This window comes from Typopeltis vanoorti, chromosome 5, assembly GCF_054136105.1.
Source record: "Typopeltis vanoorti isolate ZY-2024b chromosome 5, IOZ_Tvanoo_1.0, whole genome shotgun sequence".
Taxonomy (NCBI): domain Eukaryota; kingdom Metazoa; phylum Arthropoda; class Arachnida; order Uropygi; family Thelyphonidae; genus Typopeltis; species Typopeltis vanoorti.
Genome location: NC_143553.1, coordinates 45,980,773 through 47,000,242, shown reverse-complemented (window position 1 = coordinate 47,000,242; position 1,019,470 = coordinate 45,980,773). Strand labels below are relative to the sequence as shown.

Sequence of the window (1,019,470 nt, the reverse complement as noted above, 5' to 3'; positions counted from 1 at the left end):
TTCATTCCTTGCTAACCTACATCTCTCTCTCTCTCTCCTCCCCAACACTCTTCCCCTTTGTTCCTTAATTAACTCTGGGTTGCCAGAGTCATTTGTAAGTGCATTGTCTGTTAATGGGTTCAAGGAGGGGTATAATAGATTGTGTGGATAGTTTGGGTCTCCCCACAATGAGTCTTCGGACTCCATGGAGGTACCTGTACAATAATAATAATAATATTGTGCAGAATGTAGGCTTAAACTAGCAATCTGAGTAATAATGGGTCATTTAACTATAAATATAAAATATAAATGCTTCACACTAAATAATGACCAACCTAGGCAAGACCCACTCAAAATTTTGAATAAATACTCTCATAATTAATAACAAATCTATAATTTTATTATTATTTCTATCTTGCTGTTGATACTACTCCTAACTTTGTCATCTGTTGGATTTGGGTGTATTCATGAAAAAGTCATGGCGAAATGTCTCGCTGGATCTGTGGTGAAGTTATCAGCAGTATCCACAGTTAGAAAAAAAAAAAAAAAAAAGATAGATTTGTTATTAGTAGAGTAGATCTTGCCTAGGTTGATTATCATTGAGTGTGGAGAGTTTATATTTTGAAATTTTGACTGTTTAAAGTATTTGTAGTATATTTTGTCTATGTGTATTATACTGTCTTTTCAGTAATGGTGGGTACTGCACATCAGATAAATGACATATTTGCCTGCTTCCTACAAAATTTAAGTTCTCATTTCAAAGAGGGTGAAATACATTTCCTCAAGGAACACTTGAATCTTAGGGTAACATTATATTGACATCTTAAAAAGAAAGTTACTGCTATAGGATATTGCTTCTAAATGATACATTTTTAAGTTGATGAAATGGCACAGAAAGAAATGAAGAAATAACTGCAAGAACAAATCACAAGAATGCTTCCAGGCTCTTGATTCTTTTGAGCATTTCTGACATTTCACAAGTAGAGCAATTGAGAAAAAGGTATTAAGAATAAAAAAAGAAAATCTTTTGGCCACATATTTTGTATACAAATGCTAGAAGTGTAAGAAACAAGGCAGATGAAATGGTTGCACTAATTGAGTCTGTTCACCCAAAAATTGTTGGAATAAGTGAAACATGGTTAGATGATGACAACATTCTGACAGGAATAGAGATGGAAGGGTATGATGTGTTTTCTGAGGATAGAAGGGGGTAAAAAGGGACGGGGAATGCTATTGATGATAGAAAAAGAGTTATGTCCATACAAAGTAGAGATGCAAGAGGGAAATAGTGCCAGTGGTTTTGAGATAGTATGGTGTGAGATAGAGGTGAATGGAATGGATGTTGTTATAGACCAGGTAATGTGGATGTTGGTGATAATGAAATGTATGATCGAATTAGCCAAGCAAATAAGAAAAGAGTGATCATTATGGGCTATTTCAATTATGGCAATATAGCCTGGAATGATAAGATAGCAACTGCATGTAAACAAAATTAATTTCTTGAGTTTTTTGAGTAACAGAGGGCATGCAAGGATTGTGAGGGTCTTGGATTTGGTCATCTCATCAGAGGATGTAATTATAAATGAGGTGTCAAATTGCCCACCAATTGGTGAAAATGACCATGAGGTCATTTTCGCCAATTGGTGGGTGATTTGGTCCTCACACTGCTGGCAACCTGGGTGGTTGCCAGCAGTGTGAGGACCTCTATGAGAAAAGGGTATATGTGGAACTACGGGGGGAGGGGGTTGTGAAGAGCTCAGGAGGAGACAGCTTGGTAGCGTGAAATGGATGAATAAAGAGATTAAGCATGTAATACAGAGAAAAAGGGCATTATGGAAGCAGGATAAGATAAGTGGAAATAACCAATTTCATGAGGATTACAAAGACCAGGCAAGGCAGGTGTCTTGGTTGGTGAGGGTAGCTAAAGTAAGGTATGAACAGCAGTTAGCTAATGAAGCCAAAAAAATCCTAAGGGGTTCTTTCAATATGTAGCCAGCAATAGAAAGAATGATTATGGAAGGATGATATTGATTGGAGAAAATGGTATAAAGACAGCTTTTGCAGAAGGTGTGGTGGAGATACTTAATGAGCAGTTCATAAATGTCTTTCAATCTTGTGAATGTGACTTCATGGAGATATTGAGAGCAGTTGATGGGCAAGAGAGACTGACTGTAAGTGAGAAAGAGGTGTATGGGAAGTTGAGCAAACTAGATGTTAATAAGACTGAGGGACTTGATAATATATCACAACGTATTCTGAAGGAATCTGCCAGGGAGTTGACGCCAGCCTTGATGTATTTTTTTAATACGAGTCTTGCACTGGTTGAAGTTCCTAAGGAGTGGAATGTTACTAGTGGTGATCAAACTCGAGCATCGAACTATAGACCTATCTGTGTGTCAGGTGTTGTAGTTAAGTTGTTGGAGAAGCTTGTGAGAACTAGGATCCATTGCAATAAGACTAGGACTTATTAAAATAAGGTGACTGCTTCCTTGGACAGAGGAGAAATATACACAGTAATATACATAGATTTTGCAAAGCCTTTGATAGATTACCACATGATAAGTTGATAGTCAAACTAGAACGGATGGAGTTGGATTGGAGATTGATTGTATATGGGGGAGCAATATGAACGTTACTAGTGGTGTGCCTCACGGGTCTGTTTTAGGGCCATTGCTGTTTATTACTATTATTACTACCACAAGACTTCATGGAGTCAAAGACTCATCTGGGAGGTCCTTTTATCACACACACAGCTCATCATACCATGTCTTAAACACACTCAAACTCCTTGCAGTTACCACACTCTCAGGCAAGGCATTTCGATCATTCAAAACTCTACATGGAAAAAACCTGCCTCTCACTCCCCTACTTACACCCTCTTTATACAGTTTCCAGGAAGGACCTCTGGTTCTCCCCAGATCTCCCACTATTCTCTGTAGAACTTCTCCAGCATTGATCCTATAACAACCCTTTACCAACTTGTAGGTTTCAATCATATCTCCCCTTTTCCTCCTGTCCACCAGACTCTGCAAATTACACCTTCCCGATCTTTCCTCATACTCGACATTCCAGAGGTCAGAAACTACCTTAGTTAGTCACCTTTGGACCCTTTCCAACATCTCTTCATCCTTCTGAAAACTGGGTGACCAAATCTGGGCACAATAATCCATGTGTGGCCTAATCAAAGCCTTATACAACGGAACAAGAATCTCCCTACTCGTACATGTCAGTGTCCTCCGCATCATTCCCAGAAGCCTTTGTGTTGTCTTCACAATTTTGGCTATGTGTCCCCTAAATTTTAGATCCTTATTCACTATCACCCCAGATCTCTTATTTCCTCCACCTCCAACAATATGTCCTCACCAAGCATAAATTCTGCATCCCATCTTTGTTTTCCAAATTTTAAAACCTTACATTTTGCAACATTGAGCTCACATCCCCATTTCTGTGCCCAATCACTCAATTTATTCAAGTCTTCTAAAGCCACAACATCTTCATGGTTCGTCCCAACTTTGCATCATCTGCAAACAACTGAATATCTCCATCCAATTCTTCGCGAATATCATTAATATACAAGTTAAACAGTAATGGCCCTAAAACAGACCACTGAAGCACTCCACTAGTGACTTTCCTTTTCCTGGATATCGCTCCCCCATACACAACTTGTTGATACCTGTCAGATAGCCAGTCTCCAATCCAATGCACTAATCTAATATCCAATCCCATCTGCTCTAGTTTGATTGTCAACTTATCATGAGGTACTCTATCAAAAGCCTTTGTGAAATCCAAGTATATTACTGTGTATCCTTCTCCTCTGTCCAAGGAAGCAGTCACTTTATTGTAATAAGTAAGTATATTACTAAAGCATGACCTCCCTTTAGCAAATCCATGCTGTCCATCAAAGATAATACCATTGTTGTCAACCCAACTCTCGATCCTAGTTCTCACAAGCTTCTCCAACAACTTAACCACACACCTGATACACAGATAGGCCTATAGTTTGATGCTTGAGTTCGATCACCTCCTTTATGAAGTGGCACAATTTTGCCCTCCTTCCACTCCTTAGGAACTTGACCGAGTTCAAGACTCGTATTAAAAAAATATGTCTAGGCAGGTGTCAACTCCCTGGCACATTCCTTCAGAATACGTGGTGATATATTATCTAGTCCCACAGTCTTATTAACATCTAGTTTACTCAACTCCCCCATACACCTCTTGATCACTTACAGTTGGTCTCTCTTGCCCATCATCAACTGCTCTCAATATCTCCATGAAATCACATTCACAAGATTGAAAGACCGTTATGAACTGCTCATTAAGTATCTCCATCACACATTCTGCAACAGCTGTCTTTATACCATTTTCTCCAGTCAGTGTCATCCTTCCATAATCATTCTTTCTTTTGCTGGCTACATATCAAAAGAACTCCTTAGGATTCTTTTTGGCTTCATTAGCTAACTGCTGTTCATACCTCTCTTTAGCTACCCTCACCAACCAAGTCACCCTCCTTGCCTGGTCTTTGTAGACCTCATGAAATTAGTTATTTCCACTTCTCTTATGCTGCCTCCACAATGCCCTTTTTCTCTGTATCGCATGCTTAATCTCTTTATTCATCCATCTCACACCTACCTTATTTAACCTTCTCATCCTTGGAATACATTTAGACATTGCATCTACTAGACAGTTTTTGAAAATCTCCCAAACTGCATTGATCTCTTTTCCAGCTAACTGCTCATTCCATGCTACACCTGCAAGTTGTTTCCTCAGCAATTCATAATCACCCTCCTTGTAGCTCCACATATATCCTTTTCTCACAGAAGTCCTCACACTACTGGCAACCACCCAAGTAATCACCTCATGGTCAGTCTCACCAATTGGTGGATGATTTGACACCTCATTTATAATTATATCCTCTGATGAGATGACCAAATCCAAGACCCTCAATCCTCGTGTGCCCTCTGTTACATACTGTCTGATGTAGTTATCCCTCAAAAACTCAAAAAAACTCATTTTCTTTACTTCCAGTTGCTATCTCACCATTCCAGTCTATATTGCCATAATCAAAATCACCCATAATGATCACCCTTTTCTTATTTGCTTGACCAATTTAATTATACATTTCATTATCACCACCATCCACATTACCTGGTCTATAACAACATACCACCAAGTATTTGATTCCATTCACCTCTATCTCACACAGTACTGCTAACTTGTGTGTTAATGATATTGGTGAAGATTTAGATATAGATATTCAGTTGTTTGCAGATGATGAAAAGTTGGGACGAACCATGAAGAGTAGAGAGGATGTTGTGGCCTTACAAGAAGACTTGAATAAATTGAGTGATTGGGTACAGTAATGGGGATGTGAGTTCAGTGTTGCAAAATATAAGGTTTTAAAATTTGGAAAACAAAAATGGGATGCAGAATTTATGCTTGGTGAGGATATATTGTCGGAGGTGGAGGAAATAAGAGATCTGGGAGTTGATAGTGGATAAGGATCTGAAATTTAGGGGATACATAGCCCAAATTATGAAGACAACATATAGGCTTCTGGGAATAATGCAGAGGACACTGACTTGTATATAGGGCTTTGATTAGGCCACATATGGACTATTGTGCCCAGATTTGGTCACCTGGTTTTCAGAAGGATGAAGAGATGTTGGAGAGGATCCAGAGCCGACTGACTAAGATAGTTTCTGACCTTTGGAATGTCGAGTATGAGGAAAGATTGAGAAGATGTAATTTGCAGAGTCTGGTGGACAGGAGGAGGATGGGAGATATGATACAGACCTACAAGTTATTAAGGGGTTGTTATAGGATCAATGCTGAAGAGGTTCTACAGAAAATAGTGGGAGATCAGGGGATGATTTGACACCTCATTTATAGGCAATGAATTCCACTCGTTCACCACCCTCCAGGCAAAAAACCTTGTTCTCACACCCTTGTTAACCACACTCTTTAATTTCCAGGGATGACCTTTTGTCCTTCCATCACTATCACACAGCTGAAACATTTCCCCTGCATCAATCCTATAAAAACCTTTCAGTAATTTAAATGCTTCTATCATATCCCCTCTTCTCTGCTTATCAACCAACCTCTGCAATCCACAAGCTCTCAATCTATCAATGTAGGGAGCATTTTTTACATCACTCACCAACTTAGTCACTCTTCTCTGAACCCTCTCCACAGCCTCCTCATCTCCAAGGAATCCAGGTGACCAGACCTGAGCACAGTTATCCAAATGTGGAAGTATCAATGCATTATAAAGGGGAATGATAACCTCTTTATCTCTGGATGTCAGTGTGTTCCTCAACAACCAAGTAATCCTATGTGCAATCTTGGACACCTTAGGAATGTGTCCCCTGAACTTCATCTCCCTGTCTACCAACACCCCTAAGTCCCTAGCTTCATCAATCTCTTGGAGTACTGTTCCATCAATGTAGTATACAGCTGGAAATCTTTTAATCCCAAAATGCATGACTTTACATTTTTCCACATTGAACTGACATCCGTTATCTTTTGCCCATTGTACCAGCTTATTTAAATCATCCTGCAAACTTTCAACATCAGCTTGATTTTTTATTGCGCTACCCAACTTTGCATCATCAGCAAACATCTGAATATCTCCCTTTAAGCCATTTCCTATATCATTTATATACAAATTAGACAACAATGGCCCAAGCACAGAGCCCCGAGGCACACCACTGGTCACCTGCCTCATCCTGGACTCGGCTCCTCCATACCCCACCTTCTGGTATCTCTCCCTGAGCCATTCTCCTATCCATATCACCAATTTAGTATCCATTCCCATCTGCTCTAATTTGCGTGACAGTGTTCCATGAGGTATCCTGTCAAAGGTTTTAGCAAAATTCAGAAGTACCACTGTGTAGCCAGTTCCTTTGTCCAACTCAGTTGCCATTCTATTATGAAAAGTTAATAGATTGCTAAGGCAGGATCTACCTTTAACAAAACCATATTGGCCTCTATAGAATATCATATCCTGATCCACCCATTCTTGAATTTTGTCTTTAACCAACTTTTCCAATACTTTTACCACTACTCCTGAGATGGTGATTGGTCTGTAATTAACTACCACAGTTTTAGAGCCACCCTTATGCAAAGGAACCACTTTGCCTAACTTCCACTCCCTAGGGACCATACCAGAATTCAAACTTAAATTAAATATCCAACTAAGAGGGGTTGACAATTCATTTGCACATTCACACAACACCCGAGCTGATATTCCATCTAAACCTACAGCAGTGTTTGCATTTAAATTTTGCAATATATTAAATACATCTGATTTCTTAGCTTCAATTCTCACATTAGTTATTGCTACAGGTACAGAGATATCCTCACTTGGGTGATAGACTTTTGAAAAGTGATCACTCAGTAACTCGACTATTACATTTGATTTTGTTACCTCAATACCATCAGCACCCACTAAAGTTATCCTTCCGAAGTCATTCTTCCTTTTACTTGCCATATAGTGGAAGAACTCTTTGGGATTACCCTTGATCTCTTTGGCTAAGGTCTTCTCATAATCTGATTTAGCTTTTCTTACTATGCTAGTAACCTTCCTAGCTTGAGCCTTGTACTGCTCATGGGTGTACTGATCGCCTTTCTCCTTATAAATTCTCCATAACATTTTGTTTTTTTTGCAGATCAAGCTTGATACTACTGCTCATCCATCTAGCGCCAACCTTGTTTGTCTTCCTGACCATGGGGACACAATCTGATATTGCTTTCCTCAGATACCCGCTGATTTTATCCCATGCACTACTAACATCTTTCCCCTGCAATATGTTCTGCCATGGGATGGCTGCAAGCTCACTCCGAAGCTTATAATTGCCTAACCTGTAGTTCCGTATATATCCCTTCTTAACAGAAAAATCCACAGATTTTGCAACCTCCCAAGTCAATACCACATGATCGCTTTCACCAATTGGAGGTAACGAGGACACCTTACTTATGCATATATCCTCTGAACCAATAACCAGGTTCAACACTCTCACACTACTTGTCCCTTCAGTTATGTGCTGTTTCAAGTAATTATCTCGTAGAAGATGTATGAACTCCATTTCCTTTTTGCTACGTGATATTTCCTCCTTCCAATTGATATCACCATAATTAAAATCCCCCATAATAATCACTAAACCTGTACTCGTTGCACTAATTTGCTGATGAATGAATTCAATATCCCCCTGGCCTATAGCAGCATCCAATTGTATATTTGGTTGCAGTGGTCACTATTTCGCATTAGACTGCCTCAAATGAACTCTCATTCACATGTCTATCATCTTGATATACTACTTTCTTTGGCTGCAACACATCAGCTATCATCAACAGTACTCCCCCCCCGTTCTATCTTCTCTATCCTTCTTGAAAATACTGTACCCATCACATTCAATTTCAGTGACCACATCTTCTACTGACAGCGAAGTTTCACTAATGCCTACAATTTTTGGTGAGATTGCCCTGACTAATGCCAGAAATTCTTCTCTCTTATTTCGAATACTTCTTGCATTGGTATACAAAAATTGCAGATTCCCTCTAGTTCTTGTACTTTAGAACTGATATGTAAAGTCACTAATTTCAGTAGTTCCATGCCGATTTTTATCTCCTCTCTTCTGCAATTTATTCTGCGAATAAGGATCAATAAATATACAATCAGTGCTAAAGTTTCTCTCTATTACACTCAACCTTTTCAATATTAGTTTCCCTGCCCAATTACTTCAACTTGTTCAGAAAACAGTAACTTCTTCAGTCGCTTATATCCTTCCATGTTTAGATGCATTTTTCCTTCAAACATACTCCAAACATCAACAAATTGCAGACCTCTTTTTTTTTGCACATTCTTGCAATCATATCATTCATTGATAGAATATCAAAGAGTGTTTTATGAAGGAGTTGAGTCCAAGAGAAGGCAAGTGACCAGTAGTGTACCACAGGACTCACTACTTGGTCCTCTGCTATTTAATTGATACATCAATGATATAGGAAATGATTTGAAAGTAATTACTTAGTTTTTTGCTGATTATGCTAAACTGGAAAGAGCAATGGAAATGAAGAGATCTTGCAGGAAGTCTTAAATTGACTTGTAATATGGGAAAAGGTAAATGGCTACCAGTTTAATGTGACCAAGTATGAGGTGATGCACTTTGGGAAGAAGAGATCACAAGCTGTATACTGTATTGGTGGAACTGAACTGTAAAAACTGATTAGTCCTTATGATCATGGACAGGGAGTCGAAGCTTAGAGGATATATTGCAAAGATATTGAAAACAGTATATCAGATTACATAGTTGTTGAAGAATACCTAACAACCAGGGCTAGATAAGTTATTGATCCTCTATATAAGGCTGTAATTATAAGGTCACATGTGGACTACTGTGTGTTTGAATCTGAATGCCCAGATTCCATGGGAATGAAGATGGGATGGAGAGGATCCAGTGGCAAGTGACAAAGATTGCTGTAGATCTATGGAATGTTCCCTATGAGAATAGATTGAGTCTGTGGGCACTTCAGAAATTAGCTTACAGTCAGAAAAGAGGAGGCATGACAGAAGCATATAAGTTATTAAAGGAGTTTTATATGATTGAGAAGATAATGTTGGAGAAGTGTCTATGGAAGTAGAAAAGACATGTTGAGGTGAAACATCACAAAAACATAGCATTATTCACATGTTAGGGAACAGAGCCAAAAAGTTTATTTCAGACGAAGAAGAGGTACAGACCGAACTTTCTCAAATTGCTATAACACTATCGCAGAATGGTTTTCCTACAAACATCATAAACAAGTTCCTTTTTAAAGACAACCTCCAACAACAAGGAACAGTCACCCAGTACGCTTCAACAGTAGTCATCCTTTATGTAGATTCAGTCTCTTCAAGATTAGCGAGAATGTTAAAATCCCACAACATCGGAGTGGTATTTAAGCCTACTACTACCATTAGACAAGAATTAAGATCTCCTAAAGACAGTGTACCATTTTTCAAATATCCAGATATTTATAGAATTCCATGTACGTGTAGCCTTTCATATATTGGGAAAACTTCAAGAAGCCTGGAAATCAGATAGGAGCATGTTGGGAATGTCAATCACAACAAGACAGTCTTCTCAGGCTTAGCACATCACCATGCAATTGACTGGGAAAATAGCTCTTTGCCGTATTTGGATGATGATTACGGTTACAGAATTTTCAAGGAAGCGGCAGTGGTATTAAGAACGGGTAACAACCTCAACAGAAATCAGGGTGCCATACTGAAAGATATATTGTAAAACTTGATCAACTCACTCTGTTTAACGGAACTACAATACGCGAAAAATCATGCCACACGTATCCATGATACTGACTGAAGCTTCTCAACACATGCATGCGTTGTCACGCATAGTTTCAAACTTAACTGCCCAACAGTTAGTAACTTTTCTGTATTCTCTCATATTTTGTGTGTGCCGTTCAGCCCTGACAAAGCTAGACAGTCGCTAGCGAAATTAGTAGGCGGGATTATATTAAAGTACGTATAGTCTCATAACCACAAAAAGTCTTGTTTTTAAGTATTTTATGACCAAATATGTATAAGTTAACAAAGAAGTCTGTTAAGGAGGATAAAAAGAAGCGAGGGAAACTGGATCGGACATTCTGGGAGGGAAAAGGTTTTTTACCTTGCGTACTATACGTTAAAGATACCAAGCAATTTTATAAACTTGGTTTTAATTTTTTTTTTTCCCAAGTAAGCAAACAAGCAGGTAAGTCAAGTTTGGTACTCAAGTATTTTCAGGTGTGAGGCAACTCGTACTCTTGGTGAAGGTGGAGTAAGCTCTGATCGCTTTCCTTAGAGTCTCCCATAATGCAAAGCATATTTCCTTGCGGATATGAATGATGCCATGCATTAAGGGAAGGGCCACTACCCATTCACGTGACCAAAATAAAGTTCGAAACCGGTTTCGATTTCTTGACTTACCTGCTTGTTTGCTTACTTGGGAAAAAGGATTAAAACCAAGTTTATAATATTGCTTGATTAACGTATAGTATACCCAAGGTAAAAAACCTTCTGCATATATATATATATAAAAAAAAAATCAGCTAATGCCTTTACATTCCCGTATATAGGGAGTTTGGTAAGAGGGAAAGGTTTTTTATCTTCAAAAAAAAAAAATCAGCTAACGCCTATTTGTTCCCGTATAGGGAGTAGGCGGGGCCGTTTACCATATCTAACTTTTGGAGACTGGGTGGGCAGTTCAATCTCCACTGGTAGCCAATCAGAGAGATAGCTGGCCCAAGGCTATCACTGATTCATCGGTATGCAGTGAAGAAGGCGGCAAGCTTGTGCCGCCATCTCGAAGTCCCTAACACAATATTTTTAATGTCTGAAAATAATGTGGGCTCGACGGCCAATTTTCTTAAGTTTACGGGACAAAAAACCCGCTATCCCGTGACAGAGATCGACTAACTTGGGAACCGGTCGAAAAAAGGCTTAGAAAAATTTCCTCTAGTCGGCGTTTTATTATCCTCTAGATAGATTTGAACCACCAAATACTTTCTTCGTGCGGTCAAGCACTGTAGAGTGCAAATGCCACTTGTACTAAGCTACATGGATATACTATTCGTTAAAGATACCAAGCAATAAAATAGGGCTAAAAACGGCGAGGCCGTTTGAAGCCCTATCTAACATTTGGACACTGAGTTTGCAGTTCAATCTCCACTGGTACCCAATCAGAGATAGCATGCCCAAGGCTATCACTAATTAAGCGGCACGCAGTGAATAGAGACGGCTCAAGAAGTGTTACCATCTCATAGTTCCCTAACAATTGTATTTAGTGTCTGAAATAATGTGGTTTCTACAGTCGATTTTCTTGAGTTTAGGGACGAAAAACCCGCTTGCTCGTGCCAGAGATCGACTTACTCCGTGTTTTATATATATATAAAAGTCAACTGGTAAAAACGTTCAACTAGTATCCCCCCAATAGAATAGAAAAAACAATTGTGATTCCTATCTTTAAAAGAGGTAATAGAGATGACCCTAAAAACTATATAGGTATCAGTATACTAAATTCCTGTTACAAAATATATAGCAGAATCTTAAATAGCAAACTAATGAAATATTCTGAAAACTTTATTTTGGAAGAACAGAATGAATTTAGGAAAGGACGATCATGTATAGATCCGGCCTTTTGCCTAAAATTAATAATAGAGAAAAGAAGAGATTACAATTTAGAAACACATATTGCATTTATTGACTTTGAAAAAGCATTTGACGAAGTTAAAAGAAACATATTATTTAACATATTAAAAGAAAGACAAATGCCAAATAATATCCTAAAAGCTTTCACAAGTATATATGAAAAAAATCAAATACAAATAAGATTAAATCACGAGCTATCATATACGAGAGAGATAAACCAAGGTGTCCAACAGGGATGTCCCCTCTCAGCACCTCTTTTTAATATCTACTTAAATGAAATAATAATAAAATGGAATTAAAATTTACATCAAGGAATTAAACTTTCTCCTACAGTGAACTTAAACACTCTCCTTTTTGCCGACGACCAAATAATAATTACAAATTCTGAAGATAACTTACAGAAAGCTATTTTAGATCTAAATGAGATATCCAAAGATTATGGTATGGTAATATAAAGAGAAAAATCAAAAACTGTGGCCTTTAAAGGACAAGATCCAGCAAAAACTAAAATAGTAATAGATAACAAGATCTTAGAACAGGTGAATTCATTTAACTACCTAGGATGTATGATCACATATGAAAATGAAAAAGATATAAACGTAAAAATTGCAAAATATTTAAAAATAACAGGTGGAATTAACTCTATATTTAAACCAAATCTAGTTCAAAAACAAACCAGACTAAAAGTATACAATACATTAGCCCTACCAGTCTTAATGTATGGAAGCGAAATCTGGACAATAAAACAAAAAGACAAAGATTAACAACAGCAGAAATGAAATTTATGAGAAAAACTGCAAAGTATACCCTATTTGATCACAAAAGAAACGAAGAAATTATGAAAGAATTAAACCAAGAACCAGTAATAGAAAAAATTAAAAAATATAAACAGAAATGAATGGAACACGTTCAAAGAATGAAAACAGAAATATTACCAAAACAAGCAAAAAGTACAAGCCATTAGGAAAAAGAAAACCAGGGCGTCCTCTTAAACGATTCAACGATGACTTCTAAGGCCAGAACATGCAATGCTAGGCTTAAATCCTTGTTACGCATGATGATGAGTACCAAAAGTTGCCGATAGGGGAAATTTTGCCGCTGATGGAGCCGAAGGCAGTCAAATATTTGCAGTAAACGCAGGTAAAAAGGATTATGCAAATTTTAGTGTGCGTACGTGACAGCAGCTGCCCCAATTCCACTTAAAAAGGGATTGGGAACATTCAGGCAATTATTCGAATGACTGACGAATTCTTCTCAATATGCATCCTATCTTGCCTCTGCTTACTTTACTGGTTAAGTTGTTTTACCTTAAGCAGTGCAATGCTGTAGCGGCTCTTCGGGAATTTAGAAAGCTTCATAACCTGCGTACTGGTCCTAAGTTAGCTGTAGCACTGAGAGCTATGATTAAGAAGTTTGAAGAAACTGGATCACTGGAGTTAGACCTGGCCCAGGATGGAAAGCACTGCAAGAAGAGACAGTAACAGACGTTGCTATTGCGGTGTTCGACGACACAGGGACTAGTACTGGTCCAAGCGCTCATGCCATAGCTCGCAAACTTAATATGGCTTATGGTACAGTCTGGGAAATCTAACGGAATATGCTTCACTTCTATCCGCATAAGTTCAGTCGTGTGCAAGCACTAACTACCGCAGATTATGATAAGCGCATGACCTCGCTACCGTTTCTTTCCCGAACGGAGGTCGACAATGACTGGCCTTGGAGAATATTGTCGGGTGATGAGGCTCATTTTTATCTGAATGGGTCGGTCAGGCATCTGAACATCCCCAAGTGATCCAGCAAGTACCACTGCATTCTCCAGAAGCAACCGTGTGGTGTGACTTCACATCTGATTTCATAATAGGATGATACTTTTTTGAGCGTATAACCCCTACAGGTCCTGTAACCTTCTCCATTACTGGAGAGATTTATCGACGAATGCTGCAATATTTCGTCATTCCTGCATTGCAGCAAAGACAATGTTTGGACTCCATAATTTTTATCCAGGATGGAGCACGGCCACACATTGAACGTTCAGTGCAGCGCCTTTTACACCAGCATTTCAGTAATGAGAGAGTTATCAGTCAGTTTTTTCAGACGGAATGGCCGCCTCGATCCCCGGACATTACTCCATGTGACTTATGGCTGTGGGGAGTATTTGAAATCCGTTGTGTATGTTGGTGGCGTTCCTAACTTGCATGTCTTGCAAGAGAACATAAAATGCTAAAACTATGTAACGGGTGTTCACAATAGTAACTGAAGCATCTCGCTACATGCACACATTGTCACGCGAGCTGTTAAATTTGGTGTACTAACCGTTGTAAACGGTCCTGTATTAGTTTGTTTTTTGCATTTATTATTTTTTTGTTCACCTTTTTAGTCTTGACAAAGCTAGACAGTAGGCTAGCGAAACTAGTAGGCGTTCTTGTACATAGTTGTATTAAACAGATGGTCTTATATAAGAATAAGTTTTGTGTTTATTAAATATACAAAGACCAAATATGAATAGTCTTAATGGACACATGACACATAAAGTACGGTGCCTATAAAATAGGCTGTTATGAACATCCAATCCAACTACTTACGCTCAGCTGTAGAACACCGGATGCAATTTGTTGTACACAAGAACGGTCAGCACATTGAGAATCGTGTATGTGCTCCAGGTGACCCTGATTATGATGAAAAAACATTATTTCCTGTGAGTTCGATCACTACATTAATTTCCATGTCTCTCGCAAGTTGTTGTTTTAGTTTAATTATTATTATTATTATTATTATCATCATCATTGTAACGCACCACATATCCAGCTGGAATGAGTGACGCGGCTGTCGCTTACACCGTCGAAATATTATTATTCCATTTTAGCTGCCTTTAATGTATCCGCTTGTTTCGGGCTCCGCCAGCGCCAAAATTTCACTTATTGGCGACTTGTGGTACTAAATCTGTTTTTCGCGGAAATCATCTCCCCGTGCCTTTAAAAATATCAATATAAAATTTGGTCTCATTCCGTTTATTGGTTTTAGCTACAGATGCCTCCAAAGAGGGAAAGTTATTTTATGGCCACCCTGTGTGTATATATATATATATATATATATATGTGTGTGTGTGTGTTTTATACATATTATATATGGTTATATATATACATTGTTGTGTTATGTGTGTGTATATATATATATATATAACCCATTTTTTACACTTTCCAGGGGACTGATGGAAAAAATTGTAAATAGCAGGAAATGTAAAAAATATTAAAAAAGGTTAAAAGATGACTTACTCTGGTATGCCCTGCATTCTAAATTACAAAATTTAATAACTGCAAATAAATGAATTTACAATTACTTACATTTATCTATTTAAAAAAATCTTTAATTGTTGATTGTTTTTGCTTTTTCTGCACTGTTATAAGTTCCACCTGCCTCTCCACAGTGTATAAGACATTAAATCTCCATCGTCTCCTGATGCACTTGCAATATACCAACTCAAAACATATCAAATGGTTTATTCACTGATATCTAATATTCACGAGTAACAACTGTTACTTGGTAGAAGTGTGAAGGCGATTTCACAATTTTTGTATGATCCTTGTTTACGATTTCAATACAGAACTGTGAATGTTAAATCACATCACAACACGTTACGGGTGCCACGTGCTACTGACAGTTTAAAATTACTGATGTGATAACTTCACGGTATCATAGTATCTCTCATCACTACATCACTGCTGCAAGCGTGCAAGTCACTGTGATTACGGAAAAGAAACTACAGCCGAAAGCAACGCCATTTGGGAACAGAAATGCGCAGATTTCCGTAGAAATCGATTTGAATGAGAGGAAATCGATTCGAAAATCAGTGTTGCCACCGAGAAAAAACCGGAAATCACGGTAAACAACGTCCACATGAAGTTGTTAATGGTGGGAAAACGATATATCCTAAGAATAGGCCTTAAGACCGGACCAACGGAAAAGGACGTAAATGACAGGAAAACGTAAATTGCGGGAATGTAAAAGGGGGGTTTTACTGTATATATATATATATATATATATATATATATATATATATATCATTCTTATTTTCTTTTACCCTCTTTTACCTTGCGGTGTAGAGGGTTTATTAATCAAAAACTCTATGCCCAGATGTATCCTATGTCCTGTAGTATTGAGTTCTCAGGCAGTGAGAACTTGGCTCTGACTGAGGAAGATACTTCAGCTCCTCACGTCACCGACGGGAATCGAACCTGCGACACACCTTCCCCAGGCATATAGTTAAGAGGTGTACAGCCACTAGGCTAACCGCGTGGACCTATATATACATATATATAACCATGTTATTCTCAATAAGGTGGTTAGCTCTATGCCTCTATGTCTGTAGAAGCATTGAGTTTTCTACGCCCGTTTGCCTGCTCGTGGGAGATTAAAAACACCAGATGAACTCTCGAGAAATACTTTGCATCCCCATCCAAGACTGGCTAACTTGGCTTTGTCTGAGAAAGATCATAAGCTCGATTTCGTCAACTACGGGAATCGAACCCAGGACACTCCTTTTCCAGGCATATGTTTGTGAGGCACGTAGCCAGTTGGCCAACCGCTCAGACACACATAAATAAATAAATAAATATATATAGGTGTCCGGATACTTTTGATCAGATAGTATATATATATATATATATACTATCTGATCAAAAGTATCTGGACACCCTCCTCTGTAATTCGTAAACTGACCTCACTTACCGGTATAAATGGAGTACGAGCAGAATGGGTGGGTCAAGGGAGTTCAGTGACTTGAACGTGGAGTAGTTATTGGTTGTCACATCCGTAAGAAATAAGTCAAAGACATTTCAACCCTCCTCAAATTGCCCAAGTCAATAGTTGGTGATGCGATTGTGAAGTGAAAACATGTAAGCAATCAAACATGTAAAAAAGCAAACATGTAAGAAAACATGTTAAAGAAGATAGTTCGGGGAAATCGCCAGACATTGAGTTAAACAATCACCCGGGAGTTCCGCAGTGCCACCTGTCCAGCCAGCATGATGACTGTGCTTCGAAAGTTAAGAGGAATGTGGTTCCATGGTCGAGAAGCTGCCCATAAACCAAACATTTCTGTGAACGGTGTAAAGAGCGACCCACTGGGCAGTGAACAACAGGAAAACTTGTGATTTGGAGTGATGAATTACGCTTTACCATGTGGCATTCCGATGGGAGGGTCCGGGTGTGGCCAATGCCTGGAGTGCGATTCCTATAAGCATCTGTAGTGTCAACAGTGAAATTTAAAGTTGGTGGCGTTACAGTGTGGGGGGTGTTTTTATGGAATGGACTTGGCCCTTTCGTAACACTACACGGAAATCGAAATGCAGAAGGGTACGGGGATATTTTGACCCGGTACGTACTGTCTATGTTAGAAGACCGATTCGGTGAAGTCTACTGTCTGTATCAGCCTGACAATGCTACCTGTCATAAAGCAAGGTCTGCGAGGGAATCGTTTGTGGACAATAACGTTCCAGTAATGGACTGGCCAGCCAAAAATACTAACCTGAATCCCATAGAACACCTTTGCGATGAATTAGAACGCCGACTTCGCTCCAACAACCCACACCACGAACTGCTCTGGCTACATCTCTTCAGGAAGAATGGGCTGCCATTCCTCCAGAAACGTTCCAACACCTGGTAGAAAGTCTCCCTGGCAGATTTAGAGCTGTCATAGAAGCAAAGGGTGGACCCATCCTGTATTAATGTCCACTACTGGAAAGTGTGTCACAGGGAAATTCTGATTTCAGTTTCGAGTAGGTGTCTTTTGATCAGATAGTGTGCATTAATTCTAACAAAAAAAAAATCCATATTTAACTATCGACTACTGTGTAGCTCAGTATATGTGGCGTTTGCACACCACGGTGCTTAATCGCACGAATGATGACTTCTCGGTTTCGAATCTAGTCGGCGACTAGAAGAAATTTTTCTAAGCCGTTTTTCGACCGGTTCCCGAGTTAGTCGATCATTGGCACGGGCAAGTGGGTTTTTTCTCCCGGAAACTCTCCCAGGTTTTTTGTCCCGTAAACTCAAGAAAATCGACCATAGATCCCACATTATTTCAGACATTAAACACGAGTGTTAGGGTTAGTGACCACGAGATGGCGGCACCTATAGAGCCGTCTCTCTTCTCTGCGTGCGCTTAATTAATGATAGCCTTGGGCCTGCTATCTCTGATTGGGTACCAGTGGAGAATGAACTGCCCACTCAGTCTCCAAAAGTTAGATAGGGCTATAAACGGCCTTGCCTACTCCATGTATATACGGGAATAAAAAGGCGTTAGCTGATTTTTTTTTCTGAAATATCGACTACAGTGATATTTTAATAATAATTATGGGAAATTGAGAAAATCAAGATGTACAAAAATGATGTTTATGCATTAAATCATTTTCTGTACTGTTATTATCATCACTATGAACAAATTTCACCTCTATTATTCCAGTTCTCTTGAGATGTATAGGCAGTGGGTCCTACGTGAAACTTTTATTTGCCAGTAATTTAAACCACAATCAGCTTGAGTTAGATATAAGTTAAGTAAAGGGGATAAAAATCCCTTATTGTTTTTCAGCCAGTATGCGAAACTAAGATCGAAAACTACGATCTAAACGTTTCATGCCGACGAACTGTCGGCGGATCCAAGCGTAAGTGACCACTTGGTAGTGCCACACCAAGGCAACTCGATGCAAAGGTGGAGCAAGCTCCCTCACCGCCCTTGATATTTTCTCATAATGTAAAAACACACAGCTCCTAGGAGTTGTAGAACTGCTTTACATTATGAGGAGAGGTCACTACCTAGACCGGTTTCAACCTTTTTTGAGATCTCATCAGTGAGTAGCTAGACCTAGATAATAACAAAGTTTAAGTGAAAAGAACTTACATACCTTCGCTATACGAATGCCAGAAAGGTGTGCCACTATATTATATTATAACATGGTGTGGCACTACCAAGTGGTCACTTACGCTTGGATCCGCCGACAGTTCGTCGGCATGAAACGTTTAGATCGTAGTTTTCGATCTTAGTTTCGCATACTGGCTGAAAAACAATAAGGGATTTTTAGCCCCTTTACTTATCAACCTCGCCATAAAAAATAGCCGTTTGGCTTTTCATCTTTTCATATAAGTTTTTAACTGCTCATTTTTCAGCTTTAGGATGTTGCAACAGAGTTTCACTTATCTTTGTTATTATGGGAAAGTCGTTAATATGCTTAACTAAGTCTGCTTTGTATTATGGGATACTGAGAAAGGTAATGGGAAATCAGCAGCTTCTATATACAGGTAGTATAGTCTTGAAGAATACTTCATGCGTAAACTTTGTTTGCTTGCACTTGGATAAAAGTTAAGTGTCACACACGTTGCCGGCCTGGTTGACTGAGTGGTCAGCGTATCCGCTCTCCAGCCATAAGGCTGTGGGTTCGATTCCTGCCGTGGGCATGGATGTTTGTGATTGTCTTTGAAAATACTAGTGGTGATGATGGGCAGTAGATGGCGTTAGTGTAGATGATGATGATGATGATGATGATGATTGTAGTTGCAGTTCGTTGTAGTTGCTGGATTGAGTGGTGGAGACAGAGAGTTGTAGAGTAGGTGCTCTAACCTCTCTCGATGAGTCTTTGGACTCCCTCCTGGAAGTGTTATGTGATAATAATAATAATAATAAAATTAAACAGCTTGGTCAGAGAAGGTGCTAATTACTTGCCAAGTATAATTTATTCCAAGAATCTCTTCTGCATATGTTAATTTTTTTCTAAAAGTGAAAAAATTGGCATGTTGTTTCGTAAAGCAACCACAAAACTTAGTTGAAATGCAATACGATGCAATAGCAAAGCTTAGTAGATGTGCTGTTCCAATGCAACCAACCCGCAAGGCTAATACATAACACTTACTTTTCAGAAATTCTAATTATGCCTTTGCTTCAGTTAGTTAAAATGATAGCAACTAGTGAGTTATTCAGAATTCTTCACTGAAAAAAATTTCCAAATGGTTGTTATTATTATTATTATTATTATCACTTGGAACACCCAAAGTAGTCTACGTCCTTATCGCTGGAGGGCATTCCCTCGTCATTGGTAACCGACCTTCATATCACTTAATTTTAAGTATTTTTAATTATTCTGTTTACTTTTTTAAGTGAAGAGAATTTTTTAATAATATCATGGATGATACTATTGTTTTATGTTATAGCCTATCTAAGATTTATATTACAAAATTTTATAGTAATAATTATTCCATATATATATGAATGTCTTATGATAATTTATACTTATAGATGGCGCTCTAATTGCAAGTTGTCCAATAGTTAAATCGGAATAAAATGTTCCAAGTTTAAATTTGATAATGTTGTATTCTAGGTCACTATAGGGATAATCACGTATTTAACTTGAATGTGTTTGTCAGGTTTGTATGCTGTTGCGTTTTGCGCATAATGTCATTTTCATTTTTAATATTCACATGTATTTTGAATACACGTTACCCATTTTTATTTCGTGGGAAGTTTATAGAAATAGTGTTTTACATCTGTTATTGCTGTCACATGCATCTGGCTATTACTAGTATAACTGCACTGGCTGATATATAAACAGTTAATTGAAACTCTCTAATCTAATGCTACTTAAGCAATACTTAATCAGCTGTTTCTAATTTTAGGTGTATGACGCCCACGTTATTTATTTAAGTGGTTTAAATATCTGTAAGTGGTTTAAAAGAAGTATCATTCTTGATTTTGTCCACCATTCGCAGATTATCTAATCCACAGCCTACCCATAGTGTTAACGTGCTCCAAGTTGACAGTCTTTTGAATTACGATTTACTATTAAATAAAATTACGAAGCTTAGTTAATTAGAATAGTTTAATTTTTTATGCGTTTTTGGATGTTGTACATTTCTAGATATTATCATATAAATATAGCGATTGTTAGTACTACCTTTACTAGTAATATTCCCAAAATGAAAGAGGCTGTAGAAGCATTGTGGGAAGTCCATTTCAAAAACATTAATCATCAATTATCAACACCTATATAATAACTCATATTTTGCCTTGAAATCATTCATTATGTAAGATGTAATTCAATATGTAAGACAAACATTCACTGAGTATCCAACTCAGTAGAGTGTAGACATAATTCTAGGACATTTTCTAGTTCTGGAGCACAAGTTTAGAGTATAGTTGGAGAGATAACACTAGGAACGGATGATTGTTATTTAAGATTCTTTGTGCTAAAAGACCATTGATGACGTGTTGCATTGTTTCTGGTATGACAGAAGGTGATGTACTTTGGTCATGTGTGCAGAAGTTGAAGGAAATGAATGATGCAGGCCAACTTTGGGTAGTAGTGCTGTATGGATGATAGTCAAATGCACATCTCATGACATTTCAGTATCCTATCTAGTATGATGGCTGTATTCATGTTGATAATTTGTTATTCTAAGTACTTCCAGTTCATCTACTGACATCAGTCCCTGTTATTGATAGTAACTCAGCTATTTCTTATGCTTCTCTCACCTCTCTCCCAGCATCAGCATTCATTAAAGCACATAACAATTATTCCATTTACTTGCTGCATAGCAAATGACTTCTCGAATTTCTTCTGTCCTGATCTGATTTTTGGCCTTAATTACTACACTTTTGTCCCATCTTGCATGTTCTCTGTACTGCTCATGTCATGTCAGTGGTCATGCACACAAACACAAGTTGGACAGGGTGAAAACTAGGGAGGTCAGGTAAACAGCATAAGGAGAGAATGTAGGGTAATTAACATGGAAATGGGATGCATGGGGATTAATTCAGTCTAGGGAGATATATGGGACAAAGGATAAATATGAGCAGACAGGAACAGGTGTGGAGAAGTCACAGATGAGGGGGTGGCATGAGGAAGACTTGGTTTTAAGGTAGAAGTAAAATGGAGGAAATACAAGATGAGCATTAGTAATCATTCGCATGAAGAGTACAAAAGCAAGCTAGGTACTTGGCTGGTTCAAGACAACAAAAGTGTAGTATGAGCAAAAATTAGCCACTCAAGCTAAGAAAAATCCTAGTGAGTTCTTTTGATATGTGGCAAGTAGAAGAAAGAATGACCCAATTGATAACATTACATTGTTAACTAATGCAGAGAATAGAGCTGAACTATTCACAAAGCAGTTTATTGAGGTATATCATCCTCATGAAGGTGATAAATACTATATTCCAGAATCCGGAATATAGTACTTACGGTGGAGGGGGGGGGGGGCTGGTGGCGAACTAGGCACTAGCTTGGTTGAGTGGTTAGCATATCCGCTGATATACTAACCACTGAGGGTTTGAATCCTGCCATGGACATGGATGTTTGTGATTGTCTCTGGACCACACCACACCAATGGTAGATAGCGTTGGTGTAGATGATGAAGGTAGTTGCGGTTGGTGGATTGGTGGAAAGGGAGAGTTAGTGTCCTCCCTCAATGAGTCTTTGGACTCCCTTGAGGTGTTATGTAATAACAATAATGAGTAATTAAGTAAATATTATACAGTAATCCCTCAATTAATGCGCCCCCGATAAGTGCATCATTTTTTTTTTATCATCATCATCAAATTCCTGCCATGTACCCTCAAGGGGTGTACAGGATATGATAGTACTACATGAAAAAAATTACATTATTATTAATTTCCTATCTACAATTTTCCTCCAAATCAGTCTGTTACTTGTCAACACTCCAACATTATCAGATCTTATATTTCTATCGTCTAAAGCACTTTGTACCGTATCAATCCACCTATTTCTTGGTCTTCCTCTGGGTCATTTTACGCTGCCAACCTGGCAGAGAACACTTGTTTTGCTAACCTTTCTTTGCCCATTCTGTTTAAGTGACCATACCACCCGAGATTAGCTCTGCTAACGCATTCCTGGATGCTGTCAATGTCAAGTTCTTTCCTAATATCCTCGTTTTTAATATGATACTGCCATTGATGCCATCTGTTCACGCCTATAATCTTTCTCAGGACTCATATCTGTGGTCTCTAGTCTTTGGTCAAGTGTTTTACTTCTGACCCAGCTCTCAGATCCATAAGTTAAAACTGGTTTGAACACTGTCTTGTATACAGCTAATTTAGTGTTCCGACTAATTTCTCTCTTATTCCATATGAATTTATTCAATTGACTTCCCACCATACCAGCTTTGCTGATTCTGTTGTCTATTTCTATATTTAATTTACCATCTTCAGTAAAAATCGTGCCTAAATAGCTGAAATGTTTTACTTGTTCCACAGGTTCCCCATTCACAACACAGTTGACATTTTCAATGATTCTGCCTATTTTCATTGTCTTTGTCTTTTTATTGCTGACCTTCATACCATATCTATTACAACAGCTATTCAATTTAGTCAGAGAATCTTGCAGACTTGTAGCAGATTTATTTAGAAGTATAACATCATCAGCATAAAGCAAAGAGCTGACATTAACATCTCCAATTTGGATATCATGTTTAATACCACTTTCCTTCATAATGTGATCCATATAGATAATGAATAACAGAGGGGATAATGTACATCCTTGTCTCACACCAGATTTAACATTAAACCATCTTCCTGTACTTCAATTCTAACTGCTGACTTACAACTCAAATAAAGACTAAGTATTGCTTGATATAATGCCCCATTGACACCATATAACTGCAGCGTATTGAATAGCTTCTCTCTTGGCACCTTGTCATATGCCCTTTCCAGATCGACAAAACTTAAATACAGATCTTTGTTATATTCCCATGCTTTCTCGACTATTTGTCGTAAAGTGAAGATCTGATCCTGACAGCCTCTATTTGGCCTGAATCCAGCTTGTTCTTCACCAAGCTTTTCTTCCACAATTCTTCTCAACCGTTTCTCAAGTATACTTGCATAGATCTTGTCAGGAACACTCAGTAGGGAAATACCTCTGTAATTCTCACATGCAGTTTTATTTCCGTTTTTATATATGGGTACTGTGAGAGCTCTACTCCAATCATCAGGACTTCGTCCCTCTGTCGAGGCTTTCTGAACTATGCAGTGCAGCCACTGTAAGACTCTTATACCACCATACTTCAGCATTTCTGGTCGAATATCATCTACTCCTGCTGCCTTTCCACATTTCAAGCCTTTGATGGCTTTTTCTACTTCAAGTATGGATATGTATTCCTGACTGCATGCCTGGTCAGTGTTTTTTACCACTGTGCTGTCATCACTGCTTGTTTCATTTAGCAGTTTTTCAAAGTAATTACTCCATACTTCAAGGATATCTTTTTCTCCCGTTTTCATGTCACCTTTATCATCTCTAATTCCTTTTAGAGCACTCTTTCCTCCATTCTTAAGCTTCTTCAACAACCTCCAGAATATTTTGCCACCTTCTTGATATTTATTTTCTATATTCTTGCTAAAGTCCTCCCATGACTTTTGTTTAGCTAGTTTTACACAGTGTTTAGCATTCTTGCATTTGTCTCTGTATTCTCTAAGAGCACAAGCTGACTTACTTGACAGGAACTTTTGGTATGCTTTCTTCTTTTCCTTCACTGCCTCTTTAACTTCCTGTGTCCACCAGGGAGTTCTGATTTTTTTATCCTTACAGACAACCTCACCACATGCCTCTCTGGCTGAATCGATCAAGGTTTTCTTCAAGGCTTGCCACTGAATCTCCAAGGTTTGGTTCCAATTCTCAACCTCTTTCATTTTTTCTTCAATAATCTTTGTGTATTTTAGTCTACAGCTCACATCTGAGAGCTGCTCAACTTTTATTCGCTTTAAAACTTTCTTGCATGTTATTCTTTTCAATATGAAATTCAATTTTATCCTGCTCAAGACTAAATAGTGATCACTTCCAATTTCAAATCCTCTGTACACTCTGGTGTCCTGCACCAGGGAGAAAACATCACTATCAACAATAACATAGTCAATGAGACTTTTTTCTTATTCTTAGCCTCTTCTCTCCATGTGAATTTGTGCACATTTTTATGTTGCAACATGGTGTTAGTAATAACCAGTCCATGTCCTGAGCAGAAATCCAACAGGTATTTGCCATTATTATTAGCTTTGCTCTTTTCTCCAATTTCTCATTTTTTTTCTCGATACCCAAATTCTATTAGTGTGCCAATATACATCTTAAAAATAAATATTACAGATTTTAAAAGTTTTTGATCTATACATTTTTCTGGCTAATTATCTTAAAAAATCACTCACCAGGATGAAATAGTTTAGTTACTGATTTAAAACATTTCACAAAGCTATTTTTAATGGCATACTCACTACTTCCATGCTATGTATACTAAGTTCCAAATTTTTACTGCCAAAATTGATGTCGTTTGCTATAGTACGCTCACAGATTCAAGACCCTTTGGCACTTCTGTGCATCTCACAAAAAAGGAGAATCCATTCTGATAATAGGGTAATCAATCCGTCTTTTTGGATGAATTGTTTATTATTACTCTTAGGAAAATTAACTTCTCTTTTATGATCATTATAATTTTTAAAGTGTAACTATTTTGCTTGTATAACAGTTGGTAAATTTTTCTATAAAGAACGCGATTTTGGCAACCAGTTCGTACGTCCTTCATTTCTTTCTCTCCTTCAATGATAACGCTCAAGAGTTAATTAAATCTCATTCTGAAGAATTGAGTGATTCCGACCTGCTGAATTGAGATGCACAGCGGGAAGATCCTGAAGAATATGAAGAAAATTTAACCACTGATAGTCAGCCAAAAGAGATTTCACAGAAACAATTTGAAAATATTTTTGTACAATCGAAGTTTTTAAGCAGCAATGCTTATTGGCTGCTGAAGAGAGAAGCAGTAAAATTTGCAGAAGAGTAGAAGAGGCAATAGGGCCATACCGTCGGTTGTATGAAAAAAAGAAACAGAATGCCCGTCAAACTACGTTAGCTCAGTTCTTTGTTAAGAAGTAGAATAATAAATTTATATTTTGAATATGTTTTATTATCTTTCAGCTTCATGGTTTTCCTTTAACTAGACCCTGAGACATACCCTAATTCTTTTATAAAAAAATTCAGGGTCAAAAAAGAAATCTGAGGAACAAATTATACATTTTCCCTTAGGTTATTATATTCGATTATTGCATTTTCGATTAATGCACCTGTTTTAAAGAACGCATTAGGCGTCACTAATCGAATGATTGTTGTATTAATAAGGGAGTAGGCTTTGACAGTATAGCACCGTGTCTCTAAGGAATGCATTATGGAATTAACGGCTCCCTTGGCACACCTGTTTAACATGACTGTTTACCACAGACTAGCAACAGGGCAAGTCTCAGGAGTGGAAATGGCACAGATTGTTCTAATTGACAAATTATGGAGGCTACAAATTATAAACCTGTGTGTGTGTGTGAGAGTGAATTAAGTTGTTAGAGAGGTTGGTGAGGACTGGGATTCAGAATTGGGTTGATAATAGCAGGATAGTCTGATGCTGAGCATGGGTTTGTTAGGAGGTTATGTTTTTAGCAATCTGCTTACAAGGTGACTTTCACTGGTTAAAGGAGATGCATATGATTATTATTGTGACACCTCCAAGGAGTCCAAACACTCATCAAGGGAGTGCACCTACTCTACAACTTTCTGTCTCCTGCCATCTACTTCCCACTACTAGTATTTTCAGATATTCACAAACATCCATGCCCACAGCAGGATTCAAACCTACAGCCTTTTGGCTGGAGAAGTGATTCATTAATCACTTGGCCAACTAGCAGATTCTGAGTGGTATTTATTTATTTATCGTATGGCTTGTACATATGGTTAAAAGACATATCTATGTCTTTTAACCATATGTACATTTAGTAAGATATAATGCACGAGTATAGATAAGATACACATATATGATTAAAAAAAAAAACAGTCTACATTCAAGCAAATACAAATATGAAATTTATGACATGCATCAGACAGAAGATTAGTCATATTTTAACATTTAGGTTTTTGATCCAGTTGATCTCTTCTGGGGATAGGTCAAATATGTCCTTAAAGTCACCTGGATATGCTGTCAGCTCGCATTCCTGTATACTATATGGTAAATGGTTTGGGTCTCGGCTCCACAGGAACAGTGGGGATTTGGTATCTTATCCCACTTTGAAAGTAAGTGTCCACATACACCATGACCTGTACGAATCCTGTTAGCCGTCATCTATATATTCCTGGGCAGGTCAAATCCAGATGGTTTTTGGAAGATGTTTATGTGATTGTGAACTTCAGGTGATACTGCTTGGGACCACAGTACATCCCACCTACTCACCATACTGTCATTCTGTCTAAGATTATGGGCAGTTTTTATGGCAGGTCTTCTGGATTTTAGTCTATTGTATAAAGCATCTGGAATAAATTCATGTATTAGGAGAATTTGGTTATTTAAAATTCTTTTATATTCATGAAGCAAGGCTTCCTGTCGTCGCAGTTCCGGAGGAGCAATATGTCTGAAAGTGGGGAGCCATTGTAAGGGTGTACTCCTAATGCAACCTGTTATTAAATGCAGAGTAGAGTTAAGTTGGGTATATAGTTTATTGACATGGTAACTATTGAGCCAGACAGGAGCACCATACTCTGCTGCACTGTAAACTAGAGCCATTGCAGTGCACCACAGAGTTGTGGCACTTGATTATTAATGTTATTTCTGGTGCGAACTTTAGCAGTGATATTAATCATATGCTGTTTATATGTCAGAGTTCTAACAAGAGTTATTCCCAGATATTTAGGTGTCGGATTAAACGAAATGAATGTTCCATCAGCATATATCTCTGGTTTTTGATTTACAAGACTATTGTTCAGGTGAAAGCAAGAACATTCAGTTTTACCAGAATTTGGTGTTAATCTCCATTTTTTATAGAACTGCCATAAAGCCGACAGATCATTTGTCAATATTCAGTTCTTTTGATAGATTTGTCGCTGATCGCCAAAGCTAGATCATATGCATAAGCAAGCTTCCTGCTGACTGTTTCAGGAATATCTGTGATGTAAAGGCTAAAAAGCAGTGGTGCGAGTACTAAGCCCTAAGGTAATCCATTCTTAAGCACTCTCTGTTTACTGATGCTTCCTCCGGTGACTACCCTGAAATATCGATCACACAGTAAGTTGTTTAGGAGATGACCCAATATTTTACATGGGATGACCTTAAGAAATTTATATATGAGTCCCTCCCTCCAACAGTATTGTAAGCCACTGTTAAGTCAATAAAGACTGTAGTAGTCTTCAGGCATCTTTGAAATCCTGCTTCATTGTAGGTTGTTAAGCTGAGAACTTGATCTATGCAGCTGCAATCTCTTCTGAACCCTGCTTGTTCTGTTGGAACACGTTCCAAAATTTTATCATTGATCCTGTTCAATATTAGTCTCTCTAACAGTTTGTAGGTTGCACTTAAAAGGCTATGGGGCGATAGCTTTCAGTTCTGTCTGCTGGCTTACCTGGTTTTAACACAGCAATGATTTTTGTCCTTTTAAATTCTTTAGGAACGCAGCCACTTTCAAGTATATCGTTAAAGAACTTAGCCAGCCACGATCTTGCATAAGGTCCACAGTGTGTGTCAGGAATTCATTATGAACATTGTCAAATCAAGGAGCCTTCCCCATTTTGATATTTTGAAGTGCCGAGGATATTTCCTCACGGGAAAAAGGCAAAGAGAATTGTTGATTCTTTTGAGTTACAGACTTCATAGCCTTTAGTTTGCGTTTTACCATTCTAGCTTGCCTCCTCGTGGTGCACCCTGGGTCATATTAAAGAGCTAGAGGGACTGGTGGCCAGACCATTGTGCAATTGTGCAATCTCCTGACCATACCTACACATAGAAACTCTAAGTGGTATACTTGGGTTTTTCAAAGGCCTTTAATAGATTATCCCATGACAAGCTAGTAATGAAACTGAAACAGATAGGATTGCTTATCCAACTCCACTAGCCAGTTGAATAAGCGATTAGCTGTCTGGTAGATATTAGCAGGTTGTGTATTGAGAGAGTGGTATTCCAGAAGCAGAAGGTCACTAGTGGAGTAGCTTAGGAATTTGCTTTGGGGCATTATTGTTTGTTAATAATATTGAGGCATGCTTAACTGGAGATATGCAGCTTTTTGCTGATGATACTAAGTTGGGAACTATGATGAGCAGTACACATATTTGGCCTTGCAGGAGGATTTCAATAAACCATGAGCGGGCAAGTGAGTAGAGATCTATTTAATGTTGCAAACTGGTGATTAGTTTACGGAATTAACAATGCATATAAAGTATATTAATTAAAGGTAACTTTAATGAATAACTTCTATATTTCGGCAACGTCACATTGCCATCTTCAGGAACATAAAGATATGGTATGTGCACGCAGGCACTAACACAAAGCAAATGAGGAAGAAAGCAAGAAACTAATATTGTTCCTAAAGTCCTAATGGTGCCCTCCATATAGAACGTGGGATTCGCAACCTGCCTAACCATATCGCCAACAACGTTAGACTGGATGTAGTCGGTATTCTCACTAAAGCCAAACCTCCAAAAACGAATATGCTGCCCTACAAGAATTGAAAAACAACAAAAAAATAGTAATCACCAAGGCGGATAAGGGAAACGGCACTGTAGTGCTCAATCAAAAAGACTACAAAGGTAAGCTAACTGCTTTAGTACTAGACCGTACGACTTACCTCCCCATTGAATATAATCCGACCAGCTCTCAGATTAGAACTCTCCACAGACTCCTTAAGAAGGTCACTTCTTGGCCTGTGGAAGTCACCAACAAACTAAAACCTTATAACTCTAGACCCCCCCCGATTATATGGACTCCCAAAAATACATAAACAAAATGTGCCATTGCGTCCCATAGTGGATGGCATTGATTCCCCAACATATAAATTAGCCAAACATTTAGCCAAAATGCTCGCACACTACACTGGCAACACACCATCACACATAAAAAAACTCAGCCCACTTTAAAGTCAGTATAGAAAACCTCACGCTTCAACACACTCACATAATGGTCAGTTTTGACGTCTCCTCCCTATTCACTAATGTCCCACTCAAAGAAACTCTAGAGCTCATCCAAGCCAAGTTTCCTCCCGATATCTCAGCCCTATTTCAGTTCACAATGAACTCGGGCTATTTCGTTTGGCAAGGAAAGTTCTACAAATAGATAGAGGGTACAGCCATGGGTTCATCGCTTTCCCCACCCTTGGCCAATTTCTTTATGGAGACATTTGAAGAGAAAGCCTTAAACTCCGCCCCACAAAAACCCACTATTTGGCTTCGTTATGTGGATGATGTGTTTGCTATTTGGCCACATGGCTCAGACACACTCCACTCCTTCCTAACACACTTAAACAACCAACACCCCAGAGTCCAGTTCACTTTAGAAAAAGAGGAAAACAACACCCTCCCCTTCCTAGACACTTTAATCACCCGCCAGCTTGATGGATCTTTGGTTTTCTCTGTTCACAGAAAACCCACCCATACTGGCAGATACATTCACCAGCAGTCCCCTCCCCCTCACAACAATATGGGGTTATAAAAACACTATATAACAGGGCAAAATTAATCTGCTCAGATGACAAGGCCCTAACTACTGAACTAAACCACATCCTCAACACTTTCTTAGCCAATGGCTATAACCCCAAAAAAATCCAAAAAATACTAAAACCAGTAAACCACAACCCCCCCCCCCCCCTCCACAATAAAGATTACACCAAGTCTGTCACCATCCCCTACATCCAGGGCACCTCTGAGAAAATAACCAATATCCTCAAAAAATATGACCTTACTTCCTGTTACAGACCATATAAAAAGTTGGCATCCCTTATCCGCTCTACCAAAGACCAACCACTTCCCCTAGACCTACCTGGTGTATACCAGGTCCCTTGCAGCTGCAAATTGTCCTACTTTGGCCAAACAGGCAGAACAACAAATATCAGGATTTCAGAACACCAAGACTACATCCGGTTCCACCAGTACAGCCGCTCTGGGCTGTCAGACCATGCCTTAGATACCCACCATAAAATTTGTTGGAAGAAAACAAAAATAATTCATCGCAGCAAGTTTAAATACGAAAGATTATTCAAAGAATCTTCAGCAGCTCTAAAAAAACGTTCCTAACCTCAACAAATTTGGGTGCATGAAACAACCCCAAATTTGGGAGACTTACATTATGAGAACTTCAGCCCAACTGCCAAGACTACCAAATTAGCCTGCTAGAGGGCACCATTAGGACTTTAGGAACAATATTAGTTTCTTGCTTTCTTCCTCATTTGCTTTGTGTTAGTGCCTGCATGCACATACCATATCTTTATGTTCCTGAAGATGGCAATGTGACGTTGCCAAAATATAGAAGTTATTCATTAAAGTTACCTTTAATTAATATACTTTATATGCGTTGGTAATTCCGTAAACTAATCACCAGTTATGTCTGACCAACGTATAAGCCTTGCTAATGTTGCAAAGTGTATGGTTTTGAAATTTGGCAGGCAAGCTCATTCACAGTATACAATTAACCATGTCGTTGTCAATGTGGATAAAATGCATCATTCCTCTACACTTCGTATCCATCATATATTTCGATGTAATACCAATGGTATTACAATTTTAATATGCACTTCACATCCATGGTAACCTGGACATATATGTCTTGGCCGGTTGGATGGTTAATGGAGAAATTTTGAAAGTGGACAGAGGGTTTTGAGGTTCAGGGATCAACATTCCTAAAATTGTAAGAATGCCACAATGAATTATGGCAGTGATGAAGACCTTGACATGCAGAAGCAAAGAGGTTCTCTTGTATAAGGATTTGATCATATCACATTCACATATGGACTACTGTATTCAGATTTAGTCATCTGGTTTTCATTGGGATGAGGATATCTTAGAGAGGGTTGAGAGAAGATTCTAAGTCTGTCAAGTCTATGGAATGTGGGATATGAAGACATTTTGGGGAATGCTGCTTGCAGAGCCAAATACCTCTTAATCATATACCTCACACACACACACACACACACTAGAAGTGTGTGTGTGGGGGGGTATATGATTGAGACAGATAAGTTGATGAGGGGGGGGGGGGGTTGTGACCAGATTAATGTAGAGGAGATTTTTCTTAGAGTAAAGTAGAGGAAGTAGATAGTAAAGTAGATAGCCTATTATACAAAAGTATAATAGGCTATCTTGGAGGTGTAAGCAAGAGATGAGGAACAGTTTCTTTGCATGGAGAGTGGAATACATGCCTGGAAGTATTTATTTTTTTTTAATCCCATGGTATTATTACACCAGATCATAGAGGTCAAATTCATGTATTTTACATAACACCTTTTCTGGGTTGTTCTAAAGTTCACATTTAGAAATATTCATACAAGTTAGTAAGTGCATTGGTGATGCTTCCTTGATGTCACAGATTTTGCAGATGGGGAAGACTTTTATGCCATTGCTAAACTTGATTGGTCTTGTGTGGCTGGTCTTGAGGTGAGAGATCATGGTAGTTGCACAAAGATTTAACTTGGAATTTTAAAAAGATCAAAATCTGTAGTATCACTTGATGTTGCAGCCATTTTTGTTATTTCATCTGCAGTTTAATATCCCTTTAATCTCACATGGGATGAAATCCATTGGAAAATTATTTCAGAATCCTTATGTAGTTTGTTTTTTACTATGTCTCGAAGTATTTCTTGATGGCTTGTGTAGCAGTTCTTAGTAGCTTGAAGGGCTGCTAAGGAATCTGTGAGAAATATAAATTCCTTTGGATTTTGTTTATCCAAATGTTGCAGTGCTGTGTTAATGGCTATTAATTCTGCATGTATGAGTTGCATCCTATGCTGTTGGTTGATTTTAGTTCTATATTTTGAGAGAAATAGATGAGTATGCCACTCCTAGAATTCCCATTTGGATTTTTTGAGCCATCTGCGTAGATCTTTATTGAGTCAGGTCCATATTTCATTATTTTTGAAAGAGCTAATCTCAAGATTTCATGGTTTTCTAACCTTTTTCTCATGTTTCCCTATTTAAAAATTAAGGAAGTGTGGTGAGTGCAGAAACTGTGCATGGGTCTAAGGCATAGTTTGATTTTTTTTTTTTTTTTGCCTGAGTGTGGACCTCCCATGATGAGTCTTTTGACTCCATGAAGGGTCTAATGTTAATGTCATGTGTGACCATTTCCCATGAACAGCTGACATCCTTTCCTTGCAGTTTGTGATGCCAAAAAAAAAAAATAAATAAAATCATGAATCCGTACTCAGATATAACTGTCCATGTGTACATAAGCAGACAGTCGTCTATCAAAATAATATATATATATATATATATATTGGTCACCTCGGTTCCTTCTTGATGGGGAGGAGGTGGAGCGGATCCAGAGGCGAGTGACTAAGATGATAACAGGTCTATGGAATGAACCATATGAGAACAGGTTGAAGATTTGTGGGTTGCAGAAACTAGTTGATAGGTGGAGGAGGGGAGATATGATTGAGACATTCAAATTGCTAAAGGGATTTTATAGGATTAATTCGGAGGATATTTTTGAGATCAGGACTGGTGGTGGGAGAACTAGGGGACACCCATGGAAGCTGGGCAAGAGTGTGGTTAGCAGGGGTGTTAGAGCTGGGTTCTTTACTTTTAGAGTGGTAAATGAGTGGAATAAGCTGCCAGAGTCTGTTGTGGGTGCTATGACGGTGAACGAGTTCAAGACAAGGTATGATAGATACTGTGAGAATGTAATCGCATAGTTGTGTGGACATGATGTTTAGGGCCTCCCTCGATGAGTCTAAGGACTCCTGGAGTTGCCCGAAATAATAATAATAATATATATCATCATCATGCGTATCAAGGATTTAGGCCTAGCATGGCCTGTTCCGGCCTTAGAAGTCATCATTGAATCGTTTAAGAAGACGTCCTGGTTTTCTTTTTCCTAATGGCTTGTACTTTAAGGCTTGTTTTGGTAATCTTTCTGTTTTCGTTCTTTGAACGTGTTCCATCCATTTATGTTTATATTTTTTAATTTTTTCTATTACTGGTTCTTGGTTTAATTCTATTACTGGTTCTTGGTTTAATTCTATCATAATTTCTTTGTTTCTTTTGTGATCAAATAGGGTATACTTTGCAGTTTTTCTCATAAACTTCATTTCTGCTGTTGTTAATCTTTGTTTGTCTTTTTGTTTTATTGTATACTTTTAGTCTGGTTTGGTTTAAATATAGAGTTAATTACACCTGTTATTTTAAAATATTTTGCAATTTTTATGTTTATATCTTTTTCATTTTCATATGTGATCATGCATCCTAGGTAGTTAAATGAATTCACCTGTTCTAAGATCTTGTTATCTATTACTATTTTAGTTCTTGCTGGATCTTGTCCTTTAAAGGCCACAGTTTTTGATTTTTCTCTTTATATTACCATACCATAATCTTTGGATATCTCATTTAGATCTAAAATAGCTTTCTGTAAGTTATCTTCAGAATTTGTAATTATTATTTGGTCGTCGGCAAAAAGGAGAGTGTTTAAGTTCACTGTAGGAGAAAGTTTAATTCCTTGATGTAAATTTTAATTCCATTTTATTATTATTTCATTTAAGTAGATATTAAAAAGAGGTGCTGAGAGGGGACATCCCTGTTGGACACCTTGGTTTATCTCTCTCGTATATGATAGCTCGTGATTTAATCTTATTTGTATTTGATTTTTTTCATATATACTTGTGAAAGCTTTTAGGATATTATTTGGTATTTGTGTTTCATTTAATACGTTAAATAATGTTTCTTTTAACTTTGTCAAATGCTTTTTCAAAGTCAATAAATGCAATATGTGTTTCTAAATTGTATTCTCTTCTTTTCTCTATTATTAATTTTAGGCAAAAGGCCGGATCTATACATGATTGTCCTTTTCTAAATCCATTCTGTACTTCTAAAATAAAAGTTTTCGGAATTTAGTATACTGATACCTCTATAGTTTTTAGGGTCATCTCTATTACCTTTTTTAAAGATAGGAATCACAATTGCTTTTTTCCATTCTATTGGGAGGATACCAGTTGAGTAAATTTTATTTAAAAATAATGAGTCTTTCTTGAATCTTGTTCCTGTGTATTTATATAGTTCTGAACCTAGCTTATCTTCTGCAGGTGATTTTCCATTTCTTATTTCTTTCAGACTGATTTCTAATTCTTCTTTAGTAATTTCCTTTTCATTTTCGTTAATTGCTTGCCAGTTGTCTTTTTTAAAATATTTGTCTGTCCACAGTTCTGTGTGGTAATTTAGAAATTCTTCTAATTTCAATTCAGTGTTTAATTTTATGTTTTCTTTGGTATCTGTATTTAAGTGTTTCAAAATCTTGTATACATTGGGTCTTATTTTATATAAATCATGTTCTAAGTTAGAAATAAATTTGTTCCATGATTCTCTGTCTTTTTCTGACTTCTCTTTTAGCTATGGCTCTTATTCTTTTATATTCTATTTCATCTTCTAATGTTTTACTGCTTAACCATTTGTGATAGGCTCCTTTTTTCTTTTTGATTGTATCATCCCAGATCTTCAGTTTTTTTCCTTTTATTGAATTTTTTGGCCTTTCCTAAGCTTTCATTTGCTGCTGCATTTAGTATTGTTTTTATATTAAGCCATTCTATTTCTGTTTCTTCATTTTGTTTTATTTTATCTAGATATTGGTTAATTCTTTGTTCATATTGCCATTGTACATTTGTGTCATTCAATAGTCTAGTTTTATAAAAAATGTTTCAATTTTTCTTTCTGTTCTTTTTACTTGTAGCCATTTTGGTGGTAATCTTAATTTTATTTTAACAAGGAAGTGGTCACTGCTTATTTCATATCCTCTGTGAACTCTAACATCTAGTGAAAATTTTGATGTCTTCATTTAATATGAAGTAATCTAATATTGACTTCCATCCTCTTGCTGCACAAGTATATTTATGTATGTCTTTATGTTTATAGAAGGAATTCATTATTTTTAGGTTATTATAAACTACAAAGTCAATCAATTTTTTACCATTCCTGCTTAGAGTATGTTCTGCAGGTATTCCTCTATTATTATTAATTTTCGTGTTTCCAATTCTTGCATTTAAGTCTACTGCTAAAATTATGTAATCATTTTTATTTATTTTATTATATATGTTTGGTAGCTGATTATAAAAATCAATATTATCCTGTTCTCTTCCTTCTTCTGGGGTATATAAACAATTATTGTTAAATAGCCTCTATCTATTTTTATTCTTGCTTCTATTATTCTTTCATTCCATAATTTATAATGTTTTAACTGTTTTGAAAGGGAGTTATGAATCCAAATCATGACTCCTGCTTGTGCTCTTTGGTCTCTATCGACTCCACTGTATATCACATTAAAATTTTCAGTTCTTATAGTTTCTTTTAATTTCTTTTTTTTTCTTCAGTGATTACTGCTATTTTAAAATTTCTTTAATAATTGGTCTAATTCTATTTCTTTATATGCCATTCCTCTTACGTTCCAGTTTGCTATGTGTATTATATTTTGTCGTTTCCATTTTTGTTTTACCTTTTCCATTCCAGGGTCGTTTCCCATAGATTCAATCTGATTATCTTTTTCTGTCAGCTTACAAGTAGGATTATGTTCTCCATGTCAGGTGGACTAGCCTGACGATGGAATAGTTCAGTGGTAGGGCTGCTACCTTAAGACTTCTGAACTAGCCTTCTTCCGAATTTAAACCCATAGGAGGAATAGGGTATATTGAAGGGGAAAGAGTAGATTATAGAAGAATTATAGTAAGGTTTATAGAAAGGGCATAGTCGTAAGGCCAGAAATGAAAAGACCTCATGGCTCTCGAGTACTCTAATAGCATAAGGGTCATAAAATAAGAAGAGTTGGCTGATAAGGCCTTACTGGAAAGATTAAAGTAAGTGGATCTTTCTCAAAGTAGAAGGAGAGGACAGATCCAGCTAGGGGTCCATGGGAATGCTGTTTCCCTTACAATCAAGATGATTGCCCCTTATGACCCTGTTGGGCCACGAGTCATCCAGGATATTCGGACCACCCCACCATGTACACGTGCACACACATGGTGGGCTTCCCCTATCCGCCACCCAGGGGACGAGCTCTCTAGGGGTTACAGGGTCCCCCGAGAGAGAGTGTGTGTGTGTGTGTACACACACACACACACCAAAAGAAATCTTTTAGCGATCCTTGTTGGCCTAATTTGTATCAAGGAGTAATATAAACATAATTTTTCAGAAAATTAGCAGCATAAATAATTGCAAATACAATTCAATGGATAGTTGTAAAGATGTAAATATAAGAAGTCATTTTGCCTCTTTATAAGACCCTGGATTATTATTTGCAGATTTGGTATCTCAGGTTCCAAGAGGATAAAGAAGCTGTGGAAAGGATGCAAAGAAGAGTTACAAAGATTGTATCCAGATTATGAATTAGATTGAGGACAGATTACGAGTATGTGGATTACAGACTCCTCTGATTAACAAGAGAAAGAGGGATGATATGATAGAGGTCTATAAACTTTTGAATGGATGTAATAGGATATTGGCTATTAATTTTTTTGTTATATGGAAGGTGGCGAGAGATTGCAAGGGTATCGATGAAGTTTGTTCACAATCAAGAAAGGGGTAAGAGCTAGGTTTTTCTCTCACAGAACAGTGAGTGAATGGAATAGTTTGCCTTTGTGTTAGTAAGTACATCTAGTGTGAATGAATTTAAGCAAAGGTATGACAGCTATTTTGGGTGATTTATAGCCTTCTCTGATGAGTCCTTGACTCCTTGGAAGTGTCTCAGATAACAATAAAATCCGAAATACAAAGTATTAATGCTTTACTGAATAACAAGACACCTCTGAAATACACAACTCGCAACCCTGATACTATGACAATTCATTACAAACGTGTAGAAAGGCTTATGTGTTCATTGTACATGTTGTTTAATTTTGACGGTATATATCAGAACACAGAATTATAAGTAAATAATTATTTATTGACTTATTGCTGATATTTCGCTGGTGTTATAACCAGCATCTTCAGAGCACAAAAACACAGTTTGTCACAGTATGTGAGACTACAACAACATTGTGTAACCAAGGGAGTAGTTTAAAAAAATTGTAGCAAACAACACAAAGACTAAAGTCCTAATTAGGTGCCCTCTATCTGAAAAAAAAAAAATCAGAGAGAGAAAGCAAGTACTAGTTATGTTTTAAGATGACTGTCTCTCAAATTTTAGGCAAATTTATACAGCCATATTTGTTGAGATTTGGAGTATGTTTCAAGGCTTCTGTTGCTTCTAAGAACAATTTCTCTGACTTGAAGAGCTTCTGTGCGGTACTTTTGTTTTCTTCCAGTTGATCCTGTGTGCAGGTGTATCCAAAGCATGGTCTGCTAGGCCCAACTTGCCATAGCAATAGTGCCGGATGTATCTTTTATGTTCACTGATGAGGATATCCATAGATGTTCTGGTTACACCTGCACACAGGATCAACTGGAAAAAAACAAAAGTACTGCACAGAAGCTCTTACAAGTCAGAGAGATTGTTCTTAGAAGCAACAGAATCCTTGAAACATATTCCAATTCCCAACAAATATGGCTGTATAAATTTGCCTAAGATTTGGGAGGCAGTCATCTTAAGACATAACTAGTACCTGCTTTCTCTGTTTTTTTTTTCCCCAAATGGAGGGTGCCTAATTAGGATTTGTGTTGTTGCTACAATTTTTTTAAACTGGTCCTTTGGTTACACCATGTTGTAGTCTAGCGTACTTTGACAAACTGTTTTTTTGTGCTCTGAAGATGCTGGTTATAACCAGTGAAATATCAGCAATAAGTCATGATCATTCTCATGAGTCTTCCATATTTTTGGTTGAGCGAGGCATCTATATTTATTAAGGTTAAGAGAATGTTGTCTGGCTGTGGCATATTCCAAAAACAATTATTTATATTTACATCTGTATATTGGAGTTTTCATTTTCTACTGGGTCTGTTCTTTGTCTTTGGTATAGTTTGCCTTCCTACTGTTGTTTCTGTGTGCACACATATTTCAATACTTTGATGACTAAAGCAAAATATTAGCTAATGATAAGCAAAGATAATTAACTGTTTTTCTTCCTTTTAAGAAACATGACTGAAAATCAGCATCCTAAATATCTACCAGATTAAGTTCAAACAAGTTCTGTCTCATGTAACTTGACTTTTTATTGAAATTATTACTATTTATGCATTTAATATTACAGCTAAATCTAACTTTTGAGATAGCAGTTACCATTTATGAAATGTTACATGCTACATTTGCAATATGTGATAGTTCATTGATGCAACAGACTAATTAGTAATGTATACCAATGTATATTTTCTTTTTATGCCCATCCATGAAGCTTGGAAATCTATATTATGTTATTATAGGTGAGATAATGTTACGTAATTCAGCAACCCTGCTCTTAATGAACAAACTTTTTTTTTAAATCCATATCACTCCAGTAGGTAATGGTATTGAAGCCATGCCTGTTAACTATAGAATGAGGATGCTATGACTTCACCAAACAGGATGGTGAAATAGTCATTTAAATTTTAAAATTTAAAGATTCATACCAGCAACTGCTTAGAGCATGGCTCCTTTGAGTCTTCTTTCATTATTGTGTTAAGACTTAAGTGCTAGGAGAAAATCATGTTGGAGGTCTAATGAAGTGTTAACAGCACTAGGAAAAGATTAAACATTTTTAATTCATCCAGTATTTCATCTCAATCCCAGAGACATCATTAGAGTACAGAACAAGTAGAGGTGAAAGGGAGAGGGGACCCTAGTGGTTCCCCTAAATTTGTATATTTGCTCTTCGAAAAAAAAAACATAACAATGAAATACATAACAGCATCGATGTGTGAATGTACCCCAATGATCAAAAGACTAAATAAGGTAGGTATAAAATGGATGAACGAGAAGACTATGTATGAAATCTGGAAGTAGGCATTTTGGAGGCAGCATAAGATGAATAATGGTAATAATCAGTTGCATGAGGAGTATAAAGAGCAGGCCAGAGGAGTAATTCAGTTGGTAAGAACAACAAAAGTGCATTATGAGTAATTAGCAAATCATGCTAAGAAAAACCTTCATGAGTTTTTTTTTGATATGTAGCAAGTAGAAGGAAGAATGATTATGGTAAGAGACTATTAATGGATGGAACTGGGAGATTCCTCTACTTCAGTGGACATAGTTGGTGTTCAGTGAGCTGTTCATCAGGTGTTTCATTCTCAGTGAAATCAGAAGGTAAGTGTAGAGAATGAAATGAGACAAGACTTAATGGTGAGTGAGCAAGAGGTATATGAGCAATTATGTAAGCTAGATGTCAATAAGGTAATAGGATTTGACGACCTTGCCATGTGTCTTAAGGGAATGTTCCAGGGAGTTAGCACCTGTTAAACAAGAGTCTTGCAACAGCACAAGTCTTCCAAAAGAGTGGAAGGAAGGCAAACTTGTTCCACTTCACAAAGGTGGTGATAAGGCTAAGGCAACAAATTATAGGCTGAACTATATATCTGGAGTTATAGTTAAGGTATTGAAGAGGTTGGTGAGATATAGGATACAAATGGGTCGATAATAGTGGTATCTTTGTGCTTGTCAGCATGTTTGTTAAAAGGAGATTGTTTTAAAAACTTATATACTGTAACAAGGTTACACACGTATTGGACAGGGGAGATGTGTACACAGTGGTATACTTTGATTTTGCAAAGGATTTTGATGATTGCAACATCACACCACAATTTTGTCACTAAACTGAAGCAGATGGGATTGCATGATAGACTAGTGAGTTGGATAGCTGAATGGTTATCAAATAGGTATTCAGCAAGTTGTTTATGCTGCAGCACTATCTCTAAAGAGGAAAGTCACTAGTGGTGTGCTGCAAGGGTTAGTGTTGAGACTGTTGTTATTTAATCTGTATATTCTTGATATTGGGATATGTTTTAACTGGTGATATACAACTGTTTGCGGATGATACAAACTGGGGGAATCATGCAGATGTTTCTTTATAGGAGGACTTGAATAGATTGTGTGAATGAGTAACAGTATGGAACTGTAAATTGAATGTTGCAAAGTGTAAGGTTCCAAATTTGTTAAACAACAATGGAATGCAAAATATACACTTGGTGGAGAAATTTTAGAGGAAGTTGAGGAGATAAGACCTTGGAGTGGTGGTGGACAAGGATCTAAAATTCAGAGGTTACAATGCACAAGTTATGATGACATCACATCAGATTATATCAATGATGCAGAGGAAGACTTTAACTTGTAGAAATAGAGGTTCTGGTTCCATTGTATAATGCCTTGATTAGCCCTTGTATGGATTATTGTGCACAGATTTTGTCTCCTGGTTTTCATGATGATATGTTGGAAAGGGTCAAGTGAAGAGTAATGTCGTAACTGGTCTTTGGGATGTGGGATATGAGGACAAATTGAGGGAATGCAGTTTGCAAAGCCTTGCGAATAGGAGGAGAAAGAGGGGATATGATTTAGACATTTAAGTTGGTAAAGGTTTGTTACCAGGTTAATGTGGAAATTTTTCTTACGATGGGTGATGAGATAGAACAAGGAGGCATACCTGAAAGTTGTATGAGGAGGGTGTGATATAAGGAGTAGGTTCTTTGCATGGAGAGTGGTTCAGTGGAATTCTTTGCCTGATATTGTGGTGAATGTAGATATGTTGAATGAGTTTAAAGTGCAGTTTGATGGACTTTATGTGTGACAGTGTTTGCCTCCTGTGGTGAGTCTAGGCTCCATGAAGGACTGGTGTGGTCAGACATCAGAATGGATGACAGGGGGAAAGAGATCTGTAATATCAGAAGGAAAGGCTTTTTTTTTTTTTTTAGAAGTGATCATTCAAGGTAATATTGGTAAACAGTGAGGTGTTGTCAAAGTTAGCGAATATATCTATATTATTTAACATTAGATTTTCAATGGAAATTTTAAAATGGGTAGTTTTTATGTAGGATGAAGGGGTTAAGAGAACTCACTGTTAAGACACTATAGCATGGGGAGTCAATGGCATATATTATAGATCTTGGGGTGGGGTTGAGTTTGTGGAATTTAGGTAAACCATATTTTTTTGGGGGGGGAAACTGAACGGTTTAAGTTTTTTTTGTAAAATTTGGTGTCTAGGAAACGACTTTTTTTTGAGTAGAGACTTTAGTTTTAGTGGGGTCATAATTTAATAGTATGTCTGACCAAGACAAAATATTGGAAGAATTAAAATTGTTTTTAATACTTCATTAAACCTGCAGAGTGAAGTTTTTTTTCATGTTTATGATCAATTGATAGATCTTTCCCAGTCTGTCATATGGAAAGCCTATTCCAACTATTATTAACATCTGACCTCCGTGGAGTCACTCATTGTAGGATTACACATGATCACACATAAAGCTCATTCAACCATGCCTTCAATTCATTCCTCGCCTCGCCACTCTCCATGCAAAGAACTTGCTCCTCACTCCTTTGCTTACACCTCTATATACATTTTATAGGGATGGCCTTTTGTTCTATCCCCCCCCTCCTATTCACAAGGCTTTGCAGATTACATTCTTTCAATTTGTTTTCATATTCCACATTCCAAAGACCAGATATCACTAACTTGAGTTTTTATTTGTGATATCTTCCCTCCCTATATTGGATGGGAGATATCATTACCATCACTGCCACAAGTTTATTACCTTGAAAAGAACCTTCCATTTCACACTTATGTGGATTTTTCTTCATACACTAGTTGTAGATTCTTACTATATATATATATATATATATATATAGTGTACAAAGTGGTGGTTTTAAGTAAACAGTGGAATGTTGACAGTGCTGGATGCTTTTGTTATGTTCTGTTAGGATTTTTGCTGCCTCCTTAAATGTGCTTGAGCTTTCATTGAACTGAATATTTTTGTATGACTAGCTATGATCGTGATTGTGGTCTTTGTTAATAGCTGTCTCTTAAACAGCTATGTAATGTATTATTTTTTGAAGTACAGGTTGTATTAGACATTAGTTCTTATAATGCTAAGTTTTTGAGGTGACACATTCTGCACTGGATGGTGGGTTGTTGGCCATAAGAAAGATTGGTGCATAATCTGTTTTCTGGAAACTTTGCAGTCAAGATTTTCATTTCATTGTTTCCTTATAAAGACTTAAGTAGAGTGAATGATTAAACCCCTAAAACATAATGTGCTTTACATCACCTGGATGTCCATATTCATTCATTTCTCCCATCTGTGTGGTTAGCTTAGTGGCTGTGCGCTTTGCAACCATATGACGGAGTGTCCCAGGTTCGATTCCCATCGAAGACTTGATGAATTTGAGGATCTTCCTCAGCCCTAGCCAAGTTAGCCGGTCTTGGGTGTGGGCAGTAGGGTTTTATCTAGCATTTTTCATCCCGCAAGCAGGCAAACCGGTCCCGTGAATACACACACGGATCTACAGCCATAAATACTTAACCCCCCCCCATGAGGGGGCTCAACTCGCCCCAATAGGGACGGGGAAGGAAACTCCATACGAATAAATAAAAATTCATTACCCAAAATTGCTACATTAAATGTTTCTATCATATCCCAAATAACTTCTGCAGTCTACACACCCTCAATCTATCCTCATAGGGAACGTTTCACAGACCCTCACCATCTTGGTGACTCACCTGAATCCTCTCCACCGCTTTCTCATCCCCCAGGATACCAGACCTGATCATAATAATCCAGGTGTGGATGTATCAAGACCTTATGAAGAGGAATAACAACTTCCCTACCTCTTCTTCTTAGTGTGTTTTTCAGTTGCCAAGTAATCTTGTGAACTATCTTAACAATATAAACTGTAAACTCCAGCTCTGTCTACCACACCCCTGAATCCCTAGCTTCATCTGTTTCCTGGAGTATAGTTCCATCAGTGTGACACACAACTTATAATCTGTTTATCCCAAAATGCATAACTTTACATTTCTCCACATCAAACTGATACCTATTATCATACTGACAGCCTATTTAAATCATCCTGCAGGCTCTCCACATCACCTTGATTCACTATTACTCTACCTAATTTTGCATCAAGTGAATATTTCCTTGCAGATTATTTCCTATATCATTTATGTACAAATTAAACAGCAGTGCTCCTAGCACTGAATCTTGTGGCACGCTATTAGTCACGAGCTTTCACCTGGATTTTGCTCTTCCATTTACCACTTTTTGATATCTGTCCAGCAGTCACCCTCTTATCCACATAACCAGTGGATAAGAGGATGGTTGCATAATTTGCATAACAATTCCATGTGATATTCAATCAAATGCCTTTGCAAAATCCAGCAGTCATTGTGTAGCCATTTCTCTTATCCATCTTAGCTGCCACTCCAATATAAAAAAAAGTTAGCAAATTACTAAGGCATATCCGACAAAGCCATGTTGCTTCTCGTAGAGTATCATAAACTTACCCATTCTTGAATTCTTTTTTTGACAAATTTTTCCAGTACTTTTACCACTTCTTCTGAGATTCTGATTGGTCTATAATTTGCTTGCGTCTCTTAAAACCTCCATTATACAAGGGAATTATTTTGCCCTATTTCCACTTCTTTAGAACTCTACCAGATCTGAAACTTAAAGAGCCTAGTCAGAGGCATTGGCACTTCCCTTGCACATTCCCTCAGAATGCAAGCTTTTATTCCATCTAATCCAATAGTTCAATAACCTACAATTTGTCCACCATTGTTCCCACATAAGTGTCTGTCACACATGTCACTATGATCTCTATAATCATGTATAGAAATCACAAATTCAACATTGCATTTGTAACATTCTATAACAACACAAATGGGATACAACAGTCATTAGTCTTCTATTATCAGCATTGAACTATTGTACATCAGATGTGTATGAGTCATGGTATAGAAATGTCAGTTATAATAGATGTTCTCAAGACTGAGTCTGTACTGGGAGTATGCAGTTTTCTCTGGTTTGTGTTTATATAAATAAAGTGACAGTGTGCTCAAATTCCTTAGTAGCCAAAAATTAGTGAAACATCAAATCATTATAATATATTTTGGCATATGATGAGCAAAATAGCACTTTTCTGTAATATTTATTTTTATTTTCACAATATGAAGCTAGACTAATATTTGTAGCAAATTTCTATTTATTGATAAACTGAGAACAAAACTTGTTTTTATGAAGATAATTTTCATAAATGTTGATGTACATTATGCATAACTGAGTTCTTAAATTGGGAATTGTTGATGTACAGTGCAAAATTTATGAGTGAAATGTCAAAATTTAATTTATACACATTCATTTAGGTTAAAATCATGTAAAGATTTTTGGTGTAGATTGTAGGCTGTGGTCTCATTTGATGCCTGAAGTTTGAAGAGTAGTAACTTGATATAATTTCACCTTCGACAACGCTTCATGATTTTACATGTCAAATCAAATATTATGGTGACTCTCAAAACTCATCTGAGTTTTGAGAGTCACTCATCTAAATTTAAACATAAATTTAGCATATTATTTTTATATAGATATGCTTTTATGTAGATATATAACTACAAGAAATTTTTAATCATATTGGACACGTATGACATTTACTGTTAGTTATGTACATTTACTATATTAGTTTTTTTAGAAAAGAAATGGAGGAAGAATTGATTGAAGATTTCCGTAGTTCTATGAACAAATTATTTTTACTTTGGAATGAAATCGGAATTCATGATGACCAAAGACAGGAACGTATTAAAGTGGTAATGCGCCACCTTCATAATTTACTTAAAGAAATGGTTGAAGAAGAGGAGAATCTACACAAGAGACTGGTAAAGAGTGTTCAGAGTTATGAAAAGGAATTAGGAAACCTTTGCCAGCAGCTTTCGCTTCCAACCTGTAAGGTAGGTGTTAACTTGCACTGTTTCTTTTTTTAACCAGTTCTTCATACATGGTAGATGTTGGTTTCATCTCCATAGATGTTATTTCATCTTTGTAACTTAGACCTTGTCCAAGTTCCATTTACTATAAAGTTTTTTCACTTGGTTACAAAGTAAATTATACTTTCCAAGAAATTCTTTACCTAAGTGTAAGTATATAGAACTGTTGACTTTGCATCAAGCATACCATATATATATATTATCTATATGCTAGTATTACATTAATACTAGCATACCATAATGCAAAGCATACTTCCTTTTGGAAGTGTGTATTAAGGAGAGGGTCACTACACAGATCACTGTCAACCTTTTCTTGGATCTGGCTCTCACTGATGAGACTGCAGTAAAGGTTGAAACTGGTCTTTTGACCAGTTTTAACCTTTATTTTTCAATCAGGGAAAAAAAAAAAAAGGATGCTTTTTCTAGATCTACAAAACTTATGTACTGATCCTTAGGTTCCCGTGATTTCTCACCATTTGTCATAAAGTGAAAATCTGATCTTGACAAACCGTTGTTTGGCCTGAAACCAGCTTGTTCAAGATTTTCTTCCACAATTTATTCTTGGTCTTGAGTATGGTTGCATAAATCTTGCTAGAAGTGCTCAGTAGGGAATTTGTCTATAATTCTTACATTGTTTATCACCCTTTCTTAGTTGCTCTTGACTTTTCAAAAGATTCTCTGTATCTTTTATAATTCAACCCGTTTGAGGAAGAAAAAGTAAGTGATAAGTCAGCTTTTGGACTGTGGTCCAGTTACTCTTACTTCACTTTGCTCAAAAATCATGGAGAATATTATCAACGGCCTATTTCTTTACCACCTGAATATCATCACCTAGTTAGCAACCAGCAATATGGATTTCATCACTCTGTCTATAGCTGATCTTCTAGTCATCACCACTAACCCACACATCAATGTTTGGAAAAATTCGTGGTTGTGTATATTTCTTCAATAATTATTCAAATAAAATGAACATTCATCGTGTTTCAAGAATTGACAACATCACTATAGAGATAATAACTAAAAAAATGTTAATTCTTCTTCTGAAGCTTTTCCCACTTAAGTAGGGTCACTGTTTGTGATGAGTCTCATCCACAACTTCCTGTCTTGGGCTGTAGCCACATCCAAGTTCTTCATCCTCAAGTCCTCCTCCACCATCTCTTCTTTGGCCGTCCGTGCTTCCTCCTCCCCTGCACATCCATCTGCATGACCTTTCTTTCCACATACTCTTCCTCCCTTTTCATCACATGATCAAACCATCTCAACCTTGCCTCCTGTATCTTTACTCCTTAGTTTGTAACTTTCACCGTTCCCCCTTACATAGTCATTTCTCAGACGATCCTTTCTGGTCACACTGCACATCCACCTAAGCATTCTCATCTCCGCTACCTCCATCCTGCTGTTGTAATTTTCCTCAGGGCCACAGTTTTATAGGAAGTAATAATAAACATTTAGCTATGATCAAATGTTAATTATTATTTCCTATATATCGCCAAAGTTCAAATGACATCTTCAAGGATTAATACATTGGTATCAAATAGGTGCACACAGGCACACTTCAGTAACAAAGATAGGACTGGAAGGGTATAGGATGACCTCAAGTCCTATAAGTATGCCATCTATTGGTTTTAGTTGGGTGTTCTTAGCCATTGGGCTGAATGCCTGCTGGTGAGGGCTTCTAATATGAGAGGCAGTTTGATACAACCATATTTGTTTGAGTTGGGATCAGTAATAGCTCCGGCAGATTTGAGGAAAAGCTTCAGAAATTTAAATTTGCTTCAGTGGAGTAAAGCTGCTGTTTTCCAATGGATCCTGTGCCAGGTATCCAGAACATGGTCTGCTAATCCTGAGTGGCTATAGTGGTGGAAATGAATGTAGTCCTGATGCTCTGATATATGGATGTGGGCTGTCCTACCTGTTTGGCCATAGCATAAATGGTTGCAGCCTCAGGGTACCTGGATTTATCTGGTATACTCCAGATAAATCCAGGACTGTAGCTTGTCTTTGGCTGAGAAGATAAGGATTGCTAGTTTTCTGTGTGGTTTATAAGTGGTCACACACTTGTGATTTTTTAAGATTTTGGCTGTATTTTCTGAGATGTCATGAATATAAGGGATGGTGATGGATTTGCTGTGATCTTTATTTGGAAAGGGGGAGGGGGCTATATGGTGATAGAATTCTTTTTATCTGGGGGGAGGTGTAGCCATTGGCCAAAAAATGTGGGTGAAATCTGTAGAATGCAGTGTTATCTGAGCAAATTAATTTCGTCTGGTGGACAGGTTTTTATAGTTCCATATTGTTGTGAAGGCAGGGATGATGTTCTTGATATGATTTTTATGATGCAAAACTGTCAAAGGTTATACTGCATGGGCATAGGTTACATCAGAAATGGTAAATGGGAGTATTTGGGCCTTTTCGAATTTTTGTTTTATTAGTGACATACTATTTTTTTAAGATGCATATGTATATACTTTAAAGAAGTATTTAAAATAAAAAATATTCCATTAAAATTAAATAGTTTTATTCAATGATTTTCATATGTTTTGTTTGAAAATAACTTATTGTTCAAGACTTAATAATTCTGTATGTTAGTCAAGTAGATAATAGTTTATATCCGACGTTTCACTGACTAATATCTGTCAGCATTTTCAAAGGATACAATGGTAAGCAATAGAAAGTAACAAAAACTAGGAAACTAACCGACAATTCTAAAAATTATATAAAGTTATCACTGTGCATGATATAATGATATAATACGCGTGTCGCAAGTGCAACGTTTTATTTGTTGAGAAATTTATTGTAATTTTCATGAAGTTCATTTCTTTTTGGTTAAATGATCTGATTAGAGTTTTCCATATATCTGGTAAGATTAGGCCTTGATTCTTATTTAAGTTACCTGTCGAACAGGCAACTGTAGCAGCTTCTTTAAATGTTCTGTAATGGTAGTTCAATGTAGGGCATATGGCTCATATCCCATTCAATATTATGGTTGGTAGAGGCAAAGTGGGAAGAAAGGCCTGATATATCCTGTCTGTTGTTCCTTACATAGCCTATATATTCCTTCTTTCAAAACTTCTAGATGCCTCTGTCCAATGTAATTAATACCGCATGAACAGGGTATGCTATAAACTCCAGAGTATTTGTAGAAAGGATGGCTATCTTTCGGTGATCTTATAAGCTTTTGAATGGTCTTAATAGGTTTGAAGGTTACTCTGATATTATATGGTTTTAGAAGAAGAGCTAATTTTTTGGATATCGTACTAACAAATGGAATTGTTATAGAGTTGATATATTGGGTTTCATCTCGTTGTCTTTGCTGTATGTCACTAAAGAGAATCTTGTTGATGATTCTTGTAGGGTAGCCATTTAGGGATAGATCTCTGGATATTTTCATTAATTCTTCTTGTAAGTCGCCAGGGTCTGTGGTACACTGTATAGCTCTTTTTTTGAGCATATGGATAATGCTGAGTTTCTGGGATATGTGGTGAGACGAGTCGAAATGGAGGTAGTGTCCTATGTTAGTAGGTTTTCTATATACCTACAGGTTGATGCTATTGTCAGTTTGTTTCTTAATAAGGACGTCTAGGAATGGAAGTTTATTATCTTATTCTAGTTCGAAAGTGAACTTGATAGTGTTGTGGAAGCTATTAATTTTTAGATAATTTATTAGTTCCTCTTTTTTGTGATTCCAAATGATGATGTCGTCAACATACCTAAACCATGTGGTTGGTTTAGAGGTAATTTGGGATAAAATTTGAGTTTCCAGATTTCTAAGAATAGGTCGGCACAAGAAGGAGAGAGAGGGCTATCCATGGCTAATCCATTAAGTTGTTTGTAGTATGTTTTTGCCTTTCTTCCCACTTTGCCTCTACCAACCATAATATTGAATGGGATATGAGCCATATGCCCTACATAGAAGAGAACTACCATTCCACAACATTTAGAGAAGCTGCTACAGTCGCCCGTTCAACAGGTAACTTAAATAAGAATCAAGGCCTAATCTTACCAGATATATGGAAAACTCTAATCAGCTCATTTAATCAAAAAAAAAAGAAATCAACTTTCATGGATTAGCCATGGTATGTTGACGACATCTTCATCATTTGGAATCACAAAAAAGAGGAACTAATAAATTATCTAAAAATTAATAGCTTCCACAACACTATCAAGTTCACTTTCGAACTAGAATAAGATAATAAACTTCCATTCCTAGACGTCCTTATTAAGAAACAAACTGACAATAGCATCAACCTGTCGGTATATAGAAAACCTACTAACATAGGACACTACCTCCATTTCGACTCGTCTCACCACATATCCCAGAAACTCAGCATTATCCATATGCTCAAAAAAAGATAGTGTACCACAGACCCTGGGGACTTACAAGAAGAATTAATGAAAATATCCAGAGATCTATCCCTAAATGGCTACCCTACAAGAATCATCAACAAGATTCTCTTTAGTGACATACAGCAAAGACAACGAGATGAAATCCAATACATCAACTCTATAACAATTCCATTTGTTAGTACCGTATCCAAAAAAATAGCTCTTCTTCTTAAACCATATAATACCAGAGTAACCTTCAAACCTATTGAGACCATTCAAAAGTTTATAAGATCACCGAAAGATAGCCATCCTTTCTACAAATACTCTGGAGTTTATAGCATACCCTGTTCATGTGTTATTAATTACATCGGACAAAGACATCTAGAAGTTTTGAAAGAAGGAACACATAGGCTATGTAAGGAACAACAGACAGGATATATCAGGCCTTTCTTCTCACTTTGCCTCTACCAACCATAATATTGAATGGGATATGAGCCATATGCCCTACATAGAAGAGAACTACCATTACAGAACATTTAAAGAAGCTGCTACAGTCGCCCGTTCAACAGGTAACTTAAATAAGAATAAAGGCCTAATCTTACCAGATATATGGAAAACTCTAATCAGATCATTTAACCAAAAAGAAATGAACTTCATGAAAATTACAATAAATTTCTCAACAAATAAAACGTTGTACTTACGACACGTGTATTATATCATTGTATCATGCACAGTGATAACGTTATATAATTTTTAGAATTGTTGGTTAGGTTCCTAGTTTTTGTTACTTTCTATTGCTTACCAGTGTATCCTTTGAAAATGCTGACAGATATTAGTCAGGGAAACTTCGGATATTAAACTATTATCTACTTGACTAACATACAGAATTAAATCTTTAATTTATTAATACTAGTGGTCAAGAAAAAGGTCATAATAACTTATTGTTTGTATTGGGTTTCATGTCTGGAACCATTCTTCTATTTTTTCATAAGTCTGTATTCTTTTTTTACACTGTTTTCATTTACACGTTTTTTTCTGGAACCGATCTACTGTAAATGGAGAATTGGATGTATATATTTTTTCAACAATCTGCGTGATTTTTGTTGCCCATGAATAGTCATTTCAGTTCATTTGTGTACATACTTTCAATTTATAAAAATAAACTGTTCAATGATATATGTCTGCCCTTTAAAATAGCCGTTTAACCCCATAATCCTTAAAATGACCAACAATTTTGTTTGTGTGTACTTTTAAATTTTATTATTTGTAACTCTTCTTGTGAAAAAAGTACCTGTTTTAAGCTTTGGTGTTTGAATGTTCATTTTAATATGAAAATAAGTCCAATTTTTTTTTATTTACAATTAAAAAAATAAAATAAAAGCCTTGACTAAGCATGTGCATTAGTTGGAATCAGTATAATTTTCAGTGATAATGATTGGACATTAATTTTCTGCTCATTTTACGAGTTTGTTTTAAACTGAAATATTAGTTAAGAAGACCATAATTCTGCAATATCCTGTGGAAAAGAATTAATTCTGTTATTTTTCCAGCCTGCAGATGGTTTCTCTCTTTTACAACTTGAAAAGGAACTGCGTACCCAAATTGATAAATTGACTAGAGAACAATATGAAAGATTGAAATCAGCAAAGCATCTAAGAGAGAGTGAAAAGGAATTGTGCTCATCACTGAAAATATCCCCACTTCCTGTTTCTCCTGAAAATGGTATCCCTTCCAGGGAACATTTACAAGAACTGGAACGACATATAGAGATTCTTAAAGAAGAAAAGGTAGGTGTAGCTGATATGCATATTACTTTTTAATATTCTGTTAAGCATTTGCTTTAGATTGTTTATTTTGTTCATTTCTTTGTTTAATCTTTTGATCTAAAAATAAGCAGAATTAGCTCTAACTTGGTGCACCTGTTAGCTATGATAAAAATTTTGACCTATTCAATCATTGTTTTTTCAGATTTTGTGATCTTTCATAAGATACATTGAAATTGGAGCCTTACTATTAAACTTTCAATAAAACCTGTAATCTTTAAAGGTTCCTGTGGCATACAGGGGAGGGGGGGGGGTCTGGAAAGTTCTGATAAACACCTAGAACAAAAACGATATTAAAGCAATTGATAAAACCACAAGAAAGAACATACAAGGATATAAGTACATAAGCTATCTTCATTACTCTGCTACTAGTATGTTTTTTCTTGTGGTTATACAATAATAAATTTAGTTTAATAATTTATCCAAGTGTGAGCAAACAAAGTTTGCACCTGAAAGTATCTTCAGGACTGGGGTAAGGTAGTACAACACTGGGCAGCTTGTTGCAAAGGTGGAGCAAGATAACATCACTTCTATCTCACTATCTCCCATAATGCAAAACACATCTCCTTGCGGATATGTATAATGTTATGCATTAAGGGAAGGGCCACTACCCAGACTAGTTTCGACCTTTATTGAGGTCTCTTCAGTGGGAGCCAGGCCCAAGTGGAGATACCAGGCAGAAGCATTAGCAAGGTCAGGTAGAGATGACCTTGCTAATGCTTCTGCCTGGTATTATAGTCTGCCAAAGATAAAATTTGATTTTTTAAGTCTTGCAGTGAAAAATATATGAAAAGATAAAGGGTTACTACAATTTGTAGACCGTGTTATATCGAAACTGTGTTGTATAAGTACCGCATTATACGAGGGTTACCTGTACAACATTGTCCTTCATTATTGTTTTTAGTATATCTTAAAACAAACACATCATCTCTCACTCTATGCAGATTTGGTTAAATCGATAAATTAAAGTATCCAAAGTTATCATACAATTAATTGCATTGGGCCAATTAAGATGTGCTGATGCATTATGCACTCTTAAAATTCTCAGACATTGATAAAGATGCAATCATATGGTTAAATTGATGTGGATTTTGTAGCACGAGTTGCATAAGCCACACTACAGCACTCCCAACTGAAATGGACACACGACACCACTGGCAAACACATTTGAATTAACCAGCAAGTCATGTAGTAAATCTGAATATTTCACATACAATGGGTTGGGTTCACTTTCTTCTCCCAGCTAGTTTCCATATAGAATCCATCTGTGTCGAGAACCAAGTTCTCGACACAGCCATGCTCAAACCATTGTGCAACCAAACCACTGGTTGGGTGTTGATATGTTTACTATTTGATCACATGGTGCACACATATCTAAAGAAAGCAATCAACAACTGTCTTCTCTTCCTAGATACACTAGTCACACATCTTCGAAACGGTTCATTATCTTCTCTTTATGGAGAGCCAGAGCTATCTAAAAAAAAATTATAAAAGGTAACTTGCCTACCTTTTTATAATTTTTTTAGCCAATAGATAGCTGTAATCCCTGGAAATATTAAATGCTTCCTCCCCTTCAAATTCTCTCCTTTCCCTAATAGACCACAGCAAAATTGTTACTATCCCATATATTTGCACATCTGAAAAGATATCCAGAGTGCTTAATAAATATCATCCACACCATATACCAACTGACAACCCGCACCCATTCACTTAAGGACAAACACTCACCTTTTTCACATTCAGTAGTGAGGTGCCCTGTATTTGTGACCTAGCTTGCTATGAACAGACAGGAATATGTCATCTACCTGAGAGAACACAAACACATTTGGCACCATCGTTATGGAGAGTTGGGACTAGCAGACCATGCCTTGGATATTCCTTCACATAGGATCAGATTGGGAAAAAACAAAAATGCTAGTCTGACTTGTAATGACACAGTCATTACAAATCAGGTTGGGATTTTTTTTGAGATCATCAGTTGCTTTAAGACATTCTCCAAACCTCAGTGTCAGTTTACCAAAAATCTGCAAAACAGTCACTTTAAGATCAAATTAATATTTATTAACCTATTTTGGAAGACTAGTACTTTGTATTGCATGTTACAATTTTAAACTGGTTCCATAACTAATTGTTGCTGTTTACTCACTACAACAGTGTTTGTGCTATGAAGATGTTTGGTAAAAAAAACCAGCAGAATATCAGTAACTAAGTAAATAAACATTATTTTCTTATTATTTTTGTGTTGTAAATTAAAACTTATTTAAAAAAAAAAAAAGAAAGAAAACTTCTTGAATATGAGTTGATTTGCAGTAGAATGATGCAGACATGTTTCCCAATTAAATAGTATAACTTACTTGTACCAATGGTTATATGTATGGGAAAATGTAGAATGATTTTTCAAATCATTATGAGAATAGCTGATATAACGAAAAGGAAAAGCTAGTTCTTCTTGGATATATGTTGCTTTCACTGTGTTTTAATATTACATGTATAATTCAAGTAGAAGAAAAACATTTATAGTCCAGGTAGAAGAAAGAAACAAAATATGCAATCTTATTTTATTTTTGAGAGTTGTAATATATAGACCATGTAACTAATTAGAAGAAAAACTACTTCACTGATTAGCAAATTACTGACCAATATCAGGAATTGTTATTGGAGAAGTTGGACAAGAGGAAAATACAGGAATGGATAGATGGAAATGGGATACTGTATGGTGAGAAGGGGGAATAGCATGGTTTTCTGAAGGGTAGATCATGCCCCAGTAACTTGCTCATATTTTATAATACAGTGACAGCTGAGTTGGATATAGGTAATGGGTTCGCAGTGATACTGCTGGACTTTGCAAAAGCCTTTGACAGGATACCACATGGAATTCTAATAAGTAAACTGTAGCACATGGAGATGGATATAGGGTTGGTGAGATGGATAGGAGGGTAGTCGATGGAGAGATACCAGAGAGTAGTTTATTCAGGAGTAGAGTTCAAAAGAAGGCCTGTGACTAGTGGTGTACTGCAGGGTTCTGTTCTTGGACCACTGCTATTTAATTTGTTCATGAATGATATAGGAAAGGATCTGATAGGAACTGTTCAGTTATTTGCTGATGATGCCAAGTTGGGTAGAGCAATAGTTAATACAGATGTCAAAATTTTGCAGGATGATTTGGATAGATTGGGAGACTAGGCAAAGGAGAATGGATGTCAGTTTAATGTGACAAAATGTAAGGTTATGCATTTCGGGATGAAAAGATTACCAACTGTATATCACATTGGTGGAACTGTGGTCCAGGAAATTGGCAAAGCCAGAGACATGGGAATGTTACTAGGAGTTTTTACAAGATTAATTCAGAGGAAATTTTTCAGAACAGGTCTGGTGGTAGGAGAACTAGAGGCCATCCATGGAAACTGAGTAAGATCGTAGTTAGCAAGAATGTTAGAACTATTTTTTGCTTGAAGAGTAGTGAATGAGTGGAATGGGTTGTCTGAGTCTGTTGTGAGTGCCATGACTATGAATGAGTTCAAAGCAAAGTATGATAGTTACTGTACAAATGTTGGATAGTTCTTGACATGATGTTTAGGGCTACCTCGATGAGTCTAAGGACTCCTTGGAGTAGCCCGTAATAATACCGCATTTACTCGAATATAGCTTTCACTTTTCCCCAAAATGAAAGTTAAAGTTTTTCAGGAGAAAATTAAATTGATGTTTATAATTCAATTCTCAGTATTCGTTGTAATTTATAATTACTCACATTATTTATGAAATTAATTCATTTAAATTTTAATTATAGACATTATTTACATGATCGGCTGCTCACCTTCATCATGCGACATATTTGAATCTTTAGTGACAATGCTTCTATAATTAAATTAAAACAAATAGTTTCATTGAGCGGGAGATGGTAAATCTCATTTTATTTTATAGCCGGGTACGAAACTGGTCGAAATCCATCGACATCCATAGTTTCAATGCCGAAAAAACTATTGGCGGAACCAAGTGTAAATGATCACTTGGGTAGTACAACACCAGGGCAACTCCATGCAAAGGTGGAGCAAGCTCCGTCACTAACTTTAATATTCTCTCATAATGTAAAACCCAGCTCCTAAGAGATGTATAAATACTGTTTTACATTATGAGAAGAGGTCACTACCCAGACCGGTTTCAACCTTTTTTGAGGTCTCATCAGTGAGTAGGTAGACCTGGAATATCAAGGTTTTAAGTGAACCGAAACTTGCATACCTCTACTATCGAATTGCCGAAGTGGTGTATTATATATTGTTAATTACAAAGACAATAAGCCGAAAGGCTATTTTACCGGCGAATTTGTTAATTGAGCGGGAGATAAATCCCGTTTTATTTTATAGCCATCTCTTAGGAGCTGGGTTTTACATTATGAGAGAATATTAAAGTTAGTGACGGATCTTGCTCCACCTTTGCATGGAGTTGCCCTGGTGTTGTACTGCCCAAGTGATCATTTACACTTGGTTCTGCTGATAGCTTTTTCGGCATTGAAACTCTATGGATGTTGATGGATTTCCACCTGAGTTTTGTACCCGGCTATAAAATAAAACTGGATTTACCATCTCCCGCTCAATTAACAAATTTGCCGGTAAAATAGCCTTTCGGCTTATTATCTTTGTAAATAGTTTCATTATTGTTTGTCCTTCTATCATTTAGGAATCATGAGATCATCATGATTTAAAAAAAACTGAAAACATGTGTGACTTACCAAGAATCTACTACTCGCTCTGGCTACTACTGGTCTCGCATGCGATTGGTGCGGTATTAACAAAAGAGTACGCTACTCAGCAATAAAGTTAAGCTGACAATTATGAAACTTTCATAATAACATTCACTATCTATTTTTTAAAATTTTTTCTTAAAATAAAAAAATTAGGGGTGTGTGAGATATAAGCAAGGGTAAGTTATATTCGAGTAAATACGGTAATAATTATACAATTTTCTACTAGTTTTGTATATTTTTTATACCTCAGAGTTTAAGCCATTTTTGTTGGTTGAAAATGCTTAACAAGTGATATATCCTTAAACATAAATTATTACATTAGAAACAGTGCATCAGGTTTTTTGATGTCGACATGACTCATGTAGGTGATGCCTTGGGTTAAATTTACTGCACTTCGAAGTATGCATAATATTTCTGAAGCTTAATTAAATTTCCTAACAAACCAGTTATGATCCATGTAAGTATTTTTGCTTTATAGTACAGAATGCCTTTCATTCATTGGTAGGCTGTTCTGGTATCTTTTTTGCGAGAAAATCAATTAATCAATCATTGTGTATATTTTACTCATTTTAAAGGTTATAAACCTACAACACATACTGTGGGTATGCATGCCATGGTTTGGATAATCTTGAAACCTTGCTCTAGGGACTAAGCATGGTACATTTTCAAATACTTTCAAGCTTTTAAGTATGTTATGTGTTGGTGTGGTGTGATATGCCTGTTTCCTGTTTTGCTACTGTGGCATGTTGATTTTCCCTTGGCCTATTGTATTCGATTAGGTACTTAAACAAATCTTGCAGTTTTAATCAATCATTGATAGATTTTTTTTTTTTTTTTTTTTTTTTTTTTTTTTTTTTTTTTTTAACTTTAAAGTGATTTACAAATGAAGATTATAACTAGGACCTTAATCTTTTCAATTTTAACTAGGAACACAGATTAAAAAAATTTCATGTACTTAAGAAAAATGTAATTGAGCTGATGGACAGCATAGATATGTTTCCAAATACTTCATTTGAAACAGATGTTGTATGCAATGAGGATGAGGACTTTGTTCTCTCAGAAGAAAATCTACAAGCTTTGCAAGATCTCTCTGATAATGTAAGTTGCTTTTTTTTATATATTTTAAAATTATTACTTATTTGGAATTTACTAGAAAAATTTTATTGCTCCTACATAAGAGGTTGCTGAGCCTCTGGCAAGTTGATTGCATTAGTGATTAGGAGTTAAAAGGGAAGGAATCAGGTCATTTTAAAGAGCTGATGGTTGTAGTCTTTTCGGAATACTTAGTGAGGATATTCCAAAGAACAGATACATGGAATGAAAGATGCAATGGAGTAACAAGTTTATTGGATTAGCAGATAAACAGTAAGTGGATGTTAGGATTTAGAGAGGTGGTGGATGCCAATTAGGCCAATGTCAGTTCTGCATTGTTTTTTTGTAGCAATACTTCTTGTGGACAATATTCACAGTGAGAGAGAGAGAGGTTATCAACTGCCTGAACTGCTTCTTTTTGGACAACATAAAGAATTTTTAGGAAAGTATTATTATTATACGGGCACGTCCATTGAGTCTGAATACTCATCGCAGGAGACCCAATCTATCCATACAGTCTATCGTACTTCTCCTTGAAGCCATTAACAGACCAAACATTCACAACTGACTCTGGCAACCCATTTCACTTATTCAACTTCAAGCAAAAAAAAACTAGTCCTCACACCTTTATTCAACTTCCAGGAATGACCCCTTGTTCTGGTCCCTCTAGCCAAGTGCTGAAACATTCCCCTGCATCAATCCTATAAAACCCTTTAAACAACTTAAATGTTTCTAACATATCCCCTCTTTTTCTCCTATTAACCAACTTCTGCAGTCCATACACCCTCAATCTATTCTCACAGGAAACATTCCATAGGCCACTCGCCTCTGAATCCTCTCCACCACTTTCTCATCCCCAAGAAACCCATGGGACCAGACTTGAACACAATAATCTAGATGTGGATGTATCAAGGCCTTATAAAGTGAAATAACTTCCTTGTCTCTACTTGTTAATATGTTCTTCAATAGCCAAGTAATCTTATGGGCTACCATAGCAATATGTCCTCTAAACTTTATCTGTCTATCACTATTCCTAAATCTCTAGCTTTATCTATTTCCTGGAGTATAGTGCCATCAGTGTGATACACGGCTTGTAATCTATTTTTCCTAAAATGCATAACTTTATATTTCTACATTAAACTGATACCCATTAACTTTTGCCCATACTGACAGTCGATTTAAATTGTCCTGCAAGCTCTCCACATCGGCTTAACTATTACCCTATCTAATTGTGCATCATCAGCAAACAACAGAATATTTCCTTTCAGGTTATTTCCTATATCATTTATGTACAAATTAAACAGCAATGGTCCTAGCACTGAACCTTGCAGCATACATGATATCTGTCCAGCAGCCACCCTCTTATCCATTTAACTAGTGTCATATCCATCTACATTTGTTCTAATTTGCATAAGAGTTCCATGTGGTATTCCGTCAAATTCCTTTGCAAAATCATCGTGTAGCCATTTCCTTTATTCAACTCATTTGTTACTCTATTATAAAAAAAAAATTAGTAAATTACTAAGGCATGACATTATTATCTACCAATTCTTGAATTCCCTTTTTGACCAATTTTTCTAACACTTTTGCCACCATGCATGAGATACTGCATAATCTATAATTGGCTGTTGCAGTCTTAGAATCTCCTTTATGCAAGGGAATCATTTTGTCCTCTTTCCACTCCTTTGAACTCTTCCAGAGCTGAGAAATAAAGAGCATGGTCAAATGCATTGCCAGTTCCCTTGCACATTCTCTCTCTCAAAACCCTTGTTGATATCCTATCTAATCCCACAGCTGTTTTTACATTGAGATTCTGATACCCTAATAATCTCCAATTCATCCACCTCTGTTCCCACATTAGTGTCTGTCACATATGTTAAAGCAGTAACCGTACTGGTATGATGTATCCTTGCTAAGTGGTCACTCAGTAACTCAACTATTTTATTTGCTTCTGTTGCATTGTAACCATTATCAACATCACTCATTAAGGTTAATCTTTCATAGGCATTCTTCCTCTTACTTGCCACAACGATGAAAGAACTCCGAGATTTCCTTTGACCTGCTTGGTTAGATTCTTCTTGTGATCCGATTTTGTCTTCCTTATCATGCTAGTCACCTTTCTTGCCTGAACCCTCTACTGTTCATGAGTTTGCTGGTCGCCCTTCTCTTTATATACCCTCCACAGCATTTTCTTCTGCAGCACATGCTTAATGATAGTACTCATCCATCTAGCTCCTATCGATTAACCCTTCTTTCCTTAGATATGCAATTTAAGCTTCCTCCTAAGCTTGTCATAATCATCTGACTTATAGTTCCACCCCATTCTTGACAGAATATTCCTCATGTTTTACAATCTCCCAATTCAAGACTGCATGAACACCTTCACCAATTGGAGGCAATGTGGCCACCTTGGTTATGAATAGCTCTTCTGATCCTATGACCAGGTCCAATACTTTCACATACACACACACCAGTCCCCTCCATTACATGCTGCCTCAAGTAATTCTCTCAGTAGGTGTATAAATTCCATTTCCTTCTTGCTATGTAATCTTTCTTCCTTCTAGTAAATAACTCCATAGTTTTGAAGCTCCCCCCCCCCCTCCCACAATCATTTGACCTGTACTCATTGTTCTAATTTGGCAATGCATGTCTTCCTGATCATCCATGGAATTCCCTGGTCTATAGCAACAACCAACTGTATATTTTGTGTTACTGGCCTTGATCTCACACCAGACTGCTTCAAATGAACAGCTACCTTGCTGACTATCTCATATTCTTTTTGGCTGTAATTAATCCGCTGAAAATACTAAATCCCTCGCATTCTATCCCTGTAACTACATCTGCCGTTTATCCAGCTCTCACTAATGCCTATAACTTTTGGTGAAGTTGCACTTATTATTGCCAAAAACTCTTCCCTCTTGTTCCTAATACTTCTGGCATTAGTATATAGAACCTGCATCATCCCTTTAGGCCCTGCCTACCTTTACTTCCTGAATTGGCTACTTTATTGAATATTTTTGCTTGAGAGACTAGATTCCTCACTTTGTCATTTTCTCTCTCTCTCTCTCTCACACACACGCACGCACGCACGCACGCATGCATGTGCTTGATCAGTGACTTCTACCCTAATTGCTTAAGTTTCCTTGAATTTGCGCTTGAAGCGCAAATTCATGGAACAGCATGCTCGGTGGACGAAAGCTTTCTCTAGACACCTAACACCAATACTATTTAGATGCAGTCCATCAGCTTGATACAAATCCTTTCCATCAAACAGACCACAGATCCACAAATCTTACATCATTCCTTCTGCGCAGTCTATGTATAGACTCATTGGTTATCAGTGCTCTCCTCAGTTTGCCTCTATCATAGCATGGTAGAAGACTTAAAATCTTCACCTTCTTGCTCTTCAATTTTTCCTCTTCTAACATTCTTTACATTCTCCCTCATAGAATACCTCTCTCTCCTCAAGTCATTTGTACCAACCATGACCATCATTTCCTTTGACTTACCTTTTTGCATCTGGATTAGGTAGTTAATATTATGAATTTTTGCACCCAAAGTATGTGGGGTACACCATCCCAAATGTGAGTGCAGTATTCTAAGGTTTGTTTTGGGTGGATTGGGATTTGTACAGGTAGGTGGAGATGTGAAATGTAATGTCTTGAATGAAAAATAATCCCAAATTTTGCTATAAGAGTAATGTGCCAGGAGAAGTACCTCCAAGAAGAGGGATCTAGTCTTAATTGTGCTGATTGTAATGAAAGGTGGTAGTGACGGTATGAGAACACATTGAGTGTGAACACTACAATGCATGAATGGGAGGAACAGAAAGTATTTTCATCAGTAAAACTATAGATAAGGTTTGAGGTTAGTAGTTGATAGTTCCTCATATATACTAGGAAGGAGTGGGTAACAGTTTTTCTCTTTTGAAACAGGCTGAATAAAGGTTTTCTTCCATTCTGTAATATGGATTGCAGCTGTGTATTAATAGGTTGCAAAACATGATGAACATCAAGTCTTTATTTAGAAGCACATCTGAAAAACTTGGGGATGCTATCAGGACAGAAGCCTTTTGGTATTTACATTGTTCAAAATTCTTATGTCTTTATGGCAGAAAGTCACTGGAAGTATGTAGTTTGTTGTTTCTAGTATACAGTTGGAGGTGGTTTGATTTGTCCAAGTTGTCCATTCAGGACAACTTGGACAAATGGCATGTACTGCCCGGTGGCTATCAGTGCCCTTCTCAGTTTGATAGTTGCTTTGTCTTTGGCTGCTGTCACAGCAAGTTATGGAGCAGTTGTGCTTGTTCATTTTCAAGGGATCAGAAGAGATAATTGCCATTTGTGCAAGTGTTTTCGGCATTTAGCTCTTTAGATTTGTTTAGTCACATTTAGATTTATTAATAATTGTTTTACAGTTGCTGTAGGTCTTACTGTAAGCTGAGAATGAAATAGGAGTTTGGTCTTCAGCCACTTTCAATGCACTGTTTGTCTTCTTTTTGGACTGTATTAGCATAATGGCATGTATTGAGTGGAAATTTTGAATCGAGCTGGGGAACGAAGGCACTCATTTCCCAACTCAATTCTGTAACATGTCATGACAAGTATCCAAATTGGAGAGAAAAAACAAGTAACCATTGAAAGGAGAAGTGGAAATGCTGGAGATTTTCCCACTTGATATAATGCCAGATCATAAATCGAGACTGGATGAGGGGAAGGTATCCCACTAGAAATGAAACTTGTACAAGATTATTTTCAGCATTACCTCTTGGTAACTCAATGGTGTACCTGGAAGAACTGGTTAAGGAAATATTTGCTATTGGGTGAGTGGAAGGATTGTTTGGTATTTTGATTAGCATACTTTAGGTCATTGCTTACAGTGAATATCTTGGTTTCTCTTTTAATGTAATTAGTAGAATTGGAAAAAGAAAGCCACTTGGAGTTGTGAACATTTAGTCACAAAGTAATATTACTTTGCTGGTGTTGGACTGCAAGAATTCAAGGTTCAAAGATGAGATGCCAGGAGGAGGAGTGATTTTCAGAATTAGGAGAGCAGTAGACAGCAGATGAATCACACATAATGAGGCAAATAAACCTTTCGACAGGTTAAAAAGAGGAATTCATGATTGGACTCCTTTGGCAAGGAACATCAGCCCACATGCAATCTTTGTGAGGAAGGAATCGTGTAGATTGTAATTTAGGTTCAGGTGGATTCTTGTTGTAGTAGGTATAATTTGGGTTTCATTCAATGCAGAAGGTTAGTTGGATGTTTGAAGATGGTGCACATCATGTCTGCACTACGAAGTGAAGATGGGATGATTATAATTAAAGTTCACATTTAAAAGGCTGTAACTGGGTAATTACTCAGCAGAACGATTTAATATTTAACATGATGATGTGCGCAGCAGTTGAATTTTATTTTCTGCAAAAATCAATGTTAGTTCTAAATGTTGCTACTAGGGTAATACATGGCGTTGCAATAAATGTGAATTACATATGATACTCCTGTATGCAGTGAAATGCTGTGACTGTACCATTTATGCAAATGACAAATGTCTCCAATGACAGAAGTTTCTATGAAAGCAGATAACTGCAGAATGCATCAGTTCATTGCCTGTGAACGGACAATGTGCTCAAGAACAATGTCACCATTACTAAAGGATTGTGCAACTTCTCATGAAGTTCTTTTACTAAAATAACTGCTGTGCCATGACAGCATTGTGAAAGATCAGAACGTTAAAGGAATTAAAAACTGATCCTCTGACTGCAAATGGTTTACGTAAAACCTGAAAATTTGAGGATATGGGTTACTTAAATGTCAACTCTGCAGAGGATGGAAACCCATGAAACGGCAGACAGTGGAGAAAGTAGTACTCATATTGTTAGAGGAAAAAAGGATGGCAAATGTAGAAAACAACAGCACATGGCATATTACATGGTCTTTTAGACAAACCTGTAAGCACAGTTCACAAAGTTGTATGGCAATGCCTGTGCTGTTATTCTTACAAGATATCAAAGAACTACATTCAGCAGTTGCTTAATCCTGACCTGGGTGCACGAGAAACATTTGCCCTGCATTTACTTGCTCAGACTGAAGTGGAAATGACTGGCCATGGAACATTTTTTGGCCTGAGAAGCCTATCACTTCCAACTGGACGATGCTGATGATACACATAACTGCAGAATTGGGGCAACTGCAAAACCACACATTATGCGATTGATTCTGCTTCATTCTCCACACCAAACAATGACCCGAAGGTCACTGTTTGGTGTGGTTTTAGAGCAAAATTCGTTATCTGACCTTTCTTTTAAGGCCATGGGCCCCATTGTGTCAGGTCCGTAATGTTCAAGGATGTGGTAGCTCTGTAATGGTTTGGTGGAGCCTTTTCATGTGACACATTATGTCCCTTAGTGTGCCTTCAATATTCAGTGTGATAATGAAGTATCATGTGGTATCAAGTATCCACATCACATGCAGCTACTTACTATAAATGGACACACCTATCCTCTGTATGTAATCAGTAAGCATTTGCCAGTAATGGGCAAATGTGACTATGTAAGCCAATTTGACAATGGGCATATAGGTGGGTCGACAGAGGGCAGGTGCGAGTATTTCAGAAACAGCTGTACTTGTTGGCTGTTCCTGTGCTACTGTATCAAGGGTGTACTAGGACTGGATTAATCAACAGATAATGTTAGGTTATTAGTGAAAGTTTGTCATTTTACAAAAATTTGAAAATTTTAAACTACTGCTGTGATTTAGATTAGGATAGAAATAGAAGTTTTAGCAGTTCTTTCAAATAATTATATGAAAGCAAAATTTCTTTTATTTTTACTATTAAAATATTGGTATTGCATTTTATTAAAATATTAATTTTTAACAAAATTACACTTATAGGAAATCGATTAAGAAATGAATTCATGTAAACAACTATTTGGAACAGTATAAAAATGCTTATAATTAAAAAAAGCGCAATTAGCTAGTCAAGTTGATAGTCTTTTTTTATTTTTGTTGAAATTCACAGAATCTATTACACCTGCAGAAAATAGACAAGAGAAATGTGAAGAGGATATAAGCATCTACATTCATATAGAGCCCACAGAAAATGGACATGAAAAGAAATTGTCTGGTGCAGAGGAGCTTGTGAAGGGTAGTGGAAACTCGCATACATCAGGAAGATACATCATAATTTACATCCATATCGATTGCATTTACAGAAGATGGTCATGAAAAGAAATCCTCTAGCAAACAAAAGAGGCTGTATGTTCATCATGAACGTTTTTAACAACTAGAAGACATGCTTATCTTCATGAGATTTCTTGATATTGTTTGCCATGAATGGCAAACAATATCAAGAAAAGTGATGTGGGCAAATATCAGGATGGGGAACTGGACAATGAGACTTATTTGTTCATATGATCCCACAGAAGGTTCTACTAAGGTAGAAGTGGAGGAATTTTTTGGGGCTTTAGAGCAGGGTGGGGATCGTCCGGCCTGCGGGCCATATAAGGCCCATGAAATCATTTGGTCTGGCCCTGTCAAGGCAACTGCAGGCGGGACTCGAGATTCAATAAATCTAGGAGCTTTTTTTCATAGCAACATAAATTTATATTAAGTGAATCATAATAATGACGTAAATTTTGAGGGACAAGCAAGGAATGTCCATAACAGGATAGAGAGGACACATACAAGTACATGATGAGACAGACACGTATATGCTTCTCGTCGGCTGCCATGGCAGTGCAAGAGAAGACCTTGAGAGTTGATGGTATGAACGTTGGATATGTTCCAAATCCAAGATGCAGGATTAGAAGTGATCAAAGCAAAATAATCACATCGCTGGTGACACACACACACTGGATAGTTATTAAAACTTAAGTGGTGTGACATCCTGCAAATGGCGTCTACAAAGAAAAGAAAAGTTGATGCAGAATGGTGATCTTTCCAAGAGAAATGGACAAATGATTAATTTTTTGTTGAAGTCAAAGGCAAACCTGTGTGCCTAGTTTGTGGTGATGCGTTAGCAGTAATGAAAAAAGCCAATCTGGTGCGTCATTACAGCTCAAAACATATTAAACTCAGTGAATTGGGAGGCAAACACATCTGGATAAAATCAGTGCTCTTCAGCAGAGTTTGGAATCGCAACAAGCTGCTTTCGCTAGGACTCATTGTGACAAAGACAACGTTATTCAGACGAATTATGTAGTGAGCGAGCTAATCGCGAAGAAGCTGAGGCCTCATGTAGAGGGAGAGTTTGTAAAGGAGTGCGTGTTGACTGCTGTGGAGTGGTTAGCACCAGACAAAGTAAAATTGTTTCGGCGTGTCAGTTTATCTCGGAGAACCATCTCAGATCGGATTACTGACTTAGCACAAGATATTTTAAAAACATTGAAGGATTCTGCAGGAGATTTCCAATTTTTCTCTCTGGCTTGTGACGAGACAACGGCCATAACAAATACTGCTCAAATGGCCGTTTTGGTTCATGTGATAACTGCAGAGTTTGACCCACGAGAGGAACTGCTGTCACTGGAAGCCATGCGTGGCATTACAAGAAGTGAGGACTTGTTCGAGAGAATTTTTTTATCAATGAAAAAATTTGAGCTAACGTTTGAAAAGTTAAGTGGCCTTACTACAGATGGAGCTCCAGCCATGGTTGGCTCGCAAAAAAGGGTTAATTGCAGTTGTCAGGAAAGAACCGAATCGTCTCAGTCTTGATCCAAGTGATTTAATTATATGCCACTGCATCATACACCAAGAAAGTCTCTGTGCAAAGTCATTGCAGCCCAACAATGTGATGTCAACAGCAGTATCATGCATAAATTTTGTCTAAAACAGAGGGTTTAACAGCCGCCAGTTTAGGAAGTTACTGAATGATCTTGAGTCTGAGTACGGTGATCTTGTTTATCACTGTGAAGTGCAGTGGCTGAGTCACAGGAACATGCTCATGAGGTTTTACGAACTGCAGGATGAAGTCGAGCAGTTCATGGAAACGAAGGGAAACCTGTCAGGGAACTCAATAATAGCAAGTGGCTGCGCGATCTAGCATTCATGGTGGACATTACCAAGTACCTCTCAGAGCTGAATGTCAAGCTGCTGGGCCCCAACCAACTTCTCAGCTCCCTGCTTTCAAACATGAAATCATTTGAAGTTAAATTAAGGCTGTGGAAAATGCAACTTGAGAGGAATAACACAGTTCATTTCCCCATTCTGGAAAGACAAAAGCCTTCTACAACATTTGAATATGCTGGTGAATGTGTGAAACTAATTGAGGCATTTAATGAAAGATTCAAGGACCTGAAAAGTAAACAAATGGAATTGAACATTTTTGCTACACCATTCAATGTGGAATGAACTGATGTGTCTGATAACCTACAACATGAAATCATTCAGCTTCAAAGCGATGATGAGCTGAAAGCTAGGTACAACCTCCCACTGCTTGAGTTCTACAACGTTACATAAGCAATGATAAATTTCCCACTTTGAGGAGACATGCATTGAAATATGCATCTGTGTTCGGAATAACTTACTGTTGCGAGCAGTTCTTTTCAAAACTTACCATCGCAAAGAGTCGACTGCACTCCAGACTGACTGATTCAAAACTGAAAAAGCAGTTGTGAGTAGGAATGTCATCATTACCAGTTAACATCACACACCTCACTAAAGAGAAGTAGTGCCAGCCATCACATTAGAGGTGAGTTAATTAAATGCTTGACCAAATATAATAGGTTAATTTTTAAGTTGATAATTTTGTATGGCCTGTGAATGATGTTATAAATATCCACATGGCCCTTGGCAGAAAAAAGGTTCCTCACAGCTGCTTTAGAGAAAGCAATTGATACCATGAAAAAGGAATGTTGGTCCTTCTTGGGAATCTAAATAGCAGAGTAGGAAATAATTGTCAGACATACAAAAATATATTGGGAAAATTTGGAGAAAAGAGCAAAGCTAATGTATGTTATTGTTGAGAGGAATGTTTTCTCACTGGTGCAGTACACTAGAGAATACAAAGGATTTGAAATTGGAAGTGATCATCATTTAGTCTTGAGTAGGATAACATTTCATAAAATAAAAGTTGAGTAGTTTCAGATGTGAACTGTAGGCTAAAATACACAAACATTATTCAAGAAAAAATGAAAGAGTTTGAGAACAGGAACCAAACCTTAGAGATTCAGTGGCAAGCCCTGAAGAAAACATTAATTGATTCAACCAGAGAGGCATATGGTGAGATTGTCTGCAAGGATAGAAAAATCAGAACTCCATGGTGGACACAGGAAGTTTAAAGAGGCAGTGAAGAAAAAGAAGAAAGCATATCAAAATTTCCTGGTGAATAAGTCAGTTTGTGCTCTTAGAGAATACAGAGACAAAGGTAAGAAAGCTAAACATCATGTAAAACTTGCTATACATAAATCATGGGAAGACCGCTAAGAACATAGAAAATATCAGGAAGATGGCAAAATATTCTGGCGGCTATTGAAAGAGCTCAGAAATGGAGGAAAGAGTGCTGTAAAAGGAATTAGAGATGACTGGCAATAATATCTATTTAGTGAAATCCATTCAGGACATCTATAAAACAATAGAATTAACTGAAGTTTTTACAGCATCTATTTGCATACCAATTCCAAAGAAAAATGATGCATAAAACTGTGAGCCTAATATCCCGTGCATCTAAAATTATTTTAACCATTGTTAACAAACAAATTGAAAGAGCCTTAATTGGTGAATTTAGTGAACAACAGTAAGGCTTCAGAAGAGGAATGGGAACCATTAATACTATCCTGGAACTAATAATACTAATAGAAAGATCACTTGAATGAAATAGGAACATTTACATATGCTTCATAGACTTTCAGAAGGCCTTTGACTGGCTAAAACATAATAAAATATTCAATATATTAGATAAATTAGAGATAGAAGATCATGTACTTAATATTATAAAAATGATTTACACCAAACAGAAAATGCAGCTGTTTAACTCTGAGGCTCCTGTAATGAAAGTAAAAAGAGGAGATAGACAAGGTTGTATCCTTTCACCAAATCTGTTTAATATCTATAGTGAGACAGTGATGAAAAAGATTGAAAAACAAATAATAGGAATTAGTATCAATGGTATAAAATACAACAATCTTAGATATGCTGATGATACCATTCAAATAGCAGAAAACAGAAACAAATTAATCAAATTACTGCAACTACTAATTGAAGAAAGTAAAGAGTTTGGATTAGATATAAATGCAAAAAAGACTAAATTTATGAAAATCTCAAAAGAAAAACAATCTCAGCCAGAAATATTCATAAACAATGTGAAAATTGAACATACAACAGAATACAAATATTTAGGTACCTTCTTTACTGCAGATGGAAAGCAAGATAAAGAAATAAAAATAAGTACAGCCATAGCTAAAGATGCATTCTGGAAAAATAAAGATCTGCTCAGAAGTTCTGTGAGTATCGAGACAAAGAAAAGAATGATAAGAACATTAGTGTGACCAGTTTTCTCATATGGAAGTGAGACCTCGGTATTCAAGAAGAGAGTAAGACAACAGATAATGGCCTTTTAATTGTGGTACTATAGGAGAGCACTCAAAATCTCATGGACAAAACATGTGACAAATACAGAAGTCTTACAGAGAAGGAGAACACAGATCTTTATTACAGGAAATGGTTCAGAGAAAGATGAGATTGGTGGGACATATACTTGAGAGGTTCAGCAGGACAGAGGATACTAACAGTTTTAGAAGGAAAAATTATGGAAAAAAGGATCAAGAGGCAAAAAATGAAGGTCATGAAGATATTAAGATCATGGGCAGGATTGCATGGCTATGCAAAAACAAAAAGGAAAGCCACCAACAGAGAGAACTGGAAGGACATGGTCCTGCACCCTCTCACTGAGGAAGCTACATGAAAAAGAAGAAAGGTGATATGAAAACTGCAGAAAAAGATATCCTTGAGGTATGGAGCAATTACTTTGAAAAATTGCTAAATGAAACAAACTGTGACAGCACAGTGGTAAAAAAAAAAAAACTAAACAGGCATGCATTTAGGAATACACATCCATACTTAAAGTAGAAAATGCCATTAGAAGCCTGAAATGTAGAACGGTAGGCATGAGAAGATGATATTCGACCAGAAATGCTCAAGTATGGATGTCTTACAGTGGCTGCATTGCCTAGTTCAGATGGCCTGAACAGAGGGACAAATTCCAGATTATTGGAGTAGTGTTCCCATAGTACCCATATACAAAAAGGGAAATTAAACTGAATGTGAGCATTACAGAGGTATTTCTCTACTGATTCCTGATAAAATTTATGCAAGTATACTTGAGAAAACGGTTGAAAAGATTGTAGAAGGGAAGCTTGGTTAAGAACAAGCTGGATTCAGGCGAAATGGGGGCTGTCAGGATTAGATTTTCACTTTACAACAAATGGTTGAGAATTCATGAGAATATAACAAAGATCTGTATTTCAGTTTTGTGTACCTACAAAAAGCATGACATGGTGCCAAGAGAAAAGCTATTCAAAACTACAGTTATATGGTGTTAATGGGACATTATATTAAGCATTACTTAGTCTTTATTTGAGTTGTAAGCCAGCAGTTAGAATTGAAGTAGAGGAAGATTTATATATTAATATATGTTTTATATTAAATCTGGTTTCAGACAAGGATGTACATCATCCCCTCTGTTATTCATTATCTATATGGATCACATTATGAATAGAAGTGGTATTAAACCTGACATCAAAATTGGAGATGTTAATCTCAGCCCTTTACTTTATGCAGAATGATGTTATACTTTTAAATAAATCCAGTACAAGTCTGCAAGATTCTCTGACTAAATTGAATAACTGTTATAATAGATTTGGCATGAAAATCAGCAATAACAAGACAGAGACAATGAAAATAGGCAGAAACATTTGAAAATATCAACTGCCTTGTGAATGGAGAACCTGTGGAACAAGTAAAACATTTCAGCTACTTAGGCACAATTTTTAGTGAAAAATTTAGTGGTAAATTAAATATGGAAATAGACAACAGAATCAACAAAGCTGGTATGTTAGGAAGTCAATTGAATAAATATATAGAATAAGAGAGAAATTAGTTAAACCACTAAATTAGCTATATACAAGACAGTGTTCAAACCAATTTTAAATTATGGAACTCAGAGCTGGGTTAGAAATAAAACACTTGACCAAAGACTAGAGACCACATATATGAGAGTCCTGAGAAAGATTATGGCATGAACAGATAGCATCAATGGCAATATCCTATTAGAAACGAGGATATTAGGAAAGAACTTGGCATTGTTAGCATCCAGGAATGCGTTAGCAGAGCTAATCTCAGGTGGTATGGTCACTTAAACAGAATGGGAGAGGAAAGATTAGCAAAACAAGTGTTCTCTGCCAGGTTGGCAGGAAAAAGATCCAGAGGAATACCAAGATATAGGTGGGTTGATACAATAAAAATTGTCTTAGAAGACAGAAATATGAGATCTGATAATGTTGGAGTCTTGACAGATAACAGATTGATTTGGAGGAAAATTGTTGATGGGGCAGTTAGTAATGATGCAAATTTTTCATGTAGTACTATCATAATATCCTGTAAAACTCGTGAGGGTATATGTCAGGACTTTTGATGATAGAATAAATTTTCGACCATAAAAACACTTTTTTGCATATTTTCTTGAATTTAGAGGCAGCAAAATAGTGCTTTCCAAGGAGCTGACATTTGCTCTGACAACACCCTTATGTTGTAAACCAGTATTGTGAATATATGTTTGATGTGAGTGTATCAGAAACTAAAGCATGTTTGGTTTGATTCGTTTCTAATAACTGTAAGTTCCAGTGATATCATTTGTTTGTATTTAATGGGAGTAACAATCTTTGTTTTGTTTGTATATATTTTATATTTACATATTACAGTTTGTATATATTTTATACTGCATATATTTTATTGGATCTTTAATATTTTAAAATATCCTAAATTACTTGTATTTTTTAAATTGTATCAATATAGTTTATATTATATTCAGGTTTTTAAGATTTAAACATTTTTAGTGCATATTTATTTAAACCTGATATTTCTTGACAGTTGCTGCGCCAGAAAGAGCAGAATGAAAAACTTGCTTCAGATTTGAAAGAACAACTACACATGTTATGGGATAGACTAAATGTAAATGAACTTGACAGGGCTCAGTTTTTAAATAACCACACTGGATTTAAGCCATCCACTCTTCAAGCCGTAAGTAGTGTACCAGCAGTTTTCTTCGTGTAGCAACTTTTATGTTAACGTGAGACAGTTTGTGCTTAACTTATTTCACACATACATGATGTTTGTAAATGTAGTTTAGAGATTCACTGACCATCCTCATTCCACTCCTGAATGTCTTTGAGATTTCTCCACTAGGCTGCTTGTTGCCAGGCCACACCAACATGTTTCCTGATTTTATTTCTCCACCAACTAAATGGTCACTCTGTCTTACTATCTCTTATGGTCTAGTTCATTATCTCTGTAGTTGTCCTTTCATAGTTTTCATGTGGTTAATGGCAATGACCATCATCATGCATCTCCATGCTTCTCTGAGTGGTTTCATGTCTATTTCTTTCTGGAATCTGCCATCATCTGTAATCTTTTGACCTTAGTAGATGTTGTTATTCACATTTTCCAGCATTACATTCTCAACATCGCATATCTGACTTATCTGTAAATTTGTTGAACATCACCTTAGTTTTCCGAAGTCATCTTCAGTCCTGCCTCATTACTTTTCTGTGCAAGTTTCTGAATCATGCTTTGTAATTTTGGTGGAGTACTTGTTAAAATAACAATGCCATCAACAAAGCAAAGCCTGTTAAATAAGCTCCATTAATTTTCTCCCAGGCTGCTTGCTAGAAAAACTAATTCTGCGTTAAAAAGCTTTGGTGATATGGCATCACCTTCGCATACTTCTTCCTCAATTCTGATAGTTTGTATTTTCAAAGGGCCTGAATATTGCTGTCACATTCTCACAGACATTGGTGATAATTCTAATGTAGTTAGCATCTCTGGAGCAAGACTTCGGAGAGTTGATGACTAAAATTTTTACGGAATCAAATGCTTTCTTGTAGTTAGTGAATGCCAAGCAGAGTGGGAACCTATATTTTTTAAATCTTTATTAGTTCTCATAGTGCTTATTTCTTATCTATGGTGCTGAACCACTGCTGAAGCTTGCTTGTTCTTGGACAACACTTTCTTCAGGTAGGATGTAATAGTACCCCTGTGAATACTTTCTAAAAATTACAGTTGGGAAGCTAATAGGTCTGTAGTTTTTCAGGTCTTGTTTGTCCTCTTTTTTTTTTACTTAGAAGAATCTCTACAGTGTTGTTTCATTCTATGAGAATTTGGTTTTTGTTAAGGCAATTTAGTAAATAGTGGGGTAGGTACTGCCTCCTCCAGACTAGTGGCTTTTAAGATGTTGACAGTAATGCCATATTTTCCTGGGGCTTTTCTTTGGTTCATTTTCTTGATAGCATCGCCAATTTTGTCACAGGACTGGTGATGCTTTTCCTTGGGTATGATTTTTATCTCATTATCGCCTTCACCATCATCAGTTTCCCAATATGTACCTTCAAAGGGTGTTCAGGCTACTATGACAGTACTACATTATTAAGATTTGCATTACTGCTAATCTCTTATCCACAATTTTCTTCCTAATTTGTCTATTACTTGTTAGCACTCCAGTATGTTGTATCTAACATTTCAGTCTTCTAAGGCATTTCTGAATGAACTTATCCACCAAGATCTTAGTCATCATATTCTGTGTAATGCAGTTCAGTTTTTAGAGGCAAATTAATTAGAATTAGAAGTAAAAAGAAAAATTGTAAACAAGCTAAATCTTAGAAGCAGAATTTCATTCTTAAGAAATGTTTATAGATCTGACCATACTAATAATGGCAGCTTCCTTATAGCCCCAAGAAATTAAGAGATGCTGCCCAGAAAAAGGATATGCAGTGCAGAATGTTTCTAGATTGTAAAACTACCTTTCTTTTAATACAGAGGTTTTTTTGGGGGGGGGGGGGGCTGAAGGAATACTAACTTGTATGTTCAAGTAGCTAAATGAAAGTCTTCAACAGACTTAGGAAAGAATATAAAAACCACAAATGTAGAAAAATGTCTCCACAAATGTCATTACCATAGTGTGCACAAATGTAATTAATGAAATTGGTTAAAGGAATTACTCTTGGATGTCAGGAATAATCACCAGTGAATGCGATGATAGAAAATATTCAGAAGATGAAAGTAACGAGTGGATTTAATTGATAGTATGGAGTGGTACCATTAAATATTAAGTGTTAAATGACAATTAAAGTTGATGACATTCTGTCTGAAATGTTTAAATATGGTGACTCTGGACTGCAACTCAGTTGGTATAATCATCTAGCATGTAAGAATATCAGTGCTTATCAATTGGGGATAAGTTAGCTAGTCATATGGAAACAGCAGGGTTTTCTCACAAAACCTTGAGACTCCATCACCAGTGCAAATTAGACAAGTGTCATTGAGGAATTATGGATGTAGAATTAACTAGCATATTACCAAATTAGTTTTATAAAAGAAAAAAGCATATTACTTGCTTGTAAAACAGGCTGCTAGACTTTATATGTAAAAGAAGATACAAATTTAGTGGTTTTACCTTTTGGAGCATTATAAAATGGGACAAAAAAGATCACTAGGGCTATGGTAGTAGTCCCCCCCCCCCCTTTTTTTTTTTTTTTTTTTTTTACATATGGTATAGTTATATAACAGCAGAAGAAAATGTACATTTATTGAAAGTTTATCAAAAAATCAAGTTTGTATCCTCTTCATTGGATACAAACCTGTGTTTTTTTTCTGTAAAACAAAGCAAATGTGCATTGCTTTCTGCTGTTATATAACTACACCATATGTAAGAAGAGGGAAAAAAATACTTCCATAGCTTTGTTCTGTGCTTTAGATTAAGACAAGCTTTATATACACACACACAAATGCTTTTTAGTTCAGTCATCACAGTGTGCTGACTTCTCTCCTCACGATTTGTCTGTTGCTGAATGACGTTTCCTAAGTAGTCATGAATCAACATTTTGCTGGGTTGAAGCATGTCATGGACCTACAATTTTAACAGGTGGTGACGTGGCAAATTTTTTTTTCAGTGAAGCTCTCATTGAGCTAACAGTCAGATTCGTTTGTAAAAATCCTTCTTCACAATCACTTGATGAAATTGCTATTGTACTCAGATCGTTCAGCAAACTTAGATGTCTTTTCAAATTAGTATTTCTGAAATTCACAAATTGTATCTTTCATTTAACTGAAGTGTTCTGTGTGTGTGTGTGTGTGTGTGTGTGTGTGTGTGTGTGTGTGAAACTTTTTGACATATTTGTAATATTATCCTGGAACCATTTGTCTTTCATGAAACAATTGTACAACTTCTTGTACAACACATGCTAAAAATTTACATATTTAATAGTTCAATATCAGGCAAATTTGCTCACACTTTCAGTTCTCTAACATTTTTAGAAACATGGCATGTATGACATAGTTTGTCAATAAATTCTATAAATCTATAATTAACAGATTTCAGTTTTGCCAGCTGCTAGTTCTAATCACCGATTAAAACTAGCAGCTGTTTAATTGTTTAATTCATCAATGAAATTTTTTAATTATCATCATCATCATCAAATTCTTGCCATGTACCCTCAAGGGGTGTACAGGATATGACAGTACTACATGAAAAAATTACATCATTACTAACTTCCTATCTACAATTTTCCTCCAAATCAGTCTGTTACTTGTCAAGACTCCAACATTATCAGATCTTATATTTCTATCGTCTAAGGCACTTTGTACCGTATCAATCCACCTATATCTTGGTCTTCCTCTAGGTCGTTTTCCTGCCAACCTGGCAGAGAACACTTGTTTTGCTAATCTTTCCTCTCCCATTCTATTTAAGTGACCATACCATCTGAGATTAACTCTGCTAACTTGACAATGTCAAGTTCTTTCCTAATATCCTCATTTTTAATATGATATTGCCATTGATGCCATCTGTTCACGCCTCTAATCTTTCTCAGGACTCTCATATCTGCGGTCTCTAGTCTTTGGTCAAGTGTTTTACTTCTTACCCAGCTCTCAGATGCATAAGTTAAAATTGGTTTGAACACAGTCTTGTATAGCTAATTTAGTGTTCCGACTAATTTCTTTCTTATTCCATATGAATTTATTCAATTGACTTCCCACGATACCAGCTTTGCTGATTCTGTTGTCTATTTCTATATTTAGTTTACCATCTTCAGTAAAAATTGTGCCTAAGTAGCTGAAATGTTTTACTTGTTCCACAGGTTCTCCATTCACAACACAGTTGACATTTTCAATGATTCTGCCTATTTTCATTGTCTTTGTCTTTTTATTGCTGACCTTCATACCATATCTATTACAACAGCTATTCAATTTAGTCAGAGAATCTTGCAGACTTGTAGCAGATTTATTTAGAAGTATAACATCATCCGCATAAAGCAAAGAGCTGACATTAACATCTCCAATTTTGATATCGGGTTTAATACCACATTCCTTCATAATGTGATCCATATAGATAATGAATAACAGAGGGGATAATGTACATCCTTGTCTCACACCAGATTTAACATTAAACCATCTTCCTGTACTTCCTTCAATTCTAACTGCTGACTCACAACTCAAATAAAGACTAAGTATTGCTTGATATAATGCCCCATTGACACCATATAACTGCAGCGTATTGAATAGCTTCTCTCTTGGCACCTTGTCATATGCCTTTTCCAAATCGACAAAACTTAAATACGGATCTTTGTTATATTCCCATGCTTTCTCGACTATTTGTCGTAAAGTGAAGATCTGATCCTGACAGCCTCTATTTGGCCTGAATCCAGCTTGTTCTTCACCAAGCTTTTCTTCCACAATTCTTCTCAACCGTTTCTCAAGTATACTTGCATAGATCTTGCCAGGAACACTCAGTAGGGAAATACCTCTGTAATTCTCACATTCAGTTTTATTTCCCTTTTTATATATGGATACTATGAGAGCTCTACTCCAATCATCGGGAATTCGTCCTTCTGTCCAGGCTTTCTGAACTATGCAGTGCAGCCACTGTAAGACTCTTATACCACCATACTTCAGCATTTCTGGTCGAATATCATCTACTCCTGCTGCCTTTCCACATTTCAAGCTTTTAATAGCTTTTTCTACTTCAAGTATGGATATGTATTCCTGACTGCATGCCTGGTCAGTGTTTTTTATCACTGTGCTGTCATCACTGCTTGTTTCATTTAGCAGTTTTTCAAAGTAATTACTCCATACTTCAAGGATATCTTTTTCTCCTGTTTTCATTTCACCTTTATCATCTCTAATTCCTTTTACAGCACTCCTTCCTCCATTCCTAAGCTTCTTCAACTACCTCCAGAATATTTTGCCACCTTCTTGATATTTATTTTCTATATTCTTGCCAAAGTCCTCCCATGACTTTTGTTTAGCTAGTTTTACACACTGTTTATACACTGTTTATTCTGTAAGAGTAAAAGCTGACTTATTTGCCAGGAACTTTTGATATGCTTTCTTCTTTTCCTTCACTGCCTCTTTAACTTCCTGTGTCCACCAGGGAGTTCTGATTTTTTTATCCTTGCACACAACCTCACCACATGCCTCTCTGGCAGAATCAATCAATGTTTCCTTCAGAGTTTGCCACTGAATCTCAAGGTTTGATTCCTGTTCTCAAACTCTTTCATTTTCTTTTCAATAATATTTCTGTATTTTAGTCTACAGTTCACATCTGAGAGCTGCTCAACTTTTATTCACTTTAAAACTTTCTTACATGTTATTCTTTTCAATATGAAATTCAATTTTATCCTGCTCAAGACTAAATAGTGATCACTTCCAATTTCAAATCCTCTGTACACTCTGGTGTCCTGCACCAGGGAGAAAACATCACTATCAACAATAACATAGTCAATGAGACTTTTCTTATTCCTAGCCTCTTCTCTCCATGTGAATTTGTGCACATTTTATGTTGGAACATGGTGTTAGCAATAACCAGTCCATGTCCTGAGCAGAAATCCAACAGATATTTGCCATTATTATTAGCTTTGCTCTTTTCTCCAAATTTTCCCAAAATATTTTGGTATGTCTCACAATCATTTCCTACTCTACTATTTAGATCCCCAACAAGGACCAACTTTTCCTTTTTCATTGTGTCAGTTGCTTTTTCTAAAGCCTCAAAAAATTTGTCCACTTCTACCTTAGTAGAACCTTCTGTGGGACCATAGGCACAAATAAGTCTCATTGTCCAGTTCCAGTAATTTTTTAATTATTCAACATAAAAATTTCACTAATGAAATCACTTTCTCATTTCATTGGTAATGTGGTTAAAGATGTTAATGCGAAAGTTCACTGAATGGAAAATACAGCCTGTGACAATCCCATTTAATTTTGGTAGATCAATCTCTTATTCAAAATGATGAAAAGACAGTGTTCTTTGTCCACCTTATAATATGCAATGCAGAAATGTTTTGCTGTTAATTTTTCACAAGATACTTTTCAAACATTTATTTTCAGTCCTTTATCAGCTTCTGCAAGCAGTTCACTATGGAAAAGGAAAAGAACAATTGTTTACCCTTCCTAGACACCTTAGTCACACGCCTGCCTAATGATACACTTACCTTCACCGTATACAGAAAACCCACACACACAGGCAGATACATTCACAAACTCTCCCACCACCACCCCTCTCAACAATATGGCATTATTAAAACTCTTACTAAGAGAGCCCACAATCTTTGTTCCAGTGGAACCGCCCTCACTAATGAGCTTAACCACATACACAGCACTTTCCTCTCCAATGGCTACAGCGATCACAGTATCAAAAAAATAATCAACTCCTCCCCCATTCCCCTTCCTTCTCGTCAACAAGATTTTAAAAATGCCATCACCATACCCTACATCTGTGGCACATCTGAAAAAATAGCCAAGATACTAAAACAGTACAATCTACACACAGCATATAAGCCCCACCGCAAACTGGCTACCCTTATCCGTTCTACGAAAGATCAGCTCCCTCCTCTCTCTCTGCCTGGAGTTTACAAAGTACCCTGTTCCTGTAAGCTGGCGTACTTTGGACAGACAGGCAGATCAGCATCCATCCGTCTGGAGGAAGACAAGTCTTCAAACACAACTATGGCCATTCAGGCTTGGCTGACCATGTTTTGGATACTACCCACAGAGTATCATGGAAGAAAACCACCATGCTCCACCACAGCAAATTCAAGAAAGAGAGACTTTTCTTAGAAGCAGCAGCAGCTCTCAAAAACCAACCAAATCTCAATAAATATGGTTGCATTAAGCTTCCGAAGATTTGGGAAACACTCGTCACCAGAGTTCCCACCTTACATTCCAGGCCACCTACTACTGCCCTTAGAGGGCGCTCTACCTAGATAGGACTTTAGTGTCACCCACGTGGTTGGGCTTAGTATTGTTTGTTATTTGTGCATATGTTACATTAATTGTTTTTGTAATCCCCGTAGATGTCCTAGTGACCAGGACGAAATATAGGAAGTATTAAATTCTATTTTAATTCTTTTTGAGTGTTGTAAAAAATCCATTAAGCCTCCAACATGATGTCCTCACAGCACTTAAGCCTCTACACATGTATTGACATTGTTAGCATCCAGGAATGTATTAGCCAAGCTAATCTCAGATGGTATGGTCACTTAAACAGAGAATATTAAAGGAATGATTAGCAAAACAAGTGTTCTCTGCCAGGTTGTCAGGAAGAAGACTCAGAGGAAGACCAAGATATAGGTGGATTGATACAGTAAAAAGTGCCTTAGAAGACAGAAATGAAATCTGATAATGTTGGGGTCTTGACAGGTAACAGGTTGATTTGGGGGAAAATTTTAGATATAAAGTTAGTAATGTGTCCTTTTTTCTTATGTTCAGCCCATTCACAAGATGTTGGTTAATCAACCTTATGGTACCTTAGCACTGTATATGATTGTGGGTTGGGAATGGAGGATTTTGTTTTTTAAGTACTGTATATTGTATTCATTGGGAAACACAACAGGCAGAAGACTGTTCCACAATAAAGCAGTTGCAGGGATGAAGGAAGAGAAACTTGTTCTGTGGATTTCAAGGTGCACTGTTAAGTGACGTTGAGCAGCAGCTGCACATGTTCCAGCGAGCTTGGTACTGAGTTTGTTAATTATTGATGCTATTTCAGATGAACATTTCCCATGGAGATATTTGTAGAATATACATATTGCAGAAACCAAATGTCTGTACGAAAGTGGTGGATTGGGTTAAGGATTTTGAGGCTGCTTTTAGGGGCTCCACCCCCATATGTGAGAGCAGTATTCAATAGCTCGGCAGATTTGTGATGTGTATACTGTTGAATAAAAAATATTTATTGCTGAAAACTCACCTTAAACTGCCCAGCATTCCTCTCTAAACAGGAATAAAACTTGTTTTATTATAAAAATCAAAGGCAATATAATGTAAGAGGGCTGTTCAATAAGTAATAAGACTAATTTTACTGTCACGAAACCACTCATCACAATATTAATTTCTGTGGAATAAAGAAATGTTGCTGTCTGTATCAACAAAAGAGGTTGATAGATGGTGTATACGGCTGATGTGCCAGTGTCACGTGACTAAATGCAAGCTTGTTTCGGCGCACCTACGAGCTGCGATCAGTCGTCAAAATGGAAGCGTCCTTGGAACAGCGTTATGCGATTAAATTTTGTGTACGTTTGCAAAAATCGGTATCGGACACTTTTAACATCATACACGAAGCTTTCCACGATGAAGCAATGTCGAGGGCAAGTGTTTTTCGCTGGCATAAAACTTTTAAGGAAGGCAAAATGTGGAAGATCTTGAACGTGAGGGAAGACCTTCAACGTCCATCACAGAGACAATGATAAACACAGCAGCGATTATCATCAAGGAGGATCGCAGAATTACAGTATGCCAGCTGCATGTTGTCCTGAATATTTCTGTGGGAAGTGTTCACTCAATCATGGCTGAACATTTAGGACTGAAACGTGTTTGTGCCCGATGGATTCCCAAACTCTTGACACTGGAGCAAATGCAGCATCAAGTGGATGTTTGGAAAGAAAGACTGGAACAAGAAGGCGACAACTTCTTAAAACACATCATTACAGCAGATGAAGCTTGGTTGTATCACTCTGACCCTACAATGAAACAACAAAGCAGTGAATGGAAGCATCCATCTTCGCCTACCCCCAAGAAAGCAAAAACTGTAAAATCGGCTGGTAAAGTTATGACCATAATGTTTTTTTGACTACAAAGGCATTGTTTACCAACAAGCTTAGAACCCAGGAATACTGTAAATGGCTCATACTATGCGGATGTTTTTCGGACAATGGTACAGCACGTCAAAAGGAAGCGTCCATTGCTGAAGAATGGCTTCTTATTGCACCACGATAATGCAAGGCCACATATTGCTGGTTGTGTAGCGGATGTTTTGCAGAACAACAACACAGATATCTTACCACACCCTCTATACAGTCCTGATCTTGCACCGTGCGATTTCTGGCTGTTTCCTCACTCAAGAAACCACTAAGAGGCTGCCATTTCGAAAGCAACAAAGCATGTGTAAAAGATGTGGAGGTGGTTTTGAAAGAACTCTCAAAAAACGGACTTTCACATGTGTTTAAGAAGTGGACACAACGTTGGGACAAATGCATCGCGTCTCGCAGTAGTTACTTCGAAAAAGACCATGTAAATGATGACAGATTAAAGGTAATCTGTTTTCTGTATAAATATAGTCTTATAACTTATTGAACAGTCTACGTATATTTAGTTATTTTAGTATCTCTAGCAAATATTTTAGAACATCATGAAACATTGGCAAATAATTATTTCAATTTTTTAAATTTTATTTGATAATTGTTCTAAATATCTTAGAGATTAAAATTGTTTTCAATTTCTTTCAAAATTTTAGTTGAAACAGGAAATACAACATTGTGAGGTATTAAAAAAACAAAATATCAAAATGTTCATCGACAAAATGAAGAATGAGCTTGCTTTCTGGTGGAAGACCTGCTGCATCGGAGAAGAAGAAAAAACATTCAAGGCTGTTGAGGATGGTATGTATATAATTTTTTTTGTATAGCTTTTTATAATTTATAAAACTATATAAATTTATATTTAAATATGTATATAATTTTTATTTTTTCAGAAAGCCAACTGGCTTTTATTTATATATATATATATATATATATATTTGTTCAACCATTTATCATAATGGGGCACCAAGAGTTGTATACAAAGTTGCTTGTCACGAGGTCAGGACTATATGGGGGATGATGGAATTGTTCCCAACTGAAGGTGGTGAGAAGTTGATGTGTTATGCCGGCCGAGTGTGGGCAGGCGTTATCATGAATCAAAACAACGCCCCTGGTAAGCATGCCACGTCGTTTATTCTGGATCGCACAATGTAGTTTCTTAATGGTTTGGCAGTACATACTCGCATTGATTGTGGAGCTTTGATCCAAGAAATCTACCAGCAAACCTTGTCTGTCCCAAAACACATGATTTTCCAAATAGTAACTGTTTTCTTCAATTTTGTCTTCACTGGTGATGAGGTGTGCCTTTGCTCCATGGACTGTTGTTTGGATTAGCGGTTGCGTGCGACAATCAAGTCTCGTCCCCAGTGACAAGTCTGCTCAGGAAAGCATTGCCATCCTCATGGTAGCATGTCAAGAATTCCAACGCACTGCCCAGCCGATTCGCTTTGTGTTGTTCTGTAAGCAACTTCGGCACCCAGCGTGCATATTGGACTATAAGAGTATTAGTAATGAATCAAAATACTTGTGTCCAAATAAGTCGTACATTTTGTTGATCCCCTGTTTGAAAAAATTACCTTGGGTAATCAATCATTTCATATCGGCGATTGACTGACAGCCAATCCTCACCCTTAGCAATCTTCAAAAAGCTAGTGGTAATATCTCTTGCCTACTCCCTTTTTGAAATAAATAAAGCGATAGAGTATTTATTAGCATGCAGTCAATAAATTTCTTCTAAATGAATTTCTCATTTGTCTCTAACACTTTCATTTTCATCTTTTAACTCGCCATCATCTACATCAAGGATCATGCCTTCCTTGAGGCTTTTTCCTGCTATTAGAGCATCAGTCACTGTTTTGCTACCCTGTTTCAGATTCTAAAAGACCGTAGTCAGTTAAACATATTGGGTCTAAGATTAGTTATCAGTATTCAACACTATCATCATCAAATTCCTGACATTTTTCCTCAAGGGGTGTACAGGATATGATAGTACTACATGAAAAATTTACATCATTACTAACTTCCTATCTACATTTTGATTAAAAATCAATCTATTGCCTGTCAAGGCTCCAACATTGTCATATCTTATATTTCTATCTTCTAAGGCAGGGCTCAGCAACCGCGGGCTGCATGCTGCCCAAACTTACATTTTTGGCAGCCCATAAAAGGTTGACAATACTTACATGGCATGTGGCCCATTGTTGAATTATTTAAATAATACATTTTATAATATGAATAATATATTAAAAATAATTTTATACCTATACTTTGCCATGCAACTTGGCACGAATCAACCTTCTGAGTCATCACGAGTGGGGATAACAAAGGCGACTTCATCCGACGACAACAGAGATTTTGACGCACTTTTGCAGTCGTGTTCTCAGGTCCATCTTTTAATATAATTCAGTAATTCAATAACATCAACTATTATTTTCATAGGATATATATTTGTTATAAAAATTTCAAAAATGAGTTCAAGAAAACGTAAAATTGCAGATGAAGGAAAAAGATTTAATGATGGATGGAACAGCAATTACTTTATTGAAAATGGGGGTAAGCCCCTTTGTCTTTTTTTGTCATAAAAGTGTTGCTGTTATGAAAGAAAATAATATCAGAGGTCATTACAAGAATGTCGTACTTTATCTCGTACTATAAATAGTTCCGTGTTTTTTAAGATTGATATAATAAAAATTTATAACTTATGCATTTTTTCACTCACTATTTTCTCTTAATTAAACACTTGCGGTCCGATTATTAAAAATAAAAGTTGAATGCAGCCCACGAGTCTGAAAACATTGCCGACCCCCTGTTCTAAGGCACTTTTTACCATATCAATCCACCTATATCTTGGTCTTCCTCTGAGTCTTCTTCCTGGCAAAAAACACATTCCTGGATGCTGACAATTTTAAGTTCTTTGATAATATACTTGTTTTTAATATGATATTGTCATCGATACCATCTGTTCATGTAATAATCTTTCTCAGGACTCATATCTGCAGTCTCTAGTCTTTGGTCAAGTGTTATACTCAGATCCATTAGTTAAAACTGGTTTGAATACTATCTTGTATAGAGCTAATTAAGTGTTTTGACTAATTTCTTTCTTATTCCATATGAATTTATTCAATTGACTTCCCACGATACCAGCTTTGCTGATTCTGTTGTCTATTTCTATATTTAGTTTACCATCTTCAGTAAAAATTGTGCCTAAGTAGCTGAAATGTTTTACTTGTTCCACAGGTTCTCCATTCACAACACAGTTGACATTTTCAATGATTCTGCCTATTTTCATTGTCTTTGTCTTTTTATTGCTGACCTTCATACCATATCTATTACAACAGCTATTCAATTTAGTCAGAGAATCTTGCAGACTTGTAGCGGATTTATTTAGAAGTATAACATCATCCGCATAAAGCAAAGAGCTGACATTAACATCTCCAATTTTGATATCAGGTTTAATACCACTCTCCTTCATAATCTGATCCATATAGATAATTAATAACAAAGAGAATAATGTACATCCTTGTCTCACACCAGATTTAACATTAAACCACCTTCCTGAACTTGCTTCAATTCTAACTGCTGACTTACAACTCAAATAAAGACAAAGCATTGCTTGATATAATGCCCTATTGACACCATATAACTGTAGCGAACTGAATAGCTTCTTTCTTGGCACCTTGTCATATGTCTTTTATAGATCAACAAAACTTAAATACGGATCTTTGTTATATTCCCATGACTTCTCGACTATTTGTCGTAAAGTGAAGTTCTGATCCTGACAGCCTCTATTTGGCCTAAATCCAGCGTATTCTTCACCAAGCTTTTCTTCCACAATTCTTCTCAACCGTTTCACAAGTATACTTGCATAGATCTTGCCAGGAACACTCAGTAGGGAAATACCTCTGTAATTCTCACATTCAGTTTTATTTCCCTTTTTATATATGGTTACTATTAGAGCTCTACTCCAATCATCAGAAATTTGTTCCTCTGTCCAGGCTTTCTGAACTATGTACTGCAGCCACTTTAAGACTTTTATACCACCATACTTGAGGTGGCATTTCTGGTCGAATGTCATCTACTCCTGCTGTCTTTCCACATTTCAAGCCTTTGACTTTTTTTACTTCAAGTATAGATATGTATTCCTGACTGTATGCTTGTTGAGTGTGTTTTTTACCACAGTGCTGTCATCACTGCTTGTTTCATTTAGCAATTTTTCGAAGTAATTACTCCATACTTCAAGGATATCTTTTTCTCCCATTTTCATGTCACCTTTATCATCTCTAACTTCTTTTATAGCACTTTTTCCTCCATTTCTAAGCTTCTTCAACAACCTCCAGAATATTTTGCCACCTTCTTGATATTTATTTTCTATGTTCTTGCCAAAGTCCTCCCATGATTTTTGTTTAGCTAGTTTTACAAAGTGTTTATCTTTCTTACATTTGTTTCTGTATTCTCTAAGAGTACAAATTGATTTATTTGGCAGGAACTTTTGTTATGCTTTCTTCTTTTCCTTCACTGCCTCTTTAACTTCCTGTGTCTGCCATGGAGTTCTGATTTTTCTATCCTTGCAGACAACCTCACCACAAGACTCTCTGGCTGAATCATCAGAGTTTTCTTCAAGGCTTGCCACTGAAACTGCAAGGTTTGATTCCTGTTCTCAAACTCTTTCATTTTTTTTTTCAATAATCTTTTGTGTATTTTAGTCTATAGTTCACATCTGAGAGCTTCTCAACTTTTATTCGCTTTAAAATTTTCTTACATGTAATTCTTTTCAATATGAAATTCAATTTTATCCTGCTCAAGACTAAATAATGATAATTTCGAATTTAAAATCCTCTGTACACTGGTGTTCTGCACCAGAGAGAAAACATCACTATCAACAATAACATAGTCAGTGAGACTTTTTTATTTCTTGCCTCTTCTCTCCATGTGAATTTGTGCACATTTTTATGTTGGAACATGGTGTTAATAATAACCAGTACATGTCCTGAGCAGAAATCCAACAGGTATTTGCCATTATTATTAGCTTTGCTCTTTTTTCCAAATTTTCCCAAAATATTTTTGTATGTCTGACAATCATTTCCTACTGTGCTATTTAGATCCCCCAACAAGGACCAACTTTTCCTTTTTCATTATGTCAGTTGCTTTCTCTAAAGCCTCAAAAAATTCTTCCACTTCTACCTTAGTAGAACTTTCTGTGGGACCATAGGCACAAACAAGTCTCATTGTCCAGTTCCCCATTCTCATATTTGCCCACATTACTCTACTTGAGACTGCCTGCCATTCAAGAAGATTAGCCTCATATTTAGTGTTGAATACTATGGCTACTCCTTTTCCTTGATTGTCATTGCCTTTATATAGCATTTTGTATTTATTTCTCAGAAAGATCTCGCCAGTTTTTGTCTTATTTTTGTTTCAGTCATCACCCCTATTATGTCGATCTGGTACTTATCTAATTCTTCAACTAGCTTCATTTCTTTGCCATTCAGGCTTCTTATGTTGATAGTACTGATCTTTAACTCTGCTGATATCGAGTTGGGGTGTGTTTTCAGATTTGTTCCAGTAGCTGACTTTTCGCTGCTCGCCCTGGTTCCCTGGTGAAAACAACGGGGGCCTTGTTTAATTAGGCGATGCCGCAGCCGGCATGAAATTTTGTCATGTTTTACCATCATTTTGTATATTGGTTTAAGCCAATAGGAATACAATTTGTTCGGCTAAATCCCAAATTGCCAGCCCATCCTCGTTCGTTCAGATACCCAACAGGGTCCACTATGAGAAGGTGAGGATTGGACAAAAGCCCTGGTCAGTTCTCTGCATTCCTTTAAAGGCTATGTGGAGGTCTCATCTCACTTTGACCCTTAAGCACCCCACTATATTATATATTTCTCAATAATAAAAATTAAACACAAAGTTGGACTGGATGATGATGTGATTGTATATGTAGGTATCTTCCAGTGCGTGTAAGCTTTCTGTAAATAGATAAAGATCCATCTGAAAGGCAGGTGACTAATGTGTCAAGAAATGGTAAACAGTTATTTGATTCTTTTTCTACTGTGAAGGTGGATTTTGGGGTGTTGGCTGTTTTGGTAGGTGACAAATGCATCCAAATTATCTTGTCCATGGGGCCAGATGGCAAACACATCATCTACATAGCATAACCACACTTGTGGCTTGTATGTAGCTGTGGTTAGTACTTTGTTTTCGAAGTGTTCCATGTAAAAATTTGCTAACGGGTGAGAGTGGGGGGGGGGAACCCATAGCAGTACCATTAATCTGTTTATAGAATTTTCCTACCCATGTAAAGTAACCTGCATTCATGGTAAATTTCAATAATTCAAAAATATCCGGGGGAAATTTAGAATTTAGGGGTCGTTATAGATCTGAAAGATTATTTTTTGAGTCAGCAATGGCTTTGAATAATTCTCCTAACCTTAACAATTATGATTGCATTAATTTGCCAAAAATTTTGGGAGACGGTTATCCTAAGAGAAATGCTATTTTTTATTGTCAAATAGGTGTTTTTTTTTTTTTTCTCCCTGTTAGAGGGAACCAAAAATAGGACTTTAGATCTTTTGTCCTTAGCAATTATATTGTTTCACTCACTTACTGTCGCGTGTACAATTGTGTTGTGCTCTGATGATGCTGAGTAAAGTCAGCGAAATATTAGCAGTTAATAAAATATCTCTTTGATGTGTGGTATTAATACCGTGAAAAATAAGTCATGAATAACCGTCAACACCTAAGCTTATCTGTTATATAACATTTTGTATTTATTGCTCAGAAAGATCTCACCACTTCTTGTCTTTTTTTTTTTCTTTCAGTCACCCCTATTATATCAATCTCTACTTGTCCAATTCCACTTTTTGTCTTTTTTTTTTCTTTCAGTCACCCCTATTATGTCCATCTCTACGTATCCAATTCCTCAGCTAGCTCCGTTTCTTTGCCATTCAGGCTTCTTATGTTGATAGTACCAATCTTCAATTCTGGTGATATCGAGTTAGGGTGTGTTTTCAGATTTGTTCCAGTAGCTGACTTTTCACTGTTCACATTGGTTCCCTGGTGAAAACAAAGGGGGGCCTTGTTTAACCAGGCGACGCCTCAGCTGGCATGAAATTCTGTCATGTACTATCATTTAATATTGTGATTTAAGCCAATAAGAATACAATTTGGTCAGCTAAATTCCAAATTGCCAGTCCATCCTCATTTGTTCATTATTCAGGTAGATGTCTCACAGGGTGCACCACGAGAAGGTGAGGATTGGACATTAGGTCAGAAGCCCTGGTCGGTTCTCCCTGTTACTTTAAAGGTTATGTGGAGGTCTCCTCTCAGTTATACAGCTTTGACCTTTAAGCACCCCTATTCAGCACTAATAATGTAAATTTGTTTCCTACTATAGTAATTTACCATTTATCCATAGCAAGAAATTGATTTTTTATTTTATTTTATTTTTTTTTTGCTTGCAGAATTATAGGATCATTAGTTTGATTAAATGGTGCATGTTCTGCAGGGATGCAACACTCCTGCTATAATGTATGCTTTTCACATTGTCAAATTATATTATCACTGAATGAAAAACGATTTTGTCAAAATAACTTCCTCCCAAGCAAAACAAAATAAGGTTACAATTAGATGCCTTCTGCAGAGGGGGAAGAGAATCACAACATATTCTAAACAAAAATGTTTCATATTGCTGTATATAGTTTTGTGTTGTTTCTAAGTTGGTTATTTTCCTGAACTGTTTATTCCTTACTTGCTTTCAATCAAATGGAGAATTATAACAACCTCTCCCCCTCTCAAATAATAATAATAATGTTGATAAAACTCCAAATTTCTTTTATCCTCTCTTAAAATGAAATTAGAGTAAACAGACATTAGCACCCAATCTTCTATGAAAATTTCACTTAGTCCATCTGTTTTCTTTTAAACAGTTAAGAGGAAAAATAAAGATTATCAATAATTTTAAAGGTGACCAATCATTATTATATTCAATTTTTTTGAATGAACTTTTTTATTGTCAAAATCTTTTCCCCATCATCTGGTTAGGGTACCCATCATGTTTAAGAGTATTCCCTATAGATTACTGGCTTTCCCTATAGATTGCTCTGAATAGGAGTACTTTAATTTGAAACACCTGGAAGAAGTCAGTGGGGACACCCCATCAGCAAGGTACATCATGGTATGTAATAGCTCACTTGTTTGTAGCTTGATATAAATCAAAGGAATATGATGCTCCCATGTCAGTGCAACTGTGTCAAGGTGAAATGGCTGTAAGAAGGGAACTGATGTAATTTAAAGGAGGCATTGCGATAGAATGCCATGTTGCAGGTTTATCTGTTTGGCAAATTGGGTCAATAATCGGTGATACCATACTGAGATGGAAGCATGGGGAGTAAGCTGCAAGTGCTACTTACTGTGAATGACTGTATTCAATGTGTCGTGAACATCTCTTACCAGAGTGCATTATCCTAACTATGAAATTCAGAGGTGGTAGTGTTGTGGTATGGTTCTGTTTTTCCCAATTTGTCCTTGGATCTTTGTTTGTGGTGCCACAAACATTGAACTCTGAGTGGTATCTGAATGTTCTGGACAATGTAATGCTTCCTACTTTATGGCATTTCTGCAGAACTGATCATTGTCTCTTTCAGCAAGACAATGCACCATGCCATAAGGCTGCTGCTGTTGTTGTAATTGTGTGATTTTTGGACGTGAACATCATCACACTTCACTGGCCTACACAGAGCCCTGATCTCAACCCTGTTAATCATTTATGGGATAAATTGGAGCATTAACCTCACCATTACATGGGTGAGGTTAAGGGACAAGATATTCGTCCCACAATAGTCCAGCACCTCATTACATGCCTACAGGAAGAATGGTCCAAATTTCCCATTGATTGCTATTGCTATTGTATAGGATTGCTGCAGTCATTGAAGCAAAAGGAGTTCCTACATCTTATTAAGGTAGGTGCCATGGCCATTTGTTCCTTGCACTATGGTGTTCATTGATTTACCAACAAGACTAATTTTTTGACAGTGTCAAAACATTAGTCTTGCATGTAAATACCTTTTAACTTGTTTAGTTGCACAGATTAATAGAGGAGGCTATAAAAAAGAACGAATATTGATATTTCTTAGCTGCAGTGGCAACCAAAACTTGTGCTATAAGAAGTTGGTTGTTCTGATGCCAGATTTTAAGAAAATTTGAGTCAGTTTCACAAAAAAAGTAACTGGTTTTTGTGAACTTCTGTTTTATTGTTGACTGCTGTGATAAGCACCTAATTGATATTCAGAAGGAAAAGTGAGGAAAATGATTTTAAGATTTTAGTTTATAAGATTTATTTAACCTTAGACATGATTGTTCCTTGATTATATTAACATTTCATATTATTACAATTTGAAAACCATGGTTTTCATGGTCAAACCCATGGAAACTTTCCAAAGTATTTTGTGCTTATTATTATTTTTTTTTCTCAAGAACTTTAAATATGAACTAATTTATCTAAGCACATTTTATTTGGCAGCAGTAATTAGTTCATACATAACTAGTTTTGGTTTTCACCAACATTATGGACATTCAGGACTAGAATGTTTACTTTTATTATTATTCAGATGTTTAACACCCATGTCTTATTCTTTGTTTATTGTGTATTACAGTAATTTTATGACTGTATTTTATAAAATATTTATAATATAGTACTTTAATGGTATTCTGTTATGTGAAACTTGTGAATTTCAACCCTGTATTCTTGACAAGGAAGGTGAGAGCCTTTTCATGAGAAGAATGTTTGACATGGGTTAAATTAGTGATGGGAATTCTCCAGTGGTGTTCATGAATTTCTTAGCATTCACAATATTGTACCTTGAATGTTGTAATTAGCAAATTGCAGCATTTGAGAAATTTTTTAGAGAAATTAATTGTTAGTGTTTCTCTATAAACCAACAGCTTCTTTCTGTTTAGTTCTGTTTCATATATACTCATTCTGCAATGAGTAAAACAGTTTTAGATATTGACTTTACATTGTAAAACATTGAAACATTAGTGCTCTTTAAATGATCAGTCATGCAATAATTAAATTTTTAAAAATTTCTTAAATGAAATAATTTTAACATTTCTAACATTTTATTGTAATCTACTGTATTATTAAAGCTTGATAATGTGTCCAGGATCCCCCCCCCCGGAATAATTTGTTTCATCTCCATTGCATTTCTCTGGTTCTGTAGTTGACAAGGAGACTGTATTTCTATCAGTGCTCAGTGATGACAGTTTTTTGCAATTATAAGAAGTTTGTGTTTTTGAGAAGCAGCAGCAGCATTTCATCCATTTCTCATCTATCATAGATGGGTTGAATATCCTGATTAGGGGCTTTAAGCAATTTAATGTATCCAGCTTGTCGTTCTCTGTTGCATCCCTCTAGGGATAAGTATTTTATGTCTATAGAACTGTGTTCATAGGGGTGGTCTGCCTGCTTTGAGGGATGACAAACCCAAGTTTTTGGGAGTCAAAAAACCCATTACCTCTATTGAAAAGATCTGATAACGGTTCCTCACATCATAGACAGGATTCCAAACAAGGTATTTTCATCTAAAGGACTCATCTGTACCAGCTGAGATATGGAGGCTCAGCAGCAACATTAGCAGGCAGAAAATAGTAATCTGTATCTATTGAAATGATAATCAGTGTAGTAGATTGTAATCTAGAACAAGTTTATGTAAGATTTTTATGAAGTCTTCAAAATCAAGGGGCTTCTTGCTTCTCCTCACTAACTGATTGGTTGATGCAAGGGAGCCAACTTGCAAACTTTTCTGATTTAGTTTTTTCAGAATGCAAAGTACACATAGAATTCAGGATATAGTTTTTTTTTTTTTTTGCTGAAGGGGAAGATAGTGTGGTTATCTTGGTAAAAAGGAAAAAAAATAGCAAAAACATATGCATGCCATGTATAAAACAATGAGGATATAGGGGGAAATCTATAGAATGCACACAAAATACTATATATGAATAGGAAAGAAATTGGAAGTGCATGAAAAATAGCATTCAGAGAAATAATGCTATAAGAATTAATATCTAATTTCAATGCTTTAATTAATTTAGGCTTAATTTTTTAATCATAAATATAATTTATGATTAAATGCAAAATCATATCTATAATCCCCTCCCCCTTCTCTCTCACACACACACCGCTAACTTACTTGAAAAATTGATGATTTTTAAATTTAAGTTTACATAAGAGGTTGATAATCTTTAGCTCTATCTCTCTGCATTTCACTTTTATTTCACAGCTGTGAGAATATAATTTAAAATATAATTAAGCTTTTTTTTTCTAGATGACTATACAGAATTTACTCTGAATTCATATGAGTTGGAAGTGCAGAGATTGAAGAACTTTTATGAAGAAAACAAAGATATTTTTCAGAGAATTGCAAGAAGACAGGATCTGTGGGAACGCATGTTGGATTTTGAGGTACTATATATATACACTTTTTTTTTTTTCACATCTTGGAATTATTTTATCATATTTTTAGATTGCTTTTAGTTTTGACTGCTTAACATAAATCTTTGTTCTGTTGAATAGAATTTAAAATTATGAAAGTACGACAGAGGTAGGTGGTTGTATCACTTCTATACACAGAGGTTGCAGAATGTAATAAATTGATGTACGAGTATGTTTATATGTATATAATTTTCTTTGACTGAATAAGAATGATGACACGATAGCAAAAATAAGCTTTACTTAGATCTACATGGTAATGAATGGGAAGCTAGTCATTATGTCTTCCAGTGATCGACCAGTCCTTTTCATTCTTCATCTTTTTCTCATCATTCTCCACTTTTCCAGTCTTTTACTTTGTTTTCCAGACCACCATAACTAGGATCAAATCAAGTGCACTGTATTTCCTGCATGGGGGTGACTCATACTCATCTGGGAAGGGGGATTCAGGATAAATTCCTGGTAGTTTCTTCTAGCCTTTGCTTTGGCAAGATACGGTCTAGTACGACTAGGATCATTTAACTTAGTGGATTTCCCTCAAGAGTAATCATTAGTGTTGCAGTAAGTGTCTTTCCCCATGGTTCAGGGACAGGGTCCAAGGCTGGTGTTGGCAGCCTTGGTATTCCACTTCTGGATGCAATCATTCCTGGTCTCTATAGTAGGCATCCTTGTGTAGCTCTGGTGAAAGGAAAGACATTCTCAATTAAAGGAAGAATGCAGCAACAGAGCTGCATTCTTCCTTTACTTGAGAATGTCTTTCATGCTTAAGTTCATCAGATGCATGTACTTACAATTCCTAATCCCTAAAGATGTCTCTGTGACTGAGACGAAATATTGGAAGCATTAAAATTAGTTTTAATCCTTTCTCAGTGCTGATAATATTCCATTAAACCTCCAACATGAATGAGCATGGTAATCCCCCAAACATGCCCACCTCTGAACTTTTTGTGAGGAGTAATAATTCAGCTAAAACTCCTACATTATTGATGAGATCTGCTCATATTAAAAGACCAAGATTTAGTGACAGTAATAAGAATTCTCATATGTAAGGATAGTATCCTAGTAACAACTAGGAATATCTTCTTTGCATTTAAAATCCCCCCCCCCCCCCATGTTAATAAAAGCAGAATCTCATTTGTCCTGTTTGGCTCTATATCACGAACCCTTTGCACTGCTTCAAAAAATGTCAGAGAAATACGACCATATGCAGGCCTTCTTGTGGCTCTGTGGTCTTCACTAGTGTGTTAGTGAAGACCATGAGAATATTAATTAATAAAAGATGGGAAAACTTGTGTAGAAAAACTTGATCTTTAATTTAAAATTTTCCACTTCCAGAAATGGAACAGCAAATTATACAAATAACAAAGATTCTAAAATGTGCCATCATGTTATCCACAGTAAGGTAATAAAATTTTCTACACTTTCCTAATTATGCATACAATTAAATTAGAAATGATTAACAGATTGAAAAAGCACTATATTACCATAAAGGAGATCAACATAGACCATCAGATCTATTTAAGTTTGGACAATGAAGTAACATTTCACAAGTTTCCTTATGAAGATATTCTGCAGGAAATCTGCTCTGGTGTCTGATTTTATTCTTAATCTAGTGTACTCTATTTAGTAGAGAGTAAGCATGTTCAGCAAGCCTAGATTATTCAGATTCATGGTACTTTATGTAAGACTTATATTTTTCATTACAGATGAAAGCATATCTTCCAGCTTATCCATAATAAGACAAGCCATAGAATCAAGGAATCTGATAAACACCTGGAAAACTAAGCAGAGGAATCTTGTCCTTAGGAGATGAAAGGAGATTTCTTCCCATAATGCAAAGCATTATACATGTCCGTAGGGATATGTGCATTGCATTATGAGATACTAAGGCAATTGATGTGAAGCCTCTGTATACAAGTAACCCAGTCGTGAAGTGACTTCATGTGCAAACTTTGTTTGCTTATACTTGGATAAAGGATTAAGCCAAGAATATAACTTCTCGGCATCTTTAATCCTGAGATATTGTATTGGACACTGTGTCATAGAATTCTTTTACTTCATCTTCATAACTGCTGGTTGGTGTATATTTGCATTTTAATGGTTTTTCTGTTCTGATGTTTGCATTATGATATATGCTACCCATTCTGATACTCATGCATATTTAGTAACCTTGTTTGTTATGCTTTTGCTTATAAGAAAACCTACTCCTCTCTGCTTGACATCTGGATCTCTCCAGTAATCTGCATTTCAGGATTTTGGTGTTATACATTCTGCTGATTTTCTTTTCACTTCACTTAGTCCTATATCCCATTTCTCTTTTTTTCATATCTAATTCTTCTGTCTTTTCAATTTGCTAATGTTCTTCATTATATGTAGCAATAACGAAATTAGTGTTCTTGCACTTGCTTTCATTGTTTTGTTTTGGAGTAGCAATTTGGTCCAAAGTTCTGTTTTTCTACCAAACCAGGTTCTCCAGAGACTGTAAGGTTCATTCTTGTATTTAGCATATTCATGCTTTTAATAGATGGGGGGGGGGGGATGATGGCTTGGTAAAGGATTGGCAGTAGTCCATCTAACTAGAACTGTGGCACACACTATCATTGATGTTATCACTCTTGCCATCCAAAAGGATAGGTAACCTGCCTCTGTTCTTACCTGGCCTACACTGCTCTGTCTCAGAATATGTCTGAGTGACCAAGTAAGCTCTATAGCCAGTTGTCTCCATCCCAACAGGTAGTAGATGCCATTGAGAAGCTGCTCCTCTGGACTATCATCACACCCATTTGGGATGTCTGGTTCCTCAGTATTGATCTGCTTGACTTACGAGGTTCTGCTACTAGAATACATTAATACATCCTCGAAACGCAAGCCCCTTCACCACATATTTATCTTCTATATTCTTGCCAAAGTCTTTCCTGTTTGGCTACTTTTACATACTGCCTTGCTTTCTTACATTTTTTGTCCTGTATTCTCTCACAGCACATGCTGATTTTTGAGTTTTGTTTCCAAACTCATTTTTTCTTGTATAATATTTTTCTACAGTTTAAAATCAAGTAGCTTTACTGAAAGTAACTCAACTTTAATATATTTTTTATTTTTATTTTTAAACTTTCTTTCTCATTTTTTTTTTTTTTTTTCAATCATCAATTTTATCCTGATCAAAACTAAATGATTGTTTCTTATTTCAAACCTGACTGTGTGTATGCTTGTCTTTTGAAAACACGATGAAGATATCACTATCAGCAATAACATAGTCAATGAGATGAGACGTTTCATGTGTCTTCTCTCCATATCAGTTTGTGCACATCTTTATATTGGAACATGGCATTAGTAATGACTAATTTATTGCCTGAACAGAAATTCAGCAGGGTTACCATTATTGTTAGCTTTGCTCTTTTCTCCAAATTTTTTTAAAAAATTCTGTGTTTGGTATTTGTTTCCAACTTCTGTTGAGATCTCCAACAATGCCCAACTTGTGTCAGCTGACTTCAAATGACACAGAATTCCTCCACTTCCTTAGTGGGACCATAGACACAAATAAATCTCATTGTCCATTTCTCCATTTTGATATTTGTCTACATCACTGCTTGATATTGTTTGCATTCAAGAAACTTACCCTCCTCTTTGGTGTGGAATTCTATAGTTACTCCTTTCCCTGAACATTATTGCCTGCATATAACATGTTATAATGGTTACTTTGAAAATCCTCATTTGTTTTTGGCTTTGTTTTGGTAACACCGATTATGTCAACCTGGTACATCTCTAGTTCTTCTGCCAGTCCCACTTCTTTCCCATTGATGCCCTCTCTTAAGTTGATGATGGTGCCAGTCTTGAATTCTACAGATGTTTATTTGGAGATTATGAAGTATATTCCAGTAGTTTACTTTCACTGTGAGCTCTGATTTCTTGATGAAAATGGTAAGGCCTTATTAACTGGGTGATGCCCCATCTGGCTAAAAATTCCATCAGTTTGTATTTTGGTTTTATCCAATAAAAATATACATTGGTCAGCTAATTTCCGTTTGTTCATTTGTTCAGAATTCAGGTTGATAACTACTAACACGGTGTACCACTAACAGGTGAAGATTGGACATTAGATCAGAATCCCTGATCACTTCTCTACATTCCTTAGTGGAAAGCTATCTAGGGATCTCATCCCAGGTATCTAGTTTTGACTCTTATGCAACCCTGGAAGCATCCATTGAAGGTATTTCTTTTTTCTTTTAAATGCAAGCACAGTATCAAATTTCTTTGACATGGGAAAAAGCATATAATACAGATTGGAGATTTGACATATTGAAAGACTTGCATAACTTTGGTCTTAGAGGGATCCTTTCTAACTTCATCAAAAACTTTACTGTCTTTCAAGTCTTAGTAGGATCAACCCTCTCTTGATTGTTTCTTCAAGAAGAGAGATATATTATATTGAGTGTTATGCTATTTGCAATCAGTTAACTCATTAGCAAAACAGCTTCCAACTGTAAAGTCATCCACACTTAGAGTTTTTTTTATCTTTGTCACTCTTTCAACATGAGGGGTTATAGAGACTGCTTCAATAAGCAGTTGACCAACTTTCAAATGTCTCCAGATTTTCACTTTAGAAAACTGTTTGTATACATCTGTGTGGCAAAGATAGCTACAACCTGACCCAGAACTAAAACAATTCAGTTGATGTGATAGAAGCAAGGTTTTTGGGACTAATTTGACAAAAATATCTAACATTTCTACTATATGTATGTCATGTGTGATAAGATTGAAGAAAGAGGAATATTCTTTGCACCCTAGCTTCCACCTTTTGAGGTGCAGACAGATGTTCATTGCTCTGGTTATATGAGCGCTTATCAGAATCAAGACTTGCAGAGTGCATAAATTGGAGAATCTGGGTTTGGATTATAGAATATTAGTGTGAATAAGAGGATGACTGTCTGACAGATATCAAAAAGTGGTATACAGGGGATGTGAGTCCGCAAGATTTAAGGTAACCAGTGGTGTACCACAAGGATCAGTGCTTGGTCCACTGTTGTTTAATCTGTACATTAACGATATTGGAAAGGATTTGACAAGCAACATACAGCTGTTTGCTGATGATGCAAAGATAGGTAGGATAATCATGAATTCTGCTGATATGCAGTACCTTCAGAATAATTTGAATAGGCTGGAATTAGGCATGGGAATATGGATGTCAGTAAATATAAGGCATTCACTTTTTCGTGATTAGATATTCAGTGATGTATTATATTGGTGGGATTATGCTAGAAGAAACTGAGGCTAGGGATCTTGAAGTGTTAGTAGATAGGAAGTTGAAGTTCAGGGGCCATGTAGCAAAGATTGCAAATATAATTCAAAAGAGAATTGCAGTGCTGAATTGAACATTCACATGTAAAGATAAGGATATCATCTTGCCTCTTTACAAGGCCTTGATATTACCTCACTTGGACTATTGTGCACTGGTCTGGTCTTCTAGTTTCTGTTGTGATTCTGATATATTGGAGAGAGGTAAGAAGAATGTTAAAAATGATATCAGGATTGTGGAATACTGATTTATGAAGACACACTGAGAATTTGCAGACTCTAGCAAACAGGAGAAAGAGGGGTGATATGATTAAGATGCACAAACTTCTGAAAGGATTTAGACATCATGTCTAATCAGATATGTACCAATTATACTGCTGAGATGTATGCAAAAGTTTGCATTAAATTACATGAAATCAGAATGCTGCCAAAGTCGCCAATAAGAAGTTCACTTCAGGCACTTAAGAAGTCCTGTATACCAACACCATCCAGCAACCTCTTGGATCCAACTTTTGTTTTCTCAGACAAGAAGGTTCTATTTGAACATTTGCTTGTTTTGGATCTCTAACTACATTGGGATCAAAGGAAATAAGGCTACAGATGCTGAAACTAGATCAGCTTGTTCCCAACATGGATTGCATGCAGATTATAAGACAAATTAATATCATAGTGGTAAATTTCAGAATTAATTTGGTATAAACTTGTTATTCTCTTTTCCATGACAGTTCTGTGTAGGGTATGTGACTGACTCACCTGTTGATTGGTGATGACATACTTGTGTATGAGTCCTGTAGTTCTTCATTAACCATCATACATATTTTAATTGACTGCCCTCATTTTGTTAGTGAACATAATGATATTTTAGCATTTTAACAATCTTCCTGGGCCCTATAATCTCAGGTAGATTTATGATTATAAAGGTTACTTTTATTGATTTAGATATATTAATTATAAAGAGAAATCATTTTTATTTAATTTTACATTATTCCTGACTTTTTTTTTTTTGCATATATATGTATTTTACAGACAACATTTGGTCACTTTCTCACAGGTGCTCTATTCCTACATTGTGCCTTTTTGTAGGTATTTTCATTGTCTAAATTAAGGGGATATTAAATCCCACATTATTTCAAAGCCGAATAAGAAACTCAACGATAGGAATCAAAGAGTTTCATGCTGAATATAGCAAACTATAAAAGTTTCGGCGAATTGTAGCGTAAGCTAAAGCACATAGCTCAACACTAGGGCAACTTGTTGCAAAGGTGGGGAAAGTTCTGATTACTATTCTTAGTATTACCCATAATGTAAAACACATCTCCTAGGAGATGATTACTATTCTGATTACTTTTCTTATTTTTCTTTTGAAAGTTCTGCTTACTATTCTTAGTATTATCCATAATGTAAAACACATCTCCTAGGAGATGTGTTTTACATTATGGGTAATACTGAGAATAGTAATCAGAACTTTCCCCACCTTTGCAACGAGTTGCCCTAGTGTTGACTTATGTGCTTTAGCTTACGCTACAATTTGCCGAAACTTTTATAGTTTGCTATATCCAGCATGAAACTCTTTGATTTCTATCTCTGAGTTTCTTATTCGGCTTTGAAATAATGTGGGATTTAATATCCCCTTAAATTAAATAATGTTACATCGTCAAAGTGAAGTCTATTGGCTCTTTTATTTTTAAGTAATTTTCATTGTCATTTGCTCCACTGAACTAGCAGCTACTAGTCATCCTGCATACAGTCAAACTCCAAACATATCGAACCACTGTCTCATCTTCCTTCCTTTCATCTGCCTCTTCTTTGGAACAGCTTTTCCCCATACTGTCTTTTTTTTTTTTAATTTCCTGTCTAACAACTTGCATACCACATGGCACTGTTGTGTTATAAAGTAATATACAAAATAAAAATCTCCACTTTATGCAGATAATATACTTTTTTAAGTAAATCTAGTACAAGTTACAGGATTTTTTATTAAAACTATAACAAATTTGGCATAAAGATTATCTACAAAAGACAAAGATTACAAAAATAGATAGGAACATTGAAAACATTAGCTTTATACTAATTGGTGAACCTGTAACATGCAAAACATTTCAGCCATTCAGGCACAATTTTTAGTGAAGATAGAAAATTAGAAATGGAAATAGACAACAGAATAAGCAAAGCTGGTATGGTAGGGAGTCAATTGTATAGATTTATATTAAGTATTTTTGAAATTAAAGATGGAAAACCCAAACTTATGTGGAAGTAAATTTAATAGAAGTAAAATTTTTGTCTAAGTATCAACAGCATCCTCAGTAAATTCCTGTTTGGTTTCTAGGTCAGGATTAGGTATGTTTAGCCCACTGTACTTAGACCTATTTTACTATAGTTCTACAACTTTTCATGTTTGGGATTCACATAACGCAGAACAGGAATAATCTGCTATACATTGTACCTATGCGACCTTAGTCAGGACTTAACAGTAATTTGTTATCATGTTTGTGAGGCAATTATATTTCTTGATATTTAGCTTTCAGGTTGAAAAATACGTGCATTATGATTTTAAAGGTGATATGAATTTTTCATGCAAAGTATGATAACGTTCAATATTCACAAGCCGTTTTTTTTTTCCTTCATATTTTGCTTTTTTATTATAACTCACCTTGCATCAGTGGGTAGCTAAGTACAATTTGAAATTTTCTTTGCAATTTCTTTTCTTTTTTCTTTTTTTTCTCTCTAGCAAAAAGTAAGTGATCCTAATAGATTTACTAATAGAGGTGGTGCATTGTTGCAAGAAGAAAAAGAAAGGAAAAAATTATTAAAAGAGCTTCCCAAAGTAAGTTATTTTTAAAATTACTTAGAGATTTTTGCACTTGGTGGATTTAATATTTATTTTATTTTTATTTGTGACACCTCCTGGGAGTCCAAAGATTCATTGAGGGAGGGCATCTACTCTACTACTGTTTCCACCATTCCCATTCAATCCACCAACTACAATGAACCGCAACTACATAAATGCATCTACCCCCCATCCACTAGTATTTTTACAGACAATCGCAAACACCCTTGCCCAGGCAGGATTCGAACACGTGGCTTTCTGGCTGGAGAGTGGATACACTAACTACTCAGTCAACCAAGCCAGCTTTGAACCATTCTTAGAGTGTTATTTACAAAATTGGCATACTTTTTTAAACTGTTGGAATCCTGATAACTGAAGTTCGAAAATTCATTTTATAGTATACTTCACTAGCAAGAAAACTCAAAATCCGTTTCCTGAGATTGATCTTATGTTTGCACTAAGGTACATTTATTTTTAACTTTTTAGAAAACCTTACAGGACAGAATTTTGTCATGGCTATAGACATAGATGGAGCTTGCCTCACTTTGGGGTGAGAGAAGCAGCTTCATTTAATGTTTATCATGATTGACTGCTAAAACTAAGATTACTTGATTCCAGTAATAAATAAAAAGTTAATAAACTTTTTATTTAACTTTTTATTTATTACTGGAATTAAATGTCTGTATACAAATTTGAAACAAAAAAAAGATTGTTTTGGTGACTGTAATAGCTTTTATTAGATTAGTTTCCTAACCTTTCTATTATTCCTTTCTCTTTCCTTAGTACAGATTTAGATAATTTCTGTTACCCACATTGCTTCTCTACTGAAAGAAAGCAAGAGCAGAGACAGGTAGTCTTTGTTCCAAATGCAATGTTAAAAAGGCAGTTTTTTTTCCTACTAGAAAAATCCTAGGTGAAGTTTACTATATAGTTTTTATTTCATATTCTTTTTTTCAGCAGAAAAGAATTCCAAGTCATTTTGTGTGTACAAATTTTACAAGATTGTAATGGCAAATTTGCCATCTTTTGCATGTATATACCTTTTTAACATTAGCAATTTCTTTTTGTTCCAATTAAAGGTTACATAATGTAAAAAAAAAAATAAAGTACAGTCATACTCCAACTTACACTACCCCGAGTTACGCGGTTTCTTATATGTACGTATTCCCATCCCACTTCACACCTCGCCACTAGTCATATCTTTTCGGCGCCGGCTGCATTCGCTAGTGTCGCACATGCTGTGAACAAGCACCGACGTGTTTCGCGTGGTCTCCATTCATACATGATTTTTATAGTCTGCAAACCTTGCAATTGTTTAATGTTATGTTCTTGATAAAAATTTTATCACATAACAAATAATAAAGTCATCCAAAAGAAGCAAGTCCGATTCTTCTACAGCTAGCAAGAAAAGAAAAACATTGACTTTGGAAGCAGAACTCAACATCATTAAGGATTTTGAAGGTGGAATGAAAATTTGTGAGCTAGCAGAGAAGTTCGATCTACAGGAATCCACAGTAAGAACAATCATAAAAGAAAGGTTTTTCAGATTTTGGAGGACATTCATTCTAACGAGGAATGAATTGTAGCCACAAAGCAAGGAATTAAAAAAATCATTAGCTTACTATGAAGAAATTTTGCGTGACAAGAAAGACATGATGCCGTCAGACGAATCTATTAGATTTTATGAAACCATAGACATCGAACTCTCGAGGGACCCTGTAACCCCTAGAGAGCGCATCCCCTGGGTGGCAGATAGGGGAGCCCACTGTGTGTGTGTATATATGTGGGGTGGTCCGAATATACTGAATAAAGACTCGTGGACCAACAGGGCCATAAGGGGCAATCATCTTGATTGTAAGGGAATCGGCACTCCCATGGACTCCTAGCTGGATCTACCCTCTCCTTCTACTTTGAGGAAGATCCACTTACTTTAATCTTTCCTATAAGGCCTTATCAGCCAACTCTTCTTATTTTATGACCCTTATGCTATTAGAGTACTAGAGGGCCATGGGGTCTTTTCATGTCTGGCCTTACAACTATGCCCTCTCTATAAACCTTACTATAATTCTTCTATAATCTACTCTTTCCCCTTCAATATACCCTATTCCTCATATGGGTTTAAATTCGGAAGAAGGCTAGTTCAGAAGCCTTAAGGTTTCAGCCCTACCACTGAACTATTCCATCATCAGGCTAGTCCCCTGACATGGAGAACAATCCTACTTGTAAGCTGACAGAAAAAGATAATCAGATTGAATCTATGGGAAATGACCCTGGAATGGAAAAGGTAAAACAAAAATGGAAACGACAAAATATAATACATATAGCAAACTGGAACGTAAGAGGAATATCATACAAAGAAATAGAATTAGACCAGTTATTAAATGAAAGAAATTTTAAAATAGCAGTAATCACTGAAACAAAAAAGAAATTAAAAGGAACTATGAGAACTGAAAATTTTAATGTGATATACAGTGGAGTCGACAGAGACCAAAGAGCACAAGCAGGAGTCATGATTTGGATTCATAACTCCCTTTCAAAAGTTAAAACATTATAAATTATGGAATGAAAGAATAATAGAAGCTAGAATAAAAATAGAGGCTATTTAACAATAATTGTTTATATGCCCCAGAAGAAGGAAGAGAACAGGATAATATTGATTTTTATAATCAGCTACAAAACATATATAATAAAATAAATAAAAATGATTACGTAATTTTAGCAGTAGTTTACTATGGAAATAGAAGAAAACAACCAGTTATCTTTTTTAGATGTTCTCCTCATCCGGTCACCTTCAAATATTCTTACAACTACAGTATACAGGAAACCAACATTCACAGGTCATTATATTCTTAAAGAATCAGTCCATCCATGTCAAAAAACAGGAATTATAAAATGCCTCATTAGAAGAGCCAAAACTAATTGTTCTACTTTTGATTATCTACAGAAAGAACTTTCTACTAACCAACAACACATGAAACTCAATGGCTTTTCTAAAAAAAAGTACTTATCATCATCTTCTCAATTCTTATAATCCTCCACAAAACAACAAAATTTCAATACGTCAAGTGCCTATTCCTTATATCTTCGGTATTTCAGAACCTATCGCAAGAATTTTAAAGAAATATGATTTAACAACTATGTATTCACCTATTAACAAATTGTCTTCTCATTTTCCTTCTCCTAAAGACAAACGCTCAACTTTATTTCTTCCTGGAGTTTATCAAATTCCTTGCAACTGTGATCTCTCCTATTTTGGACAGACTGGACGTTCTCTTGAAAAAAGAATCCAAGACCATCAATCCTCCATTCTTCACAACAAACCTGAAAAGTCTGGATTGGCTCAACACGGGATTGAAACTGACCACAGCATCTTTTGGTCCAGGACCCGCCTCTTACATAGATCCTGTTATAGGTTCGAACATTTTCAAGGAAAGTGTGGAGGCCTTGTTCCATCGTCCCAACCCGAATTGTAATGACTGTGTATCTATATCAAAACAAAAATCTGGGAAATCTAATCAAGATTACTCATTAATTTTTTTTTTTTTCCCAATCATGTCTCTACTTCAAAATATTTAGTTTTATACTTAATACTTAGTGATATAACATCATGCGGCGTGTTCTATTTTTAACGATCTATTGTTAGTATTCTAGCTTGTATTTTTTTAAAAACTGTTCTTGTAATACCACTGAAGATGGTCTGCTATTTCCAGACCAAAATATTTGGTCAATTAAACATCTTTCTTGTGTTTACGTGCATATATCATTCACAAATAAGATTAAATTACAAGCTATCATATACGAGAGAGATAAACCAAGGGGTCTGACAGGGATGTCCCCTCTCAGCAACTCTTTTTAATATCTACTTAAATGAAATAATAATAAAATGGAATTAAAATTTACATCAAGGAATTAAACTTTCTCCTACAGTTAACTTAAACACTCTCCTCTTTGCCGACGACCAAATAATACTTACAAATTCTGAAGATAACTTACAGAAAGCTATTTTAGATCTAAATGGGATATCCAAAGATTATGGTATGATAATATTAATGGAAAAATCAAAAACTATGGCCTTTAAAGGACAAGAACTAAAATAGTAATAGATAACAAGATCTTACAACAGGTGAATTCATTTAACTATGCAGGATGTATGATCACATATGAAAATAAAAAAGATATAAATGTAAAAATTGCAAAATATTTAAAAATAACAGGTGTAATTAACTCTATATTTAAACCAAACCTAGTTCAAAAACAAACCAGGCTAAAAGTATACAATACATTAGCCCTACCAGTCTTAATGTATGGAAGTGAAATCTGGACAATAAAACAAAAAGACAGAGATTAACAACAGCAGAAATGAAGTTTATGAGAAAAACTGCAAAGTATACCCTATTTGATCACAAAAGAAACAAAGAAATTATGATAGAATTAAACCAAGAACCAGTAATAGAAAAAATTAAAAAATATAAACATAAATGGATGGAACACGTTCAAAGAATGAAAACAGAAAGATTACCAAAACAAGCCTTAAAGTACAAGCCATTAGGAAAAAGAAAACCAGGATGTCCTCTTAAACGATTCAACGATGACTTCTAAGGCCGGAACAGGCCATGCTAGCCCTAAATCCTTGATATGCATGATGATGATGATCGACATCGAAATAATTTTTTTTTTATGCACGAAAAACTACAATTATGATTATATTTCTTAAAAAATATAGGTGTTTTTGTAAACCTTTAGTCCCAGTTGTATGTTTGCTTATATAAATTACATGCAAAATTATACTCAGAGTTACGCGAATTCGACTTGCGTGCTTTTTGTTGGTCCCTCGTAACTTCGGGGTATGACTGTATTACTCACTTTCCACGGAAATCTAAATAAAATACCTAATTTTTTTTCATATTGTGTACACAGGAAGTATTTCATTCATCATTAACATTTTTCTTACATGATGAACGAGTTTGAAAAATGCATTCATTTATTTCTTTATATGGGGTTGAGACACAAGTATTCATTGCATTGGCTCTCTAATCAGTTACTTAGGCAGCTTCCTATCTTTAATTCCTTTTTACAGTCCTAGGTTCACAGATTTTTGCTATTTCACCTGTGATTCCAGTGCTACCTAAATAACTTACAAAACAACAGATTTAGGTCCTAACATTCCAGGCATTATATGGCTTGGTGGACTTGCTGACTTCACTATTCTAAGGGTCATTTGTTTATATGCAGGATAAAAATCCAATTTATCTAGTAGGAAAAACTATTCAATTTCCATATAAGACAAGCTTAATTCATTATCGGTTTAAACTCTGTGTTTTCCAGAAACAATTTTTTTCTAATTTTACTGTACTAATATTTCTTTAAAATTTTCATTGTATCGAGTTCTCTGGTGTATGTCTTCATACAGTGTGTTTTGTTCACTTTCAGATTTCATGTAATGTAGGAGATAATGTAGCAACTAAAACTGTTATTAAACATATCCATAAATTTCAAGATGAAATTTCCAGATGCCTATTCCACCAGTGGGGTGCTTAAGGGTCAAAGCTGTATAACTGAGAGGAGACCTCCACATAACGTTAAGGAATGCGGAGAACAATCTCAATACTTCTCACCATATGTCCAATAATCACCTTCTCTGCACCCTGTTAGATATCTGCCTGGATATTGAATGAACAAGAATTGGCTGGCAATTTGGGATTTCACTGATCAAATTGTATTCTTATTGGTTTAAACCAAAATATAAAATGATGGTACAACATGACAGAATTTCATGCTAGCTGGGGTGTCACCTGGTTAAACAAGGCCTCCATTGTTTTCACCAGGGAACCAGGGCAAACAGTGAAAAGTCAGCTACCGGAACAAAGCTTGAAACACCCCAACTCAACATCACAGAGTTCAAGATCAGTACTATCAACATAAGAAGCCTGAATGGCAAAGATATGGATCTAGCTGAGGAATTAGATGCCAGATTGATATATTAGACATGACCAAAACAAAAAAGACAAAATCTGGTGAGATTTTCTGAGCAATAAATAATGTTATATTCAGGCAATAACAATCAGAGAAAAGAAGGTATAGCTATGGTATTAAACACAAAATATGAGGCTAATCTTCTTGAATGGCAAGCAATATCAAATAGTGATGTGGCCAAATATCAGAATGGGGAACTGGACAATGAGACTTATTTGTGCCTATGGTCTCACAGAAGGTTCTACTAAGGTAGAAGTGGAGGAATTTTTGAGGATTTAGAGAAAGCAACTGAAACAATGAAAAAGGAAAAGTTGGTCCTTGTTGGGGATCTAAATAGCAGAGTAGGAAATGATTGTCAGATATACAAAAATATTTTGGGAAAAATTGGAGAAAAGAGCAAAGCGAATAAAAATAGCAAATACCTGTTGGATTTCTGCTTAGTACATGGACTTGTTATTACTAGCACATTGTTCCAACATAAAAATGTGCACAAATTCACATGGAGAGAAGAGGCAAGGAATAAGAAAAGTCATTGATTTATTGTTGATAGTGATGTTTTCTCACTGGTACAGGACACTAGAGTGTACAGAGGATTTGAAATTTGAAGAGATCACCATTTAGTCTCAAGCAGGATAAAATTGAATTTCATATTGAAAAGAAGAGCATATAAGAAAGTTTTAAAGTGAATAAAAGTGAGCAGCTCTCAGATATCAACTGTAGACTAAAATACATAAACATTATTCAAGAAAAAATGAAAGAGTTTGAGGACAGGAACCAAACCTTGGAGATTCAGTGGCAAACTCTGAAGAAAACATTGATATTCAGCCATAGAGGCATGTGGTGAGATTGGCTGCGAGGATAGAAAAATCAGAACTCCATGGTGGCCACAGGAAGTTGAAGAGGCAGTGAAGGAAAAGAAGAGAGCATATCAAAAGTTCCTGGCAAATAAATCAACTTGTGCTCTTAGAGAGTACAGAGACAAATGTAAGAAAGTCATGTGAAGATTTAGGTAAGAACATAGAAAATAAATATAAAGAAGGTGGCAAAATATTCTGGAGGTTGTAAAAAAGCTCAGGAATGGAGGAAAAAGCTGTAAAAGGAATTGGAGATGGTAAAGCTGATATGAAAACTAGTGAAAAAGATATCCTTGATGTATGGAGTAATTACTTTGAAAAATTGCTAAACGAAATAATTAGTGACAGCAGAGTAGTAAAAAAACACTCAACAGTCATGCAATCAGGAATACATTTCCATACTTGAAGTAGAAAAGGCTATCAAAAGCCTGAAAGGCGGCAGGCGCAGATGATATTCGTCCAGAAATGCTCAAATATGGGGGGGTATAAAAGTCTTACAGTGCTGCATTGCATAGTTCTGAAGGTCTGGACAGAGGAACAAATTCCAAATGATTGGAGTAGAGCTCTCATCGTACCCATATATTAAAAGTGGAATGAAACTGAATATGAGAATTGCACACACATTTCCTGGTAAGATTTAGGCAAATATACTTGAGAAGCGGTTGAGAAGGATTGTGTTAGGGAATCTTGGTGAAGAACGAGCTGGATTCAGACCAAATAGAGGGTGTCAGGATCAGATTTTTACTTTATGACAAATAGTTAAGAAATCATGGGAATATAACAAAGATCTGTATTTAAGTTTTGTAGATCTGGAAAACGCATATGACAAGCTGATGAATGTAAAGTTATTCAAAACACTACAGTTGTATGGTCAATTATATCAAGCAATACTTAGTCTTTGAGTTGTAAGCCTGCAGTTTTTGAATTGAAGTACAGGAAGATGGTTTTATGTTGAATCTGGTGTCAGACAAATATGTACATTATCCCCTCTGTTATTTATTATCTATGTCGATCATATTATGAAAGAAATTGGTATTAAACATGATATCAAAATTGGAGGTATTAATCTCAGCTCTTTATTTTATGCAGATGATGTTATTCTTTTAAATAAATACAGTACAAGTCAGCAGGATTCCCTGACTAAAGTGAATAAATGTTGTAATAGATATGGTATAAAGGTAAGCAATAACAAGACAATGAAAATAGGCAGAAGTATTGAAAATATCAACTGCATTGTGAATGGAGAACCTATAAAACAAATAAAACATTTCAGCTACTTAGGCACGATTTTTAGTGAAGATGGTAAAATAAATATGGAAATTGAAAACAGGATCGACATGGCTGGTATGATAAGAAGTCAACTGAATAAATTTATATGGAATAAGAGAGAAATTAGTCAAAACACTAAATTAGCTGTATACTTTAAACCAGTTTTAACTTATGAATCTGAGAGCTGGGTTAGAAATAAAACACTTGACCAAATATGAGAGTTCTGAGAAAGATTAGAGGCATGAACAGATGGCATCAATGGCAATATCATATTTAAAATGAGGATATTAGGAAAGAACTTAACATTGTTAGCATCTAGGAATGTGTTAGCAGAGCTAATCTCAAGTGGTATGGTTACTTAAACAGAATGGGAAAGGAAAGATTAGCAAAACAAGTGTTCTCTGTCAGGTTGGCAGGAAAAAGACCCAGTGGAAGACCGAGATATAGGTAGATTGATATGGAAAAAGTGACTTAGAAGATAGAAATATAAGATCTGATAATGTTGGAGTTTTCACAGGTAATAGACTGATTTGGAGGAAAATTGTAGATAGGAAGTTAATAATGATGTAAGTTTTTTCATGTCGTACTATCATATCGTGTATACCTCTTGAGGATACATATCAGGATTTGAGGATGATGGTGTGGGGAAGCCAGTTTAATAAATTTGATGGAATAAGAGAAAAATTTGTCAAAATACTAAATTAGTAGTATACGAGATGGTGTTGAAACCAATTTTTATCTGACAGTTGGGTTAGAAATAAAACACTTGATCAAAGATTAGAGATTGCAAATGTGAGTTTATAGAAAAAATTAGGATCCTTAGCAGATGGCATTAATGGCAGAAACATAAAAAAATGAAGACATTGGGAAGGAAGGATCTTGATGTTTGCATTCAAGAATGTGTCATCAGGGCTGGTTTAAAGTTGTGTGGTCACTTAAACAAAATGGGAGAAGAAAGGTTTACAAAAGAGGTGTATGATGCCAAGATGGCAGAATAAAAGACTGAAAGAAAGATCAGTGGTCCAGGTGGTTCGATTCAGTCAGAAGTGCCTTGGAAGAATGAAATGTTAGATTTGACAATATTGTAGTGATGGCAAGTAATAATCTAATTTAGAAAATATTTAATAGGAGATTAATAATAGTGTAAAGTTAATCATCTAGTGGTATGTACCTCTTGAGGGTAAATACCAGGAAATTGATTATCACAAATCAACATAAAATATAGATGAAAGCATCAAAATTTTGTATGCCATAACAAGAGGGAAAAAAAAGTAGAGAAGCGGTTTTAAAACAATGTGGATTTTATTTATATCCCCTTAATTTAAAATATAGTAGAGAAGCATATTTGGTATGCAGTGACTTATAGAATTAACTGCTATAACAGCACTTCAGAAAGTATTGTTAGAAATAGAAAAATGAAATGAAGTAGAGTTAATAATTTCATAATCTAGAATTAACATTTAAAGTTCAAATTATGATAGCTGAAATTATTATGAATGCTCCAAGGATTTGTTGAAGCACACTGCATTTAGACACTGATACTTCCCTCCTTGAACACATTTATCAAAGACTCGCATCTTGTGACTGTGCACATACATGTCACATAAAGAACTAAGACTTTGCACATGCTTCCTACTATCTTATTCTGCTCCCCAAGTTTTTCCTCCTCTATCCATAAGCTGCAAAACGTTGAGTATACTGTATGACTCCTTACTAACTTTTATGTTTGTTATATTTCCTCTCCAACTATTCTTCAAACTTTGAATGCCATCTCCTTGCAATCCATAGATTACAGTGTGCATAAATGGTGTGAGCACAGCAATTGAGATATAGTATTATCAAAGCCATTTAATATGGGGGGGGGGGGAATCACTTCTATATTTGTGCAAGTTAGTGTTCTCTTTAATGGCACTTGTTGAATGTAGTGACCTTGACCACCTTAGTAGTCCACAATAATCCCCAAATTACTAGTTTAACTATTTCTGGCAAGTCCCATTAATATAATGTTATGCCTTCAATTCCTTTTCCAGAATGCATAACTTACACCTGTAAACATTGAACTGATATTCATTGTCAGTTGCCATTTTAGTTCAAATCAGCCTGTAGGATTCTGTGTCAGCTGTATTTGTAACTTGTGTTTGTATTTGTATCACTCTGTAACTTGGCATCATCAGCAAATAACTGGATATTACTTTTAAGATCTTTCCCAGTATCATTAATATGCTTGTTGAACAACAGTGGTCCAAGTACAGAATCCTCTGGTTCATTACTGATCATCCTCAGACTTGACACCACTATACATTACTTTCTGATATCTGTCAGTCAGCCACTTTTCATTTCATGTCAAAAGTTAATTTTTGCAAATCTATCCTTCTGACTTTGTGTAACAATCTCCAATGTGGCATCTTTCAAATATCTTCACAAAATCCAGAAGTGTCACGATATATCCATTCCTGTGACTTATCTAAATTGCCATCTATTATGGAATAATAGCTAGACCTACCTTTAATGAAACCATCCTCTCCTCCACTAGAAGATCCTAGTATTTACTCACCTTTGGGTATGATTTCTAACCAGCCTTTTCAGTACCTTGATAGCAACAAAGATATCATGTTCAAGGTTTAATGGAGTATTAACAGCACTAAGAAAGGATTAAAAACTATTTTAATTCTTGCAGTGTTTTGTCTCAATGACTGAGACATCTTCAAGGAGTACAAAGTAATACTTGTAACAATAAATTAAGATGCCAAGAAATTATATTCTTGGTTTAATCCTTTATCCAAGTGTAAACAAACAGAGTTTGTGAGTGTCTTCATGACTGGGCTTCTTGTTTATGAGGTTTAATTTAATCACTTTGCATCAGTTGCCTTAGTATCCCATTATTCAGAGCACATATCCTTTAGGTTGTGTATAATGCTATGCACCCTTTCATTAATGCATTGCATTATACATAACCTAGGCCTTCTGCAAATCTGGCATCATTATTATAGAATATGAGCAAATTTGCTAAAGTTAGACCTACCTTTAACGAAACCATGCTCACCTCTGTAGAGGATCCTAGTGTTATCTACCCACCTGGAAAGGGTATATACTGCATAGTGTGACTTCATTTCATGTCAAAAGTTGATTTTTGTAAACCTATCTTTCTGACTTTGTGTAACAATCTCCAATGTGGCATCTTTTGATGTGAAAATGTTAGCCTCTATATACAAATAGTCCAGTCATGCAGATACTTCACATACAAACTTTGTTTGCTCACTTGGTTAAAGAATTAAATCAAGAATATGATTTCTTGGCATCTTTAATTTATAGTATAACCAAGTGAAAAAACTTTTGACATCCAACACTTGTAACACACACAAAAACAACACAATAGTAAATGAAATGTGTTGATACAACCCTGAAGTTTTATCTACATGGGATGCCCTCTATGGGCAATTGTAGGAGCTCTGAGTTGTAAATTGGAATCTCTAAGGATTAATTTTTCTCAAATTTTGTGAAGTTTCTTGAATCTGTTATAGATGCAAGAAACCATTTACAACAGAGGAATGACACTAAATGTCTATATGGAGCATTTTAAAAAACATTCTCTTGATACTGTGATTCTCAAACCTATTTGGCTAAGATACACTGCTTTGAAAGAAGTCACCATAGTATGAGGAACAAATAGCCATGGTGCCCACCTTAGTAAGATGAAGGAGCTTCTTTTGCTGCAATGCGTGCAGCAATCTATGGGGCATACTCTCCACAAGCATACTATAGTGATCAATGTGAATTTTGGACTATTCTTCCTGAAGGAATGTAATGAGGTCCTGGTCTGTTGTGGGTGGATGCCCCTTGACCTCACTTGATGCTCCATTTCATCCCACAAATGGTCAATATGGTTGAGATCAGGACTGTGTGGAGGCCAGTCAAGTGTGATGACATTCGTGTTCAAAAATCACGCAGTTATAGCAGTGGCCTTATGATATAGTATCTTGCTGAAAGAGATGGTCATCAGTTCCATAGAAACATCACAAAGTAGGACGCATTGTCCAGAATGTTTAGATACCTCTCAGAGTTCAGTGTTCTTGGTACCACAAACCAAAGTCAGAGGCCAAACCAGGAAAAACAGGACCATACCATCACACTGCCACTTCCAAATTTTATAGTTGGGATTATGCACTCTGGTAAGAGACGTTCACCGGGCATTGAATCTGCCACACCCACACCTGTCCATCAGCTTTGTAGAGGGTGTAGCATGATTTGTCACTTCATAGCATAGCTTTCCAAGCTTTTACATTGCACTGTACACACTCTTTGCATTACCGAAGATGATGATGCTGCATGCTGGTTCGGGTAACGTGGGACTTACATGGAAACTCATCTTGTGAGTCTCCATTCTGAATGTTTTTGTGCTGATTTGTGTTTCAGTTGGTGCTTGGAACTACTCATTCACCATGTCAGCCAATGAATAGTGATTTTTACATATTATCCTTCATAGTGCCCTATGGTCACATTTGGTGAGTATGATGGGTCATATGCTGCAGGTAGCACTTGCAGTTGACTCCGTGCACTTTCATCTCAGTATGGCTTCACTGATTGTTAACCTAGGATAGCCCAATTTGTCAACAATTTACCCAATAGATATACCAACTACATACACGTCTTGTTACATGGCATGATGCATCTTTCTCCTTGGTGTGCCCATTGACTTCTTTCCAAGCAGTGTATGTTGATATGTTCTCTATTTGACTTCATGGCTCAGACACCTGTCCTCTTCCATCTCAATAGCCAACATCCCAGAGTCTAATTCACAATAGAAAAAGGAAATAACCATAGCTTGCCCTTTCTAGATACTCTAATCACATACCTGCTCAGTAGCACCCTTTTGCATAAAAACCTACCCACATTAAACAGATATATGCGTAAACTTTCCCATCATCCCCTCCCCACTCCCCTCAAAAAAGAAAACTATAGTGTTATCAAAACCCTTGTTAGTAGTATCTCCAACTCTGTTCTACCATAACCATAAGACAAAGTCTTCTTGTTTTATGGTTATGGACTACCATAAGACTTCAGTAATGTTATTAGTATTTCCTGTATCCAGGATGGTTGTGGGGGGGGGGGGGAATATTATGGTTCATCACAGCAAATACTAATTTCACTCTCTTTAGAATCAGCAGCAGATTTAAAAAAAAAAAAAAAACAGTCTTATCTAGATAAATATGGTTGTTAAACTCCCCAAGATTTGGGAAACTTTGATTCTTACCCTCCCCCTCTCCCCCCCAGCTAATTCTAGCCTACAGCACCCAGTTAATTTCTTCTACTTATTGTAGTGTGTGTGTGTTGTTATAATTCTTGATGATATCCCAGTGACAGACAAAATATTGGACAATAAACCCATTGTTTAATTATTTCTCTATGCTTTATTTAGTCTATTCAATTTAATTATGAGTAATTCCTTTCTTTATGAAAAAAGCATAACATTTTAAAATGCCTGATTTCATTATCGGAGTCTCATATTGCAATCCATTTAAGGGAAAATGCTTTGGTTGGAAAGACCTCAATTCGAATTTCATCTGAAGTGAGGAACCTTTATCTGGACTTTTTCAATTAAAAGTGAGTTAGCCAGTCTCATGCAGAGGCTGGGGATACCCCCTTTCTGGAAACTCAGGTTTTTTATCCCTCAAAACAGGCAAACCAGCTCCATAAACACTATAGACATAATACAGACAGAATACTTACCTTTTGAGAGATACAACAGAGGAATGGCAAGTCACTACATTAAATTGCCTTAAGACACTAATTAAAGGACTCATCCCATCTCAGGATGGATAAAAGTTGGAATCTCGTTATCTATAACAGAAGGTTTCAATTAAGTAATCATCTATTTGGATTTTTGTTATATACATACATAGAGCCAGTGAAGAAATTTTTTTCTTGAACTTATTAACAAGAACTGTGAAAAAGTGAGGATAATCTGCCAAAAGGAAACCAAGACTAATTTACAACTGCACTATGGAGTATCATCATCATCAAATTCCTGCCATGTACCCTCAAGGGGTGTACAGGATATGATAGTACAAAATGAAAAAAATTACATCATTACTAACTTCCTGTATACAATTTTCCTCCAAATCAGTCTGTTACTTGTCAAGACTCCAACATTATCAGATCTTATATTTCTATCGTCTAAAGCACTTTGTACCATATCAGTCCACCTATATCTTGGTCTTCCTCTGGGTCGTTTTGCTGCCAACCTGGCAGAGAACACTTGTTATGCTAATCTTTCTTCGCCCATTCTGTTTAAATGACCATACCACCTGAGATTAGCTCTGCTAACGCATTCCTGGATGTTGACAATGTCAAGTTCTTTCCTAATATCCTCGTTTTTAATGATATTGCCATTGATGCCATCTGTTCATGCCTATAACCTTTCTCGGGACTCTCATATCTGCGGTCTCTAGTCTTCGGTCAAGTGTTTTACTTCTGACCCAGCTCTCAGATCCATAAGCTAAAACTGGTTTAAACACTGTCTTGTATACAGCTAATTTAGTGTTCCGACTAATTTCTCTCTTATTCCATATGAATTTATTCAATTGACTTCCTACCATACCATCTTTGTTTGATTCTGTTGTCTATTTCCATATTTAATTTACCATTTTCTGTAAAAATCGTGCCTAAGTAGCTGAAATGTTTTACTTGTCCCACAGGTTCCCCGTTCACAACACAATTGACATTTTCAACAATTCTACCCATTTTCATTGTCTTTGTCTTTTTAATGCTGACCTTCATACCATATCTATTACAACAGCTATTCAATTTAGTCAGAGAATCTTGCAGACTTGTAGCAGATTTATTTACAAGTATAACATTCACATAAAGCAAAGAGCTGACATTAACATCTCCAATTTTTATATCATGTTTAATACCACTTTCCTTCATAATGTGATCCATATAGATAATGAATAACAGAGGGGATAATGTACATCCTTGTCTCACACCAGATTTCACATTAAACCATCTTCCTGTACTTCCTTCAGTTCTAACTGCTGACTTACAACTCAAATAAAGACTAAGTATTGCTTGATATAATTTTCCATTGACACCATATAACTGTAGCATATTGAATAGCTTCTCTCTTGGCACCTTGTCATATGCCTTTTCGAGATCGACAAAACTTAAATACAGATCTTTGTTATATTCCCATGCTTTCTCAACTGTTTATTGTGAAGATCTGATCCTGACAGCCTCTATTTGGCTTGAATTCAGCTTGTTCTTCACCAAGCTTTTCTTCCACAATTCTTCTCAACCGTTTCTCAAGTATACTTGCATAAATTTTGCCAGGAACACTCAGTAGGGAAATACCTCTGTAATGCTCACATTCAGTTTTATTTCCCTTTTTATATATGGGTACTATGAGAGCTCTACTCCAATCATTGGGAATTCGTCCCTCTGTCCAGGCGTTTTGAACTATGCAGTGCAGCAACTGTAAGACTTTTATACCACCATACTTCAGCATTTCTGGTCGAATATCATCTACTCCTGCTGCCTTTCCACATTTTAAGCCTTTGATGGCTTTTTCTGCTTCAAGTATGGATATGTATTCCTGACTGCATGCCTGGTCAGTGTTTTTTACCACTGTGCTGTCATCACTCCTTGTTTCATTTAGCAGTTTTTTGAAGTAATTACTCCATACTTCAAGGATATCTTTTTCTCCTGTTTTTATGTCACCTTTATCATCTCTAACTCCTTTTACAGCACTCTTTCCTCCATTCCTAAGCTTCTTCAACAACCTCCAGAATATTTTGCCACCTTCTTGATATTTATTTTCTATATTCTTGCCAAAGTCCTCCCATGACTTTTGTTTAGCTAGTTTTACACAGTGTTTAGTATTCTTGCATTTGTTTCTGTATTCTCTAAGAGTGCAAGCTGACTTATTTGCCAGGAACTTTTGATATGCTTTCTTCTTTTCCTTCACTGCCTCTTTAACTTCCTGTGTCCACCAGGGAGTTCTGATTTTATTATCCTTGCACACAACCTCACCACATGCCTCTCTGGCAGAATCAATCGATGTTTTCTTCAGAGTTTGCCACTGAATCTCCAAGGTTTGATTCCTGTTCTCAAACTCTTTCATTTTTTCTTCAATAATCTTTGTGTATTTTAGTCTACAGTTCACATCTGAGAGCTGCTCAACTTTTATTCGCTTTAAAACTTTCTTACATGTTATTCTTTTCAATATGAAATTCAATTTTATCCTGCTCAAGACTAAATAGTGATCACTTCCAATTTCAAATCCTCTGTACACTCTGGTGTCCTGCACCAGGGAGAAAACATCACTATCAACAATAACATAGTCAATGAGACTTTTCTTATTCCTTGCCTCTTCTCTCCATGTGAATTTGTGCACATTTTTATGTTGGAACATAGTGTTAGTAATAACCAGTCCATGTCCTGAGCAGAAATCCAACAGATATTTGCCATTATTAATAGCTTTGCTCTTTTCTCCAAATTTTCCCAAAATATTTTTGTCAGTGTGACAATCATTTCCTACTTTGCTATTTAGATCCCCAACAAAGACCAACTTTTTCTCTTTCATTGTGTCAGTTGCTTTTTGTAAAGCCTCAAAAAATTTGTCCACTTCTACCTTAGTAGAATCTTCTGTGGGACCATAGGCACAATTAAGTCTCATTGTCCAGTTCCCCATTCTCATATTCCCACATTACTCTACTTGAGACTGACTGTCATTCAAGAAGATTAGCCTCGTATTTTGTGTTGAATACTATGGCTACTCCTTCTTTTCCTTGATTGTCATTGACTGAATATAACATTTTGTATTTATTGCTCAGAAAGATCTCACCAGTTTTTCTCTTTTTTGTTTGTCACCCCTATTATGTCGATTTGGTACTTATTTAATACCTCAGCTAACTCCATTTCTTTGCCATTCAGGCTTCTTATGTTGATAGTACCGATCTTTAACTCTGGTGATGTTGAGTTATGATTTGTTTTCAGATTTGTTCCAGTAGCTGACTTTTCGCTGTTCGCCTTGGTTTCCTGGCGAAAACAACGGGGGCCTTGTTTAACCGGGTGATGCCCCAGCCGCCATGAAATTTTGTCATGTCGTACGATCATTTTTTTTTTATTTTTGTTTAACCAATAAGAATTCAATTTGGTCGGTCAAATCCCAAATCGCCAGTCCATCCTCATTCTTTCAGTATCGAGGTACATATCCAGCAGGGTGCACCACGAGAAGGTGAGGATTGGACCTTAGGTCAGAAGCCGTGGTCGGTTCTCAGCATTCCTTTAAAGGCTATGTGGAGGTCTCCTCTCAGTTATACAGCTTTGACCCTTAAGCACTCCCCATGGAGTATCATTTAATTGTTAACTGGTTTAAGTAACATAGCAGCTGTAGTAGGAACTATATACTGCAGTATTGCTCTACCAGAATTTTACTTTGCCTTTTAAGATCTTTGAGTTAGTTACTTCAGGATTTTGACAATTTGTAAACATAACATTCAAACTAACATGTTGGGGGACATATGAACCAAATACTGAATTATTAAAAATAAATTTAAGGTCTTTAACAGAATATGGAAGAAATTAGTAGTGTAAAAGTAGTGAAGAAACTTGAAGAAATAGGATAATATACAAATACTAATTTTAAAATCTTAAAATTTTTAAAATATAAAGCACTGTATAGACATTAAAAGTTTATGGAAAAACTAACCAGAATAATAATAAAAGTGTTCTGCAGAAGATATTAATCCCCCCTTCATAGTTTTGTTGTCCTTGACATTTAAACGGCATGTTTAGATATATGTGACAGAAAGGAAAACATTCATCTCTTCAAAGCAATATTAAAGATCTGATAAATAGCAAGTATAATGCCTGCTGGCGTAATGAAAAATGGAATTCATTTTGCATTCATTACTAGTTGGTGACTGATAATGGAAGAAGTCATAATAATAATACTAAGGTCATACTTAGGTACATTCAAAAAATTATTCAATAAAGACTGATTAAACTACAGGTATTTTATTTCACATATCATGAACCGTTATCAGTGCATTGCAGATGGAAATTAAAAATTAAACAGTAATTGAGGTATATGAAGAATGGAAACTCCTTGATGCAGTTGAGACATCTAAGTAAAAGATATGATGGTTCGCAATATGTGAATTGAAGTATATTAATTTTTCAACTATTTCTCTGTTACCAGTGAATAAAGTATAGTTATCCTTTAATCAGTGTGGAAGAAATCATCATCAATAGCTTTCTTCAGTCCACTGCTGGCTGAATGCTACTCCATGCTATTTTATTTTAACCTATCTTGTAGATCTCTCCATAAATGTCCATAACATATTTTTATCTCATGGTCTACCTGAGTGCTAGTAGTCCATTATGTTGTTCTCTTTGTCCATCTATTGTCAGACATTCTCATCACACTTCCTGCCTAGTGCCATTTATTGCCTTTTATTACTGATGCCATGTCAATTACCTTTGTTTGCTTCCTTATCCAAGTATTATTCTTTTTAACTGTGTTAGTCCAAAAATGGCTGTTTTCATGGTTTGTTGTTTTCAGTTTCTCTAGTTTGTCAGTCTCCAGGTTTTACCTACAATAGATCATTGTTGAGATTTCACCTCTTTTTTTAGATCTTTCTGTTTAAGCAATTTGGTAAATTATCTTCTGAAAATAAGGTTTCTCTGGAATTTTAGTTATCAGGTACAAGCCAAAAGTGACCTTAGAGTCGATTATAAGATGAAGCAGAAGGGAGTCAAGTTATGCTTATTTCATTGCATGAGCGTGTGTGTCGGGTGTGGAGATCTCTTTCACCCAAAAAAGACCATCTAAAGGACAAGTGACCTCATTTCTAATCTAAATATTTATTTTATTTTTGCAATATGTAAAAAGTGATGTTTTGTGATATGACTGAGTCTTCAGATTCCATAGATTCCTAAACATAAATAATACTACAGTAATAAATAAATAACAAAAATGGTTCTTCTGCTATTGTACCATAATCACTTTTTGTTAACTATACAAATACCAGATGTTGCTATTTCTGCCATTGAAGTTATTTAATTTTTTTTTCCCAAGAGTGACTCTTCATTAAACTAATACATAATCAAATGTCCTGATTTTTCAGACTGCCCCCACAGTTTTAAAGTGCCAAACAATGCAATTAATAGTCTTTAAAAGAATAATAGATGGCTTGCATCACAAAACTGATCCCTGACTTTTTTCTCTTAATTTTTGTACTTTTGAAATATTGCTGCATTCATCATATTACTGTATTTAAATCATAGCATTAATCAATATTGAAATTTTGTAAGTTTTCATTCAAATTTCAGGAAGCAGATCGTGCTACTTAAGCAAATCCTGCTTCCTATAAATAAGTATTGAGTGGATAATCTTTGCATCAATGCATTTAAAACATTTCACATTTGAAACAAATTACAAGATTTGCAATAACCATGATTGTATTAAATGGCTGTTTTTTAGACTTCATCATGAAATTCCTGATCATTCCATATCAACAATTTTCCTTCAAATTAATCTATTTGTCAAGATTCCAATATTATTAGATCTTTATATTTGTCATTTAAGGCACTTTTTAATGTATCAATTCCATCTACATCTTGAGCTTTCGTTGGGTCTTTTTCCCTCCAGTCTGGAAAAGAACACTTGTTTTGCTAATCTTTCCTCTCCCATTCTGTTTAAATTACCATACACCCTTATATTAGCTCTACTAATACATTCTTGAATGCAAGTTCTTTCCTAATGCCCTCATTTTTAATGTGATACTGCCATTTGATACCATCTGTTCATTCCACTAATCTTTTGTAGAACTCTCATATTAGAGGTCTCCAATCTTTAATCAAGTGCTTTCCTGTGTTAAGGCTTAAGTGCTGGCAGGACATCGTGTTGGAGGTTTAATGGGGTATTGACAGCACTGAGAAAGGATTAAAAACTAATTTTAATGCTTCCAGTATTTCATCTCATTCACTGAGATCTCTTCAGGGAGTACAAATAACACTTGTAACACACACAATACTAAATGAAATGCATGGGTGATACTCTAAAAGTCCTGTCTAGGTGGTGTGCCTTCTGTGAGCGTTTGTAGGTGACCTAGATGCAAACTGGGAGCTTTTACGACTGTTTCCCAAATTTTGGGAAGTTTTATTCATCTGTGTTTGTTGAGATTAGGTTGATTTCTGAGTGGAACTGCAAATTCCAAAAATAGTCTTTCCTTTTTAAATTTACTATCATGGAACATGGTGGTTTTCTTCCAGATCCTGTGAGTTGTGTCCAATACATGGTCTGCAAGGGAAACTTTGTCTGTTTGTGTTCACATGAACACTCTTTTCATTCTTCCTCTTTTTCTTTGCTTTTCTTCATGTATACTTTTCTCTACTTCTCTTGAGTTATTTTTGCTATCCTATCTTTCAGGCTACCGTCACAGGGATTCAATGCCTTGCTACCATGTTTGCTGTGTGGTGAGAACTATGGATATCTGGAAAGGGGGATCCTGGTAGTCTTACATTACTTTGGCCTCTGCTTCTGCAAGATAGGTGGCCCTGGATGGCCAGGCCAGGATCAATCTACTAGTGGGCTTGCTTGCAAGAGTCAATGGTGTTGCAGTAAGTAGTCTTCCCTATGGTCCAGGACAGGGCCCAAGGCTTGCTGTGGTGCTTGTATACTGTCCTGGGTAATCCTGGCATTCCACTCCCAAGCACAGTCATTACTTGCTGGATAGTGGATATCCATGCATGGCTCTGTGGTTGGTGGGGAGCTCTGGTGCTGAACAAAAAACCTTTCAAACACGAATACTTTATCCCCAACCGTTTCAGGGCTCCTAACAAAGTCCCAGCCAAGTAATAATACTTGGCTGGGACTCTGAAACAATAAATCTAACGAGGATAAGCACTCAACCTCCTAAACATTAGAGAAGTCTGCGAAACCTAAACAATAAGAATATTTTTGTAGCATGAATTGTCGTAGGTTTCTCCAGAATATTGATGAATCAAGCATCTGCTGCGGAAACGCAGCTTTTAGCTGTCTGCAGGAAACATTTAAAACCCAGTGAGGACCCTACCTTCAGGAATATTGCTCATGGTACTCCATTCTATCATGTTCAGCTTAATACTGCTCTGAAGCAGTAGTGAATTGCCCATCTGTGGGGGTTTCTAATCGCAGTGTGCTCAATGTATTTACCACTGGGTTTGAATTAAATGAAATGGAACTTGATAATCTCAATGCAACTGCCTCAGCTCATACTGCTAATGGATGACTTTAATGGGCATAACACTCTGTGGGGCAATGCTAACATGAATAGATGTCATATTGAGTGAATGCTCAACAACCATGTCCCCCTCCCTTATTAATAATGGAGCAAATAAATTCTTCCACATGCTTACCCACTCTTATTCGGCAGTTGATCTTACAATCTGCTCTCCTGGCTTTTTTTCCATTGTTCACATGGTGTGTTGATAAAAACCATATATGGAAGCAATAATTTTCCTCTTATCAGCACTATCTTCACAGGAACTATGTCCTCCTACACAGATGCCTGTGTGGAAAATGCACCAGGCTAACTGGAATACATTTTCCGTCTTGCAAAATTTAATACTGAAGCAGTCAGCCTAACACCTGTTAATGAAACAGTAAAGTAGGTCACAGTGTATTGGCCATGCAGCCACTGCAGCAATTCCAAAAAAGCCTTGGTGGAACTGAAAGTGCCAAACATCCTACCACCACAAACTAAATAGCATTTAAACATGCTCAGGCTAAAGCATATTATGTGACAAGTCAGTCAAAAACAATCCTGGATTAAATTTACATCATCAGTTAATCAAACAACCAGTGCCAAAACTTTATGGAATGAAATCTGAAAGTGAAAGGTAGATACAGAACTGTCTGTCTACCCTGAAACATAATGGATCTATTGTCACTGATCCCAAAGTTATTGAGATCAGCAACTTTCATAGAAAACTTGGCTAAAATCTCAGCAATAATTTTTTTATCTTTGAGTTTTTAATTTTGAAAGAACAAGAATCCAACAGAATATTTATAAAGGAAGAGTTTTTGAACTCTTGGCTTAAGTCAATTGTCATTGCTATCTCAAAGCCAGGCAAAGATCCAGCCCAGGCCGACAATATCATCACTTTGCTCTGACTTGCTGTCTTTGTAAGGTCTTGGAAAAAATGGTAAACACAGGGCTTCTTTGGTACTTAGAAAGCAATAAACTTCTTTCTGACACAAAATGTGGCTTTCATAGATGATCAACTTTGGATCATTTGGTCTGTTTAGAAACATGTATAAGAGACTCTTTTATGAAACAAGAACATGCAATTTCAGTGTTCTTCGACAGGGAAAAAGCCTACGGCACAGCCTAGAGATATGGTATCTTAAAAGACCTGTTTAATCTTGGTCTGATGAGGTACTTTCTTGTTTTTATTAAGAATTTTCTATCCAGCCATGTGCTCCAAGTCTTGAGTGGGAAGCTTGTTATCTCAACCATATCATTAAGAAGAGGGGATTCCTCAAGGCTCTGTTTGATCCTCTTCACTATTAAAGTGAACTTAATTACTGAACAGCTTCCTCCCATAGTAGGCAATTGCCTTTATGTCAATGATTTTACAATTTGCTGTCACTTCAACATGAAGGTCATTGAATGATAACATCAATTGCTTGTTGATGTCATTCGTGTCTCTTCATAGGTTCAGGTTATCTGCAGAAAAAAAGCATCTATCTACTCCTCTGCCTGAAATGCACTTTCTTTACACACATTCATTATCTTCAGGAGAAGTGCAGAAAAAAAGCATTGAACATCCTGTGGACACTCTCCTCGACTGAATAGGATGCTGATCGATGTTCCTTGCTCCTCGTTTATCATGCACTAGTACGTGCAAAGCTTGATTATGGATCCCATGTTTATAGTTCTGCGACAGAGAGCGCACTCCGGTTGTTGGACCCTGTCCATCATCAGAGTATCTGATTAGCCACCAGTGCTTTTCACACATCACCCATTCAAATTCTTTATGTTGAATCAAATGAACCCCTCCCCTCCAATCACTTAAATGAAACATTTGTCTCTTAATTATACACTAAGAATGAAGTTCCTTCCAGATCATCCAACACGGACTAGTCTCTTTTCTCTATGTTGGGATGTCTTCTATCACATGTCAGACTGCTTGCTGTCCTTTTGTTATTGGACATTAAATAGGCTGTGGAAGCTAATGGCATGAGTGTTGACAATATGATCTCCATCAAACAAAACATTATTCCTCCATGGCAGGCTTGCACTCCATCCTGCAACATCTCACTTTATCGATTACAGAAGATTCATGCACCCTCATCTGCCTACCTTCAAATTGTTCTGTGCACACAGAGCATTCTGCTCTGATTTCTTGTCCACCTATACTGGTGGTTCAAGAACAGATTTCTGTTAGCTGTTTCCTAACATTACAATTTCCTATCAAACCACACTCAGTTATAGTAACTATGCAGCAGAGTTGCATATCATTCAACTCGCACTTGTGCATATCAAAGAAACACTTATCAAAAGTGTATAATCTATACAGATTCTTAGTTCTTTACAGGTTATCTTCTCTCCAGTGTATCATTCACATCCAGTGCTTAATAAGGTGCTTCAACTCTTGTACTAAATAAAGACCCTTAATTTCAGAGTCAATGTTTGGTTGTGTCGGATTCCCACCCAGCTACATTGGAATTAAGGAAAATGACATTGCAGCTGCTAGATCAGATCATATTTTCTCGACATACTGTTTGATGGTTCCTTTTACTGACTAGACTCAATTTATAAAATCAAAGTTAATTGCCTATGGCAATACTCTTGGTAGGAAGCAGTGAAATAATTATGTATGTTTTCTCAATATCACTCTATAAAGATTGATGTAGTCTAAAACAGATGGTGACACCCTATGCTTTAGCTAGTAACCAATTCGCAAGTATTCTAATTACTTTCAAGTCTCAAAGAAAAAATTCAAGGACCGCTCAAAATGGAAATTACCTTATTAATACTGGAAATGAAAACTTTGTTCTGAATAGTTCTTAATAAAATCAATGTCACTTCACAAAAAATTGACATGCTTTTAAATTGACCTCTGAATTACAAATATGTGATATAGATTTTTCTTTTATATTTTTAGTTGGAAAAAGAACTTGCAGATTACATTGCTGATTGGGAATTAAAACATGGAAAGAAATTCTTAATTAATGGCCATCCTTTTCAACAGTATGTTGAAGACCAATGGGAGAGGCACAGACAAGATAAAGAAAACGAGAAATTAGAACGTGTAATATTTATGATCTTTTATGATTTTAATTTCTTGCTAAAAAATTAAAGCTAATAATATCATTTATAATTCATTTTTGATTTTAGATTTGTGTGTGGGTGCATAATGTTTATTACTCATCATCATCAAATTCCTGACATGTACCCTCAAGGAGTGTACAGGATATGATAGTACTACATGAAAAATTTACATCATTACTAACTTTCTATCTACAATTTTCCTCCAAATCAGTCTATTACTTGTCAAGACTCCAATATTATCATTATCAGATCTTATATTTCTATCATCTAAGGCACATTGTACCATATCAATCCACCTATATCTTGATCTTCCTCTGGGTCATTTTCCTGCCAACCTGGCAGAGAACACTTGTTTTGCTAATCTTTCCTCGCCAATTCTGTTTAAGTGACCATACCACCTGAGATTAGCTCTGCTAATGCATTCCTGGATGCCGACAATGTCAAGTTCTTTCCTAATATCTTCGTTTTTAATATAATATGGCCATTGATGCCATCTGTTCATGCCTCTGATCTTTCTCAGGACTCTCATATCTGCAGTCTGTAGTCTTTGGTCAAGTATTTTACTTCTGACCCAGTTCTCTGATCCATAAGTTAAAACTGGTTTGAACACTGTCTTGTATACAGCTAATTTAGTGTTCAGACTAATTTCTCTCTTATTCCATATGAATTTATTCAGTTGACTTCCTACCATACCAGCTTTGTTGATTCTGTTGTCTATTTCCATATTTAATTTACCATCTTCTGTAAAAAATTGTGCCTAAGTAGCTGAAATGTTTTACTTGTCCCACAGGTTCCCCATTCACAACACAATTAACATTTTCAACAATTCTACCCATTTTCATTGTCTTTGTCTTTTTAATGCTGACCTTCATACCATATCTATTACAACAGTTATTCAATTTAGTCAGGGAAACTTGTAGCAGATTTATTTAGAAGTATAACATCGTCCGCATAAAGCAAAGAGCTGACATTAACATCTCCAATTCTGATATCATGTTTAATACCACTTTCCTTCATAATGTGATCCATATAGATAATGAATAACAGAGGGGATAATGTACATCCTTGTTCTCACACCAGATTTAACATTAAACCATCTTCCTGTACTTCAATTCTAACTGCTGACTTACAACTCAAATACAGACTAAGTATTGCTTGATATAATGTCCCATTGATGCCATATAACTGTAGCATATTGAATAGCTTCTCTCTTGCCATCTTGTCATATGCCTGTTCCAAATCGACAAAACTTAAATACAGATCTTTGTTATATTCCCATGCTTTCTCAACTATTTGTCGTAAAGTGAAGATCTGATCCTGACAGCCTCTATTTGGCCTGAATCCAGCTTGTTCTTTACCAAGCTTTTCTTCCACAATTCTTCTCAACCGTTTCTCAAGTATGCTTGCATAGATCTTGCCAGGAACACTCAGTAGGGTTTTTTTCCCCTACTGATAGTTGTATTTCCATTTTTATGTAAGGGTACTATTAGAGCACTACTCCAATCATTGGGAATTCATCCCTTTGTGCAGGCTTTCTGAACTATGCAGTGCAGCCACTGCATGACTTTTATACCACCATACTTCAGCATTTCTGGTCGAATATCATCTACTCCTGCTGCCTTTCCACATTTCAAGACTTTGATGGCTTTTTCTACTTCAAGTATGGATATGTCTTCCTGACTGTATGCCTGGTCAGTGTTTTTTATCACTGTGCTGTCATCACTCCTTGTTTCATTTAGCAGTTTTTCGAAGTAATTACTCCATACTTCAAGGATATCTTTTTCTCCCATTTTCATGTCACCTTTATCATCTCTAACTCCTTTTACAGCACTCTTTCCTCCATTCCTAAGCTTCTTCAACAACCTCCAGAATATTTTGCCACCTTCTTGATATTTATTTTCTATGTTCTTGCCAAAGTCCTCCCATGACTTTTGTTTAGCTAGTTTTACACAGTGTTTAGTATTCTTGCATTTGTCTCTGTATTCTCTAAGAGCACAAGCTGACTTATTTGACAGGAACTTTTGATGCTTTCTTCTTTTCCTTCACTGCCTCTTTAACTTCCTGTGTCCACAAGGATTTTTTTATTTCAGACAACCTCACCACATGCCTCTCTGGCAGAATCAATCAATGTTTTCTTCTTCAGAGTTTGCCACTGAATCTCTGAGGTTTGATTCCTGTTCTCAAACTCTTTCATTTTTTCTTCAGTAATCTTTGTGTTTTAGTCTACAGTTCACATCTGAGAACTGCTCGACTTTTATTTGCTTTAAAACTTTCTTACATGTTATTCTTTTCAATACAAAATTCAATTTTATCCTGCTCATTGTTTCCAATTTCAAATTCTCTGTACACTCTGGTGTCCTGCACCAGGGAGAAAACATCACTATCAACAATAACATAGTCAATGAGACTTTTCTTATTCCTTGCCTCTTCTCTCCATGTGAATTTGTGCACATTTTTATGTTGGAACATGGTGTTAGTAATAACCAGTTCCATGTCCTGAGCAGAAATCCAACAGATATTTGCCATTATTATTAGCTTTGCTCTTTTCTCCAAATTTTCCCAAAATATTTTGGTATGTCTCGCAATCATTTCCTACTCTGCTATTTAGATCCCCAACAAGGACCAACTTTTCATTTTTCATTGTGTCAGTTGCTTTTTCTAAAGCCTCAAAAATTCCTCCACTTCTACCTTAGTAGAACCTTCTGTGGGACCATAGGCACAAATAAGTCTCATTGTCCAATTCCCCATTCTGATATTTGCCCACATCACTCTACTTGTGACTGCCTGCCATTCAAGAAGATTAGCCTCGTATTTTGTGTTGAATACTATGGCTACTCCTTCTTTTCCTTGATTGTCATTACTGACATTTGTAAATCAAGTTTCACATTAGCAATGCAGTTGTTTATAAGATAAGCAGAATTGGAGTTGTAATTTATTTTTTCAAGTTTATGGGATTACGAATGTTTTTGGTATCACCACTGATTTTGCTGATAGCATTAATCTTTTCATTATTACAAAGAAGTTAATATCATAGTTATTACCTTTTAGCATTAACTAAGAAAGAGAATCCCTCATACTTTTGGGATCGATGCAGTCTTTCAGATTTAAATTAGAATAGTGCAATAAAGTCTCTCTGAACTTGAACAGATATCCATATGGGAAACTTTTTCTATGAATTAAGTGGATATTGTTCTATTGAGTTTGTGGCCAATCTCAACATTTTGTAAGATTGCATCAGACTTGTATATCGATCCCAAATGAGATTTATTCTCATCTTTAGCAAATAACAGATAAGTGTAATATTGCCCTTCTAACTCACAGCACCTACTTTGAAAACAAACTACACAGTAAATCTTTACTGTCTCTGCTGTAAATCTCTACTTGTGAGCATTCCAATATTGTCATATCTAACATTTTGTGATTCTAAGGCACTTCTGACAGAATCAATCTACCTAGACCTTGGTATTCCTCTGGGTCTCTTTCTTCCATCTTAGCATCAAACACCTCTTTTGCTAACATTTCTTTTCCCATTGTATTAAGTGACCATATCAGCTTAAATGACTCTTGCTCACATTCTTGAATGCAAACAATTTCGAGTTCCTTCCTAATGTCTTCATTTTTAATCATTCTGTCATTGATGCCATCTGTTCTGGGCCCCTAGTTTTTCTCAGAACCCTCATATCTAAGGTTTCTAGTCTTGATCAAGTGCTTTATTTCTAATCCAACTCTCAGATCCATAGTTTAAAACTGGTTTAAACACTGTCTTGTATACTGTGTTTACAAGTTTGGTGTTTTGGCTAATTTTTCTCTTATTCCATACAAATTTCTTCAGCTTTGTTTATTCTGTTGTCTATTTCCAGATTTAACTTGTCAACTCACTAAAAACTGTGCCTAAGTAACTGAAATATTTTACTTGTTCTATAGGCTCTCCATTCAGAATGCAGCTGTAGTTTTCTATGTTCTTGCCTATTTTGATACTTTCTTTTCATTGCTGATTTTCATGTCAAATTTCTTATCTACTATTCAACTTAGAGAATCCCGAAGACATTTGTTTTCAGACTCTATTATAAATGTCACTGCTTTCATTACAGATGTATTAAATTTAAAATTGCATTATTAAAAAAGACCACGTCATGTGGATTAGAAGTATCTTTTGATTGACTGGTAATGTGTACATTTGTTTGAGTAAGCATGTAAAGATGATTAACATGATTAACTTCTGTTCACTGCATATTATTTACACAAAGCATTAATGAATTTATATCATTTCATTTATTTTGCTTAACCTAATTTGCCTTAGGTGATTAATTTTTTTTATGTTAGTTTTAAATTTTTAAATTAAAAAGCTGCTATCACTATTTTAAATTAAATAGTGATAGCAGCTTTTTCTTCCTGAAAATTGACCATTTCAGTTGATAGTCAAAAAATAATAAAACTTTTATGGCCTTTGTTGTCATGGCATTAAATAACCAAACTGTTTTCCAAAAACTAGCCCACATACAAAAAAAAGAATATAAAAATAGTTTTTTAAGACACTGAAATGTGTGTACAATGCATCAAGAATTATATATCTTGACAGTATGTGAATGAACATTCACATACCAACCACTGAATTAGAAATGTTTATTTAACACTGTGTTGGAACTCCTTTAGCCCAAATTACAGCACATACGCGTTTTGCCATAGATTTCACAATGTGTTGGATTGCATCTACATGTATGTCATGCTAGACGTTCACCAGACAATCCTTTAACTGGCTCAGATTTGACAGAAGAGTAATTTGCTCCCAGTTCTGTTTTTCTAGCATGCCCCATATATTCTCACTGGGGTTCGGATTCCCTGGGCTATGTTGATGGTCAGGGAAGATGGTGGAAGTAACTATCACGTTCGCTGAACCACTGCCGAAACAATTCTTTCACAATGGACAATAGCATTGTTGTCCATGAAACAACTGTCACCTCCTTGATGGAAAAATCTAAATTGCAAGATTGAATTGCTTGGCGACAATGTTCAGATATTCCTTGGAGGATGCCTGACCTTCCAGCAATATCAGGGGATCTGTCCTGTACCACCAGAAAATGCTTCACACCATGATGACACCACCTTTGGAACCTTGAATTGTATTTGCAACGCAAGCTGGGTTCATTGCTTCATGGGGCTCCTGCCAAACTCTCTGCCTACCATCAGTACAGAACAAGATATACCATGACTCATCAGACTGACTGTTTTATTTATTTTTTTTAAATTTTTTTTATTCAGTGTCCAGTAACATGATACCACTGTATATGAACTTTCTGGCTCTTTGCAGAAATCAGTGGTTTCTGTATAGGCATGCAACTGCCAATACCAATCCATTTCAGTTCTCTGTGCATATTTTGGTGAGATATCAGTTGCAACCAGCCTCATTAAATGCTTCAGTCAATTGCTGATATGCAGCAGTTGACTGAACAGGTGCAACTGACCAAAGCATTTATGTGACCACATGTTTTGCATGTATGCTGTGTAAGTGACATTTACATACATCTGCCTAAAGTTTCTAATTCATTGGCTGGTTTGTGTACTTGTAATGATGTGATATATTAGTTTTGTATAAAAAATTTTCTGATATGTGATTTTTTAATAATTGATTTATGTTTTCTGTGATTACCTCAGCTGACTCCCACATTTTTTCTTAATTATGGGAAATAACTATTTTAAAATGACATTACCACCTACAAAAAAATTGCACACCTATTGGCATGTTATTATCGTGGATTATTTTATATTTTATTACATATGTAATGAAATTACAATGCCTACTTCTAGCATATGAGATGAGCTTTAAGTTGTCTCATGTCATTATGTTAAGTAGGATGAAATACTGACCAGCTCCTTGATAAGGCTGGTCACCTAATCTTTCCACAAGATCCTCCCCTTTTTTTTTTTTTTAAGATATTTCATGTTTTGAAATGAATACATAAGTTATTCAGCTGGGTATTTTTTATGGTATTACAACATAAAAAAAGGATATTTATCAACTAGATTATATTTTGCTGGATTTCAAGCTTGCATCTTCAAAAGTGTCCCAATTCATATTGTATCAGATAAAAGACGTGCCTTTTAATATTGTATAGAGGTTATTAGAGTGTTGATGTGTTGTTATTTCTTTCATGCTTACACAGTGATCAAAATACATATGGTAAAATTATGGAGACAACTACTGTGTTAGAGCAAAACTTTAGTTTAATCATCATCATCATCAAATTCCTGCCATGTACCCTCAAGGGATGTACAGGATATGATATTTAGTACTACATGAAAAATTTACATCATTACTAACTTCCTATCTGCAATTTTCCTCCAAATCAGTCTGTTACTTGTCAAGACTCCAATATTATCAGATCTTATATTTCTATCGTCTAAGGCACTTTGTACCGTATCAATCCACCTATATCTTGGTCTTCCTCTGGGTCGTTTTCCTGCCAACCTGGCAGAGAACACTTGTTTTGCTAATCTTTCCTCTCCCATTCTATTTAAGTGACCATACCACCTGAGATTAGCTCTGTAAACGCATTCCTGGATGCTGACGATGTCAAGTTCTTTCCTAATATCCTCATTTTTAATATGATATTGCCATTGATGCCATCTGTTCATGCCTCTAATCTTTCTCAGGACTCTCATATCTGCGGTCTCTAGTCTTTGGTCAAGTGTTTTACTTCTGACCCAGCTCTCAGATCCATAAGTTAAAACTGGTTTGAACACTGTCTTGTATACAGCTAATTTAGTCTGACTAATTTCTCCCTTATTCCATATGAATTTATTCAATTGACTTCCTACCATACCAGTTTTGTTGATTTTGCTGTCTATTTCCATATTTAATTTACCATCTTCAGTAAAAATCTTGCCTAAGTAACTGAAATGTTTTACTTGTTCCCCATTCACAACACAATTGACATTTTCAACATTTCTACCTATTTTCATTGTCTTTGTCTTTTTAATGCTGACCTTCACACCATATCTATTACAACAGCTATTCAATTTAGTCGGAGAATCTTGCAGACTTGTAGCAGATTTATTTAGAAGTATAACATCATCCACATAAAGCAAAGAGCTGACATTAACATCTCCAATTTTTATATCATGTTTAATACCACTTTCCTTCATAATGTCATCCATATAGATAATGAATAACAGAGGGGATAATGTACATCCTTGTCTCACACCAGATTTAACATTAAACCACCTTCCTGTACTTCCTTCAATTCTAACTGCTGACGTACAACTCAAATATAGACTATTTATTGCTTGATATAATGCCCATTGACACCATATAATTGTAGCATATTGAATAGCTTCGCTCTTGGCACTTTGTCATATGCCTTTTTCCAGATCGACAAAACTTAAATACAGATCTTTGTTATATTCCCATGCTTTCTCAGCTGTTTGTTGTGAAGTGAAGAGCTGATCCTGACAGCCTCTATTTGGCCTGAATTCAGCTTGTTCTTCACCAAGCTTTTCTTCCACAATTCTTCTCAACAGTTTCTCTAGTATACTTCACAGATCTTGCCAGGAACACTCAGTAGGTAAATACCTCTGTAATTCTCACATTTGGTCTTATTTCCCTTTTTATATATGAGTACTATTAGAGCTCTACTCCAATCATCGGGAATTCATCCCTCTGTCCAGGCCTTTTGAACTATGCAGTGCAGCCACTGCAAGACTTTTATACCACCATACTTCAGCATTTCTGGTCGAATATCATCTACTCCTGCTGCCTTTCCACATTTCAAGCCATTGATGGCTTTTTCTACTTCATGTATGGATATGTATTCCTGCCTGTATGCGTGTTCCACTGACTGCACCACTGTGCTTTCACTGCTTGTTTCATTTAACAATTTTTCGAAGTAATCACTCCGTACTTCAAGGATATCTTTTTTCTACTCTTTTTATATCACCTTTATCATCTCTTACTCTTTTTACAGCACTCTTTCCTCCATTTCTAAGCTTCTTCAACAACCTCCAGAATATCTTACCACCTTCTTGATATTTATTTTCTATCTTCTTGCCAAAGTCCTCCCATGACTTTTGTTTATCTAGTTTTACAGTGTTTAGCCTTCTTACATTTGTCTCTGTATTCTCTAAGAGTACAAGCTAACTTATTTGCTAGAAACTTTTGATATGCTTTCTTCTTTTCCTTCTCTGCCTCTTTAACTTCCTGCGTCCACCATGGAGTTCTGATTTTTTTTTATCGTTGCAGACAACCTCACCACATGCCTCTCTGGCTGAATCAGTCACGGTTTTCTTCAAGGATTGCCACTGAATCTCCAAGGTTTGGTTCCTGTTCTCAAGCTCTTTCATTTTTTCTTCAATTATCTTTGTGTATTTTAGTCTACTGTTCACATCTGAGAGCTGCTCGGCTTTTATTTGCTTTAAAACTTTGTTACATGTTATTCTTTTCATTCGAAATTCAATTTTACCCTGCTCAAGACTAAATAGTGATTGTTTCCAATTTCAAATTCTCTGTACACTCTGGTGTCCTGCACCAGGGAGAAAACATCACTATCAACAATAACATAGTCAATGAGACTTTTGTATAACTGAGAGGAGACATCCACATAGCCTTTAAAGGAATGCGGAGAACCGACCAGGACTACTGACCTAATGTCCAATCCTAACCTTCTCGTGGTGCACCCTGTTGGGTATCTACTTTGATACTGAACGAACGAGGATGGGCTGGCAATTTGGAATTTAGCCGACCAAATTGTATTCTTATTGGTTAAACCAAAATAAAAAATGATGGTACAACAAGACAAAATTTCATGCCGGCTGGAGCGTCGCCCGGTTAAACAAGGCCCCCATTGTTTTCGCCAGGGAACATGGGCGAACAGCGAAAAGTCAGCTACTGGAACAAATCTGAAAACAAACCCCAACTCAACATCGCCAGAATTAAAGATCGGTACTATCAACGTAAGAAGCCTGAATTGCAAAGAAATGGAGCTAGCTGAGGAATTAGATAAGTACCAGATCGACATAATAGGGGTGACTGAAACAAAAAAGACCAAAACTGGTGAAATCTTTCTGAGCAATAAATACAAAATGTTATATTCTGACAATGACAGTCAAGGAAAAGAAGGAGTAGCAATAGTATTCAACACAAAATACGAAGCTAATCTTCTTGAATGGCAGTCAGTCTCAAGTAGAGTAATGTGGGCAAATATGAGAATGGGGAACTGGACAATGAGATTTATTTGTGCCTATGGTCCCACAGAAGGTTCTACTAAGGTAGAAGTGGAAGAATTTTTTGACGCTCTAGAAAAAGCAACTGACACAATGAAAAAAGAAAAGTTGGTCCTTGTTGGGGATCTAAATAGCAGAGTAGGAAATGATTGTGAGACATACAAAAATATATTGGGAAAATTTGGAGAAAAGAGCAAAGCTTTTAATAATTACAAATATCTGTTGGATTTCTGCTCAGGACATGGACTGGTTATTACTAACACCATGTTCCAACATAAAAATGTGCACAAATTCACATGGAGAGAAGAGGCTAGGAATAAGAAAAGTCTCATTGACTATGTTATTGTTAATAGTGATGTTTTCTCCCTGGTGCAGGACACCAGAGTGTACAGAGGATTTGAAATTGGAAGTGATCACTGTTTAGTCTTGAGCAGGAAAAAATTGAATTTTATATTGAAAAGAATAACATGTAAGAAAGTTTTAAAGCGAATAAAAGTTGAGCAGCTCTCAGATGTGAACGGTAGACTAAAATACACAAAGATTATTGAAAAGAAAATGAAAGAGTTTGAGAACAGGAATCAAACCTTGGAGATTCACTGGCAAACTCTGAAGAAAACATTGATTGATTCTGCCAGAGAGGCATGTGGTGATGTTGTGTGCAAGGATAAAAAAAATCAGAACTCCCTGGTAGACACAGGAAGTTAAAGAGGCAGTGAAGGAAAAGAAGAAAGCATATCAAAAGTTCCTGGCAAATAAGTCGGCTTTTACTCTTACATAATACAGAGACAAATGTAATAAAGCTAAACAGTGTGTAAAACTAGCTAAACAAAAGTCATGGGAGGACTTTGGCAAGAATATAGAAAATAAATATCAAGAAGGTGGCAAAATATTCTGGAGGTTGTTGAAGAAGCTTGGGAATGGAGGAAAGAGTGCTGTAATATGAGTTAGAGAGGATAAAGGTGACATGAAAACAGAAGAAAAAGATATCCTTGAAGTATGGAGTAATTACTTTGAAGAACTGCTAAATGAAGAAGCAGTGATGAGAGCACAGTGATAAAAAAACACTGACCAGGCATGCAGTCAGGAATAGATATCCATACTTGAAGTAGAAAAAGCCATCAAAGTCTTGATATGTTGAAAGCCAGCAGGAGTAGATGATATTCGACCAGAAATGCTGAAGTATGGTGGTATAAAAGTGTTACAGTGGCTGCACTGCATAGTTCAGAATGCCTGGACAGAGGGATGAATTCCTGATGATTGGAGTAGAGCTCTCATAGTACCCATATATAAAAAGGGAAATAAAATTGAATGTGAGAATTACAGAGGTATTTTTCTACTGAGTGTTTCTGGCAAGATCGATGCAAGTATACTTGAGAAACGGTTGAGAAGAATTGTGGAAGAAAAGCTTGGTGAAGACCAAGCTGGATTCAGGCCAAATAGAGGCTGTCAGGTTCAGATCTTCACTTTACGACAAATAGTCGAGAAAGCATGGGAATATAACAAAGATCTGTATTTAAGTTTTGTCGATTTGGAACAGGCATATGACAAGATGGCAAGAGAGAAGCTATTCAATATGCTGCAGTTATATGGTGTAAATGGAGCATTATATCAAGTAATACTTAGTCTTTATTTGAGTTGTAAGTCAGCAGTTAGAATTGAAGTAAGTACAGGAACATGGTTTAATGTTAAATCTGGTGTGAGACAAGGATGTACATTATCCCCTCTGTTATTCATTATCTATATGGATCACATTATGAAGGAAAGTGATATTAAACATGATATCAAAATTGGAGATGTTAATGTCAGCTCCTTGCTTTATGCGGATGATGTTATACTTCTAAATAAATCCGCTACAAGTCTGCAAGATTCTCTGACTAAATTGAATAGCTGTTGTAATAGATATGGTAAGAAGGTCAGCAATAAAAAGACAAAGACAATGAAAATAGGCAGAATCATTGAAAATGTCAACTTTGTTGTGAATGGAGAACCTGTGGAACAAGTAAAACATTTCAGCTACTTAGGCACAATTTTTACTGAAGATGGTAAATTAAATATAGAAATAGACAACAGAATCAGCAAAGCTGGTATGCTGGGAAGTCAATTGAATAAATTCATATGGAATATGAGAGAAATTAGTCGGAACACTAAATTAGCTCTATACAAGACAGTGTTCAAACCAGTTTTAACTTATGCATCTGAGAGCTGGATCAGAAGTAAAACGCTTGACCAAAGACTAGAGAGTCCTGAGAAAGATTAGAGGTGTGAACAGATGGCTTCAATGGCAATATCATATTAAAAATGAAGATATTAGGAAAGAACTTAACATTGTCGGCATCCAGGAATGCATTAGCAGAGCTAATCTCAGGTGGTATGGTCACTTAAATAGAATGGGAGAGGAAAGATTAGCAAAACAAGTGTTCTCTGCCAGGTTGGCAGGAAAACGACCCAGAGGAAGACACCAAGATATAGGTGGATTGATGCGGTACAAAGTGCCTTAGACGATAGAAATATAAGATCTGATAATGTTGGAGTCTTGACAAGTAACAGACTGATTTGGAGGAAATTTGTAAATAGGAAGTTAGTGATGATGTAATTTTTTAATGTAGTACTGTCATATCCTGTACACCCCTTGAGGGTACATGGCAGGAATTTGATGATGATGAGACTTATTCCTTGCCTCTTCTCTCCGTGTGAATTTGTGCACATTTTTATTTTGGAACATGGTGTTAGTAATAACCAGTCCATGTCCTGAGCAGACATGGACTGGTTATGAAATGCAACAGTCATTTGCCATTATTATTAGCTTTGCTCTTTTCTCCAAATTTTCCCAAAATATTTTTGTATGTCTCACAATCATTTCCTACTCTGCTATTTAGATCCCCAACAAGGACCAACTTTTTTCTTTTTCATTGTGTCAGTTGCTTTTTCTAAAGCATCAAAATATATTCCTCCACTTCTACCTTAGTAGAACCATCTGTGGGACCATAGGCACAAATAAGTCTCATTGTCCAATTCCACATTCTGATATTTGCCCACTTCACTCTACTTGTGACTGCCTGCCATTCAAGAAGATTAGCCTCATATTTTGTGTTGAATACTATGGCTACTCCTTCTTTTTCCTTGATTGTCATTTCCTGAATAGAACATTTTGTATTTATTGCTCAGAAAGATCTCGCCAGTTTTTGTCTCTTATGTTTCAGTCACCCATGTTATGTCGATCTGGTACTTATCTAATTCTTCAGCTAGCTCCATTTCTTTGCCATTCAGGCTTCTTATGTTGATTGTACCGATCTTTAACTCTGGCGATGTCGAGTTGGGGTGTGCTTTCAGATTTGTTCCAGTAGCTGACTTTTCGCTGTTTGCCCTGGTTCCCTTGTGAAAAAAACGGGGGGCCCTTGTTTAACCAGGTGACGTCCCAGATGGCATGAAAGTTTGTCATGTTGTACCATCAGTTTCTGTATTGGTTTAAGCCACTAAGAATACAATTTGGTCGGTCAAATCCCAAATTGCCAGCCCATCCTCGTTCTTTCAGTATCCAAGTAGATACCCAACAGGATGCACCACGTGAAGGTGAGGATTGGACATTAGGTCAGAAGCCCTGGTCGGTTCTGCGCATTCTTTTAAAGGCTATGTGGAGGTCTCCTCTCAGTTATACAGCATGATTATACATATAAATTTCAACCAATTGGTATGGAATAGTTTCCAATAAAAGCTGAAAATTGCTTCAAGTTCTAAAATATGCTAGATACTAAGTAGGTTGAATATGTGCCATCCAAATTTTTGGAATTTTTATGCCACCATTATTGTTGAGTTAGTGTGGTTAATCAGAATTTCACTGGCTTCTTTAAATTCTCTTTCATACCAGGTTTTTGTATGATGTAAAGAGCAGGCACTTTTCCAATCAGTTTGGGGTAAGGTGTTGAGAGCGTGATCTGAGAGGCCTGCTTTCAACGAAATTGTTATATTTAATGCAACTTTTGTGTTCTTTTTTACGTATAGAGATTGTACATCCAGTTTCACCAATATAAGGTAAGTTATAGTTTATTGCAATAGATGCAATAAACTCCAGGATGTGCCAATGGGAGGAGAGAATCCTTAGAGGAGTTGAATATGTTTTTTAATTTTATAGGTGGTTTAAAAGTGACATTAAGATATAATGGTGAATAATTCTATTGATTTTTTCTGATGACCCTTTAATGTATGGGATGACTATAGTTTTACTGTAATGTATATTCTTTTTTGATGAAGTTTTAAGATGAACTGTATTAATAGTATTTTTGTTATAGCCATTATTTATAAATGTGTTGCTAATATTCTTTAATTCTTGTTTAAGATCTTGTTGATTAGAGCAAATTGTTATAGCTTGGTTTTTTAGAGTGTTGATGATTCCAAATTGTTGTAATGGTTGGTCAGTAACTTTAGCAAACCATGTAAATTGTAGTGCAGCTTATTTCTCTGTATGTATGTATATGCTCCAGATGATGACCTTGATATGAAGGTCGAAACGTCTAGTGTTCATTTTGGTTTATATTAAACCAGTAACCAGTATTTTCCAACATTTTTTGGATCATGCGCCACCTCAACGCCTCAAAGATTTTGATGTCCCCCCTTCACTGACAATGGTGAGTGTTTTGAGTATATCAGTGATGAGGTGATGAATGCAACAGCCTTTTCTAATTGCTCCCCTGTGTGGCATACACCCTACGTTGAGAAACACTGTATTAAACTAAAGTTTTGTTCTAGCACGGTAGTTGTCTCCATAAATTTTCGATAATGTAGTTGATATATTGAAATTGATATTAAAATGACTGGCAGATTATTGCAGCCATACTTGTTGAAGTTAGCAGATTGCCTCATAGCAATTTTTGACTCTGAAAATAGTCTCTCTCTCCGACCTGTAATGACTTCTGTGTATCTCATTGAGTTTTCTTCCATCTAATCATATGTGACGGGGTGTCCAAAGCCATGGTTTGCCAGTCCTGATTTGCCATAATGATGATAGCAAATGTATTTCTTGTGGATCCTCCTGTCTTTCCATAGTATTATCACTGGGCACTTCATGTACTACATGAGATCAAAGCTGTTTCATACATCTACATTCTACAAGCCATTGCGGGTCTGGTTGGCCGAGTGGTTAGCGTATATGCTCTCCAGCCAAAAGGCTGCGGGTTCAAATCCTGCCATGGGCATGGATGTTTGTGATCATCTGTGGAAATACTGGTGGTGGTGGTGGGCGGTAGATGTCGTTGGTGTAGATGAAGGTAGTTGTGGCTGGTGGAGACAGAGTTGTAGAGTGATGCCCTCCCTCGATGAGTCCTTGGACTCCCTAGAGGTGGGATGTAATAATAATAATAATTATTGTTATTAACTGCTACACACAAGTTGTGTAGATTCAGCTATGTAAGAACATAAGCATATAATCAGTTCTTTCTAATGTAGTGGAGAAAATCTTTTGAAGCCTTTCAACTAATAAACAATTGCCTGTATAGATGGTTACTATTAACAGGGGATCTTCTTGCTTTTATCATCCCCTTTCAACAAATGTCATGAAGTTGGGGAAATCTCTAAGGCATTTGATCAGACTTGATACAAAGGTCAATTGAATGCTGTTATTATAGATTTTTTTATGTTACTTCCACTTACTTGCAGACCTATAGTACATTTTGTACCATGGGTGGGCTAAGGATTTTTTTTTTCCTATTTTTATCAATTTATATTTTTTTATTTTTTACATAGTCTGGAAACCCTTCCCCAGAGAGACCAAACATGGAACTTCTTCAAACCCCTTCAGGCCTCCAATAAGTGAGATGGTCGTCTCATATTGGATGATGCAATCATCTACCTAAAGACATTTTGCAAACATCTATGCCCAGGGCAAGATTCAGACCTGCAGCCTGTTGGTTGGAGAGCAGGTATGTTAACCATTGACTGTTTATCGACTTCTGTAATTGGATTTTAACTTTTTGTTTGGACCTACATCGTGTGATCTTGGGTGGATGTTTATCATCTATTTCATTTATATATATCTATGAGCTTCTATAGGTGACTACATATCTAATATAGTCTAGTGATAGTACATTTGATAAACCTAACACTATGGTAATACCAGAACTTCAGAATATCAACTTATACAACCCTAAATTTTGATCTTCAAACCAATTCTTCACTGTGGTACTGATAACCTTGCTAATTTCAGTACTAAGAAACTAAATCTGTCTTATTTCTCCAGGAGATCTTTTCTTTCAGGCTTACACGGTATTAGCATCAAACAGTTTTCTTTTTGCTCCAGCATTACTTTACTTCTACTGTATATAAATCATATCATTCATACATACATACATACATACACATAGTAAGCATGCTCACTATAATGAATTTAGGGAAGAAGACTGACCCCCCCACAATTCCATTCCCAGGAAATGGTGGGAAATTATAATTGACAGAACACAAGGATTAGCAGGAACCCTATGTAAAACACATAACAGTAGGGAAAAAAATGTACAAATGCAAACAATAATGGGATAAGACAAGAAAGAAAAGAACTAGAAGTATTTTGAAATTTTGTTACTGCTTGAATTGAAATTAACTAAAATCATCTTAATGAGCTAAATAAGTTATACATTAGAATCAAAAATAACCTGGAAACTTTGACAATCAACTTTATAATTAGTACTAATATATTGGTAGAAAGAGGACAAGTAATGAACAACTAGCCTGCATTAGGACAGGGATTGGCATTGCTTGTGTGAATTAGCTTAATAATTGGGAGACCTAGTGATAGGCATTAGGTGCGTGTGTCTAGTTAGGAAACTGACTTGTTCACACCAGCTCTGTCAGTCCCTTTTCACCTTCCCTTAGACTGGCTGATTGCATACTAGCTTTTTGTGACTTTATTCCTTTTCTCTTTGTAATTGAAGGTGGCCAATTAGCATAAAGTGGACTAAATTTTTAGGATACTTTTGATTTTTTTTTGGTGTACAGACTGCACATATTTGTTACCACTTACCCAAAATGTATGTAATAATTCAATCTAATGTTACAATATTAAATTTAAATGTGAATTCTGGATTTACATTTTTATAATTTCATACTCTTCTAGTTCTCTTCTTTGCTATATATCTCCCATTGTTTGTATTTGTACTTTTGATTCTCTGATTTTGTGTGCTCTATGTAACTTCTGTAAATCTTTTTTTTTTTTTTCTGTCATCAGTGTTGATTTCCTTTTTTGTCTATGTATCAGCCTCAGGTATAGTTTCTCCTTTTATTGTATAGTTTTAATGCAAAAGGTGAATAAACCGTATGCAGTACTTCCCAGTGGTTGTATTTTGTATTGTCATCTTTTGGAAATTAAGTTTACCATCATGAAGGTTTGTTCTTTTCCTGTTTGCTATAGTAAGCTTTTTTTTTTTTTTGGCCCATATTCAAGAGGTTGGCTGTTCAACCTATAGTATTTTAGTACCGTATATGGGTAGCGGGATGGGAGAGGAGGAACTTGTTAACATTCGATTTAAAAGCCTGTATATTGTATTCCTTGGGAAATACATCAGGGGGAAGATTGTTCCACAGTACTGCAGTAGCAGGGATGAAGGAGGAGGAAAAGAAACTTGTTCTGTGGGTTTTGAGGTGTACTGTGAAGGGGTGTTGGGAGGTGGCTGTATGTGTTCCAATGGGTTTAGTAGAGAGTGGGGGAATTATTGATGTTGTTTCAGATGAGCATTTTCCATGAAAATATTTGTAGAATATACAAATTGTTTATATTCTACAAATAGACTAAGTGTCTATGTGAGAGTGTGTGGGGGGGATGAGTCAGTAAGAGATGGATTATTTATCAATCTAAATAAATAAACCACTCCAAATGTGAGAACAGTATTCGATAGCTGGGTGGATTTGCAATTTGTATAGAGTTAACAGTTGTTTTGAAGTGAAGTAGCATCTTGAGCAAAATAGAAAGCCTAGTTTTTTTGGAAGCTGAGGATGCAATGGTTGTGATGTGTTTATGCCAGGAGAGGCCTGATGTCATGGTAATTCCGAGAAGAGAGATTTCGTCTTGTCTGGGAATTTTCGTGTTATCGAAAATAATACTGGCGGGAAAAGGTTCTTTTTTGTGTGAAATAAGACAGAACTGGGTTTTACTAGCATTGAAGTTGACGAGGTTATCTGAGCCCCATCGGAGGATGTTTTGGAGGTCTGCGTTAAGGGAAGTTGTGGTTGGTGTTCTGTGGGTTGAAGTGAGTTGTACAGGGTGAGGTTTATCGAATGTAAGGGAGGAATGCAATGTGCTGTCATCTGCAAAACTGTGTATTGGGTTGGAGGTCAACTGAAGTAGGTCATTGATGTATAGAAGGAAGAGGGTCGGTGAGAGAACTGAACCTTGTGGGATCCCAGCATTTGTTGGATAGTGGGAGGATAGGGAGCCATCTACCATCACACATAGTGTGCATCCAGACAGAAGTTGGCAATCCATCTGCAGAAGTCCTGAGGCAGTCCAAATGATGGGAGTTTGCTTAATAAGCCTTTGTGCCAGACCTGGTCAAAGGCTTTAGAGATATCAAGTGCGACTACTTGGGATTTGCCAAATTTTTCCATGGCATATGTCCAGAGATGGGTGATATATGACAGCAGGTCACCTGTTGATCGGCATCAACGGAATCCATGCTGGTGTCATTTAATAGGCTGGGTACCTTCAAGGTAGAGTAGGAGTTGAGAATTAATGGTTTTCTCCATCACTTTAGATAGGACTGAGGTGAGTGAGATAGGGCGGTAGTTAGAGGCAGAGATTTGTCACTCTTTTTGGGAATGGGTTGAATATAGGCCAATTTTTAGGCTTTGGGATATATATATATACCGGTGGAGTAGAAGTGTGTGTATAGACGGCATAAGATAGGAGTCAGTTCTACTGCACAGACTTTCAGGACAATTGAAGGAATGCCATCAGGGCCAGGGGCTTTTTCTTGTCTAATTTTGACAACAGGTTTATGATCTCTTTCTGGCAAAAGGGGGAGATTGTGTGTTGGGCAGTTGGAATGACTGGGGGACATTTGCCATTGTCGGTTATGCATGCATTGGAGGCAAAGTGTGAAGCCAGGAGATAAGCTTTTTCTGTGGGTGATGTTGCAATTGAGCCATTTGGGTATGATAGCTGGGGAGTAGTGTAGGGCAGAAGTTGCGACCAATTGCTTTGGCGAGAGACCAAAAGGCATGGCTGCTGCTAGGACAGGCTGCAAGCTTCCTGCTTTTGGCCCGTTCAAATTCTGTTTTGGAATCATTGATACTTTTTTGCATCTGTTTCGGGCTTCAGTATAGGTACTAAAGAGGTTAGTGTTCTTAATTTGAGCCAATTGTGGTATGCCTGATTTTTCGTTTGCACAGCCTTGGCACATTTTTTGGAGAACCAGCGTTTGGATAAGGGATGGCAGTTCAGAGTGGTGTGGGGAATGTATGTTATCATGCCGGTGAGGATTATTTTGGTGATGTGTTCGGTGCATATGTTAGGATTGGAAGACTGTAAACAGTAGTCCAACCATGGGAATGAAGCATAGTAGTCTCAGAGGCTGTCCCATTTAGCACTGTTGTAATGCCAGACTACCCTTGTGTAGGTGTGGCTGTGTGAGTGTTGTTGCATTGGGCAGGAGATGAGCACTAGCTTGTGGTCAGAATTACCCAGGGGGCTCACTACATTCACTGTATATTTTGAAGGATCGTTTGTAAGGAAGAGATCTAGGGTCTAGAGCTTCATAATTCACAACTTCATAATTAAGTTTACACTTAATTATGAAGTTGTAAACTTTAAGTGAATGGTTTAATAAGGTTTATTTTTGATATTACACACACATATAAATGTCGAAACATAATTTTGATGCCGGCCTAGTTGGCCGAGTGGTTAGCTTATCCACTCACCAGCCAAAAAGCTGCTGGTTCTGTTCCTGTCATGGGCATTGTAGTTTTTGTCCATAAATTTAATATGAGTACTTTTTACTGTTCATTCACATTGGAAAAACAATGATTCTCAAAATACTTTGTTTTCAGACGAGTATGTGTACCAAAATAGTCCAAGATAAAAATCCAGGCTCAGATGTAGTACACAACCAGCTGTAACCATTGAAAAAAAATCCAAAGACTTTGCAAGCCCAAAAAGGCAAAGGAGTGCAAAAAAAACTGGGCCAGTTTTACTATTTAAATTATGCAAGTTGATATATATATATATATATATGTATATGTATATGCTTATTTTTGTGCTAAACTCAAAAGATGTTCTAGGATTCATTTATGTGTTCCATCAAGGATAGATTCAGCACCAAAGGCTTTAGGGCTGAGGCCATCAGGTGTTGGTAGGAAAGTCTACAACATTGTTTTTTTGATTCTCTTGGATTGTTTCTATATTTGTGTATACAGTATACTATCACAAATGAGTAAGCTTACAAAAAGATTATTAAAAAGTCCTAGCTAAAAACCATTTAGCATCAATGCTATTTTGCATAGCAAACCTTCCACTATGCAAAATGTATTAAAAAGCATCTCTTTAGTCCTCACAGCTTGCTCTAGCAAGGGCTGACTTGCACTACATTTTGTTCTTTTTGTTTATAAGTTTATTTCTAAAAAAAAAAAAGTTTCTTATACAAAGAAAAATAATGCACATGTTTACACTTAATAAACTGGCCAGGGGAGAAAAATTTGTTTTTTACTTTTCATCAAGTAAAAAACAAATTATTTTACTTGATTTACTTAGAAATAATCATAAATCTTCTTTTGTTGATAACCTCAACTTCAATCATACATTGAAATTAATCTTAATATGGGAAAAAAAAACCTGCCTCCATTTAAGTTAAGATTTAAGTGGGTTGGCATGACTGAAGAGATAAACAATCTGTGTAATATATCTAAAACCAACATTGAAATGTTCCATCATGAACATTATTAAGAAGTTGTTTCTTTGGAGGTGTAAGAAATGTTTTCACATTCTACACTTTACAGACATTTTATATAATATAAAATTATTGATAAATATCAATTTCAAAAATGGCATTTTTTTTAGCATAAACAAAGAGCAAAACAAGAAGAAATGTCTGCTATGTTGACACCCTGCAAACGAAGATTTGTTCCAGTAACACCTGGAAAAACACCTTCAAAAATGCGAAGGATAAATGATCTTAGGTTAACTCCTCTTACAACACCTGGAACAAGCAGAATTGGTCCTGCTACTGTGTTTTCCAGTCCTGTAAGCAGGGGCCCTAGATCTGCCACAAAAAATTCAAGAAAATCACCTGTAAGTAAATGATGTTCCTGTACTCATATAAGTTAAGTTTTAATTATTAGCCATACTTATTCCACTGACATTCTAGGAAATCAAAATCTCCTTGGATATAAGTTTTTGAGTGAGGTATGCTGTTAGATTTTAGAAGTGTTGGTCATTACCAGATGGTGTAGCAAGAACTTTAGTTTCAATTATAATATGTGGTATATGTCAAATGATCTTCTGATTTGATAACAAAAAGAACTGTAATCACTTTGCATAATTTTTATCAAGTAATTTTTGATGTAATTGGGGTTTTGTTTACAACTCTGAGTTGTTGTTTTTTTTTTGAACTAAAATACTTTTAAGGAGTTGTAATAAAGTGTTGGCTAAAGGATCAGTTTTGCTATAAAAATACATCAGACTAGTTCTCATCTCTGGTAATCATTAGCACTGCAAATGACTTGAAACATTATATTATTGAATTTTCCATCTAAGCTTGAACCTTCATTACATCTTGTATGTTAGAAAAAAGTGGTGAAATACATCAAAATATGGTATATGTTATTTTATTTATAGAGCTATTGCTTTTCATCAATACTTGCAGTTTGGAAATTATCATTTGTGATATTCACATTTCATGATTTATTCCTTATAGTTGGTAGAATACTCTGACTATATCAGAGGTTTACATATACAAATATTACATGTTTGCTTAGTGGAAAAGTTGACACTGTAGATTTGATTAGAGTATTCTTGAGTATGTGTGAGACAGGGGAGGAGAGTTCAACTCTCCTCCCTTGAGGATATAGCAGTAAAATGAAATGAAATTTTTCCTCTGGTCAGCTGCTAGATAGTACATGGTCTGAACATGACAGCAATAAATTAGGTGGTTTCCTGACCAGCTAGTCTGCTGCCACCTAGTCTTTATAAGATTTTGTCTGAAGGGGGTCCAAGTATGATGTGCATGCATGGACAGGAGACTGAGTTCCCTCTGTGTGAGGCATGTTTGAGTCTTTTACCTGCCATTGTATGCCCCCTGCTTCCTCCTCACTGGAAGTAAAGGACAGTATAATGAATTTTTTTGCATATTATAGAAAATCTCCAAATTCGCTTTGCCATCATTAGTGGCTTTAACAATAATATAAATTATTGCATCACAACTTAAACCTCCAAACTAGACCTCGCGGAACACTTCTGTGGAACACCATTTGGGAAACCCTGCTATAGAATATACCATGGCACTACGATGTCTGTTATTTCAATTCATCGTAAGTGAACTCTTAGTAGGTACATAAGCGCTGAATAGTCTTTTGTTATGATGATCTAATACCATCACATAATTTAATACACTTCTCTTGTGATATTTAATACTATTATTGATGAAGATGCCATTTGTGAAGTGTCCTATATAGTCTACCTATTTGGCACCTACTTACTGCATGATTAGGGTATAAGATGCAGTGGATACCTATTTTTCCTGACAGGAATTCAGCTGGCACCCCACCAAATACAATCTGATAAACTTTGCACAGTTCCATCCATCGCAAGGACAGGACATGTGTATGTCAGAATACAAACCCTCTGCGTCTGTATTCTGTGTTCTCACTCAAAATTTCCTTGCAGCACACTTTGTTGTATTAATTACTTATCACACAAGCTTTTATTTTTGCTTTCCAAATACCCAAACAGTTGGGTCTTCTTTCTTGGTGACATCAACATTCACAACTTCAAATTGCTTATCTTCTTCATTTCCACACATCAAACTGGTTTTTATAGTTTGATATGTGGAAATATAATATATATAGTTTTTATATTGTCCCCATCCACAAAAGGTTATTTGCAAATCCATAGTACATTTTGTACTGTGGCTGGGCCAGGGATTTTTTTTTTTTAATTACATAGGAAAAGTGGATATTAAAGATCCAACATTATTTCAAAGCCAAATGTTTGTAGAAACTTATGGAAGTTTCATAAGAATTGATCTGAGAGCTTATGAGAATACGATCCTTGGCATTGGAGTTGTCTACTGAGGTATTTACTGTTGGCAATGACCTAACACAAATAGCTCATTTGCCTAGTAAAATATCAGAAATCCTCGCCATTCTGCTGATCATGTCCTTGACCTTTTCTTAACCAGCTATCCTTCCAAATACACTGTAGATGTAAGCCCTTCTCTTGGTAACTCAGACTCTGACTTTCTAAGTTTCCTTTACTACAGAACACACTTTATTCAGCCAGTCTGTCTCATGTCCTTGACATTTATTGCTCTGCAAACAGTAATCACTTTACTAATTTTGGATGAATAAATTACTGATTACTGTTTTTAGTCTCCAGTGCCATTTTGTAGAACTTTTGCTTTTGTGTGTTGTCAATAATTACCTCCCACAATACCGAGAACAGCTTGCTCCATGCCTGCTCTAGTCTTAGAAAGACAGTGAACAAATACACTGTGGAATATATGCTATGCCACAGAAGGTTTTATAATGTCTGTAAATGTACTCTGTTTACAGACAAATGAAAGGACTGTTCAAAGGAAAAACGTCTTCTCCCACAAAATTGCATGCATACAGGAAACATTTTTTTTGCAGTGCAAAACATAGTATCTAATAAAATACATTACTTAGGATGCAACTGTTTCAGAGCAAGTTATATATATATATTAGGTTGAACATGTTTAGTCTATGGCATGTGTCTCTCAAGGTAGTGTGAATGCCATTGTGTTTCTTCTACCAACTGAATCCTTCTTTCATTTGTATTTTGATTATTTCTTTTATTTTTCTCAGCTGTGCCACGAGAAACAATGCACATGATATCTGTTATTTTATATCTATCTTATGGTATAGGCTGTATATATATATAGTTATGGTTTCTTTCATTCCTTTGTGTTAAGATTAGATGTAAACCTATGGTTTACGTCTATCCCCTTTGTGGGAGATAGTACTTTATAAATCGGGTAATCTTTCCTAACTTTTTTAATTGTGTGTGTGTGTATATATAATTTATCTTTTTTTTTTTATATATATAAGTTAGGAAATTTATTGACTTCTTTTTTTTGGTTATCTTACAGTAGCTACTTAGGTGACACCTTTTGGAATTGTCATTTATTGTTTAATTAGCTTTATACTGAAGATGCTTGTGATACTCAGGTGAAAATTATACTAATAAATAATATTTTACCTGAATTAATTCCGTTATTATAATTTTAATTACTAAACATTCTCACTCGAGGCGAAAAACTGGCTGAATATTTTAAGACTTTACCGGATAAAATTATTCAAGCAAAACAATGAACTAAATTTGTAACTGTGTCCGAAAAAGCCCAAGAAGCCAGTTATGCAATCACAGAAATTGTTGCTAAAAACATGAAATCTCACACAATTGCAGAATCTGTAATTCTAGCATGCTGTAAAATTGTTAATATCATGTTTGGCATGGAATATGAAAAGGAAATTTTAAAAATTCCTATGTCAGATAACACCATTTATTGACGTATTAATGATTTGGCCAAAGATGTTGAGTTGAAAGTGGTATCTCACATTAAAGAAGCAGATATGTTTGCTATTCAGTTTGACGAATCAACTGATGTAACTGGTAAAGCTCAACTTCTAGCCTTCCGTAGATTTATAAGGAAGATATTATAGAACAGTTTTTATTTTGTCGACCACTCCCGGAAACAACGAAGGGCAAAGATATTTTTGATGTTGTTGGTAATTACTTTAATTGCCATAACTTGTCTTGGGATTCTTGCATCAATATTTTCACGGGTGGTGCTCGCTCGATGTCAGGAAATGTAAAAGGATTTGTTACACTGGCTCAAAATAAGAATCCTAGAATTATTTTTGTACATTGTTTTCTTCACAGAGAAGTACTAGCATCAAAATCATTGGTATGAAACTATCAAAATTGTCAATTATGTAAAAGCCAAGCCAGGCTGTTATAATCGAGATTGTTTGCAGCACTATGCTCCTCAATGGAAGCTTCTTACATGCAGTTGTTAATATATACAGAAGTGAGATGGTTATCTCGTGGACCAGTTTTATCAAATTTTATGAACTAAAAGAGGAAATTCTAATTTTTTCGGACAACTCAACAATCTGAGTTATCAGATTTTCTTAGCGATGAGCTTTGGTGCAGTGAGGTTGCATTTCTTGCTGATTTATTTCAATCTTTAAATACACTTAATAAAAGTGTGCAGGGAGAGACTGTGAAAACATTCTTACTTCCACTGACAAAATTAACTCATTCAAAGAAAAACTAATGTTTTGGGAAGAAAGAATCAGAAAATAAAGTGCAGTAAATATGTTTGAACTGACTAAAAAGTGCAAACTGAATGAAAATCTAATAGATCTAATTTTGCAAACCTTAAGATTACTAAATACAAATATTGAAAAATATTTTCCTTCACTTTACATATCATCCTTCGATTGGATAAGAGATCCGTTTGTCTTAAGTGCATGTAAATTGGGAAATTTAATGATCACAGAAGAGGACTAATTAACAGATATAAGAAATGACAGAAGTTTAAAACTAAAACATTCAGCAATAGATACTACTTCGTTTTGTGGTTATCTCTAAGAAGTGAATTTCCCAATGTTACCAAAAAAGCAATAGAAGCACTTCTTCCATTCTCCACATCATATTTGTGCAAATCAAGCTTTTCCACAATGAATATTATTAAGAACAAAAATAGATCGTGGCTGGAAGCCTTCAAAAATGATTTAAGAATATGCCTATCTAAAATTCGACCTCGCACAAAACATTCTGAAACAACATCAAGCCCAGATATTTCATTAAAATTAACTGCCTTCGAAAATGATTTAAGAGTGTGCCTATCTAAAATTCGACCTCACACAAAACATTCTGAAACAACATCAAGCTCAGATATCTCATTAAAATTAACTGCAAGTATGTATATTATTTAATACATTTAATATCCATTTGAAAAAAGCAATAAATATTTTTTTAATAATTTTGAGTACTGTTTTTCTTAGTCAAAATGTCAAAAATATAGTTTAAATTTTTTTTTGGAGCAAAAAGGATAAGTAATTACTATTATTAATATCTTGTGTGTGTAAATCAATCAAAATTATGCCTATTTTTTGCCAGATCATCAAAAAAAATTAAAAGAATATATTTTTAGTGTGCTGCAGAATTTTAATATTTCATAATATGTGCCATTTTATGAAAAAGGTTGAAAATCACTGATCCAGAGCATGGTCTGCAAGCCCAGAGTGGCTGTATTGGTGAAACTGGATTTAGTTTTTGTGTTCTGAAATCCTGACATTTGCTCTCCTGCCTGTTTGGCCAAAGTAGGACAGTTTACAGCTTCAAGGGACCTGGTATACCCCAGGTAGGTCTAGGGGAAGTGGCTCGTCATTGGTTCACCATTTTCTCTCCACTCCTGGACACTTTTGAAGAGAGAACCTTAAACTCAGCCCCACAAAAAGCCGCTGTTTGGCTTCGCTACGTTCATGATGTGTTTGCTATTTGGCCATAATGCTCAGATACACTCTACTCCTTAACACATTTAAACAACCAACACCCCAGAATCCAGTTCACCTTAGAAAAAGAGGGAAAACAACAGTCTCTCTTTCCTAGACACTCTAATCACTTGCAAGCCTGATAGAAACTTAGTTTTCTCTGTTTACAGAAAACCTACCCATACAGGCAGATACGTTCAATACAATCCCCCCCCCCACACACACAACAATATGGGGTTCTAAAAACACTATATAACAAGGCAAAATTAATCTGTTCAGATGATAATGCCCTAACCACTGAACTAAACCACATCCTTAACACTTTCTTAGCCAATAGCTACAACTCCCAAAAAATATTAAAACCAGTTAACTACAACCCTCCCTTTGTAGCAAAGATTACACTAAATCCATCACCGTTCCCTATATACAGGGCACCTCTGAAAAGTTAACCAAAATCTTAAAAAAATATGACCTTACTTCTTACAAACCATATAAGAAATTGGCATCCCTTATCTGCTCCACCAAAGACCAGCTACTTCCCCTAGACCTACCTTGGGTATACCAGGTCCCTTGCAGCTGTAAACTGTCCTAATTTGGCAAAACAGGCAGGACAGCAAATGTCAGGATTTCGGAACATAAAGACTACATCCGGTTTCACCAATACAGCCACTCTGGGCTTGCAGATCGGCCCTCTGGATATCTGCCACAGAATACGTTGGAAGAAAGTCACATTAATACACTGCAACAAATTTAAATATGAAAGATTGTTCATGGAATCGGCCTCAGCTCTAAAAAAAAAAAAAAAAAAAAAAAAAAAAACTTTTCACACCTCAACAAATTTGGATGCATGAGACTGCCCAAAATTTGGGAAGTTTGCATCTTGAGAACTTCAGCCCAAGACAATCCAATATAGCCCCACTAGAGGGGCACCTTTAGAACACTAGGAACAACAGTAGTTTTCTCTCTTCTGCCTCATATGCTTTTTGTAGTGCCTGCGTGCACGTCATAGTTGTATGTTCCCATGAAGATGGCAGTGTGACATAGCTGAAATATAGGATAAACTTTCTTTATCCTATATTTATGTATATGTTGTAAATTCCTTAAATAATTTAATAGCCACTGAAAGAGAGAATAATTTTATTACTGCTGTCTCTGTTACAGTCGACTCTCACTAACAAATGGATGAAAATTCAAGACCAAAACTTCATAGGTATAATGCTATGCTAAACAAAATTCACTGTGGTAAACTGTCCAGTATAACAAACCACATTTTGCAGTCTCTATTTCCTTTTTTCATACATAATAACAAATCTTTTGCATGTTTTTTCTTCATGTATCTTTTAATTATGAACATACAACTATGACATGTGCACGCAGGCAGTACAAATAGCATATGAGGCAGAATAGCATAGCATATAATTCTATGCTAAACAAAATTCACTGTAGTAAACTGTCCACTATAACAAACTACCTTTGCAGTCTCTATTTCCTTTTTTCATACATAATAACAAATTTTTGCATGTTTTTTCTTCATGTATCTTTTAATTATGGCTACAAACTGATGCTTTAATTTTTTTTTTCCCTTAATGGAAAAAGTATTTTTATTTTTTTCAGTTGTGTAACATTCTCAGTATTGTATTTTCATTCTCTTCTTGGCTTTTATTAGAATCCAGTAATTCAGAGAAATATTCCTCCAGCTTTCCATTGTTTCTTTCTCCATGGTCAGTAGCTTCCCATTTTTTCCTCTTGATAAATTTCCAAGGGCATGCTTTACCTTTTTTATATTTCTAATATCTTGTAAAAGAAAGCAAATATCTACTATTTGCTTTCTTTTAGTTATTTACTTCATTCAGTTCACTCTGCTTTATTTTTCTTATTTTCTCTGGATTTCATACAGTATAATGAAAGTTGGATTTAATGAATTTCAACACTCTTTTTCTAAAAGTTTTCTTATGGAACAAAGAGCATAAGCATGGTGAATAAGTGTTCTTATGGCACTTTAGATAGGACATTTATTTTTACAAAATTACTGTATCTCCTTGTATTAGTTTTCTTTATGTAGATTGAGAACTGAAGGCAACTGTCTAGTTGTCTAGAAACAGAAGATCTAGAAAGGAAAGGCAGTTATAAGATTCTATTTCAAGTGTAAACTAGATTGTGATGAAGTTCATCGTATGTATGAATAATGGATGATTCTGTGCTTCCAACTTCATGGCAACAGTTTGTTGAAGGCAGTCACTGTTATTAAAGATTATAAAGTATTGTTAGAGCATGGTCATACTAAAGGACGAGAATTACGGAATCAAGGATTTGTTGTTTACAAAAATTTGTATTAATAGTCAGCAGAAACAGGTGAAAGAAGCAAACCAACAGTAGTTATGTTTATACAATCTTTATTGGTATTTGAAGTAACCAGCATTCATGTCAAATTTATGCTCTAAGAATGTTAGAAGGAAAAAATGTTTAAGTTATTCCAAAGTATTAACCAGTGGAATATTTATAAATATAAGATCAAACTGGTAAGAGAATCAGAATGAGACAAGCAAAAAATTAATTTCTAGGTTTTTTTGAAATCCTCATCTTTTATATAAGATGACTACTGTTCAACATACACTATCTGATCAAAAATATTCAGACATCTCTTTGTAGTAGTGGATATGGCTGTATATATCGTAACCATTGCTCATACACATATAAAAGGAAGCACACAGTCTTGCAATTTTCATATACAAACATTAACAGTAAAATGGGCCATACTGAAGAGAACACCGATTTTTAACATGGCACTGTCATAGAATGCCACTTTTGCAACAACTCAGTTCAGGAAATTTCTGTCCTGTTGCAGTTGTTCCGTGTTGTAAAGTAGAAATGCCCAGGAACAACAACAGCACAGTCACAACCTGGAATGTCACGTAAAATCACAGAGCAGGACCACCAACTGCTGAAGAGCATGATACAAAAAAATCATCAATCCTTAGTTGAAACACTCCCTACTGAATTCTGAAATTCCTCTACAAGCAACATCAGCACCACAACTCTTCATCGGGAGCTGCAGAACATGGATTTCCATGGCCATGCAGTGGGTGGTGTGGTATAAAATTCACTGCTTTGGACTCTGAACAGTGGAAACACATTACCTGGAGCAATGAATCATGCTTCACCATCTGTCAGTCCAAAGAACAAGTCTGGGTTTGAATGAAGCCAGGAGAATGCCACCTGCCTGAATGTGTTGTGCCAACTGTAAAGTTTGGCGGACAAGGCATCATAGTTCAGGGTAGGTATCCAGTTCCATTGATGAAGCATCTTAACGTTGCAGCTTATAATGAATTAGACAAGCTGTGCTTCCAGCTTCATGGCAATAGTTTGAAGGCAATTCACTGTGTCAACACGACTCAGTTTCCGTAAAGTGAGGTCTGTGTTATGATTGGTTGATGAGATAGGTGTTGAAAAACTTCAGTGGCCTGCACAGAGCTCCACTCTCAACTCCATCAAACACCTGCAGGATGAATTGGTATGCTGATTGCAAGCCAAGCAAAATCATCTGATATCTGTTGACCTCATTAATGCTCCTCTAGAAGAATGGAAGGGAATTACTGCTGCATTGTACTAAAATCTAGTGGAAAATCTTCCCAGAAGATTGAAGGCTGTTATAGCAGCAGAGTATTGGCCAACTCCATATTCACATTAGAGAGAGTTGGGATGAGCAGGAGTCCAGATATTTTTGTCAGATTGTGATAAGCTATTTTTTTTACAAAGAACCATAATGTTTTTAACACTGGTATCATAGAAGTACTAATATATCATAATATCATATCAAACTAAGAATTCTAGTATAGAACTGACTTCAACAGAAATCAGATGTTTGATGTACTGAAGAACCATAATATATTTTTAGATCCCGCTCATGAATTGTACATGATCCACACACACAATTATGATAATTCAGTACATCTGATTTCTGTCAAAGTGAGTTCTACACCAGAATTTTTAGTTTTCATTGGATAATGGTTGAATTATTAAAGACTGAATTCTGGTTTTTATGTACATTTCACAGAATACATAGATTTGTTTCTCCATCCATCTGTATATAATTCTTTCCTGGATAGTTTTTATTGAAATTTACTGTGCAGAATCCTTGGAAAAATTTGTTACATAATGTCAGTTTAATTTGATAGTAATATTGTGATGCTAGGCAGGCTGTAATTGTGCATAATTGTTTGGCTAAGATATGAAATTAATTCAAATTCAAATGCAAGACAGAGAGAGAAACAAACAAAAAAAAAAGTGTTCAATTTCCTACGTACTGAAACATTCTTTTGTAACTCAGAATTGAAGTCATGGAGTGTTAGATCTTGTTTTTCTGGGTAATGAAGCAGTTTTGGTACATATAAGCTACTTTGGCATGAAGGACAGTTAAGATGTTGGGATGAACACTGAAAATAGTTTGACTGTTTATTAATCATTATCAGAATCAAGTCTGTAAAAATGATGTAATGGTTGTTGCAGTGTGGATAATTCAGTCTTCCTTATGAAGTAATGAATGGATAGCATCCTCTTTCTTTGCTTTTTCAACTTCTCAGTAACTTGCAGACATATGATCTACTTCTCACTGGATTTTCAAAAACAGAGTAAGGTGTGTCTTTTGTGATTCAATTTAACGTAATCTTTGTGCTATATCACCTTTGTGATAAAAATTTTGCAGATTTTCTAGAGGGCCTCAGCCGAAGTGACTTTTGCAAGTAATTCATGTTATGGCTACAACGTTGCCATTAGTTTAAACATTAGTTCATATTAATTTTAATAGATGAAGGACAAGTTCGATAGCATAACATAAAATAATTTAGACTTCCCAGGAAAAGTTTTTGTAAGTCAAGTATTACATACTCAAAAGGTGCCTGTATTTCTAATACATTTTAAAAACTTGCACTTCTAAATTCTTAGAGACACACTTTTATAAGTTCCAGTATATTTTTTTTTTTTTTTTTTTTACAGTTATATTCTGAAAGTTATAAAAACTATCTCTTGTTTTTTTTAATTTTACAGCGCACATCAAAAAAGAAAAGCCCTTCGTGTACCCCAGTGTCTCGTTCTCGTCGCGGTGTTCTAGTGGAAAGGAATGGGAACAAATTGCCAAATCCACAAAATAATAAAACACCTATAAGTTTAGCATCTTATACAGAATTTACAGTAAGTTAACTGTTTCTGCTCATTAATTATGCTTTAATTTACCACTTTGGTCTTGGACATGTATTTGCCCAGACATACTAGTTAATCATATATTTACTAATATGCAGTAAAACCCCGTTTTTACGTTCCTGCAATTTACGTTTTCCTGCCATTTACATCATTTTCCGTTGGTCCCATCTTAAGGCTTATTCTTAAATGGCAGGAAACATACATCGTATGTTTCCCGCCATTAACAACTTGATGTGGACATTATTTCCTGTGATTTGCGTTTTTTTCTCGGGTGGCAGTACTGATTTTTGAATCGATTGCTGCAGAAATCTGCGCATTTCTGTTCCCAGGTGGCGTTACTTTCGGCTGTAGTTTCGTTTCCGCAATCACAGTGATCTGCACACTTGCCACAGTAATGTAGTGATGAGCGATACCGTGATTTTTCAATCACAGTACGAATTGATATCGCAGAATTTCTGCTAGTGTGTGAAAGGTGCTTTCAAGTTGCGCTGGTGGATTTTCCATGTTAGTAACATGGAGAAAAAAGACAGAAAATGTATTTTGGTAGAAGAAAAGATGGCAATTCTGTGACGTGTAGATTGGCATTCTGGAACACGTGTGCATTTAGCAAAAGATCTTGGACTCTCCGTGTCCACTTTGAACACGATATTAAAAAAAAACAGGTCAAGCACTGAACTCGATGCAAAGCAATCTGGTGCGATGTCAAAAAAAAAAAAAAAAGAAGCGAAAACAATCAACAAATAAAAATTATTTTAAATAGTAGATAAATGTAATTGTCAATTCATTTATTTTCAGTTATTAAATTTTGTAATCTGGTATGTAGACTCACATACTAGCAGTAAGTCATCTTTTAGTCTTATTTAAACGTTTTTTTACATTTCCTGCTATTTACACTTTTTTCTTTCAGTCCCTGAAAAGTGCAAAAAAGGGGTTTTACTGTAATTAAAACTTTGATCACTGATATCACCTAAACTTGGTATAGGCTAAACTGTTGTGGATGACATCTTGCCTAAGACAAAAGGCATGTTTAGATTACTGAAGGGCTTTATTTAAAGTAAATGCATGACTGTGAAAGTATTAATCACTTTTCATGCAAATTATGATATTCAGGTACTTTTGAATTTTTCTTTATGTGAATATTGTCCAACATACTTTTATTCCAGGCTGAAGGCAACTTATACAACGTACTCAAAAGCATTCAGATAATATTGAAGGAGCATAATAACATATAATCTAACTCAACACAGTAATTATACAGTGATCTTTCAAACACTTTTGACATGTCCACAACCACACCTCCTTGATTTTGGAATAATCATCTTATCTACACTGTATTCTTTACTTCAGAAGTCACAGTAGGGTGTTAGTGTACAGTAGGATGTTAACTTATAAGTTATGTTCCAAAAGCCTGTTGAATACCTAAGCTTATGAACAAATCCTATTTAACTTCTATAGTATATAGTTTAGCTAGTAAATAGTATTTAATAAATAAATTCTTTATTTAGTAAATAGTATTAAGAAGAAAATGAATAGTAATTATTGGTAAATGACCAAAAGAAAAACCTAACCTAGAATAAGATGAATAACCACCATTAGTCAAGATAGCAACATCATATTGCAATGTCGAAGCTGCAGAAGTAAAGTTTTGGATAGACAGGATTGGAAGCAACAAATCCAGGAGGCCAAGGTTTGATTTGGGCTGTAGACCAATAAAGAAGTAAATTGTATTTGAGAACACTTTAGGCTTGTATGTCTGAAGTGACTTGGATGAATAAATTATTTTAGTTTGAAGAGAGTTGGGGAAGCCTTCCGAGGAACTCCTCATGATCTCATATGTTGGGATTATTAGAATAATTATTGAAAGAAAAAAAAAAGTGCTTATTCAGCATCAGACAGTGGTGCAACAGTATCGGTGTAGATATTTATTAATTGTTTATTTATTTGTAATGTCGACTTGTGCCATTTACAGTTCTCTTTGTTTTCTAGTTACTCTTATCCTTAATGAATCCCACCCCTTTTACATTGATATCTGTGTCTGCTTGAGCTTACGTTAAATTCCTTTGGAGACGGTAACTTCTGCGCCAAAAATGTTCTAATCTTAAAACTCACGCCTGATACTATAACTTGACCTTAGTCTGCTTATAATCTGCTTAACTTACTCCTCCCCTCTCAACATTGTAAGGTATACACTTATACGTGCTGGTGTCGAAAAATAAGAAAAAACTTCTAGTTAAGGAAATCCTCAATTTAGATTGCTAATGCTCATGTTTAATTATTCCTTGAAAAATTTATATTAGTTAATGATTGCGCCATCAAGGACTATGTAAATTTTTTATCCTTTACAAACATGAGAATTTTTCTGCTAAGCACATAAGAACCCTTTGTTCATTAATCTCAAGCAACTCTGAATTGTATAGTCGTGGCAGTTACTTTACCTTGGTCACACAGGTCTGATTAGTTTTTTTGTGAGACAGTGCATTGGATAACAAAAATCAGGCAAGTTATTTATAAGACAAAACATGTTTATTTTAATTAAGATAAATATTTTACAAGCAGTAATGGGCTTGTCAGATGCTTGAATCACAACTTGAGACATTAAACAAAGAAATCTCACACTCAGCTTAGTTATCACGTGAAAGATCCTTAGCCTGTAAAGCCTTGCATTCAGTTCGATAAAAAAAATTAAGACAAATTATATGTAACACTTTCCATGTGTTAGCTAACACAAGCAATATACAAACTTATACCATTCATTTATGCACATACAGACTAATGCTCAGCTTTCTAACTTCCTTATTACATACTACAACTGAATAAACAGGACTAGCATTTATTATCTACACAGAGAATCTTGGACAGTATAGAGCAGGGTTTCCCATACTTTTCCGACGGCGGAACACTTCACAAATCCTGAAATTTTCACGGAACAGCTTGGTTATTTTGTAATGTATTAATTAATTATTAATTTAGCTGATTTTTTAATAATTGATCATTAATTATGTGGATGATCATTAATTAATTATGAGGATGATTTGCTGGATCAAATTCATCATTATTTGAAAAATGATGAATTTGTGCAAACGCAAACGAAATAGCCAATACACGCCATTGGCAACTTTTCTCGGCTGAAAGGAAATAGGCACAAGATTGTCTAGAGTCTATATTCGGTTGTATTTATATGTGAAACCAAAATTCAAAATCAATTTTGGTGCAATAAACAAAAGATGTGTCACAGACGTCTTTGTATGTTAAGGGGTTAAACATAATCATCATCAAATTCCTGCCATGTACCTTCAAGGGATGTACAGGATATGATAGTACTACATGAAAAAAAAAATTACATCATTACTAACTTCCTATCTACAATTTTCCTCCAAATCAGTCTGTTACTTGTCAAGACTCCAACATTATCAGATCTTATATTTCTATTGTCTAAGGCACTTTGTACTGTATCAATCCACCTATATCTTGGTCTTCCTCTGGGTTGTTTTCCTGCCAACCTGGCAGAGAACACTAGTTTTGCTAATCTTTCTTTGCCCATTCTGTTTAAGTGACCATACCACCTGAGATTAGCTCTGCTAACTTCAGGTTAAACATAAACATCATTAAATTAATTTGTGCTGATTTTCATTGACATATCTCATTCTGATCACCAAAAATTTATAATATTATAAGTACTTATTAGTGAATGCAGACTTTTTCTCCTGTGTGCTGGTAGTTTTCCCCTACTTTTGTACATCCTGGAGATCGCTTTTGTAGGTGGATGAATCACTATTTGTTGCGTCACATATGCCTTCAATAAGAGATTTCTTAACACCAAAATTAAACAGAGTCCTTTGTCTCTTATTCATATTAAAATTTAAATCTGCAGACTTATTACTTTTAAAAAATCGCGGCACTACGGTTTTGAAACTTTCACCCTACAATACGAACTTGCGAAGACAGTATTCAGTATTACTAGATTTGAGAACCAGATGCAGACTACCCTTGATCTTTAATTTTAGTAGAAAAATTTTTTTTATACTTCCTTGCTGATTGGTCACTAACATATGCAACACAGATGTTATTTCATTCAGTTTTGAGAACAGAGGATACGCCACCCATTGTTGTAATTGGCTTGCAGGCAATTTTTATGATTGGTCATAATCAGCAGTATTCTCTTTTCCGATTGTTGAAAGAGTTCGATGTATGAAAATTAACGTTGATTCATGAATATTTCCATGTTTAAAAAATATGCCGCTTGGTCACCAACATTTGCTACACAGATGTCATTTCCTTCAGTTTTGAGAACAGAGGATACACCCCCCATTGTTATAATCTGCTTGCAGGCAATTTTTATGACCGGTCATAAACAGTGGTATTCCTTTTCCCAAATGTTGAAAGGTTTCGATGTATGAAAATTAATGATACACAGATGTTATTAGGCATTCTGGGTCTGAGCTTTTCAACATATTCACAAATATTATTCTCCTCAGAATATTTCCACTATAAAATATTTATCCTTAAGGGTGCTTAAGGGTCAAAGCTGTATAACTGAGAGGAGACCTCCACATAACCTTTAAAGTAATGCGGAGAACCACCAGGACTTCTGACCTAATGTCCAATCCTCACCTTGTGGTGCACGCTGTTGGGTATCTACCTGGATACTGAACGAACGACGATGGGCTGGAAATTTGGGATTTAGCCAACCAAATTGTATTCTTATTGGCTTAAACTAATATAGAAAATGATGGTACAACATGACAAAATTTCATGCTGTCTGTGACGTCGCCCAGTTAAACAAGCCCCTCCCCCGTTGTTTTCGCCAGAGAACCAGGGCGAACAGTGAAAAGTTCGCCCTGGTTCCTGGAACAAAGTAGCATATCAGCTACTGGAACAAATCTGAAAGCACAAACCAACTCAACATCACCAGAGTTAAAGATCAACATAAGAAGCCTGAACAGCAAAGAAATGGAGCTATCTGAGGAATTAAATAAGTACCAGATAGACATAATAGGGGTGACTGAAACAAAAAAGACAAAAACTGGTGAGATCTTTCTGAACAATAAATACAAAATGTTATATTCAGGCAATGACAATCAAGGAAAAGTAGGAGTAGCCATAGTATTTAACACAAAATATGAGGCTAATCTTCTTGAATGGCAGGCAGTCTCAAGTAGAGTGATGTGGGCAAATATCAGAATGGGGATTTTGGACAATGAGACTTCTTTGTGCCTATGGTCCCACAGAAGGTTTTACTAAGGTGGAAGTGGAGGAATTTTTTGATGCTTTAGAAAAAGCAACTGCCACAATGAAAAAGGAAAAGTTGGTCCTTGTTGGGGATCTAAATAGCAAAGTAGGAAATGATTGTCAGACATACAAAAATATTTTGGGAAAATTTGGAGAAAAGAGCAAAGCCAATAATAATGGTAAATACCTGTTGGAATTCTGCTCAGGTCATGGACTGGTTATTACTAACACCATGTTCCAACATAAAAATGTGCACAAATTCACATGGAGAGAAGAATAAGAAATATGGAGCAAGGAATAAGAAAAGTCTCATTGACTATGTTATTGTTGATAGTGATGTTTTCTCCTAGGTGCAGGACACCAGAGTGTACAGAGGATTTGAAATTGGAAGCAATCACTATTTAGTCTTGAGCAGGATAAAATTGAATTTTGTATTGAAAAGAATAACATGTAAGAAAGTTTTAAAGCAAATAAAAGTCGAGTGGCTTTCAGATGTGAACTGTTGACTAAAATACACAAAGATCATTGAAGAAAAAATGAAAGAGCTTGAGAATAGAAACCAAACCTTGGAGATTCAGTGGCAAGCCTTGAAGAAAACCCTGATTGATTCAGCTGAGAGGCATGTGGTGAGGTTGTGTGGAAGGATAAAAAAAAAATCAGAACTCCATGGTGGACACAGGAAGTTAAAGAGGCAGTGAAGGAAAAGAAGAAAGCATATCAAAAGTTCGTGGCAAATAAGTCAGCTAGTGCTCTTAGAGAATACAGAGACAAATGTAAGAAAACTAAATACTGTGTAAAACTAGCTAAAACAAAAGTCATGGGAGGACTTTGGCAAGAACATATAAAATAAATATCAAGAAGGTGTAAGATATTCTGGAGGTTGTTGAAGAAGCTTAGAAATGGAGGAAAGAGTGCTGTAAAAGGAGTTAGAGATGATAAAGGTTACATGAAAACAGGAGAAAAAGATATCCTTGAAGTATGGAGTAATTACTTCGAAAAATTGCTAAATGAAACAAGCAGTGATAGCACAGTGGTAAAAAACACTCAACAGACATACAGTCAGGAATACATATCCATACTTGAAGTAGAAAAAGCCATTAAAGGCTTAAAATGTGGAAAGGCAGCAGGAGGAGATGATATTCGACAGAAATGTTGAGATATGGTGGTATAAAAGTATTACAGTGGCTGCATTGCATAGTTCAGAAAGCCTGGACAGAGGGACGAATTCCCGCTGATTGGAGTAGAGCTCTAATAGTACCCATATATAAAAAGGGAAATAAAACTGAATGTGAGAATTACAGAAGTATTTCCCTACTGAGTGTTCCTGGCAAGATCTACTTGAGAAGAATTGTGGACGAAAAGCTTGGTGAAGAACGAGCTGGATTCAGGCCAAATAGAGGCTGTCAGGATCAGATCTTCACTTCACGACAAATAGTTGAGAAAGCATGGGAATATAACAAAGATCTGTATTTAAGTTTTGTCGATCTGGAAAAAGGCATATGACAAAGTGCCGAGAGTGAAGCTATTCAATATGCTACAATTATATGGTGTCAATGGGCATTATATCAAGCAATAATTAGTCTATATTTGAGTTGTAAGTCGGCAGTTAGAATTGAAGGAAGTACAGGAAGATGGTTTAATGTGAAATCTGGTGTGAGACAAGGATGTACATTATCCCCTCTGTTATTCATTATCTATATGGATGACATTATGAAGGAAAGTGGTATTAAACATGATATAAAAATTGGAGATGTTAATGTCAGCTCTTTGCTTTATGTGGATGATGTTATACTTCTAAATAAATCTGCTACAAGTCTGCAAGATTCTCCGACTAAATTGAATAGCTGTTGTAATAGATATAGTGTGAAGGTCAGCATTAAAAAGACAAAGACAACGAAAATAGGTAGAAATGTTGAAAATGTTAATTGTGTTGTGAATGGGGAACCTGTGGAACAAGTAAAACATTTCAGCTACTTAGGCAAGATTTTTACTGAAGATGGTAAATTAAATATGGAAATAGACAGCAAAATCAACAAAACTGGTATGGTAGGAAGTCAATTGAATAAATTCATATGGAATAAGGGAGAAATTAGTCAGACTAAATTAGCTGTATACAAGACTGTGTTCAAACCAGTTTTAACTTACGATCTGAGAGCTGAGTCAGAAGTAAAACACGTGACCAAAGACTAGAAACTGCAGATATGAGAATCCTGAGAAATATTAGAGGTGTGAACAGATGGCGTCAATGGCAATATCATATTAAAAATGAGGATATTAGGAAAGAATCTGGAAAAGGCATATGACAAGGTGCCAAGTGAGAAGCTATTCTATACGCTACAGTTATATGATGTCAATGGGGCATTATATCAGGCAATAATTAGTCTATATTTGAGTTGTAAGTCGGCAGTTAGAATTGAAGGAAGTACAGGAAGATGGTTTAATGTTAAATCTGGTGTGAGACAAGGATGTACATTATCCCCTCTGTTATTCATTATCTAATGGATCACATTTTGAAGGAAAGTGGTATTAAATATGATATCAGAATTGGAAATGTTAATGTCAGCTCTTTGCTTTATGCAGACGTTGTTATTCTTCTAAATAAATCCGCTACATGTTTGTAAGAGTTCTGACTAAATTGAATAACTGTTCTAATAGATATGAAGGCGAGCATTAAAAAGACAAAGACAATTTAAATAGGTAGAATTGTTGAAAATGAAAAAGAAAGTGTGCTGTGAACAGGTAACCCTGTGGAACAAGTAAAACATTTCAGCTACTTAGGCACAATTTTTAGTGAAGATGGTAAATTAAATATGGAAATAGACAACAGAATCAACATAGCTGGTATGGTACGAAGTCAATTGAATAAATTCATATGGAATAAGAGAGAAATTAGTCTGAACACTAAATTAGCTGTATACAAGACAGTGTTCAAACCTGTTTTAACTTATGGATCTGAGAGCTGGGTCAGAAGTAAAACACTTGCCCAAAGACTAGAGACTGCAGATATGAGAGTCCTGAGAAAGATTAGAAGCGCAATCAGATGGCATCAATGGCAATATTATATTAAAAACGAGGATATTTGGAAAGAACTTGACATTGTCGGCATCCAGGAATGCATTAGCAGAGCTAATCTCAGGTGGTATGGTCACTTAAACAGAATGGGCGAGGAAAGATTAGCAAAACAAGTGTTCTCTACCAGGTTGGCAGGCAAATGACCCAGAGGAAGACCGAGATATAGGTGGATTGATACGGTACAATGTGCCTTAGACGATAGAAATATAAGATCTGATAATGATAATATTGGAGTCTTGAGAAGTGACAGACTGATTTAGAGGAAAATTGTAGATAGGAAGTTAGTGATGATGTAAATTTTTCATGTTGTACTATCATATCCTGTACACCCCTTGAGGGTACATGTCAGGAATTTGATGATGATGTATATTTATTCATGAAAAATGCTTAGGAAACTAAAATGACAAATTGCAGGAGAATTTCTTGTAGAACACTTATTCACTTTCCATGGAACACAGTTTGGTAAACCCTGGTGTAGAGCAATCTACTTACTACCTTTCAGTATCTTGTGAAGTCCAGGGGTTTATGAGAGGTATGGGTGAGTTCTGTTGGTTCCTTCTTCAATTTTGCGAAACGTCTGCAATCAGGTCCTATTCAACGGCTGTCATCTTGCAAGTTCTTCGGCGATGTTAGGAATTGCTCCGGTTTCAGCATACACGGTGATCAATACTTTCGATGAAGAATATCTTGGAAGGTTCTCCTGACTCCATCCCCTTTGCAGTGGGGTTGCCTGCCAGCGAACTTCCCAAGATCTCCTGAACAACTCCTCAAGGGACTCCCTACTCTTCTCCCCCCAAGACACCAGAAAACTTCGAAAAAAACGTCCCTGGTCTTACCGTTCAAACTTCCAGGATTTTTCGGAAGTGCCCTGACATCATTTATGCTTACTTTAGGTCTTTGCGGCAAAACTTCTATATTCCAGCGACCTTAGAGATTATTGTTCACCTCCAGCTCACTACTATAATCTTGTCTAATCCTTTTAGTTACATATACTTGTAGTTATACATTGTTATTTTCACAATATAATACGAAGTTTAATACATTAAAGCAGGTTATATACACTTCTAATTTTATATATTTTATGACCTACGTAAAATTGATATAAGTGAAAAAAAAAATTTATTTCACAATAAGAGATTTTACAGCAGGAGGTATTGTTTCCTCCTCTTTAAGTTTGGTGAAATAGGACATCAAAGAATTTTGCTTTTTTTTTTCTTTTACTAATCATACTGCAGCAGTCTGTATGCTGGAGGCTGCAAATCTTCCAACATTTTTAATAGAATTTTTACATTTCATCCATTTTCTAACATCTCTGCCATTGATTTGGTCATTTGGGGAGGGGGGGGTGTCACTTTTTTCAAGCCTCTGTTGTTTCATCTTATGCCAAGGGTATCCAAATTTGATGACTGAAACATGAATTTGGAAATTATATGCAAGTTCTTTCAGGAACTTTTTTCCAACTATGAATTAAAGATGCCAAGAAATTATATACTTGGTTTAATCCTTTATCCAAGTGTAAGCAAACAATTTTGTACATGAAGTAACATGACTGAGCTATTTGCATATAGAAGCTAATGACTTCACATTAATTGTCTTACTATCCCTTAATGCAATGCACTTATCCTTACAGAATGTATAATGCTATGCATTATGGACAGGATGATTACCTAGACTGGTTGTTACTTCACATGCAAAATTTTTTGTTTATTCTTGGATAAAGGATTAAACCAAGAATATAATTTCTTGGCATCCTTAATTCATAGTATAATCAAGTGAAAAACTTTCAAGCATCTTTCTGTAATCCATAGTATTTTACTAATTAAGTGTGACATCTTTTGACTACTTGAAAATGGAAATATTACTTCTGCATTATTTCAACCTTGGTATCACTTCTGAGTCTGGGTTGTGGCCTTTTCCATAATGCATTCATTATGGGATACTAAAGCAATTGGTGTGAAGTCATTAGCCTCTATATACAAGTAGCCTAGTCGTTATGTTACTTCATGTGCAAAATTTTTTGCTTACACTTGGATAAAGGATTAAACCAATAATATGATATGTTGGCATCTTTAATTCATACTATAATCAAGTGAAAAAATATTCAAAAAGAATTTTTTTCCAATTTATTAGTATTTCATCAGCATTAATATTTGATCAATGCTGTAACTTTCCCATATCTGCTGATTTACCAGTTACATTGATACAGTTTAGAGATGGCCATGACTTTCTTGGAAAGGCTGTGCAATAGATGCATTACTCATCGTTAATACAAAGACATAGCTTCATATTAAACAGAGCACAGTTGTGATAAATACAGCATTGATGTGGTCTGAGCAGATGATTCTAGCCAACTCCTCCACTACTGCTGGAGGAGTTAGTAGTGTGATATGTTGTGAACATGCCTTCCAGTGAGTGAATTTTCCATTGACTGAAAAGATAAGGATCTGTTTGGTAGCTGGATAACTATAGTGTCAAGGAAGGACAGACAGTTATTGTTTTCCTTTTTCAGTTAAATGGATCCTTGGTTGTTGGCTGTTGAGGTATACTAAAAGCATTTCTAACATATCCTCACCGTGTGGTCAGATGGAGAACACATCAATGTAGTGTAGCCATATTTTGGGTTTGAGAGGGGCAGAGATTAGGGTTATATTTTCAAAATGTTCCATCTAAAGATAGCCAAAAGTGGGGAGCCCATAACTGTGCCTTCAATCTGCTTGTAGGTTTTCCTCTCCCAGGTAAAATAGCTAGAGTGTGTGGTTGAAGGTGAATAAGGCTGCTATGTCTGAGGGATAGTCTGAATGAGTTTGGAGGTTTCTTTTAAGTATACATTAGCAAATAGAGAGACTGTATCAAAACTGACTATAATGTCAATGTCTCTGATATCCAAAGAGCTAGATTTGAAGCGCATTGAATTTTTGAATGGGTGAAGGTGACTAGTAATGAGAGAACTAGAACCAGTACTATGAGTCTCGAGGATATGTTCTGTTTGTGTATTTTTAGTAACCCATAAATCTGAGGAGGCCTAGGAGTATATGATTTAAGTTTTTGAATAGTTTCAAGGCCAGGATACAATTTTATCTAATAATTTTTGAGAGCTTTTTAAGTTTCCTTTTGGAGGCTCTGCTGACTAAAATGTTGGCTATGTCTAGCTAGATATTGGTAATGTGAGTGGAACTGAGGGATTTGATATCCTCATACCTGAGCTGACATGGTGACTTGTTAATTGTCATGTGTTCTGAAAGTATCTGCAGCTTAGTTATCTTCCTTGCTAAATTATTAAGCTTTTTGGATATGGTGGGCCTTTACTTTTTTTCAGTTCTTTTTGCACTGAAGCATTCAAGAGACTTGTCCAAAGCTTGGTGTTCAGCATATTGAGCAGTTCATCCTGCAGTACTTGAATACTGCCATTGGTATCAGCCAACATGGCATGTGTGGGTTCAATTTGCATTCATAAAAGAGCAAAACTCGTGTAATGATAGATACAGAGAACTTTGGGAGACTTAAACTTGGGCTAGATTCTACATGGGTGGGAATAACGCCTAAGTTCTAACAGCATTTGAAAGCCACCAGTCTATTCAGGAGGCTTGATAATCAAACTTTTGACTTACTCTACTCAAAAGACGTGCTTTGCATGTTGTATATCACTTTCATGTAGGATTGCTAATCTGGTATAGATAATTAGGCACTGATTATCACCTATGTTGTTTAGTAGAAAAATAGACATCTAAAACAAATAATTGGCTAAATTTATATAGCTAGTTAAATATTAATAAGAAGACATCCAAGGATCCATTGAAAAGTAAAACAGTAACTGTAGGCCCTTCCTTGACTGTTTAGTTACCTACTACCCAATAGATCCTTATCCTGTTCAGGCTACAGAAAACCCCCATACTGTAAGCTACATATATCACCGCTACCAGCAGTATGGTAATAGTTCAACCTCTGTTTGCCAAGGTTTTGATATCTGTTAGTCTTTACTGAAATCGGGTGAATTTTTAACAAATGGCTTAAAATCAACTGAGCTCTTCGACCATCTCCCTCTCACCACTACCACCAAACAAAAAAAGAAAAAATCCATTGTCTTACCAAACATTTAGTTACTCTTATCTGCTTACTTAAAAATTATAATAACGGAATTAACTCGTAAATTATTTATTAGTAGAATTTTCGCCTTAGTTTAACAGGCATCTTCAATACATGTAAAAAGCTAATTAAACACTAACTGACAATTCCAAAGGGTGCCACCTAAGTAGCTCATGTAAGATAACTAAAAAATGCCATTAAGTTTCCCAACTTATTTTTAAAAAAAATAATAATAATAACACATACATACACACAATTGAAAAGTTAGGAAAGATTAGCTGATTTATCTTTCCTAACTATCTTCCACAAAGGGGATATACATAGACCATTGGATCTGTTTAAGTTGGGAGAGTGAAGTAAAGCTTCACATGTTTCTTTATAAAGCCGTTCCGTGAGGAACTGACTTTTGTGAAGGACTCTTGTCTTATTTCGGTGAACTCAGTCTAGTGTTGATGGCATGCTCTGCAAGTCCAGACTGTTCAGGTTCAAGGTATTGAATATACGATTTGTGTTCTTCTATCTGAATAAAAGCAGATCTTCCTGTTTGTCCAAAATAAGATAACCCACAAAAGCAAGGAATTTGGTAAACAACTGGATGACTTAGATGTGGAAGCTTATCCTTTGGAGAAGTGAGAAAGGTGATGATTTTTTGTGATGGGTTGAAAGGCAACAAAAATATTTATTGGTTTTAAAACTTTTGCTATTCAAAACATGTCCTGTTAGCTATTTTTTGGGATGAGGATCGAATATCTCTGTCTATGCTATGGAAAAAATTCATCAGGGATATCATTTTGGATGTGGAAAAATTCTTTTTAATGCCAAGCCTCCTCATCCTAATCTATCTTATTCTGAATTAAAGCACTGAAATCATGGAAAAATAATTTAATTATTACGAAAGCTGACAAAAGGAAGGCTGTAGTTCTTCAAAATAGAAGAGAATATGAGAGAAAAATGTCTCTACTGCTCCGCAACTATTCATCTTGCATGTCCCTCACATCGGATCCTACCGATGTGAGGGACCTGCAGTTTTTAAGTTCAAAAGAAAAAACTTAAACTTCTTTCGGTCGTCCATTAAGACCAGTTGTAGACTATATAGGTTGTCCCACTTATAAAATTTTTATCAAATTTACTCACTTATTCAACTAGAACTGCTACTTATAAAAAATAAAATTTTGGATATTATGATTAGTTTAGATGTTGTTTCATTATTTACCAATGTTCCTTTATCTGACACAATCGAATTTCTACAACAAGAATTTCCTTCATTGTTAAAATATTCGATTTTGTAATGCATTCTGGTTATTTTTCCTTTAAAAACAAGTTATATCAACAAATCGAAGCAACAATAATGGGCAATCCTATTTCTCCTGCTGTTACAACTTCTATATGGAGTACTTTGAACAACATATTTTTGACACTATTTCACCTAGACCTACTCATTGGTTCAGATATGTAGATGACATTTTTGCTATCTGGAATGGCTCTTCTGATGAATTACAACAGTTTCTCTCAAAATTAAATGCACTTCATCCAAGGATCCAGCTCACCCTAGAAATTGAAGTAAATAAGCAGTTAGCCTTTTTATATCTTTTAATTCTTCTCCAACCAGATGGTAACCTGCATTTCTCAGTCTACAGGAAGACTCATAAAGGCCATTATATTCATGCTGAATCTCATCACCATCCCAGTCAAAAGGCAGAAACTATTAAAACACTGGTTCATTTGTCCCACTCCTTTTGTTCTTCAGAGAAACTATTATAGAAAGAATTGCAATATATTATTTTCTCTTTTCTATCTAATGGATATAAGAATTCTTTCATCAAAAGAGCTTTAAGTAGTTTTGATATATCTTCCTCTTCAAATACAGAAGAAATAACATTTATTACTATCCCTTATGTGCAAGGCATTAGTGAACGCATAGCAAAAGTTTTAAAACCACTAAATATTTTAGTTGCCTTTTGACCCATCAGAAAAATCACCACCTTTCTCACTTCTCCAAAGGACAAGCTTCCATATCTAAGCCATCCAGTTGTCTACTAAATTCCTTGCTCTTGTGGGTTATCTTATTTCGGACAAACAGGAAGATCTGCTTTTATTTGGATAGAAGAACGCAAGTCATATATTCAATACTTTGAACCTGAACAGTCTGGACTTGCAGAGCATGCCATCAGCACTAGACATAGAGTTCATCGTAACAAGACGAGTCCTTCACAAAAGTCGGTTCCTCATGGAATGGCTTTATAAAGAAACGTGAAACTTTACTTCACTCTCCCAACTTAAACAGATCCAATGGTCTACGTATATTACCTTTGTGGAAGATAGTACTTTTTAAATTGGCTAATCTTTCCTAACTTTTCAATTGTGTGTGTTGTGTGTGTGTGTACACACACACACACACACACACACACACACACACACACACACACACAGGGTGGTTCAAAATTCCACATACAAACTTTGAGAGGAGGTAGAGAACATCAAAATCAACCATATTCACATAGGAAAGCATGACTGGAAATGCCACCCAAAAGTGATAGGTGGCGCTGTTCACCAGCGCTCCAGGTGAGCAATTGGGGCTTTCTCATTCAAGCTTTTGACGTCGTATGAAGAACATGCATCGTTTTACGAACTCTGAGATGGCAGAAATGCACCTCATTTACTGTATTATGTATCCAACTACTATTGAACTGTTCAGTTACACCTAATAAAGTTTTTTACACTACTTACTGCCTTGTTATTTCTGTATCTTTGTGTCCCTGTTAGTACCTTCCGGTGACTTTCCCGGTCATGCTTTCCTATGTGAATATGGTTGATTTTGATGTTCTCTACCTCTCCTCAAAGTTTGTACATGGAATTTTGAACCACCCTGTCTATATATGTGTGTGTGTGTGTGTGTGTGTGTGTTGTTATTATTTTTTTAAATAAGTTGGGAAACTTGATGACCTTTTTTAGTTATCTTACATGAGCTACTTAGGTGGCACCCTCTGGAATTGTCAGATATTGTTTAAATATCCTTTTTACATGTACTGAAAATGTCTGTTATACTCAGGAAAAAATTCTACTAATAAATAATAATTTGCGTGAGTTAATTCCGTTATTATAATTTTTAAGTAATGTCTACTCATGGTATTTCCTTACTGAAACACTCTTACCTGCTCACCTAAAGATCCCCTCCACCATCTGGACCATCCTGATGTTTACAGTATTCTTTGCTAGTGCCAGCTTTAAACACTTTGACTAAATGGAAAGAACTGTAAATATGTCTAGAAGAAGACAGAAAATATGTCCTTCATTGTCTACACTGCAGTTGTTCCACGGTGGCAGACCATGCCACAAATACAGATCACCCAATCCAATGGGGGGGGGGGGAAACCCTCTGTACAGAAACAGATTTCAGACTGTTTCTGGGATTCACCACAGCACTACAACATCTAATTAGCTTCAGGCATCATGTTTTTTTACTTAAACAACATGAGGTTTAAGTAGAAATATTATAGCTGGTAACACACCTCTGCATGGCCTTTTAAGGAATATGGAGAACTCACTTCTGACCTAATGTCCAATCCTCACCTTCTCATGATACACACTGTTGGGTATGAGGATGGGCTGGTGGTATGGGATTTAGCTGACCAAATTGTATTATTACTTGTTTAAACCACGATATAAAATGATGGTGCAATATGACAGAATTTCATGCTGTCTGGGGCATTGCTCAGTTAAACAAGGCCCCCATTGTGTTCATAAGGGAACCAAAGCAAACAGTGAAAGTAGCTATCGCAACAAATCCCAGAACACATCCCAGCTCAACATCAACAAAGTTCAAGATTGGACTATCAATGTAAGATGCAACAATGGAAAAGAAATGGAACTAGCAGAAAAATTGGATAAATACCAGATTGACAATAGGCATGACTGAAACAAAGGTGAGAACTTCCTAAATGACAAATACAAAATGTTATGTTCTGGCAATAACAAACAGGGAAAAGAATATTCAACACTAAAAATGTGGATAATCTTCTTGAATAGCAGGCAATAGTAGAGTGATGTGGATAAATATCAGAATGGAGAACTGAACAGTGAGACTTATTGGTGCTTGTTGATCCCACAGAAGGTTACCAGACATAAAAATGTTTTTGGAAATTTGGAGAAAAGTGCAAAGCTAATAATAATGGGTAAATGCCTGCTGGATTTCTATTCAGGACATTGATTAGTTATTGCTAATGCTATGTTCCAACATAAAAACATGTACAAATTCACATGGAGAGAAGAAGCAAGAAATAGGAAAAGTCTCATTGACTATGTTTTAGTTGATAGTGATGTTTTACCACTGGTTCAGGACACAAAAGCATACAGAGGATTTGAAATAGGAAGTAATCATTATTTAGTTTTGAGCAGGATAAAATTGAATTTCATATTGAAAAGGAAGAGTGTGTAAGAAAGTTTTAAAATGAATCAAGGTTGAAAAGCTTTCACAGGTGAACTGTAGACTGAAATAAACATTATTGAAGAAAAAATGATTGGATTTGAAAACAAGAACCAAACCTTGGAGATTGTGTCAAATCCAGAAAACATTGATTGATTCAGCCAGAGAGGCATATGACAAGGTTGTTCTTAAGGATAGAAAAATCAGAACTTCATAGTGGACACAGGAAGTTTAAAGAAGCAGTGAAGGGAAAAGAAAGTATATCGAAAGTTCCTGGAAAGTAAGTCAGCTTGTTCTCTTAGAAAATATACAGAGCAAATGCAAGAAAGCGAATTAGCTAAACAAAAGCTAAACAAAAAAACAAAATTAGCTAAACAAAAGTTATGGGAAGACTTTGGTAGGAACATAGAAAATAAATATCAAGAAGGTAGCAAAATATTCTGGAGGCTGTTGAAAAGCTCAGAAATGGAGGAAAGAGTGCTGTAAAAGGAATTAGAGGTGATAAAGGTGACTTGAAAACTAGTGAAAAAGATATCCTTGATGTATAGAGTAATTACTTCAAAAAATTACTAAACAAAACAATTAGTGACAGCACAGTAGTAAAAACACTCAACAGGAATGCAGTCAGGAATACATATCGATACTTAAGTAGAAAAAGCCATCAAAAGCCTGAAATGTGGAAAGGCAGCTTGAGTAGATGAAATTTGGCCAGAAATGTTCAAATATGGTGGTCTAAAAGTTTTACAGTGGCTGTATGGCATAATTCAGAAGGCCTGGCCAGAGGGTCGAATTCCAGATGATTGGAGCAGAGCTCTCATAGTACCCATCTATCAAAAGGGAAATAAAACTGAATGTGAGAACTACTGAGGTAATTCCCTACTGAATATTCCTGGTAAGATTTATGCAAGTATATTTGACAAACAGCTCAGAAAAATTGTAGAGAAGCTTGAAGAACAAGCTGGATTCAGGCCAAATAGAGGTTGTCAGGATCAGATTTTCACTTTAAGACAAATAGTTGAGAAACTTGGGAATATAACAATGATTTGTATTTAAGTTTTGTTAATCTGGAAAAGGCATATGACTAGGTGTCAAATGGAAAGCTCTTCGAAACACTACAATTATGTGATATAAATGGGACATTATATCAAGTAATACATTAAGCTGTAAGTCAGCAGTTAGACTTGAAGGAGGTACAGGAAGATGGTTTGAGATAAAATCAGGTGTGTGAAAAGGGTGCGCATGATCTCCACTGTTATTCATTATCTATATGAATCAGTTATGAAGGAAAGTGGTATTTGATCGATATCAAAATTAATGATGATAATCTTCGCTCTTTACTTTATGCAGATGATGTTATACTTCTGAATAAATCCAGTACAAGTATGTAAGATTCCATGACTAAATTGAATAACTGTTGTAATAAGTTGGTATGAAAATTAGCAATACAAAGACAATGAAAATAGGCAGAAACATTGAAAAAATCAACCGTATCCTGAATGGTGAACCTATCGAACAAGTAAAACATTTCAGCTATTTAGGCACAAATTTTAGTGAAGATGGTAAATTAAATATGCAAATAGAATTAGTAAAGCTGGTGTGGTAGGAAATGAGCTGAATAATTTTATATGGAATAATAAAGAAATTAGTCAAAACACCAAATTAGCTGTATGCAATACGGTGTTCAAACTAATTTTAACTTATGGATATATGTTGTATTAGAAATAAAACACTTGATCAAAGACCGGAGATCTCTGATATGAGAGTTCAGAGAAAGATTAGTGGAGTGAACAGATGGCATCATTTGCAGTATTACATCAAAAATTAGGATATTAGGAACGATCTTGCCATTGTTAGCATTCAGGTGTTAGTAGAGCTAATCTCAGATGGTATGTTACTTGAACAGAATGGGAGAGGAAAGATGAGCAAACCACTGTTCTTTGCCAGATTGTCAGAGAAAAGACTCGGAGGAAGACTGAGATGTAAATGGATTAATACATTAAAAAGTGCCTTAAAAGACAGAAATAAGATCTGTTAATATTTGAATCTTGACAGATAACAGATTAATTTGTAGAAAAATATTTGATCAGAAGTTTTATAATGGTTTAACTTTTTCATGTAGTACTATCATAATTATCCTGTACACCTTGAGGGTACATATCAGGAATTTCATGTTTTCTTTTACATAGAGTTTTATTTTTTTGGTATACCAGGAGGCCCATCTTGTTATTGTATCATATCATACTATCATATTATCCGGTTTATTTCTGTCGCACTATTTCATATGCTGTTTGTTAATTATTTTTTGAATTTTTCACAATGAGAATATATCTTCTCCATCACTAATAATGATTTTTTGGAAATTGCTCGTTTAGTCGATTTTGGGAAAGAATTCTTATGCAGTCTTCTTGTAATAATTAAACATTAAATTTATTTCCTATTTCTTTATTTTGCTTTTTCACTTTATATTTTGTTGGAATCTAAATTTTCCCATTAATAATCCATGACCACTTCCAAGTCTGCTTCAAATTCTTCATTCTGCAAATGTTGGAACTCTTATATTCACTATTTTCAAAGGAGATGTCTTTGCATTATGGGATACTAAGGCAAGTGATGAGAAGTTAGTCCACCTTTGCCACGAGTTGCCCAAGTCCTGAAGATACTTCAGGTGCAAACTTTGCTTACACTTGGATAAAGGATTAAACTAAATATATAATTTCCCATGAAAAGTTCTAAACCTATAGAATATTACTGTGTGTGGGCTAAGTATTCTTTTTGTCTTTTTTTTTTTAACCTAATTTGGAAACTGCTCTGGAGACCAAACATGGAACACTCAAGCTGCTTCAGACCTCCAATCACGGTGGTAGTCTCACACTTGGCAACGAAATTCATTTCCCACCTACAGACGATCACAAACAAAATAAACAAAATAATGATTAATATAAACAATAAATTCGTAGTTACTCATTATTTATTTTTTTATGGCTTGCCTTCCTATTCATCATGTTATAATCGCAAACATCCATTCCCATAATGGTGTTCAAACCTGCAACTTGTTAGTTGGAGAGCAGATACACTAACTCTGTTGTTTTCATACCAAATTTGTTACGGTTATTATTTCTTTTAGTTAGTCCTCAAGACTGGATTTATTTGCTAGCATGATTGGTTGAGTTATTAATGTATCAGCTGTCTAATCAACAAGCAATTTGAATCAACCTGTGGATATGGATGTTTGTGAATTTCATTAAATGGGGAATGAATTTCATCACCTACTGTGCAACCATTATCATGCTCGTTGAAGACCTCAAATAGCTTGAAAAAATTCCATGTTTTGTCTCTAGAGAAGATTTCTGGATGACATAAAAAATAAATATACAGCTAATTATCTTTTTACACGGCTTTTTTTAAAAAAAAAAAAAAAAAAAAAAAAACAATTTCAAAATAGCATGGTTTAGAAAACAAAAACAATTCTATTTTTACACTGTATATTTTGATTTAACACAGTTCAAATGGCACTTATTTTTAAAATTTCTGTTTGAATGCAGTTCTGTTAAAAAAGGGTATTTCCATTAAAATTATCATTTCTTAGTATGGTACATATGTACTTGAACTTGAATTTTGGGACCCCCCCCCCCCTCGATGTTTTAAATATCAGGGATTACTCTATGCTACAGAATGTAGGCAAATGCCAAATAGAACTTATATAGTGAAATCACAAACAAAAAAAAAAAGTGTTGATGGCTTTGAGGCAGCTAAGAATCATGTAACTATTATTTTGCAGCAGTGCTTCAGGAAATCGTATATTAAAACCATTACTCATTAATCGATCCCTAAGGCTGCAGGCAGTGAAAGGTGTGGATTTTAACACGTTACCAGTGCACTAAAAGGCAAACAAAAAAAGGTTGGGTTACAAAAGAAATTTTTAATGAATGGTTCCATCAATGTTTTTTTCCAGAAGTTAAATGCTATTTAATGGAGAATATCTGGACTTGAAAGTTTTATTGATTATAAACAATGTGCCTGTCCATCCTGTTTTAGAACCTCTGAATATGTGAATTTGTTTTCTGTCACCTAATACAACCACTAGGCTAGGATGCGATCACTACCTTCAAAACTTACTACATAAGAAGAACATCCCAATACATTTTTTATAAACTAGATATAAGGATAATTTACTAACAGTTATTGATATGTGGAAGAAATTTTCTATTTTGGATTGCATCAAACTTTCTAAGTTGGCATTATCAGAATTGAAACCATCAACTTTAAATGTATGCTGAAAAGCTACTTGGTCAGAATGTATGAAAAAGAAAAACCCTGTACCTTTGCATATAACTAAATATCCCAATATCATCAGATTAGCACATGCAGTTGGCAGAGAAGGATTTGATGATTTTTCGTCTGTAGATATTGAAGAATTGATGGTTGACAAGGCTGTTACTGATGACGAAATAATAGCTGTCCTGGAGAATCTCAATGAAAAAGAAAAAAGTGACGATGATGAAGAGATTCCACTCACTGCAGGATTAATTAAAGGAGGACTTCAAATGGCTAGTAAAATTGCAGTCACTTTCTTACGCTTGATCCAATTACTAAACGAGCTGAACAGTTTAAATGTGAACTGAAGTCATGTATGGTGCGATATGAAGAATTATACAAAGATCTAGTCAAAACAGGATTTCAACGATTAATTATAGAGTTTGTGGTAAAAAAAAAAAAAAATCAACATTATTGGAAATTAGTGCTAATTTAGTTCCTTTTACTGAAGAAAATGTTTTGCCATTGCAGTATGAATAGAATGGCCAAAGTGTTTCAAGTGATGGAAGTGATTTAATTCCAGTCCGACACAAAAGAATGTAGCTACTGTCAGAAAGTGATGGCAAATAAAATCTAACTAATAACCATATGTGCGAGTATATTTGGACCTTTTCAAATTTCTGTTTTATTAGTGACACACTTTTCTTTAGGAGATGCAAGAAGGAGTTGTTTGAAAATAACTTATTGTTCATATTGGGTTTTCATATCTGGAACCATTTTTCTATTTTTTCATATGCACTATATTCTTTTTTACACTTTTTTTTTTTGGAACCAATCTACCATGTAAATGTAGAATTGGGTATTTGTATTTTAAAAACTTGCTCACCTATATAAATAAGAGCTCAGTTGAATATCTATAATAATATCTGATTTAATGTCACTTTTGTTTATGATGTCATTCATATAATGACAAAGCAGCACATGCTCTTTCTGCATCTCATTTAGTTCATATTTTTCATTTAAAATTTAAGTTATAACTATGATATCGTTTTTATCCCATTTCATCAATATTGTTTTGTACAACTCTTTTGCTTGTCACCTTATTATATCAGATCTGTAAGGCAAATCTGATTCTGACTACCTCTGTTTGACCTTAACTAAGTTTGTTTTTCCCTGAGCATGTCTTCCTCAAATTCTCTACATGGGATACCTGTTTGTGGTGAAAAGGATCTCATAATGATGGTACTAGCCTTTTCGTTCTTCCTTTTTTCTATAGTTTTCTTCCCATGATCTTCATTATCCTGTTTTCCAGACTGCCATCACTGGGATTCAGTGCCCTGTTATTGTTTGCAGTGCAGTGCAACCTGTGGACATCTGGAAAAGGAGATCCTGCAGCCTTTCTTTATATTGGCCATTCTTCAGCAGGATGAGCAGTTCTGGATGGTCCACCTAGGATTAGTAGGCTTGCCTGTAAGGGAAGCATCCATGGTGATGCAATTAGTCTCATTCCCCTTGATGCAGGGAAAGGACCGAAGTCTTGCTGCAGTGGTATAGCATTTAGGGTAACTCTAGCATTTTTCAATTTCCAAGCACATTCACTGATTACAGATAGCGGACATCGATGTATGGCTCTATGTCGGGGTAAGAATCGCAAGCACTAAATCAAACAATCCCTTTTGAGCATGGATCGTTTATTCTCATATATCAGGATGGTCTGAAAAGTTCTCGGCCTCGTCCATAGATGGCAACACTATCAGCATGATTATTTTTTTCTAAGTTGGTACATCTTTCATAAGCATTCATGTGAAATTGCAAGTCATTCTATTAAGTAGTTTGTTTTATACAGGTGTCTGAAGCAAAAGTATTGTCTGTATCTCTTGAAATGGATAAAATTGAGTATCATGCAGTTATGAAATTCTTTGTAAAAGAAGGTTTAATGCCAAAAGAAATTCATTTGAGGTTCATAAAAGTTTACTGGTACTCTTCTCCTTCATTTTCAACAATTAAAAAATGGGCTGCTGAGTTTAAATGTGGTCGTACCAGCCTTGAGGATGATCCACGTGAAGGACAACCAAAAAGTGTAACACCACCAGAAATCATTGATCAAGTGCACAATATGGTATTGGATGACTGGCAAGTCAAAGTGTGTGAAATTGCTGAGACTATAGGCATTTCAAAAGAACGCGTAGGATATATTTTACATGAAGAATTGCAAATGAAAAAGCTTTGTGCAAGATGGGTGTTGTGTTTGCTCACATCAGATCAAAAGCGCACTTTCATGAAAATCTCTGAACAGTGCTTGGAGTGTTTAACAAGAATAAAACTGATTTTGTTTGTCGATTTATTACTATGAATGAGACTTGAATTCACCATTACACACACCAGAAACCAAACAGCAGTCAAAACAGCGGACAGAAGCCGGTTGTTCAGTGCCAAAGAAGACAAAGTCTGTTCCATCAGCAGGAAAGGTCATGGCATCGGTGTTTTGGGATGCTAAAGGCATTTTGTTTATTAATTATCTTGAAAAGGGTACAATAACTGGGGAATATTATTCCGATCTTTTAACCAGACTAGATGAAAAAAAATTGCGAGTAAAGACCCGGTTTGCAGAAGGAAAAAAAAAAAATCATCTTTCATCAGGACAATATACCTGCCCAAAAAAGATGTTTTGGCAATAGGAAAATTAAGGGATCTGCACTATGAATTGTTGGAGCATCCATCCTATTCCCCAGATTTGGCTCCCTCTGACTTCTCTTTCTCGCTGATCAGCATTTTTCTTCAAATCAAGAGGTGATTGCAGCTGTAGAGGGGTATTTTGCAGATCTTACTGAGACCCTACAAGGATTCCATAATGGTGCTGGAGCATTGCTGGAATATTAGTCTTAAGGGAGATTATGTTGAAAAATAAAATTAATTTTGAAATTATAAATTCGTTTTTTCATTGTTAGGCCGAGAACTTTTCAGACCACCCTCTTATTTCAGGATCCCTCACAGAACTTCTCAACCACAGATAATGTAGATATAGATACATCAGATAACAGAAATAAGTAACAAACAATATTTGACATGCATAAATGCCCCCTCCCCCGCATAATCCATGCAGAAGGTAAAAAGCCAATAGGGAAATTGTTACACTTAGGTTTGTGATAGTGACATCATCACGAGAGAGAGAGAAGAAATCATTTAACTATATTCAAAACATGAATCACAAGATAGACATTGTAGCAGGTACTTACTAGCTCAGGTCTCAATCACAGCTGATTTGCAGGAGAATGCTGTATTAGAATTCAAAGAAATTAGTTGTATAATTTTATAACTAAAAATTAAATAACCTAATCAATATTTTAAAAAAAATATATGAACGGTTAATAGCAATCACATTCCAGAACTTTGAAATTGGCATACACATTTGAGCATTTAAGCTTCAGAAGATGTCATAAGGTTTCACATCTTGCAAAGAACAGACAATCAAATTTCAATTTTCTAGAATGAATTTTTGTCTAGTTCTGAAGATTTATCTGGTGTCACTGGCATGGGAAGCAAGGCCAAACTTGCATATTCTAAAAATGCATTGTAATCCCAGTGTTCTTTAATCTTAGCTATAAAGCCCATCTGTTCAAATTGACAAAGTTGACATGAAGAGGGCACTTCATAGACACCTGGCAAGGAGAGAGTAGGTGATAATTTGTCATCGATAGATGGCAGACAAGACTGCTCCCCGGATAGTCTGAAGGAAGTGTATAAATTGTACTTGCAGAGAATCCGTGCTATTTGTGCAGATGGTCCTTTCTGGTAGGTATAGAAATTCTTTACACATTAGATTGTAGTCTGCCTGAGAGATAACTGTTCATAATTTTCTGGATGGTGGTTTCATTATAACCATTAGTTAGCAAAGTGGTTTCTGTTTAATTTAATTTAATTTGTCTAACAGGAGGTAATCAGAAGAGCTGATTGCATGAAATCTATGTACAAGACTTTGATAATACTTTTCTTCTGTGATTGGTGATAGTGTGAAGAAAAGTGGATATCTGCCAGTGAAGGACAGTTTTCTGCAAACAGGAAGTTTAATACTAGAGGTATTCAAGAAAGGAAGACTGTTTGTTGGACTCTCATTCAGTGGTGAACTTTGTACAGTAGTACAAGGAGTTTATTTTATCCAGAAATTGTAATTCTGTTTCTAATGGGGACCAAACTGTGAAGATTTGATGAATGAATTCTATTGAGTTTGAGGGGAAATGACACAGAAGAGTTGGTTTTCTAGATGGTGCATAAAATAATCAGCCGAAGCTGACAAGTTAGGGTGGCCCATCACTGTTCCTTCAGTCTGTTTGAACAACTTGTTTTGCCACATAAAATAACCCTCAGCAATAGTGAATTTAAACAGGTTTACAGGGAAATCAGCTTGCAAAAGAAGTCTCTTGAAGTGGTATGTTTGTGAATAAGGAAATGTCATCAAAGGAAACCATTAATTTTATCCAGTAGATGCAGATCTTTATTTTATTTATTACTTATTTTTTATTTTTTAAAGTCAATGCTGTTCATAATATAAGAGCTAGGATGGCCAGTGAGTTTTAGAAGAATGTTTAAAAGATGTTTGGCAAGATGATAAACAAGAGAACGAATCCACTATAGCACATATTGGATAACTGACTTTATGGACCTTAGGAAGGCCATGAAAATGTGGCAAATGATTGTAATGAATTAGTAACTTCTCAACAATGGGAACATCCCGTTATTGTACTTGATCCAATTTATTTGTGGAAATAACCGATGGATCATCCACTAGGAAAATTGCCTTTATTTTCCTTTTTATACATGTTGTTTGGGAGCTCTACTTAACATTGGTTTTGGGATCAGCAGTAACTCATGCAGTTAACTTCAGTTTTTGTCATCTTTATCAACTCACTCCTTTTACAATACTTTCTTCCATTTTTAAGCCTTTTCAATAGCACCCTGAATTCCCCCCCCCCTTCATGATTGTTTTCTGCATTCTTCTGGGTTTCCCTGTGACTTTTATTCAGTTTCCTGCAACTACTTTTAAACATAAATTAGTGCCCATCTGTACCTCCCCTCCCCCCCTTTTTGTATTCCGTGATGGCCATTGCTAACTTACTTACCAGAAACATTTTCTATGATTTCTTTTTCTGGGCTACTTCTTTGATTGCTTAAGTAAACTATAAAGTTTGGATTTTTCCATTCATCCAGTGGGATGTGCAGTGAAGCTGTTTGCAACAGCTTCACTGCACATCCCACTGGATGAATTATCAATCTGATCTGATCCTGTGGCTTCCTCAGGATCGGATCAGATCAGTTGCAGCTGATTACTAGGGAGATAGCGACGCAAGGTGGTTTCCTTCCTTGCTGTATTTTTATGACTGCAGCCTGTGTGTTCATGGGTCCGGTTTGCCTGCTTGCGGGATGAAAACCCCCAGATAAACTGGCGGAAAAAACCCTGCTGTCCATGCCCAGGTAACCAGCTAACTTGGCTATGGCTGAGGAAGATCCTTCAGCTCCTCACGTCTCCGACAGGAATCGAACCTGAGACACTCCTTATCTTTTCAAATTTTGCCATTGAACCTCCAAGATTTGTGTTCTATCTTTCATGATATTTTTTTAAAAATACTATTTGTTTGTCTACATTTACCTCTGAAAACTGCTTAACATTTTAAAACTTTTGTAGATGTTTTTGTTTTCAATATGGTGTTTGTGTTTATCCTGCTTAAAATTAATACTTCCTATTTCAAATCTGTGTACTCTTGTATCTTGAACCATTGTGATATTGCCATAAACATAAATAGTCAGACATTTCTTCTTTCCATATAAATTTATTGGAACATGTGAATAATGATGTGTGTTTGCTTTGCACATTCTTCTAAATTTTCACACCACATTGTGTCTTTATTTTCATCTCCGCTGTTTAGATATACAGCAGACTAGTTTTTCCTTTCTTTCTATGAGAGACTTTCTCTGGGACCAGCCTGCCATTTAGTTTTATCTTCATGATTAGTGTTGAATGTCATAACTACACCTTTACCATTATCACAGTTGCTTGAATATAATATTTTAGTATTTAGCAGTATCTTTTCCATCTCCTTTGTCTTATTAACACCTATGATGTCAAAGTTGATAATTCTCTAATTCTTCTGCCAGTTCCACTTTTCTATTGATTCTCATGTTCATGCTGTCTTTTCATTTTGGTCCCCTCCTGATGAAAACCTGGGCACCTCACTTAATTCAATGATTTCCCAGATAGGTGTTTTGTCATATCAACCATTATTTTGATTTTGGTTTAAACCATACAGAATATAATTTGGCTATTAATGAGGTGTGGAATTGACAGCTTATCGTTGTTTGTTTGATGTTCACATGGATACCATTAAACCAGATGCACTGTTAAGTGAGGATTGGATGTTGAGTTAAAATCCCTATTCAGTTCTCCACATTTCTTAAATGTTTTATATGAAGATTTTCTATTAGTTATCTAGCTTTGATCCTTAAGTGACACGGTAGCAGAGGAAAAGATTGTTCTTGAAGTTTCTTGAACGTAAGTGATTAGTGGCTGGTTGCTACATGTTGTCTCAACACCTAGAAAATAGGGGAAGAAAAACTGGTGCTGATGCTCATCATGAGGCAACATATATCTCTGGAAAAGACCCATCTTAGGGATAGAAATTGGAGCAGTCTGGTGAACAAAGTAATTATTTTGCACTGATTTGAGGATTTTAAAGAAGCTCTTAGTAGTCGCACCTCAAGACATGATGGTATTCTTTGCCTTGACAGATTTACAGTGTATACATGTAATGTTATAAGCTGTTCACAGGCAAAATAGGCTTAGCACAAAATTTAATAAACATACTCATGTTGTGGAAATGAGATGTATAATATGCTTATGTCAAGGATATCAGATCTCCAGTTATTTCAAGGAGAAATTTTTTTGAGAAATGATTTTACTATTAAAATGAACAAGGTTTTCAGATCCCAATGAAGAAAGATTTGCTGATTGGTATTTCCGGTTGCTGAAGTAGATACTATACATATCTTGATTTCTGTAGATTATAAATGCACTTCCAAGAATTCATTCAAGGAAGACCTGTTTAGACCAGTGCTTCTTAAACATTGAAACTATGGAACCCTATAGAAAAATATTTTTTAGCAGAAATCCTTATGAAAATTTTTATAAAAAAATTATCAGCAACAAAATTATGACAATGAACCATTATGTGCACAATATTATAAAGTAACAGAAGTGTTCTATAAATAAGTCAATTTAATAAAAATTAAATGCTATATAACTGAGAGTAAACCTCCACATAGCCTTTAAAGGAATGCGGAGAACCGACCAGGGCTTCTGACCTAATGTCCAATCCTCACCTTCATGTGGTGCACCCTGTTGGGTATTTACTTGAATACTGAATGAACGAAGATGGGCTGGCAATTTGGGATTTAGCCGACCAAATTGTATTCTTATTGGCTTAAACCAATATAGAAAATGATGGTATAACATGACAAAATTTCATGCCGGCTGGGGCGTTGCCTGGTTAACAAGGCCCCCGTTGTTTTTGCCAGGGAACTAGGGTGAACAGCAAAAAGTCAGCTACTGGAACAAATCTGAAAACACACCCCAACTCAACATCACCAGAGTTAAAGATCGGTACTATCAACATAAGAAGCCTGAATGGCAAAGAAATAGAGCTAGCTGTAGGAATTCGATAAGTACCAGATCGACATAATAGGGGTGACTGAAACAAAAAAGACAAAAACTGGTGAGATCTTTCTGAGCAATGAATACAAAATGTTATATTCAAGCAATCGCAATCAAGAAAAAGGAGTAGCCATAGTATTCATCACAAAATACGAAGCTAATCTTCTTGAATGGCAGTCAGTCTTAAGTAGAGTAATGTGGGCAAATATGAGAATGGAGAACTGGACAATGAGACTTATTTGTGCCTATGGTCCCATAGAAGGTTCTAAGGTAGAAATGGAGGAATTTTTTGAGGCTTTAGAAAAAGCAACTGACACAATGAAAAAGAAAAGTTGGTCCTTGTTGGGGATCTAAATGGCAGAGTAGGAAATGATTGCGAGACATACAAAAATATTTTGGGAAAATTTGAAGAAAAGAGCAAAGTTAATAATAATGGCAATTATCTGTTGGATTTCTGCTCAGGACATAGACTGTTTATTACTAACACCATGGTCCAACATAAAAATGTGCACAAATTCACATGGAGAGAAGAGGCAAGGAATAAGAAACATCTCATTGACTATTATTGTTGATAGTGATGTTTTCTCCCTGGTGCAGGACACTAGAGTGTACAGAGGATTTGAAATTGGAAGTCATCACTATTTAGTCTTGAGCAGGATAAAATTGATTTTCATATTGAAAAGAATAACATGTAAGAAAGTTTTAAAGCGAATAAAAGTTGAGCAGCTCTCAGATGTGAACTGTAGACTAAAATACATAAAGATTACTGAAGAAAAAATGAAAGAGTTTGAGAACAGGAATCAAACCTTGGAGATTCAATGGCAAGCCTTGAAGAAAGCCCTGATTGCTTCAGCTAGACAGGCATATGGCAAAGTTGTCTGCAAGGATAGAAAAATAGAACTCCATGGTGGACACAGGAAGTTAAAGATGCAGTGAAAGAAAAGAAGAAAGCATATCAAACGTTCCAGGCAAATAAGTCAGCTTGTGCTCTTAGAGAATACAGAGACAAATGCAAAAATGCTAAACAGTGTGTAAAGCTAGCTAAACAAAAGTCATGGGAGGACTTTGGCAAGAATATAGAAAATAAATATCAAGAAAGTGGTAAGATATTCTGGAGATTTTTGAGAAGCTTAGAAATGGAAGAAAGAGTGCTGTAAAAGGAGTTAGAGATGGTAAAGGTGACATGAAAACAGGAGAAAAAGTATCCTTGAAGTATGGAGTAATTACTTCAAGAAATTGCTAAATGAAACAAACAGTGGTGATAGCACAGTGGTAAAAAACACTCAACAGGCATACAGTCAGCAATACATATCCATACTTGAAGTAGAAAAAGCCATCAAAGGCTTGAAATGTGGAAAGGCAGCAGGAGTAGATGATATTCGACCAGAAATGCTGAAGTATGGTAGTATAAAAGTTTTAAAGTGGCTGCACTGCATAGTTCAGAATGCCTGGACAGAGGGACGAATTCCCGATGATTGGAGTAGAGCTCTAATAGTACCCATATATAAAAAGGGAAATAAAACTGAATGTGAGAATTACAGAGGTATTTCCCTACTGAGTGTTCCTGGCAAGATCGATGCAAGTATACTTGTGAAATGGTTGAGAAGAATTGTGGAAGAAAAGCTTGGTGAAGAACAAGCTGAATTCAAGCCAAATAGAGGCTGTCAGGATCAGATCTTCACAATAAACAGTTGAGAAAGCATGGGAATATAACAAAGATCTGTATTTAAGTTTTGTCGATCTCGAAAAGGCATATGACAAGGTGCCAAGAGAGAAGCTATTCAATACGCTATAGTTATATGGTGTCAATGATGCATTATATCAAGCAATACTTATTCTTTATTTGAGTTGTAAGTCAGCAGTTAGAATTGAAGGAAGTACAGGAAGGTGGTTTAATGTTAAATCTGGTGTGAGACAAGGATGTACATTATCCCCTCTGTTATTCATTATCTATATGGATCACATTATGAAGGAAAGTGATATTAAACATGATATCAAAATTGGAGATGTTAATATCAGCTCTTTGCTTTATGCAGATGATGTTATACTTCTAAATAAATCCGCTACAAATCTGCAAGATTCTCTGACTAAATTGAATAACTGTTGTAATAGATATAGTATGAAGCTCAGCAATAAGAAGACAAAGACAATGAAAATAGGCAGAAGCATTGAAAATGTCAACTGCGTTGTAAATGGAGAACCTGTGGAACAAGTAAAACATTTCAGCTACTTGGGCACGATTTTTAGTGAAGATGGTAAATTAAATATAGAAATAGACAACAGAATCATCAAAGCTGGCATGGTGGGAAGTCAGTTGAATAAATTCATATGGAATAAGAGAGAAATTAGTCGGAACACTAAATTAGCTATACAAGACAGTGTTCAAACCAGTTTTAACTTATGGATCTGAGAGCTGGGTCAGAAGTAAAGCACTTGACCAAAGCCTAGAGACCACAGATATGAGAGTCCTGAGAAATATTATAGGTGTGAACAGATGGCATCAATGGCAATATGATATTAAAAACGAGGATTTTAGGAAAGAACTTGATATTGTCAGCATCCAGGAATGCGTTAGCAGAGCTAATCTTAGGTGGTATGGTCACTTAAACAGAATGGGCAATGAAAGATTAGCAAAACAAGTGTTCTCTGCTAGGTTGGCAGCAAAACGACCCAGAAGAAGACCAAGATATAGGTGGATTGATACGGTACAAAATGCCTTAGACGATAGAAATATAAGATCTGATAATTTTGGAGTCTTGAAGTAACAGACTAATTTGGAGGAAAATTGTAGATAGGAAGTTAGTAATGATGTAATTTTTTTCATGTACTCCTATCATATCCTGTACATCCCTTGAGGGTTACATGGCAGAAATTTGACTTTCAGCTGCAAGAGTGAGATCATTTTAGTGTATGATCTTTAGTATTATTAGCAATAGTTCCATTAAATTTTGTTGTTTCAAAAATGAAATTAACTTACTCTGTTTATTCATATTGGTAAATAACTACAGTAGTATTAGCATTTTCACTGCTCCCATTAAACTGGTGTCATGCCACGTATCATATCTCCTTGAACAGTAATACTGAAGATGCACACATCTAACAATGGCACATTCTTCATGTTCACCATACAAAATGAGAAGAACTTGGTCCTCTCATACTTCCCAACAACACCCCTAATGACTTTCCAGGGATGACTCAAAAGTTTTATCTCTTCTATTTTTTTTAAACTTTGAAGACTTCAGTCTATTCTTATATGCACAAATCTATGGGATAGTTATCATTCTGGTTACTTGCTGTATCTTTTCATCTATCTCCTCATCTTCTTGGAAGCTAGGTAACCATATCTCTGCACAATAATTCATATGTGGTTCTATCAAATCCTCATAAAGTGGGAGAGTAACTTTCTTATTCCTACAAGTTAGTGTTCTGTTTACTGATATGGTTTACAGTCCAATGCAAAGACCTTAACCACCCTAGCAGTATAATCTTAAATTTGTAACTCATGTCCTTGATACCTCAAATCTCCAGCTTCAATTACTTCCCACAAATTCCGATTAATATGTATGTCTTCCGCTCAACATAACATTTATGCTTGGCAACAGAAACTGGCATTGTCATTTTCTCATTTAACTAGCCTGTTTGTATCAAATACAGTTGTTATCACTTTCCCTAACTTAGGATAATCAGTAAAGAATTGAATACCATATTCAGGACCTTCACCAATATCATTGATATACATGTTAAACATTGGCCCAAGTGCAGAAACTTGTGGCACATAAGTCTCCCTCATAGACTAAGCACTGCTGTATGTCATTTACTGATACCTGTTAGTCAGCCTTCTCCACTTCAAAAGTTTATTTTGCATACCCATCCCTCTGAGTTTGGATAACTACCTCCGGTGTGGGTCCTGTCAAAATCCATTATTCTTCTGGATTTTGACAGGACCCACACCGGAGGTAGTTATCCAAACTCAGAGGGATGGGTTTGCAAAATAAACTTTTGAAGTGATCACCATTTAGTCTTGAGCAGGATAACATTGAATTTCATATTGAAAAGAAGAACATGAAAGAAAGTTTTAAAGGAAATAAAAGTTGAGCAGCTCTCAGATGTGAACTATAGACTAAAATACACAAACATTATTAAAAAAAAAAAATTAAAGAGTTTGAGAACAGGAACCAAACCTTGGAGATTCAGTGGCAACCCTGAAGAAAACATTGATTGATTCAGCTAGAGAGGCATGTGGTGAGGTTGTCTGCAAAGATAGAAAAATCAGAACTCCATGGTGGACACAGGAAGTTAAAGAGGGAGTGAAGGAAAAGAAGAAAGCATATCAAAAGTTCCTGGCAAATAAGTCGGCTTGTGCTCTTAGAGAATACAGAGACAAATGTAAGAAAGTTAAACACTGTGTAAAACTTGCTATACATAAGTCATGGGAAGACTGGTAAGAACATAAAAAATAAATATAAAGAAGGTGTGCCAAAATATTTTGGAGGTTGTTGAAGAAGCTCAGAAATGGAGGATGGAGTGCTGTAAAATTAGAGATGATAAAGGTGGCATGAAAACTGGAGGAAAAAAGATATCCTTGATGTATGGAGTAATTACTTTAAATAGTTGCTAAATGAAACTAATTAGTCACAGCACATAGTAAAAAACACTCAACATGCATGCAATCAGTAATACATATCCATACTTGAAGTAGAAAAGCCATCAAAAGCCTGAAATGTGGAAAGGCAGCTGGAGCAGATGATGTTTGACTCGAAATGCTCAAGCATGGAGGGATAAAAGTCTTACAGTGGCTGCATTGCATAGTTCAGAAGGCCTAGACAGGGGGACGAATTTCAGATGATTGGGGCAAAGAGCTCTCATAGTACCCATATATGAAAAGAGAAATAAAACTGAATGTGAGAATTACAGGTGTATTTCCCTACTGAGTGTTTCTGGTAAGATTTATGCAGGTATACTTGAGAAATGGTTGAGAAGGATTGTGGAAGGGGAGCTTGGTGAAGAACAATCTGGATTCAGGCTAAATAGAGGCTGTCAGGATCAGATGTTCACTTTACGACTAATAGTTGAGAAATCATGGGAATATAACAAAGATCTGTATTTAAGTTTTGTGGATCTGGAAAAAGCATATGACAAGGTGCCAAGAGAGAAGCATATTGAATATGCTACAGTTAGATGGTGTCAATGGAAAATTATATCAAACAATACTTATCTTTATTTGAGTTGTAAGTCAACGGTTAGAATTGAAGGAAGTACAGGATAATGGTTTAATGTTAAATCTGGTGTCGGACTAGGATGTACATTATCTCCTCTGTTATTCATTATTTATATGGATCACATTATGGAGGAAAGTGGTATTAAACCTGATATCAAAATTGGAGAGGTTAATCTCAGCACTTTGCTTTATGCGGATGATGTTATATTTCTAAATAAATATGCTACAGGTCTGCAAGATTCCCTGACTAAATTGAATAACTGTGGTAATAGATATGGTATGAAGGTCAGCAATAACAAGACAAAGACAATGAAAATAGGCAGAACCATTAAAAGTTTCAACTACTGAGGCTTGATTTTTAATAAAGATGGTAAATCATCTTGAAATAGCCAACAGAACTGGTATGGTAGGAAGTCAGCTGAATAAATTTATATGGAATAAGAGAGAAATTAGTCAAAACACTAAATTAGCTGTATATACAAGACAGTGTTCAAACCAATTTTAACTTATGGAGCTGAGAGCTGGATTAGAAATAAAACACTTGACTAAAGACTAGCGACCACAGATATGAGTCCTGAGAAAGATTAGGGGCATGAACAGATGGCATCGATGGCAATATCATATTAAAAAAATGAGAATGTTAGGAAAGAACTTGACATTGTTTGCATCCAGGAATGTGTTAGCAGAGCTAATCTCAGGTGGTCATTTAAACAGAATGGGAGAGGAAAGATTAGCAAAACAAGTGTTCTCTGCCAGGTTGGCAGGAAAAACACCAAGATATAGGTAAATTGATATAGCAAAAAGTTCCTTAGAAGATAGAAATTTAAAATCTGATAATGTTGGAGTCTTGATAGGTAACAGAATGATTTAGAGGAAAATTGTATATAGGAAGTTAGTAATGATGTAAAATTTTCATGTAGTACTATCATATCCTGTACATACCTTGAGGGTCGTACATGTCAGGAATTTGATGATGATACACACACGTTCTGAGATAATCATCAGGCATTGTTCAGTGGACCTAGCTACATGTGGAGAATTTAGACCGAAAAACTCAAACGAACGACACTGCTCCATGTTCTCAATCCTCACATTGACATCGACAGGTTCTACCTATCACACAAAAAAGGAGGCAGAGGATTATTATAAGTAAAGCAAGTTGTTGAAGAAAAACAAAATCTGAATGATTATTTGCAGCAAACAAGGGAAAATTTTCTAATTGAAATAGGGAAAGAATGTTTATTTAAACCCTTGGAGACAAACTTGGAGTACAAAACCAACCAAGTAAAAGTGAGAACTGAAAGTTGGAAAAATATGGCATTGCATGGAAAGTACCTTCTTAGCATAGAGGACAGCGTTGACAGCAACTTGACTTGGCAATAGTTAAGAAATGGGGCACTAAAGAGAGAAACAGTCTGTAATTTTTGCAGCACAAGAACAGACTCTTAAAACCAATGTTATGAAGGCAAAAATTCAAGAAGACAGTAAATGTGCAGATTGTACAATGAGAAGGAAAAAACTGTAGACCACATAAATGAGTGCAGCAAAATCGCACAAATTGAATACCGTAAAAGGCAAGATAATTCACTGGCATTTATGTAAAAAGTACGGGTTTAAAGTATCTAAAGACAATTGGAAGCATCAGGTTGACCAAAAAGTGACTGAGAATGAAAAAGTTAGTTAATCTGGGATTTCAAAATCCAGACTGACAAAAGCTTCGAATGTAATACAGCCAATATAACAGTGGGTGAAAACAACGGTATTCAGTTTATCGAAATATCAGTATTAGTAGATAGCTGAATTGATGAAAAAAAAGGAGTTGAATATTCAGTACCTTCACTGAAAAAATTACAAAGTATCATGAGTTGCAAGTCAAAGATGAACGAATTTGGCAAAAGAAAATGAAAGTTGTTCCCATAATAATGGGTGCTTTACATGCCATCCTCAAAACAGTGAAAAAATTCATCTAGAAGCACTCAAGTTAGATGGATTAAATACTGGGCAGCTGCAAAAGGCCACTTTGTTCTGCACAGCATTCGTATTTAGAAGATATTTCCACAACTCATAAGCCCTTAGATAGGGCTCAAATTAGTGGAATATAACCAGCCTTTTACTTAAGGCTGAGGAAGCAAATGAAACTTGGATGAATATTTTATATATATACAGGGTGTTCCAAAATTCACGCAAGATTTAAATGTAGCAACATTTGTGCGGTAAAGTGTTGCCAACGAGAAAAAAAAGACAGCGTGACAGCTGACAGTTCAGGGTTATTAAAAACTGACCACACACAGCGAAGAGAGTTTGTTGAATGGATTATGGAACAACAACAAGTGGATGCTTATTTTTCGAACAAAATCATCTTCAGCGATGAGGCTCATTTTCATCTTGATGGCTTTGTTAATCGACAAAATTGTCGCATTTGGGGTTCAGAAAATCCACGAGTGATTGTTGAAAAACAAATGCATCCACAACGTGTCACTGTTTGGTGCGGATTTTGGGCTGGAGGTATCATCAGTCCATTCTTCTTCGAAAATGGTAAGGCAATAACAGTTAATGGTGCTCGCTATCGCGACATGATAATCCAGTTTTTTGTCCCTAAATTGCAAGATATGGATGTGGACGACATGTGGTTTCAATTTCAACAAGACGGTGCCACGTGCCATACAGCTCGAGAAACGATTCAATTACTGCATGAGTCATTTCCCGGTCGTGTAATTTCCCGTTTTGGTGATCAGAATTGGCCGCCCAGATCATGTGACTTAACGCTGTTGGACTTTTTTCTTTGGGTTTTTTTGAAGTCTGAGGTTTATGCCAACAAGCCCATGACCACCCATGCCTTGAAGGAGGAAATTGAGCGCTGTAACAACGAAATTCAGCCACATTTATGCAAAACGGTCATGGAAAATTTCGACAAAAGAGTGCGTATGTGCCAGCAAAGCCATGGAGGCCATTTACCCACTATACTATTCCATGCATAACCCTATACTGTATACTTTATGAATCAATAAGAAATTACAATTTTTAATTAAAAACCTGTGTTTTCTATCAAAATTACTTCTTGTGTGAATTTTGGGACACCTTGTGTATATATATATATATATATATATATATATATATATATATATTGTGTGTGTACATCATGAAACTTATGGAAACAACTACCGTGTTAGAGGAAAACTTTAGTTTAATATAAACCAAAATAAACACTTGACGTTTCGACCTTCACGTTAAGGTCATCGTCTAGAATACACACACAGAAAGAAACAAGCTGCACAACAATCTATGGTATGCTAAAGTTACTGGCCAACCATTACAACTATTGGCCTAACCTCTGGTGTGAAAAAAAAACTTGCATCAAAGCTAGAGTCCTGTTGTTAATATTATCATCTATTAGGTTACAAAATTAAATTAAGCTGGAGAGCAACATGCTTGCAAAAAGAAAAATAAAATAAAAATCACCTATATAGTATACACATAAATTACAACACAGTGGTATGGTTAGTGGCCAATAAAAGTTGAAAAATTGCTTAGTCGTAAAGTTAGGGTTTGCTAGAAAACTAAGTGTGCCATCCAAATTCTTGGGATTGTCATGCCACCATTATTGTTAAAATTAGGGTGATTAATCAGAATTTCACAGGCTTCTTTAAATTTCCGTTCATTCCAGGTTTTTGTATGATGTAAAGAAGTTTTCTTTTTGAATCAGTTTGGTTCAAATCTGAGAGGCCTGCTTCACCAAAATTGTTAAATTTAATGTGTCATTTGTGTTCTTTTTTAGATAGGAATTGTACGTTCACTTTCCCTAATATAAGGTAAGTTACAGGTGCAATAGATGCAATAAACTCCGGAGTGTGCCAGTGGGAGAGGATCCTTAGAGGAGTTGAATATGTAAAGGTGGTTTAAAAGTGCCATTAAGATTATAATGGTGTAGGATTCTATTAATTTTTTCTGATAACTCTTTTTTTCTTATAAATGTAGTGCTAATAATTTTTTATTCTTGTTTAAGAGCTTGTTCATTAGAGCAAATTGTTATAGCTCTGCTTTTTTGAGGGTGTTAATGACTACAAAGTTTTTTGCAAAGGGTGGTGATATGAGTTAACATGTATATATTGGCCAGTATGTGTAGGCTTGCAGTAAACAGTGAAGGATAGATTCCCCAAGGGAAGATGTGTGACCAGTGTATCCAGGAATGGGAGAGAGTTCGGATTTTCAATTTCAGTACTAAATTGTATGCACTCATGTTGTTTTTTTAGGTAGATAAAGAATGTGTTTAACATTTGGCAGTGTGTGTGTGTGTGGCCAGATAACAAAAACATTGTCAATGTATCTAAGCCAAACTGTAGGTTTTAGAGCAAAGGAATCAAGAGCATGCTGCTCAAAAGCTTCCACATAAAAGTTAGCAATTGGGGGAATAGTGGCGAGCCAATGGCTGTACCTTCTTTTTGTAGGTAAAATTTATTTTTTTCCACATGAAGTAACTGGAATGTAGTACGTGGACAAAGAGAGCCGTAATGTCAGGCTGAAATTTCTTCTGTAGGAGAAGAATTGTCACCGATTTGGACATTTGTGTAAAGGGCAAAAGCGTCAAACTGACTAATAAATCATCTTTGCCGAGTGTTATGTTTTAAATTTTGTTTATAAAGTGTTGCATGTTCTTTATATAGAAGGGAGAATAACCTACCAACTCCTTGAGTATTGATGCTAATTTCTGGCTAGGAGATATTTAGGGCTGTCTATTCTCTCCACTATGCCAAAGCAGGACATTATGTTTGTGTACCTTGGGAACACTATATATTCTGGAAGAATGGCTGTAATGGGGTATTAGTTTTTTTAACAGGAAGTGACAGGCTTAAGTAATTTTAGTTTGTTCTTTATCCTGTTAGTCGGATTAGTTGTTTTCATAAGTATCATGATGCATTCTGATCACTGTGTAAGCATGAAGGAAAGGATAATGTTTGTGTATTTCATGTGTTATGTTATTTTCATAACATTGTTATTAATTTACATTCACACTTTAAATTCTTGCCATAAACAATCCATATAGCCGCCGTGTGTTAAGGCTCAAGTGGATGTTATGTTGAAGGTTTAATGGAGTATTGAGAGTGCTAGGAAAGAATTAAAAACTAATTTTAATGCTTCCAATATTTCTTTTCAGTAACTGAGACATCCTCAAGGAATACAAATAACATTTCTAACACACACAGACAACACAATACGTAATGAAAAAAGTGGGTGACTCTAAAGTTCTGTCTAGGTGTTGCACCCTCTATGAGTGCTTGTAGACTGCCCAGAACGTAAGCTGGCATCTCTCACAACTGTTTCCCAAATTTTGGTAAGCTTTATGCATCCATATTTGTTTAAATTAGGTTGATTTCTGAGTACTGCTGCAGATTCAGAAAACAGTCTTTTTTTTTTTAAATTTACTATGGTGGATTTCTTCCAGAAGATCCTATGAGTTGTATCCAATACATGGTCTGCAAGGCCAGATTGACCATAGTCATGATTGCAGATGTATGATTTGTATTCATCTATACAGATACTGGCTGAACTACCTGTCTGTCCAAAGTAAGCCAGCTTGCAGGAACAGGGTACTTTATATACTCCAGGCACTGAGAGAGAGGAGGGAGCTGATCTTTGGTAGAATGACAGTTGTCCTTAATGCCACACAATTATTTTAAAAAAAAAATTAATATTATTCTCTGAGATTGTGCTACCTACATTCCACTAGATAATGATCTCACAGAAACAAAGGTAAAAAATTAAAAAACTTAAAGTATCTTCCTGGTCCCTGGGCATAACAGAAAAACTCAAACCCTTTGGTTCTCATCCTCCTCCAGATACATAGCTTACCTAAAATTCCTAAATCTAATCCCCACCCCCCAAAAAAAATAAATAAAAATAAAAAAAAACATATGTTACTGATGCTCCATGCTATAAAAATTGTGAAAACAGCTAACCAACTCTCTTATCCCTCTCATTGGACTTACCACATTCTATATAAAACTCGACTCATTTTAAAATCTTCATTATAAATCTAAATAATACAGATATATTGGTTTGCTTTGCCATCATCTCACTGTTTACCAATATTCCCTTAAATGACACCTTAACACTCTTAAATGATTTTCCATCTGATATCTTAAATTTCTTTTCCTTTGTTATCAATTTTGGTTATTTTTCTTGCAAGAACAAAATTTACGAAGAGGGAACTGCTATGGGTTCCCCCCAGCCAATTTTTACATGGAAAATTTTGAAAAACGAACCCATAGGCTCAGCCTCTCGAACCTATATCATTAAGATACATGTGTTTTCTATTTGGCCTCATGGCACAAACACATTAGACTCCTTCCTCAATCACTTCACTAGTCTACATCCCAGAATCCAGTTTATGATGAAAAAAGGAAAATAACAATAGTTTACCCTTCCTTAGACACCTTAGTAATATGCCTTCCAAATAGGAAACTCTCCTTCGCTGTATATAGAAAACCCCATTCACATGGGCAGACAAATTCACCAGCTATCCCCCCCCTCTCAACAATATGGTATCATAAAAACTAGCCAATTGAACTATAATCTTTGTTCCAGTGGAACCGCTTTCATCTAACACAACACCTTCTTTATACAATGGCTACAGTGATTACAGAATTTAAAACATAATCAGTCCCTTCCCCATTCCTCAGCCATCGCTTCAGAAGGCTTTCAGAAATGCCATCGCCATCTGCTACGTCTGTGGCCCATCAGAAAAAATAGCCAGGTCTTTAAAAAAAGGACGATCTCTACATAGCTTTTATTACACAAGAAACTTGCTACCTTTATCCTTTCTACCAAAGATCAGCTCCTTCCTCTCTCAGTGCCTGGAATATATAAAGTATCTTGTTTCTGCAAGTTGGCTTACTTCAGACTGACAAGTAGATCAGCCACCATCCGTTTAAATGAACACAAGTCATACATCTGCAATCACTGCTATGGTTGGTCAATCTAGCCTTGTAGGCCATGTATTGAATACCACTCACAGGATCTTCAGGGAGAAACCCATGCTCCACCATAGTAAATTTAAAAAGGAAAGCCAGTTTTGGAATCTGCAGTGGCACTCAGTAATCAACCTAATTTAAACAAATACGGATGCATGAAACTTCCCAAAATTTGAGAAACAGTAATTGTCAGAGGTCCCAGTTTAGATCCTCTGCTGCCTATAGAGGGCACACCACCTAGATAGAACTTTAGAGTCACCCACGTGTTTCATTAAGTATCGTGTTGCCTGTGTGTGTGTGTGTGTGACAATGTTTTTTGTACTTGAAGATCTCAGAAGAAATATTGGAAGCATAAAAATTAATTTTTAATCATTTCCTAGTGCTGTCAATACTCCGTTAAACCTCCAACATGAAATCCATATAGCAACAAACCATAGTGGTCACAAAATGCAGAACTGAAGTAGTTAGAACTCTAAAATGATGAGGAATGTCAATTTTGAACCTTTCATGTAATTACTAGAACAAAAGGAGTAGCACTATTTATTTGGATTGCATTTATAATCTGATTATAATCTACATTGCTCTCATGATCCTTGTTATGGTTACTCTGTATAGTACAATGTGCTACCAAAATCATGACACATGCACAATTTTTCTCAAATACTGCATAAAAAGGACAAACAGCATGTTATGACAAAGAAACAACTAAATATTTATTATTATTATGTAATGCCTCCAGGGAGTCCAAAGCTCATTGAGGGAGGGTACCTACTCTACAACTCTCCATCTTCACCAATTGCAACTACCTTTATCATCTACACCAACACCATCCACCACCACTAGTGTTTTCACAATCACAAACATACATGCCCTTGCTTGGATTCGAACCTGCAGCCTATTTCCCGGAGAGCTGATACACTAACCATTCGGCCAACCAGGCCAGCTATTGGAAATTGGTCTTCATTTAAAGTAAATTGGTATCCATTATATGCTGTCATTGTAATTTTATTCATCTGTACATTTGACTGCTACATAGAATAGTTAGAGCATTCTTGAAAACTGCAACTAAAAGTGTGCCTATAGAACATAATGTTTTTTCCATTTACTTTGGAAAGTTAATCTGATAATGATATACCCTTCCATGACTTCTTATACCTAGTCAACTGAGAGTGGTTTTCAATTTTTGGTCTGCAGAAAGCCAGTTGAGTGTTGCCATCATTGCAGCCAAAAACCACCACATTCTTAAAAAAAAAAAAAAAAAAAAAAAAATCATCTAACACCTTTATTTCCGTATATAAGGAGTAGGCAAGGCCGTTTAGCCCTATCTAACTTTTAGAGACTGAGTGGGCAGTTCAATCTCCACTGGTACCCAATCAGAGATAGCTGGCCCAAGGCTATCACTAATTAAGCAGCACACGCAGTGAAGAGAGATGGCTCAACAAGTGCCGCCATCTCATGGTCCCTAACACTCGTACTTAATGTCTGAAATAATGTGGTTGATTTTCTTGAGTTTATGGGACAAAAAACCAGAGTTTCCGGGAGGGAAAACCCGCTTGCCCATGCCAGAGATAGACTAACTCAGGAACAACCGGTCGAAAAAAAGGCTTAGAAAAATTTCCTCTAGTCACTGACTAGACCCTAAATCAAGTCTTCTTTTGTGCAGCCAAGCGCTGTGGTGTGCAAACGCCACATCCACTGAGCTACACAGGCTCTCCCACATCCTTTATTCCATACATATTCTTTTATAACAGAAATTAAAGAATAATATCCATATTATAGAAAAATAATGGTCTATAATCATTCTATATTTCTTCAATAAAACATCCATAGTGCATATTCCATATATCAAGATGCCTTAGAGAAAATTGTAAGACTTCTATTGTTTGATTGATAATGACAATGCTTTTTTTTTTTTTGGAAAAACTTAGATTCAAATCCCATCTAGAGCACAAAGAACCTTTAAAGATTTTCCTCTCAAAAATTGTGTTTTTTGAGTGCCCTAGGTGTGACTGGGCAGCCACCTAGGGCATTCTGCTTGCAAAATCAGGTAATCACTTTTCCACCCTCCCTGTCATAATTCCATACACAATATTCCAGGATATTCCCTTACAAATATCCCCTAATCTTATTTTACCTTCTCTGCTTTTGCATATCAGTGTCTATAATTCGGAATCACTGCTGCCAGTTATACTTGATGTTCCATAAACCTGAAATTTTAGTGACTTGTTTCTGTATTTTCTTCCACTGGAATATAAGTGGAAGTGTTCACCTTCATAGCAATATTTCTCTGAAACTAGTTATTTGTTATATTGCTTCTAAACTTGATGCATGTTATCAATGTTATATTACCTCTGGATTTCAGGTACATCTTATTAATGTGATAACTTGGATTTAATGCTTTGGTTGTAAGTATGTTACAGTAATTTCCTCAGTTCAGTCATAACTTTTGGTATAGTAGTAGTACAAACAAAAAAACAGCCATTCTATGATCCACATATCTCCCCCTCCATGTGGAGCATCTGCTTGTGGTGGAGACATTCTAGTAATAGTACTGGTCGTTTCATTTTGTCTATTCTTTTTTTTCAGTATTCCTCATTCTACTTTTCTTAAGTCTTTTTCACTGTCCTATTTTCCAAACCACCATTACTGGGGATCCAGTGCCCTGCCACCCATGCAGTGTGATCCATGGACGTCTAGAAAAGAGGATATTCTTATTCTCATACTTCTTTTGCCCCTGCATCAGTGAGACAAGTAATTGTGGATGACTCAGCCAGTATCATTTGGTTAGTGGACTAGCCTTCATGGGTCATTGGTACTGTGGTAAGTCTTCTTCATGGTTTGCAAACAGGACTTGAGGCTTTCTGTGATCCCAGTATAGTATTACACTTATGAGTGCAGTCATTGTTTGCACCAGATAGTGAGTATCAATGTGCAGCTCCATGGTAGGTAAAGAGATTTGGTGCTGAATTCAGAATGAGTCTTTCATCTTCAAGTTTATCAGGGACCTTCACAAGTTCTCAAATATCAGCAGATGGCAATACCATATTTTCTGATAATTCATTTAACAAGTGAAATGTCATATTTGAAAAGATAGCATGTGGGAGAGGGGAAGGACTATTCAGAAGACATTCTTGTCAAAATATTCTCATATAAATGTTTGGTGCTACTTCATTGCATGTCACTTCGAAATACCACTCATCAAAACTGCACACACACAAAACTCAGAACTTTTCTCAAAGAGTAATATTAGTGAGGGAAATCCTCAATATTCCTGATGAGATCTTCTCTGAATTAAAAGACCAAAGATTGGTGACAGCCATAAGAATTCTCATCTCTAGGGATCTTTTAGTATCAACCAAGAATATCATCCTTGCTTTAACACCCCTGACATCAGTGAAAGCATTGTATCTCAATATTAGCACAAATTGCTAATATCAGTCACCATCTTAGTGTCATTTACCCTTGATTTAATTTTAGCATGTACTTGTCAGTTACAAGTGACTGATCGGTGTTTTGAGTTGATCTGAGTTATAAAATTTATTGCAAAATATTGCAAAAATAAAATGTTTGTATTAAATTATTTATTAGAAAGGGTATGAAGTGTGGCTATAAAGTTCTTAGTCTTTATTGATACATTCCAGTGAACTGTATCTCTTAAGGTCTCCTTAGGCTTCTTGTACCTGTGCTGGTGTTACATTAAAATAATTTACTCTTATTTTACAATTGCCTTCCATACTTGTTTTATTGCTTTTTTTGAATATTCTTTATACTATTAAATCCTTGTCCTTTCAAGATGTAGTTTGAAATGGTATTAGAGGCAAGAAAAACTGTCTAATGTGCTATTGATTGGCATAGTTCTCATGTTCACATTTTCCATTAATATGATGATGCTATTTCTTTATCTAAATATAATTTAGAGAATTTATTGTATGGATAACAGTATTTGGATGATTAAAAATTCTTTCAAGATTTGATTCTGTAAATAGTTAAATTGTTCGTTGGCTTCATTCATTACTGGCATTTTTTTGGCCCTTCTTTAAACATTTTAGATAGTTCAAACCACTTAATCTGCTCTAAACATTTCAAGTAGTTCTTGTAAGATTATGTTGCCAAAGTCATAGAAGGTGTGGCTATAAAGTGATGCTACTGTTCTATCTTTACTTCATAGAAAATTTAATTCCTCCCCCCCCCCCCTCCAACTCTAAAATAACAAATACTCATCTTAATGACAATACTACAAAACAAAATTTTGTAGAATTGTATTTATTTTGCAAAAAAAGCAGTTTTTGCAAAATTTTGCAAAAACTGCTAGCAGCAGACTGAACTAGTTAATATGTAACTATTAATCAGAATTGCTTCACATATAACACCTCTACTTGTTGCATGTGAAACAAGAGTAAAATCAGTAGCATCACTTTATAGCCACACCTTGTATGATTATGGCAACATACTGGAGTGCAAGAATCAATAATAATACCAGAATTTTCTTCTAACAGATTCAGAAGTCATAACGGGAAATGCTGGCAGATGTTTTATTCATGTGAAGTACTACACACATGACAAAGGTAGTCATCTGGGCAGCTGCATGTGTTTAATTATTGATTATAAACTTGATTAATTAAATACTGTATCCAAGCACATGTTCAGGTAGTCGGATAAATCACCAGCTTGCTATCTGATCATTTTGATAAATGTTGACAAAAACAAACATGTAGACCATATTGTAGAAACCTCTTGAAACATGGAAATCACTCTGTATAAGTATAAAGTAATAAAATAATTTGACTTACACTGAGCTTTTGTGTGAATATCATGCATTTCATCAGAGTATAGAGAGTAATTCAGAAAATTCCTCAATCAACATTAAGATGAACAGTCCAGAAAAAATCGTATAATTTGAATTGGGCAAGAGAGAAAATTAAGAATGACCATGGCTTCTTCCTTTGTCACCTTTAATAAAAGATCATCCCTTTCTTCATAAAGCTTTGCTTTCGTGGCCTAGCCAAAATCCTAAATCATGACTGGGCCATGGTTTAGTATTATGGCATAATTGACTTGAAAAGATAATCTGATTTTATCTTTATTAAAGCTGACAAAAGTTGTGATCACTCTTAACCAAGCAGAGTATAGTAATAAGATGTGAGTTTAAGGATTCTGCTACATATTGACCCATGCAGTCAAGCCCTATTAATATCCAAATTAAGCATTTAATTAACTTTCCAAACTAATCTCAGGAATCAAATACTCTATCCTTGCTGTTGATATCTACCCAGAAGCTTTAGCTTCCATCTTCCTGATTGATTTGCACATTTATAGTTAGCCAAACATGTGTTTAGTGCTGTGTATTCCTTGATAGGAAAACACTCAACCTGTGAGTTGAGGTTTCCATGTCTTGAATTGTTCACACTTATTTCATCTGGGAAGCACCATGTACAACTTAATTAGAAAGAAAAATATGTAATTACCAGTTTCATCTTCTCATGTACATTTTCAAATTAAATACAAATGGTGGGAGAGATATTAACTGTTATACATTGAATGAACATAAACCAATAATGATCTTTGCAATTGCATAAGGATAACAAAGAAGAAATCACTTCAAAACTTCCAGTCATCCCTCATATCCGTGATGTATCTAAAACACCAAAGGAGGGTGTTCCACATAGACTTGCTGTGAATGCCAAACATTCAGCCACGTACTACCTTTTGTAAATATTTATCTACTCTTTTGTCTCCACATGTTAGGAAAACATCATATATAATGAACTCCAAAGACTTCATGAACAAAATAAGATATAAACTGGATTAGACATGGCAAGTTTGGATGTCCCATGCCTGTTTGCAGCATTCCAAGACACACTAATCTTAGATATTTTTCATCAGACACTGTCAAACTCTTAAAATTTTGCTGAGAAAACACACTCCTCAGGATTTCACTACCTCTTGTGAACAAACAGAGGGGGTTAGCAATAGGCATATCCAATTCACTGCATTTTGCAAACATCTATGTGAAATCATGTGAACAAACAGCCTTCAGTATGTACCATACTAAACCCAGACTGTGGCTTCAATATTCAGTGACATTTTCATAATTGCCAGGCTCAACAATTTTACAGAATTCTTCAACAGCTTAAACCAGGAAATCCAATTCACATTAGAAGTTGAAAAAGACAGATCACTTCCATTATTAGATATTTTCATCTCGGTAGAAAATAATGGCAATCTTTCACTTGAAGTCTATGGGAAAAAGCACAACATTGGAAAATATCTACATGCCACATCGTGTGTTACCATCTTCTTCTGCAGCTTGTCCCACTTAAGTAGGGTTGCTGTTTTTAATGAATATCCTCCTGTTTTGGGCTGTAACCGCATCCAAGCTCTTCATCCTCAAGTCCTCCACCACCAGCTCCCTCTATCTCTTTTTTGGCTGCTTACACTTCCTCCTTCCCTGCACATCCATCTGATGACCTTTCTTCCCACATACTCGTCCTCATCACATGACCAAACCATCAAGGGCTCACTTTAGTGAGTATACAGGCATGGCAAACCCGAGGTACCTGATGCTGGACCATGCCTTACTTCATGTAATATACATCTGTTATATTATCTGTAGACTGGCCCCTCCCCTTCTTTCTTCTCTTCTTGCTCCTTCCTATTTTGCTATGTCATTTTGTTAAGTCATTTCGTCTTATGCAGTCGCTGAAGGGTGGCAAGCTAGCTCTAATAGGTGCCGGTCCCAAGCCCAGATAAATGCCGAGGGTTGATGTCAGGAAGGGTATCCAGTTGTAAAACTTTACTGCCAGCTCTAGCTATGATCGCGTTACCCTCTTGCTCAAAAAAAAGAAAATGAACCATCATCAAAACACTCAAAGATGGGGTCCTTGCAATATCCAGATGACAACAAAAAAAAAAAACATACCTTAAAGATGTACCACTGAAAAATGGATACAATTTCAAGCCTTTTTTTCCCCATATGGTAGAAAAACAGCACAAAGGTGCTGTTCTACCATATGGGGAAAAAAAGGCTACAGATAAAATAATGATGCTGTTTTACCTGTAATGTTCTTTTAAAATTGAACCTGTACTGTTGATTGTTCTCAAGCGATACAACTTAAAGGTTGCTTTCACATCACTACAAAAGATGCTCATTATGCTAAAATTTCCAAAACAACTTATTTCTCTCTTAGGTGACCAGAATTGTACAAACATTTCTGTATGTGCAGTATCTTGGACAGACAAGGTTAGTCTGGAGAAATCTGCATCAAAGAACATAATATGGAAAATGGGCACATTAGGCACAATTGACATTTCACACTACCAGAGAAAATCAAGTACTTTGGCAACTTACTAAAATGCCATACTTAAAAATTCAACGACTATGTTCACAGATTTCAAGAGGTGAGTGAAATGATATTATGTTCAACCCAGTGTAACAAAAATCAAGCTTTCGTTCTAAAACCAGTTTTGGTCAGCATATATCAAAGATCTACATATTAGTGAATTAGACTGAGATAAGTCACAAACAATGAGCCTCATGTCAATGCTATATTCAATGTCTGGTTTATGTGCATTTGATGTATAACAGTTATAAATATAAAAATCTCTCTCTGTCAATACCTTTTCTTTATTTGTATTTTATCTGAACATTACACAAGATGTATAAGACTAGTAATTAAGTAAATCATAAGTAATCATAATTAAGTAAAATCACAGTGGATAGCTAGTCTGCCCTCTGATCTTTAAAAAGTTAGGACTACAGAAATTCTGGCTGTTCCACTTTGGGCATAAAAGGTGTTGGAGAATCAATGAGTTCACATTCTAGGTACCATGTGGTGTTGAAAATTTTTTTTACTTGGCTATACTATGAATTAAAGATGCCACAAAATCATATTCTTGGTTTCATCCTTTATTCAAGTGTAAGCAAACAGTGTTTGCACATGAAGTAACTTCATGACTGGGCTACTTATATATAGAAGCTAATAACTTCACATCAATTGCCTTAGTAATTTTATAGTATAACCAAGTGAAAAAAACATTTCATCTTTCTCTAATCCAGAGTATTTTAATAATAAGATGTGACATCTTTTGGTTATTTGTATATAGAAATATGACTTCTGCATTACTTCAACCTGGGTATTGCTACTGTGGTTTAGCTCCCACTGATGAGACCTTAATAAATGCCAAAACCAGTCTAGGTAGTGGTCCTTCGCATAGTATTATACATGTCTGCAAGGGTGTGCATTGCATTATGGGATACTAAGGCAATTGATGTGAAGTCATAAGTAGCCCAGTCATGAACTGACTTCACATGCACAAATTTTGTTTGCTTACACTTGGATAAAGGATGAAACCAAGAATATAATTTCATGGCATCTTTAATTTAAGGCACCAAGTGAGTGAGATTGTAATGCAGAAATGAATGGAAAGCATGATGGTGCATTAGCAAACAAAAAAGTAGGTTTGGAGATGCATTGAATAAGGTTATATAGAAAACAGGATTACTGCAGTAATGATGACACTGGCAAGCAGAGATAAGAACGATAACTTTTTTATTAACCCTTAATCAGGCTTTATTCAGATTATTTTACTTGGATTTTTTGGCACACAAATTTGAGAGATCTGGATGCAATGGATAATGTACTGAGATATATCTGGATTATGAAATATTGACTGAGACATGTTGAAAGAATGTGGATCATCAAGTTTGTTATAGGAGAGCATTGCAAGAAACATAAATTGGTGGGATGATCACAAAAGTGATCATCCCACCTATGAACAAAACAGATTGTTCATAGTATACACAAGGGAGAACAAGGATTTGTTCCAGTAAATAGAGTAAAAGTAGGGTTAGATAGACTTTTCTTATTTACAAATGAATGGAATGCATTACATTGGTCAATAGTTTGTCAACATCCAGTTCATTTAAGAAAATAGATGATATGCATGAAAACTAGAAGGGATTTTAACTTATTTTGGGACACCATGTAGGGAGGTTGATAGTTAAATTTTAAGTGCTTTTATTTCTCATTTAGATAATTATAAGTTATTTAGAGTTCCAGTAAAATTAATTTTGATATTTTATGTATATACACACTGAGGGATCAGTTTATTAGTAACACCTCCCCATTTAGAAAAATAAGCCATTCCTGAAGACATTGAGTAATGTAACTGCAGTTTGCTATATATAAATCAGGCATCTGATTTTTTTGATGCATCAGAATGGGTAAAAGGTGTGACTTTGAATGTAGTGTGATTGTTGGTTCCAGTATCTTGCAAATATTTGCTCTTATGGAGTGTTTAGGGTGTACCAAGAGTGGTGTAATAATGAGACAACTTCAAGCATGGCTGTCCTATTAGTGGAAACAGCTCATTGATGAACAAGGATTGTGAAATGTGACAGGAGGACCACAACCAGTCAAATCACAGCTCAGTACACAACAGTAGTGGTCAGAACATCATCTCAGAGTGCACAGTTCATCACATACTGTCATGGATGGGATACAGAAGCAGGCAACCATCTTGGGTCCCATTGCTGTCAGAGCAGGGAGATTTGGCTTCAGTTGATACATGATCAACAACACTAGAAAAATGTCACCTGGTGCGACAAGTCCCAGCTTGTACTGTATCATGCTGATGTTAGAACCAGAATATGGCAGCAACAACATGAGGCCATGGACCCTTCCTGCCAAGAAGCAATAACTCAGGCAAGTAGCAGGTGTGTAATGGTGTAGGGAATGTTTTCTTGCACACATTAGGTCCCTAGTCGAACATCATCTGAATGCCACATCCTATCTTAAGCTGATCATGCTCACCCATTGATGGCTGCAGTTTACCCATTGTCAAATGGGTACTACCAGCAAAGAATGGCTCAAGGAACATGATAGCAAGTTTTCTTTACTTCAGTATCTAGCTTAGTCCCAGACCTCAACCCAATAAAGCATCTCTGGGATGAGATAGAACCAGTTTGCATCAGTAGTCTGCCACCATCCAATCTGAAACAGTTGGACAGTGCCATTTTGACAGCATGGACAAATATCCCAGATGGTCTTGAGGCAAAAGTCAAACTCATTAAATGCTGTTCCTAATAAACTGGCCACTCAGTGTGTGTGTGTGTCAGCAAATTAAAACTTTTTTTTGTAACCAAAATTAATATGTGATTTTAATTTATTTTGAGGTGCTCAATCCAAATTGCAATCCAAAAAATTTCATTGTATAAGGATTTCTTACAGATATGTACACTTTTTTTTATATATAGGTTTTGGGAATATTTTATGAATTAGTCTGGTAATGATAAACTTTTAATTATGTATTCATTAATTACCATTTAGTAACTGTTATGATGATTATCAAGGCATTATAATTTGTAAATAAATGATGGTATGGTTTGAAGACATATGAACTTGTCTTGCATCAAAGCATTTAATAGAAACTCTTTGTTAGGATTCTCACTTGCATTCATTGTCTTTAAATCTTGTTATTTTTCCTGTTTAAAATTCAGGCTCTGAAACTGGCACACACTTCATTAGTTATGTGTTTATAGCTCAATAAGCAACACATTACACACATGGTATGGACTGCATACTTGTATTGGATTCTGTGAAATAGAGAACCATTATTTGGTTTGATGAATTCGGAGAAAAGACTGACCTGTTGCTAGCATCCCAGTCTGTGATCTGGAATGCTAGCAATTGAGAGAACCAAAATATCTGACAGATTATCATTGCTTCAATTAATGTATTGGATATTCTTTGAAAATCAAATATTTGATATCATACCACTTAGAATCTGCCATAAATAAATAATAAAAATAAAAAACCTAGTGCCTCATTCTTTATACCATGGGGTATTGCATTAATGATGAAAAACTATCTCATATAGTCAGGAAATCATCATCTGATTAAATGCTTCCATATTTATGAATTTAGGGACACAAAACACATGTTGAAATGATTATTTTACTTATTATTAATAAAATAACACTCGACGTTTCGACCCTTGTATTAAAGAATCTGATTAAATGGTCTTAGTAGTTTGAATTTATCTAAACAACAATCTTGAACAGCTTGGATCTTGTCTTCAGCAATAGAACTTAGAACTCCAGGAAAGAAAATCATTTTTAAATCTCTCATTGATGGTGGTTGTAAATAGAAACAAAATACAAATTCTGATCTTTATCTCTACAGTATATATGAAATATTTTGAGACAGATGGGAATTTGTTAATGCCACAATATTCATTTTAAAAGATGAATAAAGTTCATGAGCTGAAAGATTGCTCCTGCTTTGTGAACTATTCCAAAACAAGCTTAAGTAAAAGTTTTGTTGCATATTAATGATACTAATAAGTCTTTCACACATCTTGTACATGCAGTATGAAAGAGACTTTTGAAAAAATATCAAAGTTGCTACAAGTAATAAGGTACAAAAAGTACCATTTCAACATCTGTGTTAATTTAAAAGTCATTGCATTACTTCCAGGTGTGTAATGATCTACCAAGCATTGTTTTTGTGTTTATGGAACATCAGTGAAAGAACATTATTACATCAAGGAAATATGGAACTATTGTTGATTTCTTCAAAGGGAAAGCATTCCATTTTGTTTACAAAGAAAATGAAGCACTTCTTAAAATGTGCATATTTTTAGCATGTATTTTCCTACTCATTGTCCTATAGTAAAACACAAGTACATTAATAAGTTCTATAGATATAGATCATAGAACAATAATTAGCAAGCTATGTTTAGAATTTTTTGTTACAAGTATACCAGATCTGCTGGGTAGCATCTGTTTTAAAATTCTGTGTTCTAAAATACACAAATCCATCTGTTTTGATCTTGTTAGAAAATTCTTGTTGAAGTTTAATTTAAAATTTTCAAAAAATTCCATTTTTAAAAAAATACAAATTTGAAGTATAACATATTGCCTGCATTTTATCTACATGTATGTTGCACAACAATTTTCAAAATCTTTTTTTTTTTTTTTTTTCAGGCTTCCATATTAATATTTTTTAAAACATATTCTTTACTTGCTATTTATTTTAATAGAATGATCTTAATAAGTCTGAAAGAGCCTATTATAGAAGTTCAATGATGCTGAGGCCTGCCTCTCACAGAAAGTCTAAAGCATATGTTACCCCTTGCAGGAAAAAAACAGTTACAAAGAAATCTGAAAAAAGCACAGCAGAATGTATTCTGACACCTGCTAGAGGTAAATCAGGTCTGCCTTTTTTGATATGATTCAAGTTTGTCAATGCTGTTAATTCCTGTTATTAGATAATTTGTATATATAATCTCTCAGCTTTTGTTCATATTTAATAAAGCTAAATTTTTAACTGTAAATTAATGTTACATTATTTTTAATGATGCTGTTTTTTGTTTCATCTGTATCTAGCTCATTTAAAGTTATCAGTTACATTTTTTTTTTATTCTATGTAGGTCTTCTAATTATTAACTTCATGTTTTAATAAATGTAGGACAGAATGTAATAGTTTGTTTCTAAATTATGTAATTTATTTCCTTATGTTTTAACGTAGTCTGCAAGGGAAAGTGTAAATAGAATAGTTTGTGATATGTTTGAAAAGAGATTACTTAACCACCGCTTTACTTTTTTCTTTATAGGTATTGTACTTCTGTATTAAATGTATTAAAAATGTATAAATCTGAGCATCTGTCTAAAAGAATGTAAATTTTCATCTAAAAAACTTATCATTTTTGTACATTAATTATAACTGAATGCATTAATATCTGTCATTTTCAGTGTTCATCACTAATAAGAATTAAAACAGTTTGAATGTGGAGGTTGTGTACATATTGATAGAAATACCACTTGTCTATTATAGAGGAATAAGAGTATTCAATGTATTATGCTGATTTGCATCTCTCTCCAGTTTACAGGTTTCAATGAATATTAAGAAGGGGTGAGGAGAGTAAATGGTTCATTTCATAGATGGCTATGTTTGTCAGAGAGTAAACAGATGTGTTTCCTCAAAAAACCAGAAAGTAGCTCATTACAAAAGAACAACTGGAGAAGTAGAATTTCAAAACAATATGATAAAAGCTAAATGAATAATATATATTTTAGTTTAGATAAGTAAAAATTCTTATTTTACATATATGACTGACACTGAGCTGCTTTCTAATATTCTGAGAACAATCTACTTTTAAAATGAATCTTTTAAATGTCATTGGAAAATAATTCTCTAACTGGTATAGTGAAATACAAAATGATAGTAGTTTTGTTCATATTTAGTGCAATTCTGAGGCAGCTCAGAATTGTGAAGATGAGCCTATACAGTATAAGATCTATAGTGTAAAACTAATTCTTCTGCAAAATAAGGATATGTTCCTAGTTTTCCCACCCATTCTCTAAATCAGTGCTTCCCAAACTGTGGCCCCCCTTGGGTCCCATTAGTTTTGTTGAGGGGGAGGGGTGTGAAATAATGAAAACAAATTTAAAATGTCTTAAGAACATTTTAAAGTTGTGTGTTCCATGTCAAATGTGTATGTATGATGCTAAAAATGTAATATTTGGATTTAATTTTTGCAATATTCGCTGTGTATGTTTTGTATTGAATATAAATACAATAAATATTATAATAATATGTCGGTATTACGATTTTTTTTTCGATGGGGCCATGAAATATTTTAATTTTTCCAAAGGGGCCTTTATATTCATAAGTTTGGGAAGCACTGCTCTAAATGACAAACATTTTAAATATACAGTAAGCTCTCATTATAGCAGACTAGATCTACAAGTTTGATCTGTAATGAATATTTGAACATCTGTTGTTCGATATTGAGCATAAAATTACATCATCAACATCGGCTTTGACAGAGATTGCAACAAGTGTTGTCCAGCTTTTAACTTAGGAATAAAAAACATTAAAGTTTATATTGTTATAGATCATAGTTGGATCTGAATGGGAAATATGGGTTCTGCTGATTTTGGTATGGTATGTCAACATTAAGGACAGCAGAAGAATTGCGGTCAAAAAATAAGTGTAGAAGTTCAGCAAGATGGTTAAATTGAGGGAGGTGTACGTTTGAGAACTATCTGGTGCAAGATAAATACCAAAATAAAAACATTTGGTTGTAAGATAGAAAGTGCAAAGGATTGATATGCATTAGCAAGTTAGCTCAATAAGAACTCGCACAACACTTATGGGAAATTTTAACTATGGAAATATAGATTGGATAAAGGAAATGGAATTTAGGTATCTCTAACAGCTACATAAATTCCATTTCCTCTATCCAATCTATAAATCAGATTTATTCATAACTAATGTTTGTCCCGATGGAGAAGAGAGATAATGTAGTATTGATTGAGAGGTGGTCAAATATATGAAATTAGAGTTAAGAAGGGAAGGAGATATGGAACTACAGAGATGGTGATTATGACATTCAGGTAGCCACACAGAGAAATGTCATGAGGAATGACATTTCTCTGTGCAGGAAGGAATATGAGCAGTGCATTAAAAATGCTAATGATCTGTATCCAACTACATAAGGAGAATAAATCAGAAATTAAATGGATGAGTAGCATCATTAATAATTTAAGCAGAAGCTGCAAAGAGAAAACATTTTATTGTTCTGGAGAGAGTGTAAAATTAAATGTGATCAACAAGCTTATGAACAGTATACAAAGCCCAGGAAGAAGAGGAATAACCAAGCTAGTAAGAAAAACAAAATCAGATGAGGAAATTATCTGAATGATTATGAATGATAATTTTCATAATCATGAATTCAGATGGTCGGAAGGTGATAGATACAAAAGAAATCATTTGAATTATTTGTCTTTGCCACATGATCACTCTCCAGTGGAGATAATGCAGTGCCTGATGTAAGAATAAAAGTAGGTGAACTGGAGATACTCAGCATGTTACAGAACATCAATGCAAATACAGCCATAGTATTAAATGAAATATCTGCCTCTGTGTTATGAGAAATTGTAAACTAATTGGCACCACCTACTGACAGGGTAGTTAACTTGTTTGAGCAGTTGAAGGGTCCCAAGAGAATAAAATGAAGGTACAATAGTTCTGTTACATAAAAGAAAATCCATTCACTATCTCAAGAAATGGTGGTTGAAATAATAGAAAAGTTAAGGCAGGATTTTTATGAAAGGTAGATTGTCTTAATAATTTACTCACTTGCTACAGGAATGTGAGAATTGAATATTGGCTAAGGAAATTGGCAACACCATTGCTAGTTAACAGTGCCATTTGGCAGGATGCTACACATAACTATTATAAAGTGGAGCAGTTGAAAATGGGGTTGAGTAGAAACTGGTGATGTGGATAAACCAGTGGTTAATAGACAACAGTAATATATGTCACAGATGAATCAAGGAGATACTAGGTGACCGTTGATATGACACAGAGCTCTGACTTGGGTCACCAATTTGTATATCGATGATAATGATTTAAGAGACAAAATTTCATGCCGGCTGGGGCGTCGCCCGGTTAAACAAGGCCCCCGTTGTTTTCGCCAGGGAACCAGGGCGAACAGCGAAAAGTCAGCTACTGGAACAAATCTGAAAACAAACCCCAACTCAACATCACCAGAGTTAAAGATCGGTACTATCAACGTAAGAAGCCTGAATGGCAAAGAAATGGAGCTAGCTGAGGAATTAGATAAGTACCAGATCGACATAATAGGGGTGACTGAAACAAAAAAGACCAAAACTGGTGAGATCTTTCTGAGCAATAAATACAAAATGTTATATTCAGGCAATGACAATCAAGGAAAAGAAGGAGTAGCCATAGTATTCAACACAAAATACGAGGCTAATCTTCTTGAATGGCAGTCAGTCTCAAGTAGAGTAATGTGGGCAAATATGAGAATGTGGAACTAGACAATGAGACTTATTTGTGCCTATGGTCCCACAGAAGGTTCTACTAAGGTAGAAGTGGAGGAATTTTTTGAGGCTTTAGAAAAAGCAACTGACACAATGAAAAAGGAAAAGTTGGTCCTTGTTGGGGATCTAAATAGTAGAGTAGGAAATGATTGTGATACATACAAAAATATTTTGGGAAAATTTGGAGAAAAGAGCAAAGCTAATAATAATGGCAAATATCTGTTGGATTTCTGCTCAGGACATGGACTGGTTATTACTAACACCATGTTCCAACATAAAAATGTGCACAAATTCACATGGAGAGAAGAGGCTAGGAATAAGAAAAGTCTCATTGACTATGTTATTGTTGATAGTGATGTTCTCTCCCTGGTGCAGGACACCAGAGTGTACAGAGGATTTGAAATTGGAAGTGATCACTATTTAGTCTTGAGCAGGATAAAATTGAATTTCATATTGAAAAGAATAACATTTAAGAAAGTTTTAAAGCGAATAAAAGTTGAGCAGCTCTCAGATGTGAACTGTAGACTAAAATACAGAAATATTATTGAAAAGAAAATGAAAGAGTTTGAGAACAGGAATCAAACCTTGGAGATTCAGTGGCAAACTCTGAAGGAAACATTGATTGATTCTGCCAGAGAGGCATGTGGTGAGGTTGTGTGCAAGGATAAAAAAATCAGAACTCCCTGGTGGACACAGGAAGTTAAAGAGGCAGTGAAGGAAAAGAAGAAAGCATATCAAAAGTTCCTGGCAAATAAGTCAGCTTTTACTCTTACAGAATACAGAGACAAATGTAAGAAAGCTAAACAGTGTGTAAAACTAGCTAAACAAAAGTCATGGGAGGACTTTGGCAAGAATATAGAAAATAAATATCAAGAAGGTGGCAAAATATTCTGGAGGTTGTTGAAGAAGCTTAGGAATGGAGAAAAGAGTTCTGTAAAAGGAATTAGAGATGATAAAGGTGAAATGAAAACAGGAGAAAAAGATATCCTTGAAGTATGGAGTAATTACTTTGAAAAACTGCTAAATGAAACAAGCAGTGATGACAGCACAGTGATAAAAAACACTGCCCAGGCATGCAGTCAGGAATACATATCCATACTTGTAGTAGAAAAAGCCATCAAAGGCTTGAAATGTGGAAAGGCAGCAGGAGTAGATGATATTCGACCAGAAATGCTGAAGTATGGTGGTATAAGAGTCTTACAGTGGCTGCACTGCATAATTCAGAAAGCCTGGACAGAGGGACGAATTCCCGATGATTGGAGTAGAGCTCTCATAGTACCAATATATAAAAAGGGAAATAAAACTGAATGTGAGAATTGCAGAGGTATTTCCCTACTGAGTGTTCCTGGCAGGATCTATGCAATTATACTTGAGAAACGGTTGAGAAGAATTGTGGAAGAAAAGCTTGGTGAAGAACAAGCTGGATTCAGGCCAAATAGAGGCTGTCAGGATCAGATCTTCACTTTACGACAAATAGTCGAGAAAGCATGGGAATATAACAAAGATCTGTATGTATTTAAGTTTTGTCGATTTGGAAAAGGCATATGACAAGGTGCCAAGAGAGAAGCTATTCAATATGCTGCAGTTATATGGTGTCAATAGGGCATTATATCAAGCAATACTTAGTCTTTATTTGAGTTGTGAGTCAGCAGTTAGAATTGAAGGAAGTACAGGAAGATGGTTTAATGTTAAATCTGGTGTGAGACAAGGATGTACATTATCCCCTCTGTTATTCATTATCTATATGGATCACATTATGAAGGAATGTGGTATTAAACCTGATATCAAAATTGGAGATGTTAATGTCAGCTCTTTGCTTTATGTGGATGATGTTATACTTCTAAATAAATCCGCTAGAAGTCTGCAAGATTCTCTGACTAAATTGAATAGCTGTTGTAATAGATATGGTATGAAGGTCAGCAATAAAAAGACAAAGACAATGAAAATAGGCAGAATCATTGAAAATGTCAACTGTGTTGTGAATGGAGAACCTGTGGAACAAGTAAAACATTTCAGCTACTTAGGCACAATTTTTACTGAAGATGGTAAACTAAATATAGAAATGGACAACAGAATCAGCAAAGCTGGTATGGTGGGAAGTCAATTGAATAAATTCATATGGAATAAGAGAGAAATTAGTCAGAACACTAAATTAGCTGTATACAAGACTGTGTTCAAACCAATTTTAACTTATGGATCTGAGAGCTGGGTCAGAAGTAAAACACTTGACCAAAGACTAGAGACCGCAGATATGAGAGTCCTGAGAAAGATTAGAGGCGTGAACAGATGGCATCAATGGCAATATCATATTAAAAATGAGGATATTAGGAAAGAACTTGACATTGTCAGCATCCAGGAATGCGTTAGCAGAGCTAATCTCAGATGGTATGGTCACTTAAATAGAATGGGAGAGGAAAGATTAGCAAAACAAGTGTTCTCTGCCATGTTGGCAGGAAAACGACCCAGAGGAAGACCAAGAGATAGGTGGATTGATACGGTACAAAGTGCCTTAGACGATAGAAATATAAGATCTGATAATGTTGGAGTCTTGACAAGTAACAGACTGATTTGGAGGAAAATTGTAGATAGGAAGTTAGTAATGATGTAATTTTTTCATGTAGTACTGTCATATCCTGTACACCCCTTGAGGGTACATGGCAGGAATTTGATGATGATGATGATTTAAGAGAGTATATGTTGCTCTTTTTTATGCTAAATTATGCTAAACTGAAGATAAATGTATTAATAATGTGGTTTAGATATATAGCAGGATGATATAAATAGACTGGCAATTTTTGCAAAGGATAATATCTGTGTGGCAAAATGTATGGTTATGCACTTTGGTGTGAAAACATTTCAAGCTGTATATTACATAGATCTGACTGGAATGGAAGAAATTGAGGTTAGGCTAGGATTTGGCATGATTCATTATTATTATGTTATATGCGCACCTCCATGGAGTTTGAGGATGCATTGCAAGAGACCCAATCTATCCACACAATCAACCTCTCCTTGAACACATTAACATACAATGCGCTCACTACTGACTCTGACAACTCATTCCACTCATTCACAACTCTCCAAGCAAAAAATCTACTCATGCCCCTACTAACTACACCTTTATTCAACTTCCATGGATGACCCCTTGTTCTGGTCCCTTTAGCCTAGTGCTGAAACATTTCCTCTGCATCTGTCCTATAAAACCTTTTAAGCAACTTAAATATTTCTATTATATCCCCTCTTTTTCTCCTATCAACCAACTTTTGCAATCACTTGCCTCTGAATCCTCTCCACTGCTTCCTCATCCACAAGAAACTCATGGGACCAGACTTGAGCACACTAATCCAGATGTGGGCATATCAAGGCCTCATAAAGAGGAATAACTTACTTGTCTCTACTTGTTAATGTGTTCTTCAATAGCCAAGTAATCTTATGGGCTACCTTAATAACCTTAGCAATATGTCCTCTAAACTAACTCTCTGTCTACCCCCAAACCTCTAGCTTCATCTATTTCCTGGAATACAGTGCCATCTACGTGATACACAGCTTGTAATCTATTTATCCAGAATGCATAACTTTACATTTCTCAACATTAAACTGACACCCATTAACTTTTGCCCATACTAACAGCCTATTTAAATCATCCTACAAGCTCTCCACACTTTAACTATTACTCTACTTAATTTCGCATCATCAGAAAACAACTGAATATTTTTTTTCAGATTATTTCTTATATCATTTATGTACAAATTAAACAGCAATGGTTACAGCACTGAACCTTGTGACACACCACGTCACCTTTTTTTCACCTTGATTCTATCCTTCCATATACCACTTTTTGATATTTGTCCAACAGCCACCCTCCTGTCTACTTAACCAGTGTCATATCCATACCCATTTCTTCTAATTTGTGTAACAGAGTTCCATGTGGTATTGTCAAATGATTTTGCAAAATCCAGAAAAATCATCATGTAGCCATTTCCTTTATCCAACTCAGCTGTTACTCTATTATAAAAAGGTAGTAAATTACAAAGGCATGACCAGTCCTTCACAATTCCCTGTTGATCCTCATACAGTATCATATTTTTATCTACTCATTCTTGAATTCTCTTTTTTATCAATTTTTCTAGTACTTTTGTCACCACACCTGAGATGCTGCTTGGTCTATAATTGGCTACTGCAGTCTTAGAACCTTTCTTATACAAAGTAATAAATCATTTTGCCCACTTTCCACTCCCTTGGAACTCTACCAGAGCTCAGATTTAAAGAGCTTAGTCAAAGGTATTGCCAGTTCCCTTGCACATTCTTCAAAACCCTAGCTGATATCCCATCTAACCCCACAGCTGTATTTACATTGAGATTCTACAATATCCTGAGAACCACCAATTCATCCACCTTTGTTCCTACATTAGTGTCTGTCACATAGGTTAATACAGTAACCTCACTAGGATGATATACCCTTGCAAAATTGTCACTCAGTAATTCAACTATTTTATCCACTTCCGTCTCCTCGTAATCATTATCGCTCATTAAGGTTAATCTTCCATAGTTATTCTTACTCTTACTTGCCACATAACGAAATAACTCTTTGGGAATTTCTTTGGCCTTCTCGGCTAGATTCTTCTCATAATCTGGTTTTGCCTTCCTTGCCATGCTGGTACCCTTTCTTGTCTAAGTCTTGTCCTGTTAATGAGTTTGCTGTCACCTTTCTCATTATATACCCTCCACAACATTTTCTTCTTCTGCAGTTCATGCTTAATGATATTACTCATCCATCTAACTCCTACCTGATTAACCCCCCTCACCTTAGGTATACAATTTAATACTGCTTCCTTTAGATTACCCTTAACTATATCCCATGCACTACTAACATCCTGCAATGTTTTATGCCATGGTACAGATTTAAGATACTTCCTAATCATGTCATAATCACTTGTCTTGTAGTTCCAAAAATACCCCTTCTTGATAGAATATTCCTCATGTTTTACCATCATGAGTGAGATTGTAAAACAGAGTTTGAGTTCAAAGGACATATTGCAAAATTGGATAATATAAAGATGTTATCCGACTTTATAAGACTTGGATATGATTATGTCATGCCAACTGTGCAAATTTGTCTAGATTTCTTTGGTGGGGTGGGGGCTGAATGGTATAGATGTGGTAATGAGAATGGTGACTCTTGAGTGTTTGTTATGGGAATAGGTTGGAATTTTGTGGATTGTATAGTTTAGTTGATAAGCAGGTAAAGTGAGAATATGATTGAAATATTAAGTTATTAAAGGGATTTTATAGGATAGATGCAGAAGCAATTCTTCATTTCATGACAAAAGAGATCAAAGCATCATTTCTGGAAGTAAGAGTGTGTTTACAAAGGTGTCAGGGTTTGATTTTTTGCTCAATGAAGAGAAGGAATGGAGTGTGTTGCCAGAGGTAATTACGAGTGCTGTCGTTTCATTTAAGGCTTGGTATGATAGGCATTATGTGGTTAATGGTTCATGTAGGTCTCAAATGATAAGCTTGATTAACTGAAGGAGATGCCCATGTATCGATAATAGATAGCGTGCAATTATGTCAAACTTGTATCAATGCCTACTCACTTAAGACATGTTCAAAGATGGCAGTTTTTTTTTTTTGTTTGATGCACTAGTTTTCCTTAAGCATCGACAGTTCTTGGATGGTCTTCATTTTTTCAACATAAAAAATATAAAAAAATCTCTTCTCTAGACAGAATGTTTCACCTGAGCAATTGGTGGCACTCGGAAAATTCAGAATTCCCAGTAATTAGGCATTGCTCCCATGTTTAGTGAAGGTTCCCAACAACAACTTTAAAAACCTAGATTCATCTGTTCAAAAGAGTGCATGCAGGCTGATTAGCAACTTTTATCGATTCACTGTGATCTGCACCTTTTCTACTGCTTATGTAACTTCTCTCTTCATAAAACTTGTGATTACCAGTTTTTTCTCTTTGAACCCACTGTTATCTTGTGGAATAAGGTACCAGCATCATTGTCTTCGCCAGTTGTAATCTTAAAAACCCTTTCTTGCTAGTTTAGCCAACCCGTGGACCACAAGTCTTCAAACTTTCATAATTGAAATTAATAAATGCGACTTCTTAAGTTGTTTTTTTTCACCTTTCCCCTTTTGACTTAGTGTCTAGTGTGCTGAGTCACCTTTACTAGTTTACCAATATATACATATGTATGTATCTTCTCCCTCCCCCCCTCCAGTTCTGCAGAGCATTGGCGAGTTGGGATAATCAGATTTTAGCAGGATTGGAGATTGCATTTGGACAATAATCAGTCAACCAGTATTAGAGCAGTCAGCTTTCATACTCTGTGTGTGTTAGGTTGTAGTCTGGAAAAGCTAAATATGAGGATGTTGGATGTCATGTAACTCAGCATATATTTGTGCTCATCTCTTATAGATGAAGACTATCAGAGTGTCTGTAACAAAAAATTGACACCAAAAGGATATTCTGTAAACTCTTGGTGGCTAGAGAATCCTTAGAATGCCTGCCTAAACGATACTACCTACATTAAATTAAAATATGAATTTAATCTAGCCTTACTTCGAATAGATAGCAAGATAGTGTTTTTGAGAACTAGAGATTAACCTTTCTTCAATGTCCTTTACAGAACTAGCAGTTCAGTTACAGTTAGGGATTTAATTATTCCATAGCACCAAAGGGTATTCCCAATATATAGATACATGATGTGTGTAGAATGAGGTATTAGTCATTTGCAAGTGAAGTTGTTAATACATTGGGTTGCTCATTTATCTTTTTAAAAAAAGTGTTCACGACATTTTCTTTTCATGAAAATATGTTAAAAATAAACACAACTATAAATTATACTTGAATAAAAAATTAATAACAATAATGGAAAATGTAAAAAAAAATGTTCATTGAATCAGTAAAGCTTGCTTTTAATAAAATAATGTTCAAAAATTCTAAAACAGGCAAAGCATGCATATCAGTGCATGCTTTCCCTGTTTTGAGCACATCCTCTTCAACACAGTTTACTCTAAGAATGTGTTGAAAGACTATGTCTTATAAAATTCTTATCTAAATAAACACAACTATAAATTATACTTGAATAAAAAATTAATAACAATAATGGAAAATGTAAAAAAAAATGTTCATTGAATCAGTAAAGCTTGCTTTTAATAAAATAATGTTCAAAAATTCTAAAACAGGCAAAGCATGCATATCAGTGCATGCTTTCCCTGTTTTGAGCACATCCTCTTCAACACAGTTTATTCTAAGAATGTGTTGAAAGACTATGTCTTATAAAATTCTTATCTAAATTACATACTATACTTTTCTGAAGGGCGGGTTATGCACTAATGTGAAAGTGTCACACTTTCAGACCCCCAAAGAAGAATATGTGACAGAAGTATTACACAAATTAGTTGCAATTAATTCATTTGCATTATTATATATATTCACATTTCACAAATGAAAGCAGATCTCTGGAGGAGTAACAGGTTTGATTGTATATACTTCATTCATCAATAAACCTATATATACCTAATTTACACGGTAGATTAGTTCCAGAAAAAACCGTAAAAAAAAGAATACAGTGCATACGAAAAAATAGAATAATGGTTCCAGATGCAAAAATCCAATACAAACAATAAGTTATTTTCAAACAAAACATATGAAAATCATTGAATAAAACTACAGGTATCCATTGCTTATCGTGGCGAAATTAATTGCGGCAATCCCTTGATATAAACGGTAAGAGTTTTGATTAACATGCCTTTAAATTTACCACGCAAAATCATGCTCACTCCACAAGGCTGCTAGCCTCGTAGTCATCCAAATTCTCTTAATGATCTGTGTGAGAATGTGAAAGTTTTATTTTTCCCACCAAATACAACATCATTGCTACAACTCATGGGCATCATCGCAATTTTCAAAGCCTATTTTCTTAAAAACCCATTCTCAAAGGTGGTAGAAACAAAACGGGAGAAAATGCGATTACGCTCCACGAATTTTGGAAAATATTTAACATTAAACACGCAATTGAGAACATTCATGACTCGTGGGAGCAAGTGTCTTCTAGTTGCATGAAAGTTGTTTGGAAAAACCTTCTGCCAGAATGTTTTTCAAAAAGATTCTGGCAGAAGACAAAATCCTGTGAACAACGTGGTCAAAGAAATCGTTGCAATTGGTGAAGACTTCGGTTTTGATGGTGTTGATGCAGAAGATGTAAAGAATTATTGGATTCAAATTCAAAAGATTTCAGTGACAACGATCTTCTTGAAATTAAACAAAGCACATATGAAGACAACGAACAAATGGAATGTGAAGATGAGGTTCCAAAGGAAATAACAGTCAAAGAACTGGATGGAATATTTCGCAGTTTAGAATCGCTTAAGCAGCAAGTAATGGATGTGGATCCAGGTGTTAATCGAAGAATGCTTGTTTGCCGAGGTCTGGAGAGTCATTTTGCTTGTTATCGTAGAATTTATGCCGATTAAAAAAAAAAAAAAAAAAACTAAAACTGTTCAAACGACTCTTTATAACTTCTTTTGATTAAAAAAAAGTTGCAGTAACTTATTTTGGTACAAGTATTTATTAAACATTTACGTTGCATTCATATTTTATCTTTCCTCAAAGAGTACCATATAAAACGAACTATTAGTACAGCAATCGATCAGGGATGAATTGTACTTTTTACCATTGATTATTAGATTTGATTAACGTGATTTTGATATACTTAGTGACATCAAGGGATTAATTAACTGCGTTAATCGAGGGATCCTGTATTTAATTTTAATGGAAGATTTTTTTTTATTTTAAATACTTAAAATATATACATCTGTATCTTTCTTAAAGAAAATAGTGTGTCACTAATAAAGCAGAAATTCGAAAAGGCCTATATAGTTATTAAATTTTATTAGCCATCGTTGTCCAACAGTAGCAGCATTCTTTTGTGTGAGACTGGAATTAAATCACTTCCATCACTTGAAAAGCTTTGGCCGTCCTGTTCATCCTTCAATGGCAAAATGTTTTCTACAGTAAAAAGAACTAAATTGGCACTAATTTCCAATAATTCTGAAGGTTGTTTTTTTACCATGAACTGTAATTAATCGTTGAGATCCTGTTTTGACTAGATCTTTGTATGTATAATTCATTTATATCACGCCATGACTTCAGTTCACATTTAAACTGTTCGGCATTTGGATCATGTGAAAGAAAATGACTTTGCAATTCACTAGCCATTTGAAGCCCATCTTTAATTAATCCTGCAGTGAATGCAATCTCTTCATCACCATCGCTTTTTTCTTTTTCATCGAGATTCTTCTATTATTTCATCATCACTAACAATCTGAGCAATCTTTTATCCACGTCATTAGGGCCTTTTCCATCTTCACTTTTATAATTTCTCATATATGATGACAACTTGGCACCTAACTTGTTCCATAAAGAACAGATTTTCTAATGGCCTCTTCATTTTTCTTAATCGTTCTCAAGGTAGCTTCGTTCAGTCCAAAGTATTTCCCTAAGGATGTTGAACCTTCTCCAGCTGTTAAACTATCTAAAATTTCGATTTTAGTTTCTAAAGAAATAGCTTTTCTTTTCTTCTAACTGGATTATCTGACATTGTGACTAATGGGGTAATGTTACGAAAATATCTGAAAATAATCAATTGATTATTAATTATATGAAGAGCCAAAGGCTTCAATTTGGCAACATGAACATTCATCACAGGTTCATGTTGCCGAATTGAAACCTTTGGCTCTTCATATAATTAATAATTTATTAGGACACCTTCTTGGCAATTCTCATAGTAGGGTATGTAAGATCTGTTCACTACAAACTTGGTATTACTAGGTCTGCCTACTCACTGATGAGACCTCAAAGGTTGAAACCGGTCTGGGTAGTGACCTTCTCTCATAATGTAGAACAGTAATACAGCCCATAGGAGCTGGGTTTCACATTATGGGTAAATACCAAGAATAGTGATCGGAGCTTGCTCCACCCTTACTATGAGTTGCCTCAGTGTTGCACTCCCAAATGGGTCAGATGCTACACTATCCAGGTATTTGCTTACGCTTGGACTCGCCAAACTTTATATAGTTTCTATATTCGGCTATGAAACAATATGGGATGTAATATCCCTTAACTTAAATCAATAATTGATTTTGCTAATTTGATATTACACATACAAAACTTCTAATACATACTTGTATTAGAAGTTTTGTATGCGTAATATCAATGTATAACTATTGCATGAACAAAACACAAGAAGTATAAACATTTCGAATGCTAAACAATCATTTCTTGTTTACATAGGCTTTATATAGGCGAGCCTCCCGTAATGGACCAACTTAACTTTGAAGAATCAGCATAGCACCCTTCTACTTTCAGGAACCAACGGCAAGTGAATATAACGGATCATCTGTTAGCTTAACTTTGGGGAATCGTAATTACAAAAATTGATTTTTTTTTGTTGTCACCACAATTATCTACATTCTGTAGCATAGAGTAATTCCTGATATTTAAAACATTGAGGGGATTCTCCAAAATTCAAGTTTAAGTACATATGTACCATTCTAGGAAATGATAATTATAATGGAAATATCCTTTTTAACAGAACTGAATTCAAACAGAAAGTTTAGAAACAAGCACCATTTGAACCATGTTAAATCAAAATATACCATGTAAAAAGAGCATTAGCTATATTTTAGTTTTGAAATTTTTCTCTGATTTTAAATTTTCAGTAATTATCACATCCTTCTTGAGCTCAGTTAAGAACATTACTAAATTAACTCATTTTTAAATAAAATGTGTGTAGTATTTGTAATTGTGTATATTCACATGAAAATTCTTTGTAATTACATAACACCTCACATAGGCTAAAGGACTCTTTTGGAGGGCACTCCCCACACAACACATCCTCATCTACACTACTTTATCCACCATAAACACTGCATCATCTGTGTTTTTATCTCTTGCTTCTTCTTTGATCACTGCCTATATGATGTCATGTTCGTGGTGGATTAAGCAGCATAGTACTTTGGGGGTGGGGGGGGGGTCACTTGAAAAACCTAGGTTTATGGGAGTAAAAATGAGATTGGTAATAAGGTGCTTAAGAATGTAATGTGAAATTGTGTTTAAATATTGCCAACCTGGTTGGCACATTCCCACTTATTGGAGACCAGAAAGAAGTGGCTTGAAAAAGCTCCATGTTTGTTTTTCTAGAGCATCTATGTATATTCTTCCCGACTAGTTTCTAGACAGGAAGAAAAATAAAATAATTCTTATTCAGTATAAATAATCCGTGTGTGTGTGTATATATATATATACACACACACACACACACACACACACATACGAGGGTGGTCTGAAACGTTCTCAGCCTCAACCATAGATGGCAAGATTTTTTTCTTTCTAAGTTGGTACATCTGTCATAAGCATCCATGTGAAATTGCAAGCATGAAGAATTGCAAATGAAAAAACCATGCGCAAGATGGATGCTGTGCTTTCTCACAGCAGATCAAAAATGCACTCGCATGAAAATCTCGGAACAGTGTTTTGGACATTTTAATAAAAATTAAACTGATTTTGTGTGTCGATTTATTACAATGGATGAGACTTGGATTCACTATTAAACACCAGCATCCAAACAGCAGTCAAAACAGTGGACAGAAGCCGGTTGTTCAGTGCCAAAGAAGACAAAGTCGGTTCCATCATGGCATTGGTGTTTTGGGTTGCTAAAGTGATTTTGTCTATTATCTTGAAAAAGGTAAAACAATAACTGGGGAATATTATTCCGTTAACCAGACTAGGTGAAAAAATTCGTGATAGAATATTCTTCTATCATGAATGCAGAAGAAAAAAATCATCTTCCATCAGGAAAATGCACCTGCCCACAAAGGTGTGTTAACAATGGGAAAATTAAGGGATCTGCACTATGAATTGTTGGAACATGCACCCTATTCCCCAGATTTTGCTCCCTCTGACTTCTATCTCTTCCTCGCTGGTCAGCATTTTTCTTCCAATCAAAAGGTGAGTGCAGCTGTAGAGAGGTATTTTGCAGATCTTACTGAGAACCACTACAAGGACAGGATAATGGTGCTGCAGCATCGCTGGAATAAATGTATTAGTCTTAAGGGAGATTATGTTGAAAAATAAAAATAATTTTGAAATTATAAATTCATTTTTTCATTGTTAGGCTGAGAACTTTTCAGATCACCCTTGTGTGTGTGTATACACACACACTGCTTGGAAAGAAGTCAAGATACCATAGTGCAAGGAACAAGTTGTCATTGCATCCACCTTAAGGCAGGATCTCTTTTCACTGTTATGATTGTAGCAATCAATTGGAATTTTGGACCATTCTTCCTGTAGGCATCAGAGAATTTCTCAGTACAGTAACAAGGTTCTAGGCTGTTGTGGAGTAGACATCCCTTGACCTCACTCAAAGCTCTCCAGAGATCAGGACTCTATGGAGGCCAGTCAAGTGTAGTGATCATGTCTGCATACAAAGCACAGAGCAGCAGCAGTTATGACATGGTGCATTGTCCAGAATGTTCAGATACTTCTCAGAGTTCATTGTTTGTGGTACTAGAAACAGAGTTCCAGGGCAAAACTAGGAAAAACAGAACCATACCATCACACAACCATCTCAGAATTTCATAATTGGGATAATGCAATCTGGTAAGATTGCATTATATATACTTCGATCTTATTAAATAAAATGGTAAAAAAACCAGGTTTATATTTAAAATAGCTTGATATCTTAACATATATTATACCCAAGGTAAAAAACTCTACATCTATCTTTCATCCTGAGATTTTTATTTAATAAGGTCAAAGCACCTTATGGTAACTTATTTTGGTAAAATATTTATAAGCTCTGTATTACTTAAAAACTTAGTATTTCTTAGCCTGACTCCCACTGACGAGACCTCAATAAAGGTCGAAACCGGTCTGGGTAGTGGCCCCTTGCCTTTAATACATAGCATCGTACATTTCCTCCAGAAGATGTGCTTTGCATTAAGGGTAAGTATTAAGAATAGTGATCAGAGCTTATTCTACCTTTACCACAAGTTGCCTTGACTTGCACTACCTGCAGGGTCAGCTAGACTTGCAACACTTGCAGGTGCAAACTTGACTGACTTGTCTGTTTGCTTACTTGGGAAATGGAGTAAAAAAACTAGGTTTATATTTAAAATAGCTTGGTATCTTTAACACACACACATATATATATTGTTTACCAAACACAAGTGAAAAGTTCTCTTGACCAGAAATTCACTTGCCATAGATGAGTAAACAAAGGCAAGTGGTGAGTTAATTTTTGGCCCTGTTCTAATTTTTTTTCCTCCCTTAAAACTTCTCATTCGCTGTTATTTGATTACTGGTGGCTGCCAACAAATTCATTAGAGAAGTTTTATTTCCAGAAAGTTGGAAATAGGAACTTTCGGATCTGAAATCTTCAATTTGAGTATTACAGCTTTCTCTTTTGAAGAATGGCCAATATAGGTGCTAGTTTTCTCTATGAGTCATAACTCAAGCCAATTATCTCTTACATGGCATGATGCACCTGGCCCATGAGGGTGTCCATTTGACTTCCTTTCAAGCAGTGTGTGTGAGTGTGTATAGATATATATATTGTTTTCCAAACAAGTGAAAAGTTCTCTTGACTGGAAATCCACTTGCCATAGATGAGTAAACAAAGATATTGTTTTCCAAACACAAGTGAAAAGTTCTCTTGACCAGAAATCCACTTGCCATAGATGAGTAAACAAAGACAAGTGGCAAGTTAATTTTCGGCCCTGTTCTAATTTTTTTTCCTCCCTTTAAACTTCTCATTCGCTGTTATTTGATTACTGGTGGCTGCCAACAAATTCATTAGAGAAGGTTTATTTCCAGAAAGTTGGAAATAAAACTTTTGGATCTGAAATCCTTAATTTGATTATTACAGCTTTCTCTTTTGAAGAATGGCCAATATAGGTGCCAGTTTTCTCTATGAGTCATAACTCAAGCCATCTTTACTTTCTCCCCTCCTTTTATTTTATCTGCTTTAAGGTTCAGAACTTTATTTATTTTTCTTTCTATATGAAAAACTGTTACTTTTTTCATAGTAATTAAAAATTCAACCTGTGATATCTCCCCCCCCCACACACACACACAATTTTGTGACATAACAATTGTTATCTTTTAAACATTTTTCTTCCTGTAAGAAAGACTTCATAAATATCTGCTTTCGAGTTCCAGAAATCTCATTTCTTTCACAGCAATATTATAGGATTCTTTTCATTCCACTATATACGACAGACTTCCAATTTTCGTTTCAGTCAATAGGTGTGCAATTGTAATATATAGTAGTATTGTCCTAAGCTTATTTTCAAAGCTCAAAACATGAATTAGCTTAGTGTAATTAAATGTTAAAAATTTTACTTAATGTAGATTTGTTTTAATACTGTTATTTAAAAAATACAATTATCTTGTAAAGACAAGTCAAAAGACTGGATCATGTGACTAATTGCTTTGGGAAAAGTGAGTCTGGCTCCATGTCGATTGCTACCTATGTTCTTGTATATATTGAATACATTATGAAAAACTGAAGAAAACACAAACTGAGTTGTGATCAGTTATGTTGTAACATAGATTTTAAACCCACTTTAAAGGAAATCCTATTTCTGTATAATTACTTGTAATGTATAGCAAGAATTCAACATAACATTTATTTTGTTTATCTATATGTGTGTGTGTGTATATATATATATATATATATGTATATAACATTTATTTTGTTTATCTATGTGTGTGTGTATGTATATATATATATATTGTATGTGTGTATGTATGACTGATACCTTGCACAAGTAAACTTTTTTTTCTTGGCCAGTAGATTTAAGCTGTATGTTACTGAAGTCCTATTTTTGAGCAGCATAAAGTACCATGTTTGATCTCTAGAGTTTGGTTCCTGGTTATCCTATTTGCTATTTCATTAGTTTCTCAACAGTTTCTTCCAGATTAACCTTATTTATTTCCAATATTTGGAAAATTAAAATTTTGGTTTTCTACCATACTATTAATTACATCAGAAATCTGTCTGGGCTTTCGTATCTTTTCAGTTAAATACTTACTGGCCTCATTGACCAAGTAGTTAACATACTCGCTATCCAGCTAATAGGCTACAGGTTCAATTTGCATTTTCCTTTAGAAGATGAATTCCATTACCTAGTGTGATACCACTGCCCTGTTTATACGGAGACTGGAAGTAGCTTGAAAAAAGTTCCATGTTTAGTCTCTAGGGAGGGATTTTCAGATTATGTGAAAGAAGTAATACATACAAAACATAAATAATTCAAAATAATAAAGTTTATAAGGATACCCATGCTATTAAAATTCTATAAGTTTACAGCCTGTAAGTTTTTCCTTTTGTTGAGTAGGGATGACATTTAAAATTTAATAAAATAAAGGGGAAGACCATCACTATATGAATACAGATGTTCTACAGTATTTTTATGTATGTAAATTAGTGTAAACTTAGAAAAAAAAATGTGAACTATTATTGGTGTAATTATCATCACCATCAATTTCCTAATATGTACCCTCAAGGGGTTATCAAGCTACTATGACAGCACTACATGATTAACTTTACATTATTATTAATCTCCTATCAACAATTTTCCTCCACATTATTCTATTACTTCCAAGTGCTCTGTTATTGTCATATCTATCATTTCTTGCTTCTAAGGTGCTTGTGACTGAATCAGTCCACATAGATGTTGGTCTTCTTCTGGGTCTCTTTCTTGCAATCAAGCATCTGCTTTGCTAACCTTTCCTCACCCAGTCTATTTAAGTGGCCATATATTACCTTAGATTAGCTCTATTTATGTTTATATACATTTTTGAATGCTAACAATGTTAAGTTCCTTTTTTAATATCTTTGTTTTTAATATGATTCTGGCATTGATACCATCTGTTCACTGTCCTAATTTTTCTCAGAATCCTCTTATCTGTGGTCTTTGATCACTTTATTTCTAATCCAGCTCTCCAATCCATAACTTAAATCTAGTTTAAACACTGTCTTGTATACTACTAGTTTAGTATTTTAGCTAATTTCTCTCTTATTCCATATAAATTTATGGCTACCAACCATACCAGCTTTGTCTATTCTGTTGCCTATTTCCAAATTTAACGTGCCATCTTCAGTAAAAATTGTGTCTAAATTTTCTGAAATTTCCTGAAATTCTAGTAAGGACCCGTCACTGCTTGTTTCATTTAAGTCTTTCAAAGTAATTATTCCAAACATCTAGGATATTTTTATCATCTTTGATTCCTTTTACAGTACTTTCCTCTATTTTTAAGTATTTTCAATAGCCTCTAGAACACTTTGTCACCTTCCTGAAATGTATTTTATATATTCTTACCAGAGTTTTCTCATAACTTTTGTTTAGCTACTTTCACACATAGCTCTTTTACATTTTTCTCTGTATTCTTTTAGGAAGAATCTGCCAGTCTACAGTTTACCTGTAAAAACTGCTCAACTTTAATTTTTTTTAAAACTTTCTTACATACTGTTATTTTCAATGTAATATCCCTTTTTAACTCTGTATGTTCTTGTATCCTGAACAGGCATGAAGATATCACTATCAACAATAACATGGTCAATGAAGCTTTTTATTTATATTTATGGTGTATTTGTAATGTGATAAAAGCACAAATTAATTGTAATGTTTTGTTTATTACATCTTTGTATCATTAATATATTGTGCTTATGTGTACAGTTAATTTTTAACAAAGTGAATTCACTTGATTATAATTTAGTCTGGACAAAATAAGTGTTATAGTTTAATGTTTGTGTGTTTGTATATGTTTAAAATGCATTAATTAAAACTTATTTCACTGAAAGTGTGTTTTTACTGCTTTCAAGTAAAGCACCATGAAGTTAATACAGTAGTGGCAACTCATCCCCTTTATAGCCAAAGCAAAAAAAGGATGTGAGAGATATGGATTCTTGCATGAAAAGAGGATTGTAACTAGCAAACAGCTGATAGAGCTATGTGAGACAGATGTAGGAGAGTGATATGAAAGAATTTTTGGAACAAGTTACAGGAAAGTTTCTTTAGTAGCAATCTTTCATAGAAAAAGACATTTAAATGTTATAGCTGTTATGTTACAAAAGTAACTGAAAGAAATTAAAGGATGAACATGTTACATGCAGGAAGAATGTTTAACAGATGTTAAAAGTTCCATTGAAACAGACTTTGTCTGTTTTTCAGAGAACGTATATGGAAGTAGAATTGTGTTTTTTCAGAGAACGTATGTGGAAGTAGAATTGTGTGATTATTTTTTCTTGGAAATCTTATAGGAAGGGGGGGATAATGAAATAAAAAGAAAGAAAGAACATTTTATGTGGCTTTCCTAGAAGTCTTTTCAGGAGTACTTGTATTGAAGATTTCATTATGTCTGAACATTGTCTCTTACTATTGCTAAAAGATTTTTTAGTTCTTTTTCGACTTTCGAAGGAGAAAAGTACACGCTAATAATCTTTCCGTTGAAGAGAAAAAGAAACCATTCATTTGACTTTTATTTAGAAAGTATAGCTGAATTTAAGAAACATAGATGTCCTTTTTAACCATCATATTTTGGGTCCAGATAAGATGTGATTTATTTATTTTTAAATCTTAAGATGACTTTCTGTTAAAGTTTACTTCAAAATGTTGTATATTTTCCTTGTATTAATGTATCTTTAGTATTATTAAACTGTTTTTGTATATAGAAGTATGAAGACTCAATTTAATTATTGTGGAAATAATTACAGATTTTTAAGAATAAGAGAGAATTATCAGGTATATACATATATTTAAGATCTTACATGTGTGCTTAGATTTTAGGCTAGAAATCTGATACCATTTGCAGCCAAGAGATAAATATACATATTTGTCTTTATATAAAACATCTTACAATTGTCACATAACTTGCAGCCTCTTCTACAAATGGTGCAGACCACTGGATTTAACAAAAAACTGATTTTTACCATCTTATATTAGTTCTGCTCACACATTCTTGAATGCTGTTATGTTCTTTTCAATTTTTTTTAAAAATTAACTTCATTTTTATATGAATCTGCTGATGCTATGTTTTCACTCATGCTGATGCTATGTCGATGATGATGAATCTGCTGATACTATGTTTTCACTTAGAATACCTATTATCCACAATCAGTAGATGTAATAATAATTAGTGACAGTCTTGGGCCAGCTCTGATTGACTACTGTGGAGACTGAACACCCCTTTAGACTCCAAAAGTTAGATCAATCTAAAACCCTCGCATACTTCCTGTAGAGAAATAACAGGTGTTAGCTGATTATTTATTTTGATTTGGAAGCACATGTATCTCAGTGGAAGTGACGTTTGCATCCTGTGCACTAGGTTGTCCAAAAATAGATTTTAAGTTCAAGTCAAGACACCGACTGGAGAAAGTTTTTCTAATGCTTTCTTCAACCAGTTCCCAAGTAAACCAATGTTTGACAAAAAAAATAAAGATATCATTTATCAGAACTAATGCAAAAACGACAATGCACAAATCTAAGTGGAGCAACCACAAGAAACCCAGAATATAAAATAATGGTGTTAACACTTTTGCAACATGACAGTGTAAGATTAGAAACCGGTGCATTCAGTTCAGTGGTCCACCCTCCCTACACCTGGACTTGGCCCAAGATTTCTGAATATTTCTTTAATGAAAGATATCAAGAGTGTTCAAAAAATGAAAACAGTAAAACCAGAAAATGGTTACAAAAATAACCTGAAGAATTTTATTATGAGGATGACTTTGAAAAGCTTGTTATACAGGGTGTTCGGGATAAATTTGACATATTTATAATTAATTATATTTTTCCGTAAGTTACATGTATTAACACACACTTCTCTTCATTTAAAAGTTTGGACCCTTCTTCATTCACATACAAGATGTCAGAAAGGATGGATAGCTGGAACCCACCTGAATCATGGAAGAGAATAACTTGTATCATGATGATTCGTGCCCGCCATCAAAATAAGGATATTACGACTGCTGCCCAATGCTCCCTGAATACAGTAAAAACAATCAGGCATGAACTAGAGACTTGCAATGGTGACTACGAGGATGTAGCAAGAAGAAAGATCCCTAGCAGACGATCGTACAGCAGAATTCCTCGCAAATCTGCAGGAACAGGTGTTGAAGAACCCTGGCATTGGAATTCGGGCTTTGTTCGTGGAGTTGCTAACTGTAGTCAAGCCCTGGATAACAAGGGTAGCCAATGGTAGGCCGTATGTATGGCAGCAGGATTCGGCCCCTTGCCACACCTCTGGGAAAAGTCAAAAATGGTTGTCTGAAAATTTCTACGACTTCACCAGTCCAAATGTTTGGCCTCCAAACTCCCCAGACCTTAACCCCATGGATTATTTTGTATGGGGCGCAGTTGAAAAAGACACCAATCGCACTTCCAGTAATACAAAAGCCCAGTTAATGGATAAAATTAAAACAGTTTTTGCGGCCCTTCCCAGGGAGACTGTAGCATCAGCTTGTTCGAGGTTCCGAAGCAGAATTGAAGCTGTGATCGATGCTAATGGTGGTTATTTTGAGTAAATCTTGTTGATAGTATTGTAATTAACTCTGCCTGTAATGTTTTTTTGTCAATTCATTAAATTTAATAGATACAAAGAAGATTTTCTTTTTCCTTACGAAACTGTCAAATTTATCCCGAACACCCTGTATGGTGAAAAATATTGAATGGGAAGAAGATTATAAAATAATAAATACAGTAAATAAATTGCAACCTATCTATTTTTAATTTCAGTAAAATCTCTGGATACAGCTGTCATCACTTTTGTAACCCCTTCCCATAACTAATAATGAAATCCAAAAATTTATGCACCATCTCAAATGCAAAAGAAAACAAAAAATCCACATATCTATTTGTAAGCTTACATTTAAAATACCAATAATAAGTAGCTCAAAAAACGAGGAAGAAACTGTTTAGTACTTCATAAGTAAATGGCTGATGAATTATAAGAAAAAAAGCATTGTATGAATTATCTGCATAGAATGTCATTTTATATGCATATAAAAATCAACATTTACCATCAGATTATTAGAGTTCTGGATTGAATTTCCACTTTTATTTAAAAAGCCTTGACAGTTTTTCATATAGGATGGTTTAATTATTTTGTCTGATTAGCGCCATGTATAACTTATTAGAAAGAAAATAATTACTTAATTACTAGTTTTGTATATGTTCTTGTGTAATTTTCAGATTAAATATAAATAAATATGGAAAGTGTTAACAGAGACACTTTTATATTAATAACTTATACATCAAATGAATATAAACTAGACGTTGAATATAGTATCGACACATGGCCCATTCTTAGAATGCAACTTCTCTCATACCTTAAGTCTTTAATATGTAGAGCTTTAATATATGTAGAATGGAATAGGCTTTAAGATAAGTGCTTGGTGTTTTTTAACATTGAGTTGGATGCCATATTATTTCAGCGTCTTTAAATCTGTAAACATAGTTGTTGAATTCCATATATGTGGCATTTTTGTAAGTAGCCAAAGTAGTTGATGCTGTTCTTTTTTACTGTGCAATACCAAACTTGACTTAATTGTGCTCCTTTTCCACATTATGTTCGTTGGGGACAGATTTCTCCATATTGACTTGTTTGTCCCACATAACAGATATTGCACATACAGAAAAACTTATACAAACCTGGTTGTCTAAGAGGGTGGGGGTGGGGGATAAGGTTGTTTTGGAGATCTTAGCATCATGGATGCTTTTTTGAAGTAACGAGGAAGCAACTTTTAAATTTTATTGCTTGAGAACATTCAACATCTTTGTAGTTGTCCTGCTGTTGTATATGCACTGGAATATGTGACAGCCTAACATGAAAAAAAAGAAGACAGCTAAAGCCTTTTACTTCCATATAGGGAGAAGGCAAGGTCGGTTTAGTCCTATCTCACATTTGGAGATGTGGGAAATTAAATCTCCACTGGTAGCCAATCAGAGATAGCTGGCTGAAGACTATCACTAATTATACACTGCATCTGGTGAAGAGAGGCTGCTGACAAGTATTCGTCATCTCATTGTCCCTAATCCTAAATAAATTTTGCTGTCTGAAATAGTGCGAGTTCTAGGGTCAATTTTCTTGAGATTATAGATTGAAAACCCTGCTTGCCCATGCCAGGAATTGACCAACTCTGCAACCAATCGGAAAAAAAGACTAATAGTTTCTCTAGTCATCTAGCACCATGAATGGCACATGCCTCTTCCACTGCATTACACATATGCTTCTTAAAAGAGTTTTAAGATAAGAGCCAACTGATATTGTGATAATGTTAGGATGCTATCTTGCAGGCATATCTGTACTGCAAATTGTTCACAAATGGTCTATCCCAAGTCAACAATCAGTGATACCATACTAAGATGGAAGTGCAGGGAATCAACTGGAAATGCAACCCTCAGAGGACAACTCACTGAACGTGACCATAGAGTTCTATGAATCATAAGATATAAAACTGCCATTTGTCAGCCAACACATTGAATGCGATGTTCAGGCATTGAATGAACACAAACCTGCATAAAAACATTCGGAACTGAGGCTCGCAACATGGATTTTAATGGTACGACCGCAAAATGCAAGTTCAACATTACCCAATCATCCAACATGCAGCATCGTCTTCAGTGGTGCAAAGAGCATGTACATTAGGAAGTGAAAGCTTGGAGAGTTGTGATATGAAGTGATGAATCCCACTACACCCTCTACCAAGATGACTGTGGGCGAGGCGGATGTCCAATGAGCATCTCTTACCAGAGTGCACAATCTGAATTATGAAATTCAGAGGCGGTGATGTGATAGTATGGATCTGTTTTTCCTGGTTTGGCCTCTGACCTATGTGGTGTCACCAACATTGAACTCCGAGAGGTATATGAACATTGTGGACAATGCAGTGCTTCCTTCATTGTGTCATTGTTATAGAACTGACTTGTCTCAGCAAGCAATGCATGGTATAATAAGACTGCTGCTCTAACTTCATAGTTTTTTGAACACAAACATCGCCAGAATTCACTAGCCTCCACAGAGCCTGATCACCCCTATTGAACATCTCTGGGATGAACTGGAGAACGTTGGGTCAGCTCAATGAACATCTGTCTTACAACATTCTAGGATATCATTATATGCTTACAAGAAGAATGGTCTCAAATTCCTGTTTCGATCGTACGATTGTGGAAAGTATGCACTGTAGGATTACTACAATCATCTCAGCGAAAGGAGGTCCTACATCTTATTAAGCTGGGCACCATCGATATTAATCACTTTCTTGTGTGACAATGGAATTGTGTCACACGAAACTCTGAAGGGCTTATAGCAAACATGTCATGTGAGTGCAGAGTAAGGAATATACTAATCTGTTGATATTTTTCCTGAACTGTTGAAAATTGTTATTAGGAAATGCTTCGTGAAAGAAATAGAATGTTACAAAGAACAGATGGAAGGAATGAAAGATTACTGGTATGGCGAATGTAGTGTGACAAAGTATGCTGAGCCATTGTAGTATAAGTTCCTGTAGATCTGGCAGAAATATAATGCATAATGGATGCTAATTCTGCTGAACAGTGGCCATGGAAATATCTGTAGAAGATACACAATGCAAGAATTGATCTTCTATGAACACTGTCTTAAATGCAACATCCAATCAGGGCCATATTTATATTCTTCTTGAGGTGGACAGGGCTAGAGTGCTCTGGGAACCCCATTATATTGTTTTGGGACCCTCAGCTAAAGTCTCATGCTCCTGTGCATAAGTATGGTCCTTCACTGAATACAAGAGAGTAGTATTCCAATGTTCATCGGATTTGGGATTTGTGCAGCATAACTATTTGGCAGAGAGTTCTCTTGACCGAAAAAAGATGCGAACTTTTTTTAATGCGATAGAAATTAGATGATTTTGCCAGGAAGGATTGGAACAAGTGTCAATCTGAGAAGAGGTTTGCTTTTGAAGATCTAAGATCGTTTTTACAGGAAAGCAAACAAATCTGCATTTTGAAAGTATTGAAGCTGACTAAGTTGCTTTTATTCCAGTCTAGGATACTGTGAAGATCAGTTTTCAGGGCGCTTATTTTAGATTATCTTGAAGCATGAGATGTTCGCGCACTGCGAGTTCTGTTATGAGTAAAGCGAGTGGAGTATCCTATCGTCAGCAAAACTATGAATATGGTTTGCTCTGAATCACAGCAGGTACATTTATATAAATCAAGAAAAAGATGGATTAAATGACATATCACTGAGATACACAGCATTTGTTAGTCAACACCATGGGAAAATGAGAGAACAAGTTAGCCAGGTGTGGGCAGCAGGGATTTTTCCACCAGTTTGGGATTTTTCATCCCGCAAGTAGGTAAACCGGCTCCATGAATACACGGATCTACGGTCATAAATACTTACCCCTATGAGGGGTCAACTCACCTCAACAGGAGCAGGGGTGGAAACCCCATAACGAATAAAATACATAAATCAACTTACACATAGGGATCGATCCGAGAGAAAACTGGAAATCAATTCACACAAGGACAAAAGCAGGCCAAGTGATGGTAACTAATTGAGTAGCGCTTGACACTAGACCTTATCAAAAGCCTTGGAGATGTCAAGAGCAACAGCACATGCTTCTCCAAACCTTTCATTGGAATGTTTCCAAATATGAATGGCGTATGAAAGAAAATTGTGGATCTTGTGTGGCGAAATCCATACTGGTGGTTACCAATTAGATAGCAGTAATTGGTGGTTTTGAATTTGTATCCATTTTTTTAGTGTTCCTCAGTTATTGTTTTACGCTTTTCAAGATGAGTAATAAACAAAATGCCTTTAGCATCCCAAAACACAGAAGCCATGGTGTTTTAGGATGCTAAAGGCATTTCCTTTCCTGCTAATGGAACCGACTTTATCTTCTTTGGCACTGAACAACCGGCTTCTGTCCACTGTTTTGACTGCTGTTTGGATTCTGGTGTGTAATGGTGAATCCAAGTCTCATCCATAGTAATAAATCGACTTACAAAATCAGTTTTATTCTTGTTAAAACCTTCTCAGCACTGTTCAGAGATTTTCATGCGAGTGTGATCTGCTTGCTCACAGCTCACTCACATACAGAATTATTTTCCGTATGAGAGTTCTTACCTATTCTCTAAAATCTTCACAATCACTAGAATTACTGATTCTTGACAGACACAGCGCTTTTTTGGACAGTATGCAATGCACCGGCTCCTTTTTTAACAGTGATGTGTAAAACACGCGGTGCATTTAAAAATGTTTAATATTCATTAATTATTTTACATGTTCACCTAGTAGGCAAATAAACTTTATTATTTAATGAAATTTATGTTTTTAACTGTCTCTAAGATATTTGCTATATAGGACTTTATTTATATTTGCTATTTTATTAGTCCCTTCATTTTCCGAAAGATAGATAAAGTTAAAATGGCCTCAACTTGTCCCTATGAGGGAATAAAATGCGTTACCTGTTTTTTTTTTAAATAATTATTTATACATTCTATTTATTTTTATATACTTTTACATTCACTTATGCTTAATAAACTGTATGTATGTATATACATACATAAGTTGTATGTATGTATATACATGTGGAATGTTCTCTACGAGGATAGATTGAAGATCTGTAGGCTCCAAAAACTAGCTGATAGACGTAGGAGATGAGATATGATAGACGCATATAAATTATTAAAGGGATTTTACAGGATTGATACTGATGACATTTTTAAGACCAGTGCAGAAAGGGAGAGAACGAGGGGCCATCCCTGGAGATTATGTAAGAGTGTGATTAACAAGGGTGTTAGGACTAGATTTTTTACTTGCAGAGTTGTGAAGGGGTGGAATGCGTTGCCAGAGGTGGTTGTGAATGCTTCGTCTGTGAATGAATTTAAGGAGAAGTATGATAGGTATTGTGTAAATAATGGTTAGTGTGTCAATGTGGGGTCTCCTGCGATGAGCCTTTTGACTCCATGGAGACACCGTTATAATAATAATAATAATAATGCTTTATTTTCGCTTCTTATTTCAATTATTATTGTACAAAATAAAAAACAAAAAGCTAGCTAACATCTGTTATTTCCTTAGAGAGAGAGAGAGAGAGAGTAGGAGAATTCTGAAGTAAAAACAAGTAATTTTTTCCGTTTTATTTTCATATCCTTTTAATTTCAATTGTTCCTGCCAGCTAAGAATGGGTACTGGCACCAAGTACAACTTGTCAAGGGCCTTTTCAGTTAAGCATAACAGTACTGTTATCCCATATGTCCTATTGCCATATGGGATAACAGTACTGCCATATGGGATAATACTATTGCCATATGGGATAATATTACCTAGCACTATGCGCTATGCTACACATATCACGTTGATGGATTTGATCAAAGTGAGCATTTATTATTTGAAGTATCGCATATGATTCTAATGCAAGTGTACCATCATTCATTCAGTAAATTATTTTTAAATTCATTTTTTTATTTGCAGCCTAACGAAAAAATTCTCTTGACTTTATCCTGAACAGCCAATTTCTATCATATATTTCTACTTCACTTTCCACAAAATACTCGTAATTTCCTGGCCTACACTATACACATTTCTGGCACGGACAAGCGGGTTTTGTCTACCGGAAACTCAGGTTTTTCGTCACGTTAACTTTTTCAGAGTCTCTTTGCCATTCTATGACTTCATTAGACCAGATACAACAATTGTGTCGATTGCCTTTACCACACGTTTGGAAAGTCACCTCATCACTGAATTAGATGTTATCCAATAAACTTCGTTTTCGATCTCCCAGAAATTCTGCACACTTTGCTGCTCGATTTGGATAATCCTCTTCATTTTGGGTATGCAGTACCTCAATGTGATAAGCCTTTTTCATCGGTGTTGAATGCAAGAGTCTAGGAACTGTTGTCTTGGAAATGCTATTAAGGTTCTGAAAGGAGTTGAAAAAAATGAAATAATTTAGAAATTTGTACATGTATAACACATATTAAACATGATAAATATCAATAAGCATAAGTTTTTAAAAAATTCGTCCCATATCACTGAAATAGATAGCTAATTTGGGAGCCAGGGTTTCTTTATGATGGGGAAGAGGTGGAGGATCCAGAGACGAGTGACCAAGATGATAGCAGATCTATAGAATGAACCTTACGAGAACTACTACTACTACTAATAATAATAATTCTGAGACACCCTGTATAATGCATTTTTAGGAAGTGGCTAGTTACTTAATTGCAGAAATTGGTTGATAGGCGGAAAAGGGGTGATATGATTGAGACATTCAAATTACTGAAGGGTTTCTATAAGATTAATTCAGAAGATATTTTTGAGAATAGGACTGGTGGTGGGAGGGCTAGGGGGGGCTATCCATGGAAGCTGGGCAAGAATGTGGTTAACGAGGGTGTTAGAGCTAGGTTTTTTACTTGGAGAATGGTGAATGAGTGGAATAAGCTGCCAGAGTCTGTTGTGGGTGCCATGACTGTAAATGAGTTCAAGGCGAAGTATGATAGATACTGTGTGAATGTTGAATAGTTGTTCTTGACATGATGTTAGGGCCTCCCTCGATGAGTCTAAGGGCTCCTTGGAGTTGCTCGTACTACTACTACTACTACTACTACTACTACTAATAATAATAATAATTCTGGGACACTCTTTATAATGCATTTTTAGAAAGTGCCTAGTTACTTGACATATAGGCCTAAGTTCGATTTTCGTCGCGACGGGAGGAATCTTTATCTGGTCGATTTCAATCGATGGTGAGTTAGCCGATCTCATACGGAGGTAGCAGGGTTTTTTCTCCCGGAAACTCGGGTTTTTCATCCCGCATACATACAAATCGGCCCTTCAGAACACACGCAATTTACAGACAAAAATTACTAGTTGTGGTGGTGTTGGAGGTGGGCGGTAGATGGCGTTGATTCGTAGTAGAGGTAAGGTGTAGAGAGAGTTGAAGATGTCCTCCCGCGATGAGTCTTCGGACTCCTTGGAGGTATCAGGAATAATAATAATAATAATATGCCAGAAATATTATCTGTCATTCTGGTTCACTTTCTAACACAGATGGCGCATGTTGGAAATTAAATATGGCGCAGGTAGCGCAGGCACGTGTTCAAGAAGCTGTAAACAACATGATTCAAGATTTAGATAAAACGTGCTTACGAAAGATGCAGGTATTTGCTACCGACTTTCTGAATTGATTTTTGAGTAATAATTACATATACATATATAGCCCATGACTTGATATGAGATTAGGGATTTTGAAGCGATAGTGGACGGGGATCAAAATTTCACTGGACATGTTTCAGAAATGGGTAAAAGAACATGGAAGATCACTTGTCGAAAACCATGTTGACGTTATTTAATCATGGTTTATAGTCATATTATATCGCACGTACAGTATCTATTAATTATGCAAACATGGGAGAATAATTTTCGTAAGTCAGTTTACTCGCTTATCCATTCAAGGGTTGCTTAATTTGAGATTTGTTTACATGAACGTTGATAATTGAGAGAGCATTGCATTAATTTATATGTAATAGTAAACTGGCTGTATACAAGACCGTGTTCAAATCAGTTTTAAATTATGAAAGCTGGGTCGGATATCAAACACGTGATGAAAGAAAGTCACCATAGGTATATATTATTACGATAAAGAGCCGACAAGCTATTTTTCCGGCGGCGTAAATTAAGTTAAGGGGATAATAAATCGCTCATTATTTTAAAGCCTGATACGAAACCCTGAGATCGAAATCTAAGAGTTTCATGCCGAAGAACTCTCGGCGAGTCCAAGCGTAAGTCAACACCTGGGTGGTACAACACTAGGGCAACTCGTGTCAAAGGTGGAGCAAGCTCAGTTACTATCCTTAATATATTCTCATAATGTAAAACGCAGCTCCTAGGAGATGTATTACTGTTTTTCATTATGAGGAGAGGTCGCCACCCATACCAGTTTCAACCTTTATTGAGGTCTCATCAGTAAGTAGGTAGACCTGAAATACCAAGTAGGGGTATATGTAAGTTCGGTTCACTTAAACCTTGGTATTCCAGTCTACCTACTCACTGATGAGACTTCAATAAAGGTCGAAACCGGTCTGGGTAGTGACCTCTCCTCATAATGCAAAACAGTAATACATCTCCTAGGAGCTGCATTTTACATTATGAGAAAATATTAAGGATAGTGACTGAGCTTGCTCCACCTTTGACACGAGTTGCAGGTATGTTGCACCACCCAGGTGTTGACTTACGCTTGGACTCGCCAATAGTTCTTTGGCATGAAACTCTTAGATTTCAATCTCCGAGTTTCGTATCCGGCTTTAAAATAATGAGGGATTTATTATCCCCTTAACTTAAGGTATATATTGTTATTATTTTGGTAACCTCCATGGGGTCAACAGACTCATCATGGGAGGCAAGACATGCATTTGCACAGGGCAGCAAAGCTGGCATAAACTATACGAAAAATAAGGAAGAAGGGGCGGCAAAATTCCCTGCTACCAGCATTCACAATGCATTCCACTCAAAAAATCTACTACTCATGCCCTTCTTCACTGCATATTTCTACAACTTCCACGGATGGTCTCTTGTTCTTCCCATCTTAACATCCACTCTTTATAATTCCTTTTGTATTAATCTAATAAAGTCCCTTAACTAACTTGAAGATCTCTATCATATCTCCCCTTTTCCTCCTATCCACCAACCTCTGTAAACCACATTTCCTCAAACGCTCTTCATAACCAACACTCCAGAGTCCTGATATTACTTTGGACATTCATCTTTGGATCCTCTCCAGTGTTTTCACATTGTATTGAAAACCAGGTGACCAAATCTGAGCACAATAGCCCATATGTGGTCTGACAATGCCATAAATAGAGGCATCACCACTACCACCTGATCCCCCTACATCTCAGTGTACTTTTATCATAGTAATACGATGTGCAGTCTTTGTAACACTTGTAATGTGCCCTTGGAACTTTAGTCCGCTGTCTACCATCACTCCCAGATCCCGAATTTCATCCATTTCCTGAAGTATAGCTCCACAATATAGTATATAGTTTTATATCTCCATATCCTCTCATGATATTCATAATTTTTGTCTTATGGATCTTGTTTAATAAGATATCAGCAATTCCATGCATTGCTGATATCTTACCATTCAGTAACTGATATCATGGGACCCAAGATAGTATTCTCTTAAGTTGATAATAATTTCCAGCTTTTAAATTCATTTGGTAACCTGTCCTAATTGGAACATCTGTATAGTTAGCCACTTACCAGGACAGTGTGGCAGGATCACTGTCACCAAGTGATGGGAAAATCGCCACATTCTTAACTGAGACCCCTTTCTGACTCTGTGATTAAATCTAACAATCTCTGACATCGAACCTCTTTTTTTTTTTTTTTTTTTATAAAAAAAAAAAAAAAAAAAAAAAGAAGTTCGCTGCTTGAGGAAGTTGTTTTACAACAGCTCAATCAATTCTCTTTCCTTATTATTATTTAAACCTCCATGTAGTCAACAGACTCATTGTGGGAGCACTCAACCAGCAACATATCTATCATAATGAGCTTTGAAATTTTTACAGTACCTGCACTCACGACACACTCAGGCAATTCATTCCATTCAGTAAATCCCCATCTAAAAAATCTGCTCCTTACACTCTTCTTTACCACAACTTTTAGGGATGGCCTCTCGTTCTTCTCATCTTAACATCCACTCTTTTTATAATTTCTTCTGTATTAATCTGATAGAATCCCTTAACTGACTTGAAGGACTCTATCATATCTCTTTACCTCCCAACCTTTGTAATCACATTCTCTCAAACGCTCTTCATAATCAACACTCCAGAGTCCTGATATCACTTAGGTTATTTGTCTTTGGACCTTCTCTAGTGTCATATCACAATGAAAATTAGGTGATGAAATCTGAGTAAAATAGTCTACATGTGTTATTATTATTATTAGACACCACATCTCAGGGTCTTGCTCCCATTGATGAGACCTCAATAAAGGTCAAAACTGGTCTGGTAGTGGCCCTTCCCTTAATGCATAGCATCATACATGTCTGCAAGGAGATGTGCTTTGCATTATGGGAGATACTAAGGAAAGTGATCAGAGCTAACTCCACCTTTACCACGAGTTGCCTCAGACCTGAAAATACTTCAGGTGCAAACTTGATTTGCCTGCTTGTTTGCTTACTTGCGAAAAAGGATTAAAACCAAGTTTATAAAATTGCTCGGTATCTTTAACGTATAGTATACCCAAGGTAAAAAACTTTCTACATATATGTGTGTGTGTGTGTGTGTGTAAATTCATACAACAAACAATTGAAAACAACTGTATCTCAAAAAAGCCAAAGAGCAATTAACGAACAGCAATAAACAGATGGTTGTAGTCAAACTACAAGATGGGACCATAACCAGAGATAGATATGCTATAGCAAAAAAGAATTGAAGAATTTTACTTAGTATTATATCAGGATGATGAATTAAATGAAGGAGACAACTATGAAAGAGCTGAAGTTCCACAGATTCTACCAGAAGAAGTTATGTGGAGCATCCAAAGCGTGCAAAATAGAAAAGCTGTAGGTGAGGATGGAGTTATAGCTGAATTTCTAAAAGCAGGTGGAGAAATCATCTACAAACTCTTAGCAAAACTATTTACTTTCTGCCTGGAGAAACATGATGTACCAAGAACATGGAAGAAGGCTACCCTAATTCTGCTACAATTAAAAGGTGAGAGAAGACTTGTCAAACTATCAACCCATCAGTCTACTATTAGTGGTTTACAAAATGTTTACAAAAGTCTTAGCTCATAGGCTTTGTATGACTCTGGACCTAGCACAACCAAAAGAACAGGCAGGCTTTCAAAGTGGCTTTAGTACAATGGACCATATTTAAGTTGTACAACAGATTATTGAACTGTGTAATGAATATCAGTTACCATTATGTCTTGGTTTTATTGATTATGAGAAAGCGTTTGATTCAATAAAAACTTGTGCAATACTTAAAGCATTACGAAACCAAGTGGAAGAACCATATGTCAGGACCATCAAATCAGCATACACCAATTCATTTCAATGGAAACAACTCTATTGTGGAAATACAGAGAGGTATAAGACAGGGTGACACAATGTTGGAAGTTTTTTTCCCCACTTGGTTAGACTATAATAAATTTAGTTTAATCCTTTATCCAAGTGTAAGCAAACAAAGTTTGTGCCTGAAGTATCCTCAGAATTGAGGTAACTTGTGGTAAAGGTGGACTAAGTTCTCATCACACCTTGCCTCAGTATCTCCCATAATGCAAAGCACATCTCCTTGTGGACATGTATAATGCTATGCATTAAGGAAAGGGCCACTACCCAGACCGGTTTTGACCTTTATCACTACCGCTGGACTGGCTCCCACTGACGAGACCTTAATAAAGGTTGAAACCGGTCTTTGCTTTGCATTATGGGATATACTAACACAGGTGATGAGAGCTTAGTCCACCTTTACCACGAGTTGCTTCCATCCTGAAGATACTTCAGGTGCAAACTTTGTTTGCTTACACTTGGATAAAGGATTAAACTAAATTTATTATAGGGTGACACAGTATCTCCGAAATTATTAACGGTGTGCCTAGAAGAAATATTTGATTGGGGAAGGAAAGGTCTGAAGATAAATGGAAGATATTTAAGCCTACACTTTGTAGATGACAGCATCATCAGCCATTATCGATCCACTGCTGGATGAAGGCCTTTCCAAGATTACTCCAACACTCTCCGTCCATGGCTCTCCTTTTCCATGTCACTCCTGCAAATCTGATGATATTATCAGTCCACCGTGATTTAGGTTGTACAGAATCTCTTTATTTCTGCATGTTAAAGTCTTCTGAGTCATTGCTGTAATCTAAGTGATCATCACAACTTGTACAGTGTAACCTCTGAACTTCAGATCCTCCAAAAATTTCTCCAAGTGTATACTTTGCATTCCATTATTGGCTACAGATTTCAGAACCTTACACTTTGATATTGAATTGACAGTTCCATACTGTTGCTCACTCATACAATCTATTCATGTCCTTGTGTAAGGCAACAACATATGTTTGATCCCTCATCACTCTCTCCAGTTTTGCACCAACTGCAAAAAGTTGTATATCACCAGTTAAACCCATCCCAGTATCTTTAATATACAAATTAAATAACAGTGGTCCCAAACAGGTGCAATACTCCACTACTGACTTTACTCCTCTGGGATACTTCACCCCTTCATCCTCCCAATACACAACTCATACCTATCTGAGAATCAGTTGCATATCCAACTTGCTAATCTATAATCTAATTCCATCTGCTGCAATTTGGTTACCAAGGACTTCTCTTTATACTCTTCATGCAATTGATTATTACCATAACCCAGATCAAATTTGCATACAGTAGTTCAAGTGAGGTTTTATGAAGGCCTTTTAAAGAGGTAAAATGACTACTTTGTCTTTACATGTCAAGATTCATTTCAGCATTGCAATTATCCTCTGAATTGTATTTGCAGTCTTTGTTATATGCCCTTGAATATCAATTACCTTGTATACTAAAACTCCCTCACCTGAACAGTTTCTTCTAGCATAATCCCAGCAATATAATATGATATTGAATTTCTGATCACACCGAAATGCATGACTTTACATTTGTTAACATTGGACTGATAGCAATTTTGGTAACATAGATTGGTTAGTGTTAAGTTTGTAAAATCTTGCATGATAAGTAAAATGAGTTACTTATCGAGCTCGGTTTTACAGGGGTTTCAAACACATGTATATATTATGTAAAATGTGAAGTTAGAATAATATTTAAATAATTCCTTATATTCTTGTAAAGTACATAAAATAATTCTTGTTGAAAGTTGCATGAAAAACTAAAGAGAGGGGATTAAAGAAAATGAATCAGCAAAAATAAAAGTTTGCAAGGTCTTGTGAAACAAAAATAGGCATCCACATAGAGACGTTCGAAGAGAGAGAGAGAGAGAGAGAGAGCCGATATGACGTCATCACACCACAGGGCAATCATGGAAGCTTCAGTATTGAAACAAGGGATTAGAAAGATATTTAAGGGGACTGAGAGGGAACAAAAGGCTCTTTTTTTTTTTCACTTCCCTTCTCAGAGGATCCAGTTCCAACTGAGGAGACGTGGCTGTACCTGTGGGGTTCCTGCTTAATGCACAGAAGGATGAGGAGAAGGCTATTACCTGAGGACGTGATGGAGACTTTGGCAGCTCTTTCCTAATAAACCAATGGAAGATCATAGTGAATATGTCAATGGGATATCTCCCGGATATTATCGGACTGTTTCCAGGATGCGATCTACCACGTGGATGTGAGTTCTCCAGGTACAGATCAAGTGACCGACCAACGAGGGTAGAGACAGCCGTCGTCGTAGGAAGTCCGAATGAAGGATATCATTCGCAACTCTAGTTAAGAGCACTGCAGTTACCTATGGAGTGCCTACACAGTTATGGTACCTTGAAGTAAAGGAACAGAAGCAAGAAAATCCAGACTGAAATTTTATTCATGTAGCTGGACTGTGAATGTTAGCTGAAGAGAAAATTGTGCTTATAGAAAGGAGTTGGTTGAATTTGAGTTTAGAGTTGTAGATATACAAAGCAATATGGTTATGATTATGTACAAGGAATGGAAGGAACTGAATTAGATTAGAAATAAGTGAACAACTGCTCTTACATTGCAAACTTATTAGAACGTGCTAAGGTTACACGGAAGTTATGTGTTTAACAATTAAATGAATGTTAAATTGTTTCAGTATAGTTATGATTAAGAGAAGTATTTTCCTCACCATGAATGTATTATTTTGTAACATCTTACTAGTTAGCAATAAACATGTTGTATTTGTTTATGACCTTGGCTGATCTTTTGCCAATGCACTGTCTCAAAAATATTGCGAACCTGTGTGCATATTGATAGAGAATCGCGATGACTAACTGCCTGTGTAGATGTAATTTAGCTGTAAGATTTGCCTATGTTTCTTTTCCTGAAGTTCTCTGACTACATTAATTCAATTAGACTGGCACAGTAAATAATCAAACAAATTTGTCTAATTGAGAAGAATGAGAATTTTGGCGAACAGCTAATCGCAACTTGGACACATTAGAAACCTTATGGTCTGCTTTGTTTGCATGCAGCAGGAACTAGGGCCAAAGTTAAGAAAGGACAAAAAGAGGGTCAAAAAAAATTAAGGTAGAGTTAGCTTAAGTAAAGTGATAAAGAATCGATCATATTAGAAGCAGTTATTAATTTAACAATGGCTCGGTCGATAATAAAAAGCAAAAGAACGAGAATATAACAAATGGCGCAGTCCGACTAGGATTGGAAATCGAAATAACACATTTTTACAAGTGCCCACATATTTTTACAGTTCTCTGATGCAGTAATCAGATGTAGCACTTTTGAACTTCGTGTTCCCTCCATTATATGTTGCCACAGGTAATTATCTCTCAGCAGCTGTATAAATTCCATTTCTTTTCCTGCCTTTGACCACATTTCTCCTCCTAGTCTATGTCGCACTAGTTTAAATCCTTCCATAGCTCAGCATAACCCTTCCCCCAATCTTCTCTGAAGACACTAGATCCCTTGCATTCTATTCCTATGATCATCTCATCCTCACACAACCATGTCTCACTAATGCCTATAACTTTTGACCAAGTTGTGCTAACCAATTCCAAAAACTCACCTTATTTCAAGTACTTCTGGCATTAGTATACATAAACTGTAATATCTCCTTTACCCTTATAACCTCCCTTACACCTTGTGTTACTTAGTTTTACTAAAGTTAACCTGAGGTGCTACAGTTTGCATCATGTGATCACTCTCCCAGTTACTAACCTCTAGATTGCCTGGACCCATGTTCACCTGCATTACTCCTAAACATTCAAGTTTCCCCAACTTTTGCTGAACAATATTTTCTTAAGACTCCTGACACCAAATCCATTTAGATGCAAGCCATCTGCCTTATAGAAATCCTTCCTTTTATCATACTCACTTCACAAGTCCACAAACTCCACACCATTCGAAATGAATAATCTATGCACTGACTCATTCGTGATCATAGTGCTCCATCTCAGCTCGCCTCTATTATATCATGGTAACAGACTCATAACTTTTACTTTCTCACTCTTCTTTTTCACATGCACTAGCAACTCTTTCATGTCTTTGCACATACACTTCTCACCTGCTAAATCACTTGTATCAACCAAAATTAACATCTCTTTCACCTTAACTTGCTGCATCTTTACAGCATAACTGACATTCTTTATCTTAGATCCAGGAAAACATGATTTCATCACACGTACTCAAGGACCCCCTTCTATCAGTGAATCAAAATACAAAATCTGATTCTCATTTACATGTTTTCATTCGTTCATGATCTGCTTTCTCTCCCCTTTACTCTGCTTAATTGTGTCTTATTCAATAAATTTATGTTTTTGTTTAGTATTGAATACTATGGCTATAGTTCTTTTATTACCCTGATGAATATTAGCTGAATAAATCATCCTGTACATCTTTCCTGTGTAATTGAAAGGAATTTGTTTCAGAACTCTGTAATGTCTACATAGTACTCCTGCAATGTTATGTTAGTATCACTTCTTTATTTTAAATTTATGTTTCATATGTTGGTGTTTCCTATCTTCAGTTTACTGAAGATGTTGCAAAAACAATGTGTACATGTCATTTGATTGTTGTTCTGTCATTCATATGCATGTAGTTTAAGCAAGTAAATAAAATAGTTTTTTTTCCATTTCTGCTCTTGCTTGAGATAATCATTTTGTTCTTGTCCATTCATTATCCAAATGGATATTTGCTATCAAGTTGCACCATAGGAGGGTGAAGATTAGACATAGGGATCAGAAACCTCTGTTAGATCTCTGTATCCTTTAAAATCTCTGAAGCCCTCTCCACTTATATCGTTTTGATACTTAAGTGCTTATTGCTACAATTGTTATTATTATTATTATACAGGCACATCCAGGAAGTCTGAAGACTCATCGCAGGAGACCCAATCTATCATACCTCTCCTTGAACCCATTAACAGATTAAAGCACTCACAACTGACTCTGGCAACCCATTCCACTCATTCACAACTCTCAAAGCAAAAAAAAATATACTCGCACCCCCTACTAACTACACCTTGATTCAACTTCCATTGATGACCCCTTGTTCTAGTCCTCCCTCTAGCCAAGTGCTGAAACATTTCCCCTGCATCTCTCCTGTAAAACCCTTAAAGCCACTTAAATGTTTCTATCATATCCTCCTTTTTTCTCCTGTCAACTAATTTCTGCAATGTACATACCTGCAATCTATCCTCATAGGGAACATTCCACTGGCCACTCACCATCTTGGTCATTCACCTCTGAATCCTCTCCACTGCTTCCTTATCCCCAAGAAACCCAAGGGACCATACTTGAACCCAAGTAATTCAGATGTGAGTGTATCGAGGCCTTAATAAAGAGGAATAACTTCCTTATCTCTGCTTGTTAATATAGAGATAAGGAAGCCAAGTAATCTTATAGGCTACCTTTGCAACCTTATCTAAATTAGCAATTTAGATAGCAATCAGCAAGTGTATGTTTTGATTGTTATCAAATCATCTACTTTAGATTGTATTGATTGTACATTAACAAAATAGAACCATTAAGAAACTAGGTTAAAATTAAGCTTGTAGTCTTTCTCTCTCTCATCCACAAAATGTTAAAACTGATATTAAGTGTTAAGTGATACCAAGGTTGAAGTAATGCAGAAGTCATATTTCCATATACAACTAGCAAAAAGGTGTCACACCTCATTACTAAATATTCTGGATTAGACATAGATGTTGAAAGTTTTTCCACTTCGTTATACTATAAATTAAAGATGCCAAGAAATTATATTCTTGGTGTAATCCTTTATCTAAAATGTCTGCATTACTTCAACCTTGGTATCACTTATAGATCCATTTCCCACTGATGAGAGCTCAATAAATGTCGAAACCAGTCTGAATAGTGACCCTTCCTATAATGCATAGCATTATACATGACTGAAGGATATGTGCTGGAAGTTTTTTCCCACTTGGTTAGACTATAATAAATTTACTTTAAATCTTTATCCAAGTTTAAGCAAACAATGTTTGCACCTGAAGTATCTTCAGGACTGAGGCAACTCGTGGTAAAGATGGGCCAAGATCTCATCACTCCTTGTCTCAGTATCTCCCAAATTTTAAATTAAAAGAAACACACATATTAACCACAGTGAAAATTATTTACTTGTAAATATTTCATCATAAGTATCTTAGGACAGTAGTTTAAACAATAATAGGAATAACATATACAGTTAGAGCGCATGATTACAATAGAATCTCATTAAACGTGCGTAACGTATTACAGAAGTAAAAAAAAAAAAAAAAAAAAAAACTAATAATAATTGTTACACAATTTTGTATGACAATTTCCCATACTTTAGGAATAGTACGTATGTCGTTGCATTTAAATTTGGTCTGTGTAGTAAATTATGAAGGGCTTCAGAACTTTCTTTATATAAACGTTCATGTTTATATAAAACCTGGCAGAGAACACTTGTTTTGCTAATCTTTCCTCGCCCATTCTGTTTAAGTGACCATACCACCTGAGGTTAGCTCTGCTTATGCATTCCTGGATGCTGACAATGTCAAGTTCTTTCCTAATATCCTCATTTTTAATATGATATTGCCATTGATGCCATCTGTTCATGCCTATAATCTTTCTCAGGACTCTCATCAGCGGTCTCTAGTCTTTGGTCAAGTGTTTTACTTCTGACACCCAGCTCTCAGATCCATAAGCTAAAACTGGTTTAAACACTGTCTTGTATACAGCTAATTTAGTGTTCCGACTAACTTCTCTCTTATTCCATATGAATTTATTCAATTGACTTCCCACCATACCAGCTTTGCTGATTCTGTTGTCTATTTCTATATTTAATTTACCATCTTCACTAAAAATCGTGCCTAAGTAGCTGAAATGTTTTACTTGTTCCACAGGTTCCCCATTCACAACACAGTTGACATTTTCAATGATTCTGCCTATTTTCATTGTCTTTGTCTTTTTATTGCTGACCTTCATACCATATCTATTACAACAGCTATTCAATTTAGTCAGGGAATCTTGCAGACTCGTAGCGGATTTATTGATAAGTATAATATCGTCCGCATAAAGCAAAGAGCTGACATTAACATCTCCAATTTTGATATCATGTTTAATACCACTTTCCTTCATAATGTGATCCATATAGATAATGAATAACAGAGGGGATAATGTACATCCTTATCACACACCAGATTTAACATTAAACCATCTTCCTGTACTTACTTCAATTCTAACTGCTGACTTACAACTCAAATAAAGACTAAGTATTGCTAGATATAATGCCCCATTGACACGATATAACTGCAGCGTATTGAATAGCTTCTCCCTTGGCACCTTGTCATATGCCTTTTCCAGATCAACAAAATTTAAATACAGATCTTTGTTATATTCCCATGCTTTCTGGACTATTTGTCGTAAAGTAAAGATTTGATCCTGACAGCCTCCATTTGGCCTGAATCCAGCTTGTTTTTCACCAAGCTTTTCTTCCACAATTCTTCTCAACCGTTTCTCAAGTATGCTTGCATAGTTCTTGCCAGGAACACTCAGTAGGGAAATACCTCTGTAATTCTCACATTCAGTTTTATTTCCCTTTTTATATATTGGTACTATGAGAGCTCTACTCCAATCATTGGGAATTCGTCCCTCTGTCCAGGCATTCTGAACTATGCAGTGCAGCCACTGTAACACTTTTATACCACCATACTTCAGCATTTCTGGTCGAATATCATCTATTCCTGCTGCCTTTCCACATTTCAAGCCTTTGATCTTTTTCTACTTCAAGTACGGATATGTATTCCTGACTGCATGTCTGGTCAGTGTTTTTTTACCACAGTGCTATCATCACTGCTTGTTTCATTTAGCAGTTTATCAAAGTAATTACTCCATACTTCAAGGATATCTTTTTCTCCCGTTTTCATGTCACCTTTATCATCTCTGACTCCTTTTACAGAACTCTTTCCTCCATTCCCAAGCTTCTTCAACAACCTCCAGGATATTTTGCCATCTTCTTCATATTTATTTTCTATATTCTTGCCAAAGTCCTCCCATGACTTTTTTAGCTAGTTTTACACAGTATTTAGCATTCTTGCATTTGTCTCTATATTCTCTAAGAGCACAAGCTGACTTATTTGACAGAAACTTTTGATATGCTTTCTTCTTTTCCTTAACTGCCTCTTTAACTTCCTGTGTGCACCAGAGATTTCCGATTTTTTATTCTCAGATAACCTCACCACATTCCTCTCCTGAATCAGTCAATGTTTTCTTTAGAGTTTGCCACTGAATCTCCAAGGTTTGATTCCTGTTCTCAAACTGATTCATTTTTTCTTCAATAATCTTTGTGTATTTTAGTCTATAGTTCACATCTGAGAGCTGCTCAACTTTTATTCGCTTTAAAACTTTCTTACATGTTATTCTTTTCAATATGAAATTCAATTTTATCCTGCTCAAGACTAAATAGTGATCATTTCCAATTTCAAATCCTCTGTACACTCTGGTGTCCTGCACCAGGGAGAAAACATCACTATCAACAATAACATAGTCAATGAGACTTTTCTTATTCCTAGCCTCTTCTCTCCATGTGAATTTGTGCACATTTTTATGTTGGAACATGGTATTAGTAATAACCAGTCCACGTCCTGAGCAGAAATCCAACAGATATTTGCCATTATTATTAGCTTTGCTCTTTTCTCCAAATTTTCCCAAAATATTTTTATATGTCTCACAATCATTTCCTACTCTGCTATTTAGATCCCCAACAAAGACCAACTTTTCCTTTTTCATTGTATCAGTTGCTTTTTCTAAAGCCTCAAAAAATTCTTCCACTTCTACCTTAGTAGAACCTTCTGTGTGACCATAGGCACAAATAAGTCTCATTGTCCAGTTCCCCATTCTCATATTTGCCCACATTACTCTACTTAAGACTGACTGCCATTCAAGAAGATTAGCTTCGTATTTTGTGTTGAATACTATGGCTACTCCCTCTTTTCCTTGATTGTCATTGCCTGAATATAACATTTTGTATTTATTGCTCAGAAAGATCTCACCAGTTTTGGTCTTTTTTGTTTCAGTCACCTCTATTATGTCGATCTGGTACTTAACTAATTCCTTAGCTAGCTCCATTTCTTTGCCATTCAGGGTTCTTATGTTGATGGTACCGATCTTTAACTCTGATGTTGAGCTGGGGTTTGTTTTCAGATTTGTTCCAGTAGCTGACTTTTCGCTGTTCGCCCTGGTTCCCTGACAAAAACAACGGGGGGGGGGGCTTGTTTAACTGGGTAAAGCCCCAACCGGAATGAAATTTTGTCATGTTGTACCATCATTTTTTATTTTGGTTTAACCAATAAGAATACAATTTGATTGGTTAAATCCCAAATTGCTAGCCCATCCTCGTTCGTTCAGTATCCAAGTAGATACCCAGCAGGGTACACCACGAGAAGGTGAGGATTGGACATTAGGTCAGAAGCCCTGGTTGATTCTCCGCATTCCTTTAAAGGCTATGTGGAAGTCTCCTCTCAGTTATACAGCTTTGACCCTTAAGCACTCCAAGTGAATATTTTGAACACACAAATTCTGCTCCTCTGAAGAATCTCTGAACCAAGAATTAGAAGTAATCAAAAATACAGCCATCCTAAATGGATATAATCCTAAAACAACTCAAAAAAATCATCAGTCACTTTCCCACACATCAACCCAGACAAGAAGAAGTCCATAGGATTCCCATACCTTACGTCAAAGGCATCTCCGAACTTCTTTCTAAAACTATGAAGAAATACAATTTTGCCACTACTTACAAACCTATCAACCAAATTTACAACTTATTACCTTCTCCTAAGGACAAACTCTCACCTTTGATGTTGACTGGCATTTATGAGGTTCCATGTGCATGCAAATTGTCTTACTTTGGACAGACAGATAGGTCTGTTCAGAAACGCATCTCGGAACATGAAGACCACATTTGTCTTTTTAAACTGCAGGAATCTGGCCTCTCTCAACATGGAATTGAAAATCCAAGCCATCAATTTCATTGGGAAAAGTCTAAACTTTTACATAGATCTTTATATAAACATGAACGTTTATATAAAGAAAGTTCTGAAGCCTTACTACACAGACCAAATTTAAACTGCGCCGATGTTCTTACTATTCCTAAAGTATAGGAAATTGTCATACAAAATTGTGTAAAATAATTATTATTAGTTTTTTTTAATTTCTTTTATTTATTTATTTTATTTTATTTTTTACTTCTGTAACACGTTACTCGCGTTTAATCAGATTCTATTGTAATAATGCGCCCTAACTGTATGTTATTCCTATTATTGTTTAAGCTACTGTACTGATGATGTGCTAAGATACTTAGGATGAAATATTTACAAGTAAATAATATTCACTGTGGTTAATATGTATGTTTCTTTTAATTATGATCTCAACATAGGTTTCTTTATTTAAAATAAATAAATTAATTAAAAAAATCTCCCATATTGCAAAGCACATCTCCTTGAGGACATGTGTAATGCTATGCATTAAGGGAAGGGCCACCACCCAGACCGGTTTCGATCTTTATTGAATGTTCAAGTACATGTCAAACTCCAAAAACTCAGCATTGTACCCCTCAGTAACAGGCTCACCCTGCCACTGAGAAGAACTCTCAGAACCGGTTGGCTCTACACCTTGTTAGGCTCACCACACCACTGAGCAGAGCTGTTCATTTGCTCATATCTGAGGGGGGGGGGGTAACAGCAACAAACCGGTTTCGACCTTTATTGAGGTTTCGTCATTGGGAGCCAGACCCAGAAGTGGTGATACTAAGGCAGAAGCAATGGAGAAGTCATATTTACCTATACAAGTTGCCAAAAGGTGTACCACCTTATTATTAAATTACTGTGGATTTAGAGAAAGATGTTGGAAGTTTTTCCTCACTTGGTTAGACTATAATAAATTTAGTTTAATCCTTTATCCAAGTGATTGCATCTGAAGTATCTTCATGACTGAGGCAACTCGTGGTAAAGGTGGACCAAGTTCTCATCAGTTCTTGTCCCAGTATCTCCCATATTGCAAAGCACATCTCCTTGCGGATATGTATAATGTTATGCATTAAGGGAAGGACCACTACCCAGAATGGTTTCGACCTTTATTGAGGTCTCGTCGGTGTCCCTTCCCTTAATGCATAGTATTATATATGACCGCAAGGAGATGTGCTTTGCAATACTGGAGATACTGAGACAAGGAGTGATGAGAGCTTGGTCCACCTTTACCACGAGTTGCCTCAGTCCTGAAGATACTTCAGGCACAAACTTTGTTTGCTTACACTTAGATAAAGGATTAAACTAAATTTATTATTGTTAGGATATGTGTTTTGCGCTATAGGATGCTAAGGCAAGTGAAACAAAGTCATTAGCCTCTATATACGAGTTGCCCAGTTGTGAAGTTACTTTGTGTACAAACTTTTTTTGCTTACACTTTGATAAAGCATTAAACCAAGAATATAATTTCTTGGCATCTTTAATTTAAATACTGGTTGTTTCTGCTTTTTCAAGTTCTGTCTTTTTTTTTTTTTTTTTTTTTTTTTTTTTTTCTCCCCAAGTATCAAGTATCAGCATAATCAAAAGTATAAACAAACAGAATAACTTTAAACCACACACATAGCTATACAATACAGTGCTACTCTGTGTGTATTTTATTTTTTTTTTCAGGCAGACAAGAGTGTCTCGCTGACTCACATAACATGAACCATTCTGACGTTACAGAGAGTGATTGTATTACTCTTCCTTTTCACTGTTTTGTCTTATTTCAAATTTATCCTCCTTATTAATACTGTATGATATGGCAAAACAAAGTAATACCACAGAGAGTGATGTTTATAAAAAGAAACAGTGGAGAAGTCATTGAGATTTATTATTATTCCTGATACCTCCAAGGAGTCCGAAGACTCATCGCGGGAGGACATCTTCAACTATCTCTACACCTTACCTCTACTACGAATCAACGCCATATACCTCCCACCTCCAACACCACCACAACTAGTAATTTTTGTCTGTAAATTGCGTGTGTTCTGAAGGGCCGATTTGTATGTATGCGGGATGAAATTGGGTCACAAGATTCAAATTTCGAGTACACTAGAAAAATTGCTATAGATTTTTAAGAAATGCTTATGCATGCTATTGGGAAATGTATAAAGAGAAGAGAAGACTGTTTTGGAAACAAATGACTTATAATTTGCTTGATTTTAAAGGCTGTGTTTGCATTTTTTTGGATAAATAAATCATTGTTTTAGCATAAACTAGTGTTTTGTTGATCTTTATTTAACATTACTCTGGCCAAATTTCATTGTTGAGAATGTAATGCTACCCCTGTTTTTATAACAGGGGTATCATTACATTTATTTTCATTGATATGATTACGTCAATGGAAATAAATTCCCACTTTATTGAGTGTGTGTGTGTGTTAAGTACGAATTAACTCGTAAAGTTAGGAACTGTCTGTAATCACACGTGCATGTGTTCCGTAAGGATTATTTCATTTTGTATGAGTATCGTGTGTGTATGTATTTATTTATTTTTATTTGAAAGCACAAGAATTTTCTCTTAGACCTTGTCACAAACTTTTTCTTTATGATTTCTTATATAATGTGATCAGTATTATAGGATAAATTTTTAAATTATACACTTGTTTTTTTCTGTTACTATAGGCAGACATGCATCGATGTGCTGCTAACTGTTGTGATAAAGAAAACTCATCTATGGAAGAGGTCCACAACTGTATTGAATCTTGCAGTTCAAAAATGACAAAAGCACAGAAATATGTACAGGATGAATTATCCAATTATCAGGTTTGTAATTTTTATAAACACAAAATTTATATTCACATTGCAAATTCATGTACATGTTTTGCCAAGATTTGAGGTGAAAAATAATTTACATTATTTTATTTTATTCATTATCACAACCTCCTCATATTTTTAATAAAGTAAAGGGTGTCCCAAAATTCACGCAAGATTTAAATTTAGCGCCATTTGTGCAGTAAAGTGTTGCCAATGAGAAAAAAAAAACAGCATGACAGCTGACAGTTCAGGGTTATTAAAAATGGAGCGCTACACGAAAGAGCAACGCATTTTCATTGTTGAGCAATATTTTAAAAATAATGAAGGTTTGGCAGCTACAGTTCATTATTTTCATACAAAATATGGTCGGAATAGTGATTTAACTTCATCAACTGTGAAAAGATTAATTAAAAAATTCAAGGGAAACTGGATCAATTAGTGATCTTATACACTCTGGCCGTCCTTCAACAAGTCGTTCAACAGAAAACATCGAAGCAGTTCGTGAGAGTGTTGCTGAGAGTCCAGGAACATCAATTCGGCACCATAGTCTTGAATTGGGCATTTCGAGAAGCTCTCTACAGCGTATTCTCACGAAAGATTTGCATCTTTATGCTTACAAAGTTCAATTGACTCAAGAACTGAAGCCTACTGACCACACACAGTGAAGAGAGTTCGTTGAATGGATTATGGAACAACAAGTGGATGCTTATTTTTCGAACAAAATCATCTTCAGCGATGAGGCTCATTTTCATCTTGATGGCTTCATTAATCGACAAAATTGTCGCATTTGGGGTTCAGAAAATCCATGAGTGATTGTTGAGAAACAAATGCATCCACAACGTGTCACTGTTTGGTGCGGATTTTGGGCTGGAGGCATCATCGGTCCATTGTTCTTCGAAAATGGTAAGGCAATAACAGTCAATGGTGCTCGCTATCGCGACATGATAATCCAGTTTTTTTGTCCCCTAAATTGCAAGATATGGATGTGGACGACATGTGGTTTCAACAAGACGGTGCCACATGCCATACAGCTCGAGAAACAATTCAATTACTGTATGAGTCATTTCCTAGTCGTGTAATTTCCCTTTTTTGGTGATCAGAATTGACCGCCCAGATCATGTGACTTAACGGCATTGTACTTTTTTCTTTGGGGTTTTTTGAAGTCTAAGGTTTATGCCAACAAGCCTACGACCACCCACACCTTGAAGGAGGAAATTGAGTGCTGTATCAATGAAATTCAGCCACATTTATGCAAAATGGTCATGGAAAATTTCGACAAAAGAGTGCGTATATGCCAGCAAAGCCGTGGAGGCCATTTACCCGATATTCCATGCATAACCCTATACTGTATACTTATGAATCAATAAGAAATTACAATTTTTAATTAAAAACCTGTGTTTTCTATCAAAATTACTTCTTGTGTGAATTTTGGGACACCCTGTATTAAAGCAGAAGCAAGCAGAATGAAGCATTTGCTGGAATTGGGGATATTGACTTTTTTTCTTTACATGTAGCTGCTTTAATTCATTTCTGCCGAGTTATGATGATAGTGATCTGTGTTAGTTTGTTATTTTACTATAAGTGTTATTGTTATTACTAATACATGACACCTCCATGAAGTCCTGGGACTCGTCTTAGAAAAACACTCTACATGATCTGCCATTTACGCCAAATAATTTGCTCTCTATGGTATTTTAGTCTGTTAATAAAAATAATAATAATAATGAGTTACTGTAAAAATATGTTAATTTTATATTATTATTTATGTATTCAATATTTCTTCTTTGCTTATTTTTCTTATACTTAATTCTTTGTCGTAATGCCAAGTTGTTCTATCCGTTGCTTGATTTAGCTTATATTAAATCCTTTCATTCAACTTTAATTCCCCCCTTTCTCAATGCCGTAGCTATGTTTTTCATGAGCATGCAATTTTATAACTCGGGAATTTGCCTCGGGCTAGAGCCGAATTCCTTTGTTGTAACAGCAAGGGTATTTTTCCAATATTGATTTCTGAATAAAAATAAATAAAAATTTATTTTATTTGGACTGTGCCATCAGAAATCACAGATAAGATATAAATATCCTTCCAAAGGAAAAACACTTGCTCAGCACAGAAATACTTCTAACTCTCAACACTCTATCAAGCAAAGTAAAATTCTGTTCTACAATCGTGGCAAGCTTTCCCCGTAGATCATATAGGTTCGATTTTTATGAGCAATGCATTGGTATGCAGGCATCAGGCAAATTATTTGATAAAGAAAACAATTTATTCATACTATTCAAGTTACATAAAAGGTTAATACTAAGCACACAAAATATTTCTGACTCTATACTTCTCATTAATTTTAGCTTGGATCTTAACTTATTCAACCCAACCTAATTCAATAATCTTTCACTACATACACAAACTATGGTAATAATTGTGCCTACACTTAATTCATATATTAGAATGACCTACTATGCTATACAACAGGCAAGTTAAATAATAGGTAACAATAAATGCTATGTTATCTCACAATTAAGCAGGTCAATTCTCAATGTTTAGCTAACCACCTACAGTTCTTATACAATGCACAAACAAATATGCTAGAGCACTTTCTGCTACAATTCTTGCCTTTAGTTAATCATATATAGAAGACCTTACTTTGTATTAAATCATCTAGTCCATGTTCAGTAGATTTTGAGATCGTTACCATCTGTTTCATTCCGATATTTCTTTTCTCTTACGGGCACCTTTTAACGACATCGACGGGGCATTTCTACTGGCGGCAATCAGCAGGCACTTTGGCCACTGGAAGTCCTGAACTTCTTCTTTCACTGCTTAATTGACCCATCTAATTTTTTCGGGTGTCTGTTGACTGGAATGGGTCCCTTGACCTAGAATCGACGGGACAATTACGAACCGAGAGCCGGAACAGAAAACTGGGTGAAAGCCTGCTTATCCAGCGATGACCATCGATAACAGCCTCTGCTCTTTTAACGGTCCACTGGCTACCTACGATTGACCTTCCCCAACGAAACTCCCGCTCTCACAACTGACCTTCTCTAACGAACAAAACTGAGTCCTGCTCTATGACTACGACCTGTTACCACCTGTCTCTTTGCTCTTGATTTCTCCCCTTTTTAAGCTGCTTCAGTGACCTTCAATTTTGCTACCCTTTCATTCCCTTATGTATTCACATGGATCTGCACCTGTCGCTGCGTTAAGGCGGGAAGCCCGTATGCGTTTTTGACCTTCGTAAACATGATAGCCTCAGGTCTTATTTTAATTCATCTGGTATATTTCTTTGTCTTAAGCATTCTATTAATACAATTCTTTTATACATAATTTTCTTTGTTGTACAGTTATTTAACAATTACATATTTTCAAAAAAAATTGCAAGCAAATCAGTAATTTATTTTCCTAAGTAAAATCAGTATAGAAAGAATTTAATTAAAAATTTCTGTCTATACAAGATTTTACATTACCTCTCCTCCTGTCATGAGAATCAAACCCAAATCTTTTACCAGTTGAAGGGCACATGTTTTTAATAGTGTGTTTCCACCTTCTTTATATTATAAGAGAAATGGTTGGTTAATACCACAGATTTGTACCCAGGATATTATGATAAAGTAAGAGATTGAGTGAGAGACAAAGGAAATTCAAAAAGAATATATTTATTTACAAATAATATTAGTGTAAATTTTTCTGTATTATCTTAGATGGTGTGTGTAAAATGTTTGTTTTGCAAGTGCTATGTACAATTTTTCACTTTAAATAAATGTATCTCCTAAAGAGAATAAAGGCCCACATATTTAACACAGTTAAAAAACATAAAAACATTACATAAGATTTATTTTCTTTAAAATCACAGGATTTTCTGAGAATACACAAACTTGAAGCTCACAGCACATAGTTTCTTCATCTCTTCATTAATGACCATAAAATATAAATTTCTTAACTCATTCCTGTTTCCTCTAAAGCAAAACTAAAAAAATTTGCACAACCTTTCTTAACAAGAGAATGTATTTCTTTCACATCTTCTTTGCAGTATCAGTTCCTTTCCTATTTCTTTACAATAAGAAGATGATTTTAAAGTTCCCAGTTTCCTTGTGGAAGTTTCATCATTATCCTAAAATACAAAAAGTTAATTTCTAATGGGGTTTATAGCACTTATCTGGAATATGCTTCTCTTTCTGCATACATATCAAAAAGGAACTGTTCTTTGCTTCAGGAGAAACTATTAATCACTTTTATCTGTCACAACTTTACTTCATATAAAGAAAATTCATCTGTTAATTTTGGGATAACATTGTTTTCCTCATAACACTCTTATCTCCTTTTTGGCTTAAGAAATTCCTTAAAACTGTTTTCTCCCCTAAAACTTCCAACTCCCTTCTAGAAAGTCCTCTCTTTCTGTCTCTATCCTAATAGAGACAGAAAGTGATTAAAATTAAATTTTGGCCTTGCTAAAAATATTAATGTAAGCAAATCAGATATTGCTGAATCCTCTCATGATGAGAATCAAACCCAAATCTTTTTCCAGTTGAAGGTCACATGTCCATTTTAATCTAATTATGCTGTAAAGGTACCAATAATGATGATCATCAAATTCCTGATGTATACCCTCCAGAGGTATAGAGGACAAAGTGATGTTATTTGCATGAAAAGTTATGTTATTACTAACTTTCTATCTACAGTTTACCTTTAGATTAGTCTGTTATCTATAATGACTCCAATATTGTTAGAATCAAGTTAATGATAATTTAGTATTATGACCATGATGATCATGATATTAAATAATTATTAACTTGATTAGAAAAACCTTGTTTTTAGGTATTGTTCATTTTATATACAATATTTACTAGAATATAACCTGCACTTTTTTCCTGCACCTAAAAAATCATAGTGCGAGATATATGCGGGGATTTTCAGAAACTAAGTTTTCAGGAAAAAACTGAAAATGTTATGACTTACCAAGAATCTCCTATTCACTATCGCTACTTCTGGCCTCGAGAGCAGTTTCGTTGTGTTTATCATCAAAGTTATCTACCCAGATAGTGTCATCTTCTCCCCAGTTCAGGGCATTAGATATGCCCGTTTTTAAAAAAATTCTTGGCAATTATTTGTGGTGAAACCATTTCCTAAGCTCTCAAAATCTAGTTGCACAACAGTTCTAATGATGGTTTCTTAATGTTCCTTGCCAGAGTTTGGTTATAGCTGCTTGCTGCCATACACTCTGTATAGAATTTTCCTACGTAATCCTTGAATAGTTTGTGGAGCAATACATCCAAGGGCGGTAGACAAGGTGTAAGTCCACCAGGAATAATGCCCACATTGGCTCTCTTATTCCCTAAAGTTGTTTTATTATTGTAGGTCCTAAGTATCTACAGAAGCTATCACACACACACGAGGCAAGCCAGGTGTTGAAATAAGGCCTCTGGTTGTTTGTCCCAAACTGTTCTAATTGAATCTCAAACCAATGTAGTGTCCATCCATCCTTTTTCTTGTACTCTTACATTAATTCCAGGGGGAAATTTCCACTTTGGCATTGCTTTCCTTTTGAATATTATGATCATGCTAGCAATTTTCAAATTTCAATCATGCATCACCGTGTTTCACTTCTAGTTGTGCATATTATCACACTTTTTTCACCATATTCTGTTGTTGTTGTTCGGTGCAGCATGTCGAAATTGAGGGATGTTTGATTGGCATTGACTATTTGTGATAACATATAGTTATTGCACTTCCTAATTTGAATCACATAGTGATGAAAATCCATTAGTTTATCCTCAAAATCTTTGGCATTCTTTGGCAAAGGGATGCTCTCTGATGAATGGAAAGACTTTTCCTCTTCATGAATCTTGTGATCTAACCTCGGATCACTTTCAGATCTGTGCAACTGATGCCTCGTTTTATAGCTAACTCATGCACTTTGAAATGTAACATTTCATGCAAAACACAGCAACCATCTTTATGCAAACCTAACACATATTCAAGTAACTTGTCCTCCAATTCAGGGGACTTTCCACTTTTAGGTCCTCGGAATGCTTTTCTTGACTTATTGGTGCTGTCTAATGTAAGTTTCTGTTTATGCCAATATCACACATTAAGCTCAGTCACTGTAAACTCACGGTTTGCTGCTTGCTCGATTGCCATGTTTTTCTGCAAAATCAGTAACTTTGAGTTTAAAATCAGCACTGTAACGTGAATGTTTCTCCATATTTCAAGCAAAAATTGCCAGTAATTTACAAGACTTGAGATACGTAATGAACAACCCTTCACAAATGACTAATAAGAAATGAAACCTTAGCATGAAACAAACAGCAGTGGTAGGCTGGTAGAGATAGGGCAGCTATGAAAACATGCATATAATTGGTGCGGTATTAACAAAAGATTGCACCACTCAACAACAAAGGCAAGCCAACAATTGCTAATTGAAATGCTTATTCTCTTCAACTGAATTCTGAAATATCAAACTCCCATGACAACATTCACTATATATTTCGTAGTTTTAATGCTTTAATGTCAGGGTGGTGTTTCACCCATTTATCATTCCGATGGGACTTCATTACCATTTGTGTGCCGCTTCCATATCATGTGGGCTGGCTCAACTGACACAGAATTTCAACCTTTTGGTTGAATTTTATTGCTGCTTGTTTGCGTGCTACTTCTGTATTGGTCTGGCAGGTGGACTCACACACACATTATATGGCATGTTAGTTTCAATTCACTGGTAGTATTTTATTTGAAGTTAGCCTTTGTGATCTGTCTTAATGACATTGAAAATTTCAAATGCAATTGAACAAAAACTTATTTCATATGATTGAAAATTTGGACAAATGTTTGGACAATAGTTTTTAGTTAGATACTGTATTTGGCAGTACAACTTTTTTGCTTGATTGCAAAACCATATGTTGTCTCTGGTTGCATTATTTGTTGACAAATATTACACAGACTGCAAATGTCTCTGTACCTTATTCAGTGATACAATAAAACTACTTGTTTTTCTTGTGTCTGCAGTATAGTGGCTGTCGGGGATGGCGTGTTTTTTACTGCGGTGAGCAAGTTACTATCACCCTGATGTGAACGTGTTTAAACTTTTTTTCGTGTGCGAGGTATATGTGAAACTTTTTAATTTCTTTTTTCATAAAGTAAAATCAGGGGTGAGTTATATTAGAGTAAATACAGTAGTAATTGTTAAATGAACCTTTTAAACACGGATAAAAATCTTTACATTCAAATGAATAATAAAACGTCAAGTCAACATGACGTTTTATCTATTGATAAGAGATAAAATGTCATGTTGTTTCATAAAACTCTTATTCCCTAAAGTTGTTTTATTATTATAGGTCCTAAGTATCTACAGAAGCTATCACACACACATGAGGAAAGCCAGGTGTGCCTTGGCCAGACTTTCATTGAAAGCCAGGTCAATGGAGCTGTCAGTTATTTAGCACATTCTCTCAAAATCTGTGGCAAAATTCCATCCAGTCCCACTTCTCTATTGACATTCGGAGTACTCAATATTTGAAACACACTCTCCTCTTGCACTTCTAAACCTCAAATCTGTTAGTATTAAAACTTACTTCTCCAGAATGAAATACCCCAATAAAGTGTTCATTGAACAACTCCATTGTGTCCTCTGCATCAGTCATTTATTCCCATTTTTTTATCCAACAATGTCATTCTTCCACAATCATTTCTCCTCCTAATGGCCACACATAGCTAAAAAATTCCTTAGGATTTTCTTTGGATATCAGAGCTAATCTCTTCTCATATTCCAGTTTTGCCTTCCTTACCATACCAGTCACTCTCCTAGTCTCAGTCTTATATTCTTCATGCATCTGCTCTCCACCCCTCTCCTTATATCTTTTCCATAACCTCTTTTTAACCTGTAGTTCCTGTTTGATATTGTTTTTCACCCACTTTACACCAAATAGTGTCCTCTTCTTCTCATGGTATACAGCTTACTATTGCTGCTAATAAATATTCCTTCACAAGTGTCCAAGCACTGATGATATCTCATCCTTCCAATTCCTCTCTCCATGGAACTGCTCCAAGTTGATATCTAAGACTATTATAATCACCTGCCTTATAATTCCACATACATTCCTTTCTCTTTGATACTCCTGCATGTCTAGTCATCTTCAAGTCAAAACCACATGGTCACTCTCTCCAACTGAGGGCAGAGATGCCATCTTAGTTACATTCAGCTCTTCTGATGCTATTACCAAATCCAAAACTCTTGAACCTCATGTTCCTTCTACTACATGTTGCCTAAGACATTTGTCCCTCAAGAATTCTAGTAATTCCATCCCCTTATTACTACATGCAGTTTCCTCTTCCCAATTTATACTGGTGTAGTTAAAATCTCACATAGCAATCAATCTTCTTGCACTTGCCAAGCTCAACTGCCTAAACATCTCCTGCTTGTCTTTCCCAACTCTACCTCACACCATATGCTTTTATAACCATTAGTGCCACTGCCCTCCAAATCCTCCACTCTTAGAGGACATAAGTCATCACTTATCATAAGCAATACTCCACCACCACGTTTTCCTTTCCTATCCTGTCGAAGAATGCTGTATCCTGCTACATCTATTCCTGTTAGTATATTATCTTCCATCAATCACGTCTTAGAGATCCCAGTAATCTTTGGACTTGCTGATACTATTAACGCCACCAATTCATCTCCTTTATTCCGATAATATTCCTGGCATTAGTATAAATAATAAAAATGCCACTGTTTCTGTACCTATCATTACCTCCTCCAAACTCTTCTAGATTTAGCTTACCCAATATATTCCCCTTCTCCCAAGCACCTATTCCCACAAGAGGCCACACCTGCTACCACCCCACCCTGATAATTTTAGTTTCCCTGCATTGACACACTGACTCTTTCAGAGAACAGCATCTCTCCAGATGTCTACATCCTTCCTCATTCAAATGCAAGTGGTCTTTTGCCTACAGTTCCTTTCTATCCTCAAATGCTCTCCAAGCATCGATGTATTCCAAGCCTGTTTTTTGAAACATTCTAGCTATCATACCATTCATTATTAATGCTCTTCTCCTCAGCTCATCATTGTCATACCTGGTAACACTCTCTCTCTCTCTTTCTCTCTCTCTCCCTCCCTTCTCTGAGTCTTCTTCAGTACAACTTCAAGTATAAACCTCAAATCTCTTGCTACCCGATTCACGCTACCTTTCAAGTCATTTGCCCCACTTAATTGCCATAGCCACACTTTCTGTCATTCCTCCAGGCAAACATTCCTCAGGCATTCTATCTTATACTATAAATTAAAGATCTTTAATTTATAGTATAACCAAGTGGAAAATCTTCCAACAACTCTCTCTCTAATCCAGAGTATTTTAATAATAAAGTGTGACACTTTTTTGGCTACTCGTATATGAAAATATGACTTCTGCGTTACTTCAACCTTAGTATCACCTCTGGGTCTGGCTCCCACTGATCAGACCTCAGTAAGGTTGAAACCAGTCTGGGCAATGACCCTTCCCATAATGCATAGCATATACATGTCCACAAGGATATGTGCTTTGCATTATGGGATACTAAGGCAATTGATGTGAAGTCATTAGCTTCTATATATAACTTGCCCAAGTCCTGAAAATACTTCAGGTGCAAACTTTGTCTGCTTACACTTGGATAAATCGCTGGCAAAGGTTGGTCGATTGGTAGAGCCTCTGCTACTAATGGCTCAGTTAAGTAAGTTTGAGCGCGGTTAGTAGTTGGAAGGGGACCAATCGTTCGATGCTGTTGGCACACTCTCCCTCGATGAGTCTTTGGACTCCCTGGAGGTGTCAAAAATAATAATAATAATAATAATAAATGATTAAACAACGTGTATAATTTCTTGGTATCTTTAATTTATAATGATGTTGAAGAATTTTGTTGCATTATCATTCACCTGTTATTGTTATAGTCCCCTTTTAACAGCACTTGTAGCTTGGTGCATCCATTAAGCATAATGCTTCTGCACTCCATGACCCCAGCACTGCTGTATCTATCCCTTTCAAGAACATTCTTGCGATGGTAATTAGTACCACTTTCATGCCAGATCGGGTGTCTAGAATCAGGAAAGACTAAAACTACTATCATCTGTAAAGAGTACCTTGGCCCATTGGCGTCTTGTCCAGTTTTTATGGATACAAATGCAACACCACTGAAAACATGCTCTATGATGAGCTATGTTTAAAAGGGGAGGCAGACTTCAGGCATATAGACCTACTTGTTGCAGATGTCTTGCCACAGTTTATTGAGATATCCACATACTTCTTGAATAGAGTTGACTTGCAAGCTGACCTGCCATGGTGCATCAATTATGTTTTGCTGTCATAACCAAAAATCTGTCTTCGTGCTCTGGTAGAGCGAGGGTGACCTCTTTGCAGATGTCTGGAACACATTCCATTGGTCTTAAACCCTGCCTAGAGCCTGGATACAATGCTATGTGAGATTCCAAACTTGCTGGTAATATCAGTAATTCTTTGGCCTTCTTCAAGCTTTCAAATAATTCTTCCCCACGTGAAATCATCTACTTGATGTCTTTGAGACATTACAAGACATCCAGGTTTGCAACTTGATTCTTTCATGAAAAGCGCTTCCTTCAAACACAATTGACAGCGTATCCTTTTGCCGTTTATCCTGTTGAGTGCTACTACATGACCTCTTTGTGTGCGATTCGAATATGTGAATGTATGCCCACCTACTCGCAATGATCAGTTATACAAATTGCCACAAACTGATTCATCTGAATTTGTGGTTGTGATCTTCAGAAATAGCGTTCATCTTTCTGTTTTGGATTCCAGTGTGGTTTAAAAAAAAATACAGATTTATGATATAATCAGAGAAAATTGGCAACATTAAAACAATAGTAACAGAACATAGCTATTGCATAAATTAACAAATATTTGCACATGCACTATATTGGCATATGGTAATGAAGTGTGAAGATGAAATGTGTAATGTTCATATTCTGGTTCCATGTGGTTTAGCTATTTTTGGAAGTTGGCCAATCATGCCACTTGTTACCTTCAGACTGTTCAGATATTGCCCAGACATTTTTTTTTTTTTTTTTTTTTCAAATGCCTTGAAAAACAGACTTAAAAGGATTTCCATGTAAGACCAAAAAATTTGGTTCTTTTATGTCAGTGTCATTTTTATCATCTAGCTACTATCTAAAAACAACTGGAAGAATTAATGGGCTACACTTGAACTCTATACACATATATCTGATTTGATGGAAGTGGAAAACAAGAGAAATGAATTTGTTAACTAGGTGAGGATGTATAGCCTCATAATATAAATATTGTAGGTAACGAATGCCATCTCAGTTTCTTTCCATAGTACTTGATGATCATTGCTTCTTGGCAGAAAGATGCTTGACTTTTTTTCTTTTTTTTTTTTCTCTTCTCTGTCTTTTACATGTTCTGCCATGTGCATTTCTTTTGAGCATTCAATGTATCTTACATATCAAGTACTACCACGTGCAATAGATTTGTTTTATTTATCATATTTTATTGTTTTATTTATTTTTTTTTGAGTAGGGGGAATATATGTCACAGTTTAGGTTGAAGTAGAAATGTAGAAGCTCAGTATAGGAAAGGCAGGGGAGGTTAAGACTATCTTTCTTCAAAGTTGTTGCTGTTCTGTCTGTCATATACTGGATGTATGGGAGAGTTAGGACTCCTATAGTTTGGTTGTCCTGTCTCTAACTTCCCTAGGAGATGGTTGATTTATGTTCTTTAATAATTTTCTGTTTACCATTTTTTAGTAAGGTTTTAGCAAGGAACTCAAATTTTTGATTTCTCTTCCTGTCCTTACTTGTTTTATGCCCTGTCTCATACAGAAATACAACCATAATACCATATTCAAACCAACCAAAATTAAAGAACTTATTCAATTCCTAAAAGATCCACTTCCTCCACTGGCTCACCCTGGAGTACATCTTGTTCATTGCACCTGTAATTTATCTTATATAGGTGAAACAGTATGCACAATTCCTATCCAAAAATAAAAAATAAAAATAAAGGAACATTAATGGCACATTAAAATTAATAACTATGGTGAATCTGGCTTTTCTGATTATGCCCTGAATTTACTGGTATTGATTTTTCTGATTATACCCAGTATTGACTTGAAAGGCTCCTTTTCTTTATACCACATGAAAATGTGGTATGAGTGCAGATTTAGAGGCCTGTGAAATTTTTATCAATCCTAATCTTAACAATAATGGTGGTCTAAAAATCCCAAGAATATGGATGGCACATATTCTACTCACATAACCTTTTATTTTAAGAGTTAATTATAATTAGGACTGTAGTAATCTGGGATCTTAGCTTTAATATAACAAACACTTATGTTAAATTATTGATTAGGCCACCAATATTGCTGAATTTGTTCTCTGAGGATGTTATAAATTAGATATAGTTTGGATATAGTTTTTTTTTTTTTTCACTAGAGGTCAGACCTATAGACAGTATGCCAAATCATTGTTAAGTTGGCATACTGTTTGAAATGTAATATAGCTTATTGATGACCTTAATATGAAAATTGAAATGTTGGGAAATTAAAATAATTATTCCTAACACAGTTGTAGTCTCCATGATTTACTGAAATGACTGCCTCATAAGGCTCTAATTATACCACTTTTTTTGTGCTAGGTGGCAGGAGGGGACATGTAGATACCATCCTGTATGAACTTACTATAGATACATACATGTTTCCTTTGGTGAGACTTACAGGGATATGTCTAGAAATGGGAGGGGTCTGCTATTTTCTACTTCATCAGTTGTTCTTTGGATCATGGCCAAATAATTTAAATGTCATGTTATTGACATTATTATCATTATCCACAGACTCTTATGGAGTTAAAAACTCATCATGCCATGCCTTAAATATGTTCAAATTCTCTCTCAGGCAATGCAGTCCAGTCATTCACAACTCTCCATGCAAAAAATGTGCTTCTCACTCCCTTGTTTAGATCCTCCTTGTAGAAGTTCCAGAGGTGACTTCTTGTTCTCCCAATATTTTATGAAAAACCTCTTCTCCTATCTACCAGACTCTGTAAATTGCATCTTCTCAACCTTTTTTTTGTATTCAACATTCCAGAAACCAGTATTTACTTTAGTCAGTTGAATCTGGATCCTTTCCAATATCTCTCATTCTTTTGAAAACCAGATGACTAAATCAGTGCACAGTAGTCCATATGTGGCCTAATCAAGGCCTTATACATGGAATCAGAATCTCTTTACTTCTTCAAGTCAGTGTCCTCTGCATCATTGCCAGAACTTGTTGTGTTGTCCTCACAATATTGGCAGTGTGTCCTCTAAAATTTAAATCCTTATCCACCATCACCCAAGATCTCTTATTTCATTCCCACCAAGTGTAAACTCTACATCCCAGCTTTGTTTTCGGAAATTTTAAAACCTTACATTTTGCAACATTGCACTGACATCTCCACTCTTGTGCCCATTCCATCAGTCTATTCAGGTCTTGTAAGGCCACATCTGCTCTACTCCTCATAGTTCTTCACAACATAACATCATATGCACACAGCTGAATATCCCCATTCAAATGTAACCCAATATCATTAACATACAGGTTAGACAGTAGTGACCCTAAAACAAATCCCTGAGGCATACCACTAGTGACTTTCCTCTTCTGGGATACTGCTCCCCCATACACAACTTGCTGATATCTATCAGATAGTAATCTGTAATCCAGTGCATGTCCAGTGTTTCTCAGCCTGTGGTCCGCAGGCAGACTTAAATAAATAAATATATATTTTTTAATTATCCAAACAGAACAAATTAAAATTGAATAAGTAAGCAAAGGAGCCTGTGTAGCTCAGTGGATGTGGCGTTTGCACACCACCGCGCTAGGCCGCACGAAGGAAGTCTTGGTTTCGAGTCTAGTCGGCGACTAGAGGAAATTTTTCTAAGCCTTTTTTCGACCGGTTCCCGAGTTAGTCGATCTCTGGCACGGGCAAGCAGGTTTTTCCTCCCGGAAACTCGGGTTTTTCGTCCTGTAAACTCAAGAAAATCGACCGTAGAACCCACATTATTTCAGACATTAAATATATTGTGTTAGGGTTAGAGACCACGAGATGGCGGCACATTTGAGCCGTCTCTCTTCACTGCGTACCGCTTAATTAGTGATAGCCTTGGGCCATCTGTCTCTGATTGGGTACCAGTGGAGATTGAATTGCCCACTCAGTCTCCAAAAGTTAGATAGGGCTAAATGGCCTCGCCTACTCCCGTATATACGGGAATAAAAAGGCGTTAGCTGATTTTTTTTTTTTTTAAGTAAGCAAAAATTATTGAAATGAAATGGATACTTAAAAAAAAAACCAATAAATAGTGGCAGAATGATGAATAATAAAAGAGGGGTGAAGTGAACAACAATATGGTTTTATTGCTTCCGCCTTCTGTCTGCTGTTTTGTGAGATTTGAAGTAAACGTGTTATCCACATTTCAACCAATTGCTTGTTGTTTATTGATTTTTATATTGAAGGTTTTTCTCCTTCAATCAAAGCTCAGTATATCTTCAGAAGTGCTAATTAATATTTGGACAAAGTGTGTCATGAGTTAACCCCAACATTTATATATTTTTTGGAAACGTTTTTAATAATGGAAAAGTGGCAAAAGAAAAGCAAATGAAACAGGTGATGCTAACCCTAATTGTGGTACACGAGTTGTAACGGTGAATAAATCTGATACTATTAAAGTAGAAGAAACAAGCAGTTCAAAGAAAAAATACAGTAGGAAATATTTTTTTTTTTTTTTTTTTTTGAGTTCACTGGGCATCTACAGATGCCGTATGGTCACTCCGATGCTCGATGATGTTCCACACTAGGCCTCGCCATGTAATCCTGTTGTTTGCCCTCCTGGCAGCCTCAACTCTCTGAAGATCAGTCACTCCACACATGCCATCCATCCATCTCATTGATGGTCTACCCCTGATTCTTTTTCCAGGAACTTTACCTTCTATTACTGTTCTGAGAAGTCCTCCTTCCATCCTTTCTATGTGTCCAAAATATTTTAATTTTCTTCTGTCAATATCCTTAAGGAGCCTTAAAGTTCTACTAATCTTTTCTAACACCCATTCATTTGTACGCCTTTCAGTGTATGATATCCTCAACAGCCTTCTGTAACACCACATCTCAAAAGCATATATCCGTTTCTTATCTGACTTCTTTAGGTTCCAAGTCTCGCATCCATAAGTCGCTGTTGGAAAAACAACTGCATCCAAAATCCTCAACTTTGTTCCCATGGAGATAGATCCATCCTTCCAGATTTTAGACAGGTCTCTGACTGTTATTTTAGCCATTCCTAACCTTTTTCTGACATCTTCTGAACAGCAATTCTTCACATTAATAATGGATCCCAGGTACTCAAACTTGCTGACTTCCTCAATTCTTTCTTCATTAAGATACATTTGTTTCTCAAGAGCTTCTCTGTTTGTTTTTCCTTTGAGAACCATGATCTTTGTCTTGCTAGAATTGAGTTGAAGTCCTCTGCTATTACTGATCCTGTTAACTTTGTCAAGAATTAGTCCTAGTTCTTCCATGTCATTGCAAAGGAGTACTGTATCATCAGCGTACCTCAGATTACTGATCAATCTACCTCCTATCCTAATTCCTGTCCTGAGCTCATCCAATGCTTCACGCATGATGTCCTCTGCATATATACTAAACAAGTGAGGGGGAGAAAGTAAACATCCTTGCCTAACTCCTTTTCCAATTTGAAACCAGTCAGTCAATCCAACATCTGTTCTTACCGTGGCTTGTTGCTCCTTATACAAGTTGGCTATCAACCTGATAGTGTGTTGAGGAAAACCCATTCTTTTCATTACTCCCCACAGTTTCACATGCTCAACACAGTCAAAAGCTTTAGAGTAGTCTAAGAAACACATTACCAGAGGGAGTCTGAATTCTTTATATTTTTCTATGATCTGTCTAAGGCAAAGGATCTGATCTCTGGTGCCCCTACCTTTCCTAAAACCTGCTTGTTCCTCGGGCATCTCTGCCTCAACTTTGGCCTCAATCCTATTTAGCATGATCTTTAATAAAATTTTGCTTGCATGAGATATCAAACTAATAGTTCTATAATTCTTGCATGCCTTCATATCACCTTTCTTGTGTAGTGGTATAAAAACTGACTTCTTCCAGTCTCTAGGCCATGATCCTGTCTCCCATATCCTTGTAATCAATCTATGAAACACTCTTATCCCTCCATCTCCTGTGGCCTTAATTAACTCTGCTGGGATTTCATCTGCACCTGGGGCCTTATTGCTGTTGAGCTGCTTAACTGCACTTTCAACTTCATGCCTAAGTGGAGGAGGTTCCAAATCAAAATTTTCTTGGTGGGAGGACTCCACATTTTCTTTATCCACTCTGCTGTACAGTTCCTCACAGTATTCTTTCCATCTGTTTTTGATTTCCAACTCTTCTGTTAGTAATGATCCATTCCTGTCTTTGATGACATTCAATTTAGGCTTAAACTTCTGCATTAAGTCACGAACTAAATAAAACATCCTTTTATAATTATGCCTTCTCATCTGGAATTATATTTCTTCACATTTATTAGTATAGAACTTTTCCTTATCCTGCTTGATGGCTCTTCTGATTTCTCTATGTAATCTCTTGTATTCTTCGGTCCCTGTGTCTCTTTGTTTTTCCAACCACCTTCTTTTGATTAGTTCCTATGTTGAATCTGATATCCATGGGTCTTTTGGTTTTCTTATTGGGCCGAGATATGTCTTCGCTGTATCCTGTATTATCATCTTGACTCCTTCCCAAAGCATTTCTGGTGAGATTTCCTCATTGGTCTCCAAAAAATCATCCAGCCGAGTTGATGTTTCTTCTGTGAATCCACTAGGAATTACTCTAACATCCAATCTAGTGGAATGTGCCTGACCTGGAAGTCTTCGGAGTCTTAGTCTTACTTTGGCTCTTACCAGCTGATGGTCTGTACCACAGTCTGCTCCAGGACAAGTATGCACATCAGAGATGCTTGTCTTCCACCGCTGGAGAGCCAGGATGTAATCAATCTGGTGCCTTGACCTATCAATGTTGGATGTCCAAGTATAGGTCCGTCGTGGATGTTTCTGGAGGCAGGTATTGGTAATAACTAATCTGTTAGCACGGGCAAATTCCAACAGTCTTTCACCATGGGTGTTACGTTCACCCAGACCAAACATGCCACACTCCGGCCTGACTCTCATACTCTTTCCCACTTTTGCATTTAAGTCTCCTAAGATGTACAGTATGTCTCTCCTTGGTAGGCAGTCCAAAACAGTTTGCAAGTTTTCATAGAATTCTTCACTCTCTTCTTCAGGCCTATCCGTGTGGGGTGCATAAACTACCACAATTGATACATTGGTAGGCTGAGCCTTAAGTCTAATGGAGAGTATCCTATCATTAATGGGGTTATCACCAAGAAGGCTTCTTGCCTGAGTTGTCTTCAGTATCACAGCTACTCCATGATGTTTTGAGTCACCACCTGAGTAAATAACTAGCTTACCATCCTGTCTTTTGAAGTGACCTTCTCCATTCCATCTAGTCTCTGTAATTCCCAAGATGTTAATTTTATACCTATCCATCTCTTTACAGACAATCTCAAGAGTACCCATCTGTAAACCCTGGACATTCCATGTACCTATGTAAAATTCTTTTCTAAGATTAATCCTATACATTCTGTGTTGCTCATTCACGGTATCACTGACTTTTGATGGAGACTGTAATATACTTCTCGAACAGGACCCTCTGCCTAAGCCCTGAACGTGGCTCTGATTATTCTGTGCGACAGCCAATGCAGCATGAGATGCGTTATTAGGCACAATCATAGTAGCATTTTGGAGTGAAGTCACTGGAAGAAAAAAGTGGTAGGGTTGCAGAGGCCCTTTCCACATAAGATGAAATAGCAAAATAGGAAAGATTCACCCCTAGCCCTCGAATACTCTAATAGCATTGGGGGGAAGGTAGCAAGAAGAAAAGAAAGAAGGAAAGAAAAAAAAAGGGGGAGGGACCAGTCTACAGATAATATAACAGATGTATATTACATGAAGTAAGGCATGGTCCAGCATCAGGTTCCTCGGGTTTGCCATGCCCGTACTCACTAAAGTGAGCCCTTGAGGAAGTAGGAAATATAACAGTTCATATTTGAAATTCGGGTTTAATTAGTGTGGAGATGAAAGTGAACAGAAACCTCAATGTGTTTTGTGTTATGAAGTGTTGTCGAATGAGTGCATGAAACTTGCAAAACTCCAACAACATTGTGATGTGAAAAGCAATCCAACTGAATTTTTTTAGTGCCCTTAGGGACATTAAATCATGGGAAAGATATAGTTTTGGTCATGGGTTCGATTAATAGCAAGACACTGGAAACATCCTATCTCTTAAGTTTGCGCATAGTAAAAACAGAGAACCCTCATTCTATTAGAGAAAATTTACTACTTCCAGCTATAAAAGATGTGGTAAAAAACTATGTTTGGCAACAAGTTACTAAAGGATGTTGATTTCATTATTCCTCTTTCAAATGACACTGTCGGTTGCAGAATTAATGATATGGCAGGTAACATAGAATCTCAATTAATTGAAAGAATTTAGAAGAAGAGCCCTTATCATGCATTACAAGTAGACAAGACTACTGATGTTACAAATGATGTGCAGTTAATATGCTACGTAAGATATGTGCATGATAACAACATTCATGACGATATTCTGTTTTATAGAACTTTGTCATCTCGAACAACTGGAGAAGAAATATTTCACACTCTCAATAATTACATAATACACAAAAGGATCCAATGGGAAAAACGTATGGGCTTCTGTTTGGATGGAGCTAATGTCCTTACAGGCAGGCATGGGGGGGGGGGGGTTCTAAGGTCAAGGAAGTAGCTCCGGATATGAATTGGGTACATTGTTTCATACATAGGAAGCATTAGCCTCCAGAGGGATGCTACTAGAATTTAAAACTATGCTATACAACTCTGTAAAGTTATTTAATTTTATTAAGTCTCAACTGTTAAATATCAGTACTCTGCGATGAAATGGGCAGTGAATATACACAACTTTTGCTTCATTCTGAAATTTGTTAGCTTTCCCAGGGCAAAGTACTAACAAGGTTATTTCAGTTAAAGCACAAAGTTTTATTGTTTGCAAATGAACGTATTTCTGATTTTGCATCACTCCTTGTTGACGAAGCATAGTTATCAACACTATCCTGTTCTTTCGGACATTTTTTCGAAATTAAATTAACTAAATCTGTCCCTTCAGGGAAATTCTTCAACTGTTCTTGATGCCTATGGCAAAATAAAGGCATTTGAGAAAAAAATGGTGTTATGGATTAGCTATGTAAAAGACAGACAATTTGCATCTTTTCCAACATTGGAATCCTTTTTACTAGAAAATGATATTATTGATTCTGAGTTTCTGGAAAGGGTTTGTGACCACCTCAAAATTTTGAAACATATTTTCCAAATAACTTTTATAAGAAAATTCTGTAGGTTCTCAATCCATTTCAGGCTTACAGTCATGAGAACAATCTTTCTTTATCAAAAAAAAAAAGAATAGTTAATTGAGCTTTTAAGTGACAGTGGGCTTAAAATGTAATTCCGTGATCTGGGTTTGGCTTGATTCTGGATCTCGCCTTCAGTGAATTTCCCGAATTATCTGAACAAGCATTGATAATCATCATGCAGTTTTCTACAACCTATCTTCATGAGAAAGGATTTTCATCGCTCCTTCAAATAAAAACCAAATACAGAAATCGTCTTAGTGTATGTGTGTGTGCATGCATGCCAATCTTCGACTGAAGTTAACCAGTATTGAGCCAGATATCCAGCATCTCTGCAAGGGACGAGAAGCTCAACCATCTCATTAATTGCTAAGTAGTAATATAATTCTTCTTCTTCTTCTTTCACTATGCCTTATCCCATGTTAAACGGGGTCGGCGCACCGATCTTTAACCTTCCTCTTCTAAGTTCTCCGGTCCAGGGCGTCCTTTGGACTCCATCCTTTCTCCCTAAGATCCGCTGTCACCTTATCCCTCCACCTGAGCTTGGGCCTGCTTCTTTTCCTCCTTCCCTCCAACTCCATATATTCCACTCGTTTACCAACATACTCCTCACCCTTCCTCTCTACATGTCCAAACCACCTCAGCCTACTTTCTTGTATCTTCTTGCCAATTGGTCCCACCTTAACCGTCCCTCTGATGTAGTCATTCCTTATCCTGTCCTTCTTTATCACACCACTCATCCATCTCAACATCCGCATCTCCGCTACCTCCATCTTCCTCTCCTGTGCCTTTGTTATAGGCCTTGTCTCCGTGCCATCTTCCTCCAGTTCATCCAACCGCATGTTATTCGTTGCTGCTGTATTTCCTCATCCAGATCACCATTCCTCTCGACGACTGACCCAAGGTACTTGAATTTCTTCCCTGAAATTAGCCTTTCACCCTGAAGTCGTATGATCGTATCCTCGTCACTCCCCATTGACATATACTCAGTCTTCTCCTGGTTAATTTTCATGCCTCTCTCCTCCAATACCTTTCTCCACTCTTCCAGGGTATTTTCAAGCTTCTCTCGGGATGATTCACATAGAACAATGTCGTTGGCAAACAGCATGCTCCATGGTGCCTCCTTCTTGACATCCTCCACTAGTACATCCATGACCAGGTCAAAGAGGTAGGGGCTCAGAACTGACCCTTGGTGTAGCCCTACGACAATGGGGAACCCTTCTGTTATGCCGACACTAGACCTGACTGGAGTTTCTGTTCCCTCATACATCTCCTTCACCAACCTCACGTACTTCTCCGACACCCCTTCTTCCTCATACACCTGAATACCTCCTGCCTGGCCACTCTGTCGTATGCCTTTTCCAGGTCTGTAAACACCATGTGCAGCTCCACTTGCATCTCTCTATATTTCTCCATCAATCGCCTTAATGCAAATATCTCATCTGTTGTCCCTCTTCCTGGCATAAATCCAAACTACTCCTCACCAATTTGCGTTTCCTGCTGTATCCTCCCTTCAATTACTCTTTCTCATATCTTCAATGTGTGTGACATCAACTTGATCCCTCTATAGTTGCCACAGTCTTGAACATCTCCTCTTCCTTTGTAGATTGGGATGAGAATACTTTTCCTCCATTCCTCTGGTATGTTTCTTGTTGGGCTATTTTCCTTATCAGATCCCATAACATATCCACGCCCTCACTGCCCAAACTTTTCCACACTTCCCCAGGTATCTGGTCTGCCCCCACAGCCTTTCCATTCTTCATTTTTCTCAGTACCCAATCCACTTCCTCTCTACTTATGTCTTGCACCGGTCTCTCATTTGCCTCTTCATCCTCACACCTCTCTCTCTCGGATTCTCCTCATTTAGTAGTTTACGGAAATATTCTTTCCATCTTCCTCTGATTTTGTCCTCCCCTTGTAATACTACTTCTGAGGCATCCTTTATCTGCTTGACTGATGTTATGTCTTTCGAGGCCTTATCTCTGGCTTTCGCTATTCTCAACAACTGAGCTTCACCACCGTTTCTCTCCAGGTCTTCATAAACCTCATCAACTGCCCTCGCTTTCGCCCTTGCCACAGCTCTCTTTGCATTTTTCTTCGCTAATCTATATGCCTCCTTGTCGGCTCTAGTTCCAGTCATGTCCCATTTTTTTCTTTGCCTCTGTCTTTTCCTTGATCTCCAACTGCACCTGCTCATTCCACCACCATACCTCCTTATCCTCAGGCGGTCCCTTTCCTGGTGTTATACCAAGCACCTCTTCTCCAATTTTTCTACTATTCCGACTATTAACGTCCCACCATTCTTCCATATCCTCTGGTAACTTCATTTCTTTCAATACCTTTTCTTTAAACTTATTCCTTGGTCCTTCCTCTTCCAATTTCCACCACTTTATTCTCCTCTGTATCTGCCACTTCTGTCTATTCTTCTTTTCCCCTTTTATATCACAGTCTACCACAACCAACCTGTGCTGTGCCACTACACTTTCTCCATTAATCACTTTACAGTTTTTCACCTCCTTCAGATGTTTCCTACGGCACATAATATAGTCAATCTGACTCATTCTATCCCCGCTCTTATAGGTTATCAGATGCCCAACTCTCTTCTTGAACCACGTGTTAGCTATAGCCAGATCGAAGGCCACAGCATATTCTATGATTCTTTTACCTTCTTCATTTCTTTCACCACTACTCCAACCCCCATGTACCCTTTCTTCACCGCTTCGTCGCCTTCCTGCATGCCCATTCAGATCTGCTCCGACGATCACTCTCTCACCATCAGGGATTCCCATTACTACTTGGTCAAGTTCTCTCCAGAATGTCTCTTTCTCCTCCTCATCACAACCTACTTGTGGGGCATAGCCACACTTCCTCCCATCTCAAGCTTAACGCTCATAATCCGATCATTCTTCCGACACATCTCGCAGACTTAGCATCCCTTCAGCTCCTTATTGATGATAATTCCAACTCCGTTTCTTCCCTTCTCATTCACACCGCTATAAAACAGTTTATATCCCTCCACCAGCTCCTTTGCTTTATTGCCCTTCCACCTTGTCTCCTGCATGCACAAGATCTTCAGCTTCCTTCTTCTCATCATGCCCACTATCTCCCTACTCTTCTCATTCAGCAACCCCAATTCTTACTTTACACACACTCTCTTTCTGTTGGATTCGGAACCCGTCCTTGGTTCAGTAGCCCTAGCCCACTTGTCACAGTCCTTGGGCTACAGAACTGTGCGTCGCTTATGGGGTACGCCCTAGCCATGGTCCTTTCTCTGTTATTCAACATTTCATCCTTGGTTTTGGCATGTTTTTTTTTTTTTATGGTTGGATGCCCTTCCTGACGCCAACCCTCCCCATTTATCTGGGCTTGGGACCGGCACCGAGAAGACTAATTTGCCCTCCCCAGTGGCTGGATTAAGTAGTAACATAATTATATCATATTATTTATTTGTTTAATAAAAATTAAAACTTTGTTCAATGGTGTTACACTTTTAATTGTTTACTTCCAATTTAATTAATTATATTTCCATATGTGTTCAAAACATGCTCTTAGATTTATTATGTTATAAATGGCACAGTTTTTCCCAAATGTTGGTAATTCCCACATAGGGTTTTTAAAAATTTACATAACTTTGTGGGCCGTAGAATTGTTTTAGGCATTTTACTGGTCCTTGGGCTTAGAAAGGTTGAGAAACACTGCATTAGTCTAATATCGCACTCCATCTGCTCTAGTTTGACTATCAACTTATCATGCAGTAATCTATCAAAAGTCTTTGCAAATTCTAAGTATACTACTGTGTATCCATCTTCCATGTCCAGTGCCACTGTCACCTTATTGTAATTAATAAGTAGATTACCAAAACATGACCTCCCTTTAGCAAATCCATGCTGTCCATCAAAGATAATATCATTGTTGTCAACCCAATTCTGAATCCTGATTCTCAACCTTTCCAACACTTGAGCCACAAACACCTGCCATACAGATTGGCCTATAATTTGATGCTTGAATTCTGTCACCTCCCTTATGAAGCATTACAATCTTCCTTTCTTTCCACTCCTTTGGAACTTGATCCAAAGTGTGACAATGTGTGTGTGTGTGTGTGTGTAAAACTTTAAAAGACTTGAATAAAAGACCAGAGAGCTTTATGAGAATATAATCCTCTGCAGTGGAGTTGCTTTAGCTTGCACTACTTAAAAAATTTTCCATGTTTCTGTATATTTATCTTTGGCTTTGAAATATAGATTGAACTGTTTATTTTACACACTGAAATGAAGAATTCATATCTTCTCTGATAATTACTCTTACACACCAACTGAGGTTCACTTATAAAAAAATAGAACTCTCTGACACAGGATTGCTTTTTCTCGTGCAATGATTCTATCTCATTAATTCAAGGAATTTTTTTCTGATGCTTGTTTTCAGAAGTTCCCCAAGTAGTCAGTTGATCTTTGCCATACAGAGTGTTTTCTCCCAGAAACTGATGTTTTTAATCTCACAACTTAGGAAAATCAACCATAGTAAAGCTTGAAGCATTTCAATCAATAATATACCATTTATTGTTTAAGAATATAGGATGGTGGCATTTGTCTGCTATACCCTGATATTTAGAAATTGCCAAGGCCTTGAAAGTGTCATTGATGACTAAGGATGGAAACAGGCCATCCATTAATTTTCAAAAGTTACTTCACACGTTCATGCAGGGCTATGTTTTGCATATATTGTGCATCCGGTAGTAGTTCACTTGACCTTGTAACATATCCCTTCCACTTTGTGTGGGTAGATTTAAGGTTTTTTGCTAGCATTTTTATCTAAAGCTAATGTTTGTGAACTGCCTCTGTGGTATAGAAAATAATGTGTCTCAACATTTCTTTTATAAATATTATTCATAACAAATAGATTAGTTTCTGTGGTCAAGGGACGTATGTATAAATGTCTAGTGATATTTCTGTTTTCTAGTTATACCACCACACATTTTCTACAGAAACATCAAGAGAAAACAAATGAATATAGCAGTCACTATTTTTGTCCAGTATAGATAGTCATCAGAAATAAATTGAACATTGTATAAAAAACCAGTCATCGTTCCTTTCATAAAACATCAGATTTTTTTTTTCTATCATTTTGGAAAAAATTTCAAAATTATCTATTATATTTATCATATATCAATCTCAATAAAGTCTCTGATACTTCACCAGGTTCAAAAATGCATATTTTGCATAAAAAGTTTTGCAATTTATTCCTGAAGTGATTTCCAAAAACAAGGTAAATCTTGTGTTTAGAATTATCCAGGAATTTCTTGGTAATAACTCCAAAAACTAGTCTTTTCTTTTTTAAGTTAAAAGGATAGAAGGAATAGATGTGAGATCGTTGAAAAATCTAAGAAAAAAAAAATTTCTCAGCTGTTATTTTGAAAAGGGTTTACAGTATGTGCTACTGTATTTCTTACTAAGTAATACATTGATTTTGTTTTGGTTGCTGCTGTGAGGTGTGGCGGTGTTAATATATGTGGTGGGGAGTTTATTCACTACATACAGTTTCAGTGCATTGCAAAGAAAAATTTGTGTTAATGCATAAAAATGAATCCTATGTTTAAAAAAAAAAAAAAGAAAAAAAGGTACATTGTCTTGTAGTCTTTAACAAAATCTTACACTTATTGATTGTGCTAAGAGCTTAATTAATACATGTTGACAAATTATGTGATTATATTTAATATAAATTTGCCTTTCCATATAGTCATTGATAAGCTTATGATATGTAAAAAACTCTTTAGTATTATTGCTTAGTTATTTTTTTTGCAAAATAAATTGCTCACCAGATTTTTTTTCCAAAATGAAGCCTTTCTTAAATGAGTTTCTGTAGCTAGTGTTTATTGGATGATGATTTATAATTCCATTTCCCTACTAGTGCAATTTATTGCACTGATATTTATTTGACTATAACAAATTTATTTTACATTCATGCTTATTGTTTCTTGCAGAAGTGTTGATATTCAAGGTTTTTTTTATCTAATTAATACAGATTGATCTAAACCTTAACAATTTAAAAACACAAACAGTTATAGAATTTCTCTTAATGAACAGTGAATTATATAACTGGAAAGCATAAAGTCTTTTTTTTTTTCTCTTCTAACATAACATTGATTTTTCTAGAAAGCACATGTAATGATTCATCTCTTGCCCAACAGATGGTAAACTGGAAGTAAAGGATGAATTATTGTGTCCTACCAATTGGCAAATACTGAACAATACAATTTGTACAGTGCCCAGTTTGAAAGTGTTAATGATTAACTACAAATGCTGCATGTTGTCCCACTGGATAGCAAACACACTCTCCATCCAACAGGTTGTGGGATCAGAAATGGATATTTGCAAAAGACTGCTCTGGATTACCTTGTGTAGATAGCTTCTTGAGTTTATAACACTTATAAAGTGCTACACAAAAGAATGTCCTACTAGATTTAGAACTGTTTGAATAGTTTTTATCATATTAACACGTTCATTGCCAATCACACGATATTGCGCAATGCGAGTTCTCACCAAACGGCCAATCACGCGTTATCGCGTGGACAGCGCTAACTAAACAAAAAAGTAAAAAAAAAATTGGCCACCACACGAAATTCCAATTTTCAGCTCGGCAATGAAAATGTTAAGCATATTTTATTGTGTATGTGTTACATACAGCTGTTAAATCATTATTTTTAATAAATTGATAATTTTTGTAAATATTTTTAAGTATTATGGTTATTTATTTTTAGGATAGAATCCAGAGGTGTGTTATGGAATGCCAAGACAAAGTTAGAGATAAAATCCATCCAGAAACTACAGAAGCTGAAGTTGAAACATACAAATCACAGTTTGAAACTTGTGTTGTTAAATGTGCTGATACAAATGTTAATCTAATACCTTCCATGATGAAGAGAATGAAAGATATGTTGACTAGAGGAGGGTTTAGTCATGAACCAGCATGATTATGACAAAATATTAGAAATTTACAATTTGGACAAAAACTTTTCAGTAGAGTATGTTATACTTGTGTAGATATTTTGTAGAAATAATTGTGGTAATAAATTTCCATATTTGGCTTTACTGGGGAAAAAAAAAAAAAAAAAATATATATATATATATAATTATATATATAGGAAGATTGATTTACTCGGTTGATATACATTTAAAAAAAAAAAAAATTGAATGACTAGAAACCGAGAAAAAAGAAATCAAAGTTTCTTAGCACGACTAGTTTCAGCTTGTATCAGCCTTCTTCAGGTGCACATTAAAAAAAGAAATAACCAGTAAAACATCATCATCATCAACAAATTCTTGCCATGTACCCTCAAGGGGTGTACAGGATATGATAGTACTACATGAAAAATTTACATCATTACTAACTTCTTATCTACAATTTTCCTCCAAATCAGTCTGTTACTTGTCAAGACTCCAACATTACCAGATGTTATGTTTCTATCGTCTAAGGCACTTTGTACCGTATCAATCCACCTATATCTTGGTCTTCCTCTGGGTCGTTTTCCTGCCAACCTGGCAGAGAACACTTGCTTTGCTAATCTTTCCTCTCCCATTCTATTTAAGTGACCATACCACCTGAGATTAGCTCTGCTAACGCATTCCTGGATGCTGACAATGTCAAGTTCTTTCCTAATATCCTCATTTTTAATATGATATTGCCATTGATGCCATCTGTTCATGCCTCTAATCTTTCTCAGGACTCTCGTATCTGCGATCTCTAGTCTTTGGTCAAGTGTTATACTTCTGACCCAGCTCTAAGATCCATAAGTTAAAATTGGTTTGAACACTGTCTTGTATACAGCTAATTTAGTGTTCCGACTAATTTATCTCTTATTCCATATGAATTTATTCAATTGACTTCCCACCATACCAGCTTTGCTGATTCTGTTGTCTATTTCTATATTTAATTTACCATCTTCAGTAAAAATCGTGCCTAAGTAGCTGAAATGTTTTACTTGTTCCAAGGTTTTCCATTCACAACACAGTTGACATTTTCAATGATTCTGCCCTATTTTCATTGTCTTTGTCTTTTTATTGCTGACCTTCATACCATATCTATTACCACAGTTATTCAATTTAGTCAGAGAATCTTGCAGACTTGTAGCGGATTTATTTAGAAGTATAAAATCGTCTACATAAAGCAAAGAGCTGACATTAACATCTCCAATTTTGATATCATGTTTAATACCACTTTCCTTCATAATATGATCCATATAGATAATGAATAACAGAGGGGATAATGTACATCCTTGCTTCACACCAGATTTAACATTAAACCATGTTCCTGTACTTCCTTCAATTCTAACTGCTGACTTACAACTCAAATAAAGACTTAAGTATTGCTTGATATAATGCCCCATTGACACCATATAGCTGTGGTGTATTGAATAGCTTTTCTCTTGGCACCTTGTCATATGCCTTTTCCAAATCGACAAAACTTAAATACAGATCTTTGTTATATTCCCATGATTTTTCCACTATTTGTCGTAAAGTGAAGATCTGATGATTACAGCCTCTATTTGACCTGAATTCAGCTTGTTCACCACGCTTTTCTTCCACAATTCTTCTCAACAGTTGCTCAGGTATACTTGCATATATCTTATCAGGAACACTCAGTAGGGATATACCTCTGTAATTCTCACATTCAATTTTATTTCCCTTTTTATATATGGGTACTATGAGAGCTTTACTCCAATCATCAGGAATTCGTCCCTTTGTCCATGCATTCTGAACTATGCAGTGCAGCCACTGTAACACTTTTATACCACCTTACTTCAGTATTTCTGATCGAATATCGTCTACTCCTGCTGCTTTTCCACATTTCAAGCCTTTGATGGCTTTTTCTACTTCAAGTATGGATATATAATCCTGACTGCATGCCTGATCAGTGTTTTTTTATCAATATGCTGTCATCACTTCTTTTTTCATTTAGCAATTTTTCGAAGTAATTACTCCATACTTCAAGGATATCTGTTTTTCCAGTTTTCATGTCACCTTTATCATCTTTTACTCCTTTTACAGCACCCTTTCCTCCTTTCCTAGGCTTCTTCAACAACCTCCAAAATATTTTGTACCTTCTTGATATTTGTTTTCTATGTTCTTGCCAAAGTCCTCCCATGACTTTTGTTTAGCTAGTTTTACACACTGTTTAGCTCTCTTACATTTGTTTCTGTATTCTCTAAGAGCACAAGCTGACTTATTTGCCTGGAACTTTTGATATGCTTTCTTCTTTTCTTTCACTGCATCTTTAACTTCCTGTGTCCACCATGGAGTTCTATTTTTCTATCCTTGCAGACAACTTCACCACATGCCTCTCTAGTTGAAACAATCAGGGCTTTCTTCAAGGCTTGCCATTGAATCTCCAAGGTTTGATTCCTGTTCTCAAACTCTTTCATCTTTTCTTCAATAATTTTTGTGTATTTTAGTCTACAGTTCACATCTGAGAGTTGCTCAACTTTTATTCGCTTTAAAACTTTCTTACATGTTATTCTTTTCAATATGAAATTCAATTTTATCCTGCTCAAGACTAAATAGTGATGACTTCCAATTTCAAATCCTCTGTACACTCTGGTGTCCTTCACCAGGGAGAAAACATCACTATCAACAATAACATAGTGAATGAGTTTTCTTATTCCTTGCCTCTTCTCTCCATGTGAATTTGTGCACATTTTTATGTTGGAACATGGTGTTAGTAATAACCAGTCCATGTCCTGACCAAAAATCCAACAGGTATTTGCCATTATTATTAGCTTTGCTATTTTCTCCAAATTTTCCCAAAATATTTTTGTATGTCTCAGAATCACTTCCTACTCTGCTATTTAGATCCCCAACAAGGACCAACTTTTCCTTTTTCATTGTCTCAGTAGCTTTCTCTAGAACCTCAAAAAATTCCTCCACTTCTACCTGAATAGAGCCTTCTGTGGGACCATAGGCACAAATAAGTCTCATTGTCCAGTTCCCCATTCTGATATTTTCCCAAATCACTCTACTTGACACTGCCTGCCATTCAAGAATATGAGCCTCGTATTTTGTGTTGAATACTATGGCTACCCCTTCTTTTCCTTGATTGTCATTTCCTGAATATAGCATTTTGTATTTATTGCTCAGAAAGATCCACCAGTATTTGTCTTTTTTTGTTTCAATCACCCCTGTTATGTCGATCTAGTAATTATATAATTCCTCCACCAGCTCCATTCCTTTGCCATTCAGGCTTCTTACGTTGATAGTACCGATCTTTAACTCTGGTGTTAAAGATCATTGAGTTGGGGTGTGTTTTCAGATTTGTTCCAGTAGCTGACTTTTCGCTGTTGTCCTTGGTTCCCTGGCGAAAACAACGGGGGGCCTTGTTTAACCAGTTAAACCAGTAAAACATAAAGGAAATAATTGTAAACATCACAGAAAGTTAGTGTGTGTATATATATATATATATTCAACATTGAAATGAAGTTGTGCATTCAAAGCTGTTCTCTCATTGTTGGGCACATGCATGTGTATAGCATCTCGCGATCGCCTGTATTCGAGTGTAGCACAATGACGGCCTGAAAGGTTGTAACACAGGTTGTTGTTGAGATGTAGGGGGTTGAGAACGATTTGTTTCGATTCTATTATCTTTCTTTCTAATTCATCGTGGCAACGGAAAAAATCCCCATAGGACTGTATGGCTAAGGTTTTCTTCATTAGAATCGGCCGAGAACAGAACATGACTAGATAAAGCACTGGCTCACATTCTCCTGTAACTGACGTCTCTCTTATGTTCTTCAGTGAGTAACTTGATCGATTTCTCTGTTTGGCCAAAGTATGGTATATCACAGTTGCACCAAATCTGGTAAACACCGGGATCTTTAGGTTTGTGTTGTGATTTAAGGTTTCGGATGGCTTACTAAGGAGTGGATTTTCGGAAGAGGAGTGAATAAAGTTCTTATGTTGTATTTTCTAAGTACCTTGGCCAGTTTGGGTGAGACAGAGCTTATGTATGGTTTAGAAATATTACCTTTCACCCTATTGGTCTCTTCATTATTGTGAGCAGTTGGATTTAATAGGAATTTGTGAATTGTTTTTTCTGAATAACCATTTAGTTGAAAAGTAGACCTGAGAAAATTGAGTTCTTTATTAAGTTCTATCTCATCATCAAGAAGAGAGCGAGCATGATGTCCTAGTGTAGAAATGATTCCAAACTTTTGAGGATAATGATGGGATTGACCGTGGTGTTGTTGGTGTGGGTAGCTTTTCTGTAAATCGAAATTTTTAATTTCTCTGAGGAACGGGTTAATTTGATGTCCAAAAAAAAAAAAGGAACCATTAGCTTCAAACTCAGCTGTAAATTTTATGCTCAGATGTTGATTATTTAGATATTCTAGGAAGTTCAGGAGATATTCACGGCCATGGCTGCAAATCAGGAAAATGATATCAATATATCTTTTCCAAATTCTTGGTTTTAAAGGATAAGAAGAGATGGCTTTAACTTCCAGATCTTCTAAATAGATGTTCGCAAGTACAGGTGACAACGGATTACCCATTGCAAGGCCATAATTTTGTTTATAGATGGTGTCCTGAAACTTTAAAGTATTCTGAGTGGATGCAATGACCCACTAACTTACTCTAGTTGGTGAGTAAATAAGGCCATGATCTTTTTAGATAATATATCTTGGATAGTACAAGAACTTCTTCCATAGGAACATTGGTAAACAAGGAGACTATATCAAAACTAGCCATGATTTCATCTTCCTTAATCATAATATCTTATATACATGAAACAAAATCTGTGGAGTTTTTAGTAAAAGATGATTTACTGGAAAAACACTTGAGGGATTTAGCCAGATATTTTGAAAGTTTATATGTTGGAGAATCAGTTCCTTCTACAATAGGTCGAAGTGGGGGTATTTTCCTTATGAATTTTAGGTAGTCCTTATAATCGTGAAATTAGTGGATGGAGAGAACGAAGAGAAAGGCGTATGTTTCTAGTTAGTTCAGAGGTACTCAGGAGATTGGTCCGGTTATGGAATTCACTGGTGGGATCTCTCTCTCAAGGATCGAGTAAGTGTCACTAGGTAATATATCCATCATCTTGTTATGACATGTAAAGAACAACCGTGGCGTGGCCTTCATCCAAAGGAAGAATTATTTAGGGGGTTTGGCATTATTGATGATGAAAATGGATTCAATGCGGAGTAGGTTTGTCTCTTGGGTAGAAAGAAAGGAGGTGCAATGGGTAATCCGTTGTCACCTGTACTTGCAAACATCTATTTAGAAGATCTGGAAGTTAAAGCCATCTCTTGTTATCCTTTAAAACCAAGAATTTGGAAAAGATATATTGATGACATTTTCCTGATTTGGAGCCATGGCCGTGAATCTCTCCTCACCCAAATTGGCTAAGGTTCTTAGAAAATACAACATAAGAACTTTATTTACTCCTCTTCTGAAAATCCGCTCCTTAGTCAGCCGTCCAAAACCTAGACAAACTTAAATATCCCAGTGTTTACCAGATTTGGTGCAACTGTGATATACCATATTTTGGCCAAACAGAGAAATCGATCGAGTTACGCATTGAAGAACATAAGAGAGATGTCAGTTACAGGAGAATGCGAGCCGGTGCTTTGTTAGTCATGTTCTGTTCTTGGCCGATTCTAATGAAGAAAACCTTAGCCATACAGTCCTATCGGACAAGTCTAATAACATTTTCCGTTGCCACGATGAATTAGAAAGAAAGATAATAGAATCAAAAGAAATCATTCTCAACCCCCTACATCTCAACAACAACCTGAGTTACAACTTTTCAGACTGTCATTGTGCTACAATCAAATACTGGCATTCTTGAGATGCTATACACATGCATACACCCAACAACGAAGCCAACAAGAGAACAGTTTTGAATGCACAGACTTCGTTTCAACGTTGAATATATATACACTTTATTTATTCATATGGAGTTTCCTCCCTATTCTCCCCCGTCCCTATTGGGGCGAGTTGAGCCCCCTCATGGGGGGTTTAGTATTTATGGATGTAGATCCGTGTGTGTTCACGGGGCTGGTTTGCCTGCTTGTGGAATGAAAAACCCCAGATAAACGGGGGAGGGTGGCGAACCCTGCTGTCCACGCCCAAGACCCGCTAACTTGGCTATGGCTGAGGAAGATCCTTAAGCTCCTCACGTCGGCGATGGGAATCGAACCCAGAACACTCCTTCCCCAATATGGTTGCAAAGCACAAAGCCACTAGGCCAACCGCGTGAATATATATACACTAACTTTCTGTGATGTTTACAATTATTTTATTTATGTTTTACTGTTATTTCTTTTTTAATGTGCACCTGAAGCAGGCTGATAAGCTGAAACTAGTCGTGCTAATAAACTTTTTAATTTTTCTCGGTTTCTAGTCATTCAATTTTTTTTTAATATATTATTCTTTCACCTTTTCCTCTCATTCTTCTAGGAGTCAGGACATGTATTTCTGTAATATATGTATGCCTGCACATAGCAGCAGTTTGCAAAATTAGAGTTCTAAGTTTTGAGGAAAGGAAAATTGTCAACTATGTCTTGAGTATGACACTATCTTACTCATCTTTAGTTGAAAAGTTTTTATAAAGGATTACAGAAACTCCCATATTCTGTCTGTGTGCGCATGTGTACTTTAGTTTTGTGTTTGCAATGCAGTAGGTTTTTTCAGTTGAAGGTTTTTATGGCAGAAGTTAGATTTAAATACAATGTTTGGAAAATATACTGTACCACTCAGCTACTAAAAGTGGAAGAACCACATATATTACATCTATCTAAAGCAGTGATTCCCAACCTTTTGAATAACATGCCACACCTAGACTAATTAAAATTCTGTGGCACGCTACAAATATATTGTTTCAATTTTTTTGACGATCTGGCAAAAAATAGGCATGATTTTGATTGATTTACACACAAGATATTAATAACAGTAATTACTTATCCTTTTTACTCCAAAAAAATTTTTTTAACTATATTTTTGATATTTTGAGTAAGAAAAACAATACTCAAAATTATTTTTAAAACTTTTTATTGATTTTTCAAATGAATATTAAATCTATTAAATAATAAACGTACTTGCAGTTAATTTTAATGGGATATCGGAACTTGATGTTGTTTCAGAATGTATTTTGTGCGAGGTCGAATTTTAGATAGGCATACTCTTAAATCATCTTCCAAGGCTTCCAGCCACGATCTATTTTTGGTCTTAATAATACTCATTGCGGGAAAGCTTGATTCGCACAAATATAATGTGTAGAATGGAAGAAGTAATTCTATTGCTTTTTTGGTAATATTGGGAAATTCACTTATAGAGATAACCAAAACGAAGTAGTATCTATTGTTAAATGTTTTCATTTTAAACCTCTGTTTTCTTATATCTGTTAATTAGTCCTCTTCTGTGATCTTTAAATTTCCCAATTTACACGTGCTTAAGACACGGATCTCTTAACCAATCGAAGGATGATATGTCAAGTGAGGGAAAATATTTTTCGATATTTGTATTTAGTAATCTTAAGGTTTGTAAAATTTTATCTATTAGATTTTCATTCAGTTTGTACCTTTTCGTTAGTTCAAACATATTGACTGCATTTTCTTTTCTGATTCTTTCTCCCCATAGTGGGGTATATTGAAGGAGCCTCCTCGTAGATTGTGTTATATACAAAGGCGATCACTCGGAAATCACATTCGAGCATATCCTGGGCAACATTGGCTATCGGAACAATCATGCGAACTATAAATCAGCCTTCTTCAAGGCTAGCATTTAAGACTACAATAAATATTGAATTACTTGTCATCCGAAAAGGAAGTTTTATTAGCAGACGTGTGATACACGCAAATGTGATGTTTTAGTTATCCAGGAGACACTGAGGAGTAAACAGCAGTAGACCAAAAATTTAACGTCCAGATGATTAAAATAATATTCAGAGACTTTAATTGTCAGAGTTTAACATGGGGCTACAAAATGACTGATAGGAATGGTGCTGAGCTGGAAAATTGGGCTGAGAGAGAAGGACAAGCTGATCCATGATCCCAAGTTAAGACCATCATTCAATAGTGGAAGGTGGAGAAGCAGCTATAATCCAGATAACATCTTTATCAGTGAACAAGTAGCTGTGCAAGCGACAAAGATAGAAGAGCCGATACCAAGAAATCAGCACAGACCTGTTACTTGTGAAGTCAGCCATTATCAATCCAGAGATAGTACCTTTTAAGCAATGGTTTAATTTTAAAAAAGCAAGTTGGGACGGATTTGCGAAGGAACTCGATCAGACAGTAAACACTTGAAGCGGATCCAAGTAACTTTGAAGAGTGAATACCATCAAAATAGTATCTCAGCGACACATGCCATGAGGGTGCAGAACTCAATATATCGCTGGGCCTAATGAAAACCAGATGGAACAACTAAAAGAATATAAATTCAGATATGACAAGGATCCTTTTGTTGTAGACAATTGAGGCAGGCGAAAAACTGATGGACAAACTCATGGATCGTAGAAAGAAGAGGGATGAAGCTACTGCAGGATTTGGATATGAAACAACAGCAGACGAGCATGGAAACATGAAGAATTTAAGCAATGATCCAACTAAAACTCCAGTTTACTTAACAGGTCCTTATTGAATGGCAGGACAGACAAGAAGATACTGAAAACCAATCTTACGTGCATTAAAGAAGTTGAGACTGATTCATTAGTCTCTCCATTCTCCGAAGAATACCTAAGAAAAGCTATGTCACCTGAAACAGAATAGAGCCGCTGGCCCAGACGACATTCGGACAGAACAGATAAAGCGTTTCGGTCCAGTAACCATCCAATGGCTGGTGAAATTGATGAATAGGTGTGAAGAATCTCTTCATTTGCCCAAATTATGGAGGAAAGCTCAAGTGGTAGCTTTACTTAAACCAGGAAAGGAACCTACAGTTGAAGAATTGTGTGTATAAAGCTTTTGAACGAATGATTCTGGAAAGAATAGCAGCAAACATTGACGAGAAACTATACCCGAGCAAGCCGGTTTCCGTCCCAAAAAGTCCTGCTGTGGCCAAATTCTGAATCTCATGCAGCGCACATCGAAGATGGTTACGAGAAGAAGCTTGTGACTGGAGCAGCTTTTATTGATCTTTCAGAGGCATATGACACTGTTAATCACAAGAAACTGTTGGTCAAGCTATACCAAATAATGAAAGATTTTCACCTCATGAATGTAGTTAAAGCCATGCTCCAGAATCGACGATTCTATATAACTGAGCAAGGAAAGAAGACCAGATGGAGAAATCAGAAGAATGGTTTCCCTCAAGGCAGCATATTGGCCCGATGCTCTACAATATTTATACTAACGATCAGCCAACCCACCAAGTGAGGTTTATCTATGCCAACGACACACCTATATGCAGTCAAGCAAGGTGTTTTGAAGAGGTTGACAAGCCTTAGAAATACTCTCCAATTACTATGAAACCAATTGCCTGAAGCCTAACCCAAACAAGACTCAGGTTTGCACTTTCCATCTGCACAATAGGGAAGCAAAACGCCAGTTAAACATTGTCTGGAGAGGAAAACGCCTCAAACACTGCAGCAACCCCAAATATCTTGGAGTTATGCTGGATCATGCCTTGTCGTATAAGGTACATTGCAGGAACTAAAAGGAAAAATCTATGCAAGAAATGAACATCATAAGAAAAATGACTGGCACAATGTGGGGAGCTCAACCGGAGGTACTTTGCTCGATGGCTTTGGCATTGTGTTTTGCTGCAGGGAAGTACGCTGCCCCAGTGTGGGAGGCATTTGCCCATGCGAAACACATGGATGTGGCTTTAAATGATACCATTAGGATCATAATTGGATGCCTAAGACCCTCCCCAGTCAACAAACTGTATCCCTTAGCAGGCATAGTGCCACCAGGCATAAGACGTCAAGTGGCCAGTGAGATGGAGAAAAAAGCAGATGACTGACGAAAGACATCCAATGTACGGCCATATCATCATCGTGGCTTCTCAACTCAAATCGAGGCATAGTTTAATACAACACTAAACCATTGATCCATAAACCCGAGGAGTGACGCCTTGTTCTATGGAGGGAATCAGTTCAACTTCAAGAAGCCCCTATAATTAAGGAAGAGTTAACCAAGTCCTACCCAATAGCACCTGGAGGACTCTGAACCGTCTTAGAGTGGGAATGTCCAGATGCAGAAGTAACCTGATGAAATAGGGTTATGAAGATGATGACAGCTGTGACTGCAGAGATGTCCAAACTGACGAACATCTTTTATGTTGCCCAGATCTAATCGATGTGGTGCTCCACGGATGACATTCTGACGGTCAATGACAAGGCAGTACAAGCTGCTGTTTTTTGGATGGAGAAGATATGATTGGTGTTCTGGACTCGGAAAGTAAGTAAGTTCCCATAGTTTTTCCTTGAATGCGTTAATTTTGTCAGTGGAAGTAAGAATGTTTTCACAGTCTCCCTGCATACTTTTATTAAGTGTATATTTAAAGATTGAAATAAATCAGCAAGAAATGCAACCTTACTGTGCCAAAGCTTGTCACTAAGAAAATCCGATAACTCAGATTGTTGAGTTGTCAAAAAAATTTGAATTTCTTCTTTTAGTTCATAAAATATTGATAAAACTCGTACACAAGATAACCATCTCACTTCTGTATGTATTAACAACTGTGTGTAAGAAGCTTCCACTGAGGAGCATAGTGCTGCAAACTATCTCGATTGTAATGGCCTGGCTTTTATATATTTGACAATTTTGATAGTCTCGTCTAGTACTTTTTTAAGCTCTGGTACCAATGATTTTGACGCTAGTACTTCTCTGTGGAGTAAACAATGTAAAAAAAATTCTAGGATTCTTATTTTGAGCCAGTGTAACAAGTCCATTTACATTTCCTGACATCGAGCGGGCACCATCCGTGCAAATACTGATGCAAGAATCCCAAGACAAGTTATGACAATTAAAGTAATTATCAACATCAAAAATATCTTGGCCCTTCGTTGTTTCCGGGAGTGGTCGACAAAATAAAAACTGTTCTATAACATCTTCCTTATAAATAAATCTACTGAAGGCTAGAAGTTGAGTTTTATAAGTTACATCAGTTGATTCGACCAACTGAATAGCAAACATATCTGCTTCTTTAATGTGAGATACCACTTGCAACTCAACATCTTTGGCTAAATCCTGAATACATCGATAAATGGTGTTATCTGAGATAGGAATTTTTAAAATCTTTTCATATTCCTCGCCAAACATGATATTAACAATTTTACAGCATGTAAAATTGTAAATGCCAGCATGTCTCATACATGCTGGCAGAAGCAGAATTACAGATTCTGTAATTGTATGAGATTTAATTTTTTAGCAACATTTCTTGCGATTGCATAACTATGGAAAAGACTTTTTGGGACAAATTGTTACAAATTTAGTCCATCTTTTTGCTTGAATAGTTTTATCTGGTACAAGTCTTTTAAAATATTCAGCTGGTTTTTCGCTCAAGTGAAAATGTTTAGATTGTAAATGTCTTTTTAATTTCTTGGAATCATAGCGTTGTTTACTCATTTTCGCCGCAAACTGCGCATGTAGGACGTGGCGGATCTTCTTGACTGGAAATAAAGCCAAATGACAAATAATTTTCGTGGTAATGCCGAATGTTAGTTTTGAATTTAGTTTTAGAAGAACCAGTACTAGATATGGTATCAGCTGCTGATGTGCTGGGGAAAATTAGCTTGACTTTCTTCTTTCTTATTTTTTTTTTCGACGTACTAGCTTCACTTTCTTCAAATTTTCGTTTTTTTTATATTACAAATTTATCCATGTTTCAGGAATACTACTGAATAAAATTAACTCAATGAAAAATAAATAAATGAACTCTTACCAGTTACCTTAAAAATAAGAGAATTAAATGAAGTTATTTGTGAACATTATCAAAAGATTAAAGCTAATTAACACACAATTTTAAACCAATTCACCAACCTTAAGTTTCGTAAAATATAAATAAGGAAGCTTCAGGTGCGGATGGAAGACCAGACACTAATAAATAAATGCGCAAATTATGACATTATTTCTTTCAATTAATTTGTTTTCACAAATCTCGGGGCACACCGGTTGAAAATTGCTGATCTACAGCAATAACTACCTTATAATACATACAGGGTTCTCGAGATGATTTTAGGAAGGAAAAATTATATTACAAATCTCAGAAAAGTATTTGTTTACTGTATACTGAAGCAATAGTTTGTGTCTTACAATGAACTATTGTAGATGTTCACATTTACTGCTATTGCATCTAGGTAATGTTGATAGCAGGAAATAAAAAAAAAATAACATTTACCAAATGTTACTGTTTGGATAACTGTGTATGTGTATATGTGCATGTATACATACATACTTCTTCAGTTTTTCCTTTGTCAGTTCTTTTAAGTGCAGTTGGCTCTCACTGTAGTGAACTCACATAGGGTAACAGAAAAAGTTTGTTATAGTAGGTTGAGTCAAAATGATGCGAGTGATTTCTGCCTATTTTTTTACAAAGAAACTATTAGCGATAGGAAAATGCAGCATGCAGTAATTGAAAAAGCAATTCCGTTTCAGAATATGCCTGTGCAAGAATGCATTTCAATAGCTACCACTAAAATACATGACTATCCGGAAAAGCCATGTCCCTTTTAATCATCCAACTTCCTGGCAAATGGATTGGTTGAATGGGTCCTACAATCTGGTCTGCATGGTCATCGAACCTTATGGGTCCTAGATTTTTTCCTCTGGGGGTATGTAAAGGACAAAGTTTATGTGCTATTGCCACAAATCTTGATTGATCTGAAGGATCGCATATGCAGAGGCTTAGAAATTATTGATCATCAGATGTTGGTTTCTGTATAGCAAGAGGTCGCGTATCGTTTTGTCGTGTGCTGTGTGAGTGTGATCTGCACACTGAACTTTTATAAATCAGGTACAAAAACTTTCAGTTACTATTTCAACTAATGCAAGTTTCGTATTGGCGTGTTCAATGGTTTTTGTTCAATAAATGTTTCTAATCGCTCGCATCATTTTATAGGAAGACTGTCTCAATCCCCCTCTGGTTCATGGATGAACTCTCTTCAGCTGCCTTACCATTGGCATGTGGAGAGAACACTGGTCCAACAAATGGCTGGAGATCCCTGTGCTCTGCAGCCTAGTTTTGCTCTTCCTATGAAGATTTGGTCATCTGTCAACAGGATCAGGACTAACCATGGCATATATGGCCACCTATTACACAAATAGAAGCTGTCAGAGCACCCTTATTGTGATTGTTCCCCCATAGTCCAGATGATCATTCATATTGCAAACAAATGTCCAAGACGCCAATTTTATGGTGACAACCACGGGTGATTGATGTGGCCCTGGATTGACTTTCTGGACTGGACATTGAACTGTAGCTGCTTCGTATTCTTTTTGCTATATAAGAATAAATAAATATACAGTATTCTCATCCCTTTGAAAACAAGACGATCTGCACACAGATATAATCAGTTGTTATGGTTCTTGTACACAAGGGAGCAGCAGCCACTTTGCTTCTACATGTTAAAGTCCTCATGATGATGCAGTTTTAGCAATATGATCCCCTAATCTTTGAGTTTTTCTCCACTGTCATTCCCAGTTCTCTCTCGTCATCAACATTTCCCGATTAATTGTCTCTTCTCCATTAAATAAATATATAGTTCAGTGGAAAATTTGTAGTTCAAATCTTCAGTGCAGAAAACATTTACAATTCCCACAGAAAACAAGCAACGATTATCCATCATTCACGCAGTACAGGTTAAACCTCAAGTGGAGTGTATGAAGAAAATTGCACAGCAGATTATCTCCACCACAGAGGAAGGAACACTATCACAGTTCACTGGGCAATGTTATTAATCTGATGACATTTCAGCATCAGAATGATGCTGAAAATGCTCCTCTTATCCACTGCTACAACAAAACTTATTCATTACCTGTGAGAAACTTCTGTTCATCATAAAAATAAATCGATACGCTAAATCCTTTTTATTCTCTATAAAGCTAGGTCATTTTAACCCTATCTAAGTTTTGGAGACTGAGGGGAGGTTAAATATCCACTGATAGCCAATTAGAGATAGCTTACCCAAAGACTTATTATAAGCAGTAACTGATGAAGAGACTGGCAAACAAGTACTGTCATCTAGAAGCTCTAACTAATATATGTCATTGTCTGAAATAATGTGGGTGTTATTGTCTTGGATTTTTAGTATAAAAAAACCGAGAATCCTTCGGAGGAAAAAACGCTTGCCCATGCCTGATACGACAAACTCTGTAATCATTCGAAGAAAGGGTTAGAAAAAGATCCACTCGATTCACACTCAGAACAGCATTCTTTGGGCCCCTAGCGCTATGGATACAAGCGTAATTTCCACAAGGCTACACAGTTCTCTTTCTGTTCATAATTCAAAAAAAAAAAAATCTTTTTATTCTCATATAGGGAAGCAAGGTGTTTTAACTCAATTTATCTTTTGGAGATGAGTGAGCAGTTAACTCACCAGTCTCCTACGTCTATCAGCTAGTTTTTGGAGCCTGCATAACATCAATATATCCTCATAGGGAACATCCCACAGACCAACAATCTTTGTAATTCGCCTGTGAATCACCAAGAAATCCAGGCGACCAGAGCTTTGCACAATAGTCCAAATGCGGCCTTATTAATGCCTTATTGAGTGGAACAACAACAACCTCCCTATCCCTGCTTGTTAGTGTGTTCCTCAACAACCATGTAATTTGATGTGATGTTCTGGCAATCTTTGCAATATGCCCTTTAAACTTAAGTTCTCTGTCCACAATAACTCCCAAGGCTCTTGTGTCGTCAACTTCTTGCAGTTCATTTCTGTTAATATAGTAAACAGCATAAGATATCATCCTCCCGAAGTGCATCACCTTACACTTAGCCATTTTGAACTGACAGCCATTTATCTTTGTCCATACCGTCAGCCCATTTAAGTCATCAAGTAAGATGCTTACATCATTTGAATTGATTATCGCTCTTCCCAATTTTGCATCATCAGCAAACAAGTGGATATTTCTATTCAAAGTATTTCCAATATCATTGATGTACAAATTAAGCAATAGAGGTCCAAGCACTGAGCCCTGAAGTACACCACTAGTCACTTGCCTTTTCCTGGACTCAGCTCCTCCGTAAACCACTCTTTGATATCTGTCCACCAGCCATCCTTTAACCCAAACTACTATCTTCGGATCCATACCCATTTGCTCTAATTTATGCAACAGAGTTCCGTGTGGAATCCTGTCAAATGCCTTTGCAAAGTCAAGCAGTATCATCAGTAAGGATTTCCTTTATTGAACTCCACTGTTACTTTATTATAGAAAGTAACAAATTACTTAGGCAAGACCTACCCTTCATAAAACCATGTTGCCCCTTTATAAAGTATCATATTGCTGTCCACCCATTCCTGAATTCTAATTTTTACCAATTTCTCCAAAATCTTAACCACCACTCCAGATATATTGATTGGTCTATAATTTGCAATCTCAGTCCTACAGCCTCCCTTAGTATCGAACAATGCGACTCCATGGTTATACAAATTATTGGTATCCATGATATAGATAGATATATGATTACAGGTTATGAATAATAATATGTGATTGACCAATATTAAAGTATATTTATAGGTTTTATTAAAAACCGGACAAAACTGACATTTTTATTAAAACGACGGGACTGCTGGAAAAATATGAAAAAAAACGGTGCTGTTCCGTTCAAAACGGTACGCATGGTCAGCCTACAGTGATGTCTTATGTGGCGTCTCTCTATTGGTCACTGCAATGCTCTGATATTATTCTCTTCAGATAGCATATATTTATCTATTGCTTTATGACAAAGAGTGTTATTGTGTGGGGGATGTGCTGGACTAGTACCATAAAATTGTCACAGTGCAGGACATGCACTATTGTTTAGAACAAAAGTTAGGCATTTCATTCATGATTCTATGTTCTTATTCTAGTGGATATCGATCCATTTTACAAGAATTGCTCATATCATAAACTGCGACTTCCAAATTTCAGCGTTTGCACAATATACTCAATTAAAAAAAAGCATCCTCTTTACCCATACATTATTCTAATTCTTCAGGGTGGAATAACGGTAGCCTAACTTATCTTAATGCAACCGATTTCCAAAATTCGGAGTAGAATGCACCTCTTATTGTTTCTGCTTTCATCTCCATGTATAACTTCTTTGGAGTCTGATGGCAAGATGAGGTAACCAGTATCTTAGAGACTGTTAAGTGCTTTCACTCAGCATTTTAGAAGTACCTGTTTGAATCATAGGCACACTAGGTGCAGGAATACTAAAAACATAAGACATACAGAATTTTTTTGCAAAATGACATCAGCTGATCCCTTCTGAAACGTTGTTTTCCTGAATACATAGAAAAAGGATACAAGATCGATAGGACTTTGGAGCGAACTACTAATCTGCGTATGGCATGTATATATTGCTTAACTGAATCAATTTTCCTTCAATATTTGAATTTGAATAACCTGCAATAGTTGAATACCTTTTCCTTTTGATCGGTTTGAAAGCAAGCATCAATTCTCGTCTGATCACTGAAGTTAAGCAAACCTAGTTAGTACTTGGGAGGGTCACCACCTGGGTGCTGCTGGCATTAATTATTTTTGCCGGCCTGGCTGACCTAGTGGTAAGCGTATCCACTCTTCAGCCAAAAGGCTGCAGGTTCAAATTCCGCCATGAGCATGGATGTTTGTGATTGTCTGTGGAAATACTAGTGGTGGTGGTCAGCGGTAAATGGTATTTGTGTAGATGATGAAGGTAGTTGCGGTTGGTGGAGACAGAAACTTGTAGAGTAGATGCCCTCTCTCGATGAGTTTTCGGACTCCTTGGAGGTGTTATTTAATAATAATAATAGGATGATATAATCAATAAACTTAAAACCAACATCGCGTACATCATGTTCTTATGAAACAGAGAATATTTGTTAAAAAATTAATTTTGTCGATTGTTGTTAAAAATTTGTGTCTGTTTATTTTTGCTTTATTATTTATAATTTTAATTAAGAAATCATCAGTATGTTTATTATTTACTATTGCGTTTAATAAAATCGTTGCATACAATTCTTTATTTATTGAATTTAACTAACTTATAATATTTATAATAACATATTTATTATCTGACCAATGAATATCACTGCGATATATAAAATGTATATTGCTGTCAAAGGTTAGGTGGATTTTATCGGCTTGAATTTGTGTGTGACTATCGTATCGTTTGTATTTTTATTTACAACTAATTTTGGGCGATTTTTATTTACAGCGTATTTTGTCATAATCTATTTCAAGGGTGTAACTTTTGTAGCTCTAGGTGAAAAAGAAAGATGGCATATTCCGACAAAGTTAGAAAGAGACATGGTTTTGAGAAGTTATCAGAAAATGAGACAAAACAAGGTGTCTCAGAAAAAATGAAAATAGAAAGAAATGAAAGTTATGTACCTAAAACTGGTACTTACTGGTTTACACGTATTGTGTATCTTAGAAGTTTGGCATTTATATATGGTAGGAATCGCTACGTTGAATCAGTATTTAAGGAAACGACGTTTTGGATATAAGTATAATTTACAATTTTTTAAAACTTTAATTATGCACAATTGAATAAAGTTCTAGCAATTATCTAACAGGAAATAATAATAAAAAAAGAATACTTGCGGAAGAATACCATTTGGATAATGAATAATATGGAGAGTAGATGCCTTCCACCCTATGATTTGAGCACATATTTGTATGAGTTGATTATCATACCCCACCAGTCAGACTTATTTTGATACATTCCCTACTTCACCTGAGAAATGTAGTTTTATTTCAGATTTTTCTTGATTTATCATAATGTTGAAATTAGGTTGTCAAACAGTTCAATCCCAGAAGAACATACTCTTAACAGACATAATACACCAGTGGCACACTCAGGATTTGATCTTGGAGGAGGCCGAGCACTCAAAATTTAATCTTGGGGGGTGGGTATCGAGTTAAGTATATGATTTGAGAATACACACTATGCATTGTATACGAGCTATGACCGAGCATCTGCAGCGATCGCCAATACATGATACCGGTGGTTTCCTGTGGCCCGACTCAGGCAAACGAAGTAGCTCCCGAGCACAACTTCGTTCGCCTTGTGTTCACAGCGCCTAGGATTCTCAAGCGCTATAGGGTATTCCCACCTTATGTGACCGCTAATTCATAAGGAGCATATAACGAACATAGAAATAGAAGACACGACCCAACATTAAAAAAAAACAATAAATTTAATTAGGTAAAGATTTTTGGAAATTTTTCTGGTGTTTTTTTTGGGGGGGGTGCCAAGGCCCCTTGGCCCCCTCCCTGGGTGCGCCAATGTAATACACCATCCTCATAATAACCAGTTACTTCAGGCTGTAACCTCCCCCCCCCCCCAATTGATTAGATTAGAATGCACTGTCTGAGAGTATGGTTACTGCCCAATATCTGAGTTGGGTGTAATGACAGAGGGCCCTCCCACAATGGAGGTGTAAATCCAGTAATGAAGAGACCTCCATTTTCAGCCTGCCTTAAATCTGTGTGTCGCACCATCACATCTCACTGATGTTTTATTTTAAAAACTTGTCACGAGAGCTCACAAACATTATTTTTACACTTCCATTCTGGAATGGCACTCTGTCATTACACTCAACTTATCATACTGTGCCTTAAATACATTCAGATATTCTGCAGTAACCACACTCTCAGCCAGTGCATTCTAAACAATCGCCACATTTCATGCAAAAAAAACCTGCTTATTACTCCTTTTGCTCACCCTTTCTCTCAGCTTTTTGTTCTAGCCTCTTGTTCTCTCTCACCTTCCCATTACATGAAAAACCTCTTTAGTGTTAATCTGAAAAAAAAAAAATAAATAAATAACTATATGACTATTACTCTCCCCTCCCCTTAGTTCACTTATCCACTACTCCACAATTTTCATTTTCTCAATAATTATTTACACTCAACATTCCGTAGATCAAAAACCTGTCTCTGAATCCATTTTTGGTATCTTTTTATCCCTTAAAAACCAGATGATCAAATTTGTGTACAGTAGTCCATATGCAGTCTTATATAATGGAATCATAATCTTTTACTGGGGTGCTTAAGGGTCAAAGCCATATAACTGAGAGAGGAGACCTCCACATAGGCTTAAAAGGAATCCTGAAAACTGACCAGGACTTCTGACCTAATGTCCAATCCTCACTTTTTCATTGTGCACCCTGTTAGGTATCTACCTAGATACTGAACGAATGAGGATGGGCTGGAAATTTGGGATTTAGCTGACCAAATTGTATTCTTATTGACTTAAACCAAAATATAAAGTGATGGTAAAACATGACAGAATTTCATGCAGGCTGGGCCTTTGCCTGGTTAAACAAACCATAACTTTACTGCATTGAACTGGCAATCTTCACACCGGTGGCCCACTTAGTCTATTCAAATCCTCTGGTAAGGCCACAACATATGGTTTACTCCTTATAGTACTTTCCAACTTTGTATTATCTGGAAACTAGATATCTTCATTCAAACATTCCCCAATATCATTAACATACAGTGGCCCTAAAACTGAACCTTGAGGCATGCCACTAGTGACTTACCTTTTCTGGTATATTGCCCCCCCCCTCCCCCCATGACATACACAAATTGCTAATACTGTTTGGATATCAGTCTCCAATCCAGTGGACTAATCAGTTGTCCAACACCAATACATGTTGCCCTGTATTGGTGTGTGAAGGTACTGCCTATTATTATTATGATTATCATCAGCAGACCTTCGTGGAGTTCATTGTGGGATTAATTTGCATGGGAGATGGTTAGAAATTGTTTGAGAGAAGTGGTATCAGACTGTCTCCAAGGTCAGGAGAACAAACCAAGTAGGAATTTAGTGGATGAGTAGAGATATAAAGCAAGAGTTGCAAAAAAAGAAAGCACTATGGAGGAATTATAAAGAAAATGATAATCAGTACTAAGTGCAAGTAAGAAGGGTGACTAGTATGGTAAGAAATGCCAAATCAGATTATGAGAGAAAATTAACTAAGCTGGCCAAAGTAAATCCAGAAGAATTTTTTCATTATAGCAAGTAAGAGGAAAAATTACTATTGTAGGATAACTTTGAACATTGCTGATAGTAGGAAGGTTACAGAGGCAAAAGAAGTAGTGAGTTACTGAGTGATTATTTTGCAAAGGTGTATCATCTAGGTGGAGACTGCAGTTGTTGATGTGACAGAGATGCACATCAAAATTGAGATAGATGAATGTGTTCAGCATATTGAAAAATATCAGTGTGGACAGCAGTGGGACTGGATAGCATGTCAGCTTATGTACTATATGAATCTGCAAGGGAATTGGCAATGCTTCTGATGAAGTTGTTCAATCTAAGTCTCAACTCTGGCAGGGTTCCAAGGGAGTGGAAAGATAATTCCATTGCATAAAAGTTGGCTCCAAGACAGGTAGCAAATTTCAGACCAGTTAATATATCAGGAGTGGTTGTTAAAGTATTGGAAAAGTTGGTTAAAGGTAAAATCCAAATAGTGTGTGGATAAGGATGTGATACTTTATAGTAGCCAGCATGGCTTTGTAAAGGGTAGGTCCTGTTTTAGTAATTTATTCACATTTTATAATAAAGTAATTGGATAAAGTGGAATTGGATAAAGCTAATGGCTACTCCTTGACACTACTGGACTTTGCAAAGGCATTTGACATATACCACACGGAAAACTATTACAATAGTTGGAATAAATGGGAATAGATATGAAGCTAGTAGCATGGATAGGGGTGGCTGATAGACAAACACCAGAGAGTAGTATGTTATTATTATTTGACACCTCCAGGTAGTCCAAGACTCATCGAGGGGAGAGTACTTACTCTACAACTCTCAGTCTCCACCACTCAACCTCATCCACCAATTGCATCATCTAAACCAACACCATCTACTGTCCACCACCACCACTAGTATTTTCACAGACAATCACAAACATCCATGCCCATAGCAGGATTCGAACCCACAGCCTTTAGGCTCGAGAGCGGATATGCTAACCACTTGGCCAACCAGGCTGGCAGGAGGAGTGGAATCTAGGAGAATGAGGATGACTAGTGAAGTAACTCAGAGTTAATGATATAGGGAAAGATTTAATGAGGAATATTCAGTTGTTTACTGATGATGCAGAACTGGGGAGAGCAATTGTTGATAAAGGTGATGTTGATATCCTGCAGGATGAGTTAAATAAATTAGCATTATGGGGAAAGGATAATGATTATTAATTTAATGTTGCAAAATGTAAGGTTATGCACTTCAGGTTGAAAATATTACATGCTGTGTATCATATTAATGATACTGAATTACAGGAAATTGATGAGGCTCAGGGATGTAAATACAGGGAAGTTATTATCACTCTTTATAAGGCTATAATTCTGCTGCATCTTGACTATTATGCACAGATTTGGTCACGTGTTTCTTGGAGATCAGGAGGTGGCAGAGAGGATATTCAGAGATGAGTGACTAAGCTGCTTTAAGGTGACAGGTCTATGGAATGTTCCCTATAAGGATAGGTTGATCGTGTGTGGGTTACAAAGTTTGGTTGATAAGTGGAAAAGTGTGTACATGATAGAAACTTATGAAATAGTCAAGGGGTTTTATGAAATTGATGTAAAGGAAAATTTTCAATGTATGGCAAATAGAGATCTAGGGGTCATTCATGGAAGTTGTGTGAGAGTGTGGTTTGTAAGGTCGTGCAGACTAGATTTTTTGTGTGGAATGTACTGGCAGAATATATTGCCAGAATTAATTGTGAGTTTCCTGACTGAATAATTATAATCATGCTGGTTAATAATAATAATTAATCAGTATGAAAGCTTTTTTTTATCTTATTGTAATATTATACACTCCTAATTAGAATCAAATGTAAGCATATTTTTTATAAATACACCAATAGTCCATTACATTATATTTTTGTGAAATAGATGCATATAATTGATGGTAAAGGAGATCCCTAATTTATCATGATATATATATATTTTAGAAGTGTGATGACTGTTTCCAGCCAGATTTCTGTTAAAAAAAAAGGATTGGGCAAGTATATCATCCATATTCAAAATTGAGAAGAGAAAGAAAACTAGTATTGAAATGCATCAGATATAGGAAACACAACAGATTTTTCATTCACAAAAAGTTCTTTTCTACCAAATGTCAGAATTGAACACTAACACAAAGATAAAAACTGCTGAAAATTTCTAACATTTCAGGTCATTATGTTTACATGAAACAGCAGAGTATCCTTACAAAATGATCATTTAGGTTAAACTTTTTTTTTTGTTTCAGAAAATCATCATTGTACTTCTTGTCAAAGAGATTCCCTTGACAAGCACGTGTAACTGTCTCAAATTCAATGTAGGACAATTATTATTATTGTGGGTATCTCCATGGAGTCAGTAGACTCATTGCGGGAGACCCAAACTAACAAAACAATATCTGTCATATCTCTTCTTGAATTCATTTACAGCCGAAGAGCTCACAACTAAGTCAGGCAATGAATTCCACTCATTCACCACCCTCCAGGCAAAAAACCTTGTTCTCACACCCTTGTTAACCACACTCTTCTTTAATTTCCAGGGATGACTTCTTGTTCTTCCATCACTATCACACAGCTGAAACATTTCCCCTGCATCAATCCTATAAAAACCTTTCAGTAATTTAAATGTTTCTATCATATCCCCTCTTCTCCGCCTATCAACCAACCTCTGCAATCCACAAGCTCTCAATCTATCAATGTAGGGAGCATTTTTTACATCACTCACCAACTTAGTCACTCTTCTCTAAACCCTCTCCACAGCCTCCTCATCTCCAAGGAATCCAGGTGACCAGACCTGAGCACAGTAATCCAAATGTGGAAGTATCAATGCTTTATAAATGGGAATAATAACCTCTTTATCTCTGGATGTCAGTGTGTTCCTTAATAACCAAGTAATCCTATGTGCAATCTTGGACACCTTAGCAGTGTGTCCCCTAATCTTCATCTCCCTATCTATCAACACCCCTAAGTCCCTAGCCTCATCAATCTCTTGGAGTATTGTTCCATCAATGTAGTACACAGCTGGTAATCTTTTAATCCCAAAATGCATAACTTTACACTTTTCTACATTGAACTGACATCCATTACCTTTTGCCCATTGTACCAGCTTATTTAAATCATCCTACAAACTTTCAACATCAGCTTGATTTTTTATTGCTCTACCCAGCTTTGCATCATCAGCAAACAACTGAATATCTCCCTTTAAGCCATTTCTTATATCATTTATATACAAATTAAACAACAATGGCCCAAGCACAGAGCCCTGAGGCACACCACTGGTCACCTGCCTCATCCTGGACTCGGCTCCTCCATACACCACCTTCTGGTATCTCTCCCTGAGCCATTTTCCTATCCATATCACCAATTTAGTATCCATTCCCATCTGCTCCAATTTGCATAACAGTGTTCCATGGGGTATCCTGTCAAAAGCCTTATCAAAATCCAGAAGTTCCACTGTGTAGCCAGTTCCTTTGTCCAACTCAGATATCATTCTATTATGAAAAGTTAATAGATTGCTAAGGCAGGATCTACCTTTAACAGACCATGTTGGCCTCTTTAGAGTATCATATCCTGATCCACCCATTCTTGAATTTTGTCTTTAACCAACTTTTCCAATACTTTTACCACTATTCCTGAGATAGTGATTGGTCTGTAATTAACTACTGCAGTTTTAGAGCCACCCTTATGCAAAGGATGCATAAGGGTGGCTCTTTTTGCCTAACTTCCGCTCCCTAGGGACCATACCAGAGTTCAAACTTAAGTTAAATATCCAAGTAAGAGGGGGTTGACAATTCCTTTGCACCTTCACACAACACCCAAGCTGATATTCCATCTAAACCTACAGCAGTATTTGCATTTAAATTTTGCAATATATTAAATACCTCTGATTTCTTAGCCTCAATTCTCACATTAGTTATTGCTACAGGTACAGAGATATCCTCACTTGGGTGTGATAGACTTTTGAAAAGCGATCACTCAGTAACTCGACTATTACATCTGATTTTGTCACCTCAATACCACCAGCACCCACTAAAGTTATCCTTCCGAAGTCATTCCTCCTTTTACTTGCCACATAGCGAAAGAACTCTTTGGGATTACTCTTGATCTCATTGGCTAAGGTCTTCTCATAGTCTGATTTAGCTTTTCTTACTATGCTGGTAACCTTCCTAGCTTGAGCCTTGTACTGCTCATAGGTGTACTGATCGCATTTCTCCTTGTACATTCTCCATAACATTTTCTTTTTTTGCAGATCAAGCTTGTTTAATAAATTTAGTTTAATCCTTTATCCAAGTTTGAGCAAACAAAGTTTGCGCCTGAAAGTATCTTCAGGACTAGGGTAAGGTGGTACAACACCAGGGCAACTCGTTGCAAAGGTGGAGCAAGCTACCAACACTCCTGTCTCAGTATCTTTTATAATGCAAAACACATCTCCTTGCGGATATGTCTAATGTTATGCATTAAGGGAAGGGCCACTACCCAGACTAGTTTCGACCTTTATTGAAGTCTCTTCAGTGAGAGCCAGGCTCAAGTTGAGATACCAGGCAGAAGCATTAGCAGGTCATCTCTACCTGTAGGAGTTGCCAAATGGTGTGCCACCCTTTTTTAATAAATTACTCTGGATTTAGAGAAAGATGTTGAAAGTTTATTTTTCACTTGGTTAGAGTATAATAAATTTAGTTTAATCCTTTATCCAAGTGTGAGCAAACAAAGTTTGCGCCTGAAAGTATCTTCAGGACTGGGGTAAGGTGGTTTGGCAACTCCTACAGGTAGAGATGACCTGCTAATGCTTCTGCCTGGTATCTCAACTTGGGCCTGGCTCCCACTGAAGAGATCTCAATAAAGATCGAAACTAGTCTGGGTAGTGGCCCTTCCCTTAATGCATAACATTAGACATATCTGCAAGGAGATGTGTTTTGCATTATAGGAGATACTGAGACAGGAGTGTTGGTAGCTTGCTCCACCTTTGCAACGAGTTGCCCTGGTGTTGTACCACCTTACCCTAGTCCTGCATGCATTGTCAACATCCTTTCTGCTCAGCTCATCTACCCAATGTACTGATGCTAACTGACTACAGAGCTTCCTATAATCACCAGCTTTTTACTTCCACATATATCCATTTTGGGGAATAACCTTGTTTTGGAGCCCCTACTTGTTTAACCACTTCTCAAACAATTACCTCATGATCACTCTCACCGACTGGTAGCAGTGTCAACACCTCATTAACAACTACATCTTCCATAGCCATATCCACAACCACCATGTATATGGTCAAAAGCATCTCAGGGAATGGCCAACATGGCCATTTAAGTCTCCACCAATAATTAGTGGATCATCAGATTTGGCATGGATGAATGTTTCAGAGTCTGTCCAAAATTTGTCATGCTCTTCAGCCAGCCATCCAGGCTGAGTGTGATATCTGGCAATCTGGATGCTCATCAGACAGTCAGAGATATGGTCAACTTAAGTAATGCAGTCCTGTCGGCATTCAAAAACTGCTATGGCTACTCCATGTCAGCCAGTTGTTGTTGTTCCATAGTATAGGATCTTGCATCCTTCACCAATGTCATGGGCCTTTTTCCATTTCGTTTCTTGGATGCAAGCAATCAACATGTCTGTGCTTGAGTTTATTAGCCAATTCACAGCTTTTTCCAGTCAGTGTTCCAGTGTTAATTGTTTCAAATCAAGAGATATTGCCTAGCTTCTTTGGCTTGTACCTGCCTTGAGCAGGTAGCCCTTGTCCACTTGTCGCCGCTATCGAGTGAGGTTGGGGTGCATTGCTTGCAGGATATGTCCTAGCTGCATTATGTGAATGTCTTGTTGGGTTTGATGCATGATGATGCAACTTTAGGAGACCCCCAACTGGTTTGTTACAGAGCCTGACGTAGGGCAGATCCTTTATATCCACCACGGATCTGTCCTATTACCACTTCTGTTTATCTGTGCATGGACACAGTGACTGCAGACCTGCAACAACCTCACCCATGGCCCCTACTGTATACTGATGATGTCCTGCTGGCCTACAAGACCAGAGCAGAACCTGAATTACTGGTCAACCAGTGGAAAACATGATTTGACGACTTCAGTTTGACCTGACTATTTTTGTCTAACCTGACAAAAATTCAATATTTAGAATGTGGCACCCAAACAAATGGCACAATTCTAGTCAATGGTCATCATCATGCGTATCAAGGATTTAGGCCTAGCATGACCTGTTCCGGCCTTAGAAGTCATTGTTGAATCGTTTAAGAGGACGTCCTGGTTTTCATTTTCCTATTGGCTTGTACTTTAAGGCTTGTTTTGGTAATCTTTCTGTTTTCATTCTTTGAACATGTTCCATCCATTTGTGTTTATATTTTTTAATTTTTTCTATTACTGGTTCTTGGTTTAATTCTTTCATAATATCTTCGTTTCTTTTGTGATCAAATAGGGTATACTTTGCAGTTTTTCTCATAAACTTCATTTCTGCTGTTGTTAATCTTTGTTTGTCTTTTTGTTTTATTGTCCAGATTTCACTTCCATACATTAAGACTGGTAGGGCTAATGTATTGTATACTTTTAGCCTGGTTTGTTTTTGAACTAGGTTTGGTTTAAATATAGAGTTAATTACACCTATTATTTTTAAATATTTTGCAATTTTTACGTTTATATCTTTTGCATTTTCATATGTGATCATGCATCCTAGGTAGTTAAATGAATTCACCTGTTCTAAGATCTTGTTATCTGTTACCATTTTAGTTTTTGCTGGATCTTGTCCTTTAAAGGCCATAGTATTTGATTTTTCCGTTGATATTATCATACCATAATCTTTGGATATCTCATTTAGATCTAAAATAGCTTTCTGTAAGTTATCTTCAGAATTTGTAATTATTATTTGGTCATCGGCAAAGAGGAGAGTGTTTAAGTTAACTGTAGGAGAAAAGTTAATTCCTTGATATAAATTTTTATTCCATTTTATTATTATTTCATTTAAGTAGATGTTAAAAAGAGTTGCTGAGAGGGGAGGGGGACATCCCTGTCAGACGCCTTGGTTTATCTCTATCTTATATGATAGCTCGTAATTTAATCTTATTTGTATTTGATTTTTTTCATATATACTTGCGATAGCTTTTAGGATATTATTTGGTATTTGTCTTTCTTTTAATATTTTAAATAATATGTTTCTTTTAACTTTGTCAAATGCTTTTTCAAAGTCAATAAATGCAATATGTGTTTCTAAATTATATTCTCTTCTTTTCTCTATTATTAATTTTAGGCAAAGGCTGGGTCTATACATGATCGTCCTTTTCTAAATCCATTCTGTACTTCTAGAATAAAGTTTTCGGAATATTTCATTAGTTTGTTATTTAAGATTCTGCTATATATTTTGTAACAGGAATTTAGTATACTAATACCTCTATAGTTTTTAGGATCATCTCTGTTACCTTTCTTAAAGATAGGAATCACAATAGGTTTTTTCCATTCTATTGGGGGGGGGATACCAGTTGAATAAATTTTATTTAAAAATAATAAGTCTTTCTTTGAATCTTGTTCCTGCGTATTTATATAGTTCTGAACCTGGCTTATCTTCTCCAGGTGATTTTCCGTTTCTTGTTTCTTTCAAGCTGATTTCTAATTCTTCTTCAGTTATTTCCTTTTCATTTTCGTTAATTGTTTGCCAGTTGTCTTTTTTAAAATATTTGTCTGTCCACAGTTCTGTGTAGTAATTTAGAAATTCTTCTAATTTCAGTTCAGTGTTTAATTTTATGTTTTCTTGGTATCTGTATTTAAGTGTTTCAAAATCTTATATACATTGGGTCTTATTTTATATAAATCATGTTCTAAATTAGAAACAAATTCATTCCATGATTCTCTATGTCTTTTTCTGACTTCTCTTTTAGCTATGGCTCTTATTCTTTTATATTTTATTTGATCTTCTAATCTTTTACTGCTTAACCATTTGTGATAGGCTTTCTAGTCAATGGTACTGAACTTATTAAGACCTCTAACTTTTAGTACCTTGGATCCTGTGTGACGTCTGATAGTAGTACCCTCTAAGATGCCAGAACACGCATTAATGCTGCTTGGCTGAAATGGTGCCAGGTCACTGGAATTCTGTGGGACAAGAAAATACCTCAGTTCTCAAATTCAAGATCTGTCAAACAGTCATCCGACCAGTTGCACTTTATGGAGCAGAGTGCTGGCATGTAACCAAACAGCATGAACAGGTACTACATCTCATGGAGATGCAGATGCTCAGATGGAAGACGATATTACAATTGATGACATCTGGAAAACTCTTGGTTTTGCTCCAATCCCAGGGAAGATGAGGGAAGCATGCCTACGATGGTATTGGCGTTAAGACACATGGGCGTCAACTCATGGCCCATGTGTCTGATGCTGCAAACTGAATGAAACGGAAGGACAAATGCAAAACAGCAGACCCTGAATCAAGCTGGACATAATGCTAGGAAGAAGTAGTCCTCTTCTAAATGTGAAATGCAACAGTCTTGTAAAAAACATGGTACTTGATTATTAAGTATACTGAATTTTTGATAATTAAACTTTGTGATGCAAAAAGAAAAAAAAGCCCTTATTGAGGATACAGAGTCACAATTTGGCAAAAATAGTCAGGAAGCAGGAGAAAGGAATTCTTTGAGAGCTAAGATACAGTTAGTGCAATCACTGGATGTTTTGAGGGGCTGATGGATTAAGCAAGTGAGGTAAGTCAACATATTGTTTAGATTTTCATTCCATTATTCTTGTTGAAATTTGATTGGTGGAGAGTGGCCTATTATGTGTATTTAAATCAATCTAGGCCTTGTATATGATATTGAAATTGGCTAGTTTTTGACTTAATTCTACAGCAAATCTCTATGACCTGAGAGACTAAATTTTTGTAGAACTGATATGGAGCTTATGTTTCCTGATTAGTAAAGGTTTAGTAAAGATGAATTAAAAATCCTCTTAACTTAGTAGGTTACTTTTATATCAGTTCTGTTGTATTACCTGACAGCTCCTATGATTTATAACTACCTGTGAAGTTTAAGAATTTTCAGTGCCGGCCTGGTTGGCATAGTGGTTAGTGTATCCGCTCTTCAACCAAAAGGCTGCAGGTTCGAATCCCACCGTGGGCATGGATGTTTGTGATTGTTTGTGAAAATACTAGTGGTGGTGGTGGGTGCTAGATGGCATTGGTGTAGTTGCGTTGTAGTTGGTGGATTGAGTGGTGGAGACAGAGTTGTAGAGTAAGTGCTCTCCCTTGATGAGTCTTTGGACTTCCTGGAGGTGTCACGTAATAATAATAATTTCATATTACTTCTGCTCAAACTGGAGACGTGGAATTAACAATGATTAGGAAAGTCAGATGTTTTTTGACCTACCACAAAATTAACTGGTTAAATATGACAGAAACAATTTAACCATTTTATTAAGATAAAACAGGAAACAAAATATCTGATTTATGTTTTTGCTGACTTATCAGATATTAAACTGTTTACTTTTTGAAACAGTGCATAAACAGGAAAATATCTATTATAATTAGTATTCTTTCCTCTCCCCTTTCCATAGGTGTAGCCTTTTTGGTTGCATTCCATCAAAATAAATTTCTCTTGGGTGAAAATGGACTTTTACCTGCTTCACTATTTTTGTCTGAAGTAAGTTATTTATTTATTTATTTTTAATTTTCCGATTTATGTTTTATTTAAGAAACTTTGTGAAATACACTTTGTTGGTAGTTGTTTGATTGCTTGTTTTAACCTAAAGCTGTATTCACATTATTTCTTCTTTTCATCCTAATAGGTTGAAATTTTTGAGAGAGAGAGAAAGAGAGAGATTATTTTCATTCCCTGGTGTAAGAAAGACCACTACTGCCTTATTGAGGGCATGAACGGACTTGAAAAAATACTCTCTAAAGCAGACCTCCCAGATTATCTAACCCTTAGCCCACTGCAATGCAAAAACTATAGGTCTATAACCAGTGGTGGGATTCAAATAATTTAACAACCGGTTCGCTGTCCTAATGACCGTTTTAAGTATAAAAAAATGATATACCGAAAGGTAGTTTATTATTTCATACAGTTAATACTTAAATAAGAACAATAAAAGAGGTACACAAAACTAGATTATGTTATAAGAAAGAGTTTTAAAATATTAATGTAAAAATATTAAATAATACCTGACAAAAAAACAATGAAACTGTTATTTAAGATATTTCCATATTGCTTCTTGATTGGCATCCTCACTTGCAATTTTCTTTGCTTTTATCTGAGCATCATCGGCTGTGTGATTTATCCTTAACTATCTTTTCACTGTAGGGAGTAGGATCTCATTCCTTTAGAGGTAGGCCGATTAGACTAATAGTCATTGTGTTTAATATATTAGAAACAGTTAGGCGACTTCTCTTCTCTGAACATATTATGTTCATCTTTGAAAAACCCCTTTCTGCTTCTACTGAACTTAAAGCAATTGTTCTGACAATATTTTTAGCTCTTTGAACACTTTCAGGAATTGCATAATTCTGGGAATTTTTTAAAACGTTTGCCACGAAATCTCAATCATTAATGTCAATTTGGTAATTAAAAATGTCATTAAATACAAGCAATTGTTCTTCAGCTGCTTTCCATGGAACTGGTACTTCTTCAATATTCCAGTAATCTGGCTCCAAAAAATTGACAAATTGTAATTTATTCCCTTGAAATAGGCTACAACTTGCTTTTAAATGTTCACAATCCATTAGTCTTTTTTTCAAATTCATTATGATGCTTTCTAAAAGTCTTTCCCTAGGAAGACCGAGAAATCGATGATTTTCTACAAATTTTATATTTTTGAAGGTTTCTGAAGTAATTATTCATCAACTTTTTTTTCGTATGGATCCTGTTGCGCAGATGAACATTAAAAAAGAGTAAGGAATGTAAATTTGTGATTTCCACATTGGGTGGCTGCCAAGGCGCCCACCTTAAAGAGAACCCTGATTACAAGTGCCATTTTAACAACCGGTTCGCTGAACTCAACAAAAAATCGGTTCTGCCAAACCAGCCAAATCCCACCACTGTTTATAACCTTTTTGTGGGTTGGATTATCATAAAAGAATGAGTTATATCTGTTATGTATTTAGGTTTTCTGTTTTCAAGTTTTAGTGAGATTGGAGTAGTGAGTTTCTCTTTGTTAGCATTACCACCAAGTGCTTGTCTTTTTTTTTTTTTAGCACTTACTTTTTACTTAGTTTTCAGTGGATGTGAATAAGTGCAAACAATCTAAATATTGTACTGAAATTGATAAATTAATATGATTCCAATCACTGCTTACATAACATTGTGCTGCTTTCTGTTCAGGTAGAAATTGAGGATGAAATTACTGTTTTTGATTATGTTATACTTCTATATTTCTTTATTGTTATATTTCTGTGTTATACACATTCATGTATATTATATTTCTATGTTATATAAAAATTCTTCTTTCATTTATATATATGTTATATATGAGAGAAGAAGAAGAGCTATTACATCAGAATTAATTGCTTGGATATTTAATCTTTGAAGACCTAAACAATATTGTCTTGCTATCAATATGGAAATTGATGAAGCAAAAAATGCATAACAGTAACTGCAATAACATATAGATAATTTAGAAATTAATTCCCCTTTTTTGCTCTTGGCTAGATGTGTCTGGATTTTAGAGCATGTCACCTTACTTTACTAATGAGATGCAGTTACAATATGGGATGCAAATTTATAATTTATGACTAAATCATCTTACAAATTTTTAGTTATTTGTTTTCATTTTGATAACAAAGCATCGAGGAGTGGAAGAGTTTTTTCTTTTTGAAGACCTAAATAATATTGTCATTTATATTGTCACTATTTCATTTATATTAAATTCTGCCAACTGTTACTGCACCAATGATGAATTGTCTTTTCATGTGCCTGCTCATTTCAAATGCCTGATATATATCGATTTACATGACGTCTCACCTTCTGTTAACTGATCTCCCAGCCTTCTAACTGGGGTTTAATTCTGCAGACTTTGATCTTTTGCTTAGTTTAGCAGTTACAGCAGAGGCATAATATTATTCCTGTCCATTCAAAATATTTAATAACTGATTATTTTCTTTTATCATATATTTTGAGGCAGCTCACTTCAAGAGGCGTGAACAGATGGCATCAATGGCAATATCATATTAAAAACGAGGATATTAGGAAAGAACTAGACATTGTCAGCATCCAGGAATGCGTCAGCAGAGCTAATCTTAGGGTGGTGTGATCACTTAAACAGAATGTGCGAGGAATGATTAGCAAAACGTGTTCTCTGCCAGGTTTGCAGGAAAACGACCCAGAGGAAGACCAAGATATTGGTGGATTGATACGGTACAAAGTGCCTTAGACGATAGAAATATAAGATCTGATAATGTTGGAGTCTTGACAAGTAACAGACTAATTTGGAGGAAAATTGTAGATAGGAAGTTAGTAATGATGTAAATTTTTCATGTAGCACTATCATATCCTGTACACCCCTTGAGGGTCAGGAATTTGATGATGATTATAATTCATTAATCAAAATATCTTTAAATTCTGCATAAGTAGTAACTTTTCTGAGTCTCCTGGAGTTCTGAGCAAAATGTTTAGCTTTTCCTTGCAGTTTTGACTTCAAAGCCAAGCATAACTGTCTTTCAGACCACCTACCAATCACCCTAACATTTTCAGCTGCCTCAAGAAATGCTTCATTTTCATTTGGATGATCAGCTGTAAAATTAATTATGACATGATTTTTCACATGCTTAGAAAGTTCATCATTCAGTGGGGGTTAGGCTACAAGAAACTGAGGAGGCAAGAGATCTTGGTGTATTGGTGGATAGGAATTTGAAGTTCAAAGGTCACATAGCAAAAGTTGCAAATACAACTCACAGGATAATTGCGATGTGAAGTGAACCTTGACATGTTGGCTGAGTGGTTAGCTTATCCACTCTCCAGTCAAAGGGCTGCAGGCTCAAATCCTGCCATGGATTTTAAGATTGTCTGTGAAAATACTGTCGGTGTGGTGGTTGGTGTAGATGATGAAAGTAATTGGGGTTGGTGGAGACAAAGAGTTGTAGAGTAGGTGCCCTCCCTCAATGAGTCTTTCGACTCCCTGGAGGTGTTACATAATAATAATATATATATATAAAGGATAAGGAAGTAATTTTGCCTCTTTATAAAGCTTTGATAAGACCACACCTGGATTATCATGTGTAGATTTGGTCTCCTGAGTTCCAAGGGGAAAGAAGCTGTGGAAAGGGTGAAAAGAAGAGTTACAAAGATTATATCGATTTTGAGATTTAGATTATGTGGACAGATTGGAAGTATGTGGATTGCAGACTCTGGTTAACAGGAGAAAGAGGTGTGTTATGATAGAAGTCTATCGACTTTTGAATGTGTGTTATAGGATATCGTCTGATGAAATTTTTTGTTATATGGAAGGTGGGGGACTGAGCACGGTGGGGGGGGGGCATCCATGGAAGTTAAGTTTCACAGTTCAAGATTGGGGTAAGAGCTAGGTTTTTCCCTCCTAGAGAGCAGTGAGTGACTGGAATAGTTTGCCTTTAGGGGTAGTGAGTGCATCTGGTGTGAATGAATTTAAGGGACAGCTGGTTTGGGTGATTTATGGCCTCCCTCAATGAGTCCTTGACTCCCTGTAGGTCTCAGATAATGATAATAATAATAATAATAAAGTTTTATTGTTAATTTTTTTTTATTTTTATTAACAATTATGATTAACCTATGTTTCCTCAGTTATACCATTACACTGTTTAAGTATAATATCATGTGGCTCTTTAGCTTCCAAATCAATTCATTGTTTGCATTCTGCCTTATAATCAACTGTCATTGCCACTGAAGATGGCCTGTAATTTTCAGACCGAAATATTTGACTTTATCTAAATAAATAATGTTACTTATTCCTTATGTTTTCATGTAAAGAATTAATAGTAACCCCAGCTAGGATTCCGCAAACAAGTTTGTGAGGCACACACAAACAATTCTTACTGCACTAGTTGATGGTTAACAAACATAGAAGGCTAAACTCTCTTCAGATTTTGTTCTGGAATACCAATGGTCTTGGAAACAAAATATGTGAAGTACAGGAATTTACAACACATTATAGTGCATTATAATCCTTGTAAATGAAATGCACCTTTGACCAGCCAATAGCCCGAAGCTCAGGAACTATGTTCTATACCAAAATGACAGATCCAACTCTGGGAGGTAGGGAGTGCACAACCATATTTGCCAAGCTCAATATAAAACATAATGAAATTGTAAATCCTGTCACTACCAAACATAGAAATCACAGGAGTGGAGGTCCAAAATGTAAATGCAGGTTTTCTGAAAATATCCTATATAACTTTCCAAGCAAACAGTTACTGGAAGAAAACATGACTGATTTAGACACAAATGAAGCAGTGCTTGTGGCAGGAGACCTGAATGCTAAGCACAAATCATGGAACAGCAGAACTGCAAATCAGAATGGTTGATACCTCAGTGACTTTCCTGCTACCAGGAACACACTGCTCATAGAACCATAAGAACCCACACATACTACAGTGTGGCAGAACTTCCTGATGTCTTTGATATAGCGATACTACAAAATATCATGCATTAGTATCAAATAAGTGCAATAGACAACCTCGGCTTTGACCACAACCCAGTTTTACTCCAACTGGGCTTCCAACAAGAAAACATCCCAGATTGAGTCCCAACTGTCAATCAACGGGACAAAACTAATGACCACTCTACATGAATCTATTAGCTCAGTTCCTGTCATCTACTCATAGTAAAAAATCGACAAATCAATTTTGAGCTTAGAAAAGCAGATAACAACTGCATTAACAGTTGCCACTGCGAATGTGGCACGCATAAACTCTGACCAACTTTTGGATGAGATCAAAAACCTGATCTGTGAAAAGAACAGAGCCAGGTGCCAATACCATAGAATACTGTCCCCAAAACATTGACAAGCGCTCCATTGCCTATAAAGGACATTTCATATGCACTTAAAAATTATCAAAATAAACAGTTGGAGACAAAACTGCAGTTCTTAAACAGAGGACCAGACACTGGAAAATAACAAAAGCTCTACACACAGATTGTAAATATCTCCCACCAATCCATGGTGAACTTGGTCTGGTTTACTGTAAAGTAGACAAAGTTGAAGCATTTGCTGTGACAGCCTAGAGAAACAGTGTAGTCCAAACTACAGTCATGCAGATCTAGATTGCTTCAGTAAGGTACACACTTGGGTACGCTGTACATTAAAATGCACAGAGTACATAAAACCCCATCCAACTGACATCACCTGCTGGAGTATGTGAAATCATCACTAAACTTAAGAATAGGAGAGCACCAGGCCCAGATGGAATTTTCAACAAAATCATCAAATGCCTGTTACATAAAGCCATAATGAACATTGTTGCTATTATTAATGCAATATTACGATATGACTACTTTCCTGCACAGTGAAAAGTATCAAATGTAATGTTAATCCCAAAACCAGGAAAAGCAATACACCTTCACCAAAACTATTGCCCAATCAGCCTGCTTTCCTTCCTGGGAAAAATAGCAGAGAGAGTAATATTAATAAGACTTCAGAAACGTGTGGACAGACTTATGTGTTCGTCGAACATCTTGTTTATTATTTTAACGGTATAATAGAACACAGAAACTAAGTAAATAATTGATTTATTAACTTGATGCTGATATTTCGCTGGTATTATAACCAGCATCTTCAGAGCACAAAAACACTGTTTGTCACAATACGTGAGACTAAAACAACATGGTGTACATTAACAAAATTGTAGCAGCAACACAAAGACTAGAGTCCTGATTTTGGCGCCCTCTATCTGAAAAAAAAAAAAAAAAAAAAAAAAAAAAAAAAAAAAACGCTATCATATATTGCTAGAGTCCTAGAAAAGTGCTAGTTTTTCCTTAATATGACTGTCTCCCAGATCTTCGGCAAGTTAATACAGCCATATTTGTTGAGATTTGGAATGTGTTTTAGGGCTTCTGTCGCCTCTAAGAACAATCTCTCTGATTTATATGGGTTTCTGTGTAGTACTTTTGTGTTTTTCCAGTTGATCCTGTGTGCAGGGGTATCCAGAGCATGGTCTGCTAGGCCCGACTTCCCATAATGATATTTCCGGACGTATCGTTTATGTTCGCTGATGCGGATATTCACAGTTCTTCCTGTTTGACCGTAGTAGGCTTGATTGCATGAGCAGGGTACTTGGTAGACTCCTGGATGTGATAAAGGAGGAATGCTGTCCTTGGGTGAGCGGATGAGGGTGGCTAATTTGCTACATGGTCTGAATGTAGTGCGTAGTTTATGTTTAATGAGAATTCTTGAGATCTTTTCGGATGTGCCTTTAATGTAAGGGATGGTGACTGTTTTGTTGTAGTTCTCTGTGGTGGATGGTGGGAGGGGTTTCTTAGGCGTGTTTAGTATTTTATTTATTTTTTGTGGATTGTAGCCGTTGGCCAAGAAGGTGTGGCGTAAGTGAGTCAGTTCAGCAGTAAGAGCCTTGTCATTTGAACAGATTGCTCTCGCTCTATGGGTTAGCGTTTTTAATATGCCATATTGTTGAGAAGGATGATGGTGTGATTGTTTGTGTAAGTATCTGCCTGTATGTGTGGGTTTTCTGAAAACTGAAAATGATAAGGAACCATCTGGGAGACGTGTGATGAGTGTATCCAGGAAGGGCAGACAGTTGTTGGCTTCCGGTTCCATAGTAAAGTGGATTTTTGGGTGTTGGCTATTTAAATGTGCTAAGAATGTTTTCAATGTCTCAGGGCCATGTGGCCAAATGGCAAGCACATCATCAACATAGCGTAGCCAAAGTGTTGGTTTGAGAGTGGCTGTATTGATTGCTTGTTTTTCCAGGTGTTCTATGTAAAAGTTGGCTAGGGGGGGGGAGAAAGGGGGGAGCCCATGGCTGTCCCATCAATTTGTTTGTATATTTTCCCTTTCCATGTGAAATATCCTGCATGTATTGTGAATTTGAATAGTTCAAATATATCAGGGGGGAAGTGTGACTTCAGTAGATTGAGGGTTTCTATTAGTGGTACATTTGTGAATAGTGAAGTGATGTCAAAGCTTACTATTAAGTCTGAGCTTTTTAGGGTGAGGTGTTGTAAGATGTTTTTTAGGTGTGCTGAATTTTTGATAAAGGAGGGAGAATTGTTAGTGAGAGTGGCTAGTAGCTTTGCTAAATGTCTAGCCAGTTTGTATGTGGGACTATTTATACTGTCCACAATCAGCGCATTACGAGAATCACTGCATAATATTCTAAATACTGAACTTTGGCAGATCTTAGAGAACATCACCGATGCAACGGCAAAAAAAGAATTCGACAGAGTTAAAAACCGGCACCAAAAGAAGTTCGAAAATCTACAACAACGGAACACCATACAACGACCGCAATTACAACAAGACCTCGTCGTTGTGAATCTATCATCACTCACCTTAAGCAAAGAAGCCACAACTGCTTTAAGTCGAGGGCACAACTTTGCCATAACTCCCAAGCAAGTTCCAAAAGCCGAAATAATGGCGTCCATCGAACGAGGAATTTACGACCTGCCTCCAACAATAGCTAACAACATACGTTTAGATGTGGCCAACATCCTAATCAAGTCCAAGCCTCCAAAAAGTAATATCCCACATAAGGAATTCATTGCTATAAAAGAGCTACACAACAACAGCCAGATTACCATAACAAAAGCAGACAAAGGAAATGCAACCGTGGTGATGGACACAACTGAATATGAAAACAAAATGCACACACTATTACAAGATCAGTCAACATACAAAATTATAGATCGCAATCCCACCAACACACAAAAGAATAAGGCACGAAAATTATTAAAAAAAGTCACTTCCTGGCCCAAAGACACAGTTAACAAACTCAAACCCTTCCATGTTAGAACACCGAGGATCTATGGATCACCAAAAATTCACAAACCAGGCACACCCCTACGCCCAATTGTGGACAGTATAAATAGTCCCACATACAAACTGGCTAGACATTTAGCAAAGCTACTAGCCACTCTCACTAACAATTCTCCCTCCTTTATCAAAAATTCAGCACACCTAAAAAACATCTTACAACACCTCACCCTAAAAAGCTCAGACTTAATAGTAAGCTTTGACATCACTTCACTATTCACAAATGTACCACTAATAGAAACCCTCAATCTACTGAAGTCACACTTCCCCCCTGATATATTTGAACTATTCAAATTCACAATACATGCAGGATATTTCACATGGAAAGGGAAAATATACAAACAAATTGATGGGACAGCCATGGGCTCCCCCCCTAGCCAACTTTTACATAGAACACCTGGAAAAACAAGCAATCAATACAGCCACTCTCAAACCAACACTTTGGCTACGCTATGTTGATGATGTGCTTGCCATTTGGCCACATGGCCCTGAGACATTGAAAACATTCTTAGCACATTTAAATAGCCAACACCCAAAAATCCACTTTACTATGGAACCGGAAGCCAACAACTGTCTGCCCTTCCTGGATACACTCATCACACGTCTCCCAGATGGTTCCTTATCATTTTCAGTTTTCAGAAAACCCACACATACAGGCAGATACTTACACAAACAATCACACCATCATCCTTCTCAACAATATGGCATATTAAAAACACTAACCCATAGAGCGAGAGCAATCTGTTCAAATGACAAGGCTCTTACTGCTGAACTGACTCACTTACGCCACACCTTCTTGGCCAACGGCTACAATCCACAAAAAATAAATAAAATACTAAACACTCCTAAGAAACCCCTCCCACCATCCACCACAGAGAACTACAACAAAACAGTCACCATCCCTTACATTAAAGGCACATCCGAAAAGATCTCAAGAATTCTCATTAAACATAAACTACGCACTACATTCAGACCATGTAGCAAATTAGCCACCCTCATCCGCTCACCCAAGGACAGCATTCCTCCTTTATCACATCCAGGAGTCTACCAAGTACCCTGCTCATGCAATCAAGCCTACTACGGTCAAACAGGAAGAACTGTGAATATCCGCATCAGCGAACATAAACGATACGTCCGGAAATATCATTATGGGAAGTCGGGCCTAGCAGACCATGCTCTGGATACCCCTGCACACAGGATCAACTGAAAAAACACAAAAGTACTACACAGAAACCCATATAAATCAGAGAGATTGTTCTTAGAGGCGACAGAAGCCCTAAAACACACTCCAAATCTCAACAAATATGGCTGTATTAACTTGCCGAAGATCTGGGAGACAGTCATATTAAGGAAAAACTAGCACTTTTCTAGGACTCTAGCAATATATGATAGCGTTTTTTTTTTTTTTTTTTTTTTTTTTTTTTTTTTCAGATAGAGGGCGCCAAAATCAGGACTCTAGTCTTTGTGTTGCTGCTACAATTTTGTTAATGTACACCATGTTGTTTTAGTCTCGCGTATTGTGACAAACAGTGTTTTTGTGCTCTGAAGATGCTGGTTATAATACCAGCGAAATATCAGCATCAAGTTAATAAATCAATTATTTACTTAGTTTCTGTGTTCTATTATACCGTTAAAATAATAAACAACAAGACTTCAGAAAGTCATTAAAGAATTAAATCTCATCCTAGGTGAGCAATTTGGATTCTGGGAGAACCAATCAACAAACAACAAGTTCTTAGAATCAGGAAAATATCAACATAGAGTTCAACTGGTGATATTCCTGGACATTGCCAGAGCATCTACAAAATATGACACAACAGACTTCTTTTCAAACTCCTGCAGGCAAATTTTCACTAGTCACTGGTCAACCTTACTAAATCATACCTCAGCAATTGTAAACTCTGAGTGAAGCTACAGGGAATTAGATTGTCTGAAAGCAAAATCACTGCAGACATTCCCCAGGGCTCTCTGCTATCTTCTCTGCTCTTTGCTACTTATGTGGCTGACATCTCACACTACAGTGGCCTTATACACAGATGATACTGCAATAATGGTCTGCTCCTTGCAGCATAGATTGGTGAACTACAAACTGCAAAACACATTCTCAGTACTAGAACAATGGTTCAAAAAATGGCGAATTGATGTTAATGCAGACAAGAGAATACTGCAATGCTATTTACAAGAAAACAAGTGTTCCCGGAGGGCAGAGTTGTCATGTTTGACATCCCCCATTCAATGGCAACTGGTAGCCAAATATTTAGGGGTACAACGTCCATATAGCAAAGTCCTTTATCTTTGCTATAAGTTGTATAGCAAAGATAAAGGACTTTGCTATACAACTTATATTGATCATGTCTGCTCACAAGCAAATAGGGTAATGGGACAGCTATACCCATTATGGAATCGTTGTCAGCTAAACACAGAACTTAAATTGCTGCCATACAAGATGCTGATCATACCAGTCCTGATGTATGGCTCACCCGTGTGGAGTCACACAGCAGATTCAAATGTTAGCAAACCACAGACAATCCAAAATAAATGTTTACGAATAGAGTTTAACACACCATGGTTTATAAGAAGCAGAATGCTTTACCAAGAAGCTGATATCCCTGAGATCAAGACTTTCCTTTGCGTAAAGGCTGCAAAATTCTTTGCAAATGCTGCTATCTACCCTAATCTACTAACCTTCCAAGTGGTAGATCTATAGTGAGCATGATACTGCAAAACACAAATGTTCTAAAACCATACTGAACAGGTAAGTTTTTTAAAATCTGCTGCCAGAAGCCCAAAATGGGTGAGCCAAAGGTCACATGACTATTGCTTGCAGGTAGTTGGTCGCTTCTTGTCTCACTTGTTTGTTGTTCACTGTTGGAGTTGTTTACCAGAGAAGAGATATCCTGATTGGTTGGATTCGTATGATTGGCATTCAGATTTCGGCATTGTTTTAAAATATGCAGTTTGGCCTTAAGTTTTTCTTTATTACTTTATAGAATATATTTAGCCGAATTGTCAGTGATTCTTTCAAACACATTCAAAATATCTGGACTCATGTAACTAGATAGTTTTGATTGTAAATTTAAAACCTGATTTTGAGTTATTGCTAGATTTTTGTGGGCTGTTTGGATTTGCTCTCTAAGTATTGCTTTCTCTGTGTGTGCATAGATATGAAGTGCTTTAGCCGAAGTAAATTTATTTTTCAGCTTGATGCAGTTAGGAATAAGATTACTGTCTCTGCTTCTCTTTAAAAAGACCAGCCGATTGATCAAAAGGGAAACACGTAAATTTAGATTGCCATACTGATTGTAGTGCTTGTGAGTACCATCTCCACGGATGATGAGGGATCCTTTCTTTCATGCTTACACAATGATCAGAATACATTATGGAAAATAATGGAGACCACTACCGTGTTAGAGCAAAACTTTAGTTCAATATAAACCAATTTTTTTTTTTTTTCCCACGAGTGGTCAGGCCAATAATTGTTGTAATGGTTGGTCAGTAACTTTAGCAAACCATGTACATTGTAGTGCAGCTTGCTTCTCTATATATATGTGTATGCTCCAGATGATGACCTTGATATAAGGTCGAAACGTCGAGTGTTCATTTTGGTGTATATTAAACTAAAGTTTTGCTTTAACACGGCAGTTGTCTCCATAATTTTCCATAATGTATTTGACTCTTTGTTGGCTCCTTGCCAATCACACTGTGGGTCAACTACTTTTATGATTATGTTTTACGATTATACTCTATGGTATCCATTATAACAATGACATTACCTTTATTAGCTTTTGAAATGAATATTAGTGTTATGACATAAAGAGCGAAGAGCCTGTGGTCAGTGAAGAATATATTCAGAGGAAGAGGTCTTGCTTTATATAAGATATGGTCAGTTTCAAACCATAATTTATTTGATTCATCTATGCATAACTCTCATGCTTTTTTTCCACACCTACCATAATATCTAATAAGGTATCTGTTGAGAAGACAAGGCAAAATCTGGATGTTTCATTAAAATTTTCCATTTATTGTTAGTGAGCAGTTTTTGATTATAACTGAATTGTTGAGTGGCTGTTGAGCACTGTGGTGATTACTTTATTCTGATGCTTTAAACTTGCAAATCATTCTACGTTTATAATATAAATGTCCTCATTTGTCCAAGTGAAACAAATTTTTAAAAAGTAACTCAAAATATTCCTGGATAAGAATATCCAAAGGAATTTTCAAGTTCGATAAGCTGAATGTTATTTAAAAAGAACTATTTCTTCATTTGACTTACTTAATTGATTAATAAGGCCTTACTGTCTCTTTGATAAATTTTATATGCAGTAAAGAATTAGATGATCTCATTGATTTTCAAAAAGTTAGGAATGATGTCAGTATTACAACAAGCCTTGAGGAACATGAGCATGTTATATAAATTAGCTTACCAAATCTTCTAATGGCTTCCAGTATTCCTTGTCATACAAGTTAATAATCAGAAGCTTTAAAAGAACACATGTACTAGATATTTTGGTAAAGATTTTTTTTTTTTTTTGATTAAGCTTACATGTGTAGAAAAATACAGAATTTATTATGACACTGCAGTATATTTCATCAGTCTCAAGATGTTAGTTATATAGGATGTACTTACTAGCTCATATCTTGTTCACAGCTGAGTTGACAAGAGACTACACTATTACAATTCAGATAAATGAGTTTTATAGTTTTTATAACTAAAAATTAAACCTAATCAATATTTAAAAACAAATTATGGACATTTAATCATAATGTTCCATTTATCCCATATAGCTGTAGTGTTTTGAAAAGCTTTTCCCTAAGTATCTTGTTGCATGCCTTTTCCAGATCTACAAAACTTAAGTACAAATCCTTGTCATATTCCCATGATTTCTCAACTATTTGTCTTAAAGAAAATTTGATCTTGGCAACCTCTATTTGGCCTGAACCCTGCTCGTTCTTCTCCAAGTTTCTCTTCCACAGTCTTTCTCAACTTCTTTTCAAGTATGCTTGCATACTTATATATCTTATGTGGAATTCTTACCCAGGACACTTAGTAGAGAAATTCTTCTGTAATTCTCACATTCAGCTTTATTTATCTTTTTTATAGATGGTGCTATGAGAGCTCTACTCCAATTATTGGGAATTTGACCAACTGTCCGAGCTTTCTGAATTATGTAGTGTAGCCACTGCGAAACCTTTATACATAAATACTTAAGCATATTTGGTTGAATATCATTCTACTCCAAATGCCTTTCCGCATTTCAAGTTTTTGCCAGCTTTTTGTACCTCAACTATTGATATGTACTCTTCTTTGCATTCCTCTTGAAAATTTTCTAGTATGGTTCTGTCATTGCACGGTTCGTTTAACAGTCTTTGAAAGTAATTACTCCAATTTTCATCACCTTTATCATCTCTGATTCCTTTTACAGTACTCTTTCCTCCATTTCCAAGCTTCTTCAATAGCCTCCAGAACATTTTACCACCTTCCTGATATTTATTTTCTATATTCTTACCAAAGTCTTCCCATGAATTTTTGTTTAGCTACACACAGCTTAGCTCTCTTACACTTTTCTCTGTATTCTTTTAGGGCATATGCTGACTTATTTGCTAGAAACTTTTGGCATGCTTTCTTCTTTTCCAGGACTGCTTCTTTAACTTCTTTTGTTCACCATGGTGTTCTTATTTTTCTATCCTTACAGACAACTTCACTACATATCTTCCTAGCTGAATCAATCAATGTCTTCTACAGTTTGCCACTGAAACTCCAAGGTTTTTTTGTGTTTGTGTGTTCAATTTGTTTCATTTTTTCCTTCAATAATGTTTGTATAGGCGAGTCTACAATTTACTTGTATAAACTGCTCAACTTTAATTCTTTTTAAAACTTTCTTACATACTGTCTTTTTCAAAGTAATATCCATTTTTATCATGTTTAATACTAAGTAATGGTTACTTCCAGTTTCAAATCCTCTGTACACATATCCTGAACAAGCATGACGATATCCTTATCAACCGTGATTTACTGAATGAACCTTTACTTTTTTTCTTGTCTTCTATCCATGTGAACTTGTTTATTTTTATGTTGAAATATGTTGTTAGTAATGACTAGTCTGTGTCCTGAGGAGAAGTCCAGTAAATTCTTACCATTATTATTAGCTTTGTCCTTTTCTCCAAATTTTCCCAAAATGTCCCTTTATGCCTGGTGAGATTCATTTACTCTGCTGTTCAGATCTCCAACAAGGACCACTTTTTCTTTTCTTTATATCAGCTGCCTGTTCTAATGACTCAGAAATTTCCTCCACTTCTTTGGAAGAATCTTCTGTGGGACCATAGGCACAAAAAGTTTCATTATCCATGTCCCCATTTTGAAGTTTATCCACATAACTCTACTTGAAACTTAAAGATACTAAGAAAATGTATACTTGGTTTAATCTTTTATCCAAGTGTAAACAAACAAGTTTGTGCCTGAAGTATTTTCAGGACAGGGGCAACTCATATATAGAAGCTAATGACTTCATATCACTTGCTTTAGTATCCCATAATGCAAAGCACATATCCTTACAGACATATATAATGCTATGCATTATGGGAAGGGTCACTACCCAGACCAGTTTTAACCTATATTGAGGTCTCATTAGTGAGAGTCAGACGCAGAGTTGATACTAAGGTTGAAGTAATGCAGAAATCATATTTTCATATATGAGTAGCCAGAAGGTGTCTCACCTTATTATTAAAATACTCTGGATTAGAGACAGTTGTTGGAAGTTTGGTTATACTGTAAATGAAAGACACCAAGAAATTATATACTTGGTTTAATAATTTATCTAAGTGTAAGCAAACAAGTTTGTGCCTGAAGTATTTTTTCAGGACTGGAGCAACTCGTATATAGAAGCTAATGACTTCACATCACTTGCCCGTGCTTAGCATTATGGGATACTATGGCAAGTGATGTGAAGCCATTAGCTTCTATATATGAGTTGCCGCAGTCCTGAATATACTTAAGGTGCAAACTTGTTTGCTTATACTTGGATAAAGGATTAAACCAAGTACACTTGGGTCTCTTTTTATGCAGATCTTTTTTATACGTATTTGAAGTTATGCTGTGCATAACTTCAAAACTTATGTATAGTATGCCCACAGATATGAGACTTTTCGACACTTCTGCGCATGTTAACAGAAGGAGAATCCATTCCGATAATAGGATAATCCAGTATTTCACAAACTTTTCCCACAACTGAACACTTTACAAATCCTGAAATTTTCATGGAACACCTTGGTTATTTTGTAATGTATTAATTAATAATTAATATGATTGATAATTAATTAAACATAAACATCATTAAATTAATTTGTGTTGATTTTCATTGACATATCCCATTGTGATCACCAAAATTTATAATATTATAGGTACTTACGAGTGAATGCAGACTTTTTCTCCTGTGTGCTGATAGTTTTCCTCTCCTTTTGTACATCTTGGAGATTGCTTTGTAGGCTGGAGGTGGATGAATCACTATCTGTTGCGTCACAAACACTTTCCATAAGAGATTTCTTAACACCAAAATTAAATAAAGTCCCTTGTCTGTTATTCATATTAAAATTTAAATCTGTAGGCCTATTACTTTTAAAAAATCACGGCACTATGGTTTCTAAACAAGCACTTTCACACTACAATGCTTGTGAAGAAAGTATTCAGTATTACTAGATCTGAGAACCGGATACAGACTACTTTGATCTTCAATTTCAGTGAAAAAATTTTCTTTATACTTCCTTGCTGATTGGTCACTAACATTTCCAACACAGATGTTATTTCGTTCAGGTTTGAGAACAGAGGATACGCTGCCCATTGTTGTAATTGGCTTGCTGGCAATTTTTATGATTGGTCATAATCAGCGGTATTCTCTTTCCCAAATGTTGAAAGATTTCGATGTGTGAAAATTAACGATAATTCATGAATATTTACAGGTTTAAAAATATGCCGCTCGGTCACTGACATTTGCTACACAGATGTTATTTAGACATTCTGGGTCTGAGCTTTTCGACATATTCACGAATGTTATTCTCCTCAGAATATTTCCACTATAACATATTTATTCATGAAAAATGCTTAGAAAACTAAAATGACAAATTCCAGGAGAACTTATCACGGAACACTTATTCACCTTCCGCAGAACATAGTTTGTTAAAACCTTGGGGTAATCATTTCATATTGTGGGATGAGTTGCTTATTATTACATGGCGGAAAATTAACTTCTCTTTTATGATCATTGCAGTTTTTAAAGTGGTAACTATTTTACTTGTATAACAGTCGGAAAATTTTATCTATAAAGCATGTGATTTTGTGTGTTGTTGACCAATTCGTTCATTGCCGTTGTACATAATGAACATCGTGTTGCAGCACATTCTGGTGTAACGTGATAGTGTGTAAGCAGTGAGTGTTCGTGAAGTTTATTTTTGCATGTGAGTAAGTGTTTGTCTTTTTATTATCGAAAGTCTAAATTTTGCTAATTGTTATTTTAAAGATTTAATTTGGCCTAGTGGAGAAAAAAAAGCACCAAAGAAAAGCAATTTCTTTGGAAATGAAAATTGCAATTTTAGATCGCTTAGCAAAAGGAGAAGGATCTACGGCGATTGGTAAAACATTTTAATTAGGTGATTCTACTATAAAAGCAATTCAAAAGAATGAACCGCAATAAGAAAATCTGTCATTTCTGGCACAAAATTAAGTGCTGAATTATCGTACTCAAGAGATGCTTTATTAGAAAACACGAAACGAGCGTTCGTAATTTGGGTTGAAGAATTCCTATAAGTGGTTATTTAATTAAAGAAAAAACGCTTCGGTTTTATGAACAGATGAAGCAATTGGAGCCGTCTACTTCCGCTTCCCAGGGTGATAAAGAATTTTCAGTTAGCAAAGGATGGTTAACCGGGTTTTTAAAAAGGAATACACTTCATAAAGTGAAGATTACAGGCGAGGCTTCAGCAGCAGATGAAGAAGCTGCAAAAATTTTCAAGAGAAGTTAACCAAAATGATTGAAGATGGTGGATATTGTCCCGATCAAATGTTTAACGCTGACAAAACAGGATTGTTTTGGAAGAAAATGCCTAGTCGAACTTACATCGCAAAGTCTGAGAAAAAAGCAAGCAAAGATCGAGTAACGTTGTTAGTTTGGCAATGCATCAGGAGATCGAATGTTGAAACCCCTCCTAGTAAATTGATGTCTAAGACCACGTGCTCTAAAAGGCAAAGATCTAAAACAGTTGCCGGTACATTGGATGGCTAATACAAAGGCCTGGGTAACAACTGCTGTATTTAAAACTGAATGGTTCAATAATTGCTTTGTACCAGAAGTGGAAACATATGAAGCAAAAAGTTCTCGATTTTAAAGTTTTATTAATTATTGACGATGCACCAAGTCATCTGCATTTAGAACTTCCAGATGTGCAGGTAGTGTTTTTTCCACCATTAGATCAAGGCATAATTGCTACTTTTGAAAAATATTACGTTAAGCACACCTTTCAATTTATATTGGATAAACTAGAAAACGAATCATTAATAGTAACTGACGTTTGGAAAAAATTTTCTATTTTGAACTGTTTAAATCATGTTGCATCTGCTATCGCTGAAATAAGACCACAAACTTTAAATGCCTGCTGGAAAGCAGCTTGGCCTGGATGTGTTGCAAACAGTGCAACCAAGGAAACATCTACATTATCAGCTGAAATCATTATTTTGATACATGAAATTGGTGGAGAAGGTTTTGATACATTTAGCCAGAACGATGTAGATGAATTGCTTGTGGATAATGCCTTAAGTGACGTTGATATTATTGGATATCGATTAGATATCGTCGAGGATCCAGAAAATGATAGTGAAGCAGAAGAAAAACCTGTCCCCTCACTGCAAATATAATTCGAAAAGGTCTTGAACTGCACAATAAATTGGAAAATCATTTTCTTGTTAATGACACAAATTCTGAATGAGCCTTTAAATTCCAACGTGAGCTGAAAAACTGTATGTCTGGATATCGTGAACTGTATAAAAAATTAGTAAAATCATCATTGCATAGTTTAATCATTGATTACATTGTCAGAAGAAAAAAATCAGCACAGAACGAGGGTGAAGCTAATTCTGTTTGTGAAGAACCATTGCCTTTACCATACAGATCTGATGTGCTTACTATCTCTTCTGGTGATGAAAGTGATTTTGCACCACTTCGCAAACGTTGCCAAATATTGTCTAATAGTGGTGATAATTCTGATGACAAAATGTAAAAAAAAAAAAAAAATATTACTTTTCAATAAAATTAAATGAATAAAGCTTTAAAACAAACTTAGGCATTCTTATTTTCATAAACTTTTTTTATGCAATTTTTTTTATGCAGTTTATTTTAATTCATTGCTTTGGTTTTATGCTGTTTTAGAAAATTATGGAACGTATCCCGATTTTTTATATGTGGTTTTCTGTTGAACTTATCTACCGCATAAAAAGAGACCTGACTGTATATAATTTCTTGGTTCTTTAATTTATAGTATAACCAAGTGGAAAAACTTCCAACAATCTATTTGAAACTGCCTTCCAATTAAGAAGTTTAACTTCATGTTTGGTGTTGAATGCTATCACTATTCCTTCCCTCCTTCCTTTTCTTGATTGCTATTGCCTGAAAATAACATTCTATACTTATTAAAAAGTAAGTTCTCACTTGTTTTTGTCTTCTTTGTCTCAGTAATGCCAATTATGTCCATGGTACTTTTCCAATTATTCTGCAAGTTCGATTTCCTTTCCATTAATACTTCTTATATTGATGGTTCCTATCTTTGGTTCTTCTGATGTTGAGCTGGAGCTTATTCCAGTAGCTGACTTTTCACTGTTTGCCTTGGTTTCCTGGCAAAAAACAGTGTCATTGTTTAACTAGGTGATGCCTCAGCCAGCATGAAATCCCATCATGTTATACTATCATATGTATTGGTCATGGCTTAAGCCAATAGAGAGTACAGTTTGGTCGGCTAAGTTCCAAATTGCCAGCTCATCCTCATTTGTTCAATACCCAATAGATACCTACTAACAGAGCACTCTACATGAAGACGAGGATTAGACATGAGGTCAGAAGCCCCAGTCGGTTCACCGTATTCCTGAAAGGTGATGTGGAGGTCTCCTCCCAGTTATCTAACTTGCACCATTAAGTGACCCCTACTTACCAATTACTTCCCGTATAGATATGTGTGTGTGTGTGTGTGTGTGTGTGTGTGTGTGTGTGTGTGTGTGTGTGTGTGTGTGTGTGTGTGTGTGTGTGTTCACATCAGTGGTATCACGTGCCCATTTCGGTTGGGTGTGTTGTCGTGGCTTATGCAACTTGCGCTACAAAATTCATGTCAATTTGACTGTATGATTGCATTTTTATCGATGTATGAAAGTTTTAAGAATGTATAGCACATCAGTACTCATCTTAATTGGTCTAATGCAATTAATTGTAGGATAAATTGTAGGTAAGATGAAACTCAGAAAACAAAAACGGCGACTCGTGACAAACATTTAATTGAATTGGTTGACACAATAACCAGTCACAGCCTCTAAGTGCTATTGTCTCAGAACTCATCCTGCCTTGCCTTCTGAGCAGTTTAAAACTACTAGAATGCTAAGAATTTGACCCACTTCGCCATCTGTACATCTTTTCAAAGGGCTAAAAGGTGTATCGTATTTTGAACGTACATATGGGCTATTAATGCAAATGTGATGCAATGTTTATGTGTTGAAAAGTGTCCTCTTCATGAAGCATAAGTATATTGTGTTTACCTTTAAGAATCATGCGAAGACTGGAAGCAATTAGAGAAGTTTTTAATAGGAATAAATGCAAAAGTATAATATCTGTGATATTGCTATTCGGTGGATGAGCACTGCACACCTAGCATACCCTGAATATTTGCCCCTGGTTCACACACACTCTCTCTCTCACTGCTTGGAGACATCAACAGAAAAGATGTACCTACATGGGCAAGCTGCATCATGCCATATATCGAGTCACGTCTTTGTACCAGTATAAATGGAGGAATATGATGCTCCTGAGTCAGTACAACTGTGTTTGGATGAAATAGCTGCGAGAAAGGAACTGACGTGATGTGAAAGAGGTGCTGGGATAGGATGCCATGTTGCAGGCCTATCTGTTCAGCAAACTGTTGACAAGCCCAGGTCAGCGACCAGTGTTACCATAATGAAATGGAAGCATAGGGAGTCAACTTAAAGTGCAACTTGCAGTGGATGACCCATCACACTCACTGAATGTCACTGTAGGATGCAATGAAGGATAATATGTAAAAACTGCTATTCATCAGCTGACACTTTGAATGTGGAGTACCAGGCATTGACTGGAATTTGCACAAAAACATTCAGAACCAAGACTCACAACATGGGTTTTCGTGGCAGGACTGCAATACGCAGCCTCCACATTACCCAAACCAACACATACAGCATTGTAGCATTGTCTTCAGTGGTTCAAAGAACATGTACAGTGGAACATGGAAGCTTGGAAATGGAGTGATGAATCATGTTACACCCTCTACCTAGCAGATGGATGTGCATGTGGCGGATGCCTGCTGAATGTCTCTTAGCAGCATGCTTAACCCCAATTATGAAATTCGAAGGTGGTGATGTGATAGTATGGTCTCGTTTTTCCTGGTTTGTCCTCAGATTCTGTTTGTGGTGCCACAAACATTGAACTATCTGAACATTCTGGACAATGCAATGCTTCCTATTTTGTGGCATTTCTGTGGAACTGACCACTGTCTCTTTCATCAAGACAATGTACCATGGCATAAGTCTGCTGCTTTAACTGTGTGGATTGTGGTCATGAACGTTACCACGCTCAACTAGTATTCAGAGAGCTGGAGACGAGCAAGGTCAATGGATGTCTGCCCCACAACATTTCAGAATTTCATTACATGCCTACAGGAAGAATGTTACAGAGTTCCCATTAATCGCTATCAACAGGAATTATGTTTGTGGAAAGTATGTTGAATAGGATTTCTGTGGTCATCATAATGAAAAGAAGTCATATATGTTATTAAGGTGGGCACCATAGCTGTTTGTTCCTTATACTATGGTGTGTGTTAACTTCTTTCCAAGCAGTGTATTTCTGTGCCACTGAGCTCCTGCGAGCTCTTTAATCGCATCTTCCAACTGTTGCTCCTGCTGCACTGAAATGTGTTCTTAAACTTTTCTACAAAAAAAAAATTTACTTTTTATTGACTTCAAGAAGAGCTTCTGACTTATCAGGTCACTGAGGTAAGTGAACTAAGCTGGCTTATACACTATTTCAAGTTCATGCAAGAGCTACCCAATTTCTTTACAAAGTTCTTTTCTTATTGTGTGAGTATACCTGATATTATTTTTTATTTATTTAAGTTTATTTTTGCCACTGATTTTTCTGCTGTATTACTTTTATGATTGTGAATTACACTGATGCTGTTCCTAACTTAAACCCTGTTAAATAACATTTTTAACTCTATACACTGAAAATATTAATTTTCCACCCCTAAATTGATTAGAAAATAACATTCATGTGGAGATTTTTGTTGAGTATATAGAAAATAAGTCATAAGATTTATAGTAATTATAATACTTAATTAATTTTTAAGGCATTTGATTAACATTTGGGAGAGGAGATTAGGAATTAATTGCTACATTACATAGTTTGAGATATACTGTTATGTAAAATCTAATTTTAATCGTATTATCTGTGTTGCATAGTTAAAAACACATAAGTGTTTGAGTTTTCTTTATAAATTCATTCTTTTCCATGATATAGGTAAAAGAACATACAGGTGGAATAAATATGCAAGCTCTTACCCATGTACCCTCTTTGCTGTGGCTAGTGGATAGAGAAAATATCAACTTTTATCTTGATCTCTTTGCTTCTGTAGGATTGGCTGTTTCTGTTGTTATTTTCATATCTGGTGCTGCTAACATGATTGCAATGATCTTGTTGTGGATTTTGTATCATTCAATTGTGAATGTTGGTCAGAGATGGTAAGCATTGTGGATTTTATATAAAATAATTTAAAATATTTTCCTTTAACAAGTCTTGTATATTTATGAATTGGTTAAAGAAAGTAAATACAATTGTTCCTGTAAAGTTGCACGTGTTAAAATTTCAAGCATGGAAATGACTTGCAGTGGTCATAGTATAAATCGGCATTTTGTACCACTGAAACAAGCCATTTCATAACCACACCTGCAATATTTATAAAATGCAGTTGAACATTTGTTGGTTTTATTGATTTGTGGATTTAATTTTTTTAAATGTCACTTTGTATCACATCAAATTGTTATGCCTAATTTTATAACTAAAAATACTGTGAATCAGAGATAGTTATAAGTTTTTTTTCACTTGATGAATTACAAGTAAATTACACTTGCCAAGAAATTATATTTTTGTTTAATCCTTTATCCAAGTGTAAGTAAACTTTGTACGTGAAGTATCTCCCACGATTATACTACGTGTGTATAGAGGCTTTTGAATTTGCATCATTTGCCTTAGATTTCGATAATGCAAACCATGTTTAAAAGAAACTTTTTATCATCAGATATTAAGGCAGTTGATGTGAAGTCAGTAACTACTATATGCAAGTAGCATAGTCATGAAGATACTTCACCCACTAATTTTGTTTGCTTACATGTAGATTAAGTATTAAACAAGAATATAATTTCTCCTGAAGTATAATTTACAACTAAAAGTACTCTGTTTTTAATCAAATTTCAGGTGACTAAAATTTTGTGCTCTTTTCTCCAAATTTGACTAAAATATTTTTGTATGTCTGACAATCATTTCCTACTCTGCTATTTAGATCCCCAACAAGGACCAACTTTTCCTTTTTCATTATGTCAGTTGCTTTTTCTTGAGCATCAAAAAATTCCTCCACTTCTACCTTAGTAGAACCTTCTGTGGGACCATAGGCACAAATAAGTCTCATTGTCCAGTTCTCCATTCTCATATTTGCCCACATTACTCTACTTGAGACTGACTGCCATTCAAGAAGATTAGCCTCGTATTTTGTGTTGAATACTATGGCTACTCCTTCTTTTCCTTGATAATAATAATAATAATAATAATAATGGCAAATATCTGTTGGATTTCTGCTCAGGACATGGACTGGTTATTACTAACACCATGTTCCAACATAAAAATGTGCACAAATTCACAAGGAGAGAAGAGGCTAGGAATAAGAAAAGTCTCATTGACTATGTTATTGTTGATAGTGATGTTTTCTCCCTGGTACAGGACACCAGAGTGTACAGAGGATTTGAAATTGGAAGTCATCACTATTTAGTCTTGAGCAGGATAAAATTGAATTTCATATTGAAAAGAATAACATGTAAGAAAGTTTTAAAGCGAATAAAAGTTGAGAAGCTCTCAGATGTTAACTGTAGACTAAAATACAGAAAGATTATTGAAAAGAAAATGAAAGAGTTTGAGAACAGGAATCAAACCTTGGAGATTCAGTGGCAAACTCTGAAGAAAACATTGATTCATTCGGCCAGAGAGGCATGTGGTGAGGTTGTGTGCAAGGATAAAAAAATCAGAACTCCCTGGTGGACACAGGAAGTTAAAGAGGCAGTGAAGGAAAAGAAGAAAGCATATCAAAAGTTCCTGGCAAATAAGTCAGCTTTTACTCTTACAGAATACAGAGACAAATGTAAGAAAGCTAAACATTGTGTAAAACTAGCTAAACAAAAGTCATGGGAGGACTTTAGCAAGAATATAGAAAATAAATATCAAGAAGGTGGCAAAATATTCTGGAGGTTGTTGAAGAAGCTTAGGAATGGAGGAAAGAGTGCTGTAAAAGGAGTTAGAGATGATAAAGGTGACATGAAAACAGGAGAAAAAGATATCCTTGAAGTATGGAGTAATTACTTTGAAAAACTGCTAAATGAAACAAGCAGCGATGACAGCACAGTGATAAAAAACACTGACCAGGCATGCAGTCAGGAATACATATCCATACTTGAAGTAGAAAAAGCCATCAAAGGCTTGGAATGTGGAAAGGCAGCAGGAGTAGATGATATTCGACCAGAAATGCTGAAGTATGGTTGTATAAAAGTCTTACAGTGGCTGCACTGCATAGTTCAGAAAGCCTGGCAGAGGGACGAATTCCCGATGATTGGAGTAGATCTCTCATAGTACCCATATATAAAAAAGGGAAATAAAACTGAATGTGAGAATTACAGAGGTATTTCCCTACTGAGTGTTCCTGGCAAGATCTATGCAAGTATACTTGAGAAACAGTTGAGAAGAATTGTGGAAGAAAAGCTTGGTGAAGAACAAGCTGGATTCAGGCCAAATAGAGGCTGTCAGGATCAGATCTTCACTTTACGACAAATAGTCTAGAAAGCATGGGAATATAACAAAGATCTGTATTTAAGTTTTGTCGATTTGGAAAAGGCATATGACAAGGTGCCAAGAGAGAAGCTATTCAATACGCTGCAGTTATATGGTGTCAGTGGGGCATTATATCAAGCAATACTTAGTCTTTATTTGAGTTGTAAGTCAGCAGTTAGAATTGAAGGAAGTACAGGAAGATGGTTTAATGTTAAATCTGGTGTGAGATAGGATGTACATTATCCCCTCTGTTATTCATTATCTATATGGATCACATTATGAAGGATCATCATCATCATCATCATCAAATTCCTGACATGTACCCTCAAGGGGTGTACAGGATATGACAGTACTACATGAAAAAATTACATCATTACTAACTTCCTATCTACAATTTTCCTCCAAATCAGTCTGTTACTTATCAAGACTCCAACATTATCAGATCTTATATTTCTATCGTCTAAGGCACTTTGTACCGTATCAATCCACCTATATCTTGGTCTTCCTCTGGGTCGTTTTCCTGCTAACCTGGCAGAGAACACCTGTTTTGCTAATCTTTCCTCTCCCATTCTATTTAAGTGACCATACCATCTGAGATTAGCTCTGCTAACGCATTCCTGGATGCTGACAATGTCAAGTTCTTTCCTAATATCCTCATTTTTAATATGATATTGCCATTGATGCCATCTGTTCACGCCTCTAATCTTTCTCAAGACTCTCATATCTGTGGTCTCTAGTCTTTGGTCAAGTGTTTTACTTCTGACCCAGCTCTCAGATCCATAAGTTAAAATTGGTTTGAACACAGTCTTGTATACAGCTAATTTAGTGTTCCGACTAATTTCTTTCTTATTCCATATGAATTTAATTCAATTGACTTCCCACCATACCAGCTCTGCTGATTCTGTTGTCTATTTCTATATTTAGCTTACCATCTTCAGTAAAAATTGTGCCTAAGTAGCTGAAATGTTTTACTTGTTCCACAGGTTCTCCATTCACAACACAGTTGACATTTTCAATGATTCTGCCTATTTTCATTGTCTTTGTCTTTTTATTGCTGACCTTCATACCATATCTATTACAACAGCTATTCAATTTAGTCAGAGAATCTTGCAGACTTGTAGCGGATTTATTTAGAAGTATAACATCATCCGCATAAAGCAAAGAGCTGACATTAACATCTCCAATTTTGATATCAGGTTTAATACCACATTCCTTCATAATGTGATCCATATAGATAATGAATAACAGAGGGGATAATGTACATCCTTGTCTCACACCAGATTTAACATTAAACCATCTTCCTGTACTTCCTTCAATTCTAACTGCTGACTCACAATTCAAATAAAGACTAAGTATTGCTTGATATAATGCCCCATTGACACCATATAACTGCAGCGTATTGAATAGCTTCTCTCTTGGCACCTTGTCATATGCCTGTTCCAAATCGACAAAACTTAAATACAGATCTTTGTTATATTCCCATGCTTTCTCGACTATTTGTCGTAAAGTGAAGATCTGATCCTGACAGCCTCTATTTGGCCTGAATGAAGCTTGTTCTTCACCAAGCTTTTCTTCCACAATTCTTCTCAACTGTTTCTCAAGTATACTTGCATAGATCTTGCCAGGAACACTCAGTAGGGAAATACCTCTGTAATTCTCACATTCAGTTTTATTTCCCTTTTTATATATGGGTACTATGAGAGCTCTACTCCAATCATTGGGAATTCGTCCCTCTGTCCAGGCTTTCTGAGCTATGCAGTGCAGCCAGTGTAAGACTCTTATACCACCATACTTCAGCATTTCTGGTCGAATATCATCTACTCCTGCTGCCTTTCCACATTTCAAGCCTTTGATGGCTTTTTCTGCTTCAAGTATGGATATGTATTCCTGACTGCATGCCTGGTCAGTGTTTTTTACCACTGTGCTGTCATCACTCCTTGTTTCATTTAGCAGTTTTTCGAAGTAATTACTCCATACTTCAAGGATATCTTTTTCTCCTGTTTTCATTTCACCTTTATCATCTCTAATTCCTTTTACAGCACTCTTTCCTCCATTCCTAAGCTTCTTCAACAACCTCCAGAATATTTTGCCACCTTCTTGATATTTATTTTCTATATTCTTGCCAAAGTCCTCCCATGACTTTTGTTTAGCTAGTTTTACACACTGTTTAGCTTTCTTACATTTGTCTCTGTATTCTGTAAGAGTAAAAGCTGACTTATTTGCCAGGAACTTTTGATATGCTTTCTTCTTTTCCTTCACTGCCTCTTTAACTTCCTGTGTCCACCAGGGAGTTCTGATTTTTTTATCCTTACAGACAACCTCACCACATGCCTCTCTGGCAGAATCAATCAATGTTTCCTTCAGAGTTTGCCACTGAATCTCCAAGGTTTGATTCCTGTTCTCAAACTCTTTCATTTTCTTTTCAATAATATTTCTGTATTTTAGTCTACAGTTCACATCTGAGAGCTGCTCAACTTTTATTCGCTTTAAAACTTTCTTACATGTTATTCTTTTCAATATGAAATTCAATTTTATCCTGCTCAAGACTAAATAGTGATCACTTCCAATTTCAAATCCTCTGTACACTCTGGTGTCCTGCACCAGGGAGAAAACATCACTATCAACAATAACATAGTCAATGAGACTTTTCTTATTCCTAGCCTCTTCTCTCCATGTGAATTTGTGCACATTTTTATGTTGGAACATGGTGTTAGTAATAACCAGTCCATGTCCTGAGCAGAAATCCAACAGATATTTGCCATTATTATTAGCTTTGCTCTTTTCTCCAAATTTTCCCAAAATATTTTTGTATGTCTCACAATCATTTCCTACTCTACTATTTAGATCCCCAACAAGGACCAACTTTTCCTTTTTCATTGTGTCAATTGCTTTTTCTAAAGCCTCAAAAAATTCCCCCACTTCTACCTTAGTAGAACCTTCTGTGGGACCATAGGCACAAATAAGTCTCATTGTCCAGTTCCCCATTCTCATATTTGCCCACATTACTCTACTTGAGACTGACTGCCATTCAAGAAGATTAGCCTCGTATTTTGTGTTGAATACTATGGCTACTCCTTCTTTTCCTTGATTGTCATTGCCTGAACATAACATTTTGTATTTATTGCTCAGAAAGATCTCACCAGTTTTGGTCTTTTTTGTTTCAGTCACCCCTATTATGTCGATCTGGTACTTATCTAATTCCTCAGCTAGCTCCATTTCTTTGCCATTCAGGCTTCTTACATTGATAGTACCAATCTTTAACTCTGGTGATGTTGAGTTGGGGTTTGTTTTCAGATTTGAAGGAAAGTGGTATTAAGAAAGTGGCATTATGAAGGAAAGTGGTATTAAACCTGATATCAAAATTGGAGGAGATGTTAATGTCAGCTCTTTGCTTTATGCGGATGATGTTATACTTCTAAATAAATCCGCTACAAGTCTGCAAGATTCTCTGACTAAATTGAATAGCTGTTGTAATAGATATGGTATGAAGGTCAGCAATAAAAAGACAAAGACAATGAAAATAGGCAGAATCATTGAAAATGTCAACTGCTTTGTAAATGGAGAACCTTTGGAACAAGTAAAACATTTCAGCTACTTAGGCACGATTTTTACTGAAGATGGTAAATTAAATATAGAAATAGACAACAGAATCAGCAAAGCTGGTATGGTGGGAAGTCAATTGAATAAATTCATATGGAATAAGAGAGAAATTAGTCAGAACACTAAATTAGCTGTATACAAGAAAGTGTTCAAACCAGTTTTAACTTATGGATCTGAGAGCTGGGTCAGAAGTAAAACACTTGACCAAAGACTAGAGACCGCAGATATGAGAGTCCTGAGAAAGATTAGAGGCGTGAACAGATGGCATCGATGGCAATATCATATTAAAAATGAGGATATTAGGAAAGAACCTGACATTGTCAGCATCCAGGAATGCATTAGCAGAGCTAATCTCAGGTGGTATGGTCACTTAAATAGAATGGGAGAGGAAAGATTAGCAAAACAAGTGTTCTCTGCCAGGTTGGCAGGAAAATGACCCAGAGGAAGACCAAGATATAGGTCGATTGATACGGTACAAAGTGCCTTAGACGATAGAAATATAAGATCTGATAATGTTGGAGTGTTGACAAGTAACAGACTGATTTGGAGAAAAATTGTAGATAGGAAGTTAGTAATGTAATTTATTCATGTAGTACTGTCATATCCTGTACATCCCTTGAGGGTACATGGCAGGAAATTGATGATGATGATGATGACAAAATTTTGTGATGATCTAAAATACCTAATTTCATTACATTTTGTCTAGCCATGGGCATAGTTGTCATATATAAATACAGACAGATATATACCATTATAGACCAAAGCAAATTAAATTGAAATTACTGTTAACACAGCATTGAGGGATATATAAAATAGGATAACTTTCCAAAACTGGGAATGATTTTAGCAGTGATCCCTGTTTAAATTTGGGCAATGAATAAGAGCTTCACAGCTTTCTTTATATAATATTTCCATTAAAAAAATGTAGCTTTGATATAACACTTTTGTCTTTTTCTGTTGAACCCTGCATCTAATAAAAGACTGGCAAGCATTAATTTATCAGAGTTTACAGTATTGAATGAGGTCATTCACAGAATTGAATGGAGTCACTCACAGAATTGGGGTTGCTTAATGGTCAAATCCTGACAACTCATAGGAGCCTTCCACAAAGCCTTTAAGGAATGTGGAGAACATTTCTTAAAGGGGTTTCTGACCCATTGTCCAATCATCACCTTCATATAACATCAGTAGGTATTCACTGGGTACCAAATGAATCAGGATGGACTGACAATTTAGAGCCAAAACAAATTGTGTTCTCTAGTGGCTTAAACCAGAAATAAAATGATGGTTCAATGTTACGAGATTTCATGCCAACTGGGATGTTGCCAGGTTAAACAAGGCTCCCACTGTTTTTATCAGGGAACCAGTAAACAATGAAAAGTCAGCTGTTGGAACAAACACATGAGAAGAATTGAGGAGTATCAATGTAAAGGAAATCAAACTTATGGAAGACATGGCACCAATTACATAAGTCCATGCACCACATGGATATAATTAATGTTACTGAGACAAATAAGACTAAAACAGATGAGATCCTACTAATGGATATGGAGTTTTTATTTTTGGGCGATAATGATCAAGAAAAGGAAGAAGTTGTAATAGCATTCAACAACAAACATAAAATGTTGACAGACTTCCCACAGAAGGTTCCCGAGGAGAACCTTCTGTGGGACATAACTTGACATAAAGAAAACGGAAAAGTTAGTCCCTTTTGTAGATCTAAACAGCAGAGTAGGAAATTAATTTCGAACATAACATACAGAGATGCTTTGGGAAAATTTGTAGAAAAGGACATGGCGTGAAGACACAAGAAATAAGAAAAGCCTCAGACTATGTTATTGTTGATAGCGATATCTTCATGCTTGTTCAGGATACAAGAGTATATAAAGGATTTGAAATTGAAAGTGATCACTTAGTTTTAAGTAGCAAAAAAAAAAAAAAAAAAAAAAATGAATACCACATTGAAAAGAACTATATGTAAGTAAGTTTTAAAACAAATTATTAAATTTGAGCAACTATTACAGGTAAACTGTAGATTTAATTATACAAACATTGTTTAAGAAAAAATGAAACAGTTTGAACATAAGAGCCAAACCTTGGGGTCCCATTGGCAAACTCTGAAGAAAACATTGATTGCTTCAGCTAGAGAGGCATGTGATGAAGTTGTCTGCAAGGATAGAAAAGTAAGAATACCATGGTACACACAAGAAGTTAAAGATGCAATCCTGAAAAAGAAGAACACATACTGATAGTTTTTTTTTCTTTCTTTTAAGGTTACAAGGTGGTCAGAATTCGTAGTGAAGAATTTATGGAGACAGAAACACATCTATGGAATAATTATTTTCCTTAGAATTAAGAAAATAACACTTGACATTTTGACCTCTGTATTGAGGTCATCATCAGGAAAGCATACATATGTACAGGACGCAAGCTACATATCACTACGCTACATTACACAAAAGTAAGACAGATCTAAATACTTTGGTAATTGTTTACCCTAGCGTGACCTTTGGGGGTAAAAAATTAAATTAAATTAAAATATTACTATATAAAATATATGCAAAAATAAAAATTAATTCACACAATAAAATAAGCAAAAAAGTTTTATAGCAGTACTACATTAAACAAATTCTATAGTCCTCTCATATTAAGATTTTCTGCTGTTTGGGGTTGTTCTGGATGCTATATTGGTTGAAGATGGATCCTCCAGATTCTTGGAATTATTAATCCATCATTCTTGTTTAGATTAAGATGATGTTTCAGGCCACGTGTTTCTCAAACCAGGTGCAAAGGGACTTGGTGCCTTTCCAGTTCATTCTGTGACATGTTTGAAATGTGTGGTCTGACAGGCCTCTTTTACCATAGTGGATGAATTTAATGTGCTGTTTATATTCGTGTTTTCTTATTGCGCTGGTGCACCCTGTTTTCCCCCTATATAGGTAGTTTGCAGGTGCATTGAATTTTGTAAACCCCTTGGTCTGCAAGGTATGGAAGAGGATCTTTGGATGAGCTGAGTAAATTTCTTAATTTTGTAGGAGGTCTGAATGTTGACTTAATATTGTATTTATGTAGCGTTCTATCTATTTTTACCTTAATATGAGACATCTTAATATGAGAGGATTATAGAATTTGTTTAACATAGTTCTGCTATAAACCTTTTTTTTTATCTGTATATTATTATACTGTTATGTATAAAAAGTTTATTTTATTTTATTTTCTGAATTAATTTTTATTTTTTCATATATTTTATATAGTAATATTTTATTTTATTTTTTTTTCACCAGAGGTCAGGTTAGGGTTAATGATTAACAAAGCATTTAGATTTATCTTACTTTTGTGTAGTGTAGTGTCATGTAGCTTGTGTTTCTTAAACTCGAACTTTCTTAATTATAAGTAAAGTAATTACTCCAACACGTGTATTTCTGTGTCCATAAATTCTTTACTATGACATACTGAAAGTTCCTAGCAAATAAGGTGACAGATGTTCTACAAGAATACAGAGAAAAATGTAAGAGAGTTAAGCTATGTGTAAAGGTAGCTAAATAAAAGTTATTGGAGGCTTTGATAAAAATATTATTAGTATTTATACACTACTCCATGGAGTCAAAAGACTCATCATGGGAGATCCATACTATCCATTAATACAATGCCCATCATACATCTTCTTAAACTTATTTACTGTTGGGGTGCTCACCAGTGCCGCACCCAGAGGGGTTGGCAAGTGGCAACCCCCAAAGAAAAAGGGAAAAAAAAAATAGAAAATTTTCCAAAAATCTTTTCCTAATTAAAATTAATTTTTTTATTTATGTTGTGTCTTCTATTTATATACTACTTATGAATTAGTGGTCACATAAGGTGGGAACCCTATAGCTCTCAGGAATCACGGCCGCTGTGAACACAAGGCGAATGAACTAGTGCTTGAGCAGACCGAGCACTACTTTGTTTAAAAAAATTTGAAAAACTGTTTGCAAAAGCTCCATGCAAAAATGCCATTGATGCAGTTTTGAAGTGTGACAACATGATATATCCTAACATCTATAACTTATTAAAAATATTTGTAATGCTTCCGGTAAAAACATGCATCAGTAAAAGATAATTTTCTACCTTATGCCTTTTAAAAGCCTATTTTAGATCTGCCATGACACAATCACGATTGAACGGACTTTGCTATACATACACAGAGAGATTAATGTAACCATGACTGAAATAATTCAAGAGCTTTGTAAAAAGAAAAGAAAACTGGATTTTATTCTTTAAATAAATTTTTATAATCACCTAATGAATTTTATTGAATTTGCATTAAAAATATTTTTATCCGTTCAACTCAGCTCCCCCCTAAGATTAAATCCTGAGTCTGCCACTAGTGCTCAACCACCTCTGATAATCCATTCCACTCGTTCACTACTTTCCAAGTAAAGAACATAGTCTGCACACCATTACCAACCACACTCTCAGAAAACTTTCCATCTACCGATACATATCATCCACTTCTTCTTCTGCACTCCCAGGTCTATAGCAAAAACAAGAATATATTTTGTCCTATTGGCCTCTATCTCACATCTGATTGTCTCAAATGAACCATTTCTCTCAGATCTACAAACTTCCTTAACTTCTATTTTTGTTGTTTGAAGTTCTTTAGCTATCATTAATAATACCTATTTCCTCTGTCTTTTCTGGAAATACAATATCCATTATTGTATCTATTATTATATCCCTGTAACTACACCATTCTCTGATAACCAGATCTCAGTGTTGCCAATAATTTTGTGCCAACTTAGCTAACCAATGCCAAAACTTCCTCTCTGTATAGAATCCCATAAGGCAAAATTTTCTGGAGGCTATTGAAATAGCTTAGAAACGGAAGAAAGAATTTGACCAGAATTGCTCAGCTGTTATTATCTGAGACCTCCAAGAAGTCAAGAATAATTGAGGGAAGCCATATATCATCCATACCATCTCTCATACCTTTTAAACTCATTCACCCTAGATGGGCTTACCAGTTCAACAGGCAATCAGTTCCACTCACTTGCTGCTCTGAGAGAGAGAGAAAGAAATCTAGCTTTATTAACCTAGCCCTTTATTAACCATGCACAAGATTAACTTCCATGGATACCCCATGTTCTCATTTTCCATTCTATATAATGAAAAATTTCATCAGATGATATCCTGTAGCATCCATTCAGAAGTTTATAGACTTCTATTATGTCATTCCCCCCCTTCTTTTTCTTTAGTTTACCTCTGGCTGTCTTCATAATCCGGAATCCCGATATCATCTCTTCTTTGCACTCTTTCCCCAGTGAACCCAGGTGACCAAATCTGCATGCAGATTTGGTCACCTGGAGCAGACAAATCAAGAAGGCCTTGTAAAGAGGTAGCATGAATTCTTTATTCTTCCATTTCAATATTTGTTTCAACATTGCAATTTTTGATATGTAACTTCTGAAATTTAAATTCCTATCACCATAATACCAAGATTCCTAGTCTCATCAGTTTCTCCATGCACAATCCCATCAACATAATATGTTGTTGGAAATCCCATTGTGCCAAAGTATATAAGTTTATACTTACAAGCATTTAATCGATAGCCATTATCACTTTGTTACATTTCCAGGTTATTTAAATCATTCTGTAAGTGCTCTCTGTATCCCAAAATGCATAACTTGACACTTTTCCACAAAATTGACATTCATTATGTTTTGCACATACTGTCAGTTTAAATCATCCTGCAAGCTCTTTACATCATCTTTATTAACTATTACCTTATTCAACTTTACATCATCAGCAAACAACTGAATATCTCCCTTCATATTATTTCCTATATCATTTATGTACAAATTAAACAGCAGTCGTATAAGCATGGGGCCCTGTGGCACACCATGAGTCACCTGCCTTTTCCTGTATTCTGCTCCTCCATATACTACTTTTTGATATCCATCCAGCAGCCTTCCTTTTATCCATATGACTAGTTTCATATCTATTCCCATTTTTTGCAGTTTTTGTAACAGAGATCCACGTGATATCCTGTCATATGCCTTCACAAAATCCAGCAGTATCGTTGTGTAGCCACTCCTTTTATCCAACTCAGCTGTCACTTTATTATAAAAAAGTTAGTAGATTATTAAGGCATGATTAACTCTTCACAAAGTCGTGCTGCCTCTCATAGAGTATCATACTCTTATCCATTCATTCCTGAATTCTCTTTTTGATCACCCTTTCCAGTACTTTTACCACTGCTCCTGAGATACCTATTGGTTTATAATTTGCTGCCACAGACTTAGCTCCTCTTTTTTGCAAAGGAATTATTTTGCCCTCCTTCCACTCTTGGGATTTTGTCATAGCTGAGACTTAAATTAAACAGCCTATTCAACGGCAGTTTCCCTGCACATTCTCTTAAAACACGAGCTGATATCCCATCCAATCCCACAGCTATATTTGCATTCATCTTCTGCAATATCCTAAGTATCTCCAACTCATCAACCTTTGTTCTCGCATCAGTCCCTGTCACTTCTGCGATAACAATATCTCCACCTGATGATATACTCTTGCAAAATGCTCACTCAGTAGCTCAATAATTTCATATGTTTCTGTTACCTCTCTGCCTTCTGCACTGTTTCAAGTTATCTTTTCATAGTCATTCTTCCTACTATTTGCCACATAACAAAAAAAAAAAAAAAAAAAAACCCTCCAGGATTTCGTTTCACCTGCTTGGCTAACTTTTCATAATCTGATTTTGCTTTCCTTTACATGCTGGGTTTCCTTACTACTGTTATAAAGAAGAATCTCCTTATATACTATTCACAACATTTTTTTTTTTTTTTCATCTCTTGCTCAATGATAATACTGATTCATTTAACTCCTTTCTGATTTACCCTCCTGACCTTGGGTATACAGCATTATTGCTTTCTTCAGATACCTCTTAAGAAAGCAGTTCATTATTCAAGAAAATCATTATGAACATCCTTCCTTTGCATATCTTTATGCCTTGATACTGCTTCAAGTTGCCTCTTAAGTGTATCCTAATCACCTGCCTTGTTGTTCCACATGTACCCCTTCTTAACTGGAATTTCCATGTTTTGCTACTTCCCAAGTCAAGATTACATAATGACTTTCTAGAGACCATTTGAAGACAATGTAGCCACCTTTTTTTATGGACAATTCTTCTGATCTTATAACAAGATTCAACATCTCATACCCTGATTCCCCCCCCCCCCATTACATTCTGCTTCAAATAATTATCTCTCAGTAAGTGTATAAATTTCAATTTTCTTCCTACCATGCGATATTTCCTCCTTCCAATCTGTCTCTGAAGTTGAAGTCCCCCCCCCATAATTATCTGAATTGCACTCATTGTACTAATCTTCTGATCCATGTCTTCCACAGCATACCTGGAACTCCCTGGCCTGTATTATATTTTGTTCTGTTGGCTTCAATCCCACACATATTAACTCAAAAGAACTGCCATCTCCCTGACCAACTCCTACTCTTGTTGGTTGCTCTTCTGCTATCATCGGTAGTACCCTACCCCCTGTCCTGTCTACTCTATCCTCCCTGAAAATACTAAACCCATCACATTTTATCCTTGTAACCATGTTAGCCAAGTCTCACTAATGCCTGTAACTTTTGGCAAGGTTGTACTAACTAGTGTCAAATACTTCTCCCTCTCCCAACCACCTTTACATTCTGACTACCCCATTCGATATTGTTGTCTGAGAGACTAGATCCCACATTTTTGTTCATCCACACTCATTCACTTCATGAGTGCTTCACATACACTCGTTTGCATCTGCCCTCATTTCTTTAGTTTTTCTGACATAGATATTCTATATTTAAGTTGGTAATGAACTAACTACTGGAAGAGATTTGATCAAAAATCAGGTGTAAATCAAGGATGTACATTATCTCTCCTCTTATTCATCATTTACTGTATATGGATTGCATTATGAAAGAAAGTGGCATTAAATCTGATATTAGATATCAGAGATATCACACTTAGCTCTTTGTTTTATGCAGATGATGTTGTACTCCTAAACAAATCCAGTGCAAGAATGAAATCACAGTAGAGACCACTGATATGAGAGTTATGAGAAAAATTAGGGATGTGAATAGATAGCATCAGAATCAAAAAAATAAGATATTAGGAAGGAACTTAACATTGTTATAACATTCAAGAATATGTGAGCAGAGCTAATATAAGGTGGTATGGTCACTTAAACAAAATGAGATAAGAATGATTAGCAAAACATGTGTTTGATGCTGAGATGGCAGGAAAAAGACCCACAGAAGACTGGGATCTTTGTGGACTGATTTAGTCAGAAGTGCTCTAGAAGACAAATATTAAATATGACAGTATTGGAATGCTAACAAGGAACAGACTAATTTCGAGTAAATTGTTGTTAGGAAATAACAATATTAACTTAATCATGTAATACTGACATAGTATCCTGTCAGTAGGAAATTGAGGATGATGATGAATTATAGTAAATAATCTAAACTATATTTGGGATTTAACTATATACTTCCTTAAAGGATTATATATTATTGTATCTGAAAAGTGTAGTTTATTTATTTATTTATTTATTTTTAATCAACAGTCCTGGGTGCCTGAATAGGTAATATATCTGCTTTGTAGTCAACAGGGCATGGGTTCAAATTTTGCTATACATGTGGATATTGGTGATTATCTTTAGGTGGTAGCTGAATTTCATTGTTCAGAGACCACTACTTCACTTATCATTCACTTATCACTTATCCATGTTTGATCACTAAAGCAGGGTTTCCAGTCCATGTAAAAATAAAAGATTTAAAAAAAATACAAATATAAATAAAAATTAATAAACATGAAAAAATAAATCTTCATCTGCCTGTGGTATCAGTGCTAGGTTTACAATCTTTTGTGTGTGAGAGACATAAAAAAAATAAAATGGTCTATTGTTTGGCTTAGTCAGGTGAAAGGCTAATTACCATTGCTTTCTTCTTCTTGCTGAAAGCTCAGAATATTCTTGAAAATTCAGAAACATTGATTTTTTTTAAACTTAGTAAATGATAAATTTGTTTCTTTGATTAAATTTAGATTACAATTTAATGACTTTGAAAAAAGTGTATCATTAATTTTTTTTTATATCTATATTTTTTGGGAACCATTTGGATTGAAAGGTATTCATTTGGTAAGTTAAACTTTTTTTTTTAAATCTTTTAATTCCTAATAAGTAACTGTACCAACTGAGGGTTTGTACACTTAATTATTATTTCATAGGCACTTTTCATTTTAATATTTGTAAATATTAAATGTGTAGTTGTTACTCATTATCCAGATAGATAAAAATGGGAACATGTTCTTTTAAATAATTAAATAGGTAATCAAATTAAAAAAAAAAGTTTAAATATATATCAGATTTTATATATATCTCAAGCACAAGAGGTCGCATATCCCATAGAAAATGAATGCCACATGTGAAATGGTCAAGAACAAAATAATCTTTAGATGTTCTTCTTAAAGAGTTGGAGGTTGTAGACTTTGGGGGAATACCTCAGGAGGGGGCGGGGAGGCTGTTCCACAGAACTGAGGTAGATGGAAGATAAATCAACTTAGAGTAATAGGTTCGGTGAGTCAGCAGATTAACTGTAAAAGGATGTTGGACATCTGGCGCTGGTGTTCCTGTAGTTTTAACAGAAATCAGGGATATAATGAATACTTTTGCACAGAATGGTTCTTTTGAAAATATCTGTAGAAGAGACATAATGCAGAAACTGACTGTCTTTGAGACAGTAACTGAAGAGAGGGAGAGATCAATCAACCAAATATCTCTCTAAAATTCTTTTAAAGAGATATTATATACAACACCCTAAATGTGAGATCAGTATTCCAAGGTTGGGTGGAGTTGTGGTTTTTATACATTAAGCAACTGGTGCAAAGAGAAATAATATCTTGATTTAAAAAAAAAAAAGGATGCTAAGTTTTTTGGAAGCTCAAAATGCTGTAGAAGTGATGTGAAAAAGGAAAAGTTGGTCCTTGATCAGAATTTCATGCTGGCTGAGGTGTCGCCTGGTTAAACAAGGCCCCCGTTCTTTTCAACAGGGAAGCAGGGCAAACAGTGAAAAGTCAGCTACGAACAAAACTTAAAACGCAACCTGTTTTTCGTGGCAGCCTCGAGTGCAACCTTGGTGTTGAGTAAGCTTCCTGTTTTTTTGTTGTTGTTTTGTTTGATTTTTTTTATTCAGTTAAAGTAGTTTCTTGTACTTTTTTTTTGTACTTTGAAGCAGAACTTCTACAGAATGAATATGCAAACTTACAAATATTTCCAAGTTTAAAAAAGAAAACATAAATATTTGTATTAAAAAATTAAATAAAAAAATAATATTTTTTTTCCTGTCTTCTGTTTCACATTATCAGATGATATTTGAATGAATGTATGAATCATTGAATACTGGTTAAACAAGGCCCCCATTCTTTTCAACAGGGAAGCAGGGCAAACAGTGAAAAGTCAGCAAACAAACAAAAAAAAAATCCACTGGGCATAAATAAAAAATTTAAATGCATTATGTATTAGTTCTTGAAATTATGTAACATATTTACTATCTCTAGAATGAACATGCACTGAGATTCAGTAAGGTAATAAAAGAAGCCTATTTACTTCTTTTTATTAGCTTATTATTATCATTAAACATGTTAATCTAGATTTGATCTGCAGCTAATTTTGAACTAATACCTAAAGAGGCAGTGAAGGAAAAGAAGAAAGCATGTCAAAAGTTCCTGGCAAATAAGTCAGCTTTGTTCTCTTAGAGAATACAGAGACAAATGTAAGAAAGCTAAACACTGTGTAAAACTAGCTAAACAAAAGTCATGGGAAGACTTGGGTAAGAACATAGAAAATAAATATCAAGAAGGTGGCAAAATATTCTGGAGGCTGTTGAAAAAGCTCAGAAATGGAGGAAAGAGTCTCTGTAAAAGGAATTCAAGATGATAAAGGTGATATGAAAACTAAAGAAAAAGATATCCTTGAAGTATGGAGTAATTACTTCAAATTGGCATCACTTATCTGCTCTATCAAAGACCAACCAATTCTCCTAGACCTACCTGGTGTATACCAGTTCCCTTGCAGCTGTAAATTGTCCTACTTTGGCCAAACAGGCAGGACAGCGAATGTCAGGATTTCAGAAAACAAAGACTACATCCGGTTTCACCAGTACAGCCCCTCTGGGCTTGCAGACCATGCCATAGATACCCGCCATAGAATTCGTTGGAAGAAAACTAAAATAATACACTGCAGCAAGTTCAAGTACAAAGATTATTCATGGAATCATCAGCAGCTCTAAAAAACGTTCCAAACTTCAACAAATTTGAGTGCATGAGACTGCCCCAAATTTGGGAGACTTACATCATGAGAACTTCAGCCCAACTGCCAAAACAATCCCAATTAGCCCGCTAGGGGGCATTAGGACTTTAGGAACAATATTAGTTTCTTGTCTTCTTCCTCATTTGCTTTTGTTAGTGCCTGTGTGCAAATACCATATTTGTATGTTCCTGAAGATGGCAACGTGACGTTGCCGAAATATTGAAGGTTTCCTTTAATTAATATCCGTTTTATGCGTTGTAAATTCCTTAAGTTAATTACCAGTTATGTATGACCAATGTATAAGCCTTGCTACAAGAATTGTTGTAATAGATATTTTATGAAGGTCAGCAATAACAAGACAAAGACAATGAAAATAGGCAGAATCATTGAAAATATCAGCTACATTGTGAATGGTCAACCTATAGAACAAGTAAAACATTTCAGCAATTTGTGAAAACATTAAATTAGCTGTATACAACACAGTATTTCAAACCCATTTTAACTTATAGATCTGGGTTAGAAATAAAACACTTGACCAAAGACTAGAGACCACAGATATGAGAGTCCTGAGAAAGATTAGGGGGTGGGAACAGATGGCATCAATGGCAATATCATATTAAAAATGAGAATATTAGGAAATAACTTGACATTGTTAGCATCTAGGTATGTGTTAGCAGAGCTGATCTCAGGTGGTATGGTCGCTTAATCAGAATAGGAGAGAAAAGATTAGCAAAACAAGTGTTTCTCTGTCGGGTTTGCAGGAAAATGACCCAGAGGAAGACCAAGATATAGGTGGATTGATACAGTAAAAGTTCCTTAGAAGATAGAAATATAAAATCTAATAATGTTGGAGTCTTGATAGGTAACAGATTGATTTAGAGGAAAATTGTAGATAGGAATTTAGTAATGATGTGTTTCATGTAGTACTATCATATCCTGTACATGTCAGGAATTTGATGATATCTATCTATCTAGTTATCTATATATATATATATATATATATATATATATATATATATATATATATTCACACACACACAACACACACACCCCTGTTCTGAGATATTCACTAGGCATTGTTGAATGGACCTAGCTAGAGGTGGAGAATTTAGACCGAAAAACTTGAAAATTGATGATACTGCACCATGCCCTCAATCCTCAAAGATTTGAATAGGCTGGAATTGTGGGCATGGGAAAATGGATAGAAGTTTAATGTCAGTAAATATCAAGGCATGCACTTTGGGTGATTAGATATCCAATGTTATATGATATTGATGGAATTATGCCAGAAGAAACTGATCAGGCTAGGAATCTTGGAGTTTTAGCAGACAAAAAGTTGAAGTTCAAGGGTAATATAGCAAAGATTGTAAATACAACTCAGAGAATAATTGCAGTGTTGAAATGAACTTTGGTATGTAAAAATAAAGATGTCATTTTGCTTGTTTACAAGGTCATGATAAGACCTCACTTGAACTTCTGTGCCCAGGTCTGATCTCCTGGTTTCCATTGTGATTCTGATACAGTGGAGAGATTGCAAAGGAGTGTTAAAAATGATATCAGGATTATGGAATACTGCTTATGAAGACATAGTGAGAATTTTTAGACTGCAGACACTAACAAACAGGAGAAAGAGGGGGTGATATGATTGAGAATTACAAACTTCTGAAAGGGTCATACAGGATTTCAGTTGATGGAAATTTTCATTTTATGGAGGGTGGAGAATAGACGAGAGGTCATCTTTGGAAGTTGAGAATGAATGCTACCAAGAAGATGGGTAAGATCTAGATTTTTCTCTCATAGAGTGGTATGTGATTAGAATGGATTGCCATTGGATGTTGTGTGTGCAATCAGTGTGAATGACAAGAACAAGTATGACAGCTGGTGCATGTAACTTCAGTTGATCACATTGGGAAGGATTTGACAAGCAACTTATAACTATTTGCTGATATGCAGCACTTGCAGATATGTAGCCTCCCTCGATGAGTCCATGACTTCCTGAAGGTTTCTCTTAATAATAATAATAATAATAATAATAATAATAATAATAATTTTTTTTGTATATTTTACTTATTTTTTATTGTCTGGAAACCCTGCCCTAGAGACCATGCATGGAACTTTTTTTTAAACCAGTTCAGGCTTCCAATAAGTAGGATAGTGGTCTCACACCACAGTGAAATTCATCTTCCACCTAAAGAGAATTGCTAACATAGCAGCCTGTTTGTTGGAGAGCAGATTATGCAAACCACTCAGCCAACCAGGCTGCAAAAAGGCCATTCACCTGAATATGGATCACATTATGAAGGAATATGGCATTAAATCTGATATCATAATTGTAGAAGTTAATTTATTTTATACTTCTAAATAAATTCAGCACTTGTCAGCAGGATTCTCTATCTCAGTTGAATAACTGCTCTAATAATTTGGTATGAAAATCAGCAATAAGAAAGACAAAGACCTTGAAAATAGAAAAATTGAAAACATCAACTGCATCCTGATTGGAGAACCTATAGACATTTCAGCAAAACATTTCAACTATTTAGGCATCATTTTTAGTGATGATATAAAATTAAATAAGGAAATTAATGAATTATCAAAGTTCATATGGTAGGAGGTCAGCTGAATAAATTTATATGGAATCAGAGAAAAATTAGCCAAATTACTAAACTGTATGTTTACAAGAGAGTGTTCAAACTAGTTTTATCTTATGGATCTGGGAACTGGATTGGAAATAAAACACTTGATCGAAGACTGGAGACCGCCGATATGAGGGTTCTGAGAAAGATTAGGGGAATGCTGAGTGGTTAGAGTAGCTGCTCTCCAACCAGCAGGTAATGGTTTGAATACTGCCATGGGTGTGGATGTTTGTGATTGCCTTTAGGTGGGAGATCCATTTCATTGCCCAGTGTGAGACCACTATGCTGCTTATTGGGGGCCTGAAGTGGCTTGAAAAAATTCCACATTTGGCACTCTAGAGCAGGGTTTCTGGACCATATAAAAATAATTTAAAAAATTACAAGAAATATATCTAAATTTGATAAAAATAGCAAAAAAAAACTTCCTTAGCTCACCCATGGTGCAAATGTACTATAGGCTTATAATAACCTTTTGTGGGCGGGAACCTCATAACAAAACAAAAACAAAAGATGCATCAGTGGCAGAATCATATTGAAAAATGAGGATATTAGGAAGGAACTTGACATTGTCACCATTCAGGAATGTGTGAGCAGAGCTAATCTCAGGTTGTATGGTCACTTAAACAGAATGGGAGAGGAGAGGTTACAAAGACACTGTTTTTTTGCCAGGTTGGCAAGAACCAGAGGAAGACAAAGATCTAGGTAGATAGCCACAGTATGAATTCCTTAGGAGACTGACAACATGATCTGATTAACATTGGAGTCCTAATAGATAGCACATTGATTCGGAGGAAAATCGCTGATAGGTGATTAATAATGATGTTCATTTTTCATGTAGTACTATCATCATATCTGGTATATTCCCTTGAGAGTACATATCCAGGATTTGATGATGATGTTCATGAAGTAATAATAAATGAAGTAAGTTTATGTCTAATAGTTTGAGGTTAATTTTCTGTCTTTATAGCATTTTTTAAAATTAAAATATTAAATATTATAATCATATTTATTTAGTTTAATCTTGATTTGGGAGTAATAAAAAAATAAAAACTCTGTTCAAATCACCTCTTTGGGATAGTAAAAGCATTGTCATTAAGAGTTTTGTATCTGACTTTGGATGCACTTAGATTTTGGCTTATACTGAAGTACCTTGAAAAATAGAAAGGCTGTTTTTGGTATGTGTCTAAAAGATAGCATATTATTATTGTTACATGACACCTCCAGGGAGTCCAGAGACTCATCGAGGGAGGGCATCTATTCAACAGCTCTCCATTCTCCACCATTCGATACACCAACTACAATGAACCTCAACTACCTTCATCATCTACACCAACGTCATCTACCTACCATCACCACCACTAGTGTTTTCACAGACAATCACAAACATCCATGTCCGCAGTGGGATTCAAACCCATAGCATTTTGGCTTGAGAGCAGATATGCTAGCCACTCGCCAAGTAGGCTGGCTATTCTTGAATGTTTCTTCTCTCTCTCGCTCTCTCTCTATGTCACAAAGCAAGAAATGATTCTGTCCATTGTTAAGAACTTCTCAACTAGCTGTGTATGTAATGTTTGGATCGCTGTTAAAAATCATCATCATCATCAAATTCATGATATATACCCTCAAGGGATGTACAGGATATGATTGTACGACATGAAAAATTTACATCATTACTAACTTCCTATCTACAATTTTCCTCCAATACCTTGCTTTTATTATAGCAGAATTAACAACATTGTTTAAAACAAATTTTAAATTAATTAACAACAGTGCTAGTACCCTCATCTGTCATACAGGATATCGTGATAATACTACATGAATAAATTACATCATTACTAACCTCCTATTGACAATTTTCCTTTAACTTAATCTGTTATCTGTGAAAACTCCAGTATCATCATCTTATATGCCTATCTTCTAAGGCACTTTTTACTGTATCAATCCACCTATATCTTGATCTTCCTTCTGGGTCTTTTTCCTACCAACCTGGTAGAGAACACATGTTTTGCTAACTTTCATCTCCCATTCTGTTTAGGTGACTATACCACCCGAGATTATTATTATTATCATGTGACACCTCCAGGGAGTCCAAGGACTCATCGTGGGCAGGCACACTACTCTACTTTGCTAAATACATTTCATCCTCCATACTACTACTTAATTCTCCACCTACGACACTATTACCATTAACGCTATCTATCGCCCATCCTCACCAACAACAGTATTTTTTTTTGTCTGTAAATTGCGTGTGTTCTGAAGGCCAATTTGTCTGTATGCAGGATGAAAAACCTGAGTTTCCAGGAGAAAAAATCCTGCTATCACCGTATGAGATTGGCTAACTCACCTTCAACTGAAAAAGCCCATATAAGGATTCCCCTCGTCATGACGAGAATCGAACCCAGGTCTTTTCCAATCGAAGGGTGCAATGTTCTGCTATTCTTCCAATTTTACTACAGTGGTTACGGATTAGCTTGTTAACAATGCCAAGTTCTTTCCTAATATTCTCATTTTTAATACCATTGATACTACCATTCATGCCATCTGTTCACTCTCCTATCTGTGGTCTCTATTCTTTGATCAAGTATTTCATTTCCAACTCAGTTCTCAGATTCACAAGTTAAAAATTGGTTTTAAGTATGCAGCTAGTTTTGCGTTTTGACTAATTTCTCTCTTATTCCATATAAATTTATTCAGTTGAGTTCCTTACCATGCCAGCTTTGCTAATTTTGTTGTCTATTTCCATATTTAATTTGCCATCTTCACTAAAAATTGTTCATAAATAGCTGAATTGTTTTACTTGTTCTCTAGGTTCTCCTAGAGAACAAGGATGCAGATGATGCTTTCAATATTTCTGTCTGTTTTCATTTTCTTTGTATTGTTGAACTTCATACCAAATTTATGATGCAGGTATTCAATTTAGTCAGAGAATCCTTGTATTCCTATACTAGATTTATTTAGAAGTATAATATCATCTGCATAAAGTAAGAGCTGAGATTAACATCTTCAATTTTGATATTGTTGGACCACTGCTGTTTAATCTGTTCATTAACGATATAGGGAAGGATCTAAGTGGAACACTTCATTTGTTCGCTGATGATGCAAAGTTGGGTAGGGCGATAGTGAATGCAGAAGATGTCAAAGTCTTGCAGGATGACTTAGATAGATTGGAGTTCTGGGCTAAGGAGAATAGATGTCAATTTAATGTGACAAAATGTAAGGTTATGCATTTTGGGGTGAAAAGATTAGCAGCAATATACCTCATTGATGGAACTGTACTCCAAGAGATTGATGAGGCCAAGGACTTGGGAGTGTTGGTGGATAGGGAGATGAAGTTTAGGGGGCACATTGCAAAAGTAGCTAAATCAGCTCATCAACTCACTTGGTTGTTGAAAAATACCTTGACGAGTAGAGACAAGCAAGTTATTGTACCTCTGTACCGAGCCCTGATAAGACCTCATCTCAACTACTGTGCCCAGATTTGGTCACCTCGGTTCATTCTTGATGGGGAGGAGGTGGAGAGGATCCAGAGGTGAGTGACTAAGATGATAGCAGGTCTATGGAATGAACCATATGAGAACAGGTTGAAGATTTGTGGGTTGCAGAAACTAGTTGATAAGCGGAAAAGGGGAGATATGATTGAGACATTCAAATTGCTAAAAGGATTCTATAGGATTAATTCAGAGGATATTTTTGAGATCAGGACTTGTGGTGGGAGAACTAGGGGACACCTATGGAAGCTGGGCAAGAGTGTGGTTAACAGGGGTGTTAGAGCTGGGTTCTTTACTTTTAGAGTGGTAAATGAGTGGAATAAGCTGCCAGAGTCTGTTGTGGGTGCTATGACAGTGAGCAAGTTCAAGGCAAGATATGATAGATACTGTGAGAATGTTGAATAGTTGTGTGGACATGATGTTTAGGGCCTCCCTCGATGAGGCTAAGGACTCCCTGGAGTAGCCCGAAATAATAATAATAATAATATCAGGTTTAATGCCACTTTTCTTCATAATGTGACCCATGTAGATAATATGAATGCTTATCTCACATGTAATTTAACATAAAACTATCTTCCTGTACCTCTTTCAATTCTAACTGCTAACTTACAGTTTAAATGAAGATTATGTATTGCTTGATATAATGTCCTACTTACACCATATAACCGTAGTGTTTTGAATAGTTTTCCTCTTTTGCACCTTGTCAATATGCCCTTCATGATCTATGAAACTTAAATACAAATCCTTGTCATATTCCCAAGATTTCTCAACTATTTATCTTAAAGTTAAAGTCTGATCCTGACAACTTTTATTTGGCCTGAATCCTCCTTGTTTTTTACCAAGCTTCCTTTCCAGAATTTTTCTTGGCCATTTTCCAAGTAGACTTGCATAAATCTTACCATGAACACCCACTAGGGGAAATTCCTCTGTAATTCTGACATTTAGTTTTGTTTTGTTTTTTATTTTTATAGTTTTTTTTATCGGTGGGTACTATGAGAGCTCTATTCCAATCATCCAGAATTCCAGCCTCTTATCAGACCTTCTGAATTATGCAGCGTAACCACTGTGAAAGACTAATATCTCCATATTTGAGCCTTTCTGGTCGAATGTTATCTATTCCAGCTTCTTTTCCACATTTCATGTTTTTGATTGATTTTTCTATTTCAAGTATTGATATGTATTCCTGATCGCCTTCCTGTTAAGTGTTGTCTACCACCATGCTATTACTGCTTGTTTCATTTTGCAGTGTTTCAAAGTAATTACTCCAGGCATCTAGAATATCTTCAGTTTTCATGTGATCTTTATCATCTCTGATTCCTTTTACAGTACTCTTTTCTCCATTTCTAAGCTTTTTCAATACTTTTTTTAGAATATTTTGTCACCTTCCTGATATTTACTTTCTATGTTCTTACTAAAGTTTTCCCATGACTTTTGTATTTTCTCTGAGTACCATTTGACTTAATTGTCAGGAACTACTACTCTTTTTTCTTAGTACTATTCTTTTTTACTCAATACTACTCTTTTTTTCTTTTCCTTGACTGTCTCTTTAACTCCTTCGGTCCACCATGGTATTTTGATTTTTATATTCTTGCAGAGAAACTCATACATGCCTCTCTTGGTGTTTTTTTGGTTCTGAATGTATATTTGCCTGTATTGGGTCCAAAGCCACATTGGAATTGTACAAAATAAGACTGCATATATTACAGTTATAGTAGCAAACAAATTAATATGAACACTCACATTTTAAAGAATAATTTTAATTTTGCAAGAAAATAAGTAAAAAAAAAAAAAATTAACTCCAACTTTACCTAATAATTTATATGTGGTTCTCAGTTCCTAATTAAGTTCATTAATTTGACTCAGGCATAGCCTCTACCAACATAGAACACGTTTTTTTTTTTTTTTATTTCTACATCTCAATAGCATACTTTTATAATGGAGATTGTATTAAGTTCTACTTTGTATCACAATTTAATTTTCCAAGTCTCTTTCACTATGGTTCACATATTTTCTATTGGGTTAATGTCAGAAGTGTTACCTGCCCACTGATGGTATGCTGTTTTTTTAAGAAACTCCTTCACCTTTTTTTTTTTTTTTTGAAGTGTGGCATGGAGCGAGATCCTGTTGGAAGATGAGTTCTTTGTCTTTCTGGATCTGTGTGACCACTCTTTTCTCAAATATTTTTATGTATTGGTCGCTTTTCATCATACTGTCAACAGGCACAAGTGATCCTGAACTGTCATGTGTAAAACAACCACAGAACATCTTTTTAATTGGGTGTTTAGGAGCTTATTGAATTTAGGTGGAAGAAGTCTTCTTGGCTGCTGATTTGCAAACATAGGGTCCTTGCTCTCCTTGGAAAAAGAAATGGCTCTAATCTGAGAATATAACCTTCTTCCATTTCTCAACAGTCCAGTCTTTGTACCCTTTTTTTGTCCACTGAAGCCTCTTTTTCTGCATAGCCTTCCTCAACAGTTGTTTTATTTTGGTCTATAGGCAGTCCTCCTTGCTTCCAGCAATCTTCGATGGACTATCATGTCAGAAATATTAATCCCATTAGTTGTCAAGTCTCTATTTAGTCTACAGCAGACAAACTTGGATTCATTTTGCTTTTCCTAAGTAAACGATCTTGAGTAAATGTAGTTTTCCTTTTCTGTCAGGAGAAAAGGAAATATTAATGTGTTTTTAAACCACTTTAAAAGCTCATTAACAGTACCCAAGCCAACATCATACTCATTGGCAATTTGTCTTTGATTCATGAATGTGTGTTGAGAAAAAGTACATATTTTTGAACATTTTCTTGGATGTATCTATTTTATAGCTACATAAAATGAATAAAACATTATGAATGTTAACTTGTTTACACTATTAAAAGCACACAACACTATTAATAAATATCATAGAGACCGTTAAAACCTTTATAACACACAGCATTCAACCAAAATAGTGAACTAAAAGCAAAACTAAAAATAGTAAACTGAAACCAAACCAATATTATTGTGAACTAAAACAAAAAAAAGCAAACCAAAATCAAAAACTAAACTTGATGAAAATTTGACTTATTCAGATTAATTTATATGCTACTGTATCAGGAAGTAGAAAGGTTAACAAGTGGAGTTCTGCAGGGTTCAGTTCTGGTATCATCTCTACTCAGTCTTTATGTCAGTGATATTGTAACAGGACTACAGAGAGATGGTCAGTTGTTACAGATGTGAAGCTTGGGATTATTAGTAATAGTGCTGGTGTTTTGGCTCTTCAAGAGGATTTGAATAAACTGGCATTAAACTGACATGGGGATGTCAGTTTAATGCAACTAAATATAAGGTTTTAAAATTTGTGATCCACAGATGGGGTGTTTTTTTCCTCACTTGGTGGAGTTATACTGGAGGAAGCAAGGAATCTTTGGGTGATTGTGGATAGAGATTTAAAGTTTTGAGGTCATATTGCAATGGTTGTGAAGACATCTCAGAGAATTGTGGCAACGTTGAGAAGAACATTGACCACAAGAGATAAAAGTATGCTGGTCCCATTGTATAAAGCTTTGATTGGACCACATCGGGATTTCTGTGCTTATATCTGGTCACCAAGATTTTAAGGGGTTAAGTAACCTTGGTGAGTGTGCTGAGACAGATAACTAAAATGATGTCAGGACTGTACGATATTGAGTATGAGGATAGACCAATGGCATGTGAACTGCAGAGTTTGGAGGATAGAAGGCAAAGGGAGGGGAATATGATCAAGAGACATTTAAGCTGTTGAAGGGTTACTATATTAACACTGAGGAGGTTTTTCATATGGTAAAACAAGGGAAAGGAACAATAATAAGAGGCCATCCCTGTTAGTTGCAAAAGGAGGTGGTGAGTAAAAGGGTAAGAAGTAAGTTTTTTGCATGGAGAATAGTAGGATCATGGAATACATTGCCTGAGAAGATGGTAAAAGTGCAGACTGGGGATGGTTTTAAGGAATGGTATGATAGACTTTGTGTTCACTAGTGTTGACCACCTGTGATGAATCTTGTCACTCCATAGGGGTCAGGAAAATAATAATAAATAAGTGAACAGCAAAAAAGGATTCATGCCAGGGAAAAGTATAATTAATGCAATTTATGAATTAAAAGCTGTTATTAAAGTTCAATAGAAATAAATAATAGCATATATAAGCTTTATAGATTTTCAAAAAGCATTTGACACAGTAAGCCATGAAAAGTTAAAAGAAATATTAAAAGACATGCAAATTGATACAGAAGACCTCAGAATAATAATAATAGAATTATACTGGAATCAGAAGACACAAATTATAAATGTGTCTATAATTTATAGACACATTTATAATGTTACAAATTATAAATAATGAAACAATAGATATCAAAAGAGGAATGAGAGAAGGGTGTATAATATCCCCTATGCTTTTCAATATACCGTATATTCCGGCATATAAGTTGACTTTTCAGCACTGAAAAAAAAAAAGTACTAAATTTTTTAGGTCGACTTATATGCCGGGTCAAAAATTGATTGCTTTCCAAGAAAAAACTAGTACGTATCATATTCTGTTAAATTTATTAGCAATATACAAAAAGGGTAAATAAGTAAAAATATTTCAACTTACATCAAATTTATTTACAGAAAAAATTATTTACATGTTATATAATTATTTATTTACAAAAGAAAATAGGTAGGTAACTACATAATTAAAATTTAATTTTCACTGTTTGAATGTATGAAAAGTTCATTGTACACTGGTTCTGTAATTTCTTCTGGTATATTGTCATATAAATTGTATTTATTTTCTCCATCAGATTTAGCATCAATTTCATCATCATTGTAAACAAAATCATCTTCCGAGCCATCTAATTTGTTAGATATAGCACATTTTTTAAAAGATTTTATTACTATATCTGGTTTTATTTCATCCCATGCTTTCGCTATCCATTCACACATAGTTACCAAAGACGCATGTCGCATTTGTCCTCCTTTTGTGTTACTTTTCTATCCTTCTTGCATCCACGCATTCCACTTGTTTATACAAACATCTAGCGGTTGCACTAGTGAAGTTAACCCACTCGGAATCACTGCCATATTGGTATTATTCTCTCTTAATAAAGATTTTGTGCTCTCCGTTAAATGGGATTTGAACATGTTCCACACTAAAAGAGTGTTTGGATTTTTTAATGCACCTTGTCGTGTATTCCAAATATTTTTTATCCACAGCTTAACTCCTGCTTCATCCATCCAACCATTCTCATGAACATGGACAAAAACGTTTCTTGGAATTTTGATCTTTGGCATTGTTTTTCTTTTAAAAATTATCATAGGTTTTAATTTAGTACCATCAGCCATACAAGCAAGTACAACTGTGAAACGGCTTTTTTCATGTCCAGTTGTTTTTAAAGAAATAGTTTTACTTCCTTTCAATTCTACTGTTCTATTCCTAATCATGTCAAACATAACTGGAGTTTCATCCATATTTCTGATTTGAGACAATAAATAATTTTTTTGCTTTCTTTTAGCAATTATAAATCTTTGAAAACTTAATAACTTACCATCCAAATCCTTTGGCAGCTTCTGTGCGATTTTCGTTTTTAGTCAAAGCACTAAATTTTTCCTTTCCATAAACCGGCTACACACCAACTCACTGTAGCTTTGAAGTTTTCACTGTCCTTTTTATTTGCTTTGCCCCACTTCAAAGCAAATAAACGAATATTATTTCTCGTTATAACGATTCCATTTTGGCGATTTTCTCGAACCCAATCCTCAACATTATTTTCCAGAATAGGCCACTTACAAATTCCTTTCCATAATGCACACTTATTTTTTGGCATTTTCATTATTAAAGTTTCATTTTTTCTCCAATCGCGAACTAGTTTTTCGTTTACTCCGAACTGAACGTGCAGCAACACAGTTAGTATTTTCTTTTGCAAATTTAATCACTTTGCACTTAAAACTCGCATCATATTTCATTCTTTTAAAAGGAGCCATTGCATTTTAGTTCACTATTGGTCAACTGATCAATATGACAAAGAAATTTTTCAAGTCGACTTATATGATGAGTATACTATAAAAACTCAAACTCAAAAAATTCCAATATCGACTTATATGCCAAGTCGACTTGTTGGCCGGAATATACGGTATATATAGTGAAACGATAATGAAAGAATATGAAGCAGTTGAAATAGGAATAAAAATAAATGGCAAGAGAGTTAACAATATTAGATTTGTTGATGATTTGGTGTTCAAAACCAAAATCAAAAACAGTTATAAAATATGGTTGAAATACTAATCAAAAAGAGTCAGAATTATGGCTTGGTATTAAATATAGCTAAAACAAAGTATATGGTAATAAAAAAAAATTAAAAAAAACAGCAACAAAACACAAATTTAAGAGTATCAGTGCGATTCATTTAAAATGTAAAGGATTCATAATTATTTAGGAGTAATGATTACAGAAGATGGAACAACAGTTATGGAAATAAAATCAAGAATAGCTAAGGCAAAAGAGGCATTTGAAATAATAAATTACTAATGTCCTTTTGAATAAATAGACTAAAATAACAATAATAAAATCCTATATATGGTCCACATTGAATTATGGATGTGAGACATGGACATATACAAAATCCATAATTAGGGAATTGCAGGCCTTTGAGATGTGATATAAGAGAGCACTGAAGATTTCTTGGAAGGATAATAGAAACTAATGAAGAGGTATTGAAGTTAATGGGAACCAAAAGAACACTTGCGGAAGACCTTATAAAGAGAAAGTTCAAGATGGTGGTAGGACATGTGTTAAGAGGATCAGCAGGGAAAATGTCTTTGGAAATACTGGAGTGAAAAGTAGAGGGAAGAAGATCTCCTAGTAAACCAAGAACTTTTTGGGTTGATGAAATGGGTGAGCAACAAGAGCTATTACAAGATCAAAAGGATGGCAGAGGAATGGACACAGTGGTGTACCATGATTCTCTTCTTCTTAAGTAAAGAAACTACTTAAGAAGAAGAAATGAAATGTGAATTCTTAAAACTTTAAGAATCATGAATGTTCTGTAAATTAACTTAATATCATAAGTCTTTGCAACATCTTTGGTATGTATTATGTTGCCGTTGAAAAGTCTATATTTTTTTCTTTGTAATGTGACTTTAATTTCTAATTCTGTTACAGGTTGGGAATCACAGTTGTTGGAAACAGGATTTTTAGCAATATTTTTCTGTCCATTATTAACATGGAAACAGTTACCAAGAGAAACACCACCACCTTCTGTTGTTATTTGGAGTTATAGATGGCTGTTATTCAGAATCATGCTTGGAGCTGTAAGTTTTTGTCTTGAAGATACTGCAATTAGATTTCATTGATTGAAAATGGATGTGATTAAAGAAGAAATGTTTGCTCTAGCTCTGAATTAAAAGAAAAGTTGTATTATTAGCACTTATTTAATATTTTGTCTTGGTAATTTGATTTGTAAATTATTTTCATTAATTTTTAAGGTTCTGATTGCATCACAATTTGTTTTGAGAGGATTGGATATCAGTTCTTGGATATTGGGTTCATTGTGCTTAAGAATTGGTGGGTTTCAATACTCACTATTATGTAATTGGAAAAAATTTGACACATTAACCATCATGAAAGCTATCTAATAATTGAATAATGATTTTAATTAGGTTAAATTTTTAATCCTTTATCCCATGTAATTATTCATGTGTATTTAGTCCTAAGTTGCCTAAAAAAATCTTGCAGTGCTTTTTTTCGATTTCATTTGAAGATAAGATGAACTTTTCTGACAGATCTTCCTTTTGTTGTTGTTGAACTATTTCCTGAGTTAGTCTTCGTTATGGATAATCATGTTAATTATTCATGTGTATTTAGTCCTAAGTTGCCTAAAAAAATCTTGCAGTGCTTTTTTTCGATTTCATTTGAAGATAAGATGAACTTTTCTGACAGATCTTCCTTTTGTTGTTGTTGAACTATTTCCTGAGTTAGTCTTCGTTATGGATAATCATGTTCTTTTTTTTATCAGAAGCTTCAGTTGCCCTTCAGAAAATTATCTGTACAAATTGCACTCTTTCAGACAATAACAACAGTTAGATTATATGGAATAGGATGATTCCACTGCTTCTACCACTATGGCTGCTCAGGATTGGCAGACCATACCCTGGATACCTACCACAGGATCCATTGGAAAAAAGCCACCTTACTCCACCAAAGCAAATTCAAGTTTGAGAGGCTTTTCCTCGAATCAGCTGCAGCTCTCACCAACTAGCCCAACTTAAACAAATTTGGTTGCATCAGACTCCCCCCCCCCATTATGGGAAACCCTCATCTGCAGACAGACAGCCTAACAACCAAGAACACCTAACTGAAGCCAATAGGTGACATAATTGTAGGACTTTAGGTCTCCCTATATCTCTCCATTTTTTTTTCATCTTTGTTACTGAAGTATGCCTGCATGCGCCTGTCTAATACAAGCATATTAATCCTGAAAATGCCTATTTGACTTCGGCAAAATATAGATAATAAGTAAATAATTTTATTTATTAACAAATACAAATTTTCTTAAACAATACACGATGCTGGAGAATCAATGTAAAAGCCTAAACACTAGGATGGAATATGATCGTGGCAGTCGACTGCTATATTTTCATCATCCATGATCTTCAAATCACCGATAACCATAAGTCTAATCTTTAGAGGTAACTGTGGCATAATTAAAATTAATAACTTAACACATATAAAGTGTGAATTGTATTGACTCTCCCACTTATCGAATTGCTTAATTTTTGTCGCGTTCATTAACTGCCCTTACTGGACATTCTAGATCATTCATCAAAAATTCGACACATTTCCTTGAACAAATCAAGGATGTTCAAATCAAAGAGTGACTTGTTACTCAGTTTTGATATTGTTTCCTCTTTTTACCAATATTCCATTAGCTGACACTGTCAACTTACTAAATGATGATTACCCTCTGGATATTGCAAAGATTTTTGAATTTGTTATACATTCAGGATACTTCAGCTGGAAAAACAAGATCTACAAACAAGTTGAAGGTACTGCCATGGGTAGCCCTCTGTCCACCTTTGGCAAACTATTTTTTGAAACATCTGGAAGACACCTTGTTTTCATCCATTCATCCCCAACCCTCTCTTTGGTTTCGTTATGTCGATGATGCCTTTGCTATTTGGCCACATGCTGAAGAGGAACTTACCACATTTCTACAACAGATAAATAGCCTTCACCCACGCATTCAGTTCACCATGGAAAAAGAAAAGTCTGGTAGTTTATCATTCTTGGACATCTTCCTTACATGCACATCCTCTGATACTTTGTCAACAAGTGTCTATTGAAAACCTACCTTTACTAGCAGATACATTCATCAAAAGTCTGCTCATCACACCTCTCAAAAAATCGGTATTATCAAATCTTTAATTAATAGAGCACATAAAGTGTGCTCCTCCCCATTAAGCTTACAACAAGAGCTTTTAGAATCTAATGGTTACAACCCTAATCAAATCCAGCAGATAGTTGATTCCTATGTTCCAACACCTCAGGATTCTTCAACAGACCGCAGAGTTCCAATCCTTATATTTCAGGCATCTCAGGCAGAATTTTGAAGAAGTATCATCTTATTCCCACATATTTTCCTTTCAACAAAATTTCTCACTTGTTGCCATCTACAGAAGACAAACTGGCACTTCTATCATTAGTTGGTGTTTACCGATACCATGTGAATGTAATTTATCATATATTCAGACAAACAGGCCGTTCTGTGGAAAAAAGAATGAAGGAATGTCAGTATTATATTGAATACATGAAACCTCATAAGTCTGGTCTAGCACAACATAACATTGACACTAAACATATGCAGGTTTAAATATGAACGCCTTTTTAAAGAAAGTTGCAAACCCCTTTTACATCAGCCAAATTTGAATCGAAATAACTGTCTCTCTCTCCCAAAAGTTTGGGAGATTCTCATCTTTTTGCAAATCCCTTTTACATCAGCCAAATGAATCGAAATAACTGTCTCTCTCTCCCAAAAGTTTGGGAGATTCTCATCTTATGCAATCATCAATGAAATAGTTTTTAAGAATTATTTCATAATATTTTATTAATATTAATCTTCTGGCACGTGGCAACAATTTAATTGGTAATCCACCGACTGTTCTGTACTTTGTATTCCATTCCTTTAACTGTTTATTCTACGCTGATGATGTACTGTTACTTTCAGTACGAAATATTTGTACCTTTAATTCATTAAAGTTATTACTGTTGGTTTTACTGATAACCATAAGCTGAAGTAAACAGTCACAATGAGTAGAGCTGCTTACTTATTTCCAAAAGTCAAGGCACAAAAAGTATTCTTCCTACTCCCTTTAGAGAATAAAAGGTGTCAGGAGATATTTTTTTTTTGAAATTACTCCTTGATTTTTGGAACAAAATCATCAAAATTGAACTTTTATTTTCCAAAAAAAAAAAAAAAGAAAATCTTGAGCAAGTTGGTTAAATCAATTCTGAGCACATTTCTTGTAATATATATATATATATATTACAATTTAGCATCCCAGACTTCCTTACTCAGTACGCCTAAACATAAATATCCTACTGTTTACATAAATATCCCACTGTTTTGTTGGTGCAGCTGCAACATACGTTATTTTGGACAGACTGAAAAATCCATCGAGTTATGTCTAGAAGAACATAAGAGAGACATCACATATGGCAGAACTAGAGCCAGTGCTCTGTCTAATCACATCCTGAATTCTGCTGACACTAACGACAAAAACTCTATCACTCATGCAGTCATATGGAACAAACTGGAAAACATCTTTTGATGCTTTTGATGAACTGGAAAGAAAAATTGTAGAATTTAAAGAAATCATCCTCAGGCCAGTACATCTCAACACTGACCTCAGTTATAATCTTTTGGATTGTCACTTCGCTGCTATCCAACTTTGGTGTTCATGAGATCATGAATGCATGCATGCATACAGCCAACAATGAAGTGATGCACAGAATGCCTTCAAATGTCAATGCATTAGTATTTTAATGTTTCGATATACTCTCACAATGTGTTTATATTTCTCTCATGTAATGCACTCAGTGAAGTCTTCTAAGATGATAAAACTAGTTGTGTGGTTTATTTTAAATAAACTATAGTGTTCCTATTTTTATTTCTCAGTTTCTAGTCATTTCATCTACTTCCAAAAAAAAAAAAATATATATATATATATATTCCATTAGCAATATTTGGTGTGTGTGTGTGCGCACACACACACACACGAGGGTGTGCTGAAAAGTTGTGATAATCACCATGAAGGAATTATTGAGGTAGAACCATGCTACTAACACATTATTCTACATATTCCCCAGGAAGTGTTTATACACTTGTTACAATGCTGCTTCATCATTTGCAATCCTCTGAGAAAAAAGTCTTTCCCTTGTCGCACAAACCAGTTCTCAGCTGCAGATCTGACTTCATCGTCTGTGGTAAATTTTGTTCCTTTCAAGTGTTTCTTTAAATTTGGGAATAGGAAGTAGTCAGGTGTGGCCAAGTCTGGCAAATAGGATAGGTAGGGCAGACATTGAAAGCCCCAAGTTGTGTATTGTAAGTCAGGGTTCATGAGCAAGTGCATTGTCTTGCAAAAGCAACATGTCTCTGCTCAGTTTTTTCCTTCAGTACATCCTTCATTTTCTTCAGAGCTGTTGAATAAACTGCTGCTATAACAGTTTCACCTATTTTGAGGTACTTGGTAAGGATTACATTATCCATATTCCAAAAGTCAACACAAGAACCTTCCCTGCTGACTTTTGGGTTCAGAACTTCTGTGGAGAACCTTTGTGCCTCCACTCCATTGGCTGTTGTTTGGTCTCTGGGTCATAGTGATGAAGCCATATTTCATCAACAGTCACAATATGAGTCAAAATATTTGCACCTGATTTCTCAAAATGATCTAAAATCCCTTGAGATGACAGCAAACATTCTTTCTTTTGGGGACCCACTTCACTGAGAGCTTCTGCGTGTCCCGATATTGGTTGATGGATAATGACCCCCAACACCCCAACTCATTCCTTGGATATCTCTAGAGTCATTGCAATGTTTATGGCTGGTATTTGTCTGTCATCAAGGATCATGGCATACACTGCATCGATGTTTTCAGGTATGATTGTTGTGGAAAGTCTTTCTGACCAGAGTATCTGTTGTCTCAGGATGCCCAGTTTGAACTTGACCACTCATCTGGCAACTGTTGGATATGCTGGGGCACAGTCCCTTAAAATCTCAAACAAAGTTTGGTGAATCTCAGTTGCAGACTTTTCTTGCAGCACGAAAAACTTGATGACGGTCCTCAGCCCTGTGTCTTCATATTTCTTCAAAACCCCTGACATGTCTTATATATTTTAAAAGAAAAAGAACAAATTATTACACTTTGATGAAATATGGGATTTAAAGGTTTCTAAGATATGTTCTTTCTTATAGTTATATCAGTTGCTTTAAAATCGTTTTTGTTCTAGTTGTTTATCATAACTTTTCAGTTCAGTTTTCATTGTGTGTGTGTGTGTGTGTGTACACACACATACGCACACACATATATATAGTGGTAATTTTGCAATGGTGGAATGGAGGTGTCATGAATTTTTCTTTTCTTTTCTATTCATCTTATTCAAGAAAGGTTGAGCCTATAGTGTATTAGTACCTTAGGTTGGCTGAGGGTTGTATAATTTAAATGCCTGCTTTAGAGTCTGAGGGTGATAAAATATCATCTCACCAAAAGACATTTACAAACATCCATGTAGTGGGAATTGGATCCACAGCCTATTGATTAGAGAGCATGTATACAATCCACTTAGCTAGCTAGGAGAAACAAGTATTTTATAACTATTATTTTGTGGAATGTTTCTTATGCTAAGTTTTTAATTTTAGAATTTTTTAAAGTTCTGCCTTTAGTCAGCATTTTGAAAAAAAAAGAATAAAATAAATAAAATGGAAGTCAAAACAAAACCTTTTGACTCAAAAGATAGTTTTTTGTTTAGATTTCTGCTTTGCATCTACTTCAAAAATTACATTAGGTACACTTTGAAAAAAATATGAAAGAACTATGAGAATGAATGAAGAGAATAAGATTATTAGTGTCTGATAAGTGATTAATTACTTTGCACACATATCACATAAGAAAAATAAGGAATTTACTATAAAATATTTTGTGATGAGAAACTCGTCACATCATCATAGTGAATACACACAAAGAAGGGACAGTGACATGAAGATAGAAATGAATGCAACAGATGTTATACTATTAGGAACCCATGGAAAACTGAGAACATAGTAATTAATATAGTCATAAACAAAACATAGCTAAACGTTAAAGATACCAAGCAATTTTATAAACTTGGTTTTAATACTTTTTTCCCAAGTAAGCCAAGTTTGTGCCAGAAGTATTTTCAGGTTTGAGGCAACTCGTGGTAAAGGTGGAATAAGTTCTGATTGCTTGCCTTAGTATCTCCCATAATGCAAAGCACATCTCCTTGTGGACATGTACGATGCTATGCATTAAGGGAAGGGCCACTATCCACCACATGATTATTTATTTTCTATGTTCTTACCAAAGTCCTCCCATGACTTTAGTTTAGCTAGTTTTACACAGTGCTTAGCTTTGTTACATTTGTCTCTGTATTCTCTAAGAGCACAAGCTGACTTATTTGCCAGGAACTTTTGATATGCTTTCTTCTTTTCCTTTAATTTCCTCTCTGGCTGAATCAATCAGGGTTTTCTTCAAGGCTTGCCACTGAATCTCCAAGGTTTGGTTTCTTTTCTCAAACTCTTTCATTTTTTCATCAATAATCTTTGTGTATTTTAGTCTATAGTTCATATTTGAGAGCTGCTCAACTTTTATTCACTTTAAAACTTTCTTACATGTTATTCTTTTCAATATGAAATTCAGTTTTATTCCACTCAAGACTAAATAGTGATTACTTCCAATTTCAAATCCTCTGTACACTCTGGTGTTCTGCACCAGGGAGAAAACATCACTATCAACAATAACATAGTCAATGAAACTTTTCTTATTCCTTGCCTCTTCTCTCCATGTGAATTTGTGCACATTTTTATGTTGGAACATGGTGTTAGTAATAACCAGTCCATGTCCTGAGCAGAAATCCAACAGGTATTTGCCATTATTATTAGCTTTGCTCTTTTCTCCAAATTTTCCTAAAATATTTCTATGTCTGACAGTCATTTCCTATTCTGCTATTTAGATCCCCAACAAGGACCAACTTTTCCTTTTTCATTGTGTCAGTTGCTTTCGCTAAAGCCTCAAAAAATGCTCCACTTCTACCTTAGTAGAACCACCTTCTGTGGGACCATAGGCACAAATTAGCCTCATTGTCCAGTTCCCCATTCTCATATTTGCGCACATCACTCTACTTGAGACTGCCTGCCATTCAAGAAGATTGGCCTCGTATTTAGTGTTGAATACTATGGCTACTCCTTTTCCTTGATTTTCCTTGAATATATATTGTTATAAATAACAATATATATTTATATAAATATATGTTGTTATTTATATCACAAAAAAAAAAGTAAATGTCAGCTTTTTATAAATGGAAAAGCCGAGAGATCCCAGCCACTTTATCATCTATTTATAATGGAGACCTTCCTTTCTTGGATTCATTCAGAAAGAGAGAATCGGATGGCTTTCAGCTATTCCATTTATGAGGGGGGTGAGGACTGGAAAGTTCTGATAAAACCTAGAACAAAAATAATAGTAAAGCAACGGATATAACCACAAGGAAAGAAAAAGAACTCATTATTACAAATACAAAATTATTACAAATACAAATTTATTATTATTATTATTAAGAGAGACCTATAGAGTGTCAGGAACTCATTGAGGGAGGCCATACTATTCACACCAGCTGGAATACCTTTTCTTGAATTCATTCACGCTCCCTGCACGCACAACATCCAATGGCAATCCATTCCAATCACACACTACTCTATGATAGAAAAATCTAGCTCTAACCTCCTCCTTGACAGCATTCATTATCAACTTCCATGGATGCCCTCACGTCTTTTCCCCACAATCCATAAAATGAAAAATTCCATCTACTGAAATATTGCATAAGCATAACCCTTTCAGAAGTTTGTAAGTCTCAGTGATAACATCCTCTTTTTTCCTGTTTGTTAGTGTCTGCAGTCTACAAATTCTCAGTCTGTTCACTCTCTCCACTGTATTAGATTCACAACAGAAACCAAGAGACCAGACTTGGGCACAGTAGTACAAGTGAGGTCTTATCAAGGTCTTGTAAAGAGGCAAAATGACTACCTTATCTTTACATGTCAAGGTTCATTTCAGCATTACCATTATTCTCTCAGTTGTATTTACAATTTTTGCTATATGACCCTTGAACATTAACTTCCTGTCTACTAAATCTCCAAGATCCCTAGCCTCATCAGTTTCTTCAAGCACATAATCCCACCAATATAATATGACATTGTATATCTCATCACACCAAAGTGCATGACTTTATGTTTATTAACATTGAAACGACAGCCATTTTGACATGCCCACAATTTAGCCTATTCAAATCATTCTGCAAGTACTGCATATCAGCATTCCTGATTACTCTACCCATCTTTGCATCACCAGCAAATTGCTGTACGTTACATGTCAAATGATTCCCAAGATCATCAGAGTACAGATTGAATATCAATGGAGTTCAATGAATATCAAAGGTGTTGTGTATGTGGTTGAGTTCAGTTGAAAGAGAGGTTTCACTGGAACAAAGATTATAGGTTCGATTGGTTAGAGTTTTGATGATGCCATATTGTTGAGAGGGGTGGTGTTGGAAAAGTTTGTGATTGTATCTGCCTGTGTGAGTGGGTTTTCTATATACAGTGAACGAGAGGTTACCATTTGGAAGGCATGTTACTAAGGTGTCTAGGAAGGGTAAACTGTTATTTTCCTTTTCCATCATAAACTTGATTCTTGGATGTAGACTGTTGAGGTGACCAAGGAAAGAGTCTAATGTGTGTATGTGGGCCATGAGGCCAAATAGAGAACACATCATCTATGTATCTTAGCCAGATAGAAGGTTTGAGAGGAGCTGAGTCTATGGCTTGTTTTTCAAAAATTTCCATGTAAAAATTGGCAAGAGAATGAGAGGAAGAACCCATAGCATATCCCTCTATCTATTTGTAAATTTTGTTTTTGCAAGAAAAATAATGAGAATTGATGGCAAAGGAAAAGAGATCTAAGATATCAGAAGGAGAAAAATAGTGTTTAGGTGTCAATTAAGGAAATATTGGTAAAAGAGGTGATGGCAAAGTTTATATCTGTAGATTTTCAATCAGGGTTTTAAGTAGAGCTTTTTTATATAGAATGTGGTCCATTGGTAGGTCCAGTGAGGAGGGGGGGGTTAAGAGAGTTTGCCAGCTGTTTTGACAATTTGTAGCATCAGTGACATCTACTCTAGGTCTTAGGGGGGGGGGGAGAATTAGGTTTGTGGATTTTAGGTAAACCATATATCTGGGGGAAGGGATGAGAATCAACTCTTTGGTTTGATTCTCACAACCACTAAGATACTTTTTTTTTTTTCAAGTAAGTTTTTTAATTTTTTAACTTGCATCTTGTGGGATCATGATCTAATGGGATGTAGGTAACCTGATCTCTGAGAATAATATCCATTTTTTGATTATATTCCCTAGCATTAAGGATGACTGGCATTATCTTTATCCACTCTGGTGATCGCAATACTTATATTCCGTAACTTTCTGAGAACAGTGAGTTGACCTGAAGTTAGATTACTCTTTGGAGACGATGACTGGGAGAGTATATTGGCAACATCAAGTCTGATGTTGTTGGTTATTTCTGGAGCTAGGTAACACATTCCATGTTCTATGAGGGATGTCCAGCAAGTAAGTTCCGTTTTTAAATATTTTCACTGCTCTGCTGCAATTGTAGTAGTGTGCATTCTTGCTAAGTTTGTTGATTTTAGCAAGGCGTTGGTGCCATTTTCAGACATTCTCGCAGTGCGTATGCTTCTTGGTGTGTGTTTATAATGTCTAAGAAAATCGAATCGCCCACCGTATGTGAAATTCGTTCAGTTATCCATTTCTTGAATGTGAGGAATGTCAAAGCAACTGAAATTCATTGGCAATTTATTGAGGTTTATGGAGAACACACACGTCTGGCATAACACAACAACTTCTCGCCACCTTCGGCTGGGAACAATTCCATCATCCTCCATATAGTCCACCTAGTGCCAAACAACTTTCACCTGTTCAAACATCTGAAATCTTTTCTTGGTGACCAGCAGTTTCAAGACAATGAAACTGCTGGTCACCAAGGCAGTGAAACAAGGCAAGGTCAAAGAAGCAGTCAATACGTGGTTTGCATCACAGGTGGGAACCTTCTATGATGAAGGTATACAACTCTTGGTGCCCCGTTATGATAAGTGCCTGAACAATGGCAGAAATTATGTAGAGAAGTAGTGAAAGATGGCTACTTTAAATTCCAATAAAGTTTTTTTTGTGAGTATATTTTTGTTTCTTTGAAGCCCATTGGAACTTACTTTCTGGATGTCCCTCATATGTTGTACATTAGGTCTAGCACTAGCACTTCTTTTGGTGCAATGGCAGAATTGTGGCCAAAGTTTAGAGCACTGACAGCATCTTCATTGAGACTTTTTGAAGATAAATTCTATCGGACAGTAGAATTTGCAGTTGCAATTTATGTTTACACAGGATGTTATGCTTTTTTGATGTGCTTATTTTTTATTTTTAGGAATTCTTTTTGTCTTGAAGAGGGATTGGCAGACGTTGCGGCAATCTGTTCTCGTAGTTGTGCAAGGCTGGTCTGTTTGTATATATGGAGGGCTTTTTTTCACCTGGAATTTGATTTTTAGTTTAGGTATCATGCTTGTATTCCAACATCTTTTCAGAAAGGCCAGCCGATTTAATTTCCTAGATAAATGTAGTTTCAGCTTACTGTATTGTCTTGCTTTGCATGTTGCTTCTTCTTCATGACCTTACCCCAGTGCATAAAAGATTGAGAAATTTAGAATTGTTATAAATTCTGGCTGTTTCATTGTGAAATTATAAGCCCAACACTAGAAAACAGTAATAGCAGTGCACAACTTCACTTCTGGACCAGAGCAGAAGTTGCGTTAATGTATTTCCAATTAATGTACAGAAATAAAAAGAATGTTATCGAACATTGCTAAGCATTCAGCTGATCGGGGGGAGAGTAGGGGAAAACTATAGAGTTTCTCTGTCTTCAGTATAGGAAGACTGGACAGAAATTAGAAGAAAAGTTAGAGATGAAGACCGAGAGAGGATATCCTTGTATAAAAAGACGTGTGAAGTTTATTGTAGTCGTTAATCCATATACGATTTATTTCAGTTAAAGCTGAAAAGGAACTTTCCTGATCTTCAGTTCATAGAGAAATGGACCCAGTAAAGTTTGTTTTATTTAGGATTCTTAGTCTGATAAGTGATTTCTAACAGTGGATATGGCCTTGGTTATTTCTGCAGAAGCTTTCATATAGAAGTCAAATTTGTTCTGAAGTGTTAAAACTGTTGATCAGGTTTTAAGGAGAATACTGAAGCTTTCATATAGAAAGTTAATTCATTCTAAAGTGATGATTTAGCTTTTAGTAGTGTATTCAATGGAGTTTGTTGTTTCTTTCATATAGAAAGTGAAGTTACAGAAGTGTCCTGAATGAAGACATGATATGTTTTCTTCAGTGTTCTGTGGTTTATGATGCAAGTGAGTGTGTGCAGTCACCCATGAAATGAGTGAGCGAGTGTAAGAATGACCAAAGCATGTGGAATGTAGTCTCTCAAGCAAAAATATTGAATAGAGTAATCAGTTCAGGATGTAAAGGAGGTTGGGGAACTATGGTTTCTATATGCTAATACCAGAAGTATCATGAACAAGAGGAAGGAGTTTCTGGCATTGGTAAGTGTAACCTTGCCAAAAGTTATAGGCATTAGTGACACACAGTTAACAGCTGATGATGTATTTATGGGAATAAATGTGAAGAGTTTAGTATTTTAAGGGAGAATGTAGAAGATTGGATGGGGGAAGTGTACTGCTGATGATGGCAGATGAATTGCAACCAAAAAGAGTAAGAGACAAGTGGGTGAATAGCAATTCTTTTGAAGCAGTCTGGTGTGAGATAGAGAGCCAATAGGAAAAGTGACAAATACCTGTGGTCAGTTGCTGCTGTAGACCAGGAGGCTCCAGGGACGATGTGGAAGACAAGCATCAGCAAATTAGTATAATGAGTGCAGATCAAGTAATTATTATGGGTGAACTTCAACTATAGAAACATAGATTGGAAGGAGGAATGATCAAATGGTAGGAAGGAAATAAAATTTATACACTACTGAGAAATAATTACTTGAGGCCACATGTTATGGAGGGACTTCAAGTATGATAGTGTTGTATCTGTCATAGAATCAGAAGAGCTTTCCATGACCAAAGTGGTCATATTGTGTCCAGTTGGGCAGAGTGATAATGTGCACTTGACTTGGGAGTTGCAAAACATGGAATTTCCTGTCAAGAAGAAGTATGTGTGAAACTAACAAAGCAAGTGATTATGACAAGGAGGAAGTTTGAAGCTGTGCCATGGCATAAAAACCTGCAACTGAAGTATGTTAGCAGTGCATGGGGAATAATCAAGGGGTAATCTGGAAGAACCAGTATCAGATTGTCAGGAAGATTAATCAGGTAGGAGTTAGATGGATGAGTAGTATTATTAAGCAGCAGCTACAAAAAAAAAAAAAAGGAAAAAATGTGTTGTAGAGGATATATAAGGAGAAAGATCACCAGCAAGCTACAAGCAGCACAAGGGTTTGGCAAGAAAGGTGACTAGCACGTAAGGAAGGCAAAATTAGATTATGAAAAAAAACTAGTCAAGTAGACCAAAGGAAATTTCAAAAAATTCTTTCATTATGTGGCAAGAGGAAGAATGACTATAGAAGAATAACTTTAACAGTTGCTGATGGTAGTGAGGTGATAAAAGCAGATAAAATAGCTGAGTTCCTCAGTGAGCACTTTGCAAGGATATATCATCCAAGTGAGGATATTGCTGTGAAAGATGTGACAGAGATGGATTGTTTGGAGGTTCTTAGAATACTGCAGAATCTCAATGTAAATACAGCCTTGAGATTAGATGGTATATCAGTTTACATCTATAGCAGTGTGCATTGCATTGCCTCTAACTAGGCTCTTTAATTCAAGTCTCAGTGCTGGCATAGTCCCAAAGGAGTGGAAAGAGGGCAAAATAATCCCATTACATAAGGGTTCTACAAATTATAGACCAATTAGTATCTCAGAAGTGGTAGTAAAAGTACTGGAAAAGTTGGTCAAAGAGAGAATTCAGGAGTGGGTGGATAAGAATATGATACTCTATGAGTTATGGCATGGCTTTGTGAAGAGTCAGTCATGCCTTAGTAATTTACTACCTTTTTATAATAGAGTGATGGCTCAATTGGATAAAGGGAATGGCTTCGTGATGATACTTTTAAAATTTGATAAGGCATTTAATAGAATACCACATAGAACTCTTACACACATTAGAACAAACAGGGATGGATATTAAACTGGTTATATGGATATAAGAGTGGCTGATGGACAGATACCAAAAAGCAGCATATGGAGGAGCAGAATCCAGGGGGTGTGTGCTGCAAGGCTCTGTGCTAGGACTGCCACTGTCTTAACACGTTCGCTGCCAACTACGAGTATACTCATAGTTGGTAAACTAGCCAAACAAGCCAGCTACGAGTATACTCTTATGATGCTTACCGCCGGCAATGAGATTACTGTACTGACCTTGAAGAAGTGAAAATGCTTGGCTTGTGGAGGTAGCATCAAAACTGTGTATTCTCATAGATGGTATATGCTCTGCACAAGCCAACTACGAGTATACTCATATGACGCTTACCGCCGGCAATAAGATTACCGTACTGACCTTGAAGAAGTGAAATTGCTCGGCGTATGAGAACAGACTATGCCGAAGTAGCATGGCAGCGAACGTGTTAATTTGTGCATGTACCTTAATGATATAGGAAATAATGTGAAGGAAAATATTCGGTTGTTTACTGATGGCGCAAAATTGGATAGCCCCAGTGCTTTTTTGAGATGGTGTGCAATGGTACCACATGAAACTCTTACACAAATCAGAACAAATAGGGATTGATATGAAACTAGTTATATGAATACGAGGGGGCTGATGGACAGATACTGAAAAGTAGTATATGGAGGAGCAGAATTCAGGAGAAGGTAAGTGACTAGTGGTGTGTGTGCCACAAAGCTCTCTGCTAGGACCACTACTGTTTAATTTTTACATAAATAATATAGGAAATAATGTGAAGAGAAATATCCAATTATTTATTGATGATGCAGAATTAGATAGGGTCAGCACTTTTTTTTTTGAGATGGTATGCAATGGTACAGCATACTAACATCTTTATTAACAGTGACGCTTCACTTCACTGGCATCTACAGATGCCGTATGGTCACTCCAATGCTCGGTGATATGCCACACCAGGCCTCCCCATGTAATCCTGTTGTTTGCTTTTCTGGCAGCCTCAGCTCTCTGAAGATCAGTCACTCCACATACGCCATCCATCCATCCATCTCATTGATGGTCTACCCCTGCCTCTTTTTCCAGGAACTTTACCTTCTATTACTGTTCTGAGAATTCCCCCTTTCATCCTTTCTATGTGTCAAAAATATTTTAACTTTCTTCTGTCAATATCCTTAAGAAGCCTTAAAGCTCTGCTGATCTTTTCTAACACCCATTCATTTGTACGCCTTTCAGTATATGATATCCTCAACAGCCTTCTGTGACACCACATCTCAAAAGCAGATATCTGTTTCTTATCTGACTTCTTTAGGTTCCAAGTCTTACATCCATAAGTCGCTGTTAGAAAAACAACTGCATCCAAAATTCTCAACTTTGTTTCCATGGAGATAGATCCATCCTTCGAAATTTTAGACAGGTCTCTGACTGTTGTTTTAGCCATTCCTAACCTTTTTCTGACATCTTCTGAACAGCAATTCTTCACATTAATAATGGATCCCAATTACTCAAACTTGCTGACTTCCTCAATTCTTTCTCCATTAAGGTGCACTTGTTTCTCAAGAGCTTCTCTGTTTGTATTTCCTTTGAGAACCATAATCTTTGTCTTGCTAGGATTGAGTTGACGTCCTCTGTTATTACTGATCTTGTTAACTTTGTCAAGAATTAGTCCTAGTTCTTCCATGTCATTACAAAGGAGTACTGTATCATCAGCATACCTCAGATTACTGATCAATCTACCTCCTATCCTAATTCCTGTCCTGAGCTCATCCAATGCTTCACGCATGATGTCCTCTGCATATATACTAAACAAGTGAGGGGGGGGAAAGTAAACATCCTTGCCTAACTCCTTTTCCAATTTGAAACCAGTCAGTCAATCCAACACCTGTTCTTACCGTGGCTTGTTGCTCCTTATACAAGTTGGCTATCAACCTGATAGTGTGTTGAGGAAAACCCATTTTTTCATTACTCCCCACAGTTTCACATGCTCAATACAGTCAAAAGCTTTAGAGTAGTCTAAGAAACACATTACCAGAGGGAGTCTGAATTCTTTATATTTTTCTATGATCTGTCTAAGGCAAAGGATCTGATCTCTGGATATCTTTCTTAAAACCAGCTTGTTCCTCGGGCATCTCTGCCTCAACTCTGGCCCCAATCCTATTTAGCATGATCTTCAATAAAATTTTGCTTGCTTGAGATATCAAACTAATAGTTCTATAATTCTTGCATGCCTTCATATCACTTATCTTATGTAGTGGTATGAAAACTGACTTCTACCAGTCTCTAGGCCATGATCCTGTCTCCCATATCCTTGTAATCAATCTATGAAACACTCTTATCCCTCCGTCCCCTGTGGCCTTAATTAACTCTGCTGGGATTTCATCTGCACCGGGGGCCTAATTGCTGTTGAGCTGCTTAACTGCACTTTCAACTTCATGCCTAAGTGGAGGAAGTTCCAAATCAAAATCAAAATTTTCCTGGTGGGAGGGCTCCACATTTTCTTTATCCACTCTGCTGTACAGTTCCTCACAGTATTCTTTCCATCTGTTTTTGATTTCCAACTCTTCTGTTAGTAATGATCCATTCCTGTCTTTGATGACATTTAATTTAGCCTTAAACTTGTGCTTTAAGTCACGAACTAAATGAAACATCCTCTTATAATTGTGCCTTCTCATCTGGAACTCTATTTCTTCACATTTGTTAGTATAGAACTTTTCCTTGTAATCCCTTGTATTCTTCAGTCCCTGTGTCTCTTTGTTTTTCCAATCGCCTTCTTTTGATTAGTTCCCATGTTGAATCTGATATCCATGGGTCTCTTGGTCTTCTTATTGGGCTGAGATATTTCTTCACTGTATCCTGTATTATCACCTTGACTCCTTCCCAAAACATTTCTGGTGAGGTCTCCTCATTGGTCTCCAAAAAATCATCCAACTGAGTTGATGTTTCTTCTGTGAATCCACTAGGAATTACTCTAACATCGAGTCTAGTGGGATGGGCCTGACCTGGAAGTTTTCAGTCTTAGTCTTACTTTGGCTCTTACTAGCTGATGGTCTGTACCACAATCTGCTCCTGGACAAGTATGCACATCATAGATGCTTATCTTCCACTGCTGGAGAGCCAGGATCTGATGCCTTGACCTATCAATGTTAGGTGTCCAGGTATAGGTCCATTGTGGATGTTTCTGGAAGCAGGTATTGGTAACTAATCTGTTAGCACGGGCAAATTCCAACAGTCTTTTGCCACAGGTGTTATGTACACCCAGACCAAACATGCCACACTCCGGCCTGACTCTCATACTCTTTCCCACTTTTGCATTTAAGTCCCCTAAGATGTACAGTATCTCCTTGGTAGGCAGTCCAAAACAGTTTGTAAGTTTTCATAGAATTCCTCACTCTCTTCTTCAGGCCTATCCGTGTGGGTGCATGAACTACCACAATTGATACATTGGTAGGCCGAGCCTTAAGTCTAATAGAGAGTATCCTATCATTAATGGGGGTTATAACCAAGAATATTTTTTGCCTGAGCTGTCTTCAGTATCACAGCTACCCCATGATGTTTTGAGTCACCACCTGAGTAAATAACTAGCTTACTGTCTGTCTTTTGAATTGATAATTAATTTTAATTAGTTTTAATTTTTAACTTTTATTTAAATTTTTAGCTAGCAAGGAATGTGTACTGGCACCTATTGTATGAGGGGGAAAAAACTGCTAGTAGGGTAATAGGGATGGCTAATCAAGACAATGTGAAATGCTTGCAGGATGATTTAAATAGAGTGTCAGAATAGCAAAAGATAATGTGGGGAAATGTAAAGTTATTAATTTTGGGATAAATAGATTGCAAGCTGTATACATCCTTAATGTACTGTACTCCAGGAAATAGATGAAGCTAGGGATTGTGGTGGTGGGGGGATGGTAGTAGATAGAGAATTGAAGTTTAGAGGGCATATTGCTATGGTTTCCAATCAGATTACTTGGCTATTGAAGAACATGCTAATAAGTAGAGTTGAAGAAGTTGTTATTCCTCTGTATAAGGCCTTGATACATCCACATCTAGATTACTGTACTCAAGTCTGGGCACCTGGATTTCTTGAGGATGAGGAAGTGGTGGAGAGGATGAGGACCCTATGAGGATAGATTGTGGTTTTGTGGGCTGCAAAAGTTGGTTGATAAGTGAAAAATAGGGGATATAATAGAAACATTTAAGTTTCTATTATATCCTTGAAGGGTTTTATAGGATTGATGCCTGGAAGATTCCTGGAAGTTGAGTAAGAGTGTGTGGTTAGCAAGGGTGTGAGGACTAGATTGATCATTTGGAGAGTGGTGAATGAATGGAATTGGTTGCTAGAATTAATGAAAAAGCTAATCTGCTTGCCTTTATTTAATATATATAAGTAATAAACGTGCACATTTTATGTGCACACTTTGTTTGCTTGTGCTTTAATAAAGAATATAATTAAGAATATAATATCTTGTCAAGTATAATTTACTCTGTGTACACTAGAATTTTCCAGGACTCTAATCCTTATGAACTACATAATCCAATTCTATTTAAATTAATAATGATTGAATATAAACACAAGCAAGTTGCATGTTTCATTGTTTATTTAAATATTTTAGAGAAACTGTTGATTGCATTTGATTTTTAGGGCCTCATTAAACTCAGAGGTGACAAATGTTGGACAAAACTGACATGCATGAATTATCATTATGAGGTATGTCTAACTTCAGTGAACTTTGAATTCTAGCAGTATAAAACTAACATTTGTAGTTTTATTTATTGAGATTTGAATAGAAAGTTGAAAGTAATCATAATAAGTTGTTTGGTTTTATGACTAAAAATACAGTAAATCACACAGTATCTATTCTTATTGTCTGATGCTGCTGGAAATTAGATGATGAAATGGCTGCATAAACATGTATTTTGTGTATTTTATTCCATGCTCCATAAACAGAAATAATTTATCCATTCATTTATTATAATTTATCAGTTCATTTCTGTTGTATTATTTCACTAATTCATTGTTGTTCCTTAACTATGGCAGTAATCTTTCATTATGCTAAGCAATTTTGACTTTGTTGCACACATCTTGAATATGTTTGCAGTACGTGCCACAGTTTCTTTATTGTAAGAGAACAGGTTGAAGAAGTTACATTTGTCCAGAACTCCAGAAATAATACAACTTTAATCTACTAGCCACAAAATAAATTTCACTTGCCCAAGGTATCACTCTTCTTTATATAAATATTGTTATAGGTGTTGTTTCAAAAAACTAAATCTATGATGACAAAACAGGATAATACATTCTTTAATTCTCATTATACATTACACATAATTATTTAGAAATGTGCTTTCCTTTAATGTCGGTTTAAAATGTACACCACAATACTGCTCATCACAACTCAATTTTGGTCTTTCGTTTTTTGTTCACAATGAAGGGTGAATTTATATAAATTATCTATAAGTAATAATTTACTAGGAAAGACAAATAATAAAATTCATGAAAAAACAAGGAAGTAAGTAGCATTTCATTTGGAATGCTACTTACTTTTTGCAATGCACTCATTCATACACTCCACTCTTTGACTTATTTTTGAAAGATAATTGTATTTTTTTAAAAATTAACTGTATTAAAAAGCATATTTGTTATGTAAAATTTTGAAGCATTTAACTACACTAAGCTAATTCATATTGTGAGCTGTGAAAATAAGTTTGAGATGATATTACATTACACTTGTGCATCTACTTAATATGTTGGAAGAATAAGATGTGCTACATATTTAATTAGATTGTGCCAATTTTTATTTTTGTTTATAATAACCGGTTTAATTTATTAATGAAATTATATTGTGAAAAAAGTAAATTTTTTTAAAAGTAATAGATTGTCTGTATTGATTTGTTTAAAATTTATTTATTGGAAATGATAGCTGTAATTTAATTTAAATGTGTTCATGATATGATGAAAAACTTGCATGATTTCTCACACACTTTCAAGTGTGGGAGATTTACTGTTTTCAAGTAAAGCACCGTAACTATAACATGTACTTATTATTATTGAATGAGTGAAAAATTAATTATGATACATTTTTTTCACTTCATGACTGAAATGAAAACTGGAAGTATGATGCTCAGTGGGGCATGTGTGGAATGAAAAGAATACCATAATACTGCTATGAGAGAAATTAGGGTATTTTTGGAACTCAATATTTGTGAATTTATGAAATATTTGTGTGTTATTTATGAAATATTGCATTTAATAATTATGAATTGTTATGTTGTGACAGTTTTATTTCCAGCTCATTATAGTAAAAGCTACAGAACTAGCCAGTGCCAAAAAATGGTCAGGTTGTTTTGGCACTGGCTAGTTCTGTAGCTTTTACTATAATGAACAACTGATGTGGTAGGTTGACTTGATCCTGTGTGATATACTGTATTTGCATTCTGTGATAATAAGATAATGAATTCATAATTGGCATACATATATTGAATAGATATACATATACAGATAATGAATTCATAATTGGCATGTTCACATATATTACACGAATTCACACCAAATTGTCCCTGCTTTCCTTACTTCTTATTTTCTGCCAATTTTGTTTCTATAGGTTAATTAATAGATTCTATTGTTTTATTTTGAATGTCTTATAATTCAACTCTTATTTTCATGTGTCACATGTGTGCATTTGTGATATGTGAAAAAGGTTTTGCTGAATTTACTATTTTTTATGAACTTCCACCTAAAAGTTTACAAATGTATAGTACATTAGTACAGATGGGCCGAGGTTTTTTTTTATTTCAAATTTTAATTTTTGTAGATATTATTTTTTAAATTTGTAACGTAATCTGGAAACCATGATCTAGAGACCACATATGGAAGTTTTTGAAGCCATTTCATCTTCAAATTAATGGGTCGGCAGTCTCACGCTACTGATGAAATTCATTTCCCACTCATAGATATCCATGCCCATGGTGAGATTTGAACCCACCCGCAGTTTGCTAGTAGGAGAGTGGATATGCTGTCTACTTGGCCAACTAGGATTGACAGTAAATGCTTTTGAAATAAATACAGTGGAGTTTATATAATTTGAAGCTGGAGAGAAATATCAAAATAACATAACTTCTATTATTTTTTCTCATAAAGATAGTAGAATTTTACTCTTGAGAGACACTTGTGGCATTATAATTAGGAATTATAGATACGTTAACACAAGAATATTTTAATATTTGCCAAATATTTCAGTCTGAAACTAACAGACTATCTTCAGTGGCTACATAGGAACAGTTTTTAACAAGGTGGAATACCAACAATTGATCATTCAAAAGTAGAACGAGCTGCATGATGTTACATTGCTAAGCATTAAAGAGAGGAAAAATTTCATCAGAGTGATGACTAAATTATAGGTATTAATTCACAATTTCATATAATCTTAATTTATAAACAACATTAATCTAATGTAGGAATTAAAAGTTTCAATTAATTTAGTCATCACTCTGATGAAATTTTTCTTCTCTTTAATGCTTAGCAATGTAACATCACTTGACTCGTTCTACTTTTGAATGATCAATTGTTGATATTCCACCTTGTTAAAAACTTCTTATGTAGCCACTGAAGATAGTCTGTTAGTTTCAGAATGAAATATTTGGCAAATATTAAAATATTCTTGTGTTCACGTGTCTATAATTCCTAATAGTAGAATAATGTCGAAGTATATATTAGCAGTAATTATAAGGTTAATATTTTGAATAAGCATAGTTGTGCTTGTGTATAGGCTTTTATGTAGATTATCACTCATGTTGAAATTTTAATTATTACATGATATTTCCATGAATTTCAAGACAGTGTGGGAGGCAACTGTACATTACCAACCCTGCATGAGCTTGCCTTCTAAAATTACATAATCCACCATCTACACTATATAATTGACTGTCTGTCCTGCACCATTCTATGGAATATTTTTGTTTGTTATTTCTTTATGTTCTCAGATTAATTTTTAAACTGAAGGTGAATTATCTTGTTGTATGAATGTAAGGTTTTTTTTTTTTCCTCTCTTCAAAACTTTAGCTTTCAGCACAGGCAAACTGTTCACAGAACACATATAAATAACAAGCAGAAATACCGAATAGATGTTTTTAATCAGAAAAATTTTTGTTTTTATAAAACAATTGGAAATGTTTAGGTATTTAGCTGGGCTGGTTGGCTGAGTGGTTAGCATGTCCACTCTCCAGCCAAAAGGTTGAGGGTTTGAATCCCGCCATGGACATGGATGTTTGTGATTGTCTGTGAAAATACTAGTGGTAGTGGTGGTGGGCGGTAGATCAGGGTGTCAAACTGGTGGCCTCTCAGGCTGCGTGCAGCCTCCGACGCCTCAAGGAAAGCTTTAAAAAAAGGATGGTTGCTTTTTATAATAAAACAGAAATACCGTATTTACTCGAATATAACTTGCCCTCGCATATGACTCGCACCATTGTACCCTGATTTTACTTTATGAAAAAAAGAAATTTTTTTCATAAATTATTGCATATACATCACACGCGAAAATAAAGTTGAACCACTTTCACATCGGGACGATAACTTGCTCCCTGCAGTAAACAACACGCTTTCCCCAACTGCCACTATACTGCAGATGCAAGAAAAACAAGTAATTTTATTGTACCACTGCATAAAGTGCAGAGACATTTGCTATCTGTGTAATATATTTCCTAACATGTATAACATATTTCTTTAGTGTGATTAGGGACAACTGGTATAAAAACGGTACTAACTAATGAATCACATGTCCTCTCCCACATTAACCATGCTGTTTAGACTCGAGCAAAACTATGTGTTGCACTGGAAAACACAGTATCTAACTAAAATCTATTGTTTTTAGTTAGATGTGTGTGAGTGCTCCCACTAACTCAAACACAAAGCTGCAATAAAATTCATAAATGTGTTAAAACTAAGACATATAGAGGGAATGTTGTTATGACAGTTTTAGATATTATGGAATTTGGTTGAAGAGAATTAGTGTTTCAGCTCAAAAATGTCAGTTTGACTTTGTGTTTTGGTAACACGATCTTTTGTTAATGCTGCACTAATCATATCCACATCTTCATAGCTGTTCTATCTCTATTGGCCTACCATTGCTGTCTATTTCACATTCTGCTTTCACTCTCAGACATTTGTGTAGGGTGTTCGTTACATATCTAAAATCTTGTAAATTACTTGTAATTTTTACTTGGAATAATGGGAAAGAAGATGATGCTATTTGGATAGATAACTTTGACAATGCACACAAGGAAAATGCTCTCAAGGCCGGAAGTAGCTATAACGAAGAAGAGATTCTTGGTAAGTCATCCCCATTTTCAGTTTTTTTTTCTGAAAACTTTAGTTTCTAAAAATCCCTGCATATATCTTGCACCATGATTTTTTAGCTTCGATTTTGGGGGAAAAAAGTGCGAGTTAAATATGGTATCAATTTATTTGTTTTCATACGACGTTTATAGTTACAATATGGATGCAACGACCTGCTATAATATAATTGCAGTAATAAAAATTTATATCACAATTTCAATGTTAGATCCGATCCTAATCAATCATAAACTATATTTATGCTTTCATTGTTAATTTATAGCATGCTGCTGGTAACTTGCTGAAAAAGTCAAATTCTATTGGCTGCCAGCTGTTCACGTGATGCGCAGCATATCCACTTATGTGAATCCAGCTAGAGTTTATAATTGACTGTAGATATTTAGATATTTGAAAAGAATTAGTGTTTCAGCTCAAAAATGTTGGCTTGACTTTGTGTTTTGGTAATGCGATCTTTTGTTAATACCGCACCAATCATTTCCAAACATTTCAAACCTTTTAGTGAATGATTCAACGGCAACCTAGCAGTGAGGGAATCCCTTTTATTATTATTTTTTAGTTTTATTTGCAATAGTATCGTGCAATTGTCTAACAGTTTTGTGTGTTTTTATTCAAACATTTTTATAAAAATTGTTAATAATATTAATAATATATTTATTTACCGAGGCAATGTCGCTTTCCAAGCCAACAAGAAAAAGAAAAATTGCTGATGAGGGATGAAAATTTCAAGAAAAAGGGAATTGAATTACTTCTGCACTGAAACAAAGGACAAAATTGTGTGCATTATTTGTAATGAAACAATTAGTGTCGCCAAAGAATATAATATAAAAAGGCACTACGATAACATTCACAAAAAACAATATTCACGCTTTGAGGGCAAACTGAGAGAAGAAAAATTAAATAGTATGAAGAATTCATTTCAAAGTCAACAAGTATTTTCAAAAATTATGAAAGATAATGAATCAGCAGTGAGAGCTAGTTATGAAATCAGCTATTTATTGACGAAACATTCCAAACCTTTTAGTGTCGGTGCCTTGGTTAAGGAGTGTATGATAAAAGCAGCTGAAAACGTATGTCCCAAAAATGTGCAAGTATTTCATGATATTTCTTTGTCTAGAAATACTGTAATTGAAAGAATAACCGAAATGGCAGATAATCTGCATGACCAGTTGCAAGAAATATCTGCAAACGTACAGTGCTTTTCAATTGCACTTGCCGAAAGTTTTGATATTTACGACGTGGCTCAAGTTGCTTTGTTTCTTCGGGCTTGCAACAACAATATGAATATTACTGAAGAGTTCTTGGAAATGATTCCCATCCATGGAATCACTACAGGGGAAGACATTTTTGATGCCGTGTGGGGCATTTTGGAAAAATACCAACTTCCTCTGAACAGACTTGTAGCAGTGATAACTGATGGTGCTCCAGCAATGACGGGCAAAAATAAAGGTTTTGTGTCAAGACTTGCAGCAAAGTTAAAGGAAATGTATCCAGACATTTCAAAACTGCAATCTTTCCACTGCATTATTCATCAGCAGGTCCTGTGCTCCAAAGTATTGGAAATGAGCAGCATACTCATTACAGTGTACAGCCTGTGACAAATACTGTGAACTTCATCCGATCCAGAGGCCTCAATCACCGCCAAATTGCACAATTTCTAAAAGATTTGGAGAGTGAATTTGAAGGGCTACCTTATTACACAGAGATTTGTTGGTTATCTTGTCATAAGGTTCAAAAAAGCTTTTTTTTTTACTTTTAGAGGAGATCAAATTGTTCCTAGAAATGAAAAATCATGATTGCATTTCTTAATGATCAGACACGGGTACAAGATCTAGCATTCTTAGTTGATATTACAGGACATTTGAATGATTTAAATGTCAAACATCAGGGGAAAGATCAGTTAATAACACACATGTATGATGCACTGGCAAGTTCTAGATGTAAGTTAGTTTTGTGTCAAAATCATTTAAAAGAGAATATTCTAAATTGCTTTCCTATGTGTGAACAGTTGAACAATAAGAATCAAAGTTTTACCTTTTCTCAATATTGTCTCAAACTAGAAAAGATAAAAGAAGAATTTGATAGGATTTAAAGATTTTGAGGAGCAAGAAGTTTTTTCTCATTTTACAGAACCTTTTTTTCTTTAATTTCGAAAAAGCTCCTATTTGTATTCAAATAGAACTTATTCATTTCCAAAATGATTCCATTCTAATACCAAGAAGTTGGTATACCAAAAATATACAGTTATTTAGGTCAAAAATATCCGGAAATAAAAAAGTTTGCAGCAGATATTCCATGTTATTTTGGAAGCATCCATTTATGTAACAATCATTCTCATGTATAAAAGGTAACAAACCGACGTCAACCTTTCTGCCATAATGAAGGTCGTATGCTCAAATCTTTGAGTCCAAATTTTGGCAGGCTGGTTAATAATAAACGTTGTCAGGTGTCAGGAAAAAAATAAAATACTGAAATTAAATTACTATAATTATATTATGCAAGTATATATATATATATATTAAGGATACCAAGTAATTTTATAAACTTGGTTTTTTACTCCTTCTCCCAAGTAAGCAAAACAGTTAAGTTTGCGCCTGAACGTAGTTCAAGTCTAAAGGCAGTGCAACACCAGGGCAACTTGTGGTAAAGGTGGGTAAAGCTCTGATCACTATTCTTAGTATTTCCAATAATATAAAAAACATCTCACTAGGAGATGTATACTGTTATACATCTATAAGGCTCTGTATTACTAAACACCTTGGTATTTCAGGGTAGCTACTCACTGAGTAGACCTCAAAAAAGGTTGAAACCAGTCTGGGTAGTGACCCCCTCCCCACCCATAATGTATAACAGTATACATCTCCTAGTGAGATGTGTTTTACATTATGGGAAATACTAAGAATAGTGATCAGAACTTTACCCACCTTTACCACGAGTTGTCCTGGTGATGCACTGCCTTTAGACTTGAACTACGTTCAGGCACAAACTTAACTGTTTTGCTTACTTGGGAGAAGGAGTAAAAAACCAAGTTTATAAAATTACTTGGTATCCTTAATATATATATATTATCCCCAAAGTAAAAAACTTTTCACATATATATATATATATATTTTTTTTTTTTTTTTTTTTAACCCGAAAATATTATCATTTTTCTCCAAAATATTTTCAGTAACATTTAAAAATTCTCCAAAACATAGACCCTCCCCCCCCCCCCCAAAAAAAAATAGAAGTATTTTATTTCGACACAAACAAAAAAAACTTTCAATCTAACAGGAGGCTCTAAATTTTTATTAATGAGATGGTTATTAATGTTGAAAGTTTATTTTTCACTTGGTTAGACTATAATAAATTTAGTTTAATCCTTTATCCAAGTGTGAGCAAACAGAGTTTGCGCCTGAATGTATCTTCAGGACTGGGGTAAGGTAGTACAACACTGGGCAACTCGTTGCAATGGTGGAGCAAGATTACATCACTCCTATCTCAGTATCTCCAATAATGCAAAACACATCTCCTTGCAGATATGTATAATGTTATGCATTAAGGGAAGGGCCACTACCCAGACTAGTTTTGACCTTTATTGAGGTCTCTTCAGTGGGAGCCAGGGCCAGATGTGGAGATACCAGGCAGAAGCAATAGTGAGGTCATACCTATAGGAGTTGGCAAAAGGTGTGCCAGCTTTTTTTATTAAATTACTCTTGCTATTGCTTCTGCCTGGTATCTCCACATCTGGGCCTGGCTCCCACTGAAGAGACCTCAATAAAGGTCGAAACTAGTCTGGGTAGTGGCCCTTCCCTTAATGCATAACATTATACATATCTGCAAGGAGATATGTTTTGCATTATGGGAGATACTGAGATAGGAGTGATGTAAGCTTGCTCCACCTTTGCAATGAGTTGCCCAGTGTTGTTACTACCTTACCCCAGTCCTGAAGATACTTTCAGACGTGAACTTTGTTTGCTCACACTTGGATAAAGGATTAAACTAAATTTATTATGGTTATTAATGAGAGTTTATACTTTTTTTTTTTAGAATGTATAAATATATAAATATTTGATTTATTCAAATAAAATTTAATTTTGGTTTAATTTGGATTAAATGCTATCTATTGTAAATATTAATATAATAAAAATATTCTTTATATTATTATTTTTTTTTTTTTTGAGTTGTCATAATCATTATACTATTATTTTATGTCTTCTAATGACTTAGAATAAATAAAATTTTTATTATTAATTTTCCAATTTATTTATACTCATTTTTTCACTTCCTTTTGATCCAATGGCCCTCAGTCCAATTGAGTTTAACACTCCTGGTGTAGATGATGATTGTAGTTGGTGAATTGGGTGGAGACAGAGTTGTAGAGTAGGTGGCCTCCCTCGATGAGTCTTTGGACTCCCTGGAGGTGTCATGTAATAATAATAATAATTATTATTCAAATAATAATGAGGTTCTGTCATTTGCTACCAGGGTATTGGTGCAGGATATATTGTTTCCCTGGGAAATTTAAAAAAATTTCATAACAAGCAGTTCCGTATCTCTGGCCTATGAAAGAACTACAGCAATTTTTTGGTGCTTAACTTTGTTTTGTAAAGATGTAAACTCTTTTAGATGTTGATTGGCCATGAAATGAAATTCACGGCCAATGAAAGGTAGATTGATGCACCTATATCTTAGTTTCAGAAAACTAAAATATAAGATCTTACAGTATTGATATTTGACAAATAGCCTAATGTCATGCATTAAGGGAAGGGCCACTACCCAGACTAGTTTTGACCTTTATTGAGGTAGAATGGGAGTTCATGTCTCTCATCATTGGCCTTTGGAGAATAAAGCATGCTGAGGATCAGCAGACAGTAAAAGAGGAGTATGATATAAGATAGAGTAGGATAGTAGGAGGTAAAAAGAGGCCTCAGTCAACCTGTTTAGCCTTATTGGCTAATTGGTCTGTAACATATAATCTCAATTTACCTGTTCAGAAAAGGTTAAACATAGACTTTTGTCTCTAGTTCTCATATTATTTTATCTAAAGTAATGATTTACTCCAGTATTAATGGAAGTTCTTTTTATGTTACTAAATATAATATCCTTATTTTTATTCCAGGTATATATATATATATATATATATATATATATTTTTTTTTTTTTTTTTTTTTTTTTTTTTTTAACAGGATATAAATAATAGGACTTGTTTAAATATTTATTTTAAATCTAAAATAACGGGACTTAAGGTCCGGTAAGTAGGAATGAATAGGAACTTACTGAGGAACTCGTATACCTGGTACCACTGGGACTTAGAATGGGGAAGAGACTGGCCCGGGAGATGCCGCTCACGAGGAGCAGCACCGCCTCGCAGTAAGCCTTCGCCGCCCGGGTTCTCAGCTCTCCCCCCCTTGTTTGGAGTAAAGAGACCGTGCCAGCAAAAGCTTTGTGGCTAGGGGAAACAGAGTGGTTATTCTTTTTCCTGGGGTGGGGGGGATGGTGGGTTTTTTTTTGGGTTCTAAAGAGATATACAGGGCTTGATGCGTCCCTGTATAAGAAAGCATATTATCGGTGGTTTGCAGTATTGATTCACAAATTTAAAGTCTCCTAGTAAGTGCCTTTCTTGTGCAAGAAATTTGTGTAAGTAGAAAAAGAAACCTTTTCTTATTCTTGCATACATTAAATTTGCGTCTCGTACCTGGGATTTTTTCCGTACTTTCCAGATGTGATATTTTAGTACATTGATTAGGAAGATAGTGAACTTTTGGGTTTTTTGGACTGGTGGCGGGAATTGTAGTCGTACTACCTCTTCTACTGTCAGCATGGGGATTCCCAATGCTGTGCTGAGTCTCCGCCAGATGCGTTGGGCTGGTGGGCAAAAATAAAAGAAGTGGTCCACCGTTTCCACGTCCCGGCAGACATCGCAGAATGGGTCGCAAGGGTTAGGTACATACCGGGATTTCACCTTTTTCACCGGGAGCCGCCCGTAGGCTATTCTCCAGGCTAGATCCCGATGAAAAGGCTGTCCCCAGCTATTTTTGATGTTTCTGAAGAGAATTTCATTATTTGTACTAAGATTGGGTGTATCACGCCTGGAAAGTTGGAAGAAATCCCAGTATACTGCTTTGGGTTTGTGTGTGAGGATTGCTATTCCTCTGTCTCTGAGTGTTGTGATCGATTTCACTACTGTACGGTACCACTTGGGCACCCCCCTTGCGCGGGGTCCAGCATAGTCCGTGATCCCAAAGAGGGGGAGGAAAAGTCCTATAAAATATCTAATTAGTAGGCCAGAAATGTGGTTGGAGTTTAAGGCCTTCCGTACGGTTTTGAACGTGTTTGCTTGTAGCAAGCTTCTGTGATCGGGCAGAGCATAACCCCCTTCTTCCTGTTTGAGTTGTAGATATTCTTTCTTTACTTCGCGTTTTCTCCCATTCCAGAAGAAATCCAGGAGTTCTTTTGATAATTTATTTTCTTGTGCCAGTGTGATGCCTGTGATATTGACAGTGTGCATCAGCATTGGGGTGACGATTGTTTTTATTACTGTCGCTCTGCCATAAAAGGAGAAGAAGGTTGGTTTGAACAGCCTTATCCTTTCCCTGCTTGTCTCCTGCAATTTTTGGATTGGTAGTGCTAGGGTGTCTGAATAGGGCACGCCTAGTATAGTTAGAGGCTGTGTCTGTAGCGTTAAAGCGTAGGGAAGTCCAGTGCTATGGAAATTTCCGAAACTTTTGATTTGGGTTTTTTGTGCGTTAACGCGAAGACCACTGACTATGCTGAATTTTTGCAGCGTGTGCAGATAGATATAGATGGACTCAGAGTCTCTGAGTGTAGCCACTACATCGTCTGCATATGCCACTATTTTGCATTGTCTGGAGCCTTGGGGAAGTGGAATACCGTTAATTGCGGGGGTGTTATCAATTCTTTTGATTAGGGGTTCTAGTACTAGGGAGAAGAGGAGGGGGCTTAGCGGGCAGCCTTGCCTAACCCCTCTCTTTATGCGGATTGGTTCTGTTAGAAACCCATTAATAGATAGTTGGGTCGTGGCTTCCGCATACATGTTTTTAATTGTACGCCGAAGTCTCGGGCCCACGCCTGTTTTTAGTAGGATGTTCTGCAAGTACCTGTGGTTGACGCTGTCAAACGCTTTCTCCAGGTCGGTGGAGAGAAGTGCCAGGGGGTATTTTTTCTCTTTGGCCAGTTTGATCAAGTCTCTTAACAAAAAGAGATTGAATTCCATAGATCTACCAGGGATCCCATAGACCTGTGAGCTTGTTATTATTTTTTCGATACCACCCTTAAGGCGCGTGCAGATAATTTTTGCAAAAATCTTGTAGTCTACGTTGGTTAGGGAGATTGGACGCCAGTTATTCGACAAAGTCCGATCTCGGTCTTTCTTGGGGATAAAGATGGTGTGGCTCTTAACGAATTCCTCGGGGATGTTTCCCGAAGTGAGGAATTCGTTAAAGATGTTTATTAACGCTGCCAATGCAAATTCCCAGATAGATCTATAGAATTCTATCCCCAGTCCGTCTGGCCCTGGGGTCTTCTTTGTTTTCATCATTCTGTACATGGCCTTTAATTCGGCTGCAGTTATCGGCCTGTCCTGTAGGGCACTAAGATGATCGGGAAAACGTGTTGCGTCCCACTCACTGAAGTCATCCGTGCCCTGCCGGTCAGAGAAGATACCGATATACTGCTGATGAAAGTGACCGAGTATTTCGTGGGTTGAGCGTAAAATCTGGCCCTTCTCCTCGATCTGGTGAATTGTTTTCTCATCATTAGCCGCCACCCGTTGTTGGTTGTAGAATGCGGCGGAAGGTGTTTCCAAATGTCTGAGATAGAGTCTCGTTCGAAAGTCGAGGTCCTCGACTCTACTCTGCCGCTCTTGCTGCAGTTCTATTTCTACTTGTCTGATGAGATCTCCGCAGGGAACTCCGCTCCGTTCGTTTGTCCGGTACCAGCCGAGTTCCCTGTAGAGATCCCTCAGCCGTTTGCGTTTTTGGTAGGCCCTTTCGCGTCCACATTTTTGGAACAGTTCCCTAGCCTGCCTCTTGAAGGTCAGCCAGTTTTCCCAGTCCCAGTTGGTGTTTGTCCATCCGTCACAGAGGTTCTGTAGCTGGTCGCTGAAAAGACTGGGGAAGGTAGGAGGGAGCCTCCAAGGACCTCTGGCTGTTTCCATCACCTCTGGGAGCGTGATTTTTAGTATGACCATCTTGTGGTCGGTTGTCAAGTTATGCACTGCGGTGTGACGTATCCTCTGAACATATTGTTCCAGGTTTTGGGACACGTACACCCTGTCTAGTCTTGTCGATATCTGGCCGCGGCCCCACGTAGTTTCTACTTTGGCGGGGTTATTCCGCCTCCAGATATCGACGAGGTCAAAATTTATACAGCATCGATTTAAAGCGGCAATGCCGCCAGTTCCGTTGTTTGCGTTCCCGCCTATTTTGTCTAGACGTGTGTCTTCCACACAGTTCCAGTCTCCTGCAACTATTAGGTGTTCTGCTCCCAGGAGATAGTTTTCAAGGGCAGAGAAGAAACCACTTCTGTGGTATGGATTGTTCGGGGCGTAAACTGCAGCAAGTCGGATGGTACGGCCACCGTACTTCCAGTCCACCGTTACTAGGCGTCCTGTGGCGTCTTTTTGGACGTTGAAGAACCCCCCCCCCCCGCGATTGGGGGGCGAATTAGTATCCCCACCCCTCGCGAGTGAGCGTCCCCGAAGCACCAGTAGCTGGTGACCGGATAGCTTCTTGAGAAGTTCTCCACGTCCCAATGCTTATAGAAATGGGTTTCTTGTATCAGGAGGATATTAATTTTGTGTGTTAACATTAGCCTCCAGACAGCGCTTTGCGCAAAGGGGTTGCGTAGTCCGTTAGTGTTTAAAGTTGCGATTTTAACTTCCATGTTGGTGTTAGAATGAGGGGGGGCGTTATCTGGTGTTTGTTTTATGAAACCCGGTTCTGGTTCCTCGTCGGAGCTGGTTGCACTTTGAGCATCCGAGACAATGACAAGCCTGTCTGTAGAGTCCCTGTCTTCGTCAGAGTCCATTTCGTGGACTTGGGGTTGTGCCAATTGATCCATTACTGGGGGTAGGCTCTCTAACATTGTAACGTCATTGTCGAGGGGCTTTGCGCCTATTGTTCGACGTTGACCTGTGGTCTCTGTTTCGTCCTCCGATGACATCATGCTGCTTTGTTTCGCTTTTTTCTTTTCCTGTGATTCCGTTTCTCTTGCGCGCTTTGTTGGGGCGCTGGGTGTGACCTCTTCCTCTTTCCAGCAAGCTTCATGGTTTGCCACATTGATGCTGGTGATGTTCTGTGTGTGGCGGCTTGCCTTGAGTATCTTTGGGGTTTCCGTTGCTGCTTCCTTTTCAGCCTGCTGGCCGAGCTCCGGAAAATCGCTCCTTGATATTTTCTCAGGGTTCCCGATGGGCGTTGCCCTAATCGGTGTTATGGTCCCTCCTGTTGCTTCTGAGTGTGTCTTGTACGGACATGTGTCCAATTTGTGGGTCAGAGCCCCACACTTAATACAGGGTTCTGTACAGCTTTCCATTTTATGCTTTGACGATTTGCAATTTCTGCATTGTATTCGAGGGCAATCTGCCCCAAGGTGTTCCTCTGAATTACATCTAAAGCACCTTTTTTTCACACCTGGGTAGTTCACCATTACCCTCGTTCCCCCCAAAAAAACAAAATTGGGGACTTCTTTTTTCATGTCAATCTGGATTTCAACATCTCCTGTTTTCCATCCTTTATAGTCTGCATACTCCATTGCTTTAATCTCGTGAATTTCCCCCCATTGGCTAAAGAATTTCTTGACTTCAGGTTCGTTCTCTAGGTATTCTAGTGGAAACCTGGTTATTTTTAGCGTTTTTCGTAGGCTCCCTACTAGAAACGGTCTGATTGTTTGTCCACAACAAATGAAACCCTCTAATAATTTCTTTTTTGTTTGTTCGCTTTTGACCACTATTTGAAATCTATTGTTCCCATAAGGTATAAAACCGTATATATTTTCAGCCCCTACTGTTTCGATTAGAGCTCTCGCTAACGCCCGCTGATCTACGGGCTTCGTGAGCTCGATACCGAGCGTCCTAGTTCTAGGCAAAAAATGCGACATGGTTACAGAAATTCCTGACTACTGGGTGTAGAAAGGGAATGTAAGGGAGGGCAAAATCGAGGAACGTTGGGCATTCCTCGCCGCAAACAAAGCGATACCAGAATAGACGGATAAAACAGGCAATAAAAGGAAAAAAAAGGTCTTACCAAAGCTGGGGAACTACTGCGGAATCTGAGCATGGAGCTCTCTTTTCGGGCCGTTGAAACTGGATCTTCTTGAGAGGTAGACGTCTGCCTTCGGCCGGAGCTTTCTCGGGGGTCCTCGGGAACTGTCTCTGGAATCCGCTGCGTTCTGCCGATGTCGATATTGAGGTCTCTTCAGTGGGAGTCAGGCCCAAGTTGAGATACCAGGCAGAAGCATTAGCAGGTCATCTCTACCTATTGGAGTTGCCAAATGGTGTGCCACCCTTCTTTAATAAATTACTCTGGATTTAGAGAAAGATGTTGAAAGTTTATTTTTCACTTGGTTAGAGTATAATAAATTTAGTTTAATCCTTTATCCAAGTGTGAGCAAACAAAGTTTGCACCTGAAAGTATCTTCAGGACTGGGGTAAGGTGGTACAACACCTTACCCCAGTCCTGAAGATACTTTCAGGTGCAAACTTTGTTTGCTCACACTTGGATAAAGGATTAAACTAAATTTATTATACTCTAACCAAGTGAAAAATAAACTTTCAACATCTTTCTCTAAATCCAGAGTAATTTATTAAAGAAGGGTGGCACACCATTTGGCAACTCCAATAGGTAGAGATGACCTGCTAATGCTTCTGCCTGGTATCTCAACTTGGGCCTGACTCCCACTGAAGAGACCTCAATAAAGATCGAAACTAGTCTGGGTAGTGGCCCTTCCCTTAATGCATGACATTAGACATATCCGCAAGGAGATGTGTTTTGCATTATAGGAGATACTAAGACAGGAGTGTTGGTAGCTTGCTCCACCTTTGCAACGAGTTGTCCTGGTGTTGTACCACCTTACCCCAGTCCTGAAGATACTTTCAGGCACAAACTTTGTTTGCCACACTTGGATAAAGGATTAAACTAAATTTATTATACTCTAACCAAGTGAAAAATAAACTTTCGACAAATAGCCAATTAATTGGCATTACTATTAGTTTCTTGTCATCAAACTTATGATATCAAAAAATAATGATAATGACATTTTTTTAAAAAAAGTATGTAAAAATGTATTAAAAAATGTATGTATGTATGTAAAATTGTCTTTAGCCAACTTTAAATTTGATCCTCACTGAACCAAACACTGTCATAACAAATTACTTCACTGAAAAGTCCCAACTAAACTCCTTCCATTCACACAAAACTTAAAGTAAATATGCTATGGTCAGTTATATACTATAACGAACTGTTTTTGTGGTTCTTATAAGGTTTTTATGATGGGAGCCAGGTAATTGTACAAAGTAAAATTGTCTTATTGTTCAAAAAAATTAAATAATCTCAGCCAACTAACTGCTATTTTTGATGGCAGATATGAAGTATTTATGTACTTATGTTAGCACCATGAAATGAAAAAATACTAAAACAAACATTTTATATTTTGTCTTATTGTAACTTTTGCTTGTTTGTGCAAATTGAAAATTTCACTTTCCCTGACCAAGAATTAGAGCAATTTTGTCAGTTCATGTTGATATGCAGAGATTTGCATTGTTAGATCTGAAATAGGCGACTTCAAATTTTACATGACGTCACCATTCCAGAATCTAACAATTAACAAAAAATATATATGCATATTTATCTTTTAGCGAAGTGTAACTATGTTTTTTTTGTAACAACATCTTGTATGATAAACTGTAAATTATGTGAATTTAAATTAATGTATCTATATGTCTAGCATGAATGTAAGTCAGCAAAAGGGGCAGATATGAGAGAAATCATTAGTGAAATATTATAAATGAAAGAATGCGTATTATTCAGCAACATAGGGCAAAGATCGCCCTAATACTATAAGAGCAGCGTAAGCACCCGCGGGCATCACATCTAAGAAGACATGATGACACATACGTTCCCGGAAACAAGACGTCCCGTATGTTGATCGGTGAAGTCACCCAGCCTGAGACCAATGGGTGAGACGATAAGAGAAATTCAAACTCGTAAAGGTGGCGCTCTAGGGGAGCGAAGGATCCGGCATGACACTGCAGCAGATTTTGGCAAGATCTACTATAGGCCATCAATGAGAGGGCAATCGATGTAAAACCTTAGCAGAGAGATAGCGCCCAACTCAGGTGAGCGTGTAACCCACGTGCCGATAAGATCGAGATAACCAGAATCGAAACAAAGAAGGAAGGACGGAAGAAAACCGATAAAGAATAGATAAGTACTCTCACTTGTTCTAGCCCCTTTTGAGAATTGACTAACAGTGTTAAGAGAATGCGTCTTAAAATTTGTAATGGAAGAAAGAGTGAAGAACTAAGATTTATGTAAATGACTATGCTTTTGAAATGAACTTTAAGAACCTTCAGTTAGATAGAGATTCTGTCGTAATTAATCCGAGAGAGATTATAAATGTGCTAAAAATGCCTTAATATCCAATTGAGCCGTAAATAAGAATGTATTATATGTTGAGTTATTGAATTTGCTAACATTTTGAAGTCAATGCATAATTGTTTTAAGAGTGAGAGGGTGAGAGAAAGGTAGAAAATTAAATTAGAATTGATAACTACTTTAACTTGTATGGCATTATATAATGAGTTTAATAAATATTTTGGTTCCTTACTTACATGTGTTTCTGATCATGATGACTGACCCTGACCCTTCATAAAACTTCGAACCTGTGATCATGTGTGTGTGTGTGTGCGCGGGATTACCCCAATTGAAAGTAGTAGGGCACGACTGCAAATAAAATAAGCCAGAGAACCCAAGACTTCTAAGAATTCAGTTAACATTATTAGTGGCACCTGATAATCTATGTTTATCCTAAAGGTTAAGTTTATCTCTAACTTTAAGACCCAGGCTGGTGCAGATAAAAAATAAATTTTGTCCGAGTGACCAGGATAATTCATAGAATTCAGAGAACAGGTAATCTCTGGTGGACCTTAAAAGGCTAAATTACGTAAGAAAAGGTATAAAAGAAGTGAGACATAATGATAAGACTAAAATTAATGAAGATCACATAACAATGACGCAACCGACTTAACAAAGAGGTACATGCGATAGAATTTGGTATAGCGGCTGAAATAGGAAAGGATAAAGTTAATTATATTGCCTCGATATATCAATATCAGAGAATATACAACGCAACAGCATCATTATATGCAAAAGTAACTCTACCATAATTAACAGTGGTTCTTGGTCTTGTTGGAGATGTCATATAATAATAATAATAGTGAACTCCTTATATTTTTTTTCAGATGAATTAAATGTAAAATACATCTTTACCTTTTTGGAATAAATTAACACAGAAGTGTAATTACAATTGTGCAGAGTTTTTTCTTATTAAAATTTTTTAAAAAAATTGCTAGAATTCAGAAATTTTTTTTTTTTTCATTTATGCACTTTTGTTTATTTATTCATAAACATTTTATTCATTTGTTAATCTTTTGTTTTTTAAGCAATGTGAAATATGTTTTTATTGAATGACTGTTTTCTATATTTTCAGGTTGCTAATTAAAGAAAGGGTGTATTACACATGAAACAAAAACGTTACCTTTCTTTAATTGACCACCATATATAAATGTTTTTTGAGTCATTATTAAGAAAAATAAATTGATGGTGTGTTTTCTATTTGATAGACACAGCCTGTGCCAAACCCAATAAGTTATTATTTGCATCAGATGCCAGAGTTATGGCATAAATTTGAAACACTGGGCAATCATGTTATAGAATTAATTATTCCTTGGTTTGCTTTTCTAACAAGAAGGTTTCGAATACTTTGTGGCTTTTTGCAGATTACTTTTCAGGTCAGTCTTTTAACTAAATTTTAATAAATTCAGTTTTACGAAAGCAGTCAGCAAATAAATTTATGTAGAAGTCTACAAATTTATGAATTAATAAATGTGTGCAAAGGCCTTTAATAAATTAATAAACTTGACTTTTATATATTATATTTAATAATACACTGGTGTCCAAAACCTAAGGATGAACACTATTTCTGAAGATTACAAATGCAAATTCAGACAAAACTGCTTTTAGCCATTTGTATAACTGACGATTTCGAGTAGAAAGTGGGTACTTATTCAAATTTTTGAATCACATGAAGGGTTACATGATAGCACTCAACAAGGTAAAAGGCTGCACTAAGCAAATTATGTTTCAAGGAAGCTCTTTTCATGAAGGAATAAAGTTGCAACCTTGGATGTCTTGTAATGTCTCAAAGACATCATCTACATGATTTCATGCAGGCAAGAATTATTGGAAAGCTTGAAAGCCTCAGAATTGCTGATATTGTAAGAGAGTTTTGAATCTCACATAGCATTGTATCCAGGCTCTGGGCAGCATTTCAAACCAGTGGAATGTATTCCAAACATTTGTTAAGAGGCCACCTCCTCTCTACCATGGAGCATGAAGACCGATTTTTTGGTTATAAGAGCAAAACATAATTGAAGCATGCAGGCAGGTCAGCTTGCAGGGTGGCTCAATTCAAACACAGGTGTGCATATATCTTGACAATCTGTGGCAAGATGTCTGTGAGATGTAGGCCTAGAGTCTGCCTCCCTTTATTCACAGCTCCTTATAGAGCACATTTTTAGTTGTATTGTATTTATAAAAAATGGACAAGATATAAATGTGGACTGATGTACTCTTTACAGATGAGTCATTTTAGTCTTTCCTCTGATTCTGGATGACATTTGATCTGCTATGAAAGTGGTACTCTTACCATCATGAGAATGTTTTTGAAAGAGAAAGATACATTGGTGCTGGGGTCATGGCGTGGGGAGGCATTATGCTTAAGGGCTGCACCGAGCTACAAGTGCTGGAAAAAGAGACTATTACTGGTGAACAATAATGAAGTTTTTCAACATCATGTTTAATTGTTGTGTGGTGAAGAGTTAATTTTTATGGATGACAGCGCCACACCACATCTTACACGAGCAGTGGAGAGACTTCTGGAGACCAAGGATAGTAATTAAATTGAGTGGCCAGCATGCTCCCAGATCTCGACTCTATAGAACATGTTTTGGATGCAATAGGGAAATGCATTGCTGCTTGAAATTCTCTTCCAGAAAACAAGGCCTTATCCTTGCACTAAAGGAGGAGTGGGCCAGTTTGCCTCAAGAACTCATGAATCACTTGGTGCTAAGCATAGTACAACATTGTGAGAGCTGCACCCCAGTTTGGGTTGGGCATATTCCATACTGAAATATCTCTTCGCATAGTTTTCTATAAGCACTGTACATTAATTCCTTAACTATGTGCTTAGGAAATTTGTAACTTTTGCTAAAAACACATTACAATTTAATTTTAATTTAATACAAAATTGATAACACAATTTTTTGTGTAATAATAATTTATTAGTATACTGGCGATAAATTTATGTTCATATTTGACTGTAGTCATGAACATTTTTTCATATACAGGTAAAAATGTAGTTCATCCTTAGCTTTTGGTCACCAGTATATATTTATATCCCTAGCCAATAATCCTGCATGTAGGATTATGGATGTGATAAAACTTACACTATATATAAATATATATCTCTTTTGAATTAACATTGAATATCAATTATGTAAATATTTTAGATAGTATGAGGTATGTGCTTTTTTTTAATAGCATACTAACACATTACATAAAATATTACTTTATTTAATAAAACTAATATTGTATTAATGTTATCAGTCCTTATTGACAAAGAAACAAAACATTAAACATACAGTAGGTCGTGTTCTGAACTAAGAAACTAAAAATTCAATTCTGTTATTTGTTCTGAACTGAACAAATAACAGAATTGAATTTTCCTTCTAATTTTAACTAACCAAATGGCCACAGGGATAAAATATACCAAAATTATAAGCCTCATATTCATGTTACTTCAATAGCATCCAAATGGTATATTTACTTCAGTGGACACTTCACATCCATGTCATTATTGTTGATGTGTACATATCAAGGCCGGTACAGTGGTTAAGGAAAGAAATCACTTGGTAAAACACACACAAATAAATATTCTTTAATAACAGTGATAGATATACAGAAATAGTCAGTGCGGTTAGCCTAGTGGCTTTGCACTTCGCAACCATATGCCTGAGGAAGGAGTGTCCCAAGTTCGATTCCCGTCGAAGACGTGAGAAACTTGAGGATCTTCATCTTCAGGCATAGCCAAGTTAGCCGGTCTTGGGCACAGGCAGTAGGGTTTTTTTCTGCCAGTTTATCTGATGTTTTTCATCCCGCAAGCAGCCAAACCAGCCCCGTGAACATATGCTTCTACAGCCAAAAATATATCCCCCCCCCAGCGGCAGACTAGGCGACAGGTCGGTTGGGAGTGGTACTAACAAGTCGTCACATCTAAGTAACACGCGGACCCTGCATAGGAAGCAGGAATAACGCGTAGTGAAAGAAGAAGATATACAGAAATAATCAAAGAAATTTACAAAGAAGTAGTCGCAAGTTTTGCTACTCCTATTCAAGAGTGGTTATTAACCACTCTTGGATCTCACACTCCTTAACACTGACTTAATGGTCAGTTTTGATGTCTCCTTCTTATTCACAAATGTTCCACTTAAGGACACCCTGGCTCTAATTTAAGCAGAATTTCCTCCTGATACCTCAGCCCTGTTTCATTTCACCAGGAACTCGGGCTATTTTGTTTGGCAAGAAATATTATACAAACAAATTGAGGTAACAGCCATGAGTTCCCCTCTTTCTCTCCCCTTGGCTAACTTTTTCATGGAGATATTTGAAAAGAATGCCCTAAATTCTTCTCCCCTTAAATCCATTATTTGGCTAAGCTATGTGGATCATGTGTTCGCAATTTGGACACATGTCCTGGACACCTCACACTTTCCTATCCCATTTCAACATTCAACATCCAATGAACCAATTCACAACAGAAATGGGACTACCAACAGTCTGCCCTTCCTAGACACCCTGGTTACAAGACAACCAAATGCATTTCTGAACTTCACCATCTACAGAAAACCCACAGACATAGGAAAGTACATCCATCAACACTCACCCCCTCCCCCAAGGCAAATTGCACTCACCACAGAACACCCACATAAAAAACATCTTTTTGCCCAGTGGCTACATCTCCCACCAGATAAAAAGAATCTGTCACCACGTACCCATACCCTCCCCCCCCCTCCAAATATTGATTACAGCAAATCTATCACCATCCCTTATATTCTTGGCATCTCATAAAAGGTGGCCAGGATCTTTAAAAAGCACAATCTTGTAATCACTTATAAATGGCACAGAAAGTTAGCAACTCTTATCTTCTCCTCCAAAGACCAGCTGCAACTGTTCATACTATGGCCAAACAGCAGGACAGCCAACATCTATACATCAGAACATCAGGACTACATCTATTTCCACAACTATGGATGCTCAGATTAGCAGACCATGCCCAGGATACCTGGCACAGTTTCCGTTGGAAAAATGCCACTTTACCTCACCGAAGCAAATTTAAATTTGAATGGCTTTGCCTCAAATCTGCTGCAGCTCTTACCAACTATCCTAGACAAAGAAACAAAACATTAAACATACAGTAGGTCGACTGCCTCTCAAAGCCAATAGGGGAAGTAATCATATGACTTTAGGTCATCCTGTATCTCTCTTTGTTAGTGAAGTGTGCCTGCATGCGCATGTTTGATGCCAGTTTATTAATCCATGAAGTATGCCAATTTAATTTTGTGAAATATAGGAAGTAATAATTAAAATTTTTTAGTTATTATCTACTCTGTGTTGTCAATTTCTTGAAACACATGATGCATAAGAGTCAACATATAAGTTTAAACACCAGGATTTCTGTAGTCATGTGGAAATGGCATTTGCTTCCACAGCTAGTACTAGGCCACCCAATAATGAAAGACTGTTCCAGGTTCAACTCTAATCAGACTAGAAGAGCAGGAATTCCAGACTATGCACAAAAATAAATAAAATTAAAAAATAAGAAAAAATCCCTCTGAAAAATACATATACACAGTTTCATTTTGGTACATATGAGGTGTGGCTGTTAAATAATGAGACTGGTTGCAAAAATGTGGTTTATTATTACAATTGTACAACTTAATTGCTATCCCCCCCTTCAACATACTCCCCTCCTCTATCTATACACCATTGCATATGAATTTTCCATCATTGGAAGCAGTGCTTCAAGTCATCAGGTGTTATCTGCTTCAGTAGCGCTGCCGTTTTTTCCTTTACCTCATCCACTAACTGAAAATGGGTGCCCTTCAATGTGGATTTCAACTTTGGAAAAAGGTAAAAGTCGCATGGAGCTAAGTCCAGTGAGTAAGGTGTATGCACTGGAAAACTCTCATGTCACCGAAAATGAAAAACACAAGAAGGAGCAAGTCAAAACTGAAGGCAGTGGTGATAGTTTTTTTTTTATATGAATGGCATGATAATGGTTGAATGAGTACCAGATGGTCAGACAGTTAACCAACATTATTACCTTGAGGTTCTGGCCAAGCTGAGAGAACTAGTGAGGAAGAATGACCCAGTTTGTAGAAGAATAACGCTTGGCGACATCAGGACAACGTTCCAGCCCACAGTTCACTGTCTGTAAAGCAGCATCTGGCTGATAAGAAGATCCTAGTTGTTGGACCATCCACCTTACTCGCTGGACTTAGCTCCATGCGACTTTTACCTTTTTTTCCAAAGTTGAAATCTGCATTGAAGAGGACACCCATTTTCAGTCAGTGGATGAGGTAAAGGAGAACACCGCACTACTGAAGCAGATAACACCTGATGACTTGCAGCACTGCTTCCAACAATGGAAAATTCATGTGCAATGGTGTATAGATAGAGGGGAGTATATTGAAGGGATAACAATTAAATTATACAATTGTAATAATAAACCACATTTTTGCAACCACTCTTGTTATTTAATAGTACTATCGTAAGTACTATCTCTGTTTCCTGCCATAAGTTATCCATGAATGCACCTTGTGAAAAAGGTAATTATTTTGGCAGGTACACGATCACTTAAGTGTGATATGTGAGAAAAGAAAAGATATAAGAGTTGTAGGTAGAAACAAACAGATAAGAAGAGAGAGAGAGAGTAACGATTGTGAGCCTACTGCCACAGTATGTTAAAGACAGACTAAGGAGAATAGCCATGATTGCAAATAAGTCATGCATAGGTTTTGCTGGAGGAATGGATGTGGGAGTGAGTTCGACGGATAAAAGAACTAACATAAGGTGGGTGGTTTGCATCCAAATGATTTGGATTTAGGTGTCTTGATAAAGTGTGGTTCAGTGAGAGTTCAGAAGTACAGAATAGGGAAACTAGAGGATTTTTTTTTTGGAGTGGGATGCAAGCATCCCAGAGGTAAGTGAGTGTATAATGATCACATGATGTTGAATGGAGCTCCTCAGGTTCAGAACTTGAGTGGAATGATCATCACAAGGTGTGAGAGAGGTTGCAGAATGAAGAGAGTACCGCAGTTCATCTGTTTAAATGCCAGAAATATTTGGAATAAGGGATAGACATTGGTTAGTTCAACTTGGCCAAAAGTTATAGACAGTAGTGAGACTTGGTTGACAGAGGATGGTATAATTGTAGGGATAAAATGGAAGGAGTATAGTATTTTTAGAGCATACAGAGAGAACAGGATGGGAGGGATTAGGGGATTTTACTTTACTAATGATAGCAGAAGTATTGAAGCTAGAAGGAGTAGGGATACGTTAGGGATGCAGAGGGCAGGTCACTTGAGGCTATCTGGTGTGAGATAGAGGCCAACAGCATAATGTGTAGTTGGTTTCTGCTATAGGCCAGTGGGTATGAGGGAGAATGTAGACGGCATGAATTGGAAAATTATCACATTGAGTATAGGATGAGTAATTGTTATGGTGACTTCAATTATAGGGGACAGAAATTGGAAGGAGGAGGAGAAAAAATTGAATTATACAGCTATTATGGGATAATGTGTAATGGAGGGATCGTGAAGTTCGAGAGTGCTGGATATAGTGATAATATCAGAGAACTTAGCAGTTACCAAGGTAGCCATGTTGCCTCCATTTGGGAATAGCAATCATGTGATCTTGACCTGGGAGATTACCAAACACAGAATTTTTGGTTAAGAAGTGGAATGTGTGGAATTATAAAACAGGTAAATATGACAAATTGATGAGCCAGCTTAGAGCAGCACCATGGCATAAGAAGGAAACAGATGTTAGCCATGTTAGCCATGCATAGGAGATGGTCAAGGTGGTGTTTGAAGAAAGCACTAACAGACCGTATCCTTTGAATCAGGAGGATAAATCAGATTGAAGTTAGATGGATGAGCAGCACCATTTAACAGGAGCTGTAGGAAAAGAGAAAGGTGAACAGCAAGCTCATGAGTAGTACAAAGCACAGACAGAATGGATGAGTTGTATGGTAAGAAAAGCCAAAGCTGATTATGAGAGGAAACCATCTGGTGAGGCCAAAGGAATTCCCAGTGTGTTCTTTTATTGTGTATTGAGTAAAAGGAAGAATGGCCATGGAAGAATGACTTTAATGAGTGCTGATGGTAGGGAGAATTTAACAGAAGTAAATGAAATAGTTGTTACTGAGTGATCATTTTGCAAGGATGTACCATCCAGGTGGAGATATCAATGCTTGATATGATAGTGACCAATCTGAGAATAGAGGTAGATGAAAAGGTGCTTACAGTGTTACAGAATCTTAATGCAATATATGGCCATGAGAGTAGATGTGATATCAACCCATGTATTGAAAATATGCAGTGGAATTAGTAATTCCTCTGATCAAACTGTTTAATTTAAGTCTTAGTTATGAGAAGGTGCTTGTGTAGTGGAAAGGAGACAAAATAGTTTCATTGTATAAAGATATCTCCAGGAAAGAGAGGTAGCCAGTTATACACTAGTTACACAACAAAGTATATTGATAGATAGATAGATAGATAGATGATCTTGTCCCCAGGGGCCATCCCCACTCCACCTTCCTCTCTAGTGTCAAACTCCAGCCCTTCTCCTTCACTTGACCCAAACACTGCCATGACTGTAAAAATCAGTTAAAAACAAACTCTTGATTGGAAACATATCTACTAAAAGAAAGTGTCTCTTAGTTCTTGAAAAAATCAAAATTATTCGTGAGTTAGAACATAGTGTGAAAAATGTTGAATTGTGTAAAAGGTTTTCTATGTCCTCTTCAACACTGTTGAAGAGGACATAAACCACTCTGAATTGCCAAATTTAGTCTTTACATAGCTCTTAGACTTAACATACATATGACTTTATCAAAACCCATGACAAAAGTTAAATTTCTTTTTTTTCTTTGCCTATCTTTTCCAAACTTTCCCAAACTTTTTTTTCCCAGCGAATCCAATCAAAGGCAACAAGAAATACCATAAACAAGCTTTTTCCAAATTCCCAGTGTCTTTCCATTCTTTCACTTACGGCAAAACCCAAATCAACAGTAGACCACCCTTTTCTAAAACCAGACTGCTCTTCTCTTAGACCTTTCTCTATTTTATCTGTTATTTTTTGTTGCTATTATCCTTTCATAAATCTTTGCACAATGACACAATAATGTTATTCCTCTATAGTTACTACACTCCCTTTTTGTAAGCTGCCTTTATATACTGGGACAATAATTCCCTTGGTTCATTATCTCTCTCACCATTATATTCATTCCAGTTCGTTTTGCTATGACTTTCATTTTATTTAATATATCTCTAAAAATGTTTTTTTGTTTTCCCATTAATATCTTCTTCCAACGTTATATGTAAATTCAGCCCAACTTTTTATCGTTTCCTTTTTAACGATTTTTTTTTTTTGCATGTCTCTTTCTCTGATTATGAATAAGTCTATCTTCTAGTCTTCATAAATTTCCAAAATGCTTTATTTTTTAAATTTGACTATTTCTTTAACTCTCTCATTCCAACCAACGTGTTTCTTTTCCTTTTCTGCTTTCACCTGTTTTTCACACACCTCTTTAGATGTTATTCTAAACCATTACACTCAAAAAATTTCCCATTTCCTCTTCTATGTTATCTGTAGTTAAATCATGGACCTTAGATCTATTCCAAGACTCAAATTCTTGCTTTGCTTTAGACTGTTTCAACATTAATAGCTTCAGCTTTCTATTTCTTTTTTTCTTGTCACATTTATCTTCCATATACACCAAATTGGCTATAAGAAGCATGATCTCTATCTAAAGCAATATTTATCCAAACTATAGTCATTCCATAACTTATTATCATTGTTTTTAGTTTCTTTTGTGTATATTTTTATTTTGTCCATTGTCTTTATCCAGTCTCTGAATGTAAAAATATCACATATTTCCATCTGATGCATTTCCAAAATTCTGTATATCTGAATATTTAGGTGAGCTTTGAAACATTTCTTGTTATACTTTTAGAATCTATAAATATTAGGTTGGTTTGGATTAATAGTTTGTCCATAACTAGGACTTCTAATTATTTTTTAAGAAAATTCAGTATTTTAGTATTTTTGCATATCTTCAAAAACCAATTTACTTGATTCAGTTGCTAAAAATGTCATTTGGACTACTTTTTTTTTTTTTTAATGGCATTAGTTAATTCAAGTGATGTAATGGTTTCAGGGTCTAGCTATAATTAATATTTTTCTATCTTTCGGAAACAAAAGTCACTGAGTTTATTTGTAATACCCTCAATCCTATACATGGGAAGTTATTCATCCTGATGTACAGTAGCATTGTTGATGGGCTGAAAGTTTTTGCAATAAGAAACTTATTAACATTGGATTTTGAAGAACTACAGATTATGCTCCTTATGAAATACATAAGAAGAGAGGTTTCTAAAAAAAAAATGGAGAGAAAGAGGGAATGAATAAAGAAGAAATAAAACTCTTTTTTGAGTGTATAGTTGAATGAGAAGGATTTCAGAATAGCCCTTGTATGCATTTTCAAAGATTGGAAGAAGGAGAATTATCGTTAACAGTTCAGATGAATGCATACTATAGAAGTACTTGTGAAAGAGTATAATGAAATTGTGAAGACAGATTTTTAATTAACCTAATTGTTCTCTTCAGTACAAAATCTAGGATATTTAGGAAGCTCTTAGGAGCATCTCCAAATGTGAGAACACTGGTCAGTGGGTGGATGGATTTGCAATATGTATGAAGTTAATAGTTGTTCATGGGCAAAATAATTATTGGTGTAAATTACATTAAAGACTCCAAGAAATAATATTCTTGGTTTCATCCTTTATCCAAGTGTAAGCAAACAAAGTTTGCATGTGAAGTAACTTCACGACTGGGCTACTTGTATATAGAAGCTAATGACTTCACATTAATTGCCTTAGTATTTGGCAAGACACATATCTTTACAGACACTTATACCCTCTGTCCAAAAAGAAATCGAACTTTTCAAAAATAGAAGAAACTAGTGGCACCGCTTGTTGTATCTTTTTGTTGTTGAAAGCGGCAACCTTCATTAGTGTTGTGTCAACTGTTTATGACATTTGTTTCATTAGAAGCCAAGTTATAGTGCCAAGAGTGACAGTGTGTTTTGACGAATGGTTGGAAAATGAGTTTCAAACAGAGAGCTGCAATTGACTTTTATGTTAAACTTGGTAAAAGTTTTACTGAAATGCATCAAATGCTTCAAAAAGCATATACGGTGATGAATGCTTATCTCGTACTCAAGTTTACAAGTGGCTTAAGCAATTTCAAAGTGGTCGTGAGACGCTTGAGGACAACAAAAAGCCAGGCCATCCAAAATGTGTGTGATTTCATCAAAGAAAACCCAAAATCGTTCGTGAGATTGATTGAAGATGAATTGGGTATTCCAAAATCAACTGTGCACAACATTTTGACTGAGAGTTTGGGCCTTCGTAAATCGAATTCGCGATTTGTTCCCCACAAGTTGACCGACGACCAAAAAAGTATCAAATTGAACACTGCAAGGACCTCATTAAAACCGCTTGTAAGGACTCAAACTTCCTTGAAACAGTCGTTACTGGTGAGAAACTTGGTGTTTTGAGTATGATCCCAAAACTCCACTCAGCGCCAGAGTGCTGAGTGGAGACAACCAGAAGAGGGGCATCCAAAAAAAAGTCGCTTGGAGAAGTCAAAAGTAAAGACAATGGCGATTTGTTTCTATGATTCCAAGGGCATTATCCACAAAGAATTCGTTCTGCCTAGCCAAACGGTCAATGGTGAGTTTTATCTCGAAGTTTTGAAGCGATTGATAGTGAGAATTTGTCGCATACAGCATGAATATCGTGACGACCGACCATATGCCAAAACATGCTGTCACTCTTGGCACTATTGAAACAAATGTCATAAACCGTTGACACAACACTAATGAAGGTTCGCTTTCGACAACAAATAGATACAACAGGTGGTGCCCCTAGTTTCTTCTATTTTTGAAAAGTTCAGTTTCTTTTTTGGACAGAGGGTGTATAATGCTATGCATTATGGGAAGGGCCACTACCCAGATCAGTTTTGACTTTTATTGAGGTCTTACCAGTGGGAGCCAGATCCAGAAGTGATACCAAGGTTGAAGTAATGCAGAAATCATATTTCCATATACAAGTAGTCAAAAGGTGTCACTCCTTATTAGGAATGACACCTTTTGTGGATTAGAGATAGATGTTAAATGCTTTTTCACTTGATTATACTATAAATTAAAGATGCCAAGAAGTTAAATTCCTGGTTTAATCCTTTATTCAAGTGTAGGCAAACAAAGTTTACATGTGAAATACAACTGGGCTACTTGTATATAGAGGCTAATATCTTAATCAAAATAATGATTGGTGTGGGAGAGAGAGAGAGAAAACCTATTTTTTTTTTTTTTTTTTGGCTGCTGAAGAGGCAATACTTGATTTATTTATGCCAAGGAAGATAGAAAGTAGAGTCATCCAGAGAAATGGATGTTGTTGCCACAAGTAAAATGCCCAAGAAAGTTTTTTCTTGTGAGAAATAAGACAGGTTTCAGTTTTTCTGGCATTGAAGTTAAGAAGGTATTTATCACAATTCCAGTGATGAATGGTTATAGGTCAGAATTTAGTAGGGTTATAGAAGTTGATATTCTGGAATTTTGTTGATTTGTATAGTGCACTGTTTATTAAAGGTGACAGAAGAGTATAGTATTTTTGGCAAAAGTGTCGGTTTGATTTTCCATCATTTGGAGAGGCAGAGATTCATTGCTGTATAGAAAATAGAGAGAGAGAGAGCGAACGAGCAGGTGCATTGCATTATACATGCCCAAGAAGGGAGTATGTATTCTATGGATAGCTAAATTGTTATTATTTCAGGTTTATTGAAATAAACCACTTTTTCAATGTAAGTAATTTATTTGATGAAATGATTACCCCCAAAGACTGACACAGAAGTTCAGCTGTCTGTCTCAAGTGTTTATGATTAGCTTGTTGATATTGGTTTCATGCATCGTTTTGAGAGTGTCAGTCCAGAATGAGTTTGGTTTTTGAGAATATGGCTACCAGCCTTGAACATTCTGAACCAATCAGATGTTCTTTACAGCATTCTGTTATTTTTCTCTGCATATGTTTCAGACTACTTTGGCTACATATCCAGGGAAAAATATCAGAATGCTATAAAGAACTCTATAAAAAAGGCTATAAAACACCTGAATAATCGAAGAATTCTGCTTATGAGAAAACCTTGCTTTGTCTTAAAAGTTATCAACTTTTTTTTTTCATGGCACCAATAATTTTCTTCAATATTATTGAATATGGGGTATGGAGCATACAAATTTGGAAACAGAGTAATACACACAAAAGCATTTCAAAAATAATAAAAGACAGTTTCATCATGGTTATTAAACGTAAATGTATATAAATTTTAGGAAGCCATTATTTTTAGTGTATGTTAGCGATATAGCCCACCAAATACATATTAGCGATATGTATTTGGTGCTTTTTGTTTATTTTTGACTTTGTTGTTAAGAACTTCATTCTTTCATGACTTGCATTTCTTATACTCACTTACAAAATATTTCTAACAAATATTTTCTCCATTCTTTCTCTCATAGCACAAACACATGCTGCATCGCACTAAATTCCACACATCGATGTTTTGGTCGTTGTTTTTCTTGTATGCATCAATGCCGTAACAAAAAACATTTCAGAAAGTATATCAATTAATAATCAATTAATAATATCAGTTAAACACTTAATAATAGTTGTTAGTCAACTATTATTAATTGATGTACTTTCTGAAATGTTTTTACGTTAAAAAACGGCGACCAAGTCATTGATGTTGACTGATGTCAATGTGCAGGATTTAGTGCGATGCATGCAGCATGCGTTTGTGCTATGAGAGAAAGAATGGAGAAAATATTTGTCAGAAATGTTTTGTAATCGAGTATAAGAAATGTGAGTCATGAAAGAATGAAGTGAATGAAGTTGATATTAAATACTAAAGAGAATGAAGTTGATATTAAAGATATAAGGCAGGATTGTCATGGTGCTGTGGAGAATGTAGACGAAGCAGTGAATGATAGTGCATAAAATACGAAAATAATAATGTGGATGATGAGATGCTAGTGCAGAAAGAAATTGCATGCTTATGCAGATTCCATCACAGGACAAAACATGAGCTTGAGCAACTGGAGAAACGCTTTGTGTGTGTGGTACAGAAGGATGGAGAATGAAAGAATGAGTGAATGGGAAAAACATAAAAGTGCAAGAAACTGGGAGAAAATGATAGTATGTATGGAAATTCGATGATAAAAGGTATAATTAATGAGAAAGTGACAAAAGCATGTTTTCCAGGTGCTAAGATAAAGGATGTTAGTGATGCTGTAAGTATGCAGAAGAAAGATGTGAAATAGTTAATTGTTGTTTTGGCTGGCACAAATGATTTGAAAGGTGAGAAATATGCAATACTTGTTAGTGGAAGCAAAAATGAAAAGTAAAAAAAATAAAGATTGTGAATCTGCTGCCTTGGTATGATAGGACAGAACTGAGAAGAAGGGCCCGATGATTGCCAAATAGTCAAAGAGAAGATTGTGCAGGAGCAATGTTGTGCAGTTTATTGATGTATGGCAGTGGTGTTCAACCTTTTTTACTACGCGAGCTACTTTTCTATAAAAAGTTATTCGGCGATCTACTCTCTTATATAGATCATGTTTCCCCCAACCTGATATCTGATTACGCACAAATGAACAACTAAAAAAAAAATACACAACTAAAAACTTTATTTGTGTATTTAAAAATTTACTTATCACTTTTAATTATTTTAATACAACAAAAAAAACAAACAAATATATTGGAATAAAATATTTATTTCTCTATTTTGGAAAACCAAAGTTAGAAAAAACAACAGCTTGATTTCAAACTCACAAGTTACAGGAAATGCTGGTTGATTAAAAAAAAAAAAAAAAGTTAATGTGAAATTTGGCATTGTTTGGACCTCGCAATATTTTCATAGTCAAGTTGATATGAAGAAGTGGCCAATTGCAGAAAATGATCCAAATGATCATTTGTAATTTGGGTTCTTAATTGATTTTTTATTACGGTCATATTTGAAAAAACGGATTCTGACAAGTATGTAGATTCGAAACACAACACAATTTTTTACTTAATATCAGTTAATATTGGGAATTTTTCATGTGCATACTTCCCAATGACTTCATTGTTGATTGATTTTAAATGTAAACTATTCTGAATGTTTATTATCTCAAGTTCTACTTCAGCTTGGTTTATATCAAACAGCCCACTAATTTTATTTGAAATTTCTGTGATGTTCATGTTTTCTTGAAATGGATTATTGATAAAAGATACAATCATTTCAGTTTTATTAAAATCTTTAAATCTTGAATTTATTTCTTCCTCAACTAATTCTATTTCACGAATAAATTCTTTTAAATCATAGCGAAGCATTTCTTGATTTTGTTCAAAAATTTTTAATAAATATGGGAGATGTCTAAATTCGCAGTCATTTATATTTTTCTTTAATAAAAGTAAGTATTGTTGGAAAGTTTTTATTGAACTTAACATGTCAATTAAATTTTTATCTTTCCCTTGTAACTCTAAATTTAAATTGCTTAATTTCGTACAGAAATCTACTAAAAATGATAAGTGTAGCAACCATCTTTTATCACTCAATTGTGGATAAATATCTCCTTTTTCATCAAGAAAATTTTTTATATCGTTAATTAATACAAGAAATCTTTCTAAAAATTGACTTCTGCTGAGCCAGCAAACATTATTGTACAACAGAAGTTCCCTATCATCATCTATCTGCCTGTAATTTAAATAACCGCTGTTGCAAGGCTTTTCCTCAAACAGAATTTACAATTTTAAATGTAATATCCAAAACATCTTTTGTGTTTAATCTTTTACTACACAGTGCTTGTTGGTGAACAATACAGTTCTTCTTCTTCTTCTGCAGCTTCTCCCACTTAAGTGGGGTCATTGATAATGAGTCTCCTCCACACCTTCCTGTCTTGGGCCACATCCAAGTTCTTCATCCTCAAGTCCTCTTCTACCAGCTCTCTCCATCTCTTCTTTGGCTGCCCACGCTTCCGCCTTCCTTGCATATCCATCTGCATGACCCTTGTTCCCACATATTCATCCTCCCTCCTCATCGCATGACCAAACCATCTCAACCTTGCCTCCTGTATTTTCGCTCCTAAGTTTGTAACTTTCACTGTTCCCCTGACATAGTCATTTCTCAGACAATCCTTTCTGGTCACACCGCACATCCACCTAAGCATTCTCATCTCTGATACTTCTATCCTGCTGATGTTATTTTTAATAATACAGTAGTACGTTAAAAAATCTGGATATTTGTCATCGTTTTTACATAATGAAATGAAGCCTGATTCATTACCTATCATTGCAGGAGCACCATCAGTAGTAATAGACACAAGTTTAAAAAACGGAAGTTTGTGTTGTTTCACAAATTTATCAAATGCCAAAAAATGTCTTCTTCCCTAGTCCTTCCCAATAATGGTATAATTTTCAAAAGTTCTTTACTTGAATAATCTTGAAATACCATGCGAATAAATACCATTAACTGAGCAATATCAGTGAAGTCGTTTGATTCATCAAATTGTAATGAAAACGCAACACACACTGGTGAATGTCTGATGTTAACCTGGCCTGTAGAAACTTTTTTACCTTGGGTATAATATATGTTAAAAATACCAAGCTATTTTAAATATAAACATGTTTTTTTTACTCCATTTTCCAAGTAAGCAAACAGACATGTCAGTCAAGTTTGCACCTGCAAGTGTTGCAAGTCTAGCTGACCCTGCATGTAGTGCAAGTCAAGGCAACTTGTGGTAAAGTGAGTATAAGCTCTGATCACTATTCTTAATATTTACCCTTAATACAAAGCACATCTCCTGGAGGAGATGTATGATGCTATGTATTAAAGGCAAGAGCCACTACCCATACCGATTTCGACCTTTATTGAGGTCTCGTCAGTGGGAGCCAGGCTAAGAAATATTAAGTTTTAAGTAATACAGAGCTTATAAATATTTTACCAAAACAAGTTACCATAAGGTACTTTGACCTTATTAAATAAAAATCTCAGGATGAGAGATAGATGTAGAAAGTTTTTTATTTGGGTATAATATATGTTAAAGATACAAAGCTATTTTAAATATAAAACTGGTTTTTTTACTCCATTTCCCAAGTAAGCAAACAGACAAGTCAGTCAAGTTTTTATAAGCTCTGATGAGACCAATAAAGGTTGAAACCGGTATGGGTAGTGGCCCTTGCCTTTAATACATAACATCATACATCTCCAGGAGATGTGCTTTGTATTAAGGGTAAATATTAAGAATAGTGATCAGAGCTTATACTCACTTTACCACGAGTTGCCATATATTAACCTAGACTGGAAACTTTTCTCAAGCAATCGGAACTCTTCCTTTTGGCAATTTGAAACCTTGTCTGCGGCCTAAAAGTAGTCTCTCTCTAGCGAACGTCTCGAACCGAGAAGCTCCTTTCAGGAAGTGGGAAATTCCTCTCTCAAGCAACGTGGATCCGGGCAGTCTCTCTCTGACTGCGACTCTGGACCGGGCGGCCTGCTCTCTGACAGCAATTCTGGAACTGGGACCCCTTCTGCTTGCTTCAGTCCCTTTTTATTAGGCCTCCTCTGAGACTTCGCATGAAGTTTGGTAACCCCCCAAAGAATCGGTATGAGTCTTTCATCTTAAGTTTCAAGTTTGGCATGCCTTTTGTTCTCCTTCGCTTTCTTTTGATTGTAAGTTGCCAGCCATCGGAAAGTTGTTTGAACTCTTTCTGACTGACTTTGGAGATGTTTACACTTAGAGCCTGCAAGCCTTTCTCATACATACAAGTTTCAATTACAATCTTTCTAATGCTGCCATGTACAGCTTTGGCTACAAAAACATTGCCTTTGTTTTTAATACTCTAACATATTCTTATTAAAGCAGTATATACAGTTAGCTTCAAAAGAGTTATTTACAAAAACATCTAATACAAACTATACCGAGACAAACAAAGTTTATTTTTTTACAATATTCACATGGGACTTAACCTAAGTAAAAAATCTATGTAATGTGCTTTGGAATATTTAATATTTAAGCTACAATTGAGTTTTTACACTTTGCTTATAATCGTATTCACTCAGCTCGCTGTTTGACTTCCACTGATCCAAATTAATTCATTTACCCGGACTTATAAGAAAATTACTGATTTGACAATTTTAACGAAAAATAAATAAACAATACAATACATTTAAGGCGAATTAAAAATAATGATAAATAAAAATATTATATTTTCAGTTTAAGTTAGATAGGGCTAAACGGCCTCGCCTACTCCCTATATATACAGGAACAAAAAGGCGTTAGCTGTTTTTTTTTTAGCTGTTTTGTTTTCAGTTTTAATTCAGTTTGTAAGTAAGGAGGAATACACAAGAGATCGACCAAAAATCGCTCCGTGATCAATGGGTTGAACACCCCTGATGTATGGAGTGAATTTGATGGATGAAAGGACTTATGTATGCCTGAGACTACATTTAAATGGTTTTGGAGTGGAGAAAGTGTTGTTTAGTGGGAGTGTGGTAGTGCAAGACCAGGGAAATTATAGATGTTAGAAATTTATTTTGCACTTGGTTAGACTATAATAAATTTAGTTTAATCCTTTATCCAAGTGTAAGTAAATAGTGTAGCCTGGTAGATCAACAACAGATGCTATCTTTGGGTTACGGCAGATGATGGAAAAGTATCGAGAGAAACAAAGGGAGCTACATCTGGCATTTATTGATCTGGAGAAAGCATGCGATAGAGTGCCAAGGCAAGAAGTCTGGAGGTGTCTGAGGGAGAAGGTTCCGGAGAAATATGTCAGGTTGGCGCGGGAAATGTACAGAAATGTGAAGACAAGTGTTTGGACCTGTCTGGGACAGACAGAAAGTTTTCAAGTAACAGTTGGCTTGCATCAAGGGTCAGCATTAATTCTGTTTCTGTTTAATATTGTGATGGAGGTGGTAACAGAGGAAGTGAGAGAAGATGCGCCTTGGACAGTGTTGTATGCAGATGACTTCTTGCTGTGTGCAGATTCAAGAGAAGAAGCGGGAACTAAACTGGAAAGATGGAGAAAAGTACTGGAAGAGAGAGGTATGAGACTGAGCAGAAGTAAGACAGAGTATATGTGTTGCACAGTGGGCGGCGGACAGGAGACAACAGATCTGGAGCTGGAAGGAAATGTCATCAGGAAGGTGAGAGACTTTAGATACTTAGGTTCAACAGTGGAAGAAGATGGAGGAGCTGAGAAGGAAGTGGGATGCAGGATACAAGCGGGTTGGAGGAACTGGCTGGAGTGTTATGTGATAAGAGGGTGCCGATCAATCTGAAAGGCAAAATCTATAGGACAGTAGTGAGGCCAGCTATGACATATGCTATAGAAACTGTGGCCCTGAGGAAAAATAACATCAGCAGGATGGAAGTAGCAGAGATGAGAATGCTTAGGTGGATGTGCGGTGTGACCAGAAAGGATCGTTTGAGAAATAACTATGTCAGGGGAATAGTGCAAGTTACGAACTTAGGAGCGAAGATACAGTAGGCAAGGTTGAGATGGTTTGGTCATGTGATGAGGAGGGAGGACGAATATGTGGGAAGAAGGGTCATGCAGATGGATGTGCAAGGAAAGCGGAAGCATGGGTGGCCAAAGAAGAGATGGAGGGAGCTGGTAGAAGAGGACTTGAGGATGAAGAACTTGGATGTGGTGACAGCCCAAGACAGGAAGATGTGGAGGAGACTCATTATCAACAGTGACCCTACTTAAGTGGTAGAAGCTGCAGAAGAAAAAGAAGAATAGCGTAGTTAACCTCTGGACAGTCTCTTCCTTTCTGAGACAAAAACTGCTAGGATCTTCTCTCCTTTCCCCTTTCAATGTGGGATCTAGTATTTTGGACTGATAGTAAAGGACCTCATCTAACCAAAGTTGTCAGATCCTATTTGCCTAAAATACTAAAACATAAATATAAAAAGTATATTCAGTATGGACAGTCTAAAAGCAGACTTGCAGAATGCCTTAGAAGACCATTTCATTAGGTGGAAGAAAGTTGATCTGCAACTGCACAGATCCTGGTTCAAATCATAGAGTATTTCTGGAAGCCACTCATGTTCCACAAAAGTCAGTGAACTGCACTACTGTGCAGTTCACTGAGTTTTATGACTTATGACTCATACAGCATTTTTGTACAAAAAAATGCTGTATATTGAATTTAAGAGCTATAACCACAAATTTAAGAAGACACAGAAATGACACTCTGTCCAATAAGATTGCCATGGAGAATGCCACTGTTGCCTTCCATGCACTTGATTATCCTTGTTCTTAACGTCATTTAATTTCCAATCTTCAGTGAGAGTGTGTCTCTGAAGTCCTTTGATAATGTTAGCATGAACTAGAGAAATGTCAATGTGTGTAAATAAAAACTATTTCCACATAGTTTTTATTCAAGAAACTTCAATGTGAATCAACACAGCTAGTGTATTAAATCAGTATGAGTTCAGAGTTGCCTTCACACCAATGGGGGGGGGGTCCCCATACTGTTCAAGAACTAAGCACATCTGTGCAGAAACAATGACATTATACTTAAGTTTCTTTGTTAACAACAAAGAAACTTAAGTATAATGTTTTTGGACAAAAAAGACTAATTTAATTTACAAATAAACTTATTTGCTTTGCTAAGGGAAAGAATTGCTAATACTAGATTTCATTTATCTGAAATACACAAAAGTTTGTATTCTTATCATTCAACTGGCCACTGAGCTACTGTGGCATTTAGGACTCAGTGTATAGGTTGACTTCAGTCAAAGTGCTCAATATTGCAGCTAAAAACCTATTAAATTTGAAAGAGAAATTCAAATTTAATAGGTTTTTACCAAATTTAATGAATAAGAAAATGAACCACATTTAGACACTGTTTGTAAAAATTTTTGTGCACGTGTGTGACAGTAAATTTAGTATACAGCATTTTTGTACAAAAAATGCTGTATATTGAATTTAATAGCTGTAACCACAAATTTAAGAAGACACAGAAATGACACTGTGTCCAACACAGTGTATTAAAAATCATAGTGTTATCCCAACTACCTGTGATCAGCAGACATAAAAGACATAAAAATTACTGAACTAGGTTATAACAGATGTTAAACTGATACTTAATTTTATTTCTGATTAAGTATATCATGGTGTATAGGAAATTAGGTGAATACTTTTTACTTGCATACTTATAGTGTAGTTACTGGATTCATTACAACACTCAAATTACTATGTACTAGGCAAGAAATTTAAATTATGATGTATTTGAAAATTTTTTCTTTTGATAAACCTAATTCTTTTTTTTAGGTAGCACTTATAATAAGTGGAAACTTGAGTTTTCTCAACTGGTTAACAATTTTACCTAGTATAGCCTTCTTTGATGACCGTACACTCAGTTGCTTCTTTTCTAATTTACATGGTAGTACCAGATGGAAAGTCTGTCAGCTTCAACTAGAGGAGCAAGAAGGAAAAATTCAATATAGTAGGTATTATAATAATGTTTATTCCTCTAAGGTTAGAAGTGGCTAATGCCTCAAAGTATTAAGTGTAATCACTAAATTAAAACCCTGAATAAAGAATGAAGAGAGAGAGATAGATTGGGTTGTTTGTGTTGGCTGATGCAAGTGACTGGATAAGAGGACAGTTTTACATTAACAGAGAAAAGGTTATGAAGGGATAGGAAAAGGCAGCATTATAATCTTAAGGAGTTATGCTAGAATTGGTAAGGAGGATTACATTGCTTTCACCTTGTAGTTCTTCTTCCCTTTATTCCAAATTAGGAATAAAGTAATATAAAGTAGGGGTAGTAAGATGCCATTGTGGATAGTGGGTGAAAATCCATATTCACTATGACACTAAGCTTATTTACAAAATAAGCTTTCAAGAAGGTTGTGAGGTATCTAAATATTTCACAGCCCTCAACTAAAACCTCAACTCAAAGGATATTCCTTTTCCAAAGCATCGAGCACTTTAGGAACTGTTGCTTACCTATTCCTCCACATTATTGCAAATGCAGAGATCCCATCTTCTCAAGCCAAAAACACACCACAGAACTATTAGCTTATATACTGAAATGCACACAGAGAGAACATAATTTTTATGCAACTCCCACCCACAGAAGATTGTAGACATATAGCACATTACCGTCACTGTATGCTAAGGATTTTTTTTTTTTTTTTTTAAATAATATTATTTTATGTAATATTTTTTGACAAGAAACCTGCTCCAGAGACTAAACGTGGAACTTTTTCAAGTTTCAGGAATCTGAAAGTTGTCCAACTGAGTAATTTATTAGAAAAACATATTCACAAGAATATAGTGATTTTATTTATTGTTATGAATGCACACATTTGATAAATGTTATCATGCCACAAATTCCATTAAAAATTCAACTTAATCATACAGGCCTCCAATAAGTAGGGAGGTGACTGGACAACGAATTTCAGGACAGTCACAACCATCCATGTCCACTGCAGGATTTTAACCCATAGTCTGTTAGTCAGAGTGCAGATATGCTAACCACTCGACCACTCAGGCTGACTGAAATGCTGAGAAACCTAGCATAATAGGCCACACCTTCGCCAAAAATTCTCTCTGGAATCCCTAAATAAACATCCTGCATTTGGACATTGACAATGTAATTTTTCAGCTCACCTTCAAATGAGCTGCACAATACTCCTCACCCAATTCCTGTTTTTCTCCTCCCCCCACAACTTCATCCCTTAAATGTATACTTTCTCCTCTCCTTTCTGCTTGTCTGTGATACTTGTCTCTTCAGTAATACCTTTCTGTTAAGAAATATATAATCCACCTCTTACTCTGTAAGAGGTGGATTATACATTTCCCTCAGTCTGCATGTTCGATCTAATCTAAGGTATGTCCTTTTTGCCTTTATTCATGGTTTTTTTGCCTGAATAGCTGAGGTTGTAATCTTTGGGGTTTGTTTTAGGGCTATTGCTGTTTAATCGGTATGTGAATGATGTTGGGGAAGATTTGGATGGGGATATACAGCTGTTTGCAGATGATGCAAAGTTTGGATGGACTATGAGGAGTAGAGTAGATGTTGTGGCCTTACAAGAAGACTTAAATAGACTGAGTGAATGGACACAGGAGTGGAGATGCAGTTCAATGTTGCGAAATGTAAGGTTTTAAAATTTGGAAACAATGATGGGACATAGAATTTACTCTATGTCCCATCAATTGTGTCCCTCCACCTCCAGCAATATATCTACACCAATTGGTGTAGATATATTGGGGTGATGGTGGATAAGGATCAAAAATTTAGAGGACATTTGCCAAAATTATGAGGATAACAGAACGAATTCTGGTAGTGGTGTGGAGGATGCTGACTTGTAGAAGTAAGGAGATTCTGATTCCATTGCATATGCCTCTGATTAGGCCACACACATATGGACTACTCTGCACAGATTTGGTCACCTAGCTTTCAAAAGGATGAAGAGATGGTGGAGATTGTTGGGGAGAGGAGAATATGATCTGTGAAAGTAGTGAAAATGTAAAACAGCCATATGCACCTTCTTTTGGGTTAAAGGTGTTGGAAGAATAAGATGTATAGATATAATATACTATTGTATTTAATTAAATAGTGCCAATTTATGTTTATAATTACTGCTTTCTTTTGGTAATAAAATTACATTTTGAGAAAAGCACAATCACTTGTCTTTGAATAATAGAATAATATTAAATACATGTGTAAGGTTAATATTAAACTAAATGAATGCATTAATTTCATTATAACTTATATATATATAAAGAATCAGATAATGCTTTTTATTCCCTTATAGGGAGGGAGTAGGCAAGGCTGTTTTAGCCCTGTCTAACTTTTGGAGACTGAGTGGCCAGTTCAATCTCTATTGGTAGCCAATCAGAGATAGTTGACCCAAGACTATCACTAATTATAAGTCAACCAATGAAGAGACTGATATACAAGTCTCCCCCTACATTGTGGTCCCTAACAGAATATGTTATTTTCTGAAATAGTGTGGGTTCTGCAGTCGATTTTCTTGAGTTTATGAAGAGAAAAACCCGAATTATTGTTATTATTATTATTATTACTACTACTTGATACCTCCAGGGAGTCCAAAGACTCATCGAGGGAGGGCATCTACTCTGCAACTCTGTCTACACCACTCAAATCCACCAACGGACAACTACACCAACGGCATCTACCACCACTAGTATTTTCACAGATAATCACAAACATCCATGCCCATGGCGGGACCTGCAGCCTTTTGGCTGGAGAGCAGATACACTAATCACTTGGCCAACCTGGTGGGTTTCTGAGTTTCTGGGATAAAAAACCTGCTTACCTCTGCCAGAGATTGACTGGCTCAGGAACTGGTAAAAAAAAAATAAATAAATAAATAACCTTACAAAAAGTTTCTCTAGTTGGTAACTAGACTTGAACTTAAGTCTGTCTTTGGACAGCCTAGTGCAGAGGATGCAGACTTCACTTCCACTGAGCTACATGCCTTTTGGAAATTGATAACTGCAATTTAATTTAAATGTATTCATATGAAAAGCTTACTTGTTTTGCTTGAAGTTTATGAGATTTACTGTTTTCATACCACTACACAAGAAAGGTGATAAGAAGGCATGTAAGAATTATAGAACTATTAGTTTGATATCTCTTGCAAGCAAAATTTTATTAAAGATCATGCTAAATAGGATTGAGGCCAAAGTTGAGGCAGAGATGCCCGAGGAATAAGCAGGTTTTAGGAAAGGTAGGGGCACCAGAGATCAGATCCTTTGCCTTAGACAGATCATAGAAAAATATAAAGAATTCAGACTCCCTCTGGTAATGTGTTTCTTAGACTATAAAGCTTTTGACTGTGTTGAGCATGTGAAACTGTGGGAAGTAATGAAAAGAATGGGTTTTCCTCAACACACTATCAGGTTGATAGCCAACTTGTATAAGGAGCAACAAGCCACAGTAAGAACAGGTGTTGGATTGACTGACTGACTGGCTTCAAGTTGGAAAGGGAGTTAGACAAGGATGTTTACTTTCTCCTGACTTGTTTAGTATATATGCAGAGGACATCATGCGTGAAGCATTGGATGAGCACAGGACAGGAATTACAATAGGAGGTAGCTTGATCAGTAATCTGAGGTACGCTGATGATACAGTACTCCTTTGTAATGACATGGAAGAACTAGGACTAATTCTTGACAAAGTTAACAAGATCAGTAATAACAGAGGACTTCAACTCAATTCTAGCAAGACAAAGATCATGGTTCTCAAAGGAAAAACAAAGAGAGAAGCTCTTGAGAAACAAGTGTATCTTAATGGAGAAAGAATTGAGGAAGTCAGCAAGTTTGAGTACCTGGGATCTATTATTAATGTGAAGAATTGTTGTTCAGAAGATGTCAGAAAAAGGTTAGGAATGGCTAAAACAACAGTCAGAGACCTGTCTAAAATTTCGAAGGATGGATCTATCTCCATGGGAACAAAGTTGAGGATTTTAGATGCAGTTGTTTTTCCAACAGCGACTTATGGATGCGAGACTTGGAACCTAAAGAAGTCAGATAAGAAACGGATATCTGCTTTTGAGATGTGGTGTCACAGAAGGCTGTTGAGGATATCATACACTGAAAGGCGTACAAATGAATGGGTATTAGAAAAGATTAGTAGAACTTCAAGGCTCCTTAAGGATATTGACAGAAGAAAGTTAAAATATTTTGGACACATAGAAAGGATGGAAGGAGGACTTCTCAGAACAGTAATAGAAGGTAAAGTTCCTGGAAAAAGAGGCAGGGGTAGACCATCAATGAGATGGATGGATGGCGTGTGTGGAGTGACTGATCTTCAGGGAGTCGAGGCTGCCAGAAAAGCAAACAACAGGACTACATGGCGAGGCCTGGTGTGGAACATCATCGAGCATCGGAGTGACCATACAACATCTGTAGATCTCAGTGAACATAGAGACATATGAAAAGCTTACTTATTTTGCTTGAAGTGTGTGAGATTTACTGTTTTCAAGTAAAGTACTGTAATAATAATCGAATGTAAGAATAAAAGTACTGTAATGATAAAATAATAACACACAATGGCGAATCATTTTTCTTGCTTCATGATTAAACGAAAACCAAAATTAGGATGAGCAGTAGTGCATGAATGGAGTGAGAAGAACACTGTATAATGTATAATTATAATGCTTCTGTGATGTATATAATGGCATTATAATGTATAATAATGTGCAGTGGCATTGTAATGTATAATTATAATGCCATTGCATAATGGCTCTGTGAGAGAAATGAGGAGGATGTTTGAAACTTGATAGTGGATATTCATGAAGTCTTTCATATAGAAAGGAAAAAAAATGCACGAAACTTATCAATTGTTGTATATATGGTGAAGAATTTATGGATATAGTGAATTCTTCACTGTATCCTTTATAGTGAAGAATTTATGGAGGCATTATACAGTGGCATTATAATTATACATTACAATGCCACTGTACATTATACATTATAATGCCATTATACATCAAAGAGGCATTATAATTAAGAAAATAACATTCAATGTTTCAACCTCTGTATATTGTGAAGTCATCATCAGGAAAACATATGTACAGGACACAAGCTACATAACACTACACAAAAGTAAGATGAATCTAAATACTTTCTTAATCATTTACCCTAGCCTGACATCTGGTGAAAAAAAAATTACAAAATAAATTACATACAAAATTAAAAATTAATTCACAAAATAAAATAAACTTTTCATATATATATATATATATATATATATATATATGATAAAATAAAAAAGGTTTGATAGCAGAACTACATTAAGAGTGCCCTTATCACAGGAGGACACTCCACTCTGCTGGACCCACATCTAACTGTCTCTCCTACTACTTAATTCTTATAATGTCATATTATATTGATGAGATTGTGCTAGAAGAAACTGTTCAGGCAGGGATTTTGGAGTTTTAGTAGAGAAGAAGTTGAAGTTCAGGAGCCATATAACAAAGATTGTGAGTATAACTCAGAGGATAATTGGAATGCTGAAATGAACACTAATACATGAAAATAAGGAAGTCATTTCACTGCTTTACAAGGCTTCGATATAACCTCATCTGGACTTTTGTACACAGATCAGGTTTTTCCTAGTTTTTTAGAGGATGGAAATATAGTGGGGAGCGTGCAAAGGAAAATATTAAAGTTGATAGGCATGTGGAATGTAGATTATGAGGAGCGATTGAGAATTTGTTGACTGCAGATGCTAGTAAACATAAGAAAGAGAAGTGATATGTTAGAAATCTACAAACTTCTTTCCATTTTAGGGAGAGTGAGAGGATGAGAAGGCATCCATGAAAGTTGAGAATGAATGCAGTGAAGAAAGGGGGGTGAGAGAGCTAGATTTTTCTTTCATAGAGCAGGGCATGACTGGAATAGCTTGTCTTTGGAGGCTGTAAGTACAGATAGTGCAAATGAATTCAAGAGAAGGTATGACATGAATATACTGAAGGTGGTTTGAGAGATATGTATCTTCCCTTGATGAGTCTCTGATTCCCTGGAGGCATCTTGTAATAATAATAATAATGCCTAATGTTTGAAGAAAGAGTTTCTGCAGTCAGTTGTTTTCATTGTCGAAAAATATTTTTGAATGATTAAGAATAAAAAAAAAAATAAAGATTATGGTATGACCTCTAGAATGAAGACTCCCTTTTATGGTATGTCATTCTTGTATGAATATGGCAGTTTACACAGTTAACTGAAGATATTCAGAATAGAACGGAATATAATTTTCAGTTTCAAGACTAGTTTTCTGAATATTAGCCTGCCCGTGGTATGGATGATATGGTGTAGATTACCTACCTTTCATGGTATGGGAGGATATGTGGAGTCCATTCCAGCAAGTGAGAATTTTTTATCTTTTATATATATATATATTTTATGTTTTTTCTGCAACCTAAATGATTTTTTTTCAGAGAATGGCACTAAATTCCAAGTTCAGTTGAAAGGATTTAGACATAAGAGTAATTTTTTTTTCTTATTGGAATGAAATTTTTATACAAAAAAAAAATATATATATATATATATATATATTTATCCTAGAGATGGTATAATTGTTTTTGATGTGATGTTTGTGTTTGCTTATGACCTTACTTTGTTTAGAGTGCTAAACTTCATATTCAATTTTTTTGGTTGCTAGGAGTATGGAAAATGATCGTTACCACCCAACTATGATAGCAGTAATTTGTTTATGAACTAGTGATATTCTAGTAGTCTCAGAGAAAGGGTGTATGTAAGAGTGAATGTAGTGAACATATTATAAACAATAATGTGAAAATTATGAAAGATCAGAGAAGTAATGAGGTGGTTGTAATGTGTGTGTTGGTGTGTGTGTGTGAGAGAGAAAGAGAGAGAGCATACTTATATGGAATCTTTCACAAGGACAATGCATTAACTTGAGCATTTGGGGAAACCTCTGCTAAATGGTATAGCAGAGAAGATAATGAAAGCAAATGTGTGAGAGGGAAGAGAAACTAATGTATAACCAAGCAAGATGGGGATAAGGAGGAGAGTATAGAGGGTATGGTAGGAATTCATGATAAGAGATGTACTTAATGATGGATGACTAATTTAGTTTCCAGGGGTAAAGATTGTTTGTGATGCTGTTCAAGTGTAGCAAGGAAAAGTGAAAGAGCGTAATGATTGTAAGTCTGTTGCCAGACTTACAATGTTAGAATGATGGGAATTAATTGTGAAGAAAGGCAATGATTGCAAACTATTAAATGTGCAGGAGGGAATGGTATGTAGATGTCTGGAGTAAATTAGATGGAAAAAATGACTTATGACTGATGGATTGCACTTGAAAATGAATTTGGCATCATGTATCTGAAGAAAGTGTTGTCTGAGACACTGGAAATGTAAAATCAGGGAAACTAGAACTGGTGAATGGGGGAAATGCAGTTGAGTATGTATGTGTGCAGACAACTTCAATCAACTGAGTGTAGGAATGATCAGTGCTGAATGTAGTTTCTCAGGCCTTGAATTTGAATCTGATGTCAGAAGCATCAAGAACAAGGTTGGAGGTTTTGGCATTGGTTAATTAGACATGGACAAAAATTATCTGTATATTTGTATTAATGAGAACTGCTTGACAGAGGATGATATAGGAATAGAATGTAAGGAATATTTTTAGTCAAGAGGGAAGGGCATAGGTAGAATAGAATGAGAAAAGGCATGTTATTATTATTAACATCTAACCTCCTTGGAGTCAGAGACTCATTGTGGGAGGCACTCACCATCACACACACACACAAAGCTTGTTCAACCATGCCTCAAACTGATTCATTGTTTTTATATTCACAACACACTCAGGCAATGCATTCCACTCATCCCAACCACTCTCCATGCAAATAACCTTTATCTCATTCTTCTGCTCACACCCTCCTTATACATTTTCTAGGGATGTCCTCATGTTCTACCCCTCTTCTGAAAAATCTCTTTCATGTCAACCTGATAACAACTCCTAACTAACTTAAATGTCTCATCCCCCCCCTCCTCCTATTTCTGAGGCTTTGCAATTTACATTCTCTCAATCTGTCGTCATTCTCCACATTCCAAAAACTGCTGACCACCTTTGTGAATCTTCTCTGGACCTTCTCTAACATATCCTTGTTACCATGAAAATTTGGTGACCAAATCTGTGCACAATAATTCATATGAAGCCTTATCAAGGCCTCATACAATGGAATCACAATCTCTTTATTTCTGCACATCAGGGTCCTTTTCCATCATTTTCATTATCCACTGTGACATCTTCACAACTTGTAAAGGCATGATTGTAATGTGGCAATGTGGTCCCTGAATTTCAGGTCCTTGTTCACCACCAGTCCAAGATCTTTCATCTCCTCTACCTCCTTCAACATTTCCCCCCCAAGTATACTTTGCATCCCATCATTGCTTACCAAATTTCAAAACCTTACACTTTGCAAAATTGAACTTATCGTTCCATTAACTGCCAATTCATGCAATCTATTCAAGTCCTCCTGTAAGACTGTAACATCTGCTTGACTCTTCATTGCTCTCCCCAATTTTGCATAATCTACAAACAGCTACATGTCATCAGATAATCCCATCTCAATATCACTAATATACAAATTGAACAACAATGACCCAATACAGACCCCTGTGGCACACCACTAGTGACCTTGTATTGTTGTTGATAACAGAGGCATTGTAGCAGAAAAATTGCAACCAACAAGATTACAATTGCAGCAGAAAGGTATGAACATGAAAGGCAGTGCATTTGAGTATCTTGTGTAAGATAAAGGCCAACAGCAAAATATATATTTGGTTATTGCTACAGGCCAGGAGTAACAAAAGGAAGATATAGAGTATATGTATTGTTAAATTAAATCAGTCAACAGAGTAAGTAATTATTATGGAGGACTTTGACTATGAGGGCATATCTTGGAAAGAGGAAATCACACATAGGAAAAGAAAATGGAATTTATGCAGTTACTTGAGGGATATTACTTGAAAAGAATGTGATGGGGAAGACTTGCCATTTGAGAATGGTGGAATTGATGATTGCTAGAAGATTTGTTTCTAAGTGACCTACATCACTGCTATTTAGAAAGTGATCATGCAGTCTTGACCTGGGAGGCCATTAAGCATGTTAAATTTTGTTTCACAAATATCGCCCATTAAGGAAAGATATTTATGGAGCTACAGAGCCAGTGATTATGACAGACTTGGTGCTTGGCATTAATCAATTATGAATAACTGATTAACAGTAATACCACATGAAAGAATTTAATTTATGCTGCTGGCTTTTCACACAAACTAATATCCTTTCAGTTATTCTTTAAGAATGTAGAATAACTGAATCTGCTCTGGATGAAATGAGTTGTTGGGGGTGAGGGGGGGGAGAGTATGTTGAATTTATTAACATGTTCGCTGCAACGCTATTTCGGCATAGTCTGTTCCTGTACGCCGAGCAATTTCACTTCTTCAAGGGCAGTATGATAATCTCGTTGCCGGCAGTAGGCGTCATACGAGTATACTCATAGTTGGCTTGTGCAGAGCATATACCATCTATGAGAGAATACACAGTTTTTATGCTAGCTCCACAAGCCAAGCATTTTCACTTCTTCAAGGTCAGTACAGTAATCTCGTTGCCAGCGGTAAGCGTCATACGAGTATACTCGTAGCTGGCTTGTGTGGCTGGTTTACCAACTACGAGTATACTCGTAGTTGGCAGCGAACGTGTAAAAAATGAACTATGCATGTGTTTTTGGAAATGAAATGAAAAAAATAAACATTCTCATTTCAGTTAATTCTTGTATTAAAGCTCTTTAACCATGCTACCGGCCAGGACGTATATATACGTCCAAGTTACCATGGATGCGAAGTGCATATTAAAATTGTAATACCATTGATATTACATTGAAATATATGATGGATACGAAGGTATGAGGATGCGTATTTGATCCATAATGGCCGGTAAGGTGTGTTCATAGACATAGGAATAATGATATAAGCTTTTTTTTTTTAATTTTTATTTTATTTAATTTTTTTAAATACATATGGCTCAATATCCACAAAAGATTGTAAACTTATAGTACGTGAATGGCTGAAGATATTTTAAATTATTTTTTAATTTTATTTTTGATGTTATATTTATTATTATTTTTTTTACATAATTTCAAATTCATGCTTTAGATGCCAAACATGAAACTTTTTCAAGCAAATTCAAGACTCCAATAAGCAGGGCCATTGTCCAGTGTTCTCACACTGGACAGTGAACAAACAAGCAACTAATAAAGACCCATAGGTACAAAGCTAAAAGAAATTTAGTATAGCAAAATATCCATTATAACACACTGTTCCTATGGTTGGCCATGTATATATGGAATAATACTGTGCAGGTATTCTTTTATTATGATGGAAATTGCAAAATTGTTATTAATTGTTACTAAAATAAATACTTACTGTAATTATTCCCTTAGTGAAAAGTAACCAAAGAGATAAATCTGAGTATACTGCCAAAACTAATAATCATTACAAAAGCTTTTTTTTTGTCCTTTTGAAATATACCTGTTACTATTTTTTCAATCAACCAAATTATTTTTAACAGGAAAAACACGCCGCATAATTGACCTTTCATTAGGATTTACCATTGCATACTTGAGTATTCCTGTGATAATAAATCTTCTGTCTCCACACCAACAGATGAATACATCATTTGAACCTTTGAGAATTGTGAACACTTATGGTGCCTTTGGAAGGTAAGAAGGTTACTTCTAGAGAGCATTAGGAAAACGTTTAAGTGTTTTAACCATTAGAAACAGGATGACTTAAAATACATTAAAATTTTTTTGAAAGGTATACTGAACTTGCTTAGAGTGATTTTACAGATAATTAAAAAAAAATATTTTTAATGTCCCTTATATAATATATTGTCACCTATGTTGGTATTTTTAGGAATCAGATGACAATGTGTGATATCTCCCCCTCGAATGTATTTTTATTTCCCAAAGGGAATAGGTAGACAAGCTCTTTAAGTCCCAACTAACTTTTAGAAATCAAGGGATAGTTCCATCTTTAGCTATTACCAAAAGATGCATCTATGGCTGTTATGATTTTAGGCATCAGGCAAAAGTCTATCTATAGATAAACTGCCAATATGTTTTGATCGTTACCTTAACACTCATCTTGTTGTCTGGAGAGTCAAATTTTTAGGAGGGCAGGAACCATACTTACATGTGCCAAAGATCTACTAACTCAGTAACTGGCTGAAAAATGGCCTAGGAAAAAGTTCTCTAGTGTCAATTACTAGAATTGAACTAAAGGTCTTTCTTCTGGTGGTCTAGTATTATGGTATGAGGAATGTTACCACAGTCCTACACAGACATTGATATTCAAATCTTTGAAACTTTTGCAAAGTATTTTTTAAAGTCCAACTGGCATCATCAATGAAACAGTACACTGGTATATCTATATGTGCATGCAGGCACTGCGTAGTTAAAAAAAAAACAAAAAACTGAAGTATTTGAGGAGCAGAAATGCTTGCAATTCTAAAGGAAGCAACCAAGCAACCTGGTAGGTGCAGGTGCTCTTAATTGTTGGGCTTTTAAAGGTCATAGAATAAGAATCACACAAATAAATATAGGTTATTTTATATACCCAAGTTTATGTGGGATTGCTATAGTTTCCAAAGATGAGGTCAGCTTATGAGAATTTTTCAAATTTACATTTGTTTTTGTGAAGTGTGTTAGGATTTTTCTAGTCAATGAATTCCGACAAGTATCCATGGCATTTGAACAGTTTGACCAGAGTAACTTATTAGTGGATGCAAATGTAGTAGCAGTTCAAGATGCAGAGTTTGTGTTCTGTTCTCTTGAGGGTGGGAGGGGGGGGGGGTCTGGCCATAATAAGGAAGCTTTCAACTTAAAGTACTTGGTAAACAAAAGAAGAGCAGATAGCAGATGCAATTTTCTGTTATCAAGAGCAGGCAGTAATGAGGATTTGTTCATACCAAGTTGAAATTAAAAAAAAGAAAAGAAATCACTCTCTCTCTAAATAGCAGAGTAGGAAATGATTGTGAGACATACAAAAATATTTTGGGAAAATTTGGAGAAAAGAGCAAAGCTAATAATAATGGCAAATATCTGTTGGATTTCTGCTCAGGACATGGACTGGTTATTACTAACGCCATGTTCCAACATAAAAATGTGCACAAATTCACATGGAGAGAGGAGGCTAGGAATAAGAAAAGTCTCATTGACTATGTTATTGTTGATAGTGATGTTTTCTCCCTGGAGCAGGACACCAGAGTGTACAGAGGATTTGAAATTGGAAGTGATCACTATTTAGTCTTGAGCAGGATAAAATTGAATTTCATATTGAAAAGAATAACATGTAAGAAAGTTTTAAAGCGAATAAAAGTTGAGCAGCTCTCAGATGTGAACTGTAGACTAAAATACACAAAGATTATTGAAGAAAAAATGAAAGAGTTTGAGAACAGGAATCAAACCTTGGAGATTCGGTATCAAACTCTGAAGAAAACATTGATTGATTCTGCCAGAGAGGCATGTGGTGAGGTTGTGTGCAAGGATAAAAAAATCAGAACTCCCTGGTGGACACAGGAAGTTAAAGAGACAGTGAAGGAAAAGAAGAAAGCATATCAAAAGTTCCTGGCAAATAAGTCAGCTTTTACTCTTACAGAATACAGAGACAAATGTAAGAAAGCTAAACAGTGTGTAAAACTAGCTAAACAAAAGTCATGGGAGGACTTTGGCAAGAATATAGAAAATAAATATCAAGAAGGTGGCAAAATATTCTGGAGGTTGTTGAAGAAGCTTAGGAATGGAGGAAAGAGTGCTGTAAAAGGAGTTAGAGATGATAAAGGTGACATGAAAACAGGAGAAAAAGATATACTTGAAGTATGGAGTAATTACTTTGAAAAACTGCTAAATGAAACAAGCATTGATGACAGCACAGTGGTAAAAAACACTGACCAGGCATGCAGTCAGGAATACATATCCATACTTGAAGTAGAAAAAGCCATCAAAGGCTTGGAATGTGGAAAGGCAGCAGGAGTAGATGATATTCGACCAGAAATGCTGAAGTATGGTGGCATAAAAGTCTTACAGTGGCTGCACTGCATAGTTCAGAAAGCCTGGACAGAGGGATGAATTCCCGATGATTGGAGTAGAGCTCTCATAGTACCCATACATAAAAAGGGAAATAAAACTGCATGTGAGAATTACAGAGGTATTTCCCTACTGAATGTTCCTGGCAAGATCTATGCAAGTATACTTGAGAAACGGTTGAGAAGAATTGTGGAAGAAAAGCTTGGTGAAGAACAAGCTGGATTCAGGCCAAATAGAGGCTGTCAGGATCAGATCTTCACTTTACGACAAATAGTCGAGAAAGCATGGGAATATAACAAAGATCGGTATTTAAGTTTTGTTGATTTGAAAAGGCATATGACAAAGTGCCAAGAGAGAAGCTATTCAATATGCTGCAGTTATATGGTGTCAATGGGGCATTATATCAAGCAATACTTAGTCTTTATTTGAGTTGTAAGTCAGCAGTTAGAATTGAAGGAAGTACAGGAAGATGGTTTAATGTTAAATCTGGTGTGAGACAAGGATGTACATTATCCCCTCTGTTATTCATTGTCTATATGGATCACATTATGAAGGAATGTGGTATTAAACCTGATATCAAAATTGGAGATGTTAATGTCAGCTCTTTGCTTTATGCAGATGATGTTATACTTCTAAATAAATCTGCTACAAGTCTGCAAGATTCTCTGACTAAATTGAATAGCTGTTGTAATAGATATGGTATGAAGGTCAGCAATAAAAAGACAAAGACAATGAAAATAGGCAGAATCATTGAAAATGTCAACTTTGTTGTGAATGGAGAACCTGTGGAACAAGTAAAACATTTCAGCTACTTAGGCACGAGTTTTACTGAAGATGGTAAATTAAATATAGAAATAGACAACAGAATCAGCAAAGCTGGTATGGTGGGAAGTCAATTGAATAAATTCATATGGAATAAGAAAGAAATTAATCGGAACACTAAATTAGCTGTATACAAGACAGTGTTCAAACCAGTTTTAACTTATGGATCTGAGAGCTGGGTCAGAAGTAAAACACTTGACCAAAGACTACAGACCACAGATATGAGAGTCCTGAGAAAGATTAGAGGCATGAACAGATGGCATCAATGGCAATATCATATTAAAAATGAGGATATTAGGAAAGAACTTGACATTGTCAGCATCCAGGAATGCGTTAGCAGAGCTAATCTCAGGTGGTATGGTCACTTAAATAGAATGGGAGAGGAAAGATTAGCAAAGCAAGTGTTCTCTGCCAGGTTGGCAGGAAAACGACCCAGAGGAAGACCAAGATATAGGTGGATTGATAAGGTACAAAGTGCCTTAGACGATAGAAATATAAGATCTGATAATGTTGGAGTCTTGACAAGTAACAGACTGATTTGGAGAAAAATTGTAGATAGGAAGTTAGTAATGATGTAATTTTTTCATGTAGTACTGTCATATCCTGTACACCCCTTGAGGGTACATGGCAGGAATTTGATGATGATGATGATGATGAGAAATCTCTCTCTCTCTCTCTCTCTCTCTCTCTCTCTATATATATATATATATATATATATATATATATATATATGTTAAAGATACCAAGCTATTTTAAACCTGGTTTTACTCCATTTCCCAAGTAAGCAAACAGACAAGTCAGTCAAATTTGCGCCTGTAAGTCTGGGGGACCTGCAAAGTAGTGAAAGTCTAGGCAACTTGTGGTAAAGGTGGAATAAGCCCTGATCACTATTCTTAATATTTACCCTTAATGCAAAGCACATCTCCTTGAGGAGATGTATGATGCTATGCATTGAAGGCAGGGGGGGGGGCACTACCCAGACTGGTTTCGACCTTTATTGAGGTCTCATCAGTGGGAGCCAGGCTTAGAAATACCAAGATTTAAGTAATACAGAGCTTTTAAGTATTTTACCAAAACAAGTTACCATAAGGTGATTTATTATTATTATTATTATTATTTCAGGCAACTCCAAGGAGTTAACAGACTCATCAAGGGAGGCCCTAACATCATGTCAAGAACAACTATTCGACAATCAGCATCTATCATACCTCGCCTTGAACTCATTCACAGTCATAGCACCCACAACAGACTGGCAGCTTATTCCACTCATTCGCTACTCTCCAAGTAAAAAACCTAGCTCTAACACCCTTGCTAACCACATTCTTGCCCAGCTTCCATGTATGGCCCCTAGTCCTCCCACCACCAGTTCTATTCTCAAAAATATCTTCTGAATTAATCTTATAGAAACCCTTCAGTAATTTGAATGTCTCAATCATACACCCCTTTTCCACCTATCAACCAATTTTTGCAACCCACAAATCTTCAACCTTCTCATAAGATTCATTCCATAGACCTGCTATCATCTTGGTCACTCGTCTCTGAATCCTCTCCACCTCCTCCCCATCAAGAAGTAACTCTGGCGCCCATATCTGGGCACAGTAGTCTAGAGGGTCTTATCAAAGCTCGATACAGAGGAACAATAACTTGTTTGTCTCTGCTTGTTAAAGTATTTTTCAGCAACCAAGTGATTTGATGAGCTAATTTAGCCACTTTTGCGATGTGACCCGTAAACTTCAACTCCCTATCCACCAACACTCCCAAATCCCTGGCCTCATCAATCTCCTGGAGTATGGTTCCACCAATGGATATACTGCTGCTAATCTTTTCACCCCAAAATGCATAACCTTACACTTTGCCAGATTAAATCGACATCCATTTTCCTTAGTCCAGTCCTCCAAACTATCCAAATCATCTTGCAAAATTTTGACATCCTGTGCACTCACTATTGCTCTACCCAACTTTGCATCATCAGCAAACAAGTGAACACTTCCTCTCAGATCCTTTCCTATATCGTTAATGAACAAATTGAAAAGTAGTTGTCCAAGAACAGAACCCTGTGGCACACCACATGTGGTTTGTTCAACAGCAGTCTGGTGGCATTGTTGTTCATGGTGTTGAATTAAGGTCGGCTGCTGAAAAACTGGCACAACACATGGGCATACAGTTTCAGGTGAGCGATGGCTGGCTTTGGCGGTTTCATAAATGCCATGGCATTACGAACAGGCAAACATGTGGTGAAGCACTGAGTGCCGATATTGAACAAGTTGAGCCCTTCAGAAAATATCAATGAAGTCATTGAATATGAGAGTCTTATTTTGTCTCAAGTTTACAGTGCAGATGAAACCAGTCTGTTCTATCATGCTCTTCCTGAAAATACCCTCGTAAACAAACATGAGATTAGCATGCCTGGCCGCAAATTAAACAAGGAGTGCATTTTAGCCCTACTTTGTTTTAATGCCGATGGTAGTCAGAAGAGCATGAAAGCCTCGCACTTTGAAGAATGTTATGAACCAGTTGGCATTCCTATTAACAAGTTGGTTAGTAGGAATGGAAGAATAAATGTATCTTCCTTCCTCCAAACACCACTTCTATAATACAGCCTATAGACCAGGGAGTATTGTTGCCTGCAAGAGGTTGTATAAGAAGAAGTTTCTTGAAGAGGTTATGATTGTCTTGGAGAACGAAAATGATCCCAGAGAAGAGCCTGGACACTTCAAAATTTGCATGCATACAACATCAAGTCCACCATCTTTAATTTTGCTGCTGCTTGGAAGGAAAGAAAGACTACAACATTGGCTAATGGCTGGATCAAGTTACTGAATGGGAATGAATCAGAATATGATTTAAGAGGTTTTGAAATCTCTGATTTCCGTGAAACTTTGATGCGAGCTGGTAATAATGTCAGTGAGAATGATATTGAACAGTAGTTAGACATTGACAAGGGTGACCCAGGCTACCCAATTCTCAGTCAGGAAGAGATTGCTGGAGTGATCAGGAGGTAGACAACGAGGAAGAAGAAAAAGCAATTCCAGCTGGTCTGAAACTATCGGTGGTTAGAGAACACATGGACGACATCATCTTATTCATAGGTGCATCTTCAGATCCAGAGGTGATTGCTTATTATGAATATTTTCAGCAATTTCGATCATTAATTATTAAGAAACAGTATAGAAGTGGAAAGCAACTGAAATTTGATGCTTTTTTCAAGCCCAATCCTCATTAAAACGGTATTTACATAAAAATGTTCTCATTGAAATATATTAATCTGTACCACTGAAAGTGTTTTATTTTCAATATTATTCCAAGATTCATGATTTAATGGACTTTCAATTTTACGGACAACCCTTAGCCGCTAATAGTCTGTTAAATTGAAAGTTTACTGTATTACGTTTAGATGCATTAAACAGAAATCCACATTCATTTACCATCTGTCGAATTTATTGAAATGCTCTTTTTCCTGCTACCACATCTGCACCATTACTAATAACCCTTCCAGTTTCACATAATTTGTAAACAACTGAATATTCTCCTGCAATCCATTGACAATGGATTTTGATATCATTTGATATTGTTTACAGATCCCACTACTGACCTCTGTGGGAGCCACTTGTAACCTTCTGCCTCCTTGATAATGTTCCCCCCCCCCTGCCCCATACACAATTCTCTGATACCTATCAGATAGAAAATCCTGAATCCAGTTCACTAACCTGACATCTAAACACATGTGGTACCCTGTCAAATGCATTTATAAAATCCAAAAAAATGGCAGAATGTGCCTTTTCCCTCATCAGCTGCTCCTCTCACTTTATTATAAAAGGTAATCATATTACTAAAGCAAGAGCATCGCTTAACAAAACCATGTTGATTCTCACAGATAACATTATCCTCATCTGCCCAATGCTGTAAATGATCCCTTACTAACTTCTCCAAGATCTTAACAACTACTGATGAAATACAAACTGATCTGTAGTTTGACACTTCTGCTACAACCCTTATGCAATGGTCAGATTTTTTAAAAAGCCAGGTCAAGGGAACTGTCAGTTCTTTAGCACATCCTCCCGAAACCTGTGGTGGAATCCCATTCAGTCTCATTGCTTTATTGACATCCAGAGTACTTAGTATTTGAAACACTCTCTTCTAAACCTCAAACCTGTTCTGTCCCTCTAATATTAAAACTTACTTCTCTAGAATGAAATACTCCAATAAAATATTCAATGAACAACTCCACTATGTCCTTTGCATCCATCACTTTATTTCCATTTTTATTCAACAATGTCATCTTCCACAATCATTTCCCCTCCTACTGGCAACATAGCTAAAAAATTCCTTAGGATTTTCTTTGGATCTCAGGGCCAATCTCTTCTCATATTCCAGTTTTGCCTTCCTTACCATACTAGTCACTCTCCTGGCCTGAAATTTATATTCTTCATGCATCTGCACTCCATCCCCTCTCTTTATATCTCTTCCATAATCTCTTTTTTTTTACCTGCAGTTCCTGTTTGATATTGTTTATCATCCACTTTACACCCAATTGTGTTCTCTTCTTCACTCGCAGTATATAGCTTACTATTGCTGCTAATAATATTCCTTTGCAAGTGCCCAAGCACTGATGATATCTTGCCGCTCCAATTCCACCCTCCATGTAACTGCCAAATAATGGAAGCAGATGTTATAGCAGAGTGCTGAGAAATGAACAAAACAAATGTGTATTAGAATTGTTTTTTTTCCAGACAATAATGAATTAAAAACATAGGGTATATCAATTAAATTAAAAAAACAACAAACAAACAAACTGGGATACAGATACAAAGAACTTCTTCATGAGGAAATAATTAAGTATTTTCATGGCTGTGTTGTCGAAATCTATTTTTCTCTCTCTCTCTCTCTGTGTGTGTGTGTGTGTGTGTGTGTGTGTGTGTGTGTGTGTGTGTGTGTGTGTGTGTGTGTGTGTGTGTGTGTGTGTGTTAAATGAACAAAAAGAAAAAATTATCACTGAATTAAGTAGATAGTTTCCATATAGTTAAGAACTAAATAAAATAGTTCATACCTAAAAGGAAAAAAAAACGTATAAAATACTTATTTTCCTTTTATAGACTGTTAATTTGACTCATCTGAATTTTTCTAGGACTTTTTCAGTTTCTGAATACGTAGTTTATTCACTGAAGAGAAGAAATAGAATCTCATCCAGTGCAGAAAGATTTGGATGACATTGATATGGAGATCAATTTTTATTAGACTATGGCATGCTTTGTAACACAATTGAGATAATTAAATTGTTATTACTAAACTAAGAAATAGGATGTTACCTTTAGCATAAAAAGGACAGTTCAATAAAAACGAAATAGTGTGGTTCTTTGGGACTGTTCTTTTTATAAAAAATCTTTATTTATTTTTGACTCTAACACCGCATGTCTATTTCTCATTTTAATGTCTGCACATGAAATTATTATTATCATTATGTGACACCTCCAGGAAGTCCAAAGATTCATCGAGGGAGAGTGTGCCAACAGCATCGAACGATTACCTTCTTCCAACTACTAACTGCTCTCAAACTTACTTAACTTTTTGTGTGAGCTATTAGTAGCAGAGGCTCTACCAATTGACCAACCTTTGCTGTTATATAGAAAAAGAAATTTGTTTCGGTAAACTTTCTAAATATATATTATTGCAGTAAACCAGTTGGTTTGTGCACCAGCTAGTATGACATTTCACATTGTGCTGCAATTTTGTTTTCAATTTAAGCCAGTACTGAGTACAGTTTGGTCAACTGAATCCAAAAAATTGCCACCTCAACCTTATTTGTTCGTTCAGTATCCAGGTGGATACTTATTAACAGGGCACACTGTGAGTAGATTATGACTGAACATTAGTTTAGAAGCCCTGGTGTGTTCTCTGCATTCCTTAGTGGCTATTTGATAGTCTCATCTCAGTTATCTATCTCAGATGTCCTACATGCAAAAGGTTTGAAAAATCTGTAGTACATTTGTATCCTGGGTGGACTAAGGATAGATAATTAAGAATCCCTTCTTCAAAGATCATAACATGGATCTTTTCAGTCCACTTCGAAGTTCCAATTCATCCCATTTATAGCACATAGCCTGACAATGTGCAAAAATTCATGTACTACCTAAAGACATTTAGGTAGTACATGGAATTAGGTAGTACAAACTTCCATGACACAGTGGGATTCAAATCTACAGCTGTTTGTTCAAAAGCAGAGACACTATCCACTTGTCTCTCAAGACCAGGATAGTAAGTTTGTTATAATAGTGTTTACTGTACTGGACTGACTGTCATACTCAGTTTCTTTCCTAAGTTAGTGTATCAAATAGTATATAAAATCACCACAAGTAGAATTTAAAATAATTATTTCTTATTTGGTCGTCTTTATTCATTTTGTATATCTCTTAACTTTTTCCAAATCCTTCCCATTGAATTTATATCCATTTCATCCTACTTTGTTACAAAATAAAATATATTTACACTCTTTTAGATTGAATTGTAATTTCTTTTCCCTTGTCCAGTATTTTAGGATTATATAGAGACTTGAAGACATCTAGACAACTTACTATTCTTTGCAATTTTACATCATCAGCAGAGAGAGAGAGAGAGAGAAAGAAATTTTATCTTTGATATATGAACCTAAAATATTGATAAATATTTTGATAACAAAGCTCTCAAAACTGCTTGATTCCTGGAAGTCTACTGTTTAAATAGTACTTTTTGCTACCTGTTTCAACTGGTTCCTTATCCATTTAACACATTGACACTAGTCTAAATATTGAATTGTGTGCACATCAGATGGAGCTTACCTGTCAGTGTATCACATCACTTCTGCATAAGGCTGGCTCATTTTTACATAAAATGGCAGTAAAAATTTGCATGTTCAAAATATTACTCATTTTATTGAACTTGCAATGATTTTATATACTATTTGATACACTAACTTAGGAAAGAATCTGAGTAATCTCTTTTTTTGATGACGATATTGCCATCATCCCAGAACACCTCACTGAAATAAGGGTGGTGATATATAAAGTAAACAGCACAAGCAGACTGGTTGGGGTTGGCTTAATGAATTTTACGAAAACAAAAGTTATGATTAATAGCATAAATTTCTATCTTGTTGAATGGTATTGATATTGAATACACTCCAGAGTATACCTATCTGATACAGATGGTATTCTTCAACAATAGACAAGACTAAAGCATGGAATTACTAGAGATCAGGCAAAGTGGATGGATTGTAATTTATTTGCCTGGCTTAGAGGGAAACTGAGAATGCAGATATATTGTGTCCAGACTTAGTCCTTAAAAGAGACTTAGCATGTGACGGAGAACAATGGAAAAAAGTATTTTGGGACTTATAGCAGATTATTAGTCTTTACTGTTGTTTGGATTCCAAAAGAGAGAGAGCAAGAGATCCAGAATATGTAGTGGAGAGATAAGTTATAGGAATGGCAGGAAACAAACAAATGAGGAAGGCTTAGGGAAAAAAGGAGGAAACACACACACACACACACACAGAGAGAGAGAGAGAGAGAGAGAGACAGTACTTAGCCAAGGGATGCAAATTCTGCCTGTATGATATACACACACAGCATGAGAAAATTTCTTTCTCTCTCTCCATCCCATGGGCAAATACAGTGCAGCACAATTTTTCCATTTATTTTGATAGATTGTAGAGACTACCATGTTAATAATAATTACTTTAATTTCCTTTATGTTTTGACCTTCATATAAAGGTCATCATCTGGATTATACACACATATATAGAGACTAGCTACATTACATTTCAAACAGTATACCAAAGTGACAATGATTTGATCAACCATTCTACTGATCTGACCTCTGGTGAGGGGGGAAAAAAAAAGAGAGAAAACCTACATCAAAGCTATATCCTATTGATAACATGGTCAGAGAACAAATTCTTATTTATTAATACTAATATTTATTTTTTTAATATACTAATAGTGGCAGCCTGATCAATAATTTATACGTGTTTGTTAGATCAAGGCTAAGATTCTGGAGTACTAAGTCCTAATTATAATTTATAATGAACTCTTAGAACAAAAGGTTAGGTGGGTAGAATATGTGCCATCCACATTCTTGGGATTTTTATCGTTACTGTCAAGATTATGGTGATTGATTAGAATTTCACAGGCCTCTTTAAATTTTTGCTCATCCACATTTTAGTGAAGTAATGAAGAGGTACCATTCAAGTCAATTCTGTGTAGAATATTCTGGGCATGATCAGAAATACTAGATTTACCATATTTACCCAGCATATAGTTATTAAATTTAATGTGTTGCTTATTTTTTTTTTTCAGAATTGTGTCCACTTTCACATATAAAACACAAATTATAGGTACTTAAGAGTGAGCCAGGGAAGGAAGGGAATTCTTGGGGGAGTTGAATAAGTTCTTTAATTTTGTAGGAGGTTTCAAGACAGTATTAACCTGGCATTAGTAAGGTGGTGGTGTCACAGTTATTTCTTTCGATATCTTTGGGGTCTGTGACACCCCACCTTACTAACGGCGGGCTAAGGTAGCATTTATGTAGTATTTTGTTTATTTTATCTGATATCTCTTTAATATATGAAATGGCTACAGTTTTATTGTAATCTAGTTTATTTTTATTATTAGTTTCACTCTGGTGAAGAATTTTGTTGATAGTATTTTTGCTTTAGCCATTTTTTTAAGAAAGCATTTAGTTATAGATAAATAATTTTATATAGGAAGGAAGATGTGTGACAAGTGTATCTAAAAATGGAAGTGTGTTCTGACTTAGAATTTCAACTCTGAGTTGTTTGTGTTGTTTAACTGGCTGAGGAAGCTGTCTAAATTCTGGTGGCCATGGGGCCAAATGATGAAAACATTGTCAATGTACCTAAGCAAACTTTGGGTTTTAAAATAAAGAAATCTAGATCACGTTGCTTAAAAGCTTCCATATAAAAGTTAACCATTGGGAGGGATAATGGCAAGCCCATGGCTCTGCCTTCTTTTTGCAGGAAAAAAATATTTTGACACACAACCAGAATGTAGTACATGGGCAAATAGTGCCATGATATCAGGAATGAATTTGTCCTGTAAAAGAAGAATTGTGTCATTGATTGGGACATTTGTGAAAAGATACATCAAAACTAATAAATAACTTTTATCAAGTGCGATGTCAGTTTTGTTTACAAGTTTCTGTATGATTTTTATATAGGGATAGGAATTGCCTAACCTACCAACTCCTTGAGTGTTGATGCTAGTTTTTTGGCTAGATGATAATTGAAACTGTTGATACCTTCAACTATCAGCTGAAGTGGTGTGTTCTGCTTATGAATCTTAGGCAAACCACAAATTCTTAGGGAATGAGTATAGTCCAGAAGTAGTTTTTTAACTATGTCTGCAGACCAGGAAGAGACTAGTTTAAGTAATTGTACTGTTTTCTTTTTAATCTGATTAGTTAAGTTTTATTTCACCAGTTGGTAGGTGCTGTTGTCTGAAACTAAGTGATTCATTTTTTTCAAGGTAAGTTGTTATCTTTAAAATAACCATAGTCTTTATCAGCACAAGTAATGATGATATCCTGATTTGCTTTTAAAGATTAAAATTAAAGTAATTATTCTTAACAGAAATGATTCTTAAAGGAAATGATTCTCATAATCAATAGAGATTTAATTCGTAAGTGGTGTAATCACTATGGTAAGCTAAAGATACATATTTCTTTTTTGATTAATCAACTGACATTTTTAAAAAAGATGTAGAGACAGCAGTCTTATTCATAACTGCACCAAGCTAAAAAGGAAATTCACCTTGGCATAAGCCATGTACTAAAAAACAGTGTTCATAGAGCACATTCAAACTACTCACAAAACTTAACACTTGCTCAAAATCAGTTTTTAAATTTTAGACACCTTCCTCAATCACTTAAACAAACAACAGAAATGCATAACTCACATTTGAAATTCAAAGTCAGAACACACTTCCATTTTTAGATATACTTGTCACATGTCTTCCTTCCTACAGTCTTTCCCTCACTGTTTATCTTAAGCTTATAAATCCTATAAAGTCTAGACATGAATAAGTGAAATAAATTAAACATGCCAAGAAATTATATTCTTGATTTAATTCTTTATCCAAGTGTAAGTAAACAATGTTTGCACCTGAAGTAACTTCAGGACTGGCAAGGAACTAATAACTTCACATCTTTATTACGATAAATAACAATAAAAAACAACCCGACAAGTTTCGTAAGTCGTATGACTTACATCTTCAGGGGTCAAAGGTAACTAAAAGTTTAAACACACGAAATGAGAAATTACTCAAAATAGTTCATTCTATGCAGTTGTCTAACTGTTCATTAAATTGAATATCCAAAAGTAGATTCAGTGCAATGCTGAATGCTGTCATGTTGTGTTCACGTTCACATTGTACGAGGTCTGACTTGGGTATATTTTTTATCAATGCTGAACCAAACTTGGTGTAGATTGGAATTCTAAGCATCTTTGTAGCTTCTTTAAATTTCCTTATGAAACAATTTTTTTCAATGTAAGACATGTTTGTTTTTTGCCAGAGTACATTATGGCCGGTGGAAGTTGTATGGTATGCTAAGCCTGATTTGTGTTCTCTTCTTTTTTGCATGTCTTTTTGGTGTTTGTTCATGCGAATTTCCCTTGATCTTCCCGTCTGGCCTACATAGCAGATGCCACAGGAGCAATGAATATTATATACACCTGGATTTTTTAAAGGATGATGTGGAGGTTTTTGGGGATGTAGAGATCTTGAAATTTTTTCCAACAGTAGAAAAGCCACTTTGATGTTATGTTTGTTTAGTAATTTGGCCATTTTGTCTGTAACATTCTTGATGTATGGAAGTGTGATTGCGTTCTTGAAATCTTGCTTTTGTGAGATGATTGTAGGAGGTGTGTTCAGGATTTTTTTGATAGTCTTCAGTTCATGACCATTTTATTTGAGGATTTGTGTTAAATGTGGAAGTTCTTCATTTCTTTGTTTTTCTGTGCTGGAAATATTATAAGCTCTGTCCCTCAAGGTTTTAATTAAACCTTGCAAGGAGTGGTGGTGGTGTGAGGCTGCATTAAGAAATCTTCCTGTGTTGGTGGGTTTTCTATAGATGAAGAAGGATAATTTATTATCTTTTTCATTGACTTTTATTAGGATATCAAGAAAGGGAAGTTTTTTATGCTCTTCTTGTTCCAAAGTAAATTTTATGTTATTGTGTATATTATTCAGGTAATCTTTGAAAGCAGTTAGTTCCTCTGTTGTTCCTGGCCATATGATGAAAATATCGTCTACATAGCATAGCCAGATTTTCGGTTTTTTATGATAATTGTTGAAAGCATTATTTTCAAAATGTTCCATATATAGGTTAGCTAAAGCCAGGGAGTAGCCCATAGCCCGTCCTTCTTTTTGTTCCCGAAATTTATTTTGATACATGAAAAAAGTATTTTTTATGCATTTATAAAGTTCTACGATGTCTGGAGGAATATTTATTATTGTTATTTATCGTAATAAATGTGGTCCAATTACCGGAATCTTTCTTATGAACTGATAAACCACAGAAACCTTCGCATATGACTTCACATCTGTCTCTAATCCAGAGTATTTTAGTAATAAGGCATGACACCTTTTGGCTACTCATATATGGAAATATGACTTCTGCACTACTTCAACCTTGATATCACTTCTGGGTCTGAGGGTTTTTCTTAGTGATGGAGTAAGCCTATCACTGAGTAGAACTACCACTGAGTTAAATGATCCTTCTGGTCACTCGGGTAATCTGAGGGATTGCATGAATTTTTGGAGAGGTATCCCTGCACTTACCTCATAAAGGTTGAAACCGGTCTGGGTAGTGACCCTTTCCATAATGCATAGCATTATATACAAAGCAAATATCCTTACGGACATTTGCTTTGTATTATGGGATACTAAGGCAAGGGATGTGAGGTCATTAGCTTCTGTATACAAGTTGCCCTGTCCTGAAGTTACTTCAGGCACAAACTTTGTTTGCTTGCACTTGGATAAAGGATTAAACCAAGAATATAATTCCTTGCCATATTTAATTTATAGTATAATTAAATGAAAAAACTTCTATTGTTAGATACAGCTTTCACGCGTCTTCCTTCCTATATAAAATTATTTATCTATAATTAAATACTTTCTTAGAAAATAGTTAAACAAAAATACTATCAACAAAATTCTTCACCAGAGTGAAACTAATAATAAAAATAAACTAGATTACAATAAAACTGTGGCCATTTCATACGTTAAAGGAATATCAGATAAAATAAACATTATTATTATTATTATTATGTGAGACACTTCCAGAGAATCCAAGGACTCATTGAGGGAGGGCTCCTACTCTACATCTCTCCGTCTCCACCACTCAATCTACCAACTACGCCAATGCCATCTATGGCCAACCACCACTACTAGTATTTTCATAGACAATCACAAACATCCATGCCCACGGTGGGATTTGAACCTGCAGCCTTTTGGCTGGAGAGTTGATATGCTAACCACTCGGCCAATCAGGCCGGCATATACAAAATACTACCTTAATACTGTCTTGAAATCGCCTGTAAAATTAAAGAACTTATTCAACTCCCACCAAGGATCCCCTTCCTTCCCTGGCCCATCCTTAATCACTTATAATTGGTGTTTTATATGTGAAAGTGGACAAAGTATTCCTATCTGAAAAAAAGAAAATAAGTGATCTATTAAATTTAGTGTACTCAGTATTCAGAATACATCCTCTTCATTTACTTCTAGCACTTCACCACTCATTATCCTTATAGGAATAAATCCTGTAGAACGAAGATGAAACACTCTAATGAAAGGATCATTAAATAGCTCAACTATGTCATCTGCTTTGGTCACCTAATTCCCATCTTGCCTTGTGCCCACTGCCCATGAAAGTATCTACAGATACTTTCATGGACAGTGCTCTGCTGAATTAGCCACTATTATTACTTCATTCTCCTCTAAAATCATTAAAACAAGAGACACTGCTAATCAATACCCTTTTACAGTCCATCTCGAAACTCACGGTACCAACTTCACTATTTCCTCTTTCATTCCATCTGCTTCTATTCTTTGGAACAGTCTTCCCCACTCTTCCTTCACCAAAGATTACAATCCTCAGCTGATCAAGCAAAATGTGATTGGATCCCTCGTTTCTTCTATTCTCTTGCCCAGACATGTCCCTGATCTGCTATACGTTTTGTGACATTTCGTGTATGGATCAGATATGTGTATATATATATATATATATATATATATATAAAAGAAAAATCTCCACTCAGCAAGATAACGCAAGATAATCTGCACACTATAATTTTTCCATCTACTCGCAACATAGCAAAAAACTCTCCTTGGGGTTCTCATTGGATTGCAGTGCCAGTCTTCTTTCATATTTTAATTTTTCTCTCCTTACAATACTTTCCTAGCCTGAGCTGTATATTCTTCATACAACTGTCTCTTCCTCTCTCTCTCTCTTTGTATGCCTTCCATAATCTCTTTTTTTATTGCAATTTCTCTTTAATTCCTTTTGTCACACATTTCATTTCAAATTGCTTTATCACAGTCTTGTCAACAATTTTTTCTTAAGTATCTATCAGGCACTAATGACTCTCTTCCTTTTCATTCTTTCATCCATTGTACTACTACAAGTTGGTTTCTAAGTCTATGATAGTCACCTGTTTTATAATTCCATATACCTCCCAATGGCTTTTCATCCTAAAAGTCAGGATTACATGGTCACTCTCACCAACAGGGAGCAAGTATGCCATCTCAGTCACATATCCAGACCTCTTGATCTTAGTGTTCCCTCCATCACATGCTGCCTAGACAGTTCTCCCTTAAGAAATCCAAAAATTCAGTTCACTTATTACTGCATGCTGTCTCCTCTGGCCAGTTTATATCACTGTAATTGAAGTCTCTCATAAGGATCACTTGCTTTACGCTTGACAAACTAATTTGCCTAAACATTTCCTGCTCATTGCCATCTTATGTTCCCTGGCGTGCAGCCACATCCCAGTAAATATCTTGTCTCATAAACGTCCATCTCACACCATATACTCTCAAAGCTATTAATGTTATTTCTGCTGAGATTCTCCATCCTGAGAGTACACAATTCATCTTTTATCATAAGTAACACTCCACTACCACATTTCCCTTCCTTATCCTGCCAAAATATGCTATACTTAGATTTCTATCCCTGTTAGAACATTCTCCTCAGATAATGAAGTTTCACTGATATCAACAACCTTTGGAGAGTCAATAAATGCCTCAAACTCATTCCCTTTATTCCTAATTCTCCTAGCATTTGTATACAGAAAAATCAGTGTATCGCCAGTATTCTTATAGCCATTATTATCCCCTCATACTACACCTTGCTTTGTAATATAGTGTACGCTCTCCCTCATTTCTCAAGCCACTGTCCCCATATGAGGGCATCTTTGCAACATTCCACATGTACATTCTAGTTTCAGTGTCCCAATACACTTTACAGTGTCCCAATACATTGTCCTTAAAACAACAGTTTCTCCAAATGCCCGCACCCTTCTGCATTGCATTCAAATATAATCCATCTCTTGCATACAGTGCTTTTGTATCCTCAAACGTACTCCATGTATCTACATATTCCAGACTACTTTTCCTGCACATTCTCAGTGTCCTCATTCATCATCACTGGTCTTCACCTCCACCTCTGCATTATCATACTGAGCAAAAGCTCACTATCTTTCTTCAGACATATTTCTACTGCACTGTGTCTACCATCAACTGAAATCTCATGCTACACGCTTCATGCTACTTCTCAGGTAATTCATTGCAACCATCATTATCATCTCCTCCACACTTTCACCCCTCTTCACTGCCATTGCCACTATCATTCCACCAGGCAAGCACTTCTCTGGCTTTCTCTACTCTGCACAACCAGATTCATTGAATCTCCATACATGACATTCTGAATAGATTCATTTGTCTTTTTCTCGCTGGCATCCCACACTTATTGCTTGCAGTCGCTCTCTCTCTCTCCTTTCTGTCCCTCTCTCCCTTTTCCCTGTCACCTCTCTCTCCCTTGCTTCTTCACTCTCTCTCGTCTTTCTTCCATTTCCTCTCTTATATTCCCCCTCCCTCCATTCTCTCGCCTTCCTCTCTCCCTTGCTCTCTGAAGCTGTTCTCTTCAACCTACTCTTGTTTCTCTCACACTAGCCATACTCTCTATCCTCTCAAGATCTTCATTCACTCTCCTCAGCTCAGTAGTTCTGTTTTTTACTCCACACATTCTGCTTCCAATTGATGGCACACATGTCATTATGGCCATCTGACAAACCATTTCTGTCTGCTGAACTATCCAAGGCTAAATCTAATGTAGGTCTGTAACATCCTCCAACAGATTACTGGCATCCACAAACTGAAAATCACCCGTTTCGAAAGCATTATATCTGCCATTGCTAAATCCTGAGATCGAGACACTTTTGTCTCCCAGTGCCTCTGACTACTTACATCTCATGTACACATACACATTCCTGTTTCACACCTTCCACATTCTTAAACAATGGGGATGTATACATACACATGTGTAGCAAGCTACAAAATTTTTTTAACTAGGTTACAAATAATGTAGTCTTTAAATGGGAGAGGGCTAGGACTGGTACTGAAACTGGTAGCCACCATGTCATATATAATCACTACATAGGGAGATATGGGCAAGTAGAGTAATATGGGCAAATATGAGAATGGGGAACTGGACAATGAGACTTATTTGTGCCTATGGTCCCACAGAAAGTTCTACTAAGGTAGAAGTGGAGGAATTTTTTGAGGCTTTAGAAAAAGCAACTGACATAATGAAAAATGAAAAGTTGGTCCTTGTTGGGGATCTAAATAGCAGAGTAGGAAATGATTGTGAGATATACAAAAATATTTTGGGAAAATTTGGAGAAAAGAGCAAAGCTACTAATAATGGCAAATATCTGTTGGATTTCTGCTCAGGACATGGACTGGTTATTACTAACACCATGTTCCAACATAAAAATGTGCACAAATTCACATGGAGAGAAGAGGCTAGGAATAAGAAAAGTCTCATTGACTATGTTATTGTTGATAGCGATGTTTTCTCCCTGGTGCAGGACACCAGAGTGTACAGAGGATTTGAAATCGGAAGTGATCACTATTTAGTCTTGAGCAAGATAAAATTGAATTTCATATTGAAAAGAATAACATGTAAGAAAGTTTTAAAGCGAATGAAAGTTGAGCAGCTCTCAGATGTGAACTGTAGACTAAAATACACAAAGATTATTGAAGAAAAAATGAAAGAGTTTGAGAACAGGAATCAAACCTTGGAGATTCGGTATCAAACTCTGAAGAAAACATTGATTGATTCTGCCAGAGAGGCATGTGGTGAGGTTGTCTGTAAGGATAAAAAAATCAGAACTCCCTGGTGGACACAGGAAGTTAAAGAGGCAGTGAAGGAAAACAAGAAAGCATATCAAAAGTTCCTGTCAAATAAGTCAGCTTGTGCTCTTAGAGAATATAGAGACAAATGCAAGAATGCTAAACACTGTGTAAAACTAGCTAAACAAAAGTCATGGGAGGACTTTGGCAAGAATATAGAAAATAAATATCAAGAAGGTGGCAAAATATTCTGGAGGTTGTTGAAGAAGCTTAGAAATGGAGGAAAGAGTGCTGTAAAAGGAGTTAGAGATAATAAAGGTGACATGAAAACAGGAGAAAAAGATATACTTGAAGTATGGAGTAATTACTTTGAAAAACTGCTAAATGAAACAAGCAGTAGTGACAGCACAGTGGTAAAAAACACTGACCAGGCATGCAGTCAGGAATACATATCCATACTTGAAGTAGAAAAAGCCATCAATGGCTTGAAATGTGGAAAGGCAACAGGAGTAGATGATATTCGACCAGAAATGCTGAAGTATGGTGGTATAAGAGTCTTACAGTGGCTGCACTGCATAGTTCAGAAAGCCCGGATAGAGGGACGAATTCCCAATGATTGGCATAGAGCTCTCATAGTACCCATATATAAAAAGGGAAATAAAACTGCATGTGAGAATTACAGAGGTATTTCCCTACTGTCTGTTCCTGGCAAGATCTATGCAAGTATACTTGAGAAACGGTTGAGAAGAATTGTGAAAGAAAAGCTTGGTGAAGAACAAGCTGGATTCAGGCCAAATAGAGGCTGTCAGAATCAGATCTTCACTTTACGACAAATAGTCGAGAAAGCATGGGAATATAACAAAGATCTGTATTTAAGTTTTGTCGATTTGGAAAAGGCATATGACAAGGTGCCAAGAGAGAAGCTATTCAATATGCTGCAGTTATATGGTGTCAATGGGGCATTATATCAAGCAACACTTAGTCTTTATTTGAGTTGTAAGTCAGCAGTTAGAATTGAAGGAAGTACAGGAAGATGGTTTAATGTTAAATCTGGTGTGAGACAAGGATGTACATTATCCCCTCAGTTATTCATTATCTATATGGATCACATTATGAAGGAAAGTGGTATTAAACATGATATCAAAATTGGAGATGTTGATGTCAGCTCTTTGCTTTATGCAGATGATGTTATACTTCTAAATAAATCTGCTACAAGTCTGCAAGATTCTCTGACTAAATTGAATAGCTGTTGTAATAGATATAGTATGAAGGTCAGCAATAAAAAGACAAAGACAATGAAAATAGGCAGAATCATTGAAAATCAACTGTGTTGTGAATGGAGAACCTGTGGAACAAGTAAAACATTTCAGCTATTTAGGCACGATTTTTACTGAAGATGGTAAATTAAATATAGAAATAGACAACAGAATCAGCAAAGCTGGTATGGTGGGAAGTCAATTGAATAAATTCATATGGAATAAGAAAGAAATTAATCGGAACACTAAATTAGCTGTATACAAGACAGTGTTCAAACCAGTTTTAACTTATGGATCTGAGAGCTGGGTCAGAAGTAAAACACTTGACCAAAGACTAGAGACCACAGATATGAGAGTCCTGAGAATTATAGGCGTGAACAGATGGCATCAATGGCAATATCATATTAAAAACGAGGATATTAGGAAAGAAGTTGACATTGTCAGTATCCAGGAATGCGTTAGCAGAGCTAATCTCAGGTGGTATGGTCACTTAAACAGAATGGGTGAGGAAAGATTAGCAAAACAAGTGTTCTCTGCCAGGTTAGCAGCAAAACGACCCAGAGGAAGACCAAGATATAGGTGGATTGATAGGGATAAAAAGTGCCTTAGACGATAGAAATATAAGATCTGATAATGTTGGAGTCTTGACAAGTAACAGACTGATTTGGAGGAAAATTGTAGATAGGAAATTAATAATGATGTAATTTTTTTCATGTAGTACTATCATATCCTGTACACCCCTTTAGGGGTACATGGCAGGAATTTGATGATGATGACGACGACGACATAGGGAGATAATACTGAGATCATAAAATTCTAACTAAATACCACACATTTATACAAAAAAAAATCATCAGTTTGAATAGCTCAAACTTAAATATCAGTATTGTTATGAAATACAATATCTTTCCTTACTACTAATGCTTTTCTTTTTTTTTTACAGCTCGCGTCACTCATTGCATCCCTCTTGTGCTCTAGCAGCGACATTAAGTCCAGGATTTTGTCTCTTTCACAGAGTCATCATCAAATATACAGGGTGTTCGGGATAAATTTGACATATTTATAATTAATTATATTTTTCCGTAAGTTACATGTATTAACACACACTTCTCTTCATTTAAAAGTTTGGACCCTTCTTCATTCATATACAAGATGTCAGAAAGGATGGATAGCTGGAACCCACCTGAATCATGGAAGAGAATAACTTGTATCATGATGATTCGTGCCCGCCATCAAAATAAGGATATTACGACTGCTGCCCAATGCTCCCTGAATACAGTAAAAACAATCAGGCATGAACTAGAGACTTGCAATGGTGACTACGAGGATGTAGCAAGAAGAAAGATCCCTAGCAGACGATCTGATTGCGTTCGTACAGCAGAATTCCTCGCAAATCTGCAGGAACAGGTGTTGAAGAACCCTGGCATTGGAATTCGGGCTTTGTTCGTGGAGTTGCTAACTGTAGTCAAGCCCTGGATAACAAGGGTAGCCAATGGTAGGCCGTATGTATGGCAGCAGGATTCGGCCCCTTGCCACACCTCTGGGAAAAGTCAAAAATGGTTGTCTGAAAATTTCTACGACTTCACCAGTCCAAATGTTTGGCCTCCAAACTCCCCAGACCTTAACCCCATGGATTATTTTGTATGGGGCGCAGTTGAAAAAGACACCAATCGCACTTCCAGTAATACAAAAGCCCAGTTAATGGATAAAATTAAAACAGTTTTTGCGGCCCTTCCCAGGGAGACTGTAGCATCAGCTTGTTCGAGGTTCCGAAGCAGAATTGAAGCTGTGATCGATGCTAATGGTGGTTATTTTGAGTAAATCTTGTTGATAGTATTGTAATTAACTCTGCCTGTAATGTTTTTTGTCAATTCATTAAATTTAATAGATACAAAGAAGATTTTCTTTTTCCTTACGAAACTGTCAAATTTATCCCGAACACCCTGTACAGTAAAAGAATTGTAATAATGTATAGAAACCATATCGCACAAAGAGTAAGTTGAAGAGATTAGACTGAAAGCTCTAAGAGGATATCTTCTTATTCTTAGTTGAAAGGACTAAGAATTAGTCCTTTCAATATAACAGTGACGGTTACTTACCATCACTCATAGGGAGTAACCCCACCCCCCCAACTGTTAGGATTTCAGGCTTTCAGTTTAATTTCTTCTACTTTGTATGGGTGGTGTATAGTCACAATTTTTATTGTATGCTCAGTGATGTCTCTGTAACAGAAAAGCATTGAAATCTTTATACCTCTTTTTAATTCATTCCATTCAACCAAAAATCACATGAACTGCAATCTTGATGGGGAATGTATATAACAATTGAAACATTCCTGCTATTTAGGCACAATTTTTAAAGAAGGTGGGTAATTATATTTGGAAATAGAAAATAGAGTAAGCTAATTTAACATATATTGAAAAGCGAGCTGAATAAATGTATATGGAATAAGAAGGAAATTTAGCCAAAATGCCCAACCAGCAGTCTGAGTTTTGGATTAGAAATAAAGCAGTTTAACTAAAAATACAGACATAAGTAGAATTGAGGAAGTGAGTGATCCAATAGAATTAGGAAGAATTATATTAAAAATTAAGTTGTTTGGAAAAAAATTGACATTGTCAAGATTCAAGAAAAGAATATGTGAGCAGAACTAATCAGAGATAGTAGAATTACTTAAACAAAATGAAAAGGAAAAGTTAACCAAACAGATGTTTGATCGTAAGAAAGGCCCAAAACAAGATCTTGGTGGATTGATGCATAATACCTCAGATGATCAAAGTGTAATATTGACTTTTCAAAAGTAAGTAGCCAGTCTCATTCTGAGTTGGAATGGCCTTTCCCTCCTGGAAATTTTGTCATCCTTTATATACTTGTCTTATAATCTTAGTTGTTTCAGCCACAATTCTTGTAAATAAACTTTGTTTTTAATGAAACCATTGGCCAATTAACAGATTTTGCTATGATATTTAGTATACTGTTGGTGTGATTTGTAGTTAAAGATACTTCCAAACATAATTTTTTTCTCTCTCTCAATTGTTTCAGTATCACCAAAGAAAGAACAGAAGTTATATTACAAGGAACATACAGTGATGACCCGAATCACCCCAAAACAACATGGGAAGAATATGAATTTAAGTGTAAGCCTGGAGATGTGTACAAAACACCTTGCTTTATTTCACCATATCATTATAGACTTGATTGGCTAATGTGGTTTGCTGCATTCCAGGTTTGTATTCTGTTGTAATCTGTACAGAGTTAAAGATAATATATAAAAGAAAGGATTGATAATACTGCAGTTATATTGCTATTCTGGATCTCATTATTTAATGGTTGGAAGGCATGTTTATCTACATACCATACTCACTTAACATGGCTTAAAAACTGTCTTATGAGACTCTGTTTCCCCAACCTCAAAATCACATGCCTGCAAAGTTGACACTATGCACAACTTATCCACGACTAGCAACATATGCTGTTATTGAAACATCTTACTTGTTGTCAGGATTTTGGTGGCCATAATGCTGACAGTCATGTATACTTATAGTGATTGACCATTATTAGCATGTACATTATTGTTACAGATGGACAAACTATACATTTTGTATGCATTTCATATGATACACATGTAGAGATTATCTGGTTTATAACCATTTTAATTTCTATGAAGTTAATATACCTTATACCAAGAAACATTGCAGATTCTCTTATTCTACACTTATTGTCATGCTGAGTGGATTTCAAGTTCAATAGAACTTGAGAGGTAAAGTTTAGATATATCTTTTTAATTAAATTCAAAAATATACCTTCAGTTATTTACAGAATCAACTGCACGCACACACTTATATAATTTACAATTAAATATAATTTTGCAAAGTACTAAAATTAACTAGAGTCTCTCCTTGCATAATGTCATTTTATGATTTCTCTTTCCCCTTTCTCAAATTGTCAGATTTTCTTTTCTTTCATGTCACATCAAAATTTAGATTTTTTTTAAAATTTTCATACAGAACAGTCATATGCTTAGTGATGGTCTGGGAGTCAGGCAACATCCATATTGTATATTTAGTTAACTCTGCCTTCATTTAACTGACTAGCAGATTGATTTCCTAATGTTATCTGATAATTGAGGGATTACTATGTATAAATCTAGTTTTTTATTTTATTTTAGTTTGAATAATTATAATTTGAAGTTAATGCAATGCAACCATGTTCTTTTTTGCATTCAGTGTTTTAAATTTAACTGACATCAACCCTCGATAAATGCGAGGGTTGATGTCAGGAAGGGCATCCGGTCGGAAAACTTCAGTGCCAACTCAAACTATGATTATGAGTCGAAGAGAAAATGATATAAGGGCTAGGGCATACCCCTTAAGCGACGCGCAGCGACATCGCCCTACAGCTGTGAGAAGTGGACGAGGGCTACCGCATCAAGGGCGGGTGTGGTTAAAGAAGCGAGCCCAGCAGGTGGAGAGGATGTTGCGAGTGGGAACACTGAATGTTGGAAGCATGACTGGAAGGGGAAGAGAGGTGACAGACATGATGAGGAAGAGGAAGTTGGACATTTTATGTGTGCAGGAGGAAAGGGGGAAAGGCAAAGGAACTGGGAGATGGATATAAATTGTTCTACTCTGGAGCGAATAACGAGGGAAGAAATGGTGTAGGAATTGTGGTGTGTGGCAGAATGAAGGGTGAAGTACTGGACGTGGGTAGAAGGAACAACAGGATCATGCGAATGAAATTGGGTCTTGGAGAAGAGCGGGTGGTCGTATTATGTGTATATGCCCCGCAAGTTGGTTGTACAGCAGAGGAAAAAGATGAGTTCTGGAACGTGTTAGATGAAGAAATGAGGGAATTGGAAGAAAATGAGATGGTGATTGTCGGAGGAGACTTGAACGGGCACATAGGAAGACAGAATAGAGACTGTGAAAGGGTGCATGGTGGCTACGGAGTGGGAATGATGAACCAGGAAGGAGAGAGGGTTGTGGACCTTGCAGTAGCATTTGATCTGGCAATTGTGAACTCGTTTTTCTTCAAGAGGGAAGAACATTTGATAACACTTAGAAATGGTAACAACAGCTCACAAATTGACTACATTTTGACTAGAAGAAAACATCTTAAAGTTGTGACAAATTGTAAAGTAATTCCAACAGATCAAGTAGCACAACAACACCGACTGCTGTGCGCAGGCTTTAAAATAAGATCGAAGATAAGAACTTCTGGTTGCCATGGGATGTAGACAATTAAGTGGTTTCGCTTAAAAGAGGAGAGTGTGAGGAATTGTTTTAGGGAGAGAGTGTTAGAGAGGATTTCGGATGGACTGGAAAGTGTACAAGATTGGTGGAAACATAATTCAAAAGTAATCCTGAGCTGTGCAATCGAGGTGCTTGGTGAGACATCTGGAAAGATTAGAGAGCAGAAGGAGGGTTGGTGGTGGAATAATGATGTACAAGTGGCAGTGACAGCTAAGAGGAAGGCAAAGCAGAAGTGGGATGAGTCAAGAGTGGAAGAGGACAGAGAGGTGTACAAAGAGAGAAAGCAAGAAGCCAAGAGAGTTGTGGCACAGGCGAAGGCCATGGCATATCAAGATCTGTATGATCAATTAGAAACAAAGGAAGGACAGAGAAAAATTTACCAACTAGCAAAATGTAGAAATAAAGCAGCTAAGGACATCTTACATGTGAGGCAGATCAAAGATGCTGAAGGAAGAGTATTATGGAGGGATGTGGACATAAGAAACAGATGGAAAATATACTTTGAGGGACTTTTGAATGAGGAAAATGCAAGGACTCACAGAGGAGATGGGCAGCCTTCTGAGGGGATGGTGCAGAACATCAGTAGAATGGAAGTGACGGAGGCCATGAAGAGGATGAGGAATGGAAAAGCAGTGGGCCCCGACAGAATTCCAGTGGAGGCATGGAAGACACTGGGGGAAGAGGGAATTGACCTGCTGTGGGACCTGTTCATGAAAGTTTGCCAACAGGAAAATATACCCGAGGAATGGAGGGAGAGTACTCTTGTTCCCATCTACAAGGGTAAAGGGGATGCACAAGACTGTAAAAATTACAGAGGAATAAAGTTGATGTCCCACACAATGAAGATCCTAGAAAGGGTTCTTGATGGTAGATTGAGGGAGCAGGTGGAGATTGCAAAGGAACAATTTGGCTTCATGCCTGGTAGATCAACAACAGATGCTATCTTTGGGTTACGACAGATGATGGAAAAATATCGAGCGAAACAAAGGGAGCTACATCTGGTATTTATTGATCTGGAGAAAGCATATGATAGAGTGCCAAGGCAAGAAGTCTGGAGGTGTCTGAGGGAGAAGGTTCCGGAGAAATGTGTCAGGTTGGTGCGGGAAATGTACAGAAATGTGAAGACAAGTGTTTGGACCTGTTTGGGACAGACAGAAAGTTTTCAAGTAACAGTTGACTTGCATCAAGGGTCAGCATTAAGTCCGTTTCTGTTTAATATTGTGATGGAGGTGGTAACAGAGGAGGTGAGAGAAGATGCACCTTGGACAATGTTGTATGCAGATGACATCTTGCTGTGTGTAGATTCAAGAGAAGCGGAAACTAAACTGGAAAGATGGAGAAAAGTACTGGAAGAGAGAGGTATGAGACTGAGCAGAAGTAAGACAGAGTATATGTGTTGCGCAGTGGGCGGTGGCCAGGAGACAGATCTGGAGCTGGAAGGAAATGTCATCAGGAAGGTGAGAGACTTTAGATACTTAGGTTCAACAGTGGAAGAAGATGGAGGAGCTGAGAAGGAAGTGGGATGCAGGATACAAGCAGGTTGGAGGAACTGGAGGGAGATGGCTGTAGTGTTATGCGATAAGAGGGTGCCGATCAATCTGAAAGGCAAAATTTATAGGACAGTAGTAAGGCCAGCTATGACATATGCTATAGAAACTGTGGCCCTGAGGAAAAATAACATCAGCAGGATGGAAGTAGCAGAGATGAGAATGCTTAGGTGGATGTGCGGTGTGACCAGAAAGGATCATCTGAGAAATCACTATGTCAGGGGAACAGTGAAAGTTACGAACTTAGGAGCAAAAATACAGGAGGCAAGGTTAAGATGGTTTGGTCATGTGATGAGGAGGGAGGACGAATATATGGGAAGAAGGGTCATGCAGATGGATGTGCAAGGAAGGCGGAAGCGTGGGCGGCCAAAGAAGAGATGGAGGGAGCTGGTAGAAGAGGACTTGAAGATGAAGAACTTGGATGTGGTGACAGCCCAAGACAGGAAGGTGTGGAGGAGACTCATAACAAACAGTGACCCCACTTAAGTGGGAGAAGCTGCAGAAGAAGAAGAAGAAGAAGTGTTTTAAATTTAACTATGTTTCTTATCTTAAAAATGTTAAATTTTTAAGAAAATTCTTTGATTTCATAATTGTGACTTTTTTGTATACTCTTCATCACTCTCTCCTGAGAGTGCAACATGCTTTTAAGCATAGCAGTTACTTTTTGGCAAGCAAAATAGTACAATAAAAATAAGTTTTTTTCGTACGATTAACGAAAAGTTATCACAGCATGCAGTAAACAAGCACTTGGTTTTGCGTTTTCTGTTTCTGTCAAGAAGCAGATGGTTGTATGTTGGTTTATTTATGCCCAGTTTGGAAATTCCAAACACAAAATTGTAGCAAGTTTTTCCACTTGGTTAGAAATTAAATTAAACTTGCTAAGAAATTATTTTTTGTTTAATTCTTTATCTACGCATAAGCAAACAAAGTTTGCACATGAAGTATCTTCATGACAGCTATTTCTATATAGAGGCTGAAGACTTCACATCGGTCGGTTGCCTTAGGATCTCATAATGTAAAGCACATTCTTTTCAGAAGTGTGTATTGCTATGCATTATGTAAGGCAATTTATGTGAAGTCATCAGCCTCTATATACACACAGTCATGAAGATACTCTATGTGCAAACTTTGTTTGCTTACTTGAATAAAGGATTAAAGAAGAATATAACTTCTTGGTAAGTTTAAGTACAAAATTGCTGAAAGTTTTATGTTAACTGATATTTTATTTTATTTATTTATTTTCTTTTTTATACTGCTATCAAAAGAAATAATGATTCACAGAAAGAAATTGATAAATATCTATTTCACTCTTGTACTAAAGACTTGTGGGGAACTGCACAGGTAATTCTGAAATGATTACAGATTCCAAATAAACTGGAAAAAAAGTAACCATCAAATGCTCCTAAATTTAGGTGAGTAATTTGAGAAGATGTATTAATTAGGGAAATAATGCAATTATTCACAATGTAAATAGACATTTCCTTTTTTTTTATTTTATTTTTCCTAATAAAAATGACAATTCAGATATATTTTTAACATAGATTCTTAAATTAAAGATGCCAAGAAATTATATTCTTGGTTTTAATCCTTTATTCAAGTAAGCAAAACAGTGTTTTGCATGCAAAGCATTTTCATGTCTGAGCTACTTGTATATAGAGGCTAATGACTTCTCATCAATTGCCTTAGTATGTATCCCATAATGCCAGGCACAGCACATACCCTTTTGGATGTGTATAATGCTACCAGTCTGGGTATTGGCCCTTCCTATTATGCATAGCATTATACACATCTGAATGGGTATGTGCTTTGCATTATGGGATACATACTAAGGCAATTGAGGCAGTTGATGTGAAGTCATTAGCCTCTATATACAAGTAGCTCAGGCATGAAGATACTTTGTGTGCAAGACATTGTTTTGCTTACTTGGATAAAGGTTTAAAACTGAATATAATTTCTTGGCATCTTTAATTTCTAGTAGAACCAAGTTAAAAAAAAAACTTTCAACACAGTATCTTTTTGTAAGCAGAACAATTTTACTTTGTATATTTCACTATGGTTGGATGAAATCAAGTTTTGTCAGTAAACATTCCCTTTTTTATCTTTGAATTTGTATTCTGATTATGTTAATTTCATTAATTGTATTGTTTATACAAATTCCCTCCCAAAGTCAGACCCATTTTGCTGAACAAGAGAATATTTCTTTAATATTAATTAAAGAAATTGTATTGAACTATTTTATTGTGTTGAACTGATTCTTAACTAGAATTGCTTTAGCTAATTTAGACCACCATGCCGTTCAGATTTTCCTATCTTGCAAAAAATACTTTCACATCTTTACAGGAATCATATAGAATCATAACTAAATCACCTCAAAACAACATGAGAATGAATTGAAGTGTAAACTTAGAAATTAGTATAAAACACTTCATATTATTCCATCATTTCAATAGATTTGGCTGGCTGATTTAGTTTGCAGAATCAATCAGCTTTTCTACAGAGTCTCTGAAGTTTGGTTCATGTTTTCAAACGCTTTCACTTTTCCTTCTACAAAATTTGTATATTCTACCTCTGAAATTCTGCTCACCATACATATGTTGGTGTAGGGTGTTGCTAGGTGTTGTCACATGTGTAAGAATATTTTTTTTATGAGTGCTCTAAAAATATAAGTTTACTTTATTAACAATTTAATATTGACTTTATGTCAGGTTTAATTTATTATTATTATTGTAATCATTATCATCAGACCTTCATGGAATCAAGAACTCATTGCTAGAGGCCCTCTCTCTCACACACACACACACACACACAGCTCATCATACCTTAACTTAAGTGCATTCACTTTCTGCATTAACCCACTTTCAAGCAATGCGTTCCAATCACCCACTAATCTCTATGCAAAAAGCCTACTCCTTAACCCCCTTGCCCACATACACTAAGCAGCAATGATTTCCTTTCCATCGAGTTCCTCATCCTATGATATACAGGTAATGGACAAAAAAATGGAAATAGTGACACGTTTCTTTTAATATGATGTTGGTCTGCCATGGGCATCTAGTACACCCTATGTTCTTCGAGGGAGAGACTCTGTCATTGCTTGAACTTAAAAGAAGGAAGTTTACACCATTTGTCCAACAGAAACTGGATCAATTCACATATGTTCTTTGGAGGTGGGAAGCATTGCCTGAGAGCTCACTCCAAATTGTCCCAAAAATGTTCTATATGATTTAAGTCTGGCAATTGCAATGGCCATGGCAGACAGGACACTTCACCATCATGTTCCACAAACCACTGGGTGACCACATTTGCTCGATGGGAGCATTATCCTGTTGAAACGTGGCTGATTGCATAGGAAAAGAGTGTGTCAACATGGGATGAAGATGATCACTTATGATTGAAAGTTAATGTGCATCATCCACTTTGCCTTCCAATACAAAGTAGACTCAAATTATGCCATAAGAATGTGTCCCAAATCATTATGGAACCACCAAAACCTTTCACAGTTGGAAACTAGCACTCTGGCTGGTAAGCTTCCTTCTGCTGATTCCACACACACATACACACATTCATCTGTTCACAGCAAAAAAAAGTGTGAACATGGATTCATCAGATCATATTACATCCCTCCACTGTTGTATAGTCCACTGCCTGTGATGCAATGTGCAATAGTACTGTAGGACACGACGATGTGCATTGACAGGAGTGATCAAAGGCTTATGTAAGGCAACTCGACTGTGATATCCAACTCTGTGTTGTTCCCGGACAGAGTTTTTATTGAAATGAGTTTTTCATGACCGGTGTTGAATTTTTCATACAATTGCTTCACAGTAGCTTACCTATTTTTTGTGGTATAATGCACTAATGCTTGAATGTTCATCTCCTGCAGTAAGTGCTTTCGTCCACTTTTCCATTTTGCTGATGATGTTTGTTCTGTTGACTCCCATGCTGACATAACCTTAGAGACTGTTCTTCAACTAACATGTGAAATTTTAGCTGTTCTGGTCACAGATGCACATACCAGCCTAGCTCCAACAATCATGTCCCTTTCCAAGTCACTGAAGTCCTCTCTGGATTTCATTCTAACATGCAATAAAAGCTGCAGGCCTCTATTTGCTTTATACACATGTGCCTAGGAATGTCAGGAGTATATTTGTATATCAACTGCATCTGTGTTTGATTCATCGTAGATGCTGCATTACAACTACCGATAATGCGAACTGATAGTTCAGTGTTTCCATTTTTTTTTATCCATTACCTGTAATTACAAGCTATCTCCTGAGTCTGTTGCACCCACCACAGTGTTATAGTTTCACATTATTACACTTTCTCACAGAAGTCCTAATATAGCTGGCTCCACTCAAGTGATCGTTTCTCAGTCACTTTCACCAGCTGGAGGAAGATTTGACACTTCATTTACAATAACATTCTTAGATGAGATAATCAAATCCAAGACACTCAATCTATGTACTGCCTAAGATAGTTGTCCCTAAAAATAATGAAAAGTGATTCTGTTGATTCTACTACTGTTGAAGTTGAAGATAATACGCACATTGATTCAATGAAGATGCAACAAGTTGGAGGAGAAAAAGAAAATCATTTGCCTGATTGCTGGAATGAGAAGCAAGCATCGTATTTCTAAACGCAGTATAAGTGGTTAGAAGTTAAATATGGTAAATTAGGATGTCATGTTTGCTCAAAATATAAAAACTTGGGTGTTGAAGGAGAAAAAAAGTTGTCACCTATCAAAGAAATGGGTAGAAATGAAAATGGAACCAAATGGAAACACTACAGACTCAAGAACCACATCTTTGCATAAAAAGTTATCCAAACATAATGAATCTATATTACCAAATTTAATTGACAAACTAAATGAAATAGAAATTTTGATTACTTCAAAAATGTTTAATTCTGTTTATAATTTGGTTAAGAGAAACCGACCATTGTCTGATTTACCAGATTTAATCAAGCTGCAAATTAAAAATGGTATTGATCTAGGATTATCATTGCATTCTAGATTCTCAGGAATTAGAATAGTTGAACATATTTCTAAACAAATAAAATTAGAAATATTCTCCAAAATAATAGAAAAAAAATTGCAAAATTTCTATAATAGCAGACGAATCGATAATGTTGTCAATTCATCTGCTATTATAGAAAATAAGTGTTTTAGTTATTCACATACAAGTTGAGCTCACTGAACCATGTATGATTTTTGTAGAGCTTGTAGAACTAGAAAATACCACCGTGGAATGTATACATGCTACTATAATTGCTACTTTAAATTCATATGGATTTTCTGATAACTATTTAAAAAATCATCGCATTGCATTTTGTTCTGATGGAGCTAGTGTAATGTTACGAAACAAATCAGGTGTTGCAATCAAACTTCTACAAAAATTTCTGAACATTGTGATTTGGCACTGCATAGCTCATCGTTTACAATTAGCATTAGACGATTCGATAAAAAACATTAAAGAAATAAATCATTTTGAAATATTTATGGATAAATTATATGCTTTTTTATCAGCAAGAATTAAATACGATTGCAAAAGACCTTGGTATCGAAATTTTAAAGATCGGCCGTGTGTTTGGAGTACGATGGGCAGCTTGCAGTTTACGAACGGCTCTTGCTGTGTGGGGAAATTACCCTGCTTTATGCAAGCATTTTGCATTGAACAATAAATATAAGGGCTTTTTAAACCGACTTCTCAATTTGAATTTTTAAAAGATCTAGCATTAATGATTGACATCCTACAGGAATTATCATATCTGTCAGAAGCTCTACAAAGTCGCAATATGAGTATTATAAGAGCTAACTCCTTAATCATGCGAGCAATTAATGATTTTAAAAATTCTGTAGGTTCTTGTGAATCTAAAATTGATACCATGTTAAAATCAAAAGAATTTGAAGGAATAGTGAAAGCAAATCAGATTTCACAAACTACCGCAAGAAATATTACTAAACCCTCTTATAATGTCTTTAAAGGATAGATTAATGAAGCAAAGAAATTTTAAACTTAAAAATGAAAATTATGTGGATTTGGAAGCTGAAAAACATTTTTTAAATGTATGTTATCCTGAAACATGGAATATGAAAGAAGTTATGTGTCGATGGTTAGAAGGAAAAAAGAGAATAAGATCTTTAAATTTTATTTTGAAATATGAAATTAAAATGAATGATTTTAGAGATTTAGTGGAAATGGCTTTGACTGGAAAGTTACAAAACGAAATTTCCAGTTCAGTGAAAAAAGCCAAAGTGATTATTGGACAATTGCAGTTTGCAGCACTGAAGCCGAATGAGCTTTTAGTGTGATGAATGATATCGTAACGACGAAGAGATCTTCTCTCACTATAACATATTTCAGATTTAATGACACTATGTATAAATGGGAAACCCCTTGATGAATTTAATCCGAATCCCTATGTCAAATATTTTCTAGAAAATCATCGCTCGGCTATAGATCCTCCTAGAAGAACACGACGTTAAGGAGGAAGGAAATAAGGTGTGGCAGCTGTTGTCATAAGTATTTCCTTAAAGTAATTGTTTGTAAAGGAGAGAGTTTTTTCTGGGCAAATGTGCACCAGACAGTGAGTTTTTTTTTTTCATGTAAAATCGTCTCAAAAGTGATTTTATTAAATAAAATATTGTAGTTACTGTTGCCACCATTTAACAAATAAGAATTCACTTTTGGTAATCACATATAAATAAATAGGACTATAAAATAATGCCCCTTGATTGGTGACGTTGATTATCACTTGAAGTATAAAAACAAAAGAGAAATATAATGTATTTCAATATTATTGTGTTTTAGTATTATTTATAATAATATTTATGTATTATTTATAGATTGTTTGTCATAAAAACTTCTATCGTAAACAAAACAAATTTATTTTGTTTATAAACACCCCGCAGACATCCATTTACGTTCACAAACATCCGGCCGTGGGCATGGATGTTTGTGATTGTCTGTGGAAATACTAGTGGTGGCAGTAGATGGCATTGGTGTAGTTTTGTTTGTTTGTTTGTTCAACGATGCGAGCCCTTTGTTAAAATTTCCATAGCTCACCACTGATTATGGGAGATACTGAGACAAGGAGTGATGAGAGCTTGGTTCACCTCTACTACGAGTTGCCTCAGTCCTGAAGATACTTCAGGTGCTAACTTTGTTTGTTTGCACTTGGATAAAGGATTAAACTAAATTTATTATGGTGGATTTCAATTATGGTAAACTGGAATGTGAACAGACAGTATTTGGAACCTAAGAGAATGAATTTATTGAGTGTTTGAGGGACAACTATCTTAAGCAGTACATAACAGAGGATATACATGGATTTGATCATTTCATCTGAGAATGTTATTGTAAATGAAATGTCAAACCCTTCCTCTAGCTGGTGAAAGTGACTGAGAAACGATCACTTGAGTGGGGCCAGCAATATCAGGACTTCTGTGAGAAAGTGTAATAATGTGAAACTATAATACTGTGACAGGTGTAGCAGACTCAGGGGGCAGCTTGTTATTACAGGTAATGGACAAAACAATGGAAACTGATGCCTGCTATTGCTCTCATTCAAAAACATCTCATAATCCATAAGCATGTTACATTTCTTGCACATCCAAATTATCCTCATTTCTCCTATTAATCCTCTCCACATATGTGTTCTTCAATCCTTCCCAAGGCATATATATTGCATTCATTGCACCTCACCAGTTTTGTAAAGTCTATCCCACTTGCATTTGTCTTTCACATCGATCTGCATCTCACTCTCTGAGTTAACAATTTTAACTAAATCAAACAGCTTAATTTAGATGTTAGAAAAATTTTAGACTACTATATGATAAGTGAAGGGTGCTTTTGAGATTATTCATTACAAGTCTCATATATAGTCACTGGTATAAAAATATGTTGTATTTTTTCAGTAGTTAACTTTTATGTACAACTATTTAACTACTAATTAATCTGAATTTTTGAATTATTTGTATACATAGTTGTTTTTTTATAGTTATTAATATACATTGATTGTGTATAGTATTAATGATGGAGGTGAGGTAAGTCCTTTGCTTGAATTGGATATGAAAAATTTTGCATAATTTGGCGTGCATGGAATATGTGCATTTGAATGCAAACGGATTATGGGAAGAAGATGAAGATGGTGCAAGATTATATCAGAAACTTGTACTAATAATTAGGTAGCTAGCAAAATGAGAAATGTTGAAATCAAGTGAAATTTCAGATCATTATTATTAGTAAGAGAGAACTCAAAGGAGGCCACATACTACACCCACCAGATATCATACTTTTTCTTAAATGGCAATGGCAATCCATTCCAATCATGCACCACTCTATGACAGAAAAATCTAGATCTCACCCCCCCCCCCTTCTTTGGCATTCGTTCTCAGCTTTCAAGGATGCCCTATTGTCCTTTCTGCACCCCTCTATAAAATAAAAAAATTCCATCAACTGAAATCCTGTACAACTCTTTCAGAAGTTTGTAAGTCTCAATCATATCACCCCTTTTTTTCCTGTTTGGTAGTGTCTTCAGTCTCAAATTCTCAATCTGTCTTCATAATTGGTATTCCACAATCCTGATATCATTTTTAACACTTTCCTTTGTACTCTCTTCACTGTATCAGAATCACAATGGAAACCAGGAGACCATACCTTCTTGCAATAGTCCAAGTGAGGCCTTATCAAGACCTCGTGAAGAGGCAAAATGACATCCTTATCTTTACATGTGAAAGTTTGTTTCAGCATTGCAATTATCTTTTGAGTTGTATTTGCAATCTTTGCTATATGGCCCCTGAACTTCAACTTGCTATCTACTAACCCTCCAAGATCCCCCAGTCTGATTAGTTTCTTCTAGCATAATCCCACCAATATAATACGACACTGGATATCTAATCACACCAAAGTTCATGACTTTGCATTTACTGACATTGAACTGACATCCATTTTCCCATGCCCACAATTCCAGTCTATTCAAATCATTCTGCGAGTACTGCATATCAGCAGCATTCATTCCTGATTGCACTGCCTATCTTTACATCATTTGCAAATAGCTGTATGTTGCCTCTCATAATCCTTCCCAATATCATCAGTGTACAGATCTTGCAGACTCACATTTCCCATATGCCACTTTGTGATATCAGCCATCCTCTTATCCATGCTAATATTTTATAACCCAAACCCATATTCTTTAATTTATGCAACAGTCTTCCATCTTGTATTCTGTTGAGAGCCTTAGAAAAATCCAAGTTTCACATTACTATCCATTATCCTTGTCTAGTCAGTGGTAACATTATTGTAGAATGTGAACAAGTTGCTAAAGCACGACCTTCCCTTAGTAAACACATGCTATTCATTGCAAAGTAGAGATTCTCTGTCAACTCATTTCTGATTGCAAGTCCCAACCAAATATTCCAAAATCTTCTCCACCACTCCTGAGATATTGATTGGTTGATAGTCAGATACATCATACGTTCTTTCCACTCCTTCAGAATCTTCCCTATTGTGAGATTCAAATTATATAAAGGAATAGAAATTTCAGCTGAATACTCTTTTAGCACCCATGCTGATATCCTATCAGTCCCTATTGCTGAATTCTTATTCAGTTTGTGCAACAGGCTTTAATACCTCCTCATCATACACCTGAATTTCTTCATTCAGTGAAGAGGTAGCAGTGAGTTCAATGTTGCATACACCAGGTTGATAGCTTTTAGGAAAATGGGCACTCATTAGTTGAACAATCACTTCTACATCCATCACCTGCATTCAGTTGAGTTATTCTTTCAAATTCATTCTTTCTTTTACTTGCAGCATAATGATAGAATTCTTTTAGGTTGTCTTTAACTTGCAGAGCCAGTTTCTTTTTGTACTCAGACTTAGCTTTCCATACAACAGTTTTGACAATTTTGACCTACTGTTTATAATTATCATAACTGCACATGGTATTCCTTCCACATCATATTTTCTTATGAATCTTTTACTTCATAAGATTAGATATCCATTTGACTCCTACTCTATTTATTTTTCACTGTTGAGACACATTCTGATATTGCATCATTTAAGTATTTTTTTAAATGCTTCCCATGCACTGTCGATATTCTTCCCATCCAGCAACCAATACCATTGTACTGAACTCAGTATGCTCCTCAGATGATCATAATTTCCTTCTTTGTAGATTAGCATGTAACCTTTTGTGAATGGAACATTCATTAACTTACCGCATGATTGCGGTAAGTTAATGAATGAATCAGACCATGTTTCAGTCTTTAACTGAAACATGGTCTGACATATATTCATATATTCACATATACTCAAATCTAATACTTTTTGACTTCAAGTTTCTTATGATGACCCTTTTCATGCCCATCGTCTTTATTTGGTGATGCATTTCTTCACTAGCAACTGATAAACCTTCTTTAACAATGCTCCACTATATATTTGTTTTTAGGAATTTAGAGAGACTTAAAAAAGCTCTAAATAAACAGTAGGAAAGGAGATTAATACAAAAAAAAGTAAAGGAAGTGAAATACAAATGATATACAAATAAGTAAAGGAAGACTTAAGATAAAAAAAAGGTTATTGTGATATATGGTGAATTCAGGACATAAGGATAAGCTGCAATGCAAGTATGTTTCCCAGGCTTGAAGATTTGAGATGTGACTGAAGCAATGTATAAGCAAGTAGAACGCGTGCATGATATGATTGTTGGTTGGAATAAATGATTTAAAAGTGGAAAGTGCAGTATGAGAAAAGATATGATAGAGTTATGGAGTGAGGCAAAAAAAAAAAAGAACAAAACAGGAAAGATTATGAATTTGATTATGTGTTTGACAGAAAGAAGGATCTCTACAATACTGATGGACTGCATCTAAATAGTTTTGGTGTTAATCATGCTGAAGTGCAAATCCAGGGAAACTTAAGCAATTAAGGTGGAAGCAAGTGAGTGTGAGAATGATTAAGTTGAATCTAGTCTCTCAAGCAAAAATATTGAATAGGATAGTGAATTCAGAATGTAAAGGTGGGTGGGGAACTAAAGGGATGCTGCAGTTTCTATATACTAATGCCAGAAGTATCAGGAACAAGAGGGAGGAATTTTTTGGCATTTGTTAGTGCAACCAAAAGTTACAGGCATTAGTGAAACATGGCTAACAGCAGATGATGGTATAGTTACAGTGATTGAATGTAAAGGATTTAGTATTTTCAGGGAAGATATAGAAAATAGGAGGGGGGAGGAGTACTGCTGATGATAGCAGATGAATTGCAACCAAACAGAATAGGAGACAGGTGGGAAGGTGGATTCTCCATTACTTCCACCTTAGTATCACCACTTCTGGGTCTGGCTCCCACTGATAAGACTTCAATCAAGGTCGAAACTGGTCTGGGTAGTGGCCCTTCCCTTAATACATAGCATTATACATGTCCGCAAGGAGATGTGCTTTGCATTATGGGAGATGCTGAGACAAGGAGTGATGAGAGCTTTGTCCACCTTTACTACTAGTTGCCTCAGTCCTGAAGATACTTCAGGCACAAACTTTGTTTGCTTACACTTGGATAAAGGATTAAACTAAATTGATTATAGAGGGTTTTAAGACTGCAGTAGCAAATTATAGACCGGTAGGTATCTCAGGCATAGCAGTACAAGTACTAGAAAGAATTCAAGAATGGGTAGATGAAAAGATAATACTGTATGAGGGTCAACATGGCTTTGTGGAGAGTTGATCATGCCTTAGTAATATACTAACTTTTTATAATAGAGTAGCAGCTGAGTTGGATGAAGGAAATGGCTACACAATGATTTTTTTTGGATTTTGCAAAGGCTTTTGACTGAATATCAAATGGAACTCTGTTATGCAAATTAGAACAAATGGGGATGGATATGACACTGGTTAAATGGATAAGAGGTTTGCTGCTGGACAGATATCAAAAAGTGGTATATGGAGAGGCAGAATCAAGGCAAAAACAGGTGACTAGTGGTGTGCCACAAGGTTCAGTACTGCGATCATTGCTGTTCAATTTGTAGATAAATGATATAGGATTAACTATTACTTTACCTGATGAGGTGAAATTAGGTAAAATAATAGTTAATTAAGGATGTGCAGAGCTTGCAGGATGATTTAAATAGTCTGCCAGTGTGAGCAAAAGTTAATTGCTGTCAGTGTAATGTCGAGAAATCTAAAGTTATGTGTATTTCGAGATAAATATATTACAAGCATAACTAGCATCTATGTATTACATAGATGGCACTGTACTCCAGTAAATAGATGAAGCTAGAGATTTAAGTATGGTGATAGACAGAGAGTTAAAGTTTAGAGGACATAATGCAAAGGGTTGCCCATTATATTACTTGGCTATTGAAGAACATATTAACAAATAAAGATAAGGAAGTTGTTATTCCTCTTTATAAGGTCTTGATACACCAACATCTGGATTACTGTGCTCAAGTCTGGTTCCCTGGGTTTGTTGAGGATGAGGAAGTGGCAGAGAGGATTCTGAGGTGAGTGTTCAAGATGGTGAGTGGCCTGTGGAATGTTCCCTATGAAGATAGACTGAAGGTGTGTGGATTGCAGAAGTTGTTTGATAAGAGAAAAAGAAATGATAGAAACATTTAAGTTGCTTAAAGAATTTTATAGGATAAATGCACAGGAAATGTTTCAGCACTTGGCAAGAGGGACTTTGTACTCTATATATAATAACACATTACCAATCAGTTTACATTTTTGGAATGACAGTGTTGGGCAGTCTGTTAGCAACAGGATATAGATGAGAAAAAAGTTATGCAGAGTATGAGGTACATGGATTAGTTAAATATAGAGAGGTCTTATTGAAGTAGCATAGTTACCTTTTATATTATGATGGATGGTGGATGCACTTACCATCATATTCCTGGATTTTTGCAAATGCTTTTGACAGGATAGTATATAAAGCACAGCAAATGAATTTAGATAATTACTTTTAATAAAAAGTGTGTGTGTGTGTGCATGCATGTGTGGAGGAGCTACAGTAGTGAAGAAATTAATCTGAACAAGCTGAATTTTCATCAAGTTTTTGGTTTTAGTTTAGTTTTTGTTTCAATTCACAATAATTTAGGTTTTGGTTTTAGTTCACTATTCTGGTTTAGTAGAACATGGTTCTACCTTAATACCTTCATAGTAATTATCACAACTTTTCAGCACATTCTTGCATGTCAATTTGAAACTTATTCAGTTCTTCTGCTGGTTCCATTTTTTTTTCCCATTGATTCTTCTTATGTTGATAGTACCAATCTTAAACTCTGCTGATGCTGAGTGGTGATGTGTTCTGGGATTTGTTCTAGTAGCTGACTTTGTGTGTTCGCTGTGGTTCCCTACAAAAACAATTGGCTAAATCCCAAATTGTGAAAAAATATATATATCTGTTTCTTTTTGGATTCCGGTATTAGGCAGTTGTTTGCCCGTAACATTTTCAAGGGTTTAAAAAGTCTTCTGCCCATCTCCTCCTGGGTCTTCCTCTTTGTCGTTGTCCCTTTGGCTTATATTTCCAGGCAATATTTGGCCATCTGTCCTCATTCATTCTTTCTACATGGTTTTTCCAGTTTTTCTATAGTTTGTGTTGTCTTCTGTTATGTTAGTTATGGATAATTGTTTTCTTATTTCTTATCTTGTCTATTCTTTTACAGCCTTCAAGCAGTCTTAGGAACTTTATTTCTTCAGCTTCCACTTGTCTTTTATCTTGTTCTCCCCAAGTTTCACTGCCATATTTCAGAATTGGTTTGGCTATTGTTTCATATAGTTTTATTTGGGGTTCTAGACATCTATTTACTGAAGTGTCTGTTCAAAGTTCCAGTGACTGCTAGTAATTTTTGCTTTTTATATGCAATGTCAATTTCTCCACTGGGGCTTATGTAACATAATTTAAAAATTATATAACACACACACATTTTGATATTGTTACGAATATTGATACAAAAATATAGATGTTAATCAGTACTTGTAAGCTATATGTAATATAAGCATTGTATGCAATGGAGCATGTAGGAATAAATTACCTCCTGGTAGGGTTACTATTGGGAGGAAAAAAAAAAACAGTATTATAGAAACCAAGAAAAGAATCAGTGGAGTTAGATTAATGAATAACAAAAAAAAAAAAAAAAATTGATGAACAGCATAATAGATTTTCACAGTATATCTGATCAAATAGCAAGTATTGTTGCTCAAACTTCAAAAAAGATACACTCTTAAGATCATCCAAGTCTATGCACCAACAATGTCATACTGATGAAGAAATTAAAGACTTCTGTCATGATGTATCCCAACTTTACAATAAAGAAAAACATCATTTCAGAATTGCAATGGGAGACTTTAATGGTAGAAGTGGTATACAACAATCAGATGAAAGCTCAATGAGAAATTCTGGATATGGCATGAGAGATGATAGAGGAGCAAGGTCAATAGAATCTGCAGAAAAAGAAAGCCTGTACATCATGAATTTTTTTTCAAGAAAAAAAAAAACACATAGGAAGTGGACATGGAAAAGTCCAAATAGCAAAACTAGTGAAATTGACTTTATCCTCAGCAATAAGAAAAACATCTTTCAAGACTGCTCTGTTATAAACACCTTCAACATTGGAAGTGACCATCATATGGTATGCAATAAGATTCAAATAAACTGCCAAAGGGAAAGCAAAAAAATGTTTTGAAGATCAAAGCAAAATATAGATGTACACAAAATCAACATTAAAAAAGATATATTCCAACATAAAGTAAACAACAGATTTAAAAATCTTATTATAGATGACAATGCTGATCCATCAGAAAGTAATGACATTATTACCCAAAACCTCTTATAATGCTCACTTGAAATAGCTGGGCATAGAACAGGAACAAGACAAAATTTCTGAAGAAACAAAACAGCTGATGAAGAAACGAAGAGAAATGAAACAGTCAAATAACTTACAGAATAAAATTGAATACATTGAATTGTGTAAAACAATCAGAAAACATATCACAGAAGAATTAAGAAAATTCAGTTGTAAATTCAAACAATTGAAAACAACCATAGTCTCAAAAAAGCCAAACAGATGGTTGCAGTCAAACTACAAGATGCGACCATAACCAAAGATAGATATGCTATAGCAAAAAGAATTGAAGAATTTTACCCAGTATTATAATACTGGGTAAAATTCATCATCTTGATATATCAAGATGATGAATTAAATGAAGAAGAAGAAGTTATGTGAAGCATCCAAAGCTTGCAAAATGGAAAAGCTGCAGGTGAGGATGGAGTTATAGCTGAGCTTCTAAAAGCAGGTTGAGAAACAAACTACATAAGGTAAATAGTTATGCTAAGATTTTGTAGTTTGTTTCTCAACCTGCTGATGTTCATTACACCATTCAAGATTCTTGAATGGTGTAATGAATATCAGTTAGCATTATATCTTTGTTTTATTGATTATGAGAAAGCCTTTGATTCAGTAAGAACATATGCCATACTTAATTATGAAACCAACAAGTTGAGGAGCCATACGTCAGGACCATCAAATCAGCATACATCAATGCCACAGCAGTAATTCATTTCTGTGGAAATACAGAGAGGTATAAGACAGGGTGACACAATATTTCCAAAATTATTCACAGTGTGCCTAGAAGAAATATTCAAACTTCTTGATTGGGAAGGGAAAGGGCTGTAGATAAATGGAAGATATTTAAGCCATTTACGCTTTGCAGATGACATAGTTATATTTACTTCAACTGCTCATGAACTCCAAATTGCTAGCAAAACAGCTGGCCTAAAGATAAACCTAAAGAACTAAGTTATGTTCAATAGCTATGTCCAACCAGAAATAATAAAAATCAATAATGATGAAATTAAACAAGTAGATCACTACATATACTTAGGACAACAGATATCAATGGAACAAAATATCATGGATGAAATTAAAAGATGCATGCTGCTTGAGTGGAAAGTATTTGAAAAATTACATTCAATATTCAAAAACCAGCTACCATTATGCATGAAGAGAAAAGTTTTTAACCAATGTATTCTTCCTATATTGACATATGGGTGTGAAACATGGACATTAAATGCAAAGGAAATTCAAAAATTAAAAACTAAATTTAGTATGGAAAGAAGTATGCTTGGTATCACAAAAGGAATACGTGGATAAGAAATCAAACCAAAGTCTTTGACATCATAGGAAGAGTGAAACATCTGAAGTGGCAATGGGCTAGGCATATTGTTCAAAGACAAGATCAACGATGGACAAAAGAAGTACTGGATTGGATTCCATGAGAGGGAAAACGGCTGCAATGCCAACCTAAATTACAGTTGATTGATGATATCATCAGATTTGCAGAAGCAACATGGGAATGGAGAGCCATGGACAGACAGTTTTGGAGTAATCTTGGAAAGGGCCTTCATCCAACAGTGGATTGAGAGTGGCTTATGATGATGATGATTATATATTCTAGTATGGTGATTTTCACTTCTAGGTTCAGAGTTTAATGAAGAATTCTTTTTTCTTTTTGCTACACTGATAAAATGATTGATTCAAAACGAGGATAGTTACTCTTTCACTTGATATAATTTAATGAAATTGTGTATTTAGAATTACTATTAAAATTTCTTTGTTTTTCATGGTAAAAATTATTGTTAAAGAGACTCAGATAAAGAACAGACTATGCAGTCTCTTGACAGGCATTTAATACGACCATATTTCTATGAGAGGTGATGTGCTAATGTTTGATGAATATAATAGTCAGAGAATGTAGGTTTGTGACAGATAGATCAGATGGTTTGTAAGACTACAGCCAGTTCTTTAAGTGAGTTTTTCTGCTGATAAACATATCATGAATATACAAAGAGAGGGTTTTGGATTTATGTCAGAAAATTTTTTTCTTCATGTTCTAAATAAAAGTTGAGGAAAATGGGGAGCCCATCATAGTTTATTCAGTCTATCTGTAGCATTTCCCATTCCACCTGAGATAATCTGATTTCATAACAAACTTGAAGAGATCTACAATTTCTGATGGAAGGAAAGAAGGTACAACTATGGTGTCATTGAGAGATACATTGGTGAGAAAATGTTGAAACTGACCATTTAAATCCCCAAGTCAAGTTTAAGTTCCCTAATTTTTGAAAATAAAATTGGAGGTATTGTCTATATATTATTATTATTACGGGCAACTCTAAGGAGTCCTTAGACTCATCGAGGGAGGCCCTAAACATCATGTCAAGAACAATTATTCAATATTCACACAGTATCTATCATACTTTGCCTTGAACTCATTCACAGTCATGGCACCCACAACAGACCCTGGCAGCTTATTCCACTCGTCCACCACTCTCCAAGTAAAAAAAACTAGTGCTAACACCCTTGCTAACCACACTCTTGCCCAGTTTCCATGGATGGCCCCTAGTCCTCCCATCACCAGTCCTGTTCTCTAAAATATCCTCTGAATTAATCTTATAGAAACCCTTCAGTAATATGAATGTCTCAATCGTGTCACCCCTTTTCCACCTATCAACCAATTTCTGCAACCCACAAATCATCAAATTGTCATAAGGTTCAATCCATAGACCTGCTATCATCTTGGTCACCCGCCTCTGGATCCTCTCCACCTCCTCCCCATCAAGAAGAAACCCTGGTGCCCAAATCTGGGCACAGTAGTCAAGATGGGGTCTTATGAAGGCTCAATACAGAGGAACACTAACTTGCTTGTCTCTGCTTGTCAAAGTATTCTTCACTAACCAAGTGATTTGATGAGCTGATTTAGCCACTTTTGCAATGTGCGCCCTAAACTTCAACTCCCTATCCACCAACACTCCCAAATCCCTGGCCTCATCAATCTCCTGGAGTACAGTTCCACCATTGTGATATACTGCTGCTAATCTTTTCACCCCAAAATGCATAACCTTACATTTTGCCACATTAAATCGACATCCATTCTCCTTAGCCCAGTCCTCCAATGTCAAAAATTTGCAGGATGATACACACACCTACACACACACACACACAAAAACTCATATCACCATCCAAAACAAAGCCCTAACAATTTGCTCCAATGAACAGGCTTTGAACCAAGAATTTGAAATTATTAGCCAGACCTTTGTAAATGTAATAATGTACATAAAGTAAATCTAATGTAAATAAAGAATGGCTACAATAAACAACAGTTCACAAAATCCTCCAAAAAAATACCATCAAAAACAAAAAAGATTAAAAAAATTCCATAGCCTACCTTACATTAGGGGCATTCCAGAAAAAATAGAACATTACATAAATGCAATATTAAGACACCCTTCAAACCCCCTGCAAAATTAAGAAATTTACTTAGCTTTTCCAAAGATTTTCTTCCATACCTTGCTCACCCAGGGGCTTACAAAATTCACTGTACCTGTAACCTACCTTACATATGGAAAACAGGATGCACCATCCCAGTTAGAAAAGATGAACACAAATGCCCCATTAAATACCTCCACTATGGTAAAACAGGCCTGTCAGACCATGCACTCCAAACATGTCACAGAATTGACTGGAAAGGCACCAAGTCCCTACACTGCACCAAAACCTGGTTTGAAAGAAAATTCAAAGAAGTCTGTGAAATGCTGAAACATCATCCAAATCTGAACAAGAATGATGGATTAATTATTTCAAGAATTTGGAGGACCCATCTTCAACCAGTATAACATCCAGAACCAACTCCAAACAGAAGAAAATCTTAATACGAGAGGACTTTAGAAATTGTTTGATGTAATTCTATTTTTTTATATTTATTTTTTTATAATTTTTTTTCCACCAGAGGTCAGACTAGGGTAAATGATTAACAAATATTTAGATTCATCTTACTGTTGTGTAGTGTATTGTTATGTAGCTTGTATCCTGTACAGATGTATGTTTTCCTGATGATGACCTCAATACAGAGGTCAAAACGTTGAATAACATGGGTGTTGTGTGTCCATAAATTCTTCACTATGAATGCTAACCACTGTGTAACTTTAAAAGAAAGAATCAAATTTATTCTAGTTTATTCTCCTCTAACAGAAGTAATAATTGCAAATGTGTAAAAACATTGATTGTAACTATTTAATTGTTTTGGGTAAGATAATTTTATCAAAAAATTGATTATTTTTACTGTCTATTTTAAATGAAGTTTAATTCTGTTTATTAAAATTATTTTTCTCTTCAGACTTATCAGCATAATCCATGGCTCCTTCATCTGGCAGCAAAGTTACTTGTAAATGACAAAGAAATATTAACATTGATTTCTCATAACCCTTTTGAAGGGAAAAATCCTCCCAAGTAAGTAAAATGTTGCAGATAATCTTTTCAAAGTGATACATTTTGACAAATCAAGCTTATCTGAAAACTTGTGCACTCACTTCTTACACAGAAAATACCCCTAACTGGCTTGCAGTAATCTTGAATCTTTAAACTCATCTGTTAATTTTTTGTAATGACTTTTATAACATTCTGCTGTGCTGTTAACTCTTGAGAATTGTTAATATTACAGCAGAATGTCATGAAAGTTATTGTCTTTATGTCCTTTACTTCAATAATTTTTGAACAGTCCTCAGATTTATTAGCATTCATCTCATGCTGAACTTAAATCTTCTGCCAGTTGTCAAATATGAATTCTACTACTGTTCATCCTTTGGAGCAACTCAGGTTTTTTTATTTTTCAAAGATATTTGATTGGTATGTTTTTTGCGCTGTTCCTAAGAAAATTCCTGAGAATCTTGGATAATCAATCACGTAAAAAGAACATGATTTTTCTACCCTTAATAACTATACCAGTGGTATTGACATTGAAACATTCAAGCAGAATGGAGAGCATAGTTTCTTCCATATGCCTTTCATGCTGTGGAATTTGTTCAGTGTAATCTTGATTCATGAAAACATGTCTGTAATGGTTGACTAGAGCCTCTGTAGCTCAGTCGGTAAAGACGAAGCCCTTTGGTTCTAAAAACCTGGGTTCGATTCCCATCCATGACTTGAAGTTTTCTGATTTCTTTCTACTAAAGGTGAGTTAGCCAGTCTCATATGGAGGTAGAGGGTTTTCCCCTCTCTCAGAACAGGCAAACCAGCCCTGTGAATACACACAGATTTACAGTCATAAGATATATATTTACTAAATCCCTCATTAGGAGGGCTTAAACTGGCTCCCCCCCCCTCAAAGGACAGGAGAGAAAGAGGGGGGGGTACCTCCATATGAATAAATAAATAAATAAATGGGTGAATTATATAAACAAAGTAGATATTAGCTCTAGCATTATTTCAAAGCTGAATGTAGAAACTATGAAAGTTTCGTAAGATAGGTTGACCAGAGAGCTTATGGTAATACACTTCCTGACATTCACGAGTTGCCTAAGTGCTATATATTTGCCTTTTATTAGTCCATTTTGATAAGGTTTCACTGACCTGACAGCTGTTTCGAACTGGTTGGTTCTTTTCAGAGACCAGTTAGAAACCTTAAGAGTAAAAACTCTTGTTTTGTACTAAGGAACTTGAAATGTCATTTTCATAAGCAAAAACTTTGTTGGTGCATAAAAGTAATTACTAAAATAAAGAGCCAAAAAAGAGATTACAAAAATACATTTCTCTGACATTTTGAGTTCCTTAGTAATAAACGAGAGTTTTTGCTCTCGTAAGGTTTCTACTTGGCCTCTGTAGAGACCTGACCAGTTCAACACAGCTGTCAGGTCAGTGAAGCCGTATCAAAATGGACTAGTAAAAGGTGAATATATAGATGCTTGGGCAGTGGCTATGTCTTTTAAGTAGTCCACACTAAGGCAACTCATGAATGCTGGGGAGTGTATTGCCTTAAGCTCCCTGGTCAGCTTACCTTATATAATTTTGCATTGCCAAACTGAAGCTTTTTGGCTCTTTATTTTCGTAAATGGGTGAATGCTTTCCAAAATTCTCTCAGAAACATTCAAATTGTTCAGTTGCTTGACAAGTTTCAGGCCTTACAGAATGCACATAATTACTTCAGTGTTTCAATTACTCCTTGAGCAGGAGCAAAATCATATTAGATGATATAAAAATAGTTTTAATGTTGCCATTCAAAATATTTAATGGATCATTGATAATTTAAGATATGAGAGTTCTAAACAAGTTAGGGAAGTGAGCAGGTGGCATCAGGGACAGAATCATATTAAAAACTAAGATATACTGCCACCATCAACATCTTTTGGGATCTTTACTTTGATTGGATTTAATTTCTCTGCAGTTAACCATGCTCTCCACCTATCACATTTTACTCCATTGAAGAACCTTTCCATTAGGGAGGTCTGACTAATTCCAGTAATTTTTGGTCCCATATCATTTACTAGTGCTACAAATTAAATAATATTCAAGAAGAAATTATATTCATGTTTTTATCCTTACTCAAGCATGAGCATGTGAAGTAGCTTCACAGTAAATTACTTGTATATGGAGGCAAATGACTTCACAATCTCATGTCTGCATTATGGGATGTTGTGACGATTTGATGTGAAGTCATCTGCCTCCATTTACAAGTAGCCTATTATGAAATTACTTCACATACTTGTACTTGGGTATAGAATAAAAACAAGAATATTATGTCTCGTTAACACTTTGAGCAGTCAAGCAGTACAATTATATTGGCTTTTGAGTATTAGTTGGGAGGTGCTGCAATCTCTTAGCAACCTTCCCAATTTTTTTGTCATGCATTTATACACCACACAAGATGAGATAAGTATTTTTAACCTACTGCTCAAAGGGTCAAGTGTAATTTACTTTGTAACCAAGCAACCATTTTCTGATGCTAAAAATTCATTGCCTTTATTATTGATGCATATCCACTCTGGTTTATCATCCAAGTTCAACCTGAGGTGAGTATCATCATCATCAAATTCCTGACATGTACCCTCAAGGGGTGTACAGGATATGATGGTACTACATGAAAAATTTACATCATTACTAACTTTCTATCTACAATCTTCCTCCAAATCAGTCTGTTACTTGTCAAGACTAGAACATTAACAGATCTTATATTTCTATCTTTTAAGGCTCTTTTTACCATATCAATCCACCTATATCTTGGTCTTCCTCTGGGTCGTTTTCCTGATCTTTCCTCGCCCATTCTGTTTAAGTGACCATACCACCTGAGATTAGCTCTGCTAACGCATTCCTGGATACTGACAATGTCAAGTTCTTTCCTAATATCCTCGTTTTTAATATGATATTACCATTGATACCATCTATTCATGCCCCTAATCTTTCTTAGGACTCTCATATCTGCAATCTCTAGTCTTTGGTCAAGTATTTTATTTCTGACCCAGCTCTCAGATCCATAAGTTAAAATTGGTTTGAACACTGTCTTGTATACAGCAAATTTAGTATTTTGACAAATTATTTCTTATTCCATATGAATTTATTCAATTGACTTCATACCACCTTTGTTGATTCTGTTGTCTATTTCCATATTTAATTTACCATTTTCACTAAAAATCGTGCCTAAGTAGCTGAAATGTTTTACTTGTTCCACATGTTCTCCATTTACAATGCAGTTGACATTTTCAATGCTTTTGTCTTCTTATTGCTGACTTTCATACCATATCTATTACAACAGTTATTCAATTTAGTCAGGTAATCTTGCAGACTTGTAGCGGATTTATTTAGAAGTATAACATCGTCCACATAAAGCAAAGAGCTGACATTAACATCTCCAATTCTGATATCATGTTTAATACCACTTTCCTTCATAATATGATCCATATAGATAATGAATAACAGAGAGGATAATGTACATCCTTGTCTCACACCAGATTTAACATTAAACCATCTTCCTGTACTTCCTTCAATTCTAACTGCTGATTTACAACTCAAATAAAGACTAATTATTGCTTGATATAATGCCCCATTGACACCATATAATTGTAGCGTAGTGAATAGCTTCTCCCTTGGCACCTTGTCATATGCCTTTTCCAGATCAACAAAACTGAAATAGAGATCTTTGTTATATTCCCATCTGATTCTGACAGTCTCTATTTGGCCTGAATCCAGCTTGTTCTTCACCAAGCTTTTCTTCCACAATTTTTTTCAACTGTTTCTCAAGTATACTTGCATAGATCTTGCCAGGAACACTCAGTAGGGAAATACCTCTGTAATTCTCACATTCAGTTTTATTTCCCCTTTTTTATATATGGGTACTATTAGAGCTGTACTCCAGTCATCAGGAATTCGTCCCTCTGTCCAGGCTTTCTGAACTATGCAGTGCAGCCACTGTAAGACTTTTATACCACCATACTTTTATACCACCATGCGGTTTAGGTTTGGTCTGTGTAGTAGGGCTACTACACAGACCAAACCTAAACCGCAACGACATTCTTACTATTCCTAAAGTATGGGAAATTATCATACAAAACTGTGTTAAATAATTAACGTTTTTTTTTTTTTTTTGTACTACTTTAGCACGTTATGCACGTTTTCATGAGATTCTATTGTAATCATGCGCCCTAATTTTTGTTTAAATACTGTACTGATGATGTCCTAAGATACTTAGGATGAAATATTTACAATTAAATAATTTTCACTGCGGTTTATACGTGTGTTTCTTCTAATTAGTGAGTAATCTCAACTTTTAGCCTGTTGTTGGGGCAAAAAGGATTATTAGCTAGTATTTGTAAGATACAGCCTATTTTAAAAATGCATTGTATATTGTTTAAGGAAATTAACAATGTATTTGTAATCTTATTATTTAGCTAGTTGAACCTCTAAGTTCAGCTCTTAGTTGAACTTACAGGTTCAACATGTAAGTTCTGAATTCTCATCTCGTCTAAGTCTTTTTGAATATTATTCTCCCAACGCATCCACGGTCTACCTCCGGGGGTTGCTTTCCATCAGGCTTCATCTTGAATGATTGTTTAAACTAAGGGGTTCTCAACCTGTGGTATGCTGTGAGAGCTCAAAATTCGCTAAGTTGGCAACACTGATACTGCTTAATTTCTGAGTACTCAGTAAAGAAGCATGGCTGTTTTAAAAAATAAATATAGGAACAGGCTGGAAATTGAAGATTACTTGTGACTCTACCTTAGCAAGATAACTCCAACCATTGATGGACTGTGTAAGCATAAACAAGTACAACCATCTCACTGATTACTGTAAAATGTTTATAATTTTATTAAGTTGTTTATGTCACTCTGTATTTATCAATGTATGTAAATTATATAATCATATAATTTATGAATACAAAATTTAATGTCTGTGTGTGTATATGTTTTATTTTATTTCCATTGTTATACTATAACTATCGTTTTATCTATCTATCTCTACAAGGGGTATGCATGATACATACATAATACATTTCCAGGGAGTACATGAAGCATAAAAGATTGAGAACCACTTGTTTAGACATTCTGTCCTCATGTCCAAGCCATCTCAATCTGCTTGCTCAAATCTCATCAACTAGAAGTGGGGATTTATAGAGTTCTTGGGTATGTTTTCTTTTCCATTCTCCTGTTGTGTTACAGGAGAAAGGAGAAGAAAGTTATTATTTTCAAATATCTGCAACAGTTTTGCATCTTGGTCTGTTATGTTGCAGGTTTCTGCTCTATACGAAACAACAGCTCTGATGATTGTTTGTATATTTTGTTTTAACTCTGCTTGATAGAATTTTCATCATCATCATCATCAAATTCCTGCCATGTACCCTCAAGGGGGTACAGGATATGATAGTACTACATTAAAAATTTACATCATTACTAACTTCCTATCTACAATTTTCCTCCAAATCGGTTTGTTACTTGTCAAGATTCCAACATTATCAGATTTTATATTTCTATCGTCTAAGGCACTTTGTACTGTATCAATCCACCTATATCTTGGTCTTCCTCAAAAGTCGCTAAGTTGGCAACAATGATACTGATAAATTTCTGAGTCGTTTTCCTGCCAAGGTGGCAGAGAACACTCGTTTTGCTAATCTTTCCTCGCCCATTCAGTTTTTGTAACCATACCACCTGAGATTAGCTCTGCCAACACATTCCTGGATGCTGACAATGTCAAGTTCTTTCCTAATATCCTCGTTTTTAATATGATGTTGCCAATGTCAAGTTCTTTCCTAATATCCTCGTTTTTAATATGATGTTGCCATTGATGCCATCTGTTCACGCCTTTAATCTTTCTCAGGACTCTCATATCTGTGGTCTCTAGTCTTTGATCAAGTGTTTTACTTCTGACCAAGCTCTTAGATCCATAAGTTAAACCTGGTTTGAACACTGTCTTGTATACAGCTAATTTCTCTCTTATTCCATATGATGAATATATTCAATTGACTTCCTACCATAACAGCTTTGTTGATTATGTTGTCTATTTCCATATTTATGATAACTAATAATTAAGGAATTGTCAGCGTACACTAGAAATATAAATTAAATAAATTTTAATATATACTTTCCGATATTTCGGCAAACGTTACGTTGGGAACTTAATACAAAGACACGTGCACACAAGTACTACATAACAGCAAATGAGAACCGAAGCTAACATTTTCCTAAAGTCCTGATGGTGCCCCCTGGCAGGCTATATTGGTAGTTCCTGGCCTTTGGGCTGAAGTTCTTCTGATAAATGTTTCCCAAATTTGGGGCAGTCTCATGCATCCAAATTTGTTGAGGTTTGGCATGTTCCTAAGGGCTGAGGCTGATTCCATGAATAGTCTTTCATATTTGAACTTGCTGCGGTGTATTACTGTGGCTTTCTTCCATCTTATTCTGTGGCGAGTATCCAGAGCGTGGTCTGCAAGCCAAGAGTGGCTGTACTGGTGAAATTGGATGTAATCCTTGTGTTCTGAGATTCTGATATTTGCTGTCCTGCGTGTTTGGCCAAAGTAGGACAATTTACAGCTGCAAGGGACCTGGTATATGCCAGGTAGGTCTAGGGGAAGTGGTTGGTCTCTAGCGGAGCGGATAAGGGATGCCAATTTTCTGTGTGGTCTGTAACAAGTGGTCAAGTCATTTTTTTTAAGATTTTGTTTCTTTTTTCCGAGGTGCCTCGGACGTAGGGAATGGTGATGGATTTAGAGTAATCTTTTTTGTGAGGGGGAGGGGGGGGAAAGGTAGGTTGTGGATAACTGGTTTAAGTATTTTTTTGGATTCTTTTGGGGTGGGGGGGGGGTAGCCATTGGCTGAGAAAGTGTTATGGATGTGATTTAGTTCAGTGGTTAGGGCTTGATCATTTTAACAGATTATTTTTGCCCTGTTGAATAGTGCCTTAATAACTCCATATTGATGTGTGTGGGGGGGTGATGGGATTGTTGGTGAATGTATCTGCCTGTATGGGTGGGTTTTCTATAAACTGAGAAAACCAAGGTTCCATCAGGTTGGCGGGTGACTAGTGTGTCTAGGAAGGGGAGTTTATTGTTTTCCTCTTTTTCCAGGGAATCAGCCTCAGCCCTTAGGAACATGCCAATCCTCAACAAATTTGGATGCATGAGACTGCCCCAAATTTGGGAAACATTTATCAGAAGAACTTCAGCCCAAAGGCCAGGAACTACCAATATAGCCCGCCAGAGGGAACCATCAGGACTTTAGGAAAACGTTAGCTTCCTAGCTTCGGTTCTCATTTGCTGTTATGTAGTACTTGTGTGCACATGTCTTTGTATTAAGTTCCCAAGAAGATGGCAATGTGACGTTTGCCGAAATATCGGAAAGTATATATTAAAGTTTATTTAATTTATATTTCTAGTGTATGTTGTCAATTCCTTAATTATTAGTTATCATGTTTAACCAGCGTATAATCCTCTCTACAAGAATTTCCATATTTAATTTACCATCTTCACTACAAATCATTCCTAAGTAGCTGAAATGTTTTACTTGTTCCACATGTTCTCCATTTACAATGCTTCTGCCTATTTTCATTGCCTTTGTCTTCTTATTGCTGACCTTCATACCATATCTATTACAACAGTTATTCAATTTAGTCAGGTAATCTTGCAGACTTGTAGTGGATTTATTTAGAAGTATAACATCATCCGCATAAAGCAGAGAGCTGACATTAACATCTCCAATTCTGATATCATGTTTAATACCACTTTCCTTCATAATGTGATCCATATAGATAATGAATAACAGAGTGAATAATATACATCCTTGTCTCACACTAGATTTAACATTAAACCATCTTCCTATACTTCCTTCAATTCTAACTGCTGACTTAAAACTCAAATAAAGACTAAGTATTGCTTGATATGAGCCCCATTGACACCATATAACTGTTTATATGGTGTCAATGGGGATGTTAATAGCTTCTCTCTTGGCACCTTGTCATATGACTTTTCCAGATCGACAGATCTTTGTTATACACTCAAGATTTCTCAACTATTTGTCATAAAGTGAAGATCTGATCCTGACAGCCTCTATTAGGCTTGAATCCAGCTTGTTCTTCACCAAGCTTTTCTTCCACAATTCTTTTCAAGTATACCTGCATAAATCTTACTAGGAACACTCAGTAGGGAAATGCCTCTGTAATTCTCACGTTCAGTTTTATTTCCCTTTTTATATATGGGTACTATGAGAGCTCTACTCCAATCATCGGTAATTCATCCCTCTGTTCAGGTCTTCTGAACTATACAATGCAGCAACTGTAAGACTTTTATACCACCATACTTTAGCATTTCTCGTCGAATATCATGTACTCCTGTTGCCTTTCCACATTTCAAGCCTTTGATGGCTTTTTCTACTTCAAGTATGGATATGTATTCCTGATTGTATGCCTGTTAAGTGTTTTTTACCACTGTGCTCTCACTACTTGTTTCATTTAGCAATTTTTCGAAATAATTATTCCATACTTCAAGGATATCTTTTTCTCCCATTTTCCTGTCACCTTTATCATTTCTAACTCCTTTTACAGCATTATTTCATCCATTTCTAAGCTTCTTCAACAACCTCCAGAATATCTTACCACCTTCTTGATATTTATTTTCTATATTCTTGCCAAAGTCCTCCCATGACTTTTGTTTACCTAGTTTTACACAGTGTTTAGCTTTCTTACATTTGTCTTTGTATTCTCTAAGAGCACTAGCTGACTTATTTGCCAGGAACTTTTGATATGCTTTCTTCTTTTCCTTAACTGCCTCTTTAACTTCCTGTTTCCCCCCACGGAGTTCTGATTTTTCTATCCTTGCTGACAACCTCACCACATGCCTCTCTGGCTGAATCAATCACGGTTTTCTTCAAGGCTTGCCACTGAATTTCGAAGGTTTGGTTCATGTTCTCAAACTCTTATTTTTTCTTCAATAATCTTTGTGTATTTTAGTCTACAGTTCACATCTGAGAGCTGCTCAACTTTTATTCGCTTTAAAACTTTCTTACATGTTATTCTATTCAATATGAAATTCAATTTTATCCTGCTCAGGAATAAATGGTGATCACTTCCAATTTCAAATCCTCTGTACACTGTGGTGTCCTGCGCCAGTGGGAAACCATCACTATCAACAATAACATAGTCAATGAGACTTTTCTTATTCCTTTCCATGTGAATTTGTGCACATTTTTATGTTGGAACATGGTGTTAATAATAACCAGTTCATGTCCTGAGCAGAAATCCAACAGGTATTTGCCATTATTATTAGCTTTGCTCTTTTCTCCAAATTTTTACAAAATATTTTGTATGTCTGACAATCATTTGCTACTCTGCTATTTAGATCCCCCAACTTTTCCTTTTTCATTGTGTCAGTTGCTTTTTCTAAAGCATCAAAAAATTCCTCCACTTCTACTTTAGTAGAACCTTCTGTGGGACCATAGGCACAAATAAGTCTGTCCAATTCCCCATGCTGATATTTGCCCACATCACTCTACTTGTGACTGCCTGCCATTCAAGAAGATTAGCCTCGTATTTTGTGTTGAATACTATGGCTACTCCTTCTTTTCCTTGATTGTCATTGCCTGAATATAACATTTTGTATTTATTGCTCAGAAAGATCTCACCAGTTTTTGTCTCGGTCACGCTATTACATCGATTTGGTACTTATCTAATTCCTCAGCTAGCTCCATTTCTTTGCCATTCAGGCTTCTTATGTTGATAGTACCGATCTTTTATCCTGGTGATGTTGAGTTAGGTTGTGTTTTCAGATTTGTTGCAGTAGTTGACTTTTCGCTGTTTGCCCTTGTTCCCTGGCGAAGGCCCAGCTGGAATGAAATTTTGTATTTTGGTTTAAGCCAATAAGAATACAATTTGGTCAGCTAAATCCTAAATTGCCAGCCCATCCTCATTCGTTCAATATCCAGGTAGATGCCCAACAGGGGTGCACCACGAGAAGGTGAGGATTGGACATTAGGTCAGAAGACCTGATCTGTTCACGCATTCCTTTAAAAGCTATGTAGTCTCGTCAGTTATATGGCTTTGACCCTTAAGCACCCTTGATCAAATTTTGGAAGATAATAAGTGATGTATTGAATGATAAGATCTATAGGAGGCATGTATTCTAGCTTTTATTATCTTCAACTATCTTGGAACATTGATTACTGAAGGAGGTGGCACTTTTACATTTCTGGTTATCAATGGTAAAAATGGTCATTTTCCCCTTGATTGCGATTTCTGCATACATTTAAATATTCAATTTTATCCTGGTTTATTTATAATTCTATAATAAAATTAGTTTAATCCTTTATCCAAGTGTGAGCAAACAAGGTTTGCGCCTGAAGTATCTTCAGGACTAGGGTAAAGTGATACAACACCAGGGCAACTCGTTGCAAAGGTGGAGAAAGCTACCAACACTCCTAACTCAGTATCTCCTATAATGCAAAACACATCTCCTTGCGGATATGTCTAATGTTATGCATTAAAGGAAGGGCCACTACCCAGACTAGTTTCGACCTTTATTGAGGTCTCTTCAGTGGGAGCCAGGCCCGTGGAAATACCAGGCAGAAGCATTAGCAGGTCATCTCTACCTATAGGAGTTGCCAAATGGTGTGCCACCCTTTTTTAATAAATTACTCTGGATTTAGAGAAAGATGTTGAAAGTTTATTTTTTCACTTGGTTAGAGTATAATAAAATTAGTTTAATCCTTTATCCAAGTGTGAGCAAACAAAGTTTGCGCCTGAAGTATCTTCAGGACTAGGGTAAAGTGATACAACACCAGGGCAACTCGTTGCAAAGGTGGAGAAAGCTACCAACACTCCTAACTCAGTATCTCCTATAATGCAAAACACATCTCCTTGCGGATATGTCTAATGTTATGCATTAAAGGAAGGGCCACTACCCAGACTAGTTTCGACCTTTATTGAGGTCTCTTCAGTGGGAGCCAGGCCCTAGTGGAAATACCAGGCAGAAGCATTAGCAGGTCATCTCTACCTATAGGAGTTGCCAAATGGTGTGCCACCCTTTTTTTAATAAATTACTCTGGATTTAGAGAAAGATGTTGAAAGTTTATTTTTTCACTTTTTCAACCGAGTTGCCCTGGTGTTGTATCACTTTACCCTAGTCCTGAAGATACTTCAGGCGCGAACTTTGTTTGCTCACACTTGGATAAAGGATTAAACTAATTTTATTATACTCTAACCAAGTGAAAAAATAAACTTTCAACATCTTTCTCTAAATCCAGAGTAATTTATTAAAAAAGGGTGGCACACCATTTGGCAACTCCTATAGGTAGAGATGACCTGCTAATGCTTCTGCCTGGTATTTCCACTAGGGCCTGGCTCCCACTGAAGAGACCTCAATAAAGGTCGAAACTAGTCTGGGTAGTGGCCCTTCCTTTAATGCATAACATTAGACATATCCGCAAGGAGATGTGTTTTGCATTATAGGAGATACTGAGTTAGGAGTGTTAGTAGCTTTCTCCACCTTTGCAACGAGTTGCCCTGGTGTTGTATCACTTTACCCTAGTCCTGAAGATACTTCAGGCGCAAACTTTGTTTGCTCACACTTGGATAAAGGATTAAACTAATTTTATTATACTCTAACCAACTGAAAAAATAAACTTTCAACATTTATAATTCTAGTTTTTCAGCAGCAATTTTGAGTATTCTAAATGTTGTTCTAATGTCTTGAGCATTTTCTCCAACAAAGCATATATCATTTGCATATCTGAACAGAACAAAACAGTACAGTAATGTTAGATTTATGTTATCTTGTACAGTTTCTCAAATACATTTTTCTAATGCTAAATTAAAAATGACATCTGCTTGTTTCTATCTTGTCTTAATATCAAAAGGTTCAGATCTAATTTCATTAGCTAATACCATGCTTCGTCAGTCAGGGGTGCAAATTTTAATTAGCCGTATTATCTTATGAGGTATTCGTAGTTCATCTAATATTCCCAAAAGTCCTTGACTATGAATGCTATCCTATGGTTTTCTATAGTCTACAAATAAAATATGGACCTGCAGATTGTATTCCCATTTTTTTTTCTAGTATGTCTAAGTGTAAATATTTGGTCAATTGCTAATCTATTTCTTTGGAATCCTGCTTGATATTCACCAATATTTTCTTCAACCTAAGGTAAGATTTATTCTTTTTAGTATAATATAGATAAAATTTAGCCTGCTGACAGTAGTGATATGCCCTTCTAATTTTCAGATTCATATTTGTTTCACTTTTTATAAACTGGAATGATTAGCGATTCTTTCCATTCTGCTGGTATCTCTTCTTCTTCCAATATTAAATCTATGATCATATGTATATGAGTGATTATTTCATTATCCCTGTATGAGGGTGGTCTGAAAAGTTCTTGACCTAACAATGAAAAAACAAATTTATAATTTCAAAATTATTTTTATTTTTCAACATAATCTTCCTTAAGACCAATACATTTATTCCAGCGATGCTCCAGTGCCATTATCCCGTCCCTGTAGTGGTTCTCAGTAAGATCTGCAAAATACCCCTCTACAACTGCAACCACTTCCTGATTCGAAGAAAAACACTGACCAGCGAGGAAGAGTTTTGGGAAGAGATAGAAGTCAGAGGGTGCCAAATCTGTGGAATAGGGTGGATGTTCCAACAATTCATAGTGCAGATCCCTTAATTTTCCCCATTGCCAAAACAGCTTTGTGGGTGGGTACATTGTCCTGATGAAAGATGATTTTTTTTCTTCTGCAGACTGTGTCTTTTTCAAGAATTTTTTTGTCTGGTCTGGTTAAAAGATCGGAATAATATTCCCCGGTTATCGTTTACCCTTTTCAAGATAAGTAATAAACAAAATGCCTTTAGCATCCCAAAACACCGATGCCATGACCTTTCTTGCTGATGGAACCAACTTTGTCTTCTTTGGTGCTGAACAACTAGCATCTGTCCATTGTTTTGACTGCTATTTGGATCCAGGTCTCATCGATAGTAATAAATCGACACACAAAATGTTTTATTCTTGTTAAAACGCTCCAAGCACTGTTCAGAGATTTCATGCGAATGCGTTTTTGATCTGCTGTGAGCAAACGCAGCACCCATCTTGCACAAAGCTTTTTCATTTACAATCTTCATGCAAAATATATCCTACACATTCTTTTGAAATGCCTATAGTCTCAGCAATTTTATGCACTTTGACTCACTGGTCATCCAATACCATATCGTGCACTCAATCAATGATTTTTGGTGTTGTTATACTTTTTGGACATCTTTCGCATGGATCATCTTCAAAACTGGTATGGCCATGATTAAACTCGGCAACCCATTTCTTAATTGTGAGAAATGAAGAAGAGTGCCCATAAACTTTTATGAACTTTGAATGAATTTCTTTTGTCGTTAAACCTTCTTTTACAAAGAATTTTATAACCGCACGATACTCAATTTTATCCATTTCAAGGGATACAGACAACACTTTTGCTTCAGCCAGCTGTATAAAACAAACTACTTGATAGAATGACTTGCAATTTCACATGGATGCTTATGACAGATTACCAACTTGGAAAAAAAAAATCTTGCCGATAGCGTTGCCATCTATGGTCAAGGCTGAGAACGTTTTAGGCCACCCTTGTATTTAATGAGTTAGGTTACTACTCCATCAGTACCTGAATGTTTAATGAAGGTTTAATTAATTCTCGATGATATGTATGATAAGTATTCTGTTTGAAAGACACGGTAGGTTCATCACATTTAGGAGTTTGTTAACGTTTCTGGATTTCTTTAATCTGTTCATGAAAAAATTTTCTTTTCTTCCTTGCTGCTCTCTTTGTATCTCAGAGAGGCATGAATATCAGCTGAGTTATTAAGCCATGTGCTTCCATCTTTTTCTTTACTGCCCATTCACATTCTTCATCAAACTGTATTTTACTTTGAACTCCAATTGAATTTTCTTCTGCTACTTTTATGCTATCATTGATATGATTCCAGATGTTTTCAATATTTTCATTCTCTGGTTGTATATTTTTCAATTCACATTCATATTTTCTTCTCTCTTCTGTTATATCTAGTTTTTTAATATTGCATCTCAGTTGACGTGCTGAAAAATATTTACTGTTCATTTTAATCTTAAGTACGGCACCAATTAGAAAATGGTCACCATCTCCTTAGTTCCAGATATTCTGAATGCAATTTCTGTCTTTTGCTGATTATGATATGGTTTATTTGATTGAATGTATGACCATCAGGAGATTTCCATGTTTGTGTATATTCTTCCTCATAAAAATGCTGCTTATTATTACATTTTTGGATGTGGCAAAATTAAGTAATCTTTCTCCATTAATATTTGTCTCTTCATAAAGGCTTTGGTTTCCAATAACTTTTTAATATAAATTTCTTCTTTTCCAATGTTTGTGTTGAAATCGCCTAATAAAATTATTATATTCTGCCAAGGAATTTTTTCTAAGTTGACTCTTCTGTCAATATAGATGAATGTACATTAATAGAGGTTATCTTGAATCATTTTGCTTGTACTTTTAGCTTGCTTATTCTTCCATTAAAAGCTTCAAATTTGATCAGAGATGACCACAATTTTTTCCTCATGATGAAACCTGTTCCAAATTCATGTTTATCAGAGTTATTTCCATCATAAAGTAGCAAAAGGTTCTCTTTCTTCAAATTTCCTTCTCCTGTCCATGTATTTGTTAATAAATAAAATCATTTACTTATATTTTGCTGAAGTCAAATTGGCATCATCAGGGATTAATACACTTGTATTAGAAACGTGCAAGCAGTAACAAAGATGAAAAAAACCAGAGATACAAGAACACCTAAAGTCCTATAATTACACCACCTATTGGCTTCAGTTGGGTGTCACTAGGCTGACTGTCTGCAGAAGAGGGTTTCCCATATGAGGGTGGGGGGTCTGATACAACTATATTTGTTTAGTTTGGGATAGTTGGTAAGAAGTAAGGTGGCTTTTTTCCCAGTGGATCCTGTACACTGTGAAGTTCAGGGATCGATTTGGTTGTCTTGTAACTAGGGTGTCTAGGAATATTTCTTTCTCTCATGAATTGGATCCTGGCTGTTCAAATGGGAAAATGCATAAGGTGTCCCAGCCATGTGGCCAAATTGCAAACACATTGTCCACATAGCATAGCCAAATAGTGGGTTTAAGGGACAAGGAATTTAGAGCATTCTTTTCAAATGTCTCCATGTAAAAATTAGCCATGGGGTGGGGGGTAATTCAGGAGGAAATTCTGCTTGGATAAGTGCCAACATGCCTTTAAGTGTGACATTTGTGAATAAGGAGGAGACATCAACACTAACTATTAAGTTAGTGTGATGGAGTGTGAGGTCTCGTATACTGGACTTAAAATGGGCTGAGTTTTTGATATGTGACAAGGTGTTGCCACTAGTACAGGAAAGCACTTTGGCTAAATGTTTGCTAGTTTGTAGGTGAGTGAATCTATACCATCTACAATTGTGCATAGAAGTACATTCTCTTTATGGATTTTTGGAAGTCCATAAATATGGGGGGGGGTCTGGCATTGTAGAATATTAGTTTGTTGGTTATGTCTGCTTGTCAGAAGTAACATTTTTAATATTTATGGATGGTTGTAATCTGTGTGTAGGTTGGGTCATAATTTTAGCAAGCAGTAGGTGGATCGGTTGTTAAGAAGGGTGGTTTTTTTCCACTTTCAGGATTATTTCTTCTTTGTTATTTCTTTTTTTTTTTTAATTAAAAAAAATTATTAAAAATACACTGTGGCATGCTGCTGCTATCATATATTCATCTTGTTGGATTATTTACATCCAGTCTTTCATACTTAAAGATTAAATGATGCACTGTGATGGACTATGTAGAAAATACCCCATTCTAGTCAGGGCTGTACTTATGCACAGGCACATGAGGGCTGAGGGCTAGATCTCCAGAAAATTAGGGCCAATTTAAGGGGAAGGAACTCCAGAGCACTCTAGCTCCTCAGGTCCCACCTGCTTTGGGAAAAGTGTACATACAGCCCTGATCCTAGTCTTGTAGAAACTGCTGTTTTAAGCTCACCATTGCAAACAGCAAAACCTTCACAGTAGCAAATTGAATTTCTTCACAAATGATATCACAATCCACACCACAAAATATAGCTGTTGAGAGTACTGTATAAAATTTGTGTTTTGTATTAAAACTAGAAAACTGTAGCCGAGGTCAGTAAAAATAGAAAATGACAGGAAGCAGAACAAAAGAAATTATACATTAATGACAGTACACAAAAGTATGTGCTTCATCTATTGGCAGGGACCATACATAAAGCACACAAAATGACATTATGAAAAAAAAAAGCACAAATGCTCTTCCATTATTGTTAGCATTTGCGCTTTTTTTTTTAATATAAAAATACAGAATTATCATTTACATTCTGAAATGCTAAATTAGCTTAAATTAATGTTACTTGGCTGAAATCTTCATAATGAACTAGATATATGTGATCTGTACCATTAAGATTGAAAATAGCCTGAAAACTATGGCTGTCATTGAACTTTATAATTGATCACCTCCATGCAAAGGATACAAGTGATGAACACCTAATCTGATTTTGTCAGCCTAAAGGGAGGCACAGCGATTAGAACTGGCATGAATAAGCTTCCCAGTCAATGATTAATGATGTTAGGTAGTAGCTGATTTGTTTTCACTAGCTGTGCCATTCTCTGCCCTTTATTTCTTTCATTATATCCTGTTTAAGGTAGATATACTATCTACCAATAATTGTTCAGACACTTTAGCAATTTACAATCGAAACCAGCAGGCAAACCTTAATATCAGGTATGTCCACCTTGGTTTGATCACCTCCTAACCTTACACCCTTTGAGGGAGGCTTTCCAGCAATGTGCTGCAGACATCAGGTGGAACTTGTCTTCATTTCTCTATCAAATCAGCACTGAGTTCAGCAACAGATTGAGGATGCTGCTCTGGACCTCAATCGCCACTCCAATTCGTCCCACAGGTGTTTGATGGGGATGAGGTCAAGACTGTGCAAGCCAGGACAGTCATTTCACACCCATCTCTATACCATTCCAAAACAGCTGTAACTTTGTGGCATGAGGCATTGTCGTCTTGATAGTATGTTACTATCAAGACGGGTCTGTTCCATAAAAACTCCACAGTGTAGGCAGCACCTGATTATTCGGAATATCAGGGTACCGAGCTGTCTTCATGGAACCATGGACAATGACCAGTGGTTCCACTCCAACCATTTGAATGCATCCCACACCATTACTCCTCCACCACCAAACTTTGCTGTGGGTACTGTTAGCTGCTTCCACATCCTGCCATTAGACAGGAAACAGGTGAACCTTGATTCATTGTTTCACAGTGTCGTTTCAATTGTCCAGTTCACATGCTCTTTGCACCAGGCCAGCTGAGCTGGTGCAAAGAACATGCGAACTAGGCCAGATGAGCTGCCTTGTTCGTTGTGTGATGTTCGGCTTGTGTGCTGCTGCTTCCATGGAAACCCAGTAAACAGTGTTCTTTTCATACGGTATTAGTGCTCACTAAGGTTTTATTGGTATTCAGAAACTCATCACAGATGGTCTGTGCCGATTGTAGCCAGTTTTTGCAATGCCACCTGTTTTAACACCCTCCTGTCCCTGTCAGTCATTTTCAGCGATTGCCCTGGGTGTTTTCCTGCACTAATGATGTAAAAATGTCTCCATTTGACTTTGGATGCTCCAGTTGAGCAGCAATGGCACTTATTATTTGACACCTCCATGGAGTCCAAAGACTCATCGAGGGAGAGTGTGCCAACAGCATCGAACGATTGGTCCCCTTCCAACTACTAACCACACTCAAACTTACTTAACTGAGCCATTAGTAGCAGAGGCTCTACCAATCGACCAACCTATGGCACTTATGAACATACTGCCAACGAGACAGCCCACGACAACTCTCTTATTTCATGTCATGTTGCTTCACCATCCATATTCAACTACTACGATGAAATACTGCTTCTTACTATATGTACACCAGTTTTTTATGTTATTAGCAAACCTGGAATGTTCCATAACTTCAAGTAACAGGGGTATACAGACAATTATTGGTAGATAGTGTATCTTTTGTGTGCTCTTGAAAATCATTATTCTTCCTGTGCAATCTGATTTCCAATCCGTATTCCTATATCCCCCCCCCCCCCAAGGCATATTCAGATATTATTGCTATTCACCTATTCTTATAAAAAGTTTAGGCTTATACTGTTAAATCCTACATATTAAAGATTAAATTAATTCACCCACAACACATGTATCCATCAATGAAAACAAATGCAAAGTGCACAATACTGCTGATATAATATGGAAATAGAACATGTTGTGGTTGATATTTCACCGATTGTGGCTAATTGAGTGGTCGAAAGGTATAAAGCTCAATATAAGATGAATTATGTAAGCAGAAGTGGCTAGTATTTTCAGTTTTATCTGCAACAAAATAATAAAGAAAAATTATCTTTGATTCTGGAAGTGTTCAGAAACCATTAGCGGCACTGCTAGCATACCAAGATGGATGCAAGGCATGATGTAGACTGCTAAAAAAAAATACAAGTATTAGTAAGGAAAGATATTCTTGAGTTTATTTCGTGACAATACCTTTAAAAACAATGGCTACTCTTTAAAAAGTATTAACAACCAATTATCCCACCGTCAACGTAGAGACACAGGACGACTCCAAAGGTCATATCATCTTGCCATATATCAGCACACTATCCAAAAATCTGAGTAGAATCCTAAAGAAGTTTAACATACAAACGTGCTTCTCGACTCTGCCAAAAATAAGATCACATTTCAACAACTATAAACAATCTCACAACCTTCTACAATTCCCAGGTGTATACAAGGTCACATGTGAGTGCAGAAAGCCTTACTATGGGCAAACGGAGAAATCTATCCTACTACGTCTCGAGGAGCATCAGAGAGACATTGCTTATAAGAGAACCAGAGCAACTGCTCTGTCGGGCCATGTCCTGTTTTCAATAAACACGAGCAACGAAAGCCGCCAACAAATTGGACATCAACTTCAAACCTATACATTTGGCATGATGAGGTGGAACGCTGCATTGTGGAGTCAAAAGAAATCACCTTGGACCCGCTTCATATGAACAATAATCTCAGCTATAATTTGCCAGACTCTTTCAGCTCTACTATCAGATACTGGAGATCGCGTGGTTCCACACACGTACAAGTGTACAACAATAGAACTTTAACACGGACTATAGCTCAAGTTCATAATAACTGTAATTCACAGTCGAATATTATAACTTTATAATTGTATAGCTTTAGAGTGTCTCAATGTTATTTTCAGTGTCTTTTAATATCTTTCTATGTTCTTAACGCCTGATGAAGTCAATCTTGACGAAACATGTTGCGTTTTCAAATAAATCTCATTTTGTTATAATTCTCGGGTTTTAAGTCAGTTAATATTAAAAATGAAAAACATATAAATATATATATAAATATATATAATTGTGTGGCATTTTGTTAGATTTTACTGTCAAAGCATTGTCTCCACATGTATCGATTATATTCAACCTAGTAGCCACCAGGTTTACTACTACACCTACTCCCCCACTATTTAAAGACTACATTATTCATAACCTAGTTGATAATTTATAGCTTTACTTCACATGAGTATGTGCACATCCTGTTGTTTAAAACCATGGCAAGTGCGAGATGGGAATGTCTGTCTGTATGAAATGTAGGCACTGGGAGATTTGAGTGTTTCGATCTCAGGATTTAGTGGCAGCAGAGATAGTGCTTTGGAAGAGGATGATTTTCAATTTGTAGATGCCAGTAGTGTGGTGGAGGATGGAGAGAATATTAAAGACCTATATATGAATTTAGCCTTGAGCAGATTAGTGGATGGAGATGGCCATGATCGTGTTTGTAAATGCCAACTGAAAGCAGAATGCATGGTGAGAGAAATAGAACTCCTGAAGACAGTGAGGAGAGTAGAGGTTGGCTAGTGTGAGAGGAATGAGAGTAGGAGTAAGAGAATGACAGACAGAGAGCAAGGGAGAGTGTGGAAGGTGAGAGTAGTGGAAATTGCAGGATGGAGAGGTGAGAGAGATCAGAAGCTGTCAGGGATGCCAGCAAGAGAAGGATGAATAAATCTGTTCAGAGTATTATGTATGAAGATTTGATGATTCAGATTGTGCAGAGTAAAGTGCCAGAGGAGTGCTTGCCTGCTGGAATGATAGTGAGTGTGGCAGTAGCAGTGAAGGGGGGGGGGGTCATTTGGAGAGAAGATGCTAGTAATGATTGGTATGAATTGTGTAGCGTGAGAATTGAGGTTGATGTTAGAGATAGTGCTGCAGAAATGTGTCAGAGGAAAGATAGTGTATTGATGAATAGGCATGTGGAGGTATCGAAAAAGAAAAGGATGATGTGGAAGGAATACTGCATGCATAAGGATGACTGATGTCTGTTATGAAAATTGTAAGCAGTAGAATCACAACCATTGTATAGAAAGCTAAGTCTGAGAATTCTATCCATATGATGCAAGTAAAAGAATGAATACGAATGAAAGAATAACTGTTCAGAATGGAGATGGTGCAAGGGTGAGAGATGAAGAGGTTGTTCAACTAATGAGTGGTGGAATGATAGTGTGGAGGAGCTGATAGTAATGGTTGGCATGAATTACCTGAGAGGTAATGTGAATTGTGTAGCACAAGATTTGAGGTTGATGTTAGACATAATGCAGAAGAAATGTGTCTGAGGCAAAATAGTGAGCATGTTTCCCCTGGTATAATAATGCAGAGTGGAGAAGAAGAGCAGTGATCACAAATGAGATGATAGCAAGAATGTATAGGAAAAGAAGTCTGGAATATGTATGGATTATGGAGTATGTTTGATGATAGAAGAGAGCTGTATGCAAGAGATGGACTACATTTGAATGCAGAAGAGTGCATGCATTTGGAGAAATTTGTTTTCAGGACAAGGAAACTAGAATTGCACAGATGGAATGTTGCAAGGATACCCTCATGTGGGGATAGTGGTTTGAGAAATGAGGGAGTAATAATGGCTATAAGAATACTGGCGATACACCGGTTTTTCTGTATACAAATGCTAGGAGCATTAGAATAAAGGGAATGAGTTTCTGGCATTCATTGATTCAGTCTCTCCAAGGGTTGTTGGTATCAGTAAAACTTGGTTATCTGAGGAGAATTTTTTAATAGTGATAGAAATTGAAAGGTATATAGCATATGTTGGCAGGATAGGGAAGGTAGTGGTGATGGAGTGTTACTCAGATTTGTCAGAGATGTTACTCATGATTAGAGATAAATTGTGCCCTCTCAGGGTGAAGAATCTCAGTGGAAATTACACTAATGGCTTTGCGAGTATATGGTGTGAGATGGATGTTTATTGGGCAAGATATTTAATGGGATATTGCTACAGACCAGGGAATATAGATGGCGATGAGCAGGAAATGTTTAGGCAAATTAGTTTGGCAAGTACAAAGTGAGCGATCATTATGGAGTGACTTCAACTATAGTAATATAAACTTGGCAGAGGAGACAGCATGCAGTAATAATCTTAGGCAGAATGTGGTGAAGGGAACACAAGAATAAGCATTTTGGATTTGGTTGTAGCATCAGATGATCTGAATGTGACAGATGACATACTTGCCCCATGTTGGTGAGAATGACCATTTCCTGACTTGGAGGATGAATAGGCATGTGGAGGTATTGAAAAAGAAAAGGATGATGTGGAAAGAATATTGCATGCATAAGGATGATGTCTGTTATGAAAATTATAAGCAGCAGGCCAGTAGAGTCACAGCCATTGTACAGAAAGCTAAGTCTGAATATGAAAAGAAACTGGCTCTGCCAGTTTCTTTCCATATTCAGCTAAAAATAACCCCAAAGAAGTACATATTGACACTACATTCAGAACAGTTATTCTTTCATTCATATTCATTCTTTTACTTGCATCATATAAAAAGTTGGCATCCCTTATCTCCTCTACCAAAGAACAACCAGTTCCCCTAGACCAGCGGTGGCCAACCTTTTATGTCATGCGTCAATTTTTCATTTTTTAGTTAAGATGTGCCATACAAACTTATACTACTTTCAGGCCTTTTAAAATATGGTATATGGATATATTTAACAGTTATGCATAAAATGATTATATATATATGCTAATATAGACACTTTTAGCAGTTTTAAATAAAAGGATTTCATAAAGACAAGATAAACATTAAATATTTTATTGACTTTTGAAATTGCTTTGCTTTTGCTAAGCTTGTAATGTTTGGAGTTAATTCAGTTACAGAAAGCATCAAACAGTTTTTCAAATTTGAATCAGTCAGTCGCGACCGTAGTTTGTTCTTAATCACTTTCATTGATGAAAATGCTTGTTCGCATCTGTATGTAGTTCCAAAACTCTGAGCAAATTTTCTCAGTTCTGGAAAATGCTCACAGGGCAACGCTCGCCAGAAATTAATTATATCAGAAGCAACTGGGAGTAATGGAAGTTCATTATATTTCATTTTCAATAATGAATTGGTTTTGAGATCAATAAATTCCATTTGTATGTTACTAGGTATCGTCAAGATTTTTTGTTCAGTAAGCTAAAAGGGATTTATAAATGCAAGTATGCAGTATTTTTCGGCAAAATTGCTAAAACGACTGTTAAAGGACTATTGCAATAATCTGAGTTTCTCAGTATATTCTGTAAAGTTTCCATTATCTTCAACAGATTCACTATGTTCTTTTAAATGTGGAAATTGACTTAAACCCCCATTTTCTAACTGGAGGAGGAACAGTTTTAATTTCATTTTAAATGCACTGATGTCATTTACTAATCTAGGAAACAATTCATTCTTGCCCTGCAGTTCCAAATTTAGATCATTGAGGTAGCTGGTAAAATCAACTAAAAATGCTAAATCAAATAGCCATTTCTCATCACACAACAGGGCTTTTTCCTCATGTAGCTCATCCTTCTCCTCCAGAAAATTATGAACACTTTCTTTCAGCTTCCAAAATCTACTGAGAACTTGTCCTTCAGAAAGCCAGCGCACCTCACAATGAAGGATGAAATCACCATATTCCATATCCAGCAGTTCACAATATTCTCTGAATTATCTTCTGTTTAACCCTCTTGCTCTAATTTTATTCACACACTTTACAACTGGTATCATACCATGCTTCAAATTTAGAGTTTTTCCACACAGAGAATCTTCATGTATAATACAGTGATACTTTAGTGGAGAACGACCTAAAAACCTTTCAAGTAAAGTTAGTCCCAGAAACTCTACCTACCATTGACGGTGCTCCATCAGTGCAAACACTAATGACCTTACTAGAATCTAGTTGTTGATTTTCTAGACATGACTTTACTTTATCAAATATGTCTGACTCTCTGGATTTTCCATGAAGTGACTCAAGACCGATAGGTTCTTCAAAGATGTTAAAATTACCATCAATTCCCCTTATAAAAATGCTTAATTAAGCTACATCACATATGTCAGTGGATTCGTCCAAGGCTAAAGAAAAGAAAGAACAAGCATGAACATGGTCTTTCAATTGCTGAGTAACTCATGGGAAAGTTCTTCGATGTGTCTTGTAATTGTTTGCTTGGACAGAGCAATTTGGTTTACTTTTCTTTCAACATTCTTATCACTAAGACATTTTGCAAATTTTTCGAGACAGGGTTTAACAACTTCCTCTCCATCAGAGAAAGGCCTGTGTTTTTTAGCCAACACAAAGGCAATTTCATAAGACGCCTCCAGCATTGCCATACTTTCACAACTTCGTTTCACAAATATATTTTGTCTCTTCAGTTTTTCTTCTAATTCAGCTTGATGTTTTCTATAGTGTCTGTTAAGATCGTGTCTTCTATTATCTGAGAGAGTGCTTTCACAAACAATGCACAAGGTTTTCCTGAAGGACCCTCAATAAATAAGAACTCATTTTCCCACAGTTCATTAAACTGGCATTTGCTATCACCTTCTGCTTTTCTTCTGCAGAGTAATAGGTAACTGACTGTAAAAAAAATTATTTCAAAAAGTAAATCTTATTATTAAATAATTTATTTAAATTATTTTATCGTTTTAAACATTATGAACATTCAAAAACAGTTCTACAAGTTTAAGATAAGATTCCTGTTTTCATGAAGGCCTAATACAGTTCTATAAGTTTCAAAATCATATTTTTTTTTTCATGGAGAGTTTCGTCTCTCATAATATATATTATGTCCAATGAAATACGAGATCGCTTCCTGCCATAAAACAGTCGATCAGCTGGCAATCCCACACACAACCCAAACATCCTCATTACAAAAGCTTTGCTGATGATCAGTTCAATTTTAGGAATAAACCTACTATACGTAAATAAAAAGGAAAGATATTGTATTAAAAAAACATAAAAACACACATAAAAATACAAAGAATAATTGCAGATTTCAGTAATCAGCAAATTAGGGGAGCAGGCAAGAACTTGACATACGCGTTCAAATTGAAAAAAATTTATTTTTAAATTTACAGAATTATATTAAGCCTTTATGAAAACAGAAATCTTATCTTAAATTTAAAGAACTGTTAATAAAAACATATAAGTTCGAAAACACAGTTGTTCACTTACATCGAATCAGTTCATTGAACGTTATGACACGAGAGTCAGCTCTAAACTGATTGAGTAACTGGTGACGCATGTCAGCATCTGCCGGTGCCTGTTGCTTCAAGATCAAACAAGTATAATAAGTGCGCACTCTAGAATTCGGTGGTAGGTTAATTGTGTTTATATATATACAGGGTGTTCGGGATAAATTTGACATATTTATAATTAATTATATTTTTCCGTAAGTTACATGTATTAACACACACTTCTCTTCATTTAAAAGTTTGGACCCTTCTTCATTCATATACAAGATGTCAGAAAGGATGGATAGCTGGAACCCACCTGAATCATGGAAGAGAATAACTTGTATCATGATGATTCGTGCCCGCCATCAAAATAAGGATATTACGACTGCTGCCCAATGCTCCCTGAATACAGTAAAAACAATCAGGCATGAACTAGAGACTTGCAATGGTGACTACGAGGATGTAGCAAGAAGAAAGATCCCTAGCAGACGATCTGATTGCGTTCGTACAGCAGAATTCCTCGCAAATCTGCAGGAACAGGTGTTGAAGAACCCTGGCATTGGAATTCGGGCTTTGTTCGTGGAGTTGCTAACTGTAGTCAAGCCCTGGATAACAAGGGTAGCCAATGGTAGGCCGTATGTATGGCAGCAGGATTCGGCCCCTTGCCACACCTCTGGGAAAAGTCAAAAATGGTTGTCTGAAAATTTCTACGACTTCACCAGTCCAAATGTTTGGCCTCCAAACTCCCCAGACCTTAACCCCATGGATTATTTTGTATGGGGCGCAGTTGAAAAAGACACCAATTGCACTTCCAGTAATACAAAAGCCCAGTTAATGGATAAAATTAAAACAGTTTTTGCGGCCCTTCCCAGGGAGACTGTAGCATCAGCTTATTCGAGGTTCCGAAGCAGAATTGAAGCTGTGATCGATGCTAATGGTGGTTATTTTGAGTAAATCTTGTTGATAGTATTGTAATTAACTCTGCCTGTAATGTTTTTTTGTCAATTCATTAAATTTAATAGATACAAAGAAGATTTTCTTTTTCCTTACGAAACTGTCAAATTTATCCCGAACACCCTGTATATATATATAAATCGTATAAAATTTTTTTGAAAATTTTTCTCTGAGGTTCAGTGCGCCACTTCTAATCATGCAATGCGCCATAGGTTGGCCACCACTGCCCTAGACCTACCTAGGGTATACCAGGTCCCTTGCAGCTGTAAACTGTCCTACTTTGGCCAAACAGGCAGGACAGCGAATATCAGGATTTCAGAACACAAAGACTACATCCAGTTTCACCAGTGCAGCCACTCTGGGCTTGCAGACCATGCTCTAGATACCTGCCACAGAATACATTGGAAGAACGCCAAAGTAACACACCACAGCAAGTTTAAGTACGAAATATTATTCATAGAATCAGCCTCAGCTCTAAAAAAACGTTCCAAACCTCAACAAATTTGGGTGCATGAGACTGCCCCAAATTTGGGAGACTTACATCAAGAGTACATCAGCCCAACGGCCAAGACAACCCAATATAGCCCGATAGGGGACACCATTAGGAACAACAGTAGTTTCTTATCTTCTGCTTCATTTGCTTTTTGTAGTGCCTGCGTGCACGTTCCATATTTGTATGTTCCCATGAAGATGGCAATGAAATTGCTGAAATATAGGAAGTATTTATTAAAGTTTCTTTTAATTAATATTCCAGTATACATTGTAGATTCCTTAAATAATTTAATAGTCATGTGTTGCCAACGTATAAGCCTTTCTACAAGAAGAACAAGCTCCAACTAAAAAAGAAGATAGGAACCATCAAGATAGGAAGAATAGTAACCATCAATATATAAGGAGTATTAATGGAAAGGAAATCGAACTTGCAGAAGAATTGGAAAAGTACCACGTGGACATAATTGGCATAACTGAGACAAAAACCGGTGAGATCTTAATAAATAATAAATATAGGATATTATTTTCAGGCAATGATCAAGGAAAGGAAGGAGTAGCGATAGTATTCAACACCAAACACGAAGATTGACTTCTTGATTGGAAGGCAGGTTCAAGTAGAATAATGTAGGCAAACTTCCAAATAGGGACATGGACAATGAAACTTATTTGTACCTATGGTCCCACAGAAGGTTCTTCTGAGGAAAAAGTAGAGGAATTTTCTGAGGTCAGTAGAACAGGCAGCTGACATAAAGAAAATGGAAAGAGTGATCCTTGTTGGAGATCTGAACAGCAGAGTAGGGAATGAATCCCACCAGGCATATAGGAACATTTTGGGAAAAGCTAATAAGTATTTACTGGACTTCTGCTCATGGACTAATCATTACACCATGTTTAAACATTAAGATGTGCACAAGTTCACATGGAGAGAAGACATAAAAAATAAAAGTATCATTTATATTATACTATATATTGTTGATAGTGACATCATCAGGCTCGTTTGGGATACAAGAGTGTTCGAAACAAATTGAAAACAAGAATGAGACCTTGGAGTCTCACTAGCAAACTCTTAAGAAGACACTGATTCAGCTAAGGAGGTATGTGGTGAAGTTGTTTGCAAGGCTAGAAAAATAAGAACCCCATGGTGGACACAAGAAGTTAAAGAAGCAGTTCTGAAAAGAAGGCATACCAAAAGTTCCTAGCAAAAAAATTGGCAGATATCCTAAAAGAATACAGAGAAAAATGTACAAGAGTAAAAAGTATCTATGTGTGAAAGTAGCTAAACAAAAGTCATGGGAGGTAAGAGTACTGTAAAAGGAATAAAAGATATCAAAACTGAAGATAAGGATATCCTAGATGTCTGGAGTAATTATTTTGAAAGAGTTAAATGAACCAAGCAGTGACAGAAACCATAGTAGAAAATTTTCAAGAGTAATGCAAAGAGGGGTACATATCGACACGGTGTAGAAAAAGCTGCCAAAAACTTAAAGTGTGGAAAGGCTGCTTAAGTATCAAGGTATAAAATTTTTGCATTGGCTACACTGCATAATTCAGAGAGCCTGGTCAGAAAGTCTAATTCCCAATGATTAGAGTAAAGCTCTAATAGTACCCATCTATATAAAAAAAAAGTAATAAAACTGAAGGTGAGAATTACACAGGGATTTCTGTACTAAGTGCTCCAAGTAAGATTTATGCAAGCATACTTGAAAAGAGGTAGAGAAAGATTGTGGAAGCGAAACTTGGAGAACAACAAGCTGAGTTGTTCTCCAAATCTGTCAAGATCATATTTTCATTTTATGAGAAATTGTGGGAATATGACAAGGATCTGTACTTAAGTTTTGTAGATCTAGAAAGGGCATATGATATGGTGCCCAGGGAAAGACTTTTCAAAACACTATAGTTATACTGGGTTAAATGGAACATTATACAGAGCAATACATAGTTTATATTGAAGTTGTCAGTCAGCAGTTACAATTGAAGGAAATACAGGAAGATGGTTTGATGCAAAATCAAAAACAAGGATGCACATTATGAAAGAAAGTGGCATCAAGCCTGATATTAGAATTGGAGATATCAAATTTAGCTCTTTGCTTTATGCAGATGATGTACTCCCAATCACATGTAGTCTCCAGGATTCACTAAGTTGAATAACAGCTGTAATAAATTTTGCGTGAAAATCAGAAATAAAAAGACCAAAACTATAAAAATAAGTAGGAACATAGAAAACTTCAGCTGCATTCTCAATGGAGAATCTATACAACGTGAACTATTTAGGCACAGTTTTTAGTGAAGATGGCAAGTTAAATCTGGAAACAGACAACTGAATAAGCAAAGCTGGTATAATGGTGGATAGTCAGCTAAATAAATTTATATGGAATAAGAGAGAAATTAGCCAAAACATCAAACTAGCAGTATATATAAGATAGCATTCAAACCTGTTTTAAATTATGGATCTGAGGGTCGGGTTAAAAATAAAGCACTTTGTCAAAGACTAGAGACCACAGATATGAGGGTTCTGAAAAACAGTAGGGGAGTGAACTGATGGCATCAATTGCAGAATCATATTAAAATAAAGATTAGAAATGAACTTGAGACATTATTAGCATTCAAGAATGTGTCGCATAGCTAATCTAAGGGGCATGGATACTTAAAATAGGATGGGTGAAGAATGGTTAGCAAAAACAGGTGTTTGATGGCAGGAAAGAGACCCAGAGAAATCTAGGTCGATTGATTTAGTCAGAAGTGCCTTAGAAGAACAAAATGTTAGATATGACAATATTGGAGTGGTCTCAAGTAATAGATTGATTTGGAGATTAATAACGATGTAAACTGAATCATATAGTGTCATAGTAACCTGAACATCTTTTGGGGGTACATATTCGGAAATTGATGATGATGTAATGGTATGTTTAAACTGTTAACCAAGAATAAAGTTTTATTTCATAATTCCTCAAAGTTGCAAGCTCATCCTATGCTGCTATATCATATCTTCATTTCATCATCTTTTCTTGTAGTGATGCATAAGTTATTAGGATAAGTTTGAAACACATTTTGAAAAAATAATTTTTGAAGCTTATATTCAAATTTTCATTTAATACCAAGTGTACACTGTTTTAAACTAAAAACATCAATTTGCTAATAAACTTTGCATTATCAGTGAGATAATTTATTGATTGCAAGTTACCATCATCAACTCATCCTGTCACATTAATGTACTTTTTTTTTTTTAAAATAAAAATTGAGGATCCATTTGCTTTATGCAGATTCGGTGTTTCAGGAGATTATATATATTTGGGGTTGGGAAAATGTGATAAATAATTATTGAAAAATGGAAGAAAATGCTTTCTGTTATACACAGGATTGCCATTTTAATGTTGTCGGTTGTACTGTGCTGCAAGATGTAATCAGATTTAAGATGAAAGTTGACAAAGGCTTGATGTCCAAGGGGTATACACAAGGAAATATAAAATAAAATGCAATTTAGTGGATAGCCAGGAAGAGGTTATACAGTAGTCTCAAACTGATGAGATTTTAAAAAATTAATACGATGGAAATCCACAAAATTAGGAAGGAGCAAAACAAGAAGTCATTCTTAACAGCTAACAGTATGATTAAGAAGAGGGCAAAGTTTTTACATGAAGAGTGAATGGTATCTGTTGTGATTACTAAGAGTGTGAATGAGTTAATATCAATTAGTGATTAAGTGAGATGTGAATTTCATGTAGATTTGTATTATGATTAACATAGTCATAATAATATTGTTAAATCCTCCCCCTTTTTATCACAATCCCTTTGAAGTGTTTATAGAATTTATGGATGAACCCACTAAACACTAATATAAAAAGGTCTCAAAATGTTTAAATTTTGTATAGATCGGCAGTTTTTGGTTTCACATAAGAGTGCTTAATTTATGTGCTTAGTAGTTTTTCCCAACCAATAGACTATATACGCACACTGACGAGCTTGTGATTGAAGTAGTCAATATGGCAGCAGTTGTAGAGCAGGCATCTTCACTAGATATAACTGTTATTTGGCTTACAGAGAACATCTTAAATAAAAGCACCTACACAAAACTTATGTCTGTACATAATGAAAGTAATCAAATAGTTCCTTTTCATGAATTATTTAATTGTAAAACAATGAAAACTTTATTATTACAATTTACATAATCGGAGCTCATACTGTAGTTGAACACTTTTACTCTTTCTGAAACTAATATTAAAAAGTACATCTGGATTTTCAAATTCAACTATATCCAAATATGTAACAAATATTTCTGGAAAATCCATTAAAATGTTTTTTTTTTAATCAAAATATATATGATCAGGTTGGCTGATCAAATATATATTATATTATCAGCTAGACATAAGTAATTTTTATATTTCGAAGATCTAAAAATCAGCTCCACTTTTTATATTTGTCACAAAAATGATTACTACTTAGATGTACAATAATTCTAAAGCACTTTTTCTATTCTGAAAATGATATATTAATGTCATTATACAGCAACAGCATGAACCCCTAAATACTTGTGTATTTATATATATGCACAAGTGATTTTTTTTAATACTACCAAAAAAGCAGTATTTCAAACATGTATTGATTTTAAAATGTTCAATGCATTATAAAGCAACTGCAACAAACAGCTATATATATAAATTCTTAATACAAACAGGTAGGACATGAACACATTTTGAAAAATACACATTGATAAAACATTTAAGTAGCCAGTAATACTTATTGCAGATCTTGATATCAAAAACAAAATATTTACTAGTTTTTTTTTGTAAGCATCTTATATTTCTGGCTGTACTGTGATAAAAAATAAAGTGCAATAAAAAGTTTTCTCACTATCAAAAATGTGCATATTATAAAACTGATTTAGAGAATATCAAATAATACAAAATGAACTGTCTTTCTTCTCTAATTTGCAGCATAAAGATATTCACAAGTTGTATTACTCTAGAACTGCAAATCTATTTACAAGGATAAACATGTAAAAAATGTTTTGAGCAGACCTATGTATACATATCTTTCTTCTATGCATTTTATCTAAAAAAAAGTTACTTACAGTAGTGAATATTTAAATAACTTTACTGGCCAGCAAAACTCTGATCTTTTAATTAGCTGCCAAAATGCCATCGAACTAAACCATTTTCAGTCTTCCCTCTAAAACAATAATTTGGGAGTAATTTGTTATTTATGGCCCCATCCCCTCAAAACTTCAATATTTTTTTTTTTATAGAACCTATTTTCAGAAATTCTAATACCATCTGGCTCAGAGGAATGAAGACTAATGACAACATTATTTATTAACAAATCAATATGCATAATTAAGACTTAAGACTAAAAATACGCACAAGCATGACTTTGAAGAGAGGGACACAATTCCCATCATAAAGGGCCTGTCTTTCTAGGTTGCAGAAAAATTATCAGAACATACTATATTGTTTGTTAGACACTTTTTAAATTTTTAAAAATCAGTATGTTTTTAACTATTATATTATAAACTTTGCAACTGAATTACACATTACATACATTGTTGCAAATTTGATCAAATTAAACTGATATAATTACAATTTCAGGCAGTAAATTATTTTTATATTTTTATTGATAGTCACTGACAAAATATTTCCATCCTATTAAGTTAAAAAACCAAGCTCAATTGAACTTTTTTTTATTACAGAAACTTTTAGCACAAACTGCTGTGAATCTATTATAGCAGAAGCTAAGAGCCATTGAAATCCCAACAAATATGCAAATTGATTTTAGCTAATAAAATCAACCCTCAGTAACTTTTTTTTTTTATAACAATTATCAATAGAATATACACATCACAACTAGTGCAAGAATAACGAATGATAATTATATCCATAACTTCTCTTTCTATATATGTTCTGCATTTTAAATATAAATTTAGAACAAATATTGCAAGCTGCCTAAAATTCAAGAAACACATCTCTTCCTGCTCATTAAGTAGTTTGTGATGTGTTTCATATTTAACATTTTAATATGCATGGGCAGGTGACAGATAACAATATGCTTCAAAAAATCCTTTTTTAACAGCTAATATTAAGTTAAATATTAGCCAGCAACAATGCCTCAAAATACCAATGAATTGCAGAACAAATATGGTCTGCATACTGAATAGTCATATTTGTGCAACCTGAAAGGGTGACTGAATACATTCTCATGTCAGTATCACTAGAAAGACTTTTAAAGTGTAGATAATGTTATTTTGTGTGTGTGTGTGAGAGATTTTTTAGTTACAGCTAAATATGAAGACACTGTCTTCATATTTAGTGAACACTATGTCTAGTAATTATTGTTCTTCCATTGGTTTGTCTGTTCCAAACAGATAGAGCAAAAGATACCAAGCTGCTGATGTCTGGAATTATAGCCAAAGAAGCTATGACTTCTTTGGCTATGAGGCCTGTATACTGACTGTTAATTGTGCTCTTCTGATTGGTTTGCTTGTTTTATAGGATGAAAAACATTTACCTTTGCATCTCAATATTTATTCCATGGATTACAAATAAAGCTAGTTACTTAATGTCTGGTTATGCCTATTATTAATTAAAAACTCATACATGAGGTCTCACAACCTGTAACATGACACCACCATGTATGGGCAAGTGCTGAGATGCAAGTTTGAATTCAGTAGTGTACAAGAAGGTGTAGTGTAAAGTACTTTTTCTTTATACACCATGGATATAAAAATTAAACAAATTGCAATGAAATTATTTTAAAACAGATCTTTCTGTCACAGAAACCCTACTAATGTTATAAAAGGCATATGGAAATTAAACTCTGAACTGGTCTAATGTCTTCAGGTGGATTCATGATGGAAGTCAGGAGAAGATGAAAAGAGAAGTGGCTGTCCCACATCGACTCAAACTCAGGAAAACATTGCTGCTGCTCTTACTGAGTTGCTGAAAAATGATCATTGATTTCGGGAAGAGGAACAGCTGGGCAAATAGAACATCAAGTCACATCTTGTCAGAATATCGTGATGGCAGATGCAGACAAAAATCATTATGGGAGATGAGAGTTGGTGTTTCACCTACAATTCCAAAACAAAGTGACAGAGTTCTGAATGGATTGGTGAAATCTTCCAGACCAAAGAAATTGAGATTCCAAAAGTAATGCATCAGAATGATATTGATAGTTTTTTTTTTTTTTTGATTCTCAAGGTGTGCACCAAGAATTTGTATCAGAGGGGAGGAACAATGAATGCAGAATTTTATAAGGAAGTTATAGATTGTCTCCTGAAATGCATCCAATGTGTTCATTCCACACATTATGGTTGCAAGATTTTTTTCTGTTGCATGATAATGTGCATCACTTTTTGACACACAGAAGTATCCCTACCCTTTATTCCCTCTGGACTATCTTCTATCCTAAGTTGAAGATGAAACGACACCAATTTGTGGATGTTTCAGCTACCAAAACACTAACTGATGAATTAAAGACAATTGACAAATGGAATTTTCTGCAGCTCTCCAAAAACTGTACAACCACACTAAAGCCTATATATAGATGCCAATAGATCATATTTCGAATAGCAAATATGTTTTATCTTTCTCTTATGTGTGTTTGATTTTTTATAATTTTTGTCCTAAAACTGATGGACCACACTGTGTACATACATGCACACAAAATAAGTCATTGTTATCAGACCTCCAGTTATTAGATTAGAATATGTCAAATCATACTGCATTAAGTATAAAATTACAATTAATTTCCTTAGGCCTTACATGTTACATAATACACTTTTCTAATAATTTCGGTCAAATAACATTTGGATATAAAAATAAACAAATAAAACTTATTTTTGAAAAGATTTTGCAGAGCAGTTACTGAATGTTATAGCCAATTACAGTATACAGCAAATTACCCAGTGTAATAACTAAATGCTATAATGAATCTAATGAAATAAATGAACACTTGTTTTTAGTTTGTAAATATTTTTTAAAATATACTTTATTTTTAAACTTTTAGTCTTTTTACTAAGCATATAATTAACACATCTTTCATAAATCCATTCTGTTCTCTTTAACATGGTTGTTCAGTTTCAATTTCTGCTACATGCATTTCTATACATATTTCCATAGCCACTTGGCAATGGTGATTCTACTTCCCTTTTAATCTTAATCTATTTAGACTGCATTAGTACTCACCAGTTCAACTCACAGAAAATTTTTTCTCTCTCTTCATTTATTCCCATACTCTTCTCTTTTGAAGAGTATCAAATATTCAAATCCAATATTAACAAGTTTTTTCCCTCAACTTTGTGCCTTTATGATGGGCAACTGTGTGGAATTGCCACATGTACAAGAATAACTCATTTTTCATACTCATTTCCTGTTAATGTTTTTTTTTTGTGTGTGTTAACAAAAAAACAAAATACAGTATTTGTTTTTTATGATTATTTTAATGATAAATTGTCCATTTAATTTTATATATGAGACAAACACATTATGTTCACAAATGCATTTACAATAATAAACTCAAAATATCATGATATATGCTTATCAGGATGTTTATTTTGTTGTCGTATAAAAACATTTTTCCTCCTTCATTTATATAACCTTAAATGAACTTTTCAGATATGTTATTCAACCATGCAAAATTAATGGATCCATAATATTTATTAATTACACTGTGACTCCTGATAAATAGAGAACAAGCATATTACTGCATATGGAGAGTTGTCAGATAGTTTCTTGAGGGATAAAGGAACTAATAACAACACATTGTAGAAAACTAGAAATTTAAAGGCACTTCACTTATAAATTATGATTTTCATTAAATATATAGTTTTTTTTTTTTTTTTCTTATGCAAAAAGAATAGCATAAAAGCAAGCAAATTAATGCATGTATGTTCAGTACAAAAGATTCTACATATAAGGCACTCTGAAAATAGTTTCCTTTAAAATTAAAACTTTGTATTAATAGAATTGATGCATGAATTGCAAAAGGGATCTTTAGATTAGAAAAAATATAAAATAAGATAAGTTGCATAATTCTACAAAGTTTATGTAGAAAAGATGCATACAAGAAAGACATGTATCCATCTTTGCCTGATCTGGCTCTCAAAGCATCCTCATGCAAAATGTATACACAAAAATCTGGGTCTCCTAACATGAAACTGAAGCTGCAGTGAATGATCTATATGTACAATGTTTACTACCCCCCCGTCCCATAACAAACAAAAATATCATTTATTATGAACGCTAGTTAGGTATATTTTTATGAAAGAGATTCAGCGAGGATGCTTCATTCAATGCATGTCATATCTTGCAAGGAAAATTCAACTTTACTCCCCTACTCAAATGAGATTTCTTCCTTTCTTTTCATGAGTTCTTTACATTTTATTCATTTCTGGTATGCTATTCAAATCCAAAGTGAAGGGATGTAAAAAAGTATTTGCATACAATATGCACCAAATGGAGTAAAATAATTGCTTTGGTAACTTGGTATTAAACTTTATAAATTGCACCAACATTAATGATAGAGAAAATGGGGAGAAAAAAAAAATTGAAATACATTTCTTTACTAACTTCTATACATCCATTTGATATCACAACATTCAGCAGGTTGTGACCTTATTTTAATGTTAGGAACTATGTTAAAAAAAAGTTTAAGCAGTTATTTAAAGTTAAGTATTCTATATTCACTGAATCCATCATTTGAGTCTCATCAGAGGGAAGCTCTTTCCATGTATGTGGCAACAGTGAAATCAAAAACGTCACATCAAAGAAAACTGTATCCATTAAGGTTGTCTACAAAATTATCCTAAAAACTTTCATTACTAAAACCAAGGCTGTCTAAAAATTCTTTATCATTTAAACAGATCTGCACACAATTTCATGTTAAGAGACATTAAATAAAGTACCTCTTCTAATTCTTAAATAAGAATTAGCAAATGGCTTAAAAAGCACCATAACTCAGATAACTTTAACTTTTAACAGCATTGATTTTTAAACTATTCTTATACTAACACTTTTTAATATCTATAAGATTACAGATTCTTTTATAATGTTGATATGCTATTTTACATTACTGTACAGTACCTCCAAATATAGACTAAATATTTACAATACTCATGATTCACTTGGTAGAGATCAGAGTTAAGTGTTTTCACTTAACAGCTGGAAGTTTTGTTAAAAGTTTCTCTCTGTTGTATTTAGTATATGTATTCTATTTAATAATACATATCAAATAATGAAATGTAAATACTAAGTAACAATGCCTATATGTGTAAATCATTTTGAGATAAATGTCTAGAATTGAAAATCCACTACTTGAAAATGAATAAATGCCTTTTTCAAAATAAATTTTTTTCTTTATCAGTGTATCATCCGTTAATACCCCCCCCCAAAAAAAACGAACAGACTGATATTTATTCCCTACATAATAAATGCCAATTATTTCAAATAAATAACTTTGTTCACTAAGAAAGTACTGCTTCATTTTCTGTGGGATTAAAAGTTTGAGTTAAGAAAATATATGAGAGTAAACTAACATATATAAAAATGAAAAGCTGTCGATCTCCAGCTTTTTATTAAAATTAACCCTGAGTTTCCAATCTAAATTTTCAATGTTAAGGAACATCAACAGTACCATCCCTATATTTCATTACAAACAACCTGTTATTTGTAAACAAAGCTGGAGTCTGATTTTTTTTCATCCATGTAATTACATACTTCAGATGTAACTCAGCCAAATGTGTGTGTGTGAGGGTACACACACACACATATAAAGAACTCAAACTTGGCACAAGTCCAGAATATATATATCTATTCCAATATGTTCTCAGAGATTTATGTTTTGAGAAATGGCACCAGTTCAAAAGGCAGCATACTACTTAAAAAGTAGGGAGAAAGGATGGTTCAGATCCTGGAGTGCTTGGAGTACAGGGAGATTCTTTATCATTTTCCACATATTCATGAAGAAAGGTATTAGTACCATAAAATTTTTCCTGTTCGTCCTGCTGTCTTGCAAATTCTTCTTCAAGTTTCTAAATCCAAAGGAAATAATTGTTAACAAAACATTAAACCCAACTAGATATCTAAAAATGAATATAATTTATTATGGCACACACTCACTACATAATTTATCCAGAACACCGAGAAACAAATACACCACTTTTGAAGCATATGAAAATTTAATTTATCTTGTGCAGAGAGTATGGTGAGCGTGTGTGTGTGTGGTGAGGATAAACTTTTAAGGAATATGTATTTTAAAGAGAGAAAGTTATTGATCAAATTCTGTTAGCACTGTTATAATATCTTAACTTAATTTATTCAAGAAAAAACCAAGGTAGAATTATGGTATTTTTAATTAACATTTCATCTTATGATTCTTGGAAAGCAAAAGCGTAATGCTAAAGAAGAAACTTTGCCATAGAATAGATATCTGTCAAAATATTTAAAAAAAAAAAAAAAAAATGAGTGTTTAAATTACAGAGTATCATATCATATTTTAAATTAACATATTTACACAAAAATTCATTAATTGCATTTCAGATTTCTAAATTAACTTTTTTTCCATATTACAAACCAGAAATTGAAATATATATCTGCCACCTTAGTATTTGTTTCTAATAACAGTTTTAGTATAAAGCTAAAAGATTTTTTTGCAATAATGATAGAATGATTAGAGAATATCATTAACAAAATAATGTGCATTTCTTGTGCTCGTCCAAAACAGGAGTTTTGAAACAGATTAAATGACTATAAGCCGAGAGATAAAAAAATAGAAACACTATTTTAATTTAAATAAACTGCACAACTAGTTTCGTATTTTTAGAATACTTCTTTGGGTGCATAACATGAGGGAACTACCAACAAACATTCTGAGAGAAAATCTACACATTAAAGCGATAGCGTATTAATGTTTCAAGTCATTCTGTGTATCTCTTCGTTATTGAGCGTGCATGTGTTCAAGGTCTCATGAATGCCAAATTGGATATCAGTACAATGACAGTGTGAGATATTATAGCTGAGGTTATGTTGAGATGTACTGGATGGAGGACGATTTCTTTAGATTCTGCAATTCTTCTTTCCAGTTCATCTTAACATCGAAAGATATTTTCCGACTCGTCCCATATGACTGGATGAATGATAGTCTTTGTCGTTAATGTCAGCAGAATTCAGGACATGGTTCAACAGAGCACCTGCTCTGGTTCTGCCATATGTGACATCTATGTTCCTCTAGATGTAATTCAATGGATTTTTTGGTCTGGCCAAAATAAGGCATGTTGCAGTTGCACCAAATATGGTAAACACTGAGATATTTCAAGTTGTTATGTTTTTGCTTGGGTGTATATACTGAGTAAGGAACGGAGTTTAAGTAGAGGAGGGAAAGAAGTCCGGATGTTATATTTTTGGTGAAACGGAACTGATATATGGTAGGGATGTGTAGCCTTTTTCACTATTTCTATCTTCAATATGGCAAGGAGGAGGTGGATTGAATTTTAGTTTCAGTTTATTTAACAGAAGCTTGTTGTGTGGCAGTCCATCAAAAGCTTTTGCAAAATCTAAGTATACCATTGTATATGCATCTCCCTTGTCGAAGACATTTGTCACTGTGTTATAGTGTATAAATAAGTTAGTAAAACATTACCTACCTTTAATAAACCCATACCAACAACCACAGAGAATACTGTTGTTATCAACCCATTTCTGTATCCTACTTACCAATCTCTCTAGTACCTTTACCACAAGTCCAGATATACAGATTGGCCTATAATTTGTTGCCACAGCCTTATCACCACCTTTATGCTTTGGAATGATTTTACCTTTTTTACTTCTTTACCTCCCCTGGAACCTATGCTGCTGTAAGACTTATTAAACATGGATGCCAATGCTACTGCTAATTCCCTGGAACATTCCCTTAAGATGTGTAGTGATATGTCATCAAATGCTATTGCCTTATTGAAATCAAGGTTATTTATTTCCTAAATTACCTCCTGCTCATTCATAATTAAGCCATCCTCTCTTATGCCCTCTACATTTAAGTTCCTCATGATTTCACCCAGATGAGGATGAAACATTCTTATAAATTGATCACTGAATAACTCAACAACATCTGCAACAGTCACCATTCTACTATTTTCATCCATTAACATCATCGTATAATCATTCTACCTGCGACATATCTAAAAAACTCTCCATGATTTTTCTTTGTCTGATTTGCTAAATTTTCCTTACTAACTCGGTTACTCTCCTGGCTTGCTCTTTATAATCTTAATTTCTTCCTGCTACCCCACACCACACTGCCTCATAACTAATATCACTATTTCCCTCTTTCATGTCTACCTTATGTGGATATGATTCCCTTGCTATCATCAGCCCCCCCCCCCCCTTCTTGTCCTTCTATAGTCATGAAAAACACTTTACCTTTCCATTTCTAGTCCCGTTAGGATATCATCTTCATTCAACCATATTTCACTTATTCCAATAATTATAGGGCAAATAAACTCAATAAGTGAAACCACTTCATCTCCCTTATTTCTGATACTCCTGGCATTTGTAAATAAACACAGCAGTTCACTTTTAGGTCTATAACCAGTCCTAGCCAAACCACTTGTTGGTTGCGATTTCTCCCACACCTGCCTTTGCCCAATCACCTTTATCACTACTCACCACATATGGCTGCTCATTCTCAACTACCCCACTCACATCCCAATTTATTCCATTTTTATGCAGATCATCCCCATACATACATACATTCATTACTACTCCCAACATCCACTTTCCCAATGATGCGTCTCCCTGTCCACCTAGGCTCTCCCCATTTCCCTGTTCCTCTTGCATTCCCATTCTCTCTTCATCTCTTACATTACTACTCTTTCCTCTTCTAAGCATTTCTGTCGCTTCAAAAACACTCTCCTGATCTTTCATTTCATCTCTTGCTTGCATCACACATTGCACTTCCATTTAGTAACAGTTTCTCCAGTTCACTTACTCCAAAGCCATTCAAATGCAATCTGTCACATGCGTATCATTCCATTCTTCCCTCAAATACATGCCATACATCCACAAACATCTCTTCTCCTCACACAGCTCTGCTAGCATACCATTCATTATTGATATCTATCTCAACTTATCATTGTTATACCTTTCCCCACTATAATGTTATCTTTTATTCTCCTCAATAACTTCCTGATATTTGCCCTTACATTTTCCTTATGCTTACTTAAATCATTTGTCCCTACAGCCACTACTAATTATCTTGTTTGTTTCCTCTTCATGTTCAAAACATGACTTATTTTGCTCATTCTCCCTCCTGGATAGCATACCTTATGGACTCCATCATTAACCAATCCTCTAATAATGGAATCTCTATGCATTGCTATTTTCGAATCACTCATCATCTCTTGGGTGAAATAGTACTCTTATTTCCTTGGTATACTCCTTTATATTTTGTTTATGACGTATATAATTGTGGGCTCTTCATGCTTCTTCAATGCCATTAGAACTGCTTGTTTAACAACTGAATCAAATCCTTTTTTTTTTTTTTTTTTTTACTAATCTATAAAACTGAAGTACAATTGTAAGTTTCATTCTCTGCATTTATCTCTGTGCTCATTCAATATCTGCAGAGAGTTTATTGTGCTAAACCTCTTTCTGAATTCAGCTGGTTCATTAGGCTGAGCTTCATCCAAAAATCTTGTGATTCTATTTATCATTATTTTTATGAACAGTTTATATACTTTTAACAGAAATCTTATAGGTCTCTGTAATTTTCTATCTTTTTCTTATTACCCTTTTTGTATCATGATACTCATAGAGTATCATGATAGCATTGTTCCAGCTATTTGGTATATCTTTCTTTATTAGGCATTTATTAAACAGGTTTTTATAGTTATTCTGTTAATATTTCTCTTGCTACTTCATCATATCTATTGTAATTCCATTTTCTCCTGGCATTTTTGTTAATTTGTTCATCTTTCATTCTTGTTCTATTTTGAAATTTTGCATTTCTTGGATACATTCTTCTGATTTCCATGTAGTCGAGTTTTCAACAGTGCTCGCACTTTTATACAATTCTGAAAAACTGTCTAGCCCTTCCTACTAAAGATAGATCAAACATGATCTCATGTTTGATCTATCTTTGATATCTCATCTATTTTCATCTTCTAATACTAATTTCTTTTTTCCAATTGTGACACTGTTTCATAGTATTTTCATATTTTTGTTATTTATTGCTTCTTATATCATTTTATCTTGTTTTAATATTTCCTTCTCCAATATATATATATAATTGAAATTAGGATTTACTCGGGATGTATACATTTATAAAAATAAATTTAACCGACTAGAACCCAAGAAAGTATAACAAAAACCTTTAATAAATCATGACTAGTTTCATCGGTGCTCTGACTTCTTCAGGTGAGAAAGAAAAACATAAGACTTATAAAAATAACAAGGTTAAAAACATGGACTTTCCAGATTAATAAAAAGAAGTAGAATAGTAACAGTCATATTTGAATAGGTGACCGCGTGCTACCATTGCCAGTACTGGCGCTCTAATTTTAGAGCGCCAGTACTGGATTACTGTGCTATGGGAATCAGGCAAATTGTAGCTTAGATTGTTGTTCAAGTGTGAAGGTCCAGAACTATTTCTTTTGATTCGATAATTCTTCTTTCAAATTCATCCTTGCATATATTAAATTAGTAGTGCGTTCCCAATCAACTTGGTGTGGCCGTTCTTCAAGGTTAGAGTTTGCTGAGAAGAGGACATGACTGGAAAGGGCGCTTGCTTGTGTTCTACTGTAAGAGATGTCACGTCTATGTTCCTCAAGATGAAGTGAAACAGATTTATCTGTCTGGCCAAAATAAGGTCAACCACAGGCGTGGTCTCAAACGTTTAGTGATGTTACGAGACGACTATCCATTATTTAAGAAGGTGTTTTTCAGGAAGCTCTGTTTGAAGGTCTTCTTCTGTGGAAGTGAGACATTTTGCTCGATGGGCAAGGGTGGAGATGATGCCCAGTTTCTGAGGAGGGAAGTGATGAGAAGAGCCATGTAAATATCTATCAGTGTGGGTGGTTTTTTGAAAAATTGAAAATTTAAGACAGTCAGGTAATCTGTTGATCTTTAGATCCAAGAAGGGGAGAATGCAGAAGACCTTCAAACAGAGCTTAACTTCCTGAAAAACACCTTCTTAAATAATGGATATTCGTCTCGTAACATCACTAAACGTTTGAGACCATGCCAACATCCTCGACAAGAAGATGATTCCAACCCTATCACTCATATACAGTTACCATTTATCAGCTCTCTTACCCCCAAACTATCTAGGATTTTGAAGAAATTCAACATGAAGACCGACTATACTACTCTGCCAAAACTTCGTTCTTTACTGAGTCGACCAAAACACAACCAACTGCATTTTCCTGGTGTTTATAAAGTTTTGTGCGACTGTAGTCGACCTTATTTTGGCCAGACAGATAAATCTGTTTCACTTCATCTTGAGGAACATAGACGTGACATCTCTTACAGTAGAACATGAGCAAGCGCCCTTTTCAGTCATGTCCTCTTCTCAGCAAACTCTAACCTTGAAGAACGGCCACACCAAGTTGATTGGGAACGCACTACTAATTTAATATATGCAAGGATGAATTTGAAAGAAGAATTATCGAATCAAAAGAAATAGTTCTGGACCCTTCACACTTGAACAACAATCTACGCTTCAATTTGCCTGATTCCCATAGCGCAGTAATCCTGTACTGACGCTCTAAAATTAGCTGTCGCACACATTCAACTCATGCCAACGGTAGCACGCGGTCACCTATTCAAATATGACTGTTACTATTCTACTTCTTTTTATTAAGCTGGAAAGTCCATGTTTTTTTACCTTGTTATTTTTATAAGTCTTATGTTTTTTCTTTCTCACCTGAAGAAGTCAGAGCACCGATGAAACTAGTGATATTTTTATAAGTCTTATGTTTTTTCTTTCTCACCTGAAGAAGTCAGAGCACCGATGAAACTAGTGATTTATTAAAGGTTTTTGTTATACTTTCTCGGGTTCTAGTCAGTTAAATTTATTTTTATATATATATATATATATATATATATATATATATATATATATATATTTGTTTTGTTTTCTCTGAGGGCTTTTATTTTTAACAATTTTATCTCTTGTGGTCTGTGCACATTCTGTTTTTATAGATTTCGGTTTCCTTCCTTGTAAGCTGTAGAATCCTGCTGTATTGTATTAGACACTGTGTCCTAGAATTATTCTACTTTTTCATCTTCATAACTGATGGGTGGTGCATATATTTGCATTATTTTAATGATTTTCTGTGTTTGCACTATCCTATTTCATTACATATTATTATATATTTAGCATCCTTGTTTCTTATATTTTTGATTATAAAGAAACCTATTCCTCTCTGCTTGACATCATCTGGTCCTTTCCAGTAACATACATTTCCTGATTTTAGTGTTAGGCTTTCTTCTAGTTTTCTTTTCACTTCACTTAGTCCTATTATGTCCCATTTCATTTTGCTTATTTTAAATTCTAGTTCTTCTACCTTTTCAATTTGTTTCAGAGTAGCATATCCAGTTCAATAGCTCTGTTTTTATAAGAACTAGGTTCTCCAGGGATTGTAAGGCCTAGTGATGCCAGATACGATGAGCTCATTCTTGTATGTAAATCTACAGTACATTAGGTGGCATTTCAGATTGTATTACTTGGAAATTGTGCTCTGATATTTTAACATTTTAAAAGTGATTTCACTTAACCTTTTGCCCCAGTAGTTCCCTAAACCAACAGTAAGTACTATAAGTACAAAAAGCTTTAAAATGCAGAAGCTGCCAACTTGACATTGCAGGGGGGGGAAAAAAAAGGGGGGGAACGGTACTTTGAGATTCCTGTTGCCAGCAGATTCATGTCGGCTGAGACAAAACAGCACACAAAGTCCTAAACAACTTCAGCCAGCCATTTTTATGCTTCCTGTGCTCCTCACCATTAAACAATTCCCACACCTTAGAAGTGCATCTGGAACAGCACCTTATTATACTCAACAAAACCTTCTCCCAGAAAACTGACACGATCGAAAAAAAGTTCGAAGCAATCCATGATCAGCATCTCAAAGCTAACATGTCTACTGCAGACAATGCCAGTAAGCTTTAAGATCTCATTGCTTCATCAGTTCAAGACACATGATCGAGGTAGACAATAAAAAGTTCAATGCCATCATTCTAAATTTCTATTTGGAAATAGCACAATGCTAAAAGATTACATTTGCAGGCTTGCTGAAAAATGTAACTTTGACCCCAAGAAAACTGTCAGGTGTCACCACTTCAGGTTACACAGAGAGAGATGGAACGAACTTCTCGTAATTAATAAAAGGGACCAGTGATTCCCTGACAAGAAGATCGACATTCATATCAGCTGTGAAAAGCAAGCTGGAAGGCACCAGCCCTGCATCATGTGTATGAGCCTGGCCAAATCTGACCTATGCACAATGTGAAAAATGGTGCCAAATACAAACAGAACTGGAAGAAAAACATAGCCTGAGTTCATCGTGAACTGAAACAGGGTTGAGATATTGGGAGGAAATATGCATGGATGAGATCTAAGATATCTTTTAGTGGGACATCACACTGACCATTATTTTCTTGCAACCAAAACTTTTGCAAGAAATTTAAAACAACAGAATAATAATTACTAAAGCGGACAAGGGAAATGGCACTGTAGTTTTAAACCAATTGGATTACACAGGTAAGTAAGTTTTCCTCCTTACTTCTAGATTGTTCTACCTACCTCCTTACAGACAATGATCATACCAGTATACAGATCAGAACACTTCATAGTATCCTTAAAAAGGTTACCTCTTGGCCTGTGGAAGTCATAAACAACTAAAACCTTACAATACTAGACCCCCCTTTTTAAATAAGAGATTATTGATTTTACCAGCTGTGCCAATTGTTTTGATAATTATCAATCCTGTTGGCTGCGCCATTTTGTTATAATGAGATTTTGATCTCTGTTACCAATTGTTATAAAGAGGGGGATTATTTATTAATTTATTTATTATCAATCCTCATTTGTTATGAGAGTTTCTCTATAACAATTATTTCTATTTCTGAGTGTTTTTATTTATATGCACAAGGGTTCAATTCTGATTGATGCAATGACTTTTAACTGTTTCTTTCAGAATCCGGAAAATCACTGACTCAAGACTAAGTACAAAATATACACATTTAATAAAACAAAAACAATATATATACTTCAAATAAAATTACACAACTAACTACAAAATTAACTGGATCCAAGGCCTTTTAAAATAAACTTACACTTTAGAGATCACCCATTCTCTGACTCATTCTATTACTGGTTTGTTTAACATATACTTAATCACTTTTACTAGACTAAATACCTTGTTTACACAATAACAAAAAGTCAGTTTCTTTGTTAAGGCCTCTTTCCGAAGATATAAGATTCTCTTCTTCTTTTTCCATAGAATCCTTTCTCATCACCCTTATGTAGCAATTCTGAATTCACTGAAGTATAGGTACTCTTACCTCATGCAGTTCAATTTTTGTACCAGCAAAAAAGGTTTCTTCTACTGCTTTATCTAATTGCTAAATTCCGTCTCCTTTTCCAGCAGAAATAACAGATAGACCTGGAGTCCTTAAAACAGATGAAATTTTCAATCAGCGTTTCCTCGAATATTCCTATAGAACATTAATCGCAATATTTTCTTTTATTTACCAATACTTATTTACAGTCTTAACTCCTCCACTTTAAGGGCTCAACAATTCTACAATTCCTTTTTCAGAATCTTCTATTAATATGCCCCCAACTGTCACATAGAAACTTAATTTCCTAAGAACAAAATTTTGCCAGCCTGCATTCTCAAACTTCCATTAGCTCTCTCTTGTTTATCCTCCATTACTACCGAATGCTCTCATGTCAGCTGTCAATCACCCATCAAACTCCTCGGCAAGCATGCGCACTCCATGAAAGTGGCAAGCAAGAAGTTATGTATAATGGCTAACGTGTCATCTCCATTAGTGTTACGAGAATGTCTTTACAAAGCACAGTGCTTAATAATTTTAAACCACAATAAAATTTCTGAAAGTAACACAATTATATAAATCCAGTAAGTACATAATTTTTTTTAAATGCTTCACATTTCATTTTGACAAAACAACATCAATAACGTGCACATCGCAAGTGCTGACAATACGTATTATGAAACCAAAACTAATAATGTACTAACATAAACAATTTGTAAAAATATTCAGAATTTTAAATTACGACTATTTTTACATCACAAACAAACTAAAACCTTACAATGCTAGATCCTTCCCCTCTCTCTGGATATATGGACTACCAAAAATCCATAAGCAAAATGTGCCATTATGTCCCATTGTGAATAGCATGATTTACCCACATACAAATTAACAAAAGGTTTAGTGAAAGTGCTCACACAATATACTGCAACACATCTTCACACATAAACTCAGCCCACTTTAAAATCACTATAGATGACATAATGGTGAGTTTTGATGTCCCACTAAAAGATACCTTAGACCTCATCCAAGCCATATTTCCTCCCAATATCTCAGCCATGGTTTTTAGTTCACCATGAACTCAGGCTATTTTGTTTGGCAAGGAAAATTCTATAAACACATAGAGGGGACAGCCAGAGGTTCTCCATTTTTACTACCCCTGGCCAACATCTTCATGGAGACCTTTGAAGAAAAATTCTTAAACTCTGCCCCACATAAAACCACACCTGGCTATGCTACATAGACGATGTGTTCTCCATTTGGCCACATGGCCTGGATATGTTCCACAATTTCTTAGCACATCTAAACAATCAACACCCTAGAATCCCGTTTACCATAGAAAAGGGAAAACGACAAGTCTCCCATTCCTGGACACTCTGATCACACAGCCTGATGAATCCCTGACATTCTCTGTTTACAGAAAACATACTCATACGGGTAGATACATTCATAGACTTATAAAAACCCTATATAACAGGACAAAATTAATCAGTTCTGATACTGGTGCCCCAATTAATGAGCTTAACTCTCATTCTCTGATTCTCAACACTTTTTTAGTGAATGGATACAATCCCCATCCCAAAAATATTAAAACCCTGTAACTGAACCCCCCCCCCTTCCCCTCAGAGCAGAGATTACTCAAGATCTATCACCATTCCATATATCCAAGACACATCCAAAAATTTGATAGAAATCCTTAGAAAATAATAAATTTAGTTTAATCCTTTTTCCAAATGTGTGCAAACAAAGTTTGCACCTGAAAGTATCTTCAGGACTGGGATAAAGTGGTACAACACCGAGCAACTCTTTGCAAAGGTGGAGCAAGCCACCAACACTCCTATCTCAGTATCTCCCATAATGCAAAACACATCTTCTTGCGGATATGTATAATGTTATGCATTAAAGGAAGGGCCACTACCCAGACTAGTTTCAACCTTTATTGAGGTCTCTTCAGTGGGAGCCAGGCCAAAGTGGAGATACCATGCAGAAGCATTAGCAAGGTCATCTCCTCCTGTAGGAGCTGCCAAACGGTGTGCCACCTTTTTTTATTAAGCTTAGAATTGAAATTATAAAAATTAAAATTAATTTTTTATTAATTTTATTATCTTTCTCTAAATCCAGAGTAATTTAATAAACAAAGGTGGCACACTGTTTGGCAGCTCCTATAGGAGGAGATGACCTTGGTAATGCTTCTGCCTGGTATCTCCACTTGGGCCTGGCTCCCACTGAAGAGACCTCAATATAGGTCGAAACTAGTATGGGTAGTGGCCCTTCCCTTAATGCATAACATTAGACATATCCGCAAGGAGATGTGTTTTGCATTATGGGAGATACTGAGATAGGAGTGTTGGTATCTTGCTCCACCTTTGCAAGGAGTTGCCCGGTGTTGTACCACTTTACCCCAGCCCTGAAGATACTTTCAGGCGCAAACTTTATTTGCACACACTTGGATAAAGGATTAAACTAAATTTATTATAGTCTGACCAAGTGAAAAATAAACTTTCAACACCTTAGAAAATACAACCTCACAACCACTTATAGACCACATAGAAAATTGAAATCCCTTATCTGCTCCACCACAGACCAGCCATTCCCTAGAACTACCTGGTGTGTACTGGGTCCCTTGCAGTGGCAATCTGTCCTACTATGGCCAAACAGCCTATATCAGAATTTCTGAGCACAAAGGCTACATCTGGTTCCACCAATACAGCCACTCGAATCTTGGTGACTATGCTTTGGACACCACCACCACATGATATGTAGGAAAAAGGCTACTCTATTACACTGCAGCAAATACAAATATGAATGACAGTTCCTTGAATCTGCCGCAGTCCTGAAGAACTCTCCAAACTTCAATAAATTTGTGTGCAAGAGACTGCCCCAAATTTGGGAAGCATTAATTCCCCGATCTTCCACCCAATGGCCAAGACTATCCAATTTAGCCCACTAGGGGGGGTGCCATTTAGGACTCAAGGCCCCAATTTTGGTGGGCTTTCTTCAATCTCATTTGCTCAGTGTTAATGCCTGCCTGCATGCACATATAATTTTTTGTGATCCCTGCTGATGGCAATGTAACGTTGCTGAAATATAGGAAAGTATCACATTTAGCTTATTAATTAAAGGTTTTAAAATGAATATTTTAGTATACGTTATTTCTGAAAAAAAAAAAAGAATAGTTATGCAGTCATGGTGGCTAGAATAAGTAGGCCACTATTTAATATGTATATATTAAAAAGCAATAGCTACATTCATAGTTATTGTAAAATCATATATTTAAATAAAAAAATTTAAATATAATAAATTCTATGATAAAATCTAGAATTTATTTCAAAAATAAAAGACATAAAACTCTTGAATATTCAGATATTATGGTAAGCTTTGACACTGCATCTCTTTTTAACAAATATTCTTCAAACGGAGGCATTAAAATTTGTGATTACTTCTGGATATTTAGCATGGAAAGATAAACTTTACAAACTGTAAAGGAAACTGTAATGAGCTAAGTTTTATTTAAAATGTCATAAAGAATCTTAAGTTTGTATGCTAAGCCTTCTCTCATTGACTATAGTATGTAACTAACACAGAACCAGAGCTTCTATCCTCTCTACTTTTTTTAACATGTATATGAAATATGAATCTGAAGGCTTGCTATATTCCTATTTCATCTGCACACCATTCATCTCAAAAATACAGAATTATGAACTTCTTAGTATTTAGAATATAAAGTTTGCTCCTCTGAATTATCTCTTCAACAAGAACTGGAAACTATCAAGCAAATGGCTATAACACAATAATTATATATATAACAACTCTCTGTATGTGCAGCAAAGATTTTGAAGAAATTTCAACTCACCACATCCTTCAAATCAAATCTGCAATTTTGTACCTTCTCCAAAAGACAAACTGCCAACTTTGCTGCTGCTACTACATGTTTACCAAGTTCTATGTACCTGAAACTTGTCACATTCTGGCTGAAATGAACAGGACAACATCTGTTAAAAACACATTTCAGAACTATATCCACATTTAGCTTATCACACCTCATAAACGTAGTCCGGCTCAACAAGGAAATGAAAACAATAGCCTAGGGATCCAATAGGTTAATCATAATACAAATCTTTTGAATAACTGTAATTATAAATTTCAACATTTATTCAGAGAAAGTGCTGAAGCTGTACTTCACAGGCCTAACTTAAAACTCAATGACTGCCTTTCTATTCCAAAAGCTTGGGAAAAATGTTATCCTCGACTGTAATTAAATAAATAAATAAATATATATATATATTCTATATATATAAAAAGATAAGCTGAAATTTGAAACGTTTTTTGTCTTATCAGCTCTTACCAGCCCGGAACTCAGGGGGTTGGGCACCGGGGGCGGAGCTCCCCTAATATATATATATATTTAATACACACAATGTTCCAATAGTGTCCTAGCCACTATGCGACTGCATGTATAAAATAGTTCCATTGTAATGCATGTTTCACTGTTCTTTTGTATTTAAATTTCTATTATGGTTTTTCAATCAAAACTGATGATGTTTTATGACAAGTAAAATTAAATGTTTAGTTGATTAATAAATTAGTATTTCATTGTATCATACATATACTGTGTAAATTCATAATCTCTATCAACCATATTACTAAGGAAAGTGATGTTAAACCTGATATTAAGTTTAGCTCAATGACTGCTCAAAGAATCTTATGCAGATGATGTTTTTTTTTTCCAATAAACATGCTAAAAGCTTTTAAGAATCTTTAACCAAATTAAATTATTACTGTTTGAAATATCTTATAAAAATCAGCAATAAAATGACATATTTATGAAAACAGAAAGAAAAATGTCATTTTATTGCTATCTTCATAATGAACCCATAGAACAGGTTATTACACTGTTTTTTTTTTTTTTTTTTTAAGCTATTAAGGCACAATTTATAAAATTTTTAATATTGATGATAAATTCAGTATAGAAAGAGAGCCAGCTGAGTACATCTGTACAGAGAGAGAGAGAGAGATTAGTCAAGACCAAGCTAGCAGTATACAAGACAGTGTTCAAACTAGTTTTAATGCACAGCTCAGACAGTTGGGTTAGAAATAAAACAGATGATCAAAGATTGAACACCATAATTAGGAAGATTCTGGAAAAATTATGGGATTGAATAGTTAGCATCAGCATATCACAAATGGAGCATATCACACTTGACTTTAAATATTCAAGAATGCTTAATCAGAGCTAATTAAGAATGTTTAATCAGAGTTAAAAAAGTGGCTGGTACCAGTCACTTAACAAAATGGGAGATGAAAGATTAGCAGAAAGATTTGGGTGTACAAAGAAAACAAATTCAGGAAAATGATTCAAAAGGAGACCAAGACAAATGCCATCATGTAGTTAGAAAATTTAGACAAAAAATAATCAAATCAGAGACTTGACAAATAACAGCAGACCAATTTGAAAAAATTGATAAGGAAACTAGTTTTAAAATATTACTTGCTTCAGACTATTATACTATACAGGGCAGGGTGCACTGAAGCTATTTTTAAGTCATAATTTTCTGGTATATACGCCTGAAGGGTACATATATACCAGAAAATTACTTATAAACAGCTGCAGGAAACTGACTACTAAAATCTATTTTCTGCTTATACATCATGAGTATAACATAAAACAGCAGATAGCTTAAAGTCAATCAGAGACAAATCCAGAAAATTTCAGTTGTTGAATGTCTTATTTTTAGTACTACATTCTGATTCAAAATGGCTGATGTAGTTTTTGTTTTTTTTCTCCATACAGTCAAATCAAAGTCTTACTGTAAGAATTTAATTAGACTATTGACTAATTAAATTTGTTAATAAATGTGAGCTTCACTAGCTAAGTTGTTAAACACTATTAGTTCTGGGTTTTGAGTTTCATGCAAGACATGGATGTAAAAGCCTGTATAGATCCTTGAGTTTAAGACTTTTCTCTCTTTCTTTTTTTTTTTTTTTTTAAATTAATTAAACAGATTAACAATTTAGTTTTTATTAGACATGAACTTAAAGAACTTAAAAAAAAAGTGAAAAACTAACCTGTTTGCGAGGCTTAAGGTTTGCTTTCCATTCTTTTAATTCTACACTGTGTTCATCTTCTAACTGCTTCAATTTCATTGTTTCATGTTCCATTAGCATTTTTCGTTTCTCATTCTAGTAATACAAAAAGATTTATTTATCCAAAACTTGTACCTTAAAATTTTATACATTTCAAAATTTAATTTTGTACTGCACACATACACACACATAAACAAATCAAGCAAAGGACATATCTTACTAATGATATAAAAAACATCCATCACAATGCTGAACCATGCCTTACTTCATGTAATATATTCCTTGTAGAGAGGCTTATATGCTGGTTAAACACGATAACTAATAATTAAGAAATTGACAGCATACACTAGAAATATAAATTAAATCAACTTTAATATATACTTTCCGATATTTCGGCAAATGTCACGTTGCCATCTTCTTGGGAACTTAATACAAAGACACGTGCCCACAAGTACTACATAACAGCAAATGAGAACCGAAGCTAGGAAGCTAACGTTTTCCCAAAGTCCTGATGGTGACCCCCTGGCGGGCTATATTGGTAGTTCTTGGCCTTTGGGCTGAAGTTCTTCTGATAAATGTTTCCCAAATTTGGGGCAGTCTCATGCATCCAAATTTGTTGAGGTTTGGCATGGTCCTAAGGGCTGAGGCTGATTCCATGAATAGTCTTTCATATTTGAACTTGCTGCGGTGTATTACTGTGGCTTTCTTCCATCTTATTCTGTGGCGAGTATCCAAAGCGTAGTCTGCAAGCCCAGAGTGGTTGTACTGGTGAAATCGGATGTAATCCTTGTGTTCTGAGAGTCTGATATTTGCTGTCCTGCCTGTTTGGCCAAAGTAGGACAATTTACAGCTGCAAGGGACCTGGTATACACCAGGTAGGTCTTTAGTGGAGCGAATAAGGGATGCCAATTTTCTGTGTGGTCTGTAACAAGTGGTCACGTCATGTTTTTTTAAGATTTTGTTGATTTTTTCCAAGGTGCCTCGGACATAGGGAATGGTAATGGATTTAGAGTAATCTTTTTTTGTGAAGGGGGGGGGTTGTATATAACTGGTTTAAGTATTTTTTTGAATCTTTTTTTTTTTTTTGGGGGGGGGGGTTAGCCATTGGCTGAGAAAGTGTCATGGATGTGATTTAGTTCAGTGGTTAGGGCTTGATCATTTGAACAGATTATTTTTGCCCTGTTGCATAGTGTCTTAATAACTCCATACTGTTGTGAGGGGGGGGGGGTGATGGGATTGTTGGTGAATGTAAAATAGAAAACCCACCCATACAGGCAGATACATTCACCAACAATCCCATCAACCCCCCCCCCCCCTTACAATAATATGGAGTTATTAAGACACTATTCAACAATACAAAAATAATCTGTTCAAATGATCAAGCCCTAACCACTGAACTAAATCACATCCATGACACTTTCTCAGCCAATGGCTACCCCCCCCCCCAAAAAAAGAATCCAAAAACTTAAACCAGTTATCCACAATCCCCCCCCTTCACAAAAAAGATTACTCTAAATCCATCACTATTCCCTACGTCCAAGGCACCTCGGAAAAAATCAACAAAATCTTAAAAAAACATGACTTGACCACTTGCTACAGACCACCCAGAAAATTGGCATCCCTTATCTGCTCCACTAAGGACCTACCTGGTGTATACCAGGTCCCTTGCAGCTGTAAATTGTCCTACTTTGGCCAAACAGGCAGGACAGCAAATATCAGAATCTCAGAACACAAGGATTACATCCGATTTCACCAGTACAGCGACTCTGGGCTTGCAGACCACGCTCTGGATACTCACCACAGAATAAGATGGAAGAAAGCCATAGTAATACACTGCAGCAAGTTCAAATATGAAAGACTATTCATGGAATCAGCCTCAGCCCTTAGGAACATGCCAAACCTCAACAAATTTGGATGCATGAGACTGCCCCAAATTTGGGAAACATTTATCAGAAGAACTTCAGCCCCAAAGGCCAAGAATTACCAATATAGCCCGCCAGGGGGCACCATCAGGACTTTAGGAAAACGTTAGCTTCCTAGCTTCGGTTCTCATTTGCTGTTATGTAGTACTTGTGTGCACGTGTCTTTGTATTAAGTTCCCAAGAAGATGGCAACGTGACATTTGCCGAAATATCGGAAAGTATATATTAAAGTTGATTTAATTTATATTTCTAGTGTACGCTGTCAATTCCTTAATTATTAGTTTTCATGTAATATACATGTGTTATATTATCTGTGACTGGTCCCTCCCCTTCTTTCTTCTCTTCTTGCCCCCCCCCCCCCCCCCCCCCAATGCTATTTCAAATATTCAAGGGCTAGAAATGAATCTTTCCTATTTTGCTGTCAATTCATCTTATGCAGCCACCGAAGGGGATAAGCTAGCCCCAATAGGTGCCAGTCTCGAGTCCAGATAAATGATGAGGGTTGATGTCAGGAAGGACAGCCAGTTGTAAAAACTTCACTGCCAGTGCTAGCTATGATCAAATGAGTCAAAAAAATGATACACAGGCTAGGGTGTACCCCTTAGGTGACATCGCCCTAAAGCTGCGAGAAGTGGATGAGGGCTACTGCATATAGGGCAGATGTACTTAAAGAAGTGAACCCAACAGGTGGAGAGAATGTTGTGAGTGGGCACGTTGAATGTTGGAAGCATGACAGGAAGGGGAAGAGAGGTGGCAGACATGATGAGGAAGAGGAAGTTGGACATTTTATGTGTGCAGGAGACAAGGTGGAAGGGGGAGACAGGTATGAACTGTTCTATCTCTGGAGCGAATAAAGAAGGAAGAAATGGTGTCGGAATTGTGGTGTGTGGTAGAATGAAGACTGGTAGGAGGAATGACAGATCATGCAAATGAAACTGGATCTTGGAGAAGAGCAAGTGGTCATCTTATGTACATGTGCCCCACAAGTTGGCTGTACAGCAAAGGATAAAGATGAGTTCTGGAACATGCTAGGTGAAGAAATCAGGGAACTGCAAGAAACGAGATGATGATTGTTGGAGGAGACTTGAATGGACACACAGAAAGATGGAATAGGGACTGTGAAGGGATGCATGGCAGCCATTGGAGAGAGGAAGATGAACCAGGAAGGAGAGAGGATTGTTGGACTTTGCAGTAGCATTTGATCTGGCAATTGTGAATTCATTTTTTTGCAAGAGGGAAGAACATTTAGAAGTAACAGTTCACAGACTGACTACATTTTGACTAGAAGAAAACATCTTAAGAAAGTAACAAATTGTAAGGTAATCCCAACAGATCAAAAAGCATAGCAACACCAGCTGCTGTGTGCAGACTTTAAAATAAAGTCAAAGATAAGAACCTTTGGAAGCTATGGAATGAAGACAAATAAGTGGTTTCGCTTAAAAGAAGAGAGCATAATGAACCTTTTTATGGAGAGGGTGTTACAGAGGATTTTGGATAGACTAGAAAGTGTACAAGATTGGTGGAGACATAATTCAAAAGCAATTCTGAGCTGTGCAATCGAGGTGCTTGGCAAAACATCTGGAAAGATTAGAGAGCAGAAGGAGGGTTGGTGGTGGAATAATAATGTACAAGAAGCAGTGACAGCTAAGAGGAAGGCAAAGCAGAAGTGGGACGAGTCAAGAGTGGAAGAGTACAGAGAGAGAGAGAGAGAAAGTGAGAAGCCAAGAGAGTTGTTTTGCAGGCGAAGGCCATGGCCCTATCAAGATTGTTATGATCAATTAGAAACAAAGGAAGGACAGAGAAAAATTTATCAATTGGCAAAATGTAGAAATAAGGCATCAAAGGATATCTTACATGTGAGGCAGATCAAAGCGTATTAAGAGTATTAAGGAGGGATGTCGATATAAGAAACAGATGGAGAATATACTTTGAAGGGCTTTTGAATGAAGAAAATGCAAGGACTCACAGAGATGGGCAGCCTTATGAGGGGATAGTGCAGAACATCAGCAGAGCGGAAGTGAAGGAGGCCATAAAGAGGATGAAGAATGGAAAATCGGTGGGCCCTGACAGGATTCTAGTGGAGGCATGGAAGGCACTGGGGGAAGAGGGAATTGACCTGCAGTGGGGCCTGTTCATAAAAGTTTGCCAACAGCAAAATATACCAGAGGAGTGGAGCAAAAGTATATACTCCTGTCCCCCATGTACAAGGGTAAAGGGGATGCATAAGACCCTAAGAATTACAGAGGAATAAAGTTGATGTCCAACACAATGAAAATCCTAGAAAGGGTTCTTGATGGAAGATTGAGGAAGGAGGTGGAGAATGCAAAGGAGCAATTTGGCTTCATGCCTGGTTGATCGATGACAGATGGTATCTTTGGGTTACGGCAGATGATGGAAAAGTTTCGAGAGAAACAACGGGAGCTACATCTGGTGTTTGTTGATCTGGAGAAAACATACGATAGAATGCCAAGGCAAGAAGTCTGGAGGTGTCTGAGGGAGGAAGAAGGTATCAGAGAAATATATCAGGTTGGTGCAGGAGATGTACAGAAATGAAGAAGAGTTCAGACCTGCCTGGGTGAGACAAAGTTTTCAAGTGACAGCATTAAGTCTGTTCCTGTTTAATATTATTAATGGAGGTGATGACAAAAGATGCACCTTGGACAATGTTGTATGCGGATGACATCATGCTGAGTGCAGAATCAAGAGAAGTGGCTGCTAAACTGGAAAGATGGAGGAAAGTACTGGTAGAGAGAGAGAGAGAGAGAGGGTGAAACATACTGAGAAAAAACGTTGGACCATGGCAGCCAGGAGACAGATCTGGAGCTGGAATGAAATGTCATCAGGAAGGTTAGGGACTTTAGATACTTAGGTTCAACAGTGAAAGAGGATGAGAAGCTGAGAAGGAATTGGGATGCAGGAACTGGAGAGAGAAAGAGAGATGGCTGGAGTGCTATGCAATAAGAGGATGCCGATCATTCTAAAAGGAAAAATCCACAGGATAGTAGCAACACCAGCTATGATGTATGCTATGGAAACTGTGGCCCTGAGGAAAAATAGCATCAGCAGGATGGAGATGGTGGAGATGAGAATGTGCTTAAGTGGATGTGTGGTGTGACCAAAGAGGATCGTCTGAGACATGACTATGTAAGGGGAAACGGTAAAAGTTACAAACTTAGGAGCGAAGATGATGGGAAGAAAGGTCATGCAGATGGATGTGCAACAGTTTGTAAAAGCCTCCTTATCTCTTCCTACAGTTGATATCTTCATGGAGAATTTGGAAGAGTTTTCTAGACTACTTTGAAACCAGCTAGAGATATGTTAATGATGTCTTCATTATTAGGAAACATTATCTACCAAGTCTACAATAATTAATTTTATATTGGAGCTAGAAAAGGATGGTAAACTCCTATTCCTGGATGTCCTCATCATTAAGAAAAAAACCTGGCAATAGTGTCACTCGGGAAGTGCATCATTAGCCCATTCATGAAGGATGTGAATGATCTTCATACTTCATCCTTTCAACCATCCTTCCCAAAAGCTAGGTATCATCCACATCCTCAAATATCAAGCTTGTTGGATTTTATGAAATAAAGATCAGCTAAAGACAGAACTTCAAGTCCTGAATTCATCTATTCTGGTTATTCCAAGAAAAAAAGTTAACAAACCTTTGTTTTCAAACTGTCCACTCTCTCTCCATAACCAGAACATCTGGTATAGAGAGTTGATGCCATTCCATACATTCCAATGTATGGAATGGCAATCTATCCAATAGGATCAATTGTCTTTTCAAAGACAAGAACATCAGAGTGAATACAAACACTCAGTAGTACATAGAATACATGCCCATATGGTCTCGCCTACATAGGTCAGACAAGCCATAGATTTGAGGTGAGAAAGAACATACTGGATATGTTGAACATAAAAGATAAGAAAGATCTAGTCTGGATAACCATATCTCAACCACTAACCATACAGTAAACTGGGATATTTCCACCATTTTGTATTTAGAAGAAATTACTCCAGACTTCTAAAAGAATCCTTTACAGTTATCCATTCACACAGTTCTTTAAACAGAAATCAAGGACTTATATTAAATGACATCTGGATATCTCTCATTAAATCCTGCTACATCTCGGACTTTAATTTTGTTAATAATCATCTCTAGTTTTTGCCTGATGACAACTAATGCATGCAAGAAACTTTACATTCATGTTTAGGATGAATCAATTTATTTCCTTTTGTAATAATTTTTGGTATTTGGACAACTTTGTCATTATTATTATTATTATTTTTAATATTTTTTGTGCCTATTATAAACTCTGACAAAACCACGTTTGTTGAAAGTTTATTTTTCACTAGATTAGACTATGATAAATTTAGTTTAATCCTTTATCCCAGTGAGAGCAAACAGTTTGTGCCTGAAAATAGTGTTGCATTATCTTACCCGGGTAAGTAGTACAACACCAGGCAACTCGTAGCAAAGGTGGAGCAAGCTACCAACACTCCTATCCCAGTATCTCCCATAATGCAAAACACATCTCTTTGTGGATATGTATACTGTTATGCATTAAGGGATTGGTCACTACCCAGACTAGTTTCGACCTTTATTGAGGTCACTTCAGCGGGAGCCAGCTTTTTTTTTTTATTAAATTACTCTGGATTTAGAGAAAGATGTTGATAGTTTATTTTTCACTAGGTTAGACTATAATAAATTTAGTTTAATCCTTTATCCCAGTGAGAGCAAACAAAGTTTGCACCTGAAAATATCTTCAGGAGTGAATATAGTATTGCATGATCTTACCTGGGTAAGTAATACAACACCAGGCAACTCGTAGCAAAGGTGGAGCAAGAGTCTAACCTAGTGAAAAATAAACTTTCAACATCTTTCTCTAAATCCAGAGTAATTTAATAAAAAAAAAAAGGTGGCAAACCTTTTGGCAACTCTTATAGGTAAAGATGACCATGCTACTGCTTCTGCCTGGTATCTCCAACTCTGGACCTGGCTCCTACTGAAGAGACTTCAGTAAAGGTCGAAACTAATCTGGGTAGTGGCAATCCCTTAATGCATAACAGTATACATATCCACAAGGAGATGTGTTTTGCATTATAGGAGATACTGGGATAGGATTGTTGGTAGCTTGCTCCACCTTTGCCACGAGTTGCCTGGTGTTGTACTACTTACCCAGGTAAGTTATGCAACACTATATTCAGTCCTGAAGATATTTTCAGGTGTAAACTTTGTTTGCTCTCGCTGGGATAAAGGATTAAACTAAATTTATCACCAGTTTGTTATTGTGACAAGCTAACTGGTCACAAGTATCAAAATTATTGACTAATAAAATATTCATTTTTATTCTTTAGAGCAGCAGTATCAAGCAAGAGCTGCAAAAAAAAAAAAAAAAAACTGTGGAGGGAATAAAGAACTTTTATTATTAAAAGACCAGAAGATAATTTACTGTGGAGGGAATTTAAAGTGAAATGTGAATAAGTTGCTATAGAAGACAAAATTAGATTATGAAAGGAAATCATCAGGGCAGAAAAAAAGGCATTTCAAAACAACAGCATTGCAGGTATAGACTGCTAGTTTAGGCATCGTCAAAGATGATGAGTAACTCTGAGGATTTATTTATTACACAATTACACACACACATTTAGCAAATAATACTGAGAAATGAACTGAAAATTATTGTTTTGCCTTCTAGTGAAAGTAGCTGAATCTGTACAAGTGCAATGCACTGAATTCAAATATGACTTTGAAATGATGCTGTTACTCCAATTTTTTTTTCTCTTTTTTTCTTCAGGAAATGAAATTATATTCTGACTCGTTAACTACACTTTATATAGAATATGCATTTATATACAAATTTATTTACAGTTTAAAAAATATCTTCCTTGAATTCTTCTTGCTAAAGAGTTTCTTTGATTAAGAACCAGAAAAATATCAGCACATATATCGGGGGTTCTACTTGCTTGAATAGCAGTATTCCATATGCTAGTAGTCAAGTGGAATTGATTGCCATTTTCATCCCAGTGAATGACAGAAAAGTCTGGAGGAGAAAAATCCAAATATGCATGCAGAAAGTAGACATAGTTGCCTCTCAGTTACTGCAATAAACTACAGTCCTGATTGGAGCCCAAAGGCACAAAACTATTCCAAAGAAAATTCACTACAGCAAACTATTCGCTATAAGAAATCATCCTTTATCTATACAGTTTCTCTATAATGAAGTTCATATTTAATGATATGTTACATCTTAACGCGTTTCATATCCATATCATTTTCTTCAATAAGATCTGTGTAATTGCCACTTTTAACAGATTAAAAAACTGGCAGCAACAACTTCAAAAGCTCCCCCCAAGTTTTTTCAATATTATTATTATTAAGAGAGACCTCCAGGGAGTCAGAGACTCATCGAGGGAGGCCACATACTACATACACACACACACACCAGCTATCATACTTATTCTTGAATTCATTCACACTGCTTGCACTCACAACATCCAATATCATTTTAGATGTCAGCAAAATAAAAAGAGAACTGCACTTAAAAAAAAAAAATCAGAATCACTTATTCTTAGGTTGTAAATTATGTACATGTTTTTCTGAGCAGTTTGCATGTTTAATGGGATGAAAAACCAGTTTCTGGGAGGGGAAAAACCCTTGCAACCTTCTTATGAGACTGGCTAATGCATCTTCAGTTGAAAAGACTTATTCATGTCCTTTACAAGAAAGCACCACCACTTTTCCTTAGGGTTTTAATTAAGATGTTCACCAGAGTTTAACATGGAGCAGTAGCAGAGAATTTTTGGGGATTTCAAAAGGGCTGGGCAGAATGTGAAATGCTTTCCCTCTACACCAGTGATTTTCAACCTTTTTCATAACACGGTACACTTAGACTAATTATTAAACTTCTGTGACACATTAAAAATATATTCTTTTAATTTTTTGATGATCTGGCAAAAAAATAGGCATAATTTTGATTGATTTAAACACACAAGAAGATGGAAGACCAGACACTAATAAATAAATGTGCAAATTATGACATTATTTCATTCAATTGATTTGTTTTCATAAATCTCGCGACACACCTGAAGACCTCTCGCGGCACAACAGTGTGCCGCAGTACACTAGTTGAAAATCGCTGCCAAAATGCCATTCTTTACCTTAATTTATTAGACTCAGGGGATCTGTCAGAGCCAAGTACAGTGAACTCTCACTACAGCAAACATAACTATAACAAATTAACTGAAAGGCCCTGTCAACTGTAACTTGGTTTTGCATAAATCTAACTAATGCTCATCAGATAGACAAATCAATGGTATCTACATTAGCTACCATCCCACAATACCTGTTATGTCTGTGAACCTTAATCTCATTCTGATTCATCTGTTTTGTAGGTCAAACACCTGCTTTCTATGACACTAATTAACTTATCTTCCCTTCACGTCTAGAAGGGATTCAAACCAAGGTGTTTCCAATTGAAGAGAATCATTTTATTACTAAGTGAGCCAAACAGAGGGTTGAAGAATTTTCACATATATATATATATATATATATATATATATATATCACTCCCATATGTGAATCTACAAAACTGATAGCAAATCAATGCCATGTATCAGCAGGTGTTAAGAGAAAGTAATCTGTAGATATTCGCTTTGAAGAAATGAGGATGTAGTCTTTGAGGAATGCTTCATGGGGGAAGGCTGCTGAACAGAAGCGAGGTGAATGGAATGAAAGATGTGGGAGAAGCAGATTTGGTGGGTCACCAATGTAGAAGGATGTTAGGAAGTATTGCTCATATTATTACAGTTTTAGCAGAAAGGGGGATATGATGGATGCTAGTTTTCTGTTGAACAGCACTTATGTACAAATTGAGAAGAAAGAATCAATTTGGAAACTGACTCTTTGTGAGATAGTGGCTAGAGTCCGAGAGAGAGGGTATCATTTAGCTAAACATCCCTCTTTGGAACAGCATCAAGAAATTTTAGAGAAGTTTATGGTGCATCATCCCAAATGTGAAAGGCATGGTGGATTTGAAATTTATACAACATTGTGAGATGAACAGGTGATGAGTATGTCTTGAGTCAAAAAGAATGTCAAGTTTCTTGGAAGCTGAGGATGCTACAGAAGTGATGTATTTGTGCCAGGAAAGGCTAGGAGTGAGTGTCAGTCTGAGAAGCAAGATTTGGTGTGAACTTTTGGGCTAGGCATCATTAAAGGAAAGGGAGAAGGGGAAGAGGAGTAGAAGTGAGGCCTGTTTGTGAAAGAAACAACAAAATTGTATTTTGGAAGCATGATCTTGTAACATCACCCCCTGAAGGATGGCATGGAGGTCAGTGTTTAGGACAACTGATAGTAGATGATCTTGAAGCATGAGAAGCTTGCACACTATAAGGTTTGTCATATGAGTAGATGGAATATCATCAGCAAAACCGCAAACAGGGTTTGAGGTCAATGCAAAAAGGTAATTTATGAATATGAGAAAGAAGATGGGTGAAATAACAGTTATGAAGAACATCTCCATGATAATATGCAGTGAAGAACCTAGACAAAAACTGCAATCCAATTAGGATGGCAGGCAGGCTGGCAATGTTAGGAAATCCTTAATTCCAAATCCTATCAAATACCTTGGATAGTGCACCAGCATAAATTTCTCCAAACTTTTCCATGGTACATGTCCAGAGAAGGGCAACTTAGAGAAGGAGATCTGATGTGGAATCCATATTGGTGGTTATTGATTAGTTGATATATTTCCAGGTGCCAAGAAGTTGACTGATGATAGTCACTTTTTCTTTTTTTTGGAACTGGCAGTATAATGTTTCCATGTGGTGGTGGGAAGAGGATGCCAACTGAGTATAATATAGTATACTGTTCAGAAGCACAACTGGTGGAATACCATTAGGATCCAAAGCATTTTTGGTATCCAGCACAAAATTTCTCTAATAACTATCTAGTGGAAGGTCACAGGAGGCATGCAGTGCAATGTTTCCAGGTTAAGATATTAGAGGTTTTCCTTATTCATCTATGTAGAAGTTGGATGACACGAATGATGTCAGGAGACCAGCTATATCTTTAGTTGACATTACAAAAGTGCCATTTGGTTGAGAGAGGTAGAATCAGTATAGACAGCCAAAATTTGTGCAGAACAGCTTTTGCAAGGGACAATAAAGCACAACCACCAATAACACAGGCAATGACCTTTCTACACCTAGTACTTTCAAAGTCAGACTCAATCCTGTTAATTAATGCCATTGAAAATTTTGTGGGCTGTGTATTAAGCAGGAATTTTTGTCTCAAATATGCTTTTTTTTTTTTTTTTGTTCACCATGGGACAATAAAGCACAACCACCAATAATAACACAGCCAATGACCTTTCTACACCTAGTACTTTCAAAGTCAGACTCAACCCTGTTAATTAATGCCATAATTGTTTTGCAAAAAATGGACTATACTGGAGAGAATTTTGAACAGAGTGTAGAATGAAAGCTCTCACTCCAATACGGACTTCACAAGTATCTGGAGAATGAAAAAAAGTAGATTAAACATAAAAGGAGTAATAAGTGTCTCTAAGTTTCCCAATTTGAATTGTTACAGTGTGAAAGGATATAAAGTTGTGAAGGGCTGAGAAGCAGGCATTTCACTAGAGATGGAACTTGATGAGAATATGAAATGAATTACCAAGAGAAGAGAACTATTTAAGAAAAGATCAAAGATGTTGAATGAGTGAAGAGGATTTTTGGTATTCTGATTGGTAGATGAACAATTTAAGTCACTCCCTATAGCAAGTAGCTCTGCATCTCTTCCAGCTTAGTCAGTGGAAATTGAAAAAAGGGAGCCAGCTGGAGCTGCAGACATTAAAGTCAAAAGATGACTTCACTGTTAGGATAGTTCGATTGCAGGAAGTTAAGGTCCAAGGATTAAAATTAAAATAGTGGACAGTCAGTTACCACCACATCACAATGACTTTTGAAATTAGGGAGCAGTACAGATAACAGATGAATAATACATAATGAAGCAAAGAAATCTTAAGCAATAGGTCAAAAAGAAGAGAGTCAAGATTAGGTATCCTCTGGCAAAGAATGCTGGAGTGTACAAAAGGCCAAGTACCACTGTGGTGGAAGCATACAGAGCATATGTTTCACTGCTGTACTCATGAACATGGGGAGGCTCAGGATCTCCATCGTATGTGTAGCATACATACCTTTGAAATATGTCATTCACAGTGAATGTTAGAAGGTTTTGGGGGGGGGGGGGAAGCTGGAACTCCTGCTCTGGAGACCAAAGAAGCATAACTGTTTCAAGTCTCTAATGAACCATGTGGCAGTATTTTGCCAGGTGATGAGGTCTATTTGGTATTTCCTCCAACTAGGAAGGTATCTTCTGATAGCATCAGAGTCCCTTCACAGGAAACAGATTTTACCTTGAGAAGGCAGGGTTATCTTAACCAAGAAAACTTGGACATTGGCCTATTAGCAGCTCATTATGCAGCCTTAAAAATATATAAAAACAAAATATATCTCTTAAAACCTATTTATTTTTCAAAGAGAAGAAACAGGTGCAAGTTTTCTGGCTTTAACTAACTTTTGGAAATCAGTGGTCAAGCCAGTCACCACTTTATCAGCAATAGCTTCATGGCTACTAATGATTTTGAATTCATCGAAAGCCACCTGAATGCTTTTCCCATCTCATAATATCATCAGCAAATTCCTGCCATATACCTTAAAGAGTGTACAGGATATGATAGTACTACATGAAAAATTTACATCATTACTAACTTCCTATCTACAATTTTCCTCCAAATCAGTCTGTTACTTGTCAAGACTCCAACATTATCAGATCTTATACTTCTAAGGCACTTTTTACTGTATCAATCCACCTATATCTTGGTCTTCCTCTGGATCATTTTCCTGCCAACCTGGCAGAGGACAATTGTATTGGTAATCTTCCTCGCCCATTCTGTTTAAGTGACAATATCACCTGAGATTAGCTCTGCTAACGCTTTCCTGGATGATGACAAGGTCAAGTTCTTTCTTAATATCCTTGTTTTTAATATGATATTACTACTGATGCCATCTATTTGTGCCTCTAATCTTTCTCAGAAGTCTCATATCTGCTGTCTCTAGGTTTTGGTCAAGTGTTTTACTTCTGACCCGGCTCTCAGATCCAAAAGTTAAAATTGGTTTGAACACTGTATTGTATACAGCTAATTTAGTGTTCCTCTAATTTCTCTCTTATTCCATATGAATATATTAAATTAACTTCCTACCATGCCAGCTTTGTTGATTCTGTTGTCTATTTCCATATTTAATTTACCATCTTCACTAAAAATCGTGCCTAAGTAGCTGAAATGTTTTACTTGTTCCACAGGTTCTCCATTCACAATGCAGTTGACATTTTCAATGCCTCTGCCTATTTTCATTGTCTTTGTCTTCTTATTACTGACCTTTATACCATATCTATTACAACAGTTAATCAATTTAGTCAGGGAATCTTGCAGACTTGTAGTGGATTGATTTAGAAGTATTGTCCGTATAAAGCAAAGTCCGTATAAAGCAAACATTGTCCGTATAAAGCAAAGAGTTGACATTAACATCTCCAATTTTGATATCATGTTTAATACCACTTTCCTTCATAATGTGATCCATATAGATAATGAATAACAGAGGGGATAATGCACATCCTTGTCTCACACCAGATTTAATATTATCTTTCTGTACTTCCTTCAATTCTAACTGCTGACTTGCAACTCAAATAAAGTATTGCTTGATATAATGTCCCATTGACACCATATAACTGTAGCGTTTTGAATAGCTTCTCTCCTGTCACCTTGTCATATGCCTTTTCCAGATCTACAAGACTTAAATACAGATCTTTGTTATATTCCCATGATTTCTCGACTATCTGTCGTAAAGTGAAGATCTGATCCTGACAGCCTTTATTTGGCCTGAATCCAGCTTGTTCTTCCCCAAACGTTTCTTCCATAATTCTTCTCAACCGTTTCTCAAGTATACCTACATAAATCTTACTAGAAATACTCAGTAGGGAAATACCTCTGTATTCACATTCAGTTCTATTTCCCTTTTTATATATGGGTACTATGAGAGCTCTACTATAATCATCAGGAATTTGTCCCTCTGTCCAGGTCTTTTGAACTATGCAGTGCAGCCACTGTAGGACTTTTATACCTCCCTACTTCAGCATTTCTGGTCGAATATCATCTACTCCTGCTGCCTTTCCGCATTTCAAGCCTTTGATTGCTTTTTCTACTTCAAATACAGATATATATTCATGACTATATGCTTTTTGAGTGTTTTTTTATCACTGTGCTATCACTGCTTATTTCATTTAGCAATTTTTCGAAGTAATTACTCCATACTTCAAGGATATCTTTTTCTCCCGTTTTCATGTCACCTTTATCATCTCTAATTCCTTTTACAACATTCTTTCCTCCATTTCCGAGCTTCTTCAACAACCTCCAGAATACCTTGCAACCTTCTTGATATTTATTTTCTATTTTCTTACCAAAGTCTTCCCATGACTTTTGTTTAGCAAGTTTTACACAGTGTTTAGCTTTCTTACGTTTGTCTCTGTATTCTCTAAGAGCACTAGCTAACTTATTTGCCAGGAACTTTTGATATGCTTTCTTCTTTTCCTTCACTGCCTCTTTAACTTCCTGTGTCCACCATGGAGTTCTGATTTTTCTATCCTTGCAGACAACCTCACCACATGCCTCTCTGGCTGAATCAATCAGGGTTTTCTTCAAGGCTTGCCACTGAATCTCCAAGGTTTGGTTCCTGTTCTCAAACTCTCATTTTTTCTTCAATCATGTTTGTGTATTTTTGTCTACAGTTCACATCTGAGAGCTGCTCAACTTTTATTTGCTTTAAAACTTTCTTACATGTTCTTCTTTTCAAAATGAAATTCAATTTTATTTCTGCTCAAGATTAAACAGTGATCACTTCCAATTTAAAATGCTCTGTACACTCTGGTGTTCTTCAGCAGGGAGCAAACATCACTATCGACAATAACATAGCCAATGAGATGTTTCTTATTCTTTGCCTCTTCTCTCCATGTGAATTTGTACACATTTTTATGTTGGAACATGGTGTTAGTAATAACCAGTCCATGTCCTGAGCAGAAATCCAACAGGTATTTGCCATTATTATTAGCTTTGCTCTCTTCTCCAAATTTTCCCAATATATTTCTGTATGTCTGACAGTCATTTCCTACTCTGCTATTTAGATCTCCAACAAGGACTAACTTTTGCTTTTTCATTGTGTCAGTTGCTTTCTCTAAAGCCTCAAAAAATGCCTCCACTTCTACCTCTGTAGAACTTTCTGTGGGACCATAGGCACAAATAGGTCTGATTGTCCAGTTCCCCATTATCATATTTGCTCACATCAGTCTACTTGAGACTGCCTGCCATTCAAGAAGATTAGCCTCATATTTAGTGTTGAATACTATGACTACGCCTTCTTTTCCTTAATTGTCATTGCCTGAGTATAACATTTTGTATTTATGGCTCAGAAATATCTCACCAGTTTTTGTCTTTTTTGTTTCAGTCACCCCTATTATGTCGATCTGGTACTTATCTAATTCCTCAGCTAGCTCCATTTCTTTTCCATTCAGGCTTCTTATGTTGATAGTACCGATCTTTAACTCTGGTGATGTTGAGTTTGGGTGTGTTTTCAGATTTGTTCCAGTAGCAGACTTTTCGCTGTTTTCCCCGGTTCGTTGGTGACAACAGAGGCCTTGTTTAACTGGGTGACACCCCAGCCTACATGAAATTCTGTCATGTTTTACCATCATTTTATATTTTGGTTTAAGTCAATAAGAATACAATTTGGTCAGCTAAATCCCAAATTGCCAGCCCATCCTCGTTTGTTCAGTATCCAGGTAGATACCTAACAAGGTGCACCATGAGAAGGTGAGGATTGGACATTAGGTCAGAAGCCCTGGTCGGTTCTCTGCATTCCTTTAAAGGCTACATGGAGGTCTCCTCTTAGTTATACAGCTTTGACCCTTAAGCATCACCCCAATCTCAAAATACTAAATAAAATTTGTATGGCTATCCAAAATAGTGGTGCAAGTTCTACAGCTGATTTTCCTGAGCTGCAAGGTTAAAAGCTCAAGTTTCTAGAAGACAAAAAATCTTATTTTCTTGTGCAAAATATTAAATAACTTGGAAACTAGCTTAATGGTAGCTGTAATAAGACTAAAATTTATAGGCATTAGAGAGACCTAGCTGACAGAGGATGAGGATATCACAATGTGATGGGTTCTGTTTATTCAGGGAGGACAGACAAAATAAGAAGAGCGTGCAAGTACTGTTAATGACTACAGAGGAATTAAATTCAACCATAGTGGTAATCTCAAATGGTGGAACTAGGTGAGTAATGTTTGATATAAGATAGAGGTTAACAAGTCAAACTACACAGTGATTCTAGAGACCAGAATCATCTAAAGAGGACTGTGAACTGCATAGACAGATAAATGTATGGATGCAAGGACTATCATTATCGAAAATTTCAATGATGGAAGCAAAATGGAGAAAAAAGAAAGCATGCTGGACAAAGGAAAAAAAAATTATAGAATCCACGAAAAACTAACTTAGAAGGACTGACAGTATAAGCATGATGGATCTACTTATTTATTCTTATAGCAAAAGGAATACAGAACAGCTACAGGTCAATGTCCAGTCTGGAAAGCCAATCCAAGGCCCCATCCATCACCTTGTGGATGTCCTGTAGGCCACCACCGTGAAATTGGCTCCTTGCGCAGTCGTTCACAATATGAATAATCGTCTGAGCCATGGGAGAACAATCACAATAAGGATAGTCTAATAGTCTCTATTTATATAGTAAGTAGCCACATCCGCCCTGGTTAGTTCTGATCCTGTTGATAGATGACCAAATCTTCCTAGGAAGAGTAAAATCAGGCTATGGAGCACAGGGATCTTCTACCAGGAAGCCGTTTGTTGGAAGATTGTTGGTCCAATATTCTCTCCACATGTCAGGTGTTGATGGCAGGGCAGCTGAAGAGAGTTCCATGGACCAGAAAGGCTTTCTAGATTTTAAGTGAAGACCAGGTGGATTAATTAGAATCTGGTTCAGAAGCAGGAGTGGGTTGCTCGTTGCTTTATTAAATTCTTTAATCGAGGCTTGTCTTCCCTGTATGTTTGGTGGAGCGATGTTAGATAGGACAGGCTGCCAGGAAAGAGGGGCACTTCTCACTGTCCCACTAATTGTGTGCATGGTAGAGTTTAGCTGGGTGTCTATAATGTGTGCACTTCTTTCCCAGACAGGAGGCACAATATTCTGCTGCAGCAAATGCAAGGGCTAGTGCAGACGACCTTAAGACTTCTGCATCACAACCCCAGGTTGTTCCAGCAAGCCTTGAAATGATATTGTTTCTTGTTTTAATTTTGTTGGACATGTTGGTGATGTGCCTTTTATAGGTTAGGCTTCTGTTCAGGCTCACTCCAAGGTATTTCGGGTGAAGGTTGTGTTCTACTAATGGATCTACTAACAGTAACTGAGAATCTGTTTAAAAATGAGGTGACCATTATGTCTCTAAATGGTGCAGTTTTAACTTCAGAGGTGTTAATATATGTAAGAGCCTTGACTAAAAAGAGATGTATGTGGAACTTATAAGGAAGGTGATTATAATAAATCAACACCTTAGAATAAGAAATATATGGTAGAGGAATCAGCGGTGCATGAGAATTACTCAAAGAATGTGCATGAAGGAAGCAATATCTGACTGCATCCTCAGATATAGTCACATGAGAGTTAAATAGATGAATAACACTTTGATGCAAGAGCTGCATAATACAAATATTGTGGATTTAATACCATGAGAGAAGTAATGACCAGGAGAGCAATTGCCATAGTGAGGGAAGCTGACTCAGATTATGAAAAGTTGGCCAAACAGACCAAAGGAAATCTAAGAGATTTTCATTGCTATGTACATATACCAGCCATTGAATTAGAAGCATTTATGCAGATGTATGTAAACTACACTTATGCAGTGTATATGCAACATTCTTGGTCATATGTGTCACCACATGTTCTAAGCAACTGTTTAAAGATGCTGCTGATCAGTAATTGTCAATAGTGCTAATCACGATGGGAAAACCAAAGGACTATTTGGAGTTCGATAAAGGACTTACTGAGAGTGCCCATCTGGCTGGAGCCATGATTTTGAAGCAGCAGAGCTGACTGATTTCTCTAAAGATGAGATATTCCAGTTTGTTTAATAAGTGGAAAAATATCCCACATTGCTTGTCTGAGAGGTGTAACTATGGTCCTAAGACAGTCTGTCAGGAATGAGATTGCTATCTTCTGAGAAGGCTTGCATGGACAGACAGAACTTTCTATGTGCAGCAATTGACTGAAGCATTTAATTAACACTGTTCTTGACCCATATCTCACTGAACTATGTACAGTGAGATATGGGTCAGTACGTACTGAAGAGGATCAGTATTGGCAGTTGCATGCCTATACGGAAACCACTGATTTCTGCAAAGTTTCTAATTCAATGGCCAGTATGTGTAGCATGTTAAAGGAAGAATAGTCATCGAGGAATAATCTTACTAATGTGGATTGCAGTGCAGTGTTAAATGCATAAGAAATAGCCAAATGTTCACTTTGGCAATGTATACATTTCAGGGAGATCCACATGCTTTCTGGATACTGTAGGGAAACTGGACAAAAAAATAGAGGTAGACCAGTTTGAGGTATTAAAGCTGTTATAAGAGCATGATTCAGACACAGAGATTTGATTGGATGTCATTTTCACATGTGGGCGATGAAGGAATGTGCAAAAATATGATAATATTTTAAAAAGTTAAACATATTACATAAACAAAATTAGAATTTCTTTACAACTCCTACATCTTTTGCTTGCTGTAACATGAGCATCATTCAGGGAGAGAGCAAAAGAGTTGGTTACAATATTTACAACACAACAATGATTCAAGCAGCATAAATCACACTTTCAGGAGTCGTGATCACTGCTACTGGGCAGGAGATAACATTATTTCAAGTTCCAAGGAACCAGGTGAGGTATAGTTTTACTACTACTAATAATAATAAAATAAAAATAAATAATAAAAATTATTAAGAGTTTATGGGTATTACTTCCCAAAACTTGGAGACAGGCATATGGTCTGTTTGAATAAGATTAGACAATGCCATACACATTTCAAGGCATAGATGATTGTTTAAATCTATTGTAGTGTAACATCTTTGTCTGATTCCAATGAAATATATCTAATGTTGGTGGCATGAGAAGCAAGGATTGAATCCTCTGATTCTAGAAATCTTATGTAATCTTGGTGTTGAAGATAATTCTGATAGTAGCAGAATGGCCAGTCTGTCCAAAACAGCAAAGTGAGTTGAAGTTCACTGGACCACACAGCTAAGGCGACAAGCCATCACACTAAATAACTGCATTGTTGAAGAGAACATTGACTTGTAAGAAAAAGGAGGTTAATCTCTCACTTTACAAGGTTTTGGTAATAACACATCTGGACTGTTCGGCACAGATATGATCACTTGGGTTCAGTATATAGGAAAACTTGAAAAATCTGGCAGTGAGTAATAACCAAGATGATAACTGGCATATGGGATTGTGCATATAAGGACCGAATGTGGGAATGTGGTTTTCCAAGTTTTAAGAATAGATATAGGAGAGAAGATAAAAGTATTATAGACAAGAATCCCTTACTTTACACACAGTTTTAAATAACATGCTTTTCAAATTAACACAGTTAATAAATTGATGCAATTTATTCACTTAACACATTCCATTCATGCTGGGCAGGATGAAACTTTTCAGTCCCTGCTTGAGACAAGGCACAGCTTTATCGTAAAGTACTGTCTCGATTATACTAATGAAAATTAGTATAATTAGAGACAACTGGAATGACAACACATCCACTTCCACAGGCACTACACTGCATACATGCAAGCAAAATAAAGTTTTATGATATCATCAAACAAACTGAAATTTGAAAGAGGATGTTACTACATTGTCCTAACATCCTCTTTAAAATTTCAGTTGCAGAAACCAAAGACTTATACAAAGCAGATTTTCAAAAGCAAACAAAAAGATTTATACACTTATACATACTTGAAATTAGAATTGCATTTAGGATTATATCATGAAGAGAATTCACAAATAAAATTTAACCAAAAACATTCAAATTAGTATGCTGTATTACTGCATATTGAAAACATAAGAATATACATGTCCTACATGGAAGGAACATAATATACTGTCGAGCGAACTCCTGCTTGTGGAGGCAATGCACCATGTTTTTTATGATTTCAAATGATGCATGTGAATGTAGTAGTAAGCATCATGTTTCATAATAACATTTTATGGTATACATAACCAAGAGAGAAAAAATTATATATTTATTAAACTCACTAATATTTCACTGTTTTTTTAACCAGCATCATCTTCAGAGAACAATTATAATTGTGAAAGGCACACAGCACTAAACTACATAACCGAGGAAAACCATTTATATTGTAACCATCTAACATCCTTACATGTGCCCTTTATGGATCAGATAACCACAAAGTTAATTTAGAGAAGTCAGGCTATTAGGTCTTAAAATGAGTCTCCCAGATCTTTGGTACATTAATGTAACCATACTTGCTGAGGTTAGGAGAGTGCTTCATAGCTGATGCTGATTCTAAAAATAGTCTCTAAGCCCTATAACGACTTCTATATAAAAAAGATGCTTTCTTCCATATGATCCTATGTGAAGGAATATTCAGAGCATGGTCTGCCAAGCTCAACTTGCCATACACATGATTGCAGACGTAATTTTTGTGTTGTTCTTCAAGACAAATGTTAACTGATCCACTAGTCTGTCCAGAGTAGGCCAAACTGCAGGGACAAGGAACTTTATGTACCCTGGGATGTTCAAGAGGATGCAGTTGTTCTTTAGGAGAAGAATGAAAGGTTTGAAAGTGGCATGGAGATCATATTTGCAGAGAACTTAGGCTACTTTTTTTTTTTTTATGATGTACCCTTAACAGGAATAGGAATGGTTTTGTTGTGACCCTGTTTGTTAGAAGGATAGGAATTGCAAGCATATTTTATCTATTTTATATGGGCTGTAGCCATTGGCTAAAAAGGTGTTGCAAAGGTCAGTTTCAAGGGTTGTGTCATTTGAACAAATAGCCTTGGTTCAGTGAGTAAGTATTTTGAGGCTGCTATAATGTTGGGAGGGGTGGTGTGATTATTTATGTAAATACCTTCCTCTATGAGTGAGTTTTCTATAAATGGAGAAGGATAATGAGCCATTAGGAAGTCATGTCACTAGTATTTAAAAAGGGAAGACAATTGTCGCTTTCTTTTTCTATGGCGAAGTTTATTTTAGGGTTTTGGCTGTTAAGATGCATCAAAAATGTATCTAATGTGTCTAGACCAGCATGGGTCCAAATAGCAAATATAACACATCAACATAGCACAGTGAAACAATTGGTTTAAATGTGGTTGTGTTGAGTACTTGCTTTTCAAAGTGTTCCATATAGAAGTTAGCCAGATAGTGATTATCAGATGAAGGAAAACATCTTTATTACACAGAAGTCATTATAGTTCTGAGAGACTATTTTTAGAATCAGAATCAGCTATGAAGCACTCTCCTAACCTCAACAAGTATAGTTGCATTAATTTACAAAGATCTGGGGGACTGTCACTTGAAGACCTGATTGCCTGACCTCTCTAAATTAACTTTGTGGTTATAGGACCCCATAAAGGGTACATGTAAGGAAATTAGTTGTCAGTCACAATTTAAATTGTTTTCCTCAATTATGTAGTTTAATGCTGTCTGCCTATCATAGTTATAATTGTGCTCTGATGATACTGGTTAGAAAACCAGAAAAACATTAGATATGCATAAGTATTGTATGCAAGCTGCCATTAAATAAGCACGTGTTCACTAATTGTTTACTGCCTCATATAAACATCTTTATATTAAAAATTATCATTCAACACTACCTATGGATAAAAGGAAGTGAAAAGTTATCACTTTATCTTAATTGAATTAAGAGATAAGTGTGGTAATAATAAAGCAAAAATTGCATGAGAGTTTGGACTGAATGAAGCAACAGTATGAATTTTTGCTTCATTCAGTGAATGTTTGGGAATTATTAAACTCACATTCAGAAGAACTGAGTGACCTCCTTAACATTGATGAAAACGTACATATGAAGAACGAGATTACTGTGATGCAGAAGAAAATATACCAAGGAAGGATATAACTTGTTTCAAGCTGTTGAAACTTTAAAAACAACACCTTATGGATATTGATTCTAATCCTGATCACTATATGTAATCCAGCTGAATGGAGACAAAGCTATGAGCTGTTACTGCGAGATGCACACAGAAAAAGAAACAAAACTCAATGCAAAGTACCTTGTTCAGATATTTTTCATATTCTTTTAAATACATTTTATTATTTTTAAATCTTAAGAAGTTATTATCCTTTATAGTATATTGGCAGTAAAACAGTAAAAATAAATATATTTTTTAAAAATGTAGTAAAGATTTCGAAAGCCCACGGGTGAGTTACAATTTTTTCTATTGCTAATTATATTCGATTGCAAGCCATTATGCACCAGATACATTAACTATGTAATGTGAAGGCTGTCTGTATAAGTCTTACAGTATAAATGACATTTTGCAGCTTATGGCTGGGCGGTTAGGAAGTATGTCAGGTCTGTGTTCTCATGGCATGTGATGATTGCTCCTCTTCAGTGAATGTGTTCAAAGAAAAATATGATAGTATTTAATAATGAGTGACCAAATGGATCTTCTCTTAATAAGTCCTCTGACTGACTGGAGCATTTGTAATAATAATTATTATTTACATGCACATCTCCATGGAGTCAAAAGACCCATCACGGGAGACCCACTCTACCCACTATTCATACAATACTTATCATATATCTCCCCAAGCCAACCCACTACAAGGGTACCCACAACCACCCAAAGCAATCCACTTTGCCCACTCACCACTCTCCAAGTAAAGAACCTAGTCTGGACTAGGTTCTACTAACCACTTTCTTAGACAACCTCCAGGTGTGACCCCTTGTTCTCCTCCTACTCATGTATTGAAAAATTTCTTTTCTGTCAATCTTATAGCAATCCCTTTAGTAATCAATAAGTTTCTATCATATCTTCCTCTTCCTCCTCTGCCTAGTAGCCAAACTATGCAATCCACACACCTTCAATGTAATCACATAGGGAACATTTCACAGATCTGTCATGAGCTTGGTCACTTGTCTCTGAATCCTCTCCACCACCTTCCTGATCTCCAAGAAATGCAGATAACCAAATCTGTGCATAAGAATCAATATATAGCTGAATCACAGCCTTATAATTGTCAATGTGTTCTTCAACGTTCAAGTAATCCTCTGAGCTATTCTGCCAACCCTTGCAATACGTCCTCTGAATTTCAAATCTATCCACCATCACTCACAGATCCTTAGTCTCATTAATTTCCTGTAATCTAGTACCATCAATATGATATGAAGTATTCAATCTTTTCATCCCGAAGTGCATTCATTACCTTACATTTTGCAATATTAAACTGATAACCATTGTTCTTTTTCCACACTGCCAATTTATTTAAATTATCCTGCAGGATATCTACATCACCTTCATTAACTACTGCCCTCCCCAGTTTTGCATCATCAGCAAACAACTGAATATTCCCCATCAAATCTTCCACTATACTATTAAGTTATAAATTAAAAAGCAGTGAGCCCTGGGACACTCCACTAGTCACGCTCATTCACCTTGATTCCACTCTACCATACAGCACCCTCTGATGTCTATCAACCACCCACCTATAATTAATCATTAATACTAGGGAAAAATTTTCTCAGAAACAGCGTAACTGTGCATTCATTGTCAGATTAAAAATTTAAATCTAAGGCGAAAAATATTGCTGGTGGTATTGAGCTGTAAAAGTATACTAAAGTGAAATATTTTAATAATACCAAATTCCTAAAAGATGAAATTCTGTGATATGGAATCATTAAATAGATGGCAGGTTTTTAAAATATTTAAGTTTAAAATTCTTTATTTTTCTTGACAATTGTTGCTACTTTGTGAAACAACAGGAGCTTCACATCACAGCTCAATTTTCTGAACTGCAAGTTAAACATTAGTTTCTGTGAATAAAAAAAAAATTAATTTAATTAAAAAAAAATATCTAGTTCACTAGTGAGTATTTCAGTAATAAGGTGTGATACATTTTGACTAATGTACATGGGAAATATATGACTTCTGCATTATTTCAACCTTGGTATCTCTTCTTTGTCTGGCTCCCTGTTGAGACCTAAATAAAGGTCAAAACAAATCTGAGTAGTGGCCTTTCCCATAATGTACAGTATTATACATGTCCATAAGGATATGTGCCTTGCATTATGGAATACTAAGGCAACTGATGTGAAGTAATTAGCCTCTATAAACAAGTAGCCCAGTTGTGAAGATATGTCATGCACAAACTTTTGAGAGTTTATTTTTCACTTGGTTAGACTATAATAAGTTTAGTTTAATCCTTTATCCAAGTGTGAGCAAACAAAGTTTGCACCTGAAAGTATCTTCAGGACTGGGGTAAGGTAGCACAACACCAGGCAACTTGTTGTAAAGGTGGAGAAAGCTCTCATCACTCCTATCTCAGTATCTCCCATGATGCAAAGTACATCTCCTTCCATCCGCAAGGAGATGTGCTTTACATTATGGGAGATACTGAGGATTTATGATAGCATTATGGGAGATACTTTGCATTATGTGTAATGCTATGCATTAAGGCAAGGGCCACTACCCATACCGGCTTCGACCTTTATTGAGGTCTCATCAGTGGGAGCCAGGCCCAGTAGTGGAGACACCAAGGCAGAAGCAATGAGAGGTCATCCCAACCTAAAGGAGTTGCCAAAGGGTGTACAACCATATTATTAAATTACTCCAGATTCAGAGAAAGATGTTGAGAGTTTATTTTTCGCTTGGTTAGACTATAATAAGTTTAGTTTAATCCTTTATCCAAGTGTAAGCAAATAAAGTATGCACCTGAAAGTATCTTCAGGACTGGGGTAAGGTAGTACAACACCAGGCAACTCGTTGCAAAGGTGAAGAAAGCTCTCATCACTCCTATTTCAGTATCTCCCATAATGCAAAGCACATCTCCTTGCAGATATGTGTAATGCTATGCATTAAGGCTAATAAAAAAAATGAATAATTTTTTTTTTTTTTCCTTTTTTTCACAGAAACAAACTTTGTTTGCTTACACCTGAATAAAGGATGAAACTAAGAATATAATTTCTTGGCATGTTTAATTTATGGAACCAAAGATAATATTCTCCTGAGTTTGTTATATTTTGTAGTTCAGAATATAACCTGTCCTGATTGGGACATCCAGGCTACTTCCCAGGTCAGTACAGCATAATCACTGTCACCAACTAGTGGCAAAATGGTCACATCCTTAATGAGATACCTTTTTGATATTATGATCAAATCTAGCACTCTCTTTGTCCTTGAGTTGCTGCTTTTACATGCTGCTTGAGAAAGTTGCCTCACAACAGCTCAATAAATTCTTCTTTGTTCTTATCACAAGTTTTCTCTGATACCCAATTAATATTCAAATAATTACTCATTTAGTACTCATCGGGATAATTTGAAGATGCATTTTTTCATCACTAGCAAACGAACCACCAGGTCTGTGCAGCACACCCATCATGTATTTCATCCTGTTATCCATATATCCATATATCCAAAGCATAATATATATGATTTCCTGATCAGAGAGCACATACAATAGTAATTAAATCAATCTGAACACTCACATTTTAAAGAAATGTGAGTGTTTAATTTCATGAAGTATTCAATCTTTTCATCCCGAAGTGCATTCATTACCTTACATTTTGCAAGAAAATAAGCACAAAAATTAAACTCCAACTTTATCCTAATCATTTATATGTGCTTCTCTGTTCCTAATAAGTTCATTATTTCATTTAGGCATGGACTCTACCAACATAGAACACATTTTTCTTATTTCTGCATCTTTGTACACTTTTGCCAACTGGAATCTCTTTTTCTGCATAGCCTTCGATGGACTCTCATGTCAGAAACATTAATCCCACAAGCTGCCAAGTCTCTATTTAAGTCTACAGCAGACAATCTTGAATTCATTTTGCTTTTCCTGACTAGTAAACCATCTTGAATAAGTGCAGTTTTCCTTTTCTGTCAGGAGAAAAGGTACCTATCTCCCTAAACTTCTTTAAAATTGCATTAACAAAACCCAAACCAACACCACACTCACTGAGTCATGGATGTGTGCTGGGAAAGAGTACATATGTTTGAATGCTTTCTTGGAGATGTATCCATTTTATAGCTACACAAAATTAATACAACACTATAAATGTCATAATAACTAAATATTTAAGGAATTGACAGCGTACACTAGAAATATAAATTAAATCAACTTTAATATATACTTTCCGATATTTCGGCAACGTCACGTTGCCATTTTCATGGGAACTTAAGATAAAGACACGTGCACACAAGTACTACATAACAGCAAATGAGAAACGAAGCGAGGAAGCTAATGTTTTCCTCAAGTCCTGATGGTGCCCCCGGCGGGCTATATTAGGTGTTCTTGGCCTTTGGGCTGAAGTTCTGATATGTTTCCCAAATCTGGGGCAGTCTCATGCATCCAAATTTGTTAAGGTTTGGCATGTTCCTAAGGGCTCAGGCTGATTCCATGAATAGTCTTTCATATTTGAACTTGCTGCGGTGTATTACTGTGGCTTTCTTCCACCTTATTCTGTGGCGAGTATCCAGAGCATGGTCTGCAAGCCCAGAGTGGCTGTACTGGTGAAATTGGATGTAGTCCTTGTGTTCTGAGATTATGATATTTGCTGTCCTGCCTGTTTGGCCAAAGTAGGACAATTTACAGCTGCAAGGGACCTGGTATACACCAGGTAGGTCTAGGAGAAGTGGTTGGTCTTTAGTGGAGCGGATAAGCGATACAAATTTTCTATATGATCTGTAACAAGAGATCGAGATTAGGATTTTGTTGATTTTTTCTGAGGTGCCTCGGATGTAGGGAATGGTGATGGATTAAGAGTAATTTTTTTTGTGAAGGGGGGGAGGTGGGTTGTGGATAACTGGTTTTAGTATTTTTTGGATTTTTTTATTTTTTTGGGGAGGGAGCATAGCCATTGGCTGAGAAAGTGTTAAGGATGTGATTTAGTTCAGTAGAATTACTATAAATGTCAACTTGTTAACACTATTAAAAATGTGCAACACTATTAATAAACATCATAGAGACAGTCAAACACACAGCTCTCAACCAAAATAGTGAACTAACACCAAAAACCAAACCAAAAACTTGATGAAAATTCAGCTTGTTCGGATTAATCTGTTTGCTAATGTACTTGTTTCACAGATTTTAATGTTACTTTACCACACACACACACAGCAAAATGAGTTTGCACTTCATACAATTATGAGATGCTGTGGAAACAAAAACTTTATAAAGAAATCAAAATCATGCAGTCTGCACATTTTGCAAGGACAAATGAATCAAAATATACAAAAGCATATCACTTTAAAAGCACTCTACCAGTTAAGAGAAAGCAATGAGAGGGATAGTTGAATCTCAATGGAAAGTAAAAACAGCACATATGTGTCAATGATATTACTTGTGTTACTTATTAGAGAGTGGTTTCCTATAGTTTTGACTCAAATGTATATTTTTCAGAGTTGAGAAAATGTGCAAAGAACTGTGGAATACAGGGAAAAGGACCATAAAGGAGACAAATAGTCAATAAGATATAGTCAAAAAAAAAAAAACCTAATTTTTTAAATAAATTCAGTAATTTTTCACCTGTAACTGTTCCAGTTCTTTTAGGGTTGATTCAGATGCAGCTCTCATATCTTCTAACTGCCTTTTTTGCTTTTGCTCTTGACGCTGTTGCTCTGCCTTATAACGTTTTCTTTCTCCTTCTTGAAACTATAAATGGAAAATTATCAGAACTAAGAGGTAAAGGGTATGCAGGAAAAATGTGTTGCTTTGTTATACTACAGGCAAAATTTTAGTCTAAATATCTTGTTGCTGTAAACACAAAAAGGTGTAAGAGAAATAAAAGAAAATAACATTATAGCAAGCTATGAATTATATTCTTTCTTTCTTTTTTTTTTTCCAGTTTTGCAGAATTAAAAATTATGATTTTATATTTTTATATTCCTTGCAAATCTGTACTTCCAAATCTTGCATGAATAGTTCAGTGTTAAGAAACCTGAGTTGGATGTTTCAATACTAAGCAACTGCCAATGAGCTTAACAGTTAAAAAAACTGAGTTCTGCAGAAGCTATGATGACATGATAACAGCACAAAAAATGAAAAATAGTTTAAAATATAAGTTGCAAGCAATATTCACACAAAAATACAGATGTGGGTCTCTAGAAATGTCTTGAAGTAATAAGTTCACAAGTTACTATAGTAAGAATTTAAAGGCTGATGGAACCTTCACTCTTAAAGTTATGAATACAGAGTGGAGTAACTCACTGAAATGCAACATAATAACGAAAACAATTAAACTGAATGAGTGTGTGTGCATGTGCGCACATACACAAATGCACATGTTATGTCATCATATACTTTTGAATTACCATGAAAACAGCACAAAACTTATGCACAAACAAAGGAGCTGAATTAGGTGTCTCTTAATATGTCATTAACAAATGTTTAATTCTAGACCAATGTTCTTGATTAATACCAGTTACAAATTGTTTTCCAGAGTTTAAAATAAAAGAGTGAACATAACAACAACAAAAAAAAATGCCCAGTGTACATTATGTGATTTCATCATTCATCAAATCCCAGCCAGACTTAATCTAGCAATTGTTACTTTTAGCCACATACTGCTATGGATGTAGGTAATATACGAGGGTGGTCTGAAAAGTTCTTGGCCTAACAATCAAAAAACTAATTTATAATTTCAAAATTATTTTTATTTTTCAATATAACCTCCCTTAAGACTAATACACTTATTCCAGCAATGCTCCAGTCCCATTATCCCATCCCAGTAGTGGTTCTCAGTAAGATCTGCAAAATACCTCTCTACAGCTGCAATCACCTCTTGATTTGAAGAAAAATGCTGACCAGCGAGGAAGAGTTTTAGTTTTAGGAAGAGACGGAAGTCAGAGAGAACCAAATCTGGGGAATAGGGTGGATGTTCCAACAATTCATAGTGCAGCTCCCTTAATTTTCCTATTGCCAAAACATCTTTTGTGGGCAGGTGCATTGTCCTGATGAAAGATGATTTTTTTCTTCTGCAAACCGGGTCTTTTCTCATGAATTTTTCATCTAGTCTGGTTAAAAGATCGGAATAATATTCCGTGGTTATTGTTTTGCCCTAATTAAGACAATTAATAAAAAAATGCCTTTACCATCCCAGAACACCGATGCCATGACCTTTCTTGCTATGGAACCTACTTTATCTTCTTTGGCACTGAAGCAACCGGCTTCTGTCCACTGTTTTGACTGCTGTTTGGATTCTGGTATGTAATGGTGAATCCAAGTCTCATCCATAGTAATAAATCGATGCACAAAATCAGTTTTATTCTTGTTAAAATGCTCCAAGTACTGTTCAGAGATTTTCATGCGAGTGTGTTTTTAATCTGCTGTGAGCAAGCACGGCACCCATCTTGCTCAAAGCTTTTTCATTTGCAATCTTCATGCAAAATATATCCTACACATTCTTTTGAAATGCCTATAGTCTCAGCAATTTCACGCACTTTGACTCACCAGTCATTTAATACCATATCGTGCACTTGATCAATGATTTCTGGCGTAGTTACGCTTTTTGGACATCCTCACGTGGATCATCTTCAAGGCTGGTATGGCCATGTGTAAACTCAGCAACCCCTTTCTTAATTGTTGAAAACAAAGGAGAAGAGTGTCCATAAACTTTTATGAATTTCGAATGAATTTCTTTTGGTGTTAAACCTTCTTTTACAAAGAATTTTATAACTGCACGATACTCAATTTTATCCAATTCAAGGGATACAGACTACACTTTTTCTTCAGACAGCTGAATAAAACAATGTACTTAATAGAATGACTTGCAATTTCACATGGATGCTTATGACAGATGTACCAACTTAGAAAAAAAAAAAATCTTGCTGATAGTGTTGCCATCTATGGTCAAGGCCAAGAACTTTTCAGATCATCCTTGTATATAGTAGGGTTTTTCTCCTGGAAACTTGGGTTTTTCATCCCACATAGAGACAAATCAGCCCTTCAGAACACATGCAATTTACAGACATAGAATACCAGTTATGGTGGAGGCGGGTGGTAGATGGCATTGATGGAAATGATTCATAATAGAGGTTCGGTGTAGTGGTTGAGACAGTTGTAGGTGTCCTCCCGCGATGAGTCTTTGGACTCCTTGGAGGTGTCAGGAATAATAATAATAATATGAGTAATTAGTGTTATTTAAGTATGATGTTGTTCTTGGACAATTTCCATCGTGCTCTTGGACTAGTCTTTTCATTATGCTGAAAAGACAAAAAAAAATTTTTCTTGGATGATTAAAAAGCAAACACTGTTACTTCTCTGAGACCTGCTAAATTAGTCCAGCATGAAAAGGCTTAGATAAAATTATACATTAGAAGTTAAATCTTGACAAACCACCCAAGTCATAGAAGTCTTTTATTCACTGGACTAACAGTCCCTGTTTCTGAGGAGTACATTAATATAGAATACACACAGAGCAAATTATCAGTCTATGTACTTGCTCCATGAGGTGTTTTTTTTTTTTTTTTTTTTTTTTAAATTATGTTTTCCTATAGCCCCATAGCTGTGATTATCATTGTTTTTGTTTTCTGGGTAGTTATTTTTAGACGAACTTTCAGTTAGTGGTAACCAGAAATTATCACTGGTTTAATCAGTGATAATTTCTGGTAATTAGTTCACTAACGGTTTTTCTTATCTCTTATGACTTGTGTATGGAGGCACTTGGTATGACTGGAGAAAAAGTTCATGTTCATATTTCTTAATCATTAATGTTATGTTGAAAAGAATAATAATGCAATAAATGAAGGAAGTCAACTTGTCTTTTACTAATGTTATAGAAAAAATTGCCAGAATGTACAAAAGAGAGAAGCAGAATAGTTGATGGTGTGACCAATGGTTTTATGAAATAATCTTCTGGTGCTTGTTATGATTATGTTTGGATGACTTGTTTAAAGTCATCCAGGCATGATCAGTTTTTCCAGTATTGGGAGTCCACAAGGCTTTAACAAGGAACACAATTGTTATTATAATTACAGCTATTTTGCCTGCTTCAGTTTAGGAGTACCCCTGTTTAAATGTCATTGGCTATTTACTCATGGATTCTTAGGGCACTGTGAGTGTAAATGCACCAAAACGTATATGTAGCATAAGGAATAGAAATTTACACATACCTTTTTCTGGGTGTTGCAGGTATGTGTAAATTTCTATTCCTTATGCTACATATACGTTTTGGTACGTTTACACTCACAATGCCCTAAGAATCCATGAGTAAATAGCCAATGACATTTAAACAGGGATACTCTTAAACTGAAGCAGGCAAAATAGCTGCAATTATAATAGTTTATTAAGAGGAGTAACATGGCAGTTTTCCCAGAAATAATATACAAAGAACACAATGTTTCTTGATAAAGTTATCTGGGTATGATATTAGTTTTTCCACTTTTGAATCTTTGAAGTTGAATTTGTTAATTATCACTTTTATTATAAACTTCAAAGAAGACAGAGGGCAGGTACTTTATATTGTGAACTGCTTCAATGCACTTTATATTTTGAGCAGGAGGTTAGAAGATAAAATAATTGTCCAAGAAAGAGGGAGAGCAAGAGACTTGAAATTGAAATAGATCATTCTATTTGGCATTTTTATAATATCAATTTAACAGCCAGAGCTTGTAGAACATAACACTTTAGTGTTTTGGGTGCAAAGTAGTTATTATTATTTTTTTTTAAATAGTTGGAGACTGCATTTCCATGGAGAAGGATATTTCAGAGAGGCACATGGAATGAAAGTTAGAGGATGAAGAGTAGAAGCAGTTTAGTGATTTTTCAGTAGGACTATAGAGGGATGTAACTTTATTGCTGGTACTGTATTATTATAGACTTAGCAGAAATGGCAGAATGATGGATACCTGGTCAATGATAGAGCAGCTACGAAATTACTTTAAAAAAAAATTTAAAAAAATGGCAGAAACTCTGTGAGATAGCAATTCCAAGCTGATTTCTAGAATTACTCTCCTGCAAACAATTTAAGGATTTTGAAGTATATTTTTGGCAGACACTCTCAACTGTGAGAATAACAAGGTTTTCAGCAGATTTGAGACTTGTACATAGCAAGCAGTTAGAGAGACAAGTAGAAAGTGCATATCTTGAACAGAATAGAACACCAAGATTTTTAGAGGCTATGGATGTGTGTTTGTCAGGAAAGACTAGAAGTAAATGTTGGTTAAAAAAAAAATAAGAGCAAGACCTGGTCTTATGTGAGAGTTCTTGGTATCACTAAAAGTAAAGGAGGCGAACCTTTTTTTTTTTACAAGCGAGAAGGCAGGACTGTGTTAGCAGAGAAGTTAAATCAACTGTCTTTCCCATCCTCTCTCTCTCTCTCCAAAGAATAAAGAAGCAATCAGTGTTTAAGGCATTAGTTAAGATCCATATAGAGGAGAATTTATGTATAGTACAACAAGAGAGGACAAAAACAGTGCAGGGCACTCCTGCATTGGTAGGAAAATCTGAAGAGCGAAAGCAACAACATGAATGACAAAAAAGGAATCCTGAGCAAACCTCTACACCAAATCAAATGCCCTAGAAATGTCAAGATTAATTATGTCAAGTATTAATTTGAAAAACACCAGCAACATATATTATGTTGCTGGTGTTTTTCAAATCATGTGTCTTGAGGCAAGTGATGCAGACTATTTGATTTGCTGGGAAGCTAGAGTGGTCGAAGCCATTCTGGTGATGGCTGATTAAATTGTCCAACTCCAGTTGAAGAAGATGATTTAATGGTAGGCTTTTTTCCACTGTTTATTTTTAGGGGGGGGGGTGTTTTCAGATGGGCATGAAAGAGTATGGCAATAACACAGAACAAATGATATTATGTAAGTTCCAGAGCAAAACTTTTGAGTGTAGTCGCAAGGATGTTAGGACCAGAAACCTGTTAGTACCTAGGTTGTTTAATATTATTCTAATGTTTTTCTGGTGAAAGAACCACAGGAGACATACATTGCTCTCTTCCTCATCTTTGGAAGAGATGAATGAAGCCAGCAATATGATGACGTTCATCACAAAACACCAGATGGCATAGCAACAATTTGTGTAAGTGGCAAGTTTTCTGTACTTGGTATGTTCAAAGTCAAATATGGATTGCTTATGACAAATTTTTTGTAGCTATTCCAAGATCAATTCAAGCTGAAATGAAACTGGAATTTCACTTTCAAGCCATTTGTAACATTTCTTGAATTATATCATATGGCAAGCATACAAGATTAAGAGAGAGAGTAGAAAGCATAATTTAAACTATGGAAAAAAAAAGCAGCAGAAGTCCCAGCAGTATTAGAGTAATTTCACTTGAATAGGGAAAACATAAAATTGTTTAATATTATACTTTGTGATAGGGTTAAATGTTGTGCAATATTACTATTACCATAAACTTGCAATATTGCAAGTTTATTGTAATTAGAAATCCTTATTTTATGGTCATTAGCTAAATTTTTTTTAAATAGCTATCTGTGTGTTTTTAATAGGTATATATTTAATGTTTCAGCAGTTATAGTTCCTCAGAAAAACAGCTGGCTATACCAAGTGGGACCACAAAACAAATGAAGAAATCTTACAATCCCTGAAAATAAAACCAATTAATTACTACATAAGACAGTATAAACAAAAATAGCTAGAACATTTAAATCGAATGGACAACAGCAGACTACCAAAAAATATTATACAGATACAAAATAAGAGGAAAAAGAAGAATCGGAAGACCAAGAAAGAGATGGCATGAGACCGGAACAGGCCACTTGGCCTTAATTCCATGTTAGGAAGAAGAAGAGAAGGAGCAGCAGTTATAGTAGTGCTATTATCAGAATTTAATATTAAAACAGAAGAATAATAAATACAGAATACTTATGTAAAAATAACTTTTTTTATTTATAGAATTTCTGTTCAAAGTGTGAACATTTTCAGTATGATCTGCAATAATGAGTGATAGTAGAGTAGCAGTGTGGTCTAAGTATAACCAAAGTAAGTAAAATTTATTAAAAAATAAGTAAAATGTAGTATCATTGATGAATAGTGATAAGCAATTTCTCACCTTCTTCCTATGTTTTAATACATAGTCCATCAGATATGTTTAGATTAGGATGATGCAGTAATGTAACACAGTCTTTCTTTAAGGAACTCTTTTTGTGCAGAACATTCAGCTTTTCCATGAGCTGCTATATCTGTGAAGGTGATAGCACTTTTTACAAGTCCAGACCAACCATTCTAGTTCATAGTACTGGATGTGTTTCTTGTAATGAATAGTAGCTGATATTCCAAATAAAATGGGTTCATGAAATCTGGTAAACACTAAAGAATGCCAATGGAGGAAATTTACCCATCCTTCATATGCAATGAAGAAAATGAATAAATTTTCTGCATAAGATGAAATACAACTTGAATATTAATTCTTAAGTATCTTGGTGATACACTCAGAATTTCCTTGAACATAAGGAGTGGCCAACCATTTTACCTCTAACTGAATTGCTGAAGATGGATTAGCTCTCTATATATATATGTGTTTATTGTACCTTGTTGATGAACGTAACAACGAAACCATTAGAAAATTAAATTGTATGTGGTCTATTTCTTGCTGTAATAATGTGTTTATGAAGAAAAGAGAGAGAGAGAGAGCCCAATGGATAATAGTCCTTATACTGCCATACTTTTTATAGGGATGATGGTCAAACAGGGTATGAATATGTCTTGTGTTTTTTTTTTTTTCCCCCTGAGAAAGAGCTGATGGTATTCATCTAGTTGGTGAACAATGAGAAGATCTAAAAAGCGAATGAAGTGTCATTTTGAATTTCCTTAATGTAAACTGTATTCTGAGGAAAATGACACTAATGCTGTTGACAATTTCTTGAGCTTCCTTTCCATTTGCAAAGTTGTTATCCAGAAATATGTATGGGATTATATGGGATATCAGCTCACATTTTGCAGGAATGCACAAGGGAGCTGGCAATCCCTCTGACTCTTTAATTTCAGTCTCAGCTCTGGCAAATTTCCAAGGGAGTGGAAAGAATGCAAAATAATTCCCTTGCATAAGAGAGAATCTAAGATGGCAGTAGTAAATTATAGGCCAATCAGTATCTCAGGTGTGGTGTAAAAGTACTGAAAAATTGATCAAAAAGAGAGTTCAAGAATGGATGGATACAAATATGATACTCTATGAGGGGGGGAAACATGGTTTTGTGAAGGGTTGGTCATGCCTTAGTAATTTACTAACTTTTTATAATAGTGACAGCTGAGTTGGATAGAAGAAATGGCTACATGATGATTTTGCAAAGGCATTTGACCAAATCCCACATGGAAACCTGTTATGCTAATTAGAACAAATGCTGGATGGATATGACACTGGTTAAGTGGATAAGAGAATTGCAGCTGGAGAGATATCAAAAAGTGGTATATGGAGGGGCAGCATCGAGATGAAAACAGGTAACTAGTGGTGTTCTGCAAGGTTCAGTGCTGGGACCACTGCTGTTTAATTTGTACATAAATGATATATTCAGTTGAAAGGAAATATTCAGTTGTTTGCTGATGAGGTGAAATTAGGTAGAATAATAGTTAATCAAGGCAATGTGCAGAACTTGCAGGATGATTTAAATAGTCTGTCAGTATGGGCAAAAGTTAATTGCTGTCAGTATAATATCGAGAAATCTAAAGTTATGTGCATTTCGGAATAAATAGATTACAAACCGTGTAGCACATTGCTGGAACTGTTCTCCAGGAAATAGATGAAGCTAGGGATTTAGGTGAGATTATTATTATTATTATTATTATTATTATTATTCAGACCTCCATGGAGTCAAGAGACTCATCGCGGGAGGTTCTTCCAAGGAAACACAAAGTCTATCATACCACTCCTTGACCATTCTTGCTCTCACCACTTTATCAGGCAATGCATTCTATGGTTCCACCACCCTTCACACAAAAAAACCATTCCTCACCCTGTAGCTCACAGCTTCATTTCATACTTTCCAGGGGTGGCTCCTTCCCGCTGCTCCACCAAGTGAAAGAACTCCCCATTGTCCACCCTGTAACTGCCTCTCAACAATTTAAGTCTTGATCATATCACCTCTGCTTCTTCTATCCAAATTCTTCTATCCACCAAACTCTGCAGTACACATTCCCTCAGCCAATTCTTATAATTAACATTGTACAGTTCTGAAAAACCATCTTTGTTATCTGCCTCTGCACCCTCTCCACAGTTAATTTATCCCCTTCAAATCCTGGGTATCAAATTTGAGAATGATAGTTTAAGTGTGGCCTGATCAGGGTCTTATAGAGCAGAATAATAATGCTTCTATTTCTGTAGGTCAGCGTCCCTCTCAGTATTGCAGCAATCCTCTGGATAACCTTCAACACCTTTGCAATATGCCCCCTGAATTTCAGTTTTTTTTATCAATCATCATATCCAGATCTCATGTCTCCCTCTACTACATCCAGTACAGCTCCTCCAATCACATATGCAGCCTCTCATCGATGTATCCCAAACTTCAAGACTTTACCCTTTGCTGCATTAAACTGATATCCCCATTCATTGGCCCATCTATCTAGTTTATTCAAATCCTCTTGCAGGACCGCCACGTCTGTACTATTACTAATAACCCTTCCCAGCTTCACATCATTTGCAAACAACTGAACATCCCCTTGAAATCCACTGACAATGTCATTGATATAAAAATTAACAAAAGTTAATTGATATAAAAGTAAACACAATACAGGTCTCAGTACTGAGCTATATGGAACCCCACTTGTAACCTTCTACTTCCTTGATATTGCCCCACCATACACAACTCTCCGATACCTATCAGACAGCTAATCCTTAATCCAGATGACTAACTCGACATCTAAACCCATGTGCTGCAACTTAAATATCAGCTTATCATGTGGAACCCTGTCAAATGCTTTTGCAAAATCCAAAAAAATGGCTTTATTATAAAAGGCAATCATATTAAAGCAAGAGCACCCTTAACAAATCCATGTTGATTCTCACAGATAACATTACCCTCATCTGCCCAACGCTGTATATAGTCCCTCACTAATTTCTCCAAGACCTTAACAACTACTGATGACACATGAAGTGGCCTATAATTAGACACTTCCAGTCTGCTACCGCCCTTATGCAATGGCATTATCTTACCTTCCTTCCATTCCCATAGCCAAATTTTCAATGAAAAGCCAGCTCAATGGAGCTGTCAGTTCTTTAGCACATTCTCTCAAAACCCATGATGAAATACCATCCAGTCCCACAGCTTTACTGACATCCAGAGTACTCAGTATTTGGAACATGCTCACCTCTAAACCTCGAACATGCCCTATCCCTCTAGTATTAAAACTTACTTCTCCAGGATGAAATACTCCAATAAAGTGTTCATTGAAAAACTCCACTATATCCTCTGCATCAGACACTCTATTTCCATTTTTATCCCACAATGTCATTCTTCCACAATCATTTCTCCTCCTACTGGCCACATATCTAAAAAATTCCCTAGGATTTTCTTTGGATCTCAGGGCTAATCTCTTTTCATATTCTAGTTTTGCCTTCCTCACCATATTAGTCAATCTCCTAGCCTAAGTCTTATATTCTTCATGCATCTACTCTCCACTCCTCTCCTTATATCTCTTCCATTATCTTTTTTTCACCTGCAGTTTCTGTTTCATATTGTTTGTCATCCACTTTACACCAAATTGTGTCTGCTTCTTCACTCATGGAAAATAGCTTACTATTGCTACTAACAAATATTCCTTCACCATTTCCTAAGCATTAATGATATCCTAGCCTTCCAATTCTGCCCTCCATGGAACTGCCCCAAGTTGCTATCTAAGACTATTATAATCACCCACCTTATAATTCCACATATGTTCCATTTTCTCTGATACTCCTGCATGTCTATCCATCTTCCATGTCGAAACCACATGGTCACTCTCTCTCTCCAACTGGGGAGAGAGACGTCATCTCAGTTATTATCAGCTCTTCTGATGCTATGACCAAATCCAAAACTCTTGAACCTCTTGTTCCCTCTAGTACATATTGCCTAAGACATTTGCCACTCAAGAATTCTAGAAATTCCATTCCCTTATTACTACATGCATTTTCCTCTTTCCAGCTTATACTGCTGTAGTTAAAATCTCCCATAACAATCATTCTTCTTGCACTTGCCAAGCTCAACTGCCTAATCATCTCCTGCTTCCCACCCTCTGTACTCCTTGGCTTGTAGCAACACTCCACTAAATATCCTGTCTTGCCCACCTCTACCTCATACCATATGCTTTCAAAACATTAGTGTCACTGCCTTCCAAAGCCTCCACTCTTAGAGAACATAAATCATCACTTATCATAAGCAGTACTACACCATCACATTTTCCCCTCCTATCCTGCAGAAAAATGCTGGACCCTGCTACTTCTATTTCTGTTACTATATCATCTTCTGTCAACCACATCTCAGTGATACCAATAATCTTTGGCCAGGCTGTCACTACCAGCACCACTAATTCATCTCCTTTATTCCATATACTCCTGGCATTAGTATAAAGAATAAAAATGTCACTGCTTCTGTACTTATCATTATCTCCTCCAGACCCTACTGGACTCAGTGTTACTTGATGTCATCCCGCTTCCCCCAAGCACCCATTCCCACAGGCCATCCCTGCTACCATCCACCCTGGAAACTCTAGTTTCCCTGCATTGACATACTGACTCATTCAGAAAACAGCAATCTCTCCAGGTGTCTACGTCCTTCCTCATTCAAATGCAAGTAGTCTCTCGCATACAGTTCCTTTCTGTCCTCAAATGCCCTCCAAGCATGCACATATTCCAATCCTCTCTTTTGATGCATTCTGGCTATTATGCTATTCATTATTACTGCTCTTCTGCTAAGCTCCTCATTGTCATACATGGGTAATGTTGGATTCTGAATATTTAGATATTTGAGTAATTAATATTTACTTCAGAATCCAACATGATCTTCCATCACATAAGCTAGACTTGTAATTATTATTTAATGTAAATCACTTATCTATAAATTAATATTCATATAACTACCTTTAATTTCTATTAATAATTAAATAATTAATCAAGGATATATAATAATAGTGAAAAGACTCTGTATTAAAATATTAAGTTTATTTTATTTATTGCTATGTTAATATTATAAGAATTTGTATTCAACATTTTAACTGCATATTAATTGAAATGTAAATATTCCTTATTTGTTCCTGTATGTAGAGGTATAACGTTATGCAATGCCTCAGTTTCATTATATTTTGTTTTAGTTGTCATGGAGATGTATGTAAGATAGTGAGCGCGAGTTTAGAACAGAGCGTGGCAGATCGGTATTGAAGGGCTGGAAAGGATTTTAGTAGAAGCACGAGAATAATTTCGGCAGGAAGAAGGGATATATAAGCGAAGGACAGACAAAACGATTCATTCGGGGAATCAGAGTGAGATGATAGCGAGTAGAGAGATAACAGCGATTCAGCGAGTCAGTCAAGTAGCTCGCTAAGGTCTACTAGTCGAGGAGCGAGTTAGCTAGTAAGTTGCAGAACAACAAATAAAGCAACGGAAGATAGCAAAGTAGCAACTGGATGACTAGCGATAATTTAGTTGGGATTTTGACTCAAGACCAACCTTCAGGGACACACAGAAACTTGAAGAATAGCACAGAGCAACTAAGAGAATAAGTAGAGGCAGCAAAGTAAAATTTAAACGATAGCTGTGCTAAGAGATATAGTGCCTGAAAGATTAATTAAATGATGGAAGAATAGGCAACTGTGCATAAAAACTTCAAGGTAGAGAATTACTGCGTGTTACCTTAGTTCATGAGTTATTGGTAGAATACTGAATTGGTCAAGTGATGTCAAAGATAGTACAAGTGTTTTGCTCCAAGCAAGAACCTTTTAACTATGTGAATTGCGACCATTAATTTATTCAGTTATTACTAAGAGGATTTGTTTTGTTTTTAATGAGTGCTGTTAATTGTTTTAAGTGAATACAGTTATGAAAGGTATCTGTACATAAGTAGATGAACAAGGAAAATTACCAGTAAGAATTAACCAACTTTGTTACTCCTATGCAGAGATATTATTATTATTATTATTATTATTGTTCCGGGCAACTCCAAGGAGTCGACAGACTCATCGAGGGAGGCCCTAACATCATGTCAAGAACAACTATTCGACATTCACACAGTATCTATCATACCTTGTCTTGAACCCATTCACGGTCGTAGCACCCACAACAGACTCTGGAAGCTTATTCCACTCATTCACTACTCTCCAAGTAAAAAACCTAGCTCTAACACCCTTGTCAACCACGCTCTTGCCCAGCTTCCATTCATGGCCCCTAGTCCTCTCACCACCAGTCATATTTTCAAAAATATCTTCTGGATCAATCTTATAGAAACCCTTCAGTAATTTGAATGTCTCAATCACATCACCCTTCCTTCGCCTATCGACCAATTTCTGCAATCCACAAATCTTCAACCTATTCTCATAAGGTTCATTCCACAGACCTGCTATCATCTTGATCACTCGTCTCTGGATCCTCTCCACTTCCTCCCCATCACGAAGAAACCCTGGTGCCCATAACTGGGCACAGTAGTCCAGATGGGGTCTTATCAAGGCTCGATACAGAGGAACAACAACTTGTTTGTCTCTGCTTGTTAAAGTATTTTTCAGAAGCCAAGTGATTTGGTGAGCTGTTTTAGTCACTTTTGCAGTGTGCCCCCTAAACTTCAATTCCCTAACCACCAACACTCCCAAATCCCTGGCCTCATCAATCTCCTGGAGTACGGTTCCACCAATGCGATATACTGCTGCTATTCTTTTCACCCCAAAGTGCATAACCTTACACTTTGGCACATTAAATTGACATCCATTTTTCCTAGCCCAGTCCTCCAAACTATCCAAATCATCCTGTAAAATTTTGACATCCTGTGCACTCATAATTGCTCTACCCAACTTTGCATCATCAGCAAACAAGTGAACACTTCCTCTCAAATCCTTTCCTATATCATTGATGAACAAATTGAAAAGCAGTGGTCCAAGAACAGAGCCCTGTGGAACTCCACTAGTCACAAGCCGTCTTTTAGACTCCACTCCTGAATAAACCACTCTCTGGTATCTCTCCTTCAACCACCCTCCTATCCATCTCACCAACCCTATATCTATCCCCATCTGCTCCAGTTTACTGATTAGGGTTCTATGTGGTATCCTATCAAAGGCCTTGTCATGGTCCAGTAGTATTACTGTAAACCCATTACCCCTATCCAGTTCAGCCATCACTGTGTTATAAAACGTGAGCAAGTTACTGAGGCATGATCTACCCTTCACAAAACCATGTTGTCCCCCATACAATATCCCATTTTCATCTATCCAATCCTGTATTCTTTTCTTGACTAATTTCTCTAAGACCTTGACAATGATTCCTGATATGCTAATCGGTCGGTAATTTGCAACAGCAGTCTTGGAACCACCTTTATGCAGTGGAACTATTTTCCCCTCTTTTCACCCCCTCGGGACTAACCCAGACCCGAGACTCAAATTAAACAAAATGGTTAAGGGTACTGACAATTCTTTAGCTGCTTCTCGTACAACACGAGCTGGTATACCATCCAATCCCACAGATGTATTGACATTGAGGTTGTGCAATAGACTACTCACCTCCACTTCATTCCCCACAATTCCCGTATGCTCTACTGGTACATTCGTTTCTGCAATGTCACCACCTGGATGATATATTCTTGCAAAGTGCTCACTCAGTAACTCAACTATATCAACTGATTCAGTTACCTCCCTACCATCGGCATTCTTTAAAATCATTCTGCCATGTACATTTTTCCTTTTACTTGCTACATATCTAAAAAAACTGTTTAGGATTCTCTTTAGCCTGCATGGCCAATGTTCTTTCGTAATCCTTTTTTGCTTTTCTTACCACACTCGTTACCCTTCTGGCCTGCGCTTTATACCGTTCGTGTGCCTGCCGATCACCTTTCTCCTTAAATTCCCTCCATAGTTGTTTCTTTTTTTGCAGCTCAAGCTTAATGGTGTTATTCATCCATTTAACCCCCAGTTGATTTATTATTTGGACTCTAGGTTATAAAGTCAGCCATTGCTTCATGAAAACACTTCTTAACTACCTCCCATGCACTATCGACTTCTAGTCCTTATGGCACTGAACCAATCAAACTCCTAAGCTTGTCATACTTTCCAGCCCGATAATTCCACATGTACCTTGTCTTAATTGAAAATTCTACACCTTTAGCCACCTCCCAAGTCAAGACCCTATGATCACTCTCACCGATTGGTGGCAATGTGGTCATATTTGTTACAGCCAAATCCTCAGATGTAATTACTAGGTCAAGCACCCCCCTCTGACCCCTAGTATATGTGTGTGTTTCTTCCTAAAATATCCCTACATTAACAGTAACTTTTGCGGAGAATAGCTGGAGTGTGGATTTAAGAGTGTATACTTCTGAAGAAGCGGTGCCACCCTTATATTGTATTTGAAACTCAAGTAACTATAAGATATCAATGTAGTTGGTTACTAAGGAACTTATGACATTGAATCTTTTCAAATGGTTAATTGAATTTTGTGAAAGCTGTATTTCAGACAACAGATTAACCATTACCTGAAATTATATGACTATATTACCAGATGAGCTAAAATGTTTGTAATACCTTATTCAGTGATTTAAACTAAAGTGTATGATTTGTAAGCCTATATTAAATGTTTGTTTTGTTGATCTAAAGTTGTACTTTGCCTGAATCTCTTTTACTGCACCATTCATAAAATAATCGAATCAAAGCAGGTGAATTAAATAAGTTAAGTAAACTTGGCCTGTATACAAAATAACAACACATAAAAAAGAAATAGTTGAGGGTTGGTTTTACTTTAATTCTTGGACTAATTTAGATATAGAGTGGCACAGTCAATAAATATAAATTTTCTCTATATTTGGATTAGAAATCAACTAGAAACTTTTTTTTTTTTGTTTAAGAACATCGTAGTGACAAATTAATGGATCCAAGGTATAGGTTAAGACGAAATAGGATCCAACAGTAACACACACTATCTTTCCTCTCTGCATTTTCTTTTGTACAACCTCAAGCATGAATCTCAGATCTCTCGCTACTCGATTTACACTGCCTCTCAAGTCATTCGTGCCCACCATCACAATCATCTCATCCATGCTGTCACCCCGCTTAATTGTAATTGCCATTGTCACACTTTCTATCGTTCCTCCAGGCAAACACTCTTCTGGCATCCTATTTTGCACACCATGGATCATTGAGTCTCCATACATCGCACCTCTTACCATTCTATTCCTTGATTGCTCACCTGCATTCCTCACTCTCTCTCCTCTAACCCTTTCTCTCAGCATTCCCCTACTTACTTGCTGTCCCGGCATCACTCTTTCCCTGGTTCCAGCACTCCCTTACATTCTTCTCACTTCCTTTCTCTGACTGTTTCCATTCTGCCCTCTTCTATCATTTCCATAACTCTCTCTCTATCATCCCCCCCCCCTCTTCTACTGCTCCTATTCTCTACTCTTCTATCATTCCTATCCCTCTCTCTCATTCCATCACAGAGTTTTGAAGTTTACAGGACATGTTGCTAAGGTAGCTCATAAGGTTACTTGGTTATTGAAGAACACACAAGTAGAGATAAGGAAGTTGTTATTCCTCTTTATAAGACTCTTGATATATCCATATCTGAATTATTGTGCTCAGGTCTGGTTTCCTGGATTTCTTGGGGATGAGGAAGTGGTGAAGAGGATTCAGAGGCGAGCAATCAATATGGTGAGTGGGCTGTGGAATGTTCCCTATGAGGAGAGATTGAGGGTGTGTGGACTGCAGAAGTTGGTTGATAGGTGAAAGATAGTCGATATAATAGAAACATTTAAAATACTTAAAAGGTTTTTAAGGATTGATGCAGGGGAGATGTTTCAGCTTGGCTAGATGGGGCAGAATAAGAGGTCACCCCTGGAAGTTGAGTAAAAAGTGTGTATAGTAGGAATGTGAGGGCCATATATATATATATATATATATATTTTTTTTTTTTGCTTAGAGTTGTGAATGAATGGAATGGGTTGCAAAAGCAAGTTAGTGCTTTGTCTGTTAATAGGTTCAAGGAGAGGTATCATAAATTGAGTGGATAGTTTGGGTCTCCTGTGATGAGTCTTCAGATGTCATGGAGGTGCCCATACAATAACAATTACATCAATGAATTTGTTGTATTTATACAATCTTTAGCATCAAAGTATTGTTGTCAGCATAGTGAGATGAGTATTAAAATAGAAAAAAAAAATGATGATTAATATTATACAACACTACTTCTTGCAGCAGGAATTAATGTCAAGCATTGTAATCAGATTAGGTTGATGTGGTAATGCTCTATAACTTTCCTTATATAGTGTTTCTATAAAGAACCTGCTTCTGAGTAGGACTAATCTTTTCCAAGTAAATCCTGTTTATAGCGTGATATCACATTATTTAATCATCAGAAGAGCCAATAAAGGGAAAAGTGATGGTTAAGATTAAGAAATCACACTGCAGTTTAGAATGAAAGAATACTATAGGAAGCTTAGATCAGGCATAATTCTACAGGAGTGTAATGGGACTACGACACACTAAGTCTGCACCCTGGTACTTTATTTATTTGATCTGAGCATAACATTAGACATTAAACATTGAAACATTTTATATAAATCGTATTATGATATTCGATTTATAAAGTTGTGCAATTTGCACTGGAAAATATTCTTTTAGAAGAAAACAGCAGTTATTGACACTAGATAAACACTCGCCACACAACTGACTAGATAAATTGAAACAGATGGAATTGGATAACAGAGCTCTGAGTTGGATTGGTGACTGGTTGTCAAATAGATATCAGAAAGTTGTACGTAGGGGTGCAGTATCCCAAAATAGGCAGATCACTAGTGGTGTGCTGTGACATGCTTACAAAACTGGAGGTCAGTTTTGTGACCATTGTTGTTCAATTTGGATATTAATGATATAAAAATCATCGGGATGGATTTAACTGGTGTTATGCAGCTGTTTACAGATGATGCAAAATTGGGGAGAGCAATGAAGAGTCAATACAGATGTTATGGCCTTAGAGGAAGACTTGAATAGATAGCATGAATGGGCAAGTAAGTGGAACTGTCATTTCAATGTTACAAAGTGTAAGGTTTTGAAATTTTGTGAGCAACAATGGGATGCAAAGTATGCACTTGGTGGGGAAACTTAAAGGAGGCTTAACTCCATCTGGGAGTGGTGGTGATGGACAAGGACCCAAAATTCAGAAGCCACATTGCACAAGTTGTGAAGGTGTCACATCGGATAATGGCAATAATGCAGAGGACACTGATGTGGAGAAATAACGACGTTACGATGGCATTGTATAAGACCTTGATCAGGCCTCACGTGGATTACTGTGCACATATTTGGTCACTGGGTTTTCATGGTGATGAGGATAGGTTAGAAAGAGCCCAGAGCATATTCACAAATGTGGTCTTTGAAATGTGGAATATGAGGACAGATTGAGAGAAATGTAAATTGCAAAGCCTCATGAATAGGAGATGGGTGGATATGATTGAGATATATAAGTTAGTTAGGGGTTGTTATCAGGTTGATCTGGAAGAGATTTTTCATAGAATGGGAGAGAGGGGAGGGGTAGAACAACAGAGCATCCCTGGAAACTGCATAAGGAAGTTGTGAGCAGAGGAGTGAGGAGAAGTTCTTTACATAGAGAGTGGTTAGTGAGTGGAATGCATTGCTTGAGTGTGTTGTGAATGTGGAGCATTGAATCAGTTTAAGGCATAGGTGGATAAGTTTTATGTGTGAGATGGTGTGTATCTCCCATGATGAGTCTTTAACTCCATGAACGTCAGATGTTAATAATAATAATAAACACAAGTGTATTCTGCTGCATTTTTGTTTTTTAATACAGTCAATAATGCTAAGAGGTATCACTGCTACAGTGGAGTATTTATTTATTTTTCTCAGCTGGGTTAGTCCTTTACATCCATCATTCATTGCTTTCTCTTAATCATAAATCCAGTAATGTGTGTTGTATCTAAATAATATAAACAAAAATTTTGTTTTTAAAAATTTTTCATTAAAATGAGCAAAAGACGTAAGTAACAGTCAATACCACATTTTTTTAAATAAAAATGTAAACAAAATGAAATGATAAAACGATATTAATAAGTGCATAATAAACCAGAGAACAAGAGTATTAAATTAGAATCTAGTTATTTACGGAATACAGAAAATGTATCAGAAGAAGAAGACAATTATGTATGGTTGTTCCTGGTAAGATGTTTAAATTACCGATATGTGAGAAGAAAAGAAACAAATGAACATATATATATATATATCTAAGCACAGAAAAATCAGATAGAAATAATCTCCAAATGTGAAAAAGTTTCACTGTATTAATCACAAGGTGTTATAATTTCTGTGTCTGATCAAATAGAAGAGCTAGATCTGCTGAATTAAAATCTTTAAGACAAAAAAAAATTATTCTTTAAATGAATCTGAAGTGGAATCAGTCAATAAAAATTTAAGAACTATCTATTATATAGATAGTTCTTAGTTATTATATTCTTAGTTATTATATAGATAGCGAGCCTGTGTAGCTCAGTGGATGTGGCGTTTGCACACCACCGCGCTAGGCCGCACGAAGGAAGTCTTGGTTTCGAGTCTAGTCGGCGACTAGAGGAAATTTTTCTAAGCCTTTTTTCGACCGGTTCTCGAGTTAGTCGATCTCTGGCACGGGCAAGCAGGTTTTTCCTCCCGGAAACTCGGGTTTTTCGTCCTGTAAATTCAAGAAAATCGACCGTAGAACCCACATTATTTCAGACATTAAATATATTGTGTTAGGGTTAGAGACCACGAGATGGCGGCACATTTGAGCCGTCTCTCTTCACTGCGTACCGCTTAATTAGTGATAGCCTTGGGCCATCTGTCTCTGATTGGGTACCAGTGGAGATTGAACTGCCCACTCAGTCTCCAAAAGTTAGATAGGGCTAAATGGCCTCGCCTACTCCCGTATATACGGGAATAAAAAGGCGTTAGCTGATTTTTTTTTTTTTTTTTTCTATTATATAGCTAAACATAACAGACCATATTGGATGATTCTGACTTATTACAATTACAAGAATTAATTTACAGAACTGGTAAAAACAAAAGAATTTCTTTTGCTTTTACCAGTTGCAATGTGTTATGCCTAACAAAAAATTGAGTATTGGGCAATGACTACTGAAAATGTTCCCCATTGTTAATAATATATTCATTGCCTTAATCATTCAGAATTATCCATTGGTTATTCAATTTTGTGAAAGATGGAATAAATCATTTTCACAATTTTATGGACAAGCTATACTCATTATATGGTCCTTTAGTGAAAAAAAATCAAAGAGAATGTGCTGCAAAACTTGCTAAAAAGGGCAAAGTTCATTTTAAACTGTCTGTTGTTTGGCATAGCTATTCATTACTGTCACTATTTTGAGGTCAGCAAGTGGTTAAAAGTTGTTCAAAGACTGATCAGTCAATGTACTTGAAACATTTTTTCTTAAAGCAATTTTTGACAGATTTCATTCTTAGGTATTATGTTTCATTCAAACTTTTCTTCTTTCTACATTTCTTCAATAAATAAATAAACAAAAAATAACTATTGTACTTGCTGATAAACTGTTATGCTGGACAATTTGATTTACAGAACCAATGGAAAAAAAAAATGTTGGAAGCAGCTAGCTAATGCAGTTAAAGAAACGGATTGTCAATAAGTGGAATAGCAGATGACTATCAACAACGATTTCATCCATGAATTCAAACATTTATGAACCCGATGTTTCAGACAGATTGCCGAGTCACAGGTATTAGAAGTCAATGACTAGCCAGCCAAGTGTCAGGAGTTTTTGGAAAACTTAAAATCGAGTCTGTATTTTGCAAAAATGCTTATCAATGGATACCCCCTTTACATGAAAATTTGAATCCAATAATGAAGTTCTTTAGAATTCTTTGTAATTCTTCTGAATGCAAAAGGAGATTTTCTAGCGCCATTATAACTAAAACTAGATCTAGATTATTTGAATTTAATGTTCATTGAATTTAGATAATCTAAACTCCACTATCTTCCTATCACTTTCATTTCCTGAAGTCTGAGTGTTTTACATTTCAGATACGCTAACAGTAAGATTGCCTTCCTTGAGATTTTCATTTTCACAACTTAAACAGGGTGAGTTTTTTCAATTCACTTAGAAAGATAGAAGAAATACTGAGGTGTCTGCTGTCAGTTAGGAATAACCTAATGTAAATTGTCCAATTATCAACCAGATTATTAAATAATCCTCTGCATCATCTACTCATCCTTAACCTTTTCTTTTTTAAACTAGTTCTCCTCTTAAAATATTATTTCTTGCCTTGGTAATTCTGAGCATAACCTCATCCAAATTTCCTTTAGTATGGAATGCCACCATATAATGCACCCAATTGGGATGACCCTCCATTAACTTATATACTCCTTTCTTGATCCAAATAGTTGAATTAATTTTCACTGGAATGAAGCACCTTCATTCCTTCAATAGTGGTCAAGGGCTGTTGACTAACCACCCAAAACTCCTGACCAGTGTTTTCCAACAAAGGTGTCAAGATTATGAAAAAAAAAAAAAGGGGGGGGGGGGAGCGAGTGGCTTCAATTGACAATTACAAACATCATCAGCAAATCCAAATCTCTCTTTTGAAATGCCAGAAAACACTAGCTTCCTGTTTAACTGGCATGCCCCCCCCCTCCCGTTCTTTTGTCAAGATTCCAAGGAAACCAGGTATTGCTTCTGCATTCTGTGCTTCCACATTTCTTACGTTATATAAAGTATGTCTCTCAAAATAATTGTGCTCCTCCAAATCCAACAAAAATAGTCCTGATATAGTCCAAAAATAGTCAACTAGTCCTGATGGCATTCACTCCTCCCCCTCCCACCAGTTCTCAAAATTTGTGCCTGAGAATTTATGACGGTTCTTTACTAGCTTTTGTATTCATCCAACATCCATCTTTTAGCTCATTCAAAAAAGATGTAAGTCAACCATTAAAGTACTGGCCCAATGCCTTCACTTGAATCTCTTGAAAATTAAAATCAACACCACCTGGAGAATTACCAATTAATCAATGACTGCAGCATATCTTTTTGCTAGCATCAACCACCAATGGACATCACTGGGATAAAGGATTAAACTAAATTTATTATAGTCTAACCTAGTGAAAAATAAACTTTCAACATCTTTCTCTAAATCCAGAGTAATTTAATAAAAAAGGTGGCAAACCTTTTGGCAACTCCTATAGGTAAAGATGACCTTGCTACTGCTTCTGCCTGGTATCTCCAACTCTCGGCCTGGCTCCCACTGAAGAGACCTCAATAAAGGTCGAAACTAGTCCGGGTAGTGGCTGATCCTTTAATGCATAACAGTATACATATCCACAAGGAGATGTGTTTTGCATTATGGGAGATACTGGGATAGGAGTGTTGGTATCTTGCTCCACCTTTGCTGTGAGTTGCCTGGTGTTGTACTACTTACCCAGGTAAGATAGTACAACACTATATTCAGTCCTGAAGATATTTTCAGGTGCAAACTTTGTTTGCTCTCACTGGGATAAAGGATTAAACTAAATTTATTATAAAACTAGGGGACAATTTGGAGCAACTCTCGGGATTACTCTTAACACTTCTATGCATTTGTTCAGGTCTGGCAAAAAGGACTAACATGTTATGGCTTACCTCTACTGTTTGCTATTGGATTTAATTTACTCTCTGTTCATTCATAGTGTGTTAAGAGGGATTGTTTCCTTTCTTCAGATTTTCTCACCAATGCTGGAGTAACTTAGTGTTCTTTACTTTCATCCATGCTTTCCTGCCATACATAAATGACAACCTATCACCAACAGATTCTATTGATAGTTTTACTGACAACAATACTCAACAATTTTTCCCCCCCATTTGACAAGCCTTTAAAGCTATTAAGTCCCTCCAAAGCTAATGCTGTAAAAACTCTGATTCACAGCTGTTCTTCAGTAAGACAAGAAAATAACCTTGCAAATTTTAATTCTACCATTCCTTATTTCTTTGATCTGCATATTTCTATACAACATTGAATTTTTCTTCTTGAGCTGACCTACACCTCTAGTCTTTCTTAGCACAAACACACATCAAACATAAACAATCTCTTTAGTCTCCGAAAAACATGGTCCTCTTTTCACTCAAGATATTATTGATCACCTGTATACAGCTTCTAGTACTGTGTAAATCCCATGAATAACCTAAGAGTACTGGTTTCCCATTTGAAGTAGTATAACCAAAAAGTTCTCTAAAAATGCTTGATTTTATCTACAAGAGTGCAATCTGGTTACCAATGAACTGTCCCTCTTTCTCTCATAGATTTACTTCAATCACTTACGTTCAGAGACATTCTGTTTCTGCATTATAACAAATTTATAGTCATTTTATGGGCACTATTCTGTTGAATTGCCTATTCCCATTCTTTCTCTTAAGCCTGAACAGAAGAGCAGATGCTGGTCAACATCCATTAGCCACCCAATATCAAACTAACTTTTCATCTTCTTTCACCTGATCTATCTCTGTTCTTTGGAGCAGTGTTTCTCACACTTTCTTCCCTAGGCTGTTAATGAAACATGTCAACATCTTCCTTCTTAACCATTTATAATTCCCCAATCTCATCCCCACAAACAGAGTACTAATGTGGTAAGGGTTTTGCAAGCTCTCATGTGTGTAGTTGATGTATATTTAAAAAAAAGTTAACATCCAACTACTTACACTCCTACAACTATTATATATAAGACTGAATGCTAGTACTGGGTTTATATATCACAATGGTGCATAGAAACTGTTTCTGTTCAAAGGTAATATCAACCATTTTGATTCTCAGTGGTGGTAAGAATTAAAAAAAAAAAAGTTTATTGAATATAATCATTCAATAGTTACCATAATTTAGTATACATTCATGTTCCTTTCTTGGAGAAGTCCTAGCATATACTAGCTACTACTCTTCCCTCAATGACAGTGAGTATGCCATAGGCTTTCTATGATAGTCAGTAACAATTATTAGCATTGCCAGGCCACCAGAATATAGACAGACATTGCTGAAAGAGAAATGCTGAAAGTGTTTTATAACTTCTTAAAAAGGGAACTCAACCTCCTGTAATAAAAGAAGAACTTCCAAAAAGCTGCTTTTAATAATTTGGAATGTTATTATTAAGTTAAAACTGAAATTTGAATTTATATCAAAAAGAAAGCATATCAAGATTAAACTACTGAACCTGAAAATAAAGCTGGCCTGGCTGGCTGAGTGATTAGCATATCTGCTCTCCAACCAAAAAGCTGCAGGTTCGAATCCCACATTTGGGCATGGATGTTTGTGATTGCCTGTGAAAATACTAGTGGTATCAGTAGATGCCGTTGGTGTAGATGATGCGGTTCGCTGTGGTTGGTGAATTAAGTGGTGGAGACAGAGAGTTGTAGAGTGGGTGCCCGCCCTCGATGAGTCTTTGGAATCCTTGGAAGTGTCATGTAATGATAATAAATAATCTGGTTCATTACACGACCAGATACTTTTCAGGTTCAGTGATTATTAGTTCTACCATCTTATGTTGATGATCACATATATGATATACTATTTGTCCTGTTTGCTATAGCTTTTATAATGCCATGATGTTATTGCATTTTAACTGTGTGTGTGTGTGTGTGTCAGATGCATTTGCCAGCAGTCATACCACTAACCTTCACAACAGCATCTGGACAATTTTTATCTTCAGGACTTTAAAATCCAATAGTCATGAGAACCCAATTATGCATATTTTTTTTTTTTTTTTTTTTTTTTTTTTTTTTTTTAATGTAGCTTCCACTCAAGAAATGTTATTTCATAAACTTATAGTACATTTGTACTGTGGGTGAGCTAGGTATTTCCCTTCCCATTTTTTAAAAATATTATTTACTTTTTTACCTAGTCTGGAAACCAAACAAACATGGAACTTTTCAAGCCACTTCTTTTAGGACTGTGCCATTCATTTTTTACTTGTTTGTCTCATTGACTCGTACTATCTCCATGCATTACTGATTGCACACTATTCCTTGAAGCTGCCTATTTGACTTTGGTGAAATATTTCATCTCATCTCACCACCTTCTCCTTAATATGTTGTACTGAATGGCTAATCATATTCAAGCAACTTGGCTTCACAGAAACCTTATTAAAGCTATCCTGGGTGTTAATCCTACATGTAGAGTCTGCTTAACTGTCAGGTGCACATATTCTCTGCATGGCATGCATGTTTTGTGGGATAAAAACAATGAATTTCCTGGAAGAGGGGGAAACATCTGCATGATATTAGATAACTTGATAATGGAGCACTGCATCCCAGACAGGATTCAAACTGAGATGTCCTTCCAACCAAAAGGGCATCATCATTACCAAGTGAGCTATGGAGGCTCTTTGATGAAATTTAATAAGTAATAATTAAATTTTTACTATATCATCAACATATCTTTTCTAAAAAATATGTTCTTCAATAATTAGAGTTGTTGAAGTTACAAAGTATATAAATAGATTTATCTGAAATTCTAAATGAAAATCAAGCTACTTTTAAGGCTTTTTGAAAACATATGGATTCATACCCCCCCCTGACCCCCACAAAGGAACATTATTTCATTTCTAGTCAATTGCAATATTTTGCAATTAGACTTTATCAAAAAAGCATGATGATTATAGTTGACAGAGCAGATAGCATCTCTGCTCTTTCAACAAGAGGCTGCAAATTAAAATCCCACCATGGAATGTTTTTTTTTTTTTTTTTTGGTGAGTCTTCAGGTAATACATGATTTTCATTGCTTGCTGTGAGAATTCCCCCACCACATGCACACATACTTTGTTACTATATATCAGAAGCTTAAGTGAGTTAAAAAAGACCATGTTTGGATTTAGCTTATCCATGGTACTAAATATAGGTGACAGATTTGCAGACTTTCATGGATAAGATTCACATAAAAAAGTTAGTTATAGTATTCTTTAATTATAATATTCTTGAATTATATGATTTTTTTGTGTCTTTTTGTCTCAAAATTTGACTTATAATTTACTCAAACTATAACATGATTTGTGTGTGTGTGCATGATATATCAGTTACATCATTTAGATAAAATATCAATTGTTTCTTTTCTGAGAGAGTAAACTGCATGCATGCAATCCCTAACTGTGAGCGAGTGATAATAAGAGAGGTATTGTTAGGGGGAAGATAATAGTTAATAGTATCCATGACATACTACAGATCTTTATTTTTTTTTAATTTTTATTTTAGTATCAGCCTCACAAATAAGAAGTTGAGCATTAGTGATACATATGAGTAAGAGAAAGTGTAGTCTGTTTATGTGTTTGTTGAAGAGCAAGTTTTTAATTTTTGGAGAAAAAAGTGCAAGGAAAGTTGTTTCAAAGAAACAGAAGTAGATGGAGATGAAAGAGGAGGAGGAGGGAAAATTGGTTCAGTGGATTGAAGGATAGACAGTAATGGATGTTTATCAATAATCATAATTAAATTTAATGGAATGAATACAGCATAAAGAAATAATTATATAGCAGTTTTAATCATTCCAATATTTCATTTCTGTTATAGAGACATCTTAACAAAATATTAAAATATAAAAACACACAAAACAATAACTGGACAGAAGGTTTAGCAAAGTTGTTTTAATTATACCATGCTGTTGAGATGGAAGATTAGGAGAAAGTGTGTATATCTATCTGTCTAAATGAGTTTTCTGTAAACTGAGAAAGAAAGGGTGCCAATGCGAGGCTGTATGTGTGCCATCATGCATTCCTCACAGATGAATTATTCTTTATTTGCAAATCCTTCCTGTCCAATGTCTACAATGCAAAAACCTTGCTTAACACGATTAATTAATCCATCAAATAATGCACGCTAAGCGAATTTGCATTAATTGAATACAATATACAATAGGAATAATTACAATTCATCCATCAGTTAGCGTAAATTTGGAAAAAAAAAATACAGTATAAGCTATATTAGAGGATAAAATCATCAAAGTTAATAAAAATCAACTGCTTAAATTTTTATTTAATGTCTAAACATTTGATTGAGCTACATTTTTATAAAAAAATTAAGTAAAAATGTTTGAATAGTGCTCGACATCCTCTTATGCATGCTGTTTTTCTAGTCAAAGGAGAATCATTCTCGCTTAACTCTGAATGGGAATCAAACAAGTTTCTTGCATCTTCATTATCCAGTTCATTAAATCCAAGTTTTTTTTCCATTGTGCTAATTTCTTCAATAATGTTAGATCTATCTTGGATGTTAACAAGTTTAACAGTTTTTATTATTCACATCACATATACAAATTATACATATTATACTATTGAACTTGTACAATTATGACAATATTTCACAATACAATTCAATGCACAGTACAATATTACAAAATAAAATTCAAGTATTACTATCATATTCTGTTGGTACTAACACTTATTTTGGCTATTATTATTATTATTATTATTATCACATAACACCTCCAGGAAGACCAATGACTCATCGAGGGAGGGCACTCTGCAACTCTGTCTCCACTGCTCAATCCACCAATTGCTATCATCATCTACACCAACGCCATCTATCACCCATCATCATCATCATCATCACTAGTATTTTCACAGCCAATCACAAATATCCAAGCCTGCGATGGGATTTGAACCCGCAGCCTTTTGGCTGGAGAGCAGATATGCTGACCACTTGGCCAACCGTAATAATAATTTTTATTATGGTTAATAAAAAGTTTTCTCATATATGCAAATAGAATATAATATATTTCGAATAGTTTCATAGTTATGATAAGTAACTGGTTTAGAGTAATGTAAGTTAGTTAATGCAAATATGTGTAACCAAGGGCCATAGCCATACTGGTTACTAGAAAAGTAATTAGCTCAAAACAGACACTGAGAGTCTGGGAACAGCATCTTAGAGGGCTCCCTTACCAGTTATAATAATGTACATGTTGATATTTTAATACCTAATTGAATGAACCAATTTGTAAATCAATACCTTAATTGGTTATGATATATAAGTTATAACGATCTCTTATACTATACGTTTAAAGTAATTGTCAACATTGTTTAATCCCATAAGGTAGCTTCTCAATCTTTTTCTGAATACATATTCTGAGGTTATAGATTTAATTTCATTCGGAAGTTTATTATAGCTACTCGTCCATAAAGTGTGTATTGGATGCAAAGCATTGCTGAGACTTTTTTATGGATAGCCCAAATACATTAAACTAATTTCTAGTATATTCATGACACAGTAACTTTATATGCTTAAGTCTCCTCATACTAAATATACTGGAGATTAGTCTACAAATTAGATAAAGTTTATAAATATATATATATATGATCCATACACAAAAGGCCACATGATCTATAATATGTTAGTACCATGTGTGGGCACGAGGAATAGAAGAAAGGAGGAATCTGTTCATACAAGGGTGGTCTGAAAAGTTCTCGGCCTAACAATGAAAAAACGAATTTATAATTTCAAAATTATTTTTATTTTTCAACATAATCTCCCTTAAGACTAATACATTTATTCCAACAATGCTCCAGCACCATTATCCCATCCCTACAGTGATTCTCAGTAAGATCTGCAAAATACCCCTCTACAGCTGCAATCACCTCTTGATTTGAAGAAATATGCTGCCCAGCGAGGAAGAGTTTTTAGTTTTGGGAAGAGATAGAAGTCAGAGAGAGCCAATCATCTTCAAGGCTGGTATGGCCATGTTTAAACTCGCCAGTCCATTTCTTAATTGTCAAAAACGAAGGAGAAGAGTGCCCATAAACTTTTATGAACTTTGAATGAATTTCTTTTGGTGTTAAACCTTCTTTTACAAAGAATTTTATAACTGTACGATACTCAATTTTATTCATTTCAAGGGATACGGACAACACTTTTGCTTCAGACAGCTGCATAAAACAATCTACTTGATAGAATGACTTGCAATTTCATATGGATGCTTATGACAGATGTACCAATTTAAAAAAAAAAAAACTTGCCGATAGTGTTGCCATCTATGGTCAAGGCCGAGAACTTTTCAGACCACCCTCATATTTTGCATGAACAGCTGAGGGTTGTAATCTTTGGGGAAGTCAGAGTGGGGAAGACTGTTCCAAAGGATAGAAATAGATGGGATGAGAGGCAGTGAAGTTGATTTGGTGTGTGTTTCAGGATGGATTGTACAGGGGTGTCAATTGGTAGTGGCTCTTGTTTTAATGATTTTGGAGGAGAGAGTGGAGGAATAGTAATGGCTAATTCAGCAGAGCACTGTCCATGAAAGTATCTGCAGAAGAGGCTAAGGCAGAAATGGAATGTCTGTGTGAGAGAGGGATCATTAATTTGCCAGATTGTCCTCTTCTGGATAGAATTGAGCAATCTTAAAGAGGATTTTGGTGTACCACCCCAAATATGAAAGCAATATTCTATGGCTGGGCAGATTTGGGCTTTGTATAGGGTTAGGAGATGTGGAGGTGGAAAGTAGTGCCTTGTGCGAAAAAGTGTCTAAGTTTTTTGGTGGCTGCAGAAGCTATAGTTGAAATATAGTTGTGCCATGAAATATCGAGGTGCAGGTTAGTTCGAATAGAGAAATCTGATCATCGTGTTTGGATATCTCAGTATTATTGAAGGTAAAGGGGGGAGGAATGAGAGTTCTTTCTTGTGAGAGATCAGACAGGACTGAGTTTTGGTAGCAATGAAGTTTACAAGGTTTTCCTTGCCCCACTGGGATATAGCTAAGAGATCTTAGTTCAGGTCACTGGTCATGGTAGATCGTGAGGATTGTAATACTTGAGCACTACAAAGTTTGTCAAATGAAAAGGAGGAATATAGTGTACTGTCATTGGCACAGCTATGGTTAGGATTGGAAGTCTGAGAGAGCAGGTCATTTATATACATGAGGAAGACAGTGGGTGAAAGAACAGAACCCTGGGATGCTCCTGCATTGGTGGGGAAATCTGAGAGTAAACCATCCACCATGACATGTAGTGAACAACCTGTAATAATATTGGTGATCCAGTTTCAGAGTAAGGCAGACCATAGGATGGCAGTTTGTTAAGTAGATCCCCCCCCCCCCCCCGCCTGTGCCCAAACCCAATCAAATGCTTTCAAAATTTCAAGGGCAACACATTTCTCCATCGCTTGAGTCCAGAGGTGGGTGGTGAAAGCAAGATCAGCTGTAGACCTGTGAGTGGCCGAATCCATACTGCTGGTCAATGAATAGTTGGCATGACTCTAGGTGGTTCAATTGATTGTTGATGACTTTCTCCATCATTTTAGAACAGAAGTGAGAGCAATTGGACAGTAATTTATTGCTAAACTTTTATCACCTTTCGTTGAGATAGGCTGCATGTGGACCTGCTTCCATGTTGTAGGGTAGTTGCCAGTTGAATAGGATAGATTGAAGAGGCGATACAGGATATGTATTAGTTCTGGGGATTGAAAACAACAGATAAAGGTTGCTCTCATCATAGACTGGATTCGAATTCAGGTCTTTCCAACCAAAGGGCTCATTTATACCAACTGAGCTATGGAGGCACTTGAATTAAAATACAAATAAAAAAAGGTCAAAAGAGAAAGGTGACAAATTTGGAGTGGTGACAAAAACTGTCAAACTTCTCATCTTAGTTTTCATTCCATCTATTTCTGTTCTTTGAAAGAGCCTCTCTCACCCTGTCTTCTTCCAGACTAAAATCTTCAGCTGTTCAAGAAGCACACAGCATACTGTGCTATTCCTTAATGCTAACAATTTCAAGATCATTCCTGATATCCTCATTTTTAATATATATATATATATATATATATATATATGATACTGTTACTGATGCCATCTGTTCACTTTCCTAATCTTTCTTAGAACTCTCATATCTGTTGTCTCCAGTCTCTGATCAAGTGTTTTATTTCTAACCCCAATTTTTTAACACAATAGGTGGGATACCATCAGGACCAGATGCCTTGTTTGTGTTCAGGTTATTGAGGATTCTTTGGATTTCTTTTTTTTTTTTTGTCAGAAGACTATGGGCAACATGAAGGGAGCCATTCCTGGTAGTGTTGAGGGAACTTTGCCCAGGTCAGATAGATAGTTGATATTTCATCTAACATTACCAATAGAGTGATTAAATGAATATTTGGGAATAACAAAGAAATAGAATGATACAAAATAAAAGTTTTTAGTTAGGATAAGCAACTGTTACTGATGTTAATATATTTTTATAGCAATATCCATATCACCTTCCTTAGCTTTTCTCGTTCTTCATCTGGAGATTCTGAGAGATTAGCCATACTGATTCTTAGGCTTTCTTTAAACATCATTTCCCTCGTCTTCATTTCTGATCGAATTCTCTTTGGTAACTGTCGTTTTTCAATAGACTGCCATTTTATCAATTCTTCTTCCTTTCTGATGTTCATTCTTTTAACTTGTTCAAGCTCCTAATTATAAATACATAATAAATGATATAAATAAAAATACACTTTATTCTGAAATAAGTAAACTATTCATTCCCTTAGTCAAAACATGAAATATTAGTTGATTTCTTGATTACAATTATTGTTACACTATATCCTGAATAAATTTCATTGTTTGGTTCTCCACCCAATTAAATTTTTTTTTTTGCTTACTGTGTCTGAAGTCAGGAAAAAACCCCTCTCTGCTTTATCCTTAATTTTCTTGAATAATATTCAAATGAATGAGACTTCTTGGCCTATCATTGTATACCTCAACAACAACAACAAAAAAGTTTTCAGTTATCTTCTGGTGCAACTGGGATTGGTGATTGTCATAGTCAGGAAGAGACCATGCCTGTGACAAAAGTGCACAGTAGAGGACAAAAGTATCCTCTACTGTGCATCTAGATGGCAAAGATGGAAGACATTGAATGGACTTTGTTCTGGAATGTGCAGATCAAAGCAGAATATGGGGCTACACAGATAATGACAGCTGCTCATGTGGTGAAACACAAACCATGGAATATCTTCTGCAATGCTGCCTAATAGACATTAATAATATATTATTATTATTATTTGACACCTCCAGGGAGTCCAAAGACTCATCGAGGGAGAGTGTGCCAACGACATCGAACGATTGGTCCCCTTCCAACTACTAATCGTGCTCAAACTTACTTAACTGAGCCATTAGTAGCAGAGGCTCTACCAATCGACCAACCTTTGTCGTACCCGATAAAATTTAATGCAGTGTAATGAAATAGCTTTAAAGTATATTAGTCACTGGATGAGCAAAATTTGACATTTTATGTTTTTGCGTAATACTTTATGCAAGTTGTTTTATGCAATGCGCATAATGGGGTATAACTTTTTTTAACAGTGTCTGACAGCCAAGACTGTCCGTTCTCCAAGAATATATGGTGTTCCTAAAGTACACAAACAAAATGTTCCACTTTGGCCAATAGTTGAAGGAATAGACAGCCCTGATTATCACCTAGCCAAGAAATTAGCATCAACACTCAAGGAGTTGGTAGGTCATTCCCCATCCTATATAAAGAACACACAACACTTTATAAACAAAATTAAAAACATAACGCTCTGCAAAGATGACACAATTCTTCTCCTACAGAACAAATTTCCACCCGACATTACGGACCTTTTTGTCTATGTACTACGTTCCGGCTACTTCATGTTGCAAAATAAATTTTACTACAAAAAAGAAGGTATGGCTATGGGCTCACCACTATCCCCCCCCCCCCATTGCTAACTTTTATATGGAAGCTTTTGAGCAAAGTGCTCTTGATTCCATAACTCTAAAACCTACAGTGTGGCTTAGATATGTTGATGATGTTTTCGTTATCTGGCCAGACGGTCGACAAACTTTAAACACATTTCTTAGCCACCTGAACAAACAACATGAATGCATACAATTTACTATTGAAACTGAAAATCAGAACACGCTCTTGTTCCTGGATAGACTGGTCACACATCTTCCCTCAGGCAGTCTATCCTTCATGGTTTATCGCAAACCGACACATATATATATACCAGCATGTATATATACTGGCCAATATATACATGCTAACTCATATCACCACCCATGCAAAAATTTGGAGTCATTAACATCCTTAAAAACAGAGCTATAACAATTTGCTCTAATTACTGTGGTTTTATGTGATTTTATGCAACAGGCGTAATGGGGTATAAGTTTTTTAACAGTGTCTGACGGCTAATCTTGCCTGACTTGTCTAATCAACAAGCTCTTAAACAAGAATTAAAGATTATTAGCAACACATTTATAAATAATGGCTATAACAAAAATACTATCAATAAAGTTCTTCATGAAACTTCATCAAAAAAAGAATATAGATTACAGTAAAACCATAGCCATCCCATACATTAAAGGGTTATCAGAAAAAATCAATAGAATCCTACACCGTTATAATCTTAATGCCACTTTTAAACCACCTATAAAATTAAAAAACATATTTAACTCCTCTAAGGATCCTCACCTCCCATTGGCACATCCTGGAGTTTATTGCATCTACTGCACCTGTAACTTACCTTATATTAGTGAAAAGGACATACAATATATGTAAAATATGTAAAAAAAGCAGGCCTCTCAGATCATGTTCTCAACACCCTACACCAAATTAATTGGAAAAGTACCTACTCTTTACATCATACAAAAACCTGGTATGAAAAAAAATTTAAAGAAGCCCATGAAATTCTGATTAACCACCCTAATATCAACAATAATGGTGGCATAAAAATTCCAAGAATTTGGATAGCACATATTCAGCCTACTTAGTTTCCAGTATACTTTAGGACTCTAAGCAATTTTCAGCTTGTACTGGAAACTATTCCATACCAATTGATTGAAATTTATATGTATAATCACATATTTTTTTTTGTTTGTTTATATATAAACATGCTCTCCAGCCCAATTTAATTTTGTAACCTAATAGATAATAATAGGACTCTAGCTTTGATGTAGTGAAGTTTCACCAGAGGTCAGGCCAATAATAATTGTTTGTAACAGTTGGTCAGTAACTTTAGCAAACCATGTCGATTGTAGTGCAGCCTGTTTCTTTATATATATGTGTATGCTCTAGATGATGACTTTGATATGAAGGTTGAAACGTTGAGTGTTCATTTTGGTTTATATTAAACTAAAGTTTTGCTCTAACACGTTAGTTGTCTCCATAATTTTTTCATGATGTACTCTAATCACCATGTAAGCATGAAAGAAAGGAAAAGCTGAATACAAATATAATCCAGTTACAATGGCTTCAATGATTACAGTAATTATTGAAGCAACAGTGCTAATAGCAATGAGGTTATATTTGGATATCAATGCGTTTATATTTGGATATTTTAAAGGCAACACACTGTACTGCATTTTCATTTTTTTTAAATTAGATATGACATTTGAAAAAGGGGGAGTGAAAAGGGTGAGGATGAAGATTTAATACAGAGTTACAAAAAAAAAAAAAAAAAGCTTTTTTTTTTTTTTTTTTAAAACACCTGGAAGAAAAATTTTTCACTTTAGAACCCAAACCAAAAATTTGGCTGGGATCATCCCGAACATGAATTACAACTGATTCTAGATAAAATAAACCTTCTTCACCCTCACATCAACTTTATGCCAGAAAAAGAATCTCCACAGGGTATCTGCTTTCTGGATTTACACATTAAAAAAAAGAAGACGGTTCCATTGCCATGTCTGTCTATCGCAAGCCTACATTTTCAGGTCACTACATTCACAATTCTTCCACTCATCATCCATCTCAGAAATTTAGCATCATTAAATCACTAGTTACCAGAGTGCACAAATTCTGCTCCTCTGAAGAATCTCTAAACCAAGAACTAGAAATAATCAAAAATACAGCCATACTAAATGGATATAATCTTAAAACAACTCAAAAAATCGTCAGTAACTTCCCCACATGTCAACCTAGACAAGAAGAAGCCCATAGGATTCCCATACCTTATGTCAAAGGTATCTCTGAACGTCTTTCAAAAATTATGAAGAAATACAATTTTGCCACTACTTACAAACCCATCAACCAGAGCTATAACTTGTTACCTTCTCCTAAGGACAAACTCTCACCTCTGATGTTACCTGGCATGTATGAGATCCCATGCTCCTGCAAGTTGTCTTACTTTGGACAGACAGGTAGATCTGTTCAGAAACGCATCTCGGAACATCAAGACCACATTTGTCTTTTCAAACCGCAGAAATCTGGTCTCTCTCAACACGGAGTTAAAAACCCAAACCATAGGATCCATTGGGAAAAGTCGAAACTTTTACATAGATCTTTATATAAACATGAACGTTTATATAAAGAAAGTGCTAAAGCCCTACTACACAGACCAAATTTAAACCGCAACGGTGTTCTTACTATTCCTAAAGTATGGGAAATTGTCATACAAAATTGTGTAAAATAATCTCTTTATATATATATATATATATATATATTTTTTTTTTTTGTTCAGCTATATTTTAATTTACTTCTATAACACGTTACTGCACGCATATTGAGATTCCATTGTAATCATGTGTCCTAACTGTATGTTATTCCTAGTATTGTTTGAATTACTGTACTGACGATGTCCCAAGATACTCGGGATGAAATATTTACTTATTAAAACTTATCACTGTGTTTAGTACGTGTTTTTAGTGATGAATTCACCATAGGTTTCATTGTTTAAAAAATATGTCAATATAGGAAGAATACATTAGTTAAAAACTTTTCTTTTCAGGAATAATGGTAATTGGCTTTTGAATATTGAATGCAATTTTCCAAAAGCTTTCCATCCAAGCATCGCACATCTTTTAATTTCATCCATGATATTTTGTTCCATGTTCCACTGATATCTGTTGTTCTAAGTATATGTAATGATCTACTTGCTTAATTTCATCATTATTGATCTATAATGATGAAATATGATGAAAAAAAAAAAGCCATCTACAATCGGACGAAGTGGCACTTCTTCCTTATGCACTTTAGGTGCTCCATACAGTCTAGGATTAATGGGATGTGAAGATTTAAGCTTTCTTTTTAGTTTTTCAGGGCAAGTATTCATGTTACAGATCAGGAAGTTTATCTCATTATAGTTCTTCATGGTAGGATCTTTGATGAGGATTTTGGACGTGGAACTGTCTAATAGTAAGTTGTTTATCTTCTTGAAATAGTCTTTTGACTTTAGGATGACGGTGGCATTCCCCTTGTCCGCTTTAGTTATTATTTCTTTGTTCTTCCTCAAGTTCCGAATAGAAATCAAAACGATTTCCTATCATATGGAGTGTTATTAAGTTTTGTTTGTTTTGCTGTTGCTAGGACAATCGTGCTTTGGAATCTAATATCATTGGCTACAGCTTGTGGCAGCGGGTAGAGACGTTTTTCAATTCCACACATAAAGTCCATTTTAGGAATGTAATTTGGAGTTACTTAAATATAAAGAGCTAATAAGCTTCATTTTGGCGATATAAACATTATTTAAATTAAGGGGGTATTAAATCCCACATTGTTTTAAAACCGAATAAGAAACTCAAGGATTGGAATCAGAGAGTTTCTTGCTGAATATAGTAAACTATAAAGTATCGGCGACCACTAGCATGAGCTAATCGAAGTGACCCTAGTACGTAGTACAATACCGGACATCTCGTAGCAAAAGTGGTGAAGTTCTGATCGCTATTCTTAGGTATTTTCCATACTGTAAAAACATTATGGGAAATACTATTATAAAAAACATTATCAGAACTTCACCACCTTTGCTACGAGTTGTCCGATATTGTACTACGTACTAGGGTCACTTGTATTAGCTCATGCTACTGGTCGCCGATACTTTATAGGTAATTTAGAGTGATTGAAAAGTTAAAACCTTTCTTTAGGATATCTGATTCATGTTTGGAAAGGCAGTGATTCGACATGTTGAAAATCACTTTGTTATCTGGGGGGGGGGGGGCTTTGTGTGTGTGGTCTTTTTTCTTGTTTTTCTTGTAAAGTTCTTCAAATTTTCTAATTTGTTTGACTTTATTTAACTGGAAAGTTTTTTTGTACTATGCAAGCCTTGAAAAAGCTAGTCAGTTACTAGCAAATCCGGTAGGCAATATTGTACGAACATACATACGAATAAAAAATCTATGGTCAGTTTATCAATAAGTCTTATTTTTTTTAACATTTTACGACCAAAAATATGTATAATTTAAACAGTCTAATGAAACACGAAGTATGGTGCCTAGAAAAGGAAAAATGCAGAAAGGCCAAGTTACTGAACCACATAATATTCCTAAAAAGGTGTAGGGATTTCTCTATCATCCCTAAATTCCTTATCATCAAAGGACATATTCAATCCATACAAGCCAAAAGAATTTACCAAAGGACTTCATTGGCACTACTCAGAGAAAGAATCCAACACATTGGGTACGAATTGAATATAAGTGATGTTAATTGCCACAACTATTTTGATGACATTTCTAATAGTCTAGATTACACGACCTGGAATAATATAGACCACACGATAGAACAGAGCTACGAAAAAAACTTTCCAGTTAAATAAAGTAGAAAACAACGAACAACTACACTTATTGGACATACTAGTTAAAAGACAAGGTAACAATTTCAAACTGTCCATTTACAAAAAACCTACAGACACTAGTCGATATCTACATTACTCTTCAAACCATCATAGGTCACAAAAACAGAGCATCATCCACATGTTGAGAAATCGAGTTGAAAAAGCTCCGACAATGAAGAAGTTCTTCAGACAGAACTGTCCCAAATCGCTATAACACTATCGCAAAATGGTTATCCTCGAAACATCATAAACAAATTTCTATACAAAGATAACCGACAAGAAAGAACAGACTCCCAGCAAATTTCAACAGCAGTCATCCCCTTTATGGGTTCAATTTCCACCAAAATTGTGAGATTGTTAAAAGCCCATAACGTCAGGGTTGTATTTAAACCAACTACTAGCATCAGACAGGTTCTAAGATCTCCTAAGGACAGTGTTCCATTTTATAAATATCCAGGTGTGTATAATATTCCATGCACGTGCGGTCTTTCCTACATTGGACAAACTTCGAGAAGCCTGGAAATAAGACAGAAAAAAAATGTTGGCGATGTAAATCACAACAGAATGATCACCTCCTTTATATTAGTGCTAAATTCAACTATGAAATGCAGTCATTTTAGGAACTTGTGATAGGTTTTACAAGTTGACTATAGTGTATGAGGAGGAACTTGTATTTGTTCACCTATGGTGCAAAACGTTTGCAGGAAAACACTATATAATTCTTTGACTTGTTACATTTTTCATGCAAAGACCTTCCATTTTACACAGAAGTGCTTATTAACTGTACTTGTCATTTTAAAAAGCACCACAACTCTAAATATATTATTTTATTCTTGTACACAGCATGATGAAGCAAACAGATTCATCTGCTGCCCACCATTCAGATGACGGTGGTGTAGTTGCGGTTCATTGTAGTTGGTGGACTGAGTGGTGGAGACAGAGAGCTGTAGAGTAGGTGCCCTCCCTCGATGAGTCTTTCGACTCCCTGAAGGTGTCATGTAATAATAATAATAATACTTTAGCTGTCAATGTTCCAGATTGATACAAAGTCATTTCAGCTGCAAAGGAAAAGGACAGTTTATTTTCAGCTACACAAATAATTTGTGTAGCCTCCCCTGATTACAGTGCATCCACATGGCATTCTTTTAAGTGGTATAACTAAAATCAACAATTTTAATTTTTTTTTATTTATTTATTTGTTTTTAATCCGGATGCTGTGATATGTAAAGAGATTGTTTTGGTGAAATTATATGATTAAGATATTTTAGAAGGGCAGCACATATTGATATATCACGTACAATAAAATCTCTCGTAACCGGCACCCAATTAACCAGCAATACAATGCCACTTTTGAAGGTCTAAATTTAAATAATTTAGACACAAAATTTAAGCCTATGAGATAAGAAAAATATGCAATGGGCTTGCATTCTACCAACACTGTCATATGTACAGCTGAGTCGCGTGGGGGCAAGTGACTCTTGAACATATGTTTCACACAATACTCCCAGCGGCTCATTGGCTAAGAGAGAGAGAGAGAGAGAGAGAGAGATCACGCGGGTTGTTTTGTATATTGTACAGCCAGAACTTGTGCCAACAAACTGCATTCGTATATGGAGTCGCTATGGCTACTCCCACAAAATGTAAGAGAAATGTTCTCACTCTCAAGTTAAAACTCGAATTGCTGGAGAAAACGGAGAGAGATGTCAGCAGAACGAAATTAATGGAGGAATATAAAGATGGAAGTTCAACTTTGTACAATATAAAGAAACAAGGTGGTCAACTCCAGAGATATTCATGATGCAAACAGAATCTACAAAAGCTGCAGAAAATCGAAAAACTGTACACCAATCCCGGTGTGAAGAATTAGATCACATGTTATACGAGTGGTATGCCCTGAAAAGATCAGAGGGAGCTTGCAATTCTGAACTGATGCTGCAAGAAAAAGTGAAGGAATTGCATGGGAAAATGAAGATGCAAGGCGAGTGTGGCTTAACTCGCCTTGCATCGCTTTGAATCGGTTAAGCCACCCAACAGGTGGCTTAACCGATTCAAAGAAAGGCATGGAATCCGTAAGTTAGATGTGTCTGGTGAACAGAGGAGTGCCGATGAAATGTCCGCGAATGAGTTTATCGAGCAGTTTCAGAAAATTGTGGACAAAAACAATGTGACTGTGGAAAAATATATAATGCCGATGAGAGTGGATTGTTATGGAAGTGTCTTCCCACATTCACTTTGGCTTATGCGACAGAAGCCTCACCAAAGGGCTTTAAGCAGAACAAGGACTGCATAACTGTGGTGGTATGCGCAAATGCTGCAGGTATGCACAAAGTAAGAGTGTCAATGATAGGCAAGTGCCACAATCCACAGTGTTTTAAAAATGTGAAAAATTTGCCTATCCTCAGGCATAAAAGAACATATGGATGGATTGTGACATATTCAAAGAATGTTTTCAGAGTGTATTTGTGCCAGGCGTGAAGGAGCATTTAAGGAAAAAGGTTTACCACCAGACAGACAAGTGATTCTTTTGTTGGACAATTGCTGTGCCCATTCCCCAGCTGAATACTGAAATGTGGAAAACATTTGTGTTATGTTTCTGCCACCCAGCATAACAAACCTTATCCAACCAATGGACCAAGGAGTAATCGAGAATATAAACATGAACTACTGCTCCCTTTTCATGCATCGACATGTGAACTTTGAAAGTAGTGTCCAAGATTTTCAGAAACAGTTCACATTGAAAGATGCCATATTTACTTTGTTGCTTGCCTGGAAATATGAAAAGACTTTCATAAGATTTGCTGAGCAATGTTCATCTATTTCAGCACATGATGCTATGAAACTTCATTGTATACACAGTAAATTTTTAAAGCTCTGGTGACAGCAGGCAGACATTCAAGGTTATGTTGTCACACTAAGAAATTCACAACAGCTTTCATGTGATAATACGTACTGTAATTTTTAAATGTTGTTTAAATTTGATTTTGTGAAATATAAAATTATGTGTATGTGTTTAAATTTTAAAAAATCCACATGATTTTTGATGTTATTTATTTAATTATGGATGGCAGATTACTTAAGATATGCGGATGATGTAGTAGTGATGGCAGAAAGTGAAAATGGGTTACAACAAATTATTCAAAGAATTGAAAACTCTTGTAAAGAGTATGGACTAAGAATTAACACAAAAAAAGACCAAGATAATGATAATGGGTAGAAAAATAGGAGATAATGTAAAAATAAGATGTAGAGGAAAGATTTCAATATTTAGGTAGCTGGATCTCAGAGAAAGAAACTTCAGAGTTGGACATTAGAAATAGAATAGGTAAAGCTAAATCAGCATTTATGGAAATGAAGAGAATTTTAATAAACAAGAACACTAAAATAGGCATTAGAATTGGAATAGTTAAAGCAACACTTTGGAGTATTGCAAGTTATGGAAGTGAGTCATGGACTCTAAGAAAGAGAGATATGGAAAGAATTAATACATTGGAAATGTGGTGTTATAGAAAGATGGAAAAGATTAGCTATACAGAAAGAATATCAAATCAAGAAGTTTTAAGACGAGTTGGGATGGAAAGAACACTGTTAAAGAATATTATGCAAAGAAAGACTAGATTTGCAGGACATCTTCTGAGAGGTTCTTCGGGACACCTGACAAGAACTATATTACAAGGGAAAGTTGAGGGGAAGAGAAGACGTGGAAGGCCAACTAGAGAGTGGTTTAATGACATCGTGGAATGGACTGGTTTAAGAATGATGGAAGTGACAGACAGAGAGAAATGGAGAAGAGCTGCTCATCTGCTGCAACCCTCTTGCTAGAGGATGCTACCAGACGACGATGATGATGGCCGGCAGATTGAAAAACATGACCAATGAACATTGCATGCTGCAATTTCTATAGATGGCATCACAAAACACGAACAGGTAAGTTCTCGAAATAAATATTATATTATCCGGCAAAATCTTGTGTCCAGAATTAGCGAAGTCCTGTTTTTAGTTCTGAGAGATTCTACTGTATTATAACTGTGAAAATGAACAATGAAAATGTTTGTGTGTGTTTTGTTTTTCTTCTGTACCTATATAAAAAAAGTTAGACTGATAATATGAGTATTATTTAAATATTTCTGATTTCTTTCCAATATATTTATTTACTTTAAAAGAATTCTAGTTTTCCCAAACTTTTAAAATGTCATATATGTATATATATCATCATTATTAATTCATGGATGAATAGGGAATTATAAACAGAAATATCTTTATAGCAAAAAGTCAAGAGTTAAAGTCTACTAGTGAAAGTGAGCATTCATGCACCTCATCTTCAAAAAGGAAGTTTGCTAATGTATTGCCAAAACTGTTTCCTTGGTATTCCTCTTACTCTGTGTCTCCATTAGTTGTCCTGTAGAGGGCAAGAACACTGAATGTAGATGAAGGTGGATGTCTAAGTTGATGTCCCAACCATCTCACAGTTGATGTTTCTTGAATTATTTCTGTTCTTTAATCTCTTCCCATAGAAAATTATTTCTATGGGAAGAGATTAAAGAACAGAAGCAAAGAAGAATATTCCAACAGTTTGCAAGAAGAAGTAGTTTAAATGACTAACAGAAGATGCCATCAAAGCCGTTCAGGAAAGGAGGAAAATGAAGGCCACAGGAAATTTGCAGGAAGTATGGTATTTGAATGCAGAGTTTCAACGACAAGCCAGAAGAGATAAGGAAAAATACTTTAATCAGGAATGCCAACAAATAGAAGACCAAAACAAGAAAGGAAAAACAAGACATCTTTTCGAAAAGATCAGGGAACTGACAGGAAAGTTCAGTGCCAAGGTGACAATATTGAAAAGTAAACACAAAGGATATCTTACAGAAGCTGCAAACATCAAAGAAAGATGGAAAGAGTATACACAAGCTCTTTACAGAAAGGACTCCAAAATTACTGAGAAATCTGAAGAGCAGGATTATACATAGGAGCCAGTACTACTGGAGAGTGAAGTGAGTTGGACACAACAGATATCCAGTAAGAAAGCACCAGGAGGTGATGGAATACCTACCGAGCTGCTCAAAGTCCTGGGAGAAGAGACAGTTAAAATTTTAAAAGCTCTATGACAGCAATATTCTTGTTGAGAGGCTTATACGCTGGTTAGACATAATAACTAATGTTTAAGGAATTGACAGCGTATACTGGAACTATAGATTAAATAAACTTTAATATACACTTTCCGATATTTCGGTGAACGTTACGTTGCCATCTTCTTGGGAACTTACTAAAAAGACACGTGCACACAAGTACTAATACAACAAATGAGACTGAGGCTAGGACGCTAGCGTTTTCCTAAAGTCCTGATGGTGCCCCCTGGCGGGCTATATTGGTAGTTCTTGGCCTTTGGGCTGAAGTTCTTTTGATAAAAGTTTCCCAAATTTGGGGCAGTTTCATGCATCCAAATTTGTTGAGGTTTGGCATGTTCCTAAGGGCCGAGGCTGATTCCATGAATAGTCTTTCATACTTGAACTTGCTGCGGTGTATTACTGTGGCTTTCTTCCATCTTATTCTGTGGCGAGTATCCAGAGCGTGGTCTGCAAGCCCAGAGTGGGCTCCGCATATATGGGCTCCCAAAAATACACAAAGAAAATGTGCCATTACGTCCCATAGTGGATGGCATTGATTCCCCCACTTACAAACTAGCCAAGCATTTAGCCAAAGCGCTCTCACACTATACTGGCAATACACCATCACACATAAAAAACTCAGCCCACTTCAAAGCCAGTATAGAAAACCTTACACTCCAACACAATGACATAATGGTCAGTTTTGATGTCTCCTCCCTATTCACGAATGTCCCTCTCAAAGAAACCTTAGAGCTAATCCAAGCTAAATTTCCTCCCGATATCTCAGCCCTATTTCAGTTTACAATGAACTCAGGCTATTTCGTTTGGCAGGAAAAATTCTACAAACAAAAAAAGGGGACAGCCATGGGTTCACCACTTTCCCCACCCTTGGCCAACTTTTTCATGGAGATGTTTGAAGAGAAAGCCTTAAACTCAGCCCCACAAAAACCTACCATATGGCTTCGCTATGTTGATGATGTTTTCGCTATTTGGCCACATGGCCCGGATTCACTCCTCTCCTTCCTAACACACTTGAACAACCAACACCCTAGAATCAAATTCACCCTGGAAAAAGAGGAAAACAATAACCTCCCCTTCCTAGACACACTAGTCACCCGCCAACCTGATGGAACCTTGGTTTTCTCAGTTTATAGAAAACCCACCCATACAGGCAGATACATTCACCAACAATCCCACCACCACCCCTCACAACAATATGGAGTTATTAAAACATTATTCAACAGGGCAAAAATAATCTGTTCTAATGATCAAGCCCTAACCTCTGAACTAAATCACATCCGTGACACTTTCTCAGCCAACGGCTACCCCCTCCAAAAAATCCAAAAAATACTTAACCCAGTTATCCACAACCCACCACCCCCTCCCCCTCACAAAAAAGATTACTCTAAATCCATCACTATTCCCTACATCAGAGGCACCTCAGAAAAAATCAATAAAATCTTAAAAAAACATGACTTGACCACTTGTTACAGACCACATAGAAAACTGGCATCCCTTATCCGCTCCACCAAAGACCAACCACTTCCCCTAGACCTACCTGGTGTATACCAGGTCCCTTGCAGCTGTAAACTGTCCTACTTTGGCCAAACAGGCAGGACAGCAAATATCAGAATCTCAGAACACAAGGATTACATCCGATTTCACCAGTACAGCCACTCTGGGCTTGCAGACCACGCTCTGGATACTCGCCACAGAATAAGATGGAAGAAAGCCACAGTAATACACCGCAGCAAGTTCAAGTATGAAAGACTATTCATGGAATCAGCCTCGGCCCTTAGGAACATGCCAAACCTCAACAAATTTGGATGCATGAAACTGCCCCAAATTTGGGAAACTTTTATCAAAAGAACTTCAGCCCAAAGGCCAAGAACTACCAATATAGCCCGCCAGGGGGCACCATCAGGACTTTAGGAAAACGCTAGCGTCCTAGCCTCAGTCTCATTTGTTGTATTAGTACTTGTGTGCACGTGTCTTTTTAGTAAGTTCCCAAGAAGATGGCAACGTAACGTTCGCCGAAATATCGGAAAGTGTATATTAAAGTTTATTTAATCTATAGTTCCAGTATACGCTGTCAATTCCTTAAACATTAGTTATTATTTCTATGACAGCAAATTTGGCAACTACGTGGCCTAGGGAACGGAAAAAATCAGTTTATATAACTTTATTGAAGAAAGGCGATGCAAGAGAGTGTGAAAATTACAGAACTATAGCACTGATTTCTCATGCAAGTAAAGTCTTACTAGATCATTCAGAAAAGACTGGAACCATTCACGAATAGAGAAATGGCAGATGAACAGGTAGGATTTCGAAAAGGCAGAGGAACAAGAGATCAGATCACTAATGTGAGATGGATAATAGAAAGATCACAGGAATATCAAAAGAATGTCTACCTTTGTTTCCTTGACTATAGTAAGGCTTTTTTGACTCTGTAGATCATGTGAAACTGTGGAATGTGTTATGAACAATGGAAGTACCAGGGCATTTCATTATCCTTCTGAGGAATCTCTATTATAAACAAGAAGCTACTGTCTGAACAGATCTTGGAGAAACTGAGTATTTCACAATAGGCAAAGGGATGCAACAAGGATGTATTTTATCTCCGTACCTGTTTAACTTGTACAGCGAATAAATTTTAGGAATGGCAGGGCAGGAGGCGTCTTCAGTTGGAATTAAAATTGGTAGAAGAAATATTAATAATTTGAGGTATGAAGATGATACCACCTTACTAGCAGAATGCAAAGATTTGGAGGAACTTGTTATGAAAGTTAGAGAAGAAAGTGCTAAATATGGTCTTAAACTATGGTCTAATAAATATGGTCTCATAACGAAGATGAGATGATTATTATGAAAGTTAGAGAAAAAAGTGCTAAATATGGTCTTAAACTTAACCTCAAAAAGACAAAAGCTATGACAACATGTGAACTTAATGATTTTTAAGTAGATGGGGAGAAAATGGAGGCAGTTAACAATTTTGTGCTCCTAGGACCTCAAATTGATAAAGATGGGTATTGTACTGAAGAAGTTAGAAGAAGATTATTAATCAGAAAGAAAGCAATGACAAATTTAAGCAAGACCTTTAAAGATATTAGCCTCGCAACAAAAATGAGAATTGTGAAAGCAATGGTATTCCCTGTGGTACTGTATGGATATGAAAGTTGGACCCTGAGAAAGGGTGAAAGAAGGAAGATAGATGCATTTGAATATGGATTTGGAGATGCTTACTACGAATACCATGGACTGCAAAGCAAACCAATGAATCAGTGATAGACAGAATAAAGCCAGATTGCTCACTCGAAGCTATGCTTCGAGTGAGCAATCTGGTAGATACAAGACACATTGGTAGATACAAGACACACTTGTATCTACCAATGTCATACTCTGGACATATTATGCAAGCAAATGACAGTCTGGAGAAGATGATGATGCTTGCTAAGGTTGATGGAAGCAGGAGAAGAGGAAGACCAAGAATTAGATGGGTGGATTAAAGAAGCAACTGGAATGCATCTGGATATTGTGAAAGATATGGCCAGGGACAGATCTGAATGGAGAGCGTATGTTCATAGAATCACCAGGAGTCAAAAATGACTCGATGGAACATCACTCACTCACTCTCTCTCACTCATTCACACACACACACACACACACACACACACACAAACAAACACTTAGAATTTATTCCATTCTCAGAATCAGTGATTTTCTCACAATTTCCTTCAGGTACTGCTGACTAAAATGTTGAAACTCCTCTATGAGTTCTACTTCGACATAACAGACAGGATTTAACAAAATTCTTACCAATTTGGCTTAATGTTGGCTAATAATATCTGTTAGACACATATGCAGGTGCCTATTGATACATCTGCCACTTACAAGATCAGTTGACATTATATATAGGACAAATTGGCAGATCTGGGGAGATATGCCGATCGGAACACATTAAGGATATTGAGAATGAAAGAAATCACAAATCAGGGCTGGCAGCACATATAACAGATACAAAACATTTAGTAGAATGGCAACAAACTGAAATGCTCCACATTGATTACTACTTTCCATCATGACACACTTGTATCTACCAGCAGTAAGCAACCCACAAACCAGCTGCCAGAGTAACAGTGAATGCGTTTTCCATTATTCCTCACTAGAAATGTTAACTGTTATTACTTTGCTTGTAGTTTTTTAATTTATTTGTACTATTTCCTGATGAAGTTAAACAAAGTTTTTTTTCACAAAACTAGTCGAATTAAAACATAATTTCTTTTTGACTTCTTAGTGAGTAGTTTAATACCAGAAAATAGTGATTCTAATATGTTGCATTGTTTTCTAAACCTACGTGTTCTACCAGAAAAGTAGAATGATACTGATAAAGTATCCAAGCTATCGTTTCACTTGGAGCCATTACTTTAGGCTTATTATCTACAATTACTAAAATAAAGAGCCAAAAGGCTTCAGTTTGGCAATGTAAAATTAAGTGAGCAAAGTGGATATTAGATCCAGCATTATTTCAAAGCCAAATGTAGAAACTATGAAAGTTTCATAAGTTAACCAGAGAGTTTGCAGGAATACATTCCTCAGCATCCCTGAGTTGCCATAGTGAAGACTACTTAAAAGACATATGTGCTGCCTAGGCATCTATATATTTGCCTTTATTGTCCATTTTTGATAAGGTTTAGTTGGCCTGCCAGCTATGTTGAACTGGTTGGTTCTCTTCAGAGAACAGGCAGAAACCTTAAGAGAGCAAAAACTGTCATTCAGTACTAAGGAACTTGAAATGTATTTTTCATAAGCAAACTCTCAGTTGGTGCATAAAAGTGATTACTAAAATAAATAGCCGAAGACTTCAGTGATATAAAATTATCTAAGCAAAGTGGATATTAGATCCAACATTATTTCAAAGCTGAATGTAGAAACATTCACCTGGGCAGCACCTATGTCTTTTAAATAGTCCACACTAAGGCCACTTTGGAGATGCTGAGTAATGTATTCCCGCAAGCTCTCTGGTTAACTTATGAAACTTTCATAGTTTCTACATTCAGCTTCGAAATAATGCTGGATCTAATATCCACTTTGCTCATGTAATTTTACATTGCCGAACTGAAGCCTTTTTGCTCTTTATTTTAGTAATTACTTTTACGCACTGACCGAGAGTTCACTTAAGAAAAATACATTTCTCTGACATTTCAAGTTCCTTAGTACTGAATGAGAGTTTTTGCTCTCATAAAGTTTCTGCCTGGTCTCTGAAGAGAACCAACCAGTTTGAAACAGCTGTCAGGTCAGTGAAACCTTATCAAAAATGGACTAATAAAAGATGAATATATAGATGCCTAGGCAGCACATATGTCTTTTAAGTAGTCTACACTAAGGCAACTCAGGGATGCTGAGGAATGTATTTCCACAAGCTCTCTGGTTAACTTACGAAACTTTCATAGTTTCTACATTTGGCTTTGAAATAATGCTGAATCTAATATCCACTTTGCTGACATTATTATCTACAAGACACTTCTTGCACAGAATACTCAAATTATTCATAAATAAACTTCTGATGTTTACAGGCAATTTCTTATTTACTTCACTCCATGAATAAAGGCTAGGTAAACATCTCTCCATAAAAGATTCTCCTTTTGTGCTAAAACTATTTTCAAAGTAATCCAATCTTCCTCACTCCAAAATTGTTTTATTTTGTTGTTCAGAAAAATTAATCTAAGGTGGTTTGATGCAGGGAGTGTAATAGATGACTGTAGTCCTGAAAGTTTCAAGCAGGAACTCAATTAGCCTAAAGAATAATGAAAGCCAATATAAAAATCACTTAAATAACAAATTTAAATAGCATACCTTCTCATGTCGCACAAGCATTTGATGTCGCTGTAAAAAAAAAATATCTTTTAACTGACGTTTAGCTAACTGATGCTTCTCCTGCATATGTCTTTCTTCTAGTTCCCAAATAGCTGCTTCACGAGCTAAAAAAATATTTATTGAAACGCAAGTATTATAACAGGAAAATAATATTTATGAAATATAACTGCATAAACAATATGGTTAAAGGACAGTTTAATTTTGATAAATTTCTTCACAGAATTTAATAAATACTGAAAATGTTTTAGATTCTGATGATTGTAACCCTGTATCACTTGATTCCTTTTAATATAAATTATCAATATACCACTTTGCATCTGGTGAAAAAATATATCATGCAGAGATAGGATAGTATGGAGATATATTTTTCATGAACAAATTCATAAATAAAATTCTTATTATTATTATTATTTTTTTTTTTCTGATTAAAGTTACAGACTATTTTCTGTATGATCTGAAAGATGAACTAGGGCATACATGAAAGCAGGATCAACAGCACAGATATTACTATTATTACTATTATTGCAGGCGACTCCAGGGAGTCCTTAGACTCATTGAGGGAGGCCCTAAACATCATGTCCACACAACTATACAACATTCTCACAGTATCTATCATACCTTGCCTTGAACTCACTCATCGTCATAGCACCCACCTCAGACTCTGGCAGCTTATTTCACTCATTTACCACTCTAAAAGTAAAGAATCCAGCTCTAACACCCTTGCTAACTACACTCTTGCCAGCTTCCATAGGTGTCCCCTAGTTCTCCCACCACCAGTCCTGATCTCAAAAATATCCTCTGAATTAATCCTATAGAAACCCTTTAGCAAATTGAATATCTCAATCATATCTCCCCTTTTCTGCCTATCAACTAATTTCTGCAACCCACAAATCTTCAACCTGTTCTCATATGGTTCATTCCATAGACCTGCTATCATCTTAGTCACTCGCCTCTGGATCCTCTCCACCTCCTCCCCATCAAGAAGGAACCTAGGTGACCAAATCTGGGCACAGTAGTCGAGATGAGGTCTTATCAAGGCTCGGTACAGAGGTACAATACCTTGCTTGTCTCTGCTCATCAATGTATTTTTCAGCCACCAAGATGAGCTGATTTAGCTACTTTTGCAATGTGTCCCCCCTAAATTTCATCTCCCTATCCACCAACACTCCCAAGTCCCTGGCCTCATCAATCTCCTGGAGTACAGTTCCACCAATGTGATATACTGCTGCTAATCTTTTCACCCCAAAATGCATAACCTTACATTTTGTCAGATTAAATTGACACCAATTCTCCTTAGCCCAGAATTCCAATCTATCCAAGTCGTCCTGCAGATTTTGACATCTTCTGCATTCACTATTGACCTACCAACTTTGCATCATCAGCAAACAAATGAACTGTTCCTCTCAGATCCTTCCCTATATCGTTAATGAACAAATTAAACAGCAGTGGTCCAAGAACAGAACCCTGCGGCACACCACTACTCACAAGCCGTCTTTTGGACTCTACTCCTGAATAAACTACTCTTTGATATCTCTCCATCAACCACCCACCTATCCATCTCGCCAACCCTATATCCATTCCCATATGTTGTGGTTCACGGATTAGAATTCCATGTATTATCCTGTCAAATGCTTTAGCCAGGTCCAGCAGTATCACTGTAAACCCATTACCCTTAACCAATTCAGCCGTCACTGTGTTATAAAACTTGAGCAAGTTACTGAGGCATCATCTACCCTTCACAAACCCATGCTGTCCCCCGTACAGTATCTCATTTTCATCAATCCATTCCTGTATTTTTCCCTTGTCTACTTTCTCCAAGACCATGACAACGACTCCTGATATGCTGATCGGTCGGTAATTTGCAACCGTAGTCTTGGATCCTCCTTTATGCAGTGGAACTATTTTCCCCTCTTTCCACACCTTCGGGACTAAACCAGACCCGAGACTCAGATTAAACAACATGGTAAAGCACTGATAATTCTTTAGCCGCTTCACGCAAGACCCATGCAGGTATACCATCCAATCCCGCATATGTATTCACATTAAGGTTGTGTAATGAAGTGGAGGTGAATAGACTATTCACCTCCACTTCATTCATCACAATTCCCATATAAACTAATGGTTCCTTCATTTTTTCAATGTCACCACCATGATGATATACAGGGTGTTCGGGATAAATTTGACATATTTATAATTAATTATATTTTTCCGTAAGTTACATGTATTAACACACACTTCTCTTCATTTAAAAGTTTGGACCCTTCTTCATTCATATACAAGATGTCAGAAAGGATGGATAGCTGGAACCCACCTGAATCATGGAAGAGAATAACTTGTATCATGATGATTCGTGCCCGCCATCAAAATAAGGATATTACGACTGCTGCCCAATGCTCCCTGAATACAGTAAAAACAATCAGGCATGAACTAGAGACTTGCAATGGTGACTACGAGGATGTAGCAAGAAGAAAGATCCCTAGCAGACGATCTGATTGCGTTCGTACAGCAGAATTCCTCGCAAATCTGCAGGAACAGGTGTTGAAGAACCCTGGCATTGGAATTCGGGCTTTGTTCGTGGAGTTGCTAACTGTAGTCAAGCCCTGGATAACAAGGGTAGCCAATGGTAGGCCGTATGTATGGCAGCAGGATTCGGCCCCTTGCCACACCTCTGGGAAAAGTCAAAAATGGTTGTCTGAAAATTTCTACGACTTCACCAGTCCAAATGTTTGGCCTCCAAACTCCCCAGACCTTAACCCCATGGATTATTTTGTATGGGGCGCAGTTGAAAAAGACACCAATCGCACTTCCAGTAATACAAAAGCCCAGTTAATGGATAAAATTAAAACAGTTTTTGCGGCCCTTCCCAGGGAGACTGTAGCATCAGCTTGTTCGAGGTTCCGAAGCAGAATTGAAGCTGTGATCGATGCTAATGGTGGTTATTTTGAGTAAATCTTGTTGATAGTATTGTAATTAACTCTGCCTGTAATGTTTTTTTGTCAATTCATTAAATTTAATAGATACAAAGAAGATTTTCTTTTTCCTTACGAAACTGTCAAATTTATCCCGAACACCCTGTACTTTTGCAAAGTGCTCGCTCAGTAACTCCACTATATCGACTGATTCAGTGACTTTACGATCGTCATTCCTTAAAATCATTTTGCCATGTACAGTTTTATTTTTTTTGCTTGCAGCATATTGAAAGAACTGTTTGAGATTCTCTTTGGCTTGCATAGTTAGTTTCCTTTCATAATCCGCTTTTGCTTTTTTTACCACACTCGTTACCCTTCTGGCCTGCACTTTATACCGTTCGTGTGCCTGCAGGTCACCTCTTTCTTTAAATTCCCTCCACAGTTGTTTCTTTTTTTGCCGCTCAAGCTTAATGGTGTTATTCATCCATTTGACCTCTACTTGTTTTACTATTCGGACCCTAGGTATACAAATCAGCCATAACTTCCTGTAAATGCTCCTTGACCACTTCCCATGCTCTATCGACATCCAGCCCTTGCAGTTGTACATGCCATGGCACTGATCCAAGCAATCTCCTAAGCTTGTCATACTTGCCAGCAAGGTAATTCCACATATACCCTGTCTTAATCGAAAATTCCACACCTTGAGCCATCTCCCAAGACCTTATGATCACTCTCACCAATAGGTAGCAAAATAGTCATATTCATTACAGTTAAATTCTCAGATGCTATTACCAGGTCAAGCACTCTCACACCCTTAGTATTTTCAATTACATGCTGTCTCAGATAGTTATCCCTTAATAATTGAATAAAATCTATTTCCTTCCTCATATGTGTCCTTTCCTCCTTCCAATCAATGTTACCATAGTTGAAATCCCCCATAATAATTACCCTCCTTCCACTCATTTCATCAAATTGCTTATGCATACTATCTCCACCATCTATTCCATCACCTGGTCTATAGCAGCACCCAACTGTATATTTTGTTCTGCCAGTCTCAATCTCACACCAAATAGCCTCAAATGAGCTCTTTTCACTATCCTGCAATACAACTTCAATTCTCCTTGGCTGAAGTTCATCAGCTATCATCAATAACACCCCACCCCCATTTTATTCTCTCTGTCCCTCCTAAACACACTATAACCTACACATTCTATTCTATCCCACTAACTATATCATCTTTTGTCAGCCATGTTTCACTAATGCGAATAACCTGTGGCCAGGAAGAGCCAATCAAGGCCAAAAATTCTTCCTTCTTGTTCCTAATACTCCAGGCATTAGTAAACACGTTATTCTAAACTAAATGCGTTATTCTAACTATCCCATTCCGATTTTTTGTCCTTAGTACTGGCTCGGGTACATTATATGCATTTTTACACTCAACTGTCTCACTGATGTCCACATATCCACCCCCCCCCTCTCCTTGGTAGTTCTAGTTTCCCCGGTTCTGCACATCCATTTTCACTTCATTCAGCAACACTTTTTCCAGTTTCCACACACCAAATCCATTCAAATGCAGGCCATCCATCTTGTATAAATCCTTTCGCCCATCAAACTCATTTCACACCACACCATCTGCATAACCTGCGCATAATGTCATTTGCGATTATGGCCTTCCTTCTAAACTCCTCTCTGTCCTACTGCGGCAACAGACTCACCATTCTAACTCTGTCACTCTTTTCTTTCGCTACCTTTAACAATACTTTCAAGTCCTCTCTCATAAAAAAATTTATCTCCTTTCAATTCATTCATACCAGCCACAACTTTCAATTCTTTCACCCTCTGTTTATGTGCTCTAATACTCTCACTTACATCCTTAAATTTTGCACCCGGTAAGTACGATTTAGTTAAACTCCCATCTATCACTCCTCTTAATAACGAGTCACCATACAACACTCTTTCCTTCATTTCAGAAACTCTCCCACTCTTACACTTATTTTTCCTTTGAAACACTTGTTTATTTACATAAGCCGAATCACTCTGGAAAGAGTTTTGCAGGTGCTCTAATTGCCGCTGCGCATTTTGTATTACTGCAGGCAACCTAGCGATCTCACTCCCTACAAATAATTCCTCATTTTTTTCATCATTTAAACCTTTTCTCTCTCTGTATAGTTGCTTTCACTCTTTCTTTGATCACCGCTCTCCTTGCCATCTTGTACAACATTGCAATTCCCTATCAAGCCACTATTTTCACTCACATTCTGGCTTTCTTCAACCATAACTATCTCACAACCTGACACATACTTCAAATCCTCACTTTGCTTACACTTTCTGCACATTCTCCCACCACTATCACTTTCAATCCAAACTCCAGCCTCATTTGGGAATGCATACATCCCACACATATCACATTGGACCAACTCCCTCACATTACAGTTTTTGAACAAAGGCGTCATATATTTGGATGCCATTATCTTACGTCGCATTGGTGCCATGTCTATTCTATGAAATGTATCGTTAAAAATACTAAATTAAATAAAATGGAATTCACACCAAAATCACACAGACACAACAAGCTATCAAAATTAGACAATATTACATTATGATTTAAACCTATAGTCTAATTTTCACTCAAAATTATACTTAGCTTTTGGGAGCTCTCTGAAAACACTACACACCGTGTAGCTATATGGAACCAGAAGTTACAGTAGAGCCTTACGGTCTAACTATAACTAAAGTGAAAATGAAGTTTAATATTAAAAAAAACTGATGAGCAGTATTAAGCCATTACTTCCCACAACAGGCACAAATATAGTTCAACAGATGATGATCTCTTTATATTAAGACAATAGTAATGCTTCATAACTTTCCTTATATAGTTTTTCTATAAAGCATCAGTTTGTATGTAGGACTTAAAACTAAAGTCACCCTTTCAACAAACATTATGTTTTAAGTGACAATATACTCAACAAGCCAAGACTGTTCCGGTTCAAGTTACTTAATGGATTTTTTATATTCCTCAAAATGTTTATCCTCCATAGAACCCAAAAATGAAGACAACTATCAAACAATATGGATACAGCTCATCCGGAGTCTAAGTAACCACTCCATGAGCATATGAAGCTCTATATTTGTTTATGATTATACAAAAGCATAATGGTGAAGAAGAAACTTTCTCAATAAAAAACTAAGCGCATCAATATTTAAAAATAATAGAATTGCTTAAATTATATAACTTAATTTAATGAATTGATTTTTACAACCCTCAACTAACAGTTAAAATAGTTATACAAAAATATATTCATTGGATTTCCTAGCCCAATTTTTTGAAGACTAAATAGAAGAATTTGCCTTTTTTTCTGTATTGCAAACTACGAAATAATATTCTTGAAGCACTTTGCAATTATTAGCAATAAAATACAAGTGATTATTCTTGCCAATTTATTGCTATTGTTTATAAAGTTGAAATTTCTTCACTTTGATGATGATAATGGGAATGTGATTTATAATATAGCATTAACAAAACAATAGAATCCAAAATACAGTTCTAATTATGTCAATATTAAGTTGATATTATTACTACTGCAATTTTGTCAGAATCTCCACTTATTTTTCTAAAATTCTGCTTTCAAAGACATAATTCCTCAGTGTATTTACCTCATACATTTTTTTAAAAATTTGATGCAATTTGGCTTTTCTAATTATCACTGACTGTTACTGTTGCAGCTTTTGTGCCCTCCTCCCAATATTATATGCTTCATTTGAGTTCTCTGAACCTTAAAAAAAAAACAACTCTAGACTAATTTCCCCCCATCTCTTTATATATATTATTACATGTTTTATATTTACTTCCTTTTTTTACAATCTTCTTCATGTCCTCATATTCTTTAGAGCTACCAAGATCACATTTTAGAATTATTAATGCACAAGCTACCTTGATATAAAAGATAAAATTGAATCTTTTCAAATGGCATGGCCAAACTGCACTAACACTGAAAATTAAAATGCATTATTTAGAAATTCTAATGAACGATCCATCCTAACAATTGGAACTTATTGCAGCTTGTTTTAAACAGGTGTGGGATTGACTGAGTTAGTTAGTTTATAAGTAAACACTGTATTTTTTTTTTGTTGTTGTTTAAATATGATATTGTCAGCACAGCACCAATGCCGGCAAAGACCACATTGTCGGGCAATTTGAATTTGTGGGATTTTATTCAGTGTACCGATGGTAAGATGGAAAAAGATGTTATTAATGTCGAACGTGCGGCCGTGGAAATAGAGAGAATGCAATAGACATTAATAAAGAAATTGCATTCTTGAATGTTATCCTTCATAGGAAAAGTGCAAAATCGAAAAACTGCAGAAGCAAGAGATTAGTGGGGCTGAAAAGAGAAAGAAGCAGGCGGTATGAAGGAATAATAAAGACCGACCAAACAAACAAGAAAAAACAAGTTAAGGAGAAAATTATGCACAGAGACTCAACGACCAGGGGAGTACAAAAAGTATGATAAAATCATGTTTTCTGGGTGCAGAAATTCACAATATTAGCCATGCCATGCGGATGTGAAAAAGGAAAGTCTAAGGAAATGATTGTCTTGGATGTTACCAATGGTTTGAGAGGCAAGAAGTATTCTATGAGGGAGGATCTAAAGGAGCTGTTAAGAAGAAGCAAAACTGAAGAGCGAGAAAATGAAGATTGTAAGTCTCCTATCACGCTATGACAGAGGAAAACTGAGGAGGAGGGTACTGATAGCCAATAAGTCTATGCATAGATTGTGCAGAAGGAATGATGCAGAATTTGTGTATCTGTGGTCTGTGTTTGACAGAAAGAAAGATCTATACAATGATAATGGACTGCATCAAAATAGTTCTGGTGTTAAGTGTCTAGAGGGAGCACTGTTCACCAAGCATGCTGAAGTGCAAATTCAGAGAAACTTAAGCAATTAGGGTGGAAGCAAATGATTAATCTAGTCTCTCAAGCCAAAATATTGAATAAGGCAGTTATTCAGAAAATAAAGATATGTGTGGGACTAAAGAGATGCCGCAGTTTCTATCCACTAATGCCAGAAGTATCAGGAACAAGAGGGAGGAGTTTTTGGCATTGGTTAGTGCAACCTCACCAAAAGTTATAGTTCTGGTGTTAAGTGTCTAGAGGGAGCACTGTTCACCAAGCATGCTGAAGTGCAAATTCAGAGAAACTTAAGCAATTAGGATGGAAGCAAATGATTAATCTAGTCTCTCAAGCCAAAATATTGAATAAGGCAGTTATTCAGAAAATAAAGATATGTGTGGGACTAAAGAGATGCTGCAGTTTCTATCCACTAATGCCAGAAGTATCAGGAACAAGAGGGAGGAGTTTTTGGCATTGGTTAGTGCAACCTCACCAAAAGTTATAGGCATTAGTGAGACTTGGATAACAGCAGATGATGTAGCTACAGGGATGTGTGGGACTAAAGAGATGCTGCAGTTTCTATCCACTAATGCCAAAAGTATCAGGAACAAGAGGGAGGAGTTTTTGGCATTGGTTAGTGCAACCTCACCAAAAGTTATAGGCATTAGTGAGACTTGGATAACAGCAGATGATGTAGCTACAGGGATAGAACGTGAAGGATTTAGTATCTTCAGGGAAGATAGGATGGGGTGGTAATGTTTACTGCTGATGATAGCAGATGAATTGCAGCCAAAAAAGAATAGGAGATAGGTGGGAGGGTAGTTGTTCATTTGAAGCAGTCCAGTGTGAGATTAAGGCCAGTAAGACAAAATATATACAGTTGGTTGTTGCTATAGGCCAAGAAGTTTCACAGATGATCTAGAACACTTGCATCGCCTTAGAACAATGAGTACAGGTCGAGTGATTATTATGGAGGACAACTATGGAGATATAGACTGGAAGGAAGAAAGATCATATAGCAGGTAGGAAATAGAATTTATACACCTACTAAGACAATTACTTAAGGCAGCATGTGATGGAGGGGACTAGGGTGGGAGAGTATTGGACCTCGTCATAGGATCAGATGAGCTATCCATAACCAAGATGACCACACTGCATCCGACTGAAAGTGACCATTCGTTCTTGACCTCGGAGACTGTAAAACATGAGGAATATTCTGTCAAGTAAAAGCTACAAGGCAGGTGATTATGACAAGCTCAGGAAGAAGCTTAAATCTGTGCCATGGTATAAAACACTGCAGGATAAGGATGTTAGTAGTGCATAGGAGATAGCTAAGGGTCATCTAGAGGAAGCAATATTAAATTGTATACCTAAGGCAGTGATTCTCAACCTATGGGGCATGTCCCCCAAAGGGTGCACAAAATACCTAAAGGGAGGGGGTGCAAAGAAAGCGGAATTCAAAGGAAAAACTGAAAAACTACTTTATTAAAACAAAAACATTTAATAAAACTATTTATTGACACAAAAACAATATAAAAACAAAAATATAAAATACACTCTGAAAATAAAATAATAAAATATAATAAATTTAGTTTAATCCTTTATCCAAGTGTGAGCAAACAAAGTTTGCGCCTGAAAGTATCTTCAGGACTGGGGTAAGGTGGTACAACACCAGAACACTCCTTGCAAAGGTGGAGAAAGCTACCAACATTCCTATCTCAGTATCTCCCATAATGCAAAACACATCTCCTTGCAGATATGTCTAATGTTATGCATTAAGGGAAGGGCCTACAACCCAGACTAGTTTCGACCTTTATTGAGGTCTCTTCAGCGGGAGCCAGGTGTTGTACCACCTTACCCCAGTCCTGAAGATACTTTCAGGCGCAAACTTTGTTTGCTCACACTTGGATAAAGGATTAAACTAAATTTATTATACTCTAACCAAGTGAAAAATAAACTTTCAAAATAATAAAATGTATAAAATCCACTCTAACGAATAAACTATTTATGCTTACAGGAACATATCATTATTGCAAACTATACTGAGCAACTAATTAAAACTAAACAATAACAATAAATCTGAAAATTAATGGTTCCTTTCTGTGTTGCTGAGAGAAGCTTTTGATGTAGTGATACATCGGAAATTGACACTTAGTTCTCTTTCTACATTTAACTGAGATCTATATTTTGTTTTTAAGGCAGCCACTGCAGAAAACCCAGTTTCACAAAGATAAGATGTTGGAATAGCAAAGTGAATGAAAAGCTCTTGATTTTAGTGCAGAAAATTCATCAACATCAGCCCAACATTCAACAGCAATTTAGATGCAAATTGTCTTTTGATTTCACTGCTTGATGTGAAGTCTATAAATTGTTCCTCTTCTTCAATTGAGAAACCTTCAGGGATAATTTGAAATGGATTTCTAACCCGCTCGTACACTGCCATTATGTTGTCTTCGGTTATAAAATACTTTGTCAACATTATTAAATGATGTTCAATAGTTGCAAATAAAACTCTGATGTATTGCTTTTCTTCCTTGTAGATTTTGATAAATTCATACACATTTGCAAACATTTCTAATTTTTGTTGCTTTACCTTATTGTTCCATAACTCTAGTTTTTTTTTTTTTTTACAAAAAGCATTAACTTTGCCACTCATCTCTAAGATATATGTATTTTTTCCCTGGAGTTGCAGATTTAATATATTTAGTTTCTCGAATATGTCCACCAAGTAGCTCAATTTCATTACAAATAAGTGGTCTCTAAACTTCTCTGCTTCTTCATGATTATCCTCTTCCAAGAAGATTGTTATTTTGTCTCTTAATTCGTAAACATGTTGTAAACATTTTTCCTGTGATAACCATCTTGTCCCGCAGTAAAATAGCAATGCTGAATGTTCCGCTCAAGCCATGTCTTTGCAAAGTTCAGAAAACAGTCTTGATTTTAACCTCTCTACCGGCCGTGGTGGATGAAATAGTGAGACCAAATTGCACTTCTCATCTATGTTATTCAATTGGTGTTACAGAATCTTATCCCGATTTTGCTGGACATCTATAGACTTCATGGCCGGTTGGAGTGTTAAGGGTTTCATTTTTATATAATTCACCATGATTATAACGGTTGTTAAAGTTTAGACTAGGACTCATTTCCTTTCCAGCAAGAGCATCTCTATGAATCATGCAATGCGTCCAAATACATTGTGGGGATTTTTCTCTCACAAGGGTTTGTAAACTTTTAAACCTTCCAGACATAACTCAAGCACCATCAGTGCAAATTCCAACACAATTTTTCCACTCGTACACTGCATGTTTGCCTTGCATATAAAATCATCCAATATTTTGAACAATTCAGGTGCTGTGGCTCTTCTATTGGTTTACAAAACAATAACTTTTCAAATGCTGATAATTCATCACAAAATTGAACACAAGCAATTAAATGGCAATCCTTGTTGCTATCTGTTGCCTCATCAAGCTGAAATGAGAATAATTGGTCACAAAGCTTCAACAAAAGTTGTTGTTGCATATCTTCACATATATCACCAATTCACCGAGCAACAGTATCATTTGAGAGAGGTTAGAGGTATGATGTGATATGAACTATAGCTGTTTATTAATCGCAGCTGGCAGAACTAGATCATTTCCAGTAGTGTGGGGCTTTTTGCACCAGCTAGTTTATATACAACTTTGCAAAAAGCTAGTAAAGTTTTTTCATTTACAGACAAAGCTTTTTTTTAATGCTAGATTTTTGCTTTTCAAAACATTTCAGTTTCACAGCAAAGACCTCTCGAGGTTTGTTAACACACTCCTTAGGCAGTGTTTCCAAATGTCTTTTAAGTTTATTTGGTTTCATGCTATCAGCTGCCAAAATTTTAAAACAAATAACACACAGCTGTCTTTCTTCATCATTTACTTCAGTCTTTGTAAAACTGAAATCTAAATACTCTGCTGCAAACTTTCTTGATTTTTATTTCGGAGTGATATTCTTTGAACCTGAATTTGTTGACGTTGATGCTCCACAGTCATCAGATGCCCACTTGCATCCAATTAAAAATTTATCCATTTTTCTACACTAGAAAAGATTGTTTTTATACCATATATCATAGTCATTGTGAATAGGAGTAAAATAACACCGACCATCAACTTCTTACTGTTGGTCACTGTTGCAGTGTTACTGCTGTCTTGCCATTTCAAGCCTTATTTATACTCGCAGAAACATTTCCAGAACATTCGAGACTTCCATGATGAAATTGTGAATGTTTCCGAAAGGCCGATACGATTCAACGGTCTTGTGCAGTGATGTCAGATCTATACAATTTTCGAAAGATTTGACAACACATTTAAATTTGTATGAATATTTAAACATTTTAATTAATTCCTAGATTTTTTTTTTTTTTTTAAGAAGAATTGCAAGGGGAGAAGGTGACGGGGGGGGGGGAGGCACCACAAAAACTAATATTAAAAAAATGGGGCACACACATGAAACGAAAGAAGGTTGAGAAACACTGACCTAAGGTAAGGAGAGAGTTAATCAGGTAGGAATTAGATGAATGAGTAATATCATTAAGTGTGAGCCGCAGAAGAAGAAAATGCTGGGGAGGATATGTAAGGAGAAAGGAGACCAGCATGGCAAGGAAGACAAAATCAGATTACGAGAAGAATCTAGCCAAAAAGGGCAAAGGAAATCCTTAAGAGTTCTTGCATTATATGTGCAAGTAGGAAGAAGAATGGCTATGGAAGATTAGCCTTAATGAGTGCTGATGGTTATGAGGTGACAGAAGAAGAAGATAAAATAGTTGAGTTCCTGAGTGAACACTTTGCAAGGATATAGCAACCAAGTGAGGTTACCACTTTAACATATGTGACAAACACTAATTTGGGAACAGAGATGGATTAACTGGAGGGTCTTAGTATATATAAGAATCTCAACATAAATACGGCTGTGGAATAGATGGGATATCAGCTTGGGTTTTTGTGAGAATGTGCAAGGGAACTGGCAATAACTCTGACTAAGCTCTTCTATTTAACTCTGGTAAGAATTCAAAGGGAGTGGAAAGAGGGCAAAATAATTTCCTTGCATAATGGAGGTTCTAAGACTGCAGTAGCAAATTATAGACCAATTAGTATCTTGGGCATGGTGGTAAAAGTACTAGAAAAATTGGTCAAAAAGAGAATTCAAGAATTGGTAGATAAAAATATGATACTGTATGAGGGTCAACATGGCTTTGTGAAGAGTTGGTCATGCCTTAATTTACTAACTTTTTATAATAGAGTGACAGCTGAGGTGGATAAAGGAAATGATTACATAGCGATTTTGATGGATTTTGCAAAGGCATTTGACAAAATACTGCAAGGAACTCTGTTATGCAAATTAGAACAAATGGAGATGGGTATGAGATGGGTTAAGTAGATAAGAGGGTGGCTGCTGGACAGATATCAAAAACCGCTATATGGAGGGACAGTATCAAGGCAAAAACAGTTGACACAGTGTGCTGCAAGGTTCAGTGCTGGGACCATTGTTTTGTAATTTGTAGATAAATGATATAGGAAATAACCTGAAAGGAAATATTCAGTTGTTTGCTGATTATGTGAAATTAGGTAGTTAATCAAGATGATGTTGAGAGCTTGCAGGATGATTTAAATAGGCTGTCAGTATGGAAAAAGATAATGGGTATCAGTGTAATGTGGAGAAATGTAAAGTTATTATGCATTTGGGGAAAAATAGATTACAAGCTGTGTATTCATATCGATAGCACTGTACTCCAAGAAATAAATGAAGCTAGATTTAGGTGTGGTGGGGGAGAGAGAGAGTAAAAGTTTAGAGGACATTGCTAAGGTAGCCCAAAAGATTACATGGCTATTGGACAGATTGAGGGTGCATGGATTGCAGAAGTTGGTAGTTGATATGATAGAAACATTTAAGTTGCTTAAAGGGTTTATAGGACTGATGCAGGGGAAATGTTTCAGCACTTTTCTAGACGAGGGATCATCCCTGGAAGTTGAATAAAGGTGTGGTTAATAGGAGTGTGAAGACTAGATTTTCTGCTTGGAGAGTTGTGAATGAGCAGAATGGGATGCCAGAGTCAGTTGTGAATGCTTTGTCTGTTAATGGGTTCAAGGAGAAGCATTAGGTATAATAGATATTGTGTGGATAGATTAGGTCTCCTGCGATGAGTCTTTGGACTCAATGGAGGTGTCTATATAATAATAATAATAATACTTATAAACAATAATTTTATGCCTTAAGATTTTTATTTTGTTTTTTCATTACTTTCATAAAAATAACACTTCCTATATAAAAATTAATTTTAGTCAAGTACTAATGAAGCAATTCAGAAGCAGCTAATATAGACATTTTTATTAATTAGTGGTATTACTGTTGATATGCTTTACTCAAATTTCAGAGGGGGAAAGTACAATGCTCAGAAACTACATATTGATGGTCATTTCAAAAGTAAATAGGATAAATTATTATTTCTTGTTTTCAACCAATTCAATTCTACCCAATACTATAGTAACAATATAAGGTTTTGTCTAAAATGAATGCTGATCACCATGTAACACTAAAGGAAAGGACCCCCGTAGTTTCCCATGATAACTGCTTGGCCTGCAGTGCATGCAATGACTGCAGGCCAAGCAATTATCATGGGAAACTTCAACTATGGGGTCCTTTAGTGTTACATGGTGATCAGAATTCATTTTAGACAAATTATGGACTCTACAACCATGTTATAAATAATAATTTTTAATTTCCAAATTTTTTGACCTTCATATTAAGGTCATCATCTGGAATATACACATATATATATATACAGAGACAAGCTAAATTACATTTCACACAGTATGCTAAAGAGACAATGATCTGATCAACGGTTATTCTACTGGCCTGACCTCTAGTGAAAATAAAATTAAATTAAAATAAATAAATGAAATAAAATAAAATAACTACATCAAAGCTATATTCTATTTAAGACAACATTAGAGAAACATTCTTTCATATAGATAGTTTTATTATAGTAAAAATGATGTCCTAATTTAACATGACAATTGTTATATTAGATTTAAGATCGTGGATTATCTATGGGCCTATTTATAGTTAACTCTTATGGAGAAAGGTTAAGTGGGTAGAATATCTTCTTCTTTTCAGCCATTTTCTGTCCACTGCTAGACGAAGGCCTCCTCCAATTCTTTCCCCAAAAAAATTTGACAATTCATCAATCCACCTTCTTTTAGGACATCCTCAGCCTCATTTCCCCTCTTTAGGAATCCAGTTCATTAGTATGGTGGTCCTTGTTCATCTTCTCTTCTGGATGGATGTCCAGCCCATTTCCATTTTAGTGGCTTGTGGTGAAGAATGATGTCAGTGATGTGAGTCTGGATTCTTATCTTTTAATGTGATGCCTAGCATCAACCTCTCCATTTTTCTTTGAGTTGTTGTTAATTTATTTGCCAGTGCTTATGTTAGCGACCAAGTTTCACAACCACATGAGATGACTGGAAGTATACACTGGTTAAATGTCTTCCTTTTTAAACAGAGTGGGACATCATTGTTTTGAAAGTGCTTTTCAATTTTCTAAATGCACTCCAGGCAAGTTGAACTCTCCTATTTATTTCCTTTTGGAGTCCACAGTTTAGATCAACGAGATGACCTAAGTATGTATATGAAGAGACTCTTTCCAAGAAATTGTTTTCTATTATTATGTTTTTTTGGTGTTACAAAATGATTAAACATAATTTTAGTTTTTTCTCTGTTTATCTTTAGACCAACTTTTCTGCTTTCATTATATAGGTCTTCTATCATTATATTAAGGTCTTCTGGAGTGTTTGCAAAAATTATATCATTTGCATATCTTAGGTGTGCTAAGTTTATTATTAATTTTTATACCAAGGTTTGTCCAGTTTATATTATTAAATTCTTGTAGAAAGGCTTATACGTTGGCAACACATGACTATTAAATTATTTAAGGAATCTGCAATGTATACTGGAATATTAATTAAAAGAAACTTTAATAAATGCTTCCTATATTTCGGCAATGTCACATTGTCATCTTAATGGGAACATAGAAATATGGCACGTGCACGCAGGCATTACAAAAAGCAAATGAGGCAAGAGATAAGAAACTACTGTTGTTCCTAAAGTACTAATGGTGCTCCCCCCTCTCGATTTTTTCTCTTGATTCCTCTCATATCAACAACAGCCTGAGTTTCAATCTCTCTGATGCACACGTTGCCTCTGTTCAGTACTGGCACACTCGCGACAGCGCGTAGTATATGTTTGTTTGGAACTCAAGCTCACATTTTGTTTTCAAACATGCTACTGTCTTTTTGTACTTGTTCTGTTATTACAATTTTAAGTCTCTGTAATTCTTTATATCCTTCTTTGATTGTGATACCTGAAGATGTTGATCAATTCAATGAAACTAGTGTACTAGTAGTATTTTTTCAAATATATCATGTCATCTTTTTATCTCTCGGTATCAGTCATTAAAGCTTTTTCACATACATACATATATATATATATATATATATATATATATTATCGTTCATATTTACTCGGTAGATAATGTTATAAAAAAATTAGTTTGAATGGTATATACCAAGAATGAAAAAGAAAAGGTTTAATGTTTCATTGAATAAATCAACTTCTTCAGGTATCACAGGCAAAGAATTATATAAAATAACAGAGGCATGATAAAATTACATCAACAGATCTAGTATAAAACACAATAGTACATTTAAAACAGGAATGTGTGCTTGAGTTCCAATTGAAGTTGACTACGTGCATGAGCTGTCACGAGTGCGCCAATACTGGACAGTGGCAATGTGTGCATCAGAAAGATTGTAGCTAAGGCTGTTGTTAATATGGGATGAATCAAGCGATATTTCTCTGGATTCGATAATCTTTCTTTCAAGTTCATAACAGACATGGATATTAGAAGTTTGCGGCCAGAAAAAGCGCTGGACCTGGTCCTATTGTAGGAGATGTCTCTTTGGTGTTCTTCCATATGTAAAAGGATGGATTTAGCTGTCTGGCCGTAATATGGTTTGCCACATTCACACAAAATCTTGTAGACTCCTGGATACTGAATAGGAAGATGCCTCACTTTAGGTCTACTTAGTATGGAACAAAGTTTTGGAAACATAGTGAAGCAAGTTCTAATGTTGAATTTCTTAAGAATTTTTGCCAGTTTTGGGGAGAGAGAGCTGATGTATGGCAACGATATAAAAGCTCTCGGGGGAGAAGAATCTTCAATAGCAGTTGAATGATGGAAAGAGAAAAAATTATCAATCTTTTTAAGAGAGAAACCATTGTTGACAAAAGTCCTTTTTAGTAAATGGAGTTCATTTTCAATTTCTGTGTCATCTGTTAGTAAAGATCTGGCTCGATGTGCCAGGGTTGAAATAATACCAAATTTTTGTGGAGGGTAGTGATGGGAAGAAGCAAGAAGAATCGCTCAACTACTATTGAAGATTCTTCTCCCAAGTAACAAATATGGTAAGGAAGGATATATCAGATTTTGATTAAAAAAAATTAGCTAAGCAGGCCAAAGTAAATTGAAACAGTTTTTTTTTTTTGCTAAGTATGAAGTAGGAGAAAGAATGATTATGGTAACATAACCTTAATCAGTGTTGATGGCAGGAAAGTGACAGAAGCAGAAGAAATAGTTCAGTTACTAAGTGAGCACTTCACAAGAGTATATCATTCAGGTGGAAGCTTTACAGTTACTGAGGTGACCGAGACTGATGTGAGCATGAGGTAGATGAACTGGAGAACTCAGTACATTGAAAAATTTTAATCTGAATACAGCCGTGATCCTGGACTGTATGTCTGCTTGTGTGCTATGAGAATGTACAACTGAACTGATAGTGCCTCTGATGAAGTTGATTAATCTAAGTCTCAGCCCTGGCAATGTTCTAATGGAGTAAGAGGAGGGGTAAGATAGTTCCATTACATAAAAGTGGCTCCAAGACAGAAGTAATAAATTACAGACCAATTGGTATCTCTGGAGTGGTGGTTAAAATACTGGAAAAGTTGGTTAAAAGTAAAATTCAGGAATGGGTGGAGAGGAATGTGATACTTTATATGGGGTAGCATGGCTTTGTAAAAAGGTAGGTCCCACCTCAGTAATTTATTCACATTTTATAATAAGGTGACAGCAGAATTGGATAAAAGAAATGGCTATACCATGATACTTGCTGGACTTTGCGAAGGCATTTGACAGAATACCACATGGAAAACTATTATATTATTACATATGTTGAAGCAAATGGAAATGTAGTTGGCAGCATGGATAGGAGATTGGCTTGGTTGATAGAAATCAGAGAGTGATGTACAGTGGAGTGGAATCAAGGCAAATGACAGTGACTAGTGAAGTGTCCCATGGCTCTGTATCAGGACCACTAACTACTCCTTGAAGGAGGATATTTAGTTGTTTGCTGATGATGCATAACTGGGGAGGGCAATACTTGATAAAGGTGATATAAATATCTTGCAGAATTATTTAAATAAATTGGCAGTATGAGTAAAGGAAAATGGTTGTCAATTTAAAATTGTAAAATGTAAAGTAATGCATTTTGGGATAGGATTACATACTTCATATCATACTGATGGTACTAGATTACAGGAAATTGATGAGGCTAGGGATCTGGAGGTGATGATGGATAGAGATTGAACTTTGGAGGACATATTGCAAGAGTTGGCAAAATAAAATCAGAACTATATTCCAGGAAACTGACAAAGATAAAGACTTTGGAGTGTTGGTGAATAGTACATAGCAAAAGCAACTCATCAAATTACTTGGTTACTGAAGAATGCTTTAACAAGCAGAGACAAGCAGGTCATTGTTCCTCTTTATCGAGTCTTGATAAGACCCCATCTTGATTACTGTATGCAGATCTGGGTGCTAGAGTTTCTTGGTGATGAAAAGGAGGTGGAGAGGAACCAGAGGCAAGTGACCAAGATGGTGTTACATGGCTCCGTATTTTCATTTCCTTATTAGAGTACGCATTTAAGTATGATCCAAATTGATCCAGTCTTCTCTATATCCTTCTACCTAAATTTTATATCTTTCTCCTTAATATATAACCCAGTTTGACCTCTAGGGATATTTCCTCTTCAGAAACTGGCAAATTTATATTTTAACTGCACCAGCCAGCTTCCTATAACAAGAATATAATTCAGGCTCAGGGAAATATTCCTAGGTTTTAGGCATGTATGTTAATCTAAATTCACACGCGAGTATATAGATCTCGGTTCCTTGCAGTTGTGAACTAAGATCTAATCTCTATTATATAATTTTCTAAATTGTTTCCCCGCTATTTGGTTCGAATTTTATAAGTGGTAGGTTGACACCTCGAATTCAGGCAAGATTCAGATTCAAATAACAAGACATGTTTATTAATACTAAAAGACAGGTACATTAAATCTTGTATCAAGTTATCAAAATGTCTGAATTTCTAGCTAAGTTGATGTCTTATGCTTATCTATACAAAGTGTTCAATACTAATCTGACTTTCTCGCATAAACTGACATGCAAAATCATGTAATACAATGATAATTTAAACAATGTTACACTCAAGTCAAGTTCCTTCATTCACATTTACTTTAAATAGATATTTCTCAAATCATTTCTCTCTTAGTTAAGTTTACTCAATTAACAAGGGGTTTTCACTATTTCAATCATATACACGTTAGAGATTTATGATATACAATTCTTTGTCTAATAGAATTGGCTGTATTAATTACTCTATCCTATCAAAGTTCTCTAAAATGTCCTCAGTCTTGCTTTATCAAGACACAAATTCTACCTTCAAACAATCTCAAGATATAAAACAAAAAATCTTTACTTTACAAAGTCCCTCCGAAGGTCTATTAGCTGCCATGTGTTGCTCGGGTCATCCTTCATCTTGTGACTGAGTTGTTCCGTTCTCTGCTACCGGACACAAATCAAGAAATGGCTGTTGCTATGAGCTTTCTCCGTTCACTCAGGTGAGACGTTCAGCGTTTGGCACCATTCTGCATGAGCTATTGATTCTCGTACGGATCTCTGCGGAATACCTCTCAGCGTAGGTCATGAATACGGCTGGCTGTCGTCGACATAGCACCCTCGGCTTGTCCTATCTCCAATCACTCGTCGAGAGTCCTCGATCTCCAAAATCCCCGAAGAAAACAGGAAAAAAGCCTTGAGCTTGGCGCATATTGCCTTAAATACTTTTTCTCAGTGCCCTCTTTTCTGTATTGTTTTTCACACGATCCATAGCTTACATCGCCCTTAGGTTGATCCCCTTACTTTCCCTCCTTGCTATTAGGTGTTGTTTTCGAGGAAAAGCGCTTACGTCAGCCTTCCCAGTAAGCTACAGCCTTCGGCATTATGACAGGTACTTGCGGTTTAGACGTGACCATTGATCCTATTAGTCATTTCTTACCTAGCGACTTACGATTTTATGATAGTTGGATAATACAAAAATTAAGCCATTATTCCTTTACACGAAATGCTAATCTGACATTATTCTTGATTTTTAGCTTTCCGTTTTACAATAAATAAATTCCAATATATTACTCATGCTGATACATACTTTCATATACAACAACGTAGATGTTTCTCACCTTCCAATGGTAAGCAGGTATTATGCAAATTTCTTTGTAATTTTGTGAGGCTTACATGTTAGATCCTGAGTGAATAACTTGTCAAGAAGTTCTCCATTCAGCATCTAACAATGGTAGCAGGTCCATGGAATGAACCTTACGAGAACAGGTTGAAGATTTATGGGTTACAGAAACTGGTTGATAGGCAGAAGAGGGGTAATATGATTGAGACATACGAATTACTGAGGGATTTTTACAAGATTAATTCAGAGGAAATATTTCAGAACAGGTCTGGTGGTGGGGAACTAGAGGCCATCCATGGAAACTGAGTAAAATAGTTAGCAAGAGTGTTAGAAACAGGTTTTTTGCTTACAGAATTGTGAATGAGTGGAAAAGGTTGCCATGACTATGAATGAGTTCAAAGCAAAGTATGCTAGATACTGTGCAAATGTTAGATAGTTCTTGACATGATGTTTAGGGCTTCCCTCGATGAGTCTAAGGACTCCTTGGAGTAGTCCATAATAATAATAATAGCTCAGAGGATTACTTGGATGTCAAAGAACACACTGACAAGTAAAGATAGGGAGGTTATTATCCCTCTTTATAAGGCTATGATTCAGCCACATGTTGACTACTGAGTCCAGATTTGGTCATCTGCATTTCTAGTGGATTCAGAGATGAATGACTAAGCTCATGGATCTGTGGAATGTTCGCTATGAAAATAGAATGAAGGTGTGTGGTTGCAGAGTTCAGATAACAGGTAGAGGAGAGGGTGATATGATAGAAATTTATACTTTACTAAAGGGATTTTATAAGATTGACACAAAATAAATTTTTCAATATATGGGGAGTAGAAGAAAACAAAGAGTTACACTTGGAAGAGTGTGATTAGTAAGGATGTGCAGACTAGGTTCTTTACTTACTACTTTTTATTTATATAAAAACACAAGGAATAAGGAATACTATTTATTTAGATAAAGCCAGATATTTCTGCCTGAAAAATACAGGCCATCTTCGGTGACAATGACTGTTTATTATAGTGTAGAATGCCAACAATGCATTGAATTAAAATAGAAAGAGCTGCATGATGTTATATTATACATACAGTAGCAAATGGTGTAATTGATATCAATGATTAAACATTGTTTAATCATCAATAACTATAAACATCGATTAAAAAAACCTTATTGATGTGTTAATAATCTAATAAAATTTTCCCATATTTTTGATAAAGATAGGTAATTATTCTGATTCAAGTTCGAGCAGTAAAGTAAGGCCTCAGCACTTTCTTTAAATAAACGCTCAAATTTGTACTGATACTGATGAAGTAAGCGAGTTTCAGACCAAAGAATATTGTGGACTGTGTCTACTCCATGTTGAGCTACACCAGATTTATCAGATTTCCCATAGTAAATATAAGACTGATGTTCTTGCTTACTCTTTTCTATTGAGCATCTAGTTTGTCTGATAGGATAGATGGCAATCACAAGGAACTTTGTATACACTAGGGAGCAAAATAGGAAAGTGTTTATCATTTGAAGAGGGAAAAACATGTTGATTATTTGTTGACAGGTATAAAAGTAGCCACTAAGTTGTATTTTTTCAGAATTCTGGAAATCTATTCTTCTGAGATGCCTGAAATGTATGAGATTGGAACTCCATGTACTGTTTCCCTGTTATTTAAGTTAAGTTTGTAGGATTCAAACAGATGTTGCATGGTCCTTTCTGAGAAGCCATTTAATATCATATACTATTTAATGTTGAAGAATTCTATCTGTAATTGATGTGGAGTAGAACAAAGAGTTTTAACATGTTGTAAGAAAGTTTTTGTAATTACTCTTTTGAAAAGAATGGTAAGCAGATTGCTGAAGAATGTAGCGTCATGTGAAAGTAGGTTTCGATATACTGATGTAGTTATTTAACCTGATGGTGAACGGATGAGAAGAATATCTAGAAAGAATAATTTGTTGTTTCTTTCAATTTTCATAGTGAATTTAATACCTGGATGAAAAGTATATAAAAGTTAGTAAAGTTTCTTTATTATGAGGCTGCACAGCAAAAATGTCATCTTTGTTGTTGTTATTATGAGCCATCTAGTCATTTTTGACTATTGGTGATCTTGTGCAGAAAGGCTCTCCATCCCACTCAGCCTCTTGTCCTTTCTTTCAGCAATTGTAAGTTCAAGTTGGTAAGTTCTTTTATGTTGTCCATCCAACTCATTTGTGGTCTTTATCTTCTTCTCATTCCCTCAATCTACCCAAAACATAATTGTCTTTTCCAATGATTCATCAACTTGCATAATATGTCCTAAGTACATCAACTTCTGTTTAGCAATCATCACATGCAAGAAGTATTCTGTCTTTTTGCTAAATCTTCTTATTGGTCATTCTTGCAGCCCATGGGATTCTCAATAATATCCTCCTCCTCGTCCATAATTCAAATGAATCCATTCACTTTCTGTCTTTTTTCTTAATAATCTAGCTTTCACATCTATACATCACTACTGGAAATACCATTGCTCTGACAATTCTAACTTTTGTGGCCTTACTCACACCTTTCTTTTTCTTAATTTTTTATGAGAGAGAGGTGTGATAAACCTGATAAATTTTTATCAGGTTAATCACACCTTCTAGATACTCTAAATAAAAGTTGGCGAGAGTAGCAGAGAGTAGAATTCCCATGGTAGTTCCTTCCATTTGGTTGTAGAACTTGTTTTGAGAAACAAAGTATCCAGAATGCATTATAGAGTCGAATAATTTCACTATATCCTGTGGGAATGATTTAGAAGGTAAATGTAATGTCTCCTTAAGCGGTACATTGGTAAATAGGGATTTTATATCAAAGCTTACCATCAGATGAGTGGGTTGTAGGGAAACATTTTTCAGTTTATCTAGGAAATCGGATGATTTTTTTATAAATCAGCGGGACTTGCCAATATGAGCTTTTAGTATGTGCTCTAAAAATTTGGCTATGTGATATGTAGGAGAATCTATGCAGTCCACTACTGGATGAAGTAGATTGTCTTTTCTTATGAATCTTTGGTAAACCACTGTTCATGCAATAATATTTAGCTTTTGTATGGTGTCTGCCTCAAGACATATAACTACGTCTGGAAGTGAATTTAATTTCTTAAATTGTCTGCTGGTGGAGTTATGATCCAGTTTCTGGTACATCTTTCACCCTAGTAAAAGAGAAATTTTCCTTTTGTAATTTGCAGAATCCATGACTACTGTAGCTTTCCCTTGTCAGCTTTGGTGATAATAAGGTGACTATTCCATCCTAGGGAATGTAAACCTTTCATTTCAACAGATGAGATATTAGATGGAGGAAGCATGGATTTAAGTATTATGGATGAAAAGCAGAGATTATTAGTATCTTTGCTGGATAGATTAAATAAGTTTCATTCAATGTTAAAAAGGAAATATAGAAGACATCCTTTTTGCATCCATACACCGTCAAAACTTCATTTTGGGTTTGGTATACATAGATGACATTTGGTATACATAGATTCTGCTGGGTGATCTCACAATATAGAAACTTTACCAACTTTTTTAGTTACCATAAATGCTTTGCATCCATGTATTAAATTCACTATGGAAATTAAAAGAGACAACAAATTATATCCTTTCTATATATTCTTCTCATCCATTCACCATCAAGTGAAATAACTACATCAGTGTATTGAAAACCTACTTTCACTGGGCACTACATTCTTCTGCAATATACTCACCATCCTTCTCAAATGACAGGAATTATAATAACTTTTCAACATGCTAACATTATTTGTTCTACTCTCATCAATTACAGGAAGAGCTCTTAAACATTAAATGGTATACGAAATTAAATGGCTTCTCAGAAAGGACTACACAACATCTGTTTGACTCCTACAAAGCTAACTTAAATAACAGGGAAACAGTATACAATGAGTTCCAATCTGATACATTTCAGGCATCTGAAAACAGATTTCTAGAATTCTGAAGAAATACAACTTAGTGGCTACTTTTATACCTATCAATAAATTATCAACTGGTTTTCCCCTCTTCAAAAAATAAATGCTCCCCTCTGTTGCTCCCTAGTGAATACCAAGTTCACTGTGATTGGCATCTATCCTACTTCAGACAAACTTGATGCTCAAGAGAAAAGAGAATACAAGAATATGAATCTTATATTTACTACATAAAATCTGATAAATCTGGCTTTGTTCAACATGGAATAGACAAGGACCACAATATTCTTTGGTCTGAAACTTGCTTACTTCACTGGTGTCAGTACAATTTTGAGCGTTTGTTTAAAGAGAGTGCTGAGGCCTTATTTAGCGTCAAAATTTGAATTTTAACAACTGCCTATCTTTATCAAAAATATGGGAAAGTCTTAACAGATTAACACATCAATAAGGTTTTTTTTAATCAATGTTTAAAGTTATCAATGATTAAACAATGTTTAATCATCGATATCAGTTATATCATTTGCTACTATATGCGGCTCTTTCTGTTTTAATTCACTGGCAGTGTTGGCATTCTATGCTGTAATAAACAATCATTGTCACTGAAAATGGCTTGGAATTTTCAGGTTAAAATATCTGGTTTTATCTAAATAAACAGTATTACTTATTCCTTGTGTTTTCGTGTAAATAATAAATAGTAATTCTATGGCACAAGTATCTCTAAAAGAGCAGGGTCTTTACTTTGAAAGTGGTGAACGAGTGGAATGGATTGCCAGAGATAGTTATGAGCACCCCAACACTTTAAGATGTATGGTAGGTATTGTGTTAATGGATTTTTTTGGATCTCCTGCAATTAGTCTTTGACTCCATGAAGTATCCATATAAATAATAATAACATATATCACCTTCTTTTTTTCTCTTGCAATCTAATGACGATCATTCAAAATGGACAGCTGTAATTGATTCTACACAATCATGCTGACTCACATCTTTATTTAATGTTTAACTGGGTTATATTTTTATCTTTTAATATTTTATATGGTAAAAAATTATAGAACTCACAAGAATATATATATATAGGAAAAAATTAAAAAAATTTTTAAAACTATAATAAATTTATAGACTGAAAGCAGAAATTGTAATTTTCACTTTTGATGAAATATATAAAATAATTGGTTTTGATATTTCTCAATCATTCTTTCAAAGCCTTAAGACTACACATAAACTAACCTCTAAGTAGTTGTTGTTTTTGTTGAAGGAACTGTTTTTCTAAAAGGGCAATTCTTTCTCGATGCGTTTCTCCTAATCTTTTCATAGACAACTCATGGTTTTCATTTAATTTTTCTAAGAAGATTCTCTCCTAGTTAAAATAAATATTTGAAATAAATTTGACATTATTTAAGTAGTATTATTATATTCCTTATACTTCACAAAAAGTCCTTTTTGTAAACTTCAATCTCTAATTAAAATTGTAAAATATTTTGTGTAAATTCAGTTTTCAGGAATTAAATTCTTAATAAATTTCTTGCTCATTTATATCTTATTCAATTTGACTGAGTGAAATCAGTAAACATATCCTATTGTTATATTCAGGATATTAGTCATAATCAAGATTTCAGCTTGTTTATTATATGCAAATGCAATATTATTCATAATTTCTAGAACTAGATTGGAGTTCAGTCAGGAAGTAAAATACTGTGTTCTTATCTTTTTACTAAGGTCCATCTGAATGGAATGGAAATTGAAAAATACAAAAAAAATTACAATTAATATCACACAAAAAAAATCCTTAACCCACCCATAGCATAGTATGAAATGTGCTAAAAGTTTACAAAAAAACCTTGTGTGGGTAGGAGTCCCATTAAAAAATCCTTTATCCCCCACCAGCTAGACATTAAATAATAATCCACATTGGGTAGCTGAACATCTGGAAATGCTTCAGAGGAGCTCAAAATCATCATAGGCTTTTATCAGACTTTCTGTCATGCAGTGTTGTAGCAATGACAAATAATTAATCATGTATGAATTAGTGATGTGCAGCAAAAATTTTAGCCACAAATCCCTTCTGCTTGAACATCAACAAAAATGTGTTAAAAAAAACTATATAAAATATGAATAAAAACAAAGTAAGCAACATAACTGAATTATTTTAATTATTAATGCATTGTATGTGTGTTTAAAATTATTAACTGACTTAAACACTGAGAAAAAATAAAAGAGATTTAATAAGGTTTCACTACTAGTTTCATCGGAAATGCCGACTTCGTCAGGTGACTACAGTACCATGGAAAAAACAACATCTTAAAAATATATTGTACTTTAGACAAAACAGAGTTTAGAACAAGTAGTAGTTATGTTTGAAATTGAGTCCGAGCGTTAGTTCTGGCATGAAGCACTGTGCGTGTGAATGATATCACGAGTGCAACAAAACTGGATTACAGCGCTATGTGAATCGGATAGGCTGTAACTGAGATTGCTGTTTAGATGGGCAAGGGCGAGAGCTATTTCTTTGGATTCCAAAATACGTCTTTCTAATTCATCGGAGCATTTATGGATGTTTGAAGTTGAGTTCCAGTCTATTTGATGTTGTCTTCCTTCAACATTGGTACTGGTTGAGAATAAAGCGTGGCTGGATAGGGCAATAGCACGGACTCTGTTATAAGAAATGTCACGTTGGTGTTCTTCTAGGCAAAGAGAGATGGGACTTTTCTATCTGGCCATAATATGGTTTGCCACAACTGCAAATGATTCTGTATACTCCTGGGAACTGAAGAAGGTTGTGTTTTACTTTAGGTTGACTGAGATAAGATTGGAGTTTTGGAAAGGTGGAGAAATATGTTTTAACGTTAAATTTCTTCAGGATTTTCGCTAGTTTAGGAGAAAGAGAACTTATATACGGTAGGGAGATGTAGGCTGTTGGGTTTGAGTTATCTTCATTACTAACGTACACTAAGATGATTATAGATATTTTTAGGAGAGTAACCATTATTTAAGAAAGTCCTTTTGAGGTAACTAAGTTCTTGTTGAAGTTCCTCTTCTTCTGACAACAAGGTTCTCGCCCGATGAGCTAGTGTGGAAATAATTCCTAATTTCTGAAGGTGGATGGGTGGTGGTAGTGGTGAGACAAAGCGTGTAGGTATCTATTGGTGTGTGTGTGTGTGTATGTTGGCTTTCTAAAGATAGAAATCTTGAGACCACCTGTTGTTCAGTTTTATATCTAGAAAAGCTAAAACACCATTAACTTCTGATTTGGACGTGAAGTTTATATTTTGATGAAAATGATCCAGAAAGGTTTGTAAGTTTTCTGGGCCATGCACCCAAAGTAGGAAAATGTCGTACATGTAACATAGCCAGATTTTGGGTTTCAGGTGTCAATGAGGAAATGGCCTTTTCCTCAAAATCTTCCAGAAAAATGGTGGCTAACACTGGAGACAACGGGCTACCCATTGCCAAACTGTTGTTTCTGTTTGTAGATCTTGTCTTCAAATAAGAAGTAGCCTGAATCCACACAATGCACAAGTAAGGCTAAAATCTTTTTAGATAACTTGTTTTTTAAAAGACTAAGGACTTCCTGGGTTGGAATGTTGGTGAATAGTGAGACTATGTCGAAGCTTACCATTCTGTCTGCTTCGTCAAGTTGGATGTTCTTTATCTTCGAAACAAAATAAGCCGAGTTTTTGATGTATGAAAAGGATTTTCCTGTGAGATGTTTTAAGGAGGAAGCAAGATATTTTGAGAGATTTTATGTAGGGGAGTCAATGCCTTCAACTATTGGTCTAAAAGGAGTATTTTCTTTGTGGATCTTTGGAAGCCCATATAAACAGGGAATAAGTGGATGAAGAGAGCAGAGTGATAGGCAGATTTTCCTAGGTAATTCTAAGGTGGATTTGAGGAAATTATTTGTAAGGTTATGTAGTTCTCTCGTGGGGTCTCTTTGAAGTTCAGAGTAAGTATTATAATCTAATAATTCACAGATCTTGATGCAATAATCTGATCTATTCAAGATGACAGTGGCGTTCCCTTAATCAGCTGGCAAAATGATGATATCTTTATTATTCTGCAGTTGATAAATAGCTTTTCTCTCCGAACAAGAGATGTTGTTAGTGGGAGGTCTACTATTGTTGTTGACTGCAAATATAGCTTCTATCCTAAGTAGGTTTGCATCCTGTGTTGGTAGATTGGAGGCAGCTTTTTCTATTTTCGTAAGAAAAAGTTCTTTAGGAATAGATCTAGATCATAGGTTCCCAAAGTGGGTGGTACCGTTCCTCCAGTGGGCACTGAAGCCTTCTAGGAGGGGCTATAGTGGGATCAGGAGCATTTGGGGGCATTCAGGTGTTCTAGGGGTCGGCGGCTCTTTATAGAAGAAATTATTAATATATATTTAAAAATTAATTATTTTCGTGATTTTGAGATTAGATAATTTAAAATTTAAATATTGCATTTTAATTCATCTTATGCCCATCTTGCACGATCAATTTTTTTTATCAATTTTCTATGTCAATGAGAAAATAGAGCATGTATATATGTGTGTATAATAGATTATGTTTACAGTAGCAAATATATTCGTTATATTTCATTTCAAAATATATATAAAATATATAAAACCACTTTTCTAATTGATTTGTACAAAAATATACCCAATTTTATATAATTTATATAATGGGGGGGGGGGGGCGTTACAAAATTTATGTCTTGCAAAGTGGGCGGTGGCCCGAAAAAGTTTGTGAACCTATGATCTAGATGAAGGGATGAAATTAAGCCCCTTGGAGAGTACATTTATTTCTGCCATTGTAAGAATACATGAGGATTTATTAACAATAACATTATTAAGAGTGTGTGATGCAATATTAGAGGATAAACGGTCTTGCATATGTTTGATGGAATCAAATTTCCTAATCACTTTATATTTATTGGTGTTTTGGGTTCTAGCAGCAAAAAGTGCACTAATAGATTTAGTCTCATTCCAAGATATATTGTCTAATGAAGACTCTAGGCTGTTTTCTAACGTACTTTTTTTCGAGAGCAAAGAAGCTAAACTATGTTTGGTATCCATAATCCTTCCTGCCTCCAATCTACCAACACAGGATGCAAACCTACTTAGGATGTATTTTTAAGATGTTGTTTTCTCCATGGTACTGTAGTCACTTGACGAAGTCGGCATTTCCGATGAAACTAGTAGTGAAACTTTATTAAATCTCTTGTAATTTTTCTCGGTGTTTAAGTCAATTAATAATTTTAAACATGCCATTTAACCAAGTCAATTACTCTGTAAATATATATATATATATAGTAGATACTATAGCAAACTCCTAAGCACTAGAGTAACCATGCAATATAACAAACAGAGTTTGTTATACCATATGGTTCACCATAATTAATTTAAGGACACAAAGACTGAGTCTCCCACTCCAATCACAGGAAACAGAACAAAGTTAATGGCAGAAACACAGAATACAAATGAAATGATAGGAAATCATAAATGATGACCGACCACAAAGGATTAGTAGGAACCAAATACATAAAGCATATGAAATGAAAACATGATTTGGAAATGCTTATCTGCTGCTCATTGACATGCAAAGACATACATGTTCTTCAAATGACACTGACCTCTACTTTCCCTGTAAAGAGTTCTTAACTCTTTTTCATGTACTCATCATTTTGGCATACAAACTGAAATAAGTAACAAACTGCTGACCTACATTAAACTTGCCAACTCTGCTTCTGCTCAAATGAAGGACAGGAATATAATTTCTTGTTGAGTAATAATAAGAAATAATAATAAAATAATAATAAGAAACATATATGAAGAGCATGAAATTATAAAAATGAAAATCCAGGATTAACATTTAAATATTATGTTAGTGTCATGTACCTGAAATCTTCATAGTGAACTAAATATGTGCAGTCTATACAAAAATATCCTGAAAATTTTAGCAGTCAACTGTATAACTGGTTACATCTAATTAGAAAGAGGAAGGAAGGAAGAGGACATAAGCAATGAACACTAGCCTGCATAAGAATGGAGTTTGGGACAGCTGTTGTGAATGAGTTAGCTCTCTAAATGGACAGAGACTCAATGATGGATATTATGTCTCTGTCCAATTAGGAAGTTTGTTTATTCACACCAGCTGGGCCAATTAGTTTTCACCTGCCCTTAGGTTCATTCACAGTTCACTAATGCAGATTAGCTGTTCATCACTTATGTTCCTTCCTTTTTTTTTTCTTTTTTTTTAATTGGCAGTGACCAGTTATAAGACAGACTCACTGTCTAAATGTAAAAGTTACTTTTAATTCTAATGGTACATACAGTATTTAGGTCTCAATTATATTTCAGGAAAGTGATATGAAGCTATTATAATATTTCAAAATATTACCAAAAATATTAGCCAGTTTGGGGAAAGAGGGAACTCTACCCCAAACTGACTAAAATTTTAAAAAAGTTCAACATCAAAACATGCTTCTCTACTTTACCAAAACTCCGATCTATCCTTAGTCGGCCTAAAGAAAAACATCACCATCTTCAGTTCCCAGGAGTATACAGAATTATTTGTAGTTGTCATAAACCTTACTACAGACAAACTGATAAATCAATCTTTCTCCATCTTGAAGAGCACAAAAGAGACATCTCTTATAATAGGATTCGAGCCAGGCCCTTACTAGCCACTTCTTGTTCTCTGTAAACTCTGATGAAGGCTGCCAACACCAAATACACTGGAATCAAACTTCTAATATTCACAAATGTTACGATGAACTTGAAAGATGTATCCTGGAGTCAAAAGAAATCACCCTCGATTCTACCCACATGAATAGCAACCTTAGCTACAATTTTCCAGATTCGCATAGCTCTGCTGTTCAGTGCTGGCATTCTCGAGAGATCACACACACGCGCGTATAAATGTAGCTAGAACTGAAGCGCAGACTCCAATTTAAACTTAACTACAGTTTTTGATAGCTCTGTTATTCATCATAATCATCATCATCAAATTCCTGCCATGTACACTCAAGGGGTGTACAGGATATGATAGTACTACATGAAAAAAATTACATCATTATTAATTTCCTATCTACAATTTTCCTCCAAATCAGCCTGTTACTTGTCAACACTCCAACATTATCAGATCTTATATTTCTATCATCTAAAGCACTTTGTACCCTATCAATCCACCTATATCTTGGTCTTCCTCTGGCTCGTTTTGCTGCCAACCTGGCAGAGAACACTTGTTTTGCTAATCTTTCCTCGCCCATTCTGTTTAAGTGACCATACCACCTGAGATTAGCTCTGCTAACACATTCCTGGATGCTGACAATGTCAAGTTCTTTCCTAATATCCTCGTTTTTAATATGATATTGCCATTGATGCCATCTGTTCACGCTATAATCTTTCTCAGGACTCTCATATCTGTGGTCTCTAGTCTTTGGTCAAGTGTTTTACTTCTGACCCAGCTCTCAGATCCATAAGTTAAAACTGGTTTGAACACTGTCTTGTATACAGCTAATTTAATGTTCCGACTAATTTCTCTCTTATTCCATATGAATTTATTCAATTGACTTCCTACCATACCAGCTTTGCTGATTCTGTTGTCTATTTCTATAATTAATTTACCATCTTCAGTAAAAATCGTGCCTAAATAGCTGAAATGTTTTACTTATTCCACAGGTTCTCCATTCACAACACAGTTGACATTTTCAATGATTCTGCCTATTTTCGTTGTATTTTTTCTTTTTATTGCTGACCTTCATACCATATCTATTACAACAGCTATTCAATTTAGTCAGAGAATCTTGCAGACTAGTAGCAGATTTATTTAGAAGTATAACATCGTCTGCATAAAGCAAAAAGCTGACATTAACATCTCCAATTTTGATATCATGTTTAATACCACTTTCCTTCATAATATGATCCATATAGATAATGAATAACAGAGGGGATAATGTAGATCCTTGTCTCACACCAGATTTAACATTAAACCATCTTCCTGTACGTCCTTCAATTCTAACTGCTGACTTACAACTCAAATAAAGACTAAGTATTGCTTGATATAATGCCCCATTGACACCATATAACTGCAGCGTATTGAATAGATTCTCTCTTGGCACCTTGTCATATGCCTTTTCAAATCGACAAAACTTAAATACAGATCTTTGTTATATTCTCATGCTTTCTCGATGATTTTTCGTAAAGTGAAGATCTGATCCTGACAGCCTCTATTTGGCCTGAATCCAGCTTGTTCTTCACCAAGCTTTTCTTCCACAATTCTTCTCAACCGTTTCTCAAGTATACTTGCATAGATCTTGCCAGGAACACTCAGTAGGAAAATACCTCTGTAATTCTCACATGCAGTTTTATTTCCCTTTTTATATATGGGTACTATGAGAGCTCTACTCCAATCATTGGGAATTCGTCCCCCTGTCCAGGCTTTCTGAACTATGCAGTGCAGCCACTGTAAGACTCTTATACCACCATAATTCAGCATTTCTGGTCGAATATCATCTACTCCTGCTGCCTTTCCACATTTCAAGCCATTGATGGCTTTTTCTACTTCAAGTATGGATATGTATTCCTGACCTGCATGCCTGGTCAGTGTTTTTTACCACTGTGCTGTCATCACTGCTTGTTTCATTTAGCAGTTTTTCAAAGTAATTACTCCATACTTCAAGGATATCTTTTTCTCCCGTTTTCATGTCACCTTTATCATCTCTAATTCCTTTTACAGCACTCTTTCCTCCATTCTTAAGCTTCTTCAACAACCTCCAGAATATTTTGCCACCGTCTTGATATTTATTTTCTATATTCTTGCCAAAGTCCTCCCATGACTTTTGTTTAGCTAGTTTTACACAGTGTTTAGCATTCTTGCATTTGTCTCTATATTCTCTAAGCGCACAAGCTGACTTATTTGACAGGAACTTTTGATATGCTTTCTTCTTTTCCTTCACTGCCTGTTTAACTTCCTGTGTCCACCAGGGAGTTCTGTTTTTTTTATCCTTACAGACAACCTCACCACATGCCTCTCTGGCAGAATCAATCAATGTTTTTTTCAGAGTTTGCCACTGAATCTCCAAGGTTTGATTCCTGTTCTCAAACTCTTTCATTTTTTCTTCAATAATCTTTGTGTATTTTAGTCTACAGTTCACATCTGAGAGCTGCTCAACTTTTATTCGCTTTAAAACTTTCTTACATGTTATTCTTTTCAATATTAAATTCACTTTTATCCTGCTCAAAACTAAATAGTGATCACTTCCAATTTCAAATCCTCTGTACACTCTGGTGTCCTGCACCAGGGAGAAAACATCACTATCAACAATAACATAGTCAATGAGACTTTTCTTATTCCTAGCCTCTTCTCTCCATGTGAATTTGTGCACATTTTTATGTTGGAACATGGTGTTAGTAATAACCAGTCCATGTCCTGAGCAGAAATCCAACAGATATTTGCCATTATTATTAGCTTTGCTCTTTTCTCCAAATTTTCCCAAAATATTTTTGTATGTCTCACAATCATTTCCTACTCTGCTATTTAGATCCCCAACAAGGACCAACTTTTCATTTTTCATTGTGTCTGTTGCTTTTTCTAAAGCCTCAAAAAACTCCTCCACTTCAACCTTAGCAGAACCTTCTGTGGGACCATAGACACAAATAAGTCTCATTGTCCAGTTCCCCATTCTCATATTTGCCCACATTACTCTACTTGAGACTGACTGCCATTCAAGAAGATTAGCCTCGTATTTTGTGTTGAATACTATGGCTACTCCTTCTTTTCCTTGATTGTCATTGCCTGAATATAACATTTTGTATTTATTGCTCAGAAAGATCTCACCAGTTTTGGTCTTTTTTGTTTCAGTCACCCCTATTATGTCGATCTGGTACTTATCTAATTCCTCAGCTAGCGCCATTTCTTTGCCATTCAAGCTTCTTAAGTTGATAGTACCGATCTTTAACTCTGATGATGTTGAGTTGGGGTTTGTTTTCAGATTTGTTCCAGTAGCTGACTTTTCGCTGTTCGCCCTGGTTCCCTGGCAAAAACAACGGGGCCTTTTTTAACCGGGTGACGCACCAGCCGGCATGAAATTCTGTCATGTTGTACCATCATTTTTTATTTTGGTTTAACCAATAAGAATACAATTTGGTCGGCTAAATCCCAAATTGCCAGCCCATTCTCGTTCGTTCAGTATCCAAATAGATACCCAACAGGGTGCACCACGAGAAGGTGAGGATTGGACATTAGGTCAGAAGCCCTGGTCGGTTCTCCGCATTCCATTAAAGGCTATGTGGAGGTTTCTGTCAGTCTTTTTTTTGTATGTACCTTTGTACTTTGACATCTGATGAAGTTGGCTTACCAACGAAACTAGTTGTGTCCTTATCTTTTCTTTTTTTTTTTTGAGAGATATTCCTTTCAGTCCTTATATACATTTCGTGTATTTTATGTGTGTTCTACAAAATCTGGAAAAGTTTATGTAAAAAATTTTATATCGACATGGATACTTTATTGCATGGAATCCTTACATTCCTAATTAAAGGCACTTATTATTATTACTATAGGAATGTGTAAAAAAGACCGAATTTGACTAGGCTGAGGAATAATGACATCAACAAGACTGAGGACAATCCCAGCCCACAAAATCGCCTAATCAGATCATCACAAAATAACTCTCGGAAAGACCTTCAAAATAGGAATATGGAACATCAGAGGACTCCTGCATCTGGGAAACTAGATATAATACAGAACGAAATGGAAGACAATAAGATACCAATCTTAGGGTTGGCTGAAACTCACTGGAAAGAACGTGATCATTTTACAACACATAAAGGAAACAATCTCTCTGGTCCAGACCATGACAGTGAAAAGGGAGTTGCAATCATTGTTAATAAAAACATAAGCAAAGCAGTAAAAGAATCATAACAGTAAGACTAAACACCAACCCAATTCCAACAATGCTGATACAACTTTATGCACTCGCATCAAATGCAGAAGATGAAGTAGCGAAAGAAATTCTACAAAGACCTAAAGAGAGGAACATGGAACATCATGAAACTATGGATACAATACCAAGAAAGGATATTCGAATAGTTCTAGGAGACTTCAATGCACATGATCATCACTTAAATGGAATCATTGGAAAATACAGACTGGGAATTAGAAACGAACAAGGAGAAAACTATTGTTCTGCATTGAAAGGGAATTAGCAATTACTAACACTATGTACAAACAGCACAAGAGGAGACTATACACATGGGTAGCACCTGGGAATCATTGTAAGAATCAAATCGACCACATTTTAATCGACAGAAGATGGAGGACACTAATCAGTAACACCAAAACACTGCCAGGTGCAGACTATAGATCAGATCAGATCAGATCAGATCATCGATTATTAATCTCTATTTAAAGATCCATCTGAAAGCAAACAAGAAGAACAGCAACAAAAGATGCAACTTTTCACAAATGGACAACAAATTTACAATGGATATTGAATCAGAGCTCAAGAAACAAAAAAGCACACCTCAGGAAACAAGCATTGAATCGCATTGGACACACCTAAAACAAACCATTGGAAAATCTGCAGCCAAAAACATCCCAATAAAAAAGAAGAATGGCAGTCCATGGATTACAAAAGAGACCCTAGAACTAACTGAAAAAAAGGAAAAAAAAATTAAAATAACAGATTGGCAAAACCCAAATTACCTGAACCTGAATAAAGTTATTAAGAATCTTATCAAAAAGATAAAAATAGCTATATCCAAAATATCTGCAAAGAAATAGAAAGACACTCCAACTCCAATGAAGCAACAGATTTATTCAAGAAGGTTAAGGATATAACCAAAAAATTCAAACCAAAGCTTAATATGATTGCAGAGGAAATTGGCAAGATCTTAAATAACACTAATGACACAGCCAGAAGATGGAAAAAGTATTGCACCGAGCTTTACAAGGAGTCAGCAATTCAACAAGAAGATGAGGGAGCTATGAAAAAAATGTAAACGGAACCAGAGATCCTCAGAAGTGAAGTAGAACACACAATCAAAAAATTAAGGAATAACAAAGCTCCAGGTCCTGATTCAATACTGGCTGAAATGCTGAAAAACCTTGGAGAGAATGCAGTCAACTGGATATGTGATTTATGCAACAAAATCTGGAAGATGGCCAAATGACTGGACTAATTTCATCATTCGCGCTCTGGTGCTAGAGAAGATTGTTAAGAGTGTATTGGACAGAAAAATGAACAAACAAAAGTATCCTAGAAGAACTGAATATCCACACACTACTGATAAACATAACTGACAAGAGAAGAGTGCAATATTTTGGACACATATGTAGAAGAGAAGGCAACTGCCTGGAAAAAATAATCATTGAGGGAAAACTGTATGGGAAAAGAAAAAGAGGACCCCCCCCTCCCCCAACATGTGGATTGACCAAATATCAAGAATCACTGGACTTAAACTAGAATAAGCAATAAGAGAAGCATATGGGAGAAAGAAATAGTGAAGTATCATCAGAAAGGTCACGAGTCCTCACACATGAGGAGATCCGAGAGAGAGAGAGATTATTACTATTACTATTAATTATTATTATTATTATTAATAGTAGGTACATTATTATTGTCAGTAGTAGTAATAATAATGATTATTATTCCCCCTCATCATCCTCTCTCATCAACCTAATGGTTGGTGGGATAGCAATGCTACATTACTAAGGACTAATTTCTATTGTCTTTCTTGTCCAATGAGTGTTTCCTGTCTGTTAATGTGTGTGTTCATAGGACTGGTTTGCCTGTTTCCTGGAGGAAAAAACTCAGCTATCTCTATATGAGGTTTGCTAACTCGCCTTCAGCTGAAGAGAACTGAGAATAATTATTCATGTCACAGACAGGATTCGAACTCAAGTCTTTCAACTAAAGGGCTTTGTAAATATTATGCATTATGGGAAGGTTCACTACCCAGACTGATACCAAGGTTCCACCTTGGTATTTCTTTTGGGTCTGGCTTCCACTGATGAGACCTCAATAAAGGTCAAAACTGGTCTGGATAGTGGCCCTTCCCTTAATACACACCCAAAAGGATGTGTGCTTTGAATTATGAGATACTAAAGCAATGTCATTAGCTTCTATATACAAGTAGCCTAGTCATGAAGGATACTTCACGTGCAAACTTTGCTTATACTTGGATAAAGGATTAAACAAGAATATACCATATTTTTCGACTTAATAAGACATGCTTTTTTGTACCTAAAATTGATCTAAAAATTAGGATGCATCTTATACACTGAAGTATTTTTTTATGTATGTGCAGTTACAGTGCATCATTACTTGTCAGTAATGCGTGATCAGTTTGAATAGTTGCATGGTCATTAACAGTCATGCATTTAAACTAGTAATCAATATATTATTACATTTAATTTTTTTTATAATCCATGGATTCTACAAAACACAGACATAGCTATACAATTAATTTTTAAGCATATTGTGATTGAGTATAAAAAAGTATGGCAGTAGGCCAGCAGAGCAGCATTTTGTGCCACCACCTATATTAAAATGCTACAACCTTGGAGGACCCAAGTGCAGCAATTAATAGAAGTTAATTCTAAAAAACACAATCTCTGCAGAAAACCTAATGAAAAATGGCCAAAAATTGAAAATCAGGATCATACATGTATTAAAATTTTAAATAAAAAAAATTAATATTTACATTTAAAATTTCATGCATAATTCGCATGTCTTATACTACAAAGAATATTTTATTTCTAAAAATTCGACATGAAAAATGCGATGGCAAAAAATACCGTAATTTCTTGGTATTTTTTATTTAATCTTTCTTCTTCTTCTTCTGCAGCTTATCCCACTTAAGTAGGGTCGCTGTTTTTTTGTGGAGTCTCCTCCACATCCTCCTGTTTTGGGCTGTAAAAACATCCAAATTCTTCATCCTCAAGTCCTCCTCCACCAACTCCTTCAATCTCTTCTTTGGCCACTCATGCTTCCTTTTCCCCTGCACATCCATCTGCATGACCTTTCTTCCCACATACTTAGCCTCCCTCCTCATCACAAGACCAAACCATCTCAACCTTGCCTCCTGTATCTTCGCTCCTAAGTTTGTAACTTTCGCTGTTCCCCTAACATTGTCATTTATCAGACGATCCTCTTTGGTCACACCACACATCTACTTAAGCATTCTCATCTCCACTATCTCCATCCTGCTGATGCTATTTTTTCTCAGGGCTACAGTTTTCACAGCATACGTCATAGCTAGTCTCACTTTGTCCCGTAAATTTTGCATTTTAGATTGATTGGCACCCTTTTATCATATAGCACTCCAACCATCTCACTCTGTCTCTAGTTCCTCCATCCAGCTTGTATCCTGAATCCCACTTCCTTCTCAGCCTCTCCATCCTCTTTCACTGTTAAACCTAAGTATCTAAAGTGCATAATATTTCCTGATGGCATTTCATTCCAGCTCCGTCTCCTGGCTGCCATCCACTTTGCAACACATATACTCTAACTTATTTCTGCTCAGTCTCATACCTATCTCTATCTCCCAGTACTTTCCTCCATCTTTCCAGTTTAGATGCCACTTCTCTTGAATCTGCACACAGCACGATGTCATGCCATTCACATACAACATTGTCCAGGGTGCATCGTCTCTCACTGATCCAAATAACAGGAATGGACTGAATGCTGACCCTTGATAGAATAAATGACTTAGTTGGGAGAGAAAAAAAAATGCTGATAGAGACTTGCCAAAGTTGTTGCAGCAGGTAAAGAATAATAGTGTTGTTGGAAAATTGTAGGCATGTTGCTCAGATATGATAATTGTGAATTGAGAAGGGGAGCAAAGATAATGAATAGTAAGATGGCCAGGTTGTGTGAAGCAAAGAGGATTCACAATTTGTAAATCTGTGCAGTGAACTTGAAGGAAAGTTGGAATGATTTAAAGTTGATGGATTGCATTTCAATGGGTTTAGTGCTGGACATTTAAAATGGCTATTATTTCCGAAAAGGCATAGAGTCAAGAATTTAATGTAGTAAATGATCAGCGTCTACTTGTGAAGCAGGATAGCATAACTAAACAAATTGTGTGACAGGAGGAAGATGGATATGAGGTCGAAGATGTGGTTGCAGCAGCACAAGGTGATAGAATGCATAAAGGTGAGGATGAAACAGGTCATCATCATCAAACTCCTGCCATGTACCCTCAAGGGGTATACAGGATATGATAGTACCACATGAAAAAAATTACATCATTACTAAGTTCTATCTACAATTTTCCTCCAAATCAGTCTGTTACTTGTCAAGACTCCAACATTATCAGATCTTATATTTCTATCGTCTAAGGCACTTTGTACCGTATCAATCAACCTATATCTTGGTCTTCCTCTGGGTTGTTTTGCTGCGAACCTGGCAGAGAACACTTGTTTTGCTAATCTTTCCTCACCCATTCTGTTTAAGTGACCATACCACCTGAGATTAGCTCTGCTAATGCATTCCTGGATGCTGACAATGTCAAGTTCTTTCCTAATATCCTCGTTTTTAATATGATATTGCCATTGATGCCATCTGTTCACGCCTCTAATCTTTCTCAGGACTCTCATATCTGCAGTCTCTAGTCTGTGGTCAATGTTTTTCTTCTGACCCAGCGCTCAGATCCATAAGTTAAAACTGGTTTGAACACTGTCTTGTACACAGCTAATTTAGTGTTCCGACTAATTTCTCTCTTATTCCATATGAATTTATTCAATTGACTTCCTACCATACCACCTTTGTTGATTCTGTTGTCTATTTCCATATTTAATTTACCATCTTCACTAAAAATCGTGCCTAAGTAGCGGAAATGTTTTACTTGTTCAACAGGTTCTCAGTTCACAACACAGTTCACATTTTCAATGATTCTACCTATTTTCATTGTCTTTGTCTTTTTATTGCTGACCTTCATGCCATATCTATTACAACAGTTATTCAATTTAGTCAGAGAATCTTGCAAACTTGCAGCGGATTTATTTACAAGTATAACATCGTCCGCATAAAGCAAAGAGCTGACATTAACATCTCCAATTCTGATATCATGTTTAATACCACTTTCCTTCATAATGTGATCCATATAGATAATAAATGACAGAGGGGATAATGTACATCATTGTCTGACACCAGATTTAACATTAAACCATCTTCCTGTACTTCCTTCAATTCTAACTGCTGACTTAAAACTCAAATAAAGACTAAGTATTGCTTGATAAAATGCCCCATTGACACCATATAACTGTAGCATTTTGAATAGCTTCTCTCTTGGCACCTTGTTGTCATATGCCTTTTCCAGATCGACAAAACTTAAATACAGATCTTTGTTATATTTCCATGATTTCTCAACTGTTTGTCATTAAGTGAAAATCTGATCCTGACAGCTTCTATTTGGCCTGAATCCACCTTGTTCTTCACCAAGCTTTTCTTCCACAATTCTTCTCAACCATTTCTTAAGTATACTTGCATAGATCTTGCCAGGAACACTCAGTAGGGAAATACCTCTGTAATTTTCACATTCAGTTTTATTTCCCTTTTTATATATGGGCACTATGAGAGCTCTACTCCAATCATCAGGAATTCTTCCCTCTGTCCAGGCCTTCTGAACTATGCAGTGAATCCCCTGTAAGACTTTTATACCACCATACTTCAGCATTTCTGGTCAAATATCATCTACTCCTGCTGCCTTTCCACGTTTCAAGCATTTGATGGCTTTTTCTACTTCAAGTATGGATATGATTTCCTGACTGCATGCCTGGTAAGTGTTTTTTACCACTGTGCTGTCATCACTGCTTGTTTCATTTAGCAGTTTTTCAAAGTAATTACTCTATACTTCAAGGATATCTTTTTCTCCCATTTTCATGTCACCTTTATCATCTCTAACTCCTTTTACAGCACTCTTCCCTCTGTCCAGTAATTACTCTATACTTCAAGGATATCTTTTTCTCCCATTTTCATGTCACCTTTATCATCTCTAACTCCTTTTACAGCACTCTTCCCTCTGTCCAGGCTTTCTGAACTATGCAGTGCAGCACTGTCAGCACTGTAAGATCTTATCCCACCATACTTCAGCATTTCTGGTCAAATATCATCTACTCCTGCTGCCTTTCTACATTTCAAGCCTTTGATGGCTTTTTCTACTTCTAGTATGGATATGATTTGCTGACTGCATGCCTGGTCAGTGTTTTTTACCATTGTCCTGTTATCACTGCTTGTTTCATTTAGCAGTTTTTCAAAGTAATTACTCCATACTTCAAGGATATCTTTTTCTCCCATTTTCCTATCACCTTTATCATCTCTAACTCCTTTTACAGCACTCTTTCCTTCATTCCTAAGCTTCTTCAACAACCTCCAGAATATTTTGCCACCTTCTTGATATTTATTTTCTATATTCTTGCCAAAGTCCTCCCATGACTTCTGTTTAGCTAGTTTTATGCAGTATTTAGCATTCTTGCATTTGCCTCTATATTCTCTAAGAGCACAAGCTGACTTATTTGACAGGAACTTTTGATATGCTTTCTTCTTTTCCTTCACTGCCTCTTTAACTTCCTGTGTCCACCAGGGAGTTCTGATTTTTTTATCCTTGCAGACAACCTCACCACATGCCTCTCTGGCAGAATCAATCAATGTTATCTTTAGAGTTTGCCACTGAATCTCCAAGGTTTGATTCCTGTTCTCAAACTCTTTCATTTTTTCTTCAATCATGTTTGTGTATTTTAGTCTACAGTTCACATCTGAGAGCTGCTCAACTTTTATTCACTTTAAAACTTTCTTACATGTTATTCTTTTCAATATGAAATTCAATTTTATCCTGCTCAAAACTAAATAGTGATCGCTTCCAATTTCAAATCCTCTGTACACTGTGGTGTCCTGCACCAGGGAGAAAACATCACTATCAACAATAACATAGTCAATGAGACTTTTCTTATTCCTTGCCTCTTCTCTCCATGTGAATTTGTGCACATTTTTATGTTGGAACATGGTGTTAGTAATAACCAATCCATGTCCTGAGCAGAAATCCAACAGATATTTGCCATTATTATTAGCTTTGCTCTTTTCTTCAAATTTTCCCAAAATATTTTGGTATGTCTCACAATCATTTCCTACTCTGCTATTTAGATCCCCAACAAGGACCAACTTTTCATTTTTTCATTGTGTCAGTTGCTTTTTCTAAAGCCTCAAAAAATTTCTCCACTTCTACCTTAGTAGAACCTTCGTGGGACCATAGGCACAAATAAGTCTCATTGTCCAGTTCCCCATTCTCATATTTGCCCACATTACTCTACTTGAGGCTGACTGCCATTCAAGAAGATTAGCCTCATATTTTGTGTTGAATACTATGGCTACTCCTTCTTTTCCTTGATTGCCATTGCCTGAGTATAACATTTTGTATTTATTGCTCAGAAAGATCTCACCAGTTTTGGTCTTTTTTGTTTCAGTCATCCCTATTATGTCGATCTGGTACTTATCTAATTCCTCAGCTAGCTCCATTTCTTTGCCATTCAGGCTTCTTACGTTGATAGTACCGATCTTTAACTCTGGTGATGTTGAGTTGGGGTTTGTTTTCAGATTTGTTAAAGTAGCTGACTTTTCGCTGTTCGCCCTGGTTCCCTGGCGAAAACAACGGGGGCCTTGTTTAACCGGGCGACGTCCCAGCCGGTATGAAATTTTGTCATGTTGTACCATCATTTTTTATTTTGGTTTAACCAATAAGAATACAATTTGGTCAGCTAAATCCCAAATTGTCAGCCCATCCTCATTCGTTCAGTATCCAAGTAGATATCCAACAGGGTGCACCACGTAGAAGGTGAGGATTGGACATTAGGTCAGAAGCCCTAGTCGGTTCTCCGCATTCCTTTAAAGGCTATGTGAAGGTCTCCTCTCAGTTATACAGCTTTAACCCTTAAGCACCCCTGATGAAACAGGTAGGAATAGAAATCAGAATCAGGATGACGGAAATGGGAGAGCTCAGACCGAAGAGAGGAAGGTGTGGTATAGAAGCTAGAACAGAAATGTTGGTGCTGGTAGAATAGCCACAAAGATTTATGTTTGTACATAAATGTAAGGAGTATTCCAAACAAAAAAGTTGAGTTTGTTACATTGATTGAGTGAGTATAACATTGAGTGAGTATGGTCAAAGATAACTGGAATAAGTGAAACTTTGTTGTCTGAGGAGGTTGTATTGTCAGGAATAGAAATAGAAGGATATATAATTTTTCAGAAGGATAGAAAGTGAAAAGAGGAGAAAGCAAATTAGTTAAAAAAAAGAGTTAGTGTGTTGAATTGTTGAGAGAAAAATATCTTTAACAACACGTGACTGAAGCAAGTAGAGGCTTTAATGTTTTTGATTTGGTGATAACTTCACAAGATGTAGTTGTTAATGAGGTGTTGACACTGCTGCCAGTTGGTGAGAGTGATATGAGGTTCTTGTTTGGGAAGTGGTGAAACAAGAAAAAGTTACTGCCAAAAAATGGATACATGTGGAAGTATAAAGCAGGTGATTATAGGAAGCTTTGTAGTCAATCAGCATCGGTATGTTGGGTAGATGAGCTGAAGGAAAAGATGTTGGCAATTTCCAACAAGGCGGTATCTGACAAGGAATGTATAACTGAACACCAAGGGTTAAGCGAGTGAATAGATGAGTAAAATGGATAAACAGTGAAATCAAGAAATCTGTGCTGGAAAAGAAAATGCTACGTAGGAGGTACAAGACAGTCTGGTGATCAAAAGGTGCAGTATGAGAGGAGTTAGGTTGATCAAACTCAAAGGAGGTTTTCCGCTATATTTCAAGCAAGAGGAAGAATAATTATGGCAGGTTGACACCAGTAAATAGTTATGGAAGCAGAATGTCACTTGCAAAGGATAAAGTGGAATTACTGAACGAGCATTTTATCAGCGTATGTCATACTGGTGTAAATGATGTGGTGCAATATACAGAAGGGAGAGGCAAGTATTAGAAGTGAAAGAATCAGGGGTGTATCACGTGCTGATTGGGTTAAATGTTAACAAGACTGTGGGAATGGATGACATATCGTTACTTATTCATAATAAATGTGCCCCACAGTGAGCCCTTGACCTCGTTATTTAATGAAAGTCTTGCAGTGGGTACGGTTCCTAAGGAATGGAAAGAAAGCAAAATAGTACCACTCCACAAGCATGGTTCTAGGACAGAAGTTTCCAATTATAGACCAGTCTGTATAATTGTGGTTGTGGTCAAGGTGTTGGAGATATTGGTTAGGAACAGAATATAGGCTTGGGTTGATGGACATAGCATTTTTTATGATGGTCAGCATGGATTTGTAAAGGGCAGGTCATTTAAACTGTTACCCTATCATAAAATGCAATTTACTAGCATTTTATGATAGGGTAACAAGTGTATTAGATAATGAAGAATCATATACAGTAATATTCTTGGACTGTGCAAAAGCGTTTGATGGATTACCACATGATAAATTGGTGTACAAGCTGCAGAGGATGGGAATAGATATAAGGTGGTCTGAAAAATCACAGCAGATCAAAACACACTGGCATGAAAATCTCTGAACAGTGCTTGGAGCATTTTAAAAAGAATAAAATGGATTTTGTGTGTCGATTTATTACTATGGATGAGACTTGGATTTGCCATTACATGCCAGAATCCAAACAGCACTCAAAACAGTGGACAGAAGCCAGTTGTTCAGCGCCAAAGAATACAAAGTCGGTTCCATCAGCAGCAAAGGTCATGGCATCTGTGATTTGGGATGCTAAAGGCATTTTGTTTATTAATTATCTTGAAAAGAGTAAAACAATAACTGGGGAATATTATTCCAATTTTTTAACCAGACTAGACGAAAAAATTCGTGAGAAAAGACCTGGTTTGTAGAAAAAAAAAATCATCTTTCATCAGGACAATGCACCTGCCCACAAAAGTGTTTTGGCAATGGGAAAGTTAAGGGAGATCTGCACTATGAATTGTTGGAACCTGTACCCTATTCCCCAGATTTGTCTACCTCTGACTTCTATCTCTTCCCAAAACTAAAACTCTTCCTTGCTGGTCAATATTTTTCTTCAAATCAAGAGGTGATTGCAGCTGTATAGAGGTATTTTGCAGATCTTACTGAGAACCACTACTGGGACGGGATAATGGGGCTGGAACATCGCTGGAATAAGTGTATTAGTCTTAAGGGAGATTATGTTGAAAAAGAAAAATAATTTTGAAATTATAAATTTGTTTTTCATTGTTAGACTGAGAACTTTTCAGAACCACACTTGTAGTATGTTGGTTAGATGGATTGGAGACTGGCTCTCTGAATGATATCAGCAGGTTGTGTGTGATGGAGCAGTGTCACAAAAAAAGGAGGATAACTAGTGGCATGCCCCAGGATTCTGTTCTTGGGCCTTTGCTGTTTAACTTGTTTGTAAATTATATGTCATGTGGTTCTTGGGTCTCTGCTGTTTAACTTGTTTGTAAATGATATATCATGTGAATCTTTAGCTGTTTGCTGATAATGATGTGAAGTTGGGGAGAATTTTATAAGTAGCACTGCTGATGTTAATTCCGTTCAAGAAGATTTGAATAGACTTTTGACTTGGACAAAGGAGTGGAGTTGTAGTTTTAATAAGCACAAGGTGTTGCATTTTGGAGTGCAGAAATATAACACTGTGTACTATATCAACAGTATCATACTGCAGGAAGTGGATGACACTGGAGATCTGGGAGTGATGGTTGACAGTAGACTAAAGTTTAAGAAATACTTAACATGCAGGAGTAAGGAAGTGGTTGTGCCACTGGTCAGACCACACTTGGACTATTGCACTCAAATTTGGTCACCTGGTTTTCAGTGTGATGTGGAAACATTGGAGAGGGTCTAGAGATGAGTGACTAAGACAACATCAGGACTTTTGAATGTTGGCTATGGAGAGAGAGAGGTTGAAGAAATGCAGATTGCAGAGTTTAGTGGATAGGAGGAAAAAAGGTGATATGACAGAGACATTTAAGTTAGCAAGAGGATTTTATTGGATTAATCCAGATGAGATTATAAAAAGAGTAGAAGGAGGGAGGGGAAAAACTAGAGGTCATCCCTGGAAGTTATGTAAGAGTGTGGTGAAGAGGAGTGGAAGAAATGGATTAGATTTTTTTACATGGAAAATTGACAGTGAATGGAATGCATAAGATTTGGTATGATAAATATGTTATCAGTTGGATGAACCTCCCACGATGAGTCTGCTGACTCCATGGAGGGTTTAATAATAAAAATAGTCAAAGACAAATTAGCAAATAATATGACTGCATAACATGTCTGTGTTCAATTGGAAACAAAGTGAGACCAAGGAAGGTGCATACATGCACTGTGTGTTGCCTACTTTCTGAAAGATTACATTTAGGTAGCATGTGAGTAACGTAGGTAGAACTAAGTAAATTTTTCTCCCCCACCAGTTTATCTGGGGTTTTTCATCCTGCAAGCAGGCAAACTGGTCCCATGAACACATGGATTACAGTCAGAAACACTGACCCAGCCATAGGCATGATTCGTCAGCTATGCCGGTTCCAAGCCTAGATAAAATTTGGGGGGGATTGAGATGGTGCCGTACCTCCCCATAAAGGGGACTCATGTCCATTGTATCATCATACGATAATTATTATTAATTGCCATGTTATTAAAATACTCTTCATTAGAGATAGATATAGAAAATTTTTTCACTTGGTACATGGAGGAGATGAATCAAGGATAAAGCATGTTGACCCTTCATGCTGCTGCTGTTTAATTTGTACATTAAGGATTATAGGGAATGATTTTGATGGGGGGGGGAGTATCCAATTGTTTGCTAATACTGTTATATTAGGAAAGGACAGGATCATGCTTGCTATCAATACATACAAAATTTTTATCATTTCATGACTATCCTTAAGCATATGTATGTTATTTATGCAAGGCAAATAGCAAATAACAGAAGAGCAGAATCTTCATTTGTAAATGGACAATACCCAGTAAGCTAATGGCAACTTGTTCTGAAGTGAATTTAATTTTGTGTAAAAGGTTGCAAACCTATTATACATTTGTACTGAGGAGACTGAGCCATTTCAGTCTGCCAATAAACAGGTGGGATCTCATATGAGATATGAGATCCCACCTGTTTATTGACATTCACAAACATCGATACACAGAGTGGCATTCAAACATCCACAACCTACTAGTTGAAGAGGGGAACCACATACATCCACTTGGCAACTAGCAAGACCTAATTCTTATCAGCATTCCAAAGGTTCATATAGAATTTCAGTCTTACTCCTTCAAACAACTTATGTTGCTTTATCATAAATAAAAATAGAGAAGTATACACAGTTTTGCTTAAGTGATCTCATCTTCCCCTTATGTGTTAAGCTCAATGACCTGCCATGGCTAAGTAGCTTGGCTTCAAAGAAAACTAATTAATTGTACAATAGGATAGTAAATCCTCTTTGCATATTCTACCATGTGTCAATTGTGTGTTCACTTTGCTGGTTTGTCACTGCAAGATGAATTATCCAAGTTTCCAGGAGAGCTCAACTAACTCGCAGTCAGTCCTTATCAAGGTTTTTCACATCCCAAATGGTATTCAAGGCTTGGACTTTCCAATCAAAGGGCACTACCGTACCTGATTGAGCTATGGGGCCTCTACTTAAGTCATCAAGAAGAGCAATTTAATAATTATAATACGAGGAATAAGATGTAAACATTTCATTTCAAAATTTTCTTGATAAATAAAAAAAAATGGGTTGAATAAACCTACCTTCTCAGCATGATCACCATCTAATTTTTCTTTATGTACTCGAAATGTATCTTTTCTTTTGTCTTTGGCTAATAATTCCACTTCTTGTTTCAGAAGTTTCAATTCATTCTTTAAACTTTCTCTAAAGGCCTTTAACTCTCTTTCCTATGTAAAAAAACATTTCTAATATCTTATACTGTCATAATTGAGTGAATATATATAACGTAAACAGGAATATTTTACATTGTGTGTGTGTGTGAATGTTTTGTTATCAATTTACTCCTTCTGTTTGAAGTCACTAGAACAAAGTTATCAGCCTCTCTTTTTAATCGACGAAAAAGATGAGGACTATACTTGCATTCAAAATTTTAATTCTTTGGGCTTTCTGTGGTGCAAGAATAAAAATATATTTCTCTTCTCTTAATTATTTTCTTATAGCCTGAATAATATAAATCTAGTTTCAAAAGTCATCATTTTCTACCGTGATCAACATATAACAGAACTGCCCCATAGAAACCTTCCTTATGAAGTTGCTTAAAATCAAATGTTTAAAAAAATTTTTTTTTGAGAATACTGATCAAAAAACAATTTCTTTGTAATAATGCTTCATGGTATAAACAACACCAAGAGAGTAAAAAACACATTTATTAAACCAATATTATGTGGTTTTTCTACCCAGCATTATTATTATTATTATTACGTGACACCTCCAAGGAGTCCAAAGACTCATCAAGGGAGAGTACCTACTCTACAACTCTCCGTCTCCACCACTCAATCCACCAACTACAGTGAACCGCATCATCTACGCCAATGGCATCTACTGCCCACCACCACTAGTATTTTCACAGACAATCACAAACATTCATGCCCATGGCGGGATTTGAACATACAGTCTTTTGACTGGAGAGTGGATACACTAACCACTCGGTCAACCAGACCAGTATCAGAACACAATTATAACTATGATAGGCACACAGCACTGAACCAATTGTGGAAAACAATTCAATTAACTGAAAACACTAAGAATGTCCTTACATAGGTCAGATGAGATAAGGTTAATTTAGAGAAGTTAAGCTATCAGGTCTTAAAAATGAGAAGTTCCCAGATGTTTGGTCAATTAATGTAACCATACCTGTCAGGTTGGGAGAGTGCTTTATAGATTATAATATAAATTACAACTTCTATGTAATATATGTGTTTTCCTTCATCTGATGCTTATGCAAAGGAATATCCAGAGCATGGTCTGCCAATCCTACCTAGCAATATGGATGATCGTGGATGTAATTTTTGTGTTCTTCAAGGTGGATATTAACTGGTCTACCAGCCTGTCCAAAGTAGGACAAATTGCAGGCTGTCTAGGAGACTATCATTTTAAGACCAAATAGCCTTACTTCTCTAAATTAACTTTATGGTTATCTGACCCATAGAGGGTGCCGCATAAGGACGTTAGTTTTATTTTCAATTACAATTTGAATTGTTTTCTACAATTACTCAGTTCAATGCAGTGTGTCTGTCACAGTTATAATTGTGCTTTAATGATGATGGGTAGAAAACCAGTGAAATATTAGTGAGTTTAATAAATGTGTTTTTGTTTTTCCTCTCTTGGTGTTTTTTATGCCATGAAGCATTATTATGAATAATCAACGACACCTAAGTCTTTTTATATGCAAACATAATTTCAATATTCATATTCTTGAAGGAAAAGAAGATGATGATCATATCAGTCAAACTTCCAAATTTGGCTAATTAAAGGATTTTTTATTTTATTTACCAATGAACTCGATAATGAGGCAAAAGCAGTTTCAGAGTGAAAATATAGCAGGTGCAGAATCATTTATAGGTTCTACACTTTCTGTATTTCCAATTTAAAACCTATTTCATAGTGCAGAAACAATAAACGGTTCTGCACTATGAAACAGCAAGAATGCAGTAAAACAAACTGAAAAGATGAAGAGCTAAAAAGACTATGACTAAAGAGACTAGTTCAGGAAACATAGTACACATGACCAGACAGCAGAAATAATCACAATGTGCTGACTGTTTCAAATCAAATTGTTGTCAGATTACAGAAGGTGAAAACTTTTTACAAACTTGTCCTGAGGCTTAGATTGAGAGAAAAGGGGAGTAATTAATCTTACTTAATATAATATTATTATATAATATTACTTAATAGATAGTGAAAATTACCTTATCGATTTTGAGGGGTCACCAATGATAGCGAGTTCCCACTAATGAAATATCAATACAATCAAAACATGTCCTTGACAGTGATAAAGGTTCTACTAAGGGAGAAGCAGAGGAATTTTTCGAAGTAACAGAGAAGACAAACTGACAGGAAAAGCAAGTTCTTACTAAAGATCTGAACACTTTCCAAGTACTAGCTAGATTTATGTTAGTCATCACAAAATAACATGTTCCATAAAGATATTAACAAATGGACATGAGAGAAGATGCCAGAAATAAAAAAAAAAAAAAAGTCCCAATGAGTATGTTATAGGTGCTAGTGATAGCTTATTTAGGACATAAAATTACAAAGGAGATTTGAAATAGGAACTGTAATCACTATTCAATTTTGAGCAGGATAAAATGAATGCCATATTGAAAAGAAAAAATATGCACAAAAGGTTCTAAATGAATCAAAACTGAGTATCTTTCACAAATGACCTGTAGACAAAAACATACAAATACTATTCAAGAATGAAATAGTAAAAACAAGAACCAAATCCTGGAGGCACAGAGGCAGATGCTAAAGAAAATATTGATAATGATTCAGCCAGGGAGGCACATGTAGTGAAGTTTTTTTGCAAGAATAGAAAATTTTGAATTTCATAATGGACAAATAGTTAAGGATGAAGTAATGGAAAAAAAGATAGTGTATTGAAAGTGCTTAGCTAGTAAATCAGCATGTGCCCTCAGAGAATATACACACACACAAAAATGTAAGACCAGCAACTAAGCAGTGTGTAAAAATAGCTAAACAAAAACCAAGGGAAGATTTTCTTTTAAGAATATAGAAGATAAATATCAGGAAAATGACAACATATTCTGGATGCAAATGATGAAGAAGCTTTGAAATAGAGAAGAGAGTACTGTGAAAGGAATCAGATGATAAAAGCGACATGACAACAGAAAATATAAATATTCTGGATGCCTGAATTAATTACGTTGAAAGATTGTTAAATGAAACATGAAGACAAAGAGCAGCAGCAGAAAATATAATCAGGAGTACATATTACTTGAGTAGAAAAATATCATAACTAGAAATACTGAAATATAAAATTTTTACAGTAGTTACACTGCATAATTCAAAAGGCCTGGTTGAAAGGTCAAATTCTAAATAAAACTGAACATGAAAACTAATGAATATTAGTTTTCATTACCTGATATTAGTTAAATGAATATTAGTTTAATATATCAGGTAAGATTATGCAAGTATACTTAAGAACCTAAGAAAACTGTAAAAAAGAAACTTTTAGAAAAACAAGCTAGATTAAGGCCAAGTAGGGAATATATCAAGATCACATTTTCACTTGAAGAAAAATAGTTCACTAAATTAAAGATACCAAGAAATTATATACTTGGTTTAATCCTTTATCCAAGTGTAAGCAAACAAGTTTGCACCCAAACTATTTTCAGGACTGGGGCAACTCATATATAGAAGCTTATAACTTCACATCACTTGCCTTAATATCCCATAATGCAAAGCACATATCTTTATGGGTATATGTATAATGCTATGCATCCCTTCCCATAATGCATAGCATTATACATACCTGTAAGGATATGTGCTTTGCATTAAGGCAAGTGATATGAAGTTATAAGTTCCATATACGAGTTGCCCCACTCCTGAAAACAGTTCAGATGTAAACTTGTTTGCTTACATGTGGATAAAGGATTAAACCAAGTATATAATTTCTTGGTATCTTTAATTTATGTATGGTAGGTAGTTAACTCAATAAATTTATATGGAATAAGAGAAAGATCAGTCAAAGTATTTAAAGTAGCTGTATCCAAGACAGTATTCTAACCCATTGATCTGAGAACTGGTTTAGAAATAAAACATTTGAAAATAAAACAAACAGATTATCAGACTTCTGAGAAAAATTAGAGTGGCAAACAGAGAGCATTATTCTCAGAATCATATTTAAAAAATGAGGATATTAACAAAAACAAGTCTTCAGAGGAAGGCCAAGATCCAGGTGTGTTGAGTTTGAAGTGACTCAAGAGATGAAAATAGATCTGAATAGAAGATCTGACAATACTGGAGTCCTGATAAATGATGACTCATTTGGTGGAAAACTGTTGACAGGAAATTAGTAATAATGTAAACTTATCATGTAGAACTGGCATACTATTCTCAGGTCACATATTGGTAATTCAATGATGATTTATTAAGTTACAATATTTCACTGGATTTCAAACAAGCATCTTCAGAGCACAAACAATTTGCATTGGAGTACAGACATTAAAAAATTAGTGTTGGTCACAAATCAATCCATGAGAGAAGCATTCTCCTAATTTCAACTACAATCAATTATACCCAACAGGTGCAAATATTTTATATCTGTAAAAACGTACAGGAGTGCAAAAAGTAGGACTTAAGTTCTTTTGTAACAGATAAAAGAACCTCCTAAGTCCCACTTTTTATACCTCCAATGGTGGATAAAAACATTTATAGCTGTCAGGTATAGCTGGTTGTAGTTGAGATTAGCAGAGTGCTTCACTGTTACTCACTCCATAAATAGTTTCTCTAAGTTATAACAATTTCTATGTAGCAATTAATCATACAAGGTATCTAAACATGATCTGCTAGTCCTGACTTCCATAATGATAACACACCAAATGTATTTCCTATGTAATCAGAGTCAAATGTTAACAAATCTTTGAATATCTGTTCATAACAAGCCAAGTTACAGACACAAGGCACGTTTATGCACTCTGGAATGTGACAGAGAAGAGCATTTATCCTTAAGTGAGTAGATGAGGATCACTAATTTGATGTCTGAATTAAACATAATATAGTGATAATATTTATTTAGAACTTTGGCTATCTTTTCAGATGTACTGCAGATGTAGAGGTTAACAATAGTTTTGTTTTTTTCTTGCGTGTTCGGAGAGAGGGGAGATTGGGGGAATGTAGTATTTTATAGTTTATAGGAGGCTGTATCCACTAAATAAAAATGTCTCACATTTTTATTTAGCAGTAATTTATATTTAGTAATTTTTATTTACTCCATGGATTTAGTTAACTCAATTAGCTTTATTAGCTTTGTCTAAGTTCTGTAACAAGAGCAGTGTCTCTAGAACAAATAGCCTTGGCTCTCTAAGTCAGTGCTTAGATATAATACTACATATAATACTACAGTACCATGTGTAAGTGATTAAGAAGAAAGAGGTAATTTATTGATATCTTTCTGTATGCAGTTGTATGCTTTGAAATAGTAGAGGTTTCAAAGAATAGAGGGAGATGGAATGAAAGAAGATGATCAGAAACTTGTTCAGTATGTTTGTAGTTGGACAATGTATAGGTATTGACCAGTGGCTGCTCTAGTTCTTATGTGGTTAGAAGAAATTAGAGGAATGGCAGTGGCCATGCTTATAGAAAAGGCACAGTGTAGAAACAGAGCACCTATGGGAAAGTGACTGAAGGGAATCTATGAGGGAAGAGTCATCTATTAAATAGACTGCTCTCTTCTGAATATCATCAAGAATTCTTCGGTGCATGGCCCCAAATGCAGAAACAATATTGCAAGGTTGGTCAGATCTGAACCTATCAAGTGTTAGGAATTGAGAGAAAGAGAAGTAATGTTTTGAACACCAAGCTCCTCAGCTCCAGGATGAAGAGGCTATATATGTAATATGTTTGTGCCAGGATAAACTGGATGCAAGTCAACCCAAGAAGAGAAAGCTGATTTTGAAAGGAAATTGGAACATTGTCAAAAGTAAGAGGAAGTGAGGCAGGATCTTTCTTGTGGGTAATAATGAAGGCCGGAGTTTTTATGGCACTGAACTATACTAAGTTACCTTCACCCCATTTGAAGATGTTGAGGAAATTGGTATTTAACCACCTTACTGGCCATTATGGATCAAATATGCATCCTCATACGCTTTGTATCCATCATATATTTCAATGTAATATCAATGGTATTACAATTTTAACATGCACTTCGCATCTATGATAACCTTGACGTCTATAGACGTCTTGGCCGGTAGCGTGGTTAAGTCCTGGTTATGGAAGATCTTGAGGCTTCTGTCATTTGAGTATTATAGGATTCTCAAATGAAGAATACTGTCATTAGTGAAGCTGTGAATAGGATTTGAAGTCAGAGAGAGAGAAGGTCACTGGTATGAAGGAGGAAGAGCATGGATAAGAGTACAGAACCCTGGGTACTCCAGCACTGATGGAGAAATCTGATGAGAGGAAGCTGGCAATCCAATCACAGAGTGCAGAAGCAAGGCAATGAGATGGTAGCTTGTTAAGACCTTAATGAAAGACATGATTGAATGCTTTTGAAATATCGAGAGCAATAACGTGAGTGTCTCCAAATCTTTCCAGGGTCTACGTCCAAAGGTGGGTGAGAGTAACTAGGAGGTCAGTGTGGAACGAGAATGGTTGAATCCATACTGGTGATAACTAATTAACTGATGAGTCTCCAGGTAAAAAAACTGGTTTTTGATAACCTTCTTTTTATCCTCCTTGGTTACAAGGTATATTATACTTGATAAGATATTATATTTTTGTTTTCATCCTTTGCTCAGGCATAACCAACAAAGTACTTAATACTTGTATATGGAAAATATATGACTTCTGAATTAATTTAGCATTAGTATTTTCCTGGATCAAGCTCCCAGTGATAAGACCTTATCAAGGTCAAACCAGCCTGGGTAGTGATCCAGTAGATTTTTTTTAACAATCCAGAAACTCTGCTCCAAGAACAAAATATGGAACTTTACTGAGCCACTTTGGGCCTCCAATGAGAATAGAAGTGGCTTCACACTTACCAATGAAATTCATCTTCCAACTAAGAACATTTACACCCATGCCTATGGCAAGATTCCTGTCCTATTGGTTGGGGAGGAGTTATGATGATCCCTTGATTAACTATGTCAGCAAGCATGATTCACTCAATGCTAATAATTTCTGATTTCTCAAAGCTTTAACTTAATTGGGATTTAGCATATATACCACATGTGTTTACTGCATGTTTGTTACATTCTTCACTGCAATTTTTCGATTTTTTCTTGATGAATGCTTTTCAAGAATGGAACTCTCTCTCATTAAGTGAGAGATACCTTTACTTTCTTTAATTACCTGTAAGATACTTTAGTGAACAAACCTGTTCATTTCTTATTTTTTTAGAAGCAATTTTCAGGTCCAATTCTTGTTGCTGTTCAGCTTTCTCTACAAGTTGCTTCTGTTGTCTATTCAATGTTTCCAGATCACTGTCATAGCCTTTGACCAGCATCTACAATAAATAAAAGTATGATTATGGTGCATTATTTACGAAATGAATGATTAATTACCGAGAGTTAAAAAATTAGAATAATAAATGACAAAAATAAAACAACAACAACAGAACATCTTTTAAAAAACATGAGGTAATTCATGAAGCTTCAATAACTGCAGAGTAATATCATGAGAAATGTGATATATTTTTAAAGCAATTTAAATGCTTTAATTGCAAAGAGTTATTTTGGATTTATTTACATTGTTAGCTTGTCTAATGACATACAATTTCATGAGAGAGAAAAATGGTTTATTACTTTATTATTATATTTAACTGAATGAAAGCTAGTTAACAGTAAAATCTCTGAATCACCACTTAATTGGAAGAGTTGTGGCAATGATCAGAAAAATTATTAGAAAGGTTTAGTTGCAGTAGGATTCTTATACACTGATATCATTCAATATCAAAGAATTTTAGAGCTGCTTTTGACTGTGTAGAAAGTTAATCATTTTCATTTGTAGTATATTTTGTTGTTTTAAACTGCTTCATTTAATTTTTCTGGTCTGATTTCAAATGAAATTGGGATGGCCTTTATATCTACCCCCTCTTCCCAGTACAGATCATAAATATAAAATTTCATAATCCAAAACAGATTAGTTATTTTGTCTGTTTTGAAACATTGTGCAGCAGAAACACTTTGCTGCAACTCAACATTTGTTGTTTGAACTGTTCTAAATTTTTCTCATCATCATCATCAAATTCCTACCATGTACCCTCAAGGTGTCTAAATTTTTCTATTTTTCATAAACATGATCAGATTTCAACAGAAATTGGGTTAATCTGTTTGTTTTTTTTTTGTTTTGTTTATTTGTTTCACTGATTAACAATTTAATAACGCCAATATCATTTAAAACTTATCAGTCAGATAAAGCAAATTAAAAGGCCGGCTTGGTTGGCTGAGTGGATAGCATACCTGTTGAGCATGAATGTTTGTAAAAGGTCCTATTCTAGACAAGCAGGATAGCTCTTCTAGTTTATAGTGCTTGTCTTGATGGAAAAAAAAAAGACGTAATAATAATAATAATAATAAAATTCATACTGTAATGTAATAGTCATGACTTGGAACTGCATACTGTTCTTATTAATGTTTATTTACCAGGTGTAAAAGTCATTTGACAAATGATATGATGCAAAGCCATCTTGAATGCTTTATTCCAGCACTTTGGTGAATGTCACTTACTCTACCAGTTTATGCCTGGAGGGAGTTTGGTTTCGTGGTATGCACTGTCAAGACCCATCACAGAAAGAAGACAGGATCTGCGTGGGTGATATGTTCAAAAGTCTTTTCCTTCCTTTTCCCATTGTATGCACCTCTTTATTTCAATCCTCCCCCCCCCCCCCTCCATGATTAATCATGAAATGCAACAAAGAAATGGTTATTCTCTGCATTAGAAAAAAATCTCCAACAAAAAATTACCAAAAACACATAAAAATCCAATCAAAAAAGTTTAAGAAACAAAAATCCAACAACAAAATAATAAATATTCCAAAATAAAAAAATCCACATTACTTCAGCAATTCATGACATTAATATAAACTGTTGGGAAACACCACCAACAGTTAATGAAATCCAATCTGTTATCACAAATAAAATCTGAACTGGTGATCTCAACAATCACTGTCAAAGTAAACTATCTGATCACCCCTTGATAGTAGAGAAAGGCCATATACATCACAACCATGATTATACAGATATAAAAAGAAGAATGAAGTCTTGCAATCTTCATAGACAAACACAAACATTAACAGTAAAATGGGTGATACTAAAGAGCTCTCAAACTTTTATGGTACTATCAGAGGATGCCACCTTTGCAACAACTCAGTCTGGGAAATTTCTGCCTTACTGCAGCCGCTCTGATCAACTGTAAGTGATGTTAATATGAAGTGAAAACACCTAAGAGCAAAACAACAAGACTACAATCTGGCAGGCTGAATAGAATCACAGGGCAGGAATGCCAAGTGCTGAAGCATGTGGTGCAAAAAAAAATCACCTGTCCTCAGTTGAAATTCCCAAACCAAGTTCCAAAATGTCTCTGCAAGCAACAACAGCACCACAACTGTTCATTTGTTGAGAACTGCAGAACAGGTTTCCATGGCAATGCAGCTGCACACAAACCTAACATCAGTGAAGGTAATGCCAAGAAAACAGATGGAGTGGTATAAACTCATTGACACTAGACTCTGAAAGAATGAAAATGTTTTCTCTGGAGCAATGATGCACTCTTCACCATCTGGCAGTCATATGGATGAGTCTGGGTTTGGTTGATACCAGGAACATACTACCTGCCCAAATGTGTTGTGCCTACTGTGACGTTTGGTGAAGGACATCATGGTGTGGGGCTGTTTTTCATAGTTCAGGCTGGGTCCTCTAGTTACAGTGATGGGGAATCTTAACAGTGCAGCCTGCAACAACAAGAACATTCTAGACAATTCTGTGCTTCCAACTTTATGACAGCAGTTTTGAAGGCCTTTTCCTGTATCAACATAGCAATTCCCCATCCGCAAAGCGAGGTCTCTACAGGCGATATGATGAGATGGGTGTTGAAGAACTTGACTGGCCTGCACAGAATCGTCATCTCAACCCCATCAAACACCTGTGGGATGAAATGGAATGCCAACTGTGAGCCAGGCCAAATCACCCAACAACAGTGACTGACCTCACTAATGCTCTTCTGGAAGAATGGAAGGAATTATCATACAAATGTACCAAAATCTAATGGAAAGATTGAAGACTGTTACAATAGCAAAGGGTGGACAGTGCAGCCTGATGCCTCTCATTTAGAAATTCTGAATCAGGATGAGCAGATTTCTGGATATTTTTCATCAGAGAGTGTATTCTTTACTATGGTTATGTCTTTTTATATTGATGTTTAAATTGCACATGTACCTTTGGTAGTATTTTTCTTTAATGTATCTCATACAAGCTGTATATCATGAAGCTCAGCTATCTTGGGGGGGGGGGGGGGGGGATGAAGAAAGCAAGAAGAAATAAATGGAGAAGATGCAAGCTGACTTTTCTCCTGCAATCTCCCCTTTAATCTCTCCTGCAATTTTCCCCTTTATTCCGATGTAGCTTGGGATCCAGCACATTAAGATTAAGCATCTTTATTTGGTAAAATAACTGGTACCTAAGGGATGGGAACAAAATAGGTTTGTGACACAGATGAGAGTGTTGACTGACAGGTTATCATTCTGACCAAGTCCTGATTCTCCAAAATGTGGGCCAAGCTGTACAAATGATGGATCGAGCATGCAGCAAATGACTTTCATCCAAAACTCCATATTCCCTTGCTACCTACACCAAAGTGCAAAATAGCTTCAAGAAAACTATTAACTCATTCAAAAGGGATTTTGAAAGGGCTAAAAGCAGGAATCTTACATCCTGTCCAAACAGCAGTCATGCCTTCTGGTCTCTTGCCAAAGCCATAAACCGTAACTTCTGTCCAATATAGATTGCACCACTTTTACACACTTGGAAACTGCTATAACATGATTACTCACAGACAAGGCCAACCTTCTGGCCTATTATTTCTGTATGGTCAATTCTGGCCATGTCCCACCAAACCATTTCATACACTTCCTACATAATGACCCTTTGACTCTCTCATCAGAAAGAAATCAGAAGATTTTTTATCCAAATTAGACTACACAGATTCATACAAAAGTCTCTAGTCCAGATGGCCTTTCTCCAATCATCCTAAAGATGTGTGCACAAGAGTTAATTCCCACCCTATGCTGTCTTTTTTTTTTTTTATGCTTTAATATTCTGCTGCTATCTGTTCTGCAGCATGGAAATTAGCTCACATACAATCTATCTCCAATTTTCTTCACCTCAGTTTTATCTAAAGTAATGGAAGGAAACAGCAACATTAAACTCCTTCATTACCTTGAACGCTCTCAACTAATAAATGCTGGCTAATGTGGATTCTGCCACTGTCGATCAACAGAGGATTTACTTATCTATTTAACCTCACTGGACAAATACCACAGAAAAATTTGGTGGGTCTCATATGATTGATCTTGATATCTCCAAGACCTTCGAACAAGATCTGGCACAAGGATCTATTAGGAAAGTGCCAATCATGGTGTATCCCATGACTTTTGCAACTCGATCACCAGCATTCTGACATGGTGCATGCTATGTGTGATGGTTGAGGGTTCCTATCTTCTAACTATGCAGCTAATGCTGAGTTCCACAGGGCTCTGTTCTCTCGCTCACTCTCTTCCTTTCTATATACACCCAATTTTCCATTTACACAGTACACTGGTTCCAGAAAAAACCATGTAAAAAAAATACAGTGCATATGAAAAAATAGAAGAATGGTTCCAGAAGTGAAAACGTGATATGAACAATAAGTTATTTCCAAACAAAACATATGAAAATCATTAAATAAAATTATTTATTTTTAATGGAATATTTTTTTTATTTTTAATATTTATTTAATACTTTTAATATATGCATCTTTCTTAAAGAAAATAGTGTGTCACTAATAAAACAGAAATTCGAAAAGGTTCAAATACACCTGCGCATAAGGTTATTCATTATTACATTTTATTCGCCGTCAGTTTCTGACAGTAGCCACATTCTTTTGTGTGAAATTGGAATTAAATCACTTCCATCACTTGAAACACTCTGGCCGTAATGGAGAACATTTTCTTCAGTAAAAGGAACTAAATTAGAACTAATTTTCAATAATTCTGAAGGTTAATTTTTTTTAACCATGAACTCTATAATTAATTGTTGACATCCTGTTTTGATTAGATCTTTATATAATTCTTCATATCACACCATACATGACTTCAGTTCACATTTAAACTGTTCAGCTCATTCAGTACTTGGATCATGTATTTGGACTTTGCAATTTACAGCCATTTGAAGCCCATCTTTAATTAATCCTGCAGTGAGTGGAATCTTTTCATCATCACTTTTTTCTTTTGCATTGAGATTCTCAAGGACAGCTTCTATTATTTCGTCATCATTAACAGCCTTGTCAATCATCAACTCCTTCTCTGCAAACTGCATGTGCTAATCTGATGATATTGGGATATTCAGTTGTATGCAAAAGTGCAGGGTTTTTCTTTTTCACACATTCCGGCCAAGTAGCTTTTCAGCATGCATTTAAAGTTGATGGTTTCAATTCTGATAATGCCAACTGAGCAAGTTCTCTAAAGATGTTGAACCTTCTCTAGCTGCTAAACGATCTAAAATTTGGATCTTAGTTTCTAAAGAAAAATCTTTTCTTTTCTTCTTCTGTCTAACTGGATTATCTGACATTGTAATTAGGGTAATGTTACAAAAATATCTGAAAATAATCAATAACTAATTTTATTAATTTCATATTACACATACAAAACTTCAAAATTTAATACATACCTATATAACTCTATTGAACGAACAAAACTTTCATGAACAAAACAAAAAGACAAACATTTCAAACTGTAAACAAGAAATTATTGTTTAGTAAACAGCTTAATTCCTTCTAGGCAGCTTTATATAAGCGAGTCTCCTGTAATGGACCAACTTAACTTTGAGGAATCAGCATAGCACCCTTCTGCTTCCAGGAACCAACAGCAAGTGAATATAACGGATAATCTGTAGGCTTAACTTTGGGGAATCGTAATTACAAAAATTGATTTTTTATTGTCGCCACAATTGTCTACATTCTAAAGCATAGAGTAATCCCTGATATTTAAAATATCGAAGGGGGCACTCCAAAATTCAAGTTTAAGTATATATGTACCGTTCTAGGAAATGATAATTATAATGGAAATGCCCTTTTTAACAGAACTGAATTCAAACAGAAATTTTAAAAATAAGCACTATTTGAACCATGTTAATTCAAAATATATTGTGTAAAAATGGAATTACTTTTGCTTTTTAAACCATGTTATTTCAAAATCATGTAAAAAAAAAAAAGCATGTAAAAAGAGAAGCTGTATATATATCAATGATGTACTCCATTTGACCACTAATCCAATACACAGCTTCGTTGATGACAGCATATTTCACTCCTCCTCCTCCTTAAAAAAAAAAAAAAAAGTTTCTCAGGCCACCTTATCCTTGGCAACACCCAAAGTTCTAAACAAGATGAGATCTCTCTCTCGGCATAGGCACATTACAACTATTTCTTCCTGAGCATCCAAAAAATTAGGATTTCTATTTTGTCCAGGACATTACTTTGCCTTTGAACAGCTATTAATCCAATACAAATCATGAATCTACTTCACTACTGAATACTGTTTGCACATTTGGGAAGGTGTCCCTAAGAATTTCTGAAAATTACTTGATTCGATATAGAAGAGAGCAATCAGAATGATTAATGACCTATCTCTCACCAATTCACTCCATCCACTCATACTGGCACACAATTTCTACTGTTTGCATCAACAAAAGGGTGATCTGAAAGGTTCTCGGAGTCGACCATAGATGGCAACACTATCGGCAAGATTTTTTTTTTCTAAGTTGGTACATCTGTCATAAGCAACCATGTGAAATTGTAAGTCTATCAAGTAGTTTGTTTTGTACAGCTGTCGGAAGCAAAAGTGTTGTCTGTATCCCTTGTAATGGATAAAATTGAGTATCATGCAGTTATAAAATTCTTTCTAAAAGGTTTAACGCCAAAAGAATTCATTTGAAGTTCATAAAAGTTTATGGGCACTCTTCTCCTTCATTTTTGACAATTAAGAAATGGGCTGCCGAGTTTAAACATGGCCATACCAGCCTTGAAGATAATTTACGTGAAGGACGTCCAAAAGGTGTAACAACAACAGAAATCATTGATCAAGTGCAAGTTATGGTATTGGATGACTGGCGAGTTCAAAGTGCATGAAACTGATGAGACTATAGGCATTTCAAAAGAATGTGTAGGATATATTTTGCATAAAGAATTGCAAATGAAAAGGTTTTGGACAAGATGGGTGACACGCTTGCTCACAGCACATCAAAAACGCACTCGCATGAAAATATCTGAACAGTGCTTGGAGCGTTTTAACAAGAATAAAACTGATTTTGTAATAAATTGATGCATCAATTTATTACTATGGGTGAGATTTGGCACCATTACACACCAGAATCCAAATGGCAGTCAAAACAGTGGACAGAAGCCAGTTGTTCAGTGCCAAAGAAGACAAAGTCAGTTCCATCAGCAGGAAAAGTCATGGCATCGGTGTTTTGGAATGCTAGAGGCATTTTGTTTATTAATTATCTTGAAAAGGGCAAAACAATAACTGAAATATTATTCCAATCTTTTAAAAATTTGTGCAAAAAGACCTGGTTTGCAGAAGAAAAAAATCATCTTTCATCATGAAGATGCACCCTGCCCACAAAAGTGTTTTGGCAATGGGAAAATTGGTGATCTGCACTATCCCCCAGCCTATTCACCATATTTAGCTCCCTCTGACTTCTATCTCTCTTCCCGAAACTAAAACTCTTCCTCACTGGTCAGTATTTTTTTTCAAATCAAGAGGTGATTGCAGCTATAGAGGGTTATTTTGCAGATCTTACTAAAACCACTACAGGGACGGGATAATAGCGGTGGAGCATCGCTGGAATAAACGTATTAGTCTTAAGGGAGATTATGTTGAAAAATAAATAATAATTTTGAAATTATAAATTTGTTATTTCATTGTTAGGCCAAGAAAGTTTCAGACCACTCTCATATTTTCATGGTATTGTTCACTCAGACTGGCATCAATAATTCCTCCATCTTTTGTTAAATCATTGAACCCATGCAGCAGCTGCTTAAGACCCTTTCACAGTTCAACTTAAAACCCACAGAATAAAGTATTACTCTTCATTTATCCCTCCCCCTACTGGTGCCCTCTAGAAAAATTTCTGATCTTATGTGTTTCCCAAGGAATAGAACACACAACTCTTCAAATTAAATGAATAAGTTCTCATTCTTATGCATATGCAGTACTAAAGTACTGTTTGCTGAACCTGTTTTATATGTGCTTATCATAAAGAGGCATAGTGCAATATTCTGTGCTTAGACCACTATTGTTTGGCATATATATTCAAAATACATTTGGTTTGGATAGAATATGGAATTAACTGATAATGATGCAAAGTTAGGGAGAGTCAGATCACAGCTGATCACTCTGGCTGCCGTGAAATGTTCTTGAAGAAGTTCTGTGGATTGACTGATGTGTGGAAGAGCCCCATCCTGCATGAAAATGACTGAATCCATGCACAGGTGCTGTAGCTGTGGCGCAACAAAATTGTTTATCATGTTGTGATACCTCACAGCAGTAACTGAGCAGGTTATAGGACCTGACTGGCAAATACCCTCAAAGAATGGTCCAATGATAAAAAAAAGCTGTAAACCCACAGATGGTAACTTTGGGTGAATACAAAGGAATTTCTTAGATTGCATGTAAGTTTTGCATAGGCCATACCCTGCAATTGTGGGTATCACAGCTCTGTTCAGGTGAAAAGAGTCTTATTTTCATAAGACTCATCTCTCCATAAAATCATCCACAGCCACTCAGCATCCAACTCCACTTGAGCAAGGAATGTTGAAGTGAATGTCAGTCAACTTTCAAAGTCCGAATGACACAACTCCTGTGTCAGGGTTATCTTAAATGGGTAGAAATGCAGAATCTTCCATAGAATTTTCCACAGAGTTGTGTAAGGCACATCCACGTGTCTTGATACAGCATATGCTGTGGGAACCAATGCTGTGATTCCTTGCCAGCTCCACAACAGCAGTAGTAACTTCATTTACTTGTTGTGAACACACAACTCCACTTGAGCAAGGAATGTTGAAGTGAATGTCAGTCAACTTTCAAAGTCCGAATGACACAACTCCTGTGTCAGGGTTATCTTAAATGGGTAGAAATGCAGAATCTTCCATAGAATTTTCCACAGAGTTGTGTAAGGCACATCCACGTGTCTTGATACAGCATATGCTGTGGGAACCAATGCTGTGATTCCTTGCCAGCTCCACAACAGCAGTAGTAACTTCATTTACTTGTTGTGAACTGATTGGTTTGCAACCTCTACCAGGTCTAACTCCTGATGATCCTATTTCTTAAACAACTAATCATTCATTGCAGAGGACTCAGGCGACAAAATTTGCAGAGTGCAGCAACATCATTGCTATCATTTAAGTAGTACAGCTTCACAAGAAAAGCATGGGCAAAGTTAGTGTCATCACTGTGGACAGTATTAACAGCCAGAATGAAGTGGAAAATCTTATGTCCATCTTTTTAAACCCTCCTAGCACCTGCTGAGTTGCATGATATGCAAATTCCATGCATTTGATGTTTAACAATGCCCCTCAGAAATCATTTCCACATGACACACAATGTATTCCTGCAATTTCACAGCATTTGAATCACTGGACAGCACTCCACAAGGTGTCTTAAACAGGAATACTTTAATTTTGATCACCTTATAGATTCCCTGGAAACTAAGGGTGTAGTTAGGAAGCAGGCAAGGTCCAGATTCTTTTCATTATATATAGTGAGTCTGTGGAATGATGATGAATGTCAGTTCAGTTTTGTGCTTAATGTGCTATGCATTTTGGACTGGAGACACTGCAGGCAGAGTATAATGTAAAAGCAGTGTATGTTGTAGGTGCATCAATGGTAAATGTCTTTAGAGAAAGATACGATAGGTATTTGGGCATTATGTGATCTGGATGAGATCAGCAAGTGCCTGACTCCTTTGGAGGAGCCTGGAAAATAATAATAACAATAATTACTATATTCCAGTGGGACCGAACAGTAAACAATGTGATCATAAAAGAAAGGAATAGATCTAACAAATGAACTGTGCAAAATAAGAGTATTCTTTCATGTTTGTGCTAAAGAGTTGTGGGAAGACTGCAAATGGAGTAAGTCATGGTTGAACACAAACTTGCCAAGGCAGAAGTCAATGCTGTTAGTGTGAGTAATAATGTCTGCTGTAATCCAAAGAGTGTGAACAATCTCTTTGATACACATAGGCTAATAAAGGCATGTAGTCAAGGTAGGGATTTTATTTTTAGAAAATACTTAAGTGACAACTGCATTTTCAAAATGAGAGATCATTCTCTGAAGAACAAGGTTTATTATCATGCTCTTTATTATCATATCAAGCACAGGTGACAGAGCCATGGCAGGCAGTATGGGAATGCCCATATTTCTGACATTTAAAGCATCTCAAAGGATTAGGAATGTATACCTTAAAAGGCAGTTGAGGTACCCTACTTTTACTAATGTTGGAGGTTTATGGATATCAGAAGTAAGGATGATAAGTTGGGACACCCACCTGGTCAGATCCAGGCGGGTGTCCCAACATATCAGGATATGTGCCTCATACCTGTCACTCCCTGATCTTTATGTTCTGAACATATTTCTTCATCCGGAAACATCAAGGAGGTCCCATTCTGATATCATTCCTCTAGAAAAGTTTAGTGTTTTATGAAGTGTTACTGTTATTGGTAATTCCACCCACTGATGTTGTTTTCAGTAGTTTTTCAGAGTTGCTGAATTGGTGTTTCCACAAGGATATCATCAGAACCAAGTTTCTTGACGGCTTTGGAAGTCCTGCCAATAAAGAAACACATTTTTACCTATTGGCTTTTCACTTGTTGCATGAATGATGAAAAACACTGGTATATTGATAGTGGTGTCAGATGTCTTTTGGGATCTCGTAAGGGCCCCTGATAAATTTGAGGATGACGAATTTTCTGTTTGTCACCAGAGCTCCCCATCCACCATGGAGCCCCACATAGATGCCACTAACCAGCAAGCAATAAATTGCTTGGAAGTGGTGTTATATGCCAGCACCCTTTGGGCCCCATACCATACCATGGGGTAGGAAACTTACTATAATACTGCTGACCTTTGCAGGCAAGCCCATTAGCTGAATGATCCTAGCTGAACCTCCTAGGACCACTCGTCTTGCTGAAGCAGAAGCCAAATCACTGGATGACTACCAGGATCTTTCTTTCTTTCTTTCTGGATATCCAAGGCTGCGCCACGTGGCACTGGATCCTAATGGTGGTGGTGGTCTGGAAGAAAGGATAGTGAAAAAAAAATCAGGATAAGTAGGGCGAAGAATATGAGAAGAAATGCATAGGAAAAAAAAAGGAAGAACGAAAAGGGCCAGTAACATGTCTAACCCCCCCCCCATGGACAGGTGCTTCCATGGGGGGGAGTTAGACATGGATGGATGTGACTGTCTTTAGGTGGTAAATTGGTAAATGAATTTTATTATCCAGTGCAAGAATACTGGCCTGCATATCTGAGACCTGAAGTGGCTTAAAAAAATTTCCATGCATTTAGAACTTGTTACTCTTAAGTATTTCAATTCCATCTTTGTCTCTAGAGTAGGGTTTTCAGGCCACAAAGAATAAATAAAAATAGGAGAGAAAAACCCTTAGATCACCCACAGTGCTAATGTACTATAGGCTTACATTTCATGGGTGGAGTCACACACACACACACACACATATGCAACGTTACCCGTATGAGCAAGAGCTGAGTAAACTGGGTCCACGATTCCTTTCTTTTGGCTCTGATGGTCTAATGTAGTGTGCTTTTGCCTGAACATGTTTATAAGCTATAAGATTTAATGTGATGGAATAAGCTCCATGTACTGGTCTTAAATAGTCTTTTGCTACTTTGCATTTAAGGTTCCACCATGGTTTTAGCAGAGCGGAAATCTATGAAAATGCAGTTGCTACTGCCTGGAAAATAAAATCGATTATTATTGCTGCTTAAGTGAGAGAAGTTTTATTGGCTACTGCAGGATTAAATTCTGCAAGGTGTGAATATGTATTCCAGTGAAACTGTCCTATTTTACTAACATAGCACCAGTGAAGAACAATACTATTCCTCAGCAGATGTATTTGAAAGTGTTCTCTGTCACTTTTCATATAAAAAGTAGCAGAGAATATGAGACCTACTGAAAAATATGGATGGGCAGGCATAAGAAGAAGATACTGATTTCATTATTTAGAACAGAGAAGTTATCATGAATTGTTCATTCCATTAAAATTACAATAAAAGACTAAACATCATTCTGAGCTAACTCAGAGCCCAATAATAAGAGTATGGAATGTAACTATAGAATATATAACTAAAATGGCTACAATCTCTATAGCGGTATTAATCTGAACATGCTGAAATGGATTTGGTTGTCCACAAGCATGGAGACTATTCCACGGGCAGGTTCATGTTCAGCAGTGCCCTTACAAAATAGTAAAATGCTATAAAGTATGATTCTTGCTGGACTTCAGATGAATCTCCTGCAGAAGTTTTATGCTTCTGCTGAAGGACCATGATATCATCGATATTTTTAGTGGATGGAATGACAGTTCTATTGTAAGAATTTACATAATCTTTTGGATTTGTAGATTTATATGATTTTCAAGCATTTGAGGTCTCATCTTTGACCTCAAAGTGTGATTTTAATTCACATTGGGGAATTATGGATGGCCAGTCCATCTCCTACAACATGTTACTTCTGTGACAGTTGTATTTTTTCCCTCCTGCTGCACTGGATCTAGTGCAATCCATTTTTCTATGGAGGTGTCTGGAGGCTTTCTTCATGTAGTACTCTTGAAATTCTTTTGATGACTAGAGGAGGTTCTTGTTTAATTGGGTCATTTTAGAAGTGGTTTCAGAAGTCAAGCTCTTAATGCTTCACTAACAGTTTGAGATGCTCATAATGAATTCCAAAAGCAGTACCTTCTCAGTATAAGAGGACTTTGCAATAGATGTTAAAGCAGTGGCAAAATTCCTCTGTCTTTCCTTATTACAAGATGATGATCTGCTTTGTCTTTATCTTTTGTATTTCCGTTTCATCCTTCCACCTCAGCTGGATGTTCTCCCTAATGATTTTTGTTTTTGTTTTTGCACAGCAGGCTTATTTTTGTACTATTTACTGTTACCATGAACAAATATCACAGACACACAATAGACAGTTTAAGCATGCCCATATATTTGACATTTAAAGCATCTCAGCAGATTTGGGATGTAGAGTGTTACCAATAGATGAAACTTCTACTTTTAACTGAAATTTTATCTTATCTTATAGTTATCTTCTTGGTCTTTAAATTCTGAAAATATTTCCTCACGTGGAACATCAAGGAGATCCTATTCTGATATGAAACCTCTAAACTAAGTGAGTGTTTCATGGAATGTTCTTGTAAAGCTAATGAATGCTGGTTGGAGTAGTTCTGAATGTTCTTCCTGTCATGATCAGTCTACAAGAATCTCATCAGCACAGAATACTTTCTGTGTCCTTAATTTACCATAGTCCACTGTTCTAAGGTAAGTTTCAGTCTCACACCAAATGATGTCAATGCAATTATCATTCACACCTCCTCTTTATTTTTTCTGTCATTTCAACAAGTGCTATAAACATTTTCAATTCCTGCAAGTACGTTATCCTCTTGTTAACCTCTGTTATTTCACTGAACATTACTGCTGTCACTCAGATGCAGATGATAGCAAACAGCTCTTTCCCACCTTCAAATTTATTCCCTATATCCACAAACTCAAGTCCTCTCTTCCTGCACATTCTAGCTATTATGACATTTGCAATACTCACAAAGCCTAAGTTACTTCATTCACACCACTTCCTCACTAATCATTTATTCCAGCACAGTCAACCCTCTACATTTCTTCTCTTCTCCACAGCCTCGGTCACTCTTCCTATCATTGCTCCTCTTAGAGATACTTTTGACACTTGCTCCATTCTCACATTTTTCACCAGAGAATCCCCATACAACACGATACTGCTTTCCAACATTCCATTACAATCATTCATCTTGGACTCATCACCACTAGCACCTTCCTTCTAATACCTCCAACTATCAATCTGTTCTCTAAATGTCTTACATCACTCTGCATATGCTTCAGTTCATTCCTCAACCTTACCAATTCTTTTAATATCCTCATGTGTTCATATCTTTCGTGCTAGGGTACCTTTACTATTCTTCCTTCGTTCTTCTACCCCACTGTCTTCTGCATCTTTCTCTATCTTACTACTCTCTACAGTGTCAGTCACCACATTTGTACCATATTTGCTATTCCTGACTTTCACTATGCTTGTATCACTTACATCACCCATCAACTGTGCCTTTCACTAGACTCACCAATTTTTCATAACTTTTTTACCACTCACTCACTATCTCTTCACTATTAAACAAGCACTCTTTCTTCTTGCTACATTCTCACTACTATCACTCTCAGTCGCTGAACAATTCTGCATTCAAGATGTGCTGCATCCTTTCACCAGATCACTCACCCATTTTTCATAACTTTTTTACCACTCACTCACTATCTCTTCACTATTAAACAAGCACTCTTTCTTCTTGCTACATTCTCACTACTATCACCCTCAGTCACTGAACAATTCTGCATTCAAGATCTATTTTGCACAGACATTCTCCTTCCATCTGCCTTAAAAATTCGTAACTTTTCCACATAACCCAGCGAATATATGTAACACACTTCACATTTCATAAAACAACTAAAATCAAAATTTAACTCATACACAGACAAAACCATGCCATCTTGTTTTGAATATCCATCAGTATACCTCGCTCTAAGTTTAGACTTTATAAGCAAACTGAAACACACAAGCACCCACCCACCCACCCACACAACAAACACTGCGAGTACATACACAACTCCTACAGCAACATAAACACATAAAAATCAGTTAATTAGCCAAAAATATTTGTCTGAAACCCAGCATTCTTGCATAGGTCATCCTGCAATTAGAAGTATAAATATTATACTTAAACATCTATAGACATCTAAAACATAAACTATCATTTTAAACTACACTAACTTCATGCTAAAATAATAATCAACAAATTACAGTTGAAGAAAACAATGAGGACAGTCTATTATGTCTGTTAATGGTGAGCTCCTGGAAAGGCTGCCTGTTTTGTGGTATGAAAAATGCCAGTTTCTTGGAGAAAAAACAGCATATGAGACCAGCTAATGCACCTTCAAATTTAAAAGCCTTTATAAAGTTTTTTTTTTTTTTTTTAGATAGGAGTTGAGCCTATCTAGGATACAAAGAAGACACCCTCTGGTTGGTTTTCCCAACCAGAGGACATCAACATCATTATTAACTGAGCTATGGAAACTATTAAAACATAAATGATGAACATCTAAGTATGAAAACCAGGCCACCTTCTTAATTCCTTCCCTATCAGAGGAAACTGACCACAGTAAGAAAATGATTAATGGACAAGAGTTGGCTGTTGGCCACTCAAACTGCACATTCAGTACTACAGGTAGGCTAAGGTTAAACTATCTGCAAATCTCACTTCTGATATCAAACCTGATACTCCCTTTCAAGCAATTTCAAGTTTCCAGTATACAGGGTAGCAGTTATTAAAACTGTATCACCTGAGGATGTACAAATACCTGTGTGTGAAACATATACACAGAAAATCAAAAACATTTTATATTAGTACTGTGGATTACTAAAGGTGAGATAATCTAGAGAACAAGCTCTGTTTTTAAAGCATTTCAGGCCTGCAGTAAAAAGAGTGATCCCACACTATGTGATGAAATTTCTACCACCTATGGAAATTCACAAACATTCATGCCCAGGATGAGATTTGAAACCATGGGCAATTGGTTGAAAAGTAGAATCATTATTCACTCAACTAAATAGACCAAGAAATCTTCATATCACATTTTGTTTTATATAGATTAATAAACCAGTCATAAAGAATAAATATAAAAAATAAATAAAATTCTTCTGTATACAGTAAAATAAACAGTTTCTCAATATTTCTCCCCATCCTCACCTTTTTATGGCTGCACAGAAAATAAATTATACTTCATAATAAATTATTTTCTTGTTTTTATGTTTTACCCATGCATGAGCAAACAAAAGTTTGTATGGAAAGTATGTTTATGAATAGACTACTTTGTATATAGAGGTGGTTCATATCAAATTGCCTTAGTATCCCAAAATGCACAGCACACTTCCTTTCAGATGTGCATATTGCATGCATTATGGAAAGGGTAACTACCAGATTGGTTTTGATCTTGATTGAGGTGTCAATGATTCATTTCTCTGTATATCCACAGATGTATTGATGAGATCTCAATAAAAGTCAAAACACTCTTACATAGAATGCTGCACATTATGAGATAATGGGTCAATTTGATGTGAAGTCAACTTCTATTCATGCAACTTTTATTCAGTTTACATGTTCTATCCATCTTACAACAATACAACTAATACTATTTAAAAGCATCAGTTATATTTTCATGATAAATGAACATTATAATTAAATATTAAGATTATCCTAAAAAATGATAGACCATGAATTATAGATAATTCCTTAAAGGGGAAAAAAAACTTACTGTCATTTCTTGTTCAGATCGCTTTTCCATCTGCTCTTGGGCACACTGGGCTTTATCAGCAAGATCTTGAAATTGTTTATTTTCTTGTTTTTGCAGCATTTTCAGTTCACGTAATTCTTGTTTCCTATTAGAGAAAAATAAAGAATTACGTTTTTTAGAAAATCTAACTTTTTAAATGCACATTTTTGAGATGAATTACACATTTATTTGCTGGCCTGGTTGGCTGAGTGGTTAGCATATCCACTGTCCAACCAACAGGCTGCAGGTTTGAATCTCATTGTGGGCATGAATGTAATGTTTGCAAGTATCATTAGGTGAGAGATGAATTTCAATGCCCAGAGTGAGACCACTACCCTGCTTACTGGAGGCCTGAAACTTGAAAAAGTTCCATGTTTTGTCTCTAGAGCAGGGTTTTCAGACTATGCAAAAAATAAAAAATATATACAAATATACATACATCTTCAAGGCCCACCTTTCCTAATTGGGTTGTGGGGACAACAGCTGCAAGAGGAACTTCCAATGGTCACGATCCTCTGCCACCAAGCTCAGGTGTTCTGGTGGGATTCCCAAATGGGTCCACCCAAGGTTTTGGATATAATCTATACAGTGAGTCCTTGGCCTTCCACCCTCTGGCTTGGCAAAGAGGGCTTGCTGAGGGAACCTCTCTTGTGACATTCTGACCAGGTGCCCGTACCAACGTAACTGTGATCTCTCAACACGGAGAAGCAGCGGCTGAGTATTGAGGGTTTCTCGAATTGCAGAACTTCTGACTCTGTTGAGTCTTGTCAACCCTGCAACCCTTTGAGGGAACCTCATTTCAGCCGCTTGGATTCGTGTCCCATTCTTTCGGTCATTACCCAACTCTCATGACCATAGGTGAGGATGGGGCCATAGACTTTGCCTTCTGGCTTAACTCCTGCTTCAATACTACCGAACGGCCAAGCTCCTGCAATATTGAGCTTGCTAAGCCAATTCGAGTATCTAGCTCTACCCATTTTCCATCATTCGTGAATATGGACCCAAGGTATTTAAACTTCTCCACCTGCCTCATTGGGATGGTTGTCTTGAGACCACAAATGTTTCAGTTTTGGCCACACTGATCTTCATTCTGGCATCTGCACAAACAGCTACAAACCAATCCAGGGTCCACTGGAGGTCATCTGTGGAAGAGCTAAGCAGAACTAGGTCATCTGAAAAAAGTAGACGTCCAATGCTACAGCTTCCAATTCTGACACTCACTGCTTTAGCTGTGCCTATCAATCCAGTCCATATATATTATGAAAAGGAGGGATGACAGAACACACCCTTGGCAGAAGCCAACAGAGACTGTGAAAGGTTCAGACTTTGTGCTAGTTTACCCTGACACAAAACTCTGGGCATTCATACAGGGACTTGATGGCAGCTAATAGTTGTAGAAAGTTTTTTACCTTGGGTATAATATATGTTAAAAATACCAAGTTATTTTAAATATAAACCTGGTTTTTTACTCCATTAGTTGGCCATCTACTCCATACTCCTGTATACTACTTGCCAAAGCTTATCCAGAGGAACCCAGTCATATGCCTTCTCCAAGTCCACAAAACATGTTATACTTTTGTATAACATGTTTTTTGGACTTGCCAAGAAGTAGCCATTCTTGACTTGCCAAGAATATGCCAAGAAGTAGACATTCTTGGCATATTCCCAAGATTTCTCAAAGATTTGCCTTAAAGTGAAGATCTGGTCAGTTGTGCTTCTACCAGGACGAAAGCCACATTGTTCTTCCTGGAACTTTGACTCAACTATGCTCCTGCACCATCTTTCCAAGCACCTAGCATACACTTTCCCAGGCAGGCTGAGTAGAGAGATGCCACGATAGTTACTGCAATCCTTCTGGTCTCCCTTTTGAAGACTGGTATTATTATGCCTGTCTGCATTTGTTTTGGCGCTCGCCCAGATACCCAAGCAGCCTGGCACACTTAAGTCAGTCAGAGAACACCGTCTCGATTTAAGGCTTTTAGCATTTCAGGCCAAATTTCATCATCGCCAGCAGCCTTGCCCGATTTTAGCGATTTTATTGCTAAATGGACCTCTTCTGCTGTGAGACTAGCCATTGCCCCGATCTGCACCTCTTGGATGTCCACAACTGCTGGGCCACCCGGCTCTCAACGTATTCCCTCCATCTGTGGAGGATATCCTTCTCGGTTGTTAAAAGTGCACCATCAGAGGCCTTAATTGCCCTTGCTGTGCACAATTTCCTCCCTCGAAGGTGGCGAAAATTATATTATATATATACAAATATATATAATATAATTTAATAATACATTTAATATAATATAATAATATAATTATATATCATCATAATTTTACATACAAATACAGACCTTATGATCTGTTCTGATCTCATTTTTTAATCTAATATCCTCAACATTTGAGGATGTTAGTTTAAAAAATGTTTAGGATATCAGCTGTTGGTCATTCAGTTTACATGTTCTATCCAATTTTGTTTATCTGTTTAGTTTTTTTCTTCTAGATTATATTTTTAGTTCTTTTAAAATATCTTTGTTTCTTTTTTGTCTAACAATGTGCATTTTGCAGTTTTTCTCGCGAATCTCATTTCACTAGCTTTTATTCTTTGTTTATCTTGTTTATTTATTGCCCAAATTTCACTGCCACATAATAATGTAGGTAGTGTTAAAATATTATATATTTTTAAATGTGTTTCTTTGTGTACACTATTTGGATTGAGCATTCTGTTTATCAGGGCTCTAACCTGTGAAAATTTTGAAGGTTTTAATTTTATAAATTTCTTCTCCATATGATATTTCAACAGCAAAGATAATTAAAAATATTTATCTGTTCTATTATTTTATTATTAATAACTATTTTACTTCTAACTGGAGTTTGCCCACAAAATGCCATTGGTTTAGTTTTATCAGTAGATATTTTCATTCCAAACTACTCTACTATAATGTTAAATTATAGGTTGCTCTTTGTAAATTGTCTTTCTTATCTGATACTGTTAACTGATCATCTGCAAATAACAACGTAATTATTTTATTATTTCAGGAGCTTTCTATAACTGAGTTTTAAAGTGTTCCACCATATTAGTATTTCATTAATATAAAATTTTTTTAAAACCATTGGACCCAGAGGAATCCCTGTCTTCTCCTTTGTTTATAGAATTTTTTTTCAGATATTTTTCCATTTATTTTTATTTTGTTACATTTGTATATATTTAATATTACCCGTAGTAAAATGTTAGGTATATTTATTCTATGAAATAAATGACAATACATGTCATTTAATATAAAAGATGGTTATAGTAATATAAAAGACGTCTTTTTACATTATCAAATGCTTTTTCATAATTTAATAAACAAAGTTTCTAAATTAAATTATTTTCTTTTCTCTATAAGTATTTTTAAATAAAATGCAGCATCTAATGTAGAATGACCTTTTCTAAATCCGTTTTGAATTTTAATGTTTTTTTCACTATATATTTTCAATTTTTCATTAAGTATTCTACTATATATTTTGTAGTATGTATTCAATAAACTAATATCGCTGTAATTAGCAGGTTTTCTTTTATGTCCTGTTTTAAATATAGATATTACTATACTTTTATTCCATTCTACTGGTATTTATCCATCTGTTCACTTCATCATCATCAAATTCCTAACATGTACCCTCAAGGGGTGTATAGGATATGATAGTACTACATGAAAAATTTACATCATTACTAACTTCTTATCTATAATTTTTCTCAAATCAGTCTGTTACTTGTCAAGACTCCAACATTAACAGATCTTATATTTCTATCGTCTAAGGCACTTTGTACCATATCAATCCACCTATATCTTGGTCGTTTTCCTGCCAACCTGGCAGAGAACACTTGCTTTGCTAATCTTTTTTTGCCCATTCTGTTTAAGTGACCATACCACCAGAGATTAACTCTGCTAACGCATTCCTGGATGTTGACAATGTCAAGTTCTTTCCTAATATCCTCATTTTTACTGTGATATTGCCATTGATGTCATCTGTTCACACCTCTAATCTTTCTCAGGACTCTCATATCTGCGGTCTCTAGTCTTTAGTCAAGTGTTTTACTTCTGACTCAGCTCTCAGATCCATAAGTTAAAACTGGTTTGAACACTGTCTTGTACACAGCTAATTTCTCTCTTATTTCATATGAATTTATTCAATTGACTTCCTACCATACCAGCTTTGTTGATTCTGTTGTCTATTTCCATATTTAATTTACCATCTTCACTAAAAATCGTGCCTAAGTAGCGGAAATGTTTTACTTGTTCAACAGGTTCTCAGTTCACAACACAGTTCACATTTTCAATGATTCTACCTATTTTCATTGTCTTTGTCTTTTTATTGCTGACCTTCATGCCATATCTATTACAACAGTTATTCAATTTAGTCAGAGAATCTTGCAAACTTGCAGCGGATTTATTTACAAGTATAACATCGTCCGCATAAAGCAAAGAGCTGACATTAACATCTCCAATTCTGATATCATGTTTAATACCACTTTCCTTCATAATGTGATCCATATAGATAATGAATAACAGAGGGGATAATGTACATCCTTGTCTCACACCATATTTAACATTAAACCATCTTCCTGTACTTCCTTCAATTCTAACTGCTGACTTACAACTCAAATAAAGATGAAGTATTGCTTGATATAATTTCCTATTGACACCATATAACTGTAGCGTATTGAATAGCTTCTCTCTTGGCACCTTGTCACATGCCTTTTCCACATCGACAAAACTTAAATACAATCTTGGTTATATTCCCATGTTTCTCAACAATTTGTCTTAAAGTGAAGATCTTATCCTGACAGCCTCTATTTGGCCTGAATCCAGCTTGTTCTTCACCAAGTTTTTCTTCTACAATTCTTCTCAACCGTTTCTCAAGTACACGTGCATAAATCTTGCCAGGAACACTCAGTAGGGAAATGCCTCTGTAATTCTCACATTCAGTTTCATTTCCCTTTTTATATATGGTACTATGAGAGCTCTACTCCAATCATAAGGAATTCATCCCTCTGTCCAGGCCTTCTGAACTATGCACTGTAAGACTTTTATACCACCATACTTCAGCATTTCTGGTCAAATATCATCTACTCCTGCTGCCTTTCTACATTTCAAGCCTTTGATGGCTTTTTCTACTTCTAGTATGGATATGTATTCCTGATTGTATGCCTGTTGAGTGTTTTTTACCACTGTGCTATCACTGCTTGTTTCATTTAGCAATTTTTCGAAGTAATTACTCCATACTTCAAGGATATCTTTTTCTCCCATTTTCATGTCACATTTATCATCTCTAACTCCTTGTACAGCACTCTTTCCTCCATTTCTAAGCTTCTTCAACAACCTCCAGAATATTTTGCCACCTTCTTGATATTTATTTTCTATGTTCTTGCCAAAGTCCTCCCATGACTTTTGTTTAGCTAGTTTTACACAGTATTAAGTTTTCTTACATTTGTCTCTGTATTCTCTAAGAGCACAAGCTGACTTATTTGCCAGGAACTTTTGATATGCTTTCTTCTTTTCCTACATTGCCTCTTTAACTTCCTGTGTCCACCACGGAGTTTTGATTTTTCTATCCTTGCAGACAACCTCACCACATGCCTCTCTTGCTGAATCAATCAGGGTTTTCTTCAAGGCTTGCCACTGAATCTCCAAGGTTTGGTTCCTGTTCTGAAACTCTTTCATTTTTTCTTCAATAATCTTTATGTATTTTAGTCTATAGTTAACATCTGAGAGTTGCTCAGTTTTATTTGCTTTAAAACCTTCTTAGATGTTATTCTTTTCAATATGAAATTCAGTTTTATCCTGCTCAAGACTAAAAAGTGATCACTTCCAATTTTAAATCCTTTGTACACTTTAGTGTCCTGCACCAGGGAGAAAACATCGCTATCAACAATAACATAGTCACTGAGACTTTTCTTATTCCTTGCCTCTTCTCTCCATGTGAATTTGTGCTCATTTTTATGTTGGAACATGGTGTTAGTAATAACCAGTCCATGTCCTGAGCAGAAATCCATCAAATCCATCAATCCATTATTATTAGATTTGAAATCCGTCAAAGCTAATAATAATGGCAAATACCTGTTGCCATTAATAATAATGGCAACAGGTATTTGCCATTATTATTAGCTTTGCTCTTTTCTCCAAATTTTTCCAAAATATTTTTGATTGTCTGACAATCATTTCCTATTCTTATATTTAGATCCCCAACAAGGACCAACTTTTTCTTTTTCATTGTGTCAGTTGCTTTCTCTAAAGCCTCAAAAAATTCCTCCTCTACTACCTTAGTAGAGGAGGAATTTTTTGTAGTTGAGTAGCACCTTCTGTGGGACCATAGGCACAAATAAGTCTCATTGTCCAGTTCCCCATTCTGAAATTTGCCCACATCACTCTACTTGAGATTGCCTGGCATTCAAGATTAGCCTCATATTTTGTGTTGAATACTATGGCTACTCCTTCTTTTCCTTGATTGTCATTGCCTGAATATAGCATTTTGTATTTATTGCTCAGAAAGATCTCACCAGTTTTTGTCTTTTTTTGTTTCAGTCACCCCTACTTGTCTAATTCCTCAGCTAGTTCCATTTCTTTGCCATTCAGGCTTCTTATGTTGATAGTACCGATCTTTAACTCTGGTGATGTTGAGTTGGGGTGTGCTTTCAGATTTGTTCCAGTAGCTGACTTTTAGCTGTTCGTCCTGGTTCCCTGGCAAAAACAACGGGGGGCCTTGTGTAACCGGGTAGTGCCCTAGCTGGCATGAAATTTTGTCATGTTGTACCATCATTTTGTATATTGGCCAATAAGAATACAATTTGGTCGGGTAAATCCCAAATTGCCAGCCAATCCTCGTTTGTTCAGTATCCAGGTAGATACCCAACAGGGTGCACCACGAGAAGGTGAGAATTGGACATTAGGTCAGAAGCCCTGGTCAGTTCTCCGCATTGCTTTACAGGCTATGTGGAGGTCTCCTCTCAGTTATACAGCTTTGACCCTTAAGCACCCCTTCTGTTTACATTATATTTAAAAATTTTAATAATCTTTGATGAAATTTTTTTTTCCCAGCAAATTTATACATTTCAGAGTTTTTATTCTGGCTTCTCCTGCTAATTTGCCATTTTTTATTTTAATTATTTCATTTTTATTATATCATTTAAATCATTTTGCAAGTTTTTGGTGTGTTTTTTTATTTTATTATGTTAGTATTATCTGTCCAAAGATTTGTAAAGTATAAGAATTATTTTAAATCTATTTCTCAATTTATATTTGCAATTTCTTTTATATCTGCATTCATATGCTTTAGTATTTTACAGGTACTTGGTCTTATTTTGTATATATCATTTTCTGTCTCTCTTTTGGCTATTGCTCGCTTCTGTTAATATTCAAATTTCATCTTTTTTTTTTTTTTTTAATACTTAATAATCTTTTAAAGGCCATCTTTTTATTTCAATTATTGTTTCATTTCATTATCCCATATACACTGCTTGGAAAGAAGTCAAACAGATACCATAGTGTCCACCTTAATAAGATGTAGGACCCCCTTTTTGTTGCAGTGACTGCAGCAATTCTATGGGGTATGCTTGTGGAAAGAATTAACAGCCCCACCGCCCAAAAAAAAACAACATTTTACTTCCACTTTTCACATTTCTGGCTCAATTCAAGTTTAAATTATGTGTACCACTACTTCCATGCATCAAAATCTGTTATTCTCACAGGCATCAACAACCGCTGCTCACCTCAGTATCCAGACTTCATTTTGCAATTTCTTCCATAAAAAGAGCACTACAAGTGCATTTATCAGATCTAATACTCCATGCTAGATTCCTTAAGAATCCCTAGTTTATAATTTTCCCTAGTTCAAACTTTTATTTCCATGCATTGTTTTCATTTGCTGACTTTATCACTCTCCCAATTCCAATAGCCACATGATCACTCTGATGATTTACCTGAAGGCTGATTTCCTACACCAATTACTAGAACATGAGATCCTCTTCCTAGGAATCTTTGATGTTCATAATTGATGGCAGCTGTACTTCTCAGACTTCACATATAATCAGGTTTCTTCATCAATACTGGAATCCAAAGCTATGAACTTTTGTCCATATGCTTCCTCTACATTAACGATCTTCTCATTGTCTACAAATCTTATCTACTATAGTTCTTTTGACAAAAGCCCACTAGATTCCTTTCTTGATTCAACTAGCAATATAGAAAATATAAGAAATCAGAAAAGTCTCCCTGACTATGTTATTGTTGACAGTAACATCTTTACACTCATTCAGGACACCAAGTGTACACAGGGGATCTAAAATAGGAAGCAATCATTATTTAGTTTTGAGCAGGATAAAATAAAAGTTGCTTGCATTCAAACAGGTCTCTTCTGCAACCTCAGGATATAGTCATCTCTATAGTGAACTTGATATGATGCAGCTTACTATCCTAGAACAACTTACCATAAAGATCCAGCAAAACAGCATTGGAGTTAAAGGAAATTCATTGTAGCAGACCTTTGTCTATAACAAACTATTCCTTTGTCCGTACGAGGTTGCTATAGTGAAAGCACATTATATCAAACATGCAAATAAAATACATCTAATTAGAATAATTAAGAATAAGATAGAGAATATGTTACAAAATTAGTACCGAAGAAAATGGTCAGCCTTGACATTTCTTTCTTCATCTCCATATATAACTTTACTAGTAGTTGTCGTTACTACTACTCCATCAATCACAAACTTTCTTGTCCTTTTTAATGTCTTCTGTCTTACCATGCTGGTACTACTATGAATTCCATTTGCTCTTCTTGTAACACTTGAAGAAGGAAGTAATTTTTCCTGAAAGAATTATTATTAAACATTAACTAATTGAGTGGGATGGGGGGGGGGGGGAATAATACAACAACTTTCAAATTGAGGTAACTAAACAGTAGCTCTTCTGAGACTTAAGAAATTAACAATCCTGATGACAGCTTTATTACTTATTAATATGTGGTATTTTGTCATATATATATATATCAACAGGAATAAAATATAATGCAGTAGCTTTTTTTTTTTTATAGTGGGGTTCTCCCATTCCTCGACCACTTTTTAAGAACTGGTTGAGTCTTTTTAATGAGGGATTAAGTACTATATCCTATGACTGTAGACAGGGTGTGTTCACAGGCCAGTTTGCCTGTTTGTGGGATGAAAACCCCCAGATAAAATGTGTGTGGGGGGGGGGGGGAGAACCCTGCTGTCCACGCCCAAGACCGGCTAACTTGGCTATGGCTGAGGAAGATCCTTAAGCTCCTCACGTCGTCGATGGGAATCAAACCTAGGACACTCCTTCCCGAGGTATATGGTTGTGAAGCACACAGCCACTAGGCTAACCGCAAGGACTAGCTAAAACTATATATCAAATGACTAAAGAACTGAGGGCCGCATGTATTCTCAATGCATATTTTGGGGTGAAAAGATTGGCGGCAGTTTACTGAATTGGTGGAACCGTGCTCCAGGAAATTGATGAGGCACGAGATTTAGGAGTGTTGGTGGATAAGGAATTGAAATTTAGGGGACACATTGCAAAAGTGGCCAAATCAGCTCATCAAATCACTTGGTTGCTGAAGAATACGTTGACAAGCAGAGACAAGTAGGTTATTGTTCCTCTGTATCGAGCCTTGATAAGACCCCATCTCGACTACTGTGCTCAGATTTGGTCACCTAGGTTTCTTCTTGATGGGGAGGAGGTGGAGAGGATCCAGAGGTGAGTGACCAAGATGATAGCAGGTCTGTGGAATGAACCGTATGAGAACAGGTTGAGGATTTGTGGGTTGCAAAAATTGGTTGATAGGCGGAGGAGGGGAGATATGATTGAGACATGCAAATTACTGAAGGGTTTCTATAAAATTAATTCAGAAGATATTTTTGAGAACAGGGCTGGTTGTGGGAGGACTAGGGGACATCCATGAAAACTGGGCAAAAGTGTGGTTAGTAAAGGTGTTAGAGCTGGGTTCTTTACTTTTAGAGTAGTGAATGAGTGGAATGCGCTCCCTGAGTCTGTGGTGGATGCTGTGACAGTGAATGAGTTTAAGGCGAGGTATGATAGATACTGTATGAATGTCGAATAGTTGTGATGAATATGATTTGGGGCCTCCCTCGATGAGTCCAATGACTCCCTGGAGTTGCCTGTAATAATAGTAATAGTAATAATAATATGAATAAGTAGCCATATGATGACCAATTATACATATGTTTTGTGATAGCATATGATTCCTTATGGTACTTGAAGAAAAAGAATAATAACTGTAAATAACTGATGATGTCACCTTTCATGCCTGAAAGGAATGAAATGTATGACAATAATTATCTGGGTAAATATATATATATATATATATATATATATATATATATATATATATATATATACAGCATTAAACAGTCTTTGGGGAGGGGATATTACTTTATATATATATATATATATAAAAACACACACACAAAAAAGGTAAGTTCTAGCAGAAATGAAATGTCAATCTTTGAAATACAAAGGCAATAATTTTTCTTGAAGTTCACTGAGTGTATGACGAATTTCAGTTGTCTTCCTTCATCTTCTTTCTAAATTATATTTAGTTCTGTGGTTATATATATGTTTCTCCAATCTGTCCATGGCATGATATGAAAGGCATCATTTATTATAATGTATAAATTTCACAAAAGCCTTATGTTCTTTCATCCATACAGTTTCCTCCCTTTCCAAGAAAGGAAATTTAAAAGTGTAGATATTATGCAGGAAACTAATTTAGACAAGTGTATGAATTGCTTGAACTTTACTTCCAGATGATATTTCTTAAATATACTATTAATCTTATATGAAGTATAACTATATGAGAATGATAAGACTAATAGTCTTGTAGAATGATTGTTTATAAAATCTTATCATCAATCCATTGCGACTGTTTTCCTTTATTTTTATTATTATTTTTTTTTTAATTAGGCCTGTACTTTTATTTATTATGTTTTAATGTCTTAAACTGGTTTGCTGTTTTACAGCAAAATGATAATAATAACCTACTGCTCTACCAGACTAAATTAGCTCTACTTGAAAAAAAGGGCTAAACAAATTTCTATCATCACTGATGAGATTTTAATCTAGGCCTGTTTACTAAGCAAATTGCAAAATAATTCAACCATGGAGACATTGTTTTTATGTAATAAAATTTCTACAAATCTCAGTCTTTTTGAAGGACAGTTTCATGCAACAGAAGTAGACTAACAGACATTCTGTTGATGAGAATTCAGATGACATCTTGTTTTGGAACAGGGTGATGATAGTGGTGGCAGCTTCTGGAACACTTATAGAGACTTGGGGAAGTAAAAAAAAAAAAAGCAACTTCCCTATACTGGATGATGCTTTTTTTTGTTTTTTTTTGTTTTTCAAGTCTCTACAATGATAAAGGTATTGATTAAGGTTGATGCATCAGCTATCGCCTTTTATTCCCTTATAGGGAGTAGGCAAGGCCTATCTAGCTTTTGGAGACTGAGTGGGCAGTTCAATCCCCACCGGACGCCAATCAAAGATAGCTGGCCGATGTCTGTCACTAATTATAGGTGGCCACTGATGAAGAGACTGGCAAACAAGTGCTGCCATCTCTTGGTACCTAACCTTAACAGGATATGTTACTCTCCGAAATAATGTGGGCTACGGTCGATTTTCTTGAGCTTACAGGACGAAAAACCTGAGATTCCAGGTGAAAAAAAACCCACTTGCCCATGCCAGAGATCGACTAACTCAGGAACCAGTCGAAGATAGACTTAGAAAATGTTCCGCCAGTCTGTGACTAGACTTGAACCTGTCCAACTTCGTGCAACCAAGCGCAGAGGACGCAAGCACCACTTCCACTGAGCTACACAGGTTGATGCATTAAAAATACAAATGTTAAATGAATATAATATTATTATTATTATTATTCAGGCCTCCATGCAGGCAAAAGACTCATCGTGGGAGTCAAGACTCATCTAAGAAACACAAGTCTATCAAGACTCGTCGAGGGAGGTCCCTCCTAGGAAACATGAAATCTATCATACCACTCCTTAAATGTATTGACCATTCTCGCTCCCACCACCCCATTGCCTGATGGAGTGGTGGGAGCGAGATTAGTGGTGACTAACTTCCAGGGATGGCCCCTTGTCATGACTGCTTCCTGCTGTTCAGCCGAGCGAAAGAACTCCCCGGTGTCAACCCTGTAACCACCTCTAACAGTTTAAAAGTCTCAATCATATCACCTCTCCATCCTCTTCTATCCACCAAACTCTGCAGTCCACACTTCCTCAGCTGATCCTTATAACTAACATTGTACAGCCCAGAAACCATCTTTGTTATCCACCTCTGTACCCTTTCCACAGTTAATTTATCCCCTTCAAATCCTGGGAACCAGATCTGAAAACAATAGCATAAGTGTGGTCTGATCAGAGTCTTATACAACGGGATGATAACCCTTTTATCTCTGCAGGTCAGTGTCCTTCTCATTATTGCAGCAATCCTCTGTGTTACCTTCACTACCTTTGCAATATGTCCCCTAAATTTCAGGTTTCTATCAATCATCAACCCCAGATCTCTTGTCTCCCCTACTTCCTCCAGTTTAACTCCTCCCATAGAGTATGCAGCGTCCCATCGATGTGTCCCAAACCTCAAGACCTTACATTTTGCTGCATTGAACTGACACCCCCATTCATTTGCCCATTTATCTAGCTTATTCAAATCCTCTTGCAGGGGGCTACCACATCTGCACTATTACTAATAACCCTTCCCAGCCTCGCATCATCCGCAAACAACTGAATATCCCATTGCAATCCACGGACGATGTCATTGATATAAAGGTTAAACAATATAGTCCCAGTACTGAGCCCTGTGGAACACCACTTGTAACCTTCTGCCTCTTTGATATTGCTCCACCATACACAACTCTCTGATACCTATCGGACAGCCAATCCTGAATCCAGTTGACCAATCTGACATCCAGATCCATTTGCTGCAACTTGAATATCAGCTTATCATGTGGCACCCTGTCAAATGCCTTTGCTAGTCTAGGAAAATGGCAGTATATGCCCTTCCCTCATCTAATGCTCTTGTAACTTTATCATAAAAGGCTAGCATATTGCTAAAACAAGAGTGCCCCTTCACAAATCCATGTTGACTCTCACAGATAACATTACCCTCATCTGTCCAATGTGTATACGGTCCCACACTACTTTCTCCAAAGTCTTATTAACTACTGATGACACACAAACTGGCCTATAATTAGACACTTCCAGTCTGCTACTGCCCCTATTCAATGGCACTATCTTACCTTCCTTCCATTCCATGAGCACCTTTCCCTCAGCCAGACTTTCATTGAAAAGCCAGGTCAAAGGCACTGTCAGTTCCCTAGCACATTCTCTCAAAACTCGTGGTGAAATACCATCCAGTCCCACAGCTTTACTGACATCCAGAGTAACCAGTATTTGGAACATACTCTCCTCCTGCACCCTCTAAACCGTGAACCTGCCCTATCCCTCTTGTATTCAATTTGACTCCTCCAGGATGAAATACTCCAATAAAGTGTTCATTGAACAATTCCACTATGTCCTCTGCATCAGTCACTCTATTCCCATTTTTATCCCACAATGTAATTCTTCCACAGTCATTTCTCCTCCTACTGGCCACATAGCTAAAAAATTTTCCTTGGGTCTAAGGGCCAATCTTTTCTCATATTCCAGTTTCGCCTTGCTTACCATATTAGTCACTCTCCTGGCTTGTGTCTTATATTCTTCATGCATCTTCTCTTCACCTGTCTCCTTATATCTCTTCCATAGTCTTTTTTCACATGCAGTTCCTGTTTAATATTGTTTGTCATCCACTTTACTCCAAATTGTGTCCTCTTCTTCACTTGTGGAATACAGCTTTCCATTGCTGCTAACAAATATTCCTTCACAATTTCCCAAGCACTAATGATATCCCGGCCTTCCAATTTCTCCTTCCACGAAACTTCTCCAAGTTGACGTCTAAGACTATTATAATCACCTGCTTTATAATTCCACATACGTTCCCGTCTCTTTGATACTCCTGCATGTCTATTAATTTTCCAAGTCAAAACCACATGGCGACTCTCTCCAACTGGTGGGAGAAATGTCATCTCAGTTATTATCAACTCTTCTGATGCTACAACCAAATCCAAAACTCTTGAACCACTTGTTCCCTCTGTTACATGCTGCCTAAGACATTTTTCCCTCAAGAATTCTAGAAATTCCATTCCCTTGTTGCTACATGCATCTTCCTCTCCCCAATTTATACTACTGTAGTTAAAATCTCCCATAACAATCATTCTTCTTGCACTTGCCACGTTCAACTGTCTCAACATCTCCTGGTCCCCACCCTCTGTGCTCCTTGGTCTGTAGCAACACCCCACTAAATATCCTGTCTTGCCCACCTCCACCTCACACCATATGCTTTCAAAATCATTAGTGTCAGAGCCTTCCAAAGCCTCCACTCTTAGAGGACATAGGTCGTCACTTATCATAAGCAGTACTCAACCACCATGCTTTTCCTTCCTATCCTGCCAAAAAATACTGTACCCAGCAACTTCTATTCCTGTTATTATATCCTCTTCTGTCAACCATGTCTCGGTGATCCCAATGATCTTAGGCCAGGCTGATGCTATCAGTGCCACCAATTCCTCTCCCTTATTCCGAATACTTCTGGCATTAGTATAAAGCATAAAAATGCCATTGTTTCTATACCCAGCATTATCCCCTCTACACTCCACTGGGCTGAGCATTACCTGATGTCATCCCCCTTCTCCCAAGTACCCATTCCCACAAGAGGCCACCCCTGCTACCATCCACAATGGGACACACCGACTCATTCAGAACAGCAATGCCTTCAGATGCCTATGTCCTTCCTCATTCAAATGCAAGCAGTCTCTCACATACAATTCCTCTCTGTTCTCAAATGCACTCCAAGCATCCACATATTCCAATCCTCTCTTCTGACACATTCTCACTATTATGCCATTCAATATTACTGTTCTTCTGCTCAGCTCGTCACTATCATACCTAGGCAACACACACATACTATCTTTCCTCTCTGTGTCTTCTTTCGTATACCCTCAAGCAAGAATCTCATATTTCTCGCTGCCCTACTTACATTACCACTCAAGTCATTTGTTCCTACCATCACAATCATCTCTTCCACCTCTCTTAATTGCCATAGCCACAGTTTCTATCGTTCCTCCTGGCAAACACCTCACGCATCCTATCTTGAACACCACAGATCATTGAGTCCCCATACATTACACCTTTTACCACTCTATTCCTCGATTGCTCACATGCATCCCTCACTCTCTCTCTCTCCTGTAACACTTTCTCTCTGTGCTCCCCTACTTACCTGCCTTCCTGACCACTCTATCTCTAGTCCCTGTGCTCCCTTGCATTCCTCTCATTCCCTCTCTCCTGCTGTTTCCATTCTTTCCTCTTCTATCATTCCTATATCTGATGCTCATTCCCTCTCTTCCATTTATCCTATTCTCACCTCTTCTATCATTCATATAACTCTCTCTTTCATTCCCTCTCTTATACTGTTCCTATTCTCTCTTCTTCTACCATTCCCATAACTCTCTCTCATTCCCTCTCCTCTACTATTGTCAACTGTTATAACTTGAAATTCCTCTATACAGAAGTTGGCTAGGAAAGTGAGGAACCAAATAACATTACTTCACAGCAATTCTTTCAAATTGAGAGAGAATATTAAGGAATCTTGCAAAGCTGGATTCTTGCAAATGCAAATCTTCATTAGCTAATTTTCTATGCAATCTCACAGATATGAAAGTGGCTATCCATAACCAAAATGTTTCAATATCTGATTCTTCCTTTGATGTGTTAAGATTAGCTTAACAATAGCCAAGTTTTCTTGGACCAGTCTATCTTTCAAGATGAAAAGTATGCCACAACAACCATATGAGGCTAGCTAATTGCCTTTGGCTGAAAAGTCCTTATAAAGGAAAGGACTTTAATTCATCTGAACCCTTCTTTGCATTCTGAATGGAATTTTAACCCAGGTTTTTGACAAACTAAATCACACTGTCATTAGCAAATAGGAGATACATACATTTAAAAACATAATTTCTTAACATATTATTTTCACTGATGTTATATTATTACTGTCTATTTTAGTTGTGTCTATTATGTTGCATACGGTATGCTCACTTCATTATTACTAACAGTTCCCAACAATTTTTATTATAGTCTTAAATTTTTTAAATGGTTTTAAATTTTTAAATTCACAACACAATACAATAAAAAGAAAATAACATATTTATCTACTTAGTTGTTGATATTTTGCTGATTTTATACCAGCATCTTCTGAGCATGAGCAGTGCCATGGTACACAAACAGCAACAATTAGTATTTTTGTTTTTAAATGATCCAATAGATGAGAGGCTGAAAGACCTATAAGCACATCAGTGCCACGTGTGGGATGTAGGTGAAGATTGAAATAGATGTTTATTGACATTTTTCTTGAAGAGTTGCATGTTTAGTTGTTTGGGAATACTTCATGAGAAAGACTGTTCTGGAGGAGGGAGGTAGATGCTTGCAGTTGTATTGAAAAGGAATGCTGGGTAATTGCTGCTCTTGTACTAACAGGTACAACAGAAATCAAAGGAATGATAGTTGCCAATTTGGCAGAGCAGTGACCACTGAAATACATGTTGAATACACACAGTGCTGAATACTACATCTGTGAGACAGATGTTGATGTGAGTCTGTAAGAGAGGGATCATCTATGAGCCAAACTACTCTCCTCTGGACAGTATCAAGGATTTCTAGGTAGGTTTTAGATGCTAAGCTAAGGTAAGAGCAGATTTGGGATTTGTTGTAGAGTTATAGCTGGATGGCTACTAATTTTCTGACATCATTTTTTTTTTTTTTTTTTGCAAAAGAGAATGCCTAGTTTTTTGGATACTGAGGAAGCTACTCATGTGATTTGATTATACCAAGAATGGAAGGAGGTAAATGTTAGTCCAAGCAGAGATATCTGGTCCCGTCTGGTGATTTCTGTACTACTCAGGGTAAGTGTAGGGGAGCTGAAATTCCTTTCGTGAGAGAAAAGGAAAGACTGCATTTTGGAGGCAATGAAGGTGTCCAAGATTATCCTTTCCCCATTTCAGGATGACATGCAGATTAATGTTTGATGTGCTTGTTGTAGATGAAGTGTGAGATGTCTGAGCACTGCATGGTTTATCAAACGAGGAGGATGAATGGAGAGTACTGTCATCAGCAGAGCTGTGAATAGAATGAGTGGTGATTGAGAGTAGGTCTGATTAAGTGATTGGCCTCTAAGTAATGGAGAAGTTGACATTTGATGACGCTCTCCATTGTTTTGCAGAGGACTGAGATGATAGCAACTGGTCAGCAGTTTGACAATAGACTTCTATCTCTCTTCTTTGTTTTTTGGAATAGGCTAAATATATGATTGCTTCCAGGCAGTAGATTAAGTACCATCTAACTATAAAAGATTGTAGAGGCAATACAAAACATGCGTTGGTTTTGAAGCACAATCATTGAGTACCACTGAAGAGATGTCCTGATGGGTCTTAGTATCCAAGTTATTTTCTGATGGCTTTTTGCTGAAAAGCTACAGGAGACATATGCTCAGATTTCAGTATGGTAGGAGGCGATTTGCCTTGGTCATCTGTGCAGAAGTTGGAGGTAGTGATGCTGGAGGTCAGCTTTATCTTTGGGTGCTGTAGCAGTGATGCCATTAGAATGAGAGACGCAGAAACGAAGGTGAGCAGAGTCAGATCTGATAGCCTTAGCAAGGGACCAGAAGGCACAGCATCAATTGGACAGGAGACAAGTTTTCTTCTATTGGCTATTATGAAATCAGATTTTGATCTGCTGATGACTGTTTTGCATTTGTTGCATGCCTCAGCAGTTAACGGTGGAACAGTTTAAAATTGTAATGGGAACACAAAGAGCAAAAGTCCTAAGTGGCCACCATCTATTGTTGGATAAAGTGATTTATAAGTATTAATTTGATCTTAAAATGAATCCCCTCAGATTTTGGTAAATTGATACAGTCATATTTAATTATATGAAGGGCCAAAGGCTTCAATTCGGCGACCTAAACTTATTTAAGTTAAGTGATATTACATCCCATATTGTTTCATAGCCGAATAAGAAACTCAAAGAGTTTCATGCCGAATATAATAAATATATAAAGTTCAGTGAGTCCAAGCATAAGCAAATACCTGGATAGTGTTACAACTGATCCTTTAGGGAGTGCAACACTGAGGCAACTCATGGTAAGGGTGGAGCAAGCTCCGATCACTATTCTTGATATTTCCCCATAATGTGAAACCCAGCTCCTAGGAGCTGTATTACTGTTCTACATTATGAGTGAGAGAAGGTCACTACCCAGACCGGTTTCAACCTTTATTAAGGTCTCATCAGTGAGTAGGTAGACCTAGAAATACCAAGTTTGTAGCAAACAGAACTTACATATACCCTACTATGAGAATTGCCAAGAAGGTGTCCTAATAAATTATTACTTATATGAAGAGCCAAAGGCTTCAATTTGGCGACCCTTCTTGGCAATTCTCAATTCTCCTTCCTGGCCAAAATGGTGATAATAACCAATGGTTATTATCACCATTAAAACACCCAGAATATATGGTGCTCCTAAAATACACAAACAAGGTGCACCTTTGCATCCTATTGTAGATAGCATAAACAGTCCTACACATAAACTAGCTAAACATTTAGCCAAATTACTAACCACTTGCACAAACAATTCTCCCTCTTTTGTTAAAAATTCTACCCACCTAAAAAGTATTTTAGAAAACCACACCCTAAATAGTTCAGACCTAATGGTGTCTTTTGATATCACCTCATTATTCACTAATGTACCACTGATTGAAACACTTAACTTACTAAATTCACAATTTCCCCCAGATATATTTCAGCTATTTAAATTCACAGTGCAGGCAGGTTATTTTACATGGAAAGGGAAAATATACAAACAATTAGATGGGACAGCTATGGGTTCTCCCCCCTTTCTCCCCCCTCAGCCAACTTCTACATAGAACATCTGGAAAAAATAGCTATCAACACAGCCACTCTCAAACCTATTCTCTGGCTATGCTATGTTGATGATGTGTTTGCTATTTGGCCACATGGCCCAGACACATTGAATACATTTTTAGTGCATCTAAATAGCCAGCACCCTAAAATCCACTTTACAATGGAACTAGAAGCCAATGACTGCCTGCCCGCCCTTCCTGGACACACTGATCACACGTCTTACAGAAGGTTCCTTATCATTTTCATACACATACAGGGAGATATTTACACAAACAATCACACCATCACCCTTCTCAACAATATGGTATCTTAAAAACACTAACCCATAGAGCTAGAGCAATCTGTTCCAATGATATTGCTCTCACTGCTGAACTTTCTCACCTACATCACACCTTCTTAACCAATGGTTATAATCCCCATAAGATAGATAACATACTAAATGCTACCCAGAAATCCCCTCTATCTACCACAAAGACTACAACAAAACTATCACCATTCCATACATTAAAGGCACATCTGAAAAGATACCTAGGGTGCTTAATAAACACCAACTACACACAGTATTCAAACCTTATGTAAAATTAGCAACTCTCATCCGTTCACCTAAGGACAAATGCACTCCTTTATCACATCCAGGAGTCTATGAAGTGCCCTGTTCTTGCCATCAAGCCTACTATGGACAGACAGGAAGAACTGTCGACATCCCCCTCAGTGAACACAAAAAATATATCCCACACTTTCACTATGGCAAGTCAGGTCTGGCAGACCATGCTTTGGATACTCCTGCACACAGGATCAATTGGAAAGAAACAAAAGTAATGCACAGAAGCTTCTACAAGTCAGAGAGGTTGTTCCTGGAATCAACAGAAGCCTTAAAACATACTCCAAACCTTAACAAGTATGGGTGTATAAATCTACCAAAGATTTGGGAGACAGTCATCCTAAGACCAAATTAATATTTATTACTTTTATTTTATTTTATTTTTTAAAACTTTCTACGACTATCATTTGGACTACTATTTCAAAACTTTGAATTTTTATTTTTTTATTTTTTATTTTTTTAAACCTAGATGGTGCCATATTAGGACTTCAGTCTTGTGTCGCACACTGCAATTACTTATACTAGCCCCACTGTTACACCGGATTATGGTTGTCTTGCTTTTGTAACAAACTTTGTGTTGTGTGCTCTGAAGGTGCTGGATATAATACCAGCGAAATATTAGCTTCTAAGTTAATAGTTATTTTCTTATCCATCTGTGTTCATATCATACCGTGAAATCTATTACAACATGTCTGACGAACACATAAGCCTATCCATGAGTATTATTTCAATTCCCAACTCCTATACTACCTAGAAGGCACCCACCTAATAAACAACTGCAAGTACAGATTCCATCACTGCCGATCAACAGGAGATCTGCTCATATATGTTGCCCATCTCTGGACAAATGTCATAGAGACGTTTGGTGAATCTCAAGTGGTTGCACTTGATATCTCCAAAGCTTTTGACCAGGTCTAGCACAAAGGCTTACTAAGCAAACTCCCATCGTTGGATCTGTCTCAGGACTTCTGTAGTTGGAATGCCAACTTTCTGTCTGGACATACACTATATGTGATGGTGGTGAATGGTTCCTTATCCTCTCACCAACTAATGTCGGGGTTCCACAAGGGTCTGTCCTCTCACCAACCATCTTCCTGCTATATTAATGATCTACTTCATTTGACCTCCACCCAATACACAGTTGTGCAGATGACAGCACATGCACTCCTCCCTTTCAATTGATAAACCTTACTCTACACAACACACCTCAACCTACAGAACAATACCACCACAGCCCTCAATTCTGATCTCCAAGCCATCCTTCAATGGGGTTCAGATAACCTCATCAATTTCAATGCTAATAAAACCCAGTTCTGTCTTATTTCTCACAAAATAGCCATTTACTCCAAGTAATACTTTTGACAACACCCAAATTTTCAGATAAGATGCGATTTCTCTTCTTGGAATTACCCTGGCATAAATACATCACAACCACTGCATCCTCAGCTTCTAAAAAACTAGGATTTCTCTTTCACTCAAGACATTCACCTCTGAACAGCTGTTAACCTTATACAAATAACAAATCCACCCAGCTATTGAATATTGCACTCACGTAGTGGGGCCCCCTAAAAGCTCCCTCAAAATGTTTGACTCAATACAGAGGGGAGCAATTAAACTTATTAATGACCCATCTCTTACCAACTCGCTCCTCCCACTTTTGCACAGATGTTTGGTTTCTACAACATGGGTATTCTGTAAATATTTCCATGGAAAATGTTCATCTGAAATATCATCAATCATTCCCCCACACAGTACTAAGCTCGTTGGGACATGTACAGCTGCTGCTCAACATCCTTTCACAGTGCACCATGAAGTCAACAAACTTCTTTTCCTCCTCCTTCATTCCTGATATTGCTGTATTGTGGAAGAGTTTTCCCCCTGATGTGTTTTCCAAGCCACATGCACCCAACATAAAATAAAAAAAAAAGAAACCATTGATTAGAACATTAGTAAAAAGAGCAGTTATGTCAAAGCTGACTAATACATCTTCAGTGTGTATTTTTGTGAAGGAGGAGGCCATAGGCAGGCCATAAATTCTGGGAGTGCAGGCATAATGTGGTAATAGATTTTTAATTGTTTCCTCTGGCTACATGATCTCCGACTTAATTCTGTTGTTTTCTTTTTGATGAGATTTGTAGGATTACAGTTAACCAAATCGGTATGTGTTGTGATCAGATATCAATTGGCTCATTTTTTCAAGGTATGCTGTCTGATCAAGAACAGCAGCATTGCCTTTGTCTGTCTTGGATATTTCTTACAGATTTAAGGGTTAATTTATAGCTTTCATTAAACTCCAACTTAGTTTTTTATTAGAATTTAGTATGTTGGATGTTTTTTCCATCTGTACATTATACTAGCTATATTGGAGGGGAGAGATTTAAGATCTCTTACACTGTGGTATATGAAGTCTAGTTTGTTTACTGACCTCGGTTCAATAGTGTAGTTTAAACCTTTTTTTGTAGAAGCAAGAGTTCTCAAATGGTTCACATCCAGCCACAACCATTGTTAAGGCTGTGGCTGGATGTGTTGATAACTTGGCAGTGGTGGTCAGTTGCACCTTACTTTGCTTGCTACAAAATTAATAATGGAAAAAACTCACGTACAAAGATTATTTAATAGTATAATTTTCGCCTGTGTGTCACAGGCGAAAATTATACTATTAAATAATCTTTGTACGCGAGTTTTTTCCGTTATTAATTTTGTAGCGATATGTCTACTCATATCGCTACAATATCTATGTATACCTCTTTTAAAACTTACTTTGCTTGTTTGTGATTGGCTGCTCTTCTGGGCATGGCATCCAGATTGTCTGTTTGCTTTTTTGTTGTTTCAGTAGACAGAGTGTATTGAAGAGTACACAAACTTTCCTAGTATTTGTATTTCATCTGAGAATGCAATAGAACAAAAAGTGGTTGAACAAGAAAGCATTATTATGGTACAGGCATTATAGTACAAGCATGATCCTCGCATAAATACATGTGCCTTCCATGTATCTTGATGTTCTATGAATGGAAGTACATACAGAATGTTACATGCATATTTCTATCCATGCCATGCATTTATAGCATAAGAATCGCAAGAGAGAGTGTAGCTTCTGGAGTTTATAAGATCTTTTTTGTATAAAAGACTTCTTCATATGACCAGGAATGGTAACAGAGCTGTTTGGCTTGTGAATTTAAAAAAAAAAAAAACTGGCAGTGAAGTTTTGAATGTACCCATCTGGTTGTATTAATTCAAAATTTTCCACTTATGTTCAAAAGGTTTCTGAAAAATACCATCTATGTTTTCAATGTACAGTACAGTACATCTTGTCTGTTTGCCTATGTTTAATCCATTTTCAATTGTTATGGCTGTCCTGTATAAAGAATGCAAATCCAAAAATCATATGGAACAATGACTATCATGTTTTAGCTGTTGTCAGGTGCTCTGGTTTTTGCATTCATCCCTGCAGACAGGGGGTGAAAATTCTGAATATTTTTTACGTATTGTTTATGTTAGTATGTTTATTAGTTTTGTTTTCATAACACGCATTGTCTGCACTTGCGATGTGCCTGTTATGGAAATTGTTTTGTCAAAAGTGACATGTAAAGCAGTTAAAAAGTTTATATACTTACCGGATTTAAATAGTTGTATTACTTTAAAAATTTTTATAGTAGTTTAAAATATTAAGTTTTGTGTTTTATGAAGACATTCTCTTGTCGCTAACGGAAACAACCGTGTCAGCCATTATACAGTATTTAGTTTCTCGCTTGCCAATTTCAAGGAGTGTGCATGCTTGCCGAGAAGTTTGATGTGTGATTGACAGCTGACAAGGAAAGCATTCGGTATCTGAGTAACAGAAATAAACAAGAGAGTGTTCGGAAAGAAATTAGAACATAGGCCAGCAGATATTTAGATTCAGAGGAACTTGAGTTTTTTTTTTTTTTTTTTGTGGCAGTTGGAGGAAAATTAATAGTATATTCCGAAAAAGGAATCGTGGAACTATTAAGTTTAAAGTGGAATACTTATTGATAAATAAAAGGGAAATATTGCTATAGGCATTTTAAAAGGAATATTGGAGGAAACGCTAATTAGAAGATTTATATAGATTCCGAAAAGGGAATCGTAGAACTGTAAGTTTTTTTTAAAATGGAAGAGTTAAGACTGTCAATAAGCATTAGTAGTGAATAAAAGAAGAAATTGCTATTTACGTTCTAAAGGAATGTTCGAGAAAACTCTGATTAGGAAGTTTAAAGTGGAATACTTATTGATAAATAAAAGGGAAATATTGCTATAGGCATTTTAAAAGGAATATTGGAGGAAACGCTAATTGGAAGATTTATATAGATTCCGAAAAGGGAATCGTAGAACTAAGTTTTTTTTTAAATGGAAGAGTTAAGACTGTCAATAAGCATTAGTAGTGAATAAAAGAAGAAATTGCTATTTACGTTCTAAAGGAATGTTCGAGAAAACTCTGATTAGGAAGTTTCATCTGTATTAAGGTCGCTGGATATAACTATTATTTCTACTAAAAAGAGACAGAATTAAGTCGGGAAGATTTTATGTGTACTACATAAGTGATGAAAAAGGATCCTGTGAAAATGAAGAATAAAGTCATATATCTTTGGAAAAGGGCCTTGACAGAGAGAGAAACTGGCTATGAACATTTTGTCATGTGCAAACAAAGTGTTTAGTCTAGTCTTAAGTATAAGTTTATTTTTAAAAGGCCTTGGATCCAATTAATTTGTAGTTAGTTATGTAATATTTGTTTGAAGTGTATATATATTGTTTTTGTTATATTAAATGTGTTTATTTTGTATTTTGATCTTGAGTCAGTGATTTATTTGGATTCTGAAAGAAATAGTAAAAAAGAGGTCATTGCACTAATCGGAGTGAACCCTTGTGCATATATAGGTACATTCGGAATTAAAAAAATAATTGTTAGAAACAGAGATCATCTCTATGGTAGGATTAATATTATGATAATAAATAAATATAACTATATAAACATCTCAAAATAATAATATAATCTCTAAATTATTACCACAGTACATCCTGTCTGTTTGCCTATGTTTAATCTATTTTCAATTGTTATGGCTGTCCTGTATAAAGAATGCAAATCCAAAAATCATATGGAACAATGACTATCATGTTTTAGCTGTTGTCAGGTGCTCTGGTTTTTGCATTTATCCCTGCAGACAGGGGTGACCAATTCACAGATAAACTCCACATTTTTTATTTTGTCCCATGATAAAAATGTGGAGGAGTCCATTGAGCCAATTAGAAAATTTCCACCATTGATTATGATACCTTGAGTTCAAGATATGGAACTCACTGAGCATGGTATGTGTCCTGAATCAGTGGGAAGACATCGCTATCAACCATAACATAATCAAGGAGACTTTTCTTGTATCCTGTCATCTTGTGCATTTGTGCACATTTTTCTGTTCATGAAATGGATTATTAAATATTATTTTTAGAGATTCAACATTATTACACATTATTAGATATTATGTGTTTAAATTTTTATTGTTCATAAAATTATTTACATTGATGTCAAGTAAGTAGACTAATGCTATTTTCTATCAAAGTAAAAAGGCACTGGCAAGTCTCTATCGATGTATTTAAAATTTATGCATCTACTTCATAACTCTTCAAAATAACTTTTATGAACAATAAAAATTTATGCACGTAATATCTAATAATGTCTAATAATATCTAACCTCAAAAAATAATATCTAATAATCCATTACCTGAACAGAAATCCAGCAGACATTTAATAATGCCAAATGCCTGCTGGATTTCTTATCAGGTCATGGATTAGCTATTACTAATGCCATGTTCCAACATAAAAATGTGGATAAATGCACATGAAGACAAGATGCAAGAAACAAGAATGGTCTCGTTGACTTTGTTATAGTTGATAGTGATGTTTTCCCACTGATTCAGGACACAAGAATATACAGAGGATTTGAAATAGGGAGTGATCACTATTTATTTTTGAGCAGGATAAAATTGAATATCATACTGAAAAAAAGAGTGTAAGAAAATTTTTAAATGAATTGAATCAAAGTTGACTAGTTTTCAGAAGTGAACTGTAAACTCAAATACACAAACATGGTTCAAGAAAAGAATGAAAGAGTTGAAATACAAGAACCAAATCTTGGAGATTCAGTGGCAAACCCTGAAGAAATCATTGACTGAATGAACAGACAGATATGTGGTGAGGCTGCTTGTATGGAAAGAAAAATCAGAGCTCCATGGCAAGCACATGAAGTTAAAGAGGCAGTCAAGGAAAAGAAGAAAGCATATTGAATGTTCCTGGCAAGTAAATCAGCTTATCCTCTTCAAAATGTTACAGTTATATGGTATAAATGGAATATTATATATCAAGCAATAACATAGTCTCTATTAAATTGTAGGTCAGTAGTTAGAATTGAAGAAGGTGCAGGCAGATGGTTTGAGGTAAAATGAGGTGTGTGACAATTATCAATTATCTATATGGATCATATGATGAATGAAAGTGGCATTAAATCATATCAAAATTGTTAGTCTTAGCTCTTTATGCAGATGAAGTTATACTTCTGAATAAATTCATTGAAGTCTACAAGATTCCTGAATAAATTGAATAACTGTTGTAAGAAATTTGGTATGGAAATCGATAATAAAAAGACAAAGACAACGAAAATAGGCAGAAATATTGAAAATATTGACTGCATCCTGAATGGAGAACCTATAGAACAAGTAAAACATTTCAGCTATTTAGACACTATTTTTAGTGAAGATAATCTTTTCTCACAAATGTTTTGTCTAGTCTGGTTAAAAGATCGGAATAATATTCCCTGGTTATTTTTTTACTTTTTGTTTATTAATTATCTTTTCAAGATAATTAATAAACAAAATGCCTTTAGCATCCCAAAACACCGATACCATGACCTTTCCTGCTGATGGAACTGACTGTGTCTTCTTTGGCACTGAACAACTGGCTTCTATCCACTGTTTTGACTGCTGTTTGGATTCTGGTGGGTAATGGTGAATCCGTCTCATCCATAGTAATAAATTGATGCACAAAATCAGTTTTATTCTTGTTAAAATGCTCCAAGCACTGTTCAGAGCTTTTCATGCGAGTGCGTTTTTGATCTGCTGTGAGCAAGCACGGCACCCATCTTGTGTAAAACTTTTTCATTTGCAATTCTTCATGCAAAATATATCCTACACATTCTTTTGAAATGAATATAGTCTCATCAATTTCATGCACTTTGACTCGCCAGTCATCCAATACCATAACGTGCACTTGATCAATGATTTCTGGTATTGTTACTCCTTTTGGACATCTTTCACGTAAATTATCTTCAAGGTTGGTACGGCCACGTTTAAACTCAGCAGCCCATTTCTTAATTGTCAAAAATGAAGGAGAAGAGTGCCCATAAACTTTTATGAACTTCAAATCAATTTCTTTTGGCGTTAAACCTTCTTTTAGAAAGAATTTTATAACTGCACGATACTCAATTTTATCCATTTCAAAGGATACAGAAAACACTTTTGCTTCAGACAGCTGTATAAAACAAACTACTTGATAGAATGACTTGCAATTTCACATGGATGCTTATGACAAATGTACCAACTTAGAAGAAAAAAAAATCTTGCCGATAGTGTTGCTATCTATGGTCGAGGCTGAGAACTTTTCAGACCACCTTCATGTATATGGAATAAGAAAGAAATTAGTCAAAACACTAAATTAGTTGATAAAAGACAGTGTTCAAACCAATTTTAACTTATGGATCCGAGAGTTGAGTTAGAAATAAAACACTTGTTCAAAGACTAGAGACTTCCGAGAAAGATTAGTGGAGTAAACAGATGGTATCACATCAAAAAATGAGGATATTAGGAAAGAACTTGCATTTGTTAGTATTCAGGAATGGGCTAAGGGAGCTAATTTCAGGTGGTATGATCACTTAAACAGAATGGGAGAGGAAAGATTAGCAAAACAAGTGTTCTCTGCCAGGTTGGGAGGAAAAAGACCTGGAGGAAGACCAAGATATAGGTGGATTGAAATGGTAAAAAGTGCCTTAAAAGACAGAAATATAAGATCTAACAATATTGTAGTCTTGAGAGAGAACAATTAATTTGGAGGAAAATTATTGATCGGAAGTTAGTAATGGTGCAACTTTTTCATGTGGTACTAATTATAATTATCCTGTAATCCCCCCCCCACAAAAAGGGTACATATCAGGAATTTGATGATGATATCTAATAACATAAGATACTGATAAGTCCTGCAGTTAATCTGATCTTACTTACACAACATGGCTACCAAGTTCACTGAAATTAATAGCTAACTGTGAAGCCAACTACCATGTTAGAGCAAAACTTTAGTTTAATATAAACCAAAATGATAATTAGACCTTCATGTCAAGATCATCATCTGGAGCCTACACATATATACAGAGAAACAAGCTGCACTTCAGTCTACATGGTTTGCTAAAGTTTGCTAATAATTGTTGTAACCAACTGTTACAACAATTATTAGCCTGACCTCTGGTGAAAAAGAAAAAAAAAAAAAATCTTTACTACATCAAAGTTAGAGTCCTATTATTATCTGCTGGGTTACAAAATTAAATTGGGCCGGAGAGCAACATGTTTATATATATATAAATTTCAACCAATTGTTTCCAATAAAAGCTGAAAATTGCTTAAAGTCATAAGGTATGCTAGATACTAAGTAGGCTGAATATGTGCCATCCAAATGCTTGGAATTTTTATGCCACCATTATTGTTGAGATTATGGTGGTTAATCAGAATTTCATAGGCTTCTTTAAATTTTCTTTCATACCAGGTTTTTGAATGATGTAAAGAGCAGGTACGTTTCCAATCAATTTGATGTAGGGTGTTGAGAGCATGATCTGAGAGGCCTGCTTCACCAAAAGAACACAAAAAACAAATTAAGTATAACAATTTTGGTGAAGCAGGCCTCTCAGATCACGTTCTCAACACCCTACACCAAATTGATTGGAAATGTACCTGCTCTTTACATCATACAAAAACCTGGTATGAAAGAAAATTTAAAGAAGCCTGTGAAATTCTGATTATCCACCCCAATCTCAACAATAATGGTGGCATAAAAATTCCAAGAATTTGGATGGCACATATTCAGCCTACTTAGTATCTAGTATACTTTAGGACTTTAAGCAATTTTCAGCTCTTATTGGAAACTATTCCATACCAATTGGTTGAAATTTATATGTATAATCACAGTTTTTTATTTTTACTTTATTTATATATATATATATATATATATATATATATATATATAAACATGTTGCTTTCCAGCCCAATTTAATTTTGTAACCCAACAGATAATAATAATAATAATAATAACAATAATAATAATAATAGTACTCTAGCTTTGATGTAGTCAAGGTTTTTTTTTCTTCTTCAACAGAGGTCAGGCTAATAATTTTTGTAACAGTTGGTCAGTAACTTTAGCAAACCATATAGTTTGTAGTGTAGCTTGTTTCTCTGTATACATGTGTATGCTCCAGATGATGACCTTGATATGAAGGTCAAAATGTCGAATGTTCATTCGACGTTTCGACTACATTATTATTATACTGCTGGACCTGGCAAAAGCGTTTGACAGGATACCACATGGAATTCTAATCCGTAAACTACAACATATGGGAATGGATATAGGGTTGGTGAGATGGATAGGTGGGTGGTTGATGGAGAGATATCAAAGAGTAGTTTATTCAGGAGTAGAGTCCAAAAGACAGCCTGTGACTAGTGGTGTGCTGCAGGGGTCTGTTCATGGACCACTGCTGTTTAATCTGTTCATTAATGATACGGGAAAGGATCTAAGTGGAACAGTTCATTTGTTCGCTGATGATGTAAAGTTGGGTAGGGCGATAGTGAATGCAGAAGATGTCAAAGTCTTGCAGGATGACTTAGATAGATTGGAGTTCTGGGCTAAGGAGAATGGATGTCAATTTAATGTGACAAAATGTAAGGTTATGCATTTTCGGGTGAAAAGATTAGCAGCCTGAAAGTATCTTCAGGACTGGGTTAAGGTGGTACACACCAGGGCAACTCGTTGCAAAGGTGGAGCAAGCTACCAACACTCCTATCCTAGTATCTCCTATAATGCAAAACACATCTCCTTGCGGATATGTCTATTTTGTTATGCATTAAGGGAAGGGCCACTACCCAGACCGGTTTCGACCTTTATTGAGGTCTCTTCAGTGGGAGCCAGGCCCAAGTCGAGATATCAGGCAGAAGCATTTGCAGGTCATCTCCACCTATAGGAATTGCCAATTGGTGTGCCACCCTTTTTTAATAAATTACTCTGGATTTAGAGAAAGATGTTGAAAGTTTATTTTCCACTTGGTTAGAGTATAATAAATTTAGTTTAATCCTTTATCCAAGTGTGAGCAAACAAAGTTTGCGCCTGAAAGTATCTTCAGGACTGGGTTAAGGTGGTACACACCAGGGCAACTCGTTGCAAAGGTGGAGCAAGCTACCAACACTCCTATCCTAGTATCTCCTATAATGCAAAACACATCTCCTTGCGGATATGTCTATTTTGTTATGCATTAAGGGAAGGGCCACTACCCAGACCGGTTTCGACCTTTATTGAGGTCTCTTCAGTGGGAGCCAGGCCCAAGTCGTACACACCAGGGCAACGAGTTGCCCTGGTGTGTACCACCTTAACCCAGTCCTGAAGATACTTTCAGGCGCAAACTTTGTTTGCTCACACTTGGATAAAGGATTAAACTAAATTTATTATACTCTAACCAAGTGGAAAATAAACTTTCAACATCTTTCTCTAAATCCAGAGTAATTTATTAAAAAAGGGTGGCACACCAATTGGCAATTCCTATAGGTGGAGATGACCTGCAAATGCTTCTGCCTGATATCTCGACTTGGGCCTGGCTCCCACTGAAGAGACCTCAATAAAGGTCGAAACCGGTCTGGGTAGTGGCCCTTCCCTTAATGCATAACAAAATAGACATATCCGCAAGGAGATGTGTTTTGCATTATAGGAGATACTAGGATAGGAGTGTTGGTAGCTTGCTCCACCTTTGCAACGAGTTGCCCTGGTGTGTACCACCTTTACCCAGTCCTGAAGATACTTTCAGGCGCAAACTTTGTTTGCTCACACTTGGATAAAGGATTAAACTAAATTTATTAAAGATTAGCAGCAGTATACCACATTGGTGGTATACTGCTGCTAATACCTTGACGAGCAGAGACAAGCAAGTTATTGTACCTCTGTACCAAGCCCTGATAAGACTTCATCTCGACTACTGTGCCCAGATTTGGTCACCTTGGTTCCTTCTTGATGGGGAGGAGGTGGAGAGGATCCAGAGGCGAGTGACTAAGATGATAGCAGGTCTATGGAATGAACCATATGAGAACAGGTTGAAGATTTGTGGGTTGTAGAAACTAGTTGATAGGCGGAAAAGGGGAGATATGATTGAGACATACAAATTGCTAAAAGGATTCTATAGGATTAATTCAGAGGATATTTTTGAGATCAGGACTAGTGGTGGGAGAACTAGGGGACACCTATGGAAGCTGGGCAAGAGTGTGGTTAGCAGGGGTGTTAGAACTGGGTTCTTTACTTTTAGAGTGGTAAATGAGTGGAATAAGTTGCCAGAGTCTGTTGTGGGTGCTATGACAGTGAGCGAGTTCAAGGCAAGGTATGACAGATACTGTGAGAATGTCGAATAGTTGTGTGGACATGATGTTTAGGGCCTCCCTCGATGAGTCTAAGGACTCCCTGGAGTAGCCCGAAATAATAATAAATTATTACATCCCACCTCCAGGGAGGGCATCTACTCTACAACTCTTCGTCTCACTACTCCACCAACCTTCATCATCTAACACCAACACCATTTACCGTTGACTACCACCACTAGTACTTTCACAGACATTCACACAATTATGAATTCATTATGAATAATTTTTCATAATGTGATAATTTTTCATATTCTGATCACTGTAAGTATGAAAGAAAGGGTGCCAAATGTTTCTTTCCATTACTTTTAAAAGTTCAATTGCATTTCATATAAGATGTTAGAAAAAAAAAAAATCACTTTATAAAGGTAGAAAAACTAAGCAAAAGTAGGAGGTATATTTTTTTTATATCAAACCCACATATATACACACATACAGCAGGCTGCAAATGGATAGTGACTAGCAACTGCTTGCACTGTCACAAGTTTTTAAAAGAGAGGTGAAAGAATAACAGTGTAAAACTGGCATTGAATATAGTTATAGAAATAGTACAACAGGAAGCAAGAAAGAAAGTGATTAGAGAGAGAGGGGGGAGCTAAAAATTCATTGAAATGCATTCTTCTAAATAGCATTAAGAATTTTTAGAAAAATTTCTGTTCCAAATGTAGAAATAGTATTGGAAGGATTTTGCATTTATATAGATTAGTAGTTGTAGTAAGAAGCAAAGTTTTGTCCAAAAAAAAAAAAAGAAGCAAAACCACCTTGAGAGCAAAAGGTCTTTCTAGAGGCTGAAGATATTACAAATGCTATGCTTGGAAGGGGTGATGGCATAAAATAGACCAAATGAGATCTAATCTGGAGATCTGGGTATTATCAAAAGGTAAGGAAAAGAGAAGTGAGATCTATCTTGTGCGAAATAAAACAGGACTATATTTTTTGTAGCAATGACATTCATTAATGCATTTGGAAAATTTTCAGTTCAAAATACTTTTTATTTTTAAATATATGTTGACTTTACATGTTGTACTCTTTCTTTATCAACCATGGTGGCTGCTATAATACCTCCGTTTACTGATTTATTGTCGTCCATTCTGCCACCATCTAAAGATTACATTTTGCGAAGTATAATGCAAGATTTTGTAGCATCCTGCAGCATGTATACCTCCTGTCATTTAAAAAATGTGGCAGGTAAGGAATAGGAGGAGTGCACATGGGAGGAGTGGGTTGGTTGGTTGGTTTACTGGTGGAACAACAACAAAGGTCATACTGCACCATAGCAAAAGTTACAGAAATACATAAATAGTCAAAGACAAACTAGTAAACAATATGCATGTACAAAAACCTAGCTAAATGCAGTATCTACATATAAATAAAATTACAGCAAAGATTACAGCAGTTAAATAGTCAGAGAAATTAGTAAACAATATGCATGCAGAGGAGTGGTTTTGATATCAGCATCTCAAGGATCAGTGATGTTATGGAAATAAGTGTTTGCTAGGAGTTACGATACTAGCATGATCAAGGGGAAAGGATGACAAGCATGAAGTGGCTATGGACTTGACATTGGGTAGTGTGACTAGAAGAATGGACATCTGAAGGATAGTACTGACTGTATCACTGAATCTTGAGTGAGGATAGGATGCTTGGAAATGGAGATACAGATACTGAGAAAGAAAGTGGAAGGTATGAAAAATGAGTTGACATGTGTGAAAGGAGAAATTGGAAGATGTGAAAGGCTGAATGATGTGAGAGAAAGTTATGGAAATGAGATGAGGGATAACGGGCGAATGAGGGAATCAGAGGAAGTCAAGAGAGTGGATAGAGAGATGTGGGGAAGGCAGATGATAAGTGAGAGAGCACGGATGGGGAGTGATGGAAGAGAGAAAACATGGGAGATGCAGGTGAGCAAGGAATGGATGGATCTGTAAGGAGGAGTGATGTATGGAGATTAGATGAGTGTCATAGTGTGTAGAATAGAATGTCAGAGAAGGTGCCTGTCTGGAGGAATGATTGTGTGTGTGTGTGTGTGTGTGTGTGTGTGTGTGTGTGTGTGTGTGTGTGTGTGTGTGTGTGTGTGTGTGTGTGTGTGTGTGTAACAATAAAGTGAGGTGAAAATGTGGATGAGATGAAGTGATGGCTGGTACAAATGATCTGAATGGAAGTGTGAATCAGGTAGCAAGAGATCTGAGATTAATGTTAGGAACTATGCAGTAAAAATATGTGAGAGAGAAGATAGAGTGTATTGGCCAGATATGATAATGTGGAATCAAGGATCGCAAGCAATAATGGACGACATAATAGCAAGCATGTGTTGAAAGAGTGTATGGAATATGTGGCTGCTTGGAGTGCATTTGAGGATAGAAGAGCTGTATGCAAGAGATGGACTACATCTGAGTATGGAATGGTGTAGACATCCAGAGAGATTTTTCATATAGCAGAACAAGGACAAGAGGCCTCTAGATGCAAAAGGAGGAAGTGAGCAGAAGAGTGAGAAATGTAGTTTTTGCAAAGAAGGTGGCTGGACTATGAAATTCATTGCCTGATAAGGTGATGAATGAATTTAAGGAGTGGTATGATAAACTTTGTGTTGTCTAAGATGGCCTCCTGCAATGAGTCTTGTGACTCCTTGGAGGTCCAGATTAATAACAGTAAATTCATAGCCTCACTGAAGAATGGAAAGAGATTAAAGAAATGTTCACAGAAGATCTTCAAGCCTGGAATCCTTGTAGACTGTCTCCTACAGCACACAATATTTTTTTTTTAATGCCGATTTCTGGCTATTTGGCTGGGCATGTTGCATTTGTCTAATTTTCTACTACAAAACCCAGGTAAGTTATTGAAAGACGTTATCAACAAATATTTCATTCCACTAAAACAATATAATTAGACTATTTTATACATGCACTAGTAGCCTAAATTTACAACGTACTTCTACATTGTCATTTTTATCACAGCAAATGATTTTTAAATTTTAAGCTCTTTAATGACTGACAGTGATTATTATTTTTACTCACCTTTTCTTTCTTGTTTCGCAAAACAACCTGCCCATCTTCCTCATCTTTAGTCCTGTTTTCTTTATCACTATTATCTTCAACTTCAAAATGTTCACTATCACTTCCAATTTGCTTAGTATACTCTCTGTCAAATCTAAGATCTTCCATTTCTACAGGCGTGGAATGAGCAGAACCATGCTTAACATTTTGATCAGACAATACAGTTTCTTTTGTTCCACTTAATGAATTTTCATGTATGGTTGAGTGAGTAGATTTTTCTGTATTCAGATTTAAATTCATTTTCATTTTAGGTTTATAGCCACAGTTTTCATTTTTAACATTATATGTATCACCACAGTCAATTTCATTTATAGGAAAATTAGTTTCTTGTAGTTTCTGATTTAGGGAATCCTGAATTTTCATTTCAATTTCTGTACAAAGGGGTACTATTTCTTGATTGTAGTTAATGGGTGAGACATCAAGTGCTAATTTCTCTGTGGAAAGCTGTACATCTTTTGCACAGCTAGAAGGAAGTACATGCTCTCTAAAATTTTCCCCTGAATCACAATCAAATTCTGCAATATTTTTGCTGCCTACTAATTTGATATTTTGACTGTCTGATAAATTTTCCTTGACATCAGGTGGTACATGTAGTGTATCATCAACTTCAAAAGTTTTCTCAACATTTGTGACTGAAATATGATTTAAGTTATTTAAATCCTGATTTGGTATTTTCTCATCACTAATAATTTCTGCTACAGGTTCTTCATGTTCTTTGAGTTCCACTTCAAGCACTTTCTGAGTATCATTACTCCAGCTATTAAAAATATAAATGACATTTATGACAAATTCTTATAATTTACTACAAAAAAAAAGAATGAAATATTCAAAACAGTTAAAAATATTATACTTACTTAGTTAGGCATAGCAAACACATATACAGTAAACAATTTATTTCTGAATGACTTATTTTGTTAACTTTTTTTTGTTTTTTTTAAAAAAAGTACGCAGAAATGTTGCATATGAAGTAATTTCATAAGTAAGCTTTCCACTACTGAGAATGACTGATTTCACTCTATGTACCCAATATATTTTAAAGTTATGCACAGTTGCTTTTCTGTTCTTATTGGAAAAGCTAACTAGTATAAGAATTCACACCAAGAAGAAGAAACTCAAAAAGTTTTGTTACACTAGCGGAATTCATTGAGTTGATTCTGTTTATTTATATTTTCCTGGACAAGATAGCAACTACCCATTGTTCATGAAAATTCTTCTTGATGATTTTCATTCTGTATCTGGTATTATTAATATCACTAAAACTATCAACAGACAGATCATTTCATTTTCACTAAGAGCATTATGCCATTGCAAATTTTATAATAAAGCACTTTGGTATAGCATTCTGCAACCATTTAAGTTTACAGAAATGAAGGGAAAGTTTTTTCTCTTAATCTTCTATACTGCTAACTCCATCAGAAGCAGTTCACAACTAGCTCAGTGAACTGTGCGGAAATGACCCTCAAACATTAGCTATTTTTCAGATGCAGCTAGTGTCTCTAAATCGTCTATAATACTACTCTTGAATTTAAATATGCAGCAACTTCTGTGTCCAAATTTTTAATAACTAGAGCTTTATTGTGTTGTACATACTAAAATATTGCTTATTTCAGAAGAAATAAAATTTCTAAGGGTCCTGTACATTTCCAATTTCTTTCCGTGCCTAATGATGTAGCATGTGATAATAGCAACAGAAATATAATGCCCATCATTTGGCATTTGACGAATGGTTGATGCAAGAACCTACTGGTAACTTGGAAAATTACATCATGCCTTATCTTAGCCAATGAACCAAAATATTTCATTAAGCAAGAAAGCATATGAACATGAGACAGATCCATATAGCAAGGAAAAAAACTTTGATCCTAATTCATCTATCTACAGAACCAATGGATAACTATTATGCTAGAAAAGTAAATAAAACAAATAACAGAATTCATGAATTAACTGAACTCCGGTAGTGAAAGTTTAATTCATATATGCTTGACTTTTTTAATATATGCTAATATTTAAAAAAAATATTACCAGCCTTCCTTCAGGACACTTAAGTCAATCTTGGGCCACTATTGGATGCTAGATAGTAAATAGGATCAAACCTAATCTCCCCCCCCCCCAGCTACATATTGAAAGAACTCTCTAAGAATTTTTTTATTATTTTATTTATTTTTTTATTTTTTTGGCTTCATTAGCTAACTGCATCCTCCTTTACTGTTCTTTATACTCCTCGTTGAATTCATTATTACTACTCATCTTATGTTGCCTCCATAATGCCTTCTTTCTCTATTGCATGCTTAATCTCCTCATTCATCCATTTAACACCTACCTTATTTAACCTTCTGACCCTTGGAATCCATTTAGACACTGCATCTACTAAACCTGATAAAGGGTCCTCAGGTCATAGATTTGATGGGATTTGAACAATGGTCTTTCCAACCAAAGATCTTGTCTAAACAAATTGAGTGACAGAGGCTTAGAGCTGGATCAGTACAGATGAAAGCCAGTGAAATGTGAATGTTAGAATCTCTAAAGAAGATGATTTCACTATTAACAAAGTCTGACTGGAGAAAATAAAAATTTAAATAAAGAAAATCAAAAAGTTCATATTGGGTGGCAGCATTAAGGGGCAACAAACGGACCTCACAAAATGATAAAGAGTTTTTCAAGTTGAGCAATCTCGATGTCCATCATGAAAAGGTTGTTAACATTTTGCAGGTTGGATGACTGAAGAATCTTGACTAATTGAAGATGCATTTTTCTTAGGAAAGTTAGTGTGGTGTTGCAGATAGAGGATGGAAATAAACAGTGAATTTGGAAAACCAAGAATATTTGTAAATCATACCTGGAAGGTTTACAAAATAATTTTTTTTTTCCCCCCTGTACATAGCCTTTTGTTTGAGCTGTCACAGATGTTTTGGTTAATTTCAGTGAATTTGGGAAATAACTTGAGCAATAAAGACAACAGGTGATGTGAAGCACAAGTTATGGTTTATTCCCATTAGCTGTCATATCTTTTTGTAGGGTGAGCTGTTTTCATCAAAGGAAATGGAGCAATCAGTGAATAGTCCTGCTGCAAAGTGACATCTCTTAGAGGAAATCTCAACTAAATGTGGAAGATGATCCATCACCCGATGAAATGCTGCCTCCATGCATATCAGAGGCCTGAAGTGGTAGATACTATGGTTTCCAGAGTAGTGATTCGGGTTGCTATCTCACCCCTCTTTTTACATGTGTGATTGATATCCTTTAAATTGAAATACCTTCATGTTAAAAAACGTTTAATTTTCTTGACCAAAAAGCTCTGGAAAAACTTTTATTGGGATTATATTGATCAACTGTATATAATAAACAACTAAGTTATACCAACTAGTTTCACCAACTAAGTCTGTTGGCATCTTCAGGGCACATAACTGATGTAAGGCACTAAAAAGTAAAAAACTGTTACAAACTAAAATCAACCGATTCCAATTATATTAAACAAAGAACAGAGCACGTACAATACATTCATAGAGCGTGGATGATCTCACTTGTTGTTATTTAGGAACGTTCTATAGTTGGCACTATAATTCAGTTCTGGCGAGTTGAGGGATCTGATAAGGGTCTTCCAGATCACGGGCAAGATTAGTCCTTGGTTCCTGTTAAGGTTTTGTGTACAGCGGGCAACTGTTGTGGCATCCTTAAAAATTCGGGAGCGGAAGTCCTCCTCCATGTAAGGAATTGTGCTTCTATCCCACTCTATGGTATGGTTCGTTCTTGAGAAATGAAATGCTAACCCCGATTTTTCTTCTCTGTTATTATTGACGTCACCTATGTGTTCTTTTTGCCTAATTTCAAGGCTCCTTGAAGTTTGGCCGATGTAATTCAAGCCGCACGAGCATGGTATGTTATAAACTCCAGCATATTTGGAGAAAGGATGGCTATCTTTTGGAGATCTTAAGAATTGTCTAATCGTTTCTGTGGGTTTAAAGGCCACTCTTATTTTATGTGGTCTGAGGAGCCTAGCAATCTTATTGGAAACTGTCCCTAAGTATGGAATGACGATGGTAGAAATATAACGTACATCATCTTGTTGTCTTTGTCGGGGTTCAGAGAAAAGCATCTTGTGGACGAGTCTTCGAGGAAATCCATTCATGGAGGTTGGTGGATATCAGGGATAGTTCTTCCTGGAGGTCTTGTTGATCTGTTGTAAGGAGAGAGGCACGGTTCTTCAACATGTGTACAATACTAAGTTTCTGAGAAATGTGGTGTGAGGAAGTGAAATGTAAATAACGTCCTGTATTGGTAGGTTTGCGGTAAACTGAGAGGTTGATACCACCATTCGGAAGCTTCTTAATTAAAGTGTCCAGAAATGATAATTGGTTATCTTCTTCAAGTTCTAGAGTGAATTTGATTGTGTGGTGTATAGAGTTGAAGATAACCAATTATCATTTCTGGACACTTTAATTAAGAAGCTTCCGAATGGTGGTATCAACCTCTCAGTTTACCGCAAACCTACCAATACAGGACGTTATTTACATTTCACTTCCTCACACCACATTTCTCAGAAACTTAGTATTGTACACATGTTAAAGAACCGTGCCTCTCTCCTTACAACAGATCAACAAGACCTCCAGGAAGAACTATCCCTGATATCCACCAACCTCCATGAATGGATTTCCTCGAAGACGCGTCCACAAGATACTTTTCTCTGAACCCCGACAAAGACAACAAGATGATGTACGTTATATTTCTACCATTGTCATTCCATACTTAGGACAGTTTCCAATAAGATTGCTAGACTCCTCAGACCACATAAAATAAGAGTGGCCGATAAACCCACAGAAACGATTAGACAATTCTTAAGATCTCCAAAAGATAGCCATCCTTTCTCCAAATATGCTGGAGTTTATAACATACCATGCTCGTGCGGCTTGAATTACATCAGCCAAACTTCAAGGAGCCTTGAAATTAGGCAAAAAGAACATATAGGTGACGTCAATAATAACAGAGAAGAAAAATCGGGGTTAGCGTTTCATTTCTCAAGAACGAACCATACCATAGAGTGGGATAGAAGCACAATTCCTTACATGGAGGAGGACTTCTGCTCCTGAATTTTTAAGGAGGCCACAACAGTTGCCCGCTGTACACAAAACCTTAACAGGAACCAAGGACTAATCTTGCCCGTGATCTGGAAGGCCCTTATCAGATCCTTCAACTCGCCAGAACTGAATTATAGTGCCAACTATAGAACGTTCCTAAATAACAACAAGTGAGATCATCCACGCTCTATGAATGTATTGTACGTGCTCTGTTCTTTGTTTAATATAATTGGAATCGGTTGATTTTAGTTTGTAACAGTTTTTTACTTTTTAGCGCCTTACATCAGTTATGTACCCTGAAGATGCCAACAGACTTAGTTGGTGAAACTAGTTGGTATAACTTAGTTGTTTATTATATACACTTGATCAATGAAATACCTTCATTTAAGATACAGCAGTAAAGTGGTTTCACAGGAATGAAGAGGAGTGGAAAAACTTGTCTGGTGCTTACTAGATAAGTACACAGGAATAAACCTCATGGATTGCAACATCCTGTTGCCATGCACTCTGCCAGATATACCTGGAGGAAGACTTAATAGTGTGGATTGTGAATGATTTGATCAAGGCTATGCAGGCTACTTTATCATTATTATTATATTTTGGCAAGGAGACTGGATGTTCTTTGTATGGTTAATATGTGGAAGAGTATTAATTTTGATAAAATTATAAAGATTACTACTGTGTTGAGAATAATTACTTTAATTTCCTGACATTTCCTCTTCACATTAAGGTTATCATCCTAAAGCGTGCATGCATGCGCGCACACACACACACAGAAACAAGTTATATTACATTTCAAACAGCAAATCAAAGTGACACTACTTTGATCAATTGTTATTTAACTGACATGACCTCTAATGAGGAAAAAAAATGCATACACCAGAGCTATGGATATTTTTACATGGTCAGAGAACAAATTCAAATTATATTTTATGCTTTCAACCATCACACAGGCCTTGACGTGTATATACGTCCATAATTACACAGATGCGAAGTGTCCACTGAGGTCGATATAACCTTTAGATATTATTATTATTATTACACCTCCAGGGAGTCCAAAGACTCATTGAGGGAGGACACCTCCACCACATCCACCAACTACTTTCATCATCTATACCAACGCCATCTACTGCCAACCACCACCATTAGTATTTTCACAGACATCCATGCCCAAGGCGGGATTTGAACCTGCAACCTTTTGGCTGGAGAGCGGATACGCTAACCAATTGGCCAACCAGGCCGGCAATTATAGAAATAATATTGATACAAAGCATATATGTTTGATATATTTTATCCATACAGCTGTTTAGGTGGTTAATACAGCAAAAATGGTGGTCTAATCATATTATATTGGGGTCATGCTAAGTGAAACTGATGAGCCTAGGGATATTGCCATAATGGTGGATAAGAATTTGAAGTTCAAAGGTGACATGGCAAGGGTGCTTAAGGGTCAAAGCTGAATAACTGGGAGGTGACCTCCACATAGCCTTTTTAAGGAATGTATGGACCTAATGTATCCAGGTAGATAATGAATGAAAGAGGATGGGCTTGCAATTTGGAATTTAGCTGACCAAATTGTATTCTTATTGGCTTAAACCACAGTGTAAAATGATGGTACCACATAACAAAATTTCATGCTGCATGAGGTGTTGCCCAGTTAAACAAGGCTCCCATTGTTTTCATCAGGGAACCAGGGGGAACAGCAAAAAGTCAGCTACTAGAACAAATTCCAGAACGTGACCCAACTCAACATCAACAGAGTTCAAGATTGGTACTATCAACATAAGAAGCATCAATGGGGGAAAAATGGAACTAGCAGAAGAATTAGATAAGTACCAGATTGACATAATAGGTGTGACTGCAACAAAGAAGACGAAAACAGGTGAGATCTTTCTAAGCAACAAATACAAAATGTTATATTTAGGCAATGAAAATCAGGGAAAGAGGAAGTATCTATAGTATTCAACATTAAATATGACGATAATCTTCTTGAACAGCAGGCAATATCAAATAGAGTGATGTGGGCAAATATCAGAATGGGAACTGAACAATGAAACTTATTTGTGCTTATGGTCACACAGAAGGATCTACCAAGGAAGAAATAGAGGAATTTTTTGAGGCATTAAATGAGCAGCTAGGCTCAATGAAAAAGGAAATGTTGGTCCTTGCTGGAGATCTAAACAGCAGAGTAGGACATGATTACCAGACATAACAATGTTTGGGGAAAATTTGAAGAAAAGTACAGAGCTAATAATAATAATAATGGCAAATGCCTACTGGATTTCTGCTCAGGAAATGGAATACTAATACCATGTTCCAACATAAAAATGTGCACAAATTCACATGGAGAAAAGATGCAAGAAATAAGAAAAGTCTCACTGACTATGTTATAGTTGATAGCAATGTTTTCCCACTGGTTCGGGACACAAGAATATACAGAGGATTTGAAATAAGAAGTGATCACTATTTAGTTTTCAGCAAGATAAAACTGAATTTCATATTAAAAAGAAGAGTATGCAAGAAAGTTTCAAGGTTGAGCAGGTTTCAGAGGTGAATGTAGACTCAAATACACATACATCATTGAAGAAAAAATGAAAGAACTTGAAAACAAGAACTAAATTTTGGAGATTCAATGGCAAATCCTGAAGAAAACATTGATTGATTGATTCAGCCAGAGAGGCATGCGGTCAGGTTGTAAGGATAGAAAAATCAGAATTCATGGTGAACTCAGGAAGTTAAAGAGGCAGCCAAGGAAAAGAAGAAAGCATATAGAAAGTTTCTAGCAAATAAGTCAGCTTGCGCTCTTAGTGAATACAGAGAAAAATGTAAGAAAGTAAAGCACTGTGTAAAACTAGCTAAACAAAAGTCATGATAAGACTTTGGTAAAAACATAGAAAATAAATATCAGGAAGGTGGCAAAATATTCTGGAGCTATTGAAAAAGCTGAGAAATAGATGAAAAAGTACTGTAAAAGGAATTGGAGATGATAAAGGTGGCATGAAAACTAGAGTTATTCTAGTGTCTGGAGTAATGACTTTAAAATACTGCTAAATGAAACAAGCAGTGTCAGCACGATGACAGAAAACTCCCAACAAGAATGCAGTCAGTAATACATATCCATTCTTGAAGTAGAAAAAGTCATCAAAAACCTGTAATGTGGAAAGGCAACTGGAGTAGATGAAATTCAGCCAGAAATACTTAAATATGGAGGAATAAAAATTTTAATCAGAAGGAATGGTCAGAGGGTCAAATTCCAGAGGATTGGAGCAAAGCCCTCATTTCCCTCTATAAAAAGGGAAATAAAACTAAATGTGAGAATTACAGAGTTATTCCTCTAGTGAATGTTCCTGGTAAGATTTATGCAAGTATACTTGAGAATGGCTAAAAAAATTATGGAAAGGAATCTTGGTGAAGAACAAGCTGGATTCAGGCCAAATAGAGGTTGTTAGGATCAGATTTTCACTTTAAGACAAACAGTTGAGAAATTTGGGAATAGAACAAGGATTTGTATTTAAGTTTTGTTGATCTGGAGAAGGCATATGGTAAGGTGCCAAGAGGAAAGCTCTTCAAAATAGTAGTTATATGGTAAATGAGACATTAAGGAGGAAGTTATGGCTTTGGTTGGCTCTTCCTGGCCACAGGTTATTGGCATTAGTGAGACATGGCTACATGAAGATGATATAGTTAGTAGGATAGAATGTGAAGGGTATAGTGTGTTCAGGAAAGACAGAGAGAAAACAATAGGGAGGAGTGTTATTGATGATAGTCAATGAACTGCAGCCAAAGAGAATAGAAGTTCAACTGCAGGATAGTGAAAATAGCACATTTGAGGCTATCTGGTGTGAAATTGAGGCCAGCAGAACAAAATATACAGTTGGGTGCTGCTATAGACCAGGCGATGGAATAGATGATAGAGATAGTATGCATAGGCAAATAGATGCAATGAGTGGGGGACAGGTAATTATTATTATGGGGGATTTCAATTATAATAACATTGATTGGAAGGAGGAGAGGACACATGGGAGGAAGGAAATGGATTTTATGCAGTTACTAAGGGATAACTACCTGAGACAGCATGTAATGGAATATACTAGAGGTTCGAGAGTGCTCGATCTAGTAATTATATCTGAGAATTTGATTATAATGAATATGACCACGTTGCCACCAATTGGTCAGAGCGATCATAAGGTGGTGGTGGGAGGTGGCTAAATGTTTGGAAATTTCAATTAAGACAGGCTATATGTGGAATTACTGGGCTGGTAAGTATGACAAGATTAGGAGATTGTTTGGATCAGTGACATGACATATAAGACTGCAAGGCTGTTGATAGTGAATGGGAAGTGGTAAAGGAGTGTTTGAGGGAGATAATGGCTGAGTGCATATCTAGAGTCAGGAGAGTAAATCAAGTGGGAGTTAAATGGATGAATAACACCATTAAGCTTCAGTTGGAAAAGGGAAAAAAAAATTGGGGGGGGGGGGGATTTAAAGAGTTAGGGGACCTGCAGGCACATGAACAAAGCATAAGCCAGAAGGGTAGTAAGAAAAATAAAAACAGATTATGAAAAGAAATTAGCAATGCAAGCTAAAGAAGATCCCAAACAGTTCTTTCGATATACTACAAGTAAAAGAAAAAATGTATATGGCAGAATGATTTTAAGGAATGCCGATGGTAGGGAGGTAACTGAATCAGTCAAAATAGTAGAATAAAGCGAACACTTTGCAAGAGTATATCATCCAGGTGGTGATATTGCAGGAATGAGGGAACCAATCTTATACAAGAATTGAGGTGAATGAAATGGAGGTGAATAGCATATTGCAGAACCTTAATGTGAATGCATCTGTGGGATTGGATGGTATACCAGCTCGAGTCATACGTGAAGCAGCAAAGGAATCGTCAGTGCCCTTGACCATATTGTTTAATTTAAGTCTCAACTCTGGGTTAGTCCCGAGGGAATGGAAAGAGGGGAAAATACTTCCACTGCATAAAGGAGGCTCCAAGACTGCTGTTGCAAATTACTGACCGATCAGCATATCAGGAGTCGTTGTCAAGGTATTGGAGAAATTAGTCAAGAGCAAAATACAGGAATGGATAGATGGAAATGGGATACAGGATACGTATGAGGAGCAGTATGATTTTGTGAAGGGTAGATCATGCCTCAGTAACTTGATCGTGTTTTATAATACAGTGACGGCTGAATTGGATAAGGGTAATGGGTTTACAGTGATACTGCTGATCTGTACTAAGGCCTTTGACAGGATACCACATGGAATTCTAATCAGTAAACTGCACCACATGGGGATGGATATAGGGTTTGTGAGATGGATAGGAGGGTGGTTGATGGAGAGATATCAGAGAGTAGTTTATTCAGGAGTAGAGTCCAGAAGAAGGTCTGTGACTAGTGGTAACTGCAGGGTTTTGTTCTTGGACCACTGCTATTTTATTTTATTTAATGATATAGGAAAGGATCTGGGAGAAACTGTTTACTTATTTGCCAATGATGCAAAGTAGGGTAGAGTAATAGTGAATACAATTGTGTCAAAATTTTGCAGGATGATTTGGATAGATTGGACTAAAGAGAATAGATGGATGTCAATTTAATCTGGCAAAGTGTAAGGTTATGCATTTTGGGACGAAAAGATTAGCAGCAGTATACCACATTGGTGGAACTGTACTCCAGGAAATTGACAAAGCCAAAGACTTGGGAGTGCCAGTAGATAGGGAGTTGAAGTTTGGGAGGCACATAGCAAAAGTGGCTAAATCAGCTCATCAGATCACTTGGTTACTGAAGAATACTTCGACAAGCAGTTATTGTTTCTCTTTATCGAGCCTTGATATGGATTTGTTGAGTAGTGCTGTGAAACTGGCAAAAGCTAAACTGTTCTGTAGGAAGGATATTTAACTAGTTTACAGAGACATGAATTCTGGAAAAGATAACGTTTTCTGCAATTTTGACCAAATTAGAAATCAGACTGATGGGACGATAACTTTGAGGCAGCTGTGGATCCTTGCTAGGCTTATAAATAGGGACCACGTCTGCCAACTTCATGCAGAGGGAAAGTTTTGGGCACCAGAGTTTCTTCTTGATGGAGAGGAGGTAGAGAGAATCCAGAGGCGAGTGGCCAAGATGGTAAATGGTCTATGGAATGAACCTTATGAGAACAGGTTGAAGATCTGTGGGTTACAGAAATTGGTTGACAGACAGAAAAGGGGTGATATGATTGAGACATTCAAATTACTGAGGGGTTTTTACAAGATTAATTCAGAGGAAATTTTTCAGAACAGGTCTGGTGGTGGGAGAACTAGGGATATTATATAGAAACTGAGCAAGAGTGTAGTTAGCAAGGGTGTTAGAACTAGGTTTTTTACTTGGAGAGTGGTGAATGAGTAAAATAAGCTGCCAGAGTCTGTTGTGGGTCCCATGACTGTGAAGAGTCCAAAGCAAAGTAGTATGATAGATACTGTGTGAATGCTGAATAGTTCTTGACATGATGTTTAGAGCCTCCCTCGATAACTCTAAGGACTCCTTGGAGTTTCCCATAATAATAATAAATATATCATGCAATACATAGTCTCTATTAAATTGCAAGCAGACAGTTGCCAGTAAGCCAGTAGTTAGAATTGAAGGAGGTGCAGGAAGATGATTTGAGGTGAAGAGAGAACACTATTGTAAAATCAGGTATGTGACAGGGGTGCACTCCACTGTTTTCCACTATCTATATGGATCATATTATGAAGGAAAGCGGTATTAAGTGTGATATCAAAATTGGTGATGTTAATCTTAGCTCTTTACTTTATGCAGATGAAGTTATACTTCTGAATAAATTCTGTACAAGTCTACAAGATTCCTGAGTAAATTGAATAACTGTTGTATAAGAAATTTAGTACGAAAATCAGTAACAAAAAGACAAAGACAACGAAAATAAGCAGAAATATTGAAAACATTGACTGCATCCTGAATGGAGAACCTATAGAACAAGTAAACCATTTCAATTATTTAGGCACAATTTTTAGTGAAGATAATAAATTAAATATGGAAATAGACAATAGAATTAATAAAACTGGTATGGTAAGAAGTCAGTTGAATAAATTTACATGGAATAAGAAAAAAATTTGTCAAAACATAAATTAGCTGCATACAAGACAGTGTTATCAATAAAACACTTGATCAAAGACTAGAGACTGCTGATATGAGAGTTCTGAGAAAGATCTGTTTAAGTGACCATACTACCTGAGATTAGCTCCATTGTTAGCATTTAAGTATGTGTTAATAGAGCTAATCTCAAGTGGTCACTTAAACAGAATAAGAGAGGAAAGATTAGCAATACAAGTGTTCTTGGCCAGTTGCCAAGAAAAATACCCAGAGGAAGCCCAAGATACATAGATTGATCAGTAAAAAGTGCCTTAAAAGACAGAAATATAAGATCTGATATTGTAGTCTTGACATATAACAGATTCATTTGGAGAAAAATTATTGATCGGAAGTTAGTAACGGTGCAACTTTTTCACATGGTACTATCATAATTATCCTGTACACCACCTGTGAGTATATATCAGGAATTTGATAATGATGAAGATGAATTCACATGGCAAAAACTGCAAATACAACTCAGAGGATAATTGTGATTGACACAAACCTTGACATGTAAGGATATGGATGTCATTTTGCCTCTTTATAAGGAATTGATAAGACCGCGCCTGCACTACTGTCTGCATATTTGGTCTCCCAGGTTCCAAGGAGATAAAGAAGCTGTGGAAAGGGTGCAAAGAAGAGTTATAAAAATTATATCAGAATTATGGGATTTAGATTATGAGATCAGATTGCAAGTGTGTGGATTAGAGACTGGTTAACAGGAGAAAGAGGGGGGGAGTGAAGTTTATAGAACAGTGAGTCAGTGGAAGAGTTGCCTTTACATGTAGTGAGTGCATCTAGTATGAATGAGTTTAATCAAAGGTATGACAGCTGGTTTGGGTGATGTATAGCCTACCTCGATGAGTCCTTGACTCTCTAGAGGTCTAAGATAATAATAATAATAATAATCAATAATTTAACCTAAGTGTTTGTTACATGAAGGCTAATCCTTGAGTATTACAGTACTAATTATAATTTATAATGAACTCTCAGAACAAAAGGTTATGTGGTTAGAATATGTGCCATCCATATTCTCAGGAATTTTAGACCATCGTTATTGTTGAGATTAGGGTGATTGATTAAAATTTCACAGGAATCTTAAATTTGCACTCATACAAAGTTTTCAGATTGATGTGATGAATAGGTGCCTTTCTAGCCAATTATGGAAAGTATCCAGGGCATGATCAGAAAGGCTAGATTTGCCATAGTTATTAAATGCAATGTGTCATTTATGTTCCTTTTTCCAGGCAAAAATTGTGTGCCAGTTTCACCAGTAAAACAGATTACAGGTGCATTCATTACAGTATACTCCCTGGACCCACCCTTGAATATACTATAATCAATGTACCTGTAAACATAGGTGGCTAACTAAACACATTTGTCCTAACATTCTATGAAATCTTCATTTCAAGTTACACACACATCTTTTTGCTATATGAATTACCGTATTTGCCGGCGTATAAGATGCACTTTTTTTCTTCGAAAATAGGTCTGAAAAACAGGGTGCGTCTTATATGCCGATACTAAGTTTTTTATTACTTTCTCTGGAAATTTTCTCTGTTCCAACTCGGAACTCGTGTAACTCGAAAGTTCCGAGTTACGCGCTTTCTTTCTTGCTTCCTTGCGGTGTGTGAGAGCATTCCAGTTACTTAGAGTTCAGTGGATGCACTGTCATCAATGATCACAGCTGTTAAATCACAGATATGCCGTTAAATTTTCTCTAAATTTCTTGGCAAATTATGGGTGAAAAACATCGGCATTGCTACAATATTGTACAAGCTATGTCGCGTATGCTAAAGAACATGGAAACGCTGCAGAGAGGCATTTCAGGACTTTCAGTGTCTACAAAAATGATTATTCATCAAGCGAAAGCGATAGCCACTAACAGAAGGATTGCTAACTTTACTGGATCAACATCATGGTGTTCAAGATTCATGAAGAGAAACCAGCTATGTATGCGGACTAAAACAAAAATATCACAAAAGATGCCAGCTGAATATGAAGAAAAAATTATTGAATTTCATTATGTAAATTCATTATAATATTCAGTGATAAAGTTTTTTTCCTTAAACAATGTGTACAAAAAAAAAGGGGGGGGGGGTGCATCTTATAGGCCAGCAAATACGGTATGTGCTTTCTGTACCCAATGATTGCATTATAAAAAGCTGTTATATATGATGTATTTTCTAGAAATGAAGATTTCATAAGATGTTAGGACAAATGTGATTAGTTAGCCACTATGTTTATTGCTACAATAAATCTGATTTGCTTGCATACATGTAGCATAGTCTGTGGGAGGAAGGGACGGAGTGTTTTTCATTATGAAATGTCATTCCAGTTGTCTCTACTTATAGAAATTGTTGCCAAATGTAGTACAAAGACTAAAATGTCACTGTACTGTATTTAGTGATAAAATAAAACTGCTCTCATTTTTCTTGCTTCTGCAGTAAGTATCTGTTGAGGTTAGAATGTTGTTCACAGTATGGGAATTTTTATTTCAGTCTTTGGAAACAACAAACAGTAAGATTTATTGATCCCTGAATAAAAATGAATACTCTTATGCATTATAAGAAGCAGATGATCTACAACAAAATATTAGCATATTGTGAGATGTCTATTATTGACAAGACAGAAGAGCTGCTAATAAAAAAAATAAACAAAAATATGTAATAAATGTAGGGTTTGTGAATGGATGGATAATTTCGATGATGATTATTTATGTATCAGAAATTATTTATGTATCCTATTATTGTGCAAAAAGTGTATAATGATCCTCAGTAAACAAAAGAAAATTCTTTTGTTTTTATTTTTTTGTTTTGTTTTTTTTTGTTTTGGTTAGGTGATCCCCACACTCCCCCTATATAAAAAAAAATACACTGTAATTAAAATTAAAAACATCACACTTGATAAAAGTGATCTATTAGTTAGTTCTGACATATCTGCCCTTTTCACAAATTTCCCAATCAATGCTATCATTCTTTTTTTACAGGACAAATTTTTGACCAATATCATGGCCCTCTTTGCCCATGTGCTACATTCTGGTTATTTTGCTTGGCAAAATACTTTTTACCTGGAAAAAGGAGAACAATCATGGGCTTGCCATTATTCACTCCTCCCTATTGGTTGTCCTTCTTCCCTTCACATATTAGGCCTAGTGGCCTGTTACGGAGCTATCCTTAGCCCTTCTAAGCCATACTGGTCCCGTGGATAAGGCTGCTAGCCCTATGCCTCCCGTGCCCTATGTCTGTAGATGCATGTGTTCACAGGGCCGGTTTGCCTGCTTGCGGGAGGAAAAATCCCAGATAAACTGGGAAGAAAAACTCTGCAGCCCAAGACCAGCTAACTTGGCTATGTCTGAGAAAGATCCTTAAGCTCCTCATTTCAGCGACAGGAATCGAACCCAGGACACTTCTTTCCCAAGCAAATGGTTGCAAAGCGCACAGCCACTCGGCTAATTGCACAGACTCTCCCACTGCTAACTTTTATACATAGTTTTAATATAGCATGTGTGCTAGACATATTTAGAAACTTTCACGGCTTACACATGTAAAAAAAAATATAAATAGAGAAAATTTTATTCAATAACTCCAATATTTTTCATCCAACATTATGTGGACAATTAGTCCAGAAAATATAAATCACAAGAATAAGTAAGAGAGCATAAGCAAACTAGCTCATCTCTTAGTCCCAGCTGAAATATATGATTACACAATTGTAAATGTTGCTTACATAAAAAATAATTTAAAATAATTATATATATATAAAAAAAAGCATCGATTCTTTGTAAATTCAATCTATGCACTTCCTTCAAACCAGCTCGAAAATGGTCTTCCTTCTTCCCATCTATAAAGGATATATTACCACCTTTTCTTTCCTTATCAGGTGTCTATCAGGTACTCTTCTCATGCCATTTTTGCTATTTTGGACAGACTGGCCATTCTGCTTTGATTAGAATCCAAGAACATCAAGACTATAGTAGATTTTTGGAATCCAACAAGTTCTGGCCTCACTTCTCATGCTGACACATGCACAGAGTTCTTTAAAACCAAACAAATCTTCTTCATTCCAGCAAATTCAAATTTTGCTTTAAATGTGAAACTCTATGAAATCATCTGAACCTTAACCACTCAGACTGCATACCAATCTCCAAGTTTTGGAAAGTGATCACTATTAATTTTTCATAATTTTTTTAAAATAATTATTTAAAATTATTTTTTATCTACACAACTTTTACAATTGTTTCTTTGAACTCTATCACATATTTCAGCTTCAACTGAGACATGGCCTAGTATGCATATGTTTTGAATGTAGTTATCGGTATGTCTCCGTGATGATGTTCATGTAATGTTGGATGAAATATATTGGATTTATTGAATAAAATTCTATACATACATTTTTTTTTTTTACATGAGTAAGCCATAAAAGTTTTTAAATATGCTAACTTTTATATGGAAGCTTTTGATCAACGTGCTCCAGATCTCTTTACTTAAAAGCTAAAAGTCTGGCTTAGATATGTTGAAGATGCTTTCATTACCTGGTCCCAAAGCTGCCAGACTTTAGACACCTTCCTCAGCCACCTGAATAAATATAAACACATACAATTCAGAATTAAAATTGAAAGTCAGAACACATTTCTATTTCTGGATGCACTTCTCACATGTCTTGTAGAGACATGTATGCTATAATATAATTCAGCGAAGGAAAGACTTCTGGAAGGAAGTCTTTCCTTCGCTGTTACCGTAAATACATATTTATGGTAACAGACATACTGGCCAATATACATATACATAAACTCTAACTACCAAACTATATTCTTATTACCATCCAACATAAAAACTAGGTGTCATTAACACATTAAAAACATGGCATTAAAGATTTGCTCTAATGAACAAGCTCTTAGGCATGAAATAAAAATTATCAGCAATACTTTTCTAAAAAATGGCTACAGCAAAAATACTATCAACAAAATTCTTCACAAGATTGCACCTAATAATAAAAATAAAGTAGATTACATTAAAACTGTTAGCCATTCCATACATTAAATGGATATCAAATAAAATAGCCAGAATACTACACAAATACAACCTTAATGTCACCTTTAAACCTTCTGCAAAATTAAAGAAGTTATTCATCTCCTCTAAGGATACTCTTCCTCCCCTGGCCCGCCCTGGAGTATACCATATTCAATGCGCCTGTAACCTGCCATATGTAGGTTACTGGATGCACAATTCTGGAAAAAGAAACCTAAATGACATATATGGTAAATCTGGCTTTTCTGTTCATGCCCTGGATACTCTACACAGAACTGACTGGAAAGATATCTGTTCTTTACATTACACCAAAACTTAGTATGAGTGCAAATTTAAGGAGGCCTTGAAATTTTAATCAACCATCTTAATCTCAACAATAATGATGGCGTAAAAATCCCAAGAATATGAATGCCACATATTCTACTCACATAACCTTTTTTGGTCCAAATAATTTATTATAAATTATGATTAGTACTCCAGGATCTTAACCTTAATACAACAAATACTTATGTCAAATTATTGATTAGACTATTTTTGCTGTATTAAAAGTATAAATGATAATTTGAATTTGTTCTTTGGACATATAAAGATAGGACATAGTTCTGATCAACTTTTTTTTTCCCCCTCACTTTTTCCTCTCGTTTTTTTCCTAGAAATCAGTCCTGTTAAATAACAGTCTATATATATAAATTCCAGATGATGACCTTAATATGAAGGTCAAAACATTGGGAAACATTAAAAGAAAGAATATCTGAGGGTATGTTCACTCTTTATCTGTCCCTGATCTTTGTTTATTCCCAATAACCATGAAAAAAAATATACATAATTAGTCTGGGCTCATCATTTTGAGGTGAGCTCCTCTTAAACCCCAGCAAAGGCTCTATATTCTGTCCTATTATCTCCTACTTCAATTTTACCATAAGTTGGTTCTTGGTAGGTCATATGCCTCGGAACTGTCCCGAATGGATAGGACTGTACGTGTTGCCATTAGATCATGGCTCCGATTACTGCCAGACACCCCAATAGCATATTTCCATTCTCGGGTGAAGGATAGCTGGGGGGGGTCCATCATTAAGGTGGCCGATTCCACGGCTTCGCTTATCTAGAATAGGAAAACTTGCAGCTTCATCCTCTCCTATCTGTAGAGAGGCTTTCCATAGCCCTAGTATCCAAGAGGACTTTAGACATGTGAAAGGGGTGGACCCAGTATCACGGCGCCCAGATTGAGAGAGCAAGAGATGAGCATAAGAGATGGGTGTTTTTGCTTTACAGTTCTATAGATGGCACCTCCTTAGTAGAAGCTCACTTGGTACCCCACAACATTAGTGGGTACGTGACAGGACTAGATTACTTCCAGGTTTTGAGTTTATCAATTTAACAAGGACTAGAATAAATGCCCTACCCACTAGGGCATGCACAGTCCGATGGGGCAGTGAAGACATTAGCTGTAGGGCTGGCCGTTGTTACAGCGAGACTTTGTCTCATATTTTCCAATGCTGTTTCAGGACACATGGTGTTCATGTGCAGAGACATGATGCTGTGGTCTCCATATTGGATAACCGTTTTAATAACAAAGGTTGGGAGACCACAGTTGAACCACACTACAGAACAACTTCTGGCATTAGAAAGCCAGATATAGTAATGAGGAGAAATGGTGGTGGTGTTTGGGTGATTGATGTTCAGGTAATGAGTACTGGGCACTCACTTATCTATTGCTATAAGAACAACGTTCAGTACTATGAGCAAAATCTTGACCTTGCCAGGCAAACAGAAGAAGAGTTTGGGGGGGGGGGGCTCCCTGTTTTACTAGTGCCACCATGTCTATAAACGACATGTGGAGTACCACTTGCTATAGAGACTTGTCTTTACTTGGTTTATCCAAGAGTGATGTTAAATTTATTTCTTTGAGGGCCGTGCAGAGTGCACTGGTGGCCTGGCATTACCATCAGCGCATGACAAATAGGATACCAAGGACTGGCGTCAGGTGATACTCTTATAATCTTTCTTTTTATGTAGAGGCTTTGGCCTATTGTAAAGGCTTCGGCCTTCTTAAGTCCTTTTGGACATTATGTAATAAAATAAAATAGCATATCATTACATTTTAAATGACTCCAACACACATGCATTTACAAAATTTGATATACCACCAGAGGATGCTAAATCTAGTAGCCTCTCTTTTTTGACTCTGGTTTAAGATTTCTTTATCTCAATTTTGGAATAATATTCAACTGCTGTCTTAATTTACTGCTCTTCAAATTCTGAAATTTGGAGAGCAGTAAATATTCCTTGACAATTTAATGTCTACAACCTCAAGCAGATTCCTTTTCCTAATGAAATCATTTTCCTTGGCAATTTAATGTCTACAACTTCAAGCAGTTTCCTTTTCCCAATTCTATTGACCAAGTCAGAAGAAATAGTGAGTTATTTACTGTAAGCAATTAATTAACACAAACACAGACTAACAGATAACTCTTTGCATTCTCCAACAATCTTGATGACTGCTTAACAATTTCTCATTTCAATACCTTAGAGATCACCTTTCCTCTTGGTAATTCCGACCATAACTTTGTCCAGGTTTCCATGTTCCTATAGTTCTATTCTAGCTGCTCTCAATCTTATATTCTTTGGTACTAAAATGATGATAAGCAGAATAACTTCCACATTCTAAAACTCGGATTTTAAGTCATTGTTCAGTGATCGTATGCAAGAAAGCTGCTAATGACCAATTGTAGCTCAGAGTGATTACTAAATGTATTAAAAGAGGTAGCGTAGCACTTATTACAGCAATGAATACATTATATTCATTGCAATAATAAGGATAGCTTCTTTCAAAGGAAAAGATTGCATTACATGACTCTATTGAACTGAACAAGAATAACTCCCTCACCACCAACCTCAAAGAAACTAATAGCTAAAGTTAACTATAGCTTTTATCTGATAAAGGTCACTGTTAGTTTCCGACAACTGCATTGCACTCAGCCATTTAATTTCTTCCAATGCCAGCCCCTGTGAGGAATGTTTGAAGTTGAAATCACTAGATGAAAGTTGTATTACAGAAAGCAATTCTTTAGAATGCTTAATGTACTGTATATCCTGGAACTTTTGTAATGTTTTTGATTTATGTGCTTTTAGCAATTGTGGTAGAGTATCAGTGAAAAACATCATATTTTGCTTTAAACTTTCCTTGCTATTATGCATCCTGGATTCTACTGGAGTTCAGGAAACACTGGAAACTGAAATAATTTATAGACAGCAATTACTGCTGCCTGAAAAATACCCTCTATATTTCTTGGCAGGCAAACTACCATAGCATGGTCTGCCTCCTAACCTTTGCAAATGAATCAGACTGCTTCTTCTCAAATTTCCCCATCAATGATGGAGTGCCCAAAGACACCACTTTCACCCAGTCTCTTCTTTCTGTATATATCAATTGAATCCTCAGGATTACCATAACCAATACCTTTAACTCCAATTTCCTTGCTATTCTTCAGTAGAGTAAGGATAACCTTGTAAGCTTCAATGCTACCAAAACAGAGTTCAGTCTTATTTCTTGTAAGAGAGATCTTGCTCAGCAATGACTAAAATTACAATGATCTCAAGAACAAGCACAGTAACATGTATGGAAGGTGACAGTGACAATGGCACTTCCTGTGATTATTGCTGATGACAGATAGGGATGCACCAAAATTTATGTAGAATTATATCATTTCTATTGCAGTTCACTGAGTTCTGTAGCACGAGCCACTTCCAGGAATAGTCACTGTGATCTGCTTAGTAGCTTTGCTTTTTTTCCATTTGATGAAATAGTCTTCATCCAAGGCATGTTGTCCTAATCTGCTTTTGGTTGTCTATACTGAATATATTTTTTATGTTCTTTACTTCTTAATATAGTGGGATGCCTTGCCTGTCCAAAGTACTAGATCCCACACTGACCAGGAATACAGCAGACACCTGGAAAGAAGAAAGGATCTTGGTTGTTCTTAATATGTCAGAGGAAAATGGAGACATTATCCAAAGGTCTGTAAACTGTTCTGATTTTGCACTGTTTCAGGAGTGAACCCAGTTTATTTTTTGTACCTTTTATGTAGGGTAAGAATATGGTATGATAAAGTGACCATTGGCCAGCTGTAACATTGTCTAATATATTTATGGTTTTAATTCTTATCAATGTTGTAGGGTCCACCATTATTGGAATGTACGTTGATGTATCACATAATAATTCTTTTATTTTGTTATTGTAGTCACCTGTACTAAGGATCATTGTAGCATTTCCTTTGTCTGTTTTTACTATAGCTATGTTATTGTTCAGTTTTAGATTTCTCAAGGCTGTCTTTTCTCCCTTAATTTTTTGTTTTTATTTACTATTTACCAACTTATCCATTAACTACTTTTCAAAAGTGACTTTTAAAGACTTTTCAAAAATGGTTCGATGTTGTGAATGTAATATGCATGCATGGAGAAATGTGAGAGATGTGTTTGTGGAGAGACTGAACAGGAGACAAGAGAAAGTATGGATTTGTCAGAAGTGCAATATTTTATTAGACGAGTTAATAAATGTGAAACAGACTGAAGAAATGAAAAATAGCATAGGTGAAAGAAATGGAACAAAAGCTAGTGAGACTGATGGAGAGAAAGAACGTAGAAGCAAAAGTAAGCTGTGGCAAAACGAGAGGTAACAAGACTACAAGAGTGACAGGCTGAAATTGTCGGAATGCAAGATTTGATGAAACAGTTATTCAAAATGAAATGAGGAATACGCAAAGCAATATTAGACATTTAGTAGAAACAAATGAAAGTGTGCAAAAGAATAGAATGAAAGAAAAGAGAGTAAAAGAGATGATGAGTGATTCAAGTATAGCAATGTATGGAGATTTCATTGTTAGAAGATTGGTTAATGAGAGAATCCACAAAGTCTGCTATCCAGTAGGGAGAATGAGCTAGATAATTCATGTTTTGGACATGAGTAGGAAATGACACAGAGAGTTGGAATTATGAATGATATGCTAGCAAAGCTGAGTGAGGAGAAAAGGATATAGTTTGTGGATATATGGCATGCATTTGAGAAAAGAATGGAATTATAGAAGTAATGGCTTGCATTTGAATGGCTTTGGGGTAAGTGCATTGGAGAAACTTGCTAGATGAAGTGTAGTATGTGATGCAAGCAAGAGATCAGAAGTAAGAGATGAAGTGAAAGATCAGGAGAGTGGCAATGAAGAGATAGAAGTGTTTGGCAATGAAAGCAATAGTAGTAGTGTGAGAGAGATGAAGAGAGAATGTGAATGCAAGAGAAACTAGAAAATTGGGGAGAGCCCAGGTGGACAGGGAGATATGGCACAGGGAAAGTGGATGTTGGAAGTAGTAGTGAATGTAGCGTATGGGAATTGATCACCATAGAAATGTAATAGATTGGGATGTGGGTGGAGAAGTTGAGACTGAGTGGATAAACGTGGTGCTGAGCGGCAATACAGATGACTGGGCAAGGGCAGATGTGGTACGGAAATCACAACCAACAAGTGGCTTGAGTAGGATTTACAAATAAACACAGTTTATTGGTAAATAAACTCCTGTGTTTATTTACAAATGCCAGAAGTATCAGAAAGAAAGGAGATGAAATGGTTTCTGACTGAATTTTTGCCCCAAAATCATTGGAATAAGTGAAATATAGTTGAATGAAGATCATATCCTAACAGGAATAGAAATAGAAGGGTACAGTGTTTTTGCAATGATAGAAAAGACAAGAAGGGAGGAGGAATGCTGCTAATGATAGCAGGAGATTTATGTCCAAAGAAGGTACACAAGAGAAAAATGGTATTAAAATTAAAAGAAACACATGTATTAACCACAGTGAAAATTATTTATTTGTAAATATTTCATCCTAAGTATCTTAGGACATCATCAGTACAGTAGTTTAAACAATAACAGGAATAACATACAGTTAGGACACATGATTACAATCGAATCTCATTAAACATGCGTAATGTGTTGCAGAAGTTAAAAAAAAAAAAAAAAAAAAAAAAATGGTATCAATGGTTATCAGACAGTGTGGTGTAGGTTGAGAGGAAAACATATTTAGTTGGCTGTTACTATAGGCCAGGGAATGTGAAGAGTGGTGATGATGAAAATGTATACACAACTTGGGTTAGTAAACAAAGGAAGAGTGATTATTATGGGCAATTTTAATTATGGTGGTATAGATTGGAATGAAGCCATAGCATTTGGGAATAAGGAAAATGAATTTCTTGAGTTCTTGAGAGACAAATATCTCATGCAGCATGTAAAGGACAGTACGTACGTGAAGTTACATTTTAGATCTGATCGTTTCATCAGAGGATGTAATTGTGAATAGGGTTTGCAATTTCCTCCAATTGGTAAGTGTGATCATAAAGTGATCATCTAGGTCATTGTTTCCCAAATTTTTCCTACGACGGAACACTTCACAAATCCTGAAATTTTAACGGAACACCTTGGTTAGAGATGAGTATCATCGGTCTCATATTCAATGTAAAAGCACACACTGTCGGCAAAGCAGGCTGTATCGCATCGCGTTGACTTTATTTGTGACCGCACATTTACTAAAATAGATACTTCAGTACTTCACTTGTGCTCGGAGGTGTCGACAACTACGGGCGGCTGAGTCCAGGCCAGCGCATGCTGGCCTTAATAGCATAGTCCACATGCAAAATGAGGAGCGCCTGATTTTCAAACATGTTTGAACTTGTAGCAGCATTTAAAACTATTACAGGCTAATATTAATTATAATATTTCAAGGAACGCTTATTCACTTTCCACAGAACACAGTTTGGGAAACCCTGATCTAGGTTATGGCTAGCCAGCCATATGCAGACTTCTGTAAGGAAAGGATACACGAGTAAACACAAGGCTGATGATTATGACAAGCTTAGGAAGGCAGCCTGGAGCTACAGCATGGAATAAGGAGTTATGTAACACAAAAATAAATGCTGTTTGGAAATTGACAACAGTATCAATGTGTGAATGTATAGCAAAGGTCAAAAGACTGAATAAGGTAGGTGTAAAATGGATCAATGAGGGACTTAATCTGGAAGAAGTCAATTTGGAGACGGTATACAAGATGAATAATGGTAATAATCAGTTACATGAAGAGTATAAAGAACAAGCCAAGAGAGTGACTCAGTTAATAGGTCCAAAAAAACTCTCAAGAAAAACCCTTGAGAGTTTTTTTTTTAGATATGTGGAGTAAAAAGAAGAATGATTATGGTAAGATTACCTTCCTACTGGCCGAGGTGGATGAAATAGTGAGACCAAATTGCACTTCTCCATGTTATTCAATGGGTGTTACAGAATCATATCCAGATTTATCTGGACATCATGGCTGGTTGAGGTGTTAATGGATGAAAATGGTAGAATGGTAACTGCTGAAGACATTGATGAGATATTCACTGATCAATTTATTATCATCCTCATCAGAGTGAAATCATGAGAAACTTAAGTGTAGAGAAAACAGGAGAGAATGGCCTAATTGTGAGTGAGCAGGAAGCATTTGAGGAAATAAATAATCCCGATATCAATTAGGCAACAGGATTTGGTGATGTATCATAACACATCTTAAGAGAATTAGCAGTGGCATTGGCATGCCTATTTAATAAGTCATACAACAGCAAAGTTTCCAAAAGAGGGGAATCCACTGCATAAAGGTGGTGTTAAGGCTGTGACTAAAAATTATAGGCCAAGGTGTGTATATCTGAAGTTGAGGATTAGGTACTAGAGAGATTGGTGAGAAGTAGTATACAGAAATGGGTTGATAACAGCAATATTCTCTGGGGTTGTCAAAGGGAGATCATGTTTTACTAACTTACCTATGAAATATAACAAGGTGACCAAGGTCTTGGACAAGGGAAATGCATATACAGTGGTATACTTAGATTTAGCAAAAGCTTTTGATAGACTGCCACATGACAAGCTGTTAAATAAATTGACATGGATAGGATTGGATAACAAACTTCCGAGTTGGATCAGTGACTGACTGGCTGTCAGATAGGTACCAGAAAGTTGTATATGGGAGGTGCAGTATCATGAAAGAGAAAGGTCAATAGTGGAGTGCTGCAGAGATCAGTTCTGAGACCATTGTTGTTCAATTTGTATATTAATGATATTATTATTATTATTTGTGACACCTCCAAGGAGTCCAAAGACTCGTTGCGGGAGGATACCTACTGTACAACTCTCCGTCTCCACTACTACACAGAACCTCTACTACCAATCACCTACATCAACGCCATCTACTGCCCACAACCACTACCACCGCAACTAGTATTTTTTTGTCTGTAAATTACGTGTGTTCTGAAGGGCTCATTTGTCTATATTGGGATGGGTTTAATTGGTGATATGTAACTGTTTGCAGATGATGCAAAATTAGGGAGAGCAATGTAAAGTCAAACAGATGTTATGGCAGCAGCGTAGCTGGGGGGGGTTGCCCCGACAGCACTTTTTTGGCATTTATGAAATCTTGCCATACAGCCTATAAAACAGCAACTGAGTGATGAAATAGACTTTGACAATGTCATTGACGATTTTGCTAACAGAAAAGCAAGAAAAAGAGCATTTTAGAATGTTGGAATTAAAGTTTTACTTCAAAAATAAACATAGTGTTTTTAATTTATTGACCTATATGTCGTTTTGACTTTTTGTAATATTTTTGGTGTGTGTTGAGAGGGGTGGCAAAATCAGGGACCACCCCATGCGGCAAAAGCTCCAACTACAACACTGTGTTATGGTCTTACACAGAGTGTAAGGTTTTGAAATTTAGTAAGCAATAATGGGATGCAAAGTATACACTTAGTGGGAAACTTTAAAGAAGGAAGAGGAGATGAGAGATCCAGGAGTGGGTGGGCATGGACCTGAACTTCAGTTGTGAAGACGTTACATCAGATAATGGCAATGCAGAGGATCCTGATATATAGAAATAACAAAGTTACAATGCCACTGATATATAAGGCCTTGATCAGGCCTCACATGGATTATTATTATCCAGAGATTTGGTCACCAGGTTTTCAAAGTGATGAGGATATGTTAGAAAGGTTCCAGAGAAGATTCACAAAGGTGGTTGGTGGTCTTTGGAATGTATGAGGACAGACTGAAAGAATGTAAACTACAAAGCTTTTTGAATAGTGTGTGTGTGGGGGGGGGGGGATATGATTGAGACAAATAAGCTAGTCAGGGATGTTATCAGGTTGACGCAGAAGATATTTTTCATACTAAGGGAGAGTAGGGCAGAACAAGAGGCCATCCCCAGAAACTGTATAAGGAGGGTATGAATAGAGGAGTGAGGAGCAGATTCTTTACATGGAAAGTAGTTGGCGAGTGGAATGAATTGCCTGAGTATGTTGTAAACGTAAACACATTGAATCAGTTTAAGCATGATTGGATGAGTTTTGTGTGTGATAATGTGTAATGAGTCTCTGACCACATGGAGGTCAGATGTTAATAATAATTACATATTACTTAAGCAATTTAATTAGCTGTTACAAACACAGTTAATTACTTTTCATTAAAATATTAAAAAAGGTGATAAAGGATTTACCTTTTTAAATATCTAATTTTGTTCCGATTTGCATGATTAATTTCGTAGTCAAAATAGCAAATTTTAGGTTGTTAAAAATAATTTAATTTTTTTTTTTTGGGGGGGGGGGATATTTATTGAAATTTACCTTTTTTTCATTTTTTTTAAACCTAGATTAAAAGTAAATAGATATCCTGGAAATGAAAAACTTTCTCTCCTTGAAAAGCTAGATAAAAGGCGTAGAACTGATATATATGATAAATTCTAGTTACTGATGGTCAACCAGAGGATATATGCACAAACACAGTAAATGATATGGTTAAGTGAACATAAAATATTTTTTGCTTCAACCACTAGGCAACTTAATTCTTTATGCAATTTAAAGAAAAGCATTCCAAAATTTTTCTATTTATTTTATGCAACAAAGTATTGAATCAAAGTATTTATATATGACGAAAAAATTAACATGAAATCTAATCCCTTAAATCCAACCTGCCTACCTAGATAAAAAAGATTTCTAGATATGTATGTATGTTCAAGCTGGAGAAAGACTCTAAATTACTGCAAAGAACCTGCATTCAATCAAACCATTAAGTTAGTTAACCAATCCTTTGAATCATTTAAAAATGTATATTACCAACTTGAAAACATGCAAAGTTTAAATAGCATTACTTCAGTTGATTACAAAACTTGCCTGTTAATTTCTTTCCTTTCTTCCTTCTGCTGTTCATGAAAATCACCAAGAAAATTTATATCTGCTGTACATTTTCTGCTGGCTATAATTTTTCTTCCATTACTTCTACAGCCAAGTTGATTAATATTTTCAGGTAAGGAAACTAAAAAAATCAAAATTTATTTTCATAAATATGTATCATATAAACATACACACACCCACACTGTGTATGTGTGTGTATAATATAAATATATAAATAATTATATATATATATATATATATATATATATATATTTGGGAATATAAATGTATTCCCAAACTGGAGCCACTGCATTTTCATCATTCTTAGGGTACAGTTTCATAATTAGTTTATGCTTATATGTATATATTTAAACAAATGCTTAACCTACAAAATGCTCAAAATTTCTGAAAGAACACTTTTATAAAAGGATCATAACCATCATGCAGAAAAGAAAATCACCACTTGGATAAGAAACACTTTGCTGAAAATCATCAAAAAATTAATTCAAGTTTCTAATGTTATGTGCAAAAAAAATCTTCAGGTACATATATGACATGTACTTGACTAAGTTGGTATTGAAAATGTCCTCTGGTTGTAAAAACCTGGGTTCAAATCTCATCTGGGATGCCAAGAACCTTTATTAGGGTTTTCAAATGAAGGTGAGTTAGCCACTCTCATATGGATGTGGTAGGGTTTTTCTTTCCAGAAACCCACATTTATTGGAGGAAAAAAACAGCCTGAAGAACACAGACAATTTACAGACACAATACACTGGCCTCACAGCCTTTTTTTTTTTTTTTGAGCAGATTATGGCCAAAGCAACTAACAAATAAGTGTACTTGAAGGCTATCCGGAACCAACTTCTCCATGTAACACAAGAAAACTTAGCATGGGTAGAGTCAAGAACATGCAGAAGAGATTGATGACAGAATTTAGAGAAAATGACACAGTAGTACATTTGTGATCATGGTTTTTATATAATGGGTTATGATGATAAAATATCTAATAGTAATAATATTTAGCAGTATTTATGTAATTCCAAAAAAGTCAAAAGGTGAGATAAGCTTGGAAAAGCAAGATGGCTGTAAGACAAATGTAACTGTTCATTATATCTGTAGCAGAACAATGAAGTATCAGTCCTTGCATATGGTGAGTATAGCCTAAGTCAATGCTCTTCATGTTGGTATTCCCAAACTGGAGCCACTGCATTACCGCCATTCTCAGGGTCCTATTTCAATAATTAGTTTTTGCACTGCACTGGTATACTGAGAGACGATTAATGGTTTTTAAAACCTTTTTTAAAATCTAACATTATTATTACTGTCATCTTTCTTTCCTACATTTTGATTTTATATAGTAATTCGGTTACAGAAAAGAATTAGAAATAAAGAAGTTCGTTATAAAAAAAACAGTATTCTGGTATTAATCATGTAAAACTTTATTAATGGTTTCTATATAGTAATTCTGTTAATGATTACTATATATATAATTATTAATGATTTTCTGTATTTTCACCTCTGCTTCAGAAGCTTTATCAAGGATTAACAAACTGTGTTTTTAAGAAAAAGCACACACTCTACAATTCATTTGAAAAGTGTATTAAGTTCTTCAAATGAGAAAGGAAAAAAACCTGTCAAATTTTGAATGAACAGCAGATAAAGGTAACCATCTCATTACCAAAGAAGTTATCTGTGTTCTGTTCTACAAATGTACTACAACTGATAATGAAAAGCCAAAAATTTACATAATACTCTTGCAGAGACAGACAGGAGAAGCTGAAGGGATTTCTGCAGAAAAGACAATAAGCACACATGCAAGAACAAAGGAGACAATACCGAAAAGGAAACATCTGGACATGTTTATTATTGCAACAAAGTACCACTTTGGGACATACAACAAATAAATTTAACTTAAGGAATAAATGAGTTTGAGAATACATCGTGCAAGGTGGGTTGTTTAATATGCCTGTAAAATAGATGATTTTTATTGGTTTTATTGTGCTTTTTTCTTAGAATAATTAATGTTTTATACGATATCACTGCTATTTTTTATAATGCTAACCCGAATAATGAAGTCATTGGCTTATTCTAGTGAAAAGAAACATGCTAGCATTGATACAAATGAGGATACTGAAAGTAAATTAACTTATAAAATCTCAAGTCTATAATACATAAATAGAACAGATGACACAGGAAGTAGAAGAAGTCAAGAAGCATTTAGAGAATGCACAGGAAAGACAAGAAAGAAAAAGTAGCAACATGAGAGACAACAAAGCACTGAAGTATTATTATCATTACTCAATAAGATATTACTGAGTAATGATCAGGTAAGAATAAAATATAATATAAAATAGAAATATCTACAATGGAAGTGGTGGTGAAGCACGATACATAGTCTCTCTCCCACTCAAATGCCAACCTCACCCTCTTGTGGTCCATTCTGAACTAAAAGAATAAACAGGGCACTGGTGACCGTGTATGGGCGGTATAACTAACATCCTAACATAGTAAATGCTGTTAGATCTGCCTATCCAGAGGCATTAGGTAGTGGTCCTACCACTGGACTTACCCAACAACAGGCTAGTAACCTACCCTTTGGAATTTCAATATACTTGCAAGTTTCATCCAAAGAAAAGCCGGACCACAAAGAAGAGAAACTTGATAAATAACTAAACCTAGCTAACATAAAGATCTGTATAGTAACACAAGGGGTGCTTAAATTTCAAAACTGTATAACTGAGAGGAGACCTCCACATAGCCTTTAAAGCAATGCGGAGAACCGACCAGGGCTTCTTACCTAATGTCCAATCCATACCTTCTCGTGGTGTACCCTGTTGGGTACACCACGAGAAGGTATGGATTGGACATTATCTACCTGGATACTGAACGAATAAGGATAGGCCGGCAATCTGGGATTTAGCTGACCAAATTGTATTGTTATTGGCTTAAACTAAAATACAAAATAATGGTACAACATAACAAAATTTCATGCCGGCTGGGGAGTTGCTCGGTTAAACAAGGCCCCCGTTGAACAGTGAAAAGTCAGCTACTGGAACAAATCTGAAAACACACCCTAACTCAACTTCACCGAGTTAAAGATCAGTACTATCAACATAAGAAGTCTGAATGGGAAAGAAATGGAGCTAGCTGAGGAATTAGATAAGTACCAGATCAACATAATAGGGGTGACAGAAACAAAAAAGACAAAAACTTTTGAGATCTTTCTGAGCAATAAATACAAAATGTTATACTCAGGCAATGACAATCAAGGAAAAGAAGGAGTAGCCATAATATTCAACACTAAATACGATGCTAATCTTCTTGAATGGCAGGCAGTTTCAAGTAGAGTGATGTGGGCAAATATGAGAATGGGGAACTGGACAATGAGATGTATTTGTGCCTGTGGTCCCCACAGAAGTTGCTACTAAGGTAGAAGTGGAGGAATTTTTTGAGGCTTTAGAGAAAGCAACTGACACAATGAAAAAGAAAAAGTTGGTCCTTGTTGGGGAGCTAAATAGCAGAGTAGCAAATAATTGTCAGACATACAAAATATTTTGGAAAAATTTGGAGAAAAGAGCAAAGCTAATAATAATGGCAAATACCTGTTGGATTTCTGCTCAGGACATGGACTGGTTATTACTAACACCATGTTCCAACATAAAAATGAGCACAAATTCACATGGAGAGAAGAGGCAAGGAATAAGAAAAGTCTCAGTGACTATGTTATTGTTGATAGTGATGTTTTCTCCCTGATGAAGGACACCAGAGTGTACAAATGATTTAAAATTGGAAGTGATCACTTTTTAGTCTTGAGCAGGATAAAACTGAATTTCATATTGAAAAGAATAACATCTAAGAAAGTTTTAAAGCAAATAAAACTGAGCAACTCTCAGATGTTAACTATAGACTAAAATACACAAAGATTATTGAAGAAAAAATGAAGGAGTCTGAGAACAGGAACCAAACCTTGGAGATACAGTGTCAAGTCTTGAAGAAAACCCTGATTGATTCAGCCAGAGAGGCATGCGGTATGGTTGTCGGCAAATATAGAAAAATCAGAACTCCATGGTGGACACAGCAAGTTAAGGAGGCAGTGAAGGAAAAGAAGAAAGCATATCAAAAGTTCCTGGCAAATATGTCTGCTAGTGCTCTTAGAGAATACAGACACAAATGTAAGAAAGCCTAAACACTGTGTAAAACTAGCTAAACAAAAGTCATGGGAGGACTTTGGCAAGAACATAGAAAACAAATATCAAGAAGATGTCAAAATATTCTGGAGGTTGTTGAAGAAGCTTAGAAATGGAGGAAAGAGTGCTGCAAAAAGGAGTTAGAGATGATAAAGGTGACATTAAACGAGAGAAAAAGATATCCTTGAAGTATGGAGTAATTACTTCAAAAAATTGGTAAACAAAACAATTAGTGACAGCACAGCAGTAAGAAACACTCAACACGAATGAAATCAGAAATACATATCCATACTTGAAGTAGAAAAAACCATCCAAGGCTTGAAATGTGGAAAGGCAGCAGGAGTAGATGATATTTGACCAGAAATGCTGAAGTATGGTGGTATAAAAGTCTTACAGGGGCTTCACTGCATAGTTCAGAAGGCCTGGACAGAAGGACGAATTCCCGATGATTGGAGTAGAGTTCTCATAGTGCCCATATATAAAAAGGGAAATAAAACTGAATGTGAAAATTACAGAAGTATTTCTCTACTGAGTGTTCCTGGTAAGATTTATGCAAGTATACTTGAGAAACAGTTGAGAAGAATTGTGGAAGAGATGCTTGTTGAAGAACAAGCTGAATTCAGCCCAAATAGAGGCTGTCAAGATCAGATTTTCACTTAATGACAAACAGTTGAGAAATCATGGGAATATAACAAAGAGCTGTATTTAAGTTTTATCGATCTGGAAAAGGCATATGACAACAAGGTGCCAAGAGAGAAGCTATTCAAAACGCTACAGTTATATGGTGTCAATGGGGCATTTTATCAAGCAATACTTAGTCTTTATTTGAGTTTTAAGTCAGCAGTTAGAATTGAAGGAAGTACAGGAAGATGGTTTAATGTTAAATCTGGTGCCAGACAATGATGTACATTATCCCCTCTGTCATTCATTATCTATATGGATTACATTATGAAGGAAAGTGGTATTAAACATGATATCAAAATTGGAGATGTTAATGTCAGCTCTTTGCTTTATACAGACGATGTTATACTTCTAAATAAATCTGCTACAAGTCTGCAAGATTCTCTGACTAAATTGAATAACTGTTGTAATAGATATAGCATGAAGGTCAGATAAAAAGACAAAGACAATGAAAATAGGTAGAATCGTTGAAAATGTCAACTGTGTTGTGAATGGAGAACCTGTGGAACCAGTAAAACATTTCAGCTACTTAGGCACGATTTTTAGTGAAGATGGTAATTAAATATGGAAATAGACAACAGAATCAACAAAGGTGGTATAGTAGGAAGTCAATTGAATAAATTCATATGAAATAAGAGAGAAATTAGTTGGAACACTAAATTAGCTGTGTACAAGACAGTGTTCAAACCAGTTTTAACTTATGGATCTGAGAGCTGGGTCAGAAGTAAAACATTGACCACAGACTAGAGACTGCAGATATGAGAGTCCTGAGAAAGATTAGAGGCGTGAACAGATGGCATCAATGGCAATATCATATTAAAAATGAGGATATTAGGAAAGAACTTGACATTGTCAGCATCCAGGAATTCATTAGCAGAGCTAATCTCAGGTGGTATGGTCACTTAAACAGAATGGGTGAGGAAAGATTAGTAAAACAAGTGTTCTCTGGTAGGTTGGCAGGAAAATGGCCCAGGGGAAGACCAAGATATAGGTGGATTGATACGGTATGAAGTGCCTTAGATGATAGAAATATAAGATCAAATAATGTTGGCTTGACAAGTAACAGACTGATCTGGAGGAAAATTGTAGATAGGAAGTTAGTAATGATGTAAATTTTTTATGTAGTGCTATCATGTAGTAGTATCATATCCTGTACACTCCTTGAGGGTACATGGCAGGAATTTGATGATGATGATAGTAACAGAAACAAAGAAAAAAAAAGAAACAAGCAACTATATACAAATCTACAGTGTGTTAAAAAAAAAGAAGAAAGAGCAAAAGCAGGTATAATGATTATGGTACATAAATCTTTAAAGAACAATATTGTTTATTATAACTATTTGAAGAAAAGACTAATAGAAATAGACTCAAGACATTAAGATGCCAACAATAATTGGTGATCATATGCACCAGAAGAGGGAAAAGAAGAGGACAGTAATATATTTTATAAAGAATTACAGAATGTCATAGATCAAACAAACAAAACTGATTATTTACTACTAGTAGTAAATTTACTACTAAATAATAGTAAATTCTCCTACTAGTAGTAAATCTACTATTTACTACTAGTAGGAGATTTAAATGCCAGAATAGGAAACAAAAAATACAAAACAAACATAGGTAAATTTGGTGAGGACACATGTAATCAAAATGGTCACAGACTTCAAGATCTTGTCATTTATAATAATATGAGAATAATGAATTTGGTGTTTAAACACAAGGAAATACATAAATATACTTGGTTAGCCAGAGGATGCAAATCAGTAACTGACTATATTATCGCAAATTTTAAATTAGTGGAGCTAATTTTAGACATTGAGGTTTTGAATTAAACTCTGATCATTATACGGTATCAGCAAAAATTCAATTTAAACCAAAGTTGCTAAAAATTCTTACCAACCTAGTTACAAAATTTCTTCATTACAGGATCCCCAAGTTAGACAAATATCAAAAATGCACAAATTCAAAAACAGAAACTACACATGAATGAAGTGACACAGAAGAGGAATGGGAAAATTTGAAACAAATTCTCACAAAAGCAGCAACAGAAAGTTTAGGAATAAAATGCAAATGGATTAGAAAAAGAGGATTATATGACTGGAAAAAAGAAATAGAAAATATAATAAAAACAAAGAAGGACAGTTACCAGAAATGGCTAAATTCTAAAACAATAGAAGCAGAAATAGAGTATAAAAGAAACAGTGCAATTGCAGAAGTAAGGGAAAAAACAGAGAGAGAGAGATGGAACAATTTTGTAACAGAACCAGAAAAGGATATATTTAAGCCACAACCCAAAACCTATAATAAAATACATGAATAAAGAAATAAAATAAAAAATAAAAATACAAACAAAAGATTTAGAAAAATAGGTGACCTATTTCCAAAATCTCCAGACAGAAAAGAATAATGAAATAAAATTTTATAAAACAATGAATGACTTAACAGAAAATATCAAAATATTAGAACTGAAAAATACAATAAAGAAGATGAAAAATAGGAAAACACCAGAAGACAATAGAAATATAGAACTATACAAAAATGTAAATGAAAATTTAATGAAAGACTTCTGAAATTTTTTAATATGGTTTGGATGTCTGGAACTCTTTGAAAAAAAGCACTGGTTATCCCAATCTATAAAAATGGAAATAAAGAACGATTGTAATAGCTATAGGGGAATTGGTTGGAAAATACAGGATATAAAATATATGCAGGAATATTAAAAGAGAAGCTAAACAGTATTATAGAAGACAAACTACTAGAAGAAGAAAACAGTTCTTCTTCTAGTAGAAAGAAAAAGCCGATCTTGCAGAGATCAAATTTTTCCTCTAAAATTATTAATAGAAAAGAGAAGAGAATTTCAAAAAGAAATACACGTGGCCTTTATTGATTATGAAAAAGCCTTTAACAAAATTAGTAGACAAAAACTGTTTAAAATATTAACCGATTTAAATATACCAAAACAACTTTTACAATCTATTCAAGAAATATATACAGGAAATAAAATAGCAGTTAAATTAGAACACATCTCAGAACGGGAAGATATATCAAGAGACAAGGGTGTACCCTCTCACCTCTGCTTTTCAATATATATACAGGTATCCATCGATTAACGTGGTTAATTAATCACTCGATATTACCGCGTATATCAAAATCACGTTAATCAAATCTAATAACCAATGGTAAAAATTACAATTCGTCCATGATCGATTATTGTATTAATAATTAATTTTATATGGTACTCTTTTAAGAAAGATAAAATATGAATGCAAAGTAAATGTTTAATAAATATTTGTACCTACATTATTTACTGCAATTTGTTTATCAAAAGAATTTATCAAGCGTCGTTTGAACAGTTTTAGTTTTTTTCTTATCGGCATAAATTCTACGATAACAAGCAAAATGACTCTCCAGACACTCGGCAAACAAGCAATAAAACATAAAGAAAACACACTGCAAATATAATACATGATGGTACAAATTAAGTGGATATTGAGTCCAATATTATTTCTTTGACGAATATAGAAACTACAAGAGTTTCGTGCCGAATATATAGAAACTAAAAGTTTCAGTAGATGCAAGCATAAGCAACCTTATGGGCAACTCGTAGTAAAGGTGGAGTAAGTTCCGGATCACTTTCCTTGGTATTTTCCATAATGTAAAGCACATCTCCTACAGGGCATGTATGATAAATAAGTCTTTGGCTCTCTATTTCAGTAATACATGATGGTTTATTTATTTTCAGTTACAATCTAGAAATTATTGAACAAAGAATTTAAAAAAAAAAAAAAACTAAACCATAATGACATCGGAGGTCACGGCATCTCTCAGATACAATTTACTGTCAAATATCACAAACCTTTACATAACATGTGTTAAACCAAACTGACAGCAAAAAAAGTGCAGAATATCACTTGTAACATAAGAATGCACAGCTGCTCATGACCTCCAAGCTATACACTGAATTGTGTAAGAATATTTATATTAAACATTTTGCATGTATCTGTCATATCAGCTGCGAGCTCCACAGGGTTAAAGGCATGTTAATTAAAACTCTTGCTGCGTATATCAAGGGATTGTCACAATTAATTTTGCCGCGTTAATCAAATACCGCGTTAAGCAAGGGATACCTGTGTGTGTGTGTAAAATTATAACAATCTGGAAACAGTGTAACCCATTTTGTATAGAAGTAACCCCACAAATGAAGATAGATACACTAATATTTGCAGATGATCAAATAGTATTAGCTACATCAGAAGATGATTTACAAAGATCATTAAAAGATATCTCAAAACAATATAATATGACAATATCTAAAGAAAAAAAAAATAATGGCATTCAAAGGAGAAAACCAAATAAAAAGTAAAATAGTGATAGATAATAAAATATTAGAACAAGTAAATACTTTCAAATACTTCGGATGTTGATTTATCATACGAAGAAGAAAAAGACACACACTAAAATATCAAACTTTGTCAAAGTAAATGGCATTATAAATAATATATTTAAGCCATCCCTAGTACAAAAACACACTAGAATCAGACTATATAATGTCTTGTCAAAACCAACTTTACTATACAGAAGTGAAACATGGACTGTAAAAAACAAGGAAAGATGAAAAATGATTACTATACAGAAGTGAAACATGGACTATAAAAAAAAAGTAAAGATGAGAAACGAATTCAAACAGCAGAAATGAAATTTCTCAGAAAAACAGCTGGATATACCAAGTGGGACCACAAAACAAATGAAGAAATTTCACAATCCCTGAATATAAAACCAATTAATTACTACATAAGACAGTAGACTCAGACTAACAAAAATATTATACAGATATAAAATAAGTGGGAAAAGAAGATTCGGAAGACCAAGAAAGAGATGGCATGAGACCAGAACAGGCCACCTGGCCTAAAATCCATGTTAGCAAGAAGAAGAAGAAGATGATGAAATATGTAATATGGTATGGTGATGCATCTATAAAACATGCCACTGATGACTGTGTTACTACTTTATTTTCTGGGGCTGAAAATGAAGATGTAACAAATGCAACAAAAAAGAAGAGGTAAATAAATGGTAGGTCTCATAGGTACAAAAGATTTAAAATTTCAACATATGAGAGAGAGAGAGAGAGATATGAAATGATTGCTGAAGAAATGAGAGTGAAGAGTAAGACAATAAAAATCATCATCTCTTACCAAGATATGATAGTACTGAATTAAAAAGAAAGATTATGATGGCCAATGGTTCAGTGCAAAGTAAAAGGAATGGCTGCAAGTTTTTGGATGGGTCAACCGAGTTTGAGAGAAGAATTGATTTATATAAGAGAAACTACCTCCACTTGAATGTGTTTGGTGGCAGGCGAAATTATTTATTGGTGTAAGACCTGATATAGAGTTGGGGAATCTAGATAATGATGGAAGAAATGACAGACATGCATAATGCTATGCATTATGGGAAGGGGTCACTATCCAGGTCAGCTTTGACCTTTATTGAGGTCTCATCAGTGTGAGCCAGACACAGAAGTGATATCAAGGTTGAAGAAATCAAGTAGTCATATTTCCTTATACAAGCAGCCAAAAGATGTCACCTTATTATTAAAATATTCTGGATTAGAGATAGATGTTGAAAGATTTTCCACTTGGTTATACTATAAATTAAAGATGCCAAGAAATTATATTCTTGGTTTAATCCTTTATCCAAAAAGTAAAGTATACACTTCATTCATCATATCTTATTTAGTCTTTTGGATATATACTCAGACACTGCAGCTGTTAAATAGTTCTTCATCAATGCCCACACAGCATCTATATCGCTCCGAGTTGTCTCGTAAGTTTTCAATAATCATCGACCTTGTAGTTCGATATATTAATAATAAGAAGAGATATATTCATTGTTGCTCGCTCCATCTGGGGGAAGATTAGACACTCCATTCACAATCCCATTCTTTGATGATATAACCAAATTTAAGACTCTTAAACCCTCATGTGCAATCCATTATGTACTGGCAAAAGACTGTTGTCTCTTAAGAACCTGAGATTTCTTCATTCCAATCAATATTGCTGTAGTTGTCTACAGCAATATTGATTGGAATGTCTCCTTCTATTCACTTTACACCATACTGATTCAAAGCCACTGCCAATTTTTTCTCCTTCTATCTAAACCTTGCATGGACATAATTCCCCTCCCTTCTTGCCTTTCATACTATCTTCACACAAAACATCCTATACCTCCATTTCTATTCCCATCTAGATGTCATTCTCATGTAAACTCAATCAATGTAACAATTTCAACTCCCTTATTTCTGGCACTCCTGGCATTCATAAATAAACATAACACTATCTGGAAAAAAAAAAAAAGAAAAAAAGTTTTTAATTGGTAAACCACTGACTGCTGTATGTACCTTGTATTCCCGTTTCTTTGATTTGCTTGTTTCTATGCACTGAATGAGGTACTGTTATTTTCATTATGAAATATCTGTACAGGCAGCCCTCGGTTTATACCTCACTTCCGTTCCTGAAAAAACAGGCATAAACCGAATAGGCATAAAATGAACCTAATTTTAATGGGAGGTACGAAGTTATGTTCCATGCAGTCAAAAAATATGCACGTGAAGTATGTGTAGCATTATTATATTTGAAGCTTTGATAATACATACATATATATTTGTTAAAATAAAATTATTAATAATGAAAACAAAACAAAATTATATACAAACCATATGAAACTTTGAAAAGATATTACATATTTCTATGTTGAAGTTCCTGGTTTTGGATCACCTGCATTTTTTTTGAAAAAAGTATCCAGTGTTAACTGCCTAGATTTTCTTTTTCTTTCTTTAAGGAGTTCAGTGTAAGGTCGAATAGATGTGATTACACTCCTTTTTACGTTCACACTCCTTTCCCAATCGTAGTCCATTTCACAGAGTTCATCAGTCAATGTCTCTATGCTTGCAAGGATATGCTGTAAATCGACCATTTTTATATCTCTCTCTCTGAGGACCTTCTTCGTTTTCTTTCTCCTCCTTTGGATGTTGACTTAATTGTTCGGCTAATTCTTTTAAGTCTTCATTGGAAAGCGGTTTATCGTGGCTCTCCAATCCCAACTCTCGTGCAAGCTTGGTAACGTCTTCAATAACATTTGCCTTTTGCTCTAATTCCTCGAAGTCGTGCATAAATGCTGGAAGAAGTTTTCGGCATGCATCTTTTAAACATTTTGCTGACACTTCGTTCCAAACTGCCTTGATGTTGTTAATGCCTTCAAAATATCGAATGACCGGCAATAGTCTATAATAGTTTTTCCTGAAATGTCCAAGAATCTTACCATTTCCATAAATCTTATACGGAGTAATAGGCTTTGAAAATTGATATAATCCCCTGTTCCATCGGCTGCAAAAGCGATGTGTTTGGGGGCATGTAAACAACCTTCACATCCAATGGTGTTCTTACTTCAGCAAGGTTTTGAGGATGTCCAGGGACATTATCCAAGAGAAGCAATGCCTTGGCTGCGAAATCATTTTCTTTACAGAAGCGAAGCACAGTAGGACAAAAATTATTTGTATACCAATCTCTAAAAACGTTGTGTAACCCAAGCTTTCTTGTTCCATTTCCAATAGACTGGCAGCATGGCTTTTTAGACCCTTGAAGGTGCGTGGTGTCTGTGAATGGTACACCAACATTGGTTTAAACTTCACAGTTTCCGGAGACATTTGCACCCAACAAAAGCATAAGTCTATCTTTTGCAGCTTTAAAACCTGGAGCAGAACGCTCTTCACAGGAAATGAAGGTGTGTGGTGGCAATTTTTTTCATTAGAAAGCCCAGTTTCATCAACATTAAAAACGAGATCAGGAGGATAACTTCCTTGTTCTGCACAGTCTTGAAATTCTTTAGGAAAAGCAGCCGCTGCCGCAACATCTGCACTTGCTGCCTCACCACATAATTTGACACTATGGCACTTACTTCGAGACTTAAATCTCATGAACCAACTTTTGCTTCCTAAAAATGTTTCTTCGCCTTCATCTGTCTTTTTAAGATCCTCAAAAATTGTTTCAGCTTTCTCAGTTATAACAGCCTGCATCAGAGGGATGTTTTTCCGATTCAAGTCATCCACCCATCAAACTGTGTGGAATCATATTCTCTTACTATGTCCTTGTAACATTCTGAATAATTTTTCCATTTTTTCATGAAGTTTACTCCTGCTATAACTTACATGTTTTGCATTTAGTACTGCCGTAGATGGTTGCGCAGACTGTTTTATTCTATCTGCATTTTTCATAATTGTGGTAACAGCTGATGGAGGTAAGATCATACTTCTACAGACATTAGCACGTGTCTGCCCATCTTCCATTCATCGAATCACCTCCATCTTCTTTTCAAGTGTGATTGATTTCTGTGCCTTCTTAAAACCAAGTTCTGCTAACTTTTCTGCACTTCTTTTATCAGACATGGTATGTAATTACGTACTTTATCAATTTAAATATATGTATGTAAAAAAAATTAAACAGAACAATTAGGTAGATTCAATAGTAAAACTAGGTTTGATACATATACGTTGTAGTAGCTCAGTAAACAATCAAACACTAGAGTTCCTGCTAGTATCATTTCTCGGTCAGACCACACTACAGTAAGAAAGCAGGTGCAGACATCCGGCGTTATTGTGAATCGCCGTAAATTGAACCGAAGTAAACCGAGGGCTGCCTGTACTTTCATTTCATTAAAGTTAATTACTGTGGTTATCGTGTAATTTATTGTTTATAGTCATGCCACAGGTACCTTTAAAGATTAAAGATAACACTATCTAGCAGCCAGCCAGCAGAACTAATTTAATAAATAAATAAATATATCATAAATGAATATATGTCATTGTAACATGCAGTAATGATGCCACACTAAACAAATTATCCATTATTGAGACACTTACTACTATCCCTAAAAATTAAAATGGACAGATAAACATGTAGCCTCTTTGGCTGAGTGGTTAACACATGTGATCTCCAAACAGGTTGCAGGTTTAATTCCTACCATGGATATGAATGTTTGTGCTTGTCTTCAGGTGCAAGATGAATTTCACTGCCAGGTGTGAGGCCGTTTCCCCACTTACTAGAAATGTGAAGTGGCTTGGAAAAGTTCCATGTATGGTATCTAGAGCAGGGTTTTCAAACTATGTAACAAAATAAATTTAGAATATAAAAAATAATGAGAGAAAAAAATCCTTAGCCTGCCAATACTAACACATACTATAAGTCTAGAGTCTGTTGATGGTAATCACATAAATAAAAAATAATAATTAAACAAGTTTTTCCTTTAGTAGACAACTGAAGCCATGAAATATGTAGTGACTAAATCACACTAAGAAACTGCATAAGCACCAATACTTATTTATGAATGCTGAAAATATTTATTAATCTAAATAGAAATAAAAATTCAATCAAAGAATGTTTATTTTCCTTTTTCAAAAATTAGAATTTATTTATCTTTCTACAGATATTTATTCAGAATAATGTATATAAATTAACTGATGAGCAAAGGCAATGGTATGAACAAACTAAGTAAGTGTTCTTATAAATAAAATATTATTTCGTGGCTATTATATAATAAATAGTATCCTGTAGGTACAGCAATAGCTCGCATAGTCCGGTTTTAAATCCTAAAAAATGAGTACACAAAATTATTTTTTTTATACATATATGTTCGGTTTTTTTCCCTTTATACAGTCAAGTCTCTTTTTGTGCAGTTTATTTTTATGCAGTTTTAAAGTTATGCGATATGATATTTCAATTTTTTCGGGGGTTCCCCGTTGTATGCGTATGTACCTAGACTCGGCGAGAATGTAAACGCGGCATTATGTTCAAAGTCTTAATGTGTAAGCTATGTACAGTACGAGTAAGCAGTGGACATCTGTGAACTTTAATGTTGAATTTGTGATAATTAAATTTTAATCCCACTTAAAAAAACTACACGAGTGCAAAAAGAAAATGAAAGTGATTCTGTCACCAAGAAACGTAAATGGCTCACTTTAGAACAAAAGCTCGATATAATCAAGCTTCATGAAGAAGGTGCATCCTTTGCTAAAATAGACCGTGAAAAAGGAATAGACGAGTCATCAGTTCCAAAACTTATCAAAAAAAAAAAAAAAGATCAATACAAATCGCAAGGTATGGCTATTGCTTCTTATTTATCAAAAATAGTGACTAAAACTAGAAGCACTCGAATGGTAAATATGGAGCGGCTTTTATCCATATGGATCGAAGACTTAACTCAAAAGCAAGTTCCGCTTAGTCAAATGGAAATTCAAGCCAAAGCATTCAGTCTTTACAATGACTTGAAGACCATAGATAATATAGAAAACGAAGGTGAGAGAACTAGTGAAAATTTTACGGCAAGTCATGGGTGTTTTTTTTTCGTTTTAAGCAACGAACTGGTATTCACAATGTTCATATTGTTGGCGAACCTGTCAGTGCAGATAAAGAGGCTGCTTTAAGATATCCAAAGGAATTGAGTGCAATCATACAAAAAGGTGGCTACAAAGATGAACAAATATTTAACATTGATGAAACGGGATTATTCTGGAAAAAGTTGCCATCATGCACTTTTATAGCAGCCAATGAAAAGTCATGCCCTGGATATAAAATTTCAAAAGACCGTCTCACACTGTTATTAGGTGGAAATGCAGCAGGGGATTTCAAATAAAAACCGATGCTTGCATACCATGCAGAAAATCCTAGAGCTCTTAAAAATATATCAAAAAATAATCTCTCAGTGTTGTGGCATTCAACTAAGAAAGCATTGGAAAACAAGAATTTTATTTGAAGATTGGTTTACCAACTATTTTTGTCCTACAACAGAACGTTATTGCAGAGAAAAAGGATTAGATTTTAAGATTTTATTGATCTTAGACCCCGGTCATCCGACTGGGCTTTGTGATTTAAATGAAAATGTACAAATAACTTTTCTTCCACCAAATATGACGTCAGTGATCCAACCAATGGATCATGATATCATTGCAACATTTAAGGCCTATTATTTGTGCCATAGTTTTGAAGTTGAATTTATCAATCTCGTTTTATTTATTGAAAAATAGGGAGAATATTTTTTTTTGGAACCAATTATCATTTTTTGTATGTATCTAATTCCTCGATTAGTCCAGTTTCAAACAGTCTGGGATATCGGTGGAACTGATTAACCGGACTATGCGAGATATTGCTGTATTCCGTTTCATTCTATAGCAAAAATAATACTGTAAGCTGCACATATATAATAGCGTATATAACTAACTTTTATGCTTTTTGTAACTGCAGTTCTTATTTTACATTTGCAATTATTCAAAAACATTTTGTGATTTAATTTATAGTAGTAAGGTCTTAGTAAGGTTAATGAATTCTAATGCATTATTTAAAAAAAAAAAAAAACTAATTCTCTTTTTTTGGCCTGTACCACATACAGAATGCAAAATAAAAGATACCAAGAAAATTACATTTTTTAAACTGACTTGTACTTACCTGATAATTAAAATTATTTGAATAATGTTTATTCATTGTGAAAAATCAGGTAACTGTTTATAATACTTTTTTTCAGTCATAAGGATATTCACACTTCATTAACACAGTCTAACAGTCATCAACCATTGCCTAATGATTTTCTAGACATTCTTATAGATAGGCTTATAAGTTGGTAACACATGACTATTAAATTATTTCAGGAATTTACAATGTATACTGGAATATTAATTAAAAGAAACTTTAATAAATACTTCCTATATTTCGGCAATGTCACATCGCCATCTTCATGGGAACATACAACTATCATACGTGATGCAGGCACTACAAAGAGCAAATGAGGCAGAAGAGAGAAAACTGACATTGTTCCTAGAGTCCTAAAGGTACCCTCCAGCAAGCTATATTGGGTTGTCTTGGCTGTTGGGCTGAAGTTCTCAAGATGCAAGCTTCCGGAATTTGGGGCAGTCTCATGCATCCAAATTTGTCAAGGTTTGGAAATTTTTTTAGAGCTGAGGCTGATTCCATGAACAATCTTTTGTATTTAAATTTGCTGCGGTGTAATAATGTGGCTTTCTTCCAGTGTATTCTGTGCCCGGTATTCAGAGCATGGTCTTCAAGCCCAGAGTGACTGTAATGGTGAAACCGGATGTAGTCTTTGTGTTCCAATATCCTGACATTTGCTGTCCTGCCTGTTTGACCAAAATAGGACAATTTACAGCTGCAAGGGACCTGGTATACTCCAGAAAGGTCTAGAGGAAGTGTAAGTGGCTGGTCTTTCGATAAGGGATGCCAATTTCTTATTTTTTCTTATCGTTAGATTTTCTAGACACTAAGAAAAGTAATACGAGTGTTTTATTCAAAAAGTTACCCATAAAAGTATACCCATCAGCTACTTGAACAACATTCTCATATGAGATGAAAATTAATACATAAAGTTAATATACAGAAAACTGAAATATGTAACAGTGATTAAAATTTACTTTATATATATATAAACGAGAGCATTATGGCTGAAAAAAATAATGAAATATAGATTTGATTAAAACAGGTATTATGAAACAGAGCTAGTGTGAGTCCCCTGCATATTTAGATGTTAATGATGCCCCTGTAATAATAATAATACACAGCATAATATATAACTATGCATTATTTTTGAAGATAAACATCACTAGGCAAAAAAAGTACATCTAAAGTCACTCAAATTCATTCATGATACAACAATACTGCAGTATTCTTTTAAATAACCTTCTTTTCTCTTAATGAAATGAAAACATACCATTAATAACTAAGTTTTAAAGGCAAATAAAAAAATCTCAATAAATTATTAAGTTATAAAAATAGAGTTATGATCCATTTTTTTAATTCTAAAAATCTAATGCTTTGATGCATTTTAATTTCACGTTTAAGCATTTTTTGAGCAAAATGGGTATGAAAATATTACTTCATGTCAGATGAAGCCAAAGTGATGGTAATAATTCTATCACTACCTGAATGTTGGCAGAGATAAATTCAAGAAAGCTATCACTTTATTTCAATGAAATACCTACTGCCATTACCAGAAAGACATTTTTAGTATCCCATCATAATTAAAATGTATCATTAACTCCCCAAACTTTGCTCCAGATATTTTCCCATCTACTGAAATGAATAGCACATTGTGTCAAAGATTATAATAAATACAAGATGAAACTCAACTAGATTATTAAAGAACATGGAAATTAATTCAGAAATATCAATCTACCATTATGAGAATATATCTATCTGTCTAGATGTGACACTTGATGAAATGTTTAGCATTAAATTATTATTATAGCGCAAGATATTTCTTACCTGAAGACATGCGTTCCTGAGCTGTAGCTGCACCAGGAAATAACACTTCATCATTACCACACTTGTTTAAATGAGGACATGACCAAGATGGAAGAGAGAGTGCTCTTGTAATGGCCATTCTCGATGAATTATCCTCTTTACTGAAAAAGGTTAAATTAAATTTTAAGAAGAAATAGAGATTTATAATGTCATTTATCAGTTTTTAGGTATACTAGGAATGGTTTTCAAGCATTTTGGCTGGCACCAGCAAATTAAATAGAATAACATAATATTTTGAATATTCTGAAACATAAGTTTCATGAGTTACAATATGAGAGTGGTCTGAAAAGTTCTTGGCCTAACAATGAAAAAACGAATTTATCATTTCAAAATTATTCTTCAACATAATCTTCCTTAAGACTAATACATTTATTCCAGCAATGCTCTGGCGCCATTATCCCATCCCTGTAGTGGTTCTCAGTAAGATCTGCAAAATACCCTCTACAGCTGCAATCATCTGTTAATTGGAAGAAAAACACTGAACAACGAGGAAGAGTTTTAGTTTTGGGAAGGGATAGAAGTCAGAGGGAGCCAAATCTGGAGAATAGAGTGGATGTTCCAACAATTCATAGTGCAGATCCTTTAATTTTCCCATTGCCAAAACACCTTTGTGGGCAGGTGCATTGTCCTGATGAAAGATGATTTATTGTTTTATCCTTTTCAAGATAATTAATAAACAAAATGCCTTTAGCATCCCAAAACACCGATGCCATGACCTTTCCTGCTGATGGAACTGACTTTGTCTTCTTTGGTGCTGAACAACCGGCTTCTGTCCACTGTTTTGACTGTTGTTTGGATTCTGGTGTGTAATGGTGAATTCAAGTCTCATCCATAGTAATAAATCGACGCATAAAATCAGTTTTATTCTTGTTAAAATGCTCCAAGCACTGTTCAGAGATTTTCATGCGAGTGCGTTTTTGATCTGCTGTGAGCAAGCACAGCACCCATCTTGCCAAAAGCTTTTTCATTTGCAATTGTTCATGCAAAATATATCCTACACGTTCTTTGAAAATGCCTATAGTTTCAGCTATTTCATGCACTCTGACTCACTGGTCATCCAATACCATATTGTGCACTTGATATCAATGATTTCAGGTGTTGTTACACTTTTTTGGACGTCCTTCACATGGATCATCTTCAGACTGGTATGGCCACGTTTCAAATCAGCAGCCCATTTCTTAATTGTCGAAAACAAAGAAGAACAGTGCCCAAAAACTTTTATATTATTATTACATGACACCTCCAGGGAGTCCAAAGACTCATCGAGGGAGGACACCTACTCTACATCTCTCTCTCTGTTTCCACCAACTACACCAATGCCATCTACCACCCACCACCACCACCACTAGTATTTCCACAGACAATTACAAACATCCATGCCAACGGTGGGATTCGAACCCGCAGCTTTCTGGGTGGAGAGTGGATATGCTAACTGCTCGGCCAACCGGGCCGGGCTATACTTCGAATGAATTTCTTTTTGCGTTAAACCTTCTTTTACAAAGAATTTTATAACCGCATGATACTCAGTTTTATCCATTTCAAGGGATACAGACAATACTTTTGCTTCAGACAGTTGTATAAAACAAACTACTTGATAGAATGACTTGCAATTTCATATGGATGCTTATGGCAGATGTACCAACCTAGAAAAAAAAATCTTGCCGATGTGTTGCCATCTATGGTCAAGGACAAGAACTTTTCAGACCACCCTCATATAGTTCAGAAGGCCTGGACAGGTGGACGAATTCCAGATGATTGGAGGAGAGCTCTCATAGTACCCATATATAAAAAGGGAAATAAAACAATGAGAAAAAACACAATCAAAAACATACCAGAAACAACCAAAATCCTACCAATGAAATATCCTTGCAGGCCAGGGAAGTTAAACATACCCCTGAAAGCAAAAATGTTATCATTATCAATTTTCAAGAAAATTATCTAAATTACGCTGTTCTGAATCACTAGCAATAAGAAACACACGATGTGCTATAAACACAATAACATCATCTTTACAATTCCCGTATGGCAATTAAACCAAATAAAATACTCCCTTGTACTCTCAAACCAGCCCAATTCCTGAATACTCTTGAACCAATCAAACTTCTCCTAACACCTACAAAATAGCTCAGTCAGTTTTCTGCTTTATTCAACTGATGACATCTTCAACATAATGAAATGGCCAGCACCCATCATGCTTGTTGCTGATGTACTATATATATATATATATATATAGTACTAGGCGTTGTTTCATTCTCGGTTCTTTAAAATCCAAAGGGTACAAATTCATCTTTTCAGTTTTAACTTTTTATGTCATTGGTTCAAAATTCTTGTTTCATCTTCATATTTTCCTACATCCATTTGTTACTATCTGGTAACCACCACTCTAAATTGCATATCGTCTCAGCTCTAATGAAGTCTTTAGTTAATTTTTCAGCATTTATATCTTCAAGACACAGGCATGTTAATTAATATTATTCTTTTTTAAACCTTAATAAATTCAACTCTTTAAACTTGCTGTTAAAAAAGAGTCTGCACCATTGCCAAACACTGGTTAGAATATTCGATGGAAGTTTTTTCACTTGACTATTCTACCAATTATATATTTGGTTTAATCCTTTATCCAAGTGTAAGCAAACAAAGTTTGCACCTGAAGTATTTTCAGGACTGGGGCAACTCATGGTAAAGGTGGAGTAAGTTCTCATCACTTTCCTTAATATCTCCCATAATGCAAAGCACATCTCCTTGCAGACATGTATAATGCATAGCATTATACATGGTCCTTCCCTTAATGCATAGCATTATACATTATATATGCATAGCATTATACACAAGGAGATGTGCTTTGCATTATGGGAGATACTAAGGCAAGTGATCAGAACTTACTCCACCTTTACCACGAATTGCCCCAGTCCTGAAAATACTTCAGGCACAAACTTTGTTTGCTTACACTGAATAAAGGATTAAACCAAATATATAATTGGTTGCTTAGAATTTTCTTTTATTAGACTTTTTTTTTTTTAATAACATAAACCATAAACATAAACCTAGAGATCCCATATAAATTTATCAAGCCAAATCAAGACATTGGGCAATTGTCTTAAACCATGCGATGAAATTTATATCCCATGCCCACAGTGGGAATAAACCAACAACTTGTTGGTTTAAGAGCAGCAGGTTCACTATCCAGTTGGCCAACCATGACAGCAATCTGCAACAGCACTTCAATTCATTGGGTTGTTAGAATCAACACATCTGAAGATAGCTTAGGCTAAACAAGTGAAATTTTTTCTACCAACAGCATGCACATTCAAGTAGCTAACATGTCTGCATTTTTAAAAGAAAGAATAGCGAAAAATCTTTTAAATTATAAATGAAAGGTTAAATACTTTTTTCAAAGGTGAAAATGCACATGCATTATCCTACCAAAAAACATGCAAGACAATTTTGAATAAACAAAATTGTTTTTAGTGACCAACTCCATATGTGTTGTCCCACTTTTTGTAATAATTGCTTCAAAGATCATGGAAGACCTTCAACTAAGTTCTCATAGAATGTTGGTGGTACTGCACTTCAGTCCTTTAAATCATTAGTAAATTCACTACTGAAAAGAACTATCTTGACCATCTCTAATTCTACATTGCCATTTTTCCAACTTCAACCAATACTCTACTGGATCCAGGTCAGCGTCCTGTAGATACTGGCTACTACGATGTTCCAATGTTACTTTTTTCAAATGATATTTACAACTGCTACTTTGAGACATGGAGTCATTATCTTTGGTCTGATGGTGATATTAGAAGATAATCAACGAAATTCTCAAGGAGCACTTTTCCACCTCTTGGCTTCCACTTCTTCAGTATGTAACCAATCATGGACTTGAAAAATGCTTAAAGAAAGAGCATCAATTCCTCCCATATACTTATCATTTGACATAAAATGATGACGGTGGCTTTTAGCAAGTTGCTACCTTCCTTTGCAGGCCACAAAATCTGCATACTGCATAGTTATATTTCTTTTCCTGCAAATGGGGGGAGAGAGAGAGATCCTGTGACACTTGATTTGAATAGTGTATTTCTCAATTATGCTGCAATACCAACTTGGTACTGTACTTGGTATTGCAGTGTACTCGAAAGATACAGGATTCAGTATCACTTATTATTATTATTACTATTATTATTAAGACAGACCTCCAGGGAGTCACAGACTCGTCAAGGGAGGCCACACACACACACTACATGTACCAGCTATCATACTTATTCTTGAATTCACTCACAACATCCAATGGGAATCACATACCACCCTATAAGAGAAAAATCTGCCCCCCCCCCCTCTTTCTTAGCAGCATTCATTCTCAGCTTCCAAGGATGCCCTCTTGTCCTTTCCTCACCCTCCATAAATTGAAAAATTCCATCAATTGAAATCCTGTATGATCCTATCAGAAGTTTGTAAGTTTCAATCATATCGCCCCTTTTTCTACTATTTGCTAGTGTCTGACGTCTACAAATTCTCAATCTCTGTCTTCATAAATAGTATTCCACAATCCTGATATCATTTTTAACTCTCCTCTACACTCTCTTCAATAAATCAGAATCACAACAGAAACCAGGAGACCAGACCTGCACACAAAGAGTCCAAGTGAGGTCTATCAAGGCTTTGTAAAGAGGCAAAATGACATCCTTATCTTTACATGTGAGCATTCGTTTCAGCACTGCAATTATTCTCTAAGTTGTATTTACAATCTTTGTTACATGGCCCCTGAATTTCAACTTCCTATCTACTACACTCCAAGATCCCTAGCCTCATCAGTTTCTTCTAGCATAATCCCACTAATATAATATGCCATTGGATATCTAATCATACCAAAGTGAATGACTTTACATTTACTGACATTGAATTGACATCCATTTTCCCATGCCCACACATTCCAGCCTATTCAAATCATTCTACAAGTACTGCATATCAGCAGCATAATCCCACTAATATAATATGCCATTGGATATCTAATCATGCCAAAATGAATGACTTTACATTTACTGACATCAATTTTCCCATGCCCACACATTCCAGCCTATTCAAATCATTCTACAAGTACTGCATATCAGCAGCATTCCTGATTACCCTACCTATCTTTGCATCATCAGCAAATAGCTGTACTTGTCAAATCCTTCCCAATATCATTAATGTACAGATTGAATAACAGTGGACCAAGCACTAATCCTTATGGTACACCACTGGTTACCTTAAATCTTGCAGACTCACATCCCTCATATACCACTTTTTGATATCTGTCAGTCAGCCATCCTCTTATCCATGCTAATATTCTATAACCCAAACCGTATTCTCCAATTTATGCAAAAGTCTATGATGCTGTATTCTGTCAAAAGCCTTAGCAAAATCCAAAAGTATCATCGTGTATCAGCTCCAATTTTGTCTAGTTTAATGGTAACATTATCATAGAATGTGAGCAAGTTGCTAAAACATGACTTTTAGCAACTTGCTAAAAGTCATCTTTTAGCAAGTTGCAATCTCTACTTTGCAATGAACAGCATGCTGTTCATTGCAAAGTAGAGATTCACCTGTCAACCCATTTCTGAATGCCAGCCCTAACCAATTTTTCCAAAATCTTTACCACCACTCCTGAGATACTAATTAGTCGATAATTGGATACATCGATCTTTGCACCACCCTTGTGCAATGGAATTACCATACATTCTTTCCATTCCTGCAGAATCTTCCCTGTTCTGAGACTATTAACAACCTGGTCAGAGGAATAGCCAGTTCAGCTAACTACTCTTTTAGAACATGTGCTGATATCCCATCAGTCCCTATTGCTGACTCAGTTTGTGCTCTATATCTTGTCCTAAAACACCTGAGTTTCTTCATCCAGTGAAGAGGTAGCAGTGAGCACAATGTTACGTACACCAGGTTGATAAGGCACTTCAAGGCAAAAGTGAAACCAGAATTTGGTAAAACTGTGTTCAGAGTAAACTGTTGCTTTCAGGTCCTATGTCTTCAGCTGAATGAACATTTGAGAACTTGAATAGCATCAATGACTGACGTACATGCAGCTTAAGAATAGACAATTCATTTGCTATACGATGCATAATGTATACATTACTGCTAAAAAAATTGCATTTTTTACTTTCACATAGATGTTACCAGCACTGTTATTACTGTGATTATTTTTTATTTGTTTAAAAAAAAACTAATAGAAAACAATCATATTTTGTTCTGCTTATCTTTAAAACATTGTTTAAAACACATTCAGAATGGAACAGTTATCAAAATTATGTTTAAGTTCTTAATTGAAGTGAAGAATTAAGGATTAGTGGCTTATTATTTTTTTAATGCTAAACTAACTGAACAAAAGTTAGTTTAGCATAAAAAAGTGGTTTTTATGCCACTTGAAAGCCTCCATGAAATAAAGTGGTAGTCTCATAGTGAACAATAAAAATCTATTACTATTCATTTATTATATCATCTTATTTTTTCTGACAACAGCAATATAATCGAAAAGAGTTTAACAAACATCCATGGCATACCAATATTAAGGTGAAGGCTTTACTCACTCATTTGCAGGGTTCATTTAAGGGTATTTTTAAAATTCTTATTGCATGAAAAAAGAGGTGAGGAAAGCTAGACTTCAAAATCACAAACTATATTTTAATCACAATTATCTCCAAAATACTTGCCATTTATCTGTAGATAAACTTTCACTTAGAGCTATTTTTTCTTCCTGGAAATGAGGAATCTGTTCATATTTGGTGATAGAGGTAACGTCGTGATGAGATTCATCTTCATCTAAAGTTGATAAAGCAGTGACAACAGTTTCAACATATTTACATTCTGTAGTTTCAATTTCAGAAACTGATGGCTGTAAAATTTTGGTTCCGTTCTTTTCGAGTGAAGTTTCAATTTTCTGTTTTGTTTCTGTAATTCCTAGAATGTCTTGCTGTGTGTTATCTAAAAAAAAAAAAAAAAGCATAAGGAATGCAATACGTGAAAACAAAATGTATCCAAATCAATGGCACTTGTGATATGAAGAACACAGTATATTATCAGGAGTACACTGAGGTATGCAAAATAACAATTACTAATTAACAACCATTTCGTTCCCTACAATGCTTATAAACTTTGCAGCAATCATGGCAAAGAGAATGTTAATACAGCAAAGTTACAATTACTTGAATGTTTTTGGAAATCAATTTATTAAGTAGAATGTTATCATTATGGTTTATTTACAATTTACAATTAGTAAATAGGGAAACGAACTAAATACATAAGAATACGAAAAAGTTAATTATTATATGTAGATTTCCAGGCTTCTCTGTTTTGAGCCATTTTAGTTATTTCTCATGGAGAGAGAGTATCTGTGCTGATAAGGTGGTTAATATACTGCCAGAATTGTTTAGTTGGTCTTCCTCTCCATCTTTGTCCATTTGAGGGTGCATATAAAATTAAGATGTCAAAGTATGGAGAAGGAGGATATCTCAGTTGATGTCAAAGCCAATCAAGTTGATGTCTGCGCTGGGTTTCAATCAAGGGTTTTTGGTTTGCCTCTTCTAAAATAATGGAATTATGAATATATTCCTTCTAGGAGTAACTGAGTAACAGTCTTAAGCAGGTTGTATTAAAGCTATTAATGATTTATGCTGATTTTTGGATAGAAACATTCCATGTTTCTCCACCATAAAAGAAGATGGCCTGAGAGGTTGCTTTGTAAAGCGTAATTTTTGTTTCCTAGGTGATGAGGGGTGATTTCCATATATTTTTTAGATTCCTGTGTTGATTGAGAGCTTTATATATTTTCTTAATATTAGAAGTTGTATTATTTATATTTGAGCCTAAGTATTGGAAGTCTGCTACTTTTTCTAAAAATTGTTTGTGTTCTCTGATGATGGAGCCTTGTACTATATTTGTGAGTATTTTAGTTTTATTTGAGTTAACTGTCAATCCAAATATTTTTGCAGCTTGGCATAGTTTGTCAAAGTATTGTTGCACCTTGGATAAAGATGGATCTATTAATACTATATTGTCTGCACTGCTGAGGTAACTGAAACAGTTGTTTATCGTTGGTTGTTAGCGTTGTGCCAAATCCGTCCTCAACCATCCTGAAAATGTAGTCTATGGTTTTATAAAGAGGAAGGAGCCTAGGTGTCTACTTGTAGAACTCATGTTGTTATAGGATATTTTTTTGTCAAATCTCTATTGACAAGAACACTGGTGTGAAAATCTTGATCAGGTGCTGCAATTGCTTTAATAATTTTGTTGGGAGGCACTGAGGATTTCATTAATTGAGAGATTACTATAACATGATGGACCAAACTTTAATATGTGTATTCTGAAGATAAGGATATTCTAAATGTTTGAAGTAATTACTCTGAAAGATAAAATGAAACAAGCAGTGAGAGAACAGTAGTACATGTCAATACTTGAGTTTGTAGAAGTTGTCAAAAGCCTGAAAGCAGAGGTGCAGCTGGAGTGGTTGATATACAGGGTGGCCATAAAATAACTTTCCCTCTTTGGAGGCATCTGTAGCTAAAACCAATAAACGGAAAGAGACCAAATTTTATATCGAGATTTTTGAAGGCATGGAGAGACGGCTTCCGCAAAAAAAAGATTTAGTACCAAAAGTCGCCGATAGGGGAAATTTTGGCACTGAAAACGAGCGGATAATTACATTAAAGGCAGGTAAAATGGAATAACAACATTTCAGCTGTGTAAGCGACAGCCACATCGCTCATTCCAGCTGGATATGTGGCACGTTACAATGATAATAATAATAATTAAACTAAAACAACAACTTGCGAGAGACAGAAATTAATGTAGTGATTGAACTCACAGGAAATAATGTTTTATTCATCAGAATCAGGGATGAAATTTGTTGTACACAGGAAAGGTCAGCACATTGAAAATTGTGTATGTTTTCCAGGGGACCCTGATTCTGATGAGTAAAACATTATTTCCTGCGAGTTCAATCACTACATTAATTTCTGTCTCTCTCGCAAGTTGTTGTTTTAGTTTAATTATTATTATCATCATCATTGTAACGTGCCACATATCCAGCTGGAATGAGTGATGTGGCTGTCGCTTACACAGCCGAAATGTTATTATTCCATTTTATCTGCCTTTAATATAATTCTCCGCTTGTTTTCGGCTCCACCAGCGCCAAAATTTCCCCTGTCGGCGACTTTTGGTACTAAATCTTTTTTTGGGGGGGGGAAGTCATCTCCCCATGCCTTCAAAAGTATCAATATAAAATTTGGTCTCATTCTGTTTATTGGTTTTAGCTACAGATGCCTCCAAAGAGGGAAAGTTATTTTATGGCCACCCTGTACAACCAGCAATGCTCAAATATGGAAGTATAAATGTTTTGCAGTGCCTACAGTGCATAATTCAGAGGGCCTAGTCAGAAGGTTGAATTCCAGATGATTGGAGTAGAGTTCTCATAGTTCCATCTATAAGAAGGGGAATAAGGCTGAATACAGAGAATTACAGAGGATGGTTTGGCTTATGGTTTATTTGTCACAAAAACTACAAAGGTCATACCGTGCCATACTAAGGTTACAACTATACATAAGCAGTTAAAGAAAATTGTAAACAATATGCCTGTACAAAATTTAGGTTCCACAAAGCAGCATCTACATAGAAACAGAATTGCTGCAGAGGGCACAGCAACACACAAGGTTAAAGGTTATAGTAGTACAAAAATTTTCAATAAGTTAAATAAACAAAATGCAGTATCTACATATTATAATACATATTACATAATAATACAAATTATAACGTTTTTACAGCCATACACAAATAGGCAAAAAGGAATTATTATAGAACATGCATGCATAAAAATAAAATTTGGCAATGGTATCTACATATAAACAAATTACAAGAAAGTTACACAAATATACAGTGTCCTATAGCAATACATAATTAGTCAAAAAAAATTAGTAAATAATATGTATGCACAAAAGTTAAGCTGGGCGATGCAGTATCTACATATAAACAAAATTACTGCAGCATTTAAAGCAGTACATAATTAGACAACAATATAAGTTAATAAACAAAATGCATGTACAAACCAAGCTAAGGAATGCAATAATCTTATATCTAATTATTGTAGTAATCTTATATCTACATATAAGATTACAACAAATGTTATTACAGTAATACATAGAGTTAAAGAGGAATTATTATACATTATGTATGCATAAAAATTAAGTTTAGCAGTGTGGTATGTACATATTAACAAAATTACAACAAGATAACACAAGGCTACAGAAATATATGATTAGTCAGAAATTAACCTAATGAATAATATATACATTAGTACTCAACTCCTGCACATATACATCACAAAACATTACATATTTTGTAATATATATGTACAAAAGTTAAGTGAAGCAATACATTACTTACATATAAACAAAATTGCAATCAAATGTGTTTGTATAAATTAATTCTTTGTAAGAAATTAAAAACATCGTGCAATCTGCCCGAGTCTGTCAGCATCTGCCTGAGTGTATATCAGACAGGTAGGCAAAAATTTCATTCCTCTCTGGTGCAAAGTGCTGGCACACTACCAGTATATGATAGTGAGATGTGTATTGCACTTTTCACACATGGGAGGGTCATTAGCTCTCAGTAAATAAGAATGTGTAAGATAACTGTGATCTATGCGGAGCCTAGTGAGAACAACTTCCTCTCTTCCATTTATTCATTGACTAGAATGATGCTTGATTTCAGGTTTAATGTTGTATAATTTGTTTGTTAATGCTTCCTGCCATGATGACTGCCACTGAGCAATTAGCTTTGATTGTATAAACTGTCTGTAGTCTGTATATGGTACTACGTGGAGAAAGTTTAAGCTGATTTAGCAGCTGCATCTGCAGCCTCATTTTCCTTAATTCCAACGTGGCTGGGAATCCAGCACAACTGAACATCAAAATTAAGGATTTTCATTTTGTGAAACAGGTGTAACAGCTCATAAAGTACTGGATGTGGATTATGCATAGGAGAGGAGATAGCCTGTAAAGAGCTCAATGAGTCTGTATAAATTATACACTTTTGGTAGCAGTTTTCTTTTATATGAACAAATGTAAGCTGAATGTCAAGTAACTCTACTGTATAATTACTGCAGTCAGGTAGGATCTGGTTGGAAATAATAATGTCAGGAAACACAGCAGCATAGCCAACAGTGGTATTAGTTCTTGAACCATCAGTATAGATAGGCAAGAAATCAGCGTGCTGCTCTGTGTGCATGAAACATTTGAAGATAGACAGATGATGGAGTAGGAGATTTCTGTAGCTTACAAAGTGAGAGGTTGCAGGATGGTGCAAACCTGCCATGGAGGGATGCTGTTATGTTTAATGTAGGCAATGTTGTCAACATTTATACCAAGAGCTTGCATAGTCTCTTTAATACGCATACGTATGGCAGTTTGAAGTGTGTGGTATTGAGCTTCCCGGTGCAGAGAAAAGAGACTAGTCCATGTAGGATGATCTGGGAGAGACTTTATCTTTAGGGCATAATTAAGAGACAACTGCTTCCATTTAAGTGATAGAACTGTGCTTTCATTTGCTTTAACATAAAGACTCTGAGTGGGTAATGTGCAAAAGACACCAGTAGCTATCTGTATACCCTGATGATGGATGGAATCCAACCATCGCAGGTTACTCTGTGTTGCAGAACCATAGACTTGAGACCCATAATCTAGCTTTGAACGTATAAGTACATGATAAAGATGGAGCAATGAAGTTTGATCTGCTCCCCACTAAGTAGAGGATAGAGTGCGAAGAAATTTTGACGAATGTGTGCTAGAAATGTAAGTTTACTGTTAAAGATCAGACAAGAATTTGGCTTCTGTAGTTACTGGAATAATAGTACGTCCCATTTTTAATTCAGATCTGGATGAAGAGTGCGTTTTCGACAGAAGTGTACACAGACACTTTTTTCTGTTGAAAAACCTAACCCATTACTAAGAGCCCACAGAGAAACATGATCAATTGCTTGCTGAAGTTGTCTTTCAATTATCTTCATTTTATGGGAGTGGCAGTAAATTGTGAAGTCATCAACATATAGAGCATTGTCTACAGTGGGAGGAAGCTGTTCGGTGATTGAGTTAATTTTAACTCAATCACCGAATCTGTCTTAAGTGTGACACTTTTACAGCGAAAAGTGTCACACTTAAGACAGAGCCTTGGGAAACACCCTGTACTTGATGATATGATTGAGATAACGTATTTCCCACTCTGACTTGGAAAATTCGCCAGAAAGAACGTCTTTAATAACTACAGGAAGGTGTCCTTTAAGACCCAGATTATAGAGGTTTTTTAATATACCATATCTCCAGGCTGTGTCATAAGCTTTTACATGTCAAAGAAAACTGAATCAAGGTGTTCTTGCTTCAGAAATGCATCTTTTATACAAGTTTCTAAACGAACCAAATGGTCTAAAGTTGAGCAATGTTTATGGAACCCACATTGTGTATTGGAGAGAAGATTGTTGCTTTCTAAATACCAGAGAAGTCTGCATTAACCATTTTCTCTAGTATCTTACAAAGACATCCAGTTAGAGCAATGGGTCTATAATTATTTACTTGTGTTGGATCTTTTCCTGGATTTAGGATAGTAATGACAATTGACTTATGCCAAGAATTTGGAAACTCTTCCTCTGCAAGTATTCTATTGTATAGTAAGAGAAGGAGATCCATAGAAGATGATGGTAGATGTTTTATCATTTCATAATGGATGTCATCAGGCCCTACTGCACTAGGGTGAGGTAATAGAAGAGCTCTTTTTAGTTCCTCCTTAACAAATGGCTGATTGTATAGCTCAAGAACATTGGTAGAAAAATTTAGCCTTTGTATCTCTTGCTGTTCTTTCAGAATTAATTCAGGAGGATATGAAGCAATTGTTGAGATTCTGGCAAAATTTTCTCCCAGAGCATCTGCAATGGCTTTGGAATCAGCAAAAACACTTCCATTATGGTCTAAGGTGGACAAACAATGTGTTTTTTATCTGCTTTTCATTTTCCGGATTTTATCCCATACAATTTTTGTACTGGTCATTTGATTAATTGATGTAGTAAATTGGATCCATGATTGTTTTTGACTCTGACGCCTCACATAGTGTGCTTTAGCTTGAGCACACTTCAAAGCTAAAAGGTTTGATGTGGTGGGATATCTACGAAATATATCCCATGCTCTGTGTTGATCTTTTTTGGCTATCTGACATTCTGGGTTCCACCAAGGATTTGGATAGAGTGGAAACGGAGATGATGTTTTGGGATGGAGGCTGTTGCTGCCTGGACAATGCACTCTGTTATATATTTTACCGCTTCACTGATAGGCGTTTGACTGATAGCATCAGCATTAAATTTTGCAAGATGAGAGAAAGTGTTCCAGTCAGCCTGGTCCATTTTCCATATAGGTATCCATGTGGATGAACATGGTTCCTGTGAAGACATTGTGCAGAGAACAGGAAAGTGATCAATTCCATATATGTTCTCTTCAATGTCCCATGTGAGCAGTGGAAGAATGGAGGGGAAGCAGATTGCAAGATCAATTACAGAATACGAATGGATAGGCATATGGGAGAAAGTATCGAGTTTATTATTTAAAAGGGAGAGGTTATTATTATCAAGAATTCTATCAATGATTCAACCTCGTCTATTAGTGTTGGCACTACCCCATAGAGCAGTGTTTCTCAAAGTGTGGTACGCATACCCCCGGGGATACGTGAAAGGTCATTAGAGGGTACATGGCAATTTTCGGCTATGCATAATTAAAGGAGTTGTCATATTTTTCGACAAACAATGTAATTAGAGACAACCGGGATAAAACAGCACTAACAAATGAATCACATCCCCCTCTCCAACAGAAACAGCTGTATAGACCAAGCAAAATCATATGTTGCAGGTGGAACATATGGTTTTGCTTGACACCACCCCATCATTAACGTGTTAAAACTAAGAAATATATAGTGAACGTGTTTCAGATATTATGGAATTCGCTTGAAGGGAAATAGCATTTCAACTCAACTGCTGAAATGCTAATTTGTCTTTGGTTCCTGCGATCTTTTGTTAATACCTCACTAATCATATGCAGTTCTTCGCTGCTCTACGTATCTCAAGTCTTGTAAATTACTAGTCATTTTTGCTTGAAATAATAGGAAAGAAGATGACGCTATTTGGGTAGATGACTTTGATGATGTACACAAAGAAACTGCTCTCGATGCCAAAAGTACTGATAGCGAGTAGGAGCTTCTTGGTAAGTCACACCATTTTCAGTTTTTTTCCTGAAAACTTTAGTTTCCAAAAATTCCCGACATATATCGCAACACGATTTTTTAGCTTTAATTTTGGGAAAAAAAGTTAGAGTTATATTCGAGTAAATACAAATTAAAGATTGGATTTATAAAAACCCCAAAAGAGAGCAATATAGCAAATACAAGTAGCTGTAAGCAACAAGAAAACATTGATATTGCATCTGGATCAAATGAAATTGATAAGAGTGTGTCGTCTGACATCTCTCGAGAACATCTCTCAAAAAATTTAAAAATAAATCATGTTTTTTGTTTACATGAACATATAAATTCAAATAAAATAGATATTTAACTTTAATTAATATTTTAATTAATTTATTAATTTTAATTAATTTATTTATTTTTAATTAATTAATGAATTTATTTTAATTAATTAGGGGATACTTGGTAATAATGAAAATTTAAGAAGGGGGTATGCAGATATCTGAAGTTTGAGAAACTGCCATAGAGTATTGTGACTATTAAAGTCACCCATCAAAAGTATAGGTTCAGGCAGTTGCGAGATAAGGTTACCAAGATCAATTTCATTTAACTCAGCACTTGGTGGTTAATAAATTGAACATACTGTAATAAGAAATCCTACGGAGAAGCAGATCGCTACTGCTTCCAGTGGACCTGATGGAAAATGACTGCCCACTAGGATAGCTACTCCTCCATGAGTAGCACCAACTCCAGTCCTATCCTTGCGTACAACAGTGAAATTCCTAAAGGTAGGGTCCTCGGGTCTTAAGTACATTTCCTGTAGACAGAAACAGAAAGGTTTGTGTTTCTACAACAAAATCTTGATATCCTCGATATTCTGGCAAAATCCACGACCATTCCATTGTACAAATTTTCCTATTGTTTTGGTTTTATAAGCTCGTCTAGTTTTCGGAAGGTTGAGAGCTTACCTTTGTCATATTTATATTTATCAATTGTTTTGGGGGAAGTATGGATGGCCAGTGTCCATCTCTTCCTTTGGTAGAGTATTCAATACATCTGCTGTGTTAGGGTCAGTGGGTAAGTTTAGTTTACTTTCACTGGGTACTGAAGTATCCATTTTTTCTGTGGGAGTATCTGGTGGTTTATCTTTAAGTGATATCCTTGCCATAATTTTTTTTGACAAGTGGGTTTTCATCGAGTGGGATCATTTTTGGAGTTGTCTCTGGAGTAAGGCCATAGGTCATGTGATTGATGAGCTCAACAGAGAAGTACTTGCGATCATAAGGTGCAGGTATGGTGAAATTATCAGATGGTGGAACAGACATACAAGTTTGAGTCGCTACTGTCACTTTCTTAATTGTTACCTTCTCAGCATAAGAGGATCTCAGAGCAGATGTGACAGTGGCTAGCTTTCATTTTGCATCCTAGCATGTTATGTTTTGCTCTGTTTTCATTCTTTGTATTTCTTTTTCATCCTTCCCTTTCTGACATGCACAAGAGCAAGCTGGACGATCTCCCTGATAGTTGACACATATAGCTTTTTCTGCACAGCAAGATTTGTTATTATGCTCTTTACTACCACATTGAGCAGAGGTAGTAGAATCACGACAGGCAGTTTGGGCAGGCATGTCCATATCTCTGACATTTAAAGCATCTAAGTGGGTTAGGGATGTACATTCTAACAGGACAGCTGAGATACCCCTTTTTTTACAGATGTTAGAGACTTAGGTGTATCAAAAGTAAGGATAATGTTCTTGGTTGGAACTAGGCAACCATCCCTAGATATCAGGATGCACCTCACACCTGTCACTCCTTGATCTTTAAGCTCTGAACATATCTCCTCATCAGGAACATCAAGGAGATCCCATTCTGATATCACTCCTCTACAGGAATGAAGTGTTTTATGAGGTGTTACTGTAATTTCTATTCCACCCATTGTTGTTGCTCTCAGTAGTTTCTCAGAATGTTGCTGACACAATGTTTCCACAAGGACATCACCAGAATGCAATTTCTTAACAGCTTTGGGAAGTCCTGCCAGTCCTAAACCTTTTTGAATAAAGAAGGGTGACATTTTCGCTATTGGTTTTTCACCTGTAGCATGAATGATTAAAAATGTTGGTACATTATGTTAGCATCATATGTATTTTGTTTCTTACTTCTGTTTCCATATGCTATATCTACAGTATCAGTACTTGGTTGGGACTTTGTTAGGGCTCCTGAAACATTTGAGGATGAAGGATTCATGCTCAAGAAGTTTTTGGTTCGGCACCAGAGCTCCCCACCCACCCACCATGGAGCCACACATGGATGCCCACTGCCTGGCAAGCAATGACTGCGCTCAGAATGTAACGCCAGGGCTATCCGGAAGCTATACCGGCACTACAGCAAGCCTAGGATCCCGACCCCAGACCATAGGGTGAGAGACTTACTGCAACACCGTTGACCAGGCAAACCCACTAGCCGATTGATCCTGGCTGGGCCATCCAGGACTGCCCATCTTGCCGAAGCAGGGGCCAAAGTAGTGCAAGACTACCAGGATCCCCTTTCCGGATGTCCACGGGTCACACCGTACGGCAAACATGGCAGCAGGGCGTTGGATCCCAGTGATAGTGGTCTGGAAAAAAGGATACTGAAAATGACTCAGGAGAAGTAGAGCGAAGAATATGGGAAGAAATGTAAAGAAAAAGAGGAAGAACGAAAAGGGCCAGTACCATCACTGGGAGGTCCCCTCCACCACGAAGTGTCCCCACATGGAGGGGAATTTCAGAGGAATTTCTCTAAGCATTCCAAGTAATATGTATGCAAGCATCCTTGAAAAGAGGTTGAGAAAAATTGTGGAAGAGAAACTTGAAAAAAGAACACATTGGGTTTAGAACAAATAGACATTGACAAGATCAGAATTTTTACTTTCCAACAAACAGTTGAGAAATTATTGGAATACAACAGCAATCGGTATTGAAGTTTTGTAGATAAGTTAAAGGTATATTACAAGGTAAGCAGAGAATAGCTTTCTAAAACAGTACAATCATATGGGATAAATGGAACATTATACAGAGCAATGGATAGTCTATGTTTAAGTAGTAAGTCAGCAATTAGAATTAAAGAATTGAAGGAAATACATTATGATTTGATGTAAAATCAGGTATAAGACAAGGGTGCACACTATTCTTTCCCCTCCCCTCAACTTAGTTCTTTGCTTTATGCAGATGATGTACTCCTTAATACATCAGTGCAGATCTCCAGGATTCTCTAAGCAAATGAATAATAGCTATAGCAAATCTGGAATGAAAAACACCAAAACTACAAAAATAGGCAGAAACATTGCACACACACAACTGCATTCTAAATGTAGAGATTATAGAAGCAAACTATTTCAGCTATTTTGGCACAATTTTTAGTGATGATGGCAAATTAAATATGGAAATAGACAAACAGAATAAGCCAAGTTGGTAAGGTGGGGAGCCAGATGAATAAATTTATATGGAATAAAAGAGAAATCAACCAAAACAGTAAAATAGTAGTATTTTAGTGTTCAAAGCAGTTCTAAGTTAGTGACGTGAGTGTTGGGTTAGAAATAAAGCACTTGATCAAAGAAAGAGTCCACAGATATGAGAGTTCTGAGAAAACTCAGGGGAGTCCTGAACAGATGGCATTAATAGCAGAATCATATTAAAAATGATATTAGGAGGGGCTAATCTAAGTTGGTCACTTAAACAGAAGAGAGGAAAGGTTAGTAAAATGGGTGTTTGATGTCAAGATAGCACGATAAAGACCCAGAGGAAGACTGAGATGTAGATGGATTGATTCAATCAGAAGCACCTTAAAAGATTGAAATGTTAGATATGACAATATTGGAATACTGAGATGTAATTTTCTGGAGGAAAATTGTTGATAGGAGATTAATAATAATGCAAAAATTAATTATGTAATGCTATCATAATAAGTTGTACATTCTTTGAGGGTACATATCAGGAAATTGATGTTGGGGATAATGAATGATTAGATTATTCACTTTAGGCAACACTGAATACAGATGATGAATGTTGTAATAATAAACAGAAGGTTTTCTTGAAATCAAGTGGCAATTACTGAAGCAGTACAAAAAATTGTGCTGATGACTATAAGTTTAATGGCATATCACGACATAAAGTAAAAGAAGCAAATACTTCATTACTAACATTCTGCCTCGAGTTACTAATGCTTCTCAAGGTTAGACGATCACATATTAACAAAGGCACAGTGCAGATATATTCAAGCCAACATTCTGATCTCTTGAGTGCATCCTCTGCATGCAGTTAGGATTACCTGATTTTTGTTACTTTTAGCAGAATCGTCTGGATCCTTGGCAGCTTCTTTGCAGCCAAATTTATTTCAATTAGGAGTGTTGTGAAGAACATTTGGCTTCTGGATTTTCTGAATGATTACTTATAATCAGATTCAAAAAGAAATAAATAGTCAACTTGTGTCTAACATACAGAGGCTGATTATTCAAGACCTCAAATATTTAAACAAGTGCTTTAATCCAGCAAAGATAGCATATTTATGTACAGATATGATGAAATTATTTTTATTTGGTAAAATTTTTTCCATAGCACAGTGTTCAGTACTTTTTCATTGGATCTTTAGTTACACTATAGAGATCTAAATATCATATGCTGCCAGCTTTATTTAAGCAGTCAATTTAATTTCTGCAAATTACACTCCACACAGAATTTCATCAATAACATAATATAGTAAATAACAGCTTCACACATGTGAAAGAGAACTAAATAGAATTTATTACTCCTATCATATATTGCTCAATATGTCATGAGATTCATTCAGAGAGAAAGCAGAAAAACTGGCTACAATTTTTATTTAAATTATGAATACAAGAGTGAATAATACAGCATGCATATACTATCACTTTCTCTGTCGCAGCTGCACAAGTACGAGAAAACACTATTAGAGTCCCAGAGAAGTAAGTACAGTTGCATAATTTAAATTAAAAAATCACTTCCCAAAACTTAGAGATAGGCATACAATTTATCCGATTAAGATTAGAATGGCAATGTAGGGCTTCACACGATTCAAGAAATAGACCCAAATTTGAACCTATTGTATGCAGCATCTTGATTTGGTTCCAATGAACTCTGTCTAGTGCCGATGGCACAAGAAGCTAGACGAACCTTCCGATTCCAGAAATTCCTATCAAATATTGATATTCTTGGAGTCTAACTGTAGCAGAATGGCAAGTCTGTCCAAAGTAGCAAAGATGACAAGAACAAGCTATATGATAAACACAAGGCAAGGATAGATAATATATCTTTGGTAGGTGTAAAAAAAATTTCCAGGCTGGTTTTAAGGTGGTATACAGATTATATTTGTGAAGAGTCCTTGACTAGTTGTTCAGAAATTTCTTTAAGGTAGGATATGCGAATCCTCTTAACACCAGATTGCAATCTTGGAAAGAGAGATGATAATTGTCAATTATTTTCTGTATCGAGTGTTAAGTAATAGAGCAAGTTTTATTTTATTAAATTCTTCTAGAAAATAGAAGAGACTCTGAAGAACAAATTGTGCCTGATTGGTGCACAAGGCTTTTGATACCTATTTTTTTGTGAAGGATGATGATGTGAAGCTACGTGAATATATCTACCAGTAAAGGTAGATACATTCATGCTTCCTATAAACAGAAAATTCAATACAGTAAACCCTCGATTTAATGGACTTTGGATTTAACAGACAAATTTTCCGGTCCTTATTTCACATGTGAAAATTAACACCCTGTCAATTTTAAAATACTTTTAACCAAGATTTGCTTGTAATTAAATTAACAGGTTATTTTTTGTTATTAATTTCCTGTTTTTTTTTTTAACAAATTTTGGCGAATAAGCTATCATATGTTGGAAAAACACTGTAGTAATTTAGCTGACATAAATGAGTCACCGCTCATAAAACATGTTTGGCGAATGATCACAAAAATCGCGTAATTGGTTCTTTTGTCATGTGGCGCGACTTTCTACGGCAGTTTTAATACTGCTGGACGATTTTCGTCCTAGTACATATTGTACTACGTACTAGGACGACTTGCATTAGCTCACACTAGTAATCGCTGATATTTTTATAGTTTATTATATTCGGCATGAAACTCTCTGATTCCAATCTTTGAGTTTCTTATTCGGTTTTAAAACAATGTAGGATTAAATATCCCCCTAATTTAAATAACATTTTAAATTAGTTTTCATTATTTCACAGCCCCCTCAATAAAAATAACAGTCCCCAAGGGGCCATGGCCCACAGTTTGGGAAGTGCTGCTCTAACTGTTCCATAAAGTAATCAGTTAAAGGAGGTGATATAGGATTACTCATTGCAGTACCCTCAATTTGTTGAAGCAGTTTATTGCACCAAGTAAAATAACATACATTGATGGTTAACTTAAATAACCTAATGCTGTTATCAGGGAAATCTACATGTAAAAGTTGCAGAGTTTCTTGAAGTTATGTTTGTAAACAGAGAAACTACATCAAAAGAAATCATTATTTTAGATTCTTGAAAATGAAGACCTTCAATTTTTTTTCTTTGAAATCAAAATTATTTTTTGATACAATGGAGAATTTTATGGAGCATTTAGAGCATCAGATTTCTAACACAATTTCACAATCTTGCATTTGGCTACATTTTGTGGATGATATCTTTACAATGTGATATTACTCTGAAACAGAACTACTTCAATTTCCAGACAAAACTAACTCCTCATACATTCACATTAAGTTCTGCATTGAGTGTGAATCTACAAGTATCATACCTTTTTAGATAATCTAATACATCTAACTCTGCTGACAATATTGAATTTTTCTGTTTACAGGAAGCCATCCTTCACAGGTAGATACTTTCAGGCAGCTTAGAATCATCATCATCATTCTTCACAAAAAATAGGTATCAAAAACCTTGTGCACCAAGCAGGTACAATTTGTTCTTCAGAGTCTCTTCTATTTTCTAGAAAAATTAAATGAAATAAAACTTGCTCTATTACTTAACACTCAATACAGAAAATAATTGACAATTATCATCTCTCTTTCCAAGATTGCAATCTGATGTTAAGAGGATAACATATCCATATGGGATAAGAGGATGGCTGATGGACAGATATCAAATAGTATATGGGGGATGTGTGTCTGCAAGATTTAAGGTAACCAGTGGTATTGTAAAATTCGATGCAGTGTAAATTTTTTCCATTTTTTACTTGCATCGACATTTACAGGGGTCACATCCAAAATTCACAAAGGTAAACTTTGTTATTGTAAATAGAATACTAAAGGCCTATGTATAAAGCATAAAGGGAATTAGCTTGCTCCTCACATAAACAGAGAATGTTAAAATGGTAAAGCCAAGAGCAATGCCTTGCCATTGGAATGTTATTTGAAGTTAGAACTCTGATTGTAGTGAAAGAGAACTCTTTTGTTTACAAGTTCAGCCTAAGACGACCTTCAAGGTCAGTAGAGAAAGGGGCGGCATGAATCAAACATCAAACAGCAAAAATGTTAGATCAAAAGAGTCACAAGGAAATATTTGGGGGGTTTCAATCCTTAACGCAAGATTTCAAAAAAGACTGAATATAAGGCATGGATCTTCAACCATGAAGGATCGACATTTTGGCTAGAACACACGGAAATCTGAAGGAGGAAAATGAAGAGAAATAGGTTGATCTGCCGCAACGTCCAATATCAACAATGACAGTTATCAGAAGCGATTAGCCACAGAGGAATCAAGCCAAGCCAGACCAGATGCCTTGTCGTGTAGATGAATCTGCGTATGTGCCGACCACTGGAACCTTCACGAGAGTTTCGAAACAGCGGGAAATTGCATCCTAAATCCCGCCAACAGATCTGTGACGTGCCGGTGCTCCAAAGGTCTCAAAGGAAAGAAAATCCAAAAACCCAAAATGGAAAAGAATCTGAAGACTGAAACGAACTGCGTTAAAGAGAGGAAGAAATAATGTGAGTTAATTGTTACATGTTATTTTGTATGTGATGTAAGAGAACTATTTTAGATGGACAACTAAGTTTATAGTGATAAGATATATATATATATATGTCTGAGAGTAATTTGATGCAAATTTATGGTTTGAATTTTTATGTGTGTAGACCAAAGCATAGCTATTTCCAAGCTAGTGATTGGGCCAAAAGTTTAATTGTAATTATAAGGAATCCTAAAGTTCTATGTTGCTAACATAGAACATAGAAGTTATGTTCTGTGATAATTAGTTTAAATAAGGAATCATAATTGCAGTTACAGTGATTCTTGTAAGTTCATTGCATATTCGCAGGAAATTACCATAAAAGTTTGTCATATTTAGCGTAACTTAAACTAAGGTTAGAAAGAGCAATTTTCCTATTTTGCATGTATTGTATATTCAAACTTAGTGTTTAATCAACGGGGTGCTTAAGAGTCAAAGCTATATAACTGAGAGGAGACCTCCACATAGCCTTTAAAGGAATGCAGAGAACCGACCAGGGCTTCTGACCCAATGTCCAATCCTCACCTTCTCGTGGTGCACCCTGTTGGGTATGTATCTACCTGGATACTGAACGAATGAGGATGGGTTAGCAATTTGGCATTTAGCTGACCAAATTGTATTCTTATTGGCTTAAACCAAAATACAAAATGAAGGTATAACATGACAAAATTTCATGCCGACTGGGGGATCGCTCGATTAAACAAGGTCCTCGTTGTTTTCACCAGGGAACCAGGGCGAATAGCGAAAAGTCAGCTACTGGAACAAATCTGAAAACAAACCCCAACTCAACATCACCAGAGTTAAAGATCGGTACTATCAACATAAGAAGCCTGAATGGCAAAGAAATGGAGCTAGCTGAGAAATTAGATAAGTACCAGATCGACATAATACGGGTGACTGAAACAAAAAAAGACAAAAACTGGTGAGATTTTTTTTAGCAATAAATACAAAATGTAATACTCAGGCAATGACAATCAAGGAAAAGAAAGAGTAGTCATAATATTCAACACTAAATACGAGGCTAATCTTCTTGAATGGCAGGCACAGTCTCAAGTACAGTGATGTGGGCAAATATGAGAATGGGGAACTGGACAATGACACTTATTTGTGCCTATGGTCCACAGAAGATTCTACTAAGGTAAAAGTGGAGCAATTTTTTGATGCTTTAGAAAAAGCATCTGAAACAATGAAAAAGAAAAAGTTGGTCCTTGTTGGGGATCTAAATAGCAGAGTAGGAAATGCTTGTCAAACATACAAAAATATTTTGGGAAAATTTGGAGAAAAGAGCAAAGCTAATAATAATGGCAAATACCTGTTGGATTTCTAGTCAGCACATGGACTGGTTATTACTAACACCATGTTCCAACATAAAAATGAGCACAAATTCACATGGAGAGAAGAGGCAAGGAATAAGAAAAGTCTCATTGACTATGTTATTGTTGATAATGATGTGTTTCTCTCTGGTGCAGGACACAAGAGTGTACAGAGGATTTGAAATTGGAAGTGATCACTATTTAATCTTGAGCAGGATAAAATTGAATTTCATATCGAAAAGAAGAACATATAAAAAAGTTTTAAAGCGAATAAAAGTTGAGCAGCTCTCAGATGTGAACTGTAGACTAAAATACACAAAGATTATTGAAAAAAAATTGAAAGAGTTTGAGAACAGGAACCAAACCTTGGAGATTCAGTGGCAAGCTTTGAAGAAAATCCTGATTGATTCAGCCAGAGAGGCATGTGGTGAGGTTGTCTGCAAGGATAAAAAAAATCAGAACTCCCTGGTGGACACAGGATGTTAAAGAGGCAGTGAAGGAAAAGAAGAAAGCATATCAAAAGTTCCTGACAAATAAGTCAGCTTGTGCTCTTAGAGATAAAGAGACAAATGTAAGAAAGCTAAATACTGTGTAAAACTAGACTAAACAAAAGTCATGGAAGGACTTTGGCAAGAACATAAAAAATAAATATCAAGAAGGAGGCAAAATATTCTGGAGGTTGTTGAAGAAGCTTAGAAATGGAGGAAAGAGTGCTGTAAAAGGAGTTAGAGATGATAAAGGTTACACAAAAACTGGAGAAAAAAAGAGATCCTTGAAGTATGGAGTAATTACTTCGAAAAATTGGTAAACAAAACAATTAGTGACAGCACAGCAGTAAGAAACATTCAACAGGAATGCAGTCAGGAATACACATCCATACTTGAAGTAGAAAAAACCATCCAAGGCTTGAAATGTGGAAAGGCAGCAGGAGTAGATGATATTTGACCAGAAATGCTGAAGTATGGTGGTATAAAAGTCTTAATAGGGGCTTCACTGCATAGTTCAGAAGGCCTGGACAAAGGGACGAATTACCAGTGACTGTGGTAGAGCTCTCATAGTACCCATATATAAAAAGGGAAATAAAACTGAATGTGAGAATTACAGAGGTATTTCCCTACCGAGTGTTCCTGGCAAGATTTATACCAGTATACTTGAGAAACAGTTGAGAAGAATTGTGGAAGAAAAGCTTGGTGAAGAACAAGGTGGATTCAGGCCAAATAGAGGCTGTCAGGATCAGATCTTCACTTTACGACAAATAGTTGAGAAAGCATGGGAATATAACAAAGATCTCTATTTAAGTTTTGTAGATCTGGAAAAGGCATATGACAAGATGCCAAGAGAAGCTATTCAATGTGCTACAGTTATATGGTGTCAATGGGACATTATATCAAGCAATACTTAGTCTTTATTTGAGTTCAAGTCAGTAGTTAGAACTGAAAGTACAGGAAGGTTGTTTAATGGTAAATCTGTTGTGAGACAAGGTTGTACATTATCCCCTCTGTTATTCATTATCTATATGGATCACATTATGAAGGAAAGTGGTATTAAACATGATATCAGAATTGGAGATGTTAATGTATGCTCTTTGCTTTATGCAGACGATGTTATACTTGTAAATAAATCTGCAACAAGTTTGCAAGATTCCCTGACTAAATTGAATAACTGTTGTAATAGATATGGTATGAAGGTCAGCAATAAAAAGACAAAGACAATGAAAATAGACAGAATCATTGAAAATGTCAACTGTGTTGTGAATGGAGAACCTGTGGAACAAGTAAAACATTTCAGCTACTTAGGCACGATTTTTAGTGAAGATGGTAAATTAAATATGGAAATAGACAACAGAATCAAAAGCCTAAAAGAAAGGAGACAACAGAATCAACTAAGCTGGTATGGTAGGAAGTCAATTGAATAAATTCATATGGAATAAGAGAGAAATTAGTCAGAACACTAAATTAGCTGTATACAAGACAGTGTTCAAACCAGTTTTAACTTATGGATCTCAGAGCTGGGTCAGAAGTAAAACACTTGACCAAAGACTAGAGAGCGCAGATATGAGTTCTGAGAAAGATTAGAGGCGTGAACAGATGGCATCATTGGCAACATCATATTAAAAAGGAGGATATTAGGAAAGAACTAAACATTGTCGGCATCCAGGAATGCATTTATTTGAGCTAATCTCAGGCAGTATGGCCACTTAAACAGAATGGGCGAGGAAAGATTAGCAAAGCAAATGTTCTCTGTCAGGTTCGCAGGAAAATGACCCAGAGGAAGACCAAGATATAGGTGAATTTATATGGTACAAAGTGCCTTAGACGATAGAAATATAAGATCGGATAATGTTGGAGTCTTGACAAGTAACAGACTGATTTGGAGGAAAATTGTAGATAGGAAGTTAGTAATGATGTAAATTTTTCATGTAGTACTATCATATCCTGTACACCCCTTGAGGGTATATGTCAGGAATTTGATGATGGTGTTTTAATAAACATGCTTGTTATTTATATCCAAGGAGTGCTGCATGATCTTAATGTGCAATGCACTGTTTCCAAATAAACTTGATCCTGTGAGCGGGGAATTAAATGATAGATAAGATAAGGAGCACATAGAAAGCCACGACTGTAATTTAATTAAGAGAGGATTAGTATTAGCTAAAGACCTACTGGAAGTACTGCTATTTCTTATACCAAGTCGGGATCCCTAGTGGCACAATCTTTAAACAAAAAAAAATTTGCAGTGCTCTCAGGTATAAGAATATAATCACCAAAAGTTGAGTAAGAGATGACAGGAAGAATAAGAATTTAATACAGTATAAGGAGGGGAAATAGATACACAGAAAATAATAGCTAAAGAATCATTTTATATAGAGCGCAGACAGAAAATATTACAATGGAGTAGTAAGAACCAGAAATGTTTATAATAGTACAATATAGTAAAATAGCCTCCGTTTACAGTGTACTACAAGGATCAGTCCTTGGGTCACTGTTATTCAATATTTATGTTAATGACACTGGAAAGAATTTGACGGGTGACAGGTATTTGCTGACGATGCAAAGATAAGTAGGATAATCAGGAATGCTGCTGATATGCAGTACTTGAGAATGATTTGAATAGGCTGGAATTATGGTCATGGGAAAATAAATGTCGGTAAATGCAAAGTCATGCACTTTGGTGTGATTAGATATCCAATGTCGTACTATATTGATGGGACTATGCTAGAAAAAACTAATCAGGCTTGGGTCATCTTGGAGTGTTAGTAGATAGGAAGTTGAAGTTCAGGGATGTAGCAAAGACTGCAAATGTAACTCAAACGATAATTGCAACGATGAAACAAACTTTCACATGCAAAGATAAGGAGGTCATTTTGCCTCTTTACAAGGCCTTGATAAGACCTCACTTCACTGACATAGCTAGAGCTGTTGCCGCCTGGGGAAGTCCCTGAATTTTCCACCCCTCTCAATACACACCAAAAATATTACAAAAAGTCTAAACGACATATAGGGAAATAAATTAAAACACTATGTTTATTTTTGAAGTAAAACTTTAATTTCAACATTCTAAAATGTTATTTTTCTTGCTTTTCTGTTAGCAAAATCATCAATGACATTGACGAAGTCTATTTCATAGTAATGTAGGTAATTCTTAATCAAATTTTATTTAGAAAAGCTCCTCTCACAACTAGTAACACTTACAACAATTGTGAGGAAAATTCGCAGTAGCATTACAATATTTGGAACTGAGTTCTCGAGACACTGTATTTTAGAATTAACTGCAAAAGTTCAAAGGGTTCAAAGTGCCGTCTGGGGCAAACCGTCCCCTCTGCACCTCCCCTAGCTATGCCACTGCCTCACTTGGACTGTTGTGCACAGGTCTGGTCTCCTGGTTTCCATTATGATTCTGATTCAGTAGAGAGAGAGAGAGTGCAAAGGAGAGTGTTAAAATGTTATTTATTAGGATTGCTGATTATGAAAGCAGATTGAAAATTTGTCAACTAATAAACAGGAGAAAGAGAGGTGATATGATTGAGACTTATAAACTCCCAAAAGAGTCATATAGGCTGTCATACAATATTCCAGTTGATGGAATTTTTCATTTTATGGAGGGTGGGGAAAGGACAAGAGGAAGCTGAGATCTAGATTTTTCTCTCATAGAGTGGTGCACGATTGGAATGGATTGTCATCAGATGTGTGTACAAGCAGTATGAATGAATTGGAACATCTATCTCCACATTTCCAGCAGGGTTGGAAATGTGGTGATAGATGTGAAAGAATTGTGGGTAAAACAAAGGCATGTGAGTTTAAAACCCAGGTTTCAAGGGTGGGCTGAGAATTTTTTTAGGAAGAAGGTGAAAGATAGAAATTTTGGGGAAAGGAGAAGGACAGAATATGATGAAGCAAGATTAGGGGTGAGAGTATTGGGGGTGTGAGCCATTTCGACTGTGTGTTGTCTTCGGAGCTCGTGGGAAAATTGGCAGCTATTTCATGTCGGCTTGGTGTTTTTGTCTTGAGTGTATCTCTGTTGTTTTCTATTGGTTGGAGTTGTGACCTAATTTTTATGCTTCGAAGCTTTGAACTCACAGAGATTATATAGGGGCAGTGAACATTTATTAATTTTTGTCACATTTCATGACTATTGTTTGTTTCCCTGTATGTTAACTGATCAACAAAATCATAATAGTAAACATACAGGAAAATGAAACAATGCTTAGAATTCGGAAACAATATCCATAAAATGTGACAAAAACTCAATAAACGTTCCCTGCCCCTATATAATCTGAAAGTTGGAAGCTCCAAAAAATAAAAATTAGGTCACAACTCCATCCAATAGAAAACAACACAGATACACCCAAGACAAAAACACCAAGCCGACATGACATAGCCTCCACTTTTCCCACAAGCTTCAAGTTTCAAGGATGGGCTGAGAATTTTTTGGGAAGGTGAAAGGCTATGTCACGTAGGCTTGGTGTTTTTGTCTTGAATGTATCTGTGTTGTTTCTATTGGTTGGAGTTGTGACCTAATTTTTATGTTTCGGAGCTTCGAACTCGCAGAGATTATATAGGAACAGTGAACGTTTATTGAGTTTTTGTCATATACGTGGCATGCCTTTGCCAAAGATCAAAGGCATGCAACAGAAAGAGAGGTGGCCTCAGGCAGTCGAGTGCTCACGGCACATGGCGGAACATGGTCAGAAGAAAATCGGAAACAAACGGTATGAAGCTAGATCCACGTGGGTGAGGTGCTATGCATTAGGCGAGTTACGAAGGTTACAGTGATTACCAGTAGGGGAGATAGAAATAAAAGGGTTAGGAACCCCCCTCTCGAATATTTTTTTTCTTCCCTTGGCTGGTGGTCGGAGGTCATCTGGCAGATAGAAAGTTGCACGGAGGAGCAGCTCTGTCCCGAAGTGCTCGGACTAGGAACAGCAGTAAGCTATGTTCAGAGTCTGGTGAGTGATAGCAGGAAATGCCGTCCAAGTGCTGGTGATGTTATAAGCTCCTGATTGTATGATGAAGGAGTACATCTCTGTTCGTGTATCTGCAGTCCTTGGAAACACTCAGCATCTAGGTAGCAGACATCGTGAAGGAGAAATCACCCAATGCCACGATTATGCCTGGAACAAGTCAGTCATGCCAGAATTGTGTGAAATCACAGAATGATTGGAGAATCCAAGGTACCTCATCGTTTAAGTGAACAAGAAGGAAGATCGACCGGAGGAAGGCAGTCCAAATTGATGGAATAAGTATGAAAAGCCTTAGTGTATGGTAACATTAAAATTTCCTTTGTCTATGCTATGTGTGCAACTTACTATGGTGTTAAGTGAAATTAAGAGACATTAAGGATCGAGGACTTTGATTTATTTAGAGCAGGACTGTAGCATGTTAACATTAGAAAGTACAGTGAGTTAGCTCATATACAGGTTAATTTAATGTGTATGCTTTAGAGAAAGCTAAGATGAATTAGTCTGAGTAATGAGATATATAATGAATGTTTATTGAAAAAATATTACTCAGGAATAACCATCTTTGTGAATGATTTATTAGGAATGCTGGTTTTGATATTCTTATTTCATTAAGGATACTTGCAATCTTATCTGATTAGTATTGGAATTTAGTATGAATGTTAATTGTATTGTAAATGTGTTAATATGCTTAATAAACCTTTGCTATTTTTAAATCTAAGCGTCTGAATTCTAGAATCCGATGCACCACTTGTAAAAGGTTCGAATATGAGCGGGGAAGAATAAGTTACATTGTGGATCATGACTGCAAAACAATAGTCACTTGTGTACATCTTGAAATCACTTATTGGTTAAGATAACTTTATTTAATCTAACTGTTTTAGGTGGCACAGCAAAAAAAATAAATATTCCTAGAGCTCTATGAGAAGATAGATTTCAAGAACTCTGCCATGTTGGTTTTTGGCTCGCTCCTGAGGCAATCCCTTTGTGTCTTGGAGGTATCATGTGACTCTTTAGGGAAGATTGGAAGTATAGAATACAAAATTTACAGTTTAAGAGATTGGGACACAACAATATAGTATCTTCAGAGAAGACAAAAGGAACAGGGTGGAGGGGGGAGATGTTGATGATAGCAGAGGAATTAAAGCCAAAAAGAGTAGAAGTACATCATGGGGACAGGGATTCAGAGAGCAGTTCATTTGACGTTGTCTGGTGTAAGACAGAGACCAACAAGATTAAAAAACAGTAGTCCCCACCATTAATATGCAGGGGATACATTCCAAGACTCCCAATGGATGCCTGAAACCACAGATAGTACCAAACCCTATATATATTATGTTTTTTTCTTCCTATACATACCAATGATAAAGTTTAATAGATGATCCATGATGATGTCAAGTTAGATGTTAGGAGCAGACTATGTCAATGGTTGGAGATCCTCAATAGTTGTAGGCTTTTTTGCCAAAACCTCTTGGAAGAAGATTGTAATCAGAAATTGTCTCTTTCTTTTTAACTCATCAAAGTGTTGCTACAGAGGTTGTAATCCTTCGGTGATCATACGGCGACTTTAATGCTGCATTCCATGTGAGAATCATATTCCATAATTTTTTATCCTTTAATGCGTGTGCAATTCAAAACATTTTGGCAAATTTCAGTAATGTCCACATTGCTGGTTCTGTTTCAATTTTTTTCTTCATCTTCCTATTCCTCTGTAGATGACTCAACAAGTTCTTCCACTTCTTCATCAAGCATGTTGGCAAATCCTTCTCCACCAACTGAATGATTTTAATTCATCCATTGCAGCTTTGATGAATATTATTGTATCAGCAATAGTGAAAGATTTCAAGCACTGTATTATGTCTAGATTAGGGTCTGCATCAATTGCTGATCAGATGTGATCAGTCAGGTGGGTGTATGTGGCCTTGACAAACTGAATGATGCCCTGGTCAAGGTGCTGAAGCAATAAGGTTGTATTTGGAGGCAAAAATACAAACCATGACATTTTCATTTCCATAGCAAACAGATTCAAAATGACCAGGTGCAGTGTCTATTATTAATAGGACTTTAAATTCCAACCCCTATTCTTCCAAGTATTTTTTCATTTCGTGCATGAAGCACTGGTAGAAACAGTCCATAAACAAGATGGCTGTCTCTCATGCTTTCTGATTATGTTGCCAGATAATTGGGCAGATATTTTTTTGTTTTTGAGAGCATGTGGGTTCTTTGCTGTGTACACTATGCCTGGCTTTATCATATGCCCTGCAGTGTTGCCATAATAGTACCAGAGTTAATCTGTCCTTCTATGTTGTATGCCCTAGTGTTTCCTTTGCACTTTTATGAATGCAATTTCTATTGCACATCTTCCAGAAGGGCCCAGTTTCATTGCAGCTGAAGACTTGCTTTGGGTGATATCTTTTCTCTTTCATCAACTTCTTCAATTCTGCCAGAAATGTGGCAGCAACTTCTTCATCGGCAGGCACAGCCTCTCTAGTAATTTTTATATTTTTCAGTCCAAACCTATTCTTGAATCTGTGTAACCATCTCTTACTTCCAGTAAATGGCAAGATGTCATGATCGCTTGATAAAGTATCTATATAGACTCAATGCTTTCTAATGCAACATGTTTTCTGTTTGTGTCTTCCACCCACAAATTTAATGCCTTTTCTATCTTAACTAAGCACTTATCGTGCACCGTGGCAGTAACTAATGCAGCTTGAGGTACAACAGCAAAACTAGCATGAATTTCTTTAAAAGAAGCACTTCACAGCTTCTCTTTCACATATCCAAATTGCCAACATCACTACTCTTGCGCTTTGGAGCCATTATTAAGTAAAATAAGGATTACTTGAACACAAGCACTGCAATACCATGACAGCTGAACTCATAACCGAGACGGCTACTAAGTGATTAATGGGTGGGCAGCATACAGTACATGGATATGTGAGATGTGATTCACATCCTGGGCGAGATAGAGCAAGATTTAATTATGCTACTCAGAACAGCATGCAATTTAAAACTTGTGATTATTTCTGGAATTTACCATTTAATATTTTTGGACAGGGGCTGACCTTGGGCAACTAAAGCCGTGGATGGATGAAAGTTTATTTTGCACTTGATTAGAATACAATAAATTTAGTTTAATCCTTTATCCAAGCGTGAGCAAACAAAGTTTGCACCTGAAAATATCTTCAGGACTGAGGTAAGGTAGCACAACACCAGGCAACTTGTAGCAAAGGTGGACCAAGCTAACATCACTCCTATATCAGTATCTCCCATAATGCAATCTTGCGAATATGTATAATGTTATGCATTAAGGGAAGGGTCACTACCCAGACCGGTTTCGGCCTTTATTGAGGTTTTGTCAGTGGGAGGCAGGCCCAGAAGTGGAGATACCAAGGCAGAAGCAATGGAGAGGTCATCTTTACCTATAGGGGATTGCCAAAAGGTGTGCCACCTTATTATTAAATTACTCTGGATTTAGAGAAAGATGTTTATTTTGCACTTGGTTAGACTATAATAAATTTAGTTTAATCCTTTATCCAAGTGTGAGCAAACAAAGTTTGCACCTGAAAATATCTTCAGGACTGAGGGTAAGGTAGTACAACACCAGGCAACTCGTAGCAAAGGTGGACCAAGCTAACATCACTCCTATCTCAGTATCTCCCATAATGCAAAACACATCTTGCGGATATGTATAATGTTATGCATTAAGGGAAGGGTCACTACCCAGACTGGTTTCGACCTTTATTGAGGTCTCGTCAGTGGGAGCCAGGCCCAGAAGTGTAGATACCAAGGCAGAAGTAATGGAGAGGTCATCATTACCTATAGGGGCTGCCAAAAGGTGTCCCTCAGTCCTGAAGATTTTCAGGTGATATTCTGAAGATATTAACAAACCACTACAAAAACTACTATCTCCTCTAACCATTTTTCTTGAGTGAAGAATTACACTTTCTGGAGTCTAAAAAGTCAAGTCACAACCAATCCTGTTAGTCGATTGTGCCATTGTTAATATATCATGTCAGCTGTTCTATTTGTGTTATAATTCCTGTCAGCTTCACCATTTCTGTTATATCTCTATAAAGAGACTGTTTTTACACTGAGTATTAGGTAACTATACAAGAGTTCAATCTGACTGGTGCAACGACATTTAACTCTATTACTTTCAGAATCCAAAAAATGATTGACTCGAGACCAAATTAAAAAAATATACATTTAATGAAACTATAAACTTTATATACATTGCAAATAAAATTAAATTAATAACCATAAAACTATTTGAATCCAGGGTCTTCTTAATAGAAACTATACTTTGAGATCTCCATTATCTTTAAAGGAATATTTTCATTCTCTCTCATTGACTCATATTATTCTTGTAGATAGGCTTATACGTTGGTAACACACGACTATTAAATTATTTCAGGAATTTACAATGTATACTGGAATATTAATTAAAAGAAACTTTAATAAATACTTCCTATATTTCGGCAATGTCACATCGCCAGCTTCATGGGAACATACAACTATGACATGTGCACGCAGGCACTACAGAAAAGTGCCCTCTAGCAGGCTATATTGGGTTGTCTTGGCTGTTGGGCCGAAGTTCTCAAGATGCAAGCTTCCAAATTTGGGCAGTCTCATGCACCCAAATTTATTGAGGTTTGGAAAGTTTTTTTGAGCTGAAGCTGATTCCATGAACAATCGTTTGTATTTAAATTTGCTGCAGTGTAATAACATGGCTTTCTTCCAACGTATTCTGTGGTGGGTATCCAGAGCACGGTCTGCAAGCCCAGAGTGGCTGTATTGGTGAAACCTAACGTAGTCTTTGCTCCAATATCCTGCCTGTTTGGCCAAAGTAGGATAGTTTACAGCAGCAAGGGACCTGATATACTCCAGGTAGGTCTAGGGGAAGTGGCTGGTTTTTGATGGAGCAGATAAGGGATGCCAATTTCTTATATGGTTTGTAACAAGAAGTCAGGTCATATTTTTTTAAGATTTTGGTTAACTTTTCAGAGGTGCCCCCCGGATATAGGGAATGGTGATGGATTTAGTGTAATTTTTGTTATGGGGGGGGGGGGGACTGCTTTTAATATTTTTTGGATTTTTTTGGGGGTTGTAACCATTGGCTAAGGAAGTGTTAAGGATGTGGTTTAGTTCAGTGGTTAGGGAATTGTCATTTGAACATATTAATTTTGCCTTGTTATATAGTGTTTTTATAACCCCATATTGTTGTGAAGGGGGGGGGGGGGGGGGGAATTGCTGGTGAATGTATCTTCCACATCATCAATGTAGCAAAGTCAAACAGTGGGTTTTTGGGGTCTGAGTTTAAGGCTTTCTCTTCAAAAGTCTCCATAAAGAAGTTGACCAGGAGTGGGGAGAGTGAAAAAAAAAAAAAAAAAAAGCCCAAGTTTTTACTCTAGCAATTAAGAAAAACTGAGCACTGAAACTGCACAATGTACACATCATAATATTGACTATGATTAATGGAACAAGATAGTGGCAACTGTCTGTAGTATTCTTGAGTTGCTTTGGTTTTTGTATGCCAGCTAGAAATTACACAGACTTAACTGGCCTTAGACTGTGGGTGTTGGTCTCTCTCTTTAGAAGTCTGGTTGACTCTACTCACAACCATCAAAGAATACATCTCGGCATTCTGTAGCAGTTACCTTGTTTACTGGAAGTATGATCAAGTTGATGGTCTAAAAGTAGCTTCTGAATTTATATCAGAAACATCATCATCATGCATATCAAGGATTTAGGCCTAGCGTGGCCTGTTCCAGCCTTAGAATCATCGTTGAATCGTCTAAGAGGACATCCTAATGGCTTGTAGTTTAAGATCTTGTTATCTTAAAGTACAAGCCATCTTGTTATCCATTACTTTAAGACTTGTTTTGGTAATCTTTCTATTTTCATTCTTTGAACGTGTTCCATCCATTTATGTTTATATTTTTTAATTTTTTCTATTACTGGTTCTTAGTTTAATTCTTTCATAATTTCTTTGCTTCTTTTGCGATCAAATAGGGTATACTTTGCAGTTTTTCTCATAAACTTCATTTCTGCTGTTATTAATCTTTGTCTTTTTGTTTTATTATCCAGATTTCACTTCCATACAATAAGACTGGTAGGGCTAATGTATTGTATACTTTTAGTCTGGTTTGTTTTTGAACTAGGTTTGGTTTAAATATAGAATTAATTACACCTGTTATTTTTAAATATTTTGCAATTTTTACGTTTATATCTTTTTTGTTTTCATATGTGACCATACATCATAAGTAGTTAAATGAATTCACCTGTTTCTAAGATCTTGTTATCTATTACTATCTTAGTTCTTGCTGGATCTTGTCCTTTAAAGGCCATAGTTTTTGATTTTTCTGTTGATATTATCATACCATAATCTTTGGCTACTTCATTTAGATCTAAAATAGTTTTCTGTAAGTTATCTTCAGAATTTGTAATTATTATTTGGTCGTCAGCAAAAAGGAGAGTGTTTAAGTTCACAGTAGGAGAAAGTTTAATACCTTGATGGAAATTTTATTCCATTTTATTATTATTTCATTTAGGTAAATATTAAAAAGAGTTGCTGAGAGGGGACATCCCTGCCGGACCTCTTGGTTTATCTTTCTCGTATATGATAGCTTGTGATTTAATCTTATTTGTATTTGATTATTTTCATATATACTTGTGATAGCTTTTAGGATATTATTTGGTATTTGTCTTTCTTTTAATATGTTAAATAATATGTTTCTTTTAACTTTGTCAAATGCTTTTTCAAAGTCAATAAATGCAATATGTGTTTCTAAATTGTATTCTCTTCTTTTCTCTATTATTAATTTTAGGCAAAAGGCAGGGTCTATACATGATCGTCCTTTTCGAAATCTATTCTGTACTTCTAAAATAAAGTTTTCGGAATATTTCATAAGTTTGCTATTTAAAATTCTGCTATATATTTTGTAACAGGAATTTAGTATGCTTTATATATAGTTTTAGGGTCATCTCTACTACCTTTTTTAAAGATAGGAATCACAATTGCTTTTTTCCATTCTATTGAGGGGTTACCAGTTGAATAAATTTTATTTAAAAATAATAGGAATCTTTCTTTGAATCTTGTTCCTGTACATTTATATAGTTCTGAACCTAGCTTACTTTCTCCAGGTGATTTTCCATTTCTTGTTTCTTTCAGGCTGATTTCTAATTCTTCTTTAGTTATTTCCTTTTCATTTTCATTAAATGTTTGCCAGTTGTCTTTTTTAAAATATTTATCAGTCCACAATTCTGTGTAGAAATTTAGAAATTCTTCTAATTTCAATTCGGTGTTTAATTTTATGTTTTCTTTAGTATCTGCATTTAAGTGTTTCAAAATCTTATATACATTGGGTCTTATTTTATATAAATTTTATTCAGAAACATATGCTTAATATATCATATTATGTGTTTCATTTTTGGACCATATTTTACCTATCTGCAAGTTTCAAATTAATGAATATGAGAATGAATTAAAGCTCTCTTGCTTTCTGTTAATTTTGGGGTAATGACTTACTTAATGTTTATCTACAATGATTACTAAGACTTTATGAAGAAAACACATTTTATATAAGTACACTGTATAAGTTGTTTGACTTAAAGTTTTTGAAAACTAACCTTTTAAAATGTATGCAGCATTGCATTTGTACTTAGGTATAGAGCATGAATTTGGCAATTCATGAAAGTCATATCACTACAATCCTAGATATTATAAAACTCCAGATAGATTCTACTAATAATAATTTTAGTAGATAAACATTATAATTTTAATTTTACAATAATTTTATTAATAATTTTAGTAGATACCACATTTCATATTCAGTAGTACAATTAGTAGTAAAATAATGACAATAAAATGTTATGTTATTTTAAAATATTAAAAAATAAAACTGAAAGCTTTATAATTATAAAAAATTATACTGTACCATAGTTATGTTTGTGTTCCAGCACTGTATCTTCAAGAGGTTCACTAAAATTAGAGAGATTATCTCCACCTACCTCACTCTCAATGCTTAAATGTGATGTGCGGCAAATATTAGACTTTGAGTCCTAAAAATGTTACAATAGCAGTTAATACATTACAAAATGCCAATTTTATGACTACTATAAAATCTACAGAAGACATTAATCAGAAATATGTATTACAGTAAATAAAGGTACTCAATATTCTGTCATAGTTTTGAGTAAGCTATTAAGCACACCGACTAACAATTTACTTTATTCCTGTTCGGCTCAGATCCCCCCCCCCCCTCCAACTTTAATGTTGAGCGATTGAAGTGTGGTTTTATGGTGTGCAAGGATAGCAACAGTCATACTGTGTTTATTTATAAATACTGAGTGGGTATTTATAAATAAATAAATAAATATTTATATATTTATTTATATTTTTATATATATTTATAAATAAATATAAATATTTATATATTTATTTATATTTTTATGTATATTTATAAATACATATAAACATTTCCTACACACAGATGGGTCATCAGCCCTCAGTAAATAAGAATGTATGAGATAACTGTAATCCATGCAGAACCTAGCAAGAACAACTTCTCTCCTCTTCCTACATTGAAAAGACTATCAATGCTTAATTTTTGGCTTAATCCCATGCAATTTGTTTGTCAGTGCTTCCTGCCAGGAGTATTGCCATTGGGCAATTAGCTTTGATTTTATAACTTGTGTGTAGTCAGTATAAGAGACTGTCAAACAGTATGTTTAAAAAGTATGAGATGATCTAGCAGCTGCATCTGTGCTGTCATTTCCCTTAATTCCAATGTGGTTGGGAATTCAACAGAACTGAACATCGAAATTAACAAACTTTATTTTATACAAGAGTTGAAGCATTTCACTAAGCACTGCATGTGGATTATACACCAGAGAGAAGATAGCTATAAAGAACTCACACTATGTTAAAAACCACTAGAATGACACTATTTCAGAGAAACCTGAACTACATACAACTCAATAGTACATAGACTTTCTTGGTCCTGATCCTACTTTTATGTGACTCATAGCCATAGATGGTTGGGAACCTATAATAAATTAGTATGGGGGGGGGGGGTTAAGAAATTTTTATTTATTTTTTTTTGTATTTTTTTATTATTTTACATAGTCTGTATACTCTGCTCTAGAGATAAAACATGGAACTTTGTCAAGCCTCCAAATAAGTGGGGCAGTGGTCTTACACTGGTTGATGAAATTCATCTCTAATCTAAAAAACAACAGAAACGTCTAAGCCCATGATGGGATTTGAACCTGCAGCCTACTGGCTGGAGAGAGGGTTCATTAATCACTCAGTCTTTTCAATAGGCTGGCTACTTTTGATCCTTTTGCATAGAAGTGATAATAAAAAAGTCTGTGATAAAATGAGCCAGGAATTTTGGATCATTCTTTGGTTATTGGGACCACCAGTGTAACCATATTGTTAGATGGTGGCACTCACTCCAGTTCATTACCAAGATTTTCTACTGAGATGAAATCATGATATGCACACATGCACAGTGTAGGCTACTTTTTCCACACCACTTTTTCTCAAATTATGTCACACAGTATTACCTGCAGTATGATCTGATAAGCTGGCAAGTTGAAAAATCGTGTCTGTTTCATAAAACTTCCATAATGCAGGGAACAGTGCATATCTGTTTGAATTTGTCCTTACAGATGTGGAAAGTCAGATAAACTTTCAACACTCTACAGACTAATCATGTTGTCTTTATACCAGTGTAGTCTCTGCACTGATGACTGCCATAGTTGATCTCTGGCTAATATACAGTTTATGCTTATGCCACCAAAATTAAGGCTGCACACATCTCTTTACATGACACCCTGATGATGGTACCACCCTGAACTTCTGCTGAATCTTTGAATTCCTTTGAATTGTCGGCCTGGTTGGCCAAATGGTTAGCGTACCCGCTCTCTAACCAAAAAGCTGCAGGTTCGAATCCCGCGTTGAGCATTTATGTTTGTGATTGTCTGTGAAAATATTGGTGGTGATGGTGGATAGTAGATGGCATTGGTGTAGATGATGATGCAGTTGGTGGATGAGGTTGAGTGGTGGAGACGGAGAGCTGTAGAGTAGGTGCCCTCCCTCAATGAGTCTTTAGACTCCCTGGAGATGTCAAATAATAATAATGAAAATGGAACACTTATTCCTATTTCTTACAATACCCAGATTGGGCAAGAACTATTGTTGGTTAAATGTTTGGTTGTGTGCAGACATATCAGCAGCACAGCAATTTCCATAATACTTGAATTATTGTACATCTGGGGTGCAATTCTAGCTCGCCTCCTCGTGGTGCACCCTGAAAGAGCGACATGGCAACCAGACTATCTTCTCGATCTCCTAGTTACAGCACACATGAACTGAAACACACAAATAAGCTCTCTTAAGAGCAAGATGACTACAAATATTGGAACTGTTGTTCTAATTTGCCAAATTAACATCAAGGGTATATGTAGAGCAAAATGTGAATACCTCTCAAAGATTTTATATGATGACAATGTCAACGTTGTTCTTGTTCAAAGAGACTCACTGTAAGGACGAGGACCAACTCCGCCGCAGGGGTCAAATTCCTGATTACATTATCATTGGAGCCACTTATCATGCATATGGCCTTGCCACCTATGTACGTAGTACCCTAGAAGATTACTACCGCATTACAAGCAACACTGTCAGTGGTGTGTGCATCTGATAACAACCAAGATAGGGAACATAACCATTACCAATATGTATAAATTCACCCCCACCCCTATCCTCTTGTGGCCTCCACAAGTTCTACCAGTGCACAACCACCCTGTGTTGCATATAGGTAACTCCAACAGCCACCACACACTTTGGAAATATGCTTCCAACAATGAATGCAAAGAGACTTTGGAAGAGACTTTGATGCAAAAGACAGATCTTCCTTCAGGTGAGCAGCTTAGATCAGGGAGTACAATCCTGACAGTGCACAACCAACCTGTATTGCATATAGGTGACTTCAACAGCTACCCCACGCTTTGGAAATATGCTTCCAACAATGAATGCGAAGAGACTTTAACTGAATGGACAGAAATTCACAACATGCACCTAATTTTCGATGCAAAAGACAGATCTTCCTTCAGGTGAGCAGCTTGGAACAGGGAGGTACAACTCTGTCCTCTGCTTCATCACTCAAGACAACAATGGATGAACATTACCTACGTTGAGAAGCGTTCTCTCCAACTTTCTGCAAAGCCAACATAGACCAATTATATTAGAGGTAGGTCTGCAGGTACCCCTTGTCAGATCCATCCAACATCCCTGCTGGAACTTCGTCGACTGGGATACATTTGCTGCCTATCTTGACAAATATGTCCATTGGATTCCTCCAAAAAGCAATAATTACAAGAAATTCAGGGGAGCTGTTTTAGCTGTAGGTAAGAAGACCATACCAAGAGGCTTCCACAAGGAGTATATCCCTGGATGGGATGATGATAGTAATAACCTGTATCAAGAATACCTAGAGTGTGGTGACCCTGACATTGCAGATGAACTCATTCACAGCCTTGACACCAACCGACAGAAGAAATGGACTGAGACAGTAGAAAAGCTTGGAGCCTTCTAAGGAAACTAGGTAGTGGCATCCTGACCATCTGGGACCAATCAGCTATTTCTCCTAACCAATATGCATCACATATTGTCAACACATCAAAATATACTGCCAAGGACAAACAGCACACTCTTCAAATAAAAAGAGAACTTACATATTTGAAAAATAACTGACCATCAGACCCTTTATATTCATGACCTTTCACTCTTGAAGATATTAATACTGCTCTAATGGATATGAAACCAGGCAAGACTCCAGGTTACAATGGAATTCATCCTGATTTCCTGTTGAATTCAAGCCAAAAGCTCGACAATTGTTGGCTTGCTTCTTCTCTGACAACCTCAAGACAGGTAGACTTCCGCAAGAGTTTAAGAGGACAAAAATTATCTCCATCTTAAAACCAGGAAAAACCAACAACAAACCAGAAAATTACTGATCAACTGCCCTGCTTAGTGTCTGTTATAAGCTCCTAAAAAGGCTCATCCTCAATAGAATTGCCCCTAAGATAATAGAACAAGTCCCAGTGGAACAGGCCAGATTCTGACATAAACGAAGCGGCTGTGATCAGGTTGTGTCACTACCACACATATAGAGACAGGCTACCAACAATGCCTGAAAACAGTTGTAGCTTTTGTAAACCTTATCAAGGTTTACAATACAGTCTGGAGACAAATCACAATCTGCAAGTTACTCTGTGCAGTCCCATGCTGAAAATAGCTATATGGAAAGCTAAGCCAGGTTGGAAAATAAATTGGCTGTGCAGGCTAAAGGCAATCCAAAAGAATTTTATCATTATGCTGAAAGTAAAGGAAAGAAAAAGAAGGAATTTGGAAAAATAATTTACTGAACATGGATGGTATCCTTGTGTGCTGTCCACATTCAGTATAAATTGAACAATCACACCTGTTTCTCCCTTTAAACTCCTCACATCCCTCTCAACATAAAGATTACAAAACTATAGAATAACACGTATGCTACAGTAAATAACTTTTTTTTTATTATGTAAATAGTTCATCTAATGTATCATAAGATATCATCAGTACAACTAATGATCAGCAATAGGAATTGAATTCAAAGGGATAGAATGTAAAGGATAGAGAGAATAGGACAGAAAACATGCTAAGCAACTGCCTGTTCCAAGTGTATACGGACGAGAACAAAAGTAAACAAAGAACACTGGATAATGGACTACCAAAAGGGTCAGTTCTGGCCCTCCTCCTTTTTAACTTATACATCACAGATTTGCCTAATACAGCCTCCAAGAAGTTTTGTTAGGCTGATGACATTGCACTAGCCATCAGACACACCAACTTTACAACAATGGAAGATATACTAACAAATGACCTTGCATTCCTAGATTGAATACTTCTTCAAATGGAGATTACACCCAAAACCTAGCAAAACAGAAGTTTCATGCTTCCATCTGAACAAAACCATGCTAACAAAGAACTGATGGTCTACTTCAACCACAAACTGCTACGCTACAACAGATTCCCAAAATATCTGGGAGTCACTTTGGATAGAACTCTTTTAAACCACATCTCATTAACACAGCATCCAAGCTAAAAACACAAAATAATATACTGCAAAAACTATGCGGAACAACTTGAGATGCCTCAGCAGCAGCCCTTCGCTGCACTGCTCTTGGTCTTATTTACTCTGCAGCTGAATACTGCTCAGCTTAACACCACTATGCACTTTATTTCTGGAGCTATGAAATCAACCCCAACCTACTGGTTCCCACTACCCAACATCCCACCTCCACAGATACAACTTTTTTCTACATGATACAGCAAAATTGTGGAACCCAAGATGTCCCAATTAACGAAGACATCCCACCCTTAGAAATAAATAGGCTAAAGTCAAGGCACCTTCCAATCTTAACAGCGAAAAATCTTGCAGAGATGAGTTTTAACATGAAGGAGAAGTGGAAAGAGTCCTGTAACTTCGACATGGCACCCATGAATTAGTGGACCCAACACTTCAGGTTTTGATCTACCTCGTAAAACTTGGTCTACCCTTAACACAATCCACACCAATCATGGCAGATGTGCAGACCACCTTTACAAATGGGACATGATTGCCTCACTCAAGTGTGACTGTGGATCACCCTGCCAGACAGTTAATCATATTACAGTAGAATGTGCCCAACGTGCATACAGTGGAAACCTGTTGGACTTCGTCAACACTACACCAAGTGCAGTTGACTGGATAATCAACCTAGATATACAGTTGTAGTATATTCTTGAGTGTCTCTTTTAACTGTATTATGTATTATTATAGTACATATGTCTATTAAGTATTATGTTTATATAAAAGTGATTATTGTAATGTAACTTTTCATGTGAGCCATATGCTAAATAAATAAAATATTATACATCTCGCATAGCTCGTACTGTAAGACAATGAGGTCACACAATTGGTTCATTACTGCCTTGTGCACAGCATATATACAAATGTGCAGATACCTCAGTATTATTTGTCTAGTTGATTTATATCAACTAAGAACAGAGATGTTATGTTTTATTTATTTAGTGTGTGTGTGTGTGTGTGTGTGTGTGTGTAATAATAAGATTGCTAAGGTGATGTGAACAATGGTGACAATACAGCAAGTCCCTGATTAGGCAGTAATTCATTCCAAAGATTTCCCTGGGAAAATAAAATCCACATAAGTCAAAGGTGCTTAAATGTTACGATGTATTTTTAACAAATATATTTGTTTCAAAGGATGATTAAAGCCAAACAGGTTCTGCTTATGTTACTCAGTATTCTATGGAGTATAATGGATATAAGATCATAAATAATTGAGAAAACCAATAAAAGCAGTGTTACATACACTAGCGGCCAAAATTGTAGAAACCTTTTGGAAAAAGTGTATTTTTGAGGTTTGATGGCTAATAACACCACTTTTTTTTTGGTGTAATATCATAAAATTATATATCAATGGAAAGATAATTTAATCAAGAATGTAATGAAACAAAGTTTGTTCAATTATCTGTATTCTATGAAAAGTTATAGCCAAATAACCAGAAAAAAGAAGCACAACTTGCTTAGGTTGATATGAAGTAGCTTTCCTTCATTTGAATGTAGCCAATGAGCATCAGTGTTTAGATAGCTAATCAGGTGTCATCTTGTTTCGGCATTGAGCCAATAAGGTCACAGTAGGATTCAGCTATTGATGTCATGTATTGGAGCTGAGAGGAGGACATTTGTCAGTGTATTATGTGATTGTTATGAAGTTGGTTGGTTTTTTTGTGTTCTTTCATTTAGTGAGCTTGTAAAATGTAATAAAATTAAAGAAATACCGCAAAGAGTTGACTGGTCACCCAGAAAGTGATGTAAAATAGTACTATTAAGTGAGCAAGGCTACAGTTTAGAAGAAATTAGAAGAAAAATTGGTGGAAACTTCCAACCAATGAGGTCATACAAAAATTTAGAAATGCCACCAAAGGTGGCATTTCTAAATTTTTGAAGAGGTATAAGGAGACACAGTCACTACAAAATCAGACTGATAAAGGCAGGAAAAGGTGCACAACAGCAAGTGAAGATAGAAGAATTGAGAGACTGTGTGCCTATGTGACAGAAGAAAATCATCTGGGTGTATACAAGATGAAACAGCACAATACAATGTGAAGTTGAGTGCAAGGACTGTTTGGCGCAGACTGCAGGATTTTGGTCTAAATGCTAGAATTCCACGAAAAAAGCCATTTTTATCTCTCAAACAAAGGTTGAAAAGATTAAACTGGGCTAAAACCCATGTTAACTGGACAGCAGAACAATGGGACAGTGTTATTTGGAGTGATGTGACCAAAATCTCCCTGTTTGGTAATGATGGCATAAAATATGTAAGGAGAAGATTTGCATCCTGATTGCATTACACCTACCGTGAAACACCCACTTAGTGTTATGATCTGGGGTTGTATGACATCAAAAGGTGTGGGCAGAATTTGAGTGATTAATGGGAATATAAATCCCAAAAATACATAAATGAAATACTTGAGCCCAAACTAAAGCCTTCCACATGTGATCTTTTCCAAGATAATGAAGCATTTATATTTCAACAGGATTCAGCTCCATGTCATGTTGCTGCTGTATGCAAATAGTGGTTTCAAGATAATCATATTCCACTGCTGGGATGGCCTGGGAATAGCCCAGACCTTACCCTAATCGAAAATTTATGGAGCCGACTAAAGAAACTTGTTAGTCAGAAGCAACCCACCAATAAAACCCAATTAATAGAAGCAATAATTCAATCTTGGTTTCACATTATAACAGCTGCAGAACTAAAAAACTTGGTTCACTCCATGGGAAGGCGTAAGGCCGTAATTAACGCTAAAGGTTACCCAACTAAGTATTAACTCGCATTGTGAGAATTTTTTTATATCTCATTTTTTCTATGTGTTTCACTTTTCTTCTTTATAACTGCTGTTCTAATAAAAAGTTCTTCATAAAAGTTATTGCATTACATTCTTGATTAAATTATCTTTTCATTAATATATAATTTTATGGTATTACTCCAAAAAAAGTGGTGTTATGAGTCATCAAACCTCAAAAATACACTTTTTCCAAAAGGTTGCCACAAGTTTGGCCACTAGTGTACATAATCTGTACTAACATATTTACATTCTGTACTACTGTGGCTTTTTTTGTTTTCCTTTTTTTTCCTCTCATAAATCAGTTTAGAGTAGGCATGGGCAACCTTTCCTAGTTCGGGGGGCAAATTATCATTCTGTCTCCGAGTCAAGGGCTGGACCAAATTATTAAATAAAATAAATTAATATTAAATGAATTAAAAAAGTTGCTATTTCATATTTCATTTATTTATAATATAATGCTTTGGTATAAAGCTCTACATAAATTTTATAATATAATGAACGACATAACAATTTAATGTGAAGATTGGCTTTGTACTTCAAACACGAGACTATCAATATTGACGTTAATATTACTTAAGGATAATTGCATAGAATTTTCAAGGTTTTCGTCCGTTATTCTTGTCTGAATTTTTGATTTATTGTATTTCATCCTCGAAAATAAACGGTTCACACATATATGTGCTGCCGAAAAGACAAATGATTTTTCTTGAAAAGGCATGTAAATTTGTATATTTTTCTTCCACCAAATAAAATTTATAAAAATCCGTCAAAGCAATGTTGTTAAATTGTGATTTTAGCACTAAATCCACCTGAAGCTCAATAAGTTTCATCTGTAAGTTTTCTGGCACATTATTTACATCAGCATCCATCGGACGAGCAAATATAGCAAATGTGGAGTCTTTGTTTTTGAAGTCGGCAAACCTTGTATCAAATTGAAAGTTTATTTTTTCACTTGGTTAGAGTATAATAAAATTAGTTTAATCCTTTATCCAAGTGTGAGCAAACAAAGTTTGCGCCTAAAGTATCTTCAGGACTAGGGTAAAGTGATACAACACCAGGGCAACTCGTTGCAAAGGTGGAGAAAGCTACCAACACTCCTAACTCAGTATCTCCTATAATGCAAAACACATCTCCTTGCGGATATGTCTAATGTTATGCATTAAAGGAAGGGCCACTACCCAGACCAGTTTCGACCTTTATTGAGGTCTCTTCAGTGGGAGCCAGGCCCTAGTGGAAATACCAGGCAGAAGCATTAGCAGGTCATCTCTACCGATAGGAGTTGCCAAATGGTGTGCCACCCTTTTTTAATAAATTACTCTGGATTTAGAGAAAGATGTTGAAAGTTTATTTTTTCACTTGGTTAGAGTATAATAAAATTAGTTTAATCCTTTATCCAAGTGTGAGCAAACAAAGTTTGCGCCTGAAGTATCTTCAGGACTAGGGTAAAGTGATACAACACCAGGGCAACTTGTTGCAAAGGTGGAGAAAGATACCAACACTCCTAACTCAGTATCTCCTATAATGCAAACCACATCTCCTTGCAGATATGTCTAATGTTATGCATTAAAGGAAGGGCCACTACCCAGACTAGTTTCGACCTTTATTGAGGTCTCTTCAGTGGGAGCCAGGCCCTAGTGGAAATTTCGACCTTTATTGAGGTCTCTTCAGTGGGAGCCAGGCCCTAGTGGAAATACCAGGCAGAAGCATTAGCAGGTCATCTCTACCTATAGGAGTTGCCAAATGGTGTGCCACCCTTTTTTAATAAATTACTCTGGATTTAGAGAAAGATGTTGAAAGTTTATTTTTTCACTTGGTTAGAGTATAATAAAATTAGTTTAATCCTTTATCCAAGTGTGAGCAAACAAAGTTCGCGCCTGAAGTATCTTCAGGACTAGGGTAAAGTGATACAACACCAGGGCAACTCGGTTGAAAAAGTGAAAAAATAAACTTTCAACATCTTTCTCTAAATCCAGAGTAATTTATTAAAAAAAGGGTGGCACACCATTTGGCAACTCCTATAGGTAGAGATGACCTGCTAATGCTTCTGCCTGGTATTTCCACTAGGGCCTGGCTCCCACTGAAGAGACCTCAATAAAGGTCGAAACTAGTCTGGGTAGTGGCCCTTCCTTTAATGCATAACATTAGACATATCCGCAAGGAGATGTGTTTTGCATTATAGGAGATACTGAGTTAGGAGTGTTGGTAGCTTTCTCCACCTTTGCAACGAGTTGCCCTGGTGTTGTATCACTTTACCCTAGTCCTGAAGATACTTCAGGCGCAAACTTTGTTTGCTCACACTTGGATAAAGGATTAAACTAATTTTATTGTATCAAATTGCTCTACTAGTGCCTTCAGTTCATCTCCATAACAATTATAAGGAATATTTTTATGAGTTACTAGAGTAGGAAAATGATAACATTTTTAGCTCTTATCTGACTTTCCAACAATCTTAGTTTATTACAAAAAGCTTTGACATGTCCATGCAGTTCATGAACCAATTGTCCTTGTTTTTGCAATTTAAGATTCAGTTCGTTTAGATATCCGGTGACATCTTCAAGGAATGCTAAATCACACACCCACTCATCATCTTTTACTTAGTTAATTGTGTTTCCTTTTATGTCCATAAAATCTGCAATGTCTTATCTCAGATCATAAAATCATTTTAACATTTTACCTTTACTCGACCACCTCACTTCACAATAATAAGACATCTTCATAATCTGAAAATAGGTCTGCCAAATACTCCTTAAATTGGTAGTGATTAAGTGCATGTGACTTAATAAAGTTAATACTGGCTACTACAACTTCCATAACATTTGTGAATTTAATCAATTTTGCACACAGATTTTGTTGGTGGATAATGCAGTGAAAATTTGTTAAATTTTCCGGATGGATCTGTAGTTCTATTGCTCTTTCATGAACTATTTCAATAAATCCCTTCTGTGCACCAACCATTGCAGCGGCTCCATCAGTGCATATGCCAGATAGTGAACTCCATTTAAGCCTAAATCTCTCGAAGACTGTGTTAACTGTTTCGAATATATCTTCACTGGTAGTTGTTCTGTATTTCATCTTTTCGTAGTTGTCCATAAATTTTTTGGTGATCCGCATGTCTTGAAGTAAAGTGTCTCTTCAAGTTGTATTCTTTGTTGATGGATACAGATTCTTTGCACAGCAAACATACAGGCAAACCTTTATTCAGAATAAAATAATAATCCTCCGTCCAGTTGTCTTGAAATTGACGATTCTTTTCTTTTTTTTTGCAATAACCCCTGGCTGTCCCAAATTCATAAGCGATATTCAGAACTGTCAAACAAAACTGTCTTCTACACCACAGGCACTGAACAGAGCACAACGTCAATGCAGGCACTGAACAAAGCACATGAATCGAACTGACACATTGTAACACGTTCACACACACTGCTAGTCAAAGTGAGAAAGAGACCTTGGTTGGAGAAAACATACTGTGTTTTGCACAAGTTATATGACGTCAGCTTAATGTGAGTTAGTAGAATACACCATGTTTTCTCCCACCATGAATCACACAAACTTCGCTGAAATAGATTAGGGCCGGATCAAAAGAAGTAGAGGGCCAGATCCGGCCTGCGGCTGCCCATATGTGGTTTAGAGCATGCAATAGCATCTTAGGTTCTCTGTTGTATAAGGTAAGACTCATGCCATTCATTGTTGCATGTCTTCAATCTAAATTATTATTATTATTATTATATGACATCTCCAGGAAGTCCACAGACTCATCGAGGAAGAGCACCTACTCTGTCTACTCTACAGCTCATTCTAACTGCAACTACACCAAAGCCATCTACTGCCCACGACCATCACTAGTATTTCCACATACAATCACAAACATCCATGCCAACAGCAGGATTTGAACCTGCAGCCTTTTGGCTGGAGAGCAGATACACTAACCACTCGGCCGGCAAATAATTTTTCTATTTCTTCTATTAATACGGCTCGTTTCTTAGAATGCATTGGCTGAACTTTTCATGTGCTGCTTAATGTGAACTTGATCTTTTACATGCTCTTTTATCTGGTTTTAACTTATTACTATTTTCATGTCATTTAATAATATCTACTTCAGTCTCCATAGTTATAATGAGCCTCTTCTTATCACTGTGAATACATGTATTTATGCTATCACTTTTACATTTCTCAGACATATTTCATCATCATCAATTTCCTCATAATAACAGGAAAGAGATCCCCCCCCCCAAGATTGGGAGGGTCTCTTTCCTGCCACTGATGCCATCTATTCACTCCCCTAATTTTTCTCAAAACAATCATATATATGGTCTCTAGTCTTTGATCAAGTGCTTTATTTCTAACCCAACTCTCAGATCTATAACTGGTTTCAACACTGTCTTATATACTGCTAGTATGATGTTTTGGCTAATTTTTCTCTTATTCCATATAAATTTATTCAGGCTTTCCACCATACCAGCCAGATTTAACTTGCCATCTTCACTAAAATGCCTAAATAGCTAAAATATTTTATTTGCTCTATAGGTGCTCCATTCAGAATACAGTTGACATGTTCAAAGTTTCTGCCCTTTTTTTTTTCTTTTCTTTTTTTTTTTTTTTTGCCAAATTTGTTACAACTGTTATTCAGTTTAGTTAGAGAATCCAGGAGACTTGCATCAGATGTGTTTAGGAGTACAACATCATCAACATAAAGCAAAGAGCTAAATTTGACATCTCGAATACTAGTATCAGGCCTAATGCCACTTTCTCTCATAATGTGATCCAAATAGATGATGAATAAGAGTGGAGATAATGTGCATCCTTGACTTACCCCTGATTTTACATCAAACCGTACTCCTTCAATTCTAACTGCTGACTAACAACTTAAATATAGACTATATGTTGCTCTGTATAATGTACCATTTACCCCATATAACAGTAGTGTATTGAAAAGCATTTCTGTTTGCACCTTGTCATATGTAGATCTACATATGCAGATAATTTTACAGATCTACAAAACTTTATTATTCTCCAAGTTTCTCTTCCATGTCATTTCTTTTCAATTTTGCCCTTTTTTTCAAGTATACTTGCATAAATCTTACCTGGAACACTTAGTAGAGAAATTTCTTCTGTAATTCTTACATTCAGTTTTATTCCCTTTTTTTTATAGGTGAGAACTATGAGAGCTCTATTCCAATCATTTGGAATTCAACCTTCTGACCAGGCTCTCGGAATTACGCAGTGTAACCACTACAAAACTTTTATATCTCCATACTTAAGCATTTCTGGTAGAATATCATCTGCTCCAATTGACTTTTTGCTTTTCAAGTTTCTGATCTTTTTCTACCTCAAGTATTGTTATGCTCCTCTTTGCATTCCTTCTGAAAATTTTTTACTATGGTCACTGCTTGTTTCATTTAACAGGTTTTTGAAGTCATTACTCCAGACATCTATGATATCCTTATCTTCAATTTTCATGTCACCTTTATCATCTTTGATTCCTTTTACAGTACTCTTTCCTCCATTTCTAAGCTTTCAATAGCATCCAGAATATTTTGCATTTTCCTAATATTTATTTTCTATACTCTTATCAAAGTTTTCCCATGACTTTTGTTTTGCTACCTGTACACATAGCTTAGCTCTCTCTCTCTTACATGTTTCTCTGTATTCTTTTAGGGCATCTGCTGACTTATTTGCTAGGAACTTTTTGGTATGGTTTCTTCCTTTCCAGAACTGCATCTTTAACTTCCTTTGCCCAGCATATTTTTCTATCCTAACAGACAACTTCGCCACATATACTTCCCTAACTGAATCAATCAATGTCTTCAGAATTTGCCACCAAGATTCCAAGGTTTGGTTCTTGTTTTTAAACTACTTCAAATTTTCTTCAATAATGTTTGTATAGTTGAGTCTATAGTTTACCTGTAAAAGCTGCTCAACTTTAATTATTTTTAAAACTTTCTTACATACAATTCTTTTCAATGTAATATTCATTTTTATACTGCTCAGCACTAAGTAATTGTCAGTTCTAAATTCAAATGCTCTGTACATTGTTGTATCATGAACAAGCATGAAGATGCAACTATCAACAATGACACAGTCAATGAGGCTTTTTATTATTTCTTGTGTCATCTCTCCAGGTGAACTTGTGCACATCTTTATGTTGAAACATGGTGTTTGTGATGACTAGTCCATGTCCTGAGCAGAAGTCAAGTAAATACTTACCATTATTATTAGTTTTGCCCTTTTTTCCAAAATTTCCCAAAATGTTCCTATATGCTTGGTGGGATTCATTTCTTACTATGCTGTTCAAATCCCCCAACAAGGACCACTTTTTTTGATTTTCTTTATCTCAGCTATCTATTCTAATAACTGGAAAAATTCTTCCACTTCTGCCTTATGAGAAAATTCTGTGGGACCATAGGCACAACCAGGTTTCATTGTCCACTTCCCCTTTTTAAAGTGTGTCCACATCATACTGTACTTAAAACTGCCTTCCAATTAAGAAATTTATCTTCATGTTTGGTTTTGAATGTTATAGTTAAACCTTCCTTTTCTTGATCATTATTGCCTGAATATAGCATCATGTGCTTATGATTTATTAAGATCTCACCTATTTTTGTCTAAGTAATGTCATTACACCCACATAGTACTTTTCCAATTCTTTTGCAAGTTCAATTTTCTTTCCATTAATACTCCTTATATTGATGATTCCTATCTAAGTTCTTCTGATATTTGGTTTATTCTTCTTCTAGATGTTGAGTTGGAGCTTGTTCCATTAGCTGACTTTTCATTGTTCACCCTGGTTCCTTGATGAAAAGAGCATGGGGGAAGTGGTCTTGCTTAACTGGGAGACACTCCAGCCAGCATAAAATCTGATCACATTGTACCACAATATGCAATTGTTGTTTAAGCCACTAGATAGTACAATTTGGTAGGCTAAGTCACAAATTATCACCCCCATCCTTGTTTGTTCAGTACCCAGTAGATAACTCCTAACATATCTGAAGTTTTATATTTTATTTTTGATAAGTACTATGCAGGTACACTAATAAATCACAGCTTGCGCTCAAGGTAAAAAAATGCGATAATGCTGTGAGCTATGCATCAGTTTACCAGAATTATCATCTATGTTAAAAGTGATACCTAATAGATGGTGTTGCTAGTCACATGCTACAACTGCATATCTACAAATCTGTGTAATTCGAGGACTTACTGTATATAACATCACATCATCAAATGCATGATATACTGAATGCATAGTATACTGTATGCCATCAAGGGGTGTACATTATACTATGATAGTATTATACAATCAAGTTTGCATTATTACCAGCTTCCTATTGATCACCTTTCATATTAACACATTCACACTGGGGAGATATATATAATCTCTCACATCGACCTTGATTTTCTGGAGGGGGGAGAGAGAGAGAGAGAGAAAATATTTCATGCCACCAGAATTTGCTGTTTGTATGTCGATAGAAGTGCCACATACTGTGGCAGGTTCCTCAAATGTAACTAAATCAGTAGGGGTGGGAAGACTATTTGTTTAAGGATATATTAGAAAATAATAATTAAATACAATGATATATTTGGTTAGTATATCTGAATTACTAAAATGTGTAAATACGAGGGGTCTGGAAAGTTCTGATAAACAACTAGAACAAAAATTAATTTTATGTCTTCTTACATATCCTAAAAGAAAAGACATTTTCTGAAAAAACACTTTTTATATGAAAAAAATTTATGAAAAAAATTTCATATGAAAAAAACATTTTTGTTCTAGGTGTTTATCAGAACTTTCCAGACACACCCTCCCCATATGTAGTATTAATGAGCCATGTGATAATGGCAAATATAATGGTGAGAGAGAACAGGTGTGAATAGAAATACTTTCATTGCGAGCAAAAAAAAAAAAAATTAAATTAAATTAAAAGCAAATAAAAATTCACATTTGAGATATTATATGTGTGTATACTATAAGCTGCTGGGGTAGAGTGAATAACATATGATCCTATAAACTCTAGACATGCAAGTTTGCATTTATGATGGACATAATAAAAAAATAGAAATAATTAACCAATAATGAACAGCAACTGTACACATTGGTAGGTCAGTAAATAACTATATTGGGGGGGGGGGAGGTCATCCATTTACTAATAATGTTGATCAGGTGATTCATCTAGGTAGGTGTGGCAAGAATACATGTGGGTTAATAGACCAGCAAATCATCTTGTACAATTTGTTGTGCTTGTTATGTGTATTTATTCTGCCTTGTTTTCTAAGAATTTTCTTTAATTTTCATCATGATCAGTATACACTTCTTACATAGTAAAATAATATATACACAAAAAATTTCTGATTGTTATTGGGACTGTCCACTCTTTCAGGAATCCTACCTTCATATTATATGTTTTGTTTTTTTTTTCTTATTTCAGCAGCTATAAATTCAAGGTGCCAAGAAATTATATTCTTGGTTTAATCCTTTATCTAAGTATAAGCAAACAAAATTTGCAAGTGAAGTAATTTCACAACTGGGCAACTCGTGTATATATAGAGGCTAATGACTTCACATCACTTGCCTTAGCATCCCATAATGCAAAGCACATACCCTTACAGACATGTATAATTCTATGCATTATTGGAAGAGTCACTGGCTCCCACTGATGAGACCTCAATAAAGATCAAAACTGGTCTGGGTAGTGACCCTTCCCAGAATGCATAGCATTATACATGTCTGTAAGGATATGTGCTTTGCATTATGAGATACTAAGGCAAGTGATGTGATGTCATTAGCCTCTCTCTCTGTATAGGAGCTGCCCAGTTGTGAAATTACTTCACGTGCAAACTTTGTTTGCTTGCACTTAGATAAAGTATTAAATAAAGAATATAATTTCTTGGCACCTTTAATTTATAGTATAACCAAGTGGAAAAACTTCCAACATTTGTCAGTGGCTCTTCTGTATTCTTATTTAGGAATGGGTGCATTTTTACTCCCTCCATCTATTCTTTCCGAAGACAAGAATAAAAATGTTGCTAAAGTGTAAAAAAATCTCGCCTTTAACAGGCACTACATGCAGAAGGCAAGAAAAACCATCATCATCAAATTCCTGATATGTACCTAGAAGGTGTGTACAGAATATCATGGTAGTATTACATGAAAAACTTATATCATTACGAACTTCTTATTAACAATGATTTTCCTCCAAATCAATCTGTCAAACAACATTATCAGATCATATATTTCTGTCTTCGAAGGTGCATTTTACTGTATCAATCCACCTCCATCATGGTCTTTCTGTGAGTCTTTTTCCTGCCTTTTTCCTGGCAGAGAACAGTGCCATGTTATTTCCTAATATCCTCATTTTTAATATGATATTGCCATTGATGGCATCTGTTCACCTATAATCTTTCTCAGGACTCTCATATCTGTGGTCTCTAATCTTTGGTCAAGTGTTTTATTTCTAACCCAGCTCTCAGAACCATAAGTTAAAACTGGTTTGAACACTGTCTTGTATACAGCTAATTTAGTGTTCCGACTAATTTCTCTCTTATTCCATATGAATTTATTCAATTGACTTCCCACCATACCAGCTTTGCTGATTCTGTTGTCTATTTCTATATTTAATTTACCATCTTCAAAACTTCCAAGATTCATCCCAGCTCTACCAGGAAAATTGCTGTACAAGACAAAGCTTCCATCAGACAAATCCTGAAGACGGAACCTGAGCTTTCTGAACTCATACACCCAATATCTCGGGAAGAGGTACAAATAGCCTTACAACTTACCAAGAATGGCAAAGCTGCAGGAGTGGATGGTATACGCCCTGAATTCCTAAAACATCTTGGTCAATATGGCCAAATATAGCTGGCTGCCCTTTTCTCAGAAATCATCATGTCTGGTAAATTACCAAAGTTGTGACGGGAAGCCAAAATAATTCTTGTGCTCAAACTAGGGAAAGATCCAAATGAAGTGAAAAACCTACGACCTATCTCCTTGCTTTGCACCACCTTTAAGCTCTTTGAAAGAATTCTCCTTAAATGAATTTCACCACTCATCGAAAGAGCACTCCCGAGTGAACAAGCTGGCTTCAGGCCAGAAAGAAGTTGCTGTGACCAGGTCCTGGCCCTGACAACTGAAATTGAAGCAGGCTTCCAGAAGAAACTTAAATCTGGAGCCACTTTCATTGACCTAACATCTGTTTATGACACTGTCTGGATCAGGGGGCCTCTTCCTAAAACTAGGAAATATTATACAGTGCAAAAAAACTCTACAGCTTTTTGAATCTATTCTCTCCAACAGAAAGATCCGACTCCATATTGGCAGAAAAAAGAGCAGATGACCGTTGTGACAGCCCAGATTCCTTCACAACGGTCTTCCTCAGGGCTCTGTGTTATCCCCCATACTTTTTAACATCTATGTGTATGATCTACTTCATACCAGATCAAGCAAGTATATGTATGCCGATGACATAGCAATCTTACATCAGTCCACCTCCTTTACCAACTTAGAATCAACCTTGAATACAGACCTGAACACCCTGGAAGAGTACTTCAAGCAAGTGGTACTTGAAGCCAAATCCAACGAAAACAGTGCCTCAGTATTTCACCTGTACAATGCAGAGGCAAATCGACAATTCAACCTTTCCTTTTGTGGAAAAATGGTAGAACATGTGTCTCACCCAAAATACTTTGGAGCGAGCCTGAACAGAAGTCTAACCTATAAAAGGCGCATCATCAACCTCTCCAATAAAATTAAAACCAGAAATAACATCATTTCAAGGCTTGCTGGAACAACCTGGGGTTGTGGTGCAGAAGTCCTAAGGTCATCTGCACTAGCCTTCGCATTCTCTGCAGTAGAATATTGTGCCCCTTTCTGGGAAAGAAGCACACACACTAACATTATAGACACCCAGCTGAACTCTACCATGTGCACAATTAGTGTGACAGTGAGAAGCACCCCTCTCTCCTGGCTGCCTGTTCTATCTAACATTGCTCCACCACACATATGGAGAAGACAAGCCTCGATTAAGGAATTTAATAAAGCAATGAGCAACCCACTCCTACCCCTACACCAGACTCTTATAAACCCACCTAGTCTTCGCCTCAAATCTAGAAAACCACTCTGGTCCATGGACGAACTCTCTTCAGCTGCGCTGCCATCAATATCTGACATCTGGAGAGAATACTGGTCCAACAATCTCCCAACAAACGGCTTCCTGGTAGAAGATCCCTGTACTCCGCAGCCTGGTTTTGATCTTCCTAGGAAGATTTGGTCATCCATAAACAGGATCAGAACTAGTCAGGGCAGATGTGGCTATCTTCTACATAAATCAGGGCTGTCAGATCACCCTTATTGTGATTGTTCTCCAATGGCTCAGATGATTACTCATATTGTGTATGACTGCCCAAGGTGCCAATTTCACAGTGGTGGCCTACAGCACATCCACAAGGTTACGGATGAGGCCTTGAATTGGCTTTCCAGCCTGGACCTTGACCTGTAGTTGGTATGATGGTGGTGGTGGTTATGGAGGAAACAGAAGATCACTGTCCCGTCTCACCACAAAGATGTTATTCTCGTAGTTACTCTCATAGTCCTCGTCATAGTATCAGCAGAACTCCTCTTCATGTTAGAAGATGATGATACAGTGCGAAATGGGCCTCCTCTAATGGATCAAGTTTTCTCACACAAGATACAACTGCTCTCTACTTAAACCTCGGATACAGCTACTTTTATGTTGTGAAGTGTTGTGAGAACATGAAGCCTTGTCATACTTGGTACAGCAGGACGATAATTATCCCTGGCTTAATTATGACAAGTTACTTTTGCTTTATATTTAAAAAAAAAAAAAAAAAAAGGAAAGACTTAGAAAGCAGGTTGTGCCTTTTATGTAATGAACTTTTATATGTTAAGATTTTCATCATTTGTTTCTGGAATTTGTGAGTGTACTTTTCACTTACCAGTTTAATGAAGCCATAAGCATAAATAAATAAATAAATGTTCTTCTTATCATCATCATCAAATTCCTGCCATTTACCCTCAAGGGCTGTACACGATATGATAGTACTACATGAAAAATTTACATTACTAACTTCCTATCTACAACTTCCCTCCAAATCAGTCTGTTACTTGTCAAGACTCCAACATTATCAGATCTTGTATTTCTATCATCTAAGGCACTTTGTACCGTATCAATCCACCTATATCTTGGTCTTCCTCTGGGTCGTTTTGCTGCCAACCTGGCAGAGAACATTTGTTTTGCTAATCTTTCCTTGCCCATTCTGTTTAAGTGACCACACCACCTGAGATTAGCTCTGCTAAATGCATTCCTGGAGGCTGACAATGTCAAGTTCTTTCCTAATATCTTCGTTTTTAATATGATATTGCCATTGATGCCATCTGTTCATGCCTCTAATCTTTCTCAGGTGTCTAGTCTTTGGTCAAGTGTTTTACTTCTGACCCAGCTCTCAGATCCATAAGTTAAAACTGGTTTGAACACTGTCTTGTATACAGCTAATTTTAGTGTTCTGACTAATTTCTCTTTTATTCCATATGAATTTATTCAATTGACTTCCTACCATACCAGCTTTGTTGATTCTGTTGTCTGTTTCCATATTTAATTTACCATCTTCACTAAAAATCGTGCCTAAGTAGCTGAAATGTTTTACTTGTTCTATAGGTTCTCCATTCACAATGCAGTTGATCTTTTCAATACTTCTGCCTATTTCCATTGTCTTTGTCTTGTTACTGCTTACCTTCATACCATATCTATTACAACAGTTATTCAATTTAGTAAGGGAATCTTGCAGACTTGTAGCAGATTTATTTAACATCGTCTACATCGCATTATGCAGACAAAGTATAACATCGTCTGCATAAAGCAAAGAGCTGAGATTAACATTTCCAATTCTGATATCATGTTTAATAGCACTTTCCTTCAAAATGTGATCCATATAGATAATGAATAACAGAGGGAGTAATGTACATCCTTGTCTCACACCAGATTTAACATTAAACCATCTTCCTGTACTTCCTTCAATTCTAACTGCTGACTTACAACTCAAATACAGACTAAGTATTGCTTGATATAATGCCCCATTGACACCATATAACTGTAGCATATTGAACAGTTTCTCTCTTGGCACCTTGTCATATGCCTTTTCCAGATCGACAAAACTTAAATACAAATTTTTTTTATATTATTATGATTTCTCAACTATTTGTCGTAAAGTGAAGATCTGATCCTGACAGCCTCTATTTGGCCTGAATCCAGCTTGTTCTTCACCAAGCTTTTCTTCCACAATTCTTCTTAACTGTTTCTCAAGTACACTTGCATAATTCTTACCAGGAACACTCAATAGGGAAATACCTCCGTAATTCTCACATTCAGTTTTATTTCCCTTTTTTATATATGGTACTATGAGAGCTCTAATCCAATCATCAGAAATTCGTCCCTCTGTCCAGGTCTTCTGAACTATGCAGAACTATGCACTGTAAGACTTTTATACCACCATACTTCAGCAATTCTGGTCGAATATCATCCACTCCTGCTGTCTTTCCAGATTTCAAGCCTTTGATGGCTTTTTCTACTTCAAGTATGGATATGCATTCCTGACTGTATGCCTGTTGAGTGTTTTTTACCACTGTGCTATCACTGCTTGTTTCATTTAGCTATTTTTCGAAGTAATTACTCCATACTTTAAGAACATCTTTTTCTCCCATTTTCATGTCACGTTTATCATCTCTAACTCCTTTTACAGCACTCTTTCCTCCATTCCGAAGCTTCTTCTTCAACGTCCAGAATATTTTGCCACCTTCTTGATATTTATTTTCTATGTTCTTAACAAAGTCCTCCCATGACTTTTGTTTAGCTAGTTTTACACAGTGTTTCTTTCTTACATTTGTCCCTGTATTCTGTAAGAGTTTTGGTCATCCATAAACAGGATGACCAAAACTCTTAGCTGACACAAGCTGACCTATTTGCTAGGAACTTTTGATATGCTTTCTTCTTTTACTTCACTGCCTCTTTAACTTCCTGTGTCCACCAGGGAGTTCTGATTTTTTTTCTTTGCAGACAACCTCACCACATGCCTCTCTGGCTGAATCAATCAGGGATTTCTTCAAGGCTTGCCACTGAATCTCCAAGATTTGGTTCCTATTCTCAAACTCTTTCATTTTTTCTTCAATAATCTTTGTGTATTTTTAGTCTACAGTTCACATCTGAGAGCTGCTTAATTTTTATTCACTTTAAAGGTTTCTTACATGTTATTCTTTTCAATATGAAATTCAATTTTATCCTGCTCAAGACTAAATAGTGATCGCTTCCAATTTCAAATCCTCTGTACACTCTTGTGTCCTGCACCAGGGAGAAAACATCACTATCAACAATAACATAGTCAATGAGACTTTTCTTATTCCTTGCCTCTTCTCTCCATGTGAATTTGTGCACATTTTTATGTTGGAACATGGTGTTAGTAATAAGCAGTCCATGTCCTGAGCAGAAATCCAACAGGTATTTGCCATTATTATTAGCTTTTCTCTTTTCTCCAAATTTTTCCAAAATATTTTTGTATGTCTGACAAAGTTCTTCTTAGTATACTGGCATTTCTTTGTGCTGTTTTTATCAAGTTTGCAAAATGTCCTTTGAACTCCAATTCTCTATCCAGCAATATCCAAAGATCCTTCACTTCCTCGACCTCCTGTAATACAAAGCCTCAAATATGACAAATAGCACCACATTTCCCAGATCCAAAATGCAAAACATGAACATTTAATGATGTTGAAAGGACATCCCACTTGTCTGCTTATATACGAGGGTGGTCTAAAAGGTTCTCGGCCTAACAATGAAAAAATGAATTTATAATTTCAAAATTTTTATTTTTCAACATAATCTCCCTTAAGACAAATACATTTATTCCAGTGATGCTCCAGCACCATTATCCTGTCCCTGTAGTGGTTCTCAGTAAGATCTGCAAAATACCCCTCTAATTTGAAGAAAAATGCTGGCCAGCAAGGAAGAGTTTTAGTTCTAGGAAGAGAGAGAAGTCAGAGGGAGCCAAAGCTGGGGAATAGGGTGGATATTCCAACAATAGTTCAGATCCCTAGTGCTGATCCCTTAATTTTCCCATTGCCAGAACACCTTTGTGGACAGGTGCATTGTTCTAATGAAAGATGATTTTTTCTTGTGCAAACTGGGTCTTTTCTCATGAATTTTTTTCATCTAGTCTGGTTAAAAGATCGGAATAATATTCTCCTGTTATTGTTTTACCCTTTTCAAGATAATTAATAAACAAAATGCCGATGCCATGACCTTTCCTGCTGATGGAACCGAATTTGTCTTCTTTGGTGCTGAACAACCGGCACACAAAATCAGTTTTATTCTTGTTAAAACACTCCAAGCAGTGTTCAGATATTTTCATGCAAGTGCATTTTTGATCTGCTGTGAGCAAGTGTGGCACCCATCTTGCGCAAAGCCTTTTCATTTGCAATTCTTCATGCAAAATATATCCTGATTACTAAATAACTTAAGGAATTCAATGTATACAGGAATATAAATTAAAATAAACTTTAACTTCCTATAAAAAATAAACTTCCTATATTCCTATATTGCTAAAGCATTAAGATTTTTTCAAACATAATAATTATGATGAAAAATTTCTTTGGTGCTTCAAATTTCAAAGGATTAAACTAATTTTATTATAATAATTATGAAAGAAGTTATTAATGAAAGTCTCCTAGTTAGCAATGTTATATTTAAGACCTACTCACATCATTCAATTCTGCATCAGCAACTTCAGTTACTTCTTCTACAACCTCTGCTTTATATTCGCTTATTAGATCTTGTAGTGGTTTACTGTCTGGAGAGTGAGCGATAAATGGATGCTACAAAATAAAATACTCTTAAAAAGATTAGAAAAGAGCAAAATATGAACACAAATAGTTCAATATTTATAATGGGGATTACAACAAAAAATATGTTATTTAAATAAAATTTTACACAACACAGATAGGAAGAAGTCTGTTCAAACAAAAAACATAAAGCAAGCAAGGATTCTAATGTATCTTTTTTATGCTCAAGAAGTCTGTAACAACTACACACCCTGTATGCCCAAAATAAAATAGTGTTATAATTGACATACACTATCAGTTATAACCAGGGTCAACAAATATGCTAGCCCATGGCAAGTAGATTTTGCCAGGCTGTGAGCAGCTGCAGACTGGACAAATTCTGATCAGCCAGTCCTTCTTACTTAGCAATGTGCTGTGCACATATATGAAATTAAGAGGAGTCACTTAGGAGTCAAGGCTAGATAATAGGGATGAAACGTTCAACTCCTCTGCTTTATATTCGCTTATTAATCTTGTAGGTTTACTGTCTGGAGAGTGAGCGATAAATGGATGCTATAAAATGAAATACTTTTAAAAAGAATAGAAAAGAGCAAAATATGAACACAAACAGTGCTTCTGATTTTATGCCCAATCCATAGCTTCTTGTGGGTGCCCAGTTTATTAGGTTAGTGAACAGGGAGAGATACCATAAGGTGGTGTATGGAGGAGCTGAGTCCAGAATGAGGCAGGTGACCAGTGGTGTGCCTCAGGGCTCTGTGCTTGGGCCAATGTTGTTTAATTTGTATATAAATGATATAGGAAACGGCTTAAAGGGAGATATTCAGTTGTTTGCTGATGATGCAAAGTTGTGTAGTGCAATAAAAAATCAAGCTGATGTTGAAAGTTTGCAGGAGGATTTAAATAAGCTGGTAAAATGGGCAAAAGAAAATGGATGTCAGTTCAATGTGGAAAAGTGTAAAGTCTTGCATTTTGGGATTAAAAGATTGCCAGCTGTGTACTACATAGATGGAAAGGTACTCCAAGAGATTGATGAGGCTAGGGACTTAGGGGTATTGGTAGATAAGGAGATGAAGTTCAGAGGACACATTGCTAAGGTGTCCAAGATTGCACATAGGATTACTTGGTTGTTGAGGAACACACTGACATCCAGAGATAAAGAGGTTATTATTCCCCTTTATAAAGCATTGATACTTCCACATTTGGATTACTGTGCTCAGGTCTGGTCACCTGGATTCCTTGGAGATGAGGAGGCTGTGGAGAGGGTTCAGAGAAGAGTGACCAAGTTGGTGAGTGATATAAAAAATGTTCCCTACGTTGATAGATTGAGAGCTTGTGGATTGCAGAGATTGGTTGATAGGCGAAGAAGAGGGGATATGATAGAAACATTCAAATTACTAAAAGGTTTTTATAGGATTGATGCAGGGGAAATGTTTCAGCTGTGTGATAGTGATGGAAGAACAAGAGGTCATCTCTGGAAATTAAAGAAGAGTGTGGTTAACAAAGGTGTCAGAACAAGGTTTTTTGCCTGGAGGGTGGTGAATGAGTGGAATTCATTGCCTGACTTTGTTGTGAGCTCTTCATCTGTAAATGAATTCAAGAAGAGATATGACAGATATTGTTTTGCTAGTTTGGGTCTCCCGCGATGAGTCTACTGACTCCATGGAGATACCCGTAATAATAATAATAATAATAATAATAATAGGCTGCAATTTGGGAATTAGATAATGCAAACTATATTCTGTATACCAAAACAAAATGATCGTGCAACATGACAAAACATCATGCCAGCTGGAGTAGTTCCCAGTTAAACGAGGTAGTGTTTTCTTCAGGGAAGCTGAAAGAACAGTGAAAAGTCAATTAGAAGAATAAACTGAAACCCAAAAGAAATGAAGACTGACAATGTAAACCTTTCAGTGGGGGAAAAAAAAAAAAAGTGGAAATGGCAGATAAATTGAAGGAGCATCATCCTGACATAATTCCTGATCGAGACAAAAACAACTGAAATATGTGAAATACTCCTACACAATGCTATAAGATATGTATTCAGGCAACATTTTTAGGTAGTAGATGAATTTCATGGCCTGGTGTTAAACCATTGCCCTGCTTATTGGAAGCTAGAAGTGGCTTGAAAAAGTTCCATATTTGGTCTGTACAGCAGGGTTTCTGAAAAAAAATAATAAATTACAAATACAAATAAATAAATTATATACATATATATATATAGATTGATAAAAAATGAAAAAAAAAAATCCTTAGCCATCCATGGTACAATAATGTACTATAGGTTTGCAAATAACTTCCATAGTTGAGAGCAACATTAAAAAAAAGGCAGCTGACAAGTGCTGTCATCTCATGGTCCCTAATCCTAACATTATATTGTCTGATATAGTGTGGGTTCTATATGAAAAACCCAAGTTTCAAGGAGAAAAATCCGTTTGCCTGTACCAGAATTGACTAACTCGGGAATTGGTCAAAAAAATGTTCCTCTAGTCAGTGACCAGAATTGAACTTAGGTCATTCTTCAGGTAGCCCACACTGTTGATGCACACGCACCACTTCCATTGAGCTACACAGGCATCAAAAAGCGTAAATCTGCTAAAGAATTCCTATTGAGAACTGATTATTATCTTATGTGAAATTTTCGTAAATTCTGCACACACTCATAATTGGACTATAGAAGAGTTCAAATATTTACTAATAATAATCTGTTAATGCCTTTTATTCTCCAAAAGAACTATGTGAGGCTGTTAATCCTAACTTTTTTTGAAGACTGATGCCCAAACTCTATCCTTAAGTCATCACGGATAGTTGATCCAAGACTATTTGTGATCCAAATGCATTCAGGAAAGAGTGTATGGCAAACAATTTCTGCCATATTGTGGTTTCTAAAATATATTATTGCCTGAAATGGTGTGAGTTCTATAGTCTATCTTGATTTGAAGGGTTTAAAATCTTGAGTTTCCTGGACAAAATCCCCTTGTGCATGCCAACCAGTTGAAAAAAAAGGCCTAAAAATGTTTTTCTAGTTAGCAAATACATTTGAAACTTAGAATGGTCTTTCTTTCTTTCAGTCTAGTGCTAGAGAAGCAAATGCCACTTCCACACCCTAAAATATTTATTACTGATTTTTATTTTAAAAAAAAATGAATCAATGCATGAAATTGGGAGAAGATATCATTCAATTATACAAGACTACATGATATAGTTAAAACATGATCCAATTATTGGTGATAGATGAATCTCACTGTGAAATGCGAGGTCTGATGTGTCTTTATAAAGTACCATGTTTAGTCTCTAGATCACAATTTTTGGATTATCTAATCCTTAGCCCACCAGGGTAATTAATACTAATGTATCAAATGAGAACAGTCTTTTGTGGGTGGGATTCACATATAAGATGGGTATAAGTTTCTTAACATGATCTTGGCCAATAGCAAAAGCAACATAACTTATCTTAATATATTTTCCTTTAATGAATGAGATGGATAGATGGTGTAGTGACTGATCTTCAGAGAGGTGAAGCCTCCAGATAAGCATACAAAAAGCACATAACAGACCACTGACGAGAACTGGTGTGGCACGTCACCGAGCATCTGAGTGACCATATGACATCTGCTGATGTGCAATGAATAAATGGATGATGGATGTGAATTATTTTTTATCAAAGAAATTTTCTTTAATTATAAACAGTTTCTTGAATTTAAATAAAAAACAATTTAAATAACAATTTTTATATTAAATAGCATGTTTGTAGGAGAATTTGGTTTTGATTATCTCATTTTCTAATTACAAATACTACACTAAGCCATGCCTTACTTTAGAAGCAAAGTTTTAAATTATGTCAAAGAATATGAATCTCTTTCCTTCACTTATTTCATTATTTATTACTCTCAAAACCTAATCTATGAGAAGTAAATTACTATTAGATATTTTAGCTCCAACATATACTTGCATAACACTGAATTATGCCTGCTGCACTAATATCATATGAGCTCCCTTTTACAATGATAAAGGCCTGCAACTAATGCGACACTGATTCCACTAGATAACTAATGATCTTAGTGTGGATATATACCATGATGTCTGAGAGTCTCTCAATGGAAGATGGTGTATCTCCTACACATCTCACAGCATGTTCCAGAACCAACCATGTGTGTACATGGGAGGTTGGCAAATTGGCCAGTCATTAAAAATGATATCCTTTATTAATTTTTCAAACCCAATGTCATGACACATTATAGTTCTAGGAGACTGTCTCTGATTGAGAAGAGGTGTAACATATTACAAGTTTACATGGTTTGCTATGAGCTGCCAGTAGGTCACACCACCACACAAGTCGGTATATGCAATAGAGAACTTGATAAACATGCCCTCCATACAATGATACTACCTAATTTCTGAATGTAAGAAACCTGTGCACAAAGACCACATGCGTAGCTGAACAAATGTTTGATAACAGGAACTCTGCTCTGGAACTCCATATTTGTACACACGAAGCAAGAGTGAGTTCAGTGCAACACTGAAATATCATATCATTATTACACTTCCCCTTGCTTGTTACACTGAAATATCACTTGTCAATCAGCCTACACCCTTTGCTTACTATGAACATTTGTTTTCCACTCCATTTGGGGGTTGCCTATTCGCCACTCACTTTTGGCTGAGTTTATCTTAAGGTAGGTAGATCAGTCATATAGGACTGTAACTAAGGAAAATAGGGTTGGAAAAGTATATAAACGATCATTACCTGCTTACAGAAGGTAGCGATCGTTTATAAAGTACCATGTTTAGTCTCTAGATCACAATTTTTGGATTATCTAATCCTTAGCCCACCAGGGTAATTAATACTAATGTATCAAATGAGAACAGTCTTTTGTTCTCATTTGATACATTAGTATCAAATGAGAGGGAGTCTGGAAAATTCTAATAAACACCTAGAAACAAAAACGATATTACATTTGTATTTGCAATAACTAACTTTTTTTGTATTTGTAATAATGTTCTTTTTCTTTTTTGTGGTAATATCAGTTGCTTTAATATCATTTTAATTCTAAGTGTTTATCAGAACTTTCCATCCCCCCCCCCCCATATATATCATCATCATGTTCACTCATGGAGATGTAATCCAACGCAATAAAAGCTGCAGTAGATTACAACACAGAAATTATCTATAGAAGCATGGACAGAAAATGAAAGAAGAGCATAATCTAAAGGAACAGCTCAGAAGAAGGGAACTGATAACTGAATAAACCATATGAAGACCATATATACAGGAAACCAATAAAAACAAAAATAAAGGAAAAAAATGATCTCACTAAAACCAAAACTTAAAATGATTTAATTTTTAATGGAAATCATAAATACCAAAATTCACTGAATTTTATCTAGCGAGTACAAAATTATTACTATTAGTCTGAATCAGTTTGTCAATAAAAGTGAATCACATGCACATATTCTAGTCCTAAATTCCAAATTTTATTAATTTCCCGCTCAGACAAAGTGGAGATATCAAAATATAATTTGTATTATATCATTTTAGACACCTACATATGATCCAAGTGAAATGAAAAACTGAGATATTTTCAATTTATCCCAACTTTTTCATGAAGATTCTAAGTAATGAATTTCAATAATAAATTCTATCCAATCAGAGTTCAGATATTATTGTATGTATGGATGGGGAGAAAAAATGGACAAAACAAATTTAATAGATGTTTAGGACTTCAGTCAAACATGCTTAAAAATGGCACAAAAAAAACATGAAAGGAAGTGAAGGATCATACTGTTGGCAAAGATATCTTGAAGCATGTAAGATGTGAAACACACACAAGAAAAGCCAAGCTAAGAAGAGGAGGGGAAAAAAAAAAAGGTGGTCACCTTGCTTTCAGAATATGCATGTGAGAGAGGACTTTTTAAAACAGGTCATTATAAACTAGAAAGGGGGAGGGGGGGATGGAGTTCTGAAAAGATGCCAATTTTGAGGGATTCCTAGGTTCCAGAAGTATCAATAGTATTGATAGCTTAATGATAGGGTTCTAACATTAAGGTAGAGGAACAGAGGTGGAGTTCATCTATAATATTGAGGTCTCATCACCTTGGAAATCCTTTCTGAAGATGTACAAAGAATGTGTGTTCATTTTTATGTAAAGAATGTGGTATTGTCTGAACATCAGAAAGAATAGTGATTTGTGACCATATGTTGTATTTTTGAAAGGCCTTAAACATTACATATGATATTATTAATGTAAAGAACGTCTTTTCTGAGTGAGTTATCAGAAGAGCAAGCAAGATGTACATTGTGGACAAAAGTCTTGTCTTAACCCCTTTGCATTTCTGTGACTGATGGCACACAAACTATCAGTAAATGTAGGTTTTCCATTTACAGGAAGTCAGTAATTGCATCCATCCCATTATTTTTATGCTTCATGAAACCTACTGTTCAAAGACTAGAGACCACAGATATAAGAATTCTGAGAAAAACTGAGGAAGGAAACAGATAACATCAATTGCATCACCATATTAAAAATGGTAACAGCAGGGAGGAGCCTGACACTGCTAGCATTCAGGAATATGTGAGCAACACTAATCTCAGGTGATATGATCAATAAATAGAATGGGAGAGGAAAGATTAGCAAACCAGGTGTTTGACGGTATGACTGGAAAAAACAATGCCCAAAACATAAGTGGAAAGTTTCCCACTCGGTTACAATGTATATATACTCGACAAGAAATTAGATTCTTGCGTTAATCCTATATCCAAGCATAAGCATCAAGTAACTTCATGACTAGTCTACTATACAAAAATTGTTCTTCCCATAATGCAAAAATATTATGGAAAGGGATCACTACGCAGATTGGTTTCAACCTTTATTGAGGTCTCATCAGTGGGAGTCAGACCCAAGATTAGATAAGTATAATATCATGATATCAAAGACCTCATTATAGGCTGAAACTGGTCTGGGTAGTGACCTCTTCCCAGACTAGTCAGCAGCTTCTGTGTGAAAGTCAACTAGTCATGAAGTTACTTCATGCATATGCTTAAGTATAGGATTAAAACAAGAACATAATTTCTTGACAAGTTTTAATATACTGAAATATAAGATCTGACAATACTGGAGTCCTGATTAAATCATATACTAATTTGGAATAAAACTGTTGACAGGAAATTAGTAATAATGTAAACTTTTATTATTTTTTTTTCTAGTACTAACATAGTATCCTGTACACTCTTTGAGGAGTGCACATCAGGAATATGATGATGACGAAACCTTTTGAGGCATGATTCTAATACCCTGAGTCTTAAATGGACGTAAAATGATAATGCATTTTGGTTTGGCTTTATTCTACTGAGGAATCTAAGATATTTCTGAACAAAATCATCTCCATTTCAAGGATAAAATTTATTAATAAAAAAGAGTAAAATGGTTACTGTTCCTAGATACACTGATAAAACAGGAAGACGACAGAAAACTATCAGCCTGTAAACTACACTTAATAACATTTGAGCAGATTCCATGCTATTTTTCAATGAATTAATAGAGTACAGTGAGAGGCACTTAATTTGCTCTTTGTATTTTTAATTATAATAACTGAGAAGTCATCAGTACTACAAGATATACTACCTATCACAGGTCATAATACTGCAGCATTTCAAGTTCAGTGAAGGATACAAGATGGTAAGAGTTTGATTGATAATTATGTTTCCATATCAAAAGTATTTCAGTGACTCAATGTTTCTGAAGAACTCAAATGCAAAGGGAATTATGATTCTGTATCAGATGACAGAGACAAAACCAAAAATACATTCTTTAATGAATATATTTTGGTTTTGAAGAGAACAAGAACCATGTTAGGAAACGATAATTAAATATATCAAGTGTTTTAACCATAACTTATCAATTCCTGATATGTCACCTCAATGAGTGCAGAGAATACACTTTCTTTCACAATGATGAATAACTGAATTATTAATATAAATCCATACCAATAATAAATAACTGTGGAGAGAGCACCCTTGCGTCTCACCTGATTTCACATCAAATCATCTTACTGTAATGTTCCATTTACATAATATAATTGTAGGGTTTTGAATACCATCATTTTTTATTTTGCTTAAAATGCTTAAATGTGGAAAGGCAGCAGGAGTAGATGATATTTGACCAGAAATGCTGAAGTATGGTGGTATAAAAGTCTTACAGTGCCTGCACTGCATAGTTCAGAAAGCCTGGATAAAGGGAAAAATTCCCAATGATTGGAGTAGAGCTCTCATAGTACCCATATATAAAAAGGAAAATAAAACTGAATGTGAGAATTACAGAGGTATTTTCCTACTGCGTGTTCCTGGCAAGATCTATGCAAATATACTTGAGAAACGATTGAGAAGAATTGTGGAAGAAAAGCTGGGTGAAGAACAAGCTGGATTCAGGCCAAATAGAGGCTATCAGGATCAGATCTTCACTTTACGACAAATAGTCGAGAAAGCATGGGAATATAACAAAGATCTGTATTTAAGTTTTGTCAATTTGGAAAAGGCATATGACAAGATGCCAAGAGAGAAGCTATTCAATACGCTACAGTTATATGGTGTCAATGGGGCATTATATCAAGCAATACTTAGTCTTTATTTGAGTTGTAAGTCAGCAGTTAGAATTGAAGGAAGTACAGGAAGATGGTTTAATGTTAAATCTGGTGTGAGACAAGGATGTACATTATCCCCTCTGTTATTCATTGTCTATATGGATCACATTATGAAGGAAAATAGCATTAAACATGATCTCAAAATTGGAGATGTTAATCTCAGCTCTTTGCTTTATGTGGGCGATGTTATACTTCTAAATAAATCCGCTACAAGTCTTCAAGATTCTCTGACTAAATTGAATAACTGTTGTAATAGATATGGTATGAAGGTCAGCAATAAAAAGACAAAGACTATGAAAATAGGCAGAATCATTGAAAATGTCAACTGTGTTGTGAATGGAGAACCTGTGGAACAAGTAAAACACTTTAGCTACTTAGGCACGATTTTTAGTGAAGATGGTAAATTAAATATAAAAATAGACAACAGAATCAGCAAAGCTGGTATGGTGAATTGAATAAATTCATATGGAATAAGAGAGAAATTAGTCGGAACACTAAATTAGCTGTATACATGACAGTGTTCAAACCAGTTTTAACTTATGGATCTGAGAGCTGGGTCAGAAGTAAAACACTTGACCAAAGACTAGAGACCGCAGATATGAGAGTCCTGAGAAAGATTATAGGCATGAACAGGTGAACAGGTTTAATATGATATTGAAAGCAATATCATATTAAAAATGAGGATATTAGGAAAGAACTTGACATTGTCAGCATCCAGGAATGCGTTAGCAGAGCTATGGTCAGGTGGTGGTCACTTAAACAGAATGGGCAAAAAAAGATTAGCAAAACAAGTGTAGTGTTCTCTGCCAGGTTGGCAGCAAAACGATCTTGAGGAAGGCCAAGATATAGGTGGATTAATACTGTACAAAGTGCCTTAGACGATAGAAATATAAGATCTGATAATGTTGGATTCTTCACAAGTAACAGACTGATTTGGAGGAAAATTGTAGATAGGAAGTTAGTAATGATGTAATTTTTTTCATGTAGTACTATCATATCCTGTACACCCCTTGAGGGTACACGGCAGGAATTTGATGATGATGATGTTTTGAATACAATATAATTTCTGTTGATGCCTTGTCACATGCCTTTTCCAGATCTACAAAACTGAAATTCAGATCTTTGTTAGGTTCTCATGATTTCTCAATGATTTATCTTAAAGTGAAAATCTGATCCTGAAACTTTTATGCAATTCCCACCCACGAAAGAGTGCAAACCTATAGTACATTATACAATGGGTGAGCTAAAGATTTCTTTTTTCTATTTTAATAAGTTTATATATATTTTGTACTATGAACTTATTTCAAGCCACTTCAGGCCTGTAATAAGCAGAGCAGTCATCTCATACTAGGCAATCAAATTCATCTCCCATCAAGAGCCAATTACAAACATTCATGACAAGATTGAATGGATTCAAACCTTAGCCTGTTGGTTGGAGAGCATTTGGTAACCACCTAGCCAACTAGGCTGGAAAGACTTGCCTGAATTCAGCTTGTTAGTCTCCAAGTTTCCCTTCCACAATTTTTTCTTTGCATAAATCCTATCAGGAACATTCAGCACAAAAAATCCTCTATAATTCCCAAACTCATTCCCTATCTGCTTTTAATAGTTGGGTACTATTGAGAGCTATATTTCAAACATTCAGAATATTCAGCCTTCTGAATTATACAGTGCAGCTATTTTTTATTTTTATTTTTATACCTTTATATTTGAGTATTTCTGATCAAATATCATCTACTCCAGCTGCCTTTCCACATGTCAGGTGTTTGATGGAAAACCATAACTAGGAAAAAAAAACAAAAAACATTTGCATTATTTAGCAACTGCACTAAACAGCAAAACAATCCTTCATAACTTAGTGAGAACATCAAATTCCTGATATACATGTACTTTCAAGGAGATACTATGTATAGGATACTATGACAATACAACTTGAAAGTATGCATTATTGCTAATTTCTTATTATACTTTTCTTCCAAATTAATCTGTTTTCTGTCAGGACTCTAATATTGTATGAGACCTTTAATTTTGTTCTCTTCTAAGAAACTCTAACTGCATGAATCCACCTAGACATGAGCCTTCACCTGGGTCTTTTTCCTGCCATACCAGCATCAAAAAATACCTGCTTTTATAGTTCTTTATTATCATCAAAGTCTGGCTTGGCACAGCATGAAATAGATACACACCACAACATCCTATGGTATGAAACACACTTACAGGCCATAGGATGTTGGTATAAATTTGAACATTTGCTCAAAGAAAGTGCTGAGGCTTTACTTCACTGTCCAAATTTAAATCGGAACAACTGCCTATCTCTAAGATATGGGAAAGTCACATTCTAATCACACATCAGTAATTTTTATTTTATTTTTTATTATTTTTTTTAACAGAGCTAATGAATTATCAATATTTCCTCTGTTATACTGTTGTGTTGTTTTATGCATAACATTGCAATACTCTTACCTTTTCAAAGCATATATTGTTTGTCACTGAAGATAGCCTGTAATATTCAGACTGAAATAGGTCTGAATATTACAGGTCACTGTCCTTAAATAAACAGTATTACTTATTCCTTGTGTTTTTTATGTGTATTCAAGAAAATCCCAATAACTTGTACTGAATTTATTTATTTATGTTTTTTTTTTTTTTTTATGTATCTTCCATCCACAAAAAGTTGAGAAACTTTAGTGGCTAATTGTGAGTGGACTAAGGAATTTTATTTATCATTTGCTTATTATTACTGATTTCTTTCAATGTCCGGAAACTCTAGAAACCAAACATGAAACTTTTTCCAATAAGAAAAATAGTGGCGGTGTAACACAGAATAATGATATTCATCTTCTATCTAAAAGATGAGCAAACATCCATATCCACAGTGGGAATTAAACCCACTGTCTGTTAGATGAAGAGTAGATACATTATAGTCAACAAAAAAGGCAAATTTAAGAATATAAATTATCCATAAAGAAATTATATTAACATTTCCAACTTTGATACAGGTTTTATGCCACATTCCTTTGTAATGTGATCCATACACATGATGAATAGCAATGAAGATAGTGTACACCCATGATTCACACCTGATTTTACATCAATCTTCCTGTTCCTCTTTCAATTATAACTGCTGACTAACAACTCAAATACAGACTTGTATAAATTGGTGTATTCTGAAAACCTTTTTTCTTGGAACCTTGTTATATGCCTTTTCCAGATCTATAAAACTCAAATACTTTCTGTAATATATCATGTGATTTCTCAAATATTTGTCTTAAATCTGATCCTGACAACTCCTATTTGTCCCAAACTTAGTTTGTTCTTCTCTAAATTTCCCTCTTACAATTTTTCACTTTCCTAGGAATTTCTCTACTGAGGAACACTTACAAGAAAAATTTCTGTTATTTCTCGCTTTTTTTTTTTCCTTCTCAAAGATTGGCACTATGAGAGTTCTATACCAATCATAAAAAAAGTCGCAGTCACTATAAAATTTTTATACCTCCATATTTGATTTCTGGTTGAATATCATTTATTTTAGCTGCATTTCCATATCTGAGGTTTCTGGTGATTTTTTTTTCCTACCTATAGTATTAATATGTACTATAGGTAGGGAAAAAACTGCATTGCTCTTAAATGTTTTTGGCCACTGTTTCACCACTTCTTGTTTTAGCAATCATTCAAAATAATTACCTCAGACAACTAGAATATCTTCATCTTCAGTTTTCATGTCACCTGTCATGCAAATCCTTTTACCAAATTCTTTCCTCCATCTCTTAGCTTCTACAGAACAGTCTGCAGGATATTTTGTTACATTCCTGATATTCCTCTTCAATGTTCTTATCAAAGTTTTCCCAAAACGTATGTTTAGCTACTTTTACACACACTGCTTTGCTTTTTTTATATTTTTCTCTATATTCTCTTAGGGCATATGCAATCTTATTTGCTAGGATCTTTTGATATGCTTTTTTTTCCCTCTGACTTCCTCAGTCCATCATGGAATTCTAGTAGACAAGATCCTTGTAGACAACTTCAGACTCTGCCTTTAGTCTCCAGGATTTGATTATTGTTTTCACACTCTCTCTTTTTAATAATATGTGTATGTTCAAGTCTACAGTTCACTTCTGAGAGCTGCTCCAACTTTTTTACATACTTTTTTGAATATGATATTCAATTGTATTTTGATCAAATCTAGAGGATGATCACTTCGTATTTTAAATCCTCTGTATACTTTTGTATCCTGACCCAGCTTGAATATATCATATTTATAGGAAACGAGACTTATTTCTGTCATCTTCTCTCCACATGAATTTGTACACATCATTATGTTGGAACATGGCATTGGTAATGGCTAGCTAATATCCTGAAAGAAATCCAGTAGGTGCTTACCATCATTAGCTTTGCTCTTGTTGTCCAAAAACATTTCTATATGTCTGGTTTTCATTTCTGTTCTACTGCTTAGATCTCCAACAAGGACAAACTTTTCTTTTTTTCTTTGTCAGCAGCCTTCTCTAATAAATCACAAAATTCCTCCAATTTGATGTTTGTTTTGGTATTACCAATTATGTTGATGTGGAATTTTTCTAGTTCCTCTGCCAGTTCCATTGCTTTTCTATGATACTTGTTATGTTGATGGTACCTATCTTGAATTCTTCTGATGCCTAATTAGTTTGTCCCAGTAGTTGACATTTCGCTGTTCACTCTGTTTCCCTGACAAAAAGCAAAGTTAATCAACTTTGACTCTTAAGTAACACTGACAAGATTCCAATATGCAAATAACACATAAAAATGTAACTAATTCAACACTGTAATTTAATAGTCTCACAAATGATAAGATCTTAGAACAGGTGAATTCATTTAACTACCTAGGATGTATGATCACATATGAAAATGAAAAAGATATAAACATAAAAATTGCAAAATATTTAAAAATAACAGGTGTAATTAACTCTATATTTAAACCAAACCTAGTTCAAAAACACACCAGGCTAAAAGTATACAATACATTAGCCCTATCGGTCTTAATGTATGGAAGCGAAATCTGGACAATAAAACTAAAAGACAAACAAAGATTAACAACAGCAGAAATGAAGTTTATGAGAAAAACTGCAAAGCATACCCTATTTGATCACAAAAGAAACGAAGATATTATGAAAGAATTAAACCAAGAACCAGTAATAGAAAAAATTAAAAAATATAAACATAAATGGATAGAACACGTTCAAAGAATGAAAACAGAAAGATTACCAAAACAAGCCTTAAAGTACAAGCCATTATTTAAAAGAAAACCAGGACATCCTCTTAAACGATTCAACGATGACTTCTAAGGCCGGAACAGGCCGTGCTAGGCCTAAATCCTTGATACACATGATGATGATGATGACGAATGATAAGTTTAACTTGATAAGAAATTATATTCTTCTATATTCCTTATCCAAGTTTAAGTAAATCAAGTTTGCACATGAAGTATCTTCATGACTAGGCTATTTGTATGTGGAGGCTAATGACTTCACATCAATTGTTAGTATCTCATAATGAAAAGCACACCTCCTTTCGGATGTGTATAATGCAATGCAATATGGAAAGGGCCACTGCCGAGACTGGTTTCGACATGTCACTGGTTTCTGAGTGATCTAAGATCATTCTAAATCTCACTGAGTAATCCTCCTGGAGAATCACTATTAAATTTATCACTCCTGACCTGAATCATTCCAGGACAGGAAACTCAGTGGTGGCTCCATTCAGTGACAGGCAAAAAACCAGCCACTGAGCAGAACCTCTCTAATCCTCTGGAAACAAGCTACCACCAGTGAAAGCCAGACCTATTATTAAAATACTCTGAATCAGAGATACTTGAAAGTTTTTTCATTTTGTTATAAGTTAAATTAAACTTGGCAAAAAATTATATTCTTGTTTAATCCTTTATCCAAGTGTAAGCAAACCAAGTTTGTGCATGAAATATCTTCACAACCAGGCTACTGTATTGTAGATTCTTATTTGTGTGAGTGTATTTGTACATAATTGTGTTTAAAAATTTTATTTATAATGCCTGCTACTTTTAAAAAGTTTGATAGTTCTATATCTGCTTCATTTTCATGTGACATTGTGCATCCTAAATATTTGAATGTATTTACTTGCTCTATTATTTTGTTGTTTATTACTATTTTGCTTCTTATTGGGTTAGCACCTTTGAAGGCCAGAACTTTTGGTTTTATCTGTTGATATTTCCATACCATATGTTTTTATCAGTTTATTTAGACTGTATAATGATTTTTGTAGTTCATCTTCATTGCTTAAAGGATTATTTGGTCATCAGCAAAGAGTAGAGTAGCTAATCTGTTGTTAATTGTTTATCTTGAACCCTCCTTCATTAGTTATCTTCCATTCTTTAATGATTTTATCTATGTATATATTAAATAAAACAGGTGAGAGAGGGCAACCCTGATGTACTCTTCTATTTATTGGTTTTCAGCTTGATGTTAAATTTTCAAGATATTTTATTATCTTGATATATATTAAATAAGGCTCTAAAGAGTTGGTTTGGTATTTTATATTCTTCCAGGATTTCCCATAGTTTTTCTCTGATATTTTTATCAAATTCTTTGGTGTAATCTATAAAAGCTATGTTGTTTCTGTGTTCATTTCTCTGTGTTTTTCAATTAGTAATTTTGCATGTCCTCTGAAGTGAACAAAATAGCTCAATAGATCATTCAGATAAGAAATGCAAGAATATGGTTAGCTCTTGATAATGATTTGACAGGACCACATCTGAACTACTGAGTACCAATTTGGTCATCTGGGTTTCTTAGGAATGTGGAACAAACAGAGAGAATTCAGAGGTGAGTGACCAAAATTGTGCCTGGTTGATGAAGTGCCTCTTATGAGGATAGACTGAAGGTTTGTGGTTACAAAGTTTAGCCGACAGGCAGAAAAAAGGGAATATTACTGAAATGCATAAGTTACTGAAGAGATTTTATTAGAGTAAATTCTAAAAAATTCCAATATATAACATATCGATGTTTTGGTTAGATAGTGGTGAACAAATGGAACAGGTTGCCAGAGATAATTATAAGTGCTTGTGAGCGAATGGGTAGAATGAGAGAAATATGATATGAACTGTGCAGATAAGAGTTAGCATGGGCTTTCTGTGATAAATCTTTGGACATCATGGAGATGCCCAGTAATAATAATATTTCAAATGTTACATAATAATAACAGGTGTGTCATATTCCAAAATTTAATGACATATCATCTTCACAATCTAAAGCAGATTTTACAAAGTATAAAAAAATAATCTAACATAAATATTACATGTTAATGATAAATGGAATCAAAGAGTGACTGAGCATATATGTGCATACATGCTGAGAGAGAGGAACAGATGGCAATGATACTAACCTTTAATAAATCATCTGCATCTGGCCTCTGCTGGGGATCTTTTTTAAGGCACAATGAGATAAAATCATTAAATTCTTTAGACCTAAAAAATGTACACTATTATTTAATACTCAGAGAAAACTATCAGTAGCAGTTATGCCTAATACAATTATTATATTTATAGCCATATTTTCCCCATTCTCCTCTCTCTTTTTTTTTTTTTTTTTTTCCCCCAAACATTTATAGAAGTATATTAAGAATTGTACATATAAACTCAATAAAACTTAGGTTAGATTCATACCCAAGAACTAAATGCATTCATGGCAACTCCATTGAGTCATTACCTGATACATCCAGCATGATGTACAGCTAGTGATACATTTTACTGTCAATTACTGTTAACAGTAATTAACTTTAATGAAAGTACAGATATATCATACTGAAAACAGCAATACATCATCAATGTGTAAAAACAAGCAAATCAAAGAACAGGAATACAAGGTACATACAACAGGCGGTTTACCAATTAAAAAATGGTTGCTGCGAGCTAGAAATTAATTTTAATAAATAATATTAAGACTATTTTTGATATTTACATAAAATAAGAATACTCCAAACTTTTGAGAGAGAGAGAGAGAAAGACAATCATTCCAATTCAGGTCAATGTAAAAGGGTTTCACAACTTTCTCTGAAAAGTTGTTCATATTAAAAACTGCTTCTATGGAGAAGATGAGCTTTGTCCCACCAGATACTGTATTTAGTGCCAATACAATGCTGTGCCAGACCAGAATTTTGAGGTCTCACATATTCAACTATAATACTGATATTCATAAATTGTCCCCCTCCCCCCCCAAAAAAATGGCTTACCTGCCCAAAGTATGTCAAGCTACATTCACAAGGAATTTGGTAATAAATTTTGTAGATGGCAACAGATGAGAAATTTTGTTGATAAGAAAATATGTGAGAATAAGGTGATACTTCAAAATTCTGCCAACAGGTTCAGAGATACCAAAAATATACAGGATTGGAACCCTGTGGTTTGCTGAAGAGTCCTTAGGTGTTGGAACACAGGAGTCAATTATCTGATGAATTTTATGAGGGTTGTAACTATTTAATTCAATTAAAGTTTTGATAGTGAGAAGTTCTTGTTGTAAGCTTAAGGGAGAGAAGAATGCACATTATGTGCTCTATTAATAAGATAACACCAATTTTCACACCTCTCAAAAAATAGGAGCTAGGAAAATTATTAAAAACAAAACAAAATATAGGTAATGAAGATATTACAAGAGTTTGATATATCCCTAATTCATTGTTTGACTTGGGTCTCAATACCCAAAAATGGTTATTCCTAATTAGCAGAATTGAGAGCAAGATAACACCATTATAGAACTAGGACTGATGCCAACAAATTACAGACAGTCTATACCTCTAAAGTAGTCATTAAGGTAATGAAGAGACTGTTTAGGATCTATATCCAGAGGTAGATAAGTGGCACTGATCTTTTATAGAAGAGAGTATGGATTTGTTCAAAGCATGGCTTGCTTTAGCAATATGCTCACATTTTGGATAACAGTAGAGTTTAATAATGGATATACCATGATACTACTAGATTTTGACAAGGCACATATTTTATATAATAGTCTCCACATTGGAGGCTATGATATAAACTCAAGGGGATGGATATGCAAAATAGGTTTGTGACATGAACAGAAGAGCAGTAAAGTAATTTTTATTTGTAAGTCAGCAGCGACCGACCACTAATTCAGAGCTTCAAACCAAGTGTTGAATTAAAACTTAATTAAAGGGGCCTTTAATTGGTGGAATTTACAATGGTGGATGAAGAAAGAAGGCAGTGGATTAAGAGGTTGGGTTATATAATAAAATTTGGTAAGTGATGTATGGAGGAATAGGAGAGGAACAGACAATAACAGAGAGAGAGAATATATGTTATATGGATTAGAAGATATTAGGTTGGAATTGGAAAGATATTTGGTCTTTCCTGCCCCCCCACACCCAACCCACAGACATTTAACCTGTTGTCTCTTTCCATACTTCCTTGTGTCATGCTTACTTAACATTAATAAGCCATGCCTCACCAAACCTCTCCTACATTCCATTTAATCTCTTAACATATATCCCATTTTCTCTCTCTCCCTTCCTTTGAGCATTACTTATTTCTCTCCTTATTCTTCCAACCCCCTCATAAAATTATATCCAGTTAGCACATAACCAACTTCTTATCCAGTCCTCCTTTTCAATGGTCAGTATCATAAACTATTTATTAATTTAAGGTAAGACTTCCTTCAACAATGGTTTAATTTAACACTCAGCACTCCACTGCTAACCTTCAAATAATATATTCAAAACACTTCGACACACATAAGAAGCTGTCATCCAAAGTATTTTTTTAAGTTAACCCTCCCTGAAACTTTTGATTCCAAAAAAACTTTTGCATAATTAAAAGATTCTATTTTAAAAATCATACCATTTTGAGGGCTGATCCAGGGTAGGAGGATCAGATTTCTGTATCTTCAAAAGAACTCGCATTGGACTAAGTTCATGGTTTGGTGGATCCATCTGAGCAAATTCAATGAGAGTTATTCCGAGACTCCATATATCTGCTTTATAGTCATAAAGATTGTCTCGAAACGTCTCACATAATACTACTTCTGGTGCCATCCTAATATACATATAAAAAAAAAATTTTAACTTTAAAAAAAATCAATACTTTTTCTAAGGGACAAACAAACAATAATGAAATATTATAGAAACAACACAAATGTTTGCATATCGTTATCAAATATTATTCAATCTCCATGAAGAACTAGACACTGCAGGAGGCTCATACTTGGCCTTAAACTTATTTACTGACAATAACTCAGTACTTTCAGATGTGTTCCATTCATTTATCAAGGCAAACAATGTAGTCTTTTGTCTTTTTTAGTAATTCACTATGAGTAGATTTGCATGAATAATAAGTAACCAAGTTTTAACTTGTCGACATTTTTTTTTTTTTTATTAATATCAGATGCATTTCTTCAACATGTTTCACTGTCAATATGCCTGACAGCATCTTTAGGTTATTTAACATAAGTAAAAAACCAACAAAAAACTAAGTTTCCCATCAGTCGCTATTTCTATAAATGGAAAAGAATGGAATGACAGTTTAATCGCATGTATCATTAAGCAGGTTAAGTGCAATCTCTACACTGTTGTGTAAATTCTGTATGTGATTGCTGGCATAGGAGAGGAGTCTTGATTGTTACACATATTAATTAATGATTTTCAAATATCGTGAAGGATCCTTGATTTCCATTTAGTGTACTTTTTGAGTGAATGACCTCAGAAGAATCTTGAACAATCTGTTGAAGCGATTTTCTTCTAAGTAAGGAATGTAAGATGCTTGCCAAATTACTGTGTGATGTACTTTGAGGATGTGCACTGTGAGTGTTTTATTTTACTTCCCTTTTATTTTCAACATTGCTTACATGTTCTTTTTTTTTTTTTTGGGGGGGGGGGATTTCAAAACTTCTCCCAGTAAAATCTCCCTACTCACCACTGTCATTCTTAACATCCCAATAATCCTTTACATGTCTCCTGAAAACCAACCCAAAATATGCCATCACTAGCCTCATCAATTTTTTGCAATTAGTCACAATATTGATGGTAAAAACCTTGATGGTAAAAAAAAGAGGACCTCCAGGTCTAAGGATGCTATTTTAGATGTTGATGAGACTAATTGTGCAAAAGGAATTACAGAGCCAGCATCTAGCAGTGCAAAGGACTGTAGCAAATGTACACAAAATTTGATAAATGGAGTAACTGTTAGTGCATCTCTTTTTCTTGTCCACCAGTAGTCAAGGATATGGTGTTTAGAAACAATGTTAAATGCTATGTTTGTTTAATGTATGCCTCAGGCTTTCAGAAAAACATATGGTATGAAGTTATGGTGTCATCTTTTGTTTAACTACATATATATAAGGAGGATTTATTTATGTGTAGGAAATGTAAACTAATTGAACAAATGATATGTGAAAACATAAGCCAGAATATGCATGTAAATGGGAATGATTCTGTGATGAGTGAAGAATGAAAGTGCGGTAATGAGATTTTAGGGCACTCTGGAGCTCACCGCAAATGGCACAGAGTGAGGTTGTGGTGTTGGATAAAAGAATGGAAAGGATGAAATTGGTAGAGATGGATAGACAGACAAAGGTTAAGGTGATGGGTAAGGTTAAGAAAATAATAATAGGCGATTCAATGATTCGTAAAATATATACTGGAGATGTCTTTAAAGAATGTTGGCCGGGAGGTAAGGTAGAGTGTGTAACTAGAGCTGTAAAGAGAGGTAATAATGTAGATGAAATGATTTTAATGGTTGGGACAAATGATTTGGGAAACACCATAAATCGTGTGGCACGTGATTTAAGGGAGATGTTAGAGATTGCTAGATTTAAGAGTAAGAGTGTTAGAATTGTCAGTGTGTTGCCCAGATATGATAGTTATGAAATGAGAAGAAGGGCATTGATGATGAATGAAATGTTAGCCACGATGTGTAGGAAAAGAGGGGTGGGATATGTGGATATATGGGAGGAGTTTTATGGAAGAAAAGAATTACATGCCGAAGATGGTCTGCATTTGAATAAGTACGGGAGTAAGCTTTTACAGAAGTTACTGTTTAACGAACATATGGGAGTTTTGGACCAGGGAAACGAGAGTTATTAGATGGGGGAGGGTGTGATGATGGTTGTCGGAAATAGTACTAAGGTCAATAATAACTGTGATATGGGGAATCATTGTGCTCATAATTTTAACGGGATTCAGAGTGGGCTAATTCACACACCGTATGATTATCAGGGGAAAGGAGTATTGCAGTTTATGTATACTAATGCCCGAAGTATTTGGAATAAGTGTGATGAATTTTTGTCATTACTTAGTTCTTGTTAAAAAAAAAAAACGTTTAATTTTCTTGACCATAAAGCTCTGGAATGATATTTATGGGATTATATTGATCAAGTGCATATAATAAACAACCAAACGAAACCAAATCAAAAAATTTAACTATCTTTTATACAAAACGTTTAAAGTGAAAACCTTCTCTACCAGACAACAAAGTTATTTTTAATTTATCGGATCACGTATTAACAAAACCAGAGATCAATATACTTAAAAAAGGTTTCAATTTTGCGATAACACCTGATCATGTCCCTAAAGTGGATATCATTTGTAATATAGAAAAGGCAGTCTCGTCGTTACCGGAACCCATAGCTGATGATATTAGATTAAAAGATAGTATCATCCTCTCATCTTCCAGAATGCCTAACAAAAACATCACTACTCTGGAAAAAAGAACATTGTATAGTTTGAAGAAAAAGAAACACATTATCATATTGAAGGCAGATAAGGGAAATTCCACAGTGATTTTAAACACCAGTGATTACGAAGATAAGATTAACAGCTTACTAGTAAATACATCAATCTACGGTGTCCTAGTCGCAGATCCAACACTAAAAAATCACAATGACACCAACTATTTAATATGTCACATTGGTGAACTGGTCTATAGATTTAAAACAAAGATTGAAATCCATGCATCCACTAACACCAAGACTATATGGTGCTCCTAAAGTACACAAAAATGGAATACCACTATGCCCGATTGTAGATGGAATCAATTCGCCCACTTATCTGTTATCTAAACACCTGGCAGGCCTCCTCAAACCACACATCCATAATTTGGATACTTATATATGAAATTTGCAACATTTTGTAGAGAAACTGAACAACATCTCAATCTTCAATACGGATCTACTTGCCAGTCTGGATATTACATCTCTATTCACTAACATCCCTGTGGAGGAAGTCATCAACATTTTGGGAAGTTTGCTCCCGCAAGACATTACTTCTCTGTTCCGTCATTGTTTAACATCAAACTTTTTCATATGGAATAAAACCATATATCAGCAATTGACTGGCCTTGCAATGGGTAGCCCCCCCCCCCTCTCCATCTTGTGCTGATCTCTTCATGGAAGATTTTGAAAGTAAAATCTTATCTCAAACAGATCCTAAACCCACAGTATGGTGGAGATACGTGGACGATATCTTTATTGTTTGGAACCACACAAAAAAAGACCTGTTAGACTTTCTTAACAAGATCAACTCTTTACACCACACAATCAAATTCACTCTAGAACCTGAAAAAGATAACCAATTATCATTTCTGGACACTTTAATTAAGAAGCTCATGAATGGTGGCATCAACCTCTCGGTTTACCACAAACCTACTAATACAGGACGTTATTTACATTTCACTTCCTCCCACTCAGAAACTTAGTATTGTACACATGCTGAAGAACCGTGCCTCTCTCCTTACAACAGATCAACAAGACCTCCAGGAAGAACTATCCCTGATATCTACCAACCTTACCATGAATGGATTTCCTCGAAGACTTGTCCACAAGATACTTTTCTCTGAACCCTGATAAAGACAACGAGATGACATACGTTATATTTCTACCATCATCATTCCATACTTAGGGACAGTTTCGAATAAGATTGCAAGACTCCTTAAAAGGATTGCAAGACCACATAAAATAAGAGTGGCCTTTAAACCTACAGAAATGATTAGGCAATTCTTAAGATCTCCAAAAGATAGCCATCTTGAATTACATCGGCCAAACTTCAAGGAGCCTTGAAATTAGGCAAAAAGAACATGTAGGTGATGTCAAGAATAACAGAGAAGAAAAATCAGGGTTAGCTTTTCATTTCTCAAGAACGAACCATATCATAGAGTGGGATAGAAGCACAATTCCTTACATAGAGGAGGAGGATTTCTGCTCCTGAATTTTTAAAGAGGCCACAGCAGTTGCCTGCTATATACAAAACCTTAACAGGAACTAAGGACTAATCTTGCCCGTGATCTGGAAGACCCTTATTAGATCTCTCAACTCACCAGAACTGAATTACAGTGCCAACTATAGAACGTTTCTAAACAACAATAAGTGAGATCATGCACGCTCTATGCATGTATTGTATGCACTCTGTTCTTTGTCTAATATAATTGGAATCGGTTGATTATAGTTTGTAACAGTTTTTTACTTTTTAGTGCCTTACATCAGTTATGTACCCTGAAGATGCCAACAGCCTTAGTTGGTGAAACTAGTTGGTATAACATAGTTGTTTATTATATGCACTTGATCAATATAATCCCATGAAAAGTCATTCCATTACTTAGTTCTACTTGGCCAAAAATTATAGGAATTAGTGAGACTTGGTTAACTAAGAATGATTTAGTCATAGGGATTGAATGTAAGGGATATAATATCTTCAGAAAGGATAGAGAGAACAGAATGGGGAGAAGAGTTTTATTAATGATAGAGAAGTGTTAAAGCTAAAAATGATAGAAGTGCCCTGAAGATGACAGGCATGTAGAGGGTAGTTCATTTGAGGCTGTTTGGTGTGAGATAGAAATCAACAGGATGAAATATGTAATTGGTTGCTGCTATAATCCAAGGGGTATAAGGGAGAATGTAGATGGTATGCACTGGCAAATTAGTAAGATGAGCAGAGAATGTGTAATTATTATGGGCGATTTTAACTATGGGGACATAGATTGGGAGAAGGAATGGTCTCAAGGAACAAAGGAATTGGAGTTTATACAAATGTTAAGAGATAACTACCTGAGACAGCATGTAATGGAAGGGACAAGAGATTTGAGTGTGTTAGATCTGGTCATAGCATCGGAGAACATATCAGTAAGTAATTTAGATACACTGTCTCCACTTGGGGAAAGTGATCATGTGGTCTTGACTTGGGAGATTGTATTACGTGCTGAATATTCTGTTAAGAAGGGTCATATGTGGAATTACAAGGCTGGTGATTATGACAAGCTGAGAAGTCAGCTTTCAAAAGTGCTATGGCATGAGAATTTTAAGGTGAGAGATGTTGATGGTGCATGGGAGATTATCAAGGAGTATTTAATGAAAGCTGTATCTGACTGTATTCCCAGAGTCAGGAGGAAGAATCAGGTAGGAGTAAGATGGATGAATAATATTATTAAGCAAGAGTTGCAGATAAAGAGAAAGTTGTGGTATAAGTATACAGAAAAAGGTGATGAGCATTCCCATGAGCAGTAAGATACAGGCAAGAAGGGTAATCTACGTAGTAAGGAAGGCCAAAGCTAATTATGAGAGGAAGCTAGCTGATGAGTCCAAAACAAATCGTAAAGAGTTCTTTCACTGTGTGGCAAGTAAAAGGAGGAATAATTTTGGAAGGATGACTTTACAAAATGTTGAGGGTAAGGAAATTACAGAAACTAATCAAATAGTTGAGTTGCTTAGTGATCATTTTGCAACAGTGTACCATCTGGATTGTGATACTGCAGTGCCGGATGTATCACTGACTGATGAGTCTAGTGATAGAAGAATTTGAGGTGCTTAGTATATTACAGAACCTTAATGCTAACACTGCCATTGGGTTAGATGGCATATTGGCCCATGTTTTAAGGGAATGTGCAAGAGAATTAGCACCTCCTCTAACCTGGCTGTTTAATTTAAGCCTCAGTTCTAGTAAAGTCCCAACTGAGTGGAAAGAGGGGAAAATTATTCCACTACATAAGAACTGAGGTAGCAAATTATAGACCAATCAGTATATCAGGAGTAGTGGTTAAGGTTCTGGAGAAATTGATAAAAATTAGAATTCAGGACTGGGTGGACAGCAATATGATACTTTATAAGGGGCAACATGGTTTTGTGAAGGGTAGATCTTGCCTTAGCAATATGCTCACTTTCTATAATGAAGTAACAATGGAGTTGGATAAAGGAAATCCTTTTTCAGTGATCTTCATGGACTTTGCAAAGGCATTTGACAAGATTCCACATGGAACTCTGTTGCATAAATTGGAGCATATGAGTATGGATCCGAGACTAGTGATTTGGATTAGAGGGTGGGTAATGGATAGATATCAAAGAGTGGTTTATGGTGGAGCGGAGTCCAGTAGACGGCAGGTGACTAGTGGTGTGCCTCAGTGCTTGGTCCTCTGTTATTTAATTTGTACATCAATGATATTGGGAATAGTTTGAAAGGAGATATCCACTTGTTTGCTGATGATGCAAAACTGGGAAGAGTGATGGTTGATTCAGATGATGTGGATATCTTATAGGATGACTTAAATAGGCTGGTGGTTTGGGCTAAACTAAATGGCTGCCAGTTTAATGTGGCCAAGTGTAAGGTGATGCACTTCGGAAGGATGAGATCACATGCTGTTTACTATATTGATGGAACTGAACTGCAGGAGGTTGATGAGGTTAGGGACTTGGGAGTTATTGTGGACAGAGAACTTAAGTTTCAAGGGCATATTGCAAAGGTTGCCAAAACTTCACATCAGATTACATGGTTATTGAGGAACACACTGACAAGCAGGGATAAGGAAGGATTGTCCCACTTTATAAAGCATTAATAAGACCTCATTTGGACTATTGTGCACAGATCTGGTCACCTGGATTTCTTGGTGATGTGGAAATGGTGGAGAGGATTCAGAGGCAGGTTACGAAAATTGTTGCAGGCCTGTGGGATGTCTCCTACGAGGATAGATTGAAGGTCTGTGGGCTTCAAAAACTAGTTGATAGACGTATGAGAGGAGATATGATAGAGGCATATAAATTATTAAAAGAGTTTTATAGGATTGATACTGATAACCTTTTTAAGACCAGTGAAGGAAGGGAGAGAACGAGGGGTCATCCCTGGAGATTGTGTAAGAATGTGGTTAACAAGGGTGATAGGACAAGATTTTTTGCTTGGAGGGTTGTAAATGGGTGGAATGCATTGTCAGAGGTGGTTGTGAATGCTTCATCTGTGAATGAGTTTAAGGGGAAGTATGACAGGTATTGTGTGAATAACAGTTAGTATGTCAATGTTGGGTCTCCTGCGATGAGTCTTTTGACTCCATGGAGGCACCTTACATAATAATAATAATATAACAAAACTTATCTTTCAATCCAAATGTACAAAACCTTATACTCTGTGAACTGTCATTTCTTATCATTTTCCCATAGGATCACAGTCTATTCAGTTGCAAAGCTATTTAATTGCTACTGCAATTAAATAACTGTGCAAAGTCAGTTGCAAATGCTATGTCTGTTCCAACTCAATATTGTCAGTTATAAATGAGGAAATCTCCTCCTTTAAATCATCCCAAATATCAGTTATGAAATAGTTAAACCACAATGGTTAGGTAGATCTATGGCATAGTAATCTGCATTCTCCTAGATTGCTCCACCATATACTATTTTCCAATGTCTGTCCATCGGCCATCCTTTTATTCAAGCCATATAATATTCCATCCCTGATTTGCTTTTAATCAATTTATTTTTTATGTGAATTTCACCCAATAAAGGGTGGGATGTGGCAGGGTAAAAATCATCTACCACCCAAATACCTTCATAAACATTTATATCATGTGGGATTTGAACCCACAGCCAACTGGCTGGAAAGCAGAGCATGTACACTATCCATTCAGCCAAATGATCAGACAGAAAGTTCTTTTAAGAAATATCTAGGCCAACATGAACAGTGTTTCATGTGGTATCTTGTCAAATGACTGTCATTTGACAGGACTTTAACATTTCAGGAAGCTAGCAACACCACACAATTATTTCCTTTACCCAAACTCAACCAGCACTTCACTATAAAAATCAAGTATATCTTTTTATATATACATTCCTATCCACCAATTCCAGAACTTAAGCCTTAACTTCTCTAAGATTTTAATTTATGTCTTGAATCCTCCCTTAAACAATGGAAATGTATTTTCCATCCAATGGCAGTGGGGATCTGTAAGTAGAAAACTTCAATATTATATGAAAAATATAAAAAATAACAATGGCCAATGCATATTTTATCTTTTATCAAAGGTTACAGCATTTTAATATGTTAGGAAAACATTGTGTAAACTTCATAAAATGGGCTCAAGATGCATGAAGTGGCTGCCACCATGGATGAGATAAGGCTTAAATAGAGGTCTAGAGAATGGAATAGTGATTTATCAAACCACCCAATGAGCAGGATGGAGTCTTGTGTTTGGAGATGGCCTTCATCTACCACCTAAGGGCGACAGGAAAATATCAGTATAATGAAAATGAAACACTAATAATCAATTTCTAAATGTTAATCAACTTTTCCATCCCAAGATGCACTTGCCATCTTAAGTAATAAGCAATGATCAGTAGAAGAAGACTGTGTATTCTGAACACAAAACAAATTTCTCTTAAGCATAGTGTTTCCTGTTTCAGCTCCACAACTTTCTATCTTCCTGGATCTTTTCTTGCCTTTAGTTTGTACAGAAGCGATTCTTCAGGAAAGTTTCAATCAATATACATTCAATATATGTTGTGACTGTCTTTTTTCAAATTTCATCCATTAATCTTTCATTCATCAGTCATTCCAAATTTAATCAATTTCTGTCAATTAACTTCCCTTAACGATGTTAAAGATCTCAGAGGCCCGGACTTTTGCTTCTTTCTTCTATCTTCCCATTCACAGTTAGGATTTCTATAACTTTAATATTTCTCTGAATTATACCTTACAAAGATGCCAATCACTGGATTTAACATTTAGAACACCTGGGATAAAATACCTGTTCTATGTATATATTTTAAAAAGACCATGATATATTATGTATACTTACCCTATGAACCATTTACTGGAATAAAATTTCATATATTATGAAATTTTAACTGATGTAAAAGAATGACTGGTTTTGTAAATCATCATTTTTCTAGGTATTATTTCTGGGAAAATTCCCATGTTACTCCTCTAAAATAAACTATTATTTTAATGGCTAATATAGCCTACTTTCGTTTAGGAGTACCCCTCCTCCTTTTTTTTTATTTACAATGTCATTGGCTCTTTACCCAAAACTTAGGGCATTACTGAAGTGTTCTAAAACTAATATATGAAGGAAGGAAAGGAAGAAAACATATAGGAGGAAAATTTGGACATACCATTTTGGATGTTGTTTTCTGTCTCCTTATCCCGGCGATGTGCCTTCATCTGCTGTTAAGCTGTTAAAGGGGGGGGGGGGAAGTAAAGTTGGGAAAGTGGGGGAATTATTTGAAAAAAAAACCGTTTTTTTTTATATGTATAATATTGTTATTATTAAGGGTGGGGAGAGCGTTTGGGGGGGGGGGAAGAGACAGATCTGAGGAGAGAAAATATTTTTTGGGGGAAGAGGAGGGATTTAAGGGAAAAAGTCAAGGGTGGGAGTAACAGGTGTGAACCATTTCGACAGGCGTCGTCTTCGGAACTCATGGAGAAAGTGGAGGCTATGTCATGTCGGCTAGGTGTTTCTGTCTTTGGTGTTGTCTCTCCAACCAATACGAGACAACAACAGAAGTATACCAAAGACAGAAACACCTAGCCGACATGACATAGCCTCCACTTCTCCCATGAGTTCTGAAGACAATGCCTGTCGAAATGGCTCACACCCCATTACTTCCACCCCTGACTTTTTTCCCTTTAAATCCCTCCTCTTCCCCAAAAAAAATAATTTCTATCCTCAGATCCTTCTCTCATCCCATCCCCACAAATGCTCTCTACCCACCCTTAATAATAACAATATTATACATATAAAAAAACCTGGGTTTTTTCCAAATAATTCCCCCACATTACTTTACCCTCACTTCCCCCCCCTCCTTTAACAGCTTAACAGCAGATGAAGGCACATCGCCAGGATAAGAAGACAGAAAAGACAAAAAAGAGCCAATGGCATTGTTAAAAAAAAAAAAAAAAAAAAAAAAAAAAAAAAAAAGGGCACTCCTAAACGAAAGTAGGCTATATTAGCCATTAAAATAATATTTCATTTTTCTTTTTTGTAAAATAAACTGAATGTATGCAAACAAACAATACTGTAGTAATATTTATCAATTTTTCAGATGTTTCATTATATCATTAGCAACATAATTATAAATATGACTTATTGATCATATGAAATAAACTTATGAAAAACTTCAAAATATACATAAAATTAATTTACAGTTGTTCACAGAATTAACTGTTTTCAACCTATTAGATTGGGTCAGATAGAAATTTGAGTAAATTAAATAATGATCAATATTGTTACACAACATAAATTACTAATATTTTTATGCTGAAACGTACCAGTAAGGAGTTCCTATGAAAGAATCTCTCTTCTGTAATGTTGATTTATTTTTTGCTGATACTCCAAAATCAGCTAAAATAAAAAAGACATTATAATTTAAAATATGCTTTATCTTAAAAAAACAAGAACAATTGACACAGATAAATAAATTCACATTCAAAAAGTTTGTATTTTCACCCTAGTGCTGCAACAGGTGCATTTATAAAACATATTATTTTAGAGTGCGACTATTTCTTAAAATATTTAGCCATAACTATGTTTTCCTGGACATGTTAGTGTAACATTATTCAAGTGTATAAAATTTTTATACATTTATAAAAATGTTAAAATCACATTACATGAAATAATTGATGTATGAAAAGCAATTCCCTAAAAATTATGTTGGTCAAACTTTGTGTGTGTGGTGTGTGCATGCAGATGCATTTTCCTCTCAATAGTAACCCTACCAGGAAGTAATTTATTCCCTACATGCACCATTGCATACAATGCATATATTACATGTAGCTTCCAAATACTGATTACCATTTATATTTAGTATCAATATTCATATTTACATTTATATTTTTATATCTATATGTACGTATTCTGACATTTACATCCTTATTTATATTTATATTTTTATATTGAAAGTTTATTTTTCACTTGGTTAGAGTATAATAAATTTAGTTTAATCCTTTATCCAAGTGTGAGCAAACAAAGTTTGCGCTTGAAAGTATCTTCAGGACTGGGGTAAGGTGGTACAACACCAGGGCACTCCTTGCAAAGGTGGAGCAAGCTACCAACACTCCTACCTCAATATCTCCCATAATGCAAAACACATCTCCTTGCGGATATGTCTAATGTTATGCATTAAGGGAAGGGCCACAACCCAGACTAGTTTTGACCTTTATTGAGATAGGAGTGTTGATAGCTTGCTCCACCTTTACAAGGAGTGCCCTGGTGTTGTACCACCTTACCCCAGTCCTGAAGATACTTTCAGGCACAAACTTTGTTTGCTCACACTTGGATAAAGGATTAAACTAAATTTATTATACTCTAAACAAGTGAAAAATAAACTTTCAACATCTTTCTCTAAATCCAGAGTAATTTATTAAAAAAGGGTGGCACACCATTTGGCAACTCCTATAGGTAGAGATGACCTGCTAATGCTTCTGCCTGGTATCTCCACTTGGGCCTGGCTCCCACCGAAGAGACCTCAATAAAGGTTGAAACTAGTCTGGGTGGCCCTTCCCTTAATACATAACATTAGACATATCCGCAAGGAGATGTGTTTTACATTATGGGAGATACTGAGATAGGAGTGTTGGTAGCTTGCTCCACCTTTGCAAGGAGTGACCTGGTGTTGTACCACCTTACCCCAGTCCTGAAGATACTTTCAGGCGCAAACTTTGTTTGCTCACACTTGGATAAAGGATTAAACTAAATTTATTATATATTTTTATATATACATATATTTACACTATATAATTCACACAATATCAGTAATTTATGTTACATTACAACAACTGGAAGTTGATCTTATTGGAAAATTAATTCATTCTGAGTAATACTTTGGGATAAGTCTCTGTTTTGACACTGGCCACTTGTCTCCAGAAGTGATGACGTGCTGTATTAGGGGCATAAGGATCTAGTCCAGTAGCTGACAGTCATAAAGTATGTGATCGACAGTCTGTTGAAGGTGCAGACAACAAATGTATGATGGGGATTCCAGGATATGGACTCTGTGTAGGTAGTGTCTTAATTCTTCATGTTCCATTAGTAGCATGGTTAAACCTGGAGAGATGGCATGTTTTTTCAGCCAGAGTCTGTTTCTGATACTTGTCAAGAATTCTTCTGTTGTTGATCCTTTTTTTTTTTTTTTTCCATTCTTCACCCTATAAGTTTAGGCTTATTCCTTCTGCAGGTGTTTTTATAGCAGATTTCAAGTACTTTTGGTAACTTGTTTCTAGCCATTCATTTATAGCTGCTTCTTTAGCCAGCTGATCCATTCTCTCATTTCTTGCTACTCCAGTATGTGCCTTCACCCAGCAGAACATGATTTCTCATCCCTCTAGAGCATAGGTTCCCAAACTTTTTTGGCCCACTGCTCACTTTGCAAGACGTAAATTTTTTAACGTCCCCCATTATAACAGTTTTTCGCATTCAAGCCATTTGATATTTTTGACGTAAATAGCAACTAATTTTTAAAAATAACAATTTTTAAAAAGAAGTGGCCAATATGTGCTTCATCTTGAACACAGTTATTGCTATACTGATTTTGGTGAAACATAGCCCATATGTAAAAATTGTAAAATGTATGCTTGAATAACATTATGCACAGTTTCATATAATGGTTTAAATATGAAAATGAATGTGGAATACAATTAAGAGATTGCATTGCATTAGTAAGAATCTTACTGTAATAATTAAAACACCATTAAATATATTACAAAATTTTTATTTCTAACTTATAAAGTAAAAATACAAAGCAAAAATAATAAATTAATGTGAAGTTTCATACAGTGGTTTAAATATGAAAATTTGGAAATACATATTAAGAGACTGCATTACAATAGTAAGAATGTTATTGTAATAATTAAAACACCATCAAATGCATTAGATGGTTTATTTCGAACCTACAAAGTAAAAATACAAAGAAAAAATAGCAAATTAATGTGAAGGATGAGCCTTGCATTTTTAAAAGTTTGTTAATATCAAGTTCAACTTTCGTTAAAAACAGTCATAAATCACCACGCTGAGTTATATGCAATCGGTTCCTTTTCTTAGATAGTAAACTCACTACAGCACTAAACCCATGCTCAGCCAAATAAGATGGAAATGCAATTAAAAATTTCTGCACTATTTCCCATAATCCAGGGTACAGTGTCTGTATTGATTTTTGAAGCCAGAACTCTTGGTATCCAGTTTTGAATTTTATTTTTAGTTCTTCATTTGTTGTGATTTCTATGAGTTCCACTTCTAAATTTGATGATCCTGCTGTGCTTACATGTGAGAAAGGATCTAGAACCCAATTTGGTATATTCATGTTTAGAATATCCTTGAATCACTCATTGAAATCAGCATGGAGAACCTCCAACTGTTGGCAGTATGTAAGTAAATCTTCCTTTTTGAGAGAAACTGCTGATAAATTTGAAAAGTGGCTATATTCCCCTCGGCCCATATTCCGCTTGAACAGAAGAAGTTTCCCTACAAAAGCGACAATAACGTTTTTTTGTTTTAATTCAATTCAATTCATTACCTTGTAGTTGTAGATTGACTTAATTAAATATTTTATAGAGGTCTGTCAAATAAGCGATGTCATTTTTGGATGTAATCAGGTTAGCCCGCAATCCGTCACCTGTTTTCTAGGAACTCTAGTACTGAATCAAACAAATTGTAAAATCGATTCAGACAAATACCTTTTGAAAGCCAACGAACTTCCGTGTGAAGCAGCAAATGATTGAAATCTTCATCGTTTTCACTACAAAGTTGGCTAAACAATCTGTCACTCAATGAATTGCTTCTAATCTTGTTGACTACTCGATTAACGTAATGGAGCGATGTGAAATAATTGAAATAGAAAATTGATAAAAAAATTGATCGTGTAAGACGGGGATAAGATGAATTAAAATGCAATATTTAAATTTTACATGATTGTCTAATCGCAAAATCACAAAAATAATTAATTTTTAAATATATTATTAATTTCTTCTATAAAGAGCCCCCGACCCCTAGACCACCCTCAAATGCTTCTGATCCCACTATAGCCCCCTAGAAGGCTTCAGCACCCACTTGGGGGGGGGGGGATGGTACCGCCCACTTTGGGAACCTATACTGTAGAGCAGTGGTTCTCAAAAGGTGTGCCCTAGAAGATTTCCAGGTGCACCCTGTGGTATTTCAGAGAAATATGTGTCCAGATATAAAAATAAATATGGTTACTCTATTATACCTTTTCATTACGGATATACCACTCTTTTCATATCATTATTATGTTAATTAACAGCAGTTTTCTTGCAAAGAAAACAAGAATATGGTTTATTCTTGTTGTGTATATTACTTATTTTAAAAATGTTGGAAGTGGATGTTATGTGCATATTACTTATTTTCAGATAAATACACCCAAATAAAATGGATAGATTTCTCAAAAAGAAGTGTGACATTGAAGAATCAGATTCTGGAAGTGAGCAAAAGTTAAGTGCAAGTAAGAAAGCAAAATCGTGGCCTATTTGCAAATATAATGAAAGTTATTTAAGCTTTGGTTTCACTTGGACCGGAAGTGAAGATCATCCTTTGCTGCTATGTTTAGTATGTGGATGTAGAATGCCAAATGAAACATTGCTTCCTAGTAAACTGAGTAAACATATTAAAACTATACACTCTAATTTACAAGATAAATCTAAGTTTTTTCAAGAGATTGTCTGAACAGCAAACAAAAGCGGCAAATTCTTTTAAAAGTATAATGACTGTTTCTGATAAAGCTCAAATCGCTTCTTATCAAGTCTCAGAACTGATAGCAAAAAATATGAAAGATCATACTTTAGGTGAGTCACTTATTTTGCCTGCATGGAAAAAAATGGTCATGACAATGCTAGGAAATGAAGCAGCAATGAAAATAAGCAAGATTCCTCTGTCCAACATACAGTTCACAGGCGTATTATAGAAATGTCTTCTGATATCGAGAAAAATGTATGCAGTAATAAACTTCAGTATTCAAATTTTGCATTGCAAGTTGATGAGTCAACAGACATTACCAACAAGGCGCAACTCTTAGCATTCGTCCGTTTTATTAATGAAGATCAAATAGTAAATCAGTTTCTTTTTTGCAAAGAATTAAGTGTGTCTACAAAAGGTGAGGACGTTTTTAACATTTTGAATAGCTATCTTGATAAATGGCAGTTAACATGGAAGTCGTGTGTAGACATTTGTACAGATAGAGCCCCTTGCATGGTAGGCTGTGTTAAGGGCCTTACATCTTTTGTAAAAAAAACAAAATGACAATGTTATCATAACTCACTGCTTTCTTCATAGGGAGGCCTTGATGGCAAAAACATTGGGAGAAAAATTAAGAGAAGTTTTAGATCAAGTTGTTCAGATGGTAAACTTTATTAAAACAAGACCTGTCAAATTGCGTTTATTCGAAAAGCTTTGTATCAATATGGATTCACAACACAGACAGCTGCTTTTACACACTGAGGTGAGGTGGTTGTCAAAGGGGAAAGTACTTACCCGTGTACATGAGCTATGACAAGAACTTCTTGCGTTTTTTGAAGAGATGAAACAATTACATTTTTGTAACCTCCTTCGGTGCAAATTTTGGATTGCCAGGTTACAGTATTTGGCCGATATATTTCAGCAGCTCAATATTTTGAATACTAGCATGCAAAAGAAAGAAGAAAATATTCTCACATCCACTGACAAAATTTCAGAGAAATCTACAGATTTGCAAAAGAAAAGCTGTTGAAGGTAATTTGGAAATGTTTCTATTGGTAAGTAACACTTGCATAAATGAAACACTTCCAATAATAGTTGAACATTTAACAAGTTTAGAAGAAAAATTGAGTTCTTATTTTCCATCACTTAACACTGAACAATATGATTGGATTAGAAACCCATTTATGGAAACTTCAAGTGATTTTGGTTTAACATTAACAGAAGAAGAAGAACTGGCAGCTATATCCACTGATCGTGGATTGATGATTAAACATAAGGAATTGTCTCTTGACGCCTTTTGGATTTCTATAAAAGAAGAATATGTGTCAATATCTAAAAAAGCTAACATTTTACTACAATTTTCAACATCATATTTATGTGAATTAGGATTTTCTACCCTCACCACAATTAAGTGTAAAAAAAGAGAAACTCTTCAATGTATTGATGAGGAAATGAGAGTTTGCCTTTCAAATATATGCCCAAACATTGAAGCAATCGCTAAGACACATCAGGCTCATGTTTCTCATAAACACAAGAATCAATAAACTTAATGAATGTTTCATTTTATTTTTTTTTATCACATTATTTTTTTTCTGGAATATTTGACTTAATTATTATAACATATTTCTCAGAAATTTGTATATAGTGCGCCTACAATTATTTGTAGAATTTTAAATGCGCCCCGACTTCAAAACGTTTGAGAACCACTGCTCTAGAGTGACATTCCATACCAGATTTCTTGTCTATTCTATTAACACTATACGGTTGTTCTGGTTTTTTATGCCATCTATAGTGCTTCTACTGTCACTGTAAATTGTTGCTGTCTTTTGATGAGAGGTGTTGAGTTCTAATTCCCAGAGATATGTAAGTGAATGAAGCATAGCAAGTTGTTCTGCTTCATTGTTGGAACAGAGGGGATGCAGTCTAGAGCAGCATTCTTGTATAATGGACGGTCCATAACATGCAATGAAAGAACAACCAACGTTCCCTTCGGTTCTGCTTCCATCAGTGTATATATGAAATTCATCACTTTCAGAGCTTTCCTTCTCCTTAATATGTTTTCTTTGCTGGGTGAGGCCACCTACTGCAGTGAAGTGGACGTTTGTAGCAATTTGGATCAATGTTGGAATTTGTTATATCTTCCGGAAGTAACTTCATATATAAGAGAGAATTCTTGCATTTTCAACAAATCTGCGTTATAGCCCAGCAATAATACAAGCTGCCTCGAAAGATATTGTCCTGTATCCTTTAATTATTCACATGGCTAAGCTGTTGAACTCTGTTTAACTTTTGTCAGTTTTGCTTTGATTTTATTGCCTTTTCCAGGCAGGTGCAACATAAGATATCAACAGTAGTATAGCTCTGGTATATATTGTTTCTAGTGCTTGCTGGCCTAACCCCCACTTTATCCTTGCTTACTTAGCTAGAGGGTTTGCTATTTGTAAGCTTTTTTCAGCTATATATGAGATGTGCTTGTTGAAGGTAAATTTTTCATCTATTGTTACTCCTTAGTAGTTTAGCTCACTGGCTACCTTGAAAGTGGTAGCCAAAATGTGGAAAGGATAGGAAGACTATTACTGATTGTTTTGATTTTTTACATGAGATGTGGAGCACTTTAGACTTGGTGCTATTGAAGGTAACTTTCTTCTCATGTGCCCATTTTGCAATTTAAAGAGTTCTTCATTTGCTGTTACTTCTAAATGTAAGCCATCGCATCCCTGAATCATTATCATCGCACCATCAGCAAAAGCTATGACTTTTGTTCCAGTAGTGAAAAGAAGTCTTGAGCGTGAGTTGTACCGGATGTTCCAAAAACCTGGTCCACAGCAGAAACCTTCGGACAGCCTCATTTGACTTCTTTCGTTACAGCTGTTGTTTTTAATGTCATGGTTGCTCTTCTGTCTGTAAAATAATTTTGTAAGATAGAGTAGGTTTTCTGGATATTTGAAAGCTAAACACTGTGTAAAACTAGCTAAACAAAAGTCATGGGAGGACTTTGGCAAGAATATAGAAAATAAATATCAAGAAGGTGGCAAAATATTCTGGAGGTCGTTGAAGAAGCTTAAGAATGGAGGAAAGAGTGCTGTAAAAGGAATTAGAGATGATAAAGGTGACATGAAAACGGGAGAAAAAGATATCCTTGAAGTATGGAGTAATTACTTTGAAAAATTGCTAAATGAAACAAGCAGTGATGACAGCACAGTGGTAAAAAAACACGGCCCAGGCATGCAGTCAGGAATACACATCCATAGATTAAGTAGAAAAAGCCATCAAAGGCTTGAAATGTGGAAAGGCAGCAGGAGTGGATGATATTCGACCAGAATTGCTGAAGTATGGTGGTATAAAAGTCTTACAGTGCATAGTTCTGCATAGTTCAGAAGACCTGGACAGAGGGACGAATTCCCGATGACTGGAGTAGAGCTCTCATAGTACCCATATATAAAAAGGAAAATAAAACTGAATGTGAGAATTACAGAGGTATTTCCCTAATGAGTGTTCCTGGCAAGATCTATGCAAGTATACTTGAGAAACGGTTAAGAAGAATTGTGGAAGAAAAGCTTGGTGAAGAACAAGCTGGATTCAGGCCAAATAGAGGCTGTCAGGATCAGATCTTCACTTAACGACAAATAGTCGAGAAATCATGGGAATATAACAAAGAGCTGTATTTAAGTTTTATTGATCTGGAAAAGGCATATGACAAGGTGCCAAGAGAGAAGCTATTCAATACGCTACAGTTATATGGTGTCGACGGGGCATTACATCGAGCAATACTTAGTCTTTATTTGAGTTGTAAGTCAGCAGTTAGAATTGAAGGAAGTACAGGAAGATGGTTTATTAATGTTAAATCTGGTGTGAGACAAGGATGTACATTATCCCCTCTGTTATTCATTATCTATATGGATCACATTATGAAGGAAAGTGGTATTAAACATGATATCAAATTTGGAGATGTTAATCTCAGCTCTTTGCTTTATGCGGATGATGTTATACTTCTAAATAAATCTGCTACAAGTCTGCAAGATTCTCTGACTAAATTGAATAACTGTTGTAATAGATATGGTATGAAGGTCAGGATTAAAAAGACAAAGACAATGAAAATAGGCAGAATCGTTGAAAATGTCAACTGTGTTGTGAATGGAGAACCTGTGGAACAAGTAAAACATTTCAGCTACTTAGGCACGATTTTTAGTGAAGATGGTAAATTATATATAAAAATAGACAACAGAATCAGCAAAGCTGGTATGGTGGGAAGTCGATTGAATAAATTCATATGGAATAAGAGAGAAATTAGTCAGAACACTAAATTAGCTGTATACAATGAGCTGAGATTAACATCTCCAAATTTGATATCATGTTTAATACCACTTTCCTTCATAATGTGATCCATATAGATAATGAATAACAGAGGGGATAATGTACATCCTTGTCTCACACCAGATTTAACATTAAACCATCTTCCTGTACTTCCTTCAATTCTAACAGTGTTCAAACCAGTTTTAACTTATGGATCTTAGAGCTGTGTCAGAAGTAAAACACTAGACCAAAGACTAGAGACTGCAGATATGAGAGTCCTGAGAAAGATTATAGGCATGAACAGATGGCATCAATGGCAATATCATATTAAAAACGAGGATATTAGGAAAGAACTTGATATTGTCAGCATCCAGCAATGCGTTAGCAGAGCTATGGTCAGGTGATATGGTCACTTAAACAGAATGGGCGAAAAAAGATTAGCAAAACAAGTGTTTTCTGCCAGGTTGGCAGCAAAACGAAACCAAAGGAAGACCAAGATATAGGTTAATTGATACGGTATAAAGTGCCTTAGATCAGTGCTTCCCAAACTTCTAGATGTCAGGGCCCTCTTTGCAAAAATTAAAATATTTCACGGCCCCCCTCGAAAAAAAATAGCAATAGAGAGATATATTATTATAATATTTATTGTATTTATATTCAACACAAAACATACATAGCGAATATCGCAAAAATCAAATGCATATATTACATTTTTTGCCTCTTACTGTTTGGTTCTGAAGACGATGCGGGCTGTTCTGGTAAAATATGAAATACTGTCTTTTTTTTTTTTTTTTTTTGAGTCTGTTTCTGATTGTTCGCGGGAATTTTTTTTTGTTTTTTTTATCAGCCACTTATCCATCTCAGGGTTAAATTTTTTAACGATCAAATAATATCACCACTTACCGATACTGGCACACCACAGACTGATAACATGAAATTAGTGAATATTACCTGAATAAGGGAATCACCGGACCAGGATATTTTTCTCTTTTGTGACTTTTCTCCCTTTACGGTAATTAAGCCTAACTCGAAACAGACAGCAAAGGTAGGTTATTAAAACGTGCATATGATTGGTGCGGTATTAACAAAAGATCGCGTAACCGAAAGATAAAAGCATAGCTGACAATTGAGTTGAAATGCTAACTCTCTTCAACCGAATTCCATATGTGAAACTGCCATAACATTCATTATATATATATATTACTTAGTTTTAACACTTTTACGAATTTTAACACGTTCGGTTGAATTTTATTGCTGCCTTGGGAAATTAAACTCGCACACATATAATTAATAACAATAGTTTTTAGTTAGATACTGTGTTTGCCCATGCAACATATGGTTTTGTTTCAGTCTATATATACAGCATAGTTTCTGTATGAGGGGACATGTGATTCATTAATTAGTGTGTTTTTATCCCAGTTGTCTCTAATTGCACTATTTGTTGAGAAATATATTACACAGTCTCCTCATACCTTATTCACTGGCATAAGAAAAGTACTTGTTTTTATTGCCTCTGCAGGGAGGGCATGTTGTTTACCACTGCAAGCGAGTTACTATCTCCCCACATGAACTTGTTTAAGCTTTTTTTTTTCATGTGTGTGAAGTATATGCGAAACTTTTATTGGTAACAGAAAACTAGCTCGGATGACAGTGATAATATAAAACGAATTTTGATATGTATATAAAGTCAATATCAACAGTCCCTGATTACGAACGCGTGATCAAAGGGACAGGAAGATTTGGAGCTTCCCTGGAGAGCATTCGAAGTAAATATAATTAACCACTGATTTGAAATTAAACATATGAATAAGCAATATTTACTAATATTCATTAAGTGCCGAAATAAGGTGTAAGCAAAGTTTGTAAACCAACACCAATGTGTGAATTTTTCCATTAAAATATAAAAAATAGCAAAAAAGAAATAATAAAAGTTAAATACGTTTGTTTTAAAATAAAAAAATCTACTTAGTCTTAAAACATTTTAAATTTGTTTTCATTATTTCATGGTCCCCCTCAACAAAACCTACAGCCCCCAAGGGGGCCGCGGCTCCCAGTTTGGGAAGCGCTGCCTTAGATAATAGATCTGATAATGTTGGAGTCTTGACAAGTAACAGACTGATTTGGAGGAAAATTGTGGATAGGAAGTTAGTAATGATGTAATTTTTTTCATGTAGTACTATCATATCCTGTACACCCTTTGAGGGTACATGGCAGGAATTTGATGATGATGAAATCTCTTAATTGATTAATTATGGCTGGCCACCATGCAGCATCGAAGGCTCCTTGTGCATCGAGTGAGACCAGTAGTACATGTTTTTTTTTTTGTTGTTTTTTTTTTGCTGTAGACTGTCTTCTGTGAACTCCTTAACCACCATAATTGTGTGTATTATAACAGAAGGGATGCAGTCTAGAGCAACACTCAATCAAAGACTCTTGATTGAGGTCTAAATGCATATTGATTGCTGCTTAATAGGTCTCTTGAGTAGACAAAGTGCATTATCTGGTTTATTAGAAGTTGTTCTAGTACCTTACCAGCAACATTTATGAGACTGATCAGCCTATATTTGCTAATTTCATCAGTTGCTTCTTTTCCTAGTTTGATTATGGGTATAATTTTAGAGTGCTTCCATAATAAAGGAAATCCCTCTTTTTAGGCATTCGTTGTAAACTGTTATGAATTCAGGGAATTCGACAAACGCTCTTAGGAGTATATCGTTGATTATTCTGTCCTCTCCAGGAATTTTTCTTAGATCCATTGATCTTAATATCAACTCTATTTCATTAGTTGTAAATAAATTGTTGTTAGGAATGTCTATGTCTGTTTCCATTCATTGTCTGTAAGTTTTGTGTATTTCTTCATCTGTTGATTCTTTGTCATCAGGAATAAACTTCTTTATCATAATAGCTGCAGTTTATTATTTGATTATTATTATTATTATTATTATTTGATACCTCCAGAGAGTCCAAGGGCTCATCTAGGGAGGGCACTGCTCTACAACTCATTTCCACAATGCAATAACCAACTAACCGCAACTACACCAATGCCGTCTACTGCCAACCACCACTGATGTTTCCACAGACAATCACAAACATCCATGCCCATGGCGGGATTCGAACACACAGCCTTTTGGCTGGTGAGCGGATACGCTATCCACTCGGCCAATCAGTAGGAGCCATCTGTTTTCTTAATAGTTGATAATATAGGTGTTGCCTTATTCTTGCTTTCTGCTAATTTATATATACAGTTCCAAGGATTCGATATGGTTGAAATAGTACAGAATTTTTCCATGATTCTGTTTTTGCATTTGTAATTTTGAATCGATAGCTCTATTTGGCTTTATAGTAGTTCTGTCTTCTACTCTGTTTTAAATCTTGATTATTGTAGAGTCTTTGATATAGTCATCTGAGTGCACTTTGTTTTCTTAGGACTGTTAGTTTGTCATTCCACCAAGGAACTGATTTTCTTCCACCAATGTTTAGCTTCTTGGTTGTTCTGAGTTTTTGGTTGCTGGATTTTTTCAGACCTGATGAAAGCGCAGAAGCAAGGAAGTCTCTATTGGCATGTGTGCGTGTAAATGAAATAAATTTAGATATTTCTAATATATTTAAGGCACTAAATAAAAAAATTAAAAAAGTGTGAAATATTTTAGTCACTCATAACACCAAAATTTAAATAGTTCTCTATACTTTAAGTTAAAACTTCCCTTTCAGATACTGTGATGCTGAAGGTAGTTGAAAATGGAGACATGGTTATTTGAACACATTTAAACATGTCCAATGCCTTACATCAAAGAATACAAATCAGAATACAAAGATTACAAATCCAGCCTGTCCAGAGTTTGCATTTGAGTTCACATATCTCTGAATCTCTTAGTTATATATTTTTTTAAATTGTTATGCCATTTATTATACCAGTTAGATACTATATGAACTGTTTTCTTTATTGTACATGTACAAACCATACATGTAGATTATTGTACATGTATGGTTTGTTCATAAGCATTAAGCAACAGCAGCATCACTTGCACAGTAAGGTCTACATATATCCTCCAGTTACTTTGGGCAAAATAGGTGACTAAGATAAAAAGTGGACTTTTCATTATTATATCTTACAAAGTTATCTCAATGGACTGAGGAAAACAACAGCCTATAATTTTATTGCACTGCAAGCTGGGCAGAACCAAAAGATCACTTTCTATGAAAAATAAACATTTGATATTATGGCCAAACTAAGAATCAGATATAAAAGTAGTCATATTATCTAGGTCTATCTGTAGCTGCTCCACCATCATTACAAAAAAATCACAGTACTGATAAAAGAACCTTCTCCTTCCATCATGAACAGAAAGTTATTATTAACATCAGACCTCCATCAAAAGACTCATCACAGGAGGTACATAAACTGTTACACACAAAGCTTATCAAATTGTGCTTTAAACTCATTCAGTGTGTCTGCATTCACCACACAGCCAGGCAATGGATTCCACTCCCTACCATTTTTGATGAAAAGAGCCTGCTCCTTATGTCCTTGCTCACACCCTCCTTATACAATTTCAGGTGATGCACCTCCCCATTCTACTTCCCCCCTCCCATTCTATGAAAACTTTCTACCCAATAACAACCTCTTACCAACTTAAACATCTCAATCATATCCCTCTCTCTCTTCCTCCTACATACGGGGCTTTGCAAATTTCATTCCCCCAATCTATCTTCATATCCACATTCCAAAAATCAGTTAGTTACCACTGTAGTCAGTCTTCTATGGACCTTGAAAACCAAGAGATTAAATCATTGCATAATAATTCAATAGAGGCCTGATCAAGGCTTTATACAAATGTAACCATAATCTCTTCATTTCTGCATGCTAAGGTCCTCTGCATCATTGCCATAATCTGATGTGATAACTTTACGACTTGCATAATGTGACCCTTGAACTTCAGGTCCTTGCCCACCACCACCATTCCCAGATCTCTTGTCTCCTCAACCTTGTTCAGAATTTTTTCACTAAGTGTACACTTTGCATTACATTGTTGCCCACCAAATTTCAGAACTTTATACTTTGTAACACTGAACTGACAGTTCCACTCACTTACTCACTTATACAATCTATTCATCAAGTCATGTAAGACCACAAACATGCTTGATTCCTCATAATTCTCCCCAGTTTTGCATCATCTGAAAACAGTTGTACATCCCCAGTTAAACACATCCTAATATCAATAACATCCAAGTTAAACAATAATGCCCCTCCCCCAAACACACTAGTGACTATTCTCTTTCAGGATACTGCACTCTCATACACAACTTGCTGTTACCTATCTGATAGCTAGTCACCCATCCAACTCACTAATCTAGTGTTAAATTTTATTAATTATTTTAATTAAATTAAATGTCTGCTGCACCTTTGTAAAATATTAACTTAATTATTTATCTTATTTATTTCTCTTAACTTTTCTTACTTTATTCAATTTCACTAAGTTCAGAGACTACCAACTGCTTTAGCATAAGCTTAAGGTTAATCCTACTGCGACCAATTTCTGTCCCCCCCCCCGCTATTAACCAAACTTTGTGTTATAAGTTTTATTTAATGTATGCAGTTCCCCACTTTCATACAAACCAAATTAGAAAATTTATTTTATTTTTGACTGTGCCATCTAATTTGAGTAAATATTGTTTGAAAGTTAGGGTAAGGAAAAACAAGAATTAATCACTAAATATATATCCAAATTCTCTACATGCAAGTTGTGACTATTCGTACCTTGTTATGCCCAGAGGCTCGCAATGAATGAACAGAAAGAATTAAACTTGTCTGATAGTTTATTTATTTATATTTTCTAATGTGAATTCTGACCATGAAAGGTTTCCAAGTTCCCTACTCTAGTGACTGAACATGACTACTTCAGTCCTCTGATTAGCAAGGTGGTGAGCCCCCAGTGGGAGACAAATATTATTCACCACCTCAAGAGTTTCATAAACATTCATACCAAGCAGGATTTGAACCTACAGCATGCTAGTTGGAGAGCAGAGATACTATTTGCTTCCAAAGGCACCAACAAAACACTGAACCTTTTGTATCTAGTCTTTGATAGTGGACCATATTTTTTTGTTTGTTTATTTTTTAATGCAAATCCCAACCACAGAAGGAAAACTTTGGTAAGATGCAAGAAGAAACTGTAGACTAGTGACTAGACTAGCTTTGTATGAACAAAGAAAATTTATCTTCCAAAGATATTAAAAGTATATCAGCAACTTCTAGAAACAGCATTTGTGAGAGAAGTGCTCAAAATGGCTCAAAAGTAAGAAGAAATCTTATGTCAATGAATGGCAACAGGATAAGAGCCCCAGACCATAAGTTTTGGTTCACAGAAATGTGACAGGGGCCACATGAAAATGAAACAAGAAGTTCAATTTCGAGATGATCAAATTAAATACACATGTAAGCAAAAAAGTAGATTTGTTATCAGAATGTATAGCAGCAACTATGAAACATCCAATACATGTCACAACATAGAATAAGCATAATTGTGTGGGAAGAATTCGTGTTAATTTATCTTTCAAAGTAATCTAGACTAGTGGTTATCAAACTTTTTCAGACTCTGGCACACTTGGCAATGCAAATTTCTATTGTGACACACCTGTGTTCTATATTCAAATTCTATTGCAATATATATATATTTTATAGTAAGACATGAAAAAAAATTGAGATTTTAAATTTTATTATGCAAGTGCTTTGTTTTCAATCTGAAACATGTGCATGCTGGAGGCACAGATCTTCATTATTAATGGAGGAATATTGGACAAACACACTCTTAACTCATGTTCCAATGACTGAAGTTTGGATTTGAATTTGATCTTAATTCGAATGACAATAGATAAAGCGTGACTCACATAAGTGGTAGCAAATGGCAAATTCACTATCTTAGCCTTCTTTGCATGAGGTTTCTTTATGTTTGTAATGGAGGATGAAGACTTTTTTTTTGGTAACCAGATATTTATCCACTGTGAAAAATCAAATGGTAATAAAATTAATAAAAATTCAAGTCAAACTACTGAAGTTAGAATAAATAAACTTAATAGTGCAGCTGTACTAGTAAGTACTAAGCCTGTGGTACTAGATGACGTAACCATTCTCATATTATTGGGGTTAATTGGTGGCACCGAATAAAAACAGTTAAAGAAAAAAAAAAAAAAATGTCACATAAATATTAGGCAGCTGAAAGTTTTTATATAAATGTAATTGTATAAATAGGCAAAAATGCACTGTAATTTGAACGAAAACATTTTGTATTATCAAAATTTGGTGGCATACTTCTGGCTCTCTTGTGGCACACCATTTGAGAAACACTGATCTAACCATTAACAAGTATCCAACTTGTGCAGAATTACTACAGTTAATTGCATCTGTTATCTAAAGCTCCAGAAGGATGAGGAAGGATCCTCTAAGTGCACCTATTATGTTTCCAAAGATTCAGTAGCTAAAACAAAAACCTATAAGGACCTTAAAGTAGCCAGATACCAATCTAGACCTTAAATCCTATTTTTTTTATTATTTTTTTTAAAGGTATAGTCATGGCTAAAAGTTGATGTCGCTAGTAAAAGGTCAAGCAACAATAAAAATAAATGAATTCATCATTCGTTGATTCAATATTTCTACCAAATATCTTAAATGTTTAGTATGCTGAACACCAAAGATTTGAATCTGAAATTAAATCTAAAGGATTTTGAATGAAAGCCTCATCTCATATTGTACCCAAGTTCAGTAATATACTTTAAATGTATTTTTAATTCTTCAAATGCAATATGAAGTAAAACTAAAGTTCTGAAACAATACATAATTATGATTCTTAAATATTTCATTTTTATATAAATCATCAATTTTTCAATATTAAGAATTAATATAAAAACAAAAGATGGAAAATGGCTATAAGAAAACATAACATAAAAATGCTACAGCAAATGCACAACATTGTGAAAAACCTTATGGCCATAAAGCAACTTCAAAAGTTCTTCAGAGATTCAACTCAGAGGAAAAGTATTAATTTGAAGTGGAGCAGGAAAAGGTGCAGGAAAACAGTAGTAACATGTAAATAACATCACAAAATTATCATATTATACCATTTCTATGATCTCTGAACTTTCACAGATAATTTTGTTGGTATTTGTTATTGTTTGTTTGGAATTATGGCAGAAGCAAGTAAGTTGCCTGTAAATTGTGTGCACTGTTCTGGCTGACCTATTTTAATTTATTTTTTTAGGAGAAGAGGAGTAGACAGGCAAACTTTCATTTCTCTATGAAAGAAAACCCATACCACCTCCATGTGATATTGCAAACTCATTTTCTGTTCAAAAAAAAGTCTTTATAAAGGTTCTTCATATCCCCGATGAAATTTAAACTGAGATTTTTCCAAACAAATGCCACTGATACTGGGTGAACTATGTATAGAGACAAACATCGCAGTCCAACTGACATGAAGTAAACAGCCATTACATTTTAAGAGAAGGAATGTTCCTAAAGGCCTCAGGAGATTCCTTCAATATTCTTCTCCAATGAAATAAGCAAATTCTGTTGACATTTCATTATGTGTTCCTACAAACTGCTGATGTTCTGATTGCCTGTTTAATATATTATAAGATTTCTAAAAATCTCAGACTTGCAAATTGCCAAAAATGATAAGAGGTAATTTGTATTTTAATAATTTATTAAATTAAACAATTCATTTTAATAATAAAACATTCTATATTTTACATGTATAACTTTACATTTACTAACACTGAACTGACAGCCATTTTCACATGTCTACGATTCCAGCCTACTCAAATCATTCTGCAAATGCTGCATCTCATGAACATTTCTGATTACACTATTTATCTTTGCACCATCATCAAACAGCTATATGTCACTTATGAAATTCTTTTCAATGTCATTAATATAAAGGCTAAATAACAATGGACCCACAACTAATCCCCAAAGTTCACCACTAGTCACCTTAAATTTTGCACTCACATCCCCATCCACCACTTTTTGATATCTGTTGGTCAGCCATCTACTTATCCAGCTAATTTGTTTATAATCCCTACCCATACCTCCAACGTATGTTGTATCTTGTCAAAAGGCTTACAAAGTCCTTTCACGGTGTATCCAATTCCCTTGTATAACTCAACAGTAGCATTGTAAAATGTGAGAAAGTTGGGAAACCCATGCTGCTCATTGTGAAGTACAGACTCTCTGTCAACCTATTTCTATACATGATTGTTTACCAACTTTTCCAACATTTTCACCACCACCACTCCAGAGATACTGATAGGTGAACAGTTACACATCAGTCTTTGCACCATTCTTGTGCAAAGGAAATGTCACATTCTCTCCACTCCTGTGGAATCTTCCCTGCACTGAGACTCAAATTATACAGACAGGGCACAGCCAATTCAGCTTTAGATTCTTTTAGCATCTGTGCTGATATCCTGTCAGTCCCTATTCCAAATTTTTATTCAGTTTATGCAACAACTCTAGTACCTCCTCATCATACATCCAAGTTTCTTCATCCAGTTTACAGGTTAGCCTTAAGTTCCATGCTGCATGTTAAAATCTGCTTTATCTTATTTGAGCCTTTTATTATATCTAACTCTTACTTTATGCTCTGGCTTTCTTACCTTTGCTCACACTTTGCAATTTAATGAATTTATTTGATTAACAACTGCACCAGTTAAACTATTCATTGAGTGCGAGTTTTGTAAGAATTATAAACGAAGATAAAGCAGATATTATTCTCCATTAACTCTAACCCTTAATTTATATCAATCATGGCTCAGACTTATTTAAATATATATAAAGTAATACCTTTCCTCTAAACTTGGCATATATTAATTATCTTCATCCTTACTAGTCAGATTTATGCATGTTCATATTTTTCGGATTAGTGCATTGACAAACCAGTCTCAGTGTGTTTAACAAATCAATTTATTTAAACCTAGGAATCTATATACACTGTTCATTTTACATATAAACGTGGATACAACGTAACTTCAAGTCTTAGATAATTACAAGTGACTCTGTTTTAGGCTTAGATCTGCTACAATTCTGCCTTATAATCCCAATATAACTTCTTGTACTCTTATTGGTCATTCTTACCTATTAAATATTGAACATGCTAAGCATATACTTGATTAACAAAAACTTATGTTTACTACACACAGAAGTACGCTGACTCTTAAATTAGTTACTTACTCAACTTTCCTGAAAAATATTTACACCAACACAAATGACTGGGAACAAAGACACATAATGTGAATTGTCCAGAAGTACTTACATAACTCTCTATGTGCTTACAGCTGGTTAAACTTCATATTCATTGTCTTATATACTGCTACTTTGGGGTTTTGGTTAATTTCTCTCTCATTCCATTTAAATTTATTCAACTGGCTTCCTACTATGCTAGTTTTGCTTACTCTATTGTCTATTCTATTTCCATCTTTAATTTGTCAGCAATTACTGAAAACAGTGCCTAAATAGCTGAAATATTTTACTGGTTCTATAGGTTTTCCATTGAAAATGCAGTTGAAGACTTCCATTTCATGTCTATTTTCACATTTTAGGACTTTTTATTGTTAATTTTTCTATGTTTATTACAGCTGATATATAATTTGGTGAAAATAAGCCTGGAAATTTGCACTCAAGTTGTTCAGACATCATCGTGTGCATAAAGCAAACAGCTAAGTTTGATATCTTTGATTCTCGTATCAGGTTTAATGTCACTTTCATGCCTAATATGATTCATGTGGAAGATGAATACGAGTGACATCAGTGTGCAACATTCTTGTCTGATTTTACATAAAACTACCTTCCTGTACTTAACTTCCAACTTAAAAATAAACTATGCATTTCTTTAATATAATGCTTCATTTAAGTCATATAATAATGGCAGTGTCCTTAGCAGCTTTTCTCTTGGCACCTTGTCATATGCTTTTTTCCTTATGTACAAACCTTAAGTTCAGACCCCTTTTATACTCAGGGTTACTCAATCATTTGTCACCAAGTGAAAATCTGATAGTGACAACCTCTATTTGGCATGAACTTTCAAAGTAATTATTCAAGATATCCATTTTTAGTTTCAATTTTCATATCACCTCTATCATCTGATTCATTGTATAGTACTCTTTCCTCCATTTCTATGCATTCCATTCACCAATCAATCTCCATGCAACCTGCTTCTCACTCCCCTGCTCACACCCACCTTATACAGCTTCCATGGATAACCTCTAGTTGTAGTCCTGCCTCCCTCTGTTTTATGAAATATCTTCTCCACATTAATCTGGTAACAACCCCTCACCAACTTAATATGTCTCAATCATATCCCCTCTTCTTCTATTCACAAGGCTCTATAAGTTGCATTCCCTCAATCTCTTATATCTGACATTCCATAGACCTGACACTAACTTAGTAAACCTTCTCCAATACATTCTCATACCCTTCTGGAAACCAGGCAACCAAATTTGTGCACAGTAGTCCATATGTGGCCTGTTCAAAGCCTTACACAGGAGAACTATAACCTCTTTGCTTCTACATGCTATGTCCTCATTATTGCCATAATCCGTTGGGATGTTCTTACAATTTTAGCAATTGACTCCTAAACTTCAAGTCTTTGTCCACAATCACTCCTAGATCTCTCATCTGCTCCACCTCCTTCAAAATTTCTCCATTAATTGTATACTCTGCATCCCAACCTTGTCTACCAAATTTCAAGACATTGCACCTTGCAATATTAAACTGATAGCTCCAATCATTTGCCTGCTCATAGTCTACTCAGATCCTCCTGCAAGACCACATCTGCTATTCTTCTCATAGCCCTTCACAGCCTCTCCTGAGGTTGTCATCACAAGGATGAAATATGCTGATGAAATGATCATTGAATAATTTAACTATATCCTCTGCACTGGTAACCAATTGCCAGTATCATCCACTTCTACTTGCCACATATTGAAAGAACTTACTAGAATTTTTCTTAGCTCGATTGGGTAACTTTTCATACTGCACTTCTGCTGCCTTTACCAAATGAGTTACCTTCCTGGTCTACTCTTTATACTCTTCATGCAACTGATCATTACCAACATTCATCTCGTGTTGCCTCCACAGTGCTTTCTTCCAGATTTCACACTTAATCCCTTCGTTCATCCCTTTTACCTACCTTGTTTTACCTTTGAAATACACTCACACACTGCTGCTGTTAAATGGCTCTTGATCAATGCCCATGCAATGTCTATATCCTTCCCACTCAACTTCTCTTTCCATGCTTTCCAGACTTCTTGTAGCTCCCAGTTGTTTTCTAAGCTTTCCACAATCACTAGTAGTTTTACAAATATCCCTTCTTTATAGCTCTCATTTGACTGACTGTAATCCAGATAATCACCACATAGTCACTCTCCAACTAGGGGGAAGATTAGATACTCCATTCACAATCACATTCTCTGATGATCTCACACTCTTAACTCTCATGTGATCACTGTTTTGTACTGCCTAAGATTGTTATCCTTTAAGAACTCAAGAAATTCATTCTCCTTATTCCTTGATGCTATCTCTTCATTCCAATCAATATCATCATTAAAATCACCCATAATAATCATTCTTTGCTTGCTCACTAAACCAAGGCCACAAATTACCTATCCATTTCTTTATTCTACATTCCCTGTCCTATAGCAACAACCCACCAAATATCTCATTTTATCAACCTCCACTTCACACCATACTGCTTCAAAACCACTGACACTTTTTTCTCCTTGTATCACAACCTTGCACGGGCATAACTCCTCTGCTATCATCAGCAGCACGTCCCCCCTCCCTTCTTACCTTTCCTATCTTCATGAAAAACATCATATCCCTCTGTTTCTATTCCCGTCAATATATGTCATTCTCATTCAACCATGTTTCACTTATTCCAACTATTTTTGGACACATAAATTCAATCAATGCAACAATTTCCTCTCCCTTGTTTCTGACACTCCTGACATTCAATAAATACACATAATTCGTTTCTTGTTATATAATTGGATGTGGCGCTAGCGTCGCCGTAGCACGTGGCGGTGAATTTGAGCTGTGCAGAAGAAAGTGATTTTTAATCGGTGAATAGTCCGTTTTTTCCCGTTTTTATACGTTTTTGAGTGCTGAATTGTTTCTCTGAATACGAGTGTACTTCAGTGGTTGTTTTTCGGAAGTTAGTTGCTGTCGCGATATAATATATGTTGGTACCGTCAGAATCGAACGCGTAACGGTGGAAGACAAAACGAAGCTAAGTTACTTTGTATTTAGTTATATTTCATTTTATTTAATTATATTAGTACTTAAATGTTCTGATGTTTGTACTTTTTTCCCCTCTTATTTATTAATTGAATAATTATTAAGGATTACGCTACTCGGCAGTAAGGAATGATGGTGGATTCAGCAGTCGCAAGTGACGTAACGCCAAGTCCTCCGCCATTTAAGAACTCGATTATTAGCAATATCATAAGGGACTTTGTGGCATGCAGTACTTGCGGCATGTATGCTTCTAAGGAATTACATATGTGGTTTGTTAAAGAGAGTGGAGAGCGTATGTGCGCAAAATGCAGGCAGTTGGAGGAAATAACTACATTAGATATATCGATATCCGACTTTGTTGCTCCAGGAACGGAGAATGAATGTAGGAAGACGAGTAGTATGATAGGAGAGAATGAGAAAATAATGGTTGATAGTGTGGAAGGTGTGAGTGACTGTGGAAGTTTAGGAGATGGTTTTGTTTGGGAGAGTGAATTTAGATTAAGAGTGACTGACCTGCAGCGGGAGATAGATGAGTTGAAAGAGGAGGTGGAATGTCTAGTGAATGAGAGCAGAAGTATGAAAGATAAGATTAGGAGAATGGAAGAGATGAATGCAAGGCGAATCAGAGTAGGAGAGAGAGAGAATTTAAGGAGTATGAGTGAGAGGTATGGGGGTGCTAGAAGAGGAGAGATTGGAAACAGTAGAAGAGAAGGAATGAGAGAGAGGTATGGGAATGCTAGCAGATGAGAGGATAAAAAAAAAACAGTAGGAGAGACGGAATGAGAGAGAGATATGGAAGTGCTAGAAGAGGAGAGAATGGAAACGGTAGGAGAGATGGAATGAGAGAGAGGTATGGGAATGCTAGAAGACGAGCAGATGGAAACAGTAGTAGGAGAGTCAGAATGAGAGAGGGATATGGAAGTGCTAGAAGTGGAGAAAATGGAAACAGTAGGAGAGAGGGAATGAGAGAGATGTATGGGAGTGCTAGAAGAGGAGAGAATGGAAACAGTAGAAGAGAGAGGTATGGGAATGAAAGAAGAGGAGAGAATGGAAACAATAGGAGCGATGGAATGGTAAGAGGTATAATGTATGGTGACTCAATGATCCGTGGTGTTCAGGATAGGATGCATGAGGAGTGTTTGCCAGGAGGAACAATAGAAAGGGTGGCTATGGCAATTAAGAGAAGTGAAAGGGTGGATGAGATGATTGTGATGGTAGGAACGAATGACTTGAGTGGTAATGTAAGTCGGGCAGCGAGAGATATGAGATTTTTGCTTGAGACTGTACGGAAGAAGACAGAGAGAGGAAAAATAGTGTGCGTGTTGCCTAGGTATGATAATGATGAGCTGAGCAGAAGAGCGGTGATATTGAATGGCATAATAGCGAGAATGTGTGACAAGAGAGGACTGGTATATGTGGATGCTTGGAGTGCGTTTGAGGAAAGAGAGGAGTTGTTTGCGAGAGACTGTTTGCATTTGAATGAGGAAGGACGTAGGCATCTGGAGAGATTGCTGTTCTGAACGAGTCAGTGTGTCCCAGGGAGGATGATAGCAGGGGTGGCCTCTTGTGGGAATGGATACTTGGGAGAAGGGAGACAATGTCAGGTAAGACTGAGCCCAGTGGAGTCTAGAAGGGATAATGCTGGGTAAAGAAACAATGGCATTTATATGCTGTATACTAATGCCAGGAGTATCCGGAATAAGGGAGAGGAATTGGTGGCGCAGATAGCATCAGCCTGGCCAAAAATTATTGCGATCACTGAGACGTGGTTGACAGAAGGCGTTATAAAAACAGGAATTGAAGTTGCTGGGTATAGCATTTTTCGTCAGGATAGGAGGGGAAAGTGTGGTGATGGGGTATTGCTTATGATAAGTGATGACCTATGTCCTCTAAGAGTGGAGAATTTGGAAGGTAGTGAGACAAATGATTTTGAGAGCGTATGGTGTGAGGTAGAGGTAGGCAAGACAGGATATTTAGTGGGGTGTTGCTACAGACCCAGGAGCACAGAGGATGGGGACCAGGAGATGTTTAGACAGCTAAGTTTGGCAAGTGCAAGAAGAATGATTGTTATGGGAGATTTTAACTTCAGTAGTATAAATTGGAGAGAGGAAGATGCATGTAACAATAGGGGAATGGAATTTCTAGAATTCTTGAGGGACAAATGTCTTAGGCAACATGTAACAGAGGGAACAAGAGGTTCAAAAATTTTGGATTTGGTTATAGCATCAGAAGAGTTGATAATAACTGAGTTGACGTCTCTCCCACCAGTTGGAGAGAGTGACCATATGGTTTTGACTTGGAAAATGAATAGACATGCAGGAGTATCAAAGAGACGGGAACTTATGTGGAATTATAAGGCAGGTGATTATAATAGTCTTAGACGTCAACTTCGGGAAGTTTCATGGAGGGAGGAATTGGAAGGCCGGGATATCACCAGTGCGTGGGAAATTGTGAAAGAATATTTGTTATCAGCAATGGTAAGTTGTATACCACGAGTGAAGAAGAGGGCGCAATTTGGAGTAAAGTGGATGACAAACAATATTAAACAGGAATTGCATGCGAAAAAGAGGCTATGGAAGAGATATAAGGAGACAGGTGAAGAGATGCATGAGGAATATAAGACACAGGCCAGAAGAGTGACTCGTGTGGTAAGGAAAGCGAAACTGGAATATGAGAGGAGATTGGCCCTAAGATCCAAAGAAAATCCTAGGGAATTTTTTAGCTATGTGGCCAGTAGGAGGAGAAATGACTGTGGAAGAATGATATTGTGGGATAAAAATGGGAATAGAGTGACTGATGCAGAGGACATAGTGGAATTGTTCAATGAACACTTTATTGGAGTATTTCATCCTAGAGGAGTCAGTTTTAATGCTAGAGGGATAAGACTGGTACGAGGTCTGGAGGTACAGGAGGAGAGTGTGTTTCAGATACTGAGTACTCTGGATGTCAGTAAAGCTGTGGGACTGGATGGTATTTCACCACGAGTTTTGAGAGAATGTGCTAGGGAATTGACAATACCTTTAACGTGGCTTTTCAATGAAAGTCTGGCTTTGGCAAAGGTGCCCAGGGAATGGAAGGAAGGTAAGATAGTGCCATTGCATAAGGGTGGTAACAGACTGGAAGTGTCTAATTATAGGCCAGTCTGTGTGTCATCAGTAGTTGTTAAGATCTTGGAGAAAGTAGTGAGGGACCGTGTACAGCATTGGGCAGATGAGGGTAATGTTATCTGTGAGAATCAACATGGATTTGTGAAAGGACGCTCTTGTTTTAGCAATATGCTAGCCTTTTATAATAAAGTTACAAGAGCATTAGATGAGGGAAAGGCATATACTGCAATTTTCTTAGACTTGGCGAAGGCATTTGACAGGGTGCCACATGATAAGCTGATATTTAAGTTGCAGCACATGGGTCTGGATGTCAGATTGGTCAACTGGATTCAGGATTGGCTGTCTGATAGGTATCAGAGAGTTGTGTATGGTGGAGCAGTTTCCAGGAGGCAGAGGGTTACAAGTGGGGTCCCACAGGGCTCAGTACTAGGACCTATATTGTTTAACCTTTATATCAATGACATAGCCAGTGGATTGCAGGGGGATATTCAGTTGTTTGCGGATGATGCGAAGCTTGGAAGGATTATTAGTAATAGTGCAGATGTGGTAGCCCTGCAAGAGGATTTAAATAAGCTAGATAGATGGGCAAATGAATGGGGGTGTCAGTTTAATGCAGCAAAATGTAAGGTCTTGAGGTTTGGGAAACATCGATGGGATGCTGCATACTCTATGGGAGGAGTTATACTGGAGGAAGTAGGGGAGACAAGAGATCTGGGGTTGATGATTGATAGAAACCTGAAGTTTAGGGGACATATTGCAAAGGTGGTGAAGGTAACACAGAGGATTGCTGCTATTATGAGAAGGACACTGACCTGCAGAGATAAGAGGGTTATCATTCCGTTGTATAAGTCTCTGATCAGACCACACTTGGACTATTGTTCTCAGATTTGGTCCCCAGGATTTGAAGGGTATAAATTAACCGTGGAAAGGATACAAAGACGGATGACAAAGATGGTTTCAGGACTGTACAAGGATAGTTATGAGGATCGGCTGAGAGAATGTGGACTGCAGAGTTTGGTGGATAGAAGAAGGAGAGGTGATATGATTGAGACTTTTAAACTGTTGAGAGGTGGTTACAGGGTTGACACTGGGGAGTTCTTTCGCTTGGTTGATCAGCGGGAAGGAGTGATGACAAGAGGCCATCCCTGGAAGTTACGAAAGGAAACTGTGAGCAAGAGGGTAAGGAGTGGTTTCTTTGTGTGGAGGGTGGTTGAGCCGTGGAATGCATTGCCTGATGGAGTGGTGGGAGCGAGAACGGTCAGTGGGTTTAAGGAGTGGTATGATAAACTTTGTGTTTCTCAGGGGGGGACTTCCCCTCGATGAGTCTTGACAGACTTTGTCTTAGAAAGGACCTCCCTCGATGAGTCTTTTGACTCCTTGGAGGCCTGAATAATAATAATAATAATAATAATAATAATAATAACCAGTCATGCTGGTCCCCCCATCTGTGACCTCCTCACCTGCTCCTGTCTGTTCATCCTCTGCCCCACATAGCTTCCCAGACTCAGCCCCCCCTTCCCCCATGTATTCCTGGCCATTACATTCCTACACTGACCATCCTCATACATGCATTCATTATCACTTTCAGAATCCACTCATCTTACAGTGTGTCTCTCTTTTCCCCCTGACCTCCTTAGCCCACTCAGTTTCCCTGCCCAACTTGCTTTTCTAGTCTCATATTCTCTTCCATTCACAACCACATCAGTCTCACCTAGTCCACTCTCTGTTCATTCACATCATCTTTGACTTCCACTGATACCTTGTTTGCATCGAGTTGGCTAAAAACAAATACATGGATAGGAAAGTGATACGCTATCGACAGGCAGCTTGGTTTTGTGAAGAGTAGGCTTGTCTCAGTAATTTAATTTTTATAATAAAGTGACAGTTTATTTGGGTAAAAGAAATGGCAACATGACAATACTGTTAGACTTCATGAAGACACTTGACAGGAGCAACTGGAGATGGATACAATCTGGTGACATTGATATGAAAATAGCTCATTGACAGACTTCTTGTAGAAAGGCTTATACATTAACAACACATGACTATTAAATTATTTAGGAATTCACAATGTATACTGAAATATTAATTAAAAGAAACTTTAATAAATACTTCCTATATTTTGGCAATGTCACATTGCCATCTTCATGGGAACATACAAATATGACACATGCACGCAGGCACTACAAAAAGCAAATAAGGCAGAAGATAAGAAACTATTGTTGTTCCTAAATTCCTAATGGTGCCCCCTAGCGGGTTATATTGGGTTGTCTTGGCCGTTGGGCTGATGTTCTCGTGATGTAAGTCTCCCAAATTTGGTAGGCTCATGCACCCAAATTTGTTGAAGTTTGGAACGTTTTTTAGAGCTGAGGCAGATTCTATGAATAATCTTTCATACTTAAACTTGCTGCGGTGTATTACTTTCGCTTTATAATATAGGTGTCCTCCTGCGATGAGTCTTCGGACTCCTTGGAGGTGTCACGAATAATAATAATATAGGCTTATTAATGTAGGAAGTATTTATTAAAGTTTATTTTAATTAATATTCTAGTATACGTTGTGAATTCTTTAAATAATTTAATATTCATTGAATATTAAATTATTTAAAGAGCAGTATATGCAGGAATCAAAGAGCAGTATATGCAGGAAGTAAGTCTAGAGAAGGTGAGTGATAAGTAGTGTGTGTCACAAGGAACTGTGCTTGAACTGCTGCTATTTCATTTATATATTAATGATATAGGAAATGATTTGAAAGGAAATATCCAGTTATTTGTTAATGATAATGCAAAACCAAGGTAGAGCAATACTTAAAAAAGATCCTGAGATATAGAGATCCTGAGGTTGACAGATTGATAGTATGCACAAAGGATGATATAAGGATAAGTTTAATGCATCAAAGCGTAAGCATAATAACAAAGGTTATGCACTTCATGGTGAAAGCATACAAGTTGTATACTGTATGAAAAAGCAATTTGACTACAGAAAATTGATGAGACATGGAATTTAGGTGTGATAGTAGACAGAGAGTTGAAGTTCAAAGGGCATGTCAAAAGTAGTAAAATAACTCATCAAATTGTTGAACAACATGCTATAAAGCAGATACAGTTCCTCGTGATATATTTGGATTAGCATGCATAGATATCTGGCTGTCTGGGTTCCTTGAAGCTAAGAAATGTTGCAGAGGAAACAGAGGCAAATGAGCAAGACAGTGATAGATAAATCATATAAGAGTGTGGTCGACAAAGGCATGAGACTAGATTTTTGCTTGGAGCAAATGAGCAGAATGGGCTGCCCAAGTAAAGGTGAATACTTTGTCAGGGAATGAGTTTAAGAAGTGTATTGTATGCATAATGGTTAATGTGGGCCTGCTTTGATGATAAATGTAACATTACTTTAGGAAACCTCATACCCATGTATTACACACACACACATGTAACATAACTTTTTAATTATATATTAGCTTTTAAGAATAGAGATGATCTGAAAATGTTTATTTTTTTTTATGTCTTTGAGCAATGGTAATTCTCTCTCTCTCTCTCTCTCTCTCTACACCCACAGACACATGTGCACAAACTCATGATGATTACTTAATATAAAGTGGAAAACAGCGAGTTTACTTACTATTACTTGTTCAGAAATAAATGATTCAATTTGCAGTTTATTTCCCTTGCCATTAAACAGCAAAATTTTCTCTTCCTTCTTTATATATAGGAGCATGAATATTTTTGTGTTTTAAAAGATAAACAGGAAGAATGATTTAAATTGTTTAAAAAAACAGTTACCTAATTTCACATCTCCTTCTAAAGTAAGCAGAACATTTCCAGCTTTTAGATCCCTATGGATAACTCTGTTCTTGTGCAAAAATGAGAGTCCTTGGCAGATTTCATGACAAAGATAGGAAATCTGTGATTCATTTAATGGTTTCTCTAAGTCAATCATGATGCTATCAACTGCACCACCTTCACAGAACTCAATTAACATCTACAAATAAAGAAAATTATGTAAATATGCATTATAATTATAAAAAAATGGATATAAATCACATGTAAGATCATACTAAAATGAATGCATTGAAAGAAAGTTGCAAAACAAAGCACTACAGTTGATATTTGAGATACCCACTTCCCACCACTGCTGGACACTTTTCAGATTCAGTTTACTTACTAGAAATTCTATCAACAGATTATATTTGTTTTAATAGAATTAAATCTTTCAAAGCTCTCTTTAATGAAGGGGATAGTTCTCATTAACTACATAAAAGTCTGGTAACACTGGTGTATCATTAATGAGATATGGTAACTAAACAAATCAGAACAAAAAGTTAGAACATGCAGAAGCATGTCATCATGACATTTTTGCAGCTGTTCCCATAGCATAATGCATCCCAGAGAAGTTCACACTTCATGATATTTTTCACTTTTGAAGGCCATTTGTCCATTTGAAAAACAGGATGGTACAAACATAATCAGTAAGTCTTTAACTTCTAGATTTCGGATAAATCTAATCTTGTAAACTTTTGCAAGATTAGATTTAATCTTGGATGCAGTTCTACATTTGGAAGCTGGTTATATATAATAAATGTATATATTATTGAACATTATTTACTTGGTAGAAATGTATATAAAAATAAATTTAAATGACTATACCAAGAAAGAAGAGTTTAATGTTGAGATACGACTAGTTTCATTGAAATTCAACTTCTTCAGGTATCACAGGCAAAGAATTAAATAAAAAATAACAGAGACATGATAAAATATATTAACAGATCTAGTATAAAACACACAAGTACATTTAAAAACAGGAATGCGTGCTTGAGTTCCAACTGAAGTTGACTACCTAGTCAACTTTGCATTAGTGTAATTTATTTTTTCTTTAATCGTATTTCTCTCTTTCCCTTTATCAGCATGAAATGGTTCCTCATAGTCCATTACACATATAAGTATGAGAATACATATAAAATTAATGAACCTTTATTTGACAAATATTTCAATCAGATACTAACAGATCATCCTCAGTGTTAACCTAAACAAGGTAGAATGATAATGGATTTTTTAAAAAATGCTATTAGCCATACGGTAGCATAATGAGGTATAATAGACAAGATGTAGGTGAGATGTAACAGAATGATGTTTAGTTCACAGTAGAAAACTATTCGTGACTGAAAAGAATTAGACTTACCCAAATTTTTGGCAAGGATAGGCAGTCATCCAAGTTTAAATTTTGCTGTAGTAAGACTTCAACACTCTTCCTGAACAAGCATTTGAATTTGAAGCAGTATCAGCAAAGTTTGAGAGTTCTCAACTACAAGATTCTGTACTCAGTGTCAATTCCTGCTGTGCATAACAGATTTTGCAGATTTCTCATAGATGATACATTCATGTAATCATTTTTCCACAGAGAAACTTGGAAAGTATTAACTCTCCTTCTGGCTGCCTTCCTTATAAGGAGAGTTAATACTGTTCTGAAGATGATAGTTCAGCTTGGTGACATCTCTTTCTCTCACACATGCACTTTGCAGCTGTCTCACAAATGGACAGTTTCCATACTCTTCTACAGATATGCACTGGACACTGTTCAGCAGAAAATCATCTCCTGTTTCTGCTAAACCTATAACACAATACATAGACATTTACTGTTCAATGTTAATCTGCCAAACAACTTCTTTCATTCCACCATGGTGCATTCTTTGGGACAGCCTTTCCTATGCAGTATTATCCTATGACTACAACTTCCAGCTCTTCAAAAAGGATGTCAAAGATTTCTTCTCCTGTGAAAACCACATATATTTTTACTTGAATGTACTTGTACATTAAAAAAAAAAAACTTTTTTGCCATAAACGGACATATATATATTCCATACATAAATCACTGGAAATCTAAGGTACATTTAGTAGTAGGGTTAAGGATACAGACTAACTTATGGGTGGAATAGCAACTGAGGGGCCAGAACTACGAAATACAGATCAAACTGAAAAATAGGTAGATCATGAGTGATCAGCTGAGTGTGGTGACTCATCTGAGCTGAGTCATTTGATTCAAACTAACCCATATGTTCCTCGCTTCAACTCATTCAGATGTATATAGATAATTAGTTCAATGATTATCTCTTCTACTTCAGGTTCATTTCCAGTCAAGTGGAATCTCACTACAGCAGATCAACCTCTTCCAATCAGTTCTGCCTAAAACCATGTTCTCCTCTGGTTCAAGGCCTTGGGGGTTCTCTCAACCTGTCCAGTCATCATTGTTTAGTCTTCCCTTACTTCTTTAACCTAGTGGCTTCATCTTCAGCACTCTCCTTCCCACATAGCTTTTGTCTCATTGCATAACCTAACCAAACCACCTTGTCTTGATTCCCTAATCTTCTCAGAAACTTGGGTAATGTTGTTCACTGTCTCCCAGATCAATGAGTTTTTGATCATATCCAATCTTGTTATATCACTTACAAGTCTCTGCATTCTCATTTCAGCTACATGAATTCTTCTCTCATCTCTTGGTCATTTGCCAGGTCTAACTGCTATTATGACTCAGTGCTGATCTTACTACCATTTTGTAGATCCTTCCTTTTTAACTTTCTAGACACTTTTGTATCACACAGGATACTTGACACCTTCCTCCAGTTTATCCATCCTGATCTTCACCTCTTATGAAATTAAATAGGTATTTTTAAAATCATGTAGAATATGATTAGCAGATAATGCTGAAAACTATTTACAAGACATAAGCTAAAAGTGAATAAGTTTCAAAGCCAGCTGAGAAGCTATATACAATTTCATAAAGTTGCTGTTAAAACACATATGTGCTTTACACAAAATTCAAATGCATACCTTGAATAGTCAATGTTTGAGAAGTAACTTTTACCAAACTGAGCCATCAAAACAGGCAACTAGCTTTTAACATTTCAAACTTTTCTCTATAAAAATGGAATTATAACAGAGAAAAAAAAAGCTTTGCAGAAACTTTTATTAAATAATCAAAAACACCTAGAACCAGTTTAGCAATAAAAAACTATCAACATATGCTCTACACAATTAAACAAAATGTATAATAGGATTTGCCCACACATATCACTACTTACATACAATAAAAAATGTAAATGTTTGAAGCAGAATTTTTGATCATTAACACTTCCATTACTATTATTATTTAAAATGATTATTTATTTTAAAATCTTCAGCTTTGGTATAAAACTTACCAATACTTTTTATTCTCCAAAGGGAGTAGGCAGGACCATTTTAGCCCAAAGTAACCTTTTCTGAAGATCGATGGCCATTCAATTTCCACTCCATTATATAGATAGATAAAATTCTATATAATTTTTGTTACATGTGTAAGTCATGAAAGTTATTTTGATATGTCTAGTGCACATGTTCCATTAAAACTATTTATCACAGTAGGCTTGTCTTTCTGATACATCATCTGACTGAAAGCATGCAGTTTCTTTGAAAGCATTAGAAAGAAAGTATCAGTGATGTCACATGATGAAGTGACAAAACAAAGAATGAAGAAATTTGTTACCTGAAGCAGTATGAACTGAAGATGATTAACCAAATGCTAGATGCCTCTGACAGTTCCATCTAATAAACAAGATTTCAAAAACGCAATCAGTGTTATGGACAAAGTTGCAGTGTTGCTTCGTAATTATGTTGAAGTGACTTCTTTCCCAATGTATAAGATTTCTTGGTTCTTACATCCACCAAAGAAAACAGGAGTATATAAAATTCATTGCTCTTGTGACAAATGCTATGTGGGCTAGGCAAGACAGTCTAGAGATCTGCATGTCTGAACATGTAACTGACATTGATAAGATAAGAAAGCACATATCAGGCTTAGCCTTCCACGCAAGAAATACAGTGTTAGTGTAACTTGGTGTACAATGCTGTAACTATTTTATAAATTAACTTTTTAAAAGAAAACTTAAAGAAGCCTCAGAAATGCTCTACACTTTCACACATTATAACAAACACCAAGGTTTAATCCTACACCAAGTATGCATTCATCAAAAATCTAACAACCATGCAGTTGAGATATGGTTATGGGATATGATTTTTTTTTTTTTGTCATATTCATATCATGACAACAACAACTAGCTTTATTCAAATACTTGGCACATTAGTTAATCCAATGTTTTTATTGCCACTCCATTTATATGTACTGGACTACTGAAGTTTGAAACATCTGTTATGTGTAACTGTAATTAAGTTCTAGTTTTTTTTTTATTTTGTGTGTGTGTCTGTATTTTTGTGTATACACATCTTGTATCCCTCATGATATTAGTCTACCAAAGACTTATGAAACTTGCTGAGTAGTATTGTTTAGTTTAATACAATCTAATTCTTGTTATTAAATGTGGTCTTCTCCATACTAGAAGTTAAATGAAGATTTGCTAAACAACAGAAATATTACACATCAAGTGATAGAAAACCATTTAGGTTACTTTTTTTTTTTTTTTAGAATCAGTATAAAGAAATCATAGATTTTGGGAGAATAAAAAAAAAAAAAATTGTAATAAATGATTTCCCAACTTTCCAACTTCTATATTCCATTACTGGGTATGAAATAAGTGTAATATCTTCACCACTTTGTGCTGTGCATCTTTTAGGTTGCTGCACTCCAGTTAGTTGGTTAATGTGCTGAATGCTGGGCATGCTTTAAAGATAAAATGATGCATACATATCCTATCCTATCTTCTCATTAGTGGTGTTCCATTATGGCAAAATCAGCAATGATATAAAAAAGGGATTTGTAATAACTGGCATTCTCTAATAGTCATGATAACCAAAGTAAAAATATAATAAAAGCAATATGACATGAAATGTCACAGAACCAATGTTATGTAAATAAAATTGGCCATTGAATAGAAACTCATGCTAGTTGTTGTTGTTATGGGTTAGCAGATAAGCACATGATTCAAGCTCTGCATATAGATGTGTTTTAGGAAAATTTTCTGAAAAGAGCAAAGTTGATATTAATGGCAAAAGTACTTGTTAGTTCTCTCTATTCAGGAAATGGAGTAATCATTACTACAGCATGTTTGAGGTAAACATGCAGCAATTCTCTCTCTCTCTCACACACACAGAGAGAAGAGAGAGAGAGAGAGAACAAAAAATAAGTCATTGCCTGTCTGTGTTATTGTTGTAATATCTTCACACTGGTTCAGGATATAAGAACAAAGAACATACATTCTCTAATAGTCATGAACTCCCTGATTCTGAAAAATTACGACTATTTAGTTGTGTGCTCCAGAATCAGGGAGTTCCTGGAGAATATATGGACCTCCCAGGAAATATACCACACTGCAACAGCAACGATCCAACTCCACATGAGTAGCAATAAAATATCAATTGAAAAAGGTGCCCAACAAGGGGAGACTATCACCCAAAATCTTTACAGCAGTCCTTCAAGAAATATTTAATAATATAAACTGGACAAACCTTGATACAAAAATTAATAAGAAACTCTGATATCATCTAAGCTATGCAGATGATATCATAATTGTTGCAAACACTCCAGAGGACCTTAATATAATGATAGAAGACCTATATCATGAAAGCAGAAAAGTCGATCTAAAAATATACAGCAAAAAAACTAAAATCATGTTTAATCATTTTGTAACACCAAAAAACATAATAATAGAAAACAATTTCTTCGAAAGAGTCTCTTCATATACATACTTCGGTCATCCCATTGATCTAAACTGTGGACTACAAAAGGAAATAAATATGAGAATTCAACTTGCCTGGAGTGCATTCAAAATACTGAAAAGCATTTTTCAAAACAATGATGTCCCACTCTGTTGAAAAAGGAAGACATTTAACCAGTGTATACTTCCAGTCATCACATATGGTTGTGAAACTTGGTCTCTAACAAACGCACTAGCAAATAAACTAGCAACAACTCAAAGAAAAATGGAGAGGTTGATACTAGGCATCACAATAAAAGATAAAAAGCGAAACACCTGGATAAGAAGCCAGACTCACATCACTGACATCATTCTTCACCATAAGCAACTAAAATGGAAATGGGCTGGACATCTATCCAGAAGAGAAGATGAGCGATGGACCACCATACTAACGAACTGGATTCCAAAAGAAGGGAAACAAGGCCAAGGATGTCTTAAAAGAAGGTGGAGTGATGAATTATCAAATTTTGTTGGGGAAAATTGGTCAACCATTGCCAAGAACAGAGAAAGGTGGCTAGAGGAGGCCTTCATCCAAAGTGGGCAGAAAATGACTGAAAAGAAAAAGTTGTGTACAGGATAAAAATGGAGACTCACTAGCAAAATAATAAAAAAATGCTGATTAAGCTAATGAGGCACGTAGTGAAGTTGTCTGCTAATGTAGGAAAATTAGAACTTCTTGCATATGTATAGATCTGAGAGACTATTTTTAGAATCAGAACTGGCTATGAAGCACTCCCACAACCTCAACTTATTCATTGTCATTCTTAATTTGCTGAAGATCTGCGAAACAGCCATTCTGAGACTAGACAGCCTGACTTTTCCAAATGAACTTTATGGTTATCCAGCCCATAGAGGATGCCATGTTAGGACATTAGTTTGTTTTCAGTTACAATTTGAATGTTTCTGCAAAAATTTAGTTGAGTGCTATGCTTGTCAGAATTTTAATTTTGTGCTATGAAGATGCTGGGTAGAAAATCAGTGAAATATTAGTGAGTTTAATAAATTTATTTTTCTCCTCTGAGAGTTGTTTATACTATGAATTGCATGATTTGAACTTTTTGGTGGACTCAAGAAATTAAAGATGTAGTCCTGGAAAAGAAATGAAAAAAATCATTGAAAGTTCTGACAAGTAAGTCAGCATGAACCCTTAGATTAATAGAGAAAAATATATGAAAGCTATTCATAAAAGTAGCTAAGCAAAAGTCATGGTAGATCTGCTTTTACTCTCCTCTCTGAAGCAAAGACAATAAAGACCATAAAGTTAATTTAGAGAAGTCAAACGATCTGGTCTAGGAATGACAATGAATAAGGAAGATGTTAAAAGAATAAATATGTTCAAGATATGAACATATAAACGAGCATTGAAAATTTCATGAATCCAAAAAAGAAGAGGAATGATGGACACCAAAATGGATGTGAACAAAATGACATACATGGATCACTCAGAAAGTATTCAATAAGATTTATTAGAAAAAAAAAGGAAGACAGTACACAAAGTTCAAAAACATCGGTCAAGGAATGACTCGTTCTAAGTTCTGTAGAAAGTAAAAGAATAGCCTTCTACCTGGCTATGTTGATGTTCTCAATTTGGCTGCATAACCCAAACACATTAGACAAATTCCTTCTTCACCTAAACAGTTAACATCCACAAATTTGTTTTACTATGGGAGAGGGAAAGACAGAGAGAGAGATTAACAATAGTCTAGCCTTTCCAGACGCCTTAATAAGACACCGTTTTCAAATATTAACTGCTCTTTTACATTATACAGAAAACCTACTCACATTGGCAGATGTATTCACCAATTTTCTCCCCATTTTCCCTTCCCAGCAGTATGGCATTATTAATAATCCACATAATGCTAATTACGGATATAGACCATATTGGTCTGTTCCAATCTCATTATCTATCTAATATTCTCTTTTGAGGTCTACTTTTCAACTGGTTTATATTTTATATTGTTTAGGATATTGAGTGTTGGCCATTCGGCTTACATGTTCTATCCCATTTTGTTTGGAATTGTCTTTTTAAAATTTAGTTCTTTTAAAATATCTTTGTTCCTTTTTTTTTTTTTGTCTAATAATGTGTATTTTTCAGTTCTCATGAATCTCATTTCGTTTTAATTCTTTATCTTGTTTGTTTATTGCCCAAATTTTGCTAACATACAATAATGTAGGCACTGCTAAAGCACTGTATATTTTCAAGAGCGTTTTTTTTTTTTTTGTACAATATTTGGATTGAGCGTTCTATTTATCAGACCAATAATCTGTAAAAATTTTGAAGTTTTTAGTTTTATGTCTTTTTCTCCTGCATATGATATTTCACATCCAAGATAATTGAAAGTATTTATCTGTTCTATTATTTTATTATTAATAAGATTTATCTATAGATTTTTCATTTCAATTGTTCTACTATAATGTTTAAATTATACATTGCTCTTTGTAAATTGTCTGCCTTATCTGATATTATTACCTGATCATCTGTAAATAATTGCATATTTATTTTGTTATTCCAGGAAATTTCTATACCTGGATTGTTTAAGGTGTTCCATTGTATTAATATTTCATTAATATACATATTAAAAGTGTTGGAGATAGAGAGCATCCCTGTGTTACTCCTTGGTTTATAGATTGTTTTTCAGGCATTTTTTCATTTATTTTATTATCTTTGTATATATTCAATATTGCATGTAGTAAAATATTACGTATATTTATTCATTGTAGCATATCAAACAGTATATATCTTTCCTACTTTGTCAAAAGCTTTTTCATAACATATAAACAAAAGATGAGTTTCTAAATTAAATTATTTTCTTTTCTCTAAGTAGTTTTAAACAAAAAGCTTCATCCATTGTAAAGCATCCTTTTCTAAATCCATTTTGACATTCCAATAATATTTTTTCACTGTATATTTTCAATTTTTCATTAAAGATTCTACTATATATTTTGTAGCATGTATTCAATAAACTAATACCTCTGTAATTAGTAGGTTTATCTCCTTTTTAAATATAGGTATGAGGGTGGTCTGAAAACTTCTCGGCATCAACCATAGATGGCAACACTATCGGAAAGATTTTTTTTTTTCTGAGTTGGTATATCTGTCATAAGCACCCATGTGAAATTGCAAGTCATTCTATCAAGTACTATGTTTTATACAGCTGTCTGAAGCAAAAGTGTTGTCTGTATCCCTTGAAATGGATAAAATTGAGTACCGCGCGGTTATAAAATTCTTTATAAAAGAAGGTTTAACGCCAAAAGAAATTCATTCATAGTTCATAAAAGTTTATGGGCACTCTTCTCCTTCATTTACGACAATTAAGAAATGAGCTGCCGAGATTAAACGTGGCCATATCAGCCTTGAAGATGATCCACGTGAAGGACGTCCAAAAAGCGTAACACCACCAGAAATCAATGATCAAGTGAACGATATGGTATTGGATGACTGGCGAGTCAAAGTGCGTGAAATTGCTGAGACTATAGGCATTTCAAAAGAATGTGTAGGATATATTTTGCATGAAGCATTACATATGAAAAAGCTTCGCACAAGATAGGTGCCACGCTTGCTCACAGCAGATCAATGTTCAGTAGATCAAGCACTGTTCAGAGATTTTCATGCAAGTGCATGAAAATCTCTGAACAGTGCTTGGAGCGTTTTAACAAGAATAAAACTGATTTTGTGCATTGATTTATTACTATGGATGAGATGTGGATTCACCATTACACACCAGAATCCAAACAGCAGTCAAAACAGAGAAGCCAGTTGTTCAGCACCAAAGAAGACAAAGTCGGTTCCATCATCAGGAAAGGTCAGGGCATTGGTGTTTTGGGTTGCTAAAGGCATTTTATTAATTATCTTGAAAACGGTAAAACAATAACCGGGGAATGTTATTCCAATCTTTTAACCAGACTAAACGAAAAACTTCGTGAGAAAAGACACGGTTTGCAGATGAAAAAAAATCATCTTTAATTAGGACAATGCACCTGCCGCAAAGGTGTTTTGGCAATAGGAAAATTAAGGAATCTGCACTATGAATTGTTGGAACATCCGCCCTATTCCCCAGATTTGGTTCCCTCTGGCTTCTATCTCTTCCCAAAACAAAAACTCTTCCTCGTTGGTCAGCATTTTTCTTCGAATCAAGAGGCGATTACAGCTGTAGTGGGATATTTTGCAGATCTTACTGAGAACCACTACAGGGACAGGATAATGGCATTGGAGCATCGCTGGAATAAATGTATTAATCTTAATGGAGATTATGTTGAAAAATAAAAATAATTTTGAAATTATAAATTCGTTTTTTTTTCATTTTTAGGCCAAGAAGTTTTCAGACCACTCTCATATTAGTATACTTGTATTTCATTCTATCGGTATTTGTCCATTTGTATATATTTTATTTAAAAATTGTAATAATCTCCGATGAAATTTTTTTCCAGCAAAAATTTATGCAGTTTGGAGTTTATCCCATCTTCTCCTGCTGATTTACCATTTGTTATTTTACTTAGGTCGCCCTTTAATTCTTTCATTGTTAGTATATCATTTAAAGCATTTTGTAAGTTTTGGGCATAATTTTTTTTATGTTAGTATGAACTGTCTAAAGATCTGTAAAGTAATCCAAGAATTCTTTTAACCCAGCGTTAGTAAGGTGGGGTATCACAGACCTCAAAGATTTTAAATTGACTATAACTTTTTAACAATGCATGGCAGTGAGTCATGCCTCAGTATAGCTTCCCCTCCCGTAACCCACTACTCAACGCCATAGACGACAGGCTGTTGTGAGCAAGCAAGTTTAGTGTGCAGAGGTGTTAAGTGTGCTGGGGTCCACCAGACCCCACTTTACCAAAAGTGTGACTATATTTACTTTTGAAACGTAAGTTGTTTTCGTGTATATTATACTAAAATATTATCATTACTGCTGTGTTTTCTATATTTTTATATACCAACTATAAGCAAATATGTTTTCGTAAATATTTAGAGGATATTTTGAGAATAATATCTCTTTTTTTTACCAGATGAGTTATGAGCAGGAAGAATAGAAGTTATGTCAACTTATAGATGACGCTTTGACAGACGAGGACCCATTTAGTGGAGATGATAGTGAAATTGATTTAGAATTAGTCAGTAACATGAGTTAATTTTGTGAATCTGCATTTTTATTCTGTAAAATTACAAGACACTTAAACAATATGTAATCTAATATTGATTAAAAAGATATGGATTTCTATAATACACTACATTATTTGGATGGGTCTGTGGGATCCCATCTTACCACTTTTGTTATATTTTCCCACCTCACCAGGGCCGGGTTAAATCTATTTTGTAATTGATATTTGCAGTTTCTTTCATATCTGCATTCAAATGCTTTAGTATTTTATATGCAGTGGGTCTTATTTTGTATATATCATTTTTAGGTATGATACAAATTTTTCCCAGCTTTCTCTCTCTCTCTCTTTCTGGTTTCTTTTTTGGCTATTCCTTGTCTTTTTTTTTATATTCAACTTCATCTTCTTGTTTTTTGCTACTTAAACATCTTTGAAAGGCCAGCTTTTTATTTTTGATTACTGTTTTTATTTCATTGTCTCATATATTATTATTTTTTTTATGATTTTTTTTGTGTATTCCTAGACTTTCATATGCTGCTGATGCAATAATTTCTTTTATTTTATTCCATTTTTTCTCGATGTCTTCATTTTCTTGTATTTTTTCTTTTGTATGTATTTGTATTTTTTCTAAATAGTTATTAATCCTCTGTTGGTATAAATTTCTTATACATAAATCATTTAGTAATCTTACTTTGTAATTTTATTTTGTTTCTCTAGTTTATTTTTTTGTATAAATTAAGTGGATATTATCCAACATCGTTTCAAAGCCGAATACAGAAACTATAAAAGTTTAGCGCAAAAATTGATCAGAGAGCTTGCAGAAATACGTTCATCACCATACTATGAGTTGCCCTAGCCAAACCTTATAGGAAGCACACAGGCTCATAGCGCCCGTATATTCGCCTCCTATTGGAGGCGAATATGGACCAATATATCAAAATGGACCAATAGGAGGATTTCCAGGAACACACAACATAATTATAGCTGGAAATAAGATTTCCAGCTATAATTATATTGGCGTTTTATTTATTTTTTTATATATTCCTTGTAACTGTTTGTAAAAGTCATCATTTTCTTTTTCTTCTTCAGGGGCACACACTCCAACAACTATTAAATTTGCTTTATTTAACTTTCATCACACTTCTACAACCCCTAACAAAAAGTACCCAATCAATGTTGTTATACTACGACTGCAATATACACCATATATTTCTTGGAAAGTTTAACACTAAGACAAGTAGCTAGATTACTAAAATGTGCTAATACTGCATGTGACATTCGGAAAAAAATATTGTTCGACTAATAGTGTAAAAATCATACCTTGAAGTGGACGTCCACATGCCAACTCATGCAGACAGGATAGAAAACTGGGTGAACTTGCAAAAACCATATGGCATTCAGCATCCAAACAACTTAATGCTGCATGATCAAACTACAGAGTGAAGATAAGTGACCGCACAGTACAAAATTGGCTGAATGGTCAAGGATTTCACTTTCACAAAACAAAGCCTTTTTTTTGACAAAGCAACACCAAAAAATGTTTCCAATGGTGTCAAAATCATGTAAATTGGGTGACTAGAAAAAAAGTCGTTTTTAGTGACGAATCTTGAATGTCTTGGAACTGATGATGATAATAACAGTAACTTTGTATGGAGAAAAGTTAGTGAAAAGTTCTTCAATAAGTGTATTAATACTAAGGCTAAATTTTCACCATCATTTAATGTTTTACATTCATTTTCTTCATTTAAAATTTTATCTAATTCTTCTTGATGTGCTATGCCTCTAATGTTCCATGTAGCATATTTCACCACATTTTTCTTTTGCCAAACTTGATTAACCATTTCCAATTTGTTGTTTTTCCTCCCATGTTTTCTGTCTGGTTTAGATTTCTTTGAGACTTGAAAGTAATATGCATTTCCCTATGACAAGTTACTAGCATGATGATACGTATCCTAGTGGTGGGGCTGCCACCATAGAGCAACTAGGCTTGCCTTTTTTATAGACAGTGGAAACTACAGTTTGAGAGGAATGAGTAACCCTTTGCCCCCCCCCCCTCAAATTGCTCTAATAGCATTGTGGGGGGGGGGGGGAGAATACAGGAAAGAAGAGCAGAAGACCAGTCCACAGATATAATATACTAAGTGTATATTGTAGGAAATAAGATCAGGTCTAGCTCGGGTCTCGGGTGTGCCATGCCCGTACTCACCAATGTGAGCACCTGAGATGATATCAAACTTGAGGTAGAAAAGCCATCAAAATCTTGTGGAAAGGCAGCTAGAGCAGATGATATTCAACTAGAAATGCTTAAATATGGTGGTATAGGTTTGGCAGTGGCTACACTGCATAAATGTCAGAAAGTCAAATTACAGATGATAGGAGTAAAGCTCTCGTAGTTCCCATTTATAAAAAGGAGAATAAGCAAATTATGAGAATTACAGAAAAATTTATCTACTAAATGTTCCAGGTAAGATTTATGCAAGCATACTTGAAAAGAAATTGAGAAAAATTGTAGAAGAGAAACTTGGAAAAGAATAAGCTGAGTATAGCTCAAATAGAGGTTGTCAAGATTTTCAGATTTTCACTTTATGACAAATAGTTTAGAAATCATGAGAATATGGAGTAAACGGAAAATTATACAGATCAATATGTAGTCTATATGTAAGTGTAAGTCAGCAGTTAGAATCGAAGGAAACATGGGAAGACAGTTTAATGTAAAATCAGGTGTAAGACAAGGATGCACATTATTATTGATCATCTATATGGATCACATTATGAAAGAAAGTGGTATTAAACTGGATATTAAAATCAGAGATATCAAACTTAGCTCTTTACTTTATGCAGATAATGTACTTCTAAACACATCCAGTGCAAGTCTTCAAGGTTCTCTAACTAAAGTGCATAACAGACATAACAATTTTGGCATGAAAATCAGCAATAAAAACAACCAAAACTATGAAAACAGGCAGGAACATGGAAAACTTCAACTGATTCTCAATGGAGAACCTACAGAAGAAATAAAACATTTCAGCTATTTATGCAGAGTTTTTAGTGAAGATGGCAAATTAAATTTGGAAACTCACAAAATAATAAGCAAAACTAGTATGGCATGAAGCCAGCTGAATAATTTATCTGGAATAGGAGAGAAATTAGCCAAAATACCAAACTAGCAGTACACGACAGTGTTAAAACCAGTTTTAAGTTACGGATCTGAGAGTTGAGATAGAAATAAAGCACTTCAACAAAGACCAGGTACCACAGATATGAGTTTTGAGAGAAAATAGGAGTGTGAACAGACAGCAACAATGGCAGAATCATATTAAAAATGAAGACATAAGAAAGGAACCTGACATTAGTATTTGAGGATGTGTGAGCAGAGCTAATCTAATCTAAGGTGGTTTGGCCACTTAAATAGAATGGATCAGGAAAGGTTAGCAAAACAGATGTTTGATGTCTAGATGGTAGGAAAGAGACCTAGAGGAAGACCAAGATCTAGGTGGACTGATTTAGTCAGAAGTGCCTTAGAAGTGCAAAATGTTAGACACAACAATATGGGAGTGGTAACAAGTAATGGACTAATTTGGTGGAAAATTGTTGATAGGAGATTAATAATAATGTAAACTTAATCATGCAGTACTAATAATGTAAACTTAATCATGCAGTACTATCATTGTAGCCTGAACACCTCCTTCAGGCTACAAATCAGGAAATTGATGATGATCATTATGTCTTATTTTTAAATTTTTTACAGCTGTTATTCAGTTATTCCTGGAAACTTTACACTGGATGTGTTTAGGAGTAGAACATTATACTCATAAGAGCTAAGTTTGATCTGATTGTGAGGTTTAATGGAATGAATACAACACATATAAATAATTAAACAGTTTCTTCCATTTCATTTCGTGTAAAGTACCCAAATCATATTCAGTTAAATCTAACTGACCACACCTATGGCAGCAGATGTTTTGGAAGAAATACTACTATGCTTCACCTCAACAAATACAAACTTAAGACTTTAGAATCAGCAGCAGATTTAAAAATCAAACCTAATCTTAAGAAATATAGTTGTATTAAACTTTCCACGATTCAGGAAACTTTAATTCTTAGGCTTCCCACCCAACAGCTGTGGCTAGCCAACAGCATCCACTGAGGGTACACCTCTCATAGGACTTAGGCTTTTGGTCTAATTTTTGACTTATTGTTTTGTGAAATTTGAATACTGGTCTCCTGATGATGATTGTTTTCTCAGTGACTGAGACAAAACACAGAATTGAATAAATGTGTTTAATTATTTATATGTGCTATATTCATTTCATTGAATCTTATGCATTCAATGGAACACATCTAAATAGTCAACAGCTAAGTTGGATATCCCCAATTCTAATAACAGGTTTAATAATAAAAGTGCAGATAGCACACTCTTACACCTGATTTTACATCAAACTATCTTCCTACATTTCTTTCAATTCTAACTGCTAACTTACAACTTACCTTTAAAATATGTACTACTCTGGAGTTTACTGAAAGACTTGTCATTGAAAGACAAATCCTTGTCATATTACCATGATTTCTCAACTATTTGTTGTAAAGTGAAAATCTGATCTTGATAACCAATATTATAACCTTATTTGGCCTGAACCCAGCCTATTCTTCAAATTTCTCTTCCACTATTTTTCTTGGTGTCACAGAACACTTAGAAGAGAAATTCATCTGTAATTCTTCATCCAGCTTTATTCTCATTTTTACAGATGGGAACTATGATCTCTAGTCCAGTTATCTAGAATTCTGGAATTCAATCTTCTGACCAGGCTGTCTGAATTATGCATTATTAGCTACCACAAAACTTTTATATCTTCATGTTTGAGCACTACTGGTCAAATGGCATCCACACCAGCTGCTTTTCCAACTTTCAAGTTCTGAGACCTTTTTCTACCTAAGTATTGATATATACTCCTGTTTGCACTCCTCTTGAATATTTTCTATTAGTGATCTGTCACTACTTGTTTCATTTAACAGTCTTTGAAAGTAATTACTCCAGATCTAGGATATCATTATCTTCAGTTTTCATGTCGCTTTGTATCTTAGTAATGGATCTACTATTACTAATGTCTGTGATACAGATAGGAGTTATCAATGTTTCTGGCTATCCACTAACAGACAGTAACCGTCTTGTTTTATCAAAAGGGCATAATTTTGGCATTGCTCCAAATAAGGTACCCATGATGGATTTTTTTCATAGCATAGACAGAGGTATTCGATCCTTATCCCAAAAACCTGCTAACAGGACGTGTGTTGAATGTGCAAAAATTATTTGTAATGCCAAGCCTCCTCATCCTAATCGATCTTACTCTGAATTAAAAGCACTGAAATCACTGAAGAATAATAATGATTTAATTATTATGAAAGCTGACAAAGGGAAGGCTGTAGTTATTCGAGATAGAAGAGAATATGAGAGAAAAATGTCTATTGCTCAGCAACTATTCAACTTACAGGCTCTCTCATATCAGATCCTACTGGTAGTCAATTAAAAAGACTTAATTGTCTTATAGATAATGTATCTATATGGGATGAAGATCAAAAGAAAAAACTTAAAACATCCTTCAGTCGTCCACCTAGATTGTATGGTCTTCCAAAAGTTCATAAATAGGCATTCCGTTAAGACCAGTTGTAGATTGCATAGGTTGTCCCACTTATAAAATTTCAAAATTTTTATCAAATTTACTCACTTCTTCAACTAGAAGAACTGCTACTTATATAAAAAATTCTTTGGATTTCAAAAATAAAATTTCGGAGCTTCATTTGGACGCTTCGAATATCATGATAGTCTAGATGTTGTTTCATTATTTACTAATGTTCCTTTATCTGAGACACCACTGAATTACTGCAACAAGAATTTCCTTCAGACATTGTAAAAATATTTGATTTTGTAATACATTCCAGTTATTTTTCCTTTAAATTCAAGTTATGTCAACAAATCAAAGGAACAGCAATGGGCAATCCTATTTCTCCTGCTATTACCGACTTTTTTATGGAGCACTTTGAACAACGTATTTTTGACAACATTTCTCCTAGAACTACTCATTGGTTCAGATATGTAGATGACATTTTTGCTATCTGGAATGGATCTTCTGATGAATTACAACAGTTTCTGTCTAAATTAAATGTACTTCATCTAAGGATTCAGTTCACCCTAAAAGTAGAAGCAAATAAGCAGTTAGCCTTTTTAGATATTTTAATTCTTTGCCATCCAGATGGTAACCAACATTTCTCAGTCTACACGAAAGAGACTCATACAGGCCATTATATCCATGCTGAATCTCATCACCATCCCAATCAAAACACAGGAACTATTAACACACTGGTTCATTGGGCCTACTCCTTTTGTTCTTCAGAGGAACTATTACAGTTCCTCTGAAGAACAAAATATATTATTTCTTCTTTTTTATCTAATGGATATAAGGATTCTTTCATCAAAAGAGCTTTGAGTAGTATTGATATATCTTCCTCTTCAAATACAGAAGAAATAATGTGTATTCCTATCCCTTATGTGCAAGGCATTAGTGAATGAACAGCAAAAGTACTAAAACCACTAAATATTTTTGTTGCCTTTCGACCCATCAGAAAAAATCTCCACATTTCTCACTTCTCCAAAGGACAAGCATTCACATATCAGTTATCCAGGTGTCTACCAGATTCCTTGCTCTTCTGGATTATCTTATTTTGAACAAACAGGAAGATGTGCTTTTATTCGGCTAGAAGAACACAAGTCATATATTCAATACCTTAAACCTGAACAGTCTGGACTTGTAGAGCATGGCATCAACACTTGATATAAAGTTCATTGGAACAAGACAAAAGTCGGTTCCTCATGGAATGAGGAACCGACTTTTAGAAACGTGATACTTTACTTCACTCTCCTAATTTAAACAGATCTGGTGGTCTATGTCTATCCCCTTTGTGGGAAATAGTACTTTTAAAATCAGCTAATCTTTCCTAACTTTGTTAATTTGTATGTATATATATTATTATTATTATTTCGGGCAACTCCAAGGAGTCGACAGACTCATTGAGAGAGGTCCTAACATCATGTCAAGAACAACTATTCGACATTCACACAGTATCTATCATGCCTTGCCTTAAACTCATTCACAGTCATAACACCCACAACAGACTCTGGCAGCTTATTCCACTCATTCACCACTCTCCAAGTAAAAAACCTAGCTCTGACACACTTGCTAACCACATTCTTGCCCAGCTTCCATGTATGGTCCCTAGTCCTCCCACTACCAGTCCTATTCTCAAAAATATCTTCTGAATTAATCTTATAGAAACCCTTCAGTAATTTGAATGTCTCAATCATATCATCCCTTTTCTGCCTATCAACCAATTATTGCAACCCACAAATCTTCAACCTGTTCTCATAAGGTTCATTCTATAGACCTGCTATCATCTTGGTCACTCGTCTCTGGATCCTCTCCACCTTCTCCCCATCAAGAAGAAACCCTGGCGCCCATATCTGGGCACAGTAGTCTAGATAGGGTCTTATCAAGGCCCAATACAGAGGAACAATAACTTGTTTGTCTCTGTTTGTTAAAGTATTTTTCAGCAACCAAGTGATTTGATGAGCTGATTTAGCCACTTTCGCAATGTGTCCCCTAAACTTCAACTCACTAACAACCAACACTCCCAAATCTCTGGCCTCATCAATCTCCTAGAGTACGGTTCTACCAATGTGATATACTGCTGCTAATCTTTTCACCCCAAAATGCATAACCTTACACTTTGCCACATTAAAGCGCCATCCATTTTCCTTAGCCTAGTCCTCCAAACTATCCAAATCACCTTGTAAAATTTTGACATCCTGTGCACTCACCAATGCTCTACCCAACTTTGCATCATCAGAAAACAAGTGAACACTTCCTCTCAGATTCTTTCCTATATCGTTAATGAATAAATTGAAAAGTAGTGGTCAAAGAACAGAACCCTGCAGCACACCACTAGTCACAAGCTGTCTTTTGGACTGTACTCCTGAATAAACCACTCTCTGATATCTCTCCATCAACCATCCTCCTATCCATCTCACCAACCCTATGCTGCAGTTTACTGATTAGAATTCCATGTGGTATCCTGTCAAAGGCCTTAGCAAGGTCCAGTAGAATCACTGTAAACCCATTACCCTTATCCAGTTCAGCCGTCACTGTGTTATAAAACGTGAACAAGTTACTGAGGCATGATCTACCCTTCACAAAACCATGTTGTCCCCCATACAGTATCCCATTTTTATCTATTCAAATCCTGTATTTTTCTCTTGACTAATTTCTCCAAGACCTTGACAACAATTCCTGATATGTTAATCGGTCGGTAATTTACAACAGCAGTCTTGGAACCTCCTTTATGCAGTGGAACTATTTTCCCCTCTTTCCACCACCTTGGGACTAACCCAGACCTGAGACTCAAATTAAACAAAATGGTCAAGGGCACTGACAATTCTTTAGCCGCTTCACGTACGACACAAGCTGGTATACCATCCAATCCCACAGATGTATTTACAATGAGGTTTTGTAATAGACTACTCACCTCCACTTCATTCACCACAATTCCCGTATAATCTATTGGTTCATTCATTCCTGCAATGTTATATTCTTGCAAAGTGCTCGCTCAGTAATTCAACTATATCAACTGATTCAGTTACCTCCCTACCATCGACATTCTTTAAAATCATTCTGCCATATACATTTTTTCTTTTACTTGCAACATATCGAAAAAACTGTTTGGGATTCTCTTTAGCCTGCATGGCTAATGTTCTTTTATAATCCACTTTTGCTTTTCTTACCACACTCGTTACCCTTCTGGCCTGTGCTTTATACTGTTCATGTGCCTGCCGGTCACCTTTCTCCTTAAATTCCCTCCATAGTTGTTTCTTTTTTTGCAGCTCAAGCTTAATGGTGTTATTCATCCATTTAACCTCTACTTGATTTATTATTTGGACTCTAGGTATACAGTCAGCCATTGCCTCATGCAAACACCTCCTAACCACCTCCAATGCACTATCAACATCTAGCCCTTGCAGTTTTGCATGCCATTGCACTGAACCAATCAAACTCCTAAGCTTGTCATACTTACCAGCCCAATAATTCCACATGTACCCTGTCTTAATTGTAAATTCCACACCTTTAGCCACCTCCCAAGTCAAGACCCTATGATCACTCTCACCAATTGGTGGCAACGTGGTCATATTCGTTACAGCCAAATTCTCAGATGCAATTACAAGGTCAAGCACTCTCTGACCGCTAGTATTTTCCATTACATGTTGTCGCAGATAGTTATCCCTTAATAATCGCATAAAATCCAATTCCTTTCTCCCATGTGTCCTCTCCTCCTTCCAATCAATGTTACCATAGTTGAAATCACCCATAATAATTACCCTCCTTCCACTCATTTCTTCTATTTGCTTATGCATACTATCTCCACCATCTATTCCATCACCTGGTCTATATATTTTTTTTTTCTTTTCTAAATCACTTAGGGAATTGTTCAATTCCCTAAGTGATTTAGAAATGCATAACCAACATATAAGCCTGTCTACGAGAACCTGGTCTATAGCAGCACCCAACTGTATATTTTGTTCTGCTAGTTTCAATCTCGCACCAAATAGCCTCAAATGTGCTCTTTTCTCTATCCTGCAGTTCCACTTCTATTCTCCTTGGCTGGAGCTCATCAGCTATCATCAATAACACTCCACCCCCCCATTTTATTCTCCCTGTCACTCCTGAACACACCATACCCCTCACATTCAATCCCACTAGCTATATCATCTTCTGTCAGCCATGTTTCACTAATGCCAATAACATGTGGCCTGGAAGTGCCAACCAAGGCCAAAAATTCTTCCTTCTTGTTCCTAATACTTCTGGCATTAGTATACATGAATTGCAGAAGTCCATTTGTCCCATCCCTATTCTGATGCCTTATACTAACTATCCCATTCTGATTCGTAGTCTTTCGTACTCACTTGGGCATATTACATACATTCATACACTCAACTGTCTCCCTAAAGTCTGCATATCTACTTCCCCCACCTCTTAATAACTCTAGTTTCCCTGATTCTGCACATCCATTTCCACTACATTCAACAACACCTTTTCAAGTCTCCGTACACCAAATCCATTCAAATGTAAACCATCCATCTTATATAAATCCTTTCACCCATCGAATTCACTCCACACATCCAGACATAAAGTCATTTGCAATTATGGCCCTCCTTCTATACTCTTCATTGTCATACCGCGGCAACAGACTCACCATCCTAACTCTCTCACTCTTCTCTTTTGCTACCTCAAGCAATTCCTTCATATCCTCACTCATAGCCATTTTGTCTCCTTTCAAATCATTCGTACCTGCTACCACTATCAATTCTTTCACCCGCTGCTTTTGCATTCTAATTGACTCACATCCTTAACGTTCGCACCAGGTTGGTACGATTTTGTTAAACTCTCAACTAACACACCTCTTACTAAGGAATCTCCATACAACACTCGCTCTTTCATTTTGTTTACACTCACTATCACACTCTTATATTTTCTATCATACTTTTGCCGTTTATCATTCGGTATGCTTGGTAAACATTTTTACCAACGCTCCAGCTGCTGATTTGCCCTGTGTATTGCTCTGCGTAACCAAGCAATCTCATTCATTGCATTGGTCTCATCATTTTTATTCTCCAATAATTCATTCATTCGTTCTGTATGTTTACCTTCATTCTCACTTTCAACGCCACTCTCACAGCTATCTGTCACTATTCATACCTCGCATATCACTATTTTCTAGATTCTCACTTTTAACAACGATATCACTCTCATAACCTGAAACACTCTTTAAATCCTCACATTCTTTACACTTCTGCACACATTCACTCCACTATCATTGTTTAATCAGACTCCAACTGCTCTCCTCAATGCATACATTTTGCAAATGGTACACTGAATCAAATCCTTTAAATTAAAATTTTTAGACAAAGATGGCGACCTGGACGTCATCTTTGTTGTATTCCTCTTTATGGGGGCCATGTGCATAGATAATTGTATCCATCAATTTATTATTTAAAATACTCAGAAAACACCAAAAAATCACCCAGACACGCTAAAATACGAAAAGTAAACAATACTATGCAAATTCACCAATTATTACTCAAAATGACACTTATCTGTTCAGGAGCTCTCCACAAACACTGATAATATATATTATTTATTTATATTTATCTTTTTTTTTTTTAAATAAGTTAGGAAATTTAATGACTTTTTTTAGTTATCTTATATTAGCTACTTAGGTGGCACCTTTTGGAATTGTCAGTTATTGTTTAATTAGCTTTTTACATGTACTGAAGATGCCTGTGATACTCAGGTGAAAATTCTACTAATAAATAATATTTTAGGTGAATTAATTCCATTATTATAATTTTAAGTAATATGTCTATTCATGGTATTTCCTTACTGAAACATATTCCAATGACTTTTGTTTAGCTAATTTTACACATAGCTTAGCTCTCTTACATTTTTCTCTATATTCTTTTAGAGAATCTGCCAACTTATTTGATATGCTTTCTTCTTTTCCAGGGCTGCTTCTTTAACTTCTTGTGTCTACCATTATGTTCTTATTTATCATATGCATTTATCACATATCATAAATTATCATATGCCTCCCTAGGTGATGATTCATCAATAATACTTTCTTTAGAGTTTGCACTGAGACTCCAAGGTTTTGTTCTTGTTTTTGAAACATTTCATTTTTTCTTGAAATGTTTGAATAATGTTTGTGTAGCTGATGCTACAGTTCACCTGTTAAAAGCTGCTCAACTTTAATTCTTTTTAAAACTTTCATATTATTCTTTTCAATATTATTCATTTTTATCCTACTTAAAATTAAGTAATGATCACTTCTAATTTCAAATCCTCTGTATATACTTTTATATCCTGAACCAGCATGAATATATTGCTATGAACAATAAGATAGTCAATGAGGTTTTTCTTATTGAATGTTTTTTTCTTTTCACATGAACTTGTGTACATCTTTATGTTGGAACACAGTGTTAGTAATGATTAGTCTGCATCCTGAGCAGAAATCCAGCAGGTAAGTATCTGCTGGATTTCTACTCAGGGTACAGACTAGTCAGTCTCCCACTCATAAATTTGAAATTTTCCCAAAACATTTCTATATGCCTGATGGCATTGATTTCATACTCTGTTAGATCTTCAATATGGACCAGCTTCCTCATTTCCTTTACATCAGGTGCCTGCTTTAATGACATGAAATATGCCTGTGCTTCTTCCTTTGGAGAACCTTTTGTTGAATGATCTTCCTTCCTTTCTATAATACTCCTATTAGGAACTCTTGTCCTACTATAGTACTTCACATCAATAAAAGTCAAAACCAGTCTGAGTAGTGACCCTTCCCACAATACATGACAATGCACACATCTGAAGGGGGGGGGGAGTGAAACACCAGAATACCAAGATAACGACTTCAAATTATGTAATACTGAGGCAATATGATGTGAAGCCAACAACTCCTATAAACGAGTAACATAGTCATGGAGATGCTTAATATGAAAAATTTTGTTTGCTCCTGCATGGGTAATGGATTAAAATGAATATAATTTCTTGTGAAATATAATTAAATTTCTGACCAAGCAAAACATAAATATTACAACTCTTCCATCCATAAATAATATTTAAAAACTGCAAAAAAGACATACCCATAGTTTGCCCTCATAAAAGAAAGCTTCATGAAGTTCTACAATATTGTGATGTCGATATTCTGTTAAAATATCTATTTCAACAGTAAAATCATCAAGGTCATCCTCTCCTTTCAGTTCACAAATCTTTGCAGCTGCTAATCTTCCACTTTCTTTGTTTTGTGCCTTAAAAAAAGTTTCCAAACACATGTAAAAGATGACGAGTTTGATTTTTAGTCAAGTGTAATAAGGACACTTGCATTTTCTTCTGATATTTAAGTCAAAGAAATCATTACTAAAATAACATTAAAATCTTGAATGCAATGTCGTCTTTCATATAGGATTGTATCACATTATTAGAATAGCAATGCAATTGGCTCTAACAAATAAATATTTTACAGAAATGATTTATGCATTTTCTTTTTCTTTTTTTTTCTTTTTTTTTTTTTTTTTTTTTATAAATGGCTCTCTACTTTTAAAACAGTCACCAAACACAATATATCACAAATGCTAGATTCTTTTTTATATGCATCCCACTCATAACAAAAGGTTGCACAACTTATTGAACATTAGTACCAGGAATGGTTAATGGGCTAAGGGTTAGATAATTTAGAAACCACCTCTAGATAACAAACATGAAACTTTCAAGCTACTTTAAGCCTATACCAGTATGGTGATCTCATAGGTAATACAAATATCATCTAAAGACATTTGCAAATATCCCTGCCACAGTAGGATTTAAACCCACAGCCTATTTGCTGAGAGCAGCAGAGATGCTGTCCATTTGGTCAATGAACCAAACACATGATATACCTATTATCATTCTGGTACCATAACCAAGTCCTAAAATTCACTGTTGGAAGCCACTGCCTCCAATATTGCTGGCATCTGCAAGAATAAACCAAGACAAGCTACTAGCCTTTCTTTGGAATTAAAAAAATTGTATACTTTTAAAGAAAATATGTAGATTTAATTTTTCAAACAAAAACAGTAATTAACTTTAATGAAAACCACAGATATTTTACTGATATTAACAGTAGATCATCAGTTTGTGGAAACATCAAGCAATTCAGAGAACAGGAATACAAAGTAAATATAACAATGGGTTTACTGATTAATATATACTCAATAGACAAAATTCGAGATAGGGGTGATGGGAAGTTGACACTGGCGCCCCCCTGCACAGAGTGAAATGTACCCAAACTGAAAGCAGATAGTAAATAGGAGACATCAGGACATCCCAACATCTCCTATTTACATCAGTGAATCGCATCCCAACAGTGTATCGCAATCAACAAACATGGGTAAATGTGGAGATCTTAGCAACTTTGAATGTGGATGTAATATCGGTGCATTCTATCGCTCAAGTGGTAAGAACCATAGGGTTCTCAAGGGCAACCATATCAAGGGGTCTACTACGAGTATATTATCAATGGAGGTATCAGTGCCCAGCGAGCAAGTGGTGGCAAAAACACTCCATTGATGACCAGGGTTGACGTAGACTGTCCAGGATCATACAGACCGACCACAGGGCAACAGTCGCACAAATCACATTCAATTTCAATGTTGGAGGTCCAAACAGCATCAGCATGTGGATGGCAGCATACCATGAGCTATGGGAGCTGATGCCCTAATCATGTACCACTGTTGACAGCTCGTCATCGGACAATGCATTTTGCTTCATGACAGATTCATCAAAACTGGACCTCTGCAGAGTGAACCAGAGTCGTGTGGCCAGATAAATCTGGTTGTCAGTTGTACCAAGCTGACATTGTGCCAGGTCAGCTCTGTTAAAGATGGTGGCACTATGATGATTTGTGGCACCTTCTCATGTGACACATTAGGCCCCTTAGTTTGGAGAGGTCCTTAATTGCTGCGAGCAACCAAAATGTGGTAGCTGATCACCTACACACTTTCATGGCCTTCAAGCATCATGTAGTTAATGGTCTGTTTCAGGAGGACAATGCACCGCCCCACCAAACTGCAAACACCCAGTCATAACTCGAGGAACACTCATCTGAGCTTGTGACTATCCAGTGGCTTCCCCAAAGGTCCCTGGATTTAAATCCAATCTGGGATGCCATGGAGTGAGACATCAGATCCATGTATCCAGGAGTGAGTCTAAAGTGCAGTTGTGGACAATGCTGTAACAGGCATGGCTGGAATTACCTCTGGCATCTGGTGAAGTTAATGCCTCAGGGAGTACAGATTGTTATTCACATTAGAGGAGGACCGACACGCTATTAGGTAGGTATCTCTAATATTTTGTCCATTGAGCATAGTTTCCATGTGCTAGAGAAAGAATATTTTAAAGAAAACTATTTTTGATAATTACATAAGATAAGAATCTCCAAAACTTTTGGGAGAGAGAGCCAATCATTCCAATTCTGATTAGGCCGACATAAAAGGGCTTTGGAAGTTTCTTTGAAAAGGTGTTCATATTTAAAACTGCTCCTACAGAGAAGATAAGCTTCATCCTACAGGATACTCTGCTGTGGCAGTATTCTGGCACATCAATACCATGCTGTGCTAGAACATACTTTAAGGTTTCAAATATTCAATATAGTATTGATGTTCATTAATTATTTTCTTTCATAGAATGGCCTGTCAGCCCAAAGTATGTTAAATTACATCCAAAGGATCTAAAGAGGTGACAGTTTATCTTTCGTAGAGAGTAAAATATAAGAAACTCTGGTGATAGGAAAATATGTGAGATTAAGGAAAAACTTGTTCAAATCTTCTTCTTCTGCATTCTACCAATAGGCTCAGAAATGGGAATGGAAACCTGCAGTCTAGCGAAGAATCCTTATAAGGATGTTGGACGGTAGAAGTAACTTATCCAATGGATTTGATGAGGGTTGTAACCATTTAATTTCATTAAAGTTTTGATAGTGAGAAACTCTTGTTGTAAGCCTAAGTGGTTGGAGAGAAGAGTAAATATTATATGCTCTATTAATTAATGACCAGATAACAATGATTTTTTGGAAGGTGTGATGAGTATTTTTAATGTATATATCTGCCAGTAAAGGTAAGTTTTTGATAACACTGGTTGACAATACTACAGGCTATATGATTAAGAAGTATGTCCAAAAAAAGGTAAACTACCAGCCCTTTATTTTTCATGGTGAATTGAATATGTGGGGGGGAAGGTTATAGAACTGATGTAGGAAGGTGGTAAGTTCATTTTCAGAATGAAGCCAGACAGCAAAAACATCACCAGCATAGTCAAATCAGAAAGAGGAATGGATGAAAATGTGTTATCATCCAGATGGTTCAAATAATAATTTGCTAGGAGTAGGGACAGAGGGCTACCTAGGGTAGTGCATTCAATCTATTTACAGACTGTTTTTTCAGCTGAAATATCCAGATTGTATAACAAAGTCAAAAATATTTACATTTGGAGGGGAAATCATCATATAGAAAACTAATAGTGTCAGACAAAGTGATGTTGGTAAACAGAGAAAGAATGTCAAAACTGGCAAATGAATTTCACAATGAAAGAAAAAAATATTTGTACAAGTTTCAAAAAGAATCAACATGAACAGTTTTTGGAGGTAAACTGTAGAATCATATGTACAAATATTCTTCAAAACAAAAAATAATAATAATAAAATAAATAATAATAATAAGTAGCTTGAAAGTCAGAACGCTAGACTTGGGAAGTTAAAAAGACAGACAGACATCCATCTTCAAGGCCCACCCTTCCTAATTGGGTTGTGGGGGCAGCAGCTGCAAGAGGGACTTCAAATGGTCACGATCCTCCGCCACCAAGCTCAGGTGTTCTGGTGGGACTCCCAGACACGTCCACCCAAGGTTTCGGATATAATCTATCCAGCAAGTCCTTGGCCTTCCACGTGGCCTCCCAGCCCAAAGACAGACATGGAAAATAAAAAATCAAGTAAGTCAGCACATGCTCTGAGAGAATATGGAGAAGATTAAGAAAGTGAAGGAATATGTAACAGTATCTAAACAAAAGTCACAAGACTTGAGTTAGAACATAGAAAATAAATATCAGAAAGATGGTAAAAATGCTGTATACAAGACAGTGTTCAAACCAGTTTTAACTTATGGATCTCAGAGCTGGGTCAGAAGTAAAACACTTGACCAAAGACTAGAGACCGCAGATATGAGAGTCCTGAGAAAGATTAGAGGCGTGAACAGATGGTATCAATGGCAATATCATATTAAAAACAAGAATATTAGGAAAGAACTTGACATTGTCAGCATCCAGGAATGCGTTAGCAGAGCTAATCTCAGGTGGTATGGTCACTTAAATAGAATGGGAGAGGAAAGATTAGCAAAACAAGTGTTCTCTGCCAGGTTGGCAGGAAAACGACCCAGAGGAAGACCAAGATATAGGTGGATTGATACAGTACAAAGTGCCTTAGACGATAGAAATATAAGATCTGATAATGTTGGAGTCTTGACAAGCAACAGACTGATTTGGAGGAAAATTGTAGATAGGAAGTTAGTAATGATGTAAATTTTTCATGTAGTACTGTCATATCCTGTACATCCCTTGAGGGTACATGGCAGGAATTTGATGATGATGATGATGAAGATGGCAAAATGGTCTGGAGAATATTGAAAAGCTTAGAAATAGAGAAAAGAGTTCTGTAAAAGGAATCAGAGATGACAAAGGTGACATGAAAACTGAAGATGAAGATATTCTTGATATCTGGAGTAATCTGTATTTTAATACTGATAGATTGTTAAATGAAACAGGTGACACGAATGGTTGCAGAAAATATTCGACAATAATGCAAGCAGGGACTCTTATCAGTAGTTGAGGTAGAAAAGCCATTAAATGTGGAAAGCCAGCTGGAGTAGATGATATTTGACCAAGTACCATGGCTGCATTTCATAATTTAGAAGGCCTGATCAGACAGTCAAATTTGAGATGGAGTAGAGGTCTCAAGGTATCCATCCCTAAAGAAGGGAAATAAAACAAACTGAGAATTACAGAGGAATTTCCCTACTGAGTGGGGTAAAGGCTATGCATATACATCTCGGGGCTAAGAAAAATTGTGGAAGGGAAACTTGGAGAGGAAGAAGTTGGGATCAGGCCAAGTAGGGGTTGTTCGGGATCAGATTTTCATTTCACGACAGACAGTTCATAAATCATGGATCTGTATTTTATTAAGCTTTGTAAAGGGTGTCCCAAAATTCACGCAAGATTTAAATTTAACGTCATTTGTGCGGTAAAGTGTTGCCAACGAGAAAAAAAAGACAGTGTGACAGCTGACAGTTCAGGGTTATTAAAAATGGAGCGCTACACGAAAGAACAACGCATTTTCATTGTTGAGCAATATTTTAAAAATAATGAAGGTTTGGCAGCTACAGTTCGCAATTTTCGTACAAAATATGGTCGGAATAGTGATTTAACTTCATCAACTGTGAAAAGATTAATTAAAAAATTCAAGGAAACTGGATCAATTAGTGATCTTATACACTCTGGCCGTCCTTCAACAAGTCATTCAACAGAAAACATCGAAGCAGTTCGTGAGAGTGTTGCTGAGAGTCCAGGAACATCAATTCGGCACCGTGGTCTTGAATTGGACATTTCGAGAAGCTCTCTACAGCGTATTCTCGTGAAAGATTTGCATCTTTATGTACAAAGTTCAATTGACTCAAGAACTGAAGCCTACTGACCACACACAGCGAAGAGAGTTCATTGAATGGATTATGGAACAACAACAAGTGGATGCTTATTTTTCGAACAAAATCATCTTCAGCGACGAGGCTCATTTTCATCTTGATGGCTTCGTTAATCAACAAAATTGTCACATTTGAGGTTCAGAAAATCCACGAGTGATTGTTGAGAAACAAATGCATCCACAACATGTCACTGTTTGGTGCAGATTTTGGGCTGGAGGCATCATCGGTCCATTCTTCTTAGAAAATGCGGCTGGTAAGGCAATAACAGTTAATGGTGCTCGCTATCGCAACATGATAATCCAGTTTTTTGTGCCTAAATTGCAAGATATGGATGCGGACGACATGTGGTTTCAACAAGACGGTGCCACATGCCATACAGCCCGAGAAACAATTCAATTACTACATGAGTCATTTCCTGGTCGAGTAATTTCCCTTTTTGGTGATCAGAATTGGCTGCCCAGATCATGTGACTTAACGCCGTTGGACTTTTTTCTTTGGGGTTTTTTGAAGTCTAAGGTTTATGCCAACAAGCCCACGACCACCCACGCCTTGAAGGAGGAAATTGAGCACTGTATCAACGAAATTCAGCCACATTTATGCAAAACGGTCATGGAAAATTTCGACAAAAGAGTGCGTAAGTGCCAGCAAAGACGTGGAGGCCATTTACCTGATATGCTATTCCATGCATAACCCTATACTGTATACTTTATGAATCAATAAGAAATTACAATTTTTAATTAAAAACCTGTGTTTTCTACCAAAATTACTTCTTGCATGAATTTTGGGACACCCTGTACATCTGGAAAAAGTATATACCAAGGTGCCAGGAGAAAAGCTATTCACTACAGTTAATTATATGGTGTAAACAAAACATTATGCAGAAATATACATCATCTATACTTCAGTTATAAGTCAGCAGTCAGAAATGAAGGAGATCAGGAAGATGGTATGATGTAAACTCTGATACAAGAGAAGGGTGCACATTACCTCCACTATTATTCATCATCAATGGATCACAAAATGAAGTCAAGTGGCATTAGGCACAATATCAAAACTGGAGATGTTAATCTCAGCTGTTTATTTTATCAAGATGATGTCATGATCTTAAGTAAATTCAGTACAATTCTGCAGGATTCCTTAATTAAGCTGAATAACTGCTATAAGAAATTTCATATGAAGATCAGCAATAAAAGACAAAGACTGTGAAAATATGTAAGATCATTAATAAGAATAAGAAACTTTTCAATTATTTGTTGAAAGTATTTTCACTTGGTTATACTATAAATTAAAGATGCCAAGAAATTATATTCTTGGCTTAATGCTTTATCCAAGTGTAAGCAAACACTTGTAAAAAACTTGCAACACCTGTTTCTGATCCCGAGTAATTTAATAATAAGGTGATACACCATTTCACTACTTGTATAGGTGACTCCTGGATAACTTCAATTTTTTTTTTTTTTTTTTTTTTTTTTTTTTAAATAACGAAACCTGTGGTGCGTTCATAATTAGAAGAAACACACGTATAAACCACAGTGAAAATTATTTAATTGTAAATATTTCATCCTAAGTATCTTAGGACATCATCAGTACAGTATTTAAACAAAATTAGGAATAACATACAGTTAGGGAGCATGATTACAATAGAATCTCATGAAAACGTGCATAACGTGCTAAAGTAGTACAAAAAAAAAAAAAAAAACGTTAATTATTTAACACAATTTTGTATGATAATTTCCCATACTTTAGGAATAGTAAGAAAGTAAGAAAGTTCTGAAGCCCTACTACACAGACCAAACCTACTCTGCAACGACGTTCTTACTATTCCTAAATTATGGGAAATTATCATACAAAATTGTGTTAAATAATTAATGTTTTTTTTTTTTTTTTTTTTTTTTTTTTGTACTTTTAGCACGTTATGCACGTTTTCATGAGATTCTATTGTAATCATGCTCCCTAACTGTATGTTATTCCTAATTTTGTTTAAATACTGTACTGATGATGTCCTAAGATACTTAGGATGAAATATTTACAATTAAATAATTTTCACTGTGGTTTATACGTGTGTTTCTTCTAATTATAACTTCAATTTTGGTATCCCTATGGGTCTGGCTCTCAGTGATGAAACCTCAATAAAGGTCGACACCGGTCTGAGTAGTGGTCCTTCCCATAATGCATAGCTATGTATTATGGGAAGTACCTTCCTGAAGGTACTTCATGGAAATATAACACGAATCTGTATTTTATTAAGCTTTGTACATCTGTATTGTGTATCCAAGTAAGGAAACTTTGTTTCTTTACACTTGGATAAAGGATTAAACCAAGAATATAATTTCTTGGCATTTTAATTTTCAATTATTTGGGCACAATTTTTAGTGAAGATGGTAAATTAAATGTGACGGAGAGTCAGATGAACAAATTTATATGAAGTAAAGGGAGAAATTAGTCAAAAGAATGAACTGGCTGTATACATGGCAGTATTCAAACCAATTTTAACTTAGGGATTTGAGAGATGAGTTAGAAATAAAGCAGTAGAGACCACAGATATGTGAGATCTGAGAAGAATTATGGAAGTGAACAGTATCAATAACAGAATTATATTACAAATGAAGATTGTCAATCCTCACTATAGCAAACACTCCTATAACAAGTCCACTCATCATAAACTAGTAAAAATCATGGTCAGAATCCGGTATGATGTTATGTTAAAGGAAATTCATTATAGCAAACTATTTGTGTTGTTCTTATAATTTACTATAGTGAGAATCAACTTTATAAAAAGGAAAAGGAACTTGCCATTATTAGCACTCAAGAAAATGAACAGAGCTAATCTTTGGTGGGTATGGTCACATAAAACAGGATGGAAAGATTAGCAAAACTGGTGTTCAATGTCAGGAAAAAAAAAAAAAACTTAGAAGAAAAAAGATCTAGGAATAGATGCTGTTAGTAGAGCTTTACAAGACAGAAATTTAAGATATGAAATATTGAAGTCATGGCAGATAATGTAATCTTTCATGTAATACTAATATTAACTTCTTTCTTCTTCTTCTTCGCGTTATTCCCGCTTCCTATGCAGGGCCCACGTGTTACTTAGATGCGACTACCTGTTAGTACTACTCCCAACCGACCCGTCGCCTGGTCTGCCGCTGGGGGGATATATTTTTGACTGTAGAGGTGTATGTTCACGGGGCCGGTTTGCCTGTTTGCGGGATGAAAAACGCCAGATAAACTGGCGGGAAAAACCCTACTGACTGCGCCCAAGACCGGCTAACTTGGCTATGCCTGAGGAAGATCCTCAAATTCCTCATGTCTACAACGGGAATCGAACCTGGGACACTCCTTCCCCAGGCATATGGTTGCGAAGCGCAAAGCCACTAGGCTAACCGCGCGGTCATGTAATACTAATATTAACATCCTCGTCATATTAGAAATTTGATGAGGGTGATGACAGTGGGCCTAAGAGGAGTGTTGAAGGTGGAAAAACAGTGTCCTCCACATTCAGATGTCTTCAGAACATCCAAGAAGAAGTTTTAATGAGAAAGCAAAAGGTACCATTTGAACTGAACATAGAAATAATATTAAAGCTGACCATAACATCAAAACTTGTAAAGAAATATTTTTGATCATTTCTAGAAAATGTGTAGACTTTTGTTAAATGAACTAGAATATCCAGGGTGTGAATTTAATAGATAGAATGGAAATTTTGCCAATCTGTATATAGGAGAGAGGCAGCAGTTCAGTGGGTATTACAGAGAATGTCTTACTTCTGTATTTTTAGGAGACTGTGTAAATGTAGAGAACTCAAAAAATGAACAAAATTTTGGGAGCGATGAAAATCATGTACCAGCTGAAGACATTCATAAGTATGTGTTAATGTTACCATAAGTTTTCAAACCACATTCTCCTGTTTGGAAAGCAGAAATGCTATCCAGTTCAGCTGTTTACACTGTCAGATCTTAAGATAGCAAGAAATTATATTCTTGGGTTAATCCTTTATCCAATTATAAGCAAATGTGAAGTATCTTCATGACTGGGATGCTTATATATGGAGGCTAATGATTTCACATCCAATGCCTTAGTATCCCATAATGCAAAGCACACTTCCTTTTGGATGTGTATAATGCAATCCATTATGAGAAGGGTCACTACTCAGACCAGTTTCAAACCTTTGAGGTCTCATCAGTTGCCAGACACAGAAGAGATACCAAGGTTGAAGTAATGCAGAAATAATCATATATTTCCCATATACAGGTAGCAAAAAAGTTTTCACCCTAGTATTAAAATTCTCTGAATCAGAAATAGATGTTGAAAGTTTCTGGGTCTGGCTTCCACTGAGGAGACCTCAATAAAGGTCAAAACCAGTCTGAGTAGTTAGTGGCCCTTCTCATAATGCATTCCATTATACACATCAGAAAGAAGGTGTGCTTTGCATGATGGGATACTAAGGCAATTGATGTAAAGTCATTAGTTTCCATTTACAAGTAGCCCAGTCATGAAGATACTTCATGTGCAAACTTTGTTTGCTTACACTTGGATAAAGGATTAACCCAAGAATATAATTTCTTGGCATCTTTAATTTATAGCACAACCAAGTGAAAAGACTTTCAATAAAGGAGTGAAGTTTGAAAATTATTGCATCAACATTTCAAAGTGGATAGAGTAATCAGCTACTCATTTTCTATGAAATGGCAACTGCATTCACCAGACATTAACTCCTGTGACTTCTGACTTTGGGGCTACCTCAAAAGCATGGTGTATCAGGGTAAAGTTCTTGCCCTGGCAGATTGAAAGACAAAATCACACATTATATGTGAAACCTTTTGACAGATCAGTTGTGGTTTGCTGTAGACAAGGCTGTATGGCAGTATCAGCTATTGGTCCTGCACAGAGCCCAACACATTGAACGTCACATCCATTGATCATCTGGATCTCCTTGAAAGCCCCTTGAGGCATGTCATCTTTATGTGATACATTTTTTTGTATTACATTAATTTATGGAATGAGGAAATAAATATTATTGAATAACTTCATTTGTTATTGACTCAGAATAATTTCACAATTGCATACTATCTGGTTCTCATTAATGTAATTTTCTCCTGTTCACACAATATGGTAAATATTTCCTCTGTTGGTCATTTTTGAACTAATTCTCTTGTTGTTGTTGTAGTCAAAATCTCTTCCCTTTGATCTGCTAGATATCCACCAAGTTTGAGAGTATTTTGTTTACTGGTTCTCTCTCTCTCTCTCTATAGCTTGTTCTGAACAGGGGTCATTAATTTGAAACACATTGTATATCTGTTTGAAAAGCAGATAAAGGAAAAGCTGTACTTAATATGGATAAGACCGACTTTGAGATATGATATACCTCATTTTACAGGATACATTCACCTATCAAGAAATTAGTTATAATCCTACCAAAACAGAGAATTAAATAATCTTCTTGGTGAAGCTGTTAGCTAGGATGAATACATTTTGAAGAAGTTACACAAGGACTCCTTGCTTGTATGGTCTTCCAAAAATCCACAAAGAATGTTGTCCTATAAGATCCACTGTAAATTGCATTGCCTCTCCTGCATATATAACTACAAAGTTTCTTTCATGTATATTAATTGCTCTAATGGATAATCCAGATCAATTATCAAGAATTCCACACACTTTCTTCAAAATTAAAAAATAAATAAAAAAAATCAAGGATATTGTAATATAAGAGTCAGACATTTTAGCTGGTTTTGACATTCTTTCCCTATTTACCAACATCACTTTGTCTGATACTATTAGTTTCCTATATGATGATTTCCTTCCAGATGTGAAGATTTGTGAAATTGTTATACAATCAGGATATTTCAGGCTGTAAAAACAAAATTTTTAAACAGATTGAAGGCACAGCCATAGGTAGCTAATTATTATTTGAACCAACTGGAAGATACATTTTCATCTATTCATCCCTTACCCTCTTTCTGGTTTAACTACATTGATGACATTTTTGCTGTCTGGCCTCATTCTGAAAATCAACTTATCACCTTCTTACATCAGATCTATAGCCTTCACCCACATATTCAATTCACCATGAAAAATAAAGTTCTAGTAGTTTACCTCTTCTTGGACATGCTTCTTAATCATATAGCCTGCAGTAGTACTCAACCAGTGTTTATCAAAAACTGACCTTTACTAACAAATATATACATTAAAACTGCTCATTACACCTTCCAAAAAATAACAGTGTTATCTGGTCATTAATTAATAGTTAATGACTGTCTGTCCTTCCTGGATACACTAATTACACAGCTTCCAGATGATTCCTTTTTTCTGTTCATAGAAAACCCATACATACAGGGAGATATTTGCACAAACGGTCACACCATCATCCAGCTCATCAGTATGGTATCCTGAAAACACTAACTTACAGAGCTAGAGCTATCTATTCCATGCCAATGCTTTTAATGCTGAACTCACTCACTTATGTCACACTGTAAAATCTCACATGATAAGTTGTATAGTTACATATCTTTCTAAGGAGACTGCACTTAAAGAAATGTCAAATTCTGTCTGTAATAATCTCGCATTTGTAATAAATTAACCATAAGCCTTTGTTAAAATAATATGGTACATGACGTCATCATGTAAAGCTGTTAACTCATGTCTAATTATTAAGTCACATTCTAAGAATAGTGAAGAATTCTAACAATTGCCATATATGGCAATTTCAAAAGACATGACTCATCATGGTCGGATGTCAATACTTGATCATATATGAAAGTTTCAAGAGATGCATGCATGCGTACAACAGAAGTCCAGGCCTATATAAGGCGAGACATTAAGAAGGACTTTGTCTAGAGGTTTTCACCTTCTCTTACCTGGATCCGCCACCACGTGAGGCCCACTGTCAGGAATCTAAAGAGAAGTGTTGTAGGTTTCTGAGTCTTCTACCTGGGTCTGCCACCATGTGAGGTCTGATATAGAGAATCGAAAGGAAAGACCTGCACATTGCCGCCATGTTAAGGGTTCTATAGGGCACAGAATAACTGACAATTCGGATAAGGAAGAAATCTGGCAGGAAATCAAGAATGAGCCAGCAGAAGGAAAGAAAGACAAGAAGAAGCACTCACATGGGAACAAAAGATTCATGTAAAAGCCAGTGATGAACGAGAATTGTAATTGGTTACATATGTGATAGTCCCAAACAATAATGTACATCAAGTGTCTGTTTAAGGGTACAGTGAGACAGTGTAAATTGATATTCAATTAAGTTGACTCAAGATATGCTTTGTTGTCAGTTTGTGTGTGTGTGTGTGTGTGTGTGTGTGTGTGTGTGTGTGTGTGTGTGTGTGTGTGTGTGTGTGTGTATACCGACTGAGCTACAGAGACTCCTTGATTCACGTTAGTATATATATATATATATGACCGGTGGGATATTATAGATTGTGATTTAGCTTTAAAGGAAGAAAATTAGAACTAAGTTTGAATTAGGAAGAATTGAAAATAACAAAGAATTGTAATAAACTATATATATATATACTAACGTGAATCAAGGAGTCTCTGTAGCTCAGTCGGTATAGACGAAGCCCTTTGGTCGGAAAGAACTGGATTCGATTCCCGTCCATGATGTGAGGAACCTTGATCTGGTCTCTCTTTCGACTAAAGGTGAGTTAATGTGTCTCATAGAGAGGTTGAGGGTTTTTTCTCCTGGTAACTCGGTTTTTTCATCCCCGAAAACAGGCAATTTGATTCCATGAACACACATGGCTACAGACATAGGACACACCAGAAGGCATAGGGCCAACCACCTTATTCTCAAGAAAACTGCAGTTGTGAAGTCCACAGCTAAAGAACCGCAATGGGTCATGAAAAGCTTAAGACAAGACAATATGAATCAAACTGTAAATATTCCTATGATTTGTGAACAACACATTGGACTGATTCTGTCAATGCACTATCCTGAAAATTTTGAACCTGCATAAGATAAAGTTTAGGATGGTAAAGATTAACATAAATGAGGAATGCTAACAATATCTGCTTTGTCTTTAGTTTGAAATCTTATAATTTTGCACTCAATACATAGTCTAACTGGCACAGTCGTAAAACAAATAAATTTATTTGACTATAGAGTGTGAGAAATAAGATCCAGTAGAAATAAATAAATGGTGACTCATTAGTTAGGGCAGTCCACCATTTACAATTTGCGATTAACGCTTCTCGGAAATTCCCTTCATTGCCTACTACACAAGACCACAGCAAAGCTGTTACCATCCCACAGATTCAAGGCACATCTGAAACGATGTCTAGAGTGCTAGACATAAATATCAGCTACACACTGTATTTAAATCTTATGTCAAGTTGGCAACTTTCCGTTCATTTAAGAACAAACTCTCTTCTTTATCACATCCAGGAATTTATGAAGTGCCCTGTTCTGTGACCAGGCTTACTAGGGACAGACAGTAAAAAAAATACATCCGGCACTATTGTTATGGTAAGTCGAGTCTAGCAAACCATGCCTTGAATATCACTTCACACACAGGATCAATTGGAAGAACAAAAAAAAAAACAAAAGTTCTACACAGAAGTCATTATAAGTCATAGAGAATGTTTTCGGAATCAACAGAAGCTTTAAAACATACTCCAAACCTCAACAAGTATGGCTGTATAAATTTACCAAAAATCTGGGAGAGAGTGATTTTAAGATCTAATTAATATTTGTTTTTTCTTTTTTTAGATTATAGATGGCACCTAATTAGAACTTTAGTTGTGTCGTCCATTACAATTTTTTTTAAACTAGTCCCACTGTTATAGCAAATTGTTGTTGTGTGTAATGTGATAAACTGTTTTTGTGCTTTGAAGATGCTGAATATAATATTAGCAACATATCAGCAAATAAGTTGATATTATTTTCTTATCATTCTGTGTTGTCATCAATACTGTGAAAATAAATAACAAAGCTGAAGTTTAGAGAGCATATTACTAGAGTAGCCAGGACAGCTCACAGGATTACCTGGTTATTATTTATACTAACAAGCAGAGGTAAGGGAGTTATCATTCCTCTTTATGAATCCTTAATACAACCACCTCTGGATTACTGTGCTCGGGTCTGGTCACCTGGGTTTCTTGGAGATGGGGAAGTGGTGGAGAGGATTTAGAAGTGAGTGACCAAAATGGTGAGTTGTCCTTATGAGGATAGATTATATATTTGGTTTAATCCTTTATCCAAGTGAAAGCAAACAAAGTCTGCACCTGAAGTATTTTCAGGACTGGGGCAACTCGTGGGAAAGTCATATCACCATATAAGTTCTGATCACTTGACTTAGTATCCATAATGCAAAGCACATCTCCTTGTGGACATGTTAATGCTATGCAGTAAGGGAAGGGGGTCACTACCCTGACCGGTTTCAACCTTCATTAGTGTTTAAATACAGGTCATTCCCAAAAACTCGTAAGATCCTCCAGATCACCCAACAATGAGCAACCTGCAGGATCAAAAACTCAGTGTTGTTCCCCTCAGTAACAGGCTCACCCTGCCACTGAGAAGAACTCTCAGCATTGGCTCTACCCCATGGCAGGCTTTTCCCACCACCAAGCAGAGCTGCTCATATTTCATCTGGGGGGGGGGGGGGGTAACAGCAACAGCTGTGCCTCAGTTAACTTCATGGGCTACAGCATTACCCCTCTCCCAGAACCTGGGCGACAGCAACAGCCAAGCCTCAGTTAAAACTTCATGGGCTACAGCATTGCCATTCATCGCCCAAGCTTCCAACCGCTTTCGACCTTTGTTGAGGTCTCGTCAGTGGGAGCCAGACCCAGAGGTGGTGATACTAAGGTGGAAGTAATGCAGAAGTCATATCACCATATACCAGTTGCTAAAAGCTGTCAACACCTTATTATTAAAATTCTCTGGATTAGAGAGAGTTGGAAGTTTTTTCACTTGACTATGCTACCAATTATATATTTGGTTTAATCCTTTATCCAAGTGTAAGCAAACAAAGTTTGCACCTGAAGTATTTTCAGGACTAGGGCAACTCGTGGTAAAGGTGGTATAAGTTCGGATCAGTTGCCTTAGTATCCCATAATGCAAATCACAGCCTTGTGGACATGTCTCCTTGTGACCTTGAAAAAGCTTCCATCAACTATCTCTAATCCAGAGAATTTTAATAATAAGGTGTTGATACCTTTTGGCAACTGGTATATGATGATATTTCTTCTGCATTACTTCCACCTTAGTATCACCACCTCTAGGTCTGGCTCCCATTAATGAGACCTCAACAAAGGTCTAAACTGGTCTTGTAGTGACCACAAGGAGATGTGCTTTGCATTATGGGATACTAAGGCAAGTGATCAGAACTTATACCACCTTTACCACGAGTTGCCCCAGTCCTGAAAATACTTCAGGCGCAAACTTTGTTTGCTTACACTTGAATAAGAGAATAGATTGAGGGTTTGTGAATTGCAAAAGTTGGTTAATAGGTGAAAGAGAGGGATATCATAGAAACATTTAAGATACTTAAAGGATTTTATACGACTGATGCACAGGAAATGTTTCAGCACTGGTTAGTGAGGTACAGAACTTGGGTTAGAGAACACAGAAATTGAGTTAGAGTGTCATTAGTAAGGGTAAGGACTAAATTTTTCACTTGGAGAGTGAATAGAATGGGTGGCCTGAGTCAGTTCTGAGTGACTGTATGTTAATGGTTTCAAGGAGAGGTACGATAGATTGTGTTCATAGTTTGGGTCTCCCATGATGAATCGTAGGACTCCATGAAGGTGTCCATGCAATATATAATAATATTACTCATTACAGCTCTCATCATAATATTATTTCAATAAATACAGTTGACTTTCACTGTATTAAACATACTACAGTGAACTTCTTAAGTTATCACTGTATGGCTTTGGTCAGGATTTTTCAGTAGTTTGTTATAATGAGCAGCTGTGTATATATATATATATATATATATCACTGGTTGCTTGTGTAGTCTGACAACACTGTTGTTGAAATGCTACACTGAGTTTTATACATAAAATGGTTTATCATACTGATTGTGTGTGTGCAATCATTCCCGATACATGCCTTCAGTAGATTCTATGTCCACACGGTTAGCCTAGAGGCTATGTGCTTCGCAACCACATGCCTGGAAGGAGTGTCCTAGGTTCGATTCCCGTCGACAATGCGAGGAGCTTAAGGATCTTCCTCAGCCATAGCCAAGTTAGCCGGTCTTGGGCGTGGACAGCAGGGTTTTTTCCACCAGTTTATCTGGGGTTTTTCATCCCACAAGCAGGCAAACCGGTCTCGTGAACACACATGGATTACAGTCAGGAATAGTGACCCAGCCATGGGTCTGATTCGTCAGCTATACCGGTTCCGGAGCCCGGATAAAATTTGGGGAGATTTAGATGGTGCCGTTCCTCCCCCCAAAGAGGATTCACAGATGCACATCATCATCGCACGGAAAGGGAGGAAGGAAGTAGATTCTATGATATCTAATAAAGATTACATGAGCACTAGTTTCCTATGAACAGTTCAGAATTAATTTGTTAATTGTTATGTCTCCAATATTGTCAGCTCTTACATTTTAATCTTCTAAGACGCCACTAACTACGTTAATCCATCCACTTGTAGGTCTTGTTTTCTTGTCATCCTGATATCAAAGATGTTTTGCTAACCTTTCCTCTCTCATCCCAGTAAAGTGATCAAAGCTACCTTAGATTAGCTCTGCTCACACTAAATTTCACCACTGGGAATTCCTGAATGCTCATAATGCCAAATTCCTTTCTGATCCCTTTATTTTTTAATATCAACTGTCCCCACACCCCAAATTTTCTCATATGTCTACTTTTAAATCAGCTGTTTTCTTTCTGACCATCCATAAGTTAAAATTGGTTTGAATACTATACTGCTATGATTTTTCCCCCTAATTTCTCTCTGGCTCTCCTTATTTCATATAAATTTATTAATTAGACTTCTCACCATATCTGTTCTTATTATTTGTTTTATATTTTCATATTTAATTGGTCATCTTCACTAAAAGGTGCCACTAAAAATGGCTATCTATCATGGTTATTGTATGTATTGCCTTTTCACTGTTATGTTTTCAGACAGTATGAAACTTTCACTGTTGATTTTCATACAAATTTGCTGCAGACATTATTTAATTTAGTTAAAGAGGCTTGAAGAACCTGCAGTGAATTTATAATAAGTTTAATCTGATCTGCATAAAGTAAATAGCCAAGTTTAATATATCCAAGTTTGATACCATAATGGTTTGATCTATATAATAGAGAGAAAGTGTGCAATCTTACATTGATTTTTTATCAAACTATTTTCCTATACAACCAGGGATATAATTCACTATTTACACCTTATACATTAGTATTTTGAACAACTTTCTCTTAGCACCTGATTCGTATGCTTGGACTGCACTTTTACAGGACTGCATACTGTAAAAGGAATCAAAGATCATAAAGGTGACATGAAAACTAAAGATAAGGTTATTCTAAATGTCTGAAGTAATTACTTTGAAAAATTGTTAAACAAAACAAGCCATGACAGAACAGTAGTAGAAAATACTCCAGAAGAATGCAAAGAGGGGTACATATCAATACTTGAGGTAGAAAAAGCTATCAAAAGACTGAAATGTGGAAAGGTAACTGTTTTATTTCTGACCATCCATAAGTTAAAATTGGTTTGAATACTATACTGCTATGTTTTTTCCCCCTAATTTCTCTCTGGCTCTCTCTTATTTCATATAAATTTATTAATTAGACTTCTCACTATATCTGTTGTTATTATTTGTTTTATATTTTCATATTTAATTGGCCATCTTCACTAAACGGTGCAACTAAAAATGGCTATCTATCATGGTTATTGTGTGTATTGCCTATTTTTATATCTGCCTTTTCACTGTTATGTTTTCAGATAGTGTAATTCAGAGGGCCTGACCAGGCTCTCTGAATCACAATGGACTATGGCAATGATGAGAACCCTCTTGAGATGTAGAAGTGAAGAGATTACATATGATTACAGTGCACAGTTCTAGTCACCTAGTTTTCATATGGATGAGGATTATTTGGAGTGGATAAAATAGAGACTAAGGTGATATGAAGATAGACACAGAGTGAGGAAATACCATTTGCAAAGTCTCATTAATGAAGAGGAAAACTATGAGAAGTAGAGCAGATGTGGCATTATAGGATCTGAATAGATTGTGTAATTGGAGCTGCTAGTTAAAAATGTGAAGAATCATAAGATCTAGAAAGAAAGGTGATATGGCTAAGACAGATAAGCTAAAGGGCCATTACTAACAGCAGACTTTACCAATTGAATTGGAAAAAGATTTTTCAAAGAATCAAGAAAACAAGTAGACTAAGAGGCCATCCTCTAGCTCACAACAAGTTCTTTGCAATGTAAGTAATTGGTGAGTGGAATACCTTGTGGAGCATATGTGATAATAGTGAATTGGCTTAAGGCTTGGTTTGACTTTGTGTGTGAGAGTGGAGGTCTTTGTGAAGGTCTAATGTTAATATCAATAAAAATAACAACATAGGATATTGACTTGATTACATATCTTATTCTCCAGAGTTTGCTCCAGAGAAATTCTAGCTTTCTCCATAACTGGAAGGACAAGCATTTTATTTCACTGGGGATATTTAAAAATGTACTGCAACTTTCAAAGGAAATTACAGAAGAATTCAATAAATACTTTGCACAATGTAATGGTAACATCATGAAAATGATCCTGTCATGACTATCAACAAGATGAAAATGAATGCTGTTTGATTACATTTTCGTACTTTTTTTATTACATGAATGAAAAGGATGTGCGAGTTCTTACTTCTCATTGTCATACAACAGCCTACAGCATGTAGTAAGTACTACCTTAGTGGGAAGCCATTATTTCTATTGCAACTGCTAAAAAAGTACTGAGTTCAAAATAAACGTGTAAGCATAACACATAAAGATGAAATATGACACTTACCTTATAAACTTTACCAAATGCGCCATCCCCTAATTCACCTATAATAGTCCACCAATCATCCGGATTTTCATTAAAGCGAATGTTGTGATATACTCTTTTCCGTTTTGGCTCTACACCTGCAGTACCACCAATACTAAAAATCCTTTTGAAATTACTGAAAAATGACATGCTGAAACTCGCGCTATGACATTGTGAGAAACCTATAAGGCCATACTTTGCTGAACATGGTCATTAAATCAGACTTAATCTTCGTTAACTGAAATCACGTTCAGAACTATTAAATGCTGTCATATGCTGCGATAATGACACCAACGTGACATTACCTACAGTACAATGCAAGTTTATTACACCATTGTCCCATCCTTTGTCCGTGTATAAATATTGTTCTTATAGGACTAAGAGAAGCTGAAATTTTAAATAATGATCCAAATGGCTAAAGTCAACATATGAAACACCTTCCTGTTCCTGTTCCACTTCCTGCCTATTCTCTGCTAGCCCTAGTCCTGGAATCTAGTTTAACCTCCACACATCCTCCAATAGTACACTTGTATAAACAGTTCTTGCCACTTCTAGAAATGAGTGATCTGATTTTAACCAATAATTAAAAAACTGTCATCTTCTGACGTTTGTTAAATTAAGTGCCAGTTTTCCAGCAGCATAATATTAAATCAAACGAATCAGTTCTGTAAGCCACCAGTCATTTAAACATCGCTTGTGAAGGGAAGCTCGTGACCCTTTTACTGTCCGAGTGCATACTTTTTAATAAAGAGAAAACAAGTAAATGTCTCTTTAATGAACTCGACAATAGGTGCATAATTATCAAAGTGAGCTAACAACTAACGGTTTCTTTGTTCTACTCAAAATTGAAGAGATTTGTGTGCAGCTATATACAGAACTTTTATTTTTTAAAATGAATTCGTTTATTTCATTGCGAAGTCACACTGCGCATTAGTCTACGCAAAGTCCTCATTATTCACACTATTACAACTTTAAAAATATATATACATTTAAAAAATTACTATAACGTATACCAAAGCCTCAACAAATGAAAGTGAAGCCATTTTGAATAAGTATCCCGCGTATGCAACGTCATTAGAAATCACTACAGCGTCGTCTTTATCCAACCAGAAATTGTAACTTCCTATCAAAAACCATTGCTGCAAAAACGAACATCCTCAAATATTATCAGATGTCTGCAACAAGCAAACTATGAATTAATAACTTCACAAAAACGGAATACTAGAATAAAACTAACTAAACAAATATACATAAAAATATCGTACAAAACGCAAGTATAAAAAAATAACAATTAAAATAACAAATAACATATTAGAAAAATAAAATAACAGCTGAGGGTTTGTAGTCTTAGGGAAGAATAAGAGACAAGGAGACTGTTCTAAAAGAAGAGACAGATGGAATGAAAGAGGAAGACGTTGGTTCGGCAGGTTTGAAGCTGGACGCTAAATGGATGCGACTAGCAACTGCTCATGGACTTATAGTTTTCAAAAAATTGGAGGAATGAGTGTGGCCAAGTTCAGAAGAACACGGTCAATAAAAATACCTATAGAAGATAAGCTTAAAACAGAGCGACTATGAAAATTGAGTGGGGTAAATATGTGAGAGAAAATTAACAGTAAATCGATTAAACAGATTATCCTTTGTTTATGACGTTATTTCGATCGGGGGGGGGGGGCAAAGTCTTTCTTTGGAGAGAAACCATTGTTAATAAACGTTTTTTTAAGAAAACGGAGTTCATTTTCAATTTCTGTTTCTTCTGTAAGTAATGATTTGGCTCGGTGAGCTAAAGTGGAAATAATACCACATTTTTGTGGGGGATAGTGATGGGAGGAAGCATGAAGTGGAAATAATACCCACAAAAATGTGGTATTATTTCCACTTTAGCTCACCGAGCCAAATCATTACTTACAGAAGAAACAGAAATTGAAAATGAACTCCGTTTTCTTAAAAAAACGTTTATTAACAATGGTTTCTCTCCAAAGAAAATTGACAAATTTCTTTCCCGCAGGCACTCAACTACTTCTGAAGATCCCTCTTCCCCAAGAGCCCTCATCTCCTTGCCTTACATCAGCTCTCTTTCACCAAAACTGGCCAAGATTCTCAAGAAATTTAACTTCAAAACGTGCTTCACTACGCTTCCAAAATTTCGTTCATTACTTAGCAAACATAAACAGAAACATCTTCCTACTCAGTTTCCAGGAGTGTACAAAATTTTGTGTGATTATGGAAAGCCATACTATGGACAGACTGCTAAATCCATCCTTCTACGTTTGGATGAACACCGTAGAGATATCTCCTATAACAGGACTAGAGCTAGCGCTCTCTCTAGCCACGTTCTCTTTTCAGCTAACTCAGACGAAGGCCGCCAGCACATTGTAAACTGGACTGAAACTTCTAACATCCATGTGTGCTACGATGAACTCGAAAGAAAGATTGTTGAACCTAGGGAAATTTCTCTAGATTCCTCTCATATCAACAACAGCCTGAGTTACAGTCTCTCTGACGCACACGTTGCTTCTGTTCAGTACTGACGCACTTGCAACAGCGCGTAGTATTCGTTTGTTGCATTTTACTCATACTTGCATTTTTTTCAAACACGCTGCTGTCTTTTTATACTTGTTCTGTTATTACAATTTTAAGTCTCTGTAATTTTTTATATGCATCTTTGATTGTGATACCTGAGGATGTTCATATAACGAAACTAGTAAACTAGTAGTATCTATTTTTAAATATATCTTGTCATCTTTTTATCTCTCGGTAATAGTCATTAAAGCTTTTTTATAATATTCCAACCGAGTAAAAATGAATTTTGAAAAAAAAATAAATAAATAAATAAAAAAAAAAAAAAATATATATATATATATATATATATATATATATATGCGTGTGTGTGTGTGTGTGTGTCTTATAAACTCTTAGTCACATACTCATGATCCGGCAAAGTCTATATATATATATATATATATATATATATATATATATATATATATATATATACATTAAAACCCCGTTTTCACGTTCCCGCAATTGCAATTTACGTCATTTTCCGTTGGTCCCTTCTTAAGGCCTATTCTTACGATATATTGTTTTCCCGTTATTAACAACTTGATGTGGACGTTATTTCCCGTGATTTGCGTTTTTTTTCGGGTGGCAATACCCATTTTCGAATAGATTTCTGCGGAAATCTGCGCATTTCTGTTCTCAGGTGGCGATGCTTTCGGCTGTAGTTTCGTTTCCGCCATCACTGTAGCTTGCAGTAGTGATACTGTGATTTTTCAATCACAGTACGAATTGATATTGCAGAATTTCTGGTAAGTAATTTAGCGTGTGATGGTTGCGGTGGTGGATTATCCAAGTTAGTAACATGGAGAAAAAAAGACAGCAAGTGTATTTCGGTAGAAGAAAAGATGGCAATTCTGTGCGATTGGCATGCCGAAACACGTGTTCAATTAGCAAAAGATCTTGGTCTCTCCGTGTCCACTTCGAACACGATAGTAAAAAACAGGTCAAGCATTGAACTCAATGCAAAGCAATCTGGAGCTATGTCAAAAAAACGAAAATATACCTGGACATCGACATACGATGAATTGGATAAACTTGCGGCAGAGTGGTTTGTTTCTACGAGAGCGTCGGGTATTCCAGTCGATGGTACTATACTCCGAGCGAAAGCCCTTGAATTTGCTGCGAGGTGGGGATTAATGGTTTTAATGCGTCAAATGGATGGATTGATCGTTTCAAGATTCGTCACAATATTGTATATAATTAAGTGTGCAGAGAAAGTAATAGTGTTGCAGGGGAAACTGTAAACCAGTAAAAACATGAACTAAAGACTATTATTCAGAACTACGAACCAAAAAATATTTTCAATGTTGATGAAACTGGGCTCTTTTATAACATTCTGCCAAGTAAAACATTGTGTTTTAAAGGAGAGAAGTGTCATGGTGGAACACTCAGCAAGCAGAGGGTAACAGTTTTGCTCATGGTCAATGTTGATGGATCAGAAAAATAACCTCCACTGGTAAATGGTAATTTTAAAAAGCCAATTTTTAAAATTACCAATTTTAAAAAGGGATCTTAATTGGTTCAAGTTGTTTTAAGAACGTGAAAAATCTGCCTACTGAGTATGATGCCAACAGCACAGCATGGATGACCAGCAGCATCTTCACATCGACCATGCATGTTCTGGATGCGAAATAGGGACAAATCACTGCAAAATACTACTACTGCTAGACAAATGTCCTGCACACCCTGAAGATCTGCAGCTCAGAAACATTAGATTAGTGTTCTTTTCCACCCTAATTCTACAAGTGGGCTTCAGCCATTAGATCTGGGTATCATCCATGCATTTAAATGGAAATATAGAAAAATGCTTGTTGAAAAAGTTGTGTTTATGCATGATAATATTATGGACCCAAAACAAATTACCATATCAATCCTTGATGCCATGCATTATGTGGCCAAAATATGGTTGCATTTTACTCCTGAAACCATATCCAACTGTTTCCGGAAGGCAGGAGTTACGTTTGTGGAAGAGGAGGAACAACTACAAGAGGAAGAAGAAGACATGTCAGAGCCCAACAACTGGTATGTGATGGATGAGGCTTCCTCATTTCAAGACTATGTTGATGTTGATGCTAGTGGGATCAGATCAATGGTTCCAAGTGTAGAGGACATCCTTTCCAAACACCTTGGTGAAGAAGAAGAAAAAGAGGAAGAAGTTGCTGAAGAAGACTCTGATCAAGAATCTACCGTCTCTGCTAGTAAAGGAGCAATGGAAGCTATCTCTGTTTTGAGGCGGTATATTGCAAGTGCATCAGGAGACGATGGGGCATTTAATGCTTTATATACTGTGAAAAGGCAGGTGGAACTTATAAGAGTGCAGAAAAAGAAAAAACAATCAAAAATTAAAGATTTTTTTTAAATAGATAAATGTAAGTAATTGTAAATTCGTTTATTTTCAGTTATTAAATTTTGTAATCTAGTATGTAGACTCACATACTAGCAGTAAGTCATCTTTTAACCTTTTTTAATGATTTTTTTTACATTTCTTGCTATTTACACTTTTTTTCACCAGTCCCCTAAAAAGTGTAAAAAAGGGGTTTTACAGTATATATATATATATATATATATATATATATATATATATATATATATATATATATATATATATATATATATATATAGAGAGAGAGAGAGAGAGAGAGAGAGAGAGAGAGAGAGAGAGATGGAATGAAAGAGGAAGACGTTGATTTGGCAGGTCTGAAGCTGGACACTAAATATGGATGTCTACTAGCAACTGCTCATGCACTTATAGTTTTCAGAGAATTGGAGGAATGAGACTTTGCCGGTTCATGAGTATGTGACTAAGAGTTTATAAGACCTTCAACGTGTTCTGCTACTAATGGCTTTCAAAAAAAAAGTTTTTTGAAAGCCAGTTTAATTAGTAGTTGGAAGGGGTTCAATCGTTCGATGCTGTTGGCACACTCTCCCTCGATGAGTCTTTAGACTCCCTGGAGGTAATAATAATAATAATAATAATAATAATAATAATGATGATGATGATGATGATGATGATGATGATGATGAGGCCTGTGTAGCTCAGTGGAAGTGGCTGCGCTTAGTCGCTTGAAGTCAGACTTAAAGTTAAGTCTAGTCGCCGACTGGAGAAACTTTTTCTAAGCCTTTCTTCGACCGATTCCAGAGTTAATCGATATCTGGCATGGGCAAGCGAGTTTTTTCTCCCGGAAACTCATGTTTTTTATCCCGTAAACTCAAGAAAATCGACCGTAAAACCCACATTATTTCAGACAGTAACATATCTTGTTAGGGTTAGGTACCAAGAGATAGCAGCACTTGTTTGCCAGCCTTGTAACTTCTGAGGCTTGATGAACCTCAATCCCATGGATTATTATCCTTTCATTGCTAGGAAATAGATTTGTGTTAAACATTAACGAGCACTTGGCTCACCCTATTCAGGGCAGTGCGGAAGCGCCTGAACCGAAAAGCAGAGAAGCTTTTGGGCAACTCCTGAATGAGTTGCTTGGGATGAAAAGCCACTTAGGTGAAAAAGTAGTGGTAGTGTTACAGAGCAACGAGAAAATATCTGGGATATCAGCAACGATATGCAGGAGAGCATGTCACTTGTAGATCATGGAGAAGATTACTTGGGCATTCCTGAGGAATTTCTTGGTGTCAGCTTGACTGGGGTTCATTTTGCTAAAGGCTGTTAGCATCCCCCCTAGTGAGGCAGCAAGAATCAGTGCAGAGTTTTGGCTATAAGCTGCCGAGGCTCCGGGTAAAATTCGCGGAGAACCCGTAGAAGCGAAAGTTTTATCGGCTGTGAAATCTGACGCAGGTTTCATGGCTTGATTCTGAATTGGCGGGGCTAACGCCACTCTTGTCTTCTGTAGGTTAGAAGGGTGAATTGAGCAGCCCTTATAGTTGGCTGGATGTGGGCCGCCACAATTCGCGCATTTAGCAGGTGTGGACCGTAGTTGTTGTGCCAGTGTGCGAGGGATGGCTGTCACCGAACTTTACACACTTGCAATCTGCTTTAAATAACTTTTGTCCATGCCCAAATTTTTGGCAGCAATAACATTGACCGGCGCATGCCTTTCTTCTGAGTGGTTCGGTCTTGATGACCAAGCTGCAGACTATCTTAAGGTCGTAAATTTCTCTGTGGTCTTTACTGATCTCCACTAAGACCAGAGGCATGGGGCCCTTGTCTGCGCGGTACATGTGCGAGATCTTAATTAGTTCAAGGCCTTGTGATCTGAGGTCAGTAGCTATTTCATCAGATAATGGTTTCTGCCAGACCTCTGATGACTACTAATAGTTTTTTTTCACTCTTGAGTTGAAAATGTGTGATATGGGACATTCAGTTGGTCCATAAGTCTGGTGATCCGGCGGTAGTCCAACGCCCCTTCTGGTTGAATTCGGATTCCGTCATCTGTGTTCTTAACTGATATAAATTTGATGTTACTGTTCTTCATTGTTTCCGCGATTGATGAACATTTTTCTTTCGATCTTAGAATAACTGTAGGAATCCTCTCTTTGGGTTGTGCCCCTGAATCGGTCGCTCTTTCTTCAACAGGTTGTGCTGTTGTGTCCATTGGAGCTGTACTTTCAAAGGGCTGGGGTATTATTTCAGGATCTGCTGCAGGGTACTTTTTCTTTCTCTTCTTCCTTCTGACCTCCTGAAAGCCAATGGAGTTTGAATTAGGGATGTGTTCAGTTGTTTTTGCTGGCTCGCTGGCGTTATCATGTGAAGAGGGAGGAAGTTCAGAGGGCTGGAGTTCCTTTGTCTCCACTTCAAGAACCTGGTGTTTTCCGATTTTATCGGGGCATTTTGTGTTTAGTATGTTGCCTAAATGCCTGAAAAGAGCCAATAGTTCTTTAAAACTGAGATCGAAAAAAGGCAAATCCATGTCAAGGCGAAAGCTTTAATGTGTGGGGGCAAGACCAGCCTTGTCCCTTCTGACAGCTACCGGAAAAATTGCGTTGCCGAAAAAAATCTTACCTACTCTGCTGAACGAGCACGCTGCTGACGCTACAGGAGAGATCAAAACTGGCGTATAATCTGCCAGCCTCTTCATCCGTGGCTGCTATAATTAGTGATAGACATATGGAGAACATAATTATACTAGTAAGCTGACAGAAAAAGATAATCTGATTGAATCTATAGGAAACGACCCTGAAATGGAAAAGGTAAAACAAAAATGGAAACGACAAAATATAATACACATAGCAAATTGGAATGTAAGAGGAATAATATATAAAGAAATAGAATTAGAACAATTATTAAATGAAAGAAATTTTAAAATTGCAGTAATCACTGAAACAAAAAAAAAATTAAAAGGAACCATAAGAACTGAAAATTTTAATGTGATATACAGTGGAGTTGACAGAGACCAAAGAGCACAAGCAGGAGTCATGATTTGGATTCATAACTCCCTTTCAAAACAGTTAAATCATTATAAATTATGGAATGAAAGAATAATAGAAGCTAGAATAAAAATAGATAGAGGCTATTTAACAATAATTGGTTTATATGCCCCAGAAGAGGAAAGAGAACAGGATAATATTGATTTTTATAATCAGCTACAAAACATATATAATAAAATAAGTAAAAATGATTACGTATTTTTAGCAGGAAACGTAAATGCAAGAATTGGAAACACAAAAATTAATAATAATATAGGAATACATGGAGAACATACTCTAAACAGGAATGGTAAAAAAATGATTGACTTTGTAGTTTATAATAACCTAAAAATAATGAATTTCTTCTATAAACATAAAGACATACATAAATATACTTGGGCAGCAAGAGGATAAATCAATATTAGATTACTTTATATTAAATTAAAAGACATCAAAATTTAGATAGGGCTAAATGGCCTTGCCTTCTCCCCGTAGACGGGAATAAAAAAAGCGTTAGCTGATTTTTTTTTTTTTTCAAAATTTTCACTAGACGTAAGAGTTCAAAGAGGATATGAAATAAGCAGTAACCACTTCCTTGTTAAAATGAAATTAAGATTACCACCTAAATGGCTACATGTAACAAGAATAGAAAGAAAACTTGAAACATTTGTTTATAAAGCTAGACTATTGAATGACACAAATGTACAATGGCTATATGAACAAAGAATTAACCAATATCTAGACTAAATAAAACAAAATGAAGAAATAGAAATAGAATGGCTTAATATAAAAACGATACTAAATGCAGCATCAAATGAAAGCTCAGGAAAGACCAAAAAATTCAATAAAAGGAAACAATTGAAGATCTGGGATGATACAATGAAAGAAATAATCAAAAAGAAAAAGAAGCCTATCACAAATCGTCAAGCAGTAGAAGATTAGAAGACGAAATAGAATATAAAAGAATAAGAGCCATAGCTAAAAGAGAAGTCAGAAAAAGACATAGAGAATCATGGAACAAATTTGTTTCTAATTTAGAACATGATTTATATAAAATAAGACCCAATGTATAAGAAATTTTTAAACACTTAAATGCAGATACCAAAGATAACATAAAATTAAACACTGAATTAAAATTAGAAGAATTTCTAAATTACTACACAGAATTGTGGACAGACAAATATTTTAAAAAAGACAACTGCCAAACAATTAACGAAAATGGAAAGGAAATAACTAAAGAAGAATTAGAAATCACCCTGAAAGAAACAAGAAACGGAAAATCACCTAAAGATAAACTAGGTTCAGAACTATTTAATTATGCAGGAACTAGAATCAAAGAAAGATTCTTATTATTTTTAAATAAAATTGATTCAACTGGTATCCCCCTAATAGAATGGAAAAAAAGCAATTGTGATTCCTATCTTTAAAAAAGGTAATAGAGATGACCCTAAAAACTATAGAGGTATCAGTATACTAAATTCCTGTTTCAAAATATATAGCAGAATCTAAATAGCAAACTAATGAAATATTCCGAAAACTTTATTTTAGAAGTACAGAATGGATTTAGAAAAGGACGATCATGTATAAACCCGGCCTTTTGCCTAAAATTAATAATAGAGAAAAGAAGAGAATACAATTTAGAAACACATATTGCATTTATTGACTTTGAAAAAGCATTTCACAAAGTTAAAAGAAACATATTATTTAACATATTAAAAGAAAGACAAATACCAAATAATATCCTGAAAGCTATCACAAGTATATATGAAAATAATCAATTACAAATAAGATTAAATCACAAGCTATCATATACGAGAGAGATAAACCAAGGGGTCCGACAGGGATGTCACCTCTCAGCACCTCTTTTTTAATATCTACTTAAATTAAAAAATAATAAAATGGAATAAAAATTTACATCAAGGAATTAAACTTTCTCCTACAGTAAACTTAAACACTCTCCTCTTTGCCCACGACCAAATAATAATTACAAATTCTGAAGATAAACAACAGAAAGCTATTTTAGATCTAAATGAGATATCCAAAGATTATGTCATGATAATATCAACAGAAAAATCAAAAACTATGGCCTTTAAAGGACAAGATCCAGCAAGAACTAAAATGGTAATAGATAACAAGATCTTAGAACAGGATCTTAGAACAGGTGAATTCATTTAACTACCTAGGATGTACGATCACATATGAAAATGAAAAAGATATAAACGTAAAAATTGCAAAATACTTACAAATAACAGGTGAAATTAACTCTGTATTTAAACCAAACCTAGTTCAAAAACAAACCAGGCTAAAAGCATACAATACATTAGCCCTACCGGTCTTAATGTATGGAAGCGAAATCTGGACAATAAAACAAAAAAGACAAACAAAGATTTACAACAGCAGAAATGAAGTTTATGAGAAAAACGGCAAAGTATACCCTATTTGATCACAAAAGAAATGAAGAAATTATGAAATATTAAACCAAGAACCAGTAATAGAAAAAATTAAAATATATAAACATAAATGGATGGAACACGTTCAAAGAATGAAAACAGATAGATTACCAAAACATGCCTTAAAGTACAAGCCATTAGGAAAAAGAAAACCAGAACGTCCTCTTAAACGATTCAACGATGACTTCTAAGGCCGGAACATGCCATGCTAGGCCTAAATCCTTGATATGCATGATGATGATGATGATGATGATGATGACATGGGCCAGCTATCTCTGATTGGCTACTGGTGAAGATTGATCTGCTCACTCCGTCTCCAAAAGCTAGATAGTGTATAAAGGCGCGCCTTCTTCCTATAAGGGAATACAAGGCGTTATCTGATTTATTTTTGATTTATATATATATATATATATATATATATATATACTTTGTAGGTTTATGAGAATGATCATTAGAGTGTTCTGATTTTTGGATTGTTTACGGTGTTTTCTTCAGGATTATCAGAGTGATTGGTGTTGTAAATTAGTGATTGGTTGAAGATGAAAAGACTCATCTGATCACTGATAGTGGAGCACAAGGTAAGACTTTGATTTGTGATGCAATTTAATTGCTATTGCTTCGCGTATTTAGCCAATGCTTTATTGCTGGCAGTTCTCTATGGCTGGGGGTTTTTTCCTACAGAATTTCTGCTGGCAGGTCTCTTGACCTGCGGGATTTCTTCTTGCGCTCACACGCAATGAAATCGATATGAACGTGCCTGACCTAGACGCCCTCACTGATTTGCTCGATGAAGAGCAAATATACCGGCTCTTATACTCATTAATAAACTTCAAAAGAAGTTCAAGCTGAAATGGCCTACTAGCATGATCGATCCTGACATCATTATCGAGTCACTCGACAAAGGGCTAGCACTCACTTTTGTTAAAAAGCTTCTCAAAAATGTGAACAAAGAATGGCCCGGCTACTTAAACTTATATTCTTCATCCGAGGTTGATGATGAGGAAGATGAAGATTCTCCTCAAATGGAGGAAAAACTCAATCTAGTTATTTCTGCTCTAATCCTTCTGATCAAGAAGAGATCCACGCTCGTAAAAAGCGAAAAGACTCTCGCTGATGAGCCAACAAATGATGTTGATATGGATGAAGACGCTCCCATTTCAGATCCCTCTGCCTCTCCCAATGAAAAGGTGCCACCGATTATCCTAAGGGAAAAGTAGAGATCGACAACACTAAGAACCACCATGGCTAACTTATAAATAAGTTATAGATCAGCTAAACATGTAGACGAAGGCATAAAAATTCAGCCCGCCACGGTGGCTGATTATAAAAATCTTACAACGGAGATGGACGCAAGAGGAAGACAATATCACACATTTTCACTTGCCTCCGAAAAAAAAATCTGAGTGATTCTACGAGGAGCTTCCGAGGATATTGACACGGATGAAATAGTTACCGACCTCAACTTACAGAATCTACCTCCCATAAAGGTCAGTAGAATGTTCAGATCAAATAAGACACCTATGCCTCTAGTTTTAGTAGAGATTCATAACATTTACAAGGATATTTACAATCTAAAGTCAATCTGTGGACTTAAAATCACCCGAGAACCATTGAGGAAAAGAGCATCTTCTGGGCAGTGCCACAGATGCCAGAAGTTCGGCCATGCCCAAAAGTTGTGCAAAGCTCAGTACAGATGCTTAATACGTGGAGAGAATCACCCCACAAACACTTGCACCAAGCTAAAATCCACCTCGGCTAAGTGCGCTAATTATGGCAGTCCTCATTCCGCTAATTATAGAGGGTGTATTCATCACCCGAAAAACAGATGGAACGATCCAAATAATCAACCTACCTCGTCATCTAGTGCGAAAGTTCCTGAAATTCAAGCTCCTCAGTCCTCCAAGAGTGAGAACATGACAACAAGTGCTCGCCCACCATTAACTGAGCCCATTAAGAAAATGAATCTTCAACATCAAGCGAGAACATATGCTGATGTGGCCCGCTCCAAACAGATAGTACAAAACCAGAACCTGGCTAATCCACATTCAAATCTATCAGCTGTTATCTCCTCATCTCTTGCAAATATGCTGCATGATTTCAGCAACTCAAATCCATCACTAAGTGTTACAAAAAGATTCTTACCGCAAACCCAATCCATATTATCTGCACTCTCTGATGAATAGGAAAAAAATCTCCCCGGATTCGCTTAAGATTATCACTTGGAACACCAACGTTATCAAATACAAAGTGTTGGAAATCCAGTAATTAAATAATAGATATAACCCAGATATATTTAGAGAAAATAAAAAATGCATGTTGGCAACATTTCTGCATCTGTTCTGTGTAACGTCTTCAACCACAGTGCCATCTTTCTTAGGCCCGTTGACAAGGTGTGTAAGAAAGATGACACTGTGGTTGAAGTAGACTTCATACAGATATGGATGGAGATGGTCGGTTAACAGGTCTCTGTAGCATTCACCATTCAGAGTTCATGGAATGATAACCCATGAACCTAGGGTATGCCAGGAAAATGCTCTCCAGACCACCACTGGCCTGTTGAACCCCAACTGTGCAACTAGGAGTAGAATGGTCATCAGCATGGTCAGCAGAAAATGGGAGCCATTTCAGACGGCCTTATTCCATCAGTCGAGGGTCCATTGCAGACGTCCCTTGGTCAATGATGGCGTTGTTTTGCGATACCTATCCATTGGTACCCTTGTTGGTCCCTGGTTGTGGAATCCCAGGCAAAGCAAGATATGGTGCATATAACAATGGGCCGATCTGCCTCGCTATTCTAATAGTGAGTGAGCTGTGTGACTTTTGCAAGTCGTTGCTGATAGTAGTCGTGACACTTGATGCTTACCTCTAGGATCAACCACAGGTGTGACCAATGTGAGCCCTTCTGCTGGATATCTGTTCATGGTTAATTTAATCCTGGTAGTACAGGAGCAACGAACAAGTGCGCTGTTTCCGAAATGCTTGCACCTGTCCTCTTGGGCCCAACTATCTGTCTGTGGTCAAATTGGCTTACGTCGCCACGTTTCCCCATTATTGGCAAACATTTACTGATTATGTACAGAGGATAGTTGTGTCCATTTATAGTAGTAGCACGTGACGTTAATATTAAGTGGTACTTCATTATCACCGGAATATGTAAATCGAGGGGGGAGGATGTTCTTAATGCAAAGCTAACACAGTATAGGTCTCAAAAAGAGGGTATTATTTCTATGCTAGGAACAATAGCCTACTGACTCATCGCTGACATGTATGAACTAGAGAAAGAACATTAACATTTAAAAAACACTATCTTTCAAAATGCCTATACTGACCATATAATATCTAGACTACTCAGTCGACACGACACCAGAGAAATATCTAATAAAGAAGAAAACAGAGGATAGAAATTTCTAATAAAGAAGAAAAATGAAGATAGTATAAATCAGAGTAGTATTTACCCTCTTTATCAAGATGAGATCAATACTCCCATCTATAATACTTCGACATAGCGGATAGGTGCGATTGGCGTTCATCTTACTGTGGACAGACAGAAAAATGGATTGAAAACGTATTGAGAGAATATTTTCTGTTATGAACAAAGGAGAAATCTGGATTAAGTGTTTAGACAATGAGAGGTATGTTAGTTGCAAGACAAATTGTGTCGTGGAGTGTGATATGTTTATGATAAGATGTTGAAAGATCGAAATTTGCTACATAAGATCGCTTCATCGGAGAAATATTCATGGTACGATCGTGGTGAAATACAGTCCCGCTTCTACGTCTACCTAAATTTTTGTATGGATCTGTTACTGAAGAATAATGGTTAGCTCAATATATTTATAAAATCAATATATTGTCTTACTTTTTCATGAGTACAGAATATTACATAACTCCTGTCCCCGTTTTTGCCATCCCAATGTCCTGTTTTTCTCTCTAGGAAATATGGTCAGCCTAATTCTTCGTGGCTTTAATTCTACTGTAATTAGCAAAATTCCTTTCTCCATCCTATTCCTTCTGTCTTCTCTCTGCCAAGTATTTCTTCAAACATTTTATTTCACGTTTTTCTGTTCGGAAATTTTCACGTTTCTCTCTCTCTCTCTCTCTCTCTCTCACACACACACACACACACACACACACACACACACACACACACACACAATTGCTACTTCTAATAGATTGGTCCTGTTTCTCAGTCATGAGTCAACTAAAGGTACTTCCATTAGCATTGTTGCACAGAAAAGGCATCCATTATTTGGACTAGAGGATGGCAGAAGTTGTGGAGATTAGCTGCTTATCTATCTTCAAAAGTTTATTAAAGCCAAATGTCTGTTAAGCCAGAAATAGCATAATCAGTAGATACCCAATATCCGATTACAAATTTAACCACTAACCTGTATAGCACTGCACTGCAGAAATGGCATTTGTCAATAGCACTATTCTTACTGAAAAAGACTGTCATAAGTTCGATTATAATCGTCGACTCTTAGACCAGTTATGCCTGATTGACTACTGATGGAAGTTGAACTCCACTTCTTGGTATCTAATTGTTAGATGGGGCTAAATGGATCTGCCTCCTTTCTATAGGGAATAAAAGGTGTTAGCGGATTTTTTTTTATTTTATTTATAAAAACTTTTTGTAAGCCTTTCTGTGACCAGTCCTCGAGTTAATCGATCTTTGACATTTTATACATATATTTTTTTTTCGGGGGGGGGGGAGGGCGTTATTCCAGTAACTCAAGAAAATCGACCACAGCTCTGAGACTATTTCAGAAATAATATACATTGAGTTTGCTCGCAGACGCCTATGAACAGATTCCACAAGCGAACTTCCTCCATGCATAACTCGACCCATGACTACTGCAGCAACTCCTTATCAACTTGATAAGGAGTTGAAATTGTGTCATGGAGTGTGATAAACTTATCACGCTCCATGACACAAATTTGTCTTACAACTAATATAACCCTCATTGTCTAAACACTTAATCCAGATTTCTCCTTTGTTCATAACAGAAAATATTCTCTCAGTAGGTTCTGTACTTCCTGGAAGACAAAGAATAAACTCTACAACATTACAAAAGTCTTGAAAGTCTAAGAGTTTTTTCGTTCATTTCAAAAGAAATCTGTACTTTTGTTCCATTACTTGTACATAGCATGTCCAGTTAAATAATTTTGAATTTTTTCTGCAGATCGTCATTAAAACTGCAGTTTCGCCTCTTTGACATTGCAAGGATAGACTTGAAGCTTTAAAAATGAGACTTAAAACTTTAAAAAATATGAAATTTAAACCACCGGCATTGAATAACAAAGTCACATGTTAGCATACAGGCAAAACAAAAACTAACGCTACACAGAACAGACGCCGCGTCTGAGACGCAGAAATGTTGCCAACATGCATTTTTATTTTCTCTAAATAAATCACTGCAGATATCGAACAATGAGACTCCATGTTTATACAAATTACTGGTATCCATGATATTGATATACGATTATAGGTTATGAATAATAATTTATGATTGACGAATATGATTGTATATTCATAATTTTTATTAAAAATGGGACAAAATTGACATTTCTATTAAAACAACGGGACGGCCGGGAAAATGTGAAAAAAAAAACGGTACTTTCCCGTTCAAAACGGCACGTATGGTCAGCCCTACAAAGAATAGAAGTAGATTAGAAGGACTACGATGTAGAGGCCACTTCATTTCAGGCTATTTGATGTCAGATAGATGTCAACAGGGTTAAATATATAATTGATTACATCTATAATCGGGGGTATGTATGTAGGTGGTTTGCATTGGGAAATTAGCCCAATGAGTGTAATTCCAGAAATTATAATTGAGATTTCAACTATGGGAACATAGACCGAATAGGAAGGAGAATGATCAAAGTGAGAGAAGGAAATGGAATTCATGCAGCAGGTAAGAGATAATTACCTAAGACAGCATGTAATAAAAGGGGTACACAACGTAGGAGTGTGCTGGATTTAGTCTCATCAACCGAAACTTAACAGTAACCAATCTACCTGTGCTGCCTTCACTTGAGGAAAGCAATCATGGTTGTAGTATTGAAGTGGGAGATTTTTCAGGCATGTAGAAATTGCTGCTAAGAAAGGAATACAATATGTGGGATGAAATTACAAAGTAGGTGATTATGATAATCCTAAGTTCACATGTAGACAGTAAATATTATTTAATGGAAATTGAGTAAATCAAACATATTTCAGTTCACATATTCGGAACCATCATCAATGTATTGCAGTTGGAAATTAAAATATATATTACAATGATACGCCGCGTTGCATTTGTTCATTGAGTAATAAAAATCTGTGTTGTATTTACATTCCTCAGTGTTAAACCGCTCGAAGAAAGAGCGTCACGAGTTAGATTCTAGTCGCCGACTAGAGGATCTTTTTCTAAGCCTTTTTTCGTCCAGTTCCCGAATACCTTGGGCACAGGAAAGCAGGTCTTTTCTCCCGGAATCTCGGGTTTTTCTTCACATAAACCCAAGAAAACCGACCATAGAACCTACACTATTTTCAGGTATTAAGAAAAAAATGTTTGGCTTAGGTATCACGAGATGGCGGCACTCGTTAGCCGTCTCTTTACCGCGTGCCGCATAATTGGCGATAGCCTTGAGCCATCTATATCTGATTACCTACCAGTGGAGATTGAACTATTCACTCACTTTCCAAAAGTTAGATAGGGCTAAAACGGCCTCGCCTACTCCCTATACTGAAATAAAAGGCGTTTGCTGATTTTTTTTATCATTAAGAACTGTATGATCTAATTTTTTTTTAATCACATACACACATTAATGAATCTTAATAGTAGCAATTTTTTCTTGACTGTCTTTCAACTGCATACTAGCAGAGGTCCAATACTCCGTATACAGATACTAGCCACTAAATTAGAAACTTTGCAGAAATCAGTGGTTTCAGTAGACAAGCGATTGACAATATGGATACACTTCGATTCTGTGCGCAATTTCGGCGAGATATGGATCGGGAATAGTCATCATTAAATGGTTTGGTTAATTGCTGCATAGAGAAAGTTGTTTGTTTGCAAGCTTTCTCAGACGACAGCGATCTCTTTCCTGAAAGACTGTCTTAGGACCATGCACTGATTCAGCCAGGATATCTCTTTCTGAGAAACCAATCAGGTCTGCCTTTCAAAATTGTGGCTCCAGCTAGAGGGTTATCACAAGCCCTTTATAGAACTCTGAAAGATCCTTTGTTTTTCCTATTATGATCAACACCATTGACAATTTCTAACCAGTAGAGTTCTTAAATAAAGCTGCCTAGAACACGTTGTGATGCACCTAACCAAATATTTTGCATATAAACTGCCTAAGTAATGTTTACATACATCTGCATAAGATTTCTAATTTAGTGTGTACCTTTACTGTTATTCCATTTTTAATTTCCAACTGTACTGTAATACTGATTATGGCTCATGACTGGAGAATTGAAATCAGTGTAGTTTAATTAGGATTAACTGAATGCTTATTATTACGTAATAAGTTGATGAGTCATATTTCTTCAGTGCCATGGCATAAGATTTATTGAGTACAGATGTTGTGTAGTCTGAAGAAAGCAGTGCAGATTATGCGTCCAGAGTCAGAACGATATATTAGGAGTTAAATGGATGAATAGCATTATTAAACTTTATTTGCAAACAAAGAAAAAGTAGAGGGAGTGCAAAGAAAAACGTAGTCAGAATGACCACAAGCAGTACAAGGCACAGGAAAGAATAGTGATCTGGATGTGGTATAGAAGGCCAAATGGGACAGATACAACAGGAGCATGCCAATAGTTGAGTTACTGAGTGATCATTTTGAAAGCACGTGCCCTCTTTATGGTAATTTCGCAGTGCTGGATTTCAGGTTGACTAATGGGAGAAAAAGAATTGGATTTGTTTAAGGTACTGCAGGACCTTAATGCGATTATGGCCAATTTAGATTGCAATTCATGCATATTACGAGAATAGCAAGGGAATTATGCCCCTCTGACTAAGCTGCTCAAGCCTCAGTAGTACCGGGAAAAATTTGGAGTAGAAAGAGTGCAAGTGAGCTCCAGTACATATAAAGGAGGCCACAAGACAGGTGTTGAAAATTTCAGCAGCTCAGCAAAGCCCAGTAGGAGATAGGATATACAGTATTTGTAGTGGCAACACAGTTTATTGAATAGATCTTGCCTTAGTAATTCTTTACATTGGTTAAGGGAAATTGCTACTGTGATGCTGCAAGAGTTTGCACAGGTATTTAATAAGATTGCCGCATACGACTGGGTTGCATAATTTGTAGCAAATGGGATGGATATAACTGGTGATTTAGATTAGGTTTCTGAAGGAACAGATATCCAAGAGTGGTTTATGCAGTTTAGTTCAGTAGAAGGCAATTGTATCAAAGGGCTAAGCATTTTGTCCTCTACTGTTTAATTGTGTACATTGAGGATATATGAAATTATTTCACAGAAAATATTCAGCTTGCTGATTAAGCAAACCTGAGAAGAGTGATAGAAAATGGTGATGTAGATATCCTGCAACTTTAAAAAAATCAGCTAACATCTTTTATTCCCTTATAGGGAGCAGGCAAGACCATTTTAGCATTATCTAACTTTTGGAGACTTAGTGGGCTGTTCAATCTCCACTGGCAGCCAATCAGAGATAGCACTCTCTGATTGTATACCACTCAAGGATATCACTAAGTTAATCGCCACCAGTGAAAAATACCGCTAACAAGTGCTGCCATCTCTTGGTCCCTAACCTTAAACAATATTTTTAATATCTGAAAATAGTGTGCCCATGTGGGGACATCTGTAACCCCCATCGGGCGCGTCCCCTGGTGGCGGATCGGGGAATGCTCGTCATAGTTTACAATGGAGGGAAATAAAATACCTCCCGCGGACCAACAGGATAGCACTTCCCTCATAGGCCGGTCTGGGGGCCTAGAAGGTGGCAGCCGCACTACCAGACTCGGGTGCTGAAGGCTAATCCCCTGCACACCTTAAAATTTCACTATTTAAAAGAAATAACAAAGAGATAGCCGAACTGCCTAAATGGTTAACGACAAAGCGAGGAAAAAGGTACAAGAGATACGGAACATGGAACGTTAAAACTCTACATGGAAAAGAAAACGAATTAATTGATGAATTTAAAAAAATCAAGATTGGATTTGCTAGCAGTCACAGAAACAAAAAAGAAAGGTCAATGTTGCCAGAAAATGAAAGATGGGTATATACTTTTCTATTCAGGGGTAAGCCCAAGAGAATGGGGAAAACAAGGGGTAGCTTGCATAATTAAACCAGATCTCAAAGAATATATTACTAAATGGCAACTAATAAACGAAAGGTTGTTGACAATCACTATAGATTTTAAATCAGACAACCAAGTATTCACTATAATTGTTGCATATGGCCCAAATGATAATGCCAATAAAGAAATTAAAGATGAATTCTTCGAACTCTTACAAAAAACAATTTAAGAAGTTCAAGGGCCTATCATACTACTAGGAGACCTTAATGGCCGGGTAGGGAATCAAGTAGATGAAGAAACGAAACAAGTGTTGGGATCACAAGGAGAAATAACCCGGAATAATAATGGAGAAAGAATAATAAATCTTTGCCTTACAAATAATTTAGTAATAGCGAATACTATGTTCAAGCATAAAGAAATCCATAAGTTTACCAGGGAAGAGCCCAATAGAAACGAAAAATCTATAATCGACTACGCCATCATAAGCAAATCATATTGGAAGTATACAAAAGATGCAAGAGTCTACAGAGGTCCTGAAATAGGCAGTGACCACTACTTATTAGTATTGGAAACAATCCATAAAATAAAAGTTGAATGTAGAAAAAGTAGCAAGGAAATAAATGTTAAGATAAAGAACTACAAACTAAAGAAAGAATAAACAGCCTTTGAGTATAAAAGTAAAATAGAAGAGAAGATGAAAGAAGTGGAAAAAGAGATATATGAAGACCAAGATGTAGAAAACCTATGGTACAGGTTCAAAACACTTCTTCTAGAAACAAGCAAAGAAATTTGTGGTGTATCATTAAATAATAAACAGAAGAAACATAAAACACCCTGGTGGACTGAAGAACTAAAAGAAGAAATTAAAAAGAAAAAGCAATTATGGAAGAGATATATAACATCAAAGCTGCAGATTGATAGAGAACTATACAACAACCAAAGAAATAAAGTTAAAACCTTAGTGAAAGCAAAGAAAAGAAAATGCTGGTAAGACTTCGGACATACTTTAGAACAAAATTTTAAAGGAAACCAAAAACTCTTCTATAATGTTTTAAGAAGAATGAGGTCAGAGAAAGAATGCCCCATAAAGTTTATCAAAAATAAGGATGGAAAGTTACTCACAAATTCCGAAGACATCATGGAAAGATGGAAACAGTACTTTCAAGAATTATCGGAAGATGCAGGACACGGGAAAAATAGAACCCTAAGAGTAAGACACACACAAGCAAAATAGAAGATCAAAGTGAAGAAATTCATGCAAATGAACTGTTAGCAGCAATAAATAAAATAAAACTGGGCAAATCAGCAGGCCATGACCAAATAACACCATAAATGGTAAAGAATTTAGGAACGAAAGCCATAAAATTTCTTTTACACCTATTAAATGTTGTATGGAAAAAGAAAATTACTCCCAAAGACTGGGAAGTAGCTATAATAATCCCTATATTTAAGAAAGGAGACAACCGCAAATGTGAAAACCATAGAGGAATTTCGCTTTTAAGCGTTCCAGGAAAATTATATACCCGCATTTTAGAAGCAAGGCTTAGGAATCAAATAGAGGACACACTGGATGAAATGCAATATGGATTTCGAAAAAATAGAAGCATGCAGGATCTTATCTTCAGTCTTAGACAAATATCAGAGAAAATATTGGAATATGGAAAAGAACTACATTCATGTTTTATAGATTTTGAAAAGGCCTTTGACCGAGTTCCCAGACACTTAATATGGTAAACATTAAAGAAAAACAAGATACAAGATAACTTAATAGCAGCCATACAAAGCCTCTACAAAAGTAATAGAAATTATGTAAGAACCTGTAATAATAGATCAAAAGAATTTGAAACAAATGTAGGAGTGAGGCAAGGCTGTATCCTCAGCCCTCTTCTCTTCATCGTAGTAATGAATGAAATTTTAAAGGCATGCCAAACAAAAACAAAAAAGTTCCACTTAGGATACAGGAAACTGAAAAAAAACAGAATTTCACATATGGCTTTTGCAGATGATGTAGTGATTCTAGCAAATACAGCTGAAGATCTGCAGTACAATATCAACCTTTATGAAGAAACAAAGAAAAGGAATATGACCATAAATATAAATAAAACTAAAACAATGATAATAGCGCCTCCGTAGTGCAATTGGAAGAACGACGGTACATTGCGCCCTTCGATTGGAATAGGCCTAAGTTCGATTCTCGTCGCGACGGGAGGAATCTTTATCTGGTCGATTTCAATCGAAGGTGAGTTAGCCGATCTCATATGGAGGTAGCAGGGTTTTTTCTCCCGGAAACTCGGGTTTTTCATCCCGCATACATACAAATCGGCCCATCAGAACACACGCAATTTACAGACAAAAATTACTAGTTGTGGTGGTGTTGGAAGTGGGCGGTAGATGGCGTTGATGGAGATGATTCGTAGTAGAGGTTAGCTGTAGAGAGAATTGTAGATGTCCTCCCACGATGAGTCTTCGAACTCCTTGGAGGTATCAGGAATAATAATAATAATAATATCTAGAAACCAACAAAAACACATAATAAAAATAGAGAATCACCAACTGGATCAAGTCCACTTATTTTAAATACTTGGGGTCATATATACAAGAAGATGGTAGACTAGACACAGAAATTAACAGGATAAGAGGGGGAACAAAGCTATTCTATGCAATGAAAGGCCCACTCCTAGATAAGAAAGAAGTCACCCAAAATACCAAAATGGCAGTGTACCGTTCAGTGTTTCTACCAACATTAACATACAGTTGTGAGTCTTGGTGTTTAACAACAGGAAACACAAATAAACTACAAACAATTGAAATGAAATATCTCAGGAAAGTGGCACAAAAAACAAGACTAGACCGAATAAGAAATCAAACCATAAGAGCAGCCTTCAAGTTACACTTCTGAATCAATTCATAACACAAGCCCAAATGAGATGGTTTGGACATCTCAATCGAATGGAAGAAGGAAGAATAGCAAAAACTGTATACGAAAGCCAGAAAATAGGAAAAAGAAACATAGGAAGACCCAGGAAAGGTTGGAAAAAGGAAATTAAAGAAAAATTGGAAAAGAAGGGAATTAACTGGAAAGAAGCAAAACAACAAACCTTGGACAGGACGGCATGGAAATCTCTTTGGCAAAATCTCGACGCTTAAAAGCATGAGATCACAGACGAAGAGAAAAAGAAAATAGTGTGGGTTCTATGGTCGATTTCCTCGAGTTTATGTGAAGAAAAACCCGCTTGCCCGTGCCAGAGATCGACTAACTCGGGAACTGATCAAAAAAATAAAATATTCATCTAGTCGGCGAATAGATGAATAGAACCCAAGTCTTCATTTGCACGGTCAAGCGACGTAGAGTGCAAACGCCACTTTCACTGAGCTACACAGGCTTGTCTGGTGCTTCCCCCAGCTGTGCTACACATAGTGAAAAATAACTCAAAGTTTTTTTCTAAATGTCACAGTATTTATTACAATATACTTAATGCATATCCACCTTTAATAAACGATAACAACAAAATATATTATTTTTTTCTACTCACGTCAGCGTCCCAATGTGATGAATCGTGTTAAGCAGGCACTGTCTATCCATCTGCAATGATGGAAAATTCAACTGCAGGAAACTGATGAAACTAGGGACTTAACTTGCTGCCCAAAGTCAATCCCTAAGTTCAGAGGGAATATTGCAAAGTTAGCCAAAACAGCAGATCAGATTAAAATGTTAAAAAAAACGTTTAATTTTCTTAACCAAAAAGTTCTGGAAAAACTTTCATTGGGATTATATTGATCAAGTGATCAATATAATCCCAATAAAAGTTTTTCCAGAGCTTTTTGGGCAAGAAAATTAAACGTTTTTTAACATGAATCGAATCCATGGGGAAACCAAAAGAAAGGTATGCCGTTTTGAATTCCTTAAATGTAAAAATGCCAAACTATTAAATCACCTCACTTTTTTGAAAAGATGTAGAGATAACAAAATTATTCCAAAGTTTCTATTTTTAAATGAACAATTCCATTCAAGACGAGCGACACATTTATTTTAAAACATCTTTGGAACCTCTACGTGAAATGATACTGTATACCAGATTTCTTTTAAGCCAAATATATTTAGACTGTTATCAGATTTATGACGATATTTCTAGTACTTTAGATCAAGATATATGGTCGCATTTGGATAGAATGGTCACTACTAGCTATAATAAAGCCGTTACAACAAGCAAACGAAACCAAATAAAAAAAATGTAACGATCTTTATACAAAACGTTTTAAGTCAAAACCTTCTCTATCAGACAACAAAGTTATTTTTAATTTATCGGATCATGTATTAACAAAACCAGAGATCAATATACTTAAAAAAGGGTTCAATTTTGCAATAACCCCTCATAATGTCCCTAAAGTGGATATCATTTGTAATATAGAAAAGGCAGTCTCATCGTTACCGGAACCCACAGCTAATGATATTAGATTAAAAAGTAGTATCATCCTCTCATCTTCCAGAACTCCTAACAAAAACATCATTACTCTGGAAAAAAGAACAGTGTACAGTTTGAAGAGAAAGAAAGACATTATCATATTGAAGGAAATTCAACAGTGATTTTAAACACCAGTGATTACGAAGATAAGATTAACAGCTTATTGTCGGATAGATCAACCTACCATGTCCTAGTCACAGACCCAACACTAAAGAACCACAATGATACCAACGATTTAATACGTCATATGGACAACTGGTCTATACACTTAAAACGAAGATTAAAATCCATGCATCCACTAACACCAAGACTATATGGCGCTCCTAAGGTACACAAACATGGAATACCACTACGCTTGATTGTGGATGGAATCAATTCGCCAACTTATCTGTTATCTAAACATCTGACAGGCCTCCTCAAACCTCACATCCATAATTCGCAACATTTCGTTGAGAAACTGAACAACATCTCTATCTCCAATAAGGACTTACTCGGCAGCCTGGATGTTACATCTCTATTCATTAACATCCCTGTGGAGGAAGTGATCAACATTTTAGGAAGTTTGCTCCCACAAGACATTACTTCTCTGTTCTGTCATTGTTTAACATCAAACTTTTTCTTATGGAATAAAACCATATATCAGCAATAGACTGGCCTTGTAATGGGTAGATCCCTCTCTCCATCTTGTGCTGATCTCTTTATGGAGGATTTTGAAAGTAAAATCTTAACTCAAACAGACCCTAAACCCACAGTATGGTGGAGATACGTGGATATCATTATCGTTTGGAACCACACAAAAAAGGACCTGTTCGACTTTCTTAAGAAAATCAACTCCAGACCACACAATCAAATTCACTCTAGAACTTGACGATAACCAATTATTTCTGGACACTAATTAAGAAGCTTCCGAATGGTTGTATCAACCTCTCAATTTACCGCAAGACTACCAATACAGGACGTTATTTACATTTCACTTTCTCACACCACATTTCTCAGAAACTTAGTATTGTACATATGTTGAAGAACCGTGCCTCTCTCCTTACAACAGATCAATAAGACCTCCGGGAAGAACTATCCCTGATATCCACCAACCTTACCATGAATGGATTACCTCGAAGACTCGTCCACAAGATACTTTTCTCTGAACCCCGACAAAGACAACAAGATGATGCACGTTATATTTCTACCATCGTCATTCCATACTTAGGGACAGTTTCTAATGAGATTGCTAGACTCCTTAAACCACATAAAATAAGAGTGGCCTTTAAACTGACAGAAACGATTAGGCAATTCTTATGATCACCAAAAGATAGCCACCCTTTCTCCAAATATACTGGAGTTTATAACATACCATGCTCCTGCAGCTTGAATTACATCGGCCAAACTTCAAGGTGCCTTGAAATCAGGCAAAAAGAACATATAGGTGACGTCAATAACAGAGAAGAAAAATCGGGGTTAGCGTTTCATTTCTCAAGAACGAACCATACCATAGAAGCACAATTCCTTACATGGAGGTCTTCCGCTCCCGAATTTTTAAGGAGGCCACAACAGTTGCCCGCTGTACACAAAACCTTAACAGGAACCAATGACTAATCTTGCCCGTGATCTGGAAAACTCTTATCAGATCCTTCAACTCGCCAGAACTGAATTATATTATAGTGCCAACTATAGAACGTTCCTAAATAACAAGTGAAATCATCCACGCTCTATGAATGTATTGTATGCGCTCTGTTCTTTAATATAATTGGAATCGGTTGATTTTAGTTTGTAACAGTTTTTTACTTTTTAGTGCCTTACATCAGTTATGTACCCTGAAGATGCCAACACTTAGTTGGTGAAACTAGTTGGAATAACTTAGTTGTTTATTATATACACTTGATCAATATAATCCCAATAAGTTTTTCCAGAGCAGATCAGATTACTTGGTTGCTGAAGAATAAACTATCAAGCAGGGCTAGAGAAGTTATTGTTCTTATAAGATTTCAATAAGGCAACATTTCGATTCCTGCGGTAGAGATGGACACCTCAATTCCATGGAAGCGAAGAAATTGTGGCTGGCATCCTGATGATTGACAAAGATTGTTGCACATTGAGGGTCAGTGGGTTTCATGAACTGACAGGATTATATTTTTTGCTTGAAGGATAACGAATGGGCAGAATTCGCTGATAGAGGTGGATATGTGCTCCATCAGTCAATAAATATGTTTAAGAAGAGAGAATATATATTGTGCAAATATTGAGTTTGCCTGCAGAAGGCTTCTGACTATATGGAGATACTTGTATAATAATAAGAGAAGGTAAACAGGACAATGTATTATGTCTATTAATGACTTAGGATTCTGGCTAGTACACCTGTTCTCGAGGATCAAAATCGGTCGCCGCTAATGGTAAAATCTAATACTAATCTATCTTTAAAAAATAAATACAAAAGTAACAGAATCAGTTGGCTTTAAATAACTTTGTGGACTTCTGTTGAAAATAAAAGGTTAGGGAATCTTTCAAGATATAGGCTAAACACCTATATCTTGAAAGTTGGTATTGCCATCCTAAGAACTATACTTTCTTCCTCTTTCTTGGTACTCCTGTCTTTTCACCCCCCTTTGGTTTATACTTTACTTCTTTTGGTAGCCTTCCCTCCTGCATTCTTTTTATATGTTCTCTCCAATTCATTTCATGTTCTTTTGAAAAAATAAAAATGCTAATGACTTAAAAAGAAAAATGCTGCTTTTATCTCAGTCTTTCCAACTTACTTGAAGTTCTTATTTAAATGATTTAATTTTATGTATAAAATGGCAAGATGTTTTTCTTTGAAAATTTTTCCAGCCTTAGTTAATTCATCATCATCATGCATATCAAGGATTTAGGCCTAGCATGACCTGTTCCAGCCTTAGAAGTCATCGCTGAATCGTTTAAGAGGACGTCCTGGTTTTCTTTTTCCTAATGGCTTGTACTTTAAGGCTTGTTTTGGTAATATTTCTGTTTTCATTCTTTGAACGTGTTCCATCCATTTGTGTTTATATTTTTTAATTTTTTCTATTACTGGTTAATTAATGAAACTATAAAAATAAATTAAATAAAGAAAAACCCACGGCTCAAATGAAAATGCACTCATGCAAAAAATAAGCAACATCACAATAAACTTCTTACCAACTTACTTGAAGTTCTTATTTAAATGATTTAATTTTATGTATAAAATGGCAAGATGTTTTTCTTTGAAAATTTTTCCAGCCTTAGTTAATTCATCATCATCATGCATATCAAGGATTTAGGCCTAGCATGACCTGTTCCAGCCTTAGAAGTCATCGCTGAATCGTTTAAGAGGACGTCCTGGTTTTCTTTTTCCTAATGGCTTGTACTTTAAGGCTTGTTTTGGTAATATTTCTGTTTTCATTCTTTGAACGTGTTCCATCCATTTGTGTTTATATTTTTTAATTTTTTCTATTACTGGTTAATTAATGAAACTATAAAAATAAATTAAATAAAGAAAAACCCACGGCTCAAATGAAAATGCACTCATGCAAAAAATAAGCAACATCACAATAAACTTCTTACCACAGAAGTGACTAAATGGTGAAATATGGCCTACGATCTTCCCAAATATCTCTTTGGTTATTATTTTACAGCATCTCCATGGAGTCTGTAGACTCGTCGTGGGAGACCTAAATTAACCACCATACACACAAATCCTATCATACCTTTCCTTGAATCCATTCACCATCAGGAAACTCAACCAATTCTGGCACTCCATTCCACTCACCACTCTCGATGCAAAAAATCTGGTTCGCATATATTTGCTACACTTACACAACTTCCATGGATGGTCTTCTAGTTCTCTATATTCTTTATGGTTTTCTCTCTTTGTATACATTTATGCAACTTATAGAAACAAAAATGATTTGTTTATTTACTAATTCCAGAACAATCCGAAATAAGTGGAATAAAATTGTTACATTGATGAAGTTTATTCGCTCCCCAATTGTCTGAATAAATGAGACCTGGGTAGATTATAGCTATGTGGATGGATATAATATTCTTCATGAAGAAGTGGACATTGATTATCTCCATTAAGTGTGATAATTGTTCAGACTCCGGAGAACCCTTAAGCAGATTACTCACCTTAGTAGCGTGCTTCAGAGCTAGCCCTGCTAAGCAGCATGAAATGCATAGGTTCCCTATGATATATGTGTGGCTGTAATTTTAAATAGATAAACTAAAGACATAAAATATATTTTTGTTCATAGACCTTTTGTTTATAGTTTATTAACCCTGCAACCGGCCATGACATCTATAGACGTCCAGTTAAATCTGGATACGATTCTGTAACACCTATTGAATAACACAGATAAGTGCTATTTAGACTCAATATTTCATACACCTCAGCTGGTAGGGTGGTTAATGGCAGGACAAAATAAGAGAAACTTCCATTCTAAAATGTTATTTTTTTTTTATATTTTATCTGAGGGGGACAAAAAAACAGATGTACACACACAGAGACAAAGAAATTAGCACACCTGGAAGAAAACATGGTACAATGGCGAAACTAAGCAAATAGCTAGAGTGCGGGGTGGTATGCAAATGATCCACGTTTGGTGTGATTGCACATGCCCACACACACCCTGTGGTGGCGCTGCAAGCAGGGACCGGTAACCTTATAAAGCTGGCGTGTAGTCGATAGCCGATTAAAGCGAAAAGCACTGGCCAACACAAGCTAGAGTACAGAGTGACAATAATGCTGGGTAGACACCAGAGACTTCGATTTAAGCAACTTACGGACTTTGACAGAGGCATGATCATCGGCCTGAAAACTGGAGGGTGGTCAGCACGCCGTATAGGCGTGCACATGAACTGTTCTGACCATACTGTCCGATAGTGTTGGGAGCTGTGGACATGTTCCGGCAATGTCACACGGCAGAGTGGCACCAGTCGGATCAGGACCAATGCTAGAGGGGATCGACGGATCGTGCCACAAGCACAGAGGGATCCCACGGTGACCTGGTCCACTATACAGGCAGATGTAGAGGCTCATGTGTGCCCGTGAACCATTTCCTGATGCCTCGCAGAGGCGAATCTATGATCCCAGTGCCCTTTACGTGTGCTCCCATTTACACTGCAGACTCCGTTTGCAGTGGTGCCAGGCGAGAGTGACATGGAATGCCACAGACTGGCGACGTGTGGTGTTCAGCGATGAGTGCCACTTCATCTTGGGGACAGATGATCATCGTGTCCGGGTGTGGAGGACCCCTGGTCAAGGACACAATCCCGACCTCGCTATCGAGCGCCACACCTCCCGCACTGCAGGCATTATGGTCTGGGGAGCCATAACCTACGAAAGCCGATCACCCATCATAGTTGTACGTGGTGCATTGACGGGGCAGCGGTATGTGGACGACATCCTATGGCCCACGTTCTCCCATTCCTGGCCGGGATACCAGGAGCACTATACCAGCAGGATAATGTCTGTCTGCACACGGCTCAGGTTGCCCAGGCCTGCCTACGTCATGTACAGACACTCCCATGGCCTGCCCGTTCCCCGGACTTGTCCCCTATCGAGCATGTTTGGGAGCAGCTGACACGCCAGCTCCCACCGTGCCACAATATCCGGGATTTGGAGCACAGCATCCAACACACGTGTGGGCCAGTCTGCCAGAGGACAACATCAGGCATCTGTTCGTCACCACGCCCAACCGTATTGTAGCATGTAATGCCACATGAGGTGGTGCAACGGGCTATTGATGACTGGATTGCGTACCACAGATCCCTTTGTAATTGTCCTTCAAGTTGTCTGTTTTTGCCATCATGCCCATCACTCACCTGTATCATTACACCAATAAAATTTCAGCTGAATCCTATGCTTCCTTCTTGGTGTGCTAATTTCTTTGTCAGTGTGTGTATTACCAAAAATAGTTGGCATCAATAATAACTGTTTCATGATAAACCAGTGCTACTAGGCAACATGAAACAAACAGTTCTGTATAGCATATGCAGTGTGGCTGTAATTTTAAATAAAGATAGGCTAAACACAATATTTTTTTTTATATTTCTAGTTCTTTTATAATTATAGTTTGCTATTAATGGCAAAACAAAATAAGATAAACTGCCATTCTAAAATACATTTTTCCCTCCCACACAAAAAACAAAATGGAAAATGGTTATCAATTATTGCATATAAATCTTATATCAACCCTAGAAAAAGAAATGCTTTTTTTTTTTTGGTAATATTACCAAATATTACATGATGAAAGGCAGAATGCCACTCATCATGTCATGTTTTGATCCATGAAAATCCTAAAGGTAATCCGAGAATTTTATCCACTTCGGCCAGTTTGGAGGATGAGAAAATTCAGTTCTTGGATATTATTGCTAAATGATTGGCATTCGACTCCATCTGAAATAGACCCTTCTAACCTGGTTGAATTAGATAATGCAGCCAACGTTAAATTTTTCTTTTCCCTCAATATCTGATTCTTTCTGTCTTCAGGTTTTCTACATTAAGTAGTGGAATGTATTGAACTTTTGAAAAGATGTCTATTTTTAAAGGACTAACTTCTTGAATCCACCATGAAGTTACAATTTTTCTTTTCTTGCAAATAACTTCATCATACATATTCCTGGCTGAATCAGTCCCTCAATCCCCTGATTTTGCCATTTAGTCCATATTTTCAAATTTATTTTCTATCTAACTGCTTTTATATTGGCTTCTACAGTTTAACTGTGGAAGTTGCTTAATTTTTAATTTAAAAAAAATGTACATTCCCCCCCCCCCCCAACAAATATGATATATATTTTTCAAATCCTTTGCATAAATTCTTGTATCCTGAACTAGTTAGAAATACAAATCACTATCAAAAATGACAGTTCATAAAACTTTCCTTATTCCTTGTGTGTTCTCTCGATGTGGATTTATGCATATCTTTATGCTGGATCATGGTGTTAGTAACGACCAATCCATGTTCTCAACAGAAATGCAGCAGGTACTTATTGTTAGCTTTGCCCTTTTCCTTATACCCTCTGAAAGCATGTCTATATAAGTGTATGGGAATCATTTCCTATATAGCAGTTTAGGTTCTAACAAGAACCAGCTACACCTTGACATCAGTTACATTCTCTAATGATTTGAAAAATTTCTCTATCTTTAGAGGAGCATTGTCCAATTTCTCATTTTGAAATTCAACACTTAACACAAAGATGAACTTCTTGAATGGCTGCCAGCATCAAGCAGAGTAATGTGGCAAATTTCAAAATGAAAAACAGGTCCAAAGGTTTTTACAGTATTTCACCTGATTTAGTCTTAATTCTGGTAACATCACTTATGTTGATACAGCAGTACCTTTCTCATTCTTTTGCTAGTATGACTTTTTTTTTTTTTTTGCTGATACTTCTTCAGTTGCTGATGCCTGTCTTAAATTCTGTTATGTATGATAGCTGACTTTTGCCGTTCCCTCTGGTTCTCTGACAAAAAAAAACATGTGCATTGTTTAAATGGAGAACTGTCCAGATAGCATTCCATTTGTTTATGGCACACTCTGAAATATGTCAGCGGTTTAATGTAAGTACAGATATAATTTGGCTGGCAAATCCCAAACTGCTAGCTCATCCTGGTTTGTTAGGCATCATCTGGATGGGTACCTAATCACTGGTCATGCTACAAGGTGATAGTTGGATGCTGAGTCTGAGCAACCAGGCTATGTGGAAGTCTCCTCCTGGTTATCTTGTTTTGATCCTTAAACAATTCTCCTCTTGATATATACATTGCTTGAAAAGAAGTTAACACACATCCCTACAGGCAAGGTGAATTGTGCCATGTAATGAGTCACGTGTTTGTAGCTGGTATAAATTGAAGGAATATGATACTCCCAAGTCAGTGCAACTGTGTCTGGGTGAAATGCTGCAAAAAGGGAACTGATGGAGTTTGAAAGAGGCACTGTAATAGGATGCCATGTTGCAGGCCTATCTCTTCAGCAAATTGTTGACAAATATGGCCATCTCAGGCCAACAATCAGTGATGCCATACTAAGATGATAGCGCAACTGCAAGTGCTACCACATTGAATGACTCACCACACATGCCAAAGTGACCGTAGGATGCTGCGAATGATAATATGTAAAAACTGTCATTCATCAGCCGACATGTTGAATGCTATGTTCTAGGCATCAACTGGAACACGAATCTGCAGAAAAACATTCAGAACCAAGGCTCACAACATGGGTTTCCATGGTAGGACATCAACATGCAAGCCCCATATAACCTGAACCAACATGCAGCTTTGTTTTCAGGGGTGAAAAGAGCATGTACAATGGGATGTGGAAGCTTGAAAAGCTGTATTATGGATTGACAAACCATGTTACGCCCTCTACCGAGCATATAGACGGTTGTGGCAGATGCTCAGTGAACATCTCTTAACAGAGTGCGTAATCCCTACTATGAAATTCGGAAGTGGTGGTGTTATGGTATGGTCCTGTTTTCCCTGGTTTGGCCTTGGACCCCCCCCCCCCGTTTGTGGTGCCATGAATAATGAACTCCGAGAGGAATATGAATATTTTGGACAACGTAATGCTACTTTGTGGCATTTCTACAGAATTGACCATGATCTCTTTCAGCAAGATAATGTCCATGTCATAAGGCTGCCGATGTAACTGCATGGCTTGTGGACATGAATGTCACCATGCCTGACTGGCCTCCAAAGAGTTCTGATCTCAACCATATTGAACATCTGCAGGATGAACCCTAGCATCAGGTGAAGTTGAGGGACATCTGCCCCACAACAGTCCAGGCCCTCATTACGTGCCTACAGGAAGAATGGTCCTAATTCCCATTGATCACCATCATACACTTGTGGAAAGTATGCCCTGTAAAATTGCTGCAGTCATCGCAGTGAAAGGTCTACATTTTATTAAGGTGAGTGCCATGGCCATCTGTTCCTCACACTTTGGTATCTGTCAACTTCTTTGTAAGCAGTGTGTTATATATGCACACATACTGTATATCATTAGCAAAATTAATGAAACAAAGTATTCAAACATGTATGTTTAGTCATATACTATACAAGGATGCTATACTATAACATTCACAGAATACAAAATTGCACTGAGAGCCTTGATGTGATTTCCAAAGATAATGTCTATGGGAAAATGGTGTGCTTGGCCGTGTTATCCTCAATAAAAAATCTCCTGGAAAGACATGTCATTCTGTTTTCACAACAGCACATTATGGACTAATCTCTTATTCACCAATGAATAATATTAGGTTACATAAACCAACAAACACTGCATTTATCTTATTATCAATCTGTATTCATATAAAAGTTAAACGATATTGTTTAAAAATAATTTGTACATTCAAGTTTTTCTTTCCTTAATTAAAAACAAATTACTAATTTCAAACTGAAGCAAAATTCATATTACTATAACTTAGGTAGATCATACATAAGGCACCCAATTGCTTCCATCTTCAGGCATTAAATTACCAGTAACCAATAACACAATATCAACAATCCACCAAATTCCAACCCCACCTAGAGTCAACAGTTTCCCCACAGCTGTTCCTGTGTGTCCCAAGCAAAATCGATCCATTCCTAAAAAACCCAATAGCACAGAGTAAAGAAGTGTTGTAGCAAAGTAATGCCCTGTGTATCTGTTAGGAGATAAACAAATTATAAATATCAATACAAGAAACAGTAGAAATCAAATTTCAACAATGATAATGTATTTCAAAATTTTAAAAGAAACAATACTAGTACTTTCTCATCATTTGAAAGAATAGATACAGTATTGTGAATTAGGAAAGAATTAAAACCAAGGCCAATTTATTTTGTCTGTTAATTATATTTCTTATAATTTATATTACATTTTTTATGTGTTTACGCGGTTATATAATCTACAAAGTACATAGATTTAGATCATGCTAATTCATATTTGAGGAGAAGGAATGTGCATTAGAGTCTCCATGTAGGTGAACACGCATATTGGTTTTGAGAGAAAAACTTCTCTACATCACATAATAGCGATGATTTCTTAAGGCAGGCATTCACTTTATCTGCCTTAGTTCCACGGGATAGAACTGGCAGTTTGTCAAAACTCACCGGCATATTATCATCAAATTCCTGGTATATATACCCTCAAGAGGTGTACAGGATATGATAGTACTACATGAATAATTTACATCATTACTAACTTCCTATCTACAATTTTCCTCCAAATTTCCTCTGTTACCTGTCAAGACTCCAACCTTATCAGATCTTATATTTCTGCCTTCTAAGGCACTTTTTTTTAGATATAGGTGTATCAATCCACCTATAACTTGGTCTTCCTCTGGATCTTTTTCCTGCCAACCTGGCAAAGAACACTTGTTTTGCTAATCTTTCCTCTCCCATTCTGTTTACGTGACCATACCATCTGGGATTAGCTATGCTAACACATTCATGGATGCTGACAATGTCAAGTTCTTTCCTAATACCCTCTAATCATAATAGTTAATACATAAAATGTCACTAATAGATAATACATAAAATGAAGATTTGTACGTTACCACTTTGTTAGACGATTTCTCGATCCTTCCACCTGTTCTTTGTTATGGATTGTCCCTCTGTACAGTGATCTGCTGCCACATGGAGTCACATGCTCGTCCCGAATTAGCCCCTTGTTTCTTCTAGGCTTACGAACTTTTCGCGTCACTGCTTTTAACACAATTTACCTTCAAAGGGAATCCTTTGTTGCTTTCTCATCGGTTAGAACCAAACCGATGGCTAAAACTCGAAACATGGCCGTCATCTCGTGCTAAACTTCTTCGATTCGCGCCACTCAGCAACTGGAAACACATTGCCACTATGCCGTCTTATCGGATATCAACCATGCTGACCCGTTTCGGAACTACGAGCCAGAAACCTATGTGGAGGGAACACCACAGAAACCAAAACCAGAAACGTAAAAGGAGCCAAAAGAGAGAGTCTCGAGCCATGCGAGTTCATTTTTAAACTCTTCTATAGTGCCCTCTTCTGTACTCCAAGCTAGTCTATGACTCTTTCCTATTTGCTACTACCTCCTTGCTGAACGAGGATTGCTCTCTTCAGGGAACGCGAATTTTGAGCACCTTCCACGAATGCCTACTCATCGTTCGTTACGTCATCTTTGGTGGTCAAATTGCAACCTTCGAACTTTCGTTTGCACAACAATAAGCGATTTTATACATGGCATAGTTTAATATTGATGTCTTTTGAAAGTATTGTCTAAAATAGATTTCCATCTATTTTAGACAATACTTTAAACATAGTACAATCTAATACTTATTTCCTTCTTCGATTTCATTTTAATTTAGGATTCAATTTCTTCCTTTATATTTTAAGTCCCTTCTTAAGCAAAGTTAACACCTGCATTTTCACATATTATGTCTGTTTTGCCAAGAGTACAAGTGTGCTTTTGCTTGATATTGTTGTTCTTGTTAAATCTTGAATGGTGCAGTTCTATTCTTGATAGAACCATCATTCAAGATCTAACACTTTAATTCTAACTGCTGACTTACAACTCGAAGACTAAGAATTGCTTGATTTAATGCCTGATTGACAACCATATAACTGTAGCATTTTGAATAGCTTCTCTCTTGGCATCTTGTCATATGCCTTTTCCAGATCTACAAAACTCAAGTACAAATCTAGAAAGTTTTTTACCTTAGGTATAATATATGTTAAAGATACGAAGCTATTTTAAACCTAGTTTTAATCCATTTCCCAAGTAAGTCAAGTTTGTGCCTGCAAGTAGTGCAAGACTTAGGCAACTCGTGGTAAAGGTGGAACAAGTTCTGATCACTATTCTTAATATTTACCCTCAATGCAGAGCACATCTCCTTGAGGAGATGTATGATGCTATGCATTAAAGGCAAGGGGCCACTACCCAGACTGGTTTCGATCTTTATTGAGGTCTCATCAGTGGGAGCCAGGCTTAGAAATATCAAGTAAGCAAACCAGGTGTTTGCTTACTTGGGAAATGGATTAAAACCAGGTTTAAAATAGCTTGATATCGTTAATGTATATTATACGCAAGGTAAAAAACTTTCTACATCCATCTCTCATCCTGAGATTTTTATTTAATAAGGTCAAAGCAACTTATGGTAACTTGTTTTGGTAAAATACTTATAAGCTCTGTATTACTTAAACCTTGGTATTTCTAAGCCTAGCTCCCACTGATGAGGCCCCAATAAAGGTCCAAACCGGTCTGGGTAGTGGCCACCTGCCTTTAATGCATACCATCATACATCTCCTCAAGGAGATGTGCTTTGCATTAAGGATAAATATTAAGAATAGTGATCAGAGCTTATTCCACCTTTACCACGAGTTGCCTAAGACTTGCACTACGTACGGGTCACCCAGACTTGCACCACTTGCAGGTGCAAACTTGACTTATGTTGAACTCTGAATGATCTTGTTTCATGAGATCATACAGATTTCAACAAGTGCACCTTAGCATATTAAATTGTTCACATCAGAAAATACTTGCATTTTGGTAAAAATACAGATAATATAGTGTTTAAAATGTAAAATATTAAAGTATATAAAATACAACATTTAGAAAGAATCAATTTAGAAAATTATAAAGATGTATAACAGATTTGGAAGTGTATTGTATTATTTAGAGTTTTTTTTTTGAAATTATAAATCAGGATTGTAAAGTGTAACTAGATTTTGCTTAAATATTCCACTGGTCTAAATGTAAGAATGGGTCCAAAGGTCTGGTATGTATTAGTGTAAGCGCCCGAGGCTGTGTGATACTAGGAGCAGGTGCATATAACAACAGTCACGTGATTTCCTGCTGTAGAAAAAAAGTGCTGACATCATTCAGAGTATGAGACTAACATAGTGCCGCACAAGGTGTTTCAGGAGAGGATAGGGGGTGTTGTGTGAAACAGAATATAAGGAATTGCAGGAGAAGGAAGTGGGCTTTTTTTTTTTTCGGGATCTCGTGGTCGAGAGGAGAAAGTCCAGGTGGCTGGTTCCAGGCTGAACGGCAGGCGAGGATGCGTTGCAGCGGGAGATTCGAATCGGGCAGTTCCTGAATCTACGGATGGAGTTTCCAGTGCGACGCAGCCACCGCTTTCATTATAAGTGGATGCTGAGCTGTCGAAGTTCCCGTGAAATCCTTAGATAACGAAGATAGCCACGTTGCAGATAATTTTCTATGACTGATACCTCTAAGGAAGTCTTGTTTAAACTTTCAACTGTTTTTGGATACATTTCAGACATGCTTTACTTACTAGAATAGACTGCCAAAATTTCTCAGCCAAACAAAGCCCTGTGGCACAATGCTATATTAACCACCCAAATGGGCACATGGATAACATATTAAAAATATACACATCATATCATTTCTATAATATCCAATGGCTATATTGATTTCAATGGACTTCACATCCATGTAATTATGGCTGGTAGAGTGGTTAAAGAAAAATTATTATAGGTTCTAAGAGAGTGGAAAGAAGGTAAAATCATTCCACTGCACAAAGGTGGTGATAAGGGTATAGCTACAAATTATAGCTAATTTGTAAGCCAATCTGTATATCTGGAGTTGTGAAGGTACTAGAGAGAGATTGGTGAGAACTTACAGAAATTGGTTTGATAACAGCAATATTCTCTGTGGTTGTCAGCATGGGTTTGTTAAAGGGAGATCATGTTATCCTGACTGACTAATGTACTCCAGCAAGGTGACAAATGTATTGGAAAAGGGAGATGCATATATACAGTAAGTATACTTAGATTTTGCAAAAGCTTTTTGATAGCCTGTTGTTAAATAGTAAAGTCTTTAGTTAAATAGTCAGTTTAATCTTATCATACATTAATTTACTGTTTCTTGAATCTATCCTTTTACTTACTTAAAACCTTATACAATCAAAATCCTACCGGCTGCTCTATTGTTATGTCGTAATATCTATTGTTATATCGTAATTCTACCTCTATAATAACTCTCCTTCTAATCTACTGTCGTGCCCTTAAGATATTAATTTAGATCTATCTCCTCTTCAGATATTGGCAAAATTTATATTTTGCTGCACCAGCCAATATCCTATAACAGAAGAGACTCATGTTTAGGAAATATTTCTAAATTCTAAAGGGATACACACAGTTATTTTATCTCACGCTAGCGCTGTGCAGATTCAGTTAGCAGTCGTAGACTGAATCTCACTGAAGCAATTATATCTAAATTCCTTCCCACCAAAAAAGGTTCTATTTCATAAGTGGTGGTTTGAATTCTTAATCAGGCATAAACTCAGGTATAAGGTACAAAATATGTTTATTGGAAAAAAACAAAACATTTACAGTTATGTAAGTTTAAATACTCAATGGATCAAAATTTACTCTAAGTTAAGGGTTATACTAAATCACAATGAATCTGAGTAAGTTAAATCCCTCAATTATGAAAGGATAAGATTAGGTTTAAGCATAATACTACTACTACATAATTCTTTCACAAGTTATTCACAGAACACGCACTGAACACTTTCATTAATACTCTATCAATAACTATCTTAATTCAAAATTTCATTTTGAGCAAGCCTAGCCATTCACAAATTACTGCCTTTAACAACTCTTCTTTGTTCCACAAGGGCTTAATTCAGTCAAATTCTCACTAAAAGTTCTCTACTAGTGTCCTTTAGTTACAATGCACACAAATTTCTTGTTCTTCTAAACGAATTTTAACATAGAACGAAAACTTTTACATTACCGGATTCTTTCAGATTTTATGCCGCCATCTCATGTAGGTCTGGATTACCTTACTGCATATTGTTCGGCAGTCTTTGCACCTGGTGATGTACTACGCTTTTTCTTCTAATCGTTTCCGACTGTTGCGTGCTGTCTACCGCTCCGCAGGAAACTTTCTCCAATGGGACATTCTGCTAAGGCTCAATTCCACATAGGCCGTCATATCGCAATCAGCTCCGCTTGAAAATCTTCAAGCATTCTCAAGAAAAGAACCTGCCATCCATCATTACCGTAGTCGACCCACCGCTCTCTCACGAATCTTCCGACAAACTCCCCCTAAAACTCGAATCCAGTAACCGAAGATCAAAAGGTCAAAAAGCCCCCTAAAACGGCGTGCTTCATCTTTTATTCCCCCTATTCGGGCGCCCTCTATTCGATGTGGGTTTCACCCACGAACCCCATCGTTCATGCTCTTTGAGTGATCCTACACTCTCCCTAACCTGTCAGGTTGCATTATTCTAGGTAGCCATTCTGACGTCATTTTTCCGCGTAGGTATAGCCTCCATTTACGCTCGACTCGTACAGATTATACGCGATTATTCCGGATTACTACTTATCATTTTTCTCAGAATTTCGCAATGTACTAGACAGCTTACTTGGGAATTACAAATAACTTAACAATTCCCTTTCACTATACGGCACTCATGGACTACACATTATTACATAACATAAAATAATACTTCATAATTATTAGCTGATGTGCAGATATCTCCTTAATTAGTAGTAGTTATCATGTTAAATCCTGAATAAAGAATTTACTTGTAAAGCTCTCCATTCAGGATCTAACACTGTCACACGACAAGCTGTTAAAAAAATTGAAATGGATGGGATTGAATCACAGACTTCTGAATTGGATTGGTGACTGGCTGTCAGATAGATATCAGAAAGCTGTATGTAGGAGTGTTGTATCCTGAAAGGGAAGTTCCATAGTGGTGTGCTGCAGGGGTCAGTTTTGGAACCACTGTTGTTCATTTTGTATATTAATGATATCGGGATGAGTTTAACTGGTGATATGCAGCTGTTTCCAGATAATGCAACAATAGATTGCATGAATGGGCAGGAAAGTGAAACTGTCAATTCAATGTTGTAAAGCATAAGGTTTTGAGATTTGGTAAGCAACGATATGATGCAAAGTATACACTAGGTGGGGGAAAGTAAAGGAGCTAGAGGAGATAACAAATATGGAAGTGGTGGCAGACAAGGACCTGAAATTCAGGGGCTACACTGCACAAGTTGTGAAGACATCACATCAGATGATGATGAAAAGGATACTAACGATAATGAAATGGCCAAGATTGGCACACAAAAAAGTGCTCTTTCATCAAGACAATGCACCGTCCCACACATCGGCCGTAGCAATGGCAAAATTGTACGAATTGAGGTTCGAATTAATTGGTTCCACATCCACCGGACTTGGCTCCTGTATGGATATGAATTTTAAGATGATATATTTCATTCACATGGAAAGTTGGGTGGGAAAACAGTATATTAGTCCTGTTTTATTTATTTTGCTTTCATGATTTACAATTGGTATTATAAGATCTGCTTCTCTTCTCTTAGTGATGAAGCGAATGTATTGTTGTTTCTCAGTATTATTCATATCTTTCAACCACTCGACCTGCCTTAACTTATATCATCAAGGTTGCCATGGAATTGTGAAATACTCATTAAAATTACAATACCATTGATATTCCATTCAAATAACATGAACATTCATGTATTGGGGGGGGGGGTCCCCCCCAAACTTAAAAATTTAGCTCTGTGGGAAAAAGTTTCTTCGAACAAGGATGTCAATGACTATTTTGCACAATTTCACAAATCCTACTTTTTAGATGGGACGAAAAAATTGGAAACTCACTGGACCAAATGTGTAAACCTTGATGAAGACTATGTTGAGAAATAAAGGTGATTTTTTCCAAAAGAATGTGTTTAATATTTTTTACCAAACTTTTCAAACCCTCGTATATATATTTATACAGTAAAACCCTGTTTCTACGTTCCTGCAATTTACGTTTTTCTGCCATTTACGTTGGTCCCGTCTTAAGGCCTATTCTTATGATATATTGTTTTCCCGCCATTAACAACTTGATGTGGATGTTATTTCCTGTGATTTGCGTTTTTTTCTTGGGTGGCAACACTGATTTTCGAATCGAATTCTGCGGAAATCTGCGCATTTCTGTTCCCATATGGCATTGCTTTTGGCTGTAGTTTCGTTTCCGCTATCACGGTGACTTGCTCGCTTGCAGCAGCAATGTAGTGATGAGTGATGCAGTGATTTTTCAATCACAGTTCGAATTGATTTTGCAGAATTTCTGCTATGTAATGTAGCATGTGAAAGTTGCTTTCAAGTTGTGGTGGTGGATTATCCATGTTAGTAACATAGAGAAAAAAGACAGAAAATATATTTCAGTAGAAGTAAAGATGGCAATTCTGCGATGTGTAGATTGGCATGCCAGAACACGTGTGCATTTAGCAAAAGATCTTGGACTCTCCATGTCCACTTTGAACATGATAGTAAAAAACAGGTCAAGCATTGAACTCAATGCAAAGCAATCTGGCACTATGTCAAAAAAGCAAAAACAATCAACAATTAAAGATTTTTTAAATAGATAAATGTAAGTAATTGTAAATTCATTTATTTTTAATTATTAAATTTTGTAATCTAGTATGTAGACTCACATACTAGCAGTAAGTCAGCTTTTAGCCTTTTAAAAAATTTTTTTTTTTTTTACATTTCCTGCTATTTACACTTTTTTCCATCAGTCCCCTGAAAAGTGTAAAAAAGGGGAGGGGACTTTTTTTTAAATACAAATAAACTAATAAATATATCACTTTTGAGTTTTACTGTGTCTTTATAGTTTGTTATTATTACTAGAATTATCCTTTTGTGTTTATAGAAAACTCACATATCCAGGAAGGTATTTAGGAGGGAGTGCTGAAAAGTTCTGATAAACAGCTAGAACAAAAATGATATTAAAGCAATTATATCACCACTAGAAAACACATATATTAAAATAGCGTAACCCTAATGTTTCATCAAATTGCGATAATTTGTTCTTTTTCTTTTAGGATATAAGAGGAGTTGCTTTAATATCATTTTTGTTTTAAGTGTATATCAGAACTTTTCATCTCTCCCCTCCCCACTCATACATAAGCAATAACACTACCACTCATCCCAATAGTATGCCATCCTCAAAAACATTTATACATAGAGCCAGGGCTATTTGTTCAATTGACAACCACTTTTATCTATAACCAAGAGCTGTAACCTTTATAATATAGACAAAACACTGCTTGCACTTCACAGTCAATTCTCACAACAGCAAATTCAAAGGGACACAGAAAATAGTTTCTTATATTGGATAGTTTACTATACTGAGAGACTGTAATCGTGATGTGTGCAGAGATCATGGCAGAAAGCCTAATGCAAAGTTTAAATCTGTATTTATATTTACACATTCTGATTTATCTATCGGTTGTTAGTCACAACATCACTTGTTTAAGTAATGCATGTGCAGATATACCCGATCATAAGTATCGTGAATCATATGATGCAATGTATGATTTAAAATCATGCTTCATACAATATACAATCCCACATACTATTTCCTTTAAATTCTCAAGGGTTTTGAAAAACAGATAAGTTAACTAGTACAGAGTCATTAAAAACAAAGATATTAGAGATTTTGCATCCTAAGCCTACAGACTTTATTAGCAGATCTTGTTGAGAGGTGATCAAATAAAATGGAAGATAAATTAGACATTTTGCTATTTTCTTAAGCAAAAATACCACAAAAGTGGTCCGCAAGAAGTCCACATTATGGATGAATTGGAAGATTAAAATTTTGCAGATGGTAGAGAAAGAGCCGACCATATTTGAGAAATAAAAATATAGTAGATAACAGAAGATAAAAAAAAATGATTTAATAAGAGAATTTTGATAATAAAACTCTTAAGCCTTAATTATATTGGATTATTACAGTATTATGCTGAAAAATCCTTGGATACATTCTAATAACAAAATGTATGTTGAAGGATTTTGAATAAAATGACTACATCATATTTATCTTGGGTGTTTCAGAATACCCATTGCAAACTTCTAGGGTATTTGAGGAAGGGAGGAGGTAGGGTAGATCAAGTTTTGATTAGCAACCCATGTTTCCAAATGCAGCATTGCAATGGTACTGGTCAAAAACATTTTGTATTCAATTAACATATACAGTCGTGGTCCACATGCACATATTAACGTCTCTGATACCCTAACTGTTTCCCGCTTGCAGGCCCGAGTTGATTTTGAAACAGTGCATTGTAATCAAAAATCAAGCAGCACTCTATTGACATAGATTAAACACAGTTATTTACACTAAGATAAATTACACCAAATATATGATGGGGAGATTGCTCCTTCTACTTATCCATTAATGTTAAATGTTAAAGCTTAATTTGCAATTCTTAGCAATTATACAGTATAAATATTCATACACTTTCCTGCTCTCTAAATAAAATTCCTAGCATATTCACTACCAATCAAGTTATTATACTCAAGCTACTTCATAAATGTACTCCAATTACTGACGAGCAAAAATTTCACTCAGACACTGCAAAATTTTAGCACCTTAATCTTATCAGTTCACTACAAATAGTTCTTCTATGTTACATATGAAATACATGAAAGGAACAATTCACATAAGCTCTGTTATCTTAGTTGCGCACTTATTCATGGTCCCATTCTAGAGGACCAAGCTTTTCCTCTGTCACAGGTTTTGGATTCGTTACTATGGGATTTCATGTGACTGGCGTCTCATCAGGGATGTTGGCAGGGTCTGGAATGTAATTTTCCCGCAGTCATGAACTCAGGCAAGGGGATCCAATGTATGGAGTACATGCAATTTTGTCCAGGCGGCGATTCATTCCTCTCCGACACTGAGGTTCGCTCCTCAGTCAATAGCTTCCGGCAACCTTCCGCTGCAACGTCATGGCCTCCGGTGGATCGGTGTCCTTCTCTTCTCTCCCTCCTTCCGACTTCTGGCATGACCCAGCCAAATAGTTGTGTCCTCAATAATCAACTGCCGATGCTTGATATTCTCGTCGATGCCTTTTATCCCTCCTTCTTCGGAACCTTGCACGAATGGTTGAGATCCACGAATATTTCAGCTCGACTATTTGATCTACCACCAATGCTGACTTTTCCTTTCTTCTCTTAAGTGCACTTCTAAATCCATTTTGTCGGACAGCGGAACCTTGTCTGATCCGTGCCAACCCCTTTTAACACTGACCTTGAAGGTGGTCATATACAGAGCTCGTAAACAAAAGTTTCTTATACACTTAGTCAGAGAAATAAAGTTTCCGGTGACAAAGCATTACCCTTGTTCTTACCAATTTTAGACATTCTTTGTTTACAAAGTTTGAGCAAGTTAATTCCCATCGGATTATTCACATAGGCTTTTAAGCATTCTTTATACAGTGATGCACAAAGGTTATTTTTATAACAATCTCTTTAGATGTGACCTCTGTAAAAGTTGATGTAAGGCGCTTGTAAAATTCTAAGCTACATCGAATTTTACACCACTGTATTGAAACCAGATGTTGCCTAATGTGCAATGGCACATCTTCCAACAATTGTGGCAGTGTTTCTTGCAGGAATGTCAAGTACATGGGGGAAGAAGAAGATATGGTCCGATCAATTCATCACCAATGATGTCTGCCCACATGTAGACAGTGAACTTGTTCTGGAATCCATGGTGGTGAGCAATGTGAGGTTGTCCCTGGACTAAATGTAACTGTTTAGGCAGTTTCATGCCTTGCCTAGTGAATACAACTTCATTGTTGAAGAGCACCAGTTCAAATCAAGGCTCTTCTACACAACATTCACTGCACCACCTACAGAACCCAACCTGTGGTATGAAATTGGTTGGGTCCAGTGCATGAACCTTCTGATACCGGAAAGGGTGAAGCAGAGCCTGCCAGGTGCTGGAGTGACAGACACCCATGGCATGGCACAGAAGGTTCTCAACTTAACAAAGCATCTCCTTGCCAAAGTATGGGGTACGGCAAATCTTACTTGGAGCTCCACAGTCATGTCTGTTGGCATTGAAGGAACCTGTTTCTCACAACTGCTCATTCATGTTGGCAAACAGGATGTGCGATGGAGTTGGATAATGTGGGAAACGCTGTGTGCACAATCAATGGGCAGGCCTTCCATTACATTGAGCTTTGCTGTACATTAACATCATGTTGGCATAGTCAGCATTTGTGTAATTTGACATTGTGCATTAATGTGATGTGCATCAATGACACTGCATTATTAAAACATGATCTACTCTGACTACTCCCCACCCCTCTATATACCCTAGCAGTTTGTAATGAGTATTCTGAAACGCCCTGCATATTAATATTCTTTCCACTGGGTAGGACAACCAACTCACTAGAGACATCATATTTTAGTAAATGGCAACTGGCAGGTGAACATAACAGTTGTGACATTAAGAAAGATAGTAATAATAATGTAACAATATATATATGGGTGGTAGTGGTGAACACTTACTTGATACATGGAAAACCACTTTTAAAAAACTTTGTCTCACCAAAACATTCGACCCCTGGCAAAACCGTGCAGTTCACTTTTGTAAATTGTACATCATCATATTTCTGGCCACCAAACTGTGGGGAAAAAAGTAGCAGAGAATGGATGAATGATAATGATAATAAGTGATTATATACATTAACCTTAAAAACATCAAATAACATATATGTGGTAAAAATATATAATAAACAGACTTGTTTCTTTGATAATTGCCACATGCAATAATTTGAATAACATTCCCAACACCTGTAAAAGTATCACTGAAATCACTTATAAAGGACTTATAGATAGGACACTGCAAACAAAACCTCATCAAATCGAGCTACCTCACTGGAAATAATTGAGAGTGTGGGGCAACCCATGGAACATCTTCTTTCTTGCCTCCCCTTTTTTAATCGCCTTGCACAAAAGAGGACTTCTTATATCCTGCACAGATAAACAGCTGATTGTGCAAGATACTGGAGGAACATCTGACCATATTTATTGCACATAACTTACATATAGTTTCTTTTTCCTTCACATTTTATCTTATTTCCTGCATAATTTACCTATTAAATTTAAGCTTTTCTCATTTGTAATGTATTCTAATTTGTTGTAAATAATGTTGTACCAATTACTTACTACTGTACCACTTGTGTTTGGATACGAAATAAATACTTATAAAGGATTGTGTGTGTGAATATATTTTTATTTAATTAGGAGAGATATCAAGGGAGGCCACATATCACCTGCACTAGCTATCATATTTTTTATTGAATTCATTCAGCTACCAGCACTTACAACCCACAAATCGATCCATTCCCATCACACAGCATTCTACATGAGGAAAAAATCTAGCTCTCACTTCCTTCGTCTCCCATGAATGCCTGCTCATTCTCTCCCCACCCTCCATAAAATGAAAAAATCCACCTGGTATCATGTATGACCATTTCAGTTGTATAGCTCAATGGTAACATCATTATAGAATGTCAGCAACATGCTAAAACATGACCTTCCCATAGTAAGGCCATGCTGTTTATTATAAAGTAAAAGATCCTCTTGAACCCATTTCTGAATGTGAGCTCTAACAAACTTTTCCAAAATCTTCACCATATTGGTGGGATTATGTTAGAAGAAACTGATGAGGCTAGGGATGTTGGAGTTTTAGTAGACAGGAAGTTGGAGTTCAACAACACACAGAATAATTGCAATGCTGAAATGTTTGACATATAAAGATAAGGATGTCATTTTGCCTTATCAAGGCCTTGTAAAGAGGCATCACTTGGACTACTGTGCACAGGTCTGGTCTCCTGGTTTCAATTATGATTCTGATACAATGGAGAGAGTGCAAAGTGTGTTAAAAATGATATCAGGTTTGTAGAATACTGATTATGAAAAAAGAGAGAGAGATTGAGAATTGTAGGCTACAGACACTAGCAAACAGGAGAAAGAGGGGGGGTGATGATGGAGAATTGCAAACTTCTGAAAGGGTAATACAAATTTTCAATAAATGGAATTTTTCATTTTATGGGGTGTAGGAAAAGGACGAGAGAGCATCCATGGAAGTTGAAAATAAATGCTGTCAAGAAGGGAGTTAGGGCTAGATTTTTCTCTTATAGGATTGTGAAGAACAGTTGGAATGGATTGCTAGTGGATGTTGTGTGTGTGTGTGTGTGTGTGTGCAAGTAGCGAGAATGCATTCGAGAACAGCTACGACAGCTGCTGCAAATAGTATGGCCTCCCTTGATTAGTTTCCGAGTCCTTAAAGGTCTCTCTTAATAATAATAATCATCATCAAATTCCTGATATGTACCCTCAAGGTACATATCAGGAATTTGAAAAAATTTTACACATGAAAAATTTACATCATTACTAACTTCCTATCTATAATTTTCCTCCAAATCATTCTGTTACTTATCAAGACTCCAATATTATCATTATCAGATCTTATATTTCTATCGTCTAAGGCACATTGTACCGTATCAATCCACCTATATTTTGGTCTTCGTCTGAGTTGTTTTCCCGCCAACCTGGCAGAGAACACTTGTTTTGCTAATCTTTCATCGCCCATTCTGTTTAAGTGACCATACCACCTGAGATTAGCTCTGTTAACGCATTCCTGGATGCCGACAATGTCAAGTTCTTTCATAATATCCTCGTTTTTAATATGATATTGCCATTGATGCCATCTGTTCATGCCTCTAATCTTTCTCAGGACTCTCATATCTGTGGTCTCTAGTCTTTGGTCTAGTGTTTTACTTCTGACCCATCTCTCAGATCCATAAGTTAAAACTGGTTTGAAAAATTGCAAAATGAAGCAATCAGTGACAGCACAATGGTAAAAAAACACTGACCTGGCATGCAATCAGAAATACTTACCCTTACTTGAAGTAGAAAAAGCCATCAGAAGCCTGAAATGTGGAAAGGCAGCCAGAGTAGATGATTTTCAAAAAAAAAAATGTTCAAGTATGGAGGTATAAAAGTCTTACAGTAGATGTACTGTATAGTTCAGAAAGCCTGGACAGAGGGACGAATTCCCGATGATTGGAGTAGAGCTCTAATAGTACCCATATATAAAAAGGGAAATAAAACTGAATGCGAGAATTACAGAGGTATTTCCCTAGTGAGTGTTCCTGGCAAGATCTATGCAAGTATACTTGAGAAACATTTGAGAAGAATTGTGGAAGAAAAGCTTGGTGAAGAACAAGGTGGATTCAGGCCAAATATAAGCTGTCAGAATTAGATCTTCATTTTACGACAAACAGTTGAGAAAGCATGGGAATGTAACAAAGATCTGTATTTAAGTTTTGTTGATCTGGAAAAGGCATACGACAAGGTGCCAAGAGAGAAGCTATTCAATACGCTACAGTTATAATGGTGTCAATGGGGCATTACATCGAGCAATATTCAGTCTTTATTTGAGTTGTAAGTCAGCAGTTAGAATTGAAGGAAGTACAGGAAGATGGTTTAATGTTAAATCTGGTGTGAGACAAGGATGTACATTACCACCTCTGTTATTCATTATCTATATGGATCACATTATGAAGGAAAGCAATATTAAACCTGATATCAAAATTGGAGATGTTAATCTTGGCTCTTTACTTTATGTGGTTGATGTTATACTTCGAAATAAATCTGCTACAAGTCTGCAAGATTAATTTACTAAATTGAATAACTGTTGTAATAGATATGTTATGAAGGTAAGCAATAACAAGACAAAGAGAATGGAAATAGGCAGAAGCAATGAAAATATCAACTGCATTGTGAATGGAGAACCTATAGAATAAGTAAAACATTTCAGCTACTTAGGCACGATTTTTAGTGAAGATGGTAAATTAAATATATTAATAGACAACAGAATCAACAAAGCCCATAATGTAGGAAGTCAACTGAATAAATTTATATGGAATAAAAGAGAAATTCTAAACACTAAATTAGGTGTATACAAGATAGTGCTCAAACTAATTTTAACTTGTGGATCTGAGAGCTGGGTTAGAAGTAAAACACTTGACCAAAAACTAGAGACCGCAGATATGAGCGTCCTGAGAAAGATTAAGAGTATGAATAGATGGCATTAATCGCAATTCATATTAAAAGCAAGGATATGACGGGAGGAATCTTTATCTGGTCGATTTCAATCGATGGTGAGTTAGCCGATCTCATACGGAGGTAGCAGGGTTTTTCTACCGGAAACTCGGGTTTTCATCCCGCATACATACAAATCGGCCCTTCAGAACACACGCAATTTACAGACAAAAATTACTAGTTGTGGTGGTGTTGGAGGTGGGCGGTAGATGGCGTTGATTCGTAGTAGAGGTAAGGTGTAGAGATAGTTGAAGATGTCCTCCCGCGATGAGTCTTCGGACTCCTTGGAGGTATCAGGAATAATAATAATAATAATAATAATAATATTAAGAAAGAACTTGACATTGTTAGCATCCAGGAATGTGTTAGCAGAGCTAATCTCAAATGGTATGATCACTTAAATAGAATAAATTTAGTTTAATCCTTCATCCAAGTGTAAGCAAACAAAGTTTGTGCCTGAAATATCTTCAGGACTGAGGCAACTCGTGGTAAAGGTGGACCAAGCTCTCATCACTTGTCTTAATATCTCTCCTAATTCAAAGCACATCTCCTTGCGGACATGTATAATGCTATTGGAAGGGCCACTACCCAGACCGGTTTCGACCTTTATTGAGGTCTCGTCAGTGGGAACCAGACCCAGAGATGGTGATACTAAGGTGGAAGTAATGGAGAAGTCATATTTACCTATACAAATTGCCAAAAACTTCAGGCGCAAACTTTGTTTGCTTACACTTGGATAAAGGATTAAACTAAATTTATTATAGTCTAACCAAGTGAAAAAAAACTTCTAACATCTTTCTCTAAATCCAGAGTAATTTAATAATAATCTGAGACACCTTTTGGCAACTCGTATAGGTAAATATGACTTCTCCATTACTTCCACCTTAGTATCACCACCTCTGGGTCTGGCTCCCACTGACGAGACCTCAATAAAGGTCGAAACTGGTCTGGGTAGAGGCCCTTCCATTAATGCATAGCATTATACATGTCCGCAAGGAGATATGCTTTGCATTATGGGAGATACTAAGACAAGTGACGAGAGCCTGGTCCACCTTTACCACAAGTTGCCTCAGTTCTGAAGATACTTCAGGCATAAACTTTGTTTGCTTACACTTGGATAAAGGATTAAACTAAATTTATCATATAACTCCCACTTGGTATTATAAAATACCAAGTGGGAAAATACTTCCAACTTAAACAGAATGGGAGAAGAAAGATTAGCAAAACAAGTGTTCTCTGCTATGTTGACAGGAAAAAGACCCAGAGGAAGACCAAGATATAGGTTATATGGATTGATACGATAAAAATTGCCTTAGAAGACAGAAGTATAAGAACTGATAATGTTGTACTGACAGGTAAGATTGATTTGGAGGAAAATTGTAGATAGGAAGTTAATAATGATGTAAATTTTTCATGTAATACTATCATATCCTGTACACTCCTTGAGGATACGTGTCAGGAATTTGATGATAATCTTATTATACCAAAGTGCATGACTTGACATTTACCATTGAACACTACTTTTTTTTTTGTCTCATCCTACCTTTGTACAACCATATCCAAGTTCTTCTCTTGCAGTTTCATTTCCAAAAAGATCTAATGGTTCAGCACATTCCAGAAATTCCAGTGGTCTGATAATGGGGGAAAAAAAAAAAAGATCAAATCTATAAATCTCTGTGTACATATCAATATATATCTTTGTATTTAAGAGACATTGAAAATATTTCAATTTACTTTTAGAGTGGTAAATGAGTGGAATAAGCTGCCAGAGTCTGTTGTGGGTGCTATGATGGTGAACGAGTTCAAGACAAGGTATGATAGATACTGTGAGAATGTAATCGCATAGTTGTGTGGACATGATGTTTAGGGCCTCCCTTGATGAGTCTAAGGACTCCTGGAGTCGCCCGAAATAATAATAATAATAATAATTTTATAGGTGGAATGGGTGGGGTGGGGGGAGAGAACAAGTATAAACCAGAACTTGATGAGTGAGTAGACACCAAACAATGACTGGAAGTTAATACTGCAGCAAGTATTACCAAGAGAAAATGAGTATTGAGGAAGATGAATACATACAAGTGCAGTGCATGCTCGTATGTAAAGATTTTACCAGATGACCAGTTATATCCAAGCGTAGAAAACTTTCAAGGTTTGCAATAAGTTAGTTCACAACATCAAAGGACTGGACACATGCTGGATAATGAAATGGGTATCATAATAAAAGAAGAGTTAAAAACTTTAATATTCAGCATACATTGATGAAAAGTTCCAATTGAATATTTGTAATATTTATTGTAAAGAACCCAACTTAGAGAATTAATTAATAAGCACTATTTCAGATGGATATGTTGGAAAATTCAAATGCAACATTTGGAAATGTCAAATGCTGCATTTGACATTTCCAAATGCTTCTTATTGGGAATGTCAACAACGACAAAAGAGTTTACTTTTTGTCATTGTTGGTAAAATATGTACCGTATATCCAGCGTATAAGTCGACTTTTCAGTATTGAAAAAAAGTACTAAATTTTTTAGGTCGACTTATACACCGGGTCAAAAATTGATTGCTTTCCAAGAAAAAAACTAGTACGTATCATACTCTTTTTAACCACCTTACCATACATATTCCCATTTTATATCCCGATCATGTCAAACATAACTAGAGTGTCATCCATATTTCCGATTTGAGACAATAAATAATTTTTTTGCTTTCTTTTAGAAATTATAAATCTTTGATCCAAATCCTTTGGCAGCTTCTGTGCGATTTTCATTTTTAGTCGAAGCACTAAATTTTTCCTTTCCATAAACTGGCTACACCAACTCACTGTAGATTTGAAGTCTTCGCTGTCCTTTTTATTTGCTTTGCCCCACTTCAAAGCAAATAAACGAATATTATTTCTCGTTATAATGACTCCATTTTGGCGATTTTCTCAAACCCAATCTGCAACATTATTTTCCAGAATAGGCCACTTACAAATCTTTTCCATAATGCGCACTTATTTTTTGGCATTTTCATTATTAAAGTTTCATTTATTCTCCAATTGCGAACTAGTTTTTCGTTTATTCCGAACTGACGTGCAGCAACACAGTATTTTCTTTTGCAAATTTAATCACTTTGCACTTAAAACTCGCGTCATATTTCATTCTTTTAAAGGGAGCGATTGCACTTTAGTTCACTATTGGTCAACTGGTCAATACGAAATAAAATTTCTTTTGTCAATTAGGTATTTTATATCTTTTGCTAAAACAAAGAATGGAAGGACTAAAAAGGCAGTTATGATACTAGTGGTTGATGCTTGTATAAAAATTTTACTTAAAAACTATCATAATTTTTATTTTTAAAGAAATTTTTCGAGTCGACTTATACGATAAGTATACTATAAAAACTCAAACTCAAAAAATTCCAATATCAACTTATACGCCGGAATATACGGTATATATATTTCATCTGAATGAAAATATCTATTTTCATTCAAATGGAGATTATTTTATATTCCCATAAATGCAATATGTTTGGCATTTTGCCTTTTTTAGGATGCTGTGAATGCCTGACATCTTCATACATCTTCACCCTGGAATTGACATCTCATGTGTCAATTCCATTATTTTCTCGACAAAATGGTTTGATCACATATAAAGAAATGCAGTTAGATGTTTTCAACGAATATTTTTTAAATAAGGCTCAGCTGAATGGATATTAACATCTGACCTCCATGGAGTCAGAAACTCATCGTAGATATCAAGAATGTTTCATAAAATTTCAGCAGCAACAATCAGTATCACCAAACAAACTGCAACATTTTCTAAGATAAGTACAGATGGTTTTAGATGGTGATGGTGTACATTTCTGTAAGGATATGTACTTTGCATTATGGGATACTAAGGCAAGTGATGTGAAGTCATTAGCTTACACTTGGATAAAGGATTAAACCAAGAATATAATTTCTTGGTATCTTTAATTTATACTAAGTTACCATTTGATTTTCATTCCATTCTCCCAGATCTAGCTAATCAGCAAACAACAATGATATAGGTATTTAGATAAATAAATATAATTAAATGTGTCTTTTTAGATATATCCTGAGTAATGGCTGATGCAACTAATGCCATAAGCTCCATATATATATATATATATATATATAAAAATAATCACTGCTAATCATGCATATTCTTCAGCTATCTGTTTTGCAGATGAAAGAATCCAAGTTTCTGAACAGGAATGGAAAACACTACCACTACAGTAATTTGAATTGCTAATTCCCTTCAACTGAAAATTTCAAGATGTCAGGACTCAAATCTATATCTAAACAAGGAGAGATGTCATGCTGTCCTTGTAAGTGCACTATGGTGGTACCCCTTGAGCTTAAACATGTTATGACATTTGTTCAAATGTCTGGTAACAATGTAGAGGAAGTTTGCACAATGCATTGGTATAAGTGGGTAGTAGAATGTACCCTGCTCGTTGGCACTTGAAACACACAAGCAGAGCTCAAGAAAATCAAATTGGATGTCACACTATATTTACAAATTTCAGAACGTTCAGACCTGTATGAAGCAATGCTTGCAAGTAGAAAGTACTAGCCAACTACATTTTTATTACAACAGTTCAAGAACTGTACATTTTGCCAAACAAAATGTAAAACACAGCAATAGTAGAATCATTCAGAAATAGCAGCAAAGTCCAATGTACATACTATATGACAGGTATTACATCAATGTAGGCTACACGAAATTTTGCATCATCAAAATTTCATGGAAAAGTATTGTCTAGCTTTGAAATGCAAAACCCAAGTTCTCAGGCAGTGAAAACCATTTTCTGGGACAATGATTCATGTTACTATTTTATCTGTTAGAAGTGTTTGGTTTAACAATGGCATGGAGACAAAAGTTTGTTAGCAAAGGGATGTATTTTCTGGTATTAGACTAATGGTTTTTATGTGGACCATACAATGACTAGCTTGATAACAGACCACTTTCAATGATGCAATTTTATGGAATAAGGCTTTATTTTATGTTGCAAAAGAACAATGTTCATATTACTACCTGGTTGTATGATTTCAAGAGAGGATGCTGACTGGATAGACAACAGAACTTTCTTTGAACTTTCACAGATATCTTATCAACTTCCTACAGGGCCTCGGCTTAGCCCAGTGATATCATTTGTGAAATGAATTGGAAAGGTATGAGATACTAGCCATAGAGATAGTTTTCACTGGCTATTAAAAATGCTCTGCATGACGAATATTAAATTTTCGCTCAAATGTCAACGAAGTACAAAGTGTATAAGCTATGTACACTACTGCAAACCAAATGACCCTATGAACATTAAAAAAATGGCATATATGTATTACAAGTACAGGATTGATTTTTCTGGCAACAAATGGTCCAGCACCTCCTTTAATCCAGAAAAATTATGAGTGCACTTGAAATTCTGGCAACTACACAATTAGTTAACTGGGCCACCATAGATGGCATTTCATGTGTGCATGGGCTAGTTCACAGTAATGGTATTAAGCATAAGTCCTTATCCACTTGCACTGTATCATTTATGCTAAGGTATTTCGTTTAATCACTTAATTTACATTTAATATTTAAGTTTCAATTCGTTCATAGCACTTTAGAGACGTGGGAAGGGTAAAAGTTGTATCAATAAATTATTACGTGACCTCCATTGGTTTGGCTAAACAGCTAATCCAGCAAGATTCTGGAACCCAGGGTGTCAGAAAATTGCCAGTGTACCTGTGTGTATGTAAGTATATATGCACACACATGTATGATCATATGACTCAAGAAGCTTATGATATATCCAATGAAATCTATAAGCGTAACAAATTATACTTAGTTTTCTCTCACATACATGAAGTTATTATTCAAAAATATAGTGTAATGCACATGTTTCTATTAAAGAAATGACTCAATTTTACTTTACATCCCTCCAATATGTTAAAGATAACATATGTATACACAAAACATCAGTTTATAAAAGAATATTACAAGTAATATTACTATTATGATTACTGCTTTCAGATTTAGTGACAGTTATTTCTCAGCAATGATGCTTTAAGAGGTGTAGTACTAATAATAATGTAGATGTAATAAAAAATTAACTTTAATGGAGCAAAAGTTTCCTTTAATTAAAAAGTAATTTACCATAGTTAAGTCTTGCTCCGATGACAGTACAGGGTAGCTAGATGAAATCCCATTTCCCCTATCAGTGTTAGACTCAATGGCGTGTCATAGCCAAGTGCCTTAACTTCTTTGAAACCTAATTATTATGCTCTGATAGTAATTATTGCTGTCACCTTCAAGTTAAAAGCCATGAAAAGGGTTCTTCACATCCTAGACAGGATTCAAACCAAAGTTTTTCTAACTGAAGAGCATGATCAAAACTGAATGAGCTATGGAGGCTCTCACAAACTGAGCTATTAGTGCAAACTGTACTGAGTAATAATAAGTGTAATAACCCAACAGCTGCTTTTGACATTTCTAGGACATACGATTGGGAATGGCAGAGGCCTGATCAGCAAACTTCCTTCCTTCCTATAGTCGGCTTTCTATCCTTTGCAAATGGGTCTCCACCTTCTTCTCTGGTCATTCTATGTGCTTGTAGATAGTGCCCTCTCTTAAGAATTCCCCACCAATACTGGAGTACCATACAGCTCTACTGTCAGCCAATGCTCTACACAAAGAGCCTTCTCTTATAGATAGCCCTGCTGATGAGTATTCTCCATTCTTTTTCATTTCACTAATTTTGTTAATCACAATCATCAGAATCATCAAGTTCTTCCATAATCAACACCTTATCTTGTGACTATTTGTCAGTGAGACAAGGATTATATCATGAGCTTCCAAGGTACTAAAACATAGTCCTATCTGATATCTCAGAAGAAAATTTTCACTCTTAATAATGTCAGATCTCTAAATGCAATCTAATTTCTTATTCTATACTAACCTTTACTTCTAATCATTGATGGCACAAACACATCTCAACCATAGCTTGACCAGCCTTCAGAATTTTATTTTTCTAGTTAAGACGTTACTTCTCACCAATAACTGTTGACATCGTATAAATCTAAATCTGCCTAACCTTGGAATACTGCTCATGCTTCTGTAAGAGTGTTCAATGTCATACAGAAGTAGGAAAATCTGATTATTACTTGATTATCCCTCTCTCAGAGACATTCATTTAATGCCTTTTATCTTCTATAGGTATTTTTATGGTTAGTGTTCTGCTGAACTGGACACCATTGTTCCTCCACTTTCTTCTAAAACTATAAGAACACAAGCAGCTGCTGGTTAACATCCATTTGTTGTCTAGGTTCAATTTTATCGAACCAACTTCTCTGTTATTTCATTCACCTCTTTCTTTATGTTCTCAAAAGACTACAACCTTTAGCTCTTTAACTTATTGCCCACATGACACATATGTGCTATAGGTTTTGCAAGTTTCTTTTGTGTAGGTTTGAAATATATACATAAGATTTATGAATTTCACATTCTGATATCTATACTGGCAGCTTTGGTAACTTCTTCACCACAGCACAAATAAAAAGATTCTTATAGAATCAAACTTACTGTGTAAACTGAGAGAACAAGAAGAATTTATTTTATTTATTTACTTATTTTCTTCTTCTTCTTCTGGAGTCTTGCTGAAGCAAGCTCATTTTTCAGAGTTCCATTAGAGCAAGAAGCTCATTTTTGCAATACAATAACACTTACTAAAAACTAGATGGGGACATAAAATCTTGGTTATGTTTCATAATATTAAGCATGTACTCCTGATTTTCTAAAGATAGTATTTGTACCAGCACAATTGAAGTTTTAAGACTTATTTGTCCATGAGACACCATTTTTTGTTTCTTCATAGTAAAGAAGCAAATCATGAAATATTTGTTTCTTGTATGTTGCTCACAGCTTTTCTGATACATCTATATCTTGTATGATGCTCACAGCTTTTCTGATTTAAATATATCATGATTTGCTTCTTTATTATGAAGAAACATAAAATGGTGTCTCATGAACAAGTAAGTCTTAAAACTTCAATTGTGCTAGTACAAATACTATCTTTAGAAAATCAGGAGTACAGGCTTAATATTATGAAACATAACCAAGATTTTATGTCCCCATCTAGTTTTTAGTAAGTGTTATTCCATTGCAAAAATGAGCTTCTTGCTCTAACAGGACTCTGAAAAATTAGCTTGCTTCAGCAAGACTCCAGAAGAAGAAAATAAGTAAATAAATAAAATAAATTCTTCTTGTTCCCTCAGTTTACAGCGAGTTTGATTCCATAAAATTCTTTTTATTTGTGCTTTGGTGCAGAAGTTACCAAAGCTGCCAGTATAGATATCAGAACGTGAAATTAATAAATCTTACGTATATATTTCAAACCTACACCATATATTTCAAACCTGATTTTGGCACTTTTGCACATTGCAACACAAATGTGTTGGGAGGATTCACACATTCTGTTTTTTAAAACTGAATCCTATGGGCCTCCAAGCAGATGCTATCATTATAGTCAACAGAAGCATGATGCTCTGAAAGGCATTAAATCAAGAGTGCTCTACTTACATTGTTAACATTTTAACAAAATCTGAAGTGCATTTTAATCCCCCCTACCAAAAAAAATTTCAAATGGATACTTAAAAATGCTGAACAAAACATTTTATTTATTCATCAATACATTTTCCAAAGCTGAGTACTTAGAGACGCTTTGGAAAACACTTCGTAATTAAGCATGCACCACTATATATACTCCATGTCGATTGTCAGCACGTAGGAAGCTGTTTTGGAAAAAGGCTAATTCGGATTTTTAAAGCGATCAAATGTAAGATTTTGGCCAACAGAATACCATGAGAGGGGGGGAAAGGGATTTTAAAGTGTTTTTAACGCCAATACTGCCGGTTACAGTCTAGTTAGTTATAATCTAATCAATAACGTATAAACAGCACAAGTTCATTAAACACATTTTCAAGAAACGTCATTCACATAGTAAATATTTAGAGCCAAATATTTCTGTAGCACAAAAGTAATAACAACTGATGTATCCTTACAAATTCTTACAAAGAATTAGGGGTGAATGTGGCTTATATCCAATACATTCCTCAGTTAAACACTGATCACTCTGATCATTTTCAGATTCTACAAGAGATACTGAAAACGAATAAAATGCAAACAACCACCATCCACTGCAAACAGACATTTTATGAACGGAAGCGCTCCCACTACAATTCGGTCAGATTTCGTTTTATTTTTATTTATTTATTATTATTTTTTTTATGGTGTAGGGTGGGATGGGGGAAACTTGAGATAGATCACAACACAAAAACACCATGTGGCAGCATACAGAAATATCCAGAGGATAATAAATGAGAAAAGTATCGGTAAATTAATTCGGTAAGTAGGAAGGAAATAATTATCATGATTTAGGGAGTAAGTAACCATTATCGCTACACATATTTATTACACGTCATGTACTAAATACGAACTAAATATAAATAGTAGATGAAACACCTCTTCTTCTTCTTCTTCTTCTTCTTCTTCTTCATCATCATCATTATTAAATCACGTTTCCATTGTGCAATTGGAAGACTGACAGCACATTTTTGCCCACCTGCTGGTAATGATCTAAGTTTGATATGCATCGCGAAGACAGGAATTTTTATATAGGCTTATTATTATTATTATTATTATGTGACACCTGAAGGACTTCAAATAGTCATCGAGTACTCTACAACTCTACAACGAACCCGCATGATCTACACCAACGCCATCTACTGTCCCCCCCCACCATTACTAGTATTTTCACAGACAATCACAAACGCCCATGCACACGGCGGGATTCGAACCAGCAGCCTTTTGGCTGGAGAGTGGATGCACTAACCACTCGGCCAACCAGGCCGGCCAATTTTATATGGGGACAGCAGGATTTCTCTAAGTCGAGTTTTTCAGTCCGTATGCAGGCAAATCGGCCAAAGAACACAAGCAGTGTTACAGACAAATACTATTGGTGGGTTGTAGATGGATAATTAAGTACTGGGGATGGTGAGTTGTGTGTGGAGTGCTCTCTTGCAATGAGTGCTTTGATTCCTTGGAATGTTACGTAATAATAGTAACATGTTTTCTTTAGCTTCATTCCCACTCAAGTGGAGTTGCTGCAGCCAATTAACTTCTTCCTATCCGTGTTCTTGGAGGTCCTCTCTCAAGCTGTTCAGTCATCGTTGTTTAGGTTTCCCCTTACTTCTTTTGCCTAGTGACTTCATCTTCAATACCCTTCTCCCTACATAACATGACCAAATCATTTCAGCTCTGCTTCCATAATCTTCCCAGATACTCAGGTTACCTTCATTGTACCCCAGATCAGTGAGTTATTGATCTTATCCAGTCTGGTTAAACCTCTTGCAAGTTTCAAATTTTCATTTCAGCTACATTTATTCTTTTCTCCCATGCTTTGGTCATCTGCCAGTCTCACTGCTATACATCAGTTCAGAACTTACTACCATTTTGTAGAACCTTTCCTTTAACTTGCAAGACACATTTCAATCACACAAGACACCTGAAATTTCCTTCAACTTATCTATCTTGATTGACTGGATCCTTCTCTTGAGTTCCGAGTCAAGGTATCCATAACTTCTGACACATCATCCTAGGTATGTGAACCTAGACACTTGTGGTATGTGTGTGCCCTGTAATGTTTTACTTCCTGCTGCTTCAATACTGAATATGCACTCTGTCTTATTTCTACTGATTCTGAAGCCACTGTCTTCCAAAGCTTTCATTTATCATTCAAGTCTTTCTTCTGTTTCCGACTCAGACTTAGTTCAAATGACCACATCATCGTCCAACAACATCGTCCGGGGTGTAGTTTTTACCGTATCTGTCAACACATCGAAGAGCATAGCAAATAAGAAAGGACGCAGAGCTGATCCTTGATGGGAATGTTTCAATGGTTTTTGCACCACATCTCACCCTTGTTTTGCCACCATCATACATGTCTTAACCAAGATGTACATACTTTTCTGGGATCATTTTCTTCTTCATGCTGCTCCATACTATTTTCTTGGGACTATGAAATGTCTTCATTCATTTGGAAGAGAGAGAGAGAACTTCCGTGTTCTCCAAGTACTTTCAATAACTGTCTTAAAGCAAAGATGGCGTCAATTGTTTTGTTCCGTGGATGGGCATAAACCTAAATTTCTCTTCGCTAATTAACATTGTCTTGCATCTCTTCTCAATTGCCCTTTCCCATATCAACATTGTGTGACTCATAAGTTCAATTTCTCTATAGTTACTGCAGGACCAGATACGAATTTCGTCCTTATATATTAGATCCGGTATACTCTCGCTCTATCCAGCATTTTATAAATGATTCTGCTAAAGTCATCCGTTAATAGAGTCAGGCTCAGTTCACCTAGATATTTCCATACCTCTACTGAGATGTTACCTAAGAATAATAATAAATTTTTGATATATATCCTCAAAGGGGTGAACAGGACATAATATGCTTACATCATTAATAGTTTCCTATTCATAATTTTCCCAGAACCTAATCTGTTATTCTAATATTGTCAAACTTTATATTTTGGTCTTTCAGAGCACTTCGAACTTTACAATCACCTATATATGCTAGTCGTTTTGCTAATCTTCATTACTCATTTTTCATTAATTTCCTTCTATTAAAGTGATCATACGACTTTAGATAAGCTCTGTGCACACCTCATTGAATGTAATCGTAATATAATTCTGCTATTGATAACATTTGTTTTAATTTTTTTAAGTGCTCATTCATTTACTATATTTATAAAAGATGCTCCTTAACATATTTGGTATAGTTATATAGTTAGCTAAGATATAATTAGCCATGCTAACTCTATATTGGCTACATAGTTAGCTCTGTACACACCTTATTGAATGCTAACGTAATTTGGTATAGTTATATAGTTAGCCAAGAGTAAGTGGCAAATGCCGCTTACTCTTGGCTAACTATAACAAACTGTACTGAAACAAACTGTCGCAACGAGCCACCAAAAAGTCATGCCCATACATCATAATCATAATGATATTATAAAGAAAATTAGCTGTAGTAAACCAGTTTTGGGGTCAAATTTTTCTCTAGTTAATAACAATTGTTATTACCAATAATGAAATAAACTTAGATGTGTAGAGTGATCCAGTTTGTTAAGACTCACCTCTTTCATTCCTTCCTGAAACTAACATTTCATATTTAATGTTGCATTTAGGACAGTCTTCAAAACATATGGGTATCAGCATATCAATAGTAGAATGAGGAATGTGGCTTCTCTCATTATTTAGGAAGCGAAAAGGAGAATAAAGAAAAGAAGAGAAGAGAATATGGAACTATGGATTCGAAAATATGAACAAATAAGGAATTGGACAAAGAAAAGAGATAAGAGAATAGTTTCCAGGTTGTCTACACATGGAACTAGATATTTTTTCCTCCCTGAAAAATTGTAGTATAAGGAAGTGAAAAGCATTTAGGTAAGTGATTAATTGAATATGGTTTAACTTTGTTGTTAATATCTTGGTTGGTTTTCAGGACTCTAGCGATCACAAATGGGAAGAGGAAAAAAAAAAACGGCCAACATTCACTAATGATCGACTGACTGCGATTGAACTGTCTTTAAACATAGTTTATATATGTTAGGTTGTATGGCGATATCTTGTGCACATTTGCTTTAGGGAAAGCATTCCAGAGGTGTTGTGGAATGTTGGAGTCAATTTTGTTTTGTCTTCTTTTCCTTTTTATTTTCTTTTGTTCCATGAAAGTTTCGACCATGAAAGGACCAAGTCGTCTTATCGAAATTGTCACAGATTATCAGATATGCTACTAGAAGAGCCTGGATGGCAGGTATGACAATATACCTAAGTTGTATTAAGAAGATTACATATTTGTATAGGTCTGTAAGTTCAGTAAATTTTATGCGTTCTTCTGTTCATGGAAACAAAATTTGGTATTCAAAATGTCCAAAGAAGTATAGAGTTTTGTTTATATGTACGATATACGATTTAAGTTCTGGGAATTCGAGCATAAAAAAATTACTTACCATGACTCTCAGTTTCCAACATTTCCTTCACAGTAGTTCCCTTTGGCACATACACAGCAATCACAGAGGTTATTCCATTGTTCCATTAATTCATGAATGTCCTCAAGTGTGACTGTGTTGAGTACATCCTACGATTATGCCCGAATCTCTTCCCTCATATATAAACAACGCCCTTTCAGCTGGAATTTCATCTTCAGTAACACGAAAAGTCACCAGAGATGGTAAGCGAAGTCAGACGATTAGAGGGACTATCGAGATTTTGGATGCCAGAAACTGTCAATCAACGAGACAACATTTACAACAGTACGTCTAATGTTAACAACGATCGACAAAATGCGTTGAATGGTCTCGAATGACAGTCCTACGATCATACAAACATCATGAATACTTCGCATACAACCTGAAAGTATAATCCTATACACTTTTGCGATGTTTTCCGGTGTTAAGTCGACGGTTTGTACCACAAAAAGTTTTACTTTGGCTTATAGCATTATCACCAAACAGTTTCTTAAACATTAGATTGCTTTCTGCAGAAGACTTTTCTTTTAAAGCTGATGCAAAATTTACTGCGGATTCTTCAAAAACCAATTTAACGTCTTTTACGCTCTTAGGACTGGCGAGGCCATTTTAGTCATATCTAACTTTAGGAGATTAAATGCGCAGGTCATTTTCTATCAATAGCCAATCGGAGACAGCTAGCCCAAGACAATCACTAATTTTAAATGACATCCAGTGAAGAGGCGGCTAACAAGTGCTGTCATCTTGTGGTACCAAAGCCTAACATAACATTTCATTGTCTTAAATAGTGTGGTTCTATGGGCAATTTTTCTGAGTATACGGGACGAAAAACCTGTGTTTCCAGCAGAAATATCTGGCTTACCGTAACAGAGATTGACAGGCATAGACAAGTTGGTTTTACCTCTCGGAAAGACGGGGTTTTGGTTCGAAAACTCAAGAAAATCGACAATAGACTCCCCCACGCATACTTTTCAGATTATATAAAATATTACTTTAGGATGCTTTGATTCTTAATTCACCATTTCAGTTGGAGAAGAAAATCGCCGAACCACTAAAACATGACGTCACAAAAAAGGCACCTAACCCAAGAATGCAGCATCTCAACGTGCTGGCTACTGACATACTGATTCAGAAAAGTTGCTGTTCACCTTTATAGCGACGAAGCAGTATTCCAATATGTTTGCACGTTATTCAAATCTCCAAGCTGTTATGTAGAGCCTCGTAAATAACTTAATTATCGTCGTTAGTAAAAACCAAAACTTTCCTGTTTGCTTGATATAAAGCTTATTAGGATTACAAAATAGAGACTTTTTCAGAAACGTTTGGTAATATTTTTATAATTTGTCCTGGAGGTCAGTGTGTAGGGTTTATAACATGTAGACATTTATAAATTGGCTTAATACGCACTTTCAAAGGACTATCATGATCCAGAGTAGAAGTTGTTTCCATAACGAATGGGTATGTAATCGGTTTTATTTTATTAATATACAACTAAATAAACAATCAAATATAATAAACAACCAAAATTGGTTGAATTCCATAATTTATTATGGAATTCAACCAATTTTGGTTGTCTATTCTACAGATTGAAGACGATTTATAGACTGCGTTCATGAACCTGCCAAAGATTGCTGCTTGCTTCAACATCTCCAAGACAGAGGAAGTTTTTCACATATCATCCACGAGAGAAAAAATTAATTTTCTATCATGGAAAAAAGGTGAGTGATGTCGCAACTATTCCAATATTTGGCTCCATATTTGTTTTTAGTTCTGGTATTGGAAGTAGAAGAAACTTACTCATAATAAAATTTGTAGTCGTTATGGAAAAACTTTTATTGGGATTATATTGATCAAGTGTATATAATAAATAACTAAGTTATACCAACTAGTTTCACCAACTAAGTCTGTTGGCATCTTCAGGGTACATAACTGATGTAAGGCACTAAATAAAAATAACAGTTGTTATTTTGAATTTAATAAAAACTGCATCACAGATCCTCAAAATCTTACAAACGACCATAAATGAACCATTATGCTGACATTCAAAGAAAGCCAAGTAACTCTCGTCAAACATAAACAGAAAGATAACACAGTCCAACACAATTTTTACTGACTTTTATATGAGACTCGTTTTTTACCAATTTGGGTGCGCCGATTTCAAATATCAAACCTATTTTTCTCTATATTTTCTTCGCTGTCGACTAATATGCAATTAACAAGACAAAAAAATCAGAGACTTTATTGAAACGTTATAAGCGCTCATAATCTTTCACGATCGATTAACGATTGACTGATTTCGATTGTTCTTTGTCCGCTATGACGCATATAGCATTCATTTGTTTTAGGCAGTTGTCATCGCCTACTTTTCATCACCTAAATGTATTAGGTCGGTTATCGGCCTCTCTCGCATTCAAAGCGCCAGTATGTCCGTTGCAGGTTCTTACGCATTTATTCGTTTACTAACAAGCGAGAGCGGTGAGCGCTCCGATTCTGATCTGCGCACCACTTTGAACAATAGGCTATATCTTCGGGATTTTTTCGAATTTCTTGATAAAAAGTTAGAAACAGATTTTTAAAAGTACATACTTTCAGAAAATAATATTAAAAAATCGATTTTTTTGATCCTCTAAATAGTACTGCCTCCTTAAAACTATCAAAAACTTACAAATTAGAAAAAAGAAAATGCGATAGAGGGAAAACCTGACGTGATAGAGAAAAAATGGGTTTGATATTTGAAATCAGCGCACCCAAATTAGTAAAAAAAAAACAAGTGTCAGATCATAATCAGCAGAAAAAAAAATTTTTTTTTGTTGGCCAGTGTAATTATTATTGACTACAAAAGCCGTGGTGTATTAGAAATTTATTCCTGGTAGTCCAAATATCAACTAATACTGACATTTGCATAAAATGTTTCATGAAAAGTGGTCAAAAGTTGTTCGCCACAAATCCAATTACTTCATCCTAATAAACACTCTTATTTTATTTTATTTAAAAACACGGCCTGTAATTGCCCACTGCTGGGTGAAGGCCTCTCAAATTGCGTGAGTGTGACCTACTTCTCTCATGGTGGGCTACTCTATCTTTGGAGAATGTATACATATTTTTCTGGATGAATGTATGATGATGAAAGACAATCACAACTGGCCTAAGACGTCAATGCCTTAGGCCAGTGGTGGCGAACCTTTTTATGTGCGTGTGCCAAATATTTACAAATAGGATTGCTGACGTGCCAGGCAGTTTTCAATAGGGAAAAATTAATAGAAAATAAATCTAACATAGTTTATTTATTTATAAATTTATAATAAGTTTTTTTTCTAACTTGAGTAATGTATATTAGGGTTACCAAGTAATTTTATAAACTTGGTTGTTTTACTCCTAATCCCAAGTTACCAAACAGTTAAGTTTTCGCCTGAACGTAGTTCAAGTGTAAAGGTGGTGCAACACCAGGGCAACTCATTGTAAAGGTGATCTCCTCTACTCACTGAGGAGACCTCAAAAAAGGTTGAAACCGGTTTGGGTAGTGACCCCCACCCATAATGTATTGCAGTATACATCTCTTAGTGAGATCTGCTTTACATTATGGAAAATACTAAGATTAGTGATTAGAGCTTTACCCACCTTTACAATGCGTTGCTCTGGTGTTGCACCACCTTTAGACTTGAACTACGTTCAGGCGCAAACTTAGCTGTTTGCGCCTGAACGTAGGAGTAAAATAACCAAGTTTATAAAATTATAAAATTACTTGGTAACCCTAATATATATATACGTAGAAAGTATTTTACCTTGTATATAATAAATGTTAAAGATACCAAGCTATTTTAAACCTGGTTTTACTCCATTTCCCATGTAAGCAAACAGACAAACAAGTCAGTTAGCGCCTGCAAGTGTTACAAGTCTAGCTGACCATGCCCCTAGTGCAAGACCAAGGCAACTCATGGTAAAAGTAGAATAAGCTCTGATCATTAATCTTAATATTTACCCTTAATGCAAAGCACATCTCCTGGAGGGTATGTATGATGCTTCGTATTAAAGGCAAGGGCCACTACCCAGACCGGTTTCGACCTTTATTGAGGTCTCATCAGTGGGAGCCACGCTAGAAATACCAAGATATTAGTAATACAGGGCTTATAAATATTTTACCAGAACAAGTTACCATAAGGTGTTTTAACCTTATTAAATAAAAATCTCAGGAGGAGATATAAATGTAGAAAGTATTTTACCTTGGGTATAATAAATGTTAAAACACTAAACTATTTTAAACCTGGTTTTACTCTATTTTCTAAGCAAACAGACAAACAAGTCAAGTTTGGGCCTGCCAGTTGCAAGTCTAGCTGACCCTGCCGTAGTGACTTGTTTGTCTGTTTACTTACTTGGGAAATGGAGTAAAACCAGGTTTAAAATAACTTGGTATCTTTAACATTTATTATACCCAAGGTAAAATACTTTCTACATTTATATCTCCTCCTGATATTTTTATTTAATACGGTTAAAAGACCTTATGGTAACTTGTTCTGGTAAATTATTTATAAGCTCTGTATTACTAAAACTTATAAAAACTTTCTACATATATACAGGGTGTTCGGGATAAATTTGACATATTTATAATTAATTATATTTTTCCGTAAGTTACATGTATTAACACACACTTCTCTTCATTTAAAAGTTTGGACCCTTCTTCATTCATATACAAGATGTCAGAAAGGATGGATAGCTGGAACCCACCTGAATCATGGAAGAGAATAACCTGTATCATGATGATTCGTGCCCGCCATCAAAATAAGGATATTACGACTGCTGCCCAATGCTCCCTGAATACAGTAAAAACAATCAGGCATGAACTAGAGACTTGCAATGGTGACTACGAGGATGTAGCAAGAAGGAAGATCCCTAGCAGACGATCTGATTGCGTTCGTACAGCAGAATTCCTCGCAAATCTGCAGGAACAGGTGTTGAAGAACCCTGGCATTGGAATTCGGGCTTTGTTCGTGGAGTTGCTAACTGTAGTCAAGCCCTGGATAACAAGGGTAGCCAATGGTAGGCCGTATGTATGGCAGCAAGATTCGGCCCCTTGCCACACCTCTGGGAAAAGTCAAAAATGGTTGTCTGAAAATTTCTACGACTTCACCAGTCCAAATGTTTGGCCTCCAAACTTCCCAGACCTTAACCCCATGGATTATTTTGTATGGGGCGCAGTTGAAAAAGACACCAATCGCACTTCCAGTAATACAAAAGCCCAGTTAATGGATAAAATTAAAACAGTTTTTGCGGCCCTTCCCAGGGAGACTGTAGCATCAGCTTGTTCGAGGTTCCGAAGCAGAATTGAAGCTGTGATCGATGCTAATGGTGGTTATTTTGAGTAAATCTTGTTGATAGTATTGTAATTAACTCTGCCTGTAATGTTTTTTTGTCAATTCATTAAATTTAATAGATACAAAAAAGAAGATTTTCTTTTTCCTTACGAAACTGTCAAATTTATCCCGAACACCCTGTATATATATATATATATATATATATATATATATATATATATTTCAAAAAATAGATTTAGTGACTCCAAGACCGAGATAACATATAAAGATTTTAATGATAAATACTACTAGTTTCGGCATATAGCAGCCTTTACGAAAAAAGACATTAAAAAGTTTTGCATATATATATATATATATATATATATATGTGTGTGTAGAAAGTTTTTATAATTTAAAAAAAATTATAATTTTATAAAAAATATTTTATTTTATTCATAATATTTATTTATATATAAATTTATAATATTATTCAGTGTTAAATTGATTATTGTATTATTAAGTTGGTTTGAAAGAAAAACGGTAGTGAGAAAAATATTTATGCCTTGTAACTCACTACAGAAGTCAGCTGAGCAGGGGAAGCAGCAGAGGGATGTCAACTTGTCGGCAAAACACTTTCCATATTTACTCGAATATAACCTGCCCTCGCGTATAACTCGCATCCTTGATTTTACTTTACGAAAAAAGACATTAAAAAGTTTTGCATATACCTTGCACACGAAAAATGTTTAAACATGTTCACGTCGAGGCGATAGTAACTCGCTCCCTGCAGTTAACAACATACCCTCTCCAGTAGCCATTATCGTGCAGATGCAAGAAAAACGAGTAATTCTATTATATCCCTGAATAAGATACACAGCCTTTGCGGTCTGTGTAATATATTTCTCAAAAAATAGTGCAATTACAGACAGCTGGAATAAAAAAAAAAACGGTGCTAACTAATGAATCACATGTCCCCTTCTCACAGAAAGTATGCTGTATAGCAAAACCATTTGTTGCTGCGGAAACACAGTATCTAACTAAAAACTATTGTCCAATTTTTCACTTACATGAAATAAATGTGTTTTATTACATTTGAAATCTTGATGTCATTATGACAGATCATAAAGGCTAACTTCAAATAAATTTCTACCACGAATTGAAACATGCCATATAATGTGTGTGTAAGTGAGTTCACCTGCCAGCTCAAACGCAAACAAGCAACAAAACTTTGCGTGAGTTGAGCCAGCCGGTAATGAGAAATTCCATCAGAATGATACATGACACCCCACCGTGAATGTGTTAAAACTAAGAAATATATAGCGAATGTTGTTACAGTTTCAGATGTTATGGAATTTGGTTGAAGAGAATTAGCATTTCAACTCAACAATTGTCGGCTGCCTTTGTCTAAGTGTGCACAATCTTTTGCTAATACCGCACTAATCATATGAACGTCTTCATAGCTGCTCTCTAGTGTAAAACAAAATTAACTTGTACGTATTGTAACAATTAAAAAAAGTTGAATAATTTATAAGCGTATAAAAGGATATCACCTGTAAATCGTTGACGTGCCAGCAAAATTCTCGGACGTGCCAGCAAAATTCTCGAACGTGCCATGAGTTCGCCATCTATGCCTTAGGCAGGATTCGAACCTGCAGCCTCATGGCTGTAGGAAGGGGGTATGCTAACCACTCGGCCAACCAACTATGGACTGAGCTTCATACTCCTCAAAATTAGATTGATTCTAACTATATTTTCAATAAGATGAAACTTGAGCTCAAATTGAATATTTGTGCGTATGTGTCCAATTTTGCCAGACTGAACTGCATATCACGATGAAAGTTAGTAATGAATTCAATGTATAAATTCCTAAGATGGGGAGGATCTATTTTGAAAAATGTAACGATGTATATAAGTAGGTTTGCATGTTCTTGATCAACTCTTCTGCGAATACTTGGATAGCATTTCGCATATCAGTGTGCAGTCAATGTCTACCGTTAGACAGTTAGAGATAGCTGGCACAAGACGATAACTAATTTTAAACAGCATCCGGGGAAGACAGTACAGAAAGCATGTGGCGCCATCCTGTGGTCCCTAATGCAATATATATATATATATATATATATATATATATATATATTATTGTCTGAAATAATATGATTGCCAAGTTTCCAGGAGAAAACTCATGATTCCCGTTCCAGTGATCGACTAACTCGTGAACCGGTCAATAAAAGGATTAAGAAAAGTTTCTCTAATTGACAACTACAGTCAAACCTAGAATATCTCTCTTTGGGTGGCCTAGCGCTACGAATATAAAAGCCATTTCCATAGGGTTACAGAGGCCTTTGCGCTTTCCATTTTATCTATATTCTTTGATTGTCTCATGTAAACTCATAAATATCTGGTTCTCTTCTGTCTTCATATATTATATGTTCTAATTTTATGCTTCTTTTAAATGTTCTTAAAAATCTCATTTCTTCTGTCTATATTTTAGTTTGATCTCTTTAGAGGGTTCATATTTATGAACTGTATAATAGAGTAGAAGTCATAACTTTATTAAATTTCAGTTGCATTCTTAATCTTTTTTTCTTTTAATTAAGAATCCATTTAATTGTTCGATAAATTTGCGTGAAATGCAGTTAACTTTTCATATTTTTTTTGTCTTTTAGATATGTTATTATACAACCTAAATCATGAAATACTGTATCCTGTTCTATTATTTTATTTTCTGCGACTCTTCAATGAGAAGATAAGGAAATTTTGATAAAGCTATCTTACCAAAAGAATTTCGATTGGGAACCTCCTCCACTTATGCACGATGTTGAAAAAGCAGCTAAGAAGCTTAACAACAATAAATCCTCAAGTGCAGATGGAATTCCGGCAGAATTAATTAAGACCACATGATAGAGGAATTGCAGTGTTTCATAAATTGATTTCAAGGACATAGGAAACAGGAGCGTTACCTAGAGAGTTGAAGAAGTCGTTATTCAAAACACTGCACAAGAAAAGAAATATGAACTGCTTGCAAGAACCATTAGTTTATTCTATCATGCAAGCAAGATTTATTAAAGATGTAATTACGATTGTGATAAAAGTCCAGGCGATGTGCTTATTTAAGGCTCTTGAGGAAGAAGTTGACAGAGTTAATGAGATGCCTGAGGGAAATGCAGGTTTCATTAAAGGCAAAGGTGCCAGAGATCAGCCCTTCGTCTCGACAGATCATCGAGAAGCATGAAGATTTGACTTGCGTTGGTGATGTGTTTCATAAACTATTCAAAGCTTTTGACTGTGTTCAGCATGTGAAAGTGGGGGGGGGATGAAAATAAAGAGTTTATCTCAACACATCATCAGGTTGTTAACTTGTATACTGAGCAAGAAACGACGGTAAAAACAGATGTTGGATTAGCTTGACATGGCATGGCAGTTAGGCAAGGATGCCCACGTTCTCATCACCTGTTTAGTAACTATGCTGATATATTAGAAGTGCTATATCATGTGTGTAACATTAGATGAAATTAAGACGGCAGTTAGGATAGGATGAAGTTAGGTTGAGGATGAATTTTTTCATGTAGTAATTTCATATCCTGTACACCACTTGAGGGTACATGGCAGAAATTTGATGATGATGATGATGAGTTAGGATAGGTTAGATGGGTCAATAAGCTGAGTTAAGTTGATGATACAGCACTCCTTTATAAAGTCAGGAAAGAATACGGACAAATTCTTGATAGACTTAAGCCTCATAATCAGCAAGATTATGAAGCTTAAACTCAACTTTTGCAACACACACACACACACACACACACACACACATATATATATATATATATATATATATATATATAAATCATCTATTGATTGAGAACTGCTCATATTCCAAAGAAAAGCATTCACCGACAAAGCCCCTCACCGGGCCATGCTGGAAACTCAAATTGCTCCCTTAAGGCAAAAACCTTAAGAGAGCGGACTCATAATAGCCCCAACGGTTTTGACCTTTATTGAAGTGTATATAAGTAAAGACCTCTCTAAAAATTAGGACAATTCCTAGACCACTCCATAGTGGCCAAAAGGCTGTCCAACTCAGCATTGTTCCACTCAGTGACAGACTCACTCCATCACCAAGAAGAACTTCTCAGCATTGGCTCTACCCAGTGGCAGACTCACCCCACCACCAACCAGGGCCATAATCTCAGCAGTGGCCCGAAAAAAATGCGTTTTTTTTCCTCCAAAGTTATCAATATCAGTTGGAGGTGACATCACTAAACGATATCCGCATATGATGAGCTCGCTCATCTCCACTAGGCTGAGCAGACATCTTCTGGAGGAGAGGAGGAGAATAGAGGGATGATGGGGTTAGGGGGTGAGGTAGGGGAGCATTGCAGGGAAGACCTCTGTCACCCTCTTGATGACCTTTTCACTTCCACCAGCTAATGCTATTTTTTTCCCCATCCCAACAATTTCGGACATATGAGTGAGAGAACTAGTCACATAGTCTAACATCAAAAACACTTTTTGAGGATAAAATACTTAACATAATAAGGGGAAATGTCTCAAAGTAAGATAATCTCACATGAAGATCATATCCAACAGCATGTAGAAACATATCCGTCAATCATCTGTGCAATTCATTTTGGAAGGAACGGTCAGGTAAACAGGAAATAAGGAAAAACAAAGGAGTCAAGTGTCTTTGCAGTTACGGCAAGTTCATGCAGTGCAGCTAACATATTGTGTTGTGGTTGTTTTGTATCCAGGAAAGTAAAGTAAAATAATGTGAGCCACAAAAGTCATTGAAATTTTCTTTCTTCAGGAAAATAGCATGACACAAAACTCTTCACATAGCTCTAAAAGGATGGAATCCGATTATTATTTTAGAAGACACATACATTGTGATGTATTTATCCAGGACCACTTGGGAAAAGTTATATAGAAAGTGGTCTGATATCCTTGGCTACTTGCAAAGAAGAGTTGACTACAAAATGGACCTTGGTGAGTGTTATATTCAGAAATGCCAAGATGGGGAACTAATACTTGATGATACAGAGCTGATGGAAGTAAAGTTTTTTCTATTAGTTGTGAAGAAGCTGAGAGATTTTCACCAAATATGTATGACATTGATAATCATTTACTATTTTTGGAAACTGAATAACCAGCTATTCGTATCATGGGGAAAATTATCACTAATCATTTAAATTCATCAATGGTAAAATTAGACTTTCAAGATTTTATCCAATTAAACTCTTAAAGTTTGATATAGAAAAAATGTTTGTACTCTCCAGATAACACATACAAATTTTACCTTTCTCCACACAAAGTAAGATAAAAACACACCAACAGTATATCCAACAGTATGCGAAAACATGTCATTGAGTCATCTGTGCAAAATGTTCATTTTTGAAGGAACGGTCAGGGTAGGGCATATAGTAAGGGTAAACAGTACTATAAGAAAAAACCATAGAGTTGAGTGACTTTTGACTTAAGGTAATCATTCATCCATTGCAGCTGATGTTTTGTGTTGTGGTATTTTGTGTTTGGTAATATAAAAAACAGCTGATCCACAAAATTCTTTGAAAGTTTCTTTGTGAAAAGTTCTAATTGTTTAGAATTTTGTAACAGAAAGTTAACATAAAATATAAGATCAGAGCTAATAATCAGTGAAATAATAATAATAATAATAATAATAATAAATAACTATTTATTTGTGGTGCCATATGAAGTAATCTAAGAAGAAGAAGAATGAAGAAAAACGAATATGAAAAATCGACAGTGGGTGAAGAATACGAATTTTCGGTTATTATTGCTATAATTGATTGTCAATTTCTTTTGAATAAGACTTCAAATTTACTTCCTAAAGAAATTTGTATTTCTGATGGAATTATTGTAAGATATGCATTAACAAAATCACCTTTTAGTTGGAAAGAATTACCTGAAAGAGTTAAAAACAGAATTCTTGGTTAATAAAATATAACCATCAGCTGAAGTGGGAAATTTGTTCACTATCTCTGGACAAACTAAGATATTGGATGATAGAATCAACATGCAGATATCAAATATTATTTGCCAAAGGAAGAGAAAAATCAAAAACATTAACGAGGTTAATAGGGAGGCCTGTTCTTGATTTAAATGATATTGGATGCCCAAAACATGAAAACATAACCTGTACTTTTAAATGCTTTCAAAAAAAACATAACAAAAGATTCTGTGCTTTTAATAATTCTCAGAAGTATTGGTTTCAAAAAAATAAATATGCAACCCTTAATTTTACTATAGTAAGAAATTCCCAATGATCACCAAATGAAAATTAACTTTCAGATGAGAGTCACATTGTCAAAAACCACATGATCGCAATTCCACAAGCATGGGAAGAACCTTTGAACAACAGTGCAAATTTAACAATAAGAAGATTAAGGAACAAAAAAAAATAGATTGTATTTTTCACTTTATTTATTTTCTGTATGTTAGATTCAGTAAATACAATTTGTAAATAATATTTCATTGAAATAAAATCTGTAAAATTAAATGAACAAATTGGGTGTCGTTGATGTGTTATACAAATTTAAGTAACACCATAAATTTTTTTTTTCTCCTTGTAAAATTTCATGCCTCAAACTAACCAGAGACTTTTTTCTTTTTTTTTTTTAAATCCACTCAGTGAAAATGTGTCAACTCTTGGAAGCAAAAGGAAATGGGTATTAAATTAATAGGCAGAATTTTAGTTGAGAATATTTCACCTGAAAAGTGACAAAAAATAAAAAGGTATCGTAGCATGCAGATAACAAGTGAATCAACATGCAAATATCAAAAAATCACTCTCTATTGGAAGAAAAAAAACATTAACAAACTTAATAGCCACACCCGTTCTTCATTTAAATGATACCAAATGATGAAAACAATATGAGTAGGAATTTCAACACTTTGATAGGGTGATGAATTTCTTGTTTGCTGTGATCCTAAATATTTATTTGAGGGTAAACATTTTTATTTCTTTCTTTCTTTCTGAGCTAATTTTCATTTGAAATAAGAATAAATAAACATTTATTTGTATTGGAAAGAATATCTAATATAATAATTGTGTTAATATATATATATATATAAATATCCCTACTGTGACATAAATATAGGGCTGAGAGGACAACAGTCAATTGGGACTAACGGAAATGAGTTTTACATAATTGAACTATGTCAAAACCATAGTTCAACTTGTTTTGAAATTTCACATGGAGAAAAATCACCTGAATTATACGTAAGCATCAGTGGCAAATCATACACTATGAACATCACTGCAAATGTGAAATCAGAAGAATAAGAAAAAAAATAATAATACTGTCTTTTTTTCACTTTATTTAATTTCTGTATGTTAGATTCAGTAAATACAATTTGTTAATAATATTACAGTCAAATAAAAGGTAACATAGAAATTAACAAAGTATATATATTCATTATATATACTTTGTATATATGATGAATATATATACTAGTATTATGAGTTAATATGCATTTGAAATAAACTCCAGTTTCCTAGCTACACAAAATGTAATCAAACAAACAAGCCATCTACTTGAAAACAATAACTGTATAAAATGCTTAATTAGAAATGAATGATTTTAGGATATGGGTCATAAGAATTTTACACTAGAAAAACAGTCATTCTTCCCCGAACTGATAATACCACGCGAAACATCAAAGGGAGAGTATGAGTCATGAGAAAGGTGACGTTCAGATTGTTGTGTGGGAAGTATTATCAAATCCTCAAGTAAGACCAGGAGAATTCCAATCCTTCCCAGTCAGAAAAGTTCACAAGTAGGCACAACAATTACCGATCACTGGCAGATATATTAGTCAGCATAAGACAGTTTGAGGTTACACTCCACCACCTTGGGAATAAAAACATAGCATGACCCAATGCTAAGGAATAAACATTGTACCAAACGGGCAGAAAATCTAAGGAACAAAAGTCAAATAGTTTTTCAGATTATTACAGAGCTTACGTTCTTTCAAAATTGTGTTTGTGTGTGTTGTGGTGTGGATAAAAATTCAACTATTTTGGAATATCTATTTGCATTAAGAAGAATCATTCTGGAAAGTCTGTAAGTAAATTTAAATTATCATTAGAATTTCTAGACTACATTCAAAAAAGTTATTGTAAGCCTTTAAGTCTCGTTTATTTTTAATTTATTTTTTAAAATGCCATTTAGTTTTTCTCTTCACGATAAACTAAAAAAAATACCAATACCCAAACATTTGTAAACAAAATAACATAAATTCGAAAAAGAGGTTGTCATTTGCCAATAATCTTTTAGTGATGTAACCTCCAGCTGATAATGATAACACCGGCACAAAAAAAAGTGTATGTTTGAGGGGAACCAGCATATAATTAAATTATTCAGAAAAAGCCTAAACATAGCCACCATCACGAATCTACTCTAATTCCCACCCTTTGACAGGAAAGAAATACCCCAAAATGTATTGGAATTTTTTTTTAACTTAAACATAACAATTGATAATTGTAATTTTAATAATCACTACTCGTATGTTTTGGTAAGCGTAATTCTAATACTGAATTTATTTATTTGTTTTTTCATAAGAATGATCATAGGGTACATATTAGAGTATCAACGTGGATACATTAGTGACTTTTCATGTCTAACGTGTGTGTGTTTGAGCGACATTAGCATATAATTAAATTATCCAGAAAAGCTCGAAATACTGCCGTCACTAGACTCTACTCTACTCTAAGAATTCCCACCCTTTAACAGGAAAGAAATACCCCAAAATGTATTGGAAAGTTAGCACAGCCATCTATAGACAACCAAAGACAAAACATTACGACAATGACGGATGTGTGTCACCCTGGGAAAATTCCAAGATATCTTATCTCTAAAACATCACCCACAATTCCATAGGAAAAACAAACACCATGTGATATCACAGCGAGACATATGTTCCCCAGAAATTTCCAAACACATAACGTCACGATTCTTATCTCTAAATATCACCCACAATACGTGATGTTCCTGACAGAAGGGGGCCCCACCGAAATTCCAAACTTTTTAATAACACACATCCACGTCACGATTCCTTATCTTATCTTGATCTGGTCTGAAGTGTCCCACCAATCATGACACGATTCCTTATCCACTAATGTATCTTCCTTTCCATTCAAAACAACGTCACTCATTTACAACTAACGAATGACATCACCTATCTACATCTCATAACAACAAACATTGACATCACGATTCCTTATCTTACCTTGATCTGGTCAGAAGTGCATCACACCACGAATCCTTATCTCTACCATCACCCATAATTCCATACGCGAACCAAAACACAAGAACTGACATCACTGACACGTATGGCCCCAGGGAAATTCCAAACATTACAAACTCATGACGTCATCAAATGAACAACCAATCACGTCACGATTCCTTATCTTATCTTGATCTAGTCATTAGTGCCTGGTCTACTAGCATTAAAGTAATCAAAAGTATCCTACAATTAATTGAATTAGACCAATTAAGATGAGCACTCATTTGCTATGCACTCTTAAAACTTTCATACATCGATAAAAAATGCAATCATATATATTATTTCAACGTTGAGTAGGTGTGCATAGCATTTCCAAAATACTTCGATAAATGCAGATCAAACTGAAGAGTTTCAGTTTGGTCTTTATTTATTTATTCGTCTTAACATCCTTTCGTCCTACATAATATATGCTGCATGAACAGTGAATTTTATAAACAAATGGTTTCTTATGGAAGTAATGAGATGGTTTAGGAGGACGTAAAAATCGTTAGTTCTTGCATTATATTCTATTATGAATATAAGTAACTTATATTCATAATAGAATATAAACTACTTTTATGCTAAGATACACCGCCCTCGGTTGTGAAAATTTTCAAATAGAGTAAAAAAATGAAAGGCATTAATTAAAGGCTGCTTTTTGGGGGGAAGAATAATAGAGGATTGAGTATCTAGTTCATTGAGCATTTAGCATATATAGTGTGTATATTATATATATATATATATATATATATATAGATAGATAGATAGATAGATAGATAGATTGAGCATTTAGTTTAAGTTATTAGAATCCATTGAGGAATGAATTGGAGATTAATCAATTTAGAGTTGTAGAAAGAAATATATTGCAAGTTAGTCAGAAAACCGACTGTGAAAAATATATTTATTCATTTGTGGGAAGTATTTGGTATTATTGAGACCACATTATGATGTAAATAAAAATAAGCAATTAAATTCCGGCATGTTTCTTAAGTCGTAAGGCTTATGTCGTCAGAGGTAGTGGTGCATAAAAGTTTTACACAACAAAAGCCTATTAACAATTAATTACGCATATTAGATGTTTCGATAACTTCACAACTGCTACATATAATTTATAAACCAGACACAAACGGCAAATTCGTTACTGTATGCGTATCGGAACATTGCCGGTTGTTGCTATCATGTTCTGGGGTATCACGCCTGTTATAGGTCCGTGGCAGTTAAATTTTTGATGAAAGCTGACCATACTTGATGTAAAATTAAGCCTTGATTTTTATTGCATTGCGTAGGAATCCTAAGCATTTGCGAGGCTTCTTTAAATTTTCTTAGAAAACAGTTAAACAATAGATGGCATTTTTGCTTGTTGCCAGTACTCTGGCAACAAGCAAAATGGTGGCCAGTAGTGGTTTTGTGGAATGCCAGGCCTGATTTATGCTCTCTTCTTTTTTCGACGTCTTTTACATGTTCAGACATGCGGATCTCTCCCGACCTTCCTACAAAACAAATGTCACAAAGCAATGAATCTCATAAAGCGCCTAGTCTTTTCATGGGGTGGGGTGATGTGGAGGTACTGGTGAATGTAGGAATCTTGATATTTTTTTTAAAGGTAAAAAAGCCACTTTCATGTTGTACTCGCTGAGAGCAACGCAGCCACTTTGTCTGTGACATTCTTGATGTAATGCAGTGTGATTGCATTCTTTAAATCTTGTTAAAGTAAGGGAGTTGCAGGAGATGCATTAAGAAGAGTTTATAACCATTAAGTGCGAGGTTCCGGTCCAGGTAGTGCAATTCTTTATTCATTTTAATTGACGTGCTGATATATTGTATGCCCTATCTCTTAAAGTTTTAATCATGCCTCATTTGCAATGGATAGTGGTGTGAAGCGGCATTTAAAACTCTTCCCGTTGTGGTAGGTTTTCTGTGTACAGAAAAGGATAACTTTTTTTTTGTGCTTCGTTACAAGAATATCAAGGAACGGTCATTTTTATGCTGTTCTAGTTCAAGTGAATTTTATATTGGGATGTAAGTTGTTCAGATAATCTTTGAAAGTAATTAACTCATCCACTGTTCCTGACCAAATAACGAAAATATTATTACGTGACACCTCCAGGGAGTCCAAAGACTCATCAAGGGAGGGCACCTACTCTACAACTCTCTTTCTCCACCATTTAATCCACCAACTATAACGAACCGCAACTACACCGATGCCATCTACCATCACCACCACTAGTATTTTCAAAGACAATCACAAACATCCATGCCCACGGCGAGATTCGAACCCGCAGCTATTTGGCCGGAGAGCGGATACGCTAACCATTAGGCCAACCAGACTGACATCGATGTTTTCGTTATTTGGTCATGGGATCCTGAGCAAAAACGCATGTAGATCAGATCCTGTCCAGGTCTTTCCAGTATCATCAATGTAACGTAACCATATTTTTGGTTACGTTAGATAGTTAGAAAAAACTACTTCTGACTATTTTTTAAATGCATTCTTCTAGTTTTACAACTCTTTATGAGTTTTAGCTTGCAAAACAATTTTTAGCCATTCTTTCCTTTTCTGTGCAATATTCTTTCAATTCTTGACTTTTAAAGTTGTAAGATCTTTTTGTACATCATAAATCGATCTTCTTTTTTTTTAAATCAGTAAGTAACTGTTTGGAAGAGAAGTACTGTTTGGCCGGAAAAGGATGCCAATGTTTTTGAAAGCTGTTGATGATATAGAAGGGGATATAGTGAATGAGATATAGAAGGGGAATATGATTGTGCCAGGAAAGATTTGAAGTCAGTGAGTCCGAGAAGAAATTTGGTCTTTACTGTTGAGCTGATTATTATCAAAAGTCAGTGGAGAAGGTCTGAGGTTTTTTTTTTTTTTTCTTTTTACGGGAAACAAGCAAAACTATATTTTGGAAGCATTGATGTTGAATAGGTTGTTTTCACCCCAATGAAGGATACTGCGTAGATCAGTGTTCAATGCACTTATTACAGATGATCTTGAAGCTTGAACACTGCACGGCTAGTCATGTGAGTAGGACGAGTGGAGTGTGCTATCATCAGCAAAATTATGAATAGGGTTTGCAGTGAATGAGAGTAGGTCATTTATATAAATCAGGAAGAGGGTGGGTGAAATTATAGAGTCCTGAGGGACACCAGCATTGACAGAAAAGTCTGAAGAGAGAAGACATCCACGATAGAGATGATGTTCTCTCCTGTTCGATGCCAGACCCTATCAAAGCCTTGGAGATGTCAAGAGCAATGGCAAAGGTTACTCCAAACTTCTCAATTGAATGAGTCCAAATGCGAGTGACGTAAGTCAGGAGATCCCATGTGGATCTGGCAAAATCTGTACTGTGGTCACTAATGAGATAACAGTTTTCAAGACAATGAAAAAGTTGACTGTTGATAACCTTCCCCATTTCTTTAGACAAATCTGATGTGAGAGAAATAGGTCGACACTTTGATGGTAAATATTTATCTTCTTTTTTGGGGGAAATGGTTGTACATGAGCTTTCTTCCATACTGAAGAGTGGATACCAGCTGAGTACAGTTTAGTGAATAGATGACAGAGAACAGATGTTTGTTCAGGAGCACAATGGATCGAATTCCATCAGGACCGGCTGCCGTTGTAGTATCCAAGATTCTTCTGATGTCTCTCTCGCAGAAGGTTATAGGAGGCAATGAGATGTAATATTCTAGGCAAGGAATGGAAAGCTTCTCAAAAATTATGAATTCACTATATGCGTTACTTTTATAATTTAGGCCCAGTAAAAGTGATAATAGATTCTGCATAGGATTATTAAATCATGAGGGACTAGTTTAGTTTTAAAAAATCAACATATTAAAAGGGAAAGTAGATCAGTTCTAATTTTTAAAGGATTACTTGACATAAAACAGTTTCATTCTGTCTTCATCCAAAGAATGCTTAATATTCAATATAACGAAGCAAAACGGAATTTGTATGGCGTGAGAGATTTATTTGGATGAATGAGGTTGTGAAATGTGCAGCTGATATCATGAACTTGGCAATATTTACGGCAGCGTTCCGAATAAATTTTGATAAATGCATGATTTTTTAATAAAATAAATGTATACCGTCTGGGTCTCCGTAAATCATCCGGTATCAATAATGCTATTTGGTTGGAAATAACCGAGTTCGAATTCCGTCTAGCAGGCGATGAATTTTTGTAAAGGCTTTTTCAAGTGAAGGTGAGTTGCATAATCTCGAACGAAGGTAGTAGGGTTTTTCCTCCTTGAAACTCGGTATTTTAATTCCATAAAAGAGGTAATCTGGTCAGAAGTACGCATCTAATTCTTACAGACAAAAAAATATTTAATATTAAAATTAACCACCTCATCCTGGTAAAAGGTTAAATTACGAATGTTAAATTACCATTAATTCGGTTCGAACTACCGGAAAGAATATACAAAATGCTCGTATAAAGTAAATCTGAGTTTTGAGATATCTGATTAACTTACTGAATTATTTTTAATCAAATTTGAGAGGGAAATGAAACCAATTATCAGGTGTGTGCCGATCAGATTAGTTTTGCACGTCAGTATGTATATTCCTCGGTTCTAATTAGATGAATGTTATTAAAATTCAAATTCTTTCAAAGAACTGCCTTGACATTTTAATTTTCCTTTCAATTCAATCATTTTCGGCAACATAATTTGAAACAATTTACTGAAAAGATACAAACTAAAAACTTCGTTTTGAGTACATAAAATTAAATGACATTGGTTTTCAGAATATCCAATAAAATTTGACTGGTTAATTTAATTTCTAATCGAACCATTTTTATTGACACAATCTGAAAGAAACAATGGAAATTATATTAACAATTCTTCCACTAAATGTTGCTGATTCATCCCAGGAAAAATAAACTTTGTCTACAGCACATAATTAAAAATGGCTCTTCTACATTAAAATGGATTTTCTACTTCTGACAAATGAATCATGAATCACAAATTTTATTAAATACATCAATATGTTTCATACTTATATTTTTAAAATAATAACACGGATGTTATTATTAAATAATATTTTAACAGCTTTCATACGGTTTTTGATTAATTTTTAATCTTTTAATAATTTTATCATAAAATGAAAGCGTATTAGATAATTCAGAATCCTAGAAATTTTACAGGCTTTACTTGCGTATAGCTCTCAAAATCTTATGTATTTGGTTTTATGCTGGAGTTTACTAGTAATAATGAACAAATTAGAACTAACTAGCCTGATATCAATGAGGGAAATAAATTTGAACCAAAAGAAGATCAAGTTTATAAATTTAATGTTCTGAATTTAACAGAAGAGACCCAGGAAGTGGTGTTAGAATCCATTACGACAGGTTATAAAATTTTCATTACTTTAATCTACATATTGCAATGTCATTTCGAACTTTGTATATAGAAATATTCGCATGCTGCTTAGACTGCTGATGTTAACGGTTTCATTAAGCAGAACGGCTTTGAATTCTTGAAAAAAGTGATAAATTCATTGGATCAATTAAAAAGTCTAAGCTCTTACATTGTCGAGGTAAATATTTTATGTTATGACTTAACTGGTTTAATTAGGAAAGGAACAATAACTAATTATTACTTGTAGCATCTTGGGTCTGCTGCATTGCAACAAGAAGGCAGTTTCCTCCACATGAAGTGTCGGTAGCAGAAGTTTAAGATTTCTCATTGCTAGTTAGAAAATGTAGCTATTGCTGAAGGAAGAAACATTGGTATCTAATAGTTTTACATTCGTATCGGCAAATCGGTTATGCATTATTGCAGATAAACCAAATCTTTAAGATGTAGTTGACCCACATTAGAAAACATGTAGCATTCCGAATATGAATATTATTTGGAATATATATGTCGAAGTACTACGGCTATGCGCTTCTGTGATTGTTCGTCAGATGTTCGTTATTACATGACACTTCCATGAAGTCTTAGGACTCATGTACGTCAAACGATTTACCGGCATCTATCATCCACCACTCAATATTTCTTGTTTGTTAACTGGCTGTGTTCTCTTGCCTGTTTGAGAAAGGAAAATCCAAGCTTCTGGGAGACAAAAAAAATCTGGCTCTCTTACGAAACCCTAATTCATAATCTTCAATTGAAAAAGCTCATAATAAAGATTCCTCTCTTACGGAAGAAATCTTTATATAGGCTTTTTATCCTTATATATTATGAGAATATATAAAGAGAATTGAACATAGCTCTTCAATCGAAGGGGTGCGTGTGTGTATGCCGTCATTTTTCTACGGTTTCTACACTGTTTAGTTCCATTTTTTATTTATGATAGGAACTATTACTCATAATATATACTTTTTAAGAAAAATGTGTTATAGAAGTCCTGGGTTGCAATGAAAGATTCCAAATGATTTTGTTATAATAAATGCAATGATCGAAGAAAAGTTTTATAAAGTTTTGGACTCCTTTATAAGCTTTCTCTCCACTTGAACATTTTTTCACTTCAAATTTTTATTCCTCTATTATTTAAATATATGATGAATATGAAGTGGTTAATAAACTAATATCAATACAATGGTTTCTGAGTGAAATGAATTTTCTTGGATTCAAACAAAGACATTGGTTGAATTTAAATCATTCTCCAGCTGATGAATTCTTGTATTCCCCCCCCCCCTAATTTCATGTAGTTTTGTTTACTGCCACCATCACAATATAGTTTTTGATTCTCACTTTAATAAACTGGACACCAAACAATAGAAACACTATATGTAAAACATTAAGCATTTTTATTCACATACTTTACATTAGAATGCACAAGCAAACCAGCATGAACCTAAACAGCGAATCCTCATTTGGTTTTTGTATACATTCATTAAGCTCATCCGTTTCAGTCACAGAGTACACAAGAGTAATTAATAGAGTAAACATTTATAATTAACTTTTTGAAATATTTAAGGCATTTAGAAGAGCCATGAAAAGTCAACAAAGTGCTGTAATTAATAATAAGGATAATTTTAAGTTTAATAAGAATTAAAACCATCATTCAAAAATACAACGACAAAAAAAGACCATAATAGTAATACTGTATGTTGTGCGAATCTGATAAAATAAAAAAAAAATAACATACATAGAAACACAACTAGAAAGATTTCTCCCTGTATAAATTTACATTTCATTAAAATACTATAACGATTAAAACTAAGCATAGTTATCTTTGAAATGTTTCTTTCTCTAGGTAGTTGTCGTACAGGCAAGTGCATGCAGTGCAGTTAAATAACTACCATGGATGAACTTGTTCACTTTTGTTCTAACAGACGAGAACTAAACAGCAACCTGGAAAAAAAAATGTAAAGAATTCCAGTCCAGATTTTGTCCTATTTTTATAAAGTTTCTTTTCAGCTTCGATGAATATCACATTAACTTACTAACGGATCTCTTTAGTTCCAATCACAATAAACATTTACTTTACAGAAAATCTGTTTTTTTTTTTTGGTGCGATTTCTGCATTAATATTTTCTATAAGACATTTTTACTTTTGAATTAAATGGTGAAGTTTTCACGATAATCCCATCCACGAAAGATTTCAGAACCTGTATAGCAGATTAATACTGCCGGTGATTTAAAGGTCAGATACTTCGGAAATCGTATCTTGGAGGCAAATATGGCATTTTTTCCATCAGGTTTCATAAGCACGATTATAGGCTCAACACTGGACGTTGAAAGTCATCTATTACTTCAAGATTTTCGAACGTCCATAGAGTGCAATTCGAGCCCTCAACCTATTGGGTGTAAAACGGAGATATCATACATACAACTTAGCTACCTAGTCTTTGCAGGCTGAATGCTCAGGATTGTTAATGTGGTTGCGACTAAACAAATGTATTTAATCAAGTCATTGGTCACAATTTATTCGTACTTATATTATTTAGAATAGTTTGTAGGAGTTTGATTGCTTCAATGTGTTTTGCATGAGGTGAAAATAAAATTCGATTCCAGTGGGTTGATATGATTTCAGAACCGTTATAACCTCCGTAATATATCTGCGAAACTACAGTGCTTGACTGATAGCAGCTTTCTTCAGGAACCACATAGTAGAATCTAGTTTACATATTGATTCAATGATTGAAATAGTATTATTCCGAATTATCTTACGCAATTTGTATCCCTTCTCTGAATGAATGAAGAGTGAAGGCAAAATGAAGTATCTTGACTATCATTTTTAAGTTAAGCGTAGATCATTGAGTCATTATCATGTTCTATTTTAAGATATAGAAAATAAAGTGAGATATATATACGAATCTGATAATAGACAGGGAAATTAATAATTTCCCTGTCAATTGATTATAAATTTATATATATCGCACTTTTTCTCCGACAGGGAAGGTTTTCCCTTGTGAATATAACAAATTGATCCTTTACGATTTGGAATAATCGTGCATATATGAACTTATTCCAGTAGTTTCTTAGAGAATCGATTTTTTTTCTATGATGGAACAGGCCCTATGCACAATACTCTAAATTTTGAAAATGCTAATTTATAGTATTTTTAAATATTTAAAGAACTTTAGAGAAATACGAGAAATTGAAACCACGCCAAATAATTAATCGCTAGCTAAGTTTGAGCAGATTCATAAAAGCAAAATTTAAATAGTCTGATCTTCTCGATACAGCTAATTAAAACAAGGGAAATTTCTTCACCAAAATTCAGTCATATCATATAGCGGACAGATATCGGTCATTCTATAACTATTTAAACATTCATAATCGATAGCAGTATAATAAGATCTATATCTGTGAGGGCGCTGTGGTCCATTGTGGGAACGTACTTCACTTTCAGTAAGTTGGTTTTGGACTATTTCGCTGTTTAATAAGTTGTTTTGTAAGATTTGAAGAGTTTCATAATGTAACAATAGTTGCATAACTTCTAGCTCATAATGCTTAATAATAATAATAATAATAAACGCAAGTAATATACGTCGGATAGCAAACAGCCAATACGCATTAGCGCAGACGAAAACTTCCATACTGAGTTAGAGATGCACTAAAATAGCTCTACTAATCTTAGATTTTGCAAAATTTGCAGGTACAGTGAGTAACTAACTGAAAAAAATTACCGCACGTGGAAAATGGTTGGAGAGAGAGGGTGGCATATAAATTCAGTGGAGAAAAATATCAGATTCGAAAATATGGCTGAAATCACAGTGTGGTAATTTAACGAAACTGAAGAAGGAAAAAAAAACGTGAATAAACTTGGAATAAAATGATGCGATATGCATTTAGCGGAGGATTGAGTTTGTTCGAATTAAGTTCGAAGTAGCTAAGCCTATGAAAGCAGAATATTATATGTTAATTGCGTTGGTTCTTGGGATCTGCCTGTTTTGATGGATGAAAACCCAGAGTTCCTGGCGGGAAAAAAAAATCTATATCTGCCATTGCTTCCGGTGATTTTTTTTTTTTTTTTTTTTTGCATTCCAGACAAGATTGAAAGCGAGGTCTCTTTCTAATTAAAGGATGTTGCCAATACCTATTGAGTTGCAGAAGTTCATTTAAATATAATACATTTTTTAAATTTAAAAGACATTTTATTTGCATATTTATGCTTTATTATATAATAATGTTTGTTGGTATTTTATATGCATCACATTTAGCTTTCTGCTCGATGTGCACCGTAAACCGAGTTATGAAGTGTTTTTCTGTAGTAAAAACCTTAATAGTAGTGTGTTAAGGTTTAATTTATAGGTTTTAAGCCTACTTTGGCTAAGAACTGATTATTTTCACTAAACCCACGATGAATCTTTTGACTCATTGAGGTTTAATAATAATAATAAAATATTTGAAATTGTAAGGAAAGATATATTTGCCATTTGGACCACTTCGATAAATATCTCTTATGTTGCAGATAAATATCTTTGGCATGACTAACTTATAGTAAATTAAAGGATTTTACGCTTACTTGCACATGTTGCACTTTGAAGAACCATTTGGCTCTTTAAAATAATTATAACGTCCCTTTGTACCTTCATACTTTTACATTTGATCAAAAATAATTGCTTTGCAAGCAAGTAAACATTTAAAATCGCTATTTACATGAGAAAAATTAAGTAATTTGATGGACATTTACTGACATTATTATTAGACGTTCTTTTTAACTGTTATGGTTCGATGTTAAGGCGAATGGAACGTGTTTAATACGCTACTGGTATTAATTCATGTACTTTATATTACTAGATAATAGAGCATTACGAGTTGTATTCATAATGCATTTACCATATAAATTTATAATCCAGCAATATATATACACTGATATACGTGTTTAAAGCCAATAAAGGCATAAGAATATTTCTATTAATCTACAAATGTATGTTTATGAACCTGTTTACCAAAGTGTTTATTATTATTATTTTGATGATATTAAAAATGAGATTAAAAAGTAGTATAGTCGCACTCTTTGCCTTTAATTACCACAATAGAACCCGCTGAAATTGCATGGTAAAATAGAAATGTTAGCATACCATATCGTATAAAATTCTCGTAGAAATTCCTTTACATACAGCACCGTCATTATAGAACTTTCCGTTTTTTTTTTTTTTTAATTATTTTATTTTATTTTACTGTATTTATCTATTTTTGTAAATTTTCGCGAATAGTGAGCTGGGATAATTTATAAACTTAATTAGTTCGGAAAAAAATATGAACTATTTCCCTTATTATAGCACTGTATGTATGTATAATATTATATATAACGCACACAAACATAGGAAGTCTCAACGTCAAACGATACAGGTAAGAGATGGTTGATGGTTATTACCCAAAAGGAGTCGACCATGGATAATAATATAATTCGAGGTTGGGGGGGGGGGGGGGGAAGCAAGCACGTTGCTACTGAAAGTAGAATGAGTAAAAATTTTAAATTTTGTATTAAAAATTCATAAAATTTTTCTGACTTATCTTTTATCTAAAGTTCACTCTTAACTATATGACCTGAGATGCTTCATAAAAATCAGCTTATTCATGTTTTTAATCATTCCATTTGAAAAATGATTAAGGAAATATTTAACATAAATGTGAATTATTTCTATTTATAGTCAAGAGTTATCAGGAATAATAAAGATAAAATATAAGCATTAAAATCGACTAAATTTACATTAATTAAATTTTAGCATTAAAGGGATAAAAATTTCGAAAGAAGGACATTTACTCTGCGATCATAGCATAAATAAAATTACGTTTCATGGGTATAACTCACGTAATTCATGGGGGGAAAAAAGTAGCATGAATGTCCAAAGGAAAAGTCAGTCCCCTTGACATTTTGAAAAAACATAGCCTAAGAAATATTTCATGACATTGTCTAACAATTTTAAACACCACTTATAAAACATTTCGACTGACAAAAAAAAAAGCAAAAACAAATGCTTTTGTAGACTTTATTTTCAAGTCATAAGCACTAGATGACAAAAGATTGCAGCATCTGATCAATGCTGTAATCAGTGAACGATTCTGTTTAAGTAAACTAAAGTTTTATCAGTTGAGGACTTACCGTGAAATCCTAGAATACTTGACTAATGCAGACTACTTAAGAATTTACAATGCATCCAATCACTGACATGATATTTTGTTGAAGGAAAGGATCCTCAAACTTACGAACTTCTTGCACACACACACACATATATATAATATTTTACTTTATGCAGTTTATATAGCTTGCGTTCCCTAGTGGTGAGATTTTCAAACTCGCCTAAAAGCTCTGACATAAATAATTTCAGTTAGAAAATTAAAATAAATTCGCCAACGTAACATTTCTGTGATATATCACATAAGGTAGGACTAAATATAACTTAAAATAAAACTGTAAAGAGGATATTTTCCAACAAAATAAAATTTAAAAAAAAAATACAAAAGAGAAAGCGAGAGCAGAGAAACCACAGAGTACTTCTAAGAAATCTAGGAGGGCTACGTGTTGAGACTTGACTGCCCACTAGCAGAATTCGGAATCTGCAGCAGCGGGAACAAATCAGCCACGCTTTTGTCGTTGTAAGAAACCTGTTAAAAAGGTGTCTTCTACTAACTTTAAGAAATAAATCTTATTTAAAACTACACCACACTTTTGACCAAAGTCCTATGCTCAAAGTATTTCACAAACTTTGCTAATAATATCATGTACAGGTGAAAACATGAGGACACAACAATCATGCAAACAAAACTGTGAATAGGACACATATATGAATAACTTATGCATGCAATCACATACAATTAGATAAGATATATTTAGGCTCTTAATAAATATTTTATAATTTTCTTAAAGCTTTAATAATTGAAAATGAACATTCACACCTTTTAAATCCATTCTCTCAAAGAAAAATACAACAAAAAGTGTTTATAAGTTCACAACTAATAAATCTTGTTCTTACAGCGAGTAGACTTTATTAATTGATGGGACCAATTTCTAAGATAGTAAGTTTGAGGAAGATGGGCAATACAAGATCATCATTCAGCCCAATAGTCAGGAAGCTTCAAAGTTTGTAAAGTGGATCAGTTAAAAATTAAGTAATCTGGAAGTATTTCTAGATTACGTCGTTCAACAGTAATCTGGAAATTATCAGATTTAATTTGGAATAAAACTATTATTGCCAAATAGGAAGCCGATTTGCTAATAATATCTAGGCACGTGGTGCTTGCTTGATTTATGTCATATATATAATATATACCGTAAGTCATATATTTTTCAATAAATTAAAAGAAAGTGTCCAGTTTCTATACTCTATAGTTTTTGATGTCATGTGCGCGCAGTCATGCGTGTATTCCAGCTCTGATTATTTCCAATAGCAGATGGCTAAACTCAAATAGCCAATGTTGCGGTTGACTGAGTTCTACTGATTATAAGATTGGAAATAAATAAAATTCTCTGTCGAGGGTTATTTGAAAGGAAGTAATAAAAAATACGATAATCAGAAGAGAAAATTCAAATAGTTTAACCCTTGTAAGGAAATCTCATTATTACGCCAATAACATACAAAAAGTATATAACTTCTTTTTTTACTTTTTTATATCGTGTATAAATCAAGTATTTTATTTACACGTTTATTTTGTTGCTAAATCATGTTTCTCGAGCTCAGACTGCACACACGGCTTAGCAGATTATACAAACTCTACTTGATAAGCAAAAAATGTATTCGCGCAAGACTACGGTTTTTTTATTTATTTATTTATTTTTTAATTTATTTATGATACCTGCCACATACTTACCTATGACAGAAGAGCGGGACAACAGTTATCTTTAATCTCAGTTCGTGGTTTGCGATTCTTTCTAAAAAAAGACTTTTGTGTTTTCTTAAAGTTAAAGATTTTGCTTATAGTTTTGATTTAATAAAATTTAAAAAAAAATCTGTTTTGTTCAGTTTGCAGGCACTCGCCACGTTCGAGAGAACTAATATATTAGTTCTTGCTAAAATTTGCGAAACAGGATATAAATGACGAAAATTAGTGTACAATAATTAAAAGAATGGCAAAAAAATCAGTGTACACTCATTGTTAAGTATTATCAACTTAACAATTTTATACAATAACTATATAAACACTTCGACAAGGTCCGGAAAAAAAAAATACATGAATGTACAAAGAATAAAAACAATAAATAATAAATAATAATAAATAAGTAACAATAAATAATAAATAATAATAAATAAGTAACAATAAATAATAAATAATAATAAATAAGTAACAATAAATAATAAATAATAATAAATAAGTAACAATAAATAATTTTATTTTAATGTGAAATTAAAATACGATCACACATTTCAGTAAAAAAATACTTTGATGTAGAAAAATGCATCATAAGAACAGCAAATGCTGTTGGTTTGCTAGATTTTCCATCAGAATGATTCGTGGATGTTAAAGTTCGACATAGACGGAGAGTAGTTTTTGTGTATATCTTCAAATGCTTCATCCGGATGATGTGAATTAAAAACTTTGTGTTTGAAGACATCAGCACATACTATTTAATATTCAGTAGACAACGGAACATCTAATAACAAATTAACTTATTAGAATTTAAATGTATAGACGACGTTTATTATTATTATTAAATTACTGAAGATATATATTATTTTTATAAATTGCAAATGACATAAAACTGCAGAGAAATAAATCAACCATTAACTTCGACATTACTTAAATCAGAACACTTTCAATTGCATTTTTTGTTTTCTGTTTTTGTTTTCAATTACATTTTTTGTTTTTTCAATTACATTATACGTACTTTGTTGAATTGGTATCGTTAAATACCAACATCTACTAATTCTGTAAACATTTTTTAAACAAATTATTATTATTATCGTACATTACTCTTATATTATAATATTCACGTCACATGAACATTAGATATAGTTTACTTACTAAGTAACGTCTGAGGATCTGCAAATGTTGAAGGGTGCGACGAATCTATGTTTTTAACATGAGTTTTCTGTTACTTATTTTACAAGTTTTCACTAAACAGAACTGTCGTTTCCGATCATTAATGAAAGTATGGACTACATAATCGTTTTCTTATTTTTGTCACAATGCTTTTACAGCTACTGCCTCCTTCCGCCCTCTATCCCAGTTATTCTGTATTCTGTTTATGACAAAATTATATTTATTATTGATAAAAGTCGAATATAAAGGTCCAAAATATGTTTAACTATTTGTATATTTCACGACTCTTTTAAAGAATAAACAATGTTTTCTGAATATCAACCAACAACACTATGATTCATTAGTCTTTAGGATGACGTCCAGATGCATCATCTTAAAAACCTATACTATTCTATTTTCCGTTTTCAACTAAATCCCACCTTCCAAGCAATGTAAAAATGCTGTGAATCATACCGTCGTGATGCATATATACATATTATATATATAGATATATGTATATGGAGGAATTTCGTATATATATCCCCCCCCCTTTCACACAAACGAACATATAACGGATGCATCAGCACCGTTTATAATCAACAAAAGCATGGAAAGAATTTTTAGAGAGAAAGTAATCCACATCTAAGATAAACGTTTAGTCTAACATCCAATACCTAATAATGATTTTACAAAAATAAATGAACAGCAATCTCACAGGAAGCTCTGTTGGATGTCATTAACTCAACTCTGGATAAAACAGTTAGCCAGGAATGCGAGACTTCACAACTTATTTTCTAAAACTCATATTGTAAAAATAAATGTAGCATCATACATTAGAATTTGCTGGTAATCGATAAACGAAACCGAAAGTGACTGCAATACCATGTTTATTCAACATTTTCCGAAACACTCTGACCAGAAATAGGTCACGTTATCACTCTGCGGAACACCACCCATACACTTACGTTAAAAGCCATTCAGTCGCCTTATATTATCTACTGGCTAAGTTTAATCTAAAATGGCTGAATTTAAGATCTTAAACATAACAGCTAAATCATCTTCAGAACTCACCAGCTGAATAAAAACATTTCGTCCTCTTGATTTAAATATAATTCTTCATATAGTAAACAGTATTCGAATAAAGGTCTTCATCCAAAAATTCAGCAAGTAAGAAACTTCAAATTCCAAAAATATATTTTGATTTTAGCATATAATGGTACACTCACTTTAATGACATGAAAAACGTTGTGAATGTTACCTTTCCCCTATGAAATATATTAGCCCAATGTACCTGAAAATAGTTATAAATCGTTAGATCTTATTTATGATATACAATGTCTCGCATTGGTTCAAAACCAGAGTATTTCGTGAATAAAATCGAACTTTAGGTTGAATAGGAGAGTTACAACAATACTTTCATATCTACAAAGTAGCACTCCTTTCAAACATCAGTATATAGACACAGTGTTATTAGCTATAGCAAACGTTCGACACTATATCATAAATTAATATTACTTTTCTTACACTAAGCAACTATATCTCGCACGAAATCATATCCAAGATACAGTAGACAATACTATAAACGACTTTTGCGATAAATAATAACAAGGCAAATTGCCAAACCTCTTAAACTTTGCTATTATAGACGGGCACAAGATCCAATGTAGCTTTGTGGCTAATGTACTCAATAGACGGTAATAATAACTTACTATATTACTATACTTCCAACCAAATAGCTTCAACAGATAAAGTAATTAGAATGGATTAAATATTATTACTGTTTGACTGGAGAAAACCTTTACAACAAGAGCACGCTAAAAATAAACAAAAACTCCATTATTCTAAAAAATTGAAGCAGATATGTAGCACTTTGCACTCTGTTTTAACCAGCAGATGTACTAATACTGCTGAATAACTGAATTCAAAATATGAATCACCGTGCGATAATAAGTAGTATATTGCAATCATTTTATCACTTACTTCGATGTGCCAAGATATTTAAAAAGAAAAATTATCCTTTCTAGAAATAGAATAGATTATAAAGCCATCCTAAAAATCTCTTTTGTGTTTTTAGAACAGTGATTTTTTTTAAAAAATAAAATCAAGATGCTTTATTTTATCTAAGTAAAAAAGTCACTGAGATTATGTGATTTTATTAGTAAGAAATATTAAAACTTTATTTTTCGTTTTTATTCATTTTTTGCTTTTTATTAACTTTTGCTGCATTTCAAAATGTTATTAATAAAATTATTACATATTAACATATATTTATTAAAATTTATTAATTTTTAATCCATGTTTATTTAGCAAAATTATTATAAACATATTAAAATTAATAGCTGCTTAGGAAGTTTGTATACTAGGAAAATTGAAAGTTAATGTAAAAAAAGAAAAACTCATTTGTTCGCACGAACTTAAACACTTAGATTGAATTGATGAGAGATTTGTTTCAGTAATGGAAGGAAGGAATGACGGTTTACAGTGCAAAGCAATATGTTGACAAAGTTTCCTTCGAACATTCTCAAAATCATTCAGTTTTCATCAGTCCAAATGAATGATTGTGCAGCAGGCAATTTTTTTTTTCAGGTTAAGTTCGAAGTGTCTTAGCACACAAAATACAAACTTTCTGAGTTGCTATTAATTTAAAACGTTTATAAGAATTTAATGGAACTTTTAAGGGAACAAAGAAGTTAAAGAGTGAACGTTTACATTTTACTCTTTGTTTTGTAATTTTTCTCCTAAATCTCAATAAAAACGAGTATATATTAGTATTGTATTCAAGGTTATAGTATATACTAATTAGGTAGTCAAAAACGAAAGAAACATTTCCATGTGAGTCCAAATCAATTTCATGTTTTTCCACTTATTGCGTATACTTTTTTAGTACAGGTATTCGTATACCTTTAGAAGAAAGAGCCTCAATCGCGAAATGACATTTCCGCATCTTAACTGAAGAGTCATTATGCATACTGTAGTCTACTTCTTAAGAATAAGAAACTTAAAAATGATTTGTCATATGCACAAGACCTAAACAAATATACTAAAAAGGAACGTTCTTGAAATAAACCACTAAAAGACTTAAAAGGTTATTCATGGAACTAAATTTAAAGCAGCTTACCTTATAATGGATTGTAAATGATCTACTACTAAAGGTTCAAGATCATGGTGCCATAATAAAAAAAAAACAACAGAGCTGACTGATTGCGAATTTCTAATGAAATTTTCTGAATTTGGTTTTACTTTATAATTATTATAAACCTTTATACCCGTTGTTATGGTTGAATAGAACGCTACAGACAAATGCGATATCTTCAACATAATCTAAGCGTCATTGTTTAAAAAAATACGACTTAGATTTTACTTTCATAAATAAAACTCATGATTATCTGGGTATTATTCAAATTGCATATTGCAAAAGTAATTTGCTGAATGACGAAGACAGATCAAGTTATTTTTTTTTAAATAGAAATAGCTTTATAAGGTCCGCAGCAAGTTTTCATAAAACAATCATTTAAATATAATTTCTCTAGTTAAATCTTTTCTAGTTTTCTTCTTAAGACTTCTTTTTTTTTCATGCTGCCTAAATTTAACGATACCAAGAGTTTACATGATGTTGCTAGAAGAGCATTCTCGTAGATCCTATATTTAATCGAAGCGCCAAACTATTCCTTGGATTGAAAATAGTAACCATCACAACGATCATCAGGATTTAAGGGGGAGGGGACTGACACACATTCTCTCTCTCTCTCTGTCTATTTTCATAGTGCTATTCAAGGCAAATTTGAACACGTCATCTAAGTGTGATATTTTATTTGTCAGTATCCCTAATTGTGAAAAAAAAAATCATTTTAGACACGCAAACTGTTGTTTATTTGAGTTAAAGTTTTTACTGGTGTTTGCTTTTAATTAAAAAATTTCACTTCATTTTAATGCATGATCATCTTGTAATGAGAATTTTTCAAATTCCAGAAAGAAACTAAAGAATAATTAAAGTAATCTTTCATCTCGTATTGAACTTAGTAAACGGAAAGAACACCGTGATAAAAGTCGCATCTCAAGATAAGGATGATAATGACTTTATTTGTAAATTTTTAGAAAAAATTCCTAATTCATTTCTAGATGTATTCCAAATTGTAAAAAAAAAAAAAAAGTGATGATAACAGCAAAGTGCAGTAATGAATATCGAACTGCATGCAAGACTCTTTTGTGCAATAATATTTATATCTTTATGTAAAAAGGTAATATTCAGAAATGGCATATTGGGTAGTAGAGGTCTATCTAATTGAGGCCTCGATTAAAAGATAACTAAAAAAAAAAGTGTTAATTATTTTGGGTTCAAGGCACCTAGATAGCTTAGAGGTTCCTACAAATATTTCTTTCTTTACAGTGTTAACATCTTAACTTTGTGTGTGTGTGTGTAAGAAAAAATCTTTTTTTACAGGCGAAGAAATTTCCCCTCATAATATTTTTTTTAATGTATTTTATTATAATCGTATGAACACAACAGGTTGAGAATCTATTAGTTTATTAATGCTATGAGTGGGCTAATTGTTTGATAATTCTGGAACTGTGTAATCAAAATCAGGCAGCGTACTTTTTTTCCAGTTGTTTCAGGCCTCCAATAAATGTAACCTTAACACCGAAAGGTGTAAATGTTCCATAGTGGTGTAATTAGAGCACAGCATTCAGGTTTTTCGTTTTAAAGAAGAGGAGTGATGTTATGTTTGTCGACTCAAGTCAGCGATGTGCAACAAAATTAACTTAAAATTAAATTAAATGGCAAAATTCATCTGTGCTTTTTATCAACATCTTAGGGGGGAAAGATGAATTTCATTCCTTGTGAGACCATCGCTCTTTTTTGGAAACCTTTAAATGGCTGGTAAAAGTAGTGTGATTTCTTAGAGCATAAGATTTCCAATTATTTTACCCTTAACCTCTCCATGTACTAAAATATTCTATCTCTAGAATCTTCCGTGGGTGGAACTGACATAAAATTCTAAATTAAATTCATAAAATTGAAAGGTGAGAAGCAATCTGGACAATAGCATGTACATTGTTCTCAATACTGTGCAGATGCAGCTTATTTTAAATCCTGTTGGCTATTTTTCTTTAAATCACATTGATTTTTCAGAATCATATCCAACCGACCATGGTCAGTTAGGGCTACTAAATATGGGTCGTAGTTTTTAATGCACACACACACCAAAAGTGTACAGCAGATTCATCCATACTTATTGCTAAAAATCTCTACACATTCTTTTATGCAAGTTTATAAATGAACTTGTATACATTATATCTAAAACACGATTAAAATGTAGTCTGTATTCATGCTTCCTTAAAAACAAAAACAAAAAAAAAACGAATACAGTGTGAGAATTAGAAATAATGCCAGCAAATTTAGTCGTTTTATTTACTGTTTAATTGTTCACAGGATATTTCTACATCTATGGTACACTGAGAGCTACTGTAAAATAACTGTTAAAAAAGACACCCGAGCAAAATTATTCTTTACTTGAATACAAAGGCAACTGTTAATACGATCTAGGACTA

The 1,019,470-nt window shown here is 35.7% G+C and overlaps 5 protein-coding genes across 8 annotated transcripts; 3 read left to right on the top strand and 2 right to left on the bottom strand.

Moving 5' to 3' along the window:
* Window positions 1-20,486: 20,486 nt before the first annotated feature.
* LOC150106358 (protein regulator of cytokinesis 1-like) lies at window positions 20,487-223,904 on the top strand. Of its 4 annotated transcripts, XM_090392398.1 has the most exons (13): window positions 20,487-20,578; window positions 45,695-45,959; window positions 51,872-52,108; window positions 57,813-57,983; window positions 72,063-72,212; window positions 81,970-82,114; window positions 92,638-92,774; window positions 100,822-100,917; window positions 125,172-125,318; window positions 145,587-145,817; window positions 156,311-156,454; window positions 209,455-209,617; window positions 223,569-223,904. In XM_090392398.1, exons 2-13 carry the CDS (start codon window positions 45,711-45,713, stop codon window positions 223,577-223,579), a joined length of 1,881 nt encoding a protein of 626 aa, XP_090248524.1. In that variant the 5' UTR covers window positions 20,487-20,578; window positions 45,695-45,710; the 3' UTR covers window positions 223,580-223,904. The 4 variants fall into 4 exon arrangements, with proteins under 4 accessions (XP_090248524.1, XP_090248525.1, XP_090248523.1 ...); XM_090392399.1 differs by lacking the exon at window positions 223,569-223,904 and having other exon boundaries at window positions 209,553-210,073; XM_090392397.1 differs by lacking the exon at window positions 223,569-223,904 and having other exon boundaries at window positions 209,455-210,073.
* Window positions 223,905-240,287: 16,383 nt separating this feature from the next.
* On the top strand, window positions 240,288-283,862 carry LOC150106357 (TIM double twin CX3C motif protein-like). Its single transcript, XM_090392396.1, has 3 exons — window positions 240,288-240,487; window positions 257,127-257,267; window positions 283,532-283,862. Exons 1-3 carry the CDS (start codon window positions 240,401-240,403, stop codon window positions 283,742-283,744), a joined length of 441 nt encoding a protein of 146 aa, XP_090248522.1. The 5' UTR covers window positions 240,288-240,400; the 3' UTR covers window positions 283,745-283,862.
* A 17,279-nt stretch (window positions 283,863-301,141) lies between these two features.
* On the top strand, window positions 301,142-540,288 carry LOC150106356 (lipase maturation factor 1-like). Its single transcript, XM_090393097.1, has 12 exons — window positions 301,142-301,345; window positions 313,459-313,544; window positions 335,649-335,869; window positions 350,973-350,983; window positions 366,426-366,574; window positions 384,490-384,555; window positions 403,034-403,201; window positions 423,185-423,359; window positions 433,992-434,142; window positions 458,036-458,219; window positions 480,958-481,070; window positions 540,039-540,288. The coding sequence occupies exons 1-12, from the start codon at window positions 301,168-301,170 to the stop codon at window positions 540,094-540,096; spliced, it is 1,560 nt and encodes a 519-aa protein (XP_090249223.1). The 5' UTR covers window positions 301,142-301,167; the 3' UTR covers window positions 540,097-540,288.
* LOC150106355 (serine/threonine-protein kinase 10-like) lies at window positions 510,670-923,903 on the bottom strand. Its single transcript, XM_090393096.1, has 22 exons — window positions 922,917-923,903; window positions 903,322-903,486; window positions 879,586-879,784; window positions 850,705-850,777; window positions 840,035-840,229; window positions 837,571-837,652; window positions 821,464-821,577; window positions 797,689-797,812; window positions 767,424-767,694; window positions 760,693-760,832; window positions 742,506-742,647; window positions 715,003-715,798; window positions 689,225-689,415; window positions 680,559-680,682; window positions 664,053-664,181; window positions 656,737-656,880; window positions 634,213-634,342; window positions 608,640-608,764; window positions 591,391-591,588; window positions 560,597-560,722; window positions 532,738-532,851; window positions 510,670-518,153 (listed from the first exon to the last, which is right to left on the bottom strand). Exons 1-22 carry the CDS (start codon window positions 923,082-923,084, stop codon window positions 518,001-518,003), a joined length of 3,903 nt encoding a protein of 1,300 aa, XP_090249222.1. The 5' UTR covers window positions 923,085-923,903; the 3' UTR covers window positions 510,670-518,000.
* Window positions 923,904-956,032: 32,129 nt separating this feature from the next.
* Window positions 956,033-981,112, bottom strand: amrt (TM2 domain-containing protein 2 amaretto). Its single transcript, XM_090392982.1, has 4 exons — window positions 980,964-981,112; window positions 973,455-973,542; window positions 968,309-968,424; window positions 956,033-956,651 (listed from the first exon to the last, which is right to left on the bottom strand). The coding sequence occupies exons 1-4, from the start codon at window positions 981,110-981,112 to the stop codon at window positions 956,438-956,440; spliced, it is 567 nt and encodes a 188-aa protein (XP_090249108.1). The 3' UTR covers window positions 956,033-956,437.
* Window positions 981,113-1,019,470: the final 38,358 nt, after the last annotated feature.

Bases quoted from the DNA above. Each gene is read 5' to 3' on its own strand.
- LOC150106357 (XM_090392396.1), top strand. From the start codon at position 240,401: ATGGCGCAGGTAGCGCAGGCACGTGTTCAAGAAGCTGTAAACAACATG. The intron at 240,488-257,126 runs GTATTTGCTACC...CTGTTACTATAG, and splicing joins CGTGCTTACGAAAGATGCAG to GCAGACATGCATCGATGTGC. The intron at 257,268-283,531 runs GTTTGTAATTTT...ATTTATTTTTAG, and splicing joins ATGAATTATCCAATTATCAG to GATAGAATCCAGAGGTGTGT.
- LOC150106355 (XM_090393096.1), bottom strand. From the start codon at position 923,084: ATGTCATTTTTCAGTAATTTCAAAAGGATTTTTAGTATTGGTGGTACT. The intron at 767,695-797,688 runs GTACAGTATAAT...TTTTTTTTTTAG, and splicing joins GGAACACAAACATAACTATG to ATAACACACAGCAAGACATT. The intron at 656,881-664,052 runs GTTTGTTCACTA...TTTTTTACATAG, and splicing joins AAAAAATAAGAAATGAACAG to GAAAGAGAGTTAAAGGCCTT.
- LOC150106356 (XM_090393097.1), top strand. From the start codon at position 301,168: ATGGCATATTCCGACAAAGTTAGAAAGAGACATGGTTTTGAGAAGTTA. The intron at 423,360-433,991 runs GTAGGTATTATA...TATTTTTAACAG, and splicing joins AGAAGGAAAAATTCAATATA to GAAAAACACGCCGCATAATT. The intron at 458,220-480,957 runs GTTTGTATTCTG...TTTTCTCTTCAG, and splicing joins TGTGGTTTGCTGCATTCCAG to ACTTATCAGCATAATCCATG.
- amrt (XM_090392982.1), bottom strand. From the start codon at position 981,112: ATGTCTGTTTGCAGTGGATGGTGGTTGTTTGCATTTTATTCGTTTTCA. The intron at 973,543-980,963 runs GTAAGGATACAT...CCCCATTATCAG, and splicing joins CTAATTCTTTGTAAGAATTT to ACCACTGGAATTTCTGGAAT. The intron at 956,652-968,308 runs GTAAGTGTTCAC...ATCTCCTAACAG, and splicing joins AGTGGTTTTCCATGTATCAA to ATACACAGGGCATTACTTTG.
- LOC150106358 (XM_090392397.1), top strand. From the start codon at position 45,711: ATGGAGGAAGAATTGATTGAAGATTTCCGTAGTTCTATGAACAAATTA. The intron at 52,109-57,812 runs GTAGGTGTAGCT...AATTTTAACTAG, and splicing joins AGATTCTTAAAGAAGAAAAG to GAACACAGATTAAAAAAATT. The intron at 72,213-81,969 runs GTAAGTAGTGTA...TCAAAATTTTAG, and splicing joins AGCCATCCACTCTTCAAGCC to TTGAAACAGGAAATACAACA.